A 1,040,478-nucleotide genomic window follows, 5' to 3' on the forward strand; every position below is an offset into this window, starting at 1 on the left:
TTTCTGTCACTAGCTGCATGTGGGCCTTATGTAAATCCAACCTCGATTTCCTAGTGTCAAAATAACCACCTGTCAAAGCACCTTTGTGGGATACTTGATCACCTATAAAGGAAAAAATTATAAATGCAACATCTTTGATAGAAGGCATAACACATAATCAAGTTATTTTCAATATCTTTGCATATATTTTATAATCACTAAATAAATCATAATTTTTTAACTAAAATATTTGCATCACAGCAAAATACTCTAATATATTTATATTATTCTAGAATACACTAAATTAGTCTCTTCATATAGCCAGAGCTTCAACAATAAAACCTTCCCATTGTCTATCATTTTCAGAAATTCAAATGGGTAATGTTAAAAGAAAAACAAGTTACTGCATGCTAATGTCAGTGAAGATATGAAACAGAAAGGCTCTGATCTGATCAAATTTTGAAGAATATTTTGTAATATTTACTCTATATAACATAATTCTGTAGATTTTACAATTAGGTATTTCTATTAATAAGCACTATTAAAAATTAATCTTAATTGCTCCAGCAACCCCAACCTTCTGGTATATCTGCTAGCTTACTGAGAGATTACTATATATTTTTTGTTGCAGGGAACATTAATAATTTTAATACATTTCATAGTAAATTATTATTGACCTTAAATGAAAATAAGATTTAGGAATAAAGAGATATTACATTTTAAAAAAAATTGTAAAAATAAACTGGTCAAGGAAATTACTGATCTGCTAAAATAGCAGAAACAAGGTCATTAAGCAAAATTTATATTAAAAAAACATGTTAAAAATAAATCTATAAATGAAAAATTAATAAAATTTTACAGCAGTCTTTTTCATTGTTTCACCATTTAAAAAAATATTTTTAAATTTGTTGCAAATATATCAAACATGCAAAACTGCATTTGACAATTATGGAAGAAAAAAAACAACATAACAATTACGGAAAATACTAAAAACTATATTCAAGATTCTTTAAAAAAGTATTGGTTTATTACAAAATACTATAATGCAAATTTACTACTGCTTAATATATGGCCCACAAAACTATAGAGAGGATTAACACAAATGTAGAAAAGTTTATTTAACAAGAAATCTTAATTTAGTAAAATTTATATTTAGTAAAACTTTTTAATTAAAAAATTTAATAGATTAAGTTTATGAAATACTAAACATATAATATTTTTAGTAATAAATAAAATTTCTAACCTTCAAGAGTGATACAATCCAGATTAGATGTTCGAGCTATCTGAGTAGCAACTTCTAAGCTACGACAGATAAGTGTTTTTCCAAAAATATACTTCATGGCCCTCTCATGCTTTGGTTCATAGTTTAGTTTGCTTATCATTGGAATTGCATCCTAGTTTGGAATTGATTAAAAATTAAATAATATAGCATAAAACAGATAAAGATATAACGTTTTTTAAATCAAATGTTCTTACATTTGTGTTGGGATATTGCACTTCTTTATACATTAACCTGTTTAAAGGCATGAAAGTAACTTCACCAGGAAGTTGCTGTCGATTCATTTCTTGCAAAATTTTGGTACCAATTTTATCATTTTCAACAATGTGATAAAATAACCTGCAACCAAAAAATTTATTTTAGTATATTTGAACCCTTTTGTTTTTGTTTAAGTGTTTACATTCATTAAGCAAATTTGAGCTACAGTAATACATATATGAACTACAGTGTACATAAGGTAAACAGTACAAACAACAATTTACAATTTTTAGTCAATATTTTTTTTTTTAATCATATAATTTAACTTACTTATTTCCAGAAGTAACCTCAACAGCAGTGTAAATAGTTTTATCACAATCAAAATTCTCAATTAACATTCCATAATATGAATTGGCAATTTGCTCGGAACTTCCTCCTTTTTCTCGGAATGTTTGGAGGACCTTCTTTACACTATCACGTCCATTCAAAGTAGCCTATTAAAATACAAATCTTTTGTTCTTAATATGTTGATTAATATATAGTAAAATTTTCAATCTTAATAATTGTAAAATAAAAACAAATTTTAGTAAAATCATTTAAATCTCACACTAACACGTATAAAAGTGAATAATTAGTTTAAAAGCAATATTAATGAAATGATAGTAATTTTCTTCTCCTTCTTTCATTCTTGCATGTTTCAAAATTCATATAGGGAAGAGAAATAATTTATACAGTTTTCTGCACAATGTAAATGAACTCACTTTTCCAGTCATAGATCTCAGAGCTTGATCTTTCTTTGATAATTCTTCTTTAAGCATTGCCAAATTTTGTTGCATTGCATTTTCTTGTCTCCACAACTCGCTACAAAAAGTAAATGAAAGATAATTTGGCATATTAACTTCATTAATATTATGACAAATAAATAAAAAAGTTTTATTTTTGCTGAGCAAAGTTATTAATCAGTACTCAAACATTAAATAAACAATATATATATTTTATAAACATAAAAAAATTAAATTTTACAATATTACAATGTACAGTAAAAAAACAACAACAACAAAAAAATCAATAAGAAAATAGAAAGTGACAATAAAAACATATTTCTGATTATAAAATGTCATTATTTTATACACAAGTAAATACACCGTTATATTTTTAAAAAAATCTTACTTTCTTTCACTTTGGAGAGCATCTTTCTTCTTTTTCATTTCATAAAAATTTTTATTTTGGTTATCAATACTCTCACGATGATTTTCTAATTCTTTAGTACGCTCCTAAAGCAAAAACAGTAATTGTAGAATATAACTCTATAGGGCTCAAAATAATAGATAAAATTCAATGTTAACAGCTACATTTTGTATATTATAATGTGTAACTAACAAATCATAATGAAATGTTGCAAGATAAAGAACAATAAATAACAACAAAATAAAATTTTAAATTTATAATCAGTAACAGAATTATCATAATACCAAAATATACTCAAAACGATAACTTATAAAAGTCATCAAATGAAATGATTTTTTAAATTAAACAAAAAAGAACTTCCAATATGTAATAATTACAAAGATTATTGAACTAGTTTACAATGAAATACCACTATGGAAAAAAAAATAATATTAAATTGTTTCACAATTCATAAATGAATTTATTTTAAATTATAATATTTATTAAAAATATGATAAACTGTGAAGTTATTTTTTTTATTTAAATTGAATTTAAAAATGTAAAATAACTACAAACTAAATCATTAAAGTTATTAATTGATGGCTTTAAAATATCAACAGGTTTTTACAAACTTACTTCGATTTTAACTTCAAGCATTTTCTTTTTCTCACCATCTTTAGTGAAATCTTCCTGTAGCCGTTCAATCTATTTAAGAAAAAAGATGAAAAAGGAAAAATTTAGTTAAAACATATACAATTTAATGATGAATGATTTACTTAAAAAAAAAATCAAGTAATAATATTTCATAAACAGATTTTCGAAATATTAATTGTGAAAATAATAATAATAAATCAAGCAATTCTACACACCTCAAAAATACAGTCCCTGATGAATATTAATATTTTTAAAAATTAAATTGATAATAAATACAAAGCATTTACAACATATCCCTTTTTAAAGCATAACTATCATTAATGAGAAGAAGGGGAAAAAAAACACCCAAGAAACATTTTTAAAAGTAAAACTGCAGGTGACAAAACAGCAAACTAACTCATTTTGAAAACATTTTTTGATTGAAATATAATAACTAATAAAAGAATTTAAAGGGAAGAAAATATCAGAGATAAGTGCAAGGAAGAAAAGATTCATATTTCAGATCATTTTCATAAATTAGAAATTATAATCAATAAATTCATAAATTTTCAACTTCACAATTTTTTTTAAATTTGTAATTAATAAGACTAATTATCATTAATTTTCACATCTGGAATAATGAGCGTCCAGAGGAGGTCAATGTTCCAAAAAGAAACAACATGAAACTCATATATAAAATTTTATATCTATACCTTAAAATTAAATCATTAAAAGGTGAAATATGATAAAAATAAAGAAGTAAATCTAGATTTGAATTTGTTGAACTATAAATGAAAATAAAAGATTCTATCTACACAGGGGAAAAACACAATAATAACTCCAAAGGATATAAAAATAAATCCACAAAAATATTTTGAAATTTAATTTGTAATAAATAATATTCGCAACAATTAACTTTTTATTATCACCAAAAACTAGTTTTAAAAACTGATGATTCAACAAAATAAAAACAGGAAACAAACCTGTTCTCTTTTATCTCGAATAGCTTTTTGTAAAGATTTTAACTCCTTTTGAATCCATTTATCTCTTTCTGCTTTTGATGTAAATTGGCTCCCTCTGCCTTGTTTAGCATATAGTTCTGTTCTCTTTTGTTCCTTTAGACTCAACCTAAACAATATATATATTTTTTAAACTAACACATAGTTTAAAAAATGATAGTTGGATAAAACACTAAAATTTTATCTTTAAAAATAAGTGAATCATGTCTCCATATATTTGTTTCCAATTCCTTCTGGAATGAAATTCGATTGATTTTCAATAGTAAAAATAAATTACTACAATCAATGATTCAGTAATTTATTATATAAAAATGACACGTTTTGGATAAAAATTAACTATTTAATCAGAGTGTTGGTTTCTAAAAAATTAATTGACAGTTATAGAACAATTAATAACTTAGTGCATTTTTAAGCTTTAAAGATTTTTTTACAAATATTTTTGTTTGTTTAAGAAGTTAAATTGTAATAAAAGTACACCATATATCGTTCAATAATGAATACACTTATAAAAAATTATTAAATGCTAATAAGGTTTACTACAAATCAAGCATTAATTAAGCTTTATTGGAATAATTTCCTTTTCAAAAACCTTTTTTTCAATTCCTACTATTAGCTCACTCTCTCTCTATATATATATATATCTTGTTCAAATTTTCAATCATTAATAAAATACTTTTTGTTCATCCACTCAAGTTCAAATACATTTTTTAAAATTTGTAGTAACTGAAACTTGATGTTAATAGTTTTTTTTTTCAAATATTAATTAATTAAATTTGTCCAGTAATTTCTATTTGGACGCAAAAGTCATCAAATCTGTCGCAATGTCGCAAAAGTTGTAATTATTTAATAAAAAGTATATAAAATAAAAAAAATTTGTTGCCAAAGTTGGATTTGACTTAAAAAATTTTGTTTTATATATCACTTGCTGTTCAATTAAAAACCAGTATTTATCAAAATTAATTTTTAGTCAATTTATAAACACTAAAGTGTTTTTGCTTTTAGATATTATATTATGCAATAAAATAAAGTATTCTTACTCTCGAGTGCATTCCTCTTCTCTCTTCTTTTGAGCCTCATAACGAGGACGAATATCTTCAAGTTGAGTTAACTTTACAGAAATAGTCTCTTTGAGTCGCTCCAATTCTCTTTCAGCTCTTTTCCGCGAACTATCATCACCTTCAACTTCATCTCGGAGATCTTTAATAGTCAACTCTAGACGAGTCTTTTCCTTGAACAAGGAAGACTGTTCCTGAGATAAGGCTTCTTTTTCTTCTCTATAGGACTGAAGTTTGCCTTTAACTTCTCGCAGTTCTTTACTGAGTTTCTGTTATAAGAGAAATTTATTTTTAATGCTGAAAAATAAACATAAACAAGAAAAGCCCCCCCCCCCTCCCCCAATTTCTACATAACTTCTATAAAATTTTATTAGTACCATTTTATATTAATAAGCTAAAAGTACACAAGGTTGTTGAAAATAAAGCAATCATAACAAACACTTCATTAAAAGAAAGATGTATTAATGATTAGATATGCATAATTTTTAATGTATAATTAGGCCAGCAACCAAATTCCTATCAATACTTTCAAGAAAGTACAAATGCAAAGTAAATTTGTTAAAACAAAACAAAACAAAAATATTTTTACCTACTCAAAAGCATCGATATTTATTCTGAGCTTCTACAGTTTAAATCTTTATAATCAGATATGCAATTTGTTTGTATTTAAATGTGTTGCAAAGAAATATAGCATTTTGATTAGATTGATATAAAAATAAACTGCCAGATTTTAACACTTTCTGTCCTAATGACCATATACTTCCAAAAGATTAGACTTCATTTTCTATTGGTTAAATAAAATCATGCTTTAATGCTTTTGGGTCGTAACAGGTATGCATGTCACAGAGATCATTCCCTATTGGGTTATTAAAATCTACTTTTAATAGGTTATCATAGAAAAAACAATTTTTACATTGGATTTAAAGTTTCAATCATGCATAAGCTATATAATGTAAGTTAAATTATATGATAATTAGATTGATTCATGCTGAATATACTAAAACTAGCAATGTATGTTTCGATTTTTAAGGTTATGTGAAAATAATAAAACTGGCCATGAAGAAACTATTGAACACACATATTAACCAATAGAAAAGTAGGGGGTGGGGGGAAAGAAAAGAAATTTTCAGATCTTTGTGTAATTTATAGACAAAAGAAGAAATACCTATGTCAAAATAATAAACATCCTTACAGATTAATGAGTGTAATAAGCAAATGAGGGGGCTAAATTGGATTTTAAAATGTTACATTGAATATTCATTCATACTGACTTACAGATATTAATTCAAATAACCAATAATATTTGACTTTTTCCTACTTTATATCCAGATTTAATATTTACATACAAATCACAAACTCATTTTTAACACACCCTGCCTTCAAAAAACAGCTTTTTAAAATAAAATTAAAAAAAAATCTTTATTTCCTAATATTGATCCAGGATTCTTCGATTTTCAAATATTTTGCATAATAGAACAAATGAAATAAATGATTTCAAGATACCTTTATTTGGTCAGTAGCTTGTTGGGCTTGTTCTCGAAGTTTCTCAGTCACAGAACTGCTAGTTTCTTTCCTTGTATCAAGCTAAAATGAAAGCAATTTTTTTTTAAATTTTGAATACATATGTCAATAAAATCATAACAATTACAATTATATAAATGTACGTGTGTTTGTAATATTGCTTGTTAAGTAGAAGCAATACGATTCTTTAACCCATGCCTATTTCTTAATTTAATTATCTAGCAAGCTACATCTTTTAGACAGTTTTACAGTTTCTTAGAACAATTATGACAAGGAACTTTAGAGGTATGCACACCATACATTGCAGAAGACAGAAACAGAGAGCATAAGAATGCATTAAAGCTTAAATAAATAGGGGGGAAAAACTGAGATACATTTCTTCCAGGCATGCGATTTTTATGAAAGACAATAATTCAAAATTAGTTCAATTAAAGATACAAAAATTAGAACACAAAAGCAAAATAAGATTTGTCTTTTAAATTATGTAGTTTGAAAAATAATTAAATTCATTTAAAATGTTAAAACTTAAATTTATTACCCATACATATAAAAATACTTTTAAACACATTTTTCCAAAGAGAAAATATTTTCCAGAAGAAAGGAAGTAGGAAAAAAATAAAATAAACAAGCCAAACAACTTACTTCCTCTAACTTTTTACGGGCGTCTTTTAATTCGTGATCATAAATGGTATATTCCAATGATCTAAAAGTAAAAAATAAATAATGCTACACAAAGTCTAATAAAATATCCAAATAAACATATTTTAAGAAAAAAAAATTATATAAACAATAATTTTTTAATGATTTATAATTCTTACATAATAAAATGCTTCACCTGAAATAATTCATCAATTGTTAATTTTTTTTTTTTTTTGCTTTGCCATGATATTCAATATTTCAAGACAAAGTATTAAAATATTAAGATAATGTAAAAACATGCTAATCAGAATGTAAAAATAAACAATGGCATTATCAAATACAGAGAAAAAAATAGTTTAATTACAGAATTAAAAAGAGAGGAGATCAATATTTGTTCATTTTTATTTAAATATAAAATAGTACTGATAAAATGTTTCCTCAATTAAGTTATCAGAAAAGTATAATTCATAGGCTTTAATTGTAAATACTTTTAGTAGCCAATTGCTTATGTGAAAATTATACATTTTAACTTTTTTTTTTTTTTTAAATTTTATATCCACAAATCCTTTTTTAGAAAACTTAACAGAAACCTTACAAAAAGTTTTCAGAATTTTTATTAAAAAAAAAACAATAAATTAATTTAAAATGCTAAAAATAAATTGCATTATAAACCATTCCGAAAAACTGTGTGACAAATAAAATTTCCATTTATTCTGTTCATTCAGATTTTTGTTTTAAGATAAATATACCAGTTATTTAACAGAATTCACAGAATGTGGAGTGTACATATATTTTCCAATAATCCCTAACAAAAATCAGCAATTTAAAACGAAAATTCTTATTTAGAAAAATACTTAGTCTAAATAGCACAAGTTTAAAAGACAAAGTAATAAAAGAGGGGAGGGGAGGGGGGTTGGATGAGGGAAGTGAAAAATTAAAATACCTGCGCATTTTGTCCCACTTTTGATACTCCTTCAATTCTTCCTTTTCTTCTTCCAAAGTTTTTAACCTTTCTTCAATATATTTTAGCAAATCCTCTATTTTTTCTGTTCTGCCAACAGTATCTTTCAAAATACCCTTACTTTCTTCTCTCCTTTCATCATAAACGCGTGTACCTGCAACTTCTCGCAATAATTTTAAACGTTGGGAATCTGGAGCTGTAGCCATTTGGTTTATCTTTGAAAAGAAAGAAAAGCAATTTTTATTTCAACAAAATTAGCCTCACTTATAGCAATATATACCACAACTTTACAAAGAAGTTGATTTATTTAAAGATCACAGAAGAAAATTACTTGCACCACATGTATCGATAACATTTTATTATCTTAATTATCTCAAAATAGCTACATTTTAATATAAAAATTAGAATTTTTTTCCCCTACCAAATATTAATTAGATAGCTTAAAAAACATTCTATAACAACAACAGATTCTAAGACTGCATTAAAAATGCAGGATTAAGTTAGATTATCAACTAATTAAAAAACTCAACATATATTTTTAAAAATCCTTAACAATAAGTTAAATAAATAAAAAGTTCACCTTTCCTTGCTTCACAATATAGTACGGATTACTTCTGGAGAAACCAGCACTTTCCAAAAGATTCATAACATCTGTTCTCCTAAAAATTTCACATAATTTGGAAATAAAGAATATATATATATAACTTATTCCCATTATATTAAGATTCAAGTATCTTTCTTTAAAAAATTGACTAAAAAAACATATTGATCATTAAAATTCAAAATTAAGTTTTTACTTACGTAACCATCTTCTTGTTTAAGTAGTACTGGTCTTTTTTAGAGCCTATCACTCTTCTCAGAGAAACTTCGTCTTTATCAATCTAAAAGAATACATGCAATTTTTAAATAATAAGTAGCACATTGTTATCTTTTTTAAACTTTTAAACAAAAAGTATTAATCAGATTTTACACTATTCTACTTTTCATGATTAAACAGGGTACATAAAAGAAAATGCTGCAAAAATTAAACACTTTTAAGCATTTTAACCAAAAAAATTAAGCAGCTTTGTACATGCATGCATTCATAGACGTACATATTTTTTTAAGTAATGGATGTTTTCTATTTCAAAATAATGCACAGTTTTTGTTGGAAAATCATACACATATACTTATGCACATTTAATTTCACACACACACACACATTATAGATATATATATATTATTTAATGTCTATTCAGCATTCAAACAATGTCTTTTATCATAAAATAAAGGATTTTTTTTTAATATGTTGGGAAAAATAATCATTACAAAAAAAAACCTTTAAAGATAAAAAAAAAACAATAAAAATCTATGAAATTATTCAACATCTCTGAAAGCGACACTACTGATATAGAAGAATAGATCCATCAATAAGTTATAGAAAAGGTTAAAATTTTTTCATCATGTTAATACCTCAGAATTCCTTTCTCAAATTTTTCCCCTTAGTTCATCTCCCCTTCTGTATAGACCCAGTATTAGATTTATCACTTTTAAATATATATAGGAAATGCAGCATTTTTCATAGACCTGTTTTTAAAATTAAGTACTTTAAGATGCTTAAAAATGGTTTTCGAGATTTTATACTCCCTGTTAAATACATAAATTCAGTTTCATGCTCAAATTGCAAAAAATATCAAATATAAATATAGAGGTTGCATCTAAACTTTGTACAATAATTTTTTAAAAATTAATTTTATCAATATATACATAAAAACTTTTCACATATAGAACTTACAGGCAATCTGTTATCCGAATTGTCAAAAATGATTTCCACGTATGCATTGAGCACACGTGGTCCAGTCCCTTCATGAAGTAAAGCCTGTCGCTGTTCTGGGCGTAAATGTGAAAATTCATCACTCAACACAAACTGGATTGCTATAAATGAAATAAATTTTAACATGGGCCCATACGATACATAATTACATAAATTAAAAAGTTTCACAAAAGTTTCTTTAATATTGAAGTAAAAACACAGTTTAATACATAAAATAAAGTCGAAAATACATAAAATGAAACAGATATAATTTAGATAAGGATAAATTTATATCAAAGCAGAAAATGCAAAAACTTACCATAAAAGAAATTGCTTTTCCCAGAACCGTTTCGTCCAACTATAAGAAAATAAAAAAATAGATTACAAATTTTTAGATATCATTTTTAAAAAATAAGGATTGTACAGGTTTGATAAGTTGCTCTTAATACTCTTATCAAATTCAATATATAAGTAGACACTGAATATTACTCTAATATTATATGATTAATAAACATGAGATACAAGAGTATTTTAATTTTGCATTTAACATTATAATGAAGGATAAGTAAAGAATTATTTTTTCCTTTTAACATTGCATTAATACAATAGATAATATATTTTTTATATTTTGTTTGAGACCATTTAGCACAAATGATCTAATTAATAATTCTTAAATACAGTTATTATCATTAAATTTCATTTATCAGGTAAAATAAATTTTACCTACTTCAGAGATATATATATATATTTTAACAGAATAAACACAATGAAATCACCAATACATTTTTTTAAGACACACATTAAAATTCCAATAAATGCAGAAAATAGAAACTGAAATACTAGTATTTTTTTGCGAAAGCAATTTTTTCCCCTGTCAAGTATAATTAATACATGTATGTTGAAATAAACTAACCTTTATATTATAAGTTCTGAAGAAACTGTACTAAACCTAGGCATATATCTCTTCCCACACAGCATAAAAATAACTTTACTTAATGACTTTGAGAATCATAACATAAATTTAAAAAATAAGGTTTAATTTATTTATAAATTGTAGCTTAATCAATTTGATAAAAACCACAAAAGATTCCAGAAAAATTCTCATCTGCATCGATACTAATATAATTTTCAATACTCCACCCATCAAAAAAAAAAGGGGGGGGGGGGGCAACAACCTTAAGAATCTTTGTTTATTCAACCTAATCTGTCACTAAAACATTAGGTATGGTAATGGAATTGAAAGATAAAATTGTTTTTAAAGTTTCAGTGAATCTACAAATTATTTATATCCCAAAAGACGTTTTTATTTACTACTGCTACATTGTATGATCATTTCGGCTTAATAAGACTTACTATTAATACAACAAAAATATTTCTCCAGAAAATTTAGCTGGGGAAAATGATCTGGGACGATTAACTTCCTGAACAACTTTGCAAAGAATAGTATTTTACTTTTAATTTTAATGGTATTCAATTAGTTTTTAGATAATCAATTAGTTTTACATCTGAACCTCAGTTAATTAATGTTCCCAACAACAGGCTTTCTAGCTGGTAAGAAACTCAAAAATTGAACCACATTATTTGACAGAAACAGCCAAAAAACTATCTAAATAATCTCCAACAATATGGGAAATGGAAATTTGAAAATAACATACAAAAACAAGAATCTTGTGCAGTTAAAGGGGACCAATACACCCATGGGAAACAATCAACATTCATAAAGTTATAACAGAAAGGGGGAAAAAAAGAAAAAAAAAAAAAAGGAGAGGTATGAGCTGTTGGTAAAAACATTTAATGATATTTTTAAACATAGAATTTAAAATGTATATCTATTATTTATAAATAACATTTAAAATTGTTATATTTACTTAATAGTTCAAGCATTTTTGTGGTAAATATTTTTGTAATATCATTTGGCTTCTCTGAATAATTTCATTCATTATTTTTTAACAACCACTGTAATAATTTGATAAACATATTTTTTGAATTAATAGTATAACAAAGTCAGGCAGTACGTCAACACTTAAACGGAAGTTCCTTTTGAAATTAAGTGTAAAGTCTGAATTGATTTAGATGATTGTTTTTTATAGTCAGTTGGTCACAAAATTTCGTTATAAATGGTTTGTCAATTGGATGTCTTCATTTTAGATGCATAAAATTAATAAACTTTGTTATTACAAGAAATCAGTTTATTTTGAAAATTCAAATTCTTTGATTATAAATACAGTGCACTATTTAATAAAAATTAAAAATGTATGAAACTACTATCAATGTGCTATGATTTTAATTATTTGTAAATAACTATATAATAATTCATTAAAAAAAGCACTCTTTCAAAAATAGGATTTGAATATATTTCGAATACATACTATCTAGCAATAATAGAGCTTTTGGTTTCATAATGTTTTAATATAGCTTATTTTCAAATGATCTTTGAAGTAAATGAAATACTTAAAAAGACAAAAAAATGGTAGATATGAAATACATACCTTTACAAAAATGAAAAATGCTAAAAGTAAAAGTTAATCGAATTTTACGAAAAATCTATCATAAACATATGAAGCAATGAAGATGGGAAAAAACCTAACTTTTGACTTCAAAAAAATAACATTGAACCACAAAATATAATATAATGTCAAGCAAAATTACCTATCACATTGTGACGAGGGCTGAACGGCTCCACAACAGTTTGTTCTCGATAACTTCTAAAGCCTTGAATAACAATCTGAAAATATTAAAACCAAAATTAGCTAACATAAATATAAAAAAAGCAAACCTCAAGTATTAAATACTATAATTCACTCAAATTAATATCCCCATATTACAATATGGTACAAAAACGAAAAAAATTTATAACATTTTAAAATAGAATGGTGGTAGAAAACTTCTCCACATGAATAATAATACATTTGTAATTGATCCAAACAAGAATATGTATAAAAACTAACATGACAATATTTTGTAGAAAAAGCAAGGAATACAAAAACAAAATATTTCAGAATAAGGTCAAATGAAAACAGAAGCAAAATTTCAACAAAAAAATATTTTTTCCATCTTACTTGCATTAATTAAAAAGCTACTATTATATAAATAGGCCATACAGGAGAATCAAGTATAAAGTGCCAAGTTGTAATTATCTTAAAAAATCCCCCTAATGGGTTTATTTTTTAAAAAAATTTCTTATTATATTAGTTAGTTTAGTGAGTTTTGATAGCATTGGCTAGAAATTTTAAAGAACATATATATGAAAAATTCCATAAATAAAAGTATACATAAACATTTTTCCCATATCAGAAAAACATATACAAGAAAAGCTGTCTTAAGAAAACATAACAATATTTTTAAAATTTTCTCCATGTCAAAATATTTTAGTCCCAATACAACTGAAATTTGCAGCTCTAGACAAAATAGCTCAACAAACTTGTTCTTAATCAATAAAAAGATTGTTTGAATCTCATTCAGATGCATCATTTTTTATTTTTTTTTTTTCATTTTCAATTTATGAATTTTTTATTTACTATAAATATATTCTAGAAATGAGACATTAAATAGAAAAAAATACATTCTGTCTTTACCATGAAAATATTAATTTTATAAAGAATGTATACATTTTCTTTCGGCATAGTAAAAATTGATTCTTTCAGAATAATAAGTAAATAAAGTAAAAAAAAAAAAAAAGCAACATCATTAGAGCTAATATAAAATCAACACATTTTATATTAAGCACTATCTATTGTTCAAAATAAGGAAATATTAGATATACAAAACATGGTTTAATGCATAAAAATGAATCACTGCTCTAATTCAATGGCATGTTGTAAACAGTACTGAAATCAACGAAGCTTTAAAAGTTGAATCTGCCTGGAGGTTGCAGATTTTTTAATTCTGAGCAATTTTAAATTTCCAAAATAATGATGTGATAAATGAACCAATATAGCTAAAAAACATAGTCTTCCAATTCACATTTGAATCAGTTGCATTACACATAATGAAATAAAAAAAAAAATAAAGTTTAATTTTAAATGGTACTTGTATATATTTATGCCCTCACCTAGTTTCATCCCAAGCAAATGAGAGATATTGCAAGAGGGTTAAAATGCAAATTGGTATAATCCTAAATCCGCCAAAGAAAACATGTACGGGGGGGGGGGATAAAAAATATCGACAATACCATTCAAATCATTATATATCTAACATGTGGCAATTGAATAAATTATACAACAACTTTATTATCTATAAAAATATCTTGAAATCAATCAATATATATGAGAATGAAATAAAGGCTAAAATCTGAACTCGAAGTATTCAAGTATGCAAGAATCAATATAATATTTATTAAAACATAATACATTTTAAATTTATTATTGGTTTAACTCACAATCCTGAACATCCACAAATTATACAGAAATTAAAATCTTAGGATGCAGGCCTGAAGAAATAATTGAATATATTAATAGAATTCAAAACCTATTTTGTTATTTTTCTGTCTACTATGTCTAATGATAAACATGTAACAATGCAAATTAAGGTGAAGAATAGAAGTGTAACAAAGGATTTCACTTTACTAATTTATTACAATTATAAATTTTCTACATATTAAAGTACAGTGACAACCTCCAAGTACTTTTAAACAAAAATCAGGTGAAAAAACAGAATTATACTTGTTTAAAGTAACTTAAGAACAATACAAATTCAATATTTTACAATTAATGCAAAACATTCGAATGTGATTGCTACAAATTTTCGAAAACATGATAAAAACCAAAAACTATTTAACCAAGATTACATTCACAGAAATTAATGTAAAAACTCGAAATACTTTCCAGAATTCTATTTCACAGTAAATACATCATAATTTGCTCAAGAAAGTAAATAATATTCAAAACTTAAAGCATATTCGTAATTATTTCGAAAACCAATCCGAACATGATGAATGTCAGATGCAATATATATCATCTTGAATTCCAAACATTGAAAGGTTTGAATTTATTTGCAATCAATTAAGTAAAATTTTTGAAAATAGTTATATTATACATCACAAAATACACAAATCTCAAACGAATTTATTTCGATATTAGGTTAAACTGTTTTGATGAACTCTTGTATCCAGCTTCCGCTATTTGTATACATTCGGAAATCATGGGGTTCTACAACATCTATGCCAGACATGAACAAGTAATACTAAAAGATTCTTCATTTCTTATTATACACTTATTTCTTATACGTAATTCTTGCAAAAATTTTCATAAATATCATAAGATTACAAATTATGCAAACAGAATATTTTGTTTTGATACAAGCTTATGTTGACTACAGGGATATCAACTTTTTCCGATAACAGTCTTTGGTTGATACAAAATCTACACATTCCATTCTGCATAGAGAATGCACAAGGACTGTAACTTACCTGCTTAATATACATGCTGATAAATTTCTTTCACTAAATCATTCATAAGTTTAAAAAAAACAAATCGCAACGAAAGCAACATTTAACTCTATGTATGGCGGGAAATACACGATAGTGATGCCATGTATCAATCAATTCAAATAAAATATAAGATTGGAGTTTTAAAACAATCAAACAGTCATTAAGCAAAAAAGATTACACCAACAAAAATTTCAGATTTTTTTTCGCGAAGCAATTATTACTATACAAAATTTTGCAGTAGTAACAAGGCAGGTTTCCTAAAGTAACTGCGTAGAATATTTCCATAAATGAATTTTGGGTAGGTTAAATATTTGTTTTCGTGAATCTGGCAAGGAGTGACACGACGCCGATTTTCGCTTGTTTATTTATTTTTGTTCTTTGATTAGTCAATTTCAATGGAATGTCACCATTTTTCTTTTATCTTCTATTTAACAAGATAATTCTCAGAAAGTTATAAAGAATTTCTAAGAGTTATTTCCATTTTTAGATGACGTTGAGGTGTTAGAATAATTTTATTGATAAATATATCTTAAAAAGCAGCTTTCTCATGTAAAAATAATGAGTTATCTTTAATTTGAGAATCATTATGTTCTATTTTAATTGCATCTATCATTGCAGAATTTTTTATATCATTTAACAAAGAAATATTTCACATTTCACAAATGCTCTCAAAATTTTCTTCAAAATTATACTCTTTGTTTCCATTTTAAACAAAATGATTAAAAATGGAAACTGGTATAAAATGGAAACAAAGATAATAAAGAAACTCATTTTAAATTCAATTATTAAGATTTGTAATAATGGTTAGCATGATTATCAGAAAAAATATAATATCTTTTAATAATAAGAATTTGTTTTATTCTCTTAAAATTAAAAACAATATCTAAAAAAATTAGCCTCGAAATTAAATTTTTGTGGTATGTTACATTATTGGTATACACTCGAGTTTTAATAATTGAATGAATCTTATATCATAAAATTACAACATTCTTTTGTTTCTAATTTGCTTATTCGAGAGTAATATTTTAAAGTATAAATTTGTGTTCAAAAATTGATATTGTTTTTTGTGATGATTTGTTCTAGAAGAAATACTTTTAGGAATTTACTTCATTTTTATAAATTTTTTTAAAGAGAAATGTAACATTTAAAATAAATTTTATCTGGTTAATCTGATTTTCCTACTCTCTTGCTATTCTTTTATAGGAGTTGTAATGCATTGAAGCTATTGAAAAAATTTCAGTTTACATAATTATTACAGAAAAAATATAAGTTTATTATAGTTATAAAAATTAAAAAAACTCCTATTAATTATTTTACATCTTATATGTAACATTTTTATATCTGCAATAAATATGTATATATTTAAATGGCAAAAGTTTTATTGAATTTTCCAGAATGCATAATAACACATAAATCTTTACAATACATAGGTACATATACTTACAACTTCTCTTGAACTTGAACATTTCTTTTTTGAAACTGTATCTGGATGGCTTTCATATCATGTATTTATTCTGTGCATTTATATATATATATTGAGTGTCCTACTTTTAAACTTGGCTGTCTGTTATTTTCCATAACACATTTTTATCTCTCAAAAATTGTGAAAATCCTCATTTCAATATCATTTGATTGTTTTTGTGGGGGGGGGGGATTTGAAACTTTTTTACAGTGTATTCAGATTGAATCATTTTAAATTTTATTCAAACAAATTAGAATTTTGAATTATTTTGATTGAGTTTTTGAATATGTTAATGTCTGAGACTGTTTTCTTAGTTTTCTTCTGTCAGCCAATTTTCCAGTCATTGCCAAACCTGAATCTTAGTTCTATCTCATTGATGCCATTATTGATCTTAAGCTTTTCTTATGAAAATTAGATTTCAAATTTAGTGATTAATCTCTCTTCAAATTTAGCTCATTATTATCGGATGCCCCACTAAGGAAATTATCCTTATTTTCTGACTAACCTTTTCTTTTTATTTGGAATATTATCAATGGTTTTAAATATTTTGCTACATTTTTTTTTTTTTTTTTTTCATTATAAGGCTATATTTGACAATTGTACTGATAAGACCCCACAGTTTTTCTGGCCTACTACCAATTTCTAATGTCCTACTTTCTAAATTTTTAAAAAGAATGCATTGTATTAAAATGTGAGTATATATATATATAAAATATTTCATTATTCATTCTAAATCTGAAAATTTTTCAAAATAAAATAACAGTATAAAAAATGATTGTAATGTAAAGAAAGTAAAATAGAATACCTTTATAATTAGTGATGGTTATGAGTTTAATTTTTTTTTGTGAAGCTCCTTCTAAACATTTGACAGAAACCCAAACCCGTTACTTACATTATTGGTTGGATTCGATTCAAACAACAGGGAGTATTAAAATAAAATTTCTAAACATCAGAAATAAGTGATTGAATAATAATGTGTAGTTCAGAAATAATTTTTTTCATATATAGGAAGAGAGAGATTTTAGTATCACCAGCTAATCTGCAACTTCACCTTTCTCAAGTTTCCAGATTTTTACAAGAGGAAGGGAAGAAACTGACAATTTTTGAAACAATAAGGAATATTGGAGCATATTTATTTATTTTCAAATTTAATAGAAAATACAAGACTGTATGTCAAGTATGAAAATATATTCATTGTTAATTTGAAAAAAGAAAAAAAAAATCAAAGTTCCATTATGAAAAATTTAGATAGGGTGATGTTGAAATGACCATAAATTGATTAGCATTAAATATTTTCAGTGAAAATTCTTTCCTAATTTCATCTATGTATTAATTTATATTTAGTTTGTGTTAAAGCATATAAGGTATAAGTATACATTCTTAAAAAACTTTTCTTAAATAAGTGTATAAAAATACATTCAAAATAAGTGTAAAATACATTCATTCATAAGTGTATAAAAATACATACAAAACAGAAATATTCATAAAGTAAGAATATTTCTGTTGGAAGAATTATTCATACTTTACTTTCATAATATAAAATACGCAGTATAGCCAAGATTGGCTCTTGCGCCAATAAACCCAACAACAACATAATATAAAATACAGTATAGTATTTATCAAATTTAAAGTGATAAATATAGAATGATCCAAGTACAAAATTATGTGTAACAATGTCCAATTTAGGAATTTCATGTTGTTTATATGTTTCAAGTTAATTCACTTTCATCAGAAATTTTTCTAAATCTATATTAAAATCCAATTTTTATTGAAACCAAAGATTATTTTTAAAACATTTTAATTACTAGGTTTCAAATTAAAAGTTGATATATTTTACATTTTCTGACAAACTGTTTGAGGAGTTTAATTTATTTTGAATATATTTAACATTTTGGGAATTGTAAAAATCAAAAATTAATGTAGTTGTATATATATAGTCTTAAATTCTACATAAAATTAGATATATTATTTTGCATTGAGTCACTATTATAAGTAATGCAGAATGAAAAGACTCTGCAATTTTTGATACGATGTATATATTCCATTTATTGTTATGTATGGTAATTGTCATTTTATAGAAGAAGTGTGAGTTGAGACCATTTCTATCAAAGAACTATATATATAAGCAGGGATGGATTATGAAATGAATAACTGCTTGAAGAACTTGAATACCCAAGACTTTAGCCTTATTCTAGAATAATTTAATTTTCTGTTTTCATTTGATTTATAAAATCAATGTACTTTAAACTTATTTCAACTACTGTTTAAATATCAGAACATTATAATTATGATTCTTTTTATGTTTTGAAATTTTCTTACAGATTAATGAGTCAATTACCCTGTATTAAAATGTTCGCAACATTGATAGAACACAGATGAAATATGCTGATTCTGGCTCAGGGCCACTATCACCAATTCATAGTCCAAAATTAGGAGAGCTCCTCTACTATCCATGTTGTAGTTGTTAAATTACCATATGTTTGGAATAGTTTGGCCAAAGCTGGACCTTGCGACATTAACACAAAAACAACCACTCAACCTCCATCCACACTTACTTCTTTCTTTCATGAGAAAAAAAGAACCATTAACTTTAATCTGTTTATAAATCTTTCTGATTCCTTTCTAATAATATATTCTCTATACATTTTTCGGATTAGTACCGATTTTTAGCAAGCAGAGTTAAGTGTACTATGTTCGGAAAAGTTATTTGTTTCTGATTTTATTTAGCTTTTTGTATCACAAAATTGCTAGTACGATTGATACAGATGAAAAGAAACAAACTTCTATCACTTATTTTAATCTTACTAATTTAAATTAATATTATTGAACAAATGTTCGCACTTCTAATTAATCCTTGATTTCATTTCTTGATAAGAATTTGTTTCTTAAAAAATGTCCTTTATAAATGTTCCTTTTATTACTTGGTTATTCAGAACTTAACTTTTTGTTTATCCTTTAATTTTCTGAAAATTTAGCTCAAAAGCTGGATAAATGAATAATGTCTCCTGATATAATTTTATTTTTTTAATTGTCCTTTTATTCATTTATTGTTTTTTTAATTAGTAAAATGAGCGTTAATAGCGCTAAGTTCTTATCTTGTTCAAAAACGTTAACATTGTTATTCAATGACAACAGATGGCGCGAAAGCGGATCAAATGAAAAATCCTGAAATCTGAAAAAGGAAGTTAGTTATTTCTGTAGCAAAGAAGAAACTGCTTTAAGTCTCTCATTTATTTTTTACACATTTCAAGAAGTAATTCAAATATTTTTTTATTAAAAATGTTGCTTTCATTTAATTTCAAACAACTTCTGTTTTCATTTTACATGTCTTTATATATTTAAAGAGAAAAATTTTTTAATTAAAATTATGATTTAAAAAAATCGTTTGGAATTTGTTTTGTAGCTGTTATGGATAATTTTAATTTCATTTTTTAAATCATGAAAAACATTCGAAGAGGCCTTATAATTAAGCTTATTATATCCTCTCCTCAAATTCTGATAGAAAATGATTCAGTTATAATTTTATTTATTAATTGGATGATTGCCGGCAAGTTGCAGTAACATGGAAAATGTAACTGCATTTATCATTTATGTTTAACATGTAATTTTTCTACGACGTCATAATAATGCTATGTCGTCATATCCGTTTTTTCCAACAAAATAGATTTCGAATCAACAGTTTATAAGCTTAATCATTATTTATATTTATTCGTAAATATGAAAGAATAAATGTACAACTATCGTATATCAGTTTTATTAAGCCTCAAATAAGTCTCGCAAAAATTGACATAAAAATGATGAATAACAAGAAGAAATTTTAAACTAAATCCTCGTGAATAAAAAATGAAGTTGAACAGAAATAAATGAATACCAGATAAGTTAAAAATGAGCAAGTTATAAAATATTAACAAAATTCTGTGGGATATAATATGTTGTTCTAAGTTATAAAATATTGTTGGATAAGTAGAAAGTAGATTTAACTAATTTTTAATTTGCTTTTTGTTTTATTTTAATTAAAGAATTTATTTCATTATTTTTGTAATGAAGCATGTAATGAGAGGTTGCTTGCCACCAAATACATTAATTTCTAGAGAATCGTATAAATTTATATTACCATCTATCTATCCACTTAAAACCAAAAAAAAAAAAAAAATTAAAAATATCATTTAACACTTTGGATGCATAATGTTACTGAAGCAAATTAATAATCAATTTATTATTTTGAACAATGACGGGCTTATATTTGATCCGGAAACGAAGTCCTTGTCGAATTTTTTAATAAAACAAAAACCTCAGATTTCAATTTCCCTCAAACTATAATGGTGTGTTTTGATTTAGTTATTTAACTCTTAAAAATTAGAGCTAATTAACAGATCAAATTTTCTAAGAAGATAAGAATCTTCTCAAAATCTCAATCTTCATAAATTTCAATCGTGGAAGCTTTTTTTGATATACCATTAGTAGATAAAAAGTTAATTTAATTTCTAATATATCTTTTAATATTTAAAATTGGACAATTAAATGCAAGACATAGATATGTTTACAAATTAAGATAATAGGCGATTTAAAAAAAGAATATGTAGGAATGTAGTTATGTAATAGTTGAATACCATTATGAACCTATAGGAACATTTTAAGCTTGATTCATCAACCTTCATTTCATTTTTTAAATTTATTCTTAATTATCAGGAGTGGCACCGGTGCGAGTCCCTCCCCTCCCTGTCGAGTATAATGTGCTTTCCTTTGGGTGGGACAAGTTTTTTTTTAAAAACCTTAGTGGCAATTCTTCTAATTTTCGTCAAAGACATTACAAGATTCGCTGTTTACACATGGATAACCCAGTCCTTGACGTTATTAAGCATGAAATATTAGAAACTGCAGTCTTTAACATTTTTGCAGTCTCGTTACATTTGGTCAATTTTACTACTTCAAAACATGATTGAAAAATTGTTTTGTTGAAAATACGTCTCGTTTTTGCAAGGTAGCAAGATACATATGAAACGAAAATATTATTACAACTGCATTAGTGTATTTCTAGATGTACTAACTCATTTCATAAAATGAATAGATCGATAAAAATTGTATACAATCTACCAATGTTTTGATTTGAGTATTTGAAGCGTTAGACTTGGCCTAAGTCCACAATTTTCATGCGGGGAGGGGTGGAAAAATAACATTTTTATTAGGAAGCACGCAAATAAGTTTTGGAGTTTTATTTTCCATCAAAAGAATGCCGAAATAAATATTTCAATAATAAAATATCATAGCCAATAATTCAAAAAACGAAACAACACCATTCGTGGCTGTGTAATCGCGGAAACTCACCCCTTTTTCTACTCTCCCTCTCACTTTTTTTTTTTTTTTTTTTTCTGAATAGATCAATCCAATTTTGTTTTCAGAGGCAAATGCTCTCCTTGTTTTCCTTGAGAATGTTCAAATGTTTTTCTTTAGATTCCTTAATTGCAACTAATGGACATGCGCGAGACTACTGAAACTACGTTAGAGAATAGAAAATCTCTTTACTCGCCTCACTCTTGAAAATCAAAGATATTTACGCATTTGAAGATTTTTATAAAATTGGGGAAAGCCACCGCTTCGCTGCGCATATTACCCAGAATCATTTCATTTTCGTTTTCAACAACATTCAATCTACTGAAGCATCGCGGTGGTGGTTAGTCACTCAACCAGAGTTTATTGAATGGTTTGTTTATTATTTAAGAAATTGTGAGTTTTTTTTAGAGTATATTATTGAATATTTTTAAACATTGCATAGCTCAAAATCCGTATTTAACACGAATTCGACGGATAAAAATGTCAGTTCTAACTTTGCTGAATGCATTAAAGGAGTTCTTCAAAATCCGTTTGCTATGTGCTGCTCGATTTGCAGGAAGATAATAAGTTTAAGTTATATGGGAAAATGGGCATGCCAAAAGAGGAAAATGTTGTTACGGATTTACTTCCGTCGGGGTTCTTTTACCGATTTGTTGGTCGATGAAATAAACATCCTTCAGTAACAAAAGATGACGACTTTTATTATACACGAAGAGACGAATACACAGACGACAAATATATACAGCAGAGTCGAAGACAGGCAACACACAGCAGCACACTACCACAGTAGCCCACAAGTAGTAATCGATAGCAATAACAATCACAGCACACAAAGTGGCCAGACAAAATTCTGCAGGAGAGGGAATCTTCGTTGCTTCACTCTACAGTCTCTCCAAACGGCTGCAATTCTCCACTGTCCCCTCGCTTTAGCTGTATCCAACTGCCGATACACTACTACACGACTGGCTCGACGCTGCTTCCATAATAAATACCAGGACTCGGCACACAGTTCAGTTCAGCAATCGCTTGAAGTCCACACAACGCTTGTTCTTCGTTGCTTCGTTATCCTCTCGACGACTCTACTTATTTACGACTCCGACTGACTGCAATTGAGACTACTGGCCTTTTATAGTTCCCGGGAAGCGGGCAGAAAAGGTTCTGGACCAATCAAGTGTATCTCGGTTTCTATTGGCTGATTCGCTAAAATTCTCGAAGTTTCCAGTAAGGTCTATTTTGTCGCCAAATTCATCGCCAAGTTTATCGCCAAGCTCTGAGATCACTGACGCGTCACCCGATCAACACTCAACAGAGCTGATCTTTCCAGTGATTGAACTAACTGTGCTGGGAAGAAACATTACAGGTTTGTAATAATATATAAAATTGTGTGCCAATAAAAAAGTCATAATTGATATTGGTCTTTCCTGTCGACAGTGATATGAGCTAAAAGAAAATTGAACTTTACAAATTCAGCTGTATATTTCGTAGGCTGTCAAGCATCAAATAAAATTTACTAAAGTGTCCGTTGAACTCACTAGCGATTTGAATATAGTCGAATGGGAGTTCTTTATGCATTTCTGATTAAAAGTGACGAAAATGTTTCGCGATCTCTCATTGACAATATGCAAAGTATTAGAATTACAATGTAACAGGAAAGTTATATATTTTTCATTTCCTGTTTATGTCACCAGAAGAAATGGAACCATTCTCTTCATTCAATGGGCAGTTGACAAGTTTGTGAATAGAACATAATCAATAGTTTCGCAATGAAAATATATAAAAAAATTGGTAACGAACTAATTTTGATAAGCAAGTAATGGAAATAGTTCATTTAACAAATGCCTGCCATCTAACTGCTTGTTTTTAATTTTTTTTTTTCTTCTTTTTACTTTGTTCAATGATGTCACCACATCCCCCCCCCTCATTTTTTCCTAAGGAAAAAATGTGCAATTAATTATAAAATTGTAATGTCACGGTATTTTTGCCTTTTGCGGCACGAACATTTTTTAAAAATATCCATTCAAAATAAAGTAACATTTGCATAAATTTACTAATCGCCTTTGGCTATTAGTTTGTGCATTGAGAATAATAGTGGTGTTTAATCTTATTGCAAATAAAAGTCATTGTGGATAAATATGCACTGTTCGTTTCCGCAGCCCGAGACTAGCAATTTTTACCGCTTGCACTTCGCTAAGGGAGGGGGTAAGCAGAAAGAAAATAAGATCCCCTTAAATTTGTAAATAATCCGAGCTCAATCTATGGCTCAGCGTAAATACTTCTTCCCTCTTACCCCTTTTTTTGATAAAATAAACTCCTCCTGATCCATGCTCAAAACCGTGTAGGCTCTCAGAATCTGTGAATGAACAGTATATTCCACAACCCCTCCTAAGCAGCTGTGTTGAATTCGATCAAGTTTTGTGCAATTATTATTTAACCCATGAGAATGAATATTTTCAACTTTTCAAAGTGCAAAAGTTAATCAGATATTCAACTAATTAGAAATCCACCAGAGTTCTGCTCCCCCCCCCTCTTAGTAACATCTAAGAAAATTATTACAAAAAAAAATATTTTTACACCATTTCAAAATACAAAATTTCACCTCTTTGACAATACTTCTTTCCTTTTATGCACATTTTTCTACAACTCTTATTAATATTTAAAAAATTTAATGCAGATGATTTTAAAATCAAGAAATTGATATGTAGGTCCTTTGCTAGAAAACTTTAAGACTTCGAGCTACTTTACCATCACATTTTTAAATTTTCTTTTATTTTGATAAATATCTTTTGACAATGATTTTATTGGTTTTAAAGTAGTGGTTTCTTTATTGGTTTTAAAGTATTTTACAACAGTCTTTTTCATTGTTTCACAATTAAAAAAAAAATTTTCAAATATTTTTAAATTTGTTGCAAATATATCAAACATGCAAAACTGTATTTGACTTCTTATGTAATGCATCATTAAATAAAATTGATATCAAAATGATTTTGACAACTAGAAAAAAAACATAACTGAATTACGGAAAATACTAAAAACTATATTCAAGATAACAATATATCTAACAATATAACAATGCTTTAAGGAAAACATAAATCTATCATTGAAATTCAAATGAAGACTATGGGAAAAAAAAAAGATTTTGTGAGCAAATAGAATTTTTTTATTCTTGAGAATGAGTACATATGAAGAGTAATGGCAAAACACATTAACTGATTTCTAAAAAAAATCTTAAAAAAGCAGACGAGTAACGATTTCTATCAAAAAACAACTGTTGATTTTTTTTATTGTTGAAGAACAATACATATAAAGAGTTATTGGAAAACAAAAATCTTTAAAAATAAATAAATAAAGCAGACGACTATCAATTTGTACCAAAAACAACTGCTGATTTGTTTTATTTTCATGTTATATATTACTGAAAAATCACTTATTTAATTTATTGTTTCACAATGCTCTTTTAAAACTTCCTGATACTCCAGGATTTATTAACAAAATTTGCAGTTCTAATATAACAAATATTAAACAGAAAATCAGATACTGGCTGTTTTTAAAAATCGTTTGGCTCAATTGTTATTTTAATTTTACTTAAAAACTCATTTCAGACGATAAAAAAATTTTGTACATCATGATATTTTATACAAGAAAAGTTTTTAAGTTAAAAATTTTATGCTTGAAAGAATTTTAATATCGGGAAGAGTTTTTTTAATCTCGATTAACATTGGATATATCAGTTAGTTCAAATCTCTTTTGCATAACTTGATTGTAATTCTTTCAGTAAACAAGGAATTTGCCGAATGAAAACAACATCATTATGCTTTTTAGAACTAGTGTTTTTACTGAATATCTATTTAAAATTGCCGGTCTTTATCGCTACTGAAATTTCTTCTTCTAATTACTTATATAAACTGCTCAGATGCTTTCTTCTTCTTTTTTTATACCATTGAAGAAATCAGGAAATTGTATATTTTATGACACAATAAAAACGTTTTGAATTTCATTGCAACAATGAAATTTATTGTTGAAATTCACGAATGAGTTATTTTAAAACAATTGTCAAACTGCCAATGAAAATTCATATGACAATTGGCATCTCTGAAAAGGCAACTTTTAAAATGATGTAAAAATCAAACTTTTGCAGTTTTCAAAAAATTAAACTTTTGCTTTTTTTTTAAAACTGTGGTGGGAAAAACATCAAATTTTGGTTTCGTTTTATTCATTTTTATTTTATTATTTAATTTTTTCATTAGAATTTGGATTTTTAAATTTTCATTAATAATAATTAATTAAAAAAATTGAAAAAGTTTACACATTTTGATCTTTTAAAATATATCTGTGCCGGATTCGATAGATCTAGAATGTGTGCCTCTTATTGTTTGTCTGTGTTAATTATCTATTCCTTAGATAGTCGACAACATTTTTATTAATGCGGATTTACAAATATGTATAGCAGCTGCAAGAAGTTTTTAATTAAATTTCCAATTTCACTTGTTCGATACTCCGAAATTTATTTTCATAAAAGCAAAATCCTTCCTTATGGAATCATTTTTATTAGACACCATTCTCAGCCTGCAGAATTATATTATCGAAACAAATAAACAAAGATACAATATTTAAAGAGAAACTGTTTTGAAATTTAAATAACAAAAATTCATATTCTAATACTTAGACAAAACTGTATTCTTCAGTTTTTATAAATAAATATGTAAAACATAAAAGATAATTTGAAATGAATGGAGTTAACTCAAATAACGTCACAGCTACATGATTAACGTAATGGTTCTTACCATTTGATCTTAAGCGTTGTTTTAAATGAGAATACATGATGAGAAATCGTTAGATAAATAAGCTATATTCAAGTTTTTACTGAGAATATAGCAATAATATTGTTACGAAATTTCCGAGATTCGTTTGTATAGTGGGAGTTATATGGTGTGGAGAACGCTCAATCAGCAGGCGGCAGTAGCAAATAAAACAACGACGTTTATTTACACGAAGACACACAGGACAGCACAAAGACGACAACTATATACAGTACAAAAGACGATTATCTTCAGCCGAGACGTGCAGCATACAACAGCACACACAGCAGCATACAACAAGACTCTCTACTGCAGACAGTAGCGCACAGCTTAGTTCATCACTAGCTTAACTCCGTCGCTGCTCCGCTTATCTCTGGAAGGCCAGTTCTTTACCGTCGATCCCGACTACTCTTCGACTCCGCTGGTCCACGACTACTCGGCAGCTGCGGGCCACTCCTTTTATAGGTCTCAGGGGGCGGGGCTATAAGCCTCTCAACCAATCAGGAACGTTCGAGGCCTAACTCGGTTCCTACTGGACGGATCGGGAAAATTCTCGATGTTTCGGGTATAGTCTATTTTGGTCCCAAAGGCGCCAAATGGTCGCCAAGTTTGTCGCCAAGCTCTAGGACCTCCTATGGAACCGACTATGCTGGGAAGCCGCATCACAGATTCGTAACAATATATTGCTAAGTTACCTCCACTCTGATAACAGGATGTACCTCTTACGAGAAAAGTTAAGCATCGGCCTATGATGCTTTTAGAACTCCCATTTAGTGTTATCATCGTAATAACTATCATTGAAACTGGACTGTTGTCATTCCTAGATGTCTGGGCATATATGAGTAATTTTTTCATGGTTATAAATTTCTTTTTCAAGATGCGCAATAAGTTCTAAAATTTAATTGTTCAGCGAATTAAACGTATATCTGGGGTGCATGAATCGATTTCACTATTTTGCATTTCAAAATTCATTACTTAAGGAACAGAATTTGATAAAAAACATAAGATTTCAGAAATCATGATAAGATTGATTTCAACTTGATATGATTTTAATTTACGTGAAATATAAGCTTGCTAATATAAGCTTGCACGATTGTTCTTCTCTCGACTTTCTTGTATATTAAGAAGCCCCAACCGGTCTCTTTTAACTTCAATCCTCCGCTGCCTCTTCTGAACATGCAACGTAGGTGGAAGTAGTGCAGAGATAAATTAGTTAGGCATCAAAAGTAGCAGTAATCCGCAAACTTGAATACCCCACCCTTATTCCCAATTTGCGAATGTATTGATGTAGTAATGCCAGGGGCGGGCACAAGTGGGTGAGTATCATGAGGCTCATAGTCCCCAAACTGAAGACGATATTTTGCAGTCTAGGAGAAATACTGCCATAAAGTTGATCACATTCGAAAATTAATCAGACTATATATGATTGTTTGACTAAAAAGAAAAAAACTTAGATTGAAAATTTTGATTATAAAATAAATTGGGTTATTTTATAATCCATCTTTTTGTAGCCTTACATATCCAACCTTCTTTAAAAAAAACTTTTATTGATAAACAATTAATTCGCCGCAAGGGACTGTCATGTAAAGTTACTGTTATGAATACTAGGCTTAATGCATTCTTATATAAAGTCATGATGAAACGTCTATAAAAGAGGGCTATATGTTATTTATTGCAAAAAAAGTTGTCATATAATATATATATATATATATATATATATATATATATATATATATATATATATATATATATATACTCTGTATATTATTCATAGATTATAGATAGAAGCTTGGAATAAGTTATAATCATAACTTTCCAAGTGTTGACTTTTGACAATCATGAAAGCTTTAGGTAACGATTTGTACTAACATTTCCTTTTATTTCCTATGAAATCAGTAACAAAAGTCTAAAAATATTAGTTATAATTTTGCATTTAAAATGAAGTCATATTGCACATTTTAGTCACAAACAACTTATTTCTGCCAATTTGGTGCTTTTTATGGACCCCAAACCTCTCTAGAAAATTTCCGTAATCAAGTTTATATTGAAGTGGTAGACAAAATGAAATGAACATAAACTAAAATGAAATTAATTAACTTCTAGTCTATGATGTAATAACTTCATCCGAATTTTTTTGCCGCACCCTGTAATTAAAATCCACTACATGGTATAATGAGACATGCATTACAACTCACAAAAGATAAAATGATGTCTCAATAACAGTTCCTCCTATGCAATTACACGTTATTCTGAGATTTATTCTTTTGACGGCCAAATTTTTCATTTTGAAAATCTCTATACCTCTCTACGCCAACTCTGTAATACAATTTCACAGATTTTTGCTCCACTTTGTTAAATTTTTAATGAATACCCTAAATTACCACTTCTTGTGATCAAAGCCCTAAATATTGCAAAACTCCCAGTTTATAGAGGAAAAAAAGTATAAAATAAATATTTAAAAACGAAAATGCAGTTCCCTCATTTCATTCGCATTGTCCATTAATTAGTATGTCATCTATGAACTACTGATTTATTTTAAAAGACTTCTTTGTGAAATACCCTACCTTAAAACCCTAAATTTAGCTTAATAGCAGCTTACAAACTTCCAAATAAAGAAGTCGGTACCATTTTTGACCTCACCAGGGCATTTTTGTCACGATGCTCGGTTAGAGTTTTCCTCGTAAATTAAAAGTCGATTTCCACAAAGCCGTAAAACCGTTTCATGGCCTGTTATACTTTTCCCCATTTACAACAGAGTAACGATATGGAGCTCTGCCTTTTGTAATATTGTTAGTGGTACCATTAAAGATGGTTCTTCAACTGCTATCCTAAGAAATTGCTAACAATTATCTGAAGGGCAATGCTGATTTCTCTTAATGAAATGTATATCGTGATAAAAGCAATTCATTTTTTTTTTTCAAATTTTGGTGCTTGTCACCATGGTGTGTTCTATAAACTACAATTTACGTATTTTTTTTTTTTTACCAATATAAACTTTTAACTGTTTTATTTATGATGAAGAAAAGATTCATTTCCTTATATATATTTTTCTTAATATACTATCAATGCAGTACTATACATGCATATCGTGATCATTTGAATTAATATTTTTGCTCAATCTAGTTCTTAGTTCAGAAACAATTTTTGATATATGAAGACGAATAATAAATTCCAAATGAGATTCAAATTCTTAGTTCAAAGCATTGTAAATAATAATTCTTAGGTGACATTAATTGACTGAATTGACAATTTTATAGCCATCATAATGTTTTAGGCTTTATTCGCTTGTTATTATTTCATTTTTAAAATCTACTCTTAATTCTATAGAGCTATAACATTAACAAAAAATATATATTTAATCCTTTAATTGGCAAATGGTGCAAAGTTGTAGTAAAAAAAAAAAAAATGGTTGGATGCACATATTGTTAAGAATTCAGTTAACCACGTGGTCTTCCTGGGCGGAGCTTGCTGCCAATCATGTAAATATCACGTGGTCTCCCAGTTGATGTTAGTATACTCTTTTTCCAGCAGAAGCGAACTTGACTCCTGTACTAGGGGGAGTGTGATCTCGGCTCTATCCCGAGAAATTTTATGTGTAGTTCTCTAGGCCTACTACACTATGGCGTAATCATGTGCCTTTTGTTGTTGATGTTGCCAATAAACCTCATAAAAGTCAACATGTGTCTTCAAGTCATTTCACCCAGACCACAATCTTCGCTATCAAATAAATTATTGTGTAATCAAGAAAAGCAACGATAATTTATTTACACATATTAAGTAGGATATGTATGTTATATTTGCGCTTTCTTTAAAGCTTTTCTATTAGACTAATTTATTTTTAGAAACTAATTTTATTACTAATTTATTTTTAGACATTTATATTAATGAATGAATTTTAATTATTACATAGACATCTGTGTATGAAGGTATACTTACAAACCTATATAAAGCATTTGTAAATCGTATTAGAGTCAATGAAAATACATCGCTTCTGCACAACCATGTCAAATATAAGATTATTATCAATGCACTGCATTTTAGTATAAATCCAATAGTTAAAGCAATGAAAAATATCATTATAAAATATATCAAAAATAATTTTAAACATCATTAGGGATTAAGATATGCATTAAGATAAGAGAAAAAAAAACTAAAATAAATAAAATTCATATTACTGATAAACTTTTTCTTTAAATCCTAAAATCATTTAAAATGTGCCTTTTTGCTCAATAATAACTTAAAATTTCTGATATATTTAAATAAAATTACAGTTAAAACTTAAAAAAAAAATATCTTACTGAGCATCCCTTATTCAAGAAGTAAATACATGTCAAATTCAGTATCAGTGGGATAGTGTTCTGCCCTGTAGATCGCTTTGAACGATTTTTTGCGTAATGAATATGACATGATGCATAATAGTATGCAAACCTTTAAACATTATCATGATAGAATCGGTTGCACTTGAATCCTCCACGGACTTGGTTTTTTCACACTCTGTGCATGCCAAAATAAATTTCATTTTGGCCTGGCTCAAATTCGAAATACTTGCAACTTAAATTTGATAAGGTCGTTAACAAACTTTAAAGGTTGCTCAGACATACAGAAAGGAGTCATTTTTACAAAAAAACATGAGGTTGCAAATAAAAAGGGGTAACCATTAAATGGAGATATCTATTAGTGATTTAAAAAAAAAGATCATCAGAAGAAATGAACACTCCAAAATATTCTCTCAAATTCTCTTATAAAGGTGTTATTCCCTTTCCCACACGAATAAAATATGGATCTTGGACAGGCTAGGAATGAACGCACGAGTATTCAAGTTTTTATTTTCAGACATGAGAATTGAATAGTGAAGAAACCCACTACTTCTGTATTAACTACATTACATTAAAGATTAATAGTTATCAAAGACCATGCTTGGGCGTAAATCAAGCAAGCGATTTTGGGCGATTAATTGCGGACATGTTGTTAATATACAAGTATCAGAACACTAAATGTGTATTTTGTAAGTCTTTTTTTTTTCCAACCAATGAAACCAAAATTTGAGCCGGCGTCCTGGCATAGGGGTAGAGCGTCTTCCCCGTAATCTGAGCGTCCTGGGTTCGAGTCCCGGTTTGGGCATGGTTGTTGTTCTATGTGTGAATGTGCTCTCCTGTAAAAAGGGATTGTGCAAGCGAATGAGTGATGCGTGTGTAGCAAATTCGCACTATTGGTCCTAGTTGGCACTACTAAAAAAAACAAGAGACGCTCAGCCACCGGCCTAATCGCTGTCTTTGTAACAGCGGGCTTCTCCATGACAAGTGCCCTGGGAAACAACAACAAAATTTGATACAAAACATCAATAATAATCACAAGATCGAATACCAGATTTCATTTTCCTAAGTTGAGTTATCGGATTTAAATGTGTGCTCAAGTACTGACCAATAGATTATCAAACCTTGGATGGATTTGGTTCCAAATCTGATGTTTTCCTACATTAAATTTATTAAATCTATATACTAAATTTTATCTATCTAGACTTTTAAGTTTTCTTGTTATTGGAATTCACTTGTATTCGTACAACCGATCAGATAGATTTCTGAAGCAAGGATTTCTTGCAAAATTTGATGTAAAAATTAAATACAAAATTTCATTCGTCTTTCTCAAATCATTTTGAGTTATTTTGTCTAAATTTGTGGAGAGAGGTTACATTTGAGAAAATTCATCGAAAACTCGATTTCGAATTTTTTGACAATTACTATACTTTTTCTTCGTATGAGAGAAAATAGGAAAAATATACACAGGCTATAGTGTATAACATAAGTGTAGAAAAATTTCGCAGCATTGAGAGTAAGACTTAATATCAGTTTCTCACTTTCGAAATGCATAAAGAATGTGTGGTCTGAAGCTATATAGACTTCGAACTGCCTATAATTTTGCATAAAATCTGAATTGGATACGCCATCTATTTCACTTTCCTTTATAAAAAGTGTACGAGAAAAAATATTGCAGTCAAAATTCTAAATTCGAGATTTTGACGAATCTCCACGTTTCAGATATTCTCGAATTCGTAAAACACGTGTTTGAAATATACCTATCTGTCTGCGAGAACCCCCGGGCTGGCACCTCGAAATGAGGATGAGATGCTTCCGGCATGGTGGTTGGATCTCGCCACCCTGGAGGATACACTAATAGGTGGGGGATCTGACTCCTCCCATCGATGACGGGACGTACTTCCTTCGGGGAGGGTTGTACCGTGGCTGGTGACGGCCCTTAGGACTCAACCTTAGTTCCCGCCGATGTTGCTGTTGCGACGGTCCAGTCATTCAGTTTTTATGGTTTAAATCCGTGTGCCTTTGTGGCGGGTCGGAGAGTTAGATGGTTGACTTGACTTGACTATCTGCCTGCGAGCTCGATAAAATGAAAACACTTAGAGATAACTTAAACATTATTGTTTAAAATTTGGTATGTGATTTCTACAACAATGTTTAGATTTCGTTCAAATTTTGCACTGAATCTAGTCGATTTGGATTAAAAGGTGAAAGTTCTTGCACACACAGCAGTTTATTTTCACATGAAACACGAGGACGGCACATAAATGAAAAGACAGAAAAATATACTTGCAGCACAATGCAACTCTGATTACAGAGTTCCTTTTACAACACCGTTGCCATTCACAAAGAGACAAGCTCAATGGCATCAGAAATAAAACTGGTTACCAGATACAATAGTATTATATAAAATAAATATAAATATTATTAAAACATAAATGTCAAAATACAATTATATCTAAACAGAATCTATTTTCAGGAAATTTGTTTCTTCTTCTGTCCAAAAACCGACTGAACACTATAACTACAAACACAAAAGATAGATAAATAAAATGTGGTATACAATTTCAGTATCCAAAGTAAGGTCTTATAAAATTCTGAAGCAAATCCACTAAAGGGTTAACCGTTTATATATTCGTATGCTTACAAACATGATAATACAAAAACATAACAACATAGATAAATGTGGACGTGATGTTGTTAATAAAATTGTAATTTTATACCAAATGTTATCTTCTGTTAGGGGGAAAAAAGCGGTCCAAAATGCATATTTGTTTCTTTTTCCAATATGTACAACCACTTACTAAATTATCTCATTGCCATGTCATTATTCTATTCACTTGTTATGTCCGGAGGTTAAGAACCTTGAGTTTAAGAACTCCATGATACTCTCCTCAAATCTGCAAATCCTGTATAATAAATCACAAAATGCTCATTTGCGGGATTCTTAAAATAAAATTATGAGCACTCGTGGCGTTCACAGCTTTATTCAAAGTCTACAGATTTTATGGGGGGGGGGGAGAAGAATAACACTTTTATTAGAGAACATGACAGAAAGTTTCGGAATGACTATTTTTACTTGTTTTTCTTTATTCAATAACTTTGTAAAACTGTCAAAGATCTCTATTTAGATTTTATTCTTTCTATTTTATTCTTTCATATCACGTGTTAAGGAAACGTAAAAATATCAGAATTAAGACCTTGAAAATATCTTTACATTTGTTCTTTTACTGATTAATTCAGTTAACCCTTTCTTGGGCCGTGGGAAGTATACTTCCCACCAAATTTATCAATCTTTGTATGAAATTAGGTATGTTGGCATAAGTTCTGACAAATTTTTTTAGTAAGTCAGAAACTTAGATGCTTCAGTTCTTTATCTCAGACAAAATGACGTGTCTTGATTTGTTACTTAATTAATAATTAACCAAATTAATTAATTAATCAAATTAAATTTATCTAATTAGCTAAATGAATCCCCTTTCTTATTTTAATTTCAAGCCTAAAAATATTTTAACATAATATGGCTAGAAAAAATGGTCCTATAAAGGGTTAAATGGTTTGAACTTTATGTTTTTAGTGAACTTAGAATTTTAAATAAACGCGATCTAAATGCTTTTTTTTTATTTACAAAATTATATTTTTTACTGCGAATGGAAGCAGGTTAAGAGAATTGTTCTACATCTGTTGATCTATCTTTCGAGAAATCGTCGTCAAATGTTTCTGTTTTTGAAAGCTTTTATCTATTTGTCTGCATAATTAAAGCGTGTAATCAGCTGTAACATCTTTGTAGCATTACTTAATCCCTTCTGAAAATAAACAAAACATTCTTCTGAAGAATTCTGACAACTTAATGAATCTCGTCGGCTACTTTTTGCTGCCGTTTGAGATTTTGAGCGTGATAATTAGAATAGATGCTTATTTTTGTTCTGAATCATTTAAGATGACAAGGTCGAAGATGAACAAATAATTAATCTTTTTGTCAAGTGGGAAAGATGAAGATATTTGTCTCTGAGAACATCTGAAGTGGAAATTATTTTAATCCTTTTCATACAAATAAAGGTATATATAGCGTGACCATTCATGCATTAGAATTGCTGTAGAACTGAGTTTAATACCCGGTTTTGTTGTATCATTTACTTTTGGATAATACTGCTTGATTGTACCTGATACTATTACATAATATACTTTTGCATTTGATACAGAAGGTAACAGTTTCTTTCCGTTACAAATGAAATCGAGTATTTTGTGGATATCGGTTCTCGCATTTGCGCAGAAATTGATTGCTAATATTGATACGAATTTGATTCCAAATTGAGATTCAATCTTTTTGGAAGAGATATTTATAATTATCCTTCAGTGGCCTTGTATCTGACAGTGATTGATGGGTGGGTGTGAAGAGAAAAGGAATTACTTTGTTGATATAATTAGTGCAGGAGCAGGCGGAGATTCTTCAATGGGATGTTCACAGTTATATGGGGTAAAGGATATGGCTGAGGATAAAATATATATAAAATTTTTAAAAAAATATAATGCATGTTAAAGCGTTGCCAAGGCAGAGCAAGTAACTAGATCATATAGAACTTTGTATTAGATTGATATAATATCACCCGACCGAAAACGAATTAAGTCAAGGACATTCCTTACCAGTTGATGTCAATCGTATCCAAAAACTGATACTGAGTACCTGATATGTTCCAGAAGATTCTGGACATTTCTTTAGTTTACCAGAAAAGTATTCTGGAAATTTCCCTGTTAGAATAAAAGTAGAAGATATTGTCAGTCACTGTGATCTGAGTTGAGTTAATAAATTGGTTTAACTCTACTTCTTGTGTGTGTCTTTGAGTTCAACACTAGAGTACCTACGTGACAATATTAATAGCATTAATTGAATTCTAGCAAACGTCTTAGATGAATAAATCTTATTCCAACAAAAGTAGGAATTATTTTAATCCGTACTTGGCAATCAACATAGAACTGACTAGTAAGCTATGCTTCAAAAAAAGATAAAATTAATGGACGACATTGATCTTCAGGTTTGAGTCTATGTCAAGATTTTACTTAGCGAAATTTCTTACGTGGAGTGTGGTGGAGAACTGGTGGCCATCGATGCCGTTTCTAAACTTTATGAGTTTTTATTAGAAATAAAAGTTGTCAAATTCAGTACAATATTTGGGGCTGAGAAATTATCTCTCATTCTCTCTCGCGCTTACGCGTGGGTATATGTATATGTATGTGTGTGCGTATTCCTGTAGTGGATGGGCAGTGAGAGAAAGTTTTTGAGATACATCTTGAAAATAGGTTGTCCTGGTATACAGGTAACCAGTGATGATGCATACAGGGGCCATGAAAATTTTCTTATAAAACACTTTATGACATCTGTATCGATAAAAAAAAGTAGTGAAATCGATACAATTGTTGGAATTAAGGAATTCTGTCATAGTTCTTTCATTGGAGAATTTGCAGTGAAGTAAAAGTTGTCTCATTTCTTGGAAATTATGTGCTGTGAAGAACAGCCGAGTATTACTAAAACGTCTGAGAATTATGAGTTTTCATATGAAATAACCAGCGGGAGTGTTCCCCCTAAAAGTTTCTCGCATACTCTTTTATAAAGATGTTAGTGAACGCCTTGTATGGCATTGGCGTACAACAGTTATGAAATATTAACCTTTGACTTGGATTTGGCATTTTTACTGAATCCTCGTGCCATCCTTGGAGAGTGGTTTTTGGCGAGCAATCCCTGTATGGGTTAAAAGCATCCAAAAATCGAATTTGGATTTTAGAAGCATTCTTCCCACAGAATTGAAACACAATTATTATACAAAAATATACTTAAAGTCCCAAAATCACATAATAAATTTGATACATTTAAATCATCGCGTTTTTGAGTTATCACATTTACATGTTTCTGAAAGTACAGACCGACAGGCGGCCACCCACTTTTTGAATTTGACTCCAAATTTGGTAGATATCTATAGTAAAGATGTTAAATCTAGGTACTGAATTTTATCTATCTAGCTCTCTTCATTTTGTAGTAGCTGCATTTGTAACGTATATTTGAACGGCCGGACAGACGGACTTCCTCTGAACAGATTTTACTCAAAAGTTGATAAAAATCTGCAAATTTGGTTTGAAGCCCGTATATCAAATTTCATTCGTATCAAATTCTATCTCAAGTCACTTTTGAGTTATCTTTGTCACGGACAGACAGACGGAAAATGTGTTTTTCGAACTCAGGGAGGTCTGAAACGAGAAGACTCTTTAAAATCTCAGGGTGGATCTTAGCACAGCCCACCTCTTGGCGCCAAACGAGTGGTGATAACGTAGCCAATGTGGCAACCTAGATGGATTTTTTTAAATTTAATTTTATATTTATTTTATTTTATTTATTTATTTATATTTATTTATTATTTTATTTTATTTATTATATTTATTTTATTTATTATTTTATTTTATTTATTATATTTATTTTTTATTATATTTATTATTATTTCTGGCCTTCACGTATCGTTTTTTGATTGAAGAATAATAATAATAACAAATATTCAATTAGTAGTCAACTTGGCGAGATTTTAAATAAATCGCCAAGAGGTGGGCCCATCTAGGATTTTACCAAATCTCGAATTATAATTTTTTGAGCATTACAATATTTTCTCTATACTTCGAATACGAAAAAGTAAAAGTTGACGGAACGGGGCCAATGTTTGGTTCTTTGATTTACTTAATTATTTTAAGTACATTGATAAGAAAATGAAATATAATTAATGACAAATAAAATGTCTGCTTATTTAAGACACTTACTTAAATTTTTCACTAAACTGTTGTGTTATAAAATAAAATTTTTGTTGTAAATAAATACAAAATTAATTTATATTTAAATATTCATGATTTTTTTTGTTACTATTTATCCTTTTTTTTTGTAAATCTTTATAAAATATTTTGATTAACAAAGGTATTTGTACCGGGAACATATTTAATAAAAGTCGTTATGAAGTTACAGTTTTAATGAACATTATCTGTTAGAAATTGTTTAACCCTTTAAAGGGCCATTTTTTTCTAGTCATGTTATGTTAAAATATTTTTAGGCTTGAAATTAAAATAAGAAAAGGGATTCATTTAGCTTATTAGATAAATTTAATGTGATTAATTAATTAATTTGTTAATTAATAATTAAGTAACAAATCAAGACACATTATTTTGTCTGAGATAAAGAACTGAAGCATCTGAGTTTCTGACTTACTAAAAAACATTGTCAGAACTTATGCCAACATACATTTCATACAAAAATTGATAAATTTGGTGGGAAGCATACTTCCCACGGCCGTAGAAAGGGTTAACTTAAATTCCTTTATTGAAGCCTTACCTACATAAAGTAGAAAATCTAGTTACCTTTCTTATAAGTTAATTTTTAGATTACTCAGAATTGATTAAAAATGTAGTGTAATATCCTCTCTTCTCAAAAGCCTTCTCGGTAATAATCTACAATTATTATCTCGTAGTACCTGTGATTGCGACTCAAACTACCACGCTCCCTTGAAGGAAATACAGAAAAAAATCGATTAAAGGTTGGATTACACAATTTTATTCACAAGAAGGCTCTGAACCAAGTTCGCATTATGGTAGGAGAAAAAGGGACATATTATAATCACCTGTTAATTGATTTCTTGAAAGCGAAGCTAAACGGGAAGTTTCATTTGAACATGAATTCGCTGTATTCAACAAAAGATTCTATCATATATAATCAATCTCAGAAAGTATTTTGAAAGAAACTTTCGAGGAGACCATTTCCGATGTATTTCTTATACGAGTATTAAATGCGATTGTAAGAGCGGGGGGATTCTGATTTTATCGATTATCCGCTAGTTTCAGCGCAATACTGACTGCATAAAATGCAGGTGATAGCAGCTGAAATGGTTGAAAAGCACACGCACTTATCCGCACGAAATGACGCTCTTTCAGATTCACCTGTTTTATAATCAGTGGGGATTTAGGCCTTTCTTGGTCCTAACAGGGCACATTGTGAGGACTTCACTTTTAATAAACTGGTCAATTTAGTTTCAAATTTAAACATATTTTTAACTTAACATCATGTAAATGATTCATCTTTTTTTATTTTAGTAATTTTATGAAAATTTATATATTTTTTTCATTTCTTGAAAATATTACATATTAAGCAAAACAAAGAAACAGAAACAAAAACTATCTTTCTGCGTTCAAAACTGACTACATATGAATCTTTGAATTGCATTACTTGAGGTCAATGAATGACCACCTGTAGAAAACGGAATGCATTGATTCTCCCTGAGGTGACCTTTGAAATGATCTAAAATCATCTAAAACGAGATATTCCAAGCTTTATAACTTGATCAATTTCCGGTTTCAGAAGAGAAGTATTTTTTTTCGAGATGATGAGATAAATTATGAAGCATTTTGAAGTCTTTTTTTCCGACCGATTGAAACCAAAATTTGACGACACAGAACAACAATTTTGGTAGCAAGCTCACTTACCAAGTTTCATATATTTAGATCATTGCATTTTTAAGTTATCACATTTACAGGCATACGAATGTACAAATTGACAGATATTCAATTCGTTGATAGATTTGATTCAAAATTTGATATAAATCTGTGGGTTAGACGCTAAAACTATTTACCAAAATTTTATCTGTCAAGTGTAGTTATCCTGTTTCACTTGCCCTAAAAACCCACAAGCATATGAAATTCGCATAAATGCATTTTGTCCAAAATTTGATATAATTCTTCACATTTGACGTAAAGGCGATATTATAAATTTCGCCCATTTAATCATAGCAGGATTATTGGATTATTGTGTTTACAGACAAATATTATTCCACGAATGTGTGTTTCTAAACCAATGATATCTGAAACGTGGAGATTCATCAAAGTCTTGAAATCGATTTTTTTTCTCCATTTAGTGGATTACAATACTTTCTCTTTGTATAGTTTGTAAAAACCAACTGAAGGCAATTTATTGCTTTTTAATGGTCTCTCCCACTCCAAAAACAAATGACATCAATAAGCCTTTCACTCGACACGTGTTCGAGTCCCTATCTAACCCTCCCTTGAAAAAACATCATTCCCTAATCGATAAGTTCTTTATTCTCTTGTTACTCACCTACCCCTCCACCCCTGCCATTTTCTCCAACAACCCGAACCCTAGTCACCTAATACCAATTTCGTGCATAATGCAGCAATAACAATAAAATGCATTTCCGAATGAGAGTGCATCATAGCGTGGGAGGGAATACAGGAGAGGGACAGCTTACACCCACCCCCAATGTTGCGTAAATATATCTCGCCGTAAAAGGTGGGAGTGAATCATTCCCTGAGATTAAACACAGCTGCCGACTGTAGTGTGTGCAATGACCAGTTCTGGTACCGGGTGTCTCGAGGGCTGTCAATAATGCAGTGGAAGCTGCATTAGAACAGATAGAACAGTAGTTCTATAGTAAGAAGTGGTACTCGTTACAATAGAAAAAACGTCCTTTAGAAATTATTAGTTGAAACATTTGGTTAAATTTAGATAGAGCCAAGTTGAATTAAGCCTTGTAGGGGCAAAGAAAGTTTCGGTGTCTCTCTTTTTCCTCATGGAATTTTATGACATTATTTTAAATGCTTTTTAATTTAGTCTCAGTACAAGATTTTTTTTTTAAGTATGAAATATTATAAAAAAGTAAAAATGAAATCTATTATCGCAAATTTCAAGTTATCATGTGAGAACATTATTACTTTTTAAGTCATTATTTGTCTTAATTAATTTAAGTTATTAACCCGTTTAAACCGGCTTGAAGCAATAACGAGATTTCTCTATATGTCTCTATCCTCCCCCTCTCCCTATATATATATATATATATATATATAATTTTTTAAAACTTTTATTTTCAATTTTTCTAGCTGACAAACAAAGTTTTGAAACTCGACCGATTTTGAGAAAAAAAAAAACAACAACAGAAAAAAAAAAAAAAACCTCATCGTTTTTCTAAATATTGACGCATGAATAATATGATAGTCTCGTGATTCTTTCAAACCGGTTAAAACTGGTTAATAACTTAAATTATTTAAGACAATTCGTAAGAATTCAAAGAATGAATAATTTGCAAATCAAGTTGTAACTTCAGTTGGCGATAAATCGCCAAATGGGACAACATTCTGTATGATTTTCTAATAACCCTAAAAGCGAAAAATGGATGCCTCAAAAGTGATAAATCGCCAATTTGTTGAACACGCATTTTGAGGCTTCAAAAACCTCAAACCAAAACAACATGTTCTCACATGATAAAAACTGAAACAACAAAGATTTTCATCATAAGTTACTTTTAAAAGAGTTGGCTTCAGTGACTCATGCATGTAAAGAATTTAAATCTAAAAATATTTTTAAAGAATCATTAAAATAATTATAAAAAGTTCTTTAAGACAATCTAAATAAATTATAAAACAGTTTAGTAAATATAATAATTCCGATAACAGAACAAATAAAACAGTTTTTTTCAGAGCTATTTAATTATGAGTCACTTGACCAACTACGGAAAATTTGAATCAACTACGCACAAATCTTAATATAGGAAGAAAAAATCATAAAATAATGTTCTAAAATTTAAACGATGCTTAATTTCATTTTAAATAAGCTCGAATACATGATTTATGCAAATGAAACGAAAGTACAAAATTAAATTGCCCAGAAAACAATGTATTTAAAATTTCTCAACGCCTTTCTAAAGCTGAGGAGCCCTTAGAAAATTGCCGATTATGTCAATTAAAAATCCAGTCATGTGTACAGAATTAATAATTCAGAATAAACGCATCTTGGAATCATCAAATCTGTTCGAGTATCATTTACTATAAAAAATAATATGTATGTTCAGCATATATTGTCTTGGTACAGTAAAATCATTTTTAAAAGAATTAAAGGTAAGGAAGAAATTATATTAGAAAATTAAATATTATGTGCTGGCGTCCTGGCATAGGGGTAGCGCGTCTTCCCCGTGATCTGGGCGTCCCGGTTTGGGCATGGTTGTTCTTCTGTTGTTCTATCTGTGAGATGTGTGAATGTGCCCTCCTGTAAAAAGGGGTTGTGCAAGCGAATGAGTGATGCGTGAGTAGCAAAGTCGTACTCTTGGCCCTAGTTGGCGCTGCTATAAAAAATAAGAGACGTCCCCCTCAGGCTTAAATCGCTGTCTTCGTAACAGCGGGCTTGTCAGTGGCAAGTGCCATAAGAAACAAACAAACAAATATTATGTTCAATTCCAAAAATAAGTAAATATTACAAAAAATAAGATTAAACTCGCAGGGGGGGGGTGTCTCCAAAACTTTCTCACCTACTCTCTAATAAAGGTGTTATCCCGGTGTAGAATAATTAAAAAATACTAACTTTTTTTTTTATGAATTAAGTATTTTTACAGAATTTATCGTGTGATCCTTGATGAGATTTTTTATTATGATTTGTTTTTCTTCTCCCTTGCATGCGGTTAATAGTATATGAAAATCGAATTTATGTTTTAGACAAAGTTTTCCCTACCGATTGAAACAAAAATTTGATACAAAATGACACATCAATTTTGATATATTTAAATCATTCCATTTTTGAACTATCGCGTTTATATGTTTCTGAAAGTACAGACCGACAGACAGTCACCCCTTTCTTGGATTTGGCTGATAATTTGGCAGGTGTGTACTCTATATTTGTTAAGTCTGTGTACCGAATTTTATTTATCTAGCTCTCTTCGTTTTATAATTATCCTGTTAACTTATATGCGAACTGCCGGACAGACAGACTTCCTTTGAATAAAATTTACTCAAAATTTGATAAAAAAACAGCAACATTGATATAAAAACTTCGTACCAAATTTTAAGTGTCTAGCTCAAAGCGTTTATGAGTTATCTTTGTCAAAGACAGAAGGGAAATTTTCTAAAAACGTGTTTTTTGAACTCACTGCGGTCTAAAATGTGGAGACTCGTCAAAATATCGAGTTAGAATTCTTTGACGATTTCTATGCTTTCACTATGAAACGTATACGAGTAAATAAAAATTGTATAGGAATACAATTGGTAATTTTGAAAAGCTAATTTTTTATTTTAGAAATGTATAAAAATGTTATTTAGAAATAACATTTTTACTCATATTCTGAAATTAATTAAGAATAAATGATAAAATTTTGAATACTTTAAAATAAAGAATTCAATGAAAAATTTTAAAAAATCTTCTTTTTGTGATCACTTGCAACCCAAAAAGTAACAAACTATCATATTTGATACCTCAAGATCAAATAATTCGCCCTATAGAACTTTTAGAATGATGTTTCCATCACTCAAATCATATTATGGAGTTTATATCATTACATAGACATTAAAATGTTTAAAGAGGTATGAATTGTCAATTAAAAATTATAAAGCTATTAATTTTTCTATTATTGTAAAATAATGATTAATATAAGCATCATTTTTTAAAACCAATGTTTGAGAGAACTGAATAACCAGCTTTCTCTGTGCAATCCAAGTGACTGCAAATTTCTAAACATCATTCAGAAAATTAAACACCAACAAAAGTAGTATCTCTTTCGTTGTTGTAGTTGCTGAAAAAAAAGTGCTGGCTTTTCCATCTGTCTCATCGAACCAAAAATTAGAGCCGTGGTGGCCTGGTGGTAAGGTCTCGGCTTCGGAACCGGTGGGTTTCAGGTTCCAGACCCGATTCTATCGAAGAATCGTCGTGTAAGCGGGTCTGATGCATGTTAAACATCCTGGCCAGTTCAGGTGTCGTTCTCGTCATTTGACCGTGGTTCAAAATCACGAGGTCCGTCCCAAGATCGCCCTAGTGTTGCTTTAAAACGGGACGTTACTATAGATAAACTAAACGAATAAAAAATTGGCTTCAATTTTTATATAAAATACAATTTTATATTTTCAATATATAATAATACATATTAGCTTAAATATATAATTATATATATTTCATATATTATTAACTAATCGTGGTTTAAAAGTTAAATTCCAAACCGTTACAAATAGACATGCAGTTTCATTTGGAAAAAAAAATGCCCCAAATGATGTAAAAGATTATATTTTATGTTATATGAATCTGAAAATATACTACTGAATAAATTGATATTTTGAACTTTTATGTAGTCTTCCGATTTTATTAGTCATATTTAGTAATATATTCTTCATACATTAATATTTTAAACGAAGCAATTCTATTCTATTGCGACCGAAATTCACCAAGTTATGAAGTTTTGAACTTCGTAATTTTAGGACAGGCAATGACCATTTCTAAGAAACAATGAATTGATCGGTGGGTTTTTCTCTAAAACCCTTGAAACTGAAAACAGGCGGTAAAAAGTGACATTCAAAGCTCCAAACATTGGTTAATTTTAGTTGTAGAAGAATCGACGAGTTTTTTTGTTTAAAATAATACTGGGTTGAAAATATTTTACTAAATGTGATTAATAGGAGGGAGGGGCTAAAAGTTCAAAAGATATTTATTCATTGTACACTCAACTTTATATTTATTGACTCAAAAATATTAAAGCATTTTTCATTTGAAAATATAAATATAAATTAGTTGCTGAATGAAATTCGAGCGGACATCTTTACTAAACATGTTTGCGTAAGAAAAAATGCATTAAATTTTAATGGAATTCGCGAAAAATATTTCTATTTTCATTTAAGGCGATTCAAAATAGAATCCAGTAATAACTATTTGCCCTAGAAGGATTCTTTTATGTATTTCACTGGAAAAGAAAGTTTTCACTGTTAAGTTAATTTTTTTTTTTCATCTTTTATTTGTTTATGTACTTTCTTTTTATTTTTCTGTAAATTGTAACATTGCTTTGCTTGTCTAGACGCAAATTACTACTATACTCTATTTTTGTACATTTCTAGATCTCGTAGCGGATACGGCTACTGAACAAAGGTGTTATATATTTTGTTTTCTGTAACTTTACTGACCTAGAACCCTAACTCTTTCTGTCGTGTCAAAAAAAAAAAAAAAAAAAAAAAAAAGGAAGAAAAACTTTGAAGTTGGTTTCTCGTGATCTTCTTTCATTTGCAACTTCTCACTTCTGTCTCTGACTTAACGGACTCCATTTTTTTCCAACTTCTAAACTTAAGGCCGATAGCCATTGTTACAATGTTACTATAAACTGTTACGGTAGTTTAACAGCAAGGGCGATACAAATTTCAAAAGCGTTTTGTATTTCTTTTTGTTAAGTATCTTTATTTCAAGACGTTTAAAGTATTTTTAAACAGGGAAAACCGACTACTTCAAGTTATTATAAAATTCTTACGAGTCTTGAAACTTATTATAAAATGGGAAAGCATACAGAACATACAAATCATAGGAAAATTAAATTTTATTATAAAAAATAGCCACTTTCGGCGACCAGCTGGTTCATCAGTAATATTGATTATTTTATTTCAAATAAATCCCATGCCTTCATGTTTATAATTCTCGCAAAAAACGTATTTTTAGACAACAAATTGCGATAAAGAATTAAAACCATGTTTTTTTTAGTAGCCTTACACATGCTCTATTTATGGCATTCATGAGATTGCTAATGAAATAGAGTAAGATGACATCTTAGGGCTTTGGAAAAATCTGCTTAAAATTGCAGGGTTGACGTGAATTTAGCACTTTTATTGAATCTATCATGTCATCCTTGGTGAGTCCTTTGGTGACTAATCTCTGACATGCGGTTTATAGTATCCGAAAATCGAATTTGTGTTTTAGATGCGTTTTCCCTACTTGAATGAAACAAAAATTTAACACTAAGCTGCATTTGTAATTACAAAATTAACTATTAACTCGTATCAAATTTGATGCTTTTAAATAATTCCGTTTTTGAGTTATCACATTTACATGTTTCTGAAAGTACTGACCGACAGACATTAAAGCCCTTTTTGGATTTCAAATTCCATAGGTATCTAAATTATAAATTAATTCTGTGTACCGAATTTTATTTGTCTATATCTCTTCATTTTTCTAGTTCTCGTATTAACTATTATTCGAACAGATGGCCAGACAGACTTCATCTGAGCATATTTTGCCCAAAATTTGATAGAAATCTACAAATTAATTATAAAGACCGTATACCAAATTTCATTCGTCTAGCTCAAAGCGTTTATGAGTTATCCTTGTCACAGACAAACAGATGAGCATTTTCCAAAAATGTGTTTTCTCTAAGGTCTAAAACGTAATAAAGATTCGTCAAAATCTTGAGGTCGAATTGTTTGACGATTACAATACTTCTCTATATTACGTACATAATAAATTTAAAACGGTAATTTTAAAAATTTAAAAATGGTGTAAATATTAATCTTGTTTGAGAATTATTACGGGAAAACGCGAAAACTTTAATTAATTACTTACAATTTTTAAGTAAGTAAAATTTTAATAAAATTTCAGAAAATTGCTGCGCATTTACACTTTTTAAATTATATCTGTGCGAAATTTATAGTTTAAAATGGTCATCTTTAGAGCATCGGATATTAAATTTTATCGGATCGTCATAATCGGATATATTCACACACACACACACACACATACACACACACACACACACACACACACACACACACGCACACACACACACACACACACACACACGCACACACACACACACACACACACACACACACACACACACACACACACACACACACACACACACACCTTCGAACTCAAAAATTTGACAAATTTCACAAACCTTAAGCATTATGTCTGTCTATGAAAACAAAAAGCTTTGATCAAACAAATAACGAAAATTCCTTGAGCTAAATGGGTGAAATTTGGTATATAGTCGAAGCACCAAATTTGTATTCTTTAAATTTTCGAACAAAACCCAGAACAGGAAGTCTGTATGTTCGGCTGTCCAAATGCCAGGGAACATGATTACTAGAAAACATGAAGCTGATAAAATTTGGCTCACAGATTTATCTTATTAAATATATATTCGTAACAAATTTGGAACTAGATATGAGAAGTGGTTGGCCGTCTGTCGGTTTGTACTTTTGCATATATACAAATGTGAGAACTCAACAGTAATATTTACAGTCTGAATATCTGAAAATAATTGCAATCCCAGCTTAGATTGGAATGAAATTTTGATTTAGCTACATTGCAATTTATAGAATAAATTCAAAAATCGCTTTGACAATACTTGTCCTTTCGCTTTATTATCATTATAATTATTGAGCGTTTATATAAATTTCCTGGATACGAAATAAATTCTTATTTGAGACTCTAAGAAGCAAAAAGAAATAAGAAAAATGCCTTCGTATTTAGTACAAAATAAGGAAAGAAATGCAAATTTATAAGCGATAGGTGTAATAATAATAACAAAATAAAGTTCTGAATCTCAGTTTAAATAATCAATAAATATCCTAAGACATCTTTCCCATGATTTAAACAAATGAAAAAAAAATAATTAAAATCTAAGATCGCAAATTTCAAGTTATCACGTGAGAACATTATTGTTTTTCAGTTATTATTTGTTTTAATTAGTTTAACTCATTAAGCAGTTTAAACCGGTTTCAAACAATCACGAGTCTTCTCTATGGGTGCCATCTTGAACATGATTGGCTGTTCTGGTCACGTGATTCACTGACGTTTGTAAGACGAATCTACTTTCAGTGAGATTAATCTTACAATACATTTTATTTACTATTCTTCAATAATTTAATGTTTCTCTTAATATTTCCATTAATTCCATTAATTTTAAGCAAAATATTAAGGTACTATAGTTTTTTTTTATTTATGATTCCAATGAAATATATGCACGCTTCTGTAATAATTTCCGATACTTTAATTATTTTTTAAAGATATTTAGATATAAGATAAAGATATAAAGATAGTTCCTGAAGTAAAAAATAAACTGTATTTCTATCCATTCCACACGGAATTTTCAATTTTTTCACATTGTAAAGCACTGAAACTACTATAAAATATTTCTAAATAAATAGATTACTTATATTCTAGTTCAGGAATATTGCAAAATGATTACACCAAATGGCGAAATTATTACACCAAGTTTGAACCAAGAATATGCATTAGAATTCAATATATGACGTTTCCCATTAGATAATTCTATCAAAGATTAGAATTTGAGATAACAGCATCTAGAGATGCAAAATAGCCTTGAAACGTATGCAAATATGGAAATAAAAATTAGTGTAACTTCCCAAAAAATAGACTTGTAACCAAAATTCTAATTGTTTCATGTTGAAACTTGTTCAAATATTAACAATGTTAAATAAAAATATTTAATAATTTCGCAAAAAAATTGACTTTTTAACATAGTCATCTATTTTAATGGATTTGCTTCACAAAATATTTTAATGGAGTTGAGTTGTACAGCATCATAATGTCATTAAAAACTTAGGTGTCTGGATAATTTGCTTCAAATTTACTTTATTTGTTTGAGGTGAAAAAATTTCACTTTCTTATTCCTCGTATAATTATCAGAGTATTTTCCCCTTCACTTTTAAGATGAATCAAAAGCAAACGATTAAATATGATTTGAATTTCATCTTAGCAATAAAATCTTTTGATAAATTATGCAAAAAAATATTTAAGAAAATTCAGCAAACTCAAGGAAAACATTCTTCGACAATTAAATCGAAATCATTGAAATTTTTTTTTTTTTTTTAAATTTTGAAATGATGTCAAAACCAGTTTTATCCAGAAACAGTTTTTAGGAATCATTGCTGAAAAATGGCAAAAGTTTGCCTAATTTTTAATTAATTAAAATTTCAACAAAAAGCAAAAGAAATCGCGCCTAAGTGCACAATTCCATTTTCAAAAAATTGCCCGTGCCAAATTCGATGAATGAATCAAACGGTCTATCCTGTATATCGCCAACAAATACACAAGCATACATTTTCCCTCATTATTAGTATAGCTGTGAAACAAAGTTCGATTTCCTGGTGCCTACTCGCATAACCGAGACTTCGAACAATAGTCAATTGTAGATAATAAAAACGGTTCGCCGACGTCCTGGCATAGGGGTAGCGCGTTTTCTCCGTGATGTGGGCGTCCTGGGTTCGAGTCCCGGTTTGGGCATGGTTCTTCTTCCGTTGTTCTATGTCTGAGATGTGTGAATGTGCCCTCCTGTAAAAAGGGGTTGTGTAAGCGAGTGAGTGATGTGTGAGTAGCAAAGTCGTACTCTTGGCCCTAGTTGGCCATACTATAAAAACAAGAGATACTCCCCCACCGGCTTAAAGTTGCTGCCTTCGGAACCGCGAGCTTGTCCATGGCAAGTGCCATAAGAAACAAAAACGATTCAGATAATAAAAGTTCCACTGTATTTAAAAAGTAATTAGTGCAATAAGCTTTTTAAGAAGTCCGTGCACTCGACACGAGATTTTTTTAATGTTTTTGAAATTTTGAATGAAAATAAATGTGAAATAGATAACGAGTTGAATATGCAATTAAAATATGTTGAGGTTAAACTATTAAACAGACTGTTAAAAATAAAATTAATAGAAGTTAGGAATTATTAAAATTAAGACAGTAAAATAAGATCTTCTAAATAAAAACTCGTAAGTAGGTTAATGACAACATGTAGGAATGTGTTTTGTGAAATAGTAATAATAATGGGCTTCCTAAAACTTTCTAGTATACTTTCTATTGAAGTTGTTTTCCTCATCCCTGAATGAATACTGGGAGGGCAAAACCATGAATGCTGGAAGTGCTCAGGTTTTTGTTTTCAAAGTACCATACGTGAGCTATTTATATAAACATGAACTATGGTAGGATTTTTTTTACGATTAATCGCTAGCATTTTGTTTATATGCATATATTAGAAAATGAATATATATTGTAAATTTCGATTGCTTGAAACGAAAATTTGACATAGAACTACAGTAGTTCGAAATATTCTAGATACTAAAATTTTCTTTAATTTCTTGAACAAATTTTTGGAATAAGCAAAAGTGGTTTTACTGAAACTTTCCAGCGTAATCTCTAATAAATGTATTTGTGTAAAAGTAACCGCATTCCATTGGCTAATAATAGTTACAAAAGTGCCTATTAGGCATTTTGATATTTTTTTTGGGGGGGGAGTGAGTGATCGCTGGGATGTAATTAATACCAGAAAATATAAAGCGCCCTTTGGATGACTTTTTTTTCTCCAAGATTTAGTCCAAAATTTTATAAGAATCAACACTTTGATACTAAAATTGTGAATCAAATTTCTTTTACCTATGTTGTTACGCTTTGTATTTATCGTGGTACCATGTATGCGAAAATTCAAATCAACAGATGGTCAATTTCTTAACGGAATGGATTCCCAAATTTCGTATGGTTCTACATTTTAGAACTGAAATCTGCGCCCTAAATTTCATCTATATAGCTATTTATGTTTTTAAGTTACCATGTTCGTTTCCACCCCTATAAATGGACACAGAGACTTCCTGCGAAATAATTTCGTTTAAAATTTGATGAAAATTTTCCATATTAATATAAAGATCATACACCAGATTTCATGATTTATACTGCTCCGAAGTCTATTTTTGAAGTATCGTGTTTCACAAATAGATAAAATTCCAAAACTGTTTTTTTTTTCCGATTCAGGGAGATTTAAAATGTGAAGATTTGTCAAAATCTCAAATTCGAATTTTTTTGACATTTGTTTTGTATATTTTGTAAACGCGAAAAAGAAAGAACAAAAAACGATTCAAGAAATTGCAGAAAGCAATGCAAAGTGCCAAATAAATGATAATTTAGTTGTTTCACTATTTTGTTTCATTTCCAATCTTTTTTTTTATCAGTCTATAGAACATATTTAGTAAATAAGTTTCATACTTAATCTTGAAATTATTTGTGTTTCCTTCTTCATTTCTTAAAAGAAAAGGATTAAAAAAAAATATATGATATTGGTGCTAAATGAAAAGATAAAAATTTTTGCCAATTTTCATGCAAAAATCTTATTTGCAGCGATACATTTAACTAGAACTTTTATAAGTATTGCAAGGCAAGCAATCGCCATGGTTCAATCGGTAGAGTATCTCATTTCTGGATGTTTGGTCCATGGTTTGAATCCTACGCACGATATTTTTTTTTATCCAAAAACTGGAATTCTTTTATTTAAAATGTTACCTATTGTTTAGCTAAGTTCTGGAAGGTTCTTAAAATGTCCGAGAACGATCCAATTTGAACATTTAAGAACCTTTCAGAGCTTAGATAAACAATAGGTAACATTTTAAATAAAAGAATTCCAGTCTTTGGATAAAACATCGTCTGTGGGATTCAAACCATGGACCAAACATCCAGAAATGAGATACTCTACCGATTGAACCATGGCGATTGCTTGCCTTGCAATACTTATAAAAGTTCTAGTTAAATGTATCGCTGCAAATATGATTTTTGTATGAAAATTTTATCTTTCCATTTAACACCAATATCATAATTTTTTTTTAATTCTTTTCTTTTCTATTCCTAATGTTTACTAAAATATTGTCATAAAAACATTTTATTTTCAATTTTGAAAAGCACTCGAATCATTTATAGAAACTTTTCTGTTGTATAAAATTTATTTAATTTCACTTATTTATAATGATAAAAAAGATTATTTAGAACGGTATTGCCTTAATAATAAATATTCATCTTATTAAAACACCAATTAAAAAAAATTATTTCAAAACAAAATGAACACCGCGGAACGAAAATTCTATACAAAACATAATTTATCTTTGATTGATGGAATTTTTTACCCTTACTTTCTTATTTATTCATTCCATTTTAATAACACATCCTTTTAAGATATTTTTATCAGTTCATAGCGTGCCTTATACTTTCACTGCTTTCTGATTTTAAAACATTCATCTTGAACAAAAATGCCTATAATCTTAATTCTCAAACACTCCAATATATTTAAATTGTATTCACGCACTTTTCATTAACAAAAAACCAAAATTCTGAATCGAAATAAAATTTCTGAATCCCTTAAAACATTCCATTCAGCTTTCAAATAAAACTTGGAACAACAAATCCGATCCTCTTCATTTATCAACCTGTTTACAGCTGTATTATTATTTACTGTTCATCAGTCCTTGCTCTAATTAAACTAAGTCATTTCAGTCGTAAATCATAATAGAAAAGAAACAAACATAACATTCCATTTACAGCAGCTTCTTGCCTGTTCGAAATATTTCCTCTTTGCTAGAGGAAGGTGTATACCCTTCACCTAGTGGAACGGACGACTGGTAACCCTGACTGTACCCCCCTGTCTGTGCCTGCTAATTGGACCGCACGAAATATTTAACGGATATCCTCATTAGAAAGGCGTGTGATTCTCTCAACGTTCCACTGACAGATTTCAAAGAGTGACAACACGCCGTCAGTTAATTGAGCTTCCAATGGAACAATGCCTTCTGATTGTTTCTATGTCCTCTGGCCTCGCACTTCTGGATTCAGGAAAGGATTGTTATCGTAATTTTATTAAACGTGATGAAATCGCATTATCGTGAGTAAATCGATATCGATTAAATTTTTCGCTTATTGGCACAATGTATCGATATCATCGACTTAAGCAGCTGATCAAAATAATAATACGTTCACAGGATTTATTCCATAATTTAATTTTGCAATGGATTGTGTTGCCACCTGGGAATAACATTTTTATCTTTATGTTATTTAGAGAGATGAATGCTGATTTGATATTTAGTAAAATCAACAGAAGTTCCTGGTTTGTTTGGTACAGGTTCAATTTTTCACTTTTTCTTCTTGGTTTGGGGAAAAAAAATCTAATATACGTTTCATTCGGAATAAATTATTCCTTGATCTCCTGTTTCTTCCTTTAAATTAAATAGTTCATATTAATTTTTAAATTAAGGTTAATTGATGCAATTTTTTAAAATTAACGTTTGAAGAATCTTACTTCTTGTGATCTACAATCTTGGTAAATAATTCCTTTTCATAATTTTTTTTCTCGATATTGTGAATTTCTTTCAACAAGCTAGTGATTCTGTAAAAAGTGGTAACCCATCATATCCTTGTTCCTTCTGCATAGAACATTCCAGATAAAAATTCAAAATATATTGATATTATGTATTCGACAATATATTACCCACTTAAACTTTTTACTCTCTCTCTTTAACTTCTGAACGACAGCATGCATCATTCCACCAATAAAATGATTTGAATAAATCAGCTATTTATAAAACATCCTAATGTTTTCCTTCCTTCCCGAGATTTTGATAACAGATTTCTTCTACTCTAGGATATTACCAAAAGATGCTAAATTCAGAGTGTCCATTTAATGATGATATCGTGTCCGCTTTACAGCAGAAGACGGAAGCAGTAGCTTTTGAGGGTAAACCCCCTGAGTACCCGAGGGCAGAAGTCTGACTTCTAAATCATATGAAGATGCCACTCACACACTCGCTTGCACAACCCCTTTTTATAGGGGGCTCATTCACACACCTCGCAAATAGAACACAGAGTTAAGAACAACCACGCCCGAACCAGGACTCGAACCCGGTACACCCAGACCACGGGAAAGACGCGCTATCCCTACACCAGGAAGCCGGCAAAGTGCGCATTTATAACCCTGATATCTGGAGGACAACATTTATAGTTGTGAAAATAACGTCTAGGTACAGTATAATGTCCTCTATAATGTCAGTAGTTTTGGTATTATTAGAGATTAATCCGCATTTTTCTGATCAAAAACTTTTGAAAGAAATGGAATGGAAAGGCTGTTTTAAGAATAGCAACGTTATTATGTTTTATTAATAGCTGTTTCATTCATATTATTTTATTGATGGAATTATATTCAAAGTTTAAAATAGTTCACAATTTAAGAATGTGATAATCTTCCATTTCAATATTTAATAAATTTCATTTTTTTAAAAAAAATTCTGATTTTTTAAATTTATTTTGGGCCATTTATTTTTTTAGAAATGTCTGGCATTAAAAACTAGTTTCATCAGTTAAATGTTTTTGTGTGATTCATCTCTACGAACCCGAACGAAAATGAGGTAGAATTTACTTACTATTTCATTACTTTTGATTGAATAATAGAACACATTTTTTTCTGAATTTCATCAAAATTGCTTTAGGCATTTTGAGCAATACTTCCACAAGCTTAAAGGATAATTATTGTTTTAACAGTTCATTAAATAAAATTCAATCCATACGTCATTTTCATTGGCAAATCAAAGTCAATCATCAGCTTATGTCATATATTTAAACGACTCATATTAATTCCACTCAAAACGAGGTATTTATCAATCAAAAGATTTATGTAAAGAAATTTAACCGCACTATATTTTTAATTCGACGATTTGAAGCACAAGATTCAAATATGAAATTAATAAATCCATTTGCTTAATGCATTCCAAAGACTCAATTGTAACTAGCCAAAGAGAGATGAGGATGAGTTTAAAGCTATTTCAGTGACCCCCTTCAGTTCCCCCTTCCTTCTTTCACTTCCCCCTTCTCCAGCCGTTTAGACCCCCGGGGGGCACCTCGAAATGAGGATGAGATGCTTCCGGCATGGTGGTTGGATCTCGCCACCCTGGAGGGTACACTAATAGGTGGGGGATCTGACTCCTCCCATCGATGACGGGACATACTTCCTTCGGGGAGGGTTGTACCGTGGCCGGTGGTGGCCCTTAGGACTCAACCACAGTTCCCGCCAATGTTGCTGTTGCGGCGGTCCGGTCATTCAGTTATATGGTTTAAATCCGTGTGCCTTCGTGGCGGGTCGGAGAGTTAGATGGTTGATTTCTCCAGCCGTTTAAAATTATCAGGGAAAAATGAATACAGACATAAGCTTAGTTATAAAGAGAGAGGGTGATTTATTGAATAATACATTATTTATTTTAAAGGGCTTTATTATTATTATTTTTATTTACAACCAGTTACCCAGTTACCACAGAGCTAAGCCGTATAAACAGGGATTATTGTGACTGGCTGTTATGCTCATTAACTGGCCAACTTTTGCATAAGGAAACGACAGTCAACAAAAGTTCAGAGAATCTTTAAATTGTTGGTAAAAGGCTAGACATCTTTTCAATCATTCCTTTTGGTATTTTTAATTTTCCAGGGTACTGAAATATTGTACTAATATCATTATCCATAAAGAATCTGATTTCTATGAGTTCGACACATTCTATTATGCATTGCTGAACAGAGCCTATTTCCCCACATATACAGGTGTTGTCTTGCGACCTTCTGAATCTGTAGAAGTGTTTAAGAAATCTTCTATGTTTCGATATAATTTGCACTATCATGGGTGAAATATTCTTGTTTTAATTTTTGTTTCCGGTATGAATTCATATGTTATGCTTCCTTTGCTCGACATTGTCCATCTGTCCTGCCACTGCATGGTCATCTCTCTTCTAACTTCGTTCTTTAACATTTGGAATTATTTTGGGACTACAGTATCTATTTGGGTTTAAAGGGCTATAGGACTTTAAACCTTTAATATTGCCGCATTGAAAAGGGGCTTTTAATCAAGAGATCGTAAGTTCGAATCCAGCTAGAGACAATGCGGTTCACTGTCTGTGTAAATGTTTAATTCCTTGATTTTATGTTTTCCTTTATTTCATGTTCCAGAAGGTTCTGGACATTTCTTTAGTTTACCAGACAAGTGTTCTGGACTTTTCTTACTGTCTCCAGAAAAGTATTCTGGAACTTTCCCTGCTAGTATAAAAGTAGAAGATCTGCCAGTCTCTGTGTTCTGAGTTCAGTTAATAAATTGGTTTACCTCTACTTCTTGTGTGTGTCATTGAGTTCCACACTAAAGTACCTACGTGACAATATATCGAACTTTTTATGATTTCATTTGATAGCCGAGACCCTTTTGAACATTTTTTTGGTATTGCATATGTGTGTAATTGTTAGAAAGATATAGACAAAGATGTAAAGGTCACTATTGACTTTTCATTCAAAAACGTTTATTTTAAAGTCATTTTTTTTCCAATACTATATTTTCAGAGCTTCCGCGCAGGACTAAACAAAAATTGTTCATCGTATCAATATGGTATTTTCCAGGTATGCTTATATACACATAATGAAAAAAATTATGCAAAATAAAAGCATTTTTATGCATACTATTTTTTCAGAACTAGTTAATATGCTAAAAATGTTTTTAAAGCGTTATTAAGTTTTAACAACATAAAAAGTAAAATAATTTATTTAAATCCATCAAAATATTCATCACTTTACATGATTATCAAATTATGTTCTTTGGGAGTAAATTGGTGTAACATTTGTTAATATAAGTTGTTTATTTTCTGAAAAACTTCAAGCAAATTCTGTCCTCGACAATTTATGCTGAAATTTTTTTTCACATGTATTTTAATTCATGAAAATTATTCCACTGACTTAAAAAATCATAATTATAAGATTAAATTTCTTATAAAACTGTGGTAAAAAAAATTTATTTAGATTTTTTCATACCTTAGTGAGAGTAACATTTGACCAACTTTCGTGGTAAGTTTTAACTTTTAAAGATCCTGTAGCTCCTTAATGATTAGCATACTTTTTAAATACTTATAGTTTTAAAACAATCAAGCAAAATGAAAATGACAAAGCAGAAAAAGCTTTACATTGACATCAACAATGACAGTATGAAAGAAAGAATATAATTTGTAGAAGACAAAGCTAATAACATTGATATTTGAAAATGTAGGTTATCAAATTATGATAATTAACAAATTTTCTTTTTTTATAGCAAATATTATAGTTAAAAATGTATTTTACTTCACTTCAGGATCCTTGATGTATTTCTCTGCACTTTAAGGTATGACCTTATTCCGCTAAGAACAAAGACCTGCTGTTGGAATGAAAAATTGAAGTGAGAACTCCCACAAAGATAAACGTTCCAAAAATGTTAAACCACACCCATTTAATGTGTATACTTGCCCTTGACAATGATTTGTGTTTCTGCAGAACAAAAACTGTTGTACATTATCTGATATCGGAATTCTTGAGATAGATGCAACTGGTTCCAAAAAAAAAGTTAGAAAAAAATGACATGACTTTTTTTGTAATTAAAAGACCATTTTGTCTGTTTGTTCAAGATAGGTGGGTAGTATTTTGCCGACTCCACCTACACTCAGAAACATTTATAATAAAGATCAGCAGATAGTTTGACTTATTTGCCCGAAATATGAAAGTTCTGTATAAGAAAACTATATTGCTTTTGTGGCAGTAGCGTTACGTGCCTATGGTGTACGCTACTGGGAAATATAAAATCTTGTATTTTCGTAGTCATTTACTAACTCATCAGGAATCAAATCCAGTTATATATCTTTAGAGTTAACTTTATTACTTTAGCTTTTGTTGTGTTTATTAAACTTATATTTCGTTACCAAATATGTATTGTTTAAATCCTTTGAAATCAATTGAATATGAAATAGACGAATCCCCATAGATAGTTTACAACGTTTGCTTTCAACATACCTTAGGATACAATATGTATATGGCATATAAAGATATATACCTCACAGTTGTGATGCCATTTTTTTTAAATAATAGTTTCATTAACATTAAGAAGACATTCTTTTTTTGGATTTATATATATATTTTTTTGATTTGGACAATTTTGAAAATTTTATTAGATGGAAAGTGTTTTCTCCGTACAAAAGATTCTAGCGATAGCAGTTTTAAAGAAGTCGCGATACAATGACATGTCTTGGTGAAATTTCTAAATACGATTTCGAGAGGTAATTAAATAAACCGAATCTATATTTCCAAGCAATAGATTGGATGTTATTTAGGATTCATGATTCTATGTATAATTCTAATTGGGATTAAAAAAGCCAGGAATTTACAATATGTCTATAATCAATATATTCTGCCTGTCAAATTCCCCACTATTTATTACTATTTACACTTTTCAGAGGCAAGTCCCCATGCTTGAAACTACAGTCTAAATCACAATAAAAAAATTTTCAACAGTTTATAAGTCTTCAAGTATATCCTAATAAAAAGTAATGCTGAATATATGGCATTACTTTTAATGCTGAATATATGGCCTTTTCTGTTTTATATTTATCGTGTTCACTTAGTTTATTGTGGTCACACAGACAGACGAATTTCACTCAAAATTTGAGAGACATTTACAAAATGGGTGTAAAGGCCGCATACTAAATTTCATTTGTTTCTCAAAGCGTTTTGTGTTAATGGACTGATAGACAGGGGGATAGACACGATTCAAAAAATGTGTTTTGACCTCTGGGAGTTTTGAAACGTGTAAATCCGTCAATAAAATTTTTTTTGAGTATTACAATATTTTCTCTTTGCATATTAAGTATATAAAAAAAGTAAAAACATTTATGAATAATTTATCTTGAAATATTCATTACTTAGCAAAAAAAAAGTAACAAATTGTTTTAAAACAGATTCTTAATTAACTAAGACTAGCAATTTTTGGTTTCAAGTAAATAATAAACAATCTTTAATAAACTATCCTTAATTAATTAGAATTCATGATTTTACATGTTGTAATAAATCTTCAATAAACTATTCTTTATTAATTCGAATTCACAATTTTTCATATTGTAATAAATCTTTAATAAACTATCCTTAATTAATTCGAATTCATAATTTCGCATGTTCGAATAAATCCTTAATGATCTATTCTTAATTAATTCAATTCATAATTTTACTTGTTTTAATAAATTTTTAATAAACTATTCTTAATTAATTCGAATTCATGATTTTACCTGATGTAATAAATCTTCTATAAACTATTGATTCAAAAAATGATTCAAAAAATGTGTTTTGACCTCTGGGAGTTTTGAAACGTGTAAATCCGTCAATAAAATTTTTTTTGAGTATTACAATATTTTCTCTTTGCATATTAAGTATATAAAAAAAGTAAAAACATTTATGAATAATTTATCTTGAAATATTCATTACTTAGCAAAAAAAAAGTAACAAATTGTTTTAAAACAGATTCTTAATTAACTAAGACTAGCAATTTTTGGTTTCAAGTAAATAATAAACAATCTTTAATAAACTATCCTTAATTAATTAGAATTCATGATTTTACATGTTGTAATAAATCTTCAATAAACTATTCTTTATTAATTCGAATTCACAATTTTTCATATTGTAATAAATTTTTAATAAACTATCCTTAATTAATTCGAATTCATAATTTCGCATGTTCGAATAAATCCTTAATGATCTATTCTTAATTAATTCAATTCATAATTTTACTTGTTTTAATAAATTTTTAATAAACTATTCTTAATTAATTCGAATTCATGATTTTACCTGATGTAATAAATCTTCTATAAACTATTCTTTATTAATTTAAATTCATAATTTTCCATGTTGTAATAAATCTTTAATAAACTATCCTTAATTAATTCAAATTCATAATTTCGCATGTTGTAATAAATCCTTAATGATCTATCTTAATTAATTCGAATTCATAATTTTACTTGTTTTAATAAATCTTCAATAAACTATTCTTAATTAATTCGAATTCATGATTTTATCTCATGTAATAAATCTTCTATAAACTATTCTTTATTAATTCAAAATCATAATTTTCCATGTGGTAATAAATCTTCAATAAACTGTTCTTAATTAATTCAAATTCATGATTTTGCCTGATGTAATAAATCCTTAATGATCTATTCTTAATTAATTCGAATTCAAAATTTTGCATATTGTAATAAATTTCGGTTGATTATTCTGCTTCATGTGGTAAATTGCAATTAATTATTATTTTGCATTTTATAAACGGTATATTTTCGCTGGGAAATTATTTGAAACAAAGATAAAAAAAAGCTTACCTTAGTTACGTTTGAATAAGTTACATCATGCAGATCCTGCTCAAAATTAAATATTAATAAGAAATTCCTTTTCATAAATATTTTTAAAGTTATAAATTATTGTTTTCAACTGTTTATTTCGGTTTGCTTTGGAGAATTGATAATAAAGAAAAAGTGAAATAAGTGAAATATTTTGCTGCTGCTTCTGGAATGGTAATGAGAATTGATAATAAAGAAAAAGTGAAATAAGTGAAATGTTTTGCTGCTGCTTCTGGAATGGTAATATATCTACCGTTGTATATCGTTCCTTCATAACTGATGGGAAATTGTTCTTTTATTTTTTGTATTTTAGAAGCATCAAATTGAAATAAAAGTTTCATTCTTTTTCAACTGAATATTGTTTAATAAATACAAAAACCAAAAATGTTTTATCTTCGATTATTCTAGAGAAAATATTTTGAAAATAATATGTATTTTGTAAATATATTTAATTACTAGAATCAAATAACTATTTTCTTATTCCTTGAAATTTTATAATAAATAATAAAATAATCAGCTAATCTGGAGGCCTTTATTATAATCAAACAAACTTTGAATAAAAATGTTAGTTAAAATATTCATAACATTAAGAAGCTGTTTGTTGCAGATTGAAAACGTGTTTCTACTTTCTGGCATAAAATGTAAGAAAATCAGAAAGTTTTAAAATGCGAAAAATTCATGCTAGTGAAGACCTTTCAGAGTTCGAAAAACACATTTTTGAAATTATGGGTTTTTCTCTGTGAATACGATAGCTTAAAAACACTTTGAGATAGATGGATGAAATTTGGTATGTGATCTTAATACAAAATTTGTGTACCCAGAGTTCGAAAAACACATTTTTGAAATTATGTATTTTTCTCTGTGAATACGATAGCTTAAATACACTTTGAGATAGATGGATGAAATTTGGTATGTGATCTTAATACAAAATTTGTGTACCCAGGGTTCGAAAAACACATTTTTGAAATTATGTATTTTTCTCTGTGAATACGATAGCTTAAATACACTTTGAGATAGATGGATGAAATTTGGTATGTGATCTTAATACAAAATTTGTGTACCCAGGGTTCGAAAAACACATTTTTGAAATTATGTATTTTTCTCTGTGAATACGATAGCTTAAATACACTTTGAGATAGATGGATGAAATTTGGTATGTGATCTTAATACAAAATTTGTGTACCCAGAGTTCGAAAAACACATTTTTGAAATTATGTATTTTTCTCTGTGAATACGATAGCTTAAAAACACTTTGAGATAGATGGATGAAATTTGGTATGTGATCTTAATACAAAATTTGTGTACCCAGAGTTCGAAAAACACATTTTTGAAATTATGGGTTTTTCTCTGTGAATACGATAGCTTAAAAACACTTTGAGATAGATGGATGAAATTTGGTATGTGATCTTAATACAAAATTTGTGTACCCAGAGTTCAAAAAACACATTTTTGAAATTATGTATTTTTCTCTGTGAATACGATAGCTTAAATACACTTTGAGATAGATGGATGAAATTTGGTATGTGATCTTAATACAAAATTTGTGTACCCAGAGTTCGAAAAACACATTTTTGAAATTATGTATTTTTCTCTGTGAATACGATAGCTTAAATACACTTTGAGATAGATGGATGAAATTTGGTATGTGATCTTAATACAAAATTTGTGTACCCAGAGTTCGAAAAACACATTTTTGAAATTATGTATTTTTCTCTGTGAATACGATAGCTTAAAAACACTTTGAGATAGATGGATGAAATTTGGTATGTGATCTTAATACAAAATTTGTGTACCCAGAGTTCGAAAAACACATTTTTGAAATTATGTATTTTTCTCTGTGAATACGATAGCTTAAATACACTTTGAGATAGATGGATGAAATTTGGTATGTGATCTTAATACAAAATTTGTGTACCCAGAGTTCGAAAAACACATTTTTGAAATTATGTATTTTTCTCTGTGAATACGATAGCTTAAAAACACTTTGAGATAGATGGATGAAATTTGGTATGTGATCTTAATACAAAATTTGTGTACCCAGAGTTCGAAAAACACATTTTTGAAATTATGGGTTTTTCTCTGTGAATACGATAGCTTAAAAACACTTTGAGATAGATGGATGAAATTTGGTATGTGATCTTAATACAAAATTTGTGTACCCAGAGTTCGAAAAACACATTTTTGAAATTATGTATTTTTCTCTGTGAATACGATAGCTTAAATACACTTTGAGATAGATGGATGAAATTTGGTATGTGATCTTAATACAAAATTTGTGTACCCAGAGTTCGAAAAACACATTTTTGAAATTATGTATTTTTCTCTGTGAATACGATAGCTTAAATACACTTTGAGATAGATGGATGAAATTTGGTATGTGATCTTAATACAAAATTTGTGTACCCAGAGTTCGAAAAACACATTTTTGAAATTATGTATTTTTCTCTGTGAATACGATAGCTTAAAAACACTCTTAGATAGATGGATGAAATTTGGTATGTGATCTTAATACAAAATTTGTGTACCCAGAGTTCGAAAAACACATTTTTGAAATTATGTATTTTTCTCTGTGAATACGATAGCTTAAAAACACTTTGAGATAGATGGATGAAATTTGGTATGTGATCTTAATACAAAATTTGTGGATTTCTATAAAATTTTAAGTCAAATCATAAATTCGAGAAAGTATATGTGATTTCTGAACACAAGTACAGATGTTGACTGTTGTACAAAACTAGATGGTACATAGTTTTAGTATCTAAAATGTAGTTTAATATTAAATTTTGAACTAAATCCGTCAAGCTGTTAGTAATTTTTGTCTGTCTCTGTTTTTTGCATGCATGTAAGTTTGATAATTCGAAAACGCAAAGACTTAAATAAATGTAAATTGGTATATAATCTAAAATTGTAGCTCTCTATCATAGTTTGTTTCAGTCGGCCAAAAAATGCACCTAAAATGTTTACTCGGTTTTCTTTATTATACCCTGAGCCATAAATTTTTAATATGTTGGGACTCTGAAACTAAAAATCTGAGCTTTCGTAAGATTTTTAGTATAGCTGAAGATTCAGTATTTCATGTGGGGATATAGGGAATAACATCTTTATTAGATTACCAGAATTTGTGCCTATCTAGAAGGGCTGCTATTCTATTAACGAAGGATAATAGTCCTTAAGATGTGATTTCCACAGTTAAACTAACAAAAGTTGTATTAGAAAATCTGATGCACATTGGTAGAGTACTTAAGAAATAAAAAAAAACTATTATTTGTAGCACAATTTATATATATAAATCTATGGTTGTTTAGAATGGAATCATCTATATCCGCAATGCTCACGGACACTCTAATCGAAATTAATCACAAGCAAATAAAGATCAACTAACAGAAAACAAATAATGATCCACTAATACAAAAAATGTAATACTAAATACAAAATAAAGATAATTTTGAAAGAAAATATTAACAATAATTTCAGAGTAAAGTAAGAATATTATGAATCAGCAGACTTCAACGTATTAACCTTTACTACAACCTAGCATAAAAAGATGTAAATAAAATGTAAAGTTTACGATCTCATAATGGATTGTTATTTTCTTGGATTTTTCTCGTCATCCATCGTGCATTTCTCTCTCTTGATAGCTTTGTTTCTTTATAGTAGGATCTTCCCGATACATTATATTTACGAATACACAAATTTAAACCGGATTGAAACAAATGAACGAAATGACATGAAATGAATGAACCGGATCGAAAAAGAAAAGAATGCTGAGAATTCAAAAAAAAAAAAAAAATGCTGAGTAAAAGAAAAGCAATAAAGAACTTCTAATTGTCTCATGAAATGAGAATATAATGAAAATTGAAGACCACCGGTCATTAATCTTTGATACAATCTGGATTTAAAATTGAAAATAAAACATGAAATTTACGATCTCAGAACTAATTTTTGTTCAAACTTAGTTTTATTCGTACAGATAAAGAAAACACCTATCTCTGAGTCGATAGAGGCCAAAACATTGTTACTGATTTCTACGGGTAATTCTATATACTATAACTATTCTCACTGGTTTTCACTGATAATAAACCAATTTCCGATTTGCTTGATTTTTTTCGTAAGAATTTGGAGACGCAAAATTCTCTAATTTTCTTTTCCTTTTAATTCATAATATTTTCTGTTTTCCACTATTGCCAATATTGTCTTTAGGTATCTCAAACTTGTCTTCTGCTTTTCCTTTGGCACATGTACCTCAGGTTTGTTTAAAGTGATGAATAGTTATAGTGATGTTTACAGTATAACTATAGATCTGTGGAAAGTTTTGAATATAATTGTTGAAAAAAGAACTGTACTATTCCAAATATTCCAAATTTCAATAAAAACTCAACACTTTTTCTTACACTTTGAAATCAATTCATGAAACTCGCAATAGTGCGTATATCTAAAATGGTAATCGGCATCAACCATCTAGGACAAAATTTGTTCAGAACATTTGTTTTTCACTATTCTTTAAATAAGGCCAAAATTTGCTCAGAACATTTGCTTTTCACTATCCTTTAAATAAGGCCATAATTTGTTCAGAACATTTGTTTTTCACTATCCTTTAAATAAGGCCAAAATTTGCTCAGAACATTTGTTTTTCACTATCCTTTAAATAAGGCCAAAATTTGTTCAGATCATTTGTTTTTCACTATCCTTTAAATAAGGCCAAAATTTGTTCAGAACATTTGCTTTTCACTATCCTTTAGATGAATGGGCATATGCTAATATCTTTGAATCAAATCTAAAGAGCAAAAAATTATTGCTTTTTATAATATATCTAACAAACTACAAATTACAAAAAAGATAAATGAAAAAAATTGCTGGTTTCTCTAAGATATATTTAATAAATGTTTGTGTATAGCATTTTGTTAAATTCTATCAGATGTATTTCACAATCAGTTTAAAGATTTTGAAGTCAAATCTGAAGAGCCATTTTCTTTGATTAAAAACTTTAAACCGGATATTATTCAATTCAATTTTTTTCATTATTTTACATATTATTTATTATTTTTCAACTTTAAAATGAAAGATTAAGGACATGCCACATTTATTTAAAATGGATTTTTTATAATTAAAAGATATTTTGATTATAATAAACTAATTATAAAAATGTAATCGTATGTGAATGAAGAAAAATATTTTATATTTGTTCCGTTGTTTTATAACTTAACTTAAAGTTACATAAAATTACCAAGTGAAATTACTACAGTAGGCATATTTCAGATTATATATATATATATATATGCGCGTGTGTGTATGTGTAAACATATTTTAGCAGTTGCGTAGCGAATAGAAGAAACTTTTGAAATTGTAAAACTTCCATTCGATTTATTTCACCACTGGAGGCATAATTTACGTACAAAGAATAAGCGGTAAAAAATACGTCAGTCTACATCGCGACATAAGAGCAGAAAATACCAAAATTTTTCCCTTCATTGATTTTACTTTGAGATTTTGACAGACATTTCTTCGACAAGTGGCAATATTAGGTATTTTTGAAAGAATGTTGTAAGCAGTAAGAACTTTTATCCCTTCTCTAGGAGTGTAAGAAAATGCTGAGACCAGCAGTTTTAGAGAGCACGTGTAGAATTAATTAGATAAAAAGTGGGAATTGGATCAGGAAATAAGAGAACATTTTAGAATGAAGTTAATATGGGCTAAATTAAGATAAAAATTAGGAACTTAATAAGAATTTAAATTAGATTAAGAGATATCAGTTATGTATATATTCTCGTCGAATCGCAAAATTTTCAGATACATAAAAAATATTAAAAAAGGGAATCAAAAGGTATTTTATATGTTAAATCATCTATGCTTCCACTTAATCATCTATGCTTTAAAGCGGCGGACATAAAAGAATAAATATTAAGGGAAAACTGAATATTAAATTTTACTGTCTTTTTCAACCCCCCGGCCAAACAGCGACATTATTGCTATTGTTATTCTATTGAACTCCGGATTCAAATCCTTAAAAAAAACTGCATTCCTAGAGCTCATTTAATCGAAATATTTTCATTGTTTTCACACACGAAAGCGACTCCCAAAAAATAATCGCAAAAACAAATATATTCCATTTTATTCTCTGTCCTTTCTCTCTTAAAAATATAGTTATAAAAAATAAAATCATTCATCGACAAAGCAATAAATCCTATTTCCGCGTCACGTTTTTACCAAACACTTTTTCTCATTTCCTCTGGCATGGTCAGTGCACCGTCAGCTCGCCAGGTGGCAGAGTTTATCAAGTGACGTCAGCTAACAATGATGGTTCTCTTCTTTTTCTTTTCCCAAACTTTGGATCGGCGTGTTATGGTTTACAACAGAACAATTCGGCGTTCGCGCGTTGAGTTGTGAGAGGTATTTTTGAACGTTGTAAGCAGACGATTTTATTGGATTTTTTTTGAGCAAAGTACTGTGGTATTTATTCCATGGTGTTCGTATTATGGCTTGGTACAGAATGAAAAGATTCACAAGAATTGTGGGAATTACGAAGAAAAGGTAAGATTTATCCGGTTGAATTACATAAAGAAGTATATATATTTTTTAGATAGTTTATGTTAGAAAAAAAATATTGATGGATGTTTTAATTTCAGATGGTGATTTAGTGCTATTAGTAGTATTAGTAATATATTAGTAGTACACTAATTATGTATGTACATAATTAGTGTACTACTAATATATTACTAATACTACTAATATATACTATACTACTAATATACTATACTATCTACTAATATAAAATATCTAATTATGTATATATAATTAGATATTTTAAGACTAAATTCCACACTATAATTTATATAATTTTAACTAAAACAACGTTTTATACGTTTTTTAAAGTTTTCCTCGTATAACTAAAATATAGAATACTTTTAGAGGTTTAAAAAAATACTCAATGATATGTTTTCAAGGCATTGTATTCTGTTATAATTTGACAGTTACTATCAATATATATATATATATATATATATTCAAAATGTTAAGCTGTCACATTTTACACTGTAATTATGAATTATATGGATAAACAAATAATAAAAATATAAATATAAAAAGTGCCATCATTCCGATATGCAGTACGCGGATTATCTGCTGGCGAAAGTTTCAATCTGTGTCCCCTTTCCCCTCCTTATTTTCTCTAATTGATTACAAAAGTCGCTGTGATTTACAGATCTCAAAATATTTTTATAATCATTAATGCATTAACATCTTTTAACATATAAAATCTGAACAATGAATCTATTTTTAAAGCGTACAATGCAGCATTTCCAGAATAAAACTTACGCTATTATTTTTTAATTCGAATGACAACAATTTATTAATTCAGTTTTTTTTTGTTCTGACATTAAATTATTAAAACTTGCCAATTAATTTGCTTTCAATTTAAGGCTTAACCATTAAAAGTATTAATATAAGAAAAAATCTTTCAACTGTTTTGTTCGGAATTTTAAGAGTAAAAATATGAAATCAATCTGAAAGAATAATGAAGATTCTAATATGTAGATACGAGTCAATAATATATATTCTAGAGAAAGGCATTCATTATTATATTCTGATAAATTTTATGTTTCTTATTCTTCTATAAGAATTTTCCCTCCATTCAGACTTTAAGATAACTGCGTTTTCTAGATCTAACAAGTTTGAAAACTAAGGGAATGGGAAGGTAGGAGATATTAGGTGGACAAAATCAGAAAACTGAAACTGAAAAAAAGGAATAATAGTGACTGAAAAAAAAGAATAATAGTTAATTATTAAAGAGTTTAAAAATAAAAAAATAAAAGAAACATAAATAACAAATTTAGATTTACTTTTACTAGTTTTTCTTCAGGTTTTTCATTCGTTCAGAGAGATGTAAACATAATCTATAAGTAATAAAGTTTGGAACAGAATTCTTTCAGAAGATATTTTTTTAATAAATTTTAATTGTGTTAATATATGGTAACCTAAAACGTTTAATTCGGATTTTTTTTCTAGCTGGAAATTCGAAAATCGGAAATGTCTTGGTTAATCTAGGACCTATTATTTCTATATTTTAGCCTGAATAATGAACTGTTATAGAAGAATAAACTGTTGAATTGATATGAAATATCTAGCGCTGAAATGTTTATACGAGTTTTAGAAACTTTTAAAAATACATTTAATATATATTTAGATAATTTTGCTGCTTCCTAAATTCCATCGTTTTTCCCACAATTTAGAAAAGCATACATTTTTTAAAAACAACATCAGTATTATTTCTAAAATATTCAATTTACTCGTTAATTGATTGTTCTAATAACTTGTTACTACTTGATAAATTCCAAACCAATATTTGGCTTAGCATTTTTAAAGATTTAAAATCCGGAAGCCGTATAAATTTTTTTTTTCAAATCACTCTGTCCTAGTTTCCTGAAAGATGACTATAACTGCAATAAGTATTCATTTATATATATATATATATATTTGGGAACAGCCTGATAAAAATCAAGCGCATATGTAAATGAGAAACCTTGTTTAAATCTGAGCCATTTTTCACTATTTTGTTGGGAACTGCAAAATGTGTGTTTCTATGGCAATCGATGCTGAATTTTTTTCTCCTTTCTTTCTTTTTTTCTCATGTGAAAATGTGTAGAAATTAAGTCGGTTGTTGGAAACACAAGAGCTGAGAATTTCACGGGCAATTTCATCTTGTAACGCCAGAGAACATAATTGGAATCTAATCTCTCAAATTGACATACATTTAATCAAAGGTCCAATAAGAGAAATGAATAAATATTGTTGTTTCTCTATTGTACTGAATAATGCTTTTTTTTAAATTTTATATCTTTCAGTTAGTTAGTTCGAAAATGTTGAAATAATATATATATATATATATATATATATATATATATATATATATATATATATTCATTAAATATCAATGTTTTTCTTTAAAAACAATGTTTCCATAACATTGTAACATAACAATAAGCGGCATTGAATAATTTTCTGAATTTAGAATGACTCCGTAATTTAGAATAATTTTAATTTAACTCTTATGTGTATGAATTTATTTAACCGACGAGGTGGATTTACTTTTTTAAATTCGCCTCTTCTTTGACTTGGTTATTAAAAATAAATCTTTTGATGATTCGTAGTTCTAGTTAAGCATGACTTTATGTCAATTTTTACTGTCTGATTGTGGTGAGCAATTAATAAATACCTATTATTTATGCTTGTTTCTAATTTTAAGCAGTTAAAAGTTTATTATTAATAAAAAATATTTTCTAATAACCAGTGATTTTAAATTTTTGTTGTATTTTATGCATTTTTCATTTGAAATTGAAAATGCTTCATTTTTTCATATGAAAAACATTTTTAAGGCGATTTAAAGATTTTTCATTTTAATGGTTACTAAAAATATATAATAAATAACATTAATTAATTTATTTATTTATTTTATTTTGAAGTACTAAATAATTATTAATCCATCAAAACCTTCCAATGATGGCTAATTTTAAACTACCGCTGTATTTTATACTTTTGAAGTGTTTTATATCATAAGCTATAATAGCTACAACTTCTGATTTTTGTTGAATAATTTAGGCGTATATTTTATATTGAAGATGATAGGAAAGTTAAAACGCAAATAATACAACTTAAATTATTTTTTTTTATGTTAATGGTTATTAAGAACTATAAATAAATACCATAATAAATATATTCCCCCTTATTTTAAGCAATTTAATTTATAAAGTTAAGTTAAAGTTCATGATTTTAATCTTAAAAAAACCTAATAATATGCGATTTTAAATTTTTGCCGTATTTTATATTTTTGTCGATTTTTATATGATGCGGTGTATGAGTGTTTCTTACTTATATTCGTTGATCAAGTGTGATTTCTATGTTGCCAATGGTGAAAAAGTTTTAAAAAAACACAAATAAAACTGTTAATAAATAAAAATAGCATGAGAGGTGCAAGACTTATCAATTTATAAAGGCTTAGATTCTATTAATCTAACATGTTGAAATTATTAAAATGCATCAATTAATGTATAGGAATTAATCTTATGAGATATTATTATAGATGTAGCAATTCCATCTACGCCATTTATTTTGTTTTATAAGTTTACCTGCGAAAGAATCATCTTTGCGAAATTTTCTTTAAAAATTGTTTGAATATTCAACAAGTTAAAAAATATTTGGAAAATTTTTATGCTTTATGAAAACTAAATTTATAAAACTGTATATTTTGGCACATACATTTATCGTAATTTGTCTCCTTTATTTATGACAAAATAAGGTTTGTTTCATTGTTAAATAATTTTATAATTTTAAAGTTTCTTCACTTAAAGTACTATACTATATTCATGAATGAGGCTATATTATGAGCCTTATTTTTAAAATTTATTCGAAATAATATGATTAAAAAAACTTTTTGAGTTAACCTGTTTCTTTTTAGATATTTTTTTTTTGAAAATTAGTTGAAAGTCTTTCTTTTTAAACAAAAATTAATTTCTCTAATATTCATTTAATTGATCCTTTATAATTTTGTTTCCATGGTAACGCAGTTAAAACACCAAAAACGATTTAATATATTAAGTAATAGGCCTTTTATCTCTGTGTTCAATCCTGACGTTACATTATTGAAATGGAAACTATTTTCGCTTACCTTGAATTATTTTTGTATTATCATAATTTTATAAAACGAGGACACATTTAAAAAAAATTTAATTAACCGTTCTACAAATGTTTCAGTCATAGTTATAAAATAAGACATTTTAAGAAACGCCATTTTCTCTTAACCTTAAAATAATAACATCTAGTAAAAAAAAAAAAAAAAAAAAAAAACCCTATGTTATTTTTTTTTCTACCAATTTTTGATTCTTAGTATCGCCTTTAGTGACTGACTTTGAATTCGTTAAAATCGCCAAGCCCTAGCCACTTTTAACATAAAAAAATGAAAGCTTTACATTTAGTGAATTTGCAAAGTATATTAAAGTTTTTATATTAAATCTACTGGCAGAATTTATGCCTTCCTTTAGCAGAATCATTACGCTGAAAAGCATTACTAAGCAACATCCATATGAAGCCAACAGCGCAGCTAAGCGTTTTTACGGACTGCACATCAAACCAGATTTGAACTTTTAAATTTAATGAAGTGCTTATCGTTACAATTTGCACTGCTAGAATGGGCAGACCATATTGGAAATATTACCATTCCCCCCCCCCTTACCCATTTGAAGAATTAACATTCTCGAGTTGTCAATCCGTATATTAAAAAACAAAAAAAGGGGGGTTACTTAATACACGTCTGTCAACCAAACAGTAGCATTGCTTTAGCATCATATATTACTGAGCAGCTTTGCTTTTGTTCAGATCAAAAATGTTTACCATTCAGAGACAAATCTATTACTTTATTGAATTACTCAGTCTGAATCTTGGATTTTGAAGTGGCAAGAAATCAAAGACATACAATAACAGCAAGTGAAAAGTTCCTAACAGACGTTTTGAATGAAATTCAACAATTTTTTTTAAACTATAAACCTTATATTCATGCAGTGGCTAATATAGGCAATTTGTGGCCTGGCAGTCAATACCATACGCAATACTCTAGCAGTGAATGTTACCAAAGAAAAATCGTTTCCTCTTTTAATAAACAGCGAAATTTATTACCTGCTCGTATACGTTGTATAGAGAAAATCTTGTGATCACCCAAAAATTCGAACTCGGGATTTTGACGAATCTCCACGTTTTAGACCTCCTTAATTTCAAAAACACATTTTTGGAAAGCATCCGTCTGTTTTTCTGTAACAAAGATAACTCATAATCGCTTTGAGATAGACTGTTGAAATTTGGTATAGGTCTTTAAACCAAATTTGCAGATTTCTCTCAAATGTTGAGTAAAATCCGTTTAAAAGAAATTTGTCTGTCCGGCTTTTCGAATATAAAGCACGATAACAGCAAAACGAGGAGAGCTAGATAGATACAATTCGGTACACAGATTTAACGTCTACAGTATAGACACTTATCACATTTTCAGCCAAATTCAACTTCGAATTGATTATCTGTTGGTCTGTACTTTCAGAAACATCTAAATGTGTGGTTAAAAAATGCAACGATTTAAATATATCAAATTAGGTAGATTACTACAAGTGCAGTTCCGCCATTTGTAGTCACAATCAATCACACATAGTCACTACAAGTACAGTTTTTTTAATCGGTTGATAAAAAAAACGCATCTAAAACACAAATTCTTTTTCCATATACTTTTAACCGCATGCCAGGGTTTAATCGCCAAATAACTCGCCAAGGATCACACGGCAGATTCAGTAAAAATGCTAAATTCAAACCAAAAGGTAATATTTCGTAACTATTGTACGCCGGTATCATAACTTATTAGAGAGTAAGCGAGAAAGCATTGGGAACATGGGTTTCCTGTTTCAGTACAATTTTAAGTTAATGGACAAGCTATAGATTTTCAGGTGCAGTTTTACCTTACTAACTGTATGGAAATATACATTAATTAGCGTTTCATTAACGTTTAATATACATACACTTTTGTAGACATCATTCTTTAAATTGATACTTGATCTCTATAAGTTCCCCAACAGCTTAGTGATAATAATGAAACAGATGGGGATATAATTAATTATATTTGATAAATATAATTTTATCCTATTATTTTATAATTCACGGGTTTGAATTTCTATTTATATAACAACTAGGTTAATGACATTTTTACTCAACTCGCTTGCGCCCACTCTTCTTACCCTTACTGCTTAAATGGAAATCCACCGCTGCGTTCCACAAAACTACTAAAACTGTTCGCACCGAACAAAATGGGAAATATTAAAATTTGAGATAGAATTGATAGAAAACGATACTTCAACTAAACAACTAAACCAAATAATTTTTCGTACCAAAAGATTGACAGATGATTTCAGAGCAAAATATAATTTTAACCAAGGAGATTGGTGAATTGCAGATATTATTCATTTTATTTTGAATAGATTTTGTGATTTTTTGTTTTACTCATTTCCATTTCTTTACTAGCCATTTTTGACGGTCAGTTGGTTCGTCGCAATTAATGACTACTAAAAATTTCAATTGTTTCCTCATAAAAATATTTTTAAGCCCCAAATTTTGATAGACATATAAATTACATTATTTCAAAAGTCTGAAGCTATTTTATTCATTGAGCTTTTCATTTCCCTAATTTTCTATCTATATTTTTAAACATCCCTATTAGATTATAGAAAAAAAGCAGCATGTTTTAAATTGGTGGCGACTTAAAATTTTTCTACCATGTCTGATTTTGAACTTAAACCTAAGTTTTCAATACAAAAAATATATCAAAAACATTTTTTTTTAAACATGTATAGTAAAACCTACTCAATATGAAAAAAAAAAAAAAAACCTGAATCTTCCTATTTTGACCACAACAATGGGTGTAAAGGTAGGATAAAATATTAATAGCAACAATGCTAGCTGCTTATTTTTCACTTTAGTAATGAAATATCGTATTGTAAAATACGCTTAAAATATATAAAAAAATTAATTACAAATATAAGACGAATTAAATGGAAGAAAATTTGGTGCCGTTGAAAAATATACTATTGGAATTTTAAGATATTATAAAAATCATTTTTGTAATATAACAATTTTGAGAGTAGAGTGCTATAAAAATCATTTTTGTACTGTAATAATTTTAGGAGTTAGCGTGAAAAAATCCCAAAATATTGTTTCATTTTTTATGAAAATTCTATTTAAAATTTTCAATAAAAATCTCCTTAGTGCACATTCCTACCTTCTAAAGTATGTATATGCCAGATTTAGTAACTTAAGGTCAAATGGTTTGGCCTGCATAGAGCCAAAACACACATACACACGCAAACACAAGCACACATTCAACTTTCTTATGAGTTAAGTTTAGTTTTGCTTAGTTATATTAACGTCCCGTTTTTAAGCAACACTAGAGCTATTTTGGGACAGACCTCGTAATTTTGAACTGTGGTCAGATGACGTAGCCAACACCTGAGCTGACACTCTCTCTCTAAATTTTTACACCACACCAGTTAGCTTATGGGTTAAGATTATATCCAATGGTTAGTGAAGTGGTATGGCATATTCTGATCTTCAAGTTAATGCGGATACTTCAGTTTGGAGCAGGACCGCGGTGGCCTGGTGGTAAGGTCTCAACTTGTGAGCCGTGGGGTTTCAGGTTCCCTACCCCACGGCAAGTTCAGAGACCCGATTCCACCGAAGAACCGTCGTGTGAGGGGGTCTGTTACAAGTTAAATCCGTCATGCCAAAACGTCCTCCCGCTGGTGTGGTGTGGTGTGGAGAGGGGGGTGCCAGCTCAAGTGTCGTCCTCGTCATATGTCCGCGGTTCAAAATGACGAGGTCCGTCCCAAAATAGCTCTAGTGTTGCTTTACAACGGGACGTTAATATAACTAAACTAAACCAAACTAAACTTCAGTTTGGAGCAATATTACAAAACTTAAATTCGACCTATTCCTTTTCTTGATCCGGAAATATTTCAGCTTTCTTCATGTAAATGGTAAAACTCGCCGACTAATATGCTGTTTAAGTGTTCTTAAACGTGGAAAATGTTGTTTATACTTTAATTTAAATTGTTTTACCAAGCCATTTATTATTCGCTCAGTACCTTAGTCTAATTGGACGAAAAATTGTGAATTTCTATGCTTAATAACTCTAAAAATGAAACTGAACAATTCAAGAACTTGGTTGAATCTTACTGGTTCTACCACAAAAATTTATAGAAGGAGGTGTTTGTTTAACGGAAAAAAAATTCTCTTTCGAATTCTATACTTCTTACGTTATGTCTAATGAAGTGTTACACCGGACGCACAGCTATTTCCAAACAAGTCCTGTCTCTCTTTCAGCGATAAACAACTCTCTTATGATTTTGTGGCGTTTCCTTTACCTAAAGGGTCACTAATCTGTTGAATTTTTTATTGTTGCCGTTTAAAGAAGTAATTCAGTAAAATTTGTATTTTCTTACCCATATAGACTAATTGTCTTTTGCGAGAAAACATTTCTGGTTCCTAAACCTTAAAAGCAAAAGTGGAAAATTTAGTTTGCCGTGGTATTAAACTATTATTTTTGGTTTCAAAAAATTATTTGTGACTAATTTTTTTTTTTTTTTTTTGTATTTAAAGTAAACAAAGAGGAAGTATTGTGACCGTAACGGAAATGCAAATTTTCACGTTTCAGACTTCCCGAGTCCGAAAGACACTTTTTTGAAATTATGCCATCTGTCTTAAAATACAAGCTAGATTGATGAAATTTGCTATATGGTCTTTTCAACAAATTTATGGATTTTTTATTGACTTAATATCTTATTAAAATTCGGAAAAAGTTCAAAGGGCCGCGTTGACCTGGGGTAAAATCTCCGCTTCGGTACCTGAGGGTTTCAGGTTGGAAACAAGATTCTACTGGAGAACCGTCGTGTAAGCTGGTCTGGTGCGCGCTAAATCAGTCGGGTTCTAAAAGTCCTCCTGCTGATGTACTGTGGAAGTTTGGAGATAGATTGCCAGCTCAGGTGTCGTCCTTGTCACCTGACCACGGCTCAAAATTACGAGGTGGTCCATCTCAGTATAGCCGTAATGTTGGCTTGAAACGGGACGTTAATATAACTAAACTAAACAGAAAACCTTCGCAAGTGATTCGGTTTAAGTAGATTTACAAACCGTTTGGAAAACAGATCTCAACCTGCACAGATTTCGTTTTTTTTTTCCTCCCAATTTTGGTAAAACTCGATTGCAACACCTGAGTACTACTCAAATTAAAACTGAACTTATCTAATATTAGTATTTTTGCGAAAATATTTAATGAAGCATTTTAAACTAAAGGCAATGTTTTAACTACGATTTTTTTTTTTAATATATTTACATAATATGAAATATTTTGTGTTTCGCTTCGAAACACAAAACGCTTTACGAATTTACATTTAGATATCTCTTTACCTTAAACAATAGAACACAGAATTTTATACAATCATATATTTATTGCTTTTACATACCAGATTTTATTTATTTAATACATCGCATTTATTATTATTATAATTATTAACAATTTCACATATGTACATGTAAAATAACGGGGAATCATTCGGCTGGTAGACGATTTTTGTTCAGACATTAATTTATTTACAATCTTTATGATAAAACTTAATGCTTAATTTCATCTATATAGCTTATTATGCATTTCAATTGATCAATTTCACATAAAACTCAAGGGACAGATAACCAATGCATCTTTTGATGGATTATTGCAAAATTGCGATTTAATCTTAAAACCACTTTTCATTGGTCTATTTTCTTCTGTTTTTAAATTATCGACAGAAACTGCTCAAAATATAATTCATTTTAGTTTCAAGAAGGTTTAGTAAATAAAGATTCATCAAAATTACAAAGTCAAATCATTAAAGCTTACAGTTATTTTTCTTTATTAATTTCGTATTAAAGACATTAACAATTATGATAGAGAATTCATCCTCATAGTTTTTAAATTTTCTGCTATAAAAATATGATAATCATAAAATAATGCCAGAAGAATCTAGCATTAGTTTATGCAACAAGATTAGATTTCAATTTAAAACTCTTAAACTAGCCAGCGAAAGTGATCTCCCTGTAATTTTCTCATATGCTTACTAATAAATATGTATAATTACTGATAATTATGTATACATAATAATAAATATAATAATAATTACTAATAAATATAATGAGTATTCTTACTAATAAATCTCGTATACTTAAATATATACTTACTAATAATAAACATTACCCAGCAATATTTGCAAAAAAGTCTATTAGTGTAAGCTGTTTGACGATTTATCGCTGGGATCCGGTTAATACACAAGCAACTGAACACTAAATGTGTATTTTGGATTTTTACCCACCGATTGAAACCAAAATTTGAAGCAGAGCTCCACAATGTAGCCATATAATCACATACCAACAAATCATATATTTCATCGCATTTAAAATTGCAGCGTACAGATCGACAGACGGTGGACCCTTTGACGGATATGGTTTCAAATTTCATAGATATCTACATTTTAGATTGTTGAGTCAGTATACGAGATTTTATATTTTTAGCTTTCTTCATTCTGTAGTTATCATTTTAAATTATATTCGGTAATCGGTCAGACACATACTTCCTCTAGAAAGATTTTTTTTCCCAAAATTTGACAAAAAAATTTCAAATCTGATGTTAAATATACCAAAATTCAACTGTCTAATTCAAAGCATTTTTAAGCTATCGTGTTCTCAGACAGACAGACATGATGCCGAAATGAGTTTTTTATAATCAATTACAATACTATTCCTTTATATATTCACCAAAATGCAACCATCTAACTCAAAGCATTTTTGAATTATCGTGTTCATAAACAGATAAAACATAATGCCAAAAAGTGTTTTTTCTAATCAAGAAGGTTTGAAATGTGAAGTTTTGTCAAAATCTGGGGTTTTAATTTTTTCGACGATTAGAATACTTTCTCTTTATGCATTTCGTATACTAAATAGCAAAAAAATAATCAGTTACCACCTGAAATATGATAGATAGATCAGTCATCCCTTGCGCTACTTAAAAAAATGTGCCAGTATTTATCTTAGGAGATCTGTTCGTTTTGTAGTCATCGTTTTAAATTATATTCGGCAGGCAGTCGGATACAAACTTCCTCTGAGTAGATTTTTTATCAAAATTTGACACAAAAAAAAAATCAACAAATATGAAGTTAGGTATGCCAAAATTCAGCCATGTATCTCAAGGCATTTTAAACTATTATGTTCATAGACAGTCATAATATCAAAAATGTGTTTTTCGTGCTCAAGTAGATCTAAAACATTAAAACTCGCCAAAATCTCCAGTTTGAATTTTTCGACGATAACAGTACTCCCTGTTTATGTATTTCGTGTACAAGATAGCAAAAAAATCAAACAGTTACCAGCTGAAATGTGATAGAAAGTGATTTCTGCTTTCAGTCATTCCCTGTGCTACTTAAAAAAAAAGAAAAAAGAAACATCCCTTTGCTTGATCTTTCTGATTTCTTAAATCACTTTCAAAAGATTGTTTGGCTCCACCGTTACAAACAAGAGCATATAATCTGCTTTATGTATTTTTTATGTTATTACCTGAGGTGGTAAACCAAATAGGATCTTCCTCTCACGATCCCCCTTCCCCATCCAATCCTGATTGCTCTTCAAACTGCTAAATATTCCGGGCACGTTATGCCCTTGAGAACGTACGCCCAACTCCGTTCACTCTACCCAGAAGAATCTCGAAGTTAATAGCTCGGTGGGTACATCTACCGCAATTTAAGGGTTGTCAGAGGGGTAATAGTTCGGAAAGGGGATGAAAATACAATACACTAGTCACACTTGTTTCCTTTTTATTTTTTTGGCTCAGTAAGACCGTCTATTGTGGATGGGCAGTGGGTTAAAAATTATGATGAGCTGCGAAATAACTGGGATGCTTGAAGGTTCAGCGACAACCCTTTCTCTTTATGCGGTGCATGAAGGGTTACGGGGTTAAAGCCCCCGGGGAAAGCTCAAAACCATACTTTTATTCTATTAGCGCTGTTCCAGTGGCACAGTGGCTGAGGATATGACAAGGCAATTGAGTGTTTTTACTTTCGAGACCTGTCCAGACCGATTAAAGCGATTTAAGACCAATCCTCGTTAAAATATTTTTTTTTATTTGATAATTTATATTCTGTGTTTCTCAGGTGCTTCTTTTTACATATAAAATTTATTTTCAGTTTTTATTTGCTTAAAAATTTCCACTTAGTCTTACATTATATAATTTATAATTTACTGATTTGAGGAAATTTGTATTTTGGATACCGTAGTTTGCTACATGGAAAAGATTCATAGAAATGCCAGCGACTATTTGGTGAAGCATCCTTGGATTAAATATTAAGCTGTAATCATAGATAGTAAAAATTTTGAGCATGAATTGAGGAATGAAAATGGCAAACAAAATAAATGCCAAAAACAAAAAAGTTCTGATAGTGCCAATAACTATTTTGTCAGCCAGTAAAAAAGTTGCACTTGCGTCACATATTATTACTCATATAAATTATTTAAACGACTATCAAGTATTTTTTTTTATGTTGACCATGTTATAAAACAATGTTAATTCGACATTTCAAAGTGAAATACGGCATTTCAATTTTTTTTTAATACTCACATCATCTACTTCTTTTAGTTAATGGCAGATTTCGGACTAGGTCTAGTGTTGCGTATCTAGGCCTAGTCTGTCATCGAGACCTAAAGTCCCGGCTTCTACCTAGGTCCAACTTTAGGTCTATGGCCCCTGGGTTGAGGAGAACTGCAATCAAGTCGATCCCTTTTATGATTAAAAATATTATTCATAAATGAATGGAAACCAGTGGTGCCTCCAGAAATTGATTTTGGAAAAAAATATCGTTACTATCAAGAAAGAAGCATTTTTTTTTAAATTTAGAATTATCACTTGATAATAACAAAAGAATACGATGTATCAGTTTTATTTTTCCGATTAAAACTGTTAAAGGATTTGTATAATTTTTATTCGGTTATATAAATTTATAAAAAAGACTAACATTTAAAAAAATACTAAAGGAATAACAGTTTTAGCGAAAGAAATTAGATTAACCCATAATTCCTGACCGCTGTTAATTTACTAAAGTCGTGAGCTAAAAAGGAAAGAGTCCGCTCGATGACAATTCAACTGCGCAAGGGAGTGAGTAATAATCTGAGTTGGACACTTTCAAACAGCCTGTATTAGGGGCTCAGATCGCTCTTTGGGGAAAAAAGGACTCCTGTTATTCTTTCCCAGGAAACTGTTATTGAGAGGGAATATCTTCTATAAGGAAACTGCCCCCATCACCGTAATACAAATACAGAAAAAAAGGCACTTTTTTAGTGATAGCAAAGATTTTTCGATTCTTTTCTCAGGAATTTGCTTAGATGAAATCATCCCCCCCCCTTCTTGACGAAAAAATAAAAAGAAAGAAAAATTGATTTAAAAAATTTAGAATGTCTATATCAAAATAAGAGAATAATGCCGAAATATTCCACTTTAGAGAAATGATGTTGGTGGTGTATATATCTCTTTGCACGTCCATGGTTATAAAGTGATCGTAACCCTCGTGACCTTCTGATGGGAATAAAGTAGTCGTAAAGGAATCAAATTTTTGTCATCTTAAATACGAAAATGTCAGTTGTAGAGGGGGCGAGGCTCTTTATAACTTTGTAGTGAATAGATGCGCGAGGATAGAATCTGGGACCTTGTGGTTCGCAGCCCGGTAACATGACCACGATACAAAAGCAATTGCTCGGGTAGCGTAGTTGTTAACTGGCTTATAAGCTATTCATTACAACTTCATTATGAGGTAGACGAAAATAATAGATGAGTTTCAGGAACTGTTATTTAATTATTTTCTGAGTTCCACATTTCACAAGACAAAACAAACATGAACACGAAAATATCGACACTTTCTTAGAATACAATTTTATAATTACCCCCAAAAAGGATCATAAGAAATATACCTTGATGTTAATAAGGTAACGCCCTCTGTTGTATCAAAAGAGGAAGTAGTAGAGTTATATAACCACTACACAGTTTAAGTAGCATTAAGATATAGAACTTAAAAGTAGAAAATGATAATTTTAACAATATATATTCTTAAATCTTAATTTTTTTCGCCATTATGTTAGCCTATTTATTGCCATAGATGTTTACTCTGCAGCTCTTCTGAACAAATAAACAATAGTCCAAATCATCCATATAGAAATGAAGTTTCATGGAGTGACACAGTTAAATAATACTATACTAATAATAAACTATGAAAAGGCTCCACAAGCTTATAGTAATCCATCTTTTTTGTCAGATAAGAAATATTTCAAGCAGCGGTGGGTTATTAATGGTTTCCTATTTTACCCCTAAGATTTTGTCTTGATGTAGTCCGACCCGTTACATCATCACTTAGTATGTAATCTGAAAATCTGCTGGCTGGTTTTTCTCTATATCTTTTATCATCCCAATGGGCATTACGTTCTTTTAAGGTTTACACTATTGTATAAAATTATAATGACCTTTGCCTTGCACCGTGTATATATATTTTTTAGATTTTAATTGATTTTCCTCGTAGAAAGCTACATCAAAATAGCAATATCGGGTAAAATTCTTTCTTCTGTAGTACTTCATAATTTTCTTCCAAATTAATTAATATTTCCTATTAATATTTTTAAATGAGCGTTGTTATATAATTGCGAACAAATCTTTATTTTATGAATATGGTTTTATCATTTTAAATAGCTTTTAAAAAAGTGTTTATATTAAACAATGTTTTTAAAAAATTGTAAGCAAATTAAATCTTATAAAAAGCTAATAATTGGAACTAATGAAAAATGCAGGGACAGTAACTGTTACTGAGAGTGAATTTTTCAAAGTTGGTATTTTTTTTTTCAATTTAAAATGGTTGTATGAGAGGGAAAGTATAACTGTAATTTATGTAACTGTGTAATCATGTTCTAGAAGATGCATTAAGCAATTTCCTTTTCTAAATTAATTTATCAGTCTAAATTACCGGGATAATTGCGATATTTCTATATGTTCCTAATTACCCAGGGATTATGATGTAATTGGGAATGCGTGCTTGTGCTACTAATTATTGTAAAAAACTGATTTGAAGAAAATAGATTTCAGTTGATAAGAAATTTTTGCTTATTACTTTCAAATTTATTTTATTGTCCTTTCCTATCTGCCCCAAAATTCTGTCTTTTTCATTGTTTTTAATAAACATTTAATTTACTTCGTGAAATATTGCATATAAACAGTCATAATTGTTTAATATTTTCATTGTTTATAATTGTTTAATATTTTCATTGTTTATAATTGTTTAATATTTTCATTGTTTATAATTGTTTAATATTTTCATTGTTTATAATTGTTTAATATTTTCATTGTTTATAATTGTTTAATATTTTCATTGTTTATAATTGTTTAATATTTTCATTGTTTATAATTGTTTAATATTTTCATTGTTTATAATTGTTTAATATTGTCTTTCATTTGGAATCATTTATAATTATCATATCCCAAATTTTATTGGGAAATGAATCCTTATAAAAACAGAAATGATTGAATATTATGAGACAAGAAAAAAAAATGTCCAAGATTTAGAAACGGAATTAAAAAGTAGTAAGGATTCATTTTTTAATTAAATTATAGAAAGCAACGCTCCCACTTCTAGTAGAACATTTAATCTCTCAATTAACTCATTTCTCTTTCATATTTACTTTATCTGAAATTTATTCTAGTCAAGGGATCTGGTAGAATAGCTTTTGTCTGACGTTTTAGTGCTTTTCAAACTTGTGACTGAATTCACCACCGTTAACTCTAACAATTTCTCAAACATGGAATTAATGGATATTCATTCTAGTAACGTCAACATAATCGATCAAAATACACATATTTGTAAGAGGATGAACAATGGATGATCCCAGATTACTTACTTCTTATCCACAGCCTCCTATTCCCATTTAGAAGAGTCAAAATAAACATTTTCATCCCCATTCAAATCACCATCCTTTCTCGCCATCAGATGTCTACCTCTCATGATGTCGTCTTTTGCTATAATTGACATCAAACAGCCATTATTAATAACAATCTCAACACAAATGAAATTGCTATTATTAACCAACTTTCATATATATATAATATGTAAATATATCACAGGGTCGTTTTCTTTAAAATTGTAGGCTGTTCATTTGATATAAAATAATGAACTTTATTGACAAGATGTTGCGCATCTGAGTTTCTAAATTTAATGTCACTTTCTGTCGTTTAATTAAATTATTCCACATGACAAATATAGATTTTTATTACATTAAAATCCTATTTTTAACTTCATGAGAGTTATTAGGAGAGAGTCACATGATAATAGAAGACACAATCTTGTTTATCAGAAGAACGTTTAAAAATGTAAAATGAATCTTATTCGTAATCGTTATATGAAAAAGGTCCAAGAATTATATAACTTAGCAAATTTCCTTGAAAATAGCTGATAAAAAACGAATTATGACAATTTTGATTTTTTTTAAATCCAGTTGCAACTAAAGCGAGCAAACGTTAAAAAATTCACCCAAGAAAGTTTAAAGAAGAAATGTTTTACGCCTTTTACCTGAATGCTTTAAAGAAGGCACATAATTCCTAGCTCGCTTCGGTTTCCCCGGTGCGTATTGTAGTTCATTTCAGTTATATTAACGTCCCGTTTTAAAGCAACATTAGAGCTATTTTGGAACGGACCCAGTAATTTCGAACCGCGATCAGATGACGAGGATGACTCTTGAACTGATAGCCCCTCTCTTAACTTCCGCACCACACCAGCTGTAGGATATTTAACATGTATCAGACCCGCTTACACGTCAGTTTTTCGGTGGAATCAGGTCTCGAACCTCTGAAACCCTGCCCGTACTGTCGTCACTGCTCTCATTGATTCTTCCTGACCTTATGTATTCTTATCAACTTTAATCTCTTATTCCAAAAGACTATTTTTAGAGTCGGATCATTAATTTGAAAAAACTCTGCAAAGTAATTTTCTCTCTAATGATTTTTAAAAACAATCATATATCTAAATCTATATATTTTTTTAATTTTATTCCTAATCACTAAACTGCCTCCAAATGATTTTTTTAGTGACAATTTCATATGTTAAATTTTAAACATGACTGAAAAGTTTCGTAATTCGTCACAAATGCATTTTTTAAGAATGAATGCTATAATTCCTCTTCAAGAAAACATGTAATTAACCCGTCAATTTCATGACTGACATCATATGATGGAATGTGGATTTTCTTGATTTGAATTAATGACAGCAAAATAAGGTAATCGAATTCAACATTCCATATTATCTTCCATGCATTTTTTGTGTGTGAATCATTGAATGTCGTTTTAGAGCAGACTTTTCTTTCATACTTCAGACTTTCCATTGCCTCTTTCCTTTATTACATTTTTTTTTTCAGATAATTATTTAACAAAGACTAGTTAATCGACGAAACTTGTCTCATTCGAGTGTTCAAACATGCTATTATTGGGTCAGAATCTATCTTCATTTCATCATTAGCATTAAACGTACTATTAAAACCCTTTTTTCTTTAAGGGCTTTATATAATTCACTTATTAAAACCTTGATGAAGTTAATGAAGATCCTTTATAAAATCCATTCATTTATTTAGTAAAAAAATCTTGATTCAAATAATATTTCGATTTATTTCGCAGAATTGAATTTTAAAAAAAGATAAAAGAACTGCACAAGCAAAGGTGTCTGATATTCTGAATGATTTTGATGGCGTCAAGCTTTTCTATTAAACTTGCCTGAGGTCAAAATTCCCTGTCACAGTAACTTTTGAAATAACTATTACAGAGACCGTGTTTATAACGTTTCAGAAAAATGTATTCGTCTAACAACTATTCATTTTTTTTATCAATGTAAAATTTAAATAATTTAAAAAATTGCAATTTGAGACAATAGTATATCATCTCAATCTAAACTACTCCATTCAGATTCCCGGTCCTTAATTTGAAAAAACTGAACTGAATGGTTTGAACTGAATTGAACTGAATTTTCATGTTTTGAAGGAATCGAGCTGAACTCGAGCATGCCAAATCTTCTATATTTAACATTTTACTTTTTTGAATTATCATGATTGCATGCTTCTAAAAGTACAGATCGACAGGTGTCGAACCCCTTGTTGGATTTGGTTGAAAATTTGATAGGTGTCTACTATATAGATGATAAATCTATGCACCAATTTTTTTATATCTAACTCTCTTCGTTTTATAGTTGTATAGTATTAACTTAAATTCGAATAGTCGGACAGACAGACTTTCTCCAAGTAGAATTTGTTCAAAATTTGACAGAAATCGTCAAATTTAATGCCTAGATCATAAACCAAATTTCATCCATCTAGCTCGAAATGTCACGGACAGAAGTACATTTGCATTTCGATTTCGAACTCAGAGAGACCTAAAACGTCGAAATCTCGAATTGGAATTTTTAAACGATTACAATTTTTTATACTTCGTGTACGAGAAAATAAAAATTAACCTTGAAATAATGACGAAATTCCAGGCTTATTCGAATCACAAAAACACATTTTTCGAATTATATCTATCTATTTATCTGTCTGTAATTCAAAAAAGCTTTTAGTTTCTTTGAGCTAAACTAAAGAATTTGGTTTGTGGTCTTAACACTAATTTTGCAAATATCTGTCAAATTTCGAGCGGAATCTATTCTGGGAAATTTATTTATCTGTTTGTCTAAGACCAAATAACACAATGACTACAAAATGCAAATAGCTAGATACATACAATTTGATACACAGTTTTAGAATTCAAGAGGACTTGGTATCCTAACATTTATGGAAATGCCGATTCTTCTAATTTTACATTTAAAATAATGTGTGAACTTGTTTCTGAATTTTCTGGACATTTCAGAAGGGTTGGACAGTTATTTTGCCGAGATACGATGTCATTTTGACAGACGTGATATCAAAAGCCATGCTGTCTTCTAATGTTTTATTTTATATTTTCATTGGTGAAAGGATTTTTTATTTTGAAATAAAATAACGTACATTTCTAAAACCTTTATTATTTACTCACTATTTGTTTATAAATTGGATAATTTTACCTGTATTTCTGTGTCAGTATCTGCCCTTCAATTTTGGACCATTTTTGAAAAGAAAATCAACTTTTACAAAATTGCAACATAATTTATTTCTTATTTTAATTCTAATAGATTTGGAAATAGCACGAGTTAACAAAAAGACACATTATATTATTATGAATTGTAAGAGTTGCAGAGCGTGCAAATCAAATTTCTGAAATAAAGTAGTTTCAAAAAACGGTTTTGTTATTTGGCTGTCAAATTCTTTAGTAACAGCGAAATTAATGACTATGTATATGTTAACCAAAATATTTAGATTTCAACAAGGCTAAATTTACCCCTGCTTTTTAAAATATAGTTCTGTTTTATGTAAAAAGGTATTGATAACAAAAGTTTGTATATATGTGTTTAAACACATTCTCATTCAATTCGTTTTTCTAGAAATGTTGCTTGTTTCAAATGTTTTTTTAACTTATATTTTATTTAAATGATTTACAATTGTTAAACATTAATTGTATCATACAATTGTAAACATACAATTGTAAAGCATTAATAAACATTTCAGAAGAAAGAAATTAAGATTGATTTTCTAAATATAGTGACTCTAACATTAAAATGAATAAATAATTATAATTTTTCGATTATTTTTTTTAATTATAGATAAGTTAAAATTGAGCAATTATTAGCTATGGAAAAAATAAAATTTTTACAATCATTTTCTTGCTGAAAGGTAGTTGATTATTGTTAAGAAAAACAACTAGTTTAACTTAAGCTGGTTTAATTGTTATAATACTGAGTTCAATCTTTAAACCCTTTTATTTTTCAATCTGCTTTTTTCTGTTATCATGCATCTACTATGAAATGCTAAAAGTCAAACACATTCCATTCAAACTATTTGAAATCTTATTGTGAACTCAGAAATGTCAAATTTATAGAAATCGGCATCAATTTTATAAAAATATAAATTGATTACAAAATTTTTAAAAAATAGCGAAAGTAAAAAAAAATTGATATTTTCAAAAAAAAAAAAAAAATCGCACAAATTTTTGCGTAAGCATTTTTTTTCCGAAATTAATTTAGATATCTTTCGTATGACTATTTTCATTAAGTTCATTTAAAGAATTCTGCAGAAAAAAAAATTTAATATTGAAATTTAATAAGAAACATTTTTAAAAATTAGTAATTAAAAAAAAATTAATTAAATTTATATTTCTATATAGGAGAAATATTTTTAAAAATTTAAATTTTTAAAAAGTTTACATTACTTACAGCAAAACAAAGCAGATTTTGTGGATATTGTAGAAAAATATTTGGGGGTATCAAATATCCTTAAACAGAATATCCCTAACAAATTTTGGGCCAAATTTATCTATGGTTGGGGTATCTGTCAGATGCTTTTTAGTAAAATGAATTTAAATTTTTAGAATAATTTTCTACCGTCATAAGCAAGAAAAATTATGACTCATTGTTTAAGAAATTGTGTATTTACTGGTATTGATTTGCCAATATTTCTGCTATCGATATAGTTATAGCATTAATTATTTTAATAAGAGATTGATTTGAATAACTGCATTCCACTTGTGAATGAATGTTATTTATTTAAATGATTGGAATGGCGTAAATAAAGCTATTTTCCGGTCAGTGACATCGGAGCTTGCGTTGCGGATTTCTTTTCTTCTGTACTTCACGCGCTATGCAATTGCCGTGTCAGCAATTCGTTAAGTAATCACTTCAGTAAATAAATGCAATTAACATATCAATCTGGGTTATTTTTTTTATTCTCTTGAAAGGATTTGGACTTTTTTTTTATTCCCTTGAAATGACTTGGAAACTTTTAATTCTTTAATTTAATTTTGGAAACTTTTAATTTAATTAAAAAAAGTAAGGAAAATATTTCAATATAGCTTATAAGATCACACAAAAGTGAATGCTCAGAATTAAACATATTACTCTTTTTTTTGTGCCACTTTTTCATTTTAATTTTCTTAAACAGAATATAAAATATCTGTATATAATTTGTATTTTTTTTCTTTGGAATAGTTGCTAACAATTTTTTATTCTAAAGTCGTTCTGACGGAGTTACATGACTCTTTGTGTTACTATATTATGTTTGTCATATGACTCTAACTTTATCTGAATAACGCAATAACAAAAAAAAAAAAATGTAAGGGCAAATGGTAAAGCGCATGTAATGTCTTATTTTAGGCTGATATACACTATTCTATGACACCATGTCTTTATTTCATCTGGAAAATTATCTACAAGATCCAAAACTAAATAAAAACGGCGCATTTGCCGTTTATCATATGAATAGGAATTTATTGACGATACCTAATACATGCTGAATAAATAATGAAATATATATCAGCATTTAAAGGATAATGAGCCTCAAATTTATATGAAATCTTCTTACTGGATCTTTTTACAGTACTAAAACTTTTCTGGAAGAAAAATTTTTTTATCAATTGTACAGCATGCATCACTATCTCTAAACAGCACTTTTAAAAGAAACATTAAATAAAAGACGTCTCTTTAAGTTATCGAATGACGAAATCGATGAAGTTACAATTACCGTCTCTTGAGACCGAGTATTGCAGACACTCGGCTGTAGTTTTTATGTTTGGCATTTGTCGATGACTTTTGGATGCAGTCACAAAGTACTAGTAAGTGTTTCAATGAAGACAGCATTAGACAGCATGAAAGAAAAACACTTTTTTTTCACTTCATGCATCAAGCTATAGAAATGCTATACATACAGCATCAGCCTTCATTGTTTTGTGAAAATTTTGGGCTTCCTTGGATGAGACCATCGTTAAAAACGAGTAATTTGACAGTGAGCGCTTAAAACAATTTAATTACGGTAATTTAAAATGAGATGAAAGTTTTAAACTGATAGAATGGTTAGCTGCAATGACAGGGCATAAAATTGTGAAACAGAGAACCAACTGTTGGCATATGTCCCGGCTAATGTTATAAAGAAAACCTAATCTGGATCATAGCCGTTAGACTTCTCTATGTTGCCTCCGATGATTGAACATACTTCCTAAGGCAGAGATTGTGTCGTGGCCGGTGTAAGAAATTAGGAATCAACCGTAGTTCCCGCCTAATTGCCATCACGGCTTCCCTCTCTTTCTTCAAACTCTGTATGACTTCAAACTGGCAAGAAAGATTTTTTTGCGGTTATTTTATTTGTAAAATTTGCTTCTAATTATGTGGCTGCAATGATGTGTATACAAAAAAATTTATTTAAAGTGAAAAATCCAAGCATAATAAATAAATCGTATATATTCATAAAAGATATATCTCAGAACCATTTTAAAATTTATTAATCAAAGAAGAAAAACGTAAAGAAATGAATTTGGTGTCACTAAAGTACTAAAAGTTTTGAATTTGGAAGTGGGCAAAAATGATGTGTAAAGACTATTCTTCGTTGTTATTGAAGTACTAATGTTATTATTAATTTTTAATAAGGAATTTAATTAAATTTAGAAGAATCTTTTCTTAATGAGTACCTATTGCCAAAAAAGTAAATTAAACACTGCCATCTTGGACATTCAGAGTCCACCAATTTTCTCTTTAAAATGTTTTGAACTATTTTTGCATCATGCATGTGGCATGACGCAATTTTCAGATTATAAGCATTGTAATGTTAAAACAATTTACAGATAGTATATACAGATTATAAACATTATAATGTTAAAGACATTTATAGATAATATACAAATTATAAACTTTATAATGCTAATGCAATTTACATATAGTAAACAAATTACAAACATTATAATGCTAAAGCAATTTACAGATAATATACAGACTATAAATATTATGATGTTAAAGAAATTTGCAGATATTATGCAGACTATAAATATTATAATGTTAAAAAAATATACAGAATAATACACAGACTATAAACATTATAATGTTAAAGCAATTTACAGAATATGCACAGAATGTAAACATTATAACTTTACAGAATTTTATAGATAGTATACAGACTATAAATATTATAATGTTGAAAAAATATCAGAATAGTATACAGAGTGTAAACATTATAACGTTAAAGAAATTTACAGATAGTATACAGACTATAAACATTATAACATTACAGCAATTTAGAGATAGTATACAGACTGTAAATATTATAATGTCAAAGCAATTTTTAGATAGTATACAGACTATAAATATGTATTGTTAAAGAAATTTACAGAATAGTATACAGACTGTAAACATTTTAAAATTAAAGCAATTTACTGATAATAAACATACTATAAACTTTATAACGTTAAAGCAATTTATAGATAGTATACAGACTATAAGTATCACAATATTAAAATATTATACATAACCAAGTCGAATTTTGGAATGATATGAAACTTTAACATGGTAATTGTGCATGGTAATTGTGGTACATGCTTAAAATGAATCTCGTCTCTCTCATTTTCCGTCAAAACATATACATAAGCTACAAGAGAACTTCATATAATTTCTGCAATTCTTTTGCCATCCAAAAACCTGACCCAGATTGATATCGTGGAGATTGATTCAGTTGCTGATCGCGTCCGTCCTCAAGTACCACCTTCGCGCACGAAACAAGCGCATCTTATCCAACCATCGTCTTCCTTCCGATCGCACGAGATCTTATCTTACCGATTCTAATTCAGGTCTGTCGGACTCGTTATTTTTCTTGCTGGAAAATCAGATAGGTTGCTATATAAATATATATATAAAAAAATCACCATTTATGAGCAGAGAGAGTTTCTGTTCAATAGCCAGGGCTGTGTGGAGGATATATTAGAGATCGTTCATGAGTTTGGATAATTTTGTGGTTTGGGTTTTTGACCTCATCTTCTTCTTGGACATTGTGGTTTTAGTTCTTTTTTTATGTGACACGAATCGATGAGGTGGTGAAGTTTTTTTATGCAAATGTTTGTGGAAATTTTGGATGATTATTTTCCTTTGTCATTTTTTTCTACCGGATGCAGGTACTGGTATCGTTGCCTTCTATATTTAAAGATCCTTTTCATTTGGATATATGGATTAGGAAAAGAAAAGATCATCATAAGAGTAGATATAAGAATTCAAACGATAATTGGCCAAACAAATTTAAAAAGAACCGGCTTATAGATATATATATAAATGTGTGCTTTTATTTAGTAGTTTTTGCTTAAAAACTGTTGGCATGGAAGTATAAAGCAAATTGAGCAAAAGAAAATTTTAAATTATTTATACAAAAAAAAATATATAATAATTTAATTTTTTCTTTTTGAAATTGCACCTTGTGCGATAGCAGACAATTAGAAATCTTCATCTGATTTAGATTAATTTTCTCCCCTCTATTACGTCTTGCTTTTTCAGCCGACAAATTTATTAACTTCTGTGGAAAAAAATAATTGTTCCTCTTTCAAACGGCAAATTGAATTGCAAGATTGCCACAAATTTGCAGCTGATGTGAAAGGACTATCTGGGTTTATATGGGACTATATCGTTCATTCTGTTTCTTCTAAATTTGCCTTTGCAAGAATTAAATTTTCACCAGAAAGAAAATTAGAATTTTATATTTTCATTTCGCCATTTACTTTGAACTAAATTGAATTCTGTTTCTAACGAAATCTGAAATTATTGCGGTTCTATGTGTTTTTAATTAGCAGAAAACAACAGACGATAATAATTTTCTTGGGAAACAAAAAAGAATATGCTTGTAAAAATTAGAGAAATTGTATTGTTACTTTGCATCATATTATATTTTCATAATTATTTTCTCCGTTAAATATTGAAAGTAGCTGCAAAGGAATTTTTGCACGTTTTTATTTTATATATATTCCCTTCAGTCAGAATGTGTAATTATCATTTTTGTATTGGTGAAGTATTCCTTGAATATTTTTTAATTAACTTTTAAAACCTTAACTACCACCTAAATTGAAAATGACTTTCTTCTTTCACTAAATTCGATCATCTTCTATAAAATGACTAAAATAGAAAACTGAAGATAATAAAATCAATTAATTGACAAACATAAATAAAATTATATGAATAAAACATTGTAAAAATCTTTAGAAAGCTCTTATTATAATGATATTTAGTAATATTTTTATTTGGAACATCGTAATTTATTTAAATTTCACAACGAGTTTTTCTTCTTTTAGAAACAGTACATATTGTTTTTCTTCTTTTAGAAACAGTACATATTGTTTTTCTTCTTTTAGAAACACTACATATTGTAGTGTTTCTAAAAGACGAAAAACAATATCTACTCAGAATTTATAAGGTGTTTTGCATAAACATTATTCTTTTATTCTTTGTATATATTCTTTCAAAACAGTCGAAGGCCTGTAAAAATAAATAACACCAGTCCATGATACGTATATTTAATTATAAGCAGATTTAGCAGATTAGATATTTATTTAAATAGCTTCTAATAAATATTTTTTTAAATTTATTTCATTCGGTTTGATCTTATAATTATGTAGTATCTTGTTTACAATGTTTTTTAACAAGTGCAACCCCCCCCCCCTTCATATAGTATTTTATCGCTTTGAAAAGTCTTCCTTTTATATAGGATTTGTTTACTTTTCGAAATTTTTTCTTATTAAATATTTATTTATTTCCCTTTTTTTCGATTGGTGATTTTAAGAGACACGAAAGTTCGGAGAATAAAATAATTTAATTAAAATATTTATTGAAGAATTAAGAAATAAAATGAAGGAGATATAAAAATGTAGTATAATCATATCTCCTGTAACATAATTAATTCAGTTTTATTGTATTAAAATTATATTAAACTTAACTACCACGATTAGTTCGATTAAAAGAGCTGCTGGAAAATTGCATGATATATGGAGCTCATTATTTTGTGCTATGTAGAAAAGTTTTTTTAATAATGTCATGTTGCAAGAGAGAGAATTGTACTGTATAATACAAAAGCGAAATGAAGAGCACGTGACAATTATTGAAAATTTACTGTTTTAAATCACAGGTTTCTCCCAAGTTATAGCTTATTAAAAATGCAATTGTACTACATCAGTTCATCTTCTCAGACTTTACATTTTTAAAACCCAAATAAGCTTTATTTTTAAATACATTTTTTGTTAAAAAAAGCATGCGTTTTCTTCTATTTTCAAACCTATTTCATCCTAATAAATAAGAATAAAAAAAAATTTTAAGTATTGTAAAACTTTATTTTTTACGAACATATGAAAGTAATAAATTCATCTTTGTAAAAGTTTTAAAAAATAAGCACTTCGCGAATTCCGGCAAAAAATACGTTACTCCTGTCAGGAAGTTTATTCTCTAATCTTAAACAGAGTTGAAATGCTTCGTAGACATCTTTATTAATATTAAAAATGAATGTGTATGTTCCATATGCCAGACTGTTTGACCTACAACTACAGAATTTGGCAGATATATAACTTCGAGAGTAGAAATTTGCATCTGGGAATAATTTTTTCAAAATTTTAATTCATTAAAAATTTAGTTGAATTTTAGGGGTTTTCTACAATAAATTCTGAAAATATTATAGCACAAAAATTTATTTTAATTTTATATCATTTAATAAATTAACAAAATTGTGTTTTTTTTGTGATAGCAATTTAAAATTCGAATACAATTTTTATTTTTGGTATTTAAAAATGTTTTTCGGTGTAATTTCCAACAACAATATCGTTGCCCTGAAATTCATTATTTCATTGAGCAATTTTGTTCCATTATTGAAAGCTAAAGAAAAAGAATTAGGTTTAATTAGTGACGGTTTATCTGTACAGCTTACAAGACGAATAATAATAATAATAAAAAAATGAAGTAGAATTATGATACCACAAAATTTAGAGGATAGATGACCCGCACATTTTCGTTTTTAATTGTTCTATGTTGTCACGGGACTGGTCTCCATTAGAAAGATTCGTTTTCACAATGAACAGAACATACGTAAGACAATTAAAATATCACAGTTTCAGTGTACAACAATTTGACAGAATCTGTTGTAATTGTTGCACATCTCCAAGAACAGCAGATGTATATCAAGTCTATTAAACTGTGTACTCTGAAGAAGTCCAATACTAATAATGGATTGTCAATAGGATCTTACCTGAAAAGGCCCAGACAAATAAGAATATGATTAGGTGAAGCCTCTTCCGTAAAACACTTGGTGCAGACTTCAAAGCGCTTAGAACTCTCTGAATATTTCACAGTTCTAAGGTGCCCACTGAGAAAGCGAGTAAGAGTAGTCTGATCCTGCCTGCTATAAGCAAGAATCAGCGAACCCCCCACCTGGACGACTACTCTTATACAAGTGATTGTACTAGTGGGACAAGCCAAGTGGTGACGGAATCTTGAACACGAAATTATGCATTACTAATAATATATAACTTTATAATTTAATATTTCATTCGAGAGTAGTTTTACTAATATTACTTTCGAATCAGCCAGTTGCCAAAGGCGATTAATAGCTTAATAATAATAGTAATAGAAATTTAATTTTATTGATTTCTAGATCTTCTAAAAAAATAGATATGGTCTCTTCAAAGTTAATAACCATTGATTTCCTATTAATTGTCCTTTATTAATAGCACCTTTCTTTAATTGACAAGAAAAAATTGTGCAAGAAAATTGTAATATCTATTTCCTTTGGGTGAAAAACATTAAATAAATTTTATTTTATGCCTTCTTGCAAATCACAGAAATGAAGTCCAATCTAGGTACACCCAAATTTTCTTTTCCTTATTTTAAAAGAAGTAAATGCACTTCTTTAACTGCAATTCCCATCCAGTGTTGATTATGTGCTTCTGTTTGGAAAGTAGCCACGAAGTTGTTAAAAAGACCATCAAAACGTTCAGCTTCTTTATATCTTTTCTCTTCACTGGAGCATGAAGTTCTCGTCTTCGCATTCTGCTAGGGTACAGTTAGCCTTGAAAATCTGTTTTGAGCATCGGAGGTAAAAGCAATAGGAACTACGGAGTCTTGTTTAAGTGTACGGTATTAATCTTAGCAGTTGGAAATATCTAAATTCACTTGAGCGTTGAAATCCGGATTAACTAAGGCTGATGACTCAGCGCTGGTTATCAACTTTAATAAGTTCTTCATGTCTATAATTCTTTGAAAAATTCATTGTAAAATTGATTATAGCAGCTACAATATTTACTTTTTATTTTATTAAAAAGAAATCATATGACTATTGTTAGGGTAAAATCTGAATTAGTTAGCCCATATCATATATTTTGTTCATTGGGGCATTCAGGTACCATTTACTGGCAAAACTCCACTCTACGCATTACCGAATGGCATTATACAAAACTTACATTTCCAACATATGATGAATAATCCAGTAGGTTCAGTAACGAAAATAGACTACATGAAAACACGAATACATAGTATCAAAACACTGATAAATTGCATACAAGGATAGCACAATCCACAGCGCCGGTTATTAATCTATAATAAACAATAGTCATAAAACAAAGTGCTCAACAAATATTCGAAAAAAAATTAACACTCTAAAGAGACTTCGTTCAACTACTCGCTGGAGCTCAACTCATTTACTACTTTTCTTTCCCCGTGATCTGGGCGTCCCGGGTTCGAGTCCCGGTTTGGGCATGGTTGTTCTGTTGTTCTATCTGTGAGATGTGTGAATGTGCCCTCCTGTAAAAAGGGGTTGTGCAAGCGAATGAGTGATGCGTGAGTAGCAAAGTCGTACTCTTGGCCCTAGTTGGCGCTGCTATAAAAAATAAGAGACGTTCCCCCTCAGGCTTAAATCGCTGTCTTCGTAACAGCGGGCTTGTCAGTGGCAAGTGCCATAAGAAACAAACAAACAAACACTACTTTTCTGTCAGCTTAATTACTGCTGTACCTTTAACTCGATTACTTACTGATTCCGCCACTCAGGATTTTATATATTTCATGACAGAAAATGGAATCTTCTAGAACAAAAACCGGAATTCAAGTTCTAATGAGACTACTACCAAGATTCTCGAATATTGTGCGTCCTTCATTTTCGTCTTAAATTCACCAAACAGTAGCCAAATTTGTCGCCAAGAACAGATTTGGGAATTTATAATTTTTACCAGGAAACCTACTACGCAGGGACAATAATTCATAACAACATACTAGGGGATTTTAGATCCATCCTGAAAAAAATGTTGCAGAAAATTATGGAAAGAAAACAGCGGGAGTGGTTTCTCCGAACTTTCTCGCATATTGCATAATAAAGGTGTTCTTCCTCCGCATAAAAGTTGTAGACTTCGAGCAATTCCATATAAACCACTAGCTCTCAGATTTTTTTTCTACACATGAAAGTCTGGTGATTTGCAGTATGCTGAAGAAGACGAATTATGTATGCCTGAGGAGATCAACGATTGAAATCAAAATTTGACACAAACAATTTTTAATAACAAGATAGCTTAACAATTTTCATTTATTTGAATCATAGCGGGGTCTTTTCCCGTCTTCTTTTTTTAGTCATCGCTTTAGTTTAGTTTAGTTGTATTAACTTCTCGTTGTGAAGCAACACCAGGGCTATTTTGGGGCGAATCTCGTAATTTTGAACCGCGGTCAGATGACGAGGACGACACCTGAGCTGGCAACCCCCTCTCCACACCACACCAGCCGGAGGACGTTTGGCGTGCAACAGACCCCCTTACTCGACGGTTCTTCGGTGGAATGGGGTCTTGAACCTGAAACCCTACGGCTCACAAGCCGAGACTTTACCACCAGGCCACCGCGGCCCTTTCAGTCATCGCATTTACATACATGTGAGTGTATAGACCAGTAATAATTATCCCCTTGAGTTTGATACTGATATGTATTTAAATGTTAAATCTTTGCACCAGATGTTATGTATCTACCTTTCTCTGTTTTGCAGCTGTCTTATTTCTTTTATACTTGAACAGTCGCACTGTCAGACGTCCTTTAAATAGATTTTGTTCAAAATTTGATAGAAATTTTCAAATTTGGTTGAAAGGCCATTTAGCAAATTTCGTGGGTGGATTCTAGCACAGCCCACCTCTTGGCGTGTTTTTGAATTCTCGCCAAACGAGTGGCGATAACGTCGCCAATATGGCAACCTAGACGGATTTTTTTATTATTTATTTTTATTTTATTTATTTAATTTTATTTTTTATTATATTTATTTTATTTATTTATTTATATTTTTTATTATATTTATTTTATTTATTTATTTTTATTTATGTTATTTTATTTTATTTTTTATTACATTTATTTTATTATATTTATTTATTATATCTGAGCATCAAGTATCGTTTTTTAATTGAAAAGTAATAATAATGACAAATATTCAATTAGTAGTCAACTTGGCGAGATTTCAAATAAGTCACCAAGAGGTGGGCCCATCTAGGATTTTACCAATTTAACTCAAAGCATTTTTTGAAATATTCTGTTAGCAGACAGACAAACATAAATAAAAAAAAATATGCTTTGGAGACTCGTAATGATCTAAAGCATAGAAATCCGTCAAAATTTCAAGTTGGAATTTTTTGACTACTACAGAACTTTCCTTTTGTATATTTTGCATACGTGAAAATAAAAGCTATACAGGACTGAATATATAAACGGATAATGAGATTAAGTATTATTGTAATCAATTAATGATACAAAACAAAGGATGAATTTTATGATATTTATACAGTAAATTCTCATTTATAAATTTCTAACTTTTCCGTTGTTTCAGTTCAATCAATTTGGAGATACTCTGTTGATAAAGTACTTAATTTATATAGTGCAAAGCCTCGTTTATATATTGTTTTTTCCTTTTTAAAATGCATTTTTATGAATTAAAAATATTTTCTGATAAAATAATTGTTACTCTATTCTTATTAAGGGAAGGGTTTTTTTAGAAAGCAAGGAAGATAATATTCTTTTCTTCCTTGCTGATTTAATAATTTGCGTGATAAGGAAGAATTAAAAAGTTTTTCCGCCTTTCTTTAAAGATGCTATATATTCCATTGAAAAACATCGAAGTCATTTTGTTTTCTTATATTTTAATGTAAAAAATTAAATTAATTCAATTCATAATATTGTACCCAATACTTATAGACAATTAACAATTCAGACGACTATTAAAGGCTTTTTTTAAATTAAAAACTTACCTGTTAATATACAAATCGGATTAAATAAGTAATAAATATTGGATACAATATTAGTACTTATGATTTTTTAAATACCTTTTCTGCGATAAAGGTATGATTTTTTTTTCTTTTTCATAATAAATGTTTAATTTTATATTTGATCATTATTTTCAATAATATTTAGTAATATACTAATCTATCTGAAAGAATCTATTTTAATTGTTATTTTTCAATGAATTGCATTTGTAGCAATAAATTTATAATTAATAAAAAGTTGTTTATTAAAGTTTCCATTATACTCCTTTTCATTTACACGTCATTTTATGTACAAATCGTATACAATTACGTATATAATTATTTGAAATAGCTTTACTTTATTGAAAATGGCTTTACATGCAGGGTGCCTAAGTGCAGACTTTAGGTTCAATTGCTAACTTTTGAGCCGTTAGAGACATACGTATAGTTCCACTTAACAAAATGCTTTAAATGACTGAAAGAATTACATTTTATGCTGTTCCAGTCAATCAATATATTTCTCAAAAAGTTATGAAATCTTATCTTTCATACAGTTTCTCAGCCCTATCAATTATACGTTGTAAAATATTCTTGGCACTATAGCATCGTGAACAGCAACAAAAAAAACTTTTCTTCTGTGATGAAAACTGATCGATTTATGCAACATTGAAAATCACTATTTAGACGAAATTCAGGGCCTCGAAGAAAATCTTAAGAAATCATTTGCATTTTGAAATTATATATCCTTGTGTTATTTTTTCATACTGTTTACTTAAATCAAATTTGCATACCTTTCTATTTAGATTAAATTGCTATAATTCGGTCAATTTTAATGATGTTTCTATCGTATAGTTTAATGTTGGTAACTTAAAATGATTGATAAGACCTGGGGATTATATAAAAAATTAAAACTGTTTGAGAAATATGTTTATTGACTCAAATGACATAATTTATTCTTTCAATCATTTAAAACATTTTTCCATTTAGAGCTATACGTCTATCCCTAGCCGTTTAGAAATTAGCTATTAAATCATGATAAAAGCGGGCAAATGCGGGCCCAGAGAATATATTTACAAGAGATAAACTTCAAAGGATTTATCATCCATAGCTTTTTCTATATGGTCCCTAATTATATCAATAAAGGTCAGAATCATTTGCATTTTTTTAAAATTCATGCCGAATTGATATTTTGTGCAGGGTCGTCTCTTTGAAGCAAAAAAAAAAAAAAAAAATCTCAGCAATTGGATAGAATGAAATAGGATGATAACAATAGGACGGAAGGCTTGACTTTAGATTTTGGCATAAAAAATAAACCAACAGTGTTCAACGAAGATAGCGATATTGATAAAAATTGCAGCTGTTTCAGTATCTAAACGATTCAGTATAGCACGATAACTGGCTAATGATAGGTTATTATACGGGGAGATCTGGAGGAAACGGAAGTTTTTAAAAAGCATTACTCTATTGGTAGTTTATGGAAATAAACGTTATTGAGATAGAAAAGGTCATTATACCATGCCATTTTCAGATCTTAAATGCGGAAATAAAATTTAATCAAGTAATGTTCGTTTTCACGAATACACATTTTGAACTGTTCTCTAAAATTTGTCACAACTGTAGAAAGGGTAAGTGGTGACCAGATCATGAAATAATTTTTATCGCCCTTAATTATAATCAATGTAAATTGCGTCGGGGTTATGATAATTTTTATCGTCCTTAATTATAATCAGTGTAAATTGCGTCGGGGAAATAATAATTTTTATCGTCCTTAATTATAATCAGTGTAAATTGCGTCGGGGAAATGATAATTTTTATCGTATAATCAATGTAAATTGCGTCCGGGCCATGAAATGACTTTTATCGTCCTTAATTATAATCAATGTAAATTGCGTCGGGGTTATGACAATTTTTATCGTCCTTAATTATTATCAATGTAAATTGCATCCGGACCATGAAATGACTTTAATCGTTCTTAATTTTAATCAGTGTAAATTGCGTCGGAGTTGTGATAATTTTTATCGTCCTTAATTATAATCAGTGTAAATTGCGTCGGGGTTATGACAATTTTTATCGTCCTTAATTAATATCAATGTAAATTGCATCCGGACCATGAAATGACTTTAATCGTTCTTAATTCTAATCAGTGTAAATTGCGTCGGAGTTATGATAATTTTTATCGTCCTTAATTATAATCAGTGTAAATTGCATCGGATTATTATAATTTTTATCTTCCTTAATTACAAACAGTGTAAACTGCGTCCGGGTCATGAAATAATTTTTTGCCTCCACGCTACTGATTTATCAGGGCAATGCTTCTCGACGTACAAAGCAATAATTTCCCTTAATTTCAGGATCTCCCTTATTTCACTGATATATTATTACTTTGTTGCGTTCATTATTTCTTCCACTCCTGACCATATTCCTCCGCAGACTTTTGCTGTGACACAGAATGCAACTCTATAAAATCTTCGGTAGTTCTGACTATGTCCTTCCACCAGCTCAATAATTCCGTCGATATCTACCTCCCAACCCCAAATTTTAGGCCAGCGACAAAATCTCGTAAATTAAGGTTCCACAGGTACTTGCTTAAACCCCTTTCAATCGAGTCAGGCAACACCATCCGGACAAGACTTTTTCCATGCAGATATAAGGATTCTCTTCAATACGCGCACAACTCAGACTGATAAAGCCAATCCACATGTGGCATCACAGTATCACCTCGCCATTCATTCTGCGAAACATCGCTCGTTAAACGAGTCACTTTTTAACATTTTGTTTTGTTCGTTATGTGAGGTGCTTTTTAAGCGAGGTTTGATTTATTTGGCTTAAAAAGTGACATAAAAAGCCTCTGATGTTTTGTCTCTAAGATGTTCTATTAGAATAGAGCTTTGTACTGCCCACCAAGTACCCCATTGTCCAATCACTATATCATTGATTCCACTTTTTTCAGCATTCCATCATCGATTTCTTCAATTCTGATGGATCGCAATGCCGGTTCTGCTGGTGAGCTTTAGAACTGGAAATTTACAGGCCCCTATCGATGAAGAATCGCAGTATAAGCGGGTAAGGTACAAGTGAACATGTTGGGGTTAAATGCCCACCCGCAGTGGTGGCTCGGAACTTTAGAGAGGGGATTACTGGTTCGGGTGCATATTTTGCTACCTAAGTACAATTTAAAATTGCGAAGTCAATCGCAAAGTAACCATCGCCAAATTCGAAATGATGCATTGATAAGATTAAATTAATTCCTTATTATCATTTTTTCCCTCTCTGAATTTTCGGTTCTTTCTGATATCTCTTCAATGGTTCCAGACTTAAAGCTTGTTTTCATACTTGTGCAAATTCGAAAACTCCAAAAAAGCTTTGAAATTCATATATATATATATATATATATATATATATATATATATATATATATATATATATATATATATATATATATATATATATATATAAATGTGTTGAGAAAAAAATTAGAGATAAAAATAACAGAAAGAAAAACAAAATCAATAAATAGTATATTTATGCTACTGACATGCATTTATCCTATTATATTTAATGCCTGAATCCTGATAATCCTGACATTGTATTTAATACCTGAATCCTGATAATTTTTTCTACTGAAAAAGAAGATTGCCAAAAACGTAACCTAAAGCGTTAGATGATGAATGCATGAGTAGAGTGATCTACAATGCAAGATTGTTATTATATAATAGATATTTGAATGATTTATTATATAATAGATATTTGAATGATTTATTATATAATAGATATTTGAATGATTTATTATATAATAGATATTTGAATGATTTATTATATAATAGATATTTGAATGATTTATTATATAATAGATATTTGAATGATTTATTATATAATAGATATTTGAATGATTTACTATTACTTATCTCATGCGATATGATATTTGGAATTATATCCATACCTATATACGACTGAAGATATCATCCAAAACTAAAGACAAACTCTGGGGTGTACCTAGGAAAGTTGTGTGTCTGTTGCGTGTTCAAATGACTTTAAAAAAGCTGAATCAATTTATTTTTACTGACTAAATATAACTTTAATAAATATAAAGAAAATTTAATAAAGACAAGAAAAGTTAAAGAAACAGACTTAACTTAGATGATAAGACTGGAAATGCATTCGAAAGAAAATGGCAAAATAAATATGACAAATTCTTGTTATAATTATTATTATTATTATTTTCCAGTCATGTATAGAGCTGGCGCAAAGAGCACGACGCATGAACGAAGTGTTGTAGCTAAAGGTGTCATATATTTACTGTCTGGCACCTCAGCTAGTGGTTTAACTGTCACTCCGTCTTTACTCACTTTATCTTCTGAAATTATAACCAAAATTTGAACCATTTTGCATGCCAAATATCTTGTGCTATCCCAATTTCTCCTTTCTATCAGTGCTCGACGACACCAGAAAATCTTTTATATCATGATTTTTATTACCATGTCATAAAGAACCGCTCTCTTCTTTTTGGTGTTTGTGTGTCTGATTAGAAAACACTGCTCTGTGTGCTGCATTTTTCTTAGTTCTTTAATACTTCTCCCTTCGACAAGAAGAGAATTCGTTAATTTTAAATCAAGAAATCTTACATAGTGATTATGACCCTCTTAAAATTTATGAAAATTACATCGCACAATAATTACACTGAAGTCAATTGGAATGCTGAAATTGCTGATTAAAAAGTGATAATTGTAATAAATAAAAATTCTGCTTAGGAACTAATGTTTGAAAAAATAATTATTATAGGTTTAATAATAGTAAAAATATGTTTACAAAAGTTTTGATGGAGCAATAAAATTAGTTTGAATTTAATTACAAAAATAAAGAGAAATATGACAAATAGTATTCTCTTAAATACGAATGCTATAGAAATAAACACATCATAAATCAATGCAAAAGTGGGTCACAATAACACATGAGTTCTAAATATTAACAATATAATAAATTGACTTATAATAAATTTGCGATCTAGTTACCCGACAGTCAATGACTTGCTTTTGTTTTTTCTTCTTCATTCTTAAAAGAAATCATTTTAAAACTTCAATCAATTTTTCCTTTAATTAAAAACATTTTTTCATAAAAAAACCCATTTTTTTAAATCAATCACACATAAAATAAACATATCTTCCAGAATAGGCCCATTTACGTTTTGACTTTCTTATTTTATCGGGCTATTTCTATTCAATAAATATAACTGGTTTTATCTCTCTTTAATGTAATTGTTTCTTATAAAGTAAGTGTTTATAATTGTTTGATATTTTTAAGTGTTCCTTTTTTTAAAAAAAATATTGTTTAGAAATGCAAAAGCACTACATTATTTTCTCAATGAATTCCAAGGTCTTATCTTTAACATTCCTATTCTCTAGATTGTTTTGGGGCTGTTGAAGTGTTGAAATGGTTTATTTATTTCAAAATTTTTATTTATTATTAAAAATTTTTAGCAGTTAAGTGACGTTTGATATTAAATAATTATTCCTTCAGAACTACTAATGAATTCAGATACTGTATTTTCTTTCTTAAATTTGTTTTCATGCTGAAGTTATAATTATTTTTTTCCCCTGTTTAAAATGTTTCTTTTATCTCATTATTCTGAAGTTTCCTGCAATTTTTATTTTAAGATCAAGGAAAAAAGAATGCATATTTACAAAATTATTGTGACTCTTGTTTTAGTAGCGCCAACTAGGGCTAAGAGTACGACTTCGCCACTCATGCATCACCCAACGCTTGCACAACCCATTTTTACAGGAGGGACTCCTGTAAAAAGCCAACCCCTTTTAAACAACTCGCAAATAGAACACATGCAGTACAACCACGCCCGAACCGGGACTCGAACCCAGGATGGACAGACCACGTTGAAGACGCGCCACCCCTATGACAAGACGCCGGCTTTCATATCGTTGTTAATAATATTAGTCATTTTTAATAGCTGATAAAAAGCTCTAGAATTTTCGTAGATTTCTTCTAATAAAACCAGTGGAAATGGTCTGAACGTTTCGTGTACTCTATAATAAATATATTTGTGCATTATTAAGTGTAGGCCATTGACGAACAATAGTTACGAAAGAGCCTATTAGAGTGAGACATTTGACGATTAATTGCCGGGATGCGGATTACGACAAAACTTCCAGAAAATCGGATGTGCATTTTTGGCACCATTTTTCCCAACAATTAAAATCAAAATTTGACACAAAACTACAATTATAAACACAAAATCACATACCAAATTTCATTTATTTAAATTATTGTGTATTTTTTTAATTATAGCGTTTACATGCTTATAAAAGCACAGACTGCCAGACGACCAACCCTTTGGCAAATGTTGTTCAAATTTGATACTACAGCTGTGTACCAAATTTTATCCATCCAGATTTGTAGCTATCGTGTTATTGGATATTTGTATTTGGATATTTGCATTTCCTCCAAAAAAGTTCATTCAAAATTTGATAACAATCTACAAATGTGGAGTAGAGAGCACATAGTTTCATCCGTCTGATCAATGTGTTTTTGAGATATCGCGTTCACAGACAGACAGACGGACAGATAAATGAGCATAACCACAAAAAGCTATTCCGACCCTCCTCTAAGGCACACGGAAAAATCTGAATGACCGGACCATCGAGACAGCATTGGCGGGAACTCAGGTTAAGTCCTAATGACCGTCACCAGCCACGACACAACCCCTCCAGAAAGGGGCAAGTACCGTTATCGATAGGGGTAGCTACCCCACATAATTTTTGTTGCTACTGGATAGCGAGAATCCGCCAACATATCATAAACTTCTCATTTCCATGTTTGAGGTGCCTCCTTTCGCGAGGATAGGCAAGCATACCCCCCCCCCCCGAAATATGTATGGGAGATAAAAAACGTGGAGAGTTGCAATATCTGAAATTCGAATTTTCTTGACGATTACAATATTTACAAATCTTTTTGTTCATTTTGTTTACAAAAAAAGAACATAATTACCTATAGAAAATAGACAAGAGATATTTAAGGAAAAGTGTCAGCATTTTATTTAACTTATTGTACATGGATTGCTATTAATTCTTATTAAGAAATTCAAGAAATTGTAATTTCTCTTTTCTTTCAGATATGTAATATGTTCAGATATGGAATGCCATTAATTTTTGTTAAGAAATTTAAAAAAATTGTAGTTTTTTTTTTTTAAGATGTTAAATCACTGAAATTTATATGATCGTTAAAATGCCTTTTAATAATAGTAAAATTCCGGTTTAATACTTGTAACATTAGAAATAGGCATTTATTTTTTTTAAAGAATTGTTTTCATTCATTTAGTACTTTTTCACAATTATTTTCTTTCAATTTTTTTCCCTCAGTATACACGAAATTTAGTCTAAATGCTTCCAAATTGCGGTTTGCCTTTTCTTATTTTAAAATTGGGTTATTAAAATAGAAGTCACTTTTAGTCATTTCCTATTCACCGATATTTTTAAAGAATTCAAATTAGTTTGAATTTTTATGATACCAGCTTATCGCGTCTTAAAAACCCCTTCCTCTTAACGAAAAGAATAGAAGCTATTTCATGAAATTGCTCAAAATGTTTTTCACCTTTCAAAAATTTCCAAATTAAAAATCCATCTTAATGGTTTTTCATTATAAACATTTTAGATCATTGATTTTAATAGAAATGAACGAAAAACTCATGAGATGGATTTGCAAATGATGCCACTGAAAGAAATCCTGAAAAATTGATTTCTTATAAAAATAAAGTGCCAGTAATGCAAAATATGCAATTGCCAATTTTCTATGAAACGAAAAAATGAAAATGATTATTTGTCTATACAAACATATAAGCCTTTGCTTGATGGAATTGGGGTAAAAACCAGCTGAAATATTCTGTATGAAATTTTTTAGCATAACTCTCAAACAAATAAAAGTGTTGTCTTTCATTCCTAAAGTATAAAATTTTGGATCTTCGGTAAGTCCGTGAATGCTTTTCAGTGCTCAAATTTTTATTTCCATTGTTCCTACCTAAGAGTTCTGTGCTTCTTAGTATAATGAAAATAAACGAATATGCATTTGAGTGCCTATTTTTTCAACCTATTAAAACCACAATTTGCTTCAGGACCACTGCTATAATGACAAATAACATACTAAATTTCATTTAAGTTACTGCATTTTTGGTTCATCAGGGTTTATATGCATGCGAAATTGAGAAACTTGATTGCGAAGTAAAGAAATGGTCTACTCTTTGGTAAATTTGATTCAAAATTCGATCTACACTTTAATTGTTAATATGCACTTAATTTCATTTATATAAGTCATTGGGGGGCACCTCGAAAAAAGGATGAGATGCTTCCGGTATGATAATTGGATCTCGACACCCTGGAGGGTACACAAATAGGTGGGGGATCTGGCTCCTCCCATCGATGAAGGGACGTACTTCCTTCGGGAAGGGTTGTACCATGACCGGTGATGGCTCTTAAGACTCAACCACAGTTCCCGCCAGTGTTGCTGTTGCGGCGGTCCTGTCATTCAGTTTTCTCTATCCGTGTGCCTTCGGGAGGATCGAAGAGTCAGTGATATATAAGCCATTGCTCCAACCGGGGGGGGGCACCTCAGAAATGAGGATGAGGAGCTTCCAGTATAGTGGTTGGTTCTCGCCACCCTGGCTAGTGCAGAATATTTTTTTGGCTATTAATCCTTGGCATGAAATTACTAGTATCCGAAAATTAAATTTCTGTTTTAGAGACATTTTTCTCAACTCATTGCATCAAAAATTTGACTAAAAAACCTGTACTCGTAATCACAAAATGACATACCAAATTTGATATATTTAAGTCCCTTGCTTTTGATTTATCGCGTTTACATGTTTCTGAAAGTACAGACCGACAGACAATCCCCCTCCTTCTTGGGTTTAGCTCAAAATTTGATTGATGTATACTCTAGAAATATTAAATCTGTGTGCCAAATTTTATGTATCCAGCTCTTTCGTGTTGTAATTATTGTGTTAACTTGTACAGCCGGCCAGACGGACTTTCTCTGAGAGGATTTTGCTCAAAATTTGATAGAAATATTTAGATTATTATTATTAATTGTGAATAATAGATTTGATAAATAAAAAATTTGGAGTAAAAATAATATTTCATCATTTAACTCAAGGCGATTTTGAACTGTGTTTGCAGACAGACAGCCAGGCACTATTCCCAAAACTATTGTTTTCGGACTCCGGGATTTCTGAAATGGGGTAGATTCATAAAAACTTTTTCGAGTTCGAATTTTTTGACGAATGCAATCCCTGCGTTTCAGATCTTTGTCACAGACAGAGCGACGGACATTTTCCAGAAATATGTTTTTCACACTCTGCGAGGTCTGATAGTGGAGATGCGTTAAAATATAAACTTCGAATTGTTTGGGGATTGCTATATTTCTTCTGTACTATGTATACGAGAAAGTAAAAACAATTCAAGAAGCGAATCTCTAATGTTTCCTGAAATTAATTAAACTGGAAAACTAGAACTGACAGAAACTTAATAAGTGCGCAAGTCTTTCATCCAGCAAGACACTAACTAAAGAAAACGGACCTGGCCGGAGGGGCCATTAAGGGAGTGACCTTGTAGCTGAGAATTCATTGCAGAGCGTGACTAATATTTTGACAAAATTCTGCCTCGCCATTGTCCATTGTTAAGTCACTGACAGCGCAACAAATTACTCCCTGCCCCTGCCATCGGAAACCGAATTCAAACGAATATCCGTTAGTTCGACTCAAAATCGAGTGGCGTGTGTGAGAGTGTACAATTTTATTTATTTTCTTTTTTTAAAATCAAATGCAAGACCAGTTTTCCTTTCCTCGCCGTTTTTTGGGGGGAAAACGGCGTTTCCTTTGTTTCAGAACATCCAGTTCGCTCTGTGGGCTGTAACAAAGAATATCCCATTCGAAATTACAGCTGACGCTGCGGGTTTTTTATTTTTATTCGTATGAAAGGAATAGAAATGGGACATTTTAGAGCTTTTATTCTCACATAAATTTAGCGTCCGCAATGCAACAGAGATTTTCTCTGTTTGGGATGTTTTGACATTGAAAGTAATAACAAGTTTTAAAAAGATGGGAAATGAGTTTTAAATTTCCAAACAATCAAGGAAAGAATATATATTTTTGATTACTTTCTCCTATACGGAATACACAAAGTATTGTGATTATCAAAAAAATTCGAATATGAGTTTTTGTCGAATTTTTACGTTTCAGACCTGTTAGAGCCCGAAAAACACATTTTTAGAAAATGTACGTCTGTCTATGAGTATGAGGATATTATTTTCTTCTCAGAACACGGCCCTTTTCCTGTCTACCTCAAAAGGTTCAATCTGTCTGAGAGTGACCAGTGCAGTTGTGATGGGATAGGCACCGCACTTCATTATGCTACGGAATGCATCCTTACAATCTCCTGGCATATGAAAAAACCATCACCAAGCCATGAACAGGAATGGCTGAAAAGAGTTGCCGGCAACTTCCTTTCCAGGCAAAAAATCCACAGCATAATCAAATTTATAAGCGGAAATAGAGACCTATTCTTGCCTCCATAGCTCTCAACATCAAGTCTCATACCTAAAAAGACTAAGGGAAAAAACAAGCACTGCAGTCTCCTGTCACACATTTCAATCAAACAGAGATTGTCTTCATTTCCATTTCTCAAATTATTTTCCATCTGATATTTTTAACTGCATCCTGATCTACTATATCATAAAAAATAAGTGAACACAGATTATATGTATATTTTTACGCATTTTATCTCTCAGCACTATATTTCTAAGTTTATTACTACAAATTATATTTTTAAGTTGAAAAATTATGTAAACGGTCTCATCATAATATAATTTCTTATATAATTGTAAATTCTGTATATAGTTATTTTTGTTTCGTTTTCCTACTGTAAATATTTTGATAATTAAATAAAATTCCCGTAACATGCCTACCAAACCGTTCAGTAACCAGAATGGTCACGGATAAGGGGGTATGAGACGGCGTTCTGTTCTGTCTATGAGTATGATAAATGAAAAAAATCTGGTACGTATCTGGTCTATAAGTATGATACGAATAAAATTTGGTATCTCTAATTTCTGAGATTTCAATCAAGTTTTAAACGGAATTCCGTGCTTAAAAATCCTGTTTGTCTATTTGTCCGATTACAAATAAACGCAAGTACAAGTAGACACCGCGTACAAGTAGAATGACACAATGGATCAAATTTACTGCATAATTTTAGCATCTAAATTGTACAACAATATCGAATTTTGAACCATTTTCATTAGGTTTGGCCATCTATTGGCCTACATATTTTCATACATTTAAACACAACAGCTCGAAAACGCAATGACAGTTAAATAAACTTGGAAAATGACTTTGATTGTAATTCTGCTCATATTTTGTTTTCAATCGGTCAAAAATCAACGGGAATGGTTTTTTATACTCATAAAATTATGGATCTCCGACTGTCCAAGTATCTGAAACGAAACCACTCACATGAAGTCTGTCTGTTATGAATATATAAGTTAATACGATAACTACAAAATGAAGAGAGCTGGATGGATAAAATTTGGTACATAGATTTAATATTTAAAATGTAGATATGTATCAAGTTGAAAATCAATTCTGGCAAAAGGTATAAACAGACTTTCTGTCTGTCTGTATTATCAAAAACATGTAAATTAAATAATTCAAAAAAAAAAAAGAAAGAGAAGCAGAAAGAAAAGAAAAAAGAAGTTATTTCTGATTTGTAATTTTGTGATTACAATTGTAAAATTTTGATTTTAATCTCTTAGAAAGAAAAGGTGTCCAAAATACACATTTTGAACTTTGTGTGTAATTAATTGCCATAAGATTCGCCAAAGATGGCGCTCTAATAGGTTCTTCTGCCTTTGGCATACAATTAATGTACAGAAGTATATTTATTACAGAGTAAGGGAGATCATTTTCGCCAATCTCCAATATGTTTTAACATGATAATGCTTAAAAGGTGGCATACAACCTAAAAATTCAATTCTGAGATATGTTATTTTTTTCTATATTACGTTTTTACGGATGAAAAGAAATCGGTTCAAAAGTTCTATATTACAGACTATAAAACCTAGAGCTAGTGAATAAAGTAAGTAGCTGTTTGTTGGAGAAAATAAGCGCTCCTTAAAAAGTGTCTTTTAAATTTTATTTTATAATTATTACGATTAATTACTATAAACAAATTATAGCGTTTCTTCTTCTATAACGTATTATTGCACAAAAGCCATTTTTATACCCTGTGGAAATTTCCAATGAAACCGGTTTTATTTTCGAGCAATTGTTTCCCAGTATTAAGTTTATAAAAAGATTCTTCAATATATGTTGTTGTTCTTTCTTATGGCACTTGCCATGGGCAAGCCCACTGTTACGCAGACAGCGATTTTAAGCCAGCGGGGGAGCGTCTCCTGCTTTTTAGTAGCGCCAAGAAGCGCCAAGAGTGCGACTTAACTACTCACACATCACATTCGCTTGCACAATCCCTTTTTACAGGGAGGCACATTCCCACATCTCTCAGATAGAACAGATGAAGAACAACCATGCCCGAACCGTGACTCGAACCCAGGACACCAAGATCACGGGGAAGACAGCTACCCCTATGCCAGGGCACCGGCAATCTTCAATCTATTTTATAACAATTAATTTCATAGTTTCAGCTAATGGGTTTGTTCGTCACTTTTTACGGCCTAAAATGTGTATTAATTTTGATGAAAAGTTCAAATTTTCTTCAAATTTAGAAAGAAAAAAAAATCTTTGATTAAGTTAGGTGAATTACATTAAAAAGTCGACTTTTTGCAAAATAATAAATTTTTTTAAATTTAATATTTTTAATGTTTAAATAAGTGTTTTTATAAAATCGTTAGATTTTTTTTTTCTAAGTCTTTTTTTTTTTTTTTTTTTTGGAAAATTACACTGATTTTTATATTTTTTGTTCCTTACGTTTTAATGCTATTTTCTCAAATTCTAACCTGTAATAGAATTGTCCAAGGAAATCCTTGATAAAATGAATTCTAATGCGTATTTTTTTTTTTTCAAATCTGGCATCATAATTTCTCAGTATGTTCTGCAATTCCTGAATTAGTGAATAAGTAATCTACTTATTTAGAAATATTTTAAAGCTATTTTAGTGCTTCGCAATGTTGAAAATGTCGCGTTATTCATCAGTTGAATCGGAATATCTGAAGAATAGATAGAAATACAGCTTATTTTTTATTCCAGGAACTAGATAATATATTTCTTAAGACATCTGCGACATTTTAAGCAAATCATTTGATAAATCTCTAAACTAGAAGATTTTGGCCTTATACCTATTTTAAGTAAAAAAAACAGCTCTTTTTTTTTCAATTTTCGAAAAACATTTTAAACTTTACTGGTATATTTTATTTTCATAGATTTTTTTTCAATCTTTTATATGCAAATATTTAAATATGGTTTCGAACGATTTTCAAAAATTTCATCCCGAACCCATCACATATGGTCATTAATACCCCAAAATTGATTACTTGCTACATTCAGTTGCTCTAAAGCTGACGGTCACAATTGACAGGTTAATATGCCAACACATAAATTTTATCATGCTAAAACGACAGCAATTTCCCAACTTCTAGTTAAGAGCTTATCGCTCATATGTATAATTAACAGAATTCTGTGTTTTGTAAATGCTATACAAAGTCAAAATTCTAGATATCTATTATTTTTTAATATTTCTGCATTTTTTCGCGTAGAAGTACTCCACAGTAACATCTGCGCACCACTTGCAGAACGACGGCTTCCTCTTATGTCAATTCATTGACCTCCTACGCAAACTATTTGTTTTCAAAACCATGAAAGGAACGGCCCGCATAAACCTGCATAGAAATATCATGAAACAATTGACTCTCTCTGGTTTAATTATGCGTTGCTGCAGCGGTTGATATCGCTTTATTACACATTTCCATTTTTAGATTCATTTTACCCAAAAAAATGGTTTTGATTTTTTCTTTTAATTATTTCCCCATTTCATACTCAGACTAGTCGGGTGAAAGCCACTGCTTTTTATTTCTGCTTGTCCTTTCAATTTGAAGTGTATACATTTTAATACTTTCCTTAAGACATTTATTTTTATCCAAAAGTAATTTGGAATTCTTCTGGACGAAAACAAATTTCACGCTTCTTTGCAGAATAAACATTTTTTTTTAAAAAAAGCCATCTTATTAAAAAAGAGACATTTTTTAAGAATGTTTTAATTTTAAAACTAAACTTTTCTTAATATGGTTAAATTAATGGTTGTTTTAAAATGATAAAATTTATAGGCTATCATATTATCTATAAATTGAGGAAGTGACATACATAATGCAAAAATCCTTTATAAAAAACTCTACAGGACTACCTGTTGAATCAAAAGTACCAGTAAGTTTAAAATTTAATTACATTGCTAAATTAAACAAAAAATTTTTTAAAAAAAATAAAACATTTAAAGAAAATTTTTCCTCAACAACTTAGATGCATATTACAGAAGAAAAACAATTTCCCACCACTTTAAAATAAAAAAAAAAGCTTTCCAATGATATAACCCCCCCCCCCCCGAATAATTTCTCTCTCTAATTTTCATAAAAAATTCCGTTTCTTTTTAAAAACTTAAAGCATACTTTTTAATAATTTTTTTTGTAACTGAGTTTGTATACATGATGTTGCTACAATGTTGTACAATTTTTGCGCTCATGTTATCACTGGTATATAATTAAAACTATAGTATAAAATTAAAATATGGCGTATTGAGGCGTGGACAAGAATGGAAGCTACAGCCTTACTCTTTTGGTGTTCTGTAAAGACTTCCATTTTCATTGCACCACCCCCAAAAACCGAGACCCGTGGTCTCTTTATCCATTTGCCCACCCTTTGGTTCACCGCTTAGTACGTTTTATTCCGTCTACTCTTTTTAGATGAGAATTAGAAATGTGCAAACACAATTTTATTGCTTTTTATGATGGTATGAAGGCAGCATGAGGGATGATCGTGACCATAACATATCAAATGGCATATCAAGGAATGGGCAAGAACGATGGAATCTTTGATAATACTCCAGAAAATAATATTCTGGTTTTATATTAGGAATTTAAACACAGAATACAATAATAGATCGCAGGAAGCGAGCGAAAAGTAAACCCAGTACAATCTTGTTTAACGAGTATAATTCGTTTCCAAATCATATTCATATTGCGAAACAATTTTTTACCACAGGAATCTATTTTCAACAGGACAATGCTTTACATTCTGAAAAGAAATAAATATATTTATAATAATGTAATTTATTGTTTATAATGCATGCTTTTTTACAAGAAAATTGTCTAAAGACATTTGTCTTTGGCTACGCTTCAAAAATGGAACTAAACATTATCGTTATGAATTTATAGCTCGCATAGATACTGCCTTATGTGCGAATATCTAGCTATATATTAGAGATACTGTCTTATTTCACTGGAAAATTGTTGCTCAATTGAGTCTATTACTTCTTCCTTTCCTAACCAAATATTATCCTCAACTTTTTGCTGTGATATAGAATTCAACTTTATAACTCTTCGATAATTCTGGCTATGTTCTTCCATCAATTCAACTCTGTCGTTTCCATCCACTTCTAGCTCAGTTATCTTGGCTAAAGACAAAATCATGTCGATTAGTAATTCACGGGCACTTGCTCAAATTCTTCGAGTCACGTTCGACAACGTTTTCCAGCCAAAAATAAGATTCCATGTAGATATTAAGATTTTCTTCAATCAAATGCTCACTACCGATTAATACAGACGATCCAGCATGTCAGTTCACGGTGTCTTCTCGCCACTCGTTCTGCGAAACATAGCTCCTTTATTGAATTACTTTTTTACGTTTTGTTTTGTTCGTTATTTGAGGGGCTTGTTAAGATGTTTGATTGTACATGGCTTAGTTTGAATTGAACATATACTGTAATTGCCCTGTAATATCCTGTGAAGTAACCTTTCTCTAATCAATAAATTTATGGAAAAACTTCATTATAGTACTGATATCTTTTAGTGTTTTATAAAAGAATATGCGTAACATATTGAAAAACTCGTGGGAGGGGGTATCGATAAGTGTAATAAAATAGTTAAAATTTCTGAATTTTCAATAATTTTTTTTAAAATCCTATTTATTTCATTCTTAAAATAAATTCACGCAAAAATTTATCGAATGATAACAAATTAAATCATTCGAGTAACTCTAAAATTATTATAATTAAAATATGTGTATTTTTCACTGATTGTTAAACTTAAGAATGAAAATAGATTTTGACAATACTTTTTTGTCTAAACTAAAGATCTTTTTTTTAGAAAAAAAAAAAGCGCCACGTGTTGCCAATTTTTACAATAAAAATGACGTTTCTTTATGATTTAAAAAAAAGAATAAAAAAGTATTCTAAAAAAAAACAACGAAGCTCTAATAATACTATATTCGTAAAAGCATCTTACACTTTTTATCATTTTCGTCAGAATTGCGCAATTATGTGGATGAATCTTTCTATTTACGTTCGTTGTTAGTATTATACGGATGAGCATTTCCGCTTTTTGTGTTCAATGTATAAAGGCTTTTGAGAAAATATTCGCTTAGTAAGAGTGAATACAGAAGTTAATTACTCGTAAAATCCTTCAAGCATATTAGCCTTGAGGTTGACACAGCAAGAATTGAAAGCGGATGTAAACATTGTTAGTTTCCTTTCAGTATCGAAATGAGCTTCACATATTTCTATTACAAAATGCTAAAAACATTAGGAAAAAAATTCAGAATTTTCTCCCCTAGATTTTTTTACAAAAAATAGGACAATTTTACTTTCTTATATACAAAGTATACAGAAAGAAGGTATTGTAATCGTCAAAAAATTCTAAATTTTGCAGCATTTATTGCAATTTTTTTTATGTTTCAGACTTCCCTGTTGTTGTTTCTTATGGCACTTGCCATGAACAAGCCGCTGTTACGAAGACAGCAATTTTAAGCCGATGTAGGAGCGTCTCTTGTTTTTATAGTAGCGCCATCTAGGGCCAAGGGAACGACTTAGCTACACACCCGTCACAACCCTTTTTACGGGGCGGACTTCATTTACGTATTTCATTCACTCATCCACAGATTGTAATTTAGACTTGAATCAGAGAACGATCACCCCTAATCCAGTACCCCCAGTGGTATTACTCTCGACATGGAGGACTTTGTGACCACGACAGATTTAACGCGCGTCAGCCACCAAGCACGTGGGGAATCTTCATTCGGCGGGGTTCGAACTCGCAACCCAAGGGACGCAAATTCAACCAACCAGGCTATCCCGGCCCTCAGAGTTCCCTAAACACATTTTGAAAATTTTGTCAGTCTGTGAACACAATATCTCAAAAACACTTTGAGCAAGGAGCAGGAAATTTGATATATGATCTTTACACTCATTTTGTAGCTTTCCATCAACTTTTGGACGAATTCATTCAGCGGAAGTCTGTCTGTCTGGCTGTTCAATTACAAGTGAATCCGATAACCACAAATCGGAGAGAGCTAAATAAATAAATTTTATCATAAGTTTAGCATCGAAAATGTAGATTCATATAAAATTTTGAATCACATCTGTCAGTTAGTATGTACTTTCTCATGCATATAAACGAAATAACTCATAAAAGCAATGCCTTAAATCTATAAAATTCAGTGTGTTACCTTATGATCAAAACTAGAATTCTTTGTCAAACTTTAATTTTAGTCAGTTAGGAGGAAACCGTTCAAAATATTTATTTAGACGATAGATTCAGTAAAAATGTCAGATTGAAGTCAAAGATCTTGTTTTCTTGATTATTGTTTGCCAGTGCAATGCAACGCATTCGCGGACTTATTTAAGATCCCCAATTTTTAGAGGGCATTTAACTTTCATGGGAAAGAATGCGAGAAAATTTCTTGAAGACTGGCTTTATTTAGCTTTGTATCATCGAAAAGGAAAGTACTAATAAGCGATTTCAGAAAAGTGGTTCCCGTTTTGGGCTTCTAACTGTTCACCAACGATACTGATTTTTCTTTTTCGTCGTGTGACTATTTTAAAACAAATTTTTGCGCAGTAGCTTCTAAGGGTAATGACCCCTGAGCACTCGAGGGCAGAAGTCTTACTTCTAACTCAAATGAAGATAGCACACACACACACTCTCGCTTGCATAACCCCTTTTTTACAAGGGGGCTCATTTACGTACCTCACAGAGAGAACACAAGGAAGGGAACAACCACGCCCGAACCAGGACTCGAACCCGAAAAGCCTAGATAACGTGGAAGACACGTTACCCCCTAGGCCATGACGCCGGTAACTATGCTCATAATATTAGCATAATGATGTCAATCATCTTCGAAGAATGACTACACATCAAAAGAAAAAAAAACTATTTTAAACTATCCTTTATCAAGCTGAATAAGAATATTCACAACCATACACTATTGATTGCTCAATATAATTTTCCAGTCAGAATGTCAATAAATATAGATCGTACTGATTAGTAACATGTGTTGCTAAGCGCCGAAATCGGTTCAACAGCTGATATTGGTTGGAAGTTCCTCTAAAGTTTTATTATGTGAAATCGTTCGAAAATGGTGGATAAGGGAGGACAGCTGACTACTGATAAGGTATACAGGATCATGAGCTTTTAAATGAAATACAAATTGGCGAAATCGGTACAATGGCTATTGCTATTATAGTTTATGTGTAGTATTGTTTTATGACTTCATTTTAAAGGGAAGTCAATTTAAAATGAAGGGCCATGGTAGGTAGATAGCTGTTGATGTTTATGCATGATGATGCATCTAGGGATTATGAGTTTCATATAGATACGAGATGCTGAAATTGGTGGAATAACTGAGACTGGGAAATTGCTTTGGTTTTGACAATTATTTTTAATATACAGATGTCGGTCGATTTGAGCCAATATTTCACCGATATCTACAATATTGATGACAAATTTCATCAGTATAGATCATTTCGTTTTTGGTGATAAATACACAGAGGGACAAACACAGAAACATTAATTTAAAGATGCCCTTTTCGAATTCATATAGGTCTTAAAAGTTAGAATTCTTCTAAATTTCGAGTTTAACTTTTTGCGATCTCTATATTTTCAGTGTTCGTTTGCGAGGATGTTAAAGAGAGTGTATAAATGCTTAAATATATTAAAAACAGTTTAGTGCCGTTTTGGAAAATCTTTTGTTTCAGATTCTCTTTGTCTTCCATCCTAAAAAACACATTTATAAGAATATTGCCTTTTTTTTTTTTTTTTTTCAAAATAGAATCAAACATCTAAACTCTTACATTAAATTTTTGTTGTTGAGCTTTTCTTACACAGAAAAAAGTCTAAGTCTTTAGACTTCTATAGAATTATTTGAATGCCTATATAGCTTATAATTTTTCGAGTTTCAACTTTAATTTTCATTCTGGAATATAAATTTGAAAATTAAAAACATTCCTACTTTTTTCTTTGGCTTACATTTCTCAAATTATCCTGAGTTCAAATTCTATAATTGATATTTTTATTTGCTTTTGTCTTTGAAATCATTAACATTTTTGCACAATAGCAATTTCCTAATCGTGTTTTGCTTAGAAATACACTTGATAGAGTCGCACTATTTGAGCAACAAAAAGCTATGTTTTACTTTCATTAATATTATCTCGCCACGAAATTTTTAAGAAAAAATTATCATCAGTTGATATAACCCACGTAGAATATCATAATGATTTTCTGAGCTATCTATTGTTATTATAACCAGTTTCATTCCAAATAAAATATTTGTTCTTAAAATCTTGCATTGTTTTTCTTCCATTAAAACTTTTTTTTAATAGAACACGTTTATTTATCTTGATGTTCATTCTTTTTTCAATCAAAATTTTTCATTCACTTCCTGGTGTATTAAAATTTTGAAAGTATGCTTACTTGTTTGTTCCACTTGATGATACATGATTTTATTATTTTTAATAATTAATTATCAGTTATTTGATTAAATATATAAAATTTTATTGCGCACTTGTCGCGCCATTTTATAGAGAGTTTTAGAGAAAAATTATCTGTCCCTTAGAATACCAACACATACATAGACATGTACAAATAGATACACACAAAATTTGTTAATAGTAGTAATAATTAATTGTTAGTATATATAATATTATTTAAATAGTATCCATTTGTGATGTTAAAACTCTTTCGCAAACATCTAAAAATTCATTAGCAAGTTATGTTATCTCCTATGAGTCGTCAAATTCGTGGAATTTAATCAGTACCTGCAGTTTTACGTTTGTTACTTCAAATTTTCATTACATACAATAATATTTTTGCAAAGATCTTTTCCGGAGTTATCGTGAAAGCTTTTCAAACTCTCAATTTTTGTTTAAATAAAACTTTTGGTGGTTGCATTTATAAATTTCGAAGTATATATATGCAAAATTCGGCAGCTCTAGGTGAAATGATCTGTCCCTTAAAGTACCAAAACATACCTAGACATGACACACACAAATTCTTCTTAACAGGGATAAGACTTTTTTAAAAACGTTTAAATGTAATGTTAAAACTTTGCTACAAGGCATTTAAGAATTCATTAGTAAGTTATATCACCTCCTGTCGGTCGTATCGTCTTATCTATCATTAAATAACTCTAACTAAATTCTTTAATTTCAACCATTTAATTTCAACACGGTAATAAAATTCTACAAATTTTCAAATTAAATTTAAAAATTTGTCAGTAAGTTATATTACCTCCTGTGAATCGTATCGTCATATCTTCCAATAAATAACTGTAATTAAATTACTATAATTTCCGTCATTTAATTTCGAAACAATAATAAAATTCCCCAAATTTTAAAATTAAACTTAAAAATTCATTAGCAAATTATATTATTTACCTCCTGTGAATCTATTTTCATATCTTCCAATAAACAACTTTAATTTCAGTAATTTAATTTCTAATGATTGAAATTACATTGATTGATTTTAAATTCCACAAATTTTAAATCAATCAAATTCCACAAATCCAATAAATGACTTGAATTTCAATCATTTAATTTCTAATGATTGAAATTCAATTGAGTGATTTTAAATCCCACAAATTTTCAAATTAAATTTAAAAATTCATTAGCAAGTTATATTACCTCCTGCGAGTCGTATCGTCATATCTTTCAATAAATAACTGTAATTAAATTACTATAATTTCAGTCATTTAATTTCAGAATAATGATAAAATTCCACAAATTTTAAAATTAAACTTAAAAATTCATTAGCAAATTATATTATTTACTTCCTGTGAATCAATTTTCATATCTTCCAATAAATAATTTTAATTTCAGTAATTTAATTTCTAATGATTGAAATTACATTGATTGATTTTAAATTCCACAAATTTTAAATCAATCAAATTCCACAAATCCAATAAATGACTTGAATTTCAATCATTTAATTTCTAATGATTGAAATTCAATTGAGTGATTTTAAATCCCACAAATTTTCAAATTAAATTTAAAAATTCAAAAGCAAGTTATATTTCCTCCCGTGAGTCGTATCGGCATATCTTTCAATAAATAACTCTAACTAAACTATTTTTGATTTCAATCATTTAATTACGACACAATAATAAAATCCCACGGATTATTTCTATTTATTTCTAAGTTTCACTGAACCTGGAACTCCTCTCATCGTGCAGTCGTGCAGACAGATCGTCAAAATTCATTTCCAGACGAGGTAGTCATGGAATCAGATCATAAAAACCATCACCACCACTGACCTAATACAAGACAGAAAAAGATTCTGCCTCAGATGTTCCAAATGGCTAGTTCCGTGGTCATCTACCCACATTTCCGGTTACTGCAGCATGCCAGCCAACAGAAAACTACAAATCAAAAATGACTAACAAAAGATATAATTCTTGATGCCGACTTTGTGCGGCCCTGGTTTGTTTCATAAAGAATTGAAAAGGATATCCAATTGTGAAGGATACAGAATAAGTAACATATTGCTCACTAGAATTATTTTCTGCTGTTGAATAGTTTGATATTATAGGTTTGAGCTGGTTGGGCATTGACCTTCACTAGTTGTTACTAGACTAGGATACGATTTAGTTTGTTGAACAATAGCAGATTTGTACGGCCTGGAATTGTATAATCATTGTACAAATATTAATAATGCTCCATTTAAAGTTCATTTATTGTATTTATTACATTTTAATATTGTATTGAGAAAGTTGAATTCATTATTTATGATGAATGGATCAATTTATTTATAGGTAAATTTTTCGAGCACTAACGCCATGGCCTGCACTGACGTGACTGAATAGTGCAATTAATTACAGATTTTTTGAAATTTATATATAGCATTTAGTGAAAGTAGCAATTGAAGTAAAAACCACTTGGACATACTTAAAAATTTCTTGTGGCCATGATGATAGTGAAAGCACCGCTGCACCGTACATTGATTGAAGTAACAATAAACACTACAAATTGAATGCATAATTTAATAAAGAGACTAATAAACTTTTAAATCAAGAAATTAACGATGTCTTGAAAGCATGATTTAACCTTTAAATCCCTGAATTTTATTTTTAATAAATAAAGTTTGAAATCAACCAGGAAATGAGTGTAATTAATGAGAAAAATACAAAAAAAAAAAAGGAATCACATAAAAAAAATTTTTAAAGTTTAAAAAAATACATGTTGATGTAGTTAGTTCTACATCATTATGAAAAATCACTCTTTCAGTTATACAAATGTACTGCTTACAGTAATATAATATTTCAAACATAAATAATACCTCTCATTACAGTACAAAACATGAAAATTCATTAAATAATTATTTTTAGCATTTAAACATAAAGGAATATGGCATTTGCTTCATAACATGGTACTCTTACATAGTGGAATTTTACAACTCAATCTGTTTGAAAATATAGGCCACTGGCCAACGTCGTCTTTTCCTACATCCATAGACGGCAAAGGATGAGATGACCCTCTGGGTTTAGTGAACTTATGTAGAATCAATTTTGCATATTGATATATTTTTGCGTCATAAAAAAGAGCATTTTCTTGCATAAATTTATCAATATATGCAAAAATATAAATATTATTCGTTACTCTTACCTTGTTTCTATCCGAAAACAATTTTTCCTGTAAGTTTTTATTACTTTTTATACATATAATGGTAATTTGTAACACCTTCTGTAATGAAATTGCACTCAGATTGATCAGATTGCAGTCAGCCAACAATGAAAATTGTCACAGATAAAGAAATAAACCATCAAAGATTCTAGTTGCGTTTGGAAACGATAAAATAGTTTTGATAAAATTTAAATAAAAAAATTTTTTGGAACTCACAGCTGCATAAATGCGATGTATATCTACATCGGTGTACATCTAAGCGGTAACTTATTCCTTCGTGTACACCCCATTAAATTTTAGTTGCAATATTAATTAACTGGATAAATATTAAGGGTAGATCAGACATATATAGAAAGCAGTCATTATTACAAGGGGAGGCAAACACAAAGGGAGACTCACCCTGCTGTGAGTCTTTGTCCGTGAATTATAGGGTGATTACAAAATGAAAACATAGCCGATAAATGAATCACTGGTGATTATATCTTTTAACTTTCCAGCTGGCACATTCTCTGTATCATCGTGAAAGGTCTCGAGCATTTCCCAGATATATTATTATAAAATATAAATTTTTAAGTGATTAATTATTAATATTAGGTTGTAATTGGGTAAAAGTTAATATGTACAATTATTTTTAGCAATCTTTATTTAAAAAAGAGTGGAAACAATGTAAACATAAAGCACAAATGCAATATAAAATGACCAGAAAATTAGCTAAAAAGTGTGAAAATAAAAATAAATTAAATTACTTCTTTCCGATTGAAATATTTGCAGCTATAATAAAAAATGTAGAAACAAAATCGAAGTAAAAAATAATTAAAATTTAGATATAAAAAGCAAGAAGCCAATTTCATATTTACTTCGTTGCATTGTTGCGGTCACTGCAAGTATGCTTAGAATATTTCAAGCATGTAAAAGGTAAACAAAATTCAACTCTCCAAGATTTTGTGATTCTAGTGATTCTAGATTCATCACTTTGGTAGGGTCAAGTCTTTTTTTCTTTCTTTTTCTTTTTTTTTTACCTGTTGAAACATTGCTTACGTTTTCAAAATCTAATTCTCAATTTCTTTTCAACACATTTAGTTTTAGTTTCTTTTGTAATAAGGTGGGCTGTCCTCGCACCACGTGTGCTTTCATAACAGCATTTGCCAGCTGTCGTAGATTTTCTTTATTGTTTGTCGAATGAATAATCTAGCTGTTGATTGCAACTACGCTATTTTTGAAACAATTATTATTATTATTATTTCATCATCGAAGAAAAGAAAATGCAGCCTAAATTTGCCTCAATGGTCGCGCGTATCCTTGAAGTGCAAATTGTAGATTCACAAAGTTCTATCAACGTATCGAATTCCAAATGGCGACTAAAAGTTATTTGAAAGGATCTGCAAGAACAGCCGCAGCCATGCCTCCATAATGCCCAGTGGTAACCTATAATCTTTAAGTCGTTTAGAATGCAGTACACCCCCGAGTATCCGATCCGCGACTGCCATACTATCCGGCCTATTTTTCTTTTATCGTAATTAATTGAGGAAGGCAAGACGCTGCATTGGCAACATTGCCAAGTCACTGGGAGCTAGCGTTTGCTACGATCCTCCTAAGTGCCGTGTGCAAAATGCAGGCAGTAACAGAAAAGAGCAACCAGCTCGTTGCTCATTGTCATCTATTAAGGACTTTTTCAGAAACTAAAAGTTTTGTCTCTTATTTTAGGGTTACTTTTCCATATCTGTGCAATCATTCATCAATGAAAAATAAAATCCGTTTGAGCCTAATTTTCTTAAGAATTAGACCTACGATTTACGTTAAAATTTTGTTTATGTTTTCTCCATATAAGTTAGGCATTACAGAATTTATCTTAAAAAGCGAGCAATTAATATCGTTTAATTTAATTTTTTTCTAATAAATTCTTGAAAAGTAAGCGGAGTAAGCGGGTTGCTTTTTTTGTGGTTTCGACTCGCCCGAACTCTAGAGAAGGCTTTTAATCTCAGTTTTATTTTATTTTTTTCCCCCTGAAAATTATTCCAGCAATTCTGTAGGAGAAATTGCAATAATAAATAAATTGCAAATACGATATCTGCTGAATAGTTTAGTACATTAAACAACAATTTTACAATTTTTCAATTATATTTAAAATTAAATCAATTTCTCAAGCATTACTGAATCTGTGAATTTAGCTGACAACGCTTGAACACAGCATTGTGAATTTTATTTTATTTTTATAATTTTAAATCATCAATTTTAATAAAATGTAATGATTTATATATAATGTATTAAAGATCTTAATTATTTATATCTTCTTTTTAAAAGTATTCACATCTCTTCTTGCATCACACAGATAACAATTATCTGCTGTTTTGTAAATTAAAAACATCTTTAAATGATTTTACAATATTATATTGCTCCCATAGAAATCGAATGTAATTTTTATTCCTAACATAGTTTGAACGTTTTTAGTATAATTACTAGTAACGTTTTCCTATTCTATTGTCGATTCTTACAATTTATAGTGATTTTTTTTCCGAGAATTTCAATTACTTATTGCAGTGTATTTTTGAAAACTATGCTCAATTTTGCAGACAATAAATACCTAAATTATAAGGAAAATTATTTTTCTGCAGAAAAATTTACTAATACGTAGGTATTCACCAGATTTAAGACAAGTAATTTTTAAAAAGTAAGATTATATATGGTTTACTTAGAATTATTATAAAGTTACAAAATTATATTAAGTTAAAATATTAAGGAATATATAAAATTAAAAAATTAAGAAACAGGGGGAAAGACGAAAGTTTTCAACGAGTATTTCCCACAAATGAAATTATGCAAACTCATTCCACTTTTTAAAAAAATGCCGCCAAAGCAGGGTTTACAAGACTCATTAGAGCCAACAAATGATAATAACAACTGCTGGACGAAATCTCCTGACCCTAAGGGGTGCGACAGAAAAGGGAAGCGATTTTACGAGGCAATTAGGGTTCAGCTGGAAAGTTCAAGTGGGGGACGAAATTCAAACTCGTTACTGGTACAACTGTTGTACCGAGCCGTAAGCAAAGGTAAAAAAAATCTGGTACAACTGTTGTACCAGCCGTTAGCTAGAGGTTAATATATATAAACTACCAGTACATATCCTTCTATTTCACCTGGCCGCAGCCACGTTCACATTGAGATAAACAGATGGCTTAGTACATAATTAGAAGTGAGAAAATACGTATTATATCAGTGAGTTTTGGCATAAAAATTTTGTCTTCTGGTATTGGTGGGCAAATAAATGAGTTCAAAGAATTCCGGCCTATCCGACATTTTTGTTATCCGGACTGCCCTTCCGCCACATTAGGTGGGGTGCTCGGAAGGGTATAGTATTTCAAAATTTTTAAAAATTATATTTTTTAAAAATAATATATTTTGTTTAAGAAGTTTTTTTTTAAGAAATTTCATCGATTTATATTTTAATACGTTTGCATAAAAATTCCATAACTCTAAGTGAATAATTCGCATTCAACTTAGCATGAACGAATCAACTATCAATGTAAATATTTAGCAGTTTATATACGAATTAAAATCCAGCTTTAAGCGCATTATTAAAACTCATTTGCGTACCCGGCGCAAGATATTTTACGAGGCACTCCGCAGGGCAATATTTGAAAATCCCAAGCAGGAAAGCCGCACAAATAAATGAGACAAAAAGTTTTGCTTTGCTACTTTTTTTATAGTTCGCCAGTAGAACTTATGTATCCGGTTTGTGAAAGCACCGTGAGGGTTGAAGAGAGAACAGTGCATTTTTTTAAAACCTTTCCTGCAGTAGGACCCCCGCTGGTCCACCCGGTATTGAAAAAGCGGAACAATCGAATGCTACGATCACTCGAGTGTGTGGAGTGTCCGGTGCAATTGGAAAAGGAAATCGCAGTTGTAAATCGAATGCATTTTAGAGCCTCTGACGGAAGGAAAAAAATTTAATTATGAGGTTGAAAAGAATATGATTCACTTTGGATATTTCCTATTTCGTTTTCTTATGACTCAACCATCTGTTCTCCTTTCAAATATCGACGGCATGGTATCTAGGAATTTGAAGTGATATTGTCTGAATTTCTTTGTGACAGATAGTTATTTCATTTGAATGGATGTCGTTTATATTATTTGTGATTTTTTTCAACAGGCCGAATGCAGCAAGATTTGAAATAAGAACATGAAACTTTTAGCGAAATGGAAGTATTTGCATCTTAAAAAAAATCGATCGTTCAGTTTTAATCTTATAAAATAGGAGGAATTTAGCTGATTATGAAAATATGTTAGTGTATAGGCTTGAAAACTCGGCAGCCTATAAATTAACTATTAAAAATGTAAGATCCCTTATAATAGTAAGATACAGCTTGTTTGCCATTTTCTCAAAACACTTGTTTTTTTCTAATTTTGATACACATAGTACAAATGAAAACTTATGTTACAATATTTATAAGCATTATACAATTGTTAAACTTACATTTATTTATTTCAGAGTATTAAAATAATATTAAGAGGTTATTTATAATAAAAACTATGTTTTTCGCATTTATAAGTTACACGACACATATTATTTTTTTGTTTGAATAATTATTGTAAATATATTAAGATGAAAATAAATGTATTGTAATTATTGAATTTATGCTCACATAATATGTTAATTTTTCAACTGATTTTATTCATAATTGTATTTTTTTTTGTTCGTACCGATTTGTGGCAATGAATTTGAAGATTATCGCATCTCAAAACATATTTGATTTGCTATTAAAAAGAAATACTTTAAGAAACATATATTTTCTACTATTTTGTAATGAAAATAATTCATTTTTTTTCATATATACTACATTTTTGGATTATATATAGAATTTACTTGCAAAAAAATCCCCTTTACTTACAATTGAAATTTCGACTTTCGTTGTCGAAAAAATCCAAGCTCCCTTAGAAATTACTTCTTACTTTTTTATATGTGGTAATCGGTGCTTAGAGTGAAATATCACTATTCAAAGGATTATTGAAATAATCATTGAAAATAATCTTATTTCTATTCTCTTGTATATTTATACAATATTAGGCAATCAGGAATCGTAACAGATAAATAAATAAAAATAAATATAATTGCATAAATACATAAAATTAACAAAATAAAGAAGTTTCTCATAAAATAAATTATTTAAAATTTGTTAATAATGCTTTGAATTCTAATGGTCCAGTTTATTGAAACAAATTCCTCATAATGTGTATTGTCTAAATTATGACTATATTCGTCAATGAATCTAATTTATCCTTTCTAAAGCTTTTTTCAGTTAAAATATTTAAATAAGATTTTTTTTTAAAAATCTGAAATTGCTAGGACATTTTATTATTCCAAATTTAAAAGCCAATTAAAAAGTGTGACTGTTCTAACTACTCTAGACCACTGTTCACTTTCTTGAGCACAAATGCTGAATCATTTTATAGATCGATTTGAGATGTGTAGTAATTTCGACGAATAAACGCTTGAAACTCTCTTTAAATATTAAAAACAATCCATAAATATTCTCTTGAATCCATTTTATTATACCTTAATCAATTTAATCTATAAAATTACTCTTGAATCCTTTTTATTACAATATAATCAATTCAATCTATAAAAATTACTCTTGAATTCATTTTAATACAACTTAATCAATTCAATCTATAAAATTACTCTTGAATCCATTTTAATATAACCTAATCAATTCAATCTGTGAAATTACTCTTGAATCTATTTTAATATAACCTAATTAAATATCTATCTATAAAATTACTCTTCAATCCATTTTAATATAATCTACTCAATTCAATCTGTGAAATTACTCTTAAATCTATTTTAATATAACCTAATTAAATCAATCTACAAAATTACTCTTGAATCCATTTTAATGTAACTTAATTAATTCATTCTGTTGAATTACTCTTGAATCCATTTTAATATAATCTAATTAATTCAAACTATAAAATTACTATTGAATCCATTTTATGTAACTTAATCAATTTAATCTGTAAAGTTACCCTTTAATCCATTTCATTATAACCCAACTATTTAAATCTATAAAATTACTCTTTAATCCATTTCATTATAACTTACTTCAATCTATAAAATTACTTTTTAATCCATTTCATTATAACCTAGCTAATTCAATCTATAAAATTACTCTTGAATCCATTTTAATATAACCTAACCAATTCAATCTATAAAATTACTTTTGAATCCATTTTAATATAACCTAATCAATTCTATCAATAAAATTACTCTTGAATCCTTTTTACCGTAGATCGAGTTTTACAAAGATGAAAAGCATCGTATTTCAATGAATGCCATTCTTTCTTTTAACCTTTTCACGCAGAAACTAATCGCTACTCTTTATCTACTAAATGAATCATTCAATAAAAATTTAAAGATTTGATCCAGAAAATTTCAAACAATCACTGAAAATAGAAAAGTATCTCTAGCTTCTATTATCTTCATCCTGAAACACTCTAAAGGCCTCCTAAAACTTCATCTCTAGTCAGACTTCGCGTAACACAGGAAATATCGAGCCTGGATTATTTTCATTTCGGAACAATACGCAGACGGGGATGGCAGAAGAGGACATTCCACCCCAAGCGAGGAATTGTCTTTTGATCTTTTATTGAAGAGGCTTCAACTAACAAAAGGCGTTTTAAATTTCTGAGAACTCATTCCAGAGATCAAACTGAAAAAAGAATTATTATGAAGGAACTCATTATTCCTTTGATGGTAATATTTGTGGTTTTGAATAAGTTTCGGGTTTCAGCGGAAGAATCGGAAAATTTTTAAAAATATACTTGACTTTGGATGAAAAATGTTATTTGGGGGGGGGGAGGAAAAATGCGGCAAGCGGTAGAAGTTTAAACATAAAAGTGGAATTCCATTAAAAATGTATCTGTTACAATAAATAACATTTTTCTTTATGCATGGTTTGTCTTACATTTTAAAGATTTTTGTGTGTATACGTTAAAAAACAGTTTTCAATTACTTGCTAAACATTAGAATTAAATATGATCAAATTATTATTTATAAAACTGTATAAGTTTCTGAGAAATTGTTCTATTAAACAAGTATTTTTGCTGTGTCATACACGTAATAAAGAGAAAGTATAGTATTCGACAAAAAAAAATCAAACTCGAGACTGATGAATCTCCACATTTTAGATCTCTCTGAGTTCGAAAAACACATTTTTGGAAAATGCTTGCCTGTCTGTGACAGAGGTAACTCAAAATTACTTTGTGCTAAACGGTTGAAACTTGGTATGCAGTTTTTACACCACATTTTCAAAAATTTCTATCAAATTTTGTGCAAAAGTCAATTTGTCCAGCTGTTCGAATATAAATTAACACGATAATTACAAAACAAAGAGAGCTGGTTGGATAAAATTCGGTACACAGAGTTACAATATATAGTGCAGACATCTATGAAATTTTGAGTTAAATCTAATAATGGGTTGACTGTCTGTCGGTCTGTACTTTAAGAAACATGTAAACGCAATGAATTAAATATATCAAATTTGGTATGGGATTTTGTTAATGGCCTACCAGGGATTATTCGCCGAAAAAACTTGCAAAGGATGGCATGATACATTCAATAAAAATGCTAAATTCACGTCAAAGGATAATATTTCGTAACTATTATACGCCAGTGCTATGCAAGGCGTTCATAGGCGTAACAAATTTACTAGAGAGTATGTGAAAAAGTTTTCGGGAGACCACTCCATCTGATTCTATACATTGATTATGACTTAGGAAATTTATTTGTGTTTGTTTCAAAATGGAGGTTATTACGTGATGAGTAACTAAATCCGAAATATATATTTTGATTTATAAATTACACAAATGAAAGGAAAAAACATACGAGGATTTAAAAATTTTGACTGTGATACTGTTAACATTTTTCTAAATTACTTAGCAGGAATTATGTTCACACAAAATATTATTTAAAACCGTCTCAAAACACGAAGTATATATAAACGCAATTATTAAACCAATGAAAAGCTTTGCTATTAAAATTATTTAAAATGTATTAAATATTAATTAAAAGGAAAAAAAAGTTATTTAGAAATAAAAAACGAAATCACAGAAATTTTTTTAAAAAAAATTAAACTGGTGGACAAATGTTTTATGTGTAAAATTATGCTTAAAAGTATTGAAGAATACGGTAAGGTTTCAATTGATTTTAACTCAATAAAAATTATGGAAAACTTTTTTCTATCAAGTACCTATTACTCAAGAAGTAACTACATGCCAAATTTGATAGTTCTAGATCCAATGGTCTGATCTATAGAGTGTTTTGCAAGATTTTTTTCATGCATATCGAGTGACGAAATTAGAATATTGTATGCCAGGCTAGAGCTGTATCATGTTGACTCAAATATGTACATTGCCGAAAGCGAATTGCTTGCTAAAATATTGATCTACTGTGCAACGATTTTCAGTAGATTTCCCATTACAAACATACATTCAGATCTAATTTGCAACGACAAACTCAAAATCTTTGGTTTCTTATTCTATTAATGCTTTTCAAATGCAGATTCGATATACTATAAAATATATTCATATTTTAAAATAGATTAAATCATATTATTGACATTTTTTAAAATTATTTCGCTGTTTATCATGCATATTTTTTTTACTTCTTCTGAATCCTAAAAATCATGGTTTCTTTCACTTTTTATTCTTTGATTGCACTCTTTAAATGTATACTAGGTCTATTATCAGGCATGACATTCTTGTATGTATTATTTGTACTATTATGGAACATGGTATACTGGATTTCAATGTTTCCGGAATCGAATTTCATCATTCTTCAGATCCATTTTTTTTATTATTATTTTATTTAACTAGGGGCTTAACTTTCGCTCACCAACTCCGATGTTATCCTGTAATCATACATGTCCCGAGATTAGTGGGGTTTCCCGAGTGATTGATTCCCTCCCTGCAGGCAATAGGAGTAAATGGAAGCGAATTGTTTCAAAAATATCATGAATAAAAAAAGCTCAATTCCAAATGAAAAGAAATTATATTAACATCAGTTAAAATTCAGAAGAAATATCATCATAATTTAACTTTTATGGCAGGAATGAAGAATTCAAACATGAAATTAAAAAAAAATTAATTCATTAAAATAAAAACTTTCTTAAAACTGCTAAGTCTTTCTTTGCATTCTTTTCTTCGTCTGATATCGCTGGACGCTCCATTATTAATTTAAAAAACATGCCGTGTATCCTTAGATACGCAGACGATTTTTCGATCCAACAGTCTGAAAATTTTCATTACTCGAAAACAGTAAATAAATTGAAAAACTATCCATTAGTGTTGTCCCAAACAGTGTGTCTAAAAATAGAATTAACAAATAATATAGTTTTAAACTCATTTGCTGTTAATTTGATTTTTCCTTTACCTTGTTTGCCACCATATACAATATAAACACTTACTACGACGTAATAATAATTTTCCATAAATATTTTGATCAATACTGGCAAAACAAACTCAAGCGCCATCGATCAGGTGACTCGCAATCTACCAATCACAAAGCAAAAAAAGAACGCAATGTTATACAATGTTAAAAAAAAACGTTTATATAATAGACTAGCCGCCTTTGGCGACCAGCCGGTTCGCCAATCTTAATGTTCGTTAAAATTTTAATAATTAACTATTTCATGCAATTCCTACTTTAATAGCTTCTTCATCAAAATATTTTAAAACTTCAAATTTTGATAGTCATATAATTCTCTCATAATATTATAAACGCCTTCAGTCATAACGTAATATGTATCTCTCTAATTTTCTGTTAGTTCCCATAGAATTTATACTATAAATTAAAATGGAAAGGATTAATCTGCAATTAATATAATAATATTTTTTACTGAAACAAAGTATTTTTTTGTAATATGATCACTGAAAACAGTCACTGAGCGTTTAAACTTTATGGACACTAAAGAAGATCTTTCCTAATTTATGTAATATTTCAAGAATTTGTCAACAAAATATTCTCAGATTCATTATGACCAGAACGATTAATTAACAATGTTTAATTTTAAATGCATCAAACACTAAGAAAATAAAACGAATCGTTTAAAGTAATCGGTTGAAAACAGGTTTAAAAAAAACTAAAAAAACGATGTACTTAAAACTATAAGCGTATACAAAAAATATATAACTAACATAAATACAATTTAATTACAAAAACATGCAACTAACCTAAAAATAAATTAAATCATCCGTTGATAATGGATGTCATGTCAACAATCAGAACACAATGCGCATGCGTGAATTTTCAACGCCAGTTACTGTAAGGCAAATACGTGAGTTTTTCTACGCCAGTTGGGGTAATGCTATGCAGATTAGAAATTTTTAATTTCCTTTATTCTGTTTTATTTTAATTCAAAAGTACTTAAGAATGAATCTGAAAGATCGATTCATTAACAATGTTTAATTTTAAATGCATCAAACATTAAGAAAATAAATAGAATCGTTTCAAATAATCAGCCGAAAAATCTTAAGCCAAGCCTCGTGACTGTTGGGAAAAAAAACTGAAACCGTACTCATTTGGCGGTGGGGAAAATAAAAAGATTTTTTTGGTGGAAAAGTTAGTTTTAAATTAATAATTTAAATTCTAATTAAAAATTCAAAAAAAGGGCTATCCTATCTTTTAAGTTAGATCAAACTGCACACGGTGTGCAAATTTGATTAAAATCGGTTAAGTAGTTTAGGAGTCCATCGCGGACAAACAACGTGACACGTAATTTATATATATTAAGATAAGATTGGCGGTGGGGAAAATGAAACGATTTTTTTGGCGGGAAAGTTAATTTTTAATTAATAACTAAAATTCTAATTAAAAATTCAAAAAAAGGGCTATCCTATCTTTTAAGTTAGATCAAACTGCACACGGTGTGCAAAATTGATTAAAATCGGTTAAGTAGTTTAGGAGTCCATCGCGGACAAACAACGTGACACGTAATTTATATATATTAAGATAAGATTGGCGGTGGGGAAAATGAAAAGATTTTTTTGGCGGGAAAGTTAATTTTTAATTAATAATTAAAATTCTAATTAAAAATTCAAAAAGGGCTATCCTATCTTTTAAGTTAGATCAAACTGCACACGGTGTGCAAAATTGATTAAAATCGGTTAAGTAGTTTAGGAGTCCATCGCGGACAAACAACGTGACACGTAATTTATATATATTAAGATAAGATTGGCGGTGGGGAAAATGAAACGATTTTTTTGGCGGGAAAGTTAATTTTTAATTAATAATTAAAATTCTAATTAAAAATTCAAAAAAAGGGCTATCCTATCTTTTAAGTTAGATCAAACTGCACACGGTGTGCAAAATTGATTAAAATCGGTTAAGTAGTTTAGGAGTCCATCGCGGACAAACAACGTGACACGTAATTTATATATATTAAGATTGATAATTCTAAAATATTTTTAATATCTCAAGCACTTTTTATATAAATTTGTTATTTCATTTAACACACTTACTTTACTTCATAGTATTGTTTATAATTAGAAAAATTCATTATTTTATATTTATTTTACACAGCATAACAATTATTTTAAGCTTATTTAAGCCTAATTATTTTAAGCCTAACAATTTTATTAAGCCTATATTAAGCATACCATAAATAAATAATTTATATCTCTAATTTGAAGTTCGAAAGTGAAATATGGCAAAAATAATACATTAATGTTTATTGATTTGAACTCAACCGTGTTTCTTTATATGAAAGAATAAGTTATCATAATATTATTGTTTGACTTTTTTATCTTAAAATCATAACACATATTTTATAGTTAATAAATACATTTTTCATATTAAAAAAATATTTATATCTTTTTCTTATCATTTCGAATTGGACAGGCTGTTCACTTTCATTGCAGCCGAATAGCTATTTTTTCATTGAAACGTTGTAATGGTTTTCAGAAAAATATATTCTTTCAGTTGAAAAGAATTTTACAAATGTAATTGAGACAAATTGTATTTCATGTTGTTTTAGTCGGTAGCAGCCAAATTTGTAAGCAATTCTCAGGTCTTATTGATTATTGTTATCAAAACTTTCCTGAAGAAATAACATTTTATACAAGACAGAAAAATAAATGAAATTTCTTTATTTTCAACATGAAAATATTTATGTTGAATTGTGGTTTACATTATATTTCTTAAATACGTTGTAATGGTTTTCAGAAAAATATATTCTTTCAGTTGAAAAACAATTTAAATGACACAAATTGTATTTCATGTTGTTTTAGTCGGTAGCTGCAAAATTTGTAAGCAATTCTCAGGTCTTATTGATTATTGTTATCAAAACGTTCCTGAAACAATAACATTTTATACAAGACAGAAAAATAAATTAAATTTCTTTATTTTCAACATGAAAATATTTATGTTGAATTCTTGTTTACATTATATTTCTTAAATATATTGTAATGGTTTTCAGAAAAATATTTTCTTTCAGTTGAAAAACAATTTAAATGACACAAATTGTATTTCATGTTGTTTTAGTCGGTAGCTGCAAAATTTGCAGGCAATTCTCAGGTCTTATTGATTATTGTTATCAAAACGTTCCTGAAGCAATAACATTTTATACAAGACAGAAAAATAAATGAAATTTCTTTATTTTCAACATGAAAATATTTATGTTGAATTGTGGTTTACATTATATTTCTTAAATACGTTGTAATGGTTTTCAGAAAAATATTTTCTTTCAGTTGAAAAACAATTTAAATGACACAAATTGTATTTCATGTTGTTTTAGTCGGTAGCTGCAAAATTTGCAGGCAATTCTCAGGTCTTATTGATTATTGTTATCAAAACGTTCCTGAAGCAATAACATTTTATACAAGACAGAAAAATAAATGAAATTTCTTTATTTTCAACATGAAGATATTTAGGTTGAATTGTTGTTTACATTATATTTCTTTAAACTCATTGAGTATCTCAAGAATTTAAAACTCATCAACAAAATTATTGTTAAATTGATCGGTTAAAACACATCGAATTATGAAGCTTATTCCATTTGACTAATCAGTGGCTAAGGTGGCGAAAACCAACCACCATGTCGGAAGCATCTCAACCTCATTTCGAGGTGACCCCCCCGGGGGGACGTATTATGTCTAGATTTATTTATATTCCCGTTGCCACTCACATTCGATTAAAATATTATATTTCTAGCAAATGCATTTACTTACACATTCGCGGTGCTATTAAGTTTAGCAAAATTTATTTATTCATTTATTTGTAAGCAAAATGTTAAAGTTAAAAACTCAAGAAAATCCTGATAAAAATCAAAGAAATAAATGCAACGGAAATTATTTTTTTTTTCATGTTGTAAAGCCGAAATAAAAAGATACTACTCAAATGATGTCATTTAATTCTTCACCTGAGAAAAAGCATCCAGACACTTTTCTTGTTTCACGTTTCAAGAAACGACGGCTGAAATCTTTTTCCTCTGCTTTTGTTACTTAATACTTAATGATAGATTGATTACCTAATTTTGATAGCGTGTGATTGGTGTATAAAAAAACCGTTTCATCGCATAAAAACAACTGTTGCCGTCTGCAATCAAAACAAAGAATATAGATTAAAATAGAAGTTAGTGCGAAAAGAAGAAAAAAAAAAAAAAAAAAAAAAGACCACCAGTGTTACTCAGTGCATAAAATTGCTGTGGGCTCGTATGTGCAGAAATTCTTAATTCTCGGGCAAGGAACCGAATCGGTCAAGGTGAAGCAACTAGTGTGATTCTAACAAAGAACTTGGACACAGAAAAGCCCTAAAAAAGTTAAAAGTGAGGGGTTTTTTTATGAAGTGTCGCCCATTCATAGCTAGAAGCCAAGTGTGAACAGAAACGAAAAATCGTGACCATTTTCGTGAATGAAGATTATATAAATATTGCATTCAGAAGTCGTGTTTAGCACCTTAAAATTACTGTTTGTGGAATGGCATCGCTCTTGCAAAATATTCTTCAGTGGCTCTCGTGGAAAATCTTAGGATTACAAAAACTATTTTTTTTTCAGGCTGTAATTGAAATGTTTCCCACTTGTTGTTTAACATGCTTTAGACTGTAATGTTCTTTTCATATATGCATGGCATTCTTGAGTGAACAAAAGCAGCAATGGTGTAGCTTATTTATATTTGCGTTCTTGTTTTTAAATATTCAAAGAGAATAAAACTCAAATTCATGAGGAAGTAGGAATAAATAATTAGTGGTGTATTCCCTTACATAATGGTGTCTCACAATCTGAACAATATGTAAGCTAAATTCTGTGGGTTTTTTTTTAAATTTTTAAGAACATTTGAAGTTAGGTTATAAAATTCCTCTGACATTCAAAGTTAAGGAAATTTCTAGATATTTTTTCTTTACTTTGTTGCCTATTTTCATCGAATATGAATACAATGCAGAGTTTAGTATGAATTTTATTTATGTCCAGTTTGAAGCAATACAATCGCCATTTTAGGACGGACCTCAAATTTTGTACTATCGTCTGTTAACGAAGACTGCTTGAGTAGGTATGATCCCGTATTCGAAACGGACTCACTGGGGCCGCTTACAGTGCGAAATCGAATTGTGAATCCTCCGCTCTGAATGCAAGAAAATATCGATACCAAGGATATCACTTAATAAAAAGGTAAAGCAAACAAAGCAATATATTCTTGCTCATTTTACAAATATTGGAGAAGTTGAAAAAATTGCAATGACACAAAGCTGCTCAACATTTCACTATACCATTAATACACAGTTTTTTAGTTGAGTTACACTAACTTCCCTTTTTAATACTAGGGTCATTTTGGGGTGGAACTAATAACTTTGAACTGCGTTCAGATGATGGAGGCGTCTCCTGGACTGGTACCTCCATATCTAAATTTCAGTGCTAAACCAGCTGGTGGACATTTAGCCCCATGGATTTAGCATGCTCTGGGCTCGTTTACGACTCTTCAGTCGAATCAAATCTCAAAGATGTAACACTCGGTCCCGAGGCCGAGACCTTACTATCAGGTCACCGCGGCCTCATGGTGGTGCATAGGATGTCCATACTAATCGTGGGCCAATGCCGAATTTCTAAACTTGCTGGCATATACTTGCAGTTGGAAAAATATTCTAAGTAACATACAAAAATTATATTTTATGTTCTTTAGGTTAATAAATGTGCCTCTGAATAATCTGAAATGTGAATATAATAATGTGAAAATAATATAATAATGTGAAAATAATATAATAATGAGAAAATAATATAATAATGTGAAAATAATATAATAATGTGGAAATAATGTAAAATGTGAATATTATAATTAGGGATTGCAATACCGGACCAAAAGTTCGATACCGGTATTCGGTATTTTTTAAATCTTAATACCGGGATACCGGTTTTAATACCGGTATTAGAAATTTTTGAAAAAGAAAGAAAACACAGGTGTTTCTTTGTTTTATTTGCCTGTTTTATTAGAGAGTGTAAATATCACAAAAAATAATTTGTAACTTATAAATTATAACAGTATATAATCACAAAAAAGTAAAGAAACATTTTATTTATTTAAATCACAAAAAAGTGTAAATATCACTATTCAGTCTGGGGTACTATTACAACTTTTTGAAATGTGATTTAAAAAAACATAATGCATCCATTGTACTGTCATTAAGCCTGAAAAGTAATTTTGTGTAAAAATGACCAGCTGTCGAAAACGCTCTTTCGGTATCTACGCTAGTTGGTGGTACTGTTAGCAATGCGCGATATACTTTTTTCCAAATATTTACCTCTAAATTCCTGATCTTCAAATAAATCGATTTCTCGTCGGATGGTTTTGGATATAGCTGATTTCTGTATTGTATTTTGGTTCGTTGAAATTTTTTTATTTATCGCTAGTTCTAATTTTTGTTCAAGAGACAATTCCTTTTCACTATCGACAGTAGTGACATCATAATCTTCGATAATTGAATTCGAATTGATAATTAATTAGCTAATTAATTGCCCCCGTTATGGAGACATAAAAACAAAAACGCATACTATTTTGCTATGTTCGCGATACCTGAACATATAGTGGAGAAATTTTTAAAATTTCCAGTAAATACCGAAAAACCTGTTTTTAAATTTGTGAATACCGGTATTACAAAATTGTGCAAATGGCTCAAAATACCAGTATTCGGTATCCCGGTATACCGGTATTGCAATCCCTAATTATAATGTGAAAATACGTGTAAATAATATAATAATGGGGAAATAATCTGAAATGTGAACATAATAATATGAAGTAACATACAAAAATTCTATTTTAGGTTAATGAATGTGCCTCTGAATAATGTGAAATGTGAATATAATAACGTGAAAATAATATAATAATGTGGAAATAATAATGTGAAAATATGTGAAAATAATATAATAATGTGGAAATAATAATGTGAAAATACGTGAAAATAATATAATAATGTGGAAATAATAATGTGAAAATACGTATAAATAATATAATAATGGGGAAATAATCTGAAATGTGAATATAATAATGTGAAAATACGTGAAAATAATATAATAATGTGAAAATATTTCAAATATTTATTCTACATAATTTCAAAGGATGCTTTGAAAAAAATTAGTAATGAAAATAAAAGATTCTAAAATAATCGAAATAAAAACTAAATAATAAAAAAAATGAAAATTCAAACAGTTTTAGTCTTATAGAAGTAGAGATTTATTTTATTTTAATTATTAGTCTCAATGCAGGCCACTGAAATTTCCCGATATCGTTCAAAATTCTGATACTAAAAGTTCATAATCCAATCAGTATTTGTACAAATATGTGAAACTTTTTTATGTTTAATATGTTAATGACTCAGAAACATTTTTTGCAATATATTGAATAATTCATTCAACAAAAAAGGATATTTTGGAAAAAAAAACTAGAAATATTTAATTATCTTTGACAGTTAAAATTAGTTATTGAAAAAAGATCGGGAGTGATTAATCCTTGTATGCCATAATAAAATTTTTGCACATAAATAGGTTAGATTACGAAAGAAAGGAAAAGTGCTTTAAATTGAAAAATACAAAAGGAAGTTGAAAAAATTCATTATTCTTCTAGTAACAATATCGAAATATATATGTTTTCAGATTTTACTTAAAACATATTTTCTCCTTTAAATGGTTAAAAAAAACTGAGTTATATTTTTATAAGGGATTCTGGAAATAAATCACTATTCTAGAAAGAGTTAAAATATTTGATTATTTTGCATATTTTAGGAACTTAGCAAAATAGAAACTCGTTAATTTTGATGGGCCATTTTACGAATTTTTCTTTTCTGTTTTACCGGAATTTTGCAGACTTTTCGACTACAATAAAACTTTTATTAGTATTCTTTTTAAACAGCATTCGAAATGCAATTTGATTTCACGCTCTTGAGCTTGGATATTAAAGTTGCCAATTTAGTTCTATTATATATCAAGGATTTTTTGTATGTTACAAGGTATGTCAATTTTTTTTATAAGTGGAACATCTGTATTTCGTTCATTAAAAAATTTCTTTTTCTATTGCCTTTTACATATATTGTTATTAAACAACATAATTATAGATCACTGTAAAATGAAAAGGAGTGTTTTCCGCAATAAAATCCCATCAAGAAACAGGAAATTACTTTCATACCTGCATATTTTCTGCACTTGAATGGCCACTTTTTTTTCGGTGATTAAAATACAAAATTCTAAATTCTGGAGTAAATGAATCAAATTCAAAGGAACACTTGCAATTCAAAACAGAAAAAAAAAAACAAGATGGCATATCTTTTTTCTTTTCTCTATCTACAGTACCTTTGCTTCCTGGAATACTGCCATAAAAAGACTTTTCACTCTCTAAAGTAAAAAGAAATTGGATTTTAATTGCCTGAATTAGGAATCGGAAATTTAAAAATTCAAAGCCACACGTGGCTTTTTTAATGCATACATTTGGCTAATTTTAGTTTTGCCCTTAATAAATTGAAAAAAAACTTTTGACTTTGGTTTAGTATATATTTGGAAGCAGATGTCTTTTGAATATAAATCAGCTAAAAAAAATTTAATGACTAGGATGAGTTTGGCGACTTGTTTGAAAATGTAAGAAATGGCGTTTTCAAAGAATATGGACAAAGTTTCTCGAGAAATTCTACGACTAACATATCATCAGAAACTGTATATTCTTATATTTTATTAACTAGATGTAGAAAATTTTATCATTCCTAATTCAAATAGATTATTAATATGTAATATTTCTAGTCTAATATATAATGAACAACTTACATAAAGATCACTTCAACTGATTAAAAACAATTTAGATAGATAGATGCAAATAAATTTTTTAATTAAAATTTTACAGAAGAAGAATATTGATCCGTCATTTTTTTAAAAAAACCCTCTCGGCAAGTTGAAAGCTAAAGGTAGATTCCTTTGCATCTAAATTATTTACTAGCCACATAAATTGTTGATGTTAGAAACAGTCAAAATTAGGGGATTGAAAATCACTTTTTCAGCCCCTAACTTCTAAGATGTTGCAGTTATCGAAAAACATTAAGTACAAAAGTTATTCGTCTTAATAAGGCGCTAATTTGGCCAATTAGATTTATTTTTCTATCCTCAATATTAAGAAAGTTATAGCGAAATGAAAATTTCAACCACACTAACACCATTTCTATCCCTTTTGAGTTAGATGGGCCATTTACGAACTCGTCCGAGACATTTACATTTCTAATAACATATTCCAAGCCAGTTAAAACCCAAACAAAATGACTCTAGTTATCCATATATATATATAAAAAACTGTAGACATTTTTCCGAAGTCTTGTCATGAGAACCATTGCAATAGGTAGTCTACCTATAGAAACCTACCTAAAAATGAAGTCCGCTGCTGTAAAATAAGTATAAAAACATAGAGCATTCAGTGCATGGCTTAACGATGGTGCTTTTCTCGAAAAAATTATAGTATTGTCTTCCCCAGTTAGAAGAAGATAATACTATACCATTCGAAGCCAGTACTGATCAAAAGGTCTAAGATGAGTGAGGCATACACCGTAGTATATGATACCTTAATAACAACATTGAAATATTGCAAAATATAAAAACCAAACCCATGTACATATGCACATTGGAATATTTACCTTTATTCGAGAGAGCCTTCACTTCATGGATGTCTCTATCGTGTGATCTTAAACCAATCAGATGTCTCATGTAATCGACATGCACACTGAATTATACATAATAAAGGCTTAAAAGTAAATATACATCCGCACATTGGAATGTTTACCTTTATTCGAGAGAGCCTTCACTTCATGGATGTCTCTATCGTGTGATCTTAAACCAATCAGATGTCTCATGTAATCGACATGCACACTGAATTATACATAATAAAGGCTTAAAAGTAAATATACATCTGCACATTAGAATATTTACCTTCATTCAAGAAAGCCTTCATTTCATGGATGTCTCTATCGCTTGTTCTTAAACCAATCAGATGTCTCATGTAATCGGCATGCACACTGGACTATATATAATAAGGGCATAAAGGTAATTATACATCTGCACATTGGAATATTTACCTTTATTCGAGAAAGCTTTCATTTCATGGATGTCTCTATCGCTTGATTTTAAACCAACCAGATGTCTCATGCAATCGGCATGCACACAGGATTATACATAATAAAGGCATTAAAGTAAATATATATCTGCACATTGGAATATTTACCTTTATTCGAGAAAGTCTTCATTTCACGGTTGTCTCTATCGCGTGATCTTAAACCAATCAGATGTCTCATGTAATCGGCATGCACATTGGATTATCTATATACTTATATAAAGCTCAATGTGTGTGTGTGTGTGTGTGTGTGTGTGTGTGTGTGTTGGCGCTCTACAGGCCAAACCGTTTGGCCTACAGCTACCAAATTTGGTACATGTATACCTTGGAGGTCGGGAATGTGCACCTGAGGTTCCTTTTTTTGAATTTTTAATTAGAATTTTAACTATTAATTAAAAACTAACTTTCTTTCCAAAAAATCTTTTTATTTTTCCCCACCGCCAAATGAGTGAGGCTTCAATTTTTTCCCCCAACAGTAATGAGCTAGGCTTAACATTTTTCGGCCGATTATTTCAAACGATTTTGTTTATTTTCTTAATGTTTGATGCATTTAAAACTAAACATTGTCAATTAATTCATCTGTTCATGATGAATCTGAGAAAATTTTGTAGAAAACTTCTTGAGATATTACATAAATTAAGAAAGATATTCTTTAGTGCCCATAAGGTTTAGTTTAAATACTCAGCGACCCTGTTTTCAGTACTCATATTTAAAAGAAAATTCTTCGTTTCAGTAAAAAATTTCCTTATATTAATTGCAATGTAACCATTTCCACTTTAATTTAAAGCATAAATTCTACGGGGGCTAAAAGAAAATTAGAGAGATTACGTTATGGTTAGAGAGATTACGTTACGTTATGGCCTTTATAATATTATATGACTATCAAAATTTGTAGCTTTAAAATATTTTCATGAAGAAGCTATTAAAATAGGAATTACATAAAATATTTAATTATGAAAATTTTAACGAGCATTTAGATTAGTGAACCGGCTGGTCGCCAAAGGCGGCTAGTAAATAATAAAGGCATAAAAGTAAATATACATCTGCTCATTGGAATGTTTACCTTTATTCGAGAGTTTTTTCATTTTATAGATGTTCTCTATCGTATGTTCTAAAACCAGTTAAATGTCTCATGTAAGGATTTACTTAATTAATGAGAATGAAATACTCAATTGCTCCCTGCATTGTAAAACGTAATATAAAGAAGCCAACTACTGACATGCTCTTAACCAATTTAAAACATATCTTTTAAATGATGCTACATGCATTATTTTCTTCTTTTGCTGTGAACAAAAAAAATTCTATATCCAACACATCCTATGAGTGGAATATTTTAATTTACACCTACACAAAGATCACTTTGTTTATCGTCTTCCTAGCCGCTCGAAACGTTACCCTTTCATACCAATTGTTTCAACCCTTTAAGCTGCACACCATGTCCGATGAAGCAAGGTGAGATACTTATCAGCATGCGGCCATTTCCTCATCACAATCAGATTCTAAATTGTTGGGTGTAACAGAGATGCTCCACTAGATGGCCGGAAAGGAGGGTGGGTGTTAAATATTTGTCAGCAGCATTATGATGCTTAAATTAGCATGCGCAACATCTTTGGGGCCTTTCTCTTAACCTTTTATTAAACGTTGCATGAAAGTTCTCTGACTAATTAACGAACGAAGAAGAGTTAAGGGCCTTCGCAGGTTTGATTTTCCAATGGGTTGTTTATCAAAGGAAAGATCTTAGAAGGCACTGGCGTGTTGTCATCGATATCACAGCATCGGTGAACTCACTCTAAACATTTAGATAACAATATCGTAACATCTGGTTATAATATTGACCCTCATTGTCAAACAAGGAAGCAGTTATTGCCAAATAAAGAATTTTTTATGTCTTGCCGAGGTGTAACCTTTGCGAAATTTAATTGTAATCATTGTTCTTGGAAATAAAATTCTAAGATATTTATTAATTAACTAAAGTCTTTGGCGACCAGTTTCTTCGTCCATATTATTAATTTATTAGGCTCTTAAATTAATATAATGGGATGCATTTCTTTAAAAAAAACATTTCACCTAGTTAATTAATGCGATTAAAACAATTAAAACAGTCTACTGCAATTTACAAAACGTATATATATATACTTATATAAAGCTCAATGTGTGTGTGTGTGTGTATGTTGGCGCTCTACAGGCCAGGCCATTTGATCTACAGCTACCAAATTTGGTACATGTATACCTTGGAGGTCCGGAATGTGCACCTGCGGTCCCTTTTTTGTTGAATTTTTAATTAGAATTTCAATCATTAATTAAAAACTAACTTTTCCGCCAAAGAAGACTTCACCCCCCCCCGCCAAATGAGTAAGGCTTCTGTTTTTTTCCCCCAGGCTAATGAAGTTAGGCTTAACATTTTCCGACAGATTATTTCAAATGACTCTGTTTATTTTCTTAGCGTTTGATGCATTTAAAATTAAACATCGTTAATGAATCGATCTTTCAGATTCATTCTAAAGTACTTTTAAATTAAAATAAATCAGAATAAAGGAAATTAAAAATTTCTAATCTGCATAGTGTTACTCCAACTGGCGTACAAAAATTCACGCATTTGCGTTACAGTAACTGGCGCTGAAAATTCACGCATGCGCATTGTGTTCTTATTGTTGAAAACTATTTTCAACGGAAGCGGACTTAATTTAAATTATTTTTAGGTTAGGTGTATGTTTTTGTAATTAAATTGTATTTTTGTTAGTTATATATTTTTTGTATATGCTTAAAGTTTTAAGTACATATTTTTCTAAGGAGTATTTTTTAAACCTGTTTTCGACCAATTATTTTAAACGATTCATTTTATTTTCTTAGTGTTTGATGCATTTAAAATGAAACATTGTTAATGAATCAATCTGTTCATGATGAATCTGAGAAAATTTTGTTGACAAATGCTTGAGATATTACATAAATACAGAAAAAAACTCTTTAGTGCCCATAAAGTTTAAACGCTCAGTGACTCTGTTATCAGTAATCATATTATAAAAAAATTCTTTGTTTCAGTAAAAAATATTATTATATTAATTGCAGATTAATTCTTTCCACTTTAATTTAAAGCATAAATTGTACGGGAGCTAACAGAAACTTAGAGAGATACATATTACGTTATGACTGAAGGCCTTTATAATATTATGAGTGAATTATATGACTATCAAAATTTGAAGTTTTAAAATATTTTGATGAAGAATCTATTAAAGTAGGGATTGCGTAAAATATTTTTGAGATATTGCATAAATTAAGAAAGATATTCTTTAGTGCCCATAAAGTTTAAATGCTCAGTGACTCTGTTTAAACATATTATAAAAAAAAAGGCTCTGTTCCAGTAAAAAATATTATTATATTAATTGCAGATTAATTCTTTCCACTTTTAATTTAAAGCATAAATTCTACGAGAGCTAACATAAAATTAGAGAGATACATATTACGTTATGACTGAAGGCCTTTATAATATTATGAGTGAATTATATAACTATCAAAATTTGAAGTTTTAAAATATTTTGATGAAGAATCTATTAAAGTAGGAATTGCGTAAAATATTTAATTATTAAAATTTAAACAAACATTAAGATTGGCGAACCAGCTGGTCGCCAAAGGCGGCTATTTACTAAATAAAAGCGAAATGGAAATCTTACTACAGATTGTATGATTGATAAAAGCATGAGCTTAAATGTTTTTATGGAGAGTTTGAATCCTGTAAAAACATTTTTTTCGGATAATGTTTGAAATTGAATTAAAAATATTATTAAGTTAAAATAAAAATTGTACGAAAATGAAATTCATATCATTAAAAATTTAATTTTTTTGTGTCTTAAGATAAAACAAAAAACACTTTTTATAAGATAATTGTTTTAGAAGATATATACAACAATTTCCGAAGGCAAGTCATAGCGATTACGGCTAGGCTTAAGATTAATATAAGGGCGCCAAAACTGAACAATTATTGATAGATTTCTCGCCAAATATCGTTTGTTAACATTTCTGATATGCACTCAGGATTGCGGACTTTTAGAAAGTTTTTAGACGATTGGCACTGTTTTGATGTGCTTGGTGAGAAACTGTACATTAATTTTAAATCTTACCTCGATTACTTATCTGACAACGGTTAAGCCTACTTTTGCTTTTCGATTCAACCTTTTGTTTGTAGGGTAATTTTTGATTTCTTTTATATCTTCTTTCCTCTGACTGAATGCCCTAGTTGGTGACATGGTGAACTATCTTCAGAACATTTCTAATAATATTTGTCAAGTCCATTGATTAGCTAAGAAGCGAAGCGTTTGATTCAGCTGTTAAAATGCTTAATGAATGAAGCAATCTGAATTTCGTATGATGTTTTGTTCGTAGTTGACTGTTGCCATTCAATAATTAGTAATAAACCCGATTTCTGTGTCATGTACCTTAACGTTTTATGTATGTAGATAATAAATTGTTTTTTTTAAATATATTTTAAACAAGTATTAGAAATATAAGTCGAGAAAATTATTTGCTAGTAATGTTATTCAAATGGATGTGACTCTTTCTATATGATAAAGTCTCGTTTTATCCATAATTAATCTCAACATATGGAGAGGAGAAGTTTCCGGTATGGTGGTTGTTTCTCGATACCCTGGTGGAGATATATTAAAATTGTTGAGTCGAATTATTTCCAGTTTATTATTTCGAATTATTATTCAGTTCGAATTATTTCCACGGGATTTGTCTCTTACAAAAGGGATTGTGCCGTGGCCAGTGATGATTATTAGGAGCCAACCTTAACTTCTCGCCTTCTTGCAGTCGTAATGTTGATAATTTAATTTAACCCCTAGGGATTCATAAGGGTGGGAATAACTGCAATGTGGTTATCTACAGTTTAGTTAAACTGTATAAACTTCCTTGGATGAATATGACACTTAACAGAATAACACTAAGGTCTTTAAATGAGTGAGTCAGCTTAGGTGTGGAGTCTTATGAGTTACAATTAAAGCTTAGTTTATTGATTCGATCGGTTACGGTGATATTTATTGGAAATAAATTTCTAAGAGCTTGAAATGTAAATTTTACTTTTATTTTAATTTCGGGAGAGTTTGTATTTAAATATAATTTTATTATTAACATTTAAGCATCGAAAGAATATGATAGTTTTTCTATTTAATTATAAATTTTATTCAATTCGAAATATTTTAGAAATAGTTTCTTCATTTAACGCATATTTTTTATATTCTTTCATACACTGAATTTTTTTATATTGCATCTAGGAAGGTTTCAAGTTCAATTCAAAAACTTGATTTTAGCGCCATGTAAGTGCGATGTGAAATCCATAAAGATCATGGTGCATGTTAAATCCATCAAGGCTGAATGTTCTTTCACTGACTTGGAGAGGAATTATTGGCTCAGGTGGCTCCCTCGTCATCTCACGACAGCTCAAAATGATATCAGGCTCAAAATAGCTGTAGCGTTGTATCAGAAAAAGAACGTTGATGTAACTAAATTGATTATCAAAAATAGAATTAATTTAATTTTTAATCATTAAAAATCTCCGATTCAAACATTTTAAAAAAGGAATTAAAATTATGTAATTAAATTTATCAAATATACAGTAAATCTGTGAATATGAATTAAAAATAATAGTCTGACATTTAGGTTTTCTTTAAAAAAAATTCAGAGAAACGAACCTCTTATCCGAATGGCTATGGTTATGTAACATGATTTTGAACCGATTTCTCATCTTTATGGCATTTTTGAAAATTTGTTCTTTATAGCGGTGATAATGCGTGTACAAAAATGGTATTTAATATGGTGGCAATGCGCGTAATTCCAAATACCAGAACTAAAACCATGAAAAACAGTAACTCAAGATATAATTAAAAATATTTTTAGAAATTAAAATTAATAAAAAAAATTCTTCGGAAATAAGAATCGTATCACAGAAATGCTGAATTTTTTAAAAGTTGGGTAAAAACAGTTTTTGTGCTATAATATATTTAGATATTTTTCAGAAAAAAAATATAGTTCATTTTATTATTATTTAATTAAAAGTTTATTTTGTTTTTAAAATTTATTCTTAATTATATAGCTGCGATAATATAATTAAAAATATGTATTTAATAACGGAACATAAAATAAATCCAGTTACTAAAATAATAAAAAAGTAGTAATGCAATATTTCTTTAAGACTATAAAAAATTATTAATTTTACAAAAAAAAAAAATTATTGAAGCAAAACTGGTATCACTGAAATACAACTATATTTTAAAATGGTTTCATGCAACAATATGTTGCTAAGTTATTAAGAGGCAAAATGTTAAAATTTCGATTGATTTTTAATTAAATCTAATATATAAAAATGAATTTTTGTTTCTTAATATTTTATGCTCTGTGGTACCGTTCATCTGATTGCGATAAAAATTTGTCAGCTTATTGCTTTGAACTTAGATAATCCATGTTTTTCACATCACCAGTTGTATTCTAGATGCTTACGAGTCGGACAACCGAAAACTTTATTTGTTTTTGCTGAAGATGGAAAAAGAAAATTAGTGTCTACCCTAAAGTATACTTGAATGATAAAGTCAAAAAATAGAATAAATATTATTTATACTCCTACTTTATATATCATTCAGTTTCAATGTATGTTCAATGTATTCATTGTTGATAAGAAAATAAATACCATTCTTTCTATCATTCCTAATTAACCTCTTCGTCGTCCGTAACGCGCTTCAAGCATTTGTAGCGAAAGCTTATAAACCAGTTAACAGCTACTCAAATGGGTACAGGTGCATTAGAATCAACAGTGAATACATCACCACTCAACAGCCATATCGTTCGTCTCACCTCCGACTCACTGGAGGGAGAGTCTGTAGTGAAAGCTTATAAGCACGCTACACGAGCTATTGCTTTTGTATTGTGGTCATGTTACTGGGCTGCGAACCATAAGGTTCCAGGGTCTGTCCTCGCTCATCTTCAATCCACCACACGTTCCTCTACATTTTATAAATTTAAAACGTTTTGTAAATGTTTAAAACGCTTTGTACTTGTTTTAGGTTTTTATTTTTCTTTGTTCTACTGTGACGAAAAACAGAGGATAAATATAAATTTCCGTGAACAAGAGTGGATGCTGAAAGGGTTAAACATGATAGCTATTTCAAATTTCAAACGATATTTTCAAAATTATTTCTTTTGCGGCAGCAACGCTCCATGTACCACCTAGATGGCCGCGGTGGCCTGGTGGAAAGGTCTCGGCTTCGGAACCGGAGGGATTCAGGTTCGAGACCCGATTCCACCGAAGAACCGTCGTGTAAGGGGGTCTGTTGCACGTTAAATCCGTCATGACCAAACGTCCTCCCGCTGGTGTGGTGTGGTGTGGAGAGGGGGGGGTGCCAGCTCAGGTGTCGTCCTCGTCATCTGACCGCGGTTCAAAATGACGAGGTCCGTCCCAAAATAGCCCTAGTGTTGCTTCAAACGGGACGTTAATATAACTAAACTAAACCAGGTACCAACTAGTAACTAATAAATACTTTGGAAATCCCTTTTTTTACCTAGGTCATACTGCCCGAGAAGCAATTTCCTATCAATTTGACATCCCCTGTACTGTAAAGTATTTTGCTCAATTTGTAACCATGCATGTTGGAATCTACAGATAATATTGAAGCATATTTAAACACTTATATTAAAATAAGAAAGATAAAAATCTATTCTCATTACTTATCTATTTATTTAATATTTTTTCGTCTATAATCTGACATCGCTTTCAATTGATACCGTGAGTTCATTGCCCATATATACTATACTAGACTACATTCGCAGTCAATTTATAACGTCCCTACCCACAACCGGACATCCTCCCTTATCTCTGACTTCGGATTAACCTCATTAACAGTCAGGAATGTGTTTCACTGGGGCAATTTATTATATATAAAAATCTACACAAAATTTTAACCGCTTTTGCGTGTTGAGGATTGCAGGAAACAATTAAGATGTTATTATCACTTGTCAATTCCGCAAAAAAGTGAGTGATTGGATTTTTAATCTCTTTCTTGTGTGTCGCACGGAGTTTCGCACAAGGTCAGCGGGTCTTTGTTCCCATTTATAAATGATTTATGTATCGAACTTGAAAGGATTCACTAGGATGATGGATTTTGCAGGAAAATTTAGAGTACCATCGTGTTTTAATTCAGCCCTTTACGGAAGCGAGAAGCAAGCGAAATATTTTTATAAAAATAAAATTGAAAAATCTAAATATTAACTAATTGCGTGTAATGCAAATTTCTTTGTGCGTGCGTGCGTGTGTGCGCGCATGTGTTTGTGTATATGTTGGCGCTCTACATGTCAGACCGCTTGACCTATAGCTATCATTGACCCAGAATTACCATGGTGAATGGAAAAGTTCAGTTTTGAAGGATTTTTAGAAATTTTAATCAATCAAAAATTAAATTTCGAATTTTTCTGCTCAAACTATTATTAAAATAGCTTTAACTAACAAATAGATGACTTCTCAAAATATTATTGCACAAAAAGAAATTGTTACACCGTTTTAAAATTAAAAATAATGTTTTTTTAATGGAAGCAATTTAGTAAATTTTTGTAAATTTTGACGAACTTTTAATTATATTTTTTGCCTGATTTCCAACAGTAGATTACATTTTTGTCTTGGAATTCAAAACGTTGTTTCATCAAATATTTAATCGCTTTTTTTTCAATTGTTGAAAGCTAAAGAAGAAGAATTCTGTTTAATATCTGCGTGGTTAACAAGACAAATAAAAAAGTGCAGTAGCAATACTACAAAATTTTGAAGATAGATCAATTTCAAGTTTACATTTTTAATAGCCTTTCATGATATGAGATTTGATCAGAAATGTGCATTTTCGTAATGAATAATAACGTATGAAAAACAATTTAAATGGCACGACTTTAGTGTCTGACAATCTGACGGAATGATATTAGTGAAGTTAGGTCTGTTGTTGTTGTTTCTTATGGCACTTGTTATAGACAAACTCGCTGACGAATTGTCAGCGATTTTAAGCCGAGAAGAGCATCTCTGGTTTTTTAGTAGTGTCATCTATTCCAAGAGTACGACTTTGCTACACACACTTCACAACCCTTTTTATGAGGTGAACTTCATTCATGGAGTTCATTCACTCATCCACAGATCGTAACTTAGACCTGAAATAGAGAACGATCACCTTTGATGCTGTACCTCCCGTGGTATTATCTCGACATATTTATACGTGCACCAGCCTCCACATACACGGGGAGTCTTCGGGTGGCGGGTTCTAACTGACAACCCAAGGGATGCAAATCGAACGCCCTACCAACCAGGCTATCCTGACCTAAGTTAGGTCTAAACGATTTAGCTAAAATTAAATATAGCCGATATTTATAGCGAACTAACTTTTCGCAATAGGCGACTAGCATATGATAAACATTATTCAAAATCCGAACAAGATCATTGTTACTATCTTTTTTCCTTTTATTGAAAATGCCAGTCTATAAATGGAGCTGATCTAGTGCAATGACGGATTGCTAAATCTAGTGATCACAACACACATGCAGGCATCCTACGCCCCCTGCTCGCTTCTGCTCGGCAACCCCGATGTTGTCCGATATTGTACCCAGTTAGCAAGATTGTAAGTTAAATTTTAAGTTTGTTCGTAAGTTTCAGTTAACAAGTTTTTAAATTACACTGGCTATACGTTCAATGCTGGAAGCGTAATTTTTGCATGATGAGAAAATACATTTTCCAATTGACCTACTTCTGAGAAAAAAAAAGGGAGAAGAAGAAGAAGAAAAAGAAAAAAAAAAAAAACTCACAATGAGAATCTTCTTTGTTAATATCTCCAATATCTATATATTAAATCAATTTTCCACATTTTACCGCCAACTTAGCAGCATCATGATCAACTTTTCTTTTCAAAGTGTCAGTTTATCGCTCAGTCTTCCTACGCATTTTTTCTTTGTCCAGTATTGTCCCATTACTACTTAAAAAAACAAGGCAGGTTAACACGTGTATTGCTTAGGTGTTTAGACAATTGCTAGCCTATAGTACGAAAAATTTCCATTATTTGAAAAAGATAAACAAATCAGAAAGTAAATCTTTAAATTTTACAAAAACGATGTGTCTACAAGTAGAATTAACAAATAATATTGCTTTAAACTCATTTGCTGTTAATTTAGTGTTAATTAAAGATTTTATTTATGTTAACATTGTATTTTATTCGCTTTGTGATTGGTCGATAGCGAGTTACCTGATCCATAAAACTAGTATCTTATTTTTAAGTATTGCTTAAAATACTTAATGAAAATTAATATTACGTTATAGTAAGTAATTATAGTGCATTTGACCGTGAAATAGTGAGGCAAAAAAGGAAAAGTAAAGGTTTAACCTGAAATATCAATTACTGACTATAAGACAGCTATAAAATTAAATTTCTTACTAAAGTTAAAAAATAAATATTTTTAAATTTATATCTCATCACATTACAGAACATAAGAATTATTTATTATAAAAAAGATATACACTATATCCAAGGACAAGAAATGATAATTTGAAAACAAGCGCGCAAAAGATAAAACATCGCAATGGAACACAAGCAGACAAGAAATGGGCTCGGAAACGCCCGAGGTACACATATGTGTACCTTACTTAAATTTGTATTTTCACCGATTCTATTATAGATAACAAGATATAATTTGGTAATGACTTTAACCAGACACTTAGTATTTTATAAAAAAATATACAAGCATTTATTTTAATAATAAATATTAAAAAATGTACTTATATTTGCTGTGTTTTCTGTTCAACGCCATTTTCGTTATGTCTCTAATTAATAGATGGATATGAAAAAAAATATCGAACTGTAGTGTTATTTGTTGATGCAAAATGAAAGCTACATTCACAAATGTTGAAATGCATGCATTATTTCATCAAAATTTTACTTTACCGGAGAAGAAAAAAAAAATTACAGATACACATATGTGTACCTCAGGACTGAAGAGGATATATATAAAACGTAACGTACGTGGCACAGAAATCGTGCTTATTACTTATTGAAGAATGGCAACATTCAAATATCAACAAGCCATCATACGAATTTCAGACTGGTTTATTCACTGAATATTTTTACAGATGCATTAAATCCAAAGCTTTGCTCAGCTAATTAAGGCAGCTCAAAATATTATTAGAAATATTCTGTAGATGTTTCATCATCTGATCAAAAAGTACATTCAGGAGAGAAGATATAAATGATATAAAGAAATAGACTTCAAACAGAAAGTTTGACCGCGCTCAAAAATAGGCTTAACCATCTCGAGATAAGTAATAGTGGCAAGATTAATTAACGGTTTCTCGACAAACACATCAAAATCGTGAAAATAGTTCAAATACTGATTTAAAAATTGTTATTCTGGATAGATGCCAAAAATGGTAACAAATAGCTTTTAGAAATTGCAAAAAAATTGGCGACAAATCGCCTCAAAACAATTTAGTTTTGGCGAACGTACTTTAATTTTCAGCCTAGCCGTATCGTTGTCTTCCCTATGGAAATTGATATCTATATTTTCTAAAGCAATCACCTTGCAGAAAATGATCTTTGTATTGTCTCAAGACTCCAAAAAATATCTTTTTAATGATACCAAATACATTTTTGCACAATTTCCTCTTTAAAAGAAATAATATTTTTCATTCAATTTGTTACATTATCTGAAAAATGTATCAAATTGAGTGAAAGAAAGGAATTCAAACTCTTCGCCAAAACATTCAGTCGCGTGTTTTTACCAGTCATTAACTCAGTAGCAGGACTTTCACATCCGCTATGGATCCGTAGCAGGACTTTCACATTCGTAATATACGTATATACTTTTTAAATTTGCTTTATACTGATTGAATTCACGTTTTTCAGTCGTATCAGCTAACAAATTAATATTATAACTGGTTGCCAACGGTGGCTAGTTTTATATAATAAGTTATATATGTATAAATATGATTTTAAAAGAATTTGTTGTAAAATTTTCCCTTCCTTTTTTCGATATTAAGTATGAAAATTTTAAAATTTCTATTTGCCTATTTAAATCAGATATGGTAATTCTGTAGCCTCTTTTGTTGTTGTTGTTTATAATGGCACTTGCCGTGGACAAGCTCACTGACGAAGTCAGCGGTTTTAAGCCAAGAGAGCGTTTTTTTTTTTTTTTTTTTTCTTCTTCAGTAGCGCCAACTAGGCCAAGAGTACGACTTTGCCACTCACGCATCACTCATTCGCTTCCACAACACTCTTTTTACAAGAGGGCACATTCACACACCTCACAAATAGAACAGGTGAAGAACAACAATGCCCGAATCGGGACTCGAACCCAGTACACCCAGATCACGCGGAAGACGCGCTACCCCTATGCCAGGACACCGGCTGCAGCTACTTTTGAAGTTATTGATCTCGTTATATATAGATTCTTAATATCTATACAGTTAGTGTTAAATTCGCCGAAATGGTTCTGATTCTTGATCAACTGTCCCAGCTTAACCCCTAATATTCCGAAAATCGCGGGTAAACAGGAAATCTGATCACTTAAGTTTGCTCAAAAACTTTATAACCAATAACTATTCAACAGAACTGATTATTTTTATTCCTTTTTTTATTACGTAAAAGAATCCACATCCTTTCTTTTTCTGTGAAATCACTTCACCAGAAATTCTATCTCTTTTTCCATCCGGTCTAACCATGAGAAAGAATGAGAGAGATAAAAAGACAGTATCATTATCCTACTTATACGGCACGACTTTTTGTTGAAGTTCTAGGTCAAGATTTCTGACCCCACCCCGCAATCTATATAAGAGCTTACGAGGAAAAGGGGAAATTTCCTGTGAGTAGCAGAAGATATTATCCTCAATATACTCTGAATTAAACAGAAACAGTTTTGATATTCCAATGGAATATTTAATCAAAATGCTACAGAGCAAATAATGAGTCATGAATCCTACGCTTTATATTTATAAAATAATCAGAAAATTAAGAAAAATAATATTAATGCCTGTTTAACTTCTATCAACTTGATAGTTACGCAGTATGTTTTTATTTCTGATTTAAATACTCTAAAAGACATCTTGCTGTATTTGAATTTGATGGATGTTTTTAATAAAATATAAATGTTTTGATAAAAATAATGCAAATAATAAAATAAATGTAAAAATCATAAGTGCAGATAATCCATATTTCGAGAAATGAATCTTTATATTTTAAATCAGTGGGAGTGGTCCGAAATTTTTTCGCATATTCTCCAATAAACTTTCTATGCAAGAGAGCGTCTCATATGGCAATGGTGTACAATATTTACGAAATGTAAAATTTGGCGTGAATTTAGCATTTTTACTGAATCTATCGTGTCATTTGGCGATTATCCTTAACATGCATAAATATTATCTAAAAATCGAATTTGTGTTTGAGACACGCTTTTCTCAACCGATTGAAACAAACATTTGACGCAAAATAGCACTTATAACCACAAATTCCCATGCTAAAGTTGATTTATTAAGTCATTGCATCTTTGAATGATCGCTTTTACATGTTTCTGAAAGTACAGACCACAGACAGCCAACCCGTAGTTGAATTTGGCTCAAAAACTCTCTTCCTTTTGTAGTTATTGTGTTAACTTTTATTCGAATAGCCGGACAGATGGATTTCTTCTGAGCAGATTTTACTCAAAATATAATAGAAATCTGCAAATTTGGTATAAAGACCGTATTTCAAATTTCATCTGTCTAGTTCAAATCGTTTTTGAATTATCTTTGTCACAGACAGGTAGATAGATGGTCATTTTACAAAAATGAGTTTTTCGAACTCAGCAGGTCTAAAACGTGGAGTATCATCAAAGTCTGGAACTCGAATATTTTGACAATTTCTATTCTTTCTCAATATTACCGATACAAGAAAGTAAAAAGTAGATTTTTTTAATTTCAGAGAGCTTTGTTTATTTATACGATCGTTGGCAACTTCTCTTGTGCCATCAAATGAAATTATCACTGAATTCTATAATTACGCTATGAACACTATTGTGGTATTTATTATTATGAATATTATTATATTTTCTATGCTAATCAGTACAACGGGAAAAGATACATCCTGGTATTGACGGGTTAGTGAGCCACATATATGAATTTTGTGATACCAAACGACTATGTTTTGTTACGCTAAAAGAAGGATGGGGATAAAAGTTTTTTTTTAGATCTGGCATTTCGCACCCTTTTTAAGACATGATTAAAGATATGTCAACCATGAAAAAACAGTTAAAATTCAACATATAAACGCAATTGGATTTATTACTCGTGATTGTCTCTTCTCTCTATAAATTGCTCCATGCCAGAAAATGTAGTGATGTGTCAGCTGTTGAAGATTAGTCACCAAGGCGTGAGAGCATTTATATATATATATGTGTGTGTGTGTAATGCTTTTTTTTGTTTGAAGCAGAATACAGGTTTGATAAGCAGTGTAAAGACTTTGTATTTTTAATTTCATTTTATTCTCTCCCGAGAGACGGTCATGATTTATTTACAAGAAGGCGCGGACAAGGCACGTCCGCCACAGCCCGGCACAAAAGCGGAAGAAGAGCGAAATAAATTATCCCTCATCTTATATAACATGAGATATGGATAGGGAAAATATTTTTTTACAGTGCTAATATATTATTAAGATTCTGATAGGGATTTCTGACGCATGTCAATCACAACTAAGGGAAAGAAAAAGAATGTGCTTAAAAAAGAATTTAAGAATCTTTAAAAAAAGAATGAGTGTAGAAAAAGAATGTGCATTTTTCTAGCTCTTCACGCGGTGCGTGAGAATGTGTCGGTGTTTAGGCTATTCAGCAATTTTATAAAGCTTCTCTTGAATTAATTAAGTAGAGACAGTGGAATTGAATCAAGAAATAAAAGAATATATTAGAATGAACTTACTATGGGCTAAATTAAGATAAAATTTTTTAAATTAATATATATATATATATATATATATATATATATATATATATATATATATATATATATATATATATATATATATATATATATATATATATATATATATATATATATATATATACTATTTTACTTTCACGTATGCTCAATATAGAAAAAGTTTAGTAATTGTCAAAAAATTCGAACTCGAGATTTTGACGAATCTCCATTTATTAGATCTCCCTGAGTTTGAAAAACAGACTTCTGGAAAATGTCTGTCTGTATCATAATTCAACAACTGTTTGAATTAGATGGCTGTAATTTGGCATAACATTTGGTATTTCTATTAACTTTTGAATAAAATCTGTTCAGTGGAAGTCCTATGTTCTGCAGTTCGAATATAAGATAAAGCGATAATTACAAAATGAAGATAGCTAGATGGATGAAATTCGGTACACAGATTTAACGTCTATAATGTGGACACCTATTAAAGTTTGAGACAAATCCAACGTCGGGTTGCTGTCTGTCGATCTGTACTTACAGAAACAAGTAAACGCGATCAATCAAAAACGCATTATATTAAATTTGGTATGAGATATTGTGATTTACAAGAGCAGTTTAATGACAAATGCTTGTTTCAATCAGTTGAGAAAATCATGTCTAAAACGCAAATTCGATTTTTGGGTACTATTAACCGTATGCTACGGATTAATCACAAAATAACTGGCCAGGGATGACATGATAGATTTAGTAAAAAAGCTAAATTCGCTCCAGAAGATAATATTCCGTCCCAAAGTCGTCAGACTCACTTGACGCAGCAACAGCATCAGCAGCCACTCACTCACACACGCTCGCCATAACGCTTGGCTCTACTCAAATGGGTACAGGCGTATTAGAATCAACAGCTAATGCATCACCACTCAACAGCCATATCGTTCGTCTCACCTCCGACTCACTGTAGGTAGAGTCTGTAGTGAATAGCATATAAGCCAGTTAACAACTACGCTATCCGAGTAGTTGTTTTTGTATCGTGGTCATGTTACTGGACTGGGAACCCAGGTTCTATCCTCGCGCATCGCAAGCCCACCACACGCCAATGCCATGTAAGGCGTTCTTTTGCATGATAGTTTTATCATAAAGTATGCAAGAAAGTTTTGGGGAAACCACTTGCGTTGATTCTGAAATGAAACAACTGTAAGTTTTTGTCTGGTTTGCTGTTGAAGGAAATGAGACATTAATTTTTCTTTTTTCTTTTATAACTTCTTTCAATTGATTGGTGTGAATAAATTTGAAAATAAAGGGTTCCAATATATTACGGAATAAATAAATAAAATAACACTGTATATTCGTTCAAAATTGTAACGTAACTTGAATAGGCAGAATTTTATATGGCATTTTCATTGTACTTTCAAAACGAATACATCGTTAAATCTGCTTTTTATATTGCATTCATACAATTTTTTCTTTTGTTTTTTCTTTCATCTGTTGGAACATATGTCTAAACGTTTGAAAAGGATCTTGATACATTCATTTTTATTTATACGCATATATAAATGAAATATTTATGCAGACTCATATTTGCCATAACGCCATGCTAATAATAAAAATATTTAAACAATATTATCCTAAAATAAATTATTCTACTAAAAGAAAATTGGCCGTGGCATATAAATGATACATTTGCAATATTTTAGAATAAAAAATAACTAAATTTAATTTCCGGTATAAATTAAACAACGCAAAACTTGTTCTAGTAAACTGACTGCTATTAAAACTGTCTAATTTATATTTATTTTTAAATAAATGATAGGAATACATTTGCCAAACGATACTTTTATATAATCAAAACACAGGGAATCCTTTGTTTACTTACAGAATAAATTACAAGTTAATCCAACTGTGACTACTTAAAAACAACCCATCTTACTTAACATATACTAGAATATTCAACTGCAAATAGCTAGAGTGTTATCATTAATAACAAACAATGTAGGATTTTTGATGTGTTGTTTAAATGTGTTCCATAATCTTTCGGACTTATCCTAAATAATATCTTCCATTTTTAAAATAATTTAGAATGCACATACTTGTCTATTTGAAGTTCGGGATGCTCTACTTTCTGGATAAAGAATTCTAAATATGTTAATTTATTTTTCCCATAAGATGAAATCAGAATTAATGAATATGAATTATTGTTAAAGAATTTATAATAACTGTTTAAATGTATCTTATGCGAACTAATTTCCAAAAGTAATAATTTTTTTATCAAAAATCTTTTATTGTAACAGTTTTATTCCTTCTGTTTTGAACATCTGTTATCTAAATCAGGATTTCTCGAAGTATGTCACATAAATAGCCAATAATAGCACATTACATTATTTATTCGTGTTGTATTTTTAACAGAAGATGAAGAACAGAAGAAGAAATTAATGTAAATTGATTCTTTATTAGAATTATGCTTTATTCATCATTATTCAAATAAATACATGTTGTTTTATTTTTATCATATCTGCTTGAAATGGAGTCTCTTATGGCACTAACCTGTTTACGAAACGAGAGTTAATGTTGAAACTAAATGTAAAATTTTCAAGTATATATTTTAGCGAATATTAGGGTCATTTCATATCACCTGACCTTTGCTTTGCTTTTAGATAGATATATGCATGTGTTCTAACTTAAGCCTCGAACTCAGAATTCAGTAGCATATATCCACACTACTGAAATCGTCCGGTAAGAGTGCGATGCAGGAAGTCCAATCCGCATAAAATAACGTATAAGAAAACACGAAACTTATATGAGAAACAAAGCAGAAACGTTCACAAATAACATCACTTGTAAAAACTCACAACATAAGCAAGCAGCAAATCGCAAATTCGAAAACAGTTATAGCACTCAGAGTTTATTACTAGACTTCGTTCTGCGATCATAATTCTGGAGAAAGAATTATCTGAATCGCTTCAGCCTCTTTCTTTCTACATGTTTCGACAAAGCATGGAATTTTCCAGAAGAATCTACAGGTCTCGGAGGATAATAGATATAGAATTGCATTTACCTGAATATTTCGCTTTTGTCGCAAAATCGTAGCTAAGGCCGGGAATCACAGACGGTATCAGAATTGCTTTTCAGTGATTATATTAACATTGCAGGGAAACAATATTTAAGAAAATTTGAATCAGGATACTTTTTATATGATGTAACATTTCTTTGTAAAGTTGTAACATTTCTTTGGCAATAAATCGCAAATGTGACAACTATCTTTATCATTTTCCATTAATAAACCTAAAAGAGAAAAATTCATGACTCAAAAGTGACAAATCGCGAATTTTCTGCCCGTGCATTTGGTAGCTCCAAAACCCTCAAACCAAAACAACATCACGTTCTCACATGATAATAAGCTGTGAATTGCTTAGCTATATTGTTCTTGGAGATTGTCATTAATTTTTGTTTGTTTGTTTTGTATTTGTTTTTAATCTAAATATACACACCCAAATTCAGTTCTAAGTTTCAATTTTTTCCTATGCATCCTCTTTATCTCCAATAATAAAAAAGGAAAATGTGTGTATGTGTTGCCATTCTGCAAGACAAACTATTTGATTTAAAGCTACCAAAATTTGACACAGATACGGTTTAAAAAGTGAAGTTTTGACTCAGAGTAAATTTTTTAAATTTTATGGATAAAACAAGGAGCAATAAGTTAAAATTTCAGTGAAATTTTCCGAAATAATTTCCGAAATAATTATTGTACAAAACTGATTTTTTTTTCTTTTTTAATTTAAAATTTCATTTTAAATTAAATATTAAATCATCAATTAAATATCATCATATCAACTTAATTGTTTTGTTAATTTTTCAAAAATTTTGGTAATTTCCAACAGACTTCATTGTTACACTGAAATTCCATCCGTTTTCATTATTCTTTCAAACATTTAATTGCGGGTTTTTTTTATTTATTTATTTAATGTTTATTTATTTAATTTATTTTTATTTATTTATTAACGAAGACTAAGGAACAAAGATTCTATTAGAAATTATTTACTCGAGGAATAAGAAAGTGAAATTACAGTACTAGAATATAGATTTTAAGACATTTCTGTTTTTAATAGTTTTATAAAATCATGGGACTAAACTCTATTAAAATGGTTTATGTGCATAATTGAAAGGAACAGGTGTAAAGACACTAAATTACTTCGACTTTGATATGTGCCTCAATTTGATTAAGATTATTTTCTCACGGGAAGGTCATGATCGAAGTTGAGATAAGATATTGATTTGAAAATAAACACATCAAACATACCAGGGAATCTAATTTATCACCAAAACGTTTGTAAACAACAAGTTAGTTAGGCAAAACTTAGTGAGAAAAATCAATAACACTCCTCCCATAAATTACGGTTTGTATTTCCTGTCTGTCGCCGAAGTGTAGCGCAGATCTCTTGTACTACAGCAAACCTTCCATGCTTAAAAGGTAATTTTCAACTCGGTGAATGTTTTCCGTAGGATATGCAGTGCGGACGATTCCAACACGTCGAACCTGTAGCCCATGCTTGGTCAGCAGAGCGAGACGTTGTCCAAGATGGTCGAATTCCCGCTCGTGTTGCCATTTTCTTTTGTTTATTATAGATTCATTTCACGTAGGGGCCATTTTTTTTTTCAGAAGTTGGTGAAAAGTGCCACTTTTCATTTTTGAATAGCTTTTTGAAAGGAAGGTTTATATTTCTTTTGTTTTCGGGAAAAGCGCTTTTTGTGTTGAATTTTATGAAATGATGGAATAATTCATGATTTTCTAAAACAAGCCGAGCAGGTGTCCACGATTAGATAGTTTTCTCTACTGAATCGGATGAATAATTGTCGTTTGTGTGCTGAAATTGGAATAAATTATTATGTTTTTGAATGTTTTTTTTAAATTGAAATATCGTTTGCAGTAAGTGATTACATTTAGCACAATTTTATTATCGTTAGAAATAATACACACATGTGTGTAAAATTTATTTAAAAACAAGTTTTTATTGTTATGGGTTATGCTTTTTTTATTAAAGAAAACGGTATTTTTTTTGGAATTAAATCAAGCCTGAATTTAACCCAAAATTATTCTCCGCTGCCGTGAAAATATATTAAAAATTTTGAACATCATTGCATGATAATGTTCCAGACTGTATTCTTCTATCTCATATTATTCTTTTAAAATTTTCTCTTGAATATAGCAATTGTACTATTCACTCAAAAAATATATATTTAATACCGCGAATGCAAAAACAATCAAAATATTGTAAAATATATTTAAAATATTTTGGAAAATTTATTTAAATAATAGTAAACATTGATTAAAATAAAATAACTGATACTACTGAAAATCTCCTTTTTCGGGGTAAGGATTAAAGGATGAAAAAAAAAAATGGTTTTTGTGTAACAACGTGCCCTGAAGTTGTTAAGAAAAAAAAAACTTTAAAATTTTAATTCATTTTTAATTAAAAATTTTATTTATATTTTGAAGAAATATTTCTTTGTGAGCACCCATTATTCAGGAAATAACTATTTGCCAATACTTCTTTGTCCAACAGAAAAACCTTTTAGAGCGGTTTCACGATCTTTAACCTTGTATATTTTAATAGTCATTTCGAAATTGAAAGGTACTATGCCTGCCTATTAGCATTATTATTTTAATATAATTGAATTTTTTTAAAATGCCTATACTTTTACAAATAAGTGTTTTTTATTCTAAAATTTTATTAGAGTTTTAAGCTGCTCATTACGTTGGCCTTATAAATGTAACTTAGAAAAATGAAATTTCAAAATTATTATAAATAAACCACATATGTTTATTTTCTTGTATACAATACACTCAGAGAAAATCATTGTAAAATTTATAAAATTTAATCTCAATATCTCAACTCCTCATTTTACATTTCTATGAAACTGAAAGACACATTTTTTGGAATTATGTCTGCTTGTATGTCGCTTTGTCTGTTTGAGATCAAAACAATTAAAAAAATGCGTTGAAATTTAGCACGTGGTCAAAGCAATCACCAAGAAATTTTCTGTTTGACTGCCCGTATGCACAATAACTTATAAAAAGCTAGACGAATGAATTTTTGTAGGTGGTTTTATCATCAGAATTCAATTTGTATTCAATTTGGTCCATATTCTATGGTCTGTACATTCGTGTGTATGTGCGCGCAATGTCTATAAAACACAATCTAGATAAATGAAATTCTGCATGAATTCTTATCATGAAACTTGTATATCTGTATCACTTTTTGGAACAATTAATCAACCAGCGGCAGAAGTCTCCCCAAAATTTTGTCGAGTACTCCCTAATAAACTTTTCATGCCAGAGAACGAACACCTTATATGGCATTGGCGCACAACAGTTGCAAAATATTACATTTTGGCTTGAATTTAGCATTCTTACTGAAACTGTTGTGTGATCTTTGGCGAGTTATTTGGTGATTAATCGCGTGCATGTGTTAATAGTATCAAAACATCGAATTTGGGCTTTAGACTCGTGTTTCTCAAACGATTGGAACCATGCTGTGAGACAAAATTGCAATTGTAGTCACAAAATCCCATACCAAATTTTATATGTTTAAGTCCTTGCGTTTTTCAATTATCGCGTTTACATGTTTCTGAGAGTACAGAATATGAAACCATAATTGGATTTGGCTAAAAATTTGACAAGTATCTATACTAAAGGTATTAAATACCTGTACCGAATCTTATCTATCTAGCTCTCTTCGTTTTGTAGTTATCGTGTTCACTTATATTCGAACAAATTTCCTCTGAACAGATTTTGATAAAAATTTGATGGAAATATGCAAATGTGGTGTGAAGTCCGTATACCAAATTTCAACCATCTAGCTCAAAGCATTTAAAATTACCTTTATCAAGATAGACAGACAGATATTTTTCAAACATGTGTCTTTCGAACTCAAGGAGGTCTAAAATGAGAAGATTCGTCAAAGTCTCGAATTGGAATTTTTCTGACGATTACTATTACTTTCTCTCTATCATGTATACGAGAAAGTGAAAAGGAGGCATCCAAAATATGCATTGGGCTTTTTTCATTGTACTACGTAGTACAAAGCGAGTCATAATTTCGTTAGTAAATAAAGAGGCAATAAAACATTGAAATAAAGCGTTGCAATAATAAATCATTAAATGAGACATTGATAAGTTATATATTATGAATGAAAAGTATTTTAGTAAATAAAACAGTAATAAAACATTGCAATAAATAGATCAGTAAATAAAACATTGGGAATCTATATATTATGAATGAAAACTATTTTATTAAATAAAACAGTAATAAAACATTGTAATAAATAGATCTGTAAATAAAACATTGTAATAAATAGATCAGTAAATAAAACCTTGGGAAATTATATATTATGAATGAAAAGTATTTTAGTAAATAAAACAGTAATAAAATATTGCAATAAATAGATCAGTAAATAAAACATTGGGAATCTATATATTATGAATGAAAACTATTTTATTAAATAAAACAGTAATAAAACATTGTAATAAATAGATCAGTAAATAAAACATTGTAATAAATAGATCGGTAAATAAAACATTTTAATAAATAGATCAGTAAATAAAACATTGTAATAAATAGATCAGTAAATAAAACCTTGGGAAATTATATATTATGAATGAAAAGTATTTTAGTAAATAAAACAGTAATAAAAAATTGCAATAAATAGATCAGTAAATAAAACATTGGGAATCTATATATTATGAATGAAAGCTATTTTATTAAATAAAACAGTAATAAAACATTGTAATAAATAGATCAGTAAATAAAACATTGTAATAAATAGATCAGTAAATAAAACCTTGGGAAATTATATATTATGAATGAAAAGTATTTTAGTAAATAAAACAGTAATAAAATATTGCAATAAATAAATCAGTAAATCAAACATTGGGAAATTATATATTATGAATGAAAAGTATATTAATAAATAAATCAGTAATAAAACGTTGTAATTAATAAAACGTAATAAATAAATCAGTAAATAAAACATTTGGAAATTATATATTATGAATGAAAATTATTGTAGTAAATAAAACAGTAATAAAACATTGCAATAAATAAATTAATAAATAAAACATTGGGAAATTATATATTAAGAATGAAAAGTATTTTAGTAAATAAAACAGTAATAAAATATTGTAATAAATAGATCAGTAAATAAAACATTGACAAATTATATATTATGAATGAAAAGTATTTTAGTAAATAAAACGGTAATAAAACATTGAAATAAAGCATTGTAATAAATAAATCAGTAAATGAAACATTGACAAATTATATATTATAAATAAAAAGTATTTTAGAAAATAAAACAGTAATAAAAGATTGTAATAAATAAATAAGTAAATAAAACACTGGCAAATTGCTTATTATGAATAAAAAGCGTTATTGCTACATATCCCGTTTATAGACCCCATTGAAATTAATCCATAAACCAATCTAAAACTTCTTCTTTATGGCATAAAGCCAAGAACCTGATATCCCTTTTAAAACGTTAACTGCATATCATTAAAAGTATTTTCCTTCTGCTTGCGGTATATTTTGTTCTTCTATCTGTTATTGCTTCGTTTTACTCAGTGACTCTTCCAAAGCTCATCTTCCGCGGTCCAGTGATTTTTCGCATTATTGTTTCTTCTTAAACATTTAGCAAATGCTACTATTTATGTATCTGTTATGCGATATGTCATAATAAATATGATTTTAGTTTTCGCTTGGGAGGCAGTGAGTGAAGAGATGTCAGATTTCTATTTTCAGCATTTGGTTTTCCTTTTTTTTATTAAAAAATGTTTTTGTTTCGAAATTAATTTCGCCGTGAATTAAATTTTGAAATCTTATTAAAAAATAATTCTCTAGTAATTTTTTATGCTTTCAAATAATTGTGAATATAGAAGATTTTTTTAACGTTTTTAACACTTACTCGGGAGTATTCATTATCATTTCATTGCTATTCTTAGGTTATATTGTATAAAAATTCGAATCTATGCTTTACGCTTTTAGACATTTGGATTTTATAGACAACCATGTTTCGATTTCATTATAAATTGATACAAATATTTTAATTCCATGAATGCGTCGCAGATTAGCCAAAGATGGTTTTTTTTTTTTTTTTTGCCATAAAATACAAACAAGCTTAACTCGAATAAATGCATTGAGTATTTAATGATTTATAGGTAAAAAGAGATTTAATTACCTGTTTGAAATAATTAGGAAAAAAGTTTTAACTTTTTCCTTAACGCTTAATCATTCATCCCGTTTCGCTAAATTTTTTTCATAAGAAATCTCATTTTTTACCAGGCACTCATTTCAAGAGAAATGTTGACAACACATCTTATGATATTATATAAAAAATTTTATATTAGATATTATATATATATTATACATTTATTATATATGATATTATATAAAAATTGAGCTTTTCTATATAAAAAATCTACAGATGTTATGCTCCTCTAGCCCTAACCTCGGTACCAATTTCGAAACTTTTTAATTTAAGAAAAAGCTCTTGACCCTTACATATGTCATCAGTGGTCATCTTTCTCTGTTATCCACTAATTTCGAGAGAATTGTTGACAGCAAATTTTCATTGTTCTGCTCAATGTAAAAAAAGTCTACAGCTATTCCCTTCCTCCATCCATAACCACTGCGCCGATTTCGAAACTTTTTAATTCATAATAAAGCTCTTGATCCTTAGATATGTCATCAATGGTCGTCTTTCTCAGCTATCCACTAACTTCGAGAGAAATGTTGACAACACATCATCACTCCTTTTCTCTCTCTCTCTCTCTCTATTTGTATATAAAAAAATCTACAGCTACTACGGTCCTCCAGCCCTTACTACTGCCCCGATTTCAAAACTTTTTATTTCATAAGAAAGCTCTTGGTCCTTAGATATGTCATCAATAGTCGTCTTCCCCTCGTGCCATCTTAAAGTTTGCATTGGTATTGCAAAATAAAAAAAAAACAATGCAGATCTCCGGGTTTAACAACTGGACCGATTTCGTCATTTACTGCGTCCACTTTACGTGCATTATCAACCAATTAAAATAGCTTATTTTAACTGTGAAAGTATAATTAAAACCAATACTTTCTTTTTTATATAGAATAGAATATCAAATGCTTTTCACACTAACTAAATTAATATGATGGTCGAAAAGTGGGCTGTAGATGCCCGGAGAGGAGGTAGCCAGCTCAGTTGCTGTCAAAATTATGGTCAGTACTAAAGTAGCTCAGGCTTTATTTCAAAACGAGCACAAAACTAAACTCCTTTTGTACCGTATTCATATTCAATTAAAATCGTTTGCAAAAATCGAAAAGAAAAAGCCTAGAAATATCATTCATTTTCAATTGATGTTTCAACCAACTAATTTAATGAACCTAATTAGGAATGCTCTTTGAGGTAAAAGAAATGTGTTTTTCTTATGCAGCAGCAAAGATGATGAGATTTCTTTAGGTATGGACATATGCAAATATTTATACAAGCCTCTTCCATTTGAATTTCAGAATTATTTGCTTTGAATTGTAAGGGCTATTGTTTGTTTAAATTCATCTTTATCTCAACGTTCGTGAAACACGAAAACAAGTTTTTTTTTTTTTTAAAGGAAAGCAAAGCTAACTTTAAAAATAACAATACTTTCACGCAATAGCTGCAATTACGACTATCTATCTAATGCAGCATTCAAAAGCGAATATTATAATAGTAGTTATCAATTAACCATTGCATTGTATGCTATTTATTATTATAATTGTAAAGTAAAAGCAACGATTTCATTTCTTTTGGCTCCGGTAACGAATAATGCTCTTTATTACCTGAATATATGTTGATTATAGTTAAGCTGTTATGCTTTATTTATTTAAAATACTGAGAAAACATAAAAAATCCTTAAATATGTTTTGATAGACATTGGAAAAATTTTCAATGTTTGTCAAAGATTTTGAAAAACGTCTCAATGTTTTTAAGATCATAACAAAAAAAAAACTGAAGTTTATTCTGTATTAAAAAACTGCACCTAAAGTTTATTAGCTTTAATTGACAGGCAAAGAGTTAAATTCTCTCTCTTCCGAAAGCTTTCTCTCATACTCTTTAATAAGTATATTACCTTCCACTTCTGAATAAGTTTGTGGATCTTGGATAAGGCAGCGAATGCCTTGCATTGAATTGATGAGCAATGATTACGGAATATCATCTTTGCCAAAAAATCTAGCATTTTTACTGAATCAGTTGTGTAAACTTTGGTGATTAATCCTTGGATGCGGTTAATACACAAGTGACAAAAAACCGAATTGTATTTTAGACGTGTTTCTACCGCCCAATTGATAGCAAAATGTGACAAAGAACCGTAATTGTAGTCACAAGATTACTTACCAAATGTCACTGATTTTTCTCATTTATTTCATTTGATCACTGTCATTTATTTCACTATGCATGCGGAAATACCGACCGACAGATGGTCAACTCCTCTTTAACAAATTTGGTCCAAAACTTGATAAATAATTGCATTTTAGATGTTAAACCTATGTATCAATTTTTATTTACCTAGCACTTTACATCATGTTCATTTTTTTCTCGGAGAGTCTGATAGACTGAATGGATTTCATTCAAAATTTGATGAAAATCTAAAATAGTACTGTAAAGTTTATACAACAAATTTCATCTATCCAGCTCAAAGCTTGTTTGAGTGGTCGTGTTCACAGATAGACAGACAGACGAGCCGACAAGTCGACCGATATAATTACAAAAATATATTTTTCGGACCTAAAGAAATCTGAATCGTGGAGATTCTTTAAATTCTCGAATTCGAATTTTTTAACGGTTATAATATTTTCTCTTTACACATTTCTATACTAGAGAGTGAAAAGAGAAATGCCTTCAGCTTTACAATCTGAAGCATTGGTAGAAATTTTAGTGAAATAAATCTTGAAAAATCTGTAAAAATTAAAGAATATTTGTAAATTCGCTTAATTTCTATTATTAATCCATTTAGAATTGTTTCAGAGGATTTTGAGGAAAAAATGTACAAAAATGCTGAAGTTTTGCAGTTATTGAATTATTTAAGAATAAGAATACTTGTAGAGGGACGAGACTCTTTATAACTTCATTATGAGGTAGATGAAAATAATAGACGAGTTTCCGGCAAAGTTATTTAATTATTTTCTAAGTTACTCATTTCTCAAGACACGACAAATACAAGACATTTACTTGAATACAATAACTTCATTATGAGGTAGATGAAAATAATAGACGAGTTTCAGGAAAAGTTATTTAATTATTTTCTAAGTTACACATTTCGCAAGACACGGCAAATAAAAACATTCACTCGAATACAATAACTTCATTATGAGGTAGATGAAAATAATAGACGAGTTTCAGGAAAAGTTATTTAATTATTTTCTAAGTTACACATTTCGCAAGACACGGCAAATAAAAACATTCACTCGAATACAATAACTTCATTATGAGGTAGATGAAAATAATAGACGAGTTTCAGGAAAAGTTATTTAATTATTTTCTAAGTTACACATTTCGCAAGACACCACAAATATATGACACTCACTACAATCTAATAATGACCCCGAAGAAGGATCAAGCGAAATATACTTTGATGTTAATGAGATAACGCCATCTGCTATACCAAAAGAGAAGGTAATGGAGTTAGGTAACCTCTTCATACTTTAATTTTACATTCTTGGTAACAACGCGATTGATGCCACTTTGTTCTAATCTTCATTAGAAAATATATTTATTTGAACTAAAGATAGACAGGCTTACTAAATATCAAAAATAACTTTTGATATTATATCTAGCTGATCCATTAAATTTCAAAATCTAAAAAAATGAATTACCAAAATTATTTTGCTTTTCAAATAATAGCATTTGGTTGCACGTATCATTAACACCAACACATGCCCTAAGATCAACCATTTCGCTTCTAAATATAAAACTGCGAATAATCTACTATCTATCTATTTTTAAGAGATTTAATTTTCTTCTGCATCGGAGATTTATTTTAAGAAAACATCCTTGGACATAGGTCAGGATCGTCACGAGAACCAGAACGAGGGAATATGAAGGATACAAATTTATAGAAAAAATTCATTTTCGAAACAAGTTATGAAAAAAAATCGTCACGATATTTTAAAATCGTGAGAATCCCAAACCTTGATTCTAGGAATGAAAAAAGATCCTCATCTATTACTACTACGCTTTTTTCGTTCTTATCTGATGGCAACGGATCAAACATTTTCCTAAAAATAAATTCAATATCGTTTATCTAACTTATAAAATATTTTTGGCTTCATAATCTACCTATTTTTGTTGAAATAACGAAGCATCTAAGTTCACGATATGAAACAATGAGATGTTTATTTTTTTTTAAGAAAAGGGAACATTAGCTGATAAAATAGTAAAATAAATTTACTCGAATTTATAATTTCCTATTTATATAAACTTAGAAATGTTCTGATTTATATCAATAGTACTTAGATAATATCTAAATAAATTTAAATATTTAATGTATTTTAGTTATTTTAACTTTTATTTTAGGATTATTTAGTTAAATAATTTTTATTACTTTAATAACTGCGTTTAAACAGTTCGCTTAGCTATGATATTAATTATTTTCTTTGTGTGTACTATCTATTATTACAAATCGTTTTTTGTTTTTACCTAATGGCAACAGATTCAAAAATTATTTAAGAATAAATCTTTTATCTAACTTATATAATATTTTTGGCTTGAATATTCCTTATTACATAATATCACTTATTTCAATGAATTTAATAATATATTTATCACTTATTTAAATTATTTAATATATTTAACTAATTAATTCTAAATTTTTATTTTAGAATTAATTAGTTAAATAATTTTTATTATTTTAATAACTGCCTTTATATAATTTGCATCGCCATGATATTTTTTTTGTGTGTGTGTATGTGTGCAATTTACAATTATAGCGCTTTTTTTACGTGATGGCAACAGATCAAAAATGTTATATATTTATATTTTATAAATTCTTGTTATTTAAACTTTCATTTTAAAATTAATAATTTAAATACTTTTTTATTATTTTAATAGCTACGTTTACGCACTTCACATCGCCGTGATATTAAATGTGTGTGTGTGTGTGAAATCTATTATTCCATCTATTATTACGACGTGTTTTTTTTTCTTTTTATTTAATGGCAACAGATAAAAAAATTTCTTAAAAATAAATCTTTTATCTAACTTATGTAATAGTTTTTGCTTGATAATCTTCATATTTTCGTTAAAATAACTGAAACTTTAGTTCACAATGTGAAACAATAAAAAGTCTATTTTTTTAATAGAACATTATCTGATAAATAACTCAAATAACTTTACTCAAGTTTATTACTTCCTGTTTATATAAAGTAGAGCATTTTCTAATTTATATAAATGATACATATATAATTTCACTTATTTAAATAAATTTAAATATTTTATTTATTTATATTTCATACTTTCTAATTATTTAAACTATCATTTTAAAATTAAATATTTAAATAATTTTCTATATTTTAGTAAGTGCATTTTCGCATTATCAAGATATTAAATATGCTTTTTATGTGTGTCCTAGCTATCGATGCAATATAATTAAAAGCAAATTTTAAAATAAAATAAAAAATAGATGAATCAAGCCTAAAACATTAGTAAGCTGCAGTGCTTTGCAGAGTAAAATGTTCAGGTTTTTTTTTTTTTTTTATAATTTTAGAATCAATATTTTTCCAAATTCTGATTTTTTTTAGTTATTGCGTAATTTTTTTTCAAAAAAAAAAATCTTGAAATTCTATTATTTTTGGAAAAAGAAAAGGTCTTTTACACTTAATTCTAGCAAGAGAAAAAAGGCAGCTTAGTGGCTTCACAAACGGATCCATCTTCTTTTATTATTCGCATTTCTGTAGTTTATAAAGACAATAAAACCCCACTGACATTTTTTTTCAAAAAATACGCAACAAAACTTGATAATAGAAGAATTTATAGCTAGACAACTACTTCAGTAGACAATCATAACATGCATTTACTGTCAACTTCTATACTTTTTATTTGATTCCTGTTATATATGGGTATGTAAATTGAAGAAAAACGTTGCTCTACCTGGAAGTAATAATACCATTCAAAGAAATTTTGATAACACAGTGAATTACAGAATACTTATGACAAGTTTCCATATTATTTACTTAAGATTTATGTCATTTTTACGTTTCTCTTCGATTTACTTTTTTTAGGCGTTTGAATTCCGTTGATATACAAAAGATTTGCTATGTCTAATTCTATTCTTTTTCGAATAAGAAAAGAGGATGCTATGAATTATGAGTAGAATCTTGATTCAAATTTGTGTATGCATAAAATATTGTTGCATTAAGTTATAAACGTATGGCTATGTATTGAAAATTGGAATTTTTGGCATTTTTTGGTAATGATACGTAATAATAATAAAATATTTAAGCATTGATGAATAGGGAGTTTTGGAATAAAAGAAGCTTAGTTAGAGTTTTATCGACGATTTTATGTTACATTCTGATATGACAGTTATTTTCTTTACTCTGCTTTTAACTCTGATTTGCTATTAAGGCAGCGATATCAAAATTGTAATATCATATTATGTATAGTTGGGAAAATTTTCAACTACCAGATTTTTTATCTATTTATGATTTCTATAATAAATATTTTCTAACAGAATTTTTTATAACTACCTACGTCAATAAATGTTATTTTTACACGTTTTACAAGTTCAATTTAACTGTATAAAAGCAAAACGTTGATGTAATTAAACTAATAAAGCTAAATATTTCTTTTTGAGAGTCTCATCAATTGTTTTCCAGTTTTTCAGACTCATTTTTCCTGACAGTTTATAAAACAAAAAGAAACTAGAAGTAGTGTCAATAAAAACTCTGTTTTTGGCTGATTTTTTTTCCTGTGAAACTTTGTTTTGGGGGGGGGGCGATTAAAATACTTTCTGTCTGCGTGCGTGATACACAAAAAAATAAAAATTTTGAAGTGAGTTGAACTTCTACTTCATAGCATCAATAGTATGGTGTAGTTTGAGATTTAATTTACATAATATCATTTTATTTTTAAATTATTTTCTCTAATTATATAGCAGCAATAATGATTATGTAAAAAAAAGTATTCAATATCATCGCAACGTTTAGTATGTATGAATCCAGTAACTGAAAACATTAAAACTTTTCTGGTAAAACACATTTATTAATAATTTTTAATTATTTAAAATAAAACATAATTAGTTCGTGGAAATAATTCTCTAAATATTTTGCTATTTGAATTTTAAAATGATGTGGAAGTGATATTTGTCTAATTTGTCTACCGTGAAATAATGGTGCTAATTTTTAAAAACTTCATTTTCAGCAGTTTTTTTTTTTTTGTTAAGATTCTGATTAAAATTTTGGCAACTTCTTTCTTTGTAAATTCCAACTTCCTAAAAAAAAGAAACCTATAAAATTTCTGGACATAAGGCAAGGTAAATCAATACTATGAATGCTTAGAGTTTCATTTTCAGAGTCCCTATATAAGCCTTTCATGCGGTGTAGTATGAATCGAATGATGAATCGAGAAAATCGAATATGAATTTTGGGTACCTTTTTTCCGACAGATTGAAACAGAAATTTTAATACAAAGCTACTATTTTAGAAACAAGAGTGCATACCAAATTTCATTTATCAAGCTTCTGTGTTTTTGCATTATCACACTTACATACGTGCGAATGTACAGACCAATGGTTGATCAATTCCCCAAGGAATTTTGTTCAAGATTTGATACAGGTATGCATTTTGGGTGCTAAAACTTTGTATTGTATTGGATACTAAAACTTTTGTATTTAAATTGTATTTATGTACTTACATTTTGTAGTTAAAAGTGCTAACCGACAATCAGAAGAACAGAAAAGTAAAATAAATTTCCTATGAATGGATTTCGCTGAAGATTAGACTAGAAATCTAGAAATTTTATGCAAAAATGATATGCCTGATTTCATCTTTCAAGCTCAAAACATTTTTGAAACATCGTATTCACAGATTAACAGACTTATTTCCAAAAATCCGGTCTCTGCAAGGGGGTTGGTCTGCAAGATGGAAATTCGAATTCGAATTTTCCAACGATTACAATGCTTTCTTTTTGTATACTTCATACACGAGAAAGGTGAATTTGTTAAAATTGGGGTATTCAAAAATAAATAGCATGATGATTAGGAATTTATTTCGTGTAAACCTGAATCTGAAAGCTGCTCTTTAGAATAATTCATGTTTTTTTTTTTTTTTTTTTTTTAAACCTTAAAAAAGTACATATTTATTTTTTTAAGATAGACAAACTGAAGTAAGTCATCATATTATGGTATGACTAAAGCGAAAGTGAAGAAGTCGTACTGTCATACATTTGGTGTGTTCTTGTTAAAGTAATTCAATCCAAAGTAAGACGACATAAACATTTGATATTTACATTTAATTTACATTTAAAACATTTAAATATAACGATCATAGATTAACAGAAGTAGCGCTAATGCATATTTCAAATCTTTAGATTACAAGCCAATAATCAAGGTAGAGTTGAGTTGTTACACAACTTCTAAGTTCAATAAAAATATGTTTTTCTGCTCCTTCGTTGCACCACAATATAATGAAATATAATTGCAATAGTTGAAAAACTAATCTGTACCTTGTATTAAGCATTTCTATAATTGACTTCCAAAGAATGATGTTTAATCAGAGCTGCAAATGTCCAGACAGAAACATATGTCTGCACGTATGTTTCATCACTGAATCGTGTTTTAAATCATCACAGCAATTTTTTTCCATCCAATCCCCAGCTTATTTTAGAGGACACACACACAAAAAGAGTTTAGTAAAAATCACGATTTTCAGCGAGGTATCGTTATCTTAACCAAGAACGGTTAAGAGAATCAATTTCTTAAGTCTCGAATTGTGTTCTTATCGTGATCCAATCAAAAAAAATTTTTTTCATTACTTCTTTTGTGCTGTGGTGAATTTCAGATGATGGTTTTGCTCACTATTTTATGAAAAAACGGCCAAGATTAATATATAAATATCTCCTACTGTTCCTGTGGACTCGGAAACGAGATTGTAGGAAGTGGAATCGTGGAGATTTATGATTGATTCGGAAGCTTGTGTTGCCATAAATAGCGCCGTTAAAATGAAACGTTAACTCTTAAAACCGGATGTATAAAAACGGCGGGAATAAAAAAAAATCACGTGCAAGTATTTTTAGTGAAAGATCTAAATCTGATGTTCAGCTTTTTTTAAAAATCTGTATTTTATGGCAACGATAAAGAACGTTTTATATTTTTCGATGAGTAGGGTTGAACTGTTTGTTACAGCTTTCCAGGAGATCACCGATTTTTTTAATGTAAACTGTTGTTACTTTTCAATAATCTCAGCATGGTTTTTGAAGACAGCACATTTATTGGACATAGAAAACGAAAAGAAAAGAACACAGGTATTTACAATTAAGCACACAGCATCTTGTTCGCGGGAGGAATGGTGCCGGAACGAAGCGCCAGAAGCGGAGTCACACAGATATTCCTACGCGAGAAAAATAGTCCGCTCGCTTCATCCCAACACACCCCTCCTGCTAGTGACATTTTTCGAGCATTTATAATACACATAAAAATTAAATGCACACAACAATACAAAAAATTATATGTACATACAAAAATTAAGAAATTAACGAAATATTTTTCACAGAATACTTCAGTTTTTCTTCACTAACAGCTTTTGTAAGAAAATCTGCACTTAAACATTCTGTTTGAACATATTCTAATTTAATTACATTATCTTTCAACAAATCTTTCACAAAATGAAAACGTAAATTCATATGTCTTGATTTATTTGAAGACCTGGTGCACTTAATCCACTGAATTGCTGCTTGACTATCTGAATTTAAGGTTACAGCATTATTTATAAATTGTTTACAGTTTAACTCAGTTAATAAGTTTACAGTCCAAATAATGTCTTTACATATTTCAGAAATAGCAAATAACTCAGCTTCACATGTTGACAGACTGACACTTTTTTGTTTATGACATTTCCATGAAATTAATGAATTACCTAATTTAATTACACCACCAGAAAATGATTTGCCATTTTCTGCATTCCCCCAACTAGCATCAGAACTTGCATTAAGAAAACCAAACTTACTGTCATAAAACAATTTTTTATCTTTTGAACCCATTAAATATCTTAGAACTCTTTTAGCTAAATTATAGTGCCTTTTTTCTGGTTTATGATTAAATTGTGACAAATATGTTGTTACAAATGATAAATCAGGCCGCGTTCTATTAGCTAAATATAAAAGTTCACCAATTAATTCTTGATACATCGTGATGTCAACCAGTTCATTTGTGGAAGGGAAACTCTTATCTTCTCCTTTTACAATTGGAGTTTTAACACTTTTACATTTTTCTAGATTATGTTTAACCAATAATGATTCAATATATTCAAATTGACACAGACCAATACCATTTTCATGTTTTACAATTTCTATACCTAAAAATTTACCGGTTTTGTTCTCTTGTAATTCAAATATGCTTTTGATGCTATTTACAATCTCTTGATACATTTCATCATTATTAGAAAAAATTGCTAAATCATCTACATACATACATAATATAAAAATATTTTTACCAACAGTTTTAATGAATACACAATTGTCAGAGGCCAGTTGCATCAATCCTAATTTTTCTAATTCACCTTTTATAGTCATATACCAGTTTCTACCAGATTGTGGTAAGCCATAGATACTCTTTTGCAACTTACAAACTTTTTCATCTCCAATTAATTTTTCATAACCAGGTGGAGGTAACATATAAACAGTTTCTACAATATCACTATATAAATATGCAGTTTTAACATCAAAGAACTTAAAAAATAAATTTAATTTAGATGCAAGTGCCATTAACATTCTGAAAGATTCGATGTTCACAACGGGTGAATAAGACACGGAAAAATCTTCATTTTTTTATTTGATTAAAACCTGCTGCTACAAGTCTCGCTTTATATTTTGTTTCACCAGAGTTATCTTGTTTTAAAGAATATACCCATTTACTTTTTATTAATTTTGTTTTTGCAGGCTTATTTACTATTTCCCAAACTTCATGTTTATTTAACGAATCCAATTCATTTTTCATTGCTCTTTCCCAGTTCTTCCAATCAGCACTATTTTTTGCCTCTAAGTATGTATTCGGAATGTTATAAACTACATTTTAGATTTGAGCCTTTCCGAACGTCTGACTGGAATCTGATTTACGATATTATTACTACTTGATTCAACATCTGGTGTTTCGTTTTCATCCCCTATAGCGGCGTCTGTCTGACGCGAAGTTCTACTATGGTATAGAATTGATGAATCACTATTCTCATCCTCTGTCGATTCATCAAGAATTTCTAAACTAGATATTTCACTTTTTGTTTTTTGATTTATCTCGCATGCCGCTGGAGAAGTTTCAAGAAGTGAATTAATATCCCAAGTTTCTGCTTTCGTTTTCCCCAAATACGTACTACCTTTTAAAGATTCATTGAATTTAACTGATCTCTCTTCTATTATTTTTCGGCTTTTGATGTCATAAATTCGATAACCCTTTCTTTCTCGAGCGTATCCTAGTATTATACCACGTTTCCCTGGAACTTCAAATTTATTTCTCATTACTTTCGGAACGTGAAAATAAGCCACACAGCCGAATTTTTTAAGATAATTTAATTTCGGTTTTCTACCTGTCCAAATTTCAAGGGGTATTTTTTCTTTTCCTTTACGTGGGGTTACATTAGACACTTGGGTGCTACAATTAATGGCTTCGGCCCAAAAGTTTAATGGAAGCTCACTTTCATATAACAAAGATCTAGCCCTTTCTAAAAGAATGCGGTTCGCCCTTTCAGCTTTACCGTTACTTTCACTATTGTACGGAATAGTTTTTTCATGAAATATTCCTGAATTAGCAAGATAAGTATCAAGTTGTTCATTTACAAATTCTAAGCCATTGTCAGTTCTTAATTTTTTAATTCTTTTATCGGTTAAATTTTCATATTTGGCTTTAAATTGTGAAAATATATTAAACACTTCATTTTTATTTTTTAAGAAATAAGTAAAATACATGCCAGAAAAATCATCCACCAATATCATGAAATATTTTGCGCCACCTAATGATTCAGGTTTAATAGGACCACACAGATCAGCATGAATCAATTCAAGAATTTCAGAACTTTGATTTACATCAATATTAGGATGAGTTTTTCTGGTTATCTTACTTATGTCACAAGTTTCACATCTAAAATCATTTATATCATTAATATCAATATAATCTTTCATTTTAAGCATATATTTAGGATTTAAATGACATAATCTGTAATGCCAAATCTCATAATTACTAGTGGATTGTTTAGAAAAATAACACTCTGAATTATACAATGGTTCCAAATATAATTCTAATCTATTGTTATTTTTAAATGCTTTAGTAACTAAATTATTATCTTTATCAAAAATCAACATGCAATTATTATTCGATTTAATTTTACAACCCTTATCCATCAAACAAGTTACTGACAATAAATTATATCTTATTTCAGGAACATAGCTAACATTAGTAATTGTTAAATTTCTAGGATCAATACTTACAGTTTTTGTTTTAACTGTTCCGATTCCCTCACACAAAATTTTAGAGTCTTTACCAGCTAAATAAATATCCCTTGTTTCAAGGATTATTTTTTCAAACCACATACTGTCTTTGGCCATATGACAAGAAGCTCCACTGTCCAGCAACCATATTTTATCACTTAGGCTTTCTTCTTGATGAGAAGTAGTAAACACATCACTAACACTTCGTCGTTTTGTTGATTGATTGGCATGATGTTGTGCATTTCTCCTTTGATTATTTTCATTACATGGAGCTCTTCTACTAGCATTTTTATTCCTGTAAAAACAGTCCTTGGCGATATGATTTGGGCGTCTGCAGATGTAACAGAGCCTTACACCAGAACTTTTGTTTTCTCTAGAATAAAACACTTCCGCACTGATTCCTTCAGCGCGAGTACTCATCGGCGAATAACAGGTATTTTCTTCTTCACGTAAAATTTCTAATATTTCGTCCATTGACTTGTCACGTTGGGTTTTAGAATTTCTCGCACTTTAGAGAAATTTCCTTTCAGCCCGCGCACTGTATAATAAACGAGCTCCCTAAGTGTGACATCCAGTCCTAAAGAATGACATTTTGTAGCAATTCCTCTTGCTCTGGCAACATAATCGTTTGCCGATTCATTATTTTTCATTTGAAGATTTTTCATTTCATTGCCGGCATCTATTTTGCGGTCTTCTGCTTGACCCGTAAATATTGACTTTATTTTGTCCCAAAAAATTTTTGCATTTTCTTCTGCTGCGAACTGTAGGGCCTGTTCGTCTGACAATGATAACTTAATGTAAGCAACGGCGTCAGAATTTTTCTGGTTCCATTCTGCTGCATCTTTTTCACTTAGATTATCTGGTTTCACCGCGGATATAACAGAGTTCAATCTTTTCAAACTCAGCGCTGCCTGTATTTTCAATGCCCAAATGAAATAATTAGTTCCATTCAGCTCAGGGACATTTACTTTATCCATGCTTGCAATTTCGTTTTTGACAGTTTCGTTTCAGTCACACAGTTCACTTAGAAATTTTAACGAAACATTTACCACGAACCAGAACCACGGACCTCTGCTACCAATTTGTTGTTACTTTTCAATAATCTCAGCATGGTGTTTGAAGACAGCACATTTATTGGACATAGAAAACGAAAAGAAAAGAAAACAGGTATTTACAATTAAGCACACAGCATCTTGTTCGCTGGAGGAATGGTGCCGGAACGAAGCGCCAGAAGCGGAGTCACACAGATATTCCTACGCGAGAAAAATAGTCCGCTCGCTTCATCCCAACATAAACGAATGCCAGTTATTTAAACAATGTATATATAATATAAAATTAATAATTATAATTATATAATAATTATAATTAAATATAAAAATTAATATTGTCGGAAGGCATCATTTAACCCTTTAAATAGCCATTTTTTTCCAGTCATATTATGTTAAAATATTTTAAGGCTTGAAATTAGAATAAGAAAAGGGATTCATTTAGCTTATTAGATAAATGTAATTTGATTCATTAATTAATTTGGTTAATTAATAATTAAGTAACAAATCAAGACACATCATTTTGTCTGAGATAAAGAACTGAAGCATCTAAGTTTCTGACTTACTAAAAAAAATTTGTCAGAACTTATGCCAACCTATGTAATTTCATACAAAGATTGATAAATTTGGTTGGAAGTATACTTCCCACGGCTCTAGAAAGGGTTAAAAAAGAAATAAATGCTGTATTCAGATTCGGAAAGGTATTCAGAAAACGATCCCAATGTGTGCAGCAAGTAATGCATCTAATATGACAGATAACGTTTCATTTTTAACTTGCATGATTTACATTTTTTTAAATCTACCTTTTTGTTTTTTCTTGTAAAGTTGATACCGTTAATAAATGTTTCAATTTCAAATTCTGGATTTTGTTTTTGCTTTTTACATTCTCATATTCGAAATATGTAAAGAGAAAATATTGTAATTGTCAAAAATTTGATCGAAATGTTGACGAATTTCCGGAGTCCGGCGATGTCTGTCTGTATGCCAAAAAAGATAACTGAGAAATCCATGAAATTTGGTATAAAGCCTTAATATGAAGTTTGTAGATTTCTGTCAAGCACACACAACACAAGTGAACACGATAGTTACAAAATGCAAAGGGCTAAATGTATCAAATTTACTGCACATTTTTAGCATCTAAATTGTATCAAATTTTGAATCAGTACCAAATTTTGAACCAATCCCGTCAGGTTGACTGTTCTGTAGATTTGCACATTCTCATGTATATAAATGTGACAACTCAAAAATGCAAATACTTGGTTGAAGGAAATATCGTATGATATTAAAATTGTTATTCCGTGTTAAATATTGGTTTCAATTTCACAAGCCGATATCACTTTCTCGCAAATTCTGTGATAAAGGTTTCATCGACCACATCTTCCTATGCATGAAATCACGGATTTTGGACAAGGCTGTGAATCCTGAGTGCTCATATTTTTATTTTTAATCTCACTCATGATAATTGTTTGATTCGTACTGTAATTAAGAAAGCCGGTACCTGTACATTCATTCTATGGCATTGGAGAATGTTACAAATTATCAATCTTTGGTTTGAATCTAGAGTGAAATCATCGGCATGTTTTTTTTTGGGGGGGCGAGGTGGGCAAATAACTACTGGCATGCAGTTATTACACATGTATCAAAAAATCGAAATAATTTGTTCATTTTTATTGGAACTGTTGGATGCTTTATCAAGAATTTATTTCACTACAATTTATTTTTAGTGTTTTTCTTTCTTTACAGCTTTTTCTTATTTCAGTTTTTGACTCATATATATTATTTTTTCCTTAATTCATTAAATTATCTTTTATAAACTTTTAAATATTTTATAATTCAAATATGCATTATATGTTTTTGCAATTTATTATTTAATAATATACTCTGAACATGGCGAAGGCCAAACATATCATCCGTAGCATTACAATTTAAAATTCGATCCTAATTAAAATATAGAATACGAAATGAAACTTTTAGCTCACTAAAACATTTTTTTAAATTTATTGTTAAGTGAATTTGTGCGCTTTAGCAAAATACAAAGAGGTTACAAATTTTTATACTTAGGATGTTTTAAATAGTTTTTTTCTAAGTAATTTAGAAATTTTAAAAAGAATGTCGCTGTTCGATATTTTTATTTAGACTATTTCCGTGCAATTTTTAATGATATTCTCAAATATAAGAAGCATTTAACACATCGTATCTGTCTAATTGTAAAAAATTTGAATAATCCAAATCCTTTTCGGAATAATTCTCTGTCATTTGACTGGAAGAAAATGCTCGAATGGTTCAATATTGCTTTCGATCTATTATTAGATCTGAATTATTGGATCATACTTTGATTGTTGGAATAGTAAGTTGTAATGAACGTAAAAAGATTTATAAGGATGTGCAAGTTCATACACTGTTCATACATATTAATTGCTCAGAGGAACGATCGTAAGAAATACCATAAGTAGATGCTGGATCATAAGATAGTCGTTGTAATAATGGTAAAGAAGTTCATAAAGAGGTCCTGGACCATATATTGATTTTGGTAACAGTTCGTTTCAACCATCGTAAGAAGCTTTATAAAGATGTGCAAGTTCATACACTGTTCATACGCATTAATTGCTCAGTGTAACAATCGTATAAAGGACCATCAGGAGGTGCTGGATCATAAGCTAATCTTTGTTATAATCGTAAAGAAGCTCATAAGGAGGTCCTGGATCATATATTTATCTTTGTAATAGCTCGTTGCAGCGATTGTGAAGAAGTTCATAAGGAGATTCTGGAACATATTCTAATCATTGTAACTGTTCTTTGTAACACAAGAAAAATTCACAAGAAAATGTAAGAATCTAGTTATGATGTGGACCTCCGTGCATTCTACTTCCTCGATACTTCAAAGAGACATTATCTTCCATTGAAAGGCTGAAATTTCATGGTGATAAGATATCGATTTTAAAGTCAAAGTTTTCATCTTCGAAACTTGATTCCGCTATATATGTGGGCCCGCTGCACATCAGATATCATCATGTGTCAAATGTCCTCCTGTTGTTGTGAGGGGAAGACTCAAGTACCCTCTTAATTTGACTCCGATTTGGAATTATGAAACTAGCAAAAATTTGGCCTCCCTTTGTTCGAAACAAGGAGTTAATGTAATTAAACTTAACTAAACTAAATAGCCTAATTTTGAAGGTTGAGAACTTTGGGTTCCGATCCGGATTCTCAGGCAGGGATTTGTCATAACATAGCCTTGGCATGCTTTAAATTTGGTACTGAATTTAATGCTCTCATATTGTTGGATCTTTAAAGAGAATATATAGTTGAAACAAACTTCGTTGCCATTTTGCTATAATAATCAATAGGAATTTTTGAGTTTTTTGTAAACTTTTACGATATGGAGAGTTTTCTTTTTAGACTTAATAGTACAATGAAAAGAATATAGTATGCATTTTCTGAGATTGCACCAACTCCTTAACCGATTAATTTCACACGATCTGCTGCTAAGGTGTAAAGATGACATACGATATATATATATATATATATATATATATATATATATATACATTATAAATGTATATATATGTATATACATTTTTGAATTATAGCATTCGCCTACAAACGATTACACAGACCGAAAGACAGCTCCAATTGCTAAGATTTATTTGAACATTTCATACAAATGTACAATTTTGGCGATAAGGCCATTGACAATATTCTGTCTATCTAATATATTTTAATTTTGTATTTTCGCGTTCGCTTGACTAATAAACAGTCTTACTCCTTGTTGACGAATTTTATTCAAAGCTTGGTATTAATATGAAATATAATTGTAAAGATACTATGTCAAATATTCTTCGTCTAGCACATTTAGACTTTATGATATCGTTTTCATAGATTGAAATTTTTCACATTTTTTTCTCCCTTACTTAGGAAAAATCTGAGTTTCAAGGTTTATCAAAATTATGTGGAAATGATAAAAGTTCATGGTCCTTAACCATTGCATTGTTTATATTATTGTGCATAAACAAAAAAGTTAAATCTTGACCGTAATAGTTACACGGTAATTCAAATATTCAGTCAATTTGCACAAAAAACGCTGCAAGTGCTTTTGCATTTTTAGAAGAGAATGTGGGTCAAATAATATTACAGGTTCTTTGTTTATTTTTAAAAGTCACATTATTAAAACTAATTACAGATCCAAACAGGAAAGCGATATTATTGTTCGTATTCAAACTGGTACGAAATTGTTTTCATTCACAGGATAAAAAAAAAAATACTTTGAAAACGAACTACAAATATCTACCATAAATCCAAACATTTCTAAATCTAGCCAAAACTTCTCTATCTCACTTTCAACAACCTCGAATTCTATTCTTCGAATTTCTCAGCAGCACTGTACGATCGCTTCTGAAAAGACACTGAATAAATTTTCATAAACACTGTTTCCATTCAACTTTTGAAAGCAGCAGCAGCATGCATTCCCTCCACCTCTCTCTTCCTCCGCCGTCCTCCGGATGTTTCCAGTGGAGCTTCCGGGATCTGAAAAAGAAAGTTTGGATACATTTTGGCTGCCGTCATGTCAGAAAAGTAAACAGTTGGAAGATAAAGAGTTTCTCTTTTTGTGCGCCGGGCCATTGTCCAGGTCTTTTTTTGTTTGCTCTGATTTAGGGGAGTGCGGAGTTTATTTTTTATTCATCATTTCCCCATCGGACAAAAGTGTGTGAATAGAAAGGGCGCGGCGTTGTGTAATTCATATTGTCGGAAAATTCTATGAGATCGGGTTCTTTTTTCGGCCTTCTTTGAGATTTAATCAACATTCGCTTTCCTCAATGAAACATTCATTTTTTTTTTCAATTTTAAATAAATTTTGTTAAACTTTATGTCATTTTTGCTTCTGAAAGATTAATTTATTTGGTTAATTTATTGGTTAATGGTTAATTTTTTTCCCAATTTTAAAGAAATTTTGTTTAGGTCTATGTCATTGTTGCTTGTGAGGATTAATTTATATGCTTAATTTATTGGTTAATGATTATTTGGTTTTTTCCCCCAATTTTAAAGAAATTTTGTTAAGCTGTATGTCATTGTTGCTTGTGAAAGATTAATTTATTTGGTTAATTTATTGTTAATGGTTAATCTTTTTTTTCCCAGTTTTAAAGAAATTTTGTTAAGGTCTATGTCATTCTTGCTTGTGAAGATTAATTTATATGCTTAATTTATTGGTTAATGGTTAATTTTGGGTTTTTTTCCAATTTTTAAAGAAATTTTGTTAGGTCTATGTCATTGTTGCTTGTGAAGATTAATTTATATGCTTAATTTATTGGTTAATGGTTAATTTTGGGTTTTTTTCCAATTTTAAAGAAATTTTGTTAAGGTCTATGTCATTCTTGCTTGTGAAGATTAATTTATATGCTTCATTTATTGATTGATGGTTAATTTTGGGTTTTTTTCCCAATTTTAAAGTAATTTTGTTTAGGTCTATATGTCATTGTTACTTGTGAAGATTAATTTATACGCTTAATTTATTGGTTAATGGTTAATTTTGGGTTTTTTTCCAATTTTAAAGAAATTTTGTTACGGTCTATGTCATTCTTGCTTGTGAAGATTAATTTATATGCTTAATTTATTGGTTAATGGTTAATTTTGGGTTTTTTTCCAATTTTTAAAGAAATTTTGTTAAGGTCTATGTCATTGTTGCTTGTGAAGATTAATTTATATGCTTAATTTATTGGTTAATGGTTAATTTTGGGTTTTTTCCAATTTTAAAGAAATTTTGTTAAGGTCTATGTCATTGTTGCTTGTGAAGATTAATTTATATGCTTAATTTATTGGTTAATGGTTAATTTTGGGTTTTTTTCCAATTTTTAAAGAAATTTTGTTTAGGTCTATGTCATTGTTGCTTGTGAAGATTAATTTATATGCTTAATTTATTGGTTAATGGTTAATTTTGGGTTTTTTTCCAATTTTAAATAAATTTTGTTAAGGTCTATGTCATTCTTGCTTGTGAAGATTAATTTATATGCTTCATTTATTGATTGATGGTTAATTTTGGGTTTTTTTCCCAATTTTAAAGAAATTTTGTTTAGGTCTATATGTCATTGTTACTTGTGAAGATTAATTTATACGCTTAATTTATTGGTTAATGGTTAATTTTGGGTTTTTTTCCAATTTAAAGAAATTTTGTTACGGTCTATGTCATTCTTGCTTGTGAAGATTAATTTATATGCTTAATTTATTGGTTAATGGTTAATTTTGGGTTTTTTTCTTAATTTTAAAGAAATTTTGGTAAGATCTATGTCATTGTTGCTTGTGACTAATAAGCTTATTTGATATAACTATAAAATTAGGGAAAGCTCATTAAAAAAAAACTAGTATTTGAAAAAAATAGGTTTCGGATCGTTTTTTACTTTATCGTATACAAAATATATAAAGTAAAGTATTAAGAAAGAGTTGTATTATTTCGACCATCTAAATATTTTATAATATATTTTGGCAAAGAAATGTTTAAAGTGAACGAATTAAAGAAAGGACCCGTTAATGTTCAATAATATTTTTATATCTTCACAATATCGCTCTGAATTCATCGAACGACAGTGGATGATTATATAGATGTGGAGATATTATACAATATCTTGATAAAAAAGGAAATTGACTTACTTAGGCCGCCTAAACATTTATAATGTATTATAATGTAAATGTACGCATTAAAGAAGAATTGTCTTATTTGAACTACCTAAACATTTTATGATGAAACTTGACGACGGAATGTATAAACTGGATGCCTTAAAAGAGGGTTGTCTTATATGAATGACCTAAACATTTTATAATGTAATTTGACAAAGAAACATTTAAAGTGAACGTATTAAGGGAAAGTTGTTTTATTTTGATCGTCTGAACATTTTATAATGCGCTTAGAAAAGAAATAAATAAAGTGAACTATTAAGGGAGATTATGCTATTGTAACTAAAATGCCTAAATATTTTATAATGTGCTATGAAAAACACATGAGTTGAACGTATTAAAGAAGGATTGTCTTATTCGGACCACTTAAATATTTTATTCTATTCTCTGAAATCCGGCGGGAGGGTTCTCCCCTCAACTCTCTTTTAAAAACTGTAATAAAACTTTCCCAAAACTTTAATAAATCTTATGTGGTATTGAAGTACAGTAAATACATACTTTTGGGTGCACTTACCCGTTTTACTAATAGCCTGGTTTAGTTTACCCTTTACTGGGATAGTCTGGTTGGTAGGGCGTTATATTCGCGCCCCTTGGGTTGCAAGTTCGAACCCCACCGGCCGAAGATTCTCCGTGTGCGTGGTGGCTGGCGCACGTATAAATCTGTCGTGGTCAGAAAGTTCTCCGTGTCGAGAATAATACCACTGGGGGTACTGGAGCAGGGATGATCGTTCTCTTATTCAGGTCTAAATTACGATCTGGGGATGAGTGAATGAAATCTATTAATGAAGTCCGCCCAGTAAAAAGGGTTGTGACGTGTATGTAACTAAGTCTTTCTCTTGGCCCTAGATGGAGCTAATGTAAAAAAACAAGAGACGTGTCCTTGGCTTAAACCACAATTGACTTCTTAAAGTTAGTGGGCTTGTTTAGACAAGAGCCATTAGAAACAACAACAACTAATTCTATCGTGTCGTCCTTAGTGAGTTATTTGGCGATTCATCACTGGTATGCGGTTTACAGTATCCCAAAATGGAATGTGTATTTTAGACACGTTTTTTTTTTTTTTTTTTTTCAACCGATTGAAACAAAAATTTGACTCAAAACTGCACTTGTAGTCACATATTTCTATACAAATTTGATATATTTATGTCGCCGCGTTTTGGAATGATCGCGTTTACTTATTTCTGAAAGTACAGACCGACAGACAGTCAACCGCTTGTAGGATTTGGCTCAAAATTTGACTGATATCTAGACTGTAGAGAATAAATATGTGTATCCAATTTTATCTAACTAACTCTATTCGTTTTGCAATTATCGTGTTAACTTATAGCCAGACGGACGGACATCCTCTAAACTGATTTTACTCAAAATGTGTTAGAATTTTACAAATTTGGTGTAAAGATCTTATGCTAAATTTCACCCGTCTAGCTCAAATCGCTTTTGAGTTATCTTTGTCACAGACAGCAGACGGACAGGCATTTTCCAAAAATATGTGTTTTTCGAACTCAATGAGGTCTGATATTCATTTCTACTCTATATTATCAATTTTTTTCTATACTACGTATATGAAAAAGTAAAAATCATTTTAAATTTAAAAAGTAGTATCGGTGCTAGTTTCATTATTTTCAAAGTAATGTTATGAACTTTTGAAGAAATATATTTTGAAATAGAAAAATAATGAAAGACATTAAAATGATGTCATCGTATCAGATAAGGAAACTTATATCCTAAACTGAACCACCAATTTCTTTAAGAACAATCAAATTAGAAATATTTTCTGAATCTCAAAATCATATTAGTACACAATATATGAAGTTAATAAAACATTTTACATCTTGTACCATTTCCCTTCTTTTCTTTTCCTTTCTTGCATATTATACAAAACCTCGTAACTATAGGTCTGGTTTTTGAATATTATTTGAGGCTTTCAAAGCTCTTTTACTGTATTTTTTATTTCTCTAATTCAAATGTATGAAAATTTTTAATTACTGTACTGCTTTCTGGACTGTCTGAATTCATGTTATTATTTACAATCTAATCTAAGCAATTTTTGACCATCAATAAATTGGAATCTGTTCTTTAAACTGTTCTAATAAAACTGGTTGTATAAATTATAGCCAATGAAATTTTTTCCTAAAGGCTTGTTTAATAATAATATAAACTATAAAATTTTAAAAAAAAACCAAACAAGAAAAGTTTTTAAAAAGTATCTTTAAAAATAACTTTCTTTGTAAATCTTGACCAAAAACTATATTCTATATCAATAATTATGTCCATTACTTTAAAAATGTATATAAATTTCGAATAGTTTTATCTTAATTATAATTGGCATAGCAAATTATATTTTATTTCAGCAGAAATACGGTACTTAAAAAAGGAAATAATAAATTATAATTACTGGGTTTTTACTGACAAATAATATAATGATATATAATTAAAAATTAATAAGTGCTATATCAATTTAAATTTACTATAAAGCTTTAAATGTATACTCACAACAATGTAGGCTTACAAACGTTTTGAAATTGTTTCTAAATCATCATATTTATTGATACTGTTCCAATATTTTTTACAAGAAATATTAATATAAAAAAACTTGTATGCACGCTTTGTTAATGCAGTGTTATCTATGCTACCTTTTCTTTAATAATTTATCAATATACTTACTTACATTATTTCGTGAAATACTTTACTGAAATAATAAAAAGCCGCTAACTGAAGTACAGTGCTTCGATTGAAAGTTATGTTCTGCCATCTATGAGTGATAAAATGAACTAATGTGCCGAATGAGTACCGTTTTGTGGATAAATGGTGACTAATAATCTAACTTCTAACTTTTCCATATGCTCGTAATATTTATGTATTGTAATAAGATAATATATTCATATTTTCTTAATTAATCGTTTAAAATAACTGCATTATTCTTTACGGAAAAAGTGCCTTAAAATTTGTGCTGCCATCTAGTGTAGAAAATCTGAACTAAACATGACACATCTTATTCTTCATATATATGTATATGTATGAAAGAGAAATAATAACCAAACCCGGTGCTGAATAATATTGATAAATTTTATTAAATAAATTACGTATCTTTATTGTTTTTGTGTTCTTTTTGTAGTTGCCTTTTACGAGAAAATCAAAATATCTTCTTTGCAACAATTTTTTCATGCTTTTAATAAAGTATTTTCTCGTACATTTTAATATTTTAATGAATCAACCAATCTCTATGATATTAATAAAATATTGATAAAATTTACTATCTATAATATGGAAATTAAATTATTAAATTTGAATTTATTTTATTTTTATTTTTTTAATATATATAAATTATTAGTAAAATTAAAGATCGGATTATTAGAACTGCATGGCCTAGGTAATTAAATATTTTATAAGAACTTTCTGAATTTAACTATGAACGCATTAAAGATTTTCAAATCTGTCAAATCTATGTAGGTGAGTTTATTTTCAAAATGAATAAATAAATTCTAAATGTTTAATATGTCTATTAATAATTTGGTGAATATTTAACTATTATAAAGCTTTTGCATTATCTTCTTTGTTTATTAATATTTGTTTAGAAAAATATCACATTCATTTTAAAGTGCGTCTACAAACATTTATTCTAAAACTTTATTCTTTTGCTTTTTGTAACAGTTGTCCATTACCATTGAAATGTAAGGCGTCTATAATATCATTGAAATACTTTTAGAAATTATGAAAAAAATTGTCTACTGATATATAAAAAATAATTATCTTAATATTCTTCTGCTTTAAAAATATTGACACGAATAGAAAAATGTTAATATTTTTAAATCGATACATAACATAGCTTTAAAAATTTTATGTTAAAAAGCATCGGAATGTATATAAATATAAATCTTGACAAAGATACGAAAAAATAAATGTGATAATGATAAATGGTAATAAATGTGATAGTGATAAATGGTCGCCTTTCAATAATATTTTTAATCAAAATAGTTCTATTTGTAACCAAAATTTAAATTATTTATTATTAAAAATTTTAATGCCAAATACTCCACAATTTTACAGTTTTCTAAAAAGAGTAATATACGTCATTAAACTGAAAGTAAGGTTTGGAGTGTTAAACATGTGATTAAAGTTAACTAAAACTACTACTAAAACTAGGCGCTACTAAAACAAGAGACGCTCCCTTTCGGCTTAAAACCGCTGATTTCGAATCAGCGGGCTTGCCTAAGCAACAAAAACAACAGATCAAATAAAATGTATGAGTAAAGATTAAGACCTTTTTCAAGCACAGCCAATTGGGGATAGAGAAAATTTTAACTTCTTCCACAATAAGAAACTGTTTGTTGTTCAAATTGAGTGATAATTATATTCAAAAGTCACCTAATATTATCTTTTAACTATAATTTAACAAAATCATTTTAATTCATTCGAACTAAACAAAGCTAATTTTTTTGAAATTATAACAACATATTTTGCCATTTACTTTAAGACAATGCAAGAGCTTTTTGCTTTTTCTTATAATATTTTATTGATGATATCTAAAAGTAAACACTTGTCCTCTAACTACAGACACGTAGCAGCTTTTCTAAAAAATTATTCCAAAACTGCATTTGAGTTGTTGAAACAGAAGTTGCCTATTTTACGGCATAGATATTTAATAGAATTACAGTTACCATAAAGGTCCAATTTAGTCTAAATACAGCCACTCGTCCCTACATTTGAGGCTAACGGAATTTTTATATGGAAGTGAAGTACTGAATGCAGACTCCTTAACTAATATTACTGCAGACTGCTTACTGCTGTTATATTAGTTACTGCAGACTCTTTACTGCTGTTATATTAGTTACTGCAGACTCCTTAAAGTAATATAAGGCAAACATTCCTCTTCTGCAAAATACTGACTATTAGGGTTGGATAATACTTCATCAACTTAATACGCTATATAAGATAGTCAAAAGTATCAGATATATACAGAGTAAGGTAGGCAAAGGTATCAGGTACACGTTACATAAGGTAAGCAAAAATATCAGTTTACGTTGCATAAAGTAGGCGAAAGTATTCATAAAACTAATATTTAAATGTATATTTGGTTTCATTTTTTGGACACTGTTGATAATCATCAGTATTTCATTCATTTTCAATCGCGCGTTACTATATCATGCTGACGCAAAGAAATAGATCAGTATAGCCCTATTAGGTAAAACTTACATGAGTGCAATGAGCATGCGTGATATTTTTTAACTATATGCATTTCCTCTCCAACCGTTACTGCCCTTTACCCAATGTAACGATATACATACCAGTGAAAAATCTTTGCTTTCTTTTATACTAATTACAACAACAAAACATTTCCTTTTCTCTTCTCATCCAACCGTCAAGCACTGCTACAATCAAGGTCACCGGCACATCGTCATCGATGTCTCTCTCAAAGATGAGATCAAAACATATTCGTATCTGTACTGGCCACTAGTCTCAGATTGATACCCACCAAATACATGGCTTCATTCTGATGGTAAAAGAATCGGTTAATCAACACTACCAAGTAAAAAAGTATCAGTTACTATCGAGTATCAATGTCAACATGTAAGTGATACAGCAAAACCGGATTATCATTCCAACTCTACTCCTCCCTGTCTTTGTTTGAAACATCAGTTCACATCATGGGAACACACTGATAGAACGCCATATTGTACAGCTTGTAAATTATGAGGATTCTCTTTTTTCATTTTAATTGCATTTTTTTATATTATTATTATTTAAGGAGTCTCAGGACTCTTGACAATTTCCCACTTAAGCAAAAAAGCATCTTTTTTCCAACCCATCTAAGTTACAAATAAAGCAATTGTCAATTGAAAATTTAACCATAGATTATTTATATACAATTACATTATTTCTCATGTCTTCATATAATATCAAGAAAAAATTTAAATTATAAGAAAGTACACACTGGATATTTTCTCAAAATCTTAAAAATTAATATTTTACTGCGCACGGGATTCTGAATTTAAAAATTGATCAAAATTTACTAAATTGATATTGACTTGCAGAAAAATATCCAGTTTTGAAGTTATACGTACTTTTTATGAAACATTTTGAAAAAATAATTCTAAATTACAGTTTTTATTTTTAAAAAATTGAAATTTTAAGAAAAAAATCTATTTAAGATTCATGTAAAAATTTTTCTGTGAATAACTTGTCTAAAAATGGATGTATAATTCACTGAGAAATTTATTTTGAGCATGTGCATGACATTTTAGATTAATAGGATATGTAGTTTTTGAGTTTCTTGCGCACATGCTTCCTTTTTTGTTTAGAGAAAAATGACGTTAAAGTAAAAATATAGTATAAAAAAAGAATTTGAAAAAGTTGATGCAAATTAAAAAAATCCCTGAATCATAGGTACGGTCCTTAGTTAGCTTAAATTGTTTTTTTTATTGTTTTTTTTTCTTTTTTTTTTAATTTGAAGCTTTTTGCCCTTATGGGCATCAAAAATGCTTGCGGTTGTATGCGGTATTGTCTTGTCATTCTGGCAGAGGAATTTCTTTTACATTTAATCGGTGTTGTTTTAGTTTTTTTTTTCTCGATAACTCTGGAAGTTTCGTTGAAATTTTGCTACCAAAATGCTCAGAATAGATGTGACTCTAACGTATGCTTTTTTCAAAAAAAAAAAAAAAAAAAAAAAAAAAAAATGGAGTTTTGAAACTCCATTTGCATATTTGAAACTTCATTTGCATATTTTGAAACTCCATTTGCATATTTCTTTATGTATTTATTAAGACTCGTGACTGCGTGATATCCAAGTTTCTGTACTTATCTTGTTTAAATTGACGCTTTTTGTTTAGAAATGCTATAATAAATAAATAAACTAGAAACTTTATTAAAGTTAGCTCAAATATAATATCACATTTTTTTTTTTTAATTCAAGGAATTCGCAAATTCCTTAAATTGTTTTCTACCTTGAATTTATTGGAATTTATTTTGTACCGAGAATCGAAATTATTTGAAAGTCGATAAATAACTTTGAATACTCGAGCTGCCTTCAACCATTCAACCTATAGGTCCAAGTCTGCCTCCATTTTTCTTGATCCCAAGCACGACACAACAAATGCTAATCAAGAACCATTTGACCCCAGCAACAAAACTTGTCTTGTAGGACAAGAGACCAGATAAGAAAGTTATCGATTTTGTTCAAACAATAACATAACAGGAGTTATCTCGTGCAAGCCGTGCGTGTTTCGGGTTCGGCGAACTTCTTGACAGTCCAATCGCAGAATGTCACATTCCCAGTATTGTGTCGATTGGACCTTTTGTTTCCCGAGGGGGGGGGGTGAAGGGAAGAGAGTGTTAATTAAGGCAGTGGAACGTGCAAATGAGTTGGGAAGGTTTGACGAATGACTTGTGCGTCTGTGAGGGTCAAAAGGCCAGCTCGTTACGGTCAAATATAATACAAAAAGAACGCTTAGTTAGTTTGTTCTGTTCGAAAGAGAGTTTTAAAGGATTGAGTGAAAGTTCTTGGACTGTCTGACAATAGACGTCGGATTTGGACTTTAAAGCAGCTGTCAGATATAGACGGTCAGTAGTAGACAGCCGTTAGCAGCACACTGGAAAATTTCAAAGAATAAAAAAATAGTAATATTCAATGTGCTCTTTTAGTTTCCTATTGTTAAGTGCTTTACTTTTGATACATAATTTTAACTTAAGGGTAGACATTTCATTTCACGGACTCTTGTAATATATTTCTGCACTCACCCAATTTTGTCAAATCAAAGTTTTCTTAATTAACTAGTCGCCTTTGGCCACCAACCGGTTCGCCATTATCAATGCTCGCTATAATGCTCAATTAAATTTTATATGTAACTTGGTCTCTTAATAGATTATTCTGCCAAATATTTTTAAACTTCAAATGTTTATAGTACTAAATTCACTCGTACTATTATGTGGGCCTTAAGCCTTTCTGTTCATTGTATTACGCATCTGTCTATAATTTTCTGTCACCTCCCGTAAAATGTCAACTTTAAATTAAAGTAGAAATGATTACACTGCAATTAATATAAAGGCATTTTTTTATTGAAACCAAGCATGTCTATTTTTTTAATATGATAAGTGAAAATAGAGGTGTTCGACATTAAAGTCTTATGTGTATTGCAGAATAATTTACTTATATAATATATCAGAGAATTATTCAACAAAAACTTCTCTGATTCATCATAAAAAATCATATTTTACTTTTACTTTCAAAAGAATTTAAATAACTTCAATAATACTAAATCAAATGTTAAAAAATATAGTTAAAATTTTTTTAAAGATTCATTAAAAATAAAAAATTAACTTATGGATTAAAAAAAATTATATCATTAAAAAGATAATTTTTGAACTTTAACTTGTTGTAAAAATCATTTTTGTGCGATATTTCCGGAAATTATAGCGAGAAAGCGCAGAAATTTCTCTTAATTTTCGAGTAATTAAAATTATAATTAAAAATTTAAAAAAATCACTCCGGGTTTTACATTTTTGACCTCCAAAGTATGTCTGTGCCAAATTTGATATCTGTAGGTCAAATGGTCTGGCTTTAGAGCGCAAACACACACACACACTATCATCTTTGTTATAAATATAAATAAAGATTGGAAATATACAAAATAATTTTCAAAATGATAATAGAAATAGAAAAAAAGTTTTAAGCTAACCAGAAGAAGTGAAGTGTGAAGGACTGCATACAAAATTGTAGCTTGAAGTTTTCTAAAATATTAAAAATATATTTTCTAAAATATTAATTCATCACATTTTCAAAAATAAATCTAAAATCTGCAAAAAATAAAAAGAAAGAAAGAAACTGACATTGGAAATTTATAAACATATTTGATAACATAACATTATAATGGCTTTTCAGATCAGAATGGAAATTCCTTCCAGTAAACCAAAGACCAAATAAAGATAATAAACCAATCACACTTTATGATAACATGGCAATCATCTAGGATCTTATATAATTGAAGAATACCATTTAGAAATAAAACCATTTTATACAATTTTTTTTTGTTTTGTTTTTAGAAGGAATTGGATTTAGATTACAATTTAGACCATATTTTAACATTAAATTAAGCAGGAATTTTAAGAGATTGGAGAACAATCCGAAATGACAACTACAATGGAATTCGAAATATTCGAATTAATCCTATCTTAATATATATTAAAAATTTATATGTAATTTTTAATTGTTGTAAACTTTAAAACATTAATCGAAAAAGTAATCCTATAAAATAAAATTTCTAATATCTTCTTTTATAGCTTCATAATTTTTACTTTTTTAGTATACATAGCATGGAAAAAATAGTAATCGTCAAACGTTTAGACCACCTTTAGCACGAAAAACACATTTTTAGAAATGAACATCTGTCTGTCTGTGATAAATATAACTCAAATACGCCTTCAGCTAGACGGATGAAATTTGTTATATAGCCTTTATACCAAATTTATAGATTTCTAACAAAATTTCAGCAAAATACGTGCAGAGAAAATCGATATGTTTAATTGTTAGAATATAAGTTAATGAAATGAAGAGTGTTGGATAGAAAAAATTCGGTTCACAGATTTCATATCTGTAGTGTACACATCTGTCAAATTTTCAGCCAGATCCAACGAGAGGTTGACCGTCTGTCGGTCTGTATTTTCAGAAACATGCAAACGCGATAAATAAAAAAACGGAATGACTTAAATATATCAAATTCGGTAAGGAAGTTTTTCACTACAGGTGTTGATTTTGTCAAATTTTTGTTTAAATTTGTTTCGAAAAACACATCTAAAACCTAGATTCGATTTTCGAGTGCCAGATATTAATCGCCAAAATGTTTGCCAAGGATCGCAAAATAGATTCATTAAAAATGCTGTATTCACGCCAAAGGTTAATATTTCGTAACTAATGTGTGCCAAAGGCGTTCCGTGGGATAACACCTTTATTAGAGAGTATGCGAGAAAGTTTTTGGGGGACAAGTCCCGCTGATTTAATTTTCTTCTTTCAACGGCCATAATTATAACATCCAAGTATATTATAAAAATGAAGGAGACCTAAAAGGAAGGAAGATACATTCACAATTATTTGGTATCCACATATTATTATGAATGCCGCTAGTTTTTGATTCTTAACATCAAAACGCAAATGATAAAAATATTCCAATTTGAGTTTTAAATATTCAAATATTGATTATTTAACGAAAATTTTAATGAACGATTAACGAAAGTTTGAACTTCTTTTGGAAATCAAAGCTTTATTTTCACCTTAGCCTCTTTTGATGAGCTTATTTCACTCCATTCAGAGTTGTACTTGATTCGGTTATGAAATCAGTCTTGGCCTCATTTCTTTGCGCCAATTAAAAAAAGTCTTATCTTGTAGTAACATTATGGGCTATAAAATCTTATGAATATTTATAAGGCATACCAAGGTAATCGAATAATTAAACTTTTTTTCTGGAAAATTTTATTAATAATTAATTGAACGCAGAAATTCTTATGGTTTTTGAATATTTCTTTCATATTGCCCAGTAAAGAAAAGCACCATGCTTTCCTCTATATTTGTATTTATAATTTTATGTATAAGTAAAACAATATGCGTATGTTTCATTTCGGAATATATGATTCTAAGTATTAATAAAAAGTTGCTCTAAGTAGATACTTAAATTGTGTATGAGTAAAGTGTTTATCTTTGTTTTTATTTATATAAAATAATCTTTTTTCATCTTTCTATTTTCAGGTAAGGAATTTTCTTTTGATTCTTCGATGCTCAACTCCAATTTTATTGAAGAAGTAAGGCATCCTTTTCTTTATCTAAAATTTGCAATTAAAATATCTTTGAAAATGGTGACTAAAATAAAAAAAATAAAAAATTTTATTATGAGAGCCTTCAATTTCGAAACCTAAATATGTTTTTTTTTATATATATTTTTAAAACTTCCTGTCCGTTGGCTGGAATACAAAAGTAGATTCCTTTACATCTAAGTTACTATCTGGCAGCATAAATTGTTGTCAATAATGAAAATTAGGGCATGAAAATCATGAACAGTCAAAATTAGGCATTAGGTTTTCAGCCTCTAATTCTAAGATATTGCAGTTAAACTTTAAGCACAAAGGTTATTCACTTTAATGAGGCGCTAATTTGTTATTTGGCTTTATTTTTCTATCTTCAATATTAAGAAAGTTACACCGAAATGAAAATTTCAACGCCCACTCCCACCATTTTTACCCCCTTTGAACTAAATTGGCCATTTACGAAATAGTCCGAGATTTTTACGTTTCTAATAACATATTCCAAGCCATTTAAAATCCAAACAAAATTACTCTAGTTATTCTGTTCACAAAATAAGATGGGCAAAGCGTTATATATAAATCTAAAGATTATATATATATATAATCTTTTGAACGGAGGCTGGTTTCGTGTTTTAGAGACCATGATCGGTGAAGAACTGAAGAAATTTTCTCGAAGTCTTGTCATGAGAACTATTGTAATAGGTAGTCTTCCGATAAAAATTTACCTAAAACAAAAGGCAGCGATATCCTTTATACTATTGTAGAGTTCCTTAATGCTTTTACAGTGTAGAACTACTACTAATAGTAAAGCCCGTTTTACAATTTCATTTGCAAAACAGTGTGGTAGATTAGCGCCTCTCTATAAAGTTAAAGAACAATGTTTTGAGCCGTGGAGGACTGAAAGATAACTAGCGCCCGGGGAATATTATGATTGGTTCGCTCCCAATTACATGAATGGTTTATCAAATTTGAGTGAGCTCCGGAGCGTAGCATTATTTTTTCATCATCCTCAGGATGTTCCACCTATAAAATTATAAAAGCTATAATAATAGCATAAAGGCTATGATTTTATATATTCGTAGTAACTTACAATATTGGTGCTTAGGGCCAATATATTGGGATATCCTTAGAGGGATTGGTATAATTGAAATCTGATGATGTTAATTGACCTTCCACTGGTATATTTTAAAAGTTAGCCATCTCTCCCAAATACTTTTCTCGTGTTCTGACGAAAATTAGGACTGAAGGCTTTCGTACCTAAATGACCTTTGTAAGATTCATGCTGAAAATTAATCTAAGTCATTAATAAAATTATGGAGCAAGAACATTTGAATTCGTGCTTTCATCTTGATTTTGTACAATAAAGCTTTTCGCATTTTATTATTTCTTTTACGTATCTGAAAAATGCATATATTAATTTGAAAATATATATAAATTATTCCAATGGTTTATAGCATTATTCAAAATTCCGGAATGTAAAATTGACAGTTCAGCTATCATAGTGATGCGACTAAAATCACACATAAAAAAACACAGCTGTTTAAAAAATTACTTTAAAGATTTTAATGCCTCCATCAAAATGTCTTCTTAAAATTAGAGACAAGACTGATGAAAGCAAATTATAATGTTCTCATCCTAGAAGAATTTCTTATATTCATTGATCAAAATATTCAAACACTATTAATAACTTTAAAATGCTTATTACGATGCTATAAAAATGATATGAATTGATCTAAAAATAAATAAATTATAACTTCATTATTCATAATATCTTACTATCTCAATTTAATTCTAATTATAAATGTGTTCAGCAATCATTAAGAATTAATTTTTTAGAAGATCGAATATGATTTGATCAAACTAAATTTCTAATGACATTTAGATACATAAATGAATAATTAATTAATGAGTTGTTTAAAGAACATCTGTTTTATTCTGTTGAAAGATTATTTTCGCTCAGGAATTCTGTTTTAAGAAAAATAAAGTAAAAGAATTAAATATATAGCTTTATACTAATTTGCAATATTAATAATTTTACACTTAATAATTCAAATTAATTTAAAATCTTCAATTATACGGGGGGTTATTCAACATTATGAGACGTCTAATGCGAAGGGCATAGTAATAGTTAGGTAGTCGGTCTAATTTGTTTTATCTTTAATTTTAAAGTTTACTTTTAATTATATAGCAGCAGTAACGTTCAAACAAACAAAATTGTATTTAATATTATTCTGTCATGACCATGAGTATAAATGCAGCAACTAAAATGATGAAAATATTACTGAAAAATACAATTGAAATAATTTTAAAATTTATTAAGATTAGAGAAAATATTTTACTAGAATAAAATTGGTATCACTAAAATCTTATCTTTTAAAATAATGTAAAAATAGTTTTTTTTTTGTCCCAAATTATTGAGAAATGCATTAAAATTTCAATTAATTCTTAATTAAAATTCTTATCATAATTTTTTTCTTATCATAATCTTTATGAGAACCCACAAACCAAAAAATTAAATACTTGTCGAATTTGGTACCTCTAGGTCCAATAATGTGTCCTATTTAGTATTTTGAATGTTTTTTTTTTCATCACGCTTGCCTCATGATGTAATTTAATGAAAGTATACCGCTCTACAAATATTATCATATACTAAATAAGAATTTTCATCTGAAGTCAAATTTAGATTTTTAGCAAGATAAAAAATCAATACATTTGCGTTTTAATCGCATAATAAAAATAACTACGCATACCATCTAAAACTAAACTGCTGTTTGTTATAATTTGTTACTTTGAAAAATGTTCATAAGAGGTAATATTATATTGATATATTTTGAGCGAAGAGGGAGCATTATGTTTCCACCACAATCAGCGGATTTCACTTGTGGAAATCCGATGATTGTGGAAATCCGATGACTACTTTTTGTGGAAATACGTGAATATAAAATTTACAACTCAAAATGTTCGAAAATCGACAAATCGAGAACAGTCTTTGCAAGAGAATAGACCGAAATTCCAATTAACATGCTAATTTAAAATTATAGCTGTCAAGGGCGTATCAAGGCTTGCAGAGGATTTTCAGTAATGTAATTTATGGAGACTCCTCCCATTCATCACCCCAACTTTAAAACCCAGACTGATTTTGTTTTATATTTATATAAGTTGTTAAAACTGTATATACTGTTACGAAATTTCCGTGGTTCGTTTGGATAGTGGGAGTGATATGATGTGGAGAACGCTCAATCAGCAGGCGGCAGTAGAAAAAAGAAACAGCGACGTATATTTACACGAAGACACACAGGACAGCATAAAGACGACAACTATATACAGCACACAATTATCTTCAGCCGAGACGTGCAGACAACAGCACACAACAGACTCTACTGCAGACAGTAGCGCACAGCTTAATTCAGCACTCACTTGACTCCGTCGCTGCTCCGCTAATCTCTGGAAGGCCAGTTCTTTACCGTCGATTCCGACTACTCTACTCTGTCGCTTCCGACGACGGCCCAATTCACGACGACTCTGGCAGCTGCGGCTGCTTCCTTTTATAGGTCTCAGAAGGCGGGGATAGAAGCCTCTCAACCAATCAGGAACGTTCGAGACGTAACTCCGTCCCTACTGGACGAATCGGGAAAATTCTCGATGTTTCGGGTATAATCTATTTTGGCGCCAAAGTCGCCAAATTCGTCGCCAAATGGTCGCCAAGTTTGTCGCCAAGCTCTGGGACCTCTTATGGAACCAACTATGCTGGGAAGCCGCATCACAGATTCGTAACAATACTATCTATATGTAGTATATTTTTATATAATATTAGCTGATACTCGGCGTGTTACTGCCGCAGAAGCAATAATTTTGGAAATATCGTTTAAAATTTGAAATAGTTATCTTGTTCTAAATAGAAATGATAGGAAGAATTATATTTATTTTCTTGTCGATAATGAATATATTCATTAAAATTGAATGATATAAAAAAAGAAGTATAAATAATATTTATTCTTTTTTTACTTTATTATTTAAGTATACTACAAAATAGAGAATATTTTTTTGTTTATCCGTCTTTAGCAAAAACAAAACATTTTAGTCGGCCCGACTCGTGAGCTTACAACATACAACTGTCCTTGTGAAAAACATGTTCAAAGCAATAAGTTGGCAAAGTTTTATCGCCATTGAATGAACAATACGGCAGCGCATAAAATATGAACAAACAAAAATTCATTTTTATATATTAGACTATATAAAAATATGTATTATTTATTATCTATATGTAATATATATTACATATGCAATCTATCTATATGTAATATATATTATATTACCTTAAGTGCTTTTACAGATATATGCTTTAAAAAGTTAATAATCTGACAAACTGAGTTAATGAAACATTCAACTATGAACTCCAAAAAGATTTAGTTTCAATACCTAGGGTGTATAAAAATTAATTTAAATTAAACATTTCTTTTTAACAAAATGGTTAAAAATTCACCGTTTTTTTTTTCCACCGTTTTCTTGAAATTCTAATAAAAAGTTTCACTAGTCAATAAGCCAACTGCAAAAATTTAGACTACGCTAATTTACAAGCGACTTTAAAAGTATGAAAAAAACTCTTAGGATGATGTTTTGCAAATTTAAGAGATGCTCGATTTTTATTTGAAAATGTTCGAATAATTGTAATTCTTTGTTTTAATTGTAGTAATTCCTTGTTGCAGCAATTCCTTTGTAAATCATTTAAAAGCATGAAATTATCCTTAAAAAAAATAAAAGTCCTGAGACTCCTTAATTTCTGGCGTTTATCTATATAATAACCAGACTTTGACGGTTCTATTGATCGCTGAAGTGTGTAGACAAAAATAGCCATCATTTGACAATTTCTGATAACTGATAAAACTAATTACTGCGTGTGTTGATTGAATGAATTGTTGAATTATAAGATTGTCATACATTTGAATAGTTTATCGTTAATACCGATTTAAAATAGAAATATAATTCTGAAATACTCGCAGCTAATAATCCATTGTTTGATATTAGCGAATAATGGTTATTTTTTTATAAATAATTTGAAAATATAAGAATTTTAATATTTCGGGTTGTTATATCTCAGTATAATAGTTTTAAAATTTTCAGAATTACACCGAAATTACTATGACAGATTAGGGATTAATTAGCTTAAAAATTCTGCATTGATTTTTAAAAAAATAATCACATGATTCTTTTTCCTTGTAACATGGCGGGACACTCTGTAATAAGATTATAAAATGCACTGAACCAGACTGTCGGTTTTTAAATTTAACGATGACTGTCTTCGGTGCCAGATGCCCTGCCTCTCATGAACAGTTCTGAAAAATGCGAATGTACAGGAGCAGGTGTGCTCTCGCGAAACAGGAATCGTCTGCTAGGAGGTACTGAAAGAACCAGGTGTTGTCTAAGTTAATATTTTTGAGAACTCATCGCTCCAGACGAAATGACAGGGTTTCATGTAAGTAGACCGGTGCTACGAATAATAAATTTTATGAAGTTAGATGACTTTTGATAAAATTTAAAAATCGTCTGCCAATTATTCAAAATTACTTTACTTCTTTAAATAACTTGTCTAAGAATGTTTCATCTGCGCGACTCACCGCAAAACATCTGCCTCAGTAATATCTCCGACATGGTCATATTTAAAGTCATTTAATGCACTTTCAGTTCATTTAACTATTTATAAAAATATCTTTTTAAGCTCAAGGCACATATTTTGCACTCGCGTATTTCTTATACTTTTGTGCATTGAAATATTATGTATCAATCTCTCAACAAATTCACTTTTTCTGTGTTCCCAGTAAAAATATTTAAAAATGTCTGAAAAAGTTGTGTTTATTTAAATGGTTATTTTGTTATTTCCTTATAAAATTTTCGTGATGTATTTTTGTTATTAGTATTATTTTAAAGTATGTAACTATGTTCCGGATAAAGATTTTGAAAAACGTTCGAAAACTGTTATATTTTTGAATATTTGCATAAAAAAGATTGAAGAAACATCCATGAAACCAAAATATACAAGTGCCAAAATATTTTTTAAAATGTTAAAAAGGTCTTTTTTTGGCTAAAAAGAGGTATAAAGAAATATCTTATAGTTTAGAGGTTTATTAAATGGTTTTCTTAAAACCTTGCAGATAACTTAAGAACTAATTTTATATTAAGATAACTTTATATTATCTAGTTTATGAACTAAAAACCTAGCTTATTTTTATCTATTCTTTAAATATTGACATTCGACTAATAAATAGTACGAAATTTTCAATTTTTTTTCCATTGTAAAGCACTAAAACAATTATAAAATATTTCTAAATGAATAAATAGATTATTTGTTCTCTAATTCAGGAGCTCCAAAACACATTGAGAAATTATTATACCAAATTTGAACAGAAAAGATACATTCGATTTTAATTTATGAGGTTTTCCGTAAGAAAATTCTATCATATTCTATATTTTAGAAAATAGCGTCTAAAGATGTAAAGTGGCATTGCAACGTATCTACATACAAATATAAAAATCAGTATGACTTCCAAAAAAATTGATTTCAAAATAAAATTCTAAAGTTTTTATACAGAAAGCCTGTTCGTACATGAAGAATATTAAATAAAAAATTTCATAGTTTCGCAAAAAAAAAAAAAAAAAGATTTTTGAACGTAATTACTTACCTTAATTTTGAAAAGAAAAAAATTTTTTATAAGCAAACTGATAATTTTTGTTTGTTCATGTATAATGATATGACGTAAGAATGTAATTTCAACCTTTTATTTTATATTTTTGTTTAGATATAAACAAAAAAGAACATTAGATTAAAAAGTTAAAACAAATTTTTCTAAATTTCAAAATGGAGAAAACTGGATATTCGTAATTCAAAGCAACATTAAGATAATCGGAATTGTTCTGATTCATCTAGAATATTCAATTTTTGTTCGATTCGTGCAGAGAATTTAAATTCTACAGAATAAAATATTCCTAATGGTGTCAAAAGCGCCATGATATGCGAGAAATGGTGTTATGCATAATGAACTAGAAACTGATAAAATTGAAGATTACAATCGGAATATGTCTCGGAAACTTCTTCAACAAAATCAAGAGTCTTGCGATGCGTATCATTAACTGTCAAAGATTTCTCACCTACTTTGGAAAGATATATCTAATATTCATATGTGACTACCAAGCGATTCTTTTCTCTTATACTGACAGAGTATGAGCTGAATTCATTATTTGAAATCTTATGTAGCCATTTAAAAATTAGTTTAATTTCTTCCAACTCATTCTTAAATTTTACTCTAAGCAGCTTTTATAACCAGATGTAAAAAAATGATAAACTTTAAAATTAGCAAAAAAACAAAAAAAAAAAGGATTAGATTATTATTATTATTATTATTTTGTATTTTATTACAAAAATCTATGCTTATATGCTACTAAAATAGTAATAAATTTTAAATAAGAAGAACAGTTAATATGTTCAGAGAAATAAAAATGCCTTAATTTCTTTTTTTCTCAAACCGATGCTATTATCAAATTTAAATGTCTGTCTGTTTGTTTAAATGTTTCTAAGCTTTTTAATCTTTGAAGAAATTACATGTAATTTATTATAAAGATTCATGTAAACTATTATTAAAATAAAAATGCATGATTTTACGTTTCTGATTTTAATAAATAATTGAACAGTAATTCTAGATAAAAAAAAATAGAAAATACTAATCAAAATTCAATGCATGCGCAGATTTATTTTATCATATAAAATATTATTATATTAATTCATTTATAAAATCATGCATTTTTATTTTAATAATATTTCAAAAGAAACTTTATTGTAAATTATATGCAGTTTCTTCAAAATTTAAGACCCTTGGAAACATTTCAAAGACATTTAATTTTGATAATATTATATTATCGCATTAAAATGTTGCTAAAAATTAACTTTTAATTGGACTTACAAAATAATGTCTAATTTTGTTCCAAATGTATTTTTATCAGATAATAATAAAAAAAAAATTAGAATTGCAAATTTCAAAAATATTAAATTTTTTACGCAGATTTTTTTTTAGAATATAAAATTTTTTTAAAAAAATATTTAACTATATATTAATTTTAAATATGCTAAATCAGTAAATCGCGAGTTCTCACTCAGGTTGACGAAAATCATATTGACACCAGCATGGGATAAAAATAGTCTTGTGAAATAATTATTGTTAATGATAACACGAACTTGCTCGAAATGGATATAAGATATCGACATCCTATGAGTAATAGAATTAGAGAAAATAAAATCTTCTGAAGAAAGTTTTTAAGATTAAAATTACTTATTTAAAACTTTTATCTAAGCTATTTATTTATATAAAAAATTTCGAGATTATCTGAGTAAATGTTATTTAAAACTGAAACAAATTTAAATGTGTATTTTAAGTCATGATCAGAGTTGCTTTGATGTGATCCTGCAGCTTTGACATAATCGCCAATGCTGATCCTCTTCATTACGTATTACAACATATTTATTGATCCACCCCCCTCATATCTCACCTTCTCTTCTTCCTAGATTAAAAATATTTTTTTTTCCTGAAACTTTTTTACTTTGACAGTGGAGTTTAGTTTAGTTATATTAACGTCCTGTTTTAAAGCAACATTGGAGGTATTTTGGGATGTACTTCATGATTTTGTGCCCAGTCTGATGACACCCGAGCTGGCACCCCCTCTTCAAACTTCCACACCAAATCAGTGGGAGGGCGTTTCGCCCCGACAGATTTAACATGGACCAGAACCGCTTACACGATGGTTCTTTGGTTTAACCTGATTCTGAAGCCAAGGCCATACAACCAGGCCACCGAGGCCCCTTTATGAAATTGGAAGTCGGTTCCATAAAAATATGTATTCCTGAAAAATAGTATTTCAATAAAAATGCCATACGCAACAAATTAAATGTATCACTCAGCAAATAAATTACATAAATATTTTGTTTAATGTTTTACGATTTGCTCGTAATTTTTAATCAGCCACTGAAGGCCTATTCTAAAATTTTCTTTCAAACTGATCTTACCAATCACCCTTTTTAATAATTATCTTTAACCCCCACCCCGGGACTGCGCCCTTATTGAGTACCAATCCCACCATCCTCTCGATACAGGCATAGCTCAACACAGAATTACTCTAAAGAATACATAATTTAAATCTAATAAATAATAACTCCGTTTCACTTTTACATGTTGCATAGTCAAAAAGATTTTTAAAAGTTTTAAGATCAATCTGATTCACATAAATTCCAAAAAAAAAAAAAAATATCAGTCATTTCTGTTTGATTAAATAAATCAACAGGAAGTTACTTCTACAGTTCGAAATATCCAACCTCAGACAAGTTTAAAAGAAATGCACTTGAGTCACTTCTTATCTGAAGAAATGCATTTGTCCGAGACAATTACTCCCAATCTGTTGAAGTGATTTCGATTGTGAACCGTCCTGTCACATCCTCTGGGTGAGAACAAACATTGATAACAACTGAACTGTGAACTACTCAGTCGATTAGAATTGCATTGAATTTGATGTGGGGAATATTTCTCCGAAAGGAAAATAAATGTCCTTGGAAATTAACTTTTTTTACATTTTATAAAGACGGAAATGGTTTTATTCTTATTTTCTCAAGTGCGAAATATTCAAAAACGTATTCTAATCATCAAAAAATTTGATTTCTGGTAATTTAAGGTATCCGACTAAGCTGAAAACATGAATAAATTTGGAATATTGTTTGTCTATCTGTTGATTTGCATCGAACATCATATTTCAAAAACAGAATATAGAAACAATGAATGGAATTTGATATCTAGTCACTAATCTAAATTGCATATTTGTGTATTAGTCTATTAATTCGAATGCATATAAACACTATACTTTAAAATGTAACGATTTGGATGGTTGATATATGGTATGATTTGATTAAAGAATTGTAAACTGTATTTAATATTTTATCGCCCCGCGGGAGTCATCACAGAAATGATGATGACAAGCTTCCCGTATTTTGGTTGGTTCTCGTCACCCGGGTGGATACAGAAATGGTGGGGTTCGGCCACCTCCTACCGATGACGGAACATGCGCTCTACGGGAGTGATTTTACCGTGGCCGGTAATGGCCCTTAGGACTCAACCATTGTTCCTGCCAGTGTTATTGTCGAGGCGGATAAATCAGATAAATCCGTCTGTCTTAGTGTCGGGTAGCCCGTTATGGTTATCCTGGGTACAGAAATGGGTAGGGTCAGCTAACCTCTACCGATGACTGAACGTACCTTCCTGGATTGGTTGTACAGTAGCCGGTGATGGCCTTTAGGCTTCAACCATAGTTCCCATAGTGTTCTGATCATTTAATATTTCCGTGTGCCTTCGGACAGGTCGGAATAGCTGTTTATGGTTAATTTTTGAATTTGTTAGTTAGCTGGTTAAAAATCTGAATGTTTGCATGTGTTTCATTTGTATATGAACGCAATCACTCAAAAATGCAATAAATAAGATGAACGATATTTGACAAGTGACCGAGTTACTAGTATCTGAGATCTGTATCAAAGTTTAGAACCATTCGGTGAAAATAAAGAAATTCAAACTGTGTTGTACAGTTTTTCAAACTGTGTTGTACAGAACATTTTCTCCATTATTACGAATATAAACGAAACTTGCTATAATTTTCCTTTTATTTTATATATATTTTTGTAGTTTTGATTTTTCATGAAAATATTTTTAAAATGCATATCAAAAGTAATAAAAATGTTCAATAGAAATTTTAAAGAATATTGCTTTATCAAAATAAATTCTAATTTTAATACTTTGAATTCGAGACTTAAAATGAAACGTCCGTTTTTATTAATGTTTTTTAGAAACATTGTGATTTCGGAGGTCAAATGTATTTGTCTCGTGTAGAAGCAATAAATATAATCTTTAACACTAGATGGCACCACATACATTAAATAATTATTAATTCACTGAATTTTTCGATTTAAGAGAAGAAATAAAATTGCATTTTCTATTTAAAAAAATTTAAGTTTGTAAAACAAAATTCGATTTTTTTTAAGTATTTTGATTTTTATAAATAGACGAACTTGGACAAGAAGACTGTTTAAGCAACTCAACAAGTGACGTAAAAATGATTTGTGGATAATTACAAGCCTTAAGATTATCAAGTCTATTTTCGGAAAATTAAAAATAATTTTTTATTAAAAAAACTCAAACTAAAAGAAAAAAAAAACCTTTTTGCTAGCACGTTTTACCCAAGAAGTATCTACGTGCCGAATATAGTAGTTCAAGGGCAAATTATCTCCCTGCAAAACAGTTTGACTTTTTTTTTTTTGGCCATGAACATTTTATTATGCATTTCACAAGTGCAAATTATTAACATAAATTGGCATTACGCTGAATATGGAATACATTTATTTGTTCTCACGCTATTATCGCTGTCATGAAATAATAATTTCAAAAATATAGATACAGAAAGAGAAGAAAACGTCACAGAAATTTAATTCTATTAATTTATAACTTTTTGAAATTCCTAATTGGTCTTAAAAATTTCTAATAATAATAGTTTTTTCCCCCGGAAACTCTCAAAATTACGAATTAAAAAACGAAAGAGGCAAGTGATTAAGAGGGAAAAAAATAATTTTAGATACTTTTAAAGCATTTTAATGGACCTCAACAGGAAATGTTTACATATGAAACAGGATTAAATTGACTAAATCGTTGACTAACCAAGTGAGTAAAGTGTTTTTAGCAAAACAAATCATTAATGGTATCCTTTGAAAGGAAGTTTGTGAAAACGTGGAGAGAACTTTCTAGTTTTTAAATATTTTTCAATTCCTACTATTAGCTCACACTCTCTCTATATATATCTTGTTCAAATTTTCAATCGTTAATAAAATACTTTTTATTCATCCACTCAAGTTCAAATACATTTTTTTTAAGCTTGTAGTGGATGACATTTGATGTTAATACAGTTGTTTATTCAAATATTAATTAATTAATTAAATTCGTCCAGTAATTTCTATTTGTCGCCATGTCTCCAAGTTTCTCATCAATTTTGTAATCTATATACTTATAATAAAGCTCAATGTGTGTGTGTGTGTGTGTGTGTGTGTTGGCGCTCTACAGGCCAGACCGTTTGACATACAGCTATCAAATTTGGTACATATATACCTTAGAGGTCGGGAATGTGCACCTGGGGTCCCTTTTTTTGAAATTTTAATTAGAATTTTAATTATTAATTAAAAACTAACTTTCCCGCCAAAAAAATCTTTCATTTTCCCCACCGCCAACTTTTCCGCCAAAAAAATCTTCCATTTTCGCCATTGCCAAATGAGTAAGGCTTCCGGGTTTTTTTTCTCCCAACAGTAATGAGGCTAGGGTTAGTATTTTTCGGCGGATTATTTCAAACGATTCTGTTTATTTTCTTAATGTTTGATGCATTTAAAATTAAACATTGTTAATTAATCGATCCTTCAGATTCATTCTGAAGAACTTTTGAATAAAAATAAAACAGAATAAAGGAAATTAAAAATTTCTAATCCGCATAGCGTTACCCCAACTGGCGTAGAAAAAAAATCACGTATTTGCGTTACGTAACTGGCGTTGAAAATTCACGCATGCGCTTTGTGTTCTGAATTTCGCATTGTGTTGACGAATTATTATCAACCGATGCGGACTGGATTTAAATTTTTTTTAGATTCGTTGCATGTTTTTGTAATTAAAATGTATTTATGTTAGTTATATATTTTTTGTATATGCTTATAGTTTTAAGTGCATCGTTTTTTAAGTAGTTTTTTTAAAACCTGTTTTAAACCGTCTATTTTAAACGATTCGTTTCATTTTCTTAGTGTTTGATGCATTTAAAAGTAAACATTGTTAATGAATCGATCTGCTCATGATGAATCTAAGAAAATTTTGTTGACAAATTCTTGAGATAATACGTAAATTGAAAAGGATATTCTTTAGTGCCCATAAAGTTTAAACGCTGAGTGACTCTATTTTCATTAATCAGATTATAAAAAAATTCTTTGTTTCAGTAAAAAATATTATTATATTAATTGCAGATTAATTCTTTCCACTTTAATTTAAAACATAAATTCTACGGGTGTTAACAGAAAATTAGAGAGTTACATATTACGTTATGACTAAAGGCCTTTATAATATTATGAGTGAATTATATGACTATCAAAATTTGAAGTTTTAAAATATTTTGATGAAGAAGCTATTAAAGTAGGAATTGCATAAAATATTTAAATATAAAATTTTAACGGGCATTAAGATTGGCGAACCGGTTGGTCGACAAATTCTTGAGATATTACATAAATTAAGAAAGATATTTTTTAGTTCCCATAAGGTTTAAATGCTCAGTGACTCTGTTTTCGTTAATCATGTTATTAAAAAAATTAACATTTATTGACGAACACGAAAACACTGATATTCACCGTTACTCTGATTAGATATTATAAAATCTGAATAGATAAACATAAACGTGTAAACAGCTGTGCGCCGGTTTCTATGGCAACACAGCTGGAAAAGGAAAAGAAGTTTCCGAAGAAAATTCACGCATGCGCATTGTTCTGATTGTTGTCATGACAACCACTTGCAACAGACGATTTAAATTATTTTTAGGTGAGTTACATGCTTTTGTAAGTAAATTGTATTTATGTTAGTTATATATTTTTTGTATATGCTTATAGTTTTAAGTACATCGTTTTTAAGTAGTTTTTTTTAAACCTGTTTTCAATGATTTAAATTATTTTTAGGTTAGTTGCATGCTTTTGTAATTAAATTGTATTTATGTTAGTTATATATTTTTTTGTATATGCTTATAGTTTGAATTACATCGTTTTTTAAGTAGTTTTTTTAAACCTGTTTTAGACCGATTATTTTAAACGATTCATTTTATTTTCTTAGTGTTTGATGCATTTAAAAGTAAACATTGTTCATTAATCGATCTGTTCATGATGAATCTGCGAAAATTTTGTTGACAAATTCTTGAGATATTACATAAATTAAGAAAGATATTCTTTAGTGCCCATAAAGTTTAAACGCTCAGTGACTCTATTATCAGTAATCATATTATTAAAAAAATGCTTTGTTTCAGTAAAAAATATTATTATATTAATTGCAGATGAATCATTTACACTTTAATTTAAAGCATAAATTCTACGAGGGGTAACAGAAAATTAGAGAGATACATATCACGTTATGACTGAAGGCCTTTATAATATTATGAGTGAATTATATGACTATCAAAATTTGAAGTTTTAAAATATTTTGCTGAAGAATCTATTAAAGTTGGAATTGCATAAAATATTTAATTATTAAAATTTTAACGAACATTAAGATTGGCGAACCGGCTGGTCGCCAAAGGCGGCTAGTTATTTAATAAAAAGTATCTAAAATAAAACAAAAATTGTTGACCTAAGTCGGAATTGACTTAAAAATTTTTATATATATTTTACTTTTTTTTTTTATTAAAACTAAAATTCTATCTAACTAAAAACTAAAAATACAAATTATTTCATATTTTGTCAAAGACATCATGTAATATTGATGAAAAGAGTATCATTTTTTTACTTCACAAAATAAAAGTAAAACAGAAATTTTTACAGCGCGCAAGAAAAACTTTGCCCCGTGAATCGTGGTGAATTTCCGTCCACGAATGACGAATAGTTTCACGAATTCATAAGAAGGAAATTCCGATTCGTTATCACCTTTATGTAAACATTTCATTAAATTTCCGCCATGCAATGAAATCACTGCTATCTCTAAAGAAATATTAAGTATAGCTGAATTTCTTGATTGGGACGTTCCCCTTGGTTTCATTTCATCTTTATCTCTACTGTTAGTAAAATATGAATGTGCGCATGCTTGCTTCACTTTCTCTCTCTCTATGTATGTGTGTGTCAACATACTACAGGTCAAATCATTTGACTTAGAGCTATCAAAATTGACACACACACACATATTGGAAAGTGAAAAGTTCTTTGCCGCGATTTTTTTTTTGAAATTTTAATTAGAATTTCAGTTAATTAAAAATTAAGAGAAATTTTGATATTTTTCAATAACTTTAGAAAATATTACAAATAAAAATTATTTTTACATCCACTTAAAATTAAAGAAATTATATTTTCAATAATACCAATTTATTGTTGCATAATTTTTTTGTACTTTTAACTCATTTTTGAAAAATATTTCATGCATATTTTACAACAATGTATTTCATTGTAGAAGTAAAACTGAAATCATTCTCATTGTTATTACTTCTATTTCATCCCGCCTTTCTTCTCTTTCTTAATAATCAAGAAATATTGATTTGTTATTTTTCCATTCTAAACAGATTTCAGTAAAAGACAGGTAAAAACTTTTTTTATATATAAATAAGGATTAATTTCAAAATCAAGAAATAATAAAGCAACCTTTAAAGTGCATTTAAATACTACTGCTGTTTTCTGATATATATTTGGATGTATAAAAATATAGACAGAAAATTAGGAAATGCATAATACAATATATAAAATGATGTAAGGTATATATATATATATATATATATATATATATATATATATATAAATGCGCTTTTACAGAAAAACTTTTCTTAGTACTAACTATAAGAATAAGTATACTCAACCGTCGTTCCGAAATGTGGCGGTACAGTAAGGTGGTCAGGGCAACAAGAATGATGTGTGTATTGCAGTCCTTCGCTTTTGTCTTATTTTTTTACTTAAATATTTAATATTTTTGCTTTTTATCTATATAGTTGTCTTTAATAAAAAACGAGATTTTACACACACGCACAAAAAAAAAATCATTTTACATAACTAACTATTAGCGCCTTTTTCTATCTGCTTTCATGCTGACAATGTCATATAGCGCCATCTCGGGCCGAATTTCACCATAGTCAAACTGGATGTAAGTTCCAAAATATAAGCAATGATAGATAAACTGCAAAATGAATACTGAAATACAGCAGATTGCTTAGAATAACATGTTAAATTGAGTACATACATGAGTTTCTTTTATTTAAATGACCAGTTTATATGTAGGTAAGATAGAAAAATATTCATATTTAATCAGTATGTGATTCACATCTAATTATTTTCCACAAAAAAACACAATTTTACAAAAAAAAAATTGCCAATTGAAGCTTGATTTTCTAGATTTTAGGAATATAAAATGTGAGGATTGGTTAAAATCTTCAAATCTAATTTTTAGCAATTGCAATACATTCTTTTCTTGTACTTAATATACCTGAAAATGGATAAAAATCAGCTTTATAATTTACTTTTGTACATTTTTCCTAACAAAATAGTACCATAAATCACTTTCTGTTATCAAATCCGGAAATTTCTATTCGTGTATAACATATCAGGAAGAAATCGAGAATTATTGTCCTTCAGCATAATACGAAACGGCATTTTAATTTGCATTCAACCCATTGCTCTCTTCTAATTGCACTTAACAACAAGTTCGTGGGACATGTTCTTTTGCTTGTGCATAATTGTCGCAGTCGCAGTTTACATGCGATTGTTATGTCTGTGACATAGCGTGAGGAACTATGCTTTCTCCGTCTCAAGGAATAGGAATAAGGTCTCGCCATTATGTTATTAGCTGTGGCGATCTAGTGTCGGGAAACTGTATTGTCTTCTGCAGAACAAACAGTCGCAAGTTCAAACTTACGGTGCGACCCGGAAATCATAACATGCTTTGCTTTTAATGCTTTCTAATATCTTTTGTTTATTTTTTGTTCTTAATCAATATGCCGCGGCATTGTCTTTTCATCATGTTGAGATGCTGGATAATAAGGCGCAGAAAAGCAAGAGGACTTAAGAGTGTTGAAATGTATCGATGTCGTGTAGGAATTAAGATTTGTTGGCTTAGAAATTGTTTAGGATGTCTTCTTATATTATAAGCAAATTGTTTTCAGATTGACATATGGTGTTAGGAATATGTTAGTCTGAAAACAATACAAAAATCGATTAAACGCTCTACAAAGCAAACTGCTGCACCAAGATAAACGAATGTGTGATCGGTAAAGTCACTTTGAATTCAAAATGGCAGGGGAAGTAACGTGTACCTATAGTAAAACGACTCACGCGGCAAGATTCAATCTATAGTAAATCATATTCATAAATACCAAGAGTTCTGCAAGACCACACAATAGTTAAGACCAAAATGTCACTAGACAAAATCAGCCGAAATTATTCCCTCATAAATGCAATACCCTACAGAATCAAACAAACGCGTTCTCAGGAAGGAAATCAAAATCAGGACTTAGACGGGCGCTATAGATTTCTGATTCTACAATGTTTATATGTTTATACATCTCATATAGATGTTTACGAAGTTATTTATTAATTTTTTTCCTTCAAATAGTAATCTCATTTCTCTGTAATTTCAACCATTTATTTTTAGACATTCTTGTTCCCTCCGTTTAGTTATTACTTCACCAAAACATTAAATATAGTCATGTAGGATTTGACACCGGTGGGGTTCTCTCTGGAGATCCATGGATAGTTTGCCGCCTGTTTCTTTCTTTTCTCCTCTTTTTTCCTGCCTTCCATCTTGTTCTCATCCAACTGGTTAGATAACTCAGTGTTATAGGCATCAGGTGCTCAGGGTGGATTATGTTATGTAATAATTAAATGATAAAACTCTATTTATTGAAACAGCTTAAAACGCCCACGATAGCGAAATACCTATGGTGTTATAGGCATCGAGGGCTCAAAGTGGATTATGTTATGTAATAATTAAATGATAAAACTCTATTTATTGAAACAGCTTAAAACGCCCACGATAGCGAAATACCTATGGTGTTATAGGCATCGGGGGCTCAAAGTGGATTATGTTATGTAATAATTAAATGATAAAACTCTATTTATTGAAACAGCTTAAAACGCCCACGGTAGCGAAATACCTATGGTGTTATAGGCATCGGGGCCTCAAAGTGGATTATGTTATGTAATAATTAAATGATAAAACTCTATTTATTGAAACAGCTTAAAACGCCCACGGTAGCGAAATACCTATGGTGTTATAGGCATCGGGGGCTCAAAGTGGATTATGTTATGTAATAATTAAATGATAAAACTCTATTTATTGAAACAGCTTAAAACGCCCACGGTAGCGAAATACCTATGGTGTTATAGGCATCGGGGGCTCAAAGTGGATTATGTTATGTAATAATTAAATGATAAAACTCTATTTATTGAAACAGCTTAAAACGCCCACGGTAGCGAAATACCTATGGTGTTATAGGCATCAGGGGTTCAGGGTGAATTATGTTATGTTATAATAAAATGGTAATACTGTATTTATTAATAATACTGTATCTTGGAGAGTCCATGGTGGCGAAATACAGGTTGCAATGCAGTATAAATCAAGAACAATGTAAGATATCATTGCAATATATCATATGTTACCGTACACTTTCTTTCTGGGCACTGCACAAAGTAAATTTACTTTTGGGAAATCTCGCATGTGTTAAACTACGAATTTGGGATTATCTCTTCCCCAAAAGGGAACGTTTTGCTTGTATACTGTGATATCATCAAGTGAATAGGCTAAATTTGTCTTTTTAATTTGTTTATTTATAACATCACAGTCGGACAAAGCGCACAAAATAAAACACATAACATAAAAAACATTCACAACATACAAACAATAGGAAATTCATACATCACAATATTTGTAAATCTATTCCCACGACCATTATCTTAATCCACAAGATAGAACACCATCGCAAGGCATCAATGCCTTTTACTTTCAACACCACATAACACAACACAACATCACACAGCACAACACTTCGCCGAAAAAAAAATCTCCGTCTGCCAAACTTACTACCGGTGTGATGTCATCACATTTTTGATCTACATCAATACAGTGCTGCCATCTATCTTCTAGCAATTTTCTGGACAAATTCTTTACAATACCTTCTCACTGATACGAAATGCTGCTTCAGCAATGGAAACTAAGTGACCGGCAAAAATAATGATTTTCAAGACGAAGCTGCATATCGACACGAAATTCAAAACGCTTTTGTTTGTCAAAATCATTCAGATTTTGCAAGACCTGCACTTCGTATGTAATCATTTTTAGCTTCTTTCTCTAAATTTTCTACACATATGGGCTGATAAATCTGCTCTTAATGACCCACACTCTGCATTGATTTCTCCGGGCTTCGTTGAATGACGACTTCGTGCGATACAGTCAATGGTCCAGAACTTATACCTTTGCAAAAACAGCTCGTAGTTTTAAGTTTTCCATGTCATTGTTAGATAGATTTTCTAATTGGAACTTCTTTTCGGAATTGTGATTGAAAATTCCATTGCATAATAGTTGAGGATTCCATTTTGTTAAAATGAAGAAAGAACGCGAATAGCTTTCTCCACTGCGGACACCGCCATTTCGACTGCGTAGTGCCATAGATACTGCCTATGTGATTTCTGTCAAGAGCGAAACACGATCTTTAAGAGTACATCTACCTTGCGATTAGCTAAGGTGGTTCGTGTCTTTGATTGTTACTGTTTTACAACATCTGGAAAGTGTATTCTTTATGAATTATTCTATATCGAAGTCATAAAAAATAACTAAAAAATAAAGGATATCGACCAAAAAGTCTAATTCGAAAAACGTAAGCTATTCCGTAATAAAAACACAGAAATATTTATCTGTAAAATTGGTGGGAATATTTGCGATTAAAATTATGAATTTCCGTGACATAAAAAAAGGTTCGTCCTGAAACTGAAATACGTATTTTCCGGTTTTATCCTGCAGTTTTTAAAAGTTATGTAGCCGCGAGGTGAAATTTACGCAACGATGAAACTAAAAAAAAAAAAAAAAAAAAAAATAACATAAATAATCTGAAAAACGCACTCGCGAGGTGAATCCGATTATATGTTTTTCCTCTTTCGAAAGAACTCTTTTATAACATAAAGAGTTAATTTTTATAACTAAAAAATAAAGGATATCAATCAAAGAGTCTAATTTTAAAAAAAATGTACGCTATTCCATAATAAAAATACAAGAGAAAATTTCCTGGAGTTATCTGTAAAATTGGAAGACATATTCACGATTAAAATTAGGAAATTTTTCTAACTTAATAAAGGGCTCATCCTGAAAATGAAATATGTATTTCCCGGTGTTATTCTGCAGTTTTTAAAAGTTATGCAATGACGAAGTGAAATTTACACAACGAAGAAAATAAACAAAAATAATATAAGTAATCTGAGAAATGCACTCTGGGAAAGGGGTATCTGTGGACACATTTTTCAATTTTAGGATGAACCCTTTTATACAATTAAAGTTAATTTTAAAAATAAAGGTAGGTAAATCAAACACAAAGCATTGTTTTGTTGTTAGAGGTTCGATTAGAACTTCTAAATTACTTTTTCTATGTAAAAATTTTACAAAATCTTCTATGTAAGGAATACTTTTGCAAATCAATTGCATAATTTTTCAATGTTTTGTTTTATAGATTTTAATGCAAAATTTAAAAATCTGTGTATTTTAAGTTTCGAAAAATTTTAAGCATCATTAAATTTTATGCAATCATCAAAAATCAAGCCAAAGAATTCCATAAGATTGCATTTGTTTAGCAAACTCAGACATATTAACAAATTATACGGAATAATGCTAAATATTCGAATGTCATATGGAAAACAACGTGTTAATATAATTTGCGAATCACGTTTAAAGAAAAAATATCGAGAAAAATCTGTAAATATTTGCAGCGAATTACTCATTTTCTAACTCATTATTAAATTTTGGATACTAAATTAAAGGTTAATAGAGATTTTCGCGAAATAATAAAAGAAGTTTAGATTAAATTGATGGGTGCGATATAATATTAAAGTAAATTAATGCGTTCTACTTTCTTCTTTTGACAATGTAAAAGTTCTTTAGCGAAATATCGTTCTGTAAAAATGATTATAATGATCGTTTATAAACGATATTCGATGAAAAATATGACAAAATAATGAGACTTTTTAATGAAATACTTGTTTTAAATGCTTCTTGTTAAAAAAAATAATGGTGGCCCATGAATTCAGTATTGATGTTGGCAATTTGTCAAGTATAATAGTTAGAATCCTAAACAAAGACTCGCGCAGAGCCCTTTCATATTAATAATAAATGAATTTTGATTAAAAATTGCTTATTCCAGAAAATTCTAGTCATTTAGAAAAGTTAAATCTTAATTAGTTGAATCTTGAAATAGTTCTTGATTATTCATTAATAAGCTGAAGATCGTTAAATAAATTAATTAGACAATTAAAATAACTAAAAATGTATGTGGAGTACCGATTCATTTGATCATCGGCAAATTAAAAATGATTAATCTGTTATGGTTTTGTGGATAAACAAATTTGTTTCTTTATTATTTTTTTAGAGCAGCAAAATAAGGAAGTGGTTCTGAGAATTGAAAAGCAATTTGATATTATTGTAGAATTTCGAAAAAATTTAAGCAAAATTCAGTCACTGTTGTAGAAATTCAATTATCTTGGAATATAATGATAATGTTACATGTGAAATATATATACATAAAAAAAAATGTCCCATCACAGTTTTTGCAACATCTACTTTTCACAAAGTAACCTTGAAGCTTAATTACTATGAAGACAAATGATAACAACTTTTGGATTTGCTGACTTCTCTGGTCACTAGAAACGTTTACCCTTATGCAAAAAGAAAAAAAAAAAAAAACCTCTCTGCAGGGCTCTGGAGGCAAAGGTAGATAGATCCCTTTACAAATGTACTTGAATAATTTTTCTTTTATGTGTGTTTGTGTGCAAAAAGCCATCCTGAGAAAACTTTAATTATAAAACTATAGGTTTGGTTTGGCTATATTAACGTCCCGTTTGAAGCAATACTAGGGCTATTTTAGGACGTACCTTGTAATTTTGAACCATGGTCAAATGACGAGGACGACACCTGAGCTGGCACCCCCTCTCCACACCACACCAGCGGGAGGACGTTTGGTCATGACGGATTTAACGTGCAACAGACCCCCTTACACGACGGTTCTTCGGTGGAATCGGGTCTCGAACCTGAAACCCTCCGGTTCCTAAGCCGAGACCTTACCACCAGGCCACCGCGGCCCTATAAAACTTTAGATTGGCAATTTGAGTTATAAGCATTTTTAGAAAATTTATCCTAATTTTTTTTTGTTGTTGTTAAAATTAATTAATTTTGTTTTGGTTTACATAATTGTTGTATATTATGAAAAAAATATATATACAAGAATTCTACCATTTACTGTCAATGTTGCAACAATATTAATTATCATTATAATGCATAGTTATTAAAACAAAAAAAAGCCATTTGAGACATTCTTATGCATATATTATCATTTTTTTTATCAAGCTGTTTACCAAGATTTCAGATTTTTGTTGTTGTTTCTTATGCCACTTGCCAAGGACAAGCCCGCTGTTACGAAGACAGCGATTTAAGCCAATAGGGGGTGCGTCTCTTGTTTTAGTAGCGCCAACTGGGGCTAATAGTACGACTTTGCCACTCACGCATCACTCATTCGCTTGCACAACTCCTTTTTACAGGAGGGCACATTCACACAACTCACAAATAGAACAGATAAAAAACAACCATGCCCGAACCAGGACTCGAACCCAGGACCCCCAGATCACGGGGAAGACGGGCCACCCCTATGCCAGGACGCCGGCTTTCAGATTCTTAAAAAATATTAAAACTTGTATGGAAAACAAAATTAAAACAGCTACTTCATAAAAAAAATAGGAACAATATATAACGTCTTGTGAGATTTCTATTTCAAAACTTTTCGATAAAGTACGATGTTACTTTTATTTCAAACAAAAATGTAAAATCAACTATTTAGTTAATTTTTCTGTTGTTGCTGATTTTTAAAAAAATTCAAGCCTTCTTAAACATATTTCGTTTTGAAAATCGACAGATATTCATAAACATGTGTTTTTAATTTACTAAGGTATAGGTCTAATGGAGTTGGTAAGTGAATTAGGTAAACTGTCCCCAAATATCAAACACAGCTTGATCACATCTTTTAAGGCTTTCTATCTTCGGCTATTTATGTTTAGTGAAGGAAAAGTTTCAAGTAAAGTGTACAAACGATTTTCATCGCCAAGAATTTTTTATTTAACAATTTTCATTATTAGGAATCTAGTTTAATCTTTCATTAATTAAAATTTCAAAAAACAATAACTTGAGATGCACATTACCATATTTCAAAACATATTTGTGCCAAATTTGGTAATTCTGAGTCTATTGGTATGTCTGGTATATCTCCGATATACATCTATATTCTTCTTCATTAATAGTAGAGATTCACATATTATCTGGTAAACTGTTTCAAGTATTAAAAACAAAGCCTCTTTTAATGCTTTCTGTCTTAGACCATTTATGTTATGTAGAAGAAAGGATTCAAGTAAGGTGTACAAACGATTTTTACTGCCAAGAATTTTTTTATTTAATGATTTACATTATTAGGAATATAGTTTAATCTTTTAGAATTAAATTTTCAAAAATTCCCTCCGAAGTGCGCATTCCCACATTTTAAAACATATTTTTGTCAAATTTAATAATTCTAAATTTAATGGTAGGAGTTGCATATTCTCCGATATGTAGCCATTCTTCTTTATTATCAGTAGAAAATCATTTATTACCAAGTAAACTGACTCAAGTATCGAAAACAACTTGATCGTGTCTTTTAATGCTTTTTATCTTAAACTATTTATATTTGATGAAAGAAAGAATTCAAGTAAGGTGTGCAAACGATTTTTATTGCTAAGATTTTATTTTATTTAACGTTTTCCTTGTTAGGAACATAGTTTAATCTTTTATTAATTAAAATTTCAAAAATTCTCTATTGTCGATATACATTTAAAATCGTATATTGTCGATATACATTCACATTCTTCATTATTATTAGTAGTGATTCATATATTATTAACTAACTGGGAAAGAGCTCCAATTATAGATAATAAAAGCCGCCTGTTACCCATCCCTGCATTAATGCGTTCTCTCCTAGCATTGAAAACAAGGCATACGTCTCAAATTTTCCGATTAAAACTATAACAATTCGCCTTTAAAACCTGCATACATTTAGCGAGCGAATTTCAGTTTAGAAAAGGCTGTTCTGTTTGCAAGGAGCAGTTGATTAAACAACGAACCACCTGTTGCTGACGTCTGGCGCCCTAAGAGTGGTATGCAGCTTCTGCAGGCGAAACAATACCGCGGAATAATTATATCTGGAAGCATAAATCTTGTGGACACAACCGAGATTTGAAGAGCAACGAATCATAACGATATTCAAATGAATCGGAATTCTCTGCTTCATCTATTGATTTCATCTCTTTCCCATTAGTGGGGTAAAGGCCTAACCTACATATTAATATACGACTTCCAAGGCCCGTATTTGCTCGGACTGGAGTCTGGGTTTGTTTCTGTGATTATCTCTGGCTGATCTGCCGTTGAAACAGATGACGGTTGGTTCCTGGAGATAACAAAAATAGGTCTGTGTGATAATGGAGCGGAGTGATCACGAATTCGAAATTTTCGGAAATTTGCCTACCACGGCACGTGGGTCTTCAGCTTCATTCCAATTCCTAGAAGTAATCTGAAGTTCTGCTATTGTTCTTAAACAAGTGTGTTTTATAAATGGCTTAGTTAGTTAAAAATATAATTCAAAGTCGATCAATTCTTTCAACCATTATATAATCAATGTTTGTTCTATATAGTGTAAAATTTTTCAAAAGACAAAAAGCAGATTTTTATTGGCTGATATTAGAAAGAGGGCAGTTTTGTTACATTGATATCCCATTTAGAAACAGCACGAAGGCTATTTAAAATATGTCTCTTAGTTTTTTCTAGACGGTGGTCATCTGATAAATGAACTTCTTTCTTTCTTTCGCCACAGAATATCCCCGAACTTGGAATCTCTAGGATTCCCTGTCGGTTGAAAGGATATACGTGGGAGTATTTATTAAGATAAAAAAATATACATAAAAAGACATAAAATATCAATATACACATAAAAAGACATAAGATATCATCAATACACAGAAAAAGTAACTATAAAGAATATTATAATGATGAAGGAGGTGTTCGGTGGGGAGTATGAATAGATGAAATCTATTGAAGTTAATATATTCTGGTGATAAATGAACTAGTGTCCACTGTCGTCTTAACTCTTGCTCTACACCAACAGAAGGCCTTTGACTCTCACGTCGGATTTGGCATTTACCAAGCATCTCTGCACGACACATTTTTGGTATCAACACACAGATCTTATGGCCAAATCATCGTGGTCCTCTGAAAAAAGGCAGATTTAGTTTTTTTAACTATATTAAACGCTAGGGTGCTTTGGGGACAGATCTAGTAAGTTTAAATTCTAGTCAGACGAAGCGAACGATTCCTGAGCTTGCGCCTCTGTCTCCAAATTTCCGCAACAACAAGAGGAGATTTGGCCCACGATATTCAGAGAAAGAAAAACTGAATTAATGATAAAAAAAATAGATTTTATTATTTAAAAAACTCTTCATTTTTTTTAGAAATGGAGTGTGTATATTTGGTGACATTTCTTTTTTAATATCGTTTTACTTGTTTTTTTTTTCTCAAAAAAATTAAATGCCTCTTTAAATATCATATTTTAAATAATTCTCACCATGCAGAAAAAAGTTTATTAGTATCCATTTTGGAAAAAAAATCTCCTCATTCAAACGATAAGTCAACATTTTACTTTAAAAAAAATATTTCACATTATCTTGATATTTTGTTTTGATAACTAATTTTTTAAGTACGAAAAATTTGAAAACAACCAGAACTTGTAAAAAATTATCCAAATATTTTCTGTATTGATAATACTTGAATAATTATCAGTTTACTCACACATGCAAACATTTTTTTTGTGATTAACTATTAGAGCCTTTTTCTATCTGCTCTCATGCTGACAGTATCATATACTATCTCTCTTAAGTTTTGTGGTACTTGCATTGTTGAACTTGAATTGAACATTTTGAACATTTGAGCATTTGAACATTTGCATTGAACATTTTGAACATTTGCATTGAACATTTTGAACATTTGCATTGAACATTTTGAACATTGAGCATTTGAACATTTGCTTTGAACATTTTGTGAGATGGCACTGATGGATATGAGATTAGGTAGGATTGGAAAATATTTATGTGTAATCAGTATGTGATTCGTTTTTAAATATTTTCTCTGAAAAAACACGATTTTACAAGAAAAAAAACTACGAGCGACGCTTGGCCATCCATATATTAGATATATGTAATGTCGAAACTACTGAAAATCCACTTTTTGTCTAATGCATTCCACCAGTTTTCATGTCTATAAAAACTTAAACCTCTGAGAAAGAACCTAAATTTGAGAGACTTAGAACTCTGTTAAAAATTGTCCCTATTTTACTGACTACTGCATCGACTAAAAATCTTCCACTGTTGGAACATGTTCCAGATTCAACAGAGGCACGCTCCCATAACCCTCCCCTCTACTATTTGTTTCACGATATTGGTCCAATTGAGACGTCATTTTTCTTTATTTATCGGAATGTTTCATCTGCGCGCGTCTCTTAAATTGGGCCGATAACGTCCGAGTCAGGGACGTTGTTAAAATATTTGAGATTTCCTCTCCCAATTGCTCTCGGAGCAGCAAGATTGAATCAAGCCGCATCTCCTGGCCCTCTAATGGCCTGCGCCACGTGTCTTTTGTGAAATTGGTTTTGTGCCTCGTGCCGAGCGTCCACAAGTGGATGCTTTTTGAAAAAAGAAAAAAAAATCTAAATCCTAGAATCTTAGAATCTTCCCCTCTGCGTCGCCTGTTCATTATGCAGTAGGATTACGGTTCAAAAGCTTGTTGTGGAATATTTCTGACTCCTTTTTGGAAATGTGGCCGGATATTTGAATGTGAATTTCGCGAAATTGGGATGCATAAAGTTGTTAAACAAGAGTTTCTTTGGTTTTAATGGGCAATTAAAACGTTCGCTTGTTCGTTGTGTTTTGTCTACAAAAGATAACCTTAACCAAATGAAGGGGAGGGTCAACTGCCAGGCCGATAGCAATTTACAAAATTCCAATGGCCTCTGGAATATTATAAGAATGAGAATTATCTTAAAATGAAGGTGTTTATTGGCTGGAATATAGTCTGTAAATTGCGTGCTTCTGGATCTCGGGTTGCTAAATTTGACACGTAGTTAAGTACTCATTAAAAAGGAATTTTTCATTACGTTTTATATTAAAAAATAATCACATTTTTAGAATGCTTTTTGAACAGAATCAGGATATATTATTTCACAAATAAGATTTCACTTTCTCGTATACGTAGTATAGAGAAAGTATAGTAATCGTCAAATAATTCGGACTCTAGATTTTTGAGGAATCTCCTCGTTTTACACCTACCTGAGTTCGAAAAACACATTTTTGGAAATGTGTCTTACTTTTTGGGACAATATTTGTATGACTATGACAAACATAAATCAAAAATGCTTTGAGTTAGACGGTTGAAATTTGGTATATGGTATTTACATCAAATTTTCAGATTTCTATCAAATTTTGAGTAAAATCTATTCATAAGATGGCCATTCGAATGTAAGTTAATACAATAATTACAAAACAAAGAGAGCTATATGGGTAAAATTTCGTACACCAATTTAACATCTATATTGTAGACACTTATTAAACTTTTAGCAAATCCAACTACGGAGACTTGCCTGTCTCTACTTTGAGAAATATGTAAACGCTGTAATTCAAAAATGCAATAACTTAAATATATCAAATTTTGTATGGAATTTTATGACTACAAGTGCAGTTTTGTGTCGATTTTTTGTTTCAATCGAATGGGTGAAACGTGTTTAAATTACAAATCCTATTTTTAGATAATATTAACCATATGCCTGGGATTAATCGCCAAATAACTCGCCAAGGATGACACGAAAAATTCAGTGTAAATGCTCAATTCACACCAAAAGTTAATATTTCGTAACTATTGTAAGCCAATGTCATGTAAGGCATTCTCTGGATGAGAAGTTTATTAAAGAGTATGCGAGAAAGTTTTGGGGAGACAACGCCTGTTGGTTGAATGCGAAAACTGTATACAATAATAGATTCAAATTATAGAAAATGGCTTTCTAAAATTTATTTCTCTTTCTCCCTTCCTTTTGGATTTTTAAAAAGATTCTCTGCGCATTCTTTCTAATCTATTTTTCACATTATATATTCATTTTTTAAAAATTTTCTATGTTATTTTTTAAATTTTGTAATGCATTAATTTCTGTATTAAAAAAAAATCCCTGCAAACATCTATGGTTAAAATTATAACTCAATACAAAGCGGCAGAATCAAAATTGCATATGGACTTTAAATTGCGATATGAAATTAAATAAAAGATTGTACAAATTCATTTGATGATTTAGAAAACAAATCATAAAATAAAATCAATTAGTGATTAATGAAAGCTGAATTAAAATTTTTATCTGGAAGTTATTATTTAACAACCAAATCAAAATAAATGAAGGAAAAAAACTTTTTTTGTGTAATATATTACTAATTTCACGTTACATTTTTATTAACTATCATTCTCCATTGACTTTATTATTCTTACTTTTCTATTATTCTTTTCTTCAATATGCCATATAAAGAATGCAAAATTAAATAATAAATCTGAATCTGCCACCATTCTCCTTCAAATATATGTTTGACAGATATTATGATGTATCACCATTGTCTTCGAGGAATTGTAAGCATTTTATAGATAGTATAGACCAACTTCTCAACAATAACAAGTAAATAATAGTCAGATTCACTAATTACTGAATTTAAATTTCGTTCAATACTGAATAATTATTAGACTAACGATTTTTTTTAATTATGAAATGAACTAAGTTATTGGTTACATACGGCAATTATTGCTTACTGATAACAAAATTTTATTTACAATGTTAGGTTTGGGTCTGAAATCACAATTTCCAGTAGTTAAATCAAATTCTGCCGTTACATTTTACTTTAGATTTAGAAGGAAAAAAAATTATAACAAAATGTGGTCTAGCGTAAAAAAAAATGGAAAAGGAATTTAATCTATACATATAATAAAACTCAATATGTGTGTGTGTGTGTGTGTGTGTATAGTGTGTGTGTGTGTGTGTGTGTGTGTGTTGGTGCTCTACAGGCATGACCGTTTGACTTACAGCTACCAAATTTGGTACATGTATACCTTGGAGGTCGGGAATGTGCACCTGGGGTCCCTTTTCTTGAATTTTTTTATTAGAATTTTAATTATTAATTAAAAACTAACTTTCCCACCAAAAAAATCTTTTCATTTCCCCACCGCCAAATGAGTAAGGTTTCAGTTTTTTTCCAACACTAATAAGGCTAGGGTTAACAATTTTCGGCCGATTATTTGAAACGATTCTGTTTATTTTCTTAATGTTTGATGCATTTAAAATTAAACATTGTTAATTAATTGATCTTTCAGATTCATTATGAAGTACTTTTGAATTAAAATAAAACAGAATAAAGGAAATTAAAAATTTCTAATTTGCATAGCATTACCCCAACTGGCGTAGAAAATTCACGCATTTGCGTTACCATAACTGGCGTTGAAGATTTACGCATGCGCATTGTGTTCTGATTGTTGACAACTACTTTCAACGGAGTCGGACTTGCTTTAAATTATTTTTAGGTTAGTTGTGTACTTTTGTAATGAAATAGTATTTATGTTAGTTATATATTTTTTGTATATGCTTATAGTTTTAAGTACATCGTTTTTTAAGTAGCTATTTTTAACCTGTTTTCGACCGATCATTTTAAACGATTCTGTTTATTTTCTAAGTGTTTGAAGCATTTAAAATGAAACATTGTTAATTAATCGATCTGTTCATAATGAATCTGAGAAAATTTTGTTGACAAATTCTTGAGATATTACATAAATTAAGAAAGATATTCTTTAGTGCCCATAAGATTTAAATGCTCAGTGACTTTGTTTAAACATATTATTAAAAAAAAAAAGGCTTTGTTCCAGTAAAAAATATTATTATATTAATTGCAGATTAATTCTTTCCACTTTAATTTAAAGCATAAATTCTACGGGAGATAACTGAAAATTAGAGAGATACATATTACGTTATGGCTGAAGACCTTTATAATATTTAGAGTGAATTATATGACTATCAAAGTTTGAAGTTTTAAAATATTTTGATGAAGAATCTATTAAAATAGGAGTTACATAAAATATTAATTATTAAAATTTTAACGAGCATTAAGATTGGCGAACCGGCTGGTCGCCAAAGGCGGTTAGTAAAATATAAATCACTTCAACGAAAGATAACAAATTTTGATAGCAAAAATTTTGATTGAAGTTACATATTTGGAATATTCCTGTATTAATATCAGGAATAAAAAATAAAAAAAATTTAAAATAAGCTATACAAGTTGCACACCTCTCCTTTTTAAATAAAAATAATTTTTTTTTAAATTTATTTTTACACAAAAACTGAAAAAATATACTAGCTTAGTTATTATTATTATTCGGAAATGTCTTTACTTAATTTAATATTTTTAATAGAAAAACGGGAGAAGTAATTTTTTTATTTATTTTCAAAACTTTTGGGTCATATACAACAGAGCCTTAAATAAAAACTAATTATTCTTTACAATGTTATCAATATTGGTGACATGACTCGTGTTTCTGAAAGCCTTTTAATTTAATGTTGAAAAAAATTCATCTATTTCGAAAAAAATGTTTTTCTAAATTTAAAAAGAAATCAAAATATGAAAATTAGAAAGAAAAAAACGCGAAAGAAAAAGAAAAATATATATATATACTCTATTTACTCTTTTTAATTCGATTGCTTGCATCTTATCTTAAATTCGGAAATGTTCAATCTAAAAAAATTATGTTCTTTTTACAATTTACGAAAGAATAAGTGTAAGAAACTTTAAATAAATTTCGAAGTCTATCTATAAAATGCTTTTGCATTTTCATGCTCTAAATTAAAGTCTTAGATCCATTTCGTTTTTTAATATATAAAAAATCTTTTGTATTTAGAGAGATTTTTTTTTTTCATCTGTGAATTCAGATTATTTTTAGAACATATTTTAAAAAAATAAGTTAAAAGGCAAAAAAAAAAAGAAGAAATAAAAGAAAACGATTTTTTTCCCCATCAATCTAGAGGCATCAAAGCGCAGCGCATCAACTAACTGCTGATTTAGTTTCAATTTTTATTCTTTCTTTTTTTTCCGAATTCAGAAAAAGAAAAAGAAACTTTCTTGACGGTAGATGAAACGTTCACTTAAAAAAATTTCCTCTTCAATGTTTCATGAATTGAAAGTGCGCTTTATAAGATATTAGTTTTTGTTGACACAGCGAAGCTTTTCCCCCCGTTTCTACTGGGATATGATTTCATTTGAAAAAGTTAGGAGAAAAGACATTAATAATATACAAAACGCGTTTCTTCTTTCTTATTTCAAATTGATACTAGATTACGGATGGATAAAATATTTCATCTCTTATTTGAAGTAAAATGCTTTGAAATGATTCAAAAGGAATTTGGATCGTCGCTAGGCAATATTTCATTTTCGGATTTTTCAAATTTCTTCTTACTTATTGTAAGAAAATTAATTGTAAAAAAAAAGCAGCTACAACAAAAGAAGTTGTGCTTGCAAAATTGAAAAAATCATTTACATTTCATTTATTTATCAGGATGGCGTAAACTTTCCATAAATAAACAGGGTGGCATCGAAATGCGAAAATATTTGTTTAAAAACCAATAACTTCCTTAAAAATTTATTTTATTTAAATAGAGTAGTTACGGCAGTAAGCAGTAAGGCAGTAACTTCTTCCATGGGAATCTATGTAAAATAGGGTGATGAAATGTAGTAGTTATGCTAAATTTAGAGAACATGCTGACTTATGAAAATATTATTTTTGAAAAAAATAGTTGATGTAATTTATTTAATAACAGAGCACTGTCGTTAAAATAAGATGACGATCGTTTTCATAAAAGAAAAAAAAAGAATGAAATTTAATTAATTGCGTCAAAACAGAAAATTTTTACCAGGATATTAATTAAAATTTAAAACTAATTAAATTAATTAAAATTTAATCTTTTTTTGTAAACCGCATATAATTACTTTATAAAAACTATAAAAATGGCACCGTAAATAAAAATAATAAATAATTCCACTTTAATGAATTAAATAAACTTAATTTTTAAAGTTAAAGTTTTCTGTTTTCTGTTCTAATTTTCCTTATCTTTTTTTTATTTATTATTCTATTCCTGTATGTTATATCTTTGTTGATTATAGAGAAGAAACTTAAATAAATTATTCAAACGTGAATTTTAGAAACATATTTTTCACCAAATTTTGCTGATCAAATATATTTGTTTCTTTAAAACCAAACGATTTTTACTTTTCATGTTTATATTGATTCTTTTGAAATAAAAAGAATCATTTTTGTTGATCGTAAACAAAACTCCATATTCTAAACATACTTTGAAATTGATTGAATGCTGGTTGCGGAAACCTTATTAGGGAGGATCTATTTGTTTTGAAAGTTCTACAGAATGAGTAATATTTGCAATCATTCGTAATGAAATAAACGAAAACAAGCAGAATTCGCATTGTCTACTCATGGATAGAATAATTCGAAATTCGTTTTGATAAGCCCGCTTTTTTTTGTTTCTTTTTTGCTTTCTCATATTCAGAATCGTATATGTAGTTAAATTTCTATGATTCATTTCCTAAATAAACGTTTCCGGCATTTTGTATGCGGGTTGTATCGACCGGATATTTGAAATAAAATCTTAATGATCAAATGCTCTGGGAAATATTGATTTTTGTTTTGATTTTTTCTCAAGATAAGCTGATATAGATCAAAACCGATGGCCAATACTTTAACAAAAAGAATTTGAAATAAAAAATATAAATTATTTAGTTATTTTTAATTTTTAATATTTCTTGATTACAAATTCAGTTTCATTTTTCATAATATATGGAGCTGATTGTTAGAGAAAATTTGCTTCATGTCAGACCACTTCATTTAGTATATCTCAGTTATTTGCGGATGTTAAAAATTCTCTTATATTTTAAAATAAAATATATCTTTATTTACATAATTTTTAATTGATTTCTTTCATATTTGCAAAAGATAAAATTTTAAAATTGACACAATACAGATAAAAAATTTTATTTATTTTTTCACTTGCTTATTGATCTGTTTGACTATCGTTTGTTCGTCTATAACAATAAAATATTAATTGCTTTCAAAATTTAATCGTCGGTCAGACTTTTAATTTTAAAATAATTTTGATTCCAAACGCGTGGCGCCATCTAATATTAAACTTGTCCATGTTAATTCTTTAATGACATTTGAAGTTAATAGTGAGGGGAAAATACGAGATGTCTTTTCATTCGCCATTAAATAGTTATAAATAAAGTCTTAATGAATTAAAAAATAACTGTATGAACATAATTGAGTATTAAACATCAGTTATTCATATTTTCTACAACGAAACTTTGTATTTAAATTGAAATTTACTGAAGTTGTTTATGTGAGCGTAAGATAAAAAGATCAATTATATCAATCTCCGATGATGTGGTCCCGCTTAGCTTTCTACGAGCTGTAAACTGTAGTTCTGAAAGATTATAGTGTTAACATAAAACTTTGTTAACTGCTATCCGCCTTTGAAGACCAGTTGGAGTTGCCGGTTTAAGGTTATACATCCAATTGCATCACAAGAAAGAGGGATATGTGTTTAAAAATAAGAGCATTTTTAAAATTTTCAACATTGCTTTATGAAACCATTATTATAAGTACAACAACATTTCAAAAATTTTATTAAAGCCTAACTTATACTGAGACCAACTCCGCATGGAAAACAAACGAAATCTGTATATATCTTGATCATCAACACTGAAACGAAAACGACGACAAAAATATCCGAGGTATTTATGAACATTATTTGATTTTCACTTCAACTATGAAATATATTTTTTTGAAATACACTCTAAAAATTAAAAAAAAAATGATTGAGAACAGTAAAAACTGACAAATAACCTTGGTATCATTGTAAAGAGAATTGTTTGAAATTTAAGACGATGTAAAAATAATTATCACCGAATGATGCAAAAATTTAAATTATTTTTTGGTTGGTTAATATTAAAAATTTTTAAAAGTCGCTCCGAGATTAATATTTTCAGTCTCTTCAAGTTTGATACATAGAGAATCGACCTTACATAAATTTATGCATAGTAGTCAAAGAAAACATCCTTGTTGGAGCATTGTCATCTGGAGGTGTTGCCTCCGTAAAAATTGAACTAAGGTTAGAAGGCAATTGGAAATTAAACACAAAACGGAATGCTTGTAGAGAAAAAGAAATGTGTGCAAGGTCTACCGAGACCTCACCCTTGAGGCAACCTGTTGACTCCTATAATCTACCATAATGGCTTTCGTAAACATCCGAAAACCCTCCACTCCCATTTCTTTTGTTACCGAATCATTTGAGCGAACAATATGCTCTCGATTAAAAAAGAAAAAGAGAGAGAGAAGAAAAAAAACCCCATCTGCACTGCTTTCGTTTCGGCTGCAAAGACGGATGTACTGACTGTTTGAAATGGAAATATTCCAATTCAAGTTCTTTTTGTCCCTTGGTTTAACATTAATCTCGACTTTGAGAAGAATTGACTCGGAGTTGGTTGGTAGAACCAAACTTATTCTGAATTACATTAATACAGGGGGTTATCTTCCTTTTTTAATGTAAAAAGGAGAAAAAAAAATATAAACTCAACCTTTGAAAATATATAAACTGCATTTGGGAAGAAATTGAAAATATAGTGCTCTGTTGATTATTATAGGTTTTCTATTATCGTAAATGCTTTATTTCATCAACTTTCTTTTTTAGTGAAAAGTAAGAAGAATTTCTCAAATAATGATAATTACGAATAAAAAATTTTTTTGTAAAGAAACATTAAATTATAGTTTTTAAGTATACCAATAAAACTATTTTACTAATAACAAAGAAAATGTGTGTATATGCTGTCGCTTTATAAGAGAGACCGCTAGACTTAAAATCACCACACATAGCAGAGATATACTTTGAAGGAAAAAAAAGGTCCAAATCAAAACGATTTTTTAAAAGTTTTAGTTAGAATTTTAATAAGTTAAAAATTAAGAGAGATTTTGCTATTTTTCTACGAGACTTCTCAAAATGTTACTGTATATGACTTATTTTCAATTTTAAAAGAAAATTATTTTTTTAATGATATTAATTTAACAATCGTGCAGATAGATGTTCCCTAAGTTTTTTTTTTTCTATTTTTAAAAAATATTTTTTTTGCTTAAATTTTAATAATAGATTTCAATGTTAATTAAAAACTAACTTTCCCGCCAAAAAAATCTTCCATTTTCTCCACCGCCAAATGAGTAAGGCTTCAGTTATTTTTTCTCCCAACAGTATTGAGGCTAGGGTTAATATTTTTCGGCGGATTATTTCAAACGATTCTGTTTATTTTCTTAATGTTTGATGCATTTAAAATTAAACATTGTTAATTAATTGATCTTTCAGATTCATTATGAAGTACTTTTGAATTAAAATAAAACAGAATAAAGGAAATTAAAAATGTATAATCTGCATAGCGTTACCCCAACTGGCGTAGAAAAATTCACGCATTTGCGTTAACGTAACTGGTGAAGAAAATTCACGCATGCGCCCTGTGTTCTGATTGTTGCCATGACAACCGTTATCAACAGATGATTTAAATTTTTTTTAGGTTAGTTGCATGCTTTTTTAATTAAATTGTATTTATGTTATATATATTTTTTGTATATGCTTATAGTTTTAAGTACATCGTTTTTAAGTAGTTTTTTTAAACCTGTTTTCGACCGATTATTTTAAACGATTCATTTTATTTTACAAAGTTTGATGCATTTAAAATTAAACATTGTTAATGAATCGATCTGTTCATGATGAATCTGAGAAAATTTTGTTGACAAATTCTTGAGATATTACATAACTTAAGAAAGATATTCTTTAGTGCCCATAAAGTTTAAACGCTCAGTGACTCTATAATCAGTAATCATATTATTAAAAAAAATGCTTTGTTTCAGTAAAAAATATTATTATATTAATTGCAGTTTAGTCATTTCCATTTTAATTTTAAGCATAAATTCTACCGAAACTAACAGAAAATTAGAGAGATACATATTATGTTATGGCTGAAGGACTTTATATTATTTAGAGTGAATTACATGACTATCAAAATTTGAAGCTTTAAAATATTTGATGAAGAAGATATTAAAGTAGGAATTACATAAAATATTTAATTATTAAAATTTTAACGAGTATTAAGATTGGCGAACCGGCTGGTTGCCAAAGGCGGCTAGTATGAAATAAAAATCGTTTTCCTTTTTCATATCATAGTTCATTGAGTCACTTTCTCCTATTGTTGAAATCTAAAGATGAAAGATTCTGTTTAATATGTATAGTTCACATCTCTGCAATTAATAAAGATGAATGTGTGTGTTGGCTCTGTACAGGCTTGACCGTTTGACCTATGGCTACTGATTTTTGTATATATATATATTGAAGGGTGGAAAAGCGAATCCAGAAGCAATTTTTTTGAAATTTTAATTAATTAAGAATTATAAAATAAACCGTGATAACTTTAAAAAATGTTACTGCACAAAACTAGATTTTACACCTTTTAAAAGGCTAAAACGAAGCATCTTTTTAATAATATCAGTCGTGCATTTTTTTTAATTTTTATCTTTTTAAAATATTTTTGTTTAGTTTTCAACAATAAATTACTTTTTGAACTGAAATTCAATCCATTTTCATTGTTTCATCAAATATTTAATTGGCGATTTTCTTCCATTGTTGAAAGTTCAAGAAGAAAAATTTTGTTTAGTATCTGTATAGCTTACAAGATGAATAAAATTAATTTGCAATACCACGAAAGTTAAATGAGTTTAATTTGCATTTTTGATAGAGCTATCATGTCTTGGGATTGGCTGTTTCATTAAAACAGTTCATATACAAATAAGTAGTACATTTGTAATAACGCGGTTTTAATGTCTGACAATTTGATTGACATGAATTTGATCTAAGCGATTTCACTGAAATTAAATATAACCAACATCCCGGTTCTCACTGGTCGTTCAAGGCGAATAGTGAGGAATAAGAAAGAGAGATACACCTCTACAAAAAAGTAGAAGTTATATGTTTTGAACAGTTAAGCTTTTAATGGCATTATGATGTCATGGGGCTTCATTCCATAAAGATGATTCATATTATTACGAATCTGTAATGTTGCTTCCCAGCAGAGTTAGTTCCATCGTAAGAAAAACATTTTTATGACCAGTTTTTATGGATGCTAATCGAATGCCGGATCTATAACCCTCGGGCTTGGTGACAAACTTGACGACTTTAGCGACAAAATGGATGATACCAGAATCTTCAAAAATGTTGGCCATAGGACCAATAAGAGCAGAGATAGGCTTGATTGTTCGATAACCTTCTCTGCCCTGATTCGGGAACTATAAAAGGTCAGCAGTCGAAGCGTAGGTAATCGAGCAGTAGTATACGGCGCATCAGTCCTGCGAAGCGCAAGCGCTGAGTGTACTCAAGCAATTAGTTGATTAAGAATAGACTCTGCGAGCTGAGTTTTGGAAACAAGTACAGCATCGAATCCTGTGTGGAGTAGCCCGTCTTATAGTAGTAAGTCGCCAGTTGGATACAACTAAAGCGAGGAAACAGTGGAGAATAGCAGGCGTTTGGAGAGAGACCGTACAGAATAGCTATGTCGATTCCATCCTCCTACCGAGTTCTGTCTGGCCACTTTGTTTTCTGTGGTTGTTTTTTTACTACCGATTACTTGTGTACATCTCGGATGTGCATTTATTGTCTGCGTATTTGTTATTAGTTACTGAGACCTCTGACTGTCTTTCACGATTCACTGTCTTCACCCGTTCGAGTTTTAGCGGAATTTTGAAATTTCGTAACAATATGCACAATAAATAAAGCAAATTTAAAGCTATCAAAATAATACATTTTAAACAATGAACATTATATTAAAACAATACATTTTACACAGTAAAATGCATTAATTTTTGTCATAATTTGATACTTAAAAATATTTTTTTGATAGAACCTTTAATATCAAGTTTTGCATAAGAGATTTAATTAAATGCAAGACAATTAAATTTCCCGGAGAACCAATTAATTACCTAAGGAGGTTATTCTATAATAAAAATGAAAATGGAGAATTCTTGAAAAATAATTTTAAAAAAAATTAGGACAATCTAAGATATTTTATTTAAAACCAGGTTAAAACTGAGATTTTTTTTTAATTCGGGGACAAAGAATAAAATTTTAAAACTGTCCCGGTTAATTCTGAACTTCTCGTCACTTTAATTGAACTGGCTTTTGAAAAAAAAAACATAACCGCAAATGAACTAGAATAATAGACGGAAAACCATTTCTTATATTTTGAAATAAAATTAATTTTTATTTTTTACAAATCTTGTTATAGAAAATTATTTCACTTTTCTGAAAAAAAATATAAATAAATTTTTATCCGACATCCAATGCCTAAAACGTGATATCTTGAGAAGACACGTTTATCTTTGAATATCTTATGAGCAGACATTCCGTGCGCGGCTAAAACAGATGTTGAATTTTAAGAGGATTCGTAGCGCAGGCGGAGAGACAGAAAAAGATTTAAATTTTGAATCAATAGTGACGTCACGGTTTTCTAGTTTGAAACAGCTGTCTTTTCCGTTCTTTGCCAATACTACTATTTCTTTCGTTTTTCTTGGCTTTAACGTCAACCGCCTTACAATGATTCATGTATAAATTATGACTCAATGCAAAGATAAAAAAAGAAGTAAATTTAGCTGAATGTTAAACTGAAACGAATATAAAAAGATGTTACTTTTAACTTCACTTTCAAGATTGGTCAACGAATATAATCCATTCAAAGAGATTTGTTCATTCATTCTTACAATCCACAAAACAAATAAAAAAAAAACTAAACACAGCGGTCTCATGGTAAGAAGATATTAATCTAGAGAATCATTTCTCGACCATTTTTATTTTCACATATGTGAAGTATAGAGAAAGTATAGTAATCGACAAAAAATTCCAACTCGAGATTTTTACGAATCTCCACGTTTTTGAACTCCTTAAGTTTTTATATTACATATTTATTTTACATATTTTTGGAAAAGTCTGTCTGTCTGTGATAAATATAATTCCAAGCATCTTTCAGCTAGACGGATTAAATTTTGTATATGGTCTTTATATAATACTAGCTTTTTCCCGCGAAATAAATTGGAATACGCGTGGAAATAGATTGGAATTTATAGTATCAATGGCTTTATCTTTTGTTACTCCTGCGCATGCAAGAATTTTCGATGCCAATTGGGGCAACACAAATGTATGAATTTTCTACGCCAGTTGGGGTAACGCAATATAGATTATAAATTTTTAATTTCCTTTATTTTGTTTTATTTTAATTCAAAAGTACTTCTGAATGAATCCGAAAGATCGATTCATTAACAATGTTTAATTTTAAATGTATCGAACACTAAGAAAATAAACAGAATCGTTTGAAATGATAATCAAAATCATGTTAAGCCTAATCTTATTGGCGTGGGGAAAGAAAAAAAAACCTGAAGCTCTACTCACTTGGCGATTTTTGGCGGGAAAGTTAGTTTTTAATTAATAAACAATTAACCACTCAATTAAACGGAACAGATAGTAGCCTATGTCCTATTCTAGACTAAAATCTATCTCTCAGCTAAATGTCATCCAATTCTGTTCAGCCGTTCTGGAGTGATTGACTAACAAACATCCATCCATCCATCCAAACTTTCACATTTATAATAGTATTATAGATTTGTATATTTCTATCAAATTTTTTTTTTAAATACAGTTTGAGGAAGTCTGTGTCCGAGCGTTCGAATATAAGTAAACACAATATCTTCAAAACGACAACAGGGCAAAGGGTAGCGATAATAATTAGACCATAACAGGGCAATGAGTGACGATAATAACTACACGACAGCAGAGCAAAGGGCTAAAATTCTGTCCACGGATTTGGCATTTATATTGTAGACACTTATTAAATTTTGAGCCAAATCAAACAAGGGGTTAGACATATGTCGGTCTGTACTTGCAGAAGCATATAAGCACTAATACACAATATAACTAATATTGCTTTCATTTGAATAATATTTTAGTTTCTCAAAGCTGGTAGTTTTTAAAAATTAATGCTGTTAATTTCGTTGGCGAAAAGGTAGTCGCCGTAGCTAGCTAATTTATACGACACGAACTACTTGTTCTGGAAAAGATTTCGACACTTTATCGAGAAAAAAAATGTTTAATTTTCAAGCTTTCTTAAATTTTAACTTCTCTTTATTAGAGCCAAATGCCCTGTTTTATAGTTTTAAGGTAATGCAAATAAATTGAATATAAATTACCATCGATAATGCGTGATTTCTGATTCTTGCATTTTACATAACAGTGAAATCTTTTACATGATTTTTCAATTTAGTATTTCCAACATAAACGATAAAAAAAAAAACGAACGAAACGAAGTGAAATCTTTGTACTTAGCCTTTTTCATTCAACGCATCACATTCATCATGCCTCCATTTCAATATTTTACTAACTTATTTACTTTATTCGAAGTTCCCGAAATCCGATAATGCTTCGAATCACACAGCATTAAAATAAATATATCATTCCTCACAAACGAATTGAATCTCGAAGTCCATCTATCAATATTTCCAATACTAAAGCAGAAAATCCATTGCTAAAAATAAAACAAACCCCTTTCCCCATCGCTTATAAATGAATGCGTGATTTAGCGTCATTAATCTTTTTGGAAGCTTCTCCGTTCAGAATTTAAAAATTAGAATCACGACGAAACTACCGCATTTTAAAGCATTATTCGACGTTTATTGATATGTTTCACCTGAAAGCTCTAATTCGGTCTTTCAGTGATTACTAATCGTCTGCTGCAGAGATATTGCCACAAATCTATTTCCGTCAGAAAAGTTTTCGTTCCGATTCGCATTGGCTAATTATAATATTGTTTGGGAATTTTGATTTCCTTTGAGAAATGAATCGTCATTTCGTATTTCCGTGACTTATGAATTTAATTAATAACTTGCACCTGCTCGTTCTTATTGTATTAAATGATCTTATTTAATTCTCATTTTATTAAATGTTCTTTTTTAATTCTTTTTTATTAAATTTTCTTATTTAATTCTTTTTTATTAGATTTTCTTATTTAATTCTTATTTTATTAATTTTTTTATTCAATTCTTATTTTATTAAATGTTCGTATTTAACTCTTCTTTTAATAAATATTCTTATTTTATTAACTTTTCTCATTTAACTAATGATGAGATAGAAATGTTACATCTTGGTTTTACCATTTCTGAAACATTCAGCAAAAGTATTCAAAATTAGCGTTTGAATTTAGTGTTTGTAGCGATGCGTTTTGAATTTAAATTTATATTGTAGGGAAATATTTGAATTTGCAGAATGAACCTAATTCAATTGACCTATCGAATTCAAAATTTGATAGATATCTACAATTTTGATGCCAAAAATTATATTTCAGATTTTATTTATTTTGTTTGTTGCATTTTTTAATGTTCTTGTTTGCATACACATAAAGTAACAAATCGCCTGCTTCAGAGATATTGCCACAAATCTATTTCCATCAGAAAGGTTTTCGATCTGATTCGCACTGGCTAATTCTGATATTGTTTGGGAATGTTGATTTCCTTTGGGAAATGAATTCACCATTTCGTATTTCCGTGGCTAATGAATTTAATTAATAACTTGCACCTGTTCGTTCTTATTTTAATGAATGTTCTTATTTAATTTTATTACTATCTTCATGAAAAGACCAAGCTTTGTACTATTTCTGAAACAACCAGCAGAAATATTCAGATGGCAAATGATTTTTCAATTAAAATTGTAGATAGTATGTGTCAAGATTACCTCAAGTGATTGAGAATTTGTCAATATGTGAATTCGTATTATGATGCGTTTCCAATTAACTTTATACTGCAGACAAAAATTTGAGTATGCAGATTGAAACTATCTCCATTATCAAATTCAAAATTTTTTAATGTTCTTGTTTACATACACAGAAACAGACTGACAGACTACGGTTTTTTAGTTCTCCCTATTTTAATTCAAAGTAGATACAAATCTTCAAATTTAATATAAATATATGTGAAATAAAATACTTTAGTTATTTCTTTTTTCCGTTATCATATTCACATACGAATTGACATATTGGCAAATTCTCAATCACTTGAGGTAATCTTGACACATGTCTACAATTTTAATTGAAAAATCATTTGCCATATTTCATCGATATAGCGAATTGAGTTTTGAATTATCTCTCTTCTTAATCAATTACGTACTTAATGCAGCACGTTTTGAGTTGAACTTCGTATTTTGATCAAAAGAACCGAGTTTAGATCCGTTTTCTTTGGATCTAAAATTTGATACAGATTTGTAATCTTTATATCAAGAGCTAATATTAAATATCGTTAATCTATTTCATTATATTTTTGAATTAGCGTGTTTAGATTACACAGAAAAGTTTTTTTTAAATATTACAATTACTTGTTTTTGTTTATTTCACTTGCGACAAATTAAAACTTTTTTTTTTGGATTACAGAGTAACAATCTGACCAAAATGGAAGATTTACAATAATTTTGAAGCGTATCTGTGATAGAGACAATGCCTTCTCTGTTTCCAAAGTTCCTTAACGTTGTTTCAAGCATTTTTTCTTTAAATTCAGTCAATGGCTTTTTTATCAACTAATTATACAAATAAATCTACTAATTATACTTTATTATCATGCATAGAAGTATTTTTATATGTTTTTATTGACATTCTGTAATTAATATTTGATGGATCGATGGGAAAAGAGAAATAAATGCATTGACTGCGTTTACATTTCCAAAAGGTACGCGAAGCATGAAAGACTGATAACAGTCATTTACATTTTTATCGTTTTATAATGTCTTTTCTAGATAGAAATAAAATTTATATTCTGTCCTGGTTTTCGATCAAAAGCAGTAAAAAATCGTCGTACTGTTGTCGATTTATGTTTATTTCAGTGACATTTGCTTTATTCTCGTAGTATAAAGGATCAACATCTTCATTTAAACGGCATATATATATGTATGTATTTAAGAACGAAATTCATATTTTAATTAAATCTTTGGTATTAATAGCATCGAAACTATTGATTTTATTTTCATATTCATATGTCTGTTTCAATATCTTATATTAATGCTCATATCTGGAAAACAAAGATTCGCTCGGAAGGTTTTTTTTTTCTTTCTTTTGTAAAATTGTGTTTTTTCGGAGATAATATTTAGATACGAGTCTCATACTGATTACATATGAATATTTTTCAATCTTACCCACATATGAACTGATCATTTAAATTTTAAAAAATCGTGAATGTGCTTAGTTGAAAATGTTATTCGAAACAAACTGTCGTATTACAGTATTCATTTTACAGTTCATCCATATATAACTTATAATTTTGAACATACACTCATTTTTACCATGGTGAAATCGGGTCCGAGATGGCGCTAAATGGCATTGTCAGCTTGAGAGCAGATAGAAAAAGGCTTTAATAGTCAGTTAAAAAAATGTGTGTGAGTAAAATCGCGTGTTTTCAGGTAACACACCTACATAAATAAATTTAAAAAATAAAAATATTAAATATAAAAACATAAGTAAAAAAAATAAAGCAAAAAGCTTGACTCGAACCAAGGACCCGCAACAGACAACTTTTTCTGCCCACTACACTGCACTGCCCACACTTCGAAGTGGAAGTTGCATATACTTACTCTAATAGTTATAAAAAAAAAGGGGGGGGGGTTGTGTATGTGTGTGTGTAAAATCTTGAAAGACACCGAATCAGAAAAGACACATACTCAGATAATTTTAAAAAGGAAAGACTTATCTAAATATAAAAGCTGATCTAAGTCGTTTGAGTCGTTTCCGAGACACACGAAATAAATAAATTTGTATATATGCAAGAATTACTTGTTTAAAGTTATAAGAATTTATTTAAGAATTCATGCTGAATTTTTTATGCTTTATGAAATGTCAAAACCAAAAGCTGGTGGGGTTTCATATTTTATTTAAAAGACACACGTTCAAAAGTTTCAATAAATTGCCTATTTTATATTGTACATTTTTAAGCTTGAGATGCATTTATTTTTCTTTAAAGATTCAAAATATTTGCGCATTTGGATATCTTGAATCAAAAATAGCGAGCTCGATAGTAAAATACAAATTATTTGTTTTAATGTTTCTTAATTTTGATTTGTTTATTCCTTTAAATATTTTGTAGTGAAATAAAAAAGACTAAATGAACCATCTCATGAGTTTAAATACAAAACATTACCATCATGAATTCGTTTTGAATAATTAATAATATTCTATCAAATTCTTCTTGTTCATATAAATTACTATTTGTATCTTGAGTTAGAAAACACTTGCTATGATTAAATTCAATCCAATCATAAAAATACTTTCTTTATAAAAATCAGAAAAACTGGAAAGAATCTAAAAACAATAAATTACTTTCTCGTTTTTAAAAATAAAAATGAAGAAACTCATCACACTTTTATAATTAAAAAAGTAAACATGATTATAAAACCTTTCGAAACAGTTTCAAATAAAAAGTTGAAACAAAGCAATTTCACGGGAAAAAATAAATAAATGGAAAAAAAGGAATATTAAGGCAAAACATAATTAGTTTTGATTGCAGCAAGCAATTCATTATAAATCCTATTAAGAATTCAACAAGAAAAACTATTTACTAAGAATCTAAATGTAGAATAAGATTAAATTTATGAATATTTGCAAACAATTTTATATCTTTTTGATTCAACGATTCAATTTTTTAAATGCAACTTTGTGATAAAGCTAGAATTTTATTTTCTATTTATTTTTTAAAGAAATATTCTTTTAATTTACGACAGCAAATCAATTTTAAAAAATCGTTTGGCTTTTAAGAAGAGTAAAATTAAACAGGAGGTAATTAAATGCAAGAAAAAGTTTTATCAATAACGTATTCATTTCATTTTTTCACTCTTTTTTTTTTACCGTAAGACGCTTCTTGAACAATATTAAGATTCACATTTTATGTCCTCCTTTATAAATTACAGTTATGAATTTCCTGCTTCTGCTAGATAATTTTTGTGAGGAAAAACTATTAAAATTATAGAATCGAGTCTTCTAGCAATCGAAGTAAAATAATTTTTATTTTTTATTTCTTCATCTCTCTATTATTATTGTAATTGAAACAGACTCTTTCTTTGAAACATAACTCAAATGCATACCTACACTATACGTCGTAAAAATTTAATTACTTTCTCATTGTTAAAAACTAATTACTTTCGGTTTTTTTCCCCTCTGCGCGCAATGATATCAACTTTTTTCATTTGTTGCCTGCAAACGATAAATCACCACAACTTCAGTTCTGTTTCATTCTCTTTGTGTTAAAAAAGGAGCGGGAAAATTATGCGATCTTCATTAATGAGTGGGTAATCTTTTGTTTGTTTATTTATTTATTCAAGAGAGATCTATGACAAAAGGTCTGATAAAGGGGGAGGGGCATTAGGGAGGAAGAAAAAAAAAAGAGATTAAGTGAATGAAAAGGCCTACATTCCAGGAGCAAGGTCATGAGAGGTCGCAGTCGACACTGCTCATGGGGGGTGCACACCTACACACACACGCACAGGTGCACGAGGCGGTGACTCACGCTTTGCGTGCATTCATACATACGAAAATGCATACCTGAAGTTGCTTTCCTTTAAAGCAGAGGGGGCATCAACAAATTGAAAATAATTTTTTACAGAAGAAATTTTTGAAATTAATAGATTGTTACGAAATGCTACATTTTTAATTAAACAATTGTAGTGCTAATTAATAACCGATATTTTTCTTTTCATTTTATCATTATTATTTTAAATTATTTGCATTTTAACAGAAAAGTTACTGAAATAAACATAGACATATACAGGAAATTAATGTTTAAGGCTATATTTTAATGAATTTATATTTTATAATCCTTATGTCAAAACTCACAAGCAAAAAAAAAAAGAATAATTAACAAGTTTGTTTATACAAAAATCAAATTCGGAATGCATTGCATATTTATTGAAATATTGAATGAATATTCGTCTTCAATTTATTCATTTGAAAATCTAACTTTTTTTTGTGGATTTGTAAAACTCCACAGAAATATTTGATGTAAACCATTTTTCCAGAACTAGTTAATTTTTTATTAGACGCAAACCATTTTTTTTAAATATGGTAAAACTAGCAGCATTGTGTAAATTGTCACAAAATTTTAATATTTATTTACTTTATACTTATTATTACACTTTTAATGCTATAAAGATATTTTAGAACAATTGTGTATAATAATAATTTTAATATTGGCAAAAAAGGATAGAAATTTAAAATTAGAATCATATCTTACTGCGATATGCACTTCATCCAGTATCCGAAGTTGGAATTTAGTGGTCATTGAATATTACTGTTCAGTAAAAAAGTTTCAAAAAGATGAATAACTGACATACCTGAAGTGGACTGGCCTTATAGATTCTAATCTTTATCAGTAGATGCTAAATATTCTGGAATCATATTAATGAACAGGAACGCTATTAGTGATGCATTGCAATGATTTATAGCAACATTAAATGCCCGTCGTGCTAAGATACTTTCTTTGTAACGTTTTTGTGACTATAGTACGAGTTAGTTCATATTGACAAAATTGCTTATGTCGTCAATGTAACCGAACATTGCGTTTTGACCTTAAAGAAACATTTTAAAATAATTATCTATGTTTCACAACATGCCTTCTTTCATGATCCAAATAAAAAAGCCGAAGGACAAGCTATAATGTATTTAAAACAAATACTGACTTATTATTATTATTATTTCATTAATTTTTTTATCGAATTCGATAATTAACTAAATCATTAAAAAAATGTCTCCCGCAATTAAACGTTGTACTTTATCTTTCCTATTCATTATTTGAGAAGAAAAAGGATCTTATTGATGATATAAAAAATATGATTATATATTAATCACGTGATATATGATCTTGCAAAAGGATATTAGTTGTTATTTAGACTGTAACTTGCAAGATTATTCGCATTTTATATTACTGTTATTTTCTTATGTTGTTATTATCTTCATCATTGTTTTTGTCACTAGAATTAAAAGTATTAAAATTCTATTTATTATAATGTTAGTTATTATCTTAAATTCATGCATGAGAAATCCCATCTGCTTTTAAAGTGAGAAAAAGGTCAATAAGAATCCATGAATAAAAGAATTTTTTAAGAACAGAAATTGTATTTAATTTATATACTTAAAAATTTTTTATTAGTTAGCTAAATTATTTTTTAAAAAAATACAAGATCTAGTTTACAAATAAAAAAGACTAACAATAGTCTCATATTGAGGAATGAAAAACATAAAGAAAGTGCACATTCAGAACATTTGAATTCACAAGAAAATATTAAAATCCGAATAATACACCCAAAATTATTTTCTTAATTATTAATGGGTTCGATATTCTTACAAATTATGGAAAGAAATCTTTTTATTAAATCGAATAGAAAATTTCATTTTAATCTATTTGTTTTAAAAAGGAAGGTTTTTCTTTAAAAAAAATTATTTTATATTCGTAAAAAAAAAACTCGTATTGTTTGTCTCTCTCTTTTCGAATGCAGATTTCAAAGATTGATTAAAGCAAAGAATAATTATTTATAGAAATATACCAAAAAAAGAAAATAAAATGACTGTTCATAATTCCATTTCTAAAAAATAAATTAAATCGAAAAAAAAGAAAGTATTCATTTCGGCTTTCTTTAAAACTGAGCCCTTACTGTTTGTTGGTAATAGAAAACCTAACATTTAACACAGCTGTGATTATTTCGAGATTCGAAATTCGCTGTCATAAATGATTCGTTTGTAATCCATCTTATTTTGAAGTTTTATTTTCCCTTTATTTGTCCATTTGTAACTATAGTAATGAAAGCATTGCTTTACAAATAAGTCTTTCATTACTGCAGTTATTTTGCGAGCATCAGCAAGTGAGCAAGATCGTATGAAATATACCTCGAGAATAAAAACAGAATGTTTTGTTATCTTATTTATAATTTACTTAAATACTTTTTTTATTTAAAATGGTGGAAACGGAAAAATTTTTAATTTATAAAGAATATAAGTTATAAATGTGAAAATTATAATTTTTCATGTCTATTCTATAGTTAGAAGTCATTGTTCTTTATCTAAGCACTGCTACGAAATAAATTTAATGATTTATTATAACTTTTATTATAATTTAAATTAAACTAATTTAACCTTTTATTGTGAACCAAAATGAAAAATTGATTTTTATCTCAATAATTCTGTAATTTTAATTTTTAGTTTCTAATTTATTAATGCAAATTTTAAAGAATTTCCAAACGATTTTTTTCCCAAATTCAATAGGAAGTAACACCCATAAAATGAAATTCAAATTGCATTAAATTAATTCAATAATTGAAAATTAAGTACTGAAAATAAAATAGTTATTATCTTCAAGAATATATAAGTGTACAAGATTTCAAAATTTTAGCTGATCAGAAAGTAAATGGAAATCATTTTATAAAATTCTATCTTGGGAAAAGTGAAATAAGTCCGTTAACAAAGCTCGTACAAAAAATATCTTCTTACTTACTCGTAAAATTCAAGTATAAACATTTAGTATTTTATCATATGTAGGTTAAGGCTTTGTTTATTTTTTTAAAATTCACTTTAAATTAACTGTATTTTTTGGTAATTATTTTGGTGATTTTTTTTCATTCTATCTAAATCAGTTAATAAATATGATCATTAATTTTATTCACCATTTTGGTAGTATGTATATATAAATTTAATTAAATACTTAGTCAAATCGCTGCCTTTCTAGCCTTATGGCTTTAAACAGTACGGCATTATAAGGTCATTTTTTTTAATAAAACTTGTCAAATATATTTCAATGCAATTTCGACTTAAATAGTAGTTAATGATTTAATTCCTTATAATCTTTTACTTTTGCACCTTTATGAAAAATGAGCATGTTTTTATTCCTTTATTTATTATAATTCATGTGCATAGCGCAATAAAAATTTTAAATAATATTATTTAAACTAATTCTGAATGTTTATAAACATTGTAATAACAAAGTGAATAGATATGTGACTACGATCGGTATTAATTTGTTGCAAAACGTTCGAAACCAGTTATATTTTTGAATGTTTGCATATAAAAGATTGGAAAAAACATCTATTAAATCAAAATATATCGAAAATGGCAAATGTTTTTTTTTTTTTTTTTTTAATTGGAAAAAAGAGTTGCTTTTTGACTCAAAAGAGATATAAGGATAAACCTTCTAGTTTAGAAATTTATCAGATGATTTGCTTAAAATGTTACAGATAGCTTAAGAAATATATTATCTAGTTCCTGAAATAAAAAATAAGCTGTATTTATGCTGATTCTTCAAATGCTGGGGTTCGATTGATGAATAACAGGAAATTTCAATTTTTTCATATTGTGAAGCATTAAAACAGCTATAAAATAATTCTAAATAAATAGATTACTTATTCTCTAGTTAAGAAACTGCAGAACACATAGAAAAATTATTATACCAAATTTGAACAAAAAATATGCATTAAAATGTAATTTATGAGGGTTTTCCTCAGAAAATTCTATCGAAGATTAGAATTTGAGAAAATAGCATCTAAAGGTGCAAAATAGCATTAAATCGTATTTAAATAAAAATATAAAAATCAGTATATTTTTAAAGAAAATAGACTTAAACAAAATTCTAACAGTTTTATAAAGAAACATTAAAAATATTAAATTAAAAAAAATTCATAATTTTGAAAAAAACTGATTTTTTAACGTAGTCACCTACTTTAATGAAACATATATGTGACGGATCAATTGGATTACTATAAATCGCAATAATTTACAGAATTTGTATTTCTTACAAACTTGTTTATTAGGCAACTAAAATATATATATATTTTTATTTCTCTGAGCAAACTTCAATCTAGCTTCCCCTGGCAGCTATTTTTTACATAGAATCGGAAATTTGTCACTGTTGCTTTTCACTAAAAAGAAAGTAATTAAAATTTTCTCTAAAGCAACATTCCAAAATAAAAAAAATAATAATAATAAATATTCGAATTGACTGAATTGCTATTGAATCCGTATTAAATCAAATTTTGCTTCGAGAAAGTAAATGTGTCGCATTTCCTTAATGCATCGTTGCTTCAAAATACTTTTTATTTACTTTCACTTCGATCAAACATCTAAAACCCATACCCACGAGCAGTGAGCGATGCCGCCTCGCTAACAGTAGACATTCCCCGGGAGAATTCGAAAGTAGAATCTGAAGAGAGAAGAGCGAAATGCATTAACTAGGAACATACTTAAACCTCAGCCAGTTCATTACTGTTCAGAATCCTACGCTGAGAAACCGACCTCCATCACTTTACTCCCCCCCCCTCCCCAATGCATCTTAGCTTTATTTTATCGTTTTCTTTATTTCTTTATATTTTTTTTTTTAGAACTAGTTTCGTTTTGGTTGGAACAGTCAGACTGCGGGTCTCCGCAAAAAGATCGTTTGCAGGTCTGTGGTCATTTAACTGCTGCAGATGGAACGACAATAAGCAAAAAAAAAAAAAAAAAAAATGTGTTTTTTTTTTTTTTTTTTTTTTTCGAACAGTCAACTGTGTGTGGATTCAAGTCACAAAATGGTGTATAATCATGGACTTGATAATACGGTTCCCCCTTTTTTAATGGGTCCAACGTGATTTTGTTCTATGTGGAACTGGAATTTTTTGTACGAGACGGTTGTTTAGTTGAATGGTTTATATATTATAATATATATATATTTCCTCGCGTGACGTGGCCTACCGTGTGGTAAGTTACTTGAGCAACGGCGGAAAAAAGAGAAATAATGGAAAATTCGAGTACTCCTGATTGTTCTTTTCTTATTTTTGAGGTTTCTTTGATGTGATTTTGTATGTTTTCTTCACATTGTTTCAAATCCGGCATCGTATGATTTAAACATTTTATTTATGTAGTTTTGAGGTAACATTAACTTTTTACTTTCTCGTATATGTAGTAAAGAGAAAGTATAGTAATTATCAAAAAATTCGAACACGTTTTAGACCTTCCTGAGTTCGAAAAACACATTTTTGGAAAATGCCCGTCTGTCTGTGACGGGCATTTTCCGTCAATTTTAAAGACAATTTTAAAACGTTTTGAGCTAGATGGTTCAAATTTGGTATACAATCTTCATATCAAATTTGCAGATTTCTATCAAATTTTGAGCAAATTTTGTTCAAAGGATGTCTGTCTGTACGGCAGTTCACATACAAGTTAAAGCGATAATTACAAAACGGAGGGAGTTAGATAGATGAAATTCGGTACACAGATTTAACATCTATAGTGCAGACACCTGCCAAATTTTGAGCCTTATCCAGCCACGAGTTGGCTGTCTGTCTATCTGCATTTTCATAAACATGTAAATGTGATAATTCAAAAACTCGATTAATTAAATATATAAATTATCACGGACATATCTTATTTTATATTGATCCTTTTTTAAAAAATTATTTTGTTTAACAATTGTTATTCATTTCGGGTAAGAATCGGGAACGAAATGTGTTCGTTAAGCAAGGTTCCATTGCATTTATTTTTTAATTATTGTTGGATATTATTTCTAAATAGAACAACTAAATAGAAATGAATTCATTGAAAATTATTTTTCTTTAATAGGAATGAATGTTTAGTGTTGAATAATAGAAAAAAAAAAGGCTTACGGAAAGAATTCATTTTTAATTATTGTTGGATATTATTTCTAAATAGAATGACTGAATAGAATTGAATTCATTGGATTTTCTTTTTTTTCTTCTTTTTGTAAAACTATCGATTGAATGTTTACTGTTGAATAATAATGGGAAAAAATGCTTACTGAAAGAATTTATTTTTTTATTTTGTTGGATATTATCTATACTTATGAATAAAGCTCAGTGTATGTGTGTGTGTGTGTTGGTGCTCTACAGAAAAGATCATTTGACCTACAGCTACCAAAATTGGTACGTGTATACCTTGGAGGTCGGGAATGTGCATCTAAGGTCTCTTTTTTTTTGAAATTTTAATTAGAATTTTAATTTTTAATTAAAAACTAACTTTCCCGCCAAAAAATCCTTTCATTTTCCCCACCGCCAAATGAGTAAGCCTTCAGTTTTTTTTTCCAACAGCAATGAGGCTAGGGCTAACATTTTTCGGCCGATTATTTCAAACGATTCTGTTTATTTTCTTAATGTTTGATGCATTTAAAATTAAACATTATTAATGAATCGATCTTTCAGATTCATTCTGAAGTACTTTTGAATTAAAATAAAACAAATTAAAGGAAATTAAAATTTTCTAATCTACATAGCGTTACCCCAACTGGCGTTGAAAATTCACGCATGTGCATTGTATTCTGATTGTTTACATTTCAACGGAAGCGGACTCGATTTAAATTACTTTTAGGTTAGTTGTATGCTTTTGTAATTAAATTGTATTTATGTTAGTTTAAGTTCATCGTTTTTTAAGTAATTTTTTTAACCTGTTTTCGACCGATTATTTTAAACGATTCTGTTTATTTTCTTAGTGTTTGATGCATTTAAAATGAAACATTGTTAATTAATATATTTGCTCAAGATGAATCTGAAAAAATTTTGTTGACAAATTCTTGAGATATTACATAAATTAAGAAAGATATTCTTTAGTGCCCATAAGGTTTAAATACTCAGTGCCTCTGTTTTCAGTAATCATATTACAAAAAAAATGCTTTGTTTCAGTAAAAAATATTATTATATTAATTGCAGATTAATCATTTCCACTGTAATTTAAAGCATAAATTCCACGGGAGCTAACAGAAAATTGGAGAGATACAGATTACGTTATGATTGAAGGCCTTTATAATATTCTGAGTGAATTGAAATTTGAAGTTTTAAAATATTTTAATGAAGAAGCTATTAAAGTAGGAATTACATAAAATAGTTCATTATTAAAATTTTAACGAGCATTAAAATTGGCGAACCGGCTGGTCGCCAAAGGCGGCTAGTTTCTAAATAAAACAATCGAATAGAATTGTATTCATTGGAAATATTTGATACTTTTTATTGTAAAACCATACGAACGAATGTTTATTGCTGAATAATAGAAAAAAATTGCTTTCAAAAACTCGGTATTTACAAATTAACAAGCTGTGCAATATAGAATAAAAAAGCCCATAGGGCAAGAAAAAACAAAATAACTTTATCTGGTCTCTATGAGCAAGTTACCATTTGTTTTTTTTTACCATTGTATAGAAATTATAAAACTATCAATTTCCACCGCAACATTATCAGAGGAAAACGGCACCCATATTGTTGTGTTTAATCAAGAAGATAATTTCGAAATATATTTTATCTTAGTTATATGTATCATTCAAGTAGTATAATAATGCAATAATTTTATTTAATTATCACTTTATTAAATTTAATTTCTAAATTTGAAATAATTATTCGAATATAGAAAATATGATTAATTTTTGAAGCTTTGCAGTAATTAGCATCAATAATATTTACCAACTTTATCCTAAAGAACTATGAAATGACACATCTTTCTAAATTTCTCTCTTTCACTAGTTCTATATTTTCTCAAATAATTTGACATTTTCTTAGCTATAATCTGAAGAACATATTTAATTTCCGATATCAAGCCTCAACTAAATATTACACGAAATGAAGTTGAAGAAAGTGATATTAATTTCGGAAGTTTTCTGTCTTTTATTGAAAAGAACATTTTGCGTCGACTTATTAAACAGTGTGACAAAAATAATGTACTTAAAACAAAGAAATGCCATTTTAGATTGAATTTCATTCCAGAGATACATGTTTTCGTAATTTGAAATTCAAATTAGAAATATCCTCTTGATAGGTTTCGTGTATTAACATGGACGTGATTATTCCCGCTAAAAATTAATAATATCGTCTGCGAACTTTCTTCCCTGTTCTAAATGAATGTGCATACGAAAATGGGGAACCAACTTGCTAAGAATTTGTTCCATAATCTCAATAAAGATGTTTTGGAACTAATAGGCAAAAAAATAATGAAAAAAGAATCAATTTATTCTTGTATTCTGGAAAGCAACGAAAACTTAGTAAAGACATTTCTTGCTAAGAGTCTACAGAATTTCATTAAATTCTCTGCATTTCTGTTCTGCGTACGGAAGGAATTTCGAAACAAAGAACGATCACTTGTTGAAGGGAAAGCTAGTTATCTTCATCGCTGGAATACTTTCTGGCTTTTAATTAAAATTCCAGCTTTCCTCCTTGCCAATTGGCAACCATGAGGAAGTCGAAAACGTCAAAAGAATGTAATGGTGTACGAAATGAAGTCAACATCAGTTGCAATTTTTTCTTGATTTCTCAACTATATTGATTAGAAATTTAATTAATTTTCTTTAAATTTCAAAGAAATTTTTGTAGCTGCATTTTGTACACATTTATATTCTATCTATTTACGTAACATTTATATTATAATGGGGGAGTGTTAGATATTTCTAACTTATGAAGAAAAATAAATCTCTTAAAATCTTTTCACGATTTATGTTTTGAAATAAAAAAAGCAACTTAAATCTAATTTAAACTCTTAATGTGTCTGTCTTCTTTTTTTAACACATTTTTTTTCTACTCTTCACTTGTTCATGATGCTTCTCTCGCTATTTTTTTATTATAATTATTTTGCTGATAAATGGTTTACCTTATCAAAAACCTCTCCCCATTTTTTTTAAATTTTGTTTTGCAAACATTATTTTTACAATTAAAAGGAAGAAATCGAGTTTACATTACATCGATGTCTATAATATATGCATTAAATCGATACTAAATATAAAACAATGTCAAAATAGAATTTATCAATGTAATTAAATAAAAGAAATTACAATGTTTCATTATTAATGATTTGTTAGAGTTAATTTTCAATATTGATTTTGTGTAAAATCAATATCGAAATTCATCCATTCTGTCATTAGATTATGTATAAAATCAAATGTGCTTATTTAGAACTTAATAATATGGGGGGGGGAATACATACAACTGAATAAATATTTTGAACATAAAAATGATTGAATCAAAAATTTCAATTGTCTTTCACCAAAATAAAATTTCACTTTTCTTATATATATTAAATGTTTTCAAATCTCATCGTTGTTTTCTGCTACATGTATGAAGGCCATTCATTTTATTCGAAATTCTTGCATAAATCAAAAGAGAATGAATCATTATATTATTTCATAGTCCGCATATCGACTCAGACGTTCACAATAGCGATAAGGAAAATTACTATCATATTCAATGGAAAGAAATGGCGCGAAAATGCAGACACTGGCTGCATTTCCTTCAATAGGAATAAATTTTAATTTCTTTCTCAAATATTACTAAAGAATTCAAAACCAAATGTTCTGAAAGAAACCAAAAGATAAAAAAAAAAGAGCGAAATTCATTTTTCCCTTACAAAACAGATGAAAAAGCAAAGCATCAGAAAAAGCTGCTTTTTGCTGAAATTCTCATTACATTTTCGCTTACGCATATATTTGGGGATCAAAAAGGAACAAGCGAAAGAAAAATAGAATTTAAAAAAAAGGAAAAGAAAACAATGAGGTTTTGGGCTTTTTAAAGAAAACAAATGCACTAACAAAGCATCACCCCGAAGGAAGAAACGGAAGTGCAATTTTTAGATACTATGACAAAAGAGACTATTATCTGAAAAAATGACTTTTGCCTCACCAAAAAAAAAATTATTTTTATTTAGCTTAACACTTTCTGCGTCGTCGAACGGTTTTTGAAAAGAAAATACAAAGCAAAAGAACACAAACCATTGATAAGTAAACTGAATTCATAAAAACAAAGTTTGAAACGATTTTCAATTCTACTTATATTTATTTCACTCCATTACCGAAAAATTCATAAAACAGCTGCAGAAATAAAAGAAAAGTTTGTCTAAGTAAATCAAAGTTTCCTTTCATCAATCAGAGATATAAGAGTAATAAAATAAAAGCACTGCCGGAATATAAAATTCTGGAATAAGCATTTCTTTATTCTTTTCCCCCGATTCTTATTAACAATAATGGCAACTGGAAGAGAAACGAAATATAGAATTTGAAAATGGGGACATATTGCTTCAAGGGGAAGCAAGGCGCAATTATAGAACCATGTTCATTTCCTTTCGACTATTGAGAATTTCTAAAGTGGACGAATATCAAGACTTGGGGATGTCTTAAGGATTCATTGAAAGTTGTAATAATCGTGATGTAGAATGAAACTTTTCAAAGAGCTCTTCTGTACTTAGAAAAGAATGAAAGAATTTTTTTTTTCATTTTTGATAAAAGTTTTATTTTCTTTTCTCTTTCTTCTTATTTTTTGTGAAACATTTGTATGCGCGCGCATACTATGCAGTACTTCTAAAAAATTTCCAATAAATAAATGTTCTTGATTCGAATTTATATTTTTGTAATATCAAGTATTTTTTCTGATTTATTAGATTAAAAAAAAGTAATAAATGCATTTATGTAAAAAAAAAAATCGTTTTCCATAAAGCTAAATTGTAGTTTTAGCAACTAGATAGAGCATTTTATTGCAAATAGAGATAACAATTCATTATGTATATTTTACAATGTTTTTACATATTAACATTATTTTTTAAATATCTTTACATATTGAAAGCTAAAAAGAAAAGAAGTCAAATGAAAATAGAATTTTAAAGATATTTTTATGGAAGAATCCAAATGATAGATTACAATTATTTTTTATCTCATTGTAGCTGTTAAAGTTTTGGTAAAGTAAAGTTGTTTTTCTCATTTATATATTTATATTTAAATTTAATTATCGCAAAAATATACAAGACATTTTTATGAAAGTATTTTTATGCATGTATAATGTATCTTAATATTTAGTAAATTGCATTTTTTTATTGAGAGTTTTTTCGATTCTGTTAAGAAAGCTTCTTTTCGAAAAAAATATTTAAGTACTCGTATTCATTCATATTTCACATTCTGGTGGATACATTTCGAACCAAATGCAGAAACTACAGAAAGCTTTTATATACTACAGTAGTACGCACAAACATTATAGTGCATCCTTATTTTTCAAAATGATAGGTTACATAATGCATGTGACATGTATGAGGTTATTAATACTAGCCGCCTTTGGCGACCAGCCGGTTCGCCAATCTTAATGCTCGTTAAAATTTTAATAATTAAATATTTTATGTAATTCCTACTTTAACAGCTTCTTCATCAAAATATTTTAAAACTTCAGATTTTGATAGTCATATAATTGACTCATAATATTATAAAGGCCATCAGTCATAACGTAATCTGTATCTCTCTAATTTTCTGTTAGCTCCCGTAGAATTTATGCTTTAAATTAAAGTGGAAATGATTAATTTGCAATTAATATAATAATAGTTTTTTACTGGAACAAAGCAATTTTTTTTAATAATATGATTACTGAAAACAGAGTCACTGTGCATTTAAACCTTATGGGCACTAAAGAATATCTTTCATAAATTATGTAATATCTCAAGAATTTGTCAACAAAATTTTCTCAGATTCATCATGAGCAAATCGATTTATTAACAATGTTAAATTTTAAATGCATCAAACACCAAGAAAATAAACAGAATTGTTTGAAACAATCGGAGAAAACAGGTTTAAAAAAACTACTTAAAAAACGATGTACTTAAAACTATAAGCATTTACAAAAAATATATAACTCACATAAATACAATTTAATAGCAAAAGCATACAAATAACCTAAAAATAATTTAAATTAAATCCGCCTCCCTTGAAAATAGTTGTCAACAATCAGAACACAATGCGCATGCATGAATATTTAACACCAGTTATGGTAACGCAAATGCGTGAATTTTCTACGCCAGTTGGGGTAACGCTATGCAAATTAGAAATTTTTAATTTCCTTTATTATGTTTTATTTTCATTCAAAAGTACTGAAAGATCAATTAATTAACAATTTTTAATTTTAAATGCATCAAACATTAAGAAAATAAACATAATTGTTTCAAATAATCGGTCGAAAAATGTTAAGCCTAACCTCATTAGCATGGAGGGGGAAAAACCTGAAGCCTTACTCATTTGGCCGTGGGGAAATAAAGATTTTTTTTTTGGCGGAAAAGTTAGTTTTTAATTAATAATTAAAAATTCAAAAAAAGGGACCCCAGGTGCACATTCCCGACCTCCAAGATATACATGTATCAAATTTAGTTGCTGTAGGTCAAACGGTCTGGCCTGTAGAGCGCCAACACACACACACACACACACACACACACACACACACACACATTGAGCTTTATTATAAGTATATAAATATATAGATATAGATGAATTAGTTTTACTGATATTTACTGTTATTTACTTTACAGACTATTAGATTTTTATTTAATAATTAAATATACGAATACGCCTTCTTTATTCTAATATGCGGAAAGGTAATATTAAAAAAGGAAATGTCGAATAAGAATTATTCGACGTCCGTGGAAGAATCTTTATTTATTTTGTTTCTTGCATGAGAATATAGTTTCTAAATTCGTGTATAAAAAGTTAAAAGAATATTTTCCACTTTTTTTAATGATCTTTAATTTTACTCTGAATAACAGTGAAATTTCAAAAGTTCCATAAGAAACACTCGTCTAAAATAATTTAAACAACAGCAAAGGTTTAACTAATTGTAAACGAAGTTAAGAACTAACAGCAAAGTTTTCTCTTTTACATTTTTTTCCTAATCATAAATGAACTGAGAAAATTATCTTTTAAAAGCAAAACTCATTTTGTTTCTGTTTAGCTGTTTTGTTTCTAAATATGGCTCCCAAAATTTTATAACTTCATTTGCATTCGAAGCATTCTTCCTTTTGGCAAAGCTCATTTTGAATAGACGGAGTGCATCCAAATATTTCCTGACTTTCTCTTTTTATTAATAAACTTCCCTCAGGACTTTCAAGGTGTCTAGAGAAACCAATATAATAATATATATTCTCTAGTATTTCTAACACGCATACATATGAACGCCATTAAAGCTCCGTTCAGTTTCGAAGCCTGGCAACCATCGAAGATGAACAACAAAGGTTACCTAGGCAACCAAGTTGGTTTGCTGTCTTCATAATCCATCGTGTGTCTTTATTTTATTTGAATTGGAGAACTTCAGAATATGATATGAAATAAAGTCGCGAAAATTTTATTCTCCTTACAGTAATAATTCTACTTCGGAGTAGATGGATATAAGAGTTGACTTTTTCCGAACTTCTTTTTTCTGCTGTCGTATTTATTCTCCGGAACTTTGTTTTAGCTATGTGTATTGAAATTTATCATTTGGCCGTGCCATCTGAAATAATATGAATGCTTCGAGGGATATTTCTTGTTCCACGAAATAATTCTGTATAAATGCAGCCATAAAAATAAAATTTCTTACAATTCATCCTGATGAAAACAGAATATTCGATGGAGTTCGAAGGATTCTTATGGCTTCTTTCAAGAAATTTTACTTGCTTCCTATTTAAATGGAGTAGAATTTGAAATGCTATCATAAAGATATATATTTCACTTCATTTTTGCATTATAAATGTTGTTACAACTAAAAAAGATACATTAAATACAATTATTAAATTATTAAGAGATTGTGGGGAATTAATAGGAATATGTAAAGTTCCAAACATGCTTTATAATATCGTTTGTTTTAATATAAATAAAAATTATCTAATTAAAAAAAAATTAAAAATTTTGACATTATATATGACCCTAAGTTTTTATATTTTACAGGAATTTTTACTGTTGCTATTGGAGTTTATATGAAAAAAAATTGATTATCAATACTATATAAAATGCTGAATTATATAAAAAAAGAATTATTTTTTGGTGAATATAATCACTTTTTGCAATGGAGTTTAAATTCACTAGCTTCAATTAATAATCATGATGTTTCAATTTAATTTTCTTCCTTTCCATTACCGTCTTAATTTTAATAATGCAATGTGAATTTAAATCTTTAAATCTTTTACTACGTTTTAAATTATATTCATTGATTGTGATTTCCTTTTTTCAGACGATAAGATTTCTTTCTTTTTTTAAAACAAAATAATTTTCATTCACATTAACCTCTGGCATTTCTGGCAATAAAAAACTATTAGCTAAACATGTGCTTTGTTAATAATTATTTTCTCTTAGCTTAATAAATATGTTTTGCTTGCTCTGCCGCAAATCGTTTGGCATATGTAAGAATAGGAATAAAATATAAAAGCTTCAGTGAAAGAACATAACATAAAAAAGGCAACAGAACGTGTCTACGAACTCAGAAAACAAAGGACTCCCAGTCATAGTATTCTTTTGATTAAAATTGCTCAGTAGGGTACTACTCACCATGTCATTCTTGAAAAAAAATCTTCATAAATTACGCAGCGTGACCGAAGTTAAGTTAACAGGGTCAACAGAATAGAAGCTGCCTTATAGCACGATAAAAAGATTCATTTCACTTAATTTGAGGTTTGTTTGCGTTTCTTTATTATTGTTTATTTTCTTCCAAGTGTTCGCCGTGAATTATGCAAGGATCGTTATTTGTATCGCGTCCCTAGCATTCTTCGATGATGAGTCAGCGTTTAACAATTTCGTTGTTCCTTACTAGCAATTCTTTTCTTTCATATACAGTAAGATTTTCAAGATTTTTTTTCTATGTTGGCAAGTTGTGTGTATAAGCTGTTTAAAATACAGTAGAATAATTATTTTACCCTATATATTATAAATTTATTTTTTGATTGAAAAAACATTGAAGCATATATGAGGCTTCTAAAGTTTAGAATTTGCGAAAATCCAGAGCAGTAAAACAAATGAATGAGTTCTTAAAATTTTTACTAAGCTGGATTTACACTCGGCCAGTTGTAAAACAGTCAGTAGGCAGCGCATGCGTAGAAAGTCTGAAAATTGCTGTTCGGTTCCATGGCAAGTACTTGTTCCGACGGAGCAATAACATGCCGCCTATATTGTTTTTTTTTTTTTTTTCCTTACTGCGCATGCGTTTGTAGAATTTGGCGAATTTTTTTTTTTTTTTTTTTCTTTTTGGAAAAATTGATTTTTTTTCTGGAAATTTCTTTCTGGAAAAATTGATCACTCATCATAGATTAATCCCGCCATTTTTTGCTCTTTGTCCTTTCTAATGCGTGGTTGTGTGTGTTTTTTGTTTCATTTTATTTACCATTTTTCTTTCTATAGATTACAAATTTAGGTATGTTGACCACTTTTTTATTTTATCATATTTCTTTGTGAAAATATCTTTCATTTTAATGCGATACGAAGTGAAAAAGAAAAATTCAAGGACTATGCATTTTCTACGCATACGGTGCCTTCTGTCTGTCTTATAACTGGCCGAATGTAAACCTACCTTAATTCAAGTCCGAAAATAAAATTATAAGTTTTAAAATTAGGTTTCATTAACCGTCTTCTTAAAAATAAAATGAAACTGAGTAACAATGTCTAAATTCAATAAAATATTACGTTAAATTGAGTTAAGTTTTTAAATAAATAAACAACAACAACAACAACAAAAACTCCGGTCTTCACACGGTCTTCTTGTAAAAACATAAAATTGTGAAGAAAAAAAAATGGGTAAACACATTTTGACATAAGAAAATTTAATTCACTTCAAACTCGGAATATTAAGTACTAAGATGAAAATATTTATGAGAAAAAAAAATGCTTGTAAAATCAAATAGTTTATTTAAATTTATTAAAATATTGATGCGATTTTCGATATTTTAAAAATAACAACAAACATTTAAATTAAAATTTGTTTATTAAATTCTAAATATTATTAAAATGTATTCTGAGTGTATTTTTCTTTTTGGAGTTTATAAAATTTTCAATTTCTAATTTTAAATACTAAAAAAGAGCCAATATGAGTTTTTAAAACACAAATATTTTTTTTTTATTACAGCATTTTGTTATATAAATAAATTTCATTTAACATTTAATGTAGCATTCACATTAAACAAATTATTTATTTGAAAACTGGCATTATTATTCCAACTATTTTCATTTATTTTATGTACGAGAATATTTTATTTACATTTTGTAAAAATTATTGAGTGGCAACTGTTTCAAGCAAACGATTGTTATTATTTTTATTTAGCAAATAAAATTCTTTTTCTTTTTGTTTCCAAGAAAGTAATTTTATTACTGGTTTTTTATTACCGTAAAAAGATTCAAGATATTAAAAGATTTTTTTATATAAGTAATTTTTAAAACATATATTTCATCAATATGGACTTCAAATTTTTAAAATACGACAGAATTAACAAGTAAGTCTTTTATTTTAGTTATTCAATGTGAAATTAAATTCCTTGCATGTTTATTCCCTAAAATTTGATTTTATAGACAGATCTTAATTCTCAATATTTTCAATCCACATAGATGAGAATTTTTAAGTTTCAAAAATTATTTGTCGTAAACTGAAATTCACATTCATGTTGATGAATAAGTGTTTTAAAGGAGTAAAGGATTACTTTTTTTGAAAGAAATATCTGATTCAATTTGATAAACTTGACAATTTAAGCTCTGAAATTTTTCTGTATTGTATTGAAGATTAATAAATTATGAAATTTTCGATAGTATTATAAATAGCAAATCATTATTATATATATGCATTAAATAAAAAAAAGTAAACGAATTTTTCCTACTATAGTAATTGAAAACATAAACGATAAATTCGTGTTTTCTATCATAAAACAGTATTCTTTGCATTTAATTGAAAGAAGAATAATTGCAAACGATACTTCTTCAAATATGTCTAAAATACAAAAAAAAAAAAAAAAAATTAGTTCTTGCTAATTGATACAAACATTTAGATTTGCTTAAATGTTTAAAAATTCTAAGTTTTTTAATATTATAAACTTCATAACAAACCTGTATTTGAATATTATTTTTATAATATTTTTCACCTAAATATTATTTATTTTGCAATAAATACTTAATTTTGAGATAGCAATAAATTTATTACCTATGGCAGCTTCAAAATTTAATATTTAGTTGTTTTTGCGTAAAAACTGAAAGTAATTTTAAAACAATAACTTAGATGAAAAGTAATTTGTTTTTGCCTTTTAGGTTGCTGAAAGAAATTTTTTATTTTAATTTATACAGAGGTGCGATTAAACTTTATAGATAGATGGTACATTAGTGTTAAGAATTAATTCTATATACAGTGGCACAAAAAATTGAGAGTACACCTTACTTTTACTTGATAAATCCGACTTTCAATATAAATAACACATTACCGGGAAGTGCAAACATGTTTTTATTTTTACACATAATAAATGGTTTAATTCAGAGTAAAAATAAAGAAAAATCGACGAAAAACTTCTGAATTGAAAAGTTTCAGAAGCATTTTAAATAAACATACGCAGAAATTTGCCTCAAAAAATAGAGAATACACCCATGAAATTCTTGTAATATCTCGCATAGAAAGAACATGTCAGTATTTAATTGCATGACTTTTGTCTTTTATAATAGTCTCTAAACGTCGTGGTACCGATTAGATCAATTTTTGATTGTATCTGATGATATTTTACCCCATTCTTCTTGCACCACTTGTTTTAAATGGGTTTTGTTTCCAATTTTGTGTTTTTGAACCACTTTTTCAATTATGATCCAAGAATATTCAATAGCATTGACGTCGGGGTACTGTGGTGGTGCTTGTAACTGCTGTTTACAATGAAAAAGGCACCATATTTTGTCGTTACGTGCATTCTGTTTGGGGTAAAATATGGAATTTTGTTTGGGGGAAAAATGGAATTTCCATTTACACCCAAATTTTTAACACTTTCCTTTAGATTGCTGCGACCATATGGTTCATCCAACTTGTTGCAGAAAATTTTCAAATCATAGGCAAAAGTGTTAGTGCTGAAACTGTGATAAATGCCATTAGACAAGCTGGATATTAAAATCGCATTGTTAGAGAGAAACCGTTCATCAGCTTGCAAATTCGGAAAAAGCGTTTGAAGTTTCTAAAAACTCATCAATTGAAGACCAATAAACTTTGGAAGAAAGCTATATTTAGTAATGAAAGAAAACTCAACATTTTTGGCAGTGACAGCCATCGCAGTGTAAAGCCTAATACTGCTTTGGATCCAAAAAATTTACGTCCTAGAGTAAACATGATGGTGATTCCGTCATGATTTGAGGTTGCATGGCTTCATCCGAGGTAGGAAATTTAATATTTATAGATGGCATTATAAACGATATGGTTTACTTGGATATACTTCGCAGCAATCTAAAGGAAAGTGCTAAAAATTTGGGTTTAGATGGAAAATTCATTTTCCAGTAGGAAAACGACCCCAAACAGAATACACATAACGTCAAAATATGGTGTCTTTTTCATTGTAAACAGCAGTTGCACACATCACCACAGTAACCAGACATTAATACCATTGAATATCTGTGGGCCACACTCGAAGCAGTGGTTCAAAAACACAAAATTAGAAACAAAACCTATTTAAAACGAGTGTTGCATGAAAAATAGGGTAAAATATCTTCAGATACCACCAAAAATGGGTCGAATCGGTACCATGACGTTTAGAGGCCATTATAAGAGCCAAAAGACATGCAATTTAATAGTGACATATTCTTTCTTTAAACTTTTTAATTTAGAAAATTTTCGTCTGTTTTTCTTTATTTTTACTCTAAATAAAACCATTTTTTATGTGTAAAAATAAAAACATATTTGCTCTTCTCTGTAATATATTATTTATATTGAAAGTCGGATTTATCAAGTAAAAGTAAGATGTACTCTCAATTGTTTGACCCACTGTATATGTATATATTATTACAATGAATTACAATGAAATAATATCACTGGATGAATGATGAATTTGGGCTACAGCTCAGTTAGTATACTGGATAATGCAGATTTGCTTATGATACATTTTTAGATTACTTTGTGGTTTCTTAGATGCAGATTCTGAAATTTTATTAAATCAAGAAGGATGACATGGCAGACTGTGTTTTTTTTGTGTGTACACTATAGTATGAAAATCTTACTGGTTTGTACTATTTACTTATAATTATTTTAATTTTTATTCAGTGATTGTTTTTTTAAAATTTTAACGACATATGAAAATTCACGAATATTAATCCATCGAAAATGAAGCCGAGATTGATTACATAGTTCCATAGAATTTGCACTGGACAATCAAGTATACAAATATATTTCATCAGTGAACAGTTTCATTTAAAAAATCAAATAATATAAAACTGCACTATAAACAACAATTTAATTTCTGATTTTAAATTAATACCTTTTTTTTTCATTTCAATCTGATTTCAAAACGTGCTTTTCAACTGTTATAGCCATTTGTTTTTTTATGGGAAAATTTTTTTAACCTTTGTTTATTCTAACAGAAACTGCAAATAAAATTTTTGAATAAACCAATAAATCGTAATAACTTACAATCAATAAAGCAGAACAAATAAAGCAAAACCTTGGAAATTTAGGTCGTGGCTAGCACAATTTTTATTAAAGTGATATTTGAAAAATTAAATCTGATAATATTTTCAGATATTGAAAAACATGAATAAACATGAAATATTCCTCTCATGTTTATTTTTGGTCAGTATCTTGTTAATTTAACAAGAAGCGTTTTTACTATGGTGATATCGTTAATGAATCACACGCATTATCAATAAAAATAAGAAACATTCATAATGCCTCTTACTTTTTTATTCTAATAATTTAAATTCTTTTTTTATTATTTTTGAATTTCTGATTTGATTAATTTCCCATACAATTATCAGAAGAATAATTTATTTGGCCTTTAAAATCAGCAATGATTTTGATCCCGGAAATATTTTTTGCTTCCTTATTTAATCAGCCCTCCGAAAAGAATAGAATAAAAGATATTATTTCTGGAACTTATCCGTTAAGAAAAGGAAACACATATGAGAACATGCATAAAAAGAGAACCTTTCAAGACTGTCGCACGCAGCTTCAGACTAGAACACGCAAACGTATGTTCCTTCACACTCGTTTACTTTCCTGTGTCATGTATATCGCGTTATCTCTATTTTGCTTGAAGTACTGGATTAAGGCATGATTAAAAGTTACCTGAAAGTGTGAGAGCTCCCTGTAGCTATCTCATTATGGTGATGGATAAGCCTGTCAGCACTGTTAGATGGACAACGTGTAATCCCTCAACTATAATCTCCAACAGAAAGTAGTTCGTGCTTATGGCTAGATTATAAGAGGTGATGGGAAAATCTTTTGTATGGAGGGATTTATAAAATATCGCGCATTGTATCAAGTTGCGCTTCTTTCTTAAAACAATGCACGACTTTAGGAATGTGCTGTTTTTAAAGATTTACTAGATTATCTGACTTGATCGAATAAAATTAATAGTTATATCATATAATAGGATATTAAAGATATTGAAAGATGAAAGATTAATTTAAAAAATTGTTCTTTTTCATTTTTCAACAATACAATCCAAGAAGTTCAATGAAATATTAATAAAAATTTAATCCACTGTACATAAATGTTATAGTAATCATTATTGTACTCGTAAAAAAAATATTAAAAAATATATACTTTTTTTTGTTTTTTATATTGGCGTACATTGAAGAATGTTCTATAAAACTAAACCTAAATATCTTGCAAAATGGCGATGTGAGATATGAATATTTTGACAAAATTAAATTTACAAATAGAAGATTAAAGATACATCTTTGCATCAAAAATTAAAAATACAAAATGGCAATAAAGCAAGTGCAAATATAAAATAATAGCTTCGGAATAGAAAAAAAAATTATTTTTTATTTATTATTTATCCCGTGAAAAATGTTTCTTTAGAAAGCTGATTTTTCAAAACTTCTTGTCTATATTTAAGTATTACAAATCAATAACGAATTATTATATAAATCTTTGAATAAGAATACAACTTATTAATGAGAGAAATGGGTTTTTATGTTATTTCCTAGTTCAAAATGTGCTTCAGGCTTCAATAAAATAAAAATAAAATTATCAATATTGACAATAAAACATTCTTTTATTCTTCCTGAACCTTTTGTTTAATTGTGAATTTTCTTGATTAAAATAGAAAACTCTGATCAATCTAAACAAACAAAAGTAGGTTCTTACTGAAGGAAACGTGGCAAAAGAATAGAAGAAAGAAAAAATTAAAGAGCCATATCAGACAAAAAAAAAACCCATTTCCTAAGAATTCGTTAATTAAACATTAGTGAAGAAACCAAATCAAGATTTAGGACATACGGATCAAATATGCGAAACAAATCTGTAATTTCACGTGACATAATTTAATTTCCTCATTCTTAAATACGAAATTCTTCAATGTAAGTTTTTTTTAATAATCAAAGACGTTGCCTCTGTTATCACGTTAGAAATCATGTTTTCCAAAATTTCTTGACACGAATTGTATTCTTTCCTAGTAAAATTCTAAAAGTTGAGAAGAAAAAGATTGTTGCAAATAGCTTAAGGTCTTGTCCAAAAATTAATTTAATCATCACAGACACTTTCTTGTTTGTTTAACGACAAATTGAAAACTTATAAACGTTTGCAAAATCAATCTTTTTAGCAGTGACTTGTATTTGCAAAGTGTTTAAGAAAACTTTTTAACATGATACGTTTTTACTATTTATTTTTCAAATATTGCCGTCTTTGTTAAGCTAACAACTTTTGATTGAAATTAAAGACAAAACAAACTCATGATCTTGACATCTTTATGAGATTTGAATTATTTATCAGATATTTGGGTTGAAATACATTCTATAAAAAAAGTATATCGTTTTACACAGAATCGCATGTTAGTTTTCAACATTTAACATATTTGCTTTTTTAAAGCAAATCAAAAATAAATATAAAAGCTCTTTGTAATATTTATCTTTCATTAATTTTTCTTTCAGAATATTTAACTTGCTAGAATTTCTCTTTCGTAATAGTACTGAAAAACTTTTATTTTTTATCAAGCTAAATGCAATGGTTTTTAATTAATTTTAAATAAAAATATAGAATGTTAACTGTATAAACTTTATTATTATCAAGCGATTAAAAAATCCTGAAAATAGAGAATTTTAAATTTTATAATAAATTATTTACTACTTAGTATTATTGTCAATTTATAATAAATTATTTAATAGAATAAAAATGTTATTATGTACTTTACATTATTATACTATTGAACAATTTCATGCCTTTTTTATGTTTTATAATATCTACATTTTACCTTTCTTCATCATTATTTAACGGAAACTGTTATAATTTATTTTCTATTGTCTATTGTCCATGATTAGAAAACAGACTAATGTCTGTTATTAATATTATCTTTACAATACTTCATAATTTATTCCTTCTTTCGTTGAACTCAGATAAACATTGCATTTCTAGTCTTGTAATATTTCCTTCGCCTTCAATTTTCAATCGCTGAACCTTTAGATGACGCAAGAATTTTTTTTTTATGTGAAAAAGCAATGACATTTTTTTTTACAAACAAACTTACACAAAATCATCACCGAGAAGGAAAAGCAGTCAAATATTTCGAAAGTGACTTTTTAAGACTTCCATTTCCTATGTTCGGCGTGAAGTCATTGCTTTCAGTTCATTGATCCATACAGATCACAACTTCAACTCTTATTTTACTATCTGACTTTAAAAAAATAATAATAACTGCGTGTTCTTATGCTTTGACGAGCAAAGCTCGCTGTTTTGTCTGATGTTGGAAGTTTATTGCAAGAAATCTTTGATCCGCAATTATTTTTCAATCAACTTTAATCTATGAATAGTTTACCAATAACTATGATATTATTTTTCATTTAATTCTCTAATATTAGCTCTTGGTCTTGGAGGTCTGTCTATTATTTGTTTATGGTCCTTAAAATACCCATCTCTCTCTCTCTCTCTCTCTCTCTCTCTCTCTCTCTCTCTCTCTCTATATATATATATATATATATATATATATATATATATATATATATATATATATGTACACACACATTATGTTCTTATTATCTTGTGAATGCTATATCTAAAGTAATTTGACAAGAATTTGAATCGACCAGGGATATATTATGAGGAGGCTAATAATCTCGCTTTTCTGGTAAAGTTTCGGTTTGAATTGCAGAAGGTTATGGGTTCGATAATCTGTTCTCCGGGAAAATTGTTGCGTATATGAACAGTACACCTGCTATTAACTCTAATCAAAACGAGTCTACCTATGACTTAACATAGAGGGATTTTTTTTTAATCAATTCCATCTGAGGTGTAAAAAATGTGTATCAGAATTATAACTCTGATTATACTGCAACAAATATAAAGTAAACTTCAAAAGAAATTGTTTTTATAGAAATTTTATACATTTCCATCATGTGTTTCTGAATGGAAATTCTGTTCGAATGAGTGAGAATAGTATATTAGTTTAAAAAAACAACAGTTTTTGAAATATAATTTTCAATTTCTCTTAGATCTAATTAAATTTTATGTTATATATTTGTAGTTTTGAAAGATGAATGGAAAAAACAAAGAAGAGAGAATTATTTTTCTAGAATAAATTACGGTTTCCTGCAATAATCTTGGGAAGAACTTTTTTATTTGATCGACAAGACTAATCAGAAAATAACTTAAACAGAAATAATTCTATTGATTTTATTATCTTGTTAATACATTTTATTTAAATTCCTTTAGCAGAACTCTTAAATTAAACTTAATCAAGGTGATCCAAAGGAGCAAAACAAAGAACAGATGATCTTCCAATGTAATCCATTTTGTGTTGACATTTGAAAACAGCTAATTAATACTTTTGCAACATTTAATAATTCTTTGATGTTAAATTTGAAATACCCATTATTAGAAGAGGAAATCTATTCACTCTCTTTATAACGTCATGCAGAATTTCAAAGATCTTTGACATTCTTTCTTTTACTCATTCGGCTTCAACTCCATTTGCCAGATTCCAAGCAACTCACAAGTTATTACTTGTCCTGCTCAGGTTAGAAAGGAAAATCCCATAATTCCCCAAAATACCCATCACGAAAACTGTCAGACGTCATGTTAAGCCTTAAATAGAATGTCACAAACATATCTCTCTTTGAACAGGTCTTAACTTTCAGCTGAAAAAGATACCCCACCTCCATTCGATTATGTTGTAAAATAAGAAAGGTTGTAGAGTATTATGTAGTGCATCGAGAGGTATGTCGTTAGAACACACCTCGGTTACTTCTGGAGGGATTTTCTCGCTTTTATGTTTAAAATGTAGCTCTTGCTTAGAGTTCAATCATTGAGGATTTTAAATGTCTGATTTTTCTTTTTTGATAGTTTGAAAAACTTTTTGTATCCTTTTGCCGTTATCGCAATTTATGAGTTTTGTTCCTCTTTTTTAAAACTGTTTACACAATTTAAAAATCAACTATTCATAGAGCAAATTTAGCGAAAGTGAACTACTTAAAAGTGGGCAATGGAAAATGGGAGAAAATTGTCTTTCGAATATTTTTTTAATGTTTATTATCTTTTACTTTTGCATTTCAAATATAAATATTAAATAGTATTGTGAATTTAATGTTGTGTAATTATTTTTTTTCAAATATTGAATCATCTATTCAGATTTGTTTATTTATTATTATACTAGTTGCCTTTGGCGACCAGCTGGTTTGCCAATCTTAATGCTCGTTAAAATTTTCAATTAAATATTTTATGTAACTTCTCTTTAAATAGCTCCTTCATCAAAATATTTTAAAGCTTCACATTTTAATAGTCATATAATTAACTCATACTATTATAAAGGCCTTAAGCCATTATATAATATCATCTCTCTAATTTTCTGCCAACTCCCGTGAAATTAAAGTGGAAATGATTGAACTGCTATCAATATTTATAAAAAGCATGTTTTACTAAAACGCATTTAAAAAATATCTGACAAAATCTTTCAGTATTTAAGTCTTATGTGCACTACAGAATAATTTTCATAATTTATGTCAAATTTGGTAGCTGTAGGTCGAACGGTCTAGCCTGTAGAGAGCCAACACACACGCATTCTGCTTTATTATAAGTATAGATTTAATAATTGTTATTTAATCCCTTTTTTTAATTTTCTTTCTTTTATAGTTTATTGAAGTTTATATTATTTACTTTTATTTATTTATTTGCAGTAATTTTTATTTAAGAATATTTTGTTTCAATAATTTGCTGTTTTTTTAATTCGATGTTTTCTTGTTTATATTTCATGTCTAATCAAAATCCTTCAAATTATTGTTCTCTTATAAAGTCTCCTAATTTGACCCACATAGATAATATTTATTCATTTATGATACATTTATTTTTCTCATCACAGCTTATATTAGTGTTTGAATAGTTTACTCCATTCAACAAATGGAGCATTTTTATGCATCTGTTATAAGATTAAAAATCAGTATTACAATTTATAATTGAATCTACTACAGCAACACAACCAAACATACATTTTGTTCAGTAAAATGTTTATTTTGTGTTTTTATCTTTCTAAAATATTCCACATTATTCTACGAACAAAAAAAAAATCATTCCATTATTTTCTATTAATGAATTCAAGGACATTATTTTCAGAAAGCGCTTTTTTATTATCGTATTTTCTAGAAAATTCCACGGTCTTTTAAAGATAACAAAGATGCTTACAGTTAATGAAGTACCATTTTAAACTAACAAAGAAGAATTGGGTTCTCAGCCTACTTAAAATATCTGAAAGGGAGAAAGGACGTTATTCTTTTCAGAAACTGTTGTAGTTATTCGACCATTGAATATTTGGTTGATTTTAAGAGAAACTCAAGAATCAAATCTGAGCCTTCTTTAGTACCGGACTTGACATCTCTTGACATGATCCGAAAAATTCTTATTACTGAAACAGAAAAAAGAGCCTGTCTTATTTTGCTTTACAATGAATCAAATTTCAAATTTCAATCTTAACACAAAAATAAAGAAAATATTTGATTTAAAATTTTTTCAAAAAAATTGGAGATTCATTTTAAATTTGTCTTAAAAATTGCATATGATTTTTATGCATTATGCTGTTTAATTACAAAAGAGTGATTATTATAAATAGTAAATCAATTTCTTACACAATAATATTCCTTTATATTATTTATGATAATTTTTTTAAATTTCTTTCTGAATGTTTTGGTTCTCTATTAAATGAACATATTATTTCTGAAACAGTATACAGATTAAATAGAATTCAGGACTGTACAGTACACTTTCAATAAATTTTAATTATTGATTCAAAAATTGATTAATATTTTTTTAATGAGTGCACATGGCTCGGTGCATCATTAGAAAATTCAAGGAATTTATATTAATTCTTTAAAAATATTTAAATAGGTAGCATTATAAGTCTACACTGTAGTATCATTTTTAACCACCTCTTAATGCAATTATTGCAAATTATACACGTATTTCTGTAGTTTTAGTAATGAGAAGTTATTAGATTCTGTGATAAAGTATTTTATAATACAAATTTAAAACTAAAAATAATGAAATGTGAGTAAATTTCTAAATAAGAAACTCATATTTTGAACAAGCATTTTGTTGCTGAAACTGCTGTTCTATTGGAAATGATTTTTTACAATCATTTCATCAAATCACTTGTGTGATTGTTAACCTTTAAAGGAAATCCCCGTTGGGGGGGGGGTGCCACGAGTGTCTGTATCATGTATTAGAAATTGTCTGTTTCATGTTTATCTAATCTTCTCGCTTCTGATAATGGTAATGATTGGAGATTAAATTACTTTCATTCCGATGACAGGACGTACTTCCTTCGGGAGTGGTGATGCCTGTGAGAGGCCCTTAAGTTTCCACCTCATTTCAGTATTAATATCCCGATGATTATCATTCCGATTACCCAGGATGCCTAAGCGAAATGGAGTAGTTGATTTATAGTTTACTTTTAAAGGGCATTTCAGTGATTGGTCTGAACATTGGAACTAAAGTTTTCTTCTTATTTTTTTATTTATTAATCAATCTTTTTCTTGAATAAAGTCCATTCTTCTTTTTACGAATGTAACTTGAGTCACCCGATCGAAAATTTTTATCGTATTTTATTAGACTAAAACAATTGTTTTTCCTGTCTTAAAGCGCATTGTATTCTTGGTTAGAGATTTCAACAGCGCGATCACGTTTTTCAAATCATTGCTGTTACGGTAGCTTTTGAGAGTATCATAAGTTGAATAAAGCATAAACAGTCATTCGCATGATGTAAATTTTTATTTTTATTATTTCTTCATTTCTGGATTTGATACTGGCATTGCACTACAAGCTATACTCTCTTTTTGAGCAATAAATTTCGAACAAATGTTGTCTATTACTCTCTTGAAGAAGTGACATTACGGATGAAGTATGACAGTAGAAGGAAGGCCAAAAGGAAGTTCAGTTTAGCAATCTTAAAAGATATAGCTCCCCCTCTATCTATACGTTATACGTTACTACTGCAATTCTCAAAATTCTTAGGGTTGCCGTAAAAGAGGAATCATTTCTGCTCGATCTGCTTTAAACGCAGAAAATCATGCGTTCCAAGTTTCGCCAAATTATAGCTATTCTGAAACATTAAAGGAGGCATTGGAGTCATAAGCTCATTCATTTTGTCAAACTTTCAATTCGATTGAAAAGTTATGTAAAAAGGCATAGAAAAACTTTAAATAAAAAAAATGAATTGAAGAAAATTTTCTTTTTATTTCATATGACGCTTAATTCTGTCATTCTTTTTCAGCATTTGCTTTTATCTTTTTATAGATTTCTAAAACGAAATGATTGAAAAGAAATGAAAAGCTAGTGAATATTTTAAAAAATACTCTTTTGACAATATAGTTCTTATCTTTCTTCTAGAAATTAAAATTTTATTTTTTTTTCTGAATTATTGTTTAAAGATTGGATAGTCATAACTTATTCATAGTATCGCGGATTTTTGATTAATGTTAAATGAGTATGCTATTTTCGAATTTACTTTTGTTTGAGTTAAATACATTTCAAATAACTTAACTTTGAAGTCAAGATTGTTATTTTTAATAAATAACAATCTTGACTTTTTTAGTGATGTATTCATAATATCTCTGGATTTTACTTTCTTTGCCATCATTCAAAGAAATTCTCTTACGAATCAGACAACCATTTTGAGGAGTTGTCAAAAATTTATGTTTCATTCACCTTTTTATTTACTGGTTATTAAAGCATGAAATTGTTTTATCGCTTACCTCAATTTTAATACTTTGTTTTAAAAAAATTTAAAGTAAATGGAACAGCGTAATAAAATGTATAAATGTTTTGAAAGGGAAACATTTGGATGCGCAAGAAACAATTTTTAAATGTGTTTACTTTCTTTTATTTTATGTTTGATTTTGATTTTTACCTGAATTATATTCACAAAATTGATTTGATTGATAGCTTTTATATTATTTTCATTAACCCATTCACTGCCAAGAAAATTTAGAATATCTTGCCCTGGGTGGAAAAGTGAATCTAAAATTGCAGCTCAAACTACGAGGCATATCGTAGCGGGCACTGAATGGGTTAAAAGATATAAAATTACATAAAATGTTTTACCGTTCTTCTATGTCTTATTATATAAATACTTTGACTTCTTGAATGATGTTTTGGCAGTAACTGTTTCTAATTCATTTCTGTACTACTGAATCAGATGCCTGGGAAATTTCTGAGAATCACTTCAAAATATTAAAGAAAGCATACATAAGGCCTTAATTTATTATGAGAAAGAATTAACAATGCAATCTTATACTTTTTAAAGAAATTCTACAATGTCAGTTTTTTTTTTTTTTTTTCTGTTTCAAACAAATTCTACTAACTGCGTGTTTCCAAGCGCTTTCTTTGGCATATATAAGATTTATCAATCAAATCATTAAATCTGCATCAAACGCCACTAACGTCTGAAGCATTTTTTGAAAAAATAAATAAACAACATCCATTTTCGTCATTTTTTTTCTATAAACATATTAATTCCTCTTTATCTTGGAGGGGCAATAAAAAAATCTAAATGTACAATCCTAGTGTGGACTGATTTCAATATCGAAATCTCATTCCATGGAGATCAAGATGAAAAAGCGAAACATTGCCAAATGTGCGACCTCCCGCCAGTACCCAAGACAAAAGGAGGAGGCTACGTACTCGATTATCCGCAATACTTGTGCCGGCGCCAATGGCACTTTTAACCGTCCCTGTCACTTGCTTTCCTTCACATATCGTTGCGCCCCTTGAAGAAGGCAATATTTCCTCCCCCTCGTCGAGTTAGGGGAACTTTTGGGGCGACAACGGGGCTGAGACTTTGAATCGTCCTGGCGCCCTGTAGTCAACAGCTTTGTTTACGCCAAGGGAGAAAAAAAATCAACTCTCTTGGGGGTGGGAGAATGATTTGGGAGAAAGTTATTGTCTTTGATGCTTAAGCCCCCTTTTCCTTCAAAATCAGCCTTCCTGGAAACCAGAAGAAATAAATTATGGGTGCTTACCGTCGTCCATTTTGGACCACAAATTGCGAAACTTGGTTTATTCCTCTGTTTATAGGGATCTAATGCGATTGTAGTGGTGCAAATATGGTATAATATGCGATTTTGCTGGTGTACCCTAAAATAAAAGAAGGCTAAGACTTGTATTTTATAGACTCATAGTGCAATATACAGTAAATTTTCAAAATGTCAAAACATTTATATGTAATTTCGATTTTTTTTTATTTATAGAAAATTATTCCATATTCATGTTAAAAATATTATTGTTTCCTCCTCTTCAATTAGTTAACACCAATAAAATAAGATTGTTAGCATAATATAAAAATCACTTGATTATTTTAAATCTTGGATTTTTTAGTCGTTTTTCTAAATAGCGCAAAAATGTTATTTTAAATAAATATATTGAAACTAAATTTTGAGGTACTGCAAATGTACAAAATTGATTCTAAATTTATGATTGGTCCAAAAATTCCTTTTTTTTTTTTTTTTCAAATATCATGGATAAAAGCAGATATATATTCGGCGGTTAATTCCAGTTATATGAATTGAAAAAAATAGAATTCATGACAAAATCTTTAACCTAAGGGGCTTTCCTTTAGATAGAATTTTCAAATCAAATTCCTTTAACAAGTAGATCATCATTAAATTTAAAAAGTAATTTAACTGTATCTTTAGAATCCAATTAATAATGGATTAAAAAAATGATAATCTTAATAGAATTTATCCTTTCTGTATTCGAGTAAATATTTAAGATTACTGTAATTGTACTGAAATTATTTTGCTGCTATTTTATTATATGGAATTAAAGCATTTTTCATTGCATTGTTTTTAATTAATGTAATATTAAACCATTTTAAACAGGCATGTGAAACGAATGAGGATAAAATAAAATTTATGTAATAATATAATATTAAAATAAAATATAATTTACTTCTTATAGTTTCTGATATTAAATTATAACAAAAAAAAAGAACTATTTCCATACAAATTCGCCGTTGATTTTTTTTTTTTTTTTTTTGTATTGTTCTTAAGATGAGGGCTTCTGGTTCCAAATTGCCTTTTCAGCCGTGGCCATAAATGTCGCTTTGTCCCGCAGGTCCTGTCTGAACCTCTCGAGGATCCACTAATGCAGGGCCAAGATGGAATAACATCCGGGTATGTTCCGGATCAAGCCTCCAAGCATGGAATTTTGTTATGTTGTTGCGTTTACAAATGTAACGGGATCTTATTTTTATGTAAGAGATCAGGAACACATCGAGTAGCCGGGAGAAAGATTTAGTATAACGCCTTTATTGTTGTAATCTGTGCTTACTATGATTTATTTCATGAGAGAATCACTCTCTCGGAGTGATGGACGGCGAGATTAACAATGATAAAAACGAGAGGATTCATTTTCTTCTTCATTGGATACAGATTACGGATCTGTGCCACAAAATGAATAGGAAATATGAGGCGCGCGCGTTTTCCATGCGATCTTTCAAGTTTGGGGGCATCCTTTATCTGATGTGAAGAATGCTCTTGCCATTAACGCTTGTTCAGTAATCTCTTTGATGATTTGTGAAAAGACCGTTATATATTTCCGAACTGAATAGATTTTGATTGCTGTACAAAAAAAAAAGCATTATCAAAGTGAGAAAAATGAATGATTTTATTAGTCAACTTTTAACGAGGTAATACAATATTGATGACTTTTAAGATTTGGATGCATCTCTTTTGCCTATTTTGTTTATTTATTGTTATTTTAACTTTTAAAAACACTGCCGATCATGAAATGAAATGCTTTTTTATCTAAAAAATGAATTTGTAAGATTAAATGCAATTATACAAATATTTCTGTAACAAATACCAGTTTCTACGCTTTTCTCTTAAGCTATTATTGATAATATGAAATTTAGGATACAGCAAATAATTATTAAATGGAAATTGCTTGGAAAGCAAGCGATTTTTCAGTATTTATATTAGGAAATTAAATATTAATCCCTCGGCTCTATCACTGTCATAGTGGAAAATATTCAATATTTGATTCTAGTTTTATCTGTTTTGTCTTACTACATAAATTTGATATTAAATGATTTTATACCATCTGAACCAAATTTGACTGTACATCATAAGTTCAAATAATGCGAAATTAAGTGTAATTTTTATATCATATAGAGATTGCATATCATCTTGCAATTTTATCTAATATATTTTTTTCCTAGGAAGCCTTTATTTTCCATTTTTTATTCTTCAATCATTACTCCATTCATTCTCATTCATTCAATCAATCACAAATCATTTTGATTAGTTACCTATCGACACATTTGTTTCGTTGAAAACATAGCCAAATCAATGCCTGCAGATTCAATTCATCAGTATTGTCATAATCCGAAAGTTTGTATTCGAAACAACAAAGCAGAATTATACAGAGCTTTGTGTAAACATGATTGTCAGTTCTAATAAACAACTGATAAGCTCATCTGATTTATCCGGCGGCGTGCATCTTCGGAAGTGATGCTTCGGCGAAATGATGTGACATTCTGTGAACAAATCTGAATTCACGGTTATGAATACATCTCATAACACAATGAGAGAATGTAGAATTATGGACCCAAACAAGGATAGCATCGAAATAGAACATCGTTATTTTTTTATTCAGAAATAAATTTTCTTTTTTTATGAAGTTTAAAAAAGTTATGAAATATTTATTAATATTTTCGGTATTCATTTCCCTCTTGAGGATAAAAGAACTGACTTAAAGATTTGCAGATTTAATAACTAAATCTTATTCGAGGATGCAATAAAATTAAAACTGATTGTTGATTGCATATGTTTCAAGTACAATTTTTTTTATATCTTTTTATATATTTCATGCAAATTAGTAACTTCATTTTTCCCTTCTTGTAATTCTACAAAATTTCTCTCTCCTGTAACTAGATTTCTGTTCATTTACCAACAAAAAGAAATCGAAATTTAGTTTAAATAAAGGACAGAAATTATTTTTGGCCGTTTTTATTTTTTATCAATCAGTTAGGGACAATTTCCCTCCAGCAACTGATAAACAGGAAAAACTACATAAGAAAGGGAAATAACTGAAGTGAATACCTATGTTTTCTTTATTGGCTGTTGATTCGTAGATTACCATAGAGTTTATTAATCAAAGATATGCTTATTTCGAAGTTAAAATAAATATGTTTTAAAACGACACATTGATAGCATGAATTTTTCAACTTATGTTAGTAAAAATGAAATAGTGTATAATAATTTTGATTGCCATCTTTTATAAGAAATGTTGAAATTTTTTATAATTTTAATATAGAATACAATTTTTAAATTTTTAAGAGAATGATAATAAAGAATAAATTTTGAAAAATATGATATGTTTAGCAGAGAACTCTGTAAGATTGAAATTAAAATCGGTACAATCTATCTTATAAATTACAAACAGACTTAAGCATATTCTTACACGTAAAATAGGATTTTCTAAAACTTGATATTCTTCAATACTATTATTCTCTCCTCTTTTTCATATTATTCAGAGAAACGATGTAAGATCAAGCTTTTCCCATAATAAGAAAATCGTTAAGTCCTTCACATTAGATTATTTTTCTAAGCATGTGTCGTTCTTCTAAGCACTTCCACTTTGCAGTGCCTTTTTGACAGTATATGATAAAAATTCGAACATTTAAATAATAAATGAAACTTTTTATCTGATAATTTTCTTGAGAAATTTAATTTTTTTCAACCATCTGTTAAATACAATCTGGATATCAACTGCTACATTCTTTAAACATTGTATGCTCATATGTAAGCATGCCATTTTGATATTTTTTATATTATCCCTTGGAGAAGATTTTTCGAGAAACATTGAAAGTAAATGGCTTCATCTAAAAAAAAAAAAAAAAAGATTTAGAAAAGGACAGTGAACGGAAAGTGTAATGGCATAAATAATTGCTCTGACCTTGATATTTTGACCGGTAAGAACTATGACTCACCATTCAATTTTTTTATTATTATTATCATTATTATTCCCTTTTTGAACCTTTTCTTTGTGACTGGCTTCCCCCTTTTCCTTTCACACATTGGCACTTCAATAACTTTTTATAGTCTTTTATGTTAATCCGCTTTTCTCGGCATGAAAAAAGCCAATTAATCCCAAGTGATGTGCGTCAAGAATAAAGAGAAAAAAAAATTAGATTATATTTTCTAGTTCTTAAATGAAAGTTTAAGATTATCCACTCTCCATTGTAACGTCTTCCAGACGGAACGTTTTCGGATATTTAAATTCTTGTGATAATCTGTTACGCAGCAGGGTTTATTTGGTTAGAAAATCGCTTGGAGAGCTTTTTTTTATTCATTGCTTACCTTTATGATTTTTTGACTACCACGTTTTTACTTTTTCGTATATGTATGCAAAAAAGAAAGATAGAAAGTTGTGTAATCTTCAAAAATTTCGAACGATTATGCAATTTTTTTTTTTTTTTTTTTTTTTTTTTTTTTGCATTTGAGACTTTGCTTTTCAAATTTTGAGGATTTTTTTTTTTTTATGCTTCTTATATCTTTTTCTCCAAAATCGAAAATCTGTTTTTGGAACGAGGGCTGCCTATCTGTGAATGACAATTCAAGAATGGAAGAAATTAGACCAATGACAATCTTGTTACTAAAATCTATGTCAAATTTAAAATGAAATATATCAACGATCTTTGAATCTGTTCGAGAATATAAAGTTCCTTTACTTTTTATAACCAAAATTATTTATTTGTGTCAAATTTTAGATAAACCCTCCGATGAAATGATCATATGCCTTCTGTCCGTTTGCAAGGAAGGAAATAACACTAAAACACAAGTTAGATGAAACAATTTTAGGTCATGATTTTTAATCTACAAATGTAGACCTGCGTTAAATATTCAAAATTATTTTTCTGAGGAAGAATTTTGACATCTTTTTAAAGAAAATACAGCACCAGCCAGAATAGTCTCCTCAAAGCATTCTTGTGTACTCTCTAATAAAAGTGTTATGCCAGAGAACGCCCTACATGTCACTGGGGCACAATAGTTACAAAATATAAATCTTTGGTGTAAATTTAACATTTTTAATGAATCTATGATATGATCCTTGGTAAGTGTTTTAGAGATTGACCCTGGTAATTGGTTAATAGTAGCCAAAATTCGAATTTGTGCTTTATGCGCGTTTTTCCCAACCGAGTGAAACACAAATTTGGCACAAAACTAAATCCCATAATAAATTTGATATATTCAAGTCAATACGTTTTCGAATTATCGCGTATACATATTCCTTAAAGAACAGAGCAACAGACGGTCAACATTTTGTTTGATTTGGCTAAAAGTTTGACAGTTTTCTGCAATTCAGATGTTAAATCTGTGCACCAAATATTATCCATCTAATTCTCTTCATTTTGTAGTTATCGTGTTACTTTATATTTGAACACCCGGAGAGATGGACTTCCTCAGAATACAACAATTTTGCACAAATTTTGATATAAATCTACAACTTTGGTGTTAAGTGCTCAAATTTTATCCATCTGTCTCAAAGCATTTTTATGTTATCTTTGTCAAAAATAGGCAGGCCTTTTCCAAAATGTGTTTTTCGAACGCGGGGATGTCTAAAACGTGGAGATTTGTCAAAATCTCGAGAATGAATTTTTAAACGACCACAAAACTTTCTCATTATTTCATATAAAAAAAAGTAAAAAAATTAAAAATTTCATTCGATTTTTTTCTATAAATTGATTTATGTTTTAATTCTCTTGCATGGTTCGCATTTTAATAAATAATACGCGAACGTTCTAAGAAAGGACTGTAAAACAGTTTGCAATAAGCAAAAATATAAATGCATATACTATAGTGGTGTATTGTGGTTTTCTAAGGAACTGCCCGGTTTTAAATGCACTATTTTTAATCTTCACAAATACTTATTACTATAGACACACATAGAAAATTAGGTTAAAGAACAGTATGGTGGAGGTATTCCACGGTTTCCGGCCGAAAGCATTCGGTGTTAGCGCAAGGGTTGCGCATGGAAAAAAAGTTGACATCAAGGTGCAGGTCTGCCGTTCAACTGGTTGTCTTCTGCAAAACGTTTAAGGGGGCGCTGTCTGCTTAAGGGGAAAAAGAGGTGCTACAATACTTTATAAATTGAAAGCTAAAATTACTCATTTAGCTTTAATATTTCCGATTTCTTTCGTCGTGCTTAGATTTTTTTTTTTATTTCTTGTATGTGAAATAAAGAAAATCTGTTGTTATTGTAATAAGATTTCACCTCAATTTTTTGACCAATATCCACGTTTTAGATATCACTAAAAAAATGCATTTCTGGAATTACATCTGAATACTTGTCAGGAAACAGGATAACTCAAAGGCGCAATAAGATAATATTTTTATTCAGATCCAACAAAAAATTTCTAGGTTTCTATTAAATTTTGGTTGCAATGCGTCTGAAGAAAGTCTGTCTCTTTCTGTGTATATGAACAGAATTGTTAAAAAAATGGTTTGTTATAGAAAATGTAGAAGTGTATTAAAATTCGGATTAAATTCATCAAATGAATGAGCATCCATTAGTATGTATGTTCGTACGCATGTGATGTGCTAACTCAATAATCCAAAGACTGAAATAAATGTAAATTTATATGCACACAAAAATTTATAGGTATATTGAAAATATCTTAGTTTAAATTTGGAGACCAGAATCTGATGGAAAGGACAAATCCGAATCTCGTGCTCGAATATACTAGGCATTAATTTAAGATCAGAAAAGAAAAAGAGTCTCAATTATTTTATTCTAACTTATTACACGATGTTGTTTTCTTATATAATTAAGTATGAATCTCTCTTAAGAATTCGTATGACTTTAGCATAATAATGTGAAGCAGATGACAGGAAATAAATGATAAAAGCATTTTTATCACTAATCATTTTTAGAATAGGAATAATATATATTCGACATTTAATAATGTATATTAAAACAAACCTGAAACAAAAAAATAATCGGACTAACATGAAATTCATTTGTAACTGTTTTGCTTTCAAGAAGAGTCACAAGTTAGCTGGAAAAGTAAAATAACCTTAACTGAATTATGCATTAGTTCGTTTTCTTTCTTAGAAAATGATGAAAAAATTATTCCTTAAGACAGGCGTTACTAATAAAGGATCATTATCATGAAACAGACTATTTGTTTTTTTACACTCGCGCATTAACATAATGATTCTTTGAAGTCATTGCGAGCACAAAGCAACGATGTCAAAGTTCTTAACAGAAAAAGACAAAAGAAATTGGAAGAAAAGCAGAAAAGGGAAAAAAAATCCCAATATCATTTGTTTTTTCTGTACTTGCAAAAAAAATTTCAGAGTTTATCAGTCTACAACTTTTAAAGCGTGATTTATTTTCTCATTTAGAAATATTAGATATAGCTTTTCATGTTCATCCAGAAACAATGTATCTGAAAAATATCTCATGAACATCAAATATTGGATTAAATATTCTATCAAATATTGGATTGGTACGTTAAAAAAAAAGTGGATTAAAATCAAAATTCGAATAGATATTCATTTCCATTATTTAAATAAATAAAAAGATGCATTTGATGCTTATAACAAACGAAATATTTTCTTTAATAAATACCAGGAAAATATTTTTGTCTATCCATACCGTCTTTTCCCCATTTATATAGACAAATAAATAAGTATATAATAGAATAAAGAATTATAATGATAAGTAAATATATTGGTATTTTAAAATATAGTAATACATTAAAATTTGATGCGTCTCTCTGTCTCTCTATTATATAATTACAATGAGAAACTTGCAGAACTAAACGTAAAGATTTTCAAATTATAATTTTTTATAATTATTCTAAAAAAATCTAAAAGTTTGTCAATCGATTTTCTAACAGAGATTTGTTAAATCGATGAAATCGTTATCAGGTAAATTTTAAATTTGGTGCTTAAAAACGGTCTTTGCTTAGAAACTAATTTAAACTTTTTATATTTTTTGCTTTGTTTTTTAAATACCATCAAAGTGAATAGTGTAAGTCATAGCAAGCATATTATTAAAAATCTTTTTAGTTAAATTAACCTCTAAATTAATACAATTTAAAAATTATGCAAGATTTTTTTTTTATTTTAATCCATAAATTTATATTTTAAAGGTCTTTCAAGAATAACTTTTCTATGTGCAGAAATCGTTTAAATTATTTAAGGTGCTTAATTTCAAACTCAGCCTAGGTTAAGTTAATTTAGTTTTTAAAATCTTTATTTTGCTTTAGAGAATTAGTTGTCTCTATAGGTAAGTTTAAGAATATAAAGTTTTATAATCGATATTAATTTCCCCCTTGTACATTTTTCTCATTTTCGACGCTTTCTTAACTCTTTACTTTGGCTTAAGGATTCTCGGAGCCAAAATCTAATTTACTGAAGTAGAAAAATTGAATACAAAGACCACTTGGAGACTCTAATGGGAAATTAATCGGTGGCTTCTTTATTTGATTAAAATTTAATCAACATTTTAGCTCCAATGTATAAAAAAAATTGTAAGGCTATAATAATCATTTTTTTCATCTGTTTGTACCATTTCGAAAATCTAACACTTCCCCAAACTTTTAATCTAATTCTGCTAAAAATACGTAAGAATGTTTAAAGTAGTTGTTTGTTTTGTGAAGAAAAAAATAATTTATAAATCATCTGGCTTTTAATTACTAAAATAAGTCCAAATTTTAATCTTTTATTTCTTAAAAGCCTAGTATTTTATATGACTTGGCTTTTTTCGATGATTTAGTAATTATTATTAATATTGCTCGTTATGCATTCTTTAAATGTGAAGAATACGATATTTCTAAAAGTAAATATAATATTTTAATTATGGCCTTTATTGGCAACTTCCTAACATTGTTATTTACGTCCTGTTTGAAAAACTGAAAGCTTGTTTTCAAATAAACAAGGATTATAATTTTTATTTTTTAGTATTTCAAATTTTTTTAAAAACCGTTACCAATTTTTTGGAGAAAATAATTTGATATTTAACACGATTTGATTAAGGAGTATGGCGTAGAACAATTTTTCCAGCGCAATTAACGCGGATGCAGAAAAATCAAGAAACACTGCTGTTATATATATATATATATATATATATATATATATATATATATATATATATATATATATATATATATATATATATATATATATATATATATATATTTTAAATTTATGAATGTATATTGTTTTTATTAATGTAAATGCCTAGTATTTGTGGAAAGAAGGAAATATAATTAATGGTAATTCATTTTATACGAATTATGTTTCAACTACTCGTTTTGAGTACATATTTGCTCTCAATTCATTTTTTCAAGCAGTTGCTCCGATCGCGTCTATTTCTTTTAATTGACCACTTATAAAGATCAGTGGTTTGCGTAAAATGAAACTGATTACTTAAAAAGATCAATAAAAGCTCCATTTCTAAAGCATTTCATTCTTAAATAACAGTCTCTATTTTAGTGATCGAATGTAACTCATCAATCATCAGAGCACTTGCCCCAAATTAATATAATTCAGAGCTTCAATTATTATTCAAGGGAAAAACTTTATGCTTTTTCTCTTTCTTTTATTTTACAGAATCCAACTCTATTTATTTATGTAATCATATTTTTAAAAAAATAGAATATTGATTTGAATGCCTTTTCAAAATTGAATGTATTTTCTGATAAATTCATCGTAATAGAATCAATGAAATATCAGTGTTAAAGATTTCGTTTCGATATTTACTGCATTAATAAATCAGGAACATTAGAAAGAAAGGGAATATTATTGGCCTTAATAAGGCTTGCTAAATTTTATTTCCACTTGTATCAATGCTTTAAATTTATTATTAATATCTGCTTTGTGCCGTAGAGAGTAACGCCAAAGTATATATATCTTGTATCTAGTATTTATAGGCTAGTTTCTGTTCTTTTATTTTAAACCGAAAAAATAACTACTTGAAAATGTAATTATATTTAGAGCCGCGAATATTTACATGTCTCATACATGAGAAAGTTGAAGCAGTTTATTCCATTGCAAACACGGTGTAATAATTTATTAAATTAAATTGCTTTCTTTTGACTACTATTTAATATAGCGCTACAGATTTTCTCCTAAAACATTTATTTAATTATTATCATATAAATGCTATGCTATATTTATATTTCGTCATTAAAAACAGCTCAGTTAGAAATGCATGCTATATTTATAAAATTGTCTTTAAAAAATTAGTTGCGGCATTTTGTTTTAGAATAGGCTTTCATTTGACCAAACTGAGGAATGGAAATAACAACAGTTATATTCTTTGTGCTTTCTTTTAAAATTCTACTTTATTTTATAAATAATAATTTATGTTAAGAATAAAAAATATATAATTTCATCTTTCGATTTTCTCATAAAAATGAATTCCTTGAAAATAATTAATATTGATTTAATAAGTAAATTTAAAATCCAAATGCGATTGCTGTTAACTAAAATATTGTTTAAATGTGTCGTTCAGTTGCATTTAAATTTTGTAGAGGAAAATAGTACTTCCTAATGATAAAAAGATAATTTATTATTAAAATTTTTATGATATATATATATATATATATATATATATATATATATATATATATATATATATATATATATATATATATATATATATATATATATATATATATATATATATATATATATATATAAAGGAATTATACTTACCAGATCTCTTACAATCAGAAGTAAGAGATCTGGGTAGAGATCTTTTTAATTGTTAAAAGTTAATTTGCTATTATCATATTTAAGTATTATATAAGAATTCTAGGCAAATAATTAGATTTTTGAAAATATTTTTTTAGATTGAAAATTTCTTAAAGAATTGATTTCGTTGAAAAATGTTCCTTAAAAATGTTCCTTAAATGAACTTATGTGATAATCTTGCATTAATTATTTTTTAAATTATTTCTGTCGTCTAACATTTAAGAATTTAGATAGCCGAGCTTAAACTTTTTTAAACTTTTCAATTCAATATAAGAAACTTCAATTTTCGAAAGGAATTCCGTCTGGAAATACTAAAACAGTTGTTCAGTCTTAAATATATGATATTTATTGCATTTAATAAATTTTGGTAATACATATATTTTAATGCATTTCCGTTTTGAATAAAGAAAAATAATACCTTTCACATCAACTGAATTAATTATAAAACTTTTATTATAAGTCTTTATACTTTGTTTCTACATTAGTCTGGTGATTTATTTATTTCATTATTTTTATCAGACTGCCTTTATTAAATGATATCACCCATTTAGTACAATTAAAATGTATCCGAATTATTTAAAAAAAGGTGTAATATTTTGTAATAAACGCATATAAAGAATTTATTAAGGGAAAAGTAAATTTTTTTTTTCTTTTGGTCTTAAAAATAACTCTTAGCTTAGGAAAATAAGCGGTTTTCATTTGAATATTTTACTTTGTTGAATATATTGTGAATAAAATGTATCAATAATATTGCTTTTTAATATTTTAAGCTGTAAAATAAAAGTAAAGTAGTTCCTTTCCTAACGTAATTCGTTAGAAATACCGAAAATTATTAAATTATTCTAAATGCAGTGGCACATTTCGCAAGCATTCGATTGAAAATGCAATCGATTGACATGCAAACACAATTATTAATGCTTCAACCACCCCACGTATTATCGAAGCATTCCAGGTATTTTCTCATCTGCCAGATAATACAAGGATCATTTGTTCATCCATTTTCACTCTAATGAACGGCAGGAATCTCCGGCACGATGCCGAAGCCCCTCCTTATTCCCGCCACACACTGCGACCTTCATGGTCGGAATCGAAACAAAAGATTACGCCAAAAAAAAACAGGACAAGATTAAATAGGTGCCGCGTAACAGCCTAATGTAAAAGATAAAATAAAAAATATCGCAACCGAACGAATTTTTTCCTCTCTATCTCGTATCCAATCGTCCGTTAACAATAGAGATGGTCTGTGTTCTTTTTCTTTTCGTTGACTTCCATCATTCTGTCTATCCCGTCAACGTGCCACTGTAAGGGGCTTATCTCTGCTGACATGCAACCTTTCTGACCTAACGTTTCGTCAACAAAGAATGCCTTTCAGACCCTCCTGAATCATCGGCTAGACCACATCGAAAATACTATCACTTGCTATACATTCTGCTAACAAGAAGGATGACAATTCATTGCCATTTTACTTCATAGAAGATGACTCGCCCGATGCCATTAGCGTATAAGGAATATCTTTTGAATTTCTAGCAAAGAAGGACCTCTTTTGGGGCTGGGGAAAATGATTGCCTCTGTAATTGCAAAATGCCAATAGCAGTATGATATTTATTTGGTGCTGGATTCAAATATTCTAAGACTGTACATTTTCTTCAAAGATCTATACACGATAGGACAAAAGAATCACATTCTGTGGATTTTTAAAAATTAAATCATTTTTAGCAGAAACAGAAAATAAATTTCCATATTTTGGGAAATGTAGTTAATATCTTTACTGTACATTGATTAAAGCGCTGAATTAATTAAGTTATTTCTTTATTAAGTACTAGATGCCTTTGGTGACCAAGTGGTTGACGAGCTCGCTAAAATGTTCAATTAATATTTTATGTCACTTGTTCTCATAATAGGGTTTTCAGCAAAATATTTTTAAGCTTCAAATTTTGATAGTCAAATTATTCACTTATGCTATTATGTAAGCCTTAAACCGTTATTTTCATTTTCTTCACTCGCATCTCTCTCTAATTTTGTATTAGCGGCCGTAAAATTTAGTTTTAAATTAAAGTGGAAATAATGAAACCGCAGTTAATATAAGGATGTATTTTAGTGAATCCAAACATGTCTTTTTAAAAAAAGTATGAGAACTGAAAGCAGAATAGTTCGGTGTTGAAGTCTTATGGGCACTACAGAATAATTTTCATAATTTAAAATATCTCAAAGAATTATTCAACAAAAATTTCACGGATTCAATGACAAATTCAGTTTTTAATTTTATTGTTAAACAATGTCAATAATATTTTTTTTCGGTTTATAAATATATTTTTAAAAATTATGAAGTTTAAATTTTAGACAGTCTTTTGGTCCTAAGGAATCATAATCTGCAAAATATTCGTGACACTCCAACTTTTAAATAAATAAATAAACGTTTCCATCTTCTGCATTCAAATCCGACCGATTTATCAAGTTTTGAATATTACAATATTAGAACAATCAATATTTTCATAATCTAGGCCAATCACTCTATAGAAACTCCAAGAGATGATTGACTTCTTTGAGACGGTAGATGAAGTGATCTAAAACCACCCGTTTTTAAAGAATAGTGATATTGAAATTTTCATAAATCGGTCAGCTTTAGCGACTGATTTAGTTGATTGGAGAGCAACTCTTTTTATTTAAAATATCAGCGTCTTAAAAACATTTTGTTAAATATGACTCAAGACACAGGATATATGTAAAAATTTAAAATTCGTAATTCATCAGCAGTATTTGACACAAATTATATAAAATATAATTATTTATTTCATTTAAACCATTTGTTAGCATATGTGTGTCTATTACTAAAGGTATACAAATTAGCTGTTGGACTCCGATTAGAGAAGATATCTTGTACATATTAAGCCATGTTTGTCTTAAATAAACTGTTTAATTGAATTAGTAATATGGATATTGTAAAAGATTATAGAAAACGCTTCCTTCCATTTACTTTTCAAAAAATATCATGTTTCATATTTATAATTTCATACAGGCACGTGCTGAAAATTACATTTTTATATGAATAATTTGGAATGATAGTTAATTTATTTTTTAATATGATTTTTTGTCAATATGATCGCAACGCATTGATAAATTTAATTTTTTTCATTAATGTGGTCGTGCAGCTTAAATTTTATTTTTATTTTGTGCGAAATAAAATTGAAAAATACAATTAAATTATTTTTTAAAAATGCATTAAAAATAGAAATTTAATTTGTTGGTGAAAACATGAATATCAATGAAATGATTATTTTTTGAACTTCAATATGATGTAAAAATCATTTCTGTGATGTAATATTTTCCGAAGTTATAGCTGGAAAACGTCAAAATTTATTTCGCATAATTTTTCATTAATTAAAATTCTAATTAAAAATTCGAAAAAATCTCTCCGTCAGCACATTTCCGACCTCGAAATTTGGTAACTGTAGGTAAAATGATCTGTCCTGTAGAGCGTCAACACACACACACACCTACACTATAGATTATCTGATCGTTAAAATAAAAATTCACATTTTGCAGTAAATAGAATTAATGAAGCTAAATGAAATATTACAATTTAGCGAACTTAATTGCATTTAATTATAACTTAATAAATTACACTATTTTTTCTCATTTAAATATTTAGAATACCAAGTATTTGCATATTTCTAAGTAAAATAAACAGAATGAAACTTTTAAATGTATTAAGTAAAAAATTCAAAACATAGAATGTTTTAGTAAAGTACCATATTCCAAAGCATTTTTAAATATTAATTTAAATTCGACATATAGATGCTTTTACCCAATATTACTTGCATCCAAAAATATGACAATACTAAAAGACAGATTTAAAAAAATAACCCTATGTTCTATAAAATATAATCAAAATTTCATCCTGAAATATTAATATAGAGCTCATTTCTGATCATCTAATACCCAGAAAGCCAACTGCACATGATATTAAATATCCCGCATCATCGAGCGCTGTTAAAAAATTAGGTGAAAACAATTCCCCGACACGAACGTAACATCCATTAATTCTCACCTCTCTCCGATATTCTGTTTTAATAATATTTCAGCTGCGCTCTCAAACTGACACGCCAGTTTGAAAGATACGAAAACAACTCCTTCCACCTGAAAGTAATAATTTCACCGCTGCCAACGCGCTTCTCAGAGTTTTAATGTTATTAAAAAAAAAACTCGAAATAAATTACGTAATTGAATGAAGTTAACAAATTCCCTCGTACTCCTACGTTAATAGGAACTCCAAACGCACCGTCTTCCTTGCGGGCTACATTACCCAACGGGTAGTTAAGAAAATTTGTGTCACTTACACCTACTTGAAACATTAAATTAAATGCTGGAACTGAGCCAGGTTATAAACGTCGTCCATTTCTTGGGCTTTGCTATATCAATGTTCGTTTCGATGGAGAACGCTATATTTTCTAGTTTGCAGGAATTTGTTTTCACTGGGAGCAGGTTGAGATGAAATAAATCAGAACTTTTTTGAGAGGGTGCCGGCTGATGAAAACATAAAACAGTGGACTTCCCTGCGTGAAATTTAATATATTGTTTTTCGGAAGGTTTTCCTTTTCTTTTATGTTTTATTTGGAGAGGAGATGTCAGCGTTGGAACTCTCGCAAGGGCTTTGGTGAGGAATCTTGATTGCTGTTTGAAGAATTTGGTGAAAAAACGGTGCTTGAGTTGTCGTGAAGTTTGAACAAACGAGCAAAATTAAATCGTTTGCATGTTACCAAAACGCCGGAAGCACGTTTGGTGAATGGAAAAAATATCGATAAAGTTCGTGCATGTTCGTGGATTTGCGCGGAATAGGGACAATTAATTGTCAGCGAAAATATACCAATATTTATAAAGCAAATAAAAATATATTTTCAATTTATTATTTACGCCCAAAAAAATAATCTTTGAAAAAGTTTACAATAAAAGTATACATTTTCTTCAAAGTCATTGAATGTTTTCAAAAACTGTTTTGATTCTGATGAATTAATTAAAATTAATCGTTCCTTAATTAAAATGTTTTTATTATTTTCATGGATTTTAATATTTTGGGATTCATATCATAATTTTCTATTTTTCCATTCATGGAAGGCAAGAAATTAATATATCTCAAAACGCCCGGAATATTAATAAGATATTGGCAAAAGAAATTAATACAACCTTTCTTTAAAAAAATAATGTACTCGCACGGTGTGAAAAAATAACATATTTTCCAAAATGGGATTTTAATTTTTTATGGAAAATAAAATTTTATACAATATCATAGATATTTTTTCTGCCTAATTGTTTCAGTGTATTATGAAATCAATGAATATTTAGAAAAATCAAATAAAACTTTTAAACTGCAGCAATAATAGAAAATATATTCGGCATCGTCATTCCTATTATCATGTTCTTGAACTAGTGCAAAAATATGCATAGATTTAGCAGGACATTATATTTTAAGACAATATTTTTTATTGAGCATATATTTCATTTTATTATTCATGTGCGATTTTTATTGAATAATCAATCTTACGTATTTTATCTTTTAAACTAAATTTCTATCCTTAATATAAATTTACAATATTTTTATATTGCACTAATTATTGAGCATCAGTGGGTTGAAAAAGTATCGATATTCCATCAACAGATTTCGCAACTGTTAACAGTGCACTTATAGGTACATGTTATTTAGTCTTAACCTAGGAGGATTCTAAGAATTAAATTGCCAAATTAAAAATAAAACTTAAAAAATAATTTAGACTAAATAAATTTAAATAAAATTACATAGTATTTACTAATTGAATCTTTTACGCTTGGCTTAAATAAAGTGTAAATTAAATATGTATTTGAAAAATTTCTAAATTTTTCATAAAGAGTTACTGTTAAAGAACTATATTCCAAAATAATATTTTATCCTTATATTTGATATTTTTTGCTATATACACGAAATTTTACTTTGTAGGGGAGGAGTTTAATACAGAGTAAAAAATAATAATTTCAAAGAATCCGTGCTAAAGGTGCATAAATTTCGCTTATTTTTTCAAAAGTAAGAAAAAAAGTAAAAACGAAGCCTTCATAAAAAATTGATTTTGATATTTATATTTAAGAATTTAATCTTTGCTCATTTTTTGTAATAATTATCTCTTTAATTGTTTCTCAACTTCGTTATAATGATTCTAACCAAAATCATTAAATTTTGCGAAAGAAAATCTGTCTGTGGATTCTCCGAATTTTTTTTATATTATAAAAAGAATTGCTAGCTTCTTTTTTTCCCACTACTTCACCGTGAAAACAGTCGGACGCATTAGCTCTGTCACTGTAAACAGAGTTTCTTCTTTGTTTTTAATCAACTTCCGGCAATCCATGCGAAGGTTATCTTCCTGTTGCTGTTGTTCTAGCTAACGCTATTCATTGTCACTTAATTGCAATTAAAAGTCTTTGTAGATAATTACAAGAATGTGTTGGTGATTAGTTTTAATTAAAGGTGAAAGTGCGTGTGGTGGAATTTCCTCGGCCACAGTAATGGAACTTTAGCTATTTGGATTAGTAACCCTACTTAGAATTGAAAACAGAGTGTGAAATCTAATTTTCTCGTACGTAAAAAAAGAAATATAATCGAATAATCTGCAATAACAAGAGACCTTATTAGCGTTGTACATTATTAAATGTTCGTAAATTTTATAGCTGAAGTAAATAGATGGAGATATTTTTTTTAATCTTCATTAGAGGTTTAAAACAAATAATATTATGGGAACATGCGATTCATTTAATGAAAGTATAATAGTTCTCTTTTCTCAACAACTTCCGCAAATTCATTTAGAGATATTATATATCCAATTAAAAATCATTTCATCGTAAGTTCAAGAGAAAAAATGTAGGTAAGTGTTTGTGACGAATGTTTTGAAAGCGCGTTTCAAATGCGTTTTTTGATTTGAATTGTTTTATTAAATTTAATATTTTAAAAAATGAACACGCATAATATAGTAAAATTTCTATATTAGTTAATATTAATTAATATAGAAATTCATAGAGATGTTTTGACTAATCAATTTTTCCTAAAGCAAGTAAAATTAAACAAACAATTTTGAAAATACCATTCTTTTTTATGTGTATTTGTGTAAAAATTTAAAAAATTAGACTAAATATCTAACTAATATTTTCAATTACAATAAGCAATATAAATGTACTCTAGTTAAATGTTTTGGTATGATGTTATTTTAAACAAATTTTCAAACTGTTTTATAATTGGTGTAAGGTAAAATAAAGTTTTTCACCAATGAAAATACTCCTATAAAACACTAAAATTCACAAAGCAACAAAATGTTCTTGATTAATCTAGAAAATTCCGATTTTTGCCTTTTAGTTCCCCTTGAAAAATTATCCTGGATTCTCCTCGTTTTAGAATTTACATGCCCCTTGGTGTCCTGATTTATGCTTGAACATAAATAGCTCTTATTAAGACATTAAAAATATTCAAGAGCATTTTTCTGAGGATTTTAGCATCTAACCAAAGAAATTAGACAATATCGTAAAGGGAAAGTGACTAAACATCATTCTTAACTGATAAAATCTCGATATTCAATTCGTTATCCTGTCTGAAAGCTTTTCCATCCAACATCATGAGTGGCACAGATTGAAGACAGATATCCAAAGTCAATGTTTCGTTAGGAGTTTATGTAGATCAAGAATCTCTGTTGCAATTTTTCAGTCTACATGCTATTCATTTCAGTAAATATTTTGTTTTATTTTGCTCTTATTTTAACAAAATAAGGATACATTTCTGTCTTCAACAAAATTATACAAAAGTATTATGTCATTTATATTTGTATTAAATTATTAACAAAAATAGTTTTTAAAATAACACCCCATTTCGTTATTTTAAAATATTTTAAAATTGAAATAAATTATTGTTTCGACAATATTATATTACAAATTATTTTGTTTTTTATTGATCCATAGCATGACAGTAGGGAAAGCTTTTTTTATATAATCTTTAACGATATAAAATGTATTTATTCATTATGGAATACAAACAAATTTTTCCCTGATGGATTTTTTTTTTTTATTTTCATTTTTTCCTATAAACTATACATACATCTTTCAAAGTTTTGCTCCGAAACAAAAATATGTGTTCATATTTACCAAAAAAAGTTACTTTAAAAAAGGTTTATTTAATAGAAGAAGAATTTTATTTTACCAGTATGCTTAATGTTTTATAGCCTTTGCAACATCCAGATCTGGCAATGCATTTTTCATTAGTTCGAAGTATAGTTTCCTATTTAAGCGATAGATGGCGCTGTACCTCAATTGAGTTTAGATACATTTCGCCGTGATTCCGTGCCGGATAAGTTTCTGCTTTGATACGAAAAGCTCAGAGCAAACCGAGCATTTGCGTAGGAAGGTCGTGAAACACGCGATGTTTCGATAGAGCTAGCGCTGCATTTTAAAAACAAAATTCAAAATATTCTGAAGCATTTTATATTTCCTCGGAATTTGTGGAACAGAATTATGTGAGTGAACAAGGCTTTAAAATTGTGTCCTTTTTCATAAGGCTGCTCTCGAATGGTGACCGGCATGCAAGGATTAGATTTTGTATGGATTTAAGAATATTTCCTGTTCTGGTTTGATTCGATTGTTTTCGAATTAAATTGCAGAGCAATGAAATCAGCTGCTACGCATAAGGCTGCTCTTCACAGCACCCCTGTTTCGGCTACTTCTCCCTTGTCGCACATACCTTTGCCTCGGAGGTAAGTGTTAGTTCATGTTTGTAAACAAACGCGGAAAAGGAATTGTTTGTTTCGGTTTCGGAAAGGAGGGGGGGGGGAGTAATGAAAATGCAGTCATAACAGCATTTCTTTTTTTAACAAAATGAAATTTCTATCATTATAAAAAAGAAATAATGTATTTTAATTGTATTCTTCCATACTGTATTTATTATGGAAACAAAAAAATAAAAAGGCTTTTTGTATGGTTGTTTTATATTTAAGTGGGATTTTTTTAAAACTTTTATCTTTCGTTGTATGTATATGAATCCCATATACCATTAATATTATAAAATGCATTTTGGCCAATTTATTACATTTTTGTTCTGCTTAATAAAAAGTAAAGGAATTCATTGACATCAAGTTTAATTTTTTAAATCTGGAATTTACTATGTAAAGACATTTAATTATTAATAAAAGTTTTATGTCTAAGGCTTATATCGAATTGTATCAGTTCTTTTCTGCATGCTTTGCCTTTAATAAGCGTATGAAAAATGCATGATGAATTATTCAAATTATATTTCGCAAATAAATTTCCTGTTTTAATACAAGATTTTCTACAATATTGTTAGGTTCAATTCAAGATATTGTGCAGCAATATAAAGCAAATTAATCAATCAGAATATAAAGTAACACCATGGAGGCATTATACTTTTTCAAAAATTAAATATTAAATATTTGCGTATAAAAAGATTTAGTGAAATAAAATTGTAACGATAAGCTGCTCCGTGATCACTACTTGTATGAATTTAATTTATATTTCTAAAATGTGTATTCACCAGCAACAACTTTCTTTACTTTCTACGCATATAAATTACAAACATTTATATTTCATATTTAATTAACGGTAAAAATAAAAAATAAAATAATTATTCGGAATGTTCATTGTTGTTAATTATCCCTGAATACTTACTGCTTTTGTGTTTATGTATAATCTTTTTTTAATTAAATGTTTTTAAACCGGTATGGAAAATAAGGAATTTATTCTCGTTCCTTGCTAGATAAATTGTAGTATCTTTACATTTTTATGTTAGTCCAACTAAAAAAGGAAATATTTAAATTTCGAATAATCAATTCTGATGGATTTATATAGAAAGATAACATGTGTTATTCTCTTCTCATTTATCATTACTCGATTTCCTTCTCTCTTAAAGACACGTTGTAAGAATAGACGCGGGAATATATATGACAGAGAAGGAAAAAAAGAAAGAAAAGAATATCTTGCCTGTTCTTCCTAATTCGGCCCAATCCAACCCAACTATCCATCACAGGCGCTAAAGATCGAAATAATATCCGCGATATCCATCACTTAGAGAGGAAGGGCAGAAGTTTTAGGATAATTCTTTTCTTCCGAATGAGATGGGATAGATTTATTCGCGGAATACGAGGAGAAGAAACGGATTGTGTTACTTGACGGCAGGCATCGGGTGTCTTGACTTCTGGGAGGTGTATTTTGGAATGAGATGCTGCTGCATTCTGCTCTGGAGTAATTTGGGAGAAAGAGAGAAAGGATGGATGGATGATGACACATATGAGGGGGAGGGAGGATGTGATGGAAATCTATGCGGTGTTGTATGAGGCTGAGCAGCTGACCGGTGGATACCTGGTTCGTGGTTAATATCAATAAATGGTTTGCGTTGCTTTGATAAGAGAATGGTGTAAAGGGTACTGCTGCGGAAGTAATTAGATTGTGTGAATTGCCTGATGGTACTGGATATGTATAGAATAAGAGGGGAGGAAGGGGGTAAGTGGATAGAATAAAGTTGAATTAGTGGATTTAAACACATGACTCTGATTACTTAAGCTGGATTATTAATCATTCATCTTCTTGTCTTTGATTCATCGGTGTATAATTGGACTGGCAGGCCTTTTATTTTCTGAATCTTAAAAGAAAAAAAAAACTAAAGTGATGTTGTGTATATAATTAATCTTTTCTTGGCAGACAAAAATGAAATAATTGAATTAGAAATAAGTGAGGTTTCATTTTTACTTAAAATATATGATATTTTGCGTAAATTCTACAATTTTTTAGACAAAAACTTCAAATATTTGATAGAGAACCTTATGAATAATGAATATTAAATTTCATTACGATTACTTTTATAATAATTACGATTATTTTATAATAATTTCATGCTTATATCTGTAACATTTTTCGCTTAAATTTAAATTATTCAAATGCTTTCATTTTCATTGCTTTGAAAACTCATAATTGCATGTTTGTATTCATTAAAAGCGTTTATTCAAGCATTATAATTATCTATTTACATTGACTGATCAAAACATTCGAATTACCACTCCTTTAAATTTCAATCATTCGTGAAGAAGATATTCTGACTTTATAAATGGAATTGGCTATTTAAAAGCTTTCTCCAAAGTTAAAATTCGCCTGTTTATGAAAAAACAAACATTTTAGTAATATTGGAACACGGCATGCTTGTGGACGCCAGAAGAGCCGGTTCCGGTTTGACAGCTAAGCCAAAAAACTTGGAACAAAAAGTGGAATAACGGGCGGAAATCACTTATGAACGAAAGAAAGGACAAATGACTGGCACGCATTGGTGTGAAGTTGCAGAAGCCTTACTTTGCAACTAATTTCTATAGAAAGCACAACTATGGATAATCGATCACAAGGCATGATCATCTTTCTCCCAGGCGGATTTAATGGCGAATTACTAAAAAGTGGCTCTCATTAGCTAAAGAACACCGGCATTTTATTTAGATGAATACACAAAATCTGACAAAGTGCGATAAACCAGATTTCTTATTCATGCTGATTTTAAAGTGATATATGGATAATATAGGAAGATATGCTCCCAGATCCAAACAAATACCATCGATTCTGATGTGTTCATTAGCAAGGGCTTATATTCTTCTTTAAAGATTTCAGAAACTGATAGTACTTAGAAGTCCAGAGAAGATGCATACTTAGTAGTGGGTCTGATTTTCCTAATTTTGATCTTTCACGCTCATTGAGGATTATTGTAAATCATAAATGTATACTTTTGTGATTCCTTTTAACCCTTTATTAATCGAATTATTTTACCGTCCATTTTTACAATTTTATATTTGCTCGTTTTAATAAATTAAAGTAACTTATTTAATTTATTTAATAATTAAAGGTATTTTTTTTAATTTCTGCTTTTAACTGATACACACTTCATGCTGCCGGTTCCTGCTCTTCGTTTTCTTTTGAATATCGTCAAAAAATAGTCAGTTTATGAAATATCAGCTTGATTCAAATATTAAGTACCGTTGGGATATAAAGGGTTAAATAAAATTACACCTTTAAGTAAAGTATCTTTTATGATCTGAGCAAGCATTTTTATTTTTATATTGCAATTAGATATATAATTATTTTATGAACACACTTAAAATAGAACTGTGTCGTCTACAGCTGATTTATTTTTTATTCCAATAGATTTGGTCATAAATTAACGAAATAAATTCAGTTATAATTAAAAATTAATATTTTAAGCGTTTTGGAAAATAATCAGTTTTATTAGTAAAAAATTATGCTTACGGAATAACATGCATTACTTTAAAATCTTTGTTATTTTAATACTTGTCCATTATGAGATATATTTTAATACCAATGTAAAAAAAAGAGACAAATTTTTGGAATTTCATTAAAAACAAACTTATTCATCCCTGCATTTCACGAAAGACGTGACTTATCTTTATATTTCCTTTCCTAAATAAGTAAATACCGGCTGTTTATTTGTTCCTCTCCTCTTATCAGTGAAAGTATTCTTTATGTGTTATCTTAATGCAACCAAGCATTTCGGAAATAAACTTTCTAAAATTACTCTAAAGCTATGTTCCTCTCTTATCGAATAAACACTGCTAATTTGTAAACATTTGCAAGAAGGAAAAAAAAGTGGAATAAATAGTCGAAATACAACCAATAATAATAATAAAAAAAAGATCGCGTAGGTCGCTGAAAAACCGCGTGGGATGGTCACTTACCAGCGAAATGCTGTGCTTCAATTCTTCATCTCGATATTTTTTTTTTTCTTTCTTTCCCCCAAATGCTTTCCTTTCGCGAGATTTCTTTGTAGCATCGTTAGTATCCCATCTGATTGATTTCTTGAGTAATTAAAAATTCGATTAGATTCTTTCGATCGTGGTTGCTTTAAGTGCTTTTTCGGGTATTTGTTTAGGCAGTTTTTTTTTTTTCATTGAGAGATTTCTTTGGGTCATAAGGATTTGTAGATTTATCTTATGGGTACATCTTGTGAAATAGAAAAGAAAATCCTGTAAGAACCAGGTTATTGTGTGAGCGTAAAAAAGTTCAAGGTATCCTGGGATTCTAATATCAAAATAGTTTTCTATTTTATGAAATTAAACATTTTTGATAAACATATCTGAAATTTTATTTTGAAAAATCTTTACATTTCTATATTTTTCGACTGTTTTGAAAGAATGTTTCGATTAAATTTTTTAGCGCTAGTAATTTTTAAATTGATATTCATTTGGGTTTGTTTTTTTTATTATTTTTTTTAAATCTTGAATGTCGACTAATAAAATGAATAAATCAATGAATAAAAATAAAATCACAATAAAAAGTTTTATTTTTATTTCCATACCTTGTTTTTACAAAGATGCATTTTAAATTCAAAATTGAAGCATTTAAGTAAGAGATAATTTTGTTTGTAATAAATAATTTATTATGATTTGTTTTTGTATAAATATTTTATATAAATGTTTGTTTTTAACTAAATGTTTTAAGTGTGTACTTTATTAAAAGGAAAACGTCTTTCTCTTTTTTTGTGAGCCATTAAGAATTTTGTCATCAATTGAAATTGGTCTATCTGAATATACAATGAGGAATTTATTCTTTTTTATGATTATCTTGTGAAACAGTTCTAATATAGCTCATTCTATTTCATTTTTTTTAAATTCTATTTTCTGAAAGCTAATTTCTCAATTATATACATTTATCTTATTATATTAACTATAAAATAGAATAATATTATAATAGATTTAATTAATTAATTTTAATGTGATTAAAATAACAAATGTTGCATTAAAACTTACTTTTGCTTTTTAAACAAAATGATGCAATTCTTAGTAATTAACTTGTATGTAATTACTAATTATTAATTTACTTTACTGCACCGTAAGTAAAAACGATATATTGTGCTTACATTATATTGTTCAATATTCGCAATGCCACACTTGATATCTAATATATAAAATTCTCGTGTCACAGTTTTCGTTGCCATACTCCTCCGTAACGGCTTGACCGATTTTGATGAAATTTTTTGTGCTTATCCGGTATCTATGAGAATCGGCCAACATCTATTTTTCATCCCCCTAAATGTTAGGGGTAGTCCATTATTAATTAAAAACTAACTTTCCGGCCAAAAAAATCTTCCATTTTTCCCAACGCCAACTTTTCCGCCAAAAAAATCTTCCATTTTCCCCATCGCCAAATAAGTAAGGCATCAGTTGTTTTTTTCTCCCAACAGTAATTAGGCTAGGGTTAACATTTTTCGACGGATTATTTCAAACGATTCTGTTTATTTTCTTAATGTTTTATGCATTTAAAATTAAACATTGTTAATTAATCCATGTTTCACATTCATTCTGAAGTACTTTTGAATTAAAATAACACAGAATAAAGGAAATTAAAAATGTCTAATCTGCATAGCGTTACCCCAACTGGCGTAGAAAAATTTACGCATTTGCGTTGACGTAACTGGCGAAGAAAATCCACGCATGCGCATTGTTCTGATTGTTGGCATGACAACCAACGGGCGATTTAAATTATTTTTAGGTTAGTTGCATGCTTTTGTAAGTAAAATGTATTTATGTTAGTTATATATTTTTTGTATATGCTTATAGTTTTAAGTACATCGTTTTTTAAGTAGATTTTTTTAAACCTGTTTTCGACCGATTATTTTAAATGATTCATTTTATTTTCTTAGTGTTTGATGCATTTAAAATTAAACATTGTTAATGAATCGATCTGTTCATGATGAATCTGAGAAATTTTTGTTGACAAATTCTTGAGATATTACATAAATTAAGAAAGATATTCTTTAGTGACCATAAAGTTTAAACGCTCAGTGACTCTATTATCAGTAATCATATTATTAAAAAAAATTCTTTGTTTCAGTAAAAAATATTATATTAATTGCAGATTAATCATTTACACTGTAATTTAAAGCATAATTTCTACGAGGGGTAACAGAAAATTAGAGAGATATATATCACGCAATAACTGAAGGCCTTTATAATATTATGAGTGAATTATATGACTATCAAAATTTGAAGTTTTAAAATATTTTGCTGAAGAATCTATTAAAGTTGGAATTGCGTAAAATGTTTAATGGTACGACCGAAGTTTTATCCCCTGCTTGGCGAAATTTTTAAAAATCGCCAACAACGGCCTTGCGAAATGTTCAAAAGCAAAGAAGCAGATGTTCAATTATAGTGCATAATAAAGATTGCCAGCTTTGGTGCGTTATCGCAACTTGGCGAAGAAGGGGGTTAAACTCCGGTTAAACCTATTTAATTATTAAAATTTAAACGAACATTAAGATTGGCGAACCGGCTGGTCGCCAAAGGCGGCTAGTACATATATAATTTTATAATAAAATAAAAATATGGAAACATAATTGCAAAGTATTTTGTGCTTCTTAGAAATTCGTAGCTATTTTCTTAATCGATATTCGTAAAATTAAGTCTCACTATTAACTTTTCATAATTTTTATTATTAAATTTAATTATTGGTATATATTAATTGAAAATATGTCACAACAATGAAATGGTATTTGAGCTATTTATATACATGTTGGATTCACTATTTTGAGAAATTTCATTCTATATCATTTATTTATTTAATCAATGTTCGGATTATCAAGAGTATAAGATATATAAAAAAATATTTGGATACATGAGTATAAGATGATTATTATCGCATCAAATGTTAATTGGTGTATGCAAAGAAGATTCGGATGATTAATAATTAATGAAGAATGCTAAATGTTTTAAAATTTTTCACAATGTTCTTATAAATTTATTAATTACTTTATTACTTATTATATAATTTCAGTATAGCAGTTTGGATATAAATATTTAATTGAAAGCATTTTTTATGGTAAAATCTGATTTTGCATTTGAGATTTATATTTTAATTCGCATTTCCAGGATAATGAAAATAATTCTTAAAAGTAAAACCCTAAAATACAATGGATTTTTTTCAAATATCAGTAAAATTTCTTGAATTAAAATTTCTTAAAATTTAAATTAGAACATTAAACTTTCGTTGTATTTTTATGTATGCAGCTCCATTTCATTGAACTGTTATAAATATAAAAAAACAACTTTTCCTTAAAAGACATTAAAAAATAATTTAATTATCTTTTACAATTTCAAATATCAAAATTTTTATTTTCCTAAATCCGTACATCAAAACAAAAATCTCTAGTGTTTACATATAAAATACTCTTCCTCTGGTCGTACATTTTCTTCAGTTCCGAAGACTAGAGTGTATCTGATGACTTTTGGAATGCGTCCTTATTTTATTGTTGAGGATGTAGGATTTTATGTCCACACGTGGAGAGAACATTTGGTACTTCAAATCGTATGGGATTTGTCAAAATGCCATCATCAATCAGAATCGGCTGAAAAGCATCGAAGGTAAAAAGCAGGTAGAAAAAAAATTTACCATCTACCGCTGCTCCTTGAACCTTTCCATTCCAAGCAATGCAGGAAGTGAAAGACCTCAATGTGGTTGACCTTGAAGTGATTTATTTTTTCGATAACCGTGAATTCCAATCTGGCGAATTATTATTATTTCTTTTTTATTATTATCATTCTCATTTTCTATCTCCCAAGAGTAATTGAATTTCAGGTTTTATTATTTTGAATTTCATTTAAGCGAATGGTTAAAATTACGGTTTTTGGATACCTCGGATTGAAAGTGAAATCGAATTTTCGAATGTTTTCGGGAACCGGTTCATGGATGGCTGCCATTATCTCCATCGCAATTAAACGTCAAACGATATTTTTTTTTCCCTTGTCTTCCCCTCCCCTTTCTCTCTCACACTTCAATGGATGGGAAGATTTCTTGACCTTTATTCGTGACTCATCTGCCAGTTGCTTGAGATACTTTGAATGTTTTCTCTATCTCTATGTCAGTTATTTTACCAAATAACAATGTTTTCATTTCTATAATAATGAGAGATAGGTATAAAAAAATATTAGAACAGTCCGTTTTCTATCGTCTGCTATTTCTTTCTTTCATGAACAACTTATTTTTTAATTCATGGCACAACAATACTATATTGTAATAGGTAATTCCTGTTGTTATTTGCTATTATTCATTTATACCAAAAAGATATTTTTATGAAAAAAAATTGGTCACAAACATCAATTTTAATAATTTTTTATCACAATGTTAATATCTTGCTTACTGTTATTATAATATGTATTTATTTACATTTTATATTGCATGAATTGCTGAATTTATTCACTTTATTTTAAATTTTTTACTTTACTTTATTATTTTAACCGGCAAATTGATATCTGCTTTCTGATCTAAATAATTTATATATTACAATTAAATATCATATATTTACCCTCTAATATAAAATGGAGTTTTACATTTTCTGTGTAAAATTATAGGTTAGTCTTAATTGTAATTTACAGACAATGTTTGTCGATATTATGAACTATTTGCGAATACTTATGAATAATATTTTCGAGATGAAGTTAATTTCTATTTATGTGATTCATTACGATGGTTTCATTCACGTAATTAAATTAAATAAACGAGATAGAAATTGCACATTATTTCTTTCAATAATGAGCAAGAAGGTTAATTCTTTCTGTAATTCTGTAGTTCTTTCTTCTCGAGTTTCAACTTTTCACTTTACCTTATTTGTATGAATTCAAATGCACATTTCTATCAAAAATTATTATTCGATATTTTTAAAAATTAAATATGAGGAATTATTTTAGATGGAAATTTACATTTGCTCGCTAAATTCATAGAACAAAATAACATAATCTGTTTCACTTTACGCATCTTCTAAATAAAACGCAGATTAAAACTGCGCATTTTGCAATTTACTTGATTAATCTTAATGTAATGTCTAAACGAGCATCTCATTAGTTGTTCTAATCGCCGACTTCTTATTTACTGCTCACGGGAGTTAGGTTTACAAGTTCTTTGCTAAAACCTCCTTAGGAGGGTGCCCTACTCAATGGAAGTGTAAAGTAATGAAGTGCTTAAAAGCATTATTTTTGGGAAAGCACTAAAGCTGATTAGAATTTCAGCGACCTTGGATAACAGAATAAGAAGATTTAGATGACTACTTTTCACTTTCCGAGAACCGAAGATTAAATCATCCAGCTGGGTGTTTAAGTTCTCTGAAAGAGGCTTCATATACTTTTACCTGCTAAATGATTTATTTCGTATGTTCATAAGCTTATACGGAATGGAATTTGTAAGCTCGTGTAATCGCTTTACAGGAAATAGGATAGAAAATACAGGTAAACGACGCACTCTCATTTAATTTGCAATACTAAGTATAATTGTGTTACCTTAAAGGCTTTGAATTTGCGTAAAGGTATAAATTAATTTAACTTTAGGACACATGTTTGTGTAATGTATTTTAGGAAATTGTCACTTAATTCAGAAATATCTCACGAGCATAAAATGTGGAAATTAACATATGTATTAAAATGATTAATTTTCGAAATCAAATTACTATTTAATTAAAATAAATACATTTTGCATGCTGTTATTCTTTCCTCTGACTTTAATGGTATTAAACGATTTTGGGTATGCCGGCCTTCGTAAATTAGATAAGGTTTATTATTCATAGAATTTTTTAAAGATACAATGTAAAATTTTATCACATTTCTATTCTTTAGTTCTGCTAAATTCTTTGTAAATTTTAATGATAATAAATTGACCAAATTTCTTTTCTGGTCTTAAATTTTAGTTATAGTTTTTTAGTTATCGTATTATTTTCTCTATCTGTTATTGAAGCTTATCATTTATTATTTTCATACTTGGTGCATTTTTAAATTTATAAAAGACTTCCTTCCTATTAGTATAATCAACGGAAATTTATTATCTTAAGAATTCGTGATAGCTTTTGACAACATTTGTTTTTTACTCTTATGTCATTCTGATTTCTGTTTATATTTCCTCTCTTTATATCATTATGGTCTGTGTTGTTGCCATTGTCAAATAAATGTTCCAATAAACAATACACGTTTGTTTCATAAAATAATGCGTATTATTTATTGGACCATCAAATCGACAGGTGACTGCTAAAGTCAATACACTCTACCAGCGAACAAATCAAAGTAAATTGCGTTACCAAGTGTCATAAATATTTTTTCAACTGGATAAAATAAACTCCTTTCAGGATGTAACCTGAAAGCTTTACGCAAGATACTCAGAAATGCGTTTGATCATTAAAATTATGGATCTTTATTTCAATCTTTCTTATGCTTTTTTTTTAGCATGAGAATTTTAAAGTAGAAATTTTTATATAAAGCACATTTTATATAAAATTGTTAAAATAAATATCCGACAAAATATCAATCAATTACTTATATTATCTTAAATTATAAATTATTATTAATTGAATTAATAATTATAAATTATTAATTCAAGTGCCAGCGTAATATCATAATTTTAATGAATCATTTATTTTATGGTATTTTAAACTTATATAGGAATGTAATTAAAAATTAATTATTTGAAGTTTGGTTGGGATTTATGTATTGTATGTTCTCATTCGTTTTTTAACTTTGAACTCATTTAAAATTTTTCATCGATTATAATATTTATAACGTTATTGTTTAAACTACTTTATTTTCCAATAACTCTTTTCATTGAAGAAAGCAAACTGCAAATAGGTCACTCATTCATCGTCAAATCTCTGCCGAAGAAACAAATTCCAGAAAAATCCATAAAATTCGTCTTGACACATAATTTGATAAATCATTTCAAAGTGATGAAAATACATACTGAAACAAAGCTATAAATTGGATACATTTTTATAAGTATCCTTTGTGTTTGCAGGATGTAGCGCAGAAAACATCACATTTTCATTTTCCCCCATCCAAATAGCATTGTCCATCATCAGACTATCGAAGTACGTATAATCAGAAGTTATGACAATCTTCAAGTCAAATTTTCATGCTAGTTTTCTCATGAGGTCACTCACTTCTCATGTGAACAATGGCCAATTTTTCAACTGTATGAGGTCAACAGTCAGACAAATTCATCATCTTTTAGTTATGTTGTTCAGGTGTTTCATTCACCAATAAAAACTAACTTTCTCCAACAGTTGATACAATAAGTTGTCGGAAAGCACATGAGAAATAATCTTTAGTCTTTATATTAGGACATACATCTGTATAAATGCTAAATATGCAAGAAAAAATATTTTTATAAGCATATTTGAAGACTTTTTTCCGCGGTAATTTCAAATATAAAAGCTTGCCGTCAAATTAACATATTTTTACAGAAACTTAATAAACGGTTTCATTGTTCTTAATTGCATTGTTATAATAAGAGAATTGTGAAAGCTTCATTTTGTCTTTCATAATCATTTTATAAAAGTAATTATAACAAAAATTTGTATATGAAAACATTTTAAATCAAAGAACGGTTTGTCTATCTGATAGCGTGAATCAAAAATCAAACAAACTTTTCAAGTTAATATACATACTTATGTTGGTGACTTACCGATGATGATTTTTTTTCACTTCATGAGTAACCATAATTTTTCGTTTAAAAAAATACGAAATTCATACTATACCTATGCTAAAACCTGTCTAAAAAGTTCTGCTATTCTTTTAACTTATACCACTATTTCGCAAAACTGATTTGTTGAATACACATAGTAGTTTTACACGTAGAATTTACTTTTAGAAATGGAGATTTCTAATGTTTATTTTCTCTGGTTCTGTTTGATTGTAATTTCGTTTTAACTATGTGGGGAAAGTACATGTTAATTTTGAGCAGTTTGTCTGGTAAACGACATTGTAAACTTTGAAGCTGAGGAAACCATAGAAGAAAATTTCTTCTCAATGTAAATGAAAATGTAAATTTTTAAAACTTAATTCCTAGTGTTTACATTTACCTCTTCTTCTGTGTAACTCTTCTTCAGCGTAAAGTTGTGATAACAACAACAATTTTTTTGTTGTCTTTCTGCATTCGGTGGGAAACTCTAGTATGCATACCGGTAAAGCATTCAGTTCTATAAACAAACAATGGAAAACTGATATAGTCATTGTTAAACGGATCATTAACCTGTACAAACAAATCGCTGATTATGTGATTCTTTCTTCTCGTGAGCAAAAAAAGGATTTGTTCCCAAAACAACACAGTAATTCTTTCTCCATTCAGACCTTATTGATATTGTTGTCTTCATAAGCTTCTTGAAACATCGTGAAAATTATCTTCGGGAATCTTTCGGTTCTTATTTGTTAAGGTTATTTTTTAATTAAAAACAATGGATGAGTTCTTGAAAATGTTAATGATATACGATAATGTTTGAGAGTAATGATTTTTTTTTCTTGATAAACTTTGAAAAGAACAGTAAATACCTTATAATTTGAATAGCAATTTTTTTTTGTTTTACTTAATCTTGCTTTGTTTAATTCTTATTTGAGTATTTCACTTAACTTTATTTTCTAGAACGGTTTAATGTGTAATGAAATGCGTTATTACTGATTAGCATTTTCGATTAGTATGAGTTAGTGAACTAAAAATTTTTGGAATTTTCCTTCAATATTTGTAATTAATTTTTTACATTAAATTTAATCAAAAAATAAAAAAGAAAAAAAATTCTTTTATCGTATTGTATCGTATTATTCTAGGTATTAATAATAACAATGCTCATAATGTATTATCTTTTTTTTCATATTTTTCTGAAAATTAAGTTATTTTAAAAATCATTTTTAAAATAATTTTATTTTTAAATTTAATTCATTCAAAATCTCATTTCCTTATAATAACCTTTCTCTGCATTTCAGAATTTGGTAATTCTTTCAAGAAAGGAAGTATCTGTCGTTAGTTCGTATTTTTGTTTCATTGCTCATTCAAACATGCTTCCTGAAGAAAAATAAAATATATATGAATTTCAATCGAGACATTTAATCCGGCCGATTAAAATTTAAAATTGATGTCAGAGGAAACTAGGTTATTTTATAACTTGCAATCAGAAATTCTAATAAGTGAAAAAATGTCAATTATTAGTCAGTCAGAAATTTAACTGCATTCAAATTGTTTAAGGAATAATTTGAATGTGTTTTCATTCCTAATAATGATATGTCTTAGTTCTACTAGTCTTGTTTCTACTTGAGATATTCTTACACTTGGTAAGGTGAATGCGTTTAACACTCAGTTGTATTCTTATTTCCAAAATGTTTCTTCTTTCTTTTATTCTTTTTTTTGTGATAATCCGTTTTCTTTGTAATTGCTGAGCAGATAAATTAAATTTAAATTTGATTAATTTAGGACAGTAAAAGTTGAGAAGATTAAGAAACATTCTAGTGATCTCTTTTCAGTGATATTTGAGATTTGAAATTTGGTCAATATGTAAACATTCGGATTATTTTACCTCTTTTTATTTGTAATTAAACATAAAGCATTTTTATCCGGCTTTTCCTGGGTCTTTTCCAGGTCTTTATAAGTCTGTTCGTAACATTATTGTAATTTATTCTGAAGGTTACTAATTTGACATGATTTTAGTAATGGTGTATTTTACGTTATTCTATGTTTTTTGTTTAAAAATTTCATTCTTTTATCCGAAATGGAAATCTCTTCTTTAATGACTGTTTTCAAAATTTCTGGATTAAGATATTTAAAATCTGATTGTAAGAGCGATTCAAGCGATATTTCTAACCATTTCATAAATTTCTAATTAAAATTTCAATAAAACGGATTTCTAAAATCTGTATTAAATATACTTTTATATCAAGAATATTGATACAAATTGGAATGCTTCCAACATAGATACAGGTAACACCTGGAGCAACACTTCTTAAATGTTAACTTTTTTTTTTTTTGCTTTCTTTTGTCCTTTTTACCGAGTAACGCTGAATAATCCACCCATCACTTGACCGCTCAGTGGATCCACCGAAAAGCCTCAAGTTCCAAGGGTTCTCAATCGATTCAAGCTGTGAGTGATTAATCATATCGTAGTCACCTGTTAAAACCCGATAGGGTGTCAAAAAATTTAACAAGAAAGAAAAACTGCGAAGAAAAAGACTGAAATAAATTGGCACTTACGTGAAGAAAAAAAATCCTTTACAAATATTTCCCCACTTGCACTTTTTGCTCACTTCTTTTCTTGTTAAGATTTTTTTTTTTCTCTCCCTTCTTTTTCTCTACAAGATGCTCTTGCGGTACAGTAGAGGAATATTTTTTTTTCATTCTTTTTGCCCCGAAAAAGTCACGTTTTTCTATTTCGACAAAATGTTGGGCTTTTTATAGAAATTTTTTTTCTTATCCTTACAGTAGCTATAGTGTCTCTTGAACTTTTCCGGACGTGTGAGGGACTGTTTAGAAATTAAATTTAACCCCTCCAAAATGAAATATTTCAAGTATTTCTTCCAGTTCGTCACTATAATGTATTTAAAAGCTATCTTTTATTCAGGATTATTTTTCAAGAACTGCATACATTTAACTATAGTACATAGCTGAATTGTAAGTTTAAAATCTAAGTTTTGCAATGAAGAAATTGTCTTGAAACTAGTTAAAATTTGCGTGTAAATGTTTAAATACATATATTAACCTGCATTGATCCTTTAAAAAAATTCATGAAAGTTAAATGATTTTTACTTATTCAGAAAAAAAAATAGCTTTAAAATAATATTTCTATTTGTAGTAAAAGCTGATTGTCTAAAGTTTAAAATTACCAAAAAAATATATTTCGAAAAAAAAATGTTTATTCCTGAAATTCGATTGTTTTGATAAACACTTTAATATACTTTCCTTTTTGTGAAATTATTGATATTTTCCGATTTTGTAATCATTATTTCTGAAGTCGTTTTCAATCTCGAGAAATCCAGCAAAACTAGATCTTCTCCATGGATTCATAAATCTCAAAAAAAGACAAAATTATCAAACCTGGAATAATTTTACTTAAAGATTAATGAGAAGTTTTTCGATTAAAATTCCTTTCATTTTGAAAAGAAATGAATGTCCCATTTTTAAGTAGTTGATGATCTTTAGTTAGTAATCTGAAATAATAATCCTCCTCCTAAACCAAGTTATTTCACAATTACGTTACAAAATGAACGTAATTAGAAATATTAATAATTGCTTTTAAATCCATCCATTATCAGTGTTATAGCTTTCTTTTACGATTGATTTACATTGGGCATATTAAAATGCAATTAAAATATTAATTTTTATTATTTATTATGCTATTTTTTATATATTTCTCTGCTACATACTTTTCTGAACATATGTTCAATCCATTTACCTTTTTTAATGAATCGTATTTTATAATTTAAATTTCGCTATCCTTTTGTAAGACAAAATTTATAATATCGCGCAATTTTGGGAATTTATAACGATTTCTGGGGAAAGGAATGTATATAAACAGCGTCAGAAAAACATCATTGCAGTCGCGTTCAAAAATTTTTGTTCAGCAATTATCTCAAAATTTGTTTCTGATCAGAAATGTTTTTTTTTCAACTTTTAAAATTAATTTCTGAGATCACCAACTCTTGTATCAGTATGTGTGTTAAGTAAAAATTACTTCTTTTTATTATACTCACAGTCAGTTCTTGAATAATAGTAATGAACCCCTTAAATTTGTTTTTCAAAAATGCAAACATAAAATAAAATGTTTAATTAAAGATGTTGTGTTATATAATAAATACAAATTTTATATGCATTTTATTTAATTATTTATTTTATTCTTAAATTATGTGTTGATTTCTATCCTTGGTGTGTTTTATAAAAAAATCCTAAAAAGAGCAAAATTATATCTCCTTCTGTATTTTGTTATACTCGAAATTCTCAAACTAAATTAATATACATATCACATGGCCTGTAAAACAAAGTATTCTAAATTGAATAACTTGATAGGGAGAAAGCATTACAAAATCCTTCCTTTTCCTAGGTAACGCTGCAGAAGCTATGAATTGCCCACCCCACCCTACCTCTTATCCTAATGCATAACTAATGAATTTATTTAGGTAGTTCTGTATCACTTTTCACCAGGGTCGGCCGGCAGGTGCAATGGCAGAAGACTTTATCAAGTGACAACCTCGGGTCTTGAAATATGGCAACCGCGTGGGGGCACTTTTCGAGGCAATTCTTTCTTTTCTCGTAATGATATGTTTGACGGAGCGCCTAGCCCCGAGGGTTGGGGCTTAATCTCCGGTAAATGGAAAAAACTATTGTGAGACGTTTCCTGGTTTGCTTTATGCGTTCTTTCACTCTGCCTTGACAAGGCTGCTGAAGTTTGGCGCGTCGATGCGAGAAAAGGGAGTTGTTTTCCCACGAGGTGTCGCTTCTTGATGTTCCTATGAAAGTGGAGCACGGTGTCCCTAAGTGGCGAGAGATGGGTGGACCGCAATGACTTCACATGAGTTTCGGTTTACGCCTTTATGGGATTTAAAAGAATTGTCTTTTGTTTGGCATTCTCGAGATTGAGTTTCACAAATTCAGTGGGGAATTGGACACTTCTGTTGATAAATGATGTTCCGTTCATTTCTTTTAGCTAAGGATAAAATTGCAGATATAATTAAATTAGTTTTACTTCATGTGATACTGTTGGATCAATTTGTTTGTGAATTTATGAATTTATTTTTAATTGTTTCATGAAATAAATTCATTTTTATTTAAAATCATTAAATTGTATTATTTAATTTAATTCATTTTAATACAATTAATATTTTAATAACAAATCCATATGGTAATAAAATTATGCCTCTCTTGCATAAATGTTTATAGAAAGTATATTAATCTTCTTTGATTTGTGATTATAAATGTTTTATATTTTATCTTATGAAAAACAGGAATTTGATAGGCGTAATTGTAAAAGACTAAAAAAAAATTTAGAACAATTACTTTTTAAAAAGTAAGGAACAATTTTCCTATAATACAAATCCTCGTTTATAGAGGAATATTGTGTGAACGCATTCATCCTAAAATTTTTATTTGCTTCATTTATTTGTTTCTATCTAAATCTTTAAATTTTTATTCTGTCTAAATTTCTATCAAATACTTTAGTATTTGATAAAATTACTAAATCATTGCAATACTTTATTAATAGTTGATAAATTTCATATTGTTATAATCAGTTATAAGTTGGATAAATATAGATATTTGTCTTGTTAATAAAATTATTATTGAATAAAGAAACCAAGTTTCATAATTCAATAAAATATTAATATCTTGCATATCCGTCTGTTTTCTCTTACTTCTCAAATGCTGTGGTAAATTTTCTTAAGGATTACAAAATGACACAATTTTAAAGCAGCAAATTTAACAACATCAAATTTGCATCTTTTTGTTCAACGCCAGCAATAATAGAGTTAATGTATATTTGGCTCCATCCAAACAGTTTGCGATTATCTTTCTTCCTTACCTTGATAAAATTGCTCTAATATCATCCAGAGTTCGCCAGATCAAAACCATTTCAGAATAATCTCTTCACATGGACTACATTCTGGATTCTAAAACGCTTGCATCCGTTGCCTTTCTATTCCCATCCTTCCCACGATCTTACGATCACTCCTGGAGACTTATGCGGCTTTATCGCCGATGCAATTGGATCCGGAAGTTGGCTATCTCAGCGAAAGCGCAGAACCCAATCACGCGTGGAATTTCAGGATTGGGGAAGAGTGCCGCTTTTAAATTCAATTGTTGTCGTCTGTGGCCATTGTGATGGATAATCTATGGAACAGTTTGCGTCGGAGAAGGGGCTATTTTCTTGGCATTAGTAAACAAGACGCGTTGGTCAATGAGAAGATTGCTTATGCCACTCACTCTGTTGGAAATCGTTTCAAGGTGCCACTGCCCTTTAAAACGGGGATAGCAGCATTGTGTAGGTCGGAATATAAAGTTAGTTCTTTATATCTTGATGTCACATTTAATTTTGAATGATGTCAAGTGAAATTTGGGTCTTTGTTTGAGGTAAAAATTGCCTAGCTGTCCTGTTGATCACCAGTCAGACCATTCTGTTCTTCAAACCGAATGTCTTTTGTTATCGTGCGCTCACCCTTTAATGGAAATCAGCTATATCTGTATGATAATTTCTTTGGATAAGTATCTTATGGATATTTTGTGAATACATTCTATGCACTGTTTCACAATCTTTTTTGACTTTTAAAGAAGGCCAAGTAATGGCAATGAAACTGCATACGAATGATTTGACTTTTATATGTATTCTTTTTTGACCTTTAGAAGTTGCTATCAGCTCCTTTCATTTGCATACCATTTCCTTTAAATAATATGATTTTTATTTGGTGCAGTTTATATTGTAGATGACAAACGATTAAACGAAATACTAATGATAATAAACGAATTTAAAAATAGGTTTTTAAAATATTTCATTTCTATGTTTTAGATAATACCTCTTGTAAAATTTTTAGTTTCTTATGTTATCGTTTTTATAAAATTGTTTAGATAAATGTTTCAGAAGGCGTGGAAATCATGAATAATATTTTTAAATATCTCGAAAAAAATCGTTTTGATATTACTCTGCTTTTTTAATTTTGCGGACATTTTATAAAAACAGATGAGAACTCTACATTAAGCATCATATCTTTTATATTTATATCAGAAACAAAATAAATTTATATTTTTTAGAAGTATGTTTTTAAACAACCAAACATACTTTACATTAGAATTCCTTCAAAATTCAGTTTTATTAATTTTTTTAGGAAAACATTGAAGATCTACTTGCTATTTCTCTCCATTAAAAAAAACTTATAGGATAAATTTATATATTTTACTATGTTCATATAGTAATATTTTGAGCTGGTAATAAATATATTTAAGTACTTTTTAACACATGCGAAAAAAAGTTTAATAAGGGGAATCTCTACACACACGTGAACAAAGGAATATCCGTCCACCATGTTGCAGCTCATGAAATAGCCAGTAGAAAAGTAATCTTAAAAGAATTTTAATAAATAATTTTCGATAAAAAATGTAATTGTTGTATTAAAAATATTTTCAGTGAGTATGGAAATTAATTAATTTATTATTATTATAAAATGGGGTGCTTTTAATTTTTGAATATTGTATTATTTTTATCTTTCATCCTGTTTATGGTGAAGATATTTGATCATTTAATTTTTAAATAATTCATATCTTTAATTTCTAAATAGCAATCTTCTGACTGTTTCGGAGTGCTCAAACGTGAAGAAATACTTATTCATTTTTCATCTTCCCTTAGTTATTAACGAAGGCCAGTTGATAAAAATCAGAATCTATTATTCATAAAATTAAACAGAAGTATTTCAAAGCGTATAATTTGATAATTTTTCTCCCTTCACTTTCCTCGTTGTCATCTTAAAAAACTAATCCTGTAATTTTTGTCTAATTCGACGGAGATTTAAGAACGGAGTCTGCACGTGACGACCGAGAGGTCATAAGTTTCAGTTTTTGAGAAGGAAAAAATCATCTTCAGCCTAAAGAGGATTATTCTGAATTTCTAAGAAGGCAGCTGCATATAAGAAAAATCAGAGTTTTATTTATTGATTTTTGTTTCTTCTCTTTTTCTCTGGAAATCAGTGTCAAAGAACTTACACAGGAATCGAAGATACTGGTTTTCTCTGAATTTTATCTTTTTGATATAAATAACGGAAAATGTTTTTATTTCAGAACGAAATTTATTATAAGCAAATATAAAATAAAATTCAGTTTTCTATAGCACTTTTTATATGTAAATGCTTGAGTAAAGATTGTATATTTACGATCTTTTCTTAAATGTATTGTAAAAGGATTAAATTTTAGACTATTTAAATTTTAAATTATTTAAATTGAAAGGAAAGAAATATTTTTTTCATTCTTCTTGTTTTTGAGTTCGCATTTCAAACGATTCAACGGAGTGCAAAGAAAAATGGTGTCTTATTGAAATATTGCCAATAATTTATTGTTTTATTCTAATTACTTTTAACCAATCAATAAAATTATTACTTTATCAATCGTTAAGGTCCAATTTTTAATATTTTATTTGTCTTTTAGACATGAAGTTGATTTATTAAAACAAAATTTTATGGCGTATTTATATAAAGCAGATTCTTCAAAATATTTTTCCTGTTATTGTTCCTTTTTTGTGAAAATGATCACGTTTAAAGGAAGTATCTAAGAAAACGCACATTTTTCTTAACCCAATATTTTAAAGAAAATTCAACTTTTAACTGATTTATTTATTTTATTTTTTCAGCAATTTCCAAACGTCTTTGAATATAAACTCATTTTACTGATACTTTATATTTTTCTTTCTGATAATAATTTCTTTCTTTTCATTTACAAGAACGTATGAAATCAGCTGAACGAAGCCTGAACTGTGAGAAAAAATAATACCTTTTTCTTTCGCAATTTCTTGTTTACAGTTATTGTTTTTTAAAGCTTTTTAATTATGTTCTTATATAATATATTATTCAAAGAGGTTTAAAACAACTGCTGGATTTAATGCTCATTTTAAAAACATAGTTGTTTTACAAAGAAGAATGTTTTTTCCAGATACAACTTTCTAAAATGACAAAAACAGCTAATATGCGCTTCTATATTTCAAATTATTTGAGCGAAATCCGACTTGTAGATAGTCGAAAAAAGTTTTGCGATCATTAAGTCGCAACGGATGAAATTTTTGTCAGTGTTTTCTCACTCACTGTATGCGCAATGATATGCGTACATCCTAATTTTTGTATTTTTTTCTCTGCCAGGTGCGTTTTGTCTAATTTATTCTAGACTTCCCATTAACAACTAATTGGCAAAAAAATGCATTCAAAAAGTAGCGAAACTTTCGAAAAAAACTTCCCTCTCCCGTAGCTAATGATCGTTAACTTTGACGATTCGATGACCGAGAAATGGTAATTCTTTTTCCCGTTTCGTATTAATAATTCTCGAACTTGCCGGTAATCTACCTTATTTCTACTACTGCCATCTAAAAACTCGTAGTCGTTTCTTATCATTAATGTTAATCCAAATTTTCTGCTTTCTGTATTATTTTAAAAATGGCAATTAGTTCAATAATGAGAATTTTATTTTGATTCTTAAAGCCTTAAATTATATTTTCCTCAAACTTTATTTGCTGCTATATTATGAAACTGTATTATGTAAGATGTTCTGGTATCACTAGTACTAAGTATATAAAAGTTTTTGAATCTGTGAATTAGTTATTAAAATCATGCAGCTAAGCATTTTTTAAATTGGTAAACTTATTTATAAGATTTCAAACGATATAAGGTAACAATAAGAGTGATGTTTTTTGTTTTTTATTTATTATTTACAATCTCATTTTTTCATATGAGACTCTGGTATGAAAAAAATGGGCAGTATTACATTGAGATAATGATATATTTTCTGAGAATAGCAAAGACTCCTTTGTGCTATCAAATATAATTAATAATATATAATTATCATATATAAGTGTAAGTAAATAGTCAATCAATGATTGGAAGAGTCAAGAGTGTATTTGCGGACAAATATACAAATCACGTAAAACTATATGAAATAAGTTCAATAATTGTTTCAAGTATGCCGACGCATAAAATATTAAGAATTATATAATATGGAAGATACTATTCTTCATGGTAAGTATTTTTTGAATCATATAATAATCGTTCCCAATTTAAAATGCATATGGCTGTAATTTAAATCTTTATTCAATAAATCAGTTGAAATAAAAAATATATACTGTCAAATTGGCGATGATTTAGAAATAACAAACATTATGGTCAATTGTTAAAAAAAAATCAACTGTTATTTTTATCGTGTACGGATGCCATTTATAGTTATTCTTTTCACTTCCTTATGGCATGCTTAATAATAACTTTCTAGTTAAAAGTATCAATAAATAATCACCTTTTGCTTTGTCTGTTGTTGTAAACAATCTAGAGGCTTCTTTCTACAAAGGAATCTAATTTATTTCTTTTGGAATATTCCTTGGTGTGAAGCGGATGTAGGGAAATACATATCACGATTTTCTTAACTATTTTTACTTCCGTCTAACATTCACCTTTTGAAATGCGTCTGTTTACAGTGGAAATATTTCAACTGAATTGCCAGAACTTATTTTTTCTTCACCATGCAGAATTACTGAGAGAGCAAATTATCTATATTATATTTCTCGAAAGAAACTAGTTTCCTTGTTGTCCACTTACTTTCTTGTTGCGCAATTTTTTTAAGCAGGGTTGTTGAATTAAAAATTCTAAGTGCATCTGCCGGACTCTGTTTTATGGTCGAGAGGTGCATAAAATATGTGTTTACTGACAAATTAAAGCGTTACAGCAATCATTTAGCTGTCTTCAGGTTGCAAATGATTTTAGAGAAATCCGTAGATGCCTGCCGCCTTACTTTAATATCCTTATGCAGATTTTGTTTTATTTGCGTATTATATTCTGTGTATTAAATTAAATTTGGTTAAAGGAATGATTATAATTCTTGAATTTTTTTAGAATACATTTTAAGCATTTTCACAGGTTACCATTCTTATATATTTCGTATCTGCTCAAAATATATCATGTATCTGTGGAATTTTATGAATTGTTAAACACTTTTGTTAAGTTTTCCACTTCCTAAAAATTTCATAAATGGAACTAATAATTCGTTATTACTTTCTTTTATTATTTTTAAAGTTTCGCCTATTTCCTGAGTCCGAAAAATCAATTTATGTATTTATTACGGTGAAATCGAATAAATACATGTTGATCGTTTCCATATATTTTATCTTTAAAACAACTGCAAGTCTACTTTATTTTCAGTATAAGCTTTTTGTCTAAATACATCACTTACAAATAAAAAAAATCTGTTTATAATTCTATTAAATTAATATTTAGCGATTCATTTGATTAGCCAAAGCATTTTCTCCTTTAAGTCCCACTATTGTTTCACTGGCATTATTTAGAGTCATATTATCTTGGGTGTTTACGAAAACGTTATTATGAAACACTAAAAATTTAAATGATTTTTTCAATTCTTACAATCAAGGCAATTTGAAATTTTATGCGACGCATCTGATTGTGTTATTGCATTTTACCCAGTCATGAAATGCTGATACCCTAATATGATACTAACAATTTTACTACATCTGGAAGTATTTCGAAATTCAAGTGTAACAACTTTACTAAGCAAATAAATGCACTTGTCAATATAAAACACATAAGTCCCTCACTGCTCCAATTACATCTTCCATTAAACTCTGGAATATTTCCATTAATCACCATTTAATTATATTTTTCAGGAATGTGTCCACGCCTCAGAAATTAGACTGACAGCCAGGAGTTACCTAATTATTATACTTTGACTGAAAAAGAAACGCCGGCCAAAAATAACGATGATAATTAATCCACTTGCTAAAACCAATGAATTACATTTTCTGCCGCATTTATTAAAATTCTTCACACTATCCCCGAAGTTGCGGAAATATTTTCTCTCTTCTTGACAACAGATTCTTCCCTGGGTTTGGTTGCCAAGGAGCCAGCAGAGAACCCTCCCGAATGATTATGAATGAATTTTCACTACCAAGACCACCGCCCTATATTGAACTCGACAGACTTGCAACTGTAATTAACGTCTTAGAAGGCTGGTGGGGTTGTGGTACACAAAATGCGTTGCGCACATCGGAGTAGGAAGCCGACTCTTAATGAGAAGTTTGCTGGTTTCAATCCTTTGGGGCAACATGGGTATGCATTTTGCATTGTGCAGCCAGTCATTGACTGGAGACAAATATTATGGCTTTTCACGGGTGAACAGATATTATGGGACATGGCGGATTGGTAAATGCTTATTGTGCTGGCAAACTGAATGACTGACAGTAAATTTTATAGTTTGAAAGGGATCCAATAACGCAGGTTTACAGTATAAAAAATAAATTATTGTTTTTTTTAAACTTCTATTGCAATTAATGCACTTTGTTGTAACTATTTTTATTTACTGTGATATTTATTAGATTTTCATAAATAATATTAAATTTATATACATATTTTAAAAAAATGATTAAAGTCGATTTTTATGTCGATAAAGTCGATGGTTTATAAATAAATATTGAGATGATTTAGAATTTTTTCCCTGAAGACATTCATCTCAAAGTTGCGCACTAGGATAATTAAAATCAGTATTCCAATAATAGATTTTTCTAAGTGTATCTTTTTTTTTAAGATAATGTAAGCTTTTTTCCAGATTTAACGAGAAATTATGAATAAATAATTAAGATTTAGTTGCAAATGTAATAAAGTTTTTAATTACTACATTAATTATTCAAACCCAATAAAGTTTCGTTAATATCGGTTTGAAAATTTATATCATTTACTTATTTATCACTTGATATTTCCATCATTTGCTGTTGATTGAATATTAAAATAGTAAACGTATGTATCTGTTGCTACTTGAAAAAACTGGTTTGATTTCGTTTTATATCCGCTAATTTTTTTATTAAATACATATTGTGCAGTACTAGATATCAAACTCACTCACTTACTCACTCACTCACTCACACGCATACACACACACATGTATTCAGAAATTTCACATGTACATCTTAAAATATTTTTTGCTGTATACTAATTTTTTTCTTTTAAAATAAAAAGGGTAGTACTAAAAAAGACGGCACATAAGCACTAAGTGTTTTAGATTAACAACTATATTTTATTGCAGTGTATCTATCAAATAGTTCAATATTTTTAATTTAAAAACTATATCAGAAATATATTTCTTTGCATCGAATGGAAAATGACATTAAATCATCAGTGGAAATGTGTTTCATGATTTCTTTCTATAAATATCTAAAAATATTTTTTGTATAAATAATGCCAAATTTTTATGGATTAATATTCTTAAGAGAAATAAATATATTTTTATATTGAATATCTTTAAAAGAGTGGACATGTTTGCGAAGATTTTATTATTCCGATTGACCACTATTTTTAATTAAAAGTGAGAGTTCCATTAAAATGACAAGATACCATCCCGCGAAAAATTTTCCGCTTAAAATTTCAAACGCGAAATAGGCAACCATCCGAACTCTATTAAAACTCGGTGATTCGTAATCTCTTTGGGCAAATCCTAGTCTTAAGCTCCTATTTCTCCGTGTCTTCATCATTCCGAACTTTTAATCAATTTTATTTACCATTCCTTCGTTTGAAGTTCTCTCTCCAGATTACGCTCACTGTGTCGTCATGTTTCCTTTACAAAATGTGAACGAAATCCCTCGATGTAAGTGCTACAACACCGTCGCATTAATGTCGGATAAAACCGTTATTTCCTGCGCAGCGGTGACATCGGAAACAACTTTAGGAGGAGAAATGATTTCGGATTTCGGCCTTTTTCTCTGGAATTTCCGGAACTCCCGGAATCGGAATTTTATAACCCTTATTGTTTCCTTGGCAACGATTTCCTATATATAACATTTCTCTCGCTCTGGACAAAGGGTTTCGTCTTTTTTGATGGGCTCGCTCGCTCTCCGCTTAGCAGAATTTTATTAAATTGCAAGGATTAAACGAATGTTTTTTCCGTTGTCTCATTTGTTGTCCAGTTTCGAGGAAGTACTTGAGGTTTTTTTATTTATTTTATTCTAGAAACGGACTGAATGTTTGCGAGATATGCCTTTGCGGTTTATTGAATTTCTTTGATTGTTAAAGGGCGGAAAAAACCGATGTTTGTGGCTCAAGAAAGAATTTTGTTTTCTGCACAATTGCATCGATATTTTACTTCAATGCAAACGAATAATATGTATTTTCTTATATAATTAGTTCATTAAATGGCAAGAATTAAATTCTTGCTTTTTTTTGTTTGTTTTTGACGATGTTCAATAAAGAAAGACTTAAATATTAAAGCTGTGGTATCATTTTATTGTATGGAACAGATTCTTTATTGTAGCTGTTTTTATCAATTCAAATTACTTAAATAGTTTTAAAAAATGCTATTTTCTTGATATTATTTTATAATTACAATTAATTAATAATTACAATCCATGTTATTCAATACTTATTTCAATCGTGTGATTTTAGATTTAAAAAAATTTAAAACACAAGATTTTATAATGTATTGAGTTTGTAGAAGTTATGAAATAAAATAAGCTTTAAGTGAATATATTGTACCGATACGCACGCATTTTCATGTAAATGTTGTATCAATATTCTACATTATATAAATTTCTCTACACTTATTTTTTTTTATCTTTTTTCTTTCCCAATAATATTCGTTATTATTATCAAAATGGCGACTTGGCGAATGGCAAAATGGCGATTATTATCAATATATCGATTCATACTATTTGAATTAATCATTACATAGAATTTACTATTAGTTTCACTTATCTATTACTCTGTTAATATGAGATGCTATTCAACAAGTAATAGAAAGCAATCGATGTATATAAAACATTTACGTGGACGCAAAATCAAGTCGAATTTTTTAATAGTCATTTGGCAACAGCTCGCATGTTTGGATTGTTTTCATGCTTGACTTGGCGGATGCCAATTTATTTATATATATATTTTTTCGGTTGGGGGGAAGGGTTCAATATTACGAAAAATTTCGAGTAGTTTCGATTAAAACCATGTCAGAAGTGAGAAATTAGAGAATGAAGGTGTTTAAAAATCTCTTATACGAAGAAAATACCATTCAAAATAAACGAAATAGAATTGCAAAGCTTTTTTTTATATGTGTGTGTGCGGAGCGAAGGAGCATCCCTATTTTCATCGAAAATTTATTTCTCGATTTTGAAGTATAGCTAACAACTTAGAATGTTCTACCACTATTTCTCTTGTATAATTTAAAATAATATAGTAAAAATAATTTGATGTCGTTTAGTATCTTTATACATATCTTTTTTTGCTACCAGAAAATTTTAACTTATGAAACTGATGACCAAGTTACTGATAAAAATTAATGTTAGTAGTTCATGTAGTTTGAACTAATTTAAGATATTCAAAATAATGTATTTATAATTTCTTATTATTAACAGAAAAATATAACTAATAGCGAGCGAACAAAGCGAGCTAGAGCATATAATGATCCTAGAAGAATTATATGATTCTTGGGGTTGGTGAACGGAGTAAGCAAAGGGTGTAACCCCATAGTCATTATATAATTCTGCTATTTCATGAATGATCCTGATATGTATTATATTACATATTTGTATGCAAAATTAATTAACGGTAATAAAAACAGGAAAACAACCAAATACCGGCAGTGATACTAATTCAAAATGTAAACGACATTTTCGTTTTTATTAAATTAATAAATTATAATCATATTTTCGTTTTTCCATTCTAAGAAATTTTTTTTTTTCAGTTATCCAATTATCGGGTCTGTTTCCAATTACTTCAGATAGTTCAAAATCCGATTTTTTTTCATTGTAAAAAAAATAATAATAATAAATGTAAAATAGTTTCAAGATATTAACCATTTATATTTTCTTTTTTCACATTTTACTAGATTGCTTAACCTCTCACCTTGCTTTATTATCGCTTAAAATGAATTTCACACCTGAAAAGTCCACGTCATGAATTCTCATTCCGCCGTTAATGACCCAAACACAAGCCGCTTCACTCTTCGATGATATTTTCCAAACTTTTGCGCTAAACCCTACTTCCATTAAAGGGCCAGTGACCTTTTTTTAACCCTTTCAGTTCGCTTTCGTTTGAATCTCGTCTGGTCTCGATAAAGATCGGGCATGCAGGATCGAATGCTGAATGTCCTGGGAACTTCTCAAACAAAAAGGCCCTTTCACTCATTTCACCGGAAGGCGAGGTGGGATGTACAAGTCATTCATGTCTGGATTTCTTCTTTTCTCTTCATCATTTTCACGCTATGTTTCCAAGTTTTAGTGCTTTCTTTCCTCTTTTTTTTATATTGTTAAATCGGTGCATGTCATTCGTTTCCGGAATGTTGAGGTTCAAAATGTTTACATTTCCTTTCAATGGAAAGAATGCCTAGTTCAGTTTCCAATACATTCATTGACCTCACCCCAGGGTCGATGTCACCAACGTCGACTTCCTTACTTCATGGTTTCTGTTCTGAAAAAAAGAATGCATTTTCACACATTAAAAAAAAGAATGAGAAAATGGAGAGAAAGAGTGAAAACCAAACGATCTTTTTCCATTCTTTGCCGAAGAAGTATCTTTTATAATGTATAAAATGTATAATGTATAAAATGAATTGTAGAAACGGATTTGTGAGTTTAAAACTGGAAACGAAGTTCCCTGTAGTTATAAACAAATAGGAAGGATTTCCTCCGCTTTTCTACTTTCATACAATTAACTAAAGAAGACAAATGCAACTTTTAAAGTAAATTGATAATTTTCAAGTCTATCAATAACAAGACTGGTAAGTTTTATATCTACTTTCTCTATTAAAAAGATTAGCCAAGTTAGATTTTTATAGCAGACTTTCTATTTTATAAATCTCATATTTGGGTATCATTCTTTTTCGCAGTTTATCTGCCTTGAAAATAATATTATTCAAATTTCAAAATTTTGTTGTGTGTGAAAATTATATACTTAAAAAATGTGCTTAAGTCATATTTATCAGAATAATAATTGCCATTCGTAGACAAAGTCTGGAATGATTTAAAGATCTAGATTTTATACATTATAAAAGATACTTCTTTGGCAAAGAATGGAAAAAGATCGTTTGGTTTTCACTCTTTCTCTCCATTTTCTCATTCTTTTTTTCAATGTGTGACTGCATGATTTAAAAATGACAGACGCCGGCTAGCTCAAATAAAATTATATTTTAGATCTAATGAACTACAGTCACAAACAATTACATAAACACAATTAACACATAAAACAATTTAGACAAATCCTAACGACACTACATTTTCGACGGTTAGCGGTTGACTTCCTATTTCTCTCTTTAGACGCTGGAGAGCTATCCTTTTGTTACAAATGTAAAAAATGCAAAATCAAAAATGATGTTTTTTTAATAGAAAAAGGTAACGACCCTGCTGTGAACTGCTTAATTTTCTAGAAGTTAAAATAGGATGTCTGATGGAAATCTATATAACTATTTCATTTATACAATTTCTTGATACAATAATCATATATCTCGGTCTTCCTAGACGCATCACAAAGTCTCATCAGTGTCTAAAGAATGCATGCAACATTTTAAAATAAAACGCTTATTTTATTCTTTACTATGATATTTTATAAAAAGATTCAATTTCAAACATCCGAGTGATATATATTTGAAATGTTTTATTAAAATTTTGGAAAAGCGAGATAGATTAAATTCTATCAATGTAAAAATGATAATATTTTTAAATGAAATGGGCAAACAAATATTATCTTCGCTTTCCAATCAATTTTAAGATATGGAGGGAAATTGAAATGCATTATAATGCTATAGAATAATAATATTAATAAGAATATCAAAATAAACGCTGTTTTAAAATCCTATATAAGAGAATCTTTGGTATGCAGACATTCAATATTGCATACCAAAGATGCAATATTGAATCTTTGTGCAACTGTGTTGCATTGTGCTGTGACTGAATATCTCTGGTGTCAAATAAAATATCTGTGGATTTCATAATGACATTGTCGTGATGCGTTTAATGTCCCATCATTACGAATTGATTTCATTATTTAATAAGAGCACGTCAAAATATCTCATTGGTATTCATTTAATAATTTTTTGCGTATTAAAATTATAAAAATAATTTGATTTTATAAATATAATATACAGATGTTATGAAAGACATTTAAACTAAAACTCGAAATATTTTTTTTTATAAAACCCCACAATCATGTGATTTAAATACAGTTAAATTTCCCACAACCGTCAACATTTTTTTAAACAACCTACACTGAGTTACCGTATTTATTGTTCTGTCTGTCATTTGGTGCCAAATGAATGCGAAGTCAAAGGTGGAAAAAAAATCTGAAACGTGATTCACGAGATCCAACACCTAGTTAAAAAAATAAAAAAATTAAAATACCGTCTAAAACGAGGGGTAACAAAAACGTTTCATTCACAGTTGAGATTTCATGGTTAATAATCCTTTGCTGCTATTGAACCAGCGTCTGACCACTTTTTGCTTTTCAAAAAGCCAACCACCGAACATGTTGAGTCATCATTAATGAGCTTTTGTTCTTGTGTCTAGGATTTCCTTGTGGCCTTGAAGAAGTGTCTTTCTTGCTCGGACTTTTTTGTTCAGATAAAAATCATTATCCTTTCTTTCCTACCGTCTCGTGGAACATCATAATTTTATTGCGCGAACAATCTTCGCTTTTTGCATTAATGCCCCCAGAAAACGTTTTCAGAATGAAGCGATTGCGAAAGAATTGTTTTAAAGGCCCAATGTAAAGAAAAATGAGTTTAGTGAATGATTAAATAATTTTGAAACAATAATGCTTGCGTCTATTCTTAGCTTTAAATTGCTCTCCAGGTGATTTATTAAATGTCTCAAGAAGTATTATTTATGATTTTGCTGGGAAGGGGTTTCATGTTTAGGGCATTTTAGAGCGTTGGTTCATAACAGTGCGTTTAATCTTTTCTGAACTTTAATTATTTCGTGCAAATGAAGATTTTGAATAATGGGTATGATTTCTCCGTTTTGATTACAACGGTTATAATCTCTACAATCTCGAATTTCGTGTAAATATATGAAGACTTTAAGAATTTTTTAAAAAGAACAAACTGATATCTAAAAATATACATTCCACCATTTTATTCTTAAAGTTATTATCTTATAACTTTAAACGAGCAATTCTTGTGTGTAAAAATAAATTTATTTCGTAAGTCTCGGAAACGGCTCTTAATGATTTGGGTCAAATTTTATAATTAGATAAGGTTTTGCTTTTTAAGTTTATCTATACAGGTGTCTTTCCTGAAAAACTACTATTCTACACACACAATTTTTTTTTCTTTTTGTAACTATTAAAACCTTTTTTCTATACTGACTATACTTCATATAGCACCATCTCGGACCCGATTTCATTATGGTAAAATTGAGTGCAAGTTCAAAAATATGAGTAGTGGTAGATAAATTGTAAAATGAATACTGTAATGTAGCAGATTGTTTCGAATAACACGTTAAATTAAGTGCATTCATAAATTTTTTTTATTTAAGTGACCAGTTCATATGTAGGTAGGATTGAAAAATATTCATAAGCATGATTCGTATCTAAATATTTTCTCAAAAGAAAAAAAAAGACTTTATTTTTCTAAAAAAAAAAAAAAACAATTGAGCAAAGTTCGGTCTTCATGATATACTATTGTTAATTTAATGTTTATGACGATGAAAGATGCGAATTTTCTTTATCGCCACAACAATAAATTCTGACATATTCTTTTTAAAGAAATTGTTCATTCACTTTAAATATCTTCACATTTTACATTTTTCGGCACTTAATATGTTTTTTCAAGATTGAATTTAACAGTGTAATTAAAGCAAATCGAAATTGACGAAAATAATAATCTAATTATTTCTACTGATATATTTTTTCGACAAATGACTTAGCACATATTAGCGTTCATATATATTATATCTTGTGCGCCTGCTTGCATTACAAATTTTTTTAACTTTCTGTTGAAAAAATAAACAGTTGCAACCTATGGATTCAATAATAAAAAGGAACAGCTTTTTCCTATTTTTTCCTGTTCGTTTTCTTCGATTTCATCATAGTTCTATATGATTGGTATTTCTTCACTGAAATCTCTCCTATCCTTTATTCTTTTTGCTACAATTTTGTATAGAAATGATGCTAAGATGTCCCGGAGCAAAAGCATTGAATCAGAATAAACCATTCCTTATTTTTCGAAAATACGCATAGAAACGACTCTTTTCAAAATACTCCCTGAGCAAACGCATATGCAGCTTTTCAAATATTTTACCGAAACCTCAATTGATTTGATTTTATATCTACATACATGCTTTAGGATATAAATAATCTATCGATAGCATCTAAAAAGGATGCCGTGCCTGGGTGTAAGAAATATAGAGGAATATATTTCAATCTTTAGAAATCGTTTACATTTTTTCGTACTTTCCATTAACCTGAATCAAACGTTGCCCTTCGCCAGGTGTGAGCAGGTAGAGATGGAAGGCGTTAGCCCGTGGCGTTTCTAATACACTCTCCGTAATGGAAGCGGGGAATAAAAAAATCAAACCAACACGAACACGTGTCGATAAGATGCACTTAGGAATAAAAAGTAAACAAATCATAACTGAAAACATTCCTCGTGTTGAAAAACATGATGGGGAAAAAAAGATGAATAAAAATATTGTATGAGAAAGAAAAAAATAATAAAAGAGTTGCTCTACTGATAGAGTTGGGAGCTGACGAGTCCCGAGTCCAAAAATGGGCACGCCAAGGACTTTTCGGGAGGTCCCGTATGAGTCATTGCTTTCAGAGAGAGGAAGGATAAACCTCGATGTGTAGAATAAAAGATGAAGAGATTTAGGGTTGCCACATTTGGCTGAAAAGCGTAAAAAAATGTGCTTCCATGTGAGTCAAATGGACTTCATTATCAATCCTGAATCTGAGTTTAAATTATTAAAGTTGAGGACATTTAATTTGAGGTTTTTGTTTAAAATTTATCTTATTATACTGTTATATTATTAATAGTAATAATTTACCGTATTTATATATCTATATATATATAAATTGAATTAAATGTAAATTGTTAATATTCTATCATTTGTATTCGCATAAACTTGTTAGATGGTTTGTTTAACCTACAATTTCAATTCATTATAATTCTTATAATTTGTATGAAATCCTTGTTAGGGGAAATAGGCTTCCTTTTGTTGAACTGCTTTTTAGAAAGTGTTAATTTATTAGAATTCTGGATTTCTTGAACATGAGCAGAAAATTTATTATTTTACTTGATTTTGATTATACAAAATCTTTTGTTTTATTTCTGTAATTGTTCAATGTAATACGTATGTCGTTCCTCTTCCTACATGTCTTCTTTTATCAATGTTGCAATTAACTGTTAACTATTACTTAATTACATAATTTATCCCTGATTTACCTTTAAATTAATTCATCGTAAGTTGACTTAATAACTACTGCATCAAAATAACATTATTACTTCCATGTGCTAATTATTTAAATACTCCTAAATTGCGTCGACTCAGAACAATCGGGTTTAAATTTACTAGAAAACAATAAGTGAAATAAAAATATCACTTATACAAATAAACATAGACATTAGCTACTGTACATTTGGCGAGTTGTCGCAGATCTTGGCGGAATAAATCCAATGCCCGCTTTCGTGATTAAGAGGAGTATCTAGATAAAAGAATCCTGGTTTTAGTTTTCTTTCTCTCTCTCTTTTTTTTTTTTTTTTACTCCGTTCTCTTTCCCCCACGCCTCCTTTTTGCATGTTATCAACCCTGCTGTACGTTCCCGTCGGAGTCTCAAATAAATTAGCAGTAGACCTTTATCTGTGGGCCTGGACGATAGAAATCACCATCCTTTGCCGGTGCCCATTCAGATCCCTCTCTTGTAGATCGGCCTTATCATGATGACGTCATTCTCTCCGGTCGATGTGTAGGTAATAATCACTGTTCCGGACAGTGAGCTTTGCATCCTTTTGTCCACGACGTACTGGGTGATTCGTTCATTGCCATGGTTGTTTGATTCTTTGGATAGGATGCTGCCACATGCTATTCTAATGTAGTTATTGATAATGGAAACATAATGCGGGCTGTGATTTGTATATCATCTGCGGGGTTACATCTGATAACCTGTAATGAAGGGTTCTGGCTCGAAAGTAATGTTCCGTAAGTACTTGAGGAGGTACCTGGCGTTTGCTGAGCTTTCTCTGATTATGATCATTACATCTTTTATCGTTGGGATCTGAGGATAATGACGTTTAGTACCGTATCGAGAGTGTGTTAGTTAAAATTTAAAAATTATTATGCAGTCTTGCTTGTTATTCTATTTTTATTATAATGCTCAGAAGTCAGGTCAAGTTCTCGCGAAAAATTATAGGCAATTACACATTTTATGTCAATTAGGCAACATAGTGTGTGTTAGAAACAAATTCAAATATAATTTAATATTCTTCGATTAAAGTTGCATTAGAGAATAGACATTTTTCTTACTTTTTCAATTATCCGTTTCAATCGTAGTTGTACGTGTATGTATTGATTATTTTTATTTAATAACTATCAAATATGTTTTAAATATATATTATTAATACATAATTATCATTTATATTTTATTTTTAATATAGTGACGAAATTTGAGTATACAATGAAGATACATTGTTTATGAGCTTCGCAAAGTAAAGTTATAAAAGCAAGTGAATTGCCCAATGATAAAATATAACACTTGAAGCCCCATGTAATTTTCAATAATTCCTATATTTTTTATGAATATGTAATCGCTATGTATAACTGATAATAATGCAAATATGACTTCGAACTCTTCGTAAAGTTTATCACAAATTCCACTGAGATTGATTATATATTTCTATTTTTGATAAGATATAAATAATAGTAGGTTTATTAGGGAAGTCGGTTTTGCGATGTTCGCATATGAATAAAACAAATAATAATAACTAGCATACTGTTATATTCACTATAGTAATTTTTTTAATAATGAAAAAAAAAACCTTAATAATTACTGAAGTCTAATACTGAAACAGAAGGTGCCATTTTTCATGATATTAATATAGAAGAGCTTAGTACATCTCATCACGAGACAAAAATATTGAAATGGAAAAAATATTGGTACATTTTTGAAGAAATTGGTTTTTTAGATTGCTTTCGCGCTCGAAGAACTCTTGTTTACTATGTTGTAAAAAATTCAAAATATTTCGTCCCATTTTCTTCTTTTCCCTTGTATTTTATGTTACCTCATTTAGGAATTTTGTCTTCAAATGTTGTGAAATAGTGTTTTACACAGTTGTATAATTTAGTATCCAATCTTCCATAAACAATTCAAATTTTGCTCTGAGATCAATATTTTTATATCTCCAGAAAAATTATGATAGGACACATCCATTTCTAAAATAAATTCACCCCGACGAGGAAAGGGAACTTACGGTCGCCGTCATCGCCCCCTTAATATGGGAAAAATGCGATTCCCAAGGGCCATTTTCGCCCTTGAGACCTTCTTTTGTTGCTATTGGAATTAATAATTCATAAGACTCGAACGCTTTGAATATCTTTTGCCTTCGGATTCTACATCCAGAATATAAAAAAAAATTGAAGGGCGAAGGCAGCTCTACAACTCAACTCCTCTTCATCTGCCTGCCGGTGAATGAGAGAGCGTATGACAGGCATTACCGTTAAAAGCAGGATGCACGACGGTTTGACGTTTTTATTCGATTTTCGTGTTTTCTAACTAAACGGAATTCATCACTGACAGCACTGCTTTCTTCTCTCCTAGTTTTCCCGTGTAGTGATTATTTAAATGCGGATTTATTTTTGCTGTTTATTGTTATGTAAATTTGTTCAGGATTTCGGTTATATAGGTTTCGTGTTGGATAATGGCGGTTGTTAGGAATATTTTTAGGCTCCTTTTTTTCTTGCTGTTGTGCTCTGACTTGCTTGGTTGATGGTATGTGGTGATGCATACATTTTTTTCACGGTGTGATAGAAACTCGTTGTTCAAATTGGTTGCCATACGCGGTTTTAAACTGAAAATTGCTTGTATAAAGGCGTTTTTATAACCGAGATTTCGAAAGTTTGTCGGATTTATCGTAAAATATATGACTGTATGTTATTTTTCATTGCAATAAAGCGCTAGAGAAGGTTTGAAAACGATCCTCTATCTTAAATCGTCTTTGATAGTACTGTTTATGCATGCAGGTGCCCATGGCCATAAAAACATTTTTTTCTTTTAAATTTTAGTTTCCGTTGTAAAGTGATATGCAGAAATGTGCATATATTGCAACAGAATGAAGTTGCTTGAAAATAGCCTTCATTTTTCTGTGTTACCTTGCGTATCTTAGATATCATAAGTGATATTCATGTTAAAGATTGATGATTCTTTTTTTGTTGTTGTTGTTGTTGTTAAAACCTTCTAGTCACGATTTCTAAATCCACTACTGAATTGTTACGTCCTTAATATTTTTGTCCTCTTAAATAAATTCATCACCTCCCCGTTATTAATGAAATTCATGATTTTCTTCTTCATAATGAATGCTATATATTTTTCCTGCTTATCTAAATGCGAATAAACAATATTTATTTATTATTGAAATGATAGCTAAGTAATTTAAGTAAAGGTACTGAAGATAAAGAACTAAAATGCTTAAGTAAATATTCAACAAATTTGCATGGAAAATAGTTTGTTCAAATGTCTGTATTTTTCTATTGGTATAATTTTCGACTATTAGTTTTTAGGAAAAAGAATATTTTTAGCAGCGAATAATGGAAAGATATGATTTTCTTATTTGGTACTAAACGAGCAGTTAGTTAATAACGTGATCATATTAGATTTAATAAATTTAAAATTAATTTCCTGGTATTAGAGTTACTAATGATTTCAATCTGTATATAAAAAATGCATGTTAATAATTTTTTAAATCTTTTTTTTTCTACGAAGATTTTAATATTCCTGTCATATCAATTCATGTATAAATAATGGCTTTTATCTATGGGAGTTTAGATAAGACTGAATAAGTATAAGCATGAAGATGAATAATTCATCTTTTATCAACGTTAAGAAGATTGATGAAATCTTCATGAGATGTTAACTAATAGATGATGATATGAAGATTAAAAAGAAATTAGCGCTGAAAGATGTTATGAAGTGTTAAACTTTGTGGAATGCCAAGCTGCTCGAAGCTGCTTGTTCATAGAAAAAGAAAAAAACCAAGATCTGGAATGGAGAAAGTAGGAAACATAGTATGGAAGGCTACACAGTGAATGAAAATGTTTTTTTTACTAAAGGAATGCTATCTGTGATTTATGCTTAGTTCAGATGTTGTAATTTATCTTCTAGTTTTCTTTCTGTCTGACCCCGAGCTTCGTCATATACAATGTCAAATATTTTTTCTCCCGTTCTTGCTTCCAGTATTGAGAAGCGGAAATTCATCATTGGGTTACAATATACATCAAGAATCGATGCTTTGAAAAATGGAACTGGGCATCAATAAATAATTTTGAATGCATGAAATAAACATCTTGTTTATGTTATGTTTGTATATTTTGGAAGAGTGAAAGATTTTATATAAAACGATTTCGATATTAATTTTTGTTAAAATAATATCTATATAATAATGGTAAATTAATAATTTTCTGTTATGTTTATATTAAACATATATCGATTTAAAGCAAAATCGAGAAGTCGCTATTTCTTCAATTTTTTTTTTACTCAAAAATTTAAAATCTACTATCTGTTTCAATTCTGATATTAATCATTATATGCCAATAATTGATATCCATATTAAAATGCGAAAAGTGCAGAAACAAATTCGAAAAATTTCTATTTGATTTTGCTTTAAGTTTTAAAAAAAATACTAATTTTTAATATATAAAATTCTACTTCACTATTTTACTAATCTAGTATATCTGTCTTACTAATCTTTTCAATATATGACACTTCTTCACTATTTTACTAATCTAGTTGGTTATCGGCATATTTAGTCGGAAAAGTTGTTGGAAATGATGTTGAAAAAGTTGTACTAATATTTTTGCATGCCATGAGACAGTTTTGAAGAATTATATCTACTGCATTATTAAAATTTCTAAGTTTGAGCTTTGTAATGAGTATTAACTAACTTAGAATGTGATTTCCGAATTGGTGAAAATTCAACCTAAAACTTTGTTGGTTACAGTGTTCGCTTCCAGTTCCCTTTTCGTTGTAGCAGATATCATTTATTATATTCTGGTACTTTTAGAAATTTTAAAAATTAAAATATATATTAATGTCGAAAATTAGCGGAGTTCTTTTGGAATGCTAAACTGTTGAGAAGTGTAACGTATTTTCAGAATATTTATTGATAGCTAACAGTAACTTTTGATTTTAATTCCGTCGCTCTTCTGCTTTAGCTATCAAATCTTTGTCATGTTTCAGCATCGGATGAAAGATTGAAAATTATGTGATGTAATAAACGTATGTATAATAACTTTTAGCTGTGTAAGAAAAGCAAATAATAATAATAATAATAATCATTATTTGTAACATGTGAATTGATCCAAAAGCCCTTATCGTTGTTGTATCTGTTAATTAAAGTATGTCTTTTTCTTTCAGGAAAAATTCCAGTAAAGGTGACAAAGGCCTGGATGTGGTTGATACGGATTCTGAGTACAGCAATGATGCTATTGCTACTCGAAGTCAGGCCAAGATGTCACTTCTAGGCAGCACTTCCTTCTGTTGCGCCTCTGGTCAGAAAGAGGATTACATTCCAGATGCCAGGATACTGCCTGCTTCAAAACCGCCCAAAAAAAGACCCCCAAACATCGCTGTGAAGAAGGAGTGCGATCCGTCCACACCGAAAACGCCGCTCTTGACCTCCGGGAAAGGGCTGCTGGTGAAGAGTAAAAAGGGCAAGATTAATCAAGACGGTTCTGATGGTAAGATTTCAGTAATCAGTCCATAAATATTAAAAGAAAATTACTACCTGCTTTTTGTGTTGCTTGCAGGAAACATATTAGTCATTTAAGTTGAAACAGATTCGAACCTCTGATCCGAAATTTCGTAGCGTGATAATGATCTAAGTTTCAATTTTCTGTTGCTATTTTATTTGTAAAATGTACTCATTAATAACATAACAGTAACTACAGCTCACACACACACACACACACACACACACACACACACACACACACACACACACACACACACACACACACACACACACACACACACACAATGTATTCGATATTGTAGCAACGCGTGCAATTATAAATTCAATAACCAAAACAAGAAAAAGTATTATTGTGAAATATACTTTCAAAATTTTATGAAAATTTGAGAAAAAAAAGTTATAAGGGAATTAAACTGATATCACTGAAAAACTTACTTTTTAAATTTTAAGTAGAATAAAAATGTTTTTTTTATAATAATAGTTTTCAAAGTTGTTGATTCATTAAAGAAATTAATTAAAAATCCACTTTAAATTTTAAAAATTTTCTTAGTGAATATATTCCTTAGAGCATATGCAAAGTTTCAAGAAAAAAAAATTAAATTCTAAAAACTCAAGACAAACCGCATTAATGTGGACAAAATAATGCTTTCATTCTTCTTCGAATGCAAGGATTGCTTATCATCAAATTCCTGGAGCATAGAGCTAAAATCTGTACTCAGTTGCACCTTGAAACATTTACAAAAATATATAAAAAAAAAAATCCATACCATGGTGTGCCATGTTGTTGCATGGCAACAGCAGCCACAAACAATGAAGAACTGGAGGGTCTGAAGAAGTTCTAATTTGAAATCTTGTGCTATCTCTCCGCACAACCCAGATTCATCCTCCTGTAGTTTCCACTATGATCTCAGAAAATACTACAGGAACAACAGTTTCGATTGAAGTCAAGGAGTGCTTGTGCAATTAGTTAAAACAGCAGCTAAGTCATTTCTATGAGCATGGATGTCATTTTGCGGCTAGTTCTGTAGTACCAATATGCATAAACCATTGTAGGTTGTACTTATGAACTTCGTAAAATAATTGCTATGAAATATCCTATGCTTCATTATTTATTCATTGCACTTATCTAACAGTTTGTTATTGCTTAAGTTATAAAATGTTTAATTCTAATGTCAGGAATAGTTATGTCCGAAGGAATGAGTTAAGAATTTATGAGTTACGAACATCTTTAAAATACCTGCACATCGGCATCTCTTTCTTCAGAAGCTTAAATTTTGAAATATTGTATATTTAATTTTTTTTATGATCTTCTGTATAAAAAACCTGCGATATTTTTTATTTATTTATTTATTTAAAATTTTCTAAGCGTGCGAACAGCTGCTTATTAATGTTTTCTATATCAAGCCAAAATAAAATATAAAATTAGACCTTTTTTGTGTTTTAATTTGAAAATATTTTATTTTTACTCTTGCATTTCAGTATCTGCATATGTATGTTTCGATGCAACGAAAAAGATTGCTTGCACTCGATGCCATAAATATTGTACTTTATTTTTTAGGCTAATCTAACGACATTTTAAAGATCGGAAAAAAAGTACCTCAGTATATAGAGTTCCTAGTTTTATGTACTTATTTTTATTTTTTATTTCTCAAATATTTAGAAATATCAAAACTATATACTATCTGTTCAAAGTAAACCGAATCAAAATATATATATATATAAAATTACTCAATGTGTTCAAGTTGTTGAAAAATGTCGTCGCTGTTACAGGAAAATCGCGGATATTAATGTATGCATTTCAATATAAGTATATCGACGATATAATGATATCTGTCATTTTCTCTGTTTCAAAGACAGTTTCAAGTGAATGCATTAAAGCATGCTTTTTTTATTGGTCACTTCTGGTTATAAATCGATGTTATATCCCGCTGCCTATCATTGTCGCGTTGCAATGTTGCAATATTCTCATCCATTTCTAATGCAAACCGTTCTATTTTCAGAAGTGCAAACCCCATTGAATGAAAACGGTCCTGTGAAAACCAGCACTGAAGATATCAAAACACGCTCCGCGAACCCCGATATTGACAGCAGACTTCGTCCAGTGGAGGAGAGAAGAAAAATAACACCGCCATCCCCTCAACGTCGCATTCACAGAGAGGCTGGCATTCCTCGTAAAGATCATTCGGATGTCCGCAAATATCCCGAGTCACCTAGAAAGCACCGAAAGGATTCGAACGTGTCTGCTCCTAACCAAACAGTCGAGGCTGCGAGCGCTAATGTTAAGAAATGTAAACATGCAAACGAAAAGCTGCATTCAATCGATCAGCACCTATTGGAGGCAAAAGCTGGGAATTTTGCAACAATATCCGAAAGACCCGAGAAATGCGATTTGATATTCAATGCATGCGACGTAACACAGAATGAACTTGCTTCCAAAGAGCCTACGGTTCAGAATGGAAACAGTGATAATGTGGTTGATTGTACTGACGTTTTAAACAAGTCTCATGAAAGTGAGGATTTCGATTGCCCGTGTTGTGACCGAACATCAGCAATGATGGACGATACGGGGCTGTCGGACATCGAAGTGAAAATGTTTACTAGCTGTGATGTCATTGCCCCCACTGAGGAAACACAAGAATTAAATCAAGTCAAAGATACTTGTGATAGCACGGTAAGTCCGAATCCCTTTTTTTTAGCTGGAAAATTAAGTAACTGGTTTCTGATGATAACGATATCACCTGCTTCAGCTAAACAAAACAAAACAAAAAAAGACGAAAATAAAATTAGTTGATGCAGAGTAAAATAAAAAAATCAATCTATTTATGTCTGAATCGTAAAATTAGCAAATTAGCTGTGCATATACATTTTGAGTATTGGACAAGATTTTTGCGTATGTCCGTGTAAAATTTTAAAGAAATCAACTTAAAATCTTTAATTGATCGTATTTTGTTTAAAAATATAATTCATTGAAATTCAATTTCAGGAAATTATAAATCAAAGAAAGAAAGAAAAAAAAACATATATGATATTATTCTTTGAGCAAATTTTGTTGATACTTTATATGCAATCCACTTACCTACCTAGGTTTTTAAATGCTAAATTAATACAAATATACGACTTATGACAGCACTTCTATCTAATATCTATTTATCTAAAAGTTTTCAAATATGTCTTAGACACCAGCATACTGTATTTGTCTCTTGTAACGAATTATTGAATCTATTTTTAGTCTTAGTGGATGATTTTGCAGTAGACTGCATTATAATATTTCATTGATTTTAAATTAATATTATCAAAACCCATCAAATAATGGGTAATTTCTTCATCAGAATTTCAATTAAAAATTCTTCCCTATTTTATTATCTTGATTGTTTTAAGAATATTTTTTTCATTTAGAATAGTGTAATAAGATTTTGTAAAACCTTAAGTTAAGCTCAGTCTAATTTTGCCTTCTACGGAATTCATCATGTGATCAATTCAAAACAATTTTAATTTGTGAAATTTTTTTACTATTTCATTACTTAAAACCTGGTCTACTGAGAATCCTCCATCATCAGAGCATTAATATTTGTTTTGTCTAAGTCCTACAACCCGTATAAAGACTAAGAAAGCTACATCGCTCCATAGTTGATTAACTAGAAGAAAGTTCGGAAGACAACCCCGTAATAAATGGCATTCCTCCTTGATACATGCGTACCGCCTTTTCGAATGGCTAATATGGTTCAAACTTACAAGGCCGTCGACATTGGAGAATTTTTTTTTTTTCTTTTTCTTTTTAATTTTTGTGCTTTTATTTTACAATGCATCGCGTTTCGTTTTAAGAATGAAACTGGTCTCGTAATTGTGATATCACCAACTGCGCACCAAGGTCGCTCAAGGTGAATGGAGTTGTTTGGAGAATATTTTATTCTTTCCATTGATTTTTTTTTCTCAGTTTATATTTGACCGATTTCTCCGTGCTTAAATTTTTAAACGAAATTTTTAATTTCAAAAATTTATTTTTGTTTAATATCGTTTTTATTATTATTACTATTATTTCATTCTTCTTTTCCTATATCAGAATTTTTACATGCGTTATTTGGGAAAAGTTATATAAAATAAAAATCGTTCGAACAAAAGATTATTTTTCTCCCATTTTTGCAAATATTTGAGTCATTTAAAGTGCTTAAATCTTTTTATTAATTATTACTCCTTACTTTTATAATTTCATTCCTTATAGCGGTAAATTCTTTATTTGATATAATTATTTATTATTTCCTTATTTTTATGCTGTTAAAAGTTTTTATTGATAGTTATAAATACTATAAAATTTTCAGAAGGAAAAACTTAAATGGACTTTTATTTTTAACAAATATTTCTCCTATCATTTCTAATAGTAGTATATGAATGCTATTTCTTTTCTCATAATATATTTATTCGATGTTTAGACATTTAATTTATTCTATGCCAAAGAAATGGTCGGGTTTGAACTTAATGATATTAACATTTGTAATGATGAACCTGATACTGGATTTGTTTGCGTATCTCTTTTGGGAAAATGTTTGATCAGATTCACTAATGCAATATCGCGTTTTAATAACGCGTGTCGCATTACGTGATTCAAAAAGAGATATAATTTCTTCAAGCTGTATTAATGACCTGAAGCTAGACACACACTAAAAAAACAATAATGGCTGTGTAGAAATTGGGTTAGAAATACATGCGCTATATTATTAATACTTAAGAAAATGATGGTCAAGTATCAGCTTCGAATACGAAATAGCATGAAGTCGTGACCAGAGATGACTAAACTGGGACGAATGCCCGCCTTCAGACTTCAGAATATTTTAGGCAATCTGTCTGTGAATTCATTAATGCTTTATTCAGAAAAGCAATTATTTTATTATCAAAGCTTAGTTCTGAGTTCAGTACTTTAACTCATCTGTCAATTTCAAAATAGTACCATCGGGAGAATTAAATAATGTTCGCATTATTTTTTGCAAATAAGGTTTGAAAATTATTTGACAATGTAGTAAAATTTTAAACACTATAAATATCTTTTTAAAGAAATGTGCTTAATACCGAATTGATTCGTGTATACATAATTTTATTTCAATTTCTTAACAAATTGCAAAGAAATTTCTCTCTCCAGTTAAACGTTTCTAAGACTGCTTAGTTAATCTGTATCTTATTAAGCGTACTTTATTATTTTTATTGGTAATTTAGGTATTTTTATTGGTTATTAAAGCAAACACCGAATCAGACAGCAAAACATTAATTTTAATTGTTTCAAATATTTAACAAAATATTTAAATAACCAAAATTAAATAGTGACCAGCATTAACCTAAATAAATTTCTGGGAGTTAAACAAGTAACGATCGGAAATATATTTCTGTTTTCTGCTCTTTAGAAGCAAAAACGAAAGAGAAAAATATGATCTTTGAAAACTTTTATGTGGAACTTAAAAACAGTCATAATGATATATTTGGAGCGGATGTGTTACAGAGGATAAATAACTCATCGTGCATAAAATTCTGGTCGTGCATGAAAATTGCACCGGATAGCATCGCCTCGTTGGTAGTACTAAGACCGTGGTCATTATATTTGACTGAGCATCCAGAGCAAATTTACAATTGTTAATGTGCATATGCTTTATTATAAAAAATGTGGCTTAAAAGTATAAAAAAATCATTCATTGGAAAGTTTGTATTAAAAGCGAAATATACATTCTAAGCACATTCGTAAACGAATAATTAAATCTGTTTTGTGAAATGTATTAAAAATGTTTTGTACATTTTATAATCCTTAAACATCATTTTTGGGAAAGATTTTTGTTGAATATCCACATATTAAGATTTGATATTATGTTTATAACTTCAAGTATAGTTCATTCTTTTTTTTTTAATACAAAACTTGTAACGTTTTTGTAGCATGTCGCTTTATAAAGAAATAAAATGAGCATTTAGCATTTCTGCCACTTCAATTTCGATGAAAAGTGTACGTCAAACGTCAATTTATTAATGCTAACTTTACATTTATTGAATTGTTATATATAAATATGTAAACATCTTAACCACGTATGAAAGAGAAATGATATTCATTTAAAAAATGTTACTAAAATATTTACCAAAAATGCATCAAGTGATCTGTTCTTTAATATACAAATTACTCATTATATATATCACCGGTATTGTATGAAACACTAATATTCTATAGAATCTTGGTAAAGTTTGAAATATGAGAATTATTGTAGTAGATTATATACTTTTCTTCGCATTGCTTCGGCATGAGTGACAAAAACCATTTAGCAAAGCATGGAAAGAAGGCCATTATAAGTTTTTTTTATTAAAAAAATGCATACTACAGAAATGCAAATGTTATTAAAAAGTTATTAAATAGTGCCATTAAAAATCCTTTGTTCAAAATACATGTAATTTAATGTATTTCATTCTTTGCCGATGTCTCATTTGACATTGCATGAAATGCATAAGACGTGTGTACAATATTAATCGTTTCAAATTTTGCTTAATATTTAATATTTAAGCATTTTAGAGAATGTCAGATTGAAAATATTGATGATAACAAGATTAACACGCAATCAAATCAGACAAATACAAAAAAAAAAAAAAAAAAAAAAAAAAAAAACGCAAGCAATCAAAATCTGAGCAAAGCTGTTGTATCTGAAAAGTGAACTACAATTTAAAAACTTTATCCTTTGTGAAATCCGAAAATGAAAGAATGAAAGAAAGAAATGAGAAAGAAAAAATTACAGAACTGCAAAAATTTTCTCCTGGCAACTTAGGAAATACATTTCAGCCTTCTGATTCCAGGATATACTTCTCTTCGGATGAAGTATTTACGTCTTTTTCAGAGACCATTCTTAGATATCTTCATAATCTCCAGTTCTTTGCCATAAATGTTTACCTCCTCACGGAATTCCACATAAAACGTTATCAGCGGCACATATTCCCTGCAGTGGACACAGTCCATTTTCAGGACCAGATGAAATACTTCAACGAGTGAATTTACTCCTCTTTCAAAAGAGATTTCCTTGCCGGCGAGATAAAAACCGTCCGAGCGTCGAAAACCTCAAGAAGAAAACCTCAACCTTGCAAAGAAAGAAATCTTTCTTTGCAAGTTATCCCCCTACCTCCCATCGGAATTAAAATTTCCAAACATACGGTCTATTTCGAAGATGGAAAGACCGTTTACAGAGATGAAAACCGAAATCTCTGGAAAAGAATGTGCTTCAGGAAAAAATATTTCGCAGTTTTTAGTTGTAAGGTCCTTTTAGAGATCTGACGCTGTAAGAATAAGACAAGAAGTGGGCAATTTTTTTTTAAAGGTGTGTATTGCGAAGAGAATTTTTGAGGGGAGGAGATAAATTTGTTATAAAAGTTCAATTTAATACAGGCATATGTGATACAATATACATTAATAATGAACATTAATTTCATTGTTGAAAACTTAGATATTTCCAGACTCCGAAAGATAATTTTATATAAGTATATCTTATCTATTTATAAGTTAATATTTTGTTTAACATAAAGCTTTCCATCTACTTTGCATTTCAAAACTATAGATGTGGTTGGTATATACGTGATGAATATTTTAATCGGCGAAGAACGAGTTAGGAATTTTAGAATTTCTTTCTGTCTTCCAGAAGTGTACAGTTTTTCAAAAAAAAAAAAAAAGACGCCATTTGCACGGAAACGTTTTGATGTTTTTAAGTTTTCTGCCTCTGGGTTATTTACCCTCATCAAGATTAACATAGAGGTTCCCAGACATTTTTTAAAAAAGACAGTTTTTTTAAGCCATTCCTCTCTTCTAAGAAAAAAGTCTGAAGGAAATTTATAATAATATGAAGTACCATATATTAATTTTTATTAAATATTTAAAATTCTTATTTCACCATGTGTCCAGGATTTATAAACTAAGCGCTAAACAATAATCTGCATCGCTTTATTATTTAGATTTACAATTTATCATAGAATGAGTTTTGTAAATTGGAAATTTGATAGAGATTCGCAAAGCTTCTAAGAAATCCTTTTATGTAATAATTCTGAAATTATTTGACATAGTTGCCAAATTCTATTACTTAATTTTTTTCTATAATAAAGTGTTCCAGCATTCATAACAACAACGCAAATTCAATCGCAAAGAGATTGTACAAATTGTTTTTAAAACATTCGGAAAATTACTGGGTTTATTTTTTCTCTTATTTTAATATACTATTTTTGCTGCTCAGTTTTAATGATTTTTTTCATTTAAAAAAAATTCATTGGCACAGTAGTCTTTTCTATATTTCACTGGATTCAAACAAGCTCATTGCGAGCTTACATTCTTGCTTTTTCTTTTTCCTTTTGTTTATTTTTGATTTTTCAAACATTTTTTTTTAAAGCTGATTCTTTTAAAAATTATTCCTACAACTGTGTTTAAGAAGAATTTTAATTAGAAAATAATAGCATATTATTTTATTTTGGTGTTTATTTATTTGCCTTATTCAACAGTTTAAAAAAATTGAGTTCATTTTTTTATATTTTGTTTTCTAACTATATTGCAATATTAATATTCTGGCTTCAAACAATATTAAAAGAAGTAAATTAAATAAACGAGATATTGTTACAAGAAAACATTTAAAAACATTTAATAAATGTATCAGAAAGTGACTACTCAACAAGTCATTCAAATAAAAAAAAAATTCTTGAAAGAACGTTAAATTATTCTTTATTAAATATTCGACTTTCTCTTTTTTTTTCTTGCCTTTTATTGTGTTCGATGTTTTAAATCTTTATTAACAATTGTATTTGTAAAAAGATTTAGATACTTGATATGTTCTGTTTTTTTTGAATATTTTAAATAACGACATACTCTTAGAAAGAAAATATAAATATTTTCCTTTTATTAAATAAAATGTCATTTATTAAGTCCCGTAACAACGAGGAAAAAAAACCACTTTCATTTTTATTTGGTAATAAAGAAAAGAAGAGTGAAAACCGGAATTAAAAACATTCTAAAAAGTTAAGGCTAGAATCAATATTCTCAAATTCTATCACCCCAACGTGGTGAAAGTTGAATTACTTTTTCTTTTAGATTCCCCATATAATTGTATTTTCTCTTTTAAAAACATAGCTTATTGCCGCTCGAGAGAACTTAAATACACATCAAAGAACGCCGCCCCGTTTTTATGTGTGAAAACACCCGATGTTTTCTCTTCAGTAAGGCGAAGATTTTTTTTTTTTTTTTTTTTTTTCTATATCAAATGGATGAAGGGAAATTCACCCCCTATCGTATGGAGTTCTGCATCGATGGTTACTTTAAGAGACTTGTGAAGGCTAAAAAAAAAGTTTTATTAAATGCTATGACTAGAATAAGAAATTTTTAGTTTTGATAAAAGTAATATCAATGATAGCTTAATAATCGGCACCTTTTATTTGATTTTATCGCTGTAAAGTATCCTTAAAGGAGCGCAAAGACTGTTTTGATATTCTGGAAAATTCATAGCAGTGCGGTTGAATTTATCATAAGAAAAAGATTGAAAAATTCTTTTTATAATTTTAAATTGCAAAAACTATTTCCGTTCTTTTATGTTCGGGGCTTAATATAGAACGGTTTTCCCCTCCCTTTTTTGTATGTGTTTGTGCGTGCTTTATGTGAGATTGAAATTCTTGATATAATATATTCGTACGGTTCCTCACCATTGTTATCAGTTTGAAATATCTTATATTTATAGGAATTTTTTCCTCTTATTGTATAAGTATTCTAATGCGTTGCGTAAGATTGTCATTTAATAAAAATATATGATTTTTCCGTAATCCAGTTCTTTCTAAATCATTCAAATTTTCTATTTTATTGTTTTAGAAAAATAAAACTTCAACTTTTTTTTTTTCAAAAATAAAAAAATTCTGTAAAAATTGAATATTAAAAGCTGAAAGTGACATTCACATTTAACGTAGAAATATAAATAGTATAAAATTTACTATTATAGAATAAAATGTTGTAGCAATAAAAATTTATAATCGTGTTAGTTATTTAAGCATAGGAAATGCTGTGATTGTTTGTTCTATTATTAAGAGGATCAAGAAGTATTGATCAGATTTCTTCATTTGAAACCACGGGGAAAAATAGCCTTTGTAATAAAATGAAAAAAAAATCATTATAATGTATCAAACAGTAAACACTAAATCAATATTATTTTTTGTACAATTAAAAAAAAAAATTGCTTAAAACATTTTATTTGAATGTTTTTTTTATTATTATTTATTATTTACTTTGATTACTATAATTTTACTTTACTTTATTATTGAATTTTCAATATAAGATTTTTTTAGCAGAGATTTAATTCCGTAGCACAGTACATCATAATTAATGAAATAGTATAACAAAATCTTAATTATTCCATTGCAAATTGCTAACAGATCGGTTTTACGATTTGTAAGGCATAATGAAGTATATACACTTAATATATGTATATTATATTAAGTATGCATGCATATTTATCTAAAAGAAGAAAACATAAAATTAATATCTCTTATTAAATGAATTCGAAAATACACAATATTTAAAAAACAAAATTCTTATTAAATATAAAATGCATTTTTCTCTGACCATATTTGTTTTCCATGCCTTCAAGGTAAGCTGAATTTTTGGATGTCCTATGTAGCTGTGATCTAAATTATTAAAATTTTCCGTATACGGCATAGTGCATGATATACTAACTTCATATTGTAACGAATGCATGGGATCTTAAAATATAACTAATAATAAAAATATAACTTAATCATCATATCTTTCGATGTATTTTAAAAGATACCTGTAAATATAATGTTGATTTACTGTTGTCCATATTCTCTTTGAGAAACAATAATTTGTGGTTGAAGAAAAGAAAATTGTAAATATTAAACTTCCAACCTGTACGGTACTTTAAATCCCCTTTCCTCTTCTTGTTAGAAAACAACGAATGATATGATTCTGCAAAAAGGCAAATATTTTCCGAAGGATTAACTTCATTTCCATTGTTTAAATATGGCATGCAGAGATATTTCCATCTCTAAATTTAAAAGGGCGAAAATTTTAATGAAAGGCATGGGATAAGTTTCGATTTATTGCTCAAATATCCTTTTTGAGTTATCTGAAAAATATATTATAAGAATAATAACTATAACATAAATTCATTGGTTTTTGATGAGAATGAATGGTTTAGCAGTAAAGTTATCATTAACTTTCAGAAAAGTATTGAAACATGTATAAATGTAACTTTAATGAAAATAGTTTAAAAAAAATAACAATTGTGATTGATAATTGGTATTTTTAATTAGGAGAATTTAATGTTTATTTTCGATTTACATTTACAAATTCTCATTTAATTAATTTTATTTCCATGATACTAATTGCATTTTGAAATTGAAGAGATACTTTTATCAATAGTTCTTTAATTTGAGATCCTATTAAAATGAAATTAAATTTAAAAATTCACCTTTCAACTGAGTTGAAATTAAAAGTCTGCTGTTCGAATTAAAAACTCCTTATTGTATTGATATCCCCCCTCCCTTATTAAAAAAAAAAAAAAAAAAAAAAAAAAAAAAAAAAAAAACGTTTCTTCAACTCACCGTACTTCTCTAGAAGTCTACCTTTTTCATCTAGGAGTGTGTTTGCTCCGTGAAATTAATTAAAATCGAGGAGAAAAAAAATTGTCATAAGTCGTGTTCCAGCTGTTTCATTTGGACGTTCAAAGCTGCGACATCCTGTGCAAATTAATATTCTGTGCATCAAAAGAAAATTTTGAAACCCTGCGCATTAAAAATGAAGAATCGGAAAAAATGGTTACAATGAGTGGTTTTATTATTACTTTTTGCCATCGTCGCAGGGTCGGATTTGATTTTGAAATGCCAGTTTGCTCCTATGTTTTACCGCATACCTTATTTTCGTGAATAAACAATATATTCGTAGAAAGTGCATCGAATCTTTCTTCAGAACAACAAATTCTGAAATAATAAAAAAAGAAACTTTGTATGAAAGTATATAAAATTGACTATAACGCATATTTTTTGATAGCTAATATATTTTAATGTGTTAATATTATTCTTTTAAATCAAAACTTACTTTTTTTATAAAACGTACTTTACCCCTTCCAGTAAAATGACGAGTATAGCTCGTCATCTGTTTTTCATGCCAAACAGAACAATGACGAGTTATACTAGTCATGCGACTGAGGTTACTGTTGAATAAATTTGGTTTAAAATTTCTAGTGTACTGAATCCGGCAGTACTTTTATTATTTAAATAGATATCATAAAATCACTATCACATGTTGTTTACTGTTAGATTGTCTTGGTACAAGTTCGGCCAAATTATTGTTAGTCAGTGGATTTCATTCTTATTTAGTGAGAACATTGGCTTATTAAAAGAAAACATGTTGTGAAATAAACACAGTAACGAATAAGAGTAGTGCACACTATGAAGATGAAGATGATTGGAGGGATTCAGAATAGTCAGAAGAAATAAGCTTACATTTACCTGTTGTTGTTGTTGTTTATAATGGCACTTGCCATGGACAAGCATGCTGAAGAAGTCAGCGCTTTTACACCAAAGGAGCGTCTCTTGTTTTATTTTAGTAGCACAACCCCTTTTTACAGGGGGGGGGCACATTCACGCATCTCACAAATAGAACAGAGGAAGAACAACCATGCCCGAACCGGGACTCGAACCCAGGACGCCCAGATCACGGAGAAGATGCGCTACCCCTATGCCAGGATGTCGGATTGCATTTACCTAATATTGATGATGAAACTAATGATAGTGAAATATTACCAAGAAGGAGAAAATGCGCTTAGTAAGTGATTTTAGTGAATGCTCTGGAGTCGTAGACACGTCATCAGAAGAAATGATTTAGAAGGAAATAAATAATTTGTCTGAAATAAAAAAAAATAAAAAATTACGGGAGTGCCTGGTGTAGATGCGAAAATTAGTGGCTAATCTGAAGTCATAAGAGATTTTTGAAGAAACGTTTAATATGAATTTACAAATAACGAATTTATATAAATATCAATAATATAATTTTAATTAACAAAATGTAGGAATTATAAAATAAACTTTCTTAAATAAAAATTAAGTAGTTATTCTATGCACAATTTTTCATTATTAAATTTTACTGGAAGAGGTTAAGGGAAGGCAATCATTTTATAATATGTAAAAAGCAGTCAATAAAGATAAACTGTTTGATTCCAATCTTTAGGAATGAATTTGAAAATGCATTGCATGAATTTCAAATCTAAATGATATATTCGTCATTTCAGCAAAGCTTGCATTTAATGATATTATTAAAGACATTTGGTCCATAAGTGTACTTTTCTTCCATCAGTAGCAGTTTTCATTTATATATATGTATACACTTAGATAAACTTCAACAGTGGCTTTTAACAATGTCTACGTTTCTTATTTCCATCACCATTCACTTTAAAGAGCATCTGCTATATTTGGAACTTAAACCAAAGAAGAAGAAAAAAAAACTCCTCCTCCGTTGATTAATTTCCTTTACAAAGTCGACAAAGATCGAGCGGAGTGGAGGTGTCAATCCGCTGCTTATCAGCTAGAATGAATGGGTCTGGCGTTGTTGTAGCTGTTCTCCCGGGTCCAATTCTGCGGTCTTAATAGAAAACTAGATTTCTTTTTCTTTTGTTTGTCTCGGATTAGGCTTAACCCGAGTTCTCCCGCCGAGGAATGTCCTAAGCCATAATAGGGAAAAATAATGACATCAAATTCGTCTTGAGTGACCCGCTCGAAAAGGAGGTCCATGTATGTCCCTCTTTTGGGGGCGGTTGAAAAATAAGGGCCTACCATTCGTTAGTTCCAGTTCCATGCTTTTCGTGGACGGACTGATGTTAATTTAAGTTTTATACAGCATTTCTAATATATATATGACTGCTATTGCATTGTATGACTGGATATAGGAACTGACATAGATTGTATTGTGCTTCGCTGGGTCACCGCAACTAGTTGTAAAAAAAGGTTATTATGAGGGCATTAAAAATGATCTGCAAAAATAAATCAGCTGTAAACTTGTAAAAACACTGACTGGTATGCACTAAAGATTTATGAGCTTGTGTGTGAGTTTTCTTTCATATGTACTTAGCGGTTGTATTATTATTATTTTGCTCTCTACATGTCTTATTATTCTCTTTAGAAAATACTTTTCCGTAAAGAGGAGAGTACATATAATTTCCGTTTTAAACAGTTAGTATTATAAGCTTTATGTTTCATTGTTATTCTTTATGATATGGAGAATTGCATATCCCTATTTTCAGCTTTACTCTGATAATAATAACATTAATATCTGCTCTCATTCCAGATTTCAAAAGCTTTCTGATCTACTTTTACTATAAGATAGCTGTCTCACTCCGCTTTTTTTATGTATAACAATTGTTTTGTACTTTTTTATGATGAATCCTAACGCTTATAATTTGCTAAAAAGTAATAACATTTGGCTTTAATTATATATATATATCTTTTACTTCAATGAAATACTAAACTCATTTACAGATTTCTGCTTTACTTCAATTTACAATCAGTTCTCTTATGAATGCTTCATTTTTGATTTTCAGAACAAATGTTATAATTTTTTATAATAATCTATTCGTATTTTCATTAATTTCATGTTCATGTATATTATGCTTTAGCGCTGCCTTTATATTTATTTTTAAGACTTAAATTCATTTTTTACATCTAATCTGTAACATTTTTAATTCTATATTTTATAAAAAATAAATCAATTAATTTCTAAGATTCTTTTTTACTATTAAGTGAATATATAATGCATTGATATTATACTCAGAAGATTGATGGCAGTAATTTCATTTGGGAATCTCTATCATTCTGTGATAGCCAGTGTTGCAAGACAATATAAGGAAAATGTCGGGCAAATTTTCCTTATATGACATGCATGATAACATGCAGTTGAATTTTCAAGTTGAAGATGTAAGCGTAGTTCTAACTTTTAAAAGAAAGTGTCCAGATATTCGCTTCTGTGTTGTATTTTCATATGAACATGGCATGACTTTTGGACATGTGACTATATTGAGTATGACTGGGCATATAACTATAATTTGCACTCAAGTAGCCATAATTATTTCACAAATACTTTGTTTCTCCTATAATTTATGATTGCCTAAATACAGTTTCTAAATTATAACTTTACATTGAAAGTGGAATAATTTGGGTTTAAAAGTATGTTCTTTTTGATAAAGCATATATATTTTTCAAATTCTATTGCAAATTTGAATCTGATGAATAAATCATTTCTTTGATGGATGTCAGCTTTAAAAAATTGTATCAAGATATACATTTCTGTGCTGTATTTCCATGTCAAATGGCCCTTAACATTTCTCTCTTTGTTGATTTTCTTTCCCATTCCAAAAACGGAAGAAATAGCATTCAAAAGAATCACATATCCTTTCCCTGAAATTCAAAAATCGCAAACCTTTTTACCGATTTAAATTTTAGAGTAGTTGCAGAATTTTAATAAAAAGAGGATCTTCTTTGAACTGTGCTTCTTTAAAGAAACGTTGATATCCTATATGCAGGAAATATAAATACAATTTTCATTCAATGCGATTCATGAGTAAATAAAGTAACATTCAAAATGTTCTCTCTATGGAAGCTTAGATATTATACATCTTATAAGAAGAGTCTTGGCTGTTTATGGAATATATATATATATATATATATATATATATACTTATATGTACACATCAAATATTTATATTTTTTACTTTAACATTTTTTTTCTTTAGATATAGTGGAAATCTGCCTTATTTGGTACATCTAAACATTTTTTTAAATATCTAGAAGTAGAAAAGTAATGCATTGTTTTGTAATTTATTTGCCTTCAAAATAATGCAATAAACTTTTTTTAGGAACACTCTTTAAAATAGTAAAAAAAAAAGTTAAAATTTTGATACTGCCCAATTAAACAAACTGATTTCCTTAATTGTAATACCTATTTTTTAAAACGCATGAAAGCAAAATATCTTTTTTCCTTAATAATAATTCTATACAGATATATTATTCTTTGTAATTCTAGCAGCTATAATTAATTCTTTACAATTCGCTGATCACTTTTAGATGTAAGGAGCAGTCATTTATTTACATGGTGTTGGATGGCATTCTTTTTCAAAATACGTAAGCAGAAAAACTTTGTAAAAATTATAAGTAAAAAATAAGTAATTAAATAAATTGTTTTAAAGGAATTGCAGGCAGATTGTACATATTAAATTGTATTTGTGAATCTATTTCATTTGTTTCACATTCAGAATTTCCAGGCGAAATTTAAAAATTGCTTTGGCTTTAACAGTTTTGATTTACTCTCGGGTTTCAACAGAAGAATTTCAAGAAAGCTCTTTTCTTTAATTATTTATTGCAAATGGTTTAAAGACAGATCGTGGTCTCTTTTTTTCTGAACCATGACAAACCATTTAATGTATCTGATATTTATGTATGAAAAATTTAGCAAACTGCATGTAATCCTTTAGACTGAACTATCCGTTTCTAGTTACTGTTTTAATTCGGTCTTAGTACATTTGAACAACAATAAAAAAATTCGTCTAATTTTACCTTGAAACTATTTTAATAAAATTATTATAGTATATTTCAGTCAAATAACAATTTTTGTTCTTATTTTAAATCAACTTAAGAAATATTAGTTAAATCTTTAGTTGATGTTAAAATATTTAATTGATGATATCTGATTGCTAATATTTATTCAATAACTATAGCAGCATAACGCTTTCTCTAAAAAAATAATTCCATAAACTACATTTATATTGTTGCAACCTAAATTGTATGTTTTACGGTACAGATACTTAATAGAATTGAGATTTTTATACATGCTCAAAATGTACCATATTATTTATTAGTATTATTTATTTTATGCTTTCAATAAGGAGACCACAAAGAGTTAATAAGTGTTACAAACGTGATAAATTGATCTATAACCAATTATTCAGAAACATATTGTATCAATAATTGGCAATAAATAATACTTGATTAGCTTCGTCTTTAGCGGAAGTAACATTTTCCCATTTAGAGTCACTGACCTCGACTAATATTTCACTTTTGGAATTAAATTAATTCGTAGTTCCAGTGATTTATCACATTTTCTTTGACACTTTTTATGTAATATATTTTTTTGGTGTTTCCATTTCTGTTGCGATTTGATGGATGGTGCGTTTTTATTTATTTATTGATGCTTGACACTTATTAATTCAATGTTGCAATTTGAGTCTTTTCATCAGTATCCTGAATCGAACATTCACCATTTTTTTTATTAAGTAATTTGTAAGTAATCTCAAATTCTCTCTCTCTTTCTCTCTCTCTGTCTCTCTCTTTGCATTTATAGTTTTTATCTATAGTTTACAACATTTCTGAAGAATTTAAAAATGAAGATGCTTATAATAAAAAAATTATTGTGGTTCGTTCATTGATACAACGAGGGATGATCGTGAGAGATATAACTCCAGAGGGACAGTTTCTGGAGGCATATAATTTTGCGTTATATTTTAGGTATTTTAAGATATAGAAATCAACGAACAAATTGGGGGGGGGTGAAAAATGGCTTCGAGCATGAAATCGCGATATGCCACTTTAGCAATTTTTCGAATGCAATTTTTAGAACGTTTTAATGCACTAACACTATCAGCAGTTAGCGATATGGCCTGTCAAAGGTGTAATTAGCTTTTTCCGTTTAAGATTGCCCTTGCATTTTGTCCAATCTTTTATTAACTTTTACCAATCTTTATGAATATAAAAAAGTGTGTATATGTGCAAGGCTATTAAAATGAAAAGTTTTAATCTGTATCACAAATTATTTTTTTAAAATACATTTTGTGAGAATTAAGTTGCGCATAAAAGATTTAATGGAGATTAAACTTCATTATATTATGTGTGTTATCTCTCTGTTGGACTCTAGCCTAAATTTGTCTTGGCACCGATGTTCTTTGGTGAGAATGTGCACATCTGTTGGATATTTTTCAAATGTTAATTAATTAAAAATTGAACGAACGTTTGAAACTTTTCCTTGCAACTTAAAAAAAATAATAATACAGTATAAAACTGATGTTGTCACCAACTTAAAATTCAAAAAATTATCTAATTATTGATATAAGATTTGCTCCCGAGTAATTTTTCTGGAAATTTTATAATTTTTTTAAAACTTTTATAATTAAAAAAATTATATTTAATGAAAGTATCAGAACTTTATTTCTTTTAAGACATCACGATTTTTCTGATTGTAAATAATTATAATATTTGCACGTTTAAATTTTTTGTTTAAAATAGTGCTATTAAAAATGATTCGTTTTTTATCAGTATTTATACCTCAAAAAATGAATTTTATTATGTCGTCAACTTACTTTCTTGTATAACATTTCTATACATATATGATTTTTTTTTCGTTTTCCAAAAGATTTGTAGCAATAATTATTGATTTCACAGTTCTGTATGCAATATATGTGCCCTAAGCTGTCATTGAAACTCAATTAATATCGTCTTTCTAATGATACTAAACATATTAATTGTTAACTTTGATGTGCTTTATCCCTCTGAAACGTCTGAATTGTTCATTATATACAGTCCCTTTTCTAAGCAATCCATTCGCAACAAGAGAAAGAGAAGCAAGAGGACGTGGATGAGGGATCGTAAGAGGATGAGGGAAGACAAGCAAGAGGACAGAAACACAATTAATCGGAATCGCCGTCGCTTGACCTTGTTAAGCGAAGAGGGGAACTCGTCTCCAGGTTCCTGTTCCTGTTATCTCTACGCTCAGTTAAAGACTTTTTCAGATAGAAAGAAATCCTCAAACTAATGTACTAAACTTTGTTTTCTTTTTAATTTAGTTTGGAAAATGGAAGTTCTAGGGAAAAATCAATTTAAATTTTATTTAAAATTTATTGATATTGATGGATAGGTTGTTTATAATTTATTTTATGGAAAATAATCTCTTTTTTTGTGACTACTTTATGAATATCGAAGGAAGAGAGAATTTCATCGATGTGTTAATAACTTTTTTCTAAATTTAAAAAAAAGAACACTGCGACATATAATATAAAATCTGTGCAAAATATATAATTATTTATAAGAAAATATATGTTGGTTAGAGAAAACAAGCTAGAAGACACAGAAGTAGAATTAATTTAGTCAAAACTTTTCAAATATATTTTTTGTGATGCATATTTGTTATTTATTGATTGTTTGTAAAATGTTAAGAGAATTTAAAGTTTCTTTACACAGTGTTGGGAATAATTTATAATCAATCTTAGTTTTTTTTTAATTAAAATGAATGAGATGAATCTGAAGAAAAAAAGAAAGAAAAAGCTTCTAATGTAAATTGATACTTTTAACATTTTAAAAGCGAATCAAATTATACCTTAATAAAGGCAGATGAGAACCCAAATCTAAACTTATCTGATGCTGTCAGCGAAATACGCATGCTTGCTCATCTTTGCGCCATTTTAAAGCCAAATAAACTTTGAATAATTTTGTCTATTTACTAGAAAACTTACTATTCGCTACCAATTTTGTTATTTTTAACTGTGCAACTTCTTAAAAATTTCACGTGATTCTGTATATGCGCTAAATGAATTATGGATTCCCAGTTGTTTTACTTTAGTTTATTTAATCTCTTATAGCTCTTACATTAATTTTTTTAAAACTATAGCATTTAAAATGAAATTGTTTAAAAAAATTATAATGACGCTTTTGGAAAAGAAAAAGAATCTAAGAATCTTAAAACAGCTGTCAAACTGTCTTAGGAGCGTAACCAATTTTTTTCCGGTGAGTTAATTAAATATCATAATATAATATAACTAAAACAGCTTATTAAACATAGCTCTTATGCAGTTATTTCTCGAAAATTGAAGATGTATCTTTTCTGTTACATCTGCTTATTCGATTTCTTTCCTTCTATAAAAGACTCCCCCACTCTTAGAAAGACGAAAGCTGTGAATTAAAAGTCTAAGGATACAATATGCGGGTGACAAATTCCCTTTTCTTGGGCAGCTGCTCTTAAAAATATTCTGCCCAAAACCTGACCTGTGGCACTCATTCTACAAAAAGATCCTTTTTCTTCCTGGAATATCGGCTAATAAATCAAATCTTAGCAAATTGAAATAACCTTGCACGTGCTGCACACTTCCACGTAACCAAAGCCTTGAAACAAAATATGTCAAAGTGCCCCACCTGGGCTGTTCCTGTAGCTTTTCTCGACAATGCCCCTAAATGAGGGCCTCCCACTCACTCAACTGCGGACCATGCTGAAATTAGATCTGTAAATGGAATTCGTTGATTCGGAATGGCAGGATTTCCCACTCACAAAAAGAGACAATAGGGGAAAAAATTAACGTTCTAGAAGCTATTGTTTAGATATCCACTCTAGAGGTTGGGAGTTTTTTTTCAATGTGTATGTGTTGTTTTAAGTATCAGCACTTGTATACATTTTTCTAATTATATAATAATCACGATATCCTCACAAGTATTATATTGAAATTCATATTTAACCCTACAGTGCATCGTGTAGCCCCACGTGGCTACATGTATTCATTTCCATTTATAAGCTTCATATTACTGTTCCAAAGGCTACAAGTGAGTGTTTGGAAATCATTTTTCAAATGCGTTTTGATAAACAATTTTAGAAAATACCGTTATATGGCAATAGGGGTAACAGAATTTGAATTAAACCGTAAGGGAAAAATACCAAGATGTCTGTTGTATGAATAGTTCTCACAGAATTGTTATAATATGATTTGTCACTGGAATATTTTTAATTCATATTGTAATCATATGGCACATTTTAATTTTAAAAAATTCACGAAAAATATAATTAAAAAATTTTTAAATAATTTTGCAGTATTCAAAATCCATCTTTTTTTCTTCTTTGTAAATATAAAAATAAGAAGTCATTCATTCTAGGGTTGAATCTATTAAAACAATTTGTTTTCTAACATAAGCGTATTACTTACACATCACACTAAGAAATGACGGTTTTAGTGTTGTAATCTATGATATCTTTGTATTAAGTTAAGTTTCTTAACTATCATTTTAAAAACTCTTTTCCAACAACAATGAGATCATTTTAATGCGTATTATTTAGCAATAACTTTCTTTAGTGGAGTTTGTTTTTCTTTAGATCAGAACAGTTTTCTGAAACTAGTTGCTTTAAAAAAAAATTGAAATTTGTTGAGCCTTAATATGAGATTGAATAAATATAAATATATAAATCAAATGTTTATATATTTCCTCCCCTTTGATATTCCTATGCATATTTTCATTTTTTAAAAATTATTGATTGTATAATCTATTAAAGTTTTTTTTATCCGATAAATAACGATTCTCTTATATTGTGGAACTATCATTATTGAAGTGTCTAATTTTCATATCATACTATATCTTGTTATCGCAGTTAAGTTTGTTTGCTCTAAATTGGTGAGAATATGCACCTGATATGCTTTTATCACCATTCATGAGTTATCATATTGGATGAAGTCCAAATATTCTATGCTAAAACTACGTAAGAAATTTTTTATTATTTTTGTCTCAGATTTAGATTTATATTAAATAAGTTGGTCACATTCACAGGAATTAAGTTAAAATACATATAAAAAGGATAATTTATCAATTGTTCCTAGTTTTATGAGATGAAAGAAACATTCTAAATCTTCCGAGAGCGTAATCCTATATGTTCTGCATATGTTGTGACTGTAATTATTGTTGTTGTTGTTTATAATGGCACTTGCCACGGATAAGCTCACTGACGAAGTCAGCGATTTTAAGCCAAGGAAGCGTCTCTTGTTTTAGTAGCGCCAACTAGGGCCAAGAGTACGTCTTAGCTACTCACGCATCACATTCGCTTGCACAACCCCTTTTTACAGGGGGGCACATTCACACATCTCACAGATAGAACAGATGAAGAACAACCATGCCCAAACCGGGACTCGAAACCAGGACGCCCAGGTCACGGGGAAGACGCGCTACCCCTATGCCAGGACGCCGGCCGTAATTATAATTTCGTGAAGCAAATACGAATTACATGTACTTGAATTATTTATACGCTATTAAAATTGATAAGCGGATTAAATTCATAATGAGGTTGCATGATTGGCATATACAACTTGGATTAAATGTGTCACGTTATAAAATCGTAAAATATGATTTAAAGCATTCAAATCGTTGAGCTATGATAACGAATTGATTTAAAATTGAACATACAAATGAATAATTGATTTCATAACTATTTTGTTAAGCTTATTTTATATATTTGTATTAGGAATAAGCAGAATGAAAAATAAACGAACCACTTACATTTATGAATAAGAAAAAGCACACAAAATGAATCTTCTGCATTATTAAACGCATGCATTTAATATATACATGAATTTCTTAACCATGTCTTATTTATTTATGTCCTCTTTGCAATTGCTTCTGCTTAAAACAAACATTAAAAAAAACTTTTTTTTTTTGAAAAAAAAAGTAATTTTCCAAGATTTTTCTGTTTCCTTAAACTTCATCCAATCTTGGGAATGCTTTTTATAATATTTTTTTTTCTTCCCCCGTTTTGGAAACGAGAGCAATTTTTCATGTCTGATTCACAAAGGGTTTTCACCGAGGGAACTATGAATTTTTCACGATATGACAGGGTTGGAAAAACCAGTTCAGAGCATTACACTACCCTCAAATTGCCGAGCATGAAGGATGAGCATGGTATACAATTTCTGACTGCATGACACATGATGGCGATTTCATTCTTCATTGTGTTAGAAATATATTTCTTGGCGCCTGTCAGATATTCCTGTCACAAATACAACTCTTAAAAAGGATTGATTTGTTTCAGATGTATCTGTGTGTGTTTGGGCGTGTCCGAATCACTTTTTATAGTTTTTTCTTAGCAGCTTAGTGATAGTTTATCATGGATTTTGTCTCATTGTGTGGTCCTAATAATTAATGATCAATGTCCCTTGTTTCTTATCAGTGTTTAAACTCTTAAATGTGAAGTAATTAAATTCTTCCTGGTATTAAAATGTTGAATGAAAATGGAATCATTTTGTTTATGCCAAAACTAGGAGAAAATTAAATTTTTTTCTTCTATATAAATTCATGACAAAAAGTCACATTTCCAGAGATTTATACTAAATAGAAATAGATGAAGAGGTATTAATCTGTATTTTAATTTCCACATAGACGGCGTATTTAAAAAGAAAATATTCTAAAAAAATTTGATCAGAAAGTTGCGGTAAATCACGTATTAGACCTACTTCTGAATTTGTAGAAATTAATATTTTTCAATTATATCTGTCTCTTAGTCAGTGAACACATTAACTTAAAAGCTTGACTAGTTAGACGAGCCAAATTTGTCGTTAAAATCATTGCATTGAATTTGTGCATCTGTATCAAATATCTACGAAATCCATTAGTGGGAAGTCTGTCCATCCATGTTTATGTGAACACGATAACTCAAAAAGGTTATATAAGGTTATATAGATAGTTATGTGCAAATTAGATAGTTTTGTACTTGGTCTTTGATATCATTGAGTTCTTTCAAATTATGGGCCAAATTTGGCTTCAGCTAGAAATAATTTTCTAACTCTCATAAAAAACAAAATACGAAACGTGCAATATTGTCTATGTAAGCGAGAAAATCGTGAATAGGTTCATCTCCAAGATTTACTCTATGCAGTGATTAAATTTCTTTAGTTTCCTTATTATCGGTTTAAAAACTTAAATTGTTATTTCTTATTGACACTTTTCGCTATTTTCTATTTAAAATTTTAATATTATTATTTTCTATTTAAAGTTTGAACTCTGTCTGAAATAAATTTTTGCTCATAGCATCATTTTTTTCACTTGCAGGGAAATAAATATAGAAACTTTGTAAAGTAAAAGCGACATTTCCATTTAGCCAAATGCTGCATTAAAAATTCGTTGATATTTATATTCGAATACTTTCTTTATATAATGCGTGAATTGCATTTTTAAATAGTTTTAACATTATTATTTATTGAAACTCTTCACTATCAGCTGACAACTCAATTGCACAATTATAAAAGAGTTTTTTTTTCTTTCAAATACATGATTGTCGTCTCCCGAGCAAGTCGAAATGCTCTCAAAAAAGTAATCACATTTTTATCCTGCTTGTTTACTCTAGCGATATCTATCAGCCTTTCTTTAATTACTTCTTCCTGGAATCCTGCGTGAGTCACATTTGTTTATCGCATCCACGCCGGTCCATAAACAGTTCAAATCTTCATCGCCTGTGACATTTCCTTACTTGCTCTTTCGGACACATCAGATTTTAATAAGGTCATCGCATAATATATATTCATGGTATTCATCCGCCCAAGGACGTCTCTATCAAAAGGGTGGAAGCTACATCAAACGGAAATTAATCTTTATAAAATTTCCGTCTGAATTAGCATATAATTTTCCATCTCTGACCTTGCTGATCTTTTGTTAGTGGCCTAAATAGTTGTGCCTCGATGTTTTGTTTTTAATTTGTTGATGCATAACTTTTTGTGTGGAAGCGAAACGAATTTGATAATTGTAGTTGTTTGGTCCAGCCTTTTGCTGGCTGCCGGTAGCAATCATGTTGCGTTGTATTATTAATGGATAATCATTGATTTTTTTTATTGTTACGCCCGTTCTTCGTGATATCGTTTATTTAATCTGTTTGACGGGCCGAACTCGTCTAACCGTTATTGGATTTATTTTAAAATAAGTAGCAATTAATTTATAATTGGTTCATTATATAGCATAATACGCTGTTTTGTTTTATCGGATTTGCGTGTATGTGTGCTACTGGCAGAGGATTGAGGATACTTTTTTTCTTATTTTATGAGCTACTAAACTAGAAATATTGACTTAATGCAAGCGGTGGAAAAACAAAATCTGACTTTGCCGAATCGTTTTGAAATGGTAATTCGCCATTCAGATTTAACAGTTTATGTCTGAATCAAACGCTAAGTGTCATGTAATTCGGTCTTATTTGCATAATCCTTACTTTAGCAATTTTATATGCGCAGGCTCTTTATCTTTTCTTTTAAGGCTGGTAAAAGAAATAATAAAGCGGTTAACAATGCTAATTATCTGGCTTCTTCTGGTAGCTGCTTTTTTATAGCTGTTATATGAGCTAAAATTTGTTTTGAGTGTCGAATCTTAGTTTTAATTTCTCTTCCTATTATTTTTTACTTCTTAACGAAAAATGCTGCTTTATGATGTTTCATCTGTGTTCACCTATGCTCTATCTCCATTGTGATATATATTTTTGCTGCTTTATGTTGTTTTCTTCTGTTTACACATGTTCCATATCCATTGTGATATATATTTTTGCTGCTTTATGTTGTTTCCTTCTGTTTACATGTGTTCCATATCCATTGTGATATTTTTTTTTTTTACTGTTGTGTTTCTGTTGATTTTTGTGTTGTTTCTTCACTATTTATATAAATTTTGTGATATATATCTCCATTCTGATATATATATTTTTTGCTGCTTTATGTTGCTTTCTCTCTATTTACCTGTGTACTATCTCCGTTGTGATATATTATTTTTCTATTCACTCTTAATTGCGATATTTTTCTTCTTCACTATGAAAAGTTAATTAGTGAATGAAAATTGGAAGTTATTATATCTTTCTGCACTTTTTGTTCTGATATCTTATATAACTGTTTTCAATGGTTTAATGTCTATCATCCATTTTAAGATAAAATTCCAGAAAATTGGTTAAATAAAACAAAAACACGAAGTTCAATGAATTCATGGAGAATTCTTTGGAGATATTTCCCAATGTTATCTGGAAAGAGAATCTATTTATCCTTTCTTATTAAGAACAGCAAACGCTAGTATGAAACACTACAACCCCTGATTGGTATTAAGCCAATAAGGTAACATAAGTTATAAACTATTTTGTTTTATAACTTAAGATTTTTCTATTATAACTCAACTTATTACTCATTCGAAACATCTTGGTGTATTGAATGCACTCGGTGTAATAAATATATGTCTCCAATATTCGACAAAGATCTTACGGAGGACGTATTTCTAAAGAAGCTGGTAATTTTTTATTTTAAGTTATTTGTGTATAGCCAGAAGGTTTATGAAACGAAGAGTTGCTTCACATACATCGAGCAACTTTATTCTCAGAAAGGGAGTGTATAAAACTCACAACAGCTGTTCCCTTAGCAGACGGTTCTTGCCTGGAAGACCCGTTTAGAATATATATGAGGGTACGTGCTTTTCTGTCATTATTTTGGGTCTCCCCCCCACACACACACACTTGGATTCCCCTCTCCCCTTTTTTTCACTCCCTTAAACTTTTGATGCAAAAGACTTTCTTTTATGTACTTCAATATCATATATAATTTAATTTCCAAACACAAATTTATTATTTGAAAAAATTATTTAGATGGTTTAGCATAAAGTAAAATAAAACAAAAGCAATTTACTAATTAGTATATTTCTTTCGAATTTGTAATTCTGAAATTACAATTTTTTTGCCGTGTCTCTACTTAAGTTTTATCTTTTATTTTTCTGATAATTACGTCGTACTTAACTGACCTGAGAAATAGTATACATCTGTGACTTCCTTAGTGTAATTTTTGGAAAAAATCCTTTATACATATATCATTAATTGCAGCAGCTCATTTTTCGACCAAAGTATTTAACAGATTTATTTTAAACTAAATAATAAGTAAGGTATTTCACTTTTTTGGAATTCCTATAAGTCATCAAAAGCTTTTATTTGTTGACACTGTGACGCAATTCATCAAAAGTGTCAATTTTCCTTTTCAAATGACTTTGCGAATGAGTCACTATAACCTTTAGGTAGACCACCTTGTCGATTACATTGAAGACCAGTTTTAACCCAGAGGAAGTAATTAATGACATTCACTATATAACGAATATGAATTTATTTCATTTTCACAAGCAATAAAACACGTCATTTTTTTTTCTTCTGAATAGTCAATTGTCAGGCAACCTAATAAACAGTTATTTGCACCATCTAGAATATCAATAAGCTATTTGTATACTAGATGAGTGCCAAGTGTCTGATCTGACTGTCTAATTATGTGATAATAACTTTCTTTTCGATGTCGAAAGGTTCTTGAAATGTCAGGGTATTGGCTTGGAAGAATGGAACATGTCCCACGTGGCAGGTGTGTCTTGAAGGTTTGTACCATCTGCAGTAAGTACCCCCCGTAGATTCCTCTTGGTAATTTTACATCTTTCCCTGAATCGTTATTATCGTCGCGGTAATAAGAGTATTTTTACAAATGGTTTTCCTGATGAGTCTGTTGTGCTCTAAGGCTATGAAGATTTTTCTTAGTGTGATGGAGATTAGATAAACTCGTCCGTCTGTGGATGGATCATTTTTTTCTGTCTGCAAGACATGAAATTATCGAGGATTAACTTTTAGACGAGGGGAAGAACGTTACATCTTTATTTGTAATATTTTATTCCTATTGCTATTTTTTGAGTTTTGCGACAGGAAAGAGTTTTCTCATTACTTTTTGAATGAGAAAAATTCATGATGTTAATTTTGATATTTTGGCATTGGTTAGTTAAAGTACAATTTCATGATTTCAATTCATAACTTTTTTCCATTTGAGATGTAGAAACTACGTTCTTGTAAATAACATAATTCATTCTTCTTTCGCTGCAGCATTCTTTCAAACGTATTTAAATTAATATGCTTTCAATTGAAATGACAACTTATTTACAGAATTTTTAAAGACCTGTTCATCCATGAAAATAGCATATCAAATGTAAAATAAAAAATGCTTGCATTCAGTATTTGGTGGATCGGACTCCTTTTGGTGTACAATATTTATGAGAAATGAGAAATGTCGCAACATTTGTTAATAAAAATAGCCTGTGTATCCCGGGTACTTGCTACCTGAAACCTGCCTTATCTTCAATATGTAAGGGATAGTTTGCCTTCCTCGAGGATTTTCTAAAGAAACTAGCCCACATCTACATTTCTTTTTTAGAAAAATTTTCAAAATTAACCGGCCCGGAACAAGCGAATCATTGCTAAATTGCAATTATTTATTAACTTTCGAGTAATGCTGGTTTAAAGCACTGTAATAGTAACATGAGCACGAGTAATGTTAGTCAGTGGAACAAATCTTGTAAGCTTCTTCCTCCAAGACATGCACTTCCCTTAACTGGATGGCCAATTATGGGCAGATTCCGTATGTTAACATTTTATTACAAATCAGATCTTCACGCAGTTGTCTCAATGTATCTGTTTATTTTTTGGAAGTCGGATTTAACTTAAATTTGGTCATTTCTGTACAATTTGGAATCATAACAAGTGGAATAAATAGCATTCTTAACGGTTTTGCACATTTTGTCTTCCTGAGATAAAAATCAGACCTACTTCTCTTCCTACGTGAAATATCTTACTTAACGGGCAATAAATGATTATACCCTCTAACGGCGAAGAACTAAATAATCGTGAAAAATGCATTAGAATTCCATTTTTCGATCATAATACTTTAACATGAGATCATCAAATTTTATTTTTGCCTCATTTTTATTCGACGGCTCTCTCGTATTAAATCTTTTATGCACTTTTGTGCCCTTTAATTTAAGTGATTCTTTGCGAGTCTGGGGAGGACTGGTGACGTCAGGGAGAGATTACGGGGTTCTTGGGGATTGTGGGTAAATGACCCGCTTGATAGAGCCCCGAAGAAATAAGTGATTTCTAAAGGCATTACATCGTCTACGGGGACCGTAACCCAACTGAAGTTTTTGGTGGATCCTGTTGGAATATTATGATGACGATGCAATTTGCGCTGATTTTTATGAAAACCCACAGCAGGTTATATGCAATATTAAACAGTGTTTCAGTTTAATTACTACTAAATTGTAATTATAGTTAATTACACACCAAAGTGTTAAAAAATAATATATTTTCAAAAAAAAAAAACCTGAAAGGATCGAGCTTTTTCTAATAGGAATGTAATATATAAAAATGGTAATGTCTTGCTGTCTATTTTGAAAAAGAGCATATTTTTAGAGGAAATAAATGTTACATTTGTTTTAATAATATTATCTTCTAGACTTTGGAGCTTTTAATTGTGTGTGCATAAGAGAAACAAAGAGAAAAAAAAACATATGTCACTTACAGTTTTAAGAATTATTTTGTACTAAATGGATATACTCGAATTTACCGATATTGAAAATTTTTTCATGTTTATTTTTTTAAATATATAATTTTTAAATTCTAAAGGACTTTTATTTAAAATATTAATGATGTACAAAACCAACTTATCTTCTGTTACTCTCAGGGCCCGACTTAGCCTAATTGGGGCCCGGGCCAAAACTTCTTTGGAGCCCCCCCCCCTCTGTCTTTTTTTGTCTTTGAAAAGCAATATTAAAAAAAAAAAAATTCATTGAAGAAGGAAACATAAAATAAACTTTCGATTCGATTTGGGAACTCTCCTCTGATGTGGGGGCCAGGGGCAACTGCCCAGTATGCCCCTGGTTACTCTACTTTCTGGTTAAAACAAGAATATCAGAATCCATATGATTTTTAAATCTTGTAGCTTTTCAAAAAACTAAATTATATATCAAACGATTTTTAAAACTTTCAAAATAATTTATTAATATTCTGTTAAACAAAAATATGAAATTACACTAATCATTGTGAGTGGCAGCTCACAATATTTGATGAAAAACAGATATAATCATTTAAAATAATGATTTAAAAAAATCTATAATTTAATAAGAAATTAATTTAGTTAGAAATATAAAAAATAATATATTTTCTATCTATGAAAACATGGCTTTTAATTTGCAAAGATTAACTATGTAATTAAACTTTCATCCACACTTCATAATGCTTCATAGTATTTGCGAGCAATACCTGAAATAAATTTATTGATTCAATTTGTGTTTTTATACCGTACAAAATATTTATAAATTTCTCTTTTTTTTCATTCATTATTTTGAATTATTAACTATAAATTATTAGCAAATATTATTTAAAAGTAATTTTTTGTTCACGATACAGCAACAACACAATGATCACCAGCGTTGCGTTTTTCAATTTTCAGATTCGTTGTATATAAATCTTTATTTATTTATTTAATTCTTGTGTTAATCGAAACAATCGCTATTGTGGCTTAATTTAATGCAGATAGTTATAAATGAATATTTATTTAAAGACATTTGCAGAGTTTAATTAGTATAAACACTAAGTTTGTAGAAATAATGCAGTTATCAATAATTTAATCTCGCATTCATTGCATAATACTGAACGTAAGTTTTGTTGGATCGGATTATGAAAGCCCGCCGGACAATTTGCATTTCGTCCCTTATTTCACACCTTTCCACATCGCTCGAGTTAATGGAGTCGAATCTATGGAACACGAAAAGTGATTTTTCCTGAGAACAAATTTTATCCCGAATCATAAAAAGAAGCTGGTTTTTCAGGGGTGAAAAAGAGAAAGAAAAGCAAGCAAATGTTGAAGAAGAAAAAAAATCACATCAAAGGAAAGAAAGGAATGAAAAAAAAAAAAGCCACGGAAGGTGGTATTGAATTATGATAGCCTTCTACTCCCATCGTAAACACGAATGATGCCTGCATCTTTGAGGTCACGATATTTCTCTGCTGTCTCGGCATCGCTGTCTAGTATTTGTACATGCGCTATCTCGCGGCTTTTAGAGACGGTGTGTGAAAACTAGACAAGAAACCGATAGATAAACTGAGGAGTTTGCAAACATATGTCGAAATGAAATGTTCGACTAAGTGTGTTTGCGATATCTTGGAAGTATGTGGGGAAGGGCAACTAGCATTTTCCGTTTCGAATTTCCACTAATCTGATGGATGCGTGTCCGTAGATAACAGGGGGAAAATGTTTGGTCACATGAAGTAGCATTTTGCTTCTTAAAAATAAGATTTTATAAAGATGTTAAGAATTTGTTTAAAATCAATTTATGTATTATTGCCTTACATATTTATGAACTTATAAAAAAAATGCTTCAAATTCTGTTTTGGTTATCCAGTTTAAGATTATTTGGTCGAATTTGGATAATGTTAAATTTTGGTATTCTTTTTAATGGTATTTGTTATCAATCTTCTTGTTTTACTAGATGTTTTACCAGAAATAGATTTTTGGTTTATCAGAAATTTTTTATTTCATTGGAAGTTTCAATTTTTTAAGAATTCTTTCTGAACTAATTCTATAATAATTTAAATGATGCGCCAAAATTCATATTTTCGAAGATTACTGATTAAAAATTTAAATTAAATCGCCTTTGACAAAATTATACTTTGATTTTTTTTTTTATTTTACGGATTGATTAAATTATTTTCCGAATTTTAATGTTCATTGTTCTTCGAAATAGCTCTTGCAAAGATGAAATATATCAAATCTGATTTAAAAAACATTTTTAAAATTAAGTATAGTATTTTAGCCATAATGTTTCCTCGTTTTATACCTATTACAGATGGTTATCAATGTAATGTCTTGCTAGATTTTGATATTTTTCATCAGTTTTGACAATCTTGAATCAATAATGGATGAATAGGTTTCTTTGACTTTCTTTATATTTATGGTAGTATTATATGATTTTATAAGTCACCTCTTTTCGGGTGCGAACCATATATTTCTCAATAACGTATTTACTACAGAATTCTTTAATCGAATAAGTTAAGCAAGATTTTGATGTTGTTTTTTTCGATCTGAATAATAAAATGTACAAAAATACATGTATTAAACTCAAAATGACACGCATTTTGAAGTACTTTGAGAACTATAAAAATATTTTGAATTGAAGATAATATTCAAATTTTACTAATTAGAAAATACGTGAAAGGGACAAATTAATAATTTTAGTTTATGATTGTTTTGTCATTCGCTTTACATTTAAATAAAAAATAACATCCTTTATTTATCTGCCATTAATATTAATTTATAATCATTACTTAATTTTATTACTGTATTCTGTTGTTGTAATAGATGTGTAAAATTTCTAACTCATTAGCCGAACAAATTTTAGCATCATGTATTAGCATTCTTACACATTACTCCCATGTCCTTTTTCCAAGGACTTCTTTATAATAAGACCTTTGTCGAAACAAGAGACCACGAAAAACATCCGTACCCTCTCGCTTGTCATTTTGTGTTCCAGAACAAATAAGACATTGTTAGTTCCCGGAAAACTTTAAATAAGAAGAAAAAACAGATCCGAATTCTGTCAAACCGCTGTAGTCCTGTAATCATTAAGTGGACCTTTAGCGCCAACCGAAACAAGAGGACAAAACAGAAGAGTGGAAAGGGGGGAAAAAAAGGCAGAAACATATTTTGCTGTCCGATGCAGACTTTTTCTATGTTTAGTTCGCTCGCATTTAAAATCCCTTCGTTATTGTTAGGAATTTTTTGAAGCACACACATGTAAAAAATGTCATATAAAAAGGTCTTATTTCATTTTTTTTGTTTGGACATTCATTAAAGATACCTTAAAAGGGGGAAAATAATTAAAAGTTTAAGGGTCCTTCCAGCTTAAGAAAAATGTCTTTAAAAAAAAAGATGGGGAAAAAAATGAGGTAAAAATACTCGAAAGAGAAAGATTGGAGTGTTTTTTTTTTAAATTATTTTTTTGACATCTTGCGCTCAGCCGATAAGCAATAAGGGAGGGAACAATGTCTTTGTTCCATAAATGAAGGGCAAAGTCCAAATTATTAAAAAGTCGCATCTGAACAACCTCTTTTAGTCTTAGTAATGAGCTGAGTTAATTAAGAATATTTAATGGTCCCCAGTCTTGCAATGTTTCGGGCAATCTCAAAACTAAGCTGGAAAGTTTCCATTAATATTTTTCGATAATGAATTCATTATTAAAAAACATTTTGTTAAAAGTGGCATTTAGCTCACGTTTGCGCATTAAACAATTAGCTTTTCAGAAAACTTATTATTATTTTTTTTTTCATCTTTGCATATGTGGTATTTTAAAAGTAAATCTTGTACTCGGAATTTCTTTTAAAGAGGTACATCATGTCTTTAGAAAGCTTAATCGTTGATGCTTAATATACTATCTTCCTATTAAATATATCATTGCGTACCTTTTCTTGTATTTATATTTATTTAGTATATTTGTTGTTATTAAATATGTAGTAATGAATTGATTTTTTTTCTTTCAATCAATCGTACTTTTATTTAATATTGATTTGGTTTTGTAATCTTCAAGTCTAAAATTTTTAAATTTTAAGTCAAACGTAAAAAGCAGAATTCTTTTTTTTTCAGTAATTTTTTTTCTGAATGCTATTGAAAAATTGCTGAAGTATCAAATGTTCCAAATTTATCTTAAAATATATGCTAATGTTTCTAATTAACCTATCCTAAGAATTGAGAAATGAAATTAGATTTATAAATTCTACAAGCTTCAAAATAAATCAGTTTTATCTAACTGATCGCAGATTAGTTCGTAACTCAAAACTCAGTAAATTACTTACTTAAGTTGGAGAATTAAACTTGAACGTTTGCTTAGAATTACATCTTTAAATGCAATTTTCCTATTTTAAAATTTCTTATTGTTTTTCTCCAAATATGTTCTTCAGTAACTAATTAAGATATTATTTAAATATTCAGTTCGTTTTCTTAATAATTTTAGTACGTATTCGTTTTTCTGTCGTGATATGGAATCTCCACTCTAGTCGTGATCCAATAACTAGAGTGACTCTAATCGTGATATAATAACTATTAGAGATAAGCACACTCTTATATTCAGAAGAATCTTTATCCTGACTTAAAGAATTATATTTTGTGCTATTTGAATAAATAAATATATTAACATAATCTAGTTTTTACTATACACCTCCACAGCCATATCAAACATATTTAGTAAAATATTATTTCTACTTTAAGATTTTAATCGAAAACGTTCTACACTTTTGCGACTAAAACTGCCCGAGTTATTAAGTTTTGAATTTCGATATTTTTAGACAATCAATGGCCGCTTCAGCGATTGTTGATTGGCGTGTTTTCCTCTTTTTCTTTTATTGAAGTGGTTTAAAATAAGAATATTCAAAGCTTCATAAATTGTTCGGTTTTATTTACATAAAAATGAAGTTTATGTTTTTTGTTTAAAATGTTAAAATATCAAGAATGTATTATAAATATTAATGTATAGAAATTTAGATTTTCTATTCTCTTTTTCAGTGATTACTTATTGATTAGAGCAACAAAAAATATTATTTGTTACGTCATATAAAGAATTTTTTTGTCTGTGCTTTCTAGCGTTTAGAAATTAGTTATTGGCTTAGAAATTTTTGTAAACCCCTAGTATAAAGACGCATTTAATTTTTTAACATCTTTAAAATAATTTTTTTTAATTGGCAATGAAATTTCCTTTTTCTTTTTCTCTATATATATTCTTATATTATACGCGAGAAAAATATAATGAAAAGAAATGTTTATTTTTGCAGTAACTTTTAGTTTCTTTTTTCAAGAATTCTTATCAATTTCCGTTGCCAGAATTTATGGACTTTAAGGCGTTTTTAAATTTTTTAATATCTGAGACCATCGAGTTTCTTCGTCGAATATATAATATTGAATTCTTTTTTGATACTCACCTCAATTAGTAAGTATCATTTCATTGTAACAGATCACTGCCAAAGTTCTTCACTCTTTTGTAAAGGTTAAATTAAAATGCACTTCGTTTTGGTCTCCCCAAGTCACCAAAACGCTTATTACGAGGAACAGGAAAATGGTGGATCCCCCGAAGTGTCCGCAGGGCTTAATGCTTATGAATATTAATAATATCTGTTCGTTAATTAATACGGCGCTAATTAATTCCCTTAATGGATGGAACTTACGGTTCCCTTTGGGGTATTTTATCACCGCTATTATGTGTGGCGGATCGGGTTTCGTGTTAAGACCTCCACTCTGACAGGATTATTTAATGTTTTTGGCCTGGAAGTGTTGTTTATGAAAGGACTGTGTCATTCGCTTGGTACATTGAGGAGTATCCATTCAAAATTTCTCCATTTTTTTTCTTCTTTTGAAATAACTCTTTCTGATAGTTGAATTCGTATTGTTACAGTTTTGAATGTAATTGAATTGATAAATATGTAATGGCAGCTAATGTGTACATTAAAATATGAGGAAATACTGTCTAGATGTTATTGAAGTCTTGTGTCGCACATTAGATGGCTTTTGTGCCATTTTTGTGCCAGTTTTCCTCGTGTATTCGTTCGGATTTATCTGTTTAATGCATATCTTATGTAAGATTTGATTAGGACCAAAAGATAAATCTTATTTCTATTCTTTCAGCTGAATTAAAATTGAGGAAAATGTAATAAAACCTAAGATACGAATATTTGATACGATAGTTGATGTATTTTAATTCCATGGTATATAAAAGATGCATTGGGACAGTAATGAAATGTAAAATAAAATAGTCTAGACAGGGAAATAATAAAAAATGAAAGTGCACCGTTGTGTTTAAATTCGAATATAAATATGCATGCAGAATTTTATTCAAAGAATTTACAATAAATTGAAAATATATTAAGAACTGTTGCTTTTTAATTTGATAGTATCAAAGATTAAGAAATTTATATATTGAAATATTGACGTAGGATTTCCCAATTTCGATGTATGGTGGAGAAATGTCGTCGGTTTCCTTCCTCGTATTTCATAAAAATTACGAAATAATAACTTGATTTTGACATATTTACCTTTGTAAGACTTAATTTGCTACAGTCCTTAAATTTGTATATAGAGCTGGTAATTTTGCATCGCAAAATTGGAGCTCCAAACTAATCTGTGTTTCCATGATATCTATTTAAAAGCAAATAAAAGCCTTAATTTTCCTTAAAATTTTGCTAACATTTAAAGACTATTTAATTTTTTAAATAACTCGTAAAACAAATAATTTTTTTTGTATGTATAAATTCATTAGCTTAGCTTGAATAAGTCTTCCTTTTCTGCAAGTTAAAAATGTACAAGGCGGGAAAGTTCTTTCTAAGTCTGTTTAATCTCCATATTCTTTGCAATTCACTTCCAGTTCACAAAATGCTGTGCACCCACTTACTCCACAAATCTATCCCGCGCAGTGTCTCTTTCATTAGGTGAATGAACATCAAAACCACTTCATTTGGCCCATACCTTCCCGATTGTCATTTCGATTTAATATCGAGGAAGTGCTTTATTTGCATTCCACCTTATTTACTGATATTCCCGAAATCTCACTTCCATCGGCCATTTACCTTTGTCGGTATCTCGCAGTTTGACAGTCATTACAATTTCCACAAAGCATTAAACAATGGCGCGCATCCGCCTCCCGTGATTTATGCCGCGCCATCTTTCATTGAAATGTTTGTGAAAACGGGCCATTGCCAAGTTTAATTTTCGGAAATGATTAATGTTGGGAGCTCTTGATAAATGGCGAGTGGCCTGCCGTTGTCGGTTGGCGGATGGAGGACCTTGCTTAAAGGGTTTTGCTCCTGCTGGGCAAATAGCGCATTTTGCTCAAAATCGAAGATTCGTTGCAGGAAAGGTTGGATTTAAAGCCCCTTTCAACTTCAGGTTGTAGCGAAATAATCTTCCTAAATTCAAAGAATAAGCTTTGAATTAATTTGTCTTTAATCGCGTCTCTTTATGCGCCACGGTTTATTTCCTTCATTTGTTTATTCAAATAGGGTCTTTACGTATGCAAGTATTCATTTGAAATGGTGTGATTCTAGCTTTTTTTAAGCGGTAGATCATGGAGTTGCAAAAATGTTTAAGCAATATGTTTTTAATGCTCATAGTGGGCTGCTTTCCGATTCATTTCAAGTTGTTTAATATTTATAATGAAATAATTCATTATTTTGAATAAAATTATGCATTTTTTTTAATTTATTGAAATAGAATTGAAATACTGACCATGAATACAAAATAAACGATACCGAAACAAAAGTTATTTTTATATTTAAAGGAAATGCCAAGACATTTTAGAAATATGCTGTAATCAACTAATTCAATTAAATGTCTACATTTTAAAACATAATGAAAGCTGTTTATGTATTATTAATTACTGTTCTTGTTTATTCCGAGATAATTCAGTGAATGTTAACGATATCTGACTGAATTCATGTGGTGAAGTGTTCTTTGTTGAAAGATGTCTATGATCTGACAATAACTTTAGATAATGAAATCTTTATGAACAACTCATTATTAAACTTAAAAATACGACGTCATTTAGACTGTTACAGAACTGCTTTTAGAATTTTCGCATACGTATGTATCATGCATTTCAATTAAAACTCACTAATACAAATTTTATGTATGCATTTTAGAAATTTAGATAGGTGTTTATTGTTTGTTATCCCAGCTTCAGTTGTAAATTTCTGAGATTTTGGTATAGCATATAAGATGCTTCAATTAGCTAATGATTTTTTGGAAATGGAACGATGATCTTATTTATGGTCAGTGTATCGCAAATTCGAATTATATCTCTGGATTAATATAGATTTTATGCTATAATATTCGTAAATACTTGAATTTTTTTGCAAAGTTTTTCGATTACTTTTATGTAACTAATTGAATGTTTACTAATAGTTTCTTCTAACTTTTGAACTCATAATTTTAAAGTGCAGCTTATGAAATATTTAAGAATAGAATTAGAATATATTTCAAACCGATGCAAGATACCTGAAATGCACAATATCATGTATTAATTTCTAAAATTCTATCGTAGATAATGAAAATGTTCATCCCTGCCATGCCATAAATGTGAGATGCATACCAAAAATAGTAAATACCATCTTAAATTTTATGATAACCCATTCAGCCATTAATTTACTAAAATTTGTTCAACGAAAACGCTGAATTTTGAATTAAATACTGATCACATTTTTTTTATTGCATTTATCTTTTTTTCTATTTACCTTATTTATAATATAATAACTAGGTAGTACGCGATAGCCTAATGAAATATACATTATCAGTGTAGCAGATGATCTACTCTACATCCACCATCCCCATCCTCATCAATTAAATCCAATTTATCAATCTGGTGGACTCTCGATTCTGCGAGAAAAGAAAACAAAGAAGAAAAAGTCCTCTTCGGAAGAGAACACTATCATTTCGCAGGAACCCAAAAACTTCGCACACAAAAGGCGCTAATTAATAATTAACGATAGAAGCCCTTTGCTCCCTAGCAGGACCATCATTCATCCATCAGCCTGCACCGAAACGTCTATCATTTTGCCCAAGTACCGCCCACAGGGTTTAATGAAGAGCCTGAGCAAATTTACCCAGCGAACATGAACTTGCTTATCGAGGAAGCGCACCTGCAAGAAGATTTAATTGTAGCTCCAGCGAAGGGATACTGAGCGGACAAATTGAATGTTGTAACGGGACGCCATTGTCTCGGAGATGGCCACCGAAGGGAAAAGATGCAGGGAAAGCAATCTGCGAGGGATCCGGTTTCAAAACAAATAACTAATACGGGAAGGGACGTGTGCATGAAGCGAGTTATCGCGATTTTTGTCGCCAACACTCCCAACAAAGTCGCCAAAAAGAGGAAATGTGTTATATCCAGCTTGTGCCCAATCTTATTAGAGATATAAAGTATTCATCTTTCATTGGGCTATTTGAACATACTAAAAGAATTAAAAATATTTCTTGAATGCTATTTGACACATTAAAGACAATTTTAAATTGGCCCCGTATGTAACAAAGGCTTTCAATCCTTGAGGACAAACCATGGAAAACTGAAATATTAAACGGTATTGTGACTCGCATATGCAACTTATAGAGGATATCTTGAAATAAAAAAATAGAGAGCCGAATATTAATAAGAAAAATGAGGGTTGGGGATGCTGGAAAAGTTATAAAAAATAGCAGTCAATTATTATTATTCGACATGTCTTTCACAAAATGATATTACTGAAACAGTTAATTGTCCATTATAATTAAATTAAGGAAATCTGGTTTTATATATCTTATAATATATTTTAGAACGACAATATAAAGATATATTTGGCACTTCAACAACCTGTTTTTAGTATTTAAAATTTGAAAACATATTACACTTTTAGCTTGTATTGCCACGAATTCTAATATTTTTCATCTTCCCCTCGTTCAAGTCTATGGATGCTGTGTGGAAATTTCGATATTTTAATACTGATTGAAAAAGACTATAGAGTTTCTATTTTTAAAATTGTGATTTTTTGTTTTGTTTAATATCGCTTTCTTTGTCCAATAAAATCAAATAACAATTTAAAATTAATATATTTTTTTAAATAGAAACCTTTTTTTCGCAAGAAAGCGAAGAATTCCTTACGAAATTTTACTTTAAAAAAATGTATGATAGAACTCAACGCAAATCACATTCTGATTAACATTTCACAAAATATAATTTTCCAATAATGCTTTCCCATTAAATAGTTTTGATATTAAATAAATTAAAACATATTTTATAGTTGCTCATCGAGAAAAGAACTTACTTGGCACAAAGTTTGGCGACTGGATAAAGCAGTTGGCGATAGTTCCTGTAACCCCCTCGCCATTTCCAAATTCCTCCATTCTGCTCGTAATTACTTACTCCCTAGGCATTCTATTTCGAAAAGAATAAATTGCTTGTTATATTCAAACAGGGACTTAAATCTCTAAAAAAGAAATAATAAGACGTCGTGTCGAGGGTACTTAAAACTTAAGAGAAAAATTTATATTCGTCGTCTCTTTTTTTCTTCCTTTCTGTCTATTTCTATTTCAGAGAGCACCGAATAAGCTAATCTGCAATTACGCATTCAAAAGATTTAAAAGTTAGTTTCAAACTGTAATTTACCAAAAAGATTTATTGAAAACTCTATGAAAGAGAGCCTTAGAGAAAGCTTTTCTCTTTTGCAAAGTTTGCCTGCGAGCGCCCGGAAATTAAAGAATCTGGCAAGATACATTATCAAAATTCTTCTGGCTAAGTCCATTCATTGAAGTTAAAAATTCACTCGCTTTTAGCTTTGTATACAAAAACGTAAAAAAAAAAGAACACCTTTTATTAATATGAAAAACATCAACATTTTTATAAAATGTATAATAGAATATCACATATTTATTCAATTTCCTGCACGTGTTTAAATTTAATAAAATTCATCTAGCAAACATTAATATCATTTGATGATATTAATCTAATACTGTTATGTTCATTGTGACGTTAACTGGAAGACAGGATTTCATGTCACTTTTGATCTAAGAATTTGTTTCTTATGAATGCCTTCTTTGATTTACTCATTTAACGTATAAAAAGCTTTAATGTGATTTTAATTGCTATTATATGGCTACATTAGTTTTTTTTAAATCCAGATTTCAATGAAATTTTTATTTGTTATTTGATAACTTGAATAATCCTGGTAATCACTGTAACTGTAGCTTTAATTAAGATGTCATTGTTATGATTCAGTACTCAACTTTCACTTCCGAATCAGCTTACAGTTCAGTACAGAGAATTTTAAGATATTTTTTAGGAATGACATAAATTAATCAAATGGTCCCTTCATTCCAAATTGAATATGTAGTCTAGAATATATATAATCTCTTTTCTTAAAGTATTTACAGCATAGTTCTTTATTTAAAACTGGATTGCTAGAATTCAGGTTGAAATGAAACGCAGTGTAAAATTCTAAAATGAAAATAAATAAGAAATATAAAACTTCTTAAGTACTTCTATAGTTAACAAAAAACTATGCTGATATAGCACACATGCCTGTGTGTTGTGCTACTTATATATATTAATTGCTTAGTTTATCGATTATTTAATATTTTCAGTTTTAAGAAAATTCATTTTTATATCTGTAAATTCAACAAAGTAAAATAGCAATATATTTTTCTCTGTTTTTTTTAAATTTCAGAACTGAAGTATTTTTTTCTTTAAATTTCAAAACTTTTTGTAAGAATTTTGTATCAGTGACATGTTATTGTTTGAAATTCATAGTTATTATTTGCATATTTTGATCATTTATTAGATTCTAAGTCTTTTCCATTTCACAAATGAAGTAATCTTTGCTTTGACATTGTAATTATGGCTTTTGTATTTAAGATATTTAAAAAAGTGTAATATATTTTCGGTATGGTTCTATTTTTTACTATTTTATGACAGATTACTTAAATGTCATTTAATTCCTTTAAATTGATAAACATTTATTTTTTGCGAATAAATGTCTGTCATTTTATTGACATTTAAGGTGGATTTCATCATAAAACTATGTATACAATATAATTTTGATATTTACTTGTAATATTTACTATCCTTTTAAATATTCAAACTCGGAGACTCCTTCAAAATTGCCATTTGTTGCAATTAATCACTTCACGGGCCGTTTCGGTGACATTTATCTGTTCCATTTGCACAATCGATTCCATTTTCTTCTGCCACATTTTCTGAAATGAACATCTCGTTCCAGAATCTCCTGGATGACATCTGTATTGCACCTAAGTTAAACATCCATAAAAGAGGATCCCATTTATGGGTTAATCTCCATCAAATTATCCCACAACTCTTCCTCTTCCAAGATGCGATGAGCGGTGATCGAAGTAGGGCAAACGGAGCAATAAATCACCGGGCGAAATTATGCCGGACAGACAGAAACAGTTCTGCTGATGGTGATGAATGATTGGTTTTCGGGCGGGAAGAGAGCTGTCACGGGGCCTGACGGAACTTTTGACGAAGATAGCTGCAATATTATTATCACTGGGTGGGATATCGGCTACCGATGCGGGTCACAGCTTTCATTTTCTTCTAGAGAAAATACCTTTTTTTTTTGTGAGCGGAGAGTAATCATTGTGTTGACATTCACTCTTCTCGTATTGCATTTACAGTTGTTAAGAGAGGGGGGGGGGAGAGTTGATAAGTCTCACTGGGAGGTTCTTATCCCAAATTGGTAGATCCACATGCTGTGTAATGCACATATACGAGGACCGTATTATTCTATTTTTTTTTTTTTTTCGAACTCCGATTGACCAAAAAAAATTACATTTGTGGATAAATTTTATGTTTAATATTACCGAAAACGTGAATATAGTTTACGAGGACGTATTATTCTATTTTTTTTTCAAACTCCGATTGACCAAAAAAAAATTACATTTGTGGATAAATTTTATGTTTAATATTACCGAAAACGTGAATATAGTTTACGAGGACCGTATTATTCTATTTTTTTTTTCAAATTCCGATTGATTAAAAAAAATTACATTTGTGGATAAATTTTATGTTTAATATTACCGAAAACGTGAATATAGTTTACGAGGACCGTATTATTCTATTTTTTTTTTTTTTTTTCAAATTCCGATTGATTAAAAAAAATTACATTTGTGGATAAATTTTATGTTTAATATTACCGAAAACGTGAATATAGTTTACGAGGACCGTATTATTCTATTTTTTTTTCAAATTCCGATTGACCAAAAAAAATTACATTTGTGGATAAATTTTATGTTTAATATTACCGAAAACGTGAATATAGTTTACGAGGACCGTATTATTCTATTTTTTTTTTTTTTTTTTCAAATTCCGATTGATTAAAAAAAATTACATTTGTGGATAAATTTTATGTTTAATATTACCGAAAACGTGAATATAGTTTACGAGGACCGTATTATTCTATTTTTTTTTCAAATTCCGATTGACCAAAAAAAATTACATTTGTGGATAAATTTTATGTTTAATATTACCGAAAACGTGAATATAGTTTACGAGGACCGTATTATTCTATTTTTTTTCAAACTCCGATTGACCAAAAAAAATTACATTTGTGGATAAATTTTATGTTTAATATTACCGAAAACGTGAATATAGTTTACCATTAGATGGCCTTTTATTGTTACGAGCGCTATTAATAAAAATTATATTTCATACTCGATGCGTATAGAGTTTTTAATCTGAGTTTTAGACATTAAAATCTGATACTCCTCGCGGGAAAGCGTAATTTAGTTCTTTTCTTTGATTTTGTTAGCCATTCTATTATATTATACGAAACCAGGTGATAATACAATGTATAAAATTGGACAGATAATATTTCCCTAAATTGCATTGAAATTACATTTATGAAACAAATTTTTAATAGCTCATGGTACAGTTCCAGACTGTGCGTAAAAAGTCATCATTCGTGATTTATGAAACACAATGAATATTCATATGTTTATACTGGCATTAGCTAAATGAAAAATTGATTGACATAAACAAATTTATTAATTGAATTGTATGCATACTATTCAGCTCTACGGAAACTTTCATTTTAAATTGATTTGCAAGAAATAAAGCGAAATATATATATAAATATATATTCGGAAGTATAATTTTTAAGATCCGTTTCCGAAAAGCGGATACTTTTGAAATTTTAATTTCAATTTATTTCAGCACGGGTATCATAATTTGTACAGGGGAGAAGCGAAGCGATGATAAAGTGACGTCTGTTTACATCGCGATTTAAGAGGAAAGAGACCGAAATTTTCCCCTTCAGTGGTTTTACTATGAGATTCTAATAGGGATTTCTTTGCTACATGTCGATTTAGACAAGGGAATCTTATGTATTTTTCTAAAAAGATGTGCACATATTAAAGATTTTTATCCTTTCGTTCCTAATATGAGAACGATGGAGTCACCCATTTTTTTAAGCGTGTGCTAGAAGTAATTGAATAAAAGAGTAGGAATTGGATCTGGAAATAAGAGAACATTTTAGAATGAAGTTTGAAAAGGCTAATTTAAGATAAAAATTAGGAAATTAATTAGGATTTAAATTAAGAAATAACATTACATATTTTTACATACAATACATATTTTATTATATATTTATTACATAAAATTTCGAAAGATAAAAGTAAGTTGACTGTATGTCCCTAACATTATTCGTATATTATTAAATATCCTTTTCTTTGAATGAAACGTCCTAGCTTGACATCTACTTTGGAATAAAATCACATTATCAAAAAGAAAAAATAACTTTCCACGTGGATACTGAAAACGATCGCACCGAATTGTTTCTGAGGCCATTAGCTTTAAACAGCTGTCGTGAATAATACGTTTATTTATAAAATGAACAGGAAAAAAAACAGGTGACTGCACCTGTTGCTGCTTGCTTACTGTTAAGTTCATTTGGCACTATTGGTGAGGCTGAATCATCACAACAGAAAGGGGAACACATGTAGTAAGTAACTCGCATGTTAGTCATCCTTTCAGAAAATAGATACATTCACAATTCTTTTTAGATACTCGGAGTGAAAAATAAGTTTTCATTCTCTACTGGGCGCGAGGTCACTACGATGTTTGGATGCGAGCCGAGGAATTAAGAGGAAAAGCCAGAAGAAAAAAAAATCTTGGGAGAAAATACTAGTGGAAGAAAAAAAATGTAGCACTTGAAGACATCTCTAGTGCCAAAAATGGAACAAAACAGTTGCGGTGATGAAGAATAGATGATGTTTCGACAAAAAGCGTGTAGAAGAATATGACATTGTTATATTGCTTTTTTTGCCATGGTCGTTCCGGAACATCATTCTCGATGTATTGTGGGCATGTTTGGCTCTATTATGGAATTTTATTAGCAGGAAGCTTTCATTCATGCTTACTATTCTTTGTCCCATTTACAAGACCATGAGATTCGAAAAATAGGCTTCAAAAGATGCAGAAAGATTTTTTTTTGTTTGCTAGAAAGCTGAGTTAAAATATATCGTATTGTACTGCTAGAAATCAAACTGTCATTACTAACTGTTAGCCAGTCAATTCAAATAAGTTTTCTCTTTACTTATTAATTTAAAAAATGTTAGTTCATCGCTTAAACTAGCTACTTAATTAATTTGATATTTCTAATTGATTTATTTCTATTACTTTCTGTTCTTTAATTATTTAATTTATTAATGGATAGTTTAATCAAATAACTTACAATTTAAAAAAAAAGGATTTTAGTTTTATATTTTTTTTCCAAGATCTTTCATTCTATGGAATTTGATAGTCAGCAATATTTGCACCCTTAAACATAAGATTGAAATTGAACATTACATTGAAAAAAAATCTTCTCTTTTGGATAATAGATGGCGATGCCTGATTAGGTACGCATTCCATAGTGCATTTTGTAGCAGGTGCATTATTCTATTTTCTCTTTTGGATAATAGATGGCGATGCCTAATTAGGTACGCATCCCATAGTGCATTTTGTAGCAGGTGCATTATTCTATTTTCTCTTTTGGATAATAGATGGCGATGCCTGATTAGGTACGCATCCCATAGTGCATTTCGATTGTAATTAAGTAGATGATATACTGTTCTGTTGAGGTGCGCGCGTAAATATCTTGTCTTGTCTTTCGTCTTTATATTTGTTTTGTGTGAAATGGGACCATTAAAGAAATGTTCCCGAAAACATGGATCATCTTGTTTTCATTGCACGGATCATAATGTTCTTCATTCCACCAAAGCGTCATAAAATCCATCCTTTAGAATTAGTTTCCATCATAAACTTTTCTGATTTTGCTAGATCAATCGATATGCTTTTACCTTTTTGCTTTGGGACGATGCCTAATCAGCATATACATTGTTGATGTTTGATTATTAGTCTTTAATAAATGTCCTTGGTTGTGTTGATTTTTACTAAAAGAGGAATGCTTATTTGTCGAAAATATGACGATCAAGAATGTTCATTTAAAAACATGAGCCTATGAAGAATAATTCTTCTTAACTTTTGCTATGCATAGATGTGATACCGTAAATAATGCTTAAAGATAAATCAGCTTGAAGACTAAGTAATAACAGCAAGTAATAAAAGTATTAGTAAAGAAATTTTTCATATTATTACACTTTTTCCTGCTTTCTCTTCATCGTTTTTTCAAATAATGAATTTTTCGCTACAAATTTTTTAGTATTCTGTGCTATTTTACAAGTTTTCTCTTCCTTCTCTTGGGTAACGCATCGAAGGTTTAGAACGTCTCCGATTGATTTTCAGAGATTCTAGCCATTTTAATTAAATTTTTCTATGGTCCAAATATTGCAATCCTGATTATCATGAAATTGTTAAATGAAATAGTGTAGCTTTTACTGTATACTGTTGTAGAAATACTGTAGTTCAAATCGACTTGCATATTCGCTTTCTCCTTCCAAATTTAATAACTGGAAAAAAAAATCACTTAACATACCATTATTAAAAGCAAAGTATGCTTCATAAATTTATCAAAAGACTAAATTCGTCAGGAAAATGACACTAAAATTTTATTAGATTTGATTTGCAACAATTATTTTTTTTAAAATACAGGCTAGACGCAGGGGAGGGGGCAGTAAATGCATTCGACTCAATGGTTCTTAATCAGCTTCGTCACCTCCGCATCGATTTTCGACTCAACAGTCGCTTAGGGACCGGAATCGTCCAGTGATTCATACTGCCAGCCAATCAAACAGCTGTTTGTTAAAGTGAAAGTATATTTTCATGAGTCACCTGTACAAAGGGTAGGGGGAGGACCTCACTCTTCAAAAACCCTTCCTAACCTACTTTTTGTTCCATCCATTAAGGGTGAAGTGATGGATAATCAGGTTTGCTTCCCCTTGACCACGCTACTCTTCCCTTTAAAGCAGATAGTTGGAAATTAATTTTTAAATGAATATGTGCCCTGAGGTGGCTGTTGCATACTAATGTAGGAAGGTTGCTTGGGTTGAGTGGTGAACTGTGACTAGAGTTGGATTTTTGTTAATGGCATATACATATTGGCCTTATGAGGCTTTTTTCCTCAATTTTTTAAATATGGATAGATACCATGGATGTATATTGTAGGAAAATTTGATGTATTGTATTATTATTTGAATTATAACTCTTGTTGTTGTCTTGCAGATACAGGTTTGGCCTGTTGATGTTTATAATATGAAATTGACTTTGTCTAGTTTTTCTCCCAACAGTCTTCATTCAATTACTGAAGAAATGTTTATAAATAATATTAAAGATTTTTAAAAAATATTACTTCCGCTGATTGCTGTTTAAAATTTTAAAAACATTGGGGTAGCAATAGTGATTTCTTGTTTTTTAGACGCTAGAGAATTTTTATTTATTGAAAAATAATGAATTGTGTGTTAGTTTTAAATCTGAATTAGGACTAAAAAAATTTATATTTAAAAATATTTCGAAATATATATCTTATTGTATGTTATAAATGGAATAATCGTAAAATAAAGGCTTTCAAAAGTTAAATATATGTATAGATTTTCTTATAGTCGCGTAGAATCGTTTATCCATTCAAGTTTCTATTCGATATTGCATCAAAAATTAAATTTTGATTTCTTGTTCATTTAGAATTGTATTTAATTATGGAAATTAATTAATATCGAAAAAAGAAATTCTTATCAGTTATTTCTGAATTTGTGGAAGTTGAATTTGACAAAAATTCTAAAAAATGTATTTTTAGTTGAAATATGCATTTTAATTTTAAAGAAAATAAATTTAATTTCACATTTATTTGAGATCATCATATAAAATGCCAGAATTATTTTTGTTTCAAAATATTCAATCTTAGCTCGTTTATACATTTCTGTAAATTCTATTGATACTTTGCTAATTCTCACATGATATTCTCGCATCTTCAGGATTTCTCACGTAGCATTAATGGTATTAATTTGAATTTTATTTATACCTTTTTCATTGTTGCTATTATTGAACATTCATTATCTTATTGGTGCTATTTCCCCATTTATATGTTGGTGCTGAAGAATTTAAACTCGCTCGCTATTGTATATTTAATACAGTTTATCCTGCTATAGATGAATTAGTCTTAGGTTTCCTGATTAACTATTATTTGGAAGCGTTTTAGTTATAAAATAACTTTTCAGTTCATTGTTTAAATGTACATCATATTATTACCTGTTAAGGTTGTTGTGAGTTGATATTTGTAAGCTTTTTGCGATTTCATCACCTAATAGTTTTGGGTTCTACTTCTTTCGGCACATATTTACTATTGTATGCATCCTTGAATACATTTTTATTATCAATATAGAAATTATGGACCTATTGTTCTTAAGAGTTATGGTGAGAAAATAAAGAATATGTTTTCTGGTTTCTTAATTGATAAATTTTTAACATCTTTTGAAATTTATAATTACAAAGTGAAGAACATTACAAAGACAAAATTAAATCAATAAGTACTGTTAACCTGTAAACATTTTGTCTCTTGATCCCATTTTTATTCAAAGTAGAAAATTCCCAGTCTAATCCCTAAAGCACGCGTCATCTTTCTGTCCTCGTAAAAATGGGAGGGAAAAAACCGTGCGTAGTTTATGGTTATCGATTTCCACTTTACTCTGGAGTTTCACGTAATCGATTCAAACAAAGCCCACGATATATAAAAAAAAAGAAAGTAAAACAAGAATATATAATTTTTTTTTGTAACATTACGTGCGCTTCGCTCATTGAAAACATAATTACGTCAACTCTTCAAAAAGCCGTAAAGGTTTCATGCTCTTGATTAAATAAGCAAACACGAAATTAAAAAAAAAAGAGATTAATGTATACTGTTTGGGAAAATGCTTGATGCCATAGAAAAATGGCTTTTTTTTGTGTGTACCTAATTGCTAGAATTTCTAAAGCTCTTTGTTGCGGATCTTTTGGCGAATTAAAAGTTTTGATGGATTTTCGACCGTTGATTGTGAGAAACAGTGCTTCAGAAAAGCCCCTATAAATGGTAGCAATTATGGAAGTGTATTGAGAATACAATGTGAAAAACTGGATGGGCATAAAAGCCGGAAAGATGCTTCGTTCGATAACTGGAGAAAGTTAGAAGGGTGGGTATTTTAAGATGCCAAAAAATTTGTTTCGCTGACCTTAAATGTTTTTATGCATGGGTGCTGGCTGCTGTTTTGATGAGGATCATAAAGACAGTTCGAAAAATACTCTCTCCCTGTCTTTCAGTAGCATTTATTTTGGAAGTGAAATTTATTCATAGCTTCCTGTCTTCATTTATTTACTGTATTTGTTTCCTTTATGATTTTAAGAAGAATAAAAAGTACCTTATTTGACTAACATTCATGGAATTAAACTTATCTCCATCAAGATTATGTGTTTCGAATATAATTAAAAAAAAAAGAAATTACTTGTTTGAGTTATTTATTTTGAAATAAAACCGCATTAGATCGCTTATGTTGCACCATCATACAATGTAAACTTTACATTACTGATCATTCTATTTGTTATCACTATTGTGGTTATTAAAAATAATGAATTTGTATGATTTTTTCGTAAATGAAATTATTTAAGCGATCAAGGTTAAGTATAATCTTAAATAATTTCAATATATTTGTCTTAAAATGACCGTTTAATTTAATCTATTCTTAATCTGTATATTCCTTCGAAACATTGGTTTTTGTAATTTTTTTTTTATCTCAGCGGCAAATTGGATTTTTTTTTAAAACTTTGACTTAAGAAATCACCTTTTTCATAGGAATATGATGCGGCCATTTTTTCATTTGGTGGTTTTAAATAATTCTTAAACTTTCACTTTTCTTAAAATTTAATATATATATGGAATTCACGTGATGAAATATGAATTCAAAGAAGCGCATAAAGAAACGTTATTAGTAAAAATTAATGTAAATGTTAAAATTGCATCAAAGGCATATTATTTTTTTATTTTAATAGCAATTTTTTTAATATTAGTTATAAAAATATTAATTAATTAGTAACATCACTTTCTGTAGATTTAATATCATAGTTTCTGGTAACAAGTTAACTGTAATTAAGCATTTATTAACTATAAATTATTATTTCGATGGAAATAATTGTTTCAAAATAGATTCATCGTTGGATTTTATTATGTTAATGTGAATTTTTAAAATATTACATGAATAATTCCTTGTCAAGAATATTGTTTTTTTTATTTCTGAAACTAATTATGTGGCGTAAACCAAATTCTCTTCCTTTTTTTCGAAATGCAAAGTTAATTCATCCTTCCACCGGCGTACATTCTTTTATCTTCTATAAAAGTCCAAAAGTTTAATTTAATTACGAGACCCAGGTAGTTCCAAAGTATTTTTCAGCGTTTCATCTCCTCGCGTGCGTGACAGCGCTTATTTTTCTCTCTTTTCTCCACGCGCTGCCAAATAATCTTTCTCCGGTGTAATAAGACAATATATACATAGACCAGCTTTTAAGGACTGACTCAGATAAATAGGGAAAGAGAGCACACGCGCTTAAATAAAATAGCCACTGCTCTCAAGAAAACTCTGTGACGGAAAGGGGAAAAAAAAAAAGAGTCATTATCCCCAGGGGTGAAGGAGTGCTTAAACTTCCTGAAAATTTTAAAGTGCTTTCCGTGATAAATTTGAGGAATAATATAATTTTACAACCCGCCGACTGTTGCAGGGTGTCTTATGGGGACGACATCACTTATTTTAAACTGATGTCTTTATCGATGCGGAGAACTTTATGTTTGCTGGCGACGGAAGTTTCTAAAGGAACTTCAGAAAATTCTTCTTTGATTTTATAAGAGCGTGTAATCAGGAATTATTGCCTCCGGTTGAGTTTTATTGATGGATACATGATTTTACTTTATAGTAATTTTGCATATAATCGCGAGTTTCTACTATCGTGAACATTAATTTATAAAGGCAACCCAAGAATTTACTGAAGTGGAGCTATTAGCTATGGATATAAAATTTAATTTTTGGAAATATGTCAGTTTTTATTTATTACCTTTAATGGTGTCTTAAGTATAAATTTAAAATATATATATTTCTATTTAAATATTTCTTGAAATTGAAATTTCGTGGTGTATTTTTGTATCTAATTTTTATAGCTTTATATTATTATTTTGTCTGTTAAGTGTTCTCTCTAAACTGGCTGACAACATACCCTTTTTATCTTTATGAACTTACGTTGGAATATATTCATATCTTAATAAATAATGTACCATAATAATGTAAAAATTCAATATCTTAATTATGTATATAGAATATATATATTAGAAGATTTTTAATTTTATCAGCTGAGTAGATCTCAATATTTCTTGTTTCTCTTTGTTTTAATACATTTGAATTAATTATTAAATAATGACAGAATTTAGCTAAATCAAAAAATAACTATATACTATGGGTAAAACATTGGTTGATGAACCACATTTTACAAAACGAACGTCTTCTAGATTTTGGTGTCCTTTATTTTTAAAGTTTGCTTAAAATGTTTATTATTTTTCGGGATTTGTTGTTTTATTTTAAATAAGAAAAAAGAAATTAATCAAATATGAATCTAGCTTTCGAAAACAATGCACATCAGTTTTATATTTTTTTATAAAATGTTGCTTTTTCTATTCATTATGAAAACAAATAACTAAAATCTATATATAGCTAATGTGTAAAGGTTGTACATTAAATAATCTTTAATAACATGCCCATATTACCAATTGAAAAATTAAAATGCCATTTCTGGAAATAAGTATAATAATCTCTTTCTTTTTTCTTTAAGTAAAATATTTCATGTTTAACTTAGATATTTATATAGATGCAGTGCGAGATATTACACTTATTCATAGTTCAGTTATTAAATTCTATTTTTCATTTTCTTTATATATAAGTTAAAAAAATCATATTCTATAGAAGAATTTATTAGAATAATAGGGCTTAATCCAGTATAATTATTGCACAAAGAAACAAAAATTGTTATGAAGTGTTGGCAAAGTTTTTAAAGTAACAATTTTTATTGAAATAATTGTTGAAAAAAGGCAACAATACAAAAGGTATTTTAACTTTGAAATGTAAGATTATTCAATATTTTTAATAAGTTGCGTGAGAAAAATTAAAAAAAAAAATTCATTCTGTATAAAGTATTTAGTAAATCGTTTCAAAATGAATATCAATCGCATTTGTCACAATCTGCTTGCATCTGCCGAATCGTTTAATTTAATAAGAAGAATCGTTATAGGTCTATCAGCGATCTTTTCAACAATTTGCCGATTTCTAATGATTTTTCATTTGCTTTGAAATCTATTCAAGTAAAGCGAAACTATCTTTTCAAACAACTTATCGATAAAAGGGACATGCTATTGGAAACTAACTTAAACGAACTGAAAATAATTATCCCTCCGAATTTATCTTTTATACGGCTTAAAATATTCTCGTCTTTGACGTTGATATTTATTTCATCACTTTCCAATGCTAATGGACGATATTAAATTTGCCCCCTTTTTTCCATCTTTTAATTCTCTCCCACCGGGGGATATGCACCGTTCCCCACTTTCATAACGTATGGATGGTATCTTCGAAAGCGCGTGCAACGGAGAGATAAAAGGCCTGGAAGCTGCTACTGTGCCTTAAAAAGGAAGGCTGGGAGTCCTGAAGAGCAGCATCTTCTGCTGATGGTTTACATACGGGCACTCAACTCGTAAGTGGTGTTGGCAGCGAAAAATCCCTCAATGTCACATTTCACGGGGTGTGGTTCCACCAGCACACCTTTGCGGATGTTGCGAACCTTTCTGAACGAGACTGGTGTAAATGCGAGAATTATATTTCGTAATTTGCTGTTAATGTTAATGGTAAAAGAAAGAGTTTCTTCCAAGGTTTTTAAAATTAGTTGTGTTGTAGACTTTCATGAATCTTAAGTTTTGTATCTTTCTATTATTAGAGATATCTATCCATTTAAATATGATAAACCAAGCTTTAAATTTAAATATGATTTTGGATTTCAAATGATTTCTTTTAATTATAAATTTAAAAAACTTCACATATGATTCCCTTTGTTAAATATATTTATTTCAGTAGATTTTATCTCTTGTAAGTCTTATTAAGTTTCTATAAAAACTTTTAAACATGTAAGAGTGTTCATTCAGCACGAAACGTTTCATTCATTTTTCCTTATCTTTCCATCCATTTTTGATATTATTATGGTTCTGCTCTCTGGATAAAAAATCGAATTAGATAAATGTGGAAGTACTCTCGAATTTTCTTTTCTCACGAAATGGCTATCAAAGATTTATGAGTATCCCATACAAAAGAGGCTTGTTCTAGAATGCGCGTGTCTTTAAACATCTTTTGCACAAAAATGAACATTAAAAGAGAAAGAATGGCTTGGCCATTTCTTATTCATTATTCATTGTTTAGTTATTTATTCACTTGACATTCATTAATATGTTAAGCTTATGAAATGAAAAATGTCTTGCGCTGATAGTATAAATAACAATTATGTTAGTGATAATATAATTTTCCGCTGATAGTATGCATGAATTAATTATTGACAATTATTATTTTTCAATAATAGATTCGATATTAATGATTTTTAGAAATTTTATTTATAACATTTATTATCTTTAAAACGTCAAAGAAGGAGCGTAGGCTATTTCAAAGATTCAATTCTGATACATTCGATAATTGCTGCACAAACCTAACAAAATAAAGAGCAAGCTCGGAGTACGCCCTTTTTTCAAATTAAATTCGAGGCATGCCCCACCCAAAAATTCGAAACCGGATGATAGCAACCAAAGATTGGACTTTTGAATTATCAGCCTTTACTGATACGACTCTAATCCTTCAACATTGATTTTGATGGAAGCTCTTTGTACTCCTCATGACAGGAGTCGATTTAGATGTAAATGACTCTCATAAAGCTTAAACCCATTTTGTTTCAGCACTAAATTATTGTTTTGGTTAGTTTCTAGCACCGAATGAAGAAATTGGTAGCACCAAAGACTAAAGATTACTACTAACTGCAGAAATTATTTTCAATCCTGTATTAAAAGAATGCGTTTATTCAGAATGGCATCCACTACCTTTGGGATCGGCCATCCTTGACTTGTGCTACTTTCCTTCAGAAAGGTGTTCTTCAGAAGTTACTGTTCCATCATCATGATCATCAAGATGGCGGTTGGGGTGGGAAATCGTTTGCTAGATGCACCTCTTCCCCACTTTCATCCTTCAAGACTTCACTGCATCACTCTCACTTTAAGGGAAACAACCACGCTAACCTCCTGCGTTACGAGGCGGCAGAATTAAGTGCGCTTATGAACAATGCTGACTGAGATTTATGGTGGCCAGCTTCCATCCCCGAAAGGCAGGTTCGCGTTCTTTACTGAAGTTCTTCGCAACCTACAAAACCTAAAACCTTGGGAAATTTTATTTTCATTTAATTAAGATAAATGATCGCTGGTTTTATCCAGGAATTTAATTTTGGGATGCTTTGCGATGCACGGTGCAATAATACTCTTTGTTGTATAAATGAAGAGCAATGTTTTCCTTAACTGATGGAATTGAAACTGTACAGAGTTATTCAAGGAAAGCTTGTAAAAGTACGGAGTTCCCGGAATGTCATCATCCAAATTCTGTTTGTCTTATTTTTAAGACAGACCTGTAAGACTTTCTTTTAAAAAATGCTGCTATTAAATATAGATTTGTATCGATTCAAATCCCTTCTACTTCCACTGCCTATCTTTATAATTCCTTTCAGAAAGCTGGCTTTCTATCTTTAGAAACAGAAGCCTTTAATCCAATGCCTTATTTTCAGAGTAAAATATAGAATAATACTATATGATGCGATGAAATGCTTTTTTATTTGAAGAAAGAACTATCAGCTGGAACAATGGCTGATAAAAATGAAACAATACTTTAATATATCAATTGTTTTATTGAATTTCAATATACTTTTGGAAAAGATTTATGTGAACAAGAGCCTCGGTTATGTGAGATATATGTCAGTGAATTGTATCTATTTCTATATATTTCCTTTGTTTCTCCATTTGTTATAGCTTTAGTATCATTTTATAACATTTTTATCAGCGTTTGCCTCAATAAGTTTCCTTTTTTCTTTTTTTTTCCCTTTTAAATGAATACTACCTTTTTATACAGCTGCAGCTAGTGAATTTAATTTTCTCATTTCTACGTTAAGAAAACTTAATTTTTTTTTATTGTTAAGATTGGATATGAAATCTTCATATAAGTAAAGTTGCTGTGGCTAGTATGCATATAAATATGTATGTTCCATAAATTCTCTTAAATGACTGGGCTGATTTCAACCAAATTTTACACTTTTATCCTCTAGGACAAAGAATACCGTCAATTTTTCAAAATAAAAGTTAATTACGTATTCAGTTAATTAAAAATTAGCGGAAATTTTGCAGTGTTCCTTTCTGCAGTCACTTCAAAGCAAATTATTTGACTAGAAATATTTTGATATCGTCTTAAAATTCCCTTTACCATTTTTTTACTGATGTCAGTTCCCATTTTATGCAATTTTTTTCTGCAATTTTTATTAACTTTTCCATAATTTAACGCAAACGATTTTGAATATAGTAGCATTTAGACTCTAGTCTATTCTATGACTGTTTTTTGAATTTTTTTAAAATTTATTATTGGCTTAAAGTTGTTATTTAACGATACTTAAAAGAATCCATAGCAATGACGAATATATACTTCGTTTTCAAGTGATGACAAGCGATCAAAATGAGAGGGAAATCGGTCAAGTGGTGTGATATAATAAAATGTGACTATTCTATTAATTTTTGCAAATTTAGTTTCTAGTTTTAAAATATTATACATGAAAATACTTAAATTCCGAAGAATACCAGACATATCAACTGAAGGTGATATAAATCAAGGCTATAAATAATTCTTTATCTTTCTGAAATTCGAGATATATTTTAAATTTAAATCCTTTAGTAAATTGTCGAAAACATTGGAGTTTTTTCACTTGAAATTTAATCTTATTGAACATTCACAAAAGTTTTCTCGTTTTCTGCATCGTCATCAGCAAACACAAAGTATATGGCAAGACTATTACTAAGTATCAAAAATGTTTTAAAAACAAATACACTCGCCGTTCGAAGAATGACGTATTATGCGCTGTGCTAACCATTAACTTCTCCAGATGCCTGAGCCGTTACTTAAAACTTCCAGACATCGCTCAGAATAAAAAAATAAAAAATTACTGTCTTATCTTGTTCTGGGTCCATCAACAGTGAGGGTATAAATAGTGTGTGTTGGAATCAATATGTCATCGACTTGCTATATAACCTTCGACCATCGACTTGCTATAAACCCTTCGCCTATATTAAAACATATGCCAACAGTCTTTGAAAGGTAAGACATGGAAATCATTAGATGACGTGACATTATATTATTGCGTGAACCATATAATTGCTACTTAATATGAATTGATCTCATGTGTTAATTCAGATAAGTTACGATTTGTTGTGAGTCAAAGGTTATTATCATCAAATAGAAACAGTTTTTGTAGTATATTTAACGAAATTAAAATTCATCACTGTATACCAATTTTAAATATATTGTCTTGATATCAGACAATGGAATTTTAATTTTTTTTAAGTACATTATTTTGTGTACTTTTATTGGAATCAATACAAGTGAAGAAAACTATAGCCTTTTAAAATTAATTTAATATTTATCTTGATTTCTATTTCTGCACTTTTTCGATGTCCTGATTTTGTGAGATTTGTTCATTAAAGTTCATTCATTGTTATTCAATGGAGGATGGCAACGAAATATTTTTAATAGTTAATTATGTTTTATGTACTTATTTTGCTGTTCATATTTAGCAAACGCAAATATTTCCAACGGTATAACCATTTAATTTTAATAACTAATTTACATTTTTTATGCAGAAACGATTTATTTTTTCTGCTTATTATTAAAATGAAAAAATCTGTTGCATGTCATTTAGTAACCTCTAATATTCGATTTATATTATTATTCATTCATTTAAATTTATAAATTCTAAACAGATGAACTATTCAGAAGAATAACATATGAGTTTTCGAAATTAAAAAATATATAAATAAATGAAATGCTATATTTGTTAGGTATTTTCATTTTTATCATCTTTCGGAATTTAAGGTTTAATCTCTAAACGTTTTATCTCAGCTTATGTTTACATTCATTAGTTTATTTTATTCCCTTGGCGTGAAGAAATTTTATTTTTTGTGATATTTCGAAATAAATAAATTCCGACGCACCTTATTAATTTTTTTTTGTTCCGTGCGCTCCGTTTTAAGGCTCTGTCTTGTGTGATATCACTTTTTGTTTTTTTACCTTAGAAGAATCCGACCCCATAAAATCATTCTCTGAAAATCAAAAGCATTGCCTAAGGTGAGCCGAGCCTAAGCCAACTTTCTTGAATGGATACCTTCCCGCTCGTAATAAAAGAGTTCTAAAGGCGTGTTTGCGGATCGACTTGGTAAACAGTGAGAAAACTGCAATGCATGTATGCTTCAGGAAAAAGGAATACCCTATTCAGGCACAACGGAGTGTTAAATTATTTTCGATCGTGTTACAAAGAGGAAGAGGAAGTTTTCTTTGAACTTGGCATTTTTTTTTTTAAGTTCCGGAAAAGTTTTTTTTTTCCTTGAGCCCGGCCCTTTCTTTTTTCCTACTTTAAAATGACGAGCTTTTTGATTGTCGAAGAAAAACGTCAGCGAAGGAAGGGAGATATGAAGTTTTTCTTTTATTCCATTCGATCCCTTTCTTTCCTTTTTTCTTCTTGCATCTTCTGTTTTTGTTTTCCTTAACCCCGTGCCAGAAAGTTGTTTTTTTTCTGAATATACTCGGCAATTTATTTGAGTCTTAGACTTGTTGAAGTTTTTCTGGATCACAGCAAACAATTTGCTGTAAACAACGTGTGGGATTGGAGCGGGATCGGGAGAAATTGTTTCAGTCTTTCGGAAACATTTGCACCCAGCAAGAAAAGGAAGAGAGGGCTGCAAATGCACCTTCAGAATGTAATGAATTCTCTGAAAATATATTGCATTTCGGATGTTCCGTGAGGAGGAGAGCAAGCATTCGTTTATGAGTTTGTATACAAGTTGCTTTATTTCACTGCAGTCTAGTAAAAGAATGGGAAGATTTCGAGTTAATAATACTTATCGATTTCAACTGTATTGCAAAGGTGAATTTATCACGAAAAGAGCAAGCGAAACAAATGTTTATATACAATTTATTGCTTGCACGAGACAAAATTTCAGACAGACACTACAAATTTTATTCCTTTACAGTGTTGAGAAATGTTTAAGACAAATTTCCTTAAACCAAACTGAATTTCTCTTCCAGCATATTATTTAATTACCAAAACCATATATTGTTTGTTGTACTGCCGCATTTTTTTTTTATTAAAAACTGTAAGTTTTTATTCTTATCTTGGGGTTACCTTTTCATATTTATATATCGTTTATCAGTGAAAAACAAAATAAATTTGAGTCAATTTTCTTAAAAATGAGACCTACGATTAACGTTTATGTTTTGTTTGTGTTTCCAGCAGTTAAGTTATGCATTACATAATTTATGTTAAATGTAAACAGTTTATATCCTTTAACTTACTTTTTATCTTGTAAATTCTTGAACCGTGCAATGCAGTATATAAAGTATATAAACTACCAGTACAAAGCCTTCTTTTAACTAGATACGTTACAGGCAACGTCTTCTATGATTCACCTGGCTACGTTCATATTTTACGCTGCTTAAAATAAATGGAGGGCTTAGTACTCAATAAAAAGTGAGAAAAAAAGTATTATAACAGTAAGTGTTGGTATAAAAACTTTGTTTCCTGGTATTAACTCTGGTCTGGCCAACTTTTTTTGTTATCCGGCCTGCCCTTCCGCCACATTAGGTCAGATACTCGGGAGTGTACTGTATATAAATAATTTAATCCAACTTCAGCCAAATATTTTAAAACCCATTTTTGATGTTAATTCTCGTTTTTAATTTTTAGAAACTTTTTATTCAAAGCTGTAATATTTAAAGTTAATGATGAAATGTATCTTTGGCGTTCAGCTAACAATTCCTACATTTTTCGAAATTGAGACAATTGAGCTTGAAAGACGTTTCTATTACTTTGTTCAAAATGCGATCAATAAAAGGATATTTTACTTTTATATCTATTAACAAATTAAATTTAGTTTTATCTGTTATTTTCAGTTAACCACAAGAAAAATTACTGGAAATAGAGATGACGTGGCAGTGAACTAATAAATTTCAAATTAAAATAATAATCATTGCTAAATTTAAATCTTTAAAAATATTTCTTGTCGTTCTCTATTTTAAATTTTACATTTCATCATTAGGATTGGATTAATTTAAAATATTGTTTATTCATCCGTATAGTCTTAATAATCTGGCACTTCATCGTGTGGTAAAGTTCGCAGTCCCTGTATGTGAAATATAGTAACAAAAAAAAAAAGCCCTAGTATTAATGATAACCAATAGCCAGTAGAACAAGAACACGTTATTTCCATGCATCTTCCCAGTGAGTCTCGAGTTACTTAACTGTAGGAGGCGGTATTTAAGCAATAACTCGCCTATCAGTGTTGTCTAATCAGTTAATTCGAGCCCGCTGTCGAACATCTCCGAATGGCCTCTCAGCACGCAAAACTGCTGTCCGTGGGCCGGCCTCGTCGAGGAGGTAATTTAAGGGACTCATCGAGAACACTGCTTCGACTAAATGAAGTACCATAAATTTCTATTGTCAATAATTGCAGGTTAGAGGGAATCATCGTTCATCGGTTATGGAGAACGACTGACTGAATATGGGTGCCTCAGCATCCAACTGAAAGGTCAAGCGTGGATGGTTGCCCTGCAATTGCGAGTTAAATAGTTAAGGACTCCAGGCTGTTTTGAAAATATGCGGTCGATTCGAAAAAAGCTGTGGTTTATGAATGATTGCAAAAAAAAAAAAAAAAAAAAAGTTCTTAGGAATATGGGGATTAGTGATCATTGGTGTACTGAATGTTTAATGAGAAATGAATTTATTCATTTTGTGTTTGCGTACCGAAATTAATATTTTTTTTATGATTAAGAGTGCTGTAATTGGTCTTATACAAAATTGTTATTTTTCAACTAGTTAATTAAAATGCTAGTGTATGCACGTTTGCTTATAAACACGAAATGGGGTTAGTTTTGTGTAGTTTTATTTTTATTGTTAAAGTAAAGTTATTTTGCGATAACAAATTAATTGGCAATAAAACCGTATAAGTGAAAAATAATAAATAAAAACAAGAATTCGATTGTTAATATATAGTAACGACTAACCTACACATAAAAAATGTACCTAATTTCTTCACAATACACGTAAATATAATTTCAGTAACTAAACCAATAAAAAGTCATGTTGTGGAATATGCTGAAAAAATGTTTTTAAAAATTTATTAAAATTAGAGATAAAAATTGTAAGATAATAAATTGCTTTAAGTTAGAAGATTATTATTATAATTTTAATTTTTAACATGTGTAGAATGATATTTGTGTTATAATATGCTCTAAAGTTATTGGAGAAAAACTTTTATATTTTAATAAATTTTAATTAAAAATCTAATTAAAAGTTTGAAAAAAAAACTTTTTTCGATGACTATCTATTACCCATAAAATTACTGTATGCCAAATGCGGTAACTCCAGGTATTGTATTCTACTTTACATATCGTATTGAATGATTTCCAATTATATATTTTGAAATTTATATATAATATGCTGGCCTATAGATTTTATCCCACAATTTTTCTAAATATAGTTTTTTTTCAAACTTTCAATTGGAATTTAATGCATAGGAAAATATGTGTAATTATAGATTCTATAATAATCCCTGCAAAATAAAAGGATTACTGGTAGACGATTCTCTGGAGATTATATATATATATATATATAATATTTAAAGATGCATTTTTATATACATGCAATAGTTCTATTATTTCTTTCATTTTGTAATCCTCTGTTAAAATCAAGCGTCTATCTATTATTAAAGTTTAGTCACATATTTTATTAAATACGTAATATTGAATTATGTTACTTCACCTCACTAGACAACGTCGAGACATATTCTCGACACTAGTAATAAAAATGTACAAACTTGTACATTTTTACGGCGCCTGCGAGATGTACTCCTGACTACAGGATGTAATAAAAATGCTCTATGAAATCTTTCAGAATGACTTTTGTTATTTAAATAAATTTTTGAAATATGTGGACTGATAATTAATAATACAGTCTGGAATTTTGCGTGGAGACTCTACATAGAAAGAAATAGGAGCAGTATTTGAAAGAAAGACTTACCTTAATATATAATCTTACTAATTTTAACGGCTCTTACCTGGTAAGAACCATCAAAAGTGAACTCACTATGAGTTGTTCAAATATTTAAAATACGAACACGTTGTAGAAGAACGTTTTTGCATTGAAATGAACTTCCGCACTACTCTGGCGTCAGCGGCGACAGTAGAGTGTATGTTATTGTTTTACTAATTGCTCTTTAATGCCACAGAACATTACTTTTGGAATGTGAACTTTATTTTTATGTTTGGTATTTTGTGATCAGAGATACCAAAGAAAATCATACAAGGTCGAAACAAGGTGACCCATGTTATCATGAGTTCTATGTCTGCAAAAAGTAGCATTGGTATTTCTTAATCTGTGCTCTGCATTTTTTTCACTTCACTTTTTTTCCCCCGTCTTTTTTTTTTCTTTCTTATTTTTAATTTTTTTTTCCCCTCCGGTCTTATTTCTTATCTATATTTTTTTCAATCTGCTTCTTTTGATGTAGGATATGTTATCCTTAATGACCCGTCAGTAATGAGTTGGCAACAAATTTAAAAACTCGCAAACCTCAACGTTAATTATAGAAATTTAAGTACAAAATAAAAACATTATTTTTTCTGTATAAAAAAAGTATTCTTCGCAAATAACCGCATTTAATTGACTAAATGACTTGAAATATTTATGTGTAAAAATATGACTTTTCTAACTAACCTTATATTTGAAAAGTTATTTTTTTAACATTCTTTTCACTTATTTTCTAAAAAAGGTTTTTGATACAATGCATTATTTATGGAAAAGTGCTTTAATACTAAATCATGACAATTCAAAAGCGGTTATTAATTTTTTCTCAGTTCAAAACACTTTAAAAAAAAATTGTTTTTTTGAACATTTTTTTTTTTTTCTTCTTTTTCGATTTTTATCTCCATTTTTTATTAATGGTTTATCGTGTTATTCCGGTGAATATTTCAAGTTCAGAAAAGCTAAATTGTGTTTTTAAGTCATATACTTCGAATGAAGGTAGCATCTACTAATTTTTGTATTTTTTATCTCTTAAGTCCTTATCTGCCTATGTTCTAAGAAAGTTAATCTCGTAAAAGAGGTATTACATTTGTGTTAATAAAACAAACAATGTTTTAATTTCTTTAAATACTTATAAAATTTTAAACCTGATTTCCTAAAAGGGCCAAAAACTATACATTCATATTATCTATAAGATATATTTACGTGCTATGCTATTCTGATTACATGTCAAATTCAGATAGTTTAATATAGGTAAGGTACAACTTCAAATGCTTTAAATTATATTTTACAGAATTTTTCTATTTCATAATAATCTAGTAAGTATTCTGTGTCCAAATTTCGACTTCGTTTATCCAAAATTTGCTTAATTTTCTATATTTCTGTTTGATACTCAATTTCACAAATAATATATTTTGCATTAATATATGGATTTATATGATAGTTCATCGATTTACCGATATCGATTTATATGGGGAAAGTTTTTCGTCTTCTAATTTTCACCTAAAAACGTTATACCATGCCTCTTAATATTATGCTACAAACATTAATTCAATGCTCCCACCATATGAATTTTTTTAACTATTCTTAGACACTTTCTAATTAACTTATTAAAAAACATCTTAATCACGTTGGCATAAAATGACCAATTTTGTCCGATCATAAATATCCCGAGGGAGTGTGCAAAACAAATATCCTCTGACTAGAAAAATCAACAAACGTGATGGCATAATGAAACCTTATTATGCAAAGCTGAATATTATGCCAGTGCTGCATGGCAAGCAACTGACTGCAGAGCTTACATGTATTTTTATGGAAGATATTGAAACATTTCTTGCAACGGAAATATTAGCATAAAAAGAACTCTCTGCGGCAAAGTGGAGCAAAACATTTGTAGTAATATTACGCATGATATCTAACTCTTATTCGAGCGTGACAAATTCTCATTGAAAAATTCTCACGACCTTTTGACGTGTTTCGCTGTAGTTTACGTCCACGATTCCCTGGGTGGTCATTTTGTAACTACCTTATTTCATTTGTTCGCTGAAAACTTTTACGTTATTTTTTGCATTAAACCTCCCTTTTTCCACTCTCTCTTTCTCTCTCTCACTTTCACTTGCCTTTCTTCCGTTGTTATTCTTAATCCATTGGGAAATTTTTGTGTTAGCTCATTTCCCATTAACAATATTAGCTTTTTTTTGGTGCCTATCTTTTTTAATGAATGTAGAATTAATGCTATGTCCATGAATTAAATAAATTGGAAAGCAAGCTTTTAATGCTTCTGATGTTGTTTATGCTTTTCAATAATTCATGTTAGACATTGTACTTTTTTTCCGCTCGTTCTATTTCCTTTTTTTTTTTCAATGGAGTTTAATATCAGCTGTTATGCGTTTGAAATTTAATTACTTTGAATGGAATGTAACTCGCATTCGTTTAACGTCTTTGGAATTGCTGAAACATTAGTTTTCGGATTATGTGCATGTGTAAAGAGTTTTATCATTTTTTGTCTTGTAGAGCAATTAAATAATTAAACTAGAGCATTTGGAAATTGCTTCTGTTATTTCTACTCAAATTGGTTTGTACTTCGAGAATAACTTTTTTTAAAATTCCACATCTACATACATATAACTATTTCCATTTTTTTTTATCATAGCGTATAACATTTTGAAATAACTATTCTGTATCACTTATTTAATTAGTCGAGTATTTTATTATTTTTATTTTTGAAAGCAAACTATGTAGGTAATCGAAAACATTTAAGAACTGAGCTAGTCAGTATTTATTATATGTATTATTTCAATTTTTTATCATAGCGTTTATGTAACTTCATTTCATATAGTTTGTTAAAAAAAGAATTGTCCTTATATATTTTATTCATATTATAAAGTTTTATTTATATTTTTACTTATATTATAAAGTAAAAATTGAATATTCTCGTAATATTATGCTTATTCGCTGATGAAGATGCACAGATAAGATTTTTGAAACTATAACAGCAGTAAGTGAAGCCATCTAAACACTACTGAACTTCCGAAGTCTTCCAGAATGTGCTATTCTTTCAAATTGTTCAGTATACATAAGCAAAAGTTGTTTAAACTATCATCTTGACCTACTTAATTACAATTTGTTGAGACAACATTTGAACGCATTTATTATTTATCATGATAAATATTTTTCAGAAATCGTCTTTCTCAGTTGAGATCGAGACAAAATTTCTTAAAAGTTACTCACAAGCGAAAAAGACTTTTTTTTTTCTTTAAGTTATGAAATACTTCTGTTAATAGACATTCTCTGATCTATAATCCTTCACTGTCGTCTGTAATGCTGTGTAGAGTTAAAAATCTCCCCACCATTTTAATCTGCGTCATTATCGGATGTGAAATCCTAATTTCTATTTTTGACGTCTACTAACCAAGATTAATATTTTTTTTTAAAAAATTGACTAATTTAGAGGCGTGTAAACAGCTTAATTGCGCTGAGGTTTGCAATTCTTATTATTTTATATTAATGTAACAAACTGAAAGTTAATGCTAGTATTTTCCTTCAGTACTTTTTTTTAATTTTGCATTTGATATTGCATTTATTTATGCTAGTGAAACTTCCTTAATTTCAGCCCGATTTTAACGATTCGTTTTGATTTTGTTCTGAAATTTTATAGATAGAGATGAGATCATTGCAAGGAAACAAAGCTGTAATACTATTGTATATTTACATTTAAAATATACTGCGATTAATAATTTTTCTTATTTATAAAGCATTCGACCAGTGTGCATGATATTTTTTACTACATTTTTAATTTGTTAATTGATGTCAATCTGACCTGAAATATTGTTAACAAAATAGCAGCCCGTCTAGATGGACGCTTCTTCTAGTATATATCCAGATATATATTCAAATCTTTGTAACTATGCTAAGAGAATTGTAAAAATAATGAATTAATAAATTTCTGTATTATAATATCCTAATGCAAACTGTACAAACTTTTGATTGGAAATCAGCATAAATGACTATTTTAAGTTTTAAATAATTACTTTTTTCCCAAAATTTTGTGTTTCTTCACTTAAGAATATTTCTATTTCATAAAAACATTTTTTTTAGTATGCTTTAAAAAGGAATTACGATTTAGTAGCTACCAGTTAAATACGTTTCTACTCATTTTTAGATTCATATTAGTGCAATAAAAACACAAAGTAAGAATTGAAGAATAAATAACTGAAAGCCATAGCACTGTTTTCTTATGTTCAATTTCATCGCGAAGCAAATAATTACTTTTCAAATCTCTTTTCGCTCTTTCCTATTTTGCTTCAAAATATTAGGTGTGTAGAAAAAAATTATCATTCTGTAGGTATCGATTCTTCATTACGCCCATCTTATTTCTTATTTATTTTCGAAAATTCTTTTTAAACAGCGTTACAGGAGAACATTAGATTAAATAAATGAGAAAAATTTCACGGCTTTGGTCTTCACGAAGAACGCAAATAGAAAGAAAACGATTTCGTGACTACGAGTTTCATTGATACCATTTATCAAACGATCCACTCATATGAATTATAACTCTTTTTCAATAAAATTCTCATTTTGGACGGAGTAAAAAATTAAAACAATAACTTCTTTTCTTTTTTTTTCAGAAAAAAAAAGCGAAAGAAAAAAAAATTAAATTTCGGTTATAAGTACGAAAGCCATTTTCTTTTCAGTTAAATATCGAAAGAAATATCCGACTTTGTTCATTAAATTGGACATTTCGATCGTTTCGGAGGAAGAAAGAGATTTAAAAGTTAAACATTTAAAACTCATTAATCATATTTTAATGACTCTCATTGCGTGCTTGTGAAGTGAGAGCTTCGTCTAACGTTATTGGTAGATTTTCTACGATTCGCGGAAAAGAAAGATATTTTAAAATTACTTTTTTTTTCTCGCGATGTCAAGAGGTATTTCAAAATTTGAAATTAATTTGACAGCATTTCTTTATTAATTACTTTTTATTATCTTTTGTTATTGATAGTTGAGTAAAATTGTTTCGACTTCCGTGTATACGTTAGGAGAATCAATTTTAGGCTGAAAGATAAAAATATTTTATGTAAAAAAAAATCTTTATTATTTTTTATTATGTATAAAGCTATTTAAAATAAAAGCATTAGATGTTTGCAGTGTATTTTTTTTTAATTTCTTGTTTAAAATAAAAATTGTGTCTTTAAAAATTTAAATTGTATTAATTTTAGAGAATAAAATTAAGTTTGAAAAGATTTTTTTGAAGAAAATCAAAAGTACTGCTTGAATTTGTTTTATTAATATTAAAATTTAGAAAGTTTAAATTAAAATTCCAATTCCCCATTGTAGTGGAATGTAGATCATTATTATCCGTGCTGTGAAAGCAAGAGTACGTATGTTTTAGGGAACATTTCTTTAATGGTCACATTTCTCAGAAAACAAACACAAACGCGAAAGACAAGACAGGATATTCATGCGCGTACTTTAACAGAACAGCATCTTATCTCATTATCATAACAATCGCAATGCACTATGGGATGCGTACCTAATGAGGCATCACCATCTATTACACAAAAGAGAAGATAGAGTAATACAACTGCTACACCATTAAAATATCAACTTCATAACTAAGCTTTTTTTTAATGAAAAAATCGTACCTTCTAATTTTGAATTCTTTTTAAATGAGATTATATACAGGGTGTTTATAAAGTCCCGGACCCATTTTGATGTTTAATAACTCATAAAATAATAAAGATATAAACACACTTATGACATTTATTGATGGAATAACTCATATATTTTCCTTTTCAGGTTTGAATATTTTTACTTTTGTAAATATCGTCTGCGCGTGTGGTTAATTTCAGATAATTTCATTTTACAGTCTAAATATCTGTGCTTTTCTAAATATTGTCTGCTTATTAATTGCATTTTTCTCTCTTTTGTTTTTGTCAACTATTGCAATGTTATGTTTACTTTTGATGTGTTTGTTCTATGTAGTACTTTTGTATGTGATGTTTTATTCGAGCGGATATTAAGGAGAATGCATACACCACAAGAGAAAGCACAGATTTTATGGTGGTTCATAGAAATGAAATCGATAGTGCAAGCACAGAGAAATTTCAGAAGAATTTACCAAAAAGATCCTCCATCCAAAAACAGCACCTTGCGGTGGAAAAAGAATTTTCTAGAAATTGGAAGTATCGAAGATAAGAAACGTTCCAGACGTCCTTGCATAAGTGATTTTGATGTTGAGCGTGTCAGAGAGACATTTTTACACAATCCTAGAATATCTGTGAGATCAGCGGCAACAGAATTGGATATGCCAATTTCGACGGTGTACAAGGTTATTAAGAAAAAATTAAGACTGCATGCATACAAAGTTCAAATTGTTCAAGTTTTGGAACCGAACGATAGACCTAGGAGGATTGACTATCGACTTGATATTCTCCGTGCGACGAAGGGGGCACACGTGGAAGTTCATTGACAAGGGTCATGAAACTTTTTGAGTCTATTTAACCATTTATGTTATTAATTTAAATCTGTCTTTATTATTTTATGAGTTATTAAACCTCAAAATGGGTCCGGGACTTTATAAACACCCTGTATTATTAATATCACTTATTAATTAAAGTGATATTCCCTTTTTTTTGTTCAGTGCATTAATATCTTTCGCTATAATGACGTGTCTGAGTTTTTGAATTAAAGTATTTAAATAAAAAGTATTACATCATTTAATAAGGCAAAAATCTCTTCGTAAAGCTTCAATAACTAGCTACATCAATTACTTCCTTATTGGTTGGATGCTCAAAACAGTATAAAATTATAGATACTCAAATTAGTATATACTATACACTATAATGAATACCATGGTATTAAAGTTTATTGTTTATTCGTTAGAATTTATTTTTCACCTTTCGTTTTACATCATATATTTATTCATTTTTTTTCATCCATTTATCTTTCGTATTCTATTTTAATTTTATAATCATTAATATTTAGATTAACAAGCGTCTTATGTATGTTGTTTAAAATACGAATGTGCATCAAGTTTAACAAACCTATTACCGCTTTTATTCTTAGAATCACTTTTGTGATCAAAAGATTATTTCTCATAAGCTAATTATTTTGAATTATAGGCTTAAATTCTTTTTTTAATGAAACAACTTAACCGAAACAAATGCTAATTAATAATTTTGCATCATTTATTTTATTCTGCCTAAATTTTTACATTAATTGAGTGAAAGGCTCGGTTAAACTTGTATAAATATTTTTCAAAAGATTATTTATCTGAAAGTAAATAGATAAATAAATTATTTATCCGTCTATAACAAACCTGAAAGCATTTTTATTGTTTAGAGATTTAATGTTTTTGTATAATACATTATTTTTAAATATAGATAATTATATTATATTTAAAGCTTTACTTTACTTTATTATTACTTTTAGACCAAAGAAAAATCTCTTTAATTTTTTTTAATTGTTATCTAAACATTTTTGAAACATCTGACGGTTTTAAATATCAATCTCGTGAATATTTTCAAAAGAAGTGTGAAACGCAAGAAAGCCGAGGAAAAAAATCTTAAGCATATAAAAGAGCTTTTATCTTCCATCATGATTCCAATTGTTGTATAGTCTTTTTACGAAAACCAACGCGTTGAACCTTCGAAAAAACGACATACTTTTCATTCGGTTCCATTCTTTAAAAATATTAAGACACAACTTTACGGGATTTTCATACTAAGAAAAGATTCACCCACCTTTAAGCCCTATAATCGATTACATAATGAATAGAAAATGAAAAAAATTATCTTTTCAAACTGTAATCATGAAATTAAATTAGATTCTAATGAAATTAAAGGAAGATTTTAGATAAGACGTCGCGAAAAAGTTTTAGGATAACAATTCCCCCCTTCTTTTTCTCTCCTGGATTTTTCTCCCGTTTAAAAAGAGATGCGACATTTTTGCGAAGGAGGAGATTTTTCTTAAAGCACAACCTCGACTAATTTGGGTCGTTAAATGCACGGCGACACCCTGCGCACACTTTTTTAATAACATAATTAACGAAACGGAGAGATCTTTTGCATGCCTTAGTAATTACCGAGTTCTTAATTAAAAATGCAATTTCATTCGACTTGAAACTTTTCGACCAAAGAAAAGTCCCTTTTGCTAAAGACTTTGTAAATAGTTTAAACATGTCGCCTTTTATACAGTTTTTAAATTTTAGTTGGTGAATAATTCTCGAAGCTTAATAAAGCCGACTACCATTTATGAGAATCCGTGTTCTTAGAGATTGTCCGCTTAGTTATTTATTCATAGAAAAATATTTGTTTCGTTCGAGATAAAAGAGCATCAAGCTGGGGGTATTTTGTATTTAATTTTTTTTTAAATCAGTCTCGTGCGGTTATATATATCTGAATATATTCTAAGGAATAAAACATATTTTTTGCCTTTGTATTACGAATATACGTTAACATTTCTTTTGTACCACAGAGCTAAAAACTTCATTTTATGGGGTTTTTAAAGATAATAATTTGAAATGAAAGATATTTTTCTTGTGATATAGTTGAATGAAATATGAATTATGCATCCACATTAGAAAGATAGTTTTAAGACAATTATTTCGAATATTATGAACTGCGAATATATAGTTCGAAAGGGATGAAATATCATGATGCTATTTTTGTTACTTTATATGAACAATTCCTCTTTGAAACTATAAAAGTTCAAAACACTTTCTCGGTATCTCTCTTTTTTCCTGCTTTCTGCTTTTCTATTTGGTATGCCGCGCTGAACTAGTCATGGTCTGTTACAAAGAGCTCTTGATAATGGATTCAAAATTGGACTATCTCCGTAACATCGTGAGGAGAAAAAGATACTTTATTCTTCAACGCGCCTGTGTCCCCGTAAATCAAAGAATGCTTTGCATATAATATATATATATATATATATATATATATATATATATATATATATATATATATATATATATAAGAAAAGAATTATTTGACAGCTGATGGCTTAGGGTTTGTAAAAATGTAGCGCTACACGATAGAACAACGTGTTAACGCAAAATATGAACTAAATCAAAAACATATTTTTTTTTCTTTAAATTGTTATATTGTTGTGAATCGCAATGTTCACGGTATAAAGTTATGTATGGAATAAGACATAGGTCAAATTTCCTTCTAGGCGTTGCTGGCACATACGCACTCATTTGTCGACATTTTCCAGGACCATTGTGCATAAATGTGATTGAATTTCGTTGATGCAGCGTGCTTGTGGACCCGTTGGCATAGACTTTTGACTTCAAATAACCCCATTAAAAGAAATCCAATGGTTTTAAATCATGCGATCTAGGGAGCCAATTCTCAAATTTCCGAACTGTGCCCCCCCCCCCCGACTTTCATTATTTTTGAAATATTGCTCAACAATGAAAACACGTTGTTCTATCTTGTAACGCTCTTACTAACCCTAAACTATCAGCTGTCTCAGCTGTCAAATGGTTCTTTAAATAGTGTTGCCAACGCTTTACAGCACGAATGGTGCATTAATTTTGAGATACCCTTTATACTTTTTCTTTTAATGAAAATAAGGGTTTACTTTATTTTTTATTTTAAAAAATACCTGATTTATGATTAGTGAAACTACAGCTTTGTATGAAAAGAAAACCATGACATAATCCTTGTGAGCAATATTTTTGCCTTTTATCAGAAAGTCAACATTTTTAATTCTGAAAAAGAGCCCGATTGCAGCACTGTCACTCAAACGGCTGAAATATTTACTGTAGTAAATTAGCCTGTAAAAATCCATTATTTAATTTATTATAATTTTTCTTTGAAATAGAAATATTTTCATTCATGCCATAAGGTAATTTATGACTGCCTTATTTGGTATTATCAATATTTTTGAAAATGCTTTATTTATCTCATTAACCTTAGTAATTGTTATTGATCTAAATTAAAAGTTTTTCGTTCCAGGACTTTTTACAAGCGACTGAAAATTGTTAAAGTTCCGTCGATCGGCATAAAACAACTTACCTTAACAGTAGGAATCACGCATAATAGCCATTTCATTTTTCGAATGGCTTATTTCTATTGAAAATTCAATTCTTAGGTCTAGACTGTGCTGTAAAAATTACGCTCATCTATACTGTGAAATTATCTTTAATGGAAATAATTCTGCATCATTCTTATTGTTATATCCCGCTCTTTAATATAAGATTTACGTGTCACCTTATCCATATTAGAAACAAAACCTTTTTGTAAACATGCTTTGATATTCCTGCGTGTTATTTTAGATAATGATGAGAAATAAGCGTAGCATTCGAGTATCCATAAATATTAACCAGGAAACAATTGATTCGGCCTCTTTTGAACATTCTCCATTACTAAATACATTTCTATAACTTTCATATCTTCTGTCTTCCCCCTTTCCACTACCATTGGTTCGATCCATACCTTTATCGCACCCTTCGTAACATATTATCCTTTACATCAGAGCTGGGGGCTGCCCTTTATTGACAATGTTAGAGAAGCAGTTATTAACGCTGGAAATCCCTGCTGTCAATAAATCCCATTAGGTAGACCTTCTCACCAAAGACCCGTCGCCAGAGGGCGCTATGGTAAGTTAGTCTTATCCATCCCGTGTTAGGATCATTGTCGTCTGTTCATGGTGGGTGGGGGAGAGAAATAAAGCGTAAGAAGGCTGTCTCTCCCCGGAAGATTATCATCAGTGTTATTGGTTTTATAATTTTACCAATTGCTTCGATTTAATGAGGGGGTGGTGATTGAGAACGGAGGCTTGTCCCTTCCTCAGATCGTTAGACTGAATGATCTTCGAAGACTAAAGTGCACTATCAGCGAAACTTTTTCGGTGTTCTTAGGTCTGAAGACGTTTCTTCCTCCTCATATTTTAATTTGAATTGTTCATGCATTCATTCTTCAAAATTAGGTCCTCTGTGTTCATCTGTTTTATTTTCTAAAACGTCCCTATTGAAATACTAGAAATCTTCTTCATTTCCCATAATTGGTAACAGAATTTTTGAAGTTTGAAAATCAGTTGTGCATTGATTTAATTAGGAATTAAATATTTCTGATTCGAAATTAATCTAATTGTATTTTTTTATATTCGCAGTTAAAAGTATAAATGATTTATAATGTTCAGAAATTTAGCATAATCATTAGAAATACTTGGCTTAGTTAAATATAAATGCTTTGCGATTTTCCAAAAGAATAAGAAGAAAGCAGAGTGACGCGTTAAATTGTTGAACATCGAACGAAAAATCAAATAGATCAATATGCGTAAAAATTATATAGTTTTCTTAGCAACGGGCCACAAGAATAATTTACAAATATGAATTATATATTCTTAAAATATTTTAACATGTTGAAACCTGCTTTTCATTTTGCTACGGTGAGCTAAATGATTTGTAAATAGATTGAATAATTTACTGAAAGCTCCTGATAATTTGAATTCCGCATACATTAATGCATTTTAAATGATAAATTATAAAACTAATTCTCCGACATCTAGTCCCTTCACTCTCCCCCTTCAAATGTATTCAAAGAAGATTTATTGGGCCCTTTTATGCTGCATAAAATTATTTTAATCATATTGTACTAATATATTTTGTACAACTTTTGTGCGTTTTTGTACAATTTTACTAATTTTTTTTTCTTGCTTGAAGCTGATATTTTTTGTTAACTGGTACATTATGAACTACTTTCGATCCTTTCAGTTAAGATACAGAAGATATTTTTCACATGAAAACAAGTAGACTCTGAAGATATTGAGAACTGAAATATTTTTCTACATCACTTAGTAGAATAGCAAATTTAATCCCTAAAATGTCTTCCGCTGGAATAACTATTGTTCCGTAATATTCTCTAATGGCACATAATAGCATAGGTGGTAGGAATTTCAAGAAATCCTCCTGCATATTTAAATCGTTCCTTCTTTGTACGAAACTGAATCCCACAACATAGAGAAATATATTTTCCGAAATGTTGCTTAATCTTCCATTTTTGCAATGAAGGCGGATTCGAATTCATGAATAAAATTAGCATAGCTGAAAAGTAAACAAAGAGCTAAAATTTGATTTTTCCGGTAGTCATTGGCATATTTTCAAAATATTCGTGGGTAAATTCAACGCTTTTTAATTATTTTAATACTGAGAGTTGAAACTGGTAAAATATTTCAAAATCTTTTCTTTTTAATTACTTTTGAATTGAAATTCAAGCTGTTGTTCTGCTTTAAAAATATCTTCTTTGTGGCATTCTTTGTAGGACAAAAATCGCTTTTTTTATACTCCTATTTTTAATTAAATCGAATTAATTGCATGAAATGTGTGATAACAAACCAGTTTTCAGAGGAACGCAAATTTTCCTGCCAAGCAATTTTTTCCCCTTGTTTTGTTCATTTCAAATAATCTGAAGAATCTAAAAGACATTTAAAATGTGGAATATATGTATAAGTCAGTGGATTTATATGCTTTTAAAACAGTAGGTATTAATAAAACAATCGTAAATGTAACGTAGAATCGAAAACGTCGTTTACTAAACAGTCACAAAAAGTCGCACGTTATCTATCTGAAAATAAAATTTATGTTTTGTATTATCTGATTGCTAATGTCACTCACTTGATTTGAATCCCAGATTCTACGCAATAAAGTAGATATTCTTAACAAAAGCAAGGAGCTAACAACCATTTTTAAATCGACATCTTTATTATTATTATTTATTTATTTATTTATGGAAAAAATTACAACAGCGTTGCCACTTTCTCAAAACTAAAAAAAAAAGTGTAACAACTTTGCCATTCATTTAAAATTTTGAATTACAAACGTAAATATAACAGTAATAATACTTTTTAAAAATATTTTATAATTTATATAATTTTGAACTATGTTTATTTTATTTTTAATTTCGCGAATTTCTATTATAAAATAATATTATTTACTAGAATAAGATTTTTAATTTAGAAAAATTTATGAAAAGAACATAAAAAATTGTATAGAGAGTATTGACTGTATACTCGATAGATAGCATAAGCTAATTCTAATGTTTAAAGTCAACAAAGGATGAAGAATGGATTTGATCGAGTCAGAATTGGAAGCAAATGCTTCCTTTGATAAATGATGCCGCTGTCAGGCACACGCGGCTTTAGTGAATGCCATAGTTTTCGCCCCCTTCTTTTTATAAAGTAGATTCGCTAATACATACGTTTATGCATAGAAGTGCGACTGATGGCTACGAAATTTGGCAGTTGTTTGCTTCTGTAAAGCCAAGATGTCAAAGATATCATTCCTTGCATTTTTATTCTTTTATCTCTCTTGTAGTCTTTTATTCAGCTTTTGAGGAACGGTCTTGGCAGTCCTTTGATGAATCACGACGCCACATTTTTTTTCTTACTCCGTTCTCTTCATTTTTACCAAACTTTTTATGATGTTGCCTTTTTTCCCTTTATTTAGTTTCTCTTTTTAATGCTACTTACACACTCAATTTATTGAAAAACATTTTCTTCTCTATTCTGATGTTTTTGACATTTTTGGTTGTTGAATACCCTAACAATGCCACCACTTCCCAAAGAAGTTTCCGTTGAAAGTAAATAATTTTTATGTTTTCAGACTGCCATTAAATATCGTAACCTTTTATTCTTTTAGAAGAGAAGTTTTTTTCTTTTTTTTAGTTTGTCTGCTTAACCTGATTGATGAAAAGCTGTGATTCAGAAAATTATAACAATTTATGAAAACAGGTTTTGGTTATTTGAATCTCCTCTCTTTTACTGTCTTGTTTATAAAACATTGTAATCGTCAAAAAAATTTGAACTCGAAATTTTTATGAATCCTGAGCTCGAAAAACACATTTTTGGAAAATATCTGTCTGTCTATCTGTGAGAAGGATAACTCAAAAACGCTTTGAGTTAAATGGATAAAATTTGGTTTTGGGGTTTTTCGCCAAATTCGTAGATGTTTATCAAATTTAGAGTAAAGAGGATGCTTGTTTTCAGACGAAGTCTGTCTGTCCGACTGTTCGAATATAAGTTAATACGATAACTACAAAACAAAGAGAACCAGATAATTAAAATTCGGTACACAGATTTAACAATTATAGTCTGGATTTTTCTCAAAATGTGAGTCAAATCCAACAATGGGTCTGTATTTTTAGAAACGTAAACGCAATAACTTAAAAATGTAAACGCTATAAATTAAATATATCAAATTTGGTATTGAATTTTGTGACTACAAATGTAGTTTTGTGTCAGATTTTCGTTTCATTCGGTTGGGAAAAGGCATCTTAAGCACACATTTGATTTCCGAATTCTATTAATCGCATGCCGGGGATTTATCGCCAATAAATTCGTCAAGGAAGTCACGGTAGATTTAGTGAAAATGCTAAATTCATACTAAAGGTAATATTTCATAACTATTGCGTGCCAATGCCATGCAAGGCATTCTATGGGATATCCACTTTATTAGAGGGTATGCGAGAAAGTTTTGAGGAGACCATTCATGCTTGTTATTTTCTCATACATGAAGTTTAGAGAGAATATAATAATTGTCAGAAAATTTGGACTTGAGATTTTGACGTATCTCTTCAACTCAGATCTCAAAGAGTTTTAAAAATACGTTTTTAGAATAGTGTGTGAATACAATAACACAAAATCACTTTGGGTTTGACGGATAAAATATGGTATATCAACGTTAAAACAAATTTCTAGATTTGCATTCTATTTTGAACGAAATCCATTCTTAGGAAGTTTGTTTGTCTGCTTGTTCGAGAGCAAATGAATTCGATGACTGCAGAACATAAAGAGCTCGATAGATGAAATATGGTACAAAGATTTAGCATTTGAAATGAACATTTTCTTATTGAATTTTGAACTAAATCTGTTGAAGGTTTGACAATCTGTCAATCTATCGCACATATAAACGTAATAACTCATAAACGCAATGATTTAAATTAATGAAATTCGATATGTGATCTTGTAACTGCATCATGTTTTGGAAAAAAGACGTTCAAATATATATTTCCACGATCGATTCCGTAAAAATGCTAGCTTTACTCCTAAGATCTATTTTTCGACTTGGCGACTTTGGCGCCAAAATAGATTATACACGAAACATCGAGAATTTTCCCGATCCGTCCAGTAGGAACCGAGTTACGCCTCGAACGTTCCTGATTGGTTGAGAGGCTTCTAGCCCCGCCTCTTCTAGCCAATGCCTCCTAAGACCTATAAAAGGAGCAGCCTACAGCTGCCGCGGTGGTTGTGAACCAGTAGTAGTCGAGAGTAGTCGGGATCGACGGTGAAGAGTAGTCGGATTCGACGGTAAAGAACTGACCTTCCAGAGAAAAGCGGAGAAGCGACGGAGTGAAACTAGTGCTGAACTAAGCTGTGCGCTACTGTCTGCAGTAGAGTTTTGTTATATGCTGCTGTGTATGCTGTTGTTGCTGCAGACGGCTGAAGATAATTGTCTTCTGTGCTGTATATAGTTGTCGTCTTTGTGCTGTCCTGTGTGTCTTCGTGTAAATAAACGTCGTTGTTTTATTTTCTACTGGTGATTGAGCGTTCTTCACACCATATCACTTCCACTATACAAACGAACCCCGGAAATTTCGTAACAATACTATTATTGGAGAGTATGTGAGAAAGTTTCGGGGAGACCATTCTCTTTGTTTTTTCATAAGTACTTTTTTTTATTAATTTCATGGGTTTTTTAGTAGCAAAAGTGTAAAGAGTCAAAGATTGTTGACGTTAATAAGCGTTTCATAATTATTATCCGATGCATTTATTTTTGGACTTTGGAAGTAAAATCATTTTATTATTAATTGCTCCAGTAGCTTTATTTGTATGTCAGCAATTGTTTGAACTGGAATGTCTAACTACCCGGCATTCTGCAATAATATCACACCTACTGTGATGTTCATTTTCTGGAATGACAGGCAGCATTGGCGGTACTATTTTGAACTTTCTCGTGAAATGTTTTTGAGCGAGTTTTTCATGTTCCATGCTGTGAGTTTATTTCCAATTAACACGGAATTTGCGTATTTATAGCTCTACAACTAGGGCAAGAAAAAAAAAAAGAAAACGTTATCCTTTTAGTCATGAAATTTACTGTTTACTGTTTCTATATTCGTTTTACGAGGTAATCCCTTTTATGTGGGCCTGACAAAAACGCAGTATTGGTTCGAAGGCCATTAAACCTTATCCAACCAAAAAGAAGCATTAAAAAAAAGAAGAAGAAAGGGATTCTTGTTTTTTAACTTTAAATGAGAGTAATAAAATGTCGAACGCCTTATTTTATTGAAATTTATTTTTGATGCAAGAATACCAAAATTTAATTGCTTCACACTTTTCTCTTCTAAACAGTAAACAAATGTATTGATTTTTCTCATGACCTCCTGTTGCTCCTAATACATTTATTTATTTTTCGTGGCAAATCCTTTTTTAAATTATTATTTCTTGTTCATAATACGTAAAAATATAATTATTCACGCCAGAATTTATACTGTGCTTATCTTTATTTAAATTATAACATTAATTATTACATTAAGCGTCCTTTGAATATAAAAATTATTTCCCAATACTGTCTAAGTCAATAAACAGAAAATGGAGACGTTTTTCCGATGTTTAATATTTTTAAAGTATTGTTATTTCTGACTTCATGTATCTATTAAAATGAATGGTAGAATAATTCTTCCTCAGGATATATGAAAATTTAATGTAATTTAGCATCAGTATCTATTAAAGTGAATGGTACAATAATTCTTCCTCAGAATATTCGAAAACTTTATGCAATTTATTAAATATATATAATTAGCTACTGCACTGTATCCGTAATCGAAAATGGAAGTGACCTTGAATTCAGTTTTTCCATACTTTGAATTTCTCAATGGATATTATATCAATGGATCAATGGATATAGTTTTGAAAATTCAGTCTTAAAATGTGTTTGACATTAAACATTTCCAGAAGTCGTTAAAGAGTGGATATAATTGTATAAAAAATTGCTTTGATTTTCCTGCATTTTAATAACATTTGTAAAAAATATCATTTTATTCAAACTGATTTCGTTTTTCAATACAACAGCAAAATATAATAATATGGTAACTTTAACAGTTTAAGAAGGGAAAAAAAATCCCTAATTTATTTTCTGGCTATTAAATTCATGCTTTAGCGCATTTTTTTTTTTTTTTCATTTGAGCGTAATAAGAATCCGTATGAATTATTGATTCTTTTTTATAATTTATTTTATCGGCATTTTTTTTTACTTTTGATAAAAAAAATCATGCTTTCATTAACGTAAATGTATGCTAATAGCATTTCATGCATAAATGATTTGTTGTATAACTTTCTTCAGAAGTATATTATTAAATGTGCATATAAAAATTGATTCTAGGAAGAAAAAAAAAATATCCATGAGCAGTTAATAGCATTTCAAATATGGTAATAATTTTTCCTCATAATATATCATGCCCATACTTCTAAAATCTTTTACTACATTAACACTAGTGTCAACAGTTCATTAAAAATGCCGCTCAAGACAAACTGCCCACCGTTTTAACTAGTAAATAAAAATAAATTTCTTTGATAAATTCAGTAAGTGCTTCTTTAATTGATGAAAAAGGCGCGGCTTACGTTATAATCGTCTACCTGAATAGAATTAATTTGACGGGGAAATATTCAATTAACATGTCGGAGACCTTTCACTTCTGCATTCAAGAGCCATGGCACAAGTGGAGGGCTGCAAAAAAAATCTGCGATGAACAAAAGAATGCGTGAAACAAAAGACCTTGTGTTGTGGCCGTTTTGCTCTCTCTCTCTCTCTCTCGAAGACGGCGGGGAAAAAAGCACGTGGGGGTCGTCCATCACGTGATCCCGTGTTCCCCGGTGGCAACCGCCCTGTCACGCGTGATGGATGTTCCACGCTTCAACACGAAAATGGCTGCCGCTGCTGATAAAAATATCCCTTGGCGGCGAGAAAGCTTTCAAAAACGGAAACAAAACACCAACAGCAAAATAAAAAAGACCACTTCGTATTTAACCTCAACCAGAATTAATTGAAACGAGAAATAACGGAATTTAAGGGTACAAGCCCCGGAAAGCAACTAGCGTGGTTCTGACAGGCGTTTAATAATTACGAGTGTGCCCTGAGAACTTGTTCCGATATCGGTCATGAATAAATATCGGGAAAAAGAGTTTCAAAATATCTTGCGCTGGCAGAGGTGGATCCTCCGGAAGTTTAACTTTTCCCCTTCCGAGAATCAGGGCGGAAAATACTGGGAAGGAAACTGAATGTTGTGTGAATTAAAGTTATTTTACCATACTGGACGCAGATTATTTTTTATTATATGCGTTACTTAATTAATATTTTAAATTTTCTCAAATTCAGTATATGTGGTTTGATATTTCCCTAAATATGAAGTTAAGTATCGTATCTAAATAAATACTTTCAACAGATTTTGTTGAAATCTCTTCAGTTATTCCCCAGCTTTCAAAACGTTTTCAATGGCGGCTTTTTACCAATATCTTTATATCTGGAATTTCAGAATATCTATTTTTTTATTGTATGCTTATTTACTAATACTTTAATACATTTTAATATGTATATTAAATTTTATGTATAATTAATTTTAATTTCAGTTATTAGCCTTTGTTAGTTTGTGTTATTTGTATTTAATTAAATTAATTTTATTTTGTCAGGTGTATTTCTTAATTGTTCTCAGTGTTTTTCTCATGCCGTGTATTTCCATGTATTTTTATTCCTACGTATTATTTATTCTACGTTGAAAAAGAGGCATTCCTGTGTTTTTATCTTTTGCAGTTAAATTATTATATCAATCTATGTTTTGTGAATTTCCCTCGCCAGCGTTCATAGCAACACAGCATTTTGATTGGATAAATAATGCTATCAAGAGTTAAATAAATTAATATTTAGCTAGTATTAAGGTTTATAAAATATAAAGCGTAATGTATGCTACAAGTTTTATAATGTACCATTAAATTTGGAATGAAAAAAAATGAAATTTAGAATGCCACAGTTTCTTCACAATCCAAAAAAAAAATTATGAGCAAAGGATTGAATAAGGTTAAAGGAGATTTATTAATCAGATTTACCCCGTGGACTTGATCTTTCTTAGAGTTTGTATATTTGTTTACATATTGATAAAAAAAAACGACGTTTAAAGAACCTCAAAAATGACTTCGCAAGAGAAGACATTCCATGTACCATGAAGGAAATATTTTTCTCATGCCTTATATTCAATAGAGTTATTGTTCGATATCGTATATTGAACAAAGATACAAGATAATGACTTGAAGTACAGATCGCAAGTGTCATTGCCATCACTGACTTTTATAATCGCAGCCTTACATGTTTACATTGCTGCAGAGAATATGGGAAACAATCAAGCATTATCTTAATGTGCGTCGTACAGTTAGTGGCGCTCATATGCAAATGCGTAAAAAAAAGGCAAAAAAAGTATTAGTACCTATGCTTGTTTTAACGTTGATATGTTTATTCCTTTCCTTTCTTAATACATTCTCAATATAATAAAGTAAATTTGTGGCCAATCTATATATTTACATCAAGGAATCTTTTAAAAATTTTGAAATGTTCTTTTAAGGTGTAAACATAGATGCTATAACCTTGTTTATGATTAAATATCTTTTATAATTTGAATATTTCAAGGAATTGAAAGCAAAAGCCGTTTTGCACCCACCAATTTTGATGATGAAGTCATAAAATAGCACAACAGTGCCAAATATTGGTATGCTTAAAGTATTCTGAATCTCAAATAAAAGTGTATCACTTTTTAAAATTCTTGTATTACCATGCAGGTAGTTAGAAACAGCTGGTAGTTGGTAATCTATTGTTAGATGCCGTAGCCTACTTTCGAATTGCTATTCAAACAGAACCCTCAAAAATGCTTTAACTAAAATAAAAAAAAATAAAAAATAGCAACTTGGTATTATATGAGATTTTCTTTGCGCACCAGATACTCGATCGGCCTTTCGTCGTTCCATCAAAAAGAAATGGTAAAAAAATCAATATATATACTTGATGGTATTTTTCTCTAGAATGATCACTAGTACATGTGGTCAATCATTCATTTCTGAACATTTTTCTGACCAGTTTATTGAATGCCCCTAAAAATACGAAATAAATCCCACGGTAGAGGGGGGGAGGGAGAGAGAGAGAAATATAGATATATATGAGGTTATAAAACAGCGGCAGGGTTATAAAAGTTTCTGGCAACCTAGGAGATCGAAGCAGGAAAATATATCCGGGGTTGAGAAGTTTGGAAGTCATACCTATTCGTTCGAAAGTAAATATGGGGGTTGCAAGTTCCCTTCTTGGAAGAAACCGATTTATATTCGCTTGGCGAAAGGAATGCATCATATTTGTGAACCTCTACTCGGCTTCTTTTTATTATTTTTCTTTATTTCTGTTATGTATTTTCGGCCATTTCAATCGTTGATTGTAGCCTAGGACAGCATCTGGGTATGATACTGTTTTTTATGTATTTTTTGTTCTCTTAGTTTCAACCGTGGCCATGCTAAAATTTGAGTTTAATGTCGCCAGGTAAAGGAAGATAATATATAAAAAAAAGATTACTACAAGACATTGCTTTTGTTTAGTGTCTATCTTGAAATATAAAGTAAATTACAATGAAACGTTGCATACACATCCAGATTTTAATATTATTGCCAGAATAATTTCCTCAAGATGACGGTGTTTTGGGATCTAATTATATGATAAGGATTTACGATCCCATTCTATTAGTAATTTGTTTTACTAATGGAATTACATCACTAAAGACATTTGATTTATTCGCTTGAATTCGATGAATTTATTAATAAATTGGAATTAGCGTACCGTTTTGAAACTGTTCTGATGTTGTTTTGGAAGAGACATTGTAATTCGAACTTTGATCAAAGAGGGAGCGCCATCTTCGTAGTTTTCCATAGCATTATTTCCAGCAGGAAAGAAATTTGCATTTAAAGTGGGTATAGCAAGTGTCTAGTCTATTTTCTGAGCAAATTTTGTTGGAAGTCGATTTTTAACCTGCCATCTTATAATTCCAGGGACTATATTCCGTAGAAAGACCTGTGCTATTTCAGCAAAGTAGGTAAAAATAGTTATGAATAGGCTTTTTTTAAAAAGATATGCATTCCATAGAAATATGAATGTCCTTTAGAATAAATAATAAGAATTTCATTAAAAATCTTATTTATGGAATATCTTAAAAAGTTATATAAAATTAATTTTATACCTTTCCTATTAAATATTTTTGGTGAAATTTAAATATTTTTAATTTTACTTTGTATTGTACTTTATATTTTCTAAAAAGTAAAACAGGGTGTATTTTATAATTTAACGATATATGATTTGGTATGCAAGAATGCCTACAAAATGTGTAAAATAGATTTATTTTACACAAGAATGCCTATTCATGTGTAAAATGTGTAAAAATTTCATATTTTATTTAAAAATTTCTAATAATTTTATAGACTGGTAACAGATATGTTACTTTTTTCTGTATTTTTGATATGATTAATATTTGATAAAAAAATTATTCGTTTTTATTGAAAGATGCTATTTAGACGTAATAATAAATAATGTAAGAATCATATTTATTTTTTATTCAGAAATTGTACTTAATTTTGTTGCATGTTTGTGGATGAATTTAGGAGTAGGACTTTTTAAGAAATTCTGATAAATGCAACACAACTGGCATCGCATCTGAAATAAAAGGCCGAATCAGGTTATTGAGATGCTAATATCATGAATATTTTATAAAGAATTTCTAGGATATATCATTTTCAGTTTCCAAAAATGTATCTAATGAAATAAAAAAAAAGGTAAAATAATTCCAGTTAAACATATAATTATTCTATTCCATTTTGCCAAAGTCGTCTGTGGCGAAACACGAAGAATCGTACCTAAAATTTATATAAAATTTTAAATTTTAATAATTTTTTTTTTTATTCACATTACAATTTACTTAATTAGCATAGATGTCTTGTTCTGTATCAAATATTGATGAGAAATTTATTGTAGTTTTGACCATTTAAAAAAACAACATTATGTGATTTTTTTTATCGTTCTAAAAAATAGAATTATGTGATTTTCTAAAAATTATTATATTAAAATATTGATTTTTTTAAAGAAACATTTCTTTTATGTTCCTTCCCAATAGCTTGAATTTTCATTCATTTTGAAAGTACTTCCATTTTAATGTCTTCATTTTAAGAGAAAGTAATTTATAATACTAATGTCCTGAAATTATTCATATTTCTCCTCTCCCTCCTTCTCTCTCTATCATTCTAAAAATTGGTATTAAAAAAACTTCATCATATTCTATAGACTCAACTATCGAACATTAAATCAACAATTTTTTCCTGCATATTTTCCTTACTGTAAGCATTTAATCATATTCAAGACTTTTGAAGAATAACATGGCCCCATTATTTATTTCCATTACTTAATGAGATGCGTCCAGAGAATAAATCACGGGCTTTTACCTTCTTTTCATTTGATCATCGCGTGGATTCCAATGAAACATTTATCTTCAAATGCCATATGAAATCCGACACATCATTTGTAAAAGAGGAGCGATGAATTTCTCTCTCTCTCTTTTTTCCCCAATACTCAAACGAATATGGTTTTACTTACCCGAACGTAGCACTTCGGATCCCAGTCATTTTTGGCCGCATTTAAGTCGATGACTAATGATTTTCAAAACTCAAACACAGTTGTACACGAAAAGAGTATATAAAGGACTTTCCAAATCAATTATCCTCTAATATTTTGGAAGAATAATGGTATAGTACAATTGTGTACAACTTGGAGATTATGTTAGCGTTTGCTTATTTTAAAAATTGAGGTTTCAAAATTTTACTTCTTGCGTAATTTAATACTTTATAAATGATTTTAACACACGTAATAATAGTAATTATATTTTAAATCCAATATAAAAATATAAAGAAAATGTTTAACTTCGTTCCTCACGAGCTTTCGATTTCTATACGTTTCTGAGTCAAATTACTATAACTTTAGCTATCTGACATCGGTCTTATGGTGTGGATAACATCATGATCCTCATTAGAATTATAAATGCAGAAATTTTCTAAAATTTTGATATTTAAATAATAATTTCCCGTCTTGAATGCATAAAAGCCAAAAACAGCATTCCTAGCTATCGCTTTTTAATTTCGGTAATTCCTCGGAGTGCTTCACTTTAATTATAAATCAGGATTCCCCACGATAACTTGATAATTGTTGTTAAAATGAGTATTTCATCCCTATTGATAAGACGTAAATTTAAAAGTTATGATTAAATAGTAAATGCTCTTCCTTGTTTACATTCATTATTAGGTATAGATGTGAAGTGTTTTGCAACATATTTGAAAGACTTGTGTTTTAAGAAGATCTTAAAAGTGCTAGTAAGAATAGGAAGTTCATAGAAGTAGTTAGGTTCAAAGTATCCTTTACCTGCATTCCCACTTTTTCTGAAAGATTGATATTTTGTGGATCAGTGGCCTTATTATAAACGGCGCTTATTTTATTGCGCTGTTCTTTTCAATTACCTTTTGCTTAAGCATTGATAATTTAATTAAGAAAAAAGTGTTACATGACAGACTCTCAGAAATTGTCGGGTTTGTTGTGAAAATCAAATGGTTTTCCTCGGATCCATTTTAGATAGCATTTGTATTTTTGAATTGACGTAGTTTAAAAAAAGTAGAACAGCGATAACCATCAAATGCTTGGTACTTTCTTGTAGATATATTAATACATACAAAGTTCAAAATAAAACTTTAATAATATTTAAAAATATAAGCTAATTGAAAAGTGACAATTTTGGATTCTCTTTATGAATTCTTGTGAAATTCTACCTTATACTCTCTGTTGAAACGTGCTGTTTTAAGGATTGTTGCCTCTCTTCTTTAAGTAACAGTTCAGTTCGTTCATTTTTATCTTGTTACGTTTAATCCTCTTTTCGTCACCACGAGAAAACACATTAATTATTCTTACGTATTTTTAAGAACCGAATTCCATCTATACCTCTGAATGGCCCAAAAGGAGGAAAATAGCAACCTCGTAATGATTTTTCAGGACGTGAAACCAAATAAGGTAACACTGGTAAACTGGTAATCTAATATTGTTTATCTCCATGACAGTTGAACGCACTCCAAATGACCCAATACTTTTGTTTAGGATTATTCCGGAAATTGCGGTTTTCATGTGAAAACTTGGTTTCCAGCTATTTTTCAAATTTTCGATTTCTTAAAATTTAGGTAAATTATGAGTGTTAGATTTCTTGTATTTTAAGCAAATGTGAAAAATCAAGAAAGAGAAAAATTGAACGAGGTATCGCCAACCTGTGCATTCTAATTCTCATTGGCAAATTTTAGCTCTGTAAAAGTTGTTTCCTTTCATGCAGCTTCTTACTGCAGTGAAGTCTTTGAATGTTGGTAATTCTAGTAACGGATCCTCACTCGCTTTCTTTCCTTTTTTCTTTTCATTGTTTCGTTGTTACTACAGAAAATGCAGCTGTGCTTTTCATTAATTGGACTCATTATTTCAAATTGCAGATTTTTTTTTCTTTTCTTTATCCTCCTTGTTGTGAAAAAAATTTAATATTTTTATTATTTTCATATCCATTTTTTTTAGATATTTTAAACATTAAATTAAATTAAATATATTTCGCTCTTACTTTACAAATCAATAGCATCATTCACTTAATATTACTTTGAATTATTACTTAATTACTTATTACTTTGAAACTTACAGATAGAAAATTAGAAGGAGTCTTACAATTTTAAAGCAAAACATTTGGTTACACAGTTCTTTTTGTTACTCCAAATATTATTCCTTATTTCACCAATAACAGCATGACAAAATACAGCACTTCAACGGATAAAATTGCACACCTAAAACCACTACTGTCCCCCCCTTTTTTTAAAGAAACGATGATTTTTATTCATCCATCTAAATAAATTTAAATATAATTTTAAAACATTTATTTTTTACTGTGATATCTTTTTTTGTTAGAAACAATTGAATCTTTAAAATTTTATAACTATACTATTTTTGCTCAGTTTTTTTTGTAATTAATATAAAATATAAAAATATAAAATATAAAATTCTACTTCACAAAATTCCATCGAACATATTTATGCTTTTAGTAAGTTTTCATTTTATACTCGTTACAAGAAATCCGTTATCGTTCGCCTTTCCTTAAATATGTTTCTTTTCTATACATGCCATCTCCTATAGTTTCTCAACAAATCTGGATACAATTCGATAAAAGTTTCCTATCACTTTGTCTCTCTCACATAACAGAAACGGCCAGAAGTTTCTGAAAAGCGAACCTAAACGCCCCCCTGCGAATGTAATCGGATTAATTACGTTCACCGACACCTCCACCTGTCCGGCATACACATACACCTCTTTCGTGCTGACTCGTTCCTACAGAAGGAAATTCCCCCGGTGGATTTCGTTCCGACACCCCTGTTCCCGAAATGTAATAGAGTTGTGTAATTAAACTTTAATGGTAGTTTCCATCGTTGCCCACTCAACGAAAATGGACATCGGGTTCATCATAGCGGTGACATTGACTAATGGATCTGTCTTGTCACGCCATTTTGCGAATTTGGCTCTCGGCAGGGGGCTGGGCCAGTGGTCATTGCAAACTGGGTCAGTGTTTGGAAATGTGGTCATGAGGGGTGTAGGTATGTAAAATCGCATAGACATATGTTGGAGATTTTGATGCAGCTTGAGGTAACAGACAGAGGCTGTTTTAATTGTAGAAATCTTTGATATTGCGGATGATTACAGCTTTGTTATGAAACTGTTTTGGATGATGTATGAATTGACTTCATTGGCCAAGAATTTTCATTTCGAATACAATTTTTTTTCACTGTTTTTGTTTCTTACATACTTACTAATCAGGGGTTTTAATCTGTTTTTTTTTCATATTCTCTTTAATTTTGTGCGCCGTGAAAGAGGGAAATATATCTAAGTTAATTGGTATTGTGAGAAATTTTCATTTTTTTTTAATTTTTTATTTAAATGAGAGAAAAATGAAGGTAAATCTTTAGCTATAAGAAACTATTTTTAAAATGAATCCTGGATATTAATTATTTTGAGAAATATCTGCCTTATATTTAAAAAGTCAATTAATTTTATAATGGTATATTATCATTCATCATATTTAAAGCTAAACAGCATATTATACACGAAGAAACTTGATGTTTTTTAAATTCTTTTATTTTCTTCCTTTTTTCTTTTCTTTTGGATGTACAGATGTGAATTTTAAAATCATTCCCAACCCGCATATAGAGAAAAAAGTGCGAGACAGGAGCTATTCAATGTCGAGAAATGCGCAGTTTGTGTACTAACATCATACTTAAAATCCACTAATAAATAAGACATTTGTTTGGTTATTGATTGGCGTTATAAATTATTAATAGTTTTTATATTTATTTATAAGTGATTTACCAAACTAATAATCTAGCAATTGTGATTCTAGTTCTGAAATTATTTTCAGCACCTAGCTTAGAATGCTTATAAATATAATTTTTAAGTATAATAGATGATTAGTTTTCTATAGAATCTCATTTAAAATAACAATCTTTTTGTAAACATTGTTTTCCTGATATAAATACAAGTGCAATTAACTTCAAATTAATATGCTAAATTCACTATCGATTTCTCTGCTGAATTAAGAAAAAAAACTTTCCTTGGCCTCGTTTAAATTTTTTAAAATTCATCTTATAAATTTCAAAGATAGGTTTAAAATTTATTTTGATAAAATAATATGCCTTTGAGGCAAACATTAGTAAATGTATTTTTAATTGAGCTCGGTTTGTTCACTTAAATCCACATTCATCAAGTTCTCCACATAGTTTTAATCCCTTTTTAATTAAACCTCTCAAAACAAAGAGAAACGACAAAAATAAAAATGATCTTCAAGGCGAAATTTGATCGCTTCTTCCGATGCCGGAAACCCAAGTTATAATCTACCGCTCATCTTCACATTCCCAATGGCAACGTTAGATTTTTTTTTGTTGCAAATATTGCTTCAATATGTGGATTTAAAGCTTAAATCCCTTTCCATAAACTTACGGGTTTCTTAATTATTTCTTCGAGTGTTTTATCTCTCAAAATATTAAAATGCCGCTTTTAAAAGAGTTCCAAACCTTTCGATGAAGGATTGTTTTTTTAAACTTTTATATGGAAACATCTTTAAAAATATCGATGCCAGTAAAACATTCTAAATCTTTTTAAGTATGGTAATCAGCTTTACTTTCATTAAAATAATGCATATTAAAATAGAAAACTGATACTACTTTGATGAAGTATTATATTCTAATGAGATTTTTATCGTATAATTGCTTAAAGAATCTAAATTATTAAAAAAATGTCCATTAAACGATAAGTATACTCGCATTTTTATAACTGCATTTCGAAATTTTTTAAATAAATGTGGAAAATAGATATTTTAACAAATTGCTTTCAAATATTAAATCTGATTTAATTGATTTTTTTTTATAATATAATATGTACTGTTCGCTAGACAAGCAAAACTGCAATAAGATTTAAATTTATTTTTCTAAAAAAATCGATATTTTAATAAATTAATTTCAAATATTAAATCTGATTTAAATAATTTCTTATAATGTAATTCGTGCTTTTCATTAGAAAAGCAAAGATGCAATAAGATTTAAATTTATTTTTATCTCAAAAAATCGATATTTTATCAAATTAATTTCAAATATTAAATCTGATTTAACTGATTTCTTTATAATATAGTTCGTACTGTTCGTTAGAAAAGCAAAAATGTAATAAGATTTGAATTTATTTTTCTCTAAAAAACAATATTTTAACAAATTGCTTTCAAATATTAAATCTGATTTAAATTATTTACTTATTTATTATTTATAATATAGTTCATAGTTTTCGTTAGAAAAGTAAAGCTGCAATAAAGTTTGAATTTATTTCTCTCTAAAAAAAATTATAATAATAATAAAATAAAGTTATTTCATACTTAAAATAAAATAGAGCATCACCGTTTCGAATTTGAATAATCCGAACTGCTTTGCTAAGCTTAAGCAACTACTACTGATAATTATTTTATTTCAACAAAAATTGAAAATAAAAATAAATACGTAACTACATTTTCGTTTCACATGGGCAAAAATTCGCCCATTGGAATTATTATTGTACTCAAAAATTCAGATTAATTCCTATTTGTTCCAATTATTGACGCTGTGTAATATTATATAGTTTTAGAAGTGAATCAAAATAATTTTCTGTATAAAAAGAATATTATTCATTCTAATATTTAAAAAAAGTATTAGAAATATTATAAAATGTGAGAATTAAATATTGATTTCTCACGTTTTTCCAAGTTGAATGACTTCTAGATCAAACTAATAGCACAAATTTTCAAAAAATAAATTCTTTCTGATTTAGATGTATTCAAAAATAGCCTTTTCCCTGTTTTTAACGATTCGGATAGATTCTAAATTCAAGTCTACCCAACATTCGCATCTCATTGGAACTTACCTCTCATAAAAAATTCCCACACGTGTATCTTCATCTATAATGCATTCACCACTGATGCGTAACGGTGGTTTTGACAAGTTGTTCGTTAACGCTTGCTGCAGGTGACTTGGAAAATACAGCCTTGCTGTATTTTCTCATCACATGGACCCTGCTAAAATTCAAATGATTCCTTCTAATTTGGAATTTCACGGAACGGGAGATACAAGGTTACTGCACTCGCACAGTAGCCAGTGAAGGACAACTGGACACTGTTCGCACGCCTCCCACCATTTGCTACCACGTAAGCCGGGAGTGTCAGGTGTAATTAGGAGATGCTGTAACCTGCCAGAGGGGATATGTTCAATTGCGCGCATGAAGCACTTATGACATTTACTTACTGCTCGATACTATGATGAACTGAACGTCTGATCTATGTAACATGCGTTCGTAAAAGACCAAATTTCAGACTATATAGTTTGGTCTATGGAATGGAGTGATATATTGTTATTCTATGATGCTCTTACCAAAAGACTAAAGCAAGATTTTAAGAAGTGAAAATCTTCCAATGAAAAACTGTCATAGACGTAAAAAGTAAGTACGGACTTACATTAAAGTCTATTGACATTCAAAGTTATAATTTTTATGTTGCAGACGTTTTGGTGTTTAAGAAAAATTCATTAAATGTTTACAGTTTGTGAAAATATGGTTAAAAGTGGAAGAAGAATAGTTAAAGAACAATAGTCCTAAAATGGGTATTTGCATTTCCCCCCTTTTTTTGCATATATTGCATTTTGCTGCAACTCTAACTACATTAGTTATATCTTTTAATTAATCGCAATAAATTATATAATACCTTAACCTCCATCCATTGTTTTCTGAAAATGTTATGACTTTCAAATGTGATACTTAGCATTTGACATAAAAGGTTCTTAATAATTTGTTATTATAATGTTTTTTCAAATGTGAAATACAATACACTCCAAGTATCCGGTTCGCAACTATTTGGCTTTTGTACTATCCGGCCTGGTTTTCTTTTATCGTAATTAAATGAGGAGGGCAAAGCATCTATTAAGTCACCTATTAAAGACTTTTCAAAACTATTATCTTTGGATAACCTTTTCATATCTGTGTAACCATTTATCAATTAAAAATAAAAATCAGTTTGAGCCTATTTTCTTAAGAACTAGGCATACGATTTACGTTAGTGTTTTATTTATGTTATCTGCATTTAAATCGAGCATTATAGAATTTATGTTGAAATGTGAACAGTTTATATCCTTTAACTTACTCTATCTCTAATAAATTCTTGAAATGTGCAGGGCAGTTTATAAACATATATAAACTACCAATACAGAACCTTCTGTTTTAACTTGACACATTACCGGTAATTTCTTCTATGATTCACCGGGCCGTGGCTGCGTTCATATTGAGATAAGCGGAGGAATTAGTATCAATAAGAAGTGAGGAAATACGTATTATAACAGTGAGTTTTGGATAAAAACTTTGTCTTCTGGTATTGGTGGGCAAAGAAATGAATTCATAGAACACCGGCCTATCCGGCTTTTTTGTTATCCACCCGTCTTTCCGCCACATTAGGCCGGGCACTCGGAAAAGTACTGTACAAAAAAAAATCTAAAAAATGTGAGGTAATTTTGTGATAATGAAAATCCTTAATGAAGCATGATGTGAAAGAAGTATTTAAAGGTAGCGTCAAAATGAATTGAATAGCCATTTTTCTTGATTCTAGAGAAACATATCAATGAAAATAGATAATGTATTAATTTATATAATCTTTCAAGGAATTTTCTATATTGTGCCATGTTTAATATATTTTTTTAAAAAGGAAATACCTAAGTATGATATTTTCAAGATTTTATTCTAGTTTAAAGTTTAACTACAATTTATTTCCTGATTTAACTCTCAACTATCTAGAAGGTCTGAAAAGTGCTTATTGTAATTCTGTCTCTAAGTTTTTTTCCCCCGCACTAATTTAAAAATATTCCTAAAAGAATTCTTTTAGCAAGCGATATGCGTTAGATAAAAAAAAATGTCCTTTCTGCTACTCCAAAAAAATACCAGCTTGTTAGAATGATAATTATCAATTAGCATGGGACACGATTATTTTCTAATTAGTGCAATTAACCAAGTAAAAGATAAAAATATGCGAGTGGATACTTTTTTTAAGAATTTGCTGAACCGGAAAAACTGTCGAATTCAAGATAAAAAATATCTATTAAAAAAATGAGCTAACAAACAAATGTTAGAAGCATTTCTACAATTCCAAAGAACAATTAGTATTTATAGGGATTGAAAGGAATAATTATCGAAACATTCCTTTACATTTCTTTTCATTTGATGTGTGCTTCAAAAGTAAGAGCTTAATATATTATTCAACCTATAATAAGATAATAATATTTTTTAGACTCCTACATTTGAGATTAACAAAACATTTTATTTCAAAAATAAATATAAATATTTTAAGTTGTTGATTGTTTTCAACGATTGAAGATTGCTTTTAAATTAATCGAATGATAACGATAAAAGTTTCAACAGAATTTTGTTTAAATAGCAGTTGCTTTCTCTTTAAATGGAAGATAAATATATAAAACGAAATTCCCGGCCGAAATTATATATTTTGCTGCAACAAAATATTTTGCAAAGGATTATTTAGATAAAATTTAGAGTGATAATTAATTACGGAATTTCATGTGAATATGAAAGCAACTGTTTCTCTGAATTATAAGCTTCTAATTTAATTAGATTTGAATCTAATTTTAAAGGTTAGTTCTTTGTATTTAATTTAATACAGAGAAGTGGATCATACTCGTTAAGTCATATCACTGACTCTCCGACCCGCCCGAAGGCACACGGATAAAGAATACTGAATGACCGGACCACCGCAACAGCAATATTGGCAGGAACTTGGTTGAGTCCTAAGGGCCGTCACCGGCCACGGTAGAACCCTTCCCAAAGGAAGTACTTCCCGTCATCGATGGGAGGAGCCAGATCCCCCACCTATTTATGTACCCACCAGGGTGGCGAGATCCAACCACCATACCAGAAGCAGTATGATAAAAAAGCATCATGAATTTATACTTCTATTTTTTATTTTTTATAATCAAAAATAAATGTGAACATGGTTTTTCTAACAATAATGAATTACGGTTAATGCTCTAAAGCCGGGATATATGATATTTTTCAAGTTAAATCATTAAATTGAAATGAACATGAAAAGTTTATCAGTACTTAGATAATAGTAAATATATGTTTTCTATTGATGTTCTCTTCATCTTAATACCGTATTTACTTTCCCTAGTGATGAAGAAGAAAATTGAGTGAAACAGAACGTCTATAAAATAAAGAAAGTATTTGAAATTTAGTAAAATTATTATCATGTGAGAACATAATGTTGCTTCGTTTTTTGGTTTTTGAAGCCTCAAAACGCACTGGGAGAAAATTGGCGATTTATCGCTTTTGAAACATTGATTTTTCGCTTTTAAGGTTATTAGAAAATGATAAAAAAAGTTTGTCACATTTGACGCCAACAAAAAATTACAACTTGGCGTAATGTCCGCCACGTACCCGATTCTCGTGTCTAGCCAATAAGGTGCATTATATATATATATATATATATATATATATATATATATATATATATATATATATATATATATATATATATATATATATATATATATATATATATATATATATATATATATATATATATATATATATATATATATTCAATTTTTTTAGCTTGCCAAAAAAATGTTTTGGAGCTCAAACAATTTTAAGATTAAAAAGAAAAAAAAAACATCGTTTTCTAAATATCGACGCATGCGTAATCTAATAGTCACGTGAATGATTAAAACCAGTTTTTCACGAAAAAAAATTCTAGCCCCGAGAAAGAACATTTTAGAGCTCGATTGATTTTGAAATGGTCAAAAAACCATCGTTTTTCTAAATTTTAGTGATTGCGAAGTATGTGAGAACATGACTTTTTTGAGGGGGGGGCGGATTGATACCACGTGATTTAAGAAAAATAATGTTCTCACATGATAACTTTATTTATGATAGAGGATTTCAATTTTTATTATTACTTTGCTTCTTATGTTCCAACATTAGTAATTTCTTCAATCATGTTCTGAAATATTCAACTTATTAGAATATTGACTTCAAAATCAGAATGAATACTTTTGTACATTGTAATGCTGAACAATTTATCTAATGCTGAGATTGCAAAATAAACACAATTGTCCTCATAGAAATTACCATTAAATAAAAGACATTGCTGTATTCATGTTTACTCTTTACTATTTATGCTTTTGTTAAACAACGATGATTGTGTAGAAATTGATTGATCATGTGTTGTAATAAATCAATTTTTATATCATATCTATTACATAATAAAATCTTATTTTTACAAAGTGGCTCCTAAAATGTTGTAAACATAGCTGTCGTGCAAATTATAACCTAACAACTATTATGTATTTTCTATAAATTGCTGGCGTGCGTAATGAAATATATGAAACGCTTTATAATAAGGAACTCAAAGAATTCATTGAACTTTGGCTATATTTGTACGCTTGATTTATGAAATGCGTATATTTTTTCTGTTAATGGTTTTCAAATACCAAATACGCCCGGGGAGTCATACGTTTGCTCATTTGTCAAGCCATTACTTGGAACTTATAGAACGTTTTATTGCGTCGTGCATAGGTTATTAAACAAAGAACGACATGCATGTTGTGTAATTGCTATGTCTTGGTATAAATTCATTGTTTTTCGTGGCAGATGCTTGTCTGCATATTTTACCTCGATTGCAACACGTTAAATGTCATTGTTCTGTAAATGATATGTATAAATTATTATTTCGAAAATGCCATTTTAACCGTATTTTTAAATAGTGAATTGTGAAATGATATGGTGTTGGTTCAGTGAAAGTTATTGACTTCAATATATGATAAAAAATTATCCCGTGAAAGTTATCCGATTTGTTACTATTCTTTTAGTCGGGTAATATCTAAGCTTCTCTGCTTTTTTTTCACTGGACATGCAAATGGTGGTAAGTGAACAATCTTTTTAATTTTTTAAGAGCAATAGGTTTTTTTTTACCATTTATTTAAAAATTCTTAGGTAAATTTCTAATCGTATTGCAGTAGAATTCAATATAATAAGCAATTTTATGATAGAATTTTGAAAATTTTGCCTTTATTGAAACATTTTATCCTCATACAATCGTTTCTTATATTTTAAGCTTATATTTTGCACTGTATTGTCATATTTGGTTCTTGTGCCATTATATATAATAAACCAAACCGACCAACTTTAAAATGAATTTTTTTTTATAGATTTAGTTTTATTTATTATTTTTTATAATCATTGAAGAACTTATTCTGTTTTTATTATAATAAAACGTTTTATATCTTTTTTATGTATCCTGAATTTAACTATTAGTATATAAATTTCAATGTTTAAGTAAATATTTCAACCTAAAAATGCTAAATATGTGGACGATTCTTAAAGTTTGAAGTGCTTATTGTTGTTTATTTATTTTTTTATTTTGGAAAAAGAGTGATTAGAATAAGTGATCGAGTGCGAGAATAGAAGAAAATGACTGTTAATTTAGAAGAAAGTTACTGTTAGTTAGATTACTGAGATGTTAGAAAATTTACTATTGTATTTTGCATGGTGATTGTTTTCTACTATAAATCTGTATATCTGTTCAATTTTCATACGATTTGTTTTGAATAGCATTTCCCAACCTCTATTTCCACTTTTAACCGTCGATTAATCATTTTTATTTTTAAACATCTTTTATCGTTTTACATCTTCACCGCTATCCTATTGCGAAAAACTGGAGGTTTTTTTTCCTTACCCCTTTCTTTCCTTTTTTTTTTTTTTTTTTTTTGGATAATAAAGGGGGTGGGTGGGATAAGTTAGCTTCAAGTTAAATGACTTAAAATAATTTAATAACATTTGTAAGGTTTATTTTTTAATTTTAAAATTTATTTCGCTTTCTATAAATATAGTAATTCCAAGCCCTAATAAATAAAAATATCGCTGAAACAATTTCATAGATTTTCTTAAAACTAAGTTTTATAAAATTGAGTTGTTTAGATTCTTCTGGTACAATAGCCATGGTTTAACAATGTTGCACTGAGCAAAACGTAAAACCTTATTAATGTTAAAAAAAAAATTTAGATTCAGAAGAAGAAAAATATAATTTCACCTGTATTGTCAGTAGATTCGTATGACTAGTATTTTTTCTACAAGTATGTATTCGTTAAAAGTATTAAATATCATATTGCTTTAACTCTTTGTTCTGGATACTCGCCTTTTGAATCTACTTAAAAGACTTTTAGATTCGCACAACTTTCACTTTTCATAACAATTTGGAGAAATAACAGCATGAAACTTTTTTTCTCTATTTTAATTCCTTACGTTTTGTAGAGTTTTTCATTAACAACAATTCATTCACATACTCCCGCATAAATGTATGCTTAATACAGGTTGGAAATTTCTGAATAGACGATTACCTATTTCATACAAACCAGTTAACGCCGATAATATAGAAGGAAAATTTATTGTTTACTTGTAATTATAACACTAAACATTATTCCGATCATCCGCTACAATTTCTGGACACTAGAAAATTTTATTTCTCTCGAATATACCAACATCTTTCACTTCCGGATATTTAATTGATAGAGAAAGGTCACAAATATCAAACTTCTCCCTTTCTTCTCTAGTTGAAATCATTTAAAATTTCCAGATCGCAAAGAACAAGATTGAGTAGTTTCAAGAAAATCTACAAACTTCGAATGAAAGAAAAATCTCTAAAACTTCTGACTCTTTATCTTATCTCAAATCTTTCTTCCTCTTTTTTTATGGCTGCTTCTTGGGTCTCGGAGGACCTCAGAGAGAGCGAATCTCTGTGTACTAAGTAAAGTCCGACTTCTTTGAATGAATGTTTGACTTCGTTCCCTCTGGGCTTCCTTCTTCCCTCGTCTCTAGTCCCACATCGATTTCGGTTTGTTAAACCTACCCTTTCAGAGTAGCCATTGTCCATGCATTTATGTATTCGATGAAAAAAAAAAAAGATTTCGCCTATAACGAGTAATATTGGACAAGATTCAATAAGAGGTACTGAATTTCTTAGCAGGTGGCAGTTATGAGGCTTATATCATTTCAGTGGTAAAAGCATCGAATGATATGTTTTTAAGAGAATAAATGTGGGGATTAGAAAGGGTGGGAAATCAGCACCATTTATTTTGATTGGTTAAATTTTGAAAAAATATTTGCTGAGATCTTTAGTAATTTATCGTTATTGCCAATCCCTTAAACTTGAAAAGTTTTTGTTAGAAGTTATTTATAGAAACTGTTATGACGGTCTTATTGCCAATAACGTAAACAAATGTGTTAAGCAGTTGTTTTTAGATGATGTGCAATTTAAGACAGCCTTATTTTCTGAATGAATTAATTTATTGTGTAAAATCAAGCGGGATGTGTAAAATCAGGTGGAATGTACTTTTACTCATGTTTTATAACGATTGTCAGTGAATTTTCCATCCATTTCCAACTGTACATGAAACTATTCAATGTCCAATTTATAACAGCTTATTTTCTGAATGAATTAATTTATTGTATTAAATCAGGCGGAATGAACTTCTACTCATATTTTATAACGATTGTCAGTGAATTTTCCATCCATTTCCAACTGTACATGAAATTATTCAATGTGCAATTTATAACAGCTTATTTTCTGAATGAATTAATTTATTGTATTAAATCAGGCGGAATGTACTTCTACTCATATTTTATAACGATTGTCAGTGAATTTTCCATCCATTTCCAACTGTACATGAAACTATTCAATGTCCAATTTATAACAGCTTATTTTCTGAATGAATTAATTTATTGTATTAAATCAGGCGGAATGAACTTCTACTCATATTTTATAATGATCACCAATGAATTTTCCATCCATTTCCAACTGTACATGAAATTATTCAATATGCAATTTACAAACAGCTTATTTTCTGAATGAATTAATTTATTGTGTAAAATCAAGCGGAATATGCTACCACTCATGTTTTATAACGGTTGCCTGCGAATTTTCCATCCATTTCCAAATAAACATGGAACTATTCAACTTCATTCGTTATGTGAACCGTTATTTTGCTTTTTGTTATTGCTGTCCCATCGGGGTTATAAATTTATTATTATATGTGAGTTTGTGTGTGACAAGAGACCGTGTCAAAACATCATAAATTTAGGTCATTCTTATCTCCCAAAATGTCAACAATTCTCACGCATTTCCTGTTGATGCTTGTGTTGTTTGCATCTACGATAGATAGATATTCGAGCTTGCATACTTTTCATTATTGGTCTTAATCGAAGTAGATTCAAAAAGATTAGCCGCAGACTACGATACTTTGGGTGCTATTAAGATACCTTCAGCCGGTTCAAATATGTGGGAGGATAGAGCATCACTTGTAATCATGACGTACTGACCACACGCGCACCTATAATGGTTCAGAAACATCATTACTCATAAAACAGAGCGTGTTGTAACTTGGTTTAGTTATGTTATCGTGGCTTTGATCTGGCTGGCATTGCATCTCGTTTTTCTGTTTTGATGTAACAGCTGCATAACTAAGAGGCGAAAGTATGGGCTGGACGTATTTATAGTACCATTAATTTTTTTTTTTTAAATATGTGAGTTTATGAAACAGACAACAGCGGAGACAGAAAACTGAAATTTTGAAATTTTATAATACGGTAACGAATTCGGGCTCTGACTGTTATAAATCATGTATGATATATAAATCAAAATTTTTTTCCATTTTTTTAAAATTTGCATTCCTTGTGTTCGACATTTATTGCATTTTCACGACATATATAACAGAAATATTAAAATTATAACTCATCTATTTCGTCGAGTGCTATGTTTTTCTGTGTTTGTTTATGCTTTTCTAAATGCATTCCTAGTATCTATTTGGATCAACCTTTTTTTTATGGTTTTATCTATGTTTAAATCATAAAAAGTATGAAATATTTAATACTAACATTTCTTGTCGTATTACAGATGCTTAAGTCATGAAATGCATTATATATTTAAATAGAAATATGTCTCCTTGAAATGTGTTAATTTTAAAGGTGGGCTTAAACTCGGCCAGTTATAAGACGGCCAGTAGGCATTTTTAGAAAGGCTGAAAAAATACAACATGCTACTGTTTTGTATTTTTTTTTTTTTTTTCTTACTGCTCATGCGCTTGTAGAATTTGGCTGGGTTTTTTTTTAGTGTGAAAAAATGTATCACTTATCATAGATTAATTACGACATTTTTTACTGTTTGTTCTTTCTGATGCGAGTTTTTTTTTAAAATTTTGTTTGTTATTTCTTTTTCCACATTTTTCTGAATTTTCGTATGCTGTGCCTTTTTTTATTATTCATTTTACTATGTTTTTTTTTTCTTTTTTACGATAGTATCCATCATTTTAATACGATACGCAATGAAAAAGAAAAATTCAGGGGCGTCATAACGGCAATTTATAGCCAAGCATAGAATGTCTGAATCTGCTTTATGAAATTGTGGCAGACATAAATCAGTCCCTTTCTGCACTTGCGTTGTCTTACTGGCCGTCTTATAACTACCCGAATGTAAACCCACCTTTAAAGTTAACTTTGTAAAATAAGTTGAAATATTATAAATAGGAGTTTTGATAAATGTTTTTAGAACAATGAAACTCTAAGAATGCTGGCAGAATTATTGTAGAAAATAACTTTATAACAAGATTTTATTAAGTTAAAAATAAATCATATAGCTGAATAAAATATTGAAGGTTTTTCTTATATCTGATAGAAGCAAAATCATTGTTGTTAACATGATTTGCATTTTTTTATTAAATATTATTTAGTTCGTTTCTGATTTATTCTTTATTTATTTAATTTTTTTTCGAAAATGCGAAGATATCCCTTTATATAGCATCCATGCTCTTAGTTAAATCGTGGCATAATTATTTGTAGGAATTTCAGAAATGGTCATCAATATCGTCGTTTCTCTCTCTTTTGTCATAAAATTCCAAGAAGCCAAACAAATTATCCCAAGTTGGAAAACGATATGGCCTCAATAACTGCAATTTCTACATATAGTGGAAGGAGTCCAATATAAAAATGATTCGTGTTGGCGTAAAAGCTGGATGATAAATACGTCAGAACGAGATTACATAATAGAAAGTGATGACATAAATGATATTCTTCAGTGTAAAGGAGATATAATTCAAACCACATAAAACTACTGAAATATATAAATTGAAACTAAATTTTTTGAGTTTACGATTTAATTTAAACGACATTTAATTCTAAAATGAAATAAAAACATTTTAGGGAGATTATAAAATCCTTCGAAGTGATTGAAGTTTTAGATAATAAACAACATAGGGGAGGGTTGTGTGCGTCTATTATTGTGTACAATTTTTACCAAATATAGATATATGTAAATCAATACATTATTTTCATGATGAATTATGAAGTATGTTGTTTATTATCTGAAACCTCAATCACATTGAAGGATTTTATAATGTCTTTAAAATGTTTTTATCTCATTTTAGCATTAAATGTCGTTTAATTCAAATCGTTAACTCCGTAAATTTAGTTTCAACTTTTATATTTCAGTAGATTTTTATGTGGGTTGAACCATATCTCCGTTCCTCTGAAGTATATCATTTACGTCGTTACTTTCTATTATGTAATCTCATTCTGACGTATTTATCATCCTGATTTTACGCCAACATGAATCATTTTTATATTGGACTCCTTCCACTATATATCATCCCAAAATATGTGGCGTTCCACGGCAGAAATAAAAAGAAACACGCTTTCGGATCTTTGATACGGGCACGAAAAACTGGCCGTAAACTTAATCTTCGTCTTGAATTATAGCGTGACAGCTGTACATAATAAAACAATTTGTACCCGAAACACTTTAAAGGCATAGCATATGTTTTGGTGCTGCTGCGATTATCCTGTAATTCTAGTACACGTTTACCGAGAATCATTAATCAAAACTTGTCCTCGGAACACAGGATTAAAAAAAATAATCCTGGGAGTGTTGGTGTATAATGTCATTACGCTGGTCGCACTCGCAGCCATGGACCGCAGCTATCTATCCACAGCAGATATATTTTTTATATCTATATTATTACTAAAAGCTTGCTAGCTATCTGCATATATATCAGTATGACTGTTATTTTGCAGTTTTGTTAATGTCCATTTATGCATTCATATTAGCATAAGTCTTCTGTTGCCCAATTTTATATTATATTAATTAATCTAACATAGATAGCGTGCTTACTTCAAGATTTCTATTTCTTTTATCAATCCAAGTGCTTTTCAGACCTTCTAACTATGATGTTTCTCATTGCATGAAAGAGGCTTCAATTTTTAATTTATAATTACTTTGCTGTCATTGTTTTGAAAGAAAAATTCTCTTTAGTTTTGTATTCATTGTTAATGAAATGTTTGCTTGGACCAGAAATTCGCAACCTCTTTTTTCTCCTATGCCCTTTAATTCACCTTTTTATTTTTCAGTGGCAAACAATCCTTCCGCAGAAAAAAAGAAAAAAAAAAATATTAATGAAGTTAAGGACCTAGGTTAGTTTAACAACCAAACTAATAGGATTAACTTAATAAAAATTTTAGGATTACTTTTAACTTTATATTCTATTTCATTTTTATAATAGTATCAGTTTAACGGTAAAGCGAATGAAAATGGCATTGGAATAATTTCGCTTTAATTTATGATAAACAATGGTGGATTTTCAGATAGACAAACTATGCATCTGCCTAGGGCCGCAGGCAAGTCGAGTAAAAAAATGTTATAGAATATAAATGTTATAAAAGTAAAAAAAAAAAAATTTAAAATTACTTAAAATAAATAATTAAAATGTTGATTAAGTTGAAAACTTGCAGAAATATGAAATTAAACTGACTATTAATCAATAATCAAAGAACCTCATAATGTGTTTTACCTAAACTGAAAATGAAAGATAATAGCTACTCAGTTTGATAATGAAAATTTAAATGGAAGACAGGTCCAATGAGCTGAAACGAGCATGAATACTTCATAAAATTAGGTTCAAATAAAGACAAATGTAATCTAAGCTGAATCAAGCTTGCTATGATGTTCGTTATTAGTTAGTTATATGGGTTATTAATATATTTGAATGTTTTGACTTCGCGAAAGTTTTAAATATTATGTTGTTTTAACGCTGAATTGTCTCGATATAATTCCTTGTATTTATGGATTTCCTTATATCGAGATAGATTGTCGTTAAATCGTAAAATTATCGTCTTTGGAAAAAAAAAAAATGGGGGGGGGCATTTTGATTCATTTTGCTTTTCCATGATAGTCTACTTCTAGTAAAATGTGTAGAGTAGGCTTCTGAAAAAAAAATATAAATAGGTACTGCAAAAATAAGCAAAGATATTCAGAATTTCCTGTATTGGAAAGCATTTAGAGTTTTAATATTTATATGCTTTCGTGTCTTCAAAAGTTTTTGAAGAGTTTTAGCTACTAATTTTTGATGAAATGTTAACCTGTAATAGACTGACAAAGTGCTCTAGATTGAATTTTAATATTTTATATTTATCCTGCATTATGTTGTTTGGTATTTTTGTATGAAGATTTTCTCTTTGATTTGTTAAACTTTTAAGGCACATTTATTTGACTTTTATCTGTTTTTTTATATATTAACTTGATATTTCTGTAATTGCAGTGCTGCTCATAAACTATCATAGCAAAATATTTTATTATTTAAACAAGATTTTTAAAAAGGCATAAAATATTTGGTATATTATTTGATAAAGATTTGTTATTAAATTTCTTTCCTTAAAATAAAATTTATTTCAAGATTAAATTTTGTTTTGGGATGAGGAAACTAATCAGCACAATTTTAAAAACACTAAATATTCAGAGGAACTATATATTTAACATCTAAAAAAATAATCCTTTTTAGAAATTAATTACTGGATTCTCAAATACTTTTGTCATCATATGTAAAAAAAAAAGTATTTTTAAAGCAAACATCGAGTCGGTTTGCATTTGCCGAAAACATCCATACGAACTAATAATTAATATTTTTTTGTTCCACTCTTTAATTAAATCGGAATTTTTAATGAAGTATTTTTATGTTTGAAATGAAATTCTAATTCTTCTCCATCTACGCCCGGTGAATTCGACGCTTATAAATTAGACTTTTATTAATTAGATCCTGAAAGGCATCGTTAAAATAATGACACAGCAATAAGCCGGTAAATTAGGTTGACTCGGCTGGAAAAGAAAATATCATTCATTCTGCTTTCGTATTTCTTTTCGGCAAAAACCTCCTGCATTCACCGTTTTCTTCCTTTTCAAATTTCGAAAAATCCTTTTCGTAATGACTTCCGCTCTGACGCTTTGGCGAAGGAGGATCCTAGAAGTAATGCTTTTCGGTAGCTGCTATGATGTTAATTAAGTTAATGAGTGATAATACGCTGGAGCTATTTTCATAACTCGGGGGCAAGCACACGCACACACACACACACACACAACGCGCTTCTCAGTCTCAGAGAGAGTTATTTCCGGGCACGGCACACCACACACTCGCTGGCTGTCTCTGAATAGAATCCGAGATTATTTCGGCGAAAAATACAGAAAAGGGAGTAGTTAAGTATCAAAATAAAAATGGTGGCCAAGACTGAAAAAAAAACTTGAGACAAAAGAGGATAAAAAAATATCCAATTTTTTTTTCCATACAGTTAAATGGGGAGTGCTGTGGTATGATGGATGTGTGGGAAGAAGAGTGTCACTTATGTTGCTGATAGTATCTTCAGGAAGAGAAAAAAGTTTGGAAAGTATCAAAAAAAAAGGGGGCTTCCACGTTGGAGATGTGTGCAAAAAAATGAGTTATTTCGAGATAATCTTGGATTCCTTGAGAATGCTATACCGCACGCATATCCCCCCTCCCCTTCTCCTGTTTTGAATTAGTGATACAGATCAGTTTTTAATCTTGGCTAAGTGTCACCAAAGACTTGTAAAAAGGAAGAGATTTGATACCCATTCATAACCGTAGTGAGATAGAATTTATGGCCGACCGAGTTTTTTAGCAGAGCTGACTCGCTCTTTTCTTTCTTTCTTTCTTTCTTTTTTTAAGTGAAATTGAAGATTCATGAAAAAAAATGATGATATAAAAGTAGTTTGCAAGTGGTAATTTGGGTAAAATTTTATTATAATAGATCTTGAAATTGTATTATATAAAGTAAATCAATAAAAATGAAAAAGTTTCGAGTGAACCGAAATGAAAAAAAATATCCCTCCCCCCCTCTTCCTTCTGAAGTAGAAGAGATTACTGGAAGTATAATCAGGTTTGTTTGTTGTCTTTTCGGTATTTAGAATATATTACTTAGAACTTCTGATACTGAGTATTACTCTGAATATATTACTCTGAACTTTATACTGAGTATTACTCTGAATATATTACTCTGAACTTTATACTGAGATATAGCAATGTTCATAAAACTTTAAAAAAAGGAGCCAATTTTACACGTTTATTGTAAAGAAGGATCGCATTAATGCCTGAATAATATCCGAATTCTTTGTCTTTTATATATACAGAGGTAGACATTTTTTTTAAAAATTCTTTCTTATATATACAGAAGTAGATGAAAATAACAAATGAGTATCAGAAACAATTATTGAATTATTTTCTAAGTTCCACATTTCACAAGACAAAACAAATACAAAAATACTCCACACTCACTTAGAATATTATTTAATAATGTCTACCAAGAAGGATCAAGATGATGTTAATGCAACGCCATCTGTTGTTTCAGAAGAGAAGGTCATAGAATTATGTAACCGCTGCATTGTTTCTTTTTTCTCTTTCCTCTCTTCACTATCATATCAAAATGTCGTATTTCAGATCTGAAAAAGCCTTTTACTGATGAAAAATATTTGCTTAAGTCATCTGAATTTCCCGAATTGTTGTATGTGATTTGTGATTATTGTATGTAGTCATAAAAATGTATGTCGCTAATGGTTCCAACAATCTCATCAAACTTTGATATGTTTTGATTCATGATGCTTTTGATATGCGATATTTTTATATAATATCGATCGCATATCCCGTGATAAGCTAAATTATTCCTTAAAAATAGAAAATAAATTTTATTTTTGAAAATTATTATTATAATTTTTATTTCTGTAAATTTTATATTTTTTTAACATTAACATTTATCCGTCTGTGAAAAAATTATAATTACATTAAGAAAGAGTTGAGTATATTTAAAAAATTACTTATGGATATGTAATTTATGAAAGACATTGATTAAATTATTTGTAATAAACTGACATAAATATCTCACGTGAAACGAATGACCGTTTAAGTGCTTTCGCATTTAAAAATTGGTTTTTCTAAATTTATTTTTAGACTAATTTGTAGTTGTGCCATTTAAAATGCAATGACTTATTATTAAAGAGATAAAAGGTAACTCAATTCATTATAGAAAGCAATTCAATTCAAAATAGAATAATTGAAGTCCGTTACTCACAGACGTTTGTTTACCTTGAAACATTTTCTAGACGGCTGCAAAGAAACGTTGTTTAAATTCTAATTGTTCTCATTTTCTTCTTGCATATACGATAAACAAGAAGTTCACAGAAGTTCATTTTTTTCTCTTGTTCTTTTTTTGCAGGAGCAAATGCTCCAGTTGGAAGTGAAATCTTTGAAAGAGGAGTTGCAAGCTGGAAAGCTGAAATTACAGAGTCAGCAAGTTCGCGTGCGACACCTCGAAGAAGAACTTGGCGTGGTAAGTAAGATCGAAGTACTTTTTATTAAACAGAAAGGAAAGAATGCCAATAGAGTACAGGTGTACGCAATCAGAAGAAAAATAAATAGTTTTATATGTTTCACTGTTTGATAATATTAGAGAAATTCTGCTTTTTTAAAAATGTACTTCGATATTTGTACTTATTTCTATGGAATTTTATGACAGTTTAGAAATCTGCTGTTTAACAACAGTACATTCCCGAGGAGAGGTGTTGCATTGGCAACACCATTGCCAATGCATTGTAGCAGGCATCTACAACGATCCTCCTTGCTTGTCGTGTGTAAAATACAAACTGTGACAGGAACAGAGCACCGTTCTGTTCATTGTTCATTGTTTCGCCAGAATATAACGGATTGTTGCCGCTGTTCCTGATTGTAACTTCACTGTACATACAACATTCGTAAATCGTTCTTGGGGTATAATTAATGTTTTTTTAAGTGTATTTCAGTGAAGATTTAAAAATGCGTAATAAAAGAAAAAGCAGTTCTATATTGCATTTAAGTTAGGCATTACAGAATTTATGTTAAAATAGGAGCAGTTTTTATCCTTTAACTTACTTTTTCTCAAATAAATTCTTGAAACGTGTTGTGTGTTTGTTATACGTGTAGTTTATATAAACATATATAAACTACTACAAACTTTATACTTGGCTCGACACGCTACCGGCAATTGCTTCAATGATTCACCGTGCAGCCACCGCGTTCACATTCTGCGTGGCTTGAGATAAATGAAAATCTTATCCGACTTTTTTTTTTTTTTTTGATATCCTGCTCTTCCGCCACATTAGGTCGGATACTGGGAGTGTACTGTGTATAGTTCTAAAGTCGAGTCTTTATTCGAAAGCAAAAATGATTTCTTAATGAAATCTATTCATTTCTCTTAAACGTGTAACTAAACAAAACAGAATGTGTGTGTAGGTTTGCCACGTCTCTTATTTAATTTAGTTTCCATTGCCTGCATCTTTAATTTGCATTTTGCTCGAAATCTCAAGACACTTAAATAATTGAAGACAAATAACTTCTTAAATAAAGATATGGAAGTACTAATATTTCTCAAAGTCTAAAATTATATATATATATATATATATATATATATATATATATATATATATATATATATATATATATATATATATATATATATATATATATAATATAATATTGCTATAGAATGGAATTTAAAAAAAAAACCTAAAATAAACTATAAATAAAAATTCGATTAATTAATTAGAAATTCTTCGAAGGATGTATACCAACTTTTTATAACCATTTCGTAAACAGTTAATAACATATATTGCAGTTTCACCGTTGAATTTAAAAATGCAAATATAGAATTTTGTCTTTTGTCGAAAGTTTCTTGATTCTGATTAATGAATGCAATTATTTGTCACTTTTACAAATATATATTTTTTAAATATTAAGATGATACAATTTCCATAAGTATTAACTCGGTCGATCCTCACAATTGCAGATACTCGAAAATTTATAATCCTTGTTTGACTATACTATGTCATTAAACTCAACAAATGTTAATATGCGAGGTAGTTAGTCTGCGTGTAAAACAAGAATTGTGTCTAATAAAATTAAATGAAACTTTCTTTTTTAACAATAATTATTATTATGTATACACATTTGAACTCACAAAATGAATGCATGATCTTTTGCACTCAAGTGATGTTTCATTTTAAAATAAAGTAGCATTTCCTGTTGAAACAAGGATCTGATTTGATGGAATTCCAACGAACAGATAATTGGGATAAAGAAGTATCATTGAATTCTCACCTTTCCTTCACTTATTGGATTCCCTGACGAATTTCTTTTTTGGGGATGCATAAAATATTATGCTTGTTGCTCCAGACCAGCCAACGAGTTGAGAATGATTTAAGATAGGGCGTCTAAATGTCAAATAACATATTTAGCGGTGTTTGCATCTTCATAGGTGTGATTTATCAATAGCATTTGGACAATAAATTTGACAGTTAATGCACTTTCGGTATTTAATGAAAATCCATATTTGTAGAAATTATTTTATATTATGAAACTTCAATATGGTTTTTAGTTGTTTATACAATAATTACTGTTTTTACAATTTATTAGGATACCCTATATCAATTTTCTTTGCTTCATAAGTATCGGCTTATAAAAACGATTTATTTTTCATTTTGTTTCAGATACATCCTTTACTTTGTTAGTTTAGTTACCTGTTTTTTTCTTTTGCTTCCAACTGAATTCTGAATATATAATTTTATTAATACGTTACGTTCGCACATTTTTGGCGGACATTTTTTAGATTAGAATTTGATTTCTTCTCTTTTTCGATAAATTCTTCATATTGCGTCAGATAATTAAAAAATCTGTGCTGTTGTGAACTTCGAATTTAAGCCATAATTTCTATATTTCATAGCATCAAAATCCTGAATTGCAATAACATAAAGTAATCGTTTTATGCATTTATTCTTTTCAAAGTAAGATATCGAAATCAGAATAGATCTAATGATGATTCATCTATAAATACTTATACCGAATAGTTAAATCGAGCTATTATTTTGTTCTGAAACTCAAAATCTCGCTCCGCTTTTTTTTCTTCAACTTTTTAGTAAGAAAAGCAAACTAAACAATCCCCGAGACAAAGAATTTGCTAAACCATTTCTTTAAGACTTAGAAACGAAATTCTGTGTGCTTCCAGAATCCACTGAAATATTCCGAGTGAATTTCACACAAACGTGGGGGGTTGCGTTATTCGTATCGATAAAACTGGAAGATATATACATATTTGGAATAAGCTGCTAATGGAATATAGTCTATTTCAAGTGTTTTTCGAAACTGAAAGTAGCACAAAATATAAGAGAAGCGGGGAGATTTTTCACTATTCATCATTTCCAAGTTTCCTTTGAGGTATCTCGAAATATATTGAAAAAAGGAAGCTTTCTCCCTTTTGAATTCCCTGCCGAACGAAAGGTGGTGCAGTTTTGAGATAATATATTTGAACCATCCGCGAAAACTAAAGGATATTTTCCGTTTATTTAGAAACTTTCTTTTCCATTCATAGGAATATGGGTTTATATATCTTTGTGGATTATTTTTTTTTTCTTATTGAAACAAAAAAGGAGGAAAAAAATAGCGCTTGCATAATTTTTTTCCATTCATCCTCAAGATGAAAAGCAAATGTAGCATCCGCTGATGGTCTTTTCCATCAGCAAAGGGGGCAAAAAAATACTAATAACAAAAAAGACTTCATACATTGAATCCCTTTTTGTTCAACGGAAAATCTTTTTGCTTTAAGGATCAAGGACTTATCTCCGGAGATATTTTCTTTAAATCTTTTTTTAATACGTTTTTGCTTTTGCTTTTCATATATCTTCTTCTTTATTGCTGAATCCGGAACTATTGTACATCTCTGGAGAATTATTATTGTTTTTGTTTTTTTTATTTCTTCCTCTTCTCTTTTAAAATCAGGAATAAAAAGTGAAGCTTTTTAATGTTCTTCTCTGACGAAGCAGCCTACTTTTTTTTAGTAAAAGAAAAAAATATTTTAATCATCTTCTTAAAAAAAAGTGAAGTCATTTTTTTAACTTTATGTTGTTCTAGCAAAGAAGTAGGTCATTCTTATTCAAGCTCTGATGGTTCCTCATATTTTTAATGTGAAAAATGAAAGCTATACGACTTACCTTTCTTATGTTTTCCACTCACTACATCTCTATGATCATCATTCATGTCTGGCCTTTCAAAAAATTCTTGAAGGTTGCAGCAAGTCCATAAAATATTTTTGTATCCGTTTTATGAGAATTTTTTCTGTAGATTGAGTATGGCTTTTTTGTTGTGGGTCCAATCTACTACACCGAGGATTTTATTTTTTCCTTTATATAAAACAAAAGAATCTGTGCTTGAAGTACATTGTTTTAGATTTACTGGAAATGTTTTTTTTAACATCGACATTGGAATCTTGCTACTTAATTTTATGCTTTTTTTCAATGCTCGGTTTAGATATCTTTAAAAATCTAATTTTTTTAATAAGTTACATGTAAATATTTTAATTCTTTAGAAATAAAACTATATTTGATTTCAAATTTTATACTTTTCTATATGCGATGTGTAAAGATTATTGTATATAGAAGTGTATCGTATATATGTGAAGTGATTAAGATTATAGCTTATATTTTAGTTTGAAATTTTTTAACGATATTGTTTTCTTGAGTAACATTGATAATTTTAAATTCTTATTAACCCTTATACTTTACACAAATGCATCTGAATATTGTTATAAAGATGTAAAGAACTACGCTGTTTGTTTAAACAAAAAATTATATTTATTAGAAAGAAGCAACTCACAATAGTATGAGATTGAGAACTTAGCCATCACTGATGGGATTCAGTTTTTATACATATCTAGAATGTTCGAGAACAATTCAATTTGAATATTTAAGAAAGGTCTAAAACCTTCCAGATCTTAGATAAACAATAGATATCAATTTAAATAAAAGATTTCCAGTCTTTGGATAAAACATTGTGACTTAGATTCGCATCACGGACCAATCAATTTTAAATGAGATGCTCTGCCGACTAAGCCTCGGCGATTCCTAGTTATTATGGTTTATACCCAGTTAGGATGTTATTATAGTATTATATTTAACCCTTTCTAGGGCCGTGGGAAGTATGCTTCCCACCAAATTTATCAATCTTTGTATGAAATTATGTAGGTTGGCATAAGTTCTGACAAATTTTTTTAGAAAGACAGAACTTAGATGATTCGGTTCTTTATCTTACACAAAATGATGTGTCTTGATTTGTTACTTAATTATTAATGAACCAAATGAATTAATGAATCAAATTAAATTTATTTTATAAGCTAAATGAATCCCTTTTATTATTCTAATTTCAAGACTAAAAATATTTCAACATAATATGACTAGAAAAAATGGCCCTTTAAAGGGTTAAATGACATCGGTTAAAAAAAACATTGGCTTCGTTGCAAAAGTATTCCAAGTTATTCGCAAAGTATAAGATATAATTAGCGATTAAAAATTGTCAAATGTTTTAGGCAGAAAAAAAAGAGCTTCTTGAGACATAAATAATATAATAAATTAAAAATGTTTTAATGTAAGAATTCTAATGAATTATTCGAGTTAAACTCCCTTTTTATGCAATTTAATCACTTTGTATGAAAATAGGATTCATTGACATTCTTATATAAGTGTGAAGCAGAACAGAAAAGAAAAAAAACTTGAATCTGAATAGAAAAATCCTTTTGATTTAGAAGTATTATATGAAAATATTCTACTTTGTAATATGTTATTCTCATATGTTTCGCATCTTTTTAATATAACCGACTTTTATATTCTGCTTCAGTTATACGCTTAATTGAGAACAATTGAGAAAAAAGTTAATAATGATTACAAAATTATATTTTCTTTTGTTTATAATATATACTTTAATTATAGAATTTCTGCATCCTTATTTCGATGTGTAAATGCAACTATCCAGATTTCTTTGTAACTGGTGCCTTAATATGACGATAATTTCTTGGTTATATTTTCAAACAGCAACATCATAGCATATCATTTTTTTTTTTTTTCATATGCCTTGCCTGTATCAAAAGCATAATTCGCATTATTCTTATATCCCCTACCGGAAGTACGCGCAAAGGAGCTGCGCTTTCCCAGGGCTCTTTCCCATGATGCACTATAGATACATAGTCTCAATGTACATTACCTTTATATTCAAAACAGTTCTCTTCCTTTATCAATGCACTGTGAACTGCAGGGTAAGAATATCAATGGGAATAGAGGAGAGGGGCTTCAAGAGTGTCGCAGGAAGTTCCCTTCCCTAGAGGGTGGGAAGAGTCGTTCATCACACAGGTGTCCTAATCTCTTAGTTTAAAGAAAACCGCTAAATGATAAATTTCTCAAACTCACTATATGTTTTCGGTCAATCCCTTCTTAAGTTTTCAGATTAATCTCTAAAAAGAATAAATTGCCCTAAATAAATAAATTTTAAAAAAGGAAGCTGGAGGAAAACGATTTATTTTCTTCAAGCAAGAGAAGTGAAAAAAATCTGACGTGTAATCAGATCTTGCAAAGAAAAAAGAGTTTGATCTCTCTCCCCCTCTCTTAAAATTTTTCTTATTCTGCTTTTCTTTTAAGTTCAACATTTGAATATGTTGGCTATTTTTCATTTTTATTCTTCAAGAATAGCCGTCTTGTGTGTGTGTGTGTGTGTGTGTGTGTGTGTGTGTGTGTGTGTGTGTGTGTGTGTGTGTGTGTGTGTGTGTGTGTGTGTGTGTGTGTGTGTGTGTGTGTGTGTGTGTGTGTGTGTGTGTGTGTGTGTGTGTGTGTGTGTGTGTGTTGCTTTATAAGAATTTTATTATTGCTTTAATAATTAGGATGTATTTTATAAGGGAAAAAACCATGCTAAAAATGCGTTTCGTTTATTAATTAAATTATGCAGAGTATTTAGACAGTAGAATATACCATGGACCTTCGATATGCAGGATCGAAAACATCATTTTCATGCAATAAATAATGTCCCTTTTACATGAACTATTACATTCAATAAATAAAAAAATTAGTACCGGGATAACCTGATTGGTAGAGCATTGGATCCGTCACTCTTGAATTGTCAGCTCGAACCCTGCCGGCCGAAGACTTTACGTTTATATGGCGGTCGGTGCGCGCATAAATCCGTCGTAACTGTTACGTAAGCATGTTGCCCCGCCTCTCACTTGTAACGCCCTCTAGCGGTATATGTAAAAAACGATCAGTCCTTGTAACATCATCGACGAAGCAGCAACGCCGAAAGGCAAGGCTCAATCCAACTCCCGAAAGCGGAGAAACAATAAAAATCTTAAAAATACAAAAAAGGTCCGTCATCATTATCGAACCTCTCCAGTAACCACTACGTTTTCCAAGTCTATAATAGATTTCCACTGGGGATACATGATCGCAGCTGATCGGTATGATTCAGGTCTAAATTACGATCTCTAAGTGAGTGAGTGAATGAAACGTATGAGTTGAGTTCGCCCCGTGAAGAGGGGCTGTGTCGCGTGAGTAACTAAGACGTGCTCTTAGCCAAGATGGCGCTGCTGAAACAAGAGACGCTAAAACTGGACTTAAAATCGCTGTCTTCGTCATCGGGCTTGTCTGTGACAAGCGCCATAAGTAGCAACAATAAATAAATATTTGGTCCGATATACATATCTAGAGGCTGAAATTTCCGAACATTTCTGCGGAAGTTTGTTAGAACTTTTGGGAGCTGCGAACATAATGCGCACAATTTCGAACTTCACCTGTAACATCTAAGAATTTCAAAAATGTTTCCCACTGATATCAACAAAACATATTCGCATGTTTTCTGCAAAGACGTTTTCGACTCTGTATAATTATGGTCTTAAAGCACTCTAGCAAGTCCTTTTATATTTTGTACCTATTTGATGAAACATGAATATGTTTCCGTCTAGAATTTGTTAAGTGAAATAAATAACGAAAACATGGATTGGGAATTAATAAACTGATACTGTATAATATAAATTTATTTAATTAATCTCGCAAATCTTATCTTTTTGTAGCCAACTAAGCTCCTCTAAGAGACTCATAAATGTTTAGTATTTTCGATCATTGTCGTCCTCTGCTTTCTTGGCGCTAAAATATCTTTAAATAATCATTCTTTATTACGATATAAATCACGAATAATGTGTCAATTCGTTTTTAAGTCTCAACTAGTCCAGTGACCAAACATTTTTAATAAGACAACGTTACTATATTGAATTCATCAACGAAATATAGTTACAAACATGATAAAAAATCTTGGACAAAATCAGTTAAAAATTGTAATTTCTGTAAGCTGTATTTTCTGCACGTCTACATCATCACACTTTCCAAATCTAATATTATTCAATTTGATATTTCACTTGATATATGACAATCAATATTCTCTAATAATATATGATTTTCAAATCATTTATGAAGCAAAATCCTTTGCCTTTGTTTTCGAAATGATTTTTTAAAAATGAAATATCGCACTCGCGCTTTCATTATATTTTATTTAGATAGTTTTTAATTATAAAAAAGAAAATGTAGTTTATTTTATAATACATTTTACTCATATTATTACCATTAATATATTCGGAATTCAAGTATATATATCTGAGACTCATGCGAAGTTAAATCCGTGTATAGGCTCGTCAAATTCTGCCTAATACAATGCAAGTTGTCATGTGTTTAATTTTTCAACAACTCAACGAGAAATGCCATCCTATTCCAGCTCTTAACTTCGTCCTGAACATCCCTTCGAAATGTAACAAAGAAAGATGTAAAAGATCCCAACTAGTGACAGCCTTCCGCTTTTTTTTCATGCTATTACGGGGGTCTTCCCTCGTCACGCTTTGGAGAAGAGTTTCAAATACCCTTTTTTGACGTCTTTAACCACATCCGAGTGCGGACAAGAATTAAAGCAGCGTGATTCCTGTCGGCGGATTCTTGACTTCTGCACACTTCTACGGCCTTTTATATAATGGGGGAATTGTAGGGTTCCCCCGTAGAGTCAGTTCAGTGAAGCCGACGAAGACTACTGACAAACTCCCCCTCTTTGCAGAATTCGATTTTAGAAGCAGGTTGGGTAGAAAGAAGGGGTCGAGTTTCTACTCCCCCCTCTCCATACCGATCCCTCCTCACCTGTACACTGGATGTTTCAAATGTGTCACACGTGTTGCATGTTAATGCACCGAACCATTTTTACTTTTAATTGAATTTCCCATTAACTGTAATTGGCCAGATGCACAACACTCAGCGAATTATCAGAGATTCGAGAAGGAGTTCTGTGAAGTTAAGTGAAATAGTGCTAATGCGAGGTTCGTCACCTAAACTGAAAATTAACTGAATCAGAAATTCAGCTGTAACTATTTTATGCCTGGGTATAAATAATTTTTCAGAAAGGTCCCCCCCCTCCCCCGCCGTTAGTTAAGACGAAAACTGCTATGTAATTTCTGCTTTTCTTGAAGGCTATTTAAATTTTTAAATATTGTATATCTGTGATTTCGCCTCGAAAGAAAGGCTTTGAGATCATCAATATGTTTTTATTGATATCAGATATGAACTTCCTAGTAAATTTAACCAATTCATATTTGTTTATTTAGCTTAGTTGATTATAAATTTATCAATTATTACTTGACTGAAAACTTGAGTTCTTCCATTCTATAATGAGAAGAACTTCATGTGAAAAATGTAACGGAAGAAATATTTTTAAAAAATGTTTCATTAATTCCCATTGATAGGTTATGATTTTTTTTTATTTTAACTGTTTAGCTTATCCTGTTATAATATTATTTAATGAATTAAATTCTCACTTACGCTATAAATATGAAATGCATCGCGCCAATTAAAATTTGAAATTCATTACGCATTCTTTAATTCCTGCTTATAGTATTATGTCACAGCATCATATAAGTCAACTTCAGATGAATGGTAGATATTATAAAAACATTGTTAGCCGTTTTAAATAAAAATCAATTTATTGTTTATCTCAAAAAAATTTTATTTGCAGGTTATTCATTTTTGTTTCGTTTATACTTTGGAATGTTAAGGAATATTGCTTATAAATTAATAATATTAGTCTTTTCTAAAATATAATAATACATACAAACTTTGTAAACAATGTTTTTTTTTTTTTCTTTTAAAAGGAATAATCTTGAATGTGAATAAAACCTTCTATAAATGTTGCATTATATTATCAAAACATTATATTGGTTACAATTATATATAATAATAATAAATATTTTTAATAATTGTTATATAAAGTATATAATGTTCTAAATGTTTCATCAAAACTAATAAATTATAAATAAATAGATGCATTAAATTATTCTTGATAGTTATTTCGCATCTCTTATAGCGGAATGAACAAATATACAACTAAAACTGTCCAAATCTGGTATACCAATTTGTTTTTATGTAATTCATTTCATATTCATCGTTAAGCATACTGTAAATAAATATACATAATTTAACTGCCTATCTTAATATTTATATATAATATATCTACTCTAATAATTAATTTATGAGTTGTTAGAGATCTGAATATACTTCCAAATTGAAGGATGGTCTAGATGAGATAAAGACATATTATATGTTGTTTGAGTCAATAAATGTGTTACGCGGTATCTCGGCTCTAATAGTTATATTTAGAACAATATTCTTAATACACAAGCATTTTAGTTGGAAGAAGTATTTATTCTTTTGCGGCCAAAACTATAAACCTTATAAATCTTGTTTATAAAAAACTTACAAATTGATCGTATGAGATTTTTATACACTGGAAACTGCTTCGGAAAAGATCTAGTGCTTTTCCGAAAGTGCATTTGATTGATTTAAAATGATGAAATGCAAAGCTTCATAACATGGTCAATTTTAATCATAAAAGAGTTAAACATTTTTTTTTGTTATATTTTACTACATAATGACTGATAGCTCTGGGTATTGTATGTTAATTTTTGCAGCAGAAAATTATTAAATATATATACAATGTCATACTTAGGTAAATAATTCGTCAGTTAATTACCTCTGGTTTGTTTCAAATTCCGTATGTTGCAGAATTTCAAGTAAATAAAATTCATCGAAGAAACAAGATGTCTTTTTAGCTTGAGATGACTTTGCATTGCTTTGGTTTGTTTTGCATATATTTTGTTTAAACTGAAAACTTCTTTAAGTTTTCTTGCCATATCTCTTACAATTCTTTCCCTTATCAAGAAAATATCTGAAAGGGAATTTGTTTTCCTTTTCTTTATTCATTCTTTTTATGCTCCCGTGCATCCTTTTAACGAATCAAAAATCTTGCTCCGTTCTAAAAGTAAAGAATAGCAAAAGATGACGAACGAAAAGTTGGAAGAAACACTCCTATTCGAAACCATTTTGGTTCAACTCTAGCAAAACAGTCGTATCGAAGCAAAACAAATAAAAATTTTCCATAGATCCCATAAAGTAAGAAATCTTCCCTTTAAAAGCGACCAGAGAAAGAAACGCGAAGATCGCTGGACTAAAAAAGATGAAAACGAATGGATGGTCTCGAGTAACGTAACATTTTGGGTTGAATACTATCCCAAACACGCGTACGCTCCACCGCTTATAAATATCTGATGAAAAAAATTCAACGATAGAATGATAGCCCCTCCCCCCTTTTTAGAGTGGTTTTTACTTTCTTCTGCGTTATTCTAAAGAGATCTAAGACTTTTGACGGACGGGAATTCTTTCAGCATCTAACTTTAGTTGAAATTGTTGCAAAGATTGTTTACAGTCTTCTAGAATTTTACAGGGGAAAAAAATAAAAAACATTGTGCATTTTTTTTTTTTTTTGGTGATAAAAATGTCTTGTCTTTGATTTGTTTTTCTAAAAGCGAGATCCTAAACTTGACCTTTTAAAATTGTAGTTTAGCACATTCAAAATGCATTTGGAAAGGGCAAGAGAGTAACAATTATTTAATTATGAAAACTTTTTAATGGTTGTTGATATTGAAACAGTCAAACAAACATTTGCAAAATATAAATAGAAAAATATTAATAAAAATAAAAAGCATAATAAATAATGTTTGCGGGCGGATTCTAAAACCCTCCGCGATTATGCACATGCGTTAGGATGGGTTTAATTCGACAAAATAGGGGTGAGAGGAAAGATGAACGGAGGAAATATTTACATTTAATAATAAAGTAAATTCCAGAAATGCGTACATCCTTCCGCTTCTCACCTCTTAGTGAGATAGAATTGTCTAAAAGTGGCCGTCTCAGGATACCGAAATGAACTTTATGAGAAGAATACATAAGTCATATGACTGACTCTGCGACCCACCCGAAGGCACACAAATAACGAAAATTGAATGATCGGACCGGCCCAACAGCAACACTGGCGGGAACTGTGGTTGAGTCCTAAGGGCCATCACCGACCACGGTACAACCCTTCCCGAAGGAAGTACGTCCCGTCATCGATGGGAGGAGCCAGATCCCCCACTTTTGAGTACCCTTCAGGATGGCGAGATCCAACCACCATACCGGAAGCATATCATCCTCATTTCGAGGTGCTCCCCTGGGGGGGGGGAAGAAGAATACATAAAAAAATATATAAGCAAATAATTTTAAAATTGCGAGGATGTATCAATAAGTAGTGTATATAATTTTGCACATGAGAATGAAAAATGCAATGAATAACAATATACAATGCGAGGATAAGAAAAATGCAATGAGTATGAAAAATGTAAAAGTATTATATTGCGAATATACTACTACTACAGCATAATTCCATTCATGCTGAGGGATTTGTCCCATCGCTGGATGAGTTTGAAAATCCATGTCTTATAGAACGCTGTCGTACTGAAAATTTTAGGTCATCGTCAGAGTAAAGCTTTTGACCACCGAGAAACCATTTTATGAGTCCAAACAGATGAAACTGGCTTGTTTTCCAGCAAATTCCGGTACATTTTCCCCGTTCGTGCAAAACTACAGTGTTTCGTTTGTGAAGTTTTGGAGCACCCACCATGTATTAAATTAGAACTACATAAATTTTGCGTAGTATTATTATTTACTTGGACAATTTTCTTTTGCATCTGTAAATAATCTGTGAGATATATAATTTAAAAATTTTTTTTACCAAATATACATACTAGTTCAATGTGGAATTTTTTTATAGAATACTTTCAATAAAATATTCTATAGAATATTTATATGAAGAATAATTTCCAATTTATAATACTTTTTCAATTAGAAATTTCATAAATGAAAGCGCAAAAGACATTATTCAAGAATTTTTCGCTTCAAGCTTAGAACGATTTACAGCTTTATAGTTTTAAAATGCAGTTTTTATTTGCCAATGGCATCATCTTCGGAGCTGGTCACAGTGACCTGATGTCAGAATTTTAGCTTCGGTAGTGGAGTTCCGCCGGTTTGAGACCCAATTTTACCAAAAGATCTACCATGTAAATGGGCATGAAGCATGTTAAATACGCATGTTTTCTCATTAGTGTATGAAAATTTAGAAATAGAAGTGCCAACTCAAATTTTATTTTTGCTTCTCCGATGGCTATTCAGATTTATAAGGTTCGTTTCAAAATGGTTGTTGTGAATCTTCAAACTGTGGTGTTACTTTGATCATAGAAAAAACCCTTTGGAGCATCATGATAATTCTTCATTTAATTAATTGCTTGACTGCTCGCTTTAATCTGTAAAAGTTTTTCAAATTATGAGTTTCTAAAAGAAACAGATGTTAAAAGCATCATCCAACAAATCAGCATACAAGATTTTTTTTTACCGCTTTGGAAATTTACATTTTAGACCCGATTGTTTTTATAGTCTTTTTTGACTTTAGAATATTGTCTTCATTTCATTGCGATTCCTTTCTGCTTGTACAGGACTGCGTGCTATGTTTGCAAAGTGAGAAATAAACCTCATTTTTTTTTTCTGGGAGAAACTGGCTTAGTATATTGAACAAGCTTTTAACGTATTTTTTTTCCTCTTCGAGTTAAAAGCGCACTCTTATTTAAAAAAAAAAAAAATCTTACATACCAATGAATTCTTCGCTGTTTTTACTTTCTAACTTTCGGGGAGGAAGTTACAGAAAAGATTTTTCATTTTAAATAGCATTGAAATTATTGTGTAACTTTCGCTATATTTTCTTATACGAAACAGAGCAGATTTTATGCAAAACGATATTTAATATGTAGATATTTATTGAAACCAAGGAAAAAATACGAGATTCAAAAATACAAGAAAAATACTAGTACATTACAAATACCATTATAAAAATACAAGATATTCGTTGTGATTCTAATCAAATAATGAAAATTCTATTAAAAGTAAGCTATATTAATAAAAAAGTTCCTATATTTAATCTGACATTGTCGTAGTAATTCTGAAATAATGTGTAAAATGTTAATAATTTTTTTGGGGGAATGAACACTTCTTTATGCTTAGTTTAAAAAAAATAAAGGAATGTGGTTTTTGTTACTTTGATTATGATATTAATAATTAAGGATACAGGTTTTTCCTATGTTTGGAACTGAAACTAATTTAATGAACTTTTAGTAATACTGGAAGATCAAAAAAATAATCACTAGCAATTTTATAAAATGTTTCTAACAGAATTTGAATGTTTCAAGATGTTTATGTTCATCAAATGATGAATATTTAATTTTACCTAGCAAAATGAGCATTTAAATTTGAAATTCAGAAATGAAGACTAATAGGTATAGAGTAAAGCAGTTTTAGCCTTCATTTTATTATATTACATATTATTTATTTGATTCCATAAAAAAATATCGCAGTCAACAGAAAAGTGGCCTTTTTTGAATGATAAAAGAAAAGCTGTAATGTTTATCTAATTTTTACGGAAACCTCAAAAGTAAACTAAATCCAATTTAAATTTGAAATAAATTTATGCTTTTTACAAACAAAAAACTCCTGTTTTTAAAAATAAATTTACCCCAGACCTATTTTAAAAACGGGTTCTTGATTCCGGAATCTGTTTTTCTCTGAAAATGCAACTGCTTTAAATCCTTTTGTGTTTGGTCTAGAAAACCAATTACCAACTCTAGGTCTTTGTTGTTTATGTCTCTGCATTATTGACTCGAGACGATCTGTAACCTCAAATACCATGGCAGTCCACAAAAGCGATGTTACAAATATTTTGCAGCCTAGCAAAAAAAAAAAAAAAAAAAAATGTTGCGGCACTAATTTATTTTGTTTTGTTACACTTAATTCTTCGACTTTAAAACTATTAGATTTAAATCATAATACTTGAATTTCTGCGCCTGTAAAAATATGGTATTCAAATTAGATCATGTAGATTTCTTTCTTCTTTTTGCAGCAACTGGAATTTTAGCTATTGTTTTAATATTTTGGTCTGATATTTCTTAGAAACTTCACATACTTTCTGTACCGCATTCATTAAAAAAAAATCTCGTTAAAAATTCGCTTAGGTCTATTGCAAACATTTTGAATCAATAATTCTACGTCTAAAATATTTATATTTAAAGAATAGAAAAGATATAAAGCAGCTGGTATGGAATTTTCCCTTCGACGACTTTATATCTTTGCATTCCTTTGAAGATATTCTTTCTTCACTGCTTTGTACCACCACTTCTGTATTACTGTTTGTATACTCCGGTACTTGTTTCAAATGAGTAGATTCCAATTAGATCAACTTCACGATCCAGAAGGATATTAAGCAGCGTGTTTTACAAGTGAGCAAATGCTGTTCCCTAAACTTATCGATCCGAGATGGAGTATGAAGCGGACTACCTCTATGTCTTACCTCGCCAGCGATTAAATAGAACTGCTTTTATGGCTAAGGGGTGGGGAGCAAGGGGTGCTTTTCATTTTCGCCTATCTTTTGCTATTTCCGCGCCATAAATTCTTCTGGAAGGTGCGATCGGGGCCGCCCAAAAGAAGCTGAAGTGGTTATATCTGGAGTCCGGAAGGGATTTTTCGTCGGCAGAGGCCGGGAATTTATGTTCCGAAAAATGGAAAAGACTCTTTATTACAAAGGGGATTCTTTTTGTCCTAAAAAAGAATTTTGCGAAATCCTCGGGAGGGGAGATTTTGGAATGCAGGATTCTGGAACCGCTGCTGTTCTCTTGCAATCCCACCCTTCTTATAAGAATTTGAATGAATTTATTTTTTCAGCGAAAAAGGAGAAATCCGGACCTTACAGTCGTGCAAGATAGTTGAAGCTATTTCATATTTGTTTGCTTCTCTAAACATAAATCAGATTTTGCTTATAATATTGATTATGCAAATAATCATCAGATTAACTTTAAAGGCAAAATGTAATTGATTTACCAGAACTTAATGGATCGGTGTCAGCACGAAAATTTATTATATAAAACAATTAAGCAGTAAAAATAAAAAAATAAAATTATTTCTGGTCTTACTACTATTCCGTGTAGCTAATCATTCCGTAGATCATTGAAAAATAATGCTTTAGTCGTTAGTGGTTGTCATCGAAAAATTAATCTATATTAAACCTGTTTTCATGAAGTATCAGAACCCAGAACGTGATGTTATTTTAGATTCTAATCAAGGACTAAAATTTTTTATATGATTGATTTAATGATCTAAAAAATTATGGTGTAAGTACTGCAATTTTCCAGAAACCGCTTTCTTTTACTATGGTTATGTCTCCTTCGAAGTCTAATTTCAGAAATAATTCTCTCAGATGTCTATCATGCTTCAAAATTTCTCACTATTAAAACACAATAAAGTATCCTTTTCCTTTAAATAAAAGCGTAAACGCATTTTGGAAAAATTTCGAATTTTTTTTTTCTTAGTGCTGTTAGTGATAAAATTATCTGTATTTTTTTTTTCTCAAAAATTTATGCACGAGAATGCTTTTTTTTCCCGAAGAACAGCTGATAGTGTTCTAAATATTAAAATAGAAATCAATATATGCATGCATATCATTATTTTGCCTTCATTAGAGGAAGGAGAAAAAAATGAAGATAATATACCATCTGAGCTTTGAAAACCAAGCCAGAAATAAGGCACGGGTATCGGAAAAAAGAAAAAGTGTGAGAAGGGCTAACTGGACAAAAATCAATTTTTGTGGTTTAATATTCATTAGGGTATTCTGGAACGCAACGTTCATGCATTATTTAGTAATTTGTACATAAATCATTCTTGCTTTTAGGTATCAGTAGGGAATGTGCGTTAAAGTTATTTTATCTATAATAGATTTTTGTTTACTCCATCTGCCGAAACGAGCATGAACTGCAGGTAAGGTAATTTAATTATCTAAGAAAGAAATTATATGTTTATTCTTTCTTTTACATTGTGTTTTTTAGAAGACCATAACGTATTACTAAATCTTGTTCTCCGCAATATTTAGAAGGAAAAGAAAAGTTATTTTTGTTTCGTTTAGTAAATGAAACATCATTCGTCAGAAATTATTAATGAATTATATAAAACTCAAAACATTAAATGTCGAATAAAAATAGAATATATTAATAGAATTATTTTTAAAAAATAATTGAGATATATACTTCTAGATAAATACTTTTTCTCTTAGTTTCTATTATTAATATTATTTCAATGCTGCGACTTGAGGATACATCAAGAGATAATGTGATTGTGGAGAGGCTACAAAATTCCAATCTAAATGGAAGATTTACTTTTTACTACCAAAGGGATTACGCTTGGATATTAACTAAATTAATAATCACTGTCTCTGTTTACTTGAGAAGTTTTGGAAGGGAATGATATGAATTTTTAATAAACTGATGACAAAACCTTGAGTCATCTATAAAAAAAAGCGCTTTATGATTATTTTTTTAAAAAGGAGAAAAGTATAGATTATCCAATTTGTTGGCATCATTTTTCCATATAAATGATTTTTTAAGTATACCCAACTAAATTACAAAAAGAAGTCTGGGTTCTGACAAATTCTTGGACTATTACATTATTTATGAATATGAATCACAATTCTTTTACTTATATGCAGTACACTAAGGAGTATCCGGTTCGGGACTATCCGGCCTAGTTTTCTTTCATCATAATTAAATGAGGAAGATAAGGCGTTTCATTGGCAATATTTGACAAGGAATTCGAAGCGGGCGTCTGCTACGATCCTTCTACGTGTCGTGTGCAAAATGCAAGTAGTGTCTATAAAAGAGCAGCGTTAGAGTTACCTTTTCATATCTGTATAATCATTTATCAGTAAAAAGTAAAATGAATTTGAGCCAGTTTTCTTAAGAATCAGGTTTACGATTTACATTAATGTTTTGGTTAAGTTTCCAGCATTTAAGTTAGGCATTACGTAATTTATGTTAAAATGTGAATAGTTTATATCTTTTAACTTACTTTTTCTCAAATAAATTTTTGAAACGTACTGTGCAGTATATAAACATACGCAAACTACCAGTACAGAGCCTTTTATTTTAACTCGACACATTATTGGCAACTGCTTCCATTATTCACCGAACCGCGGCCGCGTTCACATTCTAAGTGGCTTGAGATAAATGGAGTAAATTTTGGTATAAAAACTGTGTCTTCTAATGGGCAAAGAAATGAGTTCATAGGGCTCCAGCCTATCCGGGTTTTTTTGTTGTTATCCGGCCTGCCTTTCCGCCACATAAGGCCTTATATTCGAGAGTATATATTCTTTAATGAACAAAATAAAAATTATTTATTAAAAAAACTTAAAAAAATCTTCTAAGAAACTCTTTTAAAAATCGCTTCCTTGGATCACTTGTCCTCACTTTCGTTTTTCTTCTATGTATAATTACAATTTGTTATTGTTTTTCTGATCAATAATGCTTAAGATGTTTTCTATGTAATGCAGTAATCTGTTCTATCCTCCTTCTTATGTTTAGACGTTTTCTGACTAAAACCAGGAATCATCACTGTACTTAATACTTACCCGCGCACGCGCGTATGTGTGGTTATATGCATTTTTGTGTAATCACATGTAACATACTAAAAGCAAACAAGATGCACCGTTCAAAAAAAAAATAAGATCAAGAATTCTCATTTAAAGTAAAGTACTATTATACTTTCAAAAATATTTTCCAGTATCTCCTTGAATTACTAGACGAGCAAAGGCTTCAAATTTTCATTTTCATTTTGTGCCTAGAAAACAATCTTCTTCTGATACACTGATTTAATAATTACTTCACTCCCCTTTTAATTCAAAAATTCAGCGAAATATAAGTTTAAAAATCCGTCAAGCCATACATCAAGTGCTCCTCTAATCGATAAAACTTTCTCTTCCCTTTGCAAACATTCACGCACGACCTCTAAATGAAAAGAAATAACCCCGCGCTAAAAATTGGCACCTTGTCTAAAAATAACTTTCTTTCTTTCTTTTTTAATAAACTCGGTTAATTGGGTCCCTAATGTCTGAAAGGCGTAGTCATGGGCGAACGCCAATTTGTGTTATATGCTAATTAGGAGCCTAATAAGCTTTTGTTACGGCCATTCAAAAGGGCGCTAGAAGTTGGAGAAGTTGCAGTAGAAAAAAAAATCCGTATACTCTTTTTACTCTGTCACGTCTTGAGGAAATAAAATTTTATTTCCCTTACCGTAAGTCACATTTGGTGGCAATTGCTCTCTGTTTTTCATCTCCTTCTTTTCACGCATTGGTTTGGATTGAGAATGTAAAATGTTCGTGTACTCTCACGTCTTTTTTTTTTTTTTTTTTTTTTTTTTTATCAAATCTTTTTCCGGATTCCACTGTACTCTTAGTTGAATATTTTTTTAATGTTATTTGATTCTTAAAATTGTATGTGTATTATTGGATGTATAAGTATGACTTCGTTCTTTCTTTATTAAACAAAGACAGTCGTCTGTTATGAAAATTGAACACTGATTTATTTAAAATATTTCCTTTCAGAAACTACAGTATTTGTCTATCTTTTGAACAACAAATGAATTCCGCGATGGAAAAAAAAAACTCTAGTTGTTTAGATGCAATCCAGTTATTTAGTCAATTTTTGATATTTGCAGGGAAAATGCACCTCTATCTAAAAAGAGCATTCTGTATAAAATAGTTGTAGTCTTAAGGAGCAAAATATGGTGAATACGGCGAGTGTGGAAACACAACCCAACGAAGTGATCTTGAAATTTCTTTCGATAGTCTAACAAAGACGAACATTGTCTTGTGGGAAAACGACCTTATCATGCATTTCGCTATTTTGTGACTGTTTCTTCTTCATTGCTTCATTCAAATTGATCAAATGTTGCTTACGTCTTTCAATATTAATTTCATTAAATAATACTTCCAAATCTATGTCTTGTATTTTTTTATGGTTTACCCTGCTGTTTGGTAAGTGTATTGAAATCATTTTTAAATCAGGAAAACCACACTTGCAAATTATATATAGTGGGATGTGTTCACCTTAAATACCAAAAAACAACCGATGTATTCCTGCTGCAATTTTGTTTGCGCTGAAATAATGTAACTTAACTTCCCGCAAATGCTGTTTGTTTGGCATAAAACACGATAAGTTTTTTTTAAGTTAAGAAAATAGTTTTAAATATTAACTAGATGTCGCAAGGTTTTTTTAAGTTAAGAAAATAGTTTTAAATATTAACTAGATGTCGCAAGGTTTTTTTAAGTTAAGAAAATAGTTTTAAATATTAACTAGATGTCGCATATTAAGTTTTAAATGTTGTTGTCAATTCTTTCAAACACAACTTTCCTGATTTATTTGTAGGCAACTGATGCTGCTAATGCCATATATTAAATGTGCGCGGAATCTTATTTATACAACCAAGACGTTTTCTCAAAGTTGTTAATGCGCTAGTTTTTTTTTTTCCCCTCCTTTAATCAGTAAAAAAAAGGAAATTTTCTGTATTAAATGTGGTTGTTTAAAATTGATTGTAATAGCTTATACTTTTTAGATTTTTCCAAAATTAATACTCAGGCGATCAAATAATGCGTTTTATCGACATTATATATAAATTTAATTGTCCATGAACATAATTATCGTAATTGGCTTTAAAACATATTTTTCATAAATTTAAGCCTATGACACCAGCAAGATAACATAGTTATATTAGTAGCATGAAAATTATTTATTCATAAAATATAATCGAACACTCCAAGAAGATATACATTTAAATTATCTGCTAAAGATTAATGCAGTTTTAACGTTTCGGGTTTGGGTACCTGCGCACTGCCTTTTTGAGACAAGTACATCACAGTTCATATTACTGCACGTCCTTGTTCCAACTGTAATGCTCTTGTATGCCTTTGGTATGGTCCATACATTTATCTCAGTCGAAGATGGAAAGTATAATGAGAACTGACATCCTCTTCTTCTTAAAATATGATGGATGATTTTCTCTTTAAAGTCTCAAAATGATAGATTGAAGAAATATCGTGGAGAAAACTGCCAGAAAAATTTTACAATCAACTGATATGCCAATGCATAATTTAAGGCCAGATGCGACCAATCGCATGATTTATTAGTAAGGTAAGGAATACAGAAAAATACATTGCTGAAAAGATCATTTTTTGATATCTCAATATTGGAAGCTTAATATTCATGGGCAACAGTTAATCACCAGATACGATTTTCTTATTGCTAGAGAAATAGAATATATGCATTTAAATATATCATAAAATAAAATCTATTTATAAATTTAAACTAAAAAGGTAGTTTTAATTATTTGAGTAACATTTGGACTGTTAATTCTGAAAATGCATAAGACTGTCTTTTAAGACATACAGAAGAATTATGTATCTCTTCATTGCATAACTATTGACTTTTCAATTCGTTGATGTGGTAACTTTTTAAATTTTATTTCGATTGTTGCAAAGGATTATACTAAAGCCGCTACTCATTCATTCATTTATCAGTTTTTTATTAGTAGCATGACCCTAACCTTAATTGCAATTTTATCCTCTGTATATTTCAGCATTACTGTAAAATTTGCATAAAGGCGCTTTTTTTCCCCTCATACCCCTTTTGAACTTGGGGAAATCTCACATGTCATTATCAAACCCATTCCACGTGGCATGAATTCATAAAATATTTTTTGAAATGAACGAATCTTTGTATAGGTGGACAGAATACACCTCGCAGTTCGTGCGTACCTCTTTTAATGGTCCTTGGCAGCTTTTTGATCTCTCACTCCGTGCATTAACGAATATTAAAGAAAAGCTACCCTCCCATTTAAAAGCCTTAATAGCCTTGATTTAACTCGAAAGGAACGAGGGGTGGAAGTGATTGCAGACTCCTGTTCTATGGGAAGACTCGGTCTTGACTTGAATTATCCTTGTGTAGTTGGAAGAAAGATTATTTTGTAATTATCTGTTAGCATGATGGGAATGGTGGTTTTATGATGATGACCGTGCACTTGGGAGGAGTGGTCTGGGGGATTCGACGGACGGCGTCTTTTTTAATAGGAGGAATTTTATTAGCAAAACACTCACTAATGAATTTTTTGAGGGGGGGATTTCTATGTTGATTTTAATTTTTTCTTGTAAAGAAAAATTTATCTTTATTTTATAATTTGCAACTAAGAAATTTCGAATACTATCGTTAAACATCTTAAGTACCTAAATTTATTTTGCATTTTAATATTTTTTCTATGTCGCATTCATTTCCTGCTTTTATTATTACATAGGCTGCAAGTGTCATTTCTGAGTGCAAGGTTGTAGAGTAAAATAAATTTCTTTTAAAATTACAATTATTGTAATAGAACGATTCAGTTTTATTATTTCCCATTGTCCTTGCAGGATTCTTTCTTTGTCATTCTTTATTTCTTATATATTTGTCTCACTTATTTTTAAAAAAAGATATTTTAAAGACTTTACATGACAGGCCTGAAGATTATTTATACCCATGAAGAAGTAAATATTGTTTTTGTGCGACTCATTTATGGCTATAATTTGAGTTATTAAAGATTCTAATATGAAATTGTTCTTAATAATACATTATTAAATGGCATTGTTAATGAACTGGTATTAAATGGCAAATTGTCAGTCATATTTTCTTGTTGTCAGAATGATTGCTTATTATTATACATATGACTTATTATTTTACATTTCTTAAATAAGACTTAAGAAAAAAGAATAGGTAGTTAAAACGTTAAAACCATTGGGACTCCATTAAACTTTCTCGTTTATTCTCTAATTAAGGTGTTATACCAGAGAAAATATCACACTAAACCAAATTTATCTAATGAAATAAACAGCGGGAGTTGTCTCCTTAAAAGTTACTCGCATACTCACTAATAGACTTCACATGCCAGAGAAAACTTTGCATGGCATTGGCATATAATATTTACGAAATATTAACCTTTGACGTGAATTTAGCAATTTTATTGAATCTATCGTGTCAACTTTGGCGAGTTATTTGGCGATTCATCCTGGCATGCGGTTAATAACATCTGAAAAACGAATTTCTGATTTTAATGCTTGTTTCCCAACCTATTAAAACCAAAATTTGGCAAGGAACTACACTTGTAGTCACAAAATCCCATACCAAATTTGATATATTTAACACTGCGTTTTTGAGTTATCGCTTTTATATGTTTCTGAAAGTACAGACTGATAGACGGTCCAACCCTTCATTGGATTTGGATGGAAATTTGGTGGGTGTCTACACTATAGATGTTAAATCTCTGTACCGAATCTTATCCACCTAGCTCTTTTTGTTTTGTAGTTATATTGTTAAATTATATTCGAACAGCAGGGCAGGCTTTTACTGAATGGATTTTGCACAAACTTTTATAGAAATCTACATATTTGGTGTAAAGATCGCATACCAAATTACATCCTTCTAGCTCAAAGCGTTTTTCAGTTATCATTGTCACAGACAGACAGACGGAGATATTCCAAAAATGTCTTTTTCGAACTTAGTGAGGTCTGAAGCGTGAAGATTCATCAAAATCTCGGATTCGAATTCTTTTATAATTATTGCTCTTTCTCTATTCTATACTTATACGAGATTATTACGAGATTACTCTATGCGTATACGAGAAATAACAAGAATATACTGCGACTGATTTAAAATGTATTGAACAATTGTAATCTCTTTTATTTTTGATAATTTTATGCCAATGCTTGGAATGTAAGATAAACATATGTATATAACAATAGATAAATTTATATATTGTAAACCAAAATTTAAAAATATATTTAAAGAATTTTTTTAATGAACTTATTATAATTCAATAACAATATCTTATACGAACTCCGAAATTCGCATTCAACAATTTAAACACCCCCGATTCTTTCAAACTCTAATTATTTGGAAATCACATCATTTCGCAAACTGACACGAGATAGATAGCCGAGCCATCATTTCAAACCCAGCTTATCAGTTAGAGCCTCGCCCTGTTGACAGTTCTCTTTCGGTGATATCGCATGGGGGATGTAGACTGCAACATTTATATGACCAAAACAGTATCGGATCCCTTTAACGTTGAAAGACTTGTCCCCTCATTATCCGGTTTGTCTTTCCGCACCGAAGTGGTTGCTGAAAGATCCGGGTCTAATAAGGATAGGGGCTGCGACATTCTGTTACGTTAATGCCCTGATAACAGTGTGGCGCCTGCCCTTTTTATAACACACAACTAGCTAATCCTGGGAAACAACGTCTTTCATAGTTTGCAGCGTATGCTTCTTTATACAGTAAACTTAAAGTGGCTTCCACGACTATAAAATTAAGTATATCTTCTGGACCTTCCTGTTTTTTTATCCGTGTAGTGGTGCCTGCACTTTTTCTTTTAAACCCCCAGATGAACTTTATATCCCTACAAATATTAATGCCGTTTAAAATAACTCAAAATCTACAAATCAAGATTTCTTAGATAAGACTGAAATCTCAAAGGTATCAATAATTCTACTAAATGGTACTCATTATTCCAGGTTTATTTTATGCTAATAAAGTCATTGGAAACTGCTACTCAAACTGTCTAATTTTGGGAAAAGTTAGCACTGAAATAATCTTGTGCTTGAAATACTAATTTTACTAAAACTTCACGAATTTATAGCTGTGGCCATGAAAAGGCTTAAGTAAGCTTTCTAAAGTAGGGTTTACTTTCAACCAGCTACAATCCATTGAGTAAGATCATGCAAGCGTAGAAACTGTACAGTAGCAAGTACTTGTCCCGTCGAGATAAGAACTTGCTGTTTGTCCTCTCTCTCAACGCATGCGTAATCTTCTTTCTGCGCATACGTGACTTACTGGAATCTTATAACTGGCTGAGTGTAAATCCGCCTTAAAGTCAAGTCATTATTATCGTAAACATATAAAAAAATTAAATTGATAAACTTGGTCGAATCTGAGTTGCGATTTTTTTTGTTAGAATTGTAGGTAATGCAAAAATTAAATACCTATTTAAGCGTACTTGCCAATAAAACGATTTTGAAAATTTAGTTAAGTTAAAAAAGGCCTGTGATATTGATACCAATATAAAATTTTACCAAACTACTGCATTCACAAGTTGCAAACAATGATGCAATTGCCAACGATTACCTGTCATCTGCATTTAACTTCACTGTAATTTATTTATATCAACGCTGAATGTTAAGTTTTGTTTAAAAATAGATAATAAAAAAAATCCGAAAGTTGTAAAGTTAAAATTAAAGTTAATATTTTAGGTCCATTATTACATTTTACATTTCTTCCTTTCTTTGACTTATCTTTCATTCATTTTCAAAATCCCAGTATTTCATGATTGATTTATTACCAATAATCGTAACGCAGGATGTCTCTTAAGTAAAGGTTTGCAGTTTGCAATAAAGGTTTAAGAGTAGGTGAAACATAGGAGAAGAAGCCATTTCTGCAATAAAACATGAGATAAGGAACGTAAAAGATGACCGCTACAGGAAATTAAGTGAAAGAACTATCGTATTAAATGAAAGACACAGTTATATGTACAAAATCATGTGAAACGCATATCACTTTAGAAATCAAGTCCTTTGAATACTTATTTTAAGTACTCCAAAGGTTCATTGATTATGATGATGCGTTCTGCATGCTATTCTTTTATCTGTTCTTGCTGCTTCGACTTATAATGCTGTTTGTAATTCCTGCATTTGGATTGTTGTGCTATTGTAAATTGGCATTCTAATTAAATATGCCCTGAACATTTTAAAGGTATATTCTATAGTTTTTTTCATTGTCAAATAGCACTTCATAGCGCTTGCTGTATACTTTTGCGTCCCATCTTCTACCATAAGAATGATTTATTTCTGTATGCTTGATTTAATCTTGTCGTTTATAATTTTATTTTTAGACATCTTTCATTTTATTATTCGATCATTGCATAAATTTTAAGTTAGTTACTCACATATTACCTTTCCAAATATAGCTGCATCTCGTATACAGTATTTTTAAGCGGCAGTTATATATTATCAGCCGTTTAAGCTGAAATTGTGTGAGATGTAAAGAAACCGCGTATATTTATGATTAATTATGTACGTGCTTCCCAGAGCGAAAAAAAAATTTAAAAAAATTATTTGATGTGGCGAAAAATGAAAGCCAATTTACTTCAATACACTTCTACGAAAAATGGGCCTTCCGCGATGTTATTATTGAATGCAATTAGATAATGGTTCGTGGAATCTTTGATATCTGTTGAGTCTGACTATCTGTCCACGTCGAGAACAGGAAATTTTAAGATAAGTGCGCTATCTTAGGCCGGTTTGTCTACTTTTTCTATCCAATATACCCGTAACGAGGAGATTCGTTAATGTCACGAATAGTATAAAATCATTAGACCAAAAATTTTATTGCTGAGAAATATTACATCCTGAATTTGTGGCGTTTTATTTTCTTTTTTAGTTCTCTTTTTCCCATGTTATTTAAAATTCATACCTGCTATTTTTTTTTCATATGGTTTTACTTTCTGATTAGTACCATAACTTTCTTAATGAGCACTTATTAACCAAAAAAGTAACTTTTCTGAATGAGTAATTATTAACCAAAAGCAACTTTTCTTAATGAGACTTATTAACAAAAAAAATATTTCTTTTCTTAAAGAACGCATGTTTATCAAAAAAGTAACTTTACTTAATGAGCACTTAATAACCAAAAAATAACTTTTCCTACTGAGCATTTATTAAACAAAAAGTAACTTTTCTTAATGAGCATTTATTAACCAAAAAGTTATTTTTCTTAATGAGTACTTATTAACCAAAAAGTAATTGTATGCCTAATTTATTACCTGTAAAGTATTTTAAATAACATTTTCATCTTTTATGACGTAATAGAAAATATGACATCCCATAGCCAGTTCATTTGGAGGGGGGAAAATGCCTCCAGTTCCATTCTCAGTATCTTAGAAACCCAAACAGAAAAGAAGAATGAGGTAGATATAAGTCAGGCGAGTTCAATCCTGTGCAGCAGAATACACGGATTATCAGTGGTGCATTAGATAAAGACTCGATAACGTTATCCGAAAAAGCTTTTTCGCTTCTTTTCCTCTTAACCAGAAACGGTTTACCCCGGGGCCATCTTCACTTTCCCCTCATAAGGATCACGATTACTTATCCGGGTAAGGAGGCGAATTTTAAAAAAGGGAGAAAAAAAATAGAGATTTTTTTTTTCTCCCTCTAGTCGTATACGTTTAATGCTCTCTGTTTGAGGTAGTTATCGATTTTTCTAGCATTTTGTCAATTTAATGAAAAAGTAGAGGAAATAAAATAGAGTGTCCACTGGGCAAGATGTCTTTTCACCGTCCTTTTGGTAATAAAGACGTATTTTTTCCCCCTTAAGAAATCTTGTTGAAAGTCTTGAAGTCTCGTTTCTTTTATTGCTACGAAATAAGATACTTTCTTGTAAGCTATAAATGCTGAGAGATCTTGCGATATATATGTTTTATATTTTTATGATGTCATGTATCCCTGCTCCTCTGCTATAGCTTAAATTTCTTTTTTGAAAGAGCTTATTGTGCCTCGATTGCTTTAGCATTTTTTTTTTTTTTTTTTTTTAGAATCGAAGGCAATTTTTTCAAGTTTCGTTATTGCGATATTTTCAATCTAGTGATTTCTTAGTATCGGAACGAAGAATAGTTTCCTGCTGGATTTTTTTTTTTTTTTTCTAGGGAGTTTATGAGAATATGTTTCTTACTTCATATTGTACCTATTTCTTCGTCATATAAATTCGAAACTTCTCGAATATTTCATAACATCTGTTTTTGGCCGACAAAAATTTTGTTTTTCATCGTTTAGTTATTGTATCATAAAGTTCTTGGAATGAAAATAAAATATTTAATTTATTGATGAGTCTGTGATAGAATGGTATTCTTTTATGAAAATTAAAAATGTATAATTAATGTAGTAATGTAGAGAATAGGTTTTTAGGGTAAACTCACTAAATCAGAAACAAAATTGTCCAATAACTTTGAGGCAGCTAGTAGCAACACAACAAATAAACAGCAATAATTTTTTATGTCATTCATTTAATTACAAAAAAAGGCAGCTGATATTTGAAGAATAAATTGGAAAATAATAATCTAAGTTGTAGAAATTTCAAAATAAAATTAAAATGAACTACATAATGTGTAAAGACGATGAAATAATGCTTTAACAGAAAGAGAACTAATCATCAACTATTTCTTAATCATTATTGATGGTTAATTGTGTAATAATTCCTATTTCTATTATCATTGCTTACTATTTCCTATATCTCTGATAACACCAAATTAGCTATGAATTTTTATCGTACAGTATTTAATACATAAGCCCCTTTTTGTGTGTGTGAAAAAGAAAACTTTTATAGAAGTTTTCACATATTTCTCTTGACTTTCCTTATTTCAAAAGATGTCAATTACAACTTTTGATTATATTAATTTGTGTGGATTCTCTACATAAGTTGATACAGGACACTTCTCCATGCCCCTGCGACTATAAATTTAGACAGTCGGGTGGACACATAAGTTGATACAATAAATCGTTCACGATTTCAAGGCTATTTAGAGAAGAAAAAAAAAGCTTCTGTACTGAAAAAAAAATGTGCATTTTCTTACTGATGTGCCCTAATAACTTCAATGAATTTATCTTCATTATTGCATATTTTCCATTTTTATATATCTGTATCATGTATCTTGAGTTTGATATGACGATCAGTTGATTTTAGTTTTAAATATTTTTTATTAATAATTCCTTGTTGATTGCGTTAAGATTTTTTTAAATTTTATTTATCTTTCTATCATTAATTTTACAAAATAATGACGTAAAAGATAATAAGCTTTATTAACTATACAGGTAGTTCCAATTTGTTTTGTTTATAATTTCACTTCCTTGCACAGTTTATATAAACGTTTTTTCTCCTTGTTTCAAAACACTTTTACAAAGAATTAAACAACTGTAATTATAAAGCATTTTTATTGATTATTTTTACTGAATCATAAGCCCTTAAATCGGAAGATCTTATATTTTTCAGTAATTAAATTTATTATATTGCAGTGAAAACTGGCTCGCAATTGCGATGTTTTTCTCTATGTAACGATAATTCATTTCTAAAAATTTATACCATAAAATCACAGAAAAATTAAATTAATTTTCTATTATTGTATGGAATTGGTAAAATCTGTGTATTAAGAAAAATATTTACAATTAATCCGTATGCTACATTTTTTCAATATTTTATTTACTCTTTTATTAAAGATTGTTTCGCTCTCCCAATACATATATCAATGGCTCGTAAATCAAATAAACATTTAAAGAATTATATATGTTAAATTTGAAATTATTTTCCAAGTTTCGGCAAATTTCAATAACTTTTAACTTTTATATTATTTATAGCCTGAAGCTCAGATTTTTCCAGTAAAAAAAATTGTCGCATTATAATAAATGCAAATAATTATCTAACGGATTATAACGTAGGATAATGTCAAATTTTAATAACTCATCACAGAAACCATTTTATCTGAATTATTAACATTCTCTATGATATATAGCTAAGTAATTTATCCGAAATATAGATGTTATCGCCCAGATAATCGTCTCTGTTCGAAAGATAATACTGAATATTCGAAGGATAATCATGACATAGAAATGTGATGCATTTTCACTGTCAATTAACATCTAAATTGTACAATCGGAATAGTTTCCGCTTTTACTCATACATATATTATTTTTAAAATATTTTATGTTTTTAAGTTGTTTTTTTTTTAAACTTTTGTACTAATTTATAAAACAAAGTTTTTTTTTTCTTTTTTTTTGAACAGAGTTGTTTCTCTTCGTGTCATTTCAGAAAAATTTGTCTATTTTTGACATTCTGTGTTTTTATATTTATTATTGTGATGTTTGAATTTCCAGAAATATTTTTTTGTCCTTTTTAGTTTTCAATGCTTCCAGTGAGTCTTTTGTTTTTCCGTACGAGTGACTCCCACGGAAAAAATGACAAACACGAAATGATGTATCGTGCATACAGTAGAAGGGACGTATCGAAAAACACTTTCTCCAAATGTTTCGGGCATCGATCTTTCAGAAAGAAGAAACGTTTCTTTGAGCTTCTCCGATATAATTTATAGACTATAAAAAATAAACTCTCGTTGAGAAAATGGGCAATTTTTATCGTTTATGATACGAGAAAAAAAAAGTATCGGCAAAAGCATTTAATAAACAAACAAAAAGCAGCGTAATACCTCCCCCGCTTCGATGTTTCGGTCAAGTTTCTCTTAAAATGAAATAAATCTGTTCTTTATTTTTTAAATAATACCGATGGTTTCTGCACAGCCGCTCTTAAACGTAAGCAAACTGCAATTTATTTTTATGACTGGAGACTTGGAAAGGGAGAGATCTACTGCGCTACCAATCAAATTCTTCCACATGTCAGTAGGATGCTCACCCATTCGTCACTAATTCATTACTCGTTCGAAAAATGATCCAAAAATTGCATATTTCGGTGGATTTCAGACCGAATTTGGCGAATGATCGCTCATTTTTCTGCCGTTGTAATTTTATAACTACGAAACAATCTAACGTTTTTACAGCCATATCCAAACTCATGGTGCGGGGCATACATTGTCATCTGCCTATGGTTAAACCTATAAGCATTTTTCATTATCTAATTAGATGACACTTTGCGTTTCGGGAATGTTTGTTTCTCATAATTCATTTAAGAAGTTATAGAATGTTTGAAATTGTATTGAGTTATTTGTGTTTTTTTAGTGGCAAATTATAGCGTCTTTGAATGATTAAATTTAGTTTATACAAAGGGATGCTCATTGGTAACGCTCATAATTTTGTATTCAATAATTAAAAAAATGCAGTGCTTGACAATATGAAATGGGAAAGAAAGTACTACCAGTTTATTACTTTTCAGCTTCATGGCCATTCATGTTGAGGCATTTGTCCCAAACTTCCATCCATTCGGTAACCGTCTCACAGAAACCGTCAGTTTGTATCAGGTCTCCATCCAGATCATAATTCTGCTGAGGAATCTCTTTTTGGGCACAAACAAATGAAAATGCGAGAATGTCACTTCTGGGCTATACAATGTGTGCTTCGAAATTTCCCAAACGAATCTTTGCAGTTTTTGCTCCGTTTATTGCAGAACTGCAAAGATTCATTTGGAAATTTTGGTGCAGGGACCCTATTTGGTACCTTAAATTTAGATCTGTTTGGACTCATGAAGACTTTCCTCCGCAGTCAAACGTTTGACTCTAACAACCGCCTCATACGGACCGATGTCGTTCTATGGGTATTAGTCCTTCAACATAATTGGCAATAATGTCAAAAAGTAACACATTGATAATGCTTCCATTCCCGCTTCATGGTGTCATGTATTGAATTTTTCATTATCGCGTACAAAATTATAAGTGTTATTTATACATATCCTCTCGTATAATTCAGAAGAGATAATTCGATGCCCGTATAACTCACGAGCACGACAAATAAGGACTTGAGCGAACTGTTCAGTAAAGCCTTCACACTGCTTTAAAATGAGATAATAATATACTAATCAGATTAAACGCTTAAACCAATTAAAAATGTGTGTTTTCATTGTTTCACAGATTCGCCTTATCATAATTTTGTATTTCTTTGTCATATTTATATAAACACATCCTATGGCAAATAAGAGTGCAATCATAACCCTCGTCCTGCTTAGACAATCGGTAACATTGAAAGACCAAACTCCAGTGATATTAACAGTTGAACAATGGCCTGTTACTTAATAACTATCATTGACCTCACCACAGAACCTCCCGTAGGACATATGACAACCATCCCAAATGGAACCAACACAAACCCGTCGCCATTCCTGTACACCCAGGAGAAGCGACAATTCGCTTACTCCCCTGGTAACTTCTCATCCTCGTACTCATGGCACCCCTATGGAGATTAAATTAGAGAACGAGCAGAAGAACTCAGTGTGACTTTCCATTTCTCGGATTATTTTGCGTAAAGAGCTGAAGATTTTTTTAACGGTTAGAAAACGCAGTTGTTCCTGCAATGGTATTTCATGATTTTTTTTTTATTTTTTTTTTAAATATAGTGAGAAAACATCATCACGATGCTGATTTTTCACTTTATTAATTTATTTTTTACTGTAATAAGGTACAAGAGTTTGAATAATGCTTTGATTTTATTTAATGTAACAGTCTTTAAAATCATTCTCTGATATCAGAGAAAAAAAAAATTCCTTAGAATATTTTTCTATTACTAAGAGAAATCTGCATAGCAGATTGCTACAAGTTTGTTTTTTTTCAGTGCCCTGAGCAATTTGAAGAAAAAATATGGACTAAATTATTTTCAATATTCTTATAGGTTATGAACGATAGTCTTTAATCTTGCTTTATTTCACTCAGATCACATCATGTTGGAACTTGGTGTTATTTTCAACATAAATCATATAAAATCATTAAATAATTGATTTCTCAAATGTAAAACTAAAGAACTTCCCAATTGGCTGGTTTTGAAATGTTCTGTACTTCATTTTTGTCCAATTTATTCTTGAGTTTTTATAGTTTCATTCGGAACCCCTTACTATAAGTATAAAATCACAACTCCGGAGTAATTACTAATAAATTCATGCATTGTTTATTTTTTTAAAATATTAGTATTCATTCCTATCTTCAAGGTATCTTCTTTTTATCTATCTATTATTTATGACATTCAAAGTTTGAAAATCCGATGAGCTTTGTGTTTCGTTTTTTAATAAAGTTCATTAATAATGATTGATTGTGATGAGGCACTGAATCGTATTCATTTTGCTGTGTCATCTAATTCTTTTAGAGAAAACCACTTATTTGAGAAAGCATTTTCAGATTTAATTATATGTCCTTTGATGTTCTTAAAATGAATGCTTTGGTGCTTTTAAGTTAAAGTATTTACAACTTTTATATTCTTTATGTATTTTAAAGGACAGATTTTAAAGATCTGATAAGTCCTGAAAGATTAAATGCATTCAACTTTTAAGCTACTTACACTCAGCTGTTAAAGCTCAGCATTAACAATTTTTAATTCTTAATTTATTTTTCAATAATTTAATATTGACTGTAAGCAACTTTTAATATTCCGATACCGTATTTAATGTTTTTAAAATGCAGTATTCTCAACTTTATTCAAAGTTTGCTTGGTGACGTGTTTTTTTTTCTCCTATCATAGACGCTGTGATTAAAGTACATTTTCTTTTAATAAATAATGTTAATAGGATAAACGAAGGCAAACAAATTATACCTCTTTATTTTCAAATTATCTAATTTCATTATGAGAATATTAATCTACGAGCGAACCAAACCAGAAACTCCTTTTCCTTTAGATTTTTATTTAAAACAGTAATTTCTACTCTCTCCGTGTCGGATCATATTGTTTGAGATTGTTGTAACCCTAATTGCAATGTTTGCGAGCCTTATTTTTTTCCCCCTCTCTTTTTACAGGGACGTTTCTAAAAATGTTCCCGGGTATCCGTTTTCCATTCCGATTCCGTTATTATCCTCATAAATTTCGCGAAACTTGATATTTGCTTCTTCGTTGCGCCATCGTCGTTTCGTTTTTTGAAGGATACCCCGTCAGCTCCTTCATTGCTTTTTTCCACCCCCTTTTCCTTTTTTTTTCATATACTTCTGCATTCATTTCGGTCTTTTTCTTTGAAAAGGAATGAAAAAACAATTTATAAAAAACAAATCAGTATCTCCTTCTTTTTTCCCGATAGTTCAACTTTTTTTTGTATGTCACTGTTTTGAAATTACCCAGAAACTTGTTAGAAAACAGGAATTCAGAAGGATATTAACACATAAATAACATCTGATACACAATACGCAATAGTTGTTGGCGTTTATTTTTTAAGGTATGCGTTTCGGGTGAAAGCTGTAGGGTACAACCTCCCATTGCTTATCTCTTTTCATGCGAATGGCGGAATTTTTTCAAATGGTTAAAAAAAAGAAAATAAAACGGAAAGATTTTATCCATTTCAAACATTTCGACATAAATATGTGTCTGTGTATACATCTTTCATTATATCGAATTTAATTAGTAATTGTAAGATGATAAAATCTTTTTAATGTTAAAAAATGCATTTATGATTAAAATGTGTGAGCTTCAATTTACAAATACTTAATTACACTTTTTAACCATCTGAATTTTTTTTTTATAATTTGGATTCCTTCACAGTCATTTTTGTGTGTATCCTGAATATAGACATAAAGTTATTCAGGATACACCCTGAATAGCATGAATCTATATTCAGTATAGATTCATGTTATTCAGGGTTCGCATAATTCAGGATAGATTCATGTTATTCAGGATACACCCTGAATAACATGAATCTATATTCAGTATAGATTCGTGTTATTCAGGGTTCGCATAATTCAGGATAGATTCATGTTATTCAGGATTCACATAATTCAGGATAGATTCATGTCTTCCTGATTCGCCATGACTCAGGATACACCCTGAATCATGCGTTGTTGAAGTATATTTTCATAATTATTAGTGCTCTCATTTGATACCTGTTTTTCGTTAAGAAAGGAAAATAATAAAACCAGTACGTTGAATGGAAATTTACATTATTTATGCATGGTGAAGAAAGTGAATCTAATTAATGCAAAGATAGTATTGCGTTTAGCCGACAGTAATCAGGAGCTGCACTTTCATTTCTGGAGAATTGCAGGTTTAAAATCCAGTTTTACTTAATCTTCGTGGAGTATGAAGACATCCTTTGAGGAATAAGCATCTTCCCGCTAGTATAAATTGGATGTTCATCATTTTTATGAGCTGATTACGTTTCAAAATTCCAAGATCCATTCCAAGCTAATCCTCATGTTCCTTCAAAATGGAAAATTAGTTTAATTAAACTGAATCGAACTGACATTAAATATATTCTTGTGTAAATACTCTTTATATTAGATAATTACGCTTTAGAACTTAATTTTACGCTTTAAGAACTGACTTTCATTTCTTAATTTTTGAAGATTCTTAAAACTATATGGAGCTGAAAGTTATCTGTTATTAATTCACGAAAGTTTTCTGTTGCTATAAATATGTCACCAAAATGGAGTTCAGTTTTTACAAAAAACAGTTTTTGCATAAAGTTACCACATCTGTTTTCTGCATAAAGTTACCACAGTTCTTGTAATATTATTTAGATTCATTTTCAGAATTTAAAATATATGTATGTTCCAAGCGCTGCCAGTTCTATTTTTGCATGCTAATTTATGTACATATTGATGAATCAGCAAATGCAATGACTTTGATATTTGTGCCATATAAAAACCGTGCATTGATTATTCAAAATAATTTTTTAAAGAAATTTTATAATGCAATTTTATATAAATGCAGATTTTTTATACGTTTCTTACAATGATATTTATCATAGTTTAACCTAGTTTAATTTGGCACTACTTGCTCAGATTGACTCAATGTTGCGTGAAATAAACTTTCAGTGTATTTTAGGCTTTTTACTAATGCATCGGTGATTTCAGTCTGTAAAAAAATCGTTACTTGGATCATTCTACAATAGGGTTATTAGACTCTGACCCAATTTCTCTTGTATGTCTTTAACCTAAATTATTTGTTGAGTAATCTAATTGAGACTCATCGCAAAGCTGGGAGTCTTCCAGTCCTCTGTGCTTGTGTATTTACTCTCACTAGATTTCCATTTATGGCAGGTGCTGTCTTCCAAAGCCCATGCTTCTCAAAGTGAGGCATTCCAGCCGACCTATCACGGCCACCGACGTATAATAGGCGGAAAATATGAATCCGTTTTCTTTCCTTTCCTTGGAAAAAAAACAGGTGTAATGCATCACATGCAGATATAAACAGCTGTCCTCACCAGCAACCGAAGCTAAATTGGAGACTGACTTCCGCGCGCAGTCGTGACATTGCGCTCTGCTTAACTTCCGTTTCAAGTCGACATAAAATAAAAACGTGGCAATAATGGTACATTCCAAAGCATTCTAAAATTAGAGCTTGAATGAATGGTAAATTTGTAGATTTTAGGGCTGAAGACAGGCGCTCCGTCATTCATAAACGAAACTGGAGAAAATTTACTAGTTTTTGGTACTTGCATGAAATGTAGTTGGTATTTTGTTTTGGCCTTCGAATGATCTATAATTTTTAAATTTAAAAACACTTTGCAAGCAAATTTGCTATTTTAATTTTTATCCACCGTTGTCTTTCTGAAAGTTTACATTTTTATAATATCTCTCAAATGTATTTCTCGTTATTAAATATTTGTTCTCCAAATTTTTCAATGGCGATTTCTATTGTTTCAAATATGAGTTCAATTATTCGTAAATTGGCTTATTAACAAAAATTGTTAATTTAATATTAGATATTTAATTTCATTTCAGTTTTAAATATATGACAAAATTTGTTGTGCCTTTCATTGTGTCGAACTTGCGAATTCATATTATCTTTATAAAATGTTTGGCTATATGATAAAATACAATTAAAAACTTTAAACCTACAGAAAAGGAATAGTTCCTTAGATGTACATCGTCTTTCTATTTATGTATTAATCATATAAAAACTGTTAATATTATTAAGATATTTTCATATTCTTTTTGTAAATATCATTTAAAAAAATGTAAATTTTATCCTTCATTATCGAACGCCTTCTTTATTTTTGTTTCTCTGAAGTTTTGCAACATTCTTAATGTCAAAATCGCCATATTAAAATGATATTTACTTACTACTCCAAATACTGCTTGGTCTATTGTGCCTTATGTCTTCAATACCCAAGAGTGTTCTATCTAATTTAAATAAGTCGCTTTTAAAACATGGTATCTTTCTCCGTATTATTCTGTTTTAATTGAAAATCTAATAGTTACAATCACCACTATAATAAAAATTATTGCGATGATGTTTCTAATCTTATGATGAAATACATTAAGTTGGTGACAATGTATATCATCATATATCATGGCCTTCTTCATCGGATGCGATCGCGTGTATGTTAAAGAAGAAAAAAAAAATTCTTCTTCGAACTCTATCTTATCCATCCATTACCGTTTTCTCTTTTTCTATCGTGGCATAGGTGCAAGTATATACCTAAGATAGATGTACCTCTAGGGAGAGCGGGTTCCCCTTACCATCACTTCGTCATGCAGCAGCAGAACTTTTTTTTTTCCTTCTTCTTTCCCTTGTCTTTTGCATTCTGTCACTTCCTTCCTCTTTCTTCTCTTCCGTCATATTTTTTTATCCCACTTTCTCTTCGTTCCCCTGGTGTAAATGTGTAGGTGGGATAGAAGAAAGACACCTCTCGGCCTTTCGAATGTGTCGGTATCGTTGCCGCGAGGAAGGTACGGTTACAGCTTCGCCCACCTTTATTTTTCTTGGGGGAATTTTTTTGCTTCCTCCACCACCACCCTCCTACCTTTTCTGAAGTATATTCTTAAAAAACAAGCGATAGGAGAGATGAGAAATGTGCCAACCTGAATTTGCTCTCGGTAGCTGAATGCGCGAGATTGAAAATTGAATCTCCAAGACTTCTCAATCTAAGATTAGCTTTGAAGTGTTGGCACATAAAATATGGAGACGGTTCAAGACAGTTTTTTCTAATTAATTGATTACTGTTTTTCTTCTGAAGATAAAAACTTAAGGAGTTTACTTTTATTGTAATCTAATGCTATAATGCTTTTGTGATTACGTTCTAAAGAATAAATGACTGATAAAATATAAGATCAAGTTGGCAGATTTAGGTATTAAGTGCATCAAATTCGCTCTCACTTTTGTAAACTGCTGTAATTCTTCCAATAGAATGCCTTCGTTAATTAAGCCTTTAAAGTACTATTCTGCATTTATATGGTAGATTCCGCATTATGTCCTACAATTATAATCGTTCATAAGCAATTGATTTAATTCATTCTCAGACAATGTGATATGCCATGCCAATGTAATTGTAGAATTCACTGCGTATCTAGGAAAGAAAGGGTAAGAAAACATGGTTTACAGATGAAAAGTAATTTTAACTTCGGTATGTTACCATCGCATCACTTAGGTTGATTTCATCATAATATGCAGTTATGATTTTTTGACTCTCTATAGATAACTTCATTGTCTTTGTAACGAACTTGACTGATTGGCTATTATGGTACTAAGCTTGAAATTAGTAGCTTTTTTTTTTCAGTAATGATCCTGAAGATACATTCTTTTTGTATTACCACTACATAAGTATTTTTCCAAGTCAATTCCTGATTTTCTTGTTTTTACCATTCAGTTTAATTTGTGACATCTTTAGTACGGATCATTTTTAAACTTAGTTTTTACTTAATTTTGCCTGTTCCATGTTTTTAAGGAGGGAATTTCGTAATCAATTTTTTATTTACTTCTCTTTGAACTGGAGTTCTGAAATTTTATGAAATTATCAGTTCAAAATGGCGGTAAAATATTTCTACAATTTCGAGTTCTTAGCCATTAATTAATGTATTAATTTAACCTAAAAATTTATTACACAAAGGTGTCGGCATCGAGAAATTAATGTAAGAAATGTTGATTTTTTTTAAAATTATATACTATTTGTAATCTCGAATTATGACATGGAAATTAATAAAATTAAAAAAGAAGTTTAACCACTGTTTTGTTTGTGTCTTAAAGCTACAAAATTATATATATTTTTTTAATCGGAAAGCAGGCAGTATTATTTAGAATAAGTGAATACACTATATCAGCAATTAGAAATAAATTTTTGAATAGTCATCAAAGTTTCAATATTTAGAAATGTTTGTAAAATTCTATTTTCTATCAGAATATCATGTTTATCTATGATTTTGTTTTAACATTAATATTTTCGATAGAAATAAATAAATTTAATTCAGAACTTTTTAAATTTGAGGGACATTTACTAGTGCAGACTACTCTAGCAAATATATATATATATATATAATAAGAACATTTATTCTTTGAAAAATAGAATTGCTAATAAAAATGAATGTTGATTAGAATTCCTTCACGATTTAATTTGATATGACTATTTAGAATGTTCATACAAACTTAAATAACGCCTCCGATTCGGTATGTTATTTTGCATGTGTTCCATGCCAGCGTAGCTGTGTTTGAAGTCTCAAATAAGACAAGTATTTTTTTTTTTTTTTTTTTTTTTTTTTTTTTTTTTTACAAAGCCACAATGAATACCATAAGAAATGAAGACTAAGAGGCGTTCATTTCTTTGTCTGGTTAACTTGAGAGACATTTAAAAATTATTCAAAAAAATAGTTTAGTTTAAACTCCTACATGGTCTTCCTGGAAATGTTTTTTTAAATTAAATTCCTCCAGCACGAGCCGCATTTCCTATCCCTGCACTTCGAAGAATAGAATTGGTGAACTGTAATGATGAAATTTAAACAGGAAGTGTCACATTAGGGTGCATCTTAAGCCAGCCGAACCATCGTGACCATTTACCCGGAGAGGAAGTGCTTCTTTTGTCATTACAACCAATGGAAGTCAATTGTTCTCATAAGGCTGACAACTTTAAAAACATGTCCAAGAAAGATTTTTGGTGTGGATTTAATACAATTTCGCACCTACGCAACGAAATAATATCCTGAAGAAACCCGACTGCACGTTTTTTTTGTTTCATTTTTCCACAAGATCATCTCTGCATCAGGAATGCACTTGGATTTACTCATATGTTATAATGGTATGTCTTTTTTATAATAAGATACAAGTATTTTACAAAATTTTTGGTTCATATTTTTGAAATACACATTTATATACACTTTTATCCGTATTTATGCGTGAATATATTCGGTAAAATGTATATGTTGATAGCTTTAAAACACTACGAAAAAATTTTGGTGTGAATTTGATGCGATTATTGATTTAGAATTGTCTTAAAATATAGCTTTATCAAAATAAAATTTTGACTTAGTAAAACATTACAGTTTCGGCTGTTCTCCTCATTGCCTTGGTGTAAATTTTTGTTGAATTATATAAAATAAATTTATAATAGCTGTAATGTATTTCTGTTTATAGAGGTTTCTTTATGTTTATAGACATGTTTCTTTATTTTTATAGTGTATTAGATTATGATGTGCCTCATTTATCATATAGAATGAAATTTTTTTTCCATTTCTATAGGAATAACTTTTTGTTCGTTTGAAAATTCAGGGTGCATTAAAAATGTTTCCTATCATAAAAAAAAGCTTTAACCCTTCTTTGCATGATTTTTTTTTTCTTTTTTTTTTGTGAAAAAAATCAGGTTGATATAATTCATGCTCTAGATTAAAGACAAAAATGTTTAAAAACTCCTAGTATAGATATATAATATAAAATAATTAAAAAAATAGTATGATGGAAATGTCCATCATCATTCAAATTTACATGTTAAGCTCAGTTCAAAATCTTCAGTGTCCCTCTCTTCTAAATTTCTACACTCATCGCTTTTATTAGCAGAAAAGTCTCAGATTCGTTATAAAAAAAGTATTCTTGAAATCACACATTTCTTCCAATCACAACAATGACAAGTTCAATTCCGCTATAATGGTTGTGACATTTGATTTTTTTTTAAAGTTATGTTCCTTATTACGCAATAGTTGTGAAAATAGTTGCCAGCAGCAACAAATTTACAGTACACCTGTTTTGAGTACAATTTTTTGTTCACTAAATGTTATGATGGAAATTTCCATCATCATGCAACAGAGAGTTAAATTCGACATTGGAAAGAATCTAATTTAATGAACAAGATTATCTTGGAATATTCTAACATTTTAATTCTTGGAAGATTTATTTTAGTTATATCTACATTCTTCTTTTCATACTTTTATTTATAAACCATAGTTTGAAATTTTGTTAAAAATTCCTTCAATTGACTTTCAAAACTCTTCATTTGGTTTTTAGTAGGAGACTTTACAGTTAACAAAATGATGATGTGCAGGGTGGTTATAATTAAAATTCCACTTAGAAATGGTCATAAAAGGAAAATTACTAGGCCAGATGTTATCAAACTTGGTAATAGATTAAAGGTCATGAGAATTTCTCTTCCTCCAAAAAAAAGTTCAAAAACTCACCACTAGAGGAAAAATGGCTTTGTATGTAATATTGTCAAGCAAAATAGGACATTAATCATTTCTAAAACGTGTTACAAAGCATGTTCAATGTGGCATCCACCATTTTTTGAAAGCAAGTGAAATCGTATTACTGCATTATCAACAGTATTCTTAGCATATCAGGAGGAAGGTTACGCACATATCAATGTATCGCATCTCTCAGTTCCGCCAAATTGTCCAGATTATCACCACAAAAAGTGCTTTTTGAGATAACACACATTGAACATGTTTTGCAAATTCGTTTCAGAAATGATTAAACATATTTTAAACTGATGTGTTCTTGTCCTATTTCATTTGACAATTTGCAAAGTACCATTTCTTCCCTGGTGGTGAGTTTTTACTTTTTTTTTTTTTTTTTGCCTGAAAAAAAATTCCCATCTCCACCTTTTAATTATTACCAAATTTGATGACATTTGCATATAGTTTTCCTTTTATGAACATTTCAAAGTGGAACTTTAATTATAACCACCCTGTATCTGGAATGTCTTTCTATTAGGTTCCATTGTATTTTTGTAATTAAATCTCTCCTAAAATTAAAAATTCCTTGAATTAAAAAATACAGTTCATATTAGAGGTATACTTGAAGAAAAAGAAAATTTTGAGAATTCTACAATATTTACAATATCTGTATATTTGGGGACGCAGCAAACATATTTAAAAGTTACTACGTTGCCGAGATGTTGATGCCTTCATTTTGATGGAAGTTTTATTATTTCAGAGTTTTCTTCTTTCTGCTTCCAGTTTTGTTTTGTTTTGTTTTCTCTTCCCATGAATCTCTTTTATGCTTCATTCATTGTAAAATGACATTTTTTTTTCTCTACTCTCCTGCTTTCGTCTTTGCCTATGCGTTCCGAGAAATTTCTCATTTTAAAAGAAAAAGAAAAAAGGAAGGAAAATCTGTGAAATTTTTTTTCCTTGCGGTGAAGTTTATTTTTAGAAATAGTTCCTTGCACTCATTTTTTATTCTTGGGAAGAGTTTACATATTTTCTTTAGCCGCTGCTGTTTCTAGCAAAGTTTGAAGTTTTTTAAAAGATACAACAATCGATGAATAAAAAAAAGAAGAAGAAAGATAAGAACTAAAACATTTTAAAGAATGTAAATTGTTAAACATGAATGCATTCATATTGCGTCAAAATTTAACCACGGTTCCTTTATATTAAAATTCTTTTAAGAGGGCTATATTTCCTTGTTATACAATTTTATGAAAATTCTGTGAATGTATTGGGTTTGAATTCCTTGTTGTATTGGGTTTGAATTCCTTGTTGTATTGGGTTTGAATTATTTAGATTGCCCTTGAGTCAAACCCACTTATGTGTATCTGTTTTTTATCAAAGTAAACGTCTCGAGAAAGTCGCTTAAAAAAATATTCTTGCTGTTTCTTGCTCTGAAATTTCATCGTGTATTCTTGAACAGATGGTAACATTTTTGTGGTTTCTGTGATTGTTCAGGTTTTACCAGATCGTGAAGATATCGCTTCTAAGAAGGGATAACTGAAAAAAGTTTATGGAAAGTATGCATAAAGTATACATAAAAGACATTTATTTCATTATTTTTGTTAAATGTGGTAAAAATTTGTTTAGCTTTTATTGCTTTCCTAAAAATTATGTATATTTTTAGCAGTTGTTACAATTTCAGATAGATTTTGAAAAGTGAGTCCAAAATAATTGAAATTTGTGAGTTGAGATTTTCTTTTTGTGAATTCGCTACACCGATCTTGCGATGAATTTTTGTAAATCAGTTGTTTCGAACATTCAATAAATGATTCTGAATATGTATTAAAAATAATAATAATATAAATGTGAAAAATTGCATACATATAAGCGAGCATCCGATTCCATTTTACTGTTTGATATTAAATGAATCATTGGATGGTAGACTGATTTTAATTTTGTAATGGTTTCTGCAAGACATATAAAAGACTCCTTAACCTGTTTTTGAAGGATGGTAGAAAAAGCAAGCATGTAAGAGTCACCCACATGCTCTCTTGTGAGATTCTTCCTTTGAAAAAATATTCAAATTATCATATTACGGTAATAAAAAACACATTTTCCATCAGTCAACTGCAACCATCAATGTGCGTCATATTTCCCTACCAGATGAGGACTCCCGGTGCATTTCATATCCAAAATCAAATTGGTGTTTGCCACTTGGCTGCTCCATCCATATGGAACGCGCGAAAATTGCATTTACCGGTATGGGCAACTTCCCTCCTCACTGCAAACCTTATTGACACTGCTTAAGTTGCGCGTCATCCCAACAAGACGCATGCCAACCCCCTTCAATAATTACTGTCGCTGCTTGTCGCCAGAGCTAGGGGCCCTACCCTAGTGGATTCACCTCCAAAATGTGGATGGAAGACGTGAGAGAATGTTGCAGAAATTGCTAGGGGCCAGGTGCAAAGCAATTTGTTATTCCTCATGGAAGATACCTGGTCCCGAAACCGATCGCTTTAAATAGTTGTTTTCAGGCCCGAAATTTTGTTTTCTTATCATAGATCTCCATGCGGAACACATGCAGCAGCAGCCTCTTGCCTTTTCTGAAATGTGAACTCTGCAAGCGGTCTTGGCTTTGAGTGCGTATCTTTCCGGCTTCCTTTGTTTCAGTAGCAGTGACAGCTGACGCTCGGTTTGAAGTTATGGCATCCGTTTCATGGGAATGATCCCGTGTGACAAAAGCTCTGAAATATGTCAACGAAGTCTTTGTTATGCTGGCTGTTTCGAAGACCTGTTGGAGAACGCACTGACAAATCTGAGCTTTTTGCTCTTCTTCTGATGGTTGTGCTTCGGATGAAAGTGATGGTAGAACTCAACGTGGCTGAATATGTGCCGAAAATGGGATTGGTCATCAACCCTATCTTTTTTTTATAAATCATTAATGTTTTTTAATGTATGGTTAAGTATACATGCTTTATCTTAAAGAAGCGTATCTTAAAAATTTTAATCGAAAAAATATTTTGAATTTTCAAGTTTTATTCTTTCGTTATGATATTTCAGAATTTAAATATTCTATTATAAAATGATGAAATATTCATGTGAGGATTCCAGTTTAATAAAAGTATGTTTTCTCATTTAATTATAAGGTTTATTTATTAGAGTCCCCTTTTATCAATTTTTCTGCCTAAATAATAACATTCGTTATAAAAACACTAATTTTTATTAGTTACAAAACTAGATAAAAAAATTAATAGAATATCGATGCCAAAATATTTTTTAAAATCTATTAGCAACCGTAAATCATGCTTCAGTGCGATTGAGAAACTTGCTGATTGATACGAATAATTCCTACGACCGAGACAAAGGTAAATTTCGTCAAAATTAAGAAAAAGTAAACTTACGGAAAAAAAAACATTTTTGCCAAGATTTAAAAATGATAATTAGGGAAAATATCGAAATAAATACTAATTAAAAATATGCTTCTTTTGCAATTTTTGCTTAATTGTCATCATTTTTTAAGCAAATTCTCTTTCAGTTTTTCTTGGCCGCATTATAAAAATGTAGCAATTATCTAAATAATATATATACACTTGTTACATTATTGATTAAAACAATATTGCATTTATATCGAATTCTATCATAAAGGACTGTTTCATTTCTACTGAATAAAGATAAAATTGACTGAAAAAAATTATACCTATCTAAAAATTGCAATAAGTTTATTTTAACAAAGCTAAAAACTTAAGGTGTTCCTGTTATATTTACAGCTTCTAGTACAATAATGTCTCTACGATCATCTACAGCAATCTGGGAATATTGACTACTGCATTAATACTATATGCATTAGATTTCGTATGTCTCGAGGGTGAATTCTGATCTACTCAAATAATCGCAAGGGACCAACATATCCTCAAAGTACATATTTGGCTAATGGACTATCGGAGTTCTGCTTATAAGCTTGGCTCCGAGTGGACTGCATAAAGGTTTCCAATAGTCTTACTTGCGACGGATACGGTAACTAAAGCTGCATGTTCAGAAAAAGGCAGAGCTCCTCATGGATAAAATTCTTCTTACTGTGTTTTTCATGATCTCATATTTTCAACAATGAGTATCTCACAGATATTTTTCCTGCAAATCTTAATTCTGACAGATCGTAAAAAAATAGTCTTATTTTAATGATTTTTTTTTTCACTCTTTGTATGTAAGCAGGTCACATGCTGCAGTTTGATATGTGAGTTAAAAAATATTTTAATCTTTTTTTAGATAAAACTAAAAAAAAAAAAAAAAAAAATCAAGAATGTGTAAGTTCAGTTTATTGCATATGGAAGTGCTATATATTACTTATTGCAATCAACTGTGTTAGAATGTGCTGGTCTATGCTTACAAAATATTCAGTGTGTGTGTGTGTAATTTACTTATTAAACCTCAATATTATACATCTTATTATGCTATTGACATATTAAATTATGTATTGTATACACAATACAAGGTAGAAGCTTTGTCCGATATTCATTGTTTATCCTGAAGCATTTGAAAAATCACTGTCTATATAAAATTATGTATATTTTAATTTTGAAATTGGAGAAAAAAAGGTTTGGATTCCACTTAAAGGCTTCTTAAATATCTCTTTCATTCAATAGTTATTTTGAATAGTACAGCTCTTAAATATTTTACATTTTTATCAACGCCTTTCTTACAATATCGCGATTTGTGAACTGTCTGTCCCATTCGTCTTCAAATTTCTTCTTGAACAGACCGTCACTTTTCCTCTATCCATTATTTTTCGAAGACCTGCAATTTCCTCTCATCCCCTTGGACGAAACAGCGGCAAGGTGTGACCAACCCAGAACACATCAATAAAACACCGCGAATTTCAGGGAGTGTGATAGTGCCGTGGGTGTGTGAGGCAGAGAGATATACAGAAAGAAAGAATCGGTCCTCCGAGTGACTGTCTCATCCAGTAGCGCTCTTCTTTCATATCCAATTCCCATGATCCAATCCCTGTCATTCATGCCAGGGTTTACGACCCCTTGCATCCCTGCTCGATCGGCGGAAAGAGGAGGAGACGGGTCAACCCCTGGGTTCGTTTTCGGTGGGCGGGTAGATGGGGGCTTTGTATCGTCTTGCCCATCTGCTGACGGCACGAGGTATTGATCCAGTTTTTTCCAATCCACTTGCATTTCTGGAGAACATTTTCCCGTCACATAAAAGTATGCACATAGGTGTACTTTGATATGGTAACAAACAGGAGGTATAGATAGACCTATGAATGTTAAAAAGATAGATTTGATACCCAAGAAGTATGAAGACGTGATGTTGCATTCGATTCGTATTCTAGTTCATAGTTGTTTGGTTGTATGGTTTTCCTAAAACAAAACGGTTTTATGAAATCATTTGGTTTTAATCACCACTTATCGAGTGAAAGAATTACATGTAAACATGTCGTATGGGAAAGAATAAAACTCCGCCGTTCTTCTAGTAGGAAAATGTGACATGATGTGACTCATGAGTTTGGGTTTAATGGTGTAAGGGACAAATTTGGACTAATTTCTCGAACCAGATAATGCAATTAAGTCACTATACATTTTAATAATTATTAGAAAAAAAAAACGTTTGAGACAAAAATGCTAAATTATAGGCATCATACCATTTGAAACACCAAGTAAATCAATATAAATCGACATATTGTTTCCACAGAAAGTAAAATAATATACTTTTATAATTGTAAAAAATAAAACTATTAATAACAGATATGTGTGTTTTCTAAATTTTACACTGCGCCCGAAATTTAATCCTTATTTAATCGAAATTTTAATAATTCAAAAGAAATTAAAAGTATGACAGTAAAAGAGCTCTTCGAAAACTTTACTGATTGCACATATAAGAAAGAAACTTTGTTGGAAATGCCTTTTTCTATTGCCTAAAAAATTCAATCAATTTTGGTGGTTTCCTTATTTGTCTGTTTAACAATAATATATTTTATTATTTCTTCTTTTAAAAAAATGTTCTTCTCGCCTTCATTTGACTTCTTTTCTCATTTTCTGCTCACTTCAAGTCAGATCAGTTATATTAACAACTTGCTTACGAGAAGAAATCTATAATGTGTGTGTGTGTTTGAGTACAGTTAACACAGTTGTTTGATTAATTATGATCTAGTCAACATTTTTTATATATTTTAACTCATTTCTTTTAATATTCGTACTATTATGACTTACCAATGGACAATTAATTTAGATATATATTTCACATTTGATAATATCCTTGATATTATGGCATGCTGTCTCTATGAAGCCAACCCGAATCAATAAAGAACTTATTACTCGTGAAATTGTTTATCCGAATGAAAATACGCTTTGTTTGGCTAGTGCTTCGGAGAAGACTTATGAAACACTTACCTTCTACATCGTATTAAATCAAAATTCTCATTAAAGCCGACAAACCCATCCAATATGACATAAATGCGTCATATTTCAAAGCAAGCCATCTCTAAGTATACATCCTAGATAAATATTGGCATCGCGCACTTGCTTCTCTAAAGTAAATTTAATTTAGGCAGTTGTTTATCAATAGAAAGACGATATTTAGCACACCACAGTCATTCTCTTAATTACTTTCCAAATCTAGCACCTAAACACGGCTCTGCGCAAAATTCGACCTTTAAATATCTTTTATCCGGCCGGAAAGAAATATATTCAAAGGATCCAACTCAACGTAGATAAACTCTTTTATGAAGCAGTCTCGGCCTTCCTTGTTATACGATGGAATAAACGTTACTTCGCGAATTATTCCAGACTTAGCGAGAAGTCGATTTCCGCTTTGACATTGTGTTTGGCTTCGCGGTAAGGTGCCAACAGCTTTCCTGGAGCTGCCATCGGAAATTTCTCTGGTGATTGCTGGATGTGGACTAGAAAATATTTCTGCTACTCATTGAGTGTTATTACCATTCACTACGCAATTGCACCTGGTAGCGTTTATCGTTTATTTAATTGATTTCAATGCATTTACCAACATTAACCACAATGTATATAAAAAGAAAACATTGTAAGAAGAATAATCATTCAATAATTTGAATTCACAGCTTAAAGTTAATTTTTGGAATTAAATTATAATGGTTTTGTCTCAAATATTGATCTGTACCTTGGTAAATTTTTAATTCATTGGAGTGACCGGATAAAAGCATATTTTCTTGATTGTACCTTGATTCAACAAATATTTATCTGTACCAAGGCGAATTTTGAATCCATTGGAGTGATTGGATAAAATTTTATTTTCTTGATTGTACCCGAATATATTTAATGGGACTTAGTGATATTTTACTCTACTTTATATCAAATTTTATATTTCTTTCAGCTTTAATAATTTTATTTAAAAAAAAGAATATAAGATGTGTTTTCAATGAGTTATAAAACTACACAGCGTTAAAAAAATCTGGTTTCTTTTAAAGATATTTTTTAGAACATATATGGAAAATTTTGCTTTATGACTACCTGATGAAAAATGGAAAAGCATAAGAAATATTAAAATAAGGATAAATTATTTAGATCATTAAGAGGTACTTATCTATTTCTGAAATAAGTGCCAAGATTGTAAAAAATTGTGTTTTAAAAAAGACAATTATCTTATTTAAAACACTATTTTAGCATTTTTTTTTTCTCTTCATAACATGTAGTAGCCAAGCTAACTACAACAAAATTTGTTTGTAATAACTACATATTTCTTATTTATTTAAGAATCAATGAAATTTTTTGTAAAAAATGGCATATTTTATGAATTACTAAAATTATTTGATAAAGTTATAAGAAAAATGGAAATGCGTTTGTTTCTTTTTTCAAATAAACTAAAACATTTTTACTGCATTGATCTCAGAAGATAAATGTTTTTATCGAAAGTATCAAAAATATCTTTTTGAATATGTAACATAATTTAAAATATGTAGCTTCTATGATTACCTGCCATAGCTGTTTTATTTGGGGAAGATTCAACCATCTAATAATTTCCCATCTATCACTAAAAAAATACAAAATTCATATTGAAGTTATTTTCATATTAAAATTTTTATGTATCATTGAATAAGATTCAAGAGAATCCTGAAGAGTTATAAATATTTTAACCTTTTAAGTAAAAATATTTAACACAACAATTTAATTAAAACTAACAGTACCGCTTTTTCAGTAAGTGGAGAGAGATTGAATAACTATAAGATTTTATCAGTGATCATCTGTTGTTGGCAAATTGAGAAACATATTTCGATGTGGAAACTGGGAAGATTTCTTACAAATCGTTCGACCGAAGTTTTTAAAATTTTTTAAAAAGTGATCGTTTAATATCAAATTTAATGTGATTCACCTTCATTGCAAAATCGGTTTTAATTTAGATCCATGCTATAGAGGATATTCAAAGTTATACTTTAGTTATTTTTTAAAAAAATCTTTATGTTTAACTAAGAAAAAAATGTATAAAAGGTTTTAAAAAATCTGAAAAAAAAAAAGAAAGAAAGAAAGGAAAGAAAAGAAATGTAAAAATTTCCCTTTTGTACATTAGAACTGAATCCTAACTCTACCATCGTCCTTCTCTGTGGGTGTCACCAGTGAAATAGCTATGTACCTTTTATTTTTCCACCTATTTTGTTTGCATTTGCGGTTTTCTTAACAATTTTCTCAAATTTTGATGGAGGTATTTCAAATAAACACTCGAAAACTTTAAACTTCAATATTGTAAACCTTTAGAAAATCACAGAAAGGTCGAATTCGTAATAAACCCTTTGAATTAATAATCCATGTTGAATATCTTCGCATGCACCTTTTTTTTTATTTATTTATTTATTGTTAAAATCAATTTTCACAATCTCTGTGATTCCTTTCCCTCTTTAAAAGCCTCATTTCAATATTTTTCAAAGCATTTGCTCATTTCATAGTTGAAAAGACTTCCAATATTTGCTTTTACCAGATAAGTGATTAGAATTTTAAACCAAACATTTGCTTCAAATTCGCATTTGCCTGCACTTAATTATAAAACCATTTTTAAATGTTTTCCGATGCAAATCAAATGCTTCCAAAATCAATCTGAGAGCCTGGCGAAATTCGCTGGAAATAATCGATCGCCTTTCAACCATCTCGCCAGGGTTCCATCTTGCATACCGAGTCCAATTAATGAACGTTTTCGGTCGGAAATCGTCAACAAGTTTACAGCGCTCCTCTTTCTACAAGATAACTCCGACGTTCTCTATCTTCAATTACTTAGGGATTTCACAGCTCAGCGGATCTCTCTGCTCTTGCCTTCCCCTTTCAAAACTTCCCCCTCCTCCAGAAGACTTTTCGGGAAGGACCCCTTTCAAGAACCTGCCTTCAGAACTTTTCCACGAGTCCTTCTTCCAGAAGTGTCGAGATCGTCGATGGTAAGAAGAGGAAGAAGAAGAAGAAAAAAAAAAAGAAAAAATATTCTGTCGAGGAGTGGTCTTGATTTGGACATCTTTTCATTTGCGTTTTTGAAAGGCAGCCTGGCGGAAGGAAGATTTTTGATATTAAAAATGGTTTTCGCAAGAGCCTTACTAAGCGCTTGTGGTTGTAAAAACTTAAGAAATGGTTAGTTTTAAATATTGCGACAACTTATTTTATATATATATATATATATTTCTTATTTCACTCCAAGGGTCCGTTTATGGTTTGTTTGATTTGTTGGACGATTCTTTTTGTCGTTTTAAATGTCCCTTCAAGGAATTTTTATGATTTTTTTTTCCATTTAGAATTAGCGAGAGAGAAACAGGATTAAAACTGAAGTGTGTTTAATTAAATTGTTGTGTCTTTTTTTCCAGTCAGATGTTTCGTGATGTTTGAACCAAAGCATTATTGATGTGAAATTTAATTTTGCGATTATTGTTTTGCGTTCATTGTTTAAGCAAGCCGTTCATTCTCTTCTGACTTTTAACATGATTGTATTGCTTCGCAGAAAAAGTAAACAATGTAGATATTTCCCCCTTTCGTGTTATATAAGAAAAAGAAGACAAGGAAATAATAAGTAAATTTCGTTTTTGTGTAGTGCTTTAAGTATTTTAGATACTTCAGTTATTAATTACTGTTATCTTAAATACAAAATAAAAAATAAAAAAACAATTTTTTTTTCTTTGTATCATATTTAGTATCCTTTTATGTAATCATGTTTTTCATTATAACTTTTTGAAACTTATTAAGAGCTGATCCTCCAATCATTTATAATTGTAATTTTACTCAATACATGACATTTTTAAATCTGTTTTATGTGAATGCATGTTTACGAAACGATGTGCCGTTTATAAAATACTCTTAAAATCTCAATGATTTGCCATATCTTTAATTTGGCAAAAGGGTACGTGTAAAGAGAGAAAGCACATTTTTTTAAACAATAGACGAAATGTATAGTTATATTAAAACTCACATATCATGTATAAGCAAATACAAACATGCATAAATGAGAAAACCAGTTTTAGTATTCAAAATAAGAAGTGAAATAATCGAAAACTGTGATTCTCGAAGTTAAACATTTTTATCCAGTCATGGATAGCTACAAAATAGTGGTGAATTTAGATGTTTTGCAACGCTAGGCAGTTTGTATTCTGCAATTCCGTTTATTAATAAACTTTTTAGTTTAATTTATATTTTGATAGTATGTTAATTTAATCAATATATTAATCATTTTAGATTACAAAATGTGACTAATTCTTGGTTGATTTTTTTTTTTTAATTTAGCTGCTTTATTAAGAATTTTTTTTTATTTATGACTTATAACTGCGCAGTAATTTTGTTTGTACGTAATGTTATTTAAGCAGATGCTTGGTGCTTATAAATGGATTAAGAACCAGAAGAATGTGAAGAATTAGTGTATTTATACTTGGCAACATAGTACATAATTGTAATATTTATAATTCATAGAATTTGGATTTTTTTAGAAATGTACTTATTTGGCAATTAGGATAATAATATTTTAGTTATTGACCTGCTTCTTCGGTTCTCCCTTCCCCCATCATCAGTTCACCAACCTTATTCAGCTGTGTAAGTTGTCACTAATTAGAATCGAAGATCTTTATTGATAATTTTTTAGCAAGACTTTTTTTATTTGTTTGTTTGAAAGGACGCTATTTATCTATTTCATCAAGTAGAAATTTGATACTAAATCTCGAATTATTTTTTTAAAAAATCTTATCAGCGAATTAACATCAAAAACTCTTTTGCTTCGCTTTTATTTTCCATTTCGAACTGAAAAATACAGTAGAATAGTTTTCTAATGAAAGTATAATTGAAAAAAAGACTATTATAAATGAATATAACTAATATTTTAAATGTAAAAATTTTACTTACCGCTTTAATTATTCATCAAAAGATGAATGGATTGCAATTATAGGCTATTCTATGCATAAGTACATATAAAGTTAAAACTTTGACTCGGTATTATATTTAAAGTTGGAAACATTTATTTTCTTTCGCGAATTAAAATGAATGCTTTCAATGAGAAAGCGCAGAAAAATCGTCGTTGACTTTTATAATTATTATAACTGTTTGCCTTCATAAATTGCAGTCTCTTCTTTTTTTTCTTACAAACACTTCTCAATACATATCTATCTGAAAAGCTTTGAAACGTAGAAGAAAGCTCGAATTCAAAAATAAAAACTTCTCAGAATTTCAAACCACATTAATTATGGCATCATTAGTAGAAATAAAGAGAAGAATACGAGAGCAAATTTTATTTTACCTACATCATTAAAGTTATTCGTATTCAAATGTCTTCAAACCGGGATCTGAATATTAAATTGAGAGTTGGAACGAATTATTCGGTTAAATTGTGTTTGCTTTTCCAAAGCGCGTTTACCTATGCATATGTATTTGGACTGAAAAGTCCACAGAAAATTTACTTTCAATTTTTTAAAAAATTAATTTCATTTTTTTATTCTAAGTTAAAAATTGTTGTAAAAATTTAATTTTTAAATTTTTTTCTTTAAGTTTAAGTAGAAATAATTTTTTGAATGTTCCATTTTTTGGGATTGTAGAAGTATATACATTACAATAAAGCAATTTTATGAGTGACTTTTATCAATAACTTTCGTGTTCTTCCAGAATTCTTATGATTTTTTGATTCATCGCCCTTTATATTTTTAATATTCATTCAGAATTCTTATGGATATTTTTTATTCTTGTTGGAAATTGGCTTAAAATATTAGTTTATTTTTAATTTATAAAGTATAGATGCAATTATTCGGCAAAAAATGGTACCATTGAAAAGATAATTTTTGGAATTTTACGATGATGTAAAAAAAATCATTTTTGTACTGTAATATTTTCGGAAATTATCGCTGGAAAACGTCAAAATTTTATTCTGATTAAAATTTCAGAAGAATCACCCATAATTGCATATTCCCACCCTCCAAAACACATATATACCAATATGTGTACGTATGGTAGCTATAGTCAAACGGCTTGTAGAGCGTCAACATATAGGCATATACACCACAAACACACATTCGGCTTTATTATTAACCAGCCACCTTTGTCTATCAGCTGTTTTGCTGGGAATAATGATCGCTAAAAGTTTTAATTAAATATTTTATGTAATATGGTCTTATTGACATTTTCATCTAGATATTTTTAAGCTTCAAATTTTGATAGATACGTAATTCATATTTACACTATTCTGCTCATTTTGCTATGCGTGTCTCTTATTTTTTTTTGTCAGTTCCCCTAAAATTTGTGGAAAAGGACTTTAATTATGTAATTATTGCTAACCTAAAACAATATGAAATTTTGCATTTTTCAAGATGTTAATAGTATTTTAAATACTATAAATTCAAATCTTTTACAGATTCTTCGCAGACTTAAGTAAATGTATTGCTTGCTCCTCTGAAATCCATTTCACCAACAATGATTTGTGTTAAGAATTGTGATAAGATAGTAACTGTATTAAAAAAAAAAAAAAAAAAAAAAAAAAACGAACATATATCTGCATATTTAATACTGACTTTTATCAATATTTTTGCTATTCTACCAGAAATATCTTTGTATTACCGTTTGTGATATATTTAATATTCGTTCTGAACTCAGACTATTTTTGTTGCAAATTATTCTTCAAGTTTTTTAAAAAAGTGATTAAATATAAAAGAAACTATACTGTAAGGATATGAGTGTCATTACCGGCGTCCTTGCGTAGGGGTAACGCGTCTTCCCCGTGATCTGGGCGTCCCGGGTTCGAATCACGGTTTGGGCATGGTTGTTCTTCATCTGTGTTCTATCTGTGAGGTGTATGAATGTGCCCCCCCCCCCGTAAAAAGGGGCTGTTCAAGCGAATATGTGTGAGTTTCATGAGCTAGAAATCAGACTTCTGTCCTCGATTGCTCAGGGGTCTTTACCCTCAGAAGCTACTGCAACCCCTTTCCGTGGTAACGCGGACACGACATCATCAGTGTCATTGAAAAGACAATTTTAAAATGATTTTTTATTATTATCTTTCGTGATACATTCAGTATTCATTCTGAACTCGTACGATTCTTGTTGAAAAATATTCTTCAAGTATTTTTTTAAAATAATATAGCAGAATTATTAAGTTCGTGGGCTTCAAAAATGGGAAAATCTGTTTTTGTACTTGCAGCACTATTATTTGTAATGAATAAGTAATTATTCTTTCAGAAAGTGTTTCCCATGCTTTAATTTTCTTACTTCAATTGATTTATAAGTTATGCTATTGAAAAGAAAATGTTACGTAAAACATATCTAACAATGAGACAATATTAGCTATATTCTTTGTTTCTAAAAAATTCATTATATTTTTTGACACTATTTTCATTAGCTTGTCTCAAAAGAATTGCATAAAATGTGTAGTTATAACAGAAACCATTCTCAAAATCGATGTCATATGAAACGCAATTAAATTCTGTCTTATAGATTGATCCATCAATTCTGTGCTAGAGCATTATCCATCCACTGGTATAATATAGAGCTGTCCGATATGTGAAAACTTTCCTATCTCAACTTGATTCATCTCGCTGTGTCCTTGCACTGCTTAGTTCCTCACTTTTTGTTCCTTTTCTTTAGAAAATGCCCCAGCATGGGAAGGCTATCAATAAAAAGACGCCACCCGCCCACTTTCTTCTTCCTTAACAAAGCATTATTGACATCTTTCCGCTGAAGCTTGATTTTTCCTCAGATCTGTTTTTCTCCTGATAAAGCTTAGGGTCGCTATAAAAGCGAAACTTTCCCCGAGGACCAGCAGCAAAGTACTAGTCTTAAGCTGTATTCGCTTGCATTACTTCTAATGGAGCTGCAGTGTCTGAATTCTGGCGTATCTATGTAATAAAAAGAGGACCGTAAATAGGTTTATGATTGTATTTACTGTCTCTTTGATCTTCTCAAACTTTCAATGAATTAATACGCTTCTTGCTGAACATATATGTAAAATGTCATGTTATTTAAAAGTATTTGGTAGTGACAGTTCGTGTGATAAACATCACATGAACCATGTAATTCCATTTAAATGTTCCAAAATAAACGTTCGAACCATGTAACTCCATTTTTGTCATGTACCATTTTGTGAATAGAAATGGTTATAAATGGGTGGCATTAAATAATTAGATGCTTTATGCATGTGTTGTAAATTGAAGAGATTTCGATTTTTAATTTTTCGAAAAACTATCCCTTTTTCGCAGTTCAGGCATGTCATTAATATTTTTAATATGCATTTTGTATTTAACTATCTTTAATTTAATTTTCAATATTTAAAATATGTGAATGAATTACAATTAATGTGAAAATTTATCCATTAACTTTTATTTTCAAGGTGACGAAAAGCGTCAGTAAAACTTTTAGATCATAAAATCAAATTGGTAGCTTTAAATAATAAAAGGATAATTAGACTAAACGGGTTTAGTGAAATAAATACTAAAAAACGAAATGACTGGATTGAATTAAAAAGTAGTTTGTTTAAAACTCATAAAACAAAAATTGAAATTGCAAATTCTGAAAACTCTGAATTCTGAAACAACAATATGCATGTGAATTTATAAATATTTTCAGTTTGCATTATGTTAGAATATGTTATGTTAGAATAAAAATGCATAAGAAAAAGAAGTACAACACTTTAAAAAGACGAAAGTGGTTTTTATTAGAAATAGGTGGGCTATGGTATCACAATATTTATTTTTTTTAAATTTTCAATATATACATTATTGCCCAGGTGGCTTTCAAAAATTGCTTGTCTTTAACAACTAAATATTGTTTTAAAAATGTAGATTTAGACTCTACGTTTCTTGAAGCCATAATTGCTCTATTCATTTCTTTTGTTTTGTTTTCTAATTTCAACTTTAAATAAACAAGAGATTTTTAAAAATTTTACGTTTATTTGTTGAATATATTGCATTTTTAAAAAGTAGTCATGGATGTTATTTAATCAAACTATACTTTCTTTGAAAACTGTGATATAATACATATTTTATTGCTGTATTACTTTAAGTGTGATATTAAATTTGAAAAACTAATTAAATTGTTTTTCCTTGGATTGCTTTTATTGTGCTACCTTATTTGAACATTATATTATTAGTCCTTTCTATCAATTCTCATTCTCCTGAGTTTTTCAAAAGTGTAGGAAATTTTAATTTTTTGTATCTTGTCTAAAGCAGAGTTTAAATTTAGCTTTTAAAGAAACTGGCAACGATTAGAACTATAATTTTTTCATCAAGAGTTATTTTTACCATCTTCACATTAAAACTGCACCCATCGATGAAAATTTATCAGGGCTAAAAACTAATTCGTTTATTTTATTTCGAAACATTTTTCATCGCCGAAACGAGGCTAATGCACAAAAAGAAAGAAAACGCTAGCTTCGAACTTTAGTATCTTATCTAATCATAACGAGCTGTTGACAGATGAAGTGTTGATGGCATTGTTGTTCCCTTTCTTTTTCTTCCTCTCATCATCATCGTGTCAGAAGACAAAAGAAAACTTCTTAATGCTTCATTTTGTTTTTACGAAACATGGGTGTTTGTTTGCTTTTTTCAATCTCCTTGTGTGTTTCTGTCTCTGTCATGTGCTTTTAAGCTATTGCGCTTCTGACATATCATTAAGAAGAAATATGTCTTTTTTTGTAGTTGCTAAAACAAGAAAACATTTATTTATGATGCTGAATATGTTACAGCTCGCAACAAATTTAAATTTACTGTACTGCTTATCTTTCATATCTAGCAGGGCCGTTTCCAAATAATTGCCCTTAACTCCATTATTATACTGATAAATTCTCAATTCTGTTGATGATGATATTTACTGAAGATTTAAAAAAATAACTATTTTCATAATTAAACAAAATAGTATCCGTTTTGGATTTGAAAAAAAAAATAAAGTGCAGTTTGTTTAAATTTTTAAATGTAGTTGATAAATTACTAAATTTTAATTCATGATGTTATCCGGTAGTTACTGCCTTTTTCTTATCTGGTGGCTGTCAGTTCGCAGAATCATCACCTTCATTATTTAATAATTCATAGGTTTAGCTAAAAAATATATGTAATAAAGAGAGTGGAAGAAAGAAAAAAAGAATTATAATTTCTATGCTTTTTATAGACGTTCCTAAAACCAGTTTGAGGCAATTGTTTAATCAATTCAAATTCGGAATATATCCACATATAAATTTGGAAACAAAGTGAACAGTGAATGATTCTTTGAACTAAAATAAGTTACAATTAATTAATAGATGTTATTTGTCGAAGAGAGACTACAAAATAAATACCATTAATAAACATTAGAGTATAATTTTAAAATGCATTGGAATTTTAAATTTCCAAAAATATTACATTAAAATTAAACCAGTTCAAAAGTTTAGCCATAATGGATTTCATAAAAATCTAACAGATTTTGATTTATCCTTTTTTTATGGAAAGAATACATTTTGAATGCATAATGCTACTGTATCTGGAATTCAAATGGAGAAATTGAATTTTTTTAATTAAGTATGGGTGACATTATTATTACGATTATGTACGACTAATTAAATTTATTATATATATATAGAAAGAGAGAGAGAGAGAGAGGAAGAAAATCTATTATGTCTTATCATTGAAGGTTAGCTTTAGTATGATTTTTATAAATAATATATATATATTTCTTTTTGTATATAGAAATTTTAGCAAATCTGTGGTAAAAAAAAAGAAGCATACGCTTTTGGTTCACGTACTAGAGCTACTCTAGATATCGAAAAGCATATTATGCAACAAAATGGTTCTCTGCCTTTATCGACTGAAAACTTATTTTGTATGCAAATTGCTTATGTAAGCGGAGGATCTATGGGCGTTAAGAACCTGATCATCTGACCGCTATACCTTGAAAATCTAATCAACTATTGAGTACTAAAATGGCATAAAAATGCTAAATAAGGCGTTTTATGCTGTCAGGTAATGCTAGGGATGTGAAACTTTCTCAAAATTCTTTATTCTCTCTGGTCTTCCTGCGCCTGAGACGTATTTTTGGGGAAATATGAAATAAAGGGACCGTCTAAAATCTTAATGCTTGCTCTTATTATTTTTTTTTCACTTCTCTCCGAATTTTAACCTTTAAAATACTGGTCATTATTTTCAGCCTTTTTTAAAAAATTCTCAGAGATATTTCTGCTAATGTGTATTAGAAAAAATAATTTAACCCCAACGAAAGAGTATTTATACATAATAACTGTAAAATTATGATTAAATTTTTTTCAGTCCGTCATTTGATCCTTTCGATTTCGGTGTCTTTAAGGTTCTTCTTTCTTTTCTTTGTTCCTTAAAAATAAATTCTCGTGCTTTTTTCTTTCACTTGGTTTGTAATTTGAGGATTACTTTAATGTCGTTTTAATTTTCATTTTACATAAATACATCAAAGCTGTAACATTTTTCTAATTGAATTATGGTTTAAAACCAGTTAATTGGTTACTCTACACCAAGCAAAAAATTTTAAACTTACTTCTATATCAAAGGATAGTAAAACTATGGTAGTACAACAGATGTTAAAAGATACTGTAAATTATTAGCAGTTTAATCGAGTAGGTAAAAAAACTTAATGGACTTTAAGTCATGAGTATGAGGGATTTTATCAAATAAAATTGATAACGAAATTAAAAGGTTTTGATACCATTGCTGTTGCTAAATTATCTGAAAGAAAAATGCTAATCGGATTTTTTCCAGACTAATATTTTTAAAATCAAGATATTTTCATTAATTTTTTTTCAAAGTAGCACTCAGATCAATATTTTCTGCTTTCTTATATCAATCTCATACGACCTTTCTCCCTTCTTTTGTCAGTATTTTTTTCAAATCTGATTGACTTAATATTTGAATGCAATTATTATAATGTCTTTGCAGTATATGTGCTGCAATATAATAGCTGCTAGATTTTTTTTAAATATCTGTTACTAATTAATCTATTTCATACAATCTGATGATAAATTAATTTACTCTTTCTTTTTTTAATTTTCATGTTTCAATAAAAAGAATGAACTTTCGCCACCTGCAACCACCCTAAAAAAAGCCTTATCAGAATGAATATTCTCTTCCGTATTATTTTTTCTTCAGTTTGAGGCCGGTCCCCCCTTTCCGTATCAAACTGTCATTTCGTCGCGAGTGTTTATAGGCAACTTCAGTGTGCTAATAAAATCGCCATCCTCTCACACATGTAGTCCCTCCAGTGGCACTCGGGGACCCCAGCCTCGCTTCTTATCCCCTCGCTCTTTTTACCGTCTGCTTCCGACGAAGCAATAAACTTTTATCAGTTGCTTATGATTTGCTCTCTCCTCCAAGATTGGCCGGCCTCTCACCGCATCATCTGTGAGGATGGAGTCAGAGATCTCTTCCAAGCTCTCAGGGTCATCCTATAAAAATCGTGAAATGCCGCTGTAATCAGTTAGTTATACGTATGTGGATTAATATTAGCGAAAGCAGATGGATATTATCTTATTCTAATCTCAATGATACCACAGTGCAGAGAGGTCATTTCAGTTAAATAATTTTAGATGACAGTCCTTTTCATGTAATATTTTAGTGCATTTCCATTTGTTTTTGAGATTCAGAATCATTTCTTTAATAAATTATTATAATTACAATCGGTATTTATTTTCACGCATATGAAGTATAGAAAATGTGTTGCAATCGTGAAAAAAAAAAATTCGAAATCGTGATTTTGATGAATCTACGTGTTTCAGACCTCGCTGAGTTTGAAAAACAAATCGTTCGCATCGGGCTTACCTGGCTGTGAATGCAACTCAAATATGCTATGAATAAGATGGATAAAATTTGATACGCGGGCTTTAAATAAAATGTATAGATTTCTATTAAATTTTGAAAGAAATTTATCCTGAGAAAACCTGTTTATTTGTCTGATTTTCGAATACAAGAAAATTCGATAACTACAAACACATAAAAAGTTATGTGTGTAATGATATTTTAAAATTTAATTTAATCCTAATTAATTTCCTAATTTTTTTAGCCTAATTCATCCCATGTCAAAGTCATTCTAAAATATTCTATTATTTCCTGATCTCATTCCACTTTTTCTATTTAATTCATTCAACTGAAGCTTTGTAAAAATAATTGCGTCAGCGGTTCCCACGTGCCGAGTGAAAGGATAGACAAAGATTCTTCTAAAAGGACCCCTCTGTTTCCCTTATCAGTGTCGATCCGTGTGAGAAATTCCAATCAGAATCGACATGTGTCAGAAATCTCATGTTATATAAGACCAGGGATAAAATTTTCATTGGCTTTCCATCTTTTTTTTTTTTTCTTTTCCACTCTGTGTCGTTCTGTGTTGTGTGTGTGCTCGTCGCTCCTGCTTGTGTATAATGCGTGCCTCCCTCGGATGAAATAAAACGACGTAAAAAAAATCTTCAATATCTTCGAAACTGCCTTCTGATTTAAAAAAATATATTGCTTACATATATATACAATTTAGAATACATGCTTAGCACCTAAAATGTAGATAAAAAAATGTTGTACCAGATCTATCAAAAAGGTTGGCTCTCTTACGGGCCGTACTCTCTTATGCATGGAAACACAATAACTCATTAACGCAGCGACTTAATTCAATAAAATTCTATGCGGACAAACTACTACAGCAGTCATTTCGTGCCAAATTTGGTTTCAATGGGTTGGGAAAAGGCATCCAAAACACATATTCGTATGCTAGATATACGCCAAAAATCTATATTTGGTACTGTTATTTGTTAATGCCGTGTAAGGCAATCGTGATCTTACCCGAGATCCACAACTTTATGCTGCGGGAGAAGAGAGGGGGGGGGGAGATAAGACCGTGATTGGAATGTTTGCGAAATAGTTTCGAGAAGACCACTCCCGTTGATCGTTTTAAATTTTCATTTTCAAAAAAAATATCTGTTTTTGTTTAGTAATGAAGAATACAAAATATTAGAAAACTGATCATCATCGATGTGTGAAGAATTTATCTCTAGAATACCATGAAATATGGGTTAAATCTTTTCTAGTATGCGAGTATAGATTTCGCGTATATAAAATTTTTAATGGTGCTGAAATATTGTTTTTAGTGCCAGTAAAATTATATTTATTCAAAAATTCCATTTCATATAACTTCTCATTCTTTTCTATGTAATGTTTTAGGACTGATTTATTATTTTTCAATATCATAAGTGGCATATTTTTCTATCAATATCCCCTAGAGCAATTCCACATATTTTCTATCACATGCTTTTACAAAGACTTACATAGAAAGAACAGCCATTAACAATTTATTCTGCATTTAAATTTAATGCTTCAGCAAACATATCTTTCTCAATATATCAGGTAGATTTTTTCAAAAGAAATACTTCATTTTGTCTAAAATTTCAATTGGAATTCATATTTTTGTAAATCTCTGTTTTCTTTGATTGGTTTTAATTTCAAATTAGCTTTCATTTAGCGCAAAAAGAACTTTTCTTTAAAAAAAAAGAGCCTTTGCAAATTTTTATAAATATTTAAATTCCGCCTTAATAAGACAATAAGTGATTTGGTGGGGTCCCATTTTGAAGAACAATCGTTTATTAAATTCCTCCAAATTTCTTCACAAAGGGATGAAACCGTAAGCACATTCTTAGCAACCTTCTTCGTTATTTTTCAATTACGGATCGGAGGTATAATTAATATCGGTGGAAAAAAATGAATCATTTTCCCCCCAGCGTTGTTGATCATTATTCTTTGCGTCTATTGTCTGAATTACCCATTTTTTGCCGTAAAAACCACTTCTTCCGCCATTTTCGAAATCTTTGTATTAATTACGGAGTAATAAATTGCTATCATTAATTCTATCTTTTTATTTTTATTTATTTTTTTCTTTTCCTTTTACCGTTTAGGGATGTTTAAGTCCAAACTCGGATGTAATTGGTTCGATCGATTTTTACGGAACTGGTGCTTGATTTACGATGGAGCGGGAATCATTGTATTGTCTCGGATGTTTTTATCACTGGCGTTTTCATCGCTAATTGCTGTTGAGCAGAAATTTATGAACTGATGGTAGCTTGTTTTCTTCGAGTTTGTCCCTCTTCTTTAAGAAGTTAATTTTATTGGCAAGGAGGGAGCTTGCCTTTCTCGTTTAGGCGGTGCCTGCCTAAGGGTGCGGGAATGCTTCGTTGGAGGGGTTCTGGAAGGAATTTATAAAAATCAACAAGTTCCGAGCTGAAAGATTTCGGTTGACTGAGTTCTCGACTGCTTAGTATCATGTTTCAAAAAAGCTATTTTTATTCAAAATTAAAATTTAGAATTTATGAAAGAAAAATTGCGCAGAGAACTCCCAAGTTTTTGAATAAAATGGTACAGTGTTATACAAGAAATGCATGCTTAGTATCTTTCCTTGTGCTTTCATTTCGTCCATTATTTTTAAACTTTTCGTTAAACTAGATCCTGACAGAATATGAAAATGAGTTTGAGTATTTATCAATTTTGAGTGTTGTTATAGTATTCTGTTACTACAACTTTTATTTCATTTCTTATAATTTAGAATGCAGCAAATGTGCGTTACTAATTATTTTAATGATTCTTAACATTTAATCGGATTTCTTTCGTGTAGCTATAAGAATTTTAACTTACCATTCAAATAATGGCGCCAATTCTATTAATAACTCAATTTTCTAAATTAGTTTTAATAACATATTCCGTCTCGCCCATTTGAAACAGAAAGCAGTTATCAAAATTTTTTTGCATTATATATTCACCAATATTAAAAGCAATATTTTATTTTTCCTTTGCTTGTAAGACACGTGTGTGTGTGTAAACATATTTTAGAGGTTGCGTGACCGAATGGAAGAAGAAACTTTTGGAATTTTAACTTCTCTTTATTTCATCCCGTGAGGCATAATTTGTACTAGAAACAAACGGTCATAAAACATGCTTAAGTCTATATCGCAATACAAGAGTGAATGAGGTAAAAATGTTTGCCTTCAGTGATTATAATATGAAATTCTGATAAGGATTTCTTTACTAGGTGTCGACTTAGAAAAGGGAATCTTAGGTATCTTTAAAAGAATGTTGTAAGCATTAGGAATTTTTACTCAGAGTGTGAGAAAATATTGAAGTCAGCAATTTTATAGCGAGTACAATTAATTAAAAAAAAAAGGGAAATTGGATGGATCAAAAAATAAGAGACCTTTTTAAAATGAAGTTAACATGGGCTAAATTAAGATAAAAAAATTAGAAAATTAATTAGGATTTAAATTAGATTAATGTATGTATGTATGTATGTGTGTGTGTATTCCTTATTTATTCCCTGCACAGATTAAAAATTAAAGTTTTGCATATTTCTCTTATTATAATTTTATTAATTTGCATATCATTTTGTATTGTTCTATTGTAAGAATAGTTGTTTTACGAGGTTTTTTAGTAATTCAAAATCCACGGTGAAATTTATTTTAGAACATAAATTAGTTTGTATAAATAAATAAGTTTAAAAATATAAAGCGTCAAAAATATGAACTAAAGTGTTTGAGATTTTTTTTTCATTCGTTAGAAGCCAAAAATAACTTCATATATCACATCTCAAAAAAAGTGCGAATGAATATTTTCTGATCCGTCCAAAAACAACGACACACGGGCCAAAAATCTTTTCTTCATTTTTTTATGTCATTATCAGAACGTCACTATATTTTGGACGCATTATCCGTTCTAGAAACGACGCTAGGACCTTGTCTAATGACAACATAAATATTAGAAAGAAACAAAGGAGGCAAAAAATAAATAAATAGTTGGAGTATATATATATATATATATATATAAGATCCTTGGTTTTCTCCTTTTTTATAAAAGCAATGCCGGTGCGAGTGTAGAGCAGCTCCAAATAGTGATATTAGGCCAGGAGAAGAAATTACAGCTATTGCCGAGTGCAAGCACCGTTTCAGGGGGATATCAGGTGATTTAGGAGCTTTGCTACAAGTCTGATTAGGATCAAAACTAATAACTCCCGAAACTTTGAAACCTTTGGGGAGCATTTGTTGCGAGTCTGAACTGAAACACGGGATTTGCTCCCGTTTTCCTGATACATTATTTCGTATTTCGGTCTGCCTATCTCTATTAACTGAACTTAAGAATTTCAACGGAATTTCCAAAATTTCTACTGAGATTCCTAGAAGATTTTTAAGTAAAAAAAAAATTGTAATATGAAGAATTTGTATTATAAATTTTTTAAATAATTAATTGTGCAATGTGTGTGTTTAAAAGGATAAAATTAACACAGATATTTTTTTCTGCAATATTAAAAGATGAGCTATGAAATATGTAGATTTTGTAAATGATATTATTGACGTAAAAAAATTCTTTAATAATTATCCTAATTACTTTTTCTGAAAATTAAATAATAATTTTTTTGATGGAACTTATGGCATTTTATTTAAATATTCGACAAATTTAAGGTGATTAATTTCATTTAATCTGTTGTAATAGAAACATGTAATTGAAGAATTAAATAATAAATTACAAAAAATTGAATTAACGCATAAAAATCATTTTTGTCCAAACATATTACTTTTTCCAAAGCTCTTTTCATGTTACTTTTGTAACAGAATATTTTATTTGGAAATGATGGCTTATATTAAATCTAATATATAAAAATAAATTTTTGCTTTTTCGTATTTTATGCGCTGCCGTACCGCGTTCATCCGACGGCGATAAAACTTTTCCAAACTTAGAAAATCCATGTTTTTCACATGGCCAGTTGTATGTTGCATGCTGACGAGTCGGACTGCCAAAAAATGTATTTGTTTTTGTTGAAGATGGAAAAACAAAAAATATTGTCCACCCTAAAGTATACTTGAAAAATAAAGTAAAAAAAATAGAATAAATATAATTTATACTTCTTCTATAGTATAGTATAGAAGTATAATTTATACTTCTTCTATAGTATAGTATAGAAGTATAATTTATACTTCTTCTATAGTATAGTATAGAAGTATAATTTATACTTCTTCTTTACGAAATTTAATTTCATCGATTTGTATTCATCGCCGACAAGAAAATAAATATCATTCTTTCTATCATTCCTAATTAAACAAGATAGTTATTTCAAATTTCAAACGGTATTTCCAAAATTATTTCTTTTGTTGCAGCAACCAGTACCGGCTACCAGCTAGTCGTTAGTAAAAATTGATACAAATTGTGAGAAATGTTCTTGTGTTATTATTGCACCTTAGATGCCATTGAAAGCTACCATTTTATGTTCTTTCTTTTATATATATATATTTAAAACCTTCATGGAACATATCTGAATAATACGGCTGACTGTTACGACTAAAGATTAAAATAAAATTTTGCTTCTTTATTCTAATGAATTGCTATTGTTTTGATATAATATCCGTAATTAATTTCCTTTTAGCTCATACTGGTTTTAACTAATTATTCATATATTTTCGATGAATAATTTATGTGTTACACTTTCTGATTGTCTAAAATTTTTCTGCTTTTTCTTTTATATTAAAAATAAAATCGCTTTTTTGCTTCGTCTTTTCGCTAATTTTTCCCATTATCTTGCCTTCAGCACACCGCACTCGGGGGGGGGGGGAGACAGAAAAGACGTCGCCTCATCATTTTGTTTTCCTCTGTTCTGAAGATCTCCACATCTGTGTCCTTCTATAAAATACAATAACATTTGTTTCGAAAATAGCGGAATAAATCACAGTGCGTTACTTTGTCCGGCGCCAGAGTCTGCACGAATAAATTACCATTGTGTACAATAGAGAATAAACATCAGTCGCCTTGCATGTGAAGGATAAAAACTGGAGAAAAAGTAATAATAACGGCAACAGCAAAATGAATCCCCGTTATGCAAATGAAAGAACGACAGCGGAATGTTTCCGAACGCGGATTTATCTTGGGACATTAAGATCAAAAAGTCCTGTTATCGAAAAAAGGGAACGTTTTATGAGGATTCATTTGAAATGCACATATCAAATTCAACCGCATTTCCACTCAAATGCCGCTGCTGCAACGTCCGATAAACATTAAAAACTTCCCGAGTTCAGATGCTCCGCGCCACCGAAGATTAACTTAACTAGCAATTGCGAGTATCTGGATCTGATTTTTATTTTCTTCCCTTGCCTCGTAATTTCTTCATGTAGGGATTTTAAGATGAACTATCTTTGACATTTTAATGGCTCACATGCGGAATAATTTATCAGAAGAAAGTGGGAGGCTTTCTTTCAGTTTTTCCCCTTTTAAAAAACAACTTTCTTTTGCTGTTATTGTTGTGAATTGGTTTCGGGAAATACTGGAATAAATGCTTGTACATTTTATTTGGAATTACAGTTTGTTATCATGTGAGAACATGATGTTGTTTTGGTTTGAGGTTTTGAAGCCACAAAATGCAAGAAACAGAAAACAAGCGATTTATCGCTTTTGAGGCATCAGTTTCTCGCTTTTAAAGGCATTAGAAAATGATAACGAAGGTTGCCAATTCTCCTGTCCGGCCAGTATTAATATACCGGTCAATATTCGATTCACCTGTCCGGCCAATAAAGGGCAGAGTCGTAAGAAGTTATAGCCCGAAGACGCATAGAGAGTAAAATAGGAATGAACGCGAAATAGGGGGGGGGGGAGTATCGAAAGTTATATATATATATATTACGCTGGCTCTGACTTAACGGGTATGAAGTAAGCATTGCATAACATCATATGAGACTACTTTAATAAGTTAGAAGACGGGTATGAAGATATCTGATTGCATTAAAAAAAAACAGACGCCAAGTTCAACACCTTTATCCCTCAGTGCTCCACTTTTTTCCCTTCGCACTAAATACACTCATCTGACTGAGGACAAAGGCCTACCAACAGCTCGTCAAAGCCAAACCATTGTTATAATTCTATGTAACTCCTCTGTAACTCGTTTAATTCTTCAGGGCAATGAAAACCTTATTATTTTCATAAAATAAAAGGAATCAAATAACTCTATAAATGTAGCTATATTGCATATAGTGAACACTGCGAAAAACAATTATTTTACATTTCTAAGTGTGCAAATGAGTATGGTAATTCTTGAACTTTGATAGTCGGGATTCAAATTCCTTTTGGATATCTTGGATAGGATATCTAATTAAATTTATGACAGAAAGAAGGTGAGAACATTTCTTTTGGTCTGAATGGCTTCAAAAGTCTTACTTAGGTAGCATCTGAGGATGTAGCTTGGTATCCAACTTATATATATATATATATATCACTGTTATGTCCACATTTGTATTTCCTCTGAAGAAAAACCGCCAGCAGCTCTTCTAACCTCGGCGAACATTTTCTTAACAAATTGGTCCATCAGCGCGTCCTAGTGATTTGTAATTCCCTTCCGATTCATGTTCATCACTGCCATGTTAACTCTCTAAGTCATTGGAAGGCACTTTGATGTAAGTACTTCAATTTTCTCTGCGATATATCCTTTTTTGTCTTCAATTATACATTGTTATAGTTTGATCCAGCTGTCATTAAGGCTGCCTTGTTTAATTTTTGCTAATATAGAAATTACTTTTATGTATCGGTATCTATATAAATTAGAGGTTTTATTTCACTTCAACTACTTTTATTGAATAACCTTATTTTAAGCATTTCAATTAAGAGAGTGTTTTTATGAAAAACACTTAATTAGAGAGAGTGTTTTTATGAAAAAAGAGAGTATCAATTGTAATTATCATACCAGAATGAACTTTTGTTTTAGAATTCGTATAATATTTTGATCTAATTCATTGAAATTTTTAACATTAGACTCTGTTTCTCATCCTTCTCCTGGACAATTTATTTCTGGAAAATTATAGGTATTTCTTTGTTCAGCGTATAAAAAAATCCAATAGAATTAAAATGTTACATAATTGCGTAATTGAAATAGGCATGTTGACATAATTGCCTCTTGCACGATTTCTTCAACATTTCATTTCAGGTTTCTAACTATCAACATCATGATTGCCATATTTGTAAATTCGATTACTCGTCATTTTTTTTTTTTTTTGGTTCTTCTATCTTAAAAACAAAGAAAATTTTAAATTAAAAAATAAGTATGAAAATTCTCTAGTTTCTGAAGTTGATAAACTAACTGTTCTTTCCGAATTAGGAAGAAAACATTATTCCATTTAATGGTGAAGAAATCTTTTGTTTGCTAGCCTATTTATATACTTAAGAAGCGCTGCGTTTAAATTTATAACGTCTTGGATAGCTTTTTCATTGGTGAAACTTTCAAGTCCGAAATGGACCCTTTCCCTCTGCTGTTTGAATTTACAAGCACGGAACTCAGTTTGATCACCCCGTAGGGTCTGAAATACCCTCCTAGAAACGCATTCGTAATGAATAAACCCCGAACCCCAAGGAACCCAGGACAAATAAACTGCCGAGTAATAAACGCAAATCAACCTCCGATGGTCTGGGAAGCTAATGAAGTCAAATCTTCTTAGGGGAAGGCCTTTATATTAGGTTTTGAATTTTCACGGAAGGTGTGGGGAAAGGAGAGAAAGAGAGATAATGTTATAAGGTAGATTAAAGATACCGTCGGTAATTAAATGGGACGAGACTTGGATAGGACAGTAACTTAGTTCGTCAAAAGGGGGTTGGTGGAATTATAGTCAAATGTAATTAAGTTTTAGAGGACAGAAAGGTGTCTTTTCAACAGTGGAAATGTTATTGAATGTGTTCGAGGACGGTTTTGTCTTATCTGATGAGGTTCGGACAGTGGAATCACTTTAGTGGGAAATGTCTTTAAAAATTTTGTTCCATGTTTCATTCCATTTATTTCACATTTCGTTTACTTTCCAGTACTTTGCTTCCTTTATAATTTTGTTTCTTGAAATGTTTGAGAGGAAAATTTTGGTTTTCAAATTATTTCAGTTTTTTTTTATGGAATTTTAACCGCTGTGCAAGTAATATTGTTTTCCGTTGTTAAAACTCTGAATCTTATTTGTTGTAAAATCCTTTTAAATATTCGTATAAATAAAAATAACGTGTATCATAAATATTTGGAAAGAAAAGTCAAAGATCTGCGTTTTTTATCATAAACATCTATTTTCTTGAAAACCTGATAGAATGAATTTCGGTCATATAAACTTAAAAAAATTTCATTTCATCTTCCTTTTCAACTTTTGAAGAAGTATGCCATCTATTTTTTATGCTTTATCATGACATAAATTACATCTGCCAATTGGGCTTCAATGCTTTATGTCAAGGGTTTCTCAAACTATGGTACAGGATGGCCAGTAATGGATTAGGCACTGGCCGCCATAGGCAATGCTGATTATCAAACCCTTCATTTAATTACATTAGTTAAAAACTAATGGTCATTTTAGTTTCACAATTTAGGATCTTTTAAATTTAACAACGTATTATTTATTTTATAATAAGTCGTTTTTTTTTTTTTTTTTCTAAAGCAAAGGTGCTTTGTGAAAATGCTTGTTTTTATTTATTTATTATGGCCATAACTGATTGTAAATTCACACTTGTACGCAATATTGCTTAAGCAGATACTCAGTGTTTGTGAATGCTGTAACGACTTAATGTATGTAAGGAAACGTATTAGAAACTGGCCTGTTGTCAATAAATCCGTAAATTTATTCAATAATTCCTAGAATTTGCCTTTTTTGCAAATTTATCTAAGTTTTTAGTTTATTAGGATCCTTTTAATCAACCTGCTTGCGATTCCCAGCGGGTCTAGGCCTAGTCGGAAATACGCCACTGCGTGTACCGCTAATGGTATGTTACTCTATTTTTTGATAGTGTAATTTTTACACAAAAAATGTAAATGAATGCTGAAGCCTCTAACATTTTGTTTCTTGCCACCCTATATTTTTCCATAAATAATTTTGGTACTCATGCAATCAAAATTGCTATTAGAAATATACTTTGTTACGGTATTTATCCTGTATACTAATGGAAATATCTTTTTCTTGCAAAACGGCTTGAGGAGTAGATCATTTAGGGAAATTCACGATATCCTAAAATCATGTCTGTCTGCATAGTAGAATTCAAATTTTATAGACAATACATGATACCATGTTTTAAAAAAAGGTGAAAAAAAAAACTTTTAAAATTTAAGATATTTTATTCCTTTTTTATTTTGAGCATTATTTTTTCCTCCCCAGCTGGCACGCATGGCACTTTTCTGCAAAGCCAGCCCTTGGCCCGGTAGCTGTGTATTTTGGGATCTAAGTTTAGAAGGTGGACCCTCCTCACTCATGATACATTCCGAATATTTTCGGGTGAACATTCACTTTCCTCCCTCTCCCTTCGTGTAATGGAAGAGGAATGCTTTATGTTTCCGTGTCAGGGCGTCGAAACATTGGAGTAGTTGAGGAAAATTAGAAGCTTGTAAACGCTTCGAACCTCGTACGTTTAGCGTGTTGGCTCATCTCTCCATCGTAAAACGCATTTGTATTGTTACTCAATAGTTGAAAAAAGGTTTTTAACAACTGCTGCAACGCTTCCGAATCGTGGTGTTTCGATGAAAATGTTAGATTTTTTTTTCTGGCATTAAAATATATCAAAATTTTTTTATATTTTACGAAGTGTCAGATTTCTTAAACGCAGCAAATTCGTGACAATACATTCCATTTTTTTTTTTTTTTGTATTTTACTCACTTATTTCTTTTTAATAAATGCTATGATTAAACTTTGCTTTTTTAATTCCTTAAATATAGTGCTCAAGCGTTTTCCGTGCATGGAATTTTTAACTCTGATGAGCTAAAATGAAGCATTTCATTATTCGGTACACAAATAATGAGTTGTCCATAAATTTTTCAGTTGTGATATGGATTCTTTTCGAATCAATGCGACAGTACCTTTCCAAAACATAATGTATATTATCTATAGAAAAAGTAGAGAAAACAACGTAGTTAAAAGGTTAAGCATAGATCATATATAACTAACAAATGAGATGTGTATTATTTCCTTTTCGATTTTGAATTCGCGCTCTTTTATATGTGGGGGATTTTGATATATCTTTTTATTACTACTCATCACTAAGCATTTAATTTTGCTGTTTGAGCAAGCTAACGATACATCTACCGAAATTTGAACAAGATTTTCAGTTAGCATTGACTTTCATTATTAATGTTCGGTCATCAATAATATTTTCACAGAGCGTTAAACGGACAACTTTCTTTTTAAGATTACTAATGATAATTATTGTATGCTATGACTGCGAGCGATCTAGCCTCAAGCAGTCATTCATTGATAACTGCATCTGCAATTCTTCCATTTCACCAAAAATGTGACAAGTGCCGTAAGCAAGAACAATTCTTGATGTTTTGTAAAAAAATTTTGAATGAAAATACCAGCCATTACCAAAAACGGGCCATTCATCCAATAGACATGCAGCGAGCACAGGATCTGTATATGTGATGTTTTACTTTTAAAAAATACTCTAAATGAAACAAAAATAAAACATAACTTATACATTAAATTTATTTCTCTCTTCGTATTTTGAAAAACAATTTAATAATATCATTCTTATCAGAATTCTTTATTCTGGGAAGGAATGAATCAACATTATATTCAAAGTCCCTTCTATTCTTCCAGTATAGAATATAATATGCACTTATCTCGAGAAACATTTTCTACATCTTTACCTTAACTTTCTTGGTAAATTAGGCAATTGTGTTCCTCCTAACGATCACTCTGGTGACCTCTTGCCCTTGAAGTGTGTAACTGTTTCCTCCAGTTCTGCATTAGTTTCTTTAAAAAGCAGTTGTTAATCAGTGCCGAATGATGGATGGCACGCTCTAGTAATCATAATCACGCTCTAGTCTAAACAAACTTTGATTCATCTTGTTCTTTTTGAATGCAAGGACTTAATCATTTTTGTTGTTTCATTTGAGACTGATTCTAAATCAAAAAGCCAATCATTATGAAATTCAATTAAAAATACATTTTTCCTGAAACAAACTAATAAAAGATACATTGTATTTAGAGAGCGCAAATGCTGCTACAATTAAAACACGAGTGAACTTAATCAAATTAGAAATAAATATTAAGTTTAAATGCAAACAAGGAACCAAAAAGAAATGATGAATCCGGCCTGGCCCCTCACAGAAAAAAATTCCCAGGTTTGAATCCCTGCCTGAGGGTGAGCCTTGAAAAAGTCTTCAGGCCTGATTCATCATTTCTGTCTTTTTGGTCCCTTGTTTGCATTTAAATTTAATATTTATTTCTAATTTGATTAAGCTTTTTTCTTAAGTTATTTCTGTGCGAGACGGAAATCAATTAAAAATATCAGCTTCTAATATCCATTCTAATATGATCACTGCATTGCAAACTGAAGTAGATCCCTACCGTTGTTCAAATTTATCTTTAAAAAGGCCGTGCCTCGTGGCTCTTTCATTTTTCTTGCGGCACCTATCCTCGAACACCTGTTTGTGACATCCCCGGAACTCGGTCCATCCCTTTCTAAAATATGAGTTTAATCGGCGTATAAAATGCCAACTCCAATTCGCCTTCCGCCGCTATTCTTGGTGGCATGTAAAAGAAGCTTACTGGGTCCTGATTAATGCTGGTCTAGTAAATCCATTAGTCTTGAGCTTTAAAGTAACCCACTTATCAAACAAGGTTAGGTGGAAACGACTCCGCCGAAATTATGGACTTGGCGAAATTCCTTGACAGCCAACGAGTGATCGCACTCAAAAGACGGCTTCTTCTTCTTCTTTTTTTTTTTTTTTTTCCTCGCTCGTCCTTTCTCTCCCGACAGGAATTGGGGCAGTTTCGGTGGAAGTATTGGTTTCGTTTACGACGTATATGCACATCGGTTCTCGCTCGGTTTGATTGAAGTGTCATTCAGTGTATTACTTCTTAGGAATGAAAGATGATTGGCTTTGATTTTTTTACCGCCGTGGCTGATTTCCGACTGGGCGGCCGTCTAGGGTCGCTGGACTGAAGGGCATTAAAAAAATGTTCTTAAGCTCGTTTTCTAATAAATAAATATAAAGTATATCAATGCATAGTGAATTATTAAAATCATTCATTAAAGTATAAGTAATTATTTCTTTGTAATATATTGGAATATTAATTATTAATTATTTGGTTATATTATATTTCACATACTTTACAAGTCCTGTGAAATGATAATTTTTAATCCTATATTTGTTTGGAATTTATTATTTCTTAATAATTTTTCATAATAATAGTTATTGTTTTATAGACAAAATCTTACAAGAATTATATACATATATGCAATGATACCTATAAATATAATTTAAATCCTAATTAATTTCCAAATTTTTGTCTTAATTTAGCCCATATTAACTTCATTCAATCTATAATGTTCTCTTATTTCTTGATCCAATTTCACTTTTTATTTTATTTAATTAATTCTACACACGTTCTACAAAATTGATGATTTCAGCATTTTCACGCGCTTCGACTGAAGGAATAAAAATCCTTAATGCTTACAACATTCTTTTAAAGATAACTAAAATTCCCTATCCTAAGTCTATACGTGTTAATAAAATACGTATAAAAATCTCATAGTAAAATCACTGAAGGGAAAAATTTAGATCTCTTCTGCTCTTGTGACGCGATGTAAACGAAGTCAGTTTTGTCATCGCTTCTTCCACATAAAATGTCTCCCTTAATGAAATAAATCCAGTTTAAAAATTCACAAGTTTCTTTTCCTTGGCCACGGCAGATTTATTTCATAAAATCATTAAAATTAAAAAATTAATTGAAATAATAGCTTAACAGAATGGTTGTCAAAAATATCTTGAAATGTGAAATTAAGTTTAAAAAATATAAAAAGAAAGGACATCATAACAGATATTCCCCAAATCCTTCACTAATTTACCAATACAAGTAGTTTTTTAATTCATGTAATACTGACGCTTTCGCATTCTTGTTTAAATTGTAATTAGGTTTAGGAGCCTGAATGTCTCTCCTTTCACGTGCATAGGAAATTTAAAACCGGTATGATTGACATGCTCTTTTCATATTGCAGTTTTATTTATTTTTCAAAACTCTTTTAGCGATGAAAGTGTGTGTGTGTGTGTGTATGTGCTTCCTTATTAAATAAGTAGATTTTAATTGCCAGCTTGCGTATTGAAACATGAATTCATCTTTGTTAAACCAGTTTGTCGCTCTAGTTCTTCACGGAATTCTGTTTTCAAAAGATTCCGTATTCTTTATAGCATACTTTGCGGTTCCTAATTTTTTGAAGTTTTATTGTGTAACATTTGTGAAGTAGAACATAATATGGCGAGTGTTTTATTGCTGTTCTATTGTCTTTTCAGAAACAAATGTCTGTAATTATATATTTTTCTTGCAATGTTGTCCTTCTATTAAAAATTCTTTAAGTCTCGGATAGGGTATTATTTCTTTTGTTAACATTACTCGACCCATATAAACCATCAATTCAACAACTGCATCTCAGGTTTCTTGTTAAGAATCAAAAATAAAACCTCATCCATCTTCCTTTTCCACATTTTGAATAAACAACATCTTCTTACATATATTCGTTTCAGATTTATTGATCATTTTTCTGACTTTTGGTCTCAATAAAACTTTTATGAGGAAGATAGTGTGTTTTAAAACGAAATAAAAATCATTTCCCCTTTTTATGATATAGAGTTAAGGAAATTTAAAACTGTATGTCACTTTTTTCATATAAGTTTTCATTTCTTTCATTAGCTAAAAAGTGTGCTTAGATTTTTGCTACCTTTTTTCCTAGATCTACCTTTTTTTTTGCTACCTTTTTTTTCTAATTAGTGCTGAACAGAGACAATAATATAACAACCATATTAATATTGGCAACCATAAACGGTGATCCAAATTACAATGAGTAATGAGTTTATTCTAAGATTCTCTTTTTTTCGTTTAAATTCTATCGCTTATTCTTTATTTCACCTTTTATGATGCTAACTGAATCGAAAACTCAAAAGTTAGATTGTGAAATATTTAGGAAGAATTCTTAAATTTTTGTCTGAGCTAGCTCATTTTTCATTTATATCTTAAATAACCAATATAAAGTTCAAGGAAATTTTTTTTGCATGATTTATGCCACAGTCAAAAGAAACAAAGAATTTTCTTACTCAGTAATAAATTTGTTTCGTTTATTACTAAGTAACAAAGTTTCCAAAAGTATGTCCCAAAATATATTTGTTGAATTACTTTTGAGAAATAGCCTATCTCAGAAATAAAATTGGTTTTTCTTTTTCTAAACCGCTTCTCTTTTATCTCTACCCTAGATGCAGCAGCTCAGACAAGAACTCGATAAAGAAAAAGAGCTTAGAAAGATAGCGGAGGACAAATTGCTGGAGCTGCTAGATTACGAGAAGCGGATGGAAGTGCAGAAGAGAGAGAAGTATGTTTTCTTTTCTTTCCAGTAGCTCGTGCTGCCATCTAGGCGACGATTTTGTTTGAAAATTATTTCTCGTACAGTAAAAAAAATATTTATAAGAACTTAAATTCTTTCGTCGATTAATTAAATAACTTTACATACTATTTAAGTATATACAATTTTAATAATCTTTAATACTAAGCGCTGTTGTTGTATTCCACTTTTTTTAACTGTCAAAAAATTTTAATGCATAAAATTATCAATAAAAAAAACTTTAATTAAAAACTTATTTTTAAGCGTCATTTATACAGAAAATTTTATAACTTTTTGTTGCAAAATAATATAAATTCTGTTTCTTCACAGCTGCTTAATTTCTGTGGATTAAATGTAATTAACAAAATTCAAATGTAAGCTTATATGTCAGTGATCAAATTAAAATTACGTAAAAAAATTGCATTTTTTTTCTACGGTTATGAAATACGAATGTTGATATGTTTAACTATTTTAATTTAGTTGTAAAGACAAAATTGGTGTATTAAACCTCATTTAAAAATCTTTATTTTAATCTTGGAAGATTTAACAAATCTGAAGTATTTCAAGTTCATTTTTTTATGAGTAAAATAATATTAATTTATGCTGGTGGTATTTTACATCAAATTTCTTTATATTTTATGGAAAGTTTGTCCAAAAAATCGCACCTAGATTTTATTGTAAAACTAATATAACGCTATTTTTAGTTAAGAAATAAATACAAATAAGATTGAAGAGTAAATAGTAAAGGAAAATAGTTTAGGTTCAAATTGAAATATTTATTATATGCCTTTTATACCATTTTATGTTTCCATCTGAAGCCTCGTATGTCCATTTTGAAAATAAGCCTAAGATAAAGCGATTCACTTTATAAAAAATAACTAATAGTTTCTTGCGATACAAACAGTTGACATTTCTCTTTTCAGTGAAAAGCGAATGGAATCTAGAGGCACCCAAGTGGACTCGACAGAAACTGCTCCGAATCCTCCATCATCAGAACCTGGATCTCCTCTTTTATTGGGTTATGATGTAAGAATTATCTTATTGTTATTCTAAAACCATAACACCATTTCTTATTTATTTTTTGGTTTTTCGGCAACTCTTTCAAATTATACCAAGAAATAATATTAAGTGAAATGAATTTATAATGGCATACTCTGTTTTATGTGCGTATGAGTCCACATCTAAATTTTTTTAATGAATAAACGAGTCATTTTATAAATTTTTCAAACCTGTAATAAAATTAAAGAATAATTGCTCAAATTATTCTTGGTGCAATTCGGCTGTGACGGCTACCATAAAGCCCCAAGAAAATATTGCATCCTAATTATAAAAATATACTCAAGTGCATTATAATTTATTATGAAAAACTTTGAACGTGCGAATCACATGCTATATGGTTTGAAAATTGAAATCGCCAAATTGGCGAGATTTTTTCTTGGCGCTTGGCGTCGGTTGTATTAGAACCGACAAGTACCTTATTCTTTTATGTTAGCTGCAGAAAAGAAATGTATTGTCATACATGTTTTAAAAATTTATTTTTAGTTTCGTTGTAAGCTTGAATGCAGAATATACAGTAATATAAGTTTCAGTTTTTAAATTCATTTTTGAGATTTAGTGATTATTCAATTCTGCTCTTCAATAGTCCGACATTTTCAGAAGCGCGAGTGAAAAACATTAAAGTCATGTTAGGGACCTTGGTACGACAAGAGGCTCAGTTTTTGAATATTATTTATTATGTATGAGTTACTTAGAAATTAATTTAGTTAGGGCTAGAAGGGAAAAAATTAAGTCAATTAAGGGTTTTTAATGCATTAATAATTATTAATACGTACTGATATAAGACTTAGAAAAAAAAGCAGCCACTAAATCCTTAAATTATCAAGCAGAATATTATCAATTCCATTAAAATAACAAAATTCAGAAAACATCAAAAAATGAACTTAAAGCAATCGCTCCTGATTGACGTATAATTTAATATATTCTGTGCAAAAAAAATTACTATTAGAATGATTTTTTAAAAAAAGAATCTCCCTTATTCCGTCATTTTTATTAATTTGGTAGTTCTCTGTTCTGATATCTGAATGTTGAGAGACTGCTATATAACATTTTTTTTTTTTTTTTTTCCAAAATGTATGCCAAAAGTGGCGGTTGTCTAAAACTATTTGAAAGCTTTACGTTTAAAAGTATCATTTTTAATAAGTTATAAGATATATTTAAATACAGTTTTGCGGAATTATATATATGAATTTCTTGTTTATGCTTTTATTTTGTTTTGCGTATTTATAAATTTAGTTTTCTGTCTTTGCTATTTATTATTTATTTTGCCCAACTGCTAATAATATAAAGCAATAATGCATGATTTGTTTCCTAATAAATAAATGAGTTTTACAAACCTAATTATATGCATGTTTTTTGCAGGGCCGCCTAAGAAAATACCAAACATATATAGCCAAATTGGAAAATGACAATCTTATGTTAGTCAACGAGCTTAAAAAATTCAAAGATATGGTACGGAAGCTCATTATTTTCTTTAAATATTTTGCACTTTATCCTTTGTTATTTTTTCCTTTCCGCAACTTGAAAGTCTGTGTGGTTGGTTTTTCAGAGTCCTCGGAGTCAAGAAGAGCAAGCCAAGGTGTTGGTGGAAAAATTGGGCCAGATGGAACGCAACAATCAGCAGCAGCAAATCCAGTATGAAACTTGCTTGGACGAAGTGGCGAACAAACTAGTCCAAACACTGCTCGCACAAAAAGTGAGTGAAAAGAACTCAGGAATCATACGAGTTCACTTATAAATGTGGGAAATAAGCCTGTGGTCTTAAATGTGTCCTAATGTTTTTTGCGCCTAAAATAGGAAGGCGTGTGTTTCTAAAATTATTCTTTTAAATACTGGAATCGTTTTACTTCCTGGTGAAGCTTTAAATACTGTGTAATGATTAAACTTTTATTTTTGTGGTTGGTAATACCATAACATTCGAAAAATGCGTGAACTTTTAAAAAATTTTTTCGAAATATGCCATTTTTCGCAGATAACTGAAGAATAACATCCGACCGATTATGTCTGAACAGGTTTTATCTGTTGAAATTGCATTTTCATATTTCGTGATTATAGGTATTTAAATTTTCCTGTATTGGAGAAACCCGCTTCGGGGATGCACTATCACGAGAAGGCAAGTGGGTCAAAGACCCTTCCTGGTGTCAAATGACTGTCAAAACATCGCATTCCGATACATACACAATCAGCGTATTCCTTTGATCTCAGCACGCGTGACTTTTTCTTCGCTTAAATAATTTGCCTTAGGAGGAGCGATTCTCAAGTCTGTTCTATAATAAAATTAGTTACAAGATTTTTTTTTAAAGTAAAAGTATAACTGAACTGAAAGTTGTGCACCATGGTAAAATGAATGCAATTCCTAAGGAATTTTTCAGTTAAGTATTATTAATTCTTACGTCAAAACAAAAGTACATTTGATAATTGAACTATTAATAGTTCTGTGAAATACAGAGACTTGTGCTTAGTTATTATTCTGTAAATAAAGAAAAATAGCGAAGAATTAAATTGTTTTTTGCCGAGTTCATACAAAATGAGTGCCTTTAGTTTTCCGTGAAATACTGAATGCATTATATATTCATTTGAAAAGTTGTGCTATAACGTTGCTGTTTAATATCTTTTGAGAGATTTTATACGTATATACAAAAATAGAGTTCAAAACTCGAAAATATTGTTTTTTACTTTCTCGTATACGTAGTGTAGATAAAGTATAATAATCGCCAAAAAAAAAGTCGAACTCGAAATTTTGTCGTATCTCTGTGTTTTAGGCTCCCTGAGATTAAAAAAAAACACGTTTTTGGAAAATTTAGGTCTGTGAAAAGATAATTCAAAATCGCTTTAAACGAAACAGTTGAAATTTGATATACGGTCTTTACACCAAACTTCCAAATTTTTATCAAATTTTAAGTAAAATCTGTTCAGAGGAATTTCATCTGTCCGGCTACTCAAATACAAGCTAATACCATACCTATAAAACGAAGAGAGCTAGATAGATACGATTTTGTACACAGATTTAGTATTACATGTCAAAAGAATTCCCAATCCAACAAGAGTTTGATCGTCTGTCTATCTGTACTTTCAGAAACACGTAAACGCGATCATTCGAAAACGCAATGACTTAAATATATGAAACTGTGTATGGGTTTTTTTCGACAAATATAATTTTGTGTCAAATCTTTGCTTCAGTCGGTTGAGAAAAAACGTGTCTAAAGCACACATTTGATTTTCGAATACTATTAACCGCATAGCTAGGATTAATAGCAAAAAAAAAAAAAAAAAATCGCCAAGGATATTAGATTTAGTAAAAATGCTAAATTCTAGCCAAAAATTAATATTCCGTAACTATTATACGCTAGTTCCATGCAAGGCGTTCTTTGGCATGATAATTTCATCCGAGAGTAGGCGAGAAAGTTTTGGGAAGACAACTTAAGCTGGTTCAACGTATATTTTATTAATGTATACAATTCTTATGTAATTAACTTTTATTGAGACAATAAATTGAGTTAACTCGGATTATTGAATGCTCATTTCTAAGACTGCTTTCTTGTCATTTTTGAGTAAAATAATGATATCACTTTTATCGTTATATCTCTGATAAGAAAATTCAAAACAATGAAATCAATAGCTGGCATTATTATTAACTTTTTATATGAATTTTTTGGCATTCTTTTCGTGATACTTTTGAAATTTTATATTGGAATAATTCCTTTTAATTCTGCATTTTATATGTTATATTATAGAATTTATCACTTTTATGTACATTTTTTTTTTTTTAAATTCTTCCTTTTTTTTTATCCGTTAGAGACTGGAAGAAGAATGTAAGGTTTTGCATCTGAGAGTGGAACAGCTGGAACAAGAAAACGTAACTCTAATGGAACTCATGGATAAAGAAAAAGAGGAAAAGGTAATATGAGTCTTTCTTTTTATATTTTTCTATATTGGTTTGGTTGTGTACCCTTCTTTCTTTTCATATCAAAATAAACATTTTCTGAATCAGACTCTTAACTTAATATCAACAAAAATATCTATGAGATCAAATTCAGAGATTTGTTTATTTAAGTTATTCTAAACTTCTATATTTCGCGTATTTTAAGAATTGTATTTATTTATTTCTCAAATAACTCTATTTTCAATGCCAAAACAATTAAATTATCGTATTTCAAATGTACACACATGTCGTTTGGGAAAATCTCATGAGAAATGGAAGTTCTGAGGATGGGGGGGGGGGGGGGAATTAAACTTCATCTCTTTTAAAAGTAAGTATGCCATTAATGTCTAATATTAAAATATAAGTTTAACTTGTGAGTTGTTTATTGCTGTTGCTCCCAATATGATTTTGCATTTCGAATCGAAATTCTAAAAAGAAATAGCATTGTTTGAAAAACCATGCATTTAATTTAAAATCTTAACATTTTTAAATCTCTTTCTGAATACAACTGAATTTTTTAAAAATTAGATTAGATTTATCAGATTTCAATACAATAAATACATATATTTTTCTCCCCAGGCGGAAAAAGTCGATAGCATGAAATCTGAGCAGATGAATTCTTATATACAACTTCGAAAACCATCCCATCACCCGCTGACATCATCACCCGTGAAGAAGAGTTCAGTGACACAGAAATCTTCCATTTCATCTGAAGAGCAGAAGGATCCACCAAAAAGTACAAATCTAAGCCCAATAAAGAGTGTTTACTCAGAACCCAGAAGTCCAGTCACCAGTCCTACTGCTAAAGTAGGGTGTGCTTCCAAAATACCATCGTTTAGTAGCTCAAAGCCAGTTCTGGTTCGCAAGAAAAGCGAAACAGACATGCAACCGCCTAGAAAATCTAGAAATGAGGCTTTAAGCCGAGAAACTTCCTCTTCAGATCTTGTGCCAAATTCAAAACCATCCTCCGCTTTACCATCCTTGAGAAATAAGCCACAAAGCACCCCTAAGGGACCCAAAGGATCTAGTGCTAAAAGGAAAAGACTTTCCAGGACTGAATCCCCCGCCGAGAAAGGAGCCAAAGATTCTAAACAAAGAATTAAATCCAACCACATTCGGTGGGATTCTCGGAAAGTTTCTTCTGAAGAAATGACACCTTCCTACAGTGGTAAAGAATGCGTTAACCAAATATCTCCCATTCCAACATTCCCTCAACCTCAACACGTATGGAGCTTCAACTGCGAACTGAGTACCAGTATGTCAGTGCCTGAAATTAAGAGAAAAGTTGCTGCCTCCATTGATGCACTCAAACTGGACATGGAGTTGGGTGTAGACCGTCCAGAGGATGATTTGAATAGCAAACAAAGCTCGTCCACTTCTGAATCTTCTACAACGATAGAAGGTGGAAACAGAACTAGAGACGAAGGCTACTCTACCATGTCCAGCGATTTGCAACCCGATTCGGCAGCAGACACTACCATCAGTGAGCCGGAACACTCGGCAACATATGTTATTACAGAAAAAGATATCTGTAACAGCGACGACAGCGTCACTGAATGCTTAGACGGTTCAATGTGTTCATCTTCAGATAGTGGCTTCGGGCCCTTGCATCAAGTTGCAACTCCGCGAGCAGCTAATGGTTTTGAAGAGGAACCAAGCAGGACTATTAATGAATTACCTAAATTTGATGCCGCAGGTAGAAAACTCGGAACCGTTAAATGCAAAGAACAAATTGCTAGCGTCAAGCCTACTATTAGAAGCACAGGTAATGTTTTCGATCAGAACTCAATGCTCAGTGATAATAAATCTGATTCAGTTTGTGATAAATTTCTGTCTGATTCCGGTACTCTGAAACATGAATCTTCGAAAGCATTTCAAGAATTTGATAGGTTTTCTCCTTCTAAATTGCCTAATGATCAGAAGCTTTCAGGTGTCGATCAGTCTACTATGATTGATTACATAAATTTCCCGAAGGAAATTATGGGCTTGACAAATTATCGAAATTCATGGCATTTAGGTCATACAAAATCGATTTGTGACGACAAAATAGTATTTTGCACAAGACACAGTTATATAGACGATAATCTATATGACGATCGAGTGGAAACAGCTGAGAAAGCTACACTTACAGAACCGGAGGAGGAATTGTGGCGCGAAAAAGCTCTGGCACCTTTTATTGATGAAAGTATCTGGTCTTTATATTCTTCTGAAGGCGACATTCAGGTCAAACATTTTCCTATAGAACCCCTTTTGAGTGAGCCTTCCCTTGAAAAACTCATAAACAATTGTAGCCCTTGTATTGTTGTTACAGAAAATGTCGATTCGATCCCACAAGACGAAGCATTTCAGGCTTCTGCCATCAAATCGTCCACAAACTCATCCGTTACGGAATTAAATAATTTAACTGGCCAGAATACCGAACAGTTCAAACCTGGTCTCGAAAGAGTAGCATCGGATACTGTTTTATATCTGAAGGATGCCATTCATGAATTAGAGGATTCAATGCGAAGAGGCCTTAAATCATCCAAGAACATTCCTGCGTTGCATCAGAATTCTGGCTCGGAATCTGAGTCTTCTCCTACTGGAGGAATCAGCTTCAAACCTGAGATCTTGCGCACTTTAGAATCAACAATGGCTGGGCAAGATGTAAGTATATTTTTGCTACTTTATCCTCATTTAATCTCCAAATATTTTCAATTAATCAATATGCTATATCCATCTTGTACGATATAATAATGTCTTACGTTGCTTTAATGTACGCACATATGTATAAAGATTAGAAAAGAAGTTTTTAATACAATGTAAAAGGAAGTTTTGAGTTTTGGTTGCCTACTTAATAACTACCCTTCCTTTGGCTATAAGGACAACATGCATATGATAATCAGTTTCACGCAAGTACTTTCAAGTATTTTCGCAGTCATTGATGCGCATTTGGTATCTGCAAGCATGTTGGGCATGGTTATCTAAATAGTCCGATATTATATCTTGTGTCTTCATTTCATGGTGCATGTAAGGAATTTTGGATGAATGGCTGCTTTGTGTCCACCAGTGAAAAAATTGAAGATGTTCACAAAGTTACTTTTATGGTTGTGAAATGAATTATTTATATTAAAAATACTTTTCATGGTTCTGAAATGGATTATTTATATTTGATTGTGAAAAATGATTTATTACTTGGTCACACAGATTTTCCCTGTGTGACCAAGGGAAATACCACAGGACAATTATTACGTTTGCAAACATATTAAGCTTTTTTCTTTATTGTGTTCAAATTTTCTTTCTGTTGTTATTTACAAGACCATGTTATATCCAAAGATAATCTGTGTAATTTTTTCAAAAATGTATGTTGGAAGATTTTTAAGTGCAGAAATTGGCAGAACTTTTATAAAATATGGATCACGAAAAGCACGAAATTCATGCTATTTCATCATTTTTCATTTTGTGTCTGTCAGTGTTCTTCAAATCTCATACTAAGCAAAATAATGTAACTTATATATTCTTTCGTTTTCATCTAATATTCGTATTTCTTTTTTTTAATTTCATGCGATTTTACCATACTGCTTCGAAGAATCTGACGCTTGATGCCAAACAAATTTTCTGCATAGTTATTTTCGTTTGTGAATGTATAAAATAAAACAGACAATATCTTTAGATGTTAGTCGACAAATTCAGCATCTGAATGCTGTTAAATCAATTAATGCCAAATCAAATAATTTTTGTTTAAAATCGTAAATGATCTTAGCAATAAGTGGAATGGAAAAGCTATGTCCTTATTGACTGATTCCTTAATTTATAGATTATATGGTATAAATATTGTTCATGCATTTCTTAAAATTAGTTTGCAATATAATCGGTCCCAAACCAAGCATTTACCTCCTTACAAAATTGTCTTTAATATCATAATTCATACAATTTTTTAATATAAAAATGTTTTTTTTTATAATTTTTGTGTAATATTTTTCTTAAATTACTTATCTCATTCTAAACATTAATAAATGCAACATGCAAACTCTTTTGCAGCACCTTGCCTGGCCTTCTCCTACCCGTAGTTCGTCCTTGAGTTCTGTGCAATCTTGCGTATCCTGCCATGTGGTGAGCGACGAAATGGAGGATGTCGACCTAGTCCGAACCAGCCAGAAGGGATCTCGGGTATGTTCATCACAAAAACTGATTATCGCCATGTGAAAAATTCATCAAATTTAAATATTAGTCTTTATTTATTCGTTTCAAAATATAACATCAAACATCGATCCTTTTGTTTGAGATAAGTTTTCCTACATAGATTGCATCAATAATTTTCTGAAGATCCACGTTTGATTTTAATTTTTTTCAACTGGTGGAAAGTTGTTTCGTATAATTTTTTTCAATTTAAAAATGCTACTGTATTTCCAGGTTTTACATGCATTTTGTAAAAATCATTATTGTTTTTTTTATAAAAATTGATTATTTAATGATCCCAATGTTCAAAACTTCAAATATTTCATATCCAGTTAATTAATAATATCCATATTTTTACTTCTGTCTGTATTTCTACTCGAGCATTTCTTTTTTCACAGTTATTCCTCACTTTTTGATGCTGATAAAGCAGTCACATTTTATTTATTTCATTTTTAGGATAACGACCTTAATAGTGCAAGTGATGCAGAATATGAGAACTTAGACCACCGAGATTTCGTTGAAAGATGGCTTCAGAAGGAAATAGTTTTCAACAATTCTCCTAAGTTGACGGTCTGTAATTTTCTATTTATCTATTATTTTTATAATTTAATGCAAAAAAAAAGACGTGAGAATCATTTTCAGCTATTTGCGTTGTTTCTTTTTAATAAGAAATTTATGTTTTCTATTATGAAAGCAATGAACACGAATTCCGTGCTTCTTTTAAATTTAAATATAACGTTTTGGAAAGTAATTCGACTCTTAAGTTAAGGATTTGTCTTTGAAAAATTTATTCTTGAGAAATTATTTTAAAAGTAAATTAATTGTAATGATGAAATCCTCATTAATCTATATAAATTTAATGAGCATTGAAATTCACTTTATTGTTATGTTGTCTTCTACAACTTCTTAATAGATTTGTTAAAAAGTTTAATGTTGGCAGTTTTATACGAATAAAATTAAAACATTCAATGTCTGTGTTTCCAACATCTTGTTTTATCGAAACGTCTTTAATGTTACGCTTCCGCATTTAAAACATTTAAAATATAATTCCCCCCCCCCCTGATTTTTGTATTGTCTTATCTCTTTTTCGATTTTTAACAGGTGTCACATTTGGAGCCAGTTGCTGAAATAGGTGAATATCCACTCCCTTCTGTGGAAACTCGGATTTCACCCCCGTCCAGAACGCGCTTCAGTCCTTATCCCAACGAATCCAAAGAAACAAATGCAATTATTTCATTGCTTCCTATTCAAAAGACTGATAACATTTCGCCAACACAATCGGACGTAATATCATCAGAGCCACTTTTTGAAAGTGATGCTTGTGTGGCTGAATGTATACCCGATTGTCCAGAAGATGTTGATGTGGAATGCTTGGATCCAGAAGCTACTGAGTTCAACGGGGATTTCTACACCCTCTGCAGCATCGGATCCCTCAAGAGCTTGGATCGCTTCTCGCCGTCCAAAACACGAGACATGACAGTGAAACAATTAGTGGAATCGCCCATCTTCAACCGGAAAGCCCCTCCAAAAAGTTTATCCAAGTCGTCTGCAGATAAACTAAAGCCGACTGGACTGGTCAAACCAACCAGGCCAGTCAGCTTGTCTTTTGTCTCCGTTCCTAGCGTACCAGAGCACTCTCTGCAAAAGAGCTCTCCCACAGTTACCGACCCGGGTTCCAAAGAATCCGATTGCCATGCCAAAACAAGTATTTGCACCAAAGTTCCTCCAAATAATTTCTCTGTGTGTCAGAGCGACGCCGAGAACAAGAAATCTCCTGTCAGCGAGTGTTCCTCGAGTGAAAAATCACCCGTTTCCTGTCTTCCAGTTCGCATTGCTTCTGTTTCTGTCAAGCCCAAGAGTCCCACGAAGATCGTTTTCAGAAGCGGGAGTCCATCGAAAAGCGAAGATGCTTCGAAAAGACAACAGTGGAAGCGAGACAGACTTGTGTCCAGACGGAGTCATCTGAAAGAGGGTTGTGGAACTGCGTGGATCCATTTACAGCCGAATCCTGCTCTCAGTGATCCATCGGTAATACTTGAAACTTTTATTTTAAGACAATCGTTTTTTCTGTTTTGAATTATCACCTACGCATTTCATTTCTTCAGGATTCAGCATGGTCATTTATTAATCTTATACATTGTAGGGTCAATAAATATAAAAAAAATATCCAAAACATATCAAAAAATAAGGACAAAGATTTTTTTTTTTTTTTTTTTGGATTATAGAAAACACAGGTCAATGGACTGATTTGGAAAATAATATGTATTATATTTTCTTATAAAATTTATATTCTATTTATTATAATGTTATTCGTTGTTTATTTATTATGATTCAATGTTTCTTATTTCAATTGATAAAGTAGCATAAAATAATATAATAAATAAATTATACAAAATATAATATCATCCCATCCATTAATTCTTCGGTAATCTGTTCTTATAATCTTAAATGGAGTCAGTATTATAATATATTATTCTTGATCGTTTGCTAAATTAAGCATACATGTTGAGCTGTATTGTCATATTCACAGTCCATCTTGAATAAATAACATAAAATTTTCATTAATACAATGGTCAATATAAATACATATTTCCATTTTTACTTGCCATGTCCTCATGTTTCTGTTAATCAATTTTAGCATTAAATAGATGTGCATCTCTGAGTTATGTCTCTTCTTTCTACGTTTATTAAGTTTTCTTTCATAAAAATAATATATACTTAAAGTAGAAAAAATAAAAATTATTTTGATCTGTGAAAATGAATTTATTTTATGAAATATCGAACTAAATATCATATTTTTCTAAAACATTTATAACAGTCTCGAACTGAGTGTACGAGATGCAGTAGACTTAATGGCAATTTGTAGTTTCTACTTAGGTTGGCGATTATGATTACAGACATCCGTTTTCTCATTTGCGCAGGTCAGAAGCAATCTTTTAGATTCCCTCAAAGCTCCGACCAGCAGCAGTGGAAGTAGTGGTACAGAAGAAGAAGATAACGAAGTACTTGTGATCCAAACCAACTCTCATCTTCACAGGATATGCAAAGAACGACGACACAAAGCCAAAGGTAAAAATTTAAAGAACTACTTTTCCATCCTTTCTTATTAGAATTATTTACGAAATCTTCTTGATAGTTGCCAAATTTTATTCTATTATTTTAACAAATTGAAATTTCCGAACTAAGTGCTTAATAATTAACATTTCGTCTGTTGAGTTTCAATGGATTTAGTACATTTTTATTTTAAATTCCTGGCGAAACTAATACGAAGGCAGAAAAGGCACGGAATGTCGGTCTTAGAGGGCACCTCAGATATAAATTATTAGTGTGTTTTTTTTTTTGCCACATTATTAGTGACACATTTACATAACGAGAGAGCGAAAAAAACGAGAACTTATTTGGATACGTCATGGATCCTATAATTTTCATATAATGCAAACTAATTACTATAATTAAGCTTACAATAGTGTTAAAACAATTTATTTGAAGACCAAATGAGATGTTTGCGTAAGAAATGTTTGTTTCGCTAATGTATTTTATTTTTGTCCCTTTTAGCTTCAGCAAACAATCCTTTGTATGACATGAAAAAGCGGTCGTCCATCGTGGGTCGACGAGAACTCTTCTACAGATTTGGCGATAAAGAGAAAGAAGCAATTGCTTGTTTCGACTTTTTGGAGGAGATCCCTTCCGTTGAATCGCTGAATAAGCCAACTACTCCGCCTGAAGAAACGCCGCCCATCCCTCCATCCAACCTGAGCCTGTCGTGTCGACAAATATCGTCCATTAAAGAACGAATTTCACTGGTGTCTCCCACCATTGGCAACCATTCTAAATCGGTGGCCACCGCCGATCCTCCATCCAAGATGACCGACCTCGCCAAGTCGCCGTTCTCCAACTACAGCGCGCGCAAGCTGAGGCTACCGAATCTGTGGAATAAACCCTTGAGCCACAACATGTCGTCGTCCACCCTCAATTCTCAGGACTGCGAATTGCTGGATCATATATCCCTGAGCGACTCCTGCGCAGAAAGCTATTCCTCGACACCCGAGAGCTACGACGACGTCAGCTGAAGAGAGAATTCGAATATCAAGTCTATTTTTGTACATTTATGTTGCCTGCTTGGTTTCTTGCAACACGAAACTTCTGTACATTTGAGGACTCTTCGTTCAGAAAGGATGACTGCGTCCGACTATGACTTTTCAATCCCCTGATATTGTTACCCAGATATATCCAGTGCAAATGGGTCTAGATTTCAGTTACTGAAGCCAGTGGTAATTCGCGTTGCCAATACGTAGAATGTTATGAGGGGGTGGATCTACGATGGATGACGTAGCACGCACGTGGCGTTATAGAAAGAGCTCAATAAAAAGAATCGATTTTCGTTTTAAATGTAGTATTTCTATTGCTTAGAATATCAAATGTTGGCACTTAAAACTGGATTTTGTTGAAACTTATTTATTAATATTAAAGGCATTAAGATCTCTTAAAATGCATTCTAAACAGTTTAACTGGCTCAACGTGTGCTTTTCCTATTTTATCAACTTGACTTAATATTACCTTAAAAGAAATACTTTTTAAACGGTTTCTCTCATTTTGTTAAGGAATTTCATATATTAATTCACTATCAAAATTAAATATTATAAAAATTTCAGAGATAAGCTGTCCTTGAAAAGCATTTATTTCGTAATATCGGCTAATTTATTTGTAATATGCAAGAAATATTTATAATATAATAAAATTTAATTTAAGAAGTCTGATTTATAATATAATAAAATTTAATTTAAGAAGTCTGGTAAGTCACCTTATTTTTCAAATGCCATGTAGTGTTAAAACGCACAAAAAACAATTGACTGAGCATGGCAAATATATGGTGTTGATTCTTTTTCGGTAAAAACCAAAATTGACAGATTTCTCGATTGCATGAGTGGATAATTTGTGACTGGTTTTGATCGTAATTAATCTTAAAATGAATCTGCCAACTAGTATTATCGATTCCAAATTGCAAAACTGGATATATCTGGGTTGGAACTGAGTAAAAAATTTAACACAGAAATGTATCACATTTTATACTCAGTTACATTGTTTTACTTTTCAATGCAATCATTACCGAGTGTTAGATTCTTGCTTTATTTACATTAGAATAACCACATCATAGATTATTATTTACAGCATTTATTTCTCAAAGAAACGTGCTCAATATTAATTCGTTTGTATTCCATTTATGAATTCTCGGAAGAAACTAGAATTATACTTGTGCCTTTCGCATATAATAACTTCCTTTCATTTCGTTCGAATTTGCTGTAACTAAGTACAATCCATTCATATTTACAACTCAACCTGAAATTTACCTCGATCTTTTGATTCCGTATCTCTTACGTATTTGAGAGTCGTTTGTATTTTATATATTCTATTGATTCTTTTGAGGCATTTAAAAAACCGCAGCCGTCGTGAAATGTATATACATCAAGTTTTAGAGTTTTACAATGCATTTTTATATTGTTTTTTGTTTTTTTTATATATACAGACTAGAGAACGGACTGATTTGTGGATGTGTTTGATTTTTAGTGCTTTTCTATCCATCTGAATGGTCTGAGTACAGCTTCTATAAGTAATATATTGGGTGGCATTGTTTGGTGTTGTATTAATTCATGTCTCTTCTTGTAATGGGTCATGCGTTTAGGTGCACTACAAATGCCGAGCAGATAAAGGTATTATGCTTTCCAGAGCATGATGTGTTTAGGAATCGGAAATATTAATCATCGTTTCAATAATAAATACACTAAAATTGATTTGCCATTATGAAACTCGATACATCGATTCTATTAACTGAAATTAATGTCTGCTTTCTCAGTAATATCTTTCGAAATTAATATCTAAGCTGTGTTTGCATTAGGATATTTATTAGTTATGATCGGCAAATCATAAGACGAGATCATGTGACTGTTTGTACCAATCATAAATTAGTGGTGAAAATCATGAGACAATATGGTCTTTGCTAGCAAAATATATTGATTTTATTTAGAAATTTTAAACTTAGTTTTAATTTGCCTTTTCTCAAAGAATTATTTTTCATTTCTAATAGTATTTTCCTTGGTGTTTCGTAAAAAAAAATCACATAATCTGACAATAGTTACGTTTCAAAAGAGAACACTCTGTTCACCATGGAAAGTTACAAATTTATTCCCACTTCTTTTCTTCCCTTATTTTGGTCGTTCCTATACTGCAATCGCGATGAATAAAGAGCTATATTCAAAGGCAAAAATCAAAAGAACGAAATCAAAATTGGATTCCTACCTACTAATGAAAAAAAGAATCATTGCAGGGATTTCTCATCTTTTTTTTTACAAAATAATTTTTTGCTCTTTAAAAATTAGAAATATTTCAAATTTTAACTCCATGAGATAAAACTATCTCATTGATTTTTATTCATGAGAACTAGCCTTGGTTGAAATACTATCAGTTTCCTTACAATTCAAATTGTCTGCTCGGCATTTCTATTGTCCAAACAACTGTCTGTAAATAAATAGTACGTGTTCTTGGAAACAGACGTGAGTATAGGTTTGATAGGGTATTACGTTTTCTACGAGGTCTTTAAAGGTTTTGTACAGAGGACTATTTTTAGAGCAGCTTTCCTGCTGTATATACTAGGGAAATAATTTCCTTTCTTTTGTCGATTTTTTTTTCCCGTGTAAAATTTGAGGTATTCTGCGTGTTGATTATATTAAAGCTGTTTCTGATATATTCAACGTGAATTGTGGTAAATTATATGTTTAATGTATTTATAATTCGCGAAAAGTTTGTAAATTTTTTATATTGGTCGTAACTTGGGGTGAATTAATAATTGAATGTTGTGTGACGAGTCATCTTTAAGTTATTACTGTCTCTATTTAATTGTTTATATTGTAAGAAATTTACTTTTTGTAAAAAAAAAACGAAACAATTAAATTTTATTTAATATGATAAAACTATGAATTCTTTTGGAAAACAAATGGGTGAATTGTATAAAAAAGACGCAACATGTTTGTGCAGAATTTTTTCGTTTGTTAACAATAGCGCAAAAAGCATTTGTATTGCATAAGTGAAATAATTCAGAGATTCAACGTTTAGAAAAAAAAGTCTGAGTCTACCGTAAGATTTTAATTTCGATTCTGAATTTGTCGAATGCGCGTCTATTCATTGTTAATCAAGACTTCTTTTTGACTGTTCTGTATTTAATCTGTTAATTTATGGTGCTTGTAAAATAAAAACTATTCGGTTTATGTTCTGATCTCTGTATTGGTAAACTGTTATTCAATAAAGATGTGATTTAAAAACTTGTCAAGTTTCTAACATTTCTGTTTTCTTAACCTTCATAAAACCAGCATTCATCATCAAATTGATATCATTTTTTAAAAATGAGTTACTTTTTATTTAGAAATTAGTTTGAGTTAATTTTCCTTAACCTAATGTTAAAATGCAACTTTTTAAAAACCTTGATGAATTAGCTAAAGATCATTTAAGAAAGCTTTCTATAGCTTTTCTTTCAAAAGTTTGATTTGGATTTATAAAATTTTATACAATATTTCTGTATTTCATTTATAAATTTTAAAGATAAGTTTTTATTGCCAGCCTGCATGCCCATAAGGTTCCATAGTAATTCAATATTCATATTTTTTATGATTTAAAAAAATTAAAATTGTGTTTTAAAAAATATACAGAGTAGTCGCTCTAATCTTGGTCCAATAGCTAATTTCTGCATAAAAATGTTTAGATGTACTTGCATCATATTTTATGCGGTTTGGATCAATAAATAAATGTACTTACTGCTGAAGAAATTAGGTAGTCTACACTTTTATGCAATCCTCCGGTCCTATTAATCATATATAGCAAAATATTCTTCAAACATTGATATTATAGGCAGCAATATAAGTTCATTTTGCCTATGACTGAAACGGATCGAGTTAAGAAATTACAAATATCAATTAGGACAATTTTAATGGTTACTTGGAAAAAGACGCCCAATCAATATTAAAAGGAAGCAGTGACTATTGATTAATCTTAACAAGTCAAATAATTGGAATTCAAAATTTTATAACTCGATCAGTTTTGATCAGAGAAGAGGGGAATTTTAGTTGCTTAAAATTTTAGTGTGGAGAAAGTTTAAATAAATATGACTAATAGGATTGGAGGATTGCATAAAAATTTAGACAATCTCATTTGTTTCTGTCAAACTTCAAACAATATACAATATAATATCATTTGAGAATATAATGATGATTTCATGGTACAGAAATTACCTTCTTGTATGCCACCACTGTTTGAATCAGTATCGACAGCATACCTGTTGGATTTAGAGTAAAATAGCCTCTCCCTCTATAATAAATAGAATAAAAAGCTTGTTAATTTTCCATATAAAAATATATTACTATAAAAATTATAAATTTATTCATAAACATGAATAATCAAGAGCTCAAGATTTCGTGTCACTCAAATGTTTCAATAATTGCCTTAAAAGCGGGATAGCCTGGTGAGTAGCGCGTTGGATTCGCAGCCAAATCCCGCCAACGGAAGATTTTCTGTATGTGCGTGGTGGCTGGTGCACATATAAATCTGTCGTGGTCACAAAGTCCTCCATGTCGAGAATAATACCACTGGGGGTACTAGTTCAGAGGTGATCGTTCTCTGATTCAGGTCTAAATGACGATCTGCGGATGAGTGAATGAAATGCATGAAAGAAGTCCGCCCCGTAAGAAGGGTTGTGACGCGTGAGTAGCTAAGACGTACTCTTGGCCCTAGATGGCGCTACTGAAAAACAAGAGACGCTCTGTCGGCTTAAAATAAATGACTTCATCAGAAGGCTTGTCTATGACAAGTGCCATTTGAAACAACAATATTTTCCTTATAGGTTCTACTGTTAATAATAGAAGAAAAGAAATATTTTCAGATTTACTTATTTTTTTCTGATGCGAAATTCCATAGGTATGAAAAAGTGGTGAAAATAATGCATGAAAAACGTTTCATTCTTTAATACTGAAGTTTATTAAGAAATTCAAAAATGAATTTATGATTCATATTTTATAAAGCAATAAATGTTTAATGATATTTTAAGTGCGAAACAAGAATCTTAATCACTAAATTGTAACATCCATGTACAAAAAGAAAGGTACAATATCATTATCTAGTTTAGCAATAATTTTTATTTCAAATGAAAAAAATATGTATTTTTTTTCTAAAAAAAAATTTAAAAAATACATCATAACAAGCATACCAAACTTTTTAATGAATAAAATTGTGCACCCGGTAGTTAATTCGTGAAACCATCCTTACAGACAAATAACAGCCATTCAACTTACAGAACTTTCAATTTTCAATTCTTTTGTACTTTTAACTTTTAATAACGATTTTGGCAACTTTGAGGGATTGTCTTCCAGTTCTTTTTTAAAAAAAGAACTAGAAGACAATCCCTCAAAGTTGCCGGTTTCAAAATAGAAACTCTACTCATCTTTCACGCTAAATTATATATAGCATATTGTACAATGGTAAATCCAAATAATCTTTATATATATATATATATATATATATATATATATATATGCCAAACAGTGAAATTAAAAATGTCCTTTATCCCAAATTTTTTTAATTGTAATTAATTAGTTATCATTAATTTCTGTTGAGGATCCTAAAACTTCTTCAGGGCTGAATATAAAAATTCGAAAATTGTTACACATAAAGGTTATATTTGATTTTTCTTATAAACATATACAGTAAATAAACATTGGCAAAGGCATGGCTAGTACCTTATATTTTATCATCCTGCAATCTAAAACGTAAGTGAATATTACTCGGTGCATCGATACTGTACTTGCATTTTGTTTTTAAACCTGCGGGAGTGATCACACCAAAACTTTCTAGCTTACTCTCTAATAAATTTGTCGTGAAAGAAAACTCCTTTCATGGCACTGGCGTACAGTAGTTACGAAAAATTAACTTTTAGCGTGAATTTAGCATTTTTACTGAATCTATCTATCGTGCCGTACTTAAGGAGTTATTTGGCGATTAATCCTTGGCGTGCTTTAATAGTATCCAAAAATAGAATTTGTATTTAAGACATGTATTTTCTTAACCGAATGAACCAAACATTTGACACAAAACTGAACTTGTAGTCACTAAATTTCATGCCAAATTTGATATATTTAAGTCATTGCGTTTTTGAATGATCGCGTTTACATGTTTCTGAAAATACAGACAGACAGATAATCAACCCTTCTTTATATATGGCTCAAAATTCGACAGACGTCTATATTAAAGATGTTAAATTTGGGTATCGAATTTTATCTCTTCGTTTTATAATTATCATGTTATATTCGAACAGGCGGACTTCCTCTGAGAGGATTTTATATAAAATGTGATAAAAATTTGCACATTTGGTATAAAGACTGTATACCAGATTTGTACTGTCTAGCTCAAAGCGTTTTTTGAGTTATCTATGTCACAGACAGATAGACATTTTACAAAATTCTAGTCAGGGAGGTCTAAATCATGGGTATTCGTCAAATCTCGAGTTCGAATTTGTTGACGATTACTATACTTTCTCTATACGACGTACACAAGAAAGTAAAAAACAAAAAAAAAAGCTGTGTTAAAAATGCTGATGGTATACAGTTCCTGTCCATCGTATCTTGTTTTTTATATTTTTATCGAACAAGGGAGAAGATGACATGTGATATTTTTTATATATATGCACGATAGTTTGAAATGTACCCTTCAAACCCATTGGCAACAAAATTGAACGGGAAGTACCTCAGAAGCTATAAAGTGACGCTTTCTGTATTATTTATCGTCCCATTTCCCGACCGCGACCCTTGCTCTACTCCACAACTCCATTGAAGGAAAAGCCCATAAATTTCCGGAGCTCTCGATCATGTTTATTAGATTTACCGCTGATGCACCTCTCGAACGGGTGTATTAAAGAACATTCTTAGTGTAGAAACAAACGGTATTTTCTTCTCCGGTTCCAAAACAAGAGCTTAAGCGCAGTTACCAGCGCAACAAAGGCTGCATCTCGGCCCAAACAGAAACAATGCTTGGGAAAATAAACACTCGGTGGTGGAGATTTTCGGAAAAGAGCACTTCGAAAAATACCCGCTCCTCCACCCCTGCACACACACCTGAGGCACTTAAAACATTTTACTGACGCCCCCCCCCCTCCCCGAAAAATTCGCGTGATCTGTGGCACTTCCACGTATAACTCTTTTCCGGTGGCCGTCTATTATTGCGTCAGCCTTCCTTTATGGCCCAAGATATCTTTGTCAGAAGTTGAATGGATCACTTTCGATAGAATGCCATTTGGAAGTTTTCGGTTTAGGAATGCGTTCATCAAGAAAATTACGGAAGCGAATCATTTTTGGGAATGAGATAGATCTACGAAATTTTCTAATCAAATCGATAGTAAAGTTTCAAAACATTAGTTACTCATCATTAAAACATCAGTGGTGCATTAAAAGAATATATATATATATATATATATATATATATATATATATACTAACAGACCCGGCCACTCGTTGCTGTGGCTAAGGTTTTTGTTATATTACATAGTAATAAACTATTCAAGGGAACGGTAGGAGAACACCAGTCATGGGGACCACCATGCTTTTTTACACAGATGCCATTTGTAAAAAAACATGGGGACCTCCATGATTGATTTTCTACTACCGTTGATATTGAGCAAAAATCAATACAAAAAAAATTTAAATTTCTATATTTTTTGTATTCAAGTTTGTAACAAATGAGTACATTACAAAGTTGTTAGTAAAAAGCACGTAACACTTAAACTTATAAATGAGGTAGGTAGAGCAGATAGTTTTAAATCTTTGACAATAATGTTTATTATTTTGAATTATAAATACTTTTAATTTCAATTTAATTTAGCACTAATCGGTGCACAATATTTTTGGTTAACCTGTCTTTAGCTAACACAAATAGATTTGACGGTTTTCCTACACGTGAACATGCAACATATAGTTGCCCATGAGAAAAACATGGATTTTCCATCTAAATCACAAATGGACATTGTTTGGCCTTGAGACTTATTTATAGACATGGCAAAAGCTAAACGAATTGGAAACTGTAACCTTTTGAAGGGTATCGTAGATTCTGATGGTATCATCGGAATACGTGGCAACAGGACCACTTCTCCTTTAAACTTTCCAGTTAAAATGGCAGCTTCAAGTATATTTCCGATGGTCTTTTTGATGACCAAACGTGTACCGTTGCATAATCGAGGTGGATTCAAATTACGCAGGAGAATAATAGGTGAACCAATCTTTAATCGAAGGTTATGTGGTGGCATTCCAGGTATATCGAGTGAATTTAAAAATTCAATTGGAAAATTTACACTGGTGGTTACGTGGTGGTTATGCCATTAAATTGTAGCTTATGTGAAACGTTGGTACTTTTAACACAGCGCCATCTGTTAGAATACTTACTAAATCCAGTCAACAGATACCGCCATCTGTTACAATCGCTTGGAGCTAACAGATAATTGTGACTGTCAAATAATGAACAAATAATTTGTTCCTTCTTAACACCTTCCTTCTTAGTATAAACCCTTTATGATGTATAATAAATACTCTAACTTCAGTGATACAGATTCTGGCTTCCTCAGCTTAAAGGAAAGATTTAAAAAAAAAGTTCTATATTCCACACATGAAGTTGCCATGAGATTTATTCCGTCATTGATACATTTGTCTGTTGCAATAATTCAAAATTCATTTACAAAATGAAATCAGTTTCAGAAACATTTATTAAATAATGATAAGCATTGTAGCTGAAGTAAATGATAGCTGAGTTGATGATAGCTGACATAACTTGATACGTACATGCAGTTTATTAGTAAAGAAATGAAAAACTGAAACGATTATTGTAACCATTTTTTATTATCATATCTTTAATAATTTATATAAAAAAAGATTAAATTTCATTTAGCATACAAATGAGTTAATATTTTTTTATTATCCGATTAGAGGAACTTATTATTGGCTCGTTCACTTACCTTTTTTACGATATCCTTAACAAAAGAAATAAAATCATTTAATTGAAAATTCAATGAAGGTAACAAATGTTGTGTGCCGTACAACCTTTTTCTTAGAAAACAGTCAGATAAAGAATCGGAATTCATTCAAAACGAAAAGTAATAATTATCCGTGTGCACCTCCAAGTATTTTCCCAAACTTCTTTATAATTATAAAAAGCAGAATTTTAGTATGTTATATTAATCAGTGATCCGTTAAAACGTTTGTAATTAATCATTTTCAAATAAAATATCTTATTTCTGAGAATTGCCACCATGCACAGTAATACAAAATTCAAACATAAGATCGTGATACTTTATCCGTTGCAACGTATCAAATTTATTGTATGCATTAAAAAATAATTGTGGAAAATGATATCTTATTCCTGAAAAACGTTTTCGGATAGAATCATAAATAATTCGAACATTCGGATTCGATACGTAACGCAAATGCGTGAGTTTTTCTGCGCCAGTTGGGGTAACGCTATGCAAATTAGAAATTTTTAATTTCCTTTATTCTGTTTTATGTTAATTCAAAAGTACTTCAGAATGAATCTGAAAGATCGATTAATTAACAATGTTTAATTTTAAATGCATCAAGCATTAAGAAAATAAATAGAATCGTTTCAAATAATCAGCCGAAAAATCTTAAGCCTAGCCTCATGACTGTTGGGGAAAAAAACTGAAGCCGTACTCATTTGGCGGTGGGGAAAATGAAAAGATTTTTTTGGCTGGAAATTTAGTTTTTAATTAATAATTAAAATTCTAATTAAGAATTCAAAAAAAGGGCTATCCTATCTTTTAAGTTAGATCAAACTGCACACGGTGTGCAAATTTGATTAAAATCAGTTAAGTAGTTTAGGATTCCATCGCGGACAAAGAACGTGACACTAATTTATATATATTAAGATTAAGATATATACACATACTAGAAGTACCCGTACAGCGTTGCCCGTGGAATAACATCCAAGAGGAAAAATTAGGTTTAGACTTAAGTCTAGCCCCCACCCGATATGACATAGGAATGTCATGCGGGATCAAAAAGATATTTAGAAATCATCAAAAATAATTACAAAACAATTATTTATAGCACATATTCAGAAATATTTAGGGCTAAGCTTTGATATACAGTCATTTTGCGCCTTGCGAGGTTGGCAATCTTTCGGTGTCACTTTTGTTACCGTTACCCTACTACTGCCGTTCTCGCCACAATCAGCCATTTCGCTAAAATTTGGCGATAAATTATTTTTTGGCGAAAATGACTGTATATCAAAGCTATTCCTAAAGCTGAACAATATGGACTGACTTTAGAGATGGTTCCTATTGAAACCGAAGCATTATTTCTGTAATCCACACATGGATCGAAATTCAGAGAGGTGTACTCCTTTTCGGACTAAATATCAGGAACGTGTGTTCTTTCATTTCTTCTCCTGTATCTCAAATTTAAATGTCTTTGTCTGTCAGCAGACAGGTAAGATTCATTCTGTCGCTGTAATTCAATGGCAGTGCGATTTGAAGAGAGACGGTTACTTCGCTCAACCAGAAAACTCTCCTTTGAAGAAAGTGTGGACATTCTTTCTCTGATATTCGCTAACTTAATGTTTCTTTTCTCTACATTTTCATTATCGAGCAACAAACGAAACGTTTTAGCATTTAATGTGCTCCGGTCAAGGGTGAATTTCCTTCTTTTGGCGATAATGAGACTTGAATGGCTGTTTAAAATCAGACGTAAACAAAGAAATGTATCGCATACGAATACCACACATCTTGCTATTTGCACATGCGAAGTTTGAGATTTCCGCTCATGCGCGGATAAGTGTAAAGCACAAATACTGCTGCTTTACGAATGCGCGAATCGTAGTAGGAAAATAATTAAAATCGCAATTATAAAATTCCTTTTTTTATTTTGATATGACTCCAATATATTACAACTTTCCCCAATAAATGCTCTACAAAATGGTACAAATATCTCCAATATCAGTTAAGTATTTCTCGAGTTTTTAGAGTTTCAACATACAGACGCTTTCAGGAGACTTCATTTTATACTATGTATAGATATTACAATGAAAATCCGAAATCAGTCAAAACGCGAATTAACTAGGGAAAACGCGTTCTGACCGATAGCGCTAGGGAGATCCGAATTAACTATGTAAAACGCATTCTAACTGACAACGCTGTGGAGAACCCGTTTTCTCTAGTTATTTCAGGTGTTGTCCAGTTAAAACCATATGAATCTAGATTTCTTGCTTATGAAATTTTCAGTCGTCTATCTTTATTCATGCCGGAACGTGTTTGTACTGTTGATTTATTTACGATGAGGGAAGAAAATGTTAATGCTTTTTGTGCCAAAAATTGCAAAAATAAATTTCTTGGACAATTATTGTTTTTTACATTAAAATAAACAGAATAACTTTAAAGCTATTACATATTATGAATGCAACACTCTCTTATCTGAGGTTGAAGAAGTAAACTCTGCCGATAGCAAGACTTCAATTCAATACCGCAAATTAAAAACGTTTGATATTCTTGAAATGAGTGGAGTAAGGAAGTTGTTTTTTTTTCAAATGAGGCCATAAAATATTATTTACCAGTTGAAGACATTTTTGTTGCTATCGAATTTGCACATGTGGTTATAGGACATGGGGATAGAAACAGACTTAAAATTGAAAATTCAAGAACATTTTCTAACATAACTACTGAGAGGATACAATTTTTTTTTCTCGATGTGTGAAACATGTCAACAGAAAAAAATTGAAAAAAGGAAAGACTTGGTTTCTAATTCACTATTATTCACTCAGAAATGAATCGACGCTTCCAAGTGGATTTGATTGACTTGCAATCTCAAGCAGATAATGAATTAATGTTTATTATGATTTACCAGGAATATTTAACTAAGTTTGTGTTACTACGACCACTTCAGAGCAAACGAACGAAAGAGGTTGCTTTGTAAGTACTTGATATCTTTTGAAGGGTTCCTTGCATACTGCTATCTGATAATGAAAGAGAGGTTTGTAAATTCCGTTATAGAGTAGTTATGTACGTATTGGCCAGAATTGAAGATTGCTCTTGGGAAACCTCGTCATAGCCAATCGCAGGGTTCGGTTGAGAGGGTCAACCAAGACGTAGAAAATAGGTTGGTTTCATGGATGAGAGATAATCAGACTACAAAATGGTCAAATGGTCTTCGTTTTGTCCAATTCATGAAAAACACAGCTCTACATTTACGAATTAAACAATCTCCATATAAATCTATATTTGGGATTAAACCAAAAGTCGGAATGACAACCACAACCTTGCCGTCAGATGTTATAAAAAAACCATCTAGATGGTTACTGCCTCAAAAGCAAGTATGTTTTCTAGCAGCAAAAAAGATATGTAATTTTTCCGAAGGCAATGCCATTAGAGAATAAAAAATACAATTAATACAAGAATAAATTTTGGATATCCAGACAGTAGGTTTCATGTTTAAGATTGTAATCAACATATGACCACCAGTGAAACAGTATAGAGTCTCAAAATGGCGAATTTTCGAGCATTTGTTGCAACTTTTGGCTTCAGAAGTCAACTTGATGTTTAGTTGAGATAAGCTAAGAATGTTTTATGAAAGTGGGACAATGAAGTCTCGTAAAAATTTCGAAACATTATCACATAAAATAGCGCATGTATTATTTAATAAACTTCATGGTTAGCCCAAAACAAAATATTTTGAATATGCCCTAAAACTCAGCAAACATTTTCCGAACTCTATAACACTGACATGTATAACTTCATATTTTATTTTTATTTTTAACACTTATTTTTTGGTAGTTTATATAAACTTTATAAATATGTTTTTATTTTGTATTAAGCAATAAAAGGTTATATTATTATAACATTTTATAAGACTTTACTTACTTTAGAGCATAAAGCCTATCTTTTGTGTGAGACAGCCGTCAAAATTTTTTTTAAACAAAAATAAAACTAAATTAAATTTTATTTATATATATTCATGTAAATATTTGGTCGTAAAAGGGAAAAAATTTACTAGTGAAAAACACCAATAGTTATTTGCAATATACAATAACAAAGAAGTGACACTGGTACTGAATTCGTAAAAATAATTACAAACAGAATGGTGAATTTTTAAAAAATCATGGTTGATAAATTCACAAATGATATTTTTAAATTACAAAAAGAACAAAGTTTAAACTAATACTAAACATGTTTAACAAAAACGTACTATTTAACTCAACTCAGTATACACAATTAAACTTTCTATAAAAAACATATGTTGTTTCACATTCCCCAACAAACGATTGTCATAACAGAGAGACCTTTTGAAAATAAACAAAAAGCGCAATCGTGCCAAAACTAAAAACTTAAATAACAACCTTCACTCCGAATTTTTGCACGCCTTTTTAGCTTATTTACCTTAAATCTGTAGACTACTGTTCTTGACTACATCGTATGTTTGCGTTGCTACGAAACCATTTGTATAATTAATTCATAGACTTAAAAAGGGCAAAAATTCTTCATAAAGGCCAAACACGACCACAGTTCTCACGAAAAACTTGGCCGAAGATATGGAAGCTAGGCAGAGGGGCGCATTCACTTTCGTCATTTTTAGTTTTCTTGCAATTTATGCATATGGTAAGATTTTTTTTTGTCTTTTATAATACTGATAACATTCTTAGCAATTTGATAAATTCTAATTTCACATTTTAGTTGTAAATTAATCATTAATTTGAAAAAAAAGAAGTGAAAAAAATTAAAAAGCATTAAAACGAATATTTATCATATAAATACTCATTTTTAACTAAAAACCAATGGAATCGGTCTCCCCGAAACTTTCTCGGATAATCTCTAATAAATAATAGATACATTAATAACTGCATACCAACGGCGAATAATAATTGCGAGTCTATTAGAGTGTGATCTTTATCGATTAATCGCAAAGATTTGGTTTATAGCCACTACCAGAAAACCGAAAGTGCATTTTGAATGAGAATACCGAATGTGCAATTTATTTTATCCAATCGATTAAAAACAAAATTTGGTACGGAACTGAAGTTGTAGTCACAAAATAACAGGCCGAATTTCACATATTTCAGTCGTTGCGTTTTGTGAATTATTGCGTTACATGCATGAAAAAGAACGGACCGACAGATAGTCAACCTTTTAAAATATCTGATTCAAAATTTAATCGAAATCTATATTTTAGATACTAAACCCGCGTCAAATTTTATTTATCTAGCTCTATTCGTTTTGTAGTTACCGGGTTCTCTTGTACTCGGACAGTTGGACAGACAGACTTCCTCTCAATTGATTTCTTTCAAAATTTGTTAGAAATCTACAAATGTGGTGTAAAGATCATACACCAAATTTCACCCGTCAAACTCAAAACGTTTTTGAGTTATAGTAGTTATAGAGTTCACATACAAATAGACTTAATTTCAAAAATTTATTTTTCGGATTATGGGAAATCTAATACGTAAAGATTTCTCAAAATCAAGTTCAGATTTTTTTACAATTACAATATTTTTCTTTGCATATGTTATATTTGAGAACGTAAAAAGGAACAGAAAGCATTAAATAAAGTATTGATGTAAAGAATCTCAAATAAAGATCGAATCATAAAAGTAATTAACAAGAAAAAGAATTTTGTTTTTGTTTTTTGTTTTTCCCTGAAATAAAAATGGAATTCGTTTCCTTCTTTAAATTGCTGATTCAATTTTAGTATATTCAATTAGTTTGAATGCATTTCAAATGGCTTTAAAAAAAGCGAAAATTGCATTAAAATATGTATTTAGTTATTTGTTAGTTATAGTCGTTACATTTTTTTTCCTCGCAATTATTCTACTATGGTTTTATATTGAAAATTTGTTCTTTATATATTAAAATATCATATCATGTATAATATCTGAAAATTATTATGTATGTGTTTCGATTCTTTTGGGATTTTTTATTTATTTTACTCCTGTTGTTTTGTACAGGATAGATTAGGATAAAATTATTTTCTCAATAAAAATGAATTATTTCGCTAATTAATCCTGAAATCATTACTAAAACTCTTCTTATACTTCAGTAATATGAGCAAAATTGGACGTATTTAAATATAGAAAACGCTGCGGTTACTACATATCAAATCAACTTTTCACAGCTACGTGATGTAAATGTCATATGCAAACCACTAGACGAAATATCAATGGACCCGTACAAAAATGCATTTTTTAAAGCTATGTATACTATTTTACTCTAAAAATTCTTTTACATGAGATATTATAAAATATAATTTATTATCTGCACATTCATTTTTGATTAAAATGGTAATATTACTTGCAACAAACGATTTTTAAATCTGGTAGCTTTTAGAAAAAAGGAATATATGTATCAAACGATTTTTAAAAAAGGATAAAGTTAAAATTTTTCCTAAGAGTTATTAATAATATTTGAAAAATGATGCAAAATTTAAATAAATATACAGAACGGCAATTTGAAAGCAAACAAACAAAAAAGCAAAAGCAGAAATACGTATTCAGCTATTGTTACTTATTTATTCTTTAAAAGTAACTTATCACTTTCAGCGACATTTTATCATGCTTCATTAAAAATGTGATGAAATACAACTGTCATAAAAATAAAATGATACAGATCTACTCATGGTCATTTTCATTCAACATAATTTCAAACAATGTTATAAATATTAAAATATTGTAAAATTTGTAAAATTTACCTCTTTTAATTAATTGAGAAACATTGCACTTTTATTGCAACTATCTTTGTTAAATAACGGTTTATAGATATTTATCTTGTCTTAAACATATAACAACATGTACTATTCATCATTAAATCTATTGCAACATTTTAGACAATTGTATTACAATAAATAGAAATTAAAATAAATATCTGTATTGCAATAATTTTTCATGAAGATTTTTTTTTTGCAAGAAAATACTCAACATTTAATTTGTTTCAACAAATGATATTAATTTCGCTTATCAAGACGTTTTATTTCGAATTTTTATTAAATTATAGTAAAAAGAATGTATAATCTTAAATCTTTCTATTTCTATGATTGCAGTCGGCGCAATATCAAATGTTCGCAACATTCTAAATGTTTTTACTTTCTGGTAAACGAAATATACAAATGAAAAAGCAAACTATAGTAATCTTCAGAAAATTTTAAGGCCATTTGATGAATTTTCGCATTTCAAATTACTCTGAATCCAAAAATCAGATTTTCGGAATAATGTCTGTCTGTCTGAAAACGAGGTAGCACACAAGCGCTATGATGCAGACAAATTAGTTTGTGGTTTTCACAATAATTTTATCGTTTACTCTCAAATTTTGAAAGAAATCCATTCTTGGGAAGCTTGTCTGTCTGTCTCTTCCATGTGCAGGTGAAAACAATAAGTACAAAACAGAAAGAGTTAGATGCATATCGTTTGACACACTATGTTAACATTTGAAGGGCAGATTAGTAACAGATTGAGACCTTGACTTTTTATAAGTCTGTATATTCTTACACATATAAATACAACAACTCAAAAACCAAGAACAATAAATAAATGAAATTTAATATGTAATCTTGTTACTATAATTGTATCTTATGACCAATTTTAAATTAACTCTATAAACGGATTGACTATATTTTGGACTGTACATTCGCAGTTTGTCTATCTAAATCCTAACTCTTAATTGCTACCAAAATTATAGTTTTATGCCCAATATTGGTTTTAGCCGGTCACAGAAAAGTTCCCAAAATGTAAATTCGGCTTTCCACTAACTGTGAACCGCAAAACTATTATGTGCAGTGTGGAGTCTTTTGCGTTTTGTAATGAAATGAAGAAATCTGACTATAATTCTTGAATACCTTTCTTTTCATTAATTGAATTTAAAATTTATCACAGATATCGATAATTTTGGCCACAAGACCACATCTTTCAAATTTATGAACCAAATTTTATTTATTTAATACATTGTGTTTTTTTCAATTATCATGTTCACTCACGTGCGAATGTACTGTCGTAATTAAAGCTGCGCGTATTGATTGTGACTCCAATTATTGCAACGTTTTAGAAAAATAATTTTATTTACATTTTATCTAAAAAAATTAAACATTTGATTTTTACTACGAGTTTCACCGAGGCAGTGCGCGAGAGAGTTCCGAAGAAAAAGAGAGAGAATAGCTTTTTTAGAAGCATACCCGGATGATGAGCGGTGCGGCAATTATGCCATATACAGACAGCCGCGACGGAGCCTGTAGTTTACAGATATCTGATATGATTTATGATATATATATATGATATATATATATATATATGATAGGTATATATGATTTATGATAGGCATTCACTACATTACATATAAATGATATCTCCTATAACAGATTTAATCGGATTACAGACTTTACATATTGATAATACTTTTATTATTACAGATAAAACAGATTATTTACTACATATTTATAATTCTGATGATAAATCTGTATGCCAAACTTCATCCATATAATAACATTTTGCATTTTTGAGTTATCGTGTTCAAATGCCTGCAGACAGACAGACAGACAGGTATCATTTCAATGAGTTCCGTATAAACTTTGGTTAAAAGTCTGCAAATTTGGTTTTATGACTACGTATCCAATGAATTTTTGATTTGCCGTACTCGCGGACAGAGAGACAGGCACAATTACAAAATATGTTTTTCATTTTCAGGGAGATCTGAAATAGGCAAATTTGTCAAAATCTCGAAATTGAATTTTTAAACAATTGCAGTCTTTCTCTTCCTATACGGAAGAGAGTAAAAGACAAAAACTCTGAAAATATAAAGATAATTTGCATCGTAAAACTGACTAAATAGTGTGTGAAAAGTTTATTCCCATTTCAGTTCTCACAAATGCTTTTCTCTTCGTACATTTGTTTGTTTCTTTTTCCAGGCAAATGCCCTAGCAATTTGCCCCTGGAAATTGGTGGAGAATGCTTCAGGCTTCAAACCGATCTTTTCACTTATTCCCAAGCGAAAGATAATTGCGAAACTCTCGCTGATTTTTCCACAATTGTCAGTTACATGACGAAGGTACCAGATAAACTTGCACATCAGATCAAAGATTTCATATACTCGAAGCTCGAAAAGACGTATGTTTGGATTGGATTCAAAACGGACGATACTGATCTGAATAAGCCGATAGAAGAAAGAGAGTAAGTTATATAGAGTGTTAAATTTCCAAATTATCTTAACAAAAACAAATGAAATAAAAACTGCTTGAAAGAAAACAAACAGCTTTTATCCTCTTAAACTTTTGTGTCCATTGACTTTATTAAAATGTTTATAGCAAGGTCCAAGTTAATTTATGGAATAAAATAAGTCAATTTGAATAAATGGGAAAAAATGCAATGTAACATCAATTTTAGGGAAACTAAATAGGAAATTTTATGTCCAGTGGTACAGGGGGCTGACTGCGTTGGATTAAAAATATTTGACTAAAAATCTTGCATATTTTTAAGCTTTAAAAATATTTTTTCTTCTTTAAGTGGTTTAAAAGCAGAACCACCAAGCATTAAATACTTTGATATAAGTGATTCAGAAAATAAACCATCGTTTTTGAAAGAGTTAAAATGTTTTATTTTTTTTTTAATTTTAAACTATTAAGAAAATAAAACTATTAAGAAATTGAAACATAATGAATATCAAGGAAGAAAATTTCAAAGTATATATCAAAAAATAAAAAGGTATGTTAAAATGGCGAATACTTTCTGTATTTCTAACAGTGTTTCAAGTTTTTGCAATTTCTTATCAATGACTTAAAAATTTTGATTTCGAATAAATAGAATAAATCGAAGACTTTAAGATTTATTTAAAACCAATGTTCATAACTATAACTTCTGAATTTATCCAGTCTATACAAATAATGGAATAATTGCTTTGTGATATTTTCAAATCCTTTGGATTATTTTAAGCAATATTTTAACCCTAAGCTAAAAAAAAACAAAAAAAACATCCTTTTTGAAAATAGAAAAGAATATTTTTAATACCATATATTTTTGATAAATAATTTTTTAAAGTACATTAAAACAAGAATTAATTGTAAAAATTGTTGAAATTCTCTGCTCTAGAATTTTTAGATAAAATTTAAAGTGAAAAAGTAGACTTTAATTATTTTTTAATATGGTAGATATCATTTTTTTTTTAATTTGTGTGTTCTTCCTTCTTGATGTTTTTAATTCTTGCATTGTTTAAATTTCTGTGCACTGCAATGGAAATACGATGCTGAAATATTTGCACCTTCCAGATTTATTAAAACTTTTAATGGTATTTCGTTATTTGGTGCTAATTTTGTTCGGAGAAAATATTTCATAGCCATTTTATTAAACATAATACTACGTTTCATCTTTAAAATAATACAAATTTTAGATAAAATTCTGGGAAACTCATTTTTATCTAGAAATTTATCAAACAAATAGAAAGTTGTGCGAATGGAATATTGAAATTGCAAGTTAAAATGGTAAACTTAACTTATGCAATATCGAATATCAAACCTTTTCTGGACGCTTCATTTTGGATTTTTCTAGATATTTCTAAATAATTCTTATTCAATTACAAGTTAACTACTAAATACGAAGTCATTTTAGTTTATAGATATAAAATTAGAAAAATTAGTGACACCAATATGATAAACATCATAAACATTTAACTTGGGATAATTTTATTCGAAATAATCACTGTCATTTTTGATGATCAAAGACACATAGCCTGACTAAAGCAAGAATCATTTTAAGAGCTTAATATACCTCATGTATGCAGTACGGAAGATTTAAGAGTCAAAACTTTTGTAATATTTAGCATTTACCTGACCTTCTAAAATAATCTAAAGAATTTAGTCAAGCAATAGTCTAAAGAATATAGATCAGGTGAAAAGAGTAACATAGTGAGATCGAAGAAAGACTATGTTGTTATCCGTTACAATGTTATAGGATATTTCTGATATATCTAATGCTTACTGAGAAACAATATATTAGCAACTAATGTGTAGAAAAATATCCTGTTTTTGAAATTCTTCATTGCTTTTTACCATTTTATCAATGAATTTCATAGACAAATTTTCATTACTTGAAATGACTGCCTAAGCTACGACAGTTGTTGTTCTGAAAGATTTTAACAGTTCGAAGATTTTCCTATGCATCCTTGTAGAATATTCGATATCATTTTTGATATTATCACATAATTTAGAGAGAAATATCTTCACAACAGAAAATATTCTGTCAACACATTTTATCACCGTACCTGTTAAGCAATAATTGGTATCTTTATATCGCTTTAATATTTGTGTGTCAATCAAATCTTGAACATATCTTTTGTGATAAAAATGGAAACCCAAATCTTCAATTATAACTTAATACAGTCTCACATTTATAAAATATACAGATAACTAATATATAGTCTTTTAATTCACTCTTTCTTCATTAAATTTTTTTAGTTTACTCTTTGTTTTACGAATTCAATTTGGACCCTACCTAGGCCAATGTTTAAAATAATTACAATAATAATCTATACATCTATAAATATATATCCTATTAAAACTAAGATATTTTAATCACTTAAAGATTTTTTACCTGCTTAAATTCCTGCTTCTTTAGCCATTATTCCTTTAGCTTCCAATTTTTTAAATAATACAATTTTTTTTTCTTTCTGTAAAAAAATCGTCCGCATCTATAAAAAGTTGCCAGTTGCAAAAATAGAGAAAATAACTAGTTTTGCCAAAAAATAAAAATTAATTTTTACTTTTTAATTTGTTACAGTATTTAGTTGCCACTTGTATTTCCATTTATATTAGTATAGTTAACAAAAATTTGCCTGCACGACATTCTTCTTAGAACCTCTTTTCTTGAAATCTTATTGAATTAATTTATATTTAAATGAAACTTCCAAAAAAATTAATTAATCGAAAAATTATAGATTATTTAAAATAAATGTGATTTTTATTCTTTTTTTACCTAATCGGTGAAATAATTTTGTTATAGGTTTTGACACAAAATCAAACAAAAATAAATTTCATTTTAATAAGTTTACGTAAATTACATTTCAAATTCTAATTTAAAAAAAACATGCTTAATACATTATTACAAAATTATTTTTCGAAATGTTTGCTCCAAACGATATTATTTTAAAACTGCGATATATTTTAATGCATTAAGATAAATATATTTAAATTTCAAAAATGAATTATTAATTATTTTAATCAGAGCTCCTTGTGTATTTTGAAGGAACTTTACTTAAACCTTGCGACAATATCTCTTTCAGGTGGTCATTTCACTTTGACGATTCCACCGTTATTCAGAAAGATTACGAAGTATGGGCCGAACCTCCAACCGATTCTCTTCTGACATGCGCTGTTATAAATGGTTCCCAAGATTTCAATGTTCTCGCAGTGGACTGCGGAGGCCCCAGGCTGCCTGTGGTTTGCATGAAAAAATCAGATAGTGAGTATTCCTTCATTTTTTATCAACTTGAAATTAAACAAATATTAATGGAAAATAAGTGGGACTATTTAAAAAAAATCGAGAAACAATCAGACCCTTGCACGTAACAATAATTTTAAATTTTATGTGTTTCTATTTAACTTCTGTTCATAGGCTGTCTGCAATTACTTGCAATAAATAAGAAGAGCTATCATACAAAACAAAACGAAGTACAGGACGTCCATAATTATTCTTTTATCCGTGTTGCCAACAGCTGAAACCATTCCTCAGAAAAAAGTAAAATTTTATCATGACTTAATGAAGGAAAGAAAAAAATGCAGTACACTTTCGAGTATCCGGCTTAAAGTGGCGAAAGGACAGGCTGGATAATAAAAAAGCTGGATAGGCCAGAGTTCTGTGAACCCTTACCAATACCAGAAGTCAAGGTTTTTATACCGAAATTGAGTGTTATAATATTTATTTTTTCACTTCTTATTGAGTTCTAAGCCCTCTATTTAGTCAAGCCACATAGAATGTGAAACGCAACCGCTGACCGCTGAATCATAAAAGCAGTTGCCGATAACGTGTGGAATTAAAATAGAAGACTCTGTACTGGTAGTTTATATACTGCACTGCACGTTTCAAGAGTTTATTAAAGAAAAAGTAAGTTAAAGGATATAAACTGTTCACATTTTAACATAAATTTTGTAATCTTTACTGTGGTACACTCAAAAAGAAACATTAAGCGCACCCCAAGAACAATTTACGAATAGTGTACTTACTGTACAGTTATAATCAAGAACAGCAGCAACGATTGAAGTTCGCTATACACTGACGAAACAATGAACGACGAGCAAAACGTTGCTCTCTTCCTGTCACAACTCGCATTTTGCACACTACACGTAGGAGGATAGTAGCAGATGCCCGCTTCTAATGCCTTGGTAATGTTGCCAATGCAATGCTTTGCCTCCGTCATTAAATTGCGATAAAAGAAAACTAGGCCGGATAGTACGGAATCCGGATAGTCGCAAACCGAATACTTCGAAGTGTACTGTATTCAGCAAAAAATAATTATTTAGTCTAAATTTGACCACCAAAGGGAGTTTCATTAATTACACACTCAGTTACACCTTTTGCCAGAAAAATTTTGACTACAATAAAGCATATATAATAATCTTCATTGTTAGCTTTCAGTTGAAATTACAAGATATCATGTTCGAAATGTCGAACATATGTGGTGACATGCTTTTAAGACCAAAATCAACCCCCGAAGTCAAAAATAAAATGGATCCATATCCGAGAATCGAAGAGGTCATACATGAAGTTCTACAGTAAAATGTCTTTCAGAACATCTCTTCGCGATTCTCTTTTTTGCCTGCGGCTTATCTTAAAAATGGAAACGTTTTCTTTTAAGATGAATAGATACTGATCCTATTTTTTCGAATTTTGACATGATTTTTCGAAGTTCTTTAACAGCGATAAGATCAGTTCGAAACCGAAGATCAAAATTTCCATAAAGCTAATATGGAATCAGCGGTTTTTTTTTTTTTTTTTTTTTTTTTAAATTACCGAAAAAGTACGACCGCATTAACCGCAGGTCATTCTAAACAGCGAACACATTAAAAATAAGTTTTCCGGAAATGTTTTTTTTTTCCTATTTTTTATAAAGGTAACAACGTTGAATTTGCCGAATTTTTCTGTATTGTATAACTTACTTGAACACGCGACAAATTTTAATGGTTGATATTTTTTCGTCGATGTATTGTTTCAAAATTTAGCGCATATTCCAAAAAATAAGAAAAAGATATTTGAATAGAATTTCAAATAAATATAATCTTACTAATCCTTTCCCATTTTAAATTTTTATTTTTATAGAAAAGTTTTATCAGTTGAAAATTAGTTCGAAAGTATTCCTTTCAATGTCGTTTCTTTTTCTTTACAAATTATCAATTCTCCAAAAGGATATAATATATAAATACAAAATAGTATGAGTAGTTCGAACCCTATCGTAAAAAGGCTCTCCCCCTGTGTATGTGGTGACTGGTGCACGTATAAATCTGTCATGACCACAAAGTCCTTCATGTCGAAACAATACCACTGGGGGTACTGGTTCAGAGTACCCCCAGTTCAGAGATTCAAACAATACCACTGGGGGTTCTCTGATTCAGGTCTAAATTATGATCTGTGGATGAATGAATGAATGCATGAATTAAGTCCGCCCCATAAAAAGGATTGTGACGCATAAGCAGCTAAGTCGTACTCTTGGTCCTAGATGGCGCTACTGAAACAAGAGACGCTCTCTCGGCTTAAAATCTCTGACTTCGTCAGCGGGCTTGTCTATGACAAGTGCCATAAGACCACAACAGTATGGGTAGAACAGTATTTTACTATCCACAGTATGACTACCAACAACAGTATGGGTAGAACTTTAAATTCAAATTCCACCTAGGTTTTCTTTTTTCCATCCAAGTATTTTTTGTCCAAAACAATTTTGAATATTTCGACATATCCAGAATACGTCGATCGACCAAAATTCGAGCATGGGCATCATCGGCGAAATTTCCTATGAAAAATCTATGAATCTTCATATTTCCATCACAGCCTATGAATAAAATGATAAACGGATCGAAGGATTAAAAGATAGCGGAGTAGGATTAAAAGATTTCAAACAGAATATTCTATCAAGAATGATTCAAAAAGGAATTCAATATTTCGTCATTTATATAATCCAATGAAATTTCCAAAATTTAAGACCCATTCTTTAGTAATGTAATGATAATATAACCAGTAAGATAAGTTTATATAATATAATTAATGTAATAATTATTGTAATTAATTTTATATGAAATTAAATATAAGCATGAGAAAATTTTATTTTAATATATCTTATTATTAACACATTCTGATATTTAAGTGTCGTCCGTAATCAATAATCCTAGAGAATTTCTATATTATTGTCAAAAATAACCGTAGAGTTCTGAAAAGGTTAGAATGTGTTCTAATCTGCTCAGTCAAATATCTCTGAATTAGTCCAATCATGAAAATTGTCATAAAAATAGAAAAATATCCACACCAGACTTTAAATTTACACCAGAATTTATTACCGAATAAGAGAGTGGGGGAGGGGGTTGAATTTTAACACTGAAATAACAATTCACAATTCAAATGGGAGAATTTTTTTTTCTCTCATTGAATTCTCATTTCTTATCAGTCAAAATCAAGCAGTTGTAAGCATTAAAAAGACCTATAAATTGTGTTATAGAACGCTTAAGTAAGTCTAGAATAAAGAACTAATTTGGAAAAATATTTTTCAATTTTTAAAAAAATTCGAATGAAATATTTGGTAATTATGTATTTAATTAATAAATATACTTTTCTTAAGTATGTATTATGCAGAAAAGACTAGCTGCTAAAAGTTTCAGATCAATATCTGCATTATTTTTTGAAAATTCAACTGTTTGGGGGTATTTTCTTTATTGATTACAATTCGAGGACCGAAAAAAAAAAGTTCTATTATATTGTTACGAAATTTCCGGGGGTTCGTTTGGATAGTGGGAGTTATATGGTGTGGAGAACGCTCAATCAGCAGGCGGCAGTAGAAAATAAAACAACGACGTTTATTTGCACAAAGACACACAGGACAGCACAACTATATACAGCACAGAAGACGATTATCTTCAGCCGAGACGTGCAGCAACAACAGCATACACAGCAGCATATAACAAGACTCTACTGCAGACAGTAGCGCACAGCTTAGTTCAGCACTAGCTTCACTCCGTCGTTGCTCCGCTTAACTCTGGAAGGCCAGTTCTTTACCGTCGATTCCGATTACTCTTCTCTGTCCACCACTGGTTCACGACTACGACTCTTCAATTCACAACTACGATTCTGGTTCACTGCTCCTCCCCGGCAGCTTCAGCTCCTTTTATAGGTCTCAGAAGGCGGGGCTAGAAACATCTCAACCAATCAGGAACGTTCGAAGCGTATCTCGGTTCCTACTGGACGGATCGGGAAAATTCTCGATGTTTCTGGTATAATCTATTTTGGCGCCAAAGTCACCAAATTCGTCGCCAAGTCGCCAATTTTGAAGCCAAGCTCTGGGAGCTCCTATGGAACCAACTATGCTGGGAAGCCGCATCACAGATTCGTAACAATATAAATGTTGCTATCGTCGGGTTTAAAAAAGAGTAGCGAAAATTAAATTTGAAGTTACATTTTATCTCAATTCTTGGGCCTGATTCATTATCCAATGACCATTAAGTTACTGAACAGTATTTTTTAGTGTCTATCGAGAATCAGTCACCGCAAACTTTTTTTTTTCTAAAAATTTAATTTCCATCTTTTTTTTTTTTTTTTTTTGAAGATGAATTATTATGATATTATATGAAGACCTTGTTTGTTCTTACAGAAATTTCCGAATTTCTTGTTCGAAATTTTCAAAAATGCTGCAGATATTGACCTGAAAATCTTATTATTTATTATCTTCTGTATAATTCAAGTAGAGTTGTAAAAAATTTTCCTCGAATTAATAAAAAAAATGAAAAATAATTTTCAAAATGTTCTCTTTTTAAAGTTTTGCTTCTCTAAGCTATAGAATATCATATCGCTGTAAAGCTCATTTTATAGAACATTTCAATATCAACAATTTATTTTTTAAAGTTTTTCTTTCAGGCTATAACTATTTATTTAAATACAAAAGATTTGTGTTGAACTTTTTATCTCTCATCAAATCTTTATCGGGTAACATCTCTTGATGCAAATTTCGAGGCCTCTTTTAGATAGCCAGCTCAATTAGAACTTAACTCAATACAAATTGTTGTTATATATTTTTTAAGGAAAAAATACAATTTATCTCCACTAAATATGATTTGCGTGAATTTAGAAGTATCTGAATGCGTTAAAAATTTCATTATCAATATTCTGTGCAAAAAAAAACACACAAAAAATTTATGCACAGTTAAATTAAACAGGTAATAATTCTAAAAGGAATATTCAAGTGTGACGTCATTCAACTACGATGTTGCTGTTCATTACTGTCTTAATATTATTATCCAGAGTTTACACGCGGCCAGTTATAAGACGGCCAGTAGTCAGTGCATACTTAGAAAGGGACTGATTTATGTTTGCCACTATTTTATAAGATAGATCTAGGCATTCCTTGCTTGGCTGTAAATTCCCGTTTTGGCATCCCTGAGTTTTTCTTTTTCACTGCGTATCGTATTAAAATTATGGATACTTACACAAATAAACATGTTAAAATAAAAAAAAAGGTCAACATACCTAAATGGGGAAAACTATAGAAAAGAAATGGCAAATAAAATGAAGAAAAAAAAAAGACCTTTTATCGGAAAGAACAAAGAGCAAAAAATGTCGGAATTAATCTATGATAAGTGATCAATTTTTTTCAGGCCAAAAACGCCATCAAATTCAAAAACGCATACGCAGTATGAAGAAAATACAATACAGAAGCATGTTGTTGTCCCATCGGGACAATTATTTGCCATCGACCGAACAGCATTTTTCATCCTTTCTACGCATGCGCTACCTGCTGGCCGAGAGTAAACCCTGCATTGACATAAGTCACCTTTCACTATAAAAAGGATGGACCTGTTTGATCGTGATTGAGTAACTTATCTTTCTTTCCAAATATTGTGCTGCAGCTTAAATAATCTGTTTTGTTTGCAGAATGCCACGATGACAACAAGCCCTACCTTGTATATGGAGATTACTGCTTGCTTGCTGTTAATATTGCCTTGGAATACAACAAAATAGAGGGTACTTGTAAACCTGACGCCCCGACTCCAGTCAAAGACAAAGAGATGAAAAAATACGTGGTAAACGCAGTGATGAATTCTTTTCTTGGAGGAGGTGTGTTTGTTGGGGTAACAAAAATAGAAAGCATCTACCTGTTTGGATCGAGGCTAGTATCCAATGCGTTGTGGGGAGAAGGGGAACCAAGACAAAATTATGCATGTGCAGGCCTTGCCTTACAGATGGATGGCTCAGTTAAACTCAGAACCCTCAGCTGCGATGCTAAGGCTGCTTCGCTGTGCCATATCTTAGGTATATAAATAATTTCTTTTTTTATTTTATCTTAAGCAAAAACAGTTTTTATAAAAAAATCAGCTATGTTACTGTGTTACTGTAGAATAATTAAATGATTTTTGCAAAGTATTCAGCATGATTTCGTTCTTTTTTCTTTTTCTTTTTTTTTCCTTCTACGTTTTGAAGATACTTTGATAGAAAGAAGCAGCCGTTGAAATTAATGTTTTCAGTTTAATAGGAGTAGCAGTAGATAGGCCTTGTCTCGACAGTCACCAGATCTCAATCAGCTGGATTTCTAAAGTCATACAATTTCATTTTCTTATATAGATATACAACATTTTTTATTACAATTTGGGGCACGGGATATCTGTGGATTCATTATCAGTTACTTGTAAATTTATATTCTATGCCACTTTTTTCCAAGATTCCTAAATCAGCAAATAAATATAGATAATTGGTTAAGACTTCCTAACTTTTTTTTAATTAATTAGGTATAATAGCATAAAGCTCAAGAAAAACAACAGTGGTTTTGTGACAGTCATTAAATATTAACAAATATTGATATTAGAAATAAAATCTTTATTTTTACATCAAACTTGCGAAGAGCAAATTAAGACATTGTTTATGATCTATATCAAGTTAATGTAAGTAATTTCATTCGGTCCGAAAAGTATTACTGATTATCTTTTCTTATTTCATTAGTAACTTCAAAATATGTTTTTCTTGGCGATGTTTTACCTATTCCTCCCCCTCCCCCTTTACATTACTCATTGATTTTTTTTTAAAATTTTATTAAGTATTTCTAATATGTTTCTCCCATTTGGGGAGAGTGTTAAAAATGTAACTGTTTTTTCGCTCTTAATAACATTTCTTTTACAGCAATGGTGAGTAATTTAATAGATATATATTTCAGCAAATTTTATCTAATGATTCTTTTCTAGGAAAATCTGTCAGATAGATTTCAATTGTTTCGTCTATGCATTTTTTTTCCAAGTGAATCCTTTTTTTATTTGTTTCATTTTCATCAATGCTTGCTACGCTTTTCTATATTTTTGAATGATTTGTGCAAGTCACTGCATTTTGAATGTTAAGTGTGCGAATGTTATGCCGCATAAATAAGTTTAAAAAGAATGTTATAAGTAAATTTGTTGCTTGGATGGTGTGCTGCTATATGAAATGTGACATGGTTGAAGTTATGATTGTTTTGAAAGTGAAAAAAGTGTAAATGTACGTAGATTGTGTGAAAAAGCAGGGGTGTGGTTTGATTAAAAGAGTATATTTCATAAACACGTGCTCGAAAATACAAGAAAACAAATTAATTTCTTTTTCTCAAATATGTGAAGTTATCCTAAATTTGTGTATTTTTATCCTAACTTTATATATTTTTAAATATTCTTATACAGAAATTCGTGTAATTTTCTTTCTTTGGTCTTCAAAAAATTGATAAATAGTCAGAAAGTAATTATTTCTTAATTCTGATGAATTTATGCATTTAATATTGTTTTCTGTTTCCAGTTTGAAGCGAATGAAAATGCTTATTGTCACGCGACTTCTAGCTAGCTATATGTACTTTCTTTGGAATTCTCTAAGAAGAATTCGTTTCTGTAAATAAAATTTATTTTTGATTTATTGTCTTTTAATGAGTATTAGCTATTTTTGTAATATTTGCTTACTACAACATAACTAAACAAAGAAAGACAAATGAATTTTAAAAAAAAAATTATTTAAATAAAATGTAATTGTCAGTAATATAGCAAAGATTGTGGCGTGAGAGAATTTTTATTTATTTTTTTTTTTTTTCTTATCCTTTTCACAGACATTGTCTGATCATTATCCTCACAGACACTGGCTGATTAGCTTATGATTGGCTTAATATTGTCTAATTTTGTAGAGGTAATTTTTTCGTGTCATTTTATAGTACATCATTTTTTTATATTAAAATTAAGATTAATGGCAATTTCATTCTACAAGTACATGCAAAATCACTTACCAAGATGTATTTATTTTGATTTTAAGCACAATTTATTATATTCGATTTATCGTAATAAATTTTTAAAAAATCTCATCTTTAAAATGTTAGATGCCAATTTAATAGACATAATACATCAGTATTTTTATCGCTTATCGTAGAAAAATATTTTCTTATGAAATTAAAATTCACAAAAATAAGACTTCTTCATTTAAATCATTCTCGATAGTTTTGATAAGAATATAACTATTTTAATACAGCCAATCGCCACTCAAAACTTTAAAAGAAAAATTTAACTAACATTCTATTTTTTAAAAAGTTACTGATTTCTTTAATATTTTATTTTATTATTATTTATCCGTTTTCCTCTTTTAAATAAAAATTGGTAATTCAGAAATAAATGTTTTAATGTCATTAAATACAAAATAAAAAAAAAATTCCTGCATATCTGTTTACAGAAAAATGAAATGTCCTACTCTTTTGAAGGATTTAAATTTTAACCTAAAAAAAAACTCTTTATTTTATTCAATATACATCAAATTGTTTTCGAAACAATTCGAGAAAAAAACTTCCTGTTTCTATTGAGCTGTTCTGTGAGTTTTAAGTTAGCGAATATAGAGGGCAGCATAAACTTACCGAAAGTTTTCATCTTCAGGTGCACATGAAAGAATAATTTTAAATTAGGTAAATTTCAAGGATTGTATAAGCACCAGGATGGATTAAGGCATTTTAAAGTCGCAGGAGTGAACTTTTGTGGCCTCTATTTTTAATAAACTGGTCAACTTAGTTTCATATTTCAAATCGTTTTTAACAAGCAAAGATTAAATGATTTATTTCATTTTTTTTTTTTATTTAATCATGATAGCGTTTTGTAATATTTATTAAAAAACTCTATCATGACTCAGAATTGCGCGGAACATGAATATAAGTATTATTTAAGTGCATATTCTGCGTCTATAAATACTGTAATAACTAACTCAGCATAATGAAACACATCATAACCTATTTAATTATTCTTGGTAAAAAGTTAATATTTCACAATTCATAGAACTTTTATTTATTTGGCAAATAGGAAAATAAAAGCTATTTAATCTATTTGCCTAAATTTCTCAACAAATACCCAGGGGCGGATTTCCAACTGATTATTGGAGTAAGAGAAGTTGCAAATAGGTTTTTTAAAAAAATATTAACTATCGAATAAAGAAGTACAAATTCTGATTAATATCAAATATTAGAATAATATGAACACCTTGTCAATTTTACTTGGATAGGGTCTTTTCATTTTCTTTATTACTTTCACTTAGTTTTTATGGTATTTAAATACACCAAGCATCTACTAAAATATGATTTTATATAATTTATAATTTTTTTTATAAAATATCAGACTTAATTCTGTTATATAAAAAAACATATACATTTTCAAAGAAATATAAAAAATCAGCCTAAAATAAATCAATAATATATTGATATTGAAAGTTTATGCAAAACATGATTAAATAAAGCTATTTTAAAATCTGCGATATATTTCACCTTCAAAAGTTTTTGATACTTGCATATCAAATTTTATGAATTTTATCTACTATTAACCAATCGCAGTGAAATATTCATTTTTCAGAAAATGTACTTATACATTCAATTACATTTAAAAATATACTATATCAAGCTCATTCTAACAGAATTACTTAAAATAAGAATACTGTGGGTGGATAGATAAAGAATCAAAGGTTGTTAATTGTTATTGTCAATTGTTAATTTCTTAACATTTTAAAATACAAATAAAATAAATCTTTCACTTCCGTTTGAAAATATCACTGCTTCCGGTTTCATTTTTATTGTTGCTCGTTATGAAAACTGCTTTTTATCTATATTTTATCTTATATAGATTAAAAATAAAGATTATTTTAAAATCCACAAAAATCAATCTCTATTTTTAGGTTATAAAATAAATTTCAAATTTTTGATGAAAAAAAAACACTTTTACAGTTTAAGTTAGGCACCTAAAGAAGGTGAAATGCTAAACTGTACAGTTTGTGAAAATATAAGTACATATTGTGTACTTATTAGGTCTGCATAATATTTAAAGTCCTTGCTGCAGCTTGGACGCTGATAAGCTTTGAATTCTAATATCAGTTGACAGGGGAAAAGTTAATAAATAAAAGATAATTGAAAATTTGATTATAATTTTATTGAGAGACTTGATTTTAAATATTAACTATAAAACTGAAAAATTTATTCTTTAAGAATAACTTTTGCATTTATGAAACATTTATGTACTAAGGGGTCACCTCGTAATTGTGGTCGAGAAGCTTCCGTCATAGTGTTTGGTTCTCTCCGCCCTGGTGGGTACACAAAAAAGTGAGAGTCTGACACCACCCATCAATGACGGGACGTATTTCCTTAGGGGAGGTTTGTACCGTGGCCGGTGATGACCCATAGGGCTCAACCACAATTCCGGAGTGTCGCTGATGCGATGGTCAGGTTATTCAAGTTTTTCCGTGTGCTTTCCGGCGGGTGGTTGTGGATATAAAACATTCATGGGAAAATTAATTTTCCATTGGTACAACTAGTCCTTTAAAATACAAAACTCACAGAATTTCAGCTTTAAATAAATGATTAGTAAATCTCAGATTAGCCTCTTCTAAAGACTTATGGAAAAATGGACGGAAATAACATCATGGCAAAGTAAAGAATAAAAAAATCGGCAATGTCGGAATTATTCCGGAGTTTTTGATTATCTTACTATCATACTAATGATAGTAAGACCTTCCACATAACAATAATATTCAAAGAAATTATAACACTCACAATAAATAAAGTGTGATTGCTTATTGTACTATTTCCAAGCATAGTAAAAAAACTAAAAAGAAAATTTTTCAAAAATTATTATTATTTTTTTAATTCTGACTTATATTTCAATTTTTTTAACTTGAAATTGTTACTGTTAAACAAAAGAAAGAGATAAAAAATATTCTATAATTTATTCGAATTTGGAACTAATTTGAATAAAATGTATAATCAGGGATGTCTAATCATTTATAATTTTTTTTATCATAATTTCAGTATCAAAATAATTTTTACCTACAATGCTAACTAAATATCGAATTTTTCACTAGGCAATAATAAAAAATTGTGTTCTTTTTCTTTCAGTAAATTTATTGATAAGCATTACGTAAAAACTCGACTGTATGTCCTATTTTCGGTTCAGTTCGGTCACATCTTTTTATCCCATTTGCAAAAATTGGTTTCATTTCTCTTTCAAATATTGTTTAATCTCAGCTATGAACTTTTAAATGAAGTCATGAAAATTCGTTAAACGAACGCAGTCCATTTCCTGCCTGTAATGAAATATTTCAAAATAACTTTCGGAAGGAAAAACAATTACCCCCTTCCCTCCATTATGTTTCATGCATTTTTTTTAATGCAAATGGAAATACAGTATATAGAATCAACTGGCACGAAAAATAAATAAATCCGGTTGGAAGGTTCGATGCGAGTTCGCAAGGATGTTGTTAATTTTACAAAAATCAACAGATGATAATGATTATAATCCAGAGAATGAAAGTAGTTTGATTTGATACTGATAGTGAATTTATGTTAATTTATTGCATTTATTAAAAAAAGTAATTTAATACCTTCCCCCGTTCAAATTTAGTTGCTTTATTTGACATTTTTACTTGTCGAAAATTACTAGGAATAGATATTTTAAGGAGTCTAAGAATTTATTATTTATTTATTCTGAATAGTATGGAAAAATACAAAAAAAAATTGTTCTTAATTTGCATACTTGCGTCTTTGACGATGAGCTGGTTTACTGGAAATATTAACAGTGTTTTTTTTTAATATCTTATTCATAATTTGATATTCAATAAATTATTTTTAATCATCAAATTGTGACAGCCGTATATTTCTTAATAGCTATACACCTATTATATTTATTGTGTTCATCATTTCTAACAAAATCAAATTCTATGACTTTATAGTGAAACTGAAATCTTATCTAAATCAATTTAACTGACACACGAATTAATTTCAATTTGCATGCTGTCTTTTAATGTGATGTTAATTGACATAATTTTTCTTCATTAACTTCTAAAAATGAAAGAAAAATCATGTAATTAAATATATGATGAAAAATGAAAATTATTCGAATTTCATTCATTTAAATAATTGTAAAAATTTAGAAAAATTCATAAAATATATATTGGTATAGTTAAAATACCCATTTTTAAAATTTTAAAATTCTGTAACAATTAGCTTTGTATAACAATATTTTCAGGAGTTATCAAAAAATAAATCCAAAATCCCAACCAATTTTTAATTAATCAAAATTTTAAGGAGATGGCTCAGAATTCCGATTGCACATTATCAGCTTCCAATGTATATAGCAGTCAAATTTAGTAGCTATACATCAAATTGTCTAGCCTGTAGAGAGCCAACACAGACACATTCATCTTAATTAGTTGTAGAGATAGAGATTAAATATTATAATTATATATGCCAGTAGAACGTTGTGTCTTTGACACCAAGTCCAAAACACAAGATGACGTTAGAGGAAATTCATCGATTTTCTCTAAACTGTCTGTTACCGTGCAGAAGAAATTTAAACAAATATTTTAATCAATTTCCATTGCTTCACTTCCTACAGTTTTCATCTTTTACGTATGTAACATTGCAAAACCTTTCCATATATGAAAATTAACTTGGTCGGGAAACAAGTAAAACAAAATGAAATATGGCGATTACCGTTTTCAATTACAAGATTTAATAAATACAATTTAGCCTTTAACGTTGATACAAACACATACATTTAAAGATGTATGGGCAACAGTATAATCAATATTTAATGAAAGTTGATTCTGTCAAAGGTTTTAATGGAAGAATTGGGCTAATCAGATTACTAGATTTGGGTGAAGGAAGTATAGATATTTGAATGTCGTTACTTTTGAGAATCTATTATTTTAAATTAAATAATTCATAACAGATTATTTAAATTCAATTATAGTAACACTTCTTAAAGCATACACTTCAGAATCACTATTCTCACAATAACCACTTTTGCTTGATATGGAATTTTGGACCTGTTGGAGTTTACTATTTATTCTATAAAATAAATGGTATAATCATTATCTGTTCCTCTACAACTAGTGATGAATTTATTAGGAATCTCTAGATATTTAATTGAAAAATTCTTCAAGATGAATACACAACTTGAATGTTGTTGACTATAGGTCTTTTTTTCCGCACAAAATTCTGATAATTTACTTGAATCGCTGCGTAAAAGAAACTGTAAGATTAAAGTAATAAATATCTGAATTCAAAATATTAAAAATTTAGTGAAGTGTACATTAGAAATTTCTTAATTCTAAATGATAAAAAGGTTTCGGCTGATTTGGACTGGATACATTGCAATTAAATCAAATGTCAATATGGCAGTTATTTCAAACTAGGGGAGAAATATTTGGCGTTGATCAAAATTATTCTTTTTTTACCTTTTTTAATAAAATTTCGAATTATAATTTGATAATACACGAGCATCAAAATATACAAATCATTGACATACCACTAAAAGTGACTAAGATTTTTAAAAATATTTGGAAAATGCAATTGTATAGTTCCCAACGATTAGAAATCCAGGATTTGATTATTTCTCTCACGATCCGATATTTTCCTATTTCACACAATCTTTATTTTTGATGCCTGACAACAGTTTTTTCAAGGTTTAGAAATCTGGTAGAAGGCGGAAGAGGAGGGGGAGGTTGATTTAGTCACTAATGTAATGAACATAAAATCATTTAATCACTTTTTACCACAATCAGGACTTTGCTATCGATGGGAAAAAGTATCATTATAGAGTAGATTGCAAAAAAGGAATTTTGTATTTAAACAATATGAAAAGAATAAACAAAGCACTAAATTAAAAAAAATGATTTTTAAAAAAAATAAACATTTGTTGCCAGAATGTTTACGAATTCGTTTCATTACTACAATAAGACATCCATATTTCTTCGTAATGAAACCGTTATTAAAATGAAAGCAAAAACAAATTCCTAAATTAATTTCAAAAAAAATTCTTTATTCCACTCACCTTTTTAATTACTCAATCCCAAGCCGAATATTCCAAGGAAAAGTAGTCATGGCATTAAATCACAGAGAACGAACAATTATTGTATATTGAAATATTCTTAACAAAAAAAATCAACAGAACAACTGTAAGATAAGAATACGAAATATTAATTAAAACCATAGAGAAGAAGATTAAAATCAAACTATCCTGAACAAATTGTGGGCAAAATACTTTTTATTGAAAAAAATAAGCAATAACAATCACGAATTTGCGCACAAGGAGGGGGGAGGGAATCCCAAGCGATTTTAATTGCGTTTCACAACAAAGATCTAGGTAAAATTATAAACAAGGAGGAAACCATTTGTGAATAAAAATTAAATATTTGTTATTTCCGGTTTGTTTTATTATTTCAGACGATTTCCTTACAATAGCCAATAATAATGCCAAAAGTAAGCGAGTTCTAAAAAAAATAATTCAAATGTTTGCAAAAATGCAATGTATATGTTCTGCAACTCCTTTAAATCCTTCGAATTCAACTGAACTTTGTACACTTATTGTAAAAAATAAGAGAAAGAATACTGTGAATTTTTCAAAGAATATTTATGAAACATTCAATTAATTAGAATTCGACAGAAACTTGGCTATTTTTCTTGAGTAACCTTAGAGCAAATTATCCTACAAAAAATATTTTTTCATGTTCCAAAATCCAAAATTCTACTTTTTCTAATAACAAATTTCATTTCATTTTTTCTTCAATATTTATTTTTATTATTATTTATTTTGATGCAAATTATCTTGAAATAGAGAAATTTACAAATACTTCATTGCTAGATGACGGTGAAACTAAACTATATGCAATTCTTAATTTTGTAATTAATTTAATCTTTTTTTTTTATTTCTCCGTTTCATTTTTTACATATTTGGTCACATTTTTCACTGATTTTAAACGAATTTCATATTTATTTGATTAGATTAAAAGAATTTTGATATTAAAATTCCTTTCCACCTTCTGTGAAATAATAAATAAATAATGTTGTATTTAAAAAGAGTATAGGACTTTAAATAGTGAGAAAATTATACAAATCTACAATCTTGAGATTGTTGTCCAATCTCGAAGAAATTTCGTACATGCGATCTTCGAAACAAGATAAAGATCTCTGCCAACTTTTCAACTTTAATTAAATATTAGCATGATTTAGCGTTTGCAGAAAATATTATCACACAAAAACTCGTTTTTCACTATATTAAAATTTTAAAAATTTGCGTGTCAGTGAAACTGATTACTTTTCTGTACAATGGCTTCTCTTGTTTTTATAAGTTTTTCAAAATTAATCTTATTCAGAATATTTTTTTAAGTTAAAGAATAAAAATGTATAAGAAGAATTGTTGGCATAAAAAAAGACATAAAAGCTAACAGTTTATGTTATGAACAACTAGTTTTTTGTTATATTTCCATGTTTTTTATTACTAAAAAATAATTATTTACTGTCAAAATGTTCATTAAAATCTTAATATCTGTGTACAAAATTGGTATTTTTTATAAACCATATAATAATAAATTGAGGAGAAAATTTGCCACCAACATTTTTGGGAAACCACATTAATTGATATTCTCATTTTTTCAACTTTTCAGACTCTAAAATTAGTTATTTTATTATACATCATACAAAATTCGCTTTTAGATTAAAAATATTAAACATGAAAATATTTTAATCCCAAGTAAATGCATTAAATATTTCAAAAGAATAAATTAGATAGTTCGAATTTATATATAATATATCGAATACTACACATTATCAAATGAGGTTATATTACTGAAAAAGTGAATTAGTACTTTTTATCCAGGAATCAGGATTATATAACTACTAGAAATGTTAAAATATTGCCATAGCAAAATTGTTGATTTTTAACCTGATATTTCTTGGTTGGCATATTAATGGATTTTTCGGAATGTAAGTTCGTTTTTTTTTTTGTAACATAGGACTTAATCGCATTTTCTTACAGACAACTTCACACTGAAACCGCTTTGTTATTTTAAATTTTAACAGCTAATATAACAAGACGTATGTGCAATTGCTTGTTTGATTCTTCGCAATAGTTTTTGTTTAGTATCCTATTAAATATGCTAAATCAAAAACAAATTTAACTTTTTTTTACAATCAAAAAGGTAAGAAGGCTGTTTAAACAAGAAAAATATCATTCATTTTGTTTGGAAAAGATGTATTGATAGAAGGCCAGTGCCCAAACTGGTTTGCAAAATTTCGTTAAGGCAGTCTTGATGTTGAAGATGCTCTGCTCATGAAAGGTAAATTGAAGCTGATGATGGCAAAATAAAGGCACTGATTGACCCAAACCGCCGAATAACAAACAACTCGTGAGATCGTAGAGTGATTAAATTTATCGAATTCGATCATTCATGATCATGTGAAACGCCTTGGTTTAATTTCAGAACTAGTGATATAGGTTCTACATATTACAGAAAGAAATTTGGTCTAAGATTTGCTTCTCAAACATCAAAAAAACTTATCCATTACTGAAGCAAATCATCAATGGAGAGGAGAAATGGGTTGTCAAAAACAATATTAGATGCAAGAGATCATGGTATAAAAAAATAATAAACTAGTTCAAAGCATTTTCGAAATTGATATTCAGAACTAGTGATATAGGTTCTACATATTACAGAAAGAAATTTGGTCTAAGATTTGCTTCTCAAACATCAAAAAAACGTATCCATTACTGAAGCAAATCATCAATGGAGAGGAGAAATGGGTTGTCAAAAACAATATTAGATGCAAGAGATCATGGTATAAAAAAATAATTAACTAGTTCAAAGCATTTTGGAAATTGATATTCATCAAAAAAAAAAAAAAAAAAAAAAGAAAAGAAAAAAGATGATATTGCTTGTGATTGCCTTGGTGAGATTTCAAAGAAATCGGGTTTTGTTGTTGTTTTTAGCTTCTATCGCACAATGCCACAATTTATTCTGAAATCCATCATTATCAAATAGACGTACTGAAGAATTCTATCAAACAAAAAAGGCCAAAAATGATCAACAAAAAAGGTATAATGCTCCACCAAGATAACGCAAGAACTTCATACAAGTTTGGTAATAAGTCAAAAGCTTTTACAGCTTGGTTGGGAAATACTACTACAACCGTCAAATTTTCCAGATATGGCAGATCGATTATTACTTGTTCTGGTCTCAACAAAATTTTTTAGGAAAAAATACTTTGCTTCAAATGACTCGGATCAGCCTATTACCAACAAAGACCTTTTATGAGAGTAGAATCATGCTAATGCCAGGAAGATAGCAAAAGGTATAGGACTGAAATGGAGAATATATAATTGAATAAAATATTTATACCCTGTAATATTAATACACTATTTCCTTTTCATAAAAAAAGAACTAAAATGCTTTTCGTACAAGTCTATATTTGTAACTTTTATCATTCACAAAAAAATAACCGTTCAAAGAACTATAAAGAGCAGGATGTTAAAACTATTATTTCCAAAGTAGGTACACATCTTCTTCTTGGGTAATAGTATGAGTTTATTTACGTTTATTAATGTAATTAATATCTTTTAAGTAAATAAATTAAAGCGATGTATTAAACTCCTTATATTGTTCTTATTCAATAATTGTAATAAAATGAATACAAAATAATATTTCCATTCGTGAAAACATATTTTTAATTACGAGGGCAAGTCAAAAATTATCTACACTTTCGACATAACTATGCTTAAACTGTGCACACTGACTTCTGTCCTCGCTTATTTTATTGTTATACTGTTCTGGTAATGCTATGAACGTTTGATTATAATTCCACCATTTTCCTTCCTTCTGTTGCAGATATATCATGGCTGCTCCATTAGAAGTTTGCATCAAAGAGGAACAACGAGCAGTGATCCGATTTCTCTGGTCGGAGGGTGTAAAAGGGTCGGATATTCATCGCAGACTATCATCGCAATATGATGGAAGTGCACTATCACGTAAAACTGTGTTTCTGTGGCTCAAGAAGTTTAAAGATGGTCGAACAAGTGCAACGCATGAAGAGGGAGCAGGACGGCTATCAACCTCCACTACTGAAACCACCAACAAGATGAAATTTGAGTTATTGGAACACCCTCCCTACAGCCCAGGCCTAGCTCCATCTGACTTTCACTTGTTTGGGCCACTCAAGGATGCTTTGCGTGGTCGCCGATTTGCCTCAGATTTAAACGGGCAAAATGCGGTGCAAAAGTGACTTCACGAGCAACCGAAAACCTTTTATTTGGAAAGAATACGTAAGCCTTGATCTTGACCGTGGGTCAAGTGCATTGAAAAGGAGGGAGATTACGTAGAAAAATGATGTGCCTAGTATAAGCCTAGCTTCATGTTAATAAACTGTAGAATGGAAAATGTAGATAATTTTTGACTTGCCTATGTAATAAAAGATTTACTTTGTTCATTTACTGCTAAAAAAACATTACAAAAATTGTCCTTATACCTAATAGCATCAGAGAGCAAAATTTGAGGAAAATCTATTCATTGCTTCGGGTTTCTATAACATACAAATTATTTAAGCATTTCCATTTTATTTATGTAGATTGTCGTTACATATTCTGAATAAATAAATATTTGTCAAAACAAAAACAGAAAATTATTGTTCATTGTAACAATACTTTTAGAATTAATAGATCATTGTTCTTTTCTCTTATTAACTGAAGAGTTCTAAATTTATTACTTCGGAAACATCTATTGATATAATAGTCCAGGTTATTTGTCACAAATAAATCAAATTATGCTGTAGACGTATAGTGACACGATTTTAACCCATTCGGAATCTATCCTGTTTCTATACCCTTTACAATGAAACGTTTGTGTAGAGTGCTTTATAAGGGTAAAGGATCTTTGAAACTAGTTCTTATCTAAAGTTCAGTGAATCAGATAAAATGGTTTAGATTTAAATACAAAGTAAAAAGAATTCTGATAATTTTAAACTTATTAATTATTTATAGGCTGGATATTATTTGAAAATTGGTGCATTCAAAACACTTTACAGGACAAACGTTAGACAATGAGCTATCAAATTTGGAATGTAGATACTTTTGAGAAATAAAAACACATTAAAAGAGGATTCTTTAAATTCATTTCAGTTAAAAATCATTTGAATTTTAACGCTTAAAACTTTATCGCGCCGAAACTATTTTTACATCGTATTTAGCCTTAAATACATAAACCTTTCAGTAATATCAATTTTATTTTAATACAATTTTTTCGCTTATTTAAAAAAAATGTAAAGATATTTTAAGTATATTTTGCAACAATACTTTTCCTTATTTTTATATTTATACTCACTAGCATTGCCGCTTTATTGCATTTTTTGTGTCAATATCATCACAATAAAAGCAAGAACAAATTTTGAAAATAATATAAAGGCAGACAAATCAAACTTAAAATGGTATCTTGCTATGATGTTTGAAATTAGAGGTTCGAATTTCCTTTATATCATTTATTTATATATTTATTTTATTTTCAAATTTAAGAAAATATTACAAAATACATGAAAATCGTACATGAAAAATTACGAAATACATGAAAGCATCTCGATTGTGAATAATATAAACATCAATCATAACAAATTAAAGTATTTAAATTTTTTTCATCTCTACAAAAGCTTACGTTAGATTGAAACTTGAACTTCACTATTCTTTATCGGATATGTGTTTAAGTGCCAAAAAAAAAATAAAGATTATAATTTTTATCTTATCTCCCTCTCATAAAAATGATTTCAGTTTATCATTTTGAATGAATATTTTTAACGACTAGAAATAACTATAAAAAAATGTAATTACCAAAAGAAAAAGAAATCTTTTAAGACTGAAATATGACATAAAACATATGCTTTTGGCTTTTATTTTCTGATATACTAAATATAAATAAACAATAAAAATTACTGTGAACAGCAAATAAAAACATGCTCTTGGATTCTCAAGAATATCAAAATTTTAGAACTGTCTGAATCCACAAGATGTATTTTTGCTGTGGTGTGAATTGTCTACTCGTGTCTATTCGAACATGATAGCTCAAAATGGCAACGGCCTCCCTAAGTGAATTGAATGAATCTTTTCGTGGACATTACTTTAAAATTTTGTCACAGTTTTAACGAAATTCATCAATAGGGAACAGCATTACCGTCTCTCTTCAACTTTTTTGTATACTTAGATAATTTTACTCCATCTTTTAGTTCTCCTTAAAAAAAACTATTACATAAGCTCCAATCGTCTTTTGGAAGGCAAATAGTCTGCATGCGGTAATATCTTGGCTGAATTTAAAGTAATGTATAATCGCTATAATTGAATAATTTGGGATCGATTTCTTGCCAAATATAATTCAGACAATTTTTACTGCAACCTTAAAAGCTGTTTATTACCATTGAAGATGACGGACTTTCGACGACTTTTTGAACGATTGGCACGATTTTGGCGCGCTTGGTGAGAAATCGTACAATAATCCTAAGCCTTAACCTGTATGTCATCCTCTCAACTTTGTAATACACAAATAAGTTCTCATTTGTGTAAGTCGTTGCGTTATAAGTTATCTAGTTCAAAACTACAACTGTCCCAAAGACTATTTCATCAACCCTTTGACGAACTTAAATTTAATACAAATGTATATATTTTGATCGATATAACTGTACAAAACTTTACTGGTCTCGCTTTTCATGTTTTATTGTTAACCTGGCATCATGCACACGGATAGGCAGACAGACAGCCTTTCTCTTGGTGGATTTCCTTCAAAATTTAATAGAAATCGACAAATTAAGACCACATTTCAGATTTCACAATAACAGCAGTTTATATGAACTGAATATGTTGGTGCTTCTGGTCAAAGTTATTTTGCCGTTCAGCCATTTTGTTTAATATTGTAGAAAGATGACTGAGATAGTATCGGGGGCGTAAATGGCGGATCTGGTTAAAAATATAAACCACCCAGTCGGAGTGGTCTCAAAGCTGGTTAAATCTATTAAAATAAAACAACAAAATATTGCCAAAAATACGTTGCAACTTAAAACACCATAAAATTAATTATCATAAAATAAAAATAACTTAATGCAAAAAGTAATAACTTAAAATAGCATAGATAATATATTGCCCTATGCGACGATAATCGTTAAGAAAAAGAAATTCCGTCTGACATGGCATGGATAAAAATAACAATAAAAGTCTCGCAAATAATTGCAAAAGAAATGTGCTCATCAAAATTTTAGAAATCTGGAAAGTTAAACTTCAAACTCCATTTGTTAAAAAGGAGATTTTTCTAAATTTTACAATGATACAAATAGAATAGTCCGAAAATATAAATGTAAGATATGCTAGTATATAATACATGTGGTTATGGAATGTTCCCTTAACTTCGATTCATTCATAATAAATGAGGTGAAAAATCACAAAAGGCAACCGAATTCCCATTTAACTAAATAAATAAGAAATTCGAATTTTAAAATAACTTTTACGCCAGTAACTTCCACTTGTGCTAATCCTTTATTGCACAAAATTTGGCCTGGGAATACATAAGGACGGTGTATATGATATCGTTAAAGCATATATTTCATGAAATTCCCACTTATTTCATGAAATAACTTATCCTGATTTATCAATTAATTTATAGAATATCTAGTTCTTACTTAAAATAATTTATCATTGTCTATGAAATAGCTCATTTCATAATGTTACGAATCTGTGATGCGGCTTCCCAGCATAGTTGGTCCATCATCAGAAAAATTGTTTTACAGTCATCTGTATTGGACGTAGTCCGGGTGTCGCGTCGGAGGTCCCAGAGCTTGGCGACGGATTTGGTGACTTTGGCGCCAAAATAGATTATACCCGAAACATCGAGAATTTTCCCGATCCATCCATTAGGAACCGAGATACGCCTCGAACGTTCCTGATTGGTTGAGAGGCTTCTAGCCCCGCCTCCTGAGAGCTATAAAAGGAGGCAGTCTGCGACAGAGTAGAGTAGTCGGAAGCGACAGAGAAGAGTAGTCGGAATCAATGGTGAAGAGTAGTCGGAATCGACGGTGAGAGTAGTCGGAATCGACGGTGAAGAACTGGTCTTCCAGGGATTAGCAGAGCAGCGACGGAGTCAAGCTAGTGCTGAACTAAGCTGAGCGCTACTGTCTGCAGTAGAGTCTTGTTGTGTGCTGCTGTTTGCACGTCTCGCGGCTGAAGATAATTGTCTTCTCTGTGCTGTGTATAGTTGTCGTCTTTGTGCTGTCCTGTGTGTCTTCGTGAAAATAGACGTCGTTGTTTGTTTGTTTTTCTACTGCCACCTGCTGATTGAGCGTTCTCCTCACCATATCACTTCCACTATTCAAACGAACCCCGGAAATTTCGTAACAATATTTTAACGATAGCATATTTATAGATTATAAAAGTCTATGATATCTTCAAAAGTACTAATTATTAATTGTAATATTTTTCTTCATCGACAAGGACTTATATAATGTGAATGATAACCTTATGTGTGATGCTGGTGTCATATATATTTGTTTATTTAGTACGACTATTACTACTAAGTGATTTATAAAAAATAATAAATTTATTTAAAATCAGTAATATATATAGCGATAATTTATATGAAGATTATTGGAATACACGATTAAAATACAACATGGCAGACAGAATGAAATAATAAGAAAATGAAAATACAAAATGCAAAGAGAATGAAAATATAGTTGAGTTGTTTCTGTCCTTGATGTTTTGCCAATGATGCCACCGCAATCGGATATAGGAGTAAGCGAAATAGTTAACAAGAGGAAATAATTCCGGTTTATTTCATTTTGAAAAATAATCGATGTTCTTTCTATATCAATGAACTATTGTTCTTGTGATATAAACAGCCATTTCAACGAATTGTTATTAGAAATCAAATTCAAAAGTTACACTTAAAAATTTCCTTATTGAAACTTGATAAAAACTAACATTAAAAATAGTCCAAGAGGAAATATTTTTCTCCCGTAACGGTTTCGAGTTTTAAAACAAAAAGTGTTAAAAGTGAATTGCCGAGAATGGATATTGTAAAATTTTACCGGAGCAAATATAAATAGAATAAGGATATTTTAGTAAAAAAATCGTGGTAAAAAAATCAAATAGAAAAAAAGTACGACAAAAGTTATTATCTGTCTGCATGTCGAGATTTTCCTGCTCTGTAAATGACCTTTTGAAATGCTTTTCAAAATAAACATTGCTTAATTCCACGTGGATCTCCGCTTACTAGTTTAAAATAACATCATTCTTTCAGCTATAAAAACAGGAAATGTAGATATTTATTCCGTAGTTAAAAAAAATAAAATATGTAAAAGGAAAAAGTTATCTGCTTACAAAATAATTGCCTAACTTTTTGTTCTGAATTAGAAATCATTATTAATTTATAAAAAAAAAAGATTTTTTCATATTCTTAAATACTTATAGCCTGTAAAAAGGATGTGATTTTGTCTGAAATTCAAGCGAATTAGTAAACACAAACATAAAAATATAAAGGGAAAAATATAAAGGGAAATTTAAAGGGGAAAAAAACTTTTATTTTGGTTTGTTATTTTAGACAATTTTTTTCTCTAAAAAACTTGTGTTTACTTTAACCACTTAACTGTTTTATTTTCTTTAATATCTAATAAGATGGCACCTTCTATTTTGGGAATATTTCCTTATTTTGATTCAAATGGAAATCCATTGAATATTTGACTTATCTATGTATTCGAAGTAATTTTAATATTGAATTATAATTGTTATTAATGGTATATTTTTTGCTTATAACTATCAAAATTCGATAAATTGATGCACGTATGACACTCAGGCAGAACGTTTAAACGGTTAAACAATTGTAAAGTGATCTTTTAGAACAATTGCGAGAGATATTAAATATTTCGATTAATTTTCATCATCAGTATAAATAAAATATCTCTAAAGGAAGTTGTAAATTAATAAATTAAGTTTATTAGAAAGATAAAAAGGGCAAGAGATTTGTTTGTGCCAACTTTGGAATTATAAAAATATGAAAATGAATGAAATAATTAATTAAATTAGATCTTAGAGAAATCTAGAAAGACAATTAAATGTCAATTCAAAATACAAAACTGGATTTTGATTTATTTTTTTTTAATGGAGCTAAGAGAAAAATCATTTAATTCTCGTTATAATTCATCAGTTAAAATTTGTTTAATCTTAACCCGCGAAATAAAAAAACTTCAAAAAATGAAAGAATTCTTTAAAAAAACGAAAGCTTTGAAGTTATGAATAGACATAAAAAAAAGAAGGAATTGTCATGCCTGCATTCTTTATTATAAAACTCTATAAAGATGCAAAAAACATTATTTTAAAAAAAATTCCTTTGTATTTATGTCATGAATATATCTCTCCACATGCGATTATCATGGCTTTGGCGCGACTTAAAAAATATATTGCTCATATTTTGAATTCTATTTTTTAAGATTAAAATGCATTGTTTAATAAACTTCCAGTAATCCTGCAATCTTCCGATCTCATATTCCACAGAATAATGAAAGCAAAGAGTAATTTTATGCTATATTGATACAGCACATTAATGCCTATAAAATTATTATACTATTGCTTTTTAAATATGTGGTTGGGTGATCAGTTCAGTTCAGATATATTAACGTCCCTTTTTTAAAGCAATACTAGGGCTACTTTGGGACGGACCTCGTAAGTTTGAACCGCAGTCTGATGACATAGGCGACACATGAACTGACATCCACTCCCCAAACTTCCACACCACACCAGCGAGAGGACATTTGGCCTTAATGGATTTAACGTGCACCAGACCCGCTTACACAACAGTTCTTCGGTGGAAGCGAATGTCCAACCTGAAGCAAAAAGGGTTCCAAAGCTTACGCCCAGCGGCCCATGTAGTGGGTGAACATAGCATATTAGCGTTTTGCAATCAGTGCTTTAAGCGATTGCACATAAATTGATATCCATATACCTATTCAGATATTTCTGAGTTATTTTAAATAGCTATTTAGATTTGTTTTTCAGATCGCTGGGTCTGATAACGAAACTTCGTACACTGGATTGGTGAGTAAAGAATCCGTTGCTCCAGATACAATGAGGACTTTCAAGAAAGATTCCCTTCCTCGTCATCTGACTATGGCTATTAAGAGGTTCGTTCCACACTGGCTTCCTGTGGCATGTTAATCTTATTAAACTTAACTAAAAGAAAAAAAATATTGTTCAAATTTTTATTTCATTTATGCAAAATTTAAATAGAAATCTGATAAATACAATTACCAGGAGAGTTAAATGATCAAAGACGCGACAACATAAAGACGGAAATGAACTTAAATCATAACGGCTGTCATCGGTTACGGTGCAATTCCTATATAAGAGATGTTTCCAATATGAAAACACAGGTAAGTCGATTCGACAAGGCTAACTCTCAATGCTGAAAACCTTTTACCTTTATATCTGAGGCATTCCTAAGTAGATGCTCTTTTTTAAAAAAAGGGGAGGGGGAGCTAAGCAAGAGATGGTCTATAAGCTATTCAGCCCCAAAAGAGACATTGAAATACTGTCTATCACTTATTTTAGAGGAATTTTACAGCTCAGAATTATGCGATTTTTATTATCAATTCAAATTATTCAGTGCCAAATGTCATGCAGAAAATGCTTTTTTTTTTTTTTTCCTTTTTCTTCACAATGCTTTGTGTACAATTCTTCACAAATTCTTTCATATCTAAATAGCACTTACATGTTATGGTTAAATAATTGCTTAGTCTAATTGGGGGGGGGGGGGCATGAACTCTGATTAAGCCAAAGGCGTCAAATACTGCACGAGAAGTGAGTTAGTAGAACTTTGTAATATTATGTTTAACCCTTTCTAAAGCCGTGGGAAGTATGCTTCCCACCAAATTTATCAATCTTTGTATGAAATTATGTTGGTTGGCATAAGTTCTGACAAATTTTTTAGAAAGATAGAAACTTATATGCTTCAGTTCTTTATCTCACACAAAATGATGTGTCTTGGTTTGTCACTTAATTATTAATTAACCAAATTAATTAATTAAATTAAATTAAATTTATCTAATAAGCTAAATGAATCCCTTTCCTTATTCTAATTTCAAGCCTAAAAATATATTAACATAATATGACTAGAAAAAAAAAATGGCCCTTTAAAGGGTTAAGTCAACAATCCCAGTGGGCGTCGTTTTTGATTATTAGCTATTTCAAAATAGCTCACTGATCTCCTGTTTGCTCATATTAAAAACATTTGTATAAACTGGTGACCAGCTCATTCGTTCACGTTATTAACTTCTGGGGCTGCTAAATATTAATCAAGAATGTATGTTTTTTTAAATTTCACTTTGTTATAAAACCGGAAAGCATGAATTTACTTCAATAAGTCAAAACAAATTATAATGCATGGAAATTAAAAACGGAAAAAAAATTCCTACTTAAAAATGTATGTCCAAAGAGGGCATTTTTTTTTTTTTTTAGTCTTAATTTTAATATTGGCAAAGGTAAGCGATTGAATGCTTTGTTGGATAAGCTTGAATTTCATAACATTAAAAATTATTATGAATAATGTATTAATTTTTTTAATTATTAAAAATAAATATATATATATATGGTATAGTAACGAAATTGAAAAGGAAATTTTTTTGGGGTTTTAAGATGATACAAAAACCATTTTTGTAAGATTATAGTTTTGAAAGAAATACTCCATAAATAAAATATTAAAGTTTCTTTTTAATGAAATGTAAAGATGTCGTGCATTTGCAGATAAAATGTTACAAAAAAAAAAAAAAAATAGGGAAGCATGAAAATTTTTTACAACGTGTAATATTTTTAGTTCAACCAACGTTTCAATATTAGGTATAGTTAATCCTCACAATACTCAAATATGGGTATTAAAAAATCCTCATATCGCACTGGAGGAAGCAAGAGATAGCCTTAAAGTAAACTAGTGGTACGGTTACTGCCCGCCCGAATTATCGGGCCTTTTGTTTCTTTTCTGAAGTAACTGTCCGCTCTGACAATTACCATGATGTGCTTGAAATTTTCTCATTCCCTCAAGTGGAATACTTGCAACCAACTATCATTTTCCAGCAAGATGAGGTACCACAACCCTTGAGTTTGGAAGTGCGAAAAGTTTCAGATGGAATATTCCCAGGATGATGGATGGGAAGATGAAGTCCAATACCGTGGCCACCCAGAAAGACATAACATCTTGTTTTGGGGACACGTGAAAACATTGCTTACCAATCTCCAATTCTCCAAATAAAAGTCGAAATGCAGCGACCATTCAGAATGTTGATCCTGCAATGCTTCACAGAGCATGGCTAGAAATCTCGTACTGACTCGATGTGGTGAGCATAACTAATGATATGCACATTGAAATAAATGCAAGAAAGAAAATTTCAATAGCATCTTTACGGCACATAAAAAAAACGTAAATAAATATCTGTGTTTGTTTATTTGTAATTAATTTTTGAAAATGTAGTCATACTTTTCAGACACCCTGTATACTGTAAATTTCCAATTATTGTTTTTGAATCCATCATAACAAGAAGTGATGTAGAGTGTTTTGCGTTTCCGTTGCTATTTGAAATATACTATTTGGATATTTTAGACCGGAATTAAGCCTTCTAGATTAAGAATAAAAGTCTATTCTTTTTTTTTTTAATCTCAAATTTCAAAAAAAAAAAAAAAAAAAAAAAAAAAAAAACTCTTGGTCTGTATTTCCTATTTATTTTTTCCAAAAGCACATTCGTGTGTTTTACAGTTCATAAAAATGTGCCTAAAATCCGTACATTCTAAATGGAATAAAGAATAAAAATAGCATTTGAATTTCTAAAGGCAGCATATTTAATAATCATACCGTTACTCATATTATTTTTATCACTTAAAAATATTTGCCATACAGGAAAAGAGTTTATATGAAAAATGATTCAAATTTTCGAAGTGAAATTACTGAAAAGTAACACAATTATTTTAGAGATAATTCTTTTTTTATATTTATTTATTGGTCATAAACTGACTACAAAATTTTAGACACTTGATCCATAAAATGTACTTATAAATTCCTGGAAATGACCTACCATTTAAAGGAAAGTAATGAAAAAATATTGAACGAAACTATTGATAAGGTTATTTTATTATTATTGAAGCAATTTCCATATAAAAGAATAATCTAAAATGTTCTATATAATTTTCACAATTAGTTGAAAGATTCAATGTAGAACAAAATTATTCTTTTCCGTCAAACGTCATCAAAAATCTTTAAAATTGCCTAATTTCCCCATGTTAATGTATATGATCATAGAACAAAATATTATCCTGCAGTTAAATGACTACCCTATGTTCGAGAATCTATTCATAATTACCCACTTTCCTTTCTACAGCATACAGAGACAGACAACAGACTTATCCGGATATTATCGCATTTGAGAGATAGTTTATTTTACGATAATTGATATTTGAGATATTTATCTTCTGTTAACTGGCCTAATATGATTTAATTCATTGCATTAATTCGATTAAGTTCGAAAAAGATATGGTATCTGGAGACTTAACGTCTCTGTCCCCAATAAATAAATAAATAATAAAAAAGTGGGGGAAAATATTTATAAAAATGTATTTTGTTTAAAATACGAAAAAATGTATAATATAGTTCGAAAATTATCGTTTGTTTCTTTAAAAAAAATTTTTTTTTTGGTAAAATGATTTTATCGTTTGCATGCTGCGAACTTTTATATAACTTTGCTGGTCTCATGTTTTAAAGATGAAATTCTATAATCTGTTTCACTTATCTTCTTATATGTTGAAATATTACATATTTATGAATTTCTGGTGGCAATTTAATAAATTCAGGACATAATAATCAATCGGTTGATCGATTTAATTAAATTTTAATTTTATATAAATGGCCTCATCTGGCAGAGAATTTTTGAAATTCCTATTTCAAGGTTCCATAATATTTTAAACACAGAGAAAGATCTCCTTCTCTGCGATTTTTAATAACAAGGTATAAATGAAAGAATAAGAGTTAGGAAATAAATGTCATACATTCCATCTATAGTATACTAATAAAAATGATATTCCAAAAACAGTTTTTGTTCTTTATTTCAAAGTAGCATTCTTATTATACTTGTTTGTTTTCTCTAAAATTTAAATAATAATATGCTATAGAATGACAAATAACTCAAAAAAAGCTGCACATCAGTTTTTTGAAATATCTTATTACTTGATCCATTTATATAAGCAATCTCATTCAAAAATAAACTAATTTAAATTATACAAATTTGCTCTTATTTATTTTATAAATAAATTGATTTTGTAATGCGATTTAAGTATTAGTTGAAAGCGCAATAATCGTCTGCTACAAAATTAAAATCCATTATTTGTTCCAAAAAAGATGTAATTACTATTAAATATCTTCATTTAATTTCATATGAAGAGCTAAAAAGAAATATTTTTAAATATTTCTATTTTGTCATATATATTTTTTTAAAAGCTGAATTGTAATTACATAATGAGAAGTTTTATCCATCGAATTTTAAATATTAAAAGCCATTTCTAATTCTATTTTAGACTAGATTTTGATTATTAGTTTAGCTCTTTGATCATATTTAGCATCTCTTGTTTTACGCAAGACGCCTTTGGTGATTGGCTTGTTCGCTGAAATAACTCCACTCAAAATTTACCATAAAAACCTTTTGTTTATATCTTGTCCGTAATGGTTTCCTTCCCAGTAGAATATTTTTCTTTCTTTTAAAATTTTGATGAACATACAACTTGTATTATATTAGAAATTTATAAAATCTTCAAAACAGTAAAATTGCAGTCACTTTCCTGGACTCATGGTAAAGCCCTCTTAATCACAGAGCATGGTTCATTGCTTTCTTTTCTTCTCCGTTTCCATTTATTAGAGGATGACTTTTGCTCTTATGGAGAAGTCGGCGGTCCCATCCACTTTGCGACATCCTGTCTTCTAACTTTTATGGACTTCACAAAACCTTCGTCTTCGCTAGAAAGTCTTTGGTAAAAAAGAGTTCTTAATAATTTATCAACAAAAAAAATGAATCGTAGACATGATTAAATTCCTAATATATCATGGATAATTATTCCAATTAGATTAAATTTATAAATTTTTCTACATAATATTTTCATACTTCCCTCATTTTATTCATAGTATATTCTTAATCTTCCTCCAGTACATTTTTTACATTTGCTTTATTTTTTCACTTATACTGTATATTATCATGTTCATTCATTCAGTTTTCTTGTACTCTAGGTATTTTTCATTCTAGTTTTTTGTTATGTTATATGTATTCGACATATAACATATATTTTGACACTTATATGTTACTTTCCAATTGATTACAATTTTTTTTCTTTTTCTTTTTTTTAAAATAAACTCCATCTACATCTATACCAAATCGGAAGGGCCCACACGAGTTCTGGAAAAGGATATGGAGTGTACTGCTAAGTGTTAAGATGTTAAGTAAGTGCTCATTACTTTATGACCAACCAATATTCGCTGTATATCGTCTACTATTTGCAGTTGAATCTGAAATGAAAAATAATTTTTCAATTAACAATAATTGAAGATTACAAGTGAAATATTTGTATCGGAGTTTTTCATACAATACCGAATGAAAGAATTTAGTGCATTAAATTAATACAAATCTTCTAGCTTTTACAGTGATAATATTTTTTCATACATTCAGTTACAGTACAGAAATCGAAAAACAAGAAAATGTACAAATTGAAAACTTGAAACTGTTGAGAAATTTACAAATTATGAAAACTTTGCAAAATTGCTTACTTATGAAGTTACACTAAATCTATATTATCACAAAACTTCAAAAAAAAAAAAAAAAAAAAAAAAGGAGAAAAGAAAAGAAAAGAAAAAAGAAAATCATAAAATAAAATTATATTCTTTAAATTATTAATATTTTGTAATTTATTATTCTTTTATGTAATGTTATGTATGTATGTTATTTTATGTAATATTATGTAATTCATTATTTATTATTCTGTTTTAATTTATTATTCTTTAAATAAAATCTATAAAGTCTTTTGAAAATCTTTCTTTAAAGAATATGAATTCATCTTTCTTGAAGATTTACCTTCTTTTTTTGTTGTTCAATACACAAAAAAGGTAAAACTTCAAAGCTATCCACAATGGAAGAAAAAAAAATTAACTAAAAATATCTGCAATGAACATAATTGTTTGAAATTCAATAAAGCAATAAGAGATATTATTGTAAAATATATCTAAAATATTTCTGAAAGTTTTTTTTTTTTTTTAAATTTCAGAAAAATTGCACGGTAACTAAATCGGTATTCAGGAAAAGATAATTGATGAATTTTTAAAAGATGAAAAGAAAAATCGTTTAGCACTATAATACTTCCTGAAGTTTATTTAAGAAAACCCCCAATAATTCTCCTAGATTTTAAGTAATTACTTCAAAATAAGTATGCACATTTGTTCAAAATAAGTATGCACATGAATACAATCTCCTTTATTAAAAGAAAACAGTACACGACCTTTTACAGACAGATTTTTTTTATGGTAGTACAGTAAACTCGTCTCGTAATGATCCTTTTTATAGCAACCGATGAAAAAAAAGATCTTAAGATCTATTCTCATGTTCATCTAATAAACTGCACTCAATATAATGACCGCATATCAATTTTACGATACTTCCATAATGACTATTACACCGAACATTTTTTTATTCGAATTCTTGAATCAATTCTTGTTCTATTACTGTTTAAATACTGATTTACTATATAACAGTTGCAGTTAAGTATCAGCAAATAAAAAATAAAATGCTACAAAATATTTTTTTTAAATATAAATTGTGCTTTGTTATCTTATTCTCGAATTCCTCGCTTAATAACACTAATAAATGATAAAACTAAACTAATTTGTGGAAGTGGAAACAAGAGTTCACTTTCTTTTCGATACCGTAACAAGAAGTCTTTAGAAGTCTTTTTTTCGGGTGGGGGTGGGATCATTAAAAGAATATTCTTCTCTTCTTGAGTTCAGTAGAAAGCTATTTTCAACAGATAATCAATAGTGTCTCGATTTTATCGTTATTGTACGCTATTCTGTCCAGATCATTTTCTTCTAACATGGTTTCGTCTATGTTTTTAAACATTTAGGTTTTAAAAGAAAAGGAAGAAAGGATTAAAGAAGTGGAGAATAAAAAGTAATCTTACTGAGATAAAGCGGTGATAAATTCTGTTCGTTGTTTTTAAATACTGGAAATGTTTATCAAATTAGAAAATTAATGCCTTTTGTTTAGACAATTTTTTCGAAAAGAATTAATCAGAAAATATGTTAAATAATGGATATCTGAAATCAGGAATTTTTATGTTTTAATATGGATAAATTGCTCGTTAATGTGTGTGCATAAAACAAAAACAAAAAAAAAAGTGTATATTTGTGTGTTCCTCAAAAAATTCCAACAGGGGTTTTTGCCCAATTTTCATAGAATTTTACATACGTGCTTTTCAAATTGAAACGAAAATCGGTATCAATTTTTCGAAATTCAAAAATTAATTAAAAATGAAGTATGCTTCTAATGTTTTTTTCTAATTATGACTTTCAAAAATAATTCGTCTACTACTTAAGAACTCAAAAAAAAAAGAAAAAAAAAGAGAATTTTTAGATTTTGACGAATGTTTATGTTTTAGGCCTTCCTGAGTTCGAAAATCAATTTTAAAAAAAAGGCAGTCAGTCTGACTGTCTGTGACAAGTTTAACTCTAAAACGCTTTGATCTAGATAGTTGAAATTTGGTATACAGTTTTTACACCAAATTTTCAGATTTCTATCAAGTTTTAAGTTAAATCTGTTCATAGGAATTTTGTATGTCCAACTGTTTGAATATAAATTAATACGATAACAACAAAATGAAGAAAACTCGATGAATAACATACGGCACACAGATTTAACATCTTAAGTATAGACACCTGTCATATTTAGAGCCACTCTAACAAAGGGTTAATTGTCTGTCGGTCTGTACTTTCAGAAACATGTAAACGCGCTAATTCAAAAACGCGATGATATAAATATATTAAATTTGGTATGAGATTTGTGATTACAATTGCAATTTTGTGTCAAATCTTTTTTTTTTCTGTCGATTGAGAAAAACGTATCTAAAGCACAAATTTGATTTTTAGATACTATTAACGCTAAAAACTCGCCAAGGATGACACGATAGATTCAGTAAAAATGCTAAATGCACGCCAAAAGCTAATATTTCTTAACAATTATACGCCAATGTCATGCAAGGTGTTCTTTGGCATGAAAAGTTTATTAGAGAGTATGCGAGAAAGTTTGGGGGAGACTACTCCTACTGGTTATTTCATAGATAAGTTTTGTTTCGTCCGATATTTTCTCTTACCGCTCCAAGCTTATACTTTTTATAAAGAGATAACAAGTATTTTCTTTACTTTCTATGCACAAATTTTTAATTTCATTTTAATATTTCAATGACTCTAATTTCAATTTCTTTTGTTTCAGGAAAATTGTAATTCTTCACAAAATTTGTTATATGTAAAATTCCAACAGTTGAAATTGATAATATTTAAGATAATATTTTTCTTGATACTGTATTCCAGAATATGGTTTCTTTTTTCAAATAATTTTGCTTAGTTTTGTTTAAACATAATATTATTCTTTCACCACTATGTGTAACGGTGTAGATATTTAGAAACTTTTCTCACTTGTTAACTTTTATTGTTCAATTTGACTAAGATACACATTTAGCTAAAAACATTTGCTTCCAAAATGTTTTGTTTCCTAATCAGCCATAATAAATAAATATTTATTTTCGCAGAAATTTCAATAAATTCATATTTTTCAATCAACCAAACGATAAGGCGAAATTTTAAATAATTTAAGAAATAGGAAACGTAACATTTTGGATGAAAAATGCTGGCTAATTTCTATGAAAATGACCAAACGATATTTTTGTGAAGAACAAAAATGTCATTAATTACATATTTAATTATGGAATCGTCTGCATATTTAGAATCACAGATTATACTCATATATATACTTAAAAATAAAGAGAATAAATTCGCTATAAAAGAATATAGAAATAATGCAATTAATTTGATATATGAAAGCAGATAAATATAACTCTCGTTTTCTACATTTATACTTAAATATTACTAATACTTAAAATTTGTATGCTTTTATCTAACAGGCTTTATTTTTTTCCTTGCGTTCAAATCAAAAGTAAAAGATTTTGAATAGCTTTTTCCTAAAGATTTCAAAAACACCATTTTCCTAAGATTATCGTGTTCGAAATTATCGTGTATCAAAACAAGATGTTATTTGTCATCCGATTCGTGAACACTGTTTTCCGTCAGTTTATGATGTTCTAGAATATTTTATCTATTGTTAAATCAGTTTTACTTTTCCTTCATTCTGCACAAACGCAAGTATAAATCAATTTCATTATACTAAATTATACGAAATTTTTATCATTTTAATAAATTTAGAATATCGGTAAACACGAAAAGATGAGATCAAAGGCGAATAAAATAAATAGACAACTAGATTAAGAAGCACATATTTAGAAAGATAAATTAATAAATATTCAGCGCTCATCATGTTTCTTCATATCTCCGAGGTGTACATTCCATTCAAATCCACTATGCAACAAGATCAATGCTTATGCGCAGTGACCCAAAATATTTTTTTTCAAAGTTAGTGAGAGCATACAAAAAAAAAAAAAAAAAGGTTTTAAGATCCCTTATATTGGTTTAGTTATATTAACGTCCCGTTGTGAAGCAACACTAGGGCTATTTTGGGACGGACCTCGTCATTTTGAACCGCGGTCAGATGACGAGGACGACACCTGAGCTGACACCCCCCTCTCCACACAGCACCACACCAGTGGGAGGACGTTTGGTCTGACAGACTTAACGTGCAACGGACCCCCTTACAGGACGGTTATTCGGTGGAATAGGGTCACGAACCTGAAATCCTACGGCTCACAAGCCAAGACCTTACCACCAGGCCACCGCGGCCCTCCCTTATATTGACAAATATCACTCTAGAGTTCACTAACGCATGAATGAATAAAAGAATTAAATAAAAGTAAGATACCGGACGAAGATTAATTAACACAACAACAATTTTTAATAAGCGTATGAACTAAGTATACAATATAAAGTATTGTGATCGTCAAAAAAATTCGAACTCGAGATTCTGACGAATTTCCATCTCCCTGAATGCGAAAAATACATTTTTGAAATTATGTCTGTCTGTCGGTAAATATAGGCAGTCAAAATCTGTAGATTTTTAACAAATTTTAAACGAAATCCCTTCGCAAGAAATCTGTCTGTCTTGGATATAAGTTAACACTTTATCAACAAAAGGAAAAGAATTGAATGGTACACAGAAGAATTGTAAGAAAAATGTAGTTATACATGAAATTTGGAACCAAAACCGTCCAGGGATGACCATCTGTCAGTTTGTGTTTTCACAAACATGTAAAAGCGGTAAATTAAAAGCGCAATGATTTAAATATATCAAATTTAGCATGTGATTTTGTGACTACAGTAGTAGTTATATCAGATTTTGGTTTCAGTTGATCGAGAAAAAAAAAGGACATCCAAAATATACATTCGGTGTTTTGGTATTTGTGTGTTAGCAGAATACCAGCGATTAATCGCCAAAGATCATATTAATAAGTCTATGTCTGCCTGTGGATCCGATAACTGATAAACAATTTGACTGAGACAGATGAAATTTGGTATATGATCTCTATTTCAAATCCTGTACATTGTTATCAAATTTTAAAAGAATCCAGTCGTATGAAATCTATCTGACCTAAATATAAATTAACACGATCAGTGCAAAACGAAAGTGATACATGATAAAATGCGGTGCACAGATTTAACATCTAAAGTGTAGATATTTGTCAAATTTGAAAACAAATCCATTAAGGGATTCACTGTCTGTGCTTTCACAATCATCTAAAAGCAGTAACTCAAAAATGCGATGACTCAAGGATATTAAATTTGAAATATGATTTTGTAACAGTCGTATTTTGTGTCAGATTTTGATTTCAATCAGTTGGAAAAAAATACGTCCAAATTATACTTTCGATATTTTAGTACTTATATATTAACAACATCCTAGCGATTAATCGATGATGATCGTATCTAATAGGTTCTTTCGTAATTATTGCTCACCAGTGGTTAAAATACGCAAGAATATTTAATAGCGATTCTCGGAAAGTTTCTGGGAGACTACACAATGGTTCATTTCATTTATAAGCATGAATTGCAGTTTTTTTTTGTAATATTTTATTATTGTCAAGATGAAATACACCCATTTATGAAATGTATAGAAAATAATTTCAAAAAGGCCAAGAAACAAAGAAAAAAAATGAAATGATAAAAAAAAAAAATTGGATGAGAAAATTTTGATTTCTCACTTATTCATGTTCATACAATTATATTTAATAAAAACCATCAAATGTAATTTTTTGATAAACAAATAGATCTCTGCAAGCATTGCATCCGTTATCCTATATAAATTCTGAGAAAATGTTCTAAATTTTCTTTACAAATGTGCACTCTGCAGCTTTTATAAATGGATATGAAAGAGTATGAAGCAGCATTAATTCTTGCGGAAGAATAAAACAAAAGGTATGGCACTAAATTTGATAGTTTTTTTTAAAAAAAGATAGGCAATCAACCCTTAGTTGTCTACATTATCGATGTTAAATCTATGCACCCAATCTTATCTACATAGCTCTTTTTGTTTTGTAGTTATCGTATTAATTTATATTCTAAAAGCCGAATAAGTAAATTTGATCAAATTTTGATCGAAATGCACAAATTTGGTTTAAAGACCGTATACCAAATTTCATCTGTTTAGCTGAATGCGTTTTTGAGTTACTTTTGTCCCAGACAGAAAGTCATTTTCCAAAAATGTGTTTTTAGAACTCAGGAACTACTTAGTTGCATGGGTTATTATTTTTCTGCTGCGATCAAAACATGGTATCAGCGAATTCCTGTCTAAAATTACATAAGTTCAAAATGTTTTCTCATGCACTATTCTTCTAAACTTCTGGCTTCCTGTGTTTTCACGGTTTTATTGAAGAAGTCTTTGATATTAAATAAAAATTGGGATGTTTCTTTAAATCATGAAGAATGAACTTTATTAAAGAACTCCCGCTTGTTTCTAGAAAAAATGTTTTACGTATGTATGTGATGATATCTCTTAATTTAATTAAAAACTTAATTAATTTCCAAATTTTTGTCTTACTTTAACCCATATTAATTTCATTCTAAAATGTTCTATTTCCTGATCCAATTCCAGCTTTTTTATTTAATTAATTCTACACGCGCTCTATAAAACTGATTGATCTTAGCAATTTCTCAAGCTCCGAGTGAAGGGACAAAAATCCCTAATGCTTACCACATTAGAGATATCAATTTTTCCCTTTCCTAAGTCTACACGTATCAAAGAAATCCGTATCAAAATCTCACTGTAAACCACTGAAGGGAAAAAATTTTGATCGTTTCTGCTCTTGTGTTGCGATGTAAACGGACTTTAGTTTTATCATCGCTTCTTGTACATACAATGCCTCTCGTAATGAAATAAATCGAAGTTTTAAAAATTTTACAATGTTTCTTCTGTTCGGTCACACATCTGTAAAAATATATTTACATTTAAATAGTCATAACTACTAAAAGTATGTTATGTATATATATATATTATCTTCTTAGCTCAATTAAGACTTAAATCTAAGGAAAATGTCATATATATTTTTAGTTATATGTTCATGCACATGAGCATTCCCATTTTTGTCAATATATTATATATATTTAACTAAATGTATATCCATATAGGAATACATTTATAAGACATGAATAACTGCAGTTAATAATAGCCAATGCAATGGTCCTTCTACAAACTCTGTGTATGCTAAGCTTTATTCTTAGATCTGAAATTATTCTTTTTCGGGAAAAAGATCGATTTTCAATCATCTGAATTGATATAACCTTCCCTGAGTTACGTTGTTTTGAAAATCGTTGGCAAAAACATTTTGTATATCAGATAAAGAAGTTCTACATGAAATTCCACTCTCTTTCTGTTTTTCTTCCCCCTTTTTTCTGTCTCCCATTTTATAACCTCCATTTTCCAGATTTCTATCTTTTGATTTAATGACCTTTGCGAATAAAACGATTTTGGCTTTCTTAGAGAGTTAGCCAAAAAGCGGGATTTTCATACACACTCACTTAAGAGTTTAAAACTATTTTAGGAATATTTTTGCATTTATTTATTTATTTTTCTTGAATAACAATTATTTTTAAGATATTTTGTCCGCCATTTTGCTAAATCGAAATTCTGAAATACTAGTTGCGACGGTTTCAGCACTTAGAGGTAATTTTTTATTTTTAAAAGAAAATTTAATAACAGTAAAAATAAATTGATATTTCTAAATATTTATAATATAAAAATTCAAATTGCCATTCATTTATTTTTTTAAATATGATATTTATAGGTTGGTTTATTATCTAAAAATTTCATGATACATAAAGCTTGACAAGAGAAGCATTCTTAAACAACCGGGATCGGTCTCCCTAAACTTTCTCGCATATTCTCTAATAAAAGTGCTATCCCCCACCTCTTGGAAAAATTTGAGGACCCTTAGTAATGCAGAGAACGCCTTACATCATCTGACTATTGAGAAGTTATTTTGGATCGATCGACAGTTTAATGAAGAACAGTGGAAACTCTTAGATATAGAAAATTGCACAGACTGAAGCATCTATCCTACATATGCTTTCCAGACAAGCTCAGTGAAGAACTATCCGAGCACAATTTTCATGTTCTGGTGCTTATTTCATTAACAAGTAATATATATATAGATAAAAAAATTAAGTCAATTCCTACTTAAATCAACAAAAAAAATTTATTTTAGTTACTTTTTATTAAATAATTACAATTAATATAAATATGTATATAGATATGACAGAATTACAATATTAAGTGGCCAAATTTTTTAGCTTGGCAACAGACTTGGCGACTCCATTTAAAGTATTAAAAATTAATTAAATTAATGAATTAATATTTGCAATTATATAATAAATGAAAAATGGCGTCAAGTAATATATAAAAAAAAATTTTAATTGAATTCCAACCTATTTTTTATATTATTTATGATCTGGTGTCGCGTCAGTAATCTCAGAGCTTGGCGACATGACGACGGATTTGGTGACTTTGGCGACCAAATAGAAATTACTGGACAAATTTAATCAATTAATTAATATTTGAAAAAACTGTATTAACATCAAGTGTCATCCACTACAAGTTTAAAAAAATGTATTTGAACTTGTGGATAATAAAAAGTATTTTATTAATGATTGAAAATGTAAACAAGATATATATATATAGGGAGAGTGTGAACTAATAGTAAGAATTGAATTATAATAGGCAAAAGGGACATTTCAAAAGTAGATGAATACTCACCTTTGCAACTTTAACATTAATCCATTATTTTTGATTATATGGGGGGAAAACTAAATCATAATAAAGCTAGAAAAACAGCTTTTTGATAAAATTTATTCTATAAACAAGGAAAAAGGTCACAATTATGTTTAGGAAACTTTGAACGAACAATCTTAACATTATATCTGATTCAAGAAAAATGTTTGGGTAATTGGAATTTTCCCTCTAACTGTGTTAGAGAAATGTTTCAAATATTTTATGAAACAGGACATTTCCTTTAAACCAAATCTTGCCGATTATTCTTCCAATAAATGGATGCACTTGAAAAGAACAAACGAGAAATTTATAAATTTACTTAGAAAGACTTCTTCATCATTTACCGTTTAAACTAGAGTAGATTCAATTTCGCCCTTACATAATGTTGAAATACTGATGAAAAATCTTAAAAGTAAGATGCAAAGGAGAGGCTTTTGTTATGGAGGCGGTTTCGTGCCCAATATCTCTCTTGTTTGTGAGGGAAAAAAATTTTTTTTAATCAAATGCTTGCTCATAATTATCAGAAGTAAATACACTGAATTAAGAACTTTCAATTTAGTAGAATATGCTGGAAGAAATTCTAAACAACATTACGACAATTCTCCTCTTTTATTAATATGTAAAATCTATCTTCAGTGGCATCTGGTTTCGTTATATAATACGATGTCAATTAGTACAAAGCTGTGTCTGTAGAAATCTTTTATATATAGTATCGTAACTGATACTATAAAATTTGGCTTTCTCTAGTTATAAATTGGTTGCCAGGCTAAGACAATGCATTTCTCAATCAATACAAAAATATTCAGAAAAGATGTTATTGAAGTTGATACATCGCTGCTTTTCCAGAGAATAATACGTATTATTTATTCACCTGACATTTTATAAGAATGTTCACAATCGAGCTTGCACCAGTACACACAGTTTTATTTTGAGTAGTAATGTTACGGGAAACACAAAGAAAGAAGCGTTTGATGATGTTTTGAGAAAACATTTCAGAACTATTAATTGATAGCACTGACAACTTGTATTTCGCTCTTAATGGAAATACACTCATCCAAAAGATCTGGAAAATGAAAGAAAACTTAAGAAAGGAGCAAATGAATTAGATTAAATTGGTTTAAGTCTCACATCGGAATATGCGGGAACGAGAGAGCAGATGGATATGCGAAAAAGGCTGCACAGAAAGACCAAATACCTATTGTAGTCACAAAATAATTCCAAATGTTAAAGAAGGAAATTAGAAGAGAGATGTTCATGCAGTGGCAGGATAGATGGGTAATGTAGTGCAAAGGAAGCATAACATATGAATTCATACCGGAACTAAAAATTATAACAAGAATATTTTATCCGATGATAGTGCAAATGATATCGAAACATGGAAAATTTCCTGAACACTTCTACAGATTCAGAAGATTGAAAGACACCTGTATATGTGGGGAAATAGGCTCAAAGCAGAACATAGGCTCATAACAGAATGTGTCGAAGTCTAAGAAATTAGAGGGAAACTCATAATCGTTAGTAATATTAACACAATATTACAATACCTTGAAAATTTAGAAATATTAAAAAGAAAATTATGGAAAAGATTTCTAGCCTTTTACCAACAGTTTGAAGATTCTTTTAACTTTTGTTGGCCTGTCCAAAAGTTGGCTAGTTAATGAGCATAACAGCCAGTCACTGTAATCCTTGTTTATACAGCTTAGTTCTGTGGTAACGGGGTGACTGGCAGTAATTTTTTAATAAGTATAGTCAGAGTAAGAGACAACAGGTCATGTTAACACTACTTATAGATCTTACATCAAAAACCTTTACAGCAATAAAATAACTCTAGATTTTTTTTATTTTTTGTAAATGAATGGAATATCGTATTAGATAGGCTGTAAAATTGAAAGGGAGATGGATGAAGCGTACTTTAAGAGAAATAATTTTTTAATGTGTTGATTCACAGGGAATTTCCAATCAATCTTGCCATTGGCCTACAACAGAATTTTTACTGAATCTAATATGCCATCTTTGGCGAGTTATTTGGCGATTAATCTCTGCCATGCCCTTAATAGCATCCGAAAATCAAATTTGTGCTTTAGACACATTTTTCTCAATCGATTGAAACAAAGATTTGAGACAAACTTCCACTTATAGTCATAAATTAACATAAAAAAATTTCATATATATATAAATCATTGGATTTTTGAATTGTCGCGTTTACGTGTTTCTGAAAGCACAGACCTACAGATAATTAACTTGTAGTTGGATTTGACTCAAAATTTGATAGATGTCTACACTATAGATTCTAAATATTTGTACCGAATCTTATATATCTACCTCTCTTCGCTTTGCAGTTATAGAGTTAAATTATATTCGAACAACCAAGCAGACGAACTTTCACCGAACAATTATTCAAAATCTTACAGAAATTTGCAAATATTTGTGTAAATGCATATCAAATTTCGAAGGTCTAGCTCCAAACGTCTTCAAAGCTGCGACTTATCGTCTTAAAAAATGTCGCAACATATACCATCATGTATCCAATTTTCTTGAATAGCTGTTTCTTTTTTCAAAATATACTAAATTATTTTCTAAAATTGTAATTTTTTTAGAACAGTATACATAAAACGAAAAAACACTCAAGCCGCCATGATCACGGAATTTCCTTACATAATAGGGAATACACTTTAAATTTGTCAGGCATTTATTTCTTAGGTAGGAAACTAAATGTGATTACTGTCGGAAATATTTAAATCATATTTTGCTATCCAAAGAAAATACTTATCATAAAATTGACGATCATAATGATCAGCCAAATTACTAACCGGATTTCTGTTACCTTACCAACGCGCACAATAGGCTGCTTCTCAAATTTTGAATTATATTTTAAAATATTCATTACATACAATTTTCTATATAATTATGCATATTTTGTGCAATAACAAATTTTGTTATTTAAATACATTTTGAACCTCGTTATTCCGGAGCTATTGTTCATTTGGCGGTCCTTTGATTTGGGTCTATCATGTTAATAAAAAAATTTTGCCTTTTTTTTTTTTTAAGACAACCGCCGCTTATAGCTTTAACATAAGTATGAGTACTTGTATTAAAAGCATAACAACAATTAATTGTTAAAAAAATCGCCAATGATATCACATTAATATATTGACTGTGTTCGCCAATGACGTGTGGTTAAGCCTGTATTCACCATGGCCAGCAGTTAATATGAAAGTATCAAATTATATTTTAAAAATCTGATAGTATACTTCTTTTTACTCTAATTAATATTCATAATTGAAATATTCAAAAGCGCGGCAGAATTGCGAATTTTGATTAAGAAAAGAACCGGTTTTTCCATCTAAGATAATTTAAAAATAAAAAAAAAATAAATTGGTACTTTCTATTATAAAACCTTATTATCTGCATTTAATTGAAAGAAGAATGACTATAAACTATAATTAATTTCCTAAAACATATTTAACATGCAGCGATAAACTTTTAACTCTTTCCACCTGATACAAACTTTTAGCATTTAATTAAAAATTTCAAAGCTTTTCAATTATATATAAATTTTGTAACAAGCTTATATTTGTATATGATTTTTATAATATTTGTTAATATTATTTATTTTGCAAAGGTTATAACATACTGAAATATTGTATAGTTATAAAATAGCTAGCTATGATTGCTTCAAAAATAATGTTTCACTATTTTTGTCAAAAGATTAAAAGGAATTTAAAAACAATAACTTAGATCATAAGGAATCTGCCTTTGCCTTCCAGCTTACTGAGATAATTATTTTTTGACGCTTTGATTAATTATATATTTTACAGTTTCGCTTTTGATTTTAAAAAAATCAGCAACCAAGCGTTAAACACTAACCGATACCGAGATACTGGTAGGATTTCACATGTGACGTTAAGATGTCTTGTCATCATTCGTGTTCCGAAAAATCATTCATTAAGATAGTTATTTTTTTAACATTTTGTTTTGTTCATTATAGACAAATCACTCGTTTATTTCGGAGACAGGTTGAGGAATGTAGAACAACAGACTGATTCACTTAATATTATAAAGTTAATATATGTTTGTACATTTTTTTACATTTCTAGAAAGCCAATATACTGAATGTCATGGATATTATAAAGATATACTAACTATATTTTGAGTTATATTCTACAAACAGAGTAGAGTAAGGTTTCCATACCCTATTTTTTTTCCTGGCATATTACTTATTAATGTTATAATGTCATCAGTATTTCACGAAGTGTATAATAATGAAAAGATAATACAAACGATATTGTATTATCCTTATTGGGAAAAAAAGCTTTAAAATGTTATTGTGATATCAATTCAAAATAATATAGCGTTTAGAATATCGAACAAAGTAGAGATAAAGTACATATTCTCTTGTTACGAATCGTCATATCATTTGCATATTTACATCCTCTTCATTCCATTAATTATCAAAAACCATGAATGCTTATTCTTTGAGAAGTTGTTTCCAGTAGGTACCTAAGAAGTTTACCCTAAGAACCATTACATTCATATTCATAATGTTCAGGTTCGAAATATAGTGCTGCCTCTGTTCAAACAAGAAATTATTGCGAGCTGTATTGCCTCTGGAACTTTACTATACCAGGGATAGGGGATTCTTATTTACAGTTCAAAAAGTTTCGGTTATGTATTTTTTACTCTGTAGAGCTGAAATGAAGATGTTGAAAAGAAAGAAAAAAAATTTACTTTTTTTTTGTATTTGTATTGAATAAGTTGACATATTCAACATGATAAATAGATTTAAAAAAGAAGCTCACAAACTTAAATTTATAAAATCGTAATTAAGAGGAGAGAGTTTTTACTTGAAAGTACTTAGAATCTTTTAGAAATTTGTCTGAATGACAGGGAAAAAAACTTTCCGTAAAAAGAAACTTCAGTTAAAATTAATTAGAAATCTTAAAAACGTGGAAGGAAAGTGAAATAATCATCTAAGTAACCAAAACAACCATGTGAGACGTTTTACTTCTGTGTTACTCCGACTATGCAAATAAGAAGTTTCGTATTTTTGCTTATGTATTCTCTTTTTTGCTTATTTTAGATTTATAATATATTGTAAATGTTGTTTCAAAAGTGTTTTAATAGATGCATGCTTCAGGGAATTTTTAAAGTAATTTTTGGAATCGCGCATTAATACATAGAACCTGACCGTCTGTTGCTAGTTAAGAGTAGCCATTTTGGTTGCGAACAAAGCTGAATTATATCTCTTTACACACGAATTTAAATATTTGTATCACTCTGAAGAACATTTTATTCTTAGATTACTATGCTACAGACGCTTCTACATGCGTACTCATAGCTATGGCCGATCGGAGAAAATTGCAAGGTTTGTTAAAGTATCATATTAAAAGCTTTCGTTGTTGACTTTGCAGCGTTTTTGAAAATAGGGTCTAACAATATAAACAAGGTTTATATGAGCTGACTCTTGACAACTGCGTGCGAAGCATATCGGTTATAACCATTATATACACATATTGTAATTAATATAAACTCTCGAATAAAACACTATTAAATTTTCACTAAGTTTATTTATTTTTAAATACGTTAATCAAGCTCAAATTAATTTATATGATTTTTAAATCTGATATAATATATGAATTGGGACATACAAATTAATTTACTCATCACGCTTCTTTAACATTTAAATAATTAATTTTATTATTTATTCTTAACTCGCATTTCAAATAAATTGAATTCACTTTAATGCTTTTTTAAATAAAACTCGGATTTAACTTCGAATTTATTTATTATTGTTTACTTTTCACAACAGTGATTGGGAAACAGTTATAAAGATAAATTTAATATTAAGTTCTTATTTTCAATAAGTTTTTTCTTTCAAAGTCCCCGATATTACTAACTAACAGATGTCAATATTAGTTGCTAGGCTACCAAATTCTGAATTAACAAATTTGCAATATTAAAAATCTCACTACATAGTTTTTTTTTTACTGATCAATATTATGATCTTATATAAAGCTCAAACAATTTTCACAATTTAATTATTTTAAGTTTTGATTGATTTCCTGATTATAAACTGCTTTCTTGTGGATTATAAATTCTGATCACAACTGATAGATTTCTTTGACATACCTGCTATTAATGAGAATTTTGTAAAGTCAGTGTATGTTATTCATGGAAATATTTAAGAATATTTTCACTAGTTAATGTTTTTGAATATCATTAATTGCTAATATATTAATGGTGTATTCTGTATTACTGTCATTCCATTTTATAAAATTTATATGCTCTATTTATGACAACAAAAATGAGGGACATATTATTTTTATATGCACACATATGTTACCATGCATTTTCTTAAAATATTTTTTTAAGCTATTGTAGCTATAAAAAAAAAGTCTAAAAGTTTATTTTTATAATTTATTCGACCATATCATGATCACTTGTTCATAAATCTTTACATGATTATTCCATTTTAAATGCTGTTGTTGAACATATCTTAACACTAAATTTTTCTTAAAAAATGACAAAATTAAAGTTAACTATTCAAGAGAGAGCATTACAAATTTGTCATTTTCATATACAGCAGTTATTTCTTAATTATATTTTGAACTATTATAGCAACTATTAGAAATAATAAAATGAAAATTCATGAAATTTTTTTTTTAAATCTTATATGTAAACTTGTAAAAAAGATGTTTTCATGCAATTCTTTCAAATTGCTGCCTATTATTATATTTAAATTAATATTATTTTGTGCTAGAAAATTTCATCTATTGCATTTTTTAATTAACAAAAGACTGGTACTTATTTTGACAATCTTGTCCATTGAAACTCACGGAAGAATTTTTATATTTATGTATTTTATTTTTTACTTATAGGGAATGCAAAATATGATATTAAACGTTAAACTAAATTTTGAAGATAGATTTGATTAATTTAAAGATAAGGTGAATTATCTTGTTTTTTGGAAGGGAGAATGTTAAAATTATATACCTGTATTTTTGTAAATTATAACAGTAATTAACTTTTAAAATACCTAATTTTATACATTGATATTTTTACATAATTTTTTAAAAAATATTATTTTTTAATTAAATTATCCAATAAATATTCTTTCCTCTCTCGTTTTTATTTTTTCATATATTTTTTAAATTATAGGGAACTGCTTATTTGTAATAGTATGCCAATAGTACATATTAAGATATAAAGTAAATCAAAATAATAAAATTTATTTTAATTGAATCATATATTCATTTACAATATATATTCAGTTATAAATATTAAATATTGCTGTGGCTTAGTGATATTATTGGCAACATATTCCCATTTTATAAGTTGTTTACGAGTAGCAAAATTAAATTATATTTGGCATTAAATGATCCTAATAAATGAAATTTATCATAAAATGACAGCATATTATTAAAAAAAAAGTTCCAAGTATCTTTATTGAGAATACTTATGCTATTAATACAGAATTACATTCACTATTAAATGAATATTTTTTTGAATATCTATTGTTTTCAATGTATAAGAAATTTATTATATTTTTAAAAAATTAACTGTCAAATTTTTGCAATTATAATTTTTAGGAATGAAATTGTTTGTGTAAACTTATTGAAAAAAAAATCTGTTTTAATCATCACAACTTTTTTTCCCAAAACTTTTACATTTTAAAGAAAGTAAATGAATTTTTCTTCCTCTTTTTTTTTTTTTTCCCCTTGCTCTAAAACATTATTATTATTTTTATTTTTTTAAATTTTGTTGTGTACTTCAAAGTCTTTAAGCAAATAGGTTTCCATATTTCTGTTGGATTTGAGCATTGATTATGTTTTGAGGCAGATTGTTAGCTAGATTTTGTGATGCAATTATTTATTTTATAATCTGTTTAGTTATCTTAAAATCATGCAAATAACATTTTTTTTTTTTTTCGCCAACAACTGTAGTCAACATTTCAGTCTTAATTGTTACTTCCAAGTTGGTTAATTTTCAACTTAAAATTTTAGTATATTTATTACCAATAACTGTTTAATTTATTTTCCTTTTCTCTCTTTTGTTGGGGTTAAATTTATGCTTAGACCTTTATATTAAGTTCAAATTCTTTTTGTCACATTAAATTTCAAAGAAATAGCATTTTTTTATCCATTCTTGTCTTTAACATATTCTTATTAGAAGAGTCAGAGAAAAATTATTTTTCTTTCATAAAATACAATAAACATTTAGGAATAAGAGTCTTATGAATTCATGATAAATTTTTTCTTTGATTGTGAAATATTTATCATTTAAAATACAGCATTCTATGTGACAATTTTAAATAATTTCTTAGTTGAAAGAATTTTTCATATTTTTTATTGTGTATGATATGTTTAACACATTTGATATTTATATAATATATATATATATATAATATAGGTTAAAATTTTAATTTATAGTTTGCTAAAAATACAATATTATAAAAAATGAGGATAATTTGATATACTGTTATCATCTTTGGAATTTTTATAAATACAACATATGCAAAATATTCTAAATAAATTATATCATTTATGAAATTTTCTAAAAAGATGACAGTTTAATTAGTTATTTTTGAAGCTCATTAAAAAATTGTTACATAATTTTCCTTGCATATTATATCATATTTTTATAATAACACCACTATAATTACAGCTTAGATAAGAATCTATGGCTTTTACTGCACTCAGATCTCTCAAGTTTTTTGAAATACAAGAACTTATAACATAGTAAAATCTGTGTTACACTGCCTAATCTAATGTTTGGTTTTGATATCTGCAGATGGTGCATTTGTTTGACATTTTACAATGTAATTTAATATGATAGAAAAATTATATTGTTGAATAATATTGTATATTTTACTTAATTTAAAATTTGTATTTTGACATTAATTACAGATATTTTTTTATGAAATAAAATAGAGCGAATGTAAAAAAATTCTATAATATTAGAAGATTCTTTTTATTATTTACTAGCCGCCTTTGGCGATCAGCTAGTTAGCCAATCTTAATGCACATTAAAATTTTAATAATTAAATATTTTATGGAACTTTCATTTTAATTGCTTCTTCATTAAAATATTTTAAAACTTCAAATTTTAATAGTCATATAATTCACTCATAATATTATAAAGGTCTTCAGCCTTAACATAATATGTATCTCTCTAATTCAAAAGAGGCAGGCAGCTTAAAAGCTTTTGTGGTCCTAGTTGAAATTGCGAATTATTATTCTTGAATCTATGGTAAAATGCATAAACACTGAATTTTAAGTTTAGAAAAAATGTTATATTGCATTGCATTCTTATTCAGATTTGCATTGGAATTTCTTTCGGTGTATATTTTTAATATATTGCTATGTATGCATTAAACTGTATGAAAGAAACTTAGTGTTTCATACCCTTTCAAACTAGGAGAAATTGAAAGGTGTTTGAAGAAAGTCAGTGAAGGCGTAGAGACCTTTGAGGACATCTGGCAGAAGGTATATTTCCTTTATTGACATTGGTTTCCTTTTTTATTTTAGAAATCATTATGATAAAAAGACAATTTATGTAACAAATTTTTGTCTGTACTAAAAAGTATTAAAGCATATAAAAATTACATTGTGTTTTATTAACTAAATAAATTGTTATTTCAAAATTTGTATAATGTATTACTGTGAAAGATAGTTCATCCAAAGTTCAATTCTTCAAATGTTATAATATTCCATATATACTTTTATATCTGGTTATAGACTTTTAGTAATGCAGATATTTAAAATTATTTTACTCGAATTTTGCTTGTGCTCTGTCTAGTTATGTCTACTTATCCTCTTACATATTCAAATTTTTACAAATATTTAAAATATTTAACTAAATAAAGATAGTCTTAAATTATGATTAAGCAAAATATTATACAAGCACAAGAAAAAAATTAAAGGCATTTTTAGGGTGAAAATTGAATTATTTATTCAAAAATATAATTACAGGATTAATTTTCTGTGATTAGTTTGATATCATTCATATATTTGTAATATATTACAACCCATATATATAAGTAATGTAACATTTTAAGAGCGAGTTTTTAACTTACTATAATCTAAATTGAAAATGAGAACTATTAATTCATGTTACTGATATTTTTGTTTATTTTGACTTCATTATTATGAAAAATTTTAAAGACTTTTGCAGGGAGTGAAAACTGACCAAGAATGTTTTTCCAATGCCAGAAGGTTGTTTTTTTTAATGATACTTTCTTGTTTTAATGCTTATTTTATCTACACTTTCATGAAAAAGAATATAAATTATCATTTTTGTTATGCTAGCTTTGTTTCTTGCTAACAGTTGATTTAATTTATTTTCTTGTAATGATATGGTGAAGTTGAAAAGTATTTTGACAGAGGAAGTCTAAAAGAAAAAAATCAAAACTTGTTCTTCTTTAGCTGTCTGACATTCATATTTTGGAACGTGTATTAGCTGCATGTCAGTGAATAATTGTTAAAGATGTCATGTTAGTTGCAGCTAAAATATGGCTGTTTGCTAGTGACATGTGATTAAAGGCATATAGTTAATACATAAATACAAATATTTTTTCCAGTAATTTACAGATTTTATCTTGTTAATGTATGCTTATAGTATATTTTCACATGTTGCCTTAATTATAAATAACTTTTTTTTCATGGCAAGTTTTTTTATTTTAATTGTAAAACATTTTAAATTGTTAGTCACATTCTAAAAGAAACATAACTTTAAAAAAAACTTTTGCTATTCATTTTTGTTCAGAAAGTTTTTATCTACATGTGTGCTTGTAATTAGAAGTGTTAATATAAATATAAAAATAATTCAAAATCTTGATTGAAATTCTAATGAAATCATATATATATCCAGGTACATAATGCTACAAATACGAACCAAAAGGAGAAGTATGAAGCCGATCTCAAGAAAGAAATCAAAAAGCTTCAAGTAAGATAAATTTTTTATTTTTTGATCTCAAAAATGTAAAGTTCTCATTATTTCACCATGTACAATCTAGTTTAGAGGTTTTCAAAAAAGTGGAAGACTTATTTCTTATTTAAAACCTCATCTAGAATCATTTAAATTTACTCAATACTAAATAAAATTCTTTTTGTTCATTTTTCTTAGGAGCTATTTATGCTGCAAAGTACATAAGCTTGTCAATTTCGTCATTTATCATTCTGTCTCACGAATTCTGCAGTTAAAGCATATCTTCTGTATTACATTCTGTAAACATTTTTATGATCTTAAGTTCCATTACATGTTAAAATTTAATCGTTTGTGTTCTATGGATATTGTGAAGTAAGAATTTATGAAAAATAATTACAATGTAGGAAAAATATTAATTAAATTTGACTAGATTTGAAATGATTAAACTTAACAGTGGGTAATATTTTGTTACACACTATAAAAATGTTTGTAAATTGCCATGTGATTTAAGCAAAATAAGAAAGAAAGAAAGAAGCAAATTTTGCTCTGAATATTAATATGAATTAGTTGCTGCTACTGTAAATAATTTTATCAATATTATGTGAATTAATATCCATTATCAACATCTTGCTACTTATTAAATTATTAAAAAATGCAAAAGTTTTAAAAGTGTTATATCTGCACATTGGATTATAAGCTAAGCTGCTATATAAGTTTAATCATTATGAGGCAGTTATTATTTTTTTAAATTTTTAATAATTACATGATGGCTTTGATGTAATTGCAGTCTTCATTGGAAGAAATTTGGCATGGCTCAGCTGAGTTTTTGATTGTTAAATAAAATCATGCATTCAAAAATTTTACACATCACAGAATTGGGGGAGATCAGTCAGTTGAAAGGAAGAGACTTCTTTATTTTGGTTAGCTTGGTTTTCAAATACGAAGGATTTTTGCAATTTTCTATTCTTCGGAGATACCTTAATATAATCGTTTGTCATTATATTATATTCACAACAAGTTATCAATGCAGTTCATAGGTATAATTCTTTTTTTAAAAAAATTGTATTTATTCCATTAATTCTTGTGGGGGGAAGTGTGTGTTTGTGGTACTAATTAATTTATTTTTTAAATTGTAAATAGTTAATTATAACTTTCTTTTATCTCCATAGAAAAATCAAAAAGAATGAGCTGAATGACAGATGCTGTTTGATAATATTCGGTAAAAATAGTCATCTGGATGATCGAATCTGTAATATTTTATATAAAATATTTTGGGAATTATCAGTTTTTTTTCTCTGTTTTAAATTCTTTTAATTATTTTGTAGATTTATTTTTCAGTGTTACATGCATCTCCAAGTTTTATCTCTGAACTTATTTTGGTGGTTATTGACTAACCTAAGAAGTTGGCCATTTTTTATATTGAATCCTAAGTTTCTGCAATATATTGATTCTAGCTAACCTTAAAAATATTTTTTTATCTTAAATACATGCTCATTTATTCTTTTACCAAGTTATAAATTTTATAACATATAACTTGTTTAAATTAATTATATTTATAATCCATATCTAACCAAATTTATAATTAAAACTCATCTACCTGTTGAAGAAGTAGGTTATAGAATTTCATTTGCTTTTTGTGGATAAATTTTTTTTATAATCTTGTTTGTGTATAAATCAAATTATTAGTTGCACTAGAAAGGCTGCTTTGATACAACAGAACTTTTTGCAGTTGTGGAGAAAATCCTGTAGCATACTACTATATTAAAGTTGATTGAACTGTAATGAATTATAAGTTAGAGTAGAGAAAATTTGAGTAAATTGTAATTAGATTATTCTGCTGAAAGAATTAATGGAGGGTTTTATTTATTATTAAAGTGTTAATTTTACTACTTAGAGATTAAAATTATCTTGTTTGCTTTTATTGCTTTTGAATTAGAAAATTGCATTTATGTATATGATACAAATGGCTTTCTAATTGTATATTGTAGTAATAATATACTTATTAATTAATATACAAATAAGATAAAAACTAATTAAGTTATTTCTTTAAGTCAGTATTTTCAAAATATATTCAATTTTGCATTTTATTTTTTTAACAGAGGTTACGAGATCAAATTAAAACGTGGATGGCATCCAGTGAAATTAAAGACAAAAGGGTGCTCTTAGAAAATAGAAAATTAATAGAAACTGTGAGTAGCTGTTAAAATTGAATTATATCTGTGAAAGCAAAACTTTTTATTATATACCATTTTTAAGAATTCTCATCAAAATTTCGAATATATATTTAATTATGGAAATTGGAAATGTTAAAACTCATTCTAATTGAATATTTTGTGAGAATATATATATATTTATGTTTATCTAAATAAAATAAAATTTGATTTTAATAGTAATAAGGATTTAGAAAGAGAATTTAATGAATGAATTTTTTTATGCAGCAAATTTTAAGGCTGAAAATTTCATTATGTTGTAAGGTAATTTTTTTTAATACTTAGTTGGATAATATGCGAGGCTACAACATATTTAAAAAAAAAAAAATCTATATATAATCAAAATCAATATCTTTATTTTGTAATTTTGAAATTAAGAACTCAGGATATGTTTCCATATTTATATCCTTCCCATTTTTAAAGCTATTTTTCAAATACTGCATCTTTTATTTCGAATTTCCTTAAAAGTTGTTCATCTTTAAAATCAATGCAGAATTCTCTACAAATGTAATTGATAATTTAATGAAATGAAAAATTTAGATTCATTCTCCATCCTGTTATCTCTACTATATAATATACGAACTATTGTTCCATTTCTACTGATTTAATAAAATACAAATATCATTTTATTGCTTTATTTATTTTTACCTTGTGTATGTAGTATAGAGAAAGTATAGTAATCGTCAAAGATTTGAACTCGAAATTTTTACAAATCTAACCATATTAGACCTCCTTAGATCTTTAGATAAAGTATTTAGCTATCCACAATTTTTATTATTATAAAGATATCAATTACACCAATTAATTTTAAAAAGTTTCTTTTTTTTTATTTTGCCCTCCCACAGTGAAGCTAATGTGTATTATTAGTAAGACGACATGAATTGTTTTGTGCTTATTACTGTTGTTTGAATTTTAATTAAGTTAAATAAATTCTTTTAAGTTAATCTGCATTTTTTATTGAGTTTGCAATAATGGGTGAAAGATAGAGTAGAGTATATAATATTTGCTCTGTGAAATGCTGACAGCTGAAATTTTGTATATGTTGTTAATAATTTTTTAAGCAATTCAATTCAACCAATCGCTGTGAATGGCTCCTCAAAGGCAATTAAATAAAATTATTTAAAATATCTATAACATTTTTTATCTAACATTCAGTAAGAATAGTAAAAATGAAAGATAGATTTTTTCCATGAATGGAATATAATTTTTAGTTAATGCAAAATTGACCTTTTTATATTCATTATATTGGAAAATAGTTTTTAAATTATTAATAAATGAATGATTTGATTTACTATTACTAAATCTTCACTTAAACATTCTTGTTGTTTCATAATATTAGCAAGCAAATTTAAAAGGCAATTTATTCAGTAGTTTGGATTTCATAAATACAAGCTATTAATTTTTTTTTCACTTTTTATTTGCATAGAGTGTTTGATATTTGCAAAATTGAATGAATAGTTTTGATTTTAATTGTTTTTATAAGAATGAGCATCAGCATAATTATGGTAAAAAATTAATCATTGCCATTATTTATATTGGTTACTCATTTGGGGGGGGGGGGAATTGTGTGTCTGTGTATAATATCTTCTATGCTAATTTTTTCAGCAAATGGAAAGGTTTAAAGTTGTGGAAAGAGAAACAAAAACCAAAGCCTATTCAAAAGAAGGTCTGGGTGCTGCACAAAAATTAGATCCTGCACAAAAAGAAAAAGACGAGATTAACAATTGGCTATCTGTAAGTAAGATTTAAAACTACCTATGATTTTCTATTTGAGACATTTTACACCACTCAATATTTTCAGACCATGATTATTTTGCATTGTTGAGTATAATATTGTACAAATCATTAAAGAAAAAAAAAGAGAGAGCCAAATTATTAGCAGTACTTTCTATTATTCTTCATGGGGAATAATTGTAAATTAGAAAATAATCGGTAGTATGTTTTCACTGATTAAGCTATGAAAGTAAAAGTTATAATAATTATGATTTGAAAAACACATGCAAAACAATAAATATATCAATGTATAGGGTTACAAGAATTTACATGAGGAGTGCAAAATCTCTATGGGTATAATATTTATTGTTTCAGATTATTCTTTACAACCATCTCAGGTGACTAATATGTTCACCGTGAATATGGTTATATTTGATTTCAGATAAATTGTTTGGATATACAGATAGTTATCAAAATAATGAAAGTGCCAGAATCTTTATTAATGAAGTATAGGACCACCTTTGACAAATAACACAACTTGGATTTTCCTGGAATCAAATCATGCAGATGTTGAATAACATTTAATGGAATATTGTATTGTTGTTCGTGGAGATAATATAAAAGTTCCGGGAGAGATACCAGTGAAGGATATCGATTCCAGATTTAATGATCTAAAATAGATTAATCCTTTTTATATTGGGGGGGGGGGCTGTGCATGCAAAGGTATATTTCACTTCATTTTCGTGTTCATCAAATCATGATTGGACAACTCTCACTGCATGAATAGGAATATTGTCGTACTAGAAAATTCATCTCCTGCAAGGAATACTTTGTATCCAAGAATGGACTTGATCACCAAAAATTGCTCTATTCTTCTCTTCAGTGCTTCTTCCTTTCAAAGTTACTTTTAGGCTAGCAGGAAACAACAAATCGGCTGCCCATACCACAACAGATCCACCTCCATGCCTAATGGATGCAGGGAGACAATCGCAATCATATGTTTATGCAGGTGTCCTCCAAAAGTGTACTCATCTTATTATGGAGATAAAGTGTAAAAAATGATTCATCTGACTACATAATTGTCTTTCATTTATCAATTGAGCAGGTTTTGTGGTTATGCCATTATTGTAGATGATGTTAGACATTAACATCTGTGACAAGTGGCTATTTATTAAAATTGACCAAAGATTATCTTTCATACTGTTATCCAATTTTCAGTTATGAAGAGTAATTGATACAACATGGAAATTTTTAAGTCCAAACTTCTGTGTTGATTAATATTATAAAGAATATAGATTTTAGTATTAGTCCTTGTTTTATAAAATTTGAACAATTGAAATGAGGCTATTTCACTTTTTAAGAATTATTTGATGCAGTCTTAATGTACTAACTGGACAAGGACATTCAGACTTGGTAGTATCCAATAATTAATATATTATACTGTAATGAAATATCTTTTTAAAGTCAAAGTATTTTAATTGCCTTACGATTTTACTTGCAAACACATCCACAATCAAGGAACATAATTCTGAATTTTCTATCGTAGATTGTCAACAGAAATAGACGATTTAATTATTTTACCAAATAATTTAATTATTTTTTGGAGTTTAAAGTATTTAGTAGCCTCCTCCTACATAAAAATCTTGTTTTAACTTATGTAATATGTGTAGTAAGTAATTATAATTTGAAATTTTATCAAATTTAAATTTAATATACGGATAAAAGGATTTTATGAAAATTGGCCATTAATCTGAAGAAGAAAAAAATATATATGTAAAAGTATACCTTTTTTTTTTTTTTTTTTTTAGATTATAGGTCATATAAAGGTTTTGATATAAAGTTTTTAATTAAACTCAATGTCTTCTAATCAGTTTTATTGTTTTTCATTTTGAGTTAATCACCTTAGAAATTAGTGATATCTAATTTTTTTTTATATATAAAAATATATATATTTAGAAAACTTTGCATCTTAATTTTATTAGTTGCTACTTGTTTTAAATCTAATATGGCCATTGTAATATAATAACATTGTGTTTAAATTGAATTTTTAACTTTATATGCATCATGATTTCTAGCCGCCTTCAGAATTCCCCATACATAAATTGCATGTTAAAAGAAACATATTTATCTGTTTTGATACGAATTCTTTATTGCTCTTAAACTAAAAAGTTTTGGTTATAGTTTGGAAACTTTACTGCAAATTTCATTTTGGTAATTTTGGGGAAAAGTCCTCCCCACACACTCATACACACTTTTCCAGTGAAGTAATAAACGTTTTTCCAACATATTTTGATTTTTTCCCCCTCCTTTGTAAGGACATTGATTTATATTTTTAAAATGTTTCAGTGTAATCCAGCTTTCATTAATAATTGTTAGATGATTTTGTAATAATTATATATATATATAATATAATATAATATTGGCTGCATCAGAAGAAATTGAGTTATATTGATCTAATTAGAAAATAGTTCTCAATGATCTGTTGTAAAGAATAGATTGGAAAAGTGATGATTATATATGCAGTACTCGGATACTTTTAAGAAAACTTTTTTGTTGCTAATTATTTGTGTAGATGCTTGTAATTATTTATTCAAATGAAAAGTCTTCAGAAATTCAAGAAATTATCAAAACAAATCAAATTAATAAATATTAAAACTGCTTGTCAAATGCATACATTGTAATTGATATATGTAAATTGGAATTGTAATCATAAATACCTTATCTTCTGTTTCTAGGCTTCTATAGAAAGTTTAAATATTCAGCTTGATCAATTTGAAAGTGAGATCGAATCCCTAAGCATAAGTTTAAAGAAGAAAAAGAATGATAAAGATGTAAGATATATAATGTTTTGTGTGATTTTATTTTATGTTTGTTTTAAGTTGTGTATCTTTGATTTAAACTTAAGCGATATATAAAATATTTTTTTTTTTACTACATGATTTTTTTCACCCTGAATGCTATTAGAATGTATTTTTCAAATAGATTATTAATACTTAAAAATAGAATTTTGTTTAGAGCAAATTTATATTTTATTATAAAAATTTGATTGTAATTTTTTTTTAAATAGGCTATCGTCTTTTGTTAGTATTTTGGGGAATATTATGTTATGAGAAGAATTTCTATTAAAAAAATGAAATAGGACTGTATGTTTTTTCCCCCTTCTGTATGATTCTTATATTTGTTGAGTTCTTTATTTGAAGGTCAGATAGCATATTTCTATAAAGCTATTCGATAGAGTGCCATATACCTTAATTTTTATTCAAAATTAGTATATTTCATTTAGTTTTTTTTTCCCCTCCTTTTGCATTTATTGTATGGAAATTAATAGAAATATTTTAATCACATTTTAAAAATTTATGTAAACCTAATACTTCAGCATAATTTTTTTTTTCAAGTTATGCTAAATAAAATTAATGTATGAAAATTTGTCACATCACTTATTCAAATATTATCGAAATAAATTAACATTGTAGATGAATATTATAATGGTAAATTAATACAATATTAGTAAAATATTAAATCTTAATTCCAGTAATTTTGTGCCATCTTAACTTGTGTTTTTTTTTATAGAAACTAGATAGGGCGGAAGAATTAAAAGCTTGGTTAGAAAAACACAGGTATCACATAAAACAATTAGAAACATTGATGAGGATGCTTGACAATGGTACAGTTGATGTAGACCAAATTAAAAAGATAAAAGATGATGTGGATTATTATATCGAAAGTTCTCAAGACCCAGATTTCGAAGAAAATGAATTTATTTATGAAGATCTCAAATTGGAAGATATGCAAGAGTTCTTGTCCAAACAAAGGCTTGGTAGTAAGTACTCTTGTTGCTACATGAAATAATTTTAATTTATATTAAATCTTCATTAAAATAACCACGTATTTTCAAATATGCATATACTACTACTATGATTATCAAGTAGTGCATCTCAGTATTAATCATTTTCCTATATAAAGCATATGTAATGTGTATGTTGCTTTCTCCAACAAACATAAGAAATGGTTTCATGTAGGATACAAAAATTGTATATGCTAGAACAAAAAAGAAAAAAAAAAATTGTTTGAAATCTTGTTTATTACATATTTTCTGTTATGCTAGAAGGTTGGATCTTGTTTTCTTGCTCTTTGTTATATAGTGTCAGTGAAAGAATGTATGAATAAGTTTTCATAACAAAATATGCTGCATTATTCAAAATAATTGCACCAATATATTTCCCAATTTATGCAATTATAATTTCCTGGTAAATGAAAAAAAAAAATTTTTTTGAATACAATACAGGAGAAAACATTTTGTTTGTAGATATAATAATTATTTTATATATACTCTTTTGGTTTAGCACACATTATTCATGTACCAGTCATTTCACAATCATGTGAAGCATATTTTATAAACTCCTTTTGTTTACTCATTCTGGCATGGGGAGGAGACATTAAGGCAGAGTATAACACATTTCAATGAAATGTATACAAAAAAGTATTTTCTGAATATTTAACTAATCACATTTAGCTTTAATGTGGTTATTGAATGTATATCAATGGCTGCATTTATGCTTCATAGTACCTACTAAATGGATATTATTCATAAGTTGTTTTCCAAAATGTTTTCTTCCTATCGTTCTTTACAAGAAATTGCAGGCATTTCCATTTGTTCTATTGTTTCAAATAACCTTATTTATTTAGTTTATAATAGTAAACTCTTAATCATTTCATTTTGTATCTTCTATATGTTAAAAAAATTCAGTTTTTTAAAATTAGTAATTCTACCAAATTTATTTAAGAGCAATCATCCAATTTTTAGGCATGACGCATTACCATGAAAATGTGTATTACTTTCAGAATCAAATTCTTTCATTCTTGAGATGAATTGATTTTCTTTTTATGTGATAATTTTGTATTATTTTTAATATCTCAAGCACTTTCTCAATTTTGTCCATTTTGTTCAGTAATCATACTTATTTTACTTCATAGTCTAGCATAATTAGTTTTTTTTTTTTTTTTTTTCCCTGAGTCTTTATCATGGCTGAATTTTATATGTAAATTATGATTTTCTTTTTATTTAGGAAAATCCGCAAACTTCCATTTTTATAAATGAAAAAATGTCTCTGTTATTCTATATTAAAGACTTCTCAAACAACCATCTACAATGATTTTGAAAAGCTGTTACAAAATTATTTTTCAACAAATATCTTAGCCTATCTGATAACTATAATTGTAATCCCATGGCTTTTATGTTATATGTTTTGAATTTGCAAGACGCTTAACTCTTACTTGTTGAACTTTTACCATTTTTCACTTTCATTTCTCAAAGCAGATAATTTTTGTATAAATTATATATTTTCTTAAACAACCATGCAGAATTTTTATTTTATTTCGGAGATATGGTTAAATAATTGAATGCTCATAGAGTTATAAGTGATCTATTGCATTTATGTTGGTATTTTTTCACCTTTTTATTTTGTCTTTTTTTGTTGAAAATCATGCCATTAGTTATAATTTTAAATATGCTATTAAAAAAAATTAAGAGGGTGTCACCTAAATAAAGCTTTGAATCAAATTATTTTTTTCTACTTAATTTATAATCCAAGAGTTTAAATTTATGTAAATTAGTAATTATTTTAATTTTTTAAAAATAAAACTTTAAAAAAAATCTTTAACTTAATTCAGAGACAATTGTACTATCAGAATTTCTTTTGTTTAAAATTTAAAATGCGATTCCGTTAATTTCGTATGATAAATGTGTAATTTTGCTACAAATTAGGTCATAATATTATTTTTTAGCTTACTAAAATACTAGAATGTGTCTTAAAATTATAATCAATGTTTAGGTGATGATGAGAGCTCACAGCGATCGATTTCACCAACTTCTACAAATTCCAGTTCTCCAGCTCCTAGTCCTGGACTAACAAATCATTCCAAGTCAAATAATGAAGTAAACTACTTTTCTCTTTTGGTCTTAATATAGTTTTACATGTTTGTCTGATAATAATCAAATAGTTTTACTTTCTAAAGTATTTTGTATATTACTGGAAATATCTGTAGCAAATTAATCAAATAATCTATTATGTAATTCAGAGTGGATTTTATTATTGTTTGTAACTAAAGGATTTTTTTTTTCCCTTTATATTCAGCTACAAAGCAGGCAAGTTTCAATATTAGACAAAGGTTTGCAGTTTTTTGACATGAGCAAATTTTGAATTGGAAATTAAAAGAAGTAGTTTGAATATTAATCTTAAAAAGGGAGCTGTTTAGTAATCTTTAACAGATTACTCTGAATCATTTCATAGACTCAGCTCTAAAATGGTTGGAATGTCTCATACATATAAATTCCGTAAATCTACTCTACAATATATTAATCTAATTTTGATTAAAAAAATTTTATGTGAGTATTTTTGTGAAAAAAAATCAAATTATGTTAGCTAATAGATATACATGTCGGTTGCATCTGTTAGGTAACACAACTAACAGAGGTTAAAAATAGTGTGAAATAAAATTGTAAAATTGCAAAACAAATTAATGCGAGTATACTCAATCTTTGGCTGAAATTTTATTTATTCAGAAGTTCATTTTTGAAAACTTTGTAAAATGTTTTCCTTGAAGCATTGTGTCCAGTCTACTTACTTATCTTTGAACAGAATTAATTTGATCCCGTTTAGTATGAATTCTTATGAAATTTGGTGAGTTTAGTCAGTCTTCATGAGAAAATTTCAACATAAGGTTATAAAAATGCTGTTATCAGTGTTATTTTGATGATTTTTCAATAGAAAAGAAATAGAATTTATTAGAATATTTCTAAATAAATAAACAATTTTTTTTTTAGGAAACTCCTGCTCCACCTGTAAAACCCGTTGCAGTTAGGGCACAATCATCCGGAACATTATTAAGTACAGTACAAAACAATAAAGGAGCTCTTCCATGTGTTTCAAGGAACAATAGGTAAAACTTTCATTGCTGTGTCTAATTATAAAATTCAAATGCTTTATTCTTATATTTTTACTGTTAACACATTGAATATCACATAGAAATCTCTAAAACATATGCCAGGGATTGCATGTTTTTAAACAATTAGTCCATTATTTAAATCATTATAATTACAGATTGTAATGTGCCTTAGGAAACAAAATTAAAGCATGAAAACAAGAAAACTTGTGTGTGGTACACAATGTGTTATGATATAAGAGTTTTGTATTCAAATTATTCTAATATATATGTTTTATCTCTCTCTTTCAGCAATTCATCAGAAAGCAGTGTAAGCAGTTCCCCTCCTCTAAATCATCATAATAGTCATTTCGTTGCATCTCCTCCTCCCCCTACCACTCCATATGCTATTGCTGCAGCAGGCAATTCAGCTTCATCCAAAGGTATGATATGAGAATTTTTTTCATACATAATGGATTTTCAAAATTAAAGGAACTATTTGCCAATTATTATTATTATTATTTTCTTTTAACTTGACCCTTTTTAAATGGGTGGTCTATAACTTAGACATGGGATGGAGCATATCTTTGGATATGTAAAAGGAATCATCCCGCAGGTCATGGTGTTTTGCATTGCTAAGCCTAACTTTAAAAAAATATTTTAAGTCCTAACATTGTCGTTTATCTTACCTTTTTAGATTATTAGTTCATTAATAATACAAGCACATTCATTCTCTGACAAATAGCATTTTCTTGCCGTAGTAAACCAAAACCAAGGCTTTCCATAATAAAAAGAGAAGTGCACAAAATTTATCCATAAGTTATGCAAAATAAAATACAGCAGAGTTACAGTTATGAAAAGGGGGGGGGGGAACAGAGAAAATCGAGACCAGAAACACGATTGATTCTATCAAGTGAAAAGTTACACAACCCAGCTCTGTTTATTTGTATTACTCTTGCCCCCGCAACAACTGATGAGTAAAATACCAAAGTCAGGCTGAATATGAGCAAATTGAAAGTCAGGATATTAAAACTGTATATATATCAAAAGTTATAGACACAGGGAACCATCTAGTGGCATTTAAGGATTGTTCCAGTTTAAAATGCACATATGTTTCGTCGTCCCATGAGTTCGGTTTCCAGAAATGCATGGGTGGTATGCCAGGCTGCAAGAGACATTTGCTGGTAATGCATATATGACATGCCTGTCACAAAAGGGTTAAAAGAATTTTTCTTTTAACTTTAGAGATGTTTATTCTTTCTTTTTAGGATGGAATAAATTGCCCTCAAATAATTCATTCTTTAATGATTTTAAATATTTAATTACAATTTAAATTATGCTGTTGGACAAAATAATTAACCCAAGAAAGTTTTATTAACTTATTAATTATAACTTGGCTTTTATAAAATAAAGATGAATTAGAAAAACACTTCTAAATTTAGTATGACTCGCAAATAAAATAAAAAGCAAATGTGCCACTTCAAAATTTTGATATTTTGAAGTTCTGCACAAAATTATAAATTCAAATTTATTAATTCAGGATTGTGATATTTTTTATTTGATAAGATCATTTTATGATTTAAAGAAGTGGTTAATAACTGTTATTTTCTTTTATTTCTGTACAAAAATGATCAACTAATAAATATTAAAAATAAAAATTCTAAAATATCAGATTCAAGGTTGTGCTATGCTTTGGTCGTATGAATGCAATTTATTGTTAGACTGCCATTAACTATTATTCTTTCTGTTTCTTACCTAAAGTGTCATGTGGTAAAATATGAGTAAATGCGAAAAGTTATTGTAGGCTTTATTTTTTTTTTATTTTCAAACATTATTTTTCTTTACTTTCTGTGTGCTGGATTTTTAATAATACTCTATTGTCTCACTTTTAATTGGCATTTAGAATGGTTTTTGTTCCTTACATAGATATTTTTTATTCTATTGTGACAAATTGTTTCTTAGTTTATTAAATCCCCCAAAATTTTGTAAGTGCTTTCATGTGTGACTCGTAGAGAACAGATCAAGATTTCAGCTGTCAAACTTGCTGTAAAAGCTCAAGCCAAATTGCTATGCTAGTGACATATTTGCAAGAAGCCTGGGGTTTGGGAGATATTGATCTACTTAAAAAAAGGTGAAATAGTATTGGTGTTTGAAAATAGAGGAGAGAGAAACTGATTGTTTAATTGCAAGAAAATATTCAGTTAGAACTTTGGTGATGATTTTATAATGAACAGTTGACTCTTCTAAAGATTCTAAAATGGTTTTGGTCTTTTTTAATAGAAAACTAATGCAAAGGATCACCAGTTAGTACAAGTGGATAAGCTTTTTCCTATATACTTCTAATTGCTAAACTGATTTTAGCAAACCTACGCAGTTATTCCATGTACAGTTCCACAAACGTATCTGTAATATTTTTCATCGGAATGACTTCTATCCCCTTCGAATATGCATCAGAGACTACAAAAAACATTTTCCCCATAAAAGGACCAGCGTAGTTAACATGTATCCTTTGCCAAGGTCCATTTGGCCATTCCCACGGATGTCGATTTATCCTTGCTGGTTCGTTCCTCGTTGCGATACAAGCTGAACAGTTCTGAACAAAATTGGCTATACTGGCATCAATACCTTGGCAATAGCAGTAGCTTCTAGCTATGGCCTTCATTTTGACAATTCCAGGATGTCCAACATGAAGTTCTTCCAAAACTTGATTCTGGTACTTTTCAGGAATGCATACTCTATGACCATACATTATGCAACCATTTTGCAATGAAAATTCAGATTCTCTACCTTTCCAAGGCACAGGTAATTCAGTTCCAGATTTTAGACTTCCATACAGTTCGAACAATTTCCTATCGGTTTTTGTAGCTCTAGCTATGTCAATTGCTGTAACAGGCAATAATTCAACTTGCGAAATATTTGTCACGTCTGCTTCAGTCAAGTGCTCACAGTCCCTGTCAACTGCTAGTGGTAACCGTGAAAGTGCATCGGCATTGCCATGATTCTTTGTGTTTCGATACTTGATTGTATAACTGAATGCTTGGAGAAAAAGTGCATAATGAACCATTCATGTTGCTGATAGACATGGTAAACTACGATTAGGTGCAAAAATTGATACTAGGGGTTAATGATCGGTTACGAGATCAAAATGTCGACCAAATAAATATTGATAAAATCTCTTTACTCCCCATACGATACTCAATGCTTCCTTGTCTATCTGCGAATAATTACGTTCCGTTTTAGTCAATGACCTTGATGCAAACATTGCTGGTTTTTCTGAACCATCTGGCATAGTGTGACTTAAAACTGCTCCTATTCCAACTGGTGATGCATCAGTTTGTAATACAAGAGGCAACTTAGGATCATAATGGCATAAAATTCGGTCTGAAGCAATTTCTTGTTTCAATGCCTTGAAAGCTTTTTCACATTCTATTCTATATTTAATTTATTGGTTCGAGAATTACAATTTTCAACCCGAACTGCTTTAATTGAGCTCCAGTCTAATTGGAAATTTCTCAACCATTCGCGACCAAAAACTGCGTTTACTTTTGCATGTACCAATTAAATAGTTTCTGTATTAATTTGATCTTTGTATTGAATTTGCACCACTGCTTGGCCAGCTGATGTTATCATAGAATTATCGAAATTCCTAAGCAATAATTTGGTAGGCTTAATGGCTACATCCGGACAAAGTTTCTTAAATTCATTCACATTCATACAACTAATAGCAGCTCCAGTATCTAATTCAAATAAACATTTATTCCCTTCAACAAAAATTTCTAATAAAATCTTATCCCTTGCATGTCGTGGTGATTTAACGTTATTAACTGTTACAGTTTCAGAACAAGATTCTATTTGTTCAACTGTTTCGTTACGTTTTGAGCGACAGACTTTTGCCAAATGCCCATTCTTTAAGCAATTCCTACACTGAGTGTTCTTGTGCTTACATTCGTGAGCTAAATGTTGAGTACTATCACATCTGTAACATTTCCGAGGTTTATCAAACTTCTTTGTAGGCTCAGATTTCTTAAATTTAGAAAAATTTTTTTTGATAGTTTTATCTTACGAACTATGTAATTTTTTTATCGATACCATTTGATTCTGAATTTCACACACATCTCTCTGAGCAGATTCCATTGCGAATGCAATGCTCTTAGCTTTTTCGTATGTTAACTTATCCTCTGCTAACAGCTTTTTCTGTATATTTTCGTTTTTGAGACCCATCACCAATTTATTACGAAGCATCGTACTTAAATTGTTCCCAAAGTTACAGTGTATCGACAGTTTTTGTAATTCGGCACAATAATTTGCAATGGACTCACCTTCAAATTGCTTCCTCTTGTAGAAACGAAACAGTTCTGTCATCTCCAGTGGTTTAGGATTCAAATGTTCCGAAAGTAATTTTACGATATCTTGATAAGTCAATTCAGAAGGAATGTTCGGAGTGGCCAGATTCTTTAACAATTTATACGTTGTTGCTCCCATAAGGCTTAAAATAGCAGGGACTTTCATTTTATCTTCGATCCCATTAATAACGAAGTAAGATTCTAAACATTCCACATAACTGGACCAGTCTTCCACAGACACATCATAAGATTCAAAACTAATGTTCGAAGATCCCATCCTCGTCGCCAACCCCTTTGCCATGTATGCCAGGTAGACCGAGAGACGATTCGATTCGCTTTACATACACGCAAAGAACATTTATTAGCATTAAGATACACAGGCACGAACGAGCATAACAACTACACCGAACATGTACAATACGAAGAACTACGGAACCCAAAAAGGTAAAAAAGCACACGCTCATCATACAGCCTGGAAGGTTCTCCAATCTGGCTGTTGCCAGATACATAACAGTATCAACAAATGGTTTTAGCATTGACATATCATAGTTATTAAATGACTACCGAGTAGCCCTTATCTTAACCCCATTGAAAATCTTTGGATTACAATGATTCATACAGTTTATTTTTATAAGCAATAATATCTGAACAGGAATTATTTAAATATGGCAGTTCTCTCAGTATGGCACTAGATACTCCTGTAGAGGTTAAAAAAGACTTGTGAATTTTTCATCAAGTCATTTATCTGAAGTATTTATCAGAAAATTAGTAACTATTCATTTTTAAATATGCGATTTAATCATTATGACTGATTAGTTCTTTTAAAATGAAACAGATCCTATATCTGCACTTTGTAATTCAGTCAAAACTCTTTTTTTCGTTTTGATAGGGCTTCAATATACTAAAATCTTCCCTAATAAATACCCTATAAAATGGTTCAAATATCTCCAATATCAGTTAAGTATTTCTCGAGTTTTCCTCTTTCAAGCATATAGACGCTTTCAGGAGACTTCATTTTATACTATGTGTAGATATATTAACATTCTGTATTTTTTTTTTTTTTTAATTTTGTGGCTGAAAATTAGATTTATATTGGAAGCGAATAACAGTTATAAGTTATTTTGAATAACTTATTCTTTATACCTGCATATCAGTTTATTTTAATGAGGATCATTAGGATTATTTTAAGAATATATCGAGTAATTTATTAAGGCTTTATGTGCAACTTTTTGTAATGTTATTCTTGCTAGAAAAAGCTAAACTGATAAATTTGTTTCTTTAACCTAAAAATAGAATTATTTTGGCATAACAACAGAAAATTGCCATTTTACTGAAAAAATAAATAATTTGTTTATTAATTTTTATGATTTGTAATCAAATCTAATGAATAATGACATGAAAGTGTTTGAATTAATATTTTTCAATTGTTTTTAAAATCATGTGTGAGTAATTTTGATCAAGATGTGTATTAAAATTGTAGTATTGGAAAGATACCTTGTCATAATTTCATTTTTTGCGCTGTTGGTACTATAAACTTGGTGTTTTGGAGTTTACAATTTACATGTAAAAGCTTTAGATAAGTGCTAGGTTATCATTGAAAACCTGATTATATATAAGAAAACTTGAAACATATAGCACATACCAACACACATTTTAAAGCTGTGAATTGATAATTAAGTATACTTTATATTTTTGAAACCAAATATGTTTGCCCACGAGTAGTGTTTCCCCTTATATGAATTGTAGTGTTATTTTTTCGCTTATTAAATTAGGCTGAGTTATTATTGTTTATTAATCGCGAATTTTTGTAGGAGAATAATTACTGATATTCTTTACTCTCCCCCCCCCCCATATGATTCTTTGTTTTGGGGAAGAAGAGCTGATAAACTATTTTATTAAAAATGTTTATTTAGTACACTGAATATTTTAAATAATCAGTTTATAAAATGCAGGGAATGAAAATTATCCACTAATCTTTTATTTAAATACAGATCTAAATCATGCAAAAGGAGATGTATAAATCAATATGTTGCTGTGGAAATTTAGGGAAGCAATTTCTGGAACTTAAGTATCTAAAGTTTCATCAGTTTTTGAAAGCATTTTCTTTTATTATTGTTAAAGAAAAGGAATGGGGAGGGGGTCTTTATTTCAATATTTATCAAATTATCATCTTGATAGTATTGCATTATGGATTTTTTCTTCATTATTTTTGTAAGATTTTTTGCATAGTTTTAAGAGAAATGGGTTATTTTTTATGATTAGTTTAAAACAATTGCTAGCTAGTAAATTATGAAAATCCAACTGTTCAAGCTCAGAATTCCTTGAAATCAGTTGTAACAGAATCAGTATTCAAATATGGAATAAATGGTTTTCTTCCCGAAATAGAAAATGTCTTCCGAAACCTTTTTTGCTTCCTTTTCAGATTTCTAAAAATTATGTTCATTATCTGTTTATAAGTAAATATTCAATTCATGCTGTAAACAAATGCAACCATATTTTTCAAACTCCAACAGATGCTGTTAATATATGCAGACTATTGCGATTGTAAATTTTTTGTTATATTTCAATGTCTTATGTCTGTGTTACGAGTTTTTTTTTTTTTGAAAAAAAATTCTGTAAAGGGAGTATATATATATATAATAAAATTCTTCCCAGCTTCTTTTAAGCCATAAATTGTATCGACTAATAATAAAGATGAATGTGTGTGTGTTGCACTCGACATACTAGACCATTTGACTTCATCTTCATCAATACAACAGCCCCTTGCAGACCTTGGCTGCATCAACCATGTACACTTTCCAGTTCTTTCCCCCACAACTTCTTTCCAGTTCTTTATCCTCAGAATACACAGATCTCTTTCCACATCATCTAGCCATCTAGTTGGAGGTCTTCCTCTGGTCCGACATCCCATAGATCATTTGACTTACAGTTACCAAATTCGTCACATCTATACTTTGGAGGGTTGAAAATATTAACCTTTGAATGATTTTTACATTTTAATTGGAATTTTAATGAATCAAAAATTATACTGAATTTTAATGTTTTTCCATAGTAACTTTTGAAAATAATATTAAAAAATGTATTTTGCATCATTTCAAAATTTTAAAAATTGTCTTTTTATTCATAGAAATTTTATAGTTGTAATCTTCTCTCCATTTTGACAATTTTTAAAAGTTTTTTTTGGGGGGGGGGGTCTAATTTTCAATAATATGTTACATTGTTGCTCTGAAATTGAAATTCAATCATTGTATTGACAAATATTTAATCATATAATTTTCTTCTATTGCAGAAAACTAAAGGATGAGGACTCTGTTTATTGTCTCCGTGTAGCTTAAAAGATAAAAAAAAAATTAGTATCTCAAAATTTAGAAAATAGATTAACAAGATATTTAAATTTTTGAATAGTGCTATGTTGTTATGTCTCCATTAGAAAGGTTCATGTGCAATAAATGAAACTTAAAATAATTAAAATAACACTGCATTAATGTCAGAATCTAAATGATTTGTTTGAAATTAAATAGAACCAATATTCCTGGCTGAGACAATTAGTAAATAAACAAAATATTGAATTCTTTTTTGTAAAAGGTCTTTTAAAAATCAGTATATTGTAAACTTGAATTCTGAATAATATCTGGTTTCTATTATGATCTCTTGTAGTTATTTTGGTCTTTTTTTTTTATTTATAGAGGAAACATTTCATGTAACTCACAGCTCTTCCTCTGAAAATAATACCACCTCAAATACCAACAATAGCAACTCTAGCAACAGTAATACTAGTTCTAATAATAAGCCCTCTACGAACTGTATTGATGCCCCATCTTTAAGCAATGGCTCTGAAACCAACTCTAATCATGTGGACATAACATCATCCTCTTCAAGCAATATGTTTGCAACTGCCATCCTTGATCAAATTTCTGGATCTGGATTTACCCAACAACTATCCCAGTCACAACAGCAACAACAGCAGCTGCAGAATTTCACGTCAAGCGCCATTTCGTTAAATTCAAGCGTCCATTATTCCAGCACTCCATCTGCGTGCGTGGACAATGTGATTAAGCCACCTTCATCGGCTGGCGCAACAACGTCAGCTGTTACATGTTCCTCTGCGGCCAGCAGTGCTTTGTACAGTGCAGCAGCTGCAACGGGTTCCACAGCTGGACGCAGCTGTACGGTGCAACCTCAGAACAGTCCCCCAATTTCAACTTGTAATGTGATAGGAAGCAATGTTTCACAGTCTGCGATAAATTGTTTACTTATGAATGGACCTGTATCTCCAAAAGTATCCAGTCAAATTTACAACTTACCGTCTCTTTCTGGAGTGGTGAGTATATTAAAGTACTTCTGCTGTTTTAAGTACTTTTGGCTCATGCATATGTAAAAATACAAATGCTGAAATAGGCAGAGTCTAAATTATTATTGAAGGATTTTTAAAAAATCCAAATAAAGTTTGAAGAACAAAAAAACTTTTTAAAGTATTGGCTATATGCGATACCTTTTGTGAGATTAATTTTAAAAAATAATTTTATATGTAAATATAAAATACAGAATAGGTTTTGCATTTGTTAAGCTCTGAGAAGATTGTAAATGCTTAGATATCAAGAGAATAATATTACATTAGCCAAGATACGAATAGCATTTTATATCTTTCCCTCTCGTATTTGATTTCCGTTGTATCAACGTTAGAATTCATTCTGTATAATGTTTATTCTCTTCTTTTTTAATCAGCATAGCAAACATTTGGAAGCTGTAATTAAAGATTGTATGAAAGACTGTGAAAATTAGATAAAGTCAAAATTTTGTTGTTATATCCATTGGCCATATTGTCTATCCATTTGGTATTTATATTTGAACTTTAAAAAAAACACTCCCCACTATTTCTTATTTACAAAAAAAAAATCATCAATCGAAAGATATGAAATTATACAGAAAGATTGTGACTGCTGAGAGCATATGAAGTAGACCAATAGGGCTTGTCTCAATCATTATTGTATCACGGATGAGTCTATGGATAGGTATAGTCCTATTTATTGAATTGGTGGTTAAAATAAATTTTGTATTTTATACCTGTATACTGGATGTTTCTTAAAAAATGGGATGAACTTTAAGGAAATTTTTGAAACAAATCATTTTTATCATAAAACATGGCAATATTTTAAAAATGAGCTATTCTCTCTTCTATACGAAGACAGAGTGATATACAAAGTGATTGTGAAAAAATTGCTGATATACAAGCCTGGGTGTTTAATGCATGGGCTTGAAAATATTGTGAAAAACAATGGCTCAGCTTACAAAGTTATAGGCTACAGTAACGAAATTTTAAATGGCAATACTTTTTTACATTTGAATTCAATAGTTTTCCAAATAAAAAGAACCATAAATGATTTTTTGAATAATAGCTATAGTGTGAAAAATTTTAGTGTTAGCCTGGAACTAATAAAAAGGATGTAAAACTGCCAATTAATATTAAAAAAAGCGAAATATTTTATTGTGTTTCATGAATTGTACAGACTATAGCTACATATTGAAATGAATCTCATATACCAGAAAGTTTTTTATTTAATCACATTGCAATTTATTAATAATGGACTGACCATATAAAAATGAGAATAGAGTCATTGCTCTATTGTAAAGATTACTTGTTCTTTATAACTGACCTACCTTTGTCTTAACAGTAAAATTATCTTGTATGCATATTGTGTTAACAAATTGAAACAAAAGGAAATTACATAGTGTTAATTTTGTTACAATTTATCAGTTATAAACAACAACTAGTTATTTATGTTGAGAAAACTATATATTTCACAAAAAAAATATGAAGCAGTTGTTCACCCCCCCCCCTTTCTTTTTAACTTATTTCACGAACTGCAAACACATTTTTGAACCTTTATTTTGAATACTTTTTTTATTCAGCAACAAAAAGTTCACTTATAATTAATGATTAATCTCTTAAAACCATTTTGTAATTTGTCCTTTTAAATAAAATGGCCTCTTCTTGCAGTTACTGTAATTATGAATTTTTAAAATGTGATTATGAGTTCTTTGACAGTTATAAAGAAAGAAATTTTTTTTATAAAGTAATTATTTTAATTGCTCAGGAAACATGAATTCCACTTTTCTGCCACACTTATCAATTTGATAGAAAATCTATACTGTTTTGTGTCATTAAGAGTTTATGTAAAACTTCAACATTTGCTTGATCATATAAATATGCATTTGTATTACAATTTTATTTTCGAAGTGGAAATTGTATTGCATTACAAGGTTTTTAAAAAACTTTTTAATGATGAAATGAGCATTGTAAGATATAAAGTGATAGTGTAAATCATTAACTAACCAATTTGTCAATATTGCTGCAATGATAAGAATGCATAATTATCTCATCTGTCAATTTACTGTTTTGTAATATTGGTCTTTGGTAGTCATAATTTCTAAATGATTTATTGATAATCTAGATTAGTTTTTGTAAGGAAAACTATGAGCATGCTTCAAGCATGCAAATTGAAATATTTCTACATTGAAAAATAGATTCATTTTGTGAAAGGTTAATCACACAGCCTTGCATAAATTTACTGCAAATTATTGAGTTTTCTTAAACTTTATACTACCTTTAAAAAATCTTGCAATAATATTGCATATTGCAAGATTTAGCCATATAAATGTATCACATGTCAGAATCTAGTTTGCCGAATAACAGATTTGTTTTTAAATACATTTGGTGAAATTGAACCCTTTGTAACCAAAAGTCTCCCGTCTTCTATGTATTAGTTTAGTTGAAAATGGTTTTTCCCCCCCTTAATATTACCTGTCAAGAATCTTAGTTCATCCCCTCCGCAATTGAGTTGAGATGTTATTTCTTTCCTTAAATTTTGGATTTATAATATGTAGCAATTTTTTTTAAAAATTTTCTAAATGGTGGGTCCAGTTGCAAAATGATTGCATTTGGCATAAATGTTTTTTTCTGGGTGAGGGGCTCTAGAAACTTTTTAAAGATATTCTTCATTTCTTTTGAATAATTTTATATTAAAAATTCTCATATTTATTAAGAATTTTGCTTGTATTCTCAAACTCCAATTATTTTTTATGATGTATTGATATTTTACAATCTATTAAACAAGTTTTTAATTTACAAAAAAGGTAGGCTTTGAAATTGCCAGTTGTAATTTTCTTTTGTCTTATAAGGGATTATTTCAGAAAACCAATAAAAATAATTAATTTATTTTAATTATTTTAAAAACTGCAGAAAATATATTTATTATACCTGATATTTTATTATTATAATATCCTATCTAAAAAATGTAAGGTTCAAAAATAATTTTTAAAAATTCAGTTGTTTGTAGATTTAAATTATTAATTTACCATTCAATTTTTAAGCTATAAAATATACTAAGCAAACATGGAGGTTATTGATGAGTTGAAGAACATGCTTTTGCGCTGTTGAATTTAAGCATTGTCAAAATACTGCTGAAAGTGGCCAAGCCAAAAAATAAGAATGATCTGTTAATGTATTTAAGTTGATAGAAAATTCTATTTCTATAAGAAAAAAGGATCATGTATATCAGCACCTATTAACTGTGCTATGTGGTGTAGCAGCATTTTAATAGATGATCCCTATAATTAATAAACATATTCTGTCATTTAGTGATTGGTAGTAAATGATAGATTACATGTAATTGCAACCATCTAAATGTCATCACTTTTACTAGGGGAGGATGGGTTGCATAATATTTTCTATTCAGATTGTACAATGATTAGCAAGATTGTTTGATATTTATAATATTGTAAATATTATAATTACTTCATATAATTTTATATGATGTTGCAAATATTGTTTAATACTATATAATTCTGTGCAATTCCATGTACTATTGGATTAAACTTGAGTTACTTTTAACTAATAGTTTATTAGTGTGATCAAGAAATCTGAAATAACAAAACAAATTGAAATATACTTGTGTTGATATCAATTCAATTATTATTAATTTGAAAAGTTTTTAAGGAAATTAGAAACAGAGTGAAAGGTTGACTAGAAATTTAAAGTATTGAGGTAATGAAAGTAAACTAAAATGCAGTTGCTTACAAGTATGATTATGAAGACCCAGGGTACTGAAATATTCAGTTATTTACATGATTACCTATTATTAATAACAGCAGATAAACTGTGCAACAATGAATTTCACAAATAACGTCTTTAAACTATATATTGTGAAACCAAGCTTAATTAGTATAATTTATCCAATCTAAATACTTATTGAGCAAAACAGTTTTTTTTCCCCCCCATAGGAATCCATGTAAAATTAAAGAATATATTATATTCTGGGTAAAAAAAAAATTATAAAAATGTCTTTTATTATTTATAATGCATATTTTTTTAAAAAAAATTGTCTAAGCACATTTGTCTTTAGCTATGCTTCAAAATTTGGTGAAAATAAGATACAGAAATATTGTTAAATGGATTTGTAGCATGTGTAGCTACTGCCTTATTAGGTGATGCTTCTCAACATGCCATGCAATAATTCCCCATACATTCAGCATCTCTTTTATTTCCGTAGAAGATTGTTGCATCTATTTTTTTTTTTTTTTTATCGCCCTATCCTGACCAGATCTCCTCTGCAGCCTTTTGCTGCCACACAGAATACAGTTGCATAATTCTGTCAGTGGTTCTGACTATATTCTTCCACAAGCTCACCAAGTTAGTTCTAGTCTCCTTTAGTTTTAAAACTTTTGCAGAGACAAAATCTAATTGATTGCTTGATTAAGTTCCAAGAAGCCTGAGGCACTTGTTCAAACTATAACACAAACTGGTGCCAACGAATCCAATATGTGAATTCCTTGCTACTCGTTCTGGGAAACCTTGCTTGTTAGTGTAGGTTCTTAACTTAGATTTAGCAGATTAAGGTACTGCATATGCAGTTCCTGAAGAATTTCATGCATGATTGAAATAAATTTCAAAGAACAAAGAAAGAGTTTGTACTTCTAAACTTTAACTTTCTTTTTATTTTTATTTAAAACTGTAATTTCATTAAAACAAGGTTTTATAACATGGTTCTTAAATTGCATTTTTTAATGAAAGTTTTATTCTTTTATCTATTCGTGATAGAAAGAAAGGACCACATCAAAACTTATTTTTCCTTTTACTCTTTTTGAAATTTTTTTTACCTAACAAATATTTACTTTGCATTAAAAGTAATTGATATAAAGAGGGGGGAAAAATAGATACTGCCTGAAAGAAACAATTTGAATTTTACGGATCACCATGAACCTTTAATTTGCATTTTCGTATACTTTTTGTTAGTTGATTTGACCATTCTTAGCAGTATATCAATAATATATGCATTGCAGTTATATTAGCTATAAAAACAAGTACTTTACCCTTTCACTGATGCAAATTTCAGCACACAAACTTTATTGCCGACAACATACAGTATACACGTAAAAAAAATGTTAATAATGCTGTTGCCTGCTGAAATATTCTGTTTGGCATCAGTTATATCAATTTTGGCGATTTATGCTGTCAAAATTTAAAAGTACCTGTTGCATTTTATTTTGTGATTTCCTTATTTAATTTGTTTTATTATTTAAGAACAGTTAAAAAGGTGTTAACTGCAATTAAAGAAATTTTTGTGGAAATTTATAAAATTCTGTAAATATTATGCTTTTAACTTATTGTAATTAATTATATCTGATACCTTAGTAGGATCTTTAAAGTTAGTTAAATTATATTGCTTAATATCATTTCCTAAACAAAAATTGTTTATTGGCTGATGGCAAAAATTTGGTACCCTATAATTTCTATTTTTAGGATGAAAATGCAAAGAATGCTAAATACAGCAGTTTTATGTAAAAAGCTAGGGGAAAATCACTTGTTTTACTGCTTTTGTTGCTTGAACTTATGTGAGAATGTTCATTCTTTTGTTGGTAAGGTCATGGAAAAGTATCCAATTCCATTTTATTTAAATAGATATTGAAAATAAGATTCCACATTGCCAATCATTGTTGAAGGTATTAATTTTTATATACAACAAAGAAAACTGAATTTTCTAATAAGGGGAAATAGGAGAGGCATTACTAGATTTGTTCTTGACTTGCATCCTGAAAATATAGGTATCCAGTCTGTTTTACTTATAATATTCAGACTAAACTAACTGCATACATTCATTTGTACTTTTACCTTTAACTGTGTTTACTGATAGAATATGGCTATATACACAATAAAGTTTTTTTTTTTTTTTTCCTGTTATGTAAAAAGTAATTTACTTGTGTAATGCTAAGTTGTGAAACAGACTTTTTTTAAACGTTCATCAAAATTATTAATTTACTGTTTATGCTTTATAAGTATTAATTATTGAATCCTAAGAAAAACATCCATTTTAAGAAAATAATGTTCTCCAGTTTTAATCTTAAAAAAAATGCAGGATATTTTACCAATTCTAACAATATATAATATGTGCTAAAAGGGCATAAATTTGAAAAATATAAATAAAACCTCTTTTTAGAATAGCATTATTTATAGAAAAGCCAGGAACTCTTCTATTTTACATATATGCTAACAATGCAGCTAATTAACTTCGAAAGCTTCAACCTGTGTAAACTTGCATTTTGTTCACTTTACTCAACAAAATCTTTGAATACTTTAACTAATTTAGTTGGCATTTCTTTTTGTTATCATTTAAATAACATTGTCACAAAGGATGCCCAATAATAGGCAGTTTGGAATAAAGAAATCAGTTTTTTGAAAGACATTAGAAATTGAAATGTATTGGTAGTAAAATGCTCAATGCTAGTAAATCAAATAGAAAATCGAATTGCATTTAATTGTTTTCTAAGAGCAAAATGGATGATGTGGCACTAATTTATGCTATTAGTGAAGCACATACACATGATACACCCCGTATATAATAGTAGAAATTAAAATATTAAAAACATTTTTGAATACAGTTTCAGTATGTAAATATTTTCATTATTTATAGACTACATTTCCAATGGGTTTTATATTTTAGAAAAAGCAAAAAGTTCCAAGGAACTATCTACATCTTATAGTTTGTGTGTAGATATGTCTAAATATGATATAAACATTTGTTTAGTATATGCTGAGAAATTTCTTAATAAAGACATGTGCACATCTTACAAATTTTGTGCAGATATGAATCTGTCTCCTCTGTATATTAAATTTGAATTATTCTAAATGAACACACAGATAACAATGATTCACAGTCATTGTTATCTATGTGTTCAAATTCATTGTTGAAAGTCATTGAAGTGGCTGTCTTGAGCATTGATAATGCTATGAATGACAATGGATGATTTCTGATGAAAAAGAGGCTATATGTTTATAAATAGAATTGACAATTGGAATTACAATGGACGTTGGAAAAATAATTGAAAGTATATCAAAGTTGAAATGGTATGTTAAATTTTACATGGAAGAATAAAATGACAGTAAGGACTGTTAAAAGAATTATGAAAGTTTCAGTTGAGGATTGAAAATTGAAGAGACCTTCAGAATATTTCAATATTAATGGGCGATCTTATGAATGGCAATTCTGTGGGCTTTTTAAGAAGCCAGCGAGTTTCAAATGTTTGGAAACCAATTAGCAGTTGAAAATATTGATCATTTGCAGAAAAGAACGGGAAGCTAAATTGGAAGTTTAGAGAAATAAAGTCAACTAAGTTAGCAGATGAGGTGTGTGTACATGATTGGTTTATAAATGCTTAAATTATTTAATTCAAAAATACTGTGGATTAGCAATAAAGTGAAATATTTCTAAATCAATTGCTGAAATGCCTAAATCAGTTTTTCCATTTTTCCGTAATCAGTTTGTGTCATATTAGTTCTGACAATTGCTGTAGATTCTACAAAAGTTCTTTAAAAAAAAAAAAAAAATATGCTTATAAATATTCATTACCAAAATCTGTTTTGCTGATAACTAAAAAAGCATTAAATAGCAATATCTAAGGTAAAAAAAAGTTTAATTGATAATGAGTTCTAATAAATTAATGAAATTAATGGCTTTAACTTTAAAAAATTAAAAATTTTGACTATTGTGCCTCGGAACAAGTCCACCCCTAATGCATTTTATCAATGCATTAAAAAAAAATATGAATCATAGATGCTTCAGTATTACTGTTCATAATTGAACTATTCTAAAATTTGGTTATTTCATCAGGGAAAAATTCTTTTATGCATTATTATGAAATTATTTGTCAAAAAGAACATTAGAGCAATTAAAAGGCAATTTAAAAGAATATCTAAATTTTAAGAAATATCAGAGCAAAATGAATATGACCAAGGGAAGTTTTTAAAATAAAAAAATATATAATTTTGGAGCTATAATCATTTTCAAAACATCTTTTTTTAAAAAAAATTTAGTTACACATATACAAAATTCTTTTTATTACATAGATATGAAATTTGATATTGTATTTATTTAGAACAATATCAATATGCATTTTTAAATTTTATTTATATGTTTTTGATTAGTAATTAAAAATAGTATGTATTTTTGCTGCTTCCCAAATATTGACTTTTGACTTTGAATACTTTTTAAAATTCTATTTTTGTACTCTTACTCACATGTTTCGTTAATTTGGGGAGGATTTTAAGATTTTTTTTTTCTATGTGATCACAGATTCTTATATCACAGTATATTTTCAATTTGCTATTAAAAAAATAAATAATTTTAAATGTAAATATTTTTTATGCTCTTTAGTAATAATAAATTACATTTTTTTTCTGTATGTATTATGTTCTTTATTCAAAAATAATTTTTGTAATGAAGAAAATCCTTTATTTTATTTTTGCTGCTTTTCAATTTTGCGACTTGACAATTGTCTAGAACATCCCAGTTCCCTAAACACATGAATATTAGAAAACAGTAATTTACAAAAATATATTTATATTCAGAATGCAATATGTAATAAGCCCCAGTTTCAGTTGAGATATTTAAATGATGTGTGTAATTTTATAATAGTGTCTACATTGTAAGATGTTCATTATTATTAAATTAGAAGTGGTTTAAAATCTGTGGTACAGTATTTATGTCAAGAGATAATGTATAATAGATATAGAATATCCTTTAACCCATTGTTAATCGTAATAATTTTATCTTTAAATAATTGTCATTTATCTTACGGACATAAAATCTGTTCTATATTATGTTCATTTGGTTTTGATAATTTTCTTCATAATAATTAGTTCTAATGAAATGATAGTGATCTTGAAAATTCTGTAGAAATATTCAAATTATAATGTGTGAAAAAATGCTCATAAATGCTAGTTGTATGCATTTATATTAAATATTGCTGTTGACAGGTGATATTTCAATTAAAATTTTGTTGCTGTTAGAACTTTTGAAGCTGCAAAACTAAGTTATGTATTACCAATAAGCAGTCTCACCGTAAAACAAGAAATGAAATACATATCCTCCTGTTTTACTTTAAGTTATGTCTTTAAATTTATATCTGTTGATGCAAAATGTTTATTAACAAATTCTTAAATTTGTATGAATCTAATGCATGAAAAAATATTTCGTTTGCATTTTATTTAGCCTATTGGTGCTTTTCCAGTTTAGGTTTTAACCAGGAAGCCATATATCTGCTAGGTCCAATGAGTTTAAAAATATGTCAGGAAATCTGTCTTTCTGTGTGAAAACCCTGGTTTCATTGTAAATGTATTGAAACTCATTAGGAAGCTAAAATAAACTTTTCAGGTATTTCCTCCATTTCCTTATCTCGAAAAGCAGGAAATCTGTCTTTCTGTGTGAAAACCCTGGTTTCATTGTAAATGTATTGAAACTCATTAGGAAGCTAAAATAAACTTTTCAGGTATTTCCTCCATTTCCTTATCTCGAAAAGCAGACGTGAGCATCTGAAACCTGAAGCACTTGCTCACATTTCAGAATTAGAATGCTTAAAAGATTGCGAATACTTTTTTTTTCCAAGTTCAGTTATGTAATTTTGTTTTATCTGTAAATAATAATTTTAATTTAAATCTTCTTTTGTCTTTTTTTTATATATATAATTTTTAAAATGCAGTAAGTTTTAAATAAGAATTTTGTAAACTATAGTTATTTTGAAAATATTCATTTGTGTTTTGTTTATTGTTTTTTTTTTATGAAACTAATTTTTTCTTGCATAAATATAATTTTATTTGCTTGTATTTTGAGAAATGAAAAAAAAAAAAAAAAAAAAAAAAATGCTGGGCCTACAAAATCTGATGTGTGTCCTTGAATTTGTATGATTAACATGAGCCTTTACAGCTTAAATCTGAAATTTTGTGCTGTAGCGTTGATATTAGTTACATGAAGTTTAGTGATATTTATTTGAAATTTCAAAATTCGGAAAATAGAATCTGTAATACAGGTAAAATAGTTTAGTTTTAAATGAAAATGTTTGCATTTTTCTAATTATTTTTCAGAGTGCAAATGGCTGCAAATTTAGAAATTAAAAATGTTGACTTTCAGTATTGATTGTTATTGATAATATTGGAATTCAATTATTCACAATCTTTAATTTCTTTACAGAGTGATGAACCTATGTCTTCATTAAAGTCCATGGCAGAGCAAGCTGTTTTAAATGCTGGTTTAGAAACTCATATTCCTACATCCCCATCTCCATCTTCCGCAGAACGAGGCAAGTATTTCTGATTTCTCCCCCCTCCCCCTTTTCATTTTCTCCTATTCCTGATTGTTATTCGTCTTGTTTGAAATTTGTTTGTCTGAAATTTTGTAATATTTGTTTGAAAAGAATAATGTCTTATTTCATGCATCTTTTTATTTTACCTATTGTCTGCATTAAAAAAGAAAAATTTTTAGTATAAATTAGTTACTTAGTTTTTTGTTTATAATCTTAAATTGATTATAGTGTTATGTTTTATGAGTATAAAAATACCAAATTCCAATTTGAATATTTTCTAATATAGTAAATATTCTATTCTCAAATTAATGTGACTTACCATATAAAAGAGTGTGCCTGTGTTTTGTTCTTTTATTCAAATTAAAACAATGCATTGATAAAATGTAATGCACTTTTTTTATGAGATTATTATGTTCCAAGCAGAGGTGGCTTAGTAAAGTTTTGGCTTCGAGGCTGATAGCTCCATATTCAAAATCAGATTCCATTAAAGATCTCTCATGTATATGAAATTAGTCCATGTTAAATCTTGCATTAAAAATGTCCACCAATGTGAAAGTTTGGAGTAGAGGTCCTAGCTTAAAGATAATCTTTATCATTTGATTAGAGCTCAAAATTATGTGGTCCATTCCAAAATAACCCTAGTATTTGTTTCTAAGCGGCATGTTGATATAAGTAATACTAAACTAAACTGGATTGGAAATGTGATTTATTTTTACTTATTGTATATATTTTCATGCAAGTTATTAATTTACATTAACTGTTTTTTCTTTTGTCATTTACAGAAGCTCACATACCACCTCTATTAGGCGTAGCCCCTCTTGGTCCTGTACCTCTGACTAAAGACTGTATTCAGCAAATTCGAATACTAGAATCTGCTCAAAGGCACATGCCTCATCCATCTGATTCTGAAAGACTTAGGTAATTTTTTTTTTTTTTTTTTTTGCTGTTATTATTAGTAGTATTATTTGTTAACTTATTTAGTCAGTATTAATATAATTGATATTATGTTGATTTAAACACTTCATACTATATCATATGATGCAAACAAAAAGTTGTTTATGAAAATAAGGTGTTAAAATACTTGGTGCCAACTACTTGTTTTCTCATTTAGTAGTTTAATTTATATCAAATTATAAAAATTCTATTAATATCAAGTTTATTCATTAACCGAAATACAGATAAAGAGACATGTAGAAACCGAAACATAGACACAGGCCTTAAAAAAAGCCCTAGACAAGTTGGAATTGTCATCTTTATAGAGGTCTTTAAGAAAGGCACCTTATTCTGAAGCTTTAATTTTCTCCTGGTTTGAGTTCCTGCCACAAAAATTTATAAATGTGAAAACTGATTATCACAAAATTTAAAATTCTAAGGAGAATTATGCCTTCATTAAATTTGCAATTGAATCACTCTTGTATTGAAATAAGAAAAGGAAGGAGAAATGTTACCTGACAATGAAATTACAAAACATTTTACTTGCAGGCCAACAAAGTGTACATATTTCGTTGTTTTGGAATTGCTCCAAATTTTGCTTCACTGTTGTACACCATTCTTTGCTGAAGATCTAAAAAAACTTATTCTAAATGTAACTGTTATATTTATTATTGTGAAAAAAAAGTCTTTGAGAATCATTGAATGTGTTTATTTGTTAACTAAATTTAATTGTGAAGACAATTCAGTTATTGTCCTCTTTCTAAGATATGCCTTGGATCACTGAAGGTATGATTTTATGGGTCTGTTTCGTACGTTCTGATTTCAAAAGATTTGCTTCAGTATGTTAAATGAATACATATGAGGTTTAAAGCTTTAGGAGAGCAGAAAAAAGTTCAAATGAAAGCAGCATTGCAAGTGAAATTGTTGGAAAAAAAATCTAATGGCTGGAAAATTTGCAGATGTTGCAAAAGTTAATGCCCAAATATATGAATTGCCAAAAATAAATAAATGATTAAAAAAATCTTGGTTCATAATGGGTTTTTTTTTTAAGTATTTATTAAATGGTTTGTATCCTGACAGTAAAATTGTTATTTTTTATTTGAATTCATCTGTGTCCTTAATTTTGTGTAACTTAACTATTAAAAAGCATTAGAGATGATCAATATCACAATTTGTAAATTTTATCTTGCTAAATTCTAGGCAATAAATTAAAGATAATCTTTTTTTTCTTCAGTTTTTAATATACTATTATTTTGAGTAATGTTAAATTGTTTGTTCCTTTCCTCATTTCCACTCAATTAAACTATGGAATGTTTGTATTCCATTATAACTAACACATAAGTGCTGTTTGCACATTTCCTCTTATACTGCTTATACGTCCTGGGAAAATGCAAGGAATAATTTTTTACAAATTTAAGTAGCAACCCTTTTTTTAAAAAGCCTCAAATTTTTATGCAGGAAATGAGTGGGAACTCAGGAAATGTATAATTTGTCGTATTTTAGTGAAATATCTTCCCCTTTTTTAAAAAAAATATATTAGTCTTGTATTTACATTCTAATATTCTGATAGCAAATAATATATAAATTTCTGATATTAATAGATAAAATTATTAAAATTTAATAGATCAGCAGATCCATATATATGTCATATACTGTAATTTAGCTTTAGTAAAAGTGCTAAAAATTCTCAGCTTACACAGAAATATGTGTTAGTTACATACAGTTAAGAGAATTTACATTTACTGCTATTGCTTGAATCTTGTCTGAATAATAAGAAGTAATACTTGATATACTCTTAAAATTCTAAAAAATTGCTTCTGTAAGGGATATAAGTTTTAATGAACCTTGGAAACCACTGAATCAGCCTTAAGAATTATTATATAGTATAATAAATTTTGAAATTTGATATTGTAATTTAAAGTTGTTATGGGATTTTTATTTGTTTCAATTTATTGATGCCCTTTATGGAAACATTCTGCATAAAAACATATGTTATTTGTTCTAAATTTCAAATTTAATTATTATTGTATTATACCCATGTAATAGATATGCTCTATAAATTATGGATATAGTACATAATTGATAAGTAAATGTGTATTAAAAATGTAACATTTGTATGATTTTTTTTCCTTATGAGGATATTGTAACTTGAGTAGTAATGGATAAGCAATTTAAAAATTGCTTATAAATTTCTCTTGACAGGCAATACCTTCCTCGAAATCCGGTCCCAACACCTTCATATTATCCTAATGGCTTAAATCATTGCGATACTGTGGAATTCTTCCAGCGACTGTCCACAGAAACTTTGTTTTTTGTCTTTTATTATATGGAGGTAAAGTATAATGCTATATTTTTCCAATCAAAAATTTAAATAAATATTTTCTTTCTGCAGCAAAATGCTGGATTTAGTCATATCTAAAATAAATAAGAATCTTCATGATTTCATTTTCAAAACATAAACAAGACCATCTCAGTCATTCTATTAAATATGAAGAACAAAGAAAATCAAAATCAAGAAAGAAAATCAGAACAAAGAAAAGGGCAAATTAATGTGCAAATGAATTGAAAGGGAAGGATGAAATGGCAGGATTAAAAATAATTGCTTCTCGTAACTTTCTTGCTGTTGAAGATAAAAAGTTAATTAAAATTATATGATTTATTGTCTTACTGTAATGAATAGCTTTTGGTTAAAAATGTTCTATTAACAGTTGTAAACCTTTAGATGTGAGGGATTGAAAATCATTTTTATTCTCTTTCTGGCTTGCCAATTGAAATTTTGTAACTTAATTATAAAAACTGTGTGAAGCATATTTTTGATTATTTCGTAAACTTAATAATGGATTTTTTTATATATATGTTTGATAATTCATTTGGATTGCAAATATAAGTAAATACTTTTTTAAAAAAATTATTTTGTCATAAACAAAATTATATTCAAAATAGTTGTTCTAAAGTGAAATAAAATTCTTTATTTAATTTTATATTAATGTTTCATTTATTTTACTTATGCATGATCAATTTCTTTTTTTTACTTCAACATTATAATTTTTTATAAAAATCTTTTTAGAAAAATAAATTTTAATAATATATGTTGCAGATTATAGATTATCATATAACAACATAAAAAATGATATAAAAAATTTTTTAAGTTTTTTTTTTTAATAAATGAAAAGAAAGAAAAAAAATTGCAAAACAGAAAATTAATTTAATGTTGAATTTGAAAGTTTTTTAGCAATAGAAATATAGCTTTTATAAGAATATGTACCAGTGAAATAAAATTGTTCGATTCCCTTTAAAATTTTCAAGTAGTTTTGTGATCAATCAACTTTATTTTTAATTGTATATTGTATATAGTACTTTGCAACTTTTCTAGGGAACAAAAGCACAATATTTAGCAGCTAAAGCATTAAAAAAACAATCTTGGAGGTTTCACACAAAGTATATGATGTGGTTTCAGAGGCATGAGGAGCCCAAAACAATCACAGATGAATATGAACAGGTAATTTTTGCTATTTGTAAGGTGTCTTTTGATTGTTGGAATGAAAATCATTTTAATTACTAATTCAACTTTAATTAAAAAGTCTGTTTATAATTTTATCTATGAAGTTGCTTTATATTTTTAAGTATTCAGTAATATATACATCCAGGTAACAAATATATTTGCAAACTTAATTGCCTTTGGCAATTGATTATTGGCTTCATGCATTGTTTAGCAGATACATTAAAAAATCATTTTCTTATTTGGTATGATAGAAAAAATGAATTTAATTAAATGAGTCTATTATAATCTATTGTAGAAATACATGCTAATTAAAAAGTATATGCATTTTTAAAGAAATGTGAAAATTCTTCTTTAATGGAAGGAATTTCTATTGGCATGAAATTACATTCAATTATTACATTGGCATGAAAATGTATGAAAAACAAACGTATATTATGTTAAATAAGTATACATAAAACATTTATAATTATTTCTTTTAAGAGAAATTTGTAAGAACTTTCTTTTAAGCTTGTTCTTATACTTAATTCAATATATGTCTGCTTAAAATTCATTGTATTAAATAAAATATTTTATATGGCTAGATATTTCAATGACGAATACAAGAATATACTAAATGAAATGGTGATGAATCTTCTATAATATTATCGGAATGCTAAATATAAATTTAAAACATTAAATAACATATGGAAATTATTTAAATGTTATCTATACACATTTCTTTCAGTTAACTACTTACTTCATAGTGTAGAGATAGTTTTTAAAAAATACAAAAAAAAGCTTATTTATTGACTTAAACTGTATTCAGTACTAGCAATTAGATTATTAATCCTTCTTTTTTTCCCTTCTAGGGCACATATATTTATTTTGATTATGAAAAATGGGGCCAAAGGAAGAAAGAAGGTTTTACATTTGAATACAGGTACCTGGAAGATCGAGACTTGAACTAATTTGTGTCACATTACTTGTCATTCGTTTGCCTCATTCACCTTAGCGGATGTTTCAAGAAATTGGATTGTGCTTTCTGAGTGTACAACACTCCAGCCTGAAGAAAGAGTCGCAGCCTGACTGTTGTAATTGCACTGGTACTTTCAACTGCCTTCGTGTCCTCACTGCCAGTCGCAACAAGTCAAACTGCCATGCTTTCTCATTTGTTTCGTTTTAATCTTGTATTGTTGAAAAAACACACAGAGAAAATGGGTTGAAAACTTTCATTGTAGAAACATCTGATGTAGTACTTGATTGTGGGTAAGGTAAAGACTGATATATACAAGCAGCACATCACTTGTAGTGTGTGTATATTTATTTATTTATTAAATGTCACTTTTTTTTTCTCTCGTTCTAATGATTCACTCAGTCTTTTAGGAAAACTATTATTGTAACTAATGCCTTTTGAAAATTTATGGTGTCATTGGAAGTTTATTATTTTTTCAAAAATGTTTTTTTCTTTAATGGTTGTGGATTTCATTTATCTATTTCAACTTTTAATTTCTTATGTATTTTTAGTTTCAAAAACTGTTGTTTGATGTCTTTAATGATTTTGAGTATCTTGTCTTCATGTTTTGGAGAAACATTATGACTCTATATTTGTCTTTACAACAAATAAAGCTAATGGGTCTCCTGAAATGAAGTACAATGATACTTCTACTTAACCACTTAGCACTAATGGCAATTTTTTCCCTGCAAATTTTCCAGCTATATATATATATAAAAAAATGTATGGCAATTATAATTTTTAATCTTTCTGAATTAATTGTATTTAAATATCAAAAATCAAGCATTGACCTGAAGTTAATGATATAAAGGAACTGTCCATGTGATATTTCTTATATTCCTTTATCTTTAACCTGAGGATGATGATATGATTTTGTGCATTACCATATTTAATGGATTTCAGCTTTTACTTTTATTTTTCTTCCTTTATATGTCTTATAATTTAATCAAATGTATATTGCAATATTAGTGATTTTACTATTAATAAATTGGTAGGGCTACTTCTGTGAGATAAGGTTTCTGCTGTACCTAAATAATTGCAATGAGCTTTATATAAGAGTAATGTTTTAAGAGATGGAAAATTATATCTTATAAGCACAACTAGACCTATCTATTCTTGCTAGATTTTTCAATTATTCATTTTCGTTTAATGGCATTTTGTAGCTCTTAGATGTAGATAAAACTTGTAAATAGATCAAAGTTTCCTGTTGTACTATTTTTAAGGCACTTATTGAAAAAATTAATTTGATCTTGTTTTTTAATGAATTTGTGTGTTGCTTGTGTATATCAGATAATGATCTTAGCATTGAATGGTGTTTGCCATTACTGGTATCCCTGAATTATATATATATGAACTTTAGGATGTGTATCAGGGATTTTATTGTTTTGGCATACAGTTTGTACAGATATCATTTGTACAACTTGCCACATAATATTTAAGGTATGAGACTTGGGCAGAAGAAAATAATTAAAAAAATTTATCTGCCTTGTGTAAGTTAAATATTTGTATTATTTTGTAACTATTGGCAGTCAGAAAGCTGGTAAAAACTACTGTTTTGCCTTTTTATTCAGCCGTAGATGTGTATGGCCACAATTGATTGTGATTTTCTCATTGTAAATAAACTTTTCTGAGAGAAATGTAGGTTATGAAATCTTAGAGATGTTAGTCATATTCTTTTCTCCCCTCCATTGTTTTTAATTATGTGTTCTTAAATTAGTTTGGGCATGTTTACTTACATTTCACTTTACCCCTGCTGGGCAGAGTGTATTGACATGTAAGTGTAAGCAAATGGGCTCCACAAATATGTGCGTAAAGTACTTTTATTCTAATAATTTCCTTTTGTAATTCTATTTTGAATTTGGTTTTAAGTACAAGTAAATTCCTAAGTAAAAGAGAATACAAAAGTATCTATGCAAAAGGGAAAAGTGAAAAGATGCATTCTGTTGTTGTGGCTCACATAATTTGTTACTGAAAATTAAACCATGTTTCATGGGTGCTGTATGTATAATTTCAATCCCATCTGTGCTATCTTATAAAAATGTACTCTGTGATATTCTGTAAGTACATAATTTAAACATTTGCTTTGTGTTCATCTGTTCTCTTTTTAGAACAGAAAGAATTGCATTATACGATTTAGATGAATATGTAATAAAGTTTCAAAAATGAGGTTTCAAGTTTTTGTTTTTATTATGTTGACGAAATTTCCCTGCTTTTTTAGAAATTAAAAACAATTTATGGCATCTATTGCTTTTTTTTTTTTTTTTTCCGATCGTGTGTGCCTTTTAAGGATTTTGCAATTAAGCAATTCCTCAAAATATCTGCCTCACTTATTTTTTTCAAAGTTCTCTTATGCTTTTTTTTTTTAAAATTCTTGATACAATTCTTGTAAATTTAATAATCTTAGCATTGACTTATATATCGATTATACTTTGATATTTCTACCAAAGATAATTATAATTTAAGTACTTTATCAGTTCATGAATGGTGAAAAATAAGATACCTATTTTGTAAGCTTAATATATTTGAATTCATTTATATGAGCTACATTGTATCTTTTAAATGCTTGTTTACTAGTCTTAGCAAGATTTGGTGCCTTTTCCTTAATTTATTTGTTCCTTCTTAGTGCTTACAATATCGTCCCTCTTCCACACATGGATGCTGGCCTTAAAATTAATTCACTATAATTCAAATACTTATATTTTGACTTGGATGTTACAGTATTATCTCTGTTTTAAATGTTACATATCATACATATTTTGTAATTATTATTCTTCATTTTATAATAACATATGGTTACTTGTATTGATGTTAAGCAAGAATTATGTGTGTATTCTGCATAGATTTAGGTTGTATTTGTTAAAATAATATTTATCTAGGTGCTTGCAATTAGTCAGCAATTAATTTTCTGAGTCATTAAAATTTTCACTTATCTGTGAATGCCATTTACCAATGGGGTTGAAATTATAACTTACAGTAAAAACCATAATACATAAAACCTCTGCTCGTGATAGAAATTGAAGTCTGTTACAATTGAAAATATTCCTTTCCTGAGATGTACATTTGTTACGATTGTTTTTTTCCATAGAATTTTAAAAATGATTATGAAATAAACATAAAAAAAAGTATGTGCATTTATTCATAACAGTGAGAAGTACATAAAATGGTGGAAGCTACACCATTGCCTGACACGAGCTCAATCATTCCTCGTTTCTGTTATGCAAAGATGGATGAATATTTTTGTATAACTCACTTAAGGACTTGTACATAACTCTCATTTGTGCTGTAGCTTTTACATAATTATGTATCATTGTGCTTTCAATGCTATTTAGGTATTTGTTTGAAATTCATGTTTTTTTTTTTTTTTTTTTTTTCTCTCTCTTCTCTTTATATAAGTTTTAAATTGGTTTACATATTGGTTAGCATTGATTTTTTTTTTTTACATTAAATTCATGCTGTTTTGAAAATTAGCTAATTACAATGTGGAAAAAGTTACCTATAGTAAATGCATGAATTTATGAACTTTCTTATGTATAAAATCTTAAGGTGCATTTTTTCTTACTATATTAGAATTCTAGTCTTGATATTTTAAAGAAACAAATAACAGAACAAATTTATCCTTTGTATATAAAACATTGTTTATTTTTTTATTACAAAATTCTCTTAAATTATTAATGTTGTATTTATAATTTCAGTTTTTAAAAAGCAATGCAACTTTGTTGATCTCAAATTATATAAAAGTTGCATTTCTCTTACAGTTATTTTCTTGTTGATTTTTTTATTGATTTTTTATTTTTTCATTTTTTTTCTATCCAAAATTTAAAGAAATAATTGCACAGCTTACGAATTTCAGCTCTGTTTATATTTCATAAATGACATTTAGTTTTTCCTCATCTTCACATATACACTATGGTTCATAACCCTACTTGAACTTTTTATACCAATAGGCTTTATAAATGTATATATTCATCATTAAATGAAAGCCATTGGTAAAATGCATACATGATTTTTAAGTTGTTGATATTTAGACATTTGAGACAGATCTGGCTGGAAATTCCATGAAACATTGCATCAGCTATTCAACTAATTGAGTAAAAAAAAATTAGTTAAAAATAATTATCAGTTTACTTACGTCATGCTGTGTCATATTTATTTTCTTTAATTTTTTTCTTATAGAAGCAACAAAGAATGTCCTGTTCCATTGTGCAATTTCAATTAACATTAAATTGTTAGACATATTCTTCTTGATGAATAAATATTTTAAATGTTAAAAGAAAATTATATTTAGATTAATGTATTTAATGTAACATGTTAACTTTTCCACATTGTAATTAAATATTATTTGATTTCATTTTTTAAAAATCTTTATTTGTTTTTAAAACTTTTTGCAAACTGTATGATAAAGTTTAAACTAATAGAGATATATATTGTTAGATTTTAATATTCCAATCTTGAATGAAATTTTATTTTAGAAAGAAAAAAACAAAACAAATGACTATAGTAGTTTGAAACCTTTTATCTTTTCTGATTTTTGTATGTTTTTGTCTTGAGTTCTTCCTTGTGTTTAGTATAAAGTTCATGTTGTATATCACACTCCCGTTGTTTGTCCCTCTATGGATACTTTTTACCAAAGCGTTTTATGCTGTTGGTTTTATATGCCTTTTGGGACGGTGTAAATAAAAGGAGTGTGTATACTCTTGTGAACATAAAAACATCTGCTGAGTAAAAGGCAAAATAAACTCTCTGAATGCTGTATAGTAATTTTTTTCTTTCATTTTCTGGAAATCATGCTACACTGACACATTTTTAAATCTGATGTTTTCCTAGTCAAAGTATAAATTATATACAGTACACAATGATCAGAATGCTGCTCTTTTCCTGTCACAACTTGTATTTTGCACGCAACACTTAGGAGGATTGTAGCAGACGCACGCTTCCAATGCCTTGACTTCTTCACTTAATTACGAAAAAAAAAGAAAACTAGGCCTGATAGTCATGAACTGGATACTTGAGAGTGTACTGTAATATAGAACTCCTTTATTTGGAACTCTCGAGAATTGTTAAGATTTTGTTTAGTATGAAGATTACTTTCAAAGTTAAGATTATGGTTGATCGCATTAACTTTGTTATGTATAAAGTTGTTGAATTAAAATATACAAAGTTGTTATTAAAGTTCAATATATACCGATATTAGCTGAATTAAAGCTACCTTATTTAAAACATAAAGGATCGACTGATATAGTTAATACTAAATGACAATGTCAATCGGTTATTCCTTAAAGTATTTTTCAAGATTAATATAACATATATAATACACTTGAGTCTGCCTATCTGGCATTATATCGCTTTCGATATGTTAAGCAACTTTTTTATAAAATTGAACAATTTCCTTACCATATTTTAATAAGAAAATTTTTAACTGGAATATAAGTTATAAGAAGGTAATGCCAATATTCATGTCTTTTTTCCTGATTTAGAAAGTCATTGACCTAATATTTCTTTAAGATCTTGTCTAATGATGGTCTCTTAGATGTTTGTGTTCATAATAGCCTTTCTGTAATGGCTATTCTTTATGCAGTTTTATTTCCTTTTTACTGTGGTAGATTTTGGGGTGGAAGTTATCTCTGCAACCATACATACTAAGTTAATAATTCATACTAAATAACAAGCTTTGAATTATATCCAGGAAAACAATTTTACTTAAAAGTGCAAAATCTTGGCAATAACTAGGAATCTAACGAAAAGCAATTTTACTCATATGTTATATACATAAAGCAGTATAGTGGTAATATAGACTAAACTTGCCCTGTTTTTTTATTCTGACATTGATAAATGATTTATTAGCAATGTGGTAATTAAATTATCTAAACATATAAAAATATAACATTTATCCCAATAGCTATATAATTTAATATGATTTCATAGGCAGGCAGACTTTATATAAGAATGCATCTGCTACTGTCACAATTAAGTGTTTAAATTAAACATTGTATATTAATTTGATTTTCTTTCTGATTTAGATTTGGTCGAAATATGCGAAATTGACTAGAAGCATTCATAGACTGCTGATAAATGTGCTACCTTAATTCTTCAGTCAGTATGAGTTAATGTATGATATACATGAACTCATACTCGCAATTCAATAAATCCATTCCATTTCATTTCAAAGCACTTTACAGCTTGTTAATCTTTCTGTAACTAACCGGGAAAATGCATTCAGTTTTTAATGCATAAAAATGTTTAATTTGATGGTTCTTTCACCTTCGACATATACCCTGAATATATAGTGAGGTTAGGATAGCATAGAGAGAAAGGTGCCAAATCCTAGAAGGTCATAGTAGTCCACCAGCTCAAGTCTCCTCTCCCCAGACTTCCGTTGCTAATGGCGCATTTCGTGATTCATCTATACTTATATAAAGCTCAATGTGTGTGTGTTGGCGCTCTACAGGCCAGACCGCTTGACCTACAGCTACCAAATTTAGCATATGTATACCTTGGAGGTCGGGACTGTGCCCCTGGGGACCCTTTTATTGAATTTTTAATTATTAATTAAAAACTAACTTTCTCGCCAAAAAAAAATCTTTTCATTTTTCCCCACCGCCAAATGAGTAAGACTTTTTTTTCCCCCACTCTAATGAGGCTAGGGTTAACATTTTTCGGCTGATTATTTCAAACGATTCTGTTTATTTTCTTAATGTTTGATGCATTTTAAAGTAAACATAATTAATTAATCGATCTTTCAGATTCATTCTGAAGCACTTTTGAATTAAAATAAAACAGAATAAAGGAAATTAAAAATTTCTAATCTGCATAGCGTTACCCCAACTGGCGTAGAAAAATTCACGCATTTGCGTTACCGTAACTGGCGTTGAAAATTGACGCATTCGCATTGTGTTCTGATTGTTTACATCTATTTTCAATGGATCGGACTGGATTTAAATTATTTTTAGGTTAGTTGTATGCTTTTGTAATTAAATTGTATTTATGTTAGTTTAAGATAATCGTTTTTTAAATAGTTTTTTAACCTGTTTTCGACCGATTATTTTAAACGATTCTGTTTATTTTCTTAGTGTTTGATGCATTTAAAATTAAACATTGTTAATTAATAGACCTGCTCAAGATGAATCTGAAAAAATTTTGTTGAAAAATTCTTGAGATATATTACATAAATTAAGAAAGATAATAAGGTTCAAATGTTCAATGACTCTGTTTTCAGTAATTATATTATTAAAAAAATGCTTTGTTTCAGTAAAAAATATTATTATATTAATTGCAGATTAATCTTCTCCACTTTAATTTAAAGCATAAATTCTACGAGGGGTAACAGAAAATGAGAGAGATACATATCACGTTATGACTGAAGGCCTTTATAATATTATGAGTGAATTATATCACTATCAAAATTTGAAGTTTTAAAATATTTTGCTGAAGTATCTCTATTAAAGTTGTAATTGCGTAAAATATTTAATGGTACGACCGAAGTTTAACTCCCTGCTTGGCGCAATTTTTAAAAATCGCCAACAACGGTCTTGCGAAATGTTCAAAAGCAAAGGAGCAGATGTTCAATTATAATGCATAATAAAGATTGGCGTGTTATCGCAACTTGGCGAAGAATGTTGTTAAACTCCGGTTCAACCTATTTAATTATTAAAATTTAAACGAACATTAAGATTGGCGAACCGGCTGGTCGCCAAAGGCGGAGAGTAATGTAATAAAGGAAACGGTTTCATTTTGGATGCTTTTCTTTCTACCGACTGGATCCAAATTTTCACAGAGATATCTAATTTTGAATACAAAATCGCATACTAAATTTTGTTTATCTAAGTCATCATTTTTTAGTTTTCATAAAAAATGCTTTTTTTAAGTCATCATTTTTCAGTTATCTGTATCATATACATACGGACATAAGACAAAATCTTTCGTCGGATTCGTCTAAATTTTGTTTGGAATCTGCGTGTTTGGTGTTAAGAGTTCATACCAAATTTCATTGCACTGGCACAATGCATTTTTGAGTGATAGTGTTTGCAGACAAATATAATTTCAAAAATGTTGTTTTTTTTTTCCCTCTACCCTGATTCAGGATAATATCCTCCTATCGGTGTGGGGCAGAAGTCTGCAAGGAGTTAGCCAGCTTTGGTGTCGTCCTTGTTATTTGACCGCTGTATAAAATTAATTATGAGGTGCATTCCAAAATGACCTTTTTATTGCTTCAAAATGGGGACTTTACAATCGAACTCGGGAAGGCCTGAGGTTAAATTTTTCAATGATTGCGATATCCCCCCCCCTTGTATCATTTCGATTACAATATTTTCGTTTGTACATTTTCTCTTGTATCGAGAATAAGTAAAAATACGCAGAGCTAAAGGAATAAAATTTTGTCTATGATATTTACACTAAATTTATTTGTTAGGTTTTAAATCAAATTTGCCAGAAGGAAGATTGCTTGCTCTTTTCCCGTGCTTGCAAATATGATGTTGCAAGCTAAATTAGGTCGATAGAATTGGCAAATGACTTTATCAACTCAAAGTATTCGGTTTGATATCTATAAAAAAATTATTTTTCGCACTTTAAAATGCATTATTGTATTTAAAAGCTATTTTTAAAAATTTCTTAGCAGAGAACCACGAAATTTCTTCTCTATAAAAGGCTTATGTTTCTCTCTTCCGCCTTGCCAGAAGAGTGTATAAAACATTATCCTTGAACGACCTTGGCCGCAATTTATCTAAAAATTACACTAAACATTGTGTAATGTTTAAATTAATACTATTGAGTGGAAATATAAGTTTTTGTACTTTAAAATGATGCTTTCGGAAATAATTAAAGAAAAAAAAATGGCCAAAACGTCGAAATTTGTGTGAATTTTTCAATAATTCAAATATGATTATAATTTTTTAAGAAATGCTGCGAGATGCACATTTCCACTCTTCAAACTGTATATATGCTAAGTTTGGCCAGCTGACAGACAAAAACATCTTCACAAAAAATTGCCAGCTTAAAAAAAAATCCTTTATTTGGTCGTTAATTTAATTAAATAGATTCCTGCAAATTAGCACGATAAGCTTATGATTCTCTCTTGTTATATTCATTATATTACATGATTCGGTGTGTCGTTTAGAATATAACTATCAGGAACGATCTTCACTAATATGGAATTTCTCTAAAATTCTTCAAATGATTCTTTGAAAGACTGAATTTATGAAAAAATTCTGTAATAGTCAACGTTTAAATGGAACAGAAGTATTAAAGAATAAAAGTCTCCCTTGAATAAATAACTGGAAATTAATTCAATCGCCTCCATTACATGATAACCATTGCAAAAAGTGCTGCTACTTTTTTCGGATAATTCATTAATTCGTATTGAAAATAATAAATGAGTTATTTGTTTACCTAAATTGATATTTAAAATTTGACCGTAGAGTGTATGCTATGTCCAGTGCTTTTCTTTTGTAAGTAAAAAAGTGCGGAAATGTCCAAACCGAATAGTACCAACACAAACATGGACGAAGTATTTTTTCCCCCCTCGATTTTTAAGTTTATGTTACCAACCTGTTTAGCGTGATCAGACAGTTCTAGCTTATGTGCAGGATGTATTATGTGATATTTCTATGATGTTCGATATTCTGAATGCCATATGGTATCATGAAAATATCTTAGAATTGTTGCGCATTTTCTTCTAACAGGGGTTAATGAAGCACTAAATTCTTAAAGGTTTTAATTTCTATTCAAAATCCTTAAAAAGACATAGGAATACCGTTTCGTGCATTCTGCGGTAGAGAAGAGCACTGATGCCTTCCTTATGATCGTTGGATTGTAGGAAAGGCTGCAGCGACGACAATTAAAAATTCATTATTAACCTAACTGCTTATTAATGGATAATAGAGTGCCAAATATGCCACTTTGTCAAGTATAATTAGTGAATTTCCAGTTGATTCTCTTCTCTAATTTATAAAAACTGATTGTTTGTTGAAATAAGGTTGCAAAGAAGTAGCGCCATGCTGCCCTGATTCATAATAAGTAAATAAAAACATGCACATTCTCCCAAAATTAAAAAAAAAATAACACTAAAAAAATCTCTGACATGCGAAATTAAATTTAATAGCTCATTATATTCATTATTTTAATTTCAGATAATTTAGTTTCAGTTTATTAAAATGAATGAAATAAATACTAATGTGTATTGTCGATGTTTAAATCCGCTACTGACTGAGAAAAGCTTGCATATTGTGGCCCGACTGGCTCCGAAAGGTTCAAGCGACTTTCAGAGAGTGGAAATCTTATTTTCCCCAGTAGAGGGAAAAGAGATAGAGCAGCGTTCACACGAGGCCATTTACTGCAATGCAATAAAAGGCCATGCCTACATCAGGAAAATCGTGTGACACCAATGGGATAAAGACCAATAGTTGTCTCACAACTATTTACCGTTGTCCCAACCACATTACCCCAACTGCTCACATTAGCACATTGGCAGAAAAACAATCATTACGCGAAATAGTTGGCCTCATATGAACGCTTCTTTCTGATAGGAAGGGGTGTGGCCGTTCTACTTTCATTCTTCTTTTTTGAAGCAGAAAGAAAATAAATAATTTCTAGATATGTTTTAGAAAAAAATATTTTGATGTAGCTTTCTTGTTTCTTTTTGGTAATTTGATTTATTAGTGAATATATTGTTCACAAATATCTGTATCACAGATACTAAGAAATACACAATATAGTAAATATTGTGTAGAAGTATTATATTATGAAATATTTCACAATATTTACGATCCATTAAATGAAATATTAATTACTGTTACTAATTTCACAATATTTACTATACTTGCTATTTACTGGATTTAGCATTTAGGAACCCCTCTTCCTTTTCTCAATTTCTAAAGCCAGATTTTTAAAAAAAACTTATTTTGGTTTAGCCTCTGTATAGACAATACCAAATATTATGCAGGTAAAACATTTAAATTCGGGAATTAAAATCAACAGACTTGGATTCAGTAAAGTTCATTTAGAAATTTTTGAATTTAAAATTAATTTTAAACAAATGGTAAAATAATTATGAAACTTTTTTAACGTAATCTAAATGCTGCTATAGTTTGCCAAAGCTGTTGACTTCAGAATCAATCAGCCAAATATGAAAAAGAATTATCCATAAGCAAAGCTGAAAACACGAAAAAAATTCTAGGAATGGAAATTTTAAATGTCATTGATTGTGGTTTGAATAAATACGAATATACGACCCTTATAAATAAGATGAAAGCATAATTTTGCGTTTTTATCTGATCTAAAATCCGATTTAAATTCAATTATTCTGATAATATGGCAAAAAAAAAAAAAAAAAAAGCATGGCATTGGGAGTTACAAGGTTTTACTCTCCAAGGGCGCGGAACCCCACGGCACTTGTCTATTCTGTCTGTTTGATGATTTAGCTCTGTTTATGATATTAGAAAATAGAGAAACGATTTATGAATCATGTTAAAAATGAATCATTTCATTTGTTTTCTATCCATTCATTGCATAGCATTATCTTTTCCAATTCTTCTAGAATTCATTCCTGCTTTCATAGATAATCATTGATGAAAGATGGGAGAGAAAAAAATATCTTTGATGAACAGATTTTCAGTGCGCGACTTCCGGCTATCGACATTATTTCGGTACAGTAACTAAATGATATCTGATAGCACAATTCTTGTAATTCGATGAGTTGACTTTTTCCAATTTTCTACATTATTATCATTTATTAATATCCATTCTCTTTATTAAGTTTCATTTTAATTGCTGGTTTAAAATAAAAGTGTGTAAGAAGACAAAAAAAAACAAAAAAAAACGGGGGGGGGCTGAAACAGTATGTTAGTGACACCTTCATGAAGTAATGTCTTCGAATACTTCTTATGAAATTGATTATATTCATTTAATATGATATATTCCTCATAATAAAAAATTAGGTAAATTAATTTAAAATTTATTTAGTTTGAAATATATTTGTACATTGCCTACTTGACAGTTCATTTTTCTAATTAATTATATAGCCAGATTCCAAATCCTAATAATGTTTCTTGACGTCACAAAACACTGTTTTTTTATTATATATATCTGGTACTGTGTTCTGTATATTCTGTCTGAAGTCTTCATTATGACAAATGTGTTTAAAATTAGACTATTGAGTAGTTATAGAAAAATACTTGGGGTTGCGGTATTAGAAACAGAGTATGTAATCGACTATTTGGTTTAAATTTTATTTCTTTTAAAATTAATTTTTAGTTGTTTTTCAATTGTCATATGTTATTACCTGTCGTTGAATAAAATTTTCGATACATTATTATTTATACATAAGATTACAATGATACTAATAGAACAGACGAGTCACAATGGTAGTAAACGACTTATTGTTTCTTCGCCCCCTCATCATTTTAGTTTCGATTAATTTTTTCGCCAAATCTAATTAAATTAATCAATAATGTGATAAGGTGTGCTATTAATTTTTTTTGAAACTCATCCTTTTGCATAATTATATATGTTTTAAGTTTATAAAATTAATATTAAACTTCTTAATTTCTTTCTATACATTTCTAACTTATTCACCCCTAATCTTCATTATCTTTCAGTGTCAATATTTCATTTGTCACATGTTTTATCTTGCACAATTGTGCTGCAATACTGCTTATTCTTTGGAAATTATTCTTGTTGACAGAAAATAAAAAAAGTAAATTATCCAGTTATTTTTATTAAACATTTTATATATCTTAAAATTATATTTTATATAAAAATTAAATATCCAAAATACATAAGCAAAGTAGTCTATCTAAAGTATTGAGGTGTTTTTTGTGTATTAAATAATTAATGGTTATTATAGTGCAAATATAAAAAAAGAAATTGATAATTTTTTTATTGAGTTATATTATTGCTCTATAATACAATTATCATAAATAAGTTTTTATTATGTTTGGATAATAAAAGATTTGGAAAATCTTGTAAAATAACTAAAAATAATTCTTGTGTCTTATTAAATTTTAATGTGTGCATTACCAAATTTTGTTAATTAATAAGTATGGTAGAGAATTTGATTATACATTTGTATAATCAAATTCGTAAAGCAAATTCTTTTAAAATTGTTTCATTAAAAATGCTATACATGCTTTGCTACTATTAATATTTTTCATTTCACATTGTGTTTTGTAAAAAAAAAAAAAAAAAAAAAAAAAAAAATTATATCCAGATATTTTAACAATAATGTTAAATGTTTAAAAAATTATGTAGCTTATATTTTTAAATTTCAAAAAAATATATTTGTATATAGGAAATATTTAATATGGACATTTAAATGAACATGGAAGTTATTTTAGTTAAACTAAATTAAATATTTTATGTATTATTTTATGATTACTGAAAAAAAAAAACATGCTTTATATATATTTATATAATATAAATGTTTTTAATTTAAAATTAAAAATAGTTATTTTGAAAAATTAATTTTTTGTGGGTATTCATATTTATATGGGGAAATATTAACTCTCCTTTAATAAGTTTTTATTTCATTTAAATTGCAAAAAAGACATAAGTAGCTTGAGAAAACGAATATTAAATTCTTGCATAATTAGAAATAATTTTTTTATTGGTTAATTTAGTAATTCTAAAATAAGCATTATAAAATAAACTGATGGGGGAAATATATTATTGTTAAAAGTGATGATCTGAAAGATTTGAGGAAAAGAACCATGTATAAATAGGAATGTTTTGTATTTGATGGATAATATAACATTAAAGAATGTTTGTATATAAAAATTATACAAGAGTCAGAAATAAAAATTATTTGATTAATTTTCTTTTCTAAACTTAACATTTTTTATTATTTACAATAGTTTATATACACTGAAAAAATCTCTGAATTAATTCCCTGTTAAGCATACATTAATTTTCTAAGTCTTAAATTTAAAAAAGAGTAGGAAGAAAAAAGAAAAAAAAAAAAAAAAAGATTGGAAGAAAAGTATTTAAAGGGAGTATTTCTTTTAATACAAATTAATCAGTAAGTTTGAAATTATTGTTACACTTTATCACTTTAGTAATGTAAATAAATGATATTGTTTTTCATTGGATCATGGATCTTATGTTTTTCTCAATTTGTAATAAACATTTGTTACAAATATGAAACTATGACAGTCTAATATTTTTATTTATATTTATTGACAATATTCATTTTACTGCAATCCTTGTCAAGGTTTGTTGTAAATTTTTTTCAGCAAAAAATTCTTTGTTCAGTTTTACTTTGTTTTGCATTATAAAATTCTCTTTTGCTCTTGGCTAATTTGTAATGTATATATTTTTAATTAAAGAAGAAAATAAATAAATAAAACATCAAACATATTTGTTCAAACATTATAATCATTTAACCAGAGTAACCATTTGTTTTGATAGTTTTTATTTTTGAGTATCGAAGGTTTAAAATTAACTATGATTTTTCACATATTATTAAATGTGTTCATATTTGTATTCAGCCCTCTAGAAAATTTTTGTTAAAATGAACTTAATTTTAAAAAATTAAGATTGATTTCTAAGTGAGAATTCTCTTTTAGTAGCATTTTTAAATGACTTTATACGGAAGGTGGTATTCCAGGAGTCTAAATAGTAAATTGATTGCTTTAATCAAACTGTGTTGGGAATTTTCCTCGTAGTAATATTCAGTGTTGGTCATTTGATCCCCTTCTAAGAAGATAACCTTCTTCAGAAATTAGAATTAGATAAATTTCGACTTCAGATAATATGTAGGTGTCTCGAAACACTTTGTTCAACAGAAACAATTTCTTTTCTCTATTGTTAAGAATGCTTAGCCAAGTGAAATTGATTACCAATTCCATTATTAAATTGATTAAAAATAATAAAATATATATGTATTTTAATTTATTCTAGTAATAGGTAAATATGCAAATTACCAATATTACTTTCATTGCAGTTTCATTCATAATGTAGAGATTTTAAATCAAAATCAAATCTTTTTCTTACTTTTTAAATGATTAGTGGAAAAATAAAATTTGCCTTTAACTCCTTTAATGTTTGAACTTTTTTTTATAGCAAGCAAGTTGTTTTCTTATTGTTTTATTACTTTTGAACTTCAGAAATAAATTAATAGTGAAGTTTTATCTGTATTTTTTCCCTTTCTAAAAATAGTGGTTCATGATTTTTTTTGAGAAAATATTTTTAATTACTATGTGTTATATTAATATTATGATTATATATGGATTAAAAATGTACTTTTGCAGCAAAACCATTGATTACATTTAAATATAAAATTAGGCTTATTTTATATATTTTTTATAAATGTAATAAAATTTTTAATAAATGCAAATAAAGTTGCATTTATTTCAAAATACCAGACATGTTTTAAAAATTTGTTGAAATTTAGAATTTAATTTATTTATTTGAACATTGAGTATTTTGAATTGAATTTTATCTAATTTTTATATTTTCTAACTCGATTTCTGGTATGCAAAACTGTGATTGGTATGTCATATCGTGTGGTTCAAGATGCTTATATATTCTTAAAAATATTCTCTTCCCACTTCATATATCTTGGAAATGTACTTTTTTATTATTCCATTATTTTATAATATTAATAATACTTCCTGTAAGAATATATTTTGATTTATAATAGTTTCATCTATCTGTGGTATAAAAATTAACAGTATTTTTTACATTCTTGTTTTAATATTTCATTTTTGAATTTTTTGTTGACAAATGAGAATGAGGGAAGGGTGTAATCTTAATGAATTTTGTGTTAAAAAAAATTAGTATGTAGGTATTATCTGTAAAGTATTTTATTCTTTTATAACAGAATAAACATATTTTAAAACAAGTTATCACAGACAAAACTGTTAGGTTGAAAGAAATTGCAAGTTTAATTCATTTTATTCTTATTAAATTCTTAGAAATAAAGTGAGTTTGCTTTGTTTACGAAAGGTCCTTGTACTGTTTGAAATCTTCTCTTTACATCAATATTTCTCGATAAACTATCAGTTAATTTTTGTTTTTTAAAAGTAGATCATTCATATCAAAAGCCTTTATTTGCTGATATTTTTAAAAAATATAATTAAAAATTTTTATGCTTGTTAAGAATATACCTTCAGATATCTTGGACATCTTATCAGAACAGTTTGAGGCAAATTGATTTTATTTCTGAATTAATACTATGTAGTTCTTTTGCTATTAATTTGACATTAGGTAAACATATTCGTGTGATCTGATGAATATACCTCTTGCAGGGGAAAAAAAAAAAAAAAAAAGTCAAAATATAGCTTGTAAAACTTATGCACAAAGTTTGACTAAACAAGATAAACAACTGATGTGGAGTTACAGTGATTATTTCTTCTGGAAAGTTTCCATAAGGGGCTGTAATTTTAACTTGTTACTAGTATAACTGTTTTATTGACCTCTAGCAAAATTTTTATAAAATTCTGACACAGCATTGGTTTTAACTGTAAGGAAAATCTTAAGAGAATAAAATAAAGAGAAAGTGAGAATGGATAGATTGCAATTGATTCATTGTAGTTGAATTTTCATAAACTTCTTAATTTCTTTATATATAAACATAGGAGTGAAAATTGTTTATTTACTAGAATTAATTATTTATGAAACAGTACAAGTCTCAATAATAACTTTATGTGTCTGCTTTATTGTGTCAATTGAATAAATGTTTTATGTTTATTAGATGCTTAAAAAATATTCTTGTATTCTTAAATTTGACATTATTTATTTTCCAGATGTGGTTTATTTGAGTATGACCTGAAGAATTACAAGTAAGAAAAAAATTGTCTTTGTGAAAGCCGTTGTAAAATGACATTTAAAATATTCAGTTAATAATTAAGTATATTTATAAAAACTGTATATACCATCTAGATTTTGTAAAAAAATTATTCAATTAAGGGATTACTCAAATGTTTTTTGATACTAATGTAAGATCTGAATTTTTCATATACAAGTGGAAACAGAGAAAAAAATTCTGTCCATATTAATAAATTTTATTTATATTTCTATTGATTTATCAGGAATTTAAAATTGTACTTTTAAAGCTTGTTTTTGAATAAATTATGTTTTTTACTGTTTGATAATGCATTTTCATGCTTCTACTTTTTTTTTTCTGTTTAAATTATTTTGAGAAATGTTATAATTGATTGGTTAAATTATTTACTTGGTAAGTTTTTTTTATTTGCAGAAAAGTATTTTATTGGCGACATTTTAACTACACATTTAATAACTGACATTTTTTTTCTGTCTTGGCATTTACTTATATATTTATACAACTTATGCTTGGTAATAAAAATTGCACACATTGTAACAATTTATACCGTGACTAATTACTGTCATTACTATTTGATGTAATAAAATATCACAAAGGTGTTTCATGTAGAAAGACTTATGAATGTGTTTTTCTTTAAAAGCATTCATAATGTTGTTTAATTATTCTAAAATTCTACAAGTAATTGGAAAATCAGAATCAGTTATTGGTCTTATGCTAGAATCTGTGAACTGTAGTTATATTTTCTATGTGAAATTAAGTATTAAAAAAATCCTTTTTCTCAAAAAAAAGGCCAGCTTTACAGATGTTGTTTTATCAAAGTAAGGTTAAAAAAAAAAAAAACATGCATGTGAATTTTAAAATTTACAGTAATGTACAAAATCTAATTTAACTTCTTAAAATCTAACTAATCTTTTGCAGATTTGTTAGATTTAACCAGGATACAGAAATGTACAAGTTATTTCTGTAGCATACCATAATATAGTTATCTTTTTTTCTTCCATGTTGAAATTTTATTATAATTTTGCAGTTTATCCGTAATTACTCGAAAAGATAATTCATTTTTTTAAAAGAAAATCAACTGCAATATTTTTATTTTTCTATTATAAAAAGGAAAAGTTACTCTTTTGGTATTCTTTTGTAATTTTATGGGTTTAATTTTTAAAATAAATCATCAACTAATTTAAATGCCATTATTTATGTAAAAATCAATAATAGAGACAAAAGAAATGCACATTTCCTTTAATTAAGGTGTACGTACACACTAGAAGATTTTTAAAAAATTTTAACTTTAAAAATCCAGTTTTTTTCACAGTAGGTCATTAATATATGTTTAAACTCGTTTCAGTGAGAAAAAACATATTACATTAATTATTAATTAATTAAATAATATTTAATGAACTAATTAGCATATTTTTTGAAACATGATATCTTAAATTCTAATTTGTACAAACACACAATTCTAGTTGGTAATATTAGTCTTCATGTCGTCTGCCTCAATCAAGTTAAAAAAACTATATATTTTTACAACAATTTTTTCATCAACAATGAATAGAAAAAGCGAGATTTTTTCTGTAATTTTAACATTTAAATAGCTATTAAAAATTTATTTCTATAAATGTAACTTTGATTGAGGCACAAACCATCCGCTATTTCATACAGATTATTTTGATATATAAATAACTGTATTTAATTAATTTCTTGTTGAGTTATGATTGTTTGAATGAAGCAACATAGTGGAAAAATATCATTATTCATAAAATGAGTTTTAAAAGAACTGTAACAAGAGTTTTTAATGAAAGCACCTAAAGAAAAATAAATATAACTCCAGAAATATTTCGAATATTGACAACATCTTGGTATCGTTTGAAAGCTAAAGGATCAGAGAACATTATTAAGCAATAAAAAAATATTTGACATTTTGAACGATTTTCGAAGTTTCAAGTGTGTACATACACCTTAATCCCTTTTGCTTTTATTTATATGCATATTTAAGGATATTTTTCTCTTAAACAATCCACAGATAGATTGGAACAGAATTGCTACAATTATGATCAACAGTATTTAAAACATACAGTTAACACTATTTAATATTATAACATAAGGGAATTGCCTTGACCATGAATTTTGAAAATAAAACTATTGAAAGTTTTTGTGTAAGAGGAAATTAATATTCATAATTTCCTATCCGCAATTGGCTTTGAATGTTTAAAAACTTTACATGATATATTTTTAGAATTGATCAACCATTCATAGTTAAATCTTTATGGAGAAGAATAATTTCTTATATGGATAGCTTTATTTCATATGTTATTAAGTCAGCCTATCACTTCAGAATGTATCTAATATTGTACTAGATAATTTTGTGAACTTTATTTTTATATGGGATATCTAAAGTCATGAAAATAAACTAAATAGAAGTAACTAATTATCTCAAACAGTAATTATGAAGTACAATATATGGCATATTACACTATAATTTGTAATCAATATTATAGTTCTTTTTCTAAAAATTATTTTTAAACATGTTATTTATTAAAACGATATAGAGATATTTACATTATTAAATTTTGGAGCTTTTTTTTGTGAGCTTGACAACAGCCAGTATGAGTTAAATGCGGTAAGTGCAGTAACTTTAAAGTGCTTTTTTTTCTACTTTAGAATTTCTCACTGTAGATTTAGGTGTTTTGCTATTTCATTATATCAACTTCTATACTATAAAAAATTAATATTATATACTTGGTAACTCTTGTTGTCTGGCTAACAAAACAAGGTATCTAGATTTCATTCTGTATATATTTTTAATTATTGTATCTTTTCTACAGGTTGACATAATGAAAAATTGTACGTAGCTGTTTCTAACAATCAGTCACTAGGCCATCCAATGGGTAAGTGCCTTTCCTGCTGCCCAGCTACTCAATCTGTCATCACCCAAGCCTGTGATGAGAAGTTTTCTGACATCAGTCGAAACGCTGAAGCTGTGGAGCAGCAGCCGGCAATGAGCTCTGGCGATTATTGCCATTGCGAAAAAGGACGCTATGATGCCCACGCTTCTTTGAATAGCAATGCAGAATCAAATGCAAACAGTAAAAACCTCAGTTTGACTGAAAAACTGATTTTTCCTATACTTAGTACAACATGCATTGAAAACAAACGCTCTAGTCATTCCAATAAAGATTATTCTGAAAGCAAAGTCAATGCTTTCTATGAACAATACAGAGATCCCAATGAAAATGCTATTCTTGCTGATGGTATTGAAAGACTTTGCAGTGATCTTGGTGTCCCACCAGAAGACTTCCGTGTGTTACTGCTTGCCTGGAAGTGTGATGCAAAATATATGTTCTATTTCACCAAGGAAGAATTTTTCACTGGTTGTCGAAATATGAAAGCTGACAGTTTGCAAGACATTCAGGCAAAGTTCCCAGAATTGGTGTCTGAAGTTCGTTGTCCAGAAAAGTTTAAAGACTTATATCAGTTTACTTTTAAGTTTGGTCTGGAACCAGAACAAAGAGTTTTGCAATCGGAAATGGCAATTCAACTCTGGAAACTTGTGTTTTGCAATAATGAACCTCCAATCCTCCATCGATGGCTGACTTTTCTCACTAAGCATCCTAGCGTCCGGGGGATTTCCAGAGACACTTGGAATATGTTTTTGAATTTTGCTGAGTCTGTTGGTGATGATCTCAGCTCTTATGATGATACTGCTGCTTGGCCAAGTCTGTTTGATGACTTTGTTGAATATGAGAATGACCAAACCAATCAGAACACTGTCCCTAGTAAAGAAAAGGGCATTTTAGAGACATGAACAATTATGAGTAATTGTACAATTGTACTTAATTCTGCCTTAAGGTAAATATTGTGATATAATTGTGACGTGTTGTGATCTTCGTGATACAATTTATCCTTTATGCTTTGTCACTTTTACAATGGCCATTGACATTTATTTAGTTTTAAAACACTTCTAATTTTTCAAGCAGCTGCTAATATATTTTTTAAAAGTGGAGCAAATTTTTAAACTAGTTTTCCCTCCTCTTTCTTCCCTCCCCTTTTGTGTAATTTGTATGTTAAAAGCATCTACTGCCAAGTCTGAGTGCCTTTATTTTTGGATTCTTAACTATTATGTTATAATTAGATTGGGTAACTTTGTAATATGTGGTTTGTGTGCCCGGAGGCTACCTCTTTCTCTGGATAAGTGTTTCTGCAGAGGAAAATTCGTTTTGTTGTCATTTCTCATTAAATTCATAATCCAGTCATTAAACTTACCATATCATGTAGATATGGTTCACTTATTTTATTGTATGTGTGTATTTTATATACTTTTTAAAAGTAAGTTTTTTGATGGGCAATAACATAAGACTCAATTTAAAATGTACATGTTATATTTGTTTGATTAAGCAATATTAATATTGAGCTATAAAATTCGTGCACCAATAAATGGATAAAATTCTGATCAGCAAGATAATAATGAATTATTTATTAAAAATAATTAACAGCTCTTTACTGCCTTTTTTCTTAGTATTTTAGATTTTCCAGTGGGAATTTCAATTATCTGTTTATATGTTTCCATGTTTAATATACAAAATCGTTAAATAAATTAGTTTAAAAAAATATATGTGGAACATATGTGTAATATGATGATTGAAAGCCTATAAAAAAAGTGTAAAAGCATAAGAAGTAACTCGAATGACAAGTATGTAAACAAGAGTATGGAAATTTGTATCTGTCTTTTTTTCCCCAGCATGAATTGTAATTGAATAGAGGAAATGCAATGTCTCTGATTTTATTGCATGTTTATACTGAATCGGAATTTGAAAATCACAATTATTCTAAAAAATGTCATTGTATCCTTTAACCCTATCCGTTGTTTAACTCAAACATCAATATTGTTTTTAATTGCATGCAAGAACTATTAATTCCAAATGAAAAATTCCAGAACATTATTGAAATAGATGCAATTGTAAATGCTTCAAGTTAATCACAACTTTCAGTGATTTATCATATATCAAATAATGAAATGCATTGTAATGAAACTCATGTTAGTGTCTTTTGCTGTTTTCAGATTGAATTGAATTTTTAGAAAATATCTGAAAATTTCAATTTTATTGAAAATGCTTTACTCTGTGTATAGTTCTTTGGTTGAGTATTAGATATTTCCTTTATTAATTTATGAATAAAATATCAATTTATAAATTGCATGTCTCAAACAATTATTTTCATCTTTATAATTTTTTTTTATTTGGTTTGATTACAAATTTGTTTTGTGCTATTTTCATTTTCACATGCCTTTTGAGATATAGTTTTTGAAAAAATGTATATTTAATTTATTATTCAATTATGTGCAGTAACTTTTGTCTGAGCTTATAAATTCCTTTGTTAGTATAATATAGAATTTTGAACTCGGTGTTTTTTACATGTCTATGGTGCAAAATAATAAAGCTTTTTGTGTACACTCCATCTAAAATATCAACTTAATGTAATGAATTCAGCTAAAACAAGCCTGCCATTTTTTTAAAAAATGATTTTTTTTTTTTTTTACTTTTATGCAGAATTAAATTAGAAGCTAGATTACATTTTGGTATAGTGGAACTTTTATAGCTTTTCTTGTATTTTGCTGAAATCTCATAGTCAATGTGTTTAATGTCTGTGTCTGGATATAATCCCGACAGGATTGGAATCTCGACCAACCCTGAATCTTTTCCCAACAGGATTAGAATTTTCGGAACTAGATTTACCATTTCTTTCAAGATCGATCTTTTTGCGATCTCGTGCTCTTTTATTGTGTATTGCATGGGTTTGATTTTTATCTCCCATCTCTCTTTTTCTTATTTGAGTAATTTTTCATTATTAAAGATAGTCAAAAGAAATCTCTGCTAATGCAAACCTTTCATTACAATTAAAATAACGCATAAAAGAGAATTTTTTGTATTTATCTCATTGGGATTGTATTTCTCCCTTTTTATAATAACTATTTTTTTTTTAATAAAACTTTCTTTATCTTCTGTAACCTTGACTGTCATTTTGGTATTGACATAGTTTATGATTTCAATTATTGTCTAATACAGTATATTTAGTTAAAAATGGTATTTCCGATTGAACATTTCGATATTGAATGCATTACGATTATATTTAAACATTGTCACGAGATTTTATAATTACATCTTTCTTGTAGTATTGTGACGGGATTAATTTAGACCAATTTTAATTTTTACACAAATAGGTATTCTAATTGGTCTAATTTTACCCTTAATACACCAAACAATTCATTTTGTGTGGTTATAAATATATCTCTTTAAAGAAGCTATAAAAATGTTTCTAACGAATTTTAACTATGAGAGGTTATGGTGAAACTAACATAAGCTTTAATTTTTTTTTTTTTTTTTTACATTTGTAAAAAATAAGTTGCGTTATCTGACATTTTATATTAATATTTCTTTTCTCACCAACTTACCTCAATTTCATTTATCAATGAAATTTAGTTTTGCAATTTAGAATAACTGATTGTTTTATGAATTTCAACTTAACAATTTAAAAGGTGAAAAGTGTTCATAGTTTACCGAGTAAAACTGAATTTCTTCAATTGTTATGATCATTGTAGAATAAAATGCAGCATATATATATATATATATATATATATATATATATGTAATATAATCTTTTTGCAGTGTTTTGTAAAAATAGCCATATTTCTTTAATATATGCATTTTCAAGCTAGTTCCTAGTTACAAAATTGAACATCTATAAGTATGACCAACACAAATACATAGGTTATTATGTTTAAATATCTTGAAAATGACTACTTTTGTACTTACTAATAAGTATCTACACATGGTATGATTTTCATTTGAATTTCAGTCCTTTCATTATATATCCACATAAATAGTATAGCCCTATAAAAAAAAATTGCTAGGATTCTTTTAAATTTTAAGGTTAAATGTGTTGGTCAGACACTTTTGCATTAGAAAAAAATTTATCTCATTCCAGAAGAAAAGCCTTTTCAATCAAAGAAACTTAAAAAACATGGGTATCTTTGAAGGTTAATTTATAAATATAAAAAAAAGTTTGATTCTTCATTTTAAGAAAGTGGTAGGTTCTTTTAAATTCACCATCAGTAAATACCTAATTTTATGTTGTCAACTTAGTATAATTATTTTAGTTTTAAATTGAACAAATCCCACGTGACATGTTCTATTTTGAATTATAACTACAATTTATGGAGTGTTTATATCCCACATATTAAATAATATTGAATTGAATTGTCTTCTGATTTTTTTTCACTAATATTTCTGATAAATGAAATTCTAAAAATTATGAAAAATCAGTTTTAATTATTGATATTTTTTAAAGAGTTAGAATTAGTTGGAATTTTTATTATTTTTTTTAACAAACTAATCAATATAATTATTTTTAATGAGAAAGGTTTAAATCTTATTGAAGAGAAAAATGATTTAATATATATTTTTAAGTATATAATATAAACTTAGTTTCCAAGAGTAGCATATTGTATTTTTATTATATTATTGGTGCTTAATATAATTTGTATTAAAAATAAATTCTAAGGAAAATTTATTTATAAGCATTAAAATTATGGATATATTTGTAAAATGAGAGCTATTAATAAACTTGAACCTTTCCTTATTTTCACTAATTTAATACAGTTTTGTAAAAATAAAGTTTTTGTAATGGATTATTGATTAAAATATAGAAAAGTATTAAATTTCTTCTGTATATAAAATGATATAGAATTATTTTGAATCTAAAGACAAGGTGATATTTAATTTTTTAATTTACATGTCATTAATTCACAAATATTTGTACAGTATTAATTAACTTTAAAATAAAAGTATTAAAAGCAAAGTACATTTAAATAATTTGAACATAGAAAAATTATAAACAGTTTAGACCATCATTAAATCATAGCATCAACAGAAAATTATGTTCTTTTTTAAATATATATATTTAGAAAGATTGTTTTAAATTACAAGTTTTGGAACTTTTCTATTCATATTCTTTACTTGCAGAAGGAATTTGGAAGTCTCCTTTAAACACACAAAACTTTGTTCCATGTTTTAATTATTAAAAAAAATATATCAATTTTAAATAAATATAAAATGAAATGTTAGAGACAAAATTATACTTTTTAATTACTTTCTTTTTAAAGAAAAAATATTTTTAGTCAAAAATATTCATCTAAATATGTCTTCCAACTTCTCATGTTCAGATAAACTATTCTTGAAATTATCTGTCTGAAAATGTATTAGACAGAATGTGCTAGATAAATTGAATTCGGTATGTAATAATTATTCCAAAAGCATAGATTTCTATCAAATTTTGGACAAAATCTAGAATCATCACATTCATATGTGATTCTTAAATTTGGACTAAATTCGTCTATGGGTAGATTGTCTGTTTATTTGTTGCATGTGAAGATGCCTCAAAAATGTATAGAGTTAGATAAATTTGGTAAGTAATTTTAATATCAGATTGTATTTGTATCAAATCAACAGACCAGCTGGTTATTTTGTATATTGTCAGAGAACACATTTTTAGGGGAATAATGCATACTCTGGTTTATTTTTACCTACACAACAAAACGTGAAATACACTATAGGTATACATGAGAAAGGTAGAATTGTCCAGCTAGTTTAATGCTTCAATTGAAAAATATGAAAAAACCCTGCATTGCTGCTTTCACGATTCTAAGAATTTGCAAACCCAATTCTACTTGAGTTTGCATCTGTAATTAAAGAAAACTGTGAAGGGGTAGAACAGTTCTGAAACTTCTTTATTCTTATTATTTGTAGGGAGAAAATATTTTAGGGAAATAGGGATATTTCTTCAGCCCAGTGAGAAAAATATTTTTCTCATAAAAAATTACATTTTAATAATAGAATTAAAAATGTTAACCTCATAAAATGCATTTATTGTTTAAAACTTAACAATACTCTATGTGATAATAAGAATACATATCACAAATATTTCAGTAGTGTTTTTGTTCTTGGTAACCTTTATTGATTGATAACTCTTAAGGAAAGTAGTCCTTTTTATTATTAAACAATCTATGAATAGTTTTTACAAACTTTATTTTTCAAAAATATGTTAAATTTTATTTTAACAGGACTATAAAAATATTTGCATTTCTATTCACATAAAAATTTGGAAGATCTTTAGAATAGAAAATCATATTTTCTTAAAAGAAATATTTATTTAGTAATAAATAATTTACTACAGTTCAATTATATGGACTATTCATTAAATAATGAATTAAAGGGAGCTATAAGAACTAATGTGTCAGAAAATGCTAGTGACATGAATCCTAACCTTCGGGGGGGGGGGGTCCGAGAATATGACATACAAATTACCTATTGCATGTAAACTAAGAAGAATGAACTAGGACTGTAATTTAATAAACTTGAAATAATGAATGGAAATATTGATTAATTAAGCCAAATTATCTTTGAAAATTATTGAATTCCATCAACATTATTTTGCTGCATTTACTAACAAACCATCAATTTAAATTATATATTTATATTCATATTTCTTAGTTTCAGCATTTATTCCAGTTAGATATTGACATGAAGATGGTCGTTTCCATATCCAATTGGGATAAAAAGAGTTTCGAACTATGCTAAATTTTAATTAGCTCCACTGATTTATTATATATTATTGAATGTCCTTTAGAACTTTAAAAATGAGTTAACAAAAACAAACAAGCAAATTCTATTTAATGCAACATTTAAATTTTTCATAATGAGTAAACATGGATGGTATAAAGAAACTGGACTTTATAATTATTTTGAAAAAAATGAGTTTAATACATCATTTAGCACAGATAATTAAATAATATTTTATATTGAATTCAAGGTTATATTAACAAGCACGATTAAATAAGAAATAATCACATGGAATGGATATTTACAGCATCTGGATTAAATAAAATATCTGTTACAATGTCTAAATAAAATTTTCATAAAAAAAATCAATGCATATAATTTTGGAGATTATGATCTCAGTTTTCCACATATATATAAAAAAATGATGAAGTTATTAACAATTCTTAAATGCACTGACAGAATATTTCTTTGCAAGAGATACAGCATCATCTAATGCTTCTATTGTTACCAGTAACTGTACAATATCTTTAATACCATCCTTTATTTCTTCAGTTGACAAACCTCGCTTTGAAGAAATTGAGCTGTAAATATCAGCATATTTCATCAGGTAAAGAGAAAATTGCTTCAACAGAGGTAGTGTTGAACCACCTTTTATGTTTTTCAGCCAACTTTTTGGTAAACTATTGATTATTACTTTACATTTGTCCTGAGTATCTTTCATCATGCTGGAAGTATGAAGACCTAACATAAGGTAGCGGTTCAGTAAAGATCCCAAAGCCATTTGTTGTAAGGGTTGTTCAGAAATAAAGCCATCCCATGCAAGGATGTTTTGAAAAAGTTTTACAGCTGACCAAAATTGTCTTTGGAAGAAATCAGCTGCTCCGAGGGATCGATTCTCAAGCAACTCTTTTGGATAAAGGGGTATGAAAATATCATCATCTAATGATTTATAAATCCTTGCTGTCACAGCTTGCAACAAATTTAAAAGTTGCTTGCTTTTTCCATTAATGGTTGGATATGTTTCATGCATACTTTTCACCAAATTAACAAGTTTAATAGTTTCACTTGTTGATAATGGGTTCCATACCTTTTGAACATAAGACATTATTTTGGGCAAAACTATTCTTTCCATAATTCCTGGTAAAAGATTGAGATCTGGATCATCTGCATCTTCATCAGCAGGATAGTCATAACCATATTGAATGATTTGTTGGTACCATGATGAATTTTCAAATTCTCTACTTTCTTCCAATGGATTCCAGTCTAAAAGAGCTAATTTAACAAATACACCAAAAATCTTTGGCAAACATAGAGGGACATATGCCTCAGAATATGAAGTAAGTTGTGCTGATTTCCAATTCTCAAAATTAATCATAACACCTTCAAGAGTTCCAAAATCTTCAACAACATCCTCAAAAATGGATCCTGCTTCATTTAAAATGTTCTCTCTAGATGCTTTAAATTGTATAATGTCTATATCTGATTCTTCATCATCTGAGGACATACCATCTTGATGTTTGATACTTGTACTAATACTTTGTCTCTCCCTCTTCTTTCTACGTCGCATACGCCGACCTTCTCTTTCAGCTGCACGACGTAATCTTGCCTCATCTGCATAATTGTTCTTTTCACTTAAAAATTCAACATTAACACCTTTAAGCAGCTCACTTGAAAGAGTTGAAAATTCATCAGACTGATCTCTTACATCTAACTGCCGACGTGCAGCTAGTTTTTGAGCTCTTATTTTATATAAATCAACCATTCTGCCTTCTAATAAATCAATATGAGCTGATTTCATGTCCATACACTCAACCAAATCCCTCACATACCCACTTAACCGTTGATACAGTGAAAAATTACGTTCTCGCACTGGTGCTTCCTCAGCAAGTTTTTTAACCAACTCAGCTGCTTCTATCATTTCTTTAGAACAATTTTCAAGTTCTTGTTTATGTGCTTTATGCAATGATTTCAAAGCATTTAATCTTTCCTCTAAGCGTGCTTTTATATCTTTGGTCGTCAAATTCTTTTCTTTTGCTTTCAAGAGTTCAACAGGAAATTGTTGATTTGGTACTGACGATTGATTACGTTGGTTAATGTCACCAATATAAGAAGATAATTCCACATTGACTTGAGGATATGTATATAGCTGTCCTTCAGAGCCTTGCGAATTTTCAAGAGGACCCACTTGTGATACACCAACACCTTTTTTTATTTGTTCTCTTTCCCATCGTTCTAATTCTGCTGCTTCTTCCGTTTCAAGATCATTGGAAGAACCTTCTTGAAGAGAGAGAAACGTTTCTCTCATCTTCTGTCTTTCCACAGCTCCAGTATTAACTGTGAAGTTTATTCTTGAAGGTTCATCATCTTCATCATCACTGCGATCATTATCATCATCTCGCACAAGTCGAGATTTGCTTTCATCTTCTTTTTCAGGATCTTCCACAGGAATGAAATCTCCCATCTCTCTAGCCATCTGACGATGTTTTTTCATAGCATATATAGTAGCGGCATCAGGAATAACTCCACTCTGTAATACATTTTTAAAAGGATTAACTTTCTCATTATCTTCATCTGATTCTACTTCCATATCTTCGGCATCATTACCAGCCAAGACATTCCAAGTTTCTTTTGGCTTACTTTCGCTTTTTTTATCAGTACTCTGGACTACTTTAATTTCTTGCACCTCATCTTTTACAGGCGGACTTGCAGGAGGAATGTCTTCTTTTTTCCGACGTTCCTTCTCTCTTTGTTTGGCCAGACGCCGGCTATAAGTAGATTTTTTTAGCTTAAAGACTTCCGTTTCCTCTTCTTCTTCATCGTGGAAACTCAATAATTTTGTGCCTTTAGGTGCAATATCAACTTTGTTTTCAGCATGTGATAAAGTTGAAACAGTTCCCGTACGTGAACTTTCAATCGAAAAAGATATTTTTGAATCATTACTAGAAACTTTCCCTTTATTATCAGATGCTTCTGTTGTTTCAGTTTCATCTTCTGAATCATTTCGAATTTCACGTTGTCTGAATTTACGATTAGGTTTTTTAAATAGACTCATTTTTCTATAGTTTATACTTCACACGCGACACTTGTTTAGAAAATATACTAGCGTCTCAATCGCAACGTCTATCCCTACGGGATGGGCGAATCCATCCCAAACCATACTTTCGACAGGTAGGGACGTTTGACCGAGATGGGCAGCAGGGATAAACGTTGTCTTTTAAATGTTGAGTTGTAGCTCAACGCTTATCCCGCTTCAATTGAATCGTTTTCCGCTGGAGTGGAAGGATGCGTTTTCCAAGCAAGCTGTCCACATATTAGCTTAAAACATATTTTTCAGTGACCTTCATCTTATTCAATGGATATTTAATACAAATACCATTTATTTTACCAAAAGCAATATTTCAGACAATTCATTTTCAGGTGGCTTTTACTTGTTTTCTACTGTTTTTATTATTATTATTACTAATTCTGTTTTTATTATTATTATTACTAATTCTGTTTTTATAGGGTTCTGAATTTCCTGATATTAATGAATCTTGAAATCATTTAAAAGTACATTTGACCCGACGAATGTTTCCATTAATACATCATCTTCAAAACTGGTAATTTACTGATTTTGAAAAAATTTTAATTGTAATATAACATTCCTTTACAGAAAAATTTCTGAATTATATGGAAACATATTTTTCATTTACATCTAACATGTACTATTTCTGCAGTAAATAAAAAAGATATGCCTATTATATGATTGTATGGATATAATATCTTTATAGTCTGAGAAAAAAAATATTCTGCCAATGGTTATATTTGCCTTTACATTCCCAGAACAGTGTATATCTATTTTTTTTATAATTCCTAAACTTCACATTTCTATTTGTCTTAATATGTTACCATGAACTGAAAAAAAAAAAATGTATACTGCTATTTTTAAATTTAAAATATGACGTGAGAACATTTCAATTTTGTAATATAAACTAAAATTTGGATTTTTAAACCATAGATAGTCACAAAAGGCATTGACAAATTGAAGCATCTGAAATATATATACTTTAAATAGAATACGCTTCCTGATATAATCTTTCTGTAGAAGTATTTTCTATAATATGATTAGAATGTTGTTAATTCAGAATATAAACTCAAAAAGAATAAATTTGGAATGGATTTAGAATGTTTTCTGATATTTTGCATTTTCTGCAGTCCCAATTTAAAGATATAGCTGGCCAATTTTTTTTCTGAAATAAAAATTTCATTCCCAAAACTGTATTGTGTTCTCATATAATAAAAACACAATTTAAGACATTATTTGGGAACTTCATAAGTTTTACATTTATTTTCCATTAGCCAGTTGCAGTTATATAGTTTCTAAAAATAATTATTCTTTGATAAATTCTTTTTAAAAAGAAAAAATCCAAGTAAAATATTGCACACATAGATTCATAGTGTCTCTTTTAGAATGTACTAAGTATTCAAAAATTGATTATTCAAAATCAATTGTAGTATTAGCAATTTGAATCTTGGAACGTTTTTTAACGATAAAATGCGACACATCACATGATTCGTGAGAAGATATACTAGTGTTTAAAATACTTAGGTAAATTTTTCCTTCTTGTCGCTTTCTTTACTTTATTGATCCTGAAACTGTAATTATGGTATCTATGTTTTTCAGTTGTAATATTTTTTTTATATTATGCGTTGTTCTCATTCTTAATAAAGTTTACACATTTTGCGTAGCATTTTATATGTAGTTTGTGCATTTAATATGTGTCGATTCATTGCAAAACCCTCTTGATAATGTTAATTCCTTTCATTAAAATTTTACATTGTAATATATCAATTCAATAGACAAAAAAAAAATTTCATATTAGTATTTCAATTTAGTTACAGGCTAAATAATTTGCTGTTTTTATTATTTGATTTTTGAAAGTTATATAGTAAAATATTCTACATCCAAAGCATCTCCTATTATGCAATATCAATGTTTGTTGGACTAACTCGGTCAAATATTCATGTATAAATGTTTTTCATTGTTAGTCTTATAAATTATGAGAATTACCTATATAATTCAGTAAATAAATAACCAATTATAGTTATTTTTTTTAATCGCTAACCACTTACCAAAGACATTTTTGGCAGGCATTCAGCTAAGTGTAGCCTTCTGTAACCAATTTGTAAATATTTTTACTATATTCTTTAACACTGTAACATTTCTATATTTTAAGTGAATAAATATTTTTCCTATATCTATAGCACAATTATGAAAATTACATATATAATGCACAATGGTTCCAATGCTAATTGAGAGTATATTATCTGTTTATCAGCCATTCATATTTTGGTTTCCTTAATGATTTTGAAGCAAACCTAATGAAAACAAATATATTATTTTCTTAACTGCCTCACAAAAATGAGCTTTTATGTAAATATTTGAAACAAGTTTTAATCAAATTACTTTCATTCTGTTTACTTTGGTTCCTTGTCTTTGTTTCTAGTGTCCATCCAACTTTATTTTGTGTTTATTATTTTTTTTATTGTAAAACAATAAAATAAATAATATAAAATTATAGAAATATATTTCTTCTCATAGAAAATAACATATTTTTATATAAATAATAATAAAAAAATGGAAATAACTATTTTCATTATATTATTTTAATTTGTATTAAGTTTTTTTTCTGCCACTTAAAGTCAAATAGCACAATAAGTTCTTCAAATGAAGAAATATATTTTATGCTTTTGAAAAATTCTTTGTTTCTAATAAAACTACAATGCTATATTTTTTAATAATTAGATACAATATACCAATGGAGAAACTAAATTGCATTTGAAATTTTTAAAAAATCTGCCTTGAAAAATTTAGATTCATTTGTATATTAAGTAAAAAAAGTATTTCATTTCTTATTCTATATTCAATAAAGATAATAAAAAAAAAGTTGTTTGCTATAGAAAGTTTATAAAATATTATTATTTAAATTTATTAAATTAAAAGTTTCTATAAAATATCTATTAACTATCATCAAATTTATTCAATTCTTGAGAGCTGAAGTTCTACAGATTCACTAGTTTTTAGCATAATTATAATATATAAACCAAAATACAGTTTGTAACATTTAACCAAATAACAGAATTGCAAGTCATCGTGCACAGAATTGTTGTCTGTAGTATTTATGTAAATATCTTTTTTTTTTATTGGTTAGATAATGCAGACAAACTCATTTATTGTATCACTTGCATATGTATATATATATATATATTTAGTATTATTATATTTATCTATTTTATTTTAATACATTATAAAGATAAAAACGGAATCATTTTTTAATCCACCACATACATAACTTGCTTCAACGAACGAATAATGAAACATTTAATTATAAAAAAAGTGGAACAAATATATTTATATACTAATAATAAAGTTGAATGTGTGTGTTTTGGTGCTCTACAAGCCAAATATTTGACCTACATGTATCAAATGTCACACATATGTAGAATGGTGGATGTGTGCACCTTGGATCGATTTTTTAGAAATTTTAAATAATATTTTAAGCTGAAATTCGCCGTTTTTCCATGATAATTTCTGAAAATATCACTGCACAAACATAAATTTTACATTGTTTGAAATTTTTTTAATTATATCAATTGAATTGTAGAACGAATATTTGCTTTTTTTAAAAATATCCCCCTCCCCACATTTAATGTTACATTATTACCCTGAAATCCAAATCGTTTTCATTTTTTCCTCATGTAATTAATCGCATGGTTTTTGCCCATTATTGAAAGTCAAGTAAAGAAGTATTATATTTAATATCTGAGCAATTTATAAAACAAATAGAAAAAGTGAAGTTACAATACCTCAAATTTAGAAGATAGATGAAAGGGTTATTTACATTTTCAACAGTGCCATGATGTCAAGTAACAGTCTCAATCAGAAAAGTTTATGATCACAATACACATAGTAAATAAGAATATTTAAGTAAGTCAGTTAAAATCACAATTTTAATGCTAAACTATTTGATAAGACTCATTGATATGAAGTTATATCTAAACAATTTATCTAAAAACAAATACAACCAATGTTCCTGATGAACAAACTGGTCACCTGATGTGACAAGTATGAATATATATACTATGAAATGCATAACAGAATGATGGAACAGACTATAACAAATATGAAAACAATGTCATGTTTCAATATTGCATAGTATTCCCTTTCATAGTAATATTAATCCATTTTCTGTTTGTTACATTACACAATGTTTTCGTAATAAATATATATTGCGTTTTTATTATATTTAACTTTATTACATACTAAACATTTTACCATTTGTGAGCAATATCAGTTAGATTACATCTCAAAAAACAGTTTGCTTCTGTAGGCTCTTCTAAATTTAGCTTTTAGTTTTTCTTGTTGTGATTCAAGTGAACTTGCTAATTATTATTTAATTCTTTTTATCATGATTTCATATTTGGTAAGGATATCTTTGTATTTTATTTGATAAACAGTAAGATGAGAATCTCATTTTGTTATTAAAATAGTAGAAACTTTAGTAATGTGTGAACTTGCACTATCATTTCAATAAGATAAGCATTAAGATTTAGATGAGAAAAATTTTGACAAATCAAATAAAACCTTTCTCATCATAAGGATTATATATATTATAGCTATTTCTTTTTATGACTCTTATAATGAAACCAACCAAGATTTTTCAAATAAATTAATAAGTATTGCAATTATTCACAAAAGGAAGATAACACGATTACTTCATTCCCAAACACTGTAAATATGATTTTATGTCACAGAACAACAATCTGAAAAAAATTACCATGAACACATTTATTTACATTTTATAGCTGTATAAAGCTAACAATCTATACATTATATTTTTCCTCACTCTAAAAACTGCCTAGTTATGACATTAACTTATTAAAGTTTAGTCAAAAAATTGTGTAATACAGTGCTATATATTATTTATTTTCTTTAGTTTTTATTTCATGTTAATTTGTTTATATTATATTGTTAAACCAATAAGAATTTGATATTTGACTATATTTCTATTTTTCCAAATGTTATTGCTTAATTCAAAATTAGCTTGTTATTTAATTGTAGAATTTTCAGGATATTATATTCATACTCCTAAACATGAAAAAAATAACTGCTGCATGATTTAGCAGGTAAAATTAATTCTTTCCTATAATTTTTTTGCTCCAATTTTTACTTTTTTTAAATGAATTTTTAAAACTTCATTTTGCCATATTTCAAAAATTTTGTGTAATTAAACTACAGGGTGACCATAAAATAACTTTCCCCATTTGGAGGCATCTACGACTAAATAGAATGAAGCCAAATTCCACTAACCCTCTTTAAAAAAGTTTTCACATGGAGACATTGGTGCTACTAGAAATAGAACATGTGACATGCTGAACATTCAGGCTTTCTATATTTGTATAATATATTAGTTCAATATCACTTCTTTTTCAGTTATTAACAGGAAAATTTAGTAGTTTCATTTTTTAAAAATAGAGATTTATTCCTTTCCTATATTCAGAATGTCAGTAACAGACTGCAATATTGTGAATATTCTGAACATCTTTTAAAAGACCATTATATTAATCTTTCAAGAATATTTATATTTTGAAATATACTGAGGAAGCTGCAAGTATGAACATGAAACTCTATATAACATGATTTCTTAATAACTAGAAAAACAAACCTTAATTTAAAGAAAACCAGTATTAAAAATAAAATTTATATCCTCCAAAATATTCGCAGGGAGTTACATTTTAATACTTTTATGTAATTGAATATAATCTTATACTTGTCATAAGAAAATTGAATTTAAATAGTCCTATGTTTAAAAAAAATCACTATAAAATACAATTCTTTGCAACTTTAAATTGCTAACAGACATTATTAAAATGTTATTTTTCAAATAATACTAATTGAACTAATAAAATAACTTCATCAAATGAAAATATTTTAAATATATTTACAATTGTGTCATTTATGTAGGACTAATTTGTTACAAAAGAACTTAAATTATCAATAAAACATGAATTGAAAATAGTTTTATTTCATGCATTAAAAAGGTTCATATTTTTATTGCTCATTTAATGAGATTTATCTGTTAAGTAATAAAACTCAATTTGTTTTATTTATTGAGAAGAGGAAAACAACTTGTGATAATAAAAATTTTAGAAATTTATAATATAATAAAATAAATCTCAATCAAACATTAATAAAATCAGAATCCTTTTAAGAAAACTGTTTCTTGAATAAAGGCTTGACTTGATATACAATAAATATTACAATATATACCTACTCAACATGCTATGTCTTTTATTACACTATGAACCCCGAGTAGGAAATAAACTTTGTGCTAAAGTTGTTTTTACAGTAAGCACTTTATAAAATTATTTTTCTAAATTTGTGTAAAAGTTATTTTACTTATTTTTTTAAAAATAACGATGACCTAGATCATTAAGTTTTGGTTATATGTCTTCTACTCACAAAACGTGTTATTTAAATTCAATAAGTTATTTCATTCCTGTTAGTTTATTACCTTTACAAGAATTTAACATGCATTTACTTAAAACTACAAAGCACAAGAGTAATATAATGGCAAAAAAAAATCAAGTATGAAAATGAAATGGTTAATGATTTGCTTTATTTCCATATTACATACTGAAACTTAAATATCAATATCACATTACCTCTTCATTCACAATGTAATTTTATACATTTCTAAAAATTATATACGATCCGTTTATGAAATGCAACACACGAACAAATTTGTAAACATTTTCAAAGATAAGAAATAGTGATTTAAAAATAGACATTAATAGAGAGGAAAACTATATCCACATTCACATGCTAAAGTAATGACAACGTATTCCCTCGTTAATCAACGAAAAGCGATTCAAATGAACCGGGATAAGCGTTGAGCTACAACTCAACATTTAAAAGCCAACGTTTATCCCTGCTGCCCCTCTCGGGCAAACGTACCTACCTGTGAAAAGTACGGTTCATGATGGATTCGCCCATCCCATAGGGATTACGTTGTGATTGAGACGCTAGTAGAAAATATACAAACAATGGGATTGACGTTGCCAACTCTGCATTTGATGCAATAAGAAATTAATAACAACTTTTTATTTGAGATTGTTTTTTTTTCTGCACAAATTTATAGTTCAATGTAAAAATTTATTTAACATTGTGTCTAAACTTATATAAAATTTAAAATACATTTCAGATTTTGATATAAATCACTAATATATTTTAATGTAGAATTTTTAAATTTGTTGTGCTTATTTGAAGTGAAGAAAATAGATTGTGTATTTACTTACAAAAACGTGATCGAAGCGCAGATGGTATTCTCTTGAAGTTCATACGCCGGGAAACAAGTCTCCATTCTTCCTTCCTTTCTCTTGAAGTAATTGAGCCTGAAATTCTTGTTCGGAATATCAAAATGAAGACGAAATCGGATCCAAAAGTATTTAAATTGAAGCAATTTTCTGTATGGAGTGTAAGTAGTATTTCTCATTCCTTTCTGAATGGTCATTTTAAGAAGTTGCTTTTGTTTGCGGAAATAAACTTATCTTTCACATAAGATAATTCATTTTAGGTTTCGTTTATACATTGAAATGAAATTAGTATTTAATTATAATTACTTTGAACATGAAATATTGCACTCTGACATAAGAAATTATAAATTATCTTTATAATTCTTTTTTCGTTTATTGACTTCTTCAGATAAATTTAATCTTTAAAAAATGTTTCGGCATTAATATACAAGCATGTTTCTAAGATTGTCCTTTAATTGTACATTTAGAACAATTTATAAAAAAAATTGTCTTATTGATATAAAAAAATGTTTATTTTAATTTGAAGTCTTAAGGTTTCCTTTTAAATATTGATTCAAGAAATGACTTGTTTATATGTACAGATGGAGATTAAAAATCTTTTTTGAAAATTGTTGCCTTCATATTCCAAGCATATATTTAATTGTATGTAACCATTCATTATGTTTAAATATATTTTGTAAAAAAATGTTTTTTATTAAAGTTAATAATAAATTGTATTAACTTTCTTCATTTTTTTAAGGTTACTTTTAGACAGCTTCTAATTTTTTGAGAAACTATGAAATATTAAAATTATTTGGTGCAATAGACTTTTTAATTTTAATTAAAATAAATTTGCTGACAGATTTTCCATGTAATAATCATTTGATTAAAAAAAACCTTTTCGCAATATATATATGCTGATTTGATATGAGTATGCAGTAATTTTGCTGTAAATACTTTTTATGTTTCTGGTGTTTCAAATTTTACTCATAAATACTTAATTATAATAGAGGTTTTAATGAATTAAAGAGGTTAATGAATGAATTAAAAGAGGTTTTAATTGAAAAATTAAATTTTCACTTACAAGAAACTTGAAAATCATTTTAATCTGAGAAGTATTAGGTTTATCTAATCATCATGAAGTTCAGAACTGATGTGCTTTATGGAAGTGGGATTTTTTTTTTTTAACATGTTTTTGAAATGATACTGGCAAAATTTTATTGACCGATATTCAACAGGTTTTCCTTTTTAGGTTTTATCCTGGTATAAATACAATACATTGCAACTACTTATACTTATTATTAAATGCTATTTTGGAACAGGATGATTGAAGAATATCTCTTGTGTGAACCACAATTCAACTGCTTTTCGGTTGCTGTTTATATAAGTCAGCCTGTATAGAGAACATTTATTTTATAATTTAGTAGAGTGTAATAACTTTATATAATTGAAGATATTTTAAAATAGTTATAACCGTTTTCATCCTTTTAATCTTTATTGAGTATAATATTTTGCTGGGTGACTAAACAAAATGTAACTGAAATAATTTTCTGCCCGTTTCTGCTAATTTTACTATTCTAGCCTTGCTATGAGATTGAGAATACCACTAGTTATAGCAGGAATAGTTATGTATTTTGCATGATCATATTATACATTATTAGTCAGTAACAGAGCAGTGCTAGGATGGATGATCCTACTAAAACCTGTTCTTCCTTTGGTCTACTCTTATCTGAGGACGTTGCTGATGTAATCAACAGTTCATGGTGCAATCAGAAATAGATGGACATAACTGAGCATTAATTTTATACATCAATTGCTTCCAGCTTCAGATGTAAAAAATAGATAACAATATTTTGCACACTGACATTTCGTCTGGGATCACATTTCATCTCCTCAAATAGTTTGTATTAGGCAAATGCTATTACTTGTGTATTATTTTTAGGTTTTTGGAAGTTTAGAAATGTTGGAATTTTCATCCATGGCAATGTTTTCAGTCAAACATTCTGGACTGTTTTTGTCAGTACTTTAATATCTTTTGTAATTAATTTACAAATAAAAAATGCATTATTATCTTTAGATTTTACATTTTTAAGGTTGACATTATTATTATTTTTTTTTTTTTTTTGGATTTTACTTATGAAACATGTTGCTGATAGCTACTCTTAAAGATAGGATTTATCCTTATTTCTTAATATTAAATTCTGGATATTTCTAAATGTAAATTGGGAATATGATGATTATTTATATAATTTTACAAATTACTATATCTTTCTATTTATTAATCTTATTTAATTTAAACAAGCATTTGGTTTTTTACAGGATGGTTCGGAAGAAGCAAATTATGGAGAAAGTCCAAAGACAGTTGAAGACTTAATGAAGGTATAGTTCTTGATATTATGTTATTTATAAAAGTAAATCAAAATCTGTTTAGTAATTGCACATTTTTACACATATTTTCTTGCATACAAAATTTATTAAATTGTTATTAACACACTAAAGATGCATAATATCAAAAGCAAAAACAATAAATATATTAAAGGCAAGCAAAAGAAGCATTCAAAATAGAAACATTGTGAAAATTTAAAAGAAAAATGGTAGAGGGAGGGATGAAGTAGAGAGAAAATTTTAAATAGTTAAAAAAAAATAATCAAATAAAAAATTATGAACCAAAAAGTGAAAAATTATTCAATGTAAATGTTAGAAATGTGCAGTATGTGGAAAATTTTGAAGCACAATGTGTAATAAAACATAAATCAATATAAAATAGAGAAACAGAGTAAAATATAGTAAATACACATTGATATCTTGCATATTGTAAATTTTTTGCAGTCTTTGTCATTAAAGACAAAAAGTACTGTTTTCACTACAAAAGCCAAGAATTGATGTATTTGAATCAAAATAAATTAAAAAATCAAAGGGTTAAAAGGGTAAAAATAAAAAGGAAGCATATTATGAATTTAAAAAAAAAATTCATATTTGTCTGCAATATATTATTAATAGTTTTATTAAAGTAAGGTATATTATGAAAATATTTATAAAATTTTCAATCATTAAGATGCAAGCTATTGTTATGAATGTTCTAAGTTATGGTATAGCAGTTTTTTAATATATTTTCAAATCCAAATTTATAGAATTAAACACCTTTTAGGGAGAGTATTTATAAGTTTTGTGTTAATTTTGTTTTGAAAATGGTTAATACAATAGTGGCACATTAGTTTAAAAATAAGCAGTGCTTGCTATTTCATTAGAGCATACAATTAAATTACAATTCTTAAAAGAAATGTTAATTTTATTAGTTATTCTTAAATGAATATAATAAGTTTATGAGGATTATATTTGGATTGTTTAACATATGAAACAATATATAAGTTTAACATATATATTGTTTGTTACTGTAAATTTAATCAATGGGTGCTTAAAATCAACTGTTAAAATGATGATTGGAAGAGTATCCAATAAAAATTTTTTTTCCCCTGCTTGATGAAAGATATTTTTTGTTATAATTGTTTAATAAGAGTTGTTGTAATTAATTAAAAATTATTATCCAATGGCATTCAAGAACAGAGATTCACAAATGTAAAAATTTTCTACTGATTTATTCCAAAAGTGAAGAAAGACATTGTGGACAGATTTTTCTTTCCTCTAAAAAAGTAAATTTTAATAAGTTTGGGTATTTATAAAGTTTTCTTAAATTATTAAATAATCTTAAAGAAATGGTGGGGTTTCTTTTGTTAATCTTAAGCCCTAAAAATGTATTCATTTATTTTTTAAAATTTATTTACCTATATTCCTTTATCAATTTTATTTGTTTCTAATTTTGTTTGGATTTTCCTTATGCACTTAGGAATTTCAAATTAAAATCATGAATATAGATGAAGAAAATATGGACATGGAATTTGATATGATAGGTACTGGGCCACCTATTGCAAATGCCATTAGAAGAATTCTACTTGCAGAAGTAAGTTCCACAATATTGTTTTAGAAGTTGAAATTTAATTACTGATAGTCCACTATGCTAATCTAGAATATTTCAGGGCAGGGTGGGGATAACTCCACAGTATTGGAATTGCTGGTTTTAAATTAATAAAAATCCTATAAATTCTGCTTAATTTCTTTAGAACGTTAGAAATTTTAATAATATATTACGTTTTCTAGTATTATAAGATTTTATTTATACTACATATAAAATGTTTCTTTTGGAAATTAATTTGAAGCCTGAGTTATATAATTAAAACTACTGACTTTTCAGATTGTTTTTATATTTAGTATTTTTTTTTTATTCTTAAGGTTAAAATTTTAATTATTATCTTTTGTGATATTTATGAAAAATAAAAAATGTTGATTTTTTTAAAAAAAATATTTTTTTAAGTTTGAAATTGTAAAAAAAAAAAAAAAAAAAAAAAAAAGTGATCATATTCAAGATTTTGATGAATTTCCATGCTTTCAAATCTGTTCTGAGAAAATAATTGTAAACTTTTTTCTGAATGCATATGAATACAGAACTTGAAATCTAAAATAAGCAGGATGAATAAAATTTGGTGTTCAGTCCTAATACCAAAACTGTAGAATGCGAGTGATTTTATACAAAATTAATCAATAAACTAGCTATTGTTACATTAATATTTATATTTCATATCCGATTTTTTCACATTTTAACCAGATTAAGCAACAAGTCTTGATAAAAGTTAAAAATGGACTACTTCCAGAATTTTTGTTTGAAAATTTTGAAACCTATTGTTACAATGTTCAATTCAGCTTTTAGATTGATTATAAAATTTTACTTCATTTATTTAAAATTACCAGTAGTTCAATTTGCTAATTTTATATGGAATTAGTATCAAAAACAAAACTTCAAATCCCTTATTTTTTTTCATTATGAAATATTTATATGGAGAACAGAATTATCATAATAAATTTTGAGAAAATTCTTAAAAAGTAAGTAATTTTCTTAAATGTGCAATATTTATAACAGATTTATTTTGATTGGCATTACATTGATTATCTTAATTAAATCTTTCTTTTTTACAAATGAGCTGTGAATGAAAATATTGTAAAAGAAAAAAAATTATAAAATTTCATTAATTTTTTAATAAAATTTTAGCATTTATAAAATTTCATTAATTTTTATAAATAATTTGAGAATTATGCATTTTAAGGATCAGTAAGATATATTTATTATTTTTATATATGTTTCTGTTAATGGGATTAATTGATTATTTATAATAATATAATAGTGATTTATTTATTACATTGATGTTTAGAATAATGCAACATCAATGATGCAATAATTTGAACTATTTTGGGGAGTGGGTATATAAATTTTATCCAATATATTTTAAATCACTTGATAGAATAAATAAGTAAAAATAAAATAATCAATATGTTAATTATTTAAAATTGTCGCTAAAAGAAACAAATTCTCCTAACTTTTGAAATATTTATTTGGTTGTTTTCAAATTTCAACTATTAATTTTCTCTGAGGGAAAACATGAAGTTTTGTTAAAATGTTCTTCATAATAAACAAAAGTAACTTGCTTTTGATATATTAAAGGGAAAGGAAGAGTAAGTTATTTTTTTAATTGGAAGAAATTATTCATAAAATTTTTCTGGTTCAAATTTATATAATGTAGAAATTTTATTTCTCATTTTTTCCATAGATTCCTACCATGGCAATCGATAAAATATATCTTTATAACAATACAACTGTTATACCTGATGAAGTTCTAACACATCGGATAGGTTTAGTACCAATAAAAGTGGATCCTCGTTTGTTTGTTTCAAAAGTTAATGGTTAGTATTTTTTTTTTTTTTTAATTGGAGACATGCTTTTTGAATTAATTTAAGTTGATATATGATATAGCGTGTTTATATAACCTAATAATGGTCAGTGTTTTCATTTGAATGCTATTAGTATATCTCTTCCATAATTAAACCTGTCATATTCTTTCTCCCCAGTTAATATTTATTATCATACTCTTAAATGTTTACACTGACGTATGTCATCAATTACCCAAATTTTGGAATCAGTTTGTTATCAAGAAAAGATTTAATTTACGCTTTAAATTAATGGATTAAGCATGCTTTTTATTCTATTATTGGATCTTGTATACAAACACATGGATAAGAATGGCCACCACCATTTCTTACTCTTTATTCTCAGTTAATAAAAACCCAAACATAGAATTAAGAAGATTCACACTGTTCATACTTTTGTTATAAGGTCCAACTATTTCTGGTTGAAGCAAATCAATCTTCTTTTTAGATTTTAGTGTTCTGCTTGTCCCATAGGATCCTTATATTAAAAATTCAGTGCTAAGCATACCATTTGATTAGCAAAGCATTATTTATTTTTAGCAAAACATCTCAAACATCTAACTTGAGCCAGCTGATTAGATCTATTTATTGAACTATTCTCACATAAACAGAGATTCTAAATCTACTTGCTCATGGCATTTTGGTATGAAACGCAGAATTCAGTCTTTTGAATTTGACAACATAAATTTTGAGCCATTTAATGATATCTGCTAAATTGAAGAAGAAATAAAATCTTAATGAAAAGTTCCAAAAATGCGAGATTCGGGATTTAATGAATTAATAGAGATCTAAAGAGTGCAAGCCCAAAACAAAATTTGTAATCAAATACAGTATACTCAGAGAGAAGGTGTGTGGGTTTGTTCCAACTTAAAGCTCATGGTGATAAATTGAGAATTTAGAGACTGGTCATTTTGTAAGAATAATCACAGCCGCAGGAAAGGTACTTATTCTTTTACTATTCTGCAACTACTTATTCTTTCATAAAAGACCAAATTAATATATATATATAAATTTGGTCTTTTATGAAATTTACATATTTCATATATATATATATATATATATATATATATATATATATATTTGGAATTATTGACAATATTGTATTCTACTTCATTGGAGGAATGGGTCGGAAGCTTCAATCTGTTTGTTATTTTTATATTTTTAATTGCGAATAAATTGATTAAATATTTCTTAACTGGACTTTAGCTTTTACATTATTTAATTAAATATCAAATAATTCATTAATTTCAAATATATTAAATATCAAATAATTCATTAATTTTACATTTTAAGTAATTAAAAAAAATTAAGATGCATGTATGACTAGTGTAAAGATTTCTTTTAAAGTTTGTGATTTTTTTATGTATTTTTCTGATTTGTTAAATACTTTTTATTAAAATTTTTGTGAACTAAAAGTTTTACTTAGGTTATTAAGCATTAGGCTTATTTTATACACCTTCATTTTGTTTTTATGATTATTATAAATATTTATGCGAGTAAAACAATCAAAGCATTTTTATTCTTAGATGATGATGAGGGCACTGAAGAAGACACAGTTCAGTTTGAATTAAAAGTTAAATGTCCGAAAGATGCGAAAGAAAATTTAAAAGGTAAAGATATCTTTAATATCCCTTTCAAAAGAATGGTTATTTCTTATTGCAAATTTTGTAATTTTATCAATTTTTTTATTGTTTATTCTATTTATGTCTTAATATTTGTAATATAAAAATTATTAACGATTAGTGAGTGCTTGATACTGTATTTCAATAGATTAAAATTTAAAAGAATGAGTTAATTGACAATTTTGTTTTATTATTAACAAAATAACTTAAAATCTTCCCTCTGTTATTGTCATAATTTACATAGTGGCCTTTTGTATCTAGATGAGGGGGGGGGGAATGCCAGCTGCAAGTAGCAATTTGAGCTCACTAGATTATAAATGGAATAGCTGAAAAGACATTAGTCTGGTATTGAATCTTTACAATTACTATTCATTAAAACTTTTACTAAGTAAAACAATTCGGGACAAATTTTTTTCTATTTAATACTGCAAATGACAGTGTCTTATAGGAAACTGAGTTAAAAGAGATATTTGTTACTATTTGCTGTTAAATGCAGTATATTCTATACTGGTAAGCAAAACTTAAGCAACAATGTAAATTTTATGCAAGTAGTCATGAAATTGCAAAAAAGGGTTTTTGCACTCAGTACAATGAACATGTAATTCAGAAAGGTGATGCAGATGTAAATGTCGGGAACAAAACATCATAGACGAAGTGAGTGTACGCAAAACGCGTACAGTCGGTGCACGCAGCTCAAGACTACAAGGACAGGAAGAACGAGGGCGCAATTAAAAACATTCGCTGCAGATGCAAGCGAGTTCTTTCGTGAAATATGGTTAGAAGAAATCACCTGGATGACTTCACACGTGGAAGAACGATCTGAAATCTAGAGGAGGGATGCAATTTGACCATTGTAGCTGAAGAGTTTGGAATCAACAAAAGTGTCGTTTCACGCTTGAAAAGCCTTGCAAGCCATAGGTACATTTGTTAGAAAGGTTTACGGTGGCTGACCTAGGAAAAGAACTGCATCGGATGACCAAGATATCGTCCTGCAAGCGAAAAGAGCCCGATACCAGTCAGCAAACACCACTGCTAAGCAACTGGGCAAAAAGTGCCGCAGTTTACCATGGCCAGATACCTTCACAAAGGTGGCCATCATCCACTGTCTAGAACACTGCATCCCTTTGAAAGTTGGCCATCTGTGGAACTGTTTAGAGTGGTGTAAAGAGCACAAAAATTGGACATCTCATCATTGGAGTCATGTCCTCTTTACGGATGAGTTGTTTCAGTGCCACAAGTGATTTTCAACGCTAGTTGATTTGGTGAGAGGTCGGGATATGGTTTCATCCCAGTAACATCACGGAAAGAGATCTTTACGATGGGCCTGAAGTTGTTGTCAGGGGAGCATTATGCTGAATGTGAGAACTGAGCTCTAGGTTTTCGACAGAGGTTATGTAACTGGGGATCGCTATTGGAAGGAAGCGATTCTTCTCCATGTGCGTCTGTTCCAAGGTGCTGTTGGACCACACGTTCTTTTATTGGATGACAATGCACAGCCACTCCGGACTGCTGATGTTCAGCAGCCACTGGAAAGTGAAGATATCACTCAAATGGATTCAAATGTGCTATCATTCTGTTCTGATTTAAATTCCATAGAACGTGTGGCACGCTTTGAGGAGATGCCTTGTGGCACGATTACATCCTCCAGGGAACACCCAACTACTGAAACTGATGCTGCTTGGTTAATGGTCACTCCTACCTCAAGAACTGTTGGACAATCTGGTGCTGAGTATCGCGAGAGGGTGCGAAGCAACCATTGCAGTAAGGGGAGGTCATATCCCATACTAAGGAATATCTGCTTGTTCTTCCTTTTGGACAGACAATCATGTGTAGAGCGATACTATGAGTTCAATAAAGCCTTTTTTGTTTGATTCCATACTATATGCATTGTATTCATTTTTTGCACAACTATGCTTTTGTCATCGTTTAAATACAAAATGTCTCTCATTTCTGAATTTCGTGTCTCTCGGATGATTTCTTGTGGAGTTATGGCAAAAAAAGCACCTATTGCTTAAGTTTTGCACACCACTGTAATAATAATTAAAAAAATGGCAGTCTCCAGATGCAGGATATTTTTCTAATTGTAGCCTAATTAGAATGAAAGTTAGAAATTAACTAAACAGAAGTGTAGTTAGTTTCTAAACTTAAAATTGAAAAGACATGTTTTGAATAAAAAAAAAAAAAATTATATTCATGCCATTTTTAAACCAATAAAATGTGGCAAAAAATTTTGTTTTAAATTTTTATACTATTCCCTATATTTTTATTCATATTTAGTACATTTTAATATTAAAAAAAAAATTGCTCTGGAACTAAGATTGAATGAGGCTATGCGACTTTATTTATTTCAGACTGTCATTTGATGTCTAGAAGAAAATTTACTAATCAGCATTATGTAGAGATGGGCCTTGCTTCGCTTAAAACAATAATATAGAAATACTTTGCTCTTTTTTATTATAAGTTTTTCAATTAGGAAACATTAATTCCTAATTAGACTGGTAAAAGCCTTTTATGCTGATAGTTAAATGCTTGATTTCTATTAATGTGGTACAAATTTTTAAAAGTTTTAGAATTCTTGTTTGAAAAATTATCTATAATTATAATTTATTATTTCATCATTAAGCATTTTTTTTATTATTATAGTGAAATCTGGGGATTTAAAATTTGTACCTATTGGTAATCAAAAGGAATTGGTAATTATTCTCTTTAATTTTTTTAAATTTCTTTGAAATGGTTGGTTAAAAGCTATTAACTAATTTAGTTTAAATTTATATATTTGTATTTAAACATTTGTTTTGCTGTGCTTTATAGCATTTTCAATAAAATGTGATTTATAAAGTTTTAATTCTCACCTTTTTTACACCACATATAAATAATTTATTCTGTTATTTTGTGTCTGAATAAACTGCAATTTAATAATTGCATTTTTATATATAAACTTAGCTATTTTTTTACATTTAATTATTAATTCTTAATGCATTGCATTACCTTGTTATAATAGATTGCACTTTGCAGTAATTAATTCTTAACTTCAGGTCCATTTTATTACAGACACTGTTTTAGAGTTCTTCATTTAACCTTCTAACTGAACTGGTTTTTACCATTTTTCATATTTGGTTCAGCATATGATTTATAATCAAGAATTTATGGTTAAAAATATAATTTCTTATAATTTTATAAAATATTTATAAAATTTTGGACATTTGAATTAAAATGAAATCCTTCAATTCCTAAATTCTAATTTTTTAGATTCTAAAACTTTTAAATCAAAATATTGTGCTCTTAGAAAGTTAAGGATTTTTCTAAAAAATTGTTGAAATGCTACTTCCTTTGAAAGAAAAAAATTAACAGTTTTAATTAATTTGAATAAAGGTTGTAAAAAATCATTATAAAAATTCATTCATGATTGTTGAATTTTTTAAATAATTTTTAAAAAGTTAATTTAGTATGTGAACTGGTATTCTTTATCTTAACATTTTTGGTATAATTTTATTTTTTAATTGATAGTTAATCAAAGGCTATTTTTATTGCAAAATTTGTTCCTTATTTTAAATTAATTACAATATTTAATTACCATTAAATACAATATTTAAATACTTTTGACAAAAAATTATTTTGAAATTTATATTCAACAAGTTTATTTTTTGAAAAATTGCATTAAATTTCTACTATATTGTGAAATTTTATTTCTCTTTTACATTTTTAATGTCTAAAAATTATTACATTGATAATATTTTGTGGGTATTTTCAAATATTCAATTTTTGCTATGTACATAAATTATGTAATGATTTTAGAAAACTTCATTTGCTTTCTGCATTTTTTTTTTCTGCAGAAGATAAAATGCAGAAAGTATGATACTTTCTTATATACTTTCTTCAAAATAAATTACAAGTAATATTTATCACTATTAAAAACAATTAAGGAAATAATATTTATCACTTGTGTTTAAATAATTTGAAAATTTCCTAAATTGTAACTTTTTGCAGTATGATGATATCAGACCTGTACATGATGACATCCTATTAGCTGTTTTAAAACAGGGTCATGTAAGTATACATAACTGAAAAGTAATATTTTTGCAATTTCTTTAACATTTTAAAATTTTTTATTTTACTAAGCTTTACATTCTAGTAAATAAAATTTACAGTAGAAAATATTATTCTTAAAACATTTTTCATGGTTAATTTTTCTATCTTTTGATTTAAAAAAAAAAAAAGGGATGTGGTTAAAAGTTTAGTAATTAATGTTACAGAAATATGATATAGTTTTTCTAAGATGCTCATTTTTAAATAATTTGCACTCATTGAGGAAAAAAAAAAAAAAAAGGAATTTAATAGACTTCTATGAACTAAATCAATATTACCTGTTATTTCATTTTTTTATTAGAATCATATTCATGATATTTTTAATCAAAATGCTTATTACTATCATGTATAATTTTCTAATTTGTTAACTGGAAATATCTCTTCTAAATACATTCTGAATTTTCTTTACTGTATAAAATAATACACGTTGAACAAATAGATATAAAGAATTTTTTTATATTCTAATGAATGAATAAATTTTCCATTCATAATGATTAAAATATATATTTTTCTGCTCATGTGTTGATACACATGTTCTACCATTCATTCAATGAAAATATTATTTGTAAGTAAGCGATTATGACTATGATGAAAAATATTTAAAATATATTGTTGGAAAATAAACAATAGAATGCAGCATTTGAACTAAATCGTAATGGAACATATAATGTTTTGATTTCATGTTACAAAGAAAAAAAAATCAACAATTATTCTATTTTCTACTCATCAAATTATCAGTTGAAAATATAATATTTTGAATCCTAAAAACAGTTTTAATAACCTAATAATTTCTGATAATGCATTATAAATAACATTCTTATTTTAAACAATGCATTGTAGTGAAATGAAAGCATTCAGATATTTTTCGTTTTTAATAAATTAGTTTTTGATTTCTTTCTTTATTTCTTGCATAATATTTTGAAAATTCCTTGCATACAACTTTATTTTATAGGAAATTGATCTCAAAGCATTTTGTTATAAGAACATCGGAAGAGAACATGCCAAGTTTTCACCTGTTGGTATGTAAAATCAAATTAGTTTTGATGTAGGCTGCATCTAATCTTGAATGATATTATTTTTTTAACTAAGAGTTTATTTGTGATTTTAGTTGTTGCAACTTATCGTCTTCATCCACAATTGAGGTTATTGGATAGAATAACTGGAGCACGAGCTCACACTTTAGCAGACTGTTTCCCACAAGGAGTCATTAAAATTTCAAAAAAAGATGGTGAGTTAATTTATTTTTTATTTCATTTACATTATTGATTTTGCTGAAATTGGTTGATATTTTTACTTGTTACCTTGTTTCTAAATATTATTTACACACAGATAAATGCATATACATGTGTGTGTGTGTATATATATATAATGATATTTTTACATTTAATTTCTATCTAATTATTTTCTGAAATTTTATCCTAATTCAGCCCATATTAACTTCGTTCTCCTTTCCTGATTCTTTTCCACTTTTTCTATTTAATTAATGCAACAGAAAGCTCTGTAAAAATGCTTTAGTCAGCGGTTCCCACACTTCGAGTGGAGGAATAAGAAATTGTCAGCCAAGTGAATTCTTTTTAAAAGATCCCTATGATTCCCTTGCCTAATTCGACATGTGTAAAGAAATCTCTATCAGAATCTCATAGTATATAAGCACTGGGAAAATTGTAGAAAATTCTGGCGGTGGTACAGCAATTATGATTAAAAACGGCATTCCCCGTCATGTAATCACACCACCCACGTTATACTATGTTGAGGCTACGGTGGTTGCCCTTGACATTAAAAATGACCCAATTACCCTTACATCTTTATATATCCCCCCTGGTTCTGATAATTCTCTCTTCACTTTTGATATAGAAAACCTGCTTCAAATCAGTTCAAATCAAATTATTTGTGGCGTTTTCAACGCCCATCATATCAGTTGGGGTTGTCAAAGTAATAATGCTCGCGGTAATACGTTATATTCATTTGCACTCCATGCAGGATTAGAAATTTTAGCTCCTAGCTCCCCTACTAGATTTGGTGTTTATTCGGCCAGTACAATAGATATTGCTCTTGTTAAAGATTTTCTCTTCCCTTATGAAATTACATCTATACCTGATCTCAGTTCAGATCATAATCCTGTTCTCCTTAACTTTTTTCTTAAATATTCACTCCCTGACAACAATAGAAAAATTTCCACAAACTGGATCAATTTTAAACAAATTTTATCTAATACTTGCATTGATCAAAATTTTGACCCTCAAACCCCTGAGCAACTGGATGAACTTGTTGAATTCTTCGAAAAAACCATTATTGATGCTAAATTTGCTGCTTCAAAACCATTGAAATTCAACCAAAACTACATTGACCCAAAAATCAGGTTTCTTCGTAAAGAAAGAAATTTTGCCAGAAAGATCTTTCAAAATACTCGCAATCCAGTCTTCAAGAAAATTATGAATAAACTTAATAAAACCATACAAACATTAAATGAAAAAACTGAACAAAATGAATTCATCAATAAACTGGTTAATGCAAATACTGAAGATGGCTCCTTTTGGAATTTTGTTTCATCATTTAAAAAGAAAACACAAAAAATTTCCGTCCTTAAAGGCCCGGCTAGTATTGTCAATACTGACATCAATAAAGCAAACTGCTTGGCAAATAGCCTTGAGACTCAATTTCAATTAAATAAACTTAATCATGTTGAAACAGAGCTGCTTGTAAATAATACAGTCAAAGACTTTCAGAACTCACTACCCAAATACTTCCATGATGTTACACCACCATCTACAACCGAAATTACTGACTGCATCAAAAACTTCAAAATTAATAAAGCCCCTGGCTTAGATGGTATCAATAACAAAGTCCTACGTAATCTCCCCCCAAACCTAATTACATTGCTTCAAATTATCATATTTAAAATTATGGCCATTGGTCACTTTCCTACAAAATGGAAAACAGCTGTTGTAGCACCTATTCTTAAACCGGGCAAAGATCCCACTGAACCGTCCAGTTATAGACCCATTTCACTACTTCCCTCCATTAGCAAAATTGCTGAACATATAATTTTAAATAGGTTAAACAAATTCCTGGAGGAAAATAACATCCTTAGCCCTGAACAATTTGGTTTCAGAAATAACCTTTCAACTACTCATCAACTTGTTAGGGTAGTCGAATATGTTGAAGAGGGGTTCGCAAATAATCAAAAATCGGCTGCTGTTTTCCTTGACATTCAGAAAGCATTTGACAGAGTTTGGCAAGATGGCCTTATTTACAAGCTCATTACCTACAAGTTACCACATTATATTATAAAAATTGTCATTTCATATTTGCACAACAGATTCTTTTGTGTTCGCGTTAATAATATTCTCTCAGACATTAAACCTATAAAAGCAGGTGTTGCCCAAGGCTCCAAAATTGGTCCTATTCTTTTTTCACTTTACATTAACGACATACCAAGACAATTTAATACCATGCTCTGCATGTATGCCGACGACACTGCAATACTAGCCAGGAATAAAAATCCAAACTTCATCTCAATAGCACTCACTAGGCATCTCAAAACACTTGAAGACTGGTTCAATAAATGGAAAATAGAAATTAATCCTAGCAAAACTGAAGCTATCATGTTCACAAAAAATCATGTATTTAAAGAATTCTGCCCAATTAAAATTAAAAACCAAAATATCCCGTGGTCTAAGGAATGCAAATATTTAGGTGTCATTCTTGACAATAAACTAACATGGAAACCCCATTTTATTTATGTTAAAAAAAAGTTTCGAGACCTAACTCGTAAATTCTTTCCCTTAATTTCTCGAAACTCCAAAATGAGCAGGGCCAACAAAATACTTATTTACACTGCCTATTTGCGTCCAGTTTTAACATATGCATGTCCGGTTTGGGGATACGCTGCTAAATCTAACTTTAGAATAATTGAAATTCAACAAAACAACCTTATCAGAAGATTTTGTAATTGCTATTGGTATATGCCAAACACAAATATGTATAAAGCACTTGATTACCCTCCACTTAAAAAGTTTATTAAAAAACTTGCTGAAAAATTCTTCAAAAATCTTGACAATCATGATAACAAAGCAGTTCTTGATATTCCTAAATATGTTCCTAATCTCCGTCTTAAAAGACCTCGTAACATTTTGATTTAGCCCTCCCTAATCCTTTGTTTTTCTCATTTTAATCACTTCTAAATTTGTCATACTTCTTATCACATCCTGTCAGACATTTGTTACCTTTGCTTCGTCATGCACCTCACTCCTCATCTCCTGCCTGTTCCTGTAACACAGTTCATCGGACCTTTTTGCGAAGATGATCACGTTAAATACTGAAAGCCAAGTCTCACAATAGTTTTTTCCATTTACCGGAGATTAAGCCCCAACCCTCGGGGCTAGGCGCTCCTTCAAACATATCATCATCATTTTCTCTTCTTGCCCTTTTTCGCTGTCTTCTGCTTTTGTGCCGCACTGTGAGCGAACGTGTTTTGTTCGTGCCTCTTTGTGCATAAATTACGCCATCTGGGATGAAATAAAACAAAGTTAAAAATTCAAAGAGCAACTTTTCTATTCTCGGCCAAGCAACTGTCTCAAAAAATTATGTTTACATATATATATAATATGAATTAGAGAGCACATGCTGATTTTTTTGTTCTTATTATCTGGTATATCTTCTGAAAATTATAATTTGAATTTTTTTTTTATGTATAGTACTTTATTTTTTCCTTCCTATCTAATAATTGCTCGAAATATCCATGTTGAACCATGAATAATGTTTTATAAATAAAACAATCTAAAATATTTTAGAGACCGCTGTATAGAGAATTCTTACCACTGATATGCTAATGTATAGCAATGATATAACAGAGTGTAGTGTCTTTTTTCTCATTATGTGATTGCTATCCTAGAATACAGTTATAGAGTGAATTAAGTTTGTAAGATTGTTAAGATACTGCAGAATTATGACATAATTTTGGAATAAAGTGACAACTCTAGATCTAACTTACCTTGTAGTTTCTGTGAATGATTTGAAGTGTTTCACTTTTATTTTTGTTTTTAAATTATGCTTATGTTATTTAATCAAATTAATGATTGAATACATTTAGGTGAAGATGTTGCTAAAGTTGCAGATGCTAGGAAAATTAAATGCTCACGAAATATATTCTTACACGATGAGCTTAAGGATGATGTAGAAGTGTGCACAATAAAAAATCATTATATTTGTAAGTATTTTTTTTGTTGATATTTTTTAAAATGAATCTTTATAATTTAATAGCATTCAGTTTTTAGTCTGTCCGAATTAAATATTTGAAAATAATTATATATATATATATAAACAAATGTTTAGACTACTTCATTGAATATTTTTGCAGCTGCACTCAAGGTTTCGCTAACTAATAAAGCTGAAAAATATTATTAGAAAATTATTATTGAAAATTTTTATTATCTGAATAAGGCTCATCAAAAATTTATTCATTCGGAGGAAAGAAGTTGTAAAGAATATCAAGAAATAGGCGTCAACGTATAAGCACTTCCAAAAATAGACAACCAATACCAGATGGGCAATTGCTGTGGCTTACCTATGAATTTTGATAACCATACCTTCCAAAACTATTATCTCGCAAAAATGGCTTTTATAATCTTAAAGCTAAGAAAAAAAAATTACTTTTTAATGATATCAATTTTATTTCTGTACTTTTTTTATATTAATAATATTTTCTTTGTTTTTAATATTCTTTTTAACTATAAGACATATTTTGTAACAATTTTTAATGTTATGAAATTAAACTCATCCATCAAAACATATACTCACTCACATACTTATGCCAAGGTTAAAATTAAAATGGGTGAGGAAAAAATTGTTTTCTTTGGACATAAATTCTGTAGAATTTTCACTTCTTGTAGTTCAGTTAAAATTGTGATATATACACTGTTTAATATTGATTTATTTAATTTTTATTTTATAAAATAATTAGGTAATAGCTTTTGTTGCACTACATCCCTTAACCTGTCTATTTATCAATTAACTAGTTGAAATTTTTTTAAAGTATTCATTTCACATTTATATTTAACATACTAAAAAGTTAATAGTCTGGGTGAACAAGCTTGTTGCAAAAGGTGGCTAATATTTTAGCATCTTAATTGACTATTTTAAATTTTTAGATTAATTACTATTATTTGTAATGTTTCGTATTTTAATTAAATACATTATAAGAATGAACTATCCTCATTATATTTCATAAACTTCCGTTTGAATTGGCTATTAATATTTTTTATATATTATAGCATATATTGCATTGTTTTAATTCAGAATTTTTTTAAATTCCCAATACTTTAATATTGCTTTGAATGCTATTATGTATGTTAATATTGCTTTTTCTATTTACTGTGTTGCTATTGGCAATTATTGCGGAATATCCATCTATTAAAGCTGGTGTACGAAGATTTGATATATTTAGTTGTTTTTGATTTATTCTAATGTAAACTTCGTTTTACTATCTCAGAAAATAATGAAACTCAGAATTTTTGTAATCAGAATATTAGAGTGCTTGCATGATAAACTGAGGTTTTAAAGAATTGATGAAGGTTCTCGGAGTTACTGTGAAATTTGCACTCTTGTTTTTACTGGTAAAATGGCCATTCATTTTCACTGCTGATTTGTCTTGTATGTGTGTGGATTGTTGAGATTTTTATAATGGATTTGTTCAAGTCTCTGTCCTTTGTTCTGTCTCTTTTTTAAAGGTATTTATTACTGATATCCTGCTGTAATTATTTCAGATATTGTTTCATAAAATAATATTAACTACTTTTTATCTCAACTTTGTTGTGCATGTTTTAAGAGGGTTTTGTTTGTTGACCTTTCTTTTTATAAAAGCAAAATTGCATGATATTGATATAACTTAGATGATTATTGAATTCCATCTTTGCTCAAAAATATGATAGTTTTATAAAAAATCTTCTTTAATTTTAAGGAAATACACATATTTGCTTTTTGACAAATGTCACTTCAAAAGGATTCAAAAATAGTTCTGTCTGCCATTTTTGCTTCAGATATTTTGGATATTATGATGAATAGTTACAAGATCTAATATGTTATCGTTGAAATAAATCAAATTTTGTGGATTCAGAAGTGTACATTTCCCATATTATTGCATGTTTAGGATGAGCCATTTTTGTGATAATGCATTTTTTTTATTTTCAATTTCAATATAAATAAAGAAGTTGCTTCATTGTCACAAACATATATTTGTAAAATGGTATATTCCTTTTCAAATATTTAAAACTTTTGTGTAATGTCATAATTTTGGTTTTAATTTATTTGAACTAATAATGCAGTTTTGTTCTTATTTTTGTTGAAAAATGTGGAGATTCTGAATGGATAAATTTTAAAAATCTAACAGTCTTAATGAAGCCTCAATTTATATATTTTTTAAATGTTATTTTATGTTTGTATCTTATTTTTGATACAAAGAAATGTAAAAGCTATGGAAGAAAATGTTTCAAAAGCTGAGATTCCTAAACAGTTATTTAACAATATTGCTTTTTGCTTTGCTTAAATGCAGAGAGCATTTTCTTTTAGTATTTAGGTTCAATCACCATTATTTAATTAGTAAATTAAAGTGAGCACTTTGGAAAATTTTTAAAGATGCATACAAGATTTTAATTAAAAATTATGGTCATTGAGCAGATGAATAGTGCAGTTAACATATTATTTGTCCATATTTTTAAAAACTCATATTTGTGATTATGAGTTGTATTAACATTGTGTTTTTAAAGTATTTTCTTTTCTCTTTCTTTTTTTTTTTTTTTTTTTTTTTCTCGATTGACTGGAACTTAAATAACTGGGACAGGGGTTGTGTATCTTCTCGTATAAATTTATTTTATATGTAAGAAAAATTACTTCTTATTAAAATGTTTAGAAAAATTTCTTGTTAATTAAATATATATATATATAGTTTTGAACAATTGGCTTATGTCTGTTATACTTTTTTCCTGTTCTTCTAAATATAATAAAAATCTCATGAGTATGTTTATATATACATGATTAATCTATACATGCTTAAAAAACATTTTTTACTGAAATAAGAATTTAAATTATAGCTATTTTTATTGTTATTTAACTGGATACTTCCAAGTGAAAGAATTATGTTTATAGAAACTGTTATTAGTAACAGGCAAATGATAATAATTTTTTCATTTGTCTTAGTAACTGAGTATGACAGGAAATTTACATCATATTTATATTTATTTTAAACAAAATATTCCTATAGACATTTCTAAAATCAGCAATAACGAAGGTGGAAAAAATTAACCAAACTTATATCAAATCCATCTGAACTTAAATTATTATTTATTCTAGATGTTGCTGGAAGAAACAAGTTAAATAATTCAGTGTATGGATGAATTTTTTTTTCTTTAATGTGAAATAATCTGTTAATAGTATTTTTTTTTATTTTATTGTAACAACAACAAATATTTCTATATTGTTACAACTACAACAATAATTGTTTCTATAATGAAACTTAAATTAAGTCTTTTTAGTTACAGTGGAATCTGCTGGTGCTATAGCTCCTGAAGTGTTAGTTCCAGAAGCCATTAATATTCTGAAAGAAAAATGCCGCTTTTTCTTGTCAGAACTGAAAGCATTAAAAATGTGATCCTACTTTCATTATTGTACATATCATTGTTTTTGTTATTTGTAAAAAATAATAAATTATAGAAAAAAAACATTATTTGTTTTTATGATCATATTTCTTGAAAAGTTTGTGAACAATATACAAATATCTTCCCTTCTGAATTTTTTTATAGATTTCTATTAAAGATGAAAATCACATAAAAATGTGATTGAAAAAATAAAAATGTGTGTAATTATAATTGAAATATCTGTTTCAAGAAAGGTATTAATCCAAATTGCTTTCTTAATGATATGAAAAAAGATTTCCAAGTAAATCATAAAAAGAAAATCAAGAATTTTTCATATGAAAATCTGTACATCAGTGGTTCATTTAGTAATTTGTATTTTTTATATTTAACATTGTCATGATAATGCATGCTTTTTGCTAGTACTGTGAATTTCAAACCTGTTGATGTTTGTTCTTTTCTTCAAACTGCTAACTTAAGTATGCAATATGGTACATTTTTAAAAATCTTCTCACATAGAACAATTTCAGAGCCGCAAAATGCCTCACAAAAGCTTTTTAAAAAACCTGAAATATCAGCAAGCAAAAAAAAGTAATCTTGGTCAAAATTATTTGCCTTGCTGTGTGCTAGATAATTAGAATTTTTTAAAATTCAATATTCATAAATTTTTGTTAAATTTAGAATTTTAAGGTGATTATAAAGTTTTTTTAAGCCAAAAATGGAACCAAACATTTCATGATAAAGAATTAATAATGGAATAAAATCTTGCTTTATAATGAAATTAAATAGGTGTACATAATAGTACCCTTTTTTCATCAACAAAATTCCATTTATTCAACAAATTTTTTTCACAAATTCAAACATTCTTTGATGTATATACAAAGTGATCTTCTATATACATTTTAGTAATTATAATATAACCAGTCTGTCCATGATCTGGTCTCGTCTTTTATTGCAACAGAAAACATTCTGGACAATTTGTGCGATTAATAACATCTGTTGCACATTAAATTTTTGATACATCGTCAAACTGAATGCTAATTTTGGCATCTTCATTTTCAACACACAATTATTCATTATATTGAATATTTGTGTTGGTAAATCTCAAACAAACTTTATGGATATGAAAGGAGCATCAATTCTCCTTTTGCTCAAGTTCGAAATCACTCTTTGTATGGCATTGTATAGGGGAGGCCTGACCTTTTTCAACCCTGGATTGTAAGAATGCTCATAAGCAGCCACACAGCTTGCGAATTTACCATCACATCTGCAGGAAGCCAGTCCACATGGATAATCTCCTCTATCTGTAAGATAGTGATTACTATGGAGAACATTGGATCAGTAAGAATTTGATACTGGATTAGCAATTTTGGAATATGTTTTGATATTAAAATTTTCTTAACTTTCTCTCAAGTAAAAATAAACTTTGTATTGAGTTTGTGTGCCACACTTTGTATGTATTAATCAGTTGTTTAGGGAAGTTTTATTTTTTAAATTTTTTCTATTTTATCATGTGATTATTTATAGGCAAAATGCTGTGGTGGGCTACTAAATTTGGTTGGTAGTTACATCTTACATTGAAGGTGCGATTAAGAAAGGCTTCTTGTATTTTAGTTAATTTTTAGTTAAAAATGAATCAAAATTTTAATTTGAAAAGTTGAAATTAATCAACATTTTACTCCTCAGTAATTAAAGCACTTTAAAATTCATAAAATTAGCTTTTCAGAGATATCAATTTTATTTTCATATTTTTTTTCCCTCTTAACTTTACTAAATTTTGGAAAATAATTGGGTAGGTAACTACACCTTGCTTTGGAGGTGCGATTAAGTAAGGCTTCTTGATTTTTTTAATTAATACCTAGACAATTTTAATTTGAAAAGTGGAAATTATTGAAAATTTAGTCCTCAATAATTAAGTCACTTTAAAATTCATGAAATTTGCTTTTCAGTGACGCTCATTTTATCTTCATATTTTTCTCCAATTTTAATATCTTTTGAAAAATAGTTTACAGTATATTTTATGTATAATAGAATCTGTCATTGTTTTAGTTACAGCATTTATACCTCACAGCCACTGCAACGATATTAATTTTTTTTTTGTGAGCACGCTAATGTTACTATTTAAGTAAGAAAAAATATATCAACGAATCTGTTGCATCATTGCCACGTGTATTTGTATACAATTTTATTCCGAAGAATCACTGTAATAAAAAAAAAAAAAAAAGCAACGTTCGACATGTACTTACCCACTTCTGTTTTTATGCATTGTGCCTGCATCTGTGGCTATATGCTTTCTATTATTTCTGTTTTTTAATCTAATTGTTGTCTTATTATTGTTTTGAGCTCGTATTTTTATTCCCTTATTACTTCTCTCTCGTCACCATGCAAATACTTTTCCGAGTAAATGGAGTGTAGTGATTATATATTATGTAACTGATGATGATATTAAACTGTAGTTTGAATCTCTTAACACCTCCACCTTTCTGCATAAATCTCACCTATCCACAAAACCTTTCTAAAATAGTATCATGCTACAATGTGGTAAACTATAAGTTCAATTCTCTTAAATTTTTGATTAAAAAACAAGTAATAAAACTGATAAATTCAATTGCCTCCTTAAAATGAGTGAAATATCAAAAATTCCCATGAGCACTTCTACCTGAGCGATGTGAACTGGACTAATCAGGAGCTTTATCAAATTCTTATTTATTGTTCGTTTCAGCATCCCGAGACTACCACTTTTCAACAATTCTACCTAAGGAGCGAGAAACATGAGGACCGGAAATGCTTTAATCCTTATCTTTTGACATTGATTTCCGTCCCAATGGATACTTTTGCCTTCAGTTTTTATTTATTTATTTTTTCTTGTGGTATGAGAAGTGTCTTGTCGTCCTGACTGTATTATTTTATTTTATTTTAAATCAAAACTGCGTATTGACTCCTTATATGATTAGTTCAAATGGTGAAAAACTTTCAGGAGTGGCGCCAAAATATTTTATATATCATTAAATGTGACTGAGATTATCCACAGTTGCTAAATCTCAAAATGTTACCAGAAATTTAATAACAAATTATATATAGTTCAATGTGTGTGTGTGTGTTGGTGCTCTACAGGCCAGACCGTTTGACCTACAGCTACCAAATTTGGTACATGTATACCTCGGAGGTCGATAATGTGCACCTGGGGTCCCTTGTATTGAAATTTTAATTATTAATTAAAAACTAACTTTCCCGCCAAAAAAATCTTCATTTTTCCCACCGCCAAATGAGTAAGGCTTCAGTTTTTTTTCCAACACTAATGAGGCTAGGGTTAACATTTTTTGGCCGATTACTTCAAACGATTCTGTTCATTTTCTTAATGTTTTATGCATTTAAAATTAAACATTATTAATTAGTCGATCTTTCAGATTCATTCTGAAGTACTTTTGAATTAAAATAAAACAGAATAAAGGAAATTAAAAATTTCTAATCTGCATAGCGTTACCCCAACTGGCGTTGAAAATTCACGTATGCGCATTGTGTTCCGATTGTTGATTTAAATTATTTTTAGGTTAGTTGTGTGCTTTTGTAATTAAATTGTATTTATGTTATATATATTTTTTGTATATGCTTATAGTTTTAAGTATATAGTTTTTTAAGTAGTTTATTTTAACCTGTTTTCAACCGATTATTTTAAACGATTCTGTTTATTTTCTTAGTTTTTGATGCATTTAAAATTAAACATTTTTAATTAATCGTTCTGCTCATGATGAATCTGAGAAAATTTTGTTGACAAATTCTTGAGATATTACATAAATTAAGATATATATTCTTTAGTGCCCATAAATTTTAAACGCTCAGTGACTCTGTTTTCAGTAATCATATTATAAAAAAATGCTTTGTTTCAGTAAAAAATATTATTATATTAATTGCAGATTCATCTTTTCCACTTTAATTTAAAGCATAAATTCTACGGGAGCTAACAGAAATTTAGAGAAATACATATTACGTTATGACTAAAGGCCTTTATAATATTATGAGTGAATTATAAGACTATCGAAATTTGAAGTTTTAAAATATTTTGATGAAGAAGTTATTAAAGTAGGAATTGCATAAAATATTTATTTATTAAAGTTTTAACGAACATTAAGATTGGCGAACCGGCTGGTTGCCAAAGGCGGCTAGTAACAAATAAAGAAAAGTAATATAAAAAATTATTATTACTTTGTAAAAAAGTGAAAGTTTTAAGAACAGGAATCTTCCATTTATTCATCAGAATTTAATATTTACCCGCCTTACAGTAAATAAATATTGCTCTAAAGTATTTTGTTGTGAATTTGTATCTTTTTCCGACAATATAATGAATTGTCATCAGTGCTTATGTCTCCTAAGTTCACTTTATTGTTAAATGTAGATATCTTCTTTCATATTTCCACTCACCCCTATTGTTTACATACTGGAAATTTTTAATTGATTCTACATGCTTATGAAACGGTATAAAACCTATGGATGTCTAGTGACAGGTACTAATCTTATCTTTACTTTTTACATAATTAAAATTATTATTAAATAATTTTTTCGTTCGAAATTAAAATGAAATCAATGTAATACATTTTTAAATATTGTTTTTCACAATATACTAAAAATTCTTGGTATGTTTTTTAGATTAATTTCTTAAGCTACAGTCGTATAATAATTCTAACTAGCGGCAATGTTCTCCTCATGATTTGACGTTTATTCGTATTCAACTTCATAAAATTCCCAGGGAACTAGCTGGCCGCCAAAGTCGACTAGTACTTCATATATGAGCAAGTAAAAAAGAATGATATCGAAATGAGGTAATAAAAACTATTAATCATTTATTAAACTTCCCATTGATCATTCATTGATAAAATTATTTGAAATGCTGTAAGCACCGGAACCGTTAAAATATAAAAACTGTACAGCATCAATGTAATTTCAAGATAAATGATATGCTTGACAAATGAAAGATGTTTCGATGAGATAAATATAATTGATTTGCTTTCGAAAAAAAAAAAAAAAAAAAAAACTATGCGCATTGTTACGTATTTTCGTGTGTCCATTTCAAATCATCGATAGGGATATGAAAGTGATAGAAAAGTATGTTTCTACATTAATGAACAGCTCAAACCAGGAAGGAAATTTTGAAGTGAATCATTCATTTAGGTGAAACTAAGCTTTGAAAGTGTTCACAGATCCTTGAAATCGTTTTACCTTTTAAATATGAATAAATTAAAGATTAAATTTTGCAATGATGAATATCGCTAACTAATTTTTTTAACAGATACATATTAATTGTTTAGAAATTTGTCATTTCACTTGTTGATAACAGAAAAAAAAAATGTTCTAGAATTTTAAGTAATAATTAGGAATTAATTTCCTAACCTGTATTTAGCGCAGATTATCGCTTTATATTAAATTGAGTAATAGACTGTTTAATGGAAATTTATCGTAAGGTCTTATCAAACAAGGGCAATAGACATTTTAAAACAAGTAATCAATGATATAACATTATGGATGGTTCCCTAAAGTTCTCTGAAGAGAAAGAGAGAGTTTGTGCAAGATAAAATTCCTCCAGTACAATTAGTGCGTTTTAAAGATACGAGTTGTTGCAGTCTAATCCTAATAGCAGGGGTGAATTTCTCCAATACGATGCGAGAAGCAAGAAATTATTTTAGATCCTACATTACTATTCATTGTCATAAATCCGCAATTTTGATAAAATGATGTGTTAAGTAACATTGTTGTGTTCGTATTATGAGTTACCACAGTGGGCATTTAGTAATCGCATGCTCATGAGGCCCAGCTTTTTTTAGTTTAGTTTAGTTAAGTTATATTAACGTCCCGTTTAAAGCAACACAAGGGCTATTTTGGGACAGATCTCGTAATTTTGAACCGCGGTCAGACGACGAGGACGACACCTGAGCTGGCACACCACACCACACCAGTGGAAGGACGTTTGATCCTGACGGATTTATCGTGCAACAGATCCCCTTACATGGCCGTTCTTCGGTGGAATCGGGTCTCGAACCTGAAACCCTACGGCTCACAAGCTGAGACCTTACCACCAGGCCACCGCGGCCTTCATAATTAGTGCATTTTAAAGATATGAGTTGTTGCAGTCTAATCCTAGAAGGGGTGAATTTCGCCAATACGATCTAGAAGCACGAAATTGTTTTAGATCCTACACTACTGTTCATTGTCACAAATCCGCAATTTTGATATAGTGATGTGTTAAGTGACTTCGCTGTGTTCGTATTATGAGTTACCACAGTGGGCATTTGGTGATCGCAGGCTCATCAGACCCAGGCTTTTTAGTAAAACCAATTAATATCTCTTCACCTAATGTCTGAAACAGAATGCGAGTCACTATCGTTGCAGACACAACCTTGTATCGTGAAACGTTTCGCTCAACAGAAGATCTATCGAAACTTTTGGCTGAACGATCCATACGAGAAATGACTTTTTCCACAAATTTCTTCTTTTTCATAGAAGACAGTGGTATAAAAATGTGGAAAGCCTAGAGAAAATGGATACCTCATGTGCCATTCTTAAGATGCGTGAAGAAGTTAAATTATTTATGTGTGTTTCTCACTCTTTATAGCTAAATATGACGAAGGAAGAAAAATTAATACTTCGTTACATATTTTAGGTGCTATTGCTTTTAACGATAAGTTGGTCAACGTGTTATACGAGCGCTTCCATTTTGCATCTAAAAGTTAGTGAAATGCGATTTAGATTACTAAATTATTGTTGTTTGTCTTTGCGGAAATGGTGTGCTATGATTATGTATTAGATATGCTATGGAATTTTGAAATTCCTTGCAATTTTTCTACTTGTCCTGCTGGTGAGATTGGGTTTGCCGATTTGAGGGGAGTGACGCGGAGTTCATGAACTCGAGGTTCTTAACCTCCGGACATAACAAGTGAATAGAGTAATGGCATGGCAATGAGATTACTTAGTAAGAAGTTATTCTTAAACAATTAAAGGTTATTACTTAGGAGAATAACTTAATATTAAAACATCAGAAATAAAAAAGAAGACAGATTTTACATAAATGGTTTTCGGCAATTCTGTCCCGAATTTAGTTGGTGCGGTAAAGCTATGATGATGACTTAGGCATGAAGAAGATGAAGATGTTTCCTGGCGGCTTTCTAATAGTGTAGGCTATTCTATTCTTTACATTTCTTTTATTGCAATGTTATCATTTTTGCCAATTTTTTCAAAATCTTTTTGATAGGTTCTTGTGAAAATTCGTTGAGAGCAGATGATGACTTCGGGCTCATGATTGTTTCGACATAGTGTGCCCATGGAGAAAGGGGAAGGGTTACACCTCTCCAAGGAGACTAAGTCTGGAGAAATGGTTTGCCTGCGTAGATGGATGGAGAATATATTAGCAATGGGTCACAACAAATCCTGTTGATACGGCTTCGTTCAACGGCACTGGGTTATTCGGCTATGCATAAGTGGCTTGTTGGTGAGAGTATTGATAATTTCAATGTTATGTTTTTTTGGATTGTAAAGAGATTTTTTCCGCTATTATGAAGTGATTGTTTATTACTTCTGAGCAAATACCAACGTCTTGAAATTAATTGTAAGTGCGGAAACATTAACCATTGATTTGAAATTTATTACTTGTTTGCATCGTCATCTTGAACCTCAGGTAGAAAGATACCCATCTGACAGCTCATCTAATGTTGTCACATCTGAATGTGCCTACAACCTTCCGATCTCAATTGGAGTGATTATTTATCTGTTATGTTGTTGTTTCTTATGGCACTTGCCACAAACAAGCCCGCTGTTACGAAGACAGCGATTTTAAGCCGGAGGGGGAGCGTCTCTTGTTTTAATAGTAGCGCCAACTAGGGCCAAGAGTACGACTTTGCTACTCACGCATCACTCATTCGCTTGCACAACCCCTTTTTACAGGAGGGCACATTCACCGTCTCACAGACAGAACAACGGAAGAACAACCATGCCCCAACCGGGACGCCCAGATCACGGGGAAGACGCGCTACCCCTATGCCAGGACGCCAGCTTACCTGTTATGCTTTAGTGTAGTCTCGTTTTCGAATCTTAATTCTGAAATAGCTCAGCCTCAACATCCGATAGTTTTTGCGTCTTCTATATCTAAATGATGGTACTGCTGACTTTTTCTTGAGATACGAACTTATTGTTTCCTAGACATCTTGAGACTGCTCTGTAATTCGAGCTTTTCTTGATTTGCCGATTAGAACCGAGTAGATTTCGAATCCTCATAGGTCATGGAGCGATCTTTTCTGAGTTTGCTTTGGAAACTCTTTTATTCGAATTATTTTAGTCTTAAAGTGATAAGTGTTTGTATTTAATTTTGAAAATTAAGTGTAAATTATCATGTGTTTTTCTCTGAATATTGTGTAACGCATTTAGATATATTTTCGAGTTTTATTATCTACTAGTATTTGGATATTTCTTATTGACTGCTAATATGTATACAGAAATGGATACAGCGGATTTAACAAATGAATATCTTCTCGTGAGGAAAAGTGTTTAACAAATTATAAGATACAATTTATCGATTTAGATCATTTTTATCTGAATATAATACATATATAAGCATAAAACTTTTAATGATACTAATAGAATCAAATCTGAATGCCATACAGTCGGCTTTATAGAATCAATTGTAATTCAAAAATGTATGATCACAAGATTATTGCCAAGAATTGCCGGTTTCAAATCCCAGGTGTTTGCAGACGATATTCTCATTCTTAACACAGCACTCACGGGACCTTAAAGGAGAATTGCTTACCTTGTAGTAAGATCATCTGAAAATGATACAGCCGCAGATTTGATTTCTCATATTGTTGAGGAAATTAAAAATTTAATTCAAGACTTTTGCTCAGGCAACTGCTATGATCAGTCTTTAGGGACATTTCTCTGCCTTAAAATATTAATATGGCAGTGTAGCGATCCAATAGGAAAAGTACGTTTGAGAAAATAGAAAGAATTACCACTGAAATAAACCTTTTATTTATAGAAACGCTTTATTGGTAACACTCGCCATCTACCTATAAATCTCCTTAAGGATTTATCAAAAAAAAAATTTGAACAAAATCTTGAGACTCCAAGAGTACCTAAATATTTAGAGTGTTAAAAATTTGGACTTACAAAACAAGTTAATCTAACAAATTAAAAAATTTTGAATTTGATTGAAGAGTACTTAGAAAAGGATTTAGAAATTTATATGAATGAAGCTTAAGTTTTGAAATCGCTCAAGTTAACACATCAAAGTTTAATAGTTCAATGCTGATGGTAACGCTAGATGTTTATTTTAGATCTGTACAAGATCCAAACTTTTCTCAAGCCGAGGTCCAACTGGAAAAGATGAGTTTCCGCGAAGCAACAAAAAAAAATTAAAAAAAAAAAAAAAAAAATAGGGAAATACCATAGAGAATCATAGGCCACCAGAGGACAAAATCGAGAATTGGCAGGCGGCTTATTTATTTAGACTCTACGGAAACGCCAAACTATAGAATTACATGGAAAATTAAAAAAATAAGAGGAAAAAACGGGATATAAAGTAAAAATATAAATATGCGATAGTGAGGAAAACAAAATGATGTCCATAGTTATTGCTGGCTGATTATTGTCCAGTTCTTTAGTCAATAGCTTATCATCTGTCAGGCTGTCAGAGCTCTTGACAGTTTGGAATTTTATATTTTCACTTCCATTTCCACTCAGTCAGAAGGTCATTGTTTAATATTCCAAAGCTCTTTCCGTTCGATAATATATGGAATCGCACTTACTTCTTCCCCACAAGAACACTTACCATCTGATGAGCCTTAAAAGCAGTATGGCCAATAAGAGGTTCTCGGTATATATATATATATATATACATATATGTAATGATATTTTAAACTCTTAATTTAAACCAAATTAATTTCCAAAGCTTTATCTTAATTAGCCTATAGTCATTTCATACTCTTATTTCCTGATACAATTCCACTTCCTGTTTAATTAATTCAACTGAAGCTGTGTAAAAATTACTGCGCAATCACTTCTACGTATCGAGTGAAAGTGATCCTTCCGTTGCCCTTCTCAAAGGTCAACACGTGTATTGAATTGGCGCGTGGCCGGAAATCCCATGTTATATAAGACTAGTGATCATTTGTTTCGCTCCTTCTTTACTTCTTACTTACGCTGTGGCGGACGTGCCTTGTCCGCGTCTCTGTTTGTAAATAATTATGCTTTACCGGAATGAATATTAAAATTAATTTAAAAATATAAAAAGCGTCTTCTATGTCTTCAAATCTGCATTCTGCTTCAACCAACATAATCATTACATGATATATATGTGTGTGTAACATTTTAAAATCTAATTTAAATCTTAATTATTTCCTAATTTTTATCTTAAACTAGCCCATTTTAACTTCATTCTAAAATGTTCTTTTATTTCGTGATTCAATTTCCACCTTCTTTAATTAATGACAATACGCGCTTAGCAAAATTGCTGCTGTTCCTACACCAGGAACGAAGAGATAAAAATCCTTAACACTTACACAGGCTTTTCAAAGATACCTCCCTTTCCTACGTCCACCCATGTCAAAGAAATCCCTATCAAAATCTCATAGTAAAATCAACAAAGGGAAAAATGTTTGTTACTTTGCTCTTAAATCGTGATGTAGACTGACGTATCTCTTATCCCTTTTTCTCTGCACATAATACGATTACCGGGATGAAATAAATCAAAGTTAAAATTTTAAGTTTCATCTTTCGGCCATATATCTGCAAAATTTTATATATTTAAAAAACGAAATTAGTTTATAGTTTTTTTTTTCTTTTAAATTGAACTCCTCGTTTAATTCTATTTTTCAGCCGAATCCGTAGCAATTAATTTTGCGTCGGGTTGGAGGTTGGCGCACGATGTCTAAGTGATTCGAAAAGAAAAGTTTTAATGTTAATATAACTTTATAATTTATTTTCTTTTTGCGGATCAGTGGTATTTAATGATTCTCAATAAATGCTGTTTAATGCTTTGTTCCTCCATCCATTTCCGTTAATCACTATAAAGGGCCAGCAGAAGCAGAGATTAGCAGAAATTAGATATGATACGAAAAAAGATGCTTTTTAACAAAAGCCCATTCTTTCAAATATAGCAACCCATAATCATTATGAACATAATGATTGCGGGTTGCGTAGCAAGTTCAAACACTTACTGCAGTGTATTTTACCAGCGTAAGATTTCCACCGATAGGTAGCTAGATGTGGCTTTTCATTCCAACACACAGAATCGGAGGCATTTTCGTAGCACAAATCGTGCATTTTGCAGCACCTGGAAACATATTTAAACTTTATGAATTAGCTCTAAAAGAAACTTGAACAGTTAATAACTTTATAAGATAGGAATGCATGAAAACAATTCAAAATTTACATAGGGAGATTCAAAATTCAACACTCTAACTGTTAAACTAGAAGATACTATTAGCCAGCATTGTTTTTAAATTACGTCAGATTTGTCTTGAGTTTTGTAGTGAATAGCATATAAGCCAGTTAACAGCCTTGCTACCCGAGCAATTGTTTTGGTATCATGGTCATGTTACTGGACTGCAAACCACAAGGTCCCAGGTTCTACCCTCACTTATCTCATATCACTAAATTGGGGACCTCGGACGATGAACCTTCAACTTTCGTACAGCTGTTGTGGCGCCATCTACCCGCAACCAAAGTCGTCAGACTCACTTGACGCAGCAACCATTCACTCACACATGCTCGCCATAACGCTTGGCGTTACTCAACTGGGTACAGGCCCATTAGACAACAGCCTTAATATATCACCACTCAACAGCCATATCGTTCGTCTCACCTCCGACTATCTGGAGGGAGAGTCTATGGTGAATAGCATATAAGCCAGTTACAGCCCTGCTACCCGAGCAATTGTTTTGGTATCATGGTCATGGTACTGGACTGTAAACCACAAGGTCCCAGATTCTATCCCCGCGCATCACATATCGCTCAAGTTTCTTTTTTTACAATCGGGTAGCATCAAAGCAATTGTTTACAAGATGGCTGACAACCGATTTCATAACACAAATCTTCTCTATCGCTATGAGTGACTGCCAGATGTTGGATATTTTCGAAAGAGTTTGATAAATCACGAGACGCCCCTGTGAAGAGGCCATAACTGTAAAATGTAAGATTTTTTGGGCGTTTGTTGGGAAACCCGGTACATACAGTCACTAAATAAGGAGTTCCATCGTCATTGCTTTGTTATTTCGGAATCTTCATGCAACCTCTAGCTCAGGCTTTCTGAAACTTTCATTAGAACATGTATTACTAATGTACACGTACTAAATTCTACTTTCATTAGTACATGTACTATTAATATAATGCAGTACCTATTATACATTGCATCCACAGCAGTAATGTTAGAAAATCGCAATGGTACATTATAATTTTCTGACACATTTTTTACATAAAATATTTAAGTGAAATTTTCAAAATGAATGTGAAATGGCACAATTTTCAAATTTTGTTTTATGACATGCAGGTTTTGGAATAAACATGCATTTTTGTTACACACGGTAATGCATATATTTTAGGTTTTTTTTATTTATATTATAACAATATTTTAAAACGCTTAATTTTTAAATATAAAGCATAGCATAGCATAGCATAAGATAACATATTACACAATACAATACAACATGTCATAAAAAAGTATCCAGTATAGTAAACTTCGTCATTGAGAACGCTCTATTCAGGAACGTACAATTTTGAATTCTAATAATTAATACACATGAGCGTATATGTAGAATTCCGTTGACACAACAATTGAAAAAAAAAGGTACGTAGGCTTCCTCCTTAAAATGATTTTATAGATTTTCCTTTTACCTCATATTTTTAATTAAATCCTTTTATTTTTTCTAGTCTTCCGTTCCATGCCTTTATTACCATCATATTATATACAGGGTATTGTAACATTACCCGTTTCTCTGTACTGATAAGACATTGTGTTGTACTGATTCATTGTGTCGTCTCTGCTACTTACTAAACTCCTCGAGATAGCCAGATGGTGGATCTTTTGACCTGAGTGGTCTCGCATCTGTACATTAGCGACTACAATGAAAGACTACATATGGAATTCCTCGTCCCAGATAGTACCTTCAAAGAGAAAGGGGTGTCCAAACATCTGGATGCTAGATGTTTCTCTTTGTGAAAGGACCTTCCCACGACCCACTGGAGCCACTGAGAGAGCATATGGCTGAACCCCGATTGGCCGAAGGAGAGCTCAAATGACCAATGTAAATTAAGAGGCGGAGATTGTCGCCGAAATAAAGTGCGGAGAATTTTTAATAGGAGAGAGAAGAAACGAATTGCAGGAACTGTTGGACTATGCCCACGAGTTCGGAGTCTGAGAACCTACTCCTGGAATGGTCGTGTTGACGAGATGAAGAACTGGGTTTCAAGAAAAACCTTCGATTTTGACTGTAGTATCTCCTACTACAGGTGTAAATAACTATTTATTTAACCAAGATTAGAACAAGTTGTTCTTTGTATATATAGGGCTGTAAAATAAAGAATTGTCTGGAAATTCTGCTGTCTTTGATCAGTCTAGATCAAGACATTACAGAATGCCTCAAAAAGTGTAATAAGCATTTATCTCCCTAAATGCCTATTACAACTAAATACAAACTTCCTAAATTTCAAGAAATAAACTCTGCGAAAACACTTAGACTTATGTAAAGATAATAAAAATAATTTTTATGCAACCGTGACAGTGCAAAAGTGTCAATGAATAAAATATTTCTATTATATTTATTTATGCCCATACAAAATTTTACGCTTCTGTCTACACAATTTGAAAAGATGTATTTTTAAATTTACAGGAGATTATCACAAAATTTATGCAAATATTTATTTTAGAAATGCAAATTTATTTAACGATGTAAATATTTGTCTAGTAATACGTGACACAAAATGACATAAAATGAAAAATGACATGAAAAAAATTCGCCAATCCTGTATACTTTAGTACATTTTGATTGACTGATAGTTGCAACTTAGACTTTATAAAGAAGGGAATCGAAAATTGAGAAATTTATTTAATTTGCCTTTTAATAATTAACATATTTTGCAAATAGAAGCATTCAATTTTGTGTAATTCTAGAGCAGAAGTTTTAGAATTTTAGATATGAGTGTTAGAGAAACATTTCACTAATTAATATTTCTCAACTATGATGGCCCTATGAAAATTTAATTTTTCTAACTTTTTATTTTCAATCTCTTAGTCAAAGTGCTTGTATCCTTTTGCCAATTTAATTTAATAAAAATCTTTATAGCTCGACGTATACGTCTAAATGCCATCTCTACAGAGATAAATGATTGTTTCACTTTTTTAAGACATTCTGTATATGCCAGATTTCAAACAAGTTCAAGCTTCAAGAGCATGTGGGAATGGTCTCCCAGAAACTTTCCTGCATGCTCTCCAATAAATGTTTTATCCCTTATCCTCCGCATAAATTTGGGGACTCGGGTGGGGACACCGAGATGAAAATGCATCGATAACAACAATAAAACAGTACAATTAAACGATTTTGTTGCTTCCTGCTTGCATGTAGGTTTAACCCTAGAATACCTTGTATGGCATTGGTGAACAATAGTTACGAAATATAGATCCCTGGCATGAATCTGATATTTTTATTGAATCTATCTTATGAATATGTAGTTTAGATCCTTATATCCGACCGATTGAGAACAACATTTAATACGGTGCTACAAATGTAAACACAAGACCACATTCAGAATTTCATTGATTTAACCCTTTAAAGGGCCATTTTTTTCTAGTCATATTATGTTAAAATATTTTTAGGCTTGAAATTAGAATAAGAAAAGGGATTCATTTAGCTTATTAGATAAATTTAATTTGATTCATTAATTCATTTGGTTCATTAATAATTAAGTAACAAATCAAGACACAACATTTTGTGTAAAATAAAGAACTAAAGCATCTAAGTTTATGTCTTTCTAAAAAAATTTGTCGGAACTTATGCCAACCTACGTAAATTCACACAAAGATTGATAAATTTGGTGGGAAGCATACTTCTCACGGCCCTAGAAAGGGTTAAGTCATTGCATTTGTGCGTTTATGTGCATGCGAAAGTACAGATCGATTGTCAATCAATCATGCACCGATTTGGTTCAAAGTTTGTGAAAAATCTACATTTTAGATGCTAAACTTATACACTAAGTTTCATCTTTCTAATATATGTTTTGCAGCTACTGAGTTCGTAGATATCGAGCCAGGCAGGGAACCATTGAAGGAATTTCGTTCAAAATTTCACAGAAATCTACGAATTTGAAGTCCTTATACCAGATACTTCTAGCTTAAAGCGTTTTTTTGTTCACAGACAGAACTGACACAAAAAAAAAAATGTGATTTTCGAACTCAGATACGTCTGAAACATGGAAATTCGTCAAAATTTCGAGTTCGAGTTTTTTGACGATTATGATATCTTCTCTAGACTTCCTGTATGAAAAATTAAAAACTGGAATTCGTATGGCAGATGTGGGTAATCCTGCCAAGTTGGCGTCATAATTTGTTATTTATGCCAACCCACCAATATAGAGTAAAGAAACGTGTCAGACAATGTCGAAAGCAATTCTGTAGAAAGTACTATCCTGAGGTGAGCTTGTTATTATTAATGAACAAATTTTTGTCAATGTGCAAAGGAGATTAGATTGATTTTTTCGATCAAAATTGATTTTTCAACATCAATTTTTTATATAAGAATAATGCATTTGTTTACAGAATTAACTTAAAGGGTGAAAAATAAACATGCCAGCAGTGAGATTCGAGCCACAGAGACATTTAGACAGAGCTTGTAAACTTTCGGCCACTCGCTATGAGGATAAAATGAAACACACAAGCAAACCAGCCTGAATTCCTATTTTCGAATATGGAGCAAAGATAAAGTGTTGCAACCATTAAAAAAAAAAAAAAAACTCGAACTCGAGATTTTGAAGACTCTGCACGTTTCAGACCCCCTGAGTTCGAAAACCGCGTTTTTGGAATTATGCTTATCTATCTGTGGGCATAATAATCCAAAATGCTTTCAGCTAGACGGATAAAATGTTGAATTGACTTCAAATTTGCCGATTTCTGTAAAATTATGAACGAAATCTAATAACAGAAAGTGTGTCAGTTTGAGAGCAAGAGAATACGATGGAGTTAATGGGATAAAATTTTGTATACAGATTTATGCAAATTTTGAACCAAAATTTTCAAATTTTACCTTTTGTAGATCTACTTTTGCATGCGTGTAATAATGATAACTCATAAATGCAATGATTTAAATTCATTGAATTTGGTATGCGATGTATTTATACTAAAATTCTATTCTGTATCCAATTCTGATTTCAAATCAGTTAAGACAAAGCGTCCAAAATGCATATTCACTTTTCTTTATTACTTTACGGAAGACAAAACTGTTATTTGTGACTCCGGAAGTAAAAATCTGCGTACTTCATGGCATTTGCAGCTTTGTCCTAGGTCAACAATTTAATGCGGCGAGGGACTTAACGTCTTTATTAAAAAATAAGGCAAAAATTCTCAGGATGACAATAAATTAAATTCGATTTTCTCAGGAAATGCCTACCAAATGCAACACAAATGACACTTTTTGAAATCCTAATCATGTTCTACAAGATGATGATGAAAATGAATCGGATCGACTAGCAGATATCTACAGATGTCCGTTATGAGATTTCTTCTAAAGGAAACTATTGGATCTAGGCGCATGAAATCTAGGAAATGGAGAAATCAGACAGAACTTACCTGTCAATGCTGTCTAAAGGGTAACCACTACCTCCAAGGCCACACCAGTTTCCATAATTTAAAAAATCTAGCGGGCTCCGACTTGTGGTAACTGAAAGCATGTTGCTCAGGTCCAATACTGTGGCATTCAATCCAGAAATGAAAGCTAATGAGATAAAAAAAAATCATTAGTATTACCTTGTTATTGATTTCAATATTTTTAATTTATTATTGTTTTCAAACAGAAAAATTTCATTATCCGAAATTTTGATTTAACTGCCTTCGGTTAAGAATTAATTAAAAATTATAAATTGGAAAATGTGCTCTAAAGTTATAAAGCGAATCTAACTATTCTAATCTATTTGTTAGATTCGCTGCTTCCTGAAGGGATGTTTATTTTCTGTTTGTAGTATGTCAAACCCAGACTATACACATCACCTAGGTGACAGTACTTTTATAGTAGGCCGGAATCCCTAAACAAGCCTGGTTGGTAGAGCGTTGGATTCGCGTCCCTTAGGTTGCGAGTTCAAACCCCGCCGGCCGAAGATTCCCCGTGTGCTTGGTGGCTGACGCGCGTATAAATCTGTCGTGGTCACAAAGTCCTCCATGTCGAGAGTAATACCACTGGGGGTATTGGATCAGGGTGATCGTTCTCTGATTCAGGTCTAAATTACGATCTGTGGATGAGTGAATGAAATACGTGAATGAAGTCCACCCCGTAAAAAGGGTCGTGACGAGTATGTAGCTAAGTCGTTCTCTTGGCCCTAGATGGCGCTACTATAAAAACAAGGAGACGCTTCCCCACCGGCTTAAAATGGCTGTCTTCGTAACAGCGGCTATTTCATCTATGGCAAGTGATTTAAGAAACAACGCAACACTACTTTTGTAGTTCGATTAGATCTCTGTGGTAGTGAAAATCATTGATACGTCTATTATTAATTTAGGCTACAGTAAATTTTTGTATATGAGGGTTGATTAAGTGGAAAATTTTATGAATGAACGGGTGTTGTTGAACAGTGTGAAATTAAAGACGATAAAAGAATGATACATATATTTTCATAAGTACCCAAATGTAGTAAATGTTTTAAAATGTTTCATAAGAATGTACCAATTGCTTTTAAAGCTGATTTGAAATACACTGACGGACAAGAAGAAATCTCAGGTTGGATGTGGCATTTTTCATCAGCAGCTAAAAAACTCCAATTTGCAGGAAAACAACATACAATCCCTAACTGATTTAAAACAAAAATCCTAACTATTTATGCCTTTATAGATTCATTTGTATACTCTTTTTTTTTCTTTTTTTCGTAATAAGATAGTTTCATCTAATTATAGTGAAGTAGTGTTGGGTGACAGCTCAGGAGTCGTCCTCGTCATCTGACCACAGTACCAAATAACGAAGTCCGTCCCAAAATAGCCCTAGTGTTACTCTGAAACAGGACGTTAATATAACTCAACTCAACTGATTATATTATTCATATAATTAATTTATATGATTTTCTGTCTCAAAATACAATAAGAACCAGATACACTAAATTATTTTTAAATTCAGGTACATTTTTACTATATGGCGAAAGCTATAATAGGCAAAATGTGTAACTGCCAACTGTTCCACGTGTTTTTGCTTTTCAATCAATAGTAATGCCTTATTTTGAGCTTGCATGCTTTACACCATTATTTTTTTCTACTAACTTCTTTATTTGATATATATATTAGGTCTTTGAGTTTGCAAAGTATATTTTAAGCCTCATGACCAGATGGCTGTCTCTGGTTGTTTCGGAGTTAGTTGTTATGCATTCATTCTGCGACCATTATTCTGAAACGGCTTCTTTTCACCGATACTTTTTTTTTCCCCCCTTCTGTTTTCAATTCCGGGCACATTGGGGTGCACTTGTAACGATCTTTTTGCCTCCTCTAGCATGGTCATGTACTGTCATTTTGTTCTAATTCTTATTTCAAGTAAATAGAGCATTTCACAAATTTTTTGCAAATAGAATATTTAGTTCTTAAATTTGTTGTTTTATGTGAATTGAAACAAACACCGAAGTAATAAATGCTTAAAAATTTATCTGGAAATATTTATCTTCCAGAATAATTTAAAGAAATTTGTGGTATATCCGGCGTGTGTAAACTCTAGCAGTGGAATCTCAACAGCCATCATAGCACAAAGCCCCAACGGTTAAGGGCATCAATGAAATAATTTCAACGTACTGTAACAAATTTAGAAGCATGCAGAAATATTTTAAATGTATCTCAAAAAAAAAAAAATTTTGGAGGCAGCAGCAAGATACCTTAAATGTATCACAACATAAATTTGGAGGTACTATCTGCAAGATATTTTAAATGTACCATAACATAAATTTGGACACACCGAAGAGATACCTTAAATGTACCATAACATAAATTTGGAGGCACTAGCAAGATACTTTAAAATAATTGCAATATAAATTTGGAGGCACTTTCTTGATCAGGGCATTTCCGACGCCAAGTAAGTATTGGCAAGATACCTTAAATGTATCACAACATAAATTTGGAGGTACTAGCAGCAAGATATTTTAAATGTACCATAACATAAATTTGGATTCACCGAAGAGATATTTTAAATGTACCACAACATAAATTTGGACTCACCGAAGAGATATTTTAAATGTACCACAACATAAATTTGGAGGCAGCAGCAAGATACCTCAAATGCACTACAACATATAGTTGAAGACACTAGCAAGATACCTTAAATGTACCATAACATAAATTTGGAGGCATTAGAAAGATACATTAAAATAATTGCAATATAAATTTGGAGGCACTTTCTTGATCAGGGCATTTCCGACGCCAAGTAAGTATTGGCAAGATACCTTAAATGTATCACAACATAAATTTGGATGTACTAGCAGCAAGATATTTTAAATGTACCATAACATAAATTTGGACTCACCGAAGAGATATTTTAAATGTACCACAACATAAATTTGGACTCACCGAAGAGATATTTTAAATGTACCACAACATAAATTTGGAGGCAGCAGCAAGATACCTCAAATGCACTACAACATATAGTTGAAGACACTAGCAAGATACCTTAAATGTACCATAACATAAATTTGGAGGCATTAGAAAGATACATTAAAATAATTGCAATATAAATTTGGAGGCACTTTCTTGATCAGGGCATTTCCGACGCCGAGTAAGTATTGGCAGATACCTTAAATGTATTGCAACATAAATTTGGAGGCACCAGCAAGATACCTTAAATGTGTCGCAATATAAATTTGGAGGAACCAGCGGCAAGATACCTTAAATGTACCACAACATAAATTTGGAGACACCGATGAGGTATTTGAAATGGATCGCAACATAAATTTGGCGGTATTCTGAAACATTTTAAATATACTGTAACATTAATTTGATGACTCTTCAAGTTACCTTCAACGTATCGCAAAAAAAAAAAAAAAAAAAAAAAAAAAAGAGTGGTTTTTAATCACTGGCTCGTTGCCAGAGACAATTGGTCATTGATAACTGACAATAGAAATCTATAGCAGGTACTCTCACGCATATGTGACTTCATGTACAATTGGATCTGATATGTAATTAGTCTCACCAATAATGGGTTAGGTATTTGGTAGCTCAGGACAATAAAGCTTTTCTTTTTATAAATTGGACAATTTAATTTCTTATTTCACCACATTTTTAATTTAACATCACGTTAATGATTTATTTTAGGTGAGTTTTTATTTTAATATCTTGCATATAACTTATTTATAATTTATATATTAATTATTTATATGTTTTGTTTATTATCACTATGCATATATCTTGTATATGTTATTATTTTATTATAAATAATGTGAATCATTTATTCATTGATAAATTATTCACATTATATATCAGTGAATTATTATGATTCACTGATTAAGCGGCATTCACATCTGTACGCAATATTATCAGATACTCGATGTTTATGAATATTGAAATAGCTAAATAAAACAGATAGGACTATATTAATACTTTGTCAAAGATGAATGATCCTAAGCTTTCAGTCCAGAGGCCTTAAAACAGGTGTCTAATCTGCCTAGTCAGAAATCCACCCCTGGATTTCACCTACAAAGCAGTTAATAGCGAAAGGGCTGCATTGGAATCTAATAATAAAATAAATAAAACAAAATCTTCGATGACCTTTCTACAACATTTTCGAAAGTCCCAAAAACCGCAACTCCGATTGCAAGTTAAGGACAGCCAATAAAGCACTCTCAACCTACTTACTCTTACGAAATTCTGCGGAAGTGAATCTTACAAGTGGCTTAAGTAATAAAAAGGGGGGCTCATAAAGGGCTCTTCAGGTAACAGAAAGGCGGAAGGGGTACAGTTTCATAACGAGGAAAGAAAAGCTGAAAAGTGAAAGGAGAAGTTATTTTCTCTTTAACAGGAAGGCACTTCACGTGATGCCAGTCTTGTTTTAAAAAGAAATAATATTTGGGATATTTTCTTTCGGGATTGACATGGTTCCGAATCTTTTGAGCAGGTTCGTTTGTGATTTTAGGAAAAGGTAATGAAATTGGATATGAAAGAAATGATATTTAATTCAAAAACGAATCATTGAAATTATTTTTTTCCTTTAATCATACTAGATAAAAGCATATTCTTTTTCATTACAATGATTATAAAAGTGATTTCAAATGCGAATGAATGCGAGTTTAATTATTTGAATGGACTCGGAAAAAGTGTTAGACTAGATAGGTCAACTATTATTAATTTATTTATTTGAAATAAGCACACTACAGAGATTGAAGCCATTTACCGAGGGCATTTATCAAAAACACACAAGAAATACAAGCCACAAAGAAAATTAAAAATTAATATGAAAAAATTGAAACCTGCTATCGGAAATTTCAAGTTATCAGTTGAGAACATTATTATTTTTTAAGTCACGTGGTATCAATTCGGCAAAAAAACATTACACCACACATGACTCACATTTCGCAGTCACCAACTTTTGGAAAAGCGATGGTTTTCGACCATCTCAAAATCAATCGACTTCTAAAATTTTTTTCTAGAGGTCAGAATTTTTTTTTTCGTGTAAAAACAGTTTAAACCCGTTTTAAACAATCACGTGGTTATCAAATAACGCATTTAGAAAGCGATGTTTTTTTTTTTTTTTTCCCCATCTCAAAATCATTTAAGCTCCAAAATTTTATCTCGAACTTTTTTAGTTTAAACTGTTTTGGAATGATCACGTGACTATTGCATTGCGCAATCGTCCACTTTTAGAAAAGCGATGTTTTTTCCACAATCTTAAAATTGATCAAACTACAAAACCAGTTCGAAAAATGGAAAATTAAATTATATATAACTTTTCGATACCTCCTCTCGCTGTTTTGCGTTCTTTCCCATTTTCTTCTCTGTACTTCTTCAGGCGATAACTTCTTACAATTCTGGCCTTTATGAGTCAGACAGGAGAATCGGCTACATGGCGGATCTTCGCGTTACGTTGTAACTTTTTGTTGGCGATAAGTTGCCGAATATGATAGCCTTCTTTATCATTTTTTAATAACTCTAAAAGCAAAAAATTGATGCCTCAAAAGTGATCAATTTTCTGCCCCTGCATTTTGAGACTTCAAAAACCCCAAACCAAAACAGCATCATGTTTTCATATGATAACACACATATAAAAGGAATATATTTTCATGCTGGGAAAAAAAAAAAAAAAAAACGGAACATATCGGTCAAGATGATTTTTAACCCGCATATTGCCAGTAACGATTGAGAAAGTTTTGCTTTATTGTATTTATTTACCTGCTCGCTATCTTTCTGTCTGAGAAAATATTAAAAGAACTTACATACTAATTATTGTAGTTATAATTAAATACACGCCTGTAAAAGATTATTTAAATTCATTGAAAAATCATCAAATGAACATCAATCCAATTGAAACTTTTGAAATTTATGATGTTTTGAAATTTAAAATGGCGTGAAATCCTTTTCTTATGATAACAATTCAATGCAGTTATCGCAATAAAGTCCATCAAAGTTTTAAAAAATATGGCAATATGAGATGTATATTTGGATACTTTTAGATGAATTCGTAGAAATAAATTTGGATTCTTTTTTTAAGAATGTCAGCATATAAGAAATGTTAAGAAGTATATAAAAAAATAAATGCAATTACTTATGAAGTCTGATTATAATTAACTTTCTTATAGGTAGGAAATAAACAGGGGTTTTCAAAAAGAGCACTTCTAATTTTTCATGATTTCAGATTTAAAACATTTCTTTATATGTTTATATGCACTATGAATTTATCAAATACTAGTCCGTGACAATGTTAGTTGTATTAAATTTAAATAAATCTCTTATGCATTGAAAATCAATTCCTTAAAAAAAGTATTTTTAAAACCAAATTTTGAAAGATACTGAAGCCTTGCTATTTTAATATCTTTAAATCAATTCTGCTTGTTAAATAAATGAGACATTATAATTAAATTTCAAGCAATTAAATATTTGATAAAACAATGAAAATGAAGTAATTTCTTTGCAATAACTAAAATTATTGTTGCAAAATATTGCATAAAATATATTTTAAAAAGACTGAATTTTCTATCCTCAGATGGCACAAATATCTTTATTTGATACTTTCGAAAATTATACCGGAAGTGCTCCATTATCTCACATATCTTCCAATTAATTAAAATTCTAAAAATAGAAAGAAAAAAGTTTAGAAATGCTCAGTTTGGTAATTTTTGGGAAGAGTGGCAACACGCACAAAGAGGGTGCGCGCTCAAATACGCAAGCACGCAAAAAGAATGCTTCCAATTCAAATTATTTTCTTCAGCTCTTTGAATTTCCTATTAACATGTTAAAATCTGTTTATAATTTCAATTAATTTTGATTCGTTGAAAGTCAATAGTAAAAATGTTACTTTTTTTTCTGAGTAGTTTTGGTAAATATGTTTGTATGTGTCGGTGATCAAGAAGAAAGTTTTAGAGAACTGAGTTCACTAGCGAACATAATTTTGAGAAGTGTTAAGAGATCAAAGTCAAACTTTCGATGATCACAGAAATGTTTTTTTTTTTTCGTACACCCCTTGGCTTTTTTTCTTCTTTGTCTTTCTTCCTACAAGGACGGAAGAGCGATTGCACATTCCGGATTGCGACCTTGCTACAATAAAGTTATTATATCGATGGATTTAAAATTAAAATTTATGGCAAAAGTTGATGTTTCGTGAGAAAGTACTTTCAGTTGTAAACATGTCAAACATTTCAAAACCCATTCCCAACAGAAATAAATTTTATCATTTGTCTTTTCCGCATAAAAAGAATAAGTATAGTAATAATCGAAAAATTCAACTTCGTGACTTTTATGAATTTCCATGTTTTATATCTATAAATCAGAAATATCGTTTTGGGAATTACACTTGTTTGTGAAAACGATAATTTATAATCGAAATGAGGCAAAAGGATGAAATTTTGTATTCTTTTTTTTAAGTCTTACACTTAAGAGTCATGTCAAGCTTTGGGCGAAAACCGGTTTAAGGGCTATTTTATATTGCTGGAAATTGTTTTGTGGATACACAACGAAAACAGTCCAATAATTGGAAAAGATATTTTCACGTATATTCCAGAACGTACGGATTCACAAACAAGAAAAACACAGCTGAAATATGTATAAAGAATATCACTTGTAAAAACTCACAATACAAGCAAACAGTAAATCGGTAACAGTAACAGAGCTAAGAGCACACTATTACATCTCCCTCACTATCATAACCCAGAAGAATTTCTCTGGAATGTAAAATGTTCCGACTATAATTGTTTCGCAACAGAATATGGAATTTTCTAGAAAGATTTCCAAATCTCGGCTGTTAATAAAGATAAAACTATAAATTTTGCATTTTCTAGAATCTTCATTCTTATCGCCAAAGTCATCGAAATTGTCACCAAACCACCGAATGGTCTCTAAGATCAGGGGTCATTTCTCTGACATCCATTAAGAATATCTGCAAGTCTCTCTTTATTTAGCAATGAAACTAATATTGCTAAATAAATTAATATTGCCGATTCATAATAATTTGTATGGGCGCACGATAACAAAAGAATGAAATGAGCTAAATTAATGAAGTTAAGTTTATGGTTTTATTATCAGATTTATACATCTGAAAGAAAGAGATGCGAACTTTTAGACTAAAACCTCATTGAATGCAAGTATTTTTTAATTTTCTACATTTGATTGGACTGTATCAGCCATTTCCTTTTGTGAGAAATGATTTTTATATGACGTTATTTGCAGAAAGAATGCCAGCCTAAAAATATAATACCAAAAAATACATCCATTGTTCTAAATTCTGTTACAGTATTAGTTAGAAATAAAGTGAAAAATTCAATATTTATTTTTTCTTAGTCGTATGAAAGAGCAATTAAAATATTCACATTTTTATTTGACTATTTGTGGCAATGTTCAATTATTTGAGTGAAGAACATTGCCACAAAATTGTGTTTAAAGCAAAATTAAAAAGGTAATAAAAATTTGCTTCAAAATAATATTATAGACTGGTGTATAAAAATGAATATTGTTAGTAACAATTGGTAAAATTATTGTTGGTTGGTAAAATTATCTGAAATATTTTTAGGATCTTCTCAGGAACTTTTTTTAGAAGTAATCTTCCTGAAACTTTTTCATATACTTCCAATAAAGACCTTATCGACCTCCCTCCGAAACAGTTGTCGACTGCTGATAAGGCCGCAAATTCGTTGCACAGCATTAGCAAACAATAATAGTGAAATATGGATCTTTGGCATGGATCTAGATGGATTCCTATACGAGAAAGTAAAAAATGGAATTCGAGTGGCAGATGTGAGTAATCCTGCCAAGTTGGCGTCAAAATTTGTTATTTATGCCAACCCACCAATATAGAGTAAAGAAACGTGTCGGACAATGTCGAAAGCAATTCTGTAGGAAGTACTATCCTGAAGTAAGCTAGTTATTATTAATGAACAAATTTTAGTCAATGTGCAAAGGAAATTAGATTGATTTTTTCGATCGAAATTGATTTTTCAACATAAATTATTTGCATTAGAATAATGCACTTGTTAATAGAATTAACGTAAAGGGTGAAAAATAAACATGCCAGCAGTGAGATTCGAGCCACAGAGACATTTAGACAGAGCTTGTAAACTTTCGGCCACTCGCTATGAGGATAAAATGAAACACACAAGAAAACCAGCCTGAATTCCTATTTTCGAATATGGAGCAAAAATAAAGTGTTGCAACCATTAAAAAAAAAAAAAATCGAACTTGAGAGTTTGAAGACTCTGCACGTTTTAGACCCACTGAGTTCGAAAACCGCATTTGGTTCACTATTTGATAAGATTCTACATTTTGGATGTTAAACCTATTTACTAAATTTTATTTATCTAGCTAATTATGTTTTGCAATTATTGGGTTTATAGTTATTGAGCCGGACTTTATTTTACTACTTCTTACTACAATACAAAACGCACAAAGTATAAGCATTCGAGAAAACTGGAAGGTAAAACACTTCTGCTGGTTTTCTAAATAGTTAAATGTTTTGAGAATTTAGCTTACCTGTAGATCCGTATTTATGTTTGATTTTTCAGAAAAATACCTTATTAAAACAAAATTGCATAAACTCTAATACAATCATTATTGAAATCATATATTTTTATTGCTTCTAATCAAGATTAAAATATGTGCATAATTTTTTGAAATGCATTCGAATCTGCGTTAAAATCGTGAATCAGTTGAAGACATGAATTTTTAAATCCCAAACTAAAAAAATTCTGCATGATAATATCTTTATATATAAATAGAAACATAATTCAGACAAATATTTGAACAAATTGAAAAATTGGATAAAAACTTAACAAAATAAAGTATTTTAAAGCGTCAAAAGAACAAATAGCTCAAGGTTATGTAAAGAAGAAATTTATGAATGAAAATTTATTGAAATACGTATTGTATGTTAATTTTAATTTAGCTACCAAGCCTGAACATCAGACATATACGACATGATCAATTGGAATCTGTTTATTTGATCGATTGCCAATTCTTTCATGTTAGTTTTATGCTAAAAAAAAGGATGGTTTTAAACACTTAAACTGTCACGAATTCTGTATAGATATCAGTTTTCTGCTTGTATTTGAGATCAATTGTAACTGCATTAAATTATTTTTAAAAACTGAAGGTAAAACTGAAAATAACAATATTAAGTTTAAATTTTAGTATTAAAAGAATAATATTAGCTTTAAATCATGAAATTTCAAAAAATCTTGTACAGAATTGCTATATATATTGTGGAAATATAATTTTCCCCAAAAGAGGAAACATATGTTTATGCGATTTCTAAAATTAGAATGGAAAAGATCTATTCTTTTTCTTTTCGTGCAAAAGGTTTATATCTTTATTCATTGAGATACATAATTTTTTTTATATGAACTGGTTTTTTTTAAATATAAAAGAGTTTTCCTTCAATTTATATGTTTCTGAAAGGGTCATTATCTGGTTTCCCTTTAAATTAAATTTCGTGACAAACGACCTGAAATTATACGCATTTCAAATGAAATATAATGGTGTATTACAGATCAGTATTTTGTCCGAAACTCATACATGAATAGGCTATTTCAGATTTATTAAATGAGCTTGCTCACAAAAGGACTTTTGTGAAATTAGATTTCATTCAAAATGAACGGGAATGAAAGAAATTTAAAAATAAATTTTCTTCGGTATAAAATGATTTCTGGTTTTCTTAATTCCCGCTTTTGCGATTCATTTCATTTAGTCAATAAATGAAACCGATAATAATAGTTTAAACACTGTTTTGATTGATTAAAATGTAGATGATATCCTATGCAAGAGAAAAAAAAAACTAACATTCGAACTGTTGTTGGAAACATAATATCACGACAGTGTTTTAAGATTAATTTGTCTCTCCGTGTTTTATTTTTAAAATTTATTCTTAATTATATAGTAGTAATAACGTATTTATAAAAACATTCATTTAATCTTGGTGGCAACATGGATGAGTAAAATGTAATAACTAAATCAATAAAAATTATTATAAAATATGCTTAAAAATTAAATTACAAAAAATTTGCATAGAAATAAAACTAATATCACTATCACTGTATTTTAAATTAGTGTAAAAACTATTTTTCTTCAATAAGATGCTCGGAAGATATTAAAGAAAGTTTTAACAATTCGATTAATTTTTAATTGAAAATTAAATCAACATTTTGGAAAGCCTTTTTAAGCACTTTTTACCCACGTAATAACAATTTGTATGATTGCTCTATGTCTGGCAATAAAGCTTACTTTAATTAATTGGTTGGCAAATGGACGGAGGGTGAATAATTGTTGATTAACGGCCTATTTTATAGAGTTTTTGAATTATTTTTTTTATCACACATGTCGCATTATATGATTTACAGATAATATGTTAGTCTATAAAAATTATCATATTCAAAATTGTGACCTTTTCCAGGGAAATGCATTATCACTGCTTATTCCCTTTCACAGATATAATGAATCTGATTTATGCATTTAAATATGAAATTTTTAATTATAATAGCTATAATGAAGTCTTTAGTAGAAGTTAATAAAATCAATTTTTAAAGCCTACTTTTATTAGTAAACTAAAAAGTAGAAATTTTTTTGTTTTAATTACACCCCACTTTTAAGCATTAAATTTCTAATACATCATTATATGTAATATAGACGCTAGAACTAATTTTTTTTCCAAATTCATTACTAGGCCACTCATATGGTTTAAAGCTTCATTAAATTAAATAATAAATTGATAATTAAATTCTTAAAATATGAGAATAATATATTATCATCGGAAATACGAAAATGTACAAAATTTCAAAACTCCTTTACAACAAGAAGAGAGTGAAAAATAGATTTCAGAATTTCATCTTTAAAAACATGAAACAATTACGTTCGATAAAATTGCATTACTAACCATTGGGAATTTTTACCTCAAATCTTTCTATACGCTCTAATAAAAGCGTTATCCTAGAGAAAGCCTTGCATAGCATTAACATACAACAGTTTCGAAATATTTACCTTTGGCATGTATTTAGAATTTTTATTGAATTTATCGTGTGATCATTGGCGAGTTATTTGGCGATTAAACCTTGCCAAGCGATTAATAGCCAAAATAGTGTTTGTGTTTTAGATGCGTTTCTTTCAACCGACTGAAACAAAAATTTAACACAAAACTATACTTGTAGCAAAAAAAAAAAAAAAAAAAAAAAAAAAAACTCATATAAAATTTGATATATTTAAATCATTGCGTTTTTTAATTATCGTGTTTAAATGTTCCTGAAAGAACAGACCAACAGGCGGATTTGGCTCAAAATTTGACATTTGTCTAGACTATAGATGTTAAATCTCTGTATCGAATTTTATCAAATTACTCTCTTCGTCTTGCAATTAACGTGCTTAATTATATTCGAACAGCGGGACAGACAGACTTCCCCTGGATGGAATTTGCTCAAAATTTGACAGAAATCTACAAATTCGGTATAAAAACCGTATACCAAATTTCATCCGTCTGTCTCAAAGCATTTTTGAGTAATCTTTGTCACAGACAGACATACAAACGGACATTTTCCAAAAATGTGTTTTTGGAGCTCAAGATCTAAAACGTTGAAATTCTTCAAAATCACGAGCTCGAATTTTTCGACTATTCTTTCTCTATAGAACGTATACGAGAAATTAAATAGACAAAAAGAAAATCGTTTGGATTCAGTTAAATATCTCGACTGCTTTTTTTTTTTTATTTCTATACGGATAGTACTTTTAACGAAGAAGGTAAATACATTCAATATTTCAAAAGATTAAACAATGCCTAATGGCTGGTCCTTGAGTTGGCAGATTCTCCGTATTTTGTGGAGGACAAAACCCCAATTATTTTACTTTATGTATTTATAGTGAATGCATGGCTGAATCCAAGCTTCATTATATTAAAAAATGAACAGCAATGCTTCATTTGCTAGTTCTAATGCTACTTCAAAATTCACTTCGATTAAATCGTTTTATGCTTACGGAGCATTATCATAGTATTTTCTCCAACTGTACATTTCCGCTTTTTTACAGTTTTAAATCTTATTAGAGAGTTCCATGCAATAGAAGGAAGGAAAATTCTGTTACTTCTGCAATAACTGTTAATTTATGAACTTATGTATTTTGCATGATTGCAGGAAATATTTTTTTTTCTACTAATAAAGAAGATTGTGTGTGTGTGTGTATATATATATATATATATATATATATATATATATATATATATATATATATATATATATATATATATATATATGGGTCTACTGATGTTTTACAATGCAGATCGTTTGATCTAAAAGTATCAAATTTCGATCCGATATGCTTTGAAAAATAAAAATGAGAAACTCGAAGTGAATTTCTTTTAATATTTTAATATATCAAAAATTAAGCAAGATTTTAGCATTGCTTCATTGCTAATTTTTGCAATATTAACAGAAAAAAAAAGTAATTTTTGTATCATCTAAAAGTTTAAAAAAACACTCTGCCTTTTCAATGATATCTTCACAGGTTCTATGCTTATTAGGCTGGAATTATGTTACATTCACTTTCTCATGCACCATATTTCTGAAATTTTGTTTGGCTATTGGTTCTCGATGATAATAGAATATTTTAATAATTTTATAGCTTTTAATTACTAATTAATATATTAATTTATCTAAAAAAATTATTTTACAAAGTTGGTGTCATCTAGGATTTAATTTAGAAAATGCTAATTTTTAAAATTGTGAAATATAATAAAAAGTTTTAAAAATAAAAAATGTTAAAAATAAAAAAAGTTTTTAAATACGTTTTTGTTAGTGTAGTACAAAATAGAAAATAATTTTTCAGTCGAAAATTTAGCAACATAATGAAAAAAATGAGAAAAAATTCTAGGCATTCTCTAAAACCGAAAATGCTTTATAATTCTGGTTAAAATTTCACTTTATTTTAATTGCTATCAAAATTTAGTGCTTTTACAATGAGTAATATGTTTTTTTATTACTTATGTAAATATGTAGCTTAGTAAAATGTATTTTTTATTTATACCTTAAAGCAAACCCACGGGGGGGAGGGGGCACCTCGAAATGTGGATGAGATGCTTCCGGCATGGTGGGTGGATCTCGCCACCCTGGAGGGTACACTAATAGGTGGGGGATCTGACTCCTCCCATCGATGACGGGACGTACTTCCTTCGGGGAGGGTTGTACCTTGGCCAGTGACGGCCCTTAGGACTCAACCACAGTTCCCGCCAATGTTGCTGTTGCGGCGGTCCGGTCATTCAGTTTTTATGGTTTAAATCCGTGTGCCTTCGTGGCGGGTCGGAGAGTTAGATGGCTGACTGACTTATACCTTAAAGCAATTTTTTTTTATTGTTTCAATAAATGCGTTTATAAATACTTTACATCTAAACTCACTTCTTTATAGAGCGCATTATTGTTGCAATATAACCATGAATAAATTTTTAAAAACAATATCAACGAATCACTACTAAAGCCGTTGTTCAATTGTTTATTATTAGAGGATCGTATTTCCTAATTTATGCATATTTTTTCATTTATTGTTTTCAGTTAAGGGATTTAAATATTTTTGAGGCTTTAGGCTAAAAAGTTCAATTTAGTTTCAAATTTCGATGCATTTTTAACTTAATTAAAACGATAATGATTTATATTTTAGGATACTTTTTTATTAAGTTTCGAAAAGGTATTTGTTTTTATTTATTAATTTATTTAATTTATAATCATTCAAAACTCATCGGTATCTACGTTTCTGCACAATATTATTGACAGATGTCGATGTTTATAAATATTGTAATAACTAAGTGAATGTAGTGAAACATACAAGAATCCTGACCAATTACACTCCATAAAGTACTAATATTAACTAACATTTGGTAATTCAACGAATTTGTATTTTCTACCAACATATTTATTAACTAAAAAAATGAAAGTTTTAATTGCTCATGACCCCTCCCTCTTATCTTAGTGGCTCTAGGCAACGCCTCCGTTTATTTAGTCGGAAATTTGCCGCTGATTGCAATCACAGATTTGTGAACAAAATTTCAAAAGCGTTTTTTTTTTTTTTTTTTTTTTGTCCTAGATTTAAGAGATAGAAAAGATGCCATTCGACAAAACTCTCTTGATATTTTTTAATTCATTATTTTCTTTACATATGTTTCGCTTAAGAAAAATAAAAAAAAAAAAATAAAATAAGTGCAAACATAAGATCAGCGTTACATCGTTCGGAGGCGCTATAAACAAAAGGCGATGACATAACCATTTTCGTTTTACATAACAGGCAATTTGAATGAAAATTACGTCTTTTGAAGTTCAACGACTCCATGTTTTTGAGAAAGTTGATGTGATCGTGTGAAACCTTAAAAGGAGCAAGCGAATGCTTCTCACCGTACTTAAGAGATGTTTTTTGAAAGAAAAAAAAAAACAAAGCATCAGTCCATTTATCTCGAACTCATTGGCAATGAGCGTAGAAATCTAGAAAACGTGATCTTTGTAACAAGTTACGCTCCCATTTTAACTCATTTGTATTGTTATCATTAACATGTTCTTAATTCGTTCGATCATTATCAGCTCAGTCCATGACATGCGCTGTCGGATAAGGTTAACACTAAGGCCACGGATCGGTTTGTGATAGTCTTACTCTGTTTATTTCCGGAATATTTGAAATAGGTTAAGGAACACTTTATTTTTCAATAATAGCGATATTATTAACTTGCAATTTTTATATTAATTTGAATTGTTTGATCTTTACATAATAACTAGAATATATTTTTACTTCGAATCGATGTAGTAAATATTTCTTAACAGCGTTTTTAAGAGAAAAAAAAATGTTGAAACGATGCTTCATTATTTTAAATCGTTTGCTAGATTATAATAAAGTTCGGAAACTTATTCAAAATGCTGCTCTTGGGATTTTTAAAAATTAAATTCCAAAATTAGAATATTTCTCCGTTTCGAAGTTTAAAAAAGTTTTTTTAATAATGCAATGCTCATTATCTAAGATTTAGCGTTCACTCGAGGTATGTGGGCTCGAAATAGTTATTTTCATTTAAAAGTTAAATTGCCATTTTTGATCCTTTAAAAAATATATGAAGATTTCGTATGTTTTCTATAAAATCCTTTTCTATAATAATTAATAGATTATTTTCAAAAAAAAAAGTCAACATCATTAAAAATGGAATGCATTTCAATGTTGTACAATAGTTAATTTTTAGAGAAAAACATACATTACCGAAAAAATTACGATCTAAATTTTTATACAATATCCTAATTCTATTTCATAAATATTTCTGACATTCTAATATTTTAACCTTTTCTAAGGCCGTGGGAAGTAGGCTTCCCACCAAATTTATCAATCTTTGTATGAAATTATGTAGGTTGGCATAAGTTCTGACAAATTTTTTTGAGTAAGTCAGAAACTTAGATTCTTCAGTTATTTATCTCAGACAAAATGATGTGTCTTGATTTGTTACTTAATTATTAATTAACAAAGTTAATTAATTAATCAAATTAAATTTATCTAATAAGCTAAATGAATCCCTTTTTTTATTCTAATTTCAAGCCTAAAAATATTTTAACATAATATGACTAGAAAAAATGGCCCTCTAAAGGGTTAAATAAAATAAAACAAACAAAATACACTCTTCTATGACTAAAATTGATGAGTTATGAAGTTTCGAATATTAATATTTTAAAGCATATCAATGACCACCCCGAGGAGAAACCATCTATCAAAGCACGGCGCTTGATAAAAATGACCGTTGATTGGCTTAAAAAATGAAATTCAAATCACCATAGTTCAATAGGTTATAGTCGAAGATAAGTAAAACTGTTTTTACTTAAAATATTAGTGTGTCAAGAATATTTTACTGTCACTGTAGATTTGTATAAAAATTGAGACTTCCTAGTTTTTCAACCTAGCATTTATTGATTCAAACAACGAAGAATATATTTCTTTATTGTTTGAATTTCTTTCATTTAAAACACCCCATAATACACCTCAGATACCTTATATGATAGAAAAGATTGACAAATGCTGAAGTGTAAATTGAAGCCTATATAAACTACTTAAGGCTTGTGACTACATTCAGAATGTATTTTTTGGAAAATGTTATGAAATATTTATATATGAAATACTTTATTATAAAAAATTATATTTTTATATATTATAATAAATTTATAATAAATTTACAAATATTATAATAAATTTATTATAAATATTATAAATATTTATTATTATAAAAAAAATACTTTTGAAACAAACAAATGTATAATTTAAAAACCAAGCGTGACTTAAAAATAGAAAAAAAAATATGGCTTTTCTTATGGTTAAAAAAAGATGTTAAAAAGTCTTATAATTAAGAAGTTTATTAGATTATTTGTTCAAAATCAGGCAGATAACTAGAATTATATCACCTAAATGAAATTTTGAATTTTTGCTCATATTATGAAGCATTAAACAACTGCAAAATACTTATTCTGAGTTTAGGAACTACGGAACTTATTGAAAAATTATTATATTAAATTTTAACAAAAAACTATAAATTGGTTTTCAATTTATGTTTCTTCTCTTTTCTTTTTTTATTTATTTTATTCGTTTTTTTTAAATCGATGTTACCAAAAAGATTTTGAAAAAATATCATTTAAGATCAAATAAAACATTAAAGCGTAAAAAAATATTAAGCGTCTAAATAATTATTGGATTAATCCAAACATTAAGTGCAAAAGTAAAGTTCGAATAGCTTTATAACGAAAATTTTTCAAAAATTAAGAATTATAAACAAAAAAAAAAAAAAAAAAAAAAAAAATTGTATTTGCTATTTCCGCCAAAAGTCGAATCTTCAATGTAGTCACTTATCTTAACAGCAATCTAATAACAAATTGATCAAGATATTTTATTAAATTAGAGATAAATATACTAACTAAATGGTACAGAATTTAAATAAAAATATTCTACAGTCATTCTTTTCTCAGCATAATTTTCTTTTTATAAGCAGAACACTTAACTTATTTGAAATCCTATTGGCCACAACTTTAATTACGTCATTTGCTACCGACATTCGTCACACGAAATTCCTCAAAGACTGCTGTGCTGAAAATGTAAATAACATTCATACAAAATCAATAAATAAAATAACTGGCGGAATACTTGCTTGTACAGAATGCATTTGACAAGTTAGTGTTAAAGACAAAAGTTATAAACCTATTTTGTATTGATTACCGCACATTTCCAAATTATTTTATGTTAATCTTTTACCGATACTGATTAAATATTTATGAAAGTCTCTTCAAAAATCTTGACAAGTCATCAACCTAGATGATGGCTGTTAAATATTGATTTTGAGACTGTCAACACTGTTACGCGGATGTAATAATCACCTGCTGTGACTGTAGATTTATATCAATTAAGTATTTATATTCTACTGTAATTTATTTTATCAAATATTTGAGTTAGGAGTGTTGGAAGCGATGTATTCTGATGGGACGACTCAAACGTCTACAGTTTTGGAATTTAATTATCATCTATGAATTAATTATTACATTTTCCCATACATTTCTTCCTACATGGATTCTAAGACAGGGATTTAAATCTGTCTCAGGCATATGTTTAAAATTACATGAATGGGAAAGATTATAAATTAAAGCATTTTGTTATACGTCTAACTTAGAAAAGAATGATTAATTATCTTTCTGAAATTTAAACAAGTAGCAAGTGCTGTTGTTGTGGTTTATCAAGCAGATATAGCAATCGATCACTCTACTAAGAGTTTTTACAAGTGTATACAATTTCACAATCAGGCCACAAATTTTCATTATTTATCATCTCTGTAAAATATAGTTCAAAGATCAATTATTCTTTTATTGATCGTTTATATGCAGGTAATATCAACTTTGCTGTCTTGGCATGAACTTCTTGTTGTTATATGTGCGGACCGCCATGGTTGAACGTAATTCGGATTCTCAACCTTTCACTGCTGAAAAGTCTACCTGGTCAACTTAGAGTAATAAATCATCTAAACATGAAAAAAAAAACCTACATTTTTTCCGTATTCTAATGATCCGGTTAAAACAAACGTAAATCTGATTAAAAGAAACATAAGCCTTCATAATGAAGGAAGCAGGAATTATGGAGATTTCATGCTTATTTGATTTCTTTGCAGTCAAAATTGTCACCAAAATACCAAAGAAAGTATTACAAAAGCGGTTTATTATTTAAATTAATTTATCTTCCTGTTTTGCTGTCTCAAACACATTTATTTATTTATTTCAAATTTTTAAAAGAGCTATTTCCATGGACTCAGTTTCTTTAAAAATTTCTAAATTCATATTTCATTCCTGTCGTAGCCGATATTATATATATAAAAACACTAAAACGAGTTAATCTGAATCGCTCATTTTTTAAAAATTGATTTTCGAAAAACTAATAAAACATTAAAATAAAACTGAATAGAGCATAAAAAGTTTTAATCTCAGACTTACACAATAAAGTAGATAAAAATAAAACTTTTATGCTCTAGAAAAATATGATTAATCTTTATTCAATTAATTCTATCTTTTTTCGCCAATCTACTTTACTCAAGTTACAGAGAAGTTAAAAAAAATTGCTGTCACGTTAGCAAACTTTTAAAGGCAGTTTTGCATAGTCGCATCAAAATATAAAGTTCATGAAGTAATAACTTTCGTAAGCTAGCAATTGAACAGTTTATTGCGAAACTTATTATTTATTAGATTAGCAAGACAGATGTAAGTTTGCCTTAAAAGATATTATTAATTTGATGCCGAACTTTATTTACACCAAATTTTATTTATAAATGATTTTATGTGCGACTTTTTTCAATGCCTACTTTTTTTAAAGAAAGAATTTAAACTTTAATTTGAGTTCCAGTATGTTAGAATATTACTATCAAGTGGTGTTCCTACAGTAACAGAACTCATATGCAACATTTTTCTGAAATATAATGGTTTAATAAATCTATAATATATTAGCTCAGGTTCATATATTGCACCAGCTGACTAAAATCAGACAAATCGAATAAGTGAATTTTAGCGATATTATTTTATGATTAGAATATAATACTATCGATTTTTTATGAATAATTATTGTGAGAAAAATTACTACAAATAGAAAAATAATTTCCAAATACAATACATACTAGCAGCGTAAGGTAAAATACTTTCAATAAGATTATTTACAGTAAATTTCAATATGCAACAAATTGATGTTAAGGGACATGGCATCTGTATCCCTCATTATACACAATATATTAATTTATTCAATAATAATAGAGAGCTAATCTTTTTTTAAAACTCTTGAACCAAAAGGTAGATAATTCAATCCATATAACCACGTATCAACGCAAAACACATACACAAAATCAGATAAAATATATAAAGCTTCAATAAATAACTAATTCACTTGGGAAGGTGCTGGCACAATTATTATTTTTCAAATGAGCAAATTTTCATGATTTATGTTTTTCCATTTTCCATTTCTTTTATTTATGAGATATGTTATGAATATATGTATTATTTGTATATATTCTTCACTTTTCCTTTTTCCAACTGCAACCATTCAATTATTTTTTTCCCTGTGGATTTATTCTCTTCTTTAAATCTTAGGATGATATATAAACGTTAATTATAATAATCACTAAAACTTTTTCCAGTTTTTTTCACCTACAAATAAAAACACAAATAGTTATAAAAATAGTTAATCAGCTGTCCATTGCACAGAAAATATTAAAAAAAAATCCTTTAAAAAAATTCTTCCTTTTTCTATTAACATTTTGAATGTTAAAATACTCTCTAATTTTATAATTATTTAAAGAAGTTTAGAATAGTTAAAACATAGAAATTTGGATCATGAGAATGACATTTAAATCTCTATAACTTGTCCATATCCTCATAACATGCTTCATTATAAAGATTAACCATAACTAGATGTCTGCATTTGTGGTTTTAGGCAGTACACATTACAACGCACTTTTTATAATCCATTTATTTTACATTTCAATACATTTTTATATTAAGCAGCATGGTATTGATTTATTTTAAATTAATTATTCTTATTTTTTTAAAAACTTTATTACAATAGATTTGTTATTTATTTGTTTATTATGACTCAAGAGACGTAGCATCCACTCTACAAAATATCATTGAAGCAGTAGTTCAGAGTTCGTAAGAATTGTAATAACTAAATGAACACAATGAAACTTATCGAAACCCGATCAGTTTTACTTGATCAAGTACTAACATTATCTTAGTTATTTTGTACTTAATATAACTTGTATTTTTTAAATGAATTTACTTATCTGGAAATTAATAATATGAAGCTTTTTAATACGAATTTTCTAAGGGCTCCTTAGCAACTCAATGACTCCAAATAGCTGCCTACAATGCATAGTTGAAAACGTGAAATTGCAATCAACCCTGATCAAATTTATTTTGCTAGCGGAAGTGATGAATTCAAGCTAAAATCTTTCCTGTAGTGCATCACAGCAATCTAAATTACAGAGCTATAATTTTCTCTCATGAGACAAATTAAACTAATTGTTTTAATGCTTCCATAAGATTTCGTTTTGTAAAATGTTGTGAAAATAATCACCAGAAATATGAGGTGTTGTAAACAAATATGTGTTCACTCATGGGGAAAATAAAAATTTATCAATATGATAACATTTATATAATAGCATGTACTATATGAAAATTGTAATTTCGCTGTGCTATATATATGCAAAAATCATTCAAAACGCCCTAGATGAAAACCGTTGTTTCTGGGAATTATTTCTTGGAATGGAAGTGTTAAAATAAAAAGGTTTTCAAATTTTTTATTTAGATTTTTTTAATTAAAAATAAATTAATATTTAAATTTTTTTTAATAACTTTGGAGCATATTATTGTACAAAAAAATTTTTTTACATTCCTAAAGAATAAAAAAATAATTTTTTAGTTACATCCATTTTATTTCCGTACAATTTTTTTTCTAAATTCAATATTTTTAAGCATTTTTTTTAGGTACATTTGCTTATTTTTTTTAATTACTACATTTTTAGTTACGCGCATTGCAACGATAATAAATACAGTTTTTGTGTTCATATTGTCACTGCTAAATAATTAATTTTAAAAATAAAATAAAGATAGAGAAATCAAACTAAATTTTATCATGCTACAAGGTTTTAAATTAAAAGTTTGAATATTCTTTAAACTTTTTCGAATTATTCAAACATCATAGTGTCAGCGCAAAATATTTAAAATAACGAGTATTAAATTCTTTTCTAAACAATAATGGATTAAATCTTCTAGAAATATCGGTTGCTCTATCAGATAATTTATTATTTCGTCATTCGTATAGATATGTGAAAAAAATTATTCATGCTGATGTTGCTGATATGAATGTTGCATACATGCATATTGCATACATAAGTATTTAATTTTATCTCTGATAGTTCATAACAAAAATTATAACAGATACTAACAAAACTTCTGCAATGTAATCAAATAATTTATACTAGTTATTATTAGAGAGAAACGGGATATTAAGTCACTGTATTGTTTCTTGGCAAAAGATTTGTGATATTAAAACATTATGCGGAGTGGCCTTCTCTAACATTGGTCCAAAAATCTAATTTCAAAACTATTAAAGATATGAATATAATTTGCAAATGGCAAATGCTTTAAAGAAAGGAAAGAGAAAGAAAGAATTGTAAGAAATTTTAAGTTGTTTAGATTAATTAATATACTACTGAAAAAATTACAAAGTAATTACAGATGTTTTTACTATCCACAGTCCTATTAGTTATGTCGCTACAATATTCTTGCGATTCTAACATTTTAAGAGCAAAGATGTTTTATTGTTCTGTGATTATAACTATATATACCCTATAGTAACCTAACATAACCTAATCTAGATAACCTAATATACTCTATATTAAATGATAAACTATTTCAATAACCGTGGAGGTAAAACTCCACCAATCAATAAGCGACACTCGCTGGAGGCATCCGTTGATTTATTCTTTCGTAAAACAATGGAATTCATTCAAAGCTTCACAACCCGGAGAAGGATTAGACATATCTTTATTTAAACTGCTTAATGCATGAAGAATATTTTATTTAATATAGACCAATGGATTACATAAAAATTTAGATTTAGTAATTTTTTTCAGCTGTTCATTTATTGAATAAACCAGTGGAAATGGTCACCCAAAAACTTTCTGCAATACTCTCTAATAACGATTTTTCCCATTGAACGCTTTGCATGGCATTGGGGTACAATAGTTACGAAACATTAACCTTTGGCGTGAGTTTAGTTTTTTTACTGAATCTATCGTGTCTTCTTTGGAGAGTTTCTTGACGATTTATCCCTGGGATGAGGTCAAAAGTATCGGAAAACAGAATTTGTGTTTTAGACACTTTTTTCTCAACCTATTGAAATAAAAGTTTGACACAAAACTACACTTGCAGTTATAAAATCACACACCAAATTTGATATATTTAAGTCATTGTGTATTTGGATTATCGCGTTTACATGTTTTCTAAAGTACAGACCGACATACGGCCAACCCCTAGTAGGATATAGTTCAAAATTTGATAATGGTTTATAATAAACATTTTAAATTTGTATACCGAATTTTATCTATCTAGCTCACTTCGTTTTGTAGTTATCGTGTACTGACTTCAGCCGGGCAGACAGATTTCCTTTGAATTTTGATCAATTTCCTCTGAATTTGCTCAAAATTTGATAGAAATCTGAAAATTTGGTGTAAAGATCGTGTACCAAATTTGATAGAAATATGCAAATTTGGTGTAAAGATCGTGTACCAAATTTGATAGAAATATGCAAATTTGGTGTAAAGATCGTGTACCAAATTTGATAGAAATATGCAAATTTGGTGTAAAGATCGTGTACCAAATTTGATAGAAATATGCAAATTTGGTGTAAAGATCGTGTACCAAATTCCATAGAAATCTGCAAATTTGGTGTAAAGATCGTGTACCAAATTTCATCCTTCTAGCTCAGAGTTTTTGCGTTATCTATCTTTGTCAGACAGACGGACATTTTATAAAAATGTGTTTCCTGAAATCGGGGAGGTCTAAAGCGTGGAGTTTTCTCAAAATCTTGACTTCGAATTCTTTGACGATTATTATATTTACTCTGTTCTTCGTATATGTGAAAGTTAAAATAATATTTCTTTATATTATTTAGAGCATTTTTCCAATTTTAAGTAGACGCCTGTCTCTAACAGTTTATAAATTAATTATTAGGCATCGATTATAGAAAACACTTTGTATAAGTAATAAAAATTGGGAAAAGTTAGCATGATAGAAATTCGTTTTATCCAGAATTTCTGCTAAGATTCCGGAACTGCTGACAGGAAAAGAAACTAGCTAGATAAACATATATTTTTTTTCCTTTTTTTTCTTCGGTTCTGATACTACTAACTAAACAATATGTACTAAAACAGCTTCATTACAAAATTGAAGGTCAATATGTTGAGCCATTCATTCAGTGTTAGTAAAAAGATGCACATAATAGTTGCTGAGTACATAATAATGATATTATTCAAAGGAATAAGAGAAAAAAATCTTATTGTCCATACACAATATGAATACTTAACAATGCTTTCAATTTTATTCAGGCTCTCGAATTTTTTTAGCTATTTTAGTTAATTGCCAAGAATGGAATTTGCATTGGATTGTTTTTAGTTATACCATTCTTAACTTTTTAGAGTACGAAGCATAAATGAAGAATTGTAGTCATTAAAACTCTTTGACCTCGAGAGTTGGACAAATCTCTAATTCTAAACCTCAATGAAACACACACACAAAGAAAATCTTTTTTGGAATAAGATATGTATCTCTGTCTGCCATAAAAATAGACGCTTGAAGAGGAAATATATAGACAAATTAAATTCATTATATGGTCTTTATATCAAGATAGTCGATCTGCTACAAATGTTGAAAGAAATCCGACAACGGCAAATCTGTGATAATCTGTACATTCAAGCTCATGCAAAAAAGAGAGATGAAAAAGCAATTTTAACTTGTCATCTTGAAACAAAAATTATAGTCTTGCGACAAATTTAAGATTAAAGCCATACGCAGAAAAGGCGCTTTTCCAACTGTACATTTAGTTATTTTTTTATAAATATAACCATGCTTACTCTCTATCTCTAGTAATAATAAAGATGAATATATGGCTCTCCATAGGCTAGATTGTTTGATCTACAGCTACCAAATTTCGGACATATACATTTTGGAAGATGATATCGTGCATCTTGGAGTGATTTCTAGTAATAATAAAGATGAATATATGGCTCTCCATAGGCTAGATTGTTTGATCTACAGCTACCAAATTTCGGACATATACATTTTGGAGGATGAAATCATGCATCTTGGAGGGAGTTTTAAAAAATATTAATTATAATTATAATTCATTAAAAAATAAGCTAGATTTTGATGTTTTTTTGCGATAACTTCCATACATGAATGTTACATTGTTTCCAGATTTAAAGAATTGTCTTTTTAATGATATCAATTTGATAGCCGTACAAATTTTTTCCTGAATATTGGCAATTTTTAAAAAATATTCCATTTGTCTAATTTCCAACGATTATTGTATTACTGACTTGAAATTCAAAAGTTATCTTTATTGTTTCATCAAATATTTAATCGCCTGGTTTTTTTTCATTAAAGAAGTTAAGGAAGAATGATTCGGTTTAATATCAGTATAATTTACAAGATGAATGAACAAAATGAAGTAAGTTCAAGTTGTATCCCAAAAAATGATGCCCGCGCCAAACTGTAAAATTTTGAAAAAAAAAGGAAGAAAATACCGCTGTTTTTTCTTTTTATTTATAGCGTTCACACTTTCTGTTTTGCACTTGGAATTTTACTTAATTTTCAATGACAAATTTAACTAAAAATTAAAATTTACTCACTTTTTTGGTTTTATTCTTTTCTCTATGGAAATAAACGAGAAAAAATTAATTGTCAGCTAAAATAAATTGTAAAGAATCCTGAGAAAAACATTAAAAATGCTAAATAGGCATATATTGTTATAAAGGCAATCAATATATATCAAATGAAACCTTTCTAACTCATCATTAGTGCCAAATTTGATATTTACTTTGGCAATTTAGAATTTTTCAAAACTTTTGCATCTTTTAAACAGATATCTTTATTTTCTTGTATTTATCGATGTTCTTTCTATATTTTGCCAGATGTAATTAGTAACCTTTATAAGCAAAAAGCGAAATCTTTTAAAATTATTTGGTTAACTTAATAATTACGGTCTATGTTATAATATTGAATATATTATATGGTATCGCATTAATTATGTATAATTATTGTGCATTTAATTAAACATTAATAGCATATAATTAAACATTAATCATTGCATACAATAGCATATCATTACACATTAATCATTGCATACAATAGCATATAATTAATAAATTTAATAATTTAATGCAAATAAGCGATAAATGATAGATATATATATATTTAAATTATTTAAGTAATTTTTAAATTTTAATTTTAAGCTCTACGTTTGTAGTTTTCCTGTTCTTTAGCATTTACTTCCATCTTTTAGAATTCATGTTGAATTCTTCTACAACTACCAATGAATCAAAGCAATCATCATTTCAAGTTAATTATATGCATTTGTCCAATTTTTAAGAGCGATAGATTATTTTCACATTCACAGAAAGTGTATTTTCATAATTAATTTTAACAATCGAATTTTTGGCGTTTTTTTAATCAGATCCGCTTTCATCTCTTGTACTTTCTCACACTTCTTTCTGGGTTCGTCCAATTAATTGAGAATCAATATCTTATTGGATTCATTGGGCTCAGATAACTTTCTTTTAAATTCCCCACAAATGGAATAGCAAAATCTCCCCTCCCCCCACACACATCTTTCAGAAGTAAATAAATGATAGATGTTCATTATTTGGTATATCATGTTTTATATGATGTCTTATTTAAGCTTTTAGTTATTACAGATACATACAAGTAAAAAAAATAACATTTCCAGCTTGTTAATTTTAATTATTGATGCAATGAGAAAGAATCATATATCGAAGAAAGGAGATGCAGCAGATAAATACATTTTGATTTTCCACATACAACCAGTAGCATGAAAGGAGGAAAAAAAAAACTTTATATATATTACTTGTAACTTATCTTACTGAAAAAAGATGATAAATAATAGGGCTGATAGGAAAAATTATTTCATCATTGAAAAATATATTTAAATTTCATACGGCCTTAGCAGAATTACGGCTAATTTTCGTTTTTTATATCATAAAATTTCATAAATTTTTCAAGATATTTCTGAAATGTTTTTATCTTACATATTATTTTATTAAGATTCAAAAATCCAATTCTGATAAAAATAATATGAAAAAATAGGAATATCAGCAAAAGTTGAGGAATACAATTTCTTGCTTAAATGTAACAATCCCACTAACTTGAATAACTTTAATTAAAAAAAATTAAAGCTCAAACTTATTGAAACTTTAATCATAAAAAAATTAGCAATAATTATATTTAAAAACCTAAGATTTAACTTTAAATTATGTTTTGAAAATAAAAATGTTATTTTTCTACAAGCAAGAATCAGAATTCTAGAAAGGTTTTTTTTTTTTTTAATTATTATTATTATTATTATTGTTTGGAAAATTTTAAAATATTATAACACTTTTTAAAAAATACAGTACTTTGAATTTCACTTTATTCACTTCAAAAAAATTAAATTAAAACAGCAAAAAAATGTTAAAATTTAAAATAATTTAAATATTAGAATTTTACCATCATTTAATATATCTATTTTTAATTTTAATTAAAAAAATCTACCAAGAAGTTAATTAAACTATTAAATAAGAATAGAATATTTTATAGACATTTATTAAATTAAAAAATTAAATACTTTACATATTTTAACGTTGAACAGATGTTTCGAAATATTTTAGCAAACGATATTAAAAAAGAAAAAAATAAAATAAAATAAATAAAATGCTTACCGCCAAGAAGACACCAAACGACAAAAGATGCTATCGTCCACATTGTTGTTACTTCAGAGACACGGGGCCCGGCCGCTAAGTTTGGTGTGTTTGCTGGCCTTCCTGATAAAAGTGAAAGCGATTGATCAAAAGGAAGAACAAGAAAAGGCTCCAAGCGACCTAAATAAAAACGCTCGTAGTACAACTTTCTTTCAACCGTGGTCATTCATGTGATACTAATGGATGTCTTCCTTGAGACTTATGCTCGCATCGTTATGGACAACGGAAACGGACTGATCTAATTATTGTTTTGATTATAAATATTCAATAATAGTTTGCTTATTATTTTAATTAAAAAGACCCGACTTTAAATTTTCCGTATTATTTTGTGAAAGAATATTGTGCAGCTATTCGAATCATCTTATAATGTTAAAAAATTTAAAAAAGCAGCGATGAAGTTAAAATAATTTTAATTCAGAACACGTTTAAAAGAGGAGATAAGAAAATAGGAAATTCCGTTACATTTTTATGCCTTACGTATTTTTTAAATACAATAACGATTTTAAGTAAAAGATTATAGAGAAAGTCAGATTAAAGTAAAGTTATGATTGTAATCATAGTAGTAGCAGTTACGGTTTTAACGACTTTTAACTAAACTTTTAATAACTTTTTAACATTTCCATTTCAAAATACAGTTTTAACTTAGGTTTTAACATTTTATACGGATTAACAACATTTCCTTTCAAAATAAATAAATAAATAAAATTAAACACGGAAAAAAATTTGTAATGTTTTAAAAAATAAAAACATTACAATTTTCCTCTTTTTTGAATTTCTCTTTTTAAATTTTTCTAAAAATGTGTCAAGAAGGTGCTATTAAATAAAAACAAAATATTTGAAAAGAAAAATTACTAAGCCAATAAAATCCCTGGAATTGAAGTACTATCTTCTTGGTCCAAGTTTCGGAGGGAAGATGTTGTTTTGGTTTAGACAGGTCAGCAAAACAATTTTAACACCAGGACTGTTGAATCCTGTTTTAATCTCCAAAATGATTCCCTTTGTCACGAATGCAATAGTATTAATTACACATAATTCCCACATGCAAAAAGTATACATATTATAGAGACAAATTTTGGACTTTTCTACAATTAGATAAGCAAGATATATCCTTCAAAAATGTTTTGGGTAAAATAACTGCAAACAATACCAATCTGCAAATTTCTTTTCAAGCGATGAAGCATTTCAATATCTACTAACTTTATTGACCACATTCTGTTGAGACTTTATTTTTTGAGACTCTTATCACCATTCTGTGTTGCGGGAACCGTCTGCCCTTTTATACCTCTTCTTTTCACTGGAACTTTAGAATCTCGAATATGGACTAAATCGCATCACCGCAACTGCTTTGTAACTATCAACTGACTGAAGCTTCATCTGGAAACAGGGGATGGCAGCAGTTGTTGCTATAAATCCCAATCTCCTACTTCTTTGAAGTTAAGTTAAGCCAATAAAACTGAATTCTTTATGATATTTTAGCACTTGGCGATATTTTTATGTTTCGATTTTAAATAATTTAGCAAACGATATTAAAAATGAAGAGTTAAATATTACGCTTATTATTATTATGTCAGAATTAGACTTTATTTATTTAAGTGCTCCATTTGGCATACATTGATTTTTAATCTGAAAATGCTTTTAACACTTTTATTGGAAAACGGTAAAAAGTTGTAGAAAATATTTTTCAATGCGCATATTAAGTAAGGGTATGTAGAATATACTTATGGGTTCTAAGAAATTTTTAAAATTAATTAATTCTTAGAAATGTATGCTAATTAATTTATTTTAATTATTATTCTGTAATTTATACACCTAGCCATGCTTACAATACTCATAGAAAGCATCTGGAATTGCAGATCTCCCATACGAGCTAATGAAAACGTGTTGCTTCAGTGCAATTCCGCCAAATAAGGGTTTAAGATAGTACATATATTTTTGCCGGCGTCCTGTCATAGGGGTAGCGCGTCTTCCCAGTGATCTGGGTGTCCTGGGTTCGAGTCCCGGTTTGGGCATAGTTGTTCTTCCATTGTTCTATCTGTGAGATGTGTGAATGTACCCTCCTGTAAAAAGGGGCTGTGCAAGCGAATGAGTGATGCTTGAGTAGCAAAGTCGTACTCTTGGTCTTATTTGGCGCTACTATAAAAACAAGAGGCGCTCCCCCACAGGCTTGAATCGCTGTCTTCGTAACAGAGGGCTTGTCCATGGCTAGTGCCATACGAAACAACAACACATATATTTTTAATTAATTTTTTCTGTGGTACAAAATTTAAAAAGTGTGAGAACCTCTACATTATAAGGTGTAGCAGAGGCTGAAATTAAATGGCATGAGGGCGACTCCACTTTTAGAGCTGATTTTGATTAAATAGAATATAGGCAAGAAAATTTTATATCTTAATTGTTTTCTAAATCAAAGCAAATTTATCTTTGCTATTTTGTGTCTAATTTCATTATAATAGTAAGTTTTACTTAGACGTTGAAATATTCAATTTTTCGTAAATTAGACAGAGTTCAATATTAAAAGCATTTTGGTTTCACTTTTATTATATATAATAAAATCTCGATTAGCCGTTAGCAGCTTATCCATTTAAAAAATTATCTGTGGCTGTTAGTCCCAAAAACTTGAATCTTAAATATAAAAGGATGTCTCAACATAAAAAAAAATATTACTGATTTTTTTTCTTTTTTTTTTTTTACAAATAGTAAACCAATAACTTGCAATAGAGATTTCTATCATTCATATTGATTAAATCATTATTGAATATGCAGGCCTCTAACCAAAAATTAAAAAAATTCATTTCAAAAGAATTTTTGCATTTTTCTTGTCCCTTTTCTTACCATTTTGTGAATTACTTAAGGTTTCCCGCGCCAATAAACTCCGTTGATAATCGGAAGTTCAATGTATTTCCGCTTAAAAAGTAAGAAGTGTTTGATTGGCATAAAATCCTTTAAAAACAGTTATATGTATTTAATTACTTGAATGAAATACATTGAATGAAATGTCTTATCAAGATGAAAAAGTTTGAAAATGTCGATATCAAAATTTCGAAATTTGCATTAAATTTATAGTATTGAATACTGCTTGTAATTCGATATAAAATAATAATTCAAAATATAAATACTTGCAATTCAAAAATTATTCAGTGAAACGGCAAAACTAACACAAAAAGTCACTTAAAATGTAATCAAAGATAATGTTGTATAATTAAATTAGCTGGAAAGTATTCAGTGACTATATAGCTGTTTATTTCTTTTATTACTCGTTTAAAATTTTAAATATTTCTTATAATCGAAAAAAAAATTAAAAGATTGAAACGCGAATGAAATTTCTTCAGACAAAGTTATAAGTTAAAAATCAGTCAATAGCTAAAACAATATTTTTGACTATTATTTAGCTTTATTATAAACGTCAAATAATATTTTTAAAATTAAATTTAATTTTTTAAAATATTTTACTGTATGTTAAATTCATATGTATACTTGCTATTTACAGTTTACTAGTTTGCATTTACTAGCTATTAAAAAATACATACATCAAGCAGTTGAAAATAAAGTTATTCTGCTTTAAACATTTTCTTTAAAAAATAAAGCCACTTTTAAGAATTAAAAAAAAATTGCAATTAACATTTTACATAGACTGCATTTTAAAAGAGCTGCAAATCATTTATATTATGCACATTCATAAACAAAACTGAAATCTTAAAAGTCAAACTACAAATAAAGATTATTCACTGAATATTCATGAACAAAATTATATAAAAAACTTACATGCAGATGGCTTTCAAATGCAGACAGAAAATGCAACAAATTATATTTCATAAAATGCATACTGGCTAAAAATAAAATTATCCTAAATAAAGCATTTTTTTAAAAAATGTGATGCTTTACTCAAGAAATAAACAAAAATATTTTTTGCAGTTAACGTTTTGTAAATTATTACATTTCAACAAATATCAAATTATGCAATAATAAAAAATGAAATCCAAGCAATTAAATTGAAAATAAAGATTATTATTATAATATTCATGAACAAAATAATATTAAAATCTTACATGCAGCTGCATTTTCAGAAGCAGACGATAATGCGATAAATTTCCTTTTCGTAGACTACATACAAAATAATTCTTTTAGTCGTTTTCTCTGTCTGAAATTCTAAATACTGATTTTGATTTTACAATTGGCTTGCTAGAACAGCTAAAATCAAGAGTTCCTCAGGCATTGGCCAAAACGTTTTTAAAATACAAGGTTCAAAATTCAATAGCAAATTTCCTTGGAAGTTAGCGGACAATAACATTCAAAAGCTATAATGTAAAATGCCACTCGTGACAAAAGAATATATTTTAAAACCGTTTACTTGAAAGCTGTCATGTATCACATAAGATGCCATTTAATAGTATCTGTGGCCATTTTCTTTGCGTAATGTGTGAAGATCCGATATAAAAACTATTTTGAGTCCATTTTTTTCCGTTTTCTTTTATTCGAAGCACCTTATTGTCTTTTAAGTATGGAATGGACAACAATAGAACGAAAAAGCTTCCAGCTGGTTGCGAATATCGATACTTCCTGTTCTTAGAACATTACGAATCCATACTTTCCAATTACATTGTTTTGTTCTATTTGCTATTTTGTTGTCATAGCTATGGTTGAGTAACAGCCCGGAAAAATTTTTTAATAAATTTCTCGCCAATTATTAATGGTTATAAAATTCATCACATATATTTGAATAACTTCTCTAAAATGAACGCAATTCAATGGTAAGAGTTAAAATATAAATTACCTTTTAATGTAAGAGATTCATTTAACTGTTCTTATTACGTCTGGCAGCTTATATATAGGCTTCGAGTGGTAAAGTGGCTTTTATTTAAATATCTTGTTTATATTTTCTATTTTGATTCTTTTATGTCATTTTGCATTGTTATTGCTTTGTATTATTGTTCAGAACATTAAATACATGTTCCATGAATAGGAGATGGAAAAATTTATGTTCAGCAAAATAATTAGAATAGGCTTTAGAATTTAAACATAATGATGTATATGGACTAAAAGTATTATTTGTATGTTGTAACGTGTATAATGCAAAAATCTTTTAAAATGCAGATCTTTGGATTTAGATCTGCCAAATTTGATCTTAATTACTTCGTGGATAGTAAATTCTCAATAAGAAAGGCTTTCAATTTGTTTTTTATTTAGACTTTTGCACTTAAAAATAATAACAATACTTATGTTTTTTCTAAAATAACCTCGGAGCATTTTATTACGCTAAATAAATTCCGACACCACTTTAAAATTACAAAAATAACCTTTTTAGAAAAGCAATTTAATGATTAAAATTTTTTTAAAATGTATTTGGAAAGGATAATTGTTTTGATTTTTTTGTCTAGAGAATTTATATTCACACTTATTTAATGATATTAAATGGATTTTTATGAGTGTGTTTTATCGCTGTTATATAAGTAAAAGCAAATTTTATCAGACAAAAGGTTCGAATTTGTTTTGAATTTTGATTGCATTTATTTAGCTAATAGATTTTACCATATATACTTTTAACAATTTTCCGTTTTAATTTTTTTTTTTTTTTTGATGAAATTGCGATTTTACTCTGCAAAGTATATTTATTAATAGTCGCCTTTGGCGAACCACTGATTTCTTGGGGATATTGGAAATTAAATATAAACCAATATTCTTAGCGAATCTCATGAGCTCAACTTGAACCCTTCCCTCACTCATCTTGTAACCGCCTGTGCTGAAATTAAAATTTTTAGTCAAAAGATTTTCAGTGCTAGGGCCTATCGCTAGCCGGGGAGTGGAAATCTACTAGTTTCGCTTATGTATTGAGAGTAGGCATCTTGAATCAGCAGAGGGCAAATACGAAAAGAAAGAAGCTATAAGAATATTGACTATTAATAGCTTCTCCCCGCCATTAACAATTTTTTTAAAAAAATTCACCTCGCCATTCTTTTTTTTTCTTTTTTTTCCATCTTATTTTCTGGTAATAATGACATATAGAAAACGCAAAAAAGGAATGAAAACGTTCTAAAAATTCTTTTGGAATGATAAGTCTTTATATTTAAATGAAAGATTCTGAATTAAAGAATTAATTTCCAAAAGCTCCAGAGCAGACGATTTTTATAAAAAAATAGATTCAAAATTCGTTTATCAGCAGCGATAAAATGGAAATTTATTTAAAAAATGGTATACTAAATGTTTTTGTTAATATTCAAAATAATCTTACTCAAAAAAAGAATTAGTGCCATACTTAATATTTAAATGAATTTTTTTATCATTTTCTAATTAGTTTTAGTTTTTCATTTGCCTTAAAATTCATGTAGAAGGTCTACAACAAAATAACAAATATTAGCAGAAGAGTTGCAAAAGGAATTACACAACTAAATTTGGGTTTACCATATTAACGTCTTTAGGAGAAAGAAAAAGAAAGAAATTAAAAAAATTTCATCCTCAAAAAGGTCATCGAAGAAATGACTTGAATAAATTTTTAAATAGCATGTCTGTTCTTTTAGAATTCTTTGCCATCTTTAAGATTTTTAAATTATTTCTTATCGATATTTCTTTTCGAAATTATAGAACAAATTTTAGAATATGATTAGTCGACTTCTCCAAAATCATAAAATTTTTGTCACCCAGTGTACTTTAAATATGTTTAGTACTAAATCTGGTAAATTACTTGAAAAAAGTCACATGTGATGGAAATGTGGACAGTGCTTTTAAGGCTAATTAATTAAATTATATAATAACATTTTTTGCAGTTGAAATTTTATTTCTGATTGTATGAATTTAATGTTCCGTTCCGAGATACACTGATGTACAAAAGTCATAACCTTGCTAACATTAAATTGCCAAATATAAAAATTGTACTTTAAGTACCGAAATATAAAAAAATAATTTAAGAATAAACTTAAATGAAATGATTATTGCAATTTTCTCTGAAAAATAGAGGCCATTACATATTTATTATATTAGAATCTGAACATTATAAAAAAGTTAAACTGAAAGAATAAATATATGAGTTTTTTGATTTTATCAAATTTATACTTATATAAAACTCAATGTGTGTATGTGTTGGCGCTCTTCAGGCCAAATCGTCCGATCTACGGTTACAAGATTTGGCATATGCATACCTTGGAGGTCGGGAATGTGCATCTGGGGTCTCTTTTTTTTTTGAATTTTTAATTAGAATTTCAATTATTAATTAAAAACTAACTTTCTCGCCAAAAAGATCTTTTCGTTTCCCCACCGCCAAATGAGTAAAGCTTCAGATTTTTTCCCCCACGCTAACGAGGATAGGCTTAACTTATTTCCGGCCGATTATTTCAAACGATTCTGTTCATTTTCTTAGTGTTTGATGCATTTAAAATTTAACATTGTTAATTAATCGATCTTCCAGATTCATTCTGAAATACTTTTGAATTAAAATAAAAAAGAATAAAGGAAATTGAAAATCTCTAATATGAGTAGCCTTACCCCAACTGGCGTAGAAAATTCACGCATTTGCGTTACCATAATTGGCTTTGAAGATTCACGCATGCGCATTGTGTTCTTATTGTTGACAACTCTATTTTCAACGGATACGGACTTGATTTTGAAGGCTTAACATGTTTCCGACCGATTATTTCAAACGATTCTGTTTATTTTTTTAGAGTTTCATGCATTTAAAACTAAACATTGATAATTAATTGATCTGTTCATGATGAATCTGAGAAATTTTTCTAGAAAACTTCTTGAGATATTACATAAATTAAGAAAGATATTCTTTATTGCCCATAAGGTTTAAATACTCAGCGATTCTGTTTTCAGTACTCATATTGAAAAAAAGCTTCGTTTCTGTAAAAAATGCTATTATATTTCCTTCTTAACCATTTCTTCTTTAATTTAAAGCATAAATTCTACGGGAGCTAACAGAAAATTAGAGAGATACATATTATGTTATGGCTGAAGTCCTTTATAATATTATGAATGAATTATATGACTATCAAAATTTGAAGCTTTAAAATATTTTGATGAAGAAGCTATTAAAATAGGAGTTACATAAAATATTTAATTATTCAAATTTTAACGAGCATTAAGATTGGCGAACCGGCTGGTCGCCAAAGGCGGCTAGTATATAATTAATTTTTTTAAGGCACATTTCGTACTGCTTTCAGAAAATCCTATAAGTCAAATTAAAATTTGTATCAATGTAAAAGTCAGTTTCAAAAATAAGAAAAAAATTCATTTTCATGAATAAATAAAATAGCTGACATTGTTGGTACGATTTGCTTTCAAGAAGCTTAAACTCTGAAAAAGAAGAAAAAGAAGCTTAAACTCCGAAATGATTCCTTTCTAATTAAGTTTTAAAAAAAACCCATCGAACCAAGGTTTTTTTCCAGTCAACTGAACTTTTATTCAACAAAAATAATTTATTTATAAAGGTGTTGCCACAAAAATTATGATAAATAAATGAAAGAAAATTTTAAAGGTTCTAGTGCGTTCGCTCATTCACTTGGTTTATAGTATAGACTGGAAAAACTGACAAAACAATCAGAAAAAGATGTAATAAACAATAAACAAGAGAAAAAAATGAATGTAAAAATGATTATGTACCTCATTTAGAAGTAATGATTTCAAATTCCATATTATTCAGAAACCCATTCGAAACTGTAATGCCTCTAAAATAATCGAATATCCGTATTCCAAGTAAAAAATAGCAATTTAAAACACATTTTCACACTTGCACATGCAGTGGAACAATTATCTTAATCTTCTCTCTAGAAACGAATTCAACAAATGAAAATAAAACCAATATTTGCACGAAAAAACGGAAGTTAGAAAAAGAAAATAAACGGGTCAATTCTACCAAACGACATTTAGATCTTTACACTTGAAATCATTTGATCCCATTTCGGATCTTTTCTTCCGCTTTAACTATGTGTTTTAGTCTCTTGGATTCAATGCTATTCATTCAAGCGTGCACTACGGAAGAGAAAAGAGTTTTTTTTATTATTTTTTTTTAATGATGATATCATTGGATGGTGAAAGTTACAGAGTCAAAATAAAAAAGGCTTTGTTTTGGATTAGAATAAGCTCTTACGAAATCTTTAGAAAGGAGAATTATTGTCCGAAATTCCATCCGTTAGTCAAAATACAAAAAGAGAAACGTTTTCTTTTAGTCGGATAAATGTTTATGTACCGGAGTCAATTGCGACATGCCTCTTGAAAAAAAAATCATTCGAAACCTTTTACCGGGCAAAAATGTTGAACCTAGCTACCAAATACGACAAATAGTTATTTTTTGGGTAATAGATGCTCGCTGAGAAAAGACTTACTAGGATTTTCACTAAACTATAATTAAATATTTAATAAGATATAATACAAATAGAAAATTGATGTTATCTTAACATATTTAATTGATATATTTTTTTTATTTGAGGTAAATGTAATTTTGCACTTCGAGGGAATATTATCAAAATTTCAGTCCCGATATATATATATATATATATATATATATATATATATATATATATATATAATATGTATGTGTGTGTGTGTGTAATGATGCTTTAAATTTTAATTTCAATTTAATTAATTTTTCAGATTTTATCTTAATTTAGCCCATAGTAACTTTTTTCTAAAATATTCTCTTATTTCTTGATCCAATTCCACTGTCTTTACTTAATTAATTCAAGAGAAGCTATATAAAATTGCTCCATCGGCTACAAGTCCAACTTTCCCACACTCCGCGTGAAGAGACAAAATACCGCTGATGAGACAAATTCTTTTTTTTTAAATCTCCCTGTGTTTTCCCTACCTCTTCGACGTATGTAACGAAAATCCCTATCGAAAATCCCTGTGAAGAAATATTTTCCCTATCAAAATCATAGGTTATATAAGAACAGGAATAAAATGTCCAAGAGCTTTTTCCTCATTTTTTCCTTTCTGTGTCGTTCGGTGTGCTCATCGCTTGTACATATGCCTGCTTCTTGAAAATGAATTAAAACGACGTCACGAAATCAAGTCTTTTCGCTGTCTTCAAACTGCATTCTGCTTCGCATAAAATAATGCTTACACACACACACACACACACACACACACACACACACACACACACACACACACACACACACACACACACACACACACACACACACACACACACACATATATATATATATATATATATATATATATATATATATATATATATATATATATATATATATTATTATTATTAATGTATTTTTTACATAAAGATGATCCATACATTGAAAAAGATTGGGAACTAATTCAGAACTAATCTAGTCATATTAACCATGCACCAGGCCGTCGAAGAGACGGATCTTCGTGACTGTACCATACTGAAGTGAATCATTCAGCAAGTCTGCGATCCATCTACCTCGGCACAACATAGGAAAATATGTACTAAGAAGTGCGCTTGATATTTACCATACGTCAGTTTTTTCACTCTTGTTGTTGTTGTTATTTATACCCCTTGGATTGAACTCCAGTTCAAACCAAGTTTAAAAGATCGGGGAAAGAGGGGTGCAGAAGCTTCTAAGGGTAAGGACCCCTGAGCACCCGAGGACGGAAGTCTGACTTTTAGCTCATGACACTCACACACATTCGCTTGCACAACCCCTTTTTACTGGGGCTTTTTCACACACCTCACAGATAGAACCCAGGTCCGAAACAGATAGATAGCCGGCGTCCTGGCCTAGGGGTAGCGCGTCTTCCCCGTGATCTGGGCGTTCCCGGATTCGAGTCCTGGTTCGGGCATGGTTGTTCTCTTTTCATTCTTCTACTGAGGAACTTAATCTTAACATTCATTTATTATGCTGTATAAATGAAAGTTGTGTCTAATAGAATGAAGAATGAAGATAAAAAAATTAAAATTCTATACTAAAAAATTATTGATATACAATAAATCATTGCTGAGTATAGATTAGAGAGCAATTTTGCTCATATTTATTGTTTTGATACCATTTTATGGTTTCCAAGATCAACATTTTATTTATACGCGGAATGGGAACTTCAATCCTCTTTTACCAAGTACATAGCAGACCATCGGCAGAAATTTTCAGCAATTTTCAATGATTTCAGTCAATTGAAAATAAAGTCAAGGAAACTGTGCATATTACAAAAGCAATTAAAGAGAAAGATTTTTAGCTACGGAAGAAGGAAAAGTCAAAGAATTAATCGAGAATGACCGTAGAAAAAGATAAATGAAGAGACGGATGGTTTACCACCCGACAATAAAGGCAGAAACTTCAAGGTTAAGCAAACTGTTAAAAATATTCAGGGATTATCTGATTCTCCAGTTGAGGTTAACCCAAATGAAGAAAGAAGAGAATACTATCAGGGACAGTGGAAAATTCTGTTGTTGTCCAAAATAAAAGTTGTCAGTCTTTTTAAAAATAATTTCATCATGTATTAATAACTTCACTTATTAGCCTTCAATAAATTCAAGGGCTCTTTTTCGCTTTCTTGTAAACGTAGTATAGAGAAAGTATAGTAATCGTCAAAAAATTCAAACTGGATATTTTGACGAATCTCCACATTTGTGGAGATCTCTCTGAATTCGAAAAGCACATTTGTGGAAAATGAACGTTTTTCTGTCTGTGAGAAAGATAACTCAAAAACGCTTTGAGGTAGACGGTTGAAATTTGGTACAAGGCCATCACAACAAATCTGTAGATTTCTATCAAATTTTGAGTAAAATCTATTCAGATGAAGTTCGTCTATTCTAATGAATTTTGAGTAAAATCTATTCAGAGGAAGTCCGTATATTCTAATGAATTTTGAGTAAAATCTATTCAGAGGAAGTCCGTCTATTCTAATGTAAATTAACGCGCTAATTACAAAACGAAAACCGCTAGACAAATAAAATTCCGTACACAGATTTAACATCTATAGTGAAGTCATTTGCCAAATTTTGAGTCGGATCCTTTGAGGGATTCGTTGTCTGTCGGTCTGTTCTTTCGGAAGTATGTAAACGCGATAACTGAAAAATGCAATGACTTAAATACTATATCAAATCTGGTATGGGATTTTGTGACCACAAGTGCAGTTTTGGGTCGAATTTTTTTCAATCGATTGAGAAAGACGTATCTAAAACACAAATTTTATTTTCGGTGTTTTTAATCGCATGCCAAGGCCAAATAACTCGCCAAGGGTGATATGATAGATTCAGTAAAAATTCTAAATCCACGCCAAAAGTTAATATTTCGAAACTATTATATGCCACTGCCGTGCAAAACGTTTTCTTGCATGACAAGCTTATTAAAGAGTATGCGAGAAAGTTTTGTGGAGACCTGTCCCCGCTGATTTATCCATCCAACAATGGACAGGAAAAGGAAATAAACAGACCAAAAGGAATCTACGAAAAAAAGTTATGAACAAACATGGTTACTTTCCGACATAATCACTATGAATATTCAAGCATTTGTTATAACGCTGCACTCTATTCCCTCTATGAAGAAGGTAACCGCTAGCAATGTCTGATGGTCCTTTCAAACTATTCATCGGTGTAGAAACTTTAGCCTCTTAGCGAGGATGAAAATCATTCAGCTCTAAGCTACTTTCTGGATGAAGATGGTCGCAGGAAGGGACGATATGGACACATTTCTATAAATTATCAGAGTAGGAAAAGTTTAGTTTCGAGCCCTTATTTTTTCCCCCTTTTACTGCAATAATATTGCCGCACAAACCAGAATAACCAGCAATCGTCGTTGTTCAATCGGCAAAAGCATCTCATTTCTGATTGGTTTGACCATGGTTCGAATCTCAAAAAGCGTTGTTTTATCCAGAGATTGCAATTCTTTTATTTAAAATATTATCTATTGTTTATTTAAGATCTGGAAGGTTCTAGATCTTTCTGAAATATTCAAATTGGGTTGTTCTCGAACATTAGCCAAAAAATATTAAAGCATATCCCTCCCCTTCTCCTTTGTCACATTTGTAGCAACTAGAGAAAAATATTTTTGAAAATGGAGTGGGCTTCTAGAAAACTTTTCACACATCTAATAAAGGTGTTATACCTCCTACCACCGCATAAAATTGTGAACCTTGGACAAGGTCGTTAACATCACGAGTGCTCAGAGTTTTATTTTCAGAGTCCAGCATATGAGATTTTGTGCTTTATAGAGTAGTGAAAAAACCTGAATATTTTAATTAGTCTAATAATTGTCATCTAATTTGCTATTGATCAAATTAGACGACAATATGGCAAAACACTACACTTTTAGTAACAAAATCATGTATCGAATATCATTTTTTGATCATAGGCAAAATCATTGTGTTTTTAAGTTACCACATATGCATGCATGCGAAAGTGCAAACCACCCGACGGTCAATCCTTTAATGGATTTGATTCAAAATTTTATTTGAATTTATATTTTAAATTTAAAACTGTGTATCAAATTTATTTATCCGAATCGTTGCATTTTGGGGTTGTCTCATTTAGGTATATGTGATATTAGAGACTGCAGACTATTAACCCTTCGACTCATTTAATTCAAAGTTTCTCAAACATTACCACTTAAGATGCTAAGTCTATGTACTAATCTGTTATACATCTTTAGTCCCTAGTAATCTCAGACAGCTAAGTAGGCACCCATTGGAAAAGAAATTGGTTAAAAATTTAATAAAACTTGTAAATTTTTTTTAAAAAAATAAATCTACTCATCAAATTTTATTAGTCTACCTCAAAATATTTTTGATTTATTATATTCACAGATAAACAGAACAACGGATATAATTCCAAAAAATGTGTTTTTAGATTCAGTGGGGTCTAAAATATGGACATCCCTCAAATTCTCGAATTCGGCTTTTTTAAAGATTAGAATGCTTTTTCTAGTATACTTCATATTAACCAAATGGCTATTGTAGTCCCAAAATAACACCAAATGTTAAAAAAGGAAATTAGAAGAGAGGTGACTATGCAGTGGTAGGATAGACGTATAATGTCGATCAAAGAGCGCATAACATATAAATTCATACCGGAACCAAAAATTATAAAAATAATATTTTACCCGATGATAGTGCAAATTATATCAGGACATGGAAGATTCCCCGAATGTTTCAACAGATTCGGAAGGATGCAAGACAACACGTGCATATGTGGGGAAATAGGCTCCATTCAGCACTACATAACAGAATGCGTCGAACTTAATAAAATTAGAAGAAAGCTCATTAAGGATAACGATGATTTTAACACAATATTACAATACCCTGGAAATTTAAAAATATTGAAAAAAGGATGGGAAAGATTTCTAGCCTTTTATCAACCGTTTAAAGATTCTTTAAACTTTTGTTGACCGTTGATTTCTGATGCAAAAATTTGGATAGTTAATGCGTATAACAGTTAGTCATAATAATCCCTCTTTATACTGCTTAGTTCTGTGGTAAAGGGATGACTGACTGTAATAGAAAAAAAGTATTCTTCATATTCAAAAAATTAAGAAGAAATTTAGTATCTCTTTTTTTTTTACAAAATTATTTTAATTCTAATAAATGTTTTATCGAATTTAGAAAACTAAAGGGAAAAGCATCATTCTACAAATTTTGCAATCTGCTGATTTTTTAAAACATAAATTACTTAACCTTTTCTAGGGCCGTGGAAAGTATGCTTCCCACCAAATTTATCAATCTTTGTATGAAATTATGTAGGTTGGCATAAGTTCTGACAAATATTTTTAGTAAATCAGAAACTTAGATGCTTCAGTTCTTTATCTCAGACAAAATGATGTGTCTTGATTAGTTACTTAATTATTAATTAACCAAATTAATTAATTAATCAAATTAAATTTACCTAAGCTAAATGAATCCCTTTTCTTATTCTAATTTCAAGCCTAAAAATATTTTAACATAATATGACTAGAAAAAAATGGCCCTTTAAAGGGTTAATTTTGGTTTCATAAGTCGTTAAACCTATGAAACCAATAAATGATAAAATAAACGGAAACGATTATATGCAAATTATGTTTTGGGAAGTAATAAACTCATCGTAATTAATGAAGCTTGCAGTTCGAAACAAAGCTTCCTCGTCCACAATGCACTGAATCAAACTGATTACCTACTGAACTACGACACTGAAATAACTTTGTACATCAGAAGAATTCACATCAGAAGAATTATTGGGAAAGATGAGGATATGTTTTAGGATTTAGACACGCGGGTTGATATATTACGTGACTTGGATGAAAGCGTGAAGAAGTTATTCGAAAAACTTTCCATAGATTACTTATGACTGTTTTGACGGAGAAAAAGCCACTTCCTTGCCTTGTGGTCACTTACGAGGTTTTTCTCTCCCTCCCCCCTTTTCCTCTTTAGCATATGCTTCGCCCGCAGCAAGATTTGCGTTCGCCACGATTTCCGATAAACAAAGACTTGGTCACGAATGTAAACTGTAACTGTATTTCCAATCTTGCTGACGCTTGTTGTTCATCAATAATTAATGCGAGATCCAGAAGTATTTTTTTAATATTTTGTTATTTGAAATATGGGTTATCAGTGATGGAGTCTAAATACGAGATGCGTTTGTCTATTAGATTTAAATGACAATCTATTAATTATTATTATTATTAATTGTATGTATTTAGGAATAATTTATGGATTTCACAAGTAACCGGAATAACACATCACGTTTTCATTATGATCTTGCAAATGACGTATTGAATCCCCATTGGATCCGATTTCTTGATCTCCAGTAATCACATTAATAATATGCTCCCTTAAATTGATTTATCACAGAAGAGTGATGTGGTTTAAAAGCAAAAAATATCTTTATCTCTACTAATACGAATGATTGTGAGAGTACGAGTTCATTTGAGTCTGTATGTGTGTTGGCGCTTTATAGACTAGACTGTTTGATCTATAACTTCCAAATTTAGCACCTCGGAGCCCTTTTTTTTGAAATTTTAATTTATTAAAAATTAAGTGGAATTTCGGTGTATTTCCGTGATAACTTCCTTCTTTTTTTTAAGGTGTATGTACACACTTGAAACTTCGAAAATCGTTCAAAATATCGAATTTTTTTTTTATTGCTTAATAATGTTCTCTGATCCTTTAGCTTTCAAACAATACCAAGATGTTGTCATTATCGAGTTATAATTATTTTCCTTGTGGTGCTTTTATTAAAAACTCTAGTTACGGTGTTTTTAAAACTCATTTTATGAAGAATGATATTTTTCCACTATGTTGCTTCATTCAAACAATCATAACTCAACAAGAAATGAACCAAATACAGTTATTTATGTATCAAAATAATATGTATGAAATAGCGGATGTTTTGTGCCTCAGTCAAAGTTACATTTATAGAAATAAAGTTTTAATAGCTGTTTAAAAGTTAAAATTAGAGAAAAAAATCTCGCTTTTTCTATTCATCGTTGATGAAAAAATTGTTTAAAAAAAACTATACATTTTTATAACTTGTTTGAGGCAGACAACATGAAGACTCATATTAGGCATCATTTCCAACTAGAATTATGTGTCTGTACGAATTAGAATTTAAGATATCATGTTTCAAAAAATAGGCTAATTAGCTCATTAAATATTATTTAATTAATTAATAATGAGTGTAATATGGTTTTTTCTCACTGAAATGAGTTTAAACATATATTAAGAAGCTACTGTGAAAAAAATGGATTTTTAAAGTTAAAATTTAAAAAAAAAAATCTTCAAGTGTGTACGTACACCTTAAATAAAGCCCACCTATATCTATACCAAACTAGAAAGGGACCATATGAGATCTAGGAACAAAGTTGTAGTGTGGTATTAAATATTAATCATTAATAGTATTGATCATATAGTTGTTTCATGTAAAAGTATACTTTTTATAGGGACAGATTGGACTAAACTATAATTAAATAAGCAAAATATTCCTTAAATATTTTTTTGGCTAAAATAACTGCTAATAAAACACATTCTTTAAGTTTCTCTTAAAGCAATGAAGCACTTCAGTATTTACTCATTTCATCATTCTCATCCTCAGTGGCCTTTAATTAAGCTTTTTATCAAAATCTTCTCTCATTGTTGCCTTCACTCTACGATCTGTTATATATTTTCTTTTAGTTTAAAAGTTTGGAAACACAAATATAGTAACACAAATATAAATTTCTGCCACAATACATAAATGGGAACTGCCTTTTTGTTGTGACTTCTTATATAATGTGCCTATGCTGATGAATTTACTCGATGTCTACATTTGAAAATAGAGGGATAACAGCCATTGTTGCTATATATCGCGTCCTCATACTTTCAAGTTTAAGGCAAGGAGTTCAGATTTCCGTTTGACTCCTTTGCTAGAGTAAAAGGATTAATTACAATTACAATGGCGAATTTAGGATTTTGTGGTTCTAGATTCTTTTAGTAAGATGATTGTTTATTTTCAGATATCTGCATATTTTTAACATATTAATAATTTTTTTTCGTTTTAAAAACTTTTTGAATATTATTTTATTATTTATCCATCATGATTCCAGATTGTCTAGCATCTGAGTTTATACATAAAATTGTTGAAGCAGATGTTCTTTTTTATCAATAATCTAATAATTGGATGTAAAAACTAATAAGTAATTATATCTTTACATACTTTAATACATATAGAAATATAATCAATTATACTTGATACATAAACCTAAAAATTTATCTAACATGCGTGGCCCTAATATTTTATCATTCATATTATTTGTATTTTTTACAAATCTATTTATTTGGTAACTAAAAAAAATAAAGACTTTTTAATCGACTTTTTTGGCGGACTCCCTCTTAGTCTAGAGGGCTTAGGTCTTAGTTGAAAATTCGCTACTGATTAGTTGCAGATTTAACGGAGCTCTTGAATTAAAAGGTTTTAACCTCCAAACATAACAGGTGAAGAGAGTTATGGCACGGCAATGAAAATTACTTAATAATTCTTTACTGATTATTTATGTGTTCTTAAATCGAAAATCGAATTTTTTTTAAAAAAATATTTCACTAACATGATTTTCAACGAGTAACATGCGAAATTTCAAAATTATTCAAAAAATGTCTCAATAATTTTTGTATTCCTATTCACCGTATTTTATCGAATTCATATTTGTTCTTAGAAATATTCACTCTTAAAGTATTAGTTCTTTCTGAAGTACAAACTCTCAAATAAATGGTTATTCTTTAATTATTATTTAGAATTGAAAATATACATTGTTTGTAAAAAGTCTTGTTAATATTAAAGCGTTAACTGATTATTAAAAAAAAAGATTAATTAGGAAATGGTATAAAATATATTTTCTGAACATGCATTCTCAAGTAGAATTGATTTCAGCGATTTAGAAGAAAGATTAAACCATAAAAGAAAATTATTCCAATTTAAGATGAACAAATTTAGAATCAGAAAAATAAAATAGAAAAACAAATTGGCCATCAAAATATTCTGTAAAGAAATTTTTATCTGAGAAATAATAAAAACAGAATGGAATAAATAATTGAAAACTTGATAAATTATTATAATCCGAAATGTAAGATTAATTAAAATAAATACAATTGTATGATGCAATAAAAGATAAAATGGATATTGTTTACATTTCAGTAGCAATCCATGTACGAAATATCCTTTTGAGAACTTTTCAAAAAATTGAATAAATGTTCGTATAATTAAAAAAATAATAGAGTTTTCATTTCAAACCACTAAAATTAAATATTGCTTGAAAGTAAATCTTAACTAATATTATTAAAATGTTGCTTAAAAGTAAATCTTAACTAATATTATTAAAATGTTGCTTAAAAGTAAATCTTAGATGTTAATGTTTCTAGAATTAAGAATGGTTTATAAAAATTAATTCTAAGAAGCTTTATAAAGGAATATTTAAGAATGTTTTATAAAAATAATGTTTCTTTAAGAATTTTTATCTAAGAATATTTTATAAAATGAATATTCTTTAAGAATGTTTTTAAAAGAAAATTTAAGAATATTTTATAAAACGAATGTTTTATAAAAAGAATATTTCTCAAGAAGGTCTTTTTAAAAGAATATTTCTCAAGAATGTTTTTTAAAAGAATATTTATGAATGTTTTTTAAAAGAATATTTATGAATGTTTTTTAAAAGAATATTTATGAATGTTTTATAAAAAGAATATTGATGAATGTTTTATAAAAAGAATATTTATGAATGTTTCATAAAAAGAATATTTATGAATGTTTTATAAAAAGAATATTTACGAATATTTTATAAAAAGAATTTTTCTCAAGAATGTTTCTTAAAAGGATATTTACGAATGTTTTATAAAAGACTATTTAAGAATGTTATATAAAAAAGTGGTTCTTTAAGAATGTTTTATAAAAATTAATTTGGATATTATTAATACTTCTAACTTTCTCTGAAACATTTCCATTTGTATATAAATTACAGCAACAAATTTAGTTTCTAATTTTCCGAAAGTAATATGTATTGAGGTTAACAACTTAACCTAACTTTTCTATCTTTGTTTAAAATCTCTCCAAAATAACTCAAGCGCGGAATAGACATTCTGATTGATTTTCGGATCAATTAATTTGCTTAACATTTTTGCAAACGAATTTTCTTTTTCTTTAATAGGAAGTCAATTCCAATTATTGATTTGCAAAATCTTCCGAAACCACTTGTCGCTTGACAACTAACTGAGGGAATCCTGACAGATGTAGGGCATGTTTTCACTTATTCTTCACTTGACGGAAGTCACTGCAGGGGACAAAAGAGCAAAAAAGAGAGAGAGAGAGAGAAGCGATGTTTATAGAAAGGTTAATTTTACTCCACTCATAATAAATGGGAATTTAAAGTAGAACGGACAGGTGGAACGTGTTTACACGCTAGAAATCTGCACGTTTAAGGCGTTGGGAACAAAATGTCTTGAAATGGACAGTCTTTAATGAAAACAGGAACCATAGAGCAAGTGCCAATAAATGGTAACAGGGTTTTTGTTTATGGATCAATCCCTGGTGACAAGTACATGATGAAATAAAGACGAACCAAACATTGAGGTGTTTCGTTTCAGAAGCAATCCAATCTTGACTTTTCCTTCAAGAACTTTTCAAAAAAAGATACTTTGATTGTATGCAGAATTATTATTATTATTATCATTTTGTTGAAAGAGGCCGTGATTACATGTTCTCTGATTGATAATTAAGATCTATGATTCAGGAATAAAAAATTGGATCAGATTGCAATCTAGATTACTATTATAATTGCAATAGTTGATTAAATAATTATAGAAATCTTATACTTCAACATTTAATTATGGTAATTATGTTGTTTTGTTGAAAAGTTAAGCAGTTTTCGGTCAGCGCAATTTTTAGTTTTTTAATAAATATTTTTTAAGCAGATATAAACAATAGTAACAGATTAAATTATGCTATTTTCTACTATTAAAGTCATGTTAATTACTATTATTTGACAGTCTTCAAATATACAGCGACAAATATTGACAAAAAGTGAGATTATGACAATAGATTTATAGTCTAGTTCATTTGAAAGCCAAGACTTGAGGTTGATTTAAATTTACAACTTAATTAGTTCACAAATATGAAAACTAAAGTATAAAAAAGGTTTTAGGGATCCTTTTGAGAAAATTAATTTCATAGCTAATTTTTCATAGGTAAAAAGACATGAAAATAAACCGAATTATCAATTATTCGAATAACAGTTATTCAGAATTAACAATTATTATTATAAATGTTAATCATATGCTTTTAAATTTGTAATGTTCTTTCAGAATTCCGCTAATGTGTTCTACAACATTTCTTTGTATAAAATTTTGCTCATCTTTAATTAATTTTTTTATAAAGTTAATTAGACGAGAGAAACAAATTGAACGAAAATGAAATTTACGTTACTGAAAAGTTAGTTTCTTGAATTTTGGTATGACTTAAAATAAGTTTTTAAGAGATCATATTTTTGAAAGTTATTTCGTCTTTTAAAACCAATAATCATTACTACTAAAAAATATTGAAAAATAAAACTAAAAAAGTAAAATGAAAAAAAAATAATTAAATTTTCCAAAAAGCACGGAAAAAAATGCCCTGCTTCCAAAACCAGTCATATTTCTTAAAAGCAGAACTTGAAATATAAATGCCATAAAAATAGATTTGATTAGCATCTTATTTATTAGATTTTCAAATCGAATTTCAAAACGGATGTGTTTCTCCAATTTCAACAAGGAGATAATTACTATTTATAGCTGAAATGTTTTGGGAACATTTCCCTGATAGATGCTTACAAAATGTGAATAAATCAAGTTAATTTACATGGAACAAATAGCATAAAAATATAAATCATTAAAGGACAGATAAATCCCAACATACAAATTTTTTTTACAATATCTATATAAAGAGTAGAATTATTATTATTATTTTGTTAAATAAAAATCTTCGGATTAAAAAATACATTGCCCTGATTTCGCAATTTTTTTAAAAATCTAAATAAATTTTTTAATCTTAATCTAAATATTTTTTAATCTAAAACTCTTATTTAAATATAGAGTTAATTAACATATAGAATTTTAAATTGATTCCCATTCCAATTTTTATTACATATAGAACAGATTAGCATCCGGGATTACGGATCAATTTGTGGTTTTCAATTCATGGTCTCTGCTAGAAAGGTATATGCGAGTTGAAAAAGCATATTTCTTTAACCTTTTCTAGCGTCGTCTCTGTATGAAATTATTTAGGTTGGAATAAGTTCTGACAAATTTTTTTAGTAAGTCAGAAACTTAGATGCTTCAGTTCTTTATCTCAGACAAAATGATGTGTCTTGATTTGTTACTTAATTATTATTTAAGCAAATTAATTAATTAATCAAATTAAATTTATCTAATAAGCTAAATGAATCTCTTTTCTTATTCTAATTTCAAGCTTAAAAATATTTTAACATAATATGACTAGAAAAAAATGGCCCTTTAAAGGGTTAATGTCTAGTGCTGTCGCATTTTATTTTTATTATTACATAGTTCATATAAAAGAAAACATTAACTAGTTTCAATTTTTAAGAAAGTCACTCCTTCCCAATTCATGTTAAACATTTAGAATGCTGCATTCTTAAATAACAAATGTTATCTTGTCTTGCAGAATTAGTCTGTTTGCAAATAATAACACATTTTAAAAAAATTTTCATGGTTTATTAATGATAGCAAAATATTCTTTAATTCTTCATTTTTTTGTACTTTCTCCTATATGTATTTTAGTAATCGTAAAAAATAAGAGCTCGAAATTTTGTCAAATTTCCCTGTTTTAGACTTCCCTCAGTTCAAACAACACATTTTTGAAAAATGTCCGTCCATCTGTCTGTCTGTGACAAAGATAACTTAAAAATGCTTTGAACTAGATGGTTGAAATTTGGTATACGGTCTTTACATCACATGTACAGATTTCTATCAGATTTTGAGTAAAATCTATTCAGAGAAAGGCCGTTAGTCAGGATGTTCGAATGTAAGTTAATACAATAATTATAAAACGAAGGGAGCTAGATACATAAGATTCGATACACAAATTTAACATCTACAGTGTAGACGCCTTTCAAAATTTTTCAATGACTTAAATATATCAAATTAGGTGTGGGATTTTGCAATTACAATTGAAGTTTTGTGTTATATCTTTGTTTCAATTCGATTGAGAAAAACGTCTAAAGCACAAATTCAAATTTCGGATACTATTAACTGTATGCCAAGGATGAATCGCCTAAAAACTCGCGAAGGAAGACACAATAGATTCATTTAAAATGATAATTCATATTAAATGAAATTCATATAATTTCATATTCGAAATTAATATTTCATAACTATTGTACCTCAATGTGACATAAGGTGTTCTCTGGCATGACAAGTTTATTAGGGAGTAAGCGAGAAAGTTTGGGGGAGACCACACTGACTGGTTTATTATTTTTTAAAGTTTTTATGATATACTATTTAATTATCTCTAATTTATTTATTTGTTATTTTCTTTTTGAAGTTTATCCAAAGTCCTCTTGATAGAGTTTTGCATAGCAAATTCAGGCATTAAGGCATTCCGGATAATATTTATGAAAATTTTTTATCTGTAAATTAAGTAAACTTCTTTTGTTTATAATTTCCATTTACAGTAAATTTTCGTTTACAGCTCTGGAACTTTTTATTTACATACTTTCCATTCATTAAAAAGTCTGTAAAATAATAATATTAAACAAAGCGGTAAAACCACAGAATAAAGAGTCTGAAAAAGCTGCACATAAAAAAGAAGCAACATTAGAAAATTCTTGTTAACGTTTCTCATTAAATGAACTTGCTTGTAGATAATACTATAATAAGAAAACTTTATGACTTAAAAAGGTTTTACATGCTGAAAATGTTTCACAACTTCCAGACACTTAAAGATTCTGACGTCTCTCATTTTCACCATTCAAATGCAGATTTTAAGAAAACTTTCTGACATTTTAAAAGCAGTTGTTAAAAGAGGACGAACAAGGGCGACTAAAAGTTAACAGATTAAAAGCTTTTATAGAAATGGAGAAAGAGTGTTCTTATCCGGGTCTTTAAAAAAGAATTCTTTTTGGATAGAGTTTTTTAATTAAAAAAAAAAAACTTAAGTATGTCAGAACTTTATGCATTTTGAATATCTTCCAATTTTTTACAGCTGTATGTAGAAGTGGGTAGTTTTATAAACATTAGTTGAGTTCTTGTATTATCTTTGAAAAATCTTTAAGAGACTATAAAAAAATGATGAAGGTTCAGTTTAGATAACGATGCGAATGTTGTTTTAATAATTGTTGATCATTAACTCATTACATTGCGGAAAATAATTATTCGATTTTTTTATTACTTATTTAAAATTAACTGGAATAAATTTATTTCAAGAAAACAATGCTAAAACACATAAAACAGAGCGTCTGTATACAATTTTTTTCAAATCCATAACTTTTGCCTAATCATAAAGAATTCTAACAAACGTACTCCTTAAAACGAAAGGCAGATCACTGTCAACGTTTCAAAGTCCAAAATAAATTAAAACATCAGTTAATTAAAAATTAAGTAAAGTTTTGTAGTTTTACTTCTATATCTTTCGAAAATATGATCTCACAAAAATAAAATTAAATTAAAATAATTTTTTTTTATTTTTTTTATTTTTGACATCATTTTTCAATTTAAAACATTGTATTTTAAGTAATGCATTTAACGATTTAATAACCTTTAAATGATTATTAATAATTTTTAAATTAATTTTTGAAAGCATTTTGTAATAATGTTTTCATTATTGTAACAAAATTCTGATTAATTTAATTTGTCCCATTTATCATCGTCGATAAGCAGCAAGAGATAAGAACTATTGTACAATAGAAAAATCCGCATGGAATTAGCCATTTTATGATGAATAGCAGCAAAATCAAAACTATAATAATATAAAATAAAATTATGAATGCAAAAAAAAGACTTAAACCAACAAACAAATCACCAACTTTTAACAGCGGAACAGAACGTGTTTATATCAACTTTCAGTCACCATGGCCGTGTATCGAATAATCAGTTTTCAAATTTAGAAGCCTGAATTAACTCATTAATTAACTTTGAAATTCGTTAAAAATTACACATAACTCACAAACAACCTATTTTATTGATTTTTAATTGAATAAGGACGCAGTATATTCCAGAAAAGGTAAGTATCATCAACTTGGATAAAAACAACAAAAGAAAAATCCATTAAGTCATTTATCTCTTAATCGGAAGATTCATTTGGAAAAAGCATATAACAGGTTCTATACATAAAAACAAAAAAAAATCATTCGCATTTTGAATCAATATTGTAAGGATATCCCCGACAAAGTATTGAATAGGTTAAATTTAGATGAAAATTTGCATTATTATTCTTTTACAGTTTCAAAAACTAGGCGCGTTTCTATTTCTAGCGATATCTTTATTTTGTCTCTATGTCAATTAGAAGTCAAGTTATAGCAAACTTTTGGCTTGTAAGTTATACTTATTTACAAGCATTTAAAATCTCTGAATGCATTTTATAAAGAAAGAGTTTTTTTTTTGTTCATAATTCTACTGTATGAGTATCGTCATATCTCAAAAAATAATCAAGATATCTTAATCAAATTTATAATTAGCCCTCCTTATGTTATACAGAATGTAATAAATAAGGGATTTGATGCTGAATGCCCTTGAAGTGTATTTATGATTGCTTAATGTAAATATTGTCGAAAATATTCCAAAATTTCATAGATAATTTCATATATTACACACAAAAATTTTATTTTTCAATATAATTCTTAGATAAAATTTAGTTACGATAACGTTACAAAGAATGTTAACGAACGATGTAACGTTACAAAGAAATACGATTTTTTTTTTCTCTAGAACAATTCCAGTTTTTGTAAATAAATGCTAATATTTACATCAAAATATGCTTTTTCTTCAAAAGCTACATATATATCTAAATAATTTCTCTTTTATTCATTATTTTATCCTTATATTAATAAAAAATCGTCATATAAACATTAAAGAAATTTTTTTTTTGAAAAATCCCCATCGAAGCTAGTCGGATACCTTAAAAACTACAATAAATCTTTTTAAAGGAAACAAAATATTTTTCAAATATTTATTTCAGAAATATTGTAACTATTATTCCTAAATATTGTTGACTTAACATTTAGTACCATTACATCAAAAAAATTAGAGCTGCATTTTTCTAAACAGCTATGTCATCTGTCAACATCACCAACATTATCTGTCATGATCAAGTGGCACGTGTCTTTATAAACCTCTTAGTCGGAAGTTCCATTTCACTTCAGTGTAACCCTATGATTCTACAGAGATTTATTCCCATGATACATCATTTTTTAGCTGAACCAACCATTACATCACTTTCTTTGATAAACAACTTATTTTGAATTCAGAACCCATCCGAGTTCGAAAGTTGGACCAAAAACTCCGCGACAAGTGAAATGCCACAGGTCATAAGACCTCTACACAGATGCAAAACTATTGTATGCCAAAACCGAATGCATTGTTATTCAACCTGTATGCTTCATTAAATGCTATTCTTCCAATCTTGCTTAAGCTTGCAAACGTAACAATAAATGCCTTATCCACTAATTACATCAATTTAATTAAAGCGCCTTACCGCAAAAGAAGTTGCCAATTGCAATTGTCATAATTTGTTAGGATTAGCACATTATACAACGATACATTGTTGCAATAACTTCACGAAAGTGATGCATTAGAATATAATACGAAGGTAGTGTTCTTGGTTCGTATCGATCACAATGTACAGTGTCAAGATGGAGTGGTGTTTCCTCAGGAAGTTCCGGGAGGCAGTGTGTGTGCCCTGTAATTTAAAGTCAAACGACTTTTTAAAGGTGATTATGGTCGTTAGAATAGCACCTAATTGCTACGTGTGGCGTGAAGTAGAATTAATTGGTATTATTAATGACATTATTTTGAATTCGTTCTCTAATAAAACAAAAGCCTCGAATTTTTATGTTAATACAGTAATTAGGGCGGGATGTTTGCACTTATTTGAAATCTGACTTCTGTAACTTCCATTTTACTCAAATACTTTTTAAAAATAATAAGTATTTATGTATTATTAAATAATAATAATAGTAGTAGTGGTTAAAAGTATAGCTTTATAGTTTCCAAGAAGAATGCAATAGAAAAAGTGTGACGCCACATCCGGTGTTAGAAAAATAAACATTATTGAACTTCAAGAATTTGCAAAACGAATGGAAAACAAAGAATTAAAATAAATTAAAGATATAAAATATTCGGAATTATACATGGATTTACGAAAAAATAGATGGTAAGCGCTTATATGATCTGAAAATGAACTTTCGTAGCTGGACTCCATTTGAAATTGTAGAACAACTTTGTCATTTAATTGGATTTGATGATCCATTTATATAATTATGACAATGCCCAGACCTAATTCCTTCGGATTTTTTAGGGGATATTTAAAGTAATTGGTGTTTTAAACGCACACGCACACACACACACACACACACACACACACACACAAACACACACACACACACACACACACACACATACACACACACACACACACACACACACACAACCTTACTCTCTTGTACGCTTCTAGTCACTTTCATTAACCCAGGATTCATTGGGTTTTTTTTTTCCTCGTCATTGCTAAAATAACAGCAGAAATTCCTTCATATCAAAGAGTTTATTGCCATGACATGAAGCACCATTCTCTCTCTCTCTCTTTTGGGCCGCGGTGGCCTGGTGGTAAGGTTTTGTCTTCGGAACTGGAGGGTTTCAGGTTCGAGACCCGATTCCACCGAAGAACCGTCGTGTAAGGGGGTCTGTTGCACGTTAAATCCGTCTTGACCAAATGTCCTCCCGCTGGTGTGGTGTGGAGAGGGGGGTGCCAGCTCAGGTGTCGTCCTCGTCATCTGACCGCGGTTCAAAATTACGAGGTCCGTCTCAAATTATCCCTAGTGTTGCTTCAAACGGGACGTTAATATAACTAAACTAAACTAAATCTCTCTCTCTTTTATTTGTGTGTGTGCTCTTGTACCAAATTGAAAAAACATGAAACATATTTTCCTACGCCCTTTCCTTTAGGTGGAAAGAGGATTCCGTAATCATGAATGATTACATACATTCATTAGGAAAACATTTATAAATCTGCAACAATCAAATGCATTGATTTTGAAAGTTGAAAATAATATAAATGATCGAGAAACAGTCTCAAAATTTCATATCTCTATTTTTCACCGTAGAGGAAACGTTTTTGTGATAAACACATATATGTTTCCTTCTTTATATTATGGATGACTCGCCTCTATTGACCAACTGATTTGCCAGAATTATTGGGAATATTTAATTTCATATAAATAGTTTAGATATAACTTCATGTCTATGATTCCTTTTATTGACAGATATTAAAACAATGTTATTTTAATCGTCTCACTTAAGTTCTATTTATTTTGCATTTAACATTTTTAATGGTAACCAGCCCCATGACATCAAAACGCTATTAAAAATGAAAATGCCCGGTTCATCTATTACTTTCTATATTTCGCAATAATGTAATTTCAAATTTTTATTGGGTACAGATATTAAAGATAATCCGTCTTTCTTAATTTTCAACAATGGAAGAAAAGCTCGTTATTAAAATATTTAATAACGAGCTTCCTGAAACTACGAAAACTATTTGAATTCCTACTCAACGCTATAATCTATAATTGAAAATTAGGCAAAATATCTGTTTAATTCCAAAAATTCATGAAAAATTCGAACGATTATTAAATTTTTATAATTAAAAAAACAATTTTTTTAATTCTGGAACGATACAATGCTATAAAATTCCTTTTTGTGTGATAATATTTCCTGAAATTTTGAAGAAAAACTATAAAATTCAGCTTAATTTTTATTTTATTAAAATTCTGATTAAAGGTAAAAAAAAATAGCTCTGAGGTGCACATTCTCATCCTTTAATATGTATATATTGGCCGGATTTGGTAGCTGTAGGTCAAACGATCTATAGAATTCCAACACATACACTGCATAAAAAAAGTAGAAGGACAGTGTCTTTTTGCCAATTAATATCTCTTATTTTTTCCTAACTACCAGATATTTATGCAGATTTAGTTTAATGACCCTTGTTTTCATTTTAGGCAAAAATTAAACATCTACCACTAATATTATTAAGAAAATTAGTATATATAATTTCCGATGCGTAAAAAAAGTAGAAGGACACTTGCTAATAAATTTAATTTAGTGAGTTGTTCTTTATTTAAATAGTGATTTTGTACTTCGTTTATCCTTTTCTGTCAAAAAAAATCTAATTTGTTTAAAAGTTACGTTGTTTCTCCGTTCTCAGAAATGCCTAAAGGAATACCTTTGAACGATTTGCAAAAAGGGCAAATTTCCGCCTATCAAAATGATGGTAAAGGTGTCAGAGAGATTGCTCGATTGTTGCAGGTGAGCCCCAATACAGTTTCAAACTTTATCAGAAATCTTTATAAAAATGGAAATAAAAAGAAGAGTGGTAGACCGAAGAAGTTAACACCACGTGATGAAAGAAAACTTGCTCGTGTGCTGAAGAAAAACAAAGGAAGTGTTTCAAAGGCAAGAAATCAAGCAGGACTTAATCATGTGACGAAACAAACAGTTTACAACTATATTAAAAGATCTAAAAAAATTCATTTTCAAAAAACGGAAACATCATCCTAAGTGGAAACAAGCTCACATTGATAACCGTTTAGCGTGGGCTAAGGAGCACATGTCCTGGACTACAGAATGAACTTCAGTGATATTTTCCGATGAAAAGAAATTTAACTTAGACGGTCCAGACGGATATCAGTACTACTGGCATTGTCTGGGGACTGAAGGTGAATACTATTCAACACGACAGATGGGAAGAGGGAGTTTAATGGTTTGGTTGGCTGTTGGATACGGAGGAAGGACAAGTCTGGTTTTCTTAAATGGTAGGCAAAAACATACAGACTACATTCAAGTGCTGAATTCCGAGCTTCTTCCTTATGCCTCTGACATGGGGGGTGAAGAGTGGAAGTTTCAGCAAGACGGAGCTTCCATTCGCACCGCGACTGGAGTCAAAAATTGGTTCCTAACAAATAATGTGGATGTTTTGCCATGGCCAGCCAAAAGTCCTGACCTTAATATAGTGGAAAATATCTGGACAATGCTAGTTTGTCGAGTTTATGCTGATGGAAGGCAATTTGATTCGCAAACTCAGCTTCGAGAAGCATTGAATGACTCGTGGGACAATTTTTGTCAAACTGAAATTCAAACTCTATACAATTCACTTCCAAACAGAATATTTGAAGTTATAAAGGCCAATGGGAATACCATTCCTTATTAAAGTCACTATTTTTTCATTCATTATAATGCTGCCCTTCTACTTTTTTTACAAAGTTTCAAAAAAGAGAAACTATTTTTGTTGCCATTAATATTTTATGTTTGAACATCATAATTCTGATGTTAAAATTGTATTTTTGAAATATTTGTTAAATGTTTCTAATAAAAAAATTTTAGTAAAAATAAAATATTTTTCGGTTATTGTTAGAAAATCAAGTGTCCTTCTACTTTTTTTACGCAGTGTGCATCCATTTTTATTAGTAGTTTATATATAAATAGATAGATTGCTTAAAGAGATATATATCTAGATAGACAGTTGATTATTTTCCTTTAACTTTTGAATTCTTAATGTCTTGGTGACTGATTTAGAAAATTAGACAGAAGAATCATTAAAAAAATTACCAAAATTTAGAAAAAAAAATCATGACTATTTAATTGGTATCATTAAAAAATATTTTTTTCAAAAAACTTTAAATAAAAATAAATTTATTTTTTTGGATATTTATTTTAAATTTAAATTTTTTAACATAAAATTTATTTTTATGTTATAATATTTTCAGAAGTTATATTGAAAAAACAGTGAACATTAGTTTAATTTTTAATTATTTAAAATTTAAAAAAAAATCCCTCCAACGTTTCACCTAACATTGTCACTTTCCAAGGTGCCAAATTTGATAGTAGTAGGGTAAAACGTATGACCTCTAAAGCGCCAACACGCATTGAACCACCCCCACACACATATTCATCTTTATTATTAGTAGAGATAGAATTTTTAACTGTAAATAATAAAGTAAAGCTTCATTTTTTTTATAAAGTAAAACTTCATTTTTTTATAAAGTAAAACTTTATTTCCTTTTTAAAAAAATCGCGAATTTCTTTTTATTAGAGTTAACACTTGGACATTTAGATTCACCGTCAGGAATTCTTATTCTGGAGAATCCGAAATCTTAGATGATTTGACATAAAATTTATGTGTTTTATATGCAATATCATTATAATTAATTTTATTCAGCAACCCTGTTTTACAAATCATCTTTCTAATTCACTCCAACCAACAAACATTAAAAAAAAAACCCTTCTTCACGATTTATAGCATAAAATGAAAAGTTGCATTTTTGCATATTCTAGAAGTTTTTCTTATTCGTAGACGTGATAAACGTGATTTTTTTAAATAATAATTGTAAATTTCAAACACGTTTCCTGGAAGTCCATCAAAGATAAAATTTACGCAGAATGCATAAATACGTTAAAAATTCTCCAGAGTATGTCTCCCCTCTGCTTTCTTATACAGTCCCGTGGCACGACATGTTTTATATTTAGCTAAGCAATAATAATGAAGAAGTTAGATATACATTTCGATCCTCTTGATCGATTGGCTCCAAATTTCAAATTCATCTACAATTTTTTTGTGGAAAAAACCGCATATTAATTGACCAGTTGTATTGACTAGCTCGGTATACATATGATTAATATATTTTGCGTTTACTGTAATTACGTTTACAAACACAGGAATAGAAATAACTACTACCTCTTGTCTTCCAGTAAACCAAATCCGTTACTGGCTTGATGGATTTGTCCAAAATTTAATACAATCTGATAAAAACCAGATTTTATCTATTAAATTTGAGTGGCGTTTTTGAATTACTACAGTTAAATTCAAAACGACATTTCGTATAGGCAGGAAAGTAACATGGTCCTTATAGTAAAGTGACTATGATGAGCTTTTTAAGGCAGGTTAAGGCGTCCCAAGCGTGAAAATAGAAAAGTTACAAAAAATAAAAAATAAAAAAGATTGGCCAAAAAGTGCAATTAGAAAAAAATATGCAATACCATAATAAAAACACAAGAAAAGTTTAAAGGAGTTATATTTAGAATTAGTGAAGAATTTTGCAATTAAAATTATGAATTTTCTATGACTTGAATTTTGCTCGGCGAAACATAGCCAAACATGGCTCTTGCGCTAGTAAACCACACAAACCAACTGACCTTGACCTGAAAAAAATTTCGCACTAAAACTGAAAAATGTATCCACAGACCAACCCCCTCGAGTGCATTTTCCAGATTTTTTAAAAAGTATTTTTGTTTACTTTCTTGGTTGCTTAAATTTCATTTTGCCGATGCTTAACACAGAAAAACTACACGATAATATCGGAGAATACATTTTTCAGTTTTAAATCGAACCGATCGATCATGTTACAGAAAACTCATAATTTTAATCGCAAATATATCCGTTATTTTTTTGGATTATTCCATGAAACTTTCTCCTGTATTTTTATAATGGTATTGTGTACATTTTTCTAATTGGACCTATATCTGTTTTTATGTTCTAATAAAATGAAAATCGATAACTACAAAACGTAAAAAGCTAGATTTATAAAATTTGGAGCGCAGTTTGAGCATCTAAAGTGTAAATGGTCATCAAATTTGGAACCAAATCTATCAAAGAGTTAATCGTCTGTTGGTCTGTATTTTATCATACATGTAAATGCCATCTCAAAACACAATGAATTAAATAAAAAAAATTAGGTATATGATTTTATGACTATAACTTTGATTTCAATCGTACTTTCGTCTAATAACGGTGATTTTGGGTCAAATTTCGGCTTAATTTGTTCGAAAAAAGGAGTCTGATATTCATATTCGATTTTTAGTACTTATGTGTTAATTGCATATCAGCGATTGACCACCAAAAGAAAATCTCCTAAGATCACAAGCTATAAGATATCTTTCATAACTATTACTAGCCAATGGTGCTCATTAAATCCATAAGTATCGAATTTCTTTATTATACAGGGTGTTTATTTAGTCCCGGACCCATTTTGATGTTTAATAACTCATAAAATAATAAAGATAGATTAAAATTAATAACATAAATGGTTAAATAGACTCAAAAAGTTTCATGACCCTTGTCAGTGAACTTCCACGTGTGCCCCCTTCGTCGCACGGAGAACATCAAGTCCATAGTCAATTTCACGCCAGGTAGCGGCAAGCATGTCGGCATCCACAGAGCCTATTGCGGTTGTAATTCTGGCTTTTAGGTCATCAATGTTCGACACTCTCCTCCTGAAAACGTTGTCTTTTACAAACACCCAAAGGAAAAAGTCCAGCGACGTTATGTCAGGTGATCTGGGTGGCCAAGGAATTGGACCTCCTCACCCAATCCTCCTCGCAAGGACGTCCGGAACGTTTCTTATCTGCAATACTTCCAATTTCTAGAAAATTCTTTTTCCACCGCAAGATGCTGTTTTTGGATGGAGGATCTTTTTGGTAAATTCTTCTGAAATTTCTCTGTGCTTGCACTATCGATTTCTTTTCTATGAACCACCATAAAATCTGTGCTTTCTCGTGTGGTGTATGCATTCTCCTTAATATCCGCTCGAATAAAACATCACATACAAAAGTACTACATAGAACAAACACATCAAAAGTAAACATAACATTGCAATAGTTGCCAAAAACAAAATAGAGAAAAATGCAATTAATAAGCAGACGATATTTAGAAAAGTACAGATATTTAGACTGGAAAATGAAATTATCTGAAATTAACCACACGCGCAGACAATATTTACAAAAGTAAAAATATTCAAACCTGAAAAGGAAAATATATGAGTTATTCCATCAATAAATGCCATAAGTTTGTTTATATCTTCATTATTTTATGAGTTATTAAACATCAAAATGGGTCCGGGACTTTATAAACACCCTGTATTACGAAGCGAGCATCTTGCATGGTTAGAATAGTAGGAAGTTCGGTAATTAATTGGGAACATACTCTGGTTTCCAAATCCATATTGTTGCCCATACTTTACTATAGGATGCGAAGCATTGCGTTATTACTTTGAGTTAATATCATCACTTGACACCTAAATACATAGTTATATGATCGGAATCGGATTTGATTTGGTATAGTATCAGATAATTGCAATTGATATGTATGTAAATGTGGTAGTTGAACAATCTCAAAATTAGGACTAATCGGCCTTAGAATCAGCTCTTGTACTGGTCTGGTACTCGCATTAATCATCTTAAGCTGCTAGCTCTCGTAGTAGTCGCTTTTGTCAATAATGGCAGTATTGTATGATAGTATAATGTAATCTAGTAAATGGGGAGTCGCAGGGCCTAGTAGTAAGGTCCCACCTCGAGGTCGGAAGGTTTTAAGTTCGAAGCCCGCTTCTACCGGATTGAACATGCTGGGTTGTTGTACATTAAATCCGATGTCGTGGGCCAACGCAATCCTGTTGATATGGTGCGGAAGTCAGGAAAGGAGATTCTAGCTCAAGCGTCATCCTCATAGTCTGACTGGGTCTCCGAAACTTCACGGTTACGGAGTCCATCCCAAAATAACTTTAATTTTACTTTCAAACAGGAAGTTAATATAGTTAAACTAATATAGTAAATGTAAATATGTTCATTTTGTAATAGAAGTTAATAAATAATCCCTTCTTAACAAATCCAGGCTTCAAACACTTCTATCTACTTCAATAATCCATTGCAAAGTAATAAAACACACGCCTAGTCATACTAATAATCAAAAATGGTTATGGGCTTGGCACTCAACGACAAAAAATGAACAAGTAAATAAATAGAAAAAGCATCTATTGAAATAAACAGCTTGTTTGCTTATAACAGAATTAATAAGAACGTTCGTTAAGTTAATAATCAGATTTCTACATCAAAAGCATTCACCATTCCGTGTCGCTGCTTCTCCTTTACAGATAAGTTATAATTATTTTCTTGATTTATAATCATTTCTCCGTTGAGCTTCATCGACTTCCCATCAGGCATTTATTTAATCGATATTTTAACGCATTATTGTGAAGAAAAAGGAAAATTATCTAAGCAATCAACGCACTCTCTAAATCATTCAGGCGTTGGATAGAAGCGACGAAAGCATCTTCTGATTCTTATCACTGCTCCTGTAGGTCATGCACGTGCCATTGTTTCCTGGTCTCGGATTCTTTTTCTTTTTCAACATTCGAACATTTTTGTTTCTTCAAAACTTTTCCCTTTGTTTCTTTAAGGCGTGCACTTTTCAAATTTGACATCTTCATTACTAGCTGCTATATTCGTACCTTTTCAAACTTGCGGTTTATTTTTAGATAAGGTTTGATTAATTCGAGTAGCGAATGATTCTTACATCAATGTCTTGTATTGATGCTTATCAGATAAAAAAATTAAGAAATTCGAATCTCTTGTCCGGAATATCGCAGTATGATAAATTATTAGAACTATTTCGTATATTTTTATTTTTTTCTCTATTTTGAGAATTTCCTCTCATAGTTTTGCCGAATTGTATTCAAACACGGAAAAAATGCACAATTACAATTTAATTAATTCTAGTTAATGGGTTGCCTTCCAAAATAGACCATTATGTAAGTTGTAACGCCGGTTTTCATATTTAAATAAAAGCTATTAATCTGAGAGCAAATGTATAAATTAGAAAGCTGTAGTTATTAAAACATTATTTTTTCTCTACAAGCTGTGAGACAAAGGCATCTTCATTCCTTAGAATTGATGAATACAAGAACTATAAAATATTGCGTATTGGACAACCACAGCAAATTATTTTATTAACTGTCGCATAATTCTACATTTTATTGCAAAATATATAATACTAGTGAATAAATAATTTTAAAAATAAAATACAAACGGGTTTGTTACAAATTTTATATTGTAGAAAAGTTTTGAAGACTTTAAGTAAAGGCCAAACGATTATATCAGCCGGCGTGGAATTATAGTCTGCATTTTAAGCAAATTCGAAGAAATGAATGATGATTTAATTTCGAATTTTATGGGGAGAAAAATATCCTAAACTTTTCTTAACCTCTTGAATTGTAATGACAAGACTAGCTATACATGAACTTTTTAAGCAAACCGACAATGACGAGTTGAACTCGTCAGAAATTAATAAAAGTAGATTTTTTTTTAATTAAAAAAAGGTTTTATGAAAAATAACTTCCATAAGATCTTATTTGTTATACTTTTGAATTATTCAATTATGACTATTAACTGGAATAAAAGTTATTAAATCAACAGTTTTTTAAACATATTTACGTTAAGGCTATAACCATTATCTTTTTTAATATAGCATAGTATCTATATTAGAGATTATAGCATAGTATCTATATATTAGATAGATATATTGTATATAGTATCTATATACAAAATATCTATCTGCAACTTTAAGGAAGTTAGGTATAAAATGATACTACTTGCAATAAATGTTACAAAATAAAATCTGAGCAGCAATCTACCTTACGCTTTGACAAGTTAATTAATTAACATGAATTTACAGACTGACTACGATTGACTGCTATACAAAACCGGACTCAGGATAAGTATTTTTTGAGGTAGTTAAATCTTTCTGGTAGTGTTTAATAAAATTTTTTAAAAAGTAGTCTACTGCCTAAGAAACAAACATCTGTCGAATTTCAAGTGTCTGACCTTGTTGATCAAAGAGATTTTCAATAGAATTTCAGAAAATAATTGGGTTTATTTTAAAAGAATGAAATAAAATCAAAACAAACACATGCTCATTTTTAGAAGCAGAGAGATAATGATTATAATACAATGTATTTAAAAGAACTAAAACACGAACAGCATCTGGAATTTCTAAAAGCTGATCATTTTTGTATGATGTTGCCAATAAATATTTCTGCTCCGTTATTTTTGATTTAAATAATTTTAATTCGGCCATTAATTTTTCATTCATGCGCATTTAAATAATGTATATATAGAAGTTTTACTATTCATCTTTTCAAAATTGGCAATATTGATAATCTCAACTTGCTAAACGAGTATGATGAAATAATAAATGCGAAACATGGTTAACAAGGTTAAATACCACTATTAAACTGTTACCTAACATCTTTAATTTAGGCTCTTATGTTCGGGTTTCAAAATCACTTTTCAGTCTTAATGTCTAAGCAATAGCTATAAAAAAAACTTTTAATATAAAAGTTGTTTTTGCTTTAATGAGACGGTAATTCGTTTAATTTTATTTATTTTTCTGCTTTGTAAAATTGTAATTGTTAGTTAATATCTTGTAAAAGTAAAATTGTAAAGAAACCATGGAGAAATTATATCATTAATCCCCATTTTTCCATCCCTTGTCTACTTATATATGAATATTTACAATATTAAATTTAGAATTGTGGGTGGCTTTGGGCATTATCGGCGAAGATTTGCAGATGTTTTACTAAAGTCAGACCAGGAGAACCATTACTATAAATAGCAGTCCCATAAGAAATCTATCTAAAGAAGCTTATAAGATGAACCTAGATTGTTAAGACAGTTTAATTATGTCAGAGATAAATAAAAAAAGAATAAATTTGGAATCATATTTTTAATTTTTGAGTAAATTTTAGCAAAAGTTTAGAAATTTCACTTAATTTTTTTTCAAGGGGAAAATACCCGGTATATCTACAATAATTTTGCAAAAGAATCAAATTTAACGAAAAAAAAGCAAAAAACGCGGTCGTCGAATAATATCTATAAGTACTTTTTTCCCACCTATTCAAATTTACACAACGGAAAAAAAACTTTATTTTTATTTTTAAATGTTGCTTGTACACTTTCAAACAGTATTATAAGGTAGGTTTTCAGGGAGAAATTTCAGGAGAAATTTTTGAGAAAAACAATTAATACAAAATTATATAGCAAATTTTGTTTTAATTGATTTTCTTGAACACATTTTCCGATTGTCCAAGACATTTACAATTACGTTTGCTAAATTACTATTACCTATTACTTAGTATTAATATTACTTAATTTTTTAGAACTAATAGCAATTGAATAAAATGTAAATTTTTTCTTTCAAATTCAATTTTGTTATCGTTTTCTTGTTTCTTTTTTTTAAAAGTTCTTGAGCGATATTTATTGTAAATTGTTTTAAAAATTACAATCGCATTATTTTAGTAAGTTCCTCTGACTTTATTTTTTTCATAATTATATTTTCATAATTACATAAATTTCGCCGACTCGTAGCAGATTTTTAACAGATAAGAATTCTCCTTTATCTTACTAAGGAAAAAAATTCGAAATTATCAGATAGATCAGAAAAATCAAAGTAAGTTAGGTTTAGATGTAATATCTTTGGTTAATAACTCAATCAATATACATAGTTTTTCAGCCATATGTCATGAGAAAAATTTAGCAGTATTTTTAGTTAAAAAGTGATACAAAAGAGAAAAAAATAAAGTTTTAACAGTTTATTAAAATTACTTCAAACATAAGACCAAAGAAAACGATATTTTTAAATTCTCAATCAAAAGAAATTTATATCTGTACATTATCCATTATTACTTCAAATAGAACATCTAAAAAAATTAATTTTCAATCAAAGGTAATATTTATCTGTACACTATTCCTTGTATATTATTAATTTTTTTATACATTTCATAAGCTACCAATTACATAAATTACCAATATTATTTTAGCGGCGAATTTGAAATGTTAAAATGGTGGTTGATTGTGTTAATATGTGAAATCGAAAATGAATGAATATACATAAATAAACGCTAAATTCTTAAATAGTTTGCACTATAGAGAAATCCTAAGAATTTAAAAGATTTTTTTTTCAAAATTTTGTTCACAAACATTACAACGTATAAAGTTTTTATAGAGTTTTCGTAAAAAGTAATCATATAATCAATATTTTATTTATCATGCTTCCATCATTGAAAAGATTATTTATCTTTAATGTTGCCATCCTATTGAACGAAAATAACACAACGATTTCTTTTCTTACAAGATGTTTGATTAAATTTTGTATTATTATTAAAAAGATTATGGGAAAACGAGTTTTGATGTTTTTAAAAATTATTTGGTATAAATTTGCACTTATAACAAACAATTCCATTGAACAATTTAAATATTGTAGTTATTAAATAAGCTATAATATTTATATTGTTAGATGGAACTGGCATTCTCATTGAAATTAAATAAAGCAGCAGGCGCTAAGAGGATTTTGTAATTATAATTCAAAATTGAGTGATGATGGAAGCAAAAATACAATACTTTCATTCTGCGTAGTTCAGCAAGAAAATGAATTCTAAACGCTGCAACCAACCCAAAAAAAAATAGAAATTTCTTCTGTTGATTTCATCATTCAGACATTTACAGAAATAATCAATCAATGACAGAATTATAAACAAAAGAACGAGTTGAATAGAAAAACTTACTTTTCCATGTGCTAAAATTAACCCTTGAGTCAAACAGTCTTTGAAAACACCATTCAAAACTTTATTTCTTACCCGTCAAATACCCAGATTTCAATCCAGAATGGTTGGGTTTTGGAATTCGTTTGGTTCAGGTCATTTTAAGTGGGGCAGATATCCTATTTAAGGGAAGGGTCTCAAGGGATTCGTTCACAAGTGCTTTCTTAGACCCTCTTCCGGATATAGCAAGGACTGACCTGACACATCAAACATTCGCATCTGCCGCATTGAATTTTGACCCCATTCTTCGATAACCGTAAAAATTTATCTAGGTTCCCTATACTTTTGTTGAACAGTAATCCCCAATTTTAGTGTAATTTTTCTTTATGGCGTTTTCACCGAAGATTAGTTGCAAATTTTAAAAGAATTTCTCATTATAGAATAACATTGCAATTTTACAAACGTTTTCTGATTGTCAATATCAATTACAAATTTTTGTTCTAATTTTGTTCAACTAAAATGTTGATATTTTTAACGGATGTATGGTAATATCCTTTAATTGTCCATAAATCATACCTTTTAGACTTCATTTTATATATGCTATATATATTTCGTTTGTCAGGAATTTAAAGCCAGATTTACTCCAAAAAATGAACAAATGTAGAATGAATGCTAAGAAAAAGATAACAACAAGATAAAAAATAAAGAATGAACAAAAAAAACTCAGCTCATTAAAAAATTTTTATATATTTTTCTATCGTTTAAATATGATATGTAATCAAACATCGAAAAAAGGATAAAAATTACGAATACGTTTTTAGAAATGAATAAGAAAATAATAAATAATGGCTGTTCGCATATAAGTTTTAGTCTCATTATCTTTTCCGAAAATATTCAAAGCCGAATGATTTGATTCAAACTAATACTATAATTGACGTTTTTAAATAAATATTTAGTATTTTCAACCGAAAATCCAGTTTAGATTGGTTTTTTTCTTTGGAATAAACCAGAACAAAAGTTTCGAATAAAATGTTTTAAAAAAAGACATGTAAAAAAAATGAAGAGCATTTTTTTAAATAATAATTAAGCTTTCGTAATATTATCGTGTGCACAATTCGAAAATAGATTCAACTCATTATTTATAGATAGATGCCCTTTATTACAACAAATGATACATCTTTAATGTTCCAAAATACTCACAAAACCTGACTCTACATGGAATGGATTGTTTGAGAAAGACTGTGATATTTATTTTATGCTTACAGAAATTCATGTTAAGAAAAAAATACGAAAACGACAAAAACAGATTTCAACGGACGACTTTTACAGTGTCAGTTTATTTTAAGCTTCTCTACTTGTTTATCACGTTGTCGTGGTGATTTTTTATCTACCAGACGATTCGTGAATATTCATGGTAAAGCAATGTTTTGGCAATTAATGTCATTGGACACTTCCTAGCTGAAAAAAAAAGCATTATTATCGCTACCATAAATATCCGCTTTCTGTATTTGGAAAAGTTCATAGTTTATTTTTTCCTTTCTTGTGCATTATTTTGAAAAATTAATTATTGCTCACGAAATGTTTTAGAATATGAATAAAAAAATCAATATATCTTGCTTCACTATTCTTAGCTAGAAGAAAGTTTAATTTACTCCTTGAAAGGTTTTAATTTCTTTATATTTTATTTCTTTAAGTTAATTGTAAATCTTATTGCAATTTATTTAAAAAAAATAAATAATCTTAATATTTTTTTTTATTTTACTTCAGTTTTTTTTTTCTTTTTCTCCACGCCATTTCTAAGTTAAAATTAATAGCGAATAAATAATCTAAATTTTGAATTCATTTTAAAATTTCACTACGTAGTATTTTTTAAAATTTTATTTTGCTTTTCCGGTTGCAATGTTTATTATAGATTTGGGTTCATTGAAAAATAATAACTATTTGTAATTTTTATCAATAAATTTACGAACACATTGCAAATGTATACAGATGTTATCATTGTCGATTAAAATAAGAATTAGTCTGATTCTTTACTGTTCACTTCTGAATATAATTAATTTTGGGAAAATTCTATCAGTTGTAATATACAGAATTATTCCAAATAGTTGCACTGATTAAAAAAGGCTGTAACTCCTTCATAATCAGCGATAAGAAATATTTGAGAAGAGTACAAAAAGACGCTTATATCTTTGTTTAAGCGTCTAATAATTTTCCATTGTAATTTCTCTTGGTCACACGTGCGACATTCGTATAGTAATCATTTTCATGTCAGACACTATGAAGTACATTTGCAGCCAATTAAATTATTTCTTCCAATCGTTGTTTACAAGGAAATAATAAACTTGAACATGATGCAAACGTTTTGAATGATTTTGCATTTTACGCTTTGTTTTATAATAATTCCAATAAAATACCATTTTTAACATTATAAACCTAAACTGCTGTTTCTTTATGTTTAAAGTGTGTTTGTAATTGATTTCTTTTTATGTCTTTATTATTTTCTAATTAATATTTTTTGAATAGTCTGCTAAAGCTTGAACAAAATCATTTAACAAACTACTAAATAAGAATGCATTTACTTTATATCTTTTATATCGTTTTTATTAAAAAAGCAACATTTCTTCAAATATTATAAATACTTTTAGCTTTTAATTGATACATTTATCTTTAATAGGTGTTCTGTCGATCTGTTTTTATGCAAAAATTTAAACATATAAATATTTCGTAATATTTATTTAAAAAATATTCTTCACAAATTTAGTTATATATCTACAAAAAATTGTTTATGAGCTTTACAATGTCATAATGAATAAAAATTGGCTTTAAAAAAATAGCCAATCTGACGTGAAAGTCAATGCACATTTGCTACATCATTTAAAAAATATCCTTTTTCTAAAGAAAAAATAATTTCCTGTAAAATTTTGACTTTTCTGTCAGGACATAAAAATATATATATATATATATAAAAGATTGATCTCATTCATCAAGCAATTAATCAATCTTTCAACAGTGATAAATTCGTATTACTCCATTTTAAGAAGTTACTCGTTTATTTTCTTTTTTCCTAAAGTTAAAATTGTTAAACGGACCAGGAAGCGTTTCTTTATGCAAATAACTACCTTACTTATTATTCATGAAATAGTTTACGAGAAAATTCTGCGAACACTTGTTTCTTTCATTCCCTACATAGCAACATTTTTTTCTGTATAAATTTAGACACTAATTATAAAATTTACTTCTTTACCATGTAATTTCTTTTCTTTAACTAATGGGGCTTTCTCTCTCTTTTTAAGACTTTCGACCTTATCAATAGTGTATTTTTAAAAAACTTGCATGTAGTTATTTAAATTAAAGATTTTACTTTCGCAACATGCCTTATTTTAAAGTGAGCGAATTATCAAGTAATCCCAAATTTCGACTCATTCTCTAAGCTGGAAAATGTGAAGATTTTATCCTTGTTTTCAATAAATTCCCATAATTTAAATGTATCCCCATTTTGCATAAAATTAAATAACCTACATCAACAAAATATAAACAAAAAATGCAAACAGATTTAATTACAATTTTTTTCAAGAAGGCTTTTTTCAATTTCTGCTATGCATAATTGTATATGTACAGTGGCTCAAACAACTGAGAGTATATCGTACTTTTACTTGACAAATCCAACTTTCAATATAAATAATACATTATCGAGAAATGCAAACTTTTTTTTTATTTTTACACATGACAAATAGTTTAATTAAAGAACAATCAATTTCTAAATTGAAAAGTTTCAGAAGCATTTTAGATAAACATATGCCGATTTTTATCTAAAAAAATTAAGAATGCACCAATGAAATTTATGTAATATCTCGCACAGAAAGAAAGTGTAAGTATTTAGTTGCAAGTATTTTGGCTTTTTTAATAGGCTTTAAACGTCATGACATCAATTAGACCAATTTTTGGTGGTATCTGAAGATATTTTACCCTATTCTTCTTACAACACTTGTTTTAAATGGGTTTTGTTTCTAATTTTGTATTTTTGAACCACTAATTCGAGTGTGGCCGACAGATATTCAATGGCATTGATGCTGGGCGACTGTGGTGATGTGTGTAACTGCTGTACAATGAAAAAGACAATCGAGATTTTGATGAATTTACATTTTTAAACATCTTCAATGACGTTGCAAATTAATGAAATGCAAATGACGTTGCATCTCAATGACGTTACAAAATATACCAGTTTGACATATTTTGAATAATATATACCCAATTTTCCCTTTTCAAATATAATTTAAGTGCCACACATAAGCAAAATCTACGTTGAATACCACCATCTTACTTTAATGAATACTTTGATTCAGTATCAAATACTTTTATTTTCACATCCACAAGGTCAAAAAAAAAAACATTTCTGAATCTGTTTTTGCAATATATTTCGCAAAAAATCTTTGATGGATATTTGAAAAGCAACTAATGCTCGAAAATGCAGCTTTAGAACATACTTATCAACACTGAATCGATAACAAAACTTATATCTAATTCAAAATATTGCTATCTTCAAAGAATCTAGGTAAAAGACTTTATCTTTTAAAATAAATAACATCGTCCTATCGAATCGAATAAAAATTTGTTCTTTCTTGAAGTTGCTCACTTAGCATGTTCTAGGAGTGTCTTGATCTTTAATATTGACCAATATGCTGTTAGAAGATTACGAAAAAAATTTCACATGCTAGCAGTAAAATTACAAACAAAATAATCAGAGTACCCATGACTCAATAAGTAATTTTTAAGCCGTTAAATATAGACATATACTTTCATTTAGAAAAACACTTAAAAAAAAGCAAAAAACATTTTTTTGCCATTGAATCAATAAATGAGGTGATAAAAAAGTTACGAAAATTAAATTTTTATGCAGTCTTTCGGGCTGTTAGTTCATTTAGTAAAATAGTTTTCATACCATAATATTTTAAACAAACAAGTTAAATTCTTTCTAGATTAAAACTGACCGAATTAAAAAAATTTTGAACATAGCAGTTTTAATCCATTTAAAAAAATTTAAATTATGCATTAATGTACTATTAAATTCAGATATTTTTTCAGTTATCTTACGCAAGGCGATATTATTATTATTGATACTGAAAGACTTTTAATATTTAATTAGTTGCTTAGAAATGATTTTTTGTCTTATTTTTATCTACTTTATTTGAAAAACATAATCTAATTTGGATATGAGAGTTTCATTAGACAATGAATATATTTAGAGCTAAATTTATACAAGCTTATATTTTGTTTTCAAAATTATAAGATATTAAATATAAATAAGGAAATTAGAAAAACTGACTTACCCAATAAAAAAAGGAAACGAAACAAAAATGTTTACATATTTCGAAATACAAATGTTTGAAAAATCATAAACCAGCTGTCAATCAGCAAACGATAATTTTCTTTGATGGATCACAATACAGTTATTAATAAGCAAACGATAAATTTTTAGAGTCAAACGAATTCTTGTTATTTTAAATATTTTTAATTTAAATTCTTCTTTTTTATAATATGTTGAATATCTGCTGCTTTTAACTTTGTTATTATTATTACATTTGCTATGGTTGGTAAAATTTATGACTCATTTGAGTGACCGATTTTTCAATTTAAAAGGCGATTTTTAACGTTTTTTTAGCTTTCATTCACATTTTAGTAATGTGATAGAACACTTGGTCAAGGATTAATAATAAAATTACAATCGTCTTGAAGGCATTCCCATTTCGTAAATAACGAATTGATAATCACAGAATGTTTACATATATCCAGAATTACGAAATGGGGTTGTTTAATGGAAGGTGCAATTGGAATAATTAAGAGGGTGGAATTAAAATGTATTGAAAGTAGCCGAGGAAAGACATCCATCAGCAAATGGGATTTTCAAACAAACTGGTAATATGATAAATTCTGTTCCATCGAAACGATTGTTGAAAAAAAATGGCTTTAAGGTATTAAAATTTTTGAAAAATTATTTATAATTATCAGTTAATGATTATCTTACCTACGAATAAATGTATTTAATTATTGTAATAAATATAAGGGGAAAACGCTTCAATCAGATATAACATTAAAAATTATTACTTTAGAGGATATATCAAGTAGAAATCAACGTCACAGTTAAATTAATACTTAATATTTTAATATTATAAATAAGTAATTATTAATTCTTCGATTTATTTGGAAAGGATTTTCATAATTAGTGAATAACAAATATTTTAGTAATGGTACTCCATAATTCATAGAATTTGTATTTTTAACAAATTTATATGTCACTTATATTAATAACATCTTTTTATTGACAAATAAATGACTCTTTTAGCATAGCAACTCAGTGCAGTTGTCTAGCATTAAATCCGCCATTAGTTATAGTTGTTCTCATATAGAAGTTACAAAAAATCAAAAGCAGAACAAATCCGATTATTTAAGTAAATTAATGCAGAATTCTTGTGATATCAGTAAAAAATGTATGACCTCTTTTCGTTTGAGTCAATTAAAAATAACACTCTAGATATTAACCGAGCAGTTAAATTTTAATTACTACTCGCATTGTGTGATTCATTCTGGTCATCAAGCATTCTGTGCGTTTGTTCCAATCCAGATATCGCGTGATTATGGTCTCTTGTTGTTGCTATGGAATCACTACCAAGAAGGCACAGATTCATTGTCTCTTCGCAATTAATAGGCGAAACACTTTGGTGAATTTGTTAAAACGAAGGACTTTACAAAAGGTCAGGGTATGTGTGTATTTTACTTATCAATACTTTTACAGCATAAATTTAATCTTTTATCTGTAATATGTGCTTAAAGTACGTTTAATTTCTTTCCGAAAAAAATAAAATTTTTCATTCTTAAATATTTACTAGATATTTGCTCATAAATCTATGGATGTATAATATTTAGTATTTGATATTTTATGTGTTTCAACTCCTAATTTAAAAATTCCTTGATATAACAAACCTTGTTATAATGGCAACTATTAATCATGTGTTTTATCGAAAACTGAGATAGAGAAAGGCAAGTTATTTGGGGAAGAAAAGTCCCTAAAGTTTTAGATACTTGAAATGTTTCTGATTTAATAATCGTTATTAAAAATCAATATTATTATATCTTAAAAAATCAATTGTTATTATATTCATATTTAAATATCTCTTGAATCTCTTAAGGTTTGCAGGTAACTTGCAAATTATATTAAAATTAACGTTAATCAAAATTCTAAGATGCAGTAATTAAAAAAAAAGTATATTAAATAAACTCATCTAAATCATTCAAATCTTGTTGAGAATTTCAAAGAAGTGGATACTAATTAAATTTTTTTCCCTAAGTAGATTTCAAAAATATAATTAATAATTTTTCTAATTAAACCTGATGAAAGATTTTTTTATTTTATCAATTCACAAATTGAATGATTTAAAAAAAAGGATTATCTTTCTCTCTGAATGTGCAAAATTTAAATATGTTTATTTTATAATAACATTTAACCATTTATTTTTACAAAATAGAACATATAAAAAATGTGGAAATTTTACTTACTTTAGTATTTTGAAATAAACAACCTTCCGATTGCCGACTTATTTTTCAATCATAATTTTTATGTTAGAAAGGCACGCTTTTAAGGTGAATGAATAATTTCTTCGAAATGCTATTTTGTTTCTAATATGTTTAATATTTTGTATTTTAGGCCGAATATGCCTTTTTACATTTAATCATAATGCCTTTTGAAACAAATTAACCTTAATATATATACTGTTTTATATTTTTCCTTCAATAAATTTCCTTGTTTATATTAATTACTCCGGGCAATTAGAACTTTTAACAAAATGAATATAAAAAATAAACTATCCCTCCCAAAATATGTCCTTTAGTAAAAGAAAAAATAATATTACCTTTCCCACGATGGATTTTTTCATGCTTTTAGAAGTAGATGCAAGTTTCTAGCATTACATATCACAATTAGATGAATCGAAAAATGAGATACTGACAATTAGTAGGTATCTCATCTTCAGAGAAAGATAACCATATAACATGCGGGTAAATGGTGCAAAAAAATTACAGCTGCATTATATGCGGGTAGAAAAATTATTGATTTGATGAAATAAAAATAATGAGAGATAATTTTTTTAAATAAAAATTTCACCTCATAATTTGATAAAAATTTAAATTTGCTAATTATGAAATTTAAATTGATTAATTTTTTTAAAATATAGATGACTAAAATTGCTATCAAATTTACAAAACCATCTAAAATTAAAAAAACACTACATTTTTATTGACTTTACATTTGCATAAAAAAACTAGGATATGTATTATATTGCATTATTTTTTATTTTTATTATTTTTATGTTAGTGGTATTTTAATTTTATTTACAATTGCAGTTATATCAAATAAGGAAAGTTTCTAATTAAATCACATTTGGAATTCATCTTAACTCTTATAATCGAGAGTTTATTTGCCCAATAAGCGATAATTATAGATAATTCCCAAATTAACCGAAAAAAGTACAAAATGTTTTGATTTTAATTTTGAATTTTTAATGCTATTGCAAATTGATAAAAAAAAGAACAAATTCAAGAAGAAAATGCTTTTCAACAATTTTTACCATAGTGCTTATACATGCAACTATAACTTAATAAAAAGTCAATTTCTGTTCTTAGTAAATTTATTGATTTACTTTTTTAAAACAAAAATTGTTTTTTTGTGTAAAATATATTTTTCACTTGTAAGTGATTAAAGATTTTTAACGTCATTTTGTAATAAACAACCAATTCTATTCAAAATTTTACAGAAATTAAAATTTGTAAAAATTTTATGAAGTAAAAATGTGCAATATTATAAAATAAAATTTGTTTTTAAGTGAGCAATACATCAAACAAAAGCTATAATTTTAATGATATAGAAATTAATGTTTTTTCAAAGAATCGTTTGCATTTTCATCTTTTATAAAAGATGTCTGATAAAAAGAGCAAACGATAATAAATGACAATAATTTATAACGCTTATTAAAAATAATGATTTATTTTGACTGAAAATTTTTTTCCAGATTATTTGAGAGTTAACATATAAATAAAAGCAAGAAATTAAACTTTAAAAATTACAAAATATGCACTTACTGGGATTTGAAAATTTCTTCCATTAGCGTCCTTTCACTTCACAGAAAACGTTCTCAGGATCATTAAGTAAACACATATTTAAATGGTCTTTTAAATGGTTTAATCATATCGCAATGTACTTTGATAACAAAAGGGAAATATCTGATAATTTTAGTTCAGAACAATGGGGAATAAAATCTTAAAGTACAGCATTTCAAATTATGCTAATATGTCGTAAGGATTGCTTAGAGAGATACTGTTGAGATTAAACAGATAATCTTGTTTAGAAACATTTATCTAAGGAACAATAACCGAAATAAGGCATTGAAATCTAAAAACGAACTTTTAAATGGCTTGCTTTTCAAATTAGTGACAATGATATTTCATGAAAACCATGATTTCGTACGCGAAATGGGGATTTAATCTGTTTTTTTTATTATGAGATTACTAGAAAATTTCTAGATAAATATCCCACGAACTCAATACATTAAGGTATCTATCTAGGTTGAAAACCCAAATTTGGATTAAAATTCGTATTTTTTTTTTTTTTTTTTTTTTTTTTTTGCAGTTTTAAAAAAATAAATAACATTTTTGTTTCCAGTGATATCTTTATTTTGCCTCTATGTCAATTAGTAGTCAAATTATATCAAACTATTGGCATGTACTAAGTGATGCTTATTTATAAGTATTTAAAAGCTTTTAAATGCATTTTCTGAAGAACGAGATGTTTCATAATTCTACTGTGCGACTATCGTAATATTTCAAAAAATAATCAAGATATATTAATGATTTTTATAATTATTGCTCGTTATGTTATGTAGAATGTAATAAACTATGAATTTGGTGTTGAATGTTGTAGAAGTGGATTTATGATTGTTTAATATAAATATTATCGCAAAAATTCCAAAATTTTCTAGATAATTTCATATATTAAGCACAGAAATTTTATTTTGGAATATAATTTTTAGATAATAGTTAGTTACACTCTAAGGTATGTTACACATGTAATATCGCAAGGAAACTGTAGTAATTTTTTTCTCTAGAACAATTCCAGTTTTTGTAAATAAATGCTAAAATTTACATCAAAATATGTTTTTTTCTTCAAACGCTACATATATATTTAAATAATTTCACTTTTGTTCATCATTTATCCTTATATTAATAAAAAATATATAAATATTAAAATAGTTTTTTGAAAATTCTCCACCGAAACTAGTCGGATGCCTTAAAAACAATATACGTAATATAGGTATATACTGCCACCAAAATTACCTCGTTACTTTAAAATACGATAAATTTTGATTGGCAATTTATAGGAAAGCAACAGAATAAGCCCTGAATCTGAAAAATTAAGGCTTTCAAGTTTACGAGAACTATTAATCTCAATAATTAGCTATCATTACTGCAGAGCTACATTTGAAATTAAGACAATGCAGCATAGCACGTTATGTATATGTTAACACGAAAGGACAAATAAAGGAATGTCAATATTTTCTGCTGAATGTCGACCCATATCAATTAGGTGGGCGAAAGACCGAATATTTACTTATACATTCGAACTATTGTCGGTGTATGTTGACTAGCACATATCAATTCTGGTGAGATGTGAAACGCGAAAATAGAGCCAAAGAGGCAAATACAACAGCCTAATTTCTTGCAATAAATACTATTATATAACGCTTATCTATACTTATAATAAAGCTCAATGTGTGTGTGTGTGTGTGTGTGTGTGTGTGTGTGTGTGTGTGTGTTGGCGCTCTACAGGCCAGGTCATTTGACATACAGCTATCAAATTTGGTACATGTATACCTTAGTGGTCGGGAATGTGCACCTGGGGTCCCTTTTTTTGAAATTTTAATTAGAATTTTAATTATTAATTAAAAACTAACTTTCCCGCCAAAAAAATCTTCCATTTTCCCCACCGCCAACTTTTCCGCCAAAAAAATCTTCTATTTTCTCCACCGCCAAATGAGTAAGACTTTTCTCCCAACAGTAATGAGGCTAGGGTAAACATTTTTCGACGGATTATTTCAAACGATTCTGTTTATTTTCTTAATGTTTTATGCATTTAAAATTAAACATTGTTAATTAATCCATGTTTCAGATTCATTCTGAAGTACTTTTGAATTAAAATAACACAGAATAAAGGACATTAAAAATGTATAATCTGCATAGCGTTACCCCAACTGGAGTAGAAAAATTCACGCAGTTGCGTTACCGTAAAAGACGAAGAAAATTCACGCATGCGCGTTGTGTTCTGATTGTTGTCATGGCAACCATTATCAACGGACGATTTAAATTACTTTTAGGCGAGTTGTGTGCTTTTGTAATTAAATTGTATTTATGTTAGTTATATATTTTTTTGTATATGCTTATAGTTTTAATTACATCGTTTTTTAAGTAGTTTTTTTAAACCTGTTTTCGACCGATTATTTTAAACGATTCGTTTTATTTTCTTAGTGTTTGATGCATTCAAAATTAAACATTGTTAACGAATCGATCTGTTCATGAGGAATCTGAGAAAATTTTGTTGACAAATTCTTGAGATATTACATAAATTAAGAAAGATATTCTTTAGTGCCATAAAGTTTAAACGCTGAGTGACTCTATTTTCCTTAATCAGATTATAAAAAATTTCTTTGTTTCTGTAAAAAATATTATTATATTAATTGCAGATTAATTCTTTCCACTTTAATTCAAAGCATAAATTCTACGCGTGCTAACAGAAAATTAGAGAGATACATATTACGTTATGACTGAAGGCCTTTATAATATTATGAGTGAATTATATGACTATCAAAATTTGAAGTTTTAAAATATTTTGATGAAGAAGCTATTAAAGTAGGAATTGCATAAAATATTTAAATATAAAAATTTTAACGAACATTAAGATTGGCGAACCGGCTGGTCGACAAATTCTTGAGATATTACATAAATTAAGAAAGATATTTTTTAGTTCCCATAAGGTTTAAATGCTCAGAGACTCTGTTTTCGTTAATCATGTTATTAAAAAAAATTAACATTTATTGACGAACACGAACACACTGATATTCACCGTTACTCTGATTAGATGTTATAAAATCTGAATAGATAAACATAAACGTGTAAACAGCTGTGCGCCGGTTTCTATGGCAAAACAGCTGGAAAGGGAAAAGAAGTTTCTAAGACAGAACATCTGCTTTACACAATTTTAAAGAATAACTTTTCCACTTTTTCGTTTCATTTTTTAAAAAAAATTAATTATTTAATAAGAACACCTGCTTTACCCAATTTTTTAGAATAGTTTTTTCCCCCTCTTCGCTTGCTTTAAAAAAACATCTATACTTATATATAAAGTTCAATGTGTGTGTGTGTTGGCGCTCCACAGAAAAGACCATTTGACCTACAGCTACCAAATTTGGTACATGTATATCTTAGAGGTCGGGAATGTGCACCTGGGGTCCCTTTTTTTGAATTTTTAATTAGAATTTTAATTATTAATTAAAAGCTAACTTTCTCGACAAAAAATTATTTATTTTCCCTACCACCAAATGAGTAAGAGTTCAATTTTTTTTCCCAACAGTAATGAGGCTAGGCTTAAGATTTTTCGGCTGATTATTTCAAAGGATTCTGTTCATTTTCGTAATCTTTGATGCATTTAAAATTAAACATTGTTAATTAATCGATCTTTCAAATTAATTCTGAAATACTTTTGAATTAAAATAAAACAGAATAAAGGAAATAAAAATTTCTAATCTGCATAGCGTTACCCCAACTGGCTTAGAAAAACTCACGCATTTGCGTTACCGTAACTAGCGTTGTAAATTCAAGCATGCGCGTTGTGTTCTGATTGTTGACATGACAACCAATATCAACGGACGATTTAAATTATTTTCAGATTAGTTGCATGCTTTTGTAATTAAAGTGTATTTATGTTAGTTATATATTTTTTGTGTATGCTTATAGTTTTAAGACCATCGTCTTTTAAGTAGTTTTTTTTTACCTGTTTTCAACCGATTATTTTAAACGATTCGTTTTTTTTTTTTTAGTGTTTGATGCATTTAAAATTAAACATTGTTAATGAATCAATCTGGTCATGATGAATCTGAGAAAATTTTGTTGACAAATTTTTGAAATATTACATAAATTAAGAAAGATATTCTTTAGTGCCCATAAAGTTTAAACACTCAGTGACTGTTTTCAATAATCATATTACAAAAACAAAAAATACTTTGTTTCAGTAAAAAATATTGTTATATTAATTGCAGATTAATCCTTTCCACTTTAATTTAAAGTATAAATTCTATGGGAGCCAACAGAAAATGAGAGAGATACATATTACGTGATGACTGAAGGCGTTTATAATATTATGAGTGAATTATATGTCTATCAAAATTTGAAGTTTTAAAATATTTTGATGAAGAAGCTATTAAAGTATGAATTGCATAAAATATTTAATTATGAAAATTTTAACGAACAGTAAGATTGGCGAACCGGCTGGTCGCCAAAGGCGGCTAGTTATATAATATTTGTATAAGTTTATTATCGGTATTATTTTCATTACTCATTTAGAATATATTATTCGGTTTTAAACTGATCTCTTTGTTTATATGTATGTATTATTACTTAAATTCTCTCTTATTTTGATACTTATCATAATAAGTTTTAATAATAAATTATGATTTAAATCATGCAGTTTTGTCTTAACGTAACAAAAAAAAACAGCTTTTATTTTCGGCGATATTTTTTTTATTCACAGTATAACAGCTTTTCCAAATAGCTAACATTTAGGGCACATACACCAAATGACTGCGGGAATGCTGTATTTTTACCAGAGAATATCGACATTTGGCAGATATCAATATTTCCCAATAACATATGCAACCAGGAGCAGTTGTCTCCCCAAAACTGTCTCGCATACTCTCTGATGAAGGTCTTGCATGACACTTGTGTACAATACTTACGAAATATTAAACTTTGGCTTGAATTTGGCCTGTTCACTGAATCTATGGCATCAACTTTGTGGAGTCAGTCAACTTTGTGGAACAGACATTCGAAAATCGAATTTCTGTTCTAGATGCGTTTTTCCGTATCGAATGAAACCAAAATTTGTCATAAAAACTTTTTGACAAATTTTATCATTTTTACACTTGTCATTTTTCACTTGTCTGTCATTCATCTTTTGTCATTTTTACACTTGTAGTTACAAAATCCCATGCGAAATTTAATATATTTAAATCATTGCGTTTTTTAGTCATCGCGATTAGAAGTTTCTGGAAGTACAGACCGACAGATGGTCAATCCCTAGTTGGATTTTGCTCAAAATTTGGCGGTGTCTACACTATAAATGTTAAATCTGTGTAGCGAATCTTATTTATCTAGCTCTCTTCGTTGTTAGTTATCTTGCCAAATTACTTTCGAATAGCCGGACAGACAGACTTCCTCAGAACGGATTTTTGTCAAAATTTGATAGAAATCTACAAATTTGGTGTAAAGATCATATTCCAAATTTTATCCGCCTGGCTCAAGTTACTATACTTTCTATAGTATTTGAATTTATTCAATTTTATTTAAAATTATATCCATTTTATTTGTATATTTGTAGTAAAATTGGTGAAATACAGGATAGAAGAATGAGAGGTTTCAACAATCAAAAATGTGGGCATGAGCGATATCATTGAATGGCAACCAACGGCTTGACAATAAACAACTTTTCCCTCAAGATGCATGTTACCTATTTCATTCTCAACATATTCTGATTCGAAGATTTTAAAACATCTTTAACTTAAGCATCAAAGCTTTTAATACAATTTAAGTTGTGCGAAATCATTATTTCTTACCATAATGGGACTGGACGCTTCCAAAGACATCAATCCCAACGCTGCTAGAGGCTACATTCTAGAAAAATTCACAAGACACAAGGGTGGTATGAACTGCATGGTGATGGAACCTGAAAAATACCTCATGGCCACTGGGGGTGAAGACAGGACCGTCGTCTTATGGCGAATCAACACAACGCCCACCCAATCAAAAGCCACCCTGAAAGGCCACTCGGATTATGTCTCTTGCCTTGCTTTCCATGAGAAGTTTGTGCTTTCAGGATCGGCCGACTGCACGATTCGAAAATGGTGCCTTACGACACACGAGTGTCTGTTCGTGTTCGAAGGACACACCGGCAGGATCAACCGGATACTGAGTGCAGGGGATTTCATGTTCACTTCTTCGGTGGACCACACTGCAAGAGCATGGACCTTGATTACTCAGAAGTATGAAGCCATGGAAGATGTTTGTCTTAAAGTTTTTGAAGTAAGTCAATTTTTTTTTAATGTATGCTCTATTTTCTACATACTATAGAATTTCTTGAATTTAAACTCATAACCATACATTTGTTGGAATGAACTTACTATTTGGGTCTTGCAAAAGAGGTTGGAAAGCTAATTGACTTCAACTCTATAATAATTTTGAAATCGTTTAAAAAATTATATGCTTAAAAATTATAAAGTTTTGAATGTTTTATATAATTTTCTCCTCAATCTTTAGATGTTTAAAAGTTGTATATTTTATAGTCAGTTTTAAACTAACTTAATTTCTACCCGGGTATTCGAAGTATTAAACCTATGGCTTGAATTTCACTCTTTTTTTAACTTCCACGCCCCCCCCCCCATCTAAACCTAAGCGTGTAAAACTCTACCAGAGTTGATGGGAAGTCAATTTACATCTTAAGGCGGTCAATCATAAATCAATCCAAGCCAGCTTCATTCCAATCCCGAAGGTAAGCGCCTTCCTAGAATATATCACAAACATTCCTCCACCTTCTAAGCGTTTAAAACCTACGTCTCCATATCTGTGCACATTAAAAGTACATTCCAAATGCCAAAGAGCGATGAAAATTTAGATTTTCATCGCTGAGTTTTATATTCAATCTTCGTTTATACACCTTTCCTTTAGCCATATTTATCTATTGAATAATAACAGAAATAAGATATCAAAATCTAAAAACAAACTTTTAAACTGGAAAAACCTTGTATGGAATTCTTAGCCTGGATTGAATCCGAAGTTCCAATTCATCCTACAGATGTTTATGGATTTGACTAGCCTACTCAGAGTTGAATCTCAGCTCTATAAGACACCTGCAGGGCTAAATGGAACTTCGAATTCAAGGTATACAGCGATAAGTCTTTCTAGAAGAATTACACGTAATTCCTGTAGAGATATTCCAAACATTAATGGATACCTTCTTTATAGAGCAGTAACCGTCGTTGAAGCAAAAGATGTTGCCACTTTATATTAGTAATTTACTTAACAGGGGAATAAAAAAAACCCATAAAGCTAAAATTATGTTTTAAATCAAGCTGGCTAATTTTTTATTTATGATGTTTATTATACAGAAATTTATGTTATTTACAAATTTATAAGCATGAATGGGTATTTAGAATATCTCTAATCTTTTATAGAATTTAACTATGAGAAGATTTAAGTTAAAAGAATATAAATTTTTAGAAAGCCCCTCTTTATTTGATTTCTCTTAGAAAGCGACTGCAATTGCACGGCAATGCTGATATCTTTTCTGAAACTTAATAACATTCAACTGCAATTTTTATATATATTACTCTATATATCTAGTTTTATAATTAGTAAATGAAAAATATGCTGTTATTTGCGCATATTCGGTTCAAATTTATTTACAGAGAATTCTCATAATTCCTCAAATATTCGTTGAACTCTTTTTATATTCTTATATGTTTTAATAATACTTTGTCATATTCCAGAATTTTTTTAAATTTACATAAGCAAAAACTTGCGGAATAATTAGTAATTTTTTAAAGCCTTTATATTTTCCAATATTTATATGTTAATTTTACGAAACTTAGGTAACTGATGCGCTTAACAAAATATTGATAAAATTTACAAATCATTATAATATTTTTATAAAGTGGACTGAAACACTCATTTTTTATTTCAAAAGTTTTTGGTCGGTCCCTTAAATGTCCTTGTAACCCAAATCTTTATGGTGTAGTTGAAATTCAAGTATACTTTATACACGGTCGTAGTTCAGCTCATCCAGCTTTTCTCGAGAATTTAGAAAAATACATTCACAGAAAGTATTTTTGATCAGCCGGCGTCCTGGCATAGGGGTCGCGCGATTTCCCCGTGTTCTGGGCGTCCCGGGTTCGAGTCCGTCTCGGGCATGGTCGATCTTCTTCTGTGTTCTATCTGTGAGCTGGGTGAATGTGCCCCCCTATGCAAATGAATGAGTTGTGCAAATGAATGAGACGTATGAAGTCGCTAAGTTGGCCCCAGATGGCGCTACTGAAAATACAAGAGACGCTCACTCGGCTTAAATCACTGACAGATAACTGTCAGCGGGCTTGTAAAGTGCCATAAGTCACGACAACATTTTTGATTACTTAGTATAATACTTACGAAAAGTATGTGATAGGTTTATTATTTTATTTTAATGAAAATAGGTAGGTGTTTATAATATACTTTCATTAAAATAAAATTTCATATTCACTGCTGTAGCTATAGATATAAATGTATTTTCAGGGTCATAGTAAAGCCGTGTATCCACTGGTCTTCATTCCAGACGACGAAAGCTCATTGGACGGTAAAACGATGAGCGAAAAGGATTTGTTTATCACGGGCTCATCGGACAAAACGATTCGAATATGGTCTTTGAAAACTGGAAAAACACTACAGGTAATATCTTCATGCATAACCTTTCAGACTGTGTAGTTCAAAATCCAATCAGCATTAGAAGAATAACGTTTAATGAACTCATTGCGATAAAAAATGAAATTTCTTTTTCACTTTCTTTTTCTTCAATGTCCATGAAACAAATAATTTAGGCGAATTATCAGGAAAAATAACAAAAACGTGGAAAGAATAACATAACAGAAATTCTATTGGTTTGAATTATTGAGCTGGCTATTGAAAAACACAGATCAAAAACAAGCTTGAATCCAGAACTTATTATCCAATAAGTTGAGAGAGGTAGTAATTAAAACACAAGTTTTTCGCTTTTAAGTTACTAGCTATAAATGTGAGAGGAAGCGTTTGTATTTAACGGTTATAAGTATTAAAAAGTATAAAATAAGTTGCGGAATATATGATAGTTTAACTAAATCAGAAGTAAAGTTTTTTTTAAGTAAAAATTTGGGAAAATAAAACTTGTTTATTTTAATTTTTTTTTTTTTTTTTTTTTTTTTTTGCCGAGAGTAATTTTTGTAGTTACAATCAGAAACATTCACGCAAAGCGAATATCTCACAAAACTTTTATATCGATATCTGCATTACTTTTGAAAAATTCGACTTTGTTTATAAGAGCAGAATCATCGAAAATTGCTTTGAATACTTTTCTATCAATCAGAATTCGCGAATTTAAAAATAATCCTATAATCTAATATATAAAAATGAATTTTTGTTTCTTAATATTTTCTGCTCGACCTAACCATTCATCCGATGGCGATAAAACGTTGCTAACTTATTGCTTTGAACCTAGAAAATTCATGTTTTTCACATGGCCAATTGTATGTTGGATGCTCACGAGTCGAAGAACCAAGAAAGTTATTTGTTTTTCCTGAAGACGGAGAAACCAAAAAAATATTGTCTACTCTAAAGTATACTTGAATAATAAAGTTATATATATATATATATATATAACATTCAATTTCAGTGAATATATTCATTGTCGACAAGAAAGTAAATATCATTCTTTCTGTCCTAATTAAACAAAATAACTATTTCAAATTTCAAACGATATTTCCAAAATTATTTCTTTTGTCTTTAAGATAAGTCTTTTAAGTCTTTAAAGATATTTTAAAATGGAGAAAAATGGATTCTTAAAAAAAAATCTTTCTTTGTATCGGTCATCAGGAAAGGTTTTCATATTTAATTAGTAAGACAAAATATTAATTTCCAATTTAATTTACATTGCGAAAACTGTGAATGATTACTATTAAATAAAAACCATATATTCATATATTACAGATATAGGCTTATGTTGCATCATGCGAAATTTCTTCAAATTAAAATATCCATATACACATGAGTTGTCCACGTGAGTTTGATATTTCACCAACTTGTAATTCTTTTAAAAGATTATCTATTGCATTTCAAGTAAGAAAAATAAAATTAAGTTTACAGTAGTATCGGGAATGATACATTGGTCTTGAAGCCTCGAACCAGAGAGCTCAAGGGATTTGTAATTATTATTATTGAATGATTATGGATATTGATTTTTTTTTACTTTCTCGTATTCGTAGTATAGAGAAAATATAGTAATCGTCAAAGAATTCAAAATTGATATTTTTTCGAATCTCCACGTTTTAAAATTCCCTGAGTTCGAAAAAGCACATTATTGGAAAAGGTCCATCTGTCTGTCTATCTGTGACAAAGATAATTAAAAAAAAATAATTTGAGTTAGACGGATGAGATTTGGTATATTTTCTTTGCAGCACATTTGTAGACTTCTCTCACATTTTGAGCAAAATTCGTTTTAAAGAAATCTGTGCGTCCGTCTGCTCGAATATAAGTTAATACGATAACTACAAAACGAAGAGAGCTAGATAGATAATATTAGGTACACAAATTTAATATCTATTGTGTAGACACCTGTCAAAATTTGAGCCGAATACAATAAAGGGTTGATTGTCTGTCGGTCCATACTTTCAAAGTATGTAAAAGCAATAAATTAAAAACACAATGACTTAAATATATAAAATTTGGCGTGTTATTTTGTGTCTACATTTGTAGCTTTATTCCAAATTTTGGTTTCAAGCGGTTGGAAAGAACGCGTCTAAAACAAAAATTTGACTTTAAAAATTTAACGCGTTTAAAACAAAAATTCGACTATTAACGGTATGAGAGGTATTCGACAATCAACGGGTCAAGGATGACAAGTATAAATGCTGAATTCACACCAAAAAATTAATATTTCGTAACTAGTGTACACCATTGCCATGTAAGGCGTTCTCTTGCATGGCAAGTTTATTGAAGAATATGCGAGAAAGTTTTGAGGAAACCACTGTCACTGGTTTTGAAATTTTGATGAAATCCAGGCTTGAAGTGTTTCCTTTCCGACAGAATAATTAGTAAATTTCAGATCCTCAACATGTTCTTATCAATTCGTAGCATCTTCAAAACATTTAATTTTTTCAAATGTAACATTTCAAAACATGTTCTTATCAATTCTTAAAAAATAACTTTCAGTTGATGATAACTGAAAATATAGAAATTGATGCAACATTTATATTTAATTTCAACTATATTTTTAAACCAATAGGGTTTTTATTATCAATCAGATTTTAACGGGAAAATTTGAGGAAAACAGCTGCCACTAAAATTCAGATCAGATTCGCTATTCATGGACAAATTTGGTGAAGACTTTTAAAAAATTATTTTTAAAATCTGGGAAGGATATTATCAGTGAGAAAATATTTTTTAAAGATTTGAGCTTAATCATGAAAGTTTTCCAACGTGTTCTACAGAAAATAATATTTGTTTTCCCTGGGAAAATGCTTTCCAATCAGAAAAACCTGATCGATGTTACGTAATGCGGAATTTCTACAAATTAAAATATCTATTTGCTCACGAGTTGCCCTCGTGAGTTTGATAATTCACCAGCTTGTAATTCTTTTAATAGATTATCTGCCACGTTTTATTTTTAACGAACTGTATGTAAGGAGCAAAACTTTTTCTGTCATACATCTGTGATTTTTCTAGAATTATTGAGATAGAATAATTTTTTTTTATATTATCCATGTTATGTTTTTTATTTTTTCTTACTTAAACCAGTAGAATTGATCTTTCGAAAACTTTTTCGCATACTCTTTCATAAAGGCGTTTCGCCATTTTCTTTGTACATAAATTTATAGCCTAAGGAGAGGTTAAGAAGGTACTCAGATTTTTATTTTCACTGTCCCACTTAGGAGAATTGCGAGATTCGTAATACAATTAGGAAAGTTGGGGCTTGTGCATTAATTTATGGTATTGGGAGACAAAAGATCGTTCCTTAGCGTGAATCTAGCTTGTGATTTTACGGTAATTTTAGGAGGCCAATTAATCACTGGTATACAATTAAGTACCAGAAAATCGGACGTGCAGTTTGGATGCCTTTTATCGACTGAAAAAAATCAAAAGTTTGCATGGAATTACAATTGTAGTTGCAAAATCATATACCAAATTTTATTTATGTAAGTTATTTTATTCTAGAGTGCATACGTTACTTGCATACGAAAATACAGATCGATAGATGGTCAATTTTTTGACACATTTCGCTAAAAATTTGCTAAAAATTTACATTTTAGATGTTAAATATTATCTATGCAGCTATTTAAGTTTCAGAGTTGTCATGTTCACTTACATAGCCGAACAGACAGATACTTTCTGATTGAATTTCACTCACAATTTGAAAGAAATCTGCAAGTCTGGTGTTAAGTCTATACATCAAATTGCATCCGTCTACCACAAAACATGTCTGAATTATCGTGCTCACAGACAGACGGACACAATTCCAAAAATGTCTTTATAGGATTCAAGGAGGTCTGAAGTATAAAGATTCATCAAAATCTCAAGTTCGAATTCTTTGATCAATATAAGAATTTCTCTTTGTATGCTTTTTCTATAAGAAAGTAGAAAGAATTGAATAATTGTCAGAAAATTCGCCTCAATGATATTGATGAATATTCACATTTATGACCTCCAGAAATTTAAAAAAAAATGAAATTCAATCTGTCTGTAAGTACAAAAAGTGATAAATAGAACCTTCTAGACAAATGAAATTGGGAATTTGATGTAAATTATTTGACTATATTGGATATAAATTGAAAAATGCTTTAGAATAGCTATATTTTTGAATTTGTGCAGAAAAAAGGATTGAAAAAACATGTATAAAACCAAAAACATACTGATAAAATGCCAAAAGTTTTTTAACAATAGGGAAAATGGCTTTTTTGGTTAAAAGGAGACATAAGGCAAACATTTTCCAGTTTCGACGGTTATCAAATGATTTATTTAAAATTTTTCAGCAGCATAAGAATATATTGCCTAATTTCTGAATTAATCCTTTCTAGGGCCGTGGGAAGTATGCTTCTCACCAAATTTATCAATCTTTGTATGAAATTATGTAGGTTGGCATAAGTTCGGACAAATTTTTTTACAAAGACAAACTTAGATGTTTCAGTTCTTTATCTTGCACAAAATGATGCATCTTGATTCGTTACTTAATTATTAATTAACCAAATTAATTAATTGATCAAATTAAATTTATCTAATAAGCTAAATGAATCCCTTTTCTTATTCTAATTTCAAACCTCAAAATATTTTAACATAATATGACTAGAAAAAAAATGGCCCTTTAAAGGGTTAAAATACAAGCTGTATTTCTATCCAATCTTTCAATATTGGGGTTCAACTGATAAATAATTTTTTTTATTGCGAAGCATTGAAACTACAATAGAATATTTCTAAATGAACAGATTACTTATTATCTAATTCAAGAGTTGCAGAACATATTAAGAAGTTATTATAGAAAATTTGAACAAAAATATGCATTAGATTTTAATTTATGAGGTTTTTAGTAAGAAAATTCTATCAAGGATTAAATGTAAACTTCACAAAAAAATGGAAATTAAATTCATTCAATACTTAGAAACAAAATTCAAACGATTTTATAAAGAAAAAAAATTCAATATTTTCGTAAGAAAATTGATTTTGAAGATGTTAAATGGCATTAAAACATATATAAATGCTAATATAAAAATTAGCAAAATCAAATAAAAAAAAACTGTCGATCTGAAATTATGAAAAAAAATGACTTATCAAAAACTTTAAAAAATCATGAATTTTTAAATATTATTATTCTAAGGAGCTCATTGATTCGGAGATTTTAATTGAAAACAACAATCTAGAATAAGATTTCGTCCTTGGGGGTATATTTTTCATCATCAGAAGGTGAAGTTTGGAAGAGTGGATTTGAAAATGTGCCAGCAAAGATGGAAAAGAGTCGTGGAAAATCAAATAGAATATATTTCAGATATTTAAAAAAGTATTTTTCTTAATAATAAAAAATAAAATATTTTTTTAAAAAACTTATTATTTTTGTTATGATTTAATATTAGAGGAATCGAATTGAAACTAAATGATTAGATTATCATAACATACTCGTTTAAGCTATCTTTGCTTACGGTTAATGAGTTTCGGAGGTGTTGAAAGTGACGCACAAAGGACACCGCGCAATTTTCTCATTTATAAATGATATGAAGAAAGAGGTCGACGTAAAATACAACCTCTTGAAGCAGACACCGCAATTCTTGTCAAGGAGCGAGTTGTGTCTTGGGGTTAAAAAACGAATTATCTCCAACAGGTAGTTTGAAGTGTGCAGTCAAAAAAACATTGACATTAGACAGCGGTATCACTTTTAACTACATATCTCGAAGAATAAAATAAACATCGACAGCTAATACGATGCAAATGAACAACATGTGTTTTCCTGTTTTATTCATTTCCGAAAATTCTAGTAGCGCAAGTGCTTTAATGAGTTCTGTAAAATACGAGACAGAAATGTTGTAGTTAAAGTTTTAAAGTGACACGAACATGATATTTAGAATAAGGCTGCAAATGACGTCATAGCGGAAGTAAAGAATATTTGAAGTTTTTGAGCATATTTTAAAGCTTTTAGTACTATTTATCATAAGGAAAAAATGTTTTAATTAAACAAAAAAAATCGTTTTCATTATCTTTAAAGCAAGAAACATTTGAAATTATTGTAAATTTTCATTTTTTTAAAAATAAAGCATTGAAATAATATTATATCCTTCTTTTTTTCGATGGTTCTGTTTGAAAATGAATTGTTTTTTTTAAAAGATTTGAACCTTTCAAATGCATGCAACTATTACTTAAAAAGTATAAAAAACAGTTATAAACATAAGTTTTTGCCTTTTAAGCTAATAAAATAATAACTAACTAATGAAACTAATAAATTGCTTTTAAACCAATAAAATATCAAAAAATAGTATAAATAAGCGGAAGAATTAAATAAATTTTTAATAATAGTTTAAATTAAATAAATAGTTTTCTATTAAATACTTACATTAATAAAACGCTAAATATAAACGCTAATTTTATTAAATATTTATATTAATTCATCTAGTATTTATTTAATAGAAATAATAGTTTTCTATTAAATAATTACTAGGTGCATATTCTCACCCTCCGAAATATGTATGTGCCAAATTTGGTAGGATACTATATCTATATATGTATTACAAATGTATATGTCGCTGTAGGTCAAATGACTAGACTGTAGAGAGACAAACCATACACATACAACTTTATAATTAGTCAATATTGTTGAAAATATAATGGTAGTCCACTTTTTTCTCTATCTTATACACGGCATACAAAGAGAAAGTATTTAATCCCCAAAATAATTTAATTACAATATTTTAATGAAATTAATAAAAGATAAAATCTTTTTGCGACGAAGAAAATTTGGATTTATGCGAGTTTCTGAACAAAACTCCAAAATGTATTTAGTTGAGATTTTTTGAAAGAAAAGAAATTTAGCCTAAGTTTTTATCATCAGAATTGTTACTAGATTGGAATATCTGAGCATGAGAATATAGAAAACTCATAAACTACAAGGTTTAATTTTAGAATGTAACATTGACAACAAAACTGTAGATCTGTATCCGATTTTGGACCGACTCTTTTAAGGCGTAGAGCTCATGCTAATGTCTTTGTGAAAACGATAACTCGAAAATGTAGTGAAATGAATGAATGAATTTGATTTGACTGATCGAGAACTTTATATCAAAATTAAGAATCTATATCAAATTTTGGATTTAATATGCCAAAGAGAGAGGATATTATCTTGAAATTTTATACTTTATTCTACTTGGATATTTTTTTATTAATGCCCGCAGGGCCGACCATCTAGGATGTGCGGCGGATGCTATGCACTGGGACCCCGCAATTGAGGGGGCCCCAACGTGATCAAGAATTAAAATAATGTTCTGAACAATAATAGGATTTACGCATACTGAAAGTATACAAGTTTGTTTCCACGTGACCGGCTGAGCGTCGACTGATGTTGTAATTAGGCAATGATAGCAGTGATACCTATGAAAAGAGGAAAAAAGTTCATTTATGAACAAGGAAATCCCAAAATTTTTTCGCATACTTTGTAATAAAGGTGTTATACCAGAGTTACGAAATATAAACCGTTGGAGAGAATTACTTGTGTGATCCTTGCTAGAATTTTAGTGATTTAATCCCTGGTAGGCATCCGAAAATCGAATTTGTGTTTTAAGATATGTTTTTCCCAACCGATTGAAACAAAAATTTGGCACAAAACTATACTTGTAGCCACAAAATTCAATATCAAAGTTGATATATTTAAATCATTGTGTTTTTGAGTTATCACTTACACGTTTCTGAAAGTAGAGACTCGAAATTTGATAATTGCCTACAAATATAGATATTAAATCTCTATACCGATTTATATATGTAAGTAACATTATTTTGTTTGCAGCAGAAGGCAAGTTTGAAGACATAGACGAGACGTTGTATTTTTAATTTCGTTTTATTCCCTCTCAGGAGGCATGATTATTTACAAGAAGGCGCAGTTCCTCTTTACTTCTGCGAGATTTGCAGAAGTAAAAAGAAACGAAACAAATTATCACTAGTCTTATATAACATGGGATTTCCGGCCACGTGCCGATGGAATACATGTGTTGACCTTTGACAAGGAGCAACGGAAATATCACTTTCACTCGATACATAGATTGAAGGCGCAGTACTTTTTACACAGCTTCAGTTGAATGAATTAAATCGAAAGTGGAATTGGATCAAGAAATAAGAGAATGAAATTACTATGGGCTAAATTAAGATAAGCTTTGGAAATTAATTAAATTAAGAGTTTAAAATTAAAAGTTAAATAAGGTTTAATTAAGAGTTTAAAATATATATATACAGGGTGGTCCAAAAAAAAACTTCCCTTATATATGAAACCCTAGCGGCCTATCCGCTCAACCAATCGAACCAAAATTTCAGACATGGTTGTTTGAAGCTATGCGCTGGTGATTGTGATGATTCTAAACAACACAGGATTCACGGTTACGGTTACAGTGAAAGAATTTTGAAATTTTCGAATGGCAACACCCACTTTTTCCTTGCGCAAATTGATCAGCGTATTGAAAAACCACAAATGGCGTTGGAACGATTAGCGTGTGAAGAAAATTGCCGCCTTAAAGCATATGCAAAAAAGAGCATTATAAAGGACTAATGACAACGCAGAGATCAACACATCTTGCAATTCTGACACATCTCGTGGACCAGGCGTGTACACCTTAGATGTCAGATAATCAGATAACCCCAGAACCAGAAATCCATAGGAATGAGTCAGGGGATCGCGGTGACCATGAAACTGCAAAGTTACTAGAGATGACTCTATCAGCAAAGTGTTGTTGCAGCACTGGTCGAACACATTGGGCGACGTGTGGAGGAGCCCCATCTTGCATTCATACAATGTCCCTAATGACATTTCGTTGCTGCAATTCAGGAATAACGGAATTCTGCAACTGTGTAAGAATTGCAAGATGCGATAACACGTGAAGTTATGCAGATTCCTCCTTTCATGTTACGTTCGGCATTGTTGTCCACAATCTCCCGAATGCAATGCGTTGTCGCCTGTGAAGATGAACACGTTGAAAACCTGTAATTATAACTTTCCATTCCAATAAAAACTTTTTTTCTCTTTCCTCTCTGTGTTGTCATTAGTCCTTTAATGCTCTTCTTTGCATATGCTTTTCGGCGGCAATTTTCGTCACACACTAATCGTTCCAACGCCATTTGTGGTTTTTCAATGCGCTGATCAATTTGCGCAAGGAAAAAGTGGGTGTTGCCATTCGAAAATTTCAAAATTCTTTCACTGTAACCGTAACCGTGAACCCTTTGTTGTTTAGAATCATCACAATCTCCAGCGCATACCTTCAAACAACCATGTCTGAAATTTTGGTTCGATTGGTTGAGCGGATAGGCCGCTAGGTTTTCATATATAGGGGAAGTTTTTTTTGGACCACACTGTACTTCTCTTCGGTTTGTAGATATCGTACGTTTTGTATTAATGTAGGCAATGGTCACAGATTTGTTTTGAATAGATTTTGCTCAAAATTTGATAGAAATCTAAAAATTTGATGTAAACCTGTGTATCAAATTTCATCTGTCTAGCTCAAAGCGTGCTTGAGTTATCTTAATCACAGACAGACATTTTCCAAAAAAATGTGTTTTTTGGACTTATTAAGGTCTAAAACGGCGAGAATTGTCAAAATATCGAGTTAGAATTCTTGAAGATTTCAATATCTTCTCTGTCCGTAATATACGAGAAAGTAATGCCGTTAATTTTTCAACGAAAAAAGGTTGATTATACGACAAGGCTAGGTAAGAAACATTTCAAATTATAAAAGTACAGAAGAAAATGGAAGGAGTAATACTATTATTAGTTATGTTACATAAACAAGGTGCTTTTGTTCTAACGTTTGAATATTATTTTGCGGATTTTTGCAGACTCTGAAGGGTCACAAGGGCACGGTGAATGCCCTTGTCGTCGACCCCGAAGGCAAGATGCTGTTCAGTGGGGGAGGAGATGGAATTATCTGCTGCTGGAACATCGCTACAGGCGAATGCATCAGGCAAATGACGGGACACGAAAGTGCTATCCTGAGTCTCATAGTGAGTACACATTCGCTGCAAAGCTTTTTTCAGAAATTCTGCAATTCAATGAAATGAAAAACAAATATTGAAATTCGTGAAAATTTTTGATTTTGATATTATGCTGAATATACTCTGTGAATGATATATGAATTCCAGAAAAAAAAATGTTAAATGCAATGTTTTTTTAGGAAACTAACTTATAAATAAAATATTTTCCGAGTCGGAAACTTTAAGAGTAAGATACATTGTATTTAGAGTGCGCCAATACTGCTACATCAAAAACATAAATAAAATTTACTAAATTAAAAATAAACATTAACCATTAATTTATAAAATAAAAAAGGAACAAAAAAAAAAGAAAAATATTGAATCCGCCTGAAGACTTTATCAAGGATTACAATCAAGCAGTAATTCAAACCAAGGATATTTTTCCTGCGAAGAGTTTGACTGTCGTCAAAGTATTGACCCCTCGTGATCCGAAAATCACAAGAAATTTATATTTTTTCAATACAAGAATTAGCATATATAAAACAATGGTATTAAAATCAGACATTAAAAAATAAAAATGCTAATTTAGTAAAAAAAAATTATTTAAGAAATTCTAACCAAAATCTAAATATACAAAACTGAATACAACTACAAAAAATATACTATAAGACAAATAAACAAGAGATAAGTTCAAGCCTATAAACATCAATTAATTTGAAAATCAAACGTAAATGCAGAGAAACCATATCAGTCGAATGCAAAATATTCTTCAATAGGATTTGTATAAATTTAGGAGATTTTTTTTTTCATTTCATGCAATTTAAACTTAAGGTTAATGTTTATTTTTAATATGAATTCCATAGTCTGGAAAATAAACAATTTGTGTGATTACGTTTATCTGTGAATACAGTAAGTAATAACTCACCGTGTTAGACAAATGAAATCTGCTCTTATCCCCCCCCCCATTATATATCTGTATCAAATTTCAGATGGAAGTCTGTATGTCTGTCCGCTCATTTGCGTGCATATGATCACTATAACTCTAAAACGTAACCAACTAGAATAACAAAAATTCGTGTACGATTTGTTTTATTAAATTTGTAAGTATTAATTTTTTTGTCTAATTAATAATCCATATTCATCTAATTAATAATAATATAAATCAAAATGTTTAGAGGAAGACTATGTTACAGACATTTTAAATTGAGTTAAACATATGTAAATAAAAAAAAACAATAATGTAGAAAATAATATTATAATATTATGTAATAATATTTTTACAACGCGATTATTATACAAAAATAATATTATATACACTTATTGGTACATTTGCTATAGGGTGTTGAGAGGGTATATGTTAAAACCCCGCTTAACAGTATTGACGTATCTATATTTATCATATGGAGACTACCTGATTTCATCATTCGTAAAGTATATTTAGTGCTAACTTTATGCATGTTTTAAATTTTTCCAGAGTCACAACAAGATGTTGTATTCCTGCAGTACAGATAAAACAGCTCGGGCATGGATCATGGATTTTGGAGAGTGTATAAAAGTGTATCGAGATCACACACATAGCGTCACGTGTATCAAATATTTGGACGGATATGGTATTTATTTCAATTTTTTTATATTAAAATATTTCAATAATTCTAATAAAAGCCACATTCAATTTTATAAAATAATTTTTGTCATGCATAACATTATATGAGAAAAAAAAATTACTATCGTGTTTAACCGCTTAACTGTTTTGCCCGAGTGCCATATGTGCATCGATTTATCGAATTTTGATAGTTGTAAGCAAACCATAAACCATTCATAACAATTATAATTCAATATTAAAATTACTTCGAATACATAGATAAGTCAAGTATTCCATGGATTTCCATTTGAATCAAAATAAGAAAATATTCCCAAAATAGAAGGTGTCATCTTATTAGATAATAAAGAAAATAAAACACTTAAGTGGTTAAATATATTATTTTGGAAGTTCTAGAAATGCATTACAAATTGAATAGATTAATTTATTAAAAACAATGAAAGTTTGAACATATATGGGAAATACTATAAAACAATCAGCAATAATATAGAGAAATTAGCAGGAATAAATTTATTAATGATGTATAGACATTACACCTTAATTCTAGATTCAGCCAGAATTTCCCTCTAGGAAATACAAAGGTGATTGATTTCGGTTATGCTGAATGATTGGGTTTAGTTTAGTTCAGTTATATTAATGCTCCGTTGTAAAGCAACACTAGGGCTATTTTGGGACGGACCTCGTAATGTTGAACCGCGGTCAGACGACGAGGACGACACCTAAGCTGGTACCCCCCTCTCCACACCACACCAGCGGGAGGACGTTTGGCATGACGGATTGAGCGTGCAACAAACCCCCTTACACGACGGTTCTTCGGTGTAATCGGGTCTCGAACCTGAAACCCTACGGCTCACAAGCCGAGACCTTACCACTAGGCCACCGCGGCCTCTACTGTATGATTGGGACATTTAGAATACGAATTGAGATTAGAAACTAACGACTGGTTTTGCAATGACCAATATTAAGCGACCATCACTCTATAGTTAAAAGCGGTTCGAATAGAAGTGTCCAGATTTTGGAGTTAACTCTATTGTATAAATAATATAATAAGGATGATCTACCAAAGTTGCCCAAGAGCCACGAAACTGCAGAGGATTTATATGTAGAATTAAATGAATGAAACCATGGAAATGTAACAAAAAAATGATCTTTCCATTATGTCGCATCCGGATTAAAATCTTTAATCAAACTGCATATAGTTACCTAGTGGTGGAATAGCTTCCTTTTCAAAGCTTTTAGAGATGAGATTCGAGCTTTCATAGGAATAGAAACACGGAATCTTACTGCGTTCAGGAATGGACACAGTAAAATTGGAATTCCATCCTTTTCATAAGTAAGCGAAAACACACCGAATATTTATCGGGGAAAAATCTCATGGAAAGTGACTATCACAGCAGAAGTGGAATCTTTGTGTAAGAGATTACCACATTTAATTGTTGCACAGCACTAACTGATTTTGACTCAAGTGTTATTACCGCAAAACACAATAGAAATGATGTTATGGGAAATTTCTCAGGGTACACGACTTACTTTTTATGGACTATAATGCGTGGTCATACAGAAACTATGTATAATTTTTGAGAGAAAAGGGATATTCGCCGAATAGAAATCGAACCCAAATCCAGCTAGCATGTTTGGAACGTTCTAGGGAAAAAATCTTTTCCCATCACTTTTCCCCCGATTCTTTCATGCTTCAAAATTCTTTTTTTCCCAAATGTCATCTATGTCACAAGCTATGATTAGCAACCTCATTTTGATCATGAGGCTATTAAGCTTGTGCCTTCTGAAGGATGGCCACACTTCTCTGTTATATAGTTATGTTTCTCATCTGCTTCATATTTTCACCATAAATTTAAGACCGGAATTTTTTTTAATAAAAAAAGACTTTAGGGACTCGAACAAATTTTTTCTAAAATAAAAATAAAAGGGTTCAAAATAGACTTTAAATAAAATTGATTAAGATCACATTTATTTAAATATGCTTATTCAATTTTTGATACTTTTGTAAGACAGGTAGGTATACATAATTTCTTTAGTGTCTATGGTGCGTAGCGTCATGATTAGAAAAGTTTAATAATTTATAGCTTTTCAAGCTGCTGAACACGGGGTTACAAGGAAAGGGAGCCTGCTTTCAGACATGACTGATTTTTTTTTCTGTATGGCTCTCAAAAAAGGCCCCTTGACGACTTGTAGTTCTGGAGTATGCGAAGGAAGTATGATAGAAGATTAGCAACTATCTCCCAAGAAACTCCCTAATACCACTTACAATTTACACCAATTATTGTCGAATTACACTATACATGTAATTCGTTGGGTGCTTTACAGCTTTGCTTTTGTCGCTCTTCTCACAAAAGCATTGTCTTACGTTCCTTTTCCGTGCTGGAATTTGTGTTATAGGCTCACTAAAAAACTTTTAGAAGTGCTGCTAAAAAACAGTTATTTAATTTCCCCTCAATGATGTCTAACTTCTTCAAAATTGATTATTGACCCCTTCAAAAATGTTCAAAAAATAGAAAACAAATGTTTCCGATGCAAAAGGCAGAAAAACAAAAATCAAGGTTTGATGATCACGGAGATCTCTTTAAGTCGTGGGCACAAGTGAGTTATACCCATTCCATATAAAGCCGTCTTTGCATATGCATTCATAACGTTAATGATTATAGTCACAGGGTAATGAAGTGGTGCCATGCCTCATGATGTCTATATTTGTGTACAGAATTTCAGAACAATAAACCAAACATTATTCGATATTTCAAAGATTTTTTTTTCATATTTCCTATTTCTATATATAATCATTTTACATTAAATTAAAATATACAATGGATTTTACAATTGCAGTGTTTACTGGTTGTGCTGACACCTACAGCCGCATGTTCAAAGCCAAAACCGGAGAGTGCAAAAGAGTTTTTAAAGGACACACGAAAGCTATTGTCCAATTAGAGGTAAGTTTTATTTAAATGTTAGGTTATAAAATTAATACTATATGCTAACGTTGAATAAAATGCTTCGAAATTTTTTTATTTATTTAATCGAATTGTACTCAAATAGAGTAGAAAAAAGGAGATAAAAATTGGTAAAAACATATATAGATAAAAATTAAACAACAATCATGCTATTAATTAGAAACATTTATATAATTAGGAATAGGCAACTCTTTTACATCTTTTGTGGGCCACTATACAGATCTAAACTATACAGAGCTTAAACAGATTCCTCCCTCTTTAGCTTTTCAACAATTCAAGAAAACCACATGATTAGATATTTCATGAAAAAATGGAAAACGATCTGAATTTCAATGCAACAATGTTATTTATGGATGAAAATGAACCAAAAAAATTCAGAAAACGCTTGATATTAAGAAAATCGTTTGCATGAGAAATAAATTCAAATAATTCAAAGTAAATTTTTTAATAATCGTTTGCAGGAGAAATAAATTCAAATAATTAAAAGTACATTTTTTAAATATAGCTTAAAAATCAATTTTACTTTATAATATTTTTGAAAAAATGTCAAGACCTTGCTTAATTTTTAATTAATCAAAATTTTAGGAACTTTTAGATGCTCATTTTTTACTTTCCAAAGAATATATGTACCAAATTACCAAAAAAATAATTACTAGGCCAAACTCACACACACACACACACACACACACACACACACACACACACACACACACACACACACACACACACATACACTTTCTTCTTTTTTAATAGTACAGATAGAGACAGAGATTAAGTAGCGATATTTCCCACTATAATGTAAAACATCAAATGAAACAATTATTACCTTTCATTGTCAAAGCGAGAATCGAAATCGAGACGTAAGCCTTCTCCCTTTTAAAATGCTGTGTTGTCTAGTAATGTAATAAAAAAATCAACAATATCCTATTTATTTAGTTCCGAAAAAAAATGTGATTATTTCTCTATTAATATGTAAAAGGAAGTTTCTCGATTTAAGGAAATACATCCTCGAACCGGAAATATTTTTCCAGTGGATTCCTTCCTTAATACGAAATTCATAAAAAATTTACATAGTACGAAATCTTTTAATTTAAAACCGATTCTACGATTAAATTAAAAGATTCAGATGAAAAGTATATGATAATTGCTCTATTTTGATTTCAGAAGATCAAAAAATAATAATTTTTTAAAAAAAATTAAAATACACTTTTGGAAAGATAAATGATAGCTTGATAATTGAATTGGGTCGAAATAATCAGACATTTCTTTGCGGAATTTGCTCGCAAGATGGAAAAATGTAATAGTTCCTAAGGGAAAAACATTTTGAATAAATCTATCTGTAATTTTGATAAAAAATAAGAATCTTTTAAAAACTTTAAAAAGTAAGTTTTAAATTATTTATACTCCAGATATGCCCCCCCCCCCCAGTTGAGCATTACACTTACTATTTTTTCATTTTTCAGCCCAGCTAACATGTTGCTAGACGTATTTAATAAAAGTAAAATGCGCTGCATATTTTTAATGTTAGAATCCGACGTTCATTTTATGTTTAAAAGTAAAGAGACTAGTCTGTATAACATGAATGTTAGATAACGTCATCAATTTCGTTTTATCATGTGACTTCGCTCCACTGGGGGGAGGGATTCATGTATACGATAAAGAAGACTGATGTTGTTGTTTCTAATGTCACTTGTCACATACAAGCCCACTGACGAAGTCAGCGATTTTAAGCCGACAGTGTCTCTTGTTTTTCAGTAGCGCCATCTAGGACCAAGAGTACGTTTTAGCTACTCACGCGTCACAAACCTTTTTACGAGGCATACCTCATTCATGCATTTCATTCACTCATCCACAAATGGTAATTTAAACCTGAATCAGAGAGAACGATCACCCCTGATCCAGTACCCTCAGTGGTATTACTCTCGACATGGAGGACTTTGGGGCCACGACAGATTTATATGTGCGCCAACCACCGTAAAAACACTGGTAAACAGCATGACTTAAGTCTCTGTGACAATTCCATATTTGGAAAAAATATTTGGTTGTGGGACCAGGAATATCATTTGAAGTAGAGATTTAATTGTAATTAAACACAACCATTTATCCCCGAGAACAGCTTATTTCAAAAGGTATCTAGAACAATAAGACAAATTTTACGTTTTTGAATACTTCATTGAGGCCTTAGTAAGAAAATAGAGACCTCTCTCAAAGTAAAACATAGTCAAAAGAAAAATGAAAAGATTAGATTAAATTAGCACAGTGAATACCACCACAAATTTTTAAAAACAAAGGTAAATTCTGGCTTTTAGAGGGATAGCAATATTGGATTTAATCTGTCTATTTAACATCTTTAGATAGATTGTAATGAGGATGGAACTTGGCGAGTAATTTTAGATCGTCAAAACAAATAAAGAAATCAAAGCATTGAACATTCGTTAATTTCTGGATATTTTCATTTCATCTCATTCCAGAACTACTTGATATTACAGCGGAAACTTTTCAGAGGATGTACGGTGCAAGAATATATGAGGATAACGACGCTTTATTCTACGAAAAACAGATGGCAAAAGTACAACCCACACATACAGAAAGGTTCTAACAACATAAACAATCACATTATCCAAAAACAGTTCTCTGTTGAAACCTATGAAATGAAAATGAAACAGTTCTCTGTTGAAAACTATGAAATGAAAATGAAACAGTTCTCTGTTGAAAACTATGAAATGAAAATGAAACAGTTCTCTGCAAACAACTATAAAGATCTATCTACTATCAACACTCAAAAAAGAGAATATACCAATTTGACTCGTTTCAGTCCTCTGGTATTTATATAAATTTCCAGACAAGACAAAAAAATTTCAGAAGAATCTACGGATTTCGAATTTTTATCTTTTGTCATGATTCTTGAATTTTCGAGATTCTCCAATTTTTTTTCCTTCGAAGTCCATAAATCTGTAGCCAAATTTCTCACCCAGTCATTTATCTGTTATCTATTAAGTCACTGATCTGAGAGTCATTGATCTGGCATCTATTTAACATCTATTTAAAAAATCTGTAAATTTCTCTTTCTCACTATGAATGTAACTATGCAAAGAAACAATATTACAAATTTGCATTAATATTTTTCATAAATATATTTGAAAACTGTGAGCAATTAAATTAGTATTCATTTTTATTTCTAGAACGTGGCTGTCTTATACTTACTAAAAATTTTTTCCAAATAAGCATAATATTAGTATATGAGATCATTTGAATTTGATATCTGCATGCGCATCATAAACATTTCATATTTCTCCGATTTTACAGCCAGTGTACGACAAACTGTACACCGTGTCAGTCGACGGAACTCTTCGTGTTTGGGACACGACAGGAATACTTGAAGACGATCCTGAGGAAATAAATAAGCAACTCAGTTCTGCCTAATGTTAATATTACACACCAATTTTTGTAGATACAATACAATGTATGCTCATTTTGGCTGTAAATCACGTAAAAGGTCTAAAAGAACTTATTAATAAAAAATACATGGATCAAACTGTTAAGTTTATTTCGTTTGTATTGATATTACAATAGCAGGTTTTCAATGTAAAGATGATTGTATAGACTACTTAAGGAAAATTTTATATAATATTTAGATTATTTTTAAAATTGGACATAACCAATAAAAAACTTTCTTGTGTATTTTTATTTATGTACATTATATTAATCAAATTTACCTACATTTTACAAATAAATATGAAAACATTGTTGTCAATGCTTTACAAAAATTCAAACATTGTGTAAATAAAAAAAAAATAGTGTTTGAAATAATGTTAAATAATTTTTTTGTTAACAGATAGATATGTTTGTGTTTTGTAGCTAAATTAGTCTTGTATAAGGAAAATAAATTATCTTGTATTTCCATATCTATTTTATTAGCTACACTAATTTCTCTATCAACTAGTGTCTTATTAAACTCAAAACATTGTGCTAAACCTATTGATTGAGTTTCCTATAATTTAATAAAGAATACTACTTTATAAATTTGCATAAAACGCTTTACTAGCCATTTGTGTTTTCTCGTTACATTTAGAGAACAAATTGAAACGTTCTGAAAGACAAATTTTAAAACCTATTTTAAATTGAAGTATCAATCTGATATACCAATCTTTGATATTTTGTACTTTTTTCATTGGAAGGTTTACTTCTATCAGATAATTATCTGAAAAACTTTTTATTCTTTGTGCGTGAATGGTATTACTGGTAAAATGAAGTGTAAATTTTCAAAAATATTCTAAAAGCATATGAATTAAGCTTGAAATATTATCATTCTATAATCAGGTCCAATCTCCTTTATATTTTTTTTAAAAATATTTTTCATGAATTTAAAAATGTTACGTTTTGCTGTCTAACAGTATCTTTTATGTAGTTTTTTCAGTAAAGCATTCATTTAAATATTTCATTAAATATGTTGTAACGCATTTTTGTTTCTCATCATTTGTAAACATCTATATATATAAAACAGTAATATATGTGGAACAGAAATCGGGCTTATTACTAACTCTCGAATGGCAACAGCCAAATAAATATAAACAAAACATCATTCGAATTTCAGACTGCTTCATTCATTGAAAATTTTTACAACTGTACTGATTCAAATGCTCCGAAGCTGCAAAATATTATTAGATGTGGTCTGAAAATAGTTCGTCATGTCGCCAAAGAGAACATTCAGTCAGAAGAAAAAAATATATAAGGAAATCAAGAAATAAGCGTCAAACGAAAAGTCCAATCAAGTGCAAAAATAGGCTGAACCGCTGCCAGATAAGCAATCGTGATAAGAATTAATAAATCGTTTCTCGCCAAGCATGCCAAGATAGTGCCAATCATTAAAAAACTTTCTAAAAGTCTGATATCCTGGGTATATATCAGAAATGATAACAAAAAGCCTTTAAAGTTGTAATAAAAAAATTGTCACGATTATATTTGGCGACAAATCGTTCCAAAATGTGCCAATTTTGCCGCCGTATATTCATTTTAAGTCTAGCTGTAATCGTTATGAGCTACCAATGGAAACTGATATCCATATCTTTTAAAAAAATTATCTTATAAAAATGCCTTTGTATTTGTATCTTGAGACTAAAAAAATTACAATTTTGATTACATCAATTTCATTTTCGTATAGTTTTTCATTTCACTTTAATAATGCTTTTAATTCAATTTGACACATTATCTGAAACAATGTTTTTGTGGGATTAAAACCATTCGCATTCCATCGCAGAGGAATTTTCACTACCATTTTTATTTAGTATTATACCTTGTTATTTGCAGTAAACTGTTTTAATCGAATTCATGTGTTTTAATCGCTTCAATTTACAAATTGAAATGTTTTTTTAAAGAAATGCATCCATATTAATAATTTAACAGCCTAGAGAGTCAATAATCTAGGGCGAGCAAACTTGTCACCAAAGGAGGCTAGTTTTTAAAAAGTTAAATAATTGGCTAATTTTGGCTCATCGTGTGTAGCATCTAAAATGAAATAGAAATTGGACATTAGAAAACTAACTACATTAAAAAAAAACATCGAATTTTTTTATAGAAATAAATAAGACATGATACGATTTTCGAAATTTTACAGTCTGTAAGAACACAGACACTTTGGAACAGCTTTGATATACAGTCATTTTCGCCAAAAAAAATAGCCAAATTTTAGCGAAATGGCCGAATGTGGTGCGAACGCAGCAATTGCGTAACGGTAGCAAAAACGCCAAATTGTCAACCTCGCAAGTTCGCCAAATGACGGTATATCAAAGCTTAGCCACTCTTTATTACAAATCGTACAGACTAAAAGTTTTAAATGATAAAAACAAGTTCAAAGGTCTCAATAACAATATATTATGCAATGAAGTAATTCTTTAGAACAAAGATAACTCTATCGACACGAAAATTCCATGCGACTTGAGGGGGAAAAAAATTGTTCTTTCTTCTGAAAGATGGCAACACGATTTTCCGTTGAATAATGAACTTTGATGAATGTATTCTTAAAGATCATAAACAATAGTAATAAGTAGAATTGAGAAGGCATTTTGATGACTGTTGATTAATTAAACTTATTTACACAAAGGGAAATATAAACACATCAAGATGAAGATGTCAGCACCGTAATCTTCATGTAATTAGTTTCGCTAATTGAAGTTGGGGGAAATCACGATGAAGATGAAGAATCCGAAAGAATGATGGTTGATAAGTTCTTTCAACTTCTGGTCCGGCATTTCGCTATTCTAGGCATGCATAGAAAAAGAAGGCTGCAGGTGATGGATATGCCACACATCAAATAGAACATATAAACGTATGAACCTATATAATCACGGAAATAACCTGAAACAGAAAAAAAGTATGGCGTTCAGGTCTAAGTACTAAAAATTAAGTACTTGTTAATTGTAAAGGCGACCAAAAAAAACGCCAAGAAAAAACTTCACCAATTTGGCGATTTTAATCGTCAAATAATACAGCATGTGATGCGCACATTCAAAATGTTTCATAATAAATAATAATGCACTTGAGTGTATTTTTATAATTTGGCTAAATGTTTTCTTGGCGCTTTTTGATAGCCGTTAAATTTGAATTATACCAAAAATAACATTAAAAAAAGTCTCTGGGTGAAATTAGAACATTAAATGATAGTTTCTATTTTCTACAAGTCCCGCATATTTCTTAGCTGTTATACTTCAAATGCGAACTCTAATTTATATGTAAACCGGCAGGAGTGGTCTCCCCAAACCCTTCTCGCATATTCTTGCATAGAATTACGTACAATAGTTACGAAATATAAACCTTTGGTGTGAATTTAGCATTTTCACTGAATCTGCCGTATCATCCTTGGCGAGTTATTTGGCGATTGATCTCTGGCATGCGGTTAATAATATCGACAATTCAAATTTGGGTTCTAAATGCGTTTGCCTCAATCTATTAAAACAAAAATTTGATAACAGAACTATACTTATAGTCACAAAATCATACAAAAAATTGAATATATCTAACTTATTGCGTTTTTGAGCTACCATGTTTACATGTTTCTAAAAATACAGACAGACAGATTGTCAATTCTTTGTTGGATTTGGCTTAAAATTTGATAGGTGTCTAGACTATAGAAGTTAAATATGTGTAATGAATGTTATTTTCCTAGCTTTCTCCGCTTTGTAATTATCGTGTAAAATTATATTCGAATTGCGGGACAGACAGATTTTATCTTACCGGATTTTGCTTAAAAATTTGATCGAAATGCACAAATTTGTTATAAAGACCGTATACGAAATTTCATCCGTCTAGCTCAAATAGATTTTGAGTTATCTTTGTCACAATCAGACAATAGGACATTTTCCAAAAATGTTTTTTTCAGGACAATCTAAAATGTGAAGATTCGTCAAACTCTCGAGTTCGAAGTTTTTGACGATTACTATACTTTTTTTATGCTACGTATATGAGAAAGTGAAAAAAAGTAAGGTGACCTTCAAATATTATCTATGCGTTTTGGTAATTATCCTCACAAAATGCATTATTGTCACATTTACTTTACAGTTTTTCATGGTCGCTGAAAGAAAAATTTCCTTTGTTAAAAGGAATGACAAATAAAAATGATTCATGCTCAAATGAAAAGTGACTAAGTCAAAAGCAAGCATGGAGATATTTATCATTTTCAAACCAAATACAGCAAGGACAAAAATATGTGTTATGAAGCCTCAGTTTCTTGACGTTATTATGAATTAAAAGACTTTTTTTTAGGCATTTCATAAAGGTTCTAGTTACTTTGCATACTGAGTATACAAAATATTGTAATCATAAAAAAAATTTGAATTCAAATTTTGACGAATCTCCTTGTTTCACACTTCTTTGAGTCCGAAAAATATAGCTTTGGAATTATATTTGTCTATCGTTCTGAATGTCTATCTCAAAATACTTTGAGCTAGAGTGATCAAATTTGGTTACGGTCTTTAACATTAAATTTGCAATTCTCTATTAAATTTCGCATTAGATCCATTCATAAAAAGTCTGGTTATCCAATCAGGGATAATCAAATATCTGTCTCGGTCTGTAACAAACATAACTGATAAACGCCTTAAGCAAGATGAATGAAATTTCTCTCTGTAACAAACATAACTCATAAACGCCTTAAGCAAGATTGGTGAAATTTCTCTCTGTAACAAACGTAACTCATAAACGCCTTAAGCAAGATTGGTGAAATTTCTCTCTGTAACAAACGTAACTCATAAACGCCTTAAGCAAGATTGGTGAAATTTCTCTCTGTAACAAACGTAACTCATAAACGCCTTAAGCAAGATGGATGAAATTTCTCTCTGTAACAAACATAACTCATAAACGCCTTAAGCAAGATTGGTGAAATTTCTCTCTGTAACAAACATAACTCATAAACGCCTTAAGCAAGATTGGTGAAATTTCTCTCTGTAACAAACGTAACTCATAAACGCCTTAAGCAAGATTGGTGAAATTTCTCTCTGTAACAAACGTAACTCATAAACGCCTTAAGCAAGATTGGTGAAATTTCTCTCTGTAACAAACGTAACTCATAAACGCCTTAAGCAAGATGAATGAAATTTCTCTCTGTAACAAACATAACTCATAAACGCCTTAAGCAAGATTGGTGAAATTTCTCTCTGTAACAAACATAACTCATAAACGCCTTAAGCAAGATTGGTGAAATTTCTCTCTGTAACAAACGTAACTCATAAACGCCTTAAGCAAGATTGGTGAAATTTCTCTCTGTAACAAACGTAACTCATAAACGCCTTAAGCAAGATGGATGAAATTTCTCTCTGTAACAAACATAACTCATAAACGCCTTAAGCAAGATGGATGAAATTTCTCTCTGTAACAAACATAACTCATAAACGCCTTAAGCAAGATGAATGAAATTTCTCTCTGTAACAAACGTAACTCATAAACGCCTTAAGCAAGATGGATGAAATTTCTCTCTGTAACAAACATAACTCATAAACGCCTTAAGCAAGATTGGTGAAATTTCTCTCTGTAACAAACGTAACTCATAAACGCCTTAAGCAAGATGGATTAAATTTCTCTCTGTAACAAACATAACTCATAAACGCCTTAAGCAAGATTGGTGAAATTTCTCTCTGTAACAAACGTAACTCATAAACGCCTTAAGCAAGATTGGTGAAATTTCTCTCTGTAACAAACGTAACTCATAAACGCCTTAAGCAAGATGGATGAAATTTCTCTCTGTAGCTAACATAACTCATAAACGCCTTAAGCAAGATTGGTGAAATTTCTTATCGGGTCTTTATACCATATTTGAAGATTTCTATCAACTTTTGTGCATAATCGAATCAAAGGAAGTCAGTCTGTCCGGCAGTTCCAATATAAGACAACACAATGACAACAACACGTAAAGAACTATATAGTAGAATTTGCTGCACGGATTTAACATCTAAAGTGTAGATATACATTCAATTTTAAAAGGAATCAAACAAAGTGTTAACCATCCATTGATCATACATTTGCATGTATGGGAAACCGATAATTCAAAAATGCAAAAACTTAAATGAATGGAATAACATATTTATTACAGAGTATGAGAAAAAATTTCGAAACACTCCTGCTGTTTCTTATCCCTTTCTTTGCTCAATAACGAGATAATGATGAGTTTTAATTCAGCTATAACTACGACTTATCATCTAAGATGTGTTCATTGCAGTTTGATGACAATTAATTAATCAACTAGTGTGAGAGTTACAACAGTTTATTTTTACATGAAATTAATTTTATAATTGTATCTTTTAAAAAAAATCTTATTATATTATTACATTTGTAGAGTTTTAATGCCTTTGGGTTGAATTTTTTTCGATTGTTAAAAATCATGCATTTTTTTTTTTTTTTTTTTGTAAATTTAGGAGAAAGAAAAATTTTCTGTCTATTAAACAGATAACAATAAAATTACAATTATTTTTAACTTTTTAATTGGTGTACAGATAAAATCTGAGCTATATGATTATTTGTGTTATATGGAGCTCGATTAATTTTTAATTAATTAATAAAAATTTGAAATTACTTATTAAAATCTGAAAACAGAATACGCTTCGAGGTTCATATTTCCACCTTCTAAAGTATCCCATATTTAACATAAGATTTGAATTTGTTTCCATTCGTGAAATAAAGTATTGGCAACCCTATTAAAAAATCAGTTTGGATTATTGGTTAGGATTATTAAAAATGGAGCGTTTCACAATAGAACAGTGTGCTTTCATTGTTGAACAATATTTCGATACTAATGAGTCTGGCAGCCACAATTCGAAAATTTGAGAATTGGCCTCTATAGATAGTGTGATTTAACACCATTGGATTTATTTTTATGCATTTACTTGAAGTCAAAAGTATATGCCAACAAGCACACAAGCACGCGTACATTGAAGGAGAAATTCAACGCTGCATCAACGAAATTCAGCCACATTTATGCAAAATAGTCATGAAAAATTTCGACAAAAGAGTGGGTATGTGTTTTTGCAAAGCGGTGGAGATCTTTTGCCCTATGTGTTATTCCATACATAACCCTATCCTGTGTACTTTAAGATTCAATAAATATATAAAAGTTTAAAGAAAAAACTGTGTTTTTTATTTAATTCAAAGCTTGCTCTATTCCGTTGTTGTATTGTTTAACGCTCCATTTTTACTAACCCTACCATACGAGTATCAGTTCTGTAATGATTTTTTAATAGGGTTGCCAACACTTTACTGCACAAGTGGTGGCAAATTCAAATCTTGCATCAATTTTGGGAGACTCTATATCTATATAGAATTTGATAGCTCTAAGATTATCTGTCCTCTGTAGCACCGACATACACATTTGCATACTTAAACTTCATTTGATAATTATTAAAATCATGTTCTGATACTTACCAATCAACGGAGACACTGTGAAACTGACTGGCACATACAAGAAACCTATTGACGATATTGCAACAGTCTGCTTAGTTTTGTCTATGTATTCTCCTATTATTCCAGGAAATATAGGTGCCAGTGCCCCTAAAGACAGTCCTTCCAGTATGACCCCAAACAACATCATCGTATAACTGGTAGAAAACGCTAGAAGAACAAAGCTTGCGGCTGACACGCAGAAGCACACAGCTGTGAAGTGCGCCTTCGATAAAATACCGGTGTCTATAATCCAGCCAAGGGATAGACTACCCGACATATCACAAACAGAAAATGCCATCAACAGGTATGCAGAATCTTCGACAGGAATACCTTTGTCCAGACCGTAGTCAACAAGAATTGTTGGGGTTACAACAAACAGGAAGGTAGACAGGGCTTCCCCGATGCAGAGACTAATGTACACAGGATCTTTGAATATAGTTATGTCATTGATCCAAGACTTTTTCCTGTCTTCGCCATCAAGAACAGGATTGTCTATACTATTATCTACAGATGGCGATTCATTTCTGGAATAGTTGTTGTTGTCCTTAGAGGCAAATATTCCATTTCGTCTTTTGATATTTTTATAAAATTTTGTATCGTCTTTCTTTGAAATAGATAAAAACTCACTTGAATCAGTATTTTTAGAAAGAGCGTTAGGATCTAAAATTTGCTTCAAACTGCTTTTTGAATCTTTTTTTCCGTTTTTACTGATATCAAGTGATGATGGCTCAATACCTTGAGATATTAGTTGCGCATCGGGTTTCTTCGAGGAATCTTTCAGATTTACTTCATGTTTAAATTTCACATCATCATTAAATTCTTTATTTATTTTCACATCATTATTTGATTCCATACTATCTATCAAATGGTTAATGACAGAAACATCAATTATTTTCCTGGTACCATCATTAATATCTTTGATGTTTGATGATGCTTCTGTATTTATTAATGAATAATGGGGAATAAGCCGATATCCCAAACCGACGACAACATCATTTGTTTCATATTCCTTCATTGACTTATTACCAAACGTAATCTGGCATTCAGGCTCAGAATTAGTAATTTTGAAATCAGGTTTTTTCAAGAGAATAGCTGCTGCTAATCCATTTAGTATCAGCCCAGCTAAAATTAAATATGTTCCTGGTAAGCCATAAGTATGTAATAGGAATTCGGTTATAGGTGTAAGCACAAATCCTGACAGTGACGAACCAGCGTAAGTCAAGCCATAAACTTTTGTGGTATATTTCTTAAAGTACAGATTCACAACTTGAGGTATTAAACAGGTTGCAAAGCCTGCTCCCATCCCTGCAAAATAAATTATCATCAAAAACAGGAAATATTATTAAAATCCTTGTAGAATAATTATTATTGGAAAATCAAGAAATATGTTAACAATTTCATTACCATGTATGACTCCCCACAAGATGGTTACTACCACAATGTTTTTGGCAAACATGCAAGCTCCGACCCCAACAAACGCCATGCAACATCCGAGCATGACGACATAGCGAATTCCTATTCTCCGAGCAAGGAATCCTGACATAGGACCTACGGATTAAAAAAAATGTATATTTTTAAATTCAAAATTAGAGAAATGTTATTAAAATTTAACATGGTTTATATTGTGGTGAATAGCTTATAAGCCAGTTAACAGCTATGCTACCCGAGAAATTGCTTTTGTATCATGGTCATGTTACTGGGCTGCGAACCATAAGGTCCCAGGTTCTATCCTGACGCATCTCAATTCCTTCAATATAAATTTCACATTGTCATGTGTAGATGTGAATTTTGATGGACATTTAATTTAGAAGTATTGTTGATTATCATTTTGCGCAATAGCATTTTTCATTATCTGAAGTAAAAGCTTGAAAATTCAACATAGTGTGATCTATGATTATCTTTGATAATTGTAGTAATAAAAATCTAACATATAAAAATCTCATGTCACAATGTTTGTGTTCGTACTCCTCCGAAACGGCTCCACCGATTTTCATGAAATTTTTTATGTGTATTTGATAGGTATGAGAATAGGCCGTAAAGTATATTTCACAGTGCTAGATAATTAGGGTGTTCCTATCCACGTTCGCCGTACGCTGAGGAGATCAACGCTTGCTTCAAATCATCGCCACTGTGACGTAATGTTGAAACAGTCCAGCTAAAAATAAACAAGATCGTCCAAATGCTACAAGATCCATCTTCTGACACATTCTCGGACCAATTGTTAGATATCGGCGATGGAAAAGTTGCTGTCTAATAAAATACTGGATGTATAAAATTGCCCACTAATTTCTGCTCTATCGTTGATTTGCAAAATGCTCTCATTGACCGCATATTTCTCGAAATACGCACATGATGCACAAATCATGCGTGGCTGGCAAAAAGAGCCATTTTGGCATCAAAAAAATGTGGACCTCGACGATTTAAACTTCAAGATACAGCAGTCGTTGCCAGGTGACTTGGTATCATACAAATTGATCGATACAGTTTGCGATGCTAGCGAATCTGTAAATTATCCAACAGAGTTTTTGAACTCGCTGGATTTGCCAGGCATGTCACCACACCTTCTATGACTGAAAGTTGGATCTCCGGTTATTTTACTTCGGAATTTGAACCCACCATGGCTGTGCAATGACACACGATTGGTCATTAAAAAATTGATGAAAAACTTTATCGAAGCCACCATTTTGAATGGTAAATTCTGAGCCGAAAATGTTTTGCTTCCACGAATTCCAATGATTCTCACAGACATAGCAATCAAATTCAAATGCGTTCAATTTCCTATTAGATTCGCCTTCTCAGTGACAATCAACACGTCGCAAGGCCAAACGATGTCTGTCTGCGGCTTAGATTTGGGCACACCATGTTTTTCACACGTGGCATGTTCTCGTGTGGGCAAACTATCGAGTTTATTTGTGTTGGCTAAAGACGGACTGAGAAAAAATATCGTACACTCAATTGCTCTTCGAAATGACTATTGATTTTCTTTATTTCATTTTTATACTTTAGGACAAAAAATATATTACTTTTTTCACTTTACGTTTAACTTTTAAGAGATCAAACAATGTATATGTTTGTTATGTTAATGAAATACATTGTATTGAGAAAATGAATGGTTGGTGTTTTTTTTGTGTGTGTGTGTGTTTTTTTTTATCCGCGATCATCATCTACAGCGCTCCATTCCTCTTTCTGTCATAGATCCCAACCCCACACACTTACAATGCATTCGCTAACAACCAGAATATTCAATAGAAATAATTTATAAGGCAGAACAACGTTTGCCGGATCAGCTAGTAATAAAGATAATTTTCTCCTAGTTGCGTATTTCCATTCTGAAAAAGTATTGTGTTTAGTATATAATTCAATACACTTGATTAAGGAAAAATTTAAAAATATATTAATAACTTTTGTGTTCCCTTTTTCGATATACTGTATGCCATTCATTTCAATAGTCTTGCCGTCAATTATTTTCTTAAGTAATCCATGCATTAAAATGCAAAATTTAATAAATCTATACCTAGTATAAAATGAAGTCTCTTGAAAGCGTCTGTATGTTTGAAAGAGAAAAACTTTAGAAATATTTAACTGATATTGGAGACATTTATACCATTTTGTAGGGCATTTATTGGGGAAGGTTTTAGTATATTGAAGTCCTATCAAAATAAAAAAAGGAGTTTTGTAATTGCGATTTTAATTATTTTCTTTCAATGATGCGTGCATGCGTAAAACAGGAGTATCTGTGCTTTGCACTTAACTACGCATATGCGCAAACCTCAAACTGCGCATGCGCAAATAGCAAGCGCAGTGGTATGCATATGCGATACATTTCTTTGTTTAGTCTGATTTCAAACAGCGATTCAATGCCAAAAAAAGTAACTTACATTGGAGATATTTGTACCATTTTGTAGGGCATTTATTGGAAAGGTTGTGGTATATTGAAGTCATATCAAAATTAAAAAAAGGAGTTTTATAATTGCGATTGAAATTATTTTCCTAATAAAGCCCAAGAACAAACGTTTCGCACTGCTGGAATTGACCTAAGCGAAGAATGTTTTTCTCGTGGAACATATTTTTACCTTTTTAACAGTTTAAATATTTCGAAATGTGTGCCATAAATTATTTTGTAGTTATTTTTGATGGTTTCTAAATATATTTTTATCTGTTTGATGTTCCGTGGCATGCCCATGTCATATCGGATGGAGGCTAGATTTAAGTTTAAAGCTAATTTTTCCTCTTGGATGTTATGCCACTGGCAACGCTGTGTGGGTACTGCTAGTTTTTAATAAACAAGGATTTCTCCTAGCATTCCTTGATTGTACCTTTAGCTTCAAACAATTATAACAGCATCTTTCCTGCCGTTCATTACAAATTCTGTATTACTAGAATAATCTGAAAGCCTTTGTCCATGTGGTAAAATCCAATGATTTTAATCCAATTTGATTTTAAAATTATATTCTAATATTTACCACATATTTACAAATTCCTTGAGAAATACTTACAATTTGTAATAATGAGGTAAAATTCGTAAAAAGGCGGTTATAAAGTATATAAAAGTCGTTGAAAAATAAAAATGTTTGCATATCACAAGAATGCGACGATTAAATTTGTGAAACAGTTCGGAAATACCAAACGATATTCTTGCTATTCTTTTTGGAGTGAGATTAATTAATTAAAAGTAAGAAACCAAACGATAAATGAGTAGAGCCATTTCTGTCGATACTGCTACATTCAGTGGTGGCAAGCACAAGAAGAGTAGCGCCATTTGAATGTGACGTCACTTCATAGAAACGACGAACAGTGTCTGAAATGTTGTTATAGCTATCATTAATATGAAAAAGTCCTCATTGTTAAATTAACAACATTAATCATGCAGTCGCCTATTTTGCATATTTATTAATCAAATCCTGCGACAGTGTTAAAATTTCCAAAATAGACTAAGGGCAGACAGGCAGACAAAATTCCTAAAATGTGTTTTATCGAACTCAAGGAGGTATAAAGTAGAGATTTATCATAATTTCGAGGTCGAATTTTTTTAACAATTACACTATTTTTTTTTATGTATATATCTTATTTGAGAGATTTTTTTAATATTCCAATTTTTATCCATTCTGAATGAACTGTCTCATTTTTTTTTTTCTTATTTTTATCTTTATTGATTTTCTAAATACCGATTTTTAAAGTTTTTTCTTGAAATTTAGATTACCTTGTATATACCGATTAGGAAATTCAGCTTCCAAATCTGAACCCCTACTTCTTTTTATTTTAATGGAAGAAGACTAAAGGAGCTTTTTTTAAAAAACTGAAATAATCACTCACCCGACACATACCTCATGGTGACAGCGAACACATACGGGAAAGATGAGCTTTCCCTATCAACATCGAACAGTGACATCGTCTCCACGAATAGCAATCCAGATATTCTTGTCATACCGTACATGAGAAGATACAATACACAACAACCTGCAGCCACAATCCAGCTGTGAAAACCATCTGGGCCGTCAGCTTTCATAATGCTTATTTTAACCTAAAATAAGGGGAAATTACTTATGTAGCAAAACATCACAAAATTATTTAACGATATGTTATCGAGAACACATGGACATTCAACTATTCGACAAGTTGTTAGGAAAATTTGAGTCTTGTCATACGTATTACCGAAGAAATGATACATAAGAAATATGTTTTAATTGTTTGCAAATCATCTCTTGTATTTCAAAATATTTTATTTCTAAATGGCGTAAATCTTCCATCTTGTCTTCTTTTCTATCGTCAAAGGAAGCTTGTCGCCAATGCCATTTACAACTTTTTGCAAACAAAAAAAATGCATTTAATTATAACATTGCAACAAGCTTGTGTATAAACGCAAGATTGAAATCTATTTTAAGCGCCCCGTCTTATTGCCAAGGATGACCAACAATGCCAATACATCAAAGTAAGAATTCCAAGTGAGTGGCGAGGTAAATAATTTTTGAAATGGTTTGCTAAAAAAATGACTCACCTTGCTTTATCGATTACCATGCTTGAGTACAACCTGCAACTGCATTACCACTGAACAAAGCAGTATCAATAGGATTTGTTGTGACCAACTGCTAGTACATTCTCCATCCTGCTACGCCGGCAATCGATTCTACTAAATTGAACTTGATCTTTGGAGATCTAAATTGAACTTGATCTGGCCTCTCTCTTTTCTCCATAGACGCATTAAGTCGAAACAATCGAGTGGCCGAAATCACCATCCACTGTAAACCCTTTCTTGTTCATAGTGGTTGACCCCAGCAACAAAAGTCAGGCGAAGCCTGACCACCTCATCTCAACGGCATCTAGCTCCCCAGGCACCTTCGTTATTACCCGTCCCACTACTCCAGAAAGTTTCCATCGACCAAACCAACTCTTCTAGATGTTGTGGGGAAAGCTTATCAGCCGGTTAACAGCTACGCTACCCGAGCAATTGCTTTTGTATCGTGGTCATGTTACTCGGCTGCGAACCACAAGGTCACAGGTTCTATCCTCGCTCGTAACAATCCTCCACATTTGTGACCTCGGACGATGAACCTTCAACCTTCGTACAACTGTTGTGGCGCCATCTACCCACAGCAAACCAAAGTCGTCATATTCACTTGACGCAGCAACACACAAAAAAGCTGCAGCAACCCAAAGTCGTCAGACTCACTTGACGCAGCAACACCATCAGCAACCACTCACCCGCACACGCTCGACGCAACTCAAATGCTCAAATGGGTACAGGCGCATTAGAATCAACAGCTAGTACATCACCACTCAACAGTCATATCGTTCGTCTCACCTCCGACTCACTAGTGGGAGAGTTTGTGGTGAAAGATTATAAGCCAGTTAACAGCTACGCTACTCGAGAAATTGCTTCTGTATTGTGGTCATGTTACTGGGCTGCAAACCACAAGGTCCCAGGTTCTATCCTGGCTCGTAACAATCCTCCACAATTTATTAAACCAAAGTTAAGCTAATTCTGGAACTCCCACCGCACAAAATGTCTGCAATTTCTCATTTATTGCCTATTTACAGGACTTGATATTCGCATTGGCACTCGTCATTCACACTTTAAAATTTCAGCTTTATGTTGAAATACCATAAAAGAGACAACCATAAAATCACCAATCACACAGGTGGGAAAATATGCCTGTCTCATCTTCATGGGATTTTGTGGTTCAAAACTTCAAATCAAAGTGGTTTTGAACTTCAAATCAGAAATTCCCATCCCCATTGTACACTAACAACTAACTCGTGCCCAGACAATCGAGTGGCACCTAATTTACAGACACTATTCTTATATCTCACCAAACTAAATTTACAAACATAACCAAAACATACCAAATCGCAAGATTGTATTTCTTACCAATTTTCCCTACCCACATAACATAATGGCATCCTGTGCCCCCGGTGCTTATAACACTGAGTTGGATGTGCACAAGATGGAAGGAAAAGAAGAGGGAAAAAGAAATTTAAAAAAAAAGATAAAAATTGATAATTAATGTTGGTGTATTTCTGTTACAATGGAAAAATTTAAAATAATTTTGATGAGTGACATTTTGATATTAAAAATTGAGTGGTCTTGGTATTTGTCAATGTGTTTTATTATAACATGGCTACAACATTATAGATTAATGATAATCATTAATGATAGTTTATAGCGATAAAGAGTATTCGCAAATCTCCTATACCATTCTTTCTCGAGACTTGTTTCTGGCCTTCTCATGTGCCATGATAGAGTTAAAGTGCAGTCGGTGGCATAGTGGCAACTCTCCATACTGTAGCTGTGGGGAGATAAGATCTCCCCACAGCTACAGTATGGAGAGTTGGCCAGATGGAGTCTGTGTAGGTATGTCGGGAATGGGCCGTGTCCAGTGAAGAATAGGACATCCGTTCTGTTCCCGTTGGCCGCGGATGGGGGGGGGGGTTCACCACCCATAAACAAACAATTCAGCAACACTGGAAAAACCCACCAAAGAAACAACCAATGAAATCACCATCCATATATGTAGAAAAAATATACCTTTCCCTCCCTGTTTGAACTTTGTAATTATTCTTTTGCGTGCATCCAGTCCAGAACTCAACACTAACTGAGAAGCAAATGTTACTTTCACCTTAATCTGAAAAATCCCTCTTTCTGCTCTGCAGTTGAGAATGACCTTGCAGTCATCACCCACTCTGCATGTCCACAGCTAGAAGCCGCAATATTACTCCTTGGGTCCCACAACTAAATGCAAACTACGAAATGGGAACGAAAATTATCTTTCTCCATTAAAATGATGCTTTTGATGCCATTTAAGAGAGTAATTCCTTCTTATATATCTTCTGAAAAAAAAAAGAAAAAGGGAAAGATCCCTCGGTACCTCGGAATTAGGACACCCTTACTCGCCTAAAGGAGGTGAAACCCAAAGGATTGGATTACCATACTGATGATAAACTGAAGAGACACTTTAAAATTATATTTCGGTTAAATGCAGTTTCTAAAATAATGAAAGTAACTACAAAAAATGAAATTAAAAATGTTTCAGTAAAACTAAAGGACAGGTACAGATTTTTAGCTAATTGTTGCAAATTGTGTCAAATAGTATAAGAACTTGCCAAATATTAAATAAAGAATACAGTTAGGTTACTATATTTGGTAATTTACAGTTTTTAAAAAATAACAGCTTGGCGATTTAACTGTGTTCTTTAGTTTAACCAATATTTAGAATAAATTATTAAATTAGAAAAAAATGCACAAAAATATTATCGGCATTAAAATGTGCGCACTTTAAAGTACATTTGGGGCGCAATTTGCTACTTTTGACTTTTGTTCTCTATCCTGTTGAGCGTTGACACACACACACGCACAAACAAACACTTCTTTTAGAATCACAGAAGAAAGCATATGCTTAGTTTTACATTTCTTTTTACTATTTAAAGCAAAACTCATATATTCCCGTCCATCTTTATTATCGCAAACAAACGATTTTATAGAAAATATTTGACTTTATGAGTCAAAATTTAAAATAATTCGTAATTATAAAATTTAACATAAAACTAAACATTTTAAAATTCAAGAAATAATTTTTATTTTGAATTATATTTACATTTCCTCCCATCTGAAATTATTCGACAAATTCTGCACAAATAATAGGCTTAAATTCATTTATTCTGAATCATTTTCAAGATTTTCAGAACATTTAAAATATTCATTTAGAACACACAAATAGAATAAACTAGTATTTATATTTCCTTTCACTTGAAAGTATTTAAAGAATGTAAAACTAAGAGTATTTTATAACATTCAGTTAGAATATTTAAAGAAAATTTGGAAACATTGAGAACATTTTATGAACATTAACAAAACATTTCATGAGTTTTAATAAAATAGTTAAAATACATAGAAAATATTTCAATTTTAATGCAGTAGTTGCACATACTTTTAATTTTTTACTTTCATTTAATTAATGAATTCTACAAAAATAATATGCATAAAATCCTTTTCCATATTTTTTGAGCATTTAAAATGCATTTAGAACATTCAATTAGGATATTTAAATAAAATTTTCCAGCATTGAGGTTATTTTATGAATATTGTCAAAACATTTTACGAACTTTTATAGAATAATTAAAAACACAAAAAAATATTTTAATTTTAATACAGCATTTACACTTATTTTTAATTCTTTACTTTCAATTAATTTACCAATTCTACGCAAATAATAGGCTGAAAATCCTTTTCCATATTTTCTGAGCATTTAGAACCTTTAGTCAGAATATTTTTTAAAAATATGGAACATTCAGGTCATTTTATGGACATTGACAAAACGTTTTATGGGTTTTGATAGAATAGTCAAAAACACACAAAAAAATATTTTAATCTTAATGCAGTACATGCATCTACTTTTAATTTTTTCAATAAATTGACCAATTCTACGTAAATAATAGGCGGAAAATCCTTTTCAATATTTCCTGAGCATTTAGAACATTTTGTCGGAATATTTTTTAAAAATATGGAATATTCAGATCATTTTATGAACTTTGACAAAACATTTTAGGAAATTTGGCAAAACATTTTATGGGTTTTGATAGAATAGTCAAAAACACAAACAAAAATATTTTAATTTCAATACAGAACACGCACTTACTTTTAATTCTTTACTTTCAATTAATTCACCAATTAAACGCAAATAAGTCTGAAAATTCTTTTCCAGAATTTTCCTCTATTTATTTTACGGGCAATCAATGTCTCTTTCCTAAAGCTTGAATTTCCAGAAATGATGGATTCTAGTGCTGCATTAAAATCGCAAGTCAGCGCTTTGTATAAAATTGTGACTTCATTTAACATTTCTTTAGCTTGCTCATACCACCTTAAACGAAAATAACCTTCTATTCCCATTTTGTTTTCTTTTAAGGCAGTTAGTTACTCAGCAAAAAACTCAATTTTTGTGCCATTAAAAATAACAACGGATTTTCCAAACAGAGAGTGACGATTATTTGGTGACATTTTCGTATTACCTTATTTATTTCCGTGAGACTTAAGAAATGTGCGTAGGTAAAAATATGAGGTGTACAATATAGCGATACATAGAATTGTAATCGTTAAAAACGTGAGCTCGAGAAGTGAATCTGGTAATTTTGAGCCTTTCGGTTTTGTATGTTAGCGCTCAACAAGCCAAATTACCAAATTACCTTACTTACAATTGCCAGATTTTGCACATGTATACCTTGAGGGTGGAAATGTGCATCTTGGGTCGATTTTTTTTAACATTTTATTTTAAATTTTAATTAAATAAAAAATAAGCTGAATTTTGGCGTTTTTTCACGATAACTTCCAAAATCTTGCATAAAAATAAATTTTACATCCTTTAAAAATTTCAGACATAGTCTTTTTTAATTATACTAATGTAAAAATCGCGCAAATTTTTCCTGAATTTTTGACAATTTTTTTGAAAAACATTTTTTTATTTGATTTTAAACAATATATTACCAGTTATCCTAAAATCCAAGCCATTTTCATTATTTGAATATTTAATATTTAATTGTGCAATTTTCTTCCATTTTTGAAAGCTAAAGAAGAATTCTGTTTAATATATCTGTAGTTTAAAAGAAAAAATCTCCTCAACACTTCTCTCATATACTGTAATAAGGATGAAATCTTAGAGAAAACGCTTTTCATGGCATTGGCGTACAACAGTTACGAAATATTAGCATTTCGCGTGAATTTATCATTTTTACCGAATCTATCGTGTTATTCTTGGCTATCGTATCCATCAATTATCCATTCTGGTATGCGGTTGATAGTATTCGAAAATGGATTTTATGTTCTAGATGAATTTTTCCCAAATGATTTAACCCTTTCTAAGGCCGTGGGAAGTATGCTTCCCACCAAATTTATCAATCTTTGTATGAATTTATGTAGGTTGGCAAAAGTTCTGACAAATTTTTTTAGCATGTCAGAAACTTAGATGCTTTAGTTCTTTATCTCAGATAAAATGATGTGTCTTGATTTGTTACTTAATTATTAATTGACCAAATTAATTAATTTATCAAATTAAATTTATCTATTAAGCTAAATGAATCCTTTTTCTTATTCTAATTTCACACCTAAAAATATTTTAACATAATATGACTAGAAAAAAATGGCCCTTTAAAGGGTTAAACTAAAAATTGACTCAGAACTACACTTGTGGTAGTAAAATCCCATATTGAATTTGATTTATTTGAATCATTGCGTCGTTGAGTTATCGCATTTACATGCTTCTATATGTACAGACCGACAGACACACAATTCTTTGCTGGCTTTGGTTCAAAATTAGATAGGTATCTAGATTATAAATATTAAATATGTGTACCGAATGTCATCTATTTAGTTCTCTTCATTTTGTAGTTATTGTGTCAACTTTATTCTAACACACGAACAGATAGAGTTCCTCTGAACGGATTTTACTCAATAAAATCTTTAAATGCCTTCTAAAGACCATATAACAAATATCATCCGTCCAGCACAAAGCGTTTTTGTGTTATTTTTCTCTCAGAGAGTAGGGCATTTTCCAAGCTCAAGGAGGTCTATACTGTACGTTCTCTACGTATACGAGAAAGTTAATAAAGAAGTTACAATATTCCGAAATTTAGAAGATAGGTGAACCGAACATTCACGTTTTTAATAGCAAAAATGATGATACTGACCTCTATTTGAAAGGTTCATATACATAATAAAAGAACTTAAATAGGGCAATTAAAATATCAGGTTTTAATCTATGACTATATGGCAGTATCGTGGACATGAAGATATCTATGCAAATAATTATTTGCAATTAAATATACCCAATATTCTCAATGAACCAGCCACTCGCCTTTAGCGGTTTGTAATAATAATAAATTATCTCAAATTGTCGAATTCAGAGACAGAAAAATCTATAACAACCTCAAATCACAAAAAAGTGCAGGGAAAAATATTTTGTAATGCCTCTCATTTCAGTTCTCCGTCCAAATAAAAAATACTACAATGATTACATCGCTATTAAAGCTAGTAGAGAAGTGAAATTGAATCCAGCAATTGCTACATATGTTCATATATCAATATTTCTTAATAAAAGCATTATTTCATAAATTACTCACCAAAAATTGGATTTCTTTGAATAAATCCGTGATGGAAACATTCAGTAAAAGATAAATGGATGTTGTTATTTTGAAAAAGTAAGACCTACATTTCTGTGGAAGCGTTTAAGTGATGGGTTGTATTTCAAATTGCAGGAAAAAGAAAAAGCACTAAACATTAATCTTTGACCTTTGTTTTTTTCTGTATGATTTGTGACTCAGATAAAAGTGTATGGAGTATTATTTCGTAATAGCCTTCCCTGTATGCAATCAAAATAATAAGATGTACATAATTTATATATGTAAGATGCTTCAATAAATTGGAGATAGGGAATGATTAAATAAATGGGAATGATCTTGAATTGGATTATTAATTCCTGTTTGATACTTGTCTCGGAAAATTCTCAAATTTCACGTGAATTCCCCTGATTTATTTAAAATTAGCCGCCTTTGGCGATCAGCCGATTCGCTACTTTAATTTTGAATTTAATATTTTATGTGATTTGTCTTTTAATAACTTCTTCATCAAAATATTTTTAGATTAGATAAATAGATATTCGTCATAAAATTCTGTTTTTGGTTTTACTTTCAAAAGGATTTAAATGACGCAAATAACGATAATTTATTTTGTTGTTCATAAATACACGTAAAAAATTATGAAGTCTAAACTTTGTACAGTCCTTTGGTCCTAAAGAATCATATTCTGCGAAATATTCTTGAGACGTTAACAATTAAATAAATAAATAAATGTTTCTCTCTTCTGCTTTTAAATCTGATCCACTTATAAAATTTTGAATAGAATAGATTAGAACAATCAATATTTTCATAATCTTAGACCAATCAGTCTTGAGAAACCATGGAAGGCAATTAGATTATCGTCATTGAGACGGTCGATGAAGTGATCTCAAATCGCCCGTTTTTATTGAATAATAGTACATTCAAATTCTCATAAATCAGTTTGTTTTAATGACTGATTTAGATGACTGGAGTGCAACTCTTTTGATTTAAAATATTAGTGTCACAAGAAGATTTTGTTAAATATGATTCGCAGGGCAGAGGATTTATATAAAAAACTAAGCATTCATAATTTATTAGAGCATTTATTGACTCAGGTTACATGAAATATAATTATTTACCTCAATGAAACCATTTTAATACGTTATTTCTATTATTAAAGGGTTACATATTAGCCATTTTTGCATGCTTTCTAGAAACTACCCGTTTTCTTAAGCTTCAAATTATAGCTTGCAGAGCATCTTAAATTCTTAAAACTAAAATAATACTCCAAGCATTTTAGAATTCCATCCGCTTGTTTATTCGTTCAACTTAGCAGCGTATCTTACAATCATTGCCAGATTCCAGAAGGTTTACAATTGATCATCAGCTATTATACAAAAAATAAACGAAATAATATTAACAAAATATGTTTATCAAAGAAAAAATCGTTTGCTTTTACTTTTTAATAATATTTTAACAAAATAAAAATGGTAGCAGTTATAAAATGTCTGAAAAGGAATCGTCAGCTAAATATCTATTAACAGATTTAGGTTATGATATTTACTGAACAAGCCATTGTACTTTGAATTAAAAGAATATATATTAAAGCTTATTTTGCTTAAATAATGCTGATTTATTGAATTAATAATGTAGATATTGTAAAAGATCATAAAAATCTTTTTTACATTTATTTTTTAGAAGATATCATGTTTTATATCTATTTCGTTTCATACAGACGTGCCGAATATTACACTTTTCTTGATTTCATATCTAGTAACAGTTAACATTTTTTTTTTAATTTGAGCTTTTATCTATGTGATAGCGACATGTTGATAAAAACTAATTTTTCTCATGCAAGCGTAACATGCTCGTGCGAGTTAACTTTTATTTTGTGAGAAATAAATTGTTAAAAATATGGTTAAAATATTTTTTTAATTCATCAAAAGTAGAAACTTAATTTATAGGATAAATGATTGGTATCATTAAAAAGATAATTTTTTTGAACTTTAACTTGATGTAAAAATCATTTTTGTGAGATAATGTTATCGGAAGTTATCGCGAAAAAACACCGAAATTTCGCTTAATTTTTAATTAATTAGAATTCTAATTCAAAAATAAATCGCTCCGAGATGCACATTCCGGGTCTCCAAAGTATGCACGTGCAAAATTTGGTAGCTGTAGGTCGAACGGTCTGGCCTGTAGAGCGCCAACACACACACACATTGAGCTTTGTTATAAGTATAGAATGATAATTCATGCAAGAAGTTGAATTAGATTAAATTATTGTAAAAAATATAATTAAATATATAATAATATAAATCTATAATATAATATAACCTTAATATAAATACAAGCCATTGTTACTATTTAGTCTAGGAATTAATTCGTGCGGTTTTTAATAAAAAAATAAAGCTTTATTTCAAAATCAAAATACATAAATACGTTATCAAAAATATTGTCCATCGCTAGCCACTACTTTCCCCCATCTTTCAGGCAATTTACGAATTCCGTGTCGAAAGAATTCCTCACTTTTCGAAGCGATCTAATTAGAGATCCATTTTTCAATATTTTCTGAAGAAGTGAACCGCTGTCCAAGCAAATCGTTATTCATGCAATCAAACAAGTAGTAGTCTGAGGGAGCAATGTCTGGTGAATACGGCGAGTGGGGTAACACTTCCCATCCGACATTTTCCAAATATGTTTTGACCGGTTTTGCGACATGTGGTCGAGCGTTATCATGTTGAAAAATAAGTTTATTATGTCTTTTATCCCATTCTGGTCATTTTCTGGCCAGAGCTTGTTTCAAACGCATCAACTGAAGTCGATAACATTCTCCATTAATAGTTTCACCAGGTTTCAGAAGCTCCAAATTTTTTTGACTGTCCAGGTCATTCTTGGTCTTCCAAGACGTAATCACCACTTTTAAACCGTGCAAACCACTTCTGACACGTTCGCTCAGCTAGAGCATGGTCATCATAAACTTAAATCAAAATACGATGACTTTCTGTAGCACTTTTCTTCATGTCAAAGTAATGAAGAAGAGCCCCCCACAAAAACACTTTATCAGGCACAAAATTTGACATTTTCAGTTGAATAAAAATTGTTGTTGTTTACGCTTAAACCAAATGGCATATACTAAACTAGATGCGCAATAACAGTAGTTTTAAATGCATGTTTGAACAAACGAAACTATGGGACAATAAGCTAATTAAGGCATCTCTTGTAAAACCACACGAATTAATTCCTAGACCAAATATATACGCATGTATGTATTTATGTATGTTTCAAATCTCCTTCTAAACAACAAAACAGAATTCAACCACACTTTGCGCTCGCATTATTTAAGACAAAAAAAAAACATTCACAGTTTCTCAAAACTTAAAAAGTAACTAAATATTTAATCAATAAAATATGAACAGAAATTTTTGCTGATTTTCCGCAATCAATTCGACCAAATTATTTCACAAAAATACTTTTATATAATCTTAAAATTTTAAATTTTCAAGTATACCGATTTCATTTTCGCTCAAATTTTTCTGTAATATTTATTAATTTTTTTCAAAATGGAATTAATATTTCAATAGATGCAAACGATTTTAAAATTTTAAAAAAATCCTTTTTTTTAATTAATTTTTTTTTATTGGATTGCCATTTTTTTAAATAGTTCTTCTCAGTTATTATTTTCTTTTTAATTGAAAACCATTTTTAGAAAATAAAAGATTTTATGTACAATAAAATTATATATAAAAATAATTTTTGCATTTAAAATTTAGATGTGAAACTATTTTAATCCCTAGCAAAGCTGAAAATATTAGCTTGTCAATATTTTTACTTTAATAAAGTAAAATACTTTTAATAAAAGTAGTTAATACTTTTTTATAATAAAGTTGAAAGTGTGTGTGTGTGTGTGTGTGTTGGCGCTCTACAGATTAAATCGTTCGACCTACAGTTACCAAATCTGGCACGTTTTTTTTTTTGAATTTTTAATTAGATTTTAATTAATTAAATTAAGCGAAATTTCGGCGTTTTATGCGATAACTTCTGAAAATATAACAACATAAAATTGATTTTTACTTCAAATTGAAGTTCAAAAAATAATCTTTTCAATGATGTCAATATTTTAACATATTAATTAAAATTTTTAATTTTTAATGAATATTTAAAAAATAATTTGATCATTTTTTTCAACTTATTTCTCTCGAAATAAAAATAAAATTTTAAATGCACGAGCAAGTTACGCGTGCATGTGAAAAAGTAAGGTTTCCTCAGCATGTTGCCATCTCATTGACAAAAAACTCAAATTAAAAAATAAATTGAAAAAACTTAAAAAAGCATAATTTTCAGCACGTGTTTGTCTGAAATGAAATAAGTAAGAAGTATAATACTTTTTTAAAAAAATAAATGCAAGATAAAGGTTTCAATGCTATTTTAAAATATCTACATTATTAATTCAATAAACTAGCTTTATTTAAAGCAAACGTAGCTTATATATATCCTTTCAATTCAAGCCCCAACAACTAATTTTTAAAACTTTAATAATAGAAATACATGCATTAAAATGGTCTAAATAAAGTAAATAATTATATTATATGTGAGTATATAAACGCTCTAATAAATGACTAATGTTTAGCTTTTATCTAGATCCTCTGCTCTGTGAATCATATTTAATAGAACATTCTCAAGACGCTAGTATTTTAAATAAAAAGCGTTGCACTCCAATCAACTAAATCAGCCACTAAAACTGACTTTTTTATGAATATTTGAATATCATTATTCTATAAAAGTGGCCCGATTTTAGACCATTTCATCGACTGTTTCAACAGATGATACCCCAATTAACGCCCAGAGTTTCTAAAAATACATTGGCCTAAAATTTGATTGTTTTAATCTATTTTATTCAAAACTACCTAAATCTATCAGATTTGGCAACAGAAGATACAAACATTCATTTATTTATTTAAAATTGAAGTATCAAGAATATTTGGCAGAATATAACTCCTTGGAACCAAAGGAATCTATAAAATTTAGACTTCATAATTTTTTGAATTAATTTTATAGACCGAAACAAAATAAAATATTGTTATTCACATCATTTAAATCCTTTTGAAAGTAAAAAGACTGAATTTTATGATGAATCTGTTAAATAATTCTTGAGATATTACATAAGTTATGAAAATTATTCTATAATATACATTGAAGACACTGTTTCCAGTACTCATATTAAAAAAAAAAAAATGTTTAGTTTCAGTAAAAAAAAATGTTTTTTATATTAATTACAGCTTAATCATTTGCATTTTAATTTAAAGTTGAAATTTTACAGGAGCTCATAGAAAATTAGAGGGATACATAGTACATTATGGTTTAAGGCCTTTATAATAAATATTATGAGTGAATTATATGACTTTCAAAATTTGAAGCTTTAAAATATTTTGATGGAGCAAAATTTTAAAGAGCATTAAAATTGGTGAACCGGCTGGTCACCAAAGGCGGCTAGTATGTAATAAAAGAAATTTATGTTCCTAATGCGTTAGAGTTTTATATATATATATAGATATAATCTCCTCAGTGTGTGTGTGGGGGGAGGGTATCGCAGATTTGAGGATGAGAAGTTTTTGGAATGGTGGTTGGTTCTCGTCAACCATCTGGGTATATTAATGGTATGTGGAAGACCAATCCCTATCATTGACGGGAAGTGCTTCCCACGGCATGGGTTGTATCTTAGCTCTATGTGTCTAATGACTGTCATATAAAGAGAACTCCAATTGTTCAGATCATTTTCAAATTTAAAAAATTCACAAATATTTAAACAACAGACATTTTTCTATCTTCCCATAAAATGAATTCAGAAGCAGATTTGCATGGTTTCAGAAAATATAAAATAAATAGTATTATAAATTTTAAGTCTTTTCGATAACAATACATTTAATGCAGAAACTTGGATTATAAATTTAAACTTGAAATAAAAACAATTGAAGAAAATTAGTCTCTTTCTGCTCTAATGATTCTCCTCTCAAGTAAGTGTTGATTCAAATCTCTTGAAACTTAGATTCAAATGTTGCCTTTGAACTGCAATTCAGATATTTTCATCTTCACCCTGTAGATGGCAGCACGACAAATGCAAAAACATTGAAGTATTTAAGTCGGGATTCTACTTGGGGAAAAAAAGATTTCACAACCATTTTCGCTATTTTGGAAATATTTATATTATTTTCTTTTGTTTTATTTCTTTGCATAAAACTTAATGAAATTTTTTCAACTATCAATTGTAACGACATTGTCTTGAGTGTATGCAGTGCAAAAATATAACGCTATACAAGAAAAAAAATTGCTTTTACAAATAAATTATAAAATATTTTTATCCATTTAATAGTATCGTTTCATTCATATTAAAATTTTAGGAATGTCTATTATAAACTGATTTCTATTTCAACCGATTTTTTTTTTTTTTGTAATTGTTTTCAGTGAGAAAGAAGTAAAGTTAATTGAAATACATTTCTGTTAATTTTTTTTTTTTTTTTCTGTTAAGGTAATAAAAAATCCCAGTAAAAATAATTTAAAATGTACAAATGGATTTTTTTCTTATTCTTTCACCAGTAATGTCAATTTATCAAAATAGTTTTGAAAAATTAAGCTAAAAATCCATGTAATATATTGAAGAAATATTTAATTTTTACTCTCTCGTATTCAAAGTATAGAGGAAGTATTGTAATCGTAAAAAAACTCGAACTTTAGATTTTGACGATATCTCCACATTTTAGAACTCTTCGAAAACACATTTTTGGGAAATGTCTGTAAATCTGCGACACTGATAACTGAAAAGCGCTTTGAACTAGACGGCTAAAATTTGGTACACAGTCTTTACAAATAATTTGTACATTTCTATCGAATGTTATACAAAATCCATTCAGAGGAAGTCTGTCTGTCCAATCGCTCGAATATAAGTTAACGCCATAACTTCAAAACGAAGGGCATTAGATAGATAAAAGTCGGTGCACAGATTTATCATCTATAATTTAGACACTTATCAAATTGTCAACCAAATCCAACAAGGGGTTAACCCTTTACCGGCCTGTACCTTCAGAAGCATGTAAATATGATCACAAAAATGCAATAATTACAATATATCAAATTTGGTATGGGAATTTTACAAGTTTTGTGTGAAATTTTTGTTTCAATCGATTTGGGAAAACGCGCCTAAAATACAAATCCGATTTTTGGATACTATTAACTACTTGCCAGGGATTAATCGCCAAAAACATTCGCCAAGGATGACATGATCGATGCAGGAAAAATGCTGTATTCACATCAAAGGTTAATATTTCCTATCTACTGTACGCCAATGCTATCTCTTTGATGACGCCTTTATAATACAGAATGTATGAAAGTTTTGCGAAGACCACTCCAGCTGGTTTAAAAAAAAAATAGAATTGCTCTTGTCAACACAGATATACGTATCATCATCTGTCTGTAATATGTTAATGAGTATTTGAATTCTTCAAATCTGAATATGACTAAACTGTCTGTCGGTCTCTTTGTTTATGTATACCTGAGTGTGATAAATCAAAGATAGAATAAACCAGTTTGGCGAATCTAGCACATGATTTTTAATGCCAAAACTGCCGATTTGTAAATTTTTATGAAATCCTTCAAAGTGTGAACCTAACTGTTTTTCTGCTCATGAGTTTCCGAGGAGCCATTACTGGAAAAAAACAAAAAAAAAAAAAAAAAAAAAAAACAATGCAATAATAAATCAATCAGTGAACAGAAAGATTTTCGAAATCTATATTCCATACCTATATTGTAGAATGGAATTAAATATAAAACATTTTATTTAGAATAAGTATACGAGATTTTTTTTCTTTGTACAAAAATTAGACTTTTTAAAATTATATTAAGTAATTTCAATATAAAAAAGTTGCAAGAGTGTATTTCTAATGAATGTGCGGCTGACCATCCATTTCAAAGAGACGAATGCATTCCTTGAAAGAGATAAAAGTATTAGATAAAGGACAAGTCGCATATATATAATAGGATTTTAATAAATACGATTGCGTTAAACTCGCCCCTAACCCCTACTTTTCTATTCGACGTTTTTGGCGAATTTGGCATTATGAAGGAGCGAAATACTTCCAAATCTGGGAAACCTTGATTCATATTCATCTCCTAACCTAACAAGATAGACTCATCTGAGCTCTTACGTCATATCCGCTAACTCATCAGAGTCAGGCTATAATACAGCAAACATCACTGGTTTTCAGCAATATACAGTAAAATGAATTCAAATATCTATAGTTTTAAGATTTTTAATAACTTCATGTTACGGCTTGTCAGTAACTTATTTTATTAATTTGAAGTATTTATAATATTTTAGAGGTTAAGAATAAGACAAAGATCACATTGTTTTAAGAAACATCTTACATTTTTATTACATTTCTAATGAAAGAGGGAGAGGCGAGAAGAAGAAAAGGGGCCGAATCGGCTTTGCGGCTCCACTACATCTTTGACGATAAAACTTCAATCTCAATGGCTACGCAAGACAGAATAAGAAAAGCCCATTTACAGAGTAAAAGAAATTTAAGCATTAAAAATGAAGTTCAAATACATTCACAGCTGACGTAAATAAAATAGATAATTGACTTTTAGTGTGATTCGTATAGGGGAAAGTCAAAAGGTGAAGGTATTATCTGTAATCTTAGCAGTTAGAGAGGAAAAGAAAAGAAAAGAAAACATCTGCGAACTGACCACAAGGCTTCACCGTAAAAATGAACGAATAATACTAGGAATGTGCTAAAGAAATGACTCCAAAAATAATTAAGAAGTGTTTTATCACTTAGTTTATCGTTGTCATTTAGCAGTTCTCTTGTGTCTTTCAAAAAGGACGGAAATAATTAATGATATACTCAACCTATTATTCATAACAATTTTTTAAGATAATTATTAGATTATTATCTTATTATTTTAATATAGTTAATTATTAATTGTAGATAACTATTTAGTTAATTTTTTACGCTGTTTTTCTGTATTAGCTGAAATGATCATTATGTAACCAGTCATGTGTATATATATATATATATATATATATATATATATATACAGGGTGTCTCAAAAACCTTGACCGAGGCTTTTATTCCTTAAATATTGATCATAGACATATACTGTAAATTACAAAGTTGTGTAAAAAAAGGTGAAAAATGTTATGAAATGGATTAACATTTTCTGGGGATTAAACTTAAAAAATACAAAATTTAAATTTTTATACGGACCCGTACAAAAAAATTCCCAGTCAGCAAAATATGCCCCATTCTTTAATAAGGTCATGCACAAAATTTCAGAATTTTATCATGTAAAATCTCAAAGATATGTTAAAACAAAGTTGGTGAAGAGTCAATCACAAATTAAAATACAAATGTTTACAGCTTCAGTGCAGATGACGCGAAGCAGAATAGCATTCTAAGGAAATAAAATATGCTTCATATTTTTAGTTTTAAATACAAATTTTAAAATCTATGCTTCCTGAAAATACTTTAAAATTTTACATCATGAATTTACAAAATATATCTTAAAAATAGCACAGTCAATGAACTTATAAAAAAACTTATGTAATCTTTCCTTTATGTAATCTCTCCTTTAAGTTATGTAATCTTTCCTTTAAGTTATTATTTCTACAAATTTTAATACTTTTGAACTAATAAATAGCAAAATAATTATTTATTTATTCAGTCATTACTTTCTTTGTTATTTTGCTTACGACCCCTAAAACACGAACATCCGTCATGATTTTTCCTCTTTGCGAACTCATATCCAGACATCGAAAAGCGGTTTAAGTCAGAATTTATGTAATTTCATGTCTTTGAGACTTTTCGTGATAAATTGCTGAAATTTTGTACATGACCTAATTAGAGGATGGGGCACATTTTGCTCATTGGGAATTTTTTTGTACGCGGTTCGCATAAAAATTTAAATTTTGTATTTTTTAAAGTTTAATCCCCTGAAAATTTTAATCGATTTCATAACATTTTACTCCTTTATATATATATATTCTCCACACCTCTCCCTAGATGGCACTTAGAGACGGAGTATTTGTATAGTTCCTAAGATGCCTTTCAGTTAGTAAGAGAGACATCACTACTCTGTGATAGTTCGGTAGCCAACTTGAAGCCACGTGATATTTTATTCTTCCATGTTAAGTATGTGTGTGTGTCTTGTGATGTGGAATCTAAAAGAAACGCCAATAAAATATTATTCCAAAAGGCCGGTGTTTTCATCTGCACAACACCACGAGTCTCTCTTCACGACAATTATTATTTTACATTGGTAAACGAATAAATCATATTTCAATGAATTCAGTATTAATAATTCTGAAATATCATAAAGCACAAAAAGAACTCATTTAAATTTATCAGTTTTCCGAAATCAATTTTTTTGTCAATAAAAATCTCAGAAGATTATTAATTGGCGCCGGATCATATAAAATGTTGTTAAAGACCCCCTTCGATTTAAAAACTTTTCATTCCACCGAATTCTTTTCGTGGATCTTGAGTACAGAGATACAACAGTTATAGACATGAAACTTAAAAACTGCTCTCCGTTGGCAAAAAGTGAAACGCACCTTATTTCCCCGTATGCACCAATCGACCGATTTCATTCGAATACAGGCGAGACGGAAGATAAAGGAGGTGAAGTTTACTTTTCATTAAACGAAATATATACACATTTTATTGGCATTTACTGATTTTTTGTAAAATTGGAACGTTTTAAAAAGGTTTCAAATTTTTGTTCTATGTACGGACTTTACATTTGAGTATTTAAAAAGAATTTTTTCGTTCGTTGCGCATTATTTCTCTAAAATGTAAAATTGTTCAAAAGTATAAGAGTTTTGAAGAGAGGAAAATGAATTGCTTCATGTTTGAAATGATTTCAAGAAACTTTCAGCTTCGAACTCGTAGCCTCTCTGCCAGAGATCCCAGCATTTCCCATATAAGATGGAGCAATCCCTTTTCGATTGTATTTAATTACAAAACGCTATTTAAATTCATCAAAACTCGAACTGAGCCTAATAATTGAATCTTATTCTTCCATCTACAATCTTGGTCTTTAAACCAATATTGATTTGATTTTTCTAAAGAAATTGCTTACAATCTGAAATTAGAGCAACCTTTGTTTAAATTTGCACTCATTTTCTAGTTGTTTAGATCCTAATTATACAGAATTTTCCTTTTAATCGTTTAACTTTTTTTTTGAAACTTTAGGCTGGGATTAAATCGGAAGTCCCTCCCTTCTTTCATATTACAATACAATGCAATAGCGAGATTGAATCGCAATTAGTGTATCAGGTAATAATTTCGATAAGATCTTTGATTCCAAAATAATAATGTCTCTTTTAACGCAAAAGCTAGTATATTAAAATTAGCTTTGGTTTAAATTTAGTTACTGGTACTCTTTCACATATTTTCAGCATTTCCAACTAGCATCCTTTGGCGAGCGGTTGGTTCGTCGAAATTAATAGTTGCTGAAAATTTCAATTATTTTCACAACAAAATTAATTCAAATTTCAAATTTTGATAGACATATAACTTACATTATTCCAAAAGCCTTACACAGTTTTTCAGTTCATTATCTATATTTTTATAATACAATTATATCATTAGAAAAGGCAGCAATGTTTTGAATAGAGGCTCTTTAAAATTTTTCTACCATTGTCTGATTCTGAACTTTAACTTTAATTTTAAGTACAACAAAATTTCAACGAATTATTAAAAGCATGATTAAACTTGTACTGAAACCTATTCAACGAGAAAAAATAAATCGAATCTTCATAACTTAATTACATCAATGGAAGAACGACAAGGTTAGTAACAACAATGCAGAAGGTTTGATTTTCACTTCAACAATAAAATATATTATTGAAAAATATGCTTAAAATATTTTTTTTTAATTATTTGAAAATAGAGAAAAAAATTGCATGGTAAAAAATTCTGTATCATTAAAAAAAAAAGTTTTTTTTTTTTTTTTTTTTTTGCGGTTTTAAGCTACTATAAAAATAATTTTTCTACTGTAATACTCCAAGGTATCTATTTCCTCTATTTGTGTATTTCCTATGGTTACATTTTATAGTAATTCGGATATAATAGACGATTTCATCTAAAGTGCAAAAATGACAAGTTTTTACCTTCGCATATGCAACCTATTTCTATAAATTTCTGCTCCAGGTGTAAATCTCTTTAGGACTAAGCGGTTTTTTGTTGTTGTTGAATTTGCAATGAATTTCACGTTGCAGTGCAATTATGGATTCACACTGAAGCACACAAAACAAATGCACTGTTTTCTTTGCGCATTCAGTTATCCAGTGATGTAATGTATTTATCTCTGTATATTATCGTTCATTAGAAATGAGTATTTTAAATCTGCTCCTTCTTTATGAATAACCCGAGATATTAGAGGGAGCATTTTTTTCGACTTATCCTGTATATTTCATCAAGGTAACGCGTTTTCTATTAAGCTTCAGTGAAAGCTCTCGAGCTTCAGTAAAAGTATTCAAGTATACATTTTCGTCATTTCTGCATTGACCTTAACCACAACTGGCTAAGGATACACAATTGTAGTATCAATTTGACAAATAGTCAAAAAGTATAAAGACAGGCAGTCAATAATAATTATTTCTAAAATTTGGCGTAAATAAAACTGCAAGCTAAATTTCATTCGTGTAGCACTTTAAGATTTTGATTTATTATATTTCTCAGCACAAAAATGACGACACAGATAGATTTCCATTTGATATTTCATCCCAAAATTCGATGCAGGTCTAAATTTTGATAAAGTAATCACAGCAATTTTTTTTTTTTTTTTTTTTTTTTTTTTGTTAGACAAATTCCGTTTTTCACTTATCTTGGTTGCATACCTACAGGCATAATTAAAAAAATTGAACCCTGGTAATTCTAAAAAATGAAGAATTTTAGAAATCTGCAGAACAAATTCTGAAAGGATTACTATATTTTTGGGTTTTTCTTCCTTGTATTGAATATACGAGAAAATGAAAATGCACTTCTAACTAAAAAACTAAAATCTTCTAAACTAAAATCTCCACTGGAATAGAACAATTTTTTAATAGCTAACTTGAGTAGCATTAATTTTTTAAGAAGTTTTTATTTCTGTTCTTGACAACATTTCACATGATAATTGAAATTTGAAAGGAAAAAAAATAGATAAATTTGGCTAATTCCTGGAAGTATTCTTCATTTTCTTCAAATCATTTTTTCATTACAAAAATTAAAAATGTGGGTAAAGCAAAAATATATATATATATATATATATGATTGGCAAAGAATCGGAATAAATTTTTTTAAACTTAGAACACAAATCAGTATAATTAAAATAGAAAAAAACTTTTTACTTTCCTGGAAAATTAAGCCACAAAACGAAAGCGGTATTCAATCTTTTACTGTTGTTTTTTTAAAGCAATGCACTTCAGACGACCTCTCAACAAAAGCTGCAGAACAAAAAGGCGAAAGCAAGCAGAAAATTTGCAAGGCAGGTGGAAAAAAAGGGGGAAATCAAAATAACTGCGAATAAAAACAATAAAACAGAAAAAAAAATGAAAAATTCGGAAGCAAAAATTAAAACTAATCTTGAGAACGAAACCAAATGCAGAATGGGTAGATTCAATTTTTATAAGCTTCTAATGTTTTTTTTTTTCTTCCAACTTGTAAATTAAACGATGACGATGAAGTTGAAGTTGATTATTTTTTTTGCCTAATCGTTTTAAATTAAATAAATGAAACACTCTTTTTGAGATTTGAACATTTTTTTCGGTGCTTTGCATTATAATGATGTTTTAAAAATGTCTTCTTAAAAAAGTTCATCTAAGTTCAATTCCAAGCTAATTAAAATCAAATCATATCTATTTAAATCCACTCTAGAAGAAAATATTTTCAGATCACTTATTTAATAATCCTCTCTTCATTTTTTTTTCGTGTTCTGTGGTTAATTCTGATTTTCAGCAAAGTGATTTATAGCCATATCATTCCGATAATTAAAAGAATAGGAATACTTTGATTTTTTTTTTCTATTTCATATCCATTTTTTTCTATTTCGTGATGAATTGCGCTTGCGCACTATAACGGGTACAGTTTATGTTCAGGTGATTGAATCGGCTGCATGTATTTAAATTCACAATTTAAAACGAATCAGTTCAAAATATTTAAGAATAATTATTTTGCTGCTTGAAGTATTATTTTATTTTTTTGTTCTACATTTTGTTTATTAACATAATTCTATATAATACATCAGAAATTTAATAAAGATATTTTATTTTTGATTAAGCTTTGTCTATTTTATTTAAAATCTTTTTTTAATTTTTATAAGAATTATTCGTTATTCTTTAACAATCTATCAACTATTTATTTAGCTAGATTGCACTTACAACTTTTCGAAGGCATATTATATTTAGTTCATTTTAATTAATTATATTTTGCATGACTTTGCATTTTTGTAAAATGATTGAAAAAGATACTCGAGTTCAAAATATGTTGTAGAAATTTAAAAAAAATAAAAAAAACATCTTTTCAAGTTTTTAAAGTTTATTTTTTAATAACTAGAATTGTAAAAAAAAAAATCCTTAAGATAATCGTTTTCTCGCCTTTACTTTTCATTACTTTTGTCAACAATTTAAACGCATTTTTCTACTCGAAAAATTTAAACTAAACGTAAACACAGCGTTAAACACGAAATTGTTAGTTAACAATTTCGTATTTAACGCTGCAATGTATCAAACAGTGAAAAGTATAAATTATATGAATAGGACTCCGTTATTATAAAAGGCTTATTTTGTCAATCTTATATTAAATTTTGTAACTAAATTAGTTACTATTCTTATTATTCAATTAATACAATAACTTTCTTCTGAAACTAACCTCAAAAATAATACGTATAAAATGTGGAATTGTTCAGCATTGGAATTTATGTTTACTTCAAAATATATCATAATTTCTGTATATCTCAGAAGTTATTCGATAAAAAAATTTTTGATTCAACAAAAATTCAGTGTACTAAAAAAGAATTTTGAAGCTATAAAAATGATAGTATGTTCTTACATATTCAATTTTCTTACAGGATTGAGCGGCGTTTTTAAAAACGCCTGCTGTAAATATTATTTATAATTATATATTTAAGAAAATACCTACTCTTAAATATAACAAAATTCTGTTAAAGTATACTTAACACAGAAATAAATTTACTAAGCATTGAAAAGCTTCATATTTTCGTCCATTAAATTGAAAAAAAATCGAGAATAATATATTTATAGCAACAACGAAAAAAATTTAAGAGTGTTATGTCAACAGTGAAATACATCGTTAAAAAACGAAATCAAAAAATAATTTTTAAAATTTATTAAAATGAGAAGACAAAACGTAATACAGCAAAAATACATTATGAAAAAGAGAATCCATTGGATTTTAAAGAGGTGTGTAATTCATTTTTTTTTTTTTTTTTTTTTTGCATTATATCATTTTCAACAATAATGGTGAAAGTAAACCTCAAAATTTCTTTTAATTTTTAATTAATTAAAATTTTAAAAACTGTGCCAAGTTTTTTAATTCTTGGTCAAACCATTCGGCCTGTCCAGTGCTAACACCGCCACAACCACGTTCGTTTTTACTCTCTCGTATTCGAAGTATAGAGAAAGTATAGTAATCATTAAAAAAAAATCAAATTCCAGATTTTGATGAATTTCCATGTTTTCTAAATCAAGGAAACACATTTTTGACATTGTATATATACGTCTGTAAGATGTACTAAGCTAGATGATTGAAATTTGGTATAGGGAATTGCGCCTACATTTGTAAATTTCTATCAAATTTTGAGCGAATTCCATTCGTAAGCTGTTCAAGTACTATTGCATTCCAGAAATGAATATAAAGAGCTATGTAAATAAAATTTGATACACGGGTTTAGCATCTAAAATACAGATATCAAATTTTGAACCAAATCCATCAAAGTTTGACCGTCTGTCGATCTGTACTTTCGAGTGCATGTAAAAACAATAACTCATAAATGAAATGATTTAAATCAATGAGTCTCAGAATATTATCTTGTGACTACAACTGTAGTTTTGAGTCAAGTTTTGGCGAAAAAAAAAGAAGTCTTTCGCCAAAGTAGTAAAGTTGCTAATTTCACGCCAACCATCGCTAATTTGTTAACATTTAACATTTAGATGTAGTAAAAACGTTAAATTCACATCAACTATCTATATTTCGTAGTTATCTTTCTCCGATACCGTGCAAAAAATTCACAGCCATAACCAATGTCGCCAATTTACGCCTCGCGCAACTTCTCGGGAGAACATACGAGAAAATTTAAAGATACGACTTCCGCTAATAATTATTAATAGAGAAAAGATTTAAATATAAATGGGTCTTTTATTTGTTAACTATCACGAAACTGAATCATAAAATTTTAAATATTTATGGTTAACTAACCAATAGGGATGCTAACAAGCATATCCTACCAAAAAATACACACATGCAAGGAAAGAAAAATTTTTTATGCCGTATAAACTTTTATTCTTTGAGCTGAAGTTAATGGTTGGTATCTGTCATAGGCTGCTCGGATTTTTTTTGTGTTTAGTTACAGATTTAACACCGTGAAAGGCAGCTGCAGCACGATTTCAATGATCCATTAAAGCGTACTTCCGCAGTTCCAGCAACAAAGGGGACTGCTTTATGCTGGGGGTATCCGTTCTTGCCGTGCTCAGGGGAGATCCAGGAATGAGATGTTTGTTCAAGATTTTTTTGATACACAATCTCTGCTGTTCAAACAAGTGGTTTGCTCTGACTGAGGTTTGGTAAACTCTTAAGACAAATAAGTCAAACCTGCCTTTTACAATCATTGGATTATTATTAGTAAGCAAAAATTTATGTTAACGAATAAGTAAATTGATAACAAGATGGGTAGATATGCTATTCGTTTCCGGTTCCCTAGACTAGCTCTTCGTTAAGGGGTATAAGCTGAAAGATGGGCAGCTATTATGCCTCCCAAATTCGTGGATAATCCGAGTTCAGACCCTATTGCTGTGCTACTAACCTATCACCCCTTTTCTGACAAAATAAATTCCTCCTGACGCATGCGCAAAAACCCGGTAGGTTTTAAAATCTGTGAACGAACAGTACATTCCTTATCTATACTATCGTTTCTCAACTTATGGTACATATAGCCCTCAAGGGTGCGATAAAAAGGGTATACGAGGAAAGGGGGGAGGATAAGGGTTATACGAGGAAAGGAGGGAGGATAAGGGTTATACGAGGAAAAAAAAAGATGTATTGGAAGATATCACAAGGGATATAATATAAGTGTTAAGATTAAAAGCCGTTGTAACAATTAGCATTTCCAATCAAAATTATATTCCATAATAAAAAAATCGAAGCAATTAAATTAAATCGGCAATCATTTTAATATAGAAAGATATGAATTCTTAAAATTCAGTTTAAGTACCTATTTCACTTGAAAGATCAGTACGTGTCGAGAAAATTAGAACCAGTTGCCGACATTTGACAGTAATAGGTATATTTCAATAATCCTTATACAAAGCAGCAAGCAAATCGACCGTGTTCTTTGTTTTTCTATGATAAAATTTCATTTTCAATATAAAAATCCGTGATAATTCGAGCTTTAGTTGTCAAGGTGGTTTGTAATTGCCTACTGCTTTATCTAAGTGCTGCCAACAACATCATAAACCTAGAATTCGTTCTCTTCTCGTGTTCTTTGTTTCCTACGATAAAATTTTATTTTCTGTATAAAAACCTGTGATAATCCCAGCGTTAGTTGTCGGAATGGTTTGTAATTGCCTATTTCTTTGTCTTGGTGTTGTCAACCATATTATAAATATAGAACTTGTTTGATAAAAATCTTGTGTTATATAACATTTCGGTATGGATACAGTGCGTGTGTTGCACTACAAAGCTACATTATTAATATCATAGCAATCTAGTACCTATATACTAATATTTACACCTATACCAGAGTACCTATTATTAATATTTAAGGGTATTTACAAATGTACCCTCGGTGTTGGAGTACATTGAACAATGATAAGTGAGTGTGTAAAAAAAATTCAGAGGAATTTATTTGTATTTAAAAAAACAAAGCATCGATGACTGTATGTTCTACAGCTTCCAGATGTATCTAATGTATTTACAACCAAAATTTCGTCATAAATACACCTCCAAACCCACATATTAAATTGTATTCTAGAAAAGATTTTTGTTTAATATTTCGTGTTGTTTTAGATGATTTTTGCACGTATTTGCACTAGTGTCGTTTATAATGATGGTAGAAGGGAAATCAATTCATTATCGAAAAGGGCGATTCATTTTTGCCTTCAGAAATTGGTTTTGTAACTCTGATACAATGGATTAAATTTTCAGAAATTAAAAAAAAAAATACTCACTTTTTTCGAAAATTTTAGAATTTTTTATCTTGGTACCGATATTCTAATTGCGCTTTCTTTAATTTTAATTAAAAAATTTTTGAATTTATTATTTGAATCTTTATCTCACTTTTAAAGAAAAAATATTTAAATTCTTTTTTGTATTCATTTTTACTTAATTGCTTTAACGATATTTCTTTTTCTCTGTTTTTATATTTCACTTGAATCTTCAGGAGTTAAAAATATATTGGAGAGAGATTTTCTACGGATAGAAAATACAAGAACATAAAAATATTTTTTTCCCGAGGCTTGTTAAATTTAACACAAGAATGCAAAAATCAAGACAAGAGCACTCGAGAATTCTTTCTTACATTCCAATTGCTTCTAGTTAGTGTTCCTCATCTCATCATTAGTTCTGTTTTGCGCAGATTCAACATTACTCCCCCCCCCTTTTTTTTTCTGCGTGATAAAAAAACACCAAAAGTTTGCCCAAAATTTTCTCACATGCTCTTTAATATATTTGCCATGCCAAATATATTACAATAGTTACGAAATATTAACTTTTGGCGTGAATTTAGCATTTTTTACTGAATCTATGGTATCATCATTGGCGAGTTATTTGGCGATTAATCTCTGGTATGCGTTAATAATATCCAAAAATCTAACTCTATTTTAGACAAGTTTTTTTCCATCCGATTGAAACAAAAATTTGACCCAAAACTGCACTTGTAGTGACAAAATTTCATACCAAATTTGATATGTTTAAATCATTGTGTTTTTGAGTTATCACTTTTACATGTTTATGAAAGGACAGGCGGTCCACTCATTGTTGGATTTGACTCAAAATTTGCTAGGTGTCTAGACTGTATATGTTAAATCAGTGTACCGAATTTTATTTATCTAGCTCTTATTGTTTCATAATTATCGTGTTAAATTATATTTGAACAGCCGGACTTATTCTTAACGGAATTTCTCAAAATTTGGTATAAAGACCGCACACCAAATTTTATCCGTCTAACTCAAAGCGTTTTTGAGTTATCTTTGTCACAGGCAGACAGACGGACATTTTCCAAAAGTGTGTTTTTGAAACTCAGGGAGGTCCAGAACGAGAAAATTCGTAAAATTCTTGAATTCGAATTTTTTGTAGATCACTATATTTTCTCTGTATAATGAATATGAGAAAGTAAAAATCTAAAATACGAAATACAAAACAGAAAGTGAACCATCAAAATATTTAAGTTCGAAATGTTACTGAATCTCCACATTTCAGATCTCGCCGAGTCCGAACCCACCACCACCACCACACACACACACACTTTTCGAATGATGTTAGCCTGCCGTTATGTCTGTAAACACGAAAATTTAAAAAAAAAATGTTTTGAGCTAGGTAGGTAAAATTTGATATGGAATCTTTAATTCAAATTTGGAGATTTCTGTTATCTTTCGAACCAAACCCATTCAAAAGAAATCCATCTGTCTGAAAAGAGGGGGGGGGGGGGTGATATCTTTATTGAAGAATATGCGAGAAAATTTCGGAAAGATCACTCTCACCGGTTTTGGTTTATTTTTGCTTAGTTTATTACATATTTTTTCACCTCATGTTGTAATATTTGTAATAATGCCAAGTTTGTACTGTATTACAAAAATTACAAATCTATATCATGAATATATATAAAAATAAAATATGTTTGCTAACAAAAAAAATAACTTAATCAAGTTAATTTATATTTACTTTTATAGGTGATAGTTCAAAATATCTTAGAGATGATAAGATAGAGCCCTTTAATAATTTTAAATGCTTCTAATATTTATTGGATGCTGAATTCACATAATCGCTTATAATAGCATTCTCTTATCTCATGATTTATCTTTATTTCTAATCACCTTTATAGACGATAATTCTAAATATCTAATATCTTAGCGATCATAAACTAAGTTTATTAAATAATTTTATTAGCACCCAATATTCATTGGGAATAGAATTCACATAATCGCATACGGTAGACATTCTCTTATCTAATGATAATTTTTTTAATTACTTTCATAGATGATAGTTTTAAATATTTTAGAGATCATAAGCTAAGCTCATTGGATAATTTTGCATAATTATTACAATCATTAGAAGTTGAATTCACATAATCATCTATGACAGGCATTCTCTTATCTCATGATAATTTTTTATTTCTAATTACCTTTAGAGATTATAGTTCTAAATAGTGATCATAAACTAAACTCATTAAATAATTTTATAAACTCCCAATATTCATTAGAAATTCACTTAATCGCTTATAATACACATTCACTTATCTCTTGATATTGTTTAAGTTAATTTCTAATTTCCTTTATAGATGATAGTTCAAAATATCCTCGAGATTATAAATTAAGTTCATTAATAATTTTACTAGCTTCTAATATTCATTAGGAGCTAAATTCACATAATCGTCTATGATAGGAATTCTCTTATCTCATGGTGTTTTTTTTTTATTTCTAATTACCTCTATAAATAATAGTTCTAAATATTTAATATTTTAGGGGTCATAAGCTAAGACAATTAAATAATTTTGTAAGCTCCCCATATGTATAAAAAAAGTTTGTCAACAAAAAATAACATAAGTAAGTTAAATTTCAATTACCTTTATTGTTAAAAGGGATCATAAACTAAATTCATCAAATAATTTTACAAGCTCGCGATGTCATTGGGAACTGAATTCTCATAATTTCTTACAATATGCATTTTCATATCTCATGATGTTTTTGTTTATTTTGAACATTTAGAAATGAAACATTTCAAGTATCCATTAATAGCTGAATTATTAATACAGTAAACGAAAAAAAACCCTACATACTTATGTATTGATATTTGAAGCATATTGAAAACTATGGTCAAAGTATCAATTACTATTTACTTTCACCTGCATCTAGATAAAAAAAAAAAAAAAAAAAAAAAAAAAAAAAAAAAGATTAACTATTCTTGAAAAGATAACCTTAGAGAGTAAACAAATTTTTTCTTCTTTTTTACTGCCTCTATTGTATGGAGAATCTTTGCATTCTGAGAGGGTTAACATCTGGCCGTAATCCGATTCGGTTCTTTTTCTGATTTGGGGTATTCCATCAATGCCATACATTCTTCTGTGTCTCTTCCGTTCGGATGGACCCCTTATCCTCCCCACAAAGATTTCTTGCAATGACCTAAAAGTTGGATGGATGCTTTCTATTTCTCAAGGTCATGCGTGCATGTGAAAAAGGGTTCAAAGCTATATAGGGAAGTCTAGAGAAACGGCAACGAATTTCTTCGGTCCCTGTAGGAATAATTTAAGAATAGACACCGGCCATTTTGTAAGACTACTTAGACTTAGTAACATTCCAGAACAAACAATTTTTTTTTGTTTTGTTTTGGACTGAGAAAATTACCCAGATTTATTCAGAATACGAATTCGACATACCAGTTGTCTCAGCATTTATTTGTTTGTTTGTTTATAGTTAAGACATAAAAATCCATTTCGCTGGTCATTCAATGTCAGGTGTACTTGAATTATTGAACAAATTATAGTGAAGGTATTAAAGTTTGTTATAAAAGAATCATCACTTCGCCGACTCCACATTTTTTTCATAGGAAGTAAAACCGTCATCAATATTGTTACGGATTCCGCCATTACTAAGTCCGTAAATTCACCGGGTTCGTTTGTAGTGGGTGTATGGTGTGAAAACAATCAGCAGACCTCAATAACGAACGAAGACTTTTATTAAACACAAAGACACAGACGACGAATATAAAGGCGACAACTATATACAGCCGAGACGTACACACAGCAGCACACTTCAACAGACAGTAACCTACAAGTAGTAATCGACCACAGCACAAAAAGAGGCCAAAAAGAATTCAGCAGGAGAGGGGATCTTCGGAGCTTGGCTCTACGGTTTCACCAAAAGGCTGAAATTCTCCATTGTCTCCTCGCTTTAGTTGTTTCCAACTGCTGACTGACCACTACACGACTGGCTACAACACACACGACTCAACGCTGTCTCTACAATAAACGCCAGGACTCGGCACACAGCAGTTCAGCACTCGCTTGAGCTCCACACAACGCTGGAATATTCCACTGTTGCTTCGTTATCCTCTGGACAACTCGTTACTAGTCTATGACTCCGACACTACAATTCATTGCAGCTTGAGACTGCCGGTCTTTTATAGTTCCCGGCAGGCGGGCGAGAAGGTTCGGGACCAATTAGGCATATCTCAGTTCCTATTGGACGAATCCTTAAAATTCACGAAGTTCCCAACAATATCTATTTTGTCACCCAAGTCGTCAAATGGTTGCCAAGTTTGTTGCTAAGCTCTGCAATCACTGACGCCTCACCTGATCAGCGCCCGACAGGGCTGATCGCAAAACGGTCTTTCCAGTGATTAAACTAACCGTGCTGGGGAAGCAACATTACAGGTTTGTAACAATATTTCTGGCAGACACAGAAAAGTAGCCCTTACTGTACCGAAAGGTTAAAAGCAAATACAGTGCACTCCCGAGTATCAGGCTTCCGTACTATCCGGCCTATTTTACTTCTATCGTAATTAAATGAGGAGGGCAGGATGTTGCATTGCCAAGGCATTGAAAGCGGGCATCTGCTACGATCCTCCTATGTGTCGTGTGCAAAATACAAGTTGTGACAGGAAAAAAGCAGCGTTCTGATCGTTGTTCATTGTTTCGTCAGTGTGTAACGGACCTCAATTCTTGCCGCTGTTCCTGATTATAAGTGCACAGTACGTACAGGATTTATAAATTGCTCTTGGAGTATGCTTAGTGTTTTATAAGTATACCACAGTGGAGTGTACAAAATTCATGCTAAAATGAGAACAGTTTGTATCCTCTAACTTATTTTTTTCTTTAATAAATTCTTGCAGTGCAGTATATAAACATATATAAACTACCAGTATAGAGCCTTCTGCTTTAACTCGACACGTTACTGGTAACTTCTATGTTTCACTGGGCCGTGAACATAGAAGAAGTGTTCACATTCTAAGTGACTTGACATAAATAGAGGGCTTAGAACTCAATAATAAGTGAGAAAATATGTATTGTAACAGCGAATTTTGGTATAAGTACTGGTGGACAAAGAAATGAATTCATAGAACTCCGGCCTATCCGGCTTTTTTGTTATCCTGCTTGCCCTTCCTCCACATTAGACCGGATAATCGGGAGTGTAATTGCATCCATTCTGTTAAGGATCAGAGATTAAGTGAATGATGAAACCGCCTCTAATCATAAGATTCGATATTATGGCTGACGCATAACAGCTCTCACTATGACCAGTACATGCATCGACCCCTCATACAGGGGTACGACTCGTCATCAGAGTTGGATCCAGAGAACAAGCAAAACTATTATTTCTGTTCTCACCAAAGAAGTGAGAACCAACCACCTTACTGGACCTTCTAATCTCTATATTTGAGGCATCCCCTATGTGAATATTCTTCGAGAAAGTGATATTTGACTACTTATCCAGAGACTTTCATCCTCATATTTGAAATGCCTCTGGGAGGGGAGGGGTTTATATTTAAATAAATCAAGACCACATCTATGTAAGGGTGAAGCACTAAAGCGATTTTAAAATTTTTGATCCTGAATCTGTTCAAATATGTATAAGAGCTCATAAATTTCATTTTCTTTCGATTTCCCAATCATTTATTTTTCGAATCCTAGTTTCAAATCCACAAATTTCCATTTTCATCTACTCAGCTGGAAAGTTCGCTGCTGCTTCTAGTTATCCATCTCTTCAGCATCGTTGCCACAAATGAATTCTATAATAGCGTCGTTTTTTTCGGATGTATGTTTTGCTTTGAAAGATTTTCATTATGTGAATACCTGTTCGTTATCCAAACATATTAATCTTAAACTTACATATTCATTATCCGATAGACTTGCAGTCTGAATTGCCCGTTAATCAAACAATTGTTCGTTATTCGGCTGCTAAAATCTCTTAAGCAAGTTTTCTTTATCGAGTAGATATTCATTCCTAACCATCCATTATATAAACAAGTGTCCATTGTTCGAACATTGAAATCTCCATCTCAAGATCTTGCTACCCGATTTATTTTGGAATCCGCAAAATTGAAATCTTCTCTTTAAATAGATGTCTTATTTATTTGCAAACTGGAAATTAAGATCTGTTCCTCAAGCATTTACTATCCAATGTGTTTGCAATCCACAAATTAAAATCTTCATCTCGCGCATTCGCTATATTTGAGTTATTAGTAATTTGAGCTGATCTTTACCTTATGTGCGAGTTCCCCGATTCAAGCTTGGATAATTAAATAGGCAATGGAAGCAGCTGCCTAGTGTATTTGGCATACACCACATTTGTAGATTTCTATCAAATTTTGAATAAAATCCGTTCAAAAAAAGACTATCCACCCGGTTGTCCAAATATACATTAACACTATTATTGGGGCCGGCATAACCTGGTTGTTATGGCGTTGGATTCGCGTCCCTAGGGCTGAGAGTTCGAACACTGCCGACCAAAGACTCTCCGTGTGTGCGGTGGTTGGCGCACATATAAATCTCACATGGTCGCAAAGTCATCCATGTCAAGAGTAATACCACTGGGGGAAATGGTTCAGAGGTGATCGTTCTCTGATTCAGGTCTAAATTACGATCTGTGAATGAAATGCATGAATGAAATCCGCCCCGTAAAAAGTGTTGTGACGTGTGTGTAACTAAGTCGTACTCTTGTCCCTAGATGGCACTACTGAAAAACAAGAGACTCGCTCTTGGCTTAAAATCACTGATTTCTAAAGTCAGTGGGCTTGTCTATGACAAGTGCCATCAGAAGCAAACGCGATAACATCAGAACGCAATGACTTAAATGTGTCAAATTTGTTATGGGATTTTCTGATTACAAATGTAGATTAGTGTCATATTTTTGTTTCATTCGGGTTTGAAAAAAAATGCATCTATAATACAGATTCGATTTTCAGAAACATGTAGCCACATGCCTGAGTTTAACCGCCAAAAAATTCGCCAAGAATCACACGATATATTCAGTAAAAATTTTAAATTCAAGCTATTAGTAAATATTTCCTAATTATTGTACGTCAGTGATATTCAAGTCATTCTTTGGAATAATTTTTATGTTACAGAATATGAGAGAAAGCTTTAATGAGACCATTTCCACTTGTTGCCCTACTCAATGAGCTACGGTTTCAGTTCCTGTTATCTCGACAGAAACACATCTGGTTTATTGGATAATCTTCCTTCTTTGGTAGAATTCATGCTTCGATAAAATAATATATGTAAATAATTTTCTAAAATATTACCAAGATGAAAATTTTAATGAAGGATCAACTGTCATCATGAAGCATTGCATGTAAAAAACGATGATAGTTACAAATCGTTTATTGCACTTGTATTGGGTAATCGGCCGGCGTCCTGGCAAAAGGGTAGCGCGTCTTCCTTGGGATCTGGTCGTCCCGGGTTCGAATCCCGGTTCGGGCATGGTTGTTCTTCATCTGGATTCTATCTGTGAGGTGTGTGACTGTTCCCCCCTGTAAAAAAGAGTTGTGCAAGCGAATGTGTGAGTTTCATCATCATATGAGCTAGAAGTCAGACTTATGCCCTTGGGCGCTCAAGGGTCTGTACCCTCAGAAGTTTCTGAAGCCCCTTCCCGTGGTAATGCGGACATGACATCATCATCATTAGATAATCGCTTTTGGACGAGCATTGTCAAGATGATTCGGCGAAAGTGGAAAGGTCTAATACTTTTATTTGCCGAATCATTATTTCAGAATTCACATAATTTTCTTTTGATAAAACTGCAAGAAATTAATATCATATATTGGCTATTTAAAAAGTTTTAAATGCAGCAAACTTCATATATGGAAATTAAAAATTTCAACTATTTATGAATAATATAGTTTTTAGGTAATTCCTACAGGAAGTGTACCTATTGCAACGGTTTTTATGACAAGACTTCTGGAAAATCTCTAACTTGAGTAATTTTGTTTGGATTTTAACTGGCTCGGAATATGTCGTTAGAAATGTAAAAATCTCACACTATTTCGTAAATGGACCCTCTAGCTCAAAGGGGACAGAAATGATCGGGGGGGGTGAAATTTTCATTCCGCTGTAACTTACCTAATATTGAAGATAGAAAAATAAACCCAATTAGCGAAATTGGCGCCTTATTAAGACGGACAACTTTTGTATTTAAAATATTTCGAAAACTGAAATATCTTGGATGTTAGAAGTTGAAAGGTAATTTTCATGCCCTAATTTTTGTCATCAACATCAACAATTTATGTTGCAAAATGGCAACTTAAATGTAAAGAAATCTGCCTTTGCTTTCTAGCTTGGCGAGAGGAATTTTTAATTGCACCTTCTCCTAATAAATATTTTCAGCAATCTTTCTAATTTTCGAAACTGAAGTGCTTTTACTGATGAAAAATGTAATATTCTACCATTGCTAAGAGTTCTTCGAAATTCAAAAGCTTTTCAAATTTCTCCGATTGATTTCTGTTTTTCATATCCAATCTCCCCTCCCCATTAAGAGAAGATGAAAAACAAAATCAAAAGACTAAAACACCGCTTTCTTTGCATTAAAAAGAGAAAAAGCGTATGATTAATTTATTCAAAAATAGATTTATCCAAACAATCTTTCTGAATATCAAATCCGAACAGCTGAAAGAAAAAAAAATGATTCAATTTCCATAGTTAAGTCAACTGAAATATCAAAATATTTTTAAAAATATACGGTATCTGAATTTCCCATTTCATCAAAAGGATATCGTTATATATATAATAAATGACGATTTTATTTTTGGAAACATTCTAATGAAAAAAAGAAAAAAAATAGAAAATAGATTACGAATCTCATCTCCGAGTTTCTGATTTTAATCATTCAATTCAAAGATGAAAAGTAAGATAGCTTTGATTTTTTTTTCAATCCGTTTTTATGACATTCGAGTTCCAAGAATTTTTTTTATCATTATTATAATGTTTGTCAGAGATTTGAACCTAATGTTTTTCTATGCAACTTCATTCATACATTGATGGGAGAAACACGATCTTGCAGATATCCGGAGATTGTAATCAGAAAAAAAAATAGTTGTAATATTCTAGGATGTGATGATCACGACAATCTCGCATTCACTTATACAAAATATGAAAGAAAAAGAAAAGTGCAGATACAAATTTAGAAGCTTTGATTTTTCTTTTTTCTATTACAGATGTAATAGAAGCAAATTTAAAGGTCATACTGGAAAGATTTTTATATTTTGCTGATTCTTTTGTATTACAGAAAATAGTTCCCACGCTTTTTTTTCCTTTTTTATATACGTAGTACAGAGAAAGTATTGTAATAGTCAAAAAAATTCGAACGTGGGATTTTGACGAATTTTCATATTTTAGAGCACCCCCCCCCCCCTCGAGTTCAAAAAACACATTTTTCGGAAATGTCCGTCTATTTATCTGTGACAAAAATAATTCAAAAACACTTTGAGCTAGACGGTTGAAATTGGTATACGATCTTTACTCAAAATTTAAAGATTTCTATCAAATTTTGTTTAAAAACTGTTCAGATGAAGTCCGTCTGTCCGACCAGTATAAATTATTATGACAACCACAAAACAAAGAGAGCTAGATGAATGAAATTCGGTGCACAGATTTAATAGTTTAGTTATATTAACGTCCCGTTGTAAAGCAACACCAGGGGGATTTTGGGGCGGATCTCGTAATTTTGAACCACAGCCAGATGACGAGGACGACATCTGAGTTAGCACCTCCCTCTCCACGCCACACCACACCAGCGGGAGGACGTTTGGCATGACGGACTTAACGTGCAACAGACCCCCTTACACGACGGTTCTTCGGTGGAATCGGGTCTCGAACCTGAAACCCTAAGACTCACAAGCCGAGATCTTACCACCAGGCCACCGCGGCCTGCACAGATTTAGCATCCATAGTGTAGACATTTGTCAGCTTTTGTGACAAATCCAACCAATGGTTGACTGTCTGTCGGTCTGTACTTTCGGAAATAAGTTAAGGTGATCATTCAAAAACGCAATGATTTAAGTATATCAAATTTAGTATGGGACTTTGTGACTACTTATAATGCATGCCTGTTTTTTAATAATAAAGTTATTGAAGGACATTACTTTTCAACTACACTAAAAAATTTGGCCCCAAAAAATTATCGCCAAACGAATTTGGAGCGCACAGAGCTACTGCCTTAATAGACTGTTGCGTCTCAACATGCGATGAAATAATTTCCCATGTTTTCAATATCTCCTTCATTTCATTGAAAGGTTGTTGCTCTGTTGGGTCTATTATTTCTTCTTCTCCAAACCAAATCTCCTCTGCAGCTTTCTGCTGTGACACAAAATGCAGCACCATAAGTTTAGGTATGTTCTGCCACCACCTCATCGGTGTCAATGCTGTCCACTTCTAGCCCCATAGTCTTGGTCAAAAACAAAATCTCATGGTTCCACAGGCTCTTGCTCAAACCATCTGGAGTCGCGTTCGTCAACGCTATTCGGCCAAAACTTCTTGAATGAAGATATAAGGACTATCTTCAAACAAAGGCTCAATACATACTGATTTAAAGCAATCATAGTGTCTCCTCGCCACTCGTTCTGCGAAACATCGCTCGCAAGAGACACTTTTTTATATTTTATTTTTCTTGTTATGCAAATCATACAGTATGAGAGATACTTTTAAAGTTAAATTTGATTGTACATGCAAAATATGGAATACACAAAATATTACTCAGGGTTCACGAATTTTCTCGTGTTTTGCACACCATCCGGGAAGTGCCGGTCACCTGATAGCTCACATTTTGGTGTGTAACTTTTTTTCCTCAACTTGGACGAGTAAACCGATGGTATATCTAAAACTAAATTCAGTGGCACGACAGCCCATGTGGGCCAAGGCCTACATTGCCCATATCTGCTTTCTTGACCGAGGGCCCTTTCTTGTCCTGCTTTCTTGACCGAAGGCCCTTTCTTGACATATGTCCCGGTTAGGTCGTCAACCAAACGCGGAACCCCCCAGTGTTTAGTTCCTAAACATGCTTGGTCCTCAGTTTATCGACTACTGAAGGGATGTAAGGCTGTATGATATGTGAGTGAAGTGTATTTACTCGCATTTATATATTGAGTTTTCAAGTAAAACAATTCAAAACCTATTATTTTTCTTATAAATAAGCTGACAGTACCCGTTAAGCAGTGAATGCTTTTTATTGCATTAATGATCCAATTTGATTGTATACCAAGGCTGTTAGAGAAGGGCTCGCAATTTTGAACTATAATCAGATGACAAGGACTTACCTGGACCTGCACTCTTGCCCTCTCTTCTCTAAAATTTCACTTCATCAGCAAGAAGATGCTAAATTCTAAAATATTTGTATGTGAATTAGACCTGCAGACATTACGGATTTCCCATGAAAACACCCACGATTTTATTTATAAGAAAAGTAAAATTTCACTTCGATGGGCACTTAGAAAACATTCCATTATTTCTTTTTTGGTTAATTTAATAAACAAATATGTATTTCAAATTCCCTAATAATTATTAAATGGCATATATCACTAATTAGTTATATTTTTAAATCAAGGTGTCGTAATTTTGATTTTTCTTCTCCTTTTGTGTTATTTTGGATGCAAAACAAAGAATTCGAAAGTATTCTTTTGTTTGATCATATCTTAATTTTTTTAATATAAAAATACTTTCTTTAAAAGATTTTTAGTCAATTTTTCTTTTAAAAAAAACCAAAATTTTATTATATTTCACAATTTTCTCCATCTTTAACTTTTTTCAACAAAATTTAAAAGAACTTTGTCGAAATCTATGCTTTACAAGTTAAATGAATTATCAAAGGACAGAATCATAATCATATTTCTTTGTCGAACAATGGCCTAATCTACTAATCAAAAGTCAATTTAAAAATATCGCAGTGTCTTAGAAAGCTAATTTTTAATTTGCATTTTTAACTGAAAATATTCATAAAGTTTAACATTTTAAAAATAACTAATATCATCTGAAGGATTATTTTAATCAATATAAGCTAATTATGAACTGCAACTGCAATTAAACGTTACGAAAAATACACTTTTTCTTTATGCTTAAAAAAATTTTCTGGAAAATTAGGTTCTACATAACATATTCTACTGACATCAATGAATGCCAGAATAAATGTTTAGATTGTCCTTGATTCACTGAAGCTAAGAGCGGAATCAGGGACTAGTCTGCCAAAATCATTTTCCGGTTCAATGCATTTGTGAAACAGAAACTGGATGCGTTCCAATACATTGAACGAGCAACAAAAGGAGATAAGTAGCTGTAGAATCCTTATTCCCAGATGGTTTTAATAGAAATCTAAAACAACGAGGGTAGTTTCATTTGTATGTTGATATTTGCTCTATATTATGATACTGATTATTACCATTTATTACATACTAGTCGCCTCCAGCGACCAGCTGGTTGGCAGGGAATGTTGGTTACATATAATTTTTTATGAATCAATCAGATTTAACTTCATATCTGTGATTTCGACAAATTGTCTGATATTAAATCAGTGTTATTTTAATTGAAGACTTATGGTAGATATAAACTTTTTCAATGGAGACAGTCTTACAACAACATAGCTCTATTAAAAACGTAAATAACCGATTCAACTGTCTTCTAAATTTCGCAATATTTCACTTCAGGCTTTTTTTTTTAATTTATCATTTAAACTTCAGAGATATTAAATCGAATATTTCTTCTACTTTCAACATTGGAAGAAAATCTTGCGATTAAACATCTGATTAAAAATGAAAATGTTTAGGTTTTTGTGGAAACAATGTAATCTACTGTCGAAAATTAGAAAATAAAATATTTTTAAAAAAATGTCGAAATTTAGTAGCAAATCTCACGATTATTAAATTGGTATCCTTGAAAAGACAAGTTTCACAAATTTTGAAACTGTATCAAATTTATTTTTGTGCAATATTATTTTCGGAAATTACAGAAGGAACATGCCAAAATTTCTTTTGATTTTTTATTAATTAAAATTCTATTAAAAATTTCAAAAAAAAATTGCTTTGAGAAGCACATTTTAACCCTCCAAAGTATGTATGTGACAAATGTAGTAGCTCTAGGTCTGGCCTGTAGAACACCAAACACACACGCACACACATTATATATATATATATATACACTCATCTTTATTAGCAGCAGAGATTGATTCCTCTTCTGACAACTCTCGCTGATGTGGAGAGGGGAGTGCCAGTTCAGGTGTCGTCCTCGTCATCTGACACGGTTCAAAATTGCGAAGTACGTCCCAAAATAGCCCTAGTGTTGCTTTAAAACTGGACGTTAATATAACTAAACTAAACATACTAAATTAAATCCTTTTCTGACAAAATTCATCGAAGGAAAAGAAAACTTGAGTGTTAATATGAATAAAATTTGATTTAGATTTTTAGATATGATATCTTACATATAATAGAGCTTGATGATAATCTGAAATTTGTTAAATAAATACAGGGGACTTATAAAAAAATAAGCAATATCTATCTAAATTTTGTCTATTCAAGTGCAAATAAATACTTTGTGCACTTTGTACTAATATTTAGTCCTGTATCCAATTTTGGATTCAATTGGTTGACAAAAAGACGCCAAATATAAGTCGCATTTCTACACTTAACTAATTCAATAATTTGATACGAGAGAAGGGATATGGCATCGTTATTAGAGAATATAAGAGAAAGTTCCAGGAAACCCACCACCCCCTGATTTGTCTTTAATTCACAATTCACTTTTATAAAAATTATAGAATCTTGAAACTAAAATCTCAGACTCTCTGCCTGGCGGTGCCACTAGTTTGAAATCAAAATTTAATTGAATTAAAAACATCCAATCGTTTTCTAGATTAACTAATCCATTGATTTGTGACGTATGGCACTTAACAAGCCCGCTGATCTGTCAGCGAGTTAAGCCGATTGAGCATCTCTTACTTTTTAAATAGCGCCAAATAGGGCCAAGAGTACGACTCAGCTACTTCATGGGCCACATTCGCTTGCACAACCCCTTTTTACAGGGGAGCACATTCACACACCTCACAAATATAACACAGACGAGTAACCAGATCCGAAACGGGACTCGGTCCTGAGACTCCCAGATTACGGAGAAGATGCGCCACCCCTATGTAGATTTAATTCCATGGAATGCTTTGAAAGTTTAAAATTACTGTTTTGTCTTCAAAACTCTATAAGTGTGCAAAAAATCGTAAACAGTTCGTCAAGAAGTCAGATAAATTCCTAAAATTCCACGATTACTGTCTGCGAAGCGTATGAAAAAGATCAGAACTTATAATAATTTATCAATTCAACTCAACTATCTCATATACATATGCAATGTAAGAGGCTTAGCTTTGTAGTATTATTAAGAGACTCTAACTTGTGTTTTGGACAACTTCTGATACACTGGTTTGATCATTATTTTTAATATTGTTCTAAACCTCAGAGGGAATGCTATTTATGGGGTTGGTACTTTTTTTAAGCTATCGTTCTGGAATGCACCCGAACATACAAGCCGAGATTATTTGATGAACTTCATCCAGCATTTGACATAACCATGCAATTTTAAAAATAAAACCAAACACCATATTTTATCCACTATAGTTTTGTGGTTTTTGAGTAGACGTATTTACAAACATGAACTGACTCGTTGACATATTTAAGTTTACAGATTTTCTTTAAAGTTTGATACAGAAAGAATTTTTTTTAAAAACCACATTCTCATTTTAATTGCCTAGCCCGTTTTGTTTTTCAATTCTAATGTAAGCAAAAAAGCAGACAAATAGACATAATATCAACAACAAGTCTATATTGTGACTGCGTATCAAAATCTTGAGATTGCATATATTTTTTTATTTATTTCACTTTTATTTATTTATTTGAGATTGTGTTACCTCCTTTTTTTTTCTACTTTTCGAATATGAAGAATTTAAAATTAGTTAAATATAAAACTTATGTTTGAAAATGAAATGCGCTCTATTCTGTGTCAATATTTGGAAATTTAAAATTTAATTTCCCTTTCTTCAATTTTAAGATATTTTTTTTTCCAAAAAATTATGTAATTTGGTAATATATCGTCAAATTTGTTAGAGAGAAAGCATTTTTAATTGATCAATAAGCGAAAAGAAATTAGTTTCTTTAGAGATTTAATTATTTCTGAATTCGTTTATATTTCTTCAAAACATTGAATAAATCGTTATTCAATCCACTTTTACGTTAAGTTTTAGAATCCTTCATAAACATTTTCTTTCTTTTAAAAATGTAAATGCTCGATGTATTTATTATTATACTAAATGAAATTTTTCTTCGAAAATTTAATTTTTTTTCTTTTTCGAATAATTATCAAAGAATTTACCAGGTGTTTTCAACTATCCAGTATTTTTTTACGTCACTGGTACAATCGTTAAATTTTTAATTTCTCTTATTATCCAAAAGTTCGAAATATTCTTCCTTTAGATTTTTCATACATTCCCACTTTAAATTGCTACTTATAACTTGTCACTAAAAATTAGTTCGTCTATGTACGGGATTCTAAGTCTCCAATGGAATTAATAAATATCTGACTGAAAGTTTGTCAATTACTATTATTATTGCTTCGTAATTTTGATGTTTTTCAATTGACACTATCCGAACTTAAATTTAGTTTTTTAAAAAACAATTTTTCGACTATATTAATTTTTAAAAAATACATTAATTGCTGTTAGTTTTGTAGTGAATAGTTTATAAACCAGTTAACAGCTATACTACCCGAGCAATTGCTTTTGTATTGTGGTTATGTTACTGGACTGCAAACCACAATCCCCTATCCCCGCGCATCACATACCGCCACATTGGTGACCCGGACGATGAACCTTTAACCTTCATACAGTTGTTGTGGCATCATCTACCCACAGCAACCCAAAGTCGTGAGACTCACTTGACGCAGCAACAGCAATCACTCGCACGCTCGCCATAACGCTTGGCGTTACTCAAATGGGTTCAGGCGCATTAGAATCAACAGCTAATACATCACCACTCAACAGCCATATCGTTCGACTCACCTCCGACTCACTGGAGGGAGAGTCTGTAGTGAATAGCTTATAAACCAGTTAATAGCTACGCTACCCGAGCAATTGCTTTTGTATTGTGGTTATGTTACTGGACTGCGAATCGCAAAGTCCCAGGTTGTACCCACTCGCATCACATACCGCCACAGTTTCATGGCTCTAAAGTTACTTTATTCTCACAAATTTTAAAAACTCATTTTAATAATTTTTCTTCTTAGAACAAATTCGTTACAAGCATATAATTATGTCCAATATTTTTACACATGACATTTCACACATTTTATAGCAATAATTAAAAATATTTATACTAAGCATTGAGGACTGGAGTGTTTTGTGTGTGTGAGTGCCAGCATGTAGATACGTGTTCTATAGGACAGATCGTTTGACCTATAGCAACCAAATTTTATACATATATATTTGAACGGTAGAAATGGGCACAGAGAAGGGTGGAAATGGGTGCGATGTTTTTAGAAATTAAAATTAATTAAAAATTAAGTGACATTTTCATATTTTTTTCAGCGAAAAACTCGAAAATACTAATTTTTGCACCATTCTAATTGAAAGAAAAAAAATGTATTTTTAAAGAAACCAATTTAATTATTGCACATATTTTTTCTAAATTTTGACAATTTTTTTAATTACTGAATTTTTAACAATAGATTTCATTGTTCCAATGAAATTCAAGTGAGTATCATTGCGAAAAATTTTGAAATTTTTTTCATTATTTAATTGGAGAATTTTTTACCATTGTTGAAAACGAAGGAAATGAGATTTTACTTAGTATCTGAACAATTTATATGAGAAATCAGAAAGCGAAATCTCATTAACACAGAAGACTACTTGCAGTTCTATCGGACATAGCCAAACACTTAAGTTTTTAATGCACTATGACGTCATGGGACTCGACCGCATTCAAAAAGTATATGAAGACAATTAACAAAGCAGTAGTAAAGGTGTTTAAATATCACAATCTAGATATCTGTCATAATTTAATACTGCAAGATGTTTTGTTGATGGACTTATAAGCATCAAACAAAGAGTAGGAGATTTAATTGAAATTAAATTGTGCTCTTTGTGAAACGACTAGAGAGCTGGTTCTGCTATTCTACTCTGCAAAAGGAGAGTTGAATTCTTCATATGATTACTTCACCTTTTATAGTTTGGCAACAGGATATGGAATTTTTTTAAAGATCACCAGATCTGTGTTTCTAATAGAAACTTTGCTGTTATTGTTGTATTTTGCTGACCCTTTAGTTTTGTCTCCAAGATTGGGAATTGACCCAAAAAAAGCGTGGAAAAGGTATCATGAAAAAGATATGTAAATCTATTTTAGTCATAATTCTAGTATACAGGTTAGCAGTAGTACAGAATCGTTTCATAATACGTATATATGATCGAATTTGAAAACCAAATAACATTTTCAACATAGCATCAGTGTCATTAGTAATTTAAAAATCCTTTAGAGATGCCATTAATTTCTAAATAATTTCGAAGTACAGAACGTATGTCAAATTTGAACTCTAAATAATATTTACGTTTGGTATACATCAAAACTACATAAAGCATGGATTTTTATGTAGTTTTGAAGTACAGTGAATATGATCAAATTTGAAAACTAAATATTTTTCTTATCTTAAATGCCAATGCAAACGTTTAAAAAAAAGCATTTAGATATATAACTTCAAAGTACAGCCTATATCGTCGTATATGGTAGAATTTAGACTCTAGATAGCACTTTAATTTACAGAGAGAATTTCTATGTAATTTCATAGCGAGCACATTCTGCCAAATTTGAAAATTAAATATATTCATTTGGCGCAAAATGAAATCTTTGAAAGTATCTTTCCTTTTTTTATTTATTGTACAAAGTTATAACTTTTGCACCAAGCACAAGCAAACTTATCTAAAACTTGATGCCGGACAGCTGATTTTGTTATAAAAACCATCTACAAAACGTCATCCATCTTCCTTGTCGTATCTCTAAGCACCCATGTTCACGTTTATGCCGGGTTTACACTCGGCCAGTTATAATACGGTAAGTAGCCGTCGCATGCGTAGAAAGGAACTAATTTATGTTTGCCACAATTTCAAAAGATAGATCCAGGTATTCTATGCTTGATTATAAATTGCTTGTTTTGGCACCCCTGAATTTTTCTGTTTCACTGCGTATCGTATTAAAATGATGATATTTACATAAAGAAACATGGTAAAATAAAAAAGAAGGTCAACATACCTAAATTTTTAAAATTAAAGAAAAAAATGGCAAATAAAATGAATAAAAAACGCAACCTCGCACCAGAAAGAACAAAGAGCAAAACATGTCGGAATTAATCTACGATAAGTAATCAACTTTTTTCACACCAAAAAACCCGCCAAATTCTAAAACGCATGCGCAGTAAGAAAAAAATACAATACAGCGGCTTGTAGTTGTCCCGTCGGTACAATCACTTGTCATCGACTGAACAGCATTTTTCGGCCTTTCTACGCATGCGCTGCCTACTTGCCGTCTTATAACAGGCCGAGTGTAAACCCTGCATTACATACAGCGATAGACAGACCAATATAAAATGATTTTATTAACTGTAGGAGTATTTTTAAAAAGCGAAAAAAAATCGAAAAACTTAGAAATTTAATATCGGGATATATATATATATGACACACACAGACTCGCATTATCTGTGAAAGATAAAGTTTTATCTCTTTTGTCTCTGTCTCCAATTTTCACTCACTTTATTTGCATTTACGGAGAACTTTTCTCTTCCAGTTTCTATTAATTCACTAGCTGAACACTCACGCTAATAATTATTCGGCAGCTGTTCAAACTCATATTTTACCAGTGCATTAGGAATGAAGTAACTGATATTAAAATGAAGCTACCTTTACGTTCATCAGCTTCACAGATAAAATTGATTCAATAAATTATCCAAGCAAACGTAAATTACCTATAATTGAAATTTCTCAAAAAAGTATTGTTTTTAGTTACTTAAATAAAGGGTGTCCCAAAATTAAAGCAAGATTTCAATTTTCCACCATTTGTGCAGCATAGTATTAGAAATCCTATTAAAAAAACATTTGACAGCTGATAGTCTAGGGTTAGTAAAAATGGTGCAATGCACGATAGAATAAGCTGCTAACGCAAGATTTGAATTAAATAAAAAACACATTTTTTTTCTTCAAATTGTTATATTTTTATTGAATCGTAAAGTACACAGGATAGGATTTTGTATGGAATAACACATTGAGCAAATGGCTCCCACGGCTTTGCTGTTACAAACGCAGTTTTTTGACGAAATTTTTCATGACCATTTTGCATACATGTGGCTGAATTTCGTTAATGCAGCACTGAATTTCCCCCTTCAATGCACTCGTGTTTGTTGACTTGTTGGCATAGACTTTTGACTTTAAATAACCCCATAAAAAGAAATCCAATGGTGCTAAATCACGTTATCTATGGAGGCCAATTCTCAAATTTTCAAACTCCGGATTTTCATCATTTTTGAACTTTCGTTCAACAATGAAATACGTTGTTCTGTCGTGCAACGCTCCATTTTTACTAACACTAAACTATCAGCTGTCAAGCGTTTTTTTTATATTAAGGTTGCCACAACTTTACTGCACAAATAGTGTAAAATTCCAATTTTGGAACACCCTTTATTATAACTGGATGCGAGAATTTTTTTTGGGGGGGAGGGCGAGGTATGTTTATTAGTCTGTGAATACGACAGCAACCTGTAGGTGGGGTCACCCCTTAGGTCTTGTCACTCCTCCTTAAACGAAAATTCTCAATCTTGAGCGATCCCTTGAACGCCACAAGTACTCAGATTTTTATTTTCAGAATCCGTCACAAGAGCATTTTGTGTTTTGTAATATGGCGATTTGTGATGAGCGAGGATAGAACTTGGACCTTTTGGTTCACAGCCCAGTAACATGACCACAATACAAAAGCAATAGCCCGTGTAGCGTGGCTGTTAACTGGCTTATAAGCTTTCACTACAAGAATGTAATAAATATAACTCTATACGCATTTTAGATGTCTTCTTTTTAAGTTTGAAATTAAAATCTGACCCAGACTTACAATTTTAGAAAACAAGATCACATACCAAATTTCATTCATTTGCGTTTTTGAGTCCCAGCTTTTACATGCATTGGAAAGTACAGACCAACAGGTGCTCAACCCTTTGATATATTTAGTCCAAATTTCATATAGATGTATACTTTAAATACTGGAATTCCATAGTTAATTCTTATTTATCTAATTTTTTGCATTTTCTTGTTATCATGTTCAATTTGTAAACTTCCTGTCAGTAGATTTCGTCCAAAATTTGATGAATATCTACAGTTTATATGCTAAATGAATATACTAAATATCATTTAAATTCTTAAGCCAGACTTCACTGTATGAATCTCGTTCAAAATTTGATAAAGTTCAGCAAATTTTGTATAAAGACCACATACCAGATTTCATCTATCTAGATCAAGGCGTTTTTGAGTTATCGATTTCATAGACGCACATAAGTCCAAAATTTTGTTTTCCGTTCTCGGAAGGTCTGTACTTGAAGATTCGTCAAAACCATGAGCTCTTCGTAAATTTCCTGTACTATAAAACAGCCAGCAAAAGTAATTTCCTCGAAACTGTTTCGCATATTCTCTAATAAAAGTGCTTTTCATTTTTTCCACTTTATCATGAAATTGTGGATTTGGACAAAGCCTTGAACCTCACGATTGCTCAGATATTTATTTTCAGACGCCCGCAAACGAAAGCCATGTACTTAGTAAAGAAAATCGAGACATGTGTATTATTGACCACATGCCATTGGAGAACAATGATTTCGAAATTATCTGAAATACACCCATCCTATTAGTTCACACTCTTCCTATATATATATATATATATATATATATATATATATATATATATATATATATATATATATATATATATATATATATATATATATATATATATATATATATATATATATATATATATATATATATATATATATATGTAGAGGTATGTTAACTCCGGCTCGAAAAACAGGCCTCTATTAATCGGATAATTTATCAAATTAAATATCTCTCACGGGCCCTAGGGGAAAGCCCGGTTGAGATTAATGCGTAGAGATGGCTCATATTAAGAGAATCACACATTAATTTAACATAAACAAATTTAATGAACTGGACGAACGGCTGGGCCGCTTTACATCGAGGGACGCTAGTACAGTACCGAACACAGTTCTTAGAGCGGGAATCAGATAGCTTCTTATTGGCTGTTGAGAGACGACACGAGCGCCGCTAGGATGACACTCCGTACCGCGAACGCCGCTAGGATGACGCTCCGTACACTACATATATATATATATATATATATCTTGTTCAAATTTTCAATCGTTAATAAAATACTTTTTATTCATCCACTCAAGTTCAAATATATTTTTTAAAACTTGTAGTGGATGACACTTGATGTTAATACAGTTTTTTTTTCAAATATTAATACATTAATTAAATTTGTCCAGTCATTTCTATTTGGTCGCCGAATATGTCGCCATATTATCAAATGACCATCAAGTTTGTCACCAAGCTCTGAGATTACTGCCACAACACCCGATCATAAATAATATAAGATATATATAAATAATATAAGAAAATAAGTAGGAAATTTTTTTTATATTACTTGTTTATTTGCGGGATGCGGTTAATACACAAATATCAGGAGGAAGAATATGCATTTTGGACGCGTCTTGCAAAAATCAATCAATTTTTAAATATCAAATTTCACTCAAGTCTTCAAGTTTTTGAGTTATTGCATTTTCATGCATGCCAAAGAATAGACCAACAGAGATCAACTTCCTTGTTGGGTTCGGTTTCAAATTTAGTACATATCTACACGTTAGTTGCTCAATTTCTGTTTCAAATTTTGCCTGCCATTTTTCGTTTTATAATTATGTTGTTAACCTGCACTTGGACGGATGGACAGACTGATTTCCTCAGAATGGATTTCTTTCAAAATCTGATAGAAATCTAAATCTACAAATTAGACGTTAAGACCATATTGCAAATTTCATCTATCTGACTGAAAACTTCTAAGCCAGATATCAATCCAAAAAATGTATCTTTTCTTTTCTTCTTTGGGTTCAAGAAGCTCTACAATGTGTAGATTCATCTAAATCTCGAGTTCAAATTCTTTGACAACTCTCGTACGTTCTTTGTGTATTTGGTATATGAAAAAGTAAAAAAAAAAAAAAAAAAAAAAAAAGCTTAAGCAGTAATTTTGGCCATCAGAGGAAAAAAAAAAAAATTAAAATTAAAAGGAAATCTACGATCGCAAATTTCAAGTTATCATGTGAGAACATTATTATTTTTAAGTCATTATTTGTCTTAATTAATTTAAGTCACTATCCAGTTTAAACCGGTTTGGAACAATCACGAGAGACTTCTCTATCAATATATATATATATATATATATATATATATATATATATATATATATATATATATATATATATATATATATATATATATATATATATATATATATATATGTGGTAAATTAACTTCACGAGAGGGCGCTCTGCGTTCTTCCGGTGATAGCCAGCAGTCGGAGGGCAGAGTTCAGAGTTCACTAGACGAGGGGAGAGAACGGACGTCCGCCGAGAAGGGTGCGACTGGAAACCGAGAAGCCGTGATACTCTGAGAAAGGGCCGAAACTGGAATTCTTGCGTTGAAGGATTCCTCTACAAATGCCAGTGCACCACGCGTAGGTGGGAAAGATCCTTTGAACGACATCAACTGTCCATCTTCATGTAATATAAATTCCTTCATCATTGAATTCTCATTTGTAAAGCTCATCAGAATCATCAATTGTTAATCAAGAATAAAAAGATTAAGCTAATCCAAGTGGACTGATGCATTAAAACCCATCACACCCACAACCATGGGGGCTCGAAGCCGGTGAACAGCAAATTTTAAAAGGTACTGTGCTACTTCTGTTTTATATTTAGTCTTTCATATTTCTTCAAAATGAGTATCTTGAATAATTTAAAGAAGTGTGATTTAAAAATACTTGCCGAAGAACTCTGTGAAACTGTGTCAGAAAATGCTAAAATTTTGGAACTTAAGAAATTAATTGAGAATTCTGACGTTTTTAAAACGGATCAAGAATTTGTCCGTGGCGTCATCAAATCGATCGTTGAGGATCGTACGGCTAAGGCAGTTACTGAACAATCCAAGTTAGAGATTGAAAGAATGAAATTGGCCCGACTCGAGAAGGAGATTGAGCTAGAAAAATTGAAAAAACGATCATTGCCTAGTGAGCGATCAAACGTGCCTTTTAGTGTTGAAAATTTATTAAGAAGTATTAAAACACTAACAATTTCTGTTCCTGATAAACCCGAGGCATTGCATTTGTTTTTTACTTCCTTAGAAAAGGCATTTATTACTAAAGAAGTTCCTAAAGACTTACAAGCTGAGATATTAATTAATTTGCTAGGGGTTAAAGCTAATAATGTTTTAACGTATGCAACTCAGCAGGATTTGTCGGATTATGAAAAATTAAAAGAGTTATTTTTAGCTGAATTTCAGCCGACACCACGAGAATGTCTTAGTAATTTTAAAAATGCTCAACGTTTACCAAGCGAATCGCACGTACAATTCGCATCGCGATTAACTGCAACATTTGATTACTATTGTCAGGTAAGAGAAGTAAAAAGAGATTTTAAAAAATTATGTGATTTAATTGTTGCAGATAAGTTGTACGAAACTTTGGATTTCCGAACTAAAGAATACATAGGTATTCGCGAAGGAAAAACATGGTTTCCGCCAACTAGGTCGCGAATGTGATTTATTTTTTTCATCTCGGGGTAAATCGTTATCTGAAGTCAGTAATTCTAATGTACATAGTAGTGAAACGAAAGCATCAAGGTTTCAAAAACAGGCAATGAAAAGTGAATCATTCCGTCGAAACAAAAATCAAAATGTTAAAGTGGAAAGGGTTTGTTATGTATGCGGGGGAAATTGTCCAAAACGATTAGACAAATCTACAAATGAAAGTGAAACAGGAAATAAATTGGTTATATCGAGAATTGGAACTCAGTCAAAAAATATGCTAGAATATATTGATATTTTTGTGGATGGGAAAAAAATAAAATTTCTAAAAGATTCAGGAAGTGAACTTATAATTGTGAACAAATCATTTTTTCCTATAAAAAAAACAACGGGAAATATACAAGTTGAAACTTGTTTCGGAAATGAAATTTCTGCTCAAACTGCAACCTTTTCATTTGCTTTTAATGAAGAATGTAAACCCGTTGAGATTGAAGCAGTTATAAGTGATCAATTAGTAATGGAGGGAATTTTCCCGCCAAAATGTCTGAGTCTTATTCAGAATAATGAATTGGTAAGCACCGAAAATAAACAGGTAGATTCTATTGAGGGTAAACTTCCATTTTTTGCGGCAGCAATTGAGAGCGAATCACTCGATGTTAGACATATTATTGATGATAGTTTGCGTGATCAGGTTTTGCAATTGATAAATAATTATGAACCATCTAAACAACCTCGAGAGACTGATCTACGCCTAAATGTTGTACTGAAAGACGATATTCCAGTACGACAACGGTCTAGAAGATTACCGTTCGCAGAGCAAAAAATTGTCGATAAACAAATAGATGAATGGTTAAAATCGGGTATAATCAAACATTCTTGTTCTGAATACGCATCCCCAATTCTGTTATGCAAAAAGCGAGATGGTTCGCATAGGTTATGCGTGGATTTCAGACAACTGAACAAAAAAGTTGTTAAAGATTCTTTTCCTATGGCTCAAGTGGAGGAGGTTCTCGATCATTTAGGAGAGGCGAAAGTTTTCTCAACTTTAGATTTAAAAAATGGGTTTTTTCATGTTCCAGTTGAGGAAAAATGTACCAAATATTTGGCATTCATTTGTCATGCAGGTTTATTTGAATTTTTAAGGACTCCATTTGGTTTGTCCACAAGTCCTAGTGTATTCTTAAGATTCATATATCACGTTTTCAGGGATCTAATTAGGGATAATACAATTGTAATTTATATGGATGATTTCATTATACCTTCACTTAATGAAACAGAGGGTTTGGAGAAACTTAAACGTGTTTTAAAAGTAGCTTCCGAGTATGGATTAGAAATTAATTTTAAAAAGTGCCAATTTTTAAAACGAAAAATTGAATTTTTAGGTTATGTTATTGAAGAGGGCACAATTCGCCCTTCATCAAATAAAACGGTTGCCGTTCAAAATTTCCCTGAACCTAAGAATATTAAACAAATGCAAAGCTTCCTAGGTCTCACAGGATATTTCAGAAAATTTGTGCCAAGTTATTCAAAAATTGCAAAACCATTAAGTGATTTACTTCGTAGCGGTGCAGAATTTGAATTTGGACCATTACAAAAACAGGCATTTCAACGTCTGAAAGAACTTTTGTGTCAAAGTCCCGTACTCCACATTTTCCAGCAAGGGAAACCTCTCGAATTACATACTGATGCTAGTAGCCATGGATTTGGAGCAGTTTTATTACAACGCTCAGATGATGGACAACTACATCCCATTCATTATATGAGTAGAAAGACATCAACACAGCAAGAAAAACTATCAAGTTATGAGCTAGAGGTGCTAGCGATTATAGAAGCATTGAAGAAATTTCGAAGTTATCTCTTGGGAGCAAAATTTAAAATAGTCACCGACTGTGATGCATTCCAAAAGACGATGGAAAAGAAAGACCTGGCGCCTAAGATAGCCAGATGGGCCTTATTTCTGGAGGAGTTCGAGTGCGAAGTAGTCCACAGAACAGGTCAACAAATGAAACATGTAGATGCATTGAGCAGGAATGCAGTGTGCATGGTCACCCGTTCCCAAAGCGAAATTACATCCAAGATCGCAACTGCACAAGAAACTGACGAACATATTCAGTTGTTGAAAACTCTGGTCGAGAAAGGACTCAGAGATGATTATCATATAAAAGAAGATGTCTTATACATACAAGTGGATGGACGTGAACTCATCGTTGTACCGGAAGCGATGGAGCTAGAGATCATTCGCGGGATCCACAACAAAGGACACTTTGCTCTGCAGAAAACTGAAGATTTGCTGAAAAGAGACTTTCATATCTCGAACGCAAAAAGGAAAATAGAAAAAGTCCTAATGAATTGTGTTGAGTGCATCATCTGTAACAGAAAACGAGGCAAAGGAGAAGGTCTTTTGAATCCAATTCCAAAAGACAATACTCCTTTGAGCACATACCATATAGATTTTATTGGTCCATTACCATCTACAAGCAAGAAGTATCAACATATATTTACGGTAGTAGATGCTTTCACCAAATTCGTTTGGTTCTACCCAGTCAAATCAACATCAGCAGCAGAGGCACTGCAAAAACTCAAGATCCAACAAGCTGTCTTCGGAAATCCTTCGAGAATTATTTCCGACAAAGGTTCTGCCTTCACTTCTAGAGACTTTGAGGACTACTGCAAGGACGAAGGAATTGACCATATACAAATAACAACAGGACTGCCAAGAGCAAATGGCCAAATAGAAAGGATACATGGAACACTTATCCCAGTGCTTGCAAAACTGTCAATAGACGATCCTGCCAAATGGTTTAAATTCGTACCAGACGTTCAACGTATCATCAACAGCACTATCAGCAGATCCACCAAATTCACACCCTTTGAGTTGATGACAGGTGTGAAGATGCGAAACAAAATGGACCTAAGAATCAAAGAAATCCTAGATCAAGAATTCTTGCACTCCATGATTCAAGAAAAAGAAAAAATTCGTGAGGAGGCCAAAGCAAATATCTTCAAAGTGCAAGAAGAGAACCGAAGGCAATATAATAAACATCGTAGAATTGCCCCACTCTATAAAATAAACGACTTGGTAGCAATTAAAAGAACACAGTTAGGAGGAGGTCTGAAGCTAAGACCTAAGTTTCTTGGACCTTACAAAGTGGTCAAGATAAAGCCACATGATCGTTACGACGTAGCAAAAGTAGGATCTCATGAAGGGCCTGAGGCAACTTCCACTTCAGCTGATCACATGAAGCCCTGGACTGATGCAGTTGCAACTTGAGATCAATGCATTTCTTTTTTTCATCATCACCCTTTTTTGTTTTTTTTTTATTTCTATCCTTTGTCTTCAATGTCCTCTCTTTTTTTTTCTCCTTCATTTGTGTGTTTCAGAGTTCGGAGGACCTCACATGTCGATGGCCGAGCGATGTGGTAAATTAACTTCACGAGAGGGCGCTCTGCGTTCTTCCGGTGATAGCCAGCAGTCGGAGGGCAGAGTTCAGAGTTCACTAGACGAGGGGAGAGAACGGACGTCCGCCGAGAAGGGTGCGACTGGAAACCGAGAAGCCGTGATACTCTGAGAAAGGGCCGAAACTGGAATTCTTGCGTTGAAGGATTCCTCTACAAATGCCAGTGCACCACGCGTAGGTGGGAAAGATCCTTTGAACGACATCAACTGTCCATCTTCATGTAATATAAATTCCTTCATCATTGAATTCTCATTTGTAAAGCTCATCAGAATCATCAATTGTTAATCAAGAATAAAAAGATTAAGCTAATCCAAGTGGACTGATGCATTAAAACCCATCACACCCACATATATATAAGCATTTAATTCTTAAAAGCAGAAGGCAGGTTTGAAGACATTGAAGAGACTTTTTACATTTTTAATTTCTTTTTAATCCATCTCGGGAAGGCAATTTATTTACAAACAGGCACGGACAGAACACGTTCACAACAGCGCGGAGCAAAAGCAGAAGTAAGGAAGGGAAGAAACAAATGATCACTAGTCTTATACAACATTGGGATTTCCGGCCACGTATCAATTCAATACTCATGTTGACCTTGAAAAGGGCGCCGAAGGAATCACTTTCACTAGGCACGTGGAACTGATGGCACATTATTTTTACAACGCTTCTGTTGAATTAATTAAACAAAAAGTGAAATTGGATCAGGAAATAAGAGAATGAAATTACTATGGGTTAAATTAAGATAAAGCTTTGGAAGTAAATTTGGATTAAATTAGATATTAATGTATATATATATATATAATTTTTTAAACTTCCCTTTTCAATTTTTCTAGCTGGCAAACAAAGTTTTGGAACACGACAGATTTTGAGACGAAGTAACAGCTATGATGTCATAGTTCTACGTCAACCTTTTAAAGACGTATCTACTTTCAAAGAAGCTTACGTAATAATACGGCAATAATGGTAAAAGCAGGCCATCCTTTTAAAAACGCATCTGCTTTCAAAGAAGCATACATAATAATAATACAATACTGGTAAAAGCAGGTAAAAAAATATATGCGATAAAAAGATGATGATGAAAATTGCCATTTATGCTTTTTTCATTGCCTACGCGATTTCGAGCTTCTAAACCCCCTAACCAAAACAACATCATGTTCTCACATGATAATAAATAAAATACTATTCTTACAACATTTGAACTTAGTTACAATTCAGAGTTAAAAGACTTCTGTGACACAGTTTCAAAATCCCTCTTATGACGAAAATTTTATTTATTTTCTTTATTATATGATATTTGAAACTTGTGAATAAATCAATAAGGTAATGCGAATAAGCTGGAAATTTTGTTAACTAAACTGTAAAAATAAAGTTTTTACAAAATCTTTTCTGGGAGAGTTTTACCTTCCTTTTAATTTTTCGAGTTTTTAGCGAAATTCCACGCTTGCCATGTTACACTATTCCATGGATAATAGGGAATTTATTAGTAATCATACTGATGATGTTATATTGCCTTAGTTAGAACAATAGGTCAAACCGAATTATTCTTATTTATCAAAATATTATTCGTTTTAAAGAATAAATGTTATTCAGATATATTCAAGAATGAAATTCAAGTGGAATTAATCATAACCGAAACTACCGCCGCATAATTCAAAAAGCAATCGCCGTGGCTCGGTCAGCAGAGAAGAGATTGGTTGGTTCCAGCCACGGTGTTTTATTCAAAGAGTAGAATTCTTTTATTTAAATTGTAATCTATTATTTATCTAAAATACGGAAGGTTCTAGATCTTCCTTAAATATTCGAATTGGATCGTTCTCGAACATTCTTTATGTAAATAAAAGCTGAGTCCCATCAGTGATGGGTAAGTCCTCAGTCTCGTGCTGTTATGAGTTGCTTCCTTCTAATAAATCCAATTGTTTGTAACAGCGTAGTTTTTTACATCTTCGTGACACGATTAAAAATGATATTTTCATTTGATGCATGCAACTGCAGACATTTTTCCTTATAATGGATTTTTTTTCCCTTTTTATATTACTAAAGGCTTTTCTAAAATAATAACATCAAATTTTCCAATAAAAGGTATAATACGTATATCTACTTTTTTAAATTCTTAATTCCAGAAACTTCCTTGGTGAAAATTTATTCAATCATTTTAACCCTTCCATGCATGAGTTTGCAAAAGAAGATAAATTTTGAAAATAAAATTGCTACCTTGTGCTAATTTTCATTTTAAAAATGGCATTTAAATTTTATTTAAGTGTCACTCTCTTTATACAAACTTGATCTGTCGCTTAATTTTATAGATTCGTAACATTGAATTTGAGTAGAAAACTGTTTATATCCGTAATTTTCTTACTTTTGTAGGAAAAATTAAAATAATGCTTAAAAGAGCACCGTGATTTTTCTGACTAACCATAAATTATCAATTTCAGAAAAAAATAATTTAAAAAATGCAGAAAATTATTTTACAATCAGTGTGTTTTAAAATAAGATCACTATGGATTATAGACTATACCTATAATGCCGGGAGAAAATATTTAATAAATGAAAAAAAATCTTTTGTTGGGAATTTTTTGAAATTGATGTTTTATTTTTCTGATGTTTCTCAAAATTTCATCTTTATTGCGATGGCTATCAATACATATTTCAAGGAAATATTAATTACATAAAATGTTTCAATAACTTTTGGTTTTGCATGTGAGTTTGGCACATTCACTGCGTTGCCATGACAACTTTATAACGTTTTCTAGATTAGGTAATTTCATTTTTTTTTGTTTTAATGTCCACTTTATATTTTATTGATTCATTTATCAAGCATATTCAGTATTAAGCTATCAGTTTCCAGATAAGATGTGATGCATGGACATACTCACTATTTAGGATACATATAGGACACTATTTTGGATATATATAGAACACTATTTTAGATACATATATCTCGTAGAACATTATTTAGGATACATATTGAACACTATTTCGGATACATATAGAACACTATTTTGGATGCATACAGAACACTATTTTGGATACATACAGAACACTATTTTGGATACATACAGAACACTATTTAGGATACATATAGAACACTACTTAGGATACATATAGGATTATATACAATCATATAAGAACGTGTGAACCCTGCATTGTGTTCTACATTGAACAAGATAAGCGGGAGAGGAATTTCTTTTTGAATATTTTTTGTTTGTTCTCTTTGTATCTCTCGCTCTGCGGCCTTTAAGATAACAAGTGTACATTCTGTATTAAGATTGGAAAAGAGTAGTAAATGAAAGCTTTCAGGAAAGTCTGTCGTACTTTCTGTGTTGCAACTCAACTCCACTGGAGCAATCTGCAATTAAAGTGTTCTTTCATATTACATCCATAGTAATTATAGAAGATTTTTACTCTTACTAAGTTATAAATGTCATTATACAACTAAAGAAGTTGCGATTAAACGACATGAATGAAAGGTGTGATAATGATTGTAATAGAAAGGTGCAAAACATAGCAGTTAAAAATATTGGTGAGATTTTGATAAAAGTTCTTTTACAGCTCGACAATTTGCAAAAGCAGAGAGAGCAATTTTTGGATTTTAGCAAAGATGGTTTAACATGTTGTTCAAATTGAGCACGAATCAATAAAGACGGCTGATACTCAATGGTGACGTTTCTTTCTGATTTGGTATCTAAATATAGTGACTATTAATAGAAGCTTAAACAGATTTCTGCAGATTTTATTTTTCAATATTTATCCTATATTCAATGGTGGTTCAGACTTGCGTGGTTGATATTTGAGGTAAATGAACTCTGAAATTTGAATGTTGAGAAGTAATATATGCTATTTAAACTACTTCTAAATAGTTATTAAAAGATTTTTGGTCATTAGTTTAACTAAAATGCCCACAGTTCCAGATTCCAATCCTTTTCTAGATATGAGTAGCGAAAGGAATAAGAGAAAAACTCTGACAAAGAATGAAAGATCGGACTGTACCTTCTAATCTGGATCAGTCACTTTATGTTAGCACTAAAAGTTTGCGTATACCAGAATTTAAAGAATTGCAAATTTTATCGCCATTTTATATTAAAATGGAAAAATAGTATTCCATAGATAGTGAAAATCGGTAGGAGTATTCTTCTGAAGCTGATTATTTTGAATTATCTCTTTGTAAGAAAAAAAGAATCATCCCAGGTTATTAAATTTAAAACTAGATGAAAATTTTAGAAAATGAGCTGTCAAATTTATGACATATCAATATTGTTGTACAAATAAAAGTTAAGCTGTAGAATTTGGCATATTGATTCTTCAAAATTCTTTTGGCAAATATGGACCAATCTCATTTTGTTCGTAAGAAATATTAAGGCTTTGCAATGTTCTTGTTCAGAAATAAAACGTTTATTGTTGAAAAATTAATTTAAGTCATTTTACTTCGTTATGTTAAAATATTATTATTAATTTAAAAGATAATAGACTAATTAATAGTTAAAAGGATTTTTAATAATTAAATATAATATAAAGCATTGCGTAAAGATAAATAAACCTTAATGCGCCTAAGAAGTGGAGAATATTTGATTTAAGATTCAATATTCGCTCAAAATCATTGTAATATTTAAAATTCACTTTAGAATTTGAAAACAACACAACTTATTTTCTATCTAAACTATCCTGAAAAGAGTTTTGGACTATATTTTATTCTCAAAAATTTTACCAAAAATGATATGGACTACATTTTCTTGATGTGAATAGACAAAATTGATAAATGAATATTAAAATGATATTTTAATTTAATACCAAAAAAAAAGCATTTCAAAAAATATAAGCTAAAAAGATTCCCTTTTATTGCATAAATTCTTTCTGATAGATTTATAACAATTGCATTTAATCTTCGAATTTCGGGAAATGGCTATAAAAATGAGCAAATAGAATTTCTAAAGTAGAGACAAATATTTGACATTATTCCATGGAGAGCTCAGTTGGGATTGGCATTTCTTCTGCCAGATTTTTCATTGTTTGCAAATAAAGACGCTTATACAGTGTTTTTGATTTTAAATGTTTTATTAAAATTTATCAGATATTTTCAACACATTAATATTTTAAAATTTAGTATTAATTTATGCCCTGCCTTTTTTATTTCTCTTTTAGAATCCCTATACTAAGTTTCAAAAAAAAAAAAATCAAAGGCCAGGAATTTTTTTGATCCTCCTCTCGAAAAAAAAAAAAAAAACCATGAAAAAATTCGGAAAAAAAAAAAAAAACGCTTGTTTTTTAGGTAAAACAACTTGTTTTCGCTGAAAATTGACAATATTGTTTTTTTTTAATGAATAATAATTTTGGCAGAGCGGAGTTTCATACTGAATACTAAAAAAAGGAAAACATTATATAATATTTATTTCATGTTTACATAGTGAGAATAATTTTATAAATTGACTTTATCGTGTCCTTCGTTAATTTCTAAAATCGAATCAAATCAAAAAGTAGATAAATTGATCATCAAACCCTAAATTTAAAAACCCTTTCTCTCTCTCTCTCTAAAAATTATGCAGTTTTTTTAATGAATGATTCTTCAGTAAATACAAATGATACGAAAGTCTCTAAAAGTTTCAAACACAATTCATTATTATTTATAAAATAAATAATAATAATTTTATTTTAATATTTTTTTAAATTTTAAACACAAAATCGAACATTTTATTTTGCAGAAAAAGAAGCGGAGGTAACTTTTAAACGCTATTCCATGAGGCTAATTCGAGATAGCATAATTACTTACTCTCTAATTTCGAATATTGCTTCTTAGAATTTTGTTTCTTAAATTTGATTCTGAGGAAAAAAAAAAAAAAAAAACTTTTTAAGAACGTTAACAACTATCTTTACGAACAAATAATAATTGAAAACGAACAAACTTAAATAACTTCTCAAATTACTGTAAAAAAATAAAGGAAAGGAAAATCGTGACAGTTATTGAAATTAAATTAATTAGGATAACAAATTCATTTTTTCTAAACTATGAAAGAAAATAAGGAACTCAAAACAAACTTATTTATGGTCATTTTAATTCACTTTCGGACTTCCTTTTCCTGTTATGACACTGATATCAAATCTGACCAAATGCGTTTGGTGAAATCCTAAAACAATAACCACTTCTAATCAGCCATCTTATTACTTAACCTGCCTCATCTACATACAAAGAAAGTAGACGCAATGCCAGGTTCCAAATTTCATCATTCAGTAGATTTGGAAAGGGAACTTCAGATCAACAGAGTTCACAGTACTTCAAATAATCACCTAGTGATTTACCTTCTAACCCACCTTATTAAAATCAGAAATAACCGGTAACCAAACCATCTTCCATTGAACAAACCTCCGTAACAGCAGGGGAGATCTCGCCAATACAATCGTGCCAAGTAGGCGATAAATACAGAAATAAGAATGGAACGAAATGCTCGAGCGTCATCGCAAAAAGCATCAAAACGATTGCTTTTCCCACACAAAAAGGGAGGGTCGAGCGTTATTTGGAATATACAATTGAGTGTGAGGAGGGTGACGTCATCTACCCACAGTGCACCTCGGTCGGACAATGGGGGTTAATTTCAAACTCACCGTTTGGCGTGTGACTGAGGTGAGCCAAAGACGCCCTTAGATGAGCTACCGTTCGTTGAAAGCAGCAGTGTTGGTGAGTTAGATTTGTTTACGTTAGGCAAACAGAACTCATCTTGAAGAGTGGTTTTCGGTACATACGGGCCCAGAAGCAGACGATAATATTAACGAAGCGGGGAGGCAAATTATGAACGTGAGTATGTTTTGAAAACTTTTGTGAATGTGTAGGTATCCATATTCTTTGTAGTGCATTGAAAAGTTTTGTTCTGTTAAAAACTTTTTCCTTAGTTCGTAATAATAAGTTTTCTCCAAAATGTATGGGAGAATTTATTTATATATCTATTTTAGATCAGAGATTTTTTCAAAACATATGTAAAATAAAACTTCTTTTTAGACATTTAATTCAACTCCGTAAAATAAGATTTATAATTAGTTAATTGCTTTTCTCAAATATCTTATTTTACTTTTTATTACAGTTATGTAATACTAAAAAAAATGTTTCAAACCAAGTATGAAATCTTTGTTTACCACGTAATTTTAAATCTAGTAGGATTTTTTTTTTTTTTTTTTTGCATGATAGATTTTATTTTGTCGAAATTTAAATTAATTATTTGTAAGTTATCGAATCAAAACCTTGTTTAAATATTTATATATTCTTGTAATAATTATTAATTTGGTTTATGGTAAATTTTTAACTTTTTTTTTAACCAAATTTAGTTATTTACTTTTATTCCTTTTAGTTATTTTAATTTTAAAAGAATAGTTTTATTTAATAATAAGTATATTTTTGTTGTATTAGTTTAATGATAAAATGAATATGCTTCTCCCTTTGTGAAATAACAAAATGGTTTTTCAATAAACGTTTTTTAATTTTATTTTCAAATAACCTTTGCGAATTTGTTCTTTTCTTTCTGTGGTTCATTTCGTACTAATTTTTGTTGTCTATGTTTTAGTAAAATATTTTGATTTATTCTGGTAATTTCTGGTAAGAGTAATTATCATGAGAATTTCTTAAAAAATATTGTAATCTAATAAAATGCATGCGGAATTATATATCAGAACTTGCAAAAACGTTTTTACCGTATAGGTATTAATAACAATATAGTAAAATTAAAAATAAATTAATTACATATAAATCGTATCTATTTTTCATCGACTGGTTTTTATTAGATTTCATTTCTGTCAATTTATTAACAATTAATGCATTTTTCTAGCTTCTTGTTAATTTTTCAGTTTTTCCGTTTTATCAATTTTTGGAAAAGTAAAATTTTAATAAAATTTTTCAAATTTTATTTTATAATTTTGTGACATTTCTTTGTTTTATATTGTAAATAACTGCGAAGGTTTAAAATGTCCATAGTATGCCTTCCTAGGCATTTAAAAAACATTAATATAGTATGCCTTGCAAGGCATTAAAAAAAATCTAAATAAGATAAAATTGTTATTTTCATTTAATTTAAATAACAAATATTTAAATTAAATGAAAACAACAGAAATACGTATTACAAATTCACGTAAGGTTAGGTTCCATCTTTCTTTTGAAGACACACGAGGAAAATGAGATCTGTTGAAAACGATATGCAATTCTTGTTGATTAGGAAAGTTCTATTTTTCTTTTTCTAAATAGGAAATTTTACATTTGATATTTAGAAAATATTTTAACAGGAAGAAAAATTAAATTATAGAGTTTATTGTCGCCACGTATTGTCATAATTTTTTATTAATTAAAAATTACTCATTTAATTAAATGTCCCAAAATTTTCTCTTAAACTTCAAAAACTTGTGAATTTGAGGCACTTAAATAAAAAGTTAAGATGTATTGAGGTACTTAAATATAAAAAATTCTTATAACATGAAAATTACGGTTAATGTATATTAAATTAGCTGCTAACTGCTCCGTAATGTAGGCGTCATTTACGAGAAAGTAAAAATCTATTTAATGTTTGACACTTAATGGAATGCCACCATGTATAACATAAAAGCATTAAAAAAATGTAAGCATGTTTTAGTATTAAAAAATACTTTTATGTAAGGTATTATATGCAATACTTTAATATCGTCTGCAACTTAACCTTTAATTATAATGAGAATATTAATTGCAAAAGAATTTATATCTCTTAATTTCTCGAAAAATACAGAACTTTATTAACCAATTTTTGATAAAAATAATTTTTAAAATAATATGCATGCAAATATAATTTTTAATTAGTTAAATTGATACTATATGTTGCACGACAATAATATGATATAATAAACATCTGTAATCATAAAAATAAACACAAAACTGTAAAAAAAAAGCGGGATGCAATAGAAAATGGAATGATTGCGAACCTGCGGGATAAGTAGCTGGTGAGTTAATATCTGTGTAGTACGAGATGCATAAAAAAATTTAAAATACAATACCGTGAAATTTAAAGATAGATGAACTGAACATTTACATTTTTAATTGTACTATGACGTCATGGGATTGATCTCCATTAGAAAGGCTCATGTTCACAATGAGCGGAGCATATGTAAGACAATTAAAATAACACGGTTTTAATGTCTGGCAATTTACTGAAATCATGAACATGAAGTTATGTCTATACAATTTAAATAAAATTAAATATTACCAATAGTCTTGGCGAACCAGCTGATCGCCAAAGGCGATAAAATCTCCCTCAACGGTAGGAAAAGGACTCAGAAGCATTATGTGAATTTGCATTAACAAGGACGATTAAAAATCAATGAACATAATGTGAGGCATCCAATAATATCTAAAATATATATATATATCACAATAATATCTAAATAAATATTAATACTTTTAAGCTGGCGTATAAAACACGTTTTTGCAATAACTATTTTAATAGTTGGAAGATGAAGGCAAGTCCAGCAAAAGTATTAAAGCGTGACATATAATTTGATCATTTAATGAAATATTTTAAGAAATAATTAAAAATAATAAATAGTAGGAATATCACACGAAAGGGACTTTAGAATGGCATGTGTAAATTTCATGTCTTAAATGTTTAGTAATATAAATTTATTTTGTTGTGGAAATCACTAAGACATTCATTCACAAAGTATGAAATTTTTAGCAACTATTAATTCAGTGAACCAATTAGTCGACAAAGACGGATAGTATGTATATATAAGAATATATATTAAAGAAACCACTGAATCAAAAAGATGCAAAAATAGTTACTAATGCTGAATTTTTAATAAAATTTTCATGTTAAGAAATCAGCAAAAAATAATTTTTGTTTCTGTTAACATTTTGATTGTAAGTTTGAAATTCTATCTGTAGTGACTGTCGGCATTTTCTGTTCACCAATTTATCTGTATCTGCTTAAACAGACAGTTATGAGTGGATTAAGTGTTCTTAGAGGAAAAAAAACATCGTTTGCGCTGAATTTTATATTATTTTTTGTTATCGTTATGAGAATAAAATATCGTTTGCTTGCATGAATATTTGAACTTCACTCACGAAGTCAAAAAAATATTGGAACGAAAACATTTTTGCATTAAAATAACTTTTTTCTATTGCATTTCAAGAACTGGTTTATTTTTTCAAATTATGATTTTTGAAAATGTGCGACTTACATGAAATTGTTTATACACATAATTTGTACTGCCCGAAAAGCTAAATTAATTCTAAAAATATTATTCTTGTTTTCCTTGTACTTCTGTCGATTTAGACCTGTCTTTTCGAAAAAGCATGTGTTTTATCAAAAAAGAAAGAGAGAGATAATTGAGATACTTACAGTATCTCTTATAATCTTAAAGAAAAAGAAAAGAAAAGGAAAAGAACAAATTGTCAAAACAAGTTTTTCCCTCAAAATCTCATAATATTTGTTTTTCACTATTATTTTACACTTAAAATGGGTTCTTAAACATTTAAAAAGTGCTGTTATTTTACTTTCAATTACTGAATCTTTTGATTCTTATTCCTTTTTCAATTACGCGAATGTTTTAATTAAACAAAATACTAAATAATTTAATAATTAACCATAATAATAATTAATAATTTAACAAAATGAAAAAAAATGCTACCTACTCTACCGTTTCTATATACAGAAAAATTATTCTATATATGGAAATTCGCTTTTAAATACTAGGAACGACAGTGACTATTTCTGTGATCTATGGAATCTGAAGACAATGGAATGTAAGGAACTGTTTTATAGCTTCTTTGTTGCTGTATCATTGTTCCATTTTCATAATTGTTTTATCATGTTCTTTTGTCATTATTAATAAAAATAACATCATATAACAAGAAAAAAAGATTCATAAAAATTACCTACTATTCATAAAAGTTCTTATTATAAGCACCAAGGAATTCCGAGATTTCTGGGACGCAATCATTCTCCGTTTACAGTTACACTATTTTGACTGCTGTAATTTATAGAAATTAAAGTGCATAAAATTTCATTATGGAGGAATATTTAAAATATTCAATACTTTTATAGATATAACGTACTCGGGAAAATTCCTGAGACTTTTAGAGTGCGACCATTGTCGATTTATTTTTAAAGATTAATCGCTAGAAATGAGATTTATACAAAAGTACCAGAAAATCGAATTGTATTTTGGACGTCTTTTTTCCGACCAATCAAAGCGAAAATCTGGCAAAGAGCAAAAATTGTAGTCATGAAATCACATATTAGATTTCATATATTTATATCCATTTTCGAGTTACTTCGTTTACATGCATGTGAAAGAACAGACCGATAGACAGTCAATCCTTTGATGGATTTGGTTCAAAATTTGATATATATGTATACATTTTTGATGTTAAATCTGTGTACCAAATGGTATCCGTTTAATTCCCTTTGTTTCGTAGTTATATTATTTTTTATTATATTATTATTTTGTAATTAACTTATGTTTCGGACAGATGAACAGACAGACTTCCTCTGTATAGGTTTCATTCAAATTTCGATAGAGATCTATAAACTTGGTGGAGAGACCATGTACCAAATTTTATACCTTTAGTTTAAAAAATTTTTTAATTATCCTGTTCATAGACAAATAGACATAATTCTAAACATGAGTTTTTTTTGGATTTCTTGTGTACAGCCGCCACTGAAAGAAGCATTATCGGCAGAGGTTTTCATACTTATGGAGATCTGAAACGTAGAAATCCGAATTTTCTGACGATACATTACTTCCTCTGTATATTTGGTATACGAGAAAACAAGAAAGCTTGCTTAACCAGTACAACACTGTACTAACTCTTAGCTTAAAAATTCTACTCTTACAGCATTTATACTGAGTTCCAACTCAGAATAAAAAGACTCCGGCGGTACAGTTTCTGAGTGTCCCCTATTCCAAAGATTTCGTTTATTTTCTTGGTTATATGAGAATTGAAAAATTGAGAACACATCAATAAGGGAATGCAAACTTTTAAACTTATTTCATTTGATTTTTTTTAATTTCTTCAGCTGAATTTGACTGTTGCCCACATTTCTCATTTATTTGTGCCAAATCAAAGAAGTCCCGTCTTTCTTTCCAATTCAAATTTAAAACTTTTGCCCGAGCGAAGGCATTTTAACCTAGGGCGACTGATCTGATCTAAAATTAAGGTCCCAACAAGTTTCCCTGCTCTTATTCCCCGAATCTTTCCTATTCTCGGAAACTGTCTTTGAAAATCCAATTAAGTTCTTTGAGTTAGATGCTTGCTTCTCTTACACACAGTCCAGCCTTCAAAGCTGCGAACTTATCTTGAAAGTAAATAGCATCCTACTAAGTTATCTTCTTATAGTTAGTCGGCGCCTGGCCTGAAATTATATTACCTGTTTAGAGCGACTTTATTGGATTTTGTGATGTAGAGCTAAGGCTTGATGTTTTTGAGTAAAAGTCGAATAATGCCCGGATGAGATATTTTAGGTGTCTTCATTTGCACTTTAGTTTGCAGAAGTTGTTGCTGAAGTAGCCTTATTTGATTCTTTATATATTTTGTTGCCTGTATATATTCATTCTCATTTAAGCTACTGGAGAATTTGCTGTATAAAGAAGCTCTTTTCCTTTACGAATGTTACTTTTTTAAAGGGAAATGCATTACGGATTTGTTTTGAAATTTGTTGGCAGAAAAAACCAAGTTATTTCAAGAAAATTTTATTTATTTTTTTAATTGAAGAATGACTTTTAGCATTTTTTTTCTAATTGTATTATGAAATGAAGTTGTTCGACCATCTTAGACAAATCAGTTATAAGAAATGATCAAGCATTAATATTAACTGAACTCAGTAAGGAACTATATTTGCAATTCTTACTGCTTCTGCAAAAAATAATCGCTGCGCCCGGAGATTTAGAACCCTCGAATTCAAAAACTACAACAATTTATTGCTTATCGATATTAATATTATAGTGTGCCGGTGTCCTGGCATACCACTATGCCGGTGTCCTGGCATAGTGGTAGCGCGTCTTTCCCGGGCTCGAGTCCCGGTTCGGGCATGGTTGCTCTTCATCTGTTCTATCTGTGAGATGTCTGAATGTGCCCCCCTGTAAAAAGGGTTGTGCAAGCGAATGTGATGCGTGAGTAGCTAAACCGTACTCTTGGCCCAAGTTGCCATTACTAAAACAAGATGCGCTCCCTGGGCATAAAATCGCTGACTTCGTCAGCCAGGTTGTCTACGGCAAGTGCCATTATAAACAAAAATATTAGAGGACAATAAATGCATTTATATATATATAGGCGTGTGTGTAAACTGTTTTAACTGTACGTGACCGTAAAGATGGGACTTTTGATATTTTAATTCCAATTTCTTTCACCACGGGAAACATAATTTTTGTACAAGAAAGCGGTGATGAGAAACTGATGTCGGTTCATATCGTAATACTAGAGCAAGGTGACAGAAATTTTCCCCTTCCGTTATTTTACTAGTTTACTTAATTTTGGTAGGGATATCTTTGACACCTGTAGACTTGGGGATCTTTAAAAAAAGATTTTTGTCTCTTCACTCTGAGCGTGAGAAAATGTATAAGCCATCATTTTCTAGTGTGCATGTTAAAGATAACTAAATAAAAAGTGAAAATTGAATCAGTAAATAAAAGAACATTTTATTATAAAGTTAACATTGCCTAATTTAAGATAAAAATTCGGAAATTAATTAAATTTTAAAATATCATTACACACATATATATATATTTATGTGTGTATCTCCCAAAATATGTTATATATTAATATAGATATTATTATTTCACCTTTACGACATAAAAGCTTTCGATAGTGCATTTATGTAGTGATTCTTCTTTAGGGCATGAATTTTTTTCTGAAGGTTATAGTTTTGAAAGAAATACTTTTCCTTCCCATTTAACAAACGTATAATCAAAGCAAATTTGAGTTTCATTTGTTGAGTATATTGATATAGAATTATACTTTAAATGTACCCCGCAAAACGAATTTTTTGTTGAATTTTTTTAAATTAAATTTTGTAACAATTTTTTAGAAACATTTTGCACAAATTTTGTTTTACAAATATTTGCTTATAAAGTCATATCAACTGAACATATTGCATTTTTTTTCTGTAAAACAAAATTTGAAAAACTATAAAATTTTCAAACGATATCTGTTTAGAAATTAATGTCAAATACACACTCTTAGTATTAATCTCAGTAACAGTTATTTTAATTTTAAAATATATAGACATATTTAGTCAATTACACCTCCTTATCAGGGCTTTTATCCAATTAAACCGATTACTTCCATTTGGGCTGTGCTCCTAAGGGGACCACACGTCAGAGTGCAGTCTATTGTTGGATTATCTCTATGTTCTGTTCTTCTTATCTAGGGTAAGGCACGCATTATACCTTGCTTGGTACCATTAAAAGGGGTTCAAAACTGATAAGAATTTTCAGAAGACTTTTTTTCTTTTTTTTTCTTTTTCTTTTTCTTACTTCAAAGTCCTTAGAATCTTTGGAAGAATAGTTCGAACCAAATTTGGGAGAATTGAATGCATACTATCTCTATCTTGGAAAATTGGTTAGATTAGAATTCTAGATAATTATTTTTCTCTATTCAAATTTATTTTCTTACCATTAATAAAAAAAGTCAAAATTTTGCTCAGATAGATTACAAAAATAAGAAACAAAATTTCAAAAAATTATATAAAAAATATGCTAACAATTTTCAATTAAGGTTAATTTTTTGTTTCAAGACCATATTGTTATTTTCTTTCCCCTAAATTTATTACAAATTTGAAAATATCTAAAGAAAGCTGGTGGGTGGAGGGTTCATTTATCACACCACAAGAGAACCAGGACGGCTAATTAATGTTGTTTTTAAATGATCTATGTGCCTCTTATAGCCATTTCTTCTGCTTATTATTAGATCATGCCCATATGCACTAATGGTTTGAATTGACATGCAGCATATGCGGTGAATTGCCTGGGAAGAACATCACGATCCTTAACGATCATAAGTGATAAAGATATCAATTTGATAGCTCTTCTCTTTTGATGATTCTGATATGGAGATGCTTAAACCATGCAGATTTAACTGACAACAACTTCGCTAACAACCCAGATCTTCTCGCGATATCTGTACTTGAAATGGCTGTCAAAGGTGAGGTGAATAGATTTCCTGCACTTCAGACTATAAAGCTGTAGATATGTGGTATGGGAAAGAGGTTCTATCAAGAACGTCTGGTATTTTTGACAACCCTAATGATAGCACGAGAATACACTTGAAAAAAGTGAATAGTATCCAAAGGGGTTATTGAACTGCTATTTTTCACTAAAAGACCATATTCTATGAACAATATAATAAAAGAAAAGCCCTAGCATCATTTCTATGTTAAATCAGACACAACAAAATAACCATTTTCCTCAGCTTTCAAGAAATAATTATCATATTTTTGTCCACACTTCTGTTAATCGAAATAGTTCTAATTAGAATTATTATAGTAAAGATCTTAAATCCACATTGAATCCAAGCTCTGGATAACATTTGCAGTAAAATTAAAGTTAAAAAACGGCAAATGAATCATTAACAGTGTTTTTAAATGTTCACAGTTATATTAATTTTAACATAAAAATGATGAGTAAATACAAATACGAATATAAATATAGATAAAAATTTTGAACGAATATTAAAAGCATCAAGAACAATAATAGAAACAATATAAAAGAATTCTGAAAGAATTCAATGTTATTGCCAAAAATATCTTCTTAACTCTAAGATAACTTATTCTATTTTTTTTAATTTAAAATTCTGGAATGATGTTGATATTAATATAAAAATAATAAAATTAATGTTGCTGTAATATAACCCTCATTCCTTAAAGAAGCTCTATTTAAAATCATCAACTAAGCAACGGTTGCTAAATGACCAATCAAATTGCAGATACAACTCACGTGCACATTAGATAAATCGTGTATATAGCTATGTCTAAATAGAATCTTCTGTAAGCATAGGGACAGATTAAATTCTAGATAGGTCTACAGACAATGCAATTGTAATTGATTTTAATTTATATGTTTGTAAGCAATTTTCTAACAGTAAGTACTATATCAAATTAAAATGGCATAACATTTAATGGCGGTCACTTTCAAGATATATGGTTTTAAAAGTAATTTTAAAGATATGTAAGAAAAATTTAATCTAAATTTAAATGCAATTTTAAATAAAATGGTAAAAGAATTTCAACGAGTTTCTAAGTTCGCAATCTAAATCTTCTAAACGAAAACATGTGCCTTGTCTTTTAATTTATGCGTAGCAACAAAAATAAACAGAAATTACACTCTAATAGAAACAAATTCTGAAAGCATTAAAAAAAATAAGAAGAATGTTCTAAAATTTAAATGCCAGTTGATTATGATTTGAATAAATTCTAGTGTGCGAATTTTGTAAATTAAAGTATGGAAAAAAAATGAAAAACGAAATAAAATAAAATTCATTCTCTGACATCCCCCAAGATTAAGGTATCCCTAAATAGTTACCTGCTTTGGCTATTCGATAATTTGGCCCTCATTTAGATTTAGAAAGGATAGTACTATTTTGAGATGAAAAGTATAAGAGATATTCCGTCAATTGCAAGAACGGTATCATGGTAAATTCCTGGGGTTTTGAATCCTAAAAGTTTTTGCAAAGAGAAATCTAATAAGCCAAAAAGACTAAATAAGCCAAAAAGACTAAAGGAAGTACGGACAGAGTTTTTTTCGGTCAGTAGATGGACAAAGAAAGTGCCGAGGAAAGTGTTGCGGATCAAGTTGGGCAGATATTATTTTCCGAGTTGAAAGATATAATCTACGAACGGATTGTTGACGAAGTGATTGGTTGTTCTTAGGGCTAATATTCAATCAATTCTTTGTGACAATACCAAAATTAGACGCATCGCCAGAACAGATCAATGTATCACAACACTGAATGGATGGCATCTTTCAGAGTTGTGATCTATGATACCTTTGTATGACAAAATGTAAATTGTATTTAAAAAAATAAAATATGCCCTGAAAATAAATTCTAATGAATCAATCTTTTAGAGCATAAATTAATGTATGACTGGATGTTATATTTGCAGAAGTACGGTATATGTTTTAAAAGTCGGGAAGAACAATTCTTCAATGGCTAATTTGTATTGAGTTTGGTTAATCTTTTCTGAAGTAAGAAGGACACTTCGGGACGTATCATTTAAAACCAATATAAATTAGATATATTTTTCCAAACCGGGACAACGCTCGTAACAGTTTCAAACAGCTAATTTAAGATTGTAAAACCTAAATTTAAATTTTGATATTAACTTCAGGTTTTTGTGATTGTTTTTTTTTTAATTTACAAATTTAACAATGGCTTTTATGTTGCATTTCCTGTAATTTTTGTAGTATTCTTGCCTTATCATTAATAAATTAATGTGGTTCTTTTCATTTATAAGTGCACTGTTGACAATCTTATTTTTAATTGATGAATTTTTTCTGAGAGGTGTAATTAAAAATTTAAAAAAAAAAGAAAAGAAAAGAAAACTTTCACCTTAATGTAAAGATTTTCATTCCCTTGAAGAATTTCCACTGTTCTTTGTTTCAAACTCACTCCAAATTTAAATTTTTTAATGACCTTTCAGTTGTCCAAGCTGCTTGGAATGCCGAATACTTTTCTTCTATTTATTTTATTATTACCGAATACTTTTCTTCTACTTTACTTCTATTTCTTATTCCGCGGGGGGGGGTCTATTAAGGGCTTTTTGAACATAACTTTTGAAGTCTGATATCATCCATGACCGAAAATTCAGTTATTTTTTCGGGTTCTTAAGGTCTTTCAAAAACGAATTGTCTGAACGTTATTTCGGAACTGTTGCTTCCGGTCGTCGGAACTGTTGTTAAAAATTTCAGTATCTATAATGTAATGAAAAAAATAATTGTGGAGAGAAGTAACTTGTACACCTTGATTACCTGTCTGCAAGTTTACAAACCGACATCTCTCCAAAACAGGACTTTACGAGTTAGCTTTTACCTTCCCCCTAATCATATATATTATTAATTTTAGCCGTTACATTATTTTATAAACCAGCGGTAGTGGTCTCCGCGAAACTTTCTCGATTACACTCTAATAATAGCGTTGTCCTTCCTTGCCTCAACATAAAAGTTGTGAATGCCATGAATGCTCAGATTTTTATTTTTGGTATCCCGTACATGAGCGTTTTGTTCTTCGTAATATAATTAAGAAAACCGAGTATACGTTTTGTATGTCTTTTTATCAACGAATTGAAATCAATTTTATATGGAACTACAATTGTAGCTGCAGGACCAATGCGATTTTTTTAAAATCTAATTCATTACATTTTTTTAAGTATTGTGTTTTATGCATATGAATGCACAGACTGATAGATAGTCAACGGATTTGACTCAAAATTTGATATGGATTTGCATATGATAAAATTTTGTATTTAATCTATCTAACTCTTTATGTGTGTGTAGTTAGTTAATCGTGCTTGTTTGTCCTCGGTCAGACTATTTCCTATGAATTGATTTTTATCAAAATTTGACAAGAATTTAGGTATTTGATATAAAAGCCTAATACCAAATTTCATTCGTCTGGTTCTACACGTTTTTTGAGTTAACGTGTCCACAGACAGAGAGATGAAATTTTAATATTCAGTTTTTTGAACTCGGAGAGGTCTGAAATGTGAAGATTTGTCAAAATATCAAGTCCGATTTTTTTCTTTTTTTATTTATAATTACTATATTTCTTTTTATACAATTCATGTACGAAAAAAATAATTTTGGAAAAATTTCATATTTTAGACTACGAGAGATCTGGATCTACAGAAGATCCATTTTGACAAATTTCTTCCTAAAGCCACAGTTCGGGCCTAAGATTAAATACCAAATTTCATTTAACTTCTTTCTTTGTTCTTGAATTACCTTTCCCATAAGCGGGTTTGTTTGTTTTTTTTGTCTGAAAGAGTTCTAAAATGTGAAGATTCATAAAAATCTAGAGATCAGATTTTTGTACGATTGCAATATTTTCTTTTCGTATTTTCTTATGATTGTAGTACTGTGACGATTACAATATTGTCTCTTACTGTTCAAGCAAATATTAAAGATATGATTTTATTTTTTAAATTCGTTTTCAATTTTTAATGAAGTATTTTCATCTTATTTAAACGTGTGGTGGAATGAAGATGATTATTACCTCCGCAGTGGAAGCAAGAGGGCGTATGTTTTCGGGAACTTTTCTTTAATGGCCACATTTCACACAAAACAAACACAAACACGAAAGACAAGACAAGACATTCACGCGCGCATCTCTTACTGAACAGCTTCTCATTTCATTGCAATTACAATCGCAGTACCCTATGAGATGCGTACGTAATCAGGCATTGCCATCTATTATCTAAAAGAGAAAATAGAGTAATGCTACTGCTACAAGCAAATAATTTCAAATCCGTTTCATAATTCATTTTAATGATATTCAATTCTGTATGTAGAAAACTATCATTAGTTATTTTAGTATAAAGTGACTATGATTAGTTGGACGGTACCGTTTTTTGACTTTTGAAAAGTTTCTTTCATTTTAAAATTTGAAAAATATTTATTTTCTTTTTTTTTTTAATTACATTTAAGTAGAATTTAATCTTTCATATTTTTTAAAAATATTAGATGAAATTATTGTTGTACATTCTGTGTACAGTTTAATTATTTTCTATACACGAAGTTAATGAATATAAATTAAAACTATTAACTGTAATGTTTATTTTAATTTTATTTAATTAATTTTAATTTTTTTTCTACGGACAAACCTTATGCAATATTAATATATTTCATGTAATACGGAAATAAGGCATGTTTCTCAATCAAAACAGTGCAACAGAAAATTCCGAGACATATTAAAAATATTCCGTGTGAAAACCGTACTTCGATATCGAAATCGTGCTATATCAAAATCGCCGTATAAATCTTAATATCGATATGTATCTTATTATTGATATTATCTATCGATATTAAGATTTGCATGGAACGCAATATATCAAATACATTTATGTCAGACTTTTCTATCGCATTGTTTTTCATCAAATTTTGATAATTTATGTTCATTAAATGACTTAAAAGACTTCATTCATCAATTCATCTAATCTTGGAATATTCATCAACACATCATATAAATTAGAAGAATAAAATAAAAATTAAAGACAAATCTTTCAAAAGTGCTTGTTTGCATCTCCGTTTACAGTTGATCAATGTTATTTCTACCGTTCGAAATACAGAGCCGACAGAATTTTAATATCAGTCACTCGCGCACAAAAGGATTCTTTTAAATCCATTTCCATCGTCCATATTAAAATCCTTCCATCGCATCTACTTTAAAGGAGGGCGTCTTTATTCAGATTTCCATTGAAATTCATAACGTTTACTCATCTGCATATGATCGGGTGCAGTTCATTTAAGTCTTTTCAAAAGGACTCCGAAGCCTTCGTATTAATGAAGTGTAATCTGCGCCTGTATAAGCATTTCTTGGAATAATTTCTGCGTCGCTTGGCGTATAAAAGTATGAAAAGTGACATTAAAGCTGATTTATTCACCATACTGGTGGCGTAAAATTTGTAAATTTGTTTGTCTTTATTGATTATTGAAATGGGTGAAAATGGCGTGGTGTTTATTTTTAATTAGTAAATTCCAAATTTTTGTTGATTCGTTTACTAACGATGATAAATTGATCAAAGATTTTGAATCCTTTAAAGTTTTTTACCATATAAATGCGAATTAGAAGTATATGTGTCGTTATAAAATGTATTTTCCAGTTAAAAATGAGTGCATCCTAAAAGGAGAGTTTTTAATTGATGAATAAAATATTTTAAAATTATGTAATTCTACTGTATTCGAAAATAAAAATTTTACATCGTAATAATAATATATGTGTCTGTATATGCGTTTGTGTATATATCTGTATGCTGTATATGCGTCTGTATATGCGTGCGTGTCTATATGTACGTGTGTGTGCGCATGCATGCGTGTATGTGTGTGCATGTTAGTGATGTATGTTTGTGTTGTGTATGTGAAACATGCTTAAAAAACAGTTGTGAAGTTCTTTAACAATTTTTATTCTTCATGACATTTTGTTTCATACATTTTATTCTTCATTCACAGTTTTTACCTTTTGTCAAGATTTCTTTTTTCAAACTATTATAAATGTATCGTACTGAGAGAGAGAAGAGAGAGAGAGAGAGTATTTTGAGCTTATATAGTTTTTGAAAAGAATTTGCTGACATAGCATTTTAGTTCCATGGATAAAATAATAGCTCGCACATCTCAAAAGTTACAGTTAAAGTGAAGCTGGATTTCGAGTGATTAGAAGAATTATTTTTAGAACTAAGATAAATTCGAAATTATTACATACATTGTAATAAATAATTGGTAATAATATTTAATTGAAAATATCATGATTCTTGATAAAAATATAATGTTATGTGCGAACTTGTTTCATTGTAACCGATTTTTGTTTAGAGTTTACTTTATTATTTCAAGGATAAATCAAATACAAGTAGCAACCTTGTCCTATATTTATATTTAATTAATAGCATGTTTGAAAATAGTTTCTCAAAGATTAGATATGAATGTACTGAAAGACATCACTTTGGCGGAAATGTATTTACATTCTTATCTTATTTTTAGCCATGAGTTACTGATTTTTTTTAACTCATTCATGAGATTTCTATCACATGAAATATTTATAAGTATATCCTTTTTTTTTTCTTTTTTTTTTTCAGAATTCGAAATAGAAAACGTATCTCTTATCTAACTTTCATTTTCTTCTTTTAATAAGAAGCATTGAAGCTTGTTAAATTAGTCTATGTGGATGAATCAGTCGAAATAACAAAGCTCTGTATTAGAAAATTTTGTTCAAATTCTAATAGAAGTTTAGCAATTTGGTGTTTAGTTCCATATTCAAAGTTCCGTTCGTCAAACTCATGTCGTATTTGAATTATCGTATTCACAAACAAACAGACAGGCATAATTCCAAAATTCTGTTTTTTGAATTTTAGAAGATTCGAAACGCAGAAATTCTTCAAAATCTCGATTTCGAATTTTTTTTACGATTACAATATTTTTTAAAGAATGAAAGAATTAAAAAAAATATATGATATACTCATATAATGGATATTATAACTCAAAAATGCAAAGAGCTAGAAGCATAAAATTTGGTATATGAATTTGATATTAAAATTATATTATTAATTCTATCAAATTTTGGATTATATCCATCTATCATGCGGAAGTCTGTCCGCACGTCCATGCTCTTTGTACATGATAACTTAAAAGACTAAATAGTTAAAATTTAACATGTAGTTTTATCATTAAAATTATAGATGTTAATCAGATTTCATCACATTTTTATTTATATCTGAATAATTTTAAATCGAATGACTGAATCATTATTTGAAAATTATATTTTAGAAATCTATATAATGAAAATCAATAAGTAAAAGTTTTTTTTTTTCTTTTGAAATGGCATTCAGATTATATTCCTTTTTAATCTTGTTGAAAATGTGTAATAAAAACAATGCAAAATCTTTCAAACGATTTTTTTATCCTTCATTTGATATTGAAATTTTATTTACTGTTCCAAATTCATCTGCTATCTCATTGTTTATTCAGCAGAAAGATGCATTTCACATGTATTCATTTCATTTATTTTCCCATGACATAAATTTATTTCTGATATTCATTCAATAGATATTTCTGTAAAGATTTTGTTCCGCAAATAACTTTTAAATTTTTCCCATTTTCTATAAATCTTTCCTGGAATACACACAAAATGAACTTACATTTGTGTAATTCCTTTAAAGCTTTTAATTTCACAAACTAAAAAAAAATAAAAAAAAATGCAGAATTGAATGATTATGAATTAGAAACTGTAAAAATGTTTTGTATTTTCTGTTTTAACCAAAGATGCAGTTTTGCATCATTTTTATGTTTGCCTCTACTGATTTAATATAGAAAAATTTAATAATTAATTAATTAAATGATTCATTGCATACCTAAATTGTAAATAGAAAATTTTTTAAATATAGACATTTTTTAATAATTATGGCTTTTAATTAATTTATTTTAATGCCTTTTTATCATCCATATTCGATTTACAACTGCCATTAAAAATTAATAACAATACAAACGATGATGGAGTATAAAGTTAATTTTTTTAAAAAATTTAATGGTTAAACTATGCATGTCTTTTCCTTAATAAATAATATCTCTAATCGTTGAAATAATTTAAAGTAAATTGCTAATTTTAAATTAATAAGATTTGAAACGATTTTAATTAATTTAAATTGAATAATTAATATTTAACTATTTTAATTAGTAAATTAAATATATTTTAGTGAATTATTTCGATCAATAACATTATTTTAGCTTTCAGATTTTTAATGCATTGTTAAAGCATTTTAATAATATTTGAACTGTTGTATGTAAATATACATTCCTAATTAATACTTTTTATGAAGAGTAAATTATATGCTTTTAGCAATGGTAAATTAAATACTTTTTATGAATAGTTAAGTAAAAAAAAATCAATCTTAATACCTTATGAATTTAACTTTTTTCATAATTTTAATTTATAAATAATTGTAACTTATAAGTAACTTATAATTATTTCCTATATCCAAATTATTTTTTGACAAATCTTGTGACAAAATTATATTTTCGTGAAACTATTGATTTCATATTTACAAACTAAAAATTCTTTTTCTTATACAAACGTTAACGTTTTTCACTTCATTTTCAATTAACGATTTTAATTATCTTCCTAATATTCAGTCATAAACTTTTGCACTGTAATTAACGCACATGCAATCCTCAGACCTTATTATTCTAATTTAATTCCCTTATGAACCTGGCAATGCCGTTTACGTGTTAGAAGATAATAAAATATCGTCTGCTCATTTTGAGCAGTTATTAATTCCGAGTTCCTACAGAGATTTGCGTTTCTAGTAGAATCTCACACAGTAAATAAACTATTTTCTACAAAATCGGAATCTTTTACCGATTTTATTGCCAGACTGCACATGGGGGTTCGTCACGAATCTCTTTAAAAAGAGCTGGCGATTATCCCCTTTTGGTTGAGAAGGAAGAACTCTCCCAACAGGGTTGCCATATTTATTCTTTCTAAGCTAAATCTGGAGGCATGGGCTTTCAAATTTCCTTTTGATCTTAAATTCACTTTTTGCATGTTTTCAATTAATTAATTAATTTCATGTCTGAAAATGTATGTTTTTAATTGATTTTTCATTTGCTTTCTGATATATTAGAAATCTGAAATTCTGGGTAATTATGTGTTCCGATGAGAATGCAAAATATTTCATTCTTAATTATTAATTAATTAAATTTTGTTTACATGTAAAAGTCGTTAATTTATAATGAATTTGAAAAAAATATTGTGAAAATTTTTGTTATGAAGTATGAAAAACATGTTGAAAATGAACAAAAAGATAGAAAATGAAAAAACAGTTTTTAAAAGTATTCTTTTATGCAAAAAGTAGACAATATTCTTATTATCAAAAAACTGCAATGCAAATTATTCCATTCTTAGTTATTAATTAATTAAATATTATTAATTAAATTTTATCCCATGTAAAAGACGGTAATTGATAATGAATTTGAGAAAATATTGTGAAAATTATGGTTATGAATTATAAAAAAAGCATTAAAAAAGCAAAGAAACTGAAAGATAGAAAATTAAAAAAAAAAAAAAAAAGATTTTTAAAAAGTATTCTTTTATGCTAAAAAGTAGAATATATTTTTTTTTATTATCGAAAAACTGAAGATCAAAGCAAAAAGCATAAGAACATATTTCAAAGTAAACAATTCGTTAAATTCTGAAAAGAATTTCATAAAGAATAATAAACTAATATTATAATAAACAGTAATGAAATATAAGAAACAAAATTCCTGAATATTCAAGAAAATTTTTTAAAAAATTAATGCGATGAAAATCCACTTTTATTTAAAGAATTTATATTAAATTTTATCACGCTTTTATAATTTTATAATTCATGTTTTTGATAAAACTTCATATTTTTGATTTAAAAAAATATTTACATATTAATGAAATAGTAAAAGAAATTTTTTTTAAAAAAACACTTTTTATTTATACTATTAATTGAAATCTTGCACATGGATGGGATCTTATTTCTTTTAGAAAAGGAATTTAAATTGATTCTTCAAAATTTATTTTGCACACTTTTTATCACCAACATATTTATTATGCAGAAACCATCTCATTGAGATTCATTTTAGTGGAAACTATCCGAAAAAGTTTAACGAAAAGTCAACATAATAACGAATGCGCATTAAGTTTGGCTTCATTTAAAAGAGATTTGGCATTCTTTGGCGGCCCTGCTTCCTAGAATCACTATTTTTCCATCGAAAGAAAAAGAAATGGCGTCGACTTTCAGAAGGCATCCGCTGGGAATCCGGCCAGATTGAGAAAAGCGGCAGATCTATTGTGTGAGAGCGGGAACCCAGTGCGCCTGCGCCGTGCATTCATTCACGCGTGGCGAAAAGCAGTAAAAATGGCCGCTCGTTATGCACGCACGAAAGAACTTTCTTTCTCACGATCGAACAACGCGAGGTTCAGCACTGGGTTTTTCCTCTGATGCTGCAGTTGGTGGAAAACTCATCCCCCCAAAGTGGAAATGATAAAATTAGATATCGGCCATTTTTGACCACGACTCATCTTATTTCTATTTTTTTTAAAGTAAAAATGCAATAGTTTTTGCATGCATATATTTAATTTTTTAAGTATTTTGATGGAGTAATTTCACCATTTTGTTTATGAAGATTTAAATTATTATTTTTTTCCGTTTACGAAATGTTTTTTGAGAAACTATTACAATAGTCCCGCATTTTCCTTTTTTAGACAACTTTGTACAGGGTAGGTTGTCAAAAACCGAAAAGGGGTTTAGGGGCCTAGCAACTTTTTTTTACATTATGCGTAGGATAGTTTAATTTCATAACTTTGTCTGATTTACAAGATCAGTATCATTTTAAATTCATATTATTGTTCTTATGATTTTTTTTTCCAGCGCTTTCAAATTCGTTTGTATATTAAATTGGGCCAATTTGTTTTAGCTGACTAACTCATAGGTCAACAGCTCTGACAGTATAGAGCAGAGATGGCGAACCAGTGGCACGCGTGCCATAGTGTGGGCACAATATTTTGGCACGCCGCCGATCAAAACGGTTAGCATTTTAGTTCAAAATAACAAAATTCACTATAAAGTATTACGAACAAACGCGAGTGTTCTCATTTCATTTAAAATTTCCCATTCCATTTTTTAAAAAACACATATATTTGTGCGAATGTTAAAAATTCGCTTACTGAGAAAGAAATTGATTTGAAAAGAATTGTTTCAGTAACTGATGGTGCTTCAAATATGGTGACCAAAAAAAAAAAAAAAAAATCGTTTTCATTAGTTTATTTCAAACAGACGTAGGGCATTCGATTCCTGAATTCCACTGCATTATTCACCAACAAGCCTTGTGTTCTAAGAGTGGTTTAACATTTCTTGATTATATAAAGGCGTTAATAACAAAAATAGTCAACCTCATATCGTCGTAGGCTTTAAATAATCGAAAGTAATAATAATCTCATAGGTTTGAAGTAAGCGAAAAGACTTTAATCGAGGCTTTGTGTATGAAGTCAACTCGGTGTATAATGGCTTACTAATGTATAATAATGTTCGCTCGTTGAGCCGCGGGAACGTACTTCAAAGGCTTGTTGACTGCTTGGAAGAAATTTATTTCTGCAAAATGAGGGGGAAATTGAACAATGCTCACAGTTGTTGGATATTATATGGCTCTCAAAATTGATATTTGTACAGACACATGCCGACATTTCAATGAATTGAAAGTAAAGCTTCAAGGCACAAATAAAACAATTATCTTCATGATGGTTCTCATTCGTGTTTTTGATGCTGGACTGCATGTTTTCAGGAACGATATTATTACAAGAAACTACAAATACTTCCTAAATTTGAATAAATGTATATATATATCTAAAAGATTTAGATGTACATGAGAAACCAGACGAAGAAAAAACTATTGAAGAATTTATTTCCGTAATTGATTCTTCAATCAAGGAATTTTCAGCGAGATCTTCTCAGTTCAAGGAATTATCGGAAACGCTCAAGTTTATTATGTACCCTGATGTGACTTCATTTGATAAATTGAATGAGTCCCAATTCTATTATTTGGAAATTAAAGAATTTGGAATGCAATTGATTTATTTCTAGTCCATATAGATTCAAAAATTTATTGAAACAAGGAAAAAGTTGGAATTGATTGAAACAAAAAGATTAACAAGCAATATAAGTAAAAATGCCAGTAACAAAATGTTGGAAACATGGAATTCGATTCCAGACACATTTAACTGTTTTGAGAGGCTGGCTCATGCTATTTTAACCAATTTTCATCCACCTATGTCTGCGTGTCATGATTGTCAGAGGTAAGTAGCATTAAAGACCCTCTTAGAAACCGTTTGACAGATGACACCAATTCAACATGCATTCTACTAAAAGTATTATCTTACTATCCTAATATAAGTTATTTGTCATCTAATCTGCAAGCACAGAAGTCACACTAGCGTTACTTTAAATTGAATGACTCGTATAACTAAAACTTTTACTTCTATACAGTGCAAAATGTATTTTCTCGTAGTAAATAAAGAGTTTTGAGTTTTTAATATTTAGTTTTATTATTATAACAATAATCACGAGTCAAAATTATTTGTCGGCACGTCTATACCTCATTAAACATTTCTTTAAAAAAAATGGCACGTTGATCCATAAAGGTTTGCCACCCCTGGTATAGAGATTACGTTAAAAAGTAATACAATTATTTTCATTTTTTCATTAAATTTTTAAAAAAAATTTAACTCAAGATATTGAAATCAACTTTCTTGAAGATGACCCAATACAATATACCTTTACAATAAATATTTTGTTATTTATTGCTTCAATAATAAATATATTGTTGTTTCAGCTTTTTATAAAATTATTTATTTAAAAATTGCGCATGCAGACACTAAATTAAAATCCATAAAAAATATCTGGCTTTATAAATTGCGATGGAAAAGGTGACCCTTGGATCTTTTTTCCTATAGTCAATATCCTACAAAGTTTAATTTATCACTTTACCCTCGTTTTCGAAAAAAAATTTTTTTTTCAGAATTACAGATGTCTGTCTGTGAACAGTATAGCTCGAAAATCAAAGGAACTAGACGGATGAAGTTTGGTATGGAGCCAAAACTGCATATCAAAATAACATCAAAACTCTCTGTTTCAAGTTTTGGATGAAATCCATTAATAAGATGTGTGTTTATCTTTCGGTTCGTGTGTATATAAACAAGCATAATTGCTCATCAGCGCAACGAATTGAAGGACGAATTTTAGTGCGTGATCTTTTTTCAAATTCAAAATTTTGAATCCGTGTGTAATCTTAGACTAAATTAGTCAACGCGTAGGTCTAGTTTATTTTTCTCTTTATCTATATATGAACACTACTCCCCCCCAAAACAACAAATTATATAAATCAAATTTGATATAATATCTACAAATCAAAATTGTAAATCTGCATCAAATTTTTGGATCCAATCTTTGTGTCTTTTACGTTATCAATCTTTGGATCTTTTTTGGACTCAATGCAAAAAGAGGAATAAAATACGTTTAAGCTGGACAATTATGAAAGAGAAATGTATTAACACCATAAACGTTTCTATCTTATTTTCTATATAACAGTGAAGACATTCTGTGTCTAAATAAGGATTAAAAAAAAAAAAAAAAAAGCACGAATTTTACAATGATAATTTTCAAAAGCTAGCAACAACAACCGATTTCCGATTGGGCAAATTGTCTTAAGCTACTGAGCTGATAGAGGTCCCCGGTGGCAAGGTAAATTCAAAAGGCTTTATTAGTCTAATTGCCAACAAATTTATAAAAAAATAAAAGCTCTCTGAATTATAAAATATTAGGATGTTGTAAAAACATTTCAAGCGTAATTGTTCTAGTTCCTATTTATTTTATTACATTATTGCATTTTTTTATAAACACTATAAAATAATATTGTTAGCAAACGAAAATATGAATAATTACACATAAACTAATAAATAGAATACACATTTTCACCTATTCACTAAAATGACAAAAAAAAAACCCCTTAAAATAAATTATTAATATATTAACACGTTGATAGACAGTACAATTTTGGTGGCGGTGCATGCTGAGACACTACTGAATTTCATACATTGTTTATAGGCGTATTCACAATGCATAGTCATAAAATTATGTGATCTGACAGAACGAATTATGCCGTTTACATCGTAAGGCGTTCTGTCATATCATTTTCATGAGCTTGACGCCTGAGGGCATTACTGTCCATCAATATGTGCAGTTAAAAATGCATTAAAGTGCGAATTATTAAAAAAGAGGCATCACAATAAGTACTGCCTAGGGCCTTAAATTTCGCAAATCGGCCACTTTTTAGTGCACTGTCTTTTAACGGCGATGTGTATGAGACGACTTGCATAATGGGGAGAAAACAAATCATTCGAAACTCTGTGTAGGGCAGGTTGTTAGTCCTAATGTTGCTAAATTTTATTTGTACTTATTCCATGTGCAGAAAGTGCTTTCTTTTAAAGTTTTTCAAAAAAAATTATGTATATTTAATTTAAAACTAACGAAAAATTTTACCCCCCCCCCCCCTCTTATGTCGTCAGAGGTTATAATTGCACAATAATCATTTTACAATATTATAAATTACAAAAAAGAAAAAAAAACTCTTTAATGGAATATTTATTTTTATTTACCTTTTTTTCTCTAATTTCAATAAATTTAAAATATATTTTACAGAATATTTATCATCATTTTATTCTCGTTCGTTGTGGCGATTTTCAACACATTATAACTACCATCTATATCGTCTCAAAAGTGTACCTTCAGAAAATAAATATCTGTTGTAAATCTTGCTAAACAGCAAACGAATAAGTTGCAAATTTTGTCATCATCATTTCCGTATTTATTTCGTCATATATATACTCTTTAATTTGTACGCGTTGCAATTTATTTTGATTTATTCTATTAAATTCATGTTTTTAGATTCTTATTAAATAAAAAGATGATTTAAAAAATAGTAATATGCATTCCGCATTAATACTTAACAGGTTAACTGTTTAGAACTCTTCGGAAAATGTGTATCTAAATTGTGTCGCAAAAATTTAGCGATGACGAGTATGAAATTATGTTGTAATGAAATGACTTTTATTTTTTTATTTCAATAATCACATTTATTTATTTACTTAAACTAACATACATTTTTTGCATATGGTTAAAAAAATTAATTTATTATTTTAATTTGCTGTGAGAGAATGGTATTGAGCAAAGCATGGTACAACGCATAATAATTTTTTATTTGTTCCTTTGATTTCGACTTGGCCTCAAAATATTTTAAACATCTTGAAATTTACGAATATGTTTGAGTTTTTACTAAAATTGTAATTCCAACTGGGAATTGTCACTACTTATTACTCCTGACGAATAAACTCGTCATAACGCAAAATGTTGTACTTTATCCATGACGAATATACTCGTCAAAATCAGTTAACTGGTGAACAACCTAAAAAGTCAATAATCTGAGCGAACGAGCTGGTCGCCAAAATCGGCTAGTTGTTGAAAAAAAAACAAAAAAAAAACTCTTGCCTAAGTTTTTGTTAAGAATAGTAACAAACCGTAAGGGGAAAGTCCTATTTCAATTAAACTATAATAAACAGCTGTCTTCTCAGATATTAAACATCAAATATAAAATTGCTGCTGATCGCCAAAATCGGCAAGCTGTTAAAAAGAACTCCAGCATAAGTCTTCGCTACGAACAGTTACAAACTGTAAATGAAAAGTCCTATTTCAATTAGCTTATAATAAACACTGTCTTCTCAGATACTAAGCATCTAATAGAAAATTATTGCATCACCTGCGTATTTTATAATGAAAAAAAAAAAAAAAAAAAACCAAACGATTCCACTAAAATCGTCAGTCACGATTCTTTCTCATCCCACAGTGCCAGACGGCATCCACGCTAGAGTTCAACCGTCTGAGTCCACAGCACTTCGGTGGAGGAATTTGGAAACGACGGAACACATTTCGGTGTAACTTCTGCCGTCTGTTAACACATTGGCTTATCATTTCGCTGATAAGAAAACCGAGCTGGCGTTGAAATTTGGCGTGGAAAAAACCGGGCCAGACTGAATTATGAGACAGGGTAAGGGGCCTTTATTGGGTTGTTGGTGCCAAGTGACTGAAGGCAGAGATGCATCGGGCTGACGTTGCCAGGAAGAAAAAAAAGCTTCTGAGAAATTTGCAACCGAGAAGTTATGTAAATACGTTTGCCAACTTTTTTTAAAGTCTTTTTTAAATTATAAACAATTATTTTATGCCTTTATTACTTTAAAATCAAATTTAAGTAAAATTAAATTTGCTACAATTTTCCCTCCAGAGCATTAATTAGAATAAAATTTGTATGTGTTTCTTATTTAATTATCCATGTAATTGGTGGATCTGGCAATCGTTGATAAGCAAAATTTGCTGATAATATATGCAAATTGGAAGAAATAATAAATAAATCAACATGAATCTGATTTTCAAAAATTCTTTTTTTTAGTATAGGCCATGCATATATAATTAAGACATAGTAAATAGTAGATTTCAGTGTTTATAATTTGTTGATTTATAAAGATTTTTATTGTAGAAAAATTGGTCTTTTGATTTTATTTTCATTTTTTTTTTAAATTTGTGACTGAAGTTTTTTAGCATCATCATTTGGGGGTAAAACGACCTTTGGTGATCCACCCAAGGTAATCGCGATCGATAATTTACTTTATTCACTATCATGGACAATTTTGACGATATAAAACTTAGACGTAGGTCTAACTGCAGTCTAATGATCTAAATTTTGAGATTCAGTCGTGATAAATTGAAGTTTTTGGAATGAAATTTCGAAATTCAGTTTGACATGTTTTGGGACTTAGATGTATGATCTAAAAAAGTGGCTATGGGAATGAAATGTTAGACAGAATTCAATAAGTAAGTATTTAAATAAAATTCATAAATGCTTGCGCTATTTGTTATTTAAAACATTTTAAAGAAAGAAAAAATCAGAGAAAGAAATAAGAAAGCACAAATCATATTATTCTACTTTTACACCACCTTATTTCATCAATAAGGTACGTATTAGGATGATGCTATGTGATTCTTCATAAATTGGGTGAAAAAATGTATTACTTAGTGTCAGGCCATGATGACCTAATAGTAAAATATCAACTTTAAGGCCGACGGTCCTGATTCCACCGAAGTATCATTATGTAAAAGGATTTGGTGCATGTTAAGTCCATCGAGGCCAAACGTCCTCCCGTTGGCATGACGTGGAATTTTGGAGAAGAGGGTGTCTGCTTAAGTGCCGTCCTCGTCATCTGACCATGGTTAAAAATTTCGAGGATCGACCCAAAATAGCCCTTGTATTGCGTTAAAACGATACATTAATATAGTTGAACTCCAGAAATTCTATTATTTTTCTTCATAATTCACTTTTTCTATGTTATAAATCACCTGTTTCTCTATTGTTGCTTAGATATCAGATACAATAAATCCCCTGTGTGTGGGGTGGGTGGGTGTAAAATAGCCGGACTGTTTCCCCCTTTTCAACGTGGCACATTGAGTATGCCTTATTCCTCTTGTGACGAAGCCGCGTCCTTACCTTTAAGCATGTGCCAATAATTCAGCCTCAAATCAAAAGCGAAAAATAATTAATTCCATTTTTATGTCAGTACGATTGAGCTATGAAAATGAGATCTGTTAATAAAATTGTTAATTAGAATCTGGATGAATCATTTTGTTTTTAAATTTGAATATGAATATTTTGCAATTATCTAAATGATAGCAAAACAACCTTCTGATAATCCTTATTATTTCTGCATAATCTAAATGGGTGCGTTTTTGAAATATATATATATATATATATATATATATATATATATATATATATATATATATATATATATATATATATAGAGAGAGAGAGAGAGAGAGAGAGAGAGAGAGAGATAAGCAAAATTAGGAATTGGGGTATTGGGTTTGGACTCCAGAAAGTATAAAACGAAGAATATGATGAAAATCCTGAGCTCAAAAATGTTCATGAATATTATGTAAAACCTGTAAGAGTGGTCTTCCTAAAACCTTCTCACATAATCTATAATAATCTTATCATATTTGAGAACGCCTTACACGGCACTGGCGTGCAATAGCTACAAAATATAACTTTTGGCGTGAATTAAGCATTTTGTACTGAATCTGTCCTGTTGGTGATTATTTGGCGATTAATCCCTGCCAGCGTTAATAGTATCCAAAAATCGAATTTGTGTTTAGAAACTTTTTTGAACCGATTGAAATAAAATTTTGAAACTAAGCTACACTTGTAGTCACAAAATCTCATACCAAATTTGATATATTGAATTCATTGTGTTTTTGAATTATCGCGTTTGCATATTTCTGAAAGTACAAATCGACAGATAGCCAATTTGATTTGGCTCAAAATTTGACTGGTGTCTATATTATAGATGTTGAATCTGTGTACCGAATTTTGTTCATTTAGCTCTTTTTGTTTTGTAATTATCATGTAAACATATATTCGAACAGCCGGACAGGCGAACTTTCTCTAGATAGATTTCACATAAAAGTCGATAGACATTTGAACATTTGGTGTAAAGACCGTATGCCAAATTTCAGCATTTGTCTCAATGTGTTTTTAGGTTATTTTCGGCACAGGCACATAGACAGAGGGACATTTTCTAAAAATGCGTTTTCCGAATTCAGTTGGATGACGTGAAGACGTGAAGATTCGTCAAAATCTCGAGTACGAATCTTTTGATGATTACTATCTTTCTCTTCTCAACATATATGAGAAAGTGAAAAGATGGAGAGATAATTGTTCCATTTTTTTTAACGTTCTTATTTCCATGTAGAAAACCTACATATTTTATTTTAAATGACATTTTCAAAAATCTGGAAAATTTTTCTTTAAATACACACACACACACAAAATAAATTAGAATAACATGAAATCCGATCTCCAAAAAGGAAAAAAAGACACCATCTACGAAATTAAATCAAATACGCCAAACAAACGCAACAAGAAAAATCATACAGCTAGTTCCATGTCGATATAACCATCCTCCAAAAAAAAAAGCATTTTTCATTCTTTTATTCGATATCATTACGTTGCGTCTAGCGCTGGAAAAACCTAATTTTCTGAAAACGTCATTTAAGTAAGAGGGTTTGCTTGTGTGTTTTGTGTCCCTTAAAGATGGTATTCCTATAATGAATGTGGATTCTTCTGATTTATCCACCAAAATAATATCCCTCAGCATTATGATGGGGTGTGTGGAAGGAGAACCAAAAGGAGAAGGAGAAGTAATCGCTTTCTGTTACGCGCCGCTGAAGGAGAAGGAAACAATTTCTCGATGGCGAATTCTATTGGATGAGGAAATTTAATCAGTGTTCGATGCCGGGTCAGAGCGTCTTCCAATCTATCCGATGATGAAAATCGCCGATTACGCATTCTATCCACTCGTAAATAAATAAAGAGACCGCACCGGATCCTGGCACGTCTGCGGCGCAGAGAACAAAAGCAATCTCCCTGCGAGCTTTTGTGATGGCTGAAATATATTGCGGGAGAGGCGAAAAGAAATTTTTCAATATTTTTAAAGCCTAGAGATATATGTATGTATGTATGCAACTTTCTTTTGGACCACAAAAGCATCCACCATCTATTTACGGTAGCATCATTTGATGAGTTTAGATGTGGAAATTTTCACATGCCACTAAACGTGCATTTTATCAAAATGTTTTATGTGAATCATGTGAAGGAGGGAGGATGTCAAAATGTGTTAACGCCGTTAGTATGCTCAAATAAACTTTTTCTGATCGTCAAAATGGTATCAAATCCAGAGTGAACTTGAAACCGCGTTGACCTGTTAGTAATTTTTCGATTTCAAAGCCAAAAATTTTTAAATATGAAACCACGATGACCTGATAGTAATTTTTCGATTTCAAGGCCGGGTGTTTCAAGTTTGAAACCACGGTGACCTGTTAGTAATTTTTCCAGTTCAAGGCTGAAAGTTTTTCCAAGTTTGAAACTCGATTCCATCAATGAACTGCTGTAAAAGTGGGACTAGTGATGCACTAGTGCATGGGATCAAATCCAGACTGAACTTGAAACCGCGGTGACCTGCTAGTAATTTCTCGGTTTCAAGACCGGGGGTTTCAAGTTTGAAACCACGGTGACCTGTTAGTAATTTTTCCATTTCAATGCCGAAAGTTTTTCAAGTTTGAAACTCGATTCCATCAATGCACTGCTGTAAAAGCTGGACTAGTGATCCCATGCACTAGAGCATGGGATCAAATCCAGACTGAATTTGAAACCGTGGTGACCTGCTAGTAATTTCTCGGTTTCAAGGGCGGATCTTTTCAGGTTCAAGGATGGAGGTCCGATTCCATTCTTCTCTGGCTTCTCGTTTCATTTCTTATTAGATTTTATCGGTTCTGGTTGATATACAAAGGTGATGATCTAATTTATAAAAAAATAACCAAAGTATTCGATATTTCATCCTCCTGTTTAGTATGATGTATCGACATTCTTCTCCTAATTGAATATACCATGAATAGGTTTCTAATAAAATTATATTATACTTTTGGGATACAATTTTCTTAAGTTTATATTTTATTTTTAAATTTTCCTCCCAAATTATAATTAAGGTTGTATCTGTAAATTGTCGTTTGAGGTTAAAGGAAAATTGGAAGAATATAAAAATAAACCAGCTTGAGTAGTTTCCCCAAAACACTTTCGCATACTCTTTTTCGCATAAACTTTCTCGTTAATCCAGAGAAGTGGCAACGGGAAATATTAACTTTTCTTAAATGTATAGCAAGTTTGAAAATACCTTCTTCGAAACCTGTGCCTTAAATTTAGCATTTATAATGAATCTATCATCTGATCCTTGGCGAGCTTTTTTGGCGAATTATCCTGTTACATGGTTAGCAGTATCCGAAAATCAAATCTGTATTTTAAGCGCGTTTTTTTCCCAATGAATTGAAACAAAAATTTGACATTAAACTATACATTTGTAGTCACAAAATTCCATACCAAATTTGATACATTTAAATCTTTGCGTTTTTCAGTTATCACGTTTGCATGCTTTTGAAGGTAAAGACCGACAGATGGTTAACCCCTTCTTTGAGTTGGCTCAAAATTTGATACTCTATAGATGTTAAATCTGTGTGCTGAATTTCACCTATCTAGCTCTCTTTGTTTTGTAGTTATTGTGCTAATGTATAATCGAACAGCCGGACAAGTTGACTTCTGTAGGTAGGATTTTGCTTTAAATCTACGAATTTGGTGAAAAGACCATATACCAAATTTCATCCGTCCAGCTCTAAACGTTTCGAATCTTTTCGTTTGTTATTTTTTTAAGACAAACTCTTAAAAAAGATTACGAACCTGAATTCGACTTCCCCGAATTATTCGAATTCAAGGAGGTATAAAAAGCGGAAATTTATCAAAATCTCGAATTCGAAATTCTTTCGAAAGTTTTCTCTTTACTTTATATGCAAGAGTTTACAAAAAAAAAAATTCGTTTTGCAGAAAACTTGTAATATTCATAGATGTGTTATAATGATTATGTGGAATTTAAAATCGATATCTTTTTTTAAATCTCTCCCCCTTCCCACCCCACCCTCTTTTATGGTTCAATTCTAGCACCGAACAAATTTGTTTCTATTGAAGAAACGATTTCCGAAAACTGTTCTGAATATCTTCAAATTTTTGAAAACGCACATTTCTACTGTACCGAATTCCCACCAAACATCAAACAGAAAAGACCCGATCCTTTTCCATCGAATTCTATTTTGCAGATCGCAAGATCTTTTCAGTAAAAAAGATAGCATCTACAGCCAGCGTCTCAACTCGAATTTAAAATTTTGCATTTCCTGTGATAAACTTCGTAGAGAAATAAATTCTCGCCAAATCCCTTATCACGGAAGATATTTTTCTTCCCCTTCTCCCAGGAAAGAAAAGCGCGGGAGAAAGAGAGAAGAAAAAAAAATATGGAACCTTTAAAGAAATCGAACTTTTTGAAGCTGACAACATCAAAGCAGAGTAATTCATTCGAAAGAAGGATACACCCGTTCGAGAGAGAGAATTCTGCATCTTGAAAGAATTTAGTTATATCCATTTTTTCTCTTTTCCATACTTATGAAAAGAACCCACTGAAGCGCTAAGATTTTCTGGGAGAACCAATGGCTGAATTTCGCAGTCGACGGTTGCGCCATTGCATCGATTGCGGAACGCCAAATGGCGATCCGAAAGCCTCCGGCGTCAATTAAATCTCTCAACCAATCAGGAAGCGAGTCGATTTTCAATCCATGCTGGCGTGAAACGGGAGAACGTCCTACTGTTGTGCTTCAATCAGCTTTGATCGGCAAATTTCATTTGCCTCAGGAAGACAGGACTTTTTCGAACTAAATAGCACTCGACTCGTCGCGGAGATTGGGTAACCTTTTTTAAGGGAAAAAATTGGCAACAGTTTCGTTGCCTTCAAAAATCGGCTGGATGTTATTGTCGTTTCATATTTGATTCACAGAGCGGAGAATAAATCAAATTATTCTAGAGTTCGTTCCGTTGCCAATTTATCTTCTCAGAATTCTAAATTTATTAAATCTGAATAGATGAATTTAAATTATAGTGTATTCTAATCTATAATTTTGTTTAATGTTAGAAGTTATAATTTCAGCTGTATTGAATATTATTGGGTGTTGTAATCCAGTAGTTGTTATTGAAAAAAAAAAAACATTTGAATTTTTCCGAGAAATATTATAATAAGTGTATTCGGTTAGTACTTAGGCGTGCAAGCAATAAATTTATTGAAAGGTTAATGAATTTATTTTTTGCATTTACAGAAACCTCTTTGAAATAACTTCAAATTTATATATAAAAAAAAATTACAGTTACTGTGGGGAAAGGCAACGACCAGCATCAATATGAGAAATATACTTGTTAAGATTAAAGGACAAAACATTACTACATAGAACATAAAAGATACATGAGCTGCACGTCCTGCAGTCTCACTACTCAACTCTCGCCTGCCAATAATGGCGGGAAAGCATCATGTGATGCATGACGCCATACAGGAATGAGATCTGTCAGCAGTTTCCACATCGGCCATCATGACAGGATAGGCGACCTCGCCTTATGATATACAGTCAATTGAAGTAAACATATTATAAGACAAACAGTAAATACAGAAAAACAAAACATTACTACATAGAACATAAAAGATACATGAGCGTGAGCTGCACGTCCTGCAGTCTCACTTCTCAACTCTCGCCTGCCAATAATGGCGGGAAAGCATCATGTGATGTACGACGCAACACGGCGCCATACAGGAATGAGATCTGTCAGCAGTTTCCACATCGGCCATCATGACAGGATAGGCGACCTCGCCTTATGATATACAGTAAATTGAATTAAACATATTATAAGACAAACAGTAAATACTGAAAAACAAAACATTACTACATAGAACATAAAAGATACATGAGCGTGAGCTGCACGTCCTGCAGTCTCACTACTCAACTCTCGCCTGCCAATAATGGCGGGAAAGCATCATGTGATGCATGACGCAACGTGGCGCCATACAGGAATGAGATCTGTCAGCAGTTCCCACATCGGCCATCATGACAGGATAGGCGACCTCGCCTTATGGTATACAGTCAATTGAAGTAAACATATTATAAGACAAACAGTAAATACAGAAAAACAAAACATTACTACATAGAACATAAAAGATACATGAGCGTGAGCTGCACGTCCTGCAGTCTCACTACACAACTCTCGCCTGCCAATAATGGCGGGAAAGCATCATGTGATGCATGACGCAACATGGCGCCATGCAGGAATGAGATCTGTCAGCAGTTCCCACATAGGCCATCATGACAGGATAGGCTACCTCGCCTTATGGTGTACAGTCAATTGAAGTAAACATATTATATGACAAACAGTAAATACAGAAAAACAAAACATTACTACATAGAACATAAAAGATACATGAGCGTGAGCTGTACGTCCTGCAGTCTCACTACTCAACTCTCGCCTGCCAATAATGGCGGGAAAGCATCATGTGATGCATGGCGCAACATGGCGCCATACAGGAATGAGATCTGTCAGCAGTTTCCACATTACCATATATTACTAACAAACTAATAGGCGACATAATTTATGAATCTGACTATAACTTTACAATAGTTCATATTCCTAAAATCAATTTTACTGGTTACTTTATATTTTCTCATATATGTAATACAGAGAAAATATTATAATCGGCAAAAAATTCGATTTCGAGATTTTAATGACTCTCCGCTTTAGACCGTCCTTAGAGTTCGAAAAGCACATTTTTAGAAAATGTCCATATGTCTGCTTGTCTGTGGCAAAGATAATGAAACATACTTTGAGATAGATGGATGGAATTTGGTATACGGTCTTTACACCAAATGTATAGATTTCTATTAAATTTTGAGCAAAATCAGTTCATAGGGAGTATGTTTATTTGTCTCTTCGAATATAAGTTAAACGATAAATAGAAAATTTAGAGAAGTAGATAGGTAAAATTCGGTACGTCGAATTAACTTCTATAGACTAGACACCTATCGAATTTTGAGCCAAATCCTGCAAGGGGTTGATTGTCTGTCAGTCTGTACTTTTAGAAACATGTAAACGCGATAACTGAAAAATGGAATTATTTAAATACATCAAATCTGGTATGGGATTTTGTGACTACGAGTGTACTTTTCTATCCAGTTTTGGTTTCAATTATATGGGGAAACGTATCTAAAACACACATTAGATTTTAGGATATTATTAACGCGTACTAGCAATTAATCGCCAAATATCTCGCCAAGGATGACATGATAAGATTCAATAAAATTGTTAAATTCAAGTTAAAGGCTAATATTTCGTAACTATTGTACGCCAATGATATGCAAGACATTACACCTCTCTTAAAGAATATGCGAGAACATTTCTAGAAGACCACTCCAGCTAGTTAATTATGCTTATCTATTCCTAAATTCAATCACATTTTCATGTTTGTTTTGAATAATGTATTAATAAATTTGCAATTATATCTGTTAAATCTTCCCCACCTTTCAAGAAGCAAACTAATTTCAACTTCCTGCTGATTTGAAACGAAAGATCGTTTAATTGTTGCACTTAAATCAGTTTACAACGACGATTTTCGTTTACACAAAAAGACTTTTTCAAACTATATAGTTCTCAGATTGAACCGAAGGTTGGATAGTCTGTAGCGTCCTCAAAATTTTCGTCTATATTTTATTTTTAATTTCTGTAAATTTTAATTTTTGTAAGATGGCAACGTTGGTTGCCTAGCAACAACGAAGATAATTGTTTTGATTTTTAAAAAAATCAGTGGTGTTCTTTTCTTAAGCCATCGTGTCATCTAATTTTGTTCATTTCAAGAATTAAAACTTTATTAATATAAACAAATTAATATAAAATATCCACTTCAAGTCTTCGTTTAGTAGAAAAAAGAAAATTTTCTGTTCTCCACTCAAATTATCGTTTCATATTTAATTCAGATAGAGAATAAATTCTTTTTTTCCGTTATTTTCTTATTTCTGAGTATTTTTTAGCTTTTCTAGAAAGCTGCTTATCGGTTTAGGGTGTGATATACAAATTTTAAAGATTTGATGGTTAGAATTGTCAACACACTTTATTGTAAAAAAAACATTATATTAAAATGCGTAGTAATTTTTGGGAGAAATTTATTAGTTATAAGAATTAAAAAAAAAAAACAAAAAAACAAGACAATTTCTATAAAAATAGAGAATATTTAATCGCTATATTCATGAGCCAATTGTTTTTGATAGATCTGTGTTCCTGTTTATTTATATATTCTATGTTTCCGGCTTTTAAATCTTTTTATTCTGAACTCTTACTACAAGTAATCAATGTATTATAATAATTCTTTTTATTTGGCATCATCGGAGTAATCCATTTCTGCTTTTAATTTGATCTGGAGAAAGACCAGATTTGAAAAAGCAAATATTCATAATTTTAGCAAATGATGAGCGCGTTTTCTCGTCATTCGTGTCAATTGACACACAAAACACAAAAGTCCTCATTTGTAACATGCCAAAATTATCATATGTGGCAAGAAAGCGTCTCAAAAACTCAACTTACATTAGCGACTACGACTTATTCTAGTAGTATTCGAGATAACAGACTTTTGGCGAGTTATTGGACAATTGGCAAGATTTTTACATGGTTGGCGAAAACTGTACATTAAACTTAAATTTTATCCGTAGATTGGATCTCTCCATAGAATATTATTTCCGATCTGGGAAAAAAAAATTGACCCATATAATTTCAGGAAATGATCATAAGTGCAAATATCAAGCTTCGATCTGAAGCTCTTTAGATATTATTACCGTCAATGAATGGATTGAAAGCAGAATATTTGACTAATTATTGTACATGCAATTAGTAAAATGATCATTACACCGGATTATTTGTACAAATTCAATATGTTCAGACTTCAAAGTTATACTTTGGAAAATTCCTGCTCATTTCGATTTCTTCTCTTCTGTCTCAAGCTTTTGCCAACAAAAATAATCTAATCAGCTTCATTCAATCTCTTAAGTACGTTGGCATCTGTTAACTGCCAGATTTTAAAAGTCTTTGTTGCTGTATATCACATTCTGTTTACATTCAAGTGAATTTACTGCCAATTTTTAAATTACTCTCTTTACGTTATTGTATTGCATTCCTAAATTCTTAAAGAATTATATGAATCCAAGTGTTTACTTCTCTAACGTACGATAGTGCACCGAATGTTAGTGAAGTGAGAGAAAAGTCATAAAGAAATGGCACAGATTCTGAATTGAAATAATGATTTGTTCTCTATTCAATCTTCCTTATTGTTTGATATTTGTTTCGTAATCAGAATGGTGCCAACCGTATAACAGAAAACAATCTAAAATAAAGTTAAAAACAGGATGTTTAGACTTTCTTTAGAAGGTTTGGCAGCATTGGCTCTCTTTTTAAAGTAGAACAATGGCGGAACATTAAGAATTAAGCTCGAAGGACTGTCTTGCGCAAATAAGTCTTCCTTTCACGATTTGGGCTGTTAAACTACTCCAAATATTTTGCTGCCATTGTTGTTTATTATTTGGTTCTTACCACTTTCTCATTCAGGAAGCATAGAAAGTGGTAGTATTGTTATCAAGATATTCGATCGCCAAATTTTGATGAATCTACTTACTTATGACCCTTCTATAGACGGAAAAAAAACTTATTTTTTGGAAATATATCTTCTTGCACGTATATATATGTGATGATATTTTAACTCTAATTTCAATTTAATTAATTTTCATAGTAACTTCATCTTAATTTAGCCCATAGTAACTTCATTCTAAAATATTCTCTTATTTCGTGATCCAATTCCACTGTCTCTACTTAATTAATTCAAGAGAAGCTTTGTTAAATTGTTGAATCAGCTAAAATCTAACTTTCCCACACTACGCGTGAAGAGATAACATACCGCTGATCAAGCAAATTCTTTTTTAAAATCTCCCTGTGTTTCCCCTACCTTGTCCATCCGTGTAATGAAAATCCCTATCGAAATCTCCTAATACATTAGCACTGTAAAGAAATATTTTCCCTATCAAAATCATAGGTTATATAAGACCAGGGATAAAATGTCCAAGAGCTCTTCCCTCATTCCTTTCTGTGTCGTTCTGTGTGCTCGTCGCTTGTACATATGCTTGCTTCTTCAAAATGAATAAAACGACGTCACGAAATTAAAAGTATCTTCATTGTCTTCAAACTGCATCATGCTTCACAACAAATAATATTACATATATTTATATATATACATAACTTCAGCAACACTTTCCCCCTTCAGTGATTTTACTATGAGATTTTTGATAGGGATTTCTTTGACATGTGCCGATTTAAGAGAGGGAATTTTAGCTATCTTTAAAAGTAAGTTATACGTTTTAGGGATTTTTATCCCTTCGCTCAGACCGCCTGAACATTCTGAATTCATCAGATTTTCGAGAATGCGTGTAGAATGAATTAAATAAAAAAGTGGGAATTGGATCAGGAAATAAGATATCAATTTAGAATGAAGTTAACATGGAGCTAAATGAAGATAAAAATTAGGAAATTAACTAGGATTTAAATTAGACTAAGAGATATCATTACATACACACACTCATCCACGCATCTATCTATCTATTATATATATGAGGACAATAACTTGAAAAATGAAAAAGCTAGATAGATGAAATTTTGTACCTGATCTTTATTCCAAAACTACAGAGTTTAGTCATATTTCGGACTCAAGAATTAAACGCGGTAGACAAATATAATTTGTCACATTTTTGCATCCATATTATGAATTTTTTTTTAAACAAATTTTGGACGAAACACTTTTTGGGAAATTTCTTTTCCTTTCCTCTGAAAACATACTGAGAAATCTGTTTATCACAGTCAGGTCATCCATCTGCATATCAAAACGATTGTTCAAAAGCACATAAGTTTGGTGGTTGAACTCCAATATATGGCAATCGACAACTAATCACGAAAATTGTCAATTTGTGCAACTTATCAAACCATATCCATTTACAGGGTGATTAACTATTCATGTACTTTTGAACTTAATAACTTTGGGCGACAATTCTCTCTCTCTCTGCTTTGAGTATAAAATCGAATCCTATGTCCGCCTATGTATCAGAGTTCACATATCTAATTTAACCTTTTAAAGAGTAATTTTTTTCTAGTCATATTATGTTCAAATATTTTTAGGCTTGAAATTAGAATAAGAAAAGGGATTCATTTAGCTTAGATAAATTTAATTTGATGAATTAATTAATTTGGTTAATGAATAATTAAGTAACAAATCAAGACACATCATTTTGTCTGAGATAAAGAACTGAAGCATCTAAGTTTCTGACTTACTAAAAAAATGTGTCAGAACTTATGCCAACCTACAAAATTTCATATAAAGATTGATGAATTTAGTGGGAAGCATACTTCCCACTGCCCTAGAAAGGGTTAAAGCGTTTTTGGTGTATCGTGTTAATATACATAATTCGAAAAATGTGATTCTCGGACTTAGAGACGTCTAAAACTCGAAGATTCGTCAAAATCTCGGGTTAGAATTTTTTGACTTGCTCTTCATATCTCATGTATAAAGAAAAAAAATTTGTCAAAATTCAAGAAAATATTTCACAACAATTAAAGCGGTATTCATTTAAAAAAAATGAAAATTATACAAAACTCGGGTTTGTGTTGTAATATATTGGAAGTTATGGTGGAAAACATTTGAAAATTATTATTTAATTTTTAATTAATTAAAATTAATAAAAATAAAAATATATAGTGACGACTTTTTTACTTGCTAATGTAGGAGTGTATGTACAAGATGCATACCGACGGAGTGCAGGAGAAAAATATATCAGATCAAATAATTTCTTCAAATCAGACATGCGTGCTGAGTAATACTATTATCGAAACAATCTGCTGGTTTTAGTTCTTATGGTTCAAAGGATTTAAAAGTTAGAGAAGATGATAAAGTCAGACAAAGTCAAAGTGTGTGGAATAAAAACATTAAATATTGCAATAAAAATTTAATGCATTAAAGAAGTAATATATCTTAAAATATTGCTATAAACAAGATAGTAATTTTGTGCATTGAATCTTTAATTATACATCGGCTATTTTTCAAAAGTTGCATGAAATAAGAATTATGGGAACATATATAAAGTGTTGCTGTTTATAGAACCTTCATTTCATGCGTTTTCACTCGTTAATGATGTTTCAGATATCATTTGCATCTACACTGCGATTACATCACATGCAATTTACTGTAATTTTAAGAAATTATGCCGTGAATGCAAAATATAAATATATGATTTATGCAAATTCCATTTCCTTCCAGATAATGATCCTCAAATGATGCGCGTTCGAATCGAATTTTTTTCTCCCGAATCTTCCTGCCCCCCCCCCCCCCCCCGCCGCTTTGTTTGTGGACAAAGAAAGGCAAATGACATACATCTAAATGAAGTAAACAAGAACCATGGGAGCGTAAAATCATACTTTTATGACTCGAAGCACGTTCCTTGTGTCTAGACACTTCGGACGGGGCTGCATATGGTAGCTGGAGAGTTTAACAATTCTAATCTTTTCAGCTGTTGGTTAATATCTTCCGCTTATTCATAATAAAAGCTGAATTCATATCTGTTGATCAATGGGAAAGCGTCTCGGTGTTCGAATTTGCATGGCTTTTAATCGAAAATCACTTAAGACAGATATTGTTCCTTGAAATAATTTGGTACCATCAATGCACGAGGCTTGCATACATAGCACATACTTATTTATATGTAATCATGTAGGCGGGCTAATCAGAATACCTGCGGAATATTTATTTCCAAAGCTTTTAAATTGATACGATAAAAGTATAGTTTTTGCAGAAGCGTATCTCTATAGAATCATGTAGGTGGACCATGAAGAATACCTGTAGAATAACTATTTCCAAGGTTTTCATTTGGTGATATCAGAGCATAGGAGAGTATCTATTTGGAATTTTGTAGATGAGCCATATATAATACCTGCCGAATGTTCATCTCCAGAGCTTTTAAATTGATACTATCAAAGCACAGGATTTGCATAAACAGCAGAAGCGTATCTGTATGGAATCACATAGGTGGAACATAGAGAATGCCTGCAGACTAATCATTTCCAAACTTTTGATTCGGTAATATCAACGCATAGCAAGAAAGTATCTTTTGGAATTATGTAGATGAGCCATATAAAATATAAAATACTTATTACCAAAGCTTTTAAATTGATACTATCAAAGCATAGGATTTGCATGAATAGCAGAAGCTTATCTGTATGGAATCATACAGGTAGACCATAGAGAATACTTGGAGAATAACAATTTCTGAGGCTTTTTATTTGGTAATATCAATGCATAGCAAAAAAGTATCTGTTTGGAATTATATAGACGGGTCTTAAGAATGAATACGTGCCGAATGTTCATTTTCAGATCTTTTAATTCGGTACAATCAAAACATGGCACTTGCACATACAGTTGAAGCGAATCTGCATGGAATCATGTAGATGGACCATGAAAAATACCTATATAATAGGTTTGAGGGTTTTTAATGTTGTTAAATCATGGTATAGATGAAAGGCATCCTTTTGAAATCATGTAAACGAACTCTATAGTATACCTGCCGAATGTTCAACTTCATAGCTTTTAATTTGGCACAGTAAAAACATAGCATTTGCTTATATAGCTGAAGCATATATCTATGGAATCATGTAGATGGGCTGTGAAACATATCTATAGAATAATCACTTTGAGAAGTTTTAATGTGGTTATATCATGGCATAGCTGAAGGGCATCTGTTTGGAATCATGTAGATCCTGAGGAATGCTCATTTCCAGAATTTTTAAATTGACACAATCAAAACATAGCACTTACATATATAGCTGATGCGTATCTATACGGAGTAATATAAATGGACCATGAAAATTACCTATAAAATAACCATTTTGAGGGTTTTTAATTTGGTTATATGAAAGCATAGCCGGAAGGTATTTGTTTGGAATCATGTAGACGAACTCTGTAGAATACCTGCCGAATGTTCATCTTCAAAGCTTTTGAATTTTTTCAATACGTGACAGTTTCGTTTCTGAAAATGTTCAACGACTTTATCTGAGCACTAACTTTTATTATTTCGCATATGCAATAAAGAAACGAAAATATTATAAATCTTAAAAATTTCGACCTGTAGACTTTGTTGAATCTCCGTTTTTAGATCTCTTTGAAAAAGTAAAAAAGAATTTTTGAATGAGGGGAATTGCTGTATTTGGAACCAATGCCTGGATTTAACTTATTTCATATTTTCAGTTCTATTAAATATTTAGACCGCAAAATAGTGGTGACGTAACGTTATTAATGTGGCGTATGAGGTCGCTTTTGAAGGAAAGAGAAAGTACAACATAATTACATGTACATAATAGATGTTTGTATTCAGGTATCATCAGCCAATACTTTGGCATTAGTTTTTAAATTGTTTTGATGTAAGTCGCAAAATGTATTATAATATCCTCTGAAAGAAAATTATTTGACTCCAGTTTGCTATTGTAATTTTAATAAAATATTTTAATGGTAAATTAATGATAAGAATTTTATTGTTGTTATTGTTGCTGTCTATAAGCTCTTCGGAATGGATCAAAATAATTTCCTATTCTGAACTATTTAAATTAATTAGACTGCTACCATTAACTAGATGAGTAACCCAGAGAGCATTTAAGATCACTCACAGTTTTCATAAATTGAAAATAAAACAAGTTAAGCCGAAAAAAAAAAAAAAGGAAGGAAGAAAGATTTTGTGATTGATGGATTATGGGAATCAAAAAATATTTCTACTTTAAATATGCTTAAAGAAGTTGTTAATTCCAATTTGAGAAATCAATTTCCTTAATTGCATAGATGTCACAATCTTTCCCAATTAGCTTTTCTTTTTCGTAAGAGTATTTCATAAAAAGTGAATGACATCGTTCTGAAAATCAATGAGTTACAAGAAAGATCGCTACTTATTTTGTTTTTATTAAAATTAATTCTCAACCATTTAATCTAAAAAAAATATCCTGATATTTTAAATCTGTCTAGTTTTTGCTATGCCTATTTGCATATCTGTGAACACAATACCTTATAAACGAAACGAATTAGAAACCGAAATTTGGTATGAGGTCTTAACACAAAAGTTGTAGGGTTTTTTATTATATTATTACAAAAAATTAAAATTCCGCTAAACTCGAACTACGGGTTCGAATGTAGTGTATGTATGGTGTAAAAAAATCAGCAGGCCTCATTAGCAAATAATGACGTTTATTAACACGAAGACTCAGACGACAAAACACAGCCGATACACAGCACACTTAGAACATACAGCAGCCTACAAGTAGTAATCTATAGCTAATAACAACCACAGTACACAAAGAGTCCAGACAAAACTCAACAGGAGGAGGGAATCTGCGTAACTATTCTTTCTTGTCTCTCCAAACGTCTGCTGGGAAGCAATATTACATATTTGTAACAATATTTTTTTAAAACCCGACTGTTGTCTTCTGCTTATCTGTTTGTTCATCCAAATGCTTGTGAATACGGTAACTCAACAATGCAGTGATATACATAGGACAAATTCAGCATGCGGTTGTATCGTTGAAATTATATACGTGTTTTAAGTTTTGGACGGAATCCATCATTCAGTTGATTGTTTGTGATAGCCTGATGTGATAAGTCCAAAACTCAACAAACTGAAGGTTTTTTATTAATTTTATAAATTAATCTTTACACTAAAATTTTATATTAATGTCAGATTTTGGGCAAAAGTCTATTAATGTACGTATATTTCTCCGTTTGTGTATATGTAAACACGATAATTCAAAACCGCAACGATCTATATAAATTGAATTTGGACTGTGCATTTAAGATCGAAATTGTAAATCTGTTTTAAATTTAAATCCCAAATAATTAATGAAAAGAGGGACGATTCCAAAATGCATATTCGGAAGTTCAATTTAAAATGCTAAATATGGTACTACACAAAAAAGTTGGAAACAAAGCAGTTTTTTTTTTTTTTTTTTTTTTTGCTTTAAATGCATTTATAAATAGAAAGAATTAAATAAGGGAACGAATCATTAATAAGTGAAATAAAATATGGATGTTTTTCTTCAATTTTTTTCTGAAAAAAAACACACAAATATGGACTAGTTTCCTTTGAAAACTTTCCAGGAAACCGAGCTGCTCCTATTTATATGAATTTTTATCGAGATTTAGATGCCACAATCTATCCCTTTTAAATACATTTTATACCTTTCTAAGACCAAATGGGTTTAGAACCGTCATATATCAGACGGAATTGTAATTTTCCTTCAATTATCTGGAGGAATTAAATCCTAACCTGATCTGGATTATTGGATAGTGGCGAAAAAAGATTATTTTTTAGAAGAAAAATGAAATTTCTTTATGACCTGTTAATCTAATCATGTTAAATAAAATTTTATTTGCATTTTCTATGCTTACGTATTGTATTATAATATTATAACAATGCAATTTAGAATTTTTCAATAAAATCTTTTGCTGCTTTTGGATTAGTTAATAAATTCTCATTACTTAAGTCTTCATTGCTTCTAGAAGATTTTATTTGTACCTTTTTTTTTTTTTTTTTGTTCTTTTCTGCAAACGATAATTAACAATCCGGATGCTGGAGTTCAGTTAATTGTATGCCGTTTGATTTAGAGAGCGAAATTAGTGTGAATTATAAAAGAAAAATAATAATTTAAAAGCCTTTTAAAATACTGTTTAAATTAACGAAGATGTCTGAAACCCAACAGGCAACTTGTATTTTAATCTGATATAAATTTTTCTTAAAAGAACAAAAAAAATTCTTCTTTCTTAAAGATTTTTCAATCCGAATCAAGCTAGGATAACAATTTTAGATAATTAAAATATCTTTAATTTCAATTCAACAAGCTATTAATTTTTTTGCATTAAGTGCTTTTTCCTCAGTGATAACTTATAAAAGAATGCTTTCCTTTTTAATTTTTCAAGATCTTACTAAGAAATTATTGATATTAATATTCTAAGACCAGTTCTCTTTCATTATCAAACCCATTTATCCTTTTTTTATGATTTTAATCGAATTATTTGACCTGAGCGGAAAAGTTAATGAGAAAATGAGATTTAGAGAAACAGAACTGTGCTTCGATCTTCCTAATGAACGATCAGAGTATTAAACTAATGGCAAATTAATTCAATGGCTACTTACAAAAGGCTTGCTTAAGTCGAGCGTAGTTTATTTTAATTGTTTTAAGATTATACTTTAATTAGAATAATGTATTTATTAGGCTGTGATTTAATTACTTGAATAAGCCATTATATTGGAACTTCTGTTGCTTAGTTGAAGGCATTTCTTGACTTTTTATTCGAAATGTCTCCAGTTTAATTATGCGATTTTAAAAATCAATTAATCATCTGCAAATTGTCTTTTTTCCTGGAAACTGAATGAGTATTTTCAATCATTAATATTTTTTTTGTTTTTCACATGTTGTTTGTATTTTATACTAATCTGACTTTATAATTTAATCCTCATATTTAATTTTGATTGGTTTATTGTATTATCAAAAAACATTCAGTAAACATAATTGTTCTACTGAATAATGATGTGTCATTAATACAATTGTTCTACTGAATAATGATGTGTCATTAATACAATTGTTCTACTGAATAATGATGTGTCATTAATACAATTGTTCTACTGAATAATGATGTGTCATTAATACAAAACTCTATACTATTCGAGCGAAATATTGTAAGTGAGAAAGCGTAAAGGTGGGCTTACATTCTGCCAGTTATAAGACGGCGAGTAGACTGCGCATGCGTAAGAAGGCTGAAAAATGCTCTTCGGTCTAGTTCAACATGCCGCTGTACTATATATATATATATATTCCTTACTGCATATGCGTTTGTATAATTTGGCGGGGTTTTTCCCCCCTGTGAAAAAAATCGATCACTTTTCATAGATTAATTCTGACATTTATTGCTCTTAGTTCTTTCTGATGCGAGGTTGTGTGTGTGTGTGTATATCATTTTATTGCTATTTTTTTGTATAGTTTTCCAAGTTTAGATATGTTGATCTTTTTATTATTTTACCATGTTTCTTTTTGTAAATATCCATCACTTTAATACGATACGCAATGAAAAAGAAAAATGCCGATAAGCCAAATTTTATAGCCAAGCGTGGAATGCCTAAATCTGTCTTATGAAATTGTGGCCAACATAAATCAGCCTTTTTCTGCGCATGCATTGTCTTATTGGCCGTCTTATAACTGGCTGAGTGTAAACCCACCTTAATTAACTATAACTGCACCCGATCTGCAAGTCATGAAATATTTAGTTCCTTTTTCGTTTTTCAAGTAAACATTACCAAATGTCCATTTATAACAAGAACAGTTCCAGACAGAAAGTTTGCATAACTTAAGTTGTCATGGAAACATGCATCATATAATATCATTCTGTAGACTAGTCTACCATTTTGTTTACTTAAGAAAAGTTTTAATTTCGAGCCAATAATTTCATTTCAAGTGTAGTATTTTGTCTGCGGGTTTTCTATATTTGCAGAACTCTTTTAAAGCCAATTAATGGTCGTTGAAAGTTTTTTTTTAAATTACTACTGTTGTTTAAATCAATGTCTACTTTTGCGTTAGTCCTTGAGGATACTATGACTTATAACACTTCATTACGCAACAATGCATTTGCTTTTTTAAAAAAACTAATTCTGAATAACTTAAAAATGAATTAATAAACAAATATCATTAAATTTTTGATTTAAGGTAAGATAAGGTATTTTAATGAAGAATTTAGAATTAAGAAATGTGAATTTATTATATAAATTAATAGATTATTGATTTTTAATTTAATTAAATAAAAGTTTAACTTGTAAATAGATTTTCAACTATTTTTTTTCTGGAATTCTGACTTTTATTTATTAAGATTTAGTTAGTTGTAGTTACAATTCAGCAGAAACAACAACAAAAAAAAAATCATGAGGTACAAGCTTGTAATAAATACCCATGTTAAAAAATTACTTTCGTGTTTCTTTACAAATAATGCTTTATAATACACTATATTATTTATAGCTATTTTTTTAAATTTTATAATAGAATTTTATGTAATAATTAAAAATTTTTATATGCAGAATTTTTAATTTTTGTCAATCATTATTTTATAAATTTTTTTCTTGCGGAAGAATTTTTCATAGAGGAAAAACGATACAGCTGTATCTGGAACTGTGCTTTTCTCTGTATATTCTCTCCTTTAAATCGTTTGGTGAGGAGATAGGTGTTGGAGATATTTTAATGAGCATGCGCAACAGAGACATTAGAGTTGAGTTTAAACGCAATCCTTGAAAAAGTTTTTTTTCTCAAAATGAAGAGTTTTATACTGCTCCCCCCCCCCCAATTTTCTTAAAAATTGAAAATTCTCAGCGAAAGATCGCCTTAAATTGAGAATAAATTTAAATATAATGTGAAAAATTCAATAAATTAGTGATTAAATTTATACATTGAAAAAAGTATGAAATGTTGTAATTCTGCAGTGCACATTGATGAGTTGCTTCTAGTTAGCGCTAAGGAATACTTCGAAAATGATAAGATTTATTGTTCTTTACACTGAATTTTTGGATATTTATCTAAAATATAAGCCTCTTTTTACGAAAAGTGCGCAATAATAAAATTTTTTCTGGCGCTGAAAAATCTTAAATTACATTTTTTTCAACTTGAATCTGAATCTGATCAAGTGTTTGTTAATTTATCCCTTAATCAAACTAAGAAAAAATAATTCATAAAAAATGAAAAGGCATTCGATGCTTATTATACAGGAGATGGAACTAATTTGAATTTTATGCTGAAAATAGTAAAAGGCAAATTCATTCGGTTATGATATTTACGTAGGTAGTTACGGTATGTAAACAAGTTGATAAACTCGTCATAGGTGGAATAGTCATAATAGCATTTACAGAAAATGAATTACAGCTTTCATAAGGCAGCAGACGATAATAGATTTCATCCTGAAATAGCTATAGTTCTTCAGTTAATAGAAAATATATTACTCGAATAAAACGAGTAATTAAAAATTTAGAATATAAGATTTTTCTGAAAAATATTTCTTATTTAAACATCATAAATGCATGTTGAGTACTTAATATTTTTTGAACTAAACATTAAGTTGTACTATATCTTATATTCTTCAGCTTTTATTTTTGAATTATTGTTATAAAATCTTGCCCACAAATTGAACTTTTACAGCAATTTTAAATACTGATTATTTTTAATTAATTGAAATATTTTTGCTTATAGTTATTATAAGAAGCGTGAAACATTTTTTTAAAATATTTTTTTTAATTACAGATTTAAATCTCTCTTGTCTACTTTGTTCTGAATAATTACTGATCCTGCAGTTAGTGTTATAAGAAGGCAAACGACACCTCTATCTTTAGCTGTAAGTATTTATTCATTTTTCACAAAAATATTTAGATATTTTGGATCCGCAAAATATAGTGTATCCACTCTAATCGTTGCCAGTAACTATTTTCTAAAGTATAAGAGACAAGGACTGGAATATGCTTCTAGTTAAAATAAAATTAAAATAAATAAATAAATAAAATAAAAAAAACTTTAAAATAGTAAGCTAGGTTTAAAAATGTTTAACTTTGCAAACTTTTTGATTTAATTTTAAAATTGTATTTTATGTTGTTTATGTCAATAAACGCTGCTGAAAAAATTACGAAGTCTGAATTCTTATACAATCTATCGATTTTATGAATCATATTTCGTAAAATAATATTAGCACATTAAGATTTTACAGAAAAACGGATTCTAACATTATCCAACTGCAATTGACCGAGTTATGAAACTGAATTTCATTATTTTGAGCTAATCAATGGCCATCTTAAGCAAGCGAAGTCCGTTGATTTTCAGATTCTCTTCGTGGTGGCCATTGAAATGATCTGAAATCATTTAAAATAAGTTTATTTAAAATTAGATTACCCACAATTTTCTGTATTCCCAAAATCTCAAAAGATTTAAATTCCGATGCCAAAATGTGTTAAACAGAAAAGAAATTTCAGAATTTCTCTTAGAATGACTTGCATTTTCTGTAATATATCTCAATATGATTCAAATTCACTGAAAATGATTGCGGAAATGGAATATAAAACTTTCGCAAGTGGTCTTCCCAAAACATTCTCTCAAAATTCCTAACAAAACAACATGCCAAATTTCATTGATCCAACTTCTTATATTCTTGAATGATCACCTTTGCATGCATATAAAAGTGCGGATCGGTGGATGGTCAAACTCTTGTCGGATTTGCTTCCGAATTTTATTCAGATCAGCATTTTAGATGCTAAATCTGTATACCAAATTTTAGTCATCTAGATCTTTACATCTTGTAGTTCTCAGAATTACCTGTACTTGAACAGTCAAATAAGAAAACTTCTTCTAAATGGATGAAAATTTACAAATTTGGTGTAGATACCAAATTTTATCTGTTTAGCTCGAAACACTTTTGAGTTATAGTGTTTACAGACAGATACACAGATATGATTCCAAATTGATGGGCATAATTGCAGAGACATAATTCTGGTTTTTGGACTCGCGGAAGTCTGATATGTAGAAATTCATCAAAATCTAGAGTTCAAATTTTTTGACTATTTCTATATTTCTTCTTTATATACTTAGTATACGAGGAACTAAAAATTTTCGATATCTGTTATTGAATAGAAATAAAACTGTGAAGTCATGATATTATGTAGTTGCTAAAGTTACAAGTCGTAGGACGATCAACTTTTGATGAGTCACCTTTCTTAGCGTGACGGAATTCGCTGATGTGAAACAATCGAATACTAGACGACCATAATTAAAGAATAAAGTGCTGTTTCTTTTCCAAAAAGCTGCCCATTGGTGCAGTTTCCTCCTCTTCAAGATTAGGCAATAATTCGACCTTCTTTGTCTCTCCATTGCAGCTACTACGCTTACAAAATGGAACGTTTTAGGAACTGCTCCCCCCCCCTTCTCCCCTCCATTCCTTTTAGTGCAATGGTATTTGATTTTTATAAAAATGGAATAATTTTAAATCTACTTCCTTTTTTTTTTTCTTATTTTTATCATATATAGAAAAGTATAATGATTAACAAAGAATTTCTGTCGCGTTGTCACGATTATGGCTTTATTTTAAAAAGTAAATAAAAATTTTAATGCTTATTTCTTTTTTGCACGTGGACCAAAGTTTAATAGTTCGAAGGAAACTAATTAAATAAAAATAAAGGAGCAGAAAGATTTATTGGCAGCATTGTACAAAAAAAGATGAACTTTAGAAAATTCCAGAAGCTATGCGTGCTTTAGTTCTTTTAAATAGGTTTTTATTATGATTTTTATCTTTGAAGCGAGAATATGAGCGTTTTGGTTTTGTCTTTATTTCATACCTATTACTTTTCTTTTACTTTACGTATTTTATTTTCTTTTATTTTACATAACATCCTTTTACTGTTGAAATACTAAAGAGCAGAAATTTCCATCTTAATGATTTTTGCTTCTTTATTTTATGAAGCTTTTCTTTTCTCAAAATCGGTAATAGATGGCGCCACTGATATGGTACCAAAATCTAATTAGATTATTGATTAATGGACAATTAAATTTTGAAAATATTGAAATAGAACATTATCGTTAATGACAAAATAGTGAGGGGGGAAAAACCAATTTTGCTATTTATAAATAATATAAATCATGGCAAGTTAAATAAAATTGTTGAAATGAAACAGTGAATTTGAAATTTGGATGTGATTTCTTACATCAAAATTAAATATCTGTATCAAACTGTGTATTTTTCTTTCAACAGAAAACAGTATAAAAACTTAAATTTTCTTCTTTCAAAATTTGATTGTTTATGAACTTGAGCTATGGTTCAACGAAAAATCATATTTACAAAGATTTCTTAACATCCAGTTGCATTCTTCTCAATGAAAATATTACAAGCATTTTTGGTATTTTACATTTCTAACTTACACACTGCTACTCATATACAAAGAAAAATAATGCATTCATTTACTTGCGAATTTCTGTTTAATCCAGTGAATGTTGTAAATATATGTATTTATTTTGTGCTAGCTATTGTAGCTGGAATTAAAATAAATTTTTCATAAATTCGGAGAAAAGATAATTTTCTGAGTTTTAAAAGTATTTTTTAAAAAAATCGTTTTCTTCGAATTACAGCTTTCGAAAAGATCTAAAACAACAAAATCATGAAATGAAAAAAACAGTAAAAGGCCATTATTAAAAAACAAAAACTTTTAGAAGTCTTTATAGTTATTTATTGTTCTTGGGCCTATCTATAATATAAGACTTATTTAGATAATATCGTTTTCTTATTGCATGTTACAATCGACATTTTTATATGAAATTGTTTTTTGGAAAATTATTCCTATTTTTTAAAGATATTTGTAAGTTTATATTAAATAAACGCTAACAATTATTTTAACTGAAAGTTATAATTTTTTATAAAATTCTTTGAATGTCCATTTTTTTTTCTCCTTTTCTGCTAACATAATTCCATTTTATACCCCACTTTTTTCATATTTCCACTAGAAGTATGTATTCTTTTAATATGAAAATATTACTTGAAATTCATGAAAATAATATTTACTAATTTATTATTTCTGCGAATCTGAATGATTTTTACATACTTCCATCGAAAATTTAATGGTTTATTTTCAATTTTTATATTTAAGAGTGAAATTACTTAAAAACTCTTCCGATGATACTGGTAAAAATTGAATTATATTTTTCATTGAATTTCTAAACAAATCTATTATTATTTTAATTCACCTTTTCAGAAAATATCCAAAAGCCTTCCACAAACTTTTATCGACAAAATGTGTCTAGTCTGAAATGCATTTGCTTGAAATTCGTATTATTTATATTTAAATATGAGATGTATTAAAATGAATCGTCAGATATTTAAATGAATGAATGAAAATAATATGGATTACATTAACAAGATTAATAAAAATATAGATATTCAAAATTGATATGAAATGCTAATTTGAAAGCGTTTCAGTAAGTAATTTTTCTTTCTATTTTGCTGGTTATCAGATTTCTTTGAAATTCAGACCAATTTATCATTTAAGTAGATTTAATGAAATTAAAAACCATTACCAAATTATAATTCTTTTAATTATCGGAATAATGTTAATGGTTCGTAGAAGCAAAATTAAATGGGAAAAGAATAAAATGTCTTCATATTTTACTTAATACTGTAATGAAATTAATTTATACGTGCAATTTTTGCAATTCATTTCTTTTCATATTTTTCTTCCTTTTTAATTATTTTATTTTATCTTTTGATCTTTTTTATGCCTTTTATATGTTCCATAATCATTTCCATTTTCCATTTTTTTTTCTCATTTGGACATTTTCTTCATTTTAATTGTCTGTTACCCCATTAATATTCTCATTAACTCAATTTTTATATTTTCAATATCGGTTACTTCATCTTTCTTTTTTTATTTTTAATTCACTTTTCAGCTTTTATATTTATTTTTTTCATAACTATCCAGATGAAAATCTTTTAGAAATCAAAAAGCGAACGATAATTTTTCTCTCTCAGTAATTTAGAAAAGTTGCATCAAAGATTTGGTGACCACAGATTTTTTATCATTTTATCTTTTTTTTTATATTTATTTATTCTGCTTGTTACTTCTTTACAAAATAAAAGATATCAGTTGGATTTAAATTGAAGTAATAATTAGAGCAATGTGATATCAAATTTTTGATAGAATTTTTTTTTTTTTTTAAATTAAAGGATTTTCAAATTTTTGTAATATATAATTACAAAATTTAGTAGAAAAATTTCTCGATTTCCATTTCATTAATTTTCATTGGATTTTTTTTATTTGTAATATTCTTTTTTTTATTTAGAAATTCGTTATCTTTCTTATGCTTTTATCTATGTATATTTTTTAACTATCACAGAGTTTTTGTGCGGGCTTTTGACCCACAATTGTACTTTTAACCCTTTACAGGGCCATTTTTTTCTAGTCATATTATGTTAAAATATTTTTAGGCTTGAAATTAGAATAAGAAAAGGGATTCATTCAGCTTATTAAATAAATTTCATTTGATTAATTTATTAATTTGGTTAATTAATAATTAAGTATCAAATCAAGACACATCATTTTGTGTAAAATGAAGAACTAAATCATCTAAGTTTCTATTTTTCTAAAAAATATTTGTCAGAACTTATGCCAACCTACATAAATTCATACAAAGATTGATAAATTTGGTGGGAAGCATACCTCCCACGGCCCTAGAAAGGGTTAAGGTATCCGCATACGTTCAGAGACCGTTTTGAAAAATATCATTAAAATAAACATTTTAATTACATTTCATGATCATTATTGCATAATAATCAATTCAAGCAATAAAATTTTTTTCAACTATTACAGATTTTTCACAAAGTTAAATTTTAAAGTGAAATCTGACAAAAATTCAAAGAAACCCATGACACATTAAAACAAAATTAAAAGGATAAAATTGCAAATCAAGAATTTTGTAATACTTTGAACACGTTTGTCTAGAAAATGTACTAGAATCTAATAAAAATTCTAAAAAATAAATTATTTATAAATTTTTCAAGTAAATAATATAGAATTTTCTTAATAGTTGCCTAACTGTCAACACAATAATGGACTATAAATGGACTATGGATTTTGTCATTAGGGATGTAAAGTGAAGTAATTTTTGAAATTTCTTATGAAAATAGAGGCTGGTTGTAGACAGATGAACATTGATGGCGTATCTAAAGATTGCAAGCTTTCATATCATATAAAAATTGGCGAAATCAGTACTGTAGGTGGGGTTGGAGGAATGTCGGGATCCCTCCTCCGCATGAAGAATGTACTCTGAAGTAATGTTCATGAGATTTTTATTGAAAATGGAGAATAAAGAGAGGTAGATGACTATTGATGAAGTATCAATAGGTCATGAACATTCTTATAAGATGGAAATTGATTAAATTGAATCAATAATTGGAGTTGAGGGACTAACTTTTAAACGTTTTTGCCAATTATTATGATTTTTTTATTTAAAAATTTTGTTACTAAAAGACTAGTTTTTCAAGTCAGAATTATTACAAGTAAATGGATTTGGTGATAAACTAACTGCATTTAAATTAAAATTATTGAAACTGGTAAAAAAGCTGCAGAGTTTTTAGTGGTAAGTAATGCAATTTATGGTTAAGTCAATTACTGTATGATAGTAAAAATGCAATTAAAATAAGCATATGATTATAATTAGGGTTTATACAAAAACCGACTTTTTGAAAAACCGGTTTTCGAGTTCAATACTTTCCAAAAAACCGGTTTTATCCGGTTTTTTGAATCCCCCCCCCAAAAAGAATAGAGAAAATATTTAATTTAATTTTTTTAAAGTCAAAATATATAAAAAAAAATTTAAGAATTACATATACATATTTCTTACACAAAATAATGAAAACTCTAACGGAAATTTCAAATAATATTTATATTATTTTCACTCATTTTAATTTCTCCTAAGAAAATAGAATTTTTAAAATATATAAAGTATTCACTGAATGGTGGCTAAATCTTGATCTTATTTTTGAAGCAATATGGCCTGAAATTGGAAATCTTCGTTCACTAGCTACTGAGCTTGGTTTTAGAGTTTTCAGGACATCAAATAACAAATCTAAGTTTTTTGTTCTTTTATTCGTTGTCGCAAATAATGAAAATTCAGCTTTCAGTGTCTTTGGATTTGTAAGATTTTCTTCAGGATCTTCAAGAAACTTATGAATTGATTTTTCCATGGCTTCTTTTAAAAAAGCATTATTCTGATGAGTAGTTTCTTCGGTTTGCTCTTCATCAGAATCGGTTTCCACATAAAAATTTGGAAATATTTAATATCTTTCTACGTAACTTAATAGTTTCGGTTTTTGAAGCTAAAGAAAGTACACTAAATTTCTTCGCTGAACTGGAAATGTCTTGTGGATTTTGCAAATACAGAAAAAGAGTTGGTAATTCTACTTGTCTACTTTCTTGAATTCGTTTTTCTAAAGCATATAATAATTTCAAACTTATTTCAGTGTTTAAATTATTTAGTTCATTTAACAGAAATTCAAATATACCTTCACTTGTTAATAAATTAACATCTCATCGCCCTAAGCCTTCAGCTGCTAGACGAATCGGTCTCAACCGATAAAATTCAAAATATTTGTTTGTTTGTTTTGAAAACGAGAAATATCCAGGTGTTTTAAAAAACCGGTTTTTCTCAATTTAAAAACCGGTTTTCAAATGTGACAAATTCACTTTAAAAAAACCGATTTTTTAAAAACCGTTTTGAAAAACCGTCAAACCCTAATTATAATTTATTTTTATGAATATAAAAATTAGAACTTTTATGCCGTTAGGACATTTTTTTCTTAATTTTTCCTTGACATTCCAGACAATAGTTTTTGAACTTTCCTAAGACATTCGAAGCTTGAAAGATATTTTACTTGCAATTAAAAAGAAATCAAATGAATTTTTTCACGGCTCAAAAATATGTAACAATGTAATTGTAATTGTTCAACACTTAACATTTAGAACCCTATTTGAAACGAAATTTAATATCTTCCAATTATCCGTGCGCGAAATGCAATCATGGCGCGAATAAACGTCACATTGCTGCCTGGTTCCGCCAGAAATTAAAATCGCCCAGAGGCGAGCCCAAATTAAATTCCTGACCTATCAGTACAATAACAGCACCTTCTTCAGGCCTCACAAATTTCTGAGGCCTAGCAACTGCCCAGATACAAACGATAATTGGGTTTTGTTTTTACGTTTTTCTGGCCACGCGAATGGCATCAGCACACCGTTGCCACTGCCTGCATCGTTAATGAGAAATATATTAGAAGTTTTCCCCCTTCTTTATGGAAAAGAATTTCTAATTTATACGACGCCGTTCCCATTCTCGGAAGATTTCCCCCGTAAAATTTTCAGCCCTTTTCGCCGAAATTGCCCGGTTTGTCTTTTTAGTCGTTCGCAGAACGAACGATTCTGAAGAACAAAGAATACGAATAAAAAAATAAAAATGGCGGGAATAGATTGTCATCGGAATGAACTGAATACTAGGCAACTGAGATTGCTGCTAGGCAACCGTAACCGAGAGTGTGGAGATGGTCCAACCGGATCGATTTAAAACGGAATAAAATAAAGAATAAAAAAAATGGCGAAAGAGAGAGGGGGAAAATAAATGAATAAAAAACTGAAGTGAAGGGAGGAGCTTTCTTACGCAGCTCTGGAATTCGCATTTAATGGCGGACGGAAGAAGGTTTCTATTTCCCTAGAAAAGGGAGGGGGAAATAGAAAAGGGAGAGCACAGAGTGAATTCTAGAGCCGGGAATTTGGCGCGGCTCGCTTTTTTGTGCGCCGCTTTTGTCCCGATTTTCGGGATTTATTTTCCTCCTCTGTTCAACTCGAAGATTACTGATGAGTTCCGAGCATTTGTCGGTTGCCATGGCAACGTCACATGACTCTTTATTCCTCCATTTCCTTGCATTTGAATGTGTCTAATATAAATCTAAATCCCGTAGGATTTTTTTTTTTTTCAGTAGGCGGATTGCTGGAAAGAAATATATAGACTTTCTCGGAAAAACACATCAAATGCTCCTAATGGAATTGCTTTTATTTAAAGGAAAAAAGGATTTGGCGAGACAGTATTTCTTAATTGAATGCGTTGTTTCATTGGGTGCATTTTTTGAAATACTATCAGTAAATTATTGACAAAACGTTTCCTACACAGGCTGCATAGTTTAGCGTTTTTCAAAACTGTGCAAAACTATCGATAGAAAATATGTCAATACTGAAAAATATGAGATTTGCATTATTAAGAAAATTTATATGATAAAATAAAATAAACATTTCTTTTTAAACCAATTTTTAAATTTCTGTGTGCTAAATTTTTGACTTCCAGAAAGTAAGTTCTCAAGTTTCAAAGCCACCAGAGGTATGTCATGTATACAGATCTGGTGCACCTTACATTGAGAATCAAACTTCCACCCACTGGTATGAGGTAGAAAGTTGTAGGGAGATAGCTCAGGTGTCATCCAGGTTATCTAATCACGGCTCATAATAAGGAGCTCCCCCTTAAATTGGCACAGTGTTGCTTCTAAATCTCTAGCTTAATTAATCTTTTGACTCAGAAACTAGTTTTGATGCTAGTAATTGAATACTTCCATGATGTATTAATTTCAACTCATATTTGATCTTTGAATTTTTGATAATCAATTAACTAATCAATTTCCTAGTGCTTTAAGGAAGTTAGGTTTGCATTTTTTGTTACAAATAAGATTTTTTGGATAAAAATCCCTTATCAAATAATCATTGTGTCTATCTGCTACCGATTTATTACCGCGTGGCAACATGATATTGTTTTCGGTAACGAGACATGATATCTACAATCAGCTGAATCGTTCTTCCCGTGATTCTTTCACAGTTTGGCTTGTTTTTGTGTTTAGCTTCGTAGTTTTGAAAAGGCAATCTAGAATGTATTTTATACTTTTTCTTTGTACTATTAAAACAAAAATTTGGTACAGATCTTCAATTTTTATATAAAGACCATGCTTCAACTTCATTAACCTTTTTTTTATTGCTTTTAAGTTATTATATTCAACACTCAAGTTTCATACTCACTCATACTCAACACTCAAGTCTCATACTCACTTATATTCAACACTCAAGTCTCATACTCACTCATACGCAACACACAAGTCTCATACACACTCATACTCAACACTCAAGTCTCATACTCATATACTCAATAGTCACTCATACTCAATACTCAAGTCTCATATTCATATACTCAATTCTCACTCATTTTCAGCACTCAAGTCTCATATATTCAATACTCACTCAATTCTCACTCATTTTGAACACTCAAGTCTCATATATTCAGTACTCACTCATACTCAGTACTCAAGACACATAATCATATACTTTATACCCAAGTCTCATACTCATATACTCAATACTCACTCATACTCAATACTCAAGTCTCATATTCATATACTCAATTCTCACTCATTTTCAACACTCAAGTCTCATATATTCAATACTCACTCATACTCAGTACTCAAGACACATAATCATATACTCAATACTCACTCATACTCAGTACTCAAATCTCAAACTCTTATACTCAAATCTCAAACTCTTATACTCAATACTCACTCATACTCAATAGTCAAGTCTGATACTCATATATTCGTTACTCATTCAAACTCAAGTCTCATACTCATATACTCAATAGTCAAGTCTGATACTCATATATCCGTTACTCATTCAAACTCAAGTCTGATACTCATATATCCGTTACTCATTCAAACTCAAGTCTCATACTCATATACTCAATATTCATTCATAAGCACATGTCCCTGAAGACGGGGTTGTATTTATTCTCTGCAACAATTTAAAATTTCCTGCAAATAAAAAAATTCTGCTTGTGCAAAACGAGAGAAGAGTTCATATTAATTACTCGACTTTTAATAATAACAATTTGGTCTGACGCTTTCTTAATCTTTATTTTCTCGTATACGTAGTATAGCGAAAGTATTTTAATCGTCAAAAAACTCAAACTCGAAATTTTGACGAATTTCCACGTTTTAAACCTCCATGAGTTCGAAGGACACATTTTTAGAAAATGTCTGTCTGCCTGTCTGTGACAAAGATAACTCAAAGATGCTTTGAGATATACTGTTAAAATTTCGTATACGGTCAAATTTTCAAATTTAATTGAACTAATTAAACCAATCCAATTTGCAAATTTAAGTGACAAATTAAATCAAATTTGCAAACTTCTATCAATTTTTGAGCTGAATCCGATTAGAGGAAGTCCGTCTGTCCGGCTGTTCGAATATAAATTAACGTGATAATTACAAAAGGAAGAGAGTTAGATGAATAAAATTCGGTGCATACGTTTAACATCTATATTATAGACACCTCACAAATTTTGTGCCAAATCCAACAACGGGTTGACTGTCTGTCGGTCTGTAGTTTCAGAAATAAGTCAATGCGCTAATTAAAAAACGTAGGGACTTAAATACATCAAATTTGGTGTAGGAATCTGTGACTACAAGTGCAGCTTTTTGTCAAGTTTTGTTTCAATCGGTTGTGAGAAATGTGTAAAACACGAATACGATTTTTGGATATTATTAACGCATATCAGGGATTATTCGCCAAATTACTCGCCGAGGATGACATGAAAGATTTGGTAAAAATACTAAATTCACACTAAAAGTTAATATTTCGTAACTGTTATACGCCAATGCTATGTAAGGCGTTCTCTGGTATGTCAAGTTTATTAGAGAGGATACGAGAAAGTTTTAGGAAGACCACTCGCATTGTTTCTATTAAAAGTAATAGCTAATATCACACTAAACAAATCTTCCTTTTTCCAAATCTTAGATATATTCTTAATAACCGGTTTTACTTCTAATGATTTATTATTATCTAATTAATAAAATTAATTATGACTTCTACTTTGCAATTACCTGAAAAACAAGAAATAAAATGTAATGGATGAGTATGTAGATATAGTAGAGAAGGTGCTGCTTTGTACCTCTTTTAGTCATCAATTACATCGGTATAAGATCCTAACAATTCCGTCTCTTAATAATCTAGGCGACCAACCATCTCATTGGAGTGCTCCTCTAATTGCTTTTTAATCGTCGCTTAGTGCATGAATGAGCCGACAGATGGCAGAAGCGCGGCCGAGCGCCGAAGCCTTTGCGAAGGTGAGCGCGAAGTTGTCGGGCGACCTCATCAAATTCTCGGGGCCGTGGAGCGTACAGTAGCTGGCAAGGTCGCGACCCACGCTGACCCGGCGTGGCTTCGCCCTTTTTGATCTACTGCCGAAACACTTTCTTTGCTTTATTTTTGTCGCTTTTTTTTTCTCTTCTGCTCTTTGAGGGTGATATTTTCCTTGTCTGTCTTTCTCGTAAGAAATGATAAAGAAATCCACGCAAAAACAAGATAGTGGGTTTCTTGGAATTACGTGAGCAGAAGCGAGATGGTATTCGAATTTGGTGTGAGGGTCTTCTTTTTATGCTAAAATTACAATTTTTTTTCTGAGGTTTTAACAGTTGTTTTTCTCATTGTCAAAAAGATCGTATTTTAATTATTTAAAAATCAAGCGATTTCTTTTAGATTGTTTTTTTTAATTCAACTACCTGTTAACATGAAGAGGAAAGTTTTGATTTTCATAAGTGATTTCTAATAACATCATTAAATACATGAAATGATTGATTGCACATGCCCATGACGATGAAATGGTGTGGAACGAAATTCAACAACCATGTACGGATCATTAATTTTCACGCCGGAAAACCTCCGAAATTATATGTTTCACGAAAATTCGAGTTGATTTTTAACTAAATATTGGAACATGAGTTAATAACTAAATATTTAACATGAGTTAATTTAATAGTTAACAAAATTAAATTGAACTAGAAATAAACTAATAAAAAGAATGGCAATTTTGAATTTAAAGTTTTTATACAGGCAAATATTATTATTTTATTTTAAAAAGGCTATTCGCATTTTCATAGAATCACATATTAATTTATTTTACTATATTATAATTTCTTAAAAACACATTTACTTATAAAGTTTATTTTTTAAAAAAATTATTCAGTATTTAAAGAAAGTTATTAATTTTAACATCAAAATTTTATGTATTTATGCAGAAAAAGTATTATTAACATTCATAATATTTTAATTTATTCAGAATTTAAAGAAAGATTAATTTTGTCACCAAAATTCAATATATTATTTATGCAGAAAAAGTATTATTAACCTTCATAATGTTTTAATTTATTCAGGATTTATAGAAAATTATTAATTTTATTATCAAAATTCAATGTATTATTTATGCTGAAAAAGTATTATTAACCTTCATAATATTTTAATTTATTCAGGATTTATAGAAAATTATTAATTTTATTATCAAAATTCAATGTATTATTTATGCTGAAAAAGTATTATTAACCTTCATAATATTTTGATTTATTCAGGATTTATAGAAAATTATTAATTTTATTATCAAAATTCAATGTATTATTTATGCTGAAAAAGTATTATTAACCTGCAAAATATTTTTATTTATTCTGAATTTAAAGACAGTTATTAATTTTAACATCAAACTTCAATGTTTATGCAAAAAAGAATTATTATTAACCTTCGTAATATTCTAATTTGCTTTTAAAATATCGTACAGCATTAATATTAGTAAATTTGTCAACAAACTATAATGGCCGAAAATCTTTCCTCCAATTTCATTCAATAGTTATGTTGTTTACTGTAAATGTTGCTTTGCTGTGTGCACTCGGTAAATGTAAGAAAGCTTATTGCAAGTTTTACCATTAGGTAATTAATAAATAAACATTGATTTACCATTAAGGATTTTCGATACGTTTCTTCCATAGACACTTGCTAGTTAGTTTAAAGATCTAAATTTTATCAAATGTTCAAATTTTTAAAATTTATTTTTAAAGTTTCTTTTGTTTGGTTGTTTAGATTTTATGAAATGAATGAATTTTAATTTGTTGAAATAAAAGTTAGATTTACACTTTTAGATCTACACTTTTCTTATATAATTAAAATGGTAAATAGTATTTGCGACAATCAGGTATCTGGATTTATTATATTCTTATTTACAACGTGGATATTTTTAAATCTCCAGCTGCTTATCCCAGTCCATTTTCTATTGCAGCCTGCGGTTTTTTTTTTTTTTCCAGTTTAGAGTGATTATTTTCACGATTATAGATTTTTATTATATCATATAGCATCAGTTCACTTTGTTTGAAAAATATTTGAACTTATTTGTAGACAAGGCATTTAAATCGTGATTTTAAAAAATTACGCAGCCAGAGGGTTAATGCTTTTGAACAGTGCTTTTTGAATCTGTTAACAGTTATGTACCGTACAGGCTTTCAATCGCTCCGCATTTCTCTTTTATCTTTTTTTTTTTGTCCTGAAAATTGCCACTTTCATCGTTAAAAATAATACATTTCAAAATAAGCAACGCTCATAAGGATTTTTATTCTGGTTTTAAAAAATGCTACAAATAACTTAAAAGTTTTTATCGAACGGTTTGTTTTATTTATTTATATGTCATTTTAAAATACTTTTTAAGTTGCATTGTATAATTGATTTGTGTTTTATTTTGTCAATGTACAGTTTTTTTTCTTCTCCGATAAGAACTCCCAATGAAGAATCAACATTTTAACCAATAAATTTAAAAGAATTCTTATTTATTACTTCTGAATATTGATTAAAAATAAAATGGTAAGTGAATGTCTTAAATCAAAGTCAAGGTTACACAGAGAGCAATAAAAATGGTTTTTCAAAAGCTACAAAAAAAAAAAAAAAAAAAAAAGGAAATAAGATAACACAAAAATGTATTTGCCAAACAATGAGTTCATTTGTACACAATAATGCCTATTTGACGCATTCCACCGGTCAACGTGACTTCACTTTTCTTCCCCCAGCATTTATCGTCTGCGAACCTGTTTTGAAACCGAAATTTGAGGGGCGAGATCCTGAGATACGAGGTACGAAGGGAGTTGTTAGAGGGGCGGGGTCTGCAGCTATAATGAGAGGCAGATGCAAACTGCCGACTTTGTAGGTAGCTCGGCTTTAAAAAAAAAAAAAAAAAAAAAAAAAGTACAAAGAAAAGTGCAAATAAGTGGTTATCCATTTTGCTGTCCCCCCGGGTTTTTCTCATGACACCTGCCGAAGCGAAACAAGCTCGCTGCGCATGTCCAGTGACGATGAAATGGTGCGGAACGAAACTCAGCAACCACGTGCGGGTGACTGACTTTGATATCAGGATAACAAAGCGGCAACCTCGGAAATTATGTTTCGATTAATCGAGAATTCGAATCGATTTTCTCCCTCTTATGCCTCTAAAGGTCGTATTTTGTCTAGAAAATAATGGACAATGCCTATCGTTTAAAAAAATAGCATTTTTTCTTCTTCTTTTTTTTAGAATAGCAAATAGCAATTTTTTTAGATAATTGAAAAAATTATCATGGAAAATATGAAAAAATCAGGTGTGTTATTTCATTTATCAATATTCTTTTTTTTTAATTAATAAAAAGTCTATCCCAATAAATGCAGTATTAATGTATGACTTATGTATGTATGACTTATGATGTAAGTTTGACTTATGCATGTAGGACTTATGACTTATGTATGACTTACATGCACTCAATTTACATTAAAACATTATGTTTATTTAAAATTTAAGTTAAGTAATATTATGGATGCCCAAAAGTAAATAGAATGTTCTATAATCGTTGACAGGATTACCAAGGTAGATAAATACTCCCTAGTTGTCACAGAAAAATTTATTATTTGTATTACTTTCTATAATGCATGTTTATTTGTACTAAATCTAATGTATTAAATATTTTGAATATATTTTGTCGATTTTTTTTAAAAAAATATTATGCCATGAAAAGAGAGTCATTTGTCTGTATCAAAAATTTTGTATTAGGCTAAAAATTATTTCCAATATAATCATAAAAATCCGATATAATGCATATAACATACCCGTGATATTGGATTCTGATTCTTTATCGTTGATTTAGATTAAAATCAAATGTAATCTATTTTAAATTTTGTTTTCTGTATTTATTCGTTATTCCTAAATTCCGTAAACGAAGTGGCCCTAAAATGGCCTTAAATATAAAAATAAGAATGACATTCAACTGTGAACAAAATTTATTGAGGATGAAGAAATGTTCTTAATATTTTGTTTATCTTAATGCAAAAATTTAGGGCATTTCTAAATTCCATTTACATTTGTAACAATTACCAACTTTAAAATTCGAAAAAATATTAGTTGTAAAAATGCGGAAAAAACAAAGTCGGAAAAATATGGACAGATTATTTTTTGCACCAATTAAATTGAAAAATTAAACATTCTTATTTCAAAACGATATAGATTTTTCTACTCGCCATTTTTATTTGATGGGGTCGCCGTGACTAGACAATAAAATCTGGTCTGCGGTAAGGTTCGAAACTGGATTAACTCGAGCATCTGATTTTATATGTGAGCAAGGTGCAAGTTAAATATGATGTTAAAGATCACACCTCCTTCTGCTAGTGTGGTATTGAAGTTTGCAGAGATAGGTCCTCGACGTCTGACTACAATTCAAAATTACACAGTTCATGTCAAAACAATGCCCGTGTTGCTTCATAACTATAACTAATCATAACTATGTTAATATAACTAAATTAAAACACCTGTTCGAATCAAAAAATTAAAGATATTCGGCAACAATTTTTATTGAAACTCATTTCGAAATATATATTTTTACTATCTTTATTTACAAGTGTTAAATAATCAGATAAAAAGAAAACACTGGGAAAATCTTCTCGGATACGGTAATCGCATAATAAAAGTGAAATGCGTGTGATAATTAACCTAATCTTATGCTACAAACAGTAAACGACTGATTTTATATTAAATTTGAGCGGCGCATGTTTTTTCTGTATCGTGATAACATAATTTTGTTTTTCTGTTGTGCGCGTTTCCATTGGGGGTCTCAATTTATCCATACTCAGACTTTTCAACTTCACCTCATTTTTGTATTTATTCTAATTCTTAGAGGGAAAAAAATGGACAAGAGCAGTAGCTGATTTTGGGTTAGGGGTGTTTGACTAAGGGAAGGGCACATTAAAATAAATAGCATTTTTCTTAATAAATACAAATTTAGTTGTAGAACCTTTGAATTTAATGTGTATTTACATTAAATTAGTAAAATAGTAATTAATTGAAGTTGTAGAGGTTACATAACTCTACTACCTTCTCTTTTAATGCAACAGATGGCGTTACCTTATTAACATCGATGTATATTTCTTATGATCCTTCTTGAAGGTCATTATGAGATTGTATTCTGATTATCAACTTCTTCTTATCAACTTCTCCTCGATTTTCTATTTCTTCTAATTCTTCAAGGGAAAAAAATGGACAAGAGCAGTAACGTATTTTGGGTTAGGGTGCTTGACTAAGGGAAGGGCACATTAAAATAAATAACATTTTTCTTAATAACCTCTGCATTTAATGTGTATTTACATTAAATTAGTAAAATCGTAATTAATTGAAGTTATAGCGGTTACATAACTCTACTACTTTCTCTTTTAATGCAACAGATGGCGTTACCTTATTAATATCAAGGTATATTTCCCATGATCCTTCTTGGAGGTAATTATTAGATTGTATTCTAAGTCAGTGTCGTGTGTTTTCGTATTGGTGTTTGTTTTGTCTTGTGAAATGTGGAACTTGGAAAATAATTAAATAACTGTTCCTGAAACTCGTCATTTATTTTCATCTATATTATTATGAAGTTATAAGGAGTCTCGTACCTCTACAAAGTACAGTTAATTATTTATTTAAAACGGAATATTAAATTTTCATTAAATTGGTTATATTATATTCCATTTGATAAATCCAATGAAATAATAATTTTGATTATTACATGTGCTTGAGATTTATCATTTTCTTATTATCTATTTCAATAGCTAGATACTGTTATTAGTTTGCAGGGAAATCATTATCTTAGCCAATTATTTTAATTAATTGGCTAATTAGCACTTCAGCCAATTTTTCCCTCATAGAAATAAGTAGATCATTAACATGTTGATTAAATTAAAAATTCGCGTAAAGAGGAAATTAAATTGAATAATTATTAAGGACGGCTTTATATTTACATTGCCTGGGCTTAAAAATACTTAACCCTCCAGCTGCTTATCCCGTGATTTCCGTAAGTTGGCAATCAATCCATTTTCTATTGCATCTTGCATTTTTCGCATTTTAGTGTGTTTATTTTTATTATTACAGATTTTTATTATATCATATTATCATCATGTAACATATAGTATCAGTTTACTTTCTTTGAAAAATGTTTGAATTTATTTGCAGACATCGCATCTTGATAGTGATTTTAAAAAATCACGCAGTCAGAGGGTTAAATCTGCCACTCATAAGAGAATTATGAAATCCCCGGGTACTAGTAGGAAAGAGCTTCTTAGATAATATCTTTGCATTTATTTTTCTTTTTATAAGGCAGACGAACTAGATAGGAGAGAGGATTAGAAAATAAATAATGTACTGGTTTCTCTTTTAAATTTAATATCCCCTACCGCAATGAATTTATTTCTGCAATTTTTGCCACTTTCTCTATAAAAAATGAAATATTTTATGCTGTGGCTGTACTCCCCCCCCCCAATGAATTTATTTCTACAATCTTTTCCACTTTCTAGATAAAAAAAATAAAAGATCTTATGCTATAACTATACTCCCCGCACCCCCACCCTGAATGAATTCATTCCTAAAATCTCCGTCATTTTCTCGATAAAAAAAAATGAAAGATCTTATGCTCTATCTATACTACCCCCCCCCAATTAATTTATTTCTAGAATCATTGTCACTTTCTCGATAAAAATATGAAAGATCTTATGGTATAGTTATACTACTATTCCTCCCCCCCCCAATGAATTTATTTCTACAATCTTTGCCACATTCTCAATAAAAAATGAAAGATCTTATGTTCCGAAAATGTCAGAAATCCATTCAAAGATCTCAATTAACTTCCACATGTCAAAAACGCCTCATTTCCCAGTTCAAAAATACGAAGGGAGAAAAAGAAATCTGATCCCTTGTGAAAAATTTCTCTTTTTTCCAAATTTCGAGTCCATCTTCCTCCTACGCGCAAATAAAGATTGCATCCACTGCTCTAGTCATCGACCGCTTTTTGGCTCGGATACAGATCTCTCCTCAAACGCAGGCTCTTTTTAAACGAACGGGCCTCCAAAAAAAGCGCCAAAAGCCGGAGAGTTTTTAAGTTTTATGGCGGCGTATGCCAAATCAGCGCGTTGCCGAGCCCACCTCAATACAAAATCGATGTCGGCTGTACTTCTCTTATCCCGCGTAACTTGGGGAGTTGTGGTATTAACTGCTGCTGCAACTGCATTCTGGCATGAGTCATTTGGGGAGGGATTAAGGATTATTTTTTTTTCTTTTGCTTTCTGTTTTATTTATTTACTTAAACGAGCCGCTATCGGAGCGTTTTCGATCATGGGAGACCGGGGTTTTAGTTTGTGGAGCCAGCGCCTCCATACGCCGATCAGGGATCCTCTCTCTCTCTCTCTCTCTCTGAGGGAATAGCCTTATGTTTTTAAGTGATTGCAAAATTTAATACAGTTTATTATACTTGCATCTTAAAGTAATTGTTAATATTTGATTGCGGCATATTTTTACTTCCTCCTATGAGAAGTATAAAGGAAGTATAAGTGAAAAAATTCGAAGAGAACCTGACAATTATCCGCATTTTAGGTCTCTATAAATTCGAAAAACACATTTTTCGAAAATATCTGTGTCTCTCTGTGGCAGATATGAATCAAAAACACTTTGAGCTGGATTAATGAAATTTGGTATGTGATCTTAACACCAAATGTGCTGATTTCTATCAAATGTTGAACAAAATCTGTTCTGAAGAAGTCTATCTGCCCTGTTATTCGAACATAAGTTAATAACTAGAAAGTGAAGAGAGCTAGATGGATACAATTCGGTACTCAAATTTAACATCTATATTGTAGGCACCTATCATATTTTAAGCCATATCCAACAAGGAGTTTAACACTTGTCGTTCTGTATTTTCAGAAGCATGCATAAGTGATCATTCAAAAATGCAATGATTCAATATGCCAAATTTGGTATGTGGTTCTGCTACTGCGATTATAATTTAGTACCAAATTTTGATTTCAATCGAGCGAGAAAAACTCGCCTAAAACACAAATTCGATTTTTATATGCTCTTAACCGTATTCCAAGGACTATTTACTAAAAAAATCGCCAAATGATTTCAGTAAAAATGCTGATTTCACTCCAAAGATTAATATTTCATAATTATTGCACGCCGATACCATGTAAGGCGTTCCCTGCCTTACCCAAGGTTCAATTTTTTGCAGGAGGGGGGGGGGTTGATGGAGAAGAACACCTTTATTAGAGATTATTCGACAAAGTTTTGGGGGTGACCATTCGTGATGGTTTGAATGAAATAAAATAAGTGAAAAGAATGACGCTTAAAATTTAATTGTCCTTATATTAAATTACTTCTGCAAAAAAAAAAAAAAAAAAAAAGTGATTATAATGTTAAAGCTTCTACGAGGTGGTAGGTAAAGAGCTGCTAAGATACACGAGTACAATTACGGCTAATTAATTAACTGGCTAATGCTTATAGCCTATATATTCTCTGTAAATTATCTGATGTATCCAAACAAACGCGATATGCAGCATGAAAAATAGTTCAAAACTTTCTACAGTGTAGACCATTGGGCTTAGAGCTATTAAATTTGGCATGTGCTTACTTCTTTGCTAAAAGGTGTTCATTAAAAAAGGAATTTTCAAAATTCTCTTTGTTAAAAATTAATTTAAATGTTAACTTTTCCTGTAATAACGTCGAAACTTATTACTGTACAAAAACAATTTTTACTCTATTTAAAATTTTTTAAAAATTAGTTTATATATTTTTTTATTTTGCCAGTTTTAATTTCGTATTATTTTTCTCTGTTTTCAATACTTTTTTAATATTTATTTTACTTTCAGTTATTTGTTTTATATTCATAAGCATGGTAATGATATTAAATACATTTTCGTTTACACTTTATTTTTAGTACAGTTGAGAGTAAATATATAAAAATCATAATTTAATTCGATTCAAGCGTAAAGCATTATATAAGACAGTATTTCTGGCTATAAATTCGAACTGCTTGCTTTTATGTTCAGTGATCAATCATATTGTCACGTAGATACTTTAGTGTAGAACGCAATGACACACAAAAGAAGCTAAACCAATTTATTAACTCAACTCTGAACTGAGAACACAGTGACTGACAAATCCTCTGCTTTTATACCAGCAGGGAAAGTTCCAGAATACTTTTCTGGAACATGAAATAAAGGGAAACATAAAATCAAGGGATTAAATATTTACACAATCTGTACATCGCATTGTCGTTAGCGAGATTCGAACCAACGATCTCTTGAGTATATGTTCAGTGCTATGACCATTCGGCCATGGAGAGTCGACTATTGACTGTTCAATGCGGCAATATAATATGAACTATGCCGGAATTGACAGTAATTTTGAACTTACTTGCCGTATTTTACAACGATTTTCGAATTTTTATAAATTTAAAGTGTAAATAAAATACATAACTTATATTTTTGGGTGTTTGTATTTCATACTTGCAGTCTTCAAGTTATGTAAGAAGATTCTATTTAAATGCCACTGTCTTTACTACATATAAGACTTTATATTGGATAGTAAAGTTAATTATAGGACTTCTACATTTTTCCATTAAAAAAATTCACTTTTTTTCTCTCTTTCATACACACGCAAATCCTATATCATTGATCTGTTTCAATTCGATATTTTGATATATCCTCTTATTTTAAACTTCCGTATGTCACAAAATTATGTTGGTCAGTCAGTCAACAAGATAGCCCTAAGAAGAAAAAAAAGTAAAAGAAGGTGAGCATATGAGTTTAAATAATTTACTGTGCGCTTTGATTCAAAAATTTGATCTGTATAAAATTTTTAACCGGATCTATCGAAAGGCTGACTGTCTTTTGATATGTCTCTTCATATGTATAGAAACATAATGATTCTGAAACGTAGATTATCAAATAAATGAAATTTTGTATGTAATCATGCATCTAAAAATTTTGAGCTAGTTAAATTTTGGGCACAGTGGATCAAGGAACAAAGATCAAAACTTACATTAATTTCTGTTAATTCTTAAGATCGATTAACAAGAAAATCATGGAGAGAAAAATTTCACTGTTTTAATTTATTTATTCATTTTTAAACTGTAATCGAAATAATGTCATTCTACTGCAAATTGTTTTGCAAACATTATTTGGTGATTAATTTAATATAATTTGGTAATAAAGCAGTGTACGCACTTACTCAATAAAACTTCTTTTCAAATATTCCGTCTAAAAACCGATACCGACTATTTTATTAACCGACGGTAGCGTCTATTTTATTAAAAATTGTTTTCCAACCGATGCGAGCCTGCAAAAATAGCTGGAGGAGCTTAAAAAGATTTTTAAAGCAACATTCTATAACCGGAAAAAATAAGATTGCTTTACTGGTAACATGTTTTAAAAATTGTAATATTTTTTCTCTCTGGACAGTTTTAACATCATAATATTTACTTCGTAAACGAATATTTGTGAAGGCATATACTTCAAAACTTGGGAATCCAACCTTCTCATTCTTTTCATCTCTATATCTCCGTTTAACCAAATAAAACAACCCCTTCAACTCGAGTTAAGCCTACCTCTCTGCACGAGGATAAAAAGCAAGAAACTCAAAATTCCCAAAACTCACAAAAACACTTAAGCAAAAAAAAAGGGGGGGGGGATCAAACAGGCTGATTCTACGAAACATTCGATTCAGCCTGTAATTAACTTTCACCCGCAGATTTCTTCTCTTTTTTTTTTTATTTGCTACAAAACCTGATGAACTCTTGATTTCCCAGAAATAAGCAAAGCCCCATCATCACTGAAGAGCAAAGGACATACTCGGCGGGTCGACTCAAATAATACGCTTGGCGAACCCAGCGATGAATGATCATATGATTCAACTTATCACTTGCAGAAATCATCCGACTATTGAATTCGTTGAAACCGGTCCTCGTTTGTATTGGACTTATCTTGGTCCAATAAGAACAACGCCCGACACTTATTTATGCGACCAACTCTCAGAAAGCGAGACAATGCAGGGCCTTTCTTATTGTTGGTACTTATCTTTGTGGAGGCCCGATGGCGACATTTGGCGAATTAATGATCAGTCGTTCTTCTTTTTTGTTTTAAATTGCGACTGTAAATTCTTGTTTTATCAAAAGCCGCGCTATAAAAATGGGTGGACCTACCTGAAGATTGAAGAAACTGGATGCAGCTATGCAACCGGGAGTGAACCGACATTTCATGGGTTTCGTGTTCTCTACTGTAGTCGGAGTTTATGTATAATTTGCCATGTGATGTTTAAGCAATTGACAGTTTTAAATTTGATTAATCTGGAATAATGCAATATTGGTATTTTTTTTCCAAAATCATCTATATCGAGGGCTAACTTAAACCTTGTAAAAACCTTTAGGTATAAGTAAATCTCATGATTGCCCCAGCTTTCAAAAACAAATATTTTTTTCATCGATTTAAATTTAATTTTTATATAAATAGTTTTAAGTGGCACGTTTTAACATATTTAAATTGCAAATCATTTAATTTCGGATCATCTTCAAAAGAATTCGTTTCAGTATATAGCGTAAAAAAAAAGGACAAAAAATCTTAATTTTAAATTAATCATTAATGAAATTAGAAAAAAAAATGACATTTTTTTTTAACACAAGCCAAATAATGTTTAATTATAAGATCGGATATTTTTTTAAATTATAAAGCTCTACATTGTTTTGGAATTACAAAATAATATAAAATTTGCAGATATTAATAAATTGGGAATATTACTAGCACATTATTACAAAATTTAAACAAGACGATTTTAATTTGAATCATTTCTATCACATATCCTTTAGAATTAAACAGAAGCATATTTATTATTTATTTATTCATTAATTTTTTCTGGCCTACGTGTGCTTTACATGCACGTTTGTACATAATTATATTCAAACATATGCTTGATGTTTATAAATATTGTCATCACTAAATGAACATTAGTGATGACAATTAATGTTCATTTAGTAAATAATATTTTTTTATCGGACTCAATCAAGCGATCGTAGGCAGCTGCCTTGTTGGAAATCGCCACAATGGCATATAAAATTATTTCCATATTTAAAAGTATTTACCGATGCGAGCAACTATTTTCTCTTATAAAAAGAAATAAATCTCCTATCAGATCTAGAATTATTCACATTCATATTAAGTAAGTTTTGAAAGTAATCACTGCATATAAGATATCCCTCGAAGTACAAAAAATGGTAGCACAGAAACGATGTCAAGTGTCGTGAAACATAAACCCTTGTTCTATTTTTTTAAAATTATTATTAATTTTGTATTTCATAAAAAAAATTATATTTCTATAAAAGTTATTTCTTTATTTTGCAGTTCACATGAATTTGGACCTAGTCTATTTGGCTAATATTAGTATTTTAACTTGGCTTTCTTGTATTCAAGTAATCATAGTCTTTTTCCGAATCAAAGATGCAACGAATTTTTCATAAAACGTAATATGTTAATTAAATCGAATGACAATAAAGGTAATTATTTTAAGGCTACTTTCTTTATAAATAAAACCCAGAATAATTTAAAAATTTTCTCGTGCCATTTGAAAAAGATCGAATGTTGGATTGTCGCGGTGAATATTAACCCTTGAAGATAATAAATTGAGACCGATAAATCTTTCATGTGTATCTCCTGTTGTAATTTTCAACTTATTTTTCTTAAAAGTTACGTGCAGTGAATCTTGGCTTGAAATTTCAGACCACCAAAGCAATCGAGGTGCGAGTCCTAGAAAGGTCGAAAACCTTTTCTTTTGCGTTTTAATCTGATCACTTTAAGAATCTAATTATCTTTGAATAAGCAGAATTCTCCATAAGTCACTGGTTTTTGAAAAAATAATGCTTCTTTAAAAAAAAAAAAAAAAGATTATTTCTTTTTGTTTGCTAGTGTGATTCATTTTAATATCTTAAAAATAAATAACAAGACGAATATAAATAATTTTATTTATCGTTTGGGTTGATGCTCTTTTACTAAAACAATAATTAATATCGTTAAAAATAATCAAAATGACAAATTAATTATTATATTAAAATTGAATTAAAAGATGAATGTCATTTAAAAGATAAGGCAGTTTAAAACCTTATTAAATTAACAATAAAATAATTAAACCATAATTGATATTGTCTTACTGCATTTAATCTAAAAATAAATAATGAAACGAATAAATAATTTTACTGAAATCACACATAAATAATTTTAAGTATCGTTTGACGTAACATTCTTCAATTAAAACAAGTAATTCAGTGAAATGGAAAAGGAAAAGTTGATGAGCCGCGAAAAATAAAATAAATATCAGCAGAGATCAACGAAAAGGTATTTCGTTTAAAATTATTAGTTCGAGCTGTAATGAATGAAAGAGTTAATCCCATAAGATAATTATTCGAAGCTTATTTTATTACAATTTCCCTAGCTGTTCTTTAGGGTCAATTTTAAATAATTAACTCTAACGAATTAAATTGCGCTAAATAAAATTAGAAATGCAATGAATGTTTGATATTTATTTTCTTGATATATCCTTTTAAATGTTAAGATTTTTTGTGCATTCTTTCTTTTTTATTTTTCAATAAAACTTGTGAAAATCTATATTAATAAATGTAATAACTGAACAAAATTGATTAAAAAAAGCTTTTGAAAGCTTGATTTTTCATTTAAAATTCGTTAAATGAACAATATTATTAAAATATCTTTACAAATGAATAATCATTCTTCAAATAAAAAAGGTAATAGTTGTCAGTTATTAAATTACTGAAATTAAACTGAATAAAAGCAAAAACGGGCAGCTAGTATATTTAACATGTGAACAGTTAGATCTATGTATTAAATTATTATTCGTATTTTATGAAATGACTTTTAGCATATTCGTAATTGAGGCAATGGTAGTATTCGTTTTTAGCTCAAACTTTTATAGATGTCCTCCGATAATTAATATCCTTTTTCTCCAAATTGTTAAAAAAAAAAGAAAAAGAAAAAGCTTTTTAAGCCTTTTTTTTAAGTTTAAAATGTTATAAGCAAATAATGTTGTTCGAAACCGCAACAGCTAAAACATCTTTGAATTCGCATAATTTTAAAAACTCAAATAGGGGGAAAAAATACAAAATTTTTTTTTCTGTATTAAAAAGAAATATTTTTTTAATCTGAAATTAAATAGCTGGTTTTATTCAGTGGTAAATGAATACAATGCGATCGTTTTCGAAAACTCCATCCTTTTCTCTCCCGTAGTAAAATTAACCATTTATAATTAAATAATCTTTGGAAAATATTTTTCACTTCTACGGAAATCAAGCTTCGACTTCATCATCATATTTTCTGAGTCAACAATTTCTTACCAAATCTAAATTATGAATCTCTCCCGCATAGCAGCTAATTAAATAATTTTTTCAATCTAATCATATAATCTTCTAACCTAATATTAATTAAAATATAGCTTGATTATGATTAGGAGTTGTAAGATTTCAATACGAAAACGAAATTCCAGAATCTTTAAATCCTTTGCTCAGAACAATTCTGAAAGAATCAAGAGAGTTAAGATAATCTTTATAACGGTTGACCTCTGTAAAATTCTGTTCCGAAACTTCTGAATCTTTACGAACATGATTATTTCTATCAATAAAATATATTTTGGCACCTTTAATAAATAATTCTAATCCTATATTCATCCTCAGATCTTTACTATCAATAAAACCTTAACATAGCTACTAAAGTAAAGGACAGACGAGTGGAGGAGGGAAAAAAATGCCCTTTCTATTACCTCGAGTCGATCATCAATTATCTGTATCGATTACTTTTAATCAAGTTGGGTGCACGTAATCAGAGCCTCTCTAATATCAATTACCCGTTCGCTAAATGAACTATTCGAAAACAATTAAAACCCCGTAATGACTATTCTCTTGCAAACGATCGATAACTGGAAGCATGAAAGGGAAACGCTGGAAAGAACCACCATCAAACTGAAACACCGCTCGCAAAAAATAAAGCAGCAAGAAGAAAAGAGAAGGAAAAAATAAAATTCCGAGCGAATCATCTGAAGAGCGCACCAGTCGATAATTTCATTGATCCAATTCCAATCTGTGCTGTAGCAGCCAGCCATCTTTCCTTTTCGCCAAAGCTATCGCCTTTTAAAAGCTCCCGTTGCCTTATCCGCAGTGGAAGAAACGAATGAGGCTGATTCGCTTGGGGGAACACAGAGGGGGAATCAGGGGGTAAACGGTTCGTGTGTGGAAAGAACGATAAGAAGTGCCTCTGGTCGATTCCACTGCTGCTGCTTTTTGCACTTTTTTTTACACATCCTCCAACTCGCTTGTCATCAAGTCGAGATCCTTGTGTGCTGCTGCTCGCTACTTAAAGAAGCTCGGGTCTTCTTGCCGAATTTATCCAGCCGGAATATTTCTTGGATTGTATTCATTCATTTGCCGCCCGCGATGGTTCCCACTGTTTTCGGACCATTCAGTGGTAAGTGTTTTCTTCTGCTGACGATTTTATTTATTTATTTTTTCTCGAACAGATCGTTAACAGTTGTTGGGAGTGTTAGTTTTTATTTATTACGAATATCAAATTTTGGAATAATATATTTAAATGTATTTTATTCGTTTGACGCTACATTGCTGTCGGAACTTCCGGTGCTAAATATTTTTTTCCTGTTGTAGATTATTTTTTATTTCGAAGAGAATATCGTTAACCTGTTATCGTTGTATTCATTAGATTTTAAATAGAAATATCGCATATTACAAACCGAACGAAATATTTTGAATAGTTAATTAGATTTGATTCTTTTGATTGACTATTTATATCAAATTTTAAAGTATTTTCGATGATGCCAAACAATAAACGAAAAATATACGATTAACTTTTCCAAAGTTTTGTCTTCGTAATAAAGCACCAATTAAATTTTTAATAAATTGCTAATTTTTTTATATTTGATTTCTAAATGAGATTCTTAGGTTATATTCAAAAATACTCTTTTCAAAATTAAATGAAAGATAATTTAATACTGCAATTCATGAATCCAAATTTATGAATGCCGAATTTAAAAATGAAAGTATTGTACTTAACAAATAAGCAAATATTAAATTGTTTGATAATAATTTATTTCTTCAATTATTCCGATCTCGGAACACGCTTTGTAATATTCGTTTTATTTTCCCATATATTTAAATATTTACCTTTCATATGAACTGCGTATTATTTATTACTTTATTATATCCTTAAGTATGTAAATTCTAGAGATTCTATTCGAAATATTTCGCTGAGCTACGTTTAACTACCGCTTTTTCTTATATTAACGATCTAAACGAACTAATTTACTTTTTAATAGATAAAACTAATTACTTCGGCAAAGTTAAATAATAAAAATATTTATAAAGCATTTTATGAAGATGTGTTTGCTTCGAAGAGACTCTGTTATAAATCTTCAATGCTAATCCTTTTTAGTTTATATTTTAAATAAATGTATTTCAAAGTATATAAACACTTTAAAATTAACTAATATATTTTCGAACTACTTATACATTTAGAATGGATTGGTTAGAATTTCTATACTATTTTTTTGTTCTTAATCATCATTTACATTGTCTGAGGATAATTCGCAATAATCAGTTGTTGAAAATTTAAAAACAATGAAGCTTTAATTATATTTTAATATAGAAAATTGTTGTTGGGAGAATCTAAATTATTCTTTAGTGAAACATTGCTTCAATAGAAGTTTTCATATTGTCGTTCTATCTAGTAGATACTTCTAAACTTTTAGGAGAACTGTAGTTGTGGAAGTTGATTGTTGCCATTCGGAATTTTCACTTGTTAGAATTTCTGGCCCGCTCACAGTTTGAAACTTTGTTGACATGCGTCAACTCACGCATCAACTTATTTATTTTTATCTACTCATATTTCGTCTGTTCATTTTTTTTTTGTTTATTTTTCAGTATCTGATTCTGTTATGCTGAATAATTGTTGGTGTATAACTTTTTTTCCCATTTATTACTTTAAAAAATTGCCAATAATTAAAATACAGTAAGTTAAAAATGCTAAAAGATTTTTCAAACATTTTATATTGTGGTCATATTTTAAAATAAATAATTTTTTAATTTTTTTAAAAAATAATTTATGAAAAATAAGAAATATAGTGTGGAAAATTTTAAAAACTGGAAACTCTCGATTGTTGACTTTGATAGCTCTGTTAAATTAGTCTGTGTTATTTAGATAAAACTTTAATTGAAGTAATTTTTTTTTTTTTTGCCGTAAAGTAACTGTGCAATATATTATTTATAGTTTCAGTATCGTACGTTTAAAAATATATATTTTTTTCACGCCCAAGAAACTTTTTTTCTCCGAAAAATAAATAATTCAAAATTAGTTTAATAATTCTTTAAAGTCTGAAAGAAAACGCAGGAATTGAAATTCATTTGGCAGAATAATTATATATACGAATAAGTTACATACACATATAAGAAATTAATTTCTAATATCATTTTTGTGGTTGCCAGAATATATATTTATCAAATATAAATCATGCTTATTATAATTGGAAAAATAAAATTACATGCTATTTTTAAAAAAATTCAAATCTGTATTAATATGTATTTTGGATATTATGAATTTTTAGCACATCACTGTTTTATGTGCTTCGTTTCTAGTGCTTTTAAAAATTTACGCTGCATATTTTCTGATTAAGAATAAAAGAAAAGAATTACCAGATCATAAAAAATAATATTTTCATTTTTATACGATTTATGAAATCTATTGCAAAAGTGTGGTATTCTGATCGTAATATTTTAAATAAATTGGAATTTTAATCGTATTTATAATGTTTTGACTTCCGATGAATGCTGCAGTTTCTGTTATAATATTTTTCGTGTTTTAATTTCAATTTTTTTTTTTTTTAAACCAACGATGCTTGATTTTAGATAAAAATAATTATTTCTTATTTTTGATTATATAGTTAAAAACATTTTAAAAGCTTCTTATTTTTATAATTTTTTACTTTTTAATCTTTATTGTTTTCTCATAATTTATGATTATAATTATCAAGGCATCTAAAACAATTTTTCTAAAAATAACCACTAAACTGTTTGGAAGATCACTATTAGTTAAATTATTGTATTAATTGATAATTATGGATTCCGAATAATTATTAAGCAATCATTTTAAACAACCGAAAATTCCATTTTTGCAAATATAAAATAATCCAAAGGTATATAATTTGCCATGTATATTATCGCATGAAAATTTCATTGAAGCTTCGAATATTTGTTTGTTTGCATAACTGATCACCAAAGTTTAAAAAATTCATAGCATATACGATGAAATTTCATAGCATCGTGGTAATGTCATTGATGAACATTGATAGGCAAATTTTATGAAAATTTGTATGTTTTCTTGTTCATAACTTTTGTTATCTGACTGTCGTCTTCGTCTTCATTCTCTCCTTCTTCTTCTTCATCTTTTAATTTTCTCGGAACATGCTTGATAAAAATCTTCATCAAGAGGGAATGAGCCGGGGAAGAATTGTCTGCGAGCTTTATCTGCTCTTCATTAATCCATTATACGTTAATTAAAATAATTTTAATTGCATTTAAACGTTTTTTTTAAAAATCTTATACGCCTAAATTTCGAACTGTAAATTATTCCTTCAGATGATCCAACTAACTGAGATTTTATTGGTTCTAGGGAATCAAAATATATTGACTAAAAATAAAATTAACACGGTTTTCTTATTCGTAAAATGAGCCGTTTATTTTGAAAGTCCATTTTTTGTTATGGCGAGATATTTAAAAGTTTGCATTTCAATAAATTTTAAAATATTGGTAAGTATTAATAGATATATTTTTTTGTATTTTGTGGTACCAGATAATGTAAGTTTATAATCCAATAGTGTTTACAGTTCTGACTAAAAAAATAAGAGTTTTATTATAACTAAATGGGCTTGCCTCACTTTCAAAATTAATGAATTATTGGGAATTAATTAATTAATTAATTAATTTTGAAATTTAATTAATAATTTATTTAATTGGGAAATATTTCAGTTGCATCAGCTTTTTTTAATAATAAAAACAAAATACTATTCAAAAATTTATAATTATTTATTCATTTAATAAAAAGTGAAACAAAACAAAGAATATTCTTGTAGAAAATATAACATAACAAAAAACAATTCAGTTTTATTAAGAATTTCAATGAAATTATACATTTTCAGTTCATACATTGGTGTAATTAAATTGAATTTTATTCAGGATTTAACATTTTAAAATTTTCATGATGAACAGGAGGTATATATGGTAATAAATCCATCGTGTTCTTGTAGATGTAATAGATCTCCTTTTTTTCATACATAAAAGATAATTTTATATTTCAGATATTACCTGGTCATCCTCGCTGTGGTGGGAAATCGATAATTTTAAATTTAACATCTCGTTCTATCGAAATTTTTCAGAACATTTTGTATGGTGCATCCCTTGTAAATCTGATCCAGCATATAGCTAAACAATTCAATGTTTCTCCATCGCTATTTTTATTTCTTTTTAAAACCGCTTTCTCCAGAGATTGGATTAAAAATAAATATCCACGTTTCATTTCATGTATTAAACATTTATTATGTTTTCGACAAAATCGTATTACTTTTTAGTAATTCTGGGGAATATACTAAGAATTGATTTTCCGGATTGCCAGTTCTATTACCACTCCAAAATCACGATCGTGCGGTAAAATTAAATGTCCTGACAACAAAAATTTGTGATCAATGATATTTATTTCAATATCACTGGACTCTCTTTCTTTCGCCACAGAATATCCCCGAACTTGGAATCTTTAGGATTTCCTATTGGTTGAGAAATGAAACGAAAATTTATACTGGGCTTGTGTCAGGAGAAATCAATTCCTCTTTCTCTTGTAGGAACCGCACAAGATTTCTAATTTTGATCTTGGACATCTTATTTCTCATAACGTTGGTCCACCAGATTTTTCTAGGTCGTGGGTGGGTTTTTTGAGATGAAAAGATGTGGTGAGAGGGAAGCTAGTGGCATAATAAAGGGGATCGCCTACTTCCCCGCAGCCACATGATCCGATCCTTTAATATTGAATCTCTTGAAATATAAAGGGAAAGGGCCATGGTCAGTTGTAAAGATAATGTCAAGCCTGTTCCAAGATGATGGGTTAAAGGACACTTGGGAGATGATTTGATACATGTTTCTGCCAGTTGAACCATTGTCCCATTCTTCTTGCCATCGCTCAATTTATTTAGAATATTTTTCAGATGGCTTCTAGGGGTTGGGTATTGAACGGGAGTACCTGTAGAAATGGCCTGTTTGGACTGTCATTGGACTGAACAATCAGTGTTGGAAGTAAATATATTATTATCGAAACACAAAATTAAGATATATTTTTTATTATTTATGAAATACTGTAGAACCATCGATTTTCATTATCAAAGATAGATAGATGGAAACACCCTAGATTTCAGACATGATATCAAACGACCACATTTGCTTCACCATAGAGCAACCGGAGCTAAATTTTGCCGTAATATATTCGGTCAAAAGTAATTTCAATCTAAGATGGACTTGCACCACTTTCAAAATAAACAGATTTTTTTAATACTGTTAAGAGCTAAAACTTCCATCTCCAAAATACTAGAATCTATTTAGTTTTTTTACTTTAAATTGTTTACGCATAAAAAGACCATAAGTTTTATCTATAACTACCATTATATCCATTTTTTTTCAAAAATGGACTTGCACCACTTTTAAAATAAACGGCTCAAATATATATACGATTGTTATTATCATTTTATTATAAATAACTCCCTTCTAATAAAGCTGATTAACTGCTGAATTTGTGTTATTATGAACTGCAATTTTTCGAATGAATAATAATAATAAAAAAAAGTAGTATTTGTTTATTTTTCTAAACGGCGATGGGAAATTTCATTTTTAAAGCTTTATATTTGCTTACAAAATAAAATTACAATTTGTATGATTATCATTTCGTTAGATTTGGATAGTTCCAAATCGTGTCGATGAAATACAATCAATATATTTTGATATTTTCCGGTAGTGAATTATAAAGATCAATTTTGGAACTGTATTGCCAAATATCTGTGTTTTTTTTTTTTTTTTTTTTCAAAAATGTTTGCTGTAGTTAAAAAAAAAAAAAAAAAAAAAACCTTTTGAGAGTTACACATTTAAACTAACTGATATATTTGATGATTATAGGGAAAAAGATATTTTTATGACTCATTTTGTCTTTTCAAAAAATTACGCACAGTGCCAAACAATCTTTTAAAAACCGCTAAAAAGTTTTTTTTGTTTGGTTTTTTTCCTCCCATAAGTGAGAAGTAGTTTTTAAAGAATAATGCAAAATACAATTAATCATTACGAATGACATCTCGGAAACAAATAAAAAAATTTAAAATGTTTATAATAATTTCATTCCATAAAAAGAAATGTAAAATGTTATGTAAAGATATATTTTCTGTATGTGAAATCACATTTTTTAATTAATGAAAAATTAACAATTTAATAAAATGTTACAAAGCATTCACTAAACCTTTCCTCATAGTGTTTGTAACCAAAATTTTAGAATTTTTTTTTTTAGAATTTATTTATAACCAAAATTTTAAAAAAACTTTAAAAAATGTTTAAATTTCTACTGTGTGCAAACGTTTTATAAATTTTAATTTGTATTTGTATTGATAAATTCGATTTTTTTTGGATAATTATGTTATAGTTGTTGCTCAGTTATATTTCTTTAACTGTAAAAGATGAAATAAACAATATGATTTATTCGAATTTCCTCTGATCTCTCCGGGCATAGTTTCATTAAAGTTTGTACTCATAATTTCATTTTATTCCATAAATTTTTTTGAATTACGACTTTACATATAATAATGAAAAAAAAAAATCTAAACATTGATTAATGAATAGGAAGAAAAATTGGATTTAACAATAATTTTGGTGCATATTAAGGAAATGATTTAAACCAAAATGATTTTCTTGACTATTTTTGATTATTCTTCTCAGCATGGTTAAGCTCACTTGTATTTAAGTAGATTAACTAATTTTCGACTTCTTGATTTTTTACTTTCCACCGATTTTCCTTATCCTTTTTTTACTATACCCACTAAATTATTTTATTATGGAAGGTTACTGTAGTTTTATTTAAAAGTTATCCAAAAAGTCAATGCTTCAAGCAACCGAAGTTTCATATTTTGTGGCCTTATCTGGCAGATTCCTTAAAGGAATATTACCTATTGACTCTCATGACACTGCTTAAGGAAATATTCTTTCCGGCGTCGCTGATCATAATCCCTCGGACACAAACGCTTTGTTCATGTTATTCTGTGGAAAAGATAACTGATAGGATTAGAGTTGAAATCTACTTTAGTGTGTCTTAGTTTGGTTTAGTATTTTGGGATTTTTTTTTTTTTTTTTTTTTTTTTTTTTGGGTGCAAGAGCCGTATTTGGTTAAATTGCGCTGCGCCAAGTGTGGCTCTTAAGTTGGCCACCGATATGGCAGCCAAGCAAGTAGCAGAGTAGTTCTTTTAGTAATCTTATGCGTAATATTGTTAATTTTGTTCATACAGCTTGATTTTAAACTTTGGTAACTTTCCATTGTTGACATTCTTAAGGATGTGCAGGCACATTAAAATGAATTTCAATCAAGATTTGAATCCATTAGTAATAAAATATGGATGATGAATTTATCACTCGAATCACTGTCATCCAGTTCTAAAAAGGTAGACTTGGCGAGAAGTTTAAATTTTCATTTTACAATTATCCCTTTACAGTTGAAAGTAAAAGTATGATTCAAATCACCTGAACTTAACAATCAACTTTTGCTCAGATAGTTTTTGCTTACAAGTTCGCGACTGAAAAATTTTTAATCCACTGATTTCGACTGCTTGTGGCCCTAAGTATATGACATCTTAGTGGAAAGGTCTCAACATCATCATCACCACCCTCTTTCATCATCATATCTTCAGTTCTTATAAAATATTATATAGATAGAAGAGATATAAAGCTTATATTATAAAAGGATTTCCTTATATTTCCAAATAAAATAAATTTTCCTTCACCCTCCGGCTTGTCATAAAGAACTTTTAGTGAAAATATGCTTAGTATTAATTCATCACTCTGATTTGGCATTTCTGACTAACTGTCACATACTTACACACATTCTTATTTTATTATGTATCAAATTTAAATAAATAAGTCTAATTCCAGTGCGTCGTTTGCATGATTAAAACTTTTGTGCTTGGGATGTAAATAATTCTTCATCAAATGATGGAATAACTTATATATCTGCAAACATGTCATTTCATAATTTCATTTAATAATGTCACATCATTGCATGGACTTGCTAATTTTATTAAAAGGTATATGTCATTATATAATTATAATTAGAAATGGAATAATTCGAAAGCAAACTGTACAGTTATGAATTAGAATCTATGAGAGCTTTACTGTATATTAACAGTATTAACAGCAAATTTAGATTTATGCTTGAATTTCTTTTTAGAAATCGTTTTTATTTATTTTCCCTCACTTTAATATACGGTTGTGTTTTTTTTTTTTTTTAAATGTGCCTTGTACACGGTAAACATTAGACGATTCTCATACTTACGTCTATATTATTTCTGAAATAAATTTAGAATATTAAAAAATTGTAAGAATGAACTAAATTCTATTTCCCAATTATGTAGAAAAATATTCTGTACGATTTCGATTTATGTACGCCAATTCAAATTGGGAAAATTTATTTTTAGTTCTGTTTCTATTCGAAAAATGATATTTAAGTTTAATTTCATCTTTCTTGAAAGTAATAAGAATAAGGATGTTAATTCAGTGTGTATGACAGTTGCTTAAGTATTAAAATTAAGCAAAAAATTAAAAAAAAAGCGTCACAAATAATTAAATTTTATTAGAATTTTATTTTGAAGTATCTTAAATGAGATCACTTCAATTTGTTCTTTGAGAAAATAAATAATGAAAAAAAAAATTAATAATACGTATGTTCAATTTTTAATGAAAAAAATAGCCAACTTTGGCAACTAGTGGTTAGCGAAGAATATTTTACGTTACTACGTTTTATATTAATTAAATCTTTTATTCATAACTTAATATTCATGATTCCATCAGTAAAATATTTGTAGGTTATATTTTTATAGACCTAAACTGGCAATTTTATGTTAGTAACCTTATACCTATTCTAATTATTGTTTACATCAACTTCCGTAATGGTGTCAAGTCATCTGACATGAAAGACTTTACTGTTCATATAATTGTATGTTTTTTTTACATGAGCATGTAATTTCACTTTTTTATAATTGTCATGTGAAATGTGTCTTTTGAACTCAATATTAAAATGGTGCAGCACTTTTTACTTTATGTATAACAGCTTGGCAGCTGTTTGACGTGTTTCAGCTTAACTGAATCGCAATAATAAAAAAATGAATGAATTAAGTTGATATCATTAAAAAGATAATTAATGAATGAACCTTTTATGATATCGAATATATTACTTAGTAACTTGAAGAGCTTTCTTCATATATTTCAAAAAAATAAATAAAGTCATTTGAGGGAGGAATTAATTACTACATTAATAAAGTATATGAAAAAATCTAAGAGAATCTTTATTTTTCAGTTTCAAAAATATTCGCAGAAATAATGAAAAAGGTGTAAATTTCATTGAAACAATGATATGTATTGTTGCAAATAATGTATAAAAATATTTTGAAAAAAAAAATATCAATTTTGGGGGAAAATTATACATGACAAATAAATTAGAATCATTATTATTTTAATTAATTATTAATTAAAAGCATCATTAAAAAGATATTAATATAATTAAAAAGATATTTTTTCGCATTTCAATGGAGTTTAGAAATAGTTTTAGTGGGATTATATAACCTGAAGAAATAAGTAATTTGCTTAATTTTTGTTAATTATTGTCAATCCTCCAAAATTTAGCGTAATTTTTAATTAATAAAAATTCTAATTTATAATTAAAAAAAATCCTCTCCTTATATATGTGGCTCCGTAATGTAATTCTGGATCCATTGGTCAATGCCCTCTAAAATGATAAGCACATATACTTTCTCATTTATTATTAGCAGAGATATACTATCTCAGTTCTTGTCTTGACAAAAATTTCAAATATTAAAATTGTGTTGTTAGAATGGTCCCAAATTTGCTGTTTATTCATAATAAGGTCGATCTTTGAAATTTTTTAATTCTTTAAAACTCTTAATTAAATAATTTTGTAACCATGTGAATTAAAAATATTTTATTAAATTTGCCTGGTAACTTTAGAAAGTTTTATCATTTTATTGTTTTAGTTAGCTCTTTTTTTAATTTCTTAAATTTATGCCTTTCTGGACTTTTTTTTTTTTTTTTTTTTTTGCCCGGGTGATTCATGAACGGACGAAATTAACGATGTTATTTCAATTGGACCCTTTTTAAATTTTTCTATTTAATTTTCTTTACTAAATCGTGAAATTATGTGTTCAACTGAGTGTTTTCTTTCTATCTTAACAGAACATTTAGTTTCTTTCTTTTTTGATCGTTTTAAATTTGAGAATGTCCATCTTACAGTTTATTTATTGCGACACTGATTCTTTTTACTTTTGAACCTTTTCTCTTCTTTTATTTACAAATATTTTAGTCAATCGGTCATTTCCACTTTCTAAATATGTCAATGCCTGTGTACATAATAATAATACTCAAATACGCCTGAAGTGCGATCTAATTTTATCCTAACAGTCTGCTGTTGTTACAGTTTATATTTTATATTCCGTACAGTAGATGGCAGCACTGTTCTTAGAGTTTTCTTCTTAAGAACAAGAATTTCCACAACCAAGATCTGACCATTCGATAACTCAAAATTTAAAACAATTCATTTGTATTTATTAAATCTAATGGAAAGTAATTCTTTTTGTTACATGAAAAGAATCAAACCATTTTTTTTTTCATTCAGATGTGTTGTCCGAATGTAATTTTCATAAAATTGACAAATTGAATCAATTGAAATTATCAATACTTGATTTCATTTAAGCTAAAATTATAGACTTTAATTTCTTTTTTAAACTTTTGTTTAGTAAAAATTAGGAAAAAATATACTCCAAATTTTCCTAGTTAATTTCAATTCAATTCGATTAATTGCAGTTCTGTCAATGATTCCAATATTTTCGGTTTTAAAATTTGAGCAGACGTTATAATGGAAAATATTAACAGGATTTAAAACCAAAATAAATTTAAATTTTATTAATTAATGGTAACTAAATATTATTGATTAACTCAACATATTTTTTTTTACTTCTTTTTTTCTTTTTTCATTTTTTTAAAAAATATGATGGTGGCAATTAAATCACATTCGTTATAAATATAGTGATTCAAAAGGTTACATTTTAACAATGAACAAATATTATCGTTGGCAACATTTAAAATTTTGAACGACTTTTTTCCCCCTTCAGTTTTGCATTAATGTACAGGAGATGAGATTAACATTTAAAGCCACCAAGAAGTATTTTCTTTAAATGTCTTACTTTCTTTTCTGTGTTTAAAGCACTCGTTTTAAATTTTTGAAACAGTAGAACAAAGCCTAAATAGAATAACTTCAAGAATAAAATTATTGAAAGTAATTTTCCACCTTTTTTCAGAACTTTGTCATTTAATTACTCTAAATAGTTATATTAAAAATATATGTTCAAAAGGAATTATTTTCGCCTTTTTTAAGTTTACGACGAATAATAAATAAAAAAAAAAAACTGAAAATATTTCTAGATGATTATCCTGTTTGACAAACGGAATAAGGGTTACCACATAAAAAAAAAAAAAAAAAAAAAAAAAAAAAAAAGATTGTTCCACAAATTATTAAACTGCGTATGAAATAACAGAAATTATCTTTTTTTTTTTTTCATTAGATATTAACGAATCACCATATATTTAAATTGTTCCGTATCTTTAAAATTTCTATTTCTACATTTTTTTTCAATAGTGTAATTTATTAAATCTTTTTTGTTTTTATTAATGAGATGATAATTATCTCTTAAGTAAGAGGTTATTTATTATTACAATATTTTTTTTTTATTTCTTGTATAATAGAGAACAATTGTATTTCTTTTAAATTGGAATTTCTAAATAAAATAAAAACTTCTAACATTATTTTGTGAGTTATGAATATCCCAAGCATGTTCCAATCGCTATATTTTTGCATCTTCTACGGTTTTCCTTTTATTCCAAGAAAATTAGAATAATGAGAGAATATTTTACTGTTAATACTTTCAGGAATTTAAAAGATACTCAATTTTTGAGTGAAAAGAGAATATATCATTCTTTTTTTTTTTTAATGTAATAATGGCAAATTAAATTTAAAATTATGTGGAAGTTCTATGCATATCATACATAATCATAAACTATTAATTAAAAAATTCTTAGCTGTGCGTATCAGAACCATTACATTTATTAATTCGTTGAACATAGAAGTTCCTATACTGAAAAACTGTGTCCCAATTTTTAGTAAAAATCTTTTATAAATGGGGCCAAATTAACTCTTTATGCATCAGAATTATCTGTCATCATCCATAACTGAATATTTTGTGTCGACATTTAAATTTATTGAATAACAAATGCTTTCTGAGCAGTACCTTATCTCGATTTAGGTGAATTGAAACTTAATTTTACTCAACATTTCAGCTACAAACAACTATTGGATTTTAACTACAAACTGGAACATATATCACACAAATGTTCTAAGTTCGATTCGTTTATCTCCATATAATTTACTAGAAGATGTACCCATCTAGAGGGCGCTTCTCTTGTTAATTATATTTCAGATATGATAGCCACAGATTAAATAACAAAAGTTGTTGTAGAAAATCTCATGCACATCGGCCGAGTGCTTGAGAAATATACAATAACATTAGAAATTTTTGCTTTAGTAAATTATAATATTCACGAATTCTCAAATAGAAAATAATTACTAAAATCGGTTTGAAACAAATAATTATCCACTAACATAAATAAATTAGATATGAGACAGGTTTAGAACAACTAAAGCTGAACTTCACAAAATAACGAATTCTGCTAAATATTAACAACGAGAAGTAAAATAAATATTATTAAAAGAACAATAAAATGAATACATTTATACTATAGTGCTGAGATATTAAAAAAATTGTAGAATTATTATATAAAAGAAATTAATCGATCTGAAGATTGATAGAATTCAAAAGATATTATACCAAACACATAATTTAAAAAAATTGCTAAATAAAGATAAAGGAAGAACTGTGTTTTATTCTTGTGTGTGTTCATAAACTATTTCGGGCTTGCTTATTCATTTTTCGCATTCATAAAACACACACACACACAAAAAAAAAATGTTAGCGTATTAAAAAATACGGTCTAAATTGTTTGGTTCAATTGTCTAAAAAGACAACTGTTATATGAAGAAATAAATTTTGCTCAGAATTGTACTATATATATAAAAAAAAACGATAAACGCGCACGAATAAAAAAACGTTTTTAATATTGTTGTAAATTTAAATCCAATAATTGTAGCAAAGAAAATTAGTTAGAAAAAATAAAGAAATAATATCTCATATTTAAAAGTTAATTTTTTTATTGTAAAATGAGAGTGGTTTTGGTATAATAATAAGCTCGGAAATTAAAAGGTTAAAATTTTGTTTAGTTTTTAATATTTTTTTAAACATCTTTTTAGAGGGGCACGGAAGTTGTACCATCGTAATTTCATGCCAAATTTGGTAGTTCTAGGTCTATTTTATAAAGTGTCTTGAACGATTTTTTCATCGCATGACACAGTTTATAGATAACATGCCGGAATGTAAGCATATAAATATGCCAAATTTTCCAAAGTGGCAACAATTTTTCAAAGTTTATTTTGTTACTTACTGCTTTAATGTTTAAGAATCAAATAAATCATGTTAATAGTATTTTTTTTTTTAATTTTAAAAACTAAAACCTTTTATTTTTACGATATAAAGTATATACTACGTAAATATTATTAAAACTTCACTAATAATAAATTTTTTAAATTAAATTTATTATTGTTTTTTTTTGCTAAACATTATTTTTTTATGTGAAACATGTTATCATTTTAGAGTGCATTAAATTTTACTTTTCTTTCTGCACGTTTTCAATTTTGATGTCCATTGAGCATTTTGCGACGAAAAAAGCGCTGTTGATGTAAGATGAAGTGCCTTTAATCATTTGATTACTGTATCAAGTAAATTTATTCTACTTAACATATCGATATATTTCATTTTAAACTATATTCTAAAAAAAAAAAAAAAAAAGCGCATTTTAACTTTAAAAAGAAAATTAAATAAATAAAAGAAAGAATAAAGTGTGTAAATTCGTGAAATTTTTCTTCTAAAGGCCATTCTGATAACATTCGATTCAGTCAACTCACGTGTAGTGGTTCGTGACCTAGGAGGGGGCCAATTGTCCCTATACCTGTTTCCTGTCTAAGTTCCACCCCCAATGTTCAAGGTCGAATGTGTCATCTAGTTTATATTTGCTCTTAAAAGTTTGTGCGACTAGTAGAGTTCATATGATTTTGTTCTTGTGGTTGGATTTTTTCTGTGTCTAAAAGTTTCCAGAATATCGGCAAATTTTCTGGTTACCGAGACAATAAAGGTATGAGTAAAATTTGTATTTTTCACTATCAGTTGTATTTTGTTTACTATTATTGCTATATCCAATTAATATTCTGCTAATATAGGCATAGCAACGTGCACGTGGTCAACGTGAATCCAGTTTTTGTGGATTTGCTTATTTCATTTCTAGTCCTGTTTTAAGTTATTAATTATTCTAAAGTCAATGTTATTCTGATATTTTTTGTTGCAACAGTAGTTTTATATTCCAAACCTAGTGAATGTTATGATTTAATTAAAATATATCGTTGCCGTTACAAAGTTGTAATTACCGCATTCAGTTTTAAATATTATATATTATGTGCAAAATCTTAATGATGTGCTGTCAATGAATGTGCAGAATCTTAGTCATTGAGGTTTAAATCTTACTGCCCTTATAAATCTCGATAATGTATTGGCATTTCAATTTTAAGTAATTAATTTATTTACTTATTAAAAGAAAATGCACACAACAGAAAAAACACACAGTGAGTACAAAATGAATTTTATAATGGTTGTGAGGGTTTTTGTTTTTCGTGTTTGTTGTTTATTTTGTATAGAAAACCCAAACAACCCATACAAAATGAACAACAAACATTCAAAAATCAAAAACTATAAGTAATAAATGACAAGAATGTTACAAAACATATTAATTAATTAAGTGTATGCAGTTAATCTAAAAAATGCTTTCTTAGTACACACCCACACACTCTCAGAATTAAGAAGATGTGAATTCGAACAGTAACATTAAAATTGTTCAAGATATTTAGAAGATAAATATTTTTAATCTCAAAAAATTAAAAACCTGCTATGAATTTAAAAATTGGATATAATTAAACTTAAAAACATAAACGTGTCAAAAACTGAATCTAATAAATGCTAAAAATATTTTTTAAGAAATATGTTTAATAATAATAATTTTACTTCCAAAAAATAATGTATATATTTGTGGTTGTTTTATAATAAATTAAAGTTGCTCTTGATATAATGGATGTTAGTGAAATAAAAATCTAAAGGGAAAAATAAAATAAACTAGATTGTCCACTGATTAAAGCTCGTCAACTCTAACCATTGGAGCTAATGTTTAACTAATTTTTTTTTAATTTTGACTAATTTATGAATTAATTTTTCTAATTTTAACTAAAAATTTAATTTTGAATGAAAACTCACGACCTTTAAGTATGTCATTAGTGGCTTTACTTCATTTTCTAGAGAAATCAAGAAAATTTTGCTTTACATTTTTTAACAACAAACAAACAACATTGCATCGATTCAGAAATTTGTTTTTTATATGAATGCCCAGATAAGTTATTAATGTTTTACTACCTTGTGTGTGTGTGTGTGTGTGTGTGTGTGTGTGAGAGAGAGAGAGAGAGAGAGAGCATATAATATTTTAATCAGATGGCTAAGAGACAGTGAAGAGACTTTCGATTTTTTGACGTCTTTTTTTTTCATCAGGGAGAAGCACGCATTATGTACAAGCAGGAGCGACGAGCACACACACAACACAGAAAGAAATGAGGGAAAAGCTGATAAACCTTTTATCTCTGGTTTTATATATTGTGATGTTTTAATAGGGATTTCCATCTCATGTCAATCAAAAAACAAGGGAAACACAGGGATCTTTTAGAAGAATTTGTAAAGTCAGCGGTATTTTGCCCCTTCACGCAGAGCGTATGAAAGTGTCGGCGTTTAGCCGATTCAGTAATTTTATAAAGCTTCTCTTGAATTAATTAAACAGAGACAGTGGAATTGGATCAGGAAATAAGGGAATGAAATTACTATAGGCTAAATTAAAAAAAGCTTTGGAAATTAATTTGGATTTTAATATATCATTTCACACACACACCATCTGTAGAAAGAAGGCTTTTTATACAATAAAGTTACGTTGTAATTTTGTTGCAATTACTTCTAACAAACCTTTTTGTTGGAACTAAATTTCGCAATAATTTTTTGTATTCTTGTTTTAACTTCAATTCGTATTTAAAACTGAATGAAATATTGTTCCACTTTCAGTCAATTTAAACATGTAAATAATAGCCTTTCGGCAAACCAATTACAAAATTGGCATGATTTTGTATTCACATAAACATTTTTTTTAATAAAAATTAATAAATTGGACTATGATTTGACAATACACTAAATCATTTTTACGTAAGAAATTTACTTTCTACTTTAAATGGATCAGGGAAGGAGGGAATCATTCGACTTATCTGAAAAATAATTTTGATAATCAATGTATGAAAATGTTTTGATTGTTTTGTAATTAGAGAGAAATGTTGAATAATCACTTCAAAACAAAATTGGAAATATAATGTCGGATGCAGAAATTTTAGTTTTAAATTTTAAATTTTTCGTGAAAACTGACTAATTTTTTAAAAAATTCTTTAAAAACACTTGTAAATTAGGTCAGAAATGCAAAACAAATTTATTTAGAATTCAATTTGTTTGCTCTTTTTTGATGGTGTAAAGATGGTTTTCCTTTTCAATCAGTAGAATCCATACTACAACAAAATGCGTATGAAAAATTATCTAAAAAAAAAAAAAAAAAAAAAAAAAAAAACATTAAATAAAAAAAAAAAAAAAAAAAAAATTCTAAACTTTTTCTTAAAATTCGGATTTCAAGGTACCTTGAATCACCATTGCGACTCTCTGTGTATCCAATTTCATCGCTGTAAATACAATTAACTTGTTTATAGACATGGCCGACACACACTTACTTCCTTTTATAAATATAGATTTCAATTTAAGGTTGTTGATTTTGTATACAATCAAAAATTTTTACAAATGGGTTTTATGTTAAAATCATTAAAGAATTTTATTTCATCCTAGAATACTTCCTTTCTTTCAATTTTTAAAAAAAATATTAGCATTTTTGGCGACGAGTGTTTTAAAACTTATAATTCGCGAGGAATATTGATTGTCTATTAAATTATATAATATGAAAATCGTATTTAATATTTCATTATATTAATAATTTCAAGACTGAAAGCTTTCTATGTAATTAAATCTGAAATTTGTGCGAACATAATTTGCTTGTTTCTGAAGACGCTTTCAAAATAAAGGCTTTTTGCTATAGATTGTTTTGAGTAAATATCGGCGCATTTTCATAATGACTAACAAAATAAATAAATAAATACCAAATTTCATACGTCTAGTTCGAAGATTTTCGTTTTTCAGGTTCTGAGATAAATAAACAGACATATAACAAAAATGTTTTTTTTTGGGGGGGGGGGGAGGCCTCAAAGATTCTGAAATGTAGGATTCGGCAAGAAATAAAAGTAAACCAGGGAAAAAAATATATATATATCCATTACCATTTTATAAAGGTACTAATTTGAAGCTGGCATGAAAAGATATTTCTATGAACCAAACTTATGAAATGACGAAAATATCATAATTCCATGAGCTTGAATTAAAACAACAACAACGACATATATTTATAAAAATATATAATCTCTATGTCCAGAAAAAGGAAAATCTCATTGTGATGGGATATAACTATTGTATTACAGAAGGAAAATATTGTTATCCATAAATTTAACAAATGAAAATTTATGTAACGTAGTTTGATAAAACCATGAAATTAGATTTAATTTCATCACAACTATTAAAAGTACTGTTGCCTGTGCTGCAGATAATTTTTTGAACATTTAAATGTTGTAAAAGTCATTTTTGTCAAAAGTAATTTTGATATTCACCGAAAAAGAATAGAATATTCTTTTTTCAAATGATTTTTTTTCATTGTAATGTTGATAGCATATTTCTATTTGTTATCTCCTCTTGTCGAAATATTTATTTAAGTTGAATCTGTCATTTGAAAATAGTTGCATTTGTACTGTATATGTTAGTATATTAAGTTTTTTAATTTACTGAAATAAATATGAATTCTACTTGAAAAAATTCAAGGAGTTGTTATAATTTTTATGAAAGCAATATTTGCACTATGACTTTCTTAAAAAAAAAAAAAAAATGTAAAAAAAAAAAAAAAAAAAAAATTGATTTTGAGATTTTGATATATCTTCTACTGAATCTGAAACAATTTTTTTTTATCCTTTGTATGTCTATACATATTTTTGTGATAGCTCAAAATCGCCTAATTCTTGTCTTACTCAAATTTTCTCTTGATTCCGTGAATTAGTTATTGATATAAGGCTAAGATATTACCTATAATACGAATTTATTTTGTAATTCTAAGTTAATTAAGTCTAAAATTTAAAAATACTTTTCCTTTTTTTCTTTCATTGTAATTTTTTTAAGTTAAACCGTCAGTACCTTCTTCACGCTCTCCGTGATCGCTAATAAATAGTTTTCAAAGGCCCTTAATTTACTTGTGAGCTTTACAGCTGTATGGTGTGTTCAGTCAATTATTTAACATATTAAAATTACTTTCTCTTTATTATTTAACTAAATATGATTTATTTTAAAAATTAAATATTAAAATAAATCCTTATTGCCAATATAAGTTTTAATGGGTAATGTGCTTTTTTCTTTCTGAATCCATTTTAGATACAGTTTTTCTTAATTCAAAATTTTGAATAAATCGAAATTTTATAATGGTTTCTAATATTTGGGTTAGCGCAAATTTCAATATATTTTATAAACCTGAATGTATATAAGATTTTAGTATGTTGTTATGCTAAATGTATGTTAGTAAGTTAAACTTTCATTGATAATTAACGCTTGATTTTTCTTCTCCTAGCGTAACATCTGCTGCGCTGGCCGTCACGGGATGCTTCTTCCCGGTTGATTCCCCATCGGCCGAAGGAGGGGACCCCTCCCGGGGAGGGCCCACGCAGCCGTGAACCGATCCTGGACCGCGTTCCCCGGCGGAGGAGGGGCGGGCCCCCGAGAGCCACCCCCCGCCCTGGAGGAGCCGCCCGGCTGGAAGGGAGGGCCCCCCATCCACCACCACCACCACGGCCCCATGCCCGCCCAGATGCCGCCCCACCACCCGCCTCAGGGCCCGCCACCGCACCCCATGCCGCCCCATACTATGCCCGACGGAAGGCCCCTGGAACATGGGTAAGCATTTTGAACATCTTTTAATTATTCAAGAGAGAAACCTCGATCTTCACGATTGATATAAAAATATTCTTAACCCTCAAAAACTACTTTTCTTGATGAAAGCAATTCTAGAATAATTAGCCGCCTTCGGTGACCAATTGGTTTACCGGGAAATTGATTATGCTTAATTTCAATTATATTTCTAAGCATCAAATTGTAATAGATGTTATAGTCGTATTATTTTAGTGACCTTACACATGTTCTGTTTATTGTATTCATTACCCGTGATATCTCAGTGCCATTAAAAATTTAAGTGTCTGATTTATCTGTTTCAAATCACACATCGTCTTTTGCGGTAATGAAATTTCACTTTTTGATTCCTCATGCAAACTGCTCAGATAATTAACAAAATCTTTCTTCCTAACTTTAAATAACGAAAAAGAAAAAGAAAATCCACCTGAATTTCTTCGCTGTAGAGCTCCCTGAACACAATTTTAAATTATGTTTGTCTATGAATACGATAACTCAAAAGCTCGTAGAATTTGACGGGGAGGGGGGAATTTGGTTAGGGTTTTTACATTAAATTTGTTGACTTCTATTATATTTTGAAATGAAATCTAGTCTCCGAAAATTAGTTTGCCTGGCTATCCAAATACAAGTGATCACAATAACTATACAATAAAACGAACTAGACGGATAAAATTTAGTACACAAATTTAAATCCGTATAAAATTTTGTACTGAATTCATCAATTGACTGTCTACCAGTCTGTACTTTCCCATTCATTTAAACGTAGAAACTGAAAAATGTAAAGACTTAAATTTAAATGTAAAAATGAATGAAATTTGATGGACCATTTTTACTTTTAAGTCCTAGATTCTTACCATATTTTGAACATAATCTGTCTTAGAATTGGCCATCTGTTGGTCTGTCTGTGTCCCTTACTTGTAAACTTTACCATTTAAAAACAAAACAGTTTAAATAAATGAAATTATGTGGTGTTTTTAAAATTACGGTTCTGTGTCAAATTTTGTTTTTAATCTGTGGAAAAAAAAACTCATCCAAAATTTATGTTCGATTTTCTTTTCTATGTTAGGAAGCACAAAGTACAAGCTCTTGTGCGGTAGACTGTGAAAATAAAAATCTGAGCTCTCGTTCACAGCGTTACTCAAATTCTAGAATCCTATGAAGGAGGGGGGGGGGGAGAGACGTATCTTTGAGACACTTTTGGGAGATCCTACTGTTTATATATATATATATATATATATATAAACAGTAGTATATATATATATATATATATATATATATATATATATATATATATATATATATATATATATATATATATATATATATATATATATATATATATATATATATATATATATATATATATATATATATATATATATAGAGAGAGAGAGAGAGAGAGAGAGAGAGAGAGAAATGGACAAATATCCTAAAAGCAAAGTTTTATATTTTTTTTTTGAGAGAGATACAGAGAGAGTACGAAGTGGATAACGCCTCTTTTAAATGTCAGATCTTTGATTGTTATGTAGTTAATTTTCATTCCTGAAATAGCAGTATTTTCTGATATTTTTTCCATATTTTCTTTTTTTATTTTTATTATTAATAGTGTTCGAGTATTTATTAGTATTTATATATATTATGGGTTCCGCGCTTAAAAAAAAAATTCTTTGCTATTTCAAATTAAAGATAAAACTTTTTAAATGCTGTGTCACAGGCCTTTATTTTTTTCCCGCCTCTCAAAAACTACTTATTGAAACATTAATTATCTGCCATTTGTCTTGCTGTAAGAATACTAGCCTCCAAAAAGTTTCAGCAATTTTCTGTGTTTTCACTTTCGAAATGACGAGAAACTCGTTATACATAAAATATGTTATATATATCTAATCTTTTCGAAATATGATCAAATAAAATTGAAATTAATTGTGGATTTAAATTTGTAAGGAGCAGTAATAAGCATTTTTAAAAATACATACGAACTCTTTTTCTTTTTATATATTCAGAGTTGCAGACGGGAAAAAAAAAATCATGTTTATAGCATCTTGATTTTAAAACTGTATTTTCACATACACTTTACGTATAACCGATTGTAGCTTGAATCTTAACTTCCGAATAGAATTTTTATGTGTTGTGCTGCCATCTATTGTCTAGAATATGACTTAAATAAAGAAATATACGATTAAAGCATTCAAATTTCAATCTTTTTTTTCGGGGTAGGGGCTATAATTTACTTCATAAAAATATGCAAATATATTAATTTAGTATATATAGACTAATTTTTGAATTTATATTTTTGTTTTCTAATTAAACGGCGTATGGAAGCTTTTTTCTAGAATTTTTGTTAAAAAAATAAACGTTTTTATTATTAACAAATTCTTTATATCGACTAATTTTTATTATAAAAATTCAACTCTTTCTGTTATACTACATTTTCTTAATTGTATGGGTCGTTAAAACTGCGCGTAGTAATTATAATTTATTTTTTATAATCCAAGAAATAGTAATTGTATACTTTTTGTAGATCGTAAATACGTATCAATAAAATAAATACTATAGGCAATACAAAAATTTTTCCTTGTATTTAAAATTATTTATTTTAACAATATGAGAAAATAGACTTTCTTATCCTCGTGTTCACTTTCGAGAGATTTTTGGTGTCTTTGACTAGCAATAGATGGCAGCTCATTGACAAGTTTTTCGTGTGTTGACTTTTGATAGTGATGGACGATGACTACTTATTAAAAACTGTTATTATTGTTACTTATTGTACTTTACAAGCCAGCTGGCAGATCTGTCTGCGGTTTCAGCCGAGTGAGGGTCTCTTGTCTTTTCAGTAGCGCCAACTAGGACAAAGAGTACGACTTAGCTCCTTCATGCATCACATTCGTTTGCATAATCCCTTTTTACAGGGGGTGCATTCACGCACCTCACAGATAGAACATAGAACAACCATTCCCAAACCGGGACTCGAACCCAAGACGCCCAGGGGGCGGGGAAGACGTCACTACCCCTGTGCCAGGACGCTGGCATTAAAAACTAAATAATTTTGATAAAGTAAATTTTTTTTCACAAAAAATCGTATCTTTTTCACCATTTTTTTGATTTATGCTTTATAAATGCGAAAATAAATTCTCATATAATTAGGAATTCTGAAAAAAAAATAACAATTTTAAAAATAACTACTCAGTTAATATGCTACTAAAAATCTGAAGTGTCTTTAAAAATAAGAAGTTATATTATTTATAATTTAAGCTTTTAAAATGCTGTATTAATACACAATAATAATATTTAGAGCAATTTTTGGACGATGTTTTTGAAGTCATTTCGTATATCCCAAGATTGTTTAGATACAGCTGGAACTCCTGAAATTCATAGGAGAGAATTTCAAAATAATTTTAATTTAATTTTAAATATAAAATTTAAGTTTGTTTTTGCTACAGTAGGTATTAAGTTTTGAAAATAGCAATTCACTATACATTTGAAAATTTCAATTATAATAGTGAATAATTTTTTCTCCGCCAGCTATAAATAATAGGGAATAATTAGCTAATTGATAAGACTCATATAGAGAGAAGCCTTCTATTTCTTCTTTAAATTTGTCTAGTATGCATATTCCTTTAAATATTAAAATATATACTATATAGTATGCTCGACATAAAGGAACCCACAAATTCGGCGCAAATGATTAGTTTGAAAATCTTGCTGACAAACCGGATTTCAGACCTCTTTTCTTCATTTCGGTATATATATATATATATTCGTGATCCCCTGCCTTTTTCCCACCTTTTTTTTTTTTTTTTTTTTTTTTTTTCTGTTTGAAAGAAATGGCATTTTTAAAAATTTCTTTTAGGGAAATTAAAGGCTATATTTAAATTTCGATTAGCTTTTTTATGACTGTTAAAAGTCTAAATAAATTTGTATATTTGAATGTAATTCCTTTCATTTTTAACATACCTAGACCTATTGGACAGTGGCCAAAAGTGGAGGATTCCTCTCCGTACGCCACTTCCTGTAAAAGGATTAAATAAAGCTCCGAAACAGAGCAAAAATTAATCACCCTTAACAGTACGAAGGAGGCATATGTAATATTATATACAAAGTGATGGCAATTAAACTTGACCTATTCAGATCTCTCTAACTGTACTGAAATCTGGGTTGATTAGAAAATTTGTAGATAGAACAATTTAAAGAATGCGCTCGAAGGATTCTGGGGAAAAAAAAATCACTATGGATCACATCGAAATGAAAACAAGTTCCAAATTCCAATTCAAGAATTGTTTATTTAATACAAAGTGTTAAACGTTGCAAGTATATCATTCAATATGGGCCACTTCATAAAGATGTAAAATGTGCTGGAATTGGCCTGTTAGTTCAGAAACTGACTGAAGCTGATGTTACACGGTCACTCTGGTAAGCTACGAGCCATAATTACTTCAACAATGCTACTCAGTCGATCTCTCTTATATATATATATATATATATATATATATATATATATATATATATATATATATATATATATATATATATATATATATATATATATATATATATATATATATATATATATATATACACACACTCAGAACTCACATAAATCCATCTATTGCAAATAATTTTTTTTTTTTTTTTTTTTACTTCACTGAAGTACTGTAATTATCATTCTTTCTCTGTCATAATGATTCAAAATGTTACATTTGCTAACAATTATTTACTATATTGCCCTAGTGGAAATTTTTTGAACTACATTTATCATCTTTTTCAGCACATTCTTCGAATTATCTACCTAAAAATCTTCCAATCAATCTATATTTCAGTTACAGTTACCGAGTATTCCGAACAGTCCATATCTATTTACGATCGTCTTGTATATAGTACTTGTGTAACTTTACTTGTAAATAAACCACGATACGTTAGTATTATTAAGAATAAGGAGACTGCGTGAATCTTATCAATTATGTTCTTAATTACCTTTTCACTAACGGCGCTACTCAAAACGAACAGTTTTATATCATCTCTGTACTAGTACAAAGTCAACGAAAAATGTCCTTTGTGATTTTAGCATCGAAACTATGGAAACCCTTTTTTTTTCCCGGGAAAAGAAAAGTGCGTTCTCCTCAACCTTTTTGTATAAATTAATGCAACTAATATGACTGATGTTTCCAACAGGTTAACGAACTTTTTTCTTTCGTTAGAGTCGTAAATCTTACAATGCCCGAAGGGACGATAAGATAATGATAGTAATACGGTCCTCCCCCTGTGGAAGGTAACCTTTCCTGTTATTTCGAGGGGAGTGTGGATTTACTTGCGCTTGATACTCAGGAAGAGGGGAGTTGCAGAATGTTTTCCATTCATTCAAAAGTGACAGATATTAATGGAATCTTAGCTAGAGGTCACACAAGGTCGAGAGCTTTATTTGATTATTCGGGATTCAATTGACATGAATATAAAAGACTAAGAAATCCTCATGTTTAACGACTTCTATAGGATTGAACTGTTTTTAGATAGCTTGTGTTATGAGAAAAGCGATTTAAAATTCCTAAATTTAGCTGTTTGTTCCAGTCATACCTACGACGGAAAACATTGCCTACTTACAATATGCAATAACAGGAATAATTAAAAATCTATCTTGATACATAAGATGCCGTGGAAGATTAAAATTGTTGAAATTCTGGGAATTTATAATGACTGTAGTCATAAGTTCAAATAGATGAAAAATCAAATAGATGAAATTGGTAACAAAATTCAATGAACATTGCAAGACTTTGCAAAATATTCATTAAAAGACTGGTCATGCCTTTGCCGAAGTATTGTTTAAATTCTCTTGTATTCCATAGAATATTGATTTTTTTACACTTGAATTTATCAGATACTTTTTATATTTTCTCATATGAAGTATATACAAACAGTAAAGTATTGAAATAGTAATAAAAAAAATCCGAACACGAGATTTTTGACGAATTTTCTCGTGTGACATTTTCATGAATTCGCGAAACATATTTTTAGAATTATGTCTATTTTTTGGAGATACATCTGTGAACTCTATATCGTCTTAGTTGTTTCCTGTCAAATTTTCAACAAATTCATCTGTAGGAAATTTGGTTGTCCGAGTAAAATGGAATTCGAAACTACAAAACGTGGATAAAATTTCATACCCTAACTAGATAGATAAAATTTGGTACACATATTTAGCTATAAAACATAGATTTGTATCAAATTTTGATCCAGATTCTTCTAGGTACCTTAGTCAGAATTTTTAGATACATATATTGCTTATAAATAAAAGAAAACATTTTTATGCAGTCAAGATTTTTTTTTTTTTTTTTTTTTTGCTATAAACAAAAACAAAAACAAAAAAAACCCGTAAAATGCCCTGCTCTACAATTAAAAGAAAAACATTTATTTAATTTGTTGTGTTATCTTATTTTGACATCAAACTAAAATAAATTTTTTATTATTTATAATTTAAAAAAATCTAAAAGAACAAATCATAACGTATTTTTTAATAAATCACGTAAAAAGTATTTGAAATTATTTTAAAGCTTTTCACCATAAACATTTAGAGGCATTTCAGAATATAATGATACAGATTAAATTATAATATCCGAAATTTTACTTATACTATCCGCAAAATCAGACAAATTACATTTATTAAAATAATGCATTTCTAAAAAGTGTGTGTTTCTAAAATAGGCAAATAGTATTTAATTTATGTTTTCATCACTGTTATAGCATACCCAATAAATATTTTGAATACCTTTCGTTTGATTATAAAAGTAATAGTTAAATAAATTTTTAATGCATTCTTTTAATCGTCAGCAACTTCTGAATTATGATAGACTATGATTGCGTTTCCGATACAATAGTTATTTTATAAATAAGTTGACTCAAACCAAACATAATTACTAAATTAAACGCACTTTAAAACTGCTAAATTCAAAGAATATTTACTGAACGCGAATCTATTTACTCGTACAAGAACATCAAAACCCCAACTCAGATCCAACAGTTCACAAAAGAGCGGGCTAATCCTGCTCTCATTGTGTTGAGCGAAGGGGGAAGCAAAAAAAAACTACAAAAACAAGACTAGACAAACGTCTTTTCTTTTTCATTCTTTCCTTTTCCTCCCCCTCCGTTTGTGATCTTGGGAATTCGGACGAGTCTATTCGCCGCGATGGTGTGAGGTAAGCCGGCTTTTGGCCAAGGGATGAAAGCTTACGCTCGATAAACTCTCCCGGCGAGCCGATTCTCGCAGGAGGGGGGGTTAGGTATGTGTCCCTGCTTTGATCTCTGGCCAAAGAGGTTGACAAGCATTGATTTTATGCGATTTTCCGGGGGCTTTCATCCTGCGCTTCTTGCCTCGTCCAATCAGGATAGTGCTGTCATGTCCGAACGTTTGGCTTTGGAACGAAAGCGACGTGCCTTTTGGAGAATTCTCTCTGCCATTTAACTAAATCGTGTACACAGTGAAAGATTTATATTGTTTGCTTTTGAAATAAAGTAGGATGTCGATCATCCGGACGGAATAGGATTTGACAGCGTTCGGATTATTCTTAATCGGGTTTTAAAGAGTCCTACAGTTTGCCAATGCTGTACAATCATTGCCGATTTAGATTTGATGAAGCCTTAAGCTATTAGAAATACGGGGCCCGTTGAAAGTGATATTTAGTGCTTAACCAAAGTAGCAATTGGTTATGAATTAAACCTCTTTCTTTAAATGATATATTCTGATGTTATTACTGGTATATACCACCAGATACAGTGACTGTATATACTTCCATTTAAATGGCATATTTAGTATATTTATAACTCATTCTCGGACAGTAATATAAGGGCCCCCCAAAAAGTGGGATCCAATTCTGTAACTTAAATACCTTAATCGTAAACCCGACACTGTTATTCTTTAAGAACATTGATTCATATTTTTTAAAAGAAGAATAAAAAAAGCAGATTGGTAAAAAGGATCTTAAGAGAAAATTGCGTGCACTGTTTTTTGAAAAAGGTCGCTTACAATTACTATACAATTTTCGAATATGAAAAAAATCAAAAACAAACCCGCGGATTTATTATACGGAAAAAATCTTATTATTTTTTTAACAATATTTGTCACACAAAAAGCTGTTATACGCTGTTACGTAGGATTCACAATAATTAATAATTTTTTTTTAATTTTCAGAACAATTTTTCGAGGAGATTTTGAGTATTTTTAAATGCCAATAATACTACGATATTTAACTAGGTGAAACGAGATCTTATTAACAATTTAAATTAGAGGATAGTTTTAATTTGAATAACAGATTACCATCTTGATTTATAGTTACACGGCGACAGCTTTGATACTTAGATTTAGTAATTTAAAAAAGTAAGTCATAGAAGCACTAGTGGATTTAGATTTTAAGCGATCGAAACATCTAAATCCTAAAATGTTTATAAGGCCTTTTTTTTTTAATAAGATAGTGCATTTCTAACTTATTAATGATTTATTTTAGTTTAATTTTTTTTATCTTATTAACTTTGTGAATATACATTTCTTTTTATTTATTAATTTTGTCTCCAAACTTTCTAATTCCCTGCGCAATATATCTATTATTGAAGGTAGCAGATCTTCAATTTTATAAATATTCTTTTAACTATGTGAACATAATAAAACATGCAAGCACTTGATCAATTATTCCGATAAATTTAATATTACCCTAATATCTTATCATTCATAGAATTTGCATTTTTTTTACAAAATTATTTATTGGACAAATCGGTAATAAAGTGTTTTTTAGTCGATCTGCTTGCCAGCCTCTCTTATAAATTCTTACAAACTTGTTTATATGACGACTAGGAAAATAAAATTTCTTAATCGGCCTGCTTGTACCCCTCCTATCTGCCTAATGTCTTTGTCTAATCTAATAGGAAATCTGAAATTAGAGGACAAGGACAACATTTGAGATGACACTTCCTTTTCCAAACTTCGACATCACTAATATAGGCATATTTAGGATTAAATTCTTAAAATACTGCATTTCTTCTATTAAAAGATGTACTCCTTCAGAACCTTCGACATGGTGACTTTTTATGTACATTTTTCAGATATGGACTGACTTGTGAAATGAAAAGAAATGTGATTTTAAATGCGCATTTAGAGACAACTGTCATTTTTATTTACTTTTAATAAACTTTAAACAGAACTTTCACTGGAATAAATTATTTTTAAAAATTTTAAATTTAACTTTGAATTATAAATATCTTAATAAGTAACCTTTTTTTTAATCTTTTTGTATGAGCTATTATATGTTGATCTATAGGTAAAATGCAAGATATGTAACTTGCATTTTACAAGATATGTAACTTGCATGTAATTAAAATTCAGCGTAAATCCAAGATTTTTTCCAGTTAGGAAAATGAGCTTAGCCACGCCTAATCCTGAACATGAGGTTCCTATGTTAAAAAAATATGTTTTATTTCGTGGTAGGCTTTTTCTGTACCTCAAAGACACGTAGAAGTACATTTTACATTATTCATATGTGATCCGGTCGCTTTTAATTTGCTATGTACTGTCAGTTTGGTTTCATAGCCTCTAGGAAACACATTTTACGCCATCGCTGATAATAGAACAGACAACACGTGATCGTCTAGTTTCGTATTACATTATTAACTATTCTCTTCGAATAACAGAAGAGTAATGATATAGAATCTCGTATCTGCTTGTGTTTCGAAACTTTCGATAAATGACGTCATGAAAAAGTAAGAAATAACTAAGCTTCTGTCTGAGAAGAGAAACATCTTTAAAAAAAACTGCTCTCTCTACTGTAAATGTTTTTCACTTTCGGAACTGTGCGGTAGAAGGTCTTTGTAGTTTACTGTCTGGGATAAGTTAAAGAAAACAGGAACTGCCTAATTCAGAAGATTATTTATTTATAATTATTGGAATATTAATTATCCATTTAATTAGTCAGGTTGTATCCTATTAGACAGGTCTTGTGAAGTGATAATTTTTAATGTTGCACTTATCTGAAATAATTCCTTTTTATCAATTATAAGAATTATATGCTTTTTTAAGTAAGTAAAATCATTCTTATATTAGTTAATGATTTATTATATTAATATACATTATAATTTATAATATGGTTGGGATAGCCTGGTTGATAGGGCGTTGGATTCGCCTTCCTTAATTTGCGAGTTCGAACCCCGCCGGCCGAAGATTCTCCGTGGGTGTGGTGGCTGGCGCACGTATAAATCTGCAGTGGTCACTAAGTCCTCCAAGTTGAGAGTAATACCGATGGGGGTAGTGGTTCAGAGGTGATCATTCTCTGATTCAGGTCTAAATTACGATCTGTGGATGAGTGAATGAAAGTGAATGAAATCCCCCCCCCCTCCCCATAAAAAGGGGTGTGACGTGTGAGTAGCTAAGTCGTGCTCTTGGCCCTATTTGGCGCTACTGAAAAAATATTAGACGCTCATTCGGCTTAAATCGCTGACAGATAATTATCAGCGGACTTTAAAGTGCCATAAGTCTCAACGCAAAATTTATAATTAGGATTTAATTTTGAGAATTAAATTTTTAACCGACATCATTAGCATGCCGGTTAAATCAAAAATATCTTAAAACGTGGAATTACTAAAACCAGTTCCTAATAATGTGCTCTGCTTTGGGTCACAAAATGTCTAAATCCGCCCCTGCAGCAGAAGGAGGAAGGAACACTAATCGTTCTTGCCATTTGATCGTAATTCAAAGTGCACGAGATTCACATTCAATATGCCCCATGTAGACAAAGTATCGAAAGAGGGAAGGAGGTAACAAATCAAATTGTGTGTAATTGAACATCGATAAACATTTGTGTTGCCATCCATTACCATTTGTCTATCAAATTTACGATTTAAAAGATTGCTTCATAATCTTCCTTCGATATTCTATAAATGTTGTTTCCGTTTGTTTTTCTGTTCTGTTTGTTAGCTTCTGATTACAGTTAATCTTTATTTTTAGCAAAATTTTCTAATTCAGCATGACTGTATCAAAGAATTGAATGAAAAATAAAAATATGTCAGTCAAAAAGAATAAACATATTGAAATTACAATTTTCCCAGAAAGTTTAAATAAATTTACTATCATTATTCTGTGGATGTTCACATAGCATATAGTAGCTAATCTTGTAATAGAGTTATAAAACATAAAGTCAGGTCCTAAATTTGTAGTTTGTTTTGCTCCTGTAACATTTGATACAATAATACAATACAATAATTATAATTATATCAATTGAATACACTAATTGATATAAAATTTAAACCTCCTTCCTTCTATTTAGTTTATAATTTACTATTCTACTTAAATATAATAATTATATATTTAATAATCTTATTATTATATAATCAATATTTGCCGATGCTACATTATATGTAATATATTAGTAAGAAATGCTGTAGGTGACTGGGTACCCAATGTTGGAAAGTATGTTAAGACTAAACTCCTGGATAGATTTGGTTCAAAATTTGATATAGATTCACACGCTAGTTGCTAAATTTGTGTACCAAATTTTATCCACTAACTATTTACGTTTTCTAGTTGTCTTTTTTACTTATATTCGGACAATGAGCCAGATTCACTGCATATGACTGGATTTCTTTCAAAATTTGATAGATATTTACAATAATGGTGCAAAGACCACTCGCCAAATTTCACATATCTAACTCAAAGTATTTTTAAGTACGTTATCGTCTACACTTAATTCCAAAAATATGTTTTCGAGACAGAGATTTCTGAAAAGTGGAGATTCATAAAATTATCGAGTACGAATTTCTCTATGATTACAATTCTTTCTGTGTGTGTATTTTGTGTACGAGAAAATAAAAAAAAGACACTATTTTACAATCACTTTGAATTTTTATGCATAAGGTTATATATTGCAACACTAGAGGTGCATGTATCATGTCAGCTCTAAAATAAGTGTGATTACATTTACTAAATCAATGGAAAGAGAATTTTTACCCTATGGTTTCTGACATCTTTTTTCATAAATGAAAATTTTAGTGCAATTACCAAAAACAAGGAGATATCGATTGAGACAGGACTACGAGTATTAACCAACAGTTATCAGGTTTCAACAGATTTCCAGAAAAATCTAGTAGTTTCGGAAGCCAAATAAAATTCTCTTAAGATGCAATAAAAACAGAAAAAGAAATCGTCTGCAATTCATTTTTTGCGACTCTAAATTTTCGAATAAATCCGTTAATGAAATTATTCTATAAAATAAAAAAAAATATATTATTATTATTATATTCTCGTGTATGAAGTCTGCAAAATACTGTAATTGTCATAAAATTTGATTTTGAGGATTTGACAGCTCTCGTACTTTGAATTCCTATAAGTAAAAAAAAAAAAAAAAAACCATATGGAAGTTTGTCCTTCCGAATAAATGTGACCCAAGTAACTCAAAAATTCAGGTCTAAATAAGTAAAATTAGCCATATGGTTTATCACCGAATGTATCGTGTCGATTAAAGTGACAAAGGCAGAATAAAAAGGAATTATGCGTTGTTATTTTAAAATATTAAATTTGTGATAGATGAAAATTACATTCATCAACGTATCGTCAACATACACTGTACATATATTGATGTGCACAATTTTTCCTGTTATCGAGATATTTTAAAAATGTATTAATTCCTTTTTTTTTTTAAACTTTTTGTCGCTTTTAGCAGGTATACCGACGCGAAATTTTATATACATATATATATAATTTCAGAAAAAAAAAAAAAAAAAACTCAAACACACAGAAAACTAGATAAGTGAAATTTGGTATCTTGTCTTTATATCAATATTGTAGATTCATTAGATTTTGGATCCGTCCGTTTAAATAGAAAAATCTCCCAGCACATGCATGCTATATTTTGTTCACTTGTTGGTGGAGCAAAAATATGAGAAAGTCGTAAGGAACATAGTCTCGATGGTTTTTAGATTTTCTCTGTCATCTTTTTTTGAGCTCCCCGAATCTTCCTCGTATACACTCTATAGAAGTGTTGTTCCCTTCCCCTCGCATAAAATTGCAAAAGGTAAGGCAGTGAACATTTGTAGCTCTCAGATTTTTATTTTCAGAGTCCCACACGTAAGAAAGAAGCAGAGAAGAGATAACTTAGAAGATTTCAGTTGCATAGTAAACAAAACTGAATATAAAGTTTGAAAGTCCTTTTTTTTTTTTTTTTTTTTTTTTTTTTTGATCAACTGAAATCAAAATTTGACATGGAATAAAAATTTTATTTGTAGGATCAAAACTAAATTAAAATACATTTATTTTAATCTTTGTATTTTTTTTGAGTATTCGTATTAACATGCATGCGAAAGTACAGATTGATGTACGATCATCCCCTCGATGGACTTGTTTTAAAATTTGATACATTTTAAGTGCTAAATCAGCGTTTCAAATTTTATTCATGTAGCTCTTTACATTTTGTAGTTGACATATTTACTTGTACTCCCACAATCAAGAGGGCAGTCTTCTGGTCAATTGATTTCACCTAAAATTTGATAGATATTTAAAAAAATTGTTATTAAAAAAACCACTTATCATCTGTCCAATTCAAAGCGTTTTTATATTATCGTGTTCGCAAGACATGTAATTAAATTTTTTTAAGCGAGAATTTTTTATATTTTATTTTGAATTTGACTTAAATTTCCGACGTCCTAATTAAGAATAGTTTTGTCGTTGTAATCTTGATCTTAATGTTCCTAGAATCGTTAAAATTCGTTTGGTATTAAAAATGAGAAATAAAAATTGGGGGAAGGGGGATCCTTAATTACTTGGATTTATTATTCTTTTTCTTTTTTTTTCTCTGTGTATTCTAATTACCTCCCTACTTATATTAATCAGAACATGCCATAGTTGATAGAATAAAATAGGCACCGTTATTTTCAAAATTAAAAAAAAAATCACAAACAAGAACAATAGTAAAATAACCAAGGTGGAATATTTGGTCGAGACTGAATTATTCATCTGTCTTATTCGGGGAAAGCATTAATTATTTAATCATTTTTATATTCAATTTGCAACTTTAAAATGGCGCTGAAAATTTTCATTGTGGAAATAGAGTCATGAAATGGCGGAAAGAAGTTTTAAGATCTGTATGTGATATTGACTTCATCATAGGGAATCGAAGTTCACATTCCAATTCCAGTTCTTGCTCTGTAAATTATTGTGATTGAATGACGAATTTAAATATTTTGAGGCTTTAGATAACGTACATTATGAGGTTTCTCCTAGCTGACAATTTGATTCAGATGTTGGGGATTTATTTTAATATACTTTTTAAAAAATTCATCATAATTATTCTAAATGGTTTTTTTACTGGCAGAACTATTTAATTATTATGATAGATTATAAAGACACTTTAAACAAATATAAATTTAAAAAACAATTGTTTTTACTGTTAAAAATGCATAATTAATATTCCAAAATATTATAAAGTAACTAATTAAATTAATAATAATACAATGTAATAAGCAGAAATTGTGGACATAATTTTAATATAATAATTACTAACCCTAATTAGTCCTAATTTTATAATTAATATAATTAAAAGTTTTTGTTTTTAGTTACAAATTTTTGTGATGACATAAATTTATAAAATAATTAATAATTTTGAAATTTATTTGTTGTGACGCTTTAAAATTAAAAACTTAGTATTTTATACAATATAAATAAACTGCTCGAAATATCAGCCCATGTCCTAAGAAAATTTTAGTTAATTCTGTCTAGCCTGACTTAAATAACTATTCCACCACATAGTAGTGAGAAATTTTTAGCTCTCTCTTCCCTCCCCACCTATGTCGTAACAACATTGGTTGGACCCACGCGCTACGCAAGGTCATACCAGTACACCAGCCTCCCCTCGTGGCGCGCGAATCGAAAACCCTCGCATAGGCTTCTCCCTCCTGTGGATGAATGAATGCATGAAGGTGTGCCAAGGGGAGGGAGTATTGTCCACCCCCCCTTCAGAAGGAGGGGTTGGTCGTAAAGCGACTTAGAATATTAACTTGACTGGTCTAGCGGGTATACTGTGTCTGTTTTGTAAATCAGATCTTAGTGTTTATATTCTGTGTTAGCATTGTCCACTAAACCGCAGTAGAGATTATAAAACCCCGCGCAGTAATAAATGTTTCTTGGCACGTGGAGAAAATGAACAGACATTATGAAACTTCACCTGTGTATGTAAAACTGCATCAGAGTACGAACTGTCAAATGATGTATTGACTGTGATGTGCTTTTAATATTTTCGTACATGAAGCCCATGTTGAATTCGGGGATTGGATTCCCCGGCCCTCAAAATGACCCCTTTTATGCATCTCCTTTTTCGAATTATTTTAGGAGACATACGCCGTACTTTGGTCAGCCAGACTACCGAATTTATGAAATGAATAAACGTCTTCAACAGAGGACTGAGGTAAGCTATTTATTAAAAAATTTTTTGATAATGCAAGTTTTCATTTTACATCTCAAGTGTTTTTTATTGTATTAAAGTATTTTAAAATGGAAATGCAAATTCGTATTAAAATGTATATTCTTAGCTTATAATATGTGATTCGATCTAAACAATTCAAGTCATTGTGCGATGCTCTGTTTTTATTTATTTATTTATTTTCATTTTTCTATCTCTCAATATTTTTTCGTTAACTCTTTTAATTTAGTGTCCAATAATGATTTAGAAGAAAATTCTTATATTCTTAAAGATTCATTTTTAAACCTACTTATTATTTATTATTGATGCTACTAAGTCAATGAATGCGTATTGTATTGATAAAAATTTAAATATATCAATGAACTCTTTAGATGAATAAAAGTTCATGTAATTCACAGAAGAAAGTATGATAAATTCTTATTTAGAGTATTAAAAAATGTATATATATTTTTTATTTTAAAAGTAAGAATTGGGTTTAAAAATAACAAATATTTTAAAGTATTTTTTTAATTAAATTGAATCATATCTATTAGGTATGTATCAATAAGTTACTTAGAAAATGCAATTATTTTTCTTAAACTTTTTTGTGCATGCAGTTGATTGAATTTAATGTTATCATTTACATATGTTGAAAAACTACTGTAGATTGATGGTTAATACTTAATAAAAATATTTAGTAAATGCCCTGATACCATTTGATTGGTATTTTTCTGAATGATTCATTTACTACATAAGTATTATAATTTTATTTTTGTCCTAGTGATTTCAATGTAATCGATCAGTTTAGTAAATATTTTTTCCTCTGAAGAGTTATAATAACATAAAAATCATTTTAAAATCAATTTAAAGATCAAAATACAGATAATATCTAATGAATGGACAGTTTTTTCTCTTATAAATCCAAAAATAAATGAAGACAAAAGACAAAACACTCCCTGGGTGACTAATTTGTTAAATGATACATAAACAATATTAATACATCAGCCTGTATCATTTCATTGTCAATTTCAATAAATTGTGGACAAAATTTTGGTCTCTCTTACGAGAAAGAATGAATTAGATGAAGTAATTTTTATGTCTAAATTTTTTTAGAAATAAAGTGATGAAGAATTTTTGCATACAATATTCTAAAAGTGTATTAAATAATTTGATTGTATTTTTTTATGCTAAAATATTTTTTGGCTATGCTTTATGACTTAGAGATTTATTATATAATTATTTTGATTTGATGACTGGCTTTGCATTTATTAATTAAGGCATTTGACAAGGCAATCTTTTGAATAACACTGTTGCAGTTCTGAAATTGTGTAAGGTTGCTTTCAAAATTACTATAAAAAAAAATACAGTTATTTTTTTATATATATATTCTAACACCTGAGCAGATGCATCGCAAACATAATGATTTTGTAAATTTGATTATAAGAAGAAAATAATAATAAACAAAAAATGTATGTATATTTTTGATTAGATTCTTTAAAGGATCTTGGGTTGTATTATCTGATTTATGACCTTTATGGGGGCTTTGTGGTAGGATTGGGTTGTCTTTTCCACCATATTCCTAAATGTTGATTAAACTTTATGATTGTATTTTTATGTATATGGAATGTCACATGTTTATATGAGTATGTCAACTTATACTCATGTAGAAATTTAACTTTATTCTTAAATGCAGTTCTAATCCAAGGTTCATTGGTAATAATGAGGTCAAATTCAAAATATATAGAGAAGAGGAATTTAAATATTTTTTAGAACTTTTTTCTAATGGTGTTAAAAAATGATTCTGTATTTATAAAATTTCTTACAGCTGAGTGAGATACTTTATAATAAAAAGACTGTAATTAAAAAATGCTGATATGAAGATGAATGGTTTTTGCAGAATAGTTGTTTTGTAAGAATCTGGTCATGTTAATGAATTTTATTTTAATAATTTTGATTTTATTAGTAACAAACATGGTAGGGAATTAATAAATGTATAGAACTTTTATAATAATAAATTAGTAGCATACATTTAAAGAATTTTCATTTTTATTTCTTTTATAGGATAGCGACAATTTATGGTGGGATGCATTTGCTACAGAATTTTTTGAAGATGATGCTACTTTAACCTTGACTTTTTGTCTTGAAGATGGCCCAAAGAGATATAGTAATTTTCATTTCCCTTTTTTTTTTTTTTTTTTTTTATTGTTTCATATTCAAGCACATGACTGCATTTTTGTATTTATAATGTCTGTAATCAAAGAAACAATTTCAAATAACCATATTAGATAGAAGAACCGTATTAGTTAGATTTGCACTTTTGGTGAATGTAATATTGTAAATTTGTCTGTGATTTTTTTTTAAATATGTGACATCAAGTGAAGTGTTTTGGGAATTTTAAGTAATAATAGATAGAAAAATTATATTATGTATATCAAAATATTTGTACTAAGTCCCTGAAAAATTAGAATTATTTCAAACTGATTACCTTAAGAAGAAATGAAATTTATTTTTCAAAGTAGGTCAGTTGGTTTTTCAGTACTGATTAATTGATGCATTCATTTTATGATTATGATATTAAAGCAGTAAAAAAATAGTGGATTTTTTTGTGGGAGCTAGAATAGAATGTCTGGCAAAATTTTCCAAAATTTAGAATATGTATATTTATTTTTAAAAAAAGTCTGGATGATTTTATTTGAACTTTTTTTAATAAAGTTATTTATTTTTAAATATAAGATTGTTTTTTTTTCCTACCAAAAAGTTGTATTATTAATTAACTGATTAAAATGAAGAATAAAATATTTCATTTAGTTTTACAACTACTTATGTATTAATTTGGTGTTGCTACTTGTTAGTGTCAATTTTTTTAATCTAATGTTTATGTAATAGTAAAAAAGAAAAAAAAAAACATTAATCAGCAAGAATATATTCTTTTATTTAATAAATTTTATCAAATGTATAAATTTGGGGGAAAAAACGTATTGTGAATGTTATGTTGTGAAATTTGTATTTTCTGTCTGTATCCAATAAAAAAAAAATATTCTTTGATGCCTTTTTGTTAGTAGTGTTAACAGAGCTTTTATTAAGTGCTTTAAATGTATTATTTCATTTTAATTGGATATTGTTTATTTTCAGCTATTGGAAGAACATTAATACCACGTTACTTTCGAAGCATATTTGAAGGTGAAGTCACTGACTTATATTTTAGCCTCAAACATGCCAAGGAATCTTTCCATAATACGACAATAACTTTAGACTGTGATCAATGCACAATGGTTGCTCATCATGGGAAACCCATGTACAATAAAGTAGGTTCTTATCTTTGGAAGTATATATTTTCTTTGTTGTTCTTCGAAACATTTTCATTTGCTAAATGCTGTATAGTTTCTTTCATGTATAAATTAAATTTGGTTGCTTAGATTTTATACTCAAAATAAATTCTGAAATTTGAAGCTTTCAAGAAAAGATTCATAAATTATAGTTATGAAGAATCATTATGTATTGGGGAGGGGATTATTGAAATATTCATCTTCAGTGGTGTGACAGCCAATTGGACCTTGTCTTCCTCAGAATTCCATTCTTTGTTGCCTTATGCTTGGCTAAGATTTTCGATCTTAATAATCTTCAGTTCTTTTTCCAGGTCATCAATCCACCTAAGGTTTTATTTTCCTCTTTATTATTATTTGGGGGGGGGGGTAATCAAAAGGATCTTTTTAGTGACTTAATTGCCATTCAATCTTATTCAAATTCTTCCTTTAAGAACTGTAGCCCTTTTTAAAGTACAATATGTGAACATTCCATGTCCCAAAAGTCAATGGATCAAAATATTAGTCTACAATAAACTTTAATTTATTTTTTTCGTCCCACATAAATAATAATCTAAAATATTTAATTATATGGAAAGATTATATGGAATATTTATAAGATAATTATATGATAAGATTTTGTGATATTATTTCCAGCTCATTTCAATTTTTTAAAAAAAGCCTTATTCCCTATTTTGAAAGAAATGATATTCTATTATTGATTTATATTTTCCCTATTTAATTGTTTTATGAATTGTTAATATTAAAATTATATTGAAATATGTTTAATGCAATAATTTATATGTTATTGACAATTTTGAAATATAAACCCATTATTACAACATAATTATTTTAGTAATTAATACACTTTGAACATTATGATAATTCAAAATTTTTTGCAGCTTCTTTTTAGCTAACTTTATAGGGGGGAAAAAAGACTATAGAGATTTCAATAATGGTTTCAATATTGTGCCAAATTTGTGAGAATGTTACATGTTTTTATATGTTTGTTCATATCCTTCTTTTTAACCTTTTCTTTTGGTAACATAGAAATCGTCAATTTGTTAGCTTAATGTACTGTATACTTGAATAATACAAAAGATTTTCCTTTAAAAGAATGGAATTCCTTTTCTTCTGGAAATTATTTCATTTAATTCTTATAAAGATTAATACATATCTTAACATAGATTTCCTTTTCAGTTTTCAACCAACTACTTTATGTTTAAACATTCATTTGCCTGTGCTTGTTTTAATTTTAGTGATCTAAAAGTGTGAGGCAGTTTTCTATATTTTTATTTACGTTTTTTTAATTTAAACTTTTTAAGATTTAAATCTGAATTTAATTTATAAATTACTTCATTTCCAATTTTTCATAATTTTGTATAAGAATGAGGTTTTTAAGTTTGGCTTAATAATATAAGGCTTAAAAAAATGGCATTTTTTTATATGAGTAATTTTAAAGCTTTACAAAGTCTTATATAATCCATTTTGGTTTCCTAGAATGGTAATTGGAAACTACTAACATTGTATAAACAATTTTTTACTAATTACTAATATCATTATTTGTATTTGCTGCTTTTATTTGCTTCTGTAATTGCTTTTTGCTTGATGGGTGCTTTAAATTCTTGTAACTTTTGTTATTTTATGTACCTTTAAATATTGAATTAAATTTTTGTTAAGATAAGCCTTAAAAGTTAGTTACATGTAAATTTTACAGATTTTAGGAGGGCAGTACCCAAATGAACTTATGAAAGAACAGCTTGCCAAAGATAATGCTGTTGTGGTAAGCATTGTTCCTAATATTGGGGGGAAACAAGTATCTAAAATGTGCCTCATTTTTCGAAAATGGGTAACAAGTGTTTGTTCACTTTTTTTATGTTGGAATTTACTGCCAAAAGGAAGTAGTTAAAAACATACAAAATGGAAAATCATTATACTGATTTATTGTCTTTATGAAAATTAAACTTTAAAGGTACATGGTTTTTGCTTTATTATTATTTTCTAATTTATTATGCTTTTTGGTGGTAATTTTCAATGGCTTGCTTCATTACTAACATTTTTTTTTTCAAAATTGGATATTTTTTATTATTAATATTATAACAACATTGCAATCAAATTTGTATTTCTTATATTTTTTTTTTATCAGTGAATTTAAAAATAATTGCTTGTTTTCAAAAGTAATGTAACAAACTTAATAAGTTTGTTTAAAATTTTTTTATGATTAATCCAAATTTCATGGCTAAATTTTTCAAATGAAAAATACTCAAGGAAATGTTATTTTATTTATGCATAAGATTACTGGCACTGAACTAAATAATCATTTTTTTCCTTCCAGCTTTGAATTTTTAATCAATAAAAAACAATTGCCATTATGAACTTTTTGTATGTTGATTCTGAAATCAGTGTATTGATCATTTGCTATTTAAATAATTTTGTAAAACATTTTATGTTATTTGAGTTGCCCTGATAGCTTGTGTGGGCTTTGCTTTCCTGCTTTTACTATTGGAGCCATAAAGTTAATACTTCATGATGAATTTAAAATTGTACAGGGCATGCAAGCTATATGTTGGACATGAAGTTAGTTGATAAAATAAATTATGAAATATTATTATTAAATGCTTCTAGATGTTTTATTCAATATTGAAGTGTTTCCCAAATTGCTTTATGAAAAATATTATAAAAAAAGAACTTTTATCAGAAAAAAAAATTTGCTCCTGAATTCTAAGCTTATTATGTTAATAATTTCAAATAACATGCAATAATAAGTATTCTATTTAGATTTCATTAATATTTTCCTGTATGCTTTTCTTTTTATTTTGCTGCATTATTTTATTGGAATCAAATCTAAAGTTTTTTTTTTACTAGTTGGATTTTTTTTATTAAATGGCTTTATTGTTTGTTTATGGCTCTTTTTTCAGTTATGAATAGTCTTAATTATGTAATTCCTTACATTTCTGTGAAATACTCTGAAACTTGTGTAATTCAAAGCTGCAGAGAGCACATTAAAAATGTAATTTATCCAAATGAATGAATAAAGAATAGGAACAAAAAGAAATTCTGCAAAAGAAAATGACAATTTGTAAAACAAAAATGGTTCTAAAGATTTTTCATATTTTATATCTAAATAATGCATAATATGTAACTAATAAATTTTAAGTAGAGCAGTTGTAGTAAACATACAGTAACTTTGTAGTTGTAGTAAACTTTGATTATAATGATTGTACAGTAATATTTAAAAAAAAAAAAGCATATCTAGTTTAAAGCTTTACAAAATTTTTTTACAAAAGATTTTTTTATGCCTTTCTTTATTTAATACAATTCTTATGCAAATAAATTATTTTTTATAAAGCATAGATATATTCAAAAGAGAGATGAATCAAATAAACACAATTTAAATTGTGAATTATTTATATTTGAACACAGCACAATTAGAAATTTAAAAGACTAGAATTTAGATTACCAATGAATTTTCAGATTAAAAATATTTGAATTAACCAAGTTCCACTGTATCTGTAAACAATTTTTATTATGCAAGTAATCAATCTCTTATGCTTGCATTTTCTTCTGTTATTTGTAAAGTGTAATTTTCGTACTTCACATTCCTTAAATTCTGTTCTTTGAATTCCTAGGTTTGTACAGAAGGACGCTTAATCCTAGAATTTACATTTGACGATTTAATGCGGATTAAATCTTGGCATTTTGCAACAAGACAACATCGAGAATTGGTCCCTCGTAGTTTAATTGCGTTGCAGGTTTGTGTAAATTTGCATTTTGCAAGATGTTTATTTATAAATGTGCTTTTTCTTTCATTAAATATTAACATAGTAACAGTTCATAATGAGTTTAAAAATGAGACAAATTTAAAAGTGTTTCAAAATTGTTGTCTGTTTTCTGGCATATGTGCCTGATGCTTGTATAATTGATAATATTTGATATAATTTGCTTTGTGATGCTGACTTGAAATTACAATAGACTTCTATTGCAGAAATGCTGCATTTGATTGAAAGTTAAAAAATTTAATAACCTTTAACTGAAGACTGTCTCCCCATCCTTTCCAGATGCCAAATAATAAAAAATTATCCTTCCATTTTGAAAAGACTATCACGTATTTAAAGCTCTTTAAATTTCATGTTTTGTTTATTTTTAAACAACCAGAACAATTGTTACTACTTTGTATTCACTTCAAAACAATCCTCTTAATAATTATGCTTCCCCCTCAAAATATTTTAAATTGTATCAACTTTTTAATCAGATGTCTGTTTTTATTTTAAATTAACCACCTTTGGCAACTGCTTCACCAAGATTAATGTTCCCTTAAATTTTCGATTCAATATTTTATGTGTCTTGGTGTCTTAAAGCTCCTACAGAAAAATATTTATAAGCTTCAAATTTGGATGGTATAACTCATACAGTTATTGAAACTTTGCATTGGTCTATTTATTGTATTATATATTTCTCTTAATATTTTGTCAGCTCCTGTAAAATTTGAACTTAAATTGAAGCAGAAATAATTAAATTTAAAACAAAAACATTTTTGCTGAAATTAAACATGTTTTTAAAAATATGAATACAGAAATCAGAATCATGCAGCATTAACATCGTATGTCATTACAATACTTTAAAAAAATTATTTATGCAATACCTCAAGGAATTACTCAATACAAATTTCTCTTGATTCATTGTAAAATTCAGTTTCTATTCTCAAAAGGATTTAAAAAACAAATAAACATGAACAATAATATTTTATTGTGTTTCAGTTTATAAGTTTACTTCTGAAAACTTATGAAATTGAAATTTTATATAGTCTTTTGGCCTTCAATGAAATGTTTTTGACTTTTCAACTTTTAAATAAACTAAATAAAAAAAAAAGTGTTTTCACGTAACTTAAGTACCAAACTTCATTAATTTAATTTCAGTGAAAGCAAAGTTTTGAATATCTCTATTTGGGGATTATCAACATTTTCTTATTTTAATTTACTTCATGTAGATAGACTATATTTGTTTAAAAAAAAAAAAAAAGATTTTTTTTTTTGTGTGTAATTAAAAATTAACTGAACTAGTTTTAAATTAACTGAATATATCGTGAACTGTCATATGTACACATATTTTTTTCTAAAATATATCTTGATAATCTTTTATTCTGTTTCATTAATTTATATGATTTTATTTGATTTTTTTAGGCTCAACAACAAGACCCCGCTATGTTAGAACAGTTGTCCAAAAACATTACACGACAGGGGCTTACAAATTCTACTCTCAATTACCTCAGGGTATGTCTGTTTATTTATTAAAGAATATTGTGAAAGTTTTTTTTCAATATTGGTTTTTTTTATTAAAATATTGGGTTTCTATCTGTGGATATAATGAAATATTTAAATACCTTCTTTCTGTATTTAATAAGATATTGATTTTTTCAACTCTCAAGGAAATCTTGAATGATTTCGCTATCTGTAAAATTAAATTCCTGTCATCTTTATAGTATAATCCTTCTTTCTTTTCATATATTATTCAATTTATTACATACTTAACTATTGGACATAATTTGCCATATGGTTATCGGCAAATCATAGGCGATTATTTTGTAAAGATATATTATATACCCAGGCATTCATAATGTTTATGTATTAAATTTTTATTAATTATGCTTCTTTTTATTTTGTGTATATAAAATCTTTATTAATGTCCATTTAAAAAATATGTATTTAATAAAGTTTTATGCTTATTATATGTTTTGATCTGTAGAATTAAAAATTTTATTGGTTCACTTTATTTATTCCTCTTCCTTTTGATAAATATTGCAAGTAGTGGTTTATTAAAAAAAAAAAAAAAACACTTATATTTATTGTAGCTTAAAAATAACATTTTACTCTTGTTATATTTGTAGTTGTGTGTAATTCTGGAACCAATGCAAGAGCTTATGTCCAGGCACAAAGCTTATGCTCTCAGTCCGAGAGATTGTCTCAAAACAACTCTCTTCCAGAAATGGCAAAGAATGATTGCTCCACCTGGTTAGTTGCTTTCTTTTTGAAATTATTGATTTAAACATTAAAAAGATATTATATTATTTGCACTGAGAATGCATTTGAGATCAACTTTTGGTTATGTGATTTTTTTAATATAATTTAAGATTTAGAATTTATAAATCATAATGGTTATTAATTTTAATGTATTGAATATTTCTGTAAATTAGCCAGGCAGCTTTTTTAATTGATATTTTTATTTGAGAAAAAATTATTTATTAACTGAAAAAAGGAATTTTTATCATTTGTATACATGTATAAACTGTCATATAAACTATCCATTATATTGTTTTTGTATTTTTTTAAAAATTTCTTTCTAAAAATCTTTTATCTTACATAATAACATATCAAATTAATGTTCATTGTCTATAATCTAATTATGAATATATAAGCATAGAATTATTTGGTATTGATGCTGACTGAAGTTTTTGTAATTTTTAAAATTTCACTTATATTATTAGATAAATATTTCTTTCTTCTAGTCAAAATTACTGAAAATATGAAAATGTTCTTAAGTAAAGCGATTTATTACACATCCTTAATAAGTTTTTGAAGTTATAATACCTACTTAATGATTAGAAGGTTTCTGAGAGGAAGTTCATTAAAATTGGAAAATTTAATTAAAATAAATTCTTGTTATTTATGAAAAACTAAAATTTAAAAATCATAGTTAATCACTGCTGCTGATCATAGTTAATGGCTGCTGATTTCTAAAATATGTGAATAATATTTGAAGTAAGGAACTTCTTTATTACAGATAGATATTATTTATTTAATAATTAGATATCTACCTTACTTTGAAATGAATTGAGATGAATTGTGATGCAATAATTTTGCCCATTTATTAAGAATGCTTAATAAAAATTTTCAATTTGAAATCAGACAATATGAATTCTTCTTATTATTGCTTGAGCATGAAGAAAACATTTATGAAATATGTTTCAATTATTAATTTATAGAATTCTTCTCTCTCTCTCTCTTTTTTTTTTTTTTTTTTTTTTTTTTCAAAATTTATATATTTCAAATACAATTTTTTTTTCTGAAAGTCTTTTTTTTTATTTTTATTTTATTTTAGTAGAAAATTTTTATTTATTTAAAGCTTAATTTCTTTTCTCGTTGTGTTTTAATAAAATTTTTTAATTTAATATAAAATAAACCTAAAATATTTTTATACATAACATTTTAGTAGCATTTGTTAAACAATTTTATTTTATTTATTTGTTGGCATGTTTTGTAAAGATTAAAGTTTTTCAATTTATTTTATTTGTGTGCAAGTACTTAAATTTGTTTTATCTTCTTTTGCATGTCATTACTTTTTATGATTTATTGTTATATTTATTTTTGCTGTATAATGCTTCTAAAAAATACCGCACTATGGAGCTGGGTGCAAATGGTGGCTTTAATTTTCATTAATCTCACTAGGTGCTTCTCACCGTCCTGGTCCAAATGACTTTAAAATGCAGCCGGAAGTAGGTAGGTCTCAAACAGTTAATTTGGGGTGTCATAAGTTTTTCCTAACCCACATGTTTTGGTGATGGTACACTTTACTCATTTTCTGGGGTCATGTGACTTGTTTGTAAAAATATTTCTTTTGATAGCAGATAAGTCTTTAATAAAATGCAATGATTAAATGTTCACTCTAAGGCATTTTAAAATTGTTGATGTCCATAATATATGCTTGTTAAAAATTATGTAATTAATTAAAAAGTTCATTTTTATTCTTAAATTCCTTTTGAATGAATAATTCAGAAGTAATAAAAGAAACTTGCATGGAAATATATTTAAATGCTACACACAAAATCATTAAAAAGTAAGATCTTAACTTTGTTCATTTTTGTTTAGAATGTAAAATAGTTTTTGTCGTCTCTTTTATATATGTATATAATATTTTATTTGTGTTATTTATGTAATTTTCATCTGATATAATAATTATAATAACATTAAATATATAAGAAAATGTAATATTTTATGCTTTAATAATTAATTAGTATAAAATAGCACTGAAAAAATGTGACTTTTGAATTAATATTCTTTTATTTGATAAAATATATTTGGACTGTTAAAGGCATAAAATTATGAACGTTGTTATGAATTATTTAATCATAATTTATTGTTTAGTTAAATTTTTCCTATGCTTATAGTGGGTGTGGATTTAGTGACCTCTTGCTTTATTCACATTGATAATGATTTAAAAAATGGGTCTTTTAAGTTATTTAATTTATGAGTTTCAAATTTTATGTTGGGTGTTTTTTGTAAAACTAATATGCCTAAAACAAATTGAAGTGTTAAAAGGTGCAATAAAAAAAATTGATGCATAACTTCCCTGTTAAGTTTACTTTTTGCATGACTTTCTTTGCTTTTGCATGGCTTGCTGTTTGACATTTTATTAAATAAAATCACTTTATATCACAATCTTCAATTTTTTTTTGTTGTCTTTTTTTAAATCCTAGAAGTAACATTTTTAGATATAAAATATGGTTGGCAATTTTATCTTTAATATTGGTAGAGTTGGAATTTTTTTCTCTCTTTTATAACCATAGCAAAATACCATTATTATATTCTAAAATTCTTGCAAATTTATTATAAAGTGTTATTTAAACTATTATTTAATATTTAAAACTTGCATTCTTGCAGAAACTCAACGTCCACCCAGTAAGCGACGGAAAAGAAAATCATCTGCGACAAACAATGCAAATAGTACCGGAACTGGTTCTGGCAAAAAGAAAAACATGTCTCCTGGTCCTCCTAATTTTTCTCTAGCATCACAGGTTTGTGTAAAGAACTTGTTTAAGATTCTGCTAAGCTATAACTACCAGTTCTAGAAGTTCATTGTCTGATTATTTGCCAACTTATAACATTATAAAATTTTCCTCTTCTATTTATAGATACAGATATACATATTTTTGTTGGAATTTTTATTCTGTATACTAATATTTATTAATATTCTATGTCAATTTTTTCCTCCATCTTTAGAATTCAAGCTCTCAACCATAAAGGAAGTTGTGCGTGGCAAGTATTTAGTTTTATTTTTTTCTATTGTATTCAGCATTTTATTCCTTAACATAATAATTCCTTCATATAACAGTTTGAAAACAGCAGTCAACTTTCATTGGAACAATTTGCTTTATAATAATAATCAGTTTGGGTTATCTACAAGTATGTGATGAGAAGGAATTCTGAATTTTTTAAATGGAATTTTTATTCACTCGCTGTTTTCATTGACATTCACATTTTTAATATGTATGTTTTGAATAAATTAAAAATCTATTTTAAAATATTTCCATTGAAATATATCATAGTTATATGAAAATAAATAAATATTTATCTATGTAACATTTTAATGATGATTTTTTTCTCTCGAACTTAATTACATTATGCATATTGTACACATAGGGTAATTTTTATTTACTGCTAAGGAATTAAAAATACTGTTGCAGTTTTGTAAAAACATTGCATTATATTTCTTAGCTGCTTATAATAATAATTTACTATAATCCAACAGCTTATAGTTACACAAAAATCCAATGCTCTATCATATTGAGTCTCCTGTAGAAAAACGCCTTAAAAAATAACCTTGCATGTTTCTGTTTCTAATATTCATACTTCATTAGCATTTAAATTATAGCATTGTGCTGCATGATTTCTGTTATGGCTTTTATTGATAATATTTCATAATGGAATGCAACTTTTAAAAACTAACCAATTATTTTTTAAACTAAAAATATCAATTTAGATCTCCATGAAGAATTTAAACTAAAGTAGGTATAGAAACATTTTGAAAAACGCTCCAATTTTTTTTTTTTTTTATATCTGTAAATATTTATTTTTATCAGTATATTCTGTTTTTGGCCAAAAGCATAATAAGCACTTGCCAATGGTGGATAATTTATTTTCAGCAGTTGCTAAAGTAAAGAAAATAAGTGTTACATTCCACACATTGGATTATGTTTATTGCACTATTGGTGAAAAACCAACTACTTGACTAATTGCTTATATAACAAATTGTTTTAATGACAGTTGACTGGTTTGTTTCTTTATTCTATAATAAATTTTGAAAAGACAGGTGAAATTGCCAGATTTTGAATAACTTTAAAAAATGCTGCAATACATTAGAATATTTGAAACTAATTCCTTTGCCACAGTTAACATTTATTTCCTTTTTTTTTTTTGGTATTAATCCAAACTTTTACTCTGTGTTCATTTGTTCAGCAGGCCAATATTGTCATGACTGGTCTTTTCTTTGTGTTTGCTATGTGCCTACTCACAACTTCTTTAATAAAACATGTGATGCGCTGTCCTTTTCTTTCTCAGATTGTAGAAATTAACCCTTTATTTTTTTTTTATTTATTGAAGGTAGTAATGCATGTAGCTTCTTTTTTGAGTTCAAAACAAATTCTGGCAACTTCACCTGCCTTTCTCCTAATATCTGGAGTTTTTAGTTTGTAATGGCTGGAAAGTTTCCAGAATTTGTTTCAAATCACTATTAAGGTATGCAAACAATAGTTATTGATATATTCATACATTAATAGATTCGTTATATTTTTATCAGAAAAGCAGGGCAGGTTTACAATATACTATTTATAAAGTGAAGTATTTATTTTGAAATGCTTATTTGCTATTATTTCTGAAAAGCAGATTTATCTATTCATCGATTTTTCTTCTTTGTAAACTTTAAGAGTTTTTACCTACAGAATCTTAGATGATTATCCCATTATTATTAGGTGTTTTTCTGAGAAAATAACAGGCATTTTGACAAACTGACATTAAGCAGCTAATTTTTTTATTTCATTATATGTTGCACCTTTCCTCCCTTTAAATAATTATTTTTAAAATAGTTTTATTACTTATTGCAGTAATAATTATTATTGTCTTTATAAAATAATAATAATATTTGGTGTTTTAAAGGATATATTTCTTTATATAAAAGCCAATTTTCTGAACAAAGGAAAAATATATGAGAGCATTTTAACAAAGTATTAAATTCTTCTTCTTCCCTATGCCCAGAAATATGGCATACTTATAAATCAGTGCAAGAATACTCTGATCTGTGTGATACTATTAATAAAGAATAATTAGCAAGATATTGCTTACAAAATATTTTTTGCAGCTATTGAATAATATCACCAATGAATCCATGAATATATGTTGTTAATTTTAATATCTTCCACCACTACTTATCAGTGGCTATTACTACTTTTGTTAATTTCGAATACCAATCAAATTTATAAGGGTAATAATTATATAAAGATTGTACTTTTTTTAAAAAGAAAGAAATAAAAAAATATGAAACAGTTAAAAGACAGTCCCGAGATTGGCATTCTGTCATATTTCAGACAGGGTTAAGATAAATAATTGGTAATCACATAGCTTTGTTTATATTTGAAAATAACCTTTTAATGACATGTAAGAGAAAAATCAATATTTAAATTAGGAAGCAATTTTGATGAGATAAGTGTTACATAGAAGGAGAGTAGGAGATTATATCAGAACTATTACTCAACAGATTTATTATGTTCACAAGGTTGACTTCTCTTTCAAAAGGAATTATTCAAAATTTATTTTCCCTGAATCAACTCTATTTAACAAATAATATTGTTCCTTGTAAATACATTATATAACAAAAAGTATTTTGACTATCCGATATTTATTTTTTCAAATTTCTTTTGGAATTTTCTTTTTTGATTAATGACAAGAATGTTTGACTTAAGACAAGAATGTAGAGATATTGAAGAGAATAATTTGGGTTCACTCTGGTTTTTTAAAGTGGATAATGACTTTTATTAACTTTTTTTTTGTGTGTGTTATGTGCAATACTTAATGCATAGTTTTCAAAACCCCTACAAAATCTTATTAATACATTTCATTAAAATTGGATAGAAATACCTTAGGAGATGTGCATATTCGTTCGAAGTAAATTTTTCAAAACTAGATATTTAGGACAACTTAAATAAATTCTGTTTAATTACTCTTAGCAACAAACTGGTGTTCAATTCCCCTAAGAAAAGTTAAGTAATGGAAGATTTTCAAATTTGAATCTCTAAAGATAGTGAATTATAAGATGGTTTTAAACATGCTAAATACTTTTGCATGTGGGAAAGCACCTAATTTAACTTGCAGCATTAATAGTTAAGTTTATTACTTTATTCATATGATCTGTACTAACATTAGTGGATGGAATCAAGGCTTTTTGAGTAGCACATTCTTAATTCTTTAACACCTGTAGAATGTTGACGACAATTTTGTCCATCGATGTCTGAGGTTACTAGTTTTCTTCTACAAGAATGGTATGCACTTCCTGCCAAAAATATCCCTAAAACCAAGTGGATAGCCTTCCTCATAGAATAGCTGTTGTTGCTACATAAGATGTTCCCACTTCATGTTAGGAATTGGCAATGATACCAAGCATGCATTAAGATGTCTTTATATTTTTAATTTTACAGTATAGCAATTTCAACATTTGTGCTATTAATGTAAAACTTATAATAAATGCTTAATTTATTTATCATATTTTAAATTTTTATACATTTTAAAATTACTATTAGGAAATTCAATTTTAACAAATACATTTTATATCAAATTTCTTATTATTTTCCTTCTCGTAGGGACTAGCTAAAAAGAAATATGCCACACTTTACACATGCACAGTTAAACACTATTATTTATAGTAAATAATTTTTATTTCAAATTTTAATATAATGCTATGCTGGCATATTGTCTCACATTCTGCATTACATAATTTAGTTGAAAATTGTATGCTATAAATTTATAGGAAAATTTTGCAAAATTGCCCATTATCTATACAAAAACTATTGATAAATATAACAAATCACTATGAGTATTGTGAAACAGATTGAGCTTAAATAATTTTCTTCATCACCATCACCCAATGCACATTCAGCTGAAAAATGCGAGTTACAGTATATTCTTTACATAGTCAAAGCTTAAGAACAATTTATCTAACTTTCCTGGAGAAAGTGTTGGTGTATTTTTGATCACATAATCTATATGCTATTAATTCAAAATTGTTTCTGAACTGACTACTTTATTTTTAGAGTGAGGGAATAAAGACTGAACAAATTTTAAGAATTTAGCCTGAACATAATCTTTTACCTATACAAATTCATTATTATTTTTTTTATTGACATATGCTTTTTCCCTGTTAGGATGTGATGGTAGTTGGGGAGCCTTCCCTGATGGGTGGTGAATTTGGGGATGAAGATGAGCGTCTCATCACCCGTCTTGAAAATACTCAGTATGACGCATCAGCTGCAGCTGCTAATGGATTGGACGACGGAGATGAATTTTCTGGAAATCCGGTGGGCCAGGGGCCAAATCCTGGAGGTGGACCTCCACCACCCTCTTGGTCTGGAGCACCTCCTTCTCAACCTCCTGAGCGTAATCAGACAGGAGGCCCAGGCTCCGTACCTCAGCCGCAAAACCAGGAGGACAAAAAACCATCTCCAGCTATTAGCCAATAAAAAGCAGGCATACTTGTGCTAACATGCACTGACGGACAGTGGCTGAATGTTCAGCGTAAAGTATTAGCAGCTCTTCCAAGTGAAACTGTTTGCGACTTTTTATGTGTGTTCAATCTCCTGAACATGTAGGCCTAGCAAACAACAATTAGGTGTTGTACCCCTCCCAAATAGAGAACTGTTGTGTACAAAAAAAATACAACCGTGCTTGTTGTTTCTATGGCAATTTTACTCCTCATAGAAGGATTTTGTTTTAAAAAAAAGTGGTGATGAGATTTTATATATTGTGGGTAATTTTATTTTCACTGCAAAGTTAAAGGATGTTTGTACATATAATCGTGAAGCATCATTGCAGTGGCGCAGCTCATTTATTAATTTCCAAAAATGTTTTTGCCATGTCATTGTATATTCTCATAAGTACACACACGTATTATTTGTGTTATATACTCAATTAGATTTATTTCCAATTTATCTTTTATTTAATTATATTTTATTGACTTAAATAAGTACTTACAAGATAGCACATTTTCATAATAGTATTGACTCCAGATTTTTTGTTTGTAAATATTTATCCCCAACATCGCAACATACATCCTTTAATTTTGTCTTCATACAGTGTTGCATTTTATACACAAAATTGAATCTCTAGACCAAATATTGGTGTGATTTGTATTTATAACCAGCTTTTGTGGTAAGATCACGTACAGTGTGAGTAGTGAAAATGTCTTGGAAAAAATAATAAAAATTATTTTGAAAAACTTCTTTGGTCTGTTGAAAGTAATTTACAAGCATTACTGAAAAAAATTATTTTGTTCTTGAAATTTAATTTGCATCCCCTGAATGCCTTTTAAAATAGATTGAAAATTTTATTGTACCCAAGTAGGCAAATCTGTGATTAATCTTGGCAACTGAAGTAGGAAAATTGCTTCATCTTTTCAAGTCACAAAATATTGTTCATGCAGATTCTTTTGTACAAGAAAAGGAGCTTTTCTAGGGTGGCTAAAAAGATATTTTTAAAGTTCCATAATTTTGGACCATTTTGATGATTTTTGTACATTATTGCAGTTGTACATTATCTAAGTTATTAATTAGATGGGACATTTGTTACAGTCTAAAACAAAAAACTTTCTATTTCTATTATAATTTTGATATGGATTGTGTAATTATCGATACTAATTGTGTAAGCGAAAGCTCAAGGCATTAAATTTTACGATACCTTGTAAAGGTAATGATTGTATCTTTGTTAATAAAACAGAAATATTAGTACTTCCATGTGTTTGAGTTGGATATTGTTTATATCCACAATCGGCTTTGCTGTACTATACATATAATAATAGTTAAAAAAAAACCAGTATCTTGACAGAATTCTAAAACTCACAATTATAGCAGATAACTCAATAAACTGTAATTATAAACAAAATCTAGTATTTAAATGTTAAAAAAATGTAAAGGTTTGTTCTCCAAGCAGATCTCGTATATTCTAGGCCAGTAAGGTTAAAAAATGAATGTAATACTGATTAAAAGAGGGTATTACATTAAAGCATGAGCAATAATTATCATGGCTTGGCAAGTAAAAGATTTGTAACTGTAGTAGTTTAAAAGTTTACAAGATTAAACTAGTGTTAACAGCTTCTTGTGGAGAGCACCTTCCATGGATGAAAGATAGTAAAAAGTGCAGAGAAGCGTAAACTTGCCACTTGTGGAAAGACATGCCATGCACATTGAGATGCTTTTGTCACAGTATTGCCACCGACATGCTACACACGTCACTAGGCAATTGTCACAGAAGTAAAAATGATGTTCGCAATCCATTGACTGAGATTCTTTTGCCAGAACACAGTTTACTGGAGCAGTCTTAGGTGAATAATTTTGCAAAGAGTAAATATTCGACATAATACAAGGGCTTGTTTATTCTTCCAATAAAATCACCAAAGTATTAATCCCATATAAGTTTCTATTCAAACCTTAAAATTTTAAATGATTTAGTATCAAATATTTCACCAGAAGTTTACGAATTTCTATAGTTCATTCTGTGATAGATTTTCATTATTAAATTATTATTGTAATATAATTCTCTGTCTTTAAATAAATCTTGCAATTTGATTACAGCTTAAGTATCAGCTCCTATTGAAACTCATTAATATAAAGGTGGTTATCAAAATGGAAACACCTTAGATTTATAGAGAATCTTTTATTAGTATGGTGTATGACCACCTTTGGCATGTAATACTGCTTGAATTCTCCTAGGAATCGATTCATACAAGTGCTGAATAGTGTTTAGAGGAATATTGTACGATTCTTACTGGAAATATTGTGAAAGTTCTGGGAGGATATTGATTCTGTATTGAACACTCTAAAATTGACCATAATGGTTCAATTATATTAAGGTTAGGTGACTGTGCGGGCAAAGGTAGATGTTTAATTTCATCCTCATGTTCATTAAACCGTGATTGGACAGTATGCTGTCATGACTTTAGACACTGTTCCTCTAGAAACGCCTTTAAGTTGGGATTTTGTGGTCACACTTGCTTCAATTAGCTGAGAGGTCCAACATTTTACGCTTTTGAAAAAAATCCAAGAATTGCAGAACTTAAACAGATAAAGCTAACACACACTACCAGAATATATACTTTGCTATTTATATAAAAAAAATAAAATTAGTGGCTATTATCATATTTTAATGCTTACAAAGCACATTCAAAAATGTCATTTTTATTCGCAGGTGTTTCCGTTATTTTGATAACAACCTGTATAAATAACCAAATACTTTTGAGAATTTGATCACAATAGCTAATTTTTTTTTAAAAAGTAAGTAAATGAAAGTAGAAACAGTTTCTTGGGTAACTGTACACACAAAAAAGATTTTTTCCTGCTTAATTCTAATTTGTTCACGAATAACCTAACTATTTTTTTTTTTTTTTGTGAACCTAATGCAATAAGCAGATATTAAATGATCTTTAGAAATTTAACCCAAGCAGCCTTTCAATATTTTATTTCTTTTCCTTTATTAAATTAATACTATAAACGGAAGTAATTGAACCTCATTATTTAAGATCGGTTCTGAACTGATAAATATTACAATCTGAGAAGAAAATCTTAAGTGTTTTTTTTCCGATAATTTAATTTAAATTACAATGAATGTAAAAATATTCATTAAACATTTTTTTTACACATGTTTACAAGCATTATAACTATATGCTTTAAAATCAAAGAGAAGTTTGGGACCTTCCATTCATATTTCAAACATTTATGTGAATTATGATATGCATAAGTCATATACACTCATAATTTGATAATAAACATTTTTTTTCGGTTTATGCAATTTATTATAAAAAACATTTACTAATCTATTATTCTAGAATAATCTTTTGATTAAATTATTAAGTTTGGGGAAGTGTTATTCCTATTATTGACTTTTTAGTCACATTTTTGTCCTGGTTCAAAGCTGTGGATTATTTTATAATTATCCATTAAATTTAATAATGTAGATGATGTTCTACGATAAATTCATTAAATTGTTTTAGAGAAATAAATGTTTACTCTTATAAAATGACTGCTGTTTTAGGTTAAAAGCAATTTCGTCATTAGTATTTGAAATTGGAATGAGCTACATGATTTTGAAAGTTTCATAATTCAAAGATAATTTTAAGTACGTTAAATGTTATAGAATAGTGCCAGAAATTATTACAAAATAGAGAATTAACTAAATAAGTGAAGGTGATTTATGCATTAATATTACCAGCAGATATAGATAATAGTAAAAAAGCATAACATTACCAGTTACATGAATTATTTCAGCTAATATTTTTAAATTTAAGAACAGTAGTCACATCAATATTTTCTGTTACTGACATTACCACCATATTTTCTCTTTTGACAAAAGAATATTGACTTTTCAATAACATAAAAATTATTATCCAGCATTTCTTTTAATTTTTGCTCGAATTTCGAGCATTTTTCTATTTTTAATTCAATTTCTTAAAAATTCGTTTTTTAAACTGAATCTTTATTTCTTTAAAACTTCAAGCATTTCTTACCTCATTTACAAGCCAGGATGAGAAGTTGCCATATAAGTAAGCAAATTTTTGATTCCCTTGATCAGCACAATAATGGTAGCTTGTTAAAAGATCTACCGCCAAAAAGGTATATCATCTTGTCTGGGCTCCACCAGAATGCGTAATGAGAAATGGATGCAACAATTAAGGACTATTTAAGCACCTTAGGGAAAAAATTAAGTACATTCGTACATCCATGCACACATTAATTCACTTATTATTTTCTAAACACAGAATCCACTCATTTCATTATAAATTGTTTCATAAAAAATTAAAAATATTTTAATTTTTTTTTCGACAAAAAATTACTTTAATCAAAATATTTTACTATGATAAAGTGAATTCTAAAAATGGTTATAGCTTTGTTCAGAGATTAAATCAAGCCTAATTTAAAGTTTTTTTTAAATGAAAATTTCTGATTCTACATTTCAAAGTTTTTTTTCTCTGTTTTTCTTTGAATGTTGTACTTTGACAAGAATGAAAAATAATTCTTTTCAATAGCCTTTTGTGATAGTTCTTTAGTTTCTCCTACCACGTCAGTTTTTTCCAAGTACATTTTTTTTTTTTCAAATTTTAAAGCGCAAGTACATATTCAGTATATTTTATTCATTGTATAGTGAAATAAAAATATTTCACTAGGAATATTTTTAATTATAAATGTATTTATAAAAAATACCACATGCCTGTGTTTAATTTGGGCAGAATTGCTAAAATTAAAAGACAGCCCATGTGGGCCAAGGCCTACAGTGTCCATATCTGCTTTCTTGACCGATGACCCTGGGGTGCAAGGCATATGTTCCGGTTAGGTGATCAGCCTAACGCAGAACCCCCAGTGTTTAGTTCCAAGCACGCTTGGTCCTCAGTTTATCGACCCACTGAAGGGATGAAAGGCTGAGTCGACCTTGAATTGCTAAAACATATTCTTTATTATTTTTTTTCTTATTCACATCTTATGCAAAACTACACTGTTAGCGTATTCTTTATGAACAAAATGTACTGATTTTTCTAGGAATGTCCAGGCATCTCTTTCAATTTACCACTTTTTGTTGTTTTTGAAGACAGCTCGTATTTCGCAAGGCATACTCTTTTATATATAGTATATGCGGATTACTGAATTCTTTCAAGGGGAAATCCGTAGTATTGATTTTATTTTGGAGGATAATTTACACCTGTTTTGACACTGTCCGATGAACTAATGGCTTTTGAGCTTGGTTTCTTTGTCGGAACTGAATAATTACAAACACATGTAGCGACAACACATTTCTGTTTCTTTTATTCTAAAAAATCTTGGAAGATTTTATCGATGAAATGCGGGTAGACAGCATTTTTCTGAAGATTTCAAAGAAGATAACATCTAGCAGAGTACTACATCAGAACTTCAGATTTGAGGAGTGATAATAGAAAAAATAAAATAATCTCTCTGTTATCACAATCAATGAACATTTTTCAGGCATTTGAAGAAAGTGAGTCAAGATACACTTTTTAGGATTCTGAAGTAAAAGAGAAGTAACAAACGGCAACATAATTCAAGGAGGGGTTTCAGAAAACATTCAATCTTTTGAGGAACGGTGGTCCAAAAATTATAATTTTTTATTTGTTTATTGTCACGATGTTAATAAAAATCAACGTCAGATTTGATGAATTACGTTGTTTTATTGTTTCGTATTTCATAACAATAAAAAGCACTTTTACAAATTGTGTCCAAAACCAATTAAAAAATATTAAACTAAAGCACCGATTCAAACAAAACTGATATTACTGAAAAGTTTATTTTTTAAAAACTTTAAGATGGTATAAAAAATTTTGTGCGATAATATTCTTTATTGTTATGTCGGAAATATGTTACAATTTCATCAATTAAACTTTAAATAAAATTTCTAAAACCAGTCCTTAGTGAGCCTCTAATTCCCAAGAAGTAACTTTTAACCAAATTTCAAACTTCAATGCTTTAGGCTGCGCGTTGCTTTTGCAGTCAGAACAAACCATTATATATACAAATGGTGTTCAAATGAAACGATACGAAATGCCGTAACAACGCAACCGTTAACATATTTGCGTATGCCGTTATGGGGGAACTAGGGGTGCGATTGGAGTCTAAGGCGTAGACCGGAGCATGCGCAGGAGAGAGCAGAGTCTCTTATAAAGACCGCCGTCCAAGGTTCGCTACTTGTTGAATTCCTTGAACACAGAACCATTAACTCCGATATGTACTGTGAGACACTCCGAAGACTACGCAGGTCCATCAAGAACAAAAGACAAGGGCTTCTCACGGAGGGCGTGGTTCAGCTCCATGATAACGCACGTCCACACGTCTCCAGGATCCCACACGCGGAACTGGCCAAGTTGATGTGGGAGCTGCTCGACCATCCACCCTACAGCTCGGACATGTCGCCCTGCGATTTTCATGCGTTTGGTCCCCTGAAAAAACATCTGAAAGAGAAGCACTTCAACTCGGACAGCGAACACAAGGACACTGTGAAAGAATGGGCCTCATCACGGCCACAGGAATTCTGGGGAAAAGGAAGCCTTCAGCTCATTAATCAATGGGATCGTTTGTGTTCAGGCCTATGGTGTATACTTTGAATAAAGTCTTCATTTATACCCATAGTGTCGTTTCGTACCTTTTTATTTGAACAACCCTTGTGTGTGTATATATATATATTTATATCGAGAGAGAGAGATTTTACTGGGAAACTAAAAAATATTGTGTAAGAATTATAAAAAGTGAAAAAGAAAAACCTTTAAAAATAATGAAATTTTAATCCTGAAGAATAAAAGTTTTGTAAAACTTTAGAAATTCTTCTAAATATTACATTAAAAAAATAATTAACATCTGACAAGATTGGTTCGACAAATGATAACTTTCAAAAGAAATGGTACATTTTAAAAAGTACATCACAAAAGAAATCCCTATTATGGAAAACGCATGGCTTTAAAATTTCATAATACTGGATTTTTTGCACCGCAATAAGTTTTAATTCAATTCCGTACAATAACATATTTTCGTAGGTCGTTCAAATGATCATTCCAGAACCGGATTATCAAATAGGCCTAAGGACCCCCGAAATTCTGATATATCCTAATTATATTAATTTTATGCTTTCTTTTAATTTACATGATCCATGAATCCAATCTGATTCAAATTCAAATAAATACTGAAACATTGTTCTGATATCCTTCATTGATTTTCTTTCACAATTTTTTTTGAATTATTATTTTGTTTAAAAACTTTGAAAAAAACATATTTATCTTTACATTTATATACACTAGATCCAATTTCACAAATAAATAGAATTTAGATTGTATTCAAAAGCTTTCTTTTTACAATTTTGTTCAAATCCTAATTTTAAAGTGGAAGTTACAGATTGGAGATGGGGGAATTCCGCAGATGCATTGCTTAAGGGTTTAATCTGGACTCGGATCATTCCAAAGCATATTAATGAGAACAGTGATCGAATGTACTAAACTGGCTTCAGGGTAGTAAGAATAAAAGTGGTTAAATGCCATACATACCTTTCATGTGTGCTTTTAGACTCTCCCATGGTCGATGTATCTATTTCTTTTGCGCACCAAATACATCTTTATTCTTATTTTACGTCGATTTGCACATTCTTCTTTAACAACTCAATGCAGGGTAAAACATACACTTACCAAACATAACTAAAATAAATCCATCGCTATCAAGAACATACACGAAAAAACTAGTTTAAAAGTTTTTTGAGCTGCAACAAGTTTAAAACAATTCGCATTTTGTACTGCTCATTCGTAATAACCATTCCAATATATTGTGGTAGAAGTACATATACATATGAAGAAGAGAAAAATTCATTATGCATTATCTAAAATGTACTGAAACTGCCGATTCTTTATTCCAAATTCTTCCTTTTCCTCGGTTTTCTTTATAGATACTTCGGTTAAACAAAGATTTATGACTATGTTTTCCATTTATTGTATTCAACGTCTGCAAAAACAAACAAACAAAAGAATGTTTTTTCTGCAATTCGAGAAAACTAAGCACTTTGAAGATGTTTAAATGATTTTCAAATTTAAGCCCTTTTCAGGATACCTACATACTAGGATATTATATATATATATATATTGTTCTTCTCGGCATTATTTGTTACAGTCCAATCATTCAAGTCCGAATGTTGCACTTGCAAGGTAATTCTTTTTGGTCGCTTCAGACATGAGCAGCAACTAAATTTACTGGCAATCCTCAAAATAATCACCCCATTAAACATAAACACCATTAATTTTCAAATAATTTTAAGAAAATAATGATATTTTCAATACACTCCAAGTTGAGTAGGAAACATATTTATAGAATGTGAACTTCAAAGTCATCATTATTGACAAAATAATAATAATAAACATAAATATAAAAAATATTAAATGGCTGTAAAATCTTTTTCTTTACTAGGCATACCTATACCATTTTGGCCAAATTGCTTAAAACTGATTCGTTCTAATCGTAAGCAGTGCACATGTAGAAAGCAATACTCTGGATACAGAACTAAATAACCAATAGAAAATATTAAAAGCCTCAGAATGTATCAATTATTAACAGATGATTTATAAGATTAACAAATTATTTTTTTAATGCTGAAACATTCTGATAAAAGCATGTTGATGGTTTAATTATAAGACCATACTGCTCTTTAGTATGACTACACGTGTTACGAATCACACTATTAGGTTGGTTTGAGTTTTCCATTATGGATACCAGCCATTGATTCACACAAAATATTAATTAGGATAGCGATACTGCTAGGAAATATTTTATATATAATTCAACATCATTTTCTTTCTACTGCATTTAAAAAATATATGTCTGTAATGTTTTAATGCCAAACATAAATAATAAGGAAATTTGAAAAATATTATCACACAGATGTTAGGTTTATACTTTTTATTGGAAATTTTCATACTTCATACAATTCATTTTTCATCACTTCACACTTTCTACTCAGTTCAATCTTTAAAATTTACTTAAAAATCACAGGGTTAACATTTTTTCCACTGTGTGTCAAAATTTGAAAAATTAATTTTACAATAAATCATTGATGAAAATTCAAATAAAAATACAACGCTTTCAACTAAAAGAAAGACTGCATTAAAATCTCAAAGATCATAGATTTGTTAGCGATAAAGAAGATGGAATGTGAATTAAAATCATTTTATGCAAATATACTCTAATAAGCATATATATAAACAAGAAAAAGAAATGAAATCAATAAAATAGTAAAAAAAAGTTGATTAAAGTTGTAAAAGATTAAAGTTCTATCTATCATATTCATTCAAAATTTATCATCGATTTTTTAAATACAAGGATGAAATTGCCAAGGAGAACCATAAAAATTTTCATATCTTCAGAAATTTTAATGCATTCATTTTGACTGTTTAGAAATTTACAAATGAGTATTTTTAAAAACAAATGTACAGAGTTAAATATATAGCCCAACAGCATGAACTGAAAGGAAAAGATACAAATAATTTACAATAATACAAGAATTTTTCTCTCAAACTGACACTGAGTATTCTTATAAAACAAAAGCTCCATTAAAAAAAAGCTTAACCATAATAATAATAAGAAAGATTAAAATTATGATTTATATAAAGCTATAAACATAAAAAAAACAAGCTATAAATGTAAAAAAAAGAAGAAAAAAATCTTACACAAAGCATTGAAACAGCCAAATTTCAATTCTATAAAGGACATTACAATGGCTGAATAACACACAGTATTTTTTATTGCTATTTATTACATACGCTACAATAGTATGAATGGCAGATAATTTTCTTTTTAATGTTTTGAGTAACAACATATGAAAAAATACATACACACCAGACTGTATGAGAAACACAGCACAAGATACTCACAGATACTAAATTTTCGTGGTACAGAAAACACTTTTAAATGCCATAAAAGGAAAAGAAAATGCTCCCCCCCCCTTCAAAAAGGAATGCCATCCTATGTAAAGCATATATTAAAACTCTAAAATTAACATATAAATATATAAAATATATATAAAATTCAGAATTATAAAATACAAACTAACCAGTCAAAAAACATAAGTACAACGATTGAAAAAGCAGAACTCACAGATTCTATCAATGTTCTGGTATTGACAGCAGGAGATCCATTTTTCATTTAGCTACCATAAATGAAAAAGTTCTTTGAAATACAGAGATAAAAACTGTTTACTTCTCTGAGCTGTAGGGCGAAGGTGGAAAGACACTAGAGGCATATTGGATAAGTCAAACTCGTCTCATATTGTAAGGAAAACAAAAATGAGGCTGTAGGCACTGAGAACTCAGTCGACATACAGTCTGGTAATCACACACTTTCAGCTGGACTTTGGAATTCACTAAGGGCCTTGATTGGGGCAATGTGTTTCTTCTGAGAGCCTTTACGCACTTTGGCTCGAACTTCTTCAGGCTTTTCTCGACGGACGAGTGGTTTCTTTTCTGGAGCTTTCATCTTCCACACTACGATGGGTGACTGAAAAAGGAGAAAAAATGAATTACAAACGAGTAAAGGAATAAATCTCTAGCAAATGTGTTAAAGTCTTTGTTAAATAGTAAAACTATATATTTTTCTTTAGTGAATCCTTTGGGGAATAAAATCTATTTCTACCCACTACTGCTGAGAAAATATGCAACAACTTCTTTCACAATGAAGTTTACAAGATTATGGAAATTTTAAGCATGAGATATTTATAATTAAATATTTCAATAATCAAAAGATGACTCTAGCTTTTATTAGAAACTCTTTTAATGGGAAAACTAAAAAAAAATTCTAATTTCATATTGATTAGCCTAATTTATAACAGGTTTGTGACAAAGTAGCTTTTGTTTAATATGCAAAAACTTATGGAGTTCAAAATTTGTGTCTTTGCTCGAGATAGAATTGGAAAGAGAAAATAGCAATCTAACTTTCAGACAAACTGTTTGTTTAAAAAAGACTTACAGATAGCAGTTTCACTAATTCACAATATATGGAATAATCTGACAGATTCTGCTGAAAAATTTATTTTAATCTTCTCATCATTACTAGTTTTGCATATTTATATGAGTTACTATATTCAAACAATTCTTTAGGTTAAAAATATTTAGTTATAAAAAGAAGAGATGCAGGAGGACAGTTCACTTTAATAAAAGTCAGTACCATGGTAAAAGCTATGTAGTTTGTGAAGACTCGCAACAATACCATCGAAAAAAAAAGTTGATCACCGTCAATACTCTGATTGTTTACAATGGCTCAACCCATTTAGTACCATAAGACTCTGACCAAATCATGAGGAAGTGCAGAAGTCGAAACAGCGATAAGTTTATTCCCAATTCAGTAAATTTCTCAATCTCTCTCCTATCCTCCACTCTGTATTTTGGTACTATTTTAATTCTTAGCTACCATCTAACCAGATTTCAGGTATTCCTTACTTTTTCAGTTAAAATTATGTTTTTTAAGTACATTTAAGGTTAGTGTAGGAAGTTGCAAGTGTAAGAGACCTAATACTCGTCTAACATTCCATCTTCAGAGTCTCAAAGTTAATCTTGTTAATTTTTTTATGAATATTTATTAATACAATACAAATATAATTAATATCGTTATTTGTATAATCCCATATTATATTACTTTAAATGCAAATATAGCTTTTGAATAGATATCAAACTGATGAAAGACAGAAATTTTGTTCTTTTATATTTAAAAAATTCAGACTCTCAGAATCAAGAGAAAGTGAGTTAAAATGTTTAATACTTAAGTGTAAGTGAAGGAACACAAGCATTACACTAAAAGCAATGACAAAATTTGTAGCATGTAACATATTTAGTAACAAATGTTTTCTACAAATATTAATTACGTATCTGAGCTATCAGATCATAACTGAGCATAAAAATGAAAAACTATAAATTTATTTTCAGTTCAACCATATAAATTTCATAAAAGATTGAATTTCAGATAGAAGCATTGTGATACAAAGCATAATTCTTTTCATTAAACAGTCAAATATTTTTGTTAAACTTTAAAATCGCAAGAAAAATGTGAATTCAATGTTTTAAAAATGCAAAATAATTTTAAAAAAATCAATACAATAATATATGGCAGAATAAATCACAATACTTACTGCAACTTGGACACTTCTTGGATACTGCAAAAAAAGAAAAATATGTGATCAGATTTTTTCATTATATAAAAATTATTTCGTAATTAAAATATTTTGATAAAAATTAATGTTTGATATTACACATCAATTTTTAACATAATCAACATTATGGTTTTAATTTCACTGCAGAGTTTTATAAAAAAATATGCATTACCTTTGTAGATGCTACATAGGAAGCTTTAACAGTTAAAACAACAGCATTCATTAAGTTCTTAGCAGCTTGGATAAGCGAAGTTGCACTGTCAAGCTGCAATTAGAAACCAAACATATCAATTTTAGAATTTATATATATATATATATAACCAGTAAATGTAAAATTTTTGATATAAAAAAAATCCTACTTTATATAATTATCTTGCTATAACACTATTAAACTATTCATCAAGACTAATAATATTCATGGAATATGATTCCCCCCCCCCCACAATATTAGCCCTCTGAATTACATAACCAGTTTTTCCTATTTAACTGTAAATCATAGAATTCAAATTTATATGGATATTTTCTAAAACAATCCTGGATAAAGCATTTTTAAGAGCTTCAAAGCTTTGATCTCAAAGCTTTTATCAAAGATATGATTAAATAGAAAAAGTTCAGTTTATTCATGTTAAAAATGAAATCTTTTTTAAAAACTCAAAGCTTTGAGATCAAAATAACTGTAATACACAGAGGATTAAGACAGACATTTAAAGTCTTAGTTAAAAAACATTTTATATTTATAAAAGGCCCTATTTATTCACAAATCATAAAAAAGAACATAGATAAGAAAGTATTCAAACTAAAGTTCATGAAGGAGGAAGGGAGTACTTACGCCAGATACAATAAGGCTTCCTGAAATATTCTGCACATCTGCTTTTACTTTACTAGTGATATTGAGCTGATGACAGTACAGAGCAATCCTTTGGAGGTAGGCTAACAAATCTTTCTTTGTACTAGATTCAGGGCACTGAAAAAGAAAGTTTGTCAAATTTCTAATAAAATGAATTACATGTAATCTTAACTTAATAGCATTTAATTAAAAGAAATATAGTAATTACGACATGCTATATTATTACTTTCTTTTAGTTCTGTGACTACTTAAAAATGTTAAAAGATTCAAGAGGGAAATTATCATCACAAAGAACTGTAATGTAATAAATAAAATGAAAAATAAACATTTCTAATATTATCTCCAATAATAAACACTGAGAGTGCTATTACCACCACCACCCCATTTATTTCCGCCAAATGTTACATTTTAACTACAATGCATACTAAAAGAAACTGGGTCTACATTTCAGGACAGTAATTCAGTTCATTATAAATTAGAAATAGATCTTCAATTTAATACCAAGATCATATATCAACTTTCTGTGTATATGAAGCAATACTGCCTATATTACTTCATTGGGCCAATAGACATAATTCAAAATGGTTTTTTTAGATTGAGGAATTCTGAAAATGGAACTCAGATTAAAGGATTCAATCAGTGAAACTCTTGTGATTAAATCTTTTAATGGTAACTGATTTTGAATGCTTCACAAGTACAGAAGAAGAAAAAGCATGTATGTATGTTTATTATTTGAATTGTGACTAATGTTTTGAAAAAGGCAAGTCATTTTGATTCAATTATCAGATATGTCAAAGGCTTGGAACAAAAAAAATTTAACTTCAAAAATAATAAATTGTGTGCTATATATGAGTAACGAGTAGTAAAATAAATGTGATTTATTGAAATATTTAAATATTGCATAAAAAATTAATCGATCTCAGGAAAGATAAAATTAAATTCTGAAAAAGATGAAATCTGCACAAATGCATCATGTCTGTACAGTTAAAAAACGCATGCATATAGAATATTTTACAGATTTATTCTAATTATGAGCAAAAATATTTTTTTCTCTCTTTTTAATAATATACTTTATGTTGACTGATTCAGGCCAAAATTTGATATAGATATGCAATTTTGATGCAAAAATCCTCATATTCACACAGCTGAATTATTTTCAGTTTTTATGCAACATCTAAACATTTGAAAATTCATAAAATTCTCAAATGAAAATGGTTGAATTTTCACACAATTTCATTTACATTTTAAATTAATTTAAAGTAACTTTATTTTAATTCCAGTTTTGATCTCGGAAACAAATTTTATTTTTTAACAATTTAATATGAATCACATTTTATTTGTGTTGAAAATTATTTCATTTTCATCTTTTGAACATCAAATGATTTTTCCCAATACAATTACGTCACAAATAATTAGTTTACCTGAATAGCAACATAAAATAAACTGTGCAAGAGAACAAAAATTGCACTATACCTGATCGGCTATTTGTCTAGCTAATTTATCTAATTTGGTACCATATTCTGAAATCTTTTTGGCAGCATTAATTACATCCATTGTTGTTTTCAAGGGTCCTTTTCCCCTAGAGAACAAAAATTTATGTCATATTTTGAGTAAAATAAAGAAAAGCAAAATAAAATGTCAATAGTCAAACTTACCATCTTACAAATTAGTATTAATAACTATTGCAATTCAGTGTATTTCATTGCAAGTGTGACAAAAATGGTATTAGAGGTATAATGAGAAATAAGACAAACACTACAGGAGAACGGACTTGCGTACGGTAATCGTACAAACACATTTCACAAATGGCTGTCATTTTATCTACATCTGCATCATGTTTGCAATTAAACAGCAAAAATGATCTTATTCATTCTTAAATGATAGAAGTTACTAGATTTTCGGAAGCGCACTGATAAATGAAGAAGTGTCGGAGAATGCTCACCATCATTGATTTGTATGCAAGACTGGTACAGGTGTTTCTGCCTCCTTTGAAGTGCTTTTGTTCTATAATAATGAACAGCCACTCCAGGCTAAAACAGTTACTGAAGTTTTAGTAGATAGAGTTGAAACACCTATCAAAGAGTATTGTTTTTCAAAATGCGATTTTAACATATTTGTTCACATGAAAATGGCACTGTGTCGTTTTTACTTGAACATTAAAGACATAGAGACTGTTCGAAATTGGTTTAAATTACTGTGAAACAACTTCTGTGAACAAAGTGTTTATAATGTGATGAACAGTACTTGTATAATTGTATAATTTGCCTTCAGACAACAATGAAATAAAGCAATACAGATCAAATTTTGTAAAAAATAAAACAGGAATATTCAATAATCATTTTGGCAAGATGATTACCAAGATCATAATCCTCCCAAAATGCAAAGTTTGGTATAACACACAAAGGACAATGAATTTATAATAAGACTTCATAAATAAGGGCCATTTTCTCACAAAGAACAAAATAAATTTAGACCAAAATAAGAAAATAATTCTGTAATGTTCATAGTATAATGAAAACAATACTGATTCAAATGCCTTCAACTAACAAGAAAATAAAGTAATACAGGTCAAATTTATACAAAATCATGGATGTTCAATATTTCTTTTGATAAGCTGGTTGCTAATATTGTAACTCATCTCTAAAAGAAATTCAATGCAAAATCTGGTATAACATACAAGGAACAATGAATTATTTAAAAACAAGATTTCAAAGAGAAAGTACCTCGTGAAGTCTGTCATTTCCATCATTATCATACACATTTGTTTAGCTAATACTATGACATCGTTTCCTGTATCATCCCACTTAGCTACTTCCCTATCAAACTTGCTCTTTTCAGTGCGGAAGTTCTCAACTTGAGCAGCGATTTTCTGTTTATCTTCTTCAGAGATGTATCGATATGCATCCTGGAAGAGAAGACAAAAGAAAATATAATACTATCTTTTCACATTTTATATAAACAAAAATAGTATGAATTAAACAGTATGAAATACGGCTCATGGTTAAGAATAGTTGAAAAATAAATTATATAAATTTTATGATTTATATGGAAAAAAATGAAAATAAATTATTCTATAATTAACCACTTAAAACGATGGTAATAATTCAGTGCATATCATATAAACTGGCTATTTCACAGAATGTAATCATAAACATAATCGACTACTTTGCCTCATTGCAAGCACATGGATAAATAGAGGATTCACTTGTGTAAATAAAAATATCTTTTCACTTATATTTTCTTGACACACATTCTGAATAATCAAACAAGAGCAAAATTTCAAGCAATTTCCAATATTTTACAAGATAATACCAGGAACATTCTTCATGTTCAAGTAGCTGAAGTAGCTGCACATTTATCAAAGATACTGACAGATATTTAAATCAAAGGCTAACATTACAACATTCATGTATGTTTGTGATCCCTATTCAGAATACTTCTTGCGAACGCATATAGCACATTTGGTATTTCTTTTCCAATCACACTATACAGTGAAATCAAAATAATTTATGTCAAATTACTTCACCATTTATTATATCTTCAAGAAATTGTTATTAACAGTAGACTTAAATGGACGTTTTCTAGATTATCACCAATTCTCATTTTGACATTAGAAGGAGGAGTATCGGTTTTACATTCTATATTTGATATTTAAATCTGTTATCTTTAAAATTATGATATCACTATAATCTTAAAAATGTAACTGTCAAACAGCATTAAAGAAACTAAAGGAAAGCCAATATAGATTGATGATTTATAGATTTGTATTCTTGCCTATCTTAAATTATTTGTCATCATATTATTAGGTTCATTAATACATTTACCAGATGCAGATAATTTAACATATGAAATGAAGGTTCAGTTAAAATGGAAGGAATAAAGATTTTTAGTCATTGTGAAGTGAAATACAGAAAGAAAATTTGCTATTTTTGAAATCTCACTAAGCTATCACATGAATTAATAATCCCTTAATAGTATTTTTTACTACATTATAAAAGTTTCTTGAGATTAAAATAACATTTAAACTATACATAAGCAACTATATTTATGCATATCAAGTGTGATAAACACGGTACTCACTCTTGTATTATTGATGCCACTAATCTCAGGATATTCATCAAAGTCAGTATGTGCACTCGCTGCAATAGAAAGAAAACGTTTAATGGAGAATTCAACAAAATATCAAGAATTAATTTAATGTAATTTGAAAAATTCATTAAATTTTTTTAATCATAAACTTACATTTACTCTTTGTTTCAGAAGTATTAGCTTCAAATTCAATTTCCGTTTCTGAATCCAGTTCTTCAGCAGTCTAAGAAATATCAATATCCATTAAATAAGATACAAATTAAAGAGAATTTCAGTTTTATTAAATATATAAAGACAATTATAGAGAAAATATATCTACCCTGTTCATCAAAACAGCTCTTCTGATGTCTCTAACACCATCATATACAAGTCTAGAAGCATCAATGAATTCATTTTCATCAACTTCTTTTTGAGGATTTGTACTTAATGCTTCGACTGCTATTTCTACACGAGATGCAAAATTTGGCATGACTGCAAAGAAATAAAAAATTGAGCTTAAGCACATCTTAGGAATATTTAATATAGTTAATCATTATATAACTATTAACTCCTTATTAGTTAAAATTAATGAGTAGTTACAGTGGAATAGGATTGTTTATAGTTGAAAGTCAAACTAAAACTTGGTGCAAAGTTAAAATTAATAAATCTAAAACATATATGTACAATTAAATCTTTTTCAAATATATATATTGTACAACAAATGCCAATAAGACAATCTCTTGAACAATTGCATATCTTTTGTAGGAAAGAATTTCTATATTTTAAAAGGCAATTATAAAAGTTTAAAGGTCATTTAAATCTCTATCCAGAAACAACATGGCATGATAATATTTTCGGCTTGATTTGACAATTTTTACAATATTTTAAAAAATTTTAATTATTTAAGAGCAATTATAAGTAGATAGAAAATTTATTTAATATTATTACAAGATGTGAAAATATAAAACCAATGCAAAAAAAATCAAGAAATTAATAATTGCAAAGCTATTTATATATAATAAAATGGAGAAAAAACTCCTGTACCAAAATCAAAATGATATTATTGAAAATAAATTTCTGAATTTTAAAGAGATATAAAAATAGGCTTTATACAATAATTTACATTAAGTTATTGAGTTACACATTAAGAATATTTAATGTTGAAATCTAATTCGAAAAACTCTTTTAATGTGTACCTACTACTTAAGTTACATGCCAAACTGGTAGCTTTCAACTTGCCCTTTAGAGCTTTCCATGTTAATTTTTTTCATATGTTACTTATTTTTTTGTTTTATTTAGAATTTTTTTAAAACTGTCTGTTTATAAATATTACAATAAAGAAACATTTTAAAATTTGTTAAAATCGGCTATGTACAAAAAGTATATTGCACACTGTTTGTGTTTCCAGTATATGTTTAATCATATAAGGCTAAAAAAGTAACAAATCACTAATGAAAAGAAAGACCATGACACAAATGAAGAGAAAAATATAAATAAAACAAAATTCATAACGTTAAAAAGGATTGCTTTTTAATGAAATATGAGTCTCTGAAGTTTACTGTTATTCATTAACCCTTTCAGTACTAACCCAGTCAAATGCACATGCAAATTTTATTCTGGAGGACTGGTTTCCATTTCAAAAGAAGGGTATAGGATGTAAAGTGAGAACATCCTTGATGATAACACATTTTACATCCTGCTCTCCTGGTTTGAATCAGATACTGGTTCTTCAGGATAAAATTTGCATGGCTAGTTGGCCGGGTCAATAGTGAAAGGATCAAATCACAAAATGAATAATGTATAAAGTAATGCTACGCAGCTAAAATAACAATTTGGTCTCAAAAATATTTCTGGCACCGAGATATCAGTTCTCATTAAAGTAAACAGTTAAACTGTAAGTACCTTGATCTTTGAGAATAGCAACTGCTTTTAGAACTCCTTCAGTGTAAATACCAGGTTCATAATTGTCCATCTCAGCAGCAACAACATTGCAAACTCTAGCTGAACGCCCTCGGATGGCACCTGCAGTTCTATCTAAAGTATCTGCATCTCCTTCTTGTAGAGCAAGGACACATTTATTGACATCCTCTAGGATATGATTCTCTAAAAAACAAACATAATTTTGAATATTGCACAAAAAGGGACTAAAAATAAAAGACTTCAATTGTGAAAAATATTACTGATAATATTCCAGAAAAAATTATAGCAATTTTAAGAAGGTTAAAAAAACATTAATTTTAATGTATGCAGATATCTTATCAAATTTAAAAGGTTTGAAAAGTTAGAATGTTTGAAATGCCTTATAATTTTGCACTTTTAACAATAATCAAAGGCAAAAATTGACATCAATGTATAATATATACCTATATCAATTTAAGTCTCACAGAGGAGACTAACAATTTTATTAAAATTATTTTAAAGAGAGTTATTAATATGCTGATATATAAATCTATAAATAAGAATAATTAATTTCAATTTAATTTATAATCATAATATAGCGAAACCATCATATAATAAGATTTTTCCCTCCTTCAGGGATTTTGGATTTTCAACAGACACAATTTCTATAGGTCAAATAAAATTTCTATAAATTAAATACAACTTTTAAAAACAATAAAAAAGTGGGCTTTAATTTCCTTCATAATAATAATAAAAAAAAACATATTAAGTGGGGAGAGAGGAGAAACTACTACATTTTCTCTGAACACAAAAATTTTCAGAAATCTATATGATGTTTAATTGAATGAAATTAACATTGTTAATAAGTCTTAAGCTAGTCCTCAATCCCTTTTCTAAATTGAAGCAAGAATTTTCCTTTAAATTCAGGTTAATTTCTTTTTTAATTTCTTGAAGATAGCATAGCCCACAAACAGAGCTGTTTAAGTGCAAAAAAAATGTATTTGATTTAATAAACAACATAGAAAGCTGGGTAGAAACTAAGATCTGATATATATGCAATTTAACAACTATATTAACAATTTAAAAAAAATGGTCATTTGTATATTTAAAAAAATAAATCTGTCCTTTTAAGCCTTCTCTAACACATAGTTGTTTTTAATGAGAAATGAATGGAATATTTGCAGCATGTGTTGCAATATCTTGGAGATTTTTTTCTGATATCATTCAAATCCCATATAAACAAGATTGCATACATATGTAAAAACACATACAACGTCATTCACTGGTGCTATAGATATTTGCATCTTTTTTTTTTTTCAAGTAGTCAATAAGAGTTATTGATTATAAAAGTCAAATTTACTACAGCAAGGTGTATTTCAGTGCTAAAGCAACCAAGGAACATGCATTGAAAAAAAAATTTAATGCAATTACACCAGCTATGATGAGAGACAGAAAAAATATTATTTGTTAATATAATTTGCCCCATGTGCCATTTCCCCCCCCCCACTATTCCATTATGCATTTTAAAGAAACTATAAAAAAAAATTATTAAAAATTTTACACTACATGAATAAAAGGAGTGAATAGACTTAATAGTAACTTTACCAGAAACAGCCAAGAAATCGTCAATAGTTGTAATGTCATCAACTGCTTCAGTGAGAATTCGAACCTGATTCTCCCAAGCTTCCTTGAAAGCATCCATATTTTCCTGAGCAACTTTCGATCTGGGTCGCGCAGCCAAAATCCTGGCAGCATTAATAACCTGCAAAGAATGAAAAAGAATTGATGAGTGAGAGAGAGAGAGAAAAGAGTTAAATCAAAATACTATTAAGACATTACAAACATTAAAGGCAGGCAACTGGTAAAAAGTATGTTAAATAACAATTCAATTCCTAATAAAATATTTAAACACAGGCAATTAAAAAAAAAGCCAGTTGATGCTAAAAAAAACAAGCTGAAATTTAAAAGGAAGAAATTAGCATAGTATTATTTTATTCTTATTTTGTAAATTTTTTTGTAAATAAGGAAAATTTTACAATTGTTTAAAATTCAGTAAGTGATCTATTATATCTTTTAAAAAATCAGTAAGTTGTTTTAAATCAAAATCAATTGCTAAATTATTCAACCTCTCATCTCATGAAAAAGTAGAACTGGTAATCATGATGATAAGAATCGTCAGAAGTAACATCAAAGCAGTATACATTTCAGAAGAGCTATGGTGCAAGGTGAATTTTCAATAATTACTTAACTTACCTGAGGACAGAGATTACTGATTTGAGCTGCAGCAAAGCGAACCATTTTGACTCCGTCTTCGTTGTTGGACATAGAACAGGCAAGATTAGCAACCTTTAATAAAGAAAAGAATATAGGTTAAAACATCAAAATTTTGTTCAATTATTGTTTATATAACAGCAAGCATTACTAAAACATAAAACCAGATTTTGAAAAATGTTCTTTTTTTAAAAGGAATTTAAGAATTCACTAATTTTATGCAGGAGCTATTTATTCAAATGTTATAAATTTATATCACATGAGCCTTTTCTATTTCCTTTTTGAAAGTTAATTAGTGAAATAAATTACAAAAACTCATTTCATTAGTAATATCAATAACTAATTTTTAAAATAAATAAAATAAAAAGTGACCTTTTACACTTTAAAAGTCTCACATACTTTTATTTCTCAAAATTAAAATGAGTAGAAGTTGCCAAGCAAGAAATTTGCATTCTAAATTTAAATATTAAAAAAAAAAAAAAAAATCCTAAATCTTTTTTTGTGTTGTTATATTTACTTAATTTATCAACAAAAATATAAAATGTATCTGAAGTAAAAAGGGGAAGCATGAATATAGATGGACTTTTGGAATATATTATATATATATATTCTATAAAATGGTTTATTAACTTACTTCTACCAATTTGTTTGCATGTTCTGTAAAAACTTGAGAATACTGCTCTACTTCTCTCTCGTTTCCATTCTTGGCAGCTTCAATTAGAACTAGGAGAGGCACATTAGTTTCCAAGAAGGAATCGGACACATGATCAACAACAGCTTTTCGCAACTGACGTCGCAAATCTTTAGTCTTCCTAGTCATGTGATCCACAGCTTTATCCAAGGGATCAGACATATCTTTCCTTCCAGCCTGTAATAACCATTTTAATGTCAAATAAATAAATTACTTGAATTTTAAATTAAACAAATATTACTATATATCAATATTAAAAAAAAATCAATCCCTTCCTTTTTTAATCAGTTGAATTTTGTACTCTCAGTTTACTAATATACAAATCCTTTAAAAATATTTTATTTGAGAAGAAAAATGTAAAACAAAAATAAGCATGCTTTTTTTTTAGCAGGAATAAGTCTTGAGCACTGATGTATTTTTATTTGCCAATTAATAGTTTAATATGACCATTGAAACTTTTTCTTTTACCTTCAAGCATTAGATCAAAATATGAAGTAGGTATATTAATTGGTACTGGAGCCTACTAGCAGAACACATACACTAATGAAATGTAGGAAATTTTGAAGAGTTAGGCAACTATTTACAAAACAATTAAGGAAGAAAAAGAAATAAATACAAAACGAAATAAATACCCTGTCATATTAATACCTATAAATTATGTTTAATGTGATATGTATGTTAGTTCTGAAACAGATTTGTAAAAATTCAGATATGGGCAATGCTTTTTAAGAATAATACATTAAAGGGAAATAAAAATTGTTATTAGAGTTTGGAGGTCACTAAATAAATCAGAAGAAATCAATATTCTGCTGAAGTATTCAAAAGAAATCAATATTATGCTGAAGTATCAATCAAATAAAAATAGTTACAAATAAAAGGATTTACAGTAGTAAAAATTCAAATTAGGAAATTAGCCAAGTAGTGATTCAATTACACAAAACTTATTATTAAAAATATATTTGAGTTGAAAAAGAGATTTAACTATTTTTTTTTTCTTCTTAATTTAAAGAAACTGGAACAAATTATAGAATTCTCAAATTCATTTTTTATGCAAAAAATATTTAGCAAAATTATAATAATTTAAGTTTTAAATAAAAAAAACAAGTATTCATAAGGAAACCAGACAGAACATTTAATATACATATATATAAGGTCTTAACATTGGATTACCTATAAGGTTTAATATTAAAATATATAAATTAATTCTCCATTAAACACAATATAATCGAAATCCTTTATAAACCCGTCTTACTATCTGCATGCATATCACTGAATATTTTTAGTTCTTGCATACTTTTCAATGTAAAATACAAAGACTATCCCTAAATTGCTTAAATTCAGTGATATGCTTTAAAAATTCCTGTATTAGTTTTAATAACATAGTATTCTATAGCAGAAAATGGATTCAAAATATCATAATAAAAAAAAAAGAATTAAATAAATTATTAAGTTTAGGAATAGAGAAATTGTATAAGAAGAAAGGGAGGAAAATACAATTTTAAAATTAATACACCCAACAATCTTTTCAATAAAGTGCATTAATGATTAACTTTTTTTTCTCTTTCATTTCTTTCTTCCAGGTCTTTTTAAAACTTCTCTTATAGGGAAACAAAAACTTTTTAAACTTACATTAGCCATATATTCAGACAGCAAATCTTGTAGAGCTTGTCGCACAGCATTACACTCAGCAACAATACGTTCACGTCTCTCATCTCTAGTACAAGATGAATCTGCCATTAATGCTGCACCACTGATAATACTCTCAAGTCTTTCTTCCAAAGCCGGACGGGTACGAACTTCATTGTACATCAAAGGATCAATCAGGATTCGTTCCTAGAAAAATAAAAGTTTTAACTTCTACTTTTCAAGAAATGTATAAATTAGAGACTTTTTTTTTTAAAAAAAACTTTTAATAGTAAAAAGGAATATTAATTCATAATTTCTGAATGAAGTTTTCATATAACATTTTCATAATTTAATTAAAAAAAAAAATAGAAACTGATTTAGCAATTTAACAATTCAGGTCAATTTTCTGTGAAATTATTTTTAAAATTCATTCAGGCAGTATTCTTTTAATTTGTTATAGAATGCGATGAATGTAATATTGAAAATGTTTTGTTTATTAAATGCAGATTTCTGACACATATTATACAAGAAAGATTATATTAAAGAAAAATTAAAAATATATTGAGGTAAGTTTATAAAAAAAGAAAAAAATTCAAATTAATTTTTAAAAATAATTTTACATGCATAAACAAACAGAAATAGAAAATGTTGCATCTAAACGTTGCAAAAATTGCCAAATACAAAACAAATTTTTTAAGGAAACATGAAAAATACTTGTTTAAATCTAATCTGAATATCTGGAAGGGAAGGGGGGGGGGGGGGAGAGAGAAGAATCACTTTCCTAAATTAGTAACGATTAAAAAAAGGAGAGAAAGAAAACACTGTCTTAATGATTTTGAATTTAGTATAAAAATACAAAGCTATTTTTTAAAATATTTTATTTAGGAACAAAAACAGTTTTTGATAAATTGGACTTTCTAGTAATATAAAGCTGAATCAAACTTTTTAGTACACTAAAAATCTACACTACCTAATCTAAATAGATTTTCATTAATATTTTTAAACAAATACTGTTTAATGAAGCTTTTATGATAAATAGTTAATTTCTAAATAACATCTACGCTTCAATCGTACAAGAAAAACAAAATGATAATTAACAATATCTGTTAAATTAACTGAATTTAAAACAGTCAAAACATGAAATAGATATAATACTTCTTTTGTCTGGTTACTATTGAAACATGTCTCATTAATTAGAAAACTGTCTTGAGGTTTCTTTGAAAAATTGATTCGTAACTTGAATAAATGTTTATGTTATAACTTAAATAAATTAATGAGGTAACTAAAATGGTTTCTTTCCTATTCACTCTATTAGCACATATTTCAGGTGCAAATCATGAAGTTTAAATACATTTTTCTTTAAAAATTAAAGAAAAATTAGCATTCGACATTTTTTAATTGTTCAGGACATGCTATAAGATTTTAAAACTCTTTAATGCATAGATTTCCTTATTTTAATAAAAACAAAATAAGAAGAGATAAAATATTTCATGTTGAAATCCCATAGAGTAAGTACTATATTAAATATATTTTTACTTTCTTGCATAGAATGTTTAAACCATGTAACTTTCAATAGCTGATTTGATATTCCACACTTAAAGCTTCACTATAAATATTAGTTATGTTAAAAATACTTCACTTAAGTATAATTCTAATGAAAATTAGGATAGTTAATTTTTAATTGTTTAGTATCTTTAAAAATTTTTTATCAACAGCAATGCTATTTTTTAGCTAATTTTCAATTCAACTCAATTAAAATATAATTGGATATGGGGGTGGAAAAGGTTAGAAATATAAAAGGAAGGAAAGTGTGCAATAAATGTAACCTTCATACATATCTATACAAAATGGAATACATAAAAAAAGAAAATTATTTCAATGCTAATGTCCTCAAAAAATTTAATAAACTCATCATATGACTTTTTTCCTCACATGAAATTTCTTTATACATTATTTCATTCTTTGCCTATTAGCTAGAATTATTGTCAGAATCTAAATCTACATCTTCAGAAATTTTTAATCCTTTTTAAGTAATCTGCTGATAAATTTGAACATGCCATTTGTTTTTGAGATAGAACTTTTTTCTGAGGGATTATTCTATAAGAACAATTTGTTCACAGACAAATTAAATGACTATCAGTCATATGCTATGCAAATTCAATAATTCATTGACCTAATTAATACTGAAACCCAATTGAATAACAGGGTTGACAATTTCTATTATATGAATAATTTGGATCATTTCCTGGCACTGCTTCCAACTCATTTATGGGAAAAAAAAATCTTTTATTATGATAACAGGGAAGTTTAATAATCATACCAGGGTTAAGTAAGTGAATTTGTATATTATTCTAATCAAAAAATTATAATAATTACATATAGCTTAACAATCATATAAAAGTAAATAAGCAAAAATCAGAAGTAAATATATTAAGAAAAAAATGAAAGAATAAATTCATAAGTAAGTAAGACAACATAAGAAATCGATATTATATTAGTCAAATCTTTATCCAATGTGTTTTAAAACAATCTTCAAGTAATAATAATAATAATAAATAATTTAATAGGCTTACATCAAATTCATCTAATGCAGCTGCTAGTTCACCCGGACCATCATATGGAGGCTGTCCTAAAGCTCCACTAGTAGATTTACCTTGAGCAACATCACTAATTGTATTCACTGCTTCGCAAACTTGACGAAATATGTAGTCTCGATTTTCTTTTGCGGCAGAGAGTTCAGGATGTCGTACATAAACCTAAAAATAAATCGTAAAATAGTATCAAAAGTAAGACAAACTTTAAAATCTAATATATAAATATAACTATTAATATAATGTTTTGAAAATTTAAATTCACAAACAGATGAAACTGTATTATCAAATGTAATGGCAATTGCACTAAAATTTTGTGTGTAGAATGGGATTGGATGATATTCCATTAAGAGAATATTAAGATTGATGGTAAGATGAATTTTGATAGGCAATATTGTAATTTCCAGCAGTGAAATATAATCAGCAGGTGCTACTTTTAGGCCCTGACAAAAAAGATAATCTGCACCGCTGCATAATCCATGGATTATACTGAAGGCAATCAGATGTAAAAGATTATTAGTGATGATTTTCATGTTTTTTTAAGCAGATAATCCTAAAATTATACAAAGGAAATTACAGTAATTAACCATTTAACTGTTTTAAAACCATTTAATTAAATTATTTTCATTTTAGAAATATCTTTATTGAATCATATGAGAATTTGTAGAGAACCTGAGATATTCATTTATTTCATATAATTTTCCATTAATTTATAACATTTCTGAATAACTGATTTGTTATTTAAAAGAACAAAAAATTTGATAAATCAATGAATGCAAGGCATATGTGCAAACCAGTTAAAAGGTAAAAATTAAAAAAAATTTAATAGTTAAAAGGCAAACCTAGTTAAAATGATATCCAATATGATTTAAATCAAGAATTCAGAAGCGATTAGTTCATTTAAAATTCATAAACATGAGCATCAATCTAATTAAAAAAAAAAGTTTAAAACATCATTCATCTTAATACTAAACTTTGTTTATCAGTTTAGCTAGCTAGTTAAATGATTTAAAACCAATTCTTCAAAATATGGCTTACTTTGGAAGCCGTTAGAAGCATCATGCTGTTCTTTTTCAAAACAGCTCTAGCAGCTGCCAAATCATCTCTCAGGCGAGGATCTTTCAGTTCCTATAAAAATAATATATTACTTTGTTAATTATAACAAAAAAAAAAAAAAAAAATCTAAGCTGTCAGTTTAATCTGATTTCCATAATGGAAATTTATTATGTAATGTCATACAATAATGCAATTTTGCACGCTGTCATAGGAAATATAATTTTTTCAAATTATAAGAGATATAGCATATTTTTAAAAAAAGTCAATTACCATGCAGGAAATGATAAATTGTCTGAGCATGAATTTTCACCATTTCTCTACAAAAAAGTATCACATAAGCTCCTGTTCATGCATTCTAGACACCCCAAATTCACATATTTAAAAGGTTCATACAAGCTATGCTTAATATAATTTTATCATTCATCTGCAATTAACAATACCATTATATTAATCCCATGATTAATACTAAGTTTTATTAAAACAAATTTTGAACACATGCTACTGGCACTTTTATAAAATAGATAAATTATTTTGGGACTTGAAAACAATATTTAGAAAATAATCCTAATCCATCTGCAATCACTAATTCTTTTATATTAAACTGTTATTTACAAGAGCTGCAGATGCTACTTTCTAGTGCTACACATTTAATTTCTGAAAATCAAATAAGTGGTTTTCATAATAACAAAACAAATATTGGGACAATTCATATAATGCCAGCTGTACTTTGTGACACAACCTTATGTAATAGTGTATATTTATGAGATATTAAATATCCTGACAATCAAATATTTATTTCAAAAATATAATATTTTGATTCACATAAAATAAATTAAATAAAAACTTACTGCTTGACGTTTTGCAGCTTGCTGTATTAGTTCTGCTGTATTTTTACCAAAATCTTGGAATGATTTCATAAGCTCTGACTGGCTAGATGCATTTTTCACTTTATCTAAATCATCTTCAACCTAAGAACATAATAAAGCTAATTACTTATTGTTGATTATACATTTTCTTTAAGAGCAAGTATTATGCAGGACAGAGAAGGGGAAGGGAACCCATTAGTCATAGCACTTTACTTAACCAAGATTTTTATCTTAACTTCTTTTTTAATTTATTATATACTGGAAAATAATTTTAACAACAACAGTTTTACAGTTATTTATATACTAGATAACAAAATTCTTTAATGAAATAGTAAGAATTTTTGCAGCTCCTTTTCATATTAATCCAGCAGTTATTTTTTTCAAAGAAATATATGGTTTCGATATAATTTTTTTTTCATCCTCCCAAGAAAATATTTTTAGAAAAATAAATGCTTTCTACTTATACAATTATACATGGATACCTTTTAATATTTAAAATATAGCATTATTTTTAAAATATTTAAAAAGACTTCTTCAAAAATGTGCATGTAAGCCAATATAAAGTATAATACTTCATTCACAATGGAACATACTAATATTATCCAAATAGACTGATTCTTTAAAATAAAATGAAGTTGAACTACAACAACACTTTCTAAGTGGAAGTAAAATATACATCTATTTTTAACACATTTAGGATGAAAACTAGTGAAGATTTCAGTGATTCATTTTATAAAAATTTATGATTAGCAAATGGGTACAAATGAAATTTCAATAATTTAGGGAGATTTTGCATTTAGAATTTTATAAATTAAAAAAAAAGGCATGGAGTATTATTTAAAATCTGCATCAACTTTTATTTTTGTCTTAAAATCAAAACAGATGACTGACAATCCTATAAAAATTATAGTATAATTAAAATTTAGGAAAAGAAACAAATTCAAAAAGAAGGTGCAATCATTCAGTACACATATGAAGAACCACGAAGATGTTTTCAATATCATTGTAAAATGCTAAAATAATATTCTTGTTAAAAAGAATACTTACTGATCGAAGAGATTTTAAGAGCCTGTGTACATCAACCATATCAGCCAAAATCAGAAGACGAGTCACAGCACAAAGTAGATTCCTAGCTGCTCTTACCATAGTACCTCGTTTTACTGAAGAACAAGGATCTTCAGCAAATTCACGAGAAGCTTTACTCATTACATCTCCAGTTTTCTTTACTTCATCTACTGCTAGTAACATTTCTGGTTGAATATCTGGATTCTCCCTTGCAATTTCTTCACCTTTTGTTATAAAATTTTCAGTAGCTTTTTCTACAGCTGCAACTAAAATATGGGCTCTTTTGGAACGCCCTTTCTTCTTTTTGGAAGGGCCTTTGGTATTTACTAAAGTAGTAACCTGGAGTTGAAATTAAATAATTAGCAAACTTTTCTTAACATATATTTCTTAATTATTTTTACTACTTTCAAATTACTTACCTTAATTGGATTCAAAAGCTGCATGCAAAGAAAAAGAAAATGATGCAATTTGTGAAATAATATAAAAAATAATTATCAGACAAAATTATACATTCTTAAATCCCTTATGTTAATTAAAAATAGGAAAATATCAAATACAAGGTTTGTGTAAGAATTTGTTAATTACAAAGGAATATATTTTATTGATTACTAAGCTCTTTTACTATAGATGGAATAAATACCAATGGAAATAAATATGAAATTTTTTTTAGTCAACATTAATAATTATAATACTAGGCTGGCATTGAGAGACAACTGTTTGCCTACATATTAACAGTATTAATTTAATCATGTTATCCTATAAAGATGGAATACACTTAATACAACAGAAGAAAGTAACCTCCACAATACAAAACATTTTCATTGTTTAGCCATGCTCACAAAGCAGCCAAAATAATTAGCAATATTGATATAGATGTTGAGGCCAGAAATCTGTGGAGGAATTATTTTGCACTATCATTCAAAAATGGAGAATGGGCAAGTTTTTATCTAGAAACCGATGAGTTCCCATGTGAAATTAAAATCAGTATAGTGATTGTTTGATAAACTTAATTAAGTTTTTCTTATTGAGAAGAGATATATATATACACCTTCTTTTTAAAATTTTTCTCAGAAAGGAGAAAAGTGAGAGCAGACCTTCACCAATAAGGTGCTTATGAGTATTCATATAAATTAGAATCGTCAAAACTGGGTCAGTAGTCGAGAGTGATTTTTTTAGTTTTGAAAATTATCTTAAATACATAAGAGTTTCAAAATAAAGCAAATTACTTGAATAGATAAACATAAATCTATTTTAATTCATTTAGAATAATTTTTAAAATGATGAAATTTATATATTGAGTGAACTAGTAAACATACAACACCAGGTCAGAAACATATAACATCAATAGTGTAAAATACATCTTCTTTCTCTCCCTCTCTACATATATATAATTTCAAAGGTAATCAAATTCTTTATTTTCTGTTAGATATTAATATTATGGACAAAACCTTCTTAATTGACCCCAAAATCTTTTTTTAAACAGTAAGATTGTACAGAACACATTATTGACAAGGCAATATATTTTATCACAAAGATGTAGCTGATATTTTTAAATAACATGTATATATAAATTATTATAAATATATATAATTTTTATATATATATTTCTAATTATATGCACTATTATTTTTTTAATATATAAATTATACATGCAAAATTCTAGTATTTTCCAATAACATGGTATTACATATATAGTCACAGGGAATAAATAATTTATTTAAGAGAAAACTAAAACTTTCAAATGAAGTTTGGATTAAATAAAAGATATATATATTCTCATGCACAGTAATATTGATTGCAATATTTATGATGAATATTAAAACCAGTATATGTCCTATTCTTAAGTATCTAATAATAATTAATTAAAAGATGAATTTAAATTAATACACAACAAAAATCTTAATAGAAAAAATAATTTAAAGATCAGAAAAAAGTAACAATTAGCTCAAACATTTAATGTAAAGACAATGAAAAATAATTATAACCAATAATATGAATTATCTTTGAAATTCAATTAGCAGAATAATTAATTATATAAAATGAATGTAAAACTAAGAATTATTTATTAAATATATAGGAAGCAAATAGGAATCAATATTTACACATATCCAATTGTTTTTTGGGGAAAAAATAGCTGGTATAAATTTGTTTACAGAATTTCTACATAAACAATAATACATAGGAGGATTGGAAGACCATAACATATTAAATTTCCTTTACACACACAAAAATATTTATAAGCATATATTATTTTACATTTTCTAGAAATTATTTATTATAAATCAAACTACTTGCCTGAATAACTAAAGGTTCTAAAGTTTTCTCCACTGTTCTGGTACGGATTTCTAAATTCTTTGGATCCCATTTTAAATTAACGGATGACATATTCATATCCGCAGTCATTTTGATTATTAAAATTTATCTAGACACCTACAAACCTAAAATAAGACAAGCGAGAGACAATAAATTTACAAGAAAAAAAATGCCCGAAAAGAAATAAAAAAAAAGAAAGGTATGAACAAACAATAAGATCATTGTTATAGAAAGACGCCCAATGAAACCGGATTTTAAAATTTACAAAATCATATGACAATGTAAAACCTAAAAACGATTCGAAAAAATACTGGATATTGTAATATTTACTTTTCTCCTAATATAAAAACATATTCACATTTACAAACTGAAAGTTCCATATCAATAGCATTGAGATTCCAATGCTATGAAAAAACAAACAAAATGAAAACAACAGTTATTTTAAGTGCATACAATAATGATGAGCATATCAATTATCTAAATATAATCTTTAAGAAATTACTATAAAAGCCTTTTCATTTTACATGATAAAACGAGAAAAAGAAATACCATGAATAACTAAAATGATGGAAATAGTTTAGTAATAACACAAATGATGTTCCGTCAAACTCGCAACATGGCGTCACCGGAAGTTTAGAAGTTCAATACAGCTGATTCTACAAATATTTATCTCGGAAATTCTTTGAATTCTTTACATATTTTATGAAATATAAAAGGAAAGAAAAACAATTAACGTAAGTATAAATAAGGGATTAAAAATTTGTTAATGAATTCATTTTAAAGAGAAATGTTTTTTTCTTTTAAAACTCTCCTAGATTCATCCTTGGGTTCTTTGAATGCAAGACAAAAATAATTCTTTATATTTCTTTTTAAGTTTTCCTTTATGTTTATTTTTATTCGGTAAAATAGATTCAAGAGTTATCATTCTGAGAGGTGAAATTGCGATATTATTGTGTTTATTTTTTTATTCCTTTACATTTATCGATTTAGGTTGCTAGGCAACTGAGATCAGTATGGTTTAATTAACATCCCGTGACGATCAACAAAGACCATTTTGAATACATCTGATGATCAATTAAGACCCTTTTTTTAAAAAACAAACCTTGAATTTGTACTTGAAAGTTGATAAGAGTTTTAATTATAAGAATCAGTAATTTCCTTTCTAAATTTCCAAGTTATCTCACCGAAAGGATATTTGATCTTTGGGTCTCGAAGACTCGAGTTTAGATACTGAAACTTTTGACACGCAGCATAAGTAATTAACAAAATATTAGCTCATTTATTAAAAAATTTTTTTTTATTATTATGATTTCCATGTTTTATCCTTTTATTTCTTTGCAAATTCCTTTTAATTAAAATAAGGAAATGGTATTTTAAAGTCGATTTTTTTCTATTCTGCATCAACAAGTAGATTCATTTTAAAGAGACGGGCGTTATGTGTTATTTTTTTTAAAGAAAGGAACTTGAACCATAATGTATTCGTCTCTACTTATAATAAACATGTGTGTGTGTGTTGGCGTTCTTCAAATCAGACCATTTGAGCTACAGCTTCCAAACTTCCCATAGATATGCTTTAGAGGATGGGAATGAGCACCCCGGAACGATTAAAAAATTTTTAATTAGATTTTTTTGTAAATTAATTTTTATTTTGACGTTTTTGTGTGATAGTTTCAGAGAGTATTCGCTCCCCAAAAGGATTTTTACATCATCTTACTTTAAAAAAATTATGTTTTCAATAACGCCTTTTTAGTTCCTATAAAATTCTTTAGTCTAAATTTAATTACTTTTTAAATATGTTTCAAAGCAATATAATTATTGTGAATGAAACCGAAATCGTTTTCGTTGTTTCATTAAATATTTTATCGCGTGACGATTTTTTCCTCCATTGTTGAGAGATAACGAAGGGGAAATAAAAAAAAGTGTAGCTACAATAATGCTACATTGAACAGATAGATGGATAGTTCATTTATGCTTTTAACAACTCTATGATATTAAGGAACTGCTCTCCATTCGATAAGTCCATGTGTAATAAACAGATCATATATAGGACAATTAAGATAACATGGTTTTAATGGCTGACAATTTAACGATATCGTGGAATGAAATTATGCCTTAGAAACCTAAATGAAATGAAATATAACCAATATCAATGGCGAGCAAACTGGTCGCCAAAGGTGATTAATATACAACATTTTAAAAACATTTTTTAGAACACGTTCTGAAATAAGACATGGTAAATGAAACAAATCTCTAAAGGCTAGAAGTGAAAAATATTTAGAACATCTATCGAAGACGAAGAAGTCATGAGTTTTATTTCTATTATTATTAGAAGTATCAAATGAATATCAAAAAATGAACACTTTCTTTGAATCTACATTTGTCAGTGCTAAAAAAGTCTAAATTATTTGATTTAATACTATCCGCTTTTGGCGAACAGCTGGTTCGGTCAAAGTATTGGATGTGTTTATTTTCAATGAAACCTCCCATGCCTGCTGCGGTTATTGCGGAAGGACGTCAAATTCTCGCTTAACTTTTAATTAAAAGATTAAAAATCTAAAAAAAAAATCACTCCAAGGTATATATTCCCTCTCTTCAAAGAATATTTGTGCCAAATTTAGTAGCTCTAGGTTAGACAATCATTAATAATGTCAACGCACTTATCTATTGGTAGCAAAGACAAAAACTTCGAATATTTATGTATTTTTAGACAAAATCTTTTTAATCAGATGAAAAATAATTCAGATATTTATAAATATAGTGAACAATAAAAGTAAGTAAGATGACAAGTACTATATAAAGTGAAATATCTTTAATGATGCAATTTTTATCAACATGACAAATTACTTTATACTTTTTTGCAAAATATCTTTACTTAAAATGTAATCAAATATATTTGAGTTAGTTGGGTTTCTTCTTATTTTATCGAATTTTTTTTCAATCCACTGTAAAAAAAGATCGTTATCGTTAAACCTATCAACTAAATCCGAGACAAATAAATGTTACAGAAATAAAATATGAACCCCAGAGCAATTTTTTTTGGAAAAATTTTTAATTGGAATTCACAAAAAAACAAACCATTAGATTTTTTTTTGCCGTAAAAATTTTTGAAAATGACATACTCGATTCCTTATATTTCTAAACATATTTTAAAATTAACTTATAGTTAAATATTTGTTCTCTATTTCTCTCTCTCTCTCTCTCTCTCTCTCTCTATATATATATATATATATATATATATATATATATACTAGCAGACCCGGCAAACGTTGTTCTGCCATATAAGTTATTTCTAGTGAATATTTTGGTTGTTAATTAAAAAAAAAATAACGAATTTATTGTAAGTGTGTGGGGATGGGATCTATGACAGAAAGATGAATGGAGCGCTGTAGACGATGATCGCGGATAAAAACCAAACCATTCATTTCCTTAATACAATGTATTTCATTAACGTAACGAACATAAACATTGTTTGGTCTCTTAAAAGTTAAGTGAAAAAAGTATTATATTTTTTTTTATCCAAAAGTATAAAAATGAAATAAAGAAAATCAATATTCATTTCGAAGAGCAATTGAGTGTACGATATTTTTTCTCAGTCCGTCCTTAGCCAACACAAATAAGCTCGATAGTTTGCCCACGCGAGAACATCCCACGCGTGAAAAACACG

At 29.3% G+C, this 1,040,478-nt stretch overlaps 12 protein-coding genes across 25 annotated transcripts in view; 7 read left to right on the plus strand and 5 right to left on the minus strand.

The window, feature by feature from the left end:
- Positions 1–15,943, minus strand: part of LOC129984223 (structural maintenance of chromosomes protein 3-like) — a gene marked incomplete in the record, with an annotated part of 25,772 nt that extends 9,829 nt beyond the window's left edge. Inside the window, 18 exon segments of the mRNA XM_056094049.1 lie at positions 1–102; positions 1,223–1,373; positions 1,456–1,597; positions 1,787–1,950; positions 2,218–2,317; positions 2,627–2,730; positions 3,260–3,328; positions 4,240–4,384; positions 5,313–5,599; positions 6,834–6,914; positions 7,494–7,554; positions 8,434–8,666; positions 9,032–9,110; positions 9,253–9,332; positions 10,226–10,365; positions 10,563–10,601; positions 12,893–12,968; positions 15,651–15,943. Coding sequence (XP_055950024.1) covers positions 1–102; positions 1,223–1,373; positions 1,456–1,597; positions 1,787–1,950; positions 2,218–2,317; positions 2,627–2,730; positions 3,260–3,328; positions 4,240–4,384; positions 5,313–5,599; positions 6,834–6,914; positions 7,494–7,554; positions 8,434–8,666; positions 9,032–9,110; positions 9,253–9,332; positions 10,226–10,365; positions 10,563–10,601; positions 12,893–12,968; positions 15,651–15,665 — 2,068 coding nt within the window.
- Positions 15,944–66,741: 50,798 nt separating this feature from the next.
- On the plus strand, positions 66,742–527,392 carry LOC129983723 (uncharacterized). Of its 3 annotated transcripts, none has more exons than XM_056093321.1 (15): positions 66,742–66,886; positions 329,577–329,899; positions 331,914–332,584; positions 435,185–435,298; positions 510,816–510,931; positions 511,864–511,966; positions 513,359–513,448; positions 513,546–513,692; positions 515,793–515,894; positions 516,498–518,564; positions 519,939–520,067; positions 520,533–520,646; positions 521,178–522,104; positions 522,998–523,145; positions 523,632–527,392. In XM_056093321.1, the coding sequence occupies exons 1-15, from the start codon at positions 66,831–66,833 to the stop codon at positions 524,144–524,146; spliced, it is 5,622 nt and encodes a 1,873-aa protein (XP_055949296.1). In that variant the 5' UTR covers positions 66,742–66,830; the 3' UTR covers positions 524,147–527,392. The 3 variants fall into 3 exon arrangements, with proteins under 3 accessions (XP_055949296.1, XP_055949297.1, XP_055949295.1); XM_056093322.1 differs by lacking the exon at positions 66,742–66,886 and adding an exon at positions 201,473–201,491; XM_056093320.1 differs by lacking the exon at positions 66,742–66,886 and adding an exon at positions 290,860–291,218.
- Positions 527,393–537,653: 10,261 nt separating this feature from the next.
- On the plus strand, positions 537,654–564,023 carry LOC129984422 (uncharacterized). The gene is made up of 5 exons (XM_056094298.1): positions 537,654–537,756; positions 542,042–542,303; positions 545,404–545,582; positions 551,247–551,624; positions 563,490–564,023. The coding sequence occupies exons 1-5, from the start codon at positions 537,690–537,692 to the stop codon at positions 563,510–563,512; spliced, it is 909 nt and encodes a 302-aa protein (XP_055950273.1). The 5' UTR covers positions 537,654–537,689; the 3' UTR covers positions 563,513–564,023.
- Positions 564,024–590,158: 26,135 nt separating this feature from the next.
- LOC129983744 (CCR4-NOT transcription complex subunit 3-like) lies at positions 590,159–636,096 on the plus strand. Of its 3 annotated transcripts, none has more exons than XM_056093355.1 (16): positions 590,159–590,204; positions 594,586–594,653; positions 596,038–596,112; positions 598,194–598,283; positions 599,910–600,038; positions 602,753–602,848; positions 603,588–603,837; positions 605,849–605,952; positions 606,841–606,956; positions 607,251–607,381; positions 614,968–615,602; positions 625,801–625,909; positions 626,695–626,830; positions 629,048–629,177; positions 630,219–630,344; positions 631,196–636,096. In XM_056093355.1, the coding sequence occupies exons 1-16, from the start codon at positions 590,192–590,194 to the stop codon at positions 631,292–631,294; spliced, it is 2,307 nt and encodes a 768-aa protein (XP_055949330.1). In that variant the 5' UTR covers positions 590,159–590,191; the 3' UTR covers positions 631,295–636,096. The 3 variants fall into 3 exon arrangements, with proteins under 3 accessions (XP_055949330.1, XP_055949328.1, XP_055949329.1); XM_056093353.1 differs by lacking the exon at positions 590,159–590,204 and adding an exon at positions 590,312–590,533; XM_056093354.1 differs by lacking the exon at positions 590,159–590,204 and adding an exon at positions 590,313–590,533 and having other exon boundaries at positions 594,589–594,653.
- A 7,313-nt stretch (positions 636,097–643,409) lies between these two features.
- On the plus strand, positions 643,410–653,244 carry LOC129984829 (DCN1-like protein 3). The gene is made up of 3 exons (XM_056094789.1): positions 643,410–643,530; positions 648,075–648,110; positions 650,935–653,244. Exon 3 carries the CDS (start codon positions 650,994–650,996, stop codon positions 651,912–651,914), a length of 921 nt encoding a protein of 306 aa, XP_055950764.1. The 5' UTR covers positions 643,410–643,530; positions 648,075–648,110; positions 650,935–650,993; the 3' UTR covers positions 651,915–653,244.
- A 4,222-nt stretch (positions 653,245–657,466) lies between these two features.
- Positions 657,467–660,824, minus strand: LOC129985155 (PAX3- and PAX7-binding protein 1-like). Its single transcript, XM_056095077.1, has one exon. The coding sequence runs from the start codon at positions 660,773–660,775 to the stop codon at positions 658,157–658,159; it is 2,619 nt and encodes an 872-aa protein (XP_055951052.1). The 5' UTR covers positions 660,776–660,824; the 3' UTR covers positions 657,467–658,156.
- Positions 660,825–668,047: 7,223 nt separating this feature from the next.
- On the plus strand, positions 668,048–688,296 carry LOC129985333 (DNA-directed RNA polymerases I and III subunit RPAC1-like). The gene is made up of 11 exons (XM_056095321.1): positions 668,048–668,240; positions 670,378–670,437; positions 671,903–672,016; positions 673,716–673,848; positions 675,399–675,482; positions 678,138–678,187; positions 679,482–679,541; positions 680,533–680,599; positions 680,689–680,808; positions 684,673–684,789; positions 688,109–688,296. The coding sequence occupies exons 1-11, from the start codon at positions 668,184–668,186 to the stop codon at positions 688,222–688,224; spliced, it is 978 nt and encodes a 325-aa protein (XP_055951296.1). The 5' UTR covers positions 668,048–668,183; the 3' UTR covers positions 688,225–688,296.
- Positions 688,297–689,062: 766 nt separating this feature from the next.
- LOC129984238 (phospholipase A2 'basic'-like) lies at positions 689,063–805,341 on the minus strand. Of its 3 annotated transcripts, none has more exons than XM_056094070.1 (5): positions 805,288–805,341; positions 733,099–733,200; positions 705,024–705,168; positions 699,406–699,521; positions 689,063–689,511 (listed from the first exon to the last, which is right to left on the minus strand). In XM_056094070.1, exons 1-5 carry the CDS (start codon positions 805,292–805,294, stop codon positions 689,312–689,314), a joined length of 570 nt encoding a protein of 189 aa, XP_055950045.1. In that variant the 5' UTR covers positions 805,295–805,341; the 3' UTR covers positions 689,063–689,311. The 3 variants fall into 3 exon arrangements, with proteins under 3 accessions (XP_055950045.1, XP_055950046.1, XP_055950047.1); XM_056094071.1 differs by lacking the exon at positions 805,288–805,341 and adding an exon at positions 781,239–781,339; XM_056094072.1 differs by lacking the exon at positions 805,288–805,341 and adding an exon at positions 737,184–737,411.
- LOC129984236 (WD repeat-containing protein 86-like) lies at positions 778,815–808,068 on the plus strand. The gene is made up of 7 exons (XM_056094069.1): positions 778,815–778,864; positions 786,802–787,502; positions 789,744–789,896; positions 799,764–799,928; positions 801,373–801,508; positions 804,337–804,440; positions 807,768–808,068. Exons 2-7 carry the CDS (start codon positions 787,041–787,043, stop codon positions 807,882–807,884), a joined length of 1,137 nt encoding a protein of 378 aa, XP_055950044.1. The 5' UTR covers positions 778,815–778,864; positions 786,802–787,040; the 3' UTR covers positions 807,885–808,068.
- A 2,029-nt stretch (positions 808,069–810,097) lies between these two features.
- Positions 810,098–828,102, minus strand: LOC129984285 (uncharacterized). 3 transcript variants are annotated; one of them, XM_056094140.1, is made up of 5 exons: positions 827,988–828,102; positions 820,698–820,905; positions 816,789–816,932; positions 815,367–816,689; positions 810,098–810,815 (listed from the first exon to the last, which is right to left on the minus strand). In XM_056094140.1, the coding sequence occupies exons 2-5, from the start codon at positions 820,888–820,890 to the stop codon at positions 810,691–810,693; spliced, it is 1,785 nt and encodes a 594-aa protein (XP_055950115.1). In that variant the 5' UTR covers positions 820,891–820,905; positions 827,988–828,102; the 3' UTR covers positions 810,098–810,690. The 3 variants fall into 3 exon arrangements, with proteins under 3 accessions (XP_055950115.1, XP_055950114.1, XP_055950116.1); XM_056094139.1 differs by lacking the exon at positions 827,988–828,102 and adding an exon at positions 825,515–825,691; XM_056094141.1 differs by lacking the exon at positions 827,988–828,102 and having other exon boundaries at positions 820,709–820,845.
- Positions 828,103–880,252: 52,150 nt separating this feature from the next.
- Positions 880,253–1,006,080, plus strand: LOC129983823 (LIM domain-binding protein 2-like). Of its 5 annotated transcripts, XM_056093472.1 has the most exons (13): positions 880,253–880,539; positions 926,925–927,015; positions 972,775–973,097; positions 988,453–988,528; positions 990,584–990,686; positions 991,655–991,827; positions 993,542–993,607; positions 995,454–995,576; positions 997,005–997,094; positions 997,709–997,832; positions 999,267–999,317; positions 1,000,479–1,000,612; positions 1,005,008–1,006,080. In XM_056093472.1, exons 3-13 carry the CDS (start codon positions 973,000–973,002, stop codon positions 1,005,320–1,005,322), a joined length of 1,353 nt encoding a protein of 450 aa, XP_055949447.1. In that variant the 5' UTR covers positions 880,253–880,539; positions 926,925–927,015; positions 972,775–972,999; the 3' UTR covers positions 1,005,323–1,006,080. The 5 variants fall into 5 exon arrangements, with proteins under 5 accessions (XP_055949447.1, XP_055949449.1, XP_055949450.1 ...); XM_056093474.1 differs by lacking the exon at positions 999,267–999,317 and having other exon boundaries at positions 880,256–880,539; XM_056093475.1 differs by lacking the exon at positions 993,542–993,607 and having other exon boundaries at positions 880,256–880,539.
- An 8,198-nt stretch (positions 1,006,081–1,014,278) lies between these two features.
- On the minus strand, positions 1,014,279–1,037,451 carry LOC129984305 (catenin alpha-like). Of its 2 annotated transcripts, XM_056094164.1 has the most exons (21): positions 1,037,364–1,037,451; positions 1,036,797–1,036,939; positions 1,034,921–1,034,938; positions 1,034,484–1,034,840; positions 1,033,419–1,033,538; positions 1,032,553–1,032,642; positions 1,031,497–1,031,679; positions 1,028,927–1,029,130; positions 1,027,241–1,027,474; positions 1,026,589–1,026,681; positions 1,025,941–1,026,097; positions 1,024,339–1,024,539; positions 1,022,777–1,022,928; positions 1,022,611–1,022,680; positions 1,022,449–1,022,507; positions 1,021,092–1,021,273; positions 1,019,842–1,019,947; positions 1,018,351–1,018,485; positions 1,017,694–1,017,786; positions 1,017,501–1,017,524; positions 1,014,279–1,015,876 (listed from the first exon to the last, which is right to left on the minus strand). In XM_056094164.1, exons 2-21 carry the CDS (start codon positions 1,036,902–1,036,904, stop codon positions 1,015,712–1,015,714), a joined length of 2,751 nt encoding a protein of 916 aa, XP_055950139.1. In that variant the 5' UTR covers positions 1,036,905–1,036,939; positions 1,037,364–1,037,451; the 3' UTR covers positions 1,014,279–1,015,711. The 2 variants fall into 2 exon arrangements, with proteins under 2 accessions (XP_055950139.1, XP_055950140.1); XM_056094165.1 differs by lacking the exon at positions 1,034,921–1,034,938.
- Between the last annotated feature and the right edge of the window lie 3,027 nt (positions 1,037,452–1,040,478).

This window comes from Argiope bruennichi, chromosome 9 (genome assembly GCF_947563725.1).
Source record: "Argiope bruennichi chromosome 9, qqArgBrue1.1, whole genome shotgun sequence".
Lineage (NCBI taxonomy): Eukaryota > Metazoa > Arthropoda > Arachnida > Araneae > Araneidae > Argiope > Argiope bruennichi.

Coding starts and splice junctions, on each gene's coding strand:
- LOC129984305 (XM_056094164.1), bottom strand. CDS start 1,036,904: ATGACTGCGGATATGAATATGTCATCCGTTAATTTAAAATGGGATCCA. Junction 1,022,929..1,024,338: donor TGCTATTCTCAAAGATCAAG/GTACTTACAGTT, acceptor ATTTCTTTGCAG/TCATGCCAAATTTTGCATCT. Junction 1,019,948..1,021,091: donor GAAATGACAGACTTCACGAG/GTACTTTCTCTT, acceptor TTTGTTCTCTAG/GGGAAAAGGACCCTTGAAAA.
- LOC129984829 (XM_056094789.1), top strand. CDS start 650,994: ATGGGTAAGTGCCTTTCCTGCTGCCCAGCTACTCAATCTGTCATCACC.
- LOC129984238 (XM_056094070.1), bottom strand. Junction 705,169..733,098: donor CGTTTGGTGTCTTCTTGGCG/GTAAGCATTTTA, acceptor TTATCTCATTAG/CTTTCATTTCTGGATTGAAT. Junction 699,522..705,023: donor CCTTTAGACAGCATTGACAG/GTAAGTTCTGTC, acceptor ATATGTTTCCAG/GTGCTGCAAAATGCACGATT.
- LOC129985155 (XM_056095077.1), bottom strand. CDS start 660,775: ATGAGTCTATTTAAAAAACCTAATCGTAAATTCAGACAACGTGAAATT.
- LOC129985333 (XM_056095321.1), top strand. CDS start 668,184: ATGAAGACGAAATCGGATCCAAAAGTATTTAAATTGAAGCAATTTTCT. Junction 668,241..670,377: donor AGCAATTTTCTGTATGGAGT/GTAAGTAGTATT, acceptor GGTTTTTTACAG/GATGGTTCGGAAGAAGCAAA. Junction 680,600..680,688: donor TGCCAAGTTTTCACCTGTTG/GTATGTAAAATC, acceptor TTGTGATTTTAG/TTGTTGCAACTTATCGTCTT.
- LOC129983723 (XM_056093320.1), top strand. CDS start 291,130: ATGAAATCAGCTGCTACGCATAAGGCTGCTCTTCACAGCACCCCTGTT. Junction 515,895..516,497: donor ATAAAGAAAAAGAGGAAAAG/GTAATATGAGTC, acceptor TTTTCTCCCCAG/GCGGAAAAAGTCGATAGCAT. Junction 520,068..520,532: donor CCAGCCAGAAGGGATCTCGG/GTATGTTCATCA, acceptor TTTCATTTTTAG/GATAACGACCTTAATAGTGC.
- LOC129983823 (XM_056093472.1), top strand. CDS start 973,000: ATGCCCGCCCAGATGCCGCCCCACCACCCGCCTCAGGGCCCGCCACCG. Junction 991,828..993,541: donor GGAAACCCATGTACAATAAA/GTAGGTTCTTAT, acceptor TAAATTTTACAG/ATTTTAGGAGGGCAGTACCC. Junction 999,318..1,000,478: donor TAAAATGCAGCCGGAAGTAG/GTAGGTCTCAAA, acceptor GCATTCTTGCAG/AAACTCAACGTCCACCCAGT.
- LOC129984422 (XM_056094298.1), top strand. CDS start 537,690: ATGGAAGCTAGGCAGAGGGGCGCATTCACTTTCGTCATTTTTAGTTTT. Junction 542,304..545,403: donor AAGCCGATAGAAGAAAGAGA/GTAAGTTATATA, acceptor TATCTCTTTCAG/GTGGTCATTTCACTTTGACG. Junction 545,583..551,246: donor TTGCATGAAAAAATCAGATA/GTGAGTATTCCT, acceptor TTTTGTTTGCAG/AATGCCACGATGACAACAAG.
- LOC129983744 (XM_056093353.1), top strand. CDS start 590,509: ATGGCCGATCGGAGAAAATTGCAAG. Junction 594,654..596,037: donor TTGAGGACATCTGGCAGAAG/GTATATTTCCTT, acceptor ATATATATCCAG/GTACATAATGCTACAAATAC. Junction 596,113..598,193: donor AAGAAATCAAAAAGCTTCAA/GTAAGATAAATT, acceptor TTTTTTTAACAG/AGGTTACGAGATCAAATTAA.
- LOC129984285 (XM_056094140.1), bottom strand. CDS start 820,890: ATGAAAGCTGACGGCCCAGATGGTTTTCACAGCTGGATTGTGGCTGCA. Junction 816,690..816,788: donor CTTGTGGGGAGTCATACATG/GTAATGAAATTG, acceptor TTTATTTTGCAG/GGATGGGAGCAGGCTTTGCA. Junction 810,816..815,366: donor CACAGTGTCTCCGTTGATTG/GTAAGTATCAGA, acceptor TTTCTGTTTCAG/GTTATTTCCGTGATTATATA.
- LOC129984236 (XM_056094069.1), top strand. CDS start 787,041: ATGGGACTGGACGCTTCCAAAGACATCAATCCCAACGCTGCTAGAGGC. Junction 799,929..801,372: donor GTGCTATCCTGAGTCTCATA/GTGAGTACACAT, acceptor AAATTTTTCCAG/AGTCACAACAAGATGTTGTA. Junction 804,441..807,767: donor AAGCTATTGTCCAATTAGAG/GTAAGTTTTATT, acceptor CCGATTTTACAG/CCAGTGTACGACAAACTGTA.